General features: G+C 46.2%; 1 protein-coding gene and 1 long non-coding RNA gene across 3 annotated transcripts; one reads left to right on the top strand and one right to left on the bottom strand.

Annotated features, from left to right (window-relative positions):
* Positions 1–225293: 225293 nt before the first annotated feature.
* On the bottom strand, positions 225294–936292 carry LOC147701473 (voltage-gated potassium channel KCNC1-like). 2 transcript variants are annotated; one of them, XM_086930146.1, is made up of 5 exons: positions 935351–936292; positions 565053–565986; positions 420685–420879; positions 364605–364730; positions 231012–231125 (listed from the first exon to the last, which is right to left on the bottom strand). In XM_086930146.1, exons 1-4 carry the CDS (start codon positions 935945–935947, stop codon positions 364624–364626), a joined length of 1833 nt encoding a protein of 610 aa, XP_086786272.1. In that variant the 5' UTR covers positions 935948–936292; the 3' UTR covers positions 231012–231125; positions 364605–364623. The 2 variants fall into 2 exon arrangements, with proteins under 2 accessions (XP_086786273.1, XP_086786272.1); XM_086930147.1 differs by lacking the exon at positions 364605–364730 and having other exon boundaries at positions 225294–231125.
* On the top strand, positions 936157–1126860 carry LOC147701472 (uncharacterized). The gene is made up of 3 exons (XR_015297468.1): positions 936157–936374; positions 936477–936586; positions 1126465–1126860. It is a non-coding gene; the product is annotated as an uncharacterized LOC147701472 (long non-coding RNA).
* The last annotated feature ends 26573 nt before the right edge of the window (positions 1126861–1153433 follow it).

Here is a 1153433-nt window from a genome sequence, read left to right as displayed (position 1 = left end):
AACAGCGAGTGCTCCTCCCTGTGGTATGTAAGACATCTGCGGAATCCCTCAGCCGACTCTTGCTCACTGGCTGCCAGCTTTCTCTCTATAGTAGTGAGATTTTTCTCCAGCTGTACTCGCATGCCTGCTTGTGTTCCCTGGCAGTGTCCCCTCTCGACCACCTTGAAGGCATCCCACTCCAACAGCGGCGATGAGGCTGTGCCTGCATTTTTGTCAAAGTATTGTGCTACGGTAGTGGCTAATAAGTCACGAAAAGGTGCATCAAGTAAAGTGTCTGGTTGGAGGCGCTAGATAGGAATCGGTGGCCCATCCCCTTCCCACTCTAGCTCCAGCACATGTGGATTGTGGTCTGAGTGCGTCCGCCCCATGTAGTGTGACCCATAAATACATGGCAAGAGATCACTGGACACCATGAATCGGTCCAAGCACACATGGAGGCCATGTGCACCCGAATAATAGGAATATATTCTGTCTTACTGGTTTCTATGTCTCCAGGCATCCGTTAGATGCCACTGTATCGCCCAGCTATTTAACACTTTCATTGCAGAGTGTGTGGCTGTGCCAGGCAAGGGGGAAAGAAGCGGTCTAGCGAAACTTCTAAAACACTGTTGTAGTCACCACCTAACATCATGGGGGTATCATGCCATGTAGCCAATTTGTGAGATAGCATTTTACAAAAGGCGGCCTGATCGGAATTAGGCGAGTACAATGATGCAATAACTACAGCCACCCTTCACTATTACGTATCTGCCTTCCACATCAATTAATAAATCCACCACCCGTAAGGGAATCTCCGGCCTCACCCATATCAAAACATATGCTGAATAGCCTGTGGCGTACAATTTCCCCCTCCACCTCCTGTGTAGTTGTGTCACCTCTGGTTTGGGCAAGTGTGTCTCTTAGAGGAGAAGAGCTATCTGTATGTGATGCCGAACGGACACAACGGGCTGTGTATGCCTCTCACATTCCAGTGCCTATCCTAATGGGCGCCATACTGTGTGATAGTCAGTATCGCACAAGGCCCTGTCAGGCCAATAATCGTGTAAAATGTGAGCAGTGCAAAGGAAGATGGTTGCATATTCGGTGCCCCCATGAAGCTAATACCCTGACTGCTACAACCCAGAGCGTACACGATGGCATAATAAACACATAAACCATATTCAAAGAAAAATACCAATAGGGCGAATGTTCAACAGGCAACCGTCCAAACAGGAAACAGAAGTAACATTTATCTAATGTCTTGGGGGACTACAGCACACAACAATTTACGATGCGCTAAATAAGGGGGTCTGTCTCTGGCAGCTCCCCTACCTCTGGCCAATCTCACACGGGTCAGGGCAGCAGCTCAAATGATAAACATGATATTCCCTTGAAGGAAAGGTGAAGGGGCCTCCACTTGTTAACACTGGGATCTGCCTTCAACCCTAACTCCCGCCCCCCGCCCACAGCCGGAGCCCCAGCACTAACACACAATGCTGATATGAGCTCAAATCTATGATACTTGTGTATATGGTGTCATAGTCTTCTTTGTGTTTGGCAGGAGATATAAAAAGCAGGAGTCTAGACAATGCCATTAGAAGTCTGTGGAGTGACCTGTGGTAGTTCACATGAGTCTTATGAAGCCAAAACACTGTCTGAGAGTTCTTCGCCGCTCGCCGGACCCTGCTGGTGAGAGGTCGAGCTGGCTTCTTCATCCTGTGTCCCGCTGATGGCAGCAACTGCCTGGATGGCCTGGAGCTGGCCGCTCAGTATCAGCTCTGGAATTGGTCAGCGGGTTCGAGAGGTCGAGGGCTGTGTCTTTTTCTTTACCCTATCCGTCTTTTGACTACCATGTATGAGTATCATTGTTTCTGAACTTGCAGTGTGTAGTTCGGGAAGAACATGACTTTGTGGTTGTTATGTTATGTTATGTTAATATGTTTTGTATAGCGCACAGCTGCCCCGGCAAACAGGTATCACAGCACTTAAATAAAAACTTAGAGGCTGAAAGTCAGAAAAAAGCACTAGACTATGGATAAAAGATGAGTTTAATTGCTCTGCAAAAGGCCAAGTAATTTTTCATGGCACAAATGGAGTACGGCAGAGCATTCCACAGCCTGGCAACCAAAAGACTGAAGAAGCGTCCGCCCGACCGTACCTTCCTCGTACGAGGTACAATAACCAAGTGTTGTCCAATGGAGCAAAGCTGGCGCGTAGGTTGGTAAGATGACAACAGATTGGTCAAGATGGCCGGAGAGGAGGGTTTCAGGATTTGAAATGCAGTACAGAGGACCTTAAATTCCACTCGGTTGGCGACAGGGAGCCAGTGCAACCGGCGGATGGCCGTAGAGGTGGGACAGGTTCTGGGGAGGCCCAGCAGGGTTCTCGCCACCTTATTTTGGACTCGCTGTAATCTCAGAGTTTCGATCTTATTCACCCCTAGGTACAGTGCATTGGCATAGTCCAGTCATGCTAGTGAAGTGGACCTGAGGTTGAGTGTGCTGCTGCGCCTCGCTGCTGGTCGCGCGCGCTCTCAGCGCTATTAGCTGCATTTTAATGCCCGTTTTGTATTTCTTTTAATTTTCTTTTGATTGTCCCCTGTTTTTAGCCACATTGTTTCCTGCCTCTTACCTGCACTCTAATTTTCGGAAACCCCACCGCTGCTTAGCGGGTCCGGTTCCGGGGAGGCTGTGGGCGGGGAGCGCCATCTTAGAGCAGGAAGGGAACTGTGGCCGCCATCTTTGAGCGTTTCTGCGCTCGTGGACAGTGTGAGCTGCCTATTTAAAGGACTCCTCATGGCGCGCAGCGGTGACGCGCAGCAGGAGCGCCTTCTCTGCGCCTGAGTCGTGCCAGAGTCCTGCCCGTCTGCGCTCGTCAGCGTCTCGGAGGTCGGCGAGGTAGGCCCGCTGGTCTTCTCCCACGTCTGGCTCTTTTCGCGGGTCGTGGGTGCGCTCCTCTAGCTTCCATGCTCTCCTATTCCTCCACCGAGCTATTAGCTCTACGAGGACATATTTCCACCTGCCACCATGTTTTTCCAGGTGGCCGTTCTCTTAGGAAGGGCTGTTCTGGCTGCGGTTGGCACATGCCTAGTCAGGTGGGCTCTCTGCCTGAATCCACACCCCTATATAATAAATGTCATCTCCTTAACACCAGATCTCTCAGTAGACACTCCACTGACATCTGGAACTTGCTATCAGACCTTAAAACATTGTGTCTGTTTCTTACTGAGACATAGCTGAGTGAGTGCTCTGGCCCTGATCTGGCTGCTGCTATCCCCCCGGATTACACTATCTATAGGAGAGATAGAGTGGAAGGCAGGGGTGGAGATGTGGCACTAATTGTTGACAAGAGCTTTTCTTGTTCAACTTTTCCCGTTGATAATATCACGGGCTGCGAAGCCTTAGGTTTCACTCTTAGGCTATCTCCCCATCAAACTTGCGCTGGGATTCTTCTTTACAGGGCACCGGGACCTCTTGGCTCCTTTTTTGACGAACTACAGGTGGCACTTTCGGTGCCCTGTCTGAGATCGGAGCATTGTATCCTATTGGGAGATCTTAATCTTCACATGGACAATATAGTGGATCCGGACACTATTAAGTTGCAGGACATTGCCTCTTCTTTAGGGTTGATTCCCTATATTTCTATTTTTCTATTTCTATTTAGGGGGTTTTGTAGAGCGCTTGGTGACGCACAGCGGCGTGTCCCCGCGCTAATGAGCTAATGTGTACCAGACTGATAAATGCAGAAAATTACTGTGAAAATAGAGCAGTCTTCAGCTTGGCTCTGAACAGTGTTTCTGAGGGTTCTAGTCGCAGTGCCATTGGTAGCTTGTTCCATCTGGATGCTGCAAGGAGCCTAAAAGATCTTCCACCCATCCGGGCTCTGGACACCCTGGGAATTGACAGGAGTCCTGAACCGGAAGATCTCAGAGAGCGAGATGGCTCATAGGGTGTCAGCAATCCTTTCAAAGGGAGCGGAGCTCTCCCGTTGATGATCCGGTGGCACGTGCACAGGGCTTTGAATTCCACCCTGCTGCGAATCGGGAGCCAGTGCAGGGACCGGAGGGCTGCTGCGGAGCCCGCTCTTCTAGATAGTCTAAGCACTAGTCTAGCAGCGGCATTCTGGAGAACCTGGAGACGGCTCAGGTTCTTTTCCAAGGTTCCCAAGTAGAGAAGATTGCCGTAATCCATCTTTGACGTGACTAGTGCATGCACCAGAGTTTGGCGGGCTCTGATAGGTAAGAATTTTAATACCTTCCTGAGACTTTTAAGGGTCCCAAAACATGATCCAACCACCTGATTGATCTGAGGACCGAAGGCAAGGTCAGAATCAAACCAAATGCCCAGGTTCTTTGCTTTCTGGCAAGGGGCAGGTAGTGGGCCCAAGCACGGTGGCCACCACGCCGACGTCCACGCTGATTGACCTCCCCCCACTACCAGTACCTCGGTCTTGCCTCCGTTGAGTTTGAGGCAATTGGCGGACATCCAGGCCGCGAGATCTTGCATGCAAGCTCTGAAGATGTCCGCCGAGGGACCGGGGGTACGTGATAGGGAGATGACCAACTGCGTGTCGTCGGCATATGATACCATTTGGAGGCCATAGCTCTCTACCAAGGTAGCAATCGGGGCGACATAAAGATTAAAAAGAGTAGGGCTCAGAGACGAGCCCTGCGGCACCCCCTGATCCAGAGAGATGCGCTCAGAGTAATGGTCACCCTGCCTCACTTGGAAACCACGGCCTGTAAGAAATGAATAAATCCACTTCAATGCTGCCCCTCTCACCCCGCCTTTGCTCAGACACTGTAGCAAGATGGAATGTGCTACAGTGTCGAACGCGGCGCTGAGGTCCAGGAGGATTAAGGCCATGGTTTGTCCCTCATCAGCACCTTGCCTGAGGGTTTCGGTAGCCCTAAGAAGGGCAGACTCCGTAGAGTGACGCGGCCGAAACCCGAATTGCGTAGGGTGAAGGAGGTTACTTTCTTCCACAAATTTCATTAGCTGCTTATTTGCCACTTTCTCCGCGATCTTAGAAAAATAAGGCAGCAAGGAGATGGGACGAAGATTCTCTAGCTTCTCGGCGCTAATGTTGGGCTTCTTACGTAAGGGGAGCACCACAGCCTGTTTCCAGTCCTCTGGTATGGAACTGGATGAAAAGGAGATGTCTAGCAGATGTCTGATATAGGGTTCTAATGTTTCCAGACTGTCTCCCAGCCTCTTTGGAGAGACGGGATCCCGAGGAGAGCCAGATTTAACAGATCTGCAAATCCCAACTAAATCCACCGGTGGAGGGGTGGTAAAATTAAGTAGTAGATTGTGATCGGCTTCATCACTCAATAAGTCTGCTGACATTTCCGCTGCAGGAGGTATAAGGGGAAAAGCGGAGTAAATCTTGGAGACTTTATCTCCGAAGTAGTTCGCAATGCGATTACATGCTGCTACTGAGTGGTCATCCTCTAAGGTAGAGGTTTTAGGGGTAGCCAGGGTTTTATATATGCTGAACAGTTCCCTGGACGAGTTCTCTGCCTCGTGGATTCTGTCAGCATAGTATGTGGCCTTCTCTATCCGTATCTTGTTGTGATAGGCACGTCTCTTAACGAGATAGGCCTCTTTCATCCGGTCGTCGTATGCCACTCTCCACTGCCTTTCTGCACGTTTACAGTCCCTTTTGGCACAGCGCAGCACCTCGCCAAACCAGGGGGCCGTTCTTTGTCTCTGTGCCCCTTTGGTTGAACGTCCCAGCGGGGCTGTGCAGTCCAAAGCAGCAGTAATACGGTCGTTAAGCAACCTATTCGCTGTATTCACATCATTGCCTCCTGGAGGACCTTCTGCCGTGAGGGCCGTATTAAAGTTTTGTAGGGAAAATCTTGCCCACCTACGCCGAGGATAATTAAGAGGGGTGGGGGCGCTGGCTTTATATTTGGGCAGGAAGATGGCAAATGGGACCAAAAAATGGTCTGTCCAAGGCAGGGGCACTGGAGGAGCAACTGAAACATCCTCCCAGTTTGCAAATATAGGATCGAGCAGATGCCCGCGATTATGTGTAGGAAGCAGCCCCTTTAGTTCCAGCTGTAGGGTGTGAAGTTCATCCCGGAACTCCACCGCTCCTTTATCTGCTGGGTCGTCAAGATGTGTGTTCAGGTCTCCTAACAATAGAAACTTATCCCTCCTGATCGCTGATTCAGTCACACACTCTAAAAGATTCCCTTTGAATCTGGACATAGGTCCTGGAGGGCAATAGACTAGCAGACCCTTGATCGTCGTGCTCCCATCAATATTTATGCTAAAGATACCTGCCTCGCAACCTGCTAGGTTGACTCGTTCGAGTTTGCAGGCCCATTGCTGTTTAAAAGCAATCGCAATTCCTCCTCCTCTGCCTAAGGGTCTGTCCAGGCGCACCATTTGATAGTCATCTGGTAGAGCCTGGACCACATCAGGATCAGAGTTGGCCTCTAGCCAGGTTTCCGTGATAAACAACAGATCGAGATGTTTATCAATAAGAAGGTCATATACATCGTGTCTATGGCAGCTAAGCGATCTGGCATTGATCAGGCCGCAGGACAACAGAGAGGCGCTAGCCCTGGAGTTAGCGAGCATAGTGCTAAAACAAAATTGGCAGTGTTTACATCCTTCGGTCTCCCCCACCCTTATTCTATGGAGGCCCGGGGTACATGTGAACGAGGAGAAACTTACTAAATCGCTCTTGCTCCAGGTAATTCTGCCATCGGGGACAGGGGGTGTGGCCCTAGGCCGTGTCCGGGCGCAGACGGGCGCAGACGGGCTTGGCTTTGGCGCGGCTTCGGTGCGCATCCGGCGCGCCCGCTGCGCCAGCCCGCTGCGCCGTCTGGCCGTGTGACACATTATATAGGGTGTGAGGAGGGCAGGAGTCCGGCGCGACTAGAGCGCAGCCCCCAGCCACACCTAAAATGGCGCCTGCCGCCACCAGCACCTGATCAAACAACACGGCTGGGCGAGGCAGGGAAAGAGAATATAGTCGTGAGAAGAAGTGTCAGTGTGCCTCTGTAAATTCCCGGTTAAAATTCATTAATTAGAAGCCCCCCAGTAAAATTGATAAAAACGATCTATTTGGCTGTTAAAATACAGAATCACAAATGTAAAATGCAGCAAATCAGTTCTGGTACAAAAACGCTCGCAGCCCTAGTGTCTCTCACTAGGGAGAGCACAAGAAAGGCAGCGAGGGCTTTACAGAGCAGCCCTAAGTAGCCTGGGAGGGCGGGAGTCCGGCGCGACTAGAGCGCAGCCCCCAGCCACACCTAAAATGGCGCCTGCCGCCACCAGCACCTGATCAAACAACACGGCTAGGCGAGGCAGGGAAAGAGAATATAGTCGTGAGAAGAAGTGTCAGTGTGCCTCTGTAAATTCCCGGTTAAAATTCATTAATTAGAAGCCCCCCAGTAAAATTGATAAAAACGATCTATTTGGCTGTTAAAATACAGAATCACAAATGTAAAATGCAGCAAATCAGTTCTGGTACAAAAACGCTCGCAGCCCTAGTGTCTCTCACTAGGGAGAGCACAACGCATATCAAAGGCCATACTATTGACCAGATTTTTTTCAACTAGTCTAATCGATGTCTCCCCACCGCTTCCAGTTTTGTGGTCAGACCACTTTTTAATTAAATTCTGCATTCCTTTTGCAGTTACGCCTGGTACAAGACCGGCGAAAGATACCAGAAGGGTGGCTAGGCCTTTCCATCTAGTTACGGCGGAAAAACTCTCTGATGCTCTCTGCCAACATCCCTGCCTGTTATCTTGTAACTTGAAACAATATCGTGACTTGGTCCAAAAGTGGCTTACAATCAGACTTGAGGAGCTAGCCCCTGGTAAGCCAGCCAAATCTGCGGTTGGGCACGTTTCGGCCCCTTGGTTCACTCCTCTTCTAGGTAAGATGCGCCAAGATTGCAAGAGGGCTGAAAGAGCTTGGCGGCGCATGTATGACCCGGAAGACAAAATAAAATATAGGGATGCAATACGACTGTACCACAAACATATTGTGGATGAAAAAAAAGTCTATCTTGAGCGCAGAATCGAAGCAGCAGAAAATACGAGCAAAGAAATTTTTAGAATTGTAAAAGAGTTTATCTCCCCTTCCTCGAGTACGCCCATCCATTCTCACACTGAAGTTTGGATCAGCCAGCTTAGTGAGTTCTTTATTAATAAAATCAAATCTATTCAGGATTCTTTTCCTGATGTGGGCCTTACTCCAGCTGCCTGTCATTCACCACAGTGCTGCTCTCCTTGAAGGAGAAAGGTCCTTTTCTTTCGGTTTTCCCTTCCATCCCTCTTGCTTCCTCCCTTGACCTCCTGTCCCGGCTTCAGTCGGGTTCGCTGCTTGACCCTTGTCCAGCAAAATGCCTAGGGAGAGTGGCGCCTGCATTTAATATCTTGCTCAATCCACTGCTTAATTCTTCCCTGACAACGGGAGAGGTTCCGATGGCTTGGAAGCACGCCTTGATTCTGCCGCTGCTTAAAAAACCATCTCTAGATCTCCTTGTTCACGCCAACTACAGACCAATCTCCCTCCTTCCCTCTCTGGCTAAGGTGATTGAGAAGCATGTGCATCTCTCCATTTCCAGCTTTATTGAGAGCAATAATATCTTGCACGACTCTCAATCAGGTTTCCGTGCGAATTTTAGCACAGAGACAGCTCTTCTTGAGATCACCGATGCCATAAGACAGACTCTGGATGGTGGGGGTAAAGCCATCTTGGTCATGTTAGATTTGTCGGCGGCTTTCGACACCGTTCCCCATGATGGTCTCCTTTTAAGACTCTGGGAGATCGGTTTTCGTGGGACGGTGTGGAATTGGTTCAAGTCTTTTCTGACCAACCGCCGACAAGTGGTCTGGGCACCTCTGTTTTCCGCCGAAATGCTGCCACTGGAGGTTGGGGTTCCTCAAGGGTCCATCCTGAGCCCCACCCTTTTTAACATCTATATGGCCCCTCTAGCGGCGGTGGCGGAATCCTTCGGTGCCCGGATCATATCCTATGCTGACGACACCCAGCTCCTTTTCACGTGAGGACTTTGACGGCGGCCGGATTAAGGAATGCCTGGGAGCCGTATTTGACTGGTTTCAGAGGCACAGTCTGAAGTGCAACTCCGATAAATCGGAGCTGCTTTTTCGGAGCCCGTCAGATCCCTGTTGGAAGCCATGGTGGCCCCGCGATATGTTCCCGCCTAATGCTGCCTCGTCAAAAGCCAAAAATCTGGGTGTCCTGTGTGATGATGATCTCTCCTTCAGACCCCAAATCATAGGGCTGACAGGGAAATGTTTTGGCATCCTGAAAATGTTGCGGAAGTTTCTTCCACTACTGTCTCTGCAACATAAAAAAATTATTGTCCAGGCCTTGATAGGCTCGCGTCTTGATTACGCGAATGTTCTCTACCTTGGCCTTCCCAAATACCTGTTGGCTCACCTGCAGGTCGTGCAGAATTCGGCTGCCAGAGCCATCTTTGGAATACAGCGAAGGGCAAGAGCTTCGGAGCTACTCAAAAGAATGCATTGGCTCCCAATCTCTAAGAGAATTACTTTTAAGGTCTTGACCTTTGCCTTCAAGGCCCTCCATTCGATTGGCCCAAAATACAACGGGAAGCGTCTGGCCTTCTATGCCCCCAGGAGGACGTTAAGGTCCGCTTTGTTGGCCAAAGCCGTTGTCCCTACCATCAGACGTGCCCGCATCGGAGGTCGTTCCTTCCGGTTCCTGGCACCTCGATGCTGGAATGAGCTTCCCTTTTCCTTGAGAAAGGCCAACAGTTTGCTCTCTTTCAGAAAGGAACTGAAGACTTGGCTTTTCTTCCAGTAATTCTCTGTTGGCCCGTGGCCGGGGTTGTGTTGTGCACTCTTTCCTTTAGTTCTCTTTGCCAAAGCGCCGGGACACTCCATGGTGTAGCCGTGCGCTATAGAAGAGACCTTTATAACATAACATAACAGTCATGATAGAATGGAGCTTCCGCAAAAAGGAGCTACAGAGGGAAATAACGCAGGTAGCCCTCAACTCACAACTTTTTATCACAAAAAACCTGCTTTATATCGTGGGATACAACATCATGAGCATCCCCCACACCTCTTAATGGTGACACTACTTTAGGTACTAGCTCAACAATGCTGTACACTCTGAGTGTTCCTATCCCTATTTAAAAATATATAAAAAATATTTGTGTCATCCTCCTCCAGGAACTATGCTGTGTATGTTTCTCACTACCCAAAATTTCTCCCCTCCACCACCAAAAAGTGTGTGAAAGGTGAGGAGGCACCTTACAAAAACACCCTCCAGGGAGCTACTGATAGGTTCTCATCAGTGGGCTCCACTTATCATCATCGGCAGCCTCCACACCATACAAAATATATGTGAAGAAATGTGCACAACTTAATTGAAACAAAGAATGTGAAAAACCTGACCCCCTACTGTAAGAGCAATTGAAAAAAAATTCTAGCTCCTACACTGTAAAAACTAGCTAAACAACTACTGGCACTGCTCCCGATTTTAATCGCTGCTGTGTGTTTGCTCACGTTAAAAACAAGAATTCCCCCGTCTGGTGGGCGGGACCAATCTCCAGCTCAACGTAGGTTTCGTTCCCCGGGATGATAGTAGCTTTCCGGGCAGCTTCAGAGTCAAGCAGCTTGCCGCCAATTCCCCCGTCCGCCATAGCCTCACACCTCACCAGAGCATCAGGCCAGCTCTCTGTGCATTAGTGGAAGTTGGCAGCCCTGGCGGATATCTGATTTCAGAAATATGTGGCCAGAGAAGGGAGCCCGCGACGGAGCTCTACTCGGGCATGTCCGACTCCATCGCGGCATAGCCACGCCCCTTTGATTCTTTTCTGATGTGGCGAATTCTTAGATCTCTATATACAGTTCTTTTAGCATATGATTGACACCTTCATCCATCACCCCAGAGTGTTGTTTCTGTCGGATTCTTCAATCCTGTCCTTGAAGACAGGACCACCCCAATTTAAGGACCCTCTATCTATCAGGATTTCACCACTACTCTCACTTATACTTGCACCCTCCTCAGATGCTATACCCTTAAATCTTTTGCTTAAAGTTATATTGATTTTTTTTTTGTAAACAGATTTTATTTTGTCAAATATAAAATATAATGCAGAGCTCTGTAACCCACAATAAACTTTACAGGGTCATCGCTTTGCCATTTAGATTATATGTTCAAGAATAAAAGAAAGTAAATACAAAAAAAGAAAACCATAACCTGAAAACCCCCCTCCTATTGCACTATTACTTTTCCTCAACCTGTACGCTGCTCATGTACCACACCAACATATAGAATACATTACACATCTTTGGCCCCCTATTACAGGTAGTTGAATTATTAACCTGAGATCGTAGCATCCGCAGTGGATAATTGCTCCAACTGCAGGACCCGATAGTCCGACCATTGCTTCCAGATTTTGAAGTGTTTTTGCGGGCATCCCACTTGCTTCGAAAATTGAGATTTCCAACCTTATACAAAAGTTCAGGCCATTCTTCCAAGCGGAGAAAGAAGGTGAAACAGATGCTTTTGATTGCCTTGCAATGTCCCTTTTTGCCAATGTAAATCCTAACAACATAAGATGGCATTTATAAATGTTGTACCCCACCCCCTCCATAATATGCAAGAGTACCAGCTTTGGTGAAGAGGGGAGGTCCCACCCCAATTCCTCTGCGAGACAAGCCATGACCCCCCTCCAGAATTTCGTGAGTGCAGAGCAGTGCCATGTTGTGTGTATTAGAGTTCCCTCCTCCTTCTCACACCGGAAACATACAGGCGAGGCCACAAGGCCCGCTTTCCAGAGCCGAAATCTGGTATAATATACTCAGTGGCGATATTTAAATTGGATGAGGCGTAGCAGCATTAAATTGCAGCTTCCCGAGGGGAGACCAATGCCTCTGTCCAATCCTTCCCCTCTAATGAGCCTAGATCCCCCTCCCAAGCCTCTCTGAGTTTCTGGAGCGTGGTAGAGCTATTTGTGACCAGTGATTGGTACATTTTGGAGATTTTATGGTCTTGGAGGTCTCCCATAAACACTTTGGCCTCAACAGGGCTAAATTCAGGAAGGTTCTCCAATCCTGCAACACTGGGGGAGATAGTATGTCTGAATTGAAGATATCAATAAAATTCGGTCTTTGGCATCCGGAAGTCTCGCCGAAGGTCTTGAAAGGATTTCAAAACCTGTCCTCGCATTACTTCTCCCAGGGATACCAATATTGTCCAGCTGCGAAATCCCGATAGGGTAGCCAATTGAGGCAGCCACCCATTATGCCACAGGGGGGTCTCCCTCATCAATCTATCCCACCACCCCATCTTGCGGAGAGCCTGCTTCCATGTCTGAAATACCATCCTTGTGGCCGGCGGCAATTGAGTTGCGCAGGGGTCCCGAGTATAAGATAGTATGCAAGGTAGAGTCCCCCATTCACCATTTCTGAACTGCATACGCAGGGTCTGCTCTATCTCCATACCACCACTCAATCAATACGAGCAGGTGCAAGGCCATATAGTATGATTGAATATCTGAGGTAGCCAAACCCCCCACAGTACGATAACTGGAAACAGGTCCACAACGCGACCCTAGACGCTCCCCCCCGTCCACAGTAATTGCACCAGGGCCGCATTAACGTGCCTAAACCATTTGGGGAGGACCGGGTATGGATGGTTTTGTAGTTGATAAGGCAGGCATGGCAGCGAAACCATCTTAAAGTTGGCCAACCTACCATATATGGATAAAGGCATATGCGATCAAGCCTTGAGATCCTCCCGTACTCGTGCCAATACCGGAACAATATTTCTGTTCTAAGACACATCGGGTGATTCCGATAAAAATACACCCAAATATTTTACCCCCCCATACTGAGCTGCACTGCCGATGCCCAAGGCTCCAGTTTCGTTGTGTCCCCTAACACCCACAGAATAGATTTGCGGGGATTCATGAATTTATTATTTTATTTATTAATACAATTTATAGAGCGCATACGTTTGCCCGTGGGCATCTTGGCGCTAAGATTACAGCATAGGATTTCTGAATGGTAGCAGCATTTGGCCATAAGGACTCATCATTGGTTAAACAACCATGTCTTCACCTGTTTTCTAAACTGGAGAAGAGATTGAGCCGATCGGATTGTTAGCGGGAGCGAATTCCAGAGTCTGGCTGCAGACACCGTAAAACGCCTATCTCCCCAGGTAACTGTCCTGGTGCGAGGAATTGTTAATTGATGCAGCTGCATCGATCTCAGTTGTCTTGACGGGCAGTAGATAGAAAGCTGCTCTTGCAGAAACCTTGGGCCTTGGTTGTGAATAGCTTTAAAGGCTAGACAGAGTGATTTAAATTTAATACGATTTTTAATTGTTAGCCAGTGATAACTTTTAATTATGTAACTGACTGATTTGAATTTTGGGGTTTTGGAAAGTAATCTTGCTGCCGCGTTTTGGATCATTTGAAATTTGGAGATTACCCGGGATTGTGCGTTGGCAAATAAGCCATTACAGTAGTCAAGATCAGAGAGCACAAGTGTGCTCACCACTGTTTTTCCCGCGCTATCCGAAAAAAATGGGATGATTTTCCTTATGAGTCTGAGTTTGTGATGAGCATTTGCCACTGTCTGATTGGCATGTGCTTCAAAATTGAGCTTCTCATCGAAGACTATACCCAGGTTTCTGACCTTGGCTGATGGAGTTGGTAAAATTCCTAATGACGAAGGCCACCACACAGGCGACCATTGTGGGGCGATCTTCCCAAAAATGACTACCTCTGTCTTCTCGGAGTTCAAACTTAAACCGCTACCTGTTCCCCATCATTATTGATAGCCAGCACCAGCTGGGTATCGCCAGCATAGGAGGTAAGGCTCATCTTGTAGCCCAATGACTCCCCGAAGAATTGCATTATGTGGAGTAGCCGCAGAACCGTCCTATTGATATTAGTTAAAAAGAACAATACATCATCAGCACATAATGCAATGCGGTCCGAGAACCCACGTGCCCATTCAAAGCCTGCCACCTGTGCATCCATCCACACCCATGCGGCCAGGGGCTCCGTCGCCAAAGCAAACAGATATTGTGACAAGGGACAACCTTGACGAGTACCGCGCCCAATGGAGAAGGTGGAAGAAGTAGAGCCCGCAATGCGCACTGATGCCGTAAGATCTGTGTAAGGAAGTGTCAAATAGGACAGAAAGCATGGCATCAAATTCAGGCGATGCAGGAGTGCAAACAGGTAAACCCAACAAAGAGAGTCAAATACCCTATCCACGTCCGCCAGTAACAATGCCGCTTGTTCCCCCAATCTCTGAATTGCAGCAATGGCAATATGCGCATGACAAATATTATGGCGCCTTGCTCTCTGGGGCATAAAACCAACCTGGTTGGGATGTACCAAGGTAGTGATATGGGATCGAAGGCGATTGGCCAAAGCTTTAGCCAATATTTTGGCCTCTACGTTCAGCAAAGAGATAGGATGATACAAGGCATGCTGGTCTGGGGGTTGACCCGGCTTGTAAGACACGACCACCTCAGCATGCTTCCAGTCATGGGGAAGACATTCTCGCTCTCTTGCTTCATCTAAAACTCTGAGGAAGTGCGGCCCCAGTTGAGGGAAATACTTCTTGAAATATTCACACAGGAAACCATTGGGGCAGGGGCTTTTGCCACAGTTCAAGTCCCTTAGGGCTGCACCCAACTCCTCCTCTGTAAGTGGGAGATTGAGCTCCGCATGTGCCTCATTGGACAGGGCCTTGGGCAGAAGATCATCAAGAAAGCGATAAATCGCGTCTTCCAGCAGGCATTCCCGAGGGACATACAGCCCCGTAAAATATGCTGCAAAGCTTTCAGCAATCTCGGAGGGGTCCCCGAGAGACTTTCTGTCAGGGCCAGGTATACTTGGGAGATCCTGATGGCGCAAGACTCCCTGGCACAATCTATGGAGAAGCTTACTGGACTTATCCCTCCACTGATAGATCTTGCTCCGGGTAGCCAACCACACTAGTCGGGCCTCGTCTAACAGGAGGTCCGCATGTGTCTGATGTGCCAGCAGTAGCTGGTGATGCACCTGACTTCCCCGTTCCCCCCTGCTACTGCGCTCGAGATCAATGATGTGTGCCTCTGATTTCAAAAGTGATTCCTTCTGGGCTCTGCGTGCTGCTGAGCAGAACGAGATATCAATTCCCCATATGGCAGGTTTCATTGCCTCCCACTAAGGTTCGGCCCCTGACAACGACCCCACATTGAGTACCAGGTAGTGTTCAATAGCTTGCTCAATGAGTGCTCTATATTCCTCATTCTGCAAATTCCAAAGTGATAGGCGCCATCTAAAGGGTTGCTGCATCGGGCCCAACTGTAATGTGTGAATGACCGGGGAGTGGTCCGAGAAACCCCCTGGGAGGATTTCCGCCGCCGCCATTCTGCTGGCAGCACCCGAAGGCGCAAATATGTAGTCTAACAGGGAGTATGAATCATACACTGTTGAGAGAAGTTATATTGGATTTTGCCATCTTCCTGTTCAAGTCTTGCCTCAACTGTGAGATGTCCACTAAATTCCAATAAGAAACTAGCTGGTTTTACTCATTATATTAAACAAAGGGTTCAAATTATGGAAAAGATTTTCTTATGATTTTACAACTGAGCTCATAGCTGCTACCTTTATAATACTTGCTTTCTTACCACCCACAGACTTAATCTGTCTACTAATTTGGGGTTGGAGCACCTCCTTAAGTTTCTTAATTGGGATTTGTGCCTCTGAAGTCATCTGGAAAAAGCCCTTGGTTCCACATCTTGTTACTCCTGCAATCTTCCTTGCCTTCATATAAGTCTTTTTTGTCTTTATTGGGGGATATAATTGTCCCTCTTTTCACTAGAATAGATTTATTGGATTATTATGCCTAGTTCCCCCCTACCGTAGTGTGTATTCATTAGTTTTATTTATACAATATTGAGACAATGTGCCTTTTAAGTTTGTATTTTTAAAACCTCTTGAACACCTTCAGCTACTCCATCAATCGTCTGTCTTTAGTGGGTAAAGTACAGTCACTTACATTTACTTTAATTTGGCTTTTCCTCTCTTCTTCTACTGTGGTTGCACTCCCTCTCCTCTCAATTGCTGGAACTAATTGAGGCAATGTAGCTAATACCTTTTCTTCTTGTGCCAGCATTTGCTGGCTTTTCTTCTCCAGCAGTGAGGACGCCAAAGACTCCTCGCAGTGTGCAGCAGTCTGGGATGACTGTTCTAGCTCTGTCCTTTCTGCCGTGGAATGGAATCCTGCATGTCACCTCTCTATATACCGGCGTAGGAGAGCAACAGGAGCCCAGCCACAGAGTATCTCACCCTCTGCAGGCATGCGGAGTGGACACATCAAATACCAAGGTGCTGGCAAGTGTACATTTTGCTCCAAAATGAAAGAGATTTCCTTCCATGGTGTATTAGTGTATTATTGAAGGGAAGAGGATTATATAATTATCAAGAAAGTCAAGATGTACCAACTCCTGACAGGTTATTTACCTGTCTGCCATGTTCCCACCAAGACTAAGTAGAGTTAATGGCAACCAAAAACAGAAGATTCCAGGTTAGGAACCTCAAATAAACCTCTATTAGTGGCTCGAAAGGAGTACGTTCTAAAGCTTTAAGAATTAGAGGCAAAACCCAAGAAGGACCTACAAAATAACTAGGAAGCTGATAACGAGAGAACCAGTGACCTAGCCTACTACTTACAGACTCCATCTCCACTAGACCACCCTCAGGAAATCTGACTGCGTTCCAGTTCAAGTTCAAGTTCAAGAATTTATATAGCGCACTACTCACCCAGAGGGTCTCAAGGCGCTTGGGGATGGGGTTCATTATTTATCGAATAGCCAGGTTTTAAGTTCTTTTCTGAAGGAGATGTGGTTCTGTGTAAGGCGGAGGTGGGTGGGGAGTGAGTTCCAGGTCTTGGCCGCCAAGAAGGAGAAGGATCTACCTCCCATGGTGGATCTTTGGATGCGGGGAATTGCGGCGAGGCCTTGATCGGAGGATCTTAATTGGCGGGTGGGTGTGTAGAAGGATAGTCGAGTGTTGAGGCATTCGGGCCCTAGCTTGTAGAGGGCCTTGTGTGCGTGGGCGAGGAGACGGAATGTTATTCTCTTGTTGACGGGGAGCCAGTGGAGGTCTTTCAGGTGGCCGGTAATGTGATTTTGGCGAGGGATGTCCAAAATAAGTCTCGCTGATGCGTTTTGGATACGTTGGAGTTTTTTCAGTAATTTGGCTGTAATTCCGGCGTAGAGGGTGTTTCCGTAGTCCAGTCGACTCGTGACTAGTGCGTGGGTGACAGTTTTTCTTGTCTCGGAGGAGATCCAACGGAAGATTTTTTTGAGCATACGAAGTACGTTGAAGCAGGAGGATGAGACGGCGTTGACTTGTCTGGTCATTGAGAGTGAGGAATCTAGGATGAAGCCCAGGTTGCGTGCGTGATCTGTGGGTGTGGGTGCTGTGCCCAGAGCCGAAGGCCACCATGAGTCGTCCCAGTCAGAGGGGGATGATCCTAGGATGAGCACCTCCGTTTTTTCTGAGTTAAGTTTTAGGCGGCTGGTTTTCATCCATTCGGCAACTTCTTTCATACCTTCGTGAAGATTGGTTTTGGCGGAGTTAGGGTCTTTGGTGAGGCAAAGGATCAGCTGGGTGTCGTCAGCGTAGGAGATGATGTTAAGGTTGTGTTGACCCGCGATGGATGCGAGTGGACTCATGTAAACGTTGAAGAGGGTGGGACTGAGTGATGATCCTTGTGGTACACCGCAAATGACTTCGGTAGCCTCTGATTTGAATAGGGAAAGTCGTACTTTCTGGGTTCTTCCGGCGAGGAAGGAGACGATCCAGTCCAGCGCTTTTCCTTGTATTCCGATATTGTTGAGGCGTTGTATGAGGGTGCTATGACAGACTGTGTTGAAGGCGGCGGAGAGGTTGAGTAGCATGAGGGCCACTGTTTCTCCGTTGTCCAGTAGTGTTCGGATGTCGTCTGTGGCTGCGAGGAGGGCAGTTTCGGTGCTGTGTTTGGCTCGAAAGCCGTTCTGTGAGGGATCGAGGGAGTTGTTGGCTTCGAGGAAGGCGGCGAGTTGGCTATTGACGGCTTTCTCGATGACTTTTGCCGGGAAAGGGAGGAGGGATATTGGGCGGTAGTTTTTGAGTTCAGAGGGGTCTGCTGTGGGTTTCTTCAGGAGGGCGCTGACTTCGGCATGTTTCCAGCTTTCTGGGAAGGTAGCAGAGTTGAAGGAACAGTTGATAACATCACGGAGGTGGGGTGCGATGATGGAGACTGCTTTGTTGAAGATGTGGTGGGGACATGGGTCGGTTGGCGAGCCAGAGTGGATGGAATTCATAAGGCGGATGTTGTCTTCGGTGGTGATTGGGTTCCAGGCGTTGAGATTGTTGGAGGGCGGTATAGGTTCTGAGGGGGTTGGGTAGGATTGTTCGTTGGTATTGTTTCCGAAGCTGTTATGTATGTCTGCAATTTTGTTGTAGAAGAAGGAGGATAACGAATAGCAGAGGTCTTGGGAGGGGGTGATGTCGTTTGAGGCTGCGGTGGGGTTGGTAAATTCTTTGACGATATTGAATAGTTCCTTGCTGTTATGGGCATTGTTGTCGAGTCGATTCTTGAAAGCTGATTTCTTGGTTGATCGAATCAGCTGGTGGTGTTTGCGGGTGGCTGCCTTGAAGGTGGTCATGTTGTCGGTGGTTGGGTTTTTTCTCCATGTTTTCTCGAGAGTACGGCAAAGTTTCTTGGATTTTTTAAGGTCATCGTTGAACCAGGGGGCCTTTTTGCTGTCTTGTTTGGTGTGATAGTTTTTCAAGGGTGCCGATTCGTCAGCGCTGTGAGTGATCCATTGTTTGAATTTGATGGCAGCTTGGTTAGGGTCAGATGAGAGGGCGGGTGGGTTTTGGTTGAGCGATGTGAGGAGTTGGTCGGTGGTGATTTTGTTCCATTTTCTTCGGGGAATAGGTTGTGGGGGGTTGTGGGTCGAGGTGGTTTTGTGGCTGAAGTGAACACAACTGTGGTCCGTCCAATGGAGAGCTGTGGTGCGATCGAAGGAGATGTGTTTGCTGGAAGTGAAGATTGGGTCTAGCGTATGTCCGGCTATGTGGGTGGGGGTGTTAACAAGTTGTTTGAGTCCGAGATTGGCTAGGTTATCCAGTAGGGTGGTGGTGTTGCTGTCGTTATTCTTTTCCATGTGGAAGTTGAGGTCTCCTAGTAGGATGTAGTTCTCGGAGGCGAGGGCATGTGGACTGATGAAGTCAGTGATGTCCTCGCTGAATTGTTTACGTGTTCCTGGAGGCCTGTAGATGAGGGTGCCTTTGAGTGTGGTTCTGGGGTCAGTGTGGACCTGGAAGTGGAGGTGTTCGGCGGTGGAAAGGTTAGCGTCGGAGCTGGTCGTGATTTTGACGATGTTTTTATGGACAATGGCGATGCCTCCTCCTGTTTGGACGGGGCGGTCTTTACGGATGATCTTGTAATTGTCCGGGATGGCTATGGCGATGTCGGGTGTTGATGATGCATTCATCCATGTTTCAGTGAGGAAGGCGACGTCTGGTGATATAACGTCAAGTAGATCCCAGAGTTCGGTGGCGTGTCTGTGGACCGAGCGGGTGTTCAGCAGGATGCACTTCAGGTGGTTAGGGTCGGACCTGTGTTTGGGGTTAGTGGTTGTGGTAAGGGTCTTGGCGCTGGTGAATTTGCAGGAGTGGCATGCGAAGGTGCCATGAGTACGTCCTGGGGCAGCTTCGAAGCATTGGGGAGTACGTCCGGGGTTAAGGGCTAGGAGGGTGACTGCGTCATACTTGATGCGGCCAGAGTGCGGTTTGTGGGGGCCAGGGGGTCTGGCGCTGGGCGCGGTCCAGGCGCGGACGGGCGTAGACGGGCTTACCTTTGGCGCACCTTCGGCGCGGCCGCAGCGCGTGGACGCTGCGCGTTGGGACATCTGTCATAAATGGAGAGTGGAGGGGGGCGGAGCGTGGGAGGGTCAGCTGGGAGGCGGGAGCGGGGAGGAGACAATGGGCCACAAGTAAACACAACAAAATGGCAGTAAGGTAGCGTGATCGGAGCAGGGGCACCGTCGGAGTGAGAGCGGAGCAATATTAACACACAAATCAGCAGTAAACACTTTTCCTGTACTTAACAAACAACGCAATGCAGGGCCAACGTGCAGGACTCAATGAATAAATGGAAAAGCGAAAAGATACCAGGCGCTATGTTAAATCGAAGCGCTCTAAGTTGTAGGCGAGGTAGGGGGTATCCAGGAGCTCGGTCAGGCAGGCGGAGTGGTCAGCAAGCGGAGAAAAGCGTCTCTGGGCAGGCAGTGAGCTGGGGGAGTGACCGCTATGGAGCAAGTCCAGACGGTTGATGGTCTGCCCACTGAACTCTGAAAGTAGTGACAGTCCATTACACATCAACACCAGCTTGAAGAAAACCCACTTGAGCTTACAGTCACAATGATCAAGAGGTTGCTTATTGCACCAAAAGAAAAAGGAGGACAAATGATGATTATGGGAAGAAGAGGATAACCCTAAATGATGCAGCTGCCTCCTCCCAACTTCCAGGCTGACAGAGAGGGATGTTGACAAGATAACTGGGAAAAAAAGGACTGTGAGGTGGAAAACAGCTCTGAGGGAATATCCACTCTGGATAAATGGCCATGCATCTCACAGAGGAAACCATTGCAGTGAGTGTGCCAGGGCTGTTGATTCAAATGCTACTAGTGGGCCTGCAGCACTTATTGTGCCACCCACATGAGTAGCCCTAAAATGATGTCTCAGGCCTGCCACCGCAGTGCCTTTGTGCAGTCTGTGAACTGCCATGTCAACCTGGCCAGTGTCCCCACTGACCAGGTCTAACCCTTCCCTTTCTATATACATTGGACACCCCTATGGAAGGCCCAAGGTACCCCCCTGAGCAGGGTGCAGTGTATGTGAAAGGTAGAGCATGTACTAGTGCAGGTGACATGCTCTGGTAGTGAATTACAGACATTTTTGTTTTTCACTGTTGTAAGGCTATCTTGCCCATAGGCTATCATGGGGAATGATGTGTACAGTGGTTACCAGCATATCTTCCCATAGGGGCAAGATAGGACTTAAAAGTCTGGTATCCCTGAACTCAGAATTTTATAACACATCTTTTAGGAAAGGTGTTTTTTAAATCCTGTGTTTGAAAGTGGCACTTTTAGAAAGTGCCTGCTTTCTTGTCTGTCCTTCCTGTGTGCCTTTGGCTGTTTGTGAATTGACTGTCTGGTTTGTGAGTGACAAGGCTGGGGGATTCTAGGAGACAGAATGAGTCTGCCCAGTGGTGAATAGAGAGATCTGCATCTAGATGGAAGGGAGGGGTTGCACCTGGGACCTGAATAGGACTGTGCTTGACCCCCACAGTGCTGGCTCCACTAACTGTGGTGCGTCTGATGTCTCTGCCCTGCACTGTGAAAGGAGAGAAGGAATCATGTCAACAAAGTGCTCCCAGGCTGTGCTTTCCCTCCACAATGCTGGCTCTACCTCCTGTGGGGTGTCTGATGTTTCTGCTCTGCACTGTGAATTGAAAGAAAGAGTCATGTAAACAGAGTGCTCCAGAACTGGTTTGGACCAGGCTCAGAGCCCTCCTGCACAAAAGGAACAAAGACTTTTTGGGGTATAAGTACAGTACCCCAGACTACAGAAAATTAGATCATCCTAGAAACAAAAAGGAACCTCTGTCAAGGAGAAAGCTGGAAGACTGAAGAAGGAAGACTGTCCTGCTGTTGCTTTGCTGGACTGACCTGCAGTTGCTTTGCTGCCAAGGAGAGGGGAAGGACTTTGCTTTATGCTGTGTCCCCTTGCTCAAAGGAATTTCCAAGGGCCTGAAGAAGAGCTGGCTCCCTGTTAAGAAGTCCCAGGAACAAAAGGACTTCACCCCCAGCTTCCCTGAACTCTGCTGAGAGAGTTCTGTCCTTCCTAGAGTGCTTAGGCCAGTTGTGGTGCCTCTGGAAGTTGTACCTGTGTTGGGGAGCTGGAAACCAAGATTTTAAAGACTTTCTGCAAGTTTAAACGCATCGCTTGCTTGCGGAGCACATCCCCGTCAGTGCGAGGTAATTCCCTCCGGCGCGAAGCCCGAGATCGTTGCTGCGCCTGTTGCCGCTGCAAGAACCGACACATCCTTCGCTTGCGGGACGCACCAGTCCGGTGCAGGAAGATTACCATTGCTGCGAGTATCGTCTCAGAGCCTGTCATCACTGGGTGAGATCGTCGCACCGCTTGCTTGAGGATCGCATCACGTAGCTGCGAGAGTCGTCGCAGATCCATCGCATCAAGGGGACGTGAGAGGAGAAGATCGACGCTGAGCCTCGTATCGTCGTTGCACCGGAGATCGTCGCCACCCCGAAGATCGTCGCATCATACTTTATGCGAGCCGCTTCCACCGAAACCTGTGCACCGGAATTCACGCAAGGTATCGCATCCCTCCCTATTCAGACCGGCTTCACCGCAACACTCCCGCTGCGTCCAGCGGGATTGTCGCATCACCTCCCCAGGATCTCAGGAGTGACGCATTGTTTGCTTTTCACCGCTACAGCTTTCACTTGGAACCTTTGTCGCATCTAAAGGTACTGTTGGCTAAAACATGACGCAACTGTGGATTATTTTAACGCAACCTTAAGAACTCTTTTGAAACCATATTCTTGAACGGTGTATGTTGGATTTTTGTCATTTTGGTCTTGTGTAGTTTAGATTAAAATACTTTTATTTTTCTAAACTGTTGTAAAGCCAGTTTGTGGTGTTTTCACTGAGTTACTGTGAGTGTTGGTACAAATACTTTGCACATTGCCTTCAATAAGCCTGACTGCTCGTGCCACGCTACCAAGGGGATGAGCAGGGGTTATCTGAAGAGTGTTTCCTCCTTACCCTGACTAGAAGCAAGGGTCCCTATTTGGACAGTGGTACCTGCCTCTGCCAACTAGAGACCCACAATTCTAACATTGGTGGTCAGCGGTGGGATCTTGAACTTGTATTTGTACTAGATTTACAGTGACTGGTGTAAATCACTAGTGAGTGCAGACCACTACGACACCGCATACTCAGTTGAGTTTTTTGTTTTGGTTCTATTTTTGATCGTAACCCTGAAAGAATCCAAGCATCATGTCTCTGAATGGTAAACCAGCAAGTGAGGTTGCAGAACTGGATTTTTTTTTCAAAACTGTTTTTATTGAAATCGCTGAAATAAACATCCACAGTGCTCCGAGCCCCGGAGGGGCTATGACAACTAAGGGTGGGCGTAAAATCCGTTTCGCGGACGAATTTGCGGATTTTCCGCGGTTTCCCGATCCGCGAATCTCGCGAAATCGCAGTAAAATCCGTGAATCAGCAGGGACGAATTTTCAGCCAAGCAAGGGTTACAGCAGCAGGTGCAAAATTTGAACCTAATTTCTTTGTAACCTTTTACAAAAGGGTTACAAACAAATGAACTTCAACTTGGACACCTGCTGCTAATTTCTTCCTGGCGCCTCGTTGCCTACTTGCAACTATTCTCTGACCCTGCTCTGACCCTTGAAGCAGGGTCAGAGAATAGTTAAAAGTAGGCAACGAGGCACCTGTCCAAGGAATTAAACCTCATCAGGAAGCACTTACAGATATAAAAAACAGGAAGAAGGGAGAGGATGGCAAATACACCCATTTTGAGTTGTCAGGAGGGGTTAAACTGAAAGAGACCTTTACAGCACAATTTTCATATGCATTTTGCTAAAAATTAAAAGCTGTATGTTCTGTAGGGGCAACTCAGGAATCTGGCCCTTCAGAGATCCGGCCTCTCTTTCTTTCTCTCGTTCTCTCTCTCCCTCTCTCTTTCTCTATCTATCTATCTATCTATCTATCTATCTATCTATCTATCTATCTATCTATCTATCTATCTATCTATCTATCTATCTATCTATCTATCTATCTCTCTCCCTCTCCCATAAACGACTGCATGGGTAACTTCGCTATGCAAGCGGCTCGCGAAGATGCAAAAATCCCCGCGAACATGCAAAAAACACCGCGAACACGCAAAAAACCCCGCGAACACGCAAAAAACAAAAATCCGCAAATTCGCGAATTATTTCGGATCGCGAATTCGCAAATCCGCAAATTCGCGGATTGCAAATTCGCAAAATTCGTCCATGCTTATTGACAACAATCATGTTTCATATTGTGCGATGCATTTAATTAACATACCCTCTACTCTCCACCCCCCCCAACTACCCAGCCCTCCCCCCCCCTCCTGCAACACTCCGTCTCTTCAACACTGTTTAAGGTAAGCATACAATTGTCCGTATAAATAACTTTGCCTCAACATGCCCACTACAACTGCCCATCCTCGCCCCTTGGCGGCGGTGGAGGCTCCAGCCACAATACCCTGTAGTCTGCCCATCTTTTCCATATTTTATAGTGTTTTGTGGGACAGCCTCTGGCCTCGAACACCGGCCGCTCTAGTCCCATGCAAAAGTCCAGTCCTTTCTTCCACCCGGCCACTTTGGGAGCCCCGGGGTCCTTCCAGGCCTGTGCCACATCTCGTTTGGCCAGTGTTAGTCCCAGCATCAGCAAGTGCCGCTTGTAAATGTTACCGCCCACCCCTTCAAGCACATGGAGCAGGCCCAATTTCACCGTGCAAGGGAGCTCCCACCCCAGTACCTCCGACAGACAGTCCCACACACCCATCCAAAATCTCGCCAGGCCACTACATTCCCACACTGTATGCAAAAGGGTGCCCAATTCATGACCACATAGCAAGCACGCCGGGGACTCAATCAGCCCTGCCTTCCACAATCTCTCTCTGATATAATAAGCACGGTGCAGGTATTTGAATTGTATTAGGCGTAAACGGACTGCTATTGCTGCTCCCCTGGGGGACTCAAGAGCCTCCCGCCAGTCTTCCTCTTCCAACTCTCCCACATCCCGCACCCAGCGATCTCTCAAGGGCTGTAGATCTGAGGAACAGTGTTTCACTAATGTTTGGTATATTTTGGATAGCTTTCGGTCTTCTAAATCCCCCATAAAGACCTTTGCCTCTATCGGGCTGAATTCGGGTAGCGTATTCAAGCCCACAAGCGCGGGTGCCAGAGCGTGCCTAAACTGTAGGTAGCGAAAGAACTGGGTGTGGGGCATGTCGAACTCTGCACTAAGGTCTTGAAAGGTTTTAAGTGTGGTGCCCCTTAGGACCTGGCCCAAAGTTGAGATTCCTATCAAATCCCAGCCCCTAAATCCCGGAAGGTCCGTTATGCCAGAGCGGGGTCTCCCCCATCAGCTTTCCCCACCATCCCATACGGCGCAGTGATTGTCGCCATACCTGGAATTCAACTTGCGTCGCCCTCGGCAGTCTCTTTCGCAGCTGTGGTGAGTATAATACCGTGTGTAGGGAGTCAGGTTCCATCAGGTATCGTTCTAGGGCATATGCCGGGTCCTCCCCGCCACAGTACCACCAGTCATTTAGGACTACCAGGTGTGAGGCTTGGTAATATGACAGAAGATCCGAGGTCGCTAGTCCCCCACAGTATGTGGACAGAAAGCAGGTCCGCAGAGCTACCCTCGCTGCGCCACCGGCCCACAAAAACCGACCGAGTGCTGAGTTGAGCAGTCGGAACCATTGCGGTGGAATTGGGAATGGGTGGTTTTGTAGTTGATAAAGTAATGGGGGAATGGCAACCATCTTAAAAATGGCGGATCTACCGTATATATTGAGGGGCATGCGGGACCAGCACTTCATTTCCTGCTGCACTTTGTCCCATACGGGAACTACGTTGCGCTCCCAGGCGATTGTCGGCGTGGTCGTCAGGAACACTCCCAAATATTTAAGGCCCCGACCGCTCTCTGTAGTGTCGAGGCCCACGGCCCGACCTCAAAGTGGTCTCCCAAAGTCCAGAGGGTGAATTTCTGCGGTTTCAGGCAAAGTCCGGAGACTTCGCCGAAGATTTTCATGATGTCTAGGACCCGCGGCCCGGACCGGTTCACATCCGTAAGAAAGAATAGGACATCATCCGCATACAGTGCGATTCTGTCCGACGGTCCCGCCTGCCACTCAAAGCCCTTCAGCTGTGCATCTATCCGGACACATGCCGCCAGCGGCTCCATAGCTAGAGCGAACAAGTAAGGCGAGAGTGGGCACCCCTGCTGAGTACCACGTCCTATCGGGAAGGCCGCCGATACCTCCCCTGCCACCCTCACCGAGGCCGTCAGACTGGTATAAAGAAGTCGGATATAGGACATAAAATGGGGCCCTAGATTGAGGCGCGGAAGGAGGGCAAACAAGTAGGTCCAACTCAAGGAATCAAAGGCCCTGTCAATATCGGCTAGTAATAGTGCCCCTCGATCTCCGGTTTTACTCATCGCCTCCACCGCCACGTGGGCTCGTCGAATATTATGCCGCGTCGCCAGGCGGGGCATAAATCCAGATTGATCCGGATGGACCAAATCTGATATGTATGGGAGAAGGCGATTCGCAAGCGCCTTAGCAAGTATTTTGGCCTCGATGTTAAGAAGAGAAATTGGCCGATAGGACTCGTGACGGTCCGGAGGTCGACCGGGTTTACAAAACACTACTATTTCTGCATGTCTCCAGTCCGCCGGCAGAAGGCCCTCCTCTCTTGCTGCCTCCAGGGCGGCCTTGTAGTGCGGTTCCAGTTGGAGGTGGTAGCGCTTGAAAAATTCACTGGGGAAACCGTTGGGCCCCGGGGCCTTACCAGTATTGAGTTCCCCCAGTGCTGTGCTCAATTCTTCGGCCGATAGTGGGGCCTCAAGAAGCTCACGCACATCATCTGGAAGCGTGCGGGGCAGGAGATCAGTTATAAATTTGTCAACGTCAAGTGCCAAGAGGGAGTCCCGCGGGGCGCACTGTACTGCAAAGTAGCCAGCGAAACTGTTCGCCAGTTGCCTTGGAGCTGAAATGGAGGCCCCGGTATCGTCTCTGAGGCCCGGCAGGTCCTGAGTCTGGAACACTTTTTGGCAGAGTTTATGAAGCATGGTACTGGACTTGTCGCCCCATTGATAAATCCTACTTCTGGTGGCTAGCCAGATCTGACTGGCTTTGTCCAACTGGAGGGAGGCGTACTTCTGCTGCGCCAGTAAAAGCTGCCCCACATCCTCCAGGCGACTCGCCACCCCACATTGAGTCTCTAGCTGTTCCACCTCCGCCGCGGCCCGCACCAGCTCTTCCCGTCGCCTGCGATGCGCCGCCGCGCACCATGCTATATCTACCCCGCGCAGCGTGGGTTTCAGAGCCTCCCAGACTGTCCGTGTGTCAGAGACCGTACCCAGATTTTCATCCCAGTACTGGGCGATAGCCACCTCCATATGTTGCTGATACGCTTCCTGCTGCAAGTGCCAGGTGGAGGGGCGCCACCTAAATGGGCGTCTCTCTCTATCCAGGGCAACCTCCACAACAACGGGGGAGTGATCCGAAACTCCCCACGGCAGGATAGCCGCCGAGACCATTCTGGTAATGACCGCGGCGGGAACAAAAATGTAGTCTAGTCTCGAAAACGAACGGTGGACCGCCAAGACGTACGTGAACTCCCGCTCATGTGTGTGCAAATATCGCCATGAGTCCACCCAGTTCAGGCCACTCACCATACCATTCAATTTAGTGGGGGTATCTACAATGGGGTCACCCCTGAACCTGAGGCGATCAATCCGACACTGCATGACATCATTCCAATCTCCCCCTATTACCGCTAGGCTCTCTGGGATCTCGGCCCATACTGTGAAGAGTTTTTCAATAAGGGCCCATTGCAATGGAGGCGGAGCATACACACTCCCAAGAACCACTGACTCTGAGCCCACCGTCCCTTGCACAAAGACATAACGGCCCTGGGGGCCTATCCAATGTTTAGTGTGTGTGTAAGCCAGTCTACGGTGTATCAGTAAGGCCACCCCCCGAGATCCTCTCCCGAAGCCTGCGTGGTAGACCTGGTCGTAGCCATATCTCCGTAAGCTCAGGGCTTTGTTACCCATTAGGTGTGTTTCTTGTAGCATCAGGACATCCACATTCTCCCTCTTCCCCTGTCTCAACACCGCTCCTCTTTTGATCTTGTCGAGCATACCCCTCACATTCCAGCTCATCACTCTCATTAGGGCGCTAATTTGCGCCCGCCCAGGGTTTTCAGCCGCCATCTAAGCGCAGGTGGATTCGTACAGCAGGTAGTAGGCACAACAGGCGTGGAAACCACAACAGCATCATTCGAGACAATCGTGTGCAGGACAACCCCCCCTCCCCTCCTCCCTCAGGCCCCAACCACCCCTCCTCGTGATCCCCTCTCAAGCCAACTGCAATCAACTTCCCACAACTCCCCCCCACCCCACCCCATACCTCAATGAACAATGAAGTATCTGTCGCGGTGTAGCGTGACTCCTGCCTCCAACATGAAACAGACCGCCCACCCCACCAATGGACCCCCATACCTACCCTAAACCCACTAACAAACTAGACCTAACAGAGGGGTCGAATCCGCCCTCCCTATGCCGTCCCCCCACCCGAGTCCCAAAACCACAAAGTTACTTGTACAAATGAAGTTCTTTGCTGCAGTCCGCCAAGGCTGTCCACATCTGGGAGGAGCGAATCATCTTCCCTTAAATCCTGATGGAGCAATCACCTTTCGCTGCGATACCTAAGACGCCGGATCTTGAGAGTCTGGGGCCCCAGTAGCTCCTGCCGCCCCATTCTCCGTAGAGGAGTTCTTCTTAGAACGGGACCTCCAATTGCTTCTGCTGCGCGACCGCCGTGGAGTCCGAGGATGCCCAGTCGTGGAGGAGTCCGAATCCCGACCCGGGGGGGGGGGGGGGGGGGGGGGGGGGGGGGCTTGTGCACTCTAATACGGACTGTCTCGTCCGTCCAGGCGAAGACTTCCTCCGGGGTGTTAAAGAATAAGGTCTTGGATTGGAACACCACCCGCAGGCGGGCTGGGTAGAGCAGAGCATATTGAATTTTCAGACCCCGCAGTCTCGCCTTGGCCTCAGTGAAGGATTGGCGCTGCTTCTGCATCAACTTAGTGTAGTCCGGAAAATCAGGATTTTATGATTATCATACAGCAGAGGTTCCTTCATACGGGCCTGTTGCAGGATCGTGTCGCGGTCGTGATAGTTGAGTAGTTTGGCTATCACAGGTCTAGGGCGTTCCCCAACCGGCGGCTTCAGGGTCAGCGCCCGGTGCGCCCGTTCGACTATAAAGCAGTGCGACAGGGACTCCGGAGGAATCCAACTTTCCAACCAAGTGGTCAGGAAGGCCTCCACGTCACCCTTCTCACAATCCTCCGGAAATTCCACAAACCGTAGGTTGTTCCTTCGGGCACGCCCTTCTGCATCTTCCGCCCTCAGGGCAAGGCCCTTCTGGATGCCCTCCATATTGGCCACCTTCTTCTTAAGAGTCGCAACGTCATCCTCCACTCCAGTAATCCTTGTTTCGGCTTCCGTTATGCGAGCCACTGCGTTGCGTAGGTCCTGGCGCAGTAATGTAACATCTTCTCCGACTGCCCCAATTTTTGCGTCCAACATGTCCCGGGACTGCGTTATCGCCGCCATGAGGGCAGCATTATCAGGGACAGATGCAGGAGGTCCCCCGGCCGCGCCGGCACCCCCCGGCGGCCCTGTAAATTTGTCAATTGTGCCCTGCTTTGAGGTGTGTCCGCTGTTGCCGCCCCTCGTCATAGCTGCCAATATATGTGGAAATCAGGTCCAGGGCGCTATCGGTACAACAAATAAGGTGCAGGTGACCCCCTCCTGGTCAAAACGCACCTCCGCCTAGGGCGCTGCACCCCTGCGCTCCAGCTGTGCCTCCACGGGGCCGCTCCTCACTCCAACGACCAGCAGGTGGGCCACTGCCAGGGCCAGGGCCACGTGAATTACTCCGCTGGGCGTTCTCCAAGGGGCTCACCACCACAGACCCACAAGCCGTCACCGCCGGGCCAGGCCACAGGATACAGCCCCCCACGGGACCAATTCACTGCAATTATCGTATGGCCGGTTGTCGCTACCTGCTGCCACCTCTACTTATATGGGCCTGCCCTGTGACTCGTTAGTGTTCCCAATCCAGATGAGGAGAGGTTCCAGGGCACGGTGGGAGAGGCGCCGGATGTTGTGCCCCCAGTCCAAATGTCTCTCCCCCCCCTCAAGCAGCACCAAGAATCGCAGCTCAAGTGTAGTAGAGGGTGGGGGGGGGGAATTTGTATCGCCAGGGGAGGAGGGGGGGGCTCTCCACCGCCTCACAGAGCGGCCGCTACCGCCAGTCTACCGCGTCCTCGCAGCAGCCCGCCCAGCCGCCGATCCTGCTCTCCAAACAGCCGGTGTTGCGGAGCGGGGGCCCCCAGCAGCCGACCCGCCGGCCTCCTCACCAGTCACGCCCAGGGCACCTTCACCGCAGCGGCCTCCGGATTCCCGATAGTCAGGGACCGGCCACTGCTTCCGCGTCACGCTGGCTACGCCTCACTTCCGGTCCGCCTCTGCAAGGCGAGAGCCCCGGCTCCTCTCGTGGCAGCAGGCCGCACGGCTCCAGGGCCCGAGTCTCCACTCGGCAGTCCGCCCCAGCCCCCAAACGATCGCCACGGCTCCGCAGGGAGGTCCGGTAGGCAGATTCGTCGGTTTGGGCTCCTCGGGATGAGGGAAGCGAGGGATATATGCTGGATATCGGATCGGCGGGACGGAGCTCACTTAAGCTGCGTCCGCCATGATTGCCGCCTTGGCCACGCCCCCCCCCCGCAGAACTGGATTTTGATATTGAAATGTTAAGTGATTAAAAAGTAGGTCAACTCAAGCAGTTCTGCAGGAGCTTTGGATACCCCATGAAGCGCCACTCCAAGAAGGAGGAGCCACAGGAGGCCTTAAGGACCTGGTGGGAGACCAAAGAGGCTGGTGAGACAGATGGTGCAGAAGTGGAGGAGGAGACAGAAAGGGATGGTTTCAGGTCACAGGATCTGCCTGTGTCCAGAGCAGCCTAGAGGGCTGGCAGCAACCATTCAGCTGAAAGTTTTTCCCCAGAGGAGTGTTGGGGTTCAGGGGGGCAGGTGCCTTCTGTCTAGTTCCCCGGTCACTGGTTTTAGCGTGTAGTGCCAAGTGCATATGCAAATTTATGGACACTCCCTCGGGCTCGCTTTAAAAAAGCTTGCCCGCAGGAAACCGGTGCTTGGTTTCTTTGATGGCCCCTTGCCGTGTGTTTCCAGTTCCTGTTTTTCTACCTTGTTCCCTCTCCATTGAGCTCTATTTCAGCGGACCTTTGGAGGGCTGTATTTTGGCTTCCCTTTTCCCATTTACCCAGTTTCTAAAACCTTTGGGTAATTCTGAACCCTTACTGGGGACCTGTTTTGATATTCGGTGACACTTCGGGATTCGCGGCTGTGTTTCCTTTGAGTTTTGGCGTCCCGTTTATTTCTCTTTTTTGTACGCAAACCATCTTGTTGTGTATCTTTTGGGTGGTTTCACAAAGTAGCTGAATAACAGCCGTTTTTTGTGCTACCTTTGTGTTCTTTTAAAGACAGGGTTTTTTTGGGTGTCTTTTATATCCTTAGACACCTTTTTTACCCTATCCCTTCTTTGTCTTTTCTTTTGTTGTTGTTTTGTATATTCCACCCTCTTTGACATTCTCGGTGTTTCCTGAGGGGGCGTGGTTGGTCTGGGGTTCCACAAGAAAGAACCAATACGAAAGCAGTGGATTATTTCCTGTCTCGTATCAAGCTACTCCCGTGTGTTGACTGGGGTAAGCGGGGAGGTCGGTGGTTCGTGTGTGTACTTGGCACTGGTTTTGTTAATGGGGTATGTCTAATCTTGTCCCCCTTTTCTTTTTTAGCGGTCTCAACTGGGTCAAGCAGTCAGCTACCAGGAAACTAGAGGAGACGAGCTGTGTTCCCCAAGACCTTGGGTTCCCTTGTTTTGTTTACCCACCTTCTCCCTGTGTCGTGTTCTCCACCACATGGATTTTATCTGTGGGTGCTGGGGGTCACGGCGAGGGTAGGGGGTTCAGGCGTTCTTCACTTCTGGGGTATTTGGCTGGTTGGCATCGGAACAAGGAGTTGGCGGAAAACCAAAGGGCGAGAGATCATAAGTTAGAAATGTCGAGGCTAGAATTGAAGCTGAAGCAAAGGGAAAAAGATAAAGAGCGGCGGAGGAGAGAGAAAGGGCGGCAGAGGAGAGCAAAAATGCCCGTGCCCTAGAGGAATTGAAATTGACCTTGGCCCATGAATTGAGAATGAGGAAGCTTGATTTGGAGCTCTAGAGGCTTGAGGCCATGAGTGTCTCGACTCAAGAAGAAACATGGGTAGCTCAAGAGGTGAGCTTTGCTGAGTTGAAGGTGGAGTCCAACTCAGATGGTGGCAGCAAGATTATAGTTTTCAGTGCTGAGAGAAAGGTACAAACACCCAGAGATGTGGTGCCTGACTTGAGAGAGGAGGTTGAGATACACCAAGGGGTTCTGGTTTATGATGTAGTCCCAGTGGTGTGCGGTGTCCCTGAAGTAGATTGGGGGACTGACACAGGGGATCATATTCCTAGTAATGGAAGGGACACTCTACTAACTCTAGATGAGAGGTGCAGTGAGAGGGTTTCCCCCATGGTAGAAAGCTTGGTGTGTGAGTGTGAAGACCAGCTAGAAGGGTGTGGGTTGTGTGACAGAGACAGTAGTACACTGTCTTGCCAATATCAGGAGAGTGGTGTGGGGTACTTGTGTGAGGCACTAGAGGGTGAGGCAAAGGGTAGCTTAGTTAACAACTGTGGGGGGCTGTGTGATTCATTTGTTGGACAGCATATTTTAAGTCCCTGTTTTCCAAAGCTATGCCAACACCCGGTGGAGTGTGAGTTCTCTGATCCCAGAGAGCTTGCGTTGGAGGCAGACCTCCTGGTGGATTCCAGAGAGTCTGAGGAGGCATTCGGGAGTGATCCCAAAATTAGTGGCATAGATATCTTTCAGACCTGTGAGGTGGAAGAGGTTCAGTGTAGCCCAGTTAGGTCCCAGTGTAGTGTGAGGGGTGTAGGGGCTCATGTCGGGTCTCAGTGGAGAAGGAGTGAGTTTGGGACAGTGTGTCTCACGGTGCCCGAACCCCAGTCTCACGGCCTGTAGGGTTCCTTAAGGGAACACCATGTTGGGGGCCTAAAAGGTGCTAGTAGGCCATTTGAGGAGGACCTCCTAGTGTCTGGTGAATGGGGAGTGCCTGTAACCAGGCCTCCATCAGTTCTGCTGTCAGGCAGTGGCACTCCAGTTAGGAGGGTGCAGAAGTCCAGACTGAGGGGTGAGAGGGGGAAGGAGTCCCCAGTGGGAGAACCAGTGGGTCAGGGGCCAGCCAGAAGGGCTGAGTGACTATGGTGACACCACTTCTGTCCTGGGGGATCTTTGCGCACTGTCAGGTGGACAGGGATCGGGAGATCTGCACCAGGTAGACTGTCACAGGACACATGACTCATGTGCCACCCTCAGGGGGGTACTGTGTGAGTCCCCAGAAGTCCTGGAATGCCAGGCAAGTGCACAACCGCAGGTATTGTTCCCTGGGTTGGGACACCAGGTTCAGGATCGGCCTGACCTGGAAGGTAGGACATCTGTAACCAGTGTCCTGACCAGTTTGGCTTCCAAGGGTACCCCTCCAGTAGGGAGGGTGCAGCGCTCTGGAAGGTGGTACGGAAAAAAGGAGTCCTCGCCTCTGACCCCGGAGCAACCTGAGGGTCTAGACCCTAGGTTGGGAGACCAGTTGCTGGAGAGAGGTCCTGTACTGGTAGGAGAATTGTGTTCTGAGGGCGCCTCTCCTGGGAGTAGAGGGTGGGAACCCAGAAGGCGGGGCAGGGAGAGGAGAGCCTTTTCGTGACCCCTAGTCAGCCTGAGGGTACAGACCCTGGACTGGGGGGCCAGTGTCAGGATGCCTACCTGACTTGGCAAGAGGGAGAGTGGAAGGAAGTTGCCAGGCACCTGGGGCTACTGCCCCCCACTCTCTGATGCCACAGAGGCTAGAGATGCCTGACAGGCAGGAGGCCTTGCTCTCATCACTGACAGCTGTCAGTGGCCCCTGTGGCTGGTTGTCCTGGTGGACAGGGCTGCCCCTGGAGGGTGGGCAAGAGTCTCACCCTGGGGGTGGACTAGGCCACATCGTTGTGTTGGCCAGGTGGGTACTGTCTACCAGTGTGGGCACATCTGTGAGTGAAGTCCTGGGGTGCCAGGCAAGTGTTCTACCGCAGGGGTTGGTCTCTGGGTGGGGAAGCCAGGTTCAGGTGTTGTCTGACCTGGAGGCTTTGGAGCCTAGGTTCAAGGGCCAGGTCCGGGGTGTCCCCCCTGACCTGGAATCCCAGTTGCAGGATAGAACCCCTGAACTAGTGGGTGAATGGTGCGGGACACCTGCCACAGGTGCCCTGACAGTTCTAGAAGGGGGTACTGCTCCAGGTGGGAAGGTACAGAGCCCCAAGGAAGATCAGAACCGAGTGTGGGGAAGCCCACCCCAGCCTCCCGTCCAGCCGCCGGACCCACCAGTCCGGGACTGGTGGGTCAGTGCTAGGATGTCAGACCTGACCTGACAGGAGGGAGAGTGGACAAAAAGTGCCAGGCACCTGGGGCTACTGCCCCCCACCCTCTGACGCCACAAGGGTTTGAGAGCCCTGAGAGGCATAAGGTCTGTGTCTCATTCCTGACCACTGTTGGTGGCCACTGTGGCTTGCTGTCTGTCTGTTGGGACACACCTGTGAGCAAGTTAAGTTTAGGTGCTGCACAGGTGGTGTCCACAGATTAGGAGAAAGGTTCCACATGGATTGGCGTGGTGGACCCTGAGAGTATGGCTAGAGTGATCCAACTGGATTCAGGACGGCGTAGAACAGGAAATGTGCCCTGCTGTTTGGGCCAGTTTCTGTGTTCTATCACCTTAAGCAGGGAATCCAATCGAGGTATCGCTTGGTCTACCTTGGCTTTAAGCTGGAAGCGGGATGTGTTGGAAATGGCCCTTTTTGCAGGGTTATCCCCAAATTTTTTGCTTCTTCCTCCCTTGTTTTTCTGACCTGTCGTTGTTGGCAATAGGACTCTGGGCACTTTACCACTGCTGATCAGTGCTGAAGTACATATGCTCTCTGTGTAAATTGTTATTGTAATTGGTGATCCACGATTGGCATATTTGTATCACCAAAAAGTCCCTAGTAAAGTGCACTGAGTGCGCCAGGGCTGGTGATTTAATTGCTACTAGTGGACCTCCAGCACTGATTGTGCCACCCACATGAGTAGCCCTAAAATGGTGTCTCAGGCCTGCCTCCGCAGTGCCTGTGTGCAGTCTGTAAACTGCCATGTCAACCTGGCCAGTGTCCCCACTGACCAGGCCTATCCCTTCCCTTTCTGTGCACATTGGACACCCCTATGGAAGGCCCAAGGTACCCCCGTGGGCAGGGTACAGTGTATGTGAAAGGTAGAGCATGTACTAGTGCAGGTGACATGCTCTGGTTGTGAATTACAGACATTTTCGTTTTTCACTATTGTAAGGCTATCTTGCCCATAGGCTGTCATGGGGAATGCTGTGTTCTGTGGTTACCTGCATATCTTCCCATAGGAGCAAGATAGGACATAAAAGTCTGGTATCCCTGAACTCAGAATTTAATAGCACATCTTTTAGGAAAGGTGGCTTTTAAATCCTGTGTTTGAAAGTGGCACTTTTAGAAAGTGGCTGCTTTCTTGTCTGACCTTTCTGTGTGCCTTTGGCTGTTTGTGAATTGACTGTCTGGTTTGTGAGTGACGGGGCTTGGGGATTCCAGGAGACAGAATGAGTCCGCCCAGTGGTGAATAGAGAAATCTGCATCTAGATGGGAGGGAGGAGTTGCACCTGGGACCTGAATAGGACTGTGCCTGCCCCCCACAGTGCTGGCTCCACCCCTTGTGGTGTGTCTGATGTCTCTTCCCTGCACTGTGAAAGGAGAGAAGGAATCATGTCAACAAAGTGCTCCAGGGCTGTGCTTTCCCTCCACAATGCTGGCTCCACCTCCTGTGGGGTGTCTGGTGTTTCTGCTCTGCACTGTGAAAGGAAAGAAGGAGTCGTGTAAACAGAGTGGTCCCGAACTGGTTTGGACCAGGCTCAGAGCCCTCCTGCACAAAAGGAACAAAGACATTTTGGGATATAAGTACAGGACCCCAGACTACAGAAAATTAGATCATCCTGGAATCAAGAGGGAACCTCTGTCAAGGAGAAAGCTGGAAGACTGAAGAAGGAAGGCTGTCCTGCTGTTGCTTTGCTGGACTGACCTGGAGTTGCTTTGCTGCCAAGGAGAGGGGAAGGACTTTGCTTTATGTTGTGTCCCCTTGCTTGAAGGAATCTCCAAGGGCCTGAAGAAGTGCTGGCTCCCTGTTAAGAGGTCCCAGGAACAAAAGGACTTCACCCCCAGCTTCCCTGAACTCTGCTGAGAGAGTTCTGTCCTTCCTAGAGTGCTTAGGCCAGTTGTGGTGCCTCTGAAAGTTCTACCTGTGTTGGGGAGCTGGAAACCAAGATTTTAGAGACTTTCTGCTAGTTTTAACTTACCGCTCGCTTGCGGAGCGCATCCCCGTCAGTGTGAGGAAATTCCAGTTGGCGCGAAGGCCGAGATTGTCACAGTGCCTGTTGCTGCTGCAAGAACCGACACATCCTTCGCTTGCGGGATGCTCCACTCCAGTGCGGGAAGATCACCATCGCTGCGAGTATCGTCACAGAGCCTGTCGTCACTGGGTGAGATTGTCGCACCCCTTGCTTGCGGACCGCATCACGTCGCTGCGAGAGTCGTCGCAGATCCTTAGCATTGAGGGGCCGCGAGAGGAGAAGATCGACACTGAGCTGCGCATCGTCGCCGCACTGGAGATCGTTGCCGCACCGAAGATCCTCGCATCATACCTTTTGCCAGCCGCTTTCACCGAAACCTCTGCACCGGAATCCAGGCAATGTATCGCATCTCTCCCCATACAGACCGGAGTCACTGCAACACGCCCGCTGCGTCCAGCGGGGTTGTCGCATCGCATCCCCAGTCTAAGGAGTCTCAGGAGTGACGCATCGCTTGCTTTTCTCCACTATAGCTTTCACTTTGAACTTTTGTCGCATCTAAAGGTACTGTTGGCTAAAACGTGACACAACTGTGGATTATTTTAATGCCACCTTAAGAACTCTTTTGAAACCATATCTTTGAAGTGTGTATGTTGGATTTTTGTCATTTTGGTCTTGTGTAGTTTAGATTAAAATACCTTTATTCTTCTAAACTGTTGTGGAGTCAGTTTGTGGTGTTTTCACAGTGTTACTGTGAGTGTTGGTACACATACTTTGCACATTGCCTTCAATAAGCCTGACTGCTCGTGACAAGCAACCAAGGGGATGAGCAGGGGTTATCTGAAGAGTGTTTCCTCCTTACACTGACTAGAAGCAAGGGTCCCAATTTGGACAGTGGTACCTACCTCTGCCAGCTAGAGATCCCCAGTTCTAACACAAATGCATAAAGGAGTGTAGTGCAAAGAGAAGGTTCCACCCCTTTAGTTCCCTTCTATAGAAATTAGGACAGAAAGCAGAGAGTTGGCAAATAGGTCTACCTTTTGGACTACAAGGGCCATATTTATGACCTGGTTTGCATCACTCTTGTACCACGCACAGTGATGCGAGAACGATACAAACCTTAAGTCATATTTTTGAAGCCATGCAGAACCACTTTCCATGGCTTTGAGTGTGAAATAATCCACAATAACGAGTAACACAATGCAGCGCAAATCTATGTGTTTCGTTACTCTACCCTGTGTAGGCGTTCCAAGGGCATTGCGCTTTGGTGTTCCCCCGCAACTCCCATGTTTTTTTTTATTTTTTAAAATTTTTGAAAACCTTTATTGAAACCAGAACACACAGCTATTCAGCCTGACATCCCGGAGGCAAGGCAGCAATAAGAAAGGAGAAAAATAGTGTCAAACAATTGAGACATAATCGTCGAAGGTTAATTTTACATGATATAAACACAACAACAAGCGCCCACGGGCGCGAAAGTGGCAGTGTGAGTAATGCGACGCTGGGTGTCAGGGATGGGTAGGGAATGAGGCAGGGAAACATGTATCGAGGATAGATAGCAGGATGGGGAAAGAGGTGGGAGGGGGAAGGTATCAGGAGGATATAATACAATAGAGCTCAGTTGGCGTCACAGGTTAGGGAGAAACATTGTCATGTTGACTGATTGGCTCAGGCGGTAAGCACACATCCCCCCTGTATTCATTCCATGCTCCCCAAATTTTAGTCCAAGTTCGAGGTCTCCCTCTGGCCACATAGACTGTCTTCTCCCTGAACATGCACCAGTCCATGTTGGCCTTCCACTGTACCAGCAGGGGGGCCTCGGCCGCACCCCATCTCTGGGCTATGTCCCTCTTAGCTACCATGTTCCCAAGGGTAACCCACCTAGTCTGTGCAACGTTGTGGTCAGAAGGCTCCCATATGTTCAAGAGGCATCGACGGGCCTCCGCCTGGGCAGCCACGCCAGTCACCTCCTCCATAACGCGGTGTACCCTTCTCCAGTAGGAGGCGATCACCGGGCAGTCCCAGAGGATGTGTAGAAAAGTGGCAGGAGCCCCACAGCCCCTGCGACAGAGACCGTCAGGCGAGAAACCCATGCGCATCAATCGGGGCCCTGTCATATACACCCGGTGTAAGACCTTAAATTGTACGAGGCGAAGACGGGAAGAAATGGCAACCTCCTTAGGAGAGGAAACCGCGCTCTGCCAATCCTCATCGTCCAACTCAAGGCCATCTGCTACCCACTGGTCTCTCAAACTAAGGAGGAGGTCCGTGCGTGCATTGATCAATTTTTTATAAGAGAGTGAGATTGCGCTGTCCGGCATGTGCCCATCTAGGATCCTGTCTTCCAGTGGGGAACTTTCGGGAATGACGCCGTCCGGCGGAGAGGCCGAAAGCAGCGCATGTCGCAGCTGAGCGTAGCGAAAAAACTCTGTCGCGCCCAGCTGGTACTCAGCTTGCAACTGGGGGAAGGTCTTAATCAAGCCCTTAGAGAGCATATCATCAACCCTGCTGATGCCGATAAGGTCCCACCTATCAAATCCCTTGGTGTGCCAGAGTCTACCCAGGATGTCGGAATCAAAGAGGGGAGTGAACTTCGTGAGTCTGCCCTGCCACCCTTGTGCCTTAGTAACCGCTCGCCAGGTGCGGACCGCCGTGCGGGTGGGGCCCGTCAACCGTCGGTCGAAGGACTTCGAGTATAGGGCCCGATAATAATTACCATCGCCCATCAGCCACCTATCCATGGCATATCCGGGGCTCGCCACTGGGCCATAGAAACCATGGTTTAGGGCAGCTAGCTGCGAGGACCAATAGTAACGGCGCACGTCTGGGAGGGCGATGCCCCCATCATACCAGGGGAGCGTGAGTTTGTGAAAGGCAACGCGGGGGCGACCCTCCCAGAGGAGGGTACGGAGAAGGCCTTCGAGATCACGAAAATAGCGGGCCGGGACAGGGTCTTGGGCGTTTTGGAGTGCGTACAGGAATCTGGGCAGGGCCATCATCTTGAAAAGAGCGGCGCGGCCAAGGAGGGAGAGTGGCAGTTTACGCCAGCTGTCCACGTCACGCCGCAACCGCTGTAGAGGAGGAAGAAGGTTGTTGTCATGCCTCAACTTGGGATTACAGAGATGTAAATGCCCAGGTATTTGAAACCGCGCGTGGCAATCTGAATACCGCAGCCTCTGGGGAGACGCGGAGTATCCCCCTTGAGGACGTACAGGGAGGACTTGGCCCAGTTGATAATCAGGCCAGAGTATCGCCCAAAAAGTCTGAGGACATCACAGGCCACGATGAGGGATCTGCAGGGGGAAGTCAGGTAAAGCAGTATATCGTCGGCGTACAGGGAGACCCTGTCTTCAAAGCCAGGGGCCCATGTAATGCCTCGCAAGTCAGGATGCGCACGCAATAGTGCCGCAAGTGGTTCAAGGGCCAAGGCAAACAAAAGGGGGGACAGGGGGCAGCCCTGTCTGGTACCTCGACGTAGGGGGAATGGCGCCGAAAGGCGACCGTTGACCGTGACATTGGCCATCGGGTCCGCATACAAGAGCTTCACCCAGCTCACAAAGACAGGCCCAAACCCGAGTTTGGTCAGCACTGCCCACAGGTACGGCCATTCGAGCGAGTCGAAGGCCATAGTGGCATCCAGGGACGCCAGGACAGCCGGCTCCTCGAGAGTGTGGGCCCTGGCCATGACACCATGGAGGCGGCGCAAGTTAAGGGCAGTGTTTCGGTGGGGGATGAATCCAGACTGGTCGGGGTGCACGAGATCGCTGATAACTCCAACCAAGCGATTAGCCAGCAACTTGGCGAGGACCTTGGGTTCCACGTTAAGGAGAGAAATAGGACGGTACGAGCGACAGACGTCCCGTGGCTTACCCTCCTTGTGGATGACCACGATGGTAGCCAGTCGTTGATCCAGGGGGAGAGAGCCTCTCTCAAAGGACTCCAAGAACATTTTACGGAGGTGGGGGGAGACCGCGTCCGAACGGATTTTGTACAGTTCCACCGGTATACCGTTAGGCCCGGAGGCCTTCCCGGTCCTTAGGGAGCGGATCGCAAGGTCAATCTCTTCAGCGGAGATGTCTCTATCCAAGTCCTCTCTCTCCTCCTCGGAAAGACTGGGCAGGTCAATATCGGAGAGGAAGGCCGACGAGTCCGCCTCCGAAAAGTCAAAGGCAGACTCATAGACCCCCTGAAAGTAGCCAGCGAACGAGTCAACAATGGCGCTAGGGTCCGTAAGGACCACACCGTCGTCTCCAACGAGCTCGGGCACCACACGACTGGCCATCTCCCTCTTGTCGAGCCAAGCCAACAACTTCCCAGCCTTATCGCCCACATCGTAAATACGGCCTCGCTGTTCCTTGGCCAGGATGAGAGCGGCATTAGTAGCCAGGGCGTGGTACTCCGCCTGTTTCAGCGAGAGAGTATGGAGGACAGAGGGGTCAGGCTCGGGTCCCAATTGGGCCTCGAGGCGCAGTACTTCCTGCTCGATAGCCAGCATGTCAGAGTCTCTAGTTCGACGGGTCTCAGCGATGAGCGCCTGGGCCTCGCCACGGAGCACCGTCTTAAAGGCCTCCCAGAGTGTAACGGCCGACCTCACCGAGCCCACGTTCTCGGAGAAGTAAAGATCAATGGCTTTGGCCAGGAGGGAGCGGGTCTTGAAATCCCGGAAATACCATGGGTTGATCACTGCCGGACGTTCCGACAGAGTCACTCCAAAATCAAAGGAGACCCACAAAGGGGAGTGATCGGATATGCCCCGCGCCAGAAAGCGGGCTTCGGAAACGGCAAGTGCGTCCGAAGCCAATGTGAGAACATAGGCGATGCGCGAAAGGCTCCCGTGTGCACCCGATAGGAAGGAAAATTGGCGGAGCGTGGGATGCAAAAGTCGCCACCCGTCCACCAGCCCAATAGACTCAAGGAAGGACGGCAGCCACAGCTGCGGGCCACGTAGGTCACGAGGCGGTTGGCGATCAAGCAGACTGGAGCAAACGGAATTAAAGTCACCCCCCACTATCAAACGACCAGCCGGCATAGACAAGATGGCACCACCAAGGTCATGAAAAGTACTAGACTGGAGCCCTGGGGGGACGTACACAGAAAACAACGTGAGGGAACGCCCTTCCCATCTACCAGCTACGGCGGCGTACCGCCCCCTATCGTCAATCAAGGTGGTATCTATCTCTAGGGGAAGGGACGCGCGCACAAGTATGCCCGCCCCCCGGGAGCCGGAAGAGAACCCCGAATGGGCCACCATTTTATAACCCTTACGATTCAGAGCTTTACAAGCGGTGCCCACCAAGTGTGTCTCCTGAAGAAGGACAATATCTGGCATATGCCGTTTAATCAGTTGTATCACCACCCCTCTCTTGATTCGATCACCCAACCCGTTAACATTCCAACTGAGAATTCTTAACATCCTACCCCTCATCCCTCCACTGCCCGCCCCACCCAGAGCCCAGAGACACCCGCATCAGAAACACTTCAGAAGCAACATTGTCCCATTGCCACACTAGAGAAAGAGAAAGGAAAACAACACAAACCATAAACGTGCCCAACAAACCCCCCACCCTGCACCCCTGCATTAGACTAAAAAGCCCCCCCAACCAGCAGTGTGCCTGTCGCCCCATTAACTACTCTACAAAAGACCCAGAGGAGTGAGGAATCCCCGTGAAGTCGTCCCGCCACCCACCATGTAAATAAAGGAGAGAATAGTAAACAACAATAGCACCAGTCCGGCGGTCATTCGAGGCAGGGGTAGCATCAGCTCCCAGTTCATTCTTGCCGCTCCGCTCCGCCCGAGGCGCCCCCAACATCATCTTCTTGCTCATCACGCGCAGGCGAAACAGTGTCCAGCCATTCGCTGACGTTCTCAGGATAGTCAAAAAAGAAGGCACGTCCCTTGTATTCAACACGGAGCTTCGCAGGGAACTGCATGGAGTACTTGAGACCCATGTCTCTGAGGCGTCTTTTCACCCCCGCGTAGCTCAACCGCTGACGCTGTACCAGCCTGGTAAAGTCCGGGTAGAAGTGCACCTCCGCATTTTGGTAGTGGAGCGGCCCATGCGATCTGGAGGCTTGGAGGATCGCATCTCGGTCTCTGAAATTGAGGAGGCGCGCCACGATCGGTCGCGGCGTCGCTCCCGTTTTAGGTGGGCCCCCTGGTACACGGTGGGCTCGTTCCACTGAGAAGAAATTACTCAGTCCAGAGGGCGCCAAATGAGTCTTGACCAAGTCCTCCACAAACAGGTCCGCTGCGCCATTCTCTGACCCTTCCGGTACCCCTACTATGCGGACGTTCTGCCGCCTGGCTCGCCCCTCAAAGTCCTCCAGCCGCTTTGAGAACAGATCAGTAGTCGACCGCAGGTTGCGGACCTCAATCTGCAGTTCGGAGACATCCGAGGTCAGACTGGCGGTCTTGATATCGAGAGTTTTCACACGCTCGTTGGTCTTGCCCAAGTCGGCCCTGATAAGGGTAATGTCAATAGCCATGGAGTCCACTTTATGGGACAGAGTCTCGTGCTGTGCTGTACGTCGGCACGGAGGCTAGTAATGGCACCCATGATGTCCATGAGGGTAGGATCCGAGCCGTCCGGCGGGCTAGTCGACGGGGTCCCTTTAGAGACGGCCCCAGATGTAGGTGGTGACTTGAGGTTTACATATCGCTCCATGCGATTGTTCTGTGTTTGCGATTTGCCCCGACCACCTTTATTTGATGCTCTGTCCGGATCACCTCTGCCCGCCATGATGGGTACGGGAGAACAAAGGCAGAGCGGCAGCAGGTCTGGGTCCACAGCCGAGAGGCAGACGGATCAAGAAGTCTCGACCAGGCCGACAAGGGCAAGGCAGGAACGCAGTGTCTTCACCAAGGAGGCGGCAGGCGGGCACCACGCAGTCCGATCATGCGAAGTGGCGAAGTGACGAAGTCCGGAGGGACAATGGCACCGTCACGGAGCGGAGTTCAGCTCGACGTAACTTTGCTCAGGAGCCACCGATTTGGAAGCCGATTGCAGTCCCCGCCTCAGTAGGCCACCAGCATTACAGTTCCACCAACGTGGGTCAGGATTTCAAGCAGGATGATTGCGGTGGATCGGACGGTCCACGGAGCTCCGAGCTTACGCGGCCATCTTGGTCGCCCGCGAAGCTCCTCCCCAACTCCCATGGTTTTTGATGCATTACCAGATTTACAAGACCTTGAAGATCTCGTTATGTGCCTAAAAGATAAGCCTCCCCAAGAGAGGTGTAACAAGGAGAAATATCTTTATCTCTTTGTTACTTCCTCTTTCTGTGTGTTCTGTACCCTGCAGTACATATAGAAGGAGGAAAAAGCTGTGCAGGATTGTTTTTGTGTAGACAGGTACCCATTCCTTCACAAAAACAATGCTGCCTACAACACAGGCTTCTAGCGCTAGGCTGCCAAAATGGCGCCAGATCAAGGAAAAAGGATATGAATTTATTGGATAAATACAGCACTTCCTGCCCTTTCCTTTTGATGCAGGGCAGCGCATCATGGCAGATTGACCGGGACTCTGCCAAAGTCCCAGTCTGAAGGCCTAGGTTTCGAGAGTTAAGAAGGCTGTTCCTTACTGTTGACTCATCTTTTGCCATTGTGTGGTCTGTACAAATAACATCCCCTTAATAAGAAGATGAAGGCAAACCATTTGAAAGCTCAAAGAATTGCTTCCAGTTCCCTCCAGTTCGATGAATGATTACTTCCCAAAGGAGGTCAAAGTTGCTGTGCTGAAAGGGAACACAGTCACATCCCATCATATCTTGCTGCTGTCTCTTGAGATTACTTTAGCAGCTGGGAGGGACAGATGTGCTCCTGATTTGCTGGAAATAACCACAACTGTACATCTTGAATGCTGTTGGTTATTGGAAATAGACTCCCAAAATCGTGGATTGAAGGGTGCCAATGCTGATGAAGTTGTCAAACCAGAGGCGAAGTGTAGGCAAAACCATAGTAATTCAAATATTGAGGAGGCATGCAGAACCAAAAGAATACTGAATCCTCCAAAATGGTAATTCCTTATCAAATAGACTCTCCCACTGTGTTTCTCACACCCCAGAAATAACTCAATATGTCGCCCTGGACCTGGGGCAAATCCCTGGCTAGGATAAAGTACTGGCTCAGTACATTGGCTACCAGTTGTCACAGTCTTGTTGCTCTCATTTCAGGAAAGTACATGGCTTCATCTTTATCTGCAATCTTTTTTCTTAACATACCATTTAATTGGCATGTTGAATATTACAGACATTTTGTAACGTTGAACTGTCGCACATCCTAATCTCTCACCGACTGTCCCTTCCATCTCCCCCTCCTCCCTCTCACTCACTGCAATTGCTACACACAGTTGAACTAATCCAAGATAAGCCAGAGGCAATCAGCCATAGCCATCAACTCTGATTCAGTACTGTGAAGTGGTCTGAAACCAGACTGCATCATTCAGAAGAGTGCTTTCCTCCTGATATTTCGAGATTTTACTATTAATGGTTGTTTTCAATTACTTTTGTCGGTAGAGGCAGCAATGCTGTGAGTTTTTTACTTAGAAGAGGGAGATCATAGCACTTTTCCACTATCCAGAAGGAACGACCTAAGATTTAAATGAGACATTGCACAGCTTAGTAAGGATGGGACCAACTTATCTATAGTTTTCCGCATGATGTGTGAAGGAGAAGGATCAGAAGAGGAGCCCAATTTAGCTACCAATTGGCTTTCATTTCACATAATGGGATAGAATCATTCAAGTGCCGTTAGGAGAGAAGATTTTTTTTAGAAAAGAGGGTAGGGAGGGTATAGAGACAAAATATCGACTCCAAAATATCGACTGGACATAATATCGAGTTTTAAATATAGACTGGACAAAATATTGACTGGACATAATATCGACTACAAAAATATCGTTTTTCAGGTAAGTGAAGTAATATCGACTGTATAAAATATAGATAGCAAAAATATCGATTTTTTAATAATATATAATATTTTATAGTGTATTTTTATGTAATAATATGTGTGAATAGTGTGTATTAATGTTATAAAATATTTTATTACATGAATTTTGTTTTGATAATAATTGCGTAATGTAATTCTGTAGCGGGTTGTGGGTTTATAGGGGAATAGGGTGGGAAGTAATTTAATAATAATTAATTAATTAATATACGTTTGTTAATATTTTTAATTAATAATTAATTGATAATTAATTAATATTAATTAGTTAATTAATTAATATAATTTTGAATATATTTTGTATTAGTAAATAATTGTTAATTAATTAATTGTAATTAGTTAATTACATTAATTAGAGTACATTTTTATATATATAATTTTGTGTTATTTTTAAGTTATTAATTTTGAAAAAATAATATTAATTATTAAAATAATTACACCTAATGTTCTAATATATTTACTTTATTGTTATTGTTAATTAATAATTAATTGGTAATTAAATAATATTGATAAATTTTGGGTAAAGGAGCATTTTTAGGGTTCAGGGTCAGTTTTCAGTTCATGGGTAAAGGGGTATTTTTAGGGTTCAGGGTCAGTTTTCAGGTCATGGGTAAAGGGGTATTTTTAGGGTTCAGGGTCAGTTTTCAGGTCATGGGTAAAGGGGTATTTTTAGGGTTCAGGGTCAGTTTTCAGTTCATGGGTAAAGGGGTATTTTTAGGGTTCAGGGTCAGTTTTCAGGTCATGGGTAAAGGGGTATTTTTAGGGTTCAGGGTCAGTTTTCAGGTCATGGGTAAAGGGGTATTTTTAGGGTTCAGGGTCAGTTTTGGGTTTTTGGGTAAAGGGGTATTTTTAGGGTTCAGGGTCAGTTTTGGGTTTTTGGGTAAAGGGGTATTTTTAGGGTTCAGGGTCAACAAATAAGATTTAAAAAAATTATTTTTATTATTTTCATTTATTATTTTATTATTATAATTTAATTTAAGTCGTTTTAAGTATATTTTAGTAATTAAAATTTAATATTAATTTAATTTAACACTGTTTTTAATAAAGTCGATATTTTTTACATCTATATTTTTGTTAACGATATTTTGTACTCGATATTTTTGTACTTACCTGTTTGTAGATACAAACTCGATATTTTGACTGTCGATATTTTGTCCACGATATTTTGGCAAGTCGATATTTTGTCAGTCGATATTATTTCAGTGATCCGGTAGGGAGATGTATTGGGTCAGACTTGGAAAAGTTAGGGTAGATTTTTTTCTGAAAAAACGTGGCAAAATTATTGGACATAGACTCTCAAGGAGATGTTAGTTTTGGTCTCAGACTGGCTATGTTCTTTCACAATAATTAAAATTATGATGTACCAGATTTTCTGAGTTAGGGATTGTGGAAATTTAAAAAGGGGCTCTGGTAGATAAACTTGTTACACTTGTGAATTGCAGCCCTATAAATGACTTTAGGTTCCACCCCATAGGCTGTTCTCCACTTGCTCTGCAATTTTTTACAGTTTCTTTTAGCCTCCAAAAGACTCCTCTCTTTATACCAAGGGGCTGAAAGGGTCTGCCTCTTTCCTTTAGCTGTGCCTTTAGGGCCAATCTTATCTAGTCCAGCTGTTTTTTTTCAGTCATAAAGTTTTTTTGCCATGGTGTAAACTTCATTAGTGGGGGTGGGATTTCCTGACAGAGTAGCTTAGTGAGATCCTGATTACAGATGATTCGAGATCATGATTAGAGAGGACTGGGTCTAGTAAGTTTCCTGCTAGGTGGGTGTGTTGGATCACCCACCAACTGTTGGAAGCTCAGATCAGATATGGATTCTAAAAGCTCAGTGGCTTCATGGCTAGTGAAGTTATCTAGGAAGCAATTAAAATCACCAAGAATTTTAAAGTTGGCATAAACATGTTTCTAGGGCTCGCAGTGGCTTAACGGGGCATTGCCAGAATGTGGAAGGGTAAAGCACCGGCCAGTATCGGAGCTTGAAAACAAGGCATGGACTTTAATATGGGGCTTGAAATCCCAGTGTTCATAGCACGTGGATGCCCTCAGAAGCATAACAAAAATTGGCAGAGATGGGCTGACTACAGAGGTCTGCCATTAGAAGCACTGAATAAAGCTCATGAAATGCAGATTGGCAGTAAATCTGTCAAGGCTTACCAAACTGGTCACACAGGCTGCATTGTTAATTATCTTACATGGTAAGGGAGAGATCTTTGTTTGCCTAGCAAGTTTCAGGATATAATAATAACTTTAAGATAACTCTTGTGGTTACTGCACTTTCTAGAAAGGTGTGGTTTGTCTAGTCACAGTTCTGATTCATACTGTAGTATAGAGGGTTAATGTGCTACCTGCAAACCACATTGTGTAACATGCAGATCACAGGTTTGTATTTTATGTAGGTAGGTAAGCAGGTTACTGCTTTTGTGTTTCTCTTGACCATGTACTGATAACATGTAATGCCTACTAATATGAACGATATAAGACTACCACACATATAATGCCTACTAGAATGAACGATTCGTGACTCCTACACCTAATAACCCTCACTGGCGTACGTAATAATTCCTGTACATTCATTTACACACATGTGTGATTTATTGTCTATGAATGTAAGGTGTAAGCAGCTCTTCTTAGGGGGATTTCCCTAAAACCTGTGCTTTTTGTCCTTCTGTTTTTTTGCCAACTCTCTTTTCCTAAACTCAGGACTCTAGGCACTTTCCCACTGTACTGCAGGAGGAAAGTGTACACGCCCTTCCTGCACATGTCAGGGTAGGGTGTTCACTTCATTGAGTTAGGTGTCGTACCTGTGAGTGCCCTGTAAAAATGTACACCATATACCCAGGGCAGGTGCAACACTGGCTAAGAGGGGGACACTGTACTGATTGTGCCATCGACCCAATAGCCTGTCAAAATGTCTTATGCTAACAGTGGCCGATCTCACTCCGTAGCCAGCCCTGAGTGGGCCGTTTGATACCACCAAACCGGGATAGGCGAGTGACCGGGTAGGTACATTTTTGTGTGCACTGCCCAGGTAGGGATGAACCCCCATGTAGGTTTCCTCTACCTAGGATGTCAGCTCTCCCAATGGGACAATTCCTGGGTGTTGCAGATTCTCTTGTTAAGGCCGTAGGGTCTGGGGCACTTTCCCACTGTAAGTGCAGTGTGAAAGTGTGTGCCCTTACTACACATGTTAGCAAGTGGTGCTCACCTGAGGTTTCTAAAATGTCGGTCATGTCTGCATGGGCAGCCGGTAGCTGAACACTCACACCTGTTATGTTTTAAGACATGGGTACAACAGGCCAGTACAGGCTGGTTTGTGCACTGGCATCAATGGTGTCTTTGAATGTGTGTCAAGCCAGCCAATGCAGGCTGGCGTGTGTTCAGCGCCGAGGGTGTGCTAAGCATGGGTCCAGCCTGCCATTGCAGACTGTTGTGCATACTCATGGTGTTCCTAAATACGTGTCCGGCTTGCCATTGTAGTCTGGTGTTTGCACTTGCACCGATGATGCTCTTAAATACGTATCCAGCCTGCCATTGCAGACTGTTGTGCACACCCATGGTGCTCCTAAATATATGTCAAGCCTGCCATTACAGGCTGGTATGCGCTTTGCACAGATGGTGCTCCTAAATATGTGTCCAGCCTGCAATTCCAGGCTGATGTCCGCTTTGCACCAATTGTGCTCTTAAATACGTATCCAGCCTGCCTTTGCAGGTTGATGCGAGTAATTGTGTGTTTACTCAGACTGGCCTGTTTAAGTCACTAGCCATCCTGAGAGGACCTTTTACTTCCACTGAGTACCCCGAGGGTACGCTTTAATTGTGAGGCGAGTGGAAGGTGAATGGCAGTGCATTTACAGATGTGTTCCCTGCCCAGATAGTGAGGAATACCCATACATGTTTTCATGCCTATGATGTTTGCTCTTCCCATAGGGGAAATGGTTGAAATCACTTCAGAATGCCATAGTGGATTGTAGTAGAGCAGGCCCATGATGTTTCATATCATTCGATTTGCTGCGACAACCCCTTGCCAGTGGTAAAGGTGGCTTTGTCGTAATTCGTGCAGGAATGCCACTACAAGTAAGTGGGCATATCTGTGCTCTAAACTCTTTGTGTGCCTTGGTGCTTGGCTCCAGCCCACACTGGAGGTTGGGGAAGCACATCTGGGCATACCCCAGTGACAGCTATAAAACACTGGGCATACAATTGGAACGATAGACCTCTGCCATTTGGGGGCTGGGACCTCTGCCATTTGGGGGCTGGCTAGAGAGATTGGAGGAAGAGGTTTTGACACTTGGCCTCTGGAGCCAGATCTTGGCCCCACTAAAGATAAAGATCTACATTCCACAGCCTCATGGCAGACAGGACTGAAATTTAGGGGAGGCATCTGTGGTTCAAATAGAGATGCTTTGAACCACTCCCACCTTCAAAGGCACACTCCAGTATAACTACTGGAGCCATACTTCAGCACAAGGGGAGATTTGCTTATGGGGACGTAGGACCGGAGAACCTGAACTACGTGGTGCACATTGCCAGAAGACTCTGTTGTTCACAAGAGGATTACTGCCATTGAAAAGGACAGTGTGAATATTGGCTGGCCTGGGCTGACTACCTGCTGTTGTGTGGCACCCTTAAGTGTGTTCTCCAAGGGCTTGTTGAGATTGTCCCCTGTTTTTTCAGAGGTCTCAGGGACATCAACGATCTCCTAAGAGGGACCCACCTGTGACACCTTGAGCGCGGTGCCCTCTCAAGTGCCGACATCATCTGCTGGATAACAACAGGTGGCACGAAGTGGGCATGGAACTAAGAACTGTGCCTGGAAACTAGATTGCCTTGTGCAAAGGCTGAAGTAGAGCGCACATCTAAGGCTTGACGCCCCCTCATCGTGGGGACCTTGGCACGCATAGGTGTCTTGTTGGTGGTGAGTGGAATCACCGGTTGTGGGACCACCGTGGCCCGTTTCGTCGATCGTGCCACATCTCACTCATGCGACGCAGACTGCATGCTCAAGTTTAGACCCTCGGAGTTGGGGGTACAACCGTAGCAGTGCCTCATTCTACCTTGGGAAGCATTACTGAACATGCACCTGTGTGTGTGTGACCAGAACTTTCTGCTGCAACCAATATCAACGTGCACCGGTCGCTGTGCCTCATTTCCAGGGAGGCATGAAATTTGCACCTCTTCATTGTGTGTATGTGACCGGAGCTGTCTGGTGCGTTCAACATCAACATGCATCAGACATTGTTCCTTATCTCCAAAGAGGTAGGGATTTTGCAACTCTTCGTTGTATCTGACCGGAGCTATCTGGTGCAGTCAACATTGATGTGCACTGAATGTTGTGCCTCATTTCCAAGGAGGTACGGATTTTGCAACTCTTTTTTCTGTGTGACCGGAATGGTCTGGTGCAACCCGTATCATCGCACACCTGACGTTGTGCTCGGATGGCTTGGGTGCGACTTTGATTAACGTATACTTGACGGGGTGGCTCCTCTTTCCCAGAGGCCACCACCCTGCTTCATTCTCTGTTCGTCTACAATGTGACCCCCCCCTGTGCTTTGCAGAAATGTGGCTGGTGCCGGAAGGCCCTCAGGGACCCCGCCTATTGGCCTTGGCCTCTGTCTGCTCTGCATCCTGTGGGTGAACTCGAGGGGTTGCCAAAACCCTTTTGCCAACTGCCTCCTAATTGACCTTGCTGCCTACCCCCACCTGTTTCCAGGATCCTCACTAAGAGTGACTTCAGCTGCGTACGGCCTAGTGGCTGGGAGGAGGACGAGTTTTCTCCATTCTGTGGGTATAGGATAGTCAGATTGAGTTGGAGGGCGGAGGGAGGCTTTGGGCCACGGGATTTCCAGTGTGTAACCAATTGACCTGCTGGGCATCAGTGCACCTCATTAGGGTACTGAATGCGTTTGTGTGCGAGCGCTTCCGTATGGAATTGTCTGATATCCATTGCACCGCGAAGTGGAGTGAGTGTGTGTGTGGGAGTGTAGGAAGGTGGCTACCTGACTATGGTTACCCTGGATTTTTTGCCTTGTGTTTAGCTGGTTTTCGACTTAGTTGGCCTGGTTCCCTGCTAATCAGGGCCCCAGGCTATCTGCTCTCTCTGTAAAATGGATTCCATGTACCCTAGGTGCATAACTAGATTGGCTTGGGTCACCTTATCAGACCCTGTACAGAGCACTATAGGTGCCCAGGGCATAGGTGCATCCAAGGCCTACCAGGGGCTGCAGCATATCTTTTGCTACCCTTGGCTGGCTATCTAAAATTGACACAACTGGCTGATCACTCAGCTGGGGCAAGGTGGTGTAATCACCCCTTGCTTAGGTATAGTATACCTATATCTAAACCTAACTGGACACATATAAACCTATAAGCCACTCCTATGGCAGGCCTTAACAATCCTGGAGGCAGAGTGCGTGGTTTAATGTGAGATGGGTCTCTAGCATGAGCTGAGCCTGTCTGCAGCTGGCGGGACCAATTCCCTTAGCTGTTCCGGGATAATGCCAAACCATATACTATTAAGTGCATTATAATCCTCGCGATTATATGTTAACTTTGGTTTGGCTTTATCAAAACATGTCGTGTAAGGTGTCATACGAATTGGAATACTACCCCCTCGCCAGTCCTGGCGACGGGGGGTAGCATTCCACCCCTTTAGAGGGGGACGACATGTTACTTTGCTAAAACGCGGTTGATTTTTAAAAGAGCCTCAGATCCACAAAATGGATGCTTCTGCCACAGACACCAGTCTGACCTCCTGCTGCTGACCGAAACTCAGCAGAGGAGGCCTGGACAAAGGCTTTCCTGTCACAGGGAGGTGTCACACCACCCCAGACAGGAGATAGTGGATTGTAGCAGGGAGGTTTGAAAGAAACCAGACACTGCCTGGGGAGCACAAGGCTGCCCCTTGCATAATCCGGCCAAACCGGTTCTGGGGCACACCAGCCCCAGTCCCAGCGCGGCCTGGATCAAAGGGAAAGGGGTGTATCCACCCCCTTCCTGGGTCCCACCCATAGGAGGGGACCTAGCAGGTAATCCAGCCCCCTAGATTGGTATAAGAATGGGAGCAGTGCCAAAGCACTCAAATTATCCTGACGAAACATTTGAAACGAAACTCTGGACCCTTCGATATCCTACTCAACGTAGAAGACTGAAGAATCTCCCTTGTGGTCTAGGAGTGACCACCCTGTGCAAACAGGCACCATCCAGCACCTCGACCCTTGCTTTGTTGCAGTTCCCGCCAAAACTCGAGCAACAGAGATCAACGAGATCAAGCTTGCCTGCTTTCCTCTAGCCCGATCCACAGTCCCGGCAGAGCTGAGACCCATGGAGGTGACCGGAAGCGTGGGGCACGCCATCTTGAAAAGGCCACGAGACGCTGACTGTGCAGCCCACGAGTGACCCTCGAAGCTGTACACCGGGGTTTGAGAAGCCCCAGCCCTGAGCTGCTCTTGCACTGAAGCTCACCCCTCCACACTCGACGAGTGCTGCGTGGGGTCCTTCTGCTTGTGTTGGCTTGACGCGTTGGCCCGGTCACTTGCCAGCTGGCTTGTGGCCCCTGTGCCAACGAGAACCTTAAACCGCCCTGCTTTTCTGGTTGCTCCAGATTTGCACCAGCTCCTGTGAAAAGGAGCCCCCGCTCTGACCCTCCTGGTCCGAGTGAGAAGCAATCTCCAGGTTCCGCGTGGATTGCTTTTGCCAAGTGTTGTTTGCTCCAATCTTAAAGCCGACGGCGCTGACGGCGAGAGCCTGCGTGGGACAGATCGTGACCTGCTCCTGGATGTCGCAGATGCCCCAGAGCCCACGTGACAGTGGAGAGAAGCTCCTCAACAACCATCTCATTGCGCCCAACATTGCCTGGTGCCGTCCTGGTTCCACCCTGGTCACTGCTGAGTGACCCAGACTCTGTCCCCTCTGCTTTCAGATACTTCTCGACTTCGATCCACCCTTGGATCACACCGGACACTTCTGCTTCCCATCACCTACAGCATCTTCAGCTTCAAGCACCAAGAGCCTGCGTGTCAAAACCCAACGCCACTTCGACCCTATGCACCCGCTTCCTGTGGGTGAGGTAACATTGCAATGCCGGTGTTCCCACACTGGTACACACCTCTAGGGTCTGTGTCTTAAGTTTTGTTCCTCTAGGTTCAGCGGAAGTATCTTTAAACTCTCTTTGTGTAACTTTTACGCACCATTGACATTGCATTGGTGCAAGCCGCACTTTACGTGCTGCAACCGAATCCCGCGGGCTTTTCCCGACTTCAGCATTGCTAGTCCAGACTGCTCCCAGCGATTCCCTAGGCCCTAGGCCTAACCACTGTTCTATTGGTATCTCTTATACCACTTTTTTAATATATGGTTTGAGTGGCCACCCGCCCTCATCCATAATTGTGAAACTTTGTATGTTATACTGTGCTTTTGATTTAACGCTTGTGCCCCTTTGCTCATAAAGAGTACTGGGGATTAATTTAGAAATAAACACATATATTTTTATAATATATACTTGTGTGGTGTCCTTTCATTTGATATTACAGGATTGTATGTGGTAAAACAGCACGCTTAACACGACCTCTTGAGTTAAGCCTTTAAGGCTGCTTAGCCTATGCTACCCTTAAGATAGCTTGTCTAATAAGGTTGACTTACAACATGACACCATAAGGGATTGTTTGGACTGATACAAGGTGGTTCCAGAATTGGAAACATCATATATCAGGCCAACTTCTCACAGGGAGTGACAATGGGGAACCGCCTGTAATTCACCCTACTGGACGGCGGTTTGCCAGATACGTTGATTTCGTGCCAGAATAGCATTACGTTTGACATTGAGTTTACCCGTTCCTCCTCGTCTGGTGGTGCTGGGAGTGTTAAAATTTGTGGTATGTACATTTTTTTTATATTGTTGTGACCCGGGGTGTACCTTATAACTGTGTTCTATTGAATGATAAGAATTTTTGGGGTGGGCCTAGACTGAACAACGTATTACACTACATTAGGGTGCTTGGGGGTGTAGATTAGGATCTTTCCCAAGTGTGCATATTACTGATGCCCTCTGAACACGTCTGGACCTACTTACTACTGCTAGTAATAATTCCCACTGTGATATATGCCCAGAAATACATGATGCTTTTGTTGTGTTGATTATTATGTGTGCTGAATACTAACGTTATTTACATACATCACATGTGAATTCTCTTTTGTGATATTCAAGGTATTTATAATGAGTGCTGTGTTAATGATTTACACATTATCTCTGTGGTAAGCCTGACTGCTCAGTGCCAAGCTACCCATGGGTCAGCGCAGGTTATACCGTGTATGTAATCACCCGACTGATTAGAGTGATAGGTTTTGCCTGGCTGGGGTACAGCCAACCAGAAAGTGCTGGTTCTAACTGACACACTACATCTGGAAGAGCTAGGCTATAAAATAATTAAATAAAAAATAAATTAGTAAGTTCTACTTAAATCATTCTGTTTAATTACTCATTGTTCGAACCGGCAGTGTCTGGTTGGCTGTAGGGATGCCCTCAGCCAGGCAGAACAAGGGCAGGTGTTACGCTCGCTGTCTAACCTGTGCTCATTACAGAGGCAATGTGTAAAGCAAAGGCAAAGCAGCCACTCATTATAATGCACTGACCGTCATACAAGAGACTTCACTCAGGATATATGTAAAAAAAATTATATTCTACACACATATTCAATCATTATACATGACCATCATATATTTTTTAGCATAAAACACATTCAGAAATATTACTAGCAGTACTAGACCCAATCGTATTGTTATAATATCACTACAATGCATACTGTGGAAAAATGCTAATCTAACCCCCTAATTGAGAGAGAGCACTCTCAAAATTATGTACATACACACGAATAGAACACTTTTGTAACAGCACCGCAGGCCGAAGCTATGTGGGGAAAAACCCAATGTCAAAAGGTATTGGCACCAATCAATGTATAATGGTGGCACCGCCGACCAGTGTTGGGGATCACAGGTGGTCCTCACACGATCACTCCCTCTCACACACACTCACTCACCACCACGCGTTGTGACAGGTATCAGCCAGTCCAAACGGCAAGCTCTTACACACCCATATGCACTCTGCACCCTAATGCGGTGCCACTGGTACCCAGCAGGTTAATAGTTCACCCTCTGCAGAGTCCATGGCCCAAGCCTCTCTCCACCCTCTAGTTCACCCCGATTGTCCTATACCAATGGATGGAAGGCAACCAACCCGGCCTCTCGGACATTGGGCTGCACGCTAAGTCACACTTCGTCTGGGTCGTCAGGAAGCAGGTGGCTATATGTAGCAGTTTTATTTAGGAGGTATACATACACAAGGGAGAGGTTAGCAGCCACTTGAGACGTTCACCCACAGGTCTCAAAACACCAAGGAGTCACGCAGTCTCTCGAACCTCTTCTGAACTGTCTCATAAGTGTTTCTTCAACCCAGTCAATCTCTCATGCTAACACTTGGCACCGAGAGGTCTTAGGGAGGGGCCAGGTGTGGAGAGGGCAGTTGCTACGCCGCAATGTGGTCAAGAAGGGAACAACCAATGAATAGGAAGTAGCAGAGGGGAGCCTCTTGACAGGATGAGGTGCCCCGAACGGTGCACGATGATCCGGGTCGTGCCCAGGCGATCCAGGCACTGTGACTGGTGTACGTATGGATGAGTCACACCAGGCACTTTTGATGTCAAACATGATGAGTTGCAAATTTTGCACCTCCCTGGAAAAGAGGCACAATGGCCGTTGCACGTCGAGTTGGGATGCACCAGGCAATTCCGATCACACACACAGCGAAGAGTTGCAATTCTGCACATCTCTGGAAATGGGGCACAATGTCAGGTGCACAATGATACAGGTAGCACCAGCCCAGTCTAGTCACATACAAACAGGCGCAAGTTTAGCAGAGTCACATTAGGTAGAACGAGGCACTACTCTGGGTGCACCCCCAGCACCCAGGTTCGCACCCTGTAAATCAAACACCACACACAATGAACATGCAATTGGTGTGGCGCACAAGAGAAATACAGCACAATCGACTAAACGGCCAATGCGGGGTTCCCCAACCGGTGAATCCGCTTACACTTATGAGTGCCTCAGTCCCCGCAGTATAGGAACCACACACCTTAGATGCGGGAAAGACTTAAGGGGCTCCGCACTAGGCAATCCAGTCTCTAGACACAAGTCTTAGGTCTGCGCTCACACCACACTACCAGTTTGGATTTAGTAGCCAAGGTGGGCACTTGAGAGGGCACTGCTTTCCAGATGTCAAAGGCAGATTGTGTAGGTCCCTCACAGGAGATCTTTCATGTCGCTGAGATCTCTGGGAGAACAGGAGGCCAGCGGTCAGGCCCTTGGAGAGCACACTTCAAGACGCCTCACTTCAGAAGGTCCTCGGTCCAGGCCAGTCTCTATTGAGACACTTATCTTCCATGTGCACAACAGAGCCCTCTGACAATGTGCACCATGCAGTCCAGGTTCTCCGGTCGAACGTCCCAACAAGCATTCATCACCCCTTGCTGAAGGATGGCACCCATAGTTATACTGTTGTGTGTCCTTAAAATCATGGTGGTTTAGGGGGTTTTCCCTTTGAACCACAGGTGTCTCCCCTAAATTGTAGGCCTGCATGCCATGGGGCCTTGGAATGCAGATCTTAATAATTAGTGGGGCCATGATCTGGTCCCTAGAGGCAAAGTCTCACAACCTCCATCTTTAATCTATCCCTGTCGATTGGGGAATGCACAGATGTCCTCCACCCGATCCCTGGTGTCCACTGGAGCCAGACACCACGGTGCCCGAGACTCCTGGAACATAGAAATATCCATATTCTATAAGTTCTATTTCTATGCAAGTTTTGCCAAAAAAACCTTTACCAATGGAAAGGTTTTGGCACTGATATGAACCATCATGAGGTTTCTCTACTGCAATCCACCATTGCAGTGCAAAGTATTGTCAAGCACTTCCCCATATTAACTCATGTGCAGAGCAGGCCTCTAAGGTAGTGAAAACACACATAGGCATTCTTCACTGCCTGGTCGCACGCGTGCTATTGCGCACCCAGACCTGTGATAGTAGTAGGGGCACATAGTGCCAGTGCACCCGCCTGAGTCTGCACAGCAGACTGGACACAAGCTTAACTGATACGTGTGTCTGTGTGCACAATCATGGGTACCATAGGTGCGGGTGCGCACTCACAACGGTCTACAATGGCAAACTGCTCATGAGTTTACTCATGATCGATGTCAGTGCGCACCCACCCGTCTGCAGTGACAGATGGTCTGATGTTTCAGAACAGTGAATCAGGGCCACTTCCCAAAGCAGATAAGAAGGGCGCATGCCCAAAGCCCAGAGTCCACATAAGAGAATCAGCAAAATCCAGGTAGAGAAATAAAAAAAAGTTCAGGGAACTGCTACCTGACGAGTATCAGCTCCAACGCTCCTACAGACAGATGCATCTGTCAATCTTACAGGGCATGCTTATCTTTTACGTACAGGATTTGAAGAAAGGCAAAAGCTTGCCTCCTAATCATAGTTTCTCTTAAGTACTTGTGAGGTGATAAAAAGCTGTGCGCCTTTACCTTCCTCCAGTGCACTTTCATCTAGGTGTTAGGCTCCCCGATATTTCCAGCTATGGTGATACTCAAATATAAGAAGGGCTACTGGCCTTTTAAATCAGGCCTTTGTTTTGGGTCCAGCTGGAGGTGAAAATAGGAACGTCTTGTCACCGCCTGGAGGTTGCTGCTCTGAACCAAAAGCAGACAAAGTTCGCCCCCAGCTGAATGTGTCTCTCAACTGGCAAATTACACTGGGTAAAATTCAGCATATTTCAATGCGTCCAGCTGTAGGATACAGCATCTGGATGCCCCCTCCCCCCTCATTTCCTACACTGACTTCGGAAGGAGGCGAAAAGAACAAGATTCAAATATGATATACAAATGGGTTTTCAGTGTGTGGAGGGGAGGAGAGAAATATTTTGTTTGGCTAGGCCATACGATACATGGAAGGAGATGGAAACGCTGCAAAGTATTAAGGACTGGAGCAAGGGATAGCTAGACAGCTAGAGGAGATATTGTTGTCCACTGTCCCACATTTTAAGGGCCACGTGCCCTTGGGCATCCAAGCAAAAGGAGAACGGCATGAAAAAAAGCTCTGATAATATTGATGAATGACAACAACAAAAATGAGGGATTGGGAGAGTTTGAAGAAAACGTTATCATCTCCCAAATAATGATCAATGAAACTCAACAAATAAAGTACCCTGCAAAATTAAACCCTTTCGTATTTTTTATAGGAGTCTCTTCCACAGTTTGTGTGTGGCATGCTTCACTATTAAGTCCCTCATCCAGAATGATGGTACACCTGGATAGGCTTGACCTGCTTGAGAGAGCTCCATATTGCTAGGGATCAGGTAGGAAAATTGCTATCACCTAGGGTATAACTTTATGGTAGTTTATTCCCGGTTTACCTTCATAAGATTAAAAGCAAGTATTACCTTGCAGTACCTAGAGGACGGTAGGAACTGATTATTGCTCCGGCATCACTAGTCAGGTCTACTTGCTATGGCCATCAGATTGCCCAAAAGGTCAATTGGTCTTTGTTAGGACCAAGGAAATCCGCTTCTGCTCAGTCAGAACTCAGCTGTGTCTCACTATTTCTGAAGGTTGTGAATGAATATGCATACACTCGCACACATGTCATTTTATTAAGGAGGTCAGGAGGACTGCCTGCGTTGCAGTGTAAAAAAATGATAAGCAGTTCATTTCTAATCTTTTTTTTAAAAATAGCACATCATACCAGTAAAGCAAACTCTAGTGAAGCAAACTCAGTGTTGCCCATCACTCGTAAACATGTGATGTGCTAAGAAAGCGACACACAACATAGATGAGGCAAAACACAGGTAGAAAAACATGAAAGGCAGAAACCCTAGGGTGCGGGGAAGAACTGACTGAGTCAAAACTGGATATGCCTAAAATAAAATGGCCCAGTCATTGGCCTCGTCAAGGGTAGTAAGCGCTATATAAATACTATGCCGTAAGCAGCGCCAAGAGGAAAGGGTTAATATTTCTCCTTGTTACGTTTTTGCCTCACTCCTCCCCTCACTTACTTTGTCAAGAGTCAAGGTCCGAAGAGGTACATAGATTTTCTCTCTTTGCCCCTCCATGTTGACAACTGGAAAGGGAATCAGTGTATTTGAATGGTCACCAATTTCCGCACTGGACATGGCATTGCTTCTGAGCATAACACGTGTATGTTAGCATCAAGACCTTGTGTTGTTTTGGAGCGAGCCACCGCTTGGTGTGCCAGAATAGGGTAGAAAAAGAACAATAAGTGTAAAATACAGGAATTTGTTTGCCGCTGTCGACCTAAGTAATGGTATATTTCCCATGAACAAGAACTAGATTTTGTTAGACCTGACATCCTTGGCGTGGTTTTCCCCCCATCTTTTTGCCTCTGACTCATGTATTTTTGATGCTGTGCTGGATTTCGTTTTTGCTGGTTTAGATGCTTTGGACCCTCTGCCACTGCTGATCAGTGTCAGAGGGTAAGTGCTCCCTCTGTAAATTGTCATATTGATTGGGTATACCTGATTGGCATATTTGTGTCACCATGAAGTCCCTAGTAAAGTGCACTGTGTGTGCCAGGGCTGGTGATGACAGATGCTACTAGTGGGCCTGCAGCGCAGATTGCGCCACCCACATGAGTAGCCCTAAAATGATGTCTCAGGCCTGCCAGCGCAGGGCCTGTGTGCAGTCAGTGGACTGCCATGTCCGCCTGGCCAGTGTCCCCACTGGCTGGGCCTAACCCTTCCCTGTCTGTGCACACCAGTCACCCCTATGGAAGGCTCAAGGTACCCCCCTGGGCAGGGTGCAGTTCATGGATAAGGTAGAGCATGTACTAGTGCAGGTAACATGCTCTGGTAGTGAGCAGCAGCCATTTTGTGTGCTCACTGCTGTAAGGCTATCTTGCTCCATAGAGTAACATGGGGGAGGCTGGTCCCATTGGATCCCAGCCTATCTTCCCATAGGAACGAGATGGGACATAAGTGAAAGATATCCCTGAACTCAGAATTTAATAACACATCTTTTAGTAAAGGTTGTTTTTAAATTCTGTGTTTGAGAATGGCACTTTTAGAAAGTGGCTGTTCTCTTGTCTAAACCTTTCTGTGTGCCTGGGACTGTTTGTGGATTGACTGTCTGGGTTGAGGATGACAGGGTCTGCAGAGCCCCAGGGGGTTATCTGAGCCAGCCCCGTGGATGAAAGGCAGCATCTGCTGCCAGGGAAGTGGGAGGAGATAGCACCTGATAGTGAAGGGCTGTGCCTGCCTAACCACAAAGCTGGCTCCACCTCCTGCTGGGCGACTGTCACCTCTGTCCCTGGGACAGGGAGGAAGAAGGAAACCAGAAACACCCCAGACCCCCCGAACTGGTTTGGACCGGGCTCAGGGCCCCCTTTGCACAAAGACTTCAAAAGACTTCAAAGGACTTCAAAGCCTTTTTGGGGTATAAGAGAAGGACCCCTGACTACAGAAAATCAGATTCTACAATCAAGAGGAACCTCTGCCAGAAGAAGGACTGCTGAAGGAGCTGATGGAAGATTGCCTTGCTGTGTGCTTTAAGGGCTGACCTATCCTGCTATCCAACTGAAGGAGAGGAGAAGAAAGGGACTTTGCTGTGAGCTGTGACCCTACCTGCTTGAAACTGCTAAGACTTTGCTGTGTGCTGTGTCTGCAACCTGAATCTCCAAGGGCCTGAGAAGAGCTGGCTCCCTGTCTGCAACCCAGGAACATAAAGGTTGCCCAAAGGACCACAAGATTCTGCTGCGCCCCCTGAAGCTGCTGTGCAGTGCAGAGATCGTGAAACACTGCGTGGGGCTGTGTAGCGCACTGGCTGCTCTCTAATCTGAGTGAGGGCGCCGCGCTGAACCAGCCTGCCGTGTGGCCGAGATCGACGTGTTCATCGACACGTAGGGAGCGAAGATCTGAAGCTTGTGGGCCTCTCCAGCGTAAGGAGCGCTGAAAAATAATTGCTGGCCGTGTCACCGTCGCAGCCCGGGGTCAGTAACCCCCTTGGAAGTGCCCCGCATCTCTCCGACGTTTGCGTGTTGAAGAACGAGCCCGCCGCGCTCTGATTGGGTGAGAGAGCCGAGCCCCCTCACCAGAGTCGCGACGGGATTGGTCCTTGCAGCGGAGCGTCATCCGCGAGGCCGCGCTGCCATTGGTTGGCGGCCTCGCGCTCAGAGGGGCTCGTCTGCAACGCCGCGACGGGATTGGCTGCCTCGACTGAAGCTGCTGAGGAGCCGAGAGATCACCGGGATCACCGCCGGGCCCGGGGAAGACTGACCTGACCTCGCCGAGGGATCTACGGAGTGTTCCAGCCCCCGGCCTGCCGTCTCTGCTCCCCGCTGCTCTCTGAAGGACCGAGAGCGGGCGGAGAGCGTCCTGAGACCGGCCGGGCTGGAGCGCGAGTAAGCGTTCACCCGCGAGGTGCGCCTAGAGGCCTGTAGCGATACCGATCACGGGGAAGGGAGTCCCCCTCCCCCCAGCTTCCGGGTGAGACGCGCTTGAAGCGCTTAGGGTCCCTGACGCCAGGGGCTCAGTGTGGCATATTTTCTAACGCTGGCATTGTTTGGACTGCTCATTTTGAGAGCGTTTTAATCACAAAATCATAGGCATATCTTTTTGCCGACTAAAGAGACTAGAGACATTTGTTTCAAGAACTTCCTGAAATTAAGAAACACCAATTAAGATTAAGTGCATCATTGCTATACTGAAGTGATTATCGTGCAACTGCTTTATTTACATTGCTGCAACCAGATAAAAGTTATATATATTTTTATAAAATATACTTACCTGTGTGGTCTCAGTTTGTGGTGGATTGGGGATTATTGTTGTGTTGAGTGCAAATATTTTACACATTGCCTTGGGGATAAGCCTGCCTGCTCGCGCCAAGCTACCTAGAGGGAGAGCGGAGGTTATCTACTGTGTGTATTCCTTCACCCTGACTAGAAGCAAGGGTCCCTACTTGGTCTAAGGTACTTACCTCTGCCAACTAGAGACCCCCAGATCTAACATTGTTGGACAGCGGTGCGGATTCTGAACTAATAATTGCACTTGACCTGCAGTGATCTCTTGTACATCACTAGTCTAGTTTAGCAGCACAGGTTGCGCAAGATTTTTTTCTTTTTGGTGAAACCTTTTGTTGAAAAGGTTAGGAAGCATCATGTCTGTGAAAGCGGCAAGCGTGAGAGTAGAATTGGAAGTGGAATTCGAAATTCAGGAGCTGTACAACTACAGAAAGGATATCCTGAAACAATTCTGCAAACAGCTTGGATGCCCAGTGAAGGGCAGCGCAAACAAGGAAGAGCTACAGAAAGCTCTGAGGGCCTGGTGGGAGGCCAAACATGTCTCCGAAGAAGCTACTGAAGTGGAAGGCGCACCGGAGAATGTTTTTTTACTCAGTGATTTGCCAGCGCGGTCAGCATCTAAGGTTGGCAGCAACCACTCCAGTAGGGTTATTTCTCCAGAGGAGCTGGAGGATAATCAGAGAGCTAGGGCTCATGAGATTGAGCTTTTTAAACTCAAGGCCCAAGCAGAGGAGAGGAAACTACGCCTTGAAACTGAGAAGGCGGCGGAAGAGAGAAGACATGCTCTCGCTTTGGAGGAGAAGAAACTCCAATTGACTCATGAGAGGAACATGAGGGAGCTGGACATCAAAGAAAAACAAGGGGGGTCCAGCTCTAATGGTGGCAGCGCACAACCAGTACAGGCGGGTAAGGTATACATACCAAAGGATCTGGTACAGAATTATCAGAGGGGTGAGGATATTTATGCGTGGTTTAGAGCGTATGAACTAGCCCTAAAGATGAATGAAGTGCCTGAGAAAAGTTGGGGGGCAGGTTTATGGAAGCACTTTGAGGCCTCTGGGAGGGATGTCTTGGCACCCTTAGAAGCAACAGGTACTTTAGCCTACCCCTCCATGAAGGAGGCTTTGTGCCTCAGGTATGGGCTCACAGCAGAACAGTACCGCCAGAAGTTTAGGAACTTCAAGAAGCTTGATTCAAGTACTTGGGTGGAGTGTGTGAGTATGTACACGCGTGCACTGGAAGGTTGGATAAAGGGCAGCAAAGTTACTGATTATGTGGGGTTGTGTCACTTGATTAGTTGGGAGCACTTAAGTAGTTTATGTGTTCCAGAGCTGCGCCAGCATCTTTTAGACAGCAAGTTGACTGATCCCAGTGAGCTTGCTAAAGAGGCGGACCGCTGGACTAGCACCAGGGTCCACAAGGGGGTGGTAAGTAGCCCAGCCAAGGGTGGACAGGGTCCCCAGCAGAAGAGTGGGGGGGACACGGGTAATCAAAAGGAGTCTTCTAAAGGGCCCCAAAATAGTTCCCAGGAGAAAGTGTCTCAGCCCCCCAAGTCTAAGAAGTCCTGGCCCCGTAAAGGCAAACAGAACAACAGGCCCCCGCCTACTTGCTTTACATGTGGGGAGGTGGGGCACATTGCCCCCAAATGTCCAAAGAAACCTCCAGCACCCACTGGTGCTCCAACACCGGCATTAGCTAGTGTAGCTTTGGGAGGGGATTTGATTTCTAGTGGGGAGGAGGGGTTAGCAGTGATGACCCTTGTCTCTTTAGGAGACCAAGAGATGGCCCAGGAAACCTTGCTGCCCTTAAACACTAAGAAGTATGGGCAGAAGGTGACCATCAATGGAAAAGAGATAGAAGCTCTGAGAGACACAGGGGCCAGTGTGACATCTGTCAGGTGTCAATGGGTGTCTGAAGAGCAGATCATTCCCAAGGTACTCCATCCTGTGGTGACAGCTGACAGTTCAGTGCGCCTCTGCAAGTTGGCACGTGTTCCATTTGAGTGGGGAGGAGTCTCCGGTACATTGGAAGTTGTTGTAAGTGATGCCTTGCCTGTAGATTGTCTATTAGGTAATGACCTGGAGAGCTCTCCATGGAAAGATGTAGAGCACAGGACTCACTTGGAAATGTTGGGCTTGCCTGCGTGGATCTGTGTGACCACACGTGCAATGGCAGCCAGTAAGGGTGGATTAGCAGAACTGGAGCCTGGAACAATGGCCCAGGGACCTGTCAAGAGAGGAAGGGGCAGAGGGCACGGGAAACCAGCCCCCACTGTTCCCACGGTCCAGGAGGAAGCAGAACCTGAGGGGGATGCCCTGGAACCTACAGGGGAACAGGTGGCCGAACTAGGGGAATTGCCTGAGCTGTCCCAGTGGCAGCAAGATGGTGGTCCCTCCAGGGAGGAATTCTGCCAAGCTCAAAAGGAGTGCCCTTCCCTCATTGGTGTGCGGCAGCAGGCTGCAGACCAGGCAGCAGGCCTGGGGTCCAAGGAACGTTTGATCTACTGGGAGGATGACCTACTTTATAGTGAGCCTAAGTTCGCTGAGCCCGGTGCAGCCCGTGTGCTGGTGGTACCCGAGCGCTTCAGGAACTTCCTACTGGGTCTGGCTCATGACGTGCCCCTCGCAGGACATCTGGGGCAAGACAAGACCTATTACAGGCTTGTCACCCACTTCTACTGGCCCCAGATGAAGAAGCACGTCGCTGCCTTTTGTAAGTCTTGCCAAACTTGTCAGGCCAGTGGCAAGAGCGGAGGGAAGTGCGTGGCACCCCTCCAACCCTTTCCTGTGGTGAGCACCCCTTTTGAGAGGGTGGGCATTGACATCGTGGGGCCCCTGGACCCCAAGACAGCCTTAGGCAACAGGTTTATCCTGGTCTTGGTGGACCATGCCACCCGATACCCTGAAGCAGTCCCTCTCAGGACAGTCACAGCCCCTGTGGTGGGCCGTGCCTTAATGGGGATCTTTTCCCATGTGGGATTCCCCAGAGAGGTGGTTTCTGACAGGGGTACAAACTTCATCTCTATGTACATGAAGTCTCTGTGGGAGGTGTGTGGAGTGACATATAAGTTTACCACACCTTACCATCCTCAAGGAAATGGGTTGGTTGAAAGATTCAACCGCACCCTGAAGGGCATGATTATGGGCCTAGAGGAGCCCATGAGGCGGAAGTGGGACGTCTTGTTACCATGCCTGTTATTTGCATACAGGGAGGTGCCTCAGAAATCCTTAGGGTTCAGCCCCTTTGAGTTGCTGTATGGCCACCCTGTCAGAGGACCTCTCACTCTGGTGAAGGAGGGGTGGGAGAAATCCCGTGGGAAAACCCCTCAGGATGTGTTCAGCCATCCGCAATCAGACCAAGCGCTTCAGGAAGCTCGCTCAAGAGAACCTGGAGGCTAGCCAGGAGGAAATGAAGAGATGGTATGATCAGAACACCTCTCTTGTGGAGTTCCAACCTGGGCAGAAAGTGTGGGTGATGGAGCCAGTGGAGCCTTGTGCGCTCCGTGACAAGTGGTCTGGGCCTTATGAGGTGGTGGAGCGCAAGAGCGAGGTTACCTACTTGGTTAACCTGAAGACTCCCAGGCAGCCCCTGAGAGTGTTGCATGTAAATCGCCTCAAACCCCACTTTGAGAGGTCAGCAGTGACTTTGCTCATGGCTACAGATGCAGGAGGGGAGGAGGATAGTGATCCTCTCCCTGACCTCCTGGCAACCAAGGAGCAAGATGGGTCAGTTGATGGGGTGATACTCTCACCCACCCTGACCCCAGAGCAGCAACAGGACTGTCGCCAAGTCTTGGGTCAGTTCGCCCCCCTGTTTTCCCTGACCCCAGGTGTCACTGACTGGTGTGTCCACGATGTGGACACTGGTGATAACCTGCCTGTGAAACAGAAGTTTTACAGAGTGGCTGACAAGGTCAGGGCTAGCATCAAAGAAGAGGTTTCTAAGATGTTAGCGCTAGGGGTCATTGAGCCCTCCAGCAGCCCCTGGGCTAGCCCAGTGGTCTTAGTGCCTAAGAAAGCTGCTACACCTGGTGGCCCCCAGGAACTCCGTTTCTGCGTGGACTACCGTGGGCTCAATGCGGTCACCAAGACTGACGCGCACCCCATCCCCAGAGCTGATGAGCTGGTGGATCGGTTGGGAGCTGCCCGGTACCTGAGCACCTTTGATTTGACTTCAGGTTACTGGCAGATTGCCTTAACTGAGGGGGCCAAGGAAAGAAGGAAAGATCAGCATTTTCAACACCAGAGGGGCACTTCCAGTTTCGTGTCATGCCCTTTGGGTTGAAAAATGCCTCTGCCACATTCCAGAGACTGGTCAACCAGGTATTAGCAGGGCTGGAGGAATTCAGCGCAGCATACCTGGATGACATTGCTGTGTTCAGCTCCACTTGGGAGGAACACTTGCAACACCTCTGCGCAGTGTTGAAGGCTCTGCAAAAGGCAGGCCTCACTATCAAGGCCAGTAAGTGCCAGATAGGGCAGGGATCTGTGGTGTACTTGGGACACCAGCTGGGGAGCGGCCAGGTGGCGCTCCTACAGGCAAAGATTGATACCATTCTGGCTTGGGAACCCCCCATGACCCAGACTGAGGTGAGAGCCTTTTTAGGTCTCACCGGGTATTACAGACGGTTTGTCAAAGGTTATGGCACCATTGTAGCCCCTTTGACAGAGCTGACATCTAGAAATCAGCCCAGGAAAGTGAATTGGACTGAGGCCTGTCAAACTGCTTTTGACACCCTCAAAACTGCTATGTGCACAGCACCGGTGCTTAAGGCACCTGACTTTTCAAGTGAGTTCATTGTGCAAACTGACGCTTCAGAGCAAGGCGTGGGAGCAGTACTCTCACAGATCAATGAGGAGGGTGAACACCAACCGGTGGCTTTCATTAGTAGGAGGCTACTCCCCAGGGAACAGAGATGGAGTGCAATCGAAAGGGAAGCTTTCGCTGTGGTCTGGCTCTGAAGAAGCTGAGGCCCTACCTGTTTGGGACTCACTTCCGTGTTCAGACCGACCACAGGCCCCTCAGATGGTTAATGCATATGAGGGGTGAGAATCCAAAACTGTTGAGGTGGTCCATTTCCCTACAGGGGATGGACTTCACGGTGGAGCACCGCCCTGGTACAGAACACGCCAATGCTGATGGTCTGTCCAGATTCTTCCGCCTTAGTGATGAGGACTCCCAAGAGGTTGGGTAGTTCTCCCCACTTTCAGCTGGAGGGGACACGTGTTAGACCTGACATCCTTGGCGTGGTTTTTCCCCCTTCTTTTTGCCTCTGACTCATGTATTTTTGATGCTGTGCTGGATTTCGTTTTTGCTGGTTTAGATGCTTTGGACCCTCTGCCACTGCTGATCAGTGTCAGAGGGTAAGTGCTCCCTCTGTAAATTGTCATATTGATTGGGTATACCTGATTGGCATATTTGTGTCACCATGAAGTCCCTAGTAAAGTGCACTGTGTGTGCTAGGGCTGGTGATGACAGATGCTACTAGTGGGCCTGCAGCGCAGATTGCGCCACCCACATGAGTAGCCCTAAAATGATGTCTCAGGCCTGCCAGCGCAGGGCCTGTGTGCAGTCAGTGGACTGCCATGTCCGCCTGGTCAGTGTCCCCACTGGCTGGGCCTAACCCTTCCCTGTCTGTGCACACCAGTCACCCCTATGGAAGGCTCAAGGTACCCCCCTGGGCAGGGTGCAGTGCATGGATAAGGTAGAGCATGTACTAGTGCAGGTAACATGCTCTGGTAGTGAACAGCAGCCATTTTGTGTGCTCACTGCTGTAAGGCTATCTTGCTCCATAGAGTAACATGGGGGAGGCTGGTCCCATTGGATCCCAACCTATCTTCCCATAGGAACAAGATGGGACATAAGTGAAAGATATCCCTGAACTCAGAATTTAATAACACATCTTTTAGTAAAGGTTGTTTTTAAATTCTGTGTTTGAGAATGGCACTTTTAGAAAGTGGCTGTTCTCTTGTCTAAACCTTTCTGTGTGCCTGGGACTGTTTGTGGATTGACTGTCTTGGTTGAGGATGACAGGGTCTGCAGAGCCCCAGGGGGTTATCTGAGCCAGCCCCGTGGATGAAAGGCAGCATCTGCTGCCAGGGAAGTGGGAGGAGATAGCACCTGATAGTGAAGGGCTGTGCCTGCCTAACCACAAAGCTGGCTCCACCTCCTGCTGGGCGACTGTCACCTCTGTCCCTGGGACAGGGAGGAAGAAGGAAACCAGAAACACCCCAGAACCCCCGAACTGGTTTGGACCGGGCTCAGGGCCCCCTTTGCACAAAGACTTCAAAAGACTTCAAAGGACTTCAAAGCCTTTTTGGGGTATAAGAGAAGGACCCCTGACTACAGAAAATCAGATTCTACAATCAAGAGGAACCTCTGCCAGAAGAAGGGCTGCTGAAGGAGCTGATGGAAGATTGCCTTGCTGTGTGCTTTAAGGGCTGACCTATCCTGCTATCCAACTGAAGGAGAGGAGAAGAAAGGGACTTTGCTGTGAGCTGTGACCCTACCTGCTTGAAACTGCTAAGACTTTGCTGTGTGCTGTGTCTGCAACCTGAATCTCCAAGGGCCTGAGAAGAGCTGGCTCCCTGTCTGCAACCCAGGAACATATAGGTTGCCCAAAGGACCACAAGATTCTGCTGCGCCCCCTGAAGCTGCTGTGCAGTGCAGAGATCGTGAAACACTGCGTGGGGCTGTGTAGCGCACTGGCTGCTCTCTAATCTGAGTGAGGGCGCCGCGCTGAACCAGCCTGCCGTGTGGCCGAGATCGACGTGTTCATCGACACGTAGGGAGCGAAGATCTGAAGCTTGTGGGCCTCTCCAGCGTAAGGAGCGCTGAAAAATAATTGCTGGCCGTGTCACCGTCGCAGTCCGGGGTCAGTAACCCCCTTGGAAGTGCCCCGCATCTCTCCGGCGTTTGCGTGTTGAAGAACGAGCCCGCCGCGCTCTGATTGGGTGAGAGAGCCGAGCCCCCTCACCAGAGTCGCGACGGGATTGGTCCTTGCAGCGGAGCGTCATCCGCGAGGCCGCGCTGCCATTGGTTTGCGGCCTCGCGCTCAGAGGGGCTCGTCTGCAACGCCGCGACGGGATTGGCTGCCTCGACTGAAGCTGCCGAGGAGCCGAGAGATCACCGGGATCACTGCCGGGCCCGGGAAAGACTGACCTGACCTCGCCGAGGGATCTACGGAGTGTTCCAGCCCCCGGCCTGCCGTCTCTGCTCCCCGCTGCTCTCTGAAGGACCGAGAGCGGGCGGAGAGCGTCCTGAGACCGGCCGGGCTGGAGCGCGAGTAAGCGTTCACCCGCGAGGTGCGCCTAGAGGCCTGTAGCGATACCGATCACGGGGAAGGGAGTCCCCCTCCCCCCAGCTTCCGGGTGAGACGCGCTTGAAGCGCTTAGGGTCCCTGACGCCAGGGGCTCAGTGTGGCATATTTTCTAACGCTGGCATTGTTTGGACTGCTCATTTTGAGAGCGTTTTAATCACAAAATCATAGGCATATCTTTTTGCCGACTAAAGAGACTAGAGACATTTGTTTCAAGAACTTCCTGAAATTAAGAAACACCAATTAAGATTAAGTGCATCATTGCTATACTGAAGTGATTATCGTGCAACTGCTTTATTTACATTGCTGCAACCAGATAAAAGTTATATATATTTTTATAAAATATACTTACCTGTGTGGTCTCAGTTTGTGGTGGATTGGGGATTATTGTTGTGTTGAGTGCAAATATTATACACATTGCCTTGGGGATAAGCCTGCCTGCTCGCGCCAAGCTACCTAGAGGGAGAGCGGAGGTTATCTACTGTGTGTATTCCTTCACCCTGACTAGAAGCAAGGGTCCCTACTTGGTCTAAGGTACTTACCTCTGCCAACTAGAGACCCCCAGATCTAACAGATTTGATGCATGAAATAGAAGCAATAATTCATATGTTTATGACAATGTTTCAATATTATTCAAACCAAGAGAAAAGCAGCCCTCAATATTATATATATAATACACACATAGGGCCCGATTCACAGAACTAACTTAAGACAAAATTCTAAACTTACTACTTTTGGTATTCACAGAAGGCATTTAGGAGTAGTAAAGTTAGAATTTTGTCTTAAGTTTGTCTTAAGTCTGTCTTAAATCAATCAATCAATCAATCATTGCATTTCTAAAGCGCGCTACATACCTGTTAGGGTCTCAAGGCGCCGGGGGGGGAGGGGGAGGGGGTATGTCGGCTGCTACTGATCGAAAAGCCAGGTCTTGAGAAGTTTCCTGAAGGCCAGCAGGTCCTGAGTCTGTCGTAGGCTGGTAGGGAGAGCGTTCCAGGTCTTGGCGGCGAGGTAGGAGAAGGATCTGCTGCCGGCGGTGGCTTTCCGGATACGAGGAATTGTGGCGAGGGCGAGGTTGGCTGAGCGGAGGCTTCGGGTGGGGGTGTCGAAGCTGAGTCGGTTGTTGAGGTATGTGCTTCCGGTATTGTGTAGTGCTTTGTGTGCGTGGATGGGGAGTTTGAAGGTGATCCTCTTGATGACGGGGAGCCAGCGCAGGCCTCTTACGTGGGGTGAGATTAAGCGTGGGCGGAAAATCCGTTCCGCTCGCGGATTTTGCGGATTTTCGGGAAATCCGCAATCCGCGAGATTTGCGGATTTCCCGCAAAATCCGCAAATTCGCACGCAGCGGATTTTTTTGGCGGCGCGCGGCGTTGGTGATACAATTTTTGCGGCGCGCGGCGTTTATCATCGTTTGCCGAGTTGTTTTTTTCGATAGTTTGCGAGTGCTGCGCCATTTTGGATCTTGCTGTGTGATCCCGCGGGAATTGGCGAGCGCGATTACGTCATCGCGGCTTGCCAGCGAGAGTTTGTCAACGCGAGTACGGCGAGATCACGTCTCGCGGTACTTCGCAAATTGCGAGATTTGAGATGCGGCGCGCGAAAATATAAATTTGCAATTCTGCACAAGAAATCCACCAGCAAGCAGCATAAACCTTCTAGAAATGATGATTTTTATGTGAATAACTCCTTAGTTTGACATTTGCCTGCACTTTTTTAGCTAGGAGTCCATTTTGGGGAGGGGGGCAGGGGGGTGGGAGGAAGGAAGTGCCCCATAGTCTTCAACTTCCTGTTCCTGTTCAGCAGGCTCCTCCCAGTGCTTTGTCCATCTCCTGGTCACTTTTCATTCGGATGTGGACCTGGAAGGATTACCTTTTGTGGATGCTGCTGGATCTTTGGATTTGAGGCCTTTTTGACTTTCTTTGGATCACTGTTGGATTAGAAATTTTACAAGTAAGTTTGTTTGGGGCATTACAGTTGCTGCAACTAAAATTTTGGGATTTTCGATTTTTGGGCTGTTTTGGGGCCTTTTCCCAGGGGTACTCAGTGGTGGGTGGACTGATTCTTTCTGTGGGTTGTCTTGAATTTAAACATCATGGAGGCCATAGATGAATTGGGATTGTGCTGATTTTTCTGTGTTTTTCGATTTTTTTTTTTTGTAAAATTTTGTGTTTTTCGATTTTTGACCTGTTGTTGGGGCCTTGACCAGGGGTAGTGAGTGGTGCATGGGGCCTAGTCTTTCTGTGGGCTGTCTTGAATTTAAACATCATGGATGGAATGGGATTGTGCTGATTTTGCAGTGTTTTTCGATTTTTGGGGGTGTTCATGGGGAGGGACATGCCATGTGGCTGGTGGCCATTTTGAGTGCAGCTACAGGCACTTGCCATGTGCTGGCAGGCAAGTGGCCATTTTGAATGCAGGCTTTGTTGTTAGGCCTCCAACCATTTTCCCTACTTTTCAACCTTTATTTATGCCAGGGGTAGTGAGTCTTGCATGGGCCTAGTATTTCTGTGGGTTGTCTTGAATTTAAACATCATGGAGGCCATAGATGAATTGGGATTGTGCTGATTTTTCTGTGTTTTTCGATTTTTTTTTTTTGTAAAATTTTGTGTTTTTCGATTTTTGACCTGTTGTTGGGGCCTTGACCAGGGGTAGTGAGTGGTGCATGGGGCCTAGTCTTTCTGTGGGCTGTCTTGAATTTAAACATCATGGATGGAATGGGATTGTGCTGATTTTGCAGTGTTTTTCGATTTTTGGGGGTGTTCATGGGGAGGGACATGCCATGTGGCTGGTGGCCATTTTGAGTGCAGCTACAGGCACTTGCCATGTGCTGGCAGGCAAGTGGCCATTTTGAATGCAGGCTTTGTTGTTAGGCCTCCAACCATTTTCCCTACTTTTCAACCTTTATTTATGCCAGGGGTAGTGAGTCTTGCATGGGCCTAGTATTTCTGTGGGTTGTCTTGAATTTAAACATCATGGAGGCCATAGATGAATTGGGATTGTGCTGATTTTTCTGTGTTTTTCAATTTTTTTTTTTGTAAAATTTTGTGTTTTTCGATTTTTGACCTGTTGTTGGGGCCTTGACCAGGGGTAGTGAGTGGTGCATGGGGCCTAGTCTTTCTGTGGGCTGTCTTGAATTTAAACATCATGGATGGAATGGGATTGTGCTGATTTTGCAGTGTTTTTCGATTTTTGGGGGTGTTCATGGGGAGGGACATGCCATGTGGCTGGTGGCCATTTTGAGTGCAGCTACAGGCACTTGCCATGTGCTGGCAGGCAAGTGGCCATTTTGAATGCAGGCTTTGTTGTTAGGCCTCCAACCATTTTCCCTACTTTTCAACCTTTATTTATGCCAGGGGTAGTGAGTCTTGCATGGGCCTAGTATTTCTGTGGGTTGTCTTGAATTTAAACATCATGGAGGCCATAGATGAATTGGGATTGTGCTGATTTTTCTGTGTTTTTCGATTTTTTTTTTTTGTAAAATTTTGTGTTTTTCGATTTTTGACCTGTTGTTGGGGCCTTGACCAGGGGTAGTGAGTGGTGCATGGGGCCTAGTCTTTCTGTGGGCTGTCTTGAATTTAAACATCATGGATGGAATGGGATTGTGCTGATTTTGCAGTGTTTTTCGATTTTTGGGGGTGTTCATGGGGAGGGACATGCCATGTGGCTGGTGGCCATTTTAAGTGCAGCTACAGGCACTTGCCATGTGCTGGCAGGCAAGTGGCCATTTTGAATGCAGGCTTTGTTGTTAGGCCTCCAACCATTTTCCCTACTTTTCAACCTTTATTTATGCCAGGGGTAGTGAGTCTTGCATGGGCCTAGTATTTCTGTGGGTTGTCTTGAATTTAAACATCATGGAGGCCATAGATGAATTGGGATTGTGCTGATTTTTCTGTGTTTTTCAATTTTTTTTTTTTGTAAAATTTTGTGTTTTTCGATTTTTGACCTGTTGTTGGGGCCTTGACCAGGGGTAGTGAGTGGTGCATGGGGCCTAGTCTTTCTGTGGGCTGTCTTGAATTTAAACATCATGGATGGAATGGGATTGTGCTGATTTTGCAGTGTTTTTCGATTTTTGGGGGTGTTCATGGGGAGGGACATGCCATGTGGCTGGTGGCCATTTTGAGTGCAGCTACAGGCACTGGCCATGTGCTGGCAGGCAAGTGGCCATTTTGAATGCAGGCTTTGTTGTTAGGCCTCCAACCATTTTGCCTACTTTTCAACCTTTATTTATGCCCAGGGGTAGTGAGTCTTGCATGGGCCTAGTCTTTCTGTGGGTTGTCTTGAATTTAAACATTATGGAGGGCATGGATGGATTGGGATTGTGCTGATTTTGCAGTGTTTTTCGATTTTTTTGTGCTCTATAACTGAACTGATGTTCCTCTGTCTTCCATTTTTTTTAGGTGCACAAGACTCAAGAGAACCACCAGTGCCAGGAAGAAGTCCTGCAGCGGTGTGTGTGTGCAGCATAACGTCACGCGACGTCACGTCTGGCCTCAGACAACTCTACAATTCGTGCAACTGCGGCCTGCTGTCTGACCTGCTCTGAAGAAGATGGCCCCAAAGAAACTTCTCCGTAGCTCCTCTAGCAAGAAAGTTGCTAGTAAGGAGCAGAAGAAGCAAGTTACCAAGGAGGCTGGTGTGCCACCCACCACTTTTTTTGGGAGCAAAAAAAAAAGTACGCCTGCAGCAGCAGGATCTGCTGGGGACCAACCTGAGAGCAGCACCCCTGCTCCATTGGGTTCAGTGCCTCCACCACCACGCCAACTTAAGTCAAAGCCCTTGAGTGCTTCAGAGGCAGTCAGTGTACTTCTCCAATCACCATCGACCAGTGATGTTGGCTCATCGCAAGAAAGTAGCAGCAATGTCCCTGAATCAACACAGGTTGTTGTAACTCATCTGACAAGTGTTGAACAACCACAGCCGCAACAACAACACCATGTGCAAGTACACGCCCAAGTACATGTGGAAGGAGAGGCAGCAAAAGGAGATGCGCAAGCAAAGGTGCATGGACGTTCACAAGTGCCCACAATAGTTGTTCCTCCCGAAGTAGGGGCACATTTGGAAATCGACAATGAAGCTGAGGTATCATTGGAAGCCACTCCTCCTGATGATCATTCATTGTCTTCCACATCCCTAGCAAGGAAAAGATCAAGGGGGGTGTCTACATCTTCTTCAAGCCCACCTCGTTCTGGTGCAAGTGATCTGTCTTGGGAACCACGACAACTGCGGTCTGACAGTGAGGCAGAGGCACACCATGATCTGCCACCGGTACCTAAGCGTAAAAGGAAGGTCGTCCAAAAACTCAAACCTATGGAGTGTGATGAGGCTCAACAAGAAGTGACAGATACTGCTGGTGATGAAGCCTCTCACGATGACGACGAGGCAGTCATCACAAAGGTCACTGCAGCCCCACCGGGCATGCAGCAAAGAGACATTTTGACCCTATCCCGAGAAGCTGCTGAGCGTGATGATGATGTCGGCGAGGAGGCAATGGAAATGGAATCATTAGATTTGGAGTTAAGTAGTACACCAAAACCTACCGCTTCCATATTTCTTCCTCGCAAGAAGGTACCCACCTCGTCCTCGACCTCAATTCGTGGTGGTGAAAGTGCAAAACGTACTGAAGTTCGGCAATCCACATCCTCCACTTCATCTGTCATTAGCAGCAGGACCACCACCACCAGTATCGCCGCCTCCTCCGGCCCCCGAAGACATTTCAAGTCTCCAGTTTGGGACTTCTTTAGTGTTTGCCCAAAAAAGGAAAACGTAGCCATTTGTAGCCTTTGTAAGCTTCGATATAGTCGTGGTAAGCTTGGTTCTAACTATGGTACCGGAGGCCAGAGAGGTCATCTTGAGAGAAGGCACCCTGTCGAATGGTTTCCGCACCTAGAGGCGGTCAAGAAAGCCGGAATTGCACGTAATGAAAACGTTGATTTGTCATCTGCTGATGACGAGGAGGTAGAAGAAGACGATTCAAACACTTCACTTACACCCAGTTCCCATGTCAGCAGCACACCCCATGGGAGCCACACTAAGAGTGTGGGAGAGAGTGAGACATCAATGCGGAAAAGTACATCAGCGAGCGTAACTGGGTCGAAGAGATCATCATCATCCCGTAAATCATTGGTCCAGGGCAACATTAAAAAGATGTTGTTTACAGAAGCGCAATATGAACGCAACCACCCAATGACCCGTCTGTATAACACTAAGCTGGCTAAAATGCTAGCTCTGGACCTTCTCCCTTTTTCTTTTGTAGAAGGGGTTGGTTTTCTAGAATTAGTGACAGTGCTCTGCCCTAAATGGAAGGTTCCTAGCCGGTTCTATTTTGCCCGAGTTGCGGTTCCAGCACTACATGAAGATGTTCTGAAGTTGATTGGGGCAGCTTTGGAGAAGAGTGCTGTTCACACTATACATCTGACAACAGACATGTGGACCAGTGGCGCAGGCGCTGATTACATGTGCATCACTGCACACTGGGTCTCTTTTTCAGGGGCTAAAGCAAAGCTAAACTCAGGTGTTGACACTAACATTGTTTTTAAAGGTGCTCGGAAACATGCAACACTAGCCATGTTTGGTTTGGAGAAACGTCACACAGCAGAAAACATTTTGGATGTCTTTAACACAAAGGTCCTTAACTGTCTGTCCCCACTAAAACGCAAGGTTGGTTATGTTTCCACAGACAATGGCTCCAATATAGTTAAGGCCATGAGGGACGGTTACTATTTCAGAGTGCCGTGTTTGGCGCACTGTATAAACCTGGTTGTCCAAAAATTCTTGGGTAATAAACGCAGTGCAGCGTACAGTGTATTGGACAACTGCCGAAAAATTTGCAAGCATTTCAGGCATTCTTTTAAGGCCCGCAAGCAGCTGAGGAGCATGCTATATCAAAGTCAAATGCCAGTGAAAGCACTCATCCAGGAGGTGGTAACACGTTGGAACTCAACCTTCTACATGCTTGAGCGTCTGTATGAGCAGTATACGCAACTCGATCAATTTTTCTTGAAAGAGGGTATAGAGGAGCTGAGGATGGGTGGGCCGCAATGGAACATAGTTGAAAGCCTAACACGCATGCTTCGTCCTTTTGAGGTCTTCACACGTGCAGTCAGCAAGGAGGACTCTAATTTGGGAAAAGCTATCCCATTGTTGTACATGCTGGAGGACCAACTGAAGGAGGTGTGTTCTGTGTTTCGAAAAGATGACAAAAAGAAAGACTCTTTGCTTCTGGCTGAGACATTATTAGAGCTCCTACAAGGTGATGAACGTCTTCAAAAGATCCACTCAGAACAGCATTACATTTGTGCTACTATTCTGGATCCACGCTACAAAAAGGCGCTGGCAGGCAGAGCATTCTTTCCTTTTGCTGATGAAGATGTTACAAAGTACAAACGTTGGCTAGCCTTGTCAGCCAAGAAGTTTGAAACAGAACGGCTGGAAATTGAAGGAAATCGCAGTACATCAGCAGGCCATCCCCAGTCAAAACAATCCACTTCTGCACCTGTGGCTGTGGCACAAGTGACCTCTCAGCCGTTAAAGACACCGGCAACCGCATCATCTGCACGAAAGGCAGCAGAAACATTGGAGGCTGAAGAGGATTGGCTAGCTCTGCGTGGGTTTGGTTCTCAAAAGGCCAGAGGCACAGCAAGAGCTACGCAAAGTGGAGGAACCTTGGAGGAGGACCTTGAGTCGATGGTGAAGGACTATCTGAATGACTCCACAGAGGTCTATGTTAATTCTGACCCATTGGCGTATTGGCATGGGAAAAAAGAATTGTGGCCACAGCTCACCAACCTGGCTTTAAACTACTTGTCTTGCCCACTCGCAAGTGTGTCTTCTGAACGGGTTTTCAGTGCGGCTGGTGGGATTGTAACTCCCAAACGGAGCCGCCTCTCGCCCAAAAATGTGGAGAGGTTAACAATGATCAAGATGAATCAGCACCTCATACCACCAGATATAAGAGTACGAGAGAGCGTGCCGGATGAAGAGGAGGTGGCCAGCACCATAGATGAGGGAATTTCTACTCTGTCAGGTGGCACTGACCTCACCCGGGCTGAATTCGCAGAGTATGATGACGAAGCCTTATTCTTATTCCTGGACCGTGATTCCGACTCCGAGCCCTGAAAATGAGACAACGAATCAATAACTTTCTTTTTCATCCTTATTCACTTTTATTCCTGTGTGTCTGTCTTTCTTTGTTGTGCACAGTTAATATAATTCAAACTTTAATCAGATAATCACAAAGACAAGCCCATCAGCAGAACTGTCTTCACTTGTTTGCTAATTTATTTGAAGGTGCCGCAGTCTGCATTCCTCAGGTTCACAAGTTCAGAAGAACATGCTCCTCTATCCTCCTCCTCCAGACTCCTATTTCCATCAAAGCAGAGGGCTGGTTTACGCCCAATGAAGAAAGACTCAGCACTTGTGGGGGTGTTGTTCTACCTCTTTGCAGGTGAGTTGACGGGTCTGGGGGCCATTGCTGGGAAGCACTAAAAGTGGTTTGTGCCAAATCCGAGGCGGAAATTTTTTTGTGTTTTTGATGACTTGCTTGCCTTTGAGGTGCTCTTAGGGGGGGTTCCGTCTGTTTGTGGGTGAGTTTCATGGTCTGAGAGCACTGCTGGGACACTCTAATCTTGATTGCATTTGCTTTTCAGGAAATCCGTCGTGCCAACCCCGACTTATGGCCCAGCTACGCAGCGCGTTTGGACCGAAGGCCCAGAAATATTGCAAGTATGAGAGTTTGCTTTTGGCCTGTTTGGGGGTGTTATACTTCTTGGCGGGTGGGTTGCCGGGTCTTGGGGCATTCCTGGGAAGGTCTAATACCGGGTAGAAGTGGTTGGGACTAAATCCAGGCCGATTTTTTTTTGGGCTATTTCTGACATTTTGCTCTATGTAGCGTTTTCGGGGGCCTGTTTGGGGGGCTTCCTGGTGTTTGCGGGTGAGTTTCGTGGTCTGGGAGCACTGCTGGGACACTCTAATCTTGATTGCATTTGCTTTTCAGGAAATCCGTCGTGCCAACCCCGACTTATGGCCCAGCTACGCAGCGCGTTTGGACCGAAGGCCCAGAAATATTGCAAGTATGAGAGTTTGCTTTTGGCCTGTTTGGGGGTGTTATACTTCTTGGCGGGTGGGTTGCCGGGTCTTGGGGCATTCCTGGGAAGGTCTAATACCGGGTAGAAGTGGTTGGGACTAAATCCAGGCCGATTTTTTTTGGGCTATTTCTGACATTTTGCTCTATGTAGCGTTTTCGGGGGCCTGTTTGGGGGGCTTCCTGGTGTTTGCGGGTGAGTTTCGTGGTCTGGGAGCACTGCTGGGACACTCTAATCTTGATTGCATTTGCTTTTCAGGAAATCCGTCGTGCCAACCCCGACTTATGGCCCAGCTACGCAGCGCGTTTGGACCGAAGGCCCAGAAATATTGCAAGTATGAGAGTTTGCTTTTGGCCTGTTTGGGGGTGTTATACTTCTTGGCGGGTGGGTTGCCGGGTCTTGGGGCATTCCTGGGAAGGTCTAATACCGGGTAGAAGTGGTTGGGACTAAATCCAGGCCGATTTTTTTTGGGCTATTTCTGACATTTTGCTCTATGTAGCGTTTTCGGGGGCCTGTTTGGGGGGCTTCCTGGTGTTTGCGGGTGAGTTTCGTGGTCTGGGAGCACTGCTGGGACACTCTAATCTTGATTGCATTTGCTTTTCAGGAAATCCGTCGTGCCAACCCCGACTTATGGCCCAGCTACGCAGCGCGTTTGGACCGAAGGCCCAGAAATATTGCAAGTATGAGAGTTTGCTTTTGGCCTGTTTGGGGGTGTTATACTTCTTGGCGGGTGGGTTGCCGGGTCTTGGGGCATTCCTGGGAAGGTCTAATACCGGGTAGAAGTGGTTGGGACTAAATCCAGGCCGATTTTTTTTGGGCTATTTCTGACATTTTGCTCTATGTAGCGTTTTCGGGGGCCTGTTTGGGGGGCTTCCTGGTGTTTGCGGGTGAGTTTCGTGGTCTGGGAGCACTGCTGGGACACTCTAATCTTGATTGCATTTGCTTTTCAGGAAATCCGTCGTGCCAACCCCGACTTATGGCCCAGCTACGCAGCGCGTTTGGACCGAAGGCCCAGAAATATTGCAAGTATGAGAGTTTGCTTTTGGCCTGTTTGGGGGTGTTATACTTCTTGGCGGGTGGGTTGCCGGGTCTTGGGGCATTCCTGGGAAGGTCTAATACCGGGTAGAAGTGGTTGGGACTAAATCCAGGCCGATTTTTTTTTGGGCTATTTCTGACATTTTGCTCTATGTAGCGTTTTCGGGGGCCTGTTTGGGGGGCTTCCTGGTGTTTCTGGGTGAGTTTCGTGGTCTGGGAGCACTGCTGGGACACTCTAATCTTGATTGCATTTGCTTTTCAGGAAATCCGTCGTGCCAACCCCGACTTATGGCCCAGCTACGCAGCGCGTTTGGACCGAAGGCCCAGAAATATTGCAAGTATGAGATTTTGCTTTTGGCCTGTTTGGGGGTGTTATGCTTCTTGGCGGGTGGGTTGCCGGGTCTTGGGGCATTCCTGGGAAGGTCTAATACCGGGTAGAAGTGGTTGGGACTAAATCCAGGCCGATTTTTTTTTGGGCTATTTCTGACATTTTGCTCTATGTAGCGTTTTCGGGGGCCTGTTTGGGGGGCTTCCTGGTGTTTGCGGGTGAGTTTCGTGGTGTGGGAGCACTGCTGGCTATATATACTTTACTTTGCAAGAGGTTTGAAGCAAATCCATGGTGGCTGAGGGGACTTAGGGCCTAGCTGCAGAGCGCGCGCGGAGTGATTTGGGAAATTTGTGAAAAAGTGACTAAGTCCCCATTTTTGTACTTTTGCTCTTTGGCTGTTTGGGGGTCTTCTACTCGTTTTCTCCTGGGTTGACGGCTCTGGGGCCATTGCTGGGAAGCTCTAATACCGGATAAAAGTGTTTTGGACCAAATCCCAGGCGGAATTTTTTTTGTGTTTTTGATGACTTGCTTGCCTTTGAGGTGCTCTTAGGGGGGGTTCCGTCTGTTTGCGGGTGAGTTTCGTGGTCTGGGAGCACTGCTGGGACACTCTAATCTTGATTGCATTTGCTTTTCAGGAAATCCGTCGTGCCAACCCCGACTTATGGCCTAGCTACGCAGCGCGTTTGGACCGAAGGCCCAGAAATATTGCAAGTATGAGATTTTGCTTTTGGCCTGTTTGGGGGTGTTACGCTTCTTGGCGGGTGGGTTGCCGGGTCTTGGGGCATTCCTGGGAAGGTCTAATACCGGGTAGAAGTGGTTGGGACAAAATCCGCGCGGAAAAGCCTTTAGTTTTGGCACTTTTTGTAACTTAGGGTTCGTTAGGGTTAGCCCTAGCAGCAGGATTGCATGTGTTTCGGGGTGTTCTAGATTTTTCAAACTGAGTTCTGGGGTCTTAGAGCACTCGTGAGAATGTGTAATTTTGGTTGCAAGTCATTTGAAGAAAATCCATGGTGGGAAAGGGGGGATTTGGCATAGTTAAAGAAAGCCTTTGCCACTATTCTTAACTTAGGGTTCGTTAGGGTTAGCAGTATTTCTATTGCATGTGTTTGAGTGGGGGGGATTTCGAGTCTTGGAGCGATGCTGGCTATGGCTACTTTTGCTTGGTTGCTTGCAAGTGGTTACAATGCAATCCACGGTGGGTAATGGGTAATTAGGGTACTTCGGCCTACTTTTACTTTCAAAGTAAGTTTTGTCACCAGTTTTCTGCTAGGCCTCGTTTTTTGAGATTTGATTGGGGGTCTTCTACATTTTTGCGACTGGCTTTAGTAAGGGTCTGGGTGGAAGCACTGCTAGGAAGATCTAATTTTGTTCTAAAACACAGTTTACAGTACACCTAGCTTGAGGGGCAAGATCCGATACATTAATTTGCCCATACATCCTTCAAAAGGTGACTCAGAGTACGCACTTTCAAAAACATTGTACTGTCTACTAGGAAAAACAAATTGTGACTTTTTGCACTCCACAGCCTACATGCCTTATATTTATTTATCAGTGGTGTTGTAATATTATATCACTTCCTGTTTTTCGTTGAATAATTACAGGCCGGGTTTCAGTCTCTGCAATGGGGAAAAAAGGATGGAGTCAGGCTTCACAGTAGCGAGCCACAATTCAGCATCAGGCAGGCAGTGGACAGGGTGTCTTCTGGTGACCAACATCGATGGACGAAGCGTCGGCTGCAATGGAGGAGTGCCGCTAATAGGAGGATTTTTTTTCTGCGGGCAACTTACTTACCACTTCCAACAGGACCACTACAACCACATAGATACAGTATCCCTTGCCTTTTTCTCTGACTGTGACTGCATTTCTTGGCTCTCTCTCTGCTTCTACATTGATCCCTTAACACATCACTTAGTCCACTCCACTATCACATCTGCACCACACATAGTCATTTGTAAGTGCTCCTACGTAATTCGCAAGTCGCAGCACGCCCCAGGCCGTAGAGGACTGGGATGGCCCCAATGATGAAGCATGTCACCAAGGGGCAACCCTGGTGAGTGAGGGGACACCTAGAAAAAAAGCAATTTCTCCTTTTCTATCTACTATACCTTCTGTCAGGTTACGCAGCCCCTAAGCGCCTACCGTACTATGAAACTACATTTCCCATGAGTAGGCGGGAGACTTGCAGACTATTTAGTGAGACTATATGAGAGTACCCTTGTATGTTAGGACAGCACTTCACTGATGCCTGTCTTGTCTTCTGTTACAGGTATCCTTTCCCTGCTGACCCTACCTTTACCCATCCCACATTTTTTATTTTAGTTTGTTATTTTTCTCCCCCGCCTAATGCCTCGAACACCCTGTGTTTACACTTCTGGGTGTTGGTGACATTTGGAAGTGGAACCATATTTGCATCGACTGGATCACGGGGAGTAAACCTGACACCTTCCAGACCAACCCCATTGAGTGTTGTTGTGAATGGATTTATAGTGACCAGCAAGGCTCTCAGGTATCTGGCTACAGAGACCTTATGTTGAATATAGTTATCAATATTTCCACCCACGCCCTGTACTGTCGCATTCTTTCTTCCACAGTTGTCGAAAGTACTAATTACTTTTAACTGACATGCATGCAGTTACAGTAGTGTATGCACTTTCAAAGATTGATGGATAGGTTTGTACCCAAAGATTTGTTTATGTTCACAATTGTTCGTCCATGCTGTGCTACTTTTTCTTGTCTCCCAAAACCTTTCCCAAAAACCCCCGTACCCATCCATTTTTCAAACCCTAACCCTCTTCCCCCGGGCTGTGTGGTTTTGATTGATGTGTGACTAAATTACAGCAATAAATCCACACACTTGCTGGGGAGGATAAGGTGATAGCAACAGGCTGGTGAAGAAATCCGATGATATATTCTTACTCTGCTTGACAAAGACCCATGGCTAATGTCAAAGAACTTCAACCGAATTAGTTATACTTTAACATTTGTTAGGCTACAACGTGGCACTGTTCTAGTGTACTTCTGTCACCTGCTATATTCTGTATTGTACCTTTGTATTGCTCAGGAGCACAAACCAGATTTCATTTTCTTTTTTTCATAGGCAAGCAACTGCCACAACCTTATTTGCTGTTTCCCGTGGAGCCAGCCCTGGGCCTAGCCCTACTTGCAAACAGAAATTACAGGTAAGATAGGCGTTTGGTTGGAGGTAGTATAATGGAGTATTAGGAGAGACGAGAGATTTGATTGACGGTAGTACTACTAAAGTCCTAGGACTATTCAGGAAAACAAACTTACTGTTATGTTAAACCCCCACCCACCAGACTCAAAAGCAGTAAAAAACAGGTATGGTCAGATAAAGTTTCAAAAAGTATATTTTTATAGCCCTAACAAAAGAATCTCCCGCAAGACCCTCCCTAACCCCAACGATTGTCCTTCAAAAGTCCCCAAAAATCACAACTCCCAATTCCCACCCCCCAAAAGTCTCTAAAAAAGGGGCAAGGGACACTATGGCAGGGTGCTGTTGGAATTAGCAGCCAGGGCATCATGCTCCTTGCGGAGGGTGGCAAGTTCGAAGCGGAGGCCCTCCACCACGTTCTTATAATTATGGACCTCCTGCTCCAGGTAGGACAGTCTGAGGGATAAGCGGCGCCGGTGTGCCTTGCAATTCCTGTGAGGGGCAGCTGCTTTCTTTGCTGCTGGGCGGTGGCGTTTGGCTTTGGTAGCCCGGCTCCGTACCGCTGGAGCACTGCGCTGGCTGGCAGCCCGCACGGAGGAGGAGGCAGCTGTCCCAGTGGACGTTGTTGTTGTTCCAGACTGCGTCTCCTCCTCCTCCAGGGCCACCAGCCGCCGATATTCAGCAACAGTGGCATCCAGCCTCCGTTGCCGGGCCATTCGAGCCTGCTCCTTCCTCCTTGATGGTGTCTTGGATTTGGAAGGAGCAACTACATGAAAAAAGAAAGACATAGTCTGTAACCAATGCTCCTTAAGATTAACACAAAATGATTGAGCAGAAAGTTGTCACAGTACAAGTAGCAAATTGAAAGCACAGTGCATAACTATTGAGGACAGTATCTATGTAACCTCCGACTTCTTCATCCTTGCTCTAACATTAGTGGGAGTTTAAGGAACAAATTCTACGAGCACTATGGACTTCTATTACAGTCGACTATGACAGTACACCACTCTTATTCTTCTTCTTCTCTCTTGTTTAGGACAATTGGTACGTTATCTTATGCAAGCCGGCATAATGCCAGCGCAGTGAACTTGCACCCGAGAAAAACAGACGCACACCATGGTGAGTGAGACAGACTTGCGTTACTGTACCGGTCCAGTACATGCAGGTGGTGAAGCTCTTACTTTTCTATTACGGGTGGCACTGAGAATACTCTGTTAAAAGGGCTACTGCTTAATTAATTTAGCTTTCACCCTACAGTGCAAATGAGTATTAGAAAAGGAAAATGAAGAAGCTAAATTATCTGATTATCTATCACTTCACATGGGATGTATTTGATGACATATGGGATGACTTTAGGTGCTTTGCTTATTATTGAGTGAACAGTGATACCCCCACACATGAATGACGTACTACTACTAAACTAAAGTTATTAAGGGAGGTAGGGAGTGCCCACCGTAATAACTGGATATATGCTGTGCTTGCAGTTGCAATACAAACTACTGCTACTATTCATGGTAGTCTTTGGACAACGTTACAACTTCTTTTCCTTGCCTTTCCTACACTGGAACGGACGTGCGGGTGCGGTGTTACATGCTCTTCAAAGTAACACTTAGTTCATCCAGTGACCGTCTACTCTCTCTAGATTCACATATGCTATCTAAGAGTCAGATAGTACCATGAATGATCCAGGCATCCATCCATTCAAAGTATATTGCACACATACAGTTTCTGTCTCACCCACCCAGGCTGTTCTCCTTCCACCCATCCTTGCTTCATCATTCACCCAGCCATGCACCATACCATTTTCTTACCTTCCCAGCCACCTCGGGGACCAAGCAAACACATATCATTCTTCTTTGCCAGTCATCATTACATTTCTCGTGCTTCCACACTTACTTACACCCTTCTTTCGCTTTTCGTTCATCCCATCCATCAAGTTCACCTCAGATCTGATTGGGATTCTTCTCGCCAAAAACTTCACAGCTAAGTCGAAGTACATTTAGAGGAGGCTACTACCTGCTTTTTTTATAATACACCCGTGCAGAAAGCACACTCTGCAGTCTTCAATCTCAATGACTAAGGAATGTATAGCTTACCTCTGCCCGCCACCACCGTGTGAACCCTCACAGGCATGTCCTTTTCCGGCACTTGCACCGCCTCCTCCCCAGAGTTGTCCTCCTCGTCCAATGCCACCACCTCCGCGCTGGCCCCGTCTCCAGATGTTCCACCTACAAAGTACATTTAATAATGTTAGAATACACCACTCACTACTATATAATATTTGGTCTAGGAGGAAGAAAGAAATGTGAAAAAAGTGTACAATTTAATAATTTTTGACTGTCTACTCTAGAGTAAAAAGGTCCCTTTTTCCAGGGAAGGCTGTTGTCTTGCTGCACTTTTTGGCACAACTGATGAATGTTTGCTTTTTACTTTTTAACACGCACCACTTTTTCTCCTAACAGACAGAACCTTGACTTCTAAGAACACGAGCAGGATCAAGTTCAAACCAGGTGAGAGCTCGGCTCGACCACAAGAAATGTGTCCAATTAATCGTCAGCACTAAGCACTTTTCCATTTCCAGTTACACGTTCACTTTTATGACAAACTTGAATTTAATAAATGTGTTTACTTTTAATAAAGCTTTTAAACTTAAATAGAGTCTGTGGTTTTTGGTCATCCAGACTAGAGTGGATGAGCTAAAGGTTTTCGAATTTTTGCAAGCATGAGTCCGTGCCTCTGCCATCGGTGACTTTGGGAGCTAAATGACTCTGCCACACTATCTAGTCAGTAAGGAGATTGGGGCCGGGGTTCAACTACAAAGTCTGTTATCACTGAGGTATGTGGAAAGTCTAACAGTTACAGCACCTATTATAATTGATAAGCTAAGCGATGCATTATTTAGTGTCCATAGTTCTGTTTGTGCAGATTTGTCCCTGCAACAGTAGTAGAATGGATTGTCCTATCCAAACCAAAAGTAAAGTAGTATCTTATTATTTCTTGGTGGTGGTCATTCACCTTTTTATTGTTGGCAATGGTCAAAGCATAAACATTTAGAATACTTGAAAAGACAATATGGACAATCCCAGAGGACTACACTCAGTGCATAGAGCTATTGCTGACTAGAATGGGAGTCCAATGGAAATGCCAAATGTGCAATCTTAGTTAGCTACACAGACAGACTAATAAGAATAATCTAGTAATACCACACGGAGTCATAGGGATAAGAATTTAGATCCTGTCTACAAGAAGATCAAAGACGATTTAGAAAAAATCGAATGAGGAACGCTAGGAAAAAATAAGTACTCTATATTAAAATTAAAACTTACTGGGGCCAGCAAAGGAGCCCTCGACTGCCCGGTCCTGGCCTGCATCGACAACAGCACCCTCCTCCTCCTCCTCCTGTGTCCTCCTCTTGCCCCTGGGGGAAGCTGATGTACAACATGAAAGAAAGAAAAACAGAAAACATGGATGATATTTATTTCTCAACCAAATCAAACATTTAAAAAAGAACTAACAAAGTAACAAAATATTTTTGCGAAATAGCAAATAGGGAACGACTCCACGGGATATATTATTGACCAATCTCATGTGGTCGACTACGTCATTACTTTAGTATTGCTTGATTTGCGGACCGTCGAATTGGAAACTACCCTATGTAACTCACTAAACAAAGTACTAAAAAGGTTTGCCTAGGATTGGCAGGCAGCAGTCCGCAGCACGCAAAGTGACAGCCAAAGTCCATTGTGATTGAAGATCAGCGACAACACTAAAGTTTCCTACTACATTCACCAGTCATTAAAATACTCAAACTATTAATCCACCACCACTATTTCTTCTTATCGCCATGTGTACAAAGGAAGGACTGGACTTGAGTCTGTAGGGGCTGATTTATAAGGCCCTTGCGGCTCTTTTGCTCCATTGTTGCGTGACTTTTGTGACGCAGCGACAGCACATAAGAGGCGCAATGGTGCGGCGTATATTAACAACGTGACGCATCTGGGAGATGCATCACGTTGTAAAGCCCTGCGCCAATAGGGGTGTTCCGGCGCAAGGGAGGGCGTTCCTGCGCAGGAACGCATCCTAAAAGTGGCTGAGGGAAATCTACAAGATTTCAATCAGTCACTTTGAGGACAATGATGCGTGACTCAAACCCTGCGCCTGCTTGAAGCAGACGTACGGCTTGACGCAGCATTGGGGAGATAGGGCACCCCAGAGAATTGATGGAGCTGCACCATCGTTGCGACGCAACTCCAGCAATGCGCCACCTTTACGGCACAGATGCGTAACGCTTTGGTGACGTTTTGGGCCCATGGCGCGCCGCATTGTAATACGGCGCACCATGGGTGATGGTGGTGTGACGCACAATTACTGGCGCATCCCTGCAACTTTGCAGGGATGCGCCGGTAATTAAAAATCTGAACCTTAGTGTGTAGCATTGCGCAGTTCTTTCAACTACACTCATACATAATTTCACAGGCCAATGAAATAAACACAAAATCTAAAACAAATAAGCATAGTAGCAACACTACTGAGAAGGAGAGCAGTGTACCTGAAATGCACAGAAGATTTTGAAATAAAATGTACCTACAATGTAATGAGCAGCATTATTGCTCTTGTAAAAAAAACAAAAATTTGCAATATAATAACACAGCAGGAGAAAACATAGTAGTAAAGACATAGCTACTACTACTCACCAAGCCCGGGGATCTCAAGGCCAAGGAGGTCGAGCAGATCTCGCTCACGGGTCAGGACATCCGTCCAGCGGTGGGTGGCCTGGTTGTAGGTGCGCCAGACCCGAGAGTGGTGGTAAATGGCCTGGCACACCTTCTCCCACCGCTTCCGGCGCTCCCGGGCCCCGTACCCGGCACTGATCTTGCCGCCTCCCATGATGGTCCTGGGGAGGCGGCGCTGAACATAAAAAATGAGCTGGCCCACCTCCTCCGGGGTAAAGATCTCCCGTGGCATCACTAGCTCCCCCCTCAAACGCCCGCACGGGAGCCGGACACGGGGTGCGGGACCCTTCCCCTTCTCGGGATGCTTCCCGGCTCCCTTCACCATGGTCTGGGCGGAAAGGAATAAAGAAAATAGAATAGGGAAGAGAAGAAAAGAAAAGAGTTTACAAAAGTAGTTTAAAATTAACCAAAAGTAGCAGTAAACACAAAAATATAGGGCTAGAAAAATAGAGGGATAGATAATAAGTAAAATAGATAAAAAAAAACTTCAAACAAGCAAAGGATGGCAGAGATTGACAGAGGATACAAAGACCATGCCCAGAACCATAGCAATGAATGAGAAACAAGATGGCCGCGCCCGTTCACGACCGCGCGGGTAAGTTCGCGCGAGATTTTCCTTGCGAACACGCGCGAGACTGTACTGGCAAACCGCGGACTTTGCGAGATTACACTTCGCGCCCGGAAACGGAAATACGTCAGGCAAACAAGATGGCTGCGCCCTTGCACGACCGCGAGGGTAACTTCGCGTCTTGCGCTACGAGCGGCTCGCAAAAACGCACAAAACCTTGCCAACTAACACGCTGCAAAAAAAACAAATTGCATATTCGCACGAATTTGCGGCTTCCGAATCCGATCTTGCGCGTGTTCGCACCCCGCGAACCCCGCGAAATTGCAGAAAAACAAGTTTTTCAAAAGTGAAAGCACTCGGCAGGGGCAAGAGTTCAAACTCATCATTAGTAACAATTCCCGGTAGTGCTTCCTGACTGGGGCCCCTCCAGAATTCAGTTGCTAGTTGCAACAATTGTATGACCCTGCTCTGACCCTCACAGCAGGCTCATACAATAGCTACAAGTAGGCCACAAAGAAGGTCCTGGGGAAAAAAAATGCACTGCAACAGAAAGCAAAATTACAGATAAGGAAGCAGGTGCCAGACTGGAATTTTAAAACAGTGACACATTAATAAACTAACCCCAAATTAATTCATCTGAGTTGAAGCAGGGATGGTGTGCTTGCTTTTCCCCCCCATAATCTACAGTAATGATGAACCAGAGGGTGGCATTGATGTAACAGAGGGTTGCAGTGGTGAAACAGAGGGTGCTGGGAACCTGTGATGATGAACCAGACGTAGAAACAACATAATTCGCGACCGTTGCGCGACGAAATGTAAGTTCGCAATTGCGAACTGGTACGAAACCCTCGCGAACTGGCAGAAATCCTTGCGAACACAAAAAAAAAAAAAATCCGCAAATTCGCAAGAATTCGCGGATTTTGCGGATTGCGAGTTCAAAAATCCGCAAATTCGCGAACGCGAGATCCGCAAAATTCGCTCATGCTTAGGTGAGATGTGGCTGCGTCGGGGGACGTCGAGATCAGTCATGCTGAGGCTTTCTGGATTCGTTGTAGTCGTCTCAGGAGCTTGGTTGTTGTTCCTGAGTAGAGGGTGTTCCCATAGTCGAGTCTGCTGGTGATGAGGGCCTGGGTGACGGTTTTTCTTGTGTTGGGGGGGATCCATTTGAAGATCCTGCGGAGCATTCGGAGGGGGTTGAAGCAGGACGCGGAGATGGCGTTGACTTGCCTGGTCATGGAGAGGGTGGAGTCAAGGATCACCCCCAGGTTGCGTGCGTGGTCTGTGGGTTCCGGGGCTGTCCATAGCGAGGTGGGCCACCAGGAGTCGTCCCAGGCTGATGGGGTGGGTCCAAGGATGAGGGCCTCCGTCTTGTCTGAATTCAGCTTCAGTCTGCTGTCCTTCATCCAGTCGGCTACGGCCTTCATTCCTCTGTGGAGGTTGGCTTTGGCGGTGTTGGGGTCTTCGGTGAGGGATATGATCAGCTGGGTGTCGTCGGCGTAGGAGATGATGTTGAGGTTATGTTATCGTGCGACGTGGGTGAGCGGTGCCATGTAGATATTGAACAGCGTAGGGCTGAGGGAGGATCCCTGGTGGACGCCGCAGATGATCTTGGTGGTTTTTATGAGGAAGGGTGGAAGGCGGACGCTCTGGGTTCTGCCGGAGAGGAAGGATGTGGTCCAGGCCAGGGCCTTCTCTTGAATTCCAGCGTCATGGAGGCGTGCTGATAGGGTTCGGTGGCAGACTTTGTCAAAGGCTGCTGATAGGTCCAGGAGGATGAGGGCGGCTTTTTCTCCTTTGTCCATCAGGATCATGATGTCGTCAGTTGCGGCGATGAGGGCGGTCTCGGTACTGTGGTTGCTGCGGAATCCGGATTGGGAAGTGTCCAGGATGTTGTTTTCTTCGAGGTAGCGGGTTAGCTGTTTGTTGACAATCTTCTCTGTCACTTTTGCTGGTAACGGGAGCAGGGAGATGGGCCAGATGTACTTGAGGTCCTTGGGGTCCGCCTTGGGCTTCTTCAGAAGGGCGTTTATCTCGGCGTGCTTCCAGCTTTCCGGGAAGGTTGCTCTCTCGAAGGAACTGTTGACTGTTTTCCGGTGGTGGGGTGCGATGGTTGTGCTGGCTTTGTTGAAGACTTGTTAAGGGCAGTGGTGGGATGGGGATCTGGAGTGGATGGAGTTCATGGTTTTGATGGTGTCTTCGTCGCTGACGTGGGACCAGGCGGTCAGGCGGTCAGGCGGCTGGTGCGGGTGGTGATCGCAGGGGTGGTGGACTCGGTGGTGGGTGCGGGGTTGTCGGAGTTGAAGCTGTCCTGGATGTCGGCGATCTTGCGTGAAAGAAGGTGGTCAGGGAGTCGCACAGGTCTTGCGATGGTGGGATGTCGTTGGTGTTGGAGCTGGGGTTGAAGAGTTCTTTCACGATGCTGAAGAGCTCTTTGGTGTTGTGTGCGTTGTTGTCTAGGTGGTCTTTGAAGGCGGTCCTCTTGGCGGTCCTGATGAGTTGGTGTTGTCTGCGGGTGGCGCTTTTGTGGGCTGTGTGGCTGTCTGGTGTTCGGTCGTGGAGCCATTTCTTCTACAGCTTCCGAAAGGTGTGCTTGGAGATCCGGAGGTCTTCGGTGAACCAGGTGGCTTTCTTGTTGGTGTGGTTGGTTGTGGAGGTCTTGAGAGAGGCGAGGGTGTTGGCGCAGTCGTTGATCCACTGCATGAGGTTGGTCGCGGCGGTGTCTGAGTCGCTGGGGTCGGCGGGTGGTCTCAGGGCGAGGGTGGTAATCAGTTGGTCCTTGGTGACCTTGCCCCAGCAGCGGCATGGTAGCTGTTGGGTGCGGTGGTGTGTGCGGGTTTCCTGAAGTTGAAGTGGACGCATCTGTGGTCGGTCCAGTGGGGTTCGGTGGTGTGGTTGAAGGAGACGTGGGGGCTTGTGAAGAAGATGGGGTCCAGCGTGTGTCCAGCAGGATGGGTGTGTGTCGTCACGAGCTGTTTGAGTCCGAGGTTGGAGAGGTTGTCAATCAGGGCGGTGGAGTTGGCGTCGTTGTTGTTCTCGAGGTGGAAGTTCAGGTCCCCGAGGAGGATGTAGTCCGTGGAGGCGAGGGAGTGGGTGCTGACGAGGTCGGCGATGGTGTTGCAGAACTGTGGTCGTGGTCCGGGTGGTCTGTAGACGAGGGAGTGGGTGCTGACGAGGTCGGCGATGGTGTTGCAGAACTGTGGTCGTGGTCCGGGTGGTCTGTAGACGAGTGTTCCTCTGAGGTTGGTGTTGGGGTCGGTGTGGATCTGGAAGTGCATGTGCTCGGCAGTGGTGAGGGTGTCTTAAGACTGTCTTAAGTCTGTCTTAAGTCTGTCCTAAGTCTGTCTTAAGTCAAACTTAAGACAAAATCCTAACTTTACTACCTCTAAATGCCTTCTGTGAACACCAAGGGCCCGATGTAGGTAATCCCAGATTACCGATTCTTAAATACCGAATCATACCGATTCGGTATTTAAGAACTGGCAATCGGGATGTAGGTATATTTACCGAATTATTTACCGAATCGGAATGATTCGGTAATTACCGAATCGGTAAATACCGATTCGGTAATTGCCATTCATTCCTATGGGCCTGGAGGCCCATAGGAATGAATGCCAATTACCGAATCGGTATTTACCGATTCGGTAATTTAAGGAAACATTGAAGGGTGGCAGGGTGTCACTTTGACACCCTGTTGCACCCCTCAATTATGTATAGGTGCACATGTTGCAGACATACATGCCCTAAAGGCATGTATGTCTGCAACATGGCACCGTTCAAAAAGCAAAAAAAAAATGCTTTTTAGAGGGTTTTCATTATTTACCACCAACTTCTAGTTGGTGGTAAATTATGAATTCTTACACCCCTGTAGCACTGATTTCAGTGCTACCTACATTCCAAAATACAGATTCGGTATTTTTACCGATTCGGTATTTTACAGAATCGGTAAAATTATCGATTCTGTATTTTGAAATGCCCCCACATATCAATATCCAAATACCGGTCGGAAACGTCCGAAAATCGGTATTTTCGGCCGTTTCCGACCGGTATTTCGATACCTACATCAGGCCCCAAAAGTAGTAGGACAGACTTAAGACAGACTTAAGACAGTCTTAAGACAGTCTTAAGATAAACTTAAGCCAAACCTAAGACAAACTTAGGACAGACTTAAGACAAACTTAAGACAAACTTAGGACAGACTTAAGACAAAATCCTAACTTTACTACTACTGAATGCCTTCTGTGAATACCAAAAGTAGTAAGTTTAGGATTTTGTCATTAGTTAGTTCTGTGAAACGGGCCCATATAAAAGATCTAGTAATATTGGTCTTTAATTTTTGTATTTATTTTAGTTAATTTCCAAAAATATTTTGGATATTTTGGGGTGGGCGGGGGGGGGACCAAAGTCTTCCATTTTTTAACCCCTTAGCTGCGGCGGCTATTCTGCCGCAGCGCTAAGGGGGAGGCGGGGCAGCGCAGCGCTCCCCTACTAATGACGGAACCGCTCCGTCACGGCCCTCGGGTGGGCTGTGCTTGTGACGGAACGGTTCCGTCATGGCCCGCCCGCTCTTTAGAACGTCAGTGCAGGCGCAGAATTCGCGCCGCGCAGGCGCGGCGAGCGGGCTGTGACGGAACCGTTCCGACACCAGCACAGCCCACCCGAGGCTCGTGACGGAAGGGTTCCTGCACAAGCACACAAAGGGTTAAAGAACTCCCCATGAAAGATCTCTCTGATTAGTGTTCTTACTTTTCAGCAGGCCATCCCAACATATTAAATACAGTTCCTGAGCGTTCTTAAAGACCACACAAATCAGGCCAGGAACATCAAGAACGTCCTAGTACACATCACACCTTGACCCCCTCATGACGACTCCATGGGACATGCCACCCGTTGTGAGACATTACTCGTGTAAGTCATGCAGTGTATGCCCACTTGCAAGGAGCACAAAAAAAACGTCATTTGAGGCCTGCCTTTGTGTGCCTTAAGAAAACAAACCAACTGTAAATCCTGCAAAGTAATCTGTATGATCACTTGCCCATACAACCTAAGATATATTGGGATGACTTGCAGAAAACTAAGACCACGCACAGATTTAACATCGGATGTAAGAATAGAACCACTAGAATGATTGATCAAAATATTTAGAGGGCCACCACAGTGAGAGAGATCTTTCATGGGTAGTTATTGAACGGCTAAGATTTTTGGTTCCCTCGAAAATATGAATCAATCAGTCAGCATTTATAGAGCATGGCACTGTCACACTTGGGGGTATCTAGGCACTGGGGTTGAGGTCCCAGTGGAAAAGCCAGGTCTTGAGGAAACAGCGAGAAGAGGGAAGAAAGAAGCAGAAAATGCAAAACCGTGGTCAGAAAAATGAGCAGAAAATGAGCAAAAAAAGGCTAAACAGAGGGCAGAAAAAGGGGCAGAAAAGCCAAAACAGAGACCAGAAAAATAAGCAGAAAAAGACAAAACAGAGGGCAGAAAAATTAGCAGAAAACGCAAAACAGAGCAGAAGACGACATAACAAACGGCACAAAAAGGAGCAGAAAAGCAAAACAAAGTGCAGAAAAACAAGCAAAAACAATGGAGTGTAGAAAAACAAGGACAGGCAAAACGGAGGGCAGAACATTTTGCAGAAAAGGCAAAACAGAGGGCAGAAAACTAAGCAGAAAAAGGTAAAATAGAGCAAGAAACAAGCAAGGTAGGCACAAACAGCGGGCAGCAAGTAGACAGGCAGCAGAGGGTAGCAGACTAACGGCAAGCCCCAGGAGTAGCTGGCACGAGGACCTATTATTGGGAAAAAACTAAGCTGGATATATAAAATCATGACCAATATCACTGAATAGAAAAATGAAATTCCATGAGTGCAATTGTATGGAAATTAACACTATGCATGATGGTTAACCATGTGAGATTAGGGCTCATGTGCCCTCCATTTTCCACCAAATAAATTAGATTTTTTTTACCTCTGGGTTCATATCATGGTGATACTGGTAATGCCACTCTGATAGAATATACAGCATAACCCATGTTTGTTAAGATTTTTAAAGTTTATAGTCTTTCAATATGTGTACATTACACATAATATATTGAGGACTGCCCTCCTCTAAGTTTAAATAACTTTAAAACTTTCTTATAAACGTATGCATTATTGCTTCTTTTTCATGCATCACAACTAGCTCTTACTAATGGTAAATATACGATTACTTATGGCGACAGCGGCATTTAAAACCCACCAAGGTACACACATGACACATTCTACAACAGATGCCACACACATTATGACACTCGGAAGCAATGTAATTTTCAGTGCGGGAATCAGTGATCATTTAAATACATCCATTTCACACCCGACTGTCAATATGCAGGGGCAATGGAAGAAGATCTAGGTACCATGGTGGATCTCGACTCTTGAAGTAAGTGAGGGGCCACAGTGCTTTATACTCTTACAAGCGGGAAAAACGTAATATAGAAGAATATTAACACTTTCCTTTTTGCACAGCGCAAGGCATAGTAGGTCAATGACTGTACAATTTTATTGTAGGCATATAGGGCCAGATGTAGGTAATTCTGTTTTACCGATTCATAAATACCGAATTTTACCGATTCGGTATTTATGAATCGGTAAAATAGAAGGGGGGAGAATTAGGTAGAATCGGTAATTGAATTACCGATTCTGTAAGAATCGGTATTTACCGAATCGGTAAATACCGATTCGGTAATACCAATTGATTCCTATGGGCATTGAAGCCCATAGGAATCAATGGGCATTACCGAATCGGTATTTACCAATTCGGTAAATACGGAATGTTGCAAGGGTGCAGGGGGTGTCACTTTGACACCCTCTAGCACCCCGAATTCAGGCACGTGTGACATGTGGCACACAGACATGTCCTAAGGGCATGTCTATCTGTCACATGGCATAGGTGTGCATGCACACCTGGAATCGGTATTTTACCACCCAATTGGATTGGGTGGTAAAATACCGATTGTGTAAGGCCTGTGGGACTCACAAGAGTCCCACCTACATCTGCAAGTTACCGAATCGGTAAAAATACCGATTCGGTATTTTACCGATTCGGCTATGGCCCCTACATGCCAAATACTAAATACCAGTCGGTAACGGCCGAAATCGGCCGTTACCGACTGGTATTTGGGCTCCTACATCTGGCCCATAGTGTTTGACCACATAGTCGGTTCTTCCTTGCACCCTAGGGGGAAAAAATGTACCTATTCCAAGTGTGAGTCCAAAATTACGGCTTATGGCCACAACCCTGAAGTTACTCACCTTCGGAAATGCCTTAGCTGGTAGAGACTCTATCTATACAAAAGTGTCCCTTCGGAGGACCCGTAGGGCATTGCAGCGCTGGCCCGATGAGTAGCACTGCCCAATGATGAAGCATGGCATCCTTTGGGAGTGTGAGGGCACCAAGACCAGGACACACTGTCCCCAGACAACAGTTTTCTCTCTCCCTCTCTCCCACATCCTACCCCTCTTTTACAGGAACTGTGACTCCCACAAAATACAACCCTAGTTTTCCAAACCAGTGGTCAGTGTTCTTCCTGGCTCCCCTCTCCTAGCTTTGAAAGTCACAATAAGAAAAAGACGTCAGCGTCCAGGGGTGGTGCCTATATGGGCAGCGCGCACATCACATCTAGCACAGACAATGCGGACAACGCCACATGGAGCCGATTAACGCAACACCTACGGACGCACAGGGCATTGCTCACGAAAATATTTCTGGATCCAGTCTCATGCATGGGGATAATTCTAAGGTAAAGAATGTGTGGCTAGGTAGAGTCTCTTGTAAAACTGATATGTAAGAAAGGGTCCTAGGGATATTTATAGACCAACTACGGATTATTTCCCCAAACAATGATTTCATACAAACAACGTAATCCGTGGGTCTACTGGAGCAACATCCTGTCAGTAGAAGGGACTGAGAGAGAATGTGCCAAGTTGAGTACAAAAATAGGAAAGTATACAGAGAGAAGAGACCTTAGAGAATAGATCGCATTCCCATCACTCACCAAAGTGATCAGTATCATCATCTGGGCATCCTTCCTACCATCCAATAAACCTCTTGATCATTGAGGAAATCGTGGTGGATTCATCCCTCAAGGGACATGAAGGAAGAACAGAAAGAGAAGGGATAGCTCTTCTAAATCACACAGATGTGATCACAGACAATATGCAGGTATGATAGGCCCAGTGCATAAGTGTAAAGGTGAAATTAAGAAAGGATTATAAGAGAGAACTTTTATTTAGCTATCACCTATAATCCTTATTAAAAAACAGTGAAAAAGCAGTTATCAAACATGACTTCTTATAAATGAGGTCGACATGTTTCAGCCTAATGGACCATTCAGTTCCAGGATTTCTTCAGGACTTGTCTGTTATTGGCGTTGCGACTGCGTTAAAAAAACTTTTAGTGAAAAACAGTGAAAAAGCACTAAATAGGTTGGAATCAATACAACCTTCTGAACCAAATTCGAATCCTCCATATCAACGGGATGCAGATGGCACCTCTAGAAAAACACAACATAATGCTCACAATGAAACAAGCTCAACTCAGTCCTAACATAACAGGATGATGATACATACTGTGTGGCAACAATGTCAAACATCAGTCAACTAGCTATTTGTTTTATGAAAAACAATTGAACTATTATTGCTCACCCTTCTCTTACGAGGAGTGGACCTCACCTCGCCTGGTAACAACTCAGGACTAAGAGGGGAGTCAAAGTTCCTGTGAACGAGAGGTAGGATGTGGGAGAGAGAAAACTGTTGTCTGGGGACAGTGTGTCCTGGTCTTGGTGCCCTCACACTCCCGAAGGATGTCATGCTTCATCATTGGGCAGTTCTCCTCATCGGGCCGGCGCTGCAATGCCTTACGGGTCTTCCGAAGGGACACTTTATCAGAGATCTTTTTGAGATAAAGCTGTAAGAGTGCGTGTGGGTGTGAGTGGCAGTTGTGTCCTAATGTGAGGTTAAAGATAGCTGGAGGGGTAGCCCGTAAATTTAATAGAAAGTAACCCCTCTGTCATCAGTAAAAAAACAAAAGATTGTGCTGCTTGAGGGAGATATTGGCCCACAGTATCTAGAGAAAAAGCATTCCCCTAGTGGGCATGTTGAAGGTCAACATATTTAACGCAATAGACGGTCTCAGGAGGAGATCCCAAGCGCTTCTTCAGGACCAAGATGAATGTGCAATGAGTGCCAGTGTAGTGTAGCGGCCTATCAATATAGACGTGGTCTCCATAAGTAAGGAGTGATAATAATCTGGAACGGCAAAAAACAAGGAGAGTCAATATATTTGGACTCTCTTAGTAGGGTAACCTTAAAAAGGGGCCTGAGTCCCCTATTAGTCAACAATGTGCTTGTGGTGTCTAATCATCTACTGATATGGTACAGTAAGGGATTCCATTTGTGGGCTATTGAAAAATAACACTAGAGAGTTCAGAGAACAAAGAAACACATGAGTATGCATGAGATGTTTTAGTTTTAAACCATGGCGTGGGTTCAAAATTCTTAGAAAAGACAGACAAACATATAATAGCCAGAACAGTCATTGATAAAGGCCTGAAACATCTCACGCATACTTATATGTCTCTTCGTCCTCTGAACTCTCTAGTGCTATATTTCTATAACCCATTAATGGAATCACTTACTGTACCATAGCAGTCGATGATAAGACACCATGAGCACATGGTTGACCAATGGGAGGATCGATAGCCATGCTCAACAGCTTGGGATACCAAACTCTCCAAGCCCAGTCCGGAACCATAAGGATGACTTGTGCCCGGTCGTTTTTGATCTTCTTGAGAACTCTGAGCAGGAGTGGTATGGGCGCAAAGGTGTACAGGAGACCTGAGCTCCACTCGAGACAAAAAACGAGAGCCACCTTGGAAACTCCAGCGTGCAAAACTGCTGACTTTGCACTGAGGTTCCGTGATTCTGAACCCGTTCAATAAAAGTCGTTGAATCTAGGCGATTTTGGTATCAGCGGACCGCAAATGACGAGTGCGGTATGTACGAGTGTTTTCGTCATAAACGATCAATGGAAACACTACGTATTCATGGATTTCGTTCGAACCTTTGGGTTCCATTTTGTGTACGGCAGCCATTTTGTGTGGTTGCCCTCACATAGGCCGATGACTACGGCCGAACGAGTCCTTGGGACACGTACACCTTTAGCTGACTTTTGTGTGACCTGAACGAGCTGACTCCCTTGCCCGAGGCTGACCTTGTTGAGCCAGTTCCTTGTTAGGCAGCTGGTCAGATAGAGATCAAAGAGCAGGACATTGCTGGGTTTATGGTACATGCACACACCCTTTTATCTTGCTTCTCATCTGTTCCTTTTCCTTCCTTTATGGCTTAATTACTGATTTTGGTTGAGGTCTTTATTATGTGTCCGTCCGGCCTGTTCGAGCAGGAATGTTGGATTTTGCTTGGTCATTTCTGGTGGGCTGGACAACGGAAAGTGGGTTTGTCGTTATGCGATATGTTTGAAATGTCATCATTCGATTGGTCCATTTGTATGTAACTGATGCTAGCCAGGAATGTGAATTTTAGCATAAAAGACGATGCTCTGCTCTATGAATTTGTGCAGTCTCTAGCGAACCACCCGTGTTGTGCTTCGTAGACCTCTGTTCCTGGTTGCAGCCAATAAATTTGGTCTTTGACGTCACCAAGAAGTATCCTGTGTCTCTGTTTGCCAAGGCAGGGGAACTCGAAGACATCGGGCGTTTTCCCTGGCGCCGCTGGGCTCTAAAACCCGGTTCTTCAGTTGGCGCCCAACGTGGGAGGACTTCAGCGGTACCGGTCCAAGCCTGAAGATCGTGAGGAGCTTCGTGTGAAAATTCTGGAGGAAGTCCTGCAACTTCATCGACCCCTGTATGTCGTTGTAGTCCGAAAGTCTTTGCTGCGAGGTTCCCCGCTTTCCGGCGGCTACGAAAGGACTGCTGCCCTGACTGTCTTAGAGCCATTAGACGATTTGTAGAGCGAGACAATAGACGGGTCTTCTGGCGACGCCATCGACATTTCAGTTAAGTATGAGTGGAGCGTCTCCCAGTCCTTAGTTTTGTTTTGGTATCCCATCTGGATTCTTTGATTTGGTACCTGCAGGCCCCAAAGCCGAGGGACTCGTGTATTCGCAAGACTATCGTTTTTGATATTCCCTTGAAGTTTGAAGCTAGACTAGAGAGCGAAGATGCCTGGTCTTAGCAGACTTGGAAAGATATTTTGTTGTGGTTGTAATAGGGATTCCCGATTGGAGGACTCGTGGAAAGGGGCGACCATTCGGTCCCCCCGAACGTATGGCGGAGTACCACGATCCCCCCGGGAAGCCATCTTGGGCGGGAGGCGAGTCTCGGCTGGTATGCCCGTAGCAGCGTAGCCGGGGCGCGCCTTTTTTCCCGCCCGGGAGTGGGCTGGCCTAGACACTGACGCGGCCGGCCACGCCCTTGGGGCAGGCAGGGGCGGGTTTACGCCCGCCCTGAAGACGGATAAAAGGAGCAACAAGCCAAGAAAGCATCCTCTTGTTCCTGTGCTCTGAAGCTGCACCTCCTCGCTGCACGTGAGCTCGAGACGGAACGAAGAGCCAATTTTTGAGCGTGGTAATCTTTCTTTTTGTCTTACAGATACTCTGTCGGAGAATGCCCAAGAAAGTCGGGAAGCGAGTCAGTACCGATCAGATGCTCCGCATGCTCATGAAAGAAGTAACCGATCTGAAGAAGCAGATGGCAGCTAAGGACGGGGAAGGGGGACCGAAACGACCTTCGTCGGGAGCAGCCCCTGGAGGGAGAGGCAAGAGGTCCAGAAAGGGGGCATCTGGGGGGGAAACCCCGGTTCCCGATATCCCGCTTGAAGAGCCAACTCCAGTACCGAAGGAGGGGAATCCGATTCCCGTGGTGGTCACTCCCGTGTCCGGGGAGGATATGCCTCCCGAGTTAGCAGCACAATTGGCAGCGTGGTTGGGGAAAGATAGCGAGGGCGCCACGGCTGACGACGCCCGGGTGTTAATGAGACAACTGCGTGAAACTAGGGAGGCGGTGAAGGCACCATCGTCAGTTACCCCGCTGTCTCCGGCGGTAGAAAAAGCAACAGGCCCAGGTCCGGCGGCAGATGCAGCTTCCGGTTCAGGTAAGCGGCCATTGCCGATTGCGAGGGAGGGGTCTGCACCTTCACGGAGGGAGAAGGTTGCTCAGCATGTTCCTCTGGCAATTAAGGAAAAGATTTGGGCGGATGAGTATGTAAACATTTTTTCTTTGCTTACCGACCATTATGAGATGGAGCATGTTAAGAGCCAAAAGGAGCTCATGCATCCGAGTGTTTGGCGCGCAAAAATGGCCGCCTTTAAGGTCGACGAAAACATTAGCACTTGGGGCAGGGCATGGGGAATCTTTACCTCCATCATGGGCGAACGTAGGCCCGAGTTGTTGACCGAATTGCCTATTTATCAGTCACGGATCATGGAGTATTACGTATCGTATGGGGGCAATCAGTGGTTCTGCTATGATAATATTTTTAGAAAAGCGAAAGAACACGACAAAAACTTGACTTGGGATTGTTACGACTCCGTTTCATGGTCAAAAATGGAGAGTACAGGAATGTTGAAAGTACCATTGGTAGGAAGTAGCGGGGGCGAGTCCTCCCGCCAATATGCTGGGACACCCTTTCGATCGGGTGCAGGTAACGACTACCACTCTAAGCCGAATGGCAACGCAGGTAAAAGGGGGATCTGTTGGAATTTTAACAGGGGTAAATGTACGAGGCCCCAGGGGTCATGTAAGTTTAGACACGAATGGGGGGGGTGTGGGCAGCCATCCCATCCTGAGTCCATGTGCAGAGCCAAAACGGGTGATAATGGTGGTAGGGGAAGCGCCAAACAGGTCTGAAATAGTCCGAGGGGCGCCTTTACCTACTCCGATTGATACCATGGCAATGATTCCTTGGCTCAACGAATACCCGGATCATGCTTCCGCTGGGGTGTTGCGGAACGGGTTTTCATATGGTTTCCGCATCCCAGTGGGGGATTTTCAGGGTGTAGCAAAATGTAAGAACCAACTGTCGGTCTTGCAACATACGACCGTGGTACAGGAAAAAATTGGGAAGGAGGTTGCTCGAGGTCGAGTCGCCGGTCCATTTGATGTGCCACCGATGGCTAACTTTGTTTGTTCCCCTCTAGGGGTGGTCCCCAAGAAGGACCCGGGTGAGTTTCGACTGATACATAATTTATCAGCCCCACGTGGTCTTTCCGTGAATGATGCGATAGACCCGGAAGTGTGTTCGGTGCGGTACGCATCTTTCGATGATGCCGTTGCCATGTTGAATCGCCTAGGGCCCGGTGCGCTGATGGCAAAGTCAGATATTGAGTCAGCGTTCCGGTTGCTCCCGGTACATCCAGACGATCAGCGTCTCCTTGGTTTCATGTTTCAGGGTCACTATTACATGGATAAATGTATGCCAATGGGATGCTCTATATCTTGTGCCTATTTTGAGAAATTCAGTTGTTTTCTGCAATGGGTCTTCACAAAGAGGACGGGTTTTCAACATGTTATGCATTATCTCGATGACTTTTTGTTTCTGGGGGCAGCCGGGGATCCAGAATGTGGACAGGCTTTGAATGAATTTTGTGTCTTAATGAAGCATTTTGGTGTGCCATTGGCACCAGGTAAGACTGTGGGTCCCTCGACTTGCCTCGAGTTTCTGGGGATCGAGCTCGACTCAGAGGAAGGTTGTTTTCGATTACCGAGAGAAAAAGTGTTAAGATTCAGGGCATCCCTGGAAACGTGTATTAGTGAGTCTAAGGTCAAACTGCTTCAATTACAACAATTGGTGGGCCAGCTGAATTTTGCCCTGAGAGTAATGTCGATGGCCCGCCCCTTTTCCCGCACGATCGCTCAAGCCATGGTCGGCCTGAAGGAGGGTCATCATCGCACGAGGCTGTCGGCAGAGGTTCGCCAGGACATGCGCATTTGGTTGGCATTTCTGGCGGATTTCAATGGTCGAATTGTCTGGAACAAACCGGCGGTGTCCTCCGAGGAGCTGGGGCTGTGGACAGATTCGGCTGGGAGCATTGGTTTTGGTGCCATATTCGGCACACAATGGTCGGCTCAAAAATGGCCGTCATGGTGGCATGAGTGTGGGCTGACAAGTAACATTGCGTTTCTGGAACTTTTTCCCATTCTGGTGGCCCTGAAAACTTGGCCCGAGGGATTCAGAGATCACTCTGTGGTTTTCTGGTCTGATAACATGACCGTGGTTGAGTGTATCAATAGCCAGGCAGCACGATGCAAATGGATTCTGAGATTGCTCAAAGAAATTGTGTTATTGTGTATGCAATTGAATGTGCTATTTAAGGCGAGACATGTGCCGGGGGTAATGAATCAAGCGGCTGATGCGCTTTCTCGTTTTCGTATGCAGGCCTTCTGGGGTTTTCTGCCCACAGCGGACTCGGTGGCGGCACCCTTTCCCGAAGCTCTTTGGTCTCTCGGTGCCCCGAGCTACAGAACCTCGTGGGAGAGAGTTTAGCACCCAGGACGAGGAAGGCATATGAAGGGGCGTTCCGTTCCTATTGGGCCTTTTTGGGGGCTGCTAGGGGGGAGCTTTGGGGCCAGGAGGAGTTAGTAGTAAAATTTTTGCTGTCTTTACATCAGGCAGGCAAATCAGTGGCTACGGCCCAGAGGCATCGGGCCGCCATTTCCTTTATGGCAAGGGCTCATGGGATCCAGGACCCGACTGCGTCTTTCGTTGTGCAAAAAGCGCTACGTGGGTGGCAACGCCTTGAGGGTCGCAGAGTAGATGAAAGGCGCCCGATAGGTCTGGATAAGTTGGCCCTGTTATTTTCTGTACTTCCTGCAACGTGTTCATCCCAGTATGAAACAGTGTTATTCCGAGCCGCTTTTGTGCTAGCATTCCATGGGGCTATGCGGGTAAGCGAACTAGTGGCGAAGAACAAGCAGGATGCCATGGGGGGACTGTGCCGAGAGCACGTTCAGGTCAGAGGGGAGACAATGACTGTCTCGTTTGTCAAGTCCAAGACCGATCAGGGTGCGATGGGGGACTGCATAATCATACAAAGGATTCCCGGGTCTTCCATGTGCCCTGTGGTGTGCGTAGAGGAATATTTAGCGCAAAGGGTGGCATCATGGGGGGGGACCTTGTTGAGACACGCTGACGCCACTCCACTGACGAGGTTTCAGTTTCAGCGGGTGCTTGCGATGTCGATTTCGGCCGCGGGCTTGAACCCCGGCGAGTTTGGGACCCATTCCTTTCGGATAGGGGCTGCTACAGAGGCTACAGCCAGGGGTCTGAGTGTTGAACAAGTAAAACGTGTGGGGCGTTGGTCCTCGAACTGTTATAAGAGGTATGTGCGGTTGCACATGTTGTGAAGCTGTAATGATGTACTCACGCTTCTTGTTTTTGTTTGGTTTTCAGTTGCGCGAGCCTACGAGGCGGGGCGGACTGTGCAGTCGACCCGACACCGGGGGGCCAGCGGTCAGACATCACCGGCTGTGAAAAAGGAGGTGTGGGTCGTGGGCCACTCATACGTGAGGCGTGCCGCGGACGTATTCAAAGCAGGTGACATGATTCACGTGGCTGGGGAATACGGGTACAGGGTGTCCTTCTACGGAAAGGGCGGGCTCTGTATTGACCAGTTTCAATCATTTTTCGAGGGTTTGTTAGGGCGGACGAGGTCACCGCCGTCTGTAGTCATAGTACATCTTGGGGGCAACGATTTGGTGACCACTGGTAGACGACTTCTTCTTGAGGGGATGCTTTCCACTGTAAGTTGGTTAGCGAGAAGAGTTCCAGGGTGCACAATTGCATGGTCCCATATGATTCCACGGAAAGTGTGGCGGGGGGCTATTTCGGTTTCTGCTCTGAATCATTCAGTAAGGAAAATTAATAATAAAATGAGTAGATTGTTCCGTTCAAGTACACTGCATTCTGTTTCGCATGGTTGTATTAAAGGGGACAGTATGTATTTGGGGGATGGTGTTCATTTGTCCCGGATGGGGAACGAGTTACTCATAGGAGACCTGATAGCTTGGCTAAAGACTTTATGACATGACCTTTAGGCAGGAGTGCTGTGGGGGGTCCGGATAGCCGGTCAACTATCCGGCCTGTGGCGGTAAGGTCATGATCGGTGAGCAGTAATTGGAAGATCCCTATGGGTGGGCGTCACCCATTACGGATGGGAGCGCTCGAGGGAGGTGGCCATTGGCCCCTCAACGGGGAGGCGGTCCCTTCTAAGGATGGGCCGCCGAAAGGAAAGGCGGTCAAGGCCCCTTCCTGGGTAGGAGGGGCTACAGCCCCCTCCTGGGGAATTTCCCGGGGCCAGGACATCTGCGACGGCAGATGTGGTAAGTTGTGTGGGGTTTGGGAGGGGGTTTACGCTACCTTCTAGACACCTCACACGAGTCCTCGGACGACCTTTAAATGGCGTCGAGTTTATTGGGGCCCCCGTCAAGTCAAGGGAAATTGGTAGATGCACGTGAGGTACACCTCTGTGCGGTCGCCCCTCACAAGTGAGGGGGATATTTCTGGTTTAGGGATCTGACACCGGTTACGACCTTGCCGTTGGCCCTTAAACGTTAGGATGTACAATTTCAAGTTAAATGTTTTGTAGGATGTTAGTTCGGCTAGGTGAACCTTTGTATTAGAGAATATGTTAAGGTTAGCCAAACATCGCAATGTGGAAATGAAATTGTACATCATATGAAACTGTTATTTTAATGTTTTAATTTTGTTTCATATTTTAATAAATACGGCCGGGAGGGTCACTCCCTCCCGTCTTCCAAAAGTTCAGAACCGTTTCCGGTTTCCCATTCCTTGGGGATTGTGTTGAGAGGGGGTGGCGGGTATCTCAGCCATATGGAAAGGGGCGACCATTCGGTCCCCCCGAACGTATGGCGGAGTACCACGATCCCCCCGGGAAGCCATCTTGGGCGGGAGGCGAGTCTCGGCTGGTATGCCCGTAGCGGCGTAGCCGGGGCGCGCCTTTTTTCCCGCCCGGGAGTGGGCTGGCCTAGACACTGACGCGGCCGGCCACGCCCTTGGGGCAGGCAGGGGCGGGTTTACGCCCGCCCTGAAGACGGATAAAAGGAGCAACAAGCCAAGAAAGCATCCTCTTGTTCCTGTGCTCTGAAGCTGCACCTCCTCGCTGCACGTGAGCTCGAGACGGAACAAAGAGCCAATTTTTGACCCACCCACCAGCCCCTGAGGACAGCAAGTGGTTTTTGAATAAAGTTTGATGTGGTAACTCTATTTCTTGCAGGTTGTGATGATTATCGTGATAACTTTGAATATGCAATAAAGAATGGTCAATTTGTAGTATGTTTTGCAAATAAAGTAATTCTGCACTAGTGTTGATCAGTAATCATGCTTTTAATAAGTTATAATTATTACTGTCATTTAGTAATTTAGTCATTTAGTCATTTAGTTAGAATTGTCGTATTTATTTTGGTCGGGCGGTAAGGTCATGATCGGTGAGCAGTAATTGGAAGATCCCTATGGGTGGGCGTCACCCATTACGGATGGGAGGGCTCGAGGGAGGTGGCCATTGGCCCCTCAACGGGGAGGCGGTCCCTTCTAAGGATGGGCCGCCGAAAGGAAAGGAAAGGCGGTCAAGGCCCCTTCCTGGGTAGGAGGGGCTACAGCCCCCTCCTGGGGAATTTCCCGGGGCCAGGACATCGGCGACGGCAGATGTGGTAAGTTGTGTGGGGTTTGGGAGGGGGTTTACGCTACCTTCTAGACACCTCACACGAGTCCTCGGACGACCTTTAAATGGCGTCGAGTTTATTGGGGCCCCCGTCAAGTCAAGGGAAATTGGTAGATGCACGTGAGGTACACCTCTGTGCGGTCGCCCCTCACAAGTGAGGGGGATATTTCTGGTTTAGGGATCTGACACCGGTTACGACCTTGCCGTTGGCCCTTAAACGTTAGGATGTACAATTTCAAGTTAAATGTTTTGTAGGATGTTAGTTCGGCTAGGTGAACCTTTGTATTAGAGAATATGTTAAGGTTAGCCAAACATCGCAATGTGGAAATGAAATTGTACATCATATGAAACTGTTATTTTAATGTTTTAAGTTTGTTTCATATTTTAATAAATACGGCCGGGAGGGTCACTCCCTCCCATCTTCCAAAAGTTCAGAACCGTTTCCGGTTTCCCATTCCTTGGGGATTGTGTTGAGAGGGGGTGGCGGGTATCTCAGCCATATGTCCGGTTCCTCCGATTGGAACTCCAACCTATGAGCTCTACGTAAAACATGGAATGGGCCCCATCACGTATAATGAAGTATGGATTAGGTAAACCAGAAAAGACGGTGTCCTACAGTGGCCCCGTTATGGTAGCTTTGAAACGGAGATTCTAGACAATCTCGAAGTTAAACTGTTTAAGAAGAAAGTCCGGCCGGCGATATTTGACTCTTTCCGCTTATGGCGAAAGGAAGCCAAACAGAAAGAAATTAAGTAGCGAAATAAAAGAGAACAAGGTATGTCAATGGTGCAAGCTGCTATACAGTTTAGGGGTAATGAAGAAGAACAAGAAAGCGAACAGATGCTTAGGCAACGTAAACTGGCGGTAGACAAGTGCTATCCAGCTTTGCCGCCTCAACAGCAGGAAGAAAAGAAAGATCTTGTGAAAGATCCTTACATGTCGCATCTATTGAGTTCGCCACCCCCTTATGTGTAGAATGCTACAGCACCTCCGCCTCCTGTAGTTGCGCAACCTCCGGTTGCTTTGCCTCCTGTGGTTCCTCAACAGCCAGCTCCTCTTCCGTTGGCTTCTGTTCCTTTGGCGCGGCCTTCTCAAGGGCCGCCGCCTTTGCTACCTCCTTCATCTGCTTCTCCTATGCCTGTATTGTCTACTCCTTCTGATCCTGCTCCTATGCATGCTTCTGCTCATCCTATTTTTCCTCCTGTTCTTTTGACTACTTCTACTTCTGTTCGACAGAGAATGACTGATACTGTTACTGGTCTCTTTTATTTTATTTATTTCTGGTATTTTTAGAGCGCAACATTCATCCCAAGGGATATCAAGGCGCTGAAAAAAGAGAAGGCTGCTGAGGTTTATTCAGGAGGGGTTAGTTTTTGGGGAAGAGGTGCGTTTTAAGTTTTTTTCGGAATGAAAGAAGGTTTACGGTATGTCTCAGGTCAATCGGTAATTCATTCCATCGTTTGGCCGCCAGGTGGGAGAAGGCCCGTTCTCCTGTCCTTGTTTTGTAGATGCGCTTAGGTTTTGCCAGGGCTGAGTTAGTGGAACGCAAGTTCCTGTTTGGAGCATAAAATTCAATTTTCCCCTGTAGGATTGTAGGGCCTGTTTTGTGAAGGGCTTTGTGCGCATGACAGAGCAGTTTGAACGTGGCCCGCTGACGCATCGGCAGCCAATGGAGTTGTTTTAGGCATGCTGATGCCGAGTCACGTTTGCCTTTGTTGCATATCAGTTTGGCAGCCTGGTTTTGCAGAACTTTTAGGCGGGAGAATAGCTGCTCGTTCATTCCCTCGAATAGAGCATTGCCATAGTCCAGGCGGCTGACTAGGAGGGCCTGGGTGATCGTACGACGACAGTCGAGTGGGATCCAGGTAAAAATCTTAGCGAGGAGTTTCAGGATTGCAAATCCCTTGCCCCACAGTATGCGCACATGATCTTTCATGGATAGTGCGTCATCCATCATAATGCCTAGGTTTCTGGCGTATTGTTTCGGGGTCGGGGCTGTTCCCAGTGACGGTGGCCACCATGAAGTGTTCCACGATAGTTTGGCTCCTCCGAACAGCAGGATTTCCGATTTTCCGGCGTTGAGCTTGAGGCAGTGGTTACGCATCCAATCCGCCATTTCGGAGAGGCAGCTGTGGAGTTTATTTTTGGTTGTTTCGGATTTTTCAGATCTTTCATCCATGGTCACCATCAGCTGCGTATCATCGGCATATGAGCAGATGCCGATGCCCCACTTTCTTCCGATGTTGGCCAGAGATGATACATAGGCATTAAAGAGAGTGGGGCTTAGGGAGGCCCCCTGTGGGACTCCACAGCCAATGGGACGGGGTTTAGAATGGAATTGGCCCATGTGCACTGCTTGGGTGCGGTTGCTCAAGAAGGATTCAATCCATTGCAACGCAGTGTCTTGTATTCCTTTTCTCCTCTTCTTGGGTCATTGGGTATGTCTCCCGTTGCAGAGCTTAAGCAATTGCGTAGCCAATTGCCTGGTCCTCATGAGCGGACAGTGTTGAATCACATAGCGGGTAAATGGGTTACGTATCCTTTGCACTATAGTCTCGAGTGAACAATGGGAAGATGGTGAGTTAGGACAAGCTCCGTCTGAGTTGTTCCGTATACGGTCTGAGTTTGCGAAAGGAACTCTAGTGGGTATTGATGTTGAGAAAGCAGTTGCAACGTTGTTGTCATTTAGGAGTGAGTCTCCTTCTCAGCGATTGTTTGAACCTGATTCTTAAGTTAGGAGAAAGGCGCGACAATATCCGATGAGAGAGGTTCCCACGGTTTGGAGACCGGGTGATGCACAAGCAGTTCCACCTATTCAGTCACACTTTTAGCGTGTTTGGGTACATGTTCCATGGAAGCGTGCCGAAGTTTTAGCCCTTAAGCAGACTTTGCCTGATCCACGTAAAAATCCTGCAGGGTACTATAAGGAATTATCACAGACTGCGGATTCATGCATTATGAATTTGGCCGATATAGACATGTTGTTTGGGAATGTTGTTCCACAGCCTTTGTGGGGATTGATTCGTCATACGGATCATGCACAGGAATTAGGTGATACATGGAATAATCTTAGAGCCGCAGATGTAGGTTGTGCTAAACCAGAGGATGTGATTGCTGACCTCCCTGGTAGGATTATTAATTATATGAAGACTTTGATGCCTGCTATGCGTGTTAATCAGGACAAATTGTTTGCGTGCAAGCAGAAGAAAGACGAAAGCGTGTCCGACTTTTTCACTAGGTTCGAAGAGACGTTTATAGACCACAGTGGTCAGGATATGAGTACGGAAGGTGGTCAACGGTTGTTCGTTGACAAGTTTGTGCATAATTTGCTTCCTGAATTGTGCAATAAGTTGAAGGATTCTGAGAGTGCTTGGGCTGTTTCTACGTCAGCGCAGATTTTGGCTACTGCCCAGTACTACGAAAATAGAGATAAAGATGAGAAAGAGAAAGCGGATAGGAAGACTAAGGAATTGAAGACTAAAGTTCTTCTACAACAAGCTTATCTGTCTCGTAATAATCAGCGCGATTATCAGTAACCTCAGCAATATCAGAGAAACTCGCAAAGGTTTGAGTCTTCTCAACCGTGTTTTCCTGTAGGCCCTAATCAGTGTGCTTAGTGCAAAGAAGAAGGGTCATTTCAAGAGTAGTTGTCCGGTTCAGTTACAGCGCACGAATGGTGCTTCAGGTGTGAGAGGTCGTGGTGTTCAACAAGCTCCTAGAGGTAGAGGTCGTGGTCAGAATGCGCGTTCTTTGCCTCCACAGAATTCTATGAATAGCTTTGATCAGCAGAATGGTGCGTCTGGTAGGACGGCACAGTACTATGCGGACGATTACTACGTCGAAGGTGAGAATGTGGATGGTAATAATTGCTAGGACAGCCATGGACAAAGAGAGGGAGTTGTTTCAGTTCCAGTAGATCAGAGTGGACCCTATGTTGAAGTGATTGCATCAGGTGTGTCAGAGCCTTTTCTGTTGGATACTGGTGCTGCAAAGAGTTCTTTTATGCACTCTAAACTCCCTGGCGCACCTTTGTCTGGCTTAACAAATGTTTCAGTAGGTTTTTCTGGCACCCCGGTTACGAATCCGATTTCTAGTCCTTTGTCTATTTCTGTTGGACCTCGTGAATTCGAAGCACCCCTTATTCTAACGACAGGTTGTGGTGAGAACTTGTTGGGATTAGATTTGTTGAAGAGATTGTATGCAACACTATATTGTTCTCCTTCAGGAGTACAGCTTACATTGGGTAAGAGAGTGATCTCTCCGATGTATTTGTCTAAATATCGACTTCCACCTGAATTGTCTTCTCTCCCTGATTCTCTTTGGGCTACTGGTCCTAATGATGTGGGTCTCTTAGAGATTCCGCCATATGTTGTGACGTTGAAAGAGAATGCTAGATTGCCACGTATTCCACAATATCGAATTTCCAGTGATGGTGAAAGAGCACTTCTGGCGATCATCTATGATCTTATTGAGAAAGGTGTGATTGAGGAAACGAGAGGTAATGTGTGCAATAGTCCGGTTTTGCCTGGTCTGAAAAGAACTGATTCTTCACAGCCTCCTGTATATAGGTTTGTCATCGATCTTCGCGAGGTGAATAAGATCGTTGTTCCGCAATTTCCTGTTGTGCCTGATATCACCGCTTTTCTGACTTTGATCCCGGCTACAGCCACGTGGTTTTCGGTGATTGACTTGAAGAATGCTTTCTTAAGCATCCAGATTGCCGTGGAGAGTAGAGATATTTTTGGCTTCTCTTTAGGAGGACGAGGTTTCCGGTTTAAGCGCGCTCCTCAAGGCTACTGCGAGAGTCCATCGATCTATAGTCAGGCTTTGAAAACACAGCTTGATTTGATGGTTTTACATGATGGTGCTGCTCTTATCCAGTACGTCGACGATCTGTTAGTTGCTGCTGACAATCAAGAGATCTGTAGAGAGGCTACTTTGTCGTTGTTACGTCATTTGTCTGATTTCCATCATAAGGTTTCCCTTTCGAAGTTGCAATATTGTCAACAAGAAGTTACCTACTTAGGTCACCTCTTATCGAAGGAGGGAGGGAAACTGACCCCAGAAAGAATTCAAGCTATTGCAAAAATGAGTGTGCCTATGACACAGAGAGAAGTACGTGCTTTTCTGGGTATTACGTCGTACTGTAGACAGTGGATCCCTAATTTTTCATTGCTTGCGAAACCTTTGCTAGCTCTTACTGTTAAGGATACTCCAAATCCTATTCCTTGGACTGACGAATGTCAGAAGAGCTTTTCAGAATTGCGCAATGCGCTGTGTTCGGCTCCTGTGTTGGGTACTCCCGACTACAGTAAGCCGTTTACATTGTATGTCCACGAGAGAGAGGGATGTGCATTGTCAGTTTTGACTCAATAGTTTGGCGATAAGCAACGTCCATGTGCTTATTTTTCGTCGACTTTGGATCCGGTAGCTAGAGCATTGCCGAGTTGTTTGAGAGCTACAGCGGCAGCGGCTGTTTCGATTCGACAGTCTGCTGGTTTGGTTATGGACAATACACTGATTGTGATGGTTCCACATGCAGTGGATACCTTGTTGAATCATACCAAGACACAGCACTTAACTAGTGCTCGGTTGTCGGGTTACGAATTGACCTTGTTAGCGAGTCACGTGCATATAAAGAGATGCAATACGTTGAATCCAGCTACGTTGTTGCCGATTTCAGCTGAGACAGATGTTACTGAACAGCATGATTGCTTCCTTAGGACAGAGGAAGAAACAAAAGGGAGGATAGACCTTAGGGATACTCCTCTTCCAGAGTGTGATGGTACCTTATGGGTTGATGGTTCGTGCTTTAGGCTTCCGAATGGTGATACGACTGCGGCATATGCTGTTACGACTTTGCATATGATTGTTGAAGCTGCACGTATCCCACATAATTCAGCGCAAGCAGCAGAGTTGATTGCATTGACAAGAGCGTGTGTGTTGTCGAAAGGAAAACGAGTGACTGTGTGTACTGATAGCCAGTACGCGTTTGGTGTGGCTCATAGTTTTGGGCGTTTGTGGAAAGAACGTGGGTTCCTGACTTCACATGGAACTAAGATTCAGCATGGTCAGTTGGTGAATGAACTTCTTGAATCTCTAACTTTGCCGTTGCAAGTTGCAATTGTGAAATGCAGTGCGCATAAGAAAGTTACTGATGATGTTGGTCGTGGTAATGCGTTTGCAGATGAAGTTGCGAAAGAAACTGCGAGAGATGTGATGAGTCGAATGTATGTTGCGGGTCCGGCGAGATGGGTTCCGGATAGAAGTATGTGTGAAGATACGATTGAGAGTGTGAAATCCATCCAAGCTGAAGCTACAGAGAAAGAGTTGAATGAATGGAGAGAAAGCAAGGGTAAATTGGATTCGAATGGTTGTTGGATTGAGCTGTCAGAGCATCAGAGATGGTTGTTACCCGATGAGTATGTAGTTCCAGTGGTTACGATGGCTCATGGAATGGCTCATATTAGCGTGAAAGGGATTTGTAAGTTGTTAGCTCCAGTATGGCAGAATGCTGGTATTCCTAAGTGTGCAGAGAATCTGGTTAAGAACTGTATGGTGTGTTTGATGTACAATCCTGGTAAGGGAACTCCAACTCCAGCTGGTCATTTTGCTCCTCCAACGTATCCGTTTGAGGCTTTGCAGCTAGATTTCATCCACATGGAGAGGTGCAACAACCTGAAGTATGTGTTAGTGGTTGTTTGCTCTTTTTCGAGATGGGTGGAAGCCTACCCTTTGAAAGATAACACTGCCTTGTCCACAGCTAAAGCCCTTATTAAGGAATATTTCCCTAGGTATGGTTTGCCGAGAATGATCTGGAGTGACAATGGGAGTGAATTTGTGGGTCAAGTGATGAACAGAGTGTGTGATGGGTTAGGAATTAGGCAGAAGTTCCACGCTGCAAATCACCCCCAATCAACTGGCTTAGTAGAATGCTATAATGGCACCCTTAAGCTAAAATTGGCCAAGCTTCAGGCGAGTTCTGGTTTTACAATGGCCAGACGCCTTGCCATTAGCCCTTCTGTCCACTAGAATGACTGTGCATTCACGAATGGGACTTAGTCCGTATGAGGTGGTGTTTGGTCGCCCGGCAAATGTTTGGGGAGTGCCGAGGCCGACAAAATTTAGCGAGATAGAGCATCCTGTATTGCTTGACTACCTGTACGAATTGACAGCTAAATTGCGTGTTTTGCATCAACAGGTTCATGATACACTGCCACAAGCTTCTGAAGATCCAGGACATGCCATCGAACCTGGCACCTGGGTGCTGGTAAAGAACTTCCAGCGGACCAAGAACGAGCAGCCCCGCTGGAACGGCCCCTATTTAGTCCTTTTGGCCACCCGTTCTGCAGTACGAGTGCACAGTAAAAAAGAACTGGATCCACGGCGTACATTGTAAGAGAGCCCCTTTGCCTCTGCCGTACGACCGGTGGGTCCAGAAAGGACTTCCTGATTCTGAGACTGAGACCGTGCCTCGTTTTCTGCCTTTTAGCGATGCACGTTTGATTGGAACGAACTCTGAGCAAGAAAGCGACGGTCTTCTTCAAGAAGCTGTGGCTCCGTTGAATCGTTTGAACACTTCTGAACCTGAGCTCGTATTCCGTGAACAGACATTGCCCGGCAAAGAGCGTTATAATTTGCGACCGAGAGTCGCTGGACAAATAAAGCATTACAATTCTTTTTTACTGATTTTTAAGGTTTAGCTCTCCTCCGAGGAACTATTTTGATTTTTGTTTTTCGAACCACCATCCGGGTTCAGCTGTAGGGTAGCGGTGTCAAGTCTTTGGAGTGCAAGCCGAAGACGTTAGGTCGACGGTTCTGGTTGGTCTAAGGGAGTTTCCCTGGACTGACAGACGCATTCCTTAGCACAGAACACCCTACCGCCGCGAGCAGCAGATAGAGAGGATGGAGTTTTAAGAGCAAAATCTGTAAATTAATGAGCAGAAAACGTTTTTTAATATTGTGTTTGTTTATGTTGTTTAGCTTAATGATGTTTTTAATTGGATATGTGACATTCTCTTTTCAAGTGACGTTCATGCCCACTATGCAACCTATGCCTCCTCCTACTGTTTCTTCACATTCTTTTCACCCTCTGCCCGAACATGAAACTGTTAGAAGACTGGAATTTGCTAATAAATCCTTTGTTCAGCTTCTGCACCAACACCAGCTAGTAATGAACACAACAAATTGTTGGGTTTGTGGCCTCATGGCCCATACTACCAATAAAGGTATTCCTTACCTGGTTTTGCCTTTCAGCTATAATGGTTCTATTTGGGCATACAGAACGATGCTCATGGAGTCTATCCCCAACGTTCCGTGACAGATAGTCCGAAAACTAGTGCTCTGGTCAAGGGTATAGTTGACATGATTAGGGGAATTAGTTCCTATGAGACTATCCCGAGAGATGAGACACAAGCATACATTGGATGGAGCGTTACTGGATACGGAGTTAGTCTGAGTGTTAACCAGCGAGCGAAGAAATCCCCTCCGATTTGGATAGTGCCCCATCAGGCTCATTATTGTCTGCAAGGTAATGGCAAGAATCCGAGAGCTCAGTTGGGGAAGAGCGTCTGTACTGAGACGTATGTTTATGCGTCCCAGACTTCCCCAGCGTTTCTAGCAGCTAAGGGTACCTATTTCATCTGTTACGATAAAGCGTACACATGGTTGCCCCCTGACTTCTCGGGCACATGTTTTGTTTCGTTCCTGTTGCCTCCCACATTTACAGCAGCGGCAGATTACCATAAGACAAGAGTTGCTAGAGGTGTCTTCAGTAAGGAAGATACTGCAAGACAAGAATTGGGAGATTTCTTTAAGGGTTTTCTGCCGTTCTGGGGACCTATGGCTAAAAGCAGGAACATTCGACAGTTGACGAGAGTGGTTGAGCCCACCATAGTCGAAACTGCCGGTGCCCTTAGTAACTTGACTGCTGAGCTCCAGTCGATCGCCTTATGACTCTTCAGAACAGAGTTGCATTAGATGTCATACTTGCAGATAGAGGTGGGGTGTGTAAATTGATTCAATCGAGCTGCTGCGTTTTCATTCCAGACAACGCTCCGACAGTCTTCCAGGCCATTTCCAGGCTACATAAGATCTCCGAGTCTGTAGATATAGACGAAGGAGATTGGTCGTTGATGGGATGGTTTTGGGGATTGTTATCCACGTGGGGATGGAAGATTCTGATGGTTATTGGGATGATCTTAGCTGTCCTTTTCCTGTTCTGTCTTTGCATACAGTGTGCTCCTGCTATATGTGGCCTTTGTGCTACTTCGTGTGCAAGGAGACCTGTCCAGAGAGAGTTGCTAAGTACTAGAATGATGCTACAGCAACATCTTGATGATCTGATGAATATAGACCTGGATTCAGACTGACATGGGTTTGGGTTTGTTGCCTATGTAAGGGCAAAAGGAGGGCTGAGGTTCCGTGATTCTGAACCCGTTCAATAAAAGTCATCGAATCTAGACGATTTTGGTATCAGAGGACCGCAAATAACGAGTGCGGTATGTACAAGTGTTTTCGTCATAAACGATCAATGGAAACACTACATATTCATGGATTTCGTTCGAACCTTCGGGTTCCATTTTGTATACGGCAGCCTTTTTGTGTGGTTGCCTTCACATAGGCCGATGACTATGGCCGAACGAGTCCTTGGGACACGTACACCTTTAGCTGACTTTTGTGTGACCTGAACGAGCTGACTCCCTTGCACGAGGCTGACCTCGTTGAGCCAGTTCCTTGTTAGGCAGCTGGTCAGATAGAGATCAAAGAGCAGGACATTGCTGAGTTTATGGTACATGCACACACCCTTTTATCTTGCTTCTCATCTGTTCCTGTTCCTTCCTTTATGGCTTAATTACTGATTTGGGTTGAGGTCTTTATTATGTGTCCGTCCGGCCTGTTCGAGCAGGAATGTTGGATTTTGCTTGGTCATTTCTGGTGGGCTGGACAACAGAAAGTGGGCTTGTCGTTATGCGATATGTTTGAAATGTCATCATTCGATTGGTCCGTTTGTATGTCACTGATGGTAGCCAGGAATGTGAATTTTAGCATAAAAGACGATGCTCCGCTCTATGAATTTGTGCAGTCTCTAGTGAACCACCCGTGTTGTGCTTCGTAGACCTCTGTTCCTGGTTGCAGCCAATACATTTGGTTTTTGACGTCACCAAGAAGTATCCTGTGTCTCTGTTTGCCAAGGCAGGGGAACTCGAAGACATCGGGCATTTTCCCTGGCGCCGCTGGGTTCTAAAACCCGGTTCTTCAGCACGTTCTTGGTGGTGGCGTACAGATATATTGACACTCCTTCTTTTATGTCTGTTTTTTGTTGTTCCAGATTATTATCCCTCCTTACTAGTGGCACTATGCCTATATTGATAGGCCACTACACAACACTGGCATTCACCCCACATTCACCTTGGTCCTGAAGAAGTGCTTGGGATCTCCTCCTGAGACCGTCGGGTGTGCGAAAGATGTTGACCTTCAACATGCCCACTAGGGGTATGCTTTTTGTCTAACTACCGAGGGCCATTATCGCCCTCAAGCAGCACAACGTTTTGGTTTTTTAGTGATGATAGAGGGGTTACTTCCATCGTCTACCCCTCCAGCCATCTTTTAAGCTCACATTAGGACACCACTGCCACTCAAACCCGCACGCACCCTGACAGCTTTATCTCAAAAAGATCTCCAACAAAGTGGCCCTTCGGGGGACCAGTAGGGCATTGCAGCGCCGGCCCGACGAGGATCACTGCCCAATGATGAAGCATGACATCCTTTGGGTGTTAGGGCATCAAGACCAGGACACACTGTCCCCAGACACTGTAATTTGAGAATTACTACAGTTTTCTCTCTCTCTACCACATCCTACCTCTCTTTTACACTGTGACTCCCGCAAAATACAATTCTAGTTTTCAGGAGCACGAGCCACTGGACCTGCATTTAGCTTCTTGTCCCTGCCTCCCCTGAATCTTTGTGGAAACCTAGGGTCCTGAAAGGGGAAATCCCTGTCCCTAGAAATCTGTTTGCAGAGTGGGAAGCATGTGTGGGTCAGTAAAAAATCTGCGTCTAGATAGAGTCTCTACCAGATAAGGAGTTACTGAAAGTAATTTTTTCATCTGATAGAGAGACTTCTACCTGCAGATACTTTACTTTAGAATAGAAACCCAATAAATATTTCACCGGAGGTGGGTCTGCAAAACAATTTCATAAGAAAAAGTACTACAGGGCCGAACAGGCAGAGTGTCAGTCCCGATGGACCTGACTGTCAAGGTAGTTGTGTTTTGTGAATGTTTGCAGAGCAGCACACCTTGCTGCCTGGCAGATGTCTAGGCCCGGGACACAGCGTGCTAACGCAGTAGTTGCAGCCTTGGCTCTGGTGGAATGAGCATGCAAGCCTTCAGTGGGTTGCTTCTTTGCCAACACGTAGAAGATTTGGATGTAGAGCACGATCCATATGGAAATGGTTCGCTTCTGAACAGTCTTTCCCTTCTTCACTCTGACACACCCCACGAAGAGTTGGCTGTCCACCCCGAACTCTCTTGTAGGGGCAAGGTAGAATGACAATGCTCTTTTTAAGTGCAGTGGCTGAAGTCATTCCTCTTCCACAGAGGGATGTGGTGGAGCGTAATAAATAGGCAGAGTGATGGACTGCCCTACATGAAAGAGAGTGACAACCTTCAGTAGAAAGGAAGTTCTAGTTCATAGAACCAGCTTGTCTGGGTAGATTTTCAGGTATGGCGGGTGAATGACAAAGCCTGAAGCTCACTGACCCTCAGGGCAGATGGTATTGCCATGAGAGGACAGTTGCAAAAGTGGTCAAAGGGAGCACACATCAAGAATGAAAGGACGAGATTAAGGTCCCACTGCGGCATGATAAAGAGAGAAGGAGGAAACATATGTTGCAAACCTTTGAAGAGCCTAGTTACAATGGGGAATTTGAAGAGGGATGGCTGATCAAGCACCCTCAGAAAGGCAGAGATGGCAGAAAGATAACCCTTTAAGGTGCCCAGAGCTCAGCCCTGCTGGGCAAGGGAAAGGATAAAGAGAAAGGGTAGCAGAAAGGGGTCAACCTGCTTTTCTGCACAACATGCAACAAACTTGCCGCAACAGCAGGTGTATACTGTTTTGGTGGAGGGACATTTGGCTGCTAGAATAACATTGCAAACTTCGGGCGGAAGGTCGAAAGCTGTCAACTGTCGCCGCACAATTTCCACGCAAGAAGGCGGAGTATTGACAGGTTCGGGTGGAAAACCCTCCCCTGTTGCTGTGACAGAAGATCCTCCTGAAGGGACAGCCTGATTGGAGGATCGATAGCCATGCTCAACAGCTTGGGATACCAAACTCTCCAAGCCCAGTCCAGAACCATAAGGATGACTTGTGCCTGGTCGTTTGTTTTTGATCTTCTTGAGAACTCTGAGCAGGTGTTGTAGTGTAGTTCCTAGTTTCCCACTAGGCCCTGCGCATTGGAATAACATAAACAGTAGTATCGACGTGGAACTGCGGATATTCCAGGCCTCCACTGACTATGCTAAACTTAATTGGGTTGTGTTACCAACTAGCTCAGAGGTCACTGGAAACTTTCTTCTCTGCATAGGAAGTGATCAGCTTCCTTGGCACAGACAAGAAGGGATTCAGCTTTCCAACAACCGTGCAACATGACAACTTTGCTCCTCAGATCAAGAGTCAATCTCTAGGGTCGTGTGAAACAATAGACATGTATTTCACTCAGTCAGTCTAGTGCAGTTTACTTTCACGAGATGTAGAGAATAGAGAGACGGGCGTTTATCAATAAAGGGTTAACATTTATTGAACAGTCTTTCTTCTCGTACAAGAGAAATGTATTGCCACAATTGCAATAATTGTTATTATAAAAAGTACGTACAGTAAGATAAGTATTGCGAAATAGAACTGTAAAAGCATTGATATGGTTTCTTAGCCATACAATGGTTTAAAAGTAATAAAACATATATACAGTCATATATACATTAGGCTAACATACTCAACTGGTGCTTCTAACTAAGCCTACCCCAGTGTGCCTGACCTAAGCCTAACACGTGAAAGGGGAGCAAGTAAGTAGCTTTAAGTTAAGTTGGTTTTGCCAAGGTTTGTTTCAAGAATTCTCGTCTAAGGGTTTAGTCAACACCATACCTCTGAATAGAATGATAGAGGATTGGTATCTCCTTCAGGGGTCTCTCTCGATATCCCAGTCACCCGCGAGGGTAAACCGGAAGCGCCGGGACTGGATTTCTCTGCACGAGAAAGGCAGCGGCTTCTCTTCAGCGCGTCGAGGAAGGAGGGGGGACAGCGTCCGCGGGCAGCTGGAATCTGCTGGATGTCTTCGCAGAGGGACGGCTGTTCAGCTCCTTAAGCGTACTGCACCATAGGTCGCGCTTTAGCGGCGATAATGGTATCAGCAGCTTCACCACCACAGGATAGCAGGCTGCAGCGACAGAGTGCTAGAGTTACCAACACGGGGTCGTGCAGGCAGCTGGCTTCAGTAGCTCATACAACAGGCATTGCTTAAGGCAACGTTGGTAATATTTATACCTGACAGGTGCCGGGTTTGACGCAAGTTTGCTGGACATAAGACGTCAATTAAAGATGTCACTAGGAAGTGATAGTTATCAGTTGCTCATTAGAGTTCCATTACTAATCAAAACATAGCAAGCGGGGATTTCCAGGTTTGCTGAGTTTTTATCTTGTTGAAGAACTCGGAGTGTTATCTAGGAATATCAGATAGTGACTACTGCTCTGTCATTGCACTAATTGGTCGCAAAGGAAGTGGCAGAGGGAACTATGCTGGAATGTGGCTCTGTTCGTGTGAGGCCAGAGATGACTTTTCAGAAAATCGCTCTTGAACGGTTATGCCAATATAGGGAATAAATGGATTTATAGCCGAATAGGGGCATAAGGTCACAGTATCGATCAGGAACCTAGATAAACACGCAACAGAGTGGTATGGTCGCAAAGGTGTACAGGAGACCTGAGCTCCACTCGAGACAAAAACCGAGAGCCACCTTCGAAACTCCAGCGTGCAGAACTGCTGACATTGCTCGTTCTTGGTGGTGGCGTACAAATATAACCAAGGCTCTCCCCACTGCTGAAAGAGACCTTGCACCACCTCCGAATGGAGACACCATTTGTGATCCTCTAGACATCTTTCGCTAAGTACATCCATCCTGGTGTTCAGGGAGTCAGCCGAGTATTGAACCACCAGGGAAATGCCCTGATGTTCCAGCCATGTTCAGAGACCGGAGACGCAGGGCCTCTTGACAAAAGGCTCATGATCCCACCCCAACCTTTTTGTTGCAGTACCACATGGCGGTGTTGTCTGTGAACACCTACACTGCCTTTTCCTTGATGGAGGGTAGAAAGGCTTTTAATGCCAGCCGGATCTCCTGGAGCTCCAGAAGGTTGATGTGGAGTCCGGATTCTGCCAGAGACCAGCAACCTCTGATCTCTACGTCTCACAGATGGCTGCCACATCCCAGGAGGGACGCGTCTGTCACCACTGACAGATCTGGTTGGGGAAAGGAGAGGCGTCTGCCGTTAACCCAATTGGGGTTCATTAACCACCACTGTAGATCTTTTGCAGTTCCCTGTGAAATCTGCAACATGTCAGAGAGATTGCCCTGATGCTGCACTCACTGGAACTTGAGGTCCCATTGCCGAGCTGCCATATGGCAGAGGGTATGTTTCACCAGCAGAATGCAGATGGCAAAGAGGCCCAGCAGCCTCAGAGTCAGTCTCACCGAAATCCAGTATAGTGGCTGAAACATTGGTATTATGAATGTCCTGGACTCGATGTTCGAGAGGATTGGCCTGAAACTGCAACTTGTCCATAACCTCTGCGATGAAAGGGAGCGTCTGATAAGAATTCAGCACGTTGATAGTGAACCCCAGCGAATACAGTAGGTCTGCCATAGTCTGGATATGGGAGATGACATCCTGGGGCGAGTCTGCGTTCAACAGCCAGTCGTAGAGATAGGGGAAGACTAACACCCCTGGTCCGGTCAGATGAGCTGCAACCACTGCCATCACCTTCTTAAATGCTGGTAAAGCCAAAAGGGAGCACAGCAAACTGAGAGCGCTCATGGCCCACTGTGAACTGGAGGTAAGGCCTGAGGGCAGGTAGGGTGGAAATGTGAAAGTACGTGTCTTGCAAGGCTTGAACACATGTGAGCATTTTGAACTTCTCCTTCCTGAGAAAGAAATTGAGAGGGTGCAGGTCTAGTATAGGACGAAGGCCTCGATCCTTCATGGGCACAAGAAAGTTTCGGGAATAGCAACCACAACCTACTTACGGTGTCGGCACCCTCTCTATGGCCCCCTTGCCCAGAAAGCTATCACTTCTTGGCAGAGTAAAGAAAGATGGTCCTACGTCAGCCTGTTGCAAGCAGGTGGCATGGGTTGAGGGGAAAATCTGCAGAACCAATTGGTCGGATGTTATAGACCACCAGTGGGGCAGCGGATGGCATATCCTGCCTCCAACTAGGTGCCCATGATGGTAAGGTGGAAGACTATGGGGTTTGGTGGTTCTGGGCTGCCGAGGGGGTCGACTGGCTCAACCTCTGGCTGCTCGACCCATGAGGTCTGGGGGTACTGCTTCCTCAGCCACGCAGAGGCTGGAAAGCTTACATGTCACAGTGCCCGGGCTAGTATAGGCACGGCTGATCACCCCTTCCATGGCTACAAAAGGATTGAAAGGCAGATTGGGGGGGTGAGGGGCCATGGGAATGCCAAAGGACATGGCCATAGCCCTGCTGTCCTTGATGCACTCCGGTACTGACTCTGCCTTGCCTCCAAAAAGACGGGAGCCATCAAAAGGCATGTCCATAATTAATGCTTGGACATCCCCAGAGAAGCCAGTTGTGCTCAGCCAGACGTGGGGGTGTAAGGCCGCTGTCTATGAAACCGCTCTGCCCAGTGAGTCGCTGGTATCCAGTCTATATCAGATGGTAAACTTGGCTGTTTCTCTCCAGTCAGCAACAGCCTGGGAGGGGATGGTCTGGGCCTCCTCCCGGACTGAGTTGGTGGTATCCAGTCTCTATCAGATAGTGAACTTGGCTGTATCTCTCCAGTCAGCAACAGCCTGAAAGGGGATGGTCTGGGCCTCTTCCGGGACCATCGGCAGCACCTGCGCAACCGTATTCCACAGAGAGTGGGTTTTCATGAACGACACTGCCAGGCTGGTGGAAGAAAACATCTTTTTCCCTATGGTGTCCAGCCTCTTGGATTCCCTATCTGGGGGTACAGTAGGGAATTCCCAAAGGAAGGTGGAGGTTTGGACCACCAAACTCTCTGTGGTAGGGTTTTGTGTGAAGAAGCTAGGGGACAGTAGAGGGGGGAAATCATCCTGTTCTCAAGAGCCCCTGTCCCGAACGTAGGCCAGGTCCCAAGCAGGACGTCTGTAAGGGCTACAATAAAAGGGAGAAGCAGTTCTGAGGAGGACACTCCCGGATAAAGCACCTCGGTCAAGATATCCTGCTTGACTGCCACTGAGGGCAGGCAGAGGTCCAGGGCTTAAGACGTTCTTCTCACCACCATTGAAAATGCCACTCCTTCCTCTGTAGCCATGGCAGCGAGAGAAAGCATGCCAGTATCTGGAGAGGTGTCTAGTCCACTAGCTGCTACCAAATCCTCACACCAGTCCATGTTTGAGTCAAAAGGTTGGTATTCTTCAGTGTCCGGCGACCTCTTCCAATAGTCCCCGAGTCCTAGCCCATAAGAATAGGGCTCAGGTTCTGACCTAGAAGGCATGGTTCCAATCGGCGGCAGAGTTGGCTCTGAAGGACACCCATCCACCTCTGTATTTGAATCGGGGATCAAAATGGGAACGGAGTCGGGAGCATCAGCATCGGCATCGGGGAAGGTCGAGGTGGTACGACCAGTGCTGTTCCAGATCCATCCGTGGATCCAAAAGGCCTGATTGGTGTTGAGGCTGGAGTCGTCGGCGAGGATCCAGTAGCGGCCCCTCCCGATCCCACAGGGCCTAAAGGGGCACAGGCGGGAGCAAGCTGCTCAAATAGGATGTACGCAGGCTTCTCAAATAGGAGGTGCATGGCCTCATAAAACTCAAGAAGTTGAGTGGGAGTTGCTCCAATTCTCGGAAACTCGAGTGCAGAGCCGACCCAGGCACTGGCTCAACCGCGGAGCCAGGCCTTGAGTGTCAATGCTCCCTAATCTCGTCAGCCGACTGACAAAGTGAAGTCGAAGTCCTTTTGCTCTTCTTTTTGTGGTGTGACTTCCCTGAGTGAACTGATGATTTTGATTGCGACAAAGATTTTGGGCTCCTTGACTGAACCCGGTACCTTCCTCTTGACCGGGAATGAGACCGTCGCAGCGTCTCACGTCGAGCCGCCAGGATCTTGAGTGACTGCTCCTCAAGACCTCAGTGTTAAAGGCGCGGCAGTCAACACAGCTCTTAATGTGGTGGTTGTGCTTGAGGTACCAAAGGCAAAAAAGATGTGGGTCTGTCACTGACATCAGTCAGTAACAGGGGCCGCAGGGCTTGAAGCCAGCCTGCCTAGAGGATATTCCTGCCACACAAGGAGAAAAACCCTCAAAAACACTTAACAAAAGCTCAGTCAAAATGTGACTGAAGCGGTAGCTCTCTCTGTATCTGTGCTGACTCCTATGGAAAGAAAAGAACTGAGGTCAGCATAATGGGGCGGTGCCTATAAAGGCACGCATGTCACATCCGGCGCAGATGACGCTGCGCTGAGTCAATCAGGGCCACCTGCCAGCACTTAGGGGTACTGCTCATAATTAAAAGTCCCGACCCAGTCTGATGCCTGGGAATAATTCTATGGTAAGGAATCTGCAACTGGTATATTCTATCGGAGATAAAGTAGCTGACATGTACACTCTAGGTAATTTTATTTTTCCTAGTAGATTATTTGCAATATTAAGAGCTCCCTCAAGCATGTTGAGCCAATCTAGACAAATCAATCAATCACTCAATCATCACATTTATATAGCGCACTACTTACCCAGAGGGTCTCAAGGCGCTGAGGGAGGGGGATCTGCTACTGCTCGAACAACCAGGTCTTGAGTTGCTTCCTGAAGGCGAGGTGGTCCTGGGTCAGGCGGAGGTGGGTGGGGAGGGAGTTCCATGTCTTGGCGGCGAGGTAGGAGAAGGATCGTCCCCCTGTGGTGGCTCTACGGATGCGGGGGACGGCGGCGAGGGCGTGGCTGGTCGATCGAAGCTGGCGTTTGGGAGCGTAGAAGTTGAGGCGGCTGTTGAGGTATCCTGGGACTTGGCTGTGTAGGGCTTTGTGTGCGTGGGTGAGGAGACGGAAGGTGATTCTCTTGTTGACCGGGAGGCAGTGCAGGTCTCTCAGGTGTCCGGAGATGTTGCTGCAACGGGGATGTCCAGGATGAGTCGTGCTGAGGCGTTCTGGATCCGCTGGAGTCTCTTCTGGAGTTTGGCGGTGGTTCCGGCGTAGAGGGTGTTGCCGTAGTCCAGACGGCTGGTGACGAGGGCCTGGGTGACCGTCTTCCTGGTCTCGGTGGGGATTCACCGGAAGATCTTACGTAGCATGCGCAGGATGTTGAAGCACGATGAGGAGACGGCGTTGACTTGTCTGGTCATGGAGAGGGAGGAGTCCAGGATGAAGCCCAGGTTGCGTGCGTGGTCTGTTGGTTTGGGTGCGCTGCCTAGGGCGGGGAGCCACCAGGAGTCGTCCCAAGCGCCGGGTGAGGATCCTAGGATGAGGACTTCCGTCTTATCTGAGTTCAGTGTCAGGCGGCTGTTCTTCATCCATTCGGCTACCTCTTTCATCCCTTCGTGAAGGTTGGCTCTGGCGGTGGCGGGGTCGTTGGTAAGGGAGAGGATCAGCTGGGTGTCGTCGGCATAGGAGATGATGTTGAGGTTGTGCTGGCGTGCGATGTCTGCGAGGGGGCTCATGTAGATGTTGAAGAGGGTTGGACTGAGCGAGGAGCCTTGAGGGACGCCGCAGATGACTTTGGTGGCTTCAGATCTGAACGGAGGGAGGTGGACTCTCTGTGTCCTTCCGGCGAGGAAGGAGATGATCCACTCCAGTGCCTTCTCCTGGACTCCGACGTTGCTGAGGCGTTGTACTAGGGTACGATGGCAGACAGTGTCGAAGGCCGCGGAGAGGTCGAGGAGGATGAGGGCCGCTGTTTCTCCATTGTCGAGCAGCGCTCGGATGTCATCGGTGACTGCGATCAGGTCGGTCTCGGTGCTGTGGTTGGCCCGGAAGCCAGACTGCGAGGGGTCGAGGGATCCGTTAGTCTCGAGGAAGGCGGCCAGCTGCTTGTTGACGGTCTTCCCGATGACTTTTGCAGGAAACGGGAGTAGCGAGATGGGGCGGTATTTTTGAGGTCGGTGGGGTCAGCCGATGGCTTCTTGAGTAGAGCGCTGAGTTCGGCGTGCTTCCAGCTCTCCGGGAAGGTAGCGGTGTCGAAGTAGGTGTTGATGATGTCCCGCAGGTGGGGTGCGATGACAGCGTCGGCCTCGTTGAAGACGTGGTGAGGGCAGGGGTCGGTCGGAGATCCGGAGTGGATGGAGTTCATCGTGCGGACGGTGTCTTCGGTGCTGATCGGAGTCCAGGCTCGGAGGGTGGTGGTGGGGGGCGGTGGTTCGGTCGTGGTGTTCGTCGGTTGAGTGCTGAAGCTGTTGTGTATGTCCGCGATCTTGTTGTGGAAGTAGGAGGCGAGGGAGTTGCAGAGGTCTTGCGACGGGGTGATGTCATTGTTTCCGGCGTTGGGGTTGGAGAGCTCTTTGACGATGTTGAAGAGTTCTTTGCTGTTGTGTGCGTTGTTGTCCAGTCGTTCCTTGAATGCAGTTTTCTGGTGGCTCGAATGAGTTGGTGGTGTTTTCGGGTGGCGAGCTTGAGGGCAGTCATGTTGTCCGGTGTTGGGTCTCTGCGCCAGGTTCTCTCGCGGGCTCGGCAGTTCTTCTTGGAGCTCTTGAGTTCGTCGGTGAACCATGGGGCTTTCTTGCTACCGGGTCTGCTGGGCGGGGTCCTCAGGGGGGCGAGCTCGTCTGCGCAGTCGTTGATCCACTTCGTGAGGTTGGTGGCCGCCTGGCTAGGGTTCGTTGTGCTGGTGGGAGGGTTCATGCTCAGGGAGGATGCGAGCTGGTCGGCTGTGATCTTGTTCCAGCTCCTGCGTGCAGCCTGTTGCTGGTGGTGGTGGATCGTGGTCCTTGCGAAGCTGAAGTGGACGCAGCTGTGGTCCGTCCAGTGGAGTCCGGTGGAGTCCGGTGGCGTGGCTGAAGGCGATGTCCTTGCTGGATGAGAAGACGGGGTCGAGTGTGTGTCCGGCGTAGTGGGTGGGGGTGGTCACCAGTTGCTTGAGTCCCAGGTTGGCGAGGTTGTCCAGCAGGGTGGTGGTGTTGCGGTCGTTGTTGTTCTCCATGTGGAAGTTGAGGTCCCCGAGGAGGATGTAGTCAGCGGAGCAGAGGGCGTGCGGGCTGATGAAGTCGGCGATGTCTTCGCTGAATTGTGTGCGTTGTCCCGGGGGTCTGTAGATGAGGGTGCCTCTGAGGGTGGTCTTGGGGTTGATGTGGACCTGGAAGTGCAGGTGCTCGGCGGTTGCGAGGGTGTCGTCGGTGTTGGTCGTGATGCGGATGGTGTTCCTGTGGACGATGGCGATGCCTCCTCCGGTGTGGTTGATGCGGTCCCTCCGGATGATCTTGTAGCCGTCTGGGATGGCGATGGCTATGTCGGGCGCTGAAGAGGCGTTCATCCAGGTTTCCGTGAGGAAGGCGACGTCTGGTGACGTTGTGTCGAGCAGGTTCCAGAGCTCGATGGCGTGTCTGTGGACGGAGCGGGTGTTGAGCAGGATGCACTTCAGGTGGTTGCTGCTGTTGCTCGTCGAGGTCTTGAGCACTGTTGGAGTGGTGCAAGTCCGGATGCAGGTGAACTTGCAGGCGTTGCATCAGAAGGGTCCGTGGTTGCGTCTCGGGTTGGCTCGGTAACAGCCCGGGAGTCGGCCGGCGTTGAGGGCGTTGAGTTCGGTGGCATCGTAGGTCCGGCGGGTGGGCTGGTGACGGCGGGGGCCAGGGATCCTGGCACTGGGCACGGTCCAGGGGCGGACGGGCGCTGACGGGCTTACCTTTGGCGCACCTTCGGCGCTCAATCGGCACTCCCGCTGCACGCGTCCGCTGCGCGGTCGCTGAGGGGGCGTCATAAGTAGGAGCCGGGAGGGAGGGTCAGCGGGGAGGCGGGAGGACCAATGGGAGAGGATGGGAGGCGGAGCTATGGGTCAGCGGCGGCGGGAAGCACGGAGGTGACCGGGGTAGCGGGGGCAGAGGCGGCAGGCTGCAGGCAGAAGGCGAGCCTGAGGAAGATGCGTAGGGCAGCGGAGGAGGTGAGCGGAGGTCTGCAGCGATCAGGTAGCGGCCAGGCAGTAGCTAGGGCAGCAGGCAGGCGAGCGGCAGAGCAGCGTGAAGGGAGCGGCCGCCTGCGAGGGCACAGGGGTCAAATCATTCTTCTTGATGAGTGACTTAAATGATGGAGAGTGCCACAAACTAACTGTGGGGGAGAGTCCATATAAAAAGCAAAACTGTTTATTTTGCAGTGCCCTTTGACACCATAGTTACCATCCCTCTACAAATCAGGGCAACTTATTTGTTGAGTTTTACTGAATATTGATAAATATCCATGAATGCATCCCTTAGTAGATATCGCTGCATGTCCAAGGAATACACATGAACCTTCCCCACTGTATCGCTTACAACTAACGGATTTGCTGCTCATATGGCAGAACTTCTACTGTTGCAAATTAAGTCTCCACAGGAAAAAAATCCAAAAAAGGTGGCCTTTGAATCAGAATTTTGCACTGAGCATTTACATTCTCAGCGCATAAACCATCCTAGTGCAAATAAAAAGTTGTAACACTTTTAAGCACTTGCATTTCATCTATGTTTATTAATTTGCATCATTCAGTTTCTTTGACTCAATTTTTTCAGTGTGATTTTACTGGCAGCAGCAATGTTTGTCTTGTGCAGATGGAAGTATCTTGTAAGGAATCTGCAACTGGTATATTCTATCGGAGATAAAGTAGCTGACATGTACACTCTAGGTAATTTTATTTTTCCTAGTAGATTATTTGCAATATTAAGAGCTCCCTCAAGCATGTTGAGCCAATCTAGACAAATCAATCAATCACTCAATCATCACATTTATATAGCGCACTACTTACCCAGAGGGTCTCAAGGCGCTGGGGGAGGGGGATCTGCTACTGCTCGAACAACCAGGTCTTGAGTTGCTTCCTGAAGGCGAGGTGGTCCTGGGTCAGGCGGAGGTGGGTGGGGAGGGAGTTCCATGTCTTGGCGGCGAGGTAGGAGAAGGATCGTCCCCCTGTGGTGGCTCTACGGATGCGGGGGACGGCGGCGAGGGCGTGGCTGGTCGATCGAAGCTGGCGTTTGGGAGCGTAGAAGTTGAGGCGGCTGTTGAGGTATCCTGGGACTTGGCTGTGTAGGGCTTTGTGTGCGTGGGTGAGGAGACGGAAGGTGATTCTCTTGTTGACCGGGAGGCAGTGCAGGTCTCTCAGGTGTCCGGAGATGTTGCTGCAACGGGGGATGTCCAGGATGAGTCGTGCTGAGGCGTTCTGGATCCGCTGGAGTCTCTTCTGGAGTTTGGCGGTGGTTCCGGCGTAGAGGGTGTTGCCGTAGTCCAGACGGCTGGTGACGAGGGCCTGGGTGACCGTCTTCCTGGTCTCGGTGGGGATTCACCGGAAGATCTTACGTAGCATGCGCAGGATGTTGAAGCACGACGAGGAGACGGCGTTGACTTGTCTGGTCATGGAGAGGGAGGAGTCCAGGATGAAGCCCAGGTTGCGTGCGTGGTCTGTTGGTTTGGGTGCGCTGCCTAGGGCGGGGAGCCACCAGGAGTCGTCCCAAGCGCCGGGTGAGGATCCTAGGATGAGGACTTCCGTCTTATCTGAGTTCAGTGTCAGGCGGCTGTTCTTCATCCATTCGGCTACCTCTTTCATCCCTTCGTGAAGGTTGGCTCTGGCGGTGGCGGGGTCGTTGGTAAGGGAGAGGATCAGCTGGGTGTCGTCGGCATAGGAGATGATGTTGAGGTTGTGCTGGCGTGCGATGTCTGCGAGGGGGCTCATGTAGATGTTGAAGAGGGTTGGACTGAGCGAGGAGCCTTGAGGGACGCCGCAGATGACTTCGGTGGCTTCAGATCTGAACGGAGGGAGGTGGACTCTCAGTGTCCTTCCGGCGAGGAAGGAGATGATCCACTCCAGTGCCTTCTCCTGGACTCCGACGTTGCTGAGGCGTTGTACTAGGGTACGATGGCAGACAGTGTCGAAGGCCGCGGAGAGGTCGAGGAGGATGAGGGCCGCTGTTTCTCCGTTGTCGAGCAGCGCTCGGATGTCATCGGTGACTGCGATCAGGTCGGTCTCGGTGCTGTGGTTGGCCCGGAAGCCAGACTGCGAGGGGTCGAGGGATCCGTTAGTCTCGAGGAAGGCGGCCAGCTGCTTGTTGACGGTCTTCCCGATGACTTTTACAGGAAACGGGAGCAGCGAGATGGGGCGGTATTTTTGAGGTCGGTGGGGTCAGCCGATGGCTTCTTGAGTAGAGCGCTGAGTTCGGCGTGCTTCCAGCTCTCCGGGAAGGTAGCGGTGTCGAAGTAGGTGTTGATGATGTCCCGCAGGTGGGGTGCGATGACAGCGTCGGCCTCGTTGAAGACGTGGTGAGGGCAGGGGTCGGTCGGAGATCCGGAGTGGATGGAGTTCATCGTGCGGACGGTGTCTTCGGTGCTGATCGGAGTCCAGGCGCGGAGGGTGGTGGTGGGGGGCGGTGGTTCGGGCGTGGTGTTCGTCGGTTGAGTGCTGAAGCTGTTGTGTATGTCCGCGATCTTGTTGTGGAAGTAGGAGGCGAGGGAGTTGCAGAGGTCTTGCGAAGGGGTGATGTCATTGTTTCCGGCGTTGGGGTTGGAGAGCTCTTTGACGATGTTGAAGAGTTCTTTGCTGTTGTGTGCGTTGTTGTCCAGTCGTTCCTTGAATGCAGTTTTCTGGTGGCGCGAATGAGTTGGTGGTGTTTTCGGGTGGCGAGCTTGAGGGCAGTCATGTTGTCCGGTGTTGGGTCTCTGCGCCAGGTTCTCTCGCGGGCTCGGCAGTTCTTCTTGGAGCTCTTGAGTTTGTCGGTGAACCATGGGGCTTTCTTGCTACCGGGTCTGCTGGGCGGGGTCCTCAGGGGGGCGAGCTCGTCTGCGCAGTCGCTGATCCACTTCGTGAGGTTGGTGGCCGCCTGGCTAGGGTTCGTTGTGCTGGTGGGAGGGTTCATGCTCAGGGAGGATGCGAGCTGGTCGGCTGTGATCTTGTTCCAGCTCCTGCGTGCAGCCTCTTGCTGGTGGTGGTGGATCGTGGTCCTTGCGAAGCTGAAGTGGACGCAGCTGTGGTCCGTCCAGTGGAGTCCGGTGGAGTCCGGTGGCGTGGCTGAAGGCGATGTCCTTGCTGGATGAGAAGACGGGGTCGAGTGTGTGTCCGGCGTAGTGGGTGGGGGTGGTCACCAGTTGCTTGAGTCCCAGGTTGGCGAGGTTGTCCAGCAGGGTGGTGGTGTTGCGGTCGTTGTTGTTCTCCATGTGGAAGTTGAGGTCCCCGAGGAGGATGTAGTCAGCGGAGCAGAGGGCGTGCGGGCTGATGAAGTCGGCGATGTCTTCGCTGAATTGTGTGCGTTGTCCCGGGGGTCTGTAGATGAGGGTGCCTCTGAGGGTGGTCTTGGGGTTGATGTGGACCTGGAAGTGCAGGTGCTCGGCGGTTGCGAGGGTGTCGTCGGTGTTGGTCGTGATGCGGATGGTGTTCCTGTGGACGATGGCGATGCCTCCTCCGGTGTGGTTGATGCGGTCCCTCCGGATGATCTTGTAGCCGTCTGGGATGGCGATGGCTATGTCGGGCGCTGAAGAGGCGTTCATCCAGGTTTCCGTGAGGAAGGCGACGTCTGGTGACGTTGTGTCGAGCAGGTTCCAGAGCTCGATGGCGTGTCTGTGGACGGAGCGGGTGTTGAGCAGGATGCACTTCAGGTGGTTGCTGCTGTTGCTCGTCGAGGTCTTGAGCACTGTTGGAGTGGTGCAAGTCCGGATGCAGGTGAACTTGCAGGCGTTGCAGCAGAAGGGTCCGTGGGTGCGTCTCGGGTTGGCTCGGTAACAGCCCGGGAGTCGGCCGGCGTTGAGGGCGTTGAGTTCGGTGGCATCGTAGGTCCGGCGGGTGGGCTGGTGACGGCGGGGGCCAGGGGTCCTGGCACTGGGCACGGTCCAGGGGCGGACGGGCGCTGACGGGCTTACCTTTGGCGCACCTTCGGCGCTCAATCGGCACTCCCGCTGCACGCGTCCGCTGCGCGGTCGCTGAGGGGGCGTCATAAGTAGGAGCCGGGAGGGAGGGTCAGCGGGGAGGCGGGAGGCGGGAGGACCAATGGGAGAGGATGGGAGGCGGAGCTATGGGTCAGCGGCGGCGGGAAGCACGGAGGTGACCGGGGTAGCGGGGGCAGAGGCGGAAGGCTGCGGGCAGAAGGCGAGCCTGAGGAAGATGCGGAGGGCAGCGGAGGAGGTGAGCGGAGGTCTGCAGCGATCAGGTAGCGGCCAGGCAGTAGCTAGGGCAGCAGGCAGGCGAGCGGCAGAGCAGCGTGAAGGGAGCGGCCGCCTGCGAGGGCACAGGGGTCAAATCATTCTTCTTGATGAGTGACTTAAATGATGGAGAGTGCCACAAACTAACTGTGGGGGAGAGTCCATATAAAAAGCAAAACTGTTTATTTTGTAGTGCCCTTTGACACCATAGTTACCATCCCTCTACAAATCAGGGCAACTTATTTGTTGAGTTTTACTGAATATTGGTAAATATCCATGAATGCATCCCTTAGTAGATATCGCTGCATGTCCAAGGAATACACATGAACCTTCCCCACTGTATCGCTTACAACTAACGGATTTGCTGCTCATATGGCAGAACTTCTACTGTTGCAAATTAAGTCTCCACAGGAAAAAAATCCAAAAAAGGTGGCCTTTGAATCAGAATTTTGCACTGAGCATTTACATTCTCAGCGCATAAATCATCCTAGTGCAAATAAAAAGTTGTAACACTTTTAAGCACTTGCATTTCATCTATGTTTATTAATTTGCATCATTCAGTTTCTTTGACTCAATTTTTTCAGTGTGATTTTACTGGCAGCAGCAATGTTTGTCTTGTGCAGATGGAAGTATCTTGTTTTTAGTTACTTCCAGTTGTTGATGCAGTACAAACAAGCATTACAGAAGGGCTGTCTAAAACATGTCCTTTTTGGTTGAGTCAATGCAATGGTCTCAGGATGAGCACTATGTAAATGTGTTTCATTTAGATTCATTATGTATACATTATTCTCATGTGGCTATTACGAAAATCTGATGTGGATCTGGACTTCTGGACCTTTACTCCTGCTGTACAAGTAGCCCTCCACACATACTACAAGTGGACTAAGACAGATGTCAGGACAGAAGTTATGGCTTGTTATCATCAAGCTTACCTATATAGGACTCTACGTGTACAGACCATTGTTGTGGCAAGAGAGAGGTGCTAGCAATGATGTACGAGTTACTTACCTTCGGTAACGATGTATCTAGTGGAGACAATTCTAGCTGCAGATTCCTCAATGTAGAATTATCCCCAGGCGTGAGACTGGATCCAGAAAACTTTTTGCGACAGCTCCGCCATGACGTCGTCCGCGTACGTGATGTCAGCGAGCATACATAAGTACAAACCACCCCGCTGTGCCTACGTCAGTTTTCTTCGGAGAACTTTTCCGTGCCACAACATGGAGCCATCGCAAACAAAAACTGTTAGAATACGGGAACAGTGTGCGAAAAAATCAGCTAAACAGAAAAAGGAGAAACGAATGGTGAGGAACAGCGCCATCCAGAAGAGTGCCCGGCACTTATGGCACCAACGTCATGGAAGGAAAGAGCAGAGCACAGCTACTGCAAAGGAATCCTGCAAAGTAATACAACAGCCACCCTGGTGGTAGAAGCATGTGAAAAATTGCACAGACGACGAAGAGGTCTGCAACCACAGAACAGAGAAGGGCACCAAGGCCAGAACAGAAGAGTAACGATAACTCACCCCCTGGCAACACCAGCAGGGAGAGACATCTCCTGAAAAGAGCTAAGGGCCGAGACCCAGCCAAGAGACCTCAACCCCAAGGACTGTAGAGAAGTCATAAAGTGCAAGGACATTAAGAGGGGCACGAGCAATGAAAGGAAGAAGGGCACGAGCAGACCCCACGCTGGAAGACCAGGGTGCAGGGGTGCAGAAGTACCCATGAAATAACCAGCCAATCACCAGAAAGGAAGGAATGGATCAAACAACAAGACAAGCCTCCCCCTAGGGAGGAATGAAGAAAAGGAACTCGCAGAAGACAACCACCCGGAGGCAGGCGGGTGCAGAAGACCAAACTAAGGGTCCTCGCAGAACGGGGAGGAAGGGCGAGTCGTGAAGGAATCTCAGCTAGAATCGTCCCTACCAGATATATAGTTACCGAAGGTAAGTAACTTGTACATCTGTTAGAGACTACTAGCCTCAGATTCCTTAACGTAGAATAGATACCCTAGCCATACCCAAAAGGGAGGAAGGTCTGCAAGAGGACCTCCCCAGCTTGGAAGAGCACAGGACCCCAACAGGTATGAGACATAGGGACATAGGGACTGGGAGAATAGCCCACAGTTCCCCCCTCCCAAGCAGAAGAGAACCTCACCAACTTGGAAGAACACACGGCCCCACAGGGGATGTGTTATGGAGACAAGAGGGGCGGCCCAGCCCCCACCAAGCAGAAGGAAGCAAGGAAGTGGCAAAGGGAGGGCAGTACACCCCAAGCGCAGTCAAAAAAACCAGGAACCCCCGCCAGAAGCCCCAGAGGAACAGACAACGGCAGAGGAGTACCGAAGAAGAAGAAACACCCCAAGACTCCAGGGAGAAGAGGTAGAAAAGGAGGCAAGGCCCTCTAACTGAACACACCCACAGTGAAGGAGACAGCTGCACCTGTCACCGCCTGAAGTCAATGTACGAGGCAGAAACGACACCTCAGTCAATAAGGCAGGCGTGAGAAGTAAGACGTAGTCTCGAAAGGTGCCAGTAAAACAAAAGGCAGAAGCACCAGGGCCAACGCCAAGGCCCCCGGTCATAGCCCAGCAGAGCCAGGGGGCTCAGCTGGCCACGGACAAGCACCACAAAACCAACCACTCAGACCACGTCGAGCTCAAAACCAGGGCAAAGGCCAGGGAAATCCCAGACGACCCCTAGGAGGGGACTGCCCCGGACAGAAAACCAAACCACAAAAGAAGTGGGACCAGCCAAAAGATAAGTGGAGAAGCAAGTAAGACGAACCACGCCGCCAATGCAGGAAATTATCCCCTTGGAACACCAGACAGAGGACCAGGCTGAAACGGCGGACAGAAGAGTGAAAAACACTGCAGCACAATGCCGTAGATGGCATACCAAGCCAGTCTATGGATGCATCAGATACCTAGAAAAACAGACCTGGAGCAGTGCAAGCAGCGCCCAGGTAAAGACCAAGAAACCGCACAAGGAGAATACCACGACACTAGGAAGGCAAGGAACCCACTAGGGGGAGTCCACACCTTCCCAGTGGAAGACAGAGCTATACAATAGCTACAAGTACCCCACTTAGGGTATGACACGTCCACAATTAAGTATGGGAACCACTCTTAGGGAAATCAAGAACCCGGCGCCGGCATGGCTCTGTGAAGTCCGCCACCGGCGCCTGATCGACATTGATCGGCGCCGGAGTGGGTTTATGCAGCGCTGGGTTGACCTCTTCCACCATGTGCTCCCCAGGAGAATGGGGCGGGTCAACGCCGGTACGGCGAAGGAACAGCGCCGAAAAGGCGCCAGCTCAGCCTCAGACGGGGCAGCCCCTGCGTCGAGGACTGAGAGGGACCCGGGAAAGTGCCCCAGGTCCCAGCCTCCACCGTGACTACACTGGAGCTGGGTAGGAAGGTTCCCGGCACTGAAACGGCACCGGCTCGGCCTCTGGTGAGGCAGCCGCCTGCTCAGAGGACCGAGAGGGACCCAGGAAAGTTCCCCAGGTCCCAGCCTTCACCGTGACTACACTGGAGCTGGGTAGGAAGGTTCCGGGCACCGAAACTGCACCGGCTCGGCCTCTGGTGAGGCAGCCGCCTGCTCAGAGGCAACACCATAGGGAGCCCCGTAGGGATTTGCGGCGAGGCAGGGATGCCAGGTACCGAAGAAGCGATCCCCGAAGGACTACAACTCGACGACACCACCCTCCTACGACCCGAAGCTGAAACCTTCGGCACCGGGGCCGGAGCCGCCGGCCACTCTGCAGAAGTCACCGCACTAGACAAGGAATCCGCGGCCGTCTCAGGAGGTGGAGGAGGGGCCCTAAGAAGCCTGCAGAGCCACCGCGTAGGCTATCATTTTGGCCCTAGTCATCCCAATGCCGGTAAACGGCACGTAGGAAAGCGACAGGCGGAGGCGCACGTCCCTAGGGGAGCCGGCACCCACCTCTGAAGGAGGACAAGGCCTCTGAGACAAGCTGAAAGACCTACCAGCCGGCAAACAACGCCCTTGGGGCTGTGGCAAGGGACAATGCCGCAGACAGAACCCGCGGGTCCTTGCTTCTGAGGTAGGAGACGGACGCTGGGACGACACCGACCTGGACAAGCTGGCCGACAGCAATTTCATCTGGCGCTCCCGCCGTGACTTAAGGTGCTGACAGGCTTCGCATTCCGTTGATTCGTGGTGCTCGCCCAGGCACTACATTCAAATTGGGTAAGGTTGCTCGCTGACATGGGACGTGCACAGGAGTATACATCTTAAAGCCCAAAGGCATTCGCACACTGTTCCACTAATGCCAAAGCGTGAAAAAAAGGGAATACGGACTGAAAACAGGCCAGGAGACATTCTGGATCCACGTTGCATGCGGAAAAGAGAAAAAACTGACATAGGCGCGCCGGGGTGGGACTTATGTATCCAACGCGGACGACGTTAGGGCGGAGTCATGTGGTGCCATTCCCCCCAGCGCGCAGGGATACCGTGGCAAAGTTTGCCAGTCTCACGCCTGGGGATAATTCTACGTTAAGGAATCTGCGGCTAGTAGTCTCTATCAGATCAAAGAGATCGCAGGCTCCAGGGTGCTGTTTTCCTGGAAGCCAAGTGATCTGAAAAACATTGATGCTACTGGTTCAAAATTCAGGAAGATTGCCCAATACAATGTACCCATGTTTGTAATATTACCCTTTCCCTGGTGCCAGTTTACCTCCATTGTATATATGCTTTGTTCCACTCCTCTGTGCTCATAAATAACACTCTTGCTTTATATACACCTTACCTGCCATACCGTCTTTTCTCACGGTTAGTGTCTTCTTTGTAGCTGGCACCTCCTATATAATCATTTACAACAAGGGGTGGTGAGGGACAGAGTCTCTGAATTAAGCAGAAAGCTCTCACCCAGTCAAGAGATCAGGGCTAGATCCAACACCGTTTTTTAGCTCACTGCACCATCCCAGTTTCAGAACCTGGCTGTATGCAAATTAGTCTGTTCCTGTCCCAGTGTATGATGGGAACAGGGCAAACCAAACTACAAAAGCCAATTCTTACACTGGGAAGGAAACAAGCTCCCGGGGACCGGTTTCTGGCATTACAGCCGTCTTCGGCCCGGTTTGCTTGAATCCTGATGGTGCAATGAGCAAGGGTCTCACATCTGAGAATACCCTTCCACGCTTAGGGTGGACACAAATATTTACAACAAGGGGTGGTGAGGGACAGAGTCTCTGAATTAAGCAGAAAGCTCTCACCCAGTCAAGAGATCAGGGCTAGATCCAACACCGTTTTTTAGCTCACTGCACCATCCCAGTTTCAGAACCTGGCTGTATGCAAATTAGTCTGTTCCTGTCCCAGTGCATGATGGGAACAGGGCAAACCAAACTACAAAAGCCAATTCTTATACTGGGAAGGAAACAAGCTCCCGGGGACCGGTTTCTGGCATTACAGCCGTCTTCGGCCCGGTTTGCTTGAATCCTGATGGTGCAATGAGCAAGGGTCTCACATCTGAGAATACCCTTCCACGCTTAGGGTGGACACAAATATTTACAACAAGGGGTGGTGAGGGACAGAGTCTCTGAATTAAGCAGAAAGCTCTCACCCAGTCAAGAGATCAGGGCTAGATCCAACACCGTTTTTTAGCTCACTGCACCATCCCAGTTTCAGAACCTGGCTGTATGCAAATTAGTCTGTTCCTGTTCCAGTGCATGATGGGAACAGGGCAAACCAAACTACAAAAGCCAATTCTTACACTGGGAAGGAAACAAGCTCCCGGGGACCGGTTTCTGGCATTACAGCCGTCTTCGGCCCGGTTTGCTTGAATCCTGATGGTGCAATGAGCAAGGGTCTCACATCTGAGAATACCCTTCCACGCTTAGGGTGGACACAAATATTCCCTGTTCCCATGATGTACTGGGCCAGGGACAGACTGATGTGCATATAGCCAGGTTCTGAGCTGGGATGGGGTAGTGAGATAAATAACGGTGATGGATCAAGCCCTGATCTTTGGACTGGGTAAGAGTGGTCTGTTTAACTCAGACACTCTGTTCATCACCACCCCCTTTTCTAAATCGTTTTTGGCCACTATAGGTGTGGCAGGGTATACTCAGACATGAGTCCCTTTCTCACTGCTCCATCAGGATTCAAGCAAGCCGGGCCGAAGAAGGCTGAAATGCCAGAAACCGGTCCCCGGTAGCTTGTCTCCTTTCTGGTGAAGAATTGGCTTGGTAGTTTAGTCTGCCCTGTTCCCATGATGTACTGGGCCAGGGACAGACTGATTTGCATATAGCCAGGTTCTGAGCTGGGATGGGGTAGTGAGATAAATAACGGTGATGGATCAAGCCCTGATCTTTGGACTGGGTAAGAGTGGTCTGTTTAACTCAGACACTCTGTTCATCACCACCCCCTTTTCTAAATCGTTTTTGGCCACTATAGGTGTGGCAGGGTATACTCAGACATGAGTCCCTTTCTCACTGCTCCATAAGGATTCAAGCAAGCCGGGCCGAAGAAGGCTGAAATGCCAGAAACCGGTCCCCGGTAGCTTGTCTCCTTTCTGGTGAAGAATTGGCTTGGTAGTTTAGTCTGCCCTGTTCCCATGATGTACTGGGCCAGGGACAGACTGATTTGCATATAGCCAGGTTCTGAGCTGGGATGGGGTAGTGAGATAAATAACGGTGATGGATCAAGCCCTGATCTTTGGACTGGGTAAGAGTGGTCTGTTTAACTCAGACACTCTGTTCATCACCACCCCCTTTTCTAAATCGTTTTTGGCCACTATAGGTGTGGCAGGGTATACTCAGACATGAGTCCCTTTCTCACTGCTCCATCAGGATTCAAGCAAGCCGGGCCGAAGAAGGCTGAAATGCCAGAAACCGGTCCCCGGTAGCTTGTCTCCTTTCTGGTGAAGAATTGGCTTGGTAGTTTAGTCTGCCCTGTTCCCATGATGTACTGGGCCAGGGACAGACTGATTTGCATATAGCCAGGTTCTGAGCTGGGATGGGGTAGTGAGATAAATAACGGTGATGGATCAAGCCCTGATCTTTGGACTGGGTAAGAGTGGTCTGTTTAACTCAGACACTCTGTTCATCACCACCCCCTTTTCTAAATCGTTTTTGGCCACTATGGGTGTGGCAGGGTATACTCAGACATGAGTCCCTTTCTCACTGCTCCATCAGGATTCAAGCAAGCCGGGCCGAAGAAGGCTGAAATGCCAGAAACCGGTCCCCGGTAGCTTGTCTCCTTTCTGGTGAAGAATTGGCTTGGTAGTTTAGTCTGCCCTGTTCCCATGATGTACTGGGCCAGGGACAGACTGATTTGCATATAGCCAGGTTCTGAGCTGGGATGGGGTAGTGAGATAAATAACGGTGATGGATCAAGCCCTGATCTTTGGACTGGGTAAGAGTGGTCTGTTTAACTCAGACACTCTGTTCATCACCACCCCCTTTTCTAAATCGTTTTTGGCCACTATAGGTGTGTCAGGGTATACTCAGACATGAGTCCCTTTCTCACTGCTCCATCAGGATTCAAGCAAGCCGGGCCGAAGAAGGCTGAAATGCCAGAAACCGGTCCCCGGTAGCTTGTCTCCTTTCTAGTGAAGAATTGGCTTGGTAGTTTAGTCTGCCCTGTTCCCATGATGTACTGGGCCAGGGACAGACTGATTTGCATATAGCCAGGTTCTGAGCTGGGATGGGGTAGTGAGATAAATAACGGTGATGGATCAAGCCCTGATCTTTGGACTGGGTAAGAGTGGTCTGTTTAACTCAGACACTCTGTTCATCACCACCCCCTTTTCTAAATCGTTTTTGGCCACTATAGGTGTGGCAGGGTATACTCAGACATGAATCCCTTTCTCACTGCTCCATCAGGATTCAAGCAAGCCGGGCCGAAGAAGGCTGAAATGCCAGAAACCGGTCCCCGGTAGCTTGTCTCCTTTCTGGTGAAGAATTGGCTTGGTAGTTTAGTCTGCCCTGTTCCCATGATGTACTGGGCCAGGGACAGACTGATTTGCATATAGCCAGGTTCTGAGCTGGGATGGGGTAGTGAGATAAATAACGGTGATGGATCAAGCCCTGATCTTTGGACTGGGTAAGAGTGGTCTGTTTAACTCAGACACTCTGTTCATCACCACCCCCTTTTCTAAATCGTTTTTGGCCACTATAGGTGTGGCAGGGTATACTCAGACATGAGTCCCTTTCTCACTGCTCCATCAGGATTCAAGCAAGCCGGGCCGAAGAAGGCTGAAATGCCAGAAACCAGTCCCCGGTAGCTTGTCTCCTTTCTGGTGAAGAATTGGCTTGGTAGTTTAGTCTGCCCTGTTCCCATGATGTACTGGGCCAGGGACAGACTGATTTGCATATAGCCAGGTTCTGAGCTGGGATGGGGTAGTGAGATAAATAACGGTGATGGATCAAGCCCTGATCTTTGGACTGGGTAAGAGTGGTCTGTTTAACTCAGACACTCTGTTCATCACCACCCCCTTTTCTAAATCGTTTTTGGCCACTATAGGTGTGGCAGGGTATACTCAGACATGAGTCCCTTTCTCACTGCTCCATCAGGATTCAAGCAAGCCGGGCCGAAGAAGGCTGAAATGCCAGAAACCGGTCCCCGGTAGCTTGTCTCCTTTCTGGTGAAGAATTGGCTTGGTAGTTTAGTCTGCCCTGTTCCCATGATGTACTGGGCCAGGGACAGACTGATTTGCATATAGCCAGGTTCTGAGCTGGGATGGGGTAGTGAGATAAATAACGGTGATGGATCAAGCCCTGATCTTTGGACTGGGTAAGAGTGGTCTGTTTAACTCAGACACTCTGTTCATCACCACCCCCTTTTCTAAATCGTTTTTGGCCACTATAGGTGTGGCAGGGTATACTCAGACATGAGTCCCTTTCTCACTGCTCCATCAGGATTCAAGCAAGCCGGGCCGAAGAAGGCTGAAATGCCAGAAACCGGTCCCCGGTAGCTTGTCTCCTTTCTGGTGAAGAATTGGCTTGGTAGTTTAGTCTGCCCTGTTCCCATGATGTACTGGGCCAGGGACAGACTGATTTGCATATAGCCAGGTTCTGAGCTGGGATGGGGTAGTGAGATAAATAACGGTGATGGATCAAGCCCTGATCTTTGGACTGGGTAAGAGTGGTCTGTTTAACTCAGACACTCTGTTCATCACCACCCCCTTTTCTAAATCGTTTTTGGCCACTATAGGTGTGGCAGGGTATACTCAGACATGAGTCCCTTTCTCACTGCTCCATCAGGATTCAAGCAAGCCGGGCCGAAGAAGGCTGAAATGCCAGAAACCGGTCCCCGGTAGCTTGTCTCCTTTCTGGTGAAGAATTGGCTTGGTAGTTTAGTCTGCCCTGTTCCCATGATGTACTGGGCCAGGGACAGACTGATTTGCATATAGCCAGGTTCTGAGCTGGGATGGGGTAGTGAGATAAATAACGGTGATGGATCAAGCCCTGATCTTTGGACTGGGTAAGAGTGGTCTGTTTAACTCAGACACTCTGTTCATCACCACCCCCTTTTCTAAATCGTTTTTGGCCACTATAGGTGTGGCAGGGTATACTCAGACATGAGTCCCTTTCTCACTGCTCCATCAGGATTCAAGCAAGCCGGGCCGAAGAAGGCTGAAATGCCAGAAACCGGTCCCCGGTAGCTTGTCTCCTTTCTGGTGAAGAATTGGCTTGGTAGTTTAGTCTGCCCTGTTCCCATGATGTACTGGGCCAGGGACAGACTGATTTGCATATAGCCAGGTTCTGAGCTGGGATGGGGTAGTGAGATAAATAACGGTGATGGATCAAGCCCTGATCTTTGGACTGGGTAAGAGTGGTCTGTTTAACTCAGACACTCTGTTCATCACCACCCCCTTTTCTAAATCGTTTTTGGCCACTATGGGTGTGGCAGGGTATACTCAGACATGAGTCCCTTTCTCACTGCTCCATCAGGATTCAAGCAAGCCGGGCCGAAGAAGGCTGAAATGCCAGAAACCGGTCCCCGGTAGCTTGTCTCCTTTCTGGTGAAGAATTGGCTTGGTAGTTTAGTCTGCCCTGTTCCCATGATGTACTGGGCCAGGGACAGACTGATTTGCATATAGCCAGGTTCTGAGCTGGGATGGGGTAGTGAGATAAATAACGGTGATGGATCAAGCCCTGATCTTTGGACTGGGTAAGAGTGGTCTGTTTAACTCAGACACTCTGTTCATCACCACCCCCTTTTCTAAATCCTCCTATATAATCAGCAGCACTCTCCATGTCTGAACCTAGCTCAGTTCTCGTACATTAAACCATAGCCCATACTTGGTGAGAACGTCAACAAAGTACAACGTTTCCTGACTATGGTCTGTATACAAGTATATAAATTAGCATCACATCTTTTGAAGCACACAATTATTTCATTTCTAGTCATGTTCAAATTTATCATAGATAAGTTGGTCTGGTGTCAAATCTTAGATCGGAGGACAACCTACTTCAGACGTGCTTTAGCTCTTAAATATACACTTGCCCCAGAGTTTTGCACTCCGTTACATTATCCTAACAATAGCAGTACTGTGTACTCCAAAACATACACTGATAAGTGTTTGTTGTATAGGAGCACGGTTAATCGTAACTGAATTTAGGACAAATACCTTAATTTGTTACTGTGCTCATTTTCGGCCGTTACCGACCGGTATTAGGCTACCTACATCTGGCCCCAAGACTCTCTAGCCCATTAAAGATTAAGATCTGCATTACACTGTCTCATGGCAGATAGGCCTACAATATATGGGGGGACATCTGTGGTTCAAAGGAAGCCACGCCTGCCTTCAAAGACACACAACAGTATAACCACGGGTGCCATTCTTCATGAAAGGGAGGGATACGCTTGTGGGGACATGGGACCGGAGAACCTGGACTGCGTGGTGCACTTTGCCAGAGGACTCTGTTGTGCATATGGAGGATTACTGACCTTGAAGGGGACCGCATGCCCTTTCTAAATATTGGCTGGCCTGTGCTGATGACTAAAGTGTGGCGCCCTAAAGTGTGCTCTCCAAGCTACCATCGGTGAGGCTGCTATTCTCCTGGAGGTCTCAGGGACATGAAAGATGGTGAGGGACCTACACCATATACCTGTGACATCTGGAGAGCAGTGCCCTCTCAAGTGCCCACATTGGCTACTGAATTCCCACTGGTAGTGCGGTGTGAGTGTTGAATTAAGACTTGTATCTGGAGACCAGATTGTCTAGTGCTGAGCCTGAGAAATCTTGCCCGCATCTAAGGCTTGGGGTGCCTGTACAGCAAGGATCCTGACAAGCATCTAGTTGGTGGTGAGCGGATTCACTGCTTGAGGGACCCCGCGTGGCTCATTTCATCTATCGTGTCGCAACTCTCTCTTTCGACACTCTGAATGCAGGCTCATTGCATGTGGTGTCCAATTCACAGGGTGCCACCATTGGAGATGGGGGTGTACCTGTAGTAGTGTCTCATTCTACCTCTTGTGGTTCTGCTGAACTTGTCCCTGTGTGTGTGCGACCAGACTGGTCTGGTGCAACCTGTATTGTCGTGCACCGGCTGTTGTGTCTCCTTGCAAGGGAAGTATGGAATTTGCAACCCTTCATTGTGTATGATCAGAATTGCCCAGTGCAACCCACCTGAATGTGCACTGGTCATTGTGCCTCATTTCTAGGGAGGTACTGAATTTGCAACTGTTCGTGTTAGAAACCTAAAGTGTCTGGTGCGACCATACAAAAACGCACCATATGCTGTGCCCAAATTGCCTGGGCATGACCCTGATCAAAGTGTACCTGTCGGGGTGCGTCTCCCATTGAGAGGCTCCCCTATGTTACTCCGCATTCATCGGTTGTTCTGTTTTGACCCCCATCGACGCACACCGACTCCACTTTCCACCCCCGGCCCCTCCCGAAGACATCTTGACACCAGGTAGTAGTGAGAGAGATTGACTGGCTTGAAGGAACGCTTCCGAGACAGTTAGGAAGAGGGTCAAGAGACTGCGTGACTCCATTGTGATTTGAGACACGTGGGTGAACTTCCTGAGTTGCTGTTAAACTCCCCTTGTTTACATCTACCTCCTAAATAAAACTTTCTACATACCTGCTTCCTGAGGACCCAGACTAAGTGTGACTTCAGCCCCCTGAGGCCTAGTATTCGGGAGGAGGGGCGGTTTATCTTCCATCTGGGGGTACAAGACAATCAGGGTGAACTATGGGGTGAAGGGAGGCTGGGGCCCCAGAGTCTGCAGGGTTTTATCCATTTGGCTGCTGGGTACCAGTCGAACTCTATTAGGGTGCTGCGCCCCTTTGTGTAAGAAAGTGTTTCGTAAGGACTGGGCTGATGCCTCTTGCACTGTGTAGCAATGCAGAGTGAGAATATGAGTGGGAGTGATAGTCGGCGGACTACCTGTGATTCATGACACTGGCTGGCAGCACTGCTAAATACGTTGATTTCATGCCAAAAGCAAAATACATTTGATAATGGGTTTACCTGCGTGGCTCCGGCCTCAGTGCTTTCAAAAAGTGTTCTTGTTTCAAGAATGTACATGTCTTTGATATCGTTGTGGCCCGGGGTGTACCCTATAAATATGCAGGCCTGTATTATCAGGATTGCTAGGGTGGAGAGCATGATGAACCGCATAAGGGTTGCCTCTCTGGTGGGTGGGGTTAGATTAGGAATTTTCCACAGTGTGCATACTATTGTTATCATAACAATATGAGTAGACCTAGTACTGCTAGTAATATTTCCAAATGCGTTTTATGCCCAAAAGTACCTGATGTTATGTTGAAATGATTGAATATGTGTGTTGAATACAAACTATATTTAGATACATCCTGTGGGAAGTCTCTTGTAATGTAATGTAATGTAATGTATGTGTCTTGTAAAGCGCACTGCTGCCCTGAGGCGTCGTGGCGCTGTAGACCGCTGGGGAACCCGTCCTGGCTATCCCTGTGAGATGGTCCCTAGTGGGTATCTCCAATGTGAAACCAGGCATCCCTGGCGAATGTGCGGGGCCGTTGTAGAGATGAGGCAAGCTAATGCCCAGAGCTGCAGAGTGTGATCCCTGGTTAGAGTAGGCACCGAGGCGAGAATTATCGAGTCCGCTGACTCTGGTCCACGACCCTGCCGCCTCGGGAATTGAACCCTGGTCCCGGGCCGTTCTCTGCTTCCGGGTCTGCCGCTTCTAACCAGTGAGCCACACCACTCCACTCAGACACTCAGTATATTTATGAGTGACTGCTGTGCCTTTGCTCTACACATTGCCTCTGAGAAAAGACTGACTCCATAGTGACAAGCTACCCATGGGTGAGCACAGGTTATACAGACAGTGTAATCACCCGCTCTTCATGGGAAAGGTAATTTCTGCCTGGCTGGGGGGCATCCGTTCAGCCAACCAGAAAGTGCTGGTTCCAACATGTAAGTGGACATTTCTCTGCTCTAAAACTCTTTGTGTGCCTTTTAATTTGACTCCAGTCAACACTGGAGGCTAGGGGAGCATATTTGTGCATTTTCCAGAGACAGCTATAAACATTTGGCATGCACCTGGAACAGACCTCTGCTATTTAAGGCCCTGGCTGGATAGATTGGAGGAAGAAATTTTTCCACTTGGCCTCTGGCAGCCAGTACATGCCCCAGTAAGGATTAAGATCTACATTCCAACTGTCCCATGGCAGATATGACTGAAATTTAAGGGAGACATCTGTGGTTCAAAGGGGAACCCTCTGAGCCACCCCCAACTTCAAAGGCACACTACAGTATAACTACAGGTGCCATACTTCAGCAGGGTAGACACACTTGTGGGGACGTGGGACCGGAGATCCTGGAACTGTGGGGTGCACACTGCCAGAGGAATCTGTTGTGCACAAGGTGGATTACTGCCACTGGAAGGGACTCTGCACCCTTCCTGAATAGTGGCTGCCTGGGCAGAAAAACCTGCTCTTGTGTGGCACCCTGAAGTGTGTTCTCCAAAGGCTTTTTAGCATGCCCCCTGTTCTCTTTTGGAGGTCTCAGAGACATCAAAGTCCTCCAGCTACGGACCACACCATCTACTTGTGACGCCTTGAGAGCGGTGCCCTCTTAAGGGTCCACATCTTCTGCCGGATCCCAACTGGTAGCGCGGTAACAGTGAAGTACTAAGTATTGTGACTGGAGACCGGATTGCCTTGTACAGAGCCCCAAATGTACTGTCTGTATCCTAGGAGTGTGGCCCCTGCACCATGGGGCCTCAGCATGCATAAAATGTCTTCTTCATGAGCAAATTCAACGGTTGCAGGGCCCCACCTGGCCCACTCAGTCAATCGTACCGTATCTTTCTCATGCGGTACAACAAATGATGGACGGTTGCTGAATGAATCAAATATTCCATACCAAGAGATCTGGGTTAAAAACCATTGTTCTTTTGCTCAATACACCACCGAAGTTTGGACCCAGGCATATGCAAATTAGTCTTGATCCTACTCCTCATAGGAACAGTCCAGCCTCAACTGCCAAGTCAGGTCCTCCCAGGACTGAAAACAAGCATCCTTGGACCGGTTTTGGGTATATCACCCCTCATCAGCCAGGCTAGCTTTAATCCAGTTCAGAAAAGGGGGTGGTGATGGACATAGTATCTGAATTAAGCAGAACACTCGTACCCAGTCAACAGATCAGGGCTTGATCCATCACCGTATTTTAGCTCACTGCACCATCCCAGCTCAGAACCTGGCTACATGCAAATTAGTCTGTCCCTGGCCCAGTGCATCATGGGAACAGGGCAGACCAAACTACCAAGCCAATTCTTTTACTGGGAAGGAAACAAGCTTCCGGGGACCGGTTTCTGGCATTACAGCCGTCTTCGGCCCGGCTTGCTTGAATCCTGATGGTGCAGTGAGCAAGGGACTCATCGCACACAACCATGCCTAATCTTACACACACCTGTCCCTGTTTCTTTCTTTCTTCATGACTTGCTTTACGAGGAGGAGGTGCCCGTTTTTATTGGGGGTCCGTCGATATCTGATGAAAATACCGGGCCTTGCCGGGTAATTGATTGTGGGCTGGACAGACTGAAATATGGGCTTGTCATCATGACCCTGCTTTTTCTTTGTAGTGGAAATATGTGAATGGTCAACTGTAAAATAAGGAATGTTTGCCTGAAGCATAATATTTTGTATAAAAAGAGAAGGCTGGCTTTGTAAGATTGAGCAGTCTCCTGAGAACATACACCGTGTTGTACTTCTAGGATACCTGTTACTGGCTGCAGCCAATAAATACGATCTTTGACTTCACCAAGAAGACTCTGTGTTTCTGTAGTCTGAAACAGGAAGGACTCGAAGTCTTCGGGTGTGTTCCCTGGCACCGCTGGGTTCTTAAAAACCCAGTACTTCAGTTGGCGCCCAACGTTGGGCGATTTCAGCGGTACCGGTCCAAGCCAGAGGTTCGTGAGGAGCTTCGTGTGAAAATTCTGGAGGAAGGCCACCACTTCATCGACCCCTGTATGTCGACGTGGTCCAAAAGTCTTTGCTGCGAGGTTCCCCGCTTCCCGGCGGCTAAGAAGGACTGCTGCTCTGACTATCGCCCTGTTTTGGACCCTTGATGATTGGTAGAGCGAAACGTTAGACGAGTCTTCTGGTGACGTCATCGATACCTCAGTTAAGTATGAGTGGAGCGTCTCCCAGTCCTTAGTTTGGTTCTTAGTTTTTGGGTATCCCCTTGGGATCGCTTTGATTTGGAACTTGCAAGTAACAAAGCCGAGGGACTTGTGTATTCACGAGGCTATCGTATTCGATAATCCTTTGAAGTTTGAAGCTAGACTAGAGAGCGAAGATGCCTGGTCTTAGCAGACTTGGAAATCTGTTTTGTCTTGGTTGTAATAGGGATTCTCGATTGGAGGACTCGTGTCCGGTTCCTCCGATTGGAACTCCAACCTATGAACTTTATGTGAAACATGGTATAGGCCCCATCGCATATAATGAAGTATGGATCAGATACACCAGGAAAGATGATGTTTTAAAATGGCCCCAATATGGTAGTTTTGACACGGAGATTTTGGATAATCTGGAGGTTAAACTTTTTAAGAAGAAAGCCCGGCCGGCAATGTTTGACTCTTTCCGCATATGGCGCAAAGAAGCAAAACAGAAAGAAATTAAATTAGCGAAGAAGAATAAACGAGAACGAGGTATGTCAATGGTACAAGCTGCTATTGCATATAGGGGTAATGAGGAAGAGCAAGACAGCAAAAAGATGCTTAGAGTGAAGAAGTTAGTGGTAGATAGATGCTACCCAGTCTTGCCGCCTAAAGAGCAGAAAGACGAGAAAGATCTTGCGAAAGATCCTTTAATGACGCATCTGTTACGTTCACCACCTCCTTATGCACAGAGTGCTACGGCACCTCCGCCACCAGTTGTGGCTGTGCAACCTCCGGTTGTTGTGCCACCCGTAATTCCTCCACAGCCAGCTCCTCTTCCGTTGGCTACTGTTCCTTTGGCGCAGCCTCCTCAGGGGCCGCCAACTTTGCCTTTGTCTGCTACTTCTAGGTCTGTTCTTAATGCTCCTCCTGCTCCGACTCTGGATTCTTCTACTGTTGTTCCGTCTTCCCTTATTCTTCCATCTTCTCCTTCTACTAGGCAGCGTATGACTGCTGCTGTTTCTGGTTTCTTTTCTCCATTGTTGGGACAATTGGGTATGTCTCCAGTGAGTGAGAGTAGACAATTGCGTAGTCAATTGCCCGATGCAGATGAACGTGCAGTTTTGGATCATATGGCACGTAGATGGGTTACGTATACCTCCCAGTACCATCTTGAGGGCATTATGGATGTTTTTCAGCAATGGAAAGCACCTAAGCAACGATACGTTTTTGAAATGATGTGTGCGTTCATCAATGAACAGTGGATGGACGAAGTAGGTAAAGCTCCTGAAGAATTGTATCGAGTGCGTTCCGAGTTTGCGAAAGGGACGATTGTGAGTCTCCTCGACATCGAGAGAGCGGTGTCGACGTTGTTTTCGTTTCGTAATAATGCTCCTTCCGAGCGATAGTTTGAGCCTGATTCGTCGGTTAGGAAAAAAGCGCGTCAGTATCCGATGCGTGAGGTTACTCCAGTTTGGAGACCTGCTGATCCTAATACTGTTCCACCTACTCTTGCGCACTTTCAGCGAGTGTGGGTACATGTTCCTTGGAAGCGTGCTGAAGTTCTAGCACTTAAGCAGACTTTACCTGATCCACGGAAAAATCCGGCGGGATATTATAAAGAGCTCACTCAAACTGTGGGTTCGTGCGTCATGAATTTAGCGGACATAGACATGTTGTTTGGTAATGTTGTTCCACAGCCTATCTGGAATGTGATTCGACATACGGATCATGATAATGAATTGGGTGCTACATGGGTTAATCTTGTTGCTGCCAATGATAGACAAGTTGGAGGTGCCAAGCCTGAATATCTTATTAGTGAACTTCCTGGTAGGATAATTACTTTCATGAAGACTTTGATACCTGAAGTGCGTGTTAATTGGGACAAGTTGTCTGCGTGTAAACAGAAGAAAGACGAGACTGTGTCTGATTTCTTCACGCGGTTTGAAGAAACCTTTGTAGATCATAGTGGTCAGGATATGGCTACCGAGGGTGGCCAGAGATTGTTCGTGTACAAGTTTGTGCATAATTTGCTTCCCGAGTTGTGCACTAAGTTGAAGGATTCAGAGAGTGCTTGGGCTGTTTCCACGTCAGCACAGATTTTAGCTACGGCCCAGTACTATGAAAATAGGCGCAAGGATGAGTTAGAGAAAGCGGATAAGAAGACTAAGGAATTGAAGACTAAAGTTCTTCTGCAACAAGCTTATCCACCCCGTACTAATAGTCAGCGCGATTATCAGCAACCTCAGCAGTATTCGAGAAACTCGCAAAGAAACGAGTCTTCTCAACAGCGTTTCCCGTATGGGCCTAATCAGTGTGCGTATTGCAAAGAAGAGGGCCATTACAAGAATAGTTGTCCGGTTTTGTTACAACGCACGAATGGAGCTTCTGGTGTTAGAGGTAGAGGTGCTCAACAAGCGCCTAGAGGTAGAGGTCGCGGACAGAACGTACTTCCTTTGCCTCTGCAGAACTCAATGAATAGTTTTGATCAACAGCAGAGTTCGTCTGGTAGGACAGCACAGTACTATGTGGATGACTACTATGTTGAAGGTGACGAAGCAAATGGTGATAATTGTTAGGACAGCCATGGACAAAGAGAGGGAGTTGTTTCAGTTCCAGTAGATCAGAGTGGACCCTATGTTGAAGTGATTGCATCAGGTGTGTCAGAGCCTTTTCTGCTAGATACTGGTGCTACAAAGAGTTCTATTATGCATTCTAAACTCCCTGGCGCACCTTTGTCTGGCTTTGATAATGTTTCTGTAGGTTTTTCTGGCGCCCCAGTTACGAATCCGATTTCTGCTCCATTGTCTCTTTCTGTTGGTCCTCGTAAGTTCGAAGCACCCCTTCTTTTGACTACAGGTTGTAATGAGAATTTGCTGGGATTGGATTTGTTGAAGAGATTGTATGCGGCATTGTATTGTTCTCCATCAGGAGTTCATCTTACTTTGGGTGAGAGAGTGATCTCTCCAATGTACGTGTCGAGAGATAGTCTTCCATCTGAATTGTCTTTCTTACCAGATTCATTGTGGGATATTGGTCCAAATGATGTGGGCCTACTGGACATTCCCCCATATGTAGTGACATTGAAGGTGAATGCTAAGTTACCGCGCATTCCACAATATCGTATCTCAAGTGATGGTGAGCGTGCACTTTTAGCGATTATTTATGACCTGATCGAAAAGGGTGTCATTGAGGAAACGAGAGGTAATGTGTGCAATAGTCCTGTTTTGCCTGTTCTGAAGAGAACTGATCCTTCCCAGCCTCCTGTATATAGGTTTGTCATCGATCTTCGCGAAGTGAACAAGATTGTTGTTCCACAATTTCCTGTTGTGCCTGATATTACAGCCTTGTTGACTCTGATTCCGGCTACTGCCATCTGGTTTTCGGTGATTGACTTGAAGAATGCTTTCTTTAGCATCCCGATTGCCATGGAGAGTAGGGACATCTTTGGATTCTCTTTAGGAGGTCGCAGTTTCTGCTTTAAACGCGCTCCTCAAGTCTATTATTTATTTATTTATTTATTTATGATATTTGTAGAGCGCATACAATGGCCCAAGGGCGTCTCGGCGCTAAGTGTCTGAGTGTTTACCCTAAAGAATGAATAATTTATTGACTAAAGAGCCAGGTCTTCAGTTGTTTCCGAAAGGACCATAAAGATGAACTGGCTTTGATCGTTGGTGGCAGAGTGTTCCATAACTTGGGGGCTGAAACCAGGAATCTTCTGTCGCCCCATGAGACCGTTTTTGTCCGGGGTATAACAAGATCTCCTGAGCAAGATGACCGTAGTGTTCTGAGCGGACGATAGGGGGTCAGATTACGGACAAGATGTGCTGGTCCTTGGTTGTGCAACGCCTTGTACACAATACACAGGGTCTTGAACTTTATCCTATTTCTGATGGATAACCAATGCAGCTCTTTGATGGTCTTCGAGGCAGAGTGATGGTTAGGGATATTTCCCAAAAGCCTCGCTGCAGAGTTTTGTATGGATTGTAGTTTATTCAAGACTCCTTCCTGTGCACTGAGAAACAAAGCGTTGCAGTAGTCCAAGGTGGACAGCACAAGGGATGTAACAAGAGTTTTTCCGGCTTTATCAGGGAGGAAAGGAAGGATTTTTTTAATTAGCTTCAGCTTGTAAAAAGCTGAGGAGGTAATCTGGTTGGCATGTGGATGGAACGTGAGTCGGTCATCAAAGATGACTCCCAGATTCCTTACTTTGCTAACAGGCTCAGGAGGGGGGCCTAAAGAGGAAGGCCACCAATTAGATGACCATTCTGGTGTTAATTGTCCAAAGATAACTACCTCTGTTTTATCTGAATTTAACTTTAAACAATTAGAGGCCATCCAATTTCCTATTGCCGTCATACCAGCCCTAAGGTCACCTGCCACTTTATGGCCATTGTTCTTAATGGCTAGAACCAGCTGGGTATCATCAGCATAGGACGTGAGGCTCATCCCATAAGCCCGAATGACATTGGCTAAGCCCGACACATAGATGTTAAAAAGTGTCGGGCTTAGGGATGAGCCTTGAGGTACTCCACATGGCAGTGACATAGTGGACGATTGAAATGGTCCTGTTGTGACCACCTGAGTTCTGTCAGCTAGAAAGGAGGCCAAAAGTTTACTGGCCATCCCTTGTACCCCCAGGCCCTCGACACGGTCAATCAAGGTGGTATGGTCGACCGTGTCGAAGGCTGCAGACAGATCAAGTAATATCAGAACTGCTGTACCCCCAGTGTCACGGATGAGTCTGATATCATCAGCTGCTTTAATTAGAGCTGTCTCAGTCCCATGACATTGGCGGAACCCAAACTGAGTTTCGTCAAGTAGCTGGTGTTGTTCTAGAAACGCTGATAGTTGTTTATTCATAGCTTTTTCAGCTATTTTGGCCAGGACTGGTAGGTTGGCTATAGGTCGGTAGCTTTTGGGTTCAGCTTTGTCCAAATTTGATTTCTTTAGCAGAGGTTTTATGATGGTTCTTTTTAAACTGTTGGGGTAGACACCTGTTTTAAACATAGCGTTGCATATGGAGGTTATGGCCGGAGTGATTTCCTCTAAGACTGGCAGTAGAACTTTAACAGGACAGGGATCAAGTGCTGAACCTGATCTAATTGTGTTAATTATGTCCCTTGCCTGAGCTTCTGAAATTTCGACAAATTGAGTGAGCATTGGACCAGCCTGTGTTTTGAAAGTACTTTCGGAAAAGTTTTTAGTTTTGGTGGCAAATGCAACATATATATCATTAACTTTACTAAAGAAAAATTTGGCCAATGTGTCACAAAGAAGTTGCGAAGGAGGTGGAGTCAAGTTAGGAGATTGACCGGCTAGTTGTTTTGCAGTCTCATACAAGATTTTATGTGAATTTTTTGCGGTTTCAATTTTTTGACTAAAAAAAGATTTCTTGGCTTCGTCAATCATTTGTTTGTATTTAGCCACCGTTATCTTGTATTTGGTTTTGGCATCTTCGGCATAATCTTTCCGCCAGAGCCTTTCGTTTTGTCTACATCGTTGTTTCTGCTGTCTTAAGGCAGCTGAGTACCAGGGAGCTGAGGGAGTAGATCTGTTCCGGGATATTTGCTTAGTGGGAACCAGCGAGGATGCAGCTGTATCAACCCAATCATAAAATTGAGAGGTAGCTGTATTAGGGTCCTGTGACAGGGAGGGCCTGGAGGCTACTAAAGATGTTTTAAAATTAAGGCTATCTATATCGTTCCATGCCTTAAAAGTTTGATCAGTTTTGATGGGTTTCACGGGGACAGCTGATTGATACGGGTTGAGTGATGCCATGATGACATAATGATCTGACCAAGTGACCGGAGAGGTTTGGGTTATAGAGAGGTCATTGGAGTTGGAAAATATGCCATCCAAAGTATGGCCCCTATCATGCGTGGGAGATTTAACCATTAGGGATAGACCAAACATAGTCATATCCCCAAGGAACATGGCAGTATCCTTGTCATCTAGGTTATCAAAATGAAAATTAAAATCTCCAAGGACAGTAAAGGAGCTGTCAAGGGCATATGATTCCAGAATGGATCTTAGCTCCGTAATAAATCCTGTTCTTAATCCCGGAGGACGATACAAAAGGATCCCTTTGAAGTTGTCAGATGGAGTCAATTTGACAGAAAATTGCAACGCTTCGCATGATTGCAAGGGGATGGCGTTGGTTGCAACCGTGAAAGAGTCACGCACAACAAACGCTATTCCCCCACCTCTCCCTCGTGGCCTATCCAATCTGTGGATAGAGAACCCCTTTGGGACCGCGATAGCAATATCTGGGTCAGATGAATTGTCCATCCATGTTTCTGTCATGAACAACATATCTAGGTTATTATCTTCCATTAGATCGAATATGTCCTGGCGGTGTTTGCCCAATGAACGGACATTTATGAGTGCCAGTTGAAAAGGTTTGGAGGGCCGAGTCTTAGGTTTATTAGGGTGGGGTATTTGAGGACTAAGTATCTCCATTTGGCAACATGGACAGGTTAGGGGTGAGGCCACATCGAGATGTGTCGGATCTAGGATGATACAAGACTGCTGTATTAAAGGCCGTAGACCCTTAAGCGTACTTGGCGTGTATGGACCTGGGCAAACAGAATCATACAAGTCCAAAGGTCCAGGGGGACTGGCCCTCGGCCCGGGCCAGGCGCGGACGGGCGCAGACGGGCCCGCCTTTGGCGCGCCTTCGGCGCGCCGCCGGCGCGCCCGCTGCGCCCGCCCGCTGCGCGGACGGTGGAGCCTCTTACTTATATCCGCCATTTAGAGTGGGAGGAGAGAGGGCGTCGATCGTCCATCGATCTATAGTCAAGCTTTGAAGACACAACTTGATTTGTTGGTTTTACCTGATGGTGCAGCCCTTATTCAATACGTTGATGATTTGCTAGTTGCCGCTGATACTGAAGAGATTTGCAGGGAAGCCACTTTGTCGCTACTACGCCACTTGTCTGATTGTCATCACAAAGTTTCTCTCTCCAAGTTGCAATTTTGCTGACAAGAAGTAACCTACTTAGGCCACCTCTTATCGAAGGAGGGAAGGAAATTGACCCCAGAAAGAATTCAAGCTATTGCGAAAAGGAGTGTGCCTAAGATGCAGAGAGAAGTGCATGCGTTTTGGGGTATTACATCGTACTGTAGACAGTGGATTCCTAATTTTTCTTTGTTAGCGAAGCCCTTGATAGCTCTTACTGTTAAGGATACTCCAAATCCTATTCCTTGGACTGACGAATGTCAAAAGAGCTTTTCTGAATTACGCAATGCATTGTGTTCGGCTCCTGTGTTGGATACTCCCGACTACAGTAAGCCCTTCACATTGTATGTTCATGAGAGAGAAGGATGTGCATTGTCAGTTTTGACTCAGCAGTTTGGCAATAAGCAACGTCCATGTGCTTACTTTTCGTCGACTTTAGATCCGGTAGCTAGAGCGTTGCCGAGTTGCTTGAGAGCTACGGCGGCAGCGGCAGTTTCAATTCGACAGTCTGCTGGTTTGGTTATGGACAACACGCTAGTGGTTATGGTTCCACATGCAGTGGATACCTTATTGAACCGTACGAAAACACAGCATTTAACTAGTGCTCGGTTGTCGGGTTACGAGTTGACTTTGTTAGCGAGTCATGTGCACATTAAACGATGCAACACGTTGAATCCAGCCACGTTGTTGCCGATTTCAGTTGAGACAGATGATGATAGTGAAGAACAGCATGACTGTTTTCTGAGAACTGAAGAAGAAACGAAAGGGAGAGTAGACCTTAGGGACACTCCTCTTCCTGAATGTGATGGTACTTTGTGGGTTGATGGTTCGTGTTTTAAGTTGCCGAATGGTGATACGACTGCGGCATATGCTGTTACGACTTTGCATACGATTGTTGAAGCTGCGTGTATCCCACATAATTCAGCACAAGCAGCGGAATTGATTGCACTTACGAGAGCATGTGTGTTGGCGAAAGGAATGAGAGTGACCATATATACTGATAGCCAATATGCCTTTGGCGTGGCTCATAGCTTTGGACGTTTGTGGCGTGAACGTGGATTTTTAACTTCGCATGGGACGAAGATCCAGCATGGACAGTTGGTGAATGAACTTCTTGAATCTCTTATTTTGCCATTACAAGTAGTGATCGTGAAATGCAGTGCCCATAAGAAAGTTACGGAGAAATGTGATGAGTCGAATGTACGTTGCGGGTCCGGCGAGATGGGTTCCAGAGAAGAGTATGTGTGAAGATACGATTGAGAGTGTGAAATCCATTCAAGCTGAAGCTACAGAGAAAGAGTTGAATGAATGGAGAGAAAGCAAGGGTAGATTAGATTCGAATGGTTGTTGGACTGATTTGTCCGAGCATCAGAGATGGTTGTTGCCTAATGCGTATGTGCTTCCGGTTGTTACAATGGCTCATGGAATGGCACATATCAGCGTGAAAGGGATTTGCAAGTTGTTGGCTCCCGTTTTGCAGAATGCGGGAATTCCAAAATGTGCAGAGAACTTGGTGAAGAACTGTATGGTGTGTTTGATGTACAATCACCAGCTGGCCATTTTGCTCCTCCTACGTATCCGTTTGAGGCTTTGCAGCTAGATTTTATCCACATGGTGAGATGTAACAACTTGAAATATGTCTTAGTGGTTGTTTGCTCCTTTTCTAGATGGGTAAAACTTATCCCCTTAAGGACAATACTGCCTTGTCCACAGCGAAAGATTTGATAAAAGAGTTTTTCCCGAGGTTTGGAATGCCGAGAATTATCTGGAGTGACAATGGGAGTGAATTTGTGGGTCTAGTTATGAAGAGAGTGTGTGAGGGACTAGGAATCCGGCAGAAATTCCACACTGCAAATCACCCACAATCAGCTGGTTTAGTTGAGTGCTATAACGGCACTCTTAAATTGAAATTGGCCAAGATTCAAGCGAGCACTGGTCTACAGTGGCCAGATGCTTTGCCTTTAGCGCTCTTGTCTACGAGAATGACTGTGCATTTGCGAATGGGTTTTAGTCCGTATGAGGTTGTATTTGGTCGCCCGGCGAATATTTGGGGCGTACCAAGACCGACAAAGTTTAGTGACCTCTAACATCCTGTGTTGCTTGACTACTGGCGTGAACTGACGACTAAATTGCGTGTTTTACACCAACAGGTTCACGATACTCTGCCTCAGGTCTCTGAAGCCCCAGGACATCCTATCGATCCTGGATCATGGGTGCTGGTCAAGAACTTCCTGCGGACAAAGAATGACCAGCTCCGTTGAACCGGTCCCCACCTCGTCCTTCTCTCAACAAGATCAGCAGTTCGAGTAGAAGGGAAAAATAACTGGATCCACGGCGTACACTGCAAGAGGATCCCTTTGCCTCTACCGTACGACCGTTGGGTTCAGGAGGGGATCGCCGACTCTGAGACTGAGACTGTGTTTCGTTTTCTGCCTTTTAGCAATGCACGTGTAAAAGGAATAATTTCTGAACGAGAAAGTGACAATCTTTTGCAAGCAGCTGTGCCACCGTCAATTCGATTGAACACTACAGAGCCTGAACTCTTGTTTCAGAAAGAATTAGTTACTTACCTGTACACTATAGTTCTCCAGTATTATCTTTCATAGATTCACATGCTTTTATCTTCCCCGTCGTCATGGTGGGAGTCTCACGGTAACAGAATGACCAAAGCAGTATCATAGAGAAGAAAACTGCATAGCAAAGACCATAGGGACTGTAGCATTTGGTAACCAGACCATCTCATTATTTGGTCCAAAAGTCAGCCAATCAGCATTGCTGCCCTGCCCTCACACTCCCCAGCAGAAGCTTCCTGCCTCAGATTTCCGTCCCCGAGTGAGAGACATGGATAAATACAGAGAACAGGTTCTGCCTGAGAAACGGGGAGGCGGGTGGGCGCATGTGAATCTATGAAAGATAATACTGGAGAACTATAGTGTACAGGTAAGTAACTAATTCCTTCTCCAGTATTATATCTTTCATAGATTCACATGCTTGTATCAGAGTAGTAAGCAGTGCTCACAAAATTTGCTGCGTTTCCAGGATAGAACCCAGAAGGAAGCTCTGCAGTAAAGCAATGTTAGAACATGATCTAAAATATAATGTGGAAGTTCTTGAAATAAAAGCATAATAGAACAATACATATCAGTATAATACTATATATGCAGATATATATCCATATTATATATATATAAACATAAATCAAAGTACTGCATAGAAAAATTAACAGATAATTAGAGCATACCTTACTGAAATAGACGTTTCAGAACAGCTTGTCCCACTGCTGTGTCCTCTTTCCACGCAGTGTCGACAGTAGTGCCTGGTAAATGAATGCACACTCTTCCACGTCGCTGCTCTGCAGATGTCGGGCAGCGCCACTCCTGCGAACAAGGCCATTGATGTCGCCATCTTCCTTGTGGAGTGCGCATTCACTTTAGAAAAGAGCGGCTTTTCCGCTTTTTCGTGACATTTCAGGATAGCCGATGATATCCATCTGGCAATACTCAGTCTTGACAGAGAAAGGCCTCTCCTTTGACCTTCAAATGCAATAAATAATTGTTTGGATTTGCGGAATGTCTTTGTTAGTTCAATGTAGAACTTTAAACATCTAGCAATGCCTAAAGAGTGCAAAGCTCTTTCTGCTTCAGAGGAGGGATTGCTGAAAAAGGTAGGCAAAACAATTGGCTCGTTGAGGTGAAAAGACGTAGGGACTTTGGGTATAAAAGTTGGATTTGTCCTTAATATATATAACCCTGTCCTGGCGAAATTGTAAAAAGGGCTCTTCCACTGAAAAGGCCTGAATTTCGCTAACCCTCCTTGCTGATGTTAGGGCAAGCAGTAGGGCTGTCTTCCATGATAGGAACTGTAAGTCTGTTTTGTGTATAGGCTCGAAAGGTGGCCTCATAAGTTGTGACAGGACTGTATTGAGGTGCCATGGCACTGGCGGGCGCCGAATGGGTGGAAAAACTCTAAAAAGTCCTTTGATAAATTCCTTTATTATCCTGGAAGACCAGAGAGATGGTTCATTTGGCTTCCTCCTGAAGCGTGATATTGCTGCCAAGTGTACCTTCACTGAGGCATGCGACAGACCTGCCTTAGATAGCGACAACAGGTAAGGAAGGATACCTTCAGGGTGTACTGTTAACGGGTGTAAGTTTTGACTGTCACACCAGTGACAAAAACGGGTCCACTTTGCTGCACATGTCTTGTTGGTTGACATAGCTCTGGCTTGTGACAGAATATGTCTGCATTCCTGTGGAATGTCTAAGTCTAGGAATTCCCGCTCATGAGGTTCCATGCGGACAATTTTAGCGATTGTAGGTCCGGATGCAGAATCTGACCGTCTTTAATGGAAATGAGGTTCTGGAATGTCGGAAACTGGAGGTTGTTGCCCTTTGACATTTGCAGCAGTTCTGAAAACCATGCCTGCCTCGGCCAGGCTGGTGCTATCAGTATGACCTGACACGGTTCTAACCTCATTTTGCGAAGTACTCGCAGTATTAATGGAAACGGAGGGAACGCGTAGGCAAACCTTCCCGTCCAGTCCAAGTGGAATGCGTTTCCCCTGGAATCTTGCTGAGGATATCTGGATGCAAACTGGACGCACTTTGAATTGTCTCTGGTTGCGAACAAGTCTAATGTGGGAGTGCCCCACCTTTGGAACAGTCTGTGAAGCTGAGTGTCGTGCAGTTCCCACTCGTGCGTCACGTTCGATGTGCGACTTAGGGCATCTACCCATGTGTTGAGGATGCCCTGTTTATGTTGCACCTGAATTGAAATGCCGTGGCTTATCAGCCACATCCATATTCTTTGCGCCAACATCGACACCCTGCTTTAGCAGGTAAAACATAGTCGTGGTGCTGTCCGTTTGAATAAGCACCGACGAGTGTCGTATCCTAGGTAGGAAGGCTTGAAGCCCCAGAAACACAGCTTTGAGTTCTAACATATTTATGTGAAGCTGTGCTTCCCAGTCTGGCCAGAGGCCCTGAATCTCCAGCTCTTGAAGATGCGCACCCCATCCTTGCAACGAGGCGTCCGTCGTCATCACGTAATCGTGATTCTGAGTCACAAAGGTCAAGCCCTGATCCAAGTTCTTCTGCACCTTCCACCATAACATGGCCACCTTCATACGGTTTGTGATGGTAATGCGATCCTCGAAGGTTCCTTTGGACTGAACCCACTGCTTGTCCAGTTGTTCTTGCAAAGGCCTCATTCGAAGACGGCAATTTGGTACCAGTGGGATGCATGAAGATATCATCCCCAACATGGACTTGTACAGCCTCACAGAAGTGAACCTTTTTGTTTGAAGGGTCGTTGCCAGACCTATTATCTTTCTCATTCGGTCTTCGGAAGGATAAGCTTTCACTGCCTTGGTGCATATCCATGCCCCTAAGAAGTGGATGCCCTGGGCTGGAGTCAGCGAGGATTTCTCCAAGTTGGTCCTTAGTCCCAAGCGCTCAAAAAGCCGAATGCAGCACTGAAGAGACCTTGTTGTTTCTCTGAATGATGGACCTGTCACCAGCCAGTCGTCCAGATATGGATAAATGTAATGCCCTTGCAATCTTAAATGGGCCCCCACCGGGGCCATGCATTTGGTGAACACCCTCGGGCCGATTTGAGGCCGAATGGAAGGACTTTGAATTGAAAGTGGCGACTCTCCACAATGAATCTTAGATATTTTCTGTGCTTCCGATGAATTGGAATATGGAAGTACGCATCAATGAGATCCAAAGACGCCATGTAGTCTTTCTCCTTTAACATTTGGAGGATCTCTTGTAATGAGAGCATTCTGAAGGGATACTTTTTTATGTATTGGTTCAGATCCCTCAAATCCAATACCTGTCTCCATTTCAGGGTTTGTTTCTTTTTGATGAGGAAGAAATTCGAATAGAAGCCTTTCCCTTGAGATGTTGCGGCACTTCTTCTATGGCTCCCTTTTGCAGAAGCGAGTGGACTTCCTTCTGCAATTCCTGACGATGTTGGTTGAGCCTGAGCACCGGGGGATGATCTGGTGGCATTTCCACAAATTCTAGGGTATGACCTCTGCTTATGACGTCCAAAACCCATTTGTCCGATGTTATGGACATCCAGTTGTTGAAGTATTGAGACAGATAGTGGTCGTTTTCCGGGATCTGCAGTGTGGGGAGCGCCAGCCTGAAATCATTGACGTCTGTTAGACTGTTGATTCTTCCCTCTGGTGTTGGATTTGCCCCTAGATTGCTGCTGGTAAGAGGAGCTGTAGGGCTTGTACTGGGTGTTTGAATTGTATTGTCGATATCCCTGTTGGTTATAAGGCTGATATCTGTTGGTCTGATATGAGGATCTCTGATTGAATGGACCTCTTGTACCCCTCTTACGAAAGGACTGGAACCGTCCTTGTTGAAGAGACCCCGGCGCTCTAGCAGTATCCGTGTCAGATTTGATGCCTTGTAGAGCTTCGTCTATATGTTTCCCAAATAAATTTTTGCCATCAAACGGCATATCCACAATTTTCGCCTGCACCTCCGGACGAAATGATGTCGCTTTAAGCCAACCTTGCCTGCGAAGCGAAACTGCCCCAGCCATCTGTCTGAAAGCCATAGATGAAACGTCCATGGCGATGTCAATTGATTCAGCCGCATACTTTGCTCCATCTTTGAGGATAGCCACCGCCTCCTCCTTCCTAACTTCCGGGAGCGCAGACAGTATGGGTGCCAGATCTGACCACATTTGCCTGTTGAAACGGCTAATAAGGGCCATAGCATTGGCTGCTTTAATAGTAGAGGCTGCCATGACCGCAAACCTCTTACCGGCACCATCCATTCTCCGTCCTTCTTTGTCTGGTGGCACCAAGGAAGTAGCCACCGGGTTTTTTTAATTTCACTGCGCCGCCTGCGTCACAACTGACTCCGGTCTGGGATGTCCTATTAGACAAGCTGCAGCAGACTCTGGCGCTCTATACTTCTTTTCGATCCTTGGAACGGAAACCGCTATGGAAGCCGGTGTCTTTAAAATTTTTAGGCCCTCTTCCCAAACGTGAGGGATAATCGGTATTGATCGTGTTGATTTCCTGGCATCATCCTTGAAATCATACAAGAAACATTCCGTTTCTTTAACTTCCATATCCAGATTAAATCTCTTAGCCGCCTTCTCCATGATGTCATGGAACCCTCCGATGTCCTGAGGAGGAGAGGTGGATGGCAGCGGGGTAGGTGACGGGGCCGATGGCAAGATGTATTCATTCCATTCCTGCCCCGAAGCATCATGTACAAGTTCCCCTTCTTCAGGTTGTTCATCCTCGTCGGATTCCGTTAGGTCATCCCTTATTGTTATCACTGGCGGTGATCTCACCCCTTGCTCTTGAGAGGTAGATTGTGTCTTTGGAGGCTGTGAGGAAGCCACCGGCGTAGATGATTGAGGGGCGTTTGCCTCCGGAAAACGACGGTAGTAGTCGTTTATCATGAACCTGAGGTCAGATACAAGAGACACAGGTATGGAAACTGTCTCCTGCCACTCTTCCTCTCGTGATTCCTCTTGTTGCTCTTGCTCCTCATTATAATCACATGTTTCTTGGAAAGACTCATATCTAGAAGATTGAGTTCTGTCCTTGAAGGAGAATACCTCCTCTTCGTCTGTGTCCTGGCTCTTTATTTTGAGCTGTGAAGGGCTGTAGGCAGCACCTGAGGACTCCTCTCCATCTGAGTCTTGTTCCAACAGAGAAGATGGGGGTAGAGGTGAAATCTGCGTCCATGACGTGAATTCCGCAGATTTGCTGATAGTCGCCGAACCTCTGGAAGACTGAAAAGACCGGATAGAAATCATAGTCTTTGACAGTGGCGATTTGAAAGCCTTTGCCGTTGACAGAATGACTTTCGTCGACGGTGCCGTCGACGACGCTGTCACCGTCGACGGAGCCATCGGCACCAAATCCGTCGTCGACGGGACCAACGTCGACGGGGCCCCCGTTGACATCCTTGTCGTCGAGCCTTTCGTCGACGATGTCGTCGACGGTCTCTTCGTCGACGGGATAATCTTACTCGTCGACGTTGTTGTCGTCGACCTTGTCGACGTCAACGCTGCTTTAGATCCTATCGTCGACGAAGCCGTCGTCGTCGAAGAAGTCGTCGAAGGAGCTGAAGTCTTTTCCACAGATTTTGAAGTAGAAGCTAGGGAACTGGTCGACGGAGCAGACCCTGTCCCTTTCAGACCTGACAGCTTCTTCAGAGGAGTAATAGGGAGAGAGGACGCTGCCTTCTCTTTAGATTTACTCTTTTTAGGCTCCACTTTCTCCTCAGAAATAGAGGCCTTTCTCTTTTTAGGTGTCATTTTAGAAGATTCCTCCCCAGAATCTGAGTCTGATGTGGCCTTCTTCTTCTGAAGCCATAAAAGCAAGCGAGCCTCTCTGTCTCTAAGGGTTTTGACAGAAAAGGTTCTAAAGTATTTACAATCCTTAGCAACATGCTTAGGATGAAGACAGTATAGGCAGTCCTTGTGTGGGTCTTCAGAGTAAAGCCTGGCCTTCCCACAGGATCTGCAAGGCCTGAACAGCCTCTTTTTAGAGCTTTCAGCCATAATGAAAAAAAAATAGGTACACACAATACCTTAATCCAGAAGACAAGATATTAGAAATAAAAGGTCAATAGTTCACTCAGGAACAGTAAACTGAGCAGAGCTCAGGGAGACTCCTTTCTCACACGAAGGCGGTTGGAAATCTGAGGCAGGATGCTTCTGCTGGGGAGTGTGAGGGCAGGGCAGCAATGCTGATTGGCTTACTTTTGGACCAAATAATGAGATGGTCTGGTTACCAAATGCTACAGTCCCTATGGGCTTTTCTATGCAGTTTTCTTCTCTATGATACTGCTTTGGTCATTCTGTTACCGTGAGACTCCCACCATGACGACTGGGAAGATACAAGCATGTGAATCTATGAAAGATGTAATACTGGAGAACCAGACAGTACCTGGAAAAAGCCGTTATAATTTGAGGCCGAGAACTATGGACAAATAAAAATTATTTTTTTTCCCTATTTTTGAAAGTGCAGCTCTCTCATCTGAGAAACTTTGTTATTTTTGTTTTTTGAACCGCCATCCGGTTCAGCTGCTAGGGTCGCGGTTGCCCAAGTCTTTGGAGTGCAGCTGAAGACGTTGGGTCGACAGTTCTGGTTGGTCTAAGGGAGTTGCCCTGGACTGACAGAAGCATTCCTTAGCATAGAACACCCTACCGCCGTGGGCAGCAATTAGAGAGGATGGAGTTTTTTGAGATGGAGAGACCTGCCAAACAGATGAACTTTAAAGCCAGAATGTGTATATTGATGACAAAGAAACGATTTTTGATATTATGTATTTTCATGTTGCTTAGTGTAATGACGTTTTAATAGGATATGTTTTATTCTCTTTTCAAGTGACCTTTGCACCCACTACACAGCCCATACCTCCTTCTACTGTTTCCTCGCATTCTTTTCACCCTCTGCCTGAGCATGAGTCCACTAGAAGATTGGAGTTTATCAATAACTCCTTCATTCAGCTTTTGCACCAACACCAGTTAGTAGTGAACACAACTAATTGTTGGGTGTGTGGTCTTATGCCACATACAACAGATAAGGGTATCCCATACTTGGTCTTACCATTTAGCTACAATGGTTCTTTGTGGGCGTTTCAGACGATGTTCATGGTGCACAGACATAATATCGAGTCCAAAATATCGTTTGGACATAATATCGAGTAAATAATATAGACTGGACAAAATATCGACTGGACAGAATATCGACTACAAAAATATCGTTTTTAAGGTAAGTGAAGTAATATCGACTGTATAAAATATAGAAAGCAAAAATATCGATTTTTTAATAATATATAATATTTTATAGTGTATTTTTATGTAATAATATGTGTGAAAAGTGTGTATTAATGTTATAAAAAAATTTATTAAATGAATTTTGTTTTTATAATAATTGCGTAATGTAATTCTGTAGCGGGTTGTGGGTTTATAGGGGAATAGGGTGGGAAGTAATTTAATTATAATTAATTAAATATGTAAATTAATTAATTGATATTAATTTTAAATTAATTGTAAATTAATTTATATGTGTTAATTAATTTAATAGTAATTGCAAATTAAATAATAATAATTGATTAATTGGTAAATATGTAAATTTTACTAATTTAATGCAGTAGCGGGTTGTGGGGTTATAGGGGAATAGGGTGGGAAGTAATTTAATTAATAATAATTAAATATGTTAATATATTTATTGATAGTAATTAGTAAATAATTGATTATTAATTTATATGTGTTAATTAATTAAATAGCAATTGTTAATAATTTTATATTAATTGATTAATTGGTTAATATGTGATTTTTACAAATTTAATTATTACAACTACGCTTTCCAACGCTTTCCCTACTGTTGCACCCACTGGAGTGGGAATAGTAATTTTAACCCCTACGCTATCCAACACTTTCCCTACTGTTGCACCCACTGGAGTGGGAATAGTAATTTTAACCCCTACGCTATCCAACGCTTTCCCTACTGTTGCACCCACTGGAGTGGGAATAGTAATTTTAACCCCTACGCTATCCAACGCTTTCCCTACTGTTGCACCCACTGGAGTTGGAATAGTAATTTTAACCCCTACGCTATCCAACGCTTTCCCTACTGTTGCACTCACTGGAGTGGGAATAGTAATTTTAACCCCTACGCTATCCAACGCTTTCCCTACTGTTGCACCCACTGGAGTTGGAATAGTAATTTTAACCCCTAGGCTATCCAATGCTTTCCCTACTGTTGCACCCACTGGAGTGGGAATAGTAATTTTAACCCCTACGCTATCCAACGCTTTCCCTACTGTTGCACCCACTGGAGTTGGAATAGTAATTTTAACCCCTACGCTATCCAACGCTTTCCCTACTGTTGCACCCACTGGAGTGGGAATAGTAATTTTTACTCTATTGTTATTGTACATTAATAATATTGGCTATTATTTAATTATATTTTGTAACTATATATATATGTTTTAAGAAATATGATAAAATAATTTTTTTTGTACTTTCATTAATTATTTAATTATCATTAGTTAATTTAAGTATTCTTAAGTATATTTTAGTACTTAGTTTTTAATATTAATTTAATTTAATAGTGTTTTTAGTAAAGTCGATATTTTTTACAACTATATTTTTGTAAACGATATTTTAAACTCGATATTTTTGTACTTACCTGTTTGTAGATAGAAACTCGATATTTTGTCAGTCGATATTTTTGACACGATATTCTTGCAGGTCGATATTTTGGAATTCGATATTATTTCAGTGATCCGATGTTCATATATGCCATCGAACCATATCCCCCACGTTCCACGAGAAGTAACTCGAGCAACAAGGCATTGGTAGTGGGAATAACTAATATGAGCAAAAACATTGATTCGCATAGAACGATTCCCAAAGATGAGTTACAAGCTTACGATAGATGGAATATAACAGGATATGGAGTTACTCTGAGTGAGAACCAGCGAGCAAAGAGATCCTCCCCGATTTGGATTGTACCCCATCAGGGTCACCTATGTCTGCAAGGTAATGGCAAAAATCCCAGAGCTCAGTTAGGGAAAAGTGTCTGCACTGAAACATATGTTTTTGCATCTCGGACTCCCCCTTTGTTTCTAGCAGCTAAGGGTACTTATTTCATCTGCCATGATAGAGCCTATACATGGTTGCCCCCTGACTTCTCGGGCACATGTTTTGTTTCGTTCCTGTTGCCTCCCACCTACACGGCCGCGGCAGATTACCATAAGACAAGGATAGTTAGAGGTGTCATCAGTGAAGAAGACTCTGCAGGACAAGAATTTGGAGATTTCGTAAAGGGTATTCTGCCTTTTTGGGGGCCTATGGTGAACAGCAGGAACATAAGGCAATTGACAAGGGTGGTTGAATCCACTGTAGTTGAAACCGCCGGTGCCCTCAGTAATTTGACGGCTAAGGTCCAGTCGGATCACCTTATGACCCTTCAGAACAGGGTCGCCTTAGATGTCATACTTGCAGACCAAGGTGGGGTGTGTAAAGTGATCCAATCAAGTTGTTGTGTTTTCATCCCAGATAACGCTTCGACAGTTTACCAGGCCATTTCCAAATTGCATAAGATCTCTGAATCTATTCACATGGATAAAGGAGATTGGTCATTGATGGGGTGGTTCTGGGAACTGATATTCGCCTGGGGATGGAAGATTCTGATAGTCATTGGGATGATCTTAGCCATTCTTTTCCTGTTCTGTCTGTGTATACAGTGTGCTCCTGCAATATGTGGCCTCTGTGCTACATCGTGTGTAAGGAAACCTGTATTAAGAAACGAGATAAGTAATAGGATGATTCTACAGCAACATCTCAATGACTTTTTGAATATAGACCTGGACTCAGATTAGCGTGAGTATAGGTTATTGCCTATGTAAGGGCAAAAGGAGGGTCTGTGGTACTGAAAATTCTGGACCCGTGTTATAAACATCATGGTATCATGATGATTTTGGTATCAGCAGACCGAGAATGATTAGAATACTACGCACAAGCATTTTCGTCATATTCGGGTGACGAAATCACCCTGGAATCAGAGTTCCCATCCTGAACCCTCGGGTTCCATTTTGTGAACGTCAGCCATTTTGTGATTGATCTCACATAGGCCCAATGACTAAGGCCAAAAACGAGCCTGAAGGACACGTACACCTTTGCTGACTCCTCTGTGACCTGGGCAAGCTGACTCCACTGCCTGAAGCCAAACCTGTTCGGCCAGTTCCTTTCCCAGTGGCCGAATGAGATTAATATCAAGGCACAACATATCATAAACCTTTCATCGCACACAAACCATGCCTAATCTTACACACACCTGTCCCTGTTTCTTTCTTCATGACTTGCTTTACGAGGAGGAGGTGCCCGTTTTTATTGGGGGTCCGCCGATATCTGATGAAAATACCGGGCCTTGCCGGGTAATTGATTGTGGGCTGGACAGACTGAAATATGGGCTTGTCATCATGACCCTGCTTTTTCTTTGTAGTGGAAATATGTGAATGGTCAACTGTAAAATAAGGAATGTTTGCCTGAAGCATAATATTTTGTATAAAAAGAGAAGGCTGGCTTTGTAAGATTGAGCAGTCTCCTGAGAACATACACCGTGTTGTACTTCTAGGATACCTGTTACTGGCTGCAGCCAATAAAGAAGATCTTTGACTTCACCAAGAAGACTCTGTGTTTCTGTAGTCTGAAACAGGAAGGACTCGAAGTCTTCGGGTGTGTTCCCTGGCACCGCTGGGTTCTTAAAAACCCAGTACTTCAGTTGGCGCCCAACGTTGGGCGATTTCAGCGGTACCGGTCCAAGCCAGAGGTTCGTGAGGAGCTTCGTGTGAAAATTCTGGAGGAAGGCCACCACTTCATCGACCCCTGTATGTCGACGTGGTCCAAAAGTCTTTGCTGCGAGGTTCCCCGCTTCCCGGCGGCTACGAAGGACTGCTGCTCTGACTATCGCCCTGTTTTGGACCCTTGATGATTGGTAGAGCGAAACGTTAGACGAGTCTTCTGGTGACGTCATTGATACCTCAGTTAAGTATGAGTGGAGCGTCTCCCAGTCCTTAGTTTAGTTCTTAGTTTTTGGGTATCCCCTTGGGATCGCTTTGATTTGGAACTTGCAAGTACCAAAGCCGAGGGACTTGTGTATTCACGAGGCTATCGTATTCGATAATCCTTTGAAGTTTGAAGCTAGACTAGAGAGCGAAAATGCCTGGTCTTAGCAGACTTGGAAATCTGTTTTGTCTTGGTTGTAATAGGGATTCCCGATTGGAGGACTCGTGTCCGGTTCCTCCGATTGGAACTCCAATCTATGAACTTTATGTGAAACATGGTATAGGCCCCATCGCATATAATGAAGTATGGATCCGATACACCAGGAAAGATGGTGTTTTAAAATGGCCCCAATATGGTAGTTTTGACACAGAGATTTTGGATAATATGGAGGTTAAACTTTTTGAGAAGAAAGCCCGGCCGGCAATGTTTGACTCTTTCCGCATATGGCGCAAAGAAGCAAAACAGAAAGAAATTAAATTAGCGAAGAAGAATAAACGAGAACGAGGTATGTCAATGGTACAAGCTGCTATTGCATATAGGGGTAATGAGGAAGAGCAAGAGAGCAAAAAGATGCTTAGAGTGAAGAAGTTAGTGGTAGATAGATGCTACCCAGTCTTGCCGCCTAAAGAGCAGAAAGACGAGAAAGATCTTGCGAAAGATCCTTTAATGACGCATCTGTTACGTTCACCACCTCCTTATGCACAGAGTGCTACGGCACCACCGCCACCAGTTGTGGCTGTGCAACCTCCGGTTGTTGTGCCACCCGTAATTCCTCCACAGCCAGCTCCTCTTCCGTTGGCTACTGTTCCTTTGGCGCAGCCTCCTCAGGGGCCGCCAACTTTGCCTTTGTCTGCTACTTCTACGTCTGTTCTTAATGCTCCTCCTGCTCCGACACTGGATTCTTCTACTGTTGTTCCGTCTTCCCTTATTCTTCCATCTTCTCCTTCTACTAGGCAGCTTATGACTGCTGCTGTTTCTGGTTTCTTTTCTCCATTGTTGGGACAATTGGGTATGTCTCCATTGAGTGAGAGTAGACAATTGCGTAGTCAATTGCCCGATGCAGATGAACGTGCAGTTTTGGATCATATGGCACGTAGATGGGTTACGTATACCTCCCAGTACCATCTTGAGGGTATTATGGATGTTTTTCAGCAATGGAAAGCACCTAAGCAACGATACGTTTTTGAAATGATGTGTGCGTTCATCAATGAACAGTGGATGGACGAAGTGGGTAAAGCTCCTGAAGAATTGTATCGAGTGCGTTCCGAGTTTGCGAAAGGGACGATTGTGAGTCTCCTCGACATCGAGAGAGCGGTGTCGACGTTGTTGTCGTTTCGTAATAATGCTCCTTCCGAGCGATAGTTTGAGCCTGATTCGTCGGTTAGGAGAAAAGCGCGTCAGTATCCGATGCGTGAGGTTCCTCCAGTTTGGAGACCTGCTGATCCTAATACTGTTCCACCTACTCTTGCGCACTTTCAGCGAGTGTGGGTACATGTTCCTTGGAAGCGTGCTGAAGTTCTAGCACTTAAGCAGACTTTACCTGATCCACGGAAAAATCTGGCGGGATATTATAAAGAGCTCACTCAAACTGTGGGTTCGTGCGTCATGAATTTAGCGGACATAGACATGTTGTTTGGTAATGTTGTTCCACAGCCTATCTGGAATGTGATTCGACATACGGATCATGATAATGAATTGAGTGCTACATGGGTTAATCTTGTTGCTGCCAATGATAGACAAGTTGGAGGTGCCAAGCCTGAATATCTTATTAGTGAACTTCCTGGTAGGATAATTACTTTCATGAAGACTTTGATACCTGAAGTGCGTGTTAATTGGGACAAGTTGTCTGCGTGTAAACAGAAGAAAGACGAGACTGTGTCTGATTTCTTCACGCGGTTTGAAGAAACCTTTGTAGATCATAGTGGTCAGGATATGGCTACCGAGGATGGCCAGAGATTGTTCGTTGACAAGTTTGTGCATAATTTGCTTCCCGAGTTGTGCACTAAGTTGAAGGATTCAGAGAGTGCTTGGGCTGTTTCCACGTCAGCACAGATTTTAGCTACGGCCCAGTACTATGAAAATAGGCGCAAGGATGAGTTAGAGAAAGCGGATAAGAAGACTAAGGAATTGAAGACTAAAGTTCTTCTGCAACAAGCTTATCCACCCCGTACTAATAGTCAGCGCGATTATCAGCAACCTCAGCAGTATTCGAGAAACTCGCAAAGAAACGAGTCTTCTCAACAGCGTTTCCCGTATGGGCCTAATCAGTGTGCGTATTGCAAAGAAGAGGGCCATTACAAGAATAGTTGTCCGGTTTTGTTACAACGCACGAATGGAGCTTCTGGTGTTAGAGGTAGAGGTGCTCAACAAGCGCCTAGAGGTAGAGGTCGCGGACAGAACGAACGTTCTTTGCCTCCGCAGAACTCAATGAATAGTTTTGATCAACAGCAGAGTTCGTCTGGTAGGACAGCACAGTACTATGTGGATGACTACTATGTTGAAGGTGACGAAGCAAATGGTGATAATTGTTAGGACAGCCATGGACAAAGAGAGGGAGTTGTTTCAGTTCCAGTAGATCAGAGTGGACCCTATGTTGAAGTGATTGCATCAGGTGTGTCAGAGCCTTTTCTGCTAGATACTGGTGCTACAAAGAGTTCTATTATGCATTCTAAACTCCCTGGCGCACCTTTGTCTGGCTTTGATAATGTTTCTGTAGGTTTTTCTGGCGCCCCGGTTACGAATCCGATTTCTGCTCCATTGTCTCTTTCTGTTGGTCCTCGTAAGTTCGAAGCACCCCTTCTTTTGACTACAGGTTGTAATGAGAATTTGCTGGGATTGGATTTGTTGAAGAGATTGTATGCGGCATTGTATTGTTCTCCATCAGGAGTTTATCTTACTTTGGGTGAGAGAGTGATCTCTCCAATGTACGTGTCGAGAGATAGTCTTCCATCTGAATTGTCTTTCTTACCAGATTCATTGTGGGATATTGGTCCAAATGATGTGGGCCTACTGGACATTCCCCCATATGTAGTGACATTGAAGGTGAATGCTAAGTTACCGCGCATTCCACAATATCGTATCTCAAGTAAGCATGGGCGAATTTTGCGGATCTCGCGTTCGCGAATTTTGCGGATTTGCGAATTCGCAATCCGCAAAATCCGCGAATTCCCGCGAATTTGCGGATTTTTTTTTTTTGTGTTCGCCCGTGTTTCTGCCAGTTCGCGAGGGTTTTTACAATTTCGCAATTTGCGAACTTACCTGTCGGGTCGCAAGTTTCGCGAACTTGTTGTTTCTACGTGTCCAGCCTGTTTGGGACACTCTTCTTCATCACTGCCACTCTCTGTCACCACTGCCACTCTCTGACTACTCATGCCACCCTCTGGCCCACCCATGCCACCCTCTGTTTCATCACCACACCCTCTGGTTGTCCAGTGTACATTATTTTCGGCAAAGCAAAGCACACCTTCCCTGCCTCAAGTGACCTGAATTAATTTGGGGCTGATTAATGTGTCACAGAATATTTTTTTAGCTGGCACCTGCTTCCTTAGTGCGCCCTGATTAGTGATCTTTTGCACTTGCTAAGTGCTTTCATTGTTGCAAAATTAGTTACAACACCTGCCCTGCCCCAACTGACAATAATGAATTAGGGGCTGATTAATGGATTTTAACTTCCAGCCTGGCTCCTGCTTGTCTCCCTTAGCTGTAATTCAGGACCTTTGTGGCATATGTGTAACTATTCTGAGGTTCAGAGCAGGGTCACATAATAGTTGCAACTGGCAACTGAACTCTGGAGGGGCCCCTCAGGAAGCACTACAGGAAATGGCTACTAATGATGAGCCTGAACTTTTGAACCTGGCAAGTAGTTTCAGTTTTGCTAAGATCGTATTTCTGCAATTTAGCACTTATTCGCGGGGCGCGAAGTTGTACTGGGAAGCCGCGAACTCACGCGAACAGTGCGAGCAGTGCGAGCAAAATCCGCTGCTCGCGGATTTGCGGATTTTGCGGGAGATTCGCAAATCTCGCGAATTGCGGATTTCCCGAAAATCCGCGAGCGAAACGGATTTTCCGCCCATACCTAATCTCAAGTGATGGTGAGCGTGCACTTTTAGCGATTATTTATGACCTGATCGAAAAGGGTGTCATTGAGGAAACAAGAGGTAATGTGTGCAATAGTCCTGTTTTGCCTGTTCTGAAGAGAACTGATCCTTCCCAGCCTCCTGTATATAGGTTTGTCATCGATCTTCGCGAAGTGAACAAGATTGTTGTTCCACAATTTCCTGTTGTGCCTGATATTACAGCCTTGTTGACTCTGATTCCGGCTACTGCCATCGGGTTTTCGGTGATTGACTTGAAGAATGCTTTCTTTAGCATCCCGATTGCCATGGAGAGTAGGGACATCTTTGGATTCTCTTTAGGAGGTCGCAGTTTCCACTTTAAACGCGCTCCTCAAGTCTATTGCGAGAGTCCATCGATCTATAGTCAAGCTTTGAAGACACAACTTGATTTGTTGGTTTTACCTGATGGTGCAGCCCTTATTCAATACGTTGATGATTTGCTAGTTGCCGCTGATACTGAAGAGATTTGCGGGGAAGCCACTTTGTCGCTACTACGCCACTTGTCTGATTGTCATCACAAAGTTTCTCTCTCCAAGTTGCAATTTTGCTGACAAGAAGTAACCTACTTAGGCCACCTCTTATCGAAGGAGGGAAGGAAATTGACCCCAGAAAGAATTCAAGCTATTGCGAAAAGGAGTGTGCCTAAGACGCAGAGAGAAGTGCGTGCGTTTTTGGGTATTACGTCGTACTGTAGACAGTGGATTCCTAATTTTTCTTTGTTAGCAAAGCCCTTGATAGCTCTTACTGTTAAGGATACTCCAAATCCTATTCCTTGGACTGACTTATGTCAAAAGAGCTTTTCTGAATTACGCAATGCATTGTGTTCGGCTCCTGTGTTGGGTACTCCCGACTACAGTAAGCCCTTCACATTGTATGTTCATGAGAGAGAAGGATGTGCATTGTCAGTTTTGACTCAGCAGTTTGGCAATAAGCAACGTCCATATGCTTACTTTTCGTCGACTTTAGATCCGGTAGCTAGAGCGTTGCCGAGTTGCTTGAGAGCTACGGCGGCAGCGGCAGTTTCAATTCGACAGTCTGCTGGTTTGGTTATGGACAACACGCTAGTGGTTATGGTTCCACATGCAGTGGATACCTTATTGAACCGTACGAAAACACAGCATTTAACTAGTGCTCGGTTGTCGGGTTACGAGTTGACTTTGTTAGCGAGTCATGTGCACATTAAACGATGCAACACGTTGAATCCAGCCACGTTGTTGCCGATTTCAGTTGAGACAGATGATGATAGTGAAGAACAGCATGACTGTTTTCTGAGAACTGAAGAAGAAACGAAAGGGAGAGTAGACCTTAGGGACACTCCTCTTCCTGAATGTGATGGTACTTTGTGGGTTGATGGTTCGTGTTTTAAGTTGCCGAATGGTGATACGACTGCGGCATATGCTGTTACGACTTTGCATACGATTGTTGAAGCTGCGCGTATCCCACATAATTCAGCACAAGCAGCGGAATTGATTGCACTTACGAGAGCGTGTGTGTTGGCGAAAGGAATGAGAGTGACCATATATACTGATAGCCAATATGCCTTTGGCGTGGCTCATAGCTTTGGACGTTTGTGGCGTGAACGTGGATTTTTAACTTCGCATGGGACGAAGATCCAGCATGGACAGTTGGTGAATGAACTTCTTGAATCTCTTATTTTGCCATTACAAGTAGCGATCGTGAAATGCAGTGCCCATAAGAAAGTTACGGAGAAATGTGATGAGTCGAATGTACGTTGCGGGTCCGGCGAGATGGGTTCCTGAGAAGAGTATGTGTGAAGATACGATTGAGAGTGTGAAATCCATTCAAGCTGAAGCTACAGAGAAAGAGTTGAATGAATGGAGAGAAAGCAAGGGTAGATTAGATTCGAATGGTTGTTGGACTGATTTGTCCGAGCATCAGAGATGGTTGTTGCCTAATGCGTATGTGCTTCCGGTTGTTACAATGGCTCATGGAATGGCACATATCAGCGTGAAAGGGATTTGCAAGTTGTTGGCTCCGGTTTTGCAGAATGCGGGAATTCCAAAATGTGCAGAGAACTTGGTGAAGAACTGTATGGTGTGTTTGATGTACAATCACCAGCTGGCCATTTTGCTCCTCCTACGTATCCGTTTGAGGCTTTGCAGCTAGATTTTATCCACATGGTGAGATGTAACAACTTGAAATATGTCTTAGTGGTTGTTTGCTCCTTTTCTACATGGGTAAAAGCTTATCCCCTTAAGGACAATACTGCCTTGTCCACAGCGAAAGATTTGATAAAAGAGTTTTTCCCGAGGTTTGGAATGCCGAGAATTATCTGGAGTGACAATGGGAGTGAATTTGTGGGTCAAGTTATGAAGAGAGTGTGTGAGGGACTAGGAATCCGGCAGAAATTCCACACTGCAAATCACCCCCCATCAGCTGGTTTAGTTGAGTGCTATAACGGCACTCTGCAATTGAAATTGGCCAAGATTCAAGCGAGCACTGGTCTACAGTGGCCAGATGCTTTGCCTTTAGCGCTCTTGTCTACGAGAATGACTGTGCATTTGCGAATGGGTTTTAGTCCATATGAGGTTGTATTTGGTTGCCCGGCGAATATTTGGGGCGTACCAAGACCAACAAAGTTTAGTGACCTCGAACATCCTGTGTTGCTTGACTACTGGCGTGAACTGACGACTAAATTGCGTGTTTTACACCAACAGGTTCACGATACTCTGCCTCAGGTCTCTGAAGCCCCAGGACATCCTATCGATCCTGGATCATGGGTGCTGGTCAAGAACTTCCAGCGGACAAAGAATGACCAGCCCCGTTGGACCGGTCCCCACCTCGTCCTTCTCTCAACAAGATCAGCTGTTCAAGTAGAAGGGAAAAAGAACTGGATCCACGGCGTACACTGCAAGAGGATCCCTTTGCCTCTACCGTACGACCGTTGGGTTCAGGAGGGGATCGCCGACTCTGAGACTGAGACTGTGTTTCGTTTTCTGCCTTTTAGCAATGCACGTGTAAAAGGAACAATTTCTGAACGAGAAAGGGACAATCTTTTGCAAGCAGCTGTGCCACCGTCAATTCGATTGAACACTACAGAGCCTGAACTCTTGTTTCAGAAGGAATTAGTTACTTACCTGTACACTATAGTTCTCCAGTATTATCTTTCATAGATTCACATGCTTGTATCTTCCCCGTCGTCATGGTGGGAGTCTCACGGTAACAGAATGACCAAAGTAGTATCATAGAGAAGAAAACTGCATAGAAAAGCCCATAGGGACTGTAGCATTTGGTAACCAGACCATCTCATTATTTGGTCCAAAAGTCAGCCAATCAGCATTGCTGCCCTGCCCTCACACTCCCCAGCAGAAGCTTCCTGCCTCAGATTTCCGTCCCCGAGTGAGAGACATGGATAAATACAGAGAACAGGTTCTGCCTGAGAAACGGGGAGGCGGGTGGGCGCATGTGAATCTATGAAAGATAATACTGGAGAACTATAGTGTACAGGTAAGTAACTAATTCCTTCTCCAGTATTACATCTTTCATAGATTCACATGCTTGTATCAGAGTAGTAAGCAGTGCTCACAAAATTTGCAGCGTTTCCAGGATAGAACCCAGAAGGAAGCTCTGCAGTAAAGAAATGTTAGAACATGATCTAAAATATAATGTGGAAGTTCTTGAAATAAAAGCATAATAGAACAATACATATCAGTATAATACTATATATGCAGATACATATCCATATATATATATATATATATATATATATAAACATAAATCAAAGTACTGCATAGAAAAATTAACAGATAATTAGAGCATACCTTAATGAAATAGACGTTTCAGAACAGCTTGTCCCACTGCTGTGTCCTCTTTCCACGCAGTGTCCAGACAGTAGTGCCTGGTAAATGAATGCACACTCTTCCTCGTCGCTGCTCTGCAGATGTCGGGCAGCGATACTCCTGCGAACAAGGCCATTGATGTCGCCATCTTCCTTGTGGAGTGCGCATTCACTTTAGAAAAGAGCGGCTTTCCCGCTTTTTCGTGACATTTCAGGATAGCCGATGATATCCATCTGGCAATACTCAGTCTTGACAGAGAAAGGCCTCTCCTTTGACCTTCAAATGCAATAAATAATTGTTTGGATTTGCGGAATGTCTTTGTTAGTTCAATGTAGAACTTCAAACATCTAGCAATGTCTAAAGAGTGCAAAGCTCTTTCTGCTTCAGAGGAGGGATTGCTGAAAAAGGTAGGCAAAACAATTGGCTCGTTGAGGTGAAAAGACGTAGGGACTTTGGGTATAAAAGTTGGATTTGTCCTTAATATATATAACCCTGTCCTGGCGAATTTGTAAAAAGGGCTCTTCCACTGAAAAGGCCTGAATTTCGCTAACCCTCCTTGCTGATGTTAGGGCAAGCAGTAGGGCTGTCTTCCATGATAGGAACTGTAAGTCTGTTTTGTGTATAGGCTCGAAAGGTGGCCTCATAAGTTGTGACAGGACTGTATTGAGGTGCCATGGCACTGGCGGGCGCCGAATGGGTGGAAAAACTCTAAAAAGTCCTTTGAGAAATTCCTTTATTATCCTGGAAGACCAGAGAGATGGTTCATTTGGCTTCCTCCTGAAGCGTGATATTGCTGCCAAGTGTACCTTCACCGAGGCATGCGACAGACCTGCCTTAGATAGCGACAACAGGTAAGGAAGGATACCTTCAGGGTGTACTGTTAACGGGTGTAAGTTTTGACTGTCACACCAGTGACAAAAACGGGTCCACTTTGCTGCATATGTCTTGTTGGTTGACATAGCTCTGGCTTGTGACAGAATATGTCTGCATTCCTGTGGAATGTCTAAGTCTTGGAATTCCCGCTCATTAGGTTCCATGCGGACAATTTTAGCGATTGTAGGTCCGGATGCAGAATCTGACCGTCTTTAATGGAAATGAGGTTCTGGAATGTCGGAAACTGGAGGTTGTTGCCCTTTGACATTTGCAGCAGTTCTGAAAACCATGCCTGCCTCGGCCAGGCTGGTGCTATCAGTATGACACGGTTCTAACCTCATTTTGCGAAGTACTCGCGGTATTAATGGAAACGGAGGGAACGCGTAGGCAAACCTTCCCGTCCAGTCTAAGTGGAATGCGTTTCCCCTGGAATCTTGCTGAGGATATCTGGATGCAAACTGGACGCACTTTGAATTGTCTCTGGTTGCGAACAAGTCTAATGTGGGAGTGCCCCACCTTTGGAACAGTCTGTGAAGCTGAGTATCGTGCAGTTCCCACTCGTGCGTCACGTTCGATGTGCGACTTAGGGCATCTACCCGTGTGTTGAGGATGCCCTGTTTATGTTGCACCTGAATTGAAATGCCGTGGCTTATCAGCCACTTCCATATTCTTTGCGCCAACATCGACACCCTGCTTTAGCAGGAAAAACATAGTTGTGGTGCTGTCCGTTTGAATAAGCACCGACGAGTGTCGTATCCTGGGTAGGAAGGCTTGAAGCCCCAGAAACACAGCTTTGAGTTCTAACATATTTATGTGAAGCTGTGCTTCCCAGTCTGACCAGAGGCCCTGAATCTCCAGCTCTTGAAGATGCGCACCCCATCCTTGCAACGAAGCGTCCGTCGTCATCACGTAATCGTGATTCTGAGTCACAAAGGTCAAGCCCTGATCCAAGTTCTTCTGCACCTTCCACCATGACATGGCCACCTTCATGCGGTTTGTGATGGTAATGCGATCCTCGAAGGTTCCTTTGGACTGAACCCACTGCTTGTCCAGTTGTTCTTGCAAAGGCCTCATTCGAAGACGGCAATTTGGTACCAGTGGGATGCATGAAGATATCATCCCCAACATGGACTTGTACAGCCTCACAGAAGTGAACCTTTTTGTTTGAAGGGTCGTTGCCAGACCTATTATCTTTCTCATTCGGTCTTCGGAAGGATAAGCTTTCACTGCCTTGGTGCATATCCATGCCCCTAAGAAGTGGATGCCCTGGGCTGGAGTCAGCGAGGATTTCTCCAAGTTGGTCCTTAGCGCTCAAAAAGCCGAATGCAGCACTGAAGAGACCTTGTTGTTTCTCTGAATGATGGACCTGTCACCAGCCAGTCGTCCAGATATGGATAAATGTAATGCCCTTGAAATCTTAAATGGGCCGCCACCGGGGCCATGCATTTGGTGAACACCCTCGGGCCGATTTGAGGCCGAATGGAAGGACTTTGAATTGAAAGTGGCAACTCTCCACAATGAATCTTAGATATTTTCTGTGCTTCCGATGAATTGGAATATGGAAGTACGCATCAATGAGATCCAAAGACGCCATGTAGTCTTTCTCCTTTAACATTTGGAGGATCTCTTGTAATGAGAGCATTCTGAAGGGAATCTTTTTTATGTATTGGTTCAGATCCCTCAAATCCAATACCTGTCTCCATTTCAGGGTTTGTTTCTTTTTGATGAGGAAGAAATGCGAATAGAAGCCTTTCCCTCTGAGATGTTGCGGCACTTCTTCTATGGCTCCCTTTTGCAGAAGCGAGTGGACTTCCTTCTGCAATTCCTGACGATGTTGGTTGAGCCTGAGCACCGGGGGATGATCTGGTGGCATTTCCACAAATTCTAGGGTATGACCTCTGCTTATGACGCCCAAAACCCATTTGTCCGATGTTATGGACATCCAGTTGTTGAAGTATTGAGACAGATAGTGGTCATTTTCCGGGATCTGCAGTGTGGGGAGCGCCAGCCTGAAATCATTGACGTCTGTTAGACTGTTGATTCTTCCCTCTGGTGTTGGATTTGCCCCTAGATTGCTGCTGGTAAGAGGAGTTGTAGGGCTTGTACTGGGTGTTTGAATTGTATTGTCGATATCCCTGTTGGTTATAAGGCTGATATCTGTTGGTCTGATATGAGGATCTCTGATTGAATGGACCTCTTGTACCCCTCTTACGAAAGGACTGGAACCGTCCTTGTTGAAGAGACCCCGGCGCTCTAGCAGTATCCGTGTCAGATTTGATGCCTTGTAGAGCTTCGTCTATATGTTTCCCAAATAAATTTTTGCCATCAAACGGCATATCCACAATTTTCGCCTGCACCTCCGGACGAAATGATGTCGCTTTAAGCCAACCTTGCCTGCGAAGCGAAACTGCCCCAGCCATCCGTCTGAAAGCCATAGATGAAACGTCCATGGCGATGTCAATTGATTCAGCCGCATACTTTGCTCCATCTTTGAGGATAGCCACCGCCTCCTCCTTCCTATCTTCCGGGAGCGCAGACAGTATGGGTGCCAGATCTGACCACATTTGCCTGTTGAAACGGCTAATAAGGGCCATAGCATTGGCTGCTTTAATAGTAGAGGCTGCCATGACCGCAAACCTCTTACCGGCACCATCCATTCTCCGCCCTTCTTTGTCTGGTGGCACCAAGGAAGTAGCCACCGGGTTTTTTTAATTTCACTGCGCCGCCTGCGTCACAACTGACTCCGGTCTGGGATGTCCTATTAGACAAGCTGCAGCAGACTCTGGCGCTCTATACTTCTTTTCGATCCTTGGAACGGAGACCGCTATGGAAGCCGGTGTCTTTAAAATTTTTAGGCCCTCTTCCCAAACGTGAGGGATAATCGGTATTGATTGTGTTGATTTCCTGGCATCATCCTTGAAATCATACAAGAAACATTCCGTTTCTTTAACTTCCATATGCAGATTAAATCTCTTAGCCGCCTTCTCCATGATGTCATGGAACCCTCCGATGTCCTGAGGAGGAGAGGTGGATGGCAGCGGGGTAGGTGACGGGGCCGATGGCAAGATGTATTCATTCCATTCCTGCCCCGAAGCATCATGTACAAGTTCCCCTTCTTCAGGTTGTTCATCCTCGTCGGATTCCGTTAGGTCATCCCTTATTGTTATCACTGGCGGTGATCTCACCCCTTGCTCTTGAGAGGTAGATTGTGTCTTTGGAGGCTGTGAGGAAGCCACCGGCGTAGATGATTGAGGGGCGTTTGCCTCCGGAAAACGACGGTAGTAGTCGTTTATCATGAACCTTAGGTCAGATACAAGAGACACAGGTATGGAAACTGTCTCCTGCCACTCTTCCTCTCGTGATTCCTCTTGTTGCTCTTCCTCCTCATTATAATCACATGTTTCTTGGAAAGACTCATATCTAGAAGATTGAGTTCTGTCCTTGAAGGAGAATACCTTCTCTTCGTCGGTGTCCTGGCTCTTTATTTTGAGCTGTGAAGGGCTGTAGGCAGCACCTGAGGACTCCTCTCCATCTGAGTCTTGTTCCAACAGAGAAGATGGGGGTAGAGGTGAAATCTGCGTCCATGACGTGAATTCCGCAGATTTGCTGATAGTCGCCGAACCTCTGGAAGACTGAAAAGACCGGATAGAAATCATAGTCTTTGACAGTGGCGATTTGAAAGCCTTTGCCGTTGACAGAATGACTTTCGTCGACGGTGCCGTCGACGACGCTGTCACCGTCGACGGAGCCATCGGCACCAAATCCGTCGTCGACGGGACCAACGTCGACGGGGCCCCCGTTGACATCCTTGTCGTCGAGCCTTTCGTCGACGATGTCGTCGACGGTCTCTTCGTCGACGGGATAATCTTACTCGTCGACGTTGTTGTCGTCGACCTTGTCGACGTCAACGCTGCTTTAGATCCTATCGTCGACGAAGCCGTCGTCGTCGAAGAAGTCGTCGAAGGAGCTGAAGTCTTTTCCACAGATTTTGAAGTAGAAGCTAGGGAACTGGTCGACGGAGCAGACCCTGTCCCTTTCAGACCTGACAGCTTCTTCAGAGGAGTAATAGGGAGAGAGGACGCTGCCTTCTCTTTAGATTTACTCTTTTTAGGCTCCACTTTCTCCTCAGAAATAGAGGCCTTTCTCTTTTTAGGTGTCATTTTAGAAGATTCCTCCCCAGAATCTGAGTCTGATGTGGCCTTCTTCTTCTGAAGCCATAAAAGCAAGCGAGCCTCTCTGTCTCTAAGGGTTTTGACAGAAAAGGTTCTAAAGTATTTACAATCCTTAGCAACATGCTTAGGATGAAGACAGTATAGGCAGTCCTTGTGTGGGTCTTCAGAGTAAAGCCTGGCCTTCCCACAGGATCTGCAAGGCCTGAACAGCCTCTTTTTAGAGCTTTCAGCCATAATGAAAAAAAAATAGGTACACACAATACCTTAATCCAGAAGACAAGATATTAGAAATAAAAGGTCAATAGTTCACTCAGGAACAGTAAACTGAGCAGAGCTCAGGGAGACTCCTTTCTCACACGAAGGCGGTTGGAAATCTGAGGCAGGATGCTTCTGCTAGGGAGTGTGAGGGCAGGGCAGCAATGCTGATTGGCTTACTTTTGGACCAAATAATGAGATGGTCTGGTTACCAAATGCTACAGTCCCTATGGGCTTTTCTATGCAGTTTTCTTCTCTATGATACTGCTTTGGTCATTCTGTTACCGTGAGACTCCCACCATGACGACTGGGAAGATACAAGCATGTGAATCTATGAAAGATGTAATACTGGAGAACCAGACAGTACCTGGAAAAAGCCGTTATAATTTGAGGCCGAGAACTATGGACAAATAAAAATTCTTTTTTTCCCCTATTTTTGAAAGTGCAGCTCTCTCATCTGAGAAACTTTGTTATTTTTGTTTTTTGAACCGCCATCCGGTTCAGCTGCTAGGGTCGCGGTTGCCCAAGTCTTTGGAGTGCAGCTGAAGACGTTGGGTCGACAGTTCTGGTTGGTCTAAGGGAGTTGCCCTGGACTGACAGAAGCATTCCTTAGCATAGAACACCCTACCGCCGCGGGCAGCAATTAGAGAGGATGGAGTTTTTTGAGATGGAGAGACCTGCCAAACAGATGAACTTTAAAGCCAGAATGTGTATATTGATGACAAAGAAACGATTTTTGATATTATGTATTTTCATGTTGCTTAGTGTAATGACGTTTTAATAGGATATGTTTTATTCTCTTTTCAAGTGACCTTTGCACCCACTACACAGTCCATACCTCCTTCTACTGTTTCCTCGCATTCTTTTCACCCTCTGCCTGAGCATGAGTCCACTAGAAGATTGGAGTTTATCAATAACTCCTTCATTCAGCTTTTGCACCAACACCAGTTAGTAGTGAACACAACTAATTGTTGGGTGTGTGGTCTTATGCCACATACAACAGATAAGGGTATCCCATACTTGGTCTTACCATTTAGCTACAATGGTTCTTTGTGGGCGTTTCAGACGATGTTCATGGTGCACAGACATAATATCGAGTCCAAAATATCGTTTGGACATAATATCGAGTAAATAATATAGACTGGACAAAATATCGACTGGACAGAATATCGACTACAAAAATATCGTTTTTAAGGTAAGTGAAGTAATATCGACTGTATAAAATATAGATAGATAAAATATCGATTTTTTAATAATATATAATATTTTATAGTGTATTTTTATGTAATAATATGTGTGAAAAGTGTGTATTAATGTTATAAAAAAAATTATTAAATGAATTTTGTTTTTATAATAATTGCGTAATGTAATTCTGTAGCGGGTTGTGGGTTTATAGGGGAATAGGGTGGGAAGTAATTTAATTATAATTAATTAAATATGTAAATTAATTAATTGATATTAATTTAAAATTAATTGTAAATTAATTTATATGTGTTAATTAATTTAATAGTAATTGCAAATTAAATAATAATAATTGATTAATTGGTAAATATGTAAATTTTACTAATTTAATGCAGTAGCGGGTTGTGGGATTATAGGGGAATAGGGTGGGAAGTAATTTAATTAATAATAATTAAATATGTTAATATATTTATTGATAGTAATTAGTAAATAATTGATTATTAATTTATATGTGTTAATTAATTAAATAGCAATTGTTAATAATTTTATATTAATTGATTAATTGGTTAATATGTGATTTTTACAAATTTAATTATTACAACTACGCTTTCCAACGCTTTCCCTACTGTTGCACCCACTGGAGTGGGAATAGTAATTTTAACCCCTACGCTATCCAACACTTTCCCTACTGTTGCACCCACTGGAGTGGGAATAGTAATTTTAACCCCTACGCTATCCAACGCTTTCCCTACTGTTGCACCCACTGGAGTGGGAATAGTAATTTTAACCCCTACGCTATCCAACGCTTTCCCTACTGTTGCACCCACTGGAGTTGGAATAGTAATTTTAACCCCTACGCTATCCAACGCTTTCCCTACTGTTGCACCCACTGGAGTGGGAATAGTAATTTTAACCCCTACGCTATCCAACGCTTTCCCTACTGTTGCACCCACTGGAGTTGGAATAGTAATTTTAACCCCTAGGCTATCCAATGCTTTCCCTACTGTTGCACCCACTGGAGTGGGAATAGTAATTTTAACCCCTACGCTATCCAACGCTTTCCCTACTGTTGCACCCACTGGAGTTGGAATAGTAATTTTAACCCCTACGCTATCCAACGCTTTCCCTACTGTTGCACCCACTGGAGTGGGAATAGTAATTTTTACTCTATTGTTATTGTACATTAATAATATTGGCTATTATTTAATTATATTTTGTAACTATATATATATGTTTTAAGAAATATGATAAAATAATTTTTTTTGCACTTTCATTAATTATTTAATTATCATTAGTTAATTTAAGTATTCTTAAGTATATTTTAGTACTTAGTTTTTAATATTAATTTAATTTAATAGTGTTTTTAGTAAAGTCGATATTTTTTACAACTATATTTTTGTAAACGATATTTTAAACTCAATATTTTTGTACTTACCTGTTTGTAGATAGAAACTCGATATTTTGTCAGTCGATATTTTTGACACGATATTCTTGCAGGTCGATATTTTGGAATTCAATATTATTTCAGTGATCCGATGTTCATATATGCCATCGAACCATATCCCCCACGTTCCACGAGAAGTAACTCGAGCAACAAGGCATTGGTAGTGGGAATAACTAATATGAGCAAAAACATTGATTCGCATAGAACGATTCCCAAAGATGAGTTACAAGCTTACGATAGATGGAATATAACAGGATATGGAGTTACTCTGAGTGAGAACCAGCGAGCAAAGAGATCCTCCCCGATTTGGATTGTACCCCATCAGGGTCACCTATGTCTGCAAGGTAATGGCAAAAATCCCAGAGCTCAGTTAGGGAAAAGTGTCTGCACTGAAACATATGTTTTTGCATCTCGGACTCCCCCTTTGTTTCTAGCAGCTAAGGGTACTTATTTCATCTGCCATGATAGAGCCTATACATGGTTGCCCCCTGACTTCTCGGGCACATGTTTTGTTTCGTTCCTGTTGCCTCCCACCTACACGGCCGCGGCAGATTACCATAAGACAAGGATAGTTAGAGGTGTCATCAGTGAAGAAGACTCTGCAGGACAAGAATTTGGAGATTTCGTAAAGGGTATTCTGCCTTTTTGGGGGCCTATGGTGAACAGCAGGAACATAAGGCAATTGACAAGGGTGGTTGAATCCACTGTAGTTGAAACCGCCGGTGCCCTCAGTAATTTGACGGCTAAGGTCCAGTCGGATCACCTTATGACCCTTCAGAACAGGGTCGCCTTAGATGTCATACTTGCAGACCAAGGTGGGGTGTGTAAAGTGATCCAATCAAGTTGTTGTGTTTTCATCCCAGATAACGCTTCGACAGTTTACCAGGCCATTTCCAAATTGCATAAGATCTCTGAATCTATTCACATGGATAAAGGAGATTGGTCATTGATGGGGTGGTTCTGGGAACTGATAGTCGCCTGGGGATGGAAGATTCTGATAGTCATTGGGATGATCTTAGCCATTCTTTTCCTGTTCTGTCTGTGTATACAGTGTGCTCCTGCAATATGTGGCCTCTGTGCTACATCGTGTGTAAGGAAACCTGTATTAAGAAACGAGATAAGTAATAGGATGATTCTACAGCAACATCTCAATGACTTTTTGAATATAGACCTGGACTCAGATTAGCGTGAGTATAGGTTATTGCCTATGTAAGGGCAAAAGGAGGGTCTGTGGTACTGAAAATTCTGGACCCGTGTTATAAACATCATGGTATCATGATGATTTTGGTATCAGCAGACCGAGAATGATTAGAATACTACGCACAAGCATTTTCGTCATATTCGGGTGACGAAATCACCCTGGAATCAGAGTTTCCATCCTGAACCCTCGGGTTCCATTTTGTGAACGTCAGCCATTTTGTGATTGATCTCACATAGGCCCAATGACTAAGGCCAAAAACGAGCCTGAAGGACACGTACACCTTTGCTGACTCCTCTGTGACCTGGGCAAGCTGACTCCACTGCCTGAAGCCAAACCTGTTCGGCCAGTTCCTTTCCCAGTGGCCGAATGAGATTAATATCAAGGCACAACATATCATAAACCTTTCATCGCACACAAACCATGCCTAATCTTACACACACCTGTCCCTGTTTCTTTCTTCATGACTTGCTTTACGAGGAGGAGGTGCCCGTTTTTATTGGGGGTCCGCCGATATCTGATGAAAATACCGGGCCTTGCCGGGTAATTGATTGTGGGCTGGACAGACTGAAATATGGGCTTGTCATCATGACCCTGCTTTTTCTTTGTAGTGGAAATATGTGAATGGTCAACTGTAAAATAAGGAATGTTTGCCTGAAGCATAATATTTTGTATAAAAAGAGAAGGCTGGCTTTGTAAGATTGAGCAGTCTCCTGAGAACATACACCGTGTTGTACTTCTAGGATACCTGTTACTGGCTGCAGCCAATAAATAAGATCTTTGACTTCACCAAGAAGACTCTGTGTTTCTGTAGTCTGAAACAGGAAGGACTCGAAGTCTTCGGGTGTGTTCCCTGGCACCGCTGGGTTCTTAAAAACCCAGTACTTCAGTTGGCGCCCAACGTTGGGCGATTTCAGCGGTACCGGTCCAAGCCAGAGGTTCGTGAGGAGCTTCGTGTGAAAATTCTGGAGGAAGGCCACCACTTCATCGACCCCTGTATGTCGACGTGGTCCAAAAGTCTTTGCTGCGAGGTTCCCCGCTTCCCGGCGGCTACGAAGGACTGCTGCTCTGACTATCGCCCTGTTTTGGACCCTTGATGATTGGTAGAGCGAAACGTTAGACGAGTCTTCTGGTGACGTCATCGATACCTCAGTTAAGTATGAGTGGAGCGTCTCCCAGTCCTTAGTTTGGTTCTTAGTTTTTGGGTATCCCCTTGGGATCGCTTTGATTTGGAACTTGCAAGTACCAAAGCCGAGGGACTTGTGTATTCACGAGGCTATCGTATTCGATAATCCTTTGAAGTTTGAAGCTAGACTAGAGAGCGAAGATGCCTGGTCTTAGCAGACTTGGAAATCTGTTTTGTCTTGGTTGTAATAGGGATTCCCGATTGGAGGACTCGTGTCCGGTTCCTCCGATTGGAACTCCAATCTATGAACTTTATGTGAAACATGGTATAGGCCCCATCGCATATAATGAAGTATGGATCCGATACACCAGGAAAGATGGTGTTTTAAAATGGCCCCAATATGGTAGTTTTGACACAGAGATTTTGGATAATCTGGAGGTTAAACTTTTTAAGAAGAAAGCCCGGCCGGCAATGTTTGACTCTTTCCGCATATGGCGCAAAGAAGCAAAACAGAAAGAAATTAAATTAGCGAAGAAGAATAAACGAGAACGAGGTATGTCAATGGTACAAGCTGCTATTGCATATAGGGGTAATGAGGAAGAGCAAGAGAGCAAAAAGATGCTTAGAGTGAAGAAGTTAGTGGTAGATAGATGCTACCCAGTCTTGCCGCCTAAAGAGCAGAAAGACGAGAAAGATCTTGCGAAAGATCCTTTAATGACGCATCTGTTACGTTCACCACCTCCTTATGCACAGAGTGCTACGGCACCACCGCCACCAGTTGTGGCTGTGCAACCTCCGGTTGTTGTGCCACCCGTAATTCCTCCACAGCCAGCTCCTCTTCCGTTGGCTACTGTTCCTTTGGCGCAGCCTCCTCAGGGGCCGCCAACTTTGCCTTTGTCTGCTACTTCTACGTCTGTTCTTAATGCTCCTCCTGCTCCGACACTGGATTCTTCTACTGTTGTTCCGTCTTCCCTTATTCTTCCATCTTCTCCTTCTACTAGGCAGCTTATGACTGCTGCTGTTTCTGGTTTCTTTTCTCCATTGTTGGGACAATTGGGTATGTCTCCAGTGAGTGAGAGTAGACAATTGCGTAGTCAATTGCCCGATGCAGATGAACGTGCAGTTTTGGATCATATGGCACGTAGATGGGTTACGTATACCTCCCAGTACCATCTTGAGGGTATTATGGATGTTTTTCAGCAATGGAAAGCACCTAAGCAACGATACGTTTTTGAAATGATTTGTGCGTTCATCAATGAACAGTGGATGGACGAAGTGGGTAAAGCTCCTGAAGAATTGTATCGAGTGCATTCCGAGTTTGCGAAAGGGACGATTGTGAGTCTCCTCGACATCAAGAGAGCGGTGTCGACGTTGTTGTCGTTTCGTAATAATGCTCCTTCCGAGCGATAGTTTGAGCCTGATTCGTCGGTTAGGAGAAAAGCGCGTCAGTATCCGATGCGTGAGGTTCCTCCAGTTTGGAGACCTGCTGATCCTAATACTGTTCCACCTACTCTTGCGCACTTTCAGCGAGTGTGGGTACATGTTCCTTGGAAGCGTGCTGAAGTTCTAGCACTTAAGCAGACTTTACCTGATCCACGGAAAAATCTGGCGGGATATTATAAAGAGCTCACTCAAACTGTGGGTTCGTGCGTCATGAATTTAGCGGACATAGACATGTTGTTTGGTAATGTTGTTCCACAGCCTATCTGGAATGTGATTCGACATACGGATCATGATAATGAATTGAGTGCTACATGGGTTAATCTTGTTGCTGCCAATGATAGACAAGTTGGAGGTGCCAAGCCTGAATATCTTATTAGTGAACTTCCTGGTAGGATAATTACTTTCATGAAGACTTTGATACCTGAAGTGCGTGTTAATTGGGACAAGTTGTCTGCGTGTAAACAGAAGAAAGACGAGACTGTGTCTGATTTCTTCACGCGGTTTGAAGAAACCTTTGTAGATCATAGTGGTCAGGATATGGCTACCGAGGGTGGCCAGAGATTGTTCGTTGACAAGTTTGTGCATAATTTGCTTCCCGAGTTGTGCACTAAGTTGAAGGATTCAGAGAGTGCTTGGGCTGTTTCCACGTCAGCACAGATTTTAGCTACGGCCCAGTACTATGAAAATAGGCGCAAGGATGAGTTAGAGAAAGCGGATAAGAAGACTAAGGAATTGAAGACTAAAGTTCTTCTGCAACAAGCGTATCCACCCCGTACTAATAGTCAGCGCGATTATCAGCAACCTCAGCAGTATTCGAGAAACTCGCAAAGAAACGAGTCTTCTCAACAGCGTTTCCCGTATGGGCCTAATCAGTGTGCGTATTGCAAAGAAGAGGGCCATTACAAGAATAGTTGTCCGGTTTTGTTACAACGCTCCCCCCTGCGCGAGGCTGATGGCGGCTGTTGGCGGCTGTTGGCGGCGGCGGCGGCTGCTGCTTTCCGGAGCATTTTTGGCGTGTTTAAGCTGAAGCGGCAAATGGCGAAAAGAAAACAGGAATAGCTGGCACCCAGCGCTTCGCTCATTTGATTCTGCCTATTTGGAGTGGCGGCACTGCGGACTCTCCAGCTCCGTTCTTTCGGTCCTCGGACCCGCTTGCAGCAGTGACTCAGAAAACGCTGCTGCCGGTAACTTTAAGCTTCTTGTTGCCGCTGGATGGAGGTTTTCCCTCATTTCTCCTTGGTCACACAGCTTTTGGACTTACGCTTTGTAGATTTGGAGGCTGGAGGCTAAAGATTGTGGAAGGCTGTGGAGGGCAGTGGAATGCTCGGGGAAAAGAAAGAAAGAAAATATATAAGCGGCTTCACATCTGAGCACTGATCTACAAGTGGCGAAAAGTGAAGCTTTGAACGTGTGAATTTACTATAATAAGGCGCCGGCAAAAAGCAGGAGAGCCGAGCGCTGGTGGCGAGCGCTGCAGGGGAGCTGCCAACAGGGAGGAAATCGCCCGGGGAGGTCCAGCTACACTCACCAGGTGCCGTGAGGGGAACGGCCGAAGATACTCTAGCGCCACACTAGCGCCAGCATCCTGACCGCCGCGAGGGCAAGGGACTACATCCCCCAGGTGCCCCGGCGGTCAGGTGACGTCAGAGGAGCGCCCGGAGGCGCCGGCAAAAAGCAGGAGAACCTCTCGCAACGCGAGTCGCGCGCGGGAGCGCCGGGCTAAGCCTGGGCAAAGGGCGGGCCCTCTACGGCCCTCATCGGACAGAAGAGGCCGGGACGGGCCACCCCCCCTGGCCGTGCACATATAATAGGTAAGACATCCTGTGCCAAACCACTCTCACTCCTTGTAGGTGCATACTGCTACTTACAACATGTCTCGTAAGGGGGCCCGAAGATTCCCACTGTGACTAGGGACTTGGCAAAGGGGACGATGGTCCATTATTTAATCAAGACAACACCGCCTGTTGTCGCATCACCAAACCTATCATTTCTGGAGGAACTTAACAGGTTATGCAAAACTAAGTATGCGGCCGTTAAGTCGACATCGGAGCACATTAATGCCTCCTTTTGCCCCTCAGCCATCACAAGCCCCCACCCCAGTACATCATCCCCACCCTATGGAAATCTCCTGGCTACTTCCCCCTGCCTACCTGAAATAGGCAGTACGAACCCTATAATGTTCTCCCAGGACTTTTCAGGTGAAAGAAAACGACCAGCCGAAAAACAAATAGACTCCCAAGCCAAGGAAAATAAATTGCCTGCACCCCCAACTTCACCAACCCTCTTGGCCCAGATCCAGACTATGTTTAATGCTGCAATACACCCTTTAATAGAAAGAATGAACGATCTTGGGGATAGGATCGCGGCAATAGAGGAAATGACTAGGATAAACTCGATACTCCTAAATAACAAGGCCGACCCCAACCAACCACAGCCTTTACGCGATATTGTAAAGCCTCTGACAACTCCACAAAGTAGTGTTCTTCAACTCCATCGGGCATCATCAGGCACACTAACCCAAGCTACAGAGAAAGTTTCCACCAAAATAAAAACAGCAAACAGCTGTTCCTTTAAAACGGGGCCGAACAAAGTAACCACGCCACCTAAAGGGTCACTTTCCAAGATAAGGAACATACAAAGAAGAACAAATCATATCCACTTACCACCAGAAGCTGCCCCGTTCGTGGGTGTCCTTTCTGGGGTCCCTGAACTCACAAAGGGAAAAACTGAAAGTGAACAGGAGCTGAGAAATAAGGCCCTATTTTGGCTAACAAAAAATAGACCCCTACCCCCTGACATTGATGGTAGCATACAATGTGTCAGAAGGGTGGGATGGTTGGGTCCGCTCCGAAAAGAGAGATCCGGTGACCTGGTTCTGATAAAGTTTATAAACAGTAATGTTGTCCCTTACCTCCAGTCCTGGAAACCACAGATAGGAGATGGTCCTATACATACCTGGGGATTATCTGATTTTTATCCCAGAGAATCACTTTATCCCCATACAAGAACATCGAAGAGGCCAACTTTTGGCTGGACCAAAACGGCTCCGGGTTGAGGGGTTTTTAATACCCAGATTCTTACTTGATACACTGTTGATTTGGTACCTGATTTTTCTTAAAGATTCTTAGCTGTAACGTTATTTATCGTGATATGATTTGAAATGTAATTGTGTATATATTTTGCAATGTGCTTTTATGATTTTATATCTAAAAAATCGAATAAAGCTAAAGTTCAAAGTTCAAAGTTACAACGCACGAATGGAGCTTCTGGTGTTAGAGGTAGAGGTGCTCAACAAGCGCCTAGAGGTAGAGGTCGCGGACAGAACGAACGTTCTTTGCCTCCGCAGAACTCAATGAATAGTTTTGATCAACAGCAGAGTTCGTCTGGTAGGACAGCACAGTACTATGTGGATGACTACTATGTTGAAGGTGACGAAGCAAATGGTGATAATTGTTAGGACAGCCATGGACAAAGAGAGGGAGTTGTTTCAGTTCCAGTAGATCAGAGTGGACCCTATGTTGAAGTGATTGCATCAGGTGTGTCAGAGCCTTTTCTGCTAGATACTGGTGCTACAAAGAGTTCTATTATGCATTCTAAACTCCCTGGCGCACCTTTGTCTGGCTTTGATAATGTTTCTGTAGGTTTTTCTGGCGCCCCGGTTACGAATCCGATTTCTGCTCCATTGTCTCTTTCTGTTGGTCCTCGTAAGTTCGAAGCACCCCTTCTTTTGACTACAGGTTGTAATGAGAATTTGCTGGGATTGGATTTGTTGAAGAGATTGTATGCGGCATTGTATTGTTCTCCATCAGGAGTTTATCTTACTTTGGGTGAGGGAGTGATCTCTCCAATGTACGTGTCGAGAGATAGTCTTCCATCTGAATTGTCTTTCTTACCAGATTCATTGTGGGATATTGGTCCAAATGATGTGGGCCTACTGGACATTCCCCCATATGTAGTGACATTGAAGGTGAATGCTAAGTTACCGCGCATTCCACAATATCGTATCTCAAGTGATGGTGAGCGTGCACTTTTAGCGATTATTTATGACCTGATCGAAAAGGGTGTCATTGAGGAAACGAGAGGTAATGTGTGCAATAGTCCTGTTTTGCCTGTTCTGAAGAGAACTGATCCTTCCCAGCCTCCTGTATATAGGTTTGTCATCGTTAAACATGAGCAATGGGACCCCCTCAAATATGTAAATTATGGCCCTGGAACCGAGGGGAACAAGAGTACACAAAGCTAGAAGGGTGTTCCTACAGTGGCCGTATCATTCAATAATGTGTATACATCTCTAAATAATCAACAAAATAGTGACAGAAGGAGATAAAGTGCAAACAAAGTTCATTCAAAAAATATATATTTATTTATTTATTCTTTTTTATTTTTATATGAATATAAATTCATATGAATTTAATTCTTGATCAACGAATTTTCTTTCTTTTAAATTCATAGGTAGTACATAAATAATATGAGAAAATTAATAAAGGACACAAAACAGTTCTAAAATCAGTAACAAATTAGTAGTTCCCCTGAAAACCAATCATACACAGCAGCTCGCTCACGTGCTAACAGTCATTCTACATTCACACCACATACAAAGATGAAAAAGGAACTGGATTCCAATTAGCAAGATGACTACGCTAATGTGGTCCAAGGGCACCAAGGTGTAGTTGTAGGCCCTTGTTGCGGGTCTACGCGCGTTTCGGTGGACAAGCCACCTTCATCAGGACCTTGTACATCAAATAGTGCAGATAGCAGGGGATCAGACAATAGGGAAAGTTTGCCTAAAAAGAAAAAACAAATCTGTCACTGTCACATACACAAAAGATCTATATACAAAAGAGCATTAATACATTCACTGTTGGGTGAAACCCAGGGTTCATTACTGTAGTACGAGAGAAAGTCTCCCTATTGGAGAAGAGAGCAGGAGAGTCTAATAATACAATATATAGGTTTGTCATCGATCTTCGCGAAGTGAACAAGATTGTTGTTCCACAATTTCCTGTTGTGCCTGATATTACAGCCTTGTTGACTCTGATTCCGGCTACTGCCATCGGGTTTTCGGTGATTGACTTGAAGAATGCTTTCTTTAGCATCCCGATTGCCATGGAGAGTAGGGACATCTTTGGATTCTCTTTAGGAGGTCGCAGTTTCCGCTTTAAACGCGCTCCTCAAGTCTATTGCGAGAGTCCATCGATCTATAGTCAAGCTTTGAAGACACAACTTGATTTGTTGGTTTTACCTGATGGTGCAGCCCTTATTCAATACGTTGATGATTTGCTAGTTGCCGCTGATACTGAAGAGATTTGCGGGGAAGCCACTTTGTCGCTACTACGCCACTTGTCTGATTGTCATCACAAAGTTTCTCTCTCCAAGTTGCAATTTTGCTGACAAGAAGTAACCTACTTAGGCCACCTCTTATCGAAGGAGGGAAGGAAATTGACCCCAGAAAGAATTCAAGCTATTGCGAAAAGGAGTGTGCCTAAGACGCAGAGAGAAGTGCGTGCGTTTTTGGGTATTACGTCGTACTGTAGACAGTGGATTCCTAATTTTTCTTTGTTAGCGAAGCCCTTGATAGCTCTTACTGTTAAGGATACTCCAAATCCTATTCCTTGGACTGAGTTATGTCAAAAGAGCTTTTCTGAATTACGCAATGCATTGTGTTCGGCTCCTGTGTTGGGTACTCCCGACTACAGTAAGCCCTTCACATTGTATGTTCATGAGAGAGAAGGATGTGCATTGTCAGTTTTGACTCAGCAGTTTGGCAATAAGCAACGTCCATGTGCTTACTTTTCGTCGACTTTAGATCCGGTAGCTAGAGCGTTGCCGAGTTGCTTGAGAGCTACGGCGGCAGCGGCAGTTTCAATTCGACAGTCTGCTGGTTTGGTTATGGACAACACGCTAGTGGTTATGGTTCCACATGCAGTGGATACCTTATTGAACCGTACGAAAACACAGCATTTAACTAGTGCTCGGTTGTCGGGTTACGAGTTGACTTTGTTAGCGAGTCATGTGCACATTAAACGATGCAACACGTTGAATCCAGCCACGTTGTTGCCGATTTCAGTTGAGACAGATGATGATAGTGAAGAACAGCATGACTGTTTTCTGAGAACTGAAGAAGAAACGAAAGGGAGAGTAGACCTTATGGACACTCCTCTTCCTGAATGTGATGGCACTTTGTGGGTTGATGGTTCGTGTTTTAAGTTGCCGAATGGTGATACGACTGCGGCATATGCTGTTACGACTTTGCATACGATTGTTGAAGCTGCGCGTATCCCACATAATTCAGCACAAGCAGCGGAATTGATTGCACTTACGAGAGCGTGTGTGTTGGCGAAAGGAATGAGAGTGACCATATATACTGATAGCCAATATGCCTTTGGCGTGGCTCATAGCTTTGGACGTTTGTGGCGTGAACGTGGATTTTTAACTTCGCATGGGACGAAGATCCAGCATGGACAGTTGGTGAATGAACTTCTTGAATCTCTTATTTTGCCATTACAAGTAGCGATCGTGAAATGCAGTGCCCATAAGAAAGTTACGGAGAAATGTGATGAGTCGAATGTACGTTGCGGGTCCGGCGAGATGGGTTCCAGAGAAGAGTATGTGTGAAGATACGATTGAGAGTGTGAAATCCATTCAAGCTGAAGCTACAGAGAAAGAGTTGAATGAATGGAGAGAAAGCAAGGGTAGATTAGATTCGAATGGTTGTTGGACTGATTTGTCCGAGCATCAGAGATGGTTGTTGCCTAATGCGTATGTGCTTCCGGTTGTTACAATGGCTCATGGAATGGCACATATCAGCGTGAAAGGGATTTGCAAGTTGTTGGCTCCGGTTTTGCAGAATGCGGGAATTCCAAAATGTGCAGAGAACTTGGTGAAGAACTGTATGGTGTGTTTGATGTACAATCACCAGCTGGCCATTTTGCTCCTCCTACGTATCCGTTTGAGGCTTTGCAGCTAGATTTTATCCACATGGTGAGATGTAACAACTTGAAATATGTCTTAGTGGTTGTTTGCTCCTTTTCTAGATGGGTAAAAGCTTATCCCCTTAAGGACAATACTGCCTTGTCCACAGCGAAAGATTTGATAAAAGAGTTTTTCCCGAGGTTTGGAATGCCGAGAATTATCTGGAGTGACAATGGGAGTGAATTTGTGGGTCAAGTTATGAAGAGAGTGTGTGAGGGACTAGGAATCCGGCAGAAATTCCACACTGCAAATCACCCCCAATCAGCTGGTTTAGTTGAGTGCTATAACGGCACTCTGCAATTGAAATTGGCCAAGATTCAAGCGAGCACTGGTCTACAGTGGCCAGATGCTTCGCCTTTAGCGCTCTTGTCTACGAGAATGACTGTGCATTTGCGAATGGGTTTTAGTCCGTATGAGGTTGTATTTGGTCGCCCGGCGAATATTTGGGGCGTACCAAGACCAACAAAGTTTAGTGACCTCGAACATCCTGTGTTGCTTGACTACTGGCGTGAACTGACGACTAAATTGCGTGTTTTACACCAACAGGTTCACGATACTCTGCCTCAGGTCTCTGAAGCCCCAGGACATCCTATCGATCCTGGATCATGGGTGCTGGTCAAGAACTTCCAGCGGACAAAGAATGACCAGCCCCGTTGGACCGGTCCCCACCTCGTCCTTCTCTCAACAAGATCAGCTGTTCGAGTAGAAGGGAAAAAGAACTGGATCCACGGCGTACACTGCAAGAGGATCCCTTTGCCTCTACCGTACGACCGTTGGGTTCAGGAGGGGATCGCCGACTCTGAGACTGAGACTGTGTTTCGTTTTCTGCCTTTTAGCAATGCACGTGTAAAAGGAACAATTTCTGAACGAGAAACTGACAATCTTTTGCAAGCAGCTGTGCCACCGTCAATTCGATTGAACACTACAGAGCCTGAACTCTTGTTTCAGAAGGAATTAGTTACTTACCTGTACACTATAGTTCTCCAGTATTATCTTTCATAGATTCACATGCTTGTATCTTCCCCGTCGTCATGGTGGGAGTCTCACGGTAACAGAATGACCAAAGCAGTATCATAGAGAAGAAAACTGCATAGAAAAGCCCATAGGGACTGTAGCATTTGGTAACCAGACCATCTCATTATTTGGTCCAAAAGTCAGCCAATCAGCATTGCTGCCCTGCCCTCACACTCCCCAGCAGAAGCTTCCTGCCTCAGATTTCCGTCCCCGAGTGAGAGACATGGATAAATACAGAGAACAGGTTCTGCCTGAGAAACGGGGAGGCGGGTGGGCGCATGTGAATCTATGAAAGATAATACTGGAGAACTATAGTGTACAGGTAAGTAACTAATTCCTTCTCCAGTATTACATCTTTCATAGATTCACATGCTTGTATCAGAGTAGTAAGCAGTGCTCACAAAATTTGCAGCGTTTCCAGGATAGAACCCAGAAGGAAGCTCTGCAGTAAAGCAATGTTAGAACATGATCTAAAATATAATGTGGAAGTTCTTGAAATAAAAGCATAATAGAACAATACATATCAGTATAATACTATATATGCAGATACATATCCATATATATATATATATATATATATATATATAAACATAAATCAAAGTACTGCATAGAAAAATTAACAGATAATTAGAGCATACCTTAATGAAATAGACGTTTCAGAACAGCTTGTCCCACTGCTGTGTCCTCTTTCCACGCAGTGTCCAGACAGTAGTGCCTGGTAAATGAATGCACACTCTTCCTCGTCGCTGCTCTGCAGATGTCGGGCAGCGATACTCCTGCGAACAAGGCCATTGATGTCGCCATCTTCCTTGTGGAGTGCGCATTCACTTTAGAAAAGAGCGGCTTTCCCGCTTTTTCGTGACATTTCAGGATAGCCGATGATATCCATCTGGCAATACTCAGTCTTGACAGAGAAAGGCCTCTCCTTTGACCTTCAAATGCAATAAATAATTGTTTGGATTTGCGGAATGTCTTTGTTAGTTCAATGTAGAACTTCAAACATCTAGCAATGTCTAAAGAGTGCAAAGCTCTTTCTGCTTCAGAGGAGGGATTGCTGAAAAAGGTAGGCAAAACAATTGGCTCGTTGAGGTGAAAAGACGTAGGGACTTTGGGTATAAAAGTTGGATTTGTCCTTAATATATATAACCCTGTCCTGGCGAAATTGTAAAAAGGGCTCTTCCACTGAAAAGGCCTGAATTTCGCTAACCCTCCTTGCTGATGTTAGGGCAAGCAGTAGGGCTGTCTTCCATGATAGGAACTGTAAGTCTGTTTTGTGTATAGGCTCGAAAGGTGGCCTCATAAGTTGTGACAGGACTGTATTGAGGTGCCATGGCACTGGCGGGCGCCGAATGGGTGGAAAAACTCTAAAAAGTCCTTTGATAAATTCCTTTATTATCCTGGAAGACCAGAGAGATGGTTCATTTGGCTTCCTCCTGAAGCGTGATATTGCTGCCAAGTGTACCTTCACTGAGGCATGCGACAGACCTGCCTTAGATAGCGACAACAGGTAAGGAAGGATACCTTCAGGGTGTACTGTTAACGGGTGTAAGTTTTGACTGTCACACCAGTGACAAAAACGGGTCCACTTTGCTGCATATGTCTTGTTGGTTGACATAGCTCTGGCTTGTGACAGAATATGTCTGCATTCCTGTGGAATGTCTAAGTCTTGGAATTCCCGCTCATGAGGTTCCATGCGGACAATTTTAGCGATTGTAGGTCCGGATGCAGAATCTGACCGTCTTTAATGGAAATGAGGTTCTGGAATGTCGGAAACTGGAGGTTGTTGCCCTTTGACATTTGCAGCAGTTCTGAAAACCATGCCTGCCTCGGCCAGGCTGGTGCTATCAGTATGACCTGACACGGTTCTAACCTCATTTTGCGAAGTACTCGCGGTATTAATGGAAACGGAGGGAACGCGTAGGCAAACCTTCCCGTCCAGTCTAAGTGGAATGCGTTTCCCCTGGAATCTTGCTGAGGATATCTGGATGCAAACTGGACGCACTTTGAATTGTCTCTGGTTGCGAACAAGTCTAATGTGGGAGTGCCCCACCTTTGGAACAGTCTGTGAAGCTGAGTATCGTGCAGTTCCCACTCGTGCGTCACGTTCGATGTGCGACTTAGGGCATCTACCCGTGTGTTGAGGATGCCCTGTTTATGTTGCACCTGAATTGAAATGCCGTGGCTTATCAGCCACTTCCATATTCTTTGCGCCAACATTGACACCCTGCTTTAGCAGGAAAAACATAGTTGTGGTGCTGTCCGTTTGAATAAGCACCGACGAGTGTCGTATCCTGGGTAGGAAGGCTTGAAGCCCCAGAAACACAGCTTTGAGTTCTAACATATTTATGTGAAGCTGTGCTTCCCAGTCTGACCAGAGGCCCTGAATCTCCAGCTCTTGAAGATGCGCACCCCATCCTTGCAACGAGGCGTCCGTCGTCATCACGTAATCGTGATTCTGAGTCACAAAGGTCAAGCCCTGATCCAAGTTCTTCTGCACCTTCCACCATGACATGGCCACCTTCATACGGTTTGTGATGGTAATGCGATCCTCGAAGGTTCCTTTGGACTGAACCCACTGCTTGTCCAGTTGTTCTTGCAAAGGCCTCATTCAAAGACGGCAATTTGGTACCAGTGGGATGCATGAAGATATCATCCCCAACATGGACTTGTACAGCCTCACAGAAGTGAACCTTTTTGTTTGAAGGGTCGTTGCCAGACCTATTATCTTTCTCATTCGGTCTTCGGAAGGATAAGCTTCCACTGCCTTGGTGCATATCCATGCCCCTAAGAAGTGGATGCCCTGGGCTGGAGTCAGCGAGGATTTCTCCAAGTTGGTCCTTAGTCCCAAGCGCTCAAAAAGCCGAATGCAGCACTGAAGAGACCTTGTTGTTTCTCTGAATGATGGACCTGTCACCAGCCAGTCGTCCAGATATGGATAAATGTAATGCCCTTGCAATCTTAAATGGGCCGCCACCGGGGCCATGCATTTGGTGAACACCCTCGGGCCGATTTGAGGCCGAATGGAAGGACTTTGAATTGAAAGTGGCAACTCTCCACAATGAATCTTAGATATTTTCTGTGCTTCCGATGAATTGGAATATGGAAGTACGCATCAATGAGATCCAAAGACGCCATGTAGTCTTTCTCCTTTAACATTTGGAGGATCTCTTGTAATGAGAGCATTCTGAAGGGAATCTTTTTTATGTATTGGTTCAGATCCCTCAAATCCAATACCTGTCTCCATTTCAGGGTTTGTTTCTTTTTGATGAGGAAGAAATGCGAATAGAAGCCTTTCCCTCTGAGATGTTGCAGCACTTCTTCTATGGCTCCCTTTTGCAGAAGCGAGTGGACTTCCTTCTGCAATTCCTGACGATGTTGGTTGAGCCTGAGCACCGGGGTATGATCTGGTGGCATTTCCACAAATTCTAGGGTATGACCTCTGCTTATGACGCCCAAAACCCATTTGTCCGATGTTATGGACATCCAGTTGTTGAAGTATTGAGACAGATAGTGGTCGTTTTCCGGAATCTGCAGTTGGGGAGCGCCAGCCTGAAATCATTGACGTCTGTTAGACTGTTGATTCTTCCCTCTGGTGTTGGATTTGCCCCTAGATTGCTGCTGGTAAGAAGAGTTGTAGGGCTTGTACTGGGTGTTTGAATTGTATTGTCGATATCCCTGTTGGTTATAAGGCTGATATCTGTTGGTCTGATATGAGGATCTCTGATTGAATGGACCTCTTGTACCCCTCTTACGAAAGGACTGGAACCGTCCTTGTTGAAGAGACCCCGGCGCTCTAGCAGTATCCGTGTCAGATTTGATGCCTTGTAGAGCTTCGTCTATATGTTTCCCAAATAAATTTTTGCCATCAAACGGCATATCCACAATTTTCGCCTGCACCTCCGGACGAAATGATGTCGCTTTAAGCCAACCTTGCCTGCGAAGCGAAACTGCCCCAGCCATCCGTCTGAAAGCCATAGATGAAACGTCCATGGCGATGTCAATTGATTCAGCCGCATACTTTGCTCCATCTTTGAGGATAGCCACCGCCTCCTCCTTCCTATCTTCCGGGAGCGCAGACAGTATGGGTGCCAGATCTGACCACATTTGCCTGTTGAAACGGCTAATAAGGGCCATAGCATTGGCTGCTTTAATAGTAGAGGCTGCCATGACCGCAAACCTCTTACCGGCACCATCCATTCTCCGCCCTTCTTTGTCTGGTGGCACCAAGGAAGTAGCCACCGGGTTTTTTTAATTTCACTGCGCCGCCTGCGTCACAACTGACTCCGGTCTGGGATGTCCTATTAGACAAGCTGCAGCAGACTCTGGCGCTCTATACTTCTTTTCGATCCTTGGAACGGAGACCGCTATGGAAGCCGGTGTCTTTAAAATTTTTAGGCCCTCTTCCCAAACGTGAGGGATAATCGGTATTGATTGTGTTGATTTCCTGGCATCATCCTTGAAATCATACAAGAAACATTCCGTTTCTTTAACTTCCGTTTCCAGATTAAATCTCTTAGCCGCCTTCTCCATGATGTCATGGAACCCTCCGATGTCCTGAGGAGGAGAGGTGGATGGCAGCGGGGTAGGTGACGGGGCCGATGGCAAGATGTATTCATTCCATTCCTGCCCCGAAGCATCATGTACAAGTTCCCCTTCTTCAGGTTGTTCATCCTCGTCGGATTCCGTTAGGTCATCCCTTATTGTTATCACTGGCGGTGATCTCACCCCTTGCTCTTGAGAGGTAGATTGTGTCTTTGGAGGCTGTGAGGAAGCCACCGGCGTAGATGATTGAGGGGCGTTTGCCTCCGGAAAGCGACGGTAGTAGTCGTTTATCATGAACCTGAGGTCAGATACAAGAGACACAGGTATGGAAACTGTCTCCTGCCACTCTTCCTCTCGTGATTCCTCTTGTTGCTCTTCCTCCTCATTATAATCACATGTTTCTTGGAAAGACTCATATCTAGAAGATTGAGTTCTGTCCTTGAAGGAGAATACCTCCTCTTCGTCTGTGTCCTGGCTCTTTATTTTGAGCTGTGAAGGGCTGTAGGCAGCACCTGAGGACTCCTCTCCATCTGAGTCTTGTTCCAACAGAGAAGATGGGGGTAGAGGTGAAATCTGCGTCCATGACGTGAATTCCGCAGATTTGCTGATAGTCGCCGAACCTCTGGAAGACTGAAAAGACCGGATAGAAATCATAGTCTTTGACAGTGGCGATTTGAAAGCCTTTGCCGTTGACAGAATGACTTTCGTCGACGGTGCCGTCGACGACGCTGTCACCGTCGACGGAGCCATCGGCACCAAATCCGTCGTCGACGGGACCAACGTCGACGGGGCCCCCGTTGACATCCTTGTCGTCGAGCCTTTCGTCGACGATGTCGTTGACGGTCTCTTCGTCGACGGGATAATCTTACTCGTCGACGTTGTTGTCGTCGACCTTGTCGACGTCAACGCTGCTTTAGATCCTATCGTCGACGAAGCCGTCGTCGTCGAAGAAGTCGTCGAAGGAGCTGAAGTCTTTTCCACAGATTTTGAAGTAGAAGCTAGGGAACTGGTCGACGGAGCAGACCCTGTCCCTTTCAGACCTGACAGCTTCTTCAGAGGAGTAATAGGGAGAGAGGACGCTGCCTTCTCTTTAGATTTACTCTTTTTAGGCTCCACTTTCTCCTCAGAAATAGAGGCCTTTCTCTTTTTAGGTGTCATTTTAGAAGATTCCTCCCCAGAATCTGAGTCTGATGTGGCCTTCTTCTTCTGAAGCCATAAAAGCAAGCGAGCCTCTCTGTCTCTAAGGGTTTTGACAGAAAAGGTTCTAAAGTATTTACAATCCTTAGCAACATGCTTAGGATGAAGACAGTATAGGCAGTCCTTGTGTGGGTCTTCAGAGTAAAGCCTGGCCTTCCCACAGGATCTGCAAGGCCTGAACAGCCTCTTTTTAGAGCTTTCAGCCATAATGAAAAAAAAATAGGTACACACAATACCTTAATCCAGAAGACAAGATATTAGAAATAAAAGGTCAATAGTTCACTCAGGAACAGTAAACTGAGCAGAGCTCAGGGAGACTCCTTTCTCACACGAAGGCGGTTGGAAATCTGAGGCAGGATGCTTCTGCTGGGGAGTGTGAGGGCAGGGCAGCAATGCTGATTGGCTTACTTTTGGACCAAATAATGAGATGGTCTGGTTACCAAATGCTACAGTCCCTATGGGCTTTTCTATGCAGTTTTCTTCTCTATGATACTGCTTTGGTCATTCTGTTACCGTGAGACTCCCACCATGACGACTGGGAAGATACAAGCATGTGAATCTATGAAAGATGTAATACTGGAGAACCAGACAGTACCTGGAAAAAGCCGTTATATTTTGAGGCCGAGAACTATGGACAAATACAAATTATTTTTTTTCCCTATTTTTGAAAGTGCAGCTCTCTCATCTGAGAAACTTTGTTATTTTTGTTTTTTGAACCGCCATCCGGTTCAGCTGCTAGGGTCGCGGTTGCCCAAGTCTTTGGAGTGCAGCTGAAGACGTTGGGTCGACAGTTCTGGTTGGTCTAAGGGAGTTGCCCTGGACTGACAGAAGCATTCCTTAGCAAAGAACACCCTACCGCCGCGGGCAGCAATTAGAGAGGATGGAGTTTTTCGAGATGGAGAGACCTGCCAAACAGATGAACTTTAAAGCCAGAATGTGTATATTGATGACAAAGAAACAATTTTTGATATTATGTATTTTCATGTTGCTTAGTGTAATGACGTTTTAATAGGATATGTTTTATTCTCTTTTCAAGTGACCTTTGCACCCACTACACAGCCCATACCTCCTTCTACTTTTCCTCGCATTCTTTTCACCCTCTGCCTGAGCATGAGTCCACTAGAAGATTGGAGTTTATTAATAACTCCTTCATTCAGCTTTTTCACCAACACCAGTTAGTAGTGAACACAACTAATTGTTGGGTGTGTGGTCTTATGCCACATACAACAGATAAGGGTATCCCATACTTGGTCTTACCATTTAGCTACAATGGTTCTTTGTGGGCGTTTCAGACGATGTTCATGGTGCACAGACATAATATCAAGTCCAAAATATCGTTTGGACATAATATCGAGTAAATAATATAGACTGGACAAAATATCGACTGGACAGAATATCGACTACAAAAATATTGTTTTTAAGGTAAGTGAAGTAATATCGACTGTATAAAATATAGATAGCAAAAATATCGATTTTTTAATAATATATAATATTTTATAGTGTATTTTTATGTAATAATATGTGTGAAAAGTGTGTATTAATGTTATAAAATTTTTTATTAAATGAATTTTGTTTTTATAATAATTGCGTAATGTAATTCTGTAGCGGGTTGTGGGTTTATAGGGGAATAGGGTGGGAAGTAATTTAATTATAATTAATTAAATATGTAAATTAATTAATTGATATTAATTTAAAATTAATTGTAAATTAATTTATATGTGTTAATTAATTTAATAGTAATTGCAAATTAATTAATAATAATTGATTAATTGGTAAATATGTAAATTTTACTAATTTAATGCAGTAGCGGGTTGTGGGATTATAGGGGAATAGGGTGGGAAGTAATTTAATTAATAATAATTAAATATGTTAATATATTTATTGATAGTAATTAGTAAATAATTGATTATTAATTTATATGTGTTAATTAATTAACTAGTAATTGTTAATAATTTTATATTAATTGATTAATTGGTTAATATGTGATTTTTACAAATGTAATTATTACAACTACGCTTTCCAACGCTTTCCCTACTGTTGCACCCACTGGAGTGGGAATAGTAATTTTAACCCCTACGCTATCCAACACTTTCCCTACTGTTGCACCCACTGGAGTGGGAATAGTAATTTTAACCCCTACGCTATCCAACGCTTTCCCTACTGTTGCACCCACTGGAGTTGGAATAGTAATTTTAACCCCTACGCTATCCAACGCTTTCCCTACTGTTGCACCCACTGGAGTGGGAATAGTAATTTTAACTCCTACGCTATCCAACACTTTCCCTACTGTTGCACCCACTGGAGTGGGAATAGTAATTTTAACCCCTACGCTATCCAACGCTTTCCCTACTGTTGCACCCACTGGAGTTGGAATAGTAATTTTAACCCCTACGCTATCCAACACTTTCCCTACTGTTGCACCCACTGGAGTGGGAATAGTAATTTTAACCCCTACGCTATCCAACGCTTTCCCTACTGTTGCACCCACTGGAGTTGGAATAGTAATTTTAACCCCTACGCTATCCAACGCTTTCCCTACTGTTGCACCCACTGGAGTGGGAATAGTAATTTTAACCCCTACGCTATCCAACACTTTCCCTACTGTTGCACCCACTGGAGTGGGAATAGTAATTTTAACCCCTACGCTATCCAACGCTTTCCCTACTGTTGCACCCACTGGAGTTGGAATAGTAATTTTAACCCCTACGCTATCCAACGCTTTCCCTACTGTTGCACCCACTGGAGTGGGAATAGTAATTTTTACTCTATTGTTATTGTACATTAATAATATTGGCTATTATTTAATTATATTTTGTAACTATATATATATGTTTTATGAAATATGATAAAATTATTTTTTTGTACTTTCATTAATTATTTAATTATAATTAGTTAATTTAAGTATTCTTAAGTATATTTTAGTACTTAGTTTTTAATATTAATTTAATAGTGTTTTTAGTAAAGTCGATATTTTTTACAACTATATTTTTGTAAACGATATTTTAAACTCGATATTTTTGTACTTACCTGTTTGTAGATAGAAACTCGATATTTTGTCAGTCGATATTTTTGACACGATATTCTTGCAGGTCGATATTTTGGAATTCGATATTATTTCAGTGATCCGATGTTCATATATGCCATCGAACCATATCCCCCACGTTCCACGAGAAGTATCTCGAGCAACAAGGCATTGGTAGTGGGAATAACTAATATGAGCAAAAACATTGATTCGCATAGAACAATTCCCAAAGATGAGTTACAAGCTTACGATAGATGGAATATAACAGGATATGGAGTTACTCTTAGTGAGAACCAGCGAGCAAAGAGATCCTCCCCGATTTGGATTGTACCCCATCAGGGTCACCTATGTCTGCAAGGTAATGGCAAAAATCCCAGAGCTCACTTAGGGAAAAGTGTCTGCACTGAAACATATGTTTTTGCATCTCGGACTCCCCCTTCGTTTCTAGCAGCTAAGGGTACTTATTTCATCTGCCATGATAGAGCCTATACATGGTTGCCCCCTGACTTCTCGGGCACATGTTTTGTTTCGTTCCTGTTGCCTCCCACCTACACGGCCGCGGCAGATTACCATAAGACAAGGATAGTTAGAGGTGTCATCAGTGAAGAAGACACTGCAGGAGAAGAATTTGGAGATTTCGTAAAGGGTTTTCTGCCTTTTTGGGGGCCTATGGTGAACAGCAGGAACATAAGGCAATTGACAAGGGTGGTTGAATCCACTGTAGTTGAAACCGCCGGTGGCCTCAGTAATTTGACGGCTAAGCTCCAGTCGGATCGCCTTATGACCCTTCAGAACAGGGTCGCATTAGATGTCATACTTGCAGACCGAGGTGGGGTGTGTAAAGTGATCCAATCAAGTTGTTGTGTTTTCATCCCAGATAACGCTTCGACAGTTTACCAGGCCATTTCCAAATTGCATAAGATCTCTGAATCTATTCACATGGATAAAGGAGATTGGTCATTGATGGGGTGGTTCTGGGAACTGATATCCGCCTGGGGATGGAAGATTCTGATAGTCATTGGGATGATCTTAGCCATTCTTTTCCTGTTCTGTCTGTGTATACAGTGTGCTCCTGCAATATGTGGCCTCTGTGCTACATTGTGTGTAAGGAAACCTGTATTAAGAAACGAGCTAAGTAATATGATGTTTCTACAGCAACATCTAAATGACTTTTTGAATATAGACCTGGACTCAGATTAGCGTGAGTATAGGTTATTGCCTATGTAAGGGCAAAAGGAGGGTCTGTGGTACTGAAAATTCTGGACCCGTGTTATAAACATCATGGTATCATGACGATTTTGGTATCAGCAGACCGAGAATGATTAGAATACTATGCACAAGCATGTTCGTCATGTTCGGGTGACAAAATCACCCTGAAATCAGAGTTTCCATCCTGAACCCTCGGGTTCCATTTTGTGAACGTCAGCCATTTTGTGATTGCCCTCACATAGGCCCAATGACTAAGTCCAAAAACGAGCCTGAAGGACACGTACACCTTTGCTGACTCCTCTGTGACCTGGGCAAGCTGACTCCACTGCCAGAAGCCAAACCTGTTCGGCCAGTTCCTTTCCCAGTGGCCGAATGAGATTAGTATCAAGGCACAACATATCATAAACCTTTCATCGCACACAAACCATGCCTAATCTTACACACACCTGTCCCTGTTTCTTTCTTTATGACTTGCTTTACGAGGAGGAGGTGCTCATTTTTATTGGGGGTCCGTCGATATCTGATGAAAATACTGGGCCTTGCCGGGTAATTGATTGTGGGCTGGACAAACTGAAATATGGGCTTGTCATCATGACTCTGCTTTTTCTTTGTAGTGGAAATATGTGAATGGTCAACTGTAAAATAAGGAATGTTTGCCTGAAGCATAATATTTTGTATAAAAAGAGAAGGCTGGCTTTGTAAGATTGAGCAGTCTCCTGAGAACATACACCGTGTTGTACTTCTATGATACCTGTTACTGGCTGCAGCCAATAAATACGATCTTTGACTTCACCAAGAAGACTCTGTGTTTCTGTAGTCTGAAACAGGAAGGACTCGAAGTCTTCGGGTGTGTTCCCTGGCACCGCTGGGTTCTTTAAAACCCAGTACTTCACGGTTTCGGGGTATATCATGTAGATATGAGAAAATGGTCCATCTCTGGCTTGATGAGGGAGAGGAGCTGTCACCTACCATGCTTGCACATCACAAATCTCTGCCTCAGCACACTCACAAAGTGTCTCATACCACTCTAATGTGCCAACAGACAAGCTGTAGCCCGGGCGGGAAGGAAGGAAATTCCAAACATCTCTAGTGTTGAAACCTTTTAGAAACGTCTCCTCAAAGCTGGCGCCACGTATAAATAGTGGACCGTCAGTCCCAACTCTTAAGTACACCTCTGGACATGTGAAAGACTCTGGACTACTGTGCTGATCTGCTACGAGAAGGGCAGCTACTCTGCTGCCTGAGTGAGAAGGACTTTACCTGCATCTTGAACCCAGAACCACCAGAGTGACTCTAAGGGTTAGTTGGCTGGCATTCTGACCAAAACCTCAGAGACAGAATAGGCTCCCAACCACCTTAAACCCAGCACCTGGCCTTGCCTGCTGTGAGTCCTTCACCCCAAGTATTGCCAGTCCATTCCTGGACCCTTGGAAGTGGGCCACAAGGTGCTGTGCCAGCTCAGCTGTGGTCTCTTGGGCAGAACCGTTGTAATGTGATGCATCTCCTTCCAACTCTGCATTAGAACTACTACTGCGCAACGTATCCCTGACGTAGGACCTTGCATCCCTGCTCATAGCCCCTCGGAACCACTGCTGAGGTACGCATCAACACAGGACTTCCTACCACAAGCCTTTATGGTAATCTTGACAACAGTGAAGGACATTGCATTGCAAGCCCCTTCTAAGGCTTTATCGGAACCGCCACTGCGCAACGCATCTCCAACGCAGGATGCCGCTTCACAGTCCTCAGCTTCTTCGGGACCATTCACTGACGCAGGATCTTGCAATGTTCCACAACCAGGATTTAAGGTACTCTGCTTTGCTAGCCTAACTTGGTCCCTTTTTCGGCTCGTGCTACATCACAGTTGGCTTCAACTTATGACTTTGTCTTGGTAAGGTGCAAACAGTTAAGCACAGTTGGCACTTTGTGCTTGTAACCACTATTTCTACTTACATCCTTAAAATTGCAAATCTCTGGTTCTACTGGTTGGATTTTTGTCATTTTGTTCTTCAATACTTTATTAACTGTTGCTCTATGTTTTACATTGGTGTGGGATTTTTCTATCGTTGTGTTTCCACTCTATTACTGTTTACAGTACTGCATAAATACTTTACACATTGCCTCTAAGTTAAGCCAGACTGCTATTGTGCCAAGCTACCATAGGGTTGAGCCCAGGTTAATTTGTGGTTTGATTGCGTTTCACCCTGACAAGAACTGTGGTTGCTGCTTGAGTAGGGTTTCACCCCCCCAACCAGTAACCCAATTTCCTACAGAAGTGCACATGCAAAGAGGGATAAGTTAAGAGAAATAAAAGCATTTCTCCTTTTTAATACCTGCTTTCAAGAGGTGGTAATTTTTGGCGCAAAACCCTGTCTACTATATAAAAACAATGGGTGATTACATGGGAACACCCATGGAACGCCCCCTTGACACAGAGTTTGTGTGACTTTTTCTTACAAACCAACACAAATACCAATTTGGATTGGTTTGCAACTCCTGAAAAGAATTTTGTGTGGGGTCTGTGTTATAAAGTAACACAAACCCAACAGAAAACCTTCGTAAAGTTGGCCCAAGGAGGCTGCTCATGCTACATTTAAATATGGGACAGCTGAGTCTACATCTTATTGAATTCTGCTTTGTCGTATAATGGTCTACAATAAACATGGGCCCCGATATATAGACTACTCATGAATGAGATGTTACTGTCAAGATGAATTTTGTGGTATCTACTATTCAGAGATTGATCCTTCCACTTTACCTGATGATACTGTTGATTTGAACAAACGTTAGAGCCCCGAAAAAGTAGCAAAACATCTCAGTGTATTTTTTTTACTTCATGCTAAAGAATACTGTTTCTAATTACTTCCTTACGCTTTGTTTAATAAGTTATAAGAGATCATTTTATTAATACATTATAAATATATACAGAAAAATGTACTTACTTGATTTCTGGTGCTACCAGCGCCAGTCTGTTGTCACTAGTCTTGTATTAGGCTAGAGGGTTGCTTGCTTGTTGAGGTGAACTAGCCTGTGTTTTGCCATGTCCCAAGTAAACCCAGTCTTTGAACATTCATGCTTGTTTACCAGCCTCCAGGAATCTTGTCAGTGGACAGGTTATATGAGATTCCCAATTGAGATATTTCATTGCCACTAATTTACGCCAGAAGTGAATGAGCATGAACAGGACACAGAGTCTCAATTAGTATAAATACACCTGTGGCGTGCTTCCATTGCCACGGAGTCATGCAAAGAATGATTGAGCATGGGCAGGAGACAGAAACCTACCAAGGAATGGTAATTCATGGAAAAACGTGCCTACAAAATGGATTAGGTTTATCTGCAAATTATCAGAGGCTGTTTATGTTCGAAGGTATTCTCCGAATCTGAACTTGTGAGAGGTTCTATGTCAAGCAGGTATTTCTTCTTTCCAACCTGCCAACATGTCATTGGTGGAGAAATTCTAATCCGCCTATGAAGAGCTATCATTTTTGCTGATTCATACCAGGAGTGAATGGGCATGAACAGAAGATGGACACTGATCACAGTGAACATGTGGTCATTAGTGTCTCAAGATCTCTTGAATCCACCTATGCCCACAAGGACTTAAGATTTTCCCTGTGCATACACTGGTGATTACTGTTTTCCGTCTGACCATGTAGTCACTTGTGTCCTCTACCATGCATCTTATGACTGTATGGTCTGCTTTTTTTGGCTTGTTCAGAGTATCTGGTTGGCACATATTTTGTGTATAAGCTAATGCTCTCCTCTCTGCATGTGGTAAGGAAATGTTTTTGCTGAATAAGCTGTATTGGTGAAATAGCAATAGAAATGTGGTGTCTCATCCCATAGAGTACTTTCTTTGCTACTGGGTAATGCCAGGAGTGAATGACCATGGACAGGAGACATACACTGATCACAAAATGATGCCTCATAAAAGAGCATGGACATAAAACTGACGGAATTATCTGCTGATGCTCAGAGGCTGCTTACATCCTCCAAAGCTGAAAGTCTGCTATAACCTTGCACCAGTGAGTAGTGTTCACATCTGAGCATGTAGTAACAAAGTTTGTTTACTCTGTCATGGGATCTGCTGCTTTTTGGGACTGATCAGAGTTGCAGATTTTGAACACAGACTGGCGATTACTATCTCTACTCTGATCTTGTGGTAATGAGTGTATCTATTCCATATATTCATTTGGAGTCTTTACTTATGCTCAAACCATGTGAGATTAAGACTGCTATAGAAATTCTGTGTCAGTGAATATGTAAGGATTACCTCATTAAAGAGCATGCTCAAACATGCGGAAATTATCAGCAAATGCTTAAGAGCTGCTCATGTCCAGTGCTAAATGTCCTCTTTGTGCTCAGACTCTTGACTAGTTTTACTTCTAGAAGGTTCACCTATTATGCATGCTCTGGTTTTGGGGTCAGCTTCCATTTGGAAACGCGCGGAGTTGCCTCATGCTTTGATTCTAGGCCGATATTAAGTACCTTTTACCTGAGAATGTGATCATAAATTGTTCCTACATTATATGCTCTATTGGTCAATGTACTTGTGGCTTTAGTAGAAGTAAATAGTACGAGGACTGGGAACAGGGGATTCCACTTATCCAGTGCTTTCATTGCCACTGATTCATGCCGGCCCGGAGTGAAAGAGCACAAACAGGAGATGGACACTGAAATGGAAGAATGAGTAAGAAAATGCATGGGTGAATAACATTCTGAGTAACAATGACAGCTTCCGGCCACAAACATTATTGTTGCCATCTATGCAATCACCAATCAACTTGCCAATTCATCCATCCCTCGCGTATTAATACAGCAGTGTTCATACATTAATCCACCCATCCAAACATTTATATATGCACTCAGTCATCCACGCATCCAAAACCTGCCACAATACAAAATCTGAAATGCAGCTGAAATATAAACGACAGAATTGCTAGATGGAATGTAGTGATACAGGCATCAATAAAAGAAATCAGTAAATCAGGATGAAAATGACAAACCAACGTGGAAAGTTTCGTTTACTGAGAAGAAAAGAATTCGTATCAACTGACACATTCTGAGGACAGTAACAATTATGGATTTCATATAAAACTGGAAGAACTATATGTGACTTAAATTAAAATGTCACTATGATTTTTATTCGATACCTAACTTTGAATAAAACAATTGAACAGGAAAGTGATTTCAGTCTGTCAGTTGGATATACCTCGATCTGGTCACAGGATCCGCAGTTGCCACCTGAACGACAAATGTTTTCTCTTTGCACCTCAACCACACTGGTGGTCAGGATGATGCAATCGGAATACTTTAATCGTGTCTGTTCAGAGGCACGACTTTCTGGCTGCAAGAAAACCATGGTTAAGAATCATTGGTTAGGCGTGCGGCTCTCTGCGGTGGCACATGGTCCTTTGCATTGAGCTGTTTGTCTCGTTTTGTGCCTCTTCATCCATTCAGATTAGACGTCGTAAATCAGCTGATGGCCAAACATGACTCCCGATCCGCCCTGGATGATGGAAGGGGGTGTAGGAGAAAAGTGGCTGCATCACCAGTGCTCATCAGTAGGACGATTAGACAACATATGAAACTGACAACAGAGGAAGATCATAATCAGAGCAATAGACAAAATACAGTTGAAGATGCTTCCTTTTGGTGCACATGTCTCCTTGTATGTATGCCCCCCGACATATTTGAAGCACAAGGTGTCGCGGTAGGGCATTGCAAGAGCACGGATCTCTGGTGGCGGTGCCAGCGTTGAAGTAGATCTCTTTAAAAGGGTTCTCTGCTGTTCAAGAAATACTCTTCCTCACAGATATGAGGCCAGTGCCAGATGAAGGCAGCAAAACATGGCTATTTAAGATATATGTTGCTTATCTGCTGTGTTCTGTGTCTCACTAATACTGTGTGAAGTGCTGTGAGTCTGTGGTGAAAACTGCTATAGAAGAAAGTCCTAAACAAATATATAATGTGAGAAGAGCTGTAAGAGTATCCAAGAAGAAAAGAAAAGAGACGGTCTTACTGAAATGAAGATGCTCTCTTTATCTCAGGTTACTGCAATTTAGTTCCAAAAGGGCACAGATCCAAGTCATGGTTTACAGAAAAGAAATGATTTCCATTTCTATGAACTGTAAATCTTTCTGTGTAGGCATTCTAAAATTCTGGGATGCATCTGACCCTCCAGGACATGCGATGGACACCTCTGCTTTTTGATGAAAGCTCATCTGAGTATCCCTTTATTAAGCACCCTGCGGTTCTTTGTTACTCCCATTTATGATAGACGAGTCCATGCTGGGTTTTCGAAAATAAATCTTTGTTAATTTCTGTTTTGGGGTTTATTGATTGGATGTTGTTGGGCTGTTGCAAAACACGAAAAGTACTGCTTAGTAAATCAATTTGCATTTCCAAACAGGGGACTTTCAGTCTCATTTAGGGAATATGTAAGACCTCAAAGAATTTGAAGTGTTGTACAACTGACAGGGTTTTCAATATATTACTGTCGTGGATGAATACCAGCTTGTAGAAACTGGTCCTCAGTTTATTTATACCATCACAATGTGCAACGGTATAAATGGAAGAGGTTATTGGTGGATCACTGGAAACATAGAACTGGGAATTAACAATAATGGTGTTATAAGGATTACGTCATCGGTTTAAGTACATTTCCAATTTGTCTTCACTAAACTTGGGGGCATATTCACAAGCCCCTATCAACACCACATTGGCACGTCCAGATGACGCTGTGGTGGTGATAGGGGCCTCGCCTTATTCACAAGGCAGCGTTAAGCCACTTAACGTGGCTTAACGCTGCCTTGTGAATAGCCCCCTTTCACGATGTGTTTAGCGTGAATGGGTCGTGCAGTGGGTGTTGTGGTGGGCGTTCCACCGCAACACCCATTGATTTTGATGCTGCCCCTATTCACAAGGGCAGCTTAAATAGGAGGTAGCGCCAAAAAGACGACAAGGAAAATCCTGGCCTTAAGTTGGAGAACGAAGAGAAATGCATTATTTTCTGCGTGTTTGCTTTTTCTATGTGTGCCGCCTTGTGCAGCACACATGGAAAATTGCAAAATGGCATGGTTTATTTATGTACAGGAAGGTGTCCCTTCCTGTACATAAAGAAACCTTTTTTTAAATTCTGTTTTGAAACTTACATGTGTGCTGCATGAAGCAGCACACACGAACGTTACAAACTGGCATTTTAGGTTTGTTTATGTGCAGGAAGGGACACCTTCCTGTACATAAACAAACCTTTTTTTAAAATTCTGTTTTGAAGCTTACATGTGTGCTGCATGAAGCAGCACACATGAAAGTTACAAACTGGCATTTTAGGTTTGTTTATGTGCAGGAAGGGACACCTTCCTGTACATAAACAAACCTCCCAGCTTGCAGACACCCTTGCACCCTGGTGCAAGGGTGCCTGCGTTGGCGCTAAGTTGTGAAACTTAGCGCCATCGCAGGGGGAAACACAAGGCTGCACCATATCCTTGTGAATATAGTGCAGCCTTGCGTTTCCGAAGTGGCGGAGAGAGGCTATAAGCCAAGAAGGCTAACGTCTCTCTCCACCACTTCCTTGTGAATACCCCCCTTGGTGTCATCACCTCTTTGCATAAATAGCATTTTAAAATTACTAGGAATCCTTTTTTAATGTTGTTAAACTGCAAGGATAAATTTAATTGTTGGGGATAATCGACCAGATTTTAATTCTAAAAGTAGTAATCAAGTTTTTACAATTTAATTTTATAAAACTTGAACCTGTTGCTTTTTGCACAAATTGCATTTGCACCTAACTCTCTGTGGCTATTGTTATGAACGTAATTGTAAAAGTTTAAATTAAACTGCTCAATACAAATATTCACTCATTCATACTGCTTCGTAGTAAGCTAGTGAAAAATGTTTTTTTAAATGTGTCGAACATTGTCCCTGGACAAGGAATGCTTAAGAAAACTCATGAATAACATACGATTAAATCAATAATTGAGGCGTCTGTGAACCGCGGCCAGTGAGAGCCGTGCACTGCCTTGGTGCTTTTCCAAGGGAGGCGAACAGTAGAGCGGATCTCAGGCGTTTATTCCGCATGCCCGACTTTGCTGTGGCTGACTTTCTGCTTCTCATCTGTCGCACAGCATCTTTTCCCCATGGCTTCGGTTCTCACCTACAGCAGTTCCCTGGATAAGTACCACACCAGACTCGCCGGTGCCCTGCGTGAAGAACTGAACGAAGAGGTGATGTCGCTTATCAGTGATATGACTCTTCGGTGTTCCTTTCATGAATACAATACTCAACTTACCATTTTTGTGTATATTACATCGCACACCCTACGGTAGAAGCAGGCAAGGTCAAAGGTTGAATAACATTATTTGATGAAGTACCGTGATACTGCTTCAAACATTTTTTTGTTTTCATGTTTCTGCAGTTATCGCTGAATAGGTCAAGTGGGCTTGGTGGTACCATTCTCAAAGACTTACCACAGCTGGCAACAACTGCTCTCATTTTACCAGTGAATGTGCTTTTCTTGTACTCACAGTCTAGTCTTCTGTCTTCGAAAGTGCCTATTCTGTTTGCAGATGTTATGTATATCTTCACTTTGCTACTGATGCGTAAGGCAGAAAGAAAGGACACAGGAGTCTCTGGTGAAACCCAAGGGTTTAAATTAGAAAAGAAAAGTTTATTTCATGCTGTAACTCCCTGCATGTCAGATCATGCATACAGTGTTTCCTGCAATTCTAAACTTCCACATTTGTAGTCAGATCACATTCATATATCAGGAAGAACAGGCCTTTCAGAAATAAACATCATATAACAGCGGGACATAACAGAATCGAAACGAGGTGGTTAAACAAACGTATCCAGGAAGAAACAAGCACCTCCTGCACCATCCCTATCAAAAGGAGAAAAAAAGACATACAACAGCAGAGGAACAAGAGTTTGATCACACATTCATCATTTAGTATCTTAAATGACAATCCCTTCCAGTGAGGTCATTGGAATTGGCCTCCCAACGTTTGACACAGCAACCCTTTCGCATGAGGTAAGAATGTGGGTTCAGAGATGGCCCTCGTGTTTAGCACCATTGTTTGCAGGTGGACGGGCTGGCAAGGTGCACCTGGAGAGCTCTGCGCAGCGGGTGGTTTATGGTGGACGCTGTGCAAAGGGCAGCAACCAGATCCATGCCTCGCCCTCATCTCTGAGAAGGGTGCTCTGGAGGGGTAACGAAGATCACACCTCGAACAAATCCAGGCTGGGTCTGGATGAAAACCAACATAGGGTGGAAACAGCCTTGAACAGAAATATACCTCAGGAGAACCAGACAGAACCAGCACAGCAACATACATTGAAGAGAAAACTGCCAGAATAAAACCCAACTAATGTCGAAACGAAATGGGATTGGTGCTATGTTGGATACTATATTGGTTGCAACTCTCTTCCGTTATTTACTCCGCTTTTTTCTGGCTTCATTCAGGAGTAAGGCACTGTGCTGGCTACAATCCGGTACAGGGCTCTAAACAAACTGAGCCGGAGTCGAATAAATTCTGGACAAAACTGCATTTTTTATTATTTGATTCCAGGGTTTACCCAGCCCTCTATCACTCACTCACAAGAGCCAGGCCTTCGCTCACAATACTGTATTTTACTGGAGACCCCCTTGACTAACCTGGAAAAGGGGACACTATCTCTGCACTGGTCCCTCCCCCACCTCTGTTCCTATTTATTGGTTCTGAAGATTAGCTTCTTAATGCAAGTTCTAAAGCTGCCAACTTGGCTCCTAGGCAGTAAATGAACTATAATTAACAGAGGTTTTTGCTTCCTCGTTTCTAGTTTGTATGCAAAAGGAAAAGTCCATCGCTTTCTTTCCCTTTCAAGTATTGGACCTAATGTTTACTTTTTTAAAGAATGTTTTGCACAAAAAGTGCCTTTCTTTCCTGTCCACCCACCCATCTATTTATGAAGCTAATCACGCTCACATCCACCTCAAGGCAAATGATGTAGACTTTAAGATACCATGGTGTAAAGCAGAAGTGATGTGTCTACCAAAGTGAATGATGGTACTTCTAGTTTTGCTGACCACGTGATCAAATCACGTTCCAGAATGAGATGATTGGGTCCCCCAGAGGTTCTGTCTATCTTTAGGAATAGGGGAAGGGAAGCTGTAAAAATGACTGCGATGGGCCAATGAATAAAAAGACAGGGCTGAATTTCAAAGCAAAGGATGAAAGGTCCTGAAGGGGTATAACGAATGAGATCTCTTGTGCTAAACCAGAATCCATTCTTTGGAATGTAAGGTCACCAAAGGGTTGTGGCACAGGAACTAGTACTTTGCAAAGGAGAGGCAATGATTAATGAGGGCCACGAGTTAGGTTAAAAAACGTGGGGGTTCCCTTTGGGGATTATTGCAGAGATGGCTGTGATCTCATCAGTGGGAAACAGTCTGGGTAATTTCTAGTACAGGATTTTCATGGGAGTCAATTGACGGCAGTCAAGAGACTAATCATAGAGTTAAGGGTAGGTAGGGAGTGTGTTTTCTCACCTACTTTGTTTAAAGGGTTGGGGAAATTGACACTTTCAGAAATTGTCTTCAGAGAGTATTAACGTAGAAAGGCTGATGGACAGCCTGTGAATGATGCAGGTTGGCCTTTCATAAGATGATCCATTATGTGTTTTAGGGTCTGTAAAGGGTTTGTTGGCAGGTTTAGGAGGTTTCACATTCTCTCCTGTTCATATTTACCACCAACAGTGGATTTTCAAAATAGGAATTACTTCTCTGGTGAAATAGACAGGGTTTCCATCAAGAAAAACACTCAGTTAGGTTATGCTGTGGCATAAGAAGCGGTGGAGGACAGAGACCAACAACGTGCTAAAAGACAATCAGACAGCCATGTGATGAGTTAGTCTCCGCACAACCAGTTCAGCAAAAAGAAGAAATTGTGGACATTCACCTAGTTCTGAAGTTTATATTCATAGTTGTACATTTTCCTTTTCCTAGCTTGTTATTGCTTGACTGACTTTGCCTTCCCTACACCAAAGTACGCATTTCTCTAAGTGGTCTTCTGGTCTCACTTGACCATGCTCCTGTGGCCTCTTGGCACTGGGCAGCATCTGGACCCTAGCGTCTAGTCTAGTGAGGCAGGGCCTTCCCTTACACCTGATGGGCGGCTAAATGGGGATCTGGACACCAAAATCCGCCAGGAGACATCTGTAAAGAAAGCTGGTGAAAAACAAATAGCCACACAGCCATGAAATAAGCAGATGATGGAGTGTGTAAATAGTGGTCCCTTAAGCATATATATGATGTATACAAAATAGGATTTGGACTTTGGTTAAAAAATAGATACTTTCATCTTAATACTATGCTGTATTCTTATTGCACTATCAATTTGTGTTCATGTGGAGGAATCTATAGGGACATATTAAGAAAGATTTTAGTCCCACTATTTCTTATGGGAGCAGTAGCTCTCTCTGTTAACATATGGGTGCTGTGAGTCTCCCAAATACCCTATGGGGGTGTGGGTGTCAGTGTTACTATGAAGAATCTGAGTCTCACTGTTACTTGTAAAGGCAAGTGTCATGTGGGAAGAGCGAATCCCACTATTAACTATGGGAGCTGTGGGTTCCAATGTAAAACTTTGAGGACCATGTGTTTTGCTTTTAACTATGGGATGTGAGTCTCACTGTCATTTATAAGGACTAAGAGTCTCACCGTCACTTATGTGAGCGTTGAGTTTCACTGTTATCTATAGGGGTTGCGAACCTCAGTGCTAACATGATGAAGCATCTGCGTCTCACTGTTAACTATTGAGATGGCGGGCGTCACTGTTACATGTGGGGACTGCAAGTCTCACTGTTAAACTATGGGGGCGCAAGTCTCACTAGCAACCTAAGAGCCTGTGAGTATCTGTTACCTGTGGGGGCATGAGCTTCAGCAGTCCTATGAAGGCTCTGGGTCTCACTATCACCTATGGGCTCTATGACTCTCAGCGGCAGTAAGCATTACCAATAGGGTCTGGGGTTCTCAATTCAAGAATCCAAGCTATCAGCCTTAGGGTTACCTATAGAGGGTAGGGGACAGTGTTACCTGTGCAGGCCCTAGGTCTTGGTGTTACCCATTGGTCTAATATGAAATCTATGGATCTGAGAATCGTTTTACTGCCATCATTCTGAAATAGCTTTACACTTTATATCCCTGCTATCGGAAATCAGTGGGAGTTACTTCATGTGCTGTTTAATCACAGACAGTGTATTTCGAGGTCGTCCTGGAGTTGCATTGATACACTTCATGCTGTGGGATGCAGACAGACATGTCAGTAGAGCTGTTCTTAGACTGCCTGCTCTTCAAGCACAAACATGTGGCCACGAAATATCCCACAGGGTACATTCTGAAAAATTCGACTAGATGGACACTTCTTCCCACCTTACTCGCCTTGGTATGTTCATGGTAGGCACATCTTATTTAGTGGAGTCCAGGCAGAGCTCGGGGACTGCGTGGTACAAGGCAGCGAACATGCGCCAGTTAGAGTACTTGCAATGGGGGTGGGTCTGACCAAAGAAATAAAGAATATCATCGTATTCATAATTTCCCCCAGCTGAGCCAACAGGTAAACAGAGCCCATTTGTTCTAACTAAGCTTGCCATAAAAATGTCCTCGGCATCAGTGTCGGTGACAGCATATTTTCTAATGTGTGAAGGCTATTCTTACACTGAAAGCAAGTCCGTAAGGAAAGGCCATACTATAACTGGTGAAAAACAACTCCTACGAGGAACAGCATCTCTGTATTTGAGAATCGAGGTGTCCTGCTATGAACAGCAGTGTCAGTTTTTGTGTCTGGTCAAAACGTTTGAGTTGGGACAGGTCCGCCTCTCTGACCACATGGGGTTGCTTAGTGACAGGTGTGCGCCAGCGGCAGTACTTGGGAGTTTTCGGAAAGAGGGTGTGTTCTTTTTCTGGATGCACTTGTGCACGTTGAGAAATGAGTATTGATTGAATCGAGATATCCTGACCTCATCTCGTTAGGTGCTCCATCTTTCAGGAACCTATTCTAAGGTGTAAGACACTTTCCTTTGGCACCCTTCTGCAGTGACATCCACCAGTCTTCACTAAGTCCTTGGAGGCATGAGTTGGAAAAGAACTGAACTCCAATCTTCTTCATAACAACTCCAATAAGAATGGGTTGCACTTTACACCGTCACACTAATAGTTAGTCTAAATGATGTAATGTACACATACTCAATTCCTAAGACATGCGCCACCATATCTGCCAGGACAAGCATTGTGATTTATTCAAAGGCAGCTTTCAACAATCCCATGGGTTTTTCCATCATATCATGACATTAGACTTCACCAAAACGTCACATGGACGACAAGCATCCGGAAAAGTGGTTGTGGGCTTGGAAGGGAGAGATTGCTGCAATATGAGCATTTACACTGGCCTCTGTCAACTTCCGTGTTATGCTTTTGTCGAACATGATGCTACATTGAGGCATTGTGCACGAAAGCGCAAGAAAACTGTCACGCACTGGGTTTCAAAGTCCGAGGACAGGATCAGGGGAACCTCTGCACCGGATGAGGAATGCTGATGGTGGCAGTGGGAGGCAGGAGGATCTCCCCGGCCCACTACATGACAAGGAACATTTTCCCCCGGCTACACTGCACAACAAGGAACATTAAAGAGATGGGGTGCCAATGGATCCCAAAGGAAGCCCCTATGCTTTTGTCACTACTTTCTCGACGACAATGACATTTGTGGGGCTACAGAATTAACAGGCAAGGTGTCTCAATGTGAGACGTAGAGTGTGCAGTACCTTTCTGAACTGCTCGGCTGCAAAACCTTAAACAAAATATGAGGGTGATACAGTGGGCCTGTGTAAAATCAACTAGGGTCCTGGGCTACAGTGCATTGCTGATCCAACATTTAATAATCTCTTTCCTGGCATTTGACCAGTGGGCAACAAGCCTCTGTATTGAAGTACCTAGAAGCACATTGTGCACAAAACAAATCCAAGTGGGCTGGAGCTCAAATAAACTGCTTAGCTAAGTTCGAAAAAGGGGGAATCGTTGTGCCATTTTTCTGCACAAAGACCCACCCTTCAATAACTTCTACTCGGGGTCTGGAGGGGGCATTCACTCTGCAGTGTCTCTGCAGTCATCACATATTGTGGATTTCCAGAGGAGTTCACACAAAGTATGTACCTCCACTGACTGGAAATGAGATGTGGCATTATCATGAGAAAAATTGGGGTTGTATCACTGGAATTCGTAGTTGGATCAGGTAATATTTTTTTATATCTTACAGGAGATATAATTGTACTGGGATACGTCTATGATATCCATTTGAAGACATAGCTGAGACTGTCAAGATCTGACGTGGTTCAGTACGCATGGCTTTGTAACTAATACCACAAATGAATCGGATGCAAGGAATGACAGGTTCACATGTATTTGTTCTAACATATGAAGGCATGACTAGGTAGGGGGTAAGGGCATGCCTTGATATGTACAGGCATGTATAGATGTCCATTGGCATGTTCAATTTTTCCTTTTCAGAGGTAGGAATTTGTATTGGAGGAGGGGGAAAGGGGGCTGATCTCTACAGACTAATTCACACTGCTTTGGTGAGAGTGGCGGACTTTGATCACTGTTAGTAGTAACTGGGGATGATTGGGAAGTGGTAGTCTTAGATAACCATTATCAGGCATTGGACAGGATGCAAACGTTTGTTAGCATGCTTTCATTTTCATTTTCAGGCATTGGGATTGGATGGAGAGGGTCACAAGCACTGATCTCACAGACATCAAGATCGGCTTAGATCTCTACTACAGGGTATTTTAGTGTGGCACGGGGGGGGGCTATAAGTGTTGATGTCCACTGGCAGGCATTGAACTGCGTGGAAAGGGATACATGCTTCGACCTCCAATGACAGGCACTGGGACAGGAGAAAAAGGGGTTCATGCTTCGATCTTCACTGGCAGGCACTGAGACTAGATAGGAAGGCTAGGTGACTACCAGTAACCTCTGATGATAAGCAACAGGACTAAAAGAGGAAGATATTGAGGCAACCCTTAACCTGCTATCATAAGAACTGGGAACTAGATGAAATTTGCAATAGTGAGGTTACGTTTTGCTTACAAATACTCTGCTAAAGGTTGGGTGGCGGAGTGGTCCCGGGTAAGTTCCTCATTGCATGCGTTGGGACTCCAAAAATAGGATGAAATCAAAATCACATGGTGTCTTTGAAACTTCTGTGGGGTTAAGAGTAGACAAAGAGGACTGCCTATGGTACAGCAGAGTGAGAGTATATCTGCAAAGCCTCCATAGAGGTAATGCTTGATACTGATGGGCCGCTTTTTCCCCAATTATTGCCAGCCATGCTGGCCCTGCCTCTGTATTTGCATCCAAGCAGTTACCATGTCCACTCCAGCACACTTGGATTGAAGTCAAAAGCAAAGTGCATTTTGAGTGTGCATGTGTGTGTGTGATTGTGTGTGTATAGACACACTGATATTTTATCCAATATATATAATGTTTTCATATATATATATATATATATACATATATATGTGTGTACATATACACACACACACTGATATACATGTATGTGTGTGTGTGTGTGGGTGTGTGTATGTACACACATATATATGTATATACATATATATTAGCAAAACATTATGGCACTTGATCCCTGTTGTTATTATATGGACCACTGTGGCGTAAAAGATTATGCTGGCCAAGTGGACACACTAAGTCATTCAGCCTTGCAGATGAATGTGCAACCCCCTTCTTCCAAAGGAAGTGCTTTTCGTCAGACTGTACACTCAGTAGTAAGAAACAATGTGGCACTGTGCTTCCCACTAAATTGTGTGCTATACCACACAAACAAACACACACACACTTGCCAAGATATGTCATTGTGGTACAGTGACAATAAGAATACAATGGAAAGCGGTCAGAATTTCCTTTTTTTAGCATTTCCACTCAGTATTAATGTTTTTCATTATAGAGGAAGGACTGAACCACACAAGCATGCTGAACACAGGAAACCCCACCACAAAGGACAAAAAGATTCCAAAATGCATAATTATCTCAGAGTAAAAGTTGCTATGAAAGAGACAGAGGTTAAGTGTTGTTCGACGTGCACATTTTGAGGGAGGTTTTTTGTGAGGGTGCAGCCCCTCATGTTGCTCAGCATGCAGAAGGGGTGACTTAGGTCAGCAAATGTACAGGTCACCAGGGATCCCTGTTGGTGTATAATTTGATAATTGGTCGCCACCAGACGTACACGGCTATATCCACAGGGCCAACACGCCAGCATCTAGGGAATCATGGCCTGCTGCTTTCTGAGGAAGAACTGACCCAGTGACAAATAGACTGAAATGATACAGTGTAATTTATCTTCTCTTTAATCTCCAGTAGTTAGAGAAAAGGACTCAGCACCGGAGGGACTAGAGTTTCTTTTCATCCCATAGTGGTGGACACTTTTTAGTGCTTCACATGCGCTGCCAACTGTTAGAAGGGTGCTTTCAACCTATGGAGGGCTCTACTTTCTCAAGATGAAAATTCTGTATTAGCTGACTTCCATAGACTAAATATAATTTGAGTGGAAACATAAACAACCACCAAGTGTGTCTTAAAAATAACGTTCAAATAAATTACCTGTTTAGCGAGAGAATGTGAATATGCATTTTCAAGATCCACATAGTTGACTTGGAGGCCATGGGATAATGAGAAAAGGGTTTTTTGGCAGTGTAAAAATGCAAGTCCTATTTGGCAGGGGACAGTTAAATGTTGGATTGGGGCAGCAACATATCCAACAAATCTGGTTAGCAAGTACTGTGGCCATGGAAAACCTGTCTCTGTCGAACGACCCTCCCACTGGCAGAGACAACTAGCTAAATGTGCCAGGACAACCAGTGCTTTCCATCAGAAAGTTTCTCAGCTGCTTGCATCTATTTGCTGACCTCTGGCAAACGCATATCTCCTTGTGGCCAACCTTTGGTCCACTGCTTTCCCTTAGTCTATGGATATAGCTTGTGCACGCAAGCATCACACCTGTCCATCGCCCCAGCTACTCACATATGTGTAAGGGACTTGCATGTCTGATGGAGACAACAGGTGACCAGTCCCAGATGGCTGCAACTCGATCCAGTCTGTAGTATATATATTTTTGGAAATTTAATGAACTGCTGTGAAAAGACATCCTAGTTAATTCCATATTGCATATTGAAACTGGTTATTGTCTCTGAAATTGCATTGGATTCAGTTGGTATCTTTTTAACCAGTGGAACTTCCTTTGAATTTTATGATGAGACATATATGCCCATTTTCCAAAAACCCTTTTTGTAACTAGTGTTAAAACAAAACCATTTCCAACTGGTCGACTGGAATTTCCACCACCATCTATTGAGAATGAGGTGAATGAAAAGCAGTAGCTGTTACTGCTGTCCCTCATTCTGCTCTACACAGTTCACAGTTTTATAAGAATGGAGAACATGGATGGGTGTCTGGTTTTCCAGATGGACCGAGGTATGTAGGCATGTGGTGATGCACTGATAGAGGGATGGGTTCAAGAACGGATTGACAGATCATTAAAAACAGTTCCGGGTGTGCACACTAAGGACATCTATGCTTAGGCCACAAGACGGCCAAGGTGCTTCACTGCCCCTGCAGTAGCTGACTCTTAAACCCCACCGTACATCTTGCTTGTGCTATCCTTGAGAGTCGAGTACACAGTCGGGTATGGGTATGTGCTGGGTGCAACACTAAGCTGAGTGCTTGTCGCCCCAAAGGACAGGGTATTGAGCACCTCTCAGGACTTTCAGACTCAACCAGAAGAATGTGTGGGTTGGGAATGAATAGCACAGGAAGGAGGAGAAAACAACACTTAACCACTTAACCAGTCTATCAAAATATTTCTAACTCTGTAATCGTGCCATAGAGCAAGAAAGAGAGAGAGAGAGAGAGAGAGAGAGAGAGAGAGAGAGAGAGAGAGAGAGAGAGAGAGCGCAAAATAAGCAGTCAATATGACTGATGATATATTCCATTCCATGATCCACTCCCAAAAATAACACCACCCCCTTCGATTTCAATACTGAGTTCTAAGGGTTTTACTCACTGGTGGATTTAAAGGCTGAAGAGCACCATCCTGCGCTTGTAATTAAGAAGAAGCCTGCCTTTGTAGGTGGCCGCTCCATTAGCCCTGAAGGCTGACTGGCTTTTTGAAAAATCGGGGTTCCTTCACACAGGCTTTGTCTCTAAAAGAGCCTTAACTAACAAGGTTACACCAGACTGGCTCCGGCTCTGTCCTCCTGACCTTTCCCAAGACGCTGGCCTGTCAGGATGGAACACTTCCAGTTTCCACTCAGGGCAGTTCGTCTTGGTGCCAATGGCTTGGTCAAACCGGCACCACTAGAATACCAATGTGTAAAGCGCCGGAAACACTGCCAGGAGGCTGCAGACTCGCAGGTGCTCTACTGTAACCCTACAGTGGCCCCTCTGGGGCCGGTGGATGGGGGGCCGTGGATTTGCATAGGAAGAGTTGCATACAGGAATTGCTTCGAACTTCCCTTTGGTAAAAGTTTACCGTGGGTGCGTTGCGGACTTTGGTTGAAGTGGCTGAACTTTTATTTATTTGACTGCGTTTGGAACAGCAACCCCAACAATGGAAAATTACAAATGCAGTGTGAGCAGGCAAAAAAAGCTTGAGGCAGAGGGCACCCATACACTGGCCTAGCAAGGGTGCCATGGACCAAAACCAAGTAAGGAAACGGGCCCTATTATCTGGACTGATAGTTTTAAAAACAGCTATACGTTGAATGCAATGGTCCCGGGTGCCACTGCACCTGTTGCACTATCGACAGCTAAGTTACTGCACCCATAGTTGATATATGCATATTTAGCAAAACACCATGAGCCACAAACTCTAGTTTGGCGAGGTGGTGGAAGGAGAAAACGATGCTTCTAGTGTGAAGCTCTTTTCATTGAGCATAGCACCTTACAGAGGTTCCAACAGCTGACAACTAATCTATGTTCTGCAGTCGCTAGTCTGAATACAAATGCAATTTCATGTATGTGAAGAAAGTGCGTTGGAAGCAGTCCAAGTGCTGCTGCTGCTGAGTGGCAGTTGCCACGGTAACCATGAGGCTTGTTGGGACGGAGACTCGTGGCCTGCAGTGATCTGCTGCTCGAGCTAATAGGGCGGAAAGGAGAGAGGCTAACAAAAGGCGATCGGAGCGGACAAGAGAGGGGAGGGGGCCCCGCGGGTCTCTGGAACACGCGGCTCTTTCTAGCACCCTTGCAGGAGAGTTGCGCCCTTTCCCGATCTGGGGTCCTGAGCTGCTCATTAAAGGACCCGGGTGGCATACAGTACAGCATTGTAGATGCCAGGGGGGAGGGGGTGCACGGTCAGACTGCTTAGTGTGTGTGCGATGCGGTGCTGAATGATTGTGTGTTATTTACATGTGCATTTGCTGTGTATGTGTCCTCCGTGGCTATAAATGGTGTATACTTGAATGGGGGTGTAAGAAGGAGTTGCGTGCGATGTATACATGGTCAAGCAGTGTGCGTGTGCGTATGTGGAGGGCTCGGAGAGGTGTGAGTGCTAAGGTCTATAATATCTGAATGCGTGTAATCGTAGTGTCTAGTTGTGAATTATCCGGGTTCTCTGCCCGGTCTGTATGTGTATGGGTAATTACTGTGTGCATTTGGGGGTGTAGGTAGTTGTGCAGATGTCGGTATGGGTGTGTGGGGAATGTGTGGTCTGGTCTCGTGTGAATGATCTGCATGCGATCCACCTTTGGTTCGTGTGTGAATGATCAGTGCGTGTGGTGTACTCTGGGTATATGTGTGTGTTTTCTGTATGGATGGATCGGCGGTGTGCAGTGTGTAGGTACGCGGGAACCAGCTGCGAGGGGTCTGTGTGTATTTCGGTGTGTACACGTGTGTCGTGAGCAGCGAGAGCGGTTAGTGTTGAGCGGTGTGTGCATGTCTGACTCCGTGAGACCGTTTTTTGTGAGTGTTCTGTGCGTGTGCTTCAGGGATGTCTGCGTTCTGGTGTGTTATATGCATTCGTACACCTGATCTTAGACGGTGCCCCGAAGTTTTCAGAATCGTCCTTTTTGAGGCTGAAGGAGTCATCAGCTGAGTGGATAATTATGTTTGCGATGCGTGTATTGCGTCTGTACGTGTGGGATCTGTATGTATGTGTTGGAGGGGACGGACAGCAGGCTGGCAGAGAAGCTCAAGCCAAGAGCACAGAGTGGATTGTAAGGGCTGAGGCCACGGGGATAAGAGAGTTTCTGCAGCTGCTCAAGCCGGCCACAGAAGCGCTTGTGTGAGGCCATTCGAGGGCCGGAGGCAGCCACAGCCAGGTTCTTCGTATCACGGGATGAAGCGTGTGTGTGTCGTTCACAACCGAAGATGCTAGTGCGAAGGTGCAAGACACATTCTCCTTTACTAGAGGAGACAAAGCCTCGGAGGGTGTCACAATGTCAAGAAGGTTACACAGAGTGTGTGTGTCCTGGACACGGGCTGCAGACTGCCCGTCGCTCGCCGCCCGCAGGTGCTGCAAGGGACAGTGCCTTCCCCCTTGTGTAATTGGTGCCGTCCGAGTGATTGCCGCGTGATTGTGTTCAGCCTCCTTCCTGTCTGTGTCACAGTGTCGACACTGAGCGTCCAGCCCGCCTGTCAGGGACATTCCTGACCAGTAGCTGCCCCCGAGGAACCATTAGGGCAGTCAGTCATATGTCAAGCAAAGCCTGTTATATGGCTGAATCTATCCCAACCCTACTAATTAGGCTTCATCCATCCGTACAAAGCTAACTTCCACACAAACACTCCAAACTTCAGAAAGGTGTTTTTCCGTCACCTGGAAGAAATAAACAAAATGCAACCCGACTGAGCCAAAACAATGTACCAAGAAATTAGGAATTTAAATAACATCGTTGGTCAAAAAAGCTGCCATGATGGGCACGTCCAGTCAACAAATCGGAGAAACCATAACAAGTAAACAAGAGAGGGCAACGCCGCCAGGGCCATAACGCCGGAATGTACACTCACCTACATTGACATTACGGGGAAGCTCCCTGCGCCGAGCGGAACAGACAGGCATCAAGCCCACACCACAAAACAACGTATCAATTAAGTGCAACTGACAAGGGGCAAGCAGGGAGCACGGGAAGGACAATACAAAAGACCATTAGTTGCGAGTGACATGTCAGGAGCGGACAGAGCCGCGCACGTGAGCAGGCAGCCTCCCCGCCCGGACTAATGCGAGTCACTGGCAACAAACATACAGGCCCGGCGGAGCGAGCCGCGGCTAAACAAGCGCAGTGCACTGTGAGTAAGTGCAACCGACAGGCCCTGCTGCAGGAGGCGGAGGGGCACACATGTGGCACGTGCCACACGTGACGCGCGGGCTCTCATTAGAGGGGGCGCGCACGGTGCCAGAATATGGCCCTCCTGGCCTCGGAGGCGGGATGTCAGATGCCGAAAGATCGGATGAACTGCACACCTCTCTTGCCGCCGGCGTGATCGGCTGGGGGAGGAGGCAGGTGCGGGGCCGGCTCATTCCAGGTCAACCACGACATACTCCATCTGCATCCTCCTAACAGGAACCATTAACAACCACCGCATGAAACTCACTCTTTACAAGGAGTCGCGGACTTCCCATGCCTCGTTGGCAGGCGGTCTCAAGGGGACGGCGGTCTCAAGGGGACGGCAGTCTCCTTCCACGGGTATGCATTTCAATCGCTGGGAGGATGCTCAACTCAAGAGGAAGAAAATCCTATTAAAGTACGTCGCACTGCTTAAAAGGACCACTCCTGCTCAACACACCTCACTCAATGGAAGGCCTTCTTCTTTAATCGAAGCCTATTTTAATAATGTGTGGTCCACTTCACTCACTTGGAGGTTGTCTCTTTGAAAGGGAGGCCATCTAAATCACTAGAAGACAATCTCACTCACCAACAGGCTTTCTCACTCACTTGAAGACCATCTCTCAATGGGAGCACTTGTGAACTAATCGAAGGTCGCTCATTCATTGCATGGCTATATCCATCATTTGAATTTGGATTTACATTACATTACATTACTCAATTGAAAGCCGGCTCAGTCACATATACAACAAAAGCAATACAGACTTAAACGGAGTCTCAAATATGATAATGATCTATCTTCCATTTAAAATAGACATTTTCATCAGAAATCCACATTTATGCCACCTATTTAAATCTCAGAACCTGACCTGTTGAAACAGCTGTTTACATCTTGAGCTCAATTACTTGCATGAACACCTCAGGCACCACTTAAATACACACTGTAAGGCTATCTTAGTCGCACCTTCTATGAGTAAACTCTGTACGGTAAGGCTACTTATTTTTGGCCACTCTTGCCTCTGGCATGCATTCCATTTTCCGAGCTAAGGAATATGTTATGTTTCTGGTGTGAGTGTTCTTCGTTGTGAAATTTTGTATGACTGACACAGTTTTGGAATGAGGCCCTCCAGCTTCCGATTTTTCTGTAACTGCAATTCCACTGTGTTTAGCGGTGAGAAGGTGGTTATGGGCTCTCAAGGGTCTTTCAAGGCTCAAGCTTACTCTTCTGAGCTCAGCTTAAGGGATTCATTGCTTTTGTATTTCCTTGAGCTTGACTAGTCTCCTGGAATCGTCAGATTTAAGAACATGCCAGCACCTGGGAAAGGGCAGCAGGGCTAGGTATAGGTTAAAGTGACAACATTTTCAGTCCCCACGTGATCACCTTTCAGAGGTGATGGATTGTTCTTCAGACCACAAATTCCCACACAAGCCCGACCATCCGGCCAGTATGGATTGTACCTACTTATTTGTGCGATTATTGCACTGGTGAGCAAGCAGGTTCATTATATGTTGAATTTCAGATCAAAAACATGGTCACTGGCTAATGTTTTTGCTCTTGGCTTTACCCTGTCTTAACACAGTCAGGCGTGGTGCACACTTTTTTGCCATACAGAGGGATTCTTAGCCAGAGGCATTAACTTAAATGCACGGGCATATGCTCCACTAGCCAATGACCCTCCAATAGGCCTGTCAGCAAAAGGTATCCAGATACGGACACATGCATAGTCAGAATCCATTTGGAGGTTAGACCCTGACATAGAAGAGATGCCTATCGTGCAACTGAGGGTGGGGTGAGGGATCTTAGAGAAGTTCCTTGACAGGGCTGATATTCCACCTTATTTGCTGGGCTAACTTAACACATCAGATGGTTATTTTCTTATTTCATGAGTTCATGTTCCACATTCAAAAGTTCAGCCATTTCAGAGGCTTGGCATGGCACCCAATGGCCCAGTCCTGGGGACTCCAGTTTGGCACCCCTCTCCACCTGCCTCAGAAAGGAATAAAACACAACTCCAAGCTATCCAACCACCCTAACCCCACCAGTGAGAAAACCACAACCCTGCAGTGACAGAAAACATAGAAGAGTAACCATCCAAATAGAATGGTACCTTTTGGCTTAAAAGCATTCGTCCAATCCAAGGGGGTCTCTCTTGACCACTCGTCCATTCAGAATGGCGTCCTGGGAGTACTTCTCATACCATAGCATTGTCCTTCAAGTACTCCTCTCACGGCTGGCTACATTTATACATTGGTTTTTGTCAGGTTTTTGTAGTCTGGAAGGAAAATATAATTTTTTTGCATATAACATTAAATATTTTTCTGTTACAGTATCTCATGCAAACATGCTGGCTAGGAAAATGCAACCTTTAAATAGTATTTTTTCTTTAACTTGTGTTACTTTTGTTCTTTTGTTACCAGTCCCCTTACAGTTTTTTCGTTCTTCTGTCTTTATATAGCTGCTATTATTTCTTCTGATGCCTTTTCGCTCCTGGGCCTGGCCCTTAGAACCCTCACTTACAGCTTCCCAGCAGCCATGGAGTGCAATACAAGTTGTGGCTTCCAAAGTTTAAAAATCCCCAAAAAACAAAAAAGCTTTATTATTTCTAGGAGTCTCACTCTATCCTTCTTCAGTAGGGCAGAGTACCACCATCACATCCTCCTCAGGGAAGGTGTAGGGACGCAGGATGTCTTTTGCTCAAAGTTTTTTCATCCACGTTTTCATATCAGGTAAGTTTGGTTGTCTTTTTTCCCCACAAGAATTGCACGTTTTGCTTTTCACATTTTGTTGAGGTTTGTTTTTTGTTGTTCTATTTCTTTATTTTCTAGGTTTTTCCTTTTTTGTATGTTTTCTGTCTTTGCTGAAAGCAGACGGAGTAGGGGGCCAGGTCAGGTTGTCAGGGCCAGGTCAGGTTGTGAGGAACATGGAAGCTTTTATTTCACAGTGACGGCTTCCGCCTGCATATATCGAACAAGGACTGGGTTCTCCTTATAGTTTTCTGTGTGTGGAACAAGAAAAAGGAAACAAGGGGGAAAAACAAAAAAGAGGAGAAAAAGACAAAAAAGAAAGAAGGAGAGAGAAAAGGAGAGGTGGGCTCAGCCATTAGCTCTGTCACATTACGGGTCGTCCATGCACCATAAGACTTCAGGTTCCATCTGTCACTTCTCAGGGCTCAGCTTTAATATATACATTTATCTGGAACTGCTTCTTTTTTTTCCTTTTTTTAAAACAGTTTTTTCTGTAAAGAACATGCATCCAGGCAAAAAATGTAGTGTGTTATTGCTTGCAACAGGAATCCATGCACACGAGGGATGATGATAAGGGACGATGAAAAAGGCCTTCTCAGGCCCCCAGACAACTCTTTCCTTAGTCTTTTTTTTGTTTTTGCATTTAATTGATCCCCCCTTCTGCATCAGTCTTTTTTAGCAATATAGATCTATTAACGAGTTTTTTTATGAGAAAAGGTATGGCTCACAGAATCCTGAGTGTGTGTTGTTGGAAAAGATACAAAGAGAAAGAGAGAGGAGAGAGAGAGAGAGACAGAAAAAAATAAGAAAACAAGTTGGGAAGAAAGCACACAGCAGTTTTCTAAAAGGATAATAAACAAGAAAAAATGAGACAAAAAACACCAAAATGGATTAAGAATGTACCACAGTTCTTTTGCTGGTCAGAGTTAAAACCTCCCACGTTGTTGTAAAAGTTACTACAGATTTTTGAATTTTTCAAACTATATTTTTCTTAATCCTTTTGGCATCCTTTTCACTTGTGACAAGGAGGTGGAGATTAGAGGGGAAGGACTGAAAGATGCAGGAACGGATTATCTATATATGTATAAACCTATACATATACATTATATAAAATAATAATAGGAACAAAGGAAACATAGTAAAAACTCCCAAGGCCCACTTGAGTGCTTTTCTTCCCATTAGGGGAAAATTGTCAAATCATGCCTCTCTCTTTCTCCCACCTCAGCTCTCTGGGGATTGGTGGATTCAGCAGGACCAAATGATGAATGGAGGTCTTTTCTTTCCAGCAAAGTGCAAAATAGTTTTTTTTCTTTTAAAGCCAAACATGTTCTTTTTTTTTGAAAATATTTCTGCATATAATTCTATGTATAATATATTTGTCAACCGCTTAAAAAGAGGATCGGACTGAGTAGCAGTGTCTGTGCTGGCGTACCCTCCCCTGTGAGGGTCGGTAGACTGGGCTGGGCCCTCACTCGCTTGCTCTGTCGGTGCCGGGTCGGAAGAGTCCATGCTATAAGATGGGGGGGATGATGGGGGAACGCGAGCGTCTCACTGCACACGGAGACCCGAAAGGGGTGGTGAGAGGAGACAGGTGCAGTGCATTCCCACCAGCTAGGCTGCTCAGGCTCCGAGACTTTTCACAACCTTCACATCGATGAGATCAAAAAAAAAGAAAACACAAACAGAAAAGTTGAATTATGAGCTGCAATTGACCTTAGGGTCAAGGGTAGGGAAATGTCACACACCAAAGGAGCAGGAAATGTCAGATGCTTGCAGACACAACAAGGTGAAACCTGGCTTGGCTGGAGCAAAGGCAGAGGAATGATCTGCAGCCATATATGTCCCCGCTCCTTCCGCAAACAGATTCACAGAGTGCGACTGAAGTTCTCTTCTGTTTGGTCAATATCATGTCATATGCAATATCAGAAGATCTACTCGGTCTTCAACTTTTCCCTTCCCGCTCTATTACTTTAAATCCCTGAAGGGCCTTCCTGGAGTCTGGCCTGCCTGAAGTATACAATTGCTTCAGTTCTCTTCGCTCAGTCTTGATTGATTGATTGAGGCACCTGCATACTACGCAAGGATTTTCTATATGAGGACTGTTTTCCTCTTGTACACTATCACTATTACTAAACTCTAGCTATGAAAGTGCTTAATACTCAACGGACCACTATAGACTGCCTTTCCTCCAGAAGGTGTACATATCTCAGAGTCACAGTGTCATGTTCTACCTGTGGCTAGACAATTCTTTGGTGATGATAGCTAATCAATGCCCCTCTCCCTACCCATGAATTTGCGGCTATTTGGTGTCAGTCGTAAGTGCTATTGCTACAGTTATTTTTAATGCTTTCTGACTTGATTCTTTCAGATTCAATTTTGCAGCAGATGTTGGTGCTGTCCGTAAACGATCATGATTTCATGCTCACACCTTAAGCTGCGTTTGAACGGAAATCATCTAGGAGTTTGTATATTACATCACCTGGGTTGAGCCATGGGTTTCCATCCAGAGATCTTGCTTGCAAGAATTCAATGTACATGAAAATCCAAGACAGGTCACCATCAAATACATCCATAATCTCAGAACTATGATTGTTAGTTCTTCCAGTACAACCTTTGTGCTTGATTACACCGTAGTTACCAGGTGCCTGCTTGTTTGAATGCTTGTTTAAATGAACCAAACTGCGGTTAGCAGGAGAAGGTTGCCGGGGGTCTTTTAAAAACCTACCAAGGAACCCTGAGAAAATCCTGATGTCACATTGCTTCCTGGTTTTGGCAGTTCCATAAGTTGAATCATCTTTTTTCAGACCCACATTTAATGAATATAAACAAACAAGGTGGGTCAATGACTTCTCTATCCTCCCTTTAGGCAGTTGGGTAACAGAAAAATAAGCCAGCAGAAATTGAATGAGAGGTGCGGCAACACAGTACAAGAATAGATGTAATACAAATGTTGTATATTTCTACTCCCACTGATCTTGCAGATATTTTTTACAAGTCTTTTATTGTGCGAGTAACCCAGTGGGTATTTCAACACTATGACGTGCTTTGGCTTTTAGCGCAATAACAGACCTCTGGCTTGATCTCCCTGTGAATTTGGAGGTGTGTCTACCTCTATTTCCCAATTGACAAACCTCAATTTAACCGCTCAGTCATACGCCCTACTAGCAGCTGGCCCTCCTGAAGTCCTTTATTGAGAAATGTAACCAGATAGAGACACTTGTACATAGTGCAAATCCATTAACCCGTTAGAACCTGGTGTGGATAATTCTCTTTGAGAGAATTAACAGTCTTCTCTACACTTTCTTTTTAGTTTCCTTTGGTTTTCTTCCTCCCACATGGTTTGCACCGATGACTGAGCCAAGACGACAGCAGATATGGCCTCAAAGTGTACCTGATCCCTTGCAGCCTGTTTCTACATCTTCCTTACATTGAGCATTTGTTGGCACCACAATATTCAAATACCTTTCCTTTGATGCTAAATTCTTTAAAGGTAGACTGCCCTACTTCTGTCCTACTCACCTGCCACCACATCGAGAAGTTGTCTGTCGTGGCGGTTGTAGAGCTTAGCCGAGATTGCCACCTCATTGTGTCTCTAAGCGGAGGGGAAGACATTACAAGACGGCACTCCATGCAAGCACACCAAACAGTACAAGCAATATCTACCCTGTTAAATGTGACCATGGGAATCCAAGTGTATTACCCTTCTTGAAGAAATCATTCAGACAGAACACTCATACACATACGCCTGCACACACGAGCACACACACGCGCACATGCTAACACACACACAGAGACACATACACACACAGTCTCTCTCTCTAGCTCTGACAAAACACCTTTAAAATCCAACTTTGTGGATACAGCTGTGATTGTTTCTATCAATCCTCACTAAACTATGCAACCTGCTCCCGCTTTGACCCCTCAAACTAATGTGTTGAGTGAATTGAGAAAAACAAGCATGTTGTTTGGCTGTAATAATGCATCACTAGTGATCAACACTGTTACAGACACACTGTTGGGCACCCTGTCATGAAAAGCATGAACTTGTGGGGCAGACACTGAAACAATTTCTCTACACCAGAAAGCGGTTTTAAGACAAGAGCATACCACTGACATTTGGACATGGGTTCTCATTGCAGCATACCCTTCCAATCTCATACTCATCACCACCTTACCTGTTACTCTCACTCTGCTTTCATAGCCTTTAATGAAAAAGATCTTCCCTTTTGCTACGTTTTTTCCCCATGAAATTTGCCTTCTCCCTGTGCTACTAGATCTACGCACTGCTATCAACCATCTTTTATGAGCATTATTTTATAGGTGCTCACGAGCAGGACGTCTGCACAGCAAGAGTGCATATATATTTATCTTGCAACTGAAGTCACTATGTGTGATCTGCTCTGACACCGAGGATGCCAGGAGGGATATGGTGCTGGCTCTTCTTTATCTTATGAAGATGAATGTGAATTATGAACTGGTGGCACTGTATTTAACAAATATGCTTTGTTAGACACCTGGTGTACTAAGTATAAACAGCAAATTAAATATGTCTTAGCCTATTCTAATAAACCACTAAATATGTGACAACGGTAATATATTTTGTCTTGGAATAGGGGACTCAGAATTCTCTATTCCTCCAAAACAGTAAAAACAAACGCCCAAGGGCGCAGTAGGAGCAGAAACTCGAGCATAAAAAAATGTGAGGCAGAACCTACAAGCACTTAATGGAAAAAAATTCTACATGTCCCTGGGAGCTAGCAAAAGCAATATCACAGATTACCCATACAGTATTCACAAACTCATCGACATGTAACTGGGCAGCAGAGTTTATTTTAAAGTAAAAATATGAGATGTCAAGAGTTAAAAAAATAATAATTATAAACTATGTAATTGTCATCTAGACATACAAACGTCGTTGAATTGTTTTCATGCTTACTAGTTGGACAGGAATGGCCACTGTTAGTATGTCATGTATTAAGTACAAGCAGGTACATGCATCATTGTAGTCATTTGCAATTTCTTAATTGCGATTTTTAATGAATCTCAATTAAGAAATCGCAAATGCCTATGCATGTAGAAATCGCTGAAAAATTTACGATTTCTAAACATTCCTTAATTGCGACTCGCAAATTGCGAGTCGCAATTAAGGAATCCCTCCCCATTCATTCCTATGGGCCTGGAGGCCCATAGGAATGAATGGGAAGACATTCTCATTTTGCGAATCGCAATTAGCGATTCGCAAATGGAGAATGTGATTTCAAGGGTGCAGGGGTATCCAAAGGACACCGTGTTGCACCCCTTAAATTGATATGTGCACCCATGTTACGCACACACATGCCACAGGGGCATGTGTGTGCGTAACACGGGACTTAGAAGAATGCACTTTGATGCTTTTTTCAAGAAAATCGCAATTTACCATCACCTTACATGTGATGGTAAATTGCGATTCTTAATTGGAAAATCGCAAATCTTTTTACTTTCTTGCATTGCATTTAAGGAATCGCAAATTGCGATTCCTTAAATGCAATCGCAATTTAAGAAATCGCAAATTTTGCGATTTCTTAAATTGCGAGGGGCTTCTTGTTTCATGCATTCCAAAAGCAATTTTTGCGATCGCAAACGGCCGATATTTGCGATTCGCACCCTTGCAATCGCAAAATGCTTTGATGCATGTGCCTGAAGGTTCTTTAACTATCTGTATTCCACTTGTGGAATACTTGTTGCATTCTTTGATTCTGTTTTCCGGTGTTCTGTCCCTCCACCGCAGTTACTGTCAGCTCATTTCTTTGCTGGCATCTCTGCCGTGGACTCTTTTGCTTTGTAGCTTTATTTCCAGAATAAAGTCTCCATTTTAACCACGGACTGCGGTACAGAGTGATTCCTGCTACAATTTGGTACCAGGAGTGAGGCAATTTTTTATCAATTTTCTTTCTTATGAGAAATTCTGGAGTTTTTCTCATCTTGTTGGAGCTCACCGGTCTGTGTTTGTTACTTCGACCTATCGGGACTCTAACTTTCCGGAAGGTGGGTCAAGAAGGAAAAAAGGGTTTATTTTCCTCTACGAACTTTGAAGATTCGTTGCTTACCGTTGGCTGCCTCGCGCGTCCTCATTTCAAGAATCATCACTTCTGGCAGCTGCACGTTCCTACATTCGTCATCCTCAGATAGATCTCTGCTGCTCGTAAGTTGCAGTTTCCTTCTATTCCTTTCCTTCGTCATAGGATAAAGGAAGAGGAGGTCTGACAGGGCATTGTGGGATGCGGTCAGAGCATTGTGGGATGCGCATTGACATCAGGCGCACGGTGGCCGTTTTGGGTAAGTCGTTAAGTTATTTATCTTCTCCTTCCGACTTTACCCTAACGACTTTCATCATGCGACGCCTATATCGGTGTTCCGCACACCATCCTCATATATTCCGACATCGATTGGCATACTATTTTTGCAGTTTTGAAATATTTACAGGAATTCTACACATCTTTGCCTCATCCTCGACATCTCCGCTTTCTACACGCTAGTGAGTGACATTTCTACCTTTGTATGACACTCGTTTCCTCGGTGATTCACACACCTTCTCCTCACTCGCTTTCCTTATATTACGTTTGTTTGATTTTGCATTAACTATTCTGTACTATGGCAACTGCTCAAGGTGTTGTCCTGCCTTCACCTTTTCTACAGAAGCCAGGTAAACCAGATCTAAAGTGGGCAGAATGGTTGAAAGATTTTGAGAAGTACCTAACTGCGATTGATGGTGACGGCTAGTCTCCTACAAGTAAATTGGCATTACTAGTTAATCATTTGGGAGCAGCTGGTCGCAGAGTCTTTGACAACCTTCCATGTGTTCCTGCATCAGCATCTGAAGATGCTGTATGGAATGTTTTTATTGAAGCAAATTTTGCATGAGGAAACAGTATTCAGATTCCACAAGTGTCCTCTTAGAGAGATTTCATTTTGCTGTGTGCAAACAATCCTCTGAAGAGTCCGTTGAAGATTACATAGCCACTTTAAGGGTCCTAGCAGAAAAATTTGATTTTGGTACTAATGTTGATTTTCATATAAGAGATCAGTTTGTTTTTTGTTGTTAATCCAAGAACGCCTTCTTACCTCGTGCAATCCTACTCTGTCTGAAACAATTGACATTGATAAGAGCATTGAGAGACCAATTGTTACATCCAAAGTCTTATCCAGTAATCAAGCCGTTACTCTTTCTACACAACCCAATATGCAGTCTATAATCCCTCAAACTATGAATTTTGTTTCTGAAAAGAATTTTGTTTGCACTATCAATATGAAACAAAATCCTGATAAAAAAGATGTTAAAAATCAACCTACCAGAACCCAACTGATTTGTTTCCATTGTGGCTCAAGAAACTACATAGGAAACAATCCTACTTGCCCTCCTATTGGGAAGAAATGCGTAAAGAGTCGAAAATGTGGACACTTTTAAAACGTTTGTAGGCGAAACATTAACACAGTGCCTAACGGCAACCCCAGTAGAGTCAGAATTTCTAATGTTTCTGAAGATTCCTATGACATCTAAGATAGCATTTCCCAATTTGCCAATATTGTGGTCACTGTTGATGGTCCTGAATGTTATGACAAACCTATTAAAGGGTTGTTAGTTAATATTTCTATTGATATTAAGATTATTCTAGCAATGACAGACTCAGGTGTTCCTGTCACCATCCTTGCTGACCTTACTTTTTACAAACTATGGCCAAACAGTACACCACTAATTGCTCCCAACATTAACCCCAAAGCTTTTGGGGAACAAGTTATTGATTTATTAGGCTATTTTTGGGACAAACTTGAATGCTTAGGCAGATCTATCAAAATCAAAATCTATGTGGCAGTCAGAGAAAGAGACATCATGGGATGGAAGGATCTTGCTCTCTTAGGCATCATTCTACGTCCTGGACAAGATCCTCCCATTGTGTTGGGTGATCTTCCTTCCAGCATCTTATCCGTTAACGATCAAACCCCTGTTGTTGATAGACTTGCACTATCTTTTCCTGATGTGTTAAAAAATTCAGTAGGTACAGTCAAAGGATATGAACATACTATTTTACTTAAAAAAATAAATGCTGTTCCCATAGTACATAGAGTTAGACCTATTCCTCTCAGTGTCAGAGATGATGTAAAATCTCTTCTAGCTAATCTCCAGTCCGACGGTATCATTGCCCCTGTTGATGCCTCTGAATGGATTTCTCCGGTAGTTTAGTGGAAAAAAATACTGGGGATCTCAGGCTATGTGTGGACTTAAGATCCCTTAATCAAAATATCCTCGTTGATTGTCACCCTTTACCACACATCCATGAAATGTTGGTCAATATTGGAAAATCAAAATTTTTCTCCACTATTGATTTGCATTCTGCTTACCTCCAGATCCAACTTTCACCTAACTCTCAACCGCTCACTGCTTTCGTGGCCCCTTTTGGTGCCTTTAAGTATTTGAGGTTACCTTTTGGTATCGCGTCAGACATACATTTGGGGAGTTCCTTGTGAGGTTTGTACTGATTACAAGCCTTTAGTGTCACTACTTTCAGGCAATGACTTAGGAAAAGCATCTGCAAGACTAGTAAGATTACTTTCTAAATTACAGGAGTACAATCTACCTATCAAATACATTCAAGGAGGTAAAAACGTCAGAGCAGACAGACTCTCTCGTGTTCCCCTTCCCGATTGTAGTGACGGTGAAAACAATTTTCACAAAGATTGTGTTGTTGGGTTAATAGATGCTGTTCTATGTGTTCTGGCAGCATCTCTAAAGATGAATGGGCATCTGCCATGGCACTTGATGAGACTCTTAAAAAGGTAGAAATCTATATCAAAACTAAATGGCCCACTTCCAAAAGTAACGATTTAAAATGTTTTGCACAAATCAGTGAAGAGTTGTCATTTGAAAACAGAGTTTGTGTCAGGAATGGTCTTTTTGTCCCCCAGTTTTGTTAAGGGATAGAATTATTAACATTGCTCATGAGGTTCATTTAGGCATTTCTGCTACTTGTAAAAAATTAAAAGGTATCTACTGGTGGCCAAGCTTAGACAAACAAGTATCTCTTTTTGTGGATAATTGTACCAACTGTGTCCTTTCTGACAAGCACTGGAAAACTACCAAAAAACCTTTGTTTCCAGTGCCATTTCCTGATCTTCCTTGGGATAAAATCGCTTTGGCTTTTTCAGGACCTTTCACATTACTACCATCCATTAAAAGATACGGTATAGCTGCCATTGACTATCATTCCAAGTGGATTTATTATTCTTTTGTTTCAACTGCAAATCCTTCCTCAGTTATATCTTTCCTTCAAAATCTTTTTAGAATTGAGGGCACACTTAATTCTGTCGTCACTGACAATGGCTAACCTTTTCTCTCTCATCAAGTTATCAATTTTCTGGTGTTACAAAGCTGAGACCAGCTGCTGACTTTGAATGCCAGAGGTAGGAAGGAGAACTGCATTAGTCTAAGGCTAGACAAGGATATGTAGGCAGGTTTCCGGTGCTGCCCGGCGTGTCAGTCCGGTCTCCCAGCGATCCTCTGTGGACAAGTTAGGGCCTATACCAGCATCCCCCATCCTAAAGGGGAGGGGGGGGCGAGCAATACTGTCTCTTGATTAATGCGAGATCCTTGGTAAAGCATAGTGTAGAGTGCGCTGAGATGATCCAGGATAAAGAGATAAAAATCGCCTTTATCACTGAGACCTGGATTGATGCTTATTCTGGGCCTGATTTAGTGAAAGCTATCCCACCAAACTATCTTAGCTTCGTACTGGATAGACCTGGTAAAAAGGGTGGTGGTCTGGCGATCATCCACCATGCTTCCATCAAAGGGTCTTTTCAGCCGGTGGCATCTGAGACTTGCGAGGCCCTGGGGTTTAAGCTTACGCTATCTAACCATCAATCCCTTATGGGTTGCCTCCTCTATAGACCACCCAGTACAAAGTCCCAGTTTCTCGAAACGGTGGGCAGTATTCTGGAGGAAGCCTTATGTGCCAAATCTTTTATAGCCCTGGGAGACTTTAATTTCCACCTAGAGGGCAGCTCAGACCCGGATACTCTAGCATTATCCGAGGTGATGCATGGGGTGGGTCTTACTCAGGTGGTTATAGGGGCAACGCATCTTGCAGGACACACTTTGGATGGGGTCTTTACAAACGTTCCGGATTTGAGGTTTGTTAAAACTGAACCCATGGCTTGGACTGACCATGCCGCTGTGCTGTTTAACATCTTGAGCCCTTCGCTGAATAAGGTAAAACAGGATAGGAAAATAGCCAGGACGTGTAGAGCCTGGAAAAAAGTGGATGGACTTGTTGGAATCCTCTAGGACCGCTCTGCCAGCAGACGTGAATAGAGCTGCCGCCATGTACACGGATTGGATTGATCAGGCATGTAGCATATTAGCCCCGCCAAAAAAATGCCGCCCCACCCGCACGGTTCCATCAGCTCCTTGGTTCACTGATGAGCTCAGAGATTGCAAGTTAGTCTGCAAGAAGCTTGAGCGGAACTGGCGGACAAATTACCATGAGAAGGATAAAGCCATACTTAAATCCAGCCAAAGAACTTACAAAGACATGATAAGGAAGGCTAAGTGCTCATATTTTACCGATCGTATCGAGGGGGCTAGGAACTCACCTAGGGAACTCTTTGATACAGTCTCTAGCCTGGCCACTCCCAAGTCATTGATCGTTCCACCGAGCTTGAAACTCTGTGAGGCCCTAGCTAAGTTCTTTCTAAACAAAGTGTAACTAATTTTCACTGCACCTGATCCTCAAGTCGAACAGAGTCTACGGGACGGCTCTCACAGAAACCCCGTCGCCAACCTACAGGAGGTAAAACTCTCTGGGCTTGGTCCAGTGTGCTGCGAAGACATCAAAAGATTGCTGTACTCAACGAAATCGGAATCGCCCCACGATCCCTGCCTGGCGTCAGTGGCAAAACTAGCAGCTACTCCGATAGCCGATACCTTAGCTAAACTTTTCAACCATATGTTTGAAATCGGCGATTTTCCCACATGCTGGAAACGGGCATCCATTGTCCCATTGCTTAAGAAAGCCTCTCTGGATATCGCCGATCCCAGCAGCTATCGGCCCATTGCCAGGCTGCCACTGCCAGCCAAACTTATTGAGAAGGTTATGAACTCCCAGCTCTGCACATTCTTACGATCCTCTCAGGGCCTGGATAAAGCTCAACATGGTTTCAGGGAAGGACATAGCACCGAGACCACCCTGATTAAATCCACAGAGGAGATCAGGAAGGCAATGGATGCGGGGGGCTGGGCGGCCCTGGTCCTCCTCGACCTATCCGCGGCCTTTGATACGGTCCACCATAGCATCCTGGTGGACCGGTTAGAGGACTGCGGGATTCAGGGGAAAGCTCTAAGCATCCTGAAGGCCTTCCTTGTGAATAGGGTCCAGGTGGTGGCTATGGGAGATTTTGAGTCAAGACCTTTCGAACTCCCAGGGGGGGTCACTCAGGGATCCTCCCTAAGCCCCACTTTATTTAGTATTTATGTATCTTCTCTGGCCCCGGTGATCCGGTCTTACGGGTTTGATCTAACATTGTATGCAGACGATACCCAGATCGTTGTATCGCTGCTCCCGGGAAGAGAAGAAGTTGTAGCAGCTAGGTTTCAGGACTTTATGACAGCAGTCAGCACTTGGATGGCAAAAAATTGCCTAAAATTGAACTCTTCCAAAACTGAGGTCTTACTCTTTGGCTCGAATGTCAACTTCTGGAGTCCCAGGTGGTGGCCAGAAGAAATGGGAACTCCTCCTTCCCCTGTAACTAAGGTTAGGAACCTAGGAGTTCTCATTGATGACCAACTTTCCTTTAAACCTCAAGTAAAGGCGCTGACGTCCTCTATCCATTGGACCTTGAAAATCATTAGGAAGATCCTCCATTTCTTACCGGTGGGATGCAAAAAGACGGTAGTGTCGGCATTAGTGCTCTCCCGCCTTGACTATTGCAATAGTCTACTCCTGGAGGCCCAACAGGGGCTGCTTAATAAATTACAGGTCCTGCAAAATGCTGCTGCCCGTCTTATTGCTGGACTGCCCAAGTTTGCATCGGTTTCCCGGGAGCTGGAGAAGTTGCACTGGCTACCTGTGCAGAAACGGATTATGTTCAAATCATTGTGCATAGTCTACAAGGCGTACATAGACAAGGTCCATTGTTTCTCCAGCAGCAGTTCCAATGGTACAAGCTAGGCAGACAACTTAGGTCGGCTAGCTTGGGGCTGATTAAGACAGCCCGCATCAGGAAGGCACACTGGGGGGGTAGAAGCTTCATTAGGGGGGCGTTGAACGCCTGGAATGCCTTACCCCTGGCCCTAAAACAAAGTACGAACCTGCTGGCGTTCTGGAAAAATCTAAAAACATGGCTCTTCACGCTCTAGACGGGAGGCTTGAAACGTAGGGAGTATCACATCAGCGCCAGGACACCGGTTAGTAACAGTGCGCTTTATAAATGATATAAATAAAATAAATAAATAAATAAATAAATCAATAAGTAAAACATTACCAAGTTGCCCTGTGTAGCCTCTCCTATCCTGGACTTGTTGAGAGAGCCAACCGGTTCATAAAAGAGGGAGTTCAAACTGCCCTTGCATTTAATGTTGATGTAGGCAATTTCTTACAGAATAAACTGTGGGCTTATTTTACCACACCACATTCCACCACCAATGTCACACCTTTCAGTGCTCTTAGAGGTAGAGAAGCTAAATCTAAGCTCATGCCTAGATGGCTTAACAACTTTGAAGCAGGTTCTGCTTTGGAAAAAAAGGAGCGTTTTGCCAGATCTTCAAACAACCAAACATACTGTTGCTGCTAAACAGTTACTGCAAAAGAAATCTTATGATGGTGTCTCTAAATTAAAAAATAATGATCTTAAAATCAATGATTGGGTTCTTATTAAGAAACCTTACATAGTTTGTAAAGGCCAGTCTAAATTTACTTTGCCTGTTTGTGTGACTAGAGATACCAAACCTTCTGTTCTGTTCTGTTCGTTTGGTGGATTTAGAACATTGTTGTCAAAGTTAGAAATTCTCAAGTCGCAAGTCCAGATATTTAACAAAGTGTATGCTAACAGATGTGATGAAGTGATTCTGATTTTACATTTGGTCCGGGTTTTGACTTCCAAACTGATAATTTTGCACCATCTACACATGATTCTCCTTCATGTTCTTCAAGGGATGCTTCACCCTCTCATTCTTCACCTAATGGTGGAGCTGTACAAAATCAACGTGTTTGTAAGTTGCCTGTCAAATTTCAAGACTATGTTTTGTATTCGTTTTTTGTTCATGGGGAGGGGGTATGTAGTATGTCATGTATTATGTACAAGGTTCCTTTAACTATCTGTATTCCACTTGTGGAATACTTGTTGCATTATTTGATTCTGTATTCCGGTGTTCTGTCCTTCCACGGCAGTTTCTGTCAGCTCCTTTCTTTGCTGGTATCTCTGCCGTGGGCTCTTTTGCTTTGTAGCTTTATTTCCTGAATAAAGCCTTCAATTTAACTACGGACTTCTTTGCAGAGTGTTTCCTGCTTTTGCCCCTTGATACACTCTGCATGGTAAACAGTTGTGTACCCCGCTCTGAATGCCCGACTGCTTATGAAAGTGGTATCCTGACTTTCTGTTTGGCCCCGGATGCCACTCGAATTAGCATGTGTGCAGAGGTCTGGGCCTATCACTGGCAAGGGAGGTCCATGACCTGTTCTGGGACTTGCAGAGGCAGGCATACTAGACTACTGTCCATGTCCTGCACGCATTACATAAAGCATAGGTGGCAGTGTACTGTGTTTTGTGAATCAGTAGTAAGACAAGACCTTTTTCTACGTCTACGAGAGGTGAGGTTACTGGCTCCACTCCTGTCAAGGTCTGCAGTTATAATAAACCCAGAACATTGCACTGGCATTTTGTGTGCATATATATGGAGTGAGAGTGTAGCACATGTATGGAAGTGAGACTATGTGTTGTGAGAGCCTTGTAGTAGAATTAGTGGGGTCTAATTTGGTTGTTACTGGTTCAGCCATGGTACAAGACGGAGGATGGACAAGGCTTCACTAGACACTATAAGTGTCCTGCACGCATTCCTGTCCCTGAAGGGTGGAGATCCAGACACGGAAGAGAGGAGGCTGGAGAAAGAGCTACCTTTAGAAATTTAACGATGACTTAGTTAGCATAGGGCTACTGATAAGGTGATCCTGAGCACTGCCATTCGGAAGCTAAAACTTAACGATGACCTAGTTAGCATAGGGCTACTGATAAGGTGTTCCTGAGCACTGCCATTCGGAAGCTAAATGTGGTGAAAGGCGTAGGGACTGCAGTTTCTTTTGTTCAAGATGAGAATGTTTCCAGGAAGGCCGGCACATATTTTTTCTGTTCTTGATTATAGATTTAAGCAGGCTGGTGACAACTAGGTGCAGCGATCTCACACTTCATTGTGCCTTGGTTTCGATACTCCTGGTTGGAGTCAGCACTTTCACCTGCTTTGAGAGCCATCGCCTTGCACAAAGACTGTATCAAAGGAACAACCAGAACATTACATTTAAAAGAGAACCAAACCGGTTGTGATGCCTTAGACAGTAGATGTGTAAAAGTGGGATCCAAACCACAGCACCTTGTGCCAGCTCCATGACCAAAGAAGGGAGTGCTCCACAGAGCAGGTGAAGATCTACTGTGGGACCAAGGTTGGTGTTTGCATGACAGTGAGTCTTCTAGAGGTAAGGGGACACCCCTTGAGGTCTGCACTTCTGCTGGAGGAGCTGAGAATCTGCCTAGTGCCTAGAAGTATGCATGTTGAGGGAGAAAAGGATAGTGCCTGGCTCTGCAGGATAATAGAATGACCAGGAGGAGTAGCCAAAAGCGTTCCTGGTGTGAGGAACACCTAGAGAAAGCTGACTGTCCTAGAAAATAAAACCAGAAGGGACCCAGCCTCTATAAAGGTTCCTGTGTGAACTGCACACAACATTTTGCAAGTACAAGCACCACTATCTTCAGACAGACATCCCTGGGTCTGAGAACTTGTGCTGCCGCTGCCGACTCTGGAGAAGTGGAGTCATGTCACCACTGGAGTAGGACCTCTATTGGCCTCGATAGCCACACCTACCAAAGACACATCGCTGATGACAAATCAGGCCAGAGGCCACAAATGTCATGTTTGGGTGCTTGTCTGCACTCAACACTGCGGGATACAACAGGCAAAATGCCATGCCATTGAACTGGGCCACAGTAGTGAGTCGCTGCGCTGTGAAGAGCAGCAAAATGAGCTGCGCCTCATGCACCACTAGATCTGTAAAGCAGGGCCTAGCCTGCAGACAGAGTAAGAGACTAAACATGCTGAGAGAAATCTGGTGTGAAGCCGTAAGACGTTTGGCCCGAGTGAACGACTGGGGTGGGAACGTTTGAGCTGAGTTGTACATCTAACCAGTGAAGTAAACAGAAGTGATCAGCACCCATGACTAATTAATGTCTATGATCCAACCTCACCACGTTCCTATTTCTTATCTTGCTACTCTTCTCCGTAACCATGTAATTTCCTCTCAATCTTTGTTAATTTCCTATCTAGCCATGTTATTCTCAACGTCTTGCTGCTCCTCATCTTGTATTTTTGCACTCCTACATTGTAATTCTCCTCCATTTATTAGTAACTCTCTAACCATAGACTGGTATTCTCTTTCATTGTCTTTGAACTTTCCACTTGCGCGATATTCTCCTCAATTACCTTGCCACCATGCTCTGCCTTTTTACATTTTCCAATAATTTTCTTTTCTTTCAATTCAATACACTGGAACCTCAAATTAGTACTCTACTCTTTCACTATGTTATTCTCCTTCCTCTGTGCGTTACTCTTCTCTATCATACTGCTACTGTACTTCCACAACTTATTTAACTTTTATCTCACCTTGATATTCTTCTTCAGTTTTTTTTACTACAGGTGGGCCATGAAACTGAGTGACGTCTCAAAACCCATCCCTTCACAAAGGCAACCAAAGATTCTTGGCTTTGCCCTTCCTCCCAAGGATGACGTTTAGCCCAGCTGGCGCTCCTGTGGGGACGAGTTCCTTTCTGAGCATGTGCCACCTAGAAAGCTCATGAATGCAGACTGTGTGTTGAGCAGTCTCATTGCCAGTGGTCTTTGAACTCACTTTTTCTCTTATTATTGCATTTGGGGTGTAGGAAAATTTTTTTATACTCAACCAACCCAGGGTACGGTTAACTTCAATACCTTCCTGAAAGATGGAAGCAAATGTAGGCATGTGTTCACATCAACACTATTCAAACTACAAAGTGACTTCGCTCCTAATTATTTTTTAGAATTATTTTAAATCAATGAGAGGCTGAAAATCCATTTTTGTACTTTTTATTGCCATGATTTAATGGCAACTATATCCTACTGGAAAAGAGTGTAGCATCATTCACCATTTTAAAAGGTGCAACAACTTGACCTTCTTATAAGGTTGCAGCAATATATCTATTATACTGAATTTTCCCAATACAAATATACACAGATACCGCTATTTTACATGTTTATGATGTGTCATTTTTACCGAGTGCCAATGTGCACTGATATCTGGCTTCCAAAATAGTCAACAATTGAGCTTTGGAAGAAGTTCCAGAGCTTCCTTATTTTCATGTGTCATTCAAAAAAGACAGATATACCATAACTGGTGTGGGAAATTAGCAATCTAACTAAAACACCAAAACCTAATGTGTATGAACTATCAGCTGGCTGTTTAACAACCATACAAAAATCGAACCCACAGTGAATGAAGTAACCCTATGACACAAAGGCCCTTTGATTTTTCCAACTGTGTAATGGAAATATTTGTTCAGTAGGAACACATATCACTGCAGCATCTGTCCCTCTCTGCAAGGATTTGAAAAGCCAGTTAAGTTTTGAGATTTATAGTGTCATCAACCATCTCTATCAAGTTTATAGTGATGCTATGGAAAAAAATACCAGTGTCACCTTAAGTCTTAAAAATTGATCAATTAGATACCGAGAAATCACAATATTTTGCTATTCCTTGGCCAACCGAACTAGAACAATTGACTAGTTTTAAGACTGTGTACCAGAGCTATTTAAGAGACTCGAAGATCCCCTTGGACCATGGCAGAACTAGAATGCGGAAGCAAAATTTCCAGACAACAAATGCCAGAAAGACTTATATGCACAAATATTGTATTTTTGACTACATGTGTAAACAACACAACATTGTATACTCCTTTTCAAAGATATATGCCGCATCAATCATCAGTTTTCAAACCAAAAGTTTGTTTAATGAGTTATTCATATATGTGTTTAAACATTATATAACAGACTTGCAAAAAGAATAAAATTAGACAGTTTTCATTACATCACATAAAAGTTGTTCAATAACACTGTTGGTGTTTATTTCTTCATCTGTGAGGTCCACACAGAAATTGCATTTCGGGACCCTCGCCCCTTTCTTCAGGGGCCACTATTTTCAAAAACCATAAACATCCCAATTAAATAAATGAAATGCTCATTATTTAAAAAATTATACATTTCTCAAAAAACCAACATGAGGTGCAGTAACTCACAAAAACTCCAATTCTATCCCAGAAGAAACCATCATAAGGTGCACCAACTTACAACACTTTGAACTATATCACTTGAAGCTGGTGCACAACCATACTTAAAATCTTACGAGGTAATGCAAAGTGAAAAACCCCTACTGTGCTCATTACTGAATGACCATCACCCTTGTGATTTTTCACCGATGTCAAACATCTTTTTGTCAGTGCCGCTGCCAGTGGAGGGTAAGTACAAAAAAATGTGGACCGAAATTCCTGAAACAACAACAATACAAGTTGTGGTCAGCATGTGTAAACTGATTTGGATGAGATGTATGCACTGCTCGTTTTTCACTTGTTTTTGCTATAGGTTACTTAATTTTGTTGGTGCACTAGAAGGTAATGCCGAGGGTCCAACGGCATTTGGTAAACTGGCTAAGTTGTGGGTCTAAAGATACTCTAGATCCATCCCTTCGTAGGCACTCAAAGTTTCGTCTCCATAACATAAGAAGACTTCCACACTGAAAGTTCATTTCATTGTTCAATCATATTTATTGTTGAATTCATTCGGTATCATTCAAATATGTTTCCTTTTATAATGCAATGATTTTTGGCATTTTCATCATCGTACCAAACATTGTCATTTCAATCAGTCCAATGCATTTCGGGCATGCAAACGTGCCCTTCATCAGGGAAAATGACACTGTCAAAAAATCATAATAATGACATTAATCAAACATAAATTCTCTAGTATATAATGTATAAGTGCTTGTTTGTCAATAAAAATGTGCTTAAAACGGAAGTTTAATAAATGAGTGGAAAAAAGCATGATAACGTGAAGTGCATGCAGGGTATATTTAAGAAATTGATGTGGTTCATGCAAGCTGTTCGTTAAGACTCACATGTCAGAAGTTTCCAAAGGTAGGGAAACCTGTAGAAAAGATACAAAAATAGAACAAAGATCTAGCATCTCTATGTCATATCTATGGCCTTTCTAACGTTCACGCTATCTCAAAGGCAACCGTCTCTGCAACTAACCTGTTGTGGCGTGTAAATGCCGATCCACGCGGGTCCTCTCGTCGGTACGAGCTGGTACATCAAACAGCTGTACGAGTATGTTTTTATAATGAGTTCCGGTCATGTGACTCATGACGCTATGAGCTCATGGAAGAAAGACTATGCGATCGAACGGTCGTCGGTGGTCGCGTGCAAACCGAAGTGCACATTGATATATAGTTCTGGCCAGAACCGTGTATAACGGAAAGCTTATTATAACGCTAGTGATAACCTGAACTCTCTAAAGATTGTAAAAATCATAATAAAAAATTATATTAAGAAAAAAGTTAATGGGGAAAACTCGGGATTCGAACCAAGGAAGATCACATGAAGGGTGTGGGAATTAGTGTTGTGATATGGGCATTGAAGCAATGGAAGCGGCTCTTTTGAAGTCAGAATTAGATCATGACTTTCAAATCTTTTTGATGGAACTAATGCACTACACTCTATATCATAGTTACTTCAAAGCAGAGGAATCATGGTACCAACAACTATCTGGCATGGCCATGGGCAATTCAGCAGCCCCAGTGTATGCGAACATTTTCATGGAATGGTATGAAAATCGTCATATACTCTCCAATAATGAATGGACTAAAAACTTGAAACTACTGATTAGATATATCGATGACTACTTCATCATATGGACAAACACCCAAGAGCTACTTCTCATGGAACTAATGAAATTTAATGAGCATGACCAAAGAATACAACTTACATGGAACATTTCTGATATATTTGTCAATTTTCTAGATGTAAAGATAACCATAACACCTGAGGGATTTGTGACCGATCTGTACACGAAACCAACAGACCGAAACAACATGTTGCTACACTCCAGCTTCCATCAACCTAATCTGATTAATAATTTACCATTCTCACAGATGGCTAGAGTGAAACGAATCACTTCGAACAAAAATACACTGAATATCAGACTGGATGAAATGATTCAAAAATTCAAAACGAGAGGTTATCCACAACCGCTATTAGATGAATCTAAAAAGAGGATTGAGCAAATAGAAAGAAAACAGCTACTAACCAGCAAAACCAAACCTCAACAAACAAGAATGGTTGTAGTATCAAAATACTCCACGGTGAGCAAGAAATACAAACAAGCCATTATGAAACACTGGTCAATTCTCAACATGGAACCTGATTTTAACCAATCTTTCAGAGAACCTCCGATCTTTGCATACACTAGAGCCAAAAATCTAGGAGAAATTTTACAACAAAAAACTCCAGTCAACATTACATTCACTGGGACAAAACCCTGTTTAAATTGCGGGAACTGTAACAGTATAATACATGGAAACACCATCAATCACCCCTCCAAAGGTTATCCAATTAAACTAAGAGTGAATGCAACTTGCGAATCAAACAATTTGATTTATGGAATCAGATGCCCCTGTGGCAAAATGTACGTGGGAAAAACAGAGAGACGTATTAAAGTGCGCCTAACGGAACACAGATCGAACATAAGACTAAAGAATACAAAATCAGCATTATCACAACATTTTACAGAAGCAAACCACAACGTTTCACAGATCAAATTCATAATATTGGAAACAGTTCAAAAAATTGAAGGGAGAAACAATAATAACTTCTTATTGAGGAGAGAGAATTACTGGATACAAAAATTATCTACCCAGAAACCAATGGGGCTAAACGACAGAATCGAATTCGCTTGTTACCTATGAAGACATATATGAATTGCTTGTATTTTGACTGTATCCTGTGTATACTGCGTGTGTTCACACACTCACTTTTTTGACACCACCTTTATCATCCTTTCTGATGGCTCACAACACTAATTCCCACACCCTTCATGTGATCTTCCTTGGTTCGAATCCCGAGTTTTCCCCATTAACTTTTTTCTTAATATAATTTTTTATTATGATTTTTACAATCTTTAGAGAGTTCAGGTTATCACTAGCGTTATAATAAGCTTTCCGTTATACACGGTTCTGGCCAGAACTATATATCAATGTGCACTTCGGTTTGCACGCGACCACCGACGACCGTTCGATCGCATAGTCTTTCTTCCATGAGCTCATAGCGTCATGAGTCACATGACCGGAACTCATTATAAAAACATACTCGTACAGCTGTTTGATGTACCAGCTCGTACCGACGAGAGGACCCGCGTGGATCGGCATTTACACGCCACAACAGGTTAGTTGCAGAGACGGTTGCCTTTGAGATAGCGTGAACGTTAGAAAGGCCATAGATATGACATAGAGATGCTAGATCTTTGTTCTATTTTTGTATCTTTTCTACAGGTTTCCCTACCTTTGGAAACTTCTGACATGTGAGTCTTAACGAACAGCTTGCATGAACCACATCAATTTCTTAAATATACCCTGCATGCACTTCACGTTATCATGCTTTTTTCCACTCATTTATTAAACTTCCGTTTTAAGCACATTTTTATTGACAAACAAGCACTTATACATTATATACTAGAGAATTTATGTTTGATTAATGTCATTATTATGATTTTTTGACAGTGTCATTTTCCCTGATGAAGGGCACGTTTGCATGCCCGAAATGCATTGGACTGATTGAAATGACAATGTTTGGTACGATGATGAAAATGCCAAAAATCATTGCATTATAAAAGGAAACATATTTGAATGATACCGAATGAATTCAACAATAAATATGATTGAACAATGAAATGAACTTTCAGTGTGGAAGTCTTCTTATGTTATGGAGACGAAACTTTGAGTGCCTACGAAGGGATGGATCTAGAGTATCTTTAGACCCACAACTTAGCCAGCATGTGTAAACCTCATGTAAGAATAAGCAGGACTCTGTTAATAAAATATTCTGTGCGTACCTCAGAAGTAATCGAACCTGCTCAATCTTATCAATCTTGTCAGTTTAAGCTTTTCAAAACGAAACACCAAACTTAACATCATTAATCGTCTGCTTAACAAACTGTCACATGACTTATAGAACTGGTGCCTGACAGGCTCGTACCTGGGGGCTCACACTCCGCTTTATATTCCAAACTCCAGTTGAATGACTCTACAAACAGATACTCAATGGCATAATTTGTCTCAGGCTTTATTCATACAATCGGCATCTACCCTTTTCAGAAATAATCGAAGAACTACCCGATTGCATAGACATCAGACTCCAACTGGCAGCCATCTTACAATGCATAGAATACCTCGATAAAAACCAGCTCAACTAATGTGAATTATGTGCATCACTACTTCTACCCTCTGTTTTGCCGCAACTTTATACCAAAGTTCAAAAACGGCAGCTGTGCAGCAACAATAGTTCCTTGTGACAAATAATGAAAAAACGATGGCCATCAATGTACCATGACATGTGTTCTCTAAGTGGAAACGGCAGCCATCTTAGATGAGTAAACGACTCATGCAGATCTCTTTTCTGTCATTTCAAATTATAACGAAGATGTATTCAAATGGTAAATCCGACGGTTTAGACATGACAACATAACATGGCTACGAACTTTTACAGTTCTTTTGGAACATATTTAACAATACCATTCATATCACAGATAACCCAATTACAATACATAATACATTAATCTGTGTATGTTTCTGACTTCGATGTTATGATGCGGTGCTGATATGTTGGATATTATGAACACAGTCTATCATGTTTATTTGTGGAGAGTCTAGGTGCTTGGAACTCAAGTTAATCTATAAGAAACAGCACATTTCTAGTTTGTTAATGAGACCAAACGGCATCATTGTGTTAAATGTCTTGATCCATAAAATGTCTCTCTGTAATAAGATTTTATTTTGATCTGCCGTTGATTTGAGCATAACATTTTCCAAGACCAGAAATCGCAATTGAGCAATGTTACGGTGTTCATTCATTCAATTCATGTTCTTACTTTGAACAGTTCTTTTACGTTCGGAAATTCGTATTTTCAATTTTCTTTCTGTCTTGCCTACATATAGTAAGCCACACGGGTATTTCATACAATACAAGACATTGGAAGAATTACAATCTGCAGAATGCCTCAAGGTTACTGTTCACCCATTTGTGAATGAGTAATATTCTTTCCAGTTATTTATTGTTACAGTGAACACAGTTATGACATTGCATCATACCTTTTAGATTTGGGTTCATGATGCTGTACCTTGTTGACAGCAACTCCTTAATCTTTCTAGTTCGGGTGTATGCAAACACTGGTCGCTCATTGAATACATTCCTGAACTCAGGCTCAGTTTGTAGAAGTTCCCAAGGCTTTAAAATGATTTTTTAATGAGTCTTGATTGTGTGGAAAATTTGGATACAAACATAATTTTTTGTTTTTAAGGTTTCAACTGTGTTTTTTAGTAACTCCTGATATTCTTTTAGTCCAATTCGTTGTTCAGCTTTCTTCACTGTTGATTCCGGGTAGCCTCGGCGTAGGTAACTCATCCTTATTTTGGTGATCGCTTCGTCATATAATTCTTTCTTTGATGATATCCCTTTGACTCCCATCATCTTTGAAAAAGGTAAATTCGTCAATAATGGCGGGGGATGAAAACCTTGGAAATCCAAAGCGCTATTCCTGTCTGTGGGGTCCGTAAATACGCTAGTCATGATTTAATTTTTGCATATTTCAATACTTACAGCCTAAAAACGAGATGCTAGCTTTATTGATGGTGTGTGAATTTGATTCTCTTGTTTTTAGTGTTTGATTTAGCTAAGTTTTCCAGTAGAGCTTACTCTGTGTGACTCCAAATTAGGAAAATATCATCGATGTATCTGTAATAGCAAACAAGATGTTTGTTCCAATCTTCAGCGGAAAGATGTGTTCTGATACAACTTTGCCATGAAAATATGTGCGTAAACCAGAGCACCCACAAAGCCAATGAATGTCCTGCTGATTTGCATGAAAAAATTGCGTAACCATTCAAAATAGCTGTGTTGTAAGCAGAACTACAATATTTCTAGTAGAAACACTTTATCTGCTTTCAATGTAGTTTGATTCAACAGTACCCATTTCACTGCTTCCATGCCGTCCCATAAAAGAGTCGATGTATATAATGAAGTTACATCAATGGTACACAGTGTCCAATCCTCCATATTCTCTTTAGGTAACTCCATCAACCGTGTCAGAAAATCTGTGGTGTCTTGTATATATGATCGCCAAGATTGTACAATGGGTTGTAGGAAGTAATCCACATATTTTCCCAAAGGCTCAAATAAAGATCCACAGCCTGACACTATCGGTCTGAATGGAGGATCCTTCAGATCTTTGTGTATTTTTGGCAGCATATATAATTTTGGACGTCTTGGTAAATGGCTTTATCACTTATCCAATCCATGTCGATTGATTTATTCAAAATCCTATCCAAAGTCTCCTGAATTTCATTAGTTGGATCTTGATTGAGTTTGACGTACACAGATTCTTCTGACCCGTGATCACATACTTTTCTGTTATAATATGACCCATCCATGATCACTAGAGCGCCATCCTTATCTGCTTTTTAGAACATCAAGCTTGAGTTGTTTGCTTAATTCTTCAATGTTTGTCACTCCAATGTGGACAAACTGGTACCTTTCTCGGCTATGAAGCTGATATCCGGCAGATCCTATTTTACCAGTACTTCAAACGTGTCCAACATCTTATGCAAAATAGGAGACACAAAAGTGCTCTTACTTTTGAATTCAGCATATCTTGGTTCTTTGCCAGTATCCCTGACAGGTATCACATTCTCAAAGAAATGTCGAATTCTCAGTGTTCTAAAGAATTATATAAACAATTTCAGTTTCAAACATGTAGGTGTGATACAAGGAACAAATGAAGTATCTTTGTTTAAAATCTTAAGTTCTTTCTCTGTCAGACTGTGTGATGAGATGTTAATAACTTGGGTTTCTGGCTCCTCAAGTTTGTGCGGCCTTTGCCCCTTTCTTTTTCCTCTGCAGGTTTTTGACTTACTGGAATTGATTTTGGTCCCGGAAAATTATATATGCTGCCAAAAAACACAAAGATCTGAAGGATCCTCCATTCAGACCGATAGTGTCAGGCTGTGGATATTTATTTGAGCCTTTGGGAAAATATGCAGATTACTTCCTACAACCCATTGTACAATCTTGGCGATCATATGTACAAGACACCACAGATTTACTGACATGGTTTATGGAATTACCTAATGAAAATATGGAGGATTGGAAATGGTGTACCATTGATGTAACTTCCTTATATAAATCGATTCTGTTATTGGAAGGCATGGAAGCAGTCTAATGGGTTCTGTTGAATCAAATAAAGTGTTTCTACTGGAAATATTGCCGTTCTGCTTACAACACAGCTATTTTGATTGGCGAAATGATTTTTTCCTGCAAATCAGCGGGACATCCATTGGCTTTGGGGGTGCTCCGGTTTATGCAAATATTTTCATGGCAAAGTTTGAATCAGAACACATATTTTCCACTGAAGATTGGAGCAAACATCTTGTTTGCTATTACAGATACATCAATGATATTTTCCTAATTTGGAGTTACACAGAGCAAGCAAGCTCTACTGGAAACATAGCTAAATTAAACACTAAAAATGAGAGAATCAAATTCACACACACCATCAATAAAGCTAGCATCTCGTTTTTGGATGTAAGGATTGAAATATGCAAAAATTAAATCATGACCGCGTATTTACGAAACCCACAGACAGGTATAACGCTTTGCATTTTCAAAGGTTACAGCCACCTTCATTATTGGAGAAATTACCTTTTTCACAGACGATGCGAGTCTAAAGCACATCATCACAGAAAGAATTATGTGATGAAGCCATCACCAAAATAAGGTATAGGTATCTACACTGAGGCTATCGGAATCACCAGTGAAGTAAGCTGAAGAACAGATTGGACCAAAAGAACGCCAGGAGTTATTAAAAAAACAGTTGAAACCTAAAAAATAAAAAATGGTGTTTGTATCCACATTTTCACACAATCAAGACGCATTAAAAAAAATCATATTAAAGCATTGGAAACTTCTACAGACTGAGCCTGAGTTCAGGAAGATATTCAATGAGCGGCCAGTGTTTGCATACACCTGGACAAGAAATATTAAGAAATTGTTGTTGACAAGGGACAACACCATAAACCCAAATCTGAAAGGTATGAGGCAATGTCAAAACTGTGTGCACTGTAACAATGTAATAACTGGAAAGAATATTGGTTACCCACAAAGGGGTGAAACAGTAACCTTGAAGCATTCGGCAGGTTGTAATTCTTCCAATGTCTTATTGTTTGAAATGCCCTTGTGGCTTACTATATGTAGGCAAGACAGAAAGAAAATTGAAAATACGAATTTCTGAACAGAAAAGTACTATTCGAAATATGAACATGAATTCCAACCTAGCGGTTCATTGGATGAATGAACGCCATAACATTGCGCAATTACGATTTATGGTCTCAGAAAATGTTATGGTCAAATCTACAGCAGATCCTAATAAAACCTTATTACAAAAAGGCATTTTCTGCAATGAGAAATTTAACGCAATGATGCTGCTTGGTTTCAAGGACAAACTAGAAATTAGCTGTTTCTTATAGATTAACCTTAGTTCCACACCTAGACTCTCCATAAATAAACATGATAGACTGTGTTCGCATAATATCCAACATATCAGCACCACATCGTAACATCGAAGTCAAGAACACAAACAGATTATTGTATTATATATTGTCATTGGGTTATCTGTGACATGGATGGTATTGTTAAATATGATCCCAAAAAACTGTTTGTAAAAGTTCTTAGCCATGTTATGTCATGTCTAAATCATTGGGGTTACCATTTGAATGTATGTTTGTTACAATTATTTTTGCTTTTTTAAAATTTTTATTTATTGACATTTTCAACCAGACAATTCCATTACATTTCAATATGCCAGTTCAATACGGATCAATAAAGGAGCACATACATTCATAGTCATGTCAGTACACAATGCTAATAACAGCTTTCACGGTACCCACGAACCTCAGGCATGATAAGAATTAAGCAAGGAACAGTACGCACAACTCAGCAAGTATTAACACAAGAGTAATAATGTTGCATATATCTTCCCCGGGATAGGCCTTTACTACATTTGTACCTTTAGTCACTGGTCAGATATATCTTCTCATGTTCCCTAACATTGGAATTGGGTGTGGGGCGTGAATATATCACGTTTGGGGTGTAGTCTGTGCATCCTCCGTGTCCGCCACTTCAGCCGTTGTTTGTGAACCAGCATTCCATGTTAAGAACGGTTCCCATATATTGCGTGGTCTAGAGGAGGGTGGCATCAATTCCCAAAATGTGCTCAATTGTGCGTGCCAATATGTGATGTCTCTAACCCAATCTTTAATGGAAGGCACTCACCGTCTGCCCCAGTGGACTGCGACCTGTCTATTTGCAAACAATAGGAGCAGAGCGTGCAGTTTACGCAAATTGGGCGGTGTGTCCTTTACGCACCCTAATAGGCCAAGTGTAGGGGACGGGGCCAGCGACACCCCCAAGATGTTGGTCACGGACTCGAAAATCTGCATCCAGAAGTCGGCTATCTTGGGACAGTGCTTACGCAAATTGGGCGGTGTGTCCTTTACGTACCCTAATAGGCCAAGTGTAGGGGACAGGGCCAGCGACACCCCCAAGATGTTGTTCACAGACTCGAAAATCTGCCTCCTGAAGTCGGCTATCTTGGGACAGTGGCATGCAATGTGAAGGTACGTAGCTGAGGCATAGCCACAGCTCCAACAGTTATCCTCGTCTCGAATGCCCATTCGGTGGAGGCTCACTGGAGTTCTGTAGTATCTATGCAAATATTTGAAGTAGATCAATCTCAACTTATAAATCGGGGAAAGTTCCGAAAGTTGTCCACAGCAATAGTCCCACTGGGCTTCGGTCAGTGGTGTTTCTAGTTCGTCGTTCCAATGCTTAGATGAATTTGGTGTCACTATCGGAGCGGTATCTTGCATGCGGGTGTATAGGCGCGTAATACGTTTACGGGGAGATGGGAATTTCAGCAAGTTTTCTAATGCAGGCAGGGTCGGCGGTGCCCTCGGGAATTCCTCCCAGAGGGCACGGCATGCTGTGCGTATTCTATGATATAAAAATATCTCAGTGAACGGTACCACTTGACCCTCGAGTGCCACAGGGGGAGGTCTAAATTCATCTCCAGGGTATAGGTCCTCAAATGTCCGAAGATACATTTTCTGAGCTAAGGTCTTCCTCAAACTGTCCCGTAGTCAAGGCATCATTGGGTTTTGAGATAGGGGGACGGAAGGTGCATATAGCAACGGGATCCCTGCTCTTCTGCGCAGTTCATCCCATGACCAGCACAGAGTCCCAGCAGAGTCTATGTCACCGTGAGGGCGGCATGCTTTTTGGTATAGTGCGACTTTAAGTGGGATGGGGGCCATTACATTTGTCTCGACCGCCACGCGAGGCTGGAAGGGGGTTGGGTGTACCCAGTAATGCAAAAATTGTGCTTGGGCACACAGTGCATAAAGTCGCATGTCAGGGACTCCCAAACCGCCCTGTCTCAACGGGAGAGTCAGTAGATCCCAAGAAGCTCTAACCTGTTTCCAGGCCCACGCCAACGTGATCAGTTGTGTTTTAAGGATATTAAAAAAATGTTTGGTGAGTGGGATCGGTATATTAACAAACAAATATAAAAATGTTGGCAAAATAACCATTTTGGCTAGTGCTATCCTGCCAGCTAACGACAGTGGCAGCTTAGCCCACACTTTTACCTTTTCTTGCAGCCACACAATAGTTCGGCCATAGTTTAGTCGCCACACATACTGTGTATCTCGCCTTATCCAGACCCCTAAATATTTAACCTTGGCAGCCACCCATTGCAAGGGGAACTCCCGACGTCAACGGTGGGGGGGGGGGGGGGGGGGGGGGGGGACCATCCTATTAACAGGAATATCACAGATTTAGCCCAATTTATAAATACACCTGAAAGTCCGCCAAAACATATGACCTCCCTCAATATCGGATCTAGATTCTCTTCGGGGTTTATAATGTAGAGCGTGACGTCGTCCGCATATAAGGAAACGAGCAAACTACGAGTGCTGAATCCAATACCTTGTGCCATTATGGTGTTGCCTGATACAGGCAGCCAGGGGCTCCATTGCAATTGCAAAAAATAACGGGGATAATGGACACTCCTGTCTAGTACCCCGTGAAATCAGGAAGGGATGTGAGAGTAAGCCATTCACCTGAACGTGGGCTGTGGGTGAAGTGTACAGCAGCCTGAAGCGGTTTATAAAAAGCGGACTGAATCCCATGCGCCTTAGAATGGAGAAAAGGTAGGACCATTCAAACTTATCAAACGCCTTAGTGGCATCCAAAAACATCACCACTGCCTTTTCGTCTGGGTGCAAGTAGTGTAGAACCGAGAATATTGTTAGTAAATTATGGGACGTTGATCTCCCCGGGATAAATCCCGACTGATCCGGTAGCACTATTATTGGCAGGAGTAGCTGCAATCTATTAGCAATCAGTTTTGCTAGGATTTTGACATCCACATTGATCATAGAGAGTGGACGGTAGGAGTCCAGCTCCTCCTCCGATTTCCAAGGTTTTAAAAGCGCCTCCCTCATGGACTGAGTTAACACGCCTACCTCCGGCGCCTCCTCATATACCGCTAGCAACCTAGGTGCCAATTCCTCGGCATATGTTTTATAGAATGACGTAGTCAGGCCATCAGGTCCAGGAGCTTTACCTAAAGACAAGCTTTTAATAACCTGAGCTACATCCTCCACTGTAAATGGGAGGTCCATATATACTCTATGGGTGTTGTTAAACCAGGCCAGCGCCATTAAATCGAGGAACGACTGCAACTCCTCTGCACATGCCTCCTGAGTCGTCGTGTACAACCGGGAATAAAATGCGGAGAATTCGTCAGGCACCCCACGTGGCCTTTAACCATGTCACCCTGCGGAGCTCGTATCTCATATACAAATGTCGCCGATTTAGATGGTCTAATCATGGCAGCTAGAGTGCGCCCCGGCCTGTCTCCCTCGCCGTATCTACGGGCCTCAGCATATTTACCTAGGAATTTCGTTTCGCGCTGTGCTTCCTCAGCGTAATCTAACAGTAGAGATTTCAATTTTTGCGCGGTGAGGGGATCATTTGTGGAGTAAAAAGTGTCTTCTAGTACCTTAATCTTGGCCTCCATGGAGGAGAGCGTGCCCCGAATGGCCTTCAGCACCCCCGCCTGCCTCACAATGCACTGACCTCTGATCACCACTTTAAAAGCCTCCCAAAGTGATGCCTCAGTATCCACAGATGCCATTTTGTTAGCAAAGTAGTCAATAATGTCCCCCCTTTTCTCTTCCTTAAAGGCCTCATCCAGCATGGCATGTGGTGGGAGTCGCCAGGTAAACGCTCGGTGGAGTGACCCCGTGAGTATCTGCAGTAAACATGGGGCATGGTCTGACAGTGTGCGCGGTAATTGCGAGACGTCAGTAGTCCAGGCTGCAACGTCCCTAGAGACCAACCAAAAGTCCAGTAGGGACCACGCACTGTGATGGTCTGATATACATGTACCTTCCCTCACCAGGGGATGTCTGTTGCGCAATATGTCTACTAGGTTCCCATCTGTAGCTATGGATTGCAAAGTAGCACTTGCAGCCTGGTGTAAGGAGCGAGCTACCCCTTTCCTGTCTATGGCATCAACTAATATTGTATTAAAATCTCCACCCCACAGTACGGTGTCATATCCTGTCTCCTTGATTCTGGACCATTTATTTTGAAAGAAATTGGGGGAGTCGGCATTCGGACCATAAACTGCAGCAATCACCAGGGAGACCCCTCCCAAATCTCCACAGATAATGACAAACCTACCCTCAGCATCCCAGTGTACTTCTATCTCGCTCTAGTCTATCCCCCGCTTAAGCAGCACAGTTACCCCTCATATTGGTCTAATTAGAGTAAATGGATGAGTACATTTGTCACCATCTGCGATGTCGCAGTCTCTGAGACGGTGCAGCGTTTAAATGTGTCTCCTTTTACAAACAGACGTCAATGTTGTGTCGGGATAAATAAGCATGTACAAGCCTGGTCTTCGACTGTCATTTAACCCTCTAATGTCCACGTTAGCAAATTTTGTGGTTTTGCGTGTGCATATCTATATGGAACCCTTCAGCATGGATTAGGCACTCAGTGTACATAAAAGTCAAATCACAGGGTGTGTACAGTGACCAACATCTAGTATTCGTACTGGCTTCAAACAAACAAACAATCCCCACCATTGACCCACCACCCACTCCAACCCCCCAATCAGGTTGCAGAATATCCCCCCTAACAAACTAAAACATAACAGTCTTCTTAAAATGAAAGGGAAACTTCCCATGGGGGCGTAGTGGCATCAGCAATCACTCCTGTGTTAACAGGGTGGTTGGGAGTACCGCAGTGTACGCTACAAGCCCTCCCTGATATCCCTAGGCAAGTCAACTAACTGGATAAAGTATAACTCAGAAACCCACTGTCATACATATATTAATTACCGCACAGCTCTTCGACTCGTTGAATAAGGCACTCAGATCAGAAGATAACAATGTCACAAATCAGTCATTGTCACTTAGTTGGCCAGTCGCCGATGCTGCTGCTCCACGAGGGTCGTTGCCTTTCTTCCCCCTGATGTGTTTGGCGAATTTCAGGGCAGATTTTGCATCAGTGAAGCAATGAGTGGTACCATCATATGAAACTTTCAACTTGGCAGGGTAGAGCAAGGAATAGGGGATCTGTGCCTGTAGAAGTATTCGATTGGCCTGTAGAAATTCACGTCTCGCGGCCTGTACAGCTGGGGCAAAATCCGGATAGAACAATATGTTGTTACCCTGATAGGACAGTTGACCTTTTTCCCTCGCCATTCTCAATATATTATCCCGGTCTTGATAATTCAGCAATTTGGCCAATATCGGTCTAGGCGGCTCCCCCACCGGAGGTTTCTGACCCAAGGATCTGTGAGCTCTTTCCACCACCAAGACAGGGGACAAATGAGGGTGAAATAGCGAATGCAGTAGATCCGTCACAAAGGTTTCCATCTTGGAAATGGCGGTGGTCTCCGGAATGCCAGTAATACGTAAGTTGTTTCTCCGTAACCTTGCCTCCAAATCATCGTTCTTGGCACGGATGACCCCTAGAAATGTATCCATATGCAACAACTGTTCTTTGGTTTCCACTTGAATTTAGTGGAATTCGGTTTGCCGGTTTTCCAGGACATCCAGGCGAGTTTCATGGACAGTGACTTGGGCTTTAACTGAGCCCAGCTGCGTAGTCAGGGTGTCTAATTTAGAGTCAATGTTTCTCAGGCTGGAGCGCATCTCTAACATGAGGGTGCGCAAGTCCTCTCCCTGGTCCTCAGAGTGCATCTCCTGTTGCTCGTCCGTTTGTGTATCAGAAGGCGGCTCAATTTGGCAAGTGGAGTGTTTATCAAAAGTGAGCTTCGGCTGTTTGGCATCCTGTTTGCCCATGTCGAAGCGACGAGGTGGCAGGCGACTGGGACTTGGTCAGAGGAGATTCCTCGACCTCAATCAAATCTCCGGGCTCCCCAGCCACTGATCCTCTCCCTGCGATTATCTCAACTCGAGGCGTGCAGTACAGCTTGTCCCAGCACAGACTCTCCTCAACTCCCCAATGTCGCATTCCAACTGTGCACACTCTCTCACTTATAGTATTCTACGTCACCAGAACCTACCAGATGTGGCAGGGGAGTCAGGCCAGCATAAGTCTTCTCAGCTCAGGGTTCAAAGAGGGAGCTCCACCGAGGCTGCGTCAGATACCAGGAGCAGCATCACAGTGAAGTGGACCCAGTGCAAGCGTCAGTGGGCAGTCCTGCCCCGAGGCACCACTCAAGCAGCCACGAGATTGCAGATGCACTGTACCGCCTTTAGGGGCTTCACTGTCAATGCGCCTCAAGGTCTGTATGTTGTGGCCCTTCGCCAGCACCAATTATGACCATCGCCTAGCAGCAGAGGAATCGGGTGTTAGGGCAATCATGCAGTCGCCACTTCTTGGACCTCGGCGCCTCTGCACCACAAAGTGCTTTTCAGGGCACAATAGGCGAAGGTTATTGCTAAGGGCGCTCAGGTACTCCTCGGGGGCACGGCTCCCTCCGCCTCACCCGGCCGCAGATAATGCAAAACGGCTCCACACCCACAGCAGTGGTAACCATCCCCCAGCAGTAAGGAGATCAGGTGTAACGGCAGATACACAACCTCCACTGCATGCACCTCGGCTCCTCAAAACACTCCGCAAGGCACGGCAGCAAGGAGAAATAGCCGAGGGCGCCGAGATTGTCTCCTGATGTGCGCCTTCCTCCACCTACCCTCCGACCTCAGATAGCCTAAAATGGCGGAGGCAGGCTGACTCATTCATGCTGAGTTCACCCCTCTCCGTAGCCAAAGTCGTCCGCTAGCGCCGAGTGGGGGAACACACCACAAAGTTCAATCACTTCCACAACTTACTCCAATCTCGCACCCAACCTCAGCAACGAGGCTATTCTTCGCAGGGTTCCCGTGCCTCCGCCTCCAGGTCCCGGCCCGTATCCCTACAACAGCCTCGGGCTCGATTTCCAGGACGGGCGCCTTTCGCACTCACAACGGATATGGGCCGCGTAGGCAGCACCCCTGCTTCGCACGCCTCAGAGCTCGCACGGAGCTTGAATTTCACACCGAATTGGGTGTGGACCAGCAAGTTAGGGATGTCGTTCAGGGGCTTGCCACAACACCGTGTGCAAGGATTTTGATAGGATTTACAACCCAGCCAGCGGAGCGAACTCAGAGAGCGGCCATTCTGCTGCTCGGCAGACCACGCCCCCTCATCTTTGCTATAATTTGAAATTTGAAATGACAAAAGAGATCTGTATGTGTCGTTTACTCATCTAAAAGGGCCTCCGTTTCCACTTAGAGAACCCACGTCGTGGGGCATTGAACGTCAAAAATGGCCACCGGTTTATCATATATTGAGAGCAGTCATGTAGGTCGGCATTGCGCCGTATATCGAGGAACTATTGCTGCTGCAGCGCTGCGTTTTTTGAACTTTGGTATTAACTTGCGGCAATATAGGGGGTAGAAGTAGTGATGCACATAATTCACATTGGTTGAACTGGTTTTCATCGAGGTATCCTATGCATTGAAAGATGGCCGACAGTTGGAGACTGATGTCTATGTGATCCGGCTGTCCTTCGATTATTTCTGCAACGGGACGATGATTACACGAATGTAGCCCAAGGTAAATGATGCCATCGAGTATCCGTTTTAGTGGAGTCATTTGACTGGAGTTTAGAAAATAAAGTTGAGCATGATCCCCCAGGTACGAGCCTGTCAGGCACCAGTTTTATAAGTTATGTGACAGTTTGTAGAGCAGATGATTAATGATGTTCGTTATGGTTTTAGACAGCATTAGTTTGGTGTTTCGTTTTGAAAAGCTAAAACAGACAAGATTGACAAGATCGAGCAGGTTGGATTACTTCTGAGGTGCACACAGAATATTTTATTAACAGAGTTGTGGATATTCTTACTTTACCCTTGCTGACCTCAACTTGTATTGTTGTTGTTTCAAGAATTTAGGTCCACATTTTTTCGTAAGTACCCTCCATTGGCATGGGCACTAACAAAAATATGTTTGACATCGGTGAAAAAACACAAGTGTGACGGTCATTAAGTATGGTTGTGTACCAGCTTCAATGGTATAGTTGTAGGTGTTGTGAGTTGTTGCAACTCATGTAGGCTTGTTCTGGGATAGAGGTGGAGGTTTTGTGAGCTGTTGCACCTCATATTGGTTTCTTGAAAAATGTATATATTTTGAAATAATGAACATTTCATTTATTTAATTGGTATGTTTCTATTTGTTAAAAATAGGGGGCTCTGGTGCCCAAAATGCAAAGGGTATCGAGCATTTTCTTTTGTGGACCTCACAGATGAAGACATAAACGGTGTTATTGAACAAATTTTATGTGATGAAATGAACAGTGTCTAATTTATTCTTTTTGCAATTTTGTTATATAATGTTTAAACACATAAATGAATAACTCATAAACAAACATTTGGTTTGAAAACTCATGAGTGATGCTGCATATATCTTTGAAAAGGAGTATACAATGTTGTGTTGAACTTTTGTTCACACACGTAGTTAAACACACAATAGCTGTGCATATAGATTTTTCTGACTTTTGTTGTCCGGAAATTTTGCATCTGTATCAGATTAGGGAAACAGGCAGTTCCCTTAACCTGCATTGCACGCACTTAGTGATTACACCTCAAAACAAAGAAGAAGTTAAAAAACTGGTGTGCACCTCTCATCATATATTGAGTATTAGAAAGTAGGGGTGGGCGGAATTTGCGTAGTCGTGCTACGCAAAGCTCCGCGAAACGGTAAAAAATCTCAGCAAGCAAGCGGAAGTTACGCGAACACGCGGAATTGCTTGTTCCGCCCATTCGCGATGCTTTTTTCCTGTTCGCGAACACTGTTTGCGTGCCCATGAGAAATATCTAACAGACATGTATTTTGAAAGCGCAAACAAGCAAAAAATTCCGCAAAGTCGTGGAATTTTTGGCAATTCCGCGTTCTCCGCGGAACGCAGAATTACCCAAATTCCGCAAGGGGGACGCCCAGGCCTAATAGAATGCCACCAATCATGAAACACAATGCTAACGGAGTAACACAAGCCCCGCAGCCCCGCGGTGTGGGGGGCCCAATCTCCAGGGGCCCCCTCAGCAGAGTACTCCGACCGCGAGCTCCTGATTGTGTCCGGAGGGGGCCCCTCCACATACCTTGCAGTGGGGCCCCCTCAAGTTTTGTTACTCCACTGCATGATGTGCTGCCTTTAACTTGCACCAGTGGTGAAGGATCTCAACAAACAGAGAAGGAATAGTTTCTTACCTGTAACTCCAGTTCTCTCTTAGGGGTATTTCGATGTATAGTCGTAAGCACTGAATAGAATCGCAAGCCCATCCCTACTTATAGCGGTGGAGAAGAGAAGACAGAGAGTGAATTGCAGAAGCTCTTTAACGAAATATATTTCTGGGCTAGGTCTGTTGTACTTGAGCTCCTGCCCTAGCACCAGATTCTAGGCAGTAATGTTTGGTGAAAGTGTGACTAGACCTCCATGTAGGTGCCTTGCAAATCTCTATATATGGTAATATATAGAGCAACAGAGCAGCAGTGGCTGCTTTACCTCTAGTGGAATGTGCTTTAGGTCTGGCATCAAGTGGTTTATTAGCTTTCTGATAACATAAGAGGATGCAAGAAACAATCCATTTTGAAATGGATTGTTTAGATGTGGCTAGACAAGTGCGGACCGCACCACAATTAACAAATAATTGGTCTAATCTGCGGATGTTGCATGTTTTATTGAGATAAAACTTCAACACTCTCCATACATCTAGACAATTAAGAGTTCTCTCGGCTGGTGTCGATGGGTTCTGATAGAATGTTGGTAATGAAATAGTTTGATTTAACATGGGAATCTGAAACCACCTTAGGTGAGAATTTTGGTTGTGTTCTCAGAACCACTTTGGAAAAATGGAAAACTTTTTAAGGATCGTGAGAACACAAAGCTTGGATCTCCTTGTGTGCTGATGCACTTTCTACTAGGAAAGCTGTTTTCCAAGAGAGGTGTTGGAGAGATGCCTTGTGTAAGGGCTCAAATGGGTCCTGCATAAGGCGGGAGATGACTACATTAAGTTCCCATGGAGGGGAAGGATGCCTAATAGGAGGAAACACCTTCTTCAAACCATGTAGAAAATCTTTGATGACGGTGATTTGGAAAAAAGAGGTTTGTGAAGGACATTTCATGTATGCAGTAAGAGCTGCCAAGTGAACTTTTATGGAAGAGAATTGGAGGCCAGATTTTGCAAGATGTAATAAATATGGAAGAATAACATCTTCCTGGCAAGTTGTAGGAGCCACACTTTTGGAGGAACACTATATGAAAAACCTCTTCCACTTTAAGGCATACGCTGACTGGGTGGATGGTCGCTTGACCCTCTTTCAGGATTTCCATGCAGACTTGTGGCAGAATCAAATGTTCATATTGTAGTAGCTCAAGAGCCATGCAGCCAAATACAAAGAGGAGAGATTGGGGTGTACTATCTTGCCTCAGCATTTCGTCAGCAGATCAGGTCTGCATGGACACTGTGACAGGTGAAGCAGGACCATGAACTACCAATGACGGGGGCACTCAGGCGCGATGAGTATCATCTTAGCATTGGAGCGGAAGAGCTTGATTAAAATTGGCTGGATATGGGGAATTGGTAGAAAAGTGTAAAGAAATTTGCCGGACCAGTCAATCCATAGGGCATTCCCCAGTGTCCCTGGCTGGTAGTACCTCAAGGCGAAGTTGTAGCATTTTTTGTTTTGTTCAGTGGTGAGCAAATCTATGGTGGGCGTGCCCCAGAGCTCGAAGACGAAGGGAACGTTGCCATGCAAGACCCATGTGTGGATTTCTTGCAGAACTCTGCTGAGGATATTCGCCTGTGTGTTCTGCTCGCCTGGAAGAGGAGTCACTGTGATCCGTAGGTTTCTAGCGATCAACCAATTCTATATGGACTGGGCTTCCAGTGTCAGAGGCCTGGACCTTGTCCCCTGCGCTTGTTGAGGTAGTACATTGTGGTGGTATTGTCCGTTTAAACAAACAGGGTTTGTGACTTGAATGATGGCTGGAAGGCCTTGAAAGCTACATGGACTGCTTGAAGTTCGAGGAAGTTGATGTGATACCACATCTCTTTTGGCAACCACTTGCCTTAGATTTGTAGATGATCCATAAGGCCTCCCAGCCTTGAGGTGATGCATCCATCACTATGATCTGAGAAGAAATCTGTTGGTAAAAATGCATTCCTTGAAGCAGATTGGTCGGGAAGCACCACCATTTGAGGGAATGCTTCGCATGGCGGGACAAATGGATCCTGTCATCCCAACTGCTCGTTCACTGATCTCATTGGTCCTCTAAGCATTCTTGGAGAGGCTGCCTGTCGAGATGGGCATTCGGAGTAAGAAAGATGCAGGAGGCCATCGAACCGAGGAGAGATGAAACCGTCTTCACCTTGGGATGATATGCTTTCAGAAGAAAGTGACATTTCTGAAGGATCGATAAGTGCCTCTCCTTCGAAGGACACACTTCTGCTTGTACGGTGTTGATGGAGGCTTCTAGATAGTGCAAGGTTTGAACAGGGATTGGATAATATTTGCTGCAATTGATCTGAAGCCCAAGCGAAATAGGAGGTCACATGAACACTTGAAATGGAGTTCTACTTCCTGAAAAGTTGACGCCTTTATGAGCTAATCATCTAGACAGGGATAGACGAAGACTCAGTGTTTCCTGAGATGGGCAGCCACCACTGCCATGACTTTAGAGAAAGTTCTGGGTGCTGACTTTTGGCCAAACAGTAGTACCCGGAATTAGTAATGGTCCTGCTCCACCACAAACTTCAGGAATTTTCAATGTTTTTGTGCCACTGGGATGTAAAATTAAGCATCCTGGAGGTCGATGGAGCATAACCAGTCCCCCTGGTGGAGTTGTAAGGACAGCATCCTGAACTCTTCCAGACAAATCCATTTGTTGGCGTATTTACCATCGAAAATGGGTTTGAACTCATTCTTGTTCTTTTTCTGCTTCAGAAAATATTGGAAATAAATGCCTGTTCCTCTTCTTTGGGGCAGAACAGCTCCCACTGCATGTTTTTGAAGTAAGATGTTCCGATCTTAACTTTTTCAGGTGGTTATGAATTTGATGATACCGTAGAAGGAGGACTTGAGAAGGTAACCACTGCAAACAATTGTCAGTACCCAGGCGTCTTTTGTTATTTGTTGTTACTCTGCCAGGAAATTCGGAATGCTTCCCTCCACCGAAGTGGGTAACAGAATAGTGGGAAGGAACAGCTTAGGGTTTTGTGCCTGTGGAAGTCTTTCTCCCTTGAGATGATTGCTGGAAGGCTCTTCTAGGTGGTCTAATCTGTTGAGTATTACAACACAGCTGTTGTCGTCCCTGATTCCAGGAAAAGGCTTTGAACCCACTGAGAATAGTATCTCCTCTGGTAAGGGGGAAATGATTTGCGTTGCTTCTCAGGCCTACCGTTTTAAGTGTGTTCATTTCTGTTTTCATATGGGACACCTCATCATCCAAATGACTGCCAAATAAAGAAGACCCAGAGAAATGCAGATTGGTGAGAAGCTGCTGTGACTCTGGTTTCAGAGATGTTGGACGGAGACACATGCGTGTCAGAGGGCCACACCATGGCCACACCATGGCTGCCAGAAGGGAGGAATCAACTGCTGCACTAATAGCTTGGTTCAAAACCATCAAATCTTCATTAACTACCTCCAGAAAAACTTCTTGCTTGTCCCTTGGCATATCCTCGGCAAACTTCTGTACCAATTCCCATAATGCCCTATCATAATGACTTAACAGAGGAGTTGCCCTAGCTGCTTTTATGGAAGTGGCAGCAGTACCACATGTTTTCTGGCTCACTGAATGCAACTTCTTTATCTCTTTATCTGATGGAACTGAGGAGGAAGGGGTAGTAGCGTGAGGGTTTATTTACTGCTAAGATTATCAGCAAGTCGGAAGGACGGTAAGACCGCAGGAAGAGTGGATCCTGCTCAGGTGGCTTGCACTTTTTTTAGTATTCTTGATGGAGCCGACTTAGCTCAAGGGGGCATCAGGAAGAGTTCCATGGCCGGTTCCATGAGGCCAGGCACTAGAGAAAGGAGTGGTCTGGACGCTGTGCATTGTTATAGCGTCTCGAAGATCACTGATGTGGTTGGAGTAGGCATAGACATTTGGATGTTCAGTTTCGCCGCTCCTCTCACTAAGACTTCATGGAATGTATTATTGTCCTCTGTAGGAGAGGCTCGAGGTGATGGAGAGTCTGTTAAAGTAGGTGAGTAGTGTCCTGTAGAAGCGGAGGACGAGTATCTGGAACAATGGTGAGATTGTGATCTTGACCTTGGCCGATGTTAAAGAGGTACTGGTGTAGCTGGAGTTGTTGCAGGCTGTGGAGGAGGCGGAGACTGGGGGGGGTTGAATAAGGAGGAGTTGGACTCCATGGAGGAGTAACTGATACGACCTCAGGTGAAGGAGAGTACACCCTTGAACAGTCAGACCCCGGTGACAAATAAATGTGTCTCCTTTTCCTCTGATGTGCTGTCGACCTGCTCCTCGCCGTCAACCTTTTGTGGTGGTGCGACAGAGATCTGCTACTTGATGTCAGTGTTTCTTTAAAGTCGGACGTTGGTGTGCCCTCGGTGATGAACCACTCCTCAACATCATTAGAATTGTTTGTATTGACGTCCACCTACTTCTCAATGGCAATCTGTCGCTCTGTCTCAATGATGGGTGAGTGTTCAATGTTGACCTACTCCGTCTCAACATTGATCAACTCCTCTTTGTCGTCGTTGTACCAGCTCCTGACGGTGAACAGGTTGTTGCCGTACCTTGTCTCGACTTCAACGGACAATTACACTGTTTTGGGCAGTAGATCTCGTTTTGGATAGTTTTGGTCCACCAGATGTTGATGATGAAGCTCTGGCACAGGACTGACCCTCTCCCCGCTTCTTAGGATCCTGTGCAGACTGCATCTGCTTCCTGCACTGTTCTTCCACGCATCTTTTCTCTGTCAGATAGAGTGCTCCTGGAAAATGTTTGTCAGTGTTGGCAGACTTCAGGAAGATGACTCGCTGAAAGAGTAAGAATGCAGACACTATAAGGGTCTGTTTTGGCATTCTTTCACCCACAGAAAGGGCACTTATCAAATAAAGATGGCATTTTCAAAGACAAAATTGAAGGACTGGGTTCTTTGGACCCAGCGGTGCCAGGGCACAACACCTGAAACCTTCGTGGGTAACCTGCTCCGGCGTACAAGTCACAGAGACACGGGACACTTCCTTCGGCGTCAAAGAGTCAAGGTTTATTTACTGCAGGGAACACAGAAGTCACAAGAAGTACATCGAGTGTAGTTCGGGGAGACTGCTTCAAATTGTATTTGTGGATCGCTCCTTTTATACAGTTTCTACCCATAGGATAACATGATACACAATAGTTTACAACCTGGTTCCCACAAGTCGCTCTCAGAGGGGTCGCTTAGATCACTTTGAAACACACAAGATCCGGAACATAAGTGCGGAAACATTTGGCGGTTCCCAACTGTAAAAACCCATCTTCCCACCATTAGCAAATTCCAATCAGCAGTAAAGTAGATCGAAATAGGAACGAAGACAGGTGCAGAGGAAGACGGAAACAGTGGGGAGATCGGAAAGGGTGTAAAAGGGGAGTGTCGAGAAGCACGAGATACAGGCATCAAAGGGACGTGCCTAATGAGATGCACGGCTGAGACAATAAGCCCGTGCGGCAAGATGAGCCTCGAGCGGCGCCATCTGCCTTACAGTAGCATCCCCCTCGTCATAAAGACACTTACAAAGAACATGTGTCTTCCGCAAATATCTTGGGAGTCCCAGGGTCGCGAAGCGGACAGCGTCCGTTCGCTGGCTACTTGAGGGCAAGAGACAAAATGGATGCCGTATCTAAGATGGAACCCGTGGGTACAGATGACAAACCCACATAACAAACGAACGGTTTAAGTTAGCACAGCGAAACTGCGCACACTTACAAAACTCGTCATTTGCGGTTCATAGATACTAGACTCGACCATATTCGTGCGAGTTAAAAAACACCACTTACAATTGTCACGGAACCTCAGACGCTCCTTTTGCCCTCATGTAGGCAAGCACTAGTCGGAATCATACTCAATATTCATCAGACCATCAAGATGTCGTTGTAGCATAGCTCTGTCCAACCGAGTCCCCTTGGTAACAGGTGGTTGTCTCATACACGTTGTAGCACAGAGGCCACATAAGGCAGGACCACACTGCACACAAAGGCAACACGTGAACAGGAACACTACCACAACCCCGATGATCGTCAGAATCTTCCAACCCCAAGTCGACACCAGGCCCCAAAACCAACCAAGTAGCGTCCAATCCCCTACATCCACGTGTATGGATTCGGAGATCTTGTGCAACTTCGAGATGGCTTGATAGACAGTAGGAGCATTATCTGGAATGAAAATGCAACAGCTCGAATGGATCACTTTACATACCCCACCGCGATCTGCTAAGACAACATCTAAAACCATACGGTTTTGTAATGTCATAAGTCTCTCCGCCTGAAGTTCTGTGGTGATATTACCAAGGGCACTGGCAGTAATGTTAGCTGTCGATTCTACCACTCGAGTCAAATGTCTCAGGTTCCTACTATTAACCATAGGTCCCCAAAACGGGAGGAAACCCTTGAAAAAGTCTCCTGCCTCTTGACCGGCAGTATCCTCTTCGCTAATTACGCCTCGTACAACTCTAGTCTTATGATAATCGGCATCTACAGTAAACGTCGGAGGCAACAGATTTGCAATGAAACACGAGCCCATAAAGTCTGAGGGCAACCATGTGTATGCACGATCATGACAGATGAAGTACGTACCCTTGGCAGCCAGAAGCACAGGGATCGGGGACATTGACAGAACGTAACTTTCAGTGCAAGCACTTACTCCAAGTGAGGCTTGCGAACCACGACCCACGATACAAAAGTTACCAGTGTGGGGTACGACCCAGATCGGAGGCGAGCTTTTAAGTTGCTTTTCATTAATGAACGCAGTATATTCCACTCTATCCGAGGCCCTATAGGCTTGTACCTCTGCCTTAGGGATGAGATAAGCATCATAGATCTCATCTTCCAAATCCTGTATTATCATCGATACCACCCACTGCCATGAGGTAGGACCCGATTTGGGGGAACGTTCTGGAGAGGGGTGGAAACCCAGTGCGCTTCGAAGCATTGTTTGGTATGCTCGAGCTGACCCTTGGGAACTATACGGTAACACCAGATATGGAATTCCCTTACCCGTAGTATGTGGCATCAACCCACACACCCAACAATTAGTAGTGTTAACCACTAACTGATGCTGATGGAGGAGCTGGATAAAGGAATTGTTGCGGAATTCTACACGTCTAGCCTGTTCGTGTTCTGGTAACATATGAAAGGAATGAGGAGAAGCAGTAGAAGTAATGTTAGGGTAAGGAGTAGGAGTAGGGGTAGGAAGTAAGAAGTAAGACATAGTGTAATACACCCCACCCGCCAAAAATGCAGAAGCAGTTAAAAACAAAACAAACAACTGGGATACAAAACATTTCGTACGACTAAGTTTCTGCAGCTTGACTCTATATGCCTGAGCTCCTTCCAAATCATTCAGCTTCGAAAATGCCATTTCCCTACGACCGTCCGCAACGTTTCTTGACGCACTTCGTTCTGTGCAGCAATGGTCAATTCCCAGGAGTTCCTAGGAACCGACGGTCTTTAACCTAGCGTCAAGACCTACTGTCCAGAAGGAAGTACGCGCGCGGCCCTACGGCCCTCAATACACAATATGTATATATTAGCACAATATTTCAGCTGTGGAAGGAAAAAGATACAAGGAAGAAGCTTGATATATATATATATACAAAACAATTTTCAATGATACGAATGTTCAAAGTTGATCATGGGAAACGAAGATATTGCAGTTATCAATTTCAGCAAAGCAAGCAAATTTTTATTTGTCCTTAGTGTGAGATCGCAAAGAATATCGATGTTTCCCGGGACGTGTCTGCACGTCGAACAAAGGATCTGTTGAAGAGACAGCGTCCTGCTGATCAGTTCGTTGGTCTGGTCTTGAGTCTCTTGCTGACAAATGTTCAACAGTGGCTTTCTGCTGCGCTGAGGGTTCTCCAACAAGCTGTGCGTCGCTAAAAGGTACAAACGCCGGCAATGTTTCTGTTTCTGTTGACGCGATGCCTTTCCTTACCCACGGGTCTGCCGACAAAGGAATAGGGACTCGCTTACAATGGGTAGCATGTACCCAATTTTTCCGCCCCTCAAGACGAACGGCAGTCCTCGTGGCCAGGAGCACCTGGTAAGGTCCGGTGAAGCGAGGGTCCAGATTGTTTTTTCGTGAAAAATTTCGGGTAACCACCCAATCTCCGGGCTGGAGCTGGTGGCCTGGACCCTCCGTCTGCGTCGGCAAGGCGTCGTAAACCTGTTGATGAATTAACCTCAGTTTAGCAGTCAAGTCATGTAAGTAATCAATCAACATCGGAAACTCAAGATCAGAGAATATTCCTGGCCTAGGAACCCCCCACACATTCGCAGGACGGCCGAACACTATTTCATAGGGACTGAGCCCTATTCGGGAGTGTACAGTCGCCCTAGTTGACAGTAATGCTAGAGGCAAAGCATCAGGCCACGAAAGTCCAGTCGTAGCTTGAATCTTCGCTAATTTTAGTTTAAGGGTGCCATTGTACCCTTCAACCAATCCAGCTGACTGGGGATGATTGGCGCTATGGAATTTCTGATTTATTCCAAGGCCCTTACACACACTCTTCATCACACTTCCAACAAACTCACTTCCGTTATCTGACCACACGACTCTAGGCATTCCATACCGAGGAAAGTATTCCTTCAGTAGGATTTTCGCAGTAGACAAAGCAGTATTGTCTTTGAGGGGATAGGCCTCGATCCATCGGGAGAATGCGCAAACCACAACCAAAACGTATTTCAGGTTATTGCATCGCTCCATATGGATGAAGTCCAATTGGATCACCTCAAAGGGATACAAAGGAGGAGCAAAACTGCCAGGGGGAGTTGGGGTTCCTTTGCCAGGATTGTACATTATACACACCATACAATTCTTCACCAAACGTTCAGCACACTTAGTAATTCCATCATTCTTCCACACATCAGCCAACAACTTGCAAATACCTTTCGCGCTAATATGTGCTAACCCATGTGCCATTTGCACAACGGCCAGTACATACGCATCAGGCAACATCCATCTTTTCTGATCTGACAAATCAATCCAGCAACCATTCACATCCAACCTTCCCGTACTTTCTTTCCACTTCATCTTTTCAGTGTCGGTGGCCTCATTCTGAATTGCTTTCACACTCTCTATAGTATTCTCACACATACTTGATTCTGTAGGCCACCTAACCGAATTCGTCACATACATTCGAGTGCTAAGGTTCCGGGCAGTCTCCTTAGCAATCTCATCTGCAAACGCATTACCACGACCAACATCATCCGTCACTTTACGATGCGCACTACATTTAACAATTGCAACTTGAGCAGGCAAAGTCAATGCATCCAAAAGATCGTTCACAAGCTGGCCATGCTGTATTTTCGTGCCATGTGACGTCAAGAAACCACGTTCTCGCCACAATCGTCCGAAACTATGCGCTACACCGAAAGCATACTGACTATCGGTGTACACATTCACACGTTTACCTTTTGCTAATACACATGCTCTAGTAAGAGCGATCAGCTCTGCAGCTTGGGCAGAATTCTGATTCAATCTCGCAGTCTCAACAACAGTATTCAATGTCACCACAGCATAAGCAGTAGTCACATCACCATTCGGCAATTTAAAACATGACCCATCCACATACAGGATGCCATCCGGGTCTTCCAATGGGGTGTTTTTAAGGTCCACACGACCTTTTGTTTCCTCCTCTGTCCGCAAGTAACAGTCATGTTCTGTTACTGCATCTGACTCTGCACTAATTGGTAACAAAGTTGCCGGATTTAGGACATTACAACGTTTTATCTGAATGTGGCTTGCCAAGAGCGTCAATTCGTACCCAGATAACCTCGCACTCGTCAAGTGCTGAGTTTTCGTACGGTTCAAAAGAGTATCGACTGCATGCGGAACCATCACCGTAAGCATATTATCCATGACCAATCCTGCTGATTGTCGGATGGAGACCGCAGCTGCCGCAGTTGCTCTCAAACAACTCGGCAATGCTCTAGCTACTGGGTCTAAGGTCGAGGAAAAATATGCACATGGACGTTGCTTACCACCAAAAGGTTGCGTTAAGACGCTTAAAGCACAACCTTCCCTCTCGTGAACATATAACGTGAACGGTTTACTGTAATCAGGGGTACCTAACACAGGAGCCGAACACAATGAATCACGTAATTCAGAAAAACTTTTCTGACATTCTTCCGTCCATGGTAAAGGAGTCGAAACATCCTTGCACGTAAGAGCCACCAATGGTTTCGCTAGCAATGAAAAATTAGGAATCCACTGCCTGCAGTACGATGTGATACCTAGAAAGGCACGCACATCTCTTTGGGTTTGTGGCACAGCCATGCGCGCAATCGCTGCAATTCTCTCTGGGGTCAATCTCCTTCCCTCCTTTGACAATAAGTGACCTAGGTAGGTTACTTCTTGACAACAATATTGGAGTTTAGAAGGTGACACCTTGTGATTTAACTCACAGAGATGTTGCAGCAACGACACTGTAGCAATTTTGCAAATGTCCTGGGTATCAGCAGCTACCAATAAGTCGTCGACGTATTGGATTAAAGCCGCACCAACCGGCAACCTAAACGCATCTAGTTGACCCTTCAAAGCTTGACTGTAAATCGATGGACTTTCACAGTAGCCCTGAGGAGCGCGTTTGAACCGGAAGCTACGTCCACCAAGAGAGAAACCGAAAAGGTCCCTGCTCTCTTCGGCAATCGGGATGCTGAAAAACGCATTTTTCAAATCAATCACCGAAAACCATGAAGCTGTAGCTGGAATCAGAGTCAGTAGCGCCGTAATGTCAGGCACAACAGGGAATTGAGGAACCACAATTTTATTCACCTCCCGTAAATCGATAACAAAACGATAAACAGGCGGTTTGGTAGGATCAGTACGTTTAAGAATGGGCAGTACAGGACTATTGCACACGTTTCCCCGAGTTTCTTCAATGACATCTTTCTCGATCAAATCATAGATGATCGCTAACAAAGCTCGTTCACCATCAAGGGAGATACGATATTGGGGAATACGTGGCAGTCGCACATTCGATTTCAACTGAACAACATAAGGGGAGATATCAAGTAGGCCCACGTCATTTGGACCCGTCGCCCACAAAGATGCAGGAAGAGAACTCAATTCCGGTGGAAGCTTATCGAGGGACAAGTACATGGGAGAGACTACCCTCTCTCCTAACGTAAGCTTTACACCCGCAGGAGAACAATACAAAGTCGCATACAAGCGTTTAAGCAAATCCAGACCCAAAAGATTTTCGCCACAACCAGTAGACAAAATCAATGGAGCTTCGAGCTCACGTGGCCCAATTTTAAGGGGCAAAGGGCGCGAAACTGGATTGCTAACGGGGGCGCCAGAGAATCCAACGGAAACATTTGTTAAGCCAGACAAAGGTGCGCCAGGGAGTTTCGAATGCATGATAGAACTTTTCGCTGCACCAGTGTCCAACAGAAAAGGCTCAACGACGCCCGATGTAGCAACTGCGACGTAAGGCCCTCTCTGATCAACCGGAACTGATACCACTCCCTCTCCTTGTCTTTGGCTGTCCTAGTAATTACTATCGTCAGGTCCCTGATCGACGTAATAATCGTCTACATTGTACTGCGCAGATCGTCCTTGCGATGATCCACGTTGGTCGAAACAATTATTAGAATTTGACGAGTTATCAGAACGGTCGTTCTGAGCACCACGACCTCTACCACGTGATGCATTCTGTGAACCACCACGACCTCCTCTAGACGAATTACCACCACTACGGTCATTTAAAGCAGGACAATTGAATTTAATGTGTCCCTCCTGTCTACAATAAGCACATTGATTGTACCCCAACGAAGATCTCTGAAAAGATGAATCATTACGCGGCTGCGATCGATTCGATTGCGACTGCGATCTATTCTGCTGAGGCGCATTCTGATTAGAACGCGGCGGATATGCTTGTTGTAACAACACTTTAGTTTTCAGCTCTTTCGTCTTTTTATCGGCACGGTCATTTTCCTCTTTTTCTCTATTTTCGTAATATTGTGCCGTAGCCAATATCTGAGCTGAGGTAGAAACGGCCCATGAACTTTCTGAATTTTTCAATTTATGGCTCAAGTCGGGCAATAAGTTCGATACGAATTTATCCACAAACAACCTCTGTCCACCCTCAGTACCCATATCCTGCCCACTATGATCGACGAATGTTTCCTCGAACCTCGTAAAGAAGTCTGAAACACTCTCATCTTTCTTCTGCTTACAGGCTGACAACTTGTCCCAATTTACCCTCATAGCTGGCATAAGCGTTTTCATTAATGTAATGATTCGCTGGGGAAGAAGTTCAATCAACTGATCGGGTTTAGTAGCAGCCACTTGTCCAGCGTCTGCCGCTGTAATGGCAGCCCAATCACCACCTAATTCATTCGCGTGATCTTGGTGACGAATCTTGGCCCATACCGGTTGCGGTACGACATTGCCAAACAACATGTCGATATCGGCCAGATTCATTATCGTAGCGTCTACGAGCTGCGATAATTCTTTGTAATACCCCGCAGGATTTTTGCGAGGGTCAGGCAAAGTTTGTTTCACCTGAAGCACTTCCGATCGTTTCCAAGGGAGGTGTATCCACACTCTCTGGAAATGTGCTGGTATTGGAGCATTAGCATTAGTATTATCAGCGGGTACCCAAACTGGCGGAACTTCACGCATAGGATATTGGCCAGACCCATCTCGTTGTTCAATGTCCTCAACGAACAATGCATGAGGGATAGGAGCGGGACGAAGAGATAGCAACCGTTCAATAGCACGTCGGACATTAGTGTCGACTATCAGTCCAGTTGCGAACTGAAGCCGGAGTTCAGACAGGGCGGTCAGCACCTCGTCAGGCGCATTGGCCGCTATCTGATCATGTAAGAACTTGCACATTTCATCAAACACATATCTCTGAGTAGGTATGTTGAATTGATCAAACGTTTCGAGGACAACACGAGGTGGATTTCTAACAGGGTTTATCATCCAACCCATCGCCATATTGTATAGCGCAACACGTTCTCTATTACCAGGAAGCTGGCTACGTCTCTGTGGACCATCAGAACCTGCAGACCCAAAAACAGGTCCGAGCGACTGAAAGAAGTTTGTCGCAAGGGGAGAATCACGATTACGAGTAGAGGGAGAAGAGTAAGACACAGGACTAACAAGAGAAGGAGTAGAGACGTTAGCAGCAACAGGGGTTAACAACACAGGAGCAGTAGCGTGAGCAGTAGCGGGAACAGGAGTATGTGGAAGCGGAGGAGCAGTAGGAATAGAAATAGGCAAAGGAGCAGGAACAGTCGGAAGAGCAGGTGCAGGTTGAGGAACTGGTGGAGGAATAACAGGTGGAAGAACAGGTACGGCAGGGACCACAGGAGCTGCGGTACCCTGTACGTACGGAGGTGGCGACTTCATAAGATAGGACATTAAAGAATCCTCAACTGCCTCTTCCTTCTTATCCGACTCCGTAGGCAAAACAGGATAGCATTTGTCTATGGACATACGCTGTAATCTCTCAAACACTTCCTTATCCTTATCCTCCTTATCACGCTGAAACTGCTCAGCTTTCTTCACTATAGTAGCAACAGTATCTCGCTGACTACGTTTATTTTGTCTGATCTCTTTCTGTCGGGCTTCTTTGCGCCAGAACCGAAAGGCATCAAACATGGCCGGCCTTGATTTACGTTCGAACAACTTTATTTCCAAATTATCTAAGATCGACGCTTCGAAGCTACCGTGAGGTGGCCAACGAAGATCGCCGTCTTTCTTTGTATATTTGATCCAATAATCGTTAAAAGCAATCGGGCCTAGCCCATGTTTGCTATATAAGTCATATGTAGGAGTTCCAACCGGAGGTATCGGACACGAGTCCTCCAGCAGGGAATCCGCACCACAAGGTCTAAAGCAACTGAACAAAGTACTGCGACCAGGCATCTTGCACACTAGCCGAGTTTCACAAACTTCAAGGGTTACGGGATTTCGGGATTTACCAAGTCCCAGCAAAGAACTAAACCCTCGGTCTTTGGCGGCTGCAGTCGTCAAACAAATACAACAACAACAAAGTACGCTAGCAAAGTGTCACCGACAAAAACACTCACACAGCGTGTACAACAAAGACACCCGCTAAAGTGTCTACAACCAAGAACTCTGGGAGCGACCCACAAATACTTAACTCAAAGATCAATGGCGTCCTCAGGAAGGCCCGTCAATCGTCTCGCTATACCAAGGTCTACGCCAGGCGCCAAAACAGGTCTACAGTCAGGGCAGCAGTCCGTCGCAGCCGTTAGGAGGCGGGAATCTTCGCGGGAAAAGTCTTCGGGCCACTTATTTCGACAACAGGATCGATGAAGCGGGGTGCACCTTCCCTCGGAGATTTCACACGAAGTTCCACACGATCGTCGGGCTTGGACCGGTACCACTGATGCAGCCCCACGTTGGGCGCCAACTGAAGGACTGGGTTCTTTGGACCCAGCGGTGCCAGGGCACAACACCTGAAACCTTCGTGGGTAACCTGCTCCGGCGTACAAGTCACAGAGACACGGGACACTTCCTTCGGCGTCAAAGAGTCAAGGTTTATTTACTGCAGGGAACACAGAAGTCACAAGAAGTACATCGAGTGTAGTTCGGGGAGACTGCTTCAAATTGTATTTGTGGATCGCTCCTTTTATACAGTTTCTACCCATAGGATAACATGATACACAATAGTTTACAACCTGGTTCCCACAAGTCGCTCTCAGAGGGGTCGCTTAGATCACTTTGAAACACACAAGATCCGGAACATAAGTGCGGAAACATTTGGCGGTTCCCAACTGTAAAAACCCATCTTCCCACCATTAGCAAATTCCAATCAGCAGTAAAGTAGATCGAAATAGGAACGAAGACAGGTGCAGAGGAAGACGGAAACAGTGGGGAGATCGGAAAGGGTGTAAAAGGGGAGTGTCGAGAAGCACGAGATACAGGCATCAAAGGGACGTGCCTAATGAGATGCACGGCTGAGACAATAAGCCCGTGCGGCAAGATGAGCCTCGAGCGGCGCCATCTGCCTTACAGTAGCATCCCCCTCGTCATAAAGACACTTACAAAGAACATGTGTCTTCCGCAAATATCTTGGGAGTCCCAGGGTCGCGAAGCGGACAGCGTCCGTTCGCTGGCTACTTGAGGGCAAGAGACAAAATGGATGCCGTATCTAAGATGGAACCCGTGGGTACAGATGACAAACCCACATAACAAACGAACGGTTTAAGTTAGCACAGCGAAACTGCGCACACTTACAAAACTCGTCATTTGCGGTTCATAGATACTAGACTCGACCATATTCGTGCGAGTTAAAAAACACCACTTACAATTGTCACGGAACCTCAAAATGCCCCAATTCATGTCAGTAAAATGCAAAGAATGCAAGGGAGAGTAGAAAAATATTGAAAATGGTTTTAGAAAAACTTTGAAGAGAAAAGCTTTAAAAAGGCAGAGTTCAATGCTCCTAAGTCCTGTCAGCAGGTGCCAGAAAAAAAGAACTGAGGTAACTGCCTCTAGCCAAGCATAGTGGGATACTGGATGTCTCTAGGGCCTTAAAGGCACTGTGTCTATTTTCAGCTCTTATATAATGGCAGTTTATGAGACTACACTGTCTTGTGCTTCATCATTTCTATACTCTTCTAAAAAAGGATTTGTGAAAGACATTTGAATTGTTTTATAAATGCATTATGCATTTAAATGTATAGACACCTCTCCTGGCAATCTTTTTTTATCGGCAAAATGAAGAATTTGGACATTGTAGCCTCCTCTTACAGGCTGCATAATATTATTCTTTCCTAAATGCCTCTACAGGTCTTCCCAAAGAAAGGTGAACATTTACAACTTAAGAAGATGTATTGGATAATGTGCTACCAGGTGCCTGCATGTCGGTGGGACTATTCAGTGCACATGACTATACATGGAAATCCCTTTCGAGAGAACTGTAGCCTCTGTGATTACCATCAGAAGCTTTGGAAAAGCAGCACCGTCAATTCTGCTAAAACATGATCAGTCAAGCTTCATATACTGCTTCTTGCAGCTTGGAGATTTTGTGGATTTGCAAAATGTTCTGAGCTTTAGTTAGTGCTTAGTTTATTAGTTCTTGTGGAGCCTATCTCAGATACTGCACTGAGACGAATGTTGCTGAATCTGTGCGTGCACCATGAAAAAGAACTAGGTGTGAAAGTAACTTTTCTGACCTTGCGTGTCTACACAAAGCCACCATAATCTGTTGATTACTCAACCTGTTTTGGGATTACGCTACTGTAGAGAAAACCAACAACAGTATATTTTTTTGATCTATAACTTTGTAACCAGCCCCATTTTTATAGACGTTTTCACGTAGTCCAGTAAAATTTAATAAAACACCATAGACATTATTATTAAATGGTAGCTTTAATATCTGTTAAAATGAATACACCTATTTATATTATGTCATATCAAAATTTAGGTTTTAGTAGTAAAATACTTTTTTGTAATATCCTCTTTTCTTGTCTTAACTTGACAGGGAATATGCTAAATTTCTGCATCTATCAGCCCCTCAGAACGCTTAGTTCAGACTGTGGTATTAGAGCCTAAGGCCTGGCAAGGAAGCCTTCGGTCTCGCCTCTGTAAACCCAGCCACAAGGTCAGGCAACTCTTCCACTTCTTTTTGCGAGCTGGTTGCAACCTTTATACTTATAGAATTTTTCAAGGAATCAGCATTAGACTTCAGTCCCTACTGACGTCCTCATACGATAAGTACAAGACCTTAGTTCGTAAAGGCGCCAGCATTTGATAAGAATTACAAATCAGTCCTTAAATAATTCTCTATTGGATAGGCTTTAGGCTTCGGTCCTTTCAGAAATCTCAGTGAACTAAGCCCTAAACATCAGCCACTACAGAGCTTCCCAGGAAGGAGTTTTAAACTTCACTCTCAACAGGCATCCCCATATGATGGGCATTAGTCCTGCAGGCAAGTCATTTGACCTATGAGCCATGGATGAGGTGCACTCCCATAAGATCTTTGATGTAATCTGTTGAAAGGTACCGCCTATATTTACTACTTCCAATTAGTGTGCCGCATGACACTATGTTTTTCTGAAGCTTTAACAGGCATGAAGCCCCAAGTTTATATCTGACACTTAAGGGAGTTGTCCACACTGAGCAATGAGGAATTGAACCAAACCCTTCAACGGCCTTGAAGACGGGTCAAGAATGCGGCTGGATCTGCACATCAGTGTGAGGAAGTGCTTCAATGGTGTTGGAAGTTTGCTGTGACTCTTTACAGAACAGAGGTATCAGGGGTAACAAACACGTGGAGAATCAGCATCGGATTTAACTATTGCAGTGATGGTCTTCAGAGTAGCAGACTTGATAGTGCAGTGAACATAAAGGGGGAAGAGGGGTGGCAGATTCAGCAAGCTACCCTGCATCTTAATAGGAGATACAGTTCTGCTCTTTCATTGACTGTGTAAGCGAACATAGGGGCCGATTAGGATTGCAGTGATTCCGCATCCTCCGGGCTGGCGGAAGCCACCCCCGGCCCGGAGGATGCGGAATCGCCACAGCAGTGCCTTCAAAGACCACCCGCCAGATTAGTATGGCTGGGGGGTCATCGGCATACGGGAAAACTGTCAGCCGCTTTTCCGCCGCGGTCACCTTCCGACCGTGGCGGAAAAGCTCTAATATGGTTGCGGTGTCTATCAGACACCGCCAGCCATATTAGGATGGGGCAGGAAACATGCTTTTCCACAGCGGCTTTTCTGCCGTGGAAAAGCATGTGGTCTTTTCAGTTTGGGGGCCGGTTGCGGGCCCCCAGGGTGTCAGGGGGTGGGGGTGCACATGGGGGGTACCTATGGTACCCCCCTGCATTTACATGAACAAAGCGGCAAGCACCTCGCGGTGCCTGCCGCTTTGTGCTTGCAATACATGCATTTTTAACCATGTGGCGGGTGCTGCTTCAAGCAGCACCCGCCGCAAGGTTAAAGATACGGGATGGGTGGCGGTCACATCCTAATTTGCATGGAGGGACCGCCGCTGCCCATGCGGACGGTCCCTCTACCTCGGGGGTGGCGGACGGACGCAAGTCCGTCCGCCATCCTAATGACCCCCAGAGTGTTGCAGCTCCTGGGGACAAATGGGGGCAAATGGTTACCACTGTATTGGAGAAAGTAACACTTGCTGATGGAGCCGTCTCCAGCCCTTCTAGAAGCAAAGATTATTACCCCAAACAAGGGAAAGGACAACATCAGTGAAGAGATCAAGGGCTGCAGGGCCCATAGTGTACTACTGTTAGCTGTGTCTATACTCTACTACCTGAACAGATGGAGTGGAGGGCATTTATTTTTAGAGATGACTCCACCAATCTTACTAAAGGGGAAAGAGACCTTCACAGGAAGTTTAGAGACAGTGGTGACCAAGATAGAAGGGATTGCGGCCTCAACAACAGTGGGTGCCGCCCGCCAGCCCAGCGGTAGCGGATTCACCGGCATCACCCTTGAAATTCCCACCGCCATATTAGGATGGCGGTGGGAAGGGAAAAGGTACCGCTGCGGATGGAAAGACCGTCTGCCGTGGTCCTGCAAGGCGGACCTATTCCGCCCGCCTTGCGGGACGAGGTACAGGGGTTTAATGGAGGCGGTGCTGTGCAGGCACCGCCATGGGTATTAAAAAGCAGGATTAAAGGGACCCCCTCTACAGCAATTAAAGGTCATGGAAAAGAGGGGAGAGCAACACATATATAAATCTCAAAATTTCCCTCATTGACCACCATATCTGACTTACAATATTATAAACATACTAGCAGCCCAACCCGACGTTGTCCGGGTATGAATTGCTGCCGGCAAGTAGTATATTGTTTTGTAGGATTTCGTTTTGATAGCATTTCTTATCTGTGACAGGCCTGTGAAACACTCCGATTCACAGTGCACTGCTGATGCACTTAAGAGTGCGCGTTCAGTAGTGTGTGAACTCGAGTTTCCCTACTTTTAATTTTCCTTGCAATATTATATAGCGTGAACTCAACAACATGGCATGAGCACAATTTACATTACAGAAGAACACATTCATTTGTGGTAGGCATGGGGAGACAAAGCGATTTGCCTGGAATCACAGGATGTTGAGCTGATGCAGAGATTCGAACGTAGCTCCCCAGCTCTAAAGTTCGCAATTCTAGAACTTGTGGTGGGAGGTGTGTCTAAAAGTGTATGTCGGTGCTGGCCATCAATGAGAGAGACCTGTGCATTTTTCAAATTGCTGGAGATGTTGGCCGCCGTGCCACCAATGTACTTACCGGGGGAGGGTAAACACCCATTATTCTGCAACTTTCATTCCGCAGACCATTACTTCGCATACTTTCATTACGAAAGTACCATGACTCCGCAATGCCATTATAACGCATGGTATTACATGTTATATGCTTTTACCACGCATACATTTACAACGAAATTCGTTGTAAATGCATGAATGGTAAAAGCATGTTTTTTTTTTAATGTTTGGATAAGGTAGATATGGGCATAGGGGTATATGTTTTGGGGTACTGATGTATATGTTTTGGGGTGTTGGGCATTTTAAGGGTTCAGATATAGTTTTGGGTTATGGGGTACAGGGATAGTTTTAGGGTTTAGGGATAGGTATGGGTTTTGGGGTACAGGGGTATTTTTAGGGTTAAGGGCTAGGTTTGGGTTTTGGGGTATAGTGGTATTTTTAGGGCTCAGGGGTAGGTTTGGGTTTTGGGGTACAGGGGTATTTTAAGGGTTCAGGGCTTGGTTTGGGTTTTGGGGTACAGGGGTAATTTTAGGGTTCATGGCTAGGTTTGGGTTTTGGGGTACACTGGTATTTTAGGGTTCAGGGGTAGGTTTGGGGTACAGGGTTATTTTTAGGGTTCAGGGCTAGGGTTGGGTTTTGGGGTACAGGGGTATTTTTAGGGTTCAGGGGTAGGTTTGGGTTTTGGGGTACAGGGGTATTTTAAGGGTCCAGGGCTAGGTTTGGGTTTTGGGGTACAGTGGTATTTTTAGGGTTCAGGGCTAGGTTTGGGTTTTGGGGTACCGGGGTATTTTTAGGGTCATGGGGTAGGTTTGGGTTTTGAGGTACAGGGTATTTATAGGGTTCAGGGCTAGGTTTGGGTTTTGGGGTACAGGGGTATTTTTAGGGTTTAGGGATAGTTTGGGTTTTGGGGTACAGGGTATATTTATAAGGTTAAGATGGGTTCGTGTTTAAGGGTGTTGGGGTATTTTAAGGAGTAAGGGTGGGTTATGATTATGGGGTGCAGGGGTATTTAAAGGGAGCAGGGTGGGATTAGCACACGATATGAGACATGGCATGAAGGGCGGAACGTACCACACGCCCCCAGCGATTGTCACGCCCCAGCACACGCCCACAGCACAACGCAGACACGCCCACAAGGGACTACTTTGCTGGCACGGTTCTTTTACCTTTTAAATGTATATGGTGGGCCTCTGCATAGCCTATGTCCTTCTGCTGCAACTGCCCTTTCCAACGCTGTATTGGGTGTTGTGATTGGTGCTGTGGCTCCTGACATTACCCGCCTCAAATGTGTGGGCTCTCTCTTTATTATATTAGTATGGATATGGATGCCAGTGATAGAGAACATCATATCAAAAATGTATTTTTAATTTTTAGCAAAACATTTCATCTCTTTTTTTGGATTTATTCTTATCAAAAAAACTTATTTTAAAATATAGATCATCATCACATAATTTCTTACAAAATTTGGAAAAAAGATCTCATCATATATAAGCCTCAATACATCTAATCATTGGTACATTTCTTTTATAACCAAGATTATTGCAGATAATAAGTGTAACATACAAATATGGAACACATACAAAAAAAGATCCTCCTGAATAAATATACCACACATAAACCACACTCCAATCCGATCTCACACAACTACAATCAATCAATATCTGTCCATGGTAGAGTTCACATATAGCAGAAAAAAAGTTTTTCTCTACCAACAAATCAGGTCTCAAGAATGAAATATTCGACTCGGCACTGGTCGATATTGTAAGTCAGATATAGTGGTCAATGAGGGAAATTTTGATATTGATATATGTACCGCTGTGGGTATTTGAATGCCTGTCTTTTGCGGCAGAGTTTCTGCCGCAAAAAGACAGGCAGAAAATGCCTTTGGGGGCTGTTGCGGTCCCCCAGGGGGGGTGGGTGCTGCACATGGGGGGTACCTATGGTACCCCCCTACATTTGCATGTACAAGGTGGCAGGCACCGCACAGTGCCTGACACGTTGTACATTCAATTGTAAAACATGTATTTTTACATTGTGGCGGTGCTGCCACCCGCCACAATGTAAACATACAGGATGCGCCCGCCACTGTGGCGGGCGCTTCCAACCTTTTTTGTTTTGCGGGACCGCCGCACCTATGGCGGTCCCTTTTGCATCACGATGGCGGGCGGACTTTGTCCGCACGCCATCGTAATCGGCCCCAAAGATTTCTTGAACTTGACTTTTTTGACAGTGTTTGTTTACTGAGCAGGGACAGATATGATTATACTGAGGATCTGTGTGGAGTGGGAACTTCTCATGCAACATGGTACTTAAGGTAAAGAAAGCATTCTGATTGCCCATAAATAGGCGATGGAGCAGCAAGAGTGAACAGATCTGCCCTAATCACCTTATGTGAAGCGTCCTAGCAGCATGTGCTTTTACGATGAGCAGCTAGATTGGGTAAACTACTCATAGACAGCCGGAGATAGTTGTTGTTTTCCTGATGCCACCTCAGTCACTGCTGCCAAACAGAAGGATTTGCAGAAACTCAAAAAGGAAGAGTCTGGTAGGCCAAAATTCTGTGTGGTATAAGGCTCGTAAAAAGGGGATCTCTAGTGACAAATCCTTATTATTGACGTAGGTGAATATGGCCAGGATTTGTCTGAGTTTGCTTAAAACTTGCCATAAAGAACTCGCGAGTCAGGTTTTTAATGATAACCATACTTTATCCATACTATACTTTCTTGCACCCTCGTTCTCCTACTCCTGGATGAGCTAATCTCCACCCATGCAGTCTCTTCACTTCTCTGATCCTGTCTGTCTTAATGCCACCCGCTTCCCATAACAGCCCCAAGCAAGAAGAGATGTCCACTCTTAAGTTGGTACCTATACACAGTCCTGGTTTCAGGACAGAACCCAGCTCTACAACAAGACAAGGTTGCCCTATGTTGGAACTTGCTTTTGAGGTCTGTTCTTTGTCATTCGGCTGCCTCGATTTTTTTTATTTCTTGCTGCTGCAGTTTGCTGCATGGGATTACTAGGTAGGAGCTATGTTTCTCTGAGCTGGGTACTTGCTTGTTGGATCAATTCATTTCTATGAAGATGTGTGTTTTCTAAATCCACTGTCTCCTTCTTTCCTTCCCTAAGGAGGTTCTACAACTCATATGAAAATTATTACTTGATAAATGTTATAACCTGAGCTAGTAATTTGTAACTTTACTGTTGTAGGAGCTGATCAATTTTGATCTTTTACCTCTTTCTTTATGTAAGGTGAATGTTTTGTTTTTCATGAAACAAATAAAGAAGCTTGAAAAAAATAACTAAGGTCTTATTTAGAGTTGGACGGGTGGAATACTATATCACAAATGTGACGGCACTTGCAATAAAGTAGATAGAATACCTGCCACATTTGTGATGGAGTATCCCGTCCTCTAAACTTGAAATGAGGACTCAAGTCCTTGCAGGTATCTCAAGGGGATTACATTAGGTTTCTGTTACTCCAGGCATCACAATGGGCGCGGTACTAGTCCTCAGTCCTTTGAGACATCCCGTAAGAAGTTATTAGAATTCAGTTTCTATGGACGCCTTTATGGGTCGAGTAATAGGCTTAGTTTCTCCAGTCATTTAAATGTGCTGGGTCCTAGACCGCAGTCCTACAGGCATCCCCATGGGATGAACATTACGATCCAGTTCTTACAAACCTCTCTATGGAATGGGTGTTAGACCTCAGTTCTTCCAGACATCTCCAAAGGATACATCCTGCACACTGCATGTACATTGAATGTGGCTTTCTGTTGGCCCCTCAGTGGAACTCAGCTGCCTTTTGTCACCTTTAGATCCCAATAATACACAGAGCTACAGTGTTACACATCACACTACACACAGATAAACATGCATTCATATCTAGGTATACATACCTGGCTCACACTTTAGTAACACTACGGGGGCTCTGGTTGGACCCTACAAAATGTGCGAAATGGGGATGGTTAATAGCATGCAAATATTGACAACCTTAAGGTGGTGAAGACAGGCCTGAGCTTCCAGTGGCCAGCTGTCTTGAGAACCATTTCCCAATCCCTGAGCCCTGATTCTATACTATTTTCTTTCTCCAGAAGAATAATGGGGAGACTATGGTTGAATATACATCTATTCAGGTACGCATGGATTCTATTGTATCCTGTTGTGGTGTAGGGTTGTCTGGACAACTTATTAACTGCTACAGAGCAAATAGCTATTGCCCTTGAAACCTGATATTGGTGTTTATTCATGTCAGTGTTTTTTCCTTAACTAGTGGAATTGCATTTTTTCTTCTTAATGGCACAGTTCAGTCCCCTAAAAATGTTTGTGCTGCAAATACATACGTTAGACACTATTTGCAGTTAGTCGTCTAAATTTTCACATGGAAAAAACGAAATTGGATGCCAAGGGGACTTGTTTGGCCCAAGTCACGTTTCCTTCGCATGATCTAGACAAGGAAAGGAATGGAGCCAATATTACTGCAAGTTAACTGTGATTGTTACTCCCATACCTTCCTTTAGGCTGAAGTTATATACAACACATACTCTACCTCTCTTCTCCAGGACGGTCTTACTCATCATGCAACTGTGAGTCCGACTCTGCCTTCACCACCTTGTCTTCAGTCAATATTTGTTTCAAATATGAAAACAACAGGTAAGTGCATAGACAGAAAGAAATAAAGGAAAACACTTGGAATAATACCAAAGACAAGAAAAAAACATACAAAAAATGTATTTACTTGCACTCTGCAGACTGGGGACGTTCAATGAGCTTGTGGTATGATGGAAGTGACACCTTCACATTGATGGATATGCTTCAACCTGCTTAGGTTTCTCTAATCCATCAGAATTGTTGTTAATGGAACAAAATCCCATCCTTGACTCCCCACCTCGAAGGCCTCAGTGAGTTGTTGGCAACTGATCTGCTTCTCCCCCAAGCCAGAGGCAGATGGGCCAGATGCCCATAATGATGGTTATAGTGACTGGGCTCCTCCAACTGAAAATGGCAGGGTTTGTATCAAGTTTTCTGTGCACATGGCACAGTTTCTTCTGGTATATAGGCTGTGGTCAATTGATGTCCAAAAGGACTATCTCTCATTGGCACATAATTGTGATCATTTGAGCCCTCTGCTGACTGGTAGCTTCCCTTTGCACAGGCAGCAGGCAATGCTGTCTTACAGAAGAGCGTCATGCAACCCCTGATATTTCGTTCTCCAAGACCACAGAATCAAAGAAGGGAATGTATCTGCATTATGGCACAGTTCACCTGCTCAGCCATCCTGCCTTCTCTCAACACAGTAAAGCCTGCTTGATTTCCTTTTCAGCTTCTACGCTTCCCTTCTCCTATTGCTTTTCTTGTTTTGGTCTCTGGCCTGTATCATCTTAGGTTATGATTTTGCCTCTTGCCCCTCCCTGGTTTGCACTCTTTTCTGTGGATGACTGTTTCTTCTCCAACGCTTATGCTTTTCTCACACACCTTTAGTTTTGCACAGCCAAAGTAGTTATTGTAGAATAAGTAGGTTGTATTATTAGTTTATATTTAAGCAGTTTCTGTCATATATTCTATGATGAAAACAGTGGCTAAAATACTGATTCACTCTTACTGCATGTGGACTGTCTACAATCTGTACTTGTAGTGGAGAAAATATCCAAACTACTAGAAATAATGCCTTGATTCCATCTTGTTAATATTGTGTAAAAAGGGATTAGACGTTCACCCTGACATAAGAATCTCCATAACAAGCCATGACATCCTTACCAAGCCTACATTTAATTGTATGCCGAGGCTTACATTTACCAAAATGCACTTCAATGTGCATCGGACAAAGTTAAGAACACTCTTAGGACTTGGCCACTCTGTTAACATCTTCCACCAATCCACTAGGATCAAAGCCAAGTAAACAAAAAAATGCTGGGAAATTATCCTCTTGCCCATGTGAATTATGTTATGGTCTTGAAATTATTTTAATACACTGACCGATTGAGGAGATATCCTGTGGTTATTCTGCTGGCAAGTTTATCTTAATACACCAGTGAAAAATCTTCATATCCTGGGAAAGTCTACAGATCTGGGAACTAGCTTAATGACGGGCAAATTACTTTCATGAACAAGAAAATATTCTTACTACCCAACAGAAGTATATCAATATATTGGTGTATTTGGTTAAAGTTCAGTTGAAGTATATGAACACGCTGGGGGATCATCCTAATGCACTAGGGGATTATCTTAATATAATGTCGACATATCTCCGTAACCTGGTGTTTTTAGTTTATTATACTGCTGAGTGTTGGTAAAATAGTGATTGGATGTTCCCATCAGCACACATAGACTGGTTTCAAGATTTCTGGGCGAAGGGGAGAGTTCCATGGAGCATTAGAGTTCCATTGCCTTTGTTTTCCCTGTCTGGGGAATAACCTGAAAGCATGCACAGGTGTGTTACGTCTGCAGAAGACATACCGGCTTACTTACAGAGTAAGGAGTGCCCACTATTATTAACAACCAGCTTCCTATATAATTAGTCTACCAGTGTGCCTGTGGGTTGTGATTCCCCTTAAGCCTACATTATGGAAATGGCAACATAGGGAAAACTTATATAACACAGTTTCAGGTCCTTTGAAGAGAAGGCCTGAGACCCAGGTAGCATATATACTATCAATGAGGCCACATTTCCAGCTTAGGTGTAGAAGTCATCTCCACTCCATGACAGTGACCGACTACCCCAACAGTGGACTTTTGAAAGGCAATATCCTGGTTCGGTGATAAGTGGACCCCTTCCTGGAATGAACAAGTTCCTGGATCCTCCTTAACTATACTCATTCTATCAGGAACTATGAAGAGGACAACACATTCTCATGTTGTCATACGACCTTTAGATCACATGGAGGTTATTGGCTTGAATTGCTGCAATTTAAGACGTTTTTGCTGCTGTCCAGTATCCATACTGGCATGTGTAAGACTTTTGAACTATGTAGATTGTGTATCATCATGCCAAATTACGTTTTAGTATGCACATAAAATTCAGTCCTGTTGTGTATGTACTAACCTTCTCTATTACCAAACATCAGTGTATTCCCCATGCTATGGTTTAAAACCATAAAGCTGTGCGGCTCATGCAAAGGCTCAATTGATGATGTTTTGTTCACAAGGCATTATAACATACTTAAGTTCTAGGACCACGTTTTGAGAGTGTTTCAACCACATGCCCTCTACTCTACGTGATTGCATGGGTTCAATAATAGTATGCCATCTGGTGGTGCTTTAACACACTTCGGATTTTCTTAAAACACTGAAGAGTAAGTTTTACCAAACTTGATAACTATTTCAATATATTGTGAATTGTCTTATGATGCAGGACAGTATTGTTAATGTAATGGAGAAATATGCCAGTGTAGTCCTGTGAATATTGTAATGCACTACGAAATGGTCATAATACATCATTTTGATATAATGGATAAGATACACATTTTAATATACTGGGCAACTACCTGAATACAAATTGAGGTGTTATCTTAATGTAATAGATCAATCAATCAATCAGTGACACTTATAAAGCGCGCTACATACCCGTAGGGTCTCAAGGCGCTGGGGGGGGGGGGGGGGGGGGGAGGTGCCGCTACTGCTCGAACAGCCAGGTCTTCAGCTTCTTCCTGAAGGAGAGGTGGTCTTGGGTCAGGCGCAGGTCGGTCGGGAGGGAGTTCCAGGTCTTGGCGGCCAGGTAGGAGAAGGACCTTCCTCCTGTAGTCGCTCTTCGGATGCGGGGGACGGTGGCGAGGGCGTGGTTGGCTGATCGGAGGTGGCGTTTGGGAGCGTAGAAGTTGATCCGGCTGTTGAGGTAGCTCGGGCCTTGGTCGTGTAGGGCTTTGTGTGCGTGGGTGAGGAGGCGGAAGGTGATTCTTTTGTTGACGGGGAGCCAGTGAAGGTCTCTCAGATGTCCGGAGATGTGGCTGGTTCGTGGGATGTCGAGGATGAGTCTGGCTGAGGCGTTCTGGATCCGCTGGAGTCTCTTCTGGAGCTTGGCGGTGGTACCGGCGTAGAGGGCGTTGCCGTAGTCCAGTCGGCTGGTGACGAGGGCCTGGGTGACGGTCTTCCTGGTCTCGGTGGGGATCCACCAGAAGATCTTCCGTAGCATGCGTAGGATGTTGAAGCACGCTGAGGAGACGTTGTTGACTTGCCTGGTCATGGAGAGGGAGGAGTCCAGGATGAAGCCCAGGTTGCGTGCATGGTCTGTCGGTTTGGGTGCGGTGCCCAGGGCGGGAGGCCACCAGGAGTCGTCCCAGGCGGAGGGTGAGGGGCCCAGGATGAGGACCTCCGTCTTGTCCGAGTTCAGTTTCAGGCGGCTGGTCGTCATCCACTCGGCTACCTCTTTCATCCCTTCGTGCAGGTTGGCTCTGGCGGCGGCGGGGTCGTTGGTCAGGGAGAGGATCAGCTGGGTGTCGTCGGCGTAGGAGATTATGCTGAGGTGGTGTTTGCGTACGATGGCTGCGAGGGGGCTCATGTAGACGTTGAAGAGGGTGGGGCTCAGAGATGATCCTTGAGGGACGCCGCAGATGACTTCGGAGGCCTCTGACTTGAACGGTGGTAGGCGGACTCTCTGTGTTCTTCCGTTGAGGAAGGAGATGATCCATTCCAGCGCCTTGTCCTGGATTCCGATGTTGCTGAGGCGCCGTACTAGGGTGCGGTGGCAGACCGTGTCGAATGCCGCGGAGAGGTCTAGGAGGATGAGGGCCGCTGTTTCTCCATTGTCCATCAGGGCCCGGATGTCATCGGTGGCGGCGATGAGGGCGGTCTCGGTGCTGTGATTTGCTCGGAAGCCGGACTGTGAGGGGTCGAGGGATCCATTCGTCTCGAGGAAGGCGGCCATCTGCTTGTTGACGGTCTTCTCGATGACTTTGGCTGGAAACGGGAGGAGCGAGATGGGGCGGTAGTTCTTGAGGTCGGTGGGGTCCGCTGTTGGTTTCTTGAGTAGAGCGCTGAGTTCGGCGTGTTTCCAGCTCTCAGGGAAGATGGTGGTGTCGAAGGATGTGTTGATGATGTCTCGCAGGTGGGGTGCGATGACAGCGTCGGCCTTGTTGAAGACGTGGTGAGGGCAGGGGTCGGTCGGTGATCCGGAGTGGATGGAGTTCATCGTGCGGATGGTGTCTTCGGTGCTGAACGGGGTCCAGGCGTGGAGGGTGGTGGTGGGGGGTGGTAGGTCGGTCATGGTGTGCGTTGGTTGGTTGCAGAAGCTGTTGTGTATGTCCGCGATCTTGTTGTGGAAGTATGAAGCGAGGGAGTTGCAGAGGTCTTGCGATGGGGTGATGTCGTTGTTTCCTGCGCTGGGGTTGGAGAGCTCTTTCACGATGTTGAAGAGTTCCTTGCAGTTGTGTGCGTTGTTGTCCAACCGGTCCTTGAATGCTGTTTTCTTGGCGGCGCGGATCAGCTGGTGGTGTTTCCGGGTGGCAAGTTTGAAGGAGGTCCTGTTGTCCGGTGTCGGTTCCTTTCTCCAGACTTTCTCGAGGGCTCGGCAGTTCTTCTTGGAGATAATTATTTTAATACACTGGGAAATAATATAAGCTAACTAGGAAGTGATCATAAAACATCAATGACCTACCATAATATACTGAAAATGATCTTACTATACTGGGAGAATATCTTTCGATCCCAGGAGCTATTTTAGAGCACTGCAACATAAACTTACTTTTTAAGGAATTTTACCTAGCAAGATAATTATTTAGTACTTTTCCCCAATGCTGCTGTGTCACTCAATTGTCAGTTCAAGATTACTAAAGCACCACTAACCAACCATAACACAGTAGGGGATTAGTTTGGTAACTACGGAAATGCTAATAATATTATGTGAAAGATATTAATACACTGGGGGCTTATTTGAATAGACTGATGACCTGTCCACTAGAACAGTTCTCAAAGACAAGAGATACCCAGAATATTATGTAAGTTCTTTACAGTGAAATAATTGTAAATGTTTTGACCACTATTGAAACTAGACATAATATCGAAAAAAATATATAGAATGGCCATAATATCGAAGTAAAAATATAGAATGGACAAAATATCGTATGGACACAATTTGGGGGCCCAATAGGAAGGCGGGGGCAATCCGCCCGCCATCCTTGCTCTAAAGACCCCCCACTATATTAGGATGGCGGCGGGACCGCAGCGGACGGTAAGACTGTCCGCCGCTTTTCGGCCCCGGAAAAGGTATAATATGGTGGCGGTATCTTTCAGACACCGCCAGCCATATTATGATGGGCAAATTTCAATACCGCCATGGAAAGACATGCAGAGAATCCCTGCGGGGGCCCTTTGCGGGCCCCCAGGGACTCCGGGGGGGGGGGGGGGGGTGGTGGTGGGTGCACATGGGGGGTAGCTATGGTACCTCCCCGCATTTCAAAGTGCAACATGGCAGGCACCGCACAGTGCCTGTCATGTTGTGCTTTGAAATCCACAACGTGCATTTTTACCATTGCGGCGGGCGGCACTTTCAGCACCGCCAGCCGCAATGGTAAAAATACAGGATGCACCCGCCAGTGTGGCGGGTGCATCCTAATGGCCAAGGCGGGACCGCCGCTCCTATGGCCGGCGGTCCCGTTTTGCAAGGGGATGGCGGGCGGGCAAAGTCCACCCGCCATCCTAATGGGGGCCCTAGTGTTTAAAAATATTGAATTGAAGGTAAGTAATGTAATATCGATTGTCAAAATACAGAAGTCAAAATAATCGAAGTATAAAATATAGGCACTAAAATATATCGAATGTATAATAATATCGATTTTTTTTAAAGTGTTTTGTATGTTAGTATATGTGTGAAAAGTGTATATTATTTTTGTAATGTATGTTTAATTTATTTTAAGTAATTAATTTTATGGTATTTAATTTTTGGATAATTTAATTCTGTAGCGGGTTGTGGATTTATAGGGGAATAGGGTGGGAAGTAATTTAATTATATTAAATTAAATATTAATTTTTGGCAATTATTAATTATTTTTAATTTAATTTTGCTTTTTAGTTCTGTATCGGGTTGTGGATTTATAGGGGAATAGGGTGGGAAGTAATTTAATTATATTAAATTAAATATTAATTTTTGGCAATTATTAATTATTTTTAATTTAATTTTACTTTTTAGTTCTGTAGCGGGTTGTGGGTTTATAGGGGAATAGGGTGGGAAGTAATTTAATTGTAATTAATTCATATTTTTATTTATTTTTGGTATTCATTGTGAATTCATTGTAAATTAATTTTTAATTGGTAATTAATTTTTATTAATTGGCAATTAATTTTTATTATTTGATAATTATGTTAATTTTCTTAATTTATTTTCCGTAGCGGGTTGTGGGTTTATAGGGGAATAAGGTGGGAAGTAATTTAATTGTAATTAAGTAAATCGTTTTTTATTTATTTATTGGTATTGATTTTTAATTTATCATTAATTAATTTTTAATTGGTAATTAATTTTTATTACTTGGTAATTATTTTTTATTAATTAATTATTTGATAATCATGATAATGTTATTAAATTTCTGTAGCGGGTTGTGGGTTTGTAGGGGAATAGGGTGGGAAGTAATGTAATTGTAATTAATTACATATTAAAAATACTCTTTGTATTGATAATTAATTTACTGTTAATTATTAATTGGTATGAATTTTTATTATTAATTAGTTTTGTTATTGAAAATTAATTAGCTGTTAATTAATTATGAATAGGTAATTCATTGTTAATACCTAATATTTATTTGTATTTCTAATTAATTAATTATTACATAATATTAAATTGGTAATTAATTTTAATTAATGTTTTATTGGTATTGATATTTTATTTATTTATATATTAAATCATTACTTTCTCTACTGTTAAACTCACTGGAGTGAGAATAGTAATTTTTACCCTCCCGCTATCCAACGCTTTCCCTAGTGTTGCACTCACTGGAGTGAGAATAGTAATATTTACCCCTACGCTATTCAACACTTTCCCTACTGTTGTACTCTCTGGAGTGGGAATAGTAATTTTTACCCCTACGCTATCCAACGCTTTCCCTACTGTTGCACTCTCTGGAGTGGGAAAAGTAATTTTTACTCTCCCGCTATCCAACGCTTTCCCTACTGTTGCACTCACTGGAGTGATAATAGTAATTTTTACCCTCCCGCTATCCAACGCTTATCCTACTGTTGCACTCTCTGGAGTGGGAATAGTAATTTTTACACCTACACCATCCAACGCTTTCCCTACTGTTGCACTCTCTTGAGTGGGAATAGTAATGTGTACCTCCTACGCTATCCAACGCTTTCCCTACTGTTGCACTCACTGGAGTGGGAATAGTAATTTTTACCCCTACGCTATCCAGCGCTTTTCCTACTGTTGCACTCTCTGGAGTTGGAATAGTAATTTTTACCCCTACGCTATCCAACGCTTTCCCTACTGTTGCACTCTCTGGAGTGGGAACAGTAATTTTTACCCTCCCGCTATCCAACGCTTTCCCTACTGTTTCACTCACTGGAGTGGTAATAGTAAATGTTACCCTCCCACTATCCTACGGTAAAAATATTGTATATTTTTTTTATTAATATTACGTTTATTTATATATATATATATATATGTGTATTAAAAAATTAAATTGTATTTTATTTTTTTAACTTAAATGAATTATTTATTAATGTTAAGGTTAAGTATTTTTAAGTATGTTTTAGTTAATTATATTTATTATTTCATTAATTTTAAATTAATTTTAAGACATTTACAAAAAAATCGATATTTTGACTATATTTTTTACAACGATATTTTGGTAAGTCTATATTTTGGTATTCTATATTACGTCAGTGATCCGACCACTACAACAGAATTTACTTTACTGTTTTATTCCAAAAACTACATTCTGTCAGGAAAATGCAACCATTCCTGAAATGACTGAATTACTCATTAACACTCACTGTTTTATCATAAGTATCCACACACAAGCATACTGTCAAAGACGTAGCACGTCTTTTGGAACTGCTGATATTTTGAAAACCTAGGAAAAGTATTTCACAGTTTTATGCTTTTTTCCAAGATAGTGTCTATGTCTCCCACTGGCAATCTGACTTCTCTCTCTTCTATACATCAACCGCTTTTCCACCTCCCTTATTCTCAAAACCTCCATGTTCACTTGCCAGCATGAAGTTTTATCTCCGCTAACAAGATGCTCCTTATCTCACTGACACATACACCTTCATGTTAGAATAAAGAATGCAAGATAAACTGAGATGCAGACTCGCAGTGTGACATAGAAGTCACTCTTCATATGAGACCAGATGGAAAGAGTGGGATGTTACTATGCGTTTAAATAAATTGATGCATGCCGGTTCCCTTAGCTTCGATGAAAGATGGTGAGTAAATCAATGTACAAGTGTTCCTCAAAGAAGAGACTTGACAATTATGGATGGATGTAATTGAGTAAGATTCAATTAATCTTTCTGTGCGTGTTTGTGTCTGCATGTGGGCCACGTGTGTAGGCGTGAGTGCATTTGTGTTACAGAATATGTGCATCTGTCAATGAACCGTTGGTTGAGTAAGTGTTTAAGATTTTGTGTAAGTCCTGGAGGTGCCTCTGTGCAACGTTGGCAACCATCAATGACTTTGTTCTTATTAGTCAGATAATGAATATCGCTCAATGAAAGAAGAGATATAAAAAGGCTAAGTTTCAAAGCCAAACCTCCTGAAACCTGCCCTACATAAATATTGCTAAAGCAGTCACCTAGGAAACTAAATCGGGATCCCATCAGAAATCAGAAAAAACAGCTTCTCATTTTCACAAGCAGGAAGAGTGTCTTATCAAGCAGAGCAAAGGTCAGCGTGACAAACTCTCTTCATGGTCAAGTCAGGCAGCCAGGCGCTGAACATGTCTGGTTGCCTGAGCCGAACTTTGCCGGGCTAAAGATTTCACCATCACACAATCCATCCTAGTCCAAGTCTTATTCTCATGAGTTTCTACACTATGGGGCCGATTCCGATTCGGTAAACTAATCCGTACGACTAAATCGAATCCGTAGCCCTTTCCGTACGACTCGTCCAATTACCGTCCGAATCCCGTAGTACGATTCGTAGGAAAAATATACGACCAAATCGTTGCGAACCGTACGAATAGCAAGGGAAAATCCATACGACACGAGCATTCAAAGTGCACCGTACAAATCGTAAACATGCTGTAAGATCCGACAAGTACAATCCAGACTGGGGAATCAGAATGCGATTCGTACGGAAAACGTTGTGCGTGAGCGAGTCGTATCACTATTGTAATGGAGCCATACGCGAGCGTGTGTAACGCACCGTACCCCTGTATTCATGGCCTGTGTATGCACCGTACCCCGTGTATACACCGTACCGCAGCATTCATGGCGGGTGTACTCACCGTACCCCGGCATTCATGGCGTGTGTACGCACAGTACCCTGTGTACGCACCAAACCCCTGCATTCATGGCGCGTGTACACCGTACCCGGTGTACGCACCGTACCCTGGCATTCATGGCGTGTGTATGCACCGTACCCCGTGTACGTTGCGTACGGAGATGCGGTTCGGGTCGGACTCTGCTGTTCCGAACGTTTTGAGCTCCCGTAGAAAAAGAGTTGTACGGAGTGTTGCAGAGACGAATCGTACTTGCAGGGCCAGAAACTGCTGCTTAATTACGTACGGCGTCGCGTACTGCATGTTCTGGATACAAATCGCATGTATTTTTTAGTCGTACGGTTTCAGTACGATTCGTACGGAGATCTGCTTTGGATCCGAATCGTACTTCATCGTACATACGGGGACGATTAAGGGTACGATTCGTACGGGAAATATGCTCCGTACGGCTATTTGTAAAGGGATTTTACCGAATCGGAATCAGCCCCTTTATGTCAAATGACAGGGCTATATTATCTCATGCTGGGTGAGGTCTTGATCTGGGATACGCCATCTAGTGAGCTGATATGGTCTGTAACCTCTACATCTAAAGTATAATTTAGCTCGTTCTCCAGTACACATTTATAAGGAACTTTAATTGAGTAGGAGAAATCTAATTCTGATGTGTTTCAGTTCTACTTCATTCGAAGTGTACATACATTTCCTCAACCTGATTCACAGATTATTTCTTTAATAACATAAATTCCGAAATACAGCGAGTTCACATACTCTTCATGGAGCCCTCCTTTATGTCATGCCCCTTGACAACTGTTAGCTTTCACTTTTATGGCACACACATGTTCAAATTATTTTTGCAGCTTGCACACTGAACTTACTATTTATTTTAGATGCATTCAATTGCATTTACCACCAATGTACTTTTGCATGTGATTCATTGTTGGATCATATTTTCCTTTCTGTTACTTATAATATTTCACATTTTTTCCATATTCACATGCTTTATAGTTTCTGCTATTGCACAACAATCTAGCCAATGATTTTTTGCTTCCACAAGATGACTGCTTGTATTGTATTGTATTTGCATTTATATAGCGCTTACTACCCCTGACGAGACGTCAAATCGCTTTTTCGGCAAGTAGCACGCTACTCTGGGACCCATAGAGGATTAGTGTTTAATTAGTATAGTGAAACACGCAAGTAGATTTCAAGTGGTGGATAGGTTAGTCAGTTATTTGGATTTGGAATGATAGCAGAAGGATAGAGGAGGAAAAAGGTTTGTATTTATATAGCGCTTGTTGACACACGCTATTCAGGAAGCCCATAAAGGATTAGTGGTGAACTAATATGGTGAAATATGAAGTAATTTCAGAGGTGGATATTAGTCAGTTATTTGGAGTGAGAAGGATAGCGGAGGGATAAAAGGGGAAGAAAGGTTTGCATTCATATAGCACTTGTTACCCCTGATGGGTGTTGGAGCTCTTTTCTGGCGAGTAGCACGCCACTCTGGAACCCATAAATGATTAGTGTTGAAAATTAGTAAAGTAAAATATGAAGTAATTTGAGTAGTGGATATGTTATTCGGTTATTTGGGTAGAGAAGGGTAGGTGGCGGGATAGAAGAGGGAAAGAGGTTTGTATTTATATAGCGCTTGATACCCCTGATGGGGTTTTGAAGCACTTCATCTAGACTCTATAAATATGGTTTGCGTCAGGATGCGCGATGTAAACGCTGTGGAACTGACTCAGCCGACTTCCTACATCTTGCATGGTGTTGTCCAGCAGTACGGGAATATTGGGAAAGAGTCACTCAGATACTGGGTGAGATGGTGGGTGTTGAAATTCTTTGCTCAAGTCGCACATGTCTACTGGGGCTACTGCGCAATGTTCGGGCCACTAAACGTAAATTTTGCATGGTTGCCACACTTCTTGCTAAGCGCAGAGTTTCACTATGTTGGGACAGTAAAGACGCCCCTAAAGTTAACCAATGGCTTCGTGATATGGCATATTGTCAAGAAACATTTAAAACCTACAAAGAAGAATTGCCCACTGGGTCTCGACCAAGGGACTACTGGAAACATTTGGTTTTATATCTGCGTACGAACCCGATTACTTAATCATGTTTACCAAATGTTTCCCCCATTTTTGTAATGTGTGGTAATCTATGTATGATATGACAATGTATAATTATCGTATCTGGATGAAGGATGCTGTAGTACAATGGTCTGTATCAGGGTTAGTGTTGAATTAGTATGGTGAAACATGAGAATAATTTTAGTGGTGGATATGTTAGTCAGTTATTTGGATTGAGAAGGGTTGGGGAGGGGTAGAAAAGGAAAAAGGTTTGCATTTATATAGCACTTGTAACCCTGATGGGGTGTTGAGACTCTTTATTGGGGAGTAGCACGCTACTCTGGAACCCAATAAAGGATTAGTGGTGAATTAGTATATTTGAATATGGAATTTGAGAAGTGAACATGTTAGTCTGTTAATTTTGATCGAAAAGGATAGTGGAGGGATAAACGAGTGAAGGATTTGTTTATTTTTTTTAGGTCTTAGCAGTAGGAGATAGCTTTTGGATGAGTAAAAAGGAGTTTTGGAGGGGAGGTGTCAGAGGGAAGAGTTAAGAAAGGTTTGTTTTAGGGGATCGGTATAGTAAAAAGAGGTGTCAGATTATGCAAGGAGGGGTAGAGTAGGAAAGAGTCTAGAAAGGGTTATTTTGGCGATCATAGTAATGGTATGGAGTTTGGGATAAATGAGAGAGTGGATGTAGAGGATATATTGATAGATGTATAGGATGAGAGATAGGGTAGTGCATTGGAAAGAGTAGTAGAAAGAAGTTTGAGATGAGTCAGAAGGTTGGGCTAGAAGATATATTGACCGAAGTATAGGCTGAGAAATAGGGTAGTGCATTGGAAATGCTACATTAGAAGAAAGTGATAAATATAAAGATCCATAAGTACATTGAAAATATAAAGATACATAAAGGAAGTAAGTATATGTAGACTAAAGATATTGATAGAGGCACAGGATGAGAAATAGGGTAGTGCCTTGGATATGCTTTTTCAGGAGAAAAGTAATAGACACACAGATCCAAGTACATGGAAGGTACATAGATGAACAACGGAAGTATGTACATGTAGACCAAAGATGATTTTTATTTATTTATTATTATTATTATTTTCTCTTAACAACATAATTATTTTACATGTTTATACAAAATAATACACAAAGATAGGTACATATCTATAGTGAAAACAAATGCTTATATACAGAGGGATATGCTGTAAGTTTCTGTTTGCGTATTGTGCTTATGTGGGGAAGAGCCAAATCTTGAGTAGTTTTCTGAAGATAAGGTGGTTGTTGGGGCACCTTATGTTGGGGGGTAAAGAGTTCCATAGTTTGGCTGCTTGAACAGAGAAGGAGGTGCCACTAATGTTTTTTTTCTTGTATGGTGGAATTTTGAGGCGAGATGTTCCTTTAGAGCGGAGGTTCCTTTGTTGAATGTGTTTGGTGATTTTATGAAATGAAATGAAATGAAAAATTGAACTTATATAGCGCATAACTACCCGGGGGCCTCACAGCGCTTTTGACTGATTAGTGTGGCGAGCTCAGGGTGAATCAACACGCTTTTGCGTGCGAACAGATGGGTTTTCAAAGCCTTTCTGAAGGACATCCGGTTGTTATTCTCTCGAAGAGATAGAGGGAGAGAATTCCAAAGCTTTGCAGCAGTGTGGGAAAAGGAGCGACCGCCCTATCGGGCTTTGTTGATTTTAGTTGTGGTTGCTAGATGCAATGAGCTAGAGCGAAGGGCTCTAGACGGGGCATAAGGCACAACTAGGGGAAACAGGATAGCAGGGCCTGTACGATGGAAGGATTTGTGCAGAATGCGCATGGCCTTGAACTGTGCTCTGGCAGCTACTGGAAGCCAATGAAGTTCTTTTAAGGATTTCTTGGCTGACTGCCAGCGGGGAATATTGTACAGTAGCCGAGCAGCACAGTTTTGCGTGATTTGAAGCCTGTTGGTCACTGCTGCTGGGGCACCTATGTATAGAGCATTTCCATAATCCAGACGGGAGAGTATCAGGGCCTGAACCATGACCCTCCTCGCCTGGAATGGAAGCAAAGGGAGCACTTTGCGAAGCATTTTCATTAGCCAAGCCAGATTCCGAGGCTCTTTATCTGGGGTTTGGGAAGGGGTGGAGGGCTGAGACATGTGGGCCATATGGATGCTAGGGCGGTCGGGGAGGGGTTGCCCAACAGCATAATCTCCGTCTTCTCCCCGTTAAGTTTAAGACAGGAGGATTGCATCCACTTAGCAACAGCCTCTAGACAGGGACCTAAGGTGTTAGACGACCCCTCCGAGTGGTCCAAAGAGCCCGCCAATTGGGTATCGTCGACGTAGGTGACAATACGCACACCAAAGGGATGGACTACCTTTTCTAGAGGTCGCATATAAGCATTAAAAATAGTGGGGCTTAGGGAGGAGCCCTGGGGGACCCCACAACTGAGTGGATGCTTGGGGGAGACTGCCTCACCCTCAAACACCTGGAAGAATCGCTCATCCAGGAAGGAGGTCAGCCATTCCAGGGCCGCGCCCGACACGCCCAAGCCATTCAGTCGATGCAATAGTGTGGCATGGTTGACCATGTCGAACGCGGCACTGAGATCGAGTAATATGATGGCCGCTTTTCCTCCCCGGTCCAGCACAGCTCTAGCTTCTCCCGTCACTGCTAAAAGAGCAGTTTCAGTTCCGTGCTGTGGACGGAACCCCGTCTGAGAGGTACGTAGCAGATTATTAGATTCTAGATAATCTACTAAGCTGTTATTGACGTACCTCTCCAGCAGTTTGCTCATCCAAGGAAGCAAGGAAATTGGGCGATAGTTGGCCAAGTTGTTCTGGTCCAATGTGGGCTTTTTCAGTAAAGCTTTAGCCATCGCACACTTCCAAGGTGCTGGGACGGAGTTGGAAGTGATGGAAGCGTTGCGGACATCCAGGATGACCGGGCGAATTGCATCAGTGACCTTAATGAGAGTCTGTGGGGGTGCTGGGTCATTAGGAGATCCCGAGGTGATTTTAGGAATCAATTTATCTAATGTGATGGAATCGAGAAGTGGGAATTTGTCCAGCAAACAGGGGACGGGAAAGTCAGAATCTGTTGTGGTAGTAGGTTCCGTGTCATCATTACCAATGCTGAATGAGGAATAAATGACCTGAATCTTCTGGGAGAAAAAAGTAGCTAAATTGTTACAATGGGTTTGTGCGCCGTCAGATGACAGACGCTCATGGAAGGGGGAAATTAAAGATTTGACTATTTTAAAAATTTCTTTAGGGGCGTTCGCAGCCAGATTAATTTTAGATTCGTAGAACTGGGATTGTGCAGATTTTATGTCATTTTTGTAGAGCTTTATTGCGGCTCTGTACTCTGCCTTCTTCAGTTGTAAACGTTCCTGTCTCCAAGCTCTCTCAAGTTTGTGGCAGGATTGTTTCATCGTTCTGAGGGCGGGAGAATACCAGGGAGCGACTTTGGGTCTTGTTATTGATTTCAGGGAATCCTTTGGGAGAACTTGATCAAGGGTACTGGAGATCCAATTGTCAAAATTGACAGTGGCAGTATTAGGATTGGTCGCCTTCTGGGGTGGGTGTTTGGTGAGAGCCAATTCCCATTCAGGGAGCGGGAGCGAAGCCCATTTTCTTCCCCAGTGTTTATTGTGATTTTGTAAGGTGGGTAGAGAGCCTATGGACCATGTGAAGGGTATTAAAAAATGATCAGTCCAGGGCAAAGGAATGGGTACCTCGACAGTTAGGCTATCTAGATTACTATAAATGTGATCTAGGAGGTGTCCCTTGATGTGCGTCGAGTGAAAGCCTTTTTGGAGCAGGTCAATAGCCTGGAGGTTTGATCGAAGACTATTGGCTGAAGATGAAGAGTGGTCCCATTCCATGTATTACTTTGTGGGTGATACAAAGCAGCTTTTGATCAAGTTACCTATCAAGGGTGTTTTACTGTATGTTATTGCTGGTTGATTACAAATCATTCTTTTGATACTTGAGCATTTCTGTGTAATACCCAAAGTAAAAAAAAAATCAGATGTATTGGACCAATTTCTTTTTTTATGACATGATCGCTCAAATTTAGTTTTGGTGAATTGTTTATTTCAATGTTTTTGTCAGCCAGTAGAACTTCTTGTTCTTAGCTTTTGATCTGAATAGTGCATTTGCTATTACATTTTTCAGATATCCCCTTTAACCCCTTCCATGCTCATGACAAGGTCAGCTCATCATGGGTTTTACCTGCCCTGTGTTTATGACGAGTTGACCTTGTTATGAACAATGGTAAATCTGGGAATGCAGCACGGGGGGGAAAACCAAGGTGTTAAGAAATCTACGCGAGTTAGATTCAGTGTTCTTAACCAGCACTTTTTACTAGCAGCATTTCCCTACAGGGGATACTTTATTTCAATTTATTGACATGCTGAGCATCTGTATATAATCTGCTGTTAGTGGTTGCTTCTTATCTATGAAGAGTTGTTTCCAGCTTTTTTACTTCTACATAGACCTTAGTGTCTAGGAATTTTACTCTCTCTTTAGTCATGGAGTATATTTACTAGATAATAGCAATCATGTCAATGAATATTTTGCAACTGAAATAAAAGGTCATTAGTGCATATAAGATTTTACAATTGGTGCCAAAAATGCATCAACACATTGCTGTGCTTTTCCAAAAAATGAACCTATGGAGGCCACTATTGGTCTTCATTGTGAGTTTTTTTATGGCTTTAAGAATTCAAGGCAATAAATCAATTGTTAACATAATTGAATATTTGACTGACAAAAACTCAAAATGTAACATTTCAGTAGCAAATCATAATCTTTGTCTTTTATTTCCAACATTTGGTTAATTTATGAATTTACACAGCAATGTGTATCCATTGTCTGTGGGTTTTATTTGGTATTTTTTCCACACGATAAAACAACAATATTGCCACCCTTCTCTGCAGTTTTTAGCACAATGCTCTCATCTAGTTTTAGGTTTCTCAAAATTAAGGGTGTAGTTATCAGAGTTATTGGAACTCCTAGCCAGTTTTTCCATGCCTTGCATGACCATTTCTGGAAATATATTTATCTTGGTGCCTGGAGTCAAAGCTGGAAAGCAGTTTTTAGGTCGCCCAGACTTCCTCTCACCATGGGTACTCCTAGCTGTGCTACCAGGGGCTCTTCATTTTCCTTGTTAGGGTTTCCCAGTTCACTAACAGTTTTGAAAGTGTACCAGTCTTCTATTATAACATGAATTATTGTCTCTTGAATCATCTGTTTCTCAATTTGTTTACCTTGTTTCTTCAGATTAGCTTGACATTTCATTAACGTTAATTTTCGTACAAATGAATAGGTATCGGGCTTCAATTCTTCAAATTCAAAATGTTGTTCTTGGCAAAAATTGAGGTGGTTCTTCAGAAGATTCTCTTCCTCTTTTGAGGACTTTTTCTGGGATAGATCTTTCTGGGCTAGATTATCTATTGTTATTTGTATATGCTGTTGTTTGCCCCGTCTATTTGTTTCCCAAGCTGTGTTTCCATTCTGCATCTGTTTCCACAACTGACTTGCTCTAGCTCTTGTTTTGTCTTGTCTTCCTACTTCGCTTCCCCTTGTTATCCTTTGCTCCTCTTTGGCTTCTGATCAAAGAGGAGACTCATTTAATCTAAAAAATAATCTTATATGAGAGTGCCCATCCGTTCCTTCCTCTGAAAACTCTATCTCTGAACTGCTAGCTAATTCTCCTCACTTATTGGTATTTAGTTCTTCCCAACCTATTTTTTTTTAACCAATAAGTGTGGCAGAATTATTCCTGATTTAGGTGGAAATAACACCAAAGTGACAGAGCTGTTGTTTTTCTGATCAAAGCCCTGCACTATCATATCCTGCAGATGGGCTCTCCAATCCAATGACATTAGCTTATGTTGGAAAGACCTGATGAAAAGGAACTCCTTTTAGATGATTAGCGGTCTTGAACGACCTTTTTGAGATTGTTTCACCACAAGAGTTAATCTCAAATTGTCCTTCTAGTTGTTCACCCCTGTGACCACTGATCTTCTAGGGATTGATGCAGGGGTTCACTGTGAAGCTGTGGATTGAGTACAAGGAAGATTCAAGATTCAAGAGGTCACTGATCCCAGAAGGGATCAAATCTCACAAGCCAAAGGAAAATGAGTTCTCTGAAAGTGGTGGCATTTTTGAAAAATGTGAGATATTTTTGCCTCTGAAGGCAACAGTTCTTCGCCCTCCTTATGTAACTTCACTTCTTGATAGCTGGGTACTTGTACAGGGGGTGACATTATGTTCTGGGGGGTGACGTGACGGTCCTACTGATGTAAAAGCATAATAGAGGCACGGAAATCCTACCATGTCTTATTTGTTGTGTGAGGCTTTAGTAACCAGTAAAAAAGGTAGGAATAGATGTACTTCCTTGGTTTGCAGGGCAGAGCTGATGCCACCAACATGCACTTTGAAAAAGTTTGAAGCACAGATATCTGATCGAAGGGAAGAACTGTGCACTAGTAATGGGAACTGCCTATTGTGATCCTTAGGAATTTCCTGAGCTTGATGCCATCATCTTGGAGGTCTACAGTGCACACCCAGTCTCCCTTTAAGACTATATTTGGTGCAGAGCCAACATCCTGAACTTCTGTCTCTTAAACCATTTTTCAGCTTGTCTCAGATCATAAGTCGGTCTGAATTCTTGCTTGGGGTCCTTTTGGGGACAATACACTGGAGTCCTGTTGGGGACAATAAACTATTTTGAATAAATGCCATTTCCACACTTGAGGAGCAGGAATGGGCTCTATTGCACTGTTTGCAGAAGAGATGTAACCTCCATCCGAAATATTCGCAGCTGATGCTTTGGTGCAGGATTCAGAGAGATTGACAGGGGAGGAGGTCTGAAATGAAGAGTGTAGCTTTGTATTATGTGCAGGACCCATCTGTTGGTTGTAATCTTCTGGATTGAAAACACTACCTCCCATCATAGTGGTGAACAGAGGAGAGGCAGTGTGTTAGAATTGGGGGTCTCTGGTTGGCACAGGTATGCACTTGTGACAAGCAGGGACCCTCTCCTCTAGTCAGGGCAAAGGACTACTCCTAGAAATAACTCCTGCTCACCCTCTAGGCGGCGTGGCGCGAGCAGACAAGGCTAATCTCCAGAGCATGTAGGGTTAAGCATTTGTAATAATACACACAGCAATCAATTGACACACCATAGAGAGACACAAGGCTGATCTTTCTGTAAAAATATAATTCTTTATATTCTGGTTTAAGCAGGCCTTATTTACAGGTTTCAATAGCTTTCAAACGGTTCCAATACCTTTAAAAACGGCTCCACAATACTCAAGGCAATATTCAGGTCTTTGTTGCAATGTTTATCAAGGCTGTGCTCTTCGTAGCGCTCCTGTACGCTTCGTTTGGTTCAACAAGCAAGGCCTAGCTAAGTCTCACGCGCCGCGCATTACGATGCGGCTGGCGTACACAAGGGGTACGAGTCTTAGCACTCCTGTGCGACTCGTACCTTGTTGACACAAAGCGGCTTTCCAAGTAGTACGCACCCCGCGGACACTGCAGTCCGGGGTGCGGCGTACGATGCAGACGTACCAGGCGCTTGTTTAACAAAGAGTTGTAGGCTGTAGCAAGACTCGCACGGTGTACAGTTCGAAGCATGTAGTTCACAGTACCTTTCTTTGTTGATCTTGACGGTTTGGTGCGAACGATGCAGGGCACAAGCATCCTACGTCACGGTGCCTTCTTGATACGATGCGAGCTACGGCTCGGGGGCTTGATAGTCGCGCAGGTCTCAGGGCAGCAATGCGTTGTAGAGGCAGGCTTTAGATTGCAAAGTCCGCTCCGATCCTGAAGGGGGGAAGCGGCGGACGGTGAAGCAGCATGCAGTGCGATCCCAAGTACAGGACGGCCACCAACCGCACAACGCGCCGCAGCTGCTCAATCACAGCAGCGGGGCGCGTTCAGCAGGACGCCACACGGGGAGAGCGAACCTTGTGCAGGGGTCAGTCTTTACGTTGCGAGCTACGGTTTGGGGGCCACAGGGTCGCGGTGCTCGGACCGGACGGGCTTTCTTGCGTTGCAAGCTACGGCTCGGAGGGCGCAGTCAAGGGGCTCGGGTCAGGCGGGGCTGACCTTTACTTTGCAAACGGTGATGCGACCAAGCAGAAGTCACGTTGCTCGGCAGGACAGGGGTGTGCACAGGCTCTTCAAAGTGCACGATGACGGGGCACAGCACACTCAACTTTCCGTGAGCAGCGCTGCAGGGACAGGCAGCACCGGCAGCAGCTTCTCCTTCAGAGGGTAGCGCCCAATGTTCCTGGGGCGCAGTTCAGGGGGCAGGCTCACACGCAAGCCCTTGGAGATCTGTTTCAAAGATTTGCACAAGTTGAAATAAAAGTATTTCTCAGTCTTTGTCCTCTCTCCTTTCTGCAGCAAGGCACCCACCACAGGCCAGTCTCTCAGGCTAGAGACAGTAGTCCTCCATGCAGCTTTCCCAGGTCCTTCTCTTCGGGCAGAGTTTCTTCTTAGCGCAAACAGGATCTAGTTTCCTAGGAGCAGGGCTCCTACATTTATACTGAAAATCCTTTGTTCTTGCAGGCCAGGGGCCCTGAGCCTGGTTCAGCACAGTTTTGAAGCACTTTGTTTTGGTGACTCTGGCTTTTTCTTTCAGTGAGCAGGGCAGAGACATCAGACGCACAGGAGGTGGAGCCAGCATTGTGGTGGCAGAGCATAGCCCTATTCAGAGTCAAGGGGCACTCCTCCCACCCATCCTGGTGTAATCTCTCTATTCATCACCTGGCAGCCCAGACTGTCTCCTGGAACCCCCCAGCCCTGTCACTCACAGAAACCAGACAGCAGATACACATCCCAGCAGAGGCGGGCTGAAATGGTCAGGCAAGCAATTCTAACTTTCTAAAAGTAGCATTTGCAAACACAGGATATTAAAATAAACTTTACTAAAAGAAGTATTTCATTATTCTGAGTTCAGGCATACTAAACTTGACTTTCTACCATGCTCTCCGAGTCTGTTAGGATTATACAGTGTAATAATTCCAGTAGCCCATTCTGGCCTATAGAGAGCAGGTAGCCTTACGATAGTGAAAAACAAAAATGGCTGTAATTCACTATTAGGACATGCCACACACATCAGGGCTTGTCCTACCTTATGCTTACAATGCACCCTGCCCTTGGGCCTACCATAGGGGTGACTAATATGAAGTTACGGGAAGGTTTAGGGACTGGCAAGTCGGTGCACTTGCGCAGCCAGCATGACAGTACCAGACTGCACGCAGGTTCTGCAATGGCAGACCTTAGACACATTTTACTAGGCCGCTTCTGTGGGTGGCACAACCAGTGCTGCAAGCCCACCAGCAGCATTTGTATTTACAAGCCCTGGCACTCCTGGTGCACTTTACTGGGGTCTGACAGTAAACCAAATAAGCCAAACATGGAATCCAATCAATTTAATTCAACTCAATTCAATTAACCTGTATTCGATTTTAAGTTGCAAAAATCATAAAAGCATACATTCAATCAATTATGTACATTAAAAACTTTAAAATTAGGGTACATCATTACACTTTAAAAACCCTTGTACCATCGAGGATATCTATCCACACAGTTCATTTTATATGTCCTTTTAAAGGAATTAAAAAAGAAAGGACGTATAAATATACATCTTCAATTTAAAATATTTATAGTATCTTTGTATATTTATGTGCAAACTTTGAGGGACTTTCCGCATGTAAAAGGATAGATACGGGCTCGAGGACATATTCCTTCTATAGGGTTATTGCAACTCATGATGCATAATTGATGCATATTTTAACAAAAGTCATATATAAAATTGGTCTATTACATGGTAGAAAGACAATGAACCACAGATGGATAGGTATGTTATAGCTTTTAGTTTCATTTAATCACTCTAGGTTAATTCTGTGGCGGACGATGCACTTCAAAAAGCTGGCAATTGTGATAACCAGCCTTTCTCCCTCCAGATACTGTAAGAAGAGAAATGCAGGGCGACATCTTCTAAAACCCGTTAGCTTTAACAGTGGTATGAGCCATGTTTTTTCTGACGTCACTGTAAAACTTACAAAATAGAATAGTGTGTATGGTAGACTGGGTGGAGATTTCGTCGCAAGGACAGGGAGGAAGATCTTTTGCCCAATTGTTTCTTATTGGAAAGACAACCAGTCGGTGAAAAAAATTCAGTCTAAACCTTACCAGAAGAAAACGTTCATAGCTAGTGGTGTTGTAGGTAAGGTAGGGCTGGATGGCAGGTGCGGTTTGAATGTCCAGGCTGTGTCTAACCAATGGTTTCATGGCCTCGCTCATAAGACGCAATTCCTCGAGGTGGTTATGACATTTTGTCTGGAAGACTTTCCTTGATACTTCACGAACTGAAAGGGGATCCTGATAGAATTTTTCCCATCCTATGTCGACAAGAAACCTTTTCACATATGACAGCCATCTTGATTTGTGTGCATTCTCCATGGCCATACAGTCAGAAATATCGTCTGTGAAAAGATTGTTTTCTCTGATGACCAAATTCGCCGCCACAGTAGAAGGGGTTGGATTTTCACTATATCCATCATATGGGAAAGACCCAACTCCATGTGACAGGAGAAAGTAGCCGTGCTCTTAGGTACGGAGAGAAGATACCTCAAAAAAGTATTTTCTACCCTCTGTAACTCATCCGTTGCTAGGTGACCCCAAACACCACCCCCATACAATGCCACTGAGAGACATTTGGCTTTATTTATCTTGGCAAGTTCCAAGGGTGCTCTCTTCCCCAGTTTCCTTGAGAAATTGACAAGAGCTGTATTAGTTTTTATAAAAAGGAGTTTCCTTGTTTCTATTGACGGTTTCCAGGAAAGTTTATTGTCAATCATTATTCCTAGATAGGGGTATTTTTGTGTGATCGCTAATTTTTCCTGGTTTAAATAGATGTTCCTCATTTTACCTTTGTAGCCAGACCCTGCCTTCATGACAAATGTTTGCCCAGTGTTGATGTTTAGGTCCAAACCTGCCATGAAGGCGGTATATCTATTCAATGCCTTTTGAAGTTCAAGGGGGGTACGGGCTAGTATCACCGTGTAGTGTAGTTCCTATTTTCCCAATAGGCCCTGCGCATTGGAATAACATAAACAGTAGTATCGACGTAGAAGTGCGGATCTTCCAGGCCTCTACTGACTATGCTAAACTTAATTGGGTTTGTTACCAACTAGCTCAGAGGTCACTGGAAACTTTCTTCTCTGAATAGGAAGTGATCAGCTTCCCTGGTACAGACAAGAAGGGATTCAGTTTTCCAACAACCGTGCAACATGACAACTTTGCTCCTCAGATAAGAGTCAATCTCTAGGGTCGTGTGAAACAATAGACAGTTATTTTACTCAGTCAGTTGTTGTGCAGATTACTTTCACAATATGTAGAGAATAGAGAGATGGGCGTTTTCAATAAAAGGTAACATTTATTGAACAGTCTTTCTTCTCGTACAAGAGAAATGAATTGCCACAATTGCAAGACTTGTTATTATAAAAAGTACGTACAGTAAGATGAGTATTGCGAAATAATACTGTAAAAGCATTGATATGGTTTCTTAGCCATACAATGGTTTAAAATGAATAAAACATATATACATTCATATATACATGAGGCTAAAATACTCAACTGGTGCTTCTAACTAAGCCTAACCCAGTGTACCTGACCTAAGCCTAATACTTGGGAGGGGAGTAAGTAAGTAGCTTTTAGTTAAGTTGGTTTTGCCAAGGTTTGCTTCAAGAATTCTCTATAAGGGTTTAGTCAACACCATACCTCTGGAATAGAATGATGGAGGTCTGGTATCTCTTTCAGGGAACTCGATATCCCAGTCACTCGCAAGAGTAGACTGGAAACGTTGGAGCTGGATTTCTCTGCAGGAGAAAAGATAGCGTCTCTCTCAGCGCGTCGAGGAAGAGGAGGGGCAGCGTCCGTGGGCAGCTTGCATCTGCAGGGCTCTTGCAGGGGACGGCTGTTCAGCTCCTAAGTTCACCACACCATCGTTCGCTCGTTAGCAGTGATAGTAGTAGCGATAGCAGCTATGGTATCATCAGCATAACAGCAGCAACTTCAGCGAGACAGCTTCAGCTTCAGCGAAAACAGCATTTGCTTAAGGCAACGTTGGTAATATTTATACCTGAAAGGTGCCTTGTTTGACGTAAGTTTTTGGACATAAGACGTCAATAAAGATGTCACTAGGAAGTGATCGTCTATCAGTGCTCATTAGAGTTCTATTACTAATCAAAACATAGCAAGCGGGGCTTTCCCAGGTTGCTGAGTTTTTATCTTGTTGAAGAACTCGGAGTGTTAATCTAGGAATCTTAGATAGTAACTTCTGCTATGTCATTGCACTAATTAGCTGCAAAGGAAGTGGCAGAGGAAGCGATTCTGAAATGTCGCTCTGTTCGTGTGAGGCCAGAGAAGAGTTTCTGAATATTGCATTTAATCGGTTATGCCAATATAGGGGCACAAGGGGATTATAGCCGTATAGGGGCATAAGGTCACAGTATCGATCAGGGTCCAAGATTAGAACGCAACAGTCCGCGTAGAGCAATGCGGGGATCGGGCGGTTGTTCACTATGGGAAGGTCCTGGCACCCCTTAATCATCTCCCTCTCCAATCCATTAGTATAGATGTGAAAAGAAAGGGGGCCAGGACACAACCTTGCCTGACTCCCTTCTCCACTGCGAACGACGCGGTTAGCTCTCCCCCAAGCCCAAACCTCACCCTTGCAGTCGCATTTGAATACAATTCCCTCAGGAAAGTTACCAGGTTCAAAGGTACCTCCATCTCTAGAAGAACCGACCACAATTTAGCATGGGACACACAATCAAACGCGGCTGATAGGTCCACGTAGATCATATAGAGTGCACCTCCTTTAATATTTACGTACTTGTCTATCAAGAGTGACAAGTTTAGGGCTTGATCGATGGTCCCGAGTCCCTCCCGGAACACATATTGAAGGTCTGATATGATCCTACCTTCGTCCGCCCAATCCTGTAGACGCTCAAGGATTACGCGGCCCGCCATTTTGCCGAGAGAATCTAAGAGGGAGATTGGACGATAGCAAGTTACAGACCCCCGGTCACCTTTTTTAAAAATAGGGACCAGTATTGATTTGGTCCATGACTCCATGAGGCCTGTTGCACAAGATGCGTTCAAGACCCTAGTCAGAAGAGGGGACCAGAGTTCCTTCTGAACTTTGAAGAAGTCTATAGGCACCCCATCTGGGCCCGGGGCCTTCCCACTTTTGCTTGTGCTCAGCGCTCGAGATACCTGGTCAGCAGAGAATTCCAAATCAATGGGGTAGGGGGTATGTATTTGATCACAGAAATTTGTTTCATAGGTATTTAGGACCCCGGGGGCTTTAGAAAAGATCTTAGAAAAATGCTCAACCCATTCCTTTTCGTCAATGGCCACCTCCATTCTTGGGGAGTTAACATTATCATACAAAAAGGGGACTTAACCACTAACCAAAAGGCAGCACTGTTATTGTGAGTGCAGCTCTCGTGAGTTGATCCCAGAGGTGTTGTTTTAGCTCAGTTTTCCTAACCTTTATTGCAGAGTTATATAATTTTCTTAAAGTGGTGATCTTGTGAGGGACCCTGACTGTCTTCCGTAAAGCCTGTTTTGAATTAGAGTAGGCTACCGTGCAACTGTGATTAAACCAACCCTTTCTCTTCGTTGATGATTGGTTGACTTTTACCCACAGCGCTTCGTTTATAGCTTTTAATACCATGCCGAAGTTGGCAAACACTTCTGTGTCTGGTGTATCTATATCTAAACATTTCTGGATAGGAAGGAGGGTGTTTGATATTACTGTTTTAACTATTGCTGTGGGGTCGACCTTTCCCCACTTTAACGAGTAGCCATTAAGCCTGTCGAGCGACATATTGTTTTGTGCCAGGGTACTAACAAGATTACATTTGAGATTTTGTATCAAGGGCACAGTGATACTAAGGGGATAGTGATCACTCAGAGCGTTTACATGTACAGTGAGTAATGTATCTGTGTTCTTCACTCCGTTAGAAACAAAAATGTGATCTATTGTGCTTTGGGAACCTCTCCCATGAAAGGTGGTAGCCATTACTGTGTCTGAGTTGGTTAATTTATTCGCCACTACCAGGTCCAAGTCGAACAAAATTTCGTTTAAACAGCTACCTAGGGTTGTGTGCCTAAAATGTAGAATTGGATTATCGCTCTCGTCATGGATGCCACAGATGTTACGATTGGTATCCCGACAAGGGCCCAGATTGAAGTCTCCGCCCCAAATAATTATTGTCTCTTATGCTGACTTCGTTATTATGGCTAATAATAATGAGCGAATAAGGCGTACTAAGCTCACTGATTCTCCCTCAGAGACATTGTTGTAAAAATTCACCAAAAGGAAAGTTTCCTTTTTATTTAAGCGGATGTTAAGAATCTGAAAATTGGGTTCCAATTTAATAGGTGTTATTTCAGCTACTTGAAGTAGGTTTGATATATAAATCGTTAAGCCTCCCTTTGCTCTACCAGAAGTGCTTTGTTGAGCGGGAGAGAAATAGGTTTTGTACCCTTCCATGTGGATCTCTTCTACCGCCCATGTCTCCTGAAAACATAGGATTTTAAACTTTTGGGTAAAGTTGAGCCAAACGTCATTTGTTAGCTTAGAGCGCTGGCCTGCGATATTCCAAAACAAAACAACAATTTGTGGGTTGCTCCCCTCCCTGCTGCATCCCACCATGCCTGATGATGATGTGACGACTAGTTCTACGTTGGGTGCTGTTGATGCCCCCAAAAGAAGGGGCAGCGGGTTCAAGCCTGTGTCCCCCTCCAATGAGTCATTGCCTTGATTTTGAACCTGTGTGGACTTGAGATGGTGTCTGACTGATTTGAGACAGGCATTGGGGTCATTGCTAGTATATGGTTCCCTACACTTGCTATCTATAGTACCCTTCAAGCCTCTCGGGGAAGGGAGTCAATCTACTCCCTCCAGGCCCGACAGGGCAACAAAACGGTTGTGGGTAGTGATATTAAAGCTGGGGCCTTGCGTGTGGAATAAAGACGGAACCCGGGAAATCAGGGGATTGGACAACAGAGCCCGAGGGTAAAAGTAGGTTAACCCCTTCCATGCTGCTGACGGAACGGTTCCGTCATGCACGTCGGGTGAGCTGTGCGGATGACGGAACCGTTCCGTCATGACTCCGCCCGCGCAAGGCGGAGTCAGCATGGACGGGGAATTCACGCCGCATGGAAGAGGTTAAATCATATGGTGTAATGCCGCTACTTCCTTTCTCTCTGAACCAATCGGTAATGTGCAAGACTGCCCTACAGTCTCTAAAGTTGATGATGATTACGTCTCCCTGAATTTCTTTTGATCTATGTTCTACCCAGTCTACTCCCCGAACATGAAGAATTTCCCCGTTGATATTTGGGGGAAGTGGTCTTTTTTGTTGTAACCAATATACGACTTTGTTCTTTAATTGATAATAATCTTCTCTTGTCCCATTCTCTAGCACAGGGACCCCTGCGAGTACCACGACAAGCGACACCGCTTCCAGTGGCAGATCAATTTGTATCTTTTTGCCCCCATCCATCTTTCCAGGAACAGGGGTTATAAGAGTTTTAGTCCGGGGGGTCTTGGAAACGTGGAGTTGCACTCCTATCTCTGCCTCCCTATTCTTTTTCTTAGTTATCTCCTTCCGCCTATGAGTGTTACTATTAGCTGAAGGTAGATCGTTGTTAATCACTGATTTGGTGGGAGGTACTTCCATGTGTGTGTTTAGTTTAGTTGGAATAGCACTAGTTGAATGTGATGTAATGGGGACAGATAATTCCTTAATTAAGCCGGTGTTGTTTGCAGTCGCCTTTTCCAGTGACTCCAGTTGTTGAGCTACTCTCTTCATTCTCTCAATGAGTGGCAATAAGAGTGATCTAAATAATTGCTGTATACTTCCTAATAAATCCTTGGATGGTATGTCTGTTAAAGATTCGTGTTTAGGTTGGACTAATCTAGAAGTTACGGTTGGTTCTTTTGAGGGGCCCGTGGAGTTTGGTATTTTACCACACTTGCTAAAATGACTGCCTCCCCTCTTTCTTTTTTTCGGTGGGAGTCCTTGGGCTGATCTTTTATTATTGGACTTCTGGATCTCGATTTGTGGGGACTTTGCCAATGATGTAGGATTCCATGATAAGACTATCACTGCTGATGGGGAGTTAGAAGAGGAGCTGGAGGCATCCATACTTTGGTTGCTATGTGCTTTAGTTGATGGTGTTCTATCTTGTAAAAGTAGTGGAATACTATTATCACTTGTTGAGTTGTTAACTAGGGGATCTATTTGTTTAGTGGTGTGTGGAGTGGTTGCTAATTGAATGGAGCCCAGAGACGAACGCCTGTTGTTAAGATGTTCTCCAGACAAGCGTTTGTTGTTAGGATGTTCTGCGGACAAGCGTTTGTTGTTATGATGTTCTGCGGACAAGCGTCGCTCTGCTAAAACGATTTCCCTTGTGGCCCTGGTGATAAAATTGTCCAGAGTCCCTCTCATTGACCCTCCCACTAGAGAGGGTCTACCTTTGGAAGGGCGAAAGGCCATGATGTAATAAATTCAAGAGCACAGATAAGCACACCATAAACCGAAATAGAGAAAAAACATACAGCGCAGTCCGTAAAAACAAGGAAAATAATTATAAAAGGAAAGTCCAGAGTCAATAATAGGGGGTATAGCCTTACTGTATAAGTCCAGGGCAGCGCGATAAAGAGACAGGGCCCAGCCCAGCCTCGGCCGTCCACAGACTGCCCGCCCTTTTCCCGGCGACGCCCACGCGCGTCCTGCAACGCGGAGGGAGCTGTGGTGTTTTGTGCGCCTCCGGGCGCGGGAGTGCTCGTTGGTGGGCGGGGCAGTGCCGGGAGGGATTGTGGAGTATGTGGTCCCCCCGCTCAGCGGGCACTAGATGGTGGTGAGTGGCGGCGGGGGGGACCAACAGCTGCTAGTGGCACCGCGCTTACAGCGCAAAGACCCACGGTGATGCAGGCTGAGTCCTGACAGAAGGCAGCATGGTATGCGGGTCCAGCAAGTAATTCGGCGAAAGTCTCCCGCTCCTCCGTGGGAGCTGTGGTGTTTTGTGCGCCTACGGGCACGGGAGTGCTTGTTGGTGGGCGGGGCAGTGCCGGGAGAGATTGTGGAGTATGTGGTCCCCCCCGCTCAGCGGGTACTAGATGGTGGTGAGTGGCGGCGGGGGGGGACCAACAGCTGCTAGTGGCACCGCGGTTACAGCGCAAAGACCCACGGTGATGCAGGCTGAGTCCTGACAGAAGGCAGCATGGTATGCGGGTCCAGCAAGTAATTCGGCGAAAGTCTCCCGCTCCTCCGTGGGAGCTGTGGTGTTTTGTGCGCCTACGGGCACGGGAGTGCTCGTTGGTGGGCGGGGCAGTGCTGGCAGGGATTGTGGAGTATGTGGTCCCCCCCGCTCCTCGGGTACTAGATGGTGGTGAGTGGCGGCGGGGGGGACCAACAGTTGCAAGTGGCACCGCGCTTACAGCGCAAAGACCCCCGGTGATGCAGGCTGAGTCCTGACAGAAGGCAGCATGGTATGCGGGTCCAGCAAGTAATTTGGCGAAAGTCTCCCGCTCCTCCGTGGGAGCTGTGGTGTTTTGTGTGCATCCGGGCGCGGGAGTGCTCGTAGGTGGGCGCGGCAGTGCCGGGAGGGATTGTGGAGTGTGTGGTCCCCCCGCTCAGCGGGCACTAGATGGTGGTGAGTGGCGGCGGGGGGGACCAACAGCTGTTAGTGGCACCGCGCTTACAGCACAAAGACCCACGGTGATGCAGGCTGAGTCCTGACAGAGGCAGCAAGGTATGTGGGTCCAGCAAGTAATTCGGCGAAAGTCTCCCGCTCCCCCGTGGGAACTGTGGTGTTTTGTGCGCCTCCAGGCGCGGGAGTGCTCGTTGGTGGGCGGGGCAGTGCCAGGAGGGATTGTGGAGTGTGTGGTCCCCCTGCTCAGCGGCCACTAGATGGTGGTGAGTGGCGGCGGGGGGCGGGGGGGACCAACAGCTGCTCGTGGCACCGCGCTTATAGCGCAAAGACCCCCGGTGATGCAGGCTGAGTCCTGACAGAAGGCAGCAAGGTATGCGGGTCCAGCAAGTAATTTGGCGAAAGTCTCCCGCTCCTCCGTGGGAGCTGTGGTGTTTTGTGCGCCTCCGGGCACGGGAGTGCTAGTTTGTGGGCAGGGCAGTGCCGGGAGGGATTGTGGAGTATGTGGTCCCCCCGCTCAGCGGGCACTAGATGGTGGTGAGTGGCGGCGGGAGGGACCAACAGCTGCTAGTGGCACCGCGCTTACAGCACAAAGACCCACGGTGATGCAGGCTGAGTCCTGACAGAGGCAGCAAGGTATGTGGGTCCAGCAAGTAATTTGGCGAAAGTCTCCCGCTCCTCCGTGGGAACTGTGGTGTTTTGTGCGCCTCCAGGCGCCGGAGTGCTCGTTGGTGGGCGGGGCAGTGCCAGGAGGGATTGTGGAGTGTGTGGTCCCCCCGCTCAGCGGCCACTAGATGGTGGTGAGTGGCAGCGGGGGGGGGGGGACCAACAGCTGCTCGTGGCACCGCGCTTATAGCGCAAAGACCCCCGGTGATGCAGGCTGAGTCCTGACAAAAGGCAGCAAGGTATGCGGGTCCAGCAAGTAATTCGGCGAAAGTCTCCCGCTCCTCCATGGGAGCTGTGGTGTTTTGTGCGCCTCCGAGCACGGGAGTGCTAGTTTGTGGGCAGGGCAGTGCCGGGAGGGATTGTGGAGTATGTGGTCCCCCCGCTCAGCGGCCACTAGATGGTGGTGAGTGGCGGTGGGGGGGACCAACAGCTGCTAGTGGCACCGCGCTTACAGCGCAAAGACCCCCGGTGATGCAGGCTGAGTCCTGACAGAAGGCAGCAAGGTATGCGGGTCCAGCAGGTAATTCGGCGAAAGTCTCAATCACATATAACAATTTACAGTAGGGAGAGCATATGCACTTTAGCACTGGTCAGCAGTGGTAAAGTGCCCAGAGTCATTAAACCAACAAAAACAGGTCAAAGAGAATATTGGAGGGAGGCAAAAAGTTCAGGGATGACCCTGCAGAGAGGGCCAAGTCCAACACAGTGGTAGAGACTGGGACTTCTCAGAGGAGAAATTCGCTGAAGTTGTTGCTGACTTCCATCTCTCATGGATCTTCTGTTTTATGAGGGATGTTGTTGTTCTTGTGGTTGGGCCTGATAGGACTACTGAGCATTAACAACTTGAGGCGAAAGTTAGTGAGAGGGAAAGTTACAAAAAGGGATGTAGTTTAACTGAGTTGGTAATAATCAAAAATACCACAAAGCCAAGCACTGAGTGAATGAAGAAGGTGGAGAATGGATCTGTGGATATTGGGGATGCGAAACAAGAGGAGTGCCTGTCGGGTAAGAAATAGGTATAAGACCAAAAGGAGACTAGGAGGTGCTTAAGTGGAGTCAGCTAAGCAGAAGAAGTTGCCTTGCAACTTCTTTTGTTGTAGAGTTTCCCGCTACCGTTACTTTGTTCACTGTTTGGCGCTTCCCTTGTAATTTGCTTTCTTTTGCTTCTTCCCCTGATTTCTTACCCTTTCCCTGCTAATTACCTGCTACTCAGAAGAATGCATTTTCTTGATTATTATTGGCTACTGTTAATGTTCTGCACTTGTGTGCGCTGCTCGAGTTGTGGTGTCTGAGAATTATTCCTGGTGCTCTCTAGGGTTGTCAACTTCCCCTTAACCAGAGAACCATGTGAGTGCATTGGGGGTTTCAGTACATTTACAAACCAGCTCAAATTATACTATTAATATAATTAAAATCTGTTTTCATGTATACTCCTAAAGAATTACATAAGTCTATGCCAGTGAGTTGGTTAGAAGGTATAGGAGGAGCACAAAGGTAGGACCGAGACATTGGGAGCAGCTCTGTCTCTTCCTTATCCCCATTTTCACCTGGGGTGAGAGCAGCTGCAGGACTGTCCTTTCTTCTGCATCCTCTCTACTTCAGACTTGAAAGTGGTGGATTTTCCTAGATAATCTGTGCCACAACATTGGTTTCCAAAGCTGTTTCGTGACACTGAGGGGATTGAAAACTCTGCTAGTGGTAATAGCAGTCCATGCACCTATACTGAGATGTGAAGAATTCCCTCTTTTCTTCTAATAATACCACTTTAATGTTTGAGCCACATTTCTCATCCTCTGTCTCTCATCATCCGTATGAGAATTACAAAGGACTAATCCTATGTGTCATATTTCAGTGATATCAATTACAGCCATGAAGCACGTATGAGGAAGATGCAATTGCAACATCTGATTAACAGGTCTGCATAATTAATAGAAGTGCTGATCACCAGATTGTACACTAGTAGCCCTTTGTGCATGACATCTAGAAATTCTAGTCTCGATTCTCTAGTAAGCGCCTCTCTGCGAAGTGGCCAGGGATTCCGGTAGGCCTCTGTAATATCACACTGGTAGGGCCGAGGTGCGAGTCGTGTGAAATGCTGTTGCTGTGGTTCCACAAAAGTTATGGTCTGCTATGTTAATACGCTTTCTTTTTTTTAATCAGGAGGCAGAAGATCTGTTAGGCCAATGTGTGCTTCTTCTTGAGTATTGAGGCTGTCATGAAGTCGGTTTCGGTTCTTGGGATATGTATACTGGATCCTGATCAGAAGGTGTGTACTTCCTCAGTAGACTTGAGGTTGATATTTTCTTTGTTGTTGTTGAGAAAACTTCTTCTCTGCACGTTTTTTAAAGCTGTTCAAGAGAAGTCTTAGAACAGATTGAGGTTGCAACATCTCTATAATCACTGAGACTCTGGGAGGCCTCAACCTACATATTAAATTTAACCACTCCCCTTAAAAGCACATCCTGGAATGTCACAATCGTCTTGATGAGGAGGCCAGTAATGTGGAAGTGAAAGGCAAATCAGAAGAATAATGTAGAGTAGGAGCGGTAGATGGGGATCTCCTCTTATACCTTACAGGAGGGCTGCATAAGGAGAGGTGGGAAGATGGATCAATCAATCAGTAGATTTGTAGAGCGCTTCATATCATCCGTGAGGGTGGATGGTCTGGACCCAGCAGCATCTACCTGATGACTGACACCAAAGTGTCCCTGGGAATCATTGCTGGTCATGGCATATGATCCATGGATGCAGTTGGTACCTGGAGATAATCTTTTGCAGGAACTACCATTGTAGATGGACCTGACAGTAATGGTGACTGACAATGAAAAGAAAGAAAATCATCCAGAAGGAGAGTTAAAAAAAAGTAGTTGCCATCAACTGTCTCAACATCGGTTTTCTCAAGGGTTATGAGGAATCCCCAGAAGGAGAGTTGGAAAAAAACCAAACGTCATCAACCCCCTCGAAAAAACCGAAGAGGGTCCCTGGGTTCCAAAATGTGGGGAGAGGAAGGCAGGGAAAATCACAGAACAAGAACAACAAACCTCGCCCTAGCAATTAAATAATATATGGGTGATACATCCTACAATAAAAATAACATAATTGTCCCACAGAAAAATTATTTTCTTAATTTATTTTATCAAAACACTTTTTTTAAAGTTATATATATAAATGTCTGTTGGATGTATTGTTGTTTCCTTATTGAGGAATATTTTATTTTCATGCAATATCTCCGAAACAGCATTCAGCGGTTTTTGCTGTTGCCCGTACCAAAAATTCTAATGGGACCTAAAATAGAGAATACTTTCTTGACCCCTGCTTTACCATCACTGCCTTCAAAAGATGCGTGCAAAATTTTACATACTGGAAACTCGCAGACTATGCTAATTACGCACTACATTTTGTGCAGATCCATTCAAAAGTGCCAAAGGTATTAAACAAAAAAAAATATTTTCCTATGGTAAGTGAAACCTAAACATAACTACAGTGTTGCTATAGTCGCTATGCTATTTATATACATATAGAAGTATCAGGTTTGCTATCGCTGTCTTTTCACCCAAGTGTTATTCGTGCCCAGGGAAGGTTTCACAGCAGCCTACCTAATGACTACTGCCACAGTAGTCTCACGCTATCTCCCATGTTTGGCCTCAAAGGCCTACTACTGTAATGACTACACTGCAGTCACCATATCCCTCCCTGGGTAGGAATCACAGACCTTCTATTGTAGTGACTACTGGTGTACTCACTAGTCCTCTTCCTAGGATAGCCTAACTCCACTTCTAGGTAAGCCTCACAGAACCTCTACATAGGGACTTTTACTGAAGTAGCTAGAATCCTCCCTAGGTTTCCCTAACTCTTCTTGTGGGTATGCCTTCAAACCCTCTACCTAGTTACAACAACAATAGTCTCTAGATCCCTTCTTGGTTGGGCCCCACAGATCTGCTATTCTAGTTATGTTATGTTATTTTGGCTCTTTTATAGCGCACGGCTACTCCATGGAGTGTCCCGGCGCTTTGACAAAGACCCGAAGGAGAGACAATCCAGGGCAAATGCAGAGCAGCAGAAAAAAATTACTGCGTAAAAAGCCATGTCTTCAGTTCCTTCCTGAAAACCAGTAGATTGCTGATTTTCCTAAGGGAGACAGGCAAGGAGTTCCAGCATCGTGGTGCCAAGTATCGAAAAGAGCGGCCTCCAATTCTAGCCCGTCTGATGGGAGGAACAGAAGCCATGGCCAAAGAAGCTGATCTCAGAGTTCTGGAGGGCCGATAAAAGCTAGCCCCTGTAAGATGAAGTGCCTTAAAGGCGAGAGTCAGCGCCTTAAAAGTAATCCGTCTCGCGACAGGGAGCCAGTGAAGCCTTTTAAGCAGCTCCGATGCACTCGCTCTTCGATGAAGGCCGAAAATGGCCCTTGCAGCGGAGTTCTGCACTAGCTGAAGGCGCGCAAGAAGAAATTTTGGCAATCCCAGATAGAGCACATTCGCATAATCTAGGCGGGAGCCTATCCGAGCCTGGACTGTGGTCTTTCTGTGCTCCAGGGACAAGATCAGAAGGAATTTCCTTAGCATTTTTAAAATGCCAAAGCATTTCCCTGTGAGCTCGCAAATCTGAGGCCCAAAGGAAAGGCCATCATCAATCTGGAAGCCAAGATTCTTCGCCTTGGAAGAGGCATCTGCCGGAGGGTACATGTCAGGAGGCCACCAGGCCTTCCATCTCGGATCAGGAGAGCAGCCAAAGAAAAGCAATTCCGATTTATCGGAATTACATTTCAGACTGTGCTGTTTAAACCAGTCAAAGACCGCTCCCAGACAGTCCCTGATCCGCATACCATCAAAGTCAGAGCCCTTAGTGCAGGTGAAAAGTGACCACTAGATTCCTGCCTGGGTTGCCCTAACTTCACTTCTACATAAGCCTACAGTCCCACTAGCACAGGGACTACTATAGCAGTCTGTAGGCTTCCCTGGATTATCCTCACTCCACTTTGTGTAAGTCTCAAAGATGCACCATCAGTCACACTACTGTAGTTTCTAGGTCTCTCTTTTGATTGTCCTAATTTTTTGATGGGTTGGCCACACAGACCTCCCACTGTAGTGACTACTACCATGGTAGATTAATACCACCCTGGATAAACCCGGGTAAAACCACTGGACCAGACAGTGAGCCTGCAAAATAATATTGTCACTTACAATCGATTCTCATTCCTCCACTCCTGGATATGTACCAAGAGGCTATAAAAAACATCGGTTCTCATCTGAACTGGAACCCACAAACATCATGGTGCTTTTTAAAACAGGTGACCCTACAGACTGATGTGCCTCATACCGACCGATATCCCTTATTAATGCAAAACTTAAAATCCATGCAAAAGTCCTCACAAACAGGTTACTAAGTCTTATGCCACATCTGGTCCACCTAGACCAAAGAGGCTTTATTTTTTTTTTTATAAAAGACCTTTATTTTTGATAGCGCCGACCGTCAGCATAAAGTGGCATTGCATTTCAACAGCACAGTTCACAACACTTCGCGAAGGCCCGGTGGGCAATTCTGTAGAGCATTATACACAGCCTGAGTGCCGGCATCCCGGAGGCCCGGCGGCGCAAGGTGATGGAACAAAAAAATATACGCCAGTCTTACCGTGCCCTGAAAGGCTTCAGCTGAGCAATGAGACAGTCGGCAATCATACAATTCAAGTGTAGTGGTGCGGTCTTGCAACAACAAGAAAGGGGAAGGAAAGAAAGGGAAAAACCAGAAAGAAACTACCCCTAAACAACCCCAAGGCCCTCCCCGTTTGCTATCGAGTACATTGCTGGAGTCTCTGTTATTCATCCTATGTGAATGGTGTCGTGTGTGTCCTAAGTGTGTGTCGCACCCACCCCCCACCCGAGCCGTTTTCTAGTTCTTATCGCACCCAACCCACCCTCCCCGTGTACCGCCTGCGCCCTCCCGTATCCCACTTCCTACAAGAAAAGCTTCAGAGCTCCCCCTGCGGCGGTTGTCCCAGGTCTAAATCATTCTCCAACTCCTCAGCCTGAAGTTCGTCTGCCTCCGACGAGTCAGTGTCGTCCCCCTCCCCCTTTAGTAGGTGTTCCTTGTAGAGGTCTCAGAAGGATTTCGGCCTGCTCTTGGGCGGCAGCAGCTCGCTGTACAATTCCGTTTGGGTGCAGCAATATTGGAGGTCCCTAAGCCATCTCGTTTTGGTGGGGAGTGGCCCGCGCATCCAGCACGTTGCCACGACCCTTCTGGCCAACAGCAACGCTACATCCACTATCCTGCGCAACGAAGGGGCCAGTGGTTTGGAGAAGCCCAGCAGTGCGAGCGCTGGGGATCTCTGCAGTGGTTCCCCCAAAATCCCGCCAAGCTCCGCAAAGACCTCCTCCCAGAAGGAGCTCACCCCCGGGCAAAGCCAGGCCAAATGAAAGAAGTCAGCGATCCGGGCCCGACAGCGCTCACACTCCGAGGAGCCACGTAAGCCATAGCGGTGTAGCCGCTCAGGGGTATAATATGCCCTCTGCAGAAATTTAAAGTGCACTAAACGGTGCCTGCCATTAAGAGAAACTTTACGGGTGTTGGCGCAGCAGTAGCGCCACATAGCGTCATCGATGGGGGTTTGAAGATCCGTTTCCCACGCCGCTCTAGGAGCAGAGACAGGTAATGTTTGGTGCGAGGTTCCTAGCTTGTTGACCATAGAGACCAGTTTCGTAGGAGTTTTAGTCTTAATAATATACGTCAATTCAGGGACCTCCTCAGGCTCCTGTAGCGAGGGGCCCAGTATTTCTCGGCAGGCTGATCGGATCCTATGATACTGGAACCTTTGTAGCAGCGAGGGAGCCGGGGTGATAGGGGGGAGTTGTTCCCAGGTTTTCAGGGTACCGTCCAAGAACAAGTCCTCCATATTATGTACGCCAAGGGCTTTTAGGGCCTCTGTTACCCCTTTCTCATTGAGCGGGTCAAGCCATAGTGCCCAGGCCACCGGCATCAGTGGGGAGTACATCAATCACATCCCCGCTCTCTCATCAGTGCGTGCCATGCATGGTTGGTCGCCTTGAGCGAGTCCATCTGTCCGACCGCTCGATCCGATGGGAGACAGATCGTGGCCGGCAGGGGGAGTGGGTCAGCGAACAGCCGCTCTAGGATGAGATGTGGTGTACGTGCATCTCCATGGATCCATGAGTGTAAGTGTATCGCTTGTGCCACTCGATAGTAGAGCTCCAAGTCTGGCGCCCCCAGTCCCCCCATTTCGCATGGGAGTGTCAGTGTCGCCTATTTGACTCGAGGTTGCTTCCCGCCCCAGGCGAGCCTGACTAAGACCTGTGTTATTCGCTTAAAGAAGACCCTCGACAGTACAACCGGAATGTTAACAAAGAGAAAGAGGAACCTGGGAAGCACTATCATCTTCATGAGGGCAATCCTGCCCAACAAGGAGAGGGGGAGTCTGATCCAGACATCCACATCATCCACCAGTTTGTTGAACGCGACCCCGTAGTTGTCGCGGATCAGGATCTCAGGATCCGTGTGTAGGCGGATGCCTAGGTATCGTACCGAGTCGTCAGTCCACTGTAGGGGATATTCCATCTCGAAAGGTCTCGTGACTGGGGTCAGGGGGAAAGCGATGGACTTGTCCCAGTTCACTTTGAGTCCAGAAAGCGCTCCGAATCGGACCACTTCCCTGAGAATCGGGGTCAAATTGGTTTCTGGGTCCCGGACATACAGTAAGGTGTCGTCTGCATATGTCGAGATGCCGATCTTGTAGGTGGGGAAACTGACTGGCACATGCTAGCGGTTCAGCCACCAGCGCATACAGCAGTGGTGACAAGGGGCATCCCTGTCGGGTTCCCCTACTGATGTGTATCGGGTCTGAAACCCTGTCACCCAGGCGCAGTCGGGCTGAGGGGTGGTGATAAAGTGCCCCTATCCTCTGCAAGAACGGTTCTCCCAGTCCCAATTTTCGCAACACTCTGATCATGAACGGCCATTCGACAGAGTCGAACGCCTTTTCCATATCCAGGAATATCGCCAACGCGGGATTCTTCTGTTTAACATGCTGTATCGTACCCAGTACCGTGCGGATGTTATACGTCAGGTTCCGGCTAGGCACGAAACCAGATTGCTCCGGTGCCACCAGGTCCGGGACCAGTAGAGCCAGTCTGTTGGCTAGCACCTTTGCATACAATTTCGCGTCTACGTCTACGTTCAGCAAGCTGAGCGGCCTGTACGATCCACAGAGGTCCGGAGATTTCCCCGGTTTCGGGATCGTAACCAGCAAGGCTTCCCGCATGGAGGGTGGCATCTCTCCATCCTCGCAGATGGTGTCAAAGAGGGCGATCAGGTGCGGGAGCAGGAGGTCTTTAAATGCTTTGTAAAAGCCTACCGTGAGACCGTCAGAGCCTGGGGCGCTCCCCGACCGCATGTTTCCCAGTGCATCTAAAATCTCGTCTTCGTGGAAGGGGGCCATAAGAAATTCCCTGTCTGAGTTCTTGAGGAACGGCATTGAGATATAGTCCAGGTAATCGTCAATTTCCGTTTCCGCACCCCCCGCCTTGGAACGATAAAGTTCCGTGTAATATCGCCGGAACGTCTCCAGTATCTGGTCTTCTTCAACTACCCTGTCGCCCTCCGGGGTCTGCAGTTCTTCTATCACTAAGGGTCTCCGGGAGCCCTTGACCATGCGGGCCAGCAATGCCCCCGGCCTCTCTCCCTCCCCGTAAGCTCGGGCAGTGGCGTACTTGCCCATGTAAAGGACTTCTCTGTCCGCAAGCGCGTTGTATTCCGCCAGCAGGGGCGGGAGCGCCTGTCCTGCGTCGCCTCCAGAATCAGCCAGCTGTCGTTTCTCTAAGGCCGCCAGCTTGTTTTCTAAGTCGGAGAGGTCCCTCCTAATGGAGCGCAGTACGCTGGAGTGTTTGGACATGGCCATTCCTCTTATATACACTTTGAAGGCTTCCCATGTAGTGAAGAAGCTATCAACCGATTTAAGATTGGTGGCGAAGTAGCGTTCTATGTCTTCCGCCATCTCCCCGCGAAAGGCGTCGTCTAGCAGAGCATAGGGCGGGAAACGCCAAGTGTAAGGCGGGATCCCCTTCCTGGCGGTGGAAAGGCTGATCAGGACTGGGGAATGGTCCGATAGTGTGCGCGGGAGAACTGTACACGAGCTGATGCTGCCAAGCACTGAAGAGGAGGCTAGCCAGTAGTCTATTCTAGTATGTATGTTGTGATAGGCCGAGTAATGCGTGAATCCGCCCTGCATAGGGTGTTTGTCCCGCCACACATCCACTAGGTCCAGCTTCGTCATCTCCGCTCTCATGTAGACAGCAGAAGCCACTGGTCTTCGAGCAGGGCCAGCGGAACGATCCCTGTCAGGGTCAAATACAAAGTTTTGGAGTGTGTGTGGGCCCTACATGTGGCCGACAGGGTTGCATAAAACTCCGGATTATCATGATTGGGACCATAAACGTTCACTAATAGTAGATCTAGCCCCCTCCCCGCACACCTAGCAATCACATATCTACCCTCTGTGTCCGCATGTATCGGGGTCAGTTTCAATCTCGAGGAGGGGTTAGCCCAGGTAATCACGCCACGCGCGTGAGTGGTGAAGCCCGCTGCCACTATATTTCCCGCCAACCCTCTAGTCTGCAACATCTTACTATGAACAGGTAGGTGTGTTTCTTGCAGCAGGGCTACATCCACATGATGTCTGTGGAGAAAGCTCATAACCTTCCTCAGCTTGCGGTGGTCGTTTAGCCCTCGCACATTCCAGGTCAGCAGGGTAAGTGCGCGTCGGGCCTGTGGGTGCTCAGACACTACAGCAGCCGACATCGCAGATCACAACGTATCATAGTGACGCCATAGGCAGGTGGCGTGCCACAGCCCAGGGCACCAGTACCCAAGACGGCCAGACAGTCACTCCATTCACACGTACTCACTCCAAGCCAGATTCTCATAGCAAACCACGGACCCCTCAACTTTCGAACAATAACGAACCCCCCAAACCCGGTTCCAGAACCCGCCCCCCTGTGCCCTCCCCACCCACAGCTGACCTCCCCCAACCCGGCCAGACAGAGCCCCCCACAAATCCCCATCAACTCAAGAACCTCAAAGTGTTAGGCCATACAAGTCCCAACTCCCTGGGGAGTGTCTCGACCAAAAGCACAGGGGCAAAGCGTGCCAAGACTGCATAGAACCACCAACGGTTTCAAAGTTTATCTCCAGTTCTGCACCTCTGCCTAGCCCCAAAGTGTTCCAATGCCTTACACTGAGTTCACCCATTTCCCCCGTTCCCCCCAAACCCGTCCTCAATGTCAATACTTTGAACGCCTCTCCGGCACTTGTAGTCTGTCCCAGCGAAACAGCTTGCTTCGCGGCGTGGACACTCCTCCCATCTCACATCTAGTGTCCCAAAATGATTCCGGTGTACAGCTCACCTTATGGGATCGCCCATTATTCTTGTGGCAGCATGTCCGACGGCACTACCCGCAGTGGGGAGCAATACATACTGTGTGCACCGCTTCAGTCCTGTTCCTCTAAGTTCGATGCTGCCCCCGAGTCCTCTCCGTGCTGCTGTCGATGTTCCTTACGTTCCCTGGCCCACGTTTTCAGCGACTTCTGCAGTTCCTTAGGGTCCGTGAAAAAGTACGATTTCCCGCCAGTGTTAATCCTCAGTTTGGCCGGGTAAAGCATCGCGTAGTCAAGTCCCAACTCGCGGAGCTGCTTCTTATGCGGTACAAACTGACGGCGCTCCTCTTGCACTTTGGCCGTGAAGTCGGGGTACAGCGATATGTTCATGCCTTCCATCTGGAGCTGCCCTTTTTCCCTAGCCAGCCGCAAGGCCGTGTCCCTGTCCCTGTAGTTCAGGAGCTTCGCTATTATGGGTCGGGGAGGCGCGCCAGGTTGAGGTTGAGGGCCCAAAGTGCGATGCGCCCTCTCCACGATGAACATTGGGGAGAAAGCCTCCTCCCCAAGCAGCACTTTCAGCATGTTCTCTACGTAGAGCTCCATCTTACCAGTCCGAGTCGATTCCGCTACCCCCGTTATACGAATGTTCGATCTGCGGGAGCGCGCTTCTAAGTCCTCGGCCTTGTCACGGATCACTTGGAGCAGCCTGCCGAATTGCCGACGGTCCTTGTCCCACTCGGTCTGCGCCTCCTCGGCCTCCGTGAGGCGTCGTTCCGCCATATCTAGGCGCTCCGCATGTTTGTCTACTCGCTCCGCCATGCGGTCCATGCGATACGACAAAGCGTCTATCTTGGAGCCCACCGCCTCGATGCTGTTCTGGATGCCCTTCTCCATCGCCGCCAGCAGGTCCCGAAGCTCTGCAGGTGCCGTTGTCGCCGCTGCCCCTTTCGGGGAGGCCTCCGGTGCTGGTGGCTCCGTCCCCTTCGGCCTCCGGCGTTCAAACGAGAGTTTGGCCTGCGCCGCATCGTTTTTCCCCATGATGTCCTCCCAGTGGAAGGGGGGGCTCTGTCACTGAGAAACCTCCTCGTCGCAGTTTAGGCAGGGCCGCGAGAGTAGTGCTCCGCTCACTCCTTCACCACTCCCGGCTGCCGCACCAGCGTTGGTGGAGCGGGTGGGCCAAAATGGCGGCTATGTCGAGAGCGTCCCCTCCGGTGAGCTTCTTGTGCAGGCCCCCGCAGTCCGCGGATTTTATGCTAACCCCTCCGGGTTTGCTAACGACAGTGTCCTTCCAGCTGTAATGTCGCTGTGCGTGTGCTCCCAGGTGAACCAAGGCGTACACGCGGCCGGCGTGTCTCCCAAGCCCCCGCAGCTCGTGTTCAGGCGGCACCGTGCTCGCCCGCTCCGTTGAGGTGTGGCTGAGAGGGGGTGTCGTGGCGTTAGCTCTAGGGTGGTGCGGTGTGGCTGGGGGGGGCCTCCCGTGAGTCCTGGCGGCAGCGCGCCGAGTCCAGCACCGCTCGCCCCGTCTCCTCCAGTGTTCGGGGCCGCACGTCGGGTGACGTCGTGCGGTCTGCTCCGCAGGGCAGGTCGCGGCTTCAGGCCTGGTCTGCCACCTCTCTCCTTCGCGGAACGTCTCCGGGTTTTCTCCGCACTAACGGCCGCTCCGGACCACTCAATCGGGTCTGGGGGTACCAGGGGTCACCAGGTACCGAACACAGCTACGCTGGCATGCGATAGGATAGTTTATCAGGATATTTTAGGGGCTTAGGCGAGGAGCCGTAAGCCCACACGTCCGCCATCGACGCTGGCTAGCTCCGCCCCCAGACCAAAGAGGCTTTATACCTCATCGTAGTACTAGGCATTGTATCTGCATGGTCCACATGGCCCTTGCCCATCTTGAAGCATTGAAGGATCCTAGTGCACTCATGCTAATGGATTTCGAGAAAGCATTCAAATCGGTAGATTGGTTTTTCATCTATGATGCCATGCAAAGAATTCGATTCGGCCTGAAATTTCGGCCCTATGTTAATTTTTTATATACCCACCCATGGGCACAAGCCCGAGTAAACAGAACTTTCTTTGCCCCTTTCCCAATTGTCAGAGGCAGGATACAGGCTGTCCCTTATCCCCTCCTCTCTTTCCCCTTGCCACAGAACCTTGTGTGGTGTGGGTTCATTGTGATGCTCAGGTCTGGGGATTTGACTGTGGGTTGAGAACCTAGGAATAGATTGTCCTTTATGCAGATAAAGTCCTTTTGTCCCTCTTAAGGTTCTTCCTCACGGAGCCTCGCTTGTTACAGATGCTAACCCTGTATGGGGAAGCCTCCGGACTCACAGTCAACTGGACCAAATGTCTCCTGGTCCCTCTTAAAGGTGACAGGGATATGGTAGCGATCGGTATTGCCTATTCACAGACTAAGCTTCCAACACTTGGGAATACACATGGCCCTGGAGCCTCAATCAACCTGGAATTGGAACCTACAACCTTTGATGCTTAAGATGACTATAGACCTCACTAGATAGGTCTAACTCAATTTCCAGGAGAGAGTAGTCCTATCCAAAATGATTGTCCTGTCACAGCTGCTCTATGTCCTCCACCTACTTTTCCCATAGACTTGATTCAAGGATTTATCTGGAAAATACTATGTTTTTCCCTGGGGAAACCAGCCTTCCTGGCTGGTTTTTGGTAAATGTGTACAGGGCCATATGATGGAGGCATGGGTATGTCAGACATTCACAGCTACTATTGGGCAGTGCATATCTTAGTGGTAAATTACTGGTTGAGTGGAGGGTGGCATGACCCTGCCTTCCATCTGGAGGTGGCACTGCTGGACCGAGAGGCGACTGTGGGGCTGATCTATGGGAACTCCATTCCTGGTGCTTTTTCACGAAATCACCAGGGTGGTCCTGTTTCTTTGGCAATCTGTGCTGAGGTGGACGGAGTGGGACAGAAGGCTCACGCTCGAGACTCCCCTGTGGTGGAGTAATTGACTGAGCCACACAGCGATCCTAGAGGGCTTTGAGAGCTGGGCTCTTATTGGCATATCAAAATTTGGCAACCTATAGCATGGTAGATAAATGAAATCCTTTATACACCTTCAACATGAATTTGACCTACATAAGCCACAACTCTTTCGCTACCTGCAAGCACTTCATGCACTCTTGTTCCACCGCAACTCTCTCAAAACACTACCAGGTATAGTCCACTTGAGGCTAAAGTACTGTAGGGCCGTCTGGGGAAAAGGGGGGTTTCACACATATATAAATTCCTGGTGATTCACTTGCCGGATCTCTTCCAGACCTTGGAAGGAAAATGGGAGTCTTGGGTGAGACCACTGAATGACAGTGACCGGAGAGACGCTTGTATGTCCCAAGAGTTTTAGTCATCTACTCTTAGTTTCGCCTTATCCAAATTAAATATTTACACATCACACCTTACGCCCCTACGTCTATAGCACACAAAAAGAATCCTGGCACCCACTTGTTTCCATTGTCCAGAAACATGAGGTGATTTCCTTCACATGATTTGGAGCTGTCCAATGATCTATACTAGCTGAAGATTTTTGATACTTTTTCATAAGGTCTAGGAGGGATTTGGGATCCCTCACCCAAGGTGGATCTACTGGGTATTTTGGAGGACACAGGATGGAGCTAGGGAGACCGTACTTTGGTGGAGATGGTAACCATTCTTGCCAAAAGGGACATTGCCAGACACTGAACCTCAATGAGTCCCCCAAAGCTGCTACGAACTAACTTAAAGTATATTTGTGCCTTGCTTTACACTGCATAACTAGGGGGCAGATGTATCAAGATTCCATTTTGCGATTCCGAAACAGCGATTTTTAAGGAATCGCTACTTAGAATTCGCAAAATGGAATGTATTAAAAAAATCGCAATTTTTTTGCGATTCCTTAATCTTCCTTATTTGCGAATTCGCATTTTGAAATGTACATCTGTGTGCATATGGCGCACATACATGCCCTATGGGCATGTGTGTACGTCACATGCCACCATCAAAAATGCTAAATTGTGCATTTTTTAAAGTCTTCTCAAATTACCATCAACTACTACTTGGTGGTAATTTGCGAATTCTTAAACAAAAATCGCAATTAAAAAATGCTACATACAAAGCATTTAAGGAATCGCAAAATTGCGATTCCTTAAATGCTATGGCAAAATAAGGAATCGCAAATTTTTGCTATTTCTTATTTTGCGAATTGTTGATGCATGCCAAAACATGCAAAAAGACCTTTTGCGATTCGCAAAAGGCTTGATACATCTGCCCCTAGATATACAGTTATGTTAAGTTGTTGTTCATTAAGTAAAAATAAATAAATAAAATCTAACCTATTAAAAACACTACCCTGGAATAGTGTAACTCTGAGACTAGGCAGACCTCACATATTTACTATCCAGTGACTATTATATAGGTTCTGAATAGATCCCTGGGCTGGCTAAACAGACCTGCAAGTGTAGATAATATTCCTATAGTATTTAGGTCCCTCCCTGGGTTGATCTAGCTCAATTTCTGGTCAAGTAAGCAAACCCACTATTGCAGTAGTTTTCAGGACCTACCCTGGGTTTATCGAATTACACTTCTAGGACTCAAAGACCCATCACCATAGTAACTTTATGGTTCATGTAGCTCTCTATGGTGATCAGATACACTTGGACTGCATGTCCGTTTTATACCACTTCAGAAAAGTCTCAAGCCAACTATGATGTAGACTCTCACAGGACATCTACATGATGCAACATCTCCTATTCTCCCATACCATAATTGATGCTGGATTCACTCTCGCCCCCTCTATAACCTTCTATTCTTATCCCTATTCTTCTATTCCTATCCCTACTCTTTACTCCTCTTCTCAAGTCCCTCATTACATTGATTTAACTCATATCATAGCATCCACCCCACTCCCCTTGAATTCCACCATACACTGCGTCTCCAAGCTCTCAGTTTGTGATACAACTCACTTCACATCCCCTAAATCTCTCCTCCTACCATTAATACCGGGTCTTCCTCTTCTTAGCAATAAGCAAGCAGCACATACAATTTTATTTTCTTCCCGAATAGCGCTGCACCCTATTTGCTTCCACCCTTTGAAACCTGCCTTTTGCCTCACCATGCCCATCTTTCCCCTTATGCTCTCTAACTGCACAATTCTAATAATTTTACAACCTGGATGTATCCTCTATTCAGGCCCATCAGAGAGGATCATTGTCCCCAAGGCACCATGTTTTTAAATGGCCTTACACTTTTTGAGGGGCCCCAAACTTGTCCTACAACATATTAGTCATAGAATTTGAAAAACAAAGCTGCTGTCTTTGATGATAAAAAGGCAACTACCACAACTAATTTCACTAGATATCCTTTGGTGTTAATCTGCTGTCTTCTCTTCCCCTATAGGACATAAATGTACACTTTGAAACAGGTTCTTCTATAGAAGCCCACGTCTGACGTCACTGCCTCAAGCCTACCATACTCTTCTTCACCCTTGATACCTGCTACCTCTAACCCTACCCTACCTTCTGAAAAATCAGTCTTCACCGCTATATTTCAATGATCCTGATCCCAATATGCCACCACCCCTGTAAATACTGAGAGGAAATGGCTTATTGCAGGTTCTCACCACTTTTTGACTATTAGGTTACTGCCACTTGCTAACCAGACCTCAGTGCCTGTGCTCTGACCCATAAAAGTGTATGTTTAATTGGCTTATACCCAATTGGCATAAGTTAACTTACTTACAAGGCCCCAGTATATGTTACTAGGGGTACCCAGGTTAAGTTACACTTTTGCTTATGGGCTAGTGCACTTATTGTGCCACCACAAATGTGTCGAAGGAAAGCTTGTCTCTCAAACTGCCACTGCAGACTCCAGATCAGTTTTAAACTGCTAACTCAAATTTGCCATTTAAACTGACAAAGTCCAGACCTCCTTCTTAATGTATATGTCACCCCTAAGGTAGGCCTGTTGCTCTAAGGCAGGGAAATGTATATTAAAAATAGGACATGTATTTCTATATGGAGTAAAAGCAAAAAGCCCAAATTGTAGTTTTTACATGTGATGGGTTGGTAGCCCCATTGGCTATTACAGAGCTACACAGTGACATCCCAGCTATGCTAACTTCTAAATGGGACTAGTAAGGCTGGTGCTTCAAGGTATCAAAAGAATAGTTACTAGTACAAAGCACAGCAACCTTGCTTTCTCTAGCACATTCATCCTAAAATACAGGCCACCACCAATCAATGGAGCATTCACAGATGCACTCCTAGATGTCACACTGGACATATTCCTCCAAAAATATTAACCTGTTCATCTTTACCAACTGGAATACCTGATTTGACCAACCATTGATGTCTTATTCAAAATTCATCATATCAAATCTGAAATCCCAACCCCACTGTCAAATTTAGGGCATCACAATAAGCAGACCATACATTTCATTTTTGATGAGCGTGGAATTATTGCAATCAAAGGAAGCACGAATAGCTCCTGGGGTGACCACCACTTCATATCTTTTCTCCTCAGCATTCTACCAAACCAACTTGACACCATAACACTGTCCTCTGCCGCACACATAGATAATGGAACAAACTATACATTGCAGAAATTGAGTATCAGCTGAATGCACTCTCAATACTGGATCAAGTAGTATACATTAAGCAACTCTACCATTGGCTTAACAAAGAATTTGACAAGTTCACCACTATGCATGACACCGTGGATCGATGAAAAAATAAAGACAATTAAATAATACAATTCACAGGACTTCAACATCAATGTAAAAATAAAAAAATACGCTCAACAAAATCCAACTCTAGCGGATCAATAAGATCCACACATCTACTCAATCTACTCATTACTCAAATAGAATCTGAAATGCTGAGTGTCATACCAAGTAGCTCTAAATATTCTCTCAGTAGTCTGAAATTCAGAATGCAATTCTGCAGCTACTCGTCAAGCACAAGAATTTTTGTAACTTCATGACACACCACATTGTTATAAAAGCTAAGCAATTAGAACCCTACCTTGTCAACCAGACCTAAGACAATCAATCTGAGTACAAGCCAGTATGGATTGCACCAAAGAAAGATAACCCCAGACTTTCACCATTCAACCAACTGTCATTTTTAGAAATCTGCAACCTGGTACATGTCAGTGGACATGTCAAGTCACCATCACACAACTTCCACCCACAAATCTACAAGAATATTCTGCTATACCAGTACCTACCATAATCAACAATTCAGTAACTTTTGGTACTATTTCAGTACAAGTTAAGATATCCCACATATGACCGCTCATGAAGAATACAGGCCAACTAAAAAAGGGCATTTGCCTGGAAAGCTGACAAGAGACTTCCTAAAAAATATCAGGTTGATATTGGATCAGCAAGCAGGCTTTTGCTGATGGTGAGGTAAGGCGTAAATCTTGATCTTCATCTAGGATGGTATGAAAACCACAGTTCATTGGAATGGGGGTGGTGGCATTACTCCTACTGGACATGAACCCAGCTTTCAACACGGATTGACGGCCCAAAGGCAGTAAACGGTTTGCAGAGGAGACATGATGCTTTCACTGATTCTAAATAGAGCAGAGAAACTGTGAATTTTTATGCCCAAAATCCACCAAATCTAAATAAGCGCCAAAGTCTCAACCAATGTAAGTATCCACAACATGCTTCTCTTCAGGGGTGAAAAGGACTACATAAACACTCCGACAATAAAATACATTTACAAAAGCCTTAACAGGAGCTATTCAAAGTCATACAGCATGGCGATGTGCATGTATACATACACCATAGCAAAACACCCTAAACATATGCACACATCAAATCCACAAAACACAAAATACTTATTGAGTTGCAGTCCTTATTTTAAACTGTATAAGTATTCCTTGAAGCCATAACTGTTAAAATAATTCCCCAGTGTGTGCAAGGACTCTGGATACTTATTTTCAAAAACATATCTCAGAGAGGCTGAAGATTCCAACATGCCCATTTCAGAGGGGCACCATCCAAAACCTGACAAAGGCGAGGTTTTCTGATTTTATTAAAGAAAGTTAAAAAATACTCTCACCAACACTACATTAGAACAGCCATAACATTGCATAACGTCTTAAACAATTATGCCTGATAGGCTAAAACATTAGAAAAATTAAGAAGCACACTATGCCCTTAAGAGTCCAGCAAATTACATACACAATGATGCCTAGCACTGTCATTTCTTATCAGTGCCACTTCTCTCTGGAGGACATGCTGAGTGAGTAGGCGAGCCTTTAAGCTACCAATCTCCCTAGGGGAACTATGCTTTGCATTTTCTGCTTATATGTCTCCACTACATTTTGTACATTTCTGAGAAATTATGCGGGATAGAGGCCGCATAAGAAACTATGATGGACTCTTTGGTGATATGAAAAATTAACCTGGGGCTTGATGACAAATGTTAGTTACCAAAGATTGATTTAATCATTTAATGCTTTGATTTAATGGACACCATCAAGAATATTACAATTCTTTTTCATATATTATTTAATAACCTGTTTACTTCTACTGTTATGTTTATAGTTAGTAGTCACATCTATTTGTATTAGATTAGTGCATTCATTATAAATAAAGCCTTGTAAATATCTAGTGAGGATTTTTGTGAGTGTGTGTTCATCGATTAGAAAATACGTTTCAGAACTAACTAATAATACAAATAATCCTCACAGGACAGATCACTGCCCAATATGCACCATCATCAAGCTATGTGTCGGAGGTTCGTGGGTTAAAGCCAGCTAGAATCATTGGCTTAGGTTTGTAAGCGTGCACTTTGCCAGAGGTTTAGGGGGTCTAAAATAGGGCCATATATGCTGCTGAGGCTGAAAAAATGTATCATGGTGCCCGGAGGTTTGAATACCGTTGGGAGATACACACAAGATCATACTGATAATTTCCTATGCAGAGAGGTACATTGCAAATTTGCTTTCAGTTCAGACTGGAGATCCCTGAAAAGTAGGTTGTGAAGATTGACTTATAAAAGGTTTTTCCCATTCAATTTTATTTTTGAATCTCATTATGAATCTGTTTTAAAATGGCACCTGTACCTTTTGTGTAAGGGCAAATTTAGCCATTAGCAGAGTACCTTATTTGATTTAATATCAATTTTTGGCGTATGCCCGTAGGCATCTTGGCATCGCCAGTTGCATGAAGGTTGAGACTGCCTGTAGACTAAAACTACATTGAAAGAGTAAATAGACAAAGTATGAGATGTTTCTTGAAAATCTGCATATTTGGCTGACTTCTCAAATGCCGTGCCATTTGATTCCAGAGAAGGGAGGTAACGTAGATGAAACTTCTGCCTCCACAAGAGGCTTTATGAATTTTTGGAACTAAAATTTTCTTTGCTGTGGCTGAATGAAGGCATTTTTAGGTGTATACCATGAGATTTTGTTCTTAAGGAAAACAGGGCCGGTGTGTGATTAAGGGCGTTAGTGCTATGCAGAGTGCCTTGAAAGCTACTCTCTTTTTAAGGGGAGCCAATGTAGCTCTTGCATAGCTATCGAGACTGATTTGAATTTCCTGATGTTCCTTAGGAGCTAGACTGCGGCATTCTGCAGTCTCTAAAGTTTTTTTAAAATGCCTTGCTGCACACCAGCCTTTACTGCACTGCAGTAGTCCAGCCTTGATAGCACAAGAAAAGTGGTTATTGTTTTCTGTAGATCAAGGGTTAAGAAGGGGAGACTTTTTTTCAGAGTTTTTTGAACGAATGAGAATGAAGAAGTAAGTTGACTTATCTGATCTGTAAAAGTGAGGTTGGAATGAAAATTTCCTAGCTATCGTAACAGAAAGTTTCAATTCTATTAAGGACTCGGAGGCGAGGATTATGCCTTCTTTCTTCACTTTATTTAGAATAGCAGCTCATTAAAAAGATAACGAAAACTACATTTCCCAAACACCAAAGAGAAAAGGTAGTTTAGAATAACACATTGAAACAGCCAATCCTGGCACAGTAACACTGTCCAATCAGAGGGATCGAAGCCCAACATGGTCCTCTGTCAATGGCCGTTTGTCCTCTTTCTTTGCTACTACGCAGCCGAGTTTAGTACCCTCCAGTTATTTTTTACTGTTTGGTGCAAGAGCTGTGTTTTGGTTGAGTGTTTCTCACGCGCTGTTATCTATATTGTTTAGCGCTTTCAGTATGTGTCATATTTATTGATATTTATTTTGTATTTATCAAAAATGATTCCCAAGCTCCTTACTTTCTATACCGGGGTAGGAAGAGAACCGAGGGACTGTGGCCAACAAGAATTATTCAATTCCATATCCCTAATGGGACAAGTGTTTCCTGAGCCTGGGGCTCAACTAATTATAGTACAACTTCTAGTAGTTACAACACATGATCCCTTTGAAATATTCTACTCATGGGTGGAGTGTGAACTTGTAGTTTCAAACATTAGGCATTCTCATAGCTATTTAGCTGCTCCTATTCCTCTAAACTATGATCCATATTAAAGACAAGAAATCTCTATAGGATATTGACAACATCAATCATGGTTTAAGAGGCACTTATCACTTGTAGTGGAGGCTAGAAGAATGGGTCTATTAGGTCTTCCAGGAGCCACTTTGCTTGAATCGGCTAGTTGTACTCCCCATCCAGACGCAAGAAACATGAATGTCCCACAATTAAGCCATTCATTAACTGAATTAGTGACTGCATATAGACGACTCTGCCAATATGTACTAAAGATGATAGGGACTGGTATGTTAGGTTCTGCTGTCCCACAGCCATATGCTCAACTGCAGACAATTAGCCCAAAGACTATTACTGCAAAACGTCAAAAAAGAGGGATGAAAATCCATTTTGGGTGATTCGCAAAACTAATCACTTGGAAGAGATCTACTTTCACATTACACCCCAAGATAAGTATGGATTGTTAACTATGTGTGTACTTCTTGGTTCTTCCACCTGTAGATGGCTGTACTACACGAGGGAACAATATATGATGCTATATGTACTGCTACTCATGGCACACTTTCTTTGGTGGTGCTACTGCAGGTATTAAAACAAATATGGAATGAGCATGGAGTCGCTCACGTGGTTCATTTGGATATGAAGTTGACTGGTAACTCTAAAACTGTCTCTGATAGTTCCTGGTAATGTATGAAGGGAATTAGCATTGTTGGCTGTAAGCCTGGATATGACTGTTGTTCACATCCAAGATCATGAATGTGAACTACCTGGTAACTATATTCATTGGTATGCCAAGATACTTTAGGTACTCGTGCCCCAAAACCAATATTCAAAATGAAAAATGAGTCTGAGGGTTCGGTGAAGGAGAAAGCATTGGAAACTATGAGGAAGCAAAAAGCTAAACAAAAAACCCCTGGATCTCCTCCACAGTAGGAATCTGAGAGGGTTGGATACAATTTGAAGGACTGTGAAAAAAGTAAAAAGCTTGACTGGTATCAGCATACTGATAGCCGTACTTCCTGTCCTTTGCAGGACTCTAGGGATAGTAAGCGGACAGAAACTGCGTATGCGTGTGCAAAATGGAACATAGGCAGTAGCACTCTGGACAACTCAATAGTTCGCCAGACTCTTAAAGACCCTTTGATGGTTATGCCCAAGTCCATTCAGGTAGAAACACGGGACAAACATGAAAACTCTCCTGATATGATTTATGATGTAGAAATACAAATAGATGGGTATACAAATAGCTGGGTATATAAGGCGCAAAAAAAGCTGTATTCTGGTTACATTTATGAATGCCTATGATATAATTTCCGCTGAGGGTGATTAGCCTCCATCCTTTGTATGGGAACTCATACAAAGGATGTAACTCATGGGGAGGGAGGATCAAGGGATTTTTCACCTTAGCACCTCAGGATCGCGGAAAAAATGCACGAGTGGGCTTTAAAACAGGCTCTGGCTTTGTTTAGAAATCAAGCAGGGTGGGATAAACACTCTGTGTCACATGTGATTCATCTATGGATTGAATCCCTAGTGCAAGCTCAATATCCAATCAAACCACATTACGCTGAAGTGCATGAAGCCCTTATATGAACTGATGACTGACATTTTCTGAAAAGAACTGGACGGACATGCATACTGATATCTTATTTCGACTGCAGACAGACATGTTACAGACATTAATATTGCCAGAAGAATAGCAACAAAATAAACCTAGAAATTCTGGTTGTTCTTACTACTTCAAGCTACACATAGGTAGTTAACAATAAGAGACAGAGACCTCCAAAGGCTACAGACCTGTATTTGAATGAGGAGGAATTATCCACTCCAACAGAGAAAATTCTCATGGCAGAGAAGACAACCATTTTGAATGAGCGTTCTCTGACACAGGGAAAGCAGATTATCAGTTTCCCTTACAACTACATTTGGGGTAGCTACTAAAGCAAATATCCCGAAAGTGGGTCCACCACACCTGCACTGGGTACAATGAGCCATGATGCATAATTCACACAATGTCAAATCTGAATACGATCCTACACTTAGGACGCTGACATTTCTGCAGTATGAACAATAAATCCCACAAGCTCCACTTAAAGTACACATACATGAGTATAAAAGTGTATTCTAGACAGACTGCTCTGCATAGCCTCTAAGTGTTTTTTGAGTAATCCTGCCACCACTCTCTGGTGCGAAGAAAAACAGCGTTGATTGAACATATCAAGAAGCACTATGTGTTAAATTCTGTGTAATGACCTGCCGCCAATGCCAAAGTACCTCCAAATTAGTCCAGTACATTCTCTCCCTATTCTGGAGTTACTGCAGGAAGAGTACACCAGAATTGAAATCATTGTCTTGTTCCAGGGTCCGATGAGTCATACTTGTCTTCAGCTGTATACCTATCATCAAGTACTGATCCAGATGTGGTGCAAGCAAATCTAGGCGTTTACATCAACAATGTATTTTCATCACCCTTCAGACCGTCTGGTCCGGTTCTGCACCTTATTTGATATGTCTTTTTAACTGTGAGTGTCTTTGCTGCTATTCATTATGGTTCTGCTTATCCTTATTGTTTATTCATCCTTTGTTTCTACTAAGCGTTTTGTTGTCATTCTGCTGTTCTTGCTTAATTTTATTGTTTGTGTTGTCTACTGTAAAGCGCTCTGATACCCGCAAGGGTCTTGTTCGCGCGCTTTAAAACTTTCTAAATAAATAAATAAAATAAACTGAACCTGCTGCAACTTCAACTACCATTACTATAACGGAAACCACTGAAATAATCTACATCAATTGAGATGTTACCATTGCAAGAAGAAAGCATTATCTGAAAAAGAGCCCAATCTATATGCTGAAACAGAAACTGTTTTCCTTCCGTCTCTTCAAGAAACATTAACTTTTACAATTAGTCAACTCTGGTTGGAGTTTTACCAGTTGCTGGGGTGGGACAGGTATATCCGCCTATCATGGTCCTAAACTTCGTTCTTCGCTGCAATATAATTTCTTCTATGGCTCACTATGTGTATTATTATTTTGTCGATGGTGCATGGGCACTATCTTCCAGAAAGACCAACACCATTGGCGTGATACAGGAGCTGCAACCGCATTATTCATTGCACAGAGCTAAAAGAGACTTTCATGTAGTCATAACATAGCTTATCCATTAGCTGATGGAGTTATTTGGGAGAGATGCCCATACTAGAGTTTGGGCCCCACAAAACGAATTCAAACTCCTTATGTTTTGAGAATCCTATACAATATCAGTGCTGTTAAACAACTGATGAGTGATTTGAGTTTGGATGGTTCATTGAACAATGAAGATCCGTATCTACAATATTAAGGAGCTGTTCTGTTTCCATCATTATGGCCACATCGACATTCATTAAGCAAACAGCTAAAGGGAAATACATAATCTTACACAGTGGGAGTATTGTGGTACACCACCAATTTACAGTATTATAAGTTTTTAAAAAAATTCTATTTTAACTGTGATGACAGTTCAGACCCATCTGCATGTCATTAATCACAAGCGCCTTAAAAGTTTATACTCGTCACAAATTCATATATTCACCACAATCTATTGAGTAATTTCTAGAAGAAGGTTACATGTATTCGAATGAGAGTAATAATGAGAAAAGTGTTTGGGGACATACATTTTAGCAAGTTCTTGGGACAGATAGCTTGCTTTGAGGATGTATGATTCCTAGGAAAATTACTCTTTTAAATAAGACTATGCAATAAACGTGCATGAGCTTTGCTTCTCCTTCAGATTTGAAGACATCTTTAATTGCGAAAATTAATTTGACACAATTGGCAGATTGGAAATTAAAATATAACATTACTGATTATGTTTTGAATTAAATGGTTCAGAATGGCACTAAGAACTCACCAATGTTTGGTTCAGATAGGACCACCATTTGGCAAACAGATACTAATATATGTATGTACAGGTTTTGGTCTAAAGCTACAGATTCACTAGGAAATAGACTAGCTCCTAGATATAATATATATTCTCACATGACTGTGATCACCTACTGTTAGAAAGTAATTATTTAGCCCTGTTCACTCCCATTATTTGCTGAATGATACTTGTAGTAACTGACTCTGACTGTACCATGAGCTCTGCTAACCAGGCCCATTGCTATGTGTAAAAAGATACATATAGGAAGGCACACTCCCAATTGGCAATGACACACCCTATAAGTCCTAAGTAGGTAATAGGTACAGGGGGTGCAATCTACCTATAAGTCTCTAGTATATAATGGTGTCTGGAGGTCTAGAGGCCCAGCAGATTTATGTGTGTGCACTGCTGTGTGCATGGTGTCCTTTTAAAGGCAGTCCTGTCGTGCAGCCTGTCTTTAAAAGTAAATTCTCACTATTGGTATTGACAGACCCTATAAGTCCCTAGTATATAACAGATATGGGGGTTTCAAACGACATATAAGTCTCTAGTATGTAATAGGGCATGGGAGTTTAGAGTCCCAGCAGGTTTTCTGCACTTGGCTGTGTGCACAGCTAAGTGCCTGTCGTCATTTTAAAGGCAGCCTGGCTTTTGCACACTGTTTTTAAAAGTAAATTATGTGCAAATCCGACTTTGGTATGGGCATTTTAAAAGTGATAATCTACCTTATTTTTACATATTATGCACCTCTCAGATGTCCCCTAGGTGCCCCAGTGGTGAACGTCCATGTAACTATAAGCATGAACCTAATAAAAGATGTTTTATATGCCCGGGTGAGGAAAAACTGCCCATTTTATTGTTCCTCATTGTAGATACATAGCTCCATAGGCTAACATTACAATATTTTATTCAGGTATAAATATTGTTAGGAAAGAAGTATAAATATCATTCAATGACATACAAGATTGGTATTGCTCAAGTCAACAACTTGCCACTGCTGAATTTATCATAACTATTACAGAAGAAAAGTTATAGAGCTTTCACTTCTGTAAGCCAAAATCTAGCCCTTTAGTGGTCTCTGTAGGTTGATCAGCCTTAACAGGCTTAGCCAAGCTGCTTTGATTAGGTGATAAATGGCCTGGCCGGTGCATAGGTTATCTGATGGAGGGAGCTCTAAAGCTGACTAGGATGGGTCCTGCACAGGGGACTCAAAGGAGGTGAAATTAAGGAATTCTTGCAGTGCAAAATAGATTTCTCACTTGTAAGATCGAGCAGATGTGATACTTTCAGTTGGGCCATTGAGTTCTCTACCTTACAAATAAAATTGAGGCTACTCATCCCTTGACAGCCTGGGCGTAAGTGTTCACAACTTATGCAGGCCCCAGGGACCTTAAATCCAAGATTTATACTCTTTTAATGGACTAAACGGGGGTCCCAGATGGTCAAAAATGAAAAGCTGAACCCTATGCTTAAACAACCCAAACCAACCACAAAGAAGGCACAAACTCTGGGCAGATATACCATCTTTGTTTAAGAGAGTACATCATTGGAAATCAATAGAAGATACTGGTGCTGTGGTGTATCACACCGCAACGCATAAGGTGTATGTATGGTCAGCCCGATGTGTCATGTTGGAGAGGGTGTGGTCAAAATGGGGATGTAATCCATAGGTGGTGGGCATGCTCCAGATTGACTTTTCTGGAAAGAGGTTCTCAGCCACATTAAGGGAGTGATAGGTTATCCTTTGTGTGCTGGCCAGATGACCATAGTTATGGGTCTTCGCCACATAGGATAAACCAGTTTGATAAAGGGCAATTTGAGAATAATCCTCAATATGCTCTTTGCAGCAAAACAGCATATATCTCAGAAATGGAAATCACCCACAATACACAAATGGGCAAGCAAATTATAGGCGTTGACAGTGATGGAGAAACTAACTTCGGGCTTTGCGATAGGGCGCACAAATTCGATCCTATATGGCAGACCCTAGATGACTATCTTGGAGGGGCTGGACCAACTATTTGGTGTCCAAGATTGCTGCGCTCCCTCCGGATCTCGGTTTAATGGGGGGGGGGGGAGCAATTAAAGGACATTGGAGGCAAACAATAACAGATACCTTATTCAAGGATGAAGCGTGGGATAATGAATGTCCTCATCCTTGAGATCGCTATGTGGGAGGTGCTGGGGAAGAATGTGTAGACTTTTCGTGTGGGACTGGACCGAGGATGTAAGTGTCCTAATAACAAAAACACAAAATGTCTGTTTATGTAGGCCCATCCATCCAAAAGCTAGGATTATACTTGCTGCTATGTGTACCGGACCTTGTTTTGATTTCAATGAATCGAGAGGTTTCAATAAAATCAATAAAATATTGTTTAAAAAAAAAGATCTACCAAATGATAACTGATCCCTTACAAAGGATGTCAAACCAAAAATATTTCTTGTGGTGAGTGGACTTGCATTAGAACCAGTTTTGTTATGAGAGTCACGACAATGGTGTCTTGCAAATGTATGAACAGATATTCGAGTAGCAACTGTTTATATGTCTGCTCACAGAATGTTTCTCAACCTGACAGTAGTTGTCAATTTTTCTCTGTTAGAAATGGGTCTAGACCCTACCGCAAAGAGATATATTAGCCAATAGATAGCAGAGGGATATACATAAGTCAGTCCAATGGGAAAGAGATTGTTTCGAAATGGTTAAACAAGTACAAATTGCACAATAATGTTGCGGCCTTATCAAAATAAATACATCTCTAGCGATACCTACTGAGTGCAGAGCATATTCTGTCAGAGTAGAAGCATTACTGAAGAAAACTGGCAAAATAATGGAACATTTGTGCACATACATATATCATAGACTGAGAGAAATACCACAGAAACACATCACCAGAAGCTCTGTAACAAAGATAAATAACACGATGGAAGGATAAGTTACTTACCTATAATCCTAGGTCTCTTCCAGGGGTACACTCATTGAAGCCATAAGCACTGAATAGTCCCGCCCATGCCCATATGTATGTATTTTCTATATGCTACGGGGTCCCAGAGCATATATGTATGATTAAACAAACTTCAAAGTACGCAGTACCCTCAAACATACATATATACATAGATATACATGTAGCCAAATAGGCTAAAATGCCAAATTGCATTGAATTTTTCATTTAAATAAATACATATCCATTTAGCATTTCTGTAATATAGAACATGCACTCCTTCAATGTTTTAACAAAACTTTTATTTTCAAAGAAAAGGGCAAGGTAATAGAAGGCAGTTAATTATTAGGCTGCATAGAGAAACCACAGCAGGATAAAACTGGCGTCATGCTTTTAAGACCTCCAAGACCTCAATGCTCTCATCATGCATCACAGGTGACAGTTAGGTCAGGTCTTTTTAATGGCGTATCATGTGTAGCGATAGTATGGAAGCAGAGTGCTACTGTAAGTAGTATTCGTCCAGGCAGGTGGGTGGGTTGCTTATGAATTTGATGAGTATAACCCTGGAAGAGAACTAGGATTACAGATAAGTAACTTATCCTTCTTTTCCAGGGGATATTGCTCAATAGTCATAAGCACTGATTGTAGTAGCAAGCTCATCTCCAGAATCCTGCGGACGAACACTAGAATAGTTAATACACCCTAAGGGCAATTTACCCAAACAGGTTCCTTAAGGAGGTTCCTTAAGGAGGCTTGCCCAAACTGAGAATCTGCCCAAGTGTCAGAATCTAAACAATAACGGCAAGGAAAGGTGTGTACCAATCGACATGTGGCAGCTTTACATATCTCTGCAATGAGTACATTTCTGAGAAGGGCTGTAGTGGAAGCCTTTCCCCTGGTGGAATGAGCCTTTGGTCTACTAGGGAGTTGTTTGTTAGCTAACTGGTAAGATAAGGTAATGGATGAGGCTATCCATCTAGAGGTGGTTTGTTTACAGGAGGGAAAACCAATGCACATGGGACTATCATTTACAAATAAATGGTTTGATTTCCCTATGTCCTTGGTTTTATCCAGGTTAAATTTCAGAACCCTGTAGAGGTCAAGAGAATGTAATGCCCTCTCAGGGCGGGTGGATGGGTTCGGGAAACAATAGAGAAGGGAGTGTAACTGACTAATTAATATGAAAATCAGAAACCACCTTCGGTAAAAAAATAGGGGGAGTTCTCAGAATCACCCTGTTGGAGTAGGAAATTAGATAAGATTCCTTATAACACAGAGCCTTGATCTCGCTAAATCTGTGAGCTGAGGTAATTGACAGTAAGAAAGCAGCCTTCCAAGTCAGGTGTTGCAGGGAAGCTACATTTATTTATTTTTTAAAGCATATTTTCATTAGCATTTTAATCAACAGCCCGTAGATAATTACAGGCAAACTGTTCTTCAGTCATCAAGAGGTATAATGGTACATAGATCCATAACACTGTTCTGCTGTACATACTACTAAGGGTTCCCCATGGGGCAATCTGATTAGGGGCAAGAGTAGGGTGTACAGAGTCCCCACAGTCTTTGTCCTGCATCTCTTCTAGCAATGCATAGCTGTAGACAATAACAGGAACCGGTACCGCAACTCAATCGCCGGGTTGAGTAGTTTAGCTAGCAAGGGTGTGGGGCACATTCCGGAGTCCGCCCAGCCAGTCTCCTCAAGCCTCAGCCCCTCCAGCCATTGTGCAACCCACTGTAACTTGGAAGCTAAGTATGAAGGATGAAGTCCTGGCCAGTGTCAGCAAACCCCTCATTCGTACACCCCACTCTGGACTCACCAGGGGTCCCACAGCCGCCCCCAATCTTCAGGCAGGCAGGCAAGGTCTCCTAGACACTGGTGCGCCACACCAGGCTTGCGCTGTGCCCTGGGCCTCACCCTGCCAGATCGGAGTCTTCTACTTAGGCGGCAGGAGGAGGGAAACCTGGCCTCCAAAAATCTCGCCTCTAGGCCCCCAGGCAGGGGCAAGCCGACCAACAGACCCGACCTTGGCCTCGAGTTTTTAGTACAGAGCGGGAGAGGGTACCATCACACATCTCTCCCGTACCCTGCCTCTGACTCACCAGGCACCCATCGAGCCGCTACCATGGTCCCTGTCTGCCGTCAACAGCAGCTGGCAGATCCACAGTAGGGCCGGGATCACGAATCTCGCCCACCCAGGAGCTCTTTGTCGTCCCCACACCTTCAAACACCGAGTGGGCAGCCGACGCCTCCACCTGCATGGCTCGCTCCACATCTGGCTAGCAAGCCTATTACCACATCAGCCACGGCCCAGTCCGGGCCGGTCTCCTCCAATCTGCGTGGGCAGTTGACCCAGTCAGGCCATGGCTGCAACAACATCTCCCAGGGCCCACGGACTCAGGAGTTCAGAAATCCTAAGCAACCAAGCAGCAGGCCGGGCACCGTGTACAGCGCCAAACAACTCAGCCCTTGGGCCCAGCAGTGACCTACGCCGCTCTCCCACTTTTCTCTCCAGGTCCCTCTGTCAGGGCCTTGTTATCCTAGGAAGGGACAATAGCCAGGTCATCGATGTTTCGGGGATAAAAAGACAGTTTGGCGTGGGATGCTTTATGTATGGGTTCGAAGGAAGGACCCATCAATTTAGAAAGGACTACATTAAGCTCCCAAGGAAATCTTAACTACAGGCATCTGAAAGAAGGAAACCTGAGTGAGTGATTTTCGGTATGCTGTAATGGCCACTAAGTGCACCTTTATAAAGGCAAACTGATGGCCTGATTTCGCTTATTCAATCGATAGGGAAAAATAACCTTTTCCTGTGCTAGGATGGGATTATGGCCGTTGGTGGTGCACCATAGGTAGAAACGCTTCAATTTGAAAGCGTATGACTTCCGCGTAAATGGCCTCCTCGATTCTTTCAGAATGTTCATACAGTTTGATAGAAGACCTAGATGTCCATATTGGAGGACCTTAGGAGCCATGCCGTCAATCTCAGAGATGGGAGGTTGAGGTGGAACACCCTCCGTGTGAGTTTTGAGAGTAGGTCCAGCTGGCACGGCAACCTGCTATTGGGGGCCTCGGATAGTTGAAGAAGGCCCGGCTACCACCATTGACAAGGCCACTCCGGTGTGATCAGGATCATCCTGGTCTTGACTCTGTAGAACTGCACAGGCCTTTCAGATGTCGATTTTGATGCAGACGGTGGGCAAACAGGTATATTCGGCATTGATCTTTTCTCCGTCAAAGGGGTGGCAGAGTGTTGTCTTCTTTTATCCTTTCTGCCCCTATTCTCAGACCAAACTGGAGAGGAGGGCTCTTTGAAGGGTTGTTGAGAACCTTCCAGGCCACTTGTAGATCTCACCTTTCCTCTCTCCTGTATTGTATGTAGTTTGGTTATTTTCCTGTCAGGCAGGGTCCTTCTGGAAATTCGTTGACAATATTAACGCTTGTCTGGTTGGTGAGAAGATGGGAAACACAATATGCAGACAGTGTGGGTCAGATTTTGCCTTTTTTGTTCCATACGAAGGACATTTGTTGAACAAGGCTGGCATTTCTCTTAAAAACTAACAAAAAATTCAGAAAAAACTGACGAACTCAATGCTCCTCCCAGAAGGAGCCAGAAAAAAGAACTAAACCTAACTGTCACATGTGGGACATGATGAGAACATGGAGGTCTTGAGGTCCTAAAGACACAGCTCAAGTTTTTTTCTGTTGTGGTTTCTCTATGCACCTAATGGCTAACTGCCTTCAATTACTTTGCTTTTTTCTTCGAAAATAAAGGCTATGTTAAGACAGTGAAAAAGGATTAGTTACTAACCTGCAATCCTAGTTCTCTTCCAGGGGTATCCTCAATCCTCATCAAAGTCATAAGCATTAGAATATTCCCGCCCATGCGCGGGACCCTGGAAACACTATATTGTATGTGCCCCACATATATATAACTATATATATATATATATATATATATATATATATATATATATATATATATATAACCTCCACAGCGGTTCCTACGCGGGAGTTTGCGCAGCGCTCACGTATGTGCGGTGTCCTGCGGCAGAACCAAGCCGCTATTAATTACCACAACTTCTCCAACCAGGGAAAACAACGGGTCGCACAGCCAACCTGGATTCAAACAGTGATCCTTTTTATTTTTGTTATTTCAAAAGGGCAACAGGCGCAGAGATCTACGCGTTTCGGTGTCACTCCACCTTGCTCACGATCACTGGGTATTCCACACCCACAAACATTTAAACACATTTTTTTCAAACACAAAAGCATTTCCTGTCACATGATGTTCTAAGGATTCTGGTCCTTGTAGTTTTAACCAAAAGTTTGAAACAAAGTGAAATTAAATTAGAATGCACCCTTTTCTAAAATTAGAATACATTAAATGTTACTCAAAGTTTGCATTGATTCATGCATCTTCCATTAAGCTATGTGTTCTTAACTTTGTACCGCCTTCCAATAGGCTGACTCATAATTATGATATTCAAGAATCAATTATACATATAGTTCTGAATCAAATGTCAGGTTATAGATGCACATAAAGTTCTTCCGATTGGTTCAACCCATTCGGATGAAGGGTCCTCAGATTGATTATATATTTAGATTCTGCTTGTCTCAGTTTCTTTGCACGGTCACCTCACTCCACTACATATACAGTGAAAGGTGTCTTGCACGTTTTGCATTGTCTTATTTGCCATTTCTTTTTATTAGCCAAAGTTATTTCCTTTGTTTGTTTGGCTATCTGGCACATTTTGCATCCATGGCATTTCATGAATCCTTTGGTTTTCAGCCAGTCATCCTGTCTTTTCCTCTGGAAGTGGCTGTGTATTAGATGGTCTTTTAAGTTTTTGGCACGTCTGTAAGCTATCGTTGGGTGTGTTCCCATGAGCTCCTTGACTGTGCTATCCAACTGTAATAGCTTCCAATTCTTTCGGAGAATTTTACCTATCTTTTCACTTTCTTGTGAGTAGTCTTTGATGAGACGAATTTTTTGCGTCTCTGGATCATCTTCTTTGTTTTTTCTCTTCAAACATTCCTCTCTAGTTTTGGTGTTGCTTTTTATGAGACTGTTTCTTACTGTTTGTAATGGATATTTCCTTTTGATGAATCTTTCCATTGTCTTTTTGCTGTTTTTCTTCCACTCTTCTTCTTCAATGCATATCCTGCGGATTCTTAAAAATTCACCGTATGGAATGCTGTTAAGTAAAGTTTTTTGGTGGAAGCTGGTGGCTTCTAGTGTGGCATTCGTCGATGTTGATTTGCGGTGGAGGGTCGTATGTATTTGTTGGTTTTTAACATAGATCTCTGTGTCCAGGAATATTATTCTCTCTTTACTCATATTGTAGGTGAATTTCAGATTTTTCACACTATTATTCAATATCTGAAAGTATTCCTGGAACTCTGGTTCTGATCCATCCCAGATTATTAATAAATCATCGATGAATCTTTTCCAACTCACCACTTTGTTCACAAATGATTCATTATTTGAGTTCCACGCAATTTCCTGCTCCCACCATCCCATGGTGAGACACGCATAAGATGGACTAAAGGAAAAACCCATAGCCGTCCCACTTCGTTGTTTGAAGATTTCTCCCCCGAAGGTGAAAATGTTTTGTTCTAAGCAAATTGTCAGCATTTCTTGTAGCAATTTGTTGTGATTGTTGAATTCCAAAGTTCTCTCCTTTAAGAAGAAGTTACATGCTTGCACTCCCAATTCATTGTCAATATTGGTATACAAACCAATAACATCCATCGATATCAGCCAGTAGGATTCCTGCCATGGACTGTCAACAAGACTGCGTAATAGATCACTGGTGTCCTGTATATAGGAGTTCAATTTTGACACAAAAGGTTTAAGGAAATGATCCACATATTCTGCCATCGGCTCCAGTAATGATCCCTTGGCGGAGATTATTGGTCTCCCTGGTGGATTTTTTTGATCCTTGTGCATCTTAGGCAAACAATAAATGGTTGCCAGTATCGGGTGAGTCACAGTTAGGAATTTGTGTTCCATGTCGTCTATCAATCCTTGCTCTTTCCAGCAGTTCAACTTTTCGTCCAATTTCTTTTTAAGTTCCATTGTAGGGTTGAATTTCAGTTTTTCGTAGTGCATTGAATCCCTCAATTGGCGATTTGCTTCTTTTTCATATGCACTGCGATCTTGGATTATAACATTTCCGCCTTTGTCGGCCACTTTTATTTCTATTTTGTCGTCTTCCGCTAGATTCTTTAGTGCCAGGCGTTCGTCTTTGGTTAAATTGTCTGGGCCATAGTTTAATTTCAATTTGTATAAGTCCTGTATGACTGCTTCTTGAAACAAGTCCACCTTGTTTCCAGGACTTAATTGAGGGTAAAACTCTGACTTCGGTTTTTTTCCACTCAATCCAGGACCACATTGAGTTATGGCCTGTGACATTGTTACTTCTTGCAACGGGTCTTGTGTTAGATTCATTAGAGTTAGGAATCCATCTGCATCCGTTAGTTGTAAATTTTCCTCATTTGATGTTGATGGGGTGGTGTCTCTTGCTTTTAATGTTTTATCTCTAAATGCTTTGGCTAGTTTGATTTTTCCCTGGTTGGAGAAGTTGTGGTAAATATATATATGTGGACCTTAATCTATTCCGGCCAGCCAGGTCGGGGGGGAGCACCGCCGCACAACATGCGGTTCCGTGGCTGTCTTTGGTGATAGCATACAGGACTACCAGGCGAGTGGCAGAATGGGGGAAGCCACCTTTGACACACCTGTGTAAGATAAACTTTATTGAACAAGGAAGTGCTGCCAGCTCACTTGAGTTTGATTTGGACTACCAATCCCAGGATACATTGCTGATACTCACCTGAGTTTGATTATAAGCAAAAGTAAAGGGTATTTATTGGCAAGTCACGTGTTGGCACTTCTTTGTTGCAGCAAACCTCTGATGAAGGGTGGAGCCAGAAACACGTCAGGTGCTGCGGGCGCAGGCTGTGTGAAAGTCCTTCCCTGACCCTATGAACGCCTAATGTGAGTGCACCCTGCAAGTGGCAGTTTGTGGACCTTAATATATATATATATATATAAACGAGCGAGCAGTGTCCCTGCACACACGCTGAGCACCGCCAAGCAGCCTCAGGGTAGGAGCCGACTAGGGTAAGCATCCAGCTTGCTAGTCTGACGGGCATATATCCGTCTGCTACTCCACTACCGTGAGGTTGCCTGGTTGGCGAGGGGAGACCACTCGTCCGCCTCGATCCACAGATGGGGCGCCAAGACTAAACAGGACTACCAGTCCCATCAGGCACTGGGACATTTGGACTGCCCACTAGGGGCGTGCCATGATTATTACCAGGGCTGGTACCTGCATTCCCATCATCAGTTCGCCAAATCCTCTGAAGAGAAGGCGGGAGCCTTCGAAACGCGTCAGGAATTCCACGGCGCAATGGGACTGAATCACTTTCTCTTGAGCTCCTCAGCTATTCAAGCATGCTGTGGCAAGATAGGCGAGTTCAAGTTTCTCCCCGCGAGTGTGGCTGTGTCTCTACACGCGAGCGTCCATATATATATATATATATATATATATATAAGCAATTGCAGCCTAATAAACACCAGAGCTGAATCATGCTGTAAAGAATTTCCACCATACACGAATAACATGCATTAGAAACATGGGAAACAACAACAAAGTTTGTTTAGAAACTGTTTTCATGCTTAGAAAGCAGTAGAAATTCTCATAAAACACTGAAAGCATACAAAGCTCCCAGGCTGCATTGCAAATACACAGTCTAAAAAGACTGAAAAGCTAACCTGTAGTATTTAGCAATAAACTGAAACCGTGCCTTTAAGGCACTCATGACCTCCAGATTCCCATCATGCCTCAGGGGTGACAGTTAGGTCAGTTGTTCTTTTCGGAGACTGAAAACCAAACCATGGTAATAACAGGTTAAAAAATCTCCTATTTAATAAACAAAGTCCTTTGCCCGGGGAGGCGGGAGGGTTGCTTATGACTTTGATGAGGATACCCCTGGAAGAGAACTAGGATTACAGGTAAGTAACTAATCCTTCTCTTCCAGGGGATCCTCATCAATAGTCATAAGCATTAGAATAGAATAGCGAGCCTCACCTCATCTCCCTGCGGGCAAAGGAAAACACGGAAAACTTAATCAGTGAGCTTAGTGAAAAACCAAGCTCGGATAGAGGAAAAACACTATCTGAACCGATTCCTCAAGGAGGCCTGGCCTACTTGAGCATCAGCCCTGGAATCACACTCTAGGCAGTAGTGCCTCGTAAAAGTATGAACTGATTTCCAGGTTGCGGCCTTTCAAATTTCTGACATAGGGACGTCATGCAAGAATGCAACAGTGGCCGCTTTCCCCCTGGTGGAATGAGCCTTGGGAGGTAAAGGCAAGGGCCTTTTCGCCAGCTGGTAAGCTAAGGTAATGCATGAAACAATCCATCTTGAAATCGATCTCTTAGCAGCTGGGAAGCCAGTTCTCATTGCACCATAATTTACAAACAATTGATCTGTCTTCCTTATTTCTTTTGTACTCTGTAAGTAGAACTTAAGTACCCTCTTAAGGTCTAAGGAATGAAGCGACCGCTCAGCTGGGGTCGCCGGATCAGGGAAGAAAGATGGCAGGGAAATGGACTGATTGATGTGAAAATCAGAAACCACCTTAGGGAGAAAAGAAGGATGTGCCCTTAAGACTACTCTGTTATGGTGGAAAACAGTGTAAGGCTCATTGGTACACAGTGCTTGGATCTCGCTTACTCTGCCTGCTGATGTAATCGCTACCAGAAAAGCGGCCTTCCAAGATAAATGCTGCAAGGAAGCTCTGTGGATGGGCTCAAAGGGAGGGCCCATCAACTTAGATTACACCAGGTTCAACTCCCACGGAGGAGAAGGGTTTCAAACAGGGGGATACACTTCCTTTAACCCCTGTAAGAAGTCCTTGACCACCTGCATTTGGAAAAAGGATGGCTGACTAGGCGACTTCCTATAAGCTGTAATGGCAGATAAATGCACTCTGACAGAAGCATACTTAAGACCAGATCTTGCTGTATACAGAAGGTAAGGGAGAATTACATCCTCCTGCCCCTTCGTAGTATCAAAGTGATGCTGTCTACACCAAAGAAAAAACCTCTCCACTTAAACGTGTATGACGTTCTTGTGGAGGGTCTTTTCGTTTCTTTTAAAAAATGCATACAATCAGGCGGCAGATTTAAATGTCCTTGTTGCAGGACTTCAGGAGCCTAGCTGTCAAGTTCAGTGAAGGAAGATTGGGATGACGAATCCTCCCTCTCGTCTTGGTCAACAGGTCCAGCCTGCATGGTAGTCTCCTGTGCGGTAGTATCGACAGATGTAGAAGGTCCGGGTACCACCACTGCCGTGGCCAGTCTGGAGCTATAAGAATCATGGTCATGCTGGATCTTAGTAGCTTGGACACCACCTTCGGGATCAGGGGAAGAGGAGGAAAGGCGTAGGCAAATGTCCCTGACCAATCGATCAAAAAGAGCATTCCCCCTTGTACCTGGACGATGGAATCTGGACGCGAAGGCGTGGCATTTTGTGTTTTCGTCGTCCGCGAACAAATCTATTTCCGGACGACCCCAATGATGCAACAGATCCTCCACCACCTCGTCGTGTAGCACCCAGTCTGGTTGATCTTCGAAGTGCCTGCTGAGTGCGTCTGCCTTGACATTTAGCTCTCCTGGAAGATGCACCGCCACCACCGAGAGGTTCCGGGCGAGCAGCCAGTGCCAGATCGCCTGAGCCTCCAGGGAGGGAGGACGTGACCGAGTACCACCTTGCTTGTTCAGGTAGAACATGGTCGTCGTGTTGTCTGTCTGGACCAGGACTGAATCGGACTCGATTGCAGGTAGAAAAGCTTTCAGAGCTAGATGGACTGCTCGTAGCTCCAGCATGTTGATGTGTTAGGTCTGTTCTTTTGCCGACCACCGTCCTTGAATCTGAAGGCATCCCATGTATGTCCCCCAGCCTTGCAGAGAGGCGTCTGTCACCACCGATTGCATCGGTAGTGGTTGGTGAAAAGGGACTCCCACCATCAGATTCCGCTGCTGGGTCCACCATGAGAGGGAGGATCTGGCCGCCTGAGAGAGAGAGATCTGATCCTTCCAGCGACCTGTCGACTGATCCCACTAGTCCTCCAGAGTCTGTGCAAAGGACGCATCCTCAGCCTGGCGTTGGGAATTAGAAAGATGCAGGACGCCATGGATCATAGCAGGGATGCCACCTGCCTGACTGTCGGATTCTGCACCTGGAGCAGAAGCCTGCATCTCTGCCTCATGGAAGACAGTCTCTCCGCCGAAGGATACGCTCTTCCCACACTTGTGTCCAGAACGGAGCCGAGGTAGTGGATGGTCTGGGTGGGCTGCTGCACTGACTTGCCCTTGTTGACATGCAGCTCGAGGTCGTGCAACTGCTGCAGACAGAACTGGAAGTCGTGACTCACTTGCAGTGGAGATGGCCCTTTTAGCAGCCAGTCGTCCAAGTATGGATAGACGAAGAGACCTTTTCTGTGAAGAAAAGCTGCCACCACTGCCATGCATTTGGTGAAGACTCGCGGAGCCGACTTCAGTCCAAAGGGCAGGACCTTGTACTGATAATGTTTGTGGCCGACCACAAACCTCAGGTACTTCCGATGTCGTTTTGTTATGGAGATGTGGAAGTACACATCTTGGAGGTCCACCGAACAAATCCAATCCCCTACTTGCAGATGTGGACATATTTGGTGAAGGGCCAACATGCAAAACTTCTCCTTCACTATGACCTTGTTCAGTAGTCAAAGGTCCAGAATTGGTCGAAACTTGTCCTCCTGATCTTTTTTGGGGACAAGAAAGTATCTGGAGTAAACTCCTTTTCCTCTTTGAGAGGGTGGAAACTCCTCTATCGCCTGGTTTTGGAGAAGAGCTCTCACCTCTTTTCGAAGCAGCTGTAACTGATGAGGATGAGACTTTTCCGGTGGTATGTCCTTTGGAAGAGCTCAGAAACGTAGCGCATATCCATTGCGCAGTATATTCAGGAACCAGCGATCTTCTGTGATGCTGACCCACTCTGCCAGATGTTGAGAAGCACTTCCTCTCACTGGAGTGGGCAACAGTGGCGGAAGAAGCCACTGCTTAGGACTTCCCGCCTCTCGTCGTGGCAGAGGACTGCTGTTGGTGACCACCTCTACCTCTGTTGGACTGTCCTCGAAACTTGGTCTTCCCCTGGTTCTTGTTTTGGGAACACTGAGGGGTTTGAACCCTCTGTTGAGGCCCCTTGTGTTGGTTGGATTTGAAACGGCGTTTAAACTCCTTCTTCTTCTCCAACCCAACCACCTTGACCATGTCCAACTCTGTTTTCATCCTGCTCATCTCTTCGTCAGCGTGAGTGCCGAAGAGTGAAGAGCCAGAGAATGGGAGGTTCAAGATTCTTTTCTGAGCATCTAGCTTCAGTCCTGTCAGTCGTAACCAGGACGACCTCCTGGCGCATATTCCATGCGCGCAAGAGTGCGCTGATAGCAAAGCGCCATCCGCTGCTGTGCTTATGACTTGGTTGGCCACCAGAGATCACTCTGTGACTATTTCATCGAAGTCCTTTTGGTCCTCCTTAGGGAGCTTGGTCTTGAAACGCTCCAAAGAGTCCCAAAGAGCCCTGTCATACCTGCCAAGCAAGGCAGCCGTGCTGGAGACTTTAAGGGATGATTCAGAAAAGGGGGTGGTGATGAACAGAGTGTCTGAATTAAGCAGACCCCTCTTACCCAGTCCAAAGATTAGGGCTTGATCCATCACCGTTTTTTAGCTCACTGCACCATCCCAGCTCAGAACTTGGCTATATGCAAATTAGTCTGACCCTGGCCCAGTGCATCATGGGAACAGGGCAGACCAAACTACCAAGCCAATTCTTATACTGGGGATGCAGTAGCAGAAGTGCAGGCCCTGCGACCCCAAGAGTCCTGGGACCTGCTCTCTTTGTCTGGTGGAACAGATGAAGTGGCCGAAACCGCATGCGTTTTCTTTGCTACCGCCACAATGACAGAGTCCGCAGGCGGATCCGTCTTGACGAAGACCGGATCCGAGGCAGCCGGCTTGTATTTTTTCAAGAGACGAGCTGGCACCGCCTTAATGGTTGCTGGAGTCAACAAGGTGTCCATAACAGGGTCCAGGATCCCAGGAACCAATGGCAGCAAAGGTCGAGATGCTGTCTTCTGATGGAGAGTCTCGAAAATCACTGTTGTCGTGACTTGCGGGACAGACATCTCAATATTGAGCTTCTGCGCTCCTCTCTACAGAACCTCATGATAGGTGTTAATATCATCTATGGGAGAGACCCTGGAAATGGGGCTGTCCGATAGAGTGGGGGAGTAATCCCTCCTGGAGGATCTGTTAGAGGAAGTCGAGGAAGTAGATGATGTTCTCCTACTTCTTCGGTGTGCAGTACTCCTCCTTTCTCTCGATCTCACAGTGCGTTCTTCGCGCCTCGGAGAACGTGACCTGTCATGTCTTCTCTCTGGAGACCTCTCATGCCTGTGTTTAGGAGGGCTTGCTCTGTCCGCTTCGTCCACCAGTCTCTGAAGATGCACCGAGCTGGCATACTCCTGCATCCGCCTCGATGCTCTAGAGTCCTTCCAATGACTTGTAGGCAGAAACCATCTTGGGGACAACTGGACTGCAGCAGGAGTCTCCTTTGATCTTGACGGAGACTTACGGACGCGGGCAGCAAGTTCCAGAGTGGGCGACCTCGAAGAAACCCTCCTGGAAGAGTGAGATTAAGAATGGCTGGAGGCTGACTCCGTCACCAGGACCACTGATCCATCTCCAGACCTCACTGAGGCCTGTCTCGACGTCGAACATGCTCTCGACGTCGAACCTGCACGCCCTCCAGACGTCGATCTAGGTTCCTGCCGTCTTCTCGACGTCGAACGCCATCTCGACGGCGTCTGGTGCCGATGATAAGCAGGTGAGTGCTGCCTCGACATCGAGCAGCGATGAGAAGCCGACGACGAACGAAGTCTTTCACTCGACACCGAGTGTCTTCTAGATGACGGCGGAGCTGTATCCAGTCTCGACATCAAAGGCCTGCGAGACGACGGCGGAGGGGTTTTTCTCACCCTCGACACCGAACGCCGTCGAGACGATGACGGAGACCGCATCCTCGACGCCGATCGTCGCCCAGTTGACGACTGCGGAGGGGTCCTTGTCCTCGACGTCGATCGCTGATGGGACTGCGATGACAGAAGAGAACCTGCCATCGACGTCGAACGTCTTGCCGATGCTGACGGAGGGTCTTTGCACCTCGACGCCGATCGTCGCCGAGTTGACGACGGCGGAGGGAGGACACTCCTAAACGCCGATCGTCGTCGAGATGACGACGGCGGAGGGCCCCTGCTCCTCGATGCCGATCGTCGCCGGGTTGACGACGGCGGAGGGTCTCTGCTCCTCGACGCCGATCGTCACCGGGTTGACGACAGCGGAGGAGTCTTGTCTCTCGACGTCAATCGCCGCCGGGTTGACGACGGCGGAGGAACCTGAATCTTCGACGTCGACGTACCTTTTCACGACGGCGAGCCCACTGTCGAGGGATGAGAGGAATTACTTCTAGATGATGTTCTAGCCCTCTTGGAGCCCTTTCTGACTGGAGACCTTCCTCTAGACTTCTCTGCCAGGCCATAAATGCGAATTCTTTCCCTGTCCTTCAAAGTTCTTTTGGACAGGTTCTGGCAGTGAGGGCAGGCCTTCGGGTCATGATCTTCAGGTAGACACAGAATACAGACTTCATGAGAGTCTGTTTTGACCTTCTTTTTACCACAAGAAGGGCCAGAGTCAAAAAGAGATGGCATTTTAAGGTGTTAAAAATGCCTAAACCTGTCAAAAAAAGACAGCCTCTTACTTCTACAGATGAAAAACGTCGAAGTAAGGAATAAAAGTTGTCAAAAAGTGAAAAGATTTTCTGAAGAAACCAGAAAAGAGTGGAGCTGTGTTGCCAGGATCCTTCCTGAAGGGGCCAGAAAGAACATCTGACCTAACTGTCACCCCTGAGGCATGATGGGAAGCTGGGGGTCATGAGTGCCTTAAAGGCATGGTGTCAGTTTATTGTTATACAGCTACAGGTTAGCTTTTCAGTCTTTTTAGACTGTGTATTTGCAATGCAGCCTGGGAGCTTTCTATGCTTTCAGTGTTTTATGAGAATTTCTACTGCTTTCTAAGCATTAAAACAGTTTCTAAACAAACTTTGTTGTTGTTTCTCATGTTTCTAATGCATGTTATTCATGTATGGTGGAAATTCTTTACAGCATGATTCAGCTCTGGTGTTTATTAGGCTGCAATTGCTTATTTATATAAATAATATATATATACATACATATATATATATATATATATATATATATATATATATATATATATATATATATATATATATATATATATATATATGGTTATATATATGTGGGGCACATATAATGTAGTGTTTCCGGGGTACCGCGCATGGGCGGGAACATTTTAATGCTTATGACTATTGATGAGGATCCCCTGGGAGAGAAGTGCATGTTCTATATTACAGAATTACTAATTGGATATGTATTTATTTTAAATGAAAAATGCAATGCAATTTTGGCATTTAGACTGCATGTATATATATATATACATATATATATGTATGTCTGAGGGTATTGGGCACGCTTACGTTTTTTGAAATATATATATATGGTCATGTGATCAAGGTACGCCCAGTACCGAAACGCGTAATGGCCGACAGAACAGCAGTTTTTTTATAAACAAGAAATTTTGCACCAACTTGGGTCTGTGCTCCACGTTTCTTTCTGCCTTGGAGAGAGCAAGCGACCTGCTCGTGGGAGTAGAGTGGAGTGGAGTGGCGAGGATATATATATATATATATATATATATATATATATATATATATATATATATATATATATATATATATATATATATATATATATATATATATATATATATATATATATGTGTGTGTGTGTGTGTGTGTGTGTGTATTTTGTATATGCTCCAGGTTCCCCGCACATGGGCGGGACTATTCAGTGCTTATGACCATTGATGAGTATACCCTGGAAGAGAACACATACACAGCCAGAAGTACACAACCTAGAAAAAGACGTACAACAAGATTTAGATTTAGGCGGACGGGTTAAACACAACAGTGATGGATATCCCGTCCACTGAAATATAAATACCATAATATCCTATGGAATTTATATTTCAGCAGACGGGATTTCCATCACCTTTGTGTTGGAGTAACCCATCAACCAAAATCTAAATCAGGCCCTTAATGTATGCACATACACACACTAGCCTGAGACCTATAGTATGCGCACACAAATCATATCTCTCCTAGATCTACATACAACTGTTTGAAAGACATGTAAGAGAACTTCCATGCACACACATGCATCAACAGTGACACAATCCAGCAAAAACCATTCCAACATAGCCCTCCCCCCCTCCCCCAACACACACACACACACAGGTCAGCAAGTTAAGCAGCACACACACACACACACAACAGAAACCTCAATATGCATGTGCACAAAGATGTTCATGCAGACACAGCTTAGCCAAGGAAATGTAACATGTTGACACATCTAAGCACAGAAGCACATACACACAGCCTAGCCTACGACCTATAACATGCAAAGACACACACACACACACACACACACACACACACACACACACACACACACATAAGGTAAAGAACTACATTAGGCACATATCCCCAGACACACAAATGCTAACTCATGCAAGTGCACACAGAATACAGCCACAGATCTTACGCATATATTCTAGGGGTGCTTCGAATTAGACATTTTCTGGTGGACAATTGTGGAGTCATTGAATGCAGTCACTAGGTGGTCTATTCCCAGGCATGTTGGTCAGTGTCTACTGGGAACGATCCTGGCTCGAAGGAAAACAAAGCTTAGTAGGAACTTTCTCCTCTTGGGTTTGGTACTTGCTAAGTGGAGAATAGCCATTAGGTGGTTTTCTCCGGTAGCCCCAAAGGTGTCTGAATTGCTGCGAGATAAGGCGGACTTGCCGTTAGCCGAAGAAAGTTATTTGCGAAAAACATGTAGAGACAGCCTACTTACGGACGGCCTGCAGGCCTGGGCGGCAATACTTGCCGAGCTTCTGGAGGCCCCAGATGCCCTGCCCCCATTAGCTGTGGGTTAGTAGTGAAGGGGGAAGGATACGTTGCTTGACTGAAGGACTGTGACTGGAAACCGCTAATACTGCATATGATCATGTGGAGACATGACATTGAATCAATTTTTGCAGTGAGCCATTTTCTTTGTACACGGTGCAATACTTTGGTGTGCTCTTGTAGAGAATGATGGGGATGGAGGATGTGGGGGTTGTTATTGTGTTTATATTTAACAATGATGTTTATATTTGATGAACTTCTCATGTTGAAGTGCCAATAAAAACTTATACTAAAAATAAATGCATACACACATGTAGCCTAGGCTAGCAGTTCTTACCCTTTTGACTTCTATGGACCACCACTGAGTCATTGCTAGAAACTGGGGAACTCAGCCTCAGCAGTTTCTACGATTTGAACCTCATCAAAATAATACATATGTACATCAAGTGATACACAAAATATTAACTATTTAATTTAATAAACTGATAAATATTGAAAAACATTAATTTTAATGGGAAGGCTTGGAGCATATCTAAATTTCTTTCTTAAGTCAAAATCACAAAGCTATAAGTTATACTCTAGCATATCATTTTGTATTTTTTGCTCCTAATGCATTCTCTGTTTTTACTGGAACATAGCAGTGCTTCAATTGAGGCCAATTTTCCATACTAGAGTCGGTTTGGAGTACCCCATGAATCAAGCCAAGGCTATCAACTTAATTTTTTGTCTCCAAATTCAAATTCCTTCCTATGTACAAAATATTTTTAAACATTTAATTTTGCTTCTTTATTTATATGTGTACTCCATTATTTAATTTTCTAAACAGCTATGGATTCTCTGAGTAGGAGGCACAATCCTCTGAGTTCCGAGACCACAGGTTAAGAATGCGGGCACAGACAATTGTCAATACATTCACACAAACACCCACACACACACCCCAACTATAAAAGCCTAGCATGCACATACAAAATACACTCCAGACCCCTGTACCTACAGCCATTATAGCTATGTGGCATAAATGCACATGCACAGACACACACGTGCAAGCACAAGCTAAAAACAATATAACAAAATCACACACACAGACCTGCAAACTACCAACAGCATAGCACTCGAAAATCCAAGCTAGAGATCTACCATATGTAGTTATACAAACATAACATTATTACACATAAAGCTTAGGCAAAGACCCACAGCATACATACAAACATGCCTAAGACTGGTAAACACATACAAGCACACATCTTTGCTCAAGACTTACATTACACACTTATACACAAACAAATAGAGGAAGGTTCGCCCACAAACATGGAGCGCACCTAAAAACAAAGCATGCTCACATATAGCCTAGGACAAAGGACACATACTCACTCACCAGAAAAGTACATACACTATGCACAGTAAACCTATATTCCAACAGCCAACAACCCTCGGAGTGTAGATGCACTGTCACACACGCAAATACACACTCCTTAGCTGAACACATATAACACACACACACACACACTCTTGCTATCACACGCTGTCCTATATATTTTTTATGCTCACTCAGAGACTCTTTCCTATGAAAGATGGAACTCCTTCACAACCCTAGATTGTCCCATGGCGTGGCAAAAGCATGGGGCAGAGTAGCTGAACTGAACACCTAATACATCAATACGAACATGAGATGTGGCTGGTATGGAGGGTCAGGCACGCGTCAGCAGCCAGCAGAGTGCAAGGGACATGAAGAGAACAGGAAGAGGCATAGGTCTGGAGAGGGTGAGAAGAGGGGTCCCGTCCCATGCTACTCACCCCTAAGGCATCATGCATCCTACTGCTTGATCCAAGAGGCTGCATTGGCATTCAGGTCATGCAGGAGCGCTACGTCTTGTTTGTACCAGTCGTCGTTCGGAGGTGACGGCGTGCAGACGTTGGCAGCTGGAGAGCGGAGGCGCAGGTAATGACAATGGAGCATGGATGGAAATGGAAATACACAAAAAAGAAATGTTTTAATGTAGATGGTCCATCTTTGGGAGATAATCCACCCCCACCGTCCCAGCATGCACCAGTAAATCTCCAACTTACTAGATCTACCCTACAATCCAGGGCCTGTAAGGAATGCAGATGGAGTTAGTCCCAAGAAGAACCATACCCCCTTGATGCAGAGGCCCACTGTATAGAAACGGTCAAATTACCCCATGCTAGGGTTCTGATTCGGGCTAGAGCGGCAGGGAGCATGACACAACACTTCTCTCACCCCAAGAGTGACCCCAGGTAACTTTTAAACAGATATAAAGTTACTATTTGTTAGTCATATTCATTAATTTCATAATGGGCACTTTTCGAAGGATCTGCGACCTACATAGTACATGAAGACTGCATAAAATATTTATGAAGTAAACGCCTCAAGCAGTACACCTGATGACTGAATAAACAGTGTATCTAACACAAACATGCATACATATGGTGCAACATTCGTGCAAAGGATGGAATGGTTTATTACCTGTAATCCAAGTTCTCTCTCAGGGGAATCTCTCTTGAAGCCTTAAGCACTGAATAGTCCTGCCCACATGCGGGGATCTCAGAGCAATTTTCATAATAAGTCTTCTAAAGTGTAGCTGTTTGCCTTTCTTGAACAAGGCCTGCAGAAACACTTAAGACATGAATATTGGGTAGCCTATAAAAAAGGCTATAATGGCCAATTTCTTCAGACTGCCTTTAAAATAGGGTAACGAATATATATATGTGTATATATAAATTTACGGTCAAATAATTGGTAGAAAGTTATTTGATTACTTAAATCTCTTTCACAAACCCTTTTTAAAAGGAGAAGCATGAAGGAAAAAAGAACAGTGTAGCCCTATAGGCTGCCGGAATGTGAATGTAAAAACGGCGCCTGCGCCTTTAAGGGCTTACAGCCCACCAGTATCCCATCATGCCCTGCAGGTGGCAGTTGCTTCATTTCTTTTTGCTGAGATGTGGCAGTGTTAGATAGGCCCAAAAATGGCCTCTGTCATCTCCACCGGGGAGGTGGGAAGGTTGATTGTGACTTCAATGGAGATTCCCCATAGAGAGAACTGGGATTACAGGTAAGAAACCATTCCTTCTCTCTCAGGGGATCTCCATTAATAGTCATAAGCACTGAACAGATTAGCAAACCAATCCCCACCAAAGAGCAGTGTAAAAGACAGAGGACCGATCAATCGACCAAATCCAGCAAATACATTTCTCAGGGAAGTCCGTACTACTTGAGCATCTGTTCTAGCATCTGAATCCAACTAATAATGTTTGGTAAACTTTTGAATACAACTCCATTTAGCTGCTTTACAGATCTCAGCTATTGGTATACTTCTCATTAGAGCAGCAGTAGATTATTTTTCTCTAGTGGAGTGAGCTATAGGTCTACCGGACAGAAACTTATTTGTCTTGTGTTACCATAACAGAATGGAAGATACTTTTCATCGGGATATGGACTGTTTGGACATGGATAAACCTCTCTGGACCGGCCAATTGATCTCACCTTTGGATATCTTTTTTTATCCAGATAAAATTTTAAGACTCGCCTGATCTCTGATCTTTCAGCAGGAATGGAAGGGTGCTGAAGGAAAGTAGGCAAGGAAATGGTTTGATTAATGTAAAAGTCCAAAATAACTTTAGGTAGGAATTTTGGATCAGTCCTCATAACCACCTTACTTGAATGAAAAATGGAGACTGCATAAGGTAATATTGAGACGTCTTATGGGAGGAAAAACCTTTTTTCAACCCCATTAACAAATCTTTGATTACGGAAATGAGGTTGTGAAAGAAATTTTCTGTAGGCAGTAATTGCCATCAAATGAAGTTTTATGGAAGAGAAGCCAGATTTGGCCAGATGAAGTAAACACATAAGAATCATTCCTTCCTGGCAGGTTGTTAGATTCACGTTCTTGTCAGAACACCAAATACAACATCTCTTCCAGTTAAATAAATATGGTGAGCTAGATGAAGGTTTTCTAGCCTCCCTGAGAATGTTCATGTATACTTGTGGAAGGTTCGAATGGCCATAATGAACTAGCTCATAAGCCATACTGACAAACTCAAAGAGGAGAGGTTGGGGCGAACCACCTGGCTGCTGAATTTTGTGAGAAGATCTGGTCTGCACGGCAGCTACGGATGTGGGTGCTCCAACATGTGGAGAAGGTCTGTGAACCACCATTGCCTGGGCCACTCCAGAGCAATCAAGATCATTATGGCCCTTGAGTAAGACTGTTTTATGAGAACTTACAGAGCCAAGGGGATCGGAGAAAGGCATGGAGAAACTTGCTGGACCAGTCTCTCCATAGGCCATTCCCCACAATCCTTGTTTGGAAGTACCTCGAGGCTGAGCCTGGGCATTTTTTAGTTTTCAGCGTGGTGAATAAACTGATGTGCGGCGTACCTCACATTATGAAAATGATTCGTACAACGTCATCATGAAGGACACATTTGTGGTTTTCCTGAAGGACTCTGCTTAGGGAGTCTGCTTGAGCAGTTTGAACACCTGGGAGATGATTTGCAGAGATCCGCAGGTCTATGGCTATCAGCCAATTCCAAATTGTCTGGGCTTTGTGGGGCAAAGGTCTGGACTTCTTTCCATCCTGCTTGTTGAGGTAGTACAGGGTAGTCATGTTGTCTGTCTGCACAAGCAGGAATTGTGTCTTGAAGGACATGAGAAAATCCTTTATTGCCAGGTGAACTGCTCGTAGCCCAAGGAGATTGATGTGATAAGTCATCTCTCTTGGAAAACATGTTCCCTAGATTTGAAGGTGATCCATATACACTCCCCATTCTAACAGCAAGGCATTTGTCACTATTGTCTGAGAAGGGTCATCCAGATGAAATAACATCCCTTGACGCAGTTTTGTCGGCAAGCACCACCATTTCAGAGATTGTTTGTATTGGGAAGGAGTGTGATTTTGTCCTCCCAGTTGCCTGAATATGTATCCCACTGATCTTTAAGACATTCCTGTAGAGGTCACATGTGAAGTTGGGCGTTCGAAGTCAGGAAAATATATGAAGCCATCTAGCTGAGAAGAGATTACACTGTTCTGTGGCGTGAGAAACTTTCATGAGAGCATTACACTTCAGACAGTCTCTCCTCCAAAGGATGCACTCTTGTTCGAATGGTGTTGATGGTGGCTCCCAAGTAATGTATTGTTTTGACTGGAGTAGAGGTTGACTTGCTGTGATTGATATGCAGCCGAAATCAGCGGAGAAGATTACTTGTCAACTGGTAATGCAGTTGGGCTTCTGAGGTGTTGACTCCTTGATGAGCCAGTGGTCTGGATACGGGTAGACAAAAATCCTGAGGTTTGTAACTTGTGCATCTACCACTGCCATACACTTTGTGAAGGTTCGAGGGGCTGATCTGAGGCTAAATGGAAGCATGCTGTACTGGTAATGATTGTGACCTATGAAAAACCTCAAGAATTTGTGGTGTTTTTTGGCTATTAGAACATGAAAGAACGCATCTCGAAGGTCTATTGAACAGACACAGTCTCCCTGGTGTATCTGGGGATAGATCTAATGTAGCGCAAGTCTTCACATCAATTCTCTTCAAATCCATTTGTTGGATAGTTTCAGATTGAAAATGGGTCTGAACTCGTATCTGGGACATTTCTTTCTCACCAGAAATAGCGGAAATAAATCCCCATGCCTTGTCGTTCGGGAAGAACAACCTGACCGCATGCCTTACAAGAAGGATGTTTACTTCCAAGCGCAACAGCTGCAGGGGTTGATTGGCTGGTTTCGATGGGATTATTGTTGGAGGACTGATAAACCTGAGACAATATCCATTCTGTACAATATTTAAAACCCAGATGTTGATCGTGATGGAGTGCCACTCTATCAGGAAATTAGAGATTCTTCCCCCTATTGGAGTGGGTAACAGTTGAGGGGGAAGTAAAGATTTATTGTTTAGAGCCTGCTGCAGGTTTTCACCACTGAGCAGGCTGTTGGCTAGCTCGTCCTCTGGGCTGGCAACATTGTTGCTGTTGGTAAGGTCTTTATATTTAGTTTTGTTGGCAACCACCATACCATTGAGGGGTTTGAACCACCTGTGCATAAAAACGTTGTTGGTAAGGCTTGTATGTTTATCTTTGCTGTTATTTTTGTTTTTCGAGGTTTACTTTAGCTTTAAGGGTCTTCATTTCAGACTTCATCCGGGTATTTTCAGCATTCGTTTGGATGATGAATAAGGTGGATCCTTAGAAAGGAAGATTAAGAATCAGTTGTTGGGATTTGTGATTTTCTCAAGGCCACACCATGATAGCATTTGTGGCTGCTAATAATGACAAATCTGTAGCAGAACTAATTATTTGGTTGAAGACCACCAGGCCCTCCTTGACCACTTGAAGGAAGTCCTATTGTTTATCTGTAGGGAGGACTTATGCACATTGTTGTAAAGACTGTCACAAGGCTCTGTCATATCTGCTCAGGAGAGCTGTTGCACTTGCAGCCTTCATGGTAGTGGCAGCTGTACCACAAACCTTGCATCCCACTGAATCTAACCTTTTCTATCCTTGTCTGGTGGTACCGTAGAAGAAGAAGTGGTGGAATGTTGTTTCTTTGCTACAAGGATGATCACAGAATCAAGGGTAGGGTCTGAGCGAAGAGACAGTGGGTCCTGCTCTAGAGGTCTATACTTCATGTAAAGCCATAACGGAGCAGATTTGGCTGAGGCCGGAGTGAGGAACATATCCATGGATGGTTCTAATAGGCCCAGAACCAATGACAGGAGAGGTCTTGACCTTATCGGTGGTGAAGCGCCTAAAGAATTACAGATGTAGATGGTGTAGTAGTTGGCATAGGGATGTTCAATTTTGAAGCACCTCTCACCAGGTACTCCCGAAAGGAGACCCTTGGTTGGGAAGAATCAGACAGTGTTGGTGTATATCTTTCAGTGCTGGCAGAAGAAGTTAAAGAATAATAGGTCGAACGATGTCTTGAGCGGGTTCTTGATCTGAACTTGACCTGTATGCATGACGGTGATGTATGTGTCTGGAGGATGGCCGTGATGAGGAACACTGAGACCTGTGGCAATGCCTGAGGGCGAATGGTGGGGAGATCTGCAACGCAATCTTTGTGGAAAACATAAAGGCCTCAGAGGAGGGGCTTCCACAGGATGCGGTTGTGGGAGAGATGCAGGAGCTGGAGTTGGAAAAGGTGCCGGAGGAGGTAGAGGAAGCCCTGGAGGAGGAGAAGGAGGAGTATGAAAGTCTGGCAGTAACATACGTGACAAAGGAGAATATACCCTGGAGTACTCAGAATCCAGAGAGGATGGTACATGTCTAGCCTATGATTTTTTACCCTTTCTGCATGTCTGGATAGTCTCGACGTAGACAGACTACACAATGTCAAGTTTCTCCTAAGTCTCGACATCGACACACTCCTCGATGTCGAACTTCTTCTGTGCCTTGACGCCGTAGTCTCATTCCACGTTGACCTTCTACGTCTGTACATTGACTGTTGTCTACTTTTCGACGTCTCACCAGCCCTCGACGATGAACATTTAGGTATCGCATTGTGTGTCAATGTTGATGCTCTCGACGCCCACCTGGAACGACATTAGTTTTGAAGTGGGCTTCTCTTTTTGGATCTCCCACACCTGGAGTGCTCAGAGGAAGGTGGAAGAGCCCTGGTATAGGGCTTACCCTCTCCTTGCTCTCTGGATGTCCCAGCTTCCGATTGCAGCTGCTGCTTGTGTCGCTCCTCTGTTCCATGGAGACAAATCTTCTCTTTTCCTCAGGGTGCACCTGGAAACATTCCTCATGTTGACATCTGTCAGGATCATGGCTCTAAGGAAGTCAGATAATGCAGACATTATGAGGATCTACTTGGCCTTCTTCCTGCTACATGCAGGACACTTGTCAAATAAAGATTACATTTTATTTGACCAATGGAAAAGAAAGAAAATTCTGTTCGAAAAAGGCAGAAAAACACTGGGGCACATGAAATAAGTTGAGTGGAACGTTTGTCAAAACAAACATTTGAGTGAGATTTTTGATGAAAAAACCCAAAAAAGTTTAATTCAACGCACAAAATCCAGTCACCAGGAGCCGGGAAAAAGAACTGAAGCAAATGCCAACTGCTGGGCAAGACAGGATACTGGTGGTCTCTGGACCCTTAAAGACGCAGACGCTGTTTTGCACATTCACATAATAGCAGCCTACTGGGTTACCATAGGGTTAACAATGTCATTCTCCTTTTAAAAAGGGTTTGTGAAAGAGATTTGAGTAATCAATTGACTTTCTGCAAAATATTTTGTCTCAAATGTATATATAAATATCTACTAATTATCCTTTTATAAATGTAGTCTGAAGAAAATGGCAGTTCTAGATGTTTTTTATAGGCTGCGCAATATTAAATTCTTAAGTGTTTCTACAGGCCTCTGTGAAGAAAGGCGAACATCTAAACTAATGAAGACTTATTATGAAAGGTTTTCTGGGATACCCTCAGGGGGCGGGAATATTCAGTGCTTATGACTATCAAAGGAGATCCCCTGAGAGATAAACATTGTTACAGTATGGAGTGAATCTATACTTTGTGGAATACGAATAATCTGAAAACAGCATTTCACATTAAAAACTACAGAATGCATAAATGCTAAACTATCGCAGTGTTACAATTAGGTAGATCCAACCTTTCTTGACTATGGATGCCATGAAGTCCATTATGGGAGCTGTTATCAACACTTGATTGGACTATGGCAACAGCAAATATATTGGCCTCCCTTACAGTGAACTCAAGAGAATACAACTGATTCAAATTGTGGTGGCCAGATTGGTCTTCAGGCTATCTCAAAGGACACGCATCACCCCTTATCTGAAAAGCCTTCACTGGCTGCCACTAAAACAGTACATTACATTCAAAGTTTGATGTTTAGTATTTAAGTCCCTCAAGAGAATAGCTCCAAAGTTCTTGACTGACTGGCTGTTGCCATATTCCCCTAAAAGGACCCTTCGTTCTGCATTAACAAACCTATTGGAGGTACCTAGATTTAAGAAAGATAGGGAAGAAGGGCGAAGATTCTCAGTACTTGTCCTAAGGAGTGGAATGCTCTACCTATAGAAATTTGCTTTATCACTGAATTGGCTCCCTTCAGGGAAGCATTAAAGAAATGTCTTTTTAAACAGACATTTGAGTAAACAGCTTCTATTGTGTGTTGACTTCCTACTTGCCACCCCTATGAACCTCTTGTGACATGAAACCTTTGGGTGAACGATGTGCTTTAGAAATACCACTAACTATATAACCACTGGCGCATATATATATATATATATATATATATATATATATATATATATATATATATATATATATATATATATATATATACACACACCACACACACACACATATACTTAAATTTCCAGTTGTCGTGACACCAGACACAGAGGGTTAGTACAATAATTATACTTTTTATTTAGCTGTTGGCACCATTATAACGCGTTCTGGCAGTGTTACTGCTTTGCTCACTCTGTGTATGTGTGTATGTATATATATATATATATATATATATATATATATATATATATATATATATATATATATATATATATATATACACACACACACACACACACACACACACACACACGGTGTGAGCAAGGCAGTAACATTGCCAAAACGCGTTATAAAGGTGCCAACATATATGCAAATATACACAAACACGCACATTTGCTAAAAAGACAAAGGTTAAGGGAATGTTATATTTAGGTGAAAATATTAGTTAAAACATGCCATTTGAAACAAACAAAACCACTGAAATTCATCAGTTATAGATATCTGAAGGAACTAAAACTCTCGTCCTAAATTAACTATCTGCATCCCCCGTCAAAGGTGATTGACAGAATTTGCTAATTACTGAATCAAAATTATAAACAGCAGAGATATATAAAAGTGTTAACCCTCTCAAGCACACCCGCCACCTTTACAACGCCTTATTTGTCAAGAAGTAATAAACGGATCTTCATCAAACCAACACTCTCTGAGTAAAGTTCCGCTTTCATGCTGGTTTAGTGTAAATTTGTTCAGCAGTATCTGTAGGCATGAACAAAAACAAATATTCTGATGGGAGCTCAAATAAGAAAACACATATCCCCCTTTACCTTTTTTCCTCTAGATGGAAGTGCACACACTTTGCCATGCCAGACTATAGCTATTCGACTATCAAATTTCGTGTGAGTCAATGCATGAGAGGAAATGTCAAAAGCAAAGGAAAGTGTGTCTGAACTGTAATTGCACGGTGGCACATACATATAATACGTACTGTTTTCTCATGTGTGTTACATTGTACTTTAGCAATACATGTGTGAATGAGAGTTTACTAGTATACATGCTCTAAAGAACATATTATTGGCCCACATTAATTTTAACTGGCATGGAACATATATTTGCAAAGGCAGTGAAAATATAGTGAAATAATGTATTATTTAGAGCCTGTGTAACAGACACAAGCACTCAGTGACTTCAACTATCATGGTGAAAACTCTGATGACTCGTGTGTTACCCAACTCTTACCAGATAGGGAAACGCGGGTGCGCAAACAAATAGTGACAGGCTCTACGCACAGGGAAGGACACACACCCTTGAATTTATTTTTAAGAACATAGCAGAAGCAATAAGTGAAACCCCTCTTTCTTTTACCTGGTCAGATCACTATCTGATCAAGTTCTGTATCCCACGCAATAATGCCCCGACCAAACCTAGTATAGAGGCTAACAGAACATAACGCCGATGAAAGACGGTTACTCCCACTTCCTTCTCTGAGATCTCTAGGACCATCACAATGACACATCATATCGCTATTAATACTGCCCTGGTTGCTGTCTGCGATTCTTTCACTACCTCATTTGACCAATTTGTTCCCTTTATAAAAACCTTGATATACCTCCCTGAGAAGCCATACAACCTGGTACACTGACCAGGGGCGGCCTTAGGCATGTGCAAACTGTGCACCTGCACAGGGCCACCAAACCCCAGGGGCCACCACACCAATATATGTACTTAATATAATAATCCTCTGAGGATGGATATATATTTAGATGGCCCCCCCTGACAGAGATTTGGCGGCCTCCGGCTCTGTTCCACTTCCAAACACCCTGACCACCCCCTCTTCACTGGCCTCCGTGCTCCGCCCAGCCCAGACCCCCTACCTACGCTCCCTCCCCAGGGCCACCATGAGCCTAGAGTCGCCCCTGCACTGACAACTTGCGTTTGGAAAAATCGAAATGCAAACAGCTTGAATGTACATGGCACTCCACTAAATCCCCTGCAGATAAAGCAGCATACAGGGCCCTGCTAAACGGCTACCACAATAAGATCAAGCCGGAGCTGGAACTTTATATAGCTTCCACAATTGCTCAAGCGGTCAATTCCACAAAGGAACTGTACAAAGCCATAAATAGCTTTGTGAAACCTTGTGCTTGCACCCCAACAACCCGGACTCCCAAAGACTTTGTAACTCGCTAGCTGACTTCCTTGAAGAAAAATTAATACCATATACAAGAATTTTCCAACCAGTTAAGAGGTACGGGAGATGGATTTAGTCAATCTCACCAAAAAACTACAGTTGGCTTGGGTGAATTCGAACCATACTCCATGGAGCAGGTGCAAAAGAAGTTAGCTCTGGCCAATTCAGGCTCTCCCCAAATCTATGTGCATCTAGAATAATGGCCAGTCAAGCCAATCACATGGTGCCATCAGTAATGATGCTCTTCAAACTCTCACTAACCTATGCTAAAATGCCAACTGCATGGAAGTGTGCTCAAGTATCCCCGATTCTCAATAAACCAACTGCTAATCCTGAAGTTCTTTTCAACTACAGGCCTATCTCGCTGCTACCTCTCCTTGGAAAAACACTTGAAAGCTACATTAACAATAAACAGCTAGGAAACTTTCTAGCTGAACATAAGATTTTAGGGGTCTATTACGATGGCGGGAAATCCGCTACCCCCGGGCCAGCGGTGAGGACAGCCGGCCCGGCGGTCACGGATTTCCCGCCATCACCCTGAAAATTCCCACCGCCAAATTAGGATGGCGGTGGGAATGTGAAAGGTACAGCGGCGGACGGAAAGACCGTCTGCCGCGGTCCCGCAAGGAGGGCCTTTTCCGCCCGCCTTGCGGGACCCAGTACCATGGGGCAATTGAGGCGGTGCCGGCACCGCCATGGGCATTATGATGCCTGTCGGCGGAGAATGCCTTTGGGGGCCTGTTGCGGCCCCCAGTGGGTGGGGGGGGGTGGAATGCTGCACGTGGGTGGTACCTATGGTACCCCCCTACATATGCATGTACAGGGTGGCAGGCACTGCGTGGTGCCTGTCACGTGTAAATGCATATGTAAAACATGTTTTTAACATTGTGGCGGGTGCTGCCTCCCATCGCAATGTTAAAATACAGGATGAGCCCACCAGTGTGGTGGGCGCATCCTAATTCATTTTGTGGGACTGCTGCACCTATGGCGAGTGGTCCCTTTTACTCCAACGATGGCGGGCGGACAAAGCCCCATAGACCCCTCACAATCGGGTTTCAGAGTGTTACACAGCACTGAGAGCGTATTGGTGGCAGTCACTGAAAACATCAGACTCTCACTAGGTGCAGGAACGCTGGTCATGTTGGTTTTACTGGATTTGTCAGCTGCTTTTGACAAGGCCTTTCGCTGTATCCCAATTTGTAGATTACATGAGGCAGGACTCCATGGCAGAGCACTACAATGGCTCAGGGACAACCGTACCCAAAACGTCTGTCTCAGGCCCTATAGATCAAGAAAGATGTTTAAAAACTAAGGGGTCCCACAGGGCTTGTGCCTGAGCCCAATACTATTTAATATTTATGTAGCGGCTCTGTCACAATTTGTGAGGTCTTGCTGTGTGGAGATCCCAACTTCTAACATCCTTTGGAACGAATCCCGAAAAAGTTAAAACTCAGTTTATGAGTTCTATGAGGGGAATCGCAGACTGGATAACTAACAATTATCTCCAGCTAAATGGCGAGAAGACTGCGATTGTGCTATTTGATAATGCACATGAGCTTGAGTAGGCTGATTGGTGGCCCATTGAACGTGGCCCGGCCCCTTCTCCTAAATAAATGGGAAAAGAATCTCGGAGTAAAATGAGACTACATGCTATCTATGAAAGATCAAGTCAATGCAACTTGTTGCGCCTGCTTTGCCAAAATGAGGCTACTAAAAATGTTTTTCCCTGGCTGCCTTCCACCTCCAGGAAAACCCTTGTCTAAGCACTTATAACCAGTCGCCTAGACTATAGGAAAACGCTGTTAGTACAGCTAATGACACCTTGATGGCAAAACTGCAGTTGTGCAGAATACAGCCCCACAGCTGATTTGCAACCTCCCTGCACAGTCCTCTTTAGCCCCTTACCTAAACAAGCATTTACAATGCAATAGGTCTCGCAGCATTAAAGTTTGAGTTATTGGCATTGTGTTTGACTATGCAGTGCATACCATTTTTAGCAAACTTTGAATTGGTGAGCAGTGAGAGTGTGTGCAAGAGTATGCTGTTTTTGAAAGCAGTGTGGTAGAGTGTGCAGGAATTTGGGTGACCTGAGCAATGTGGATGATGCACCTCATGCACTGGGCTGCCGCAGTTATTATTCACACAGCTCTGATGGTGCACTTCACGCACGGGCTCACAGCTGTTATTATTCACACAGCTCTGATGATGCACCTTACGCACGGGCTCACAGTTGTTATTCACACAGCTCTGATGATGCACCTCACGCACGGGGCTGACGCAGTTATTATTTACACAGCTTTGATGATGCACATTAGGCACGGGCTCACACACGGGGCTGACGCAGGTATTATTTACACAGCTCTGATGCACCTTAGGCACGGGCTCACAGCTGTTATTATTCACACAGCTCTGATGATGCACCTCATGCACGGGGCTGGCGCAGTTATTATTTAACAACAACAAAAGAGTGTTCCTGTATTAATTAGGTATAGATATAAACGGAGCACAAGAAACCAAGAAAGCCCATTAGGTTTGTTATGAAACCCCTCACTCACCGACCTGGTCGGTGACTTGCTTCATCATCGGGCCCCACTGGGTGTGACTGATTGGATGGTCGGCGAGACCCGGTTCTGAGGGCTGATCAGGTGTACATTCGGGAGACTGGCGTCGTGGGCGATGTGCCAAAAACGCCGTCCCCTCCCTCCCGCGGTCTATGGGGTGAAAGTTCATCCGTTGTGAAGTGCTTTTAATTTTTGTCTCTTAATCAGAGACCAAGAGGCTGTGTGCGTCCCGCCCTTTGGTCGGTGAAGCCCCCTCGTTTTTTTGCACTTAACAGACACTTTTTTACTTTCAAGTCCTTTGGTAGGGTGGGCCTTAGCGTGCCCATACCGCCGGGGTTTATTCACTCTAGGTCCTGACGAATGCCAGGTTAATTACACCATACCGGCTGAAACATGTTGACCAATCACTTCTTCACCTAATGTTATTGGAAGCAGACCATCCAATTAGTTGGCCTTGCTTACCAACACATTTTTAACCTTGCCCTTGATGATCATATATTAAAACAATTTTTGATACATACAAGGCAATTTTAACTCACCACCTCACTCTGTTCACATAACTCACCACATAGCCCTCTTGTCTTCACATTACCAGCTCCGCAGCAAATCTGGCGTTGCAGCACACTGGGGTGACATTCAGTCACACCCAGTGGGGCCCGATGATGAAGCAAGTCACCGACCAGGTCGGTGAGTGAGGGCTTTCATAACAAACCTAATGGGCTTTGTTGGTTTCTTGTGCTCCGTTTATATCTATACCTAATTAATACAGGAACACTCTTTTGTTGTTGTTTTCTAGTAACCTTGGGGACTAAGAGTGTTTTCTACTCTCCCTACCTCTCTTTTTGTTGATCTGCAGTTATTATTTACACAGCTCTGATGCACCTTAGGCACGGGCTCACAGCTGTTATTATTCACACAGCTCTGATGATGCACCTTAGGCACGGGCTCACAGCTGTTACGGTGCTTCCTTCTTTTTACTGGGGGCAACCTGGCTGGATAAATGCAGTGAAGTTTCTCAATGTAAAGACTTTGCTGCCTCAGCTGCATGTTTAAGTCTAAGCTCAGGACTAAGCTCGGGAGAGGATCCATGCAGTACAGGCCGGACCCCGCTTCACTCTCACGGGCTCTCTTCCACCTGTTGCCCCGCAGCAGGAGCCCTCGGGAAGCATCACACGGGTCGTGAGGAGAGTTCAGCCCACACCGTACAAAGTGTTCAGCAGTTGGAAAAAGATGTCCCCCTATCAGGCTGTTCTGGGGCCAAACCAGTAATAACAAACAACACCTTCGGGTAAAGTTTGCGCTATACAAATTCGCATTACATAAATAACAATAACAATAAAAAAACGATCGCTATTGTAAAAAAAAGGTAAAACCCATACCAGATATGCGACCCCAGGGCGAGAGAGCGGAATGAGCGGAAGCAGGAATAGACGTGCGCGTGCACTGCCGAAACCTGCTGTGGGGCGGGACTTACGTTTCTGCTGGAATCCCGCGCCCACGGAGTGACCGGCCAGAGGAGCAGTGGTGACGCGGGGCTCCCATGCCCGAGGGAGAGCCCCGCGGTGGCAGCTAAAGTCCGGAGTGAGGTGAGTGGGGCTTAGTTGAAGTGGGGGGTGGCGGAGGGTGGGGTGTCTCTGTGCGCTGGTGTGTGTGTGTGTGCGCTGGTGTGTGTGTGTGCGCGCGCTCTTGTGTGTGTGTGCGATGGCGGGGGTGTGTCTCTGTGCGCTCGTGTCTATGCGTGCGTGTATGTGCGCTAGTGTGTGTGCGTATGTGTATGCCTCTGCGTGTGTGCAAAGAAAATGAAAGCTGGCAACACTGTTGCTCTAACCGAGCACTCCCAGAGCCATCTGGACAGCAGTAAAAACGAAACTTAAACAAAGTGAAAGCACTGTCTCTCTAAGCACGCATTGGAAGGGAACCATAAGCTGCTCAATTGAACGCACGTTCGCGTGCACGTGGCCCGCTCAATTCCGACTCTTTCACATGCGCGTGGCCAGGCTTGTCTCCTAGAAAGCAGAGTCGCTAACAATAGGTCTCTGGCGAGACCGCGCTTCGCGCGGTTAACGACACGAGACTTAAAAAAAAAACGGTATTGGCAGCCTATTGAGAAATGGACAATCTTCAAGCTATACTACCTGAAACATAAGGCTGTAGATAAGGCCCTCCCTTTCTATCTTAATTCGAGACTCTACAATTATCAGCCCTCCAAGCAGTTAAGGTCCACAAAAAAAGCTCTTCTGCAGATTCCAAGCATATGCATCTCCAGGTTTGGTGGAAGATCTTGCTCATATTTGGCCCCCTCACTTTGGAACAGAGTCCCGTTTCATATTCGTACATGCTCTGATTTCACACATTTTAAGAAGATGCTAAAAACTTGAATCTTCTACAGCACTTTAGTTTCTGAGCAGCCAAGCACCGAGATTCTCTTTTGTAAGTGAGTTGTGTGCTATACGAAGATCAAATAACATAACATACAAAAACAAGACAATACTGCTTCCTGTTTCACAGAATGCACATTACAAGGATGTGAACGGTGAAAACAACTCTGCTAAAGGTCAACAGACTATTCTGTTTGATTTTAAGTCAACACATAAATGTAACCTATTGAATTCTGACCATGTTGAATACCTTTGTTTGTGACTATTACACGTGACAAAACGTCATGGAATACATTATATATGCAGATTGTAACATGCACATTATGGGGCAGTACTCACAAGTTTAGTTATTGTTAATCTATCCCAGTGCATTGATTTAACAGCTTGTGCCCTTGACAGGAACATATACCTTTATTTAAACCTATTGCACAAAAAAAACCAATATGGCTTAAATCATTCATGCAAGTCCACTGAGAGTCATATGCTATTTATTACCATTTATTTATTTATTTATTTTTAAAACTTATAAAGCGCGGCTTATACCCGTGGGTGTCTTGGCGCTATAACTCTGCTTATTGTCTCTGTGATAAACATTATCGGACTTCAAAACTGATGCAATGAAAATTATTGGTCAAACAACCAAGTTTTCAACAATTTTCTAAACTGAAGTAATGAAGGTGAAGATCTAATCATCATCGGAAAGGTATTCCAGAGTCTGGCGGCGGTGTTCGTAAAACATCTGTCACCCCATGTGACCGTCCTGGTCCGTGGCACTGCCAATTGGTGCAGATTTTCAGATCTAAGTGATCTGTTAGGTTGATAGAAAAAAAGCTTCTGTTTAAGAAACACCGGGCCAAGACCGTTTAATGCTTTGAAGGTGAGGCACAAGGTTTTAAATCTGATCCGATTTCTAACAGTTAGCCAGTGGTAGTTCCTGATTACTTGCTTAATAGATTGAAATTTGGGAGTGCCAGATAATAGCCTTGCTGCTGCATTTTGGATAAGTTGTAATTTGGCCACCACCCGAGACTGAGCGTTTGCAAGTAATCCATTGCAGTAATCCAAGGACGAAAGAACCAAGGAGCTCACCACTGTTTTTCTTGCGTTGTCTGGAAGAAATGGTAAGATTTTCCTGAGGAGTCTAAGTTTGTGACCATTACTGAGAGAGGGGAGGGAATCATAAAGCAATTGAAGCTGCACCTCTCATGGATCAGGGCCTCTTACCACAGTTTGCCATGGTATTAAATAGCATATTCAATCAATCAATCAGAGCATTTGTAAAGCGCACTACTTTTGCGTGTGGGTCTCAAGGCGCTGGGGGGGGGGGGGGGAATGCTGCTACTGCTCAAATAGCCAGGTCTTGAGGAGAATTCTGAAGGTTATTAGGTCCTGGGGCTGCGGTAGGGGGATGGGCAGGGTGGTCCAGGTCTTGGCGGCGAGGTGGGAGAACGATCTGCTGCCGGAGGTCACTCTTCGGATGCGGGGGACTGTGGCAAGGGCAAGGTCGGCGGAGCTGAGCTGGCAGTTGGGGGTGTAGAAGCTGAGTCATCTGTTGAGGTATGCTGGTCCGGTGTTGTGGAGTGCCTTGTGTGCATGGGTGAGGAGCTTGAAGGTGATCCTCTTGTTGATGGGAGCCAGCGCAGGTTTCTTAGGTGAGGTGTGATGGCTCTGCGGCGAGGGATGTCGAGGATCAACCGTGCAGAGGCGTTCTGAATGCGTTGAAGGCGTTTCAGGAGTTTGGCCGAGGCTTCTGCATAGAGGGCGTTTCCGTAGTCCAACTTGCTGCTGAAGAGGGCCTGGGATCCACCTGTAGATCTTGCGGAGCATGCGGAGGGTGTTGAAGCAGGTGGATGAGATGGCGTTGACCTGCTTTGTCATGGAAAGGGTAGAGTCGAGGTTGAACCCTAGGTTGCGTGCCTGGTCGGTCGGCGTTGGGGCTGTTCCAAGTGCGGTCGGCCACCAGGAGTCATCCCAGGCCGAGGGGGTTTCTTTGAGGATGAAGACTTCTGTCTTATCCGAATTTAGCTTCAGTCAGCTGTTCCTCATCCACTCGGTGACGGCTTTCATTCCTTCGTGGAGGTTGGTTTTGGCGGTGTGGGGGTCCTTGGTGAGGGAGAGGATCAGCTGGGTGTCGTCGGCGTAGGAGATGATGTTGAGGTAATGCTGTTGGGTGACGTGGGCAAGCGGTGCCATGTAGATGTATTACACTTTGATCCTCTTCATATATGATTGCAAATATTTCTTTGTTTTTATGATATACATCTAACATTTAAGCTGCCAATGGCTAATGTTCAGAGTGTTCAGGCAGGTTTAGAGAGGTTGTTCACAGGCCATGCCCAGTGGAAAGACCCTGGACCCACCCCAATGCCAGTCAACTGCTACGCCTAACCACCTTTGGTTATGCGAGCAGGGTTTGGCTATAAGTCAGGCCCTGTGCTCAACTCCCCCTACTGACAAAATCCTGCAGTGCCTTTGGCTATGCACAGCAGGGGTGGGTTGCTGGCCACTCCGACCCCCCTGAACTAATTGTTATGAACCCCTGTATTTTTTTACATTAAAAATAAAAACATATTTTAAATATTTCTTTTTTGCAGATTCTTGAATAGGGTTCAAGGCCCAAAAAAGTCATTTGTAGGTCCACGCCACCTGGGAATATGGGGCCTGGCCCATATTTTTTGTTTTAAATGTATTTAGGTCATCAAGCTGTACTTGAATCTGAGTGCTATATCTATCTATATATATTTATTTATTTATTTATTCAAACTTATAATGCGCACAGCTACCCGCAGTGGGTTTCCCGGCGCCAAGGGACAGACTAAAGAAGAACTAACAGACTGAATTTACTGGTAAGTAGCTTCTAATCACTGCTGATAAAGCCAGGTTTTAAGTCCCTAACGAAAACGAAAAAGATTGGTTTCCGTCTTCAAGGTCACAGGTAGAACATTCCAGAATTTAGGACCCAGGTGGGAAAAAGAGCGGCCTCCCATATATCTGTTGTATATATATATATATGTTGTATATATATATATATATATATATATATATATATATACACACATATATATATTTACATATATATATGTATATATTCCAGCTCACTACCTTCTTGATTACGAAGATATCTCTCTCTCTCTCTCTCTCTCTCTCTCTCTCTCTCTCTCTCTCTCTCTCTTCTCTATATATATATATATGTATGTATATATATATATATATATATATATATATATATATATATATATATATATATATATATATATATATATATATATATATATATATATATATGTATATATATATATGTATATATATATATGTCACCAGAACACTGAGATGCCAACACATGACCATATTTCTAATGGCACCAGGCATGTATTTACACAATGTACCTGTAATGTATTTTTATATTAACATTTCACTTTGGGTAGTTAGCATTAGAAAGCTGTTTTCTTTGATTTATAGCTACCAATGGCAACTGATTGGATTTAGAATATTTAAGTTGTGTGTATCTTTTTCAATTAAATTGTTAATAAAACAATGGGCAATGAAGGGTCAGTGGATTTAAGCACTTGCCAGCACTGGGTAGTTACAGTTAGGAAATTGACTTTTTGGTTTGCTTATAACTTTGTCGCAGTATGGCTAATCTTGACGAAACTTTCTAAAAAAAGTGTTATCTACCTCAGCTTTGTCCTGGAAAGGTTTGCAGTGACATGTCAAGTGGCAGTTGAGAAAAAGGATGGGGGTCCCAAAACACTTTTTTCCCAGGCAATTTTCCATATGGAAATTAGACACAGATACAGACAAACCGTCTACACGGGATTATATCAAATTTGGCACAAAGCTAGATCTTGATCCATAAAGCGTGAATGCTTATTAGTATTTAAATATAAATCTTCCAGTAGTTTTGAGAAATTAAGGTTAAAAATGTATGTATAGATAGCAACACAGATTCAACGCAGAGGGTCCGGGAACCCTCCCACATTTTGATTGGCTGGCCATGGTTAACCGCTGTGGCTTTGCAGATCTGTGAGGTCAACTGTACATTGTGATTGGCTGGCTGAATCCTGAAGGAAAAGTTGTGCCTGCCATTTTGAGACACAGGGACACAGTCCCGGAGTCCTAGGAAATAAAATGGAATAAGATCTAAGTGGCAGAGTATGTGTATCCTGACCCCCTCGGCATTATGAGGGTCAAAATTAATTAATTTTTGGTCCCGCGTTCTGTGAATACGTTGGTCCACCCGACACTCAATGAGGCCCCCATGTGATTTTCGGTGGATCTACAGAGCTGTGGTGCTACAAAAAAATAAACATGGGGGGTTGGGTGCCTGCGGGGATGGGCACAGGTCTTAGCAGGCTAGGCCCTGTGCCCAAACCCACCCTACACAAGGCAGGGGTTGGGCATCCATGAGGAGTTGGGCGCAAGGTCTGTCCTACATAGCTAGCTAGCTAGCTAGATAGATAAATATGAGCGGATGCATCTCTCAGTGGACTAATGCATCAACTGCAGGTATCTGTGTTGTAGTTTTCGGCCACCTTTAACAATATATGGTTAGGAAAAATTGTGATTTTCACACTATGAAAAAAAGTTCCACATCAATTGAGGGGGGTGGGGCACAATGGAGTGGAGGAAGGCATTCATATGCATGGAAAATGTTGAGTAAAAAATATTTTGCAAGTTGAAATATCAGTTTTTGTGAAAATCATGATCGCAATCCTGCCATTTTCTAATCAGCAAAAAAAACCATTTTGTGTAAAAAATATGATTTTCATCAAAATCATGAATTTTTTACAAATTTTTTTTAAAAATCACAAAATGGGTAAATATTATTTACAAAGCAAAATATAAAATGTAAAAATAACTCCCGCTGCATGCAGGCAAAGGACGTGCTTCAAATCCTGGCGGATCTACCAAGACTTTTTATCCTTCTGAGATCGATAAAACGAGTACTATTGATTGGGTAACAATAAGCACGTGCTAATTAAGTGCCAAAAAAACCCTTCTTGGGAGAACATGCACTTTGCAAAATCACACTTAATAGTAGGTTATGTTTTGTATTATTTAAAACAAAAATCACAGTTAAACGTAAGTTATGGCTCAGCAAATTCAAACAAAAAAGTTATGGTTTAATAAATCACACTCCCCAGAAACAACATCAGTTGAAACTCAGAAGTCTAGGAGAGATTTAAAGTATTCTTATAACCTTAGATCAGCTGTTAAAGAACAGCTTTAGACAGCCAATTTGTTTAACACACATTTGTTAGACATTCTCGTCACCAAAGAAACCAGGCTATCAACCGCCCCAGTCCCCTCTCAAATGAACTAATTCTAACCATAAGATTTTGCACTCCAACTTAAAGCTAGTATAGCTCACAGCTCCCTGGAGCCTATTATGCACCAAATATTAGCTATATCCCTTTACTGTCTAGCATGGCACACAACTCCCTGAAGCCCATTAGTCACCAAATATTAGCTATATGCTGTATTGTCTAGTATGGCGCACAGCTCCTTGGAGCGCATCATTCACCAAATATTAGCTATATCCCTGTATTGTTCAGTATGGCGCACAGCTCCCTGGAGCGCATTATTCACCAAATATTAACTATATCCCTTTATTGTCTATTATGATTAACTATATCCCTTAATTATCTAGCATGGCGCACAGCTCCATGGAGCGCATTATTCACCAAATATTAACTATTTCCCTTTATTGTCTAGTATGATTAACTATATCCCTTAATTATCTAGTATGTCGCACAGCTCCCTGGAGCGCATTATTTACCAAATATTAACTATATCCCTTTATTGTATAGTATGATTAACTATATCCCTTTTTTATCTAGTATGATTAACTATATCCATTTATATTCTACTGTAGCGAACAACTACCCGGAGCACATTATTCACCAAATATCAACTATATACCAATATGATAGTGTAGCGCACAGCTCCCCATAGCCCATAAGCCACTAAATATTAACTATATCCCTTTATTGTTTCATGTAAAATGATCAACCTCAGTTTATTTTTTTTGCTTACATACCTCTCTCCTAACACTCGCCCAATAAACTGGTCGATGCTGTTATACTTTTAGACCTTTATGTAGCGCGCGAGCCTGTCGACCATTCTAGTCTCATCAGAGCCTTCATAGACAAAGGTATATTGAGCATTAAGTATCAAGTATTAAAATGGATTCCAACCTTTCTTAGCAGTAATGTTGAGGCTGTTTCACTTCACTCTTACTGTGGTGTTTCCCAGGGGTCTACACTCTCTTCACTGCTATTCGATTTGTACATGCACCTCCCCAACTAGATTATTACACCACTATGGACCATAATTCTATATGTATGCAGATGGGACACAGTTTACCTGCACCATTTTGTGCAGCCAGACACATACAGTTCTAACCTTCGGAACCTAAACGATTGCCTGGTAATCACTCGATGAAGGATGTTCTCCAATTGAAAGAAGCTAAATCTTCTGAAAGCTGAGATCCTGCATACCCTCAGCTGTAGGGATTAATGAAACAATACCTCTTGGTGCACTTCAAATTGCCCCTCGACCTGTCTGTAACTGCCATAAGAAATGTATTGGAACTTCAGGCTACCAAGGTAGCAAATAGCTGCTTCCTTCAGCTTAAAACTCCAAAGAAAAATTCTTCCTTTTCTGGAAGCTGACTTGCATATACTAGTAGTTAATGCAGTAATGCAGTTAACATTGGATTATACTACAATAGTCTACTTAGTCTACTTGACTACTACTAACAAACAGATTCAACATCTCCAACTTGTGCAAAATGCAACAGCACGATTTCTGGTTGGCTGTGACACGTGGGACCAGGTGTGGCTCTTCCATTAGGGCGGAGGAGCGTCACCCAACTGCTTTCTCGCAGTGCAAGAAGCAGAAACATAAAATGGTATTTTAAATACTATTTTATGTTTCTGCATCTCACACTGCGAGAAAACAGAAGGCAGGGTATGCCTGGTTGGGGGCAGGCGGTAGGGTGAGTCAGGGAGAAATGGCTTGCCCACTGTTGTAGGCCCTGACAGTTTGGTCAGTCCTCAGGGGCCGACCAAACCAGTCATGCACACTCTACATTTTCTCTATGTAGGCTGCATTCAGTCTACATAGAGAAAATGGCCTCCCTACAGGCGCCCAGTTGGGCGCTGTCCTCACCAATCACAACGCTGAAATTGCAGCGTTGTGATTGGCTTACAGGAAGGAAGGGAGCATGCCTGTTCCTGTTCAGGAGCAGGAAAATGCGGGACCTGGCCCAGGAGCAGAGGCGGCTCGGGATCCTTCCCAGGCTACCTGCATGTGAAATAATTACTTTCAAATATGACGATTTTGCACAAGGACATTTATAAAAACCCTTCAGTGGTTCTTGCCTGCAAATTTTGGTGGCAAAATCACACCAGAAATGTGTGTTTAGCCAATTTATTCCTCTTCTCTGTCCCCAGATCTAACAGCCAGATTCATGAAGGTACCATTCTGCGATTAGCAAATTGCGAAAATTTGCGAATCGCAATTTGAGAATCGCAGAATGGAATTCATGTACAAATGCGAAAAAAATGCGAATCGCAATAGACCGCAATTGGCGATTGCGATCTTGCCGCAATCGCAAAATAATCTCAGAATCAGCAATTTTCATGTGGAAATTGCGATATCGCAAATTGCGATATCGCTATTTGCGATCTCGCTAACTGCAAGATCGCAAAAACGGGAAGTCGCATTTCGAGCCCTCTGATGACATCACAACCAGGAAGTAGGCTCACCACACCCACAAACAGAACACAGAGCCAGGGAGTGGCAGCAGGAAACTGAGGAGCACCAAAACCAACACTGTGCAGCACCCCAGACAGAAAAAAAGTATCCCAAGATGTCCCAGGATGCAGCAGGGAGCAGTGGGCAGGAGAGAAAGAGGAAAATTAAGTTTTCCGAATTAGAACTGGAGCACCTAATTGAGAGGGTCTGTAAGGATCAAGCCAGGCTCTTTGGAAAAGACTCCCGGAGGGTGCCAGAAGCAGAGAAGCGCAGGATCTGGCAGCGCATCCGCGCGAAGGTCAATTCTGTTGGTGTGACCCAGCGCTTAATTGACGACCTAAGAAAGCGTTGGTACGACCTGAGAGGTCCTTCTAAGGAGCGGATTGCTGAGAGGCTTGGGGAGCGACTGGCCACCGGTGGAGGGGAACCTGTAGCCACACCCAACACCCCATTGGAGGACCTGATTGAGGACACCATTGCGCCAGAAGCCTGCGTGGGGGTCCTTCAGCTGGACTCATCTCGACCCAGCCAACAACCTGAAGGTAAGTGCCATGCGACTGCCACCCAGTCCCCCAACAATGCCCTTAAGTCCTGAGCTAGCAACATGACATCCCTAACAATGCAGCCCATGCTCACCAAAAAAGCCCCATTGCATTGTGGAAGTTGTAGTGTAATCATGTACCCGCAGTTAGCCCAACACTGCCAGAGCAGTCAATGCAAAGTAAATCCAAAAGCCAGTCAGGGAAAGCAAGGCTGCATGCATGTATCAACATTGCCTGCGCAAGATACATAACTTTAATCATGCACCCTTTCACATTACAGGTGCAGGTGAGCAAGCCAGCACAGACAGCGAGGCGCTGCACATCGCCGAGAGCCAGGAGGACACTGAGGGTGAGGGCCAGTCCTCCCAACGACCCGGCCTATCACAGCCACCAGCAGTGCTCCCACCACCACCAACACCACCACCACCCTGTGCGGACAGGGCCACCCCTGCAGCCACAGCCGTGCAGCCAACTCCCCAGCAAACAGCCACAGCAGTGGTACAGGCTCCACCACCAGCGCCTCGGAGGCAGACGAGGCGCACAGCTGGTGCCAGGTCACACACCAGCACACTGAGGCGCCAGCAGCGCCAGGGCCCAGCAGGCTCCGGCAGGGCACTTGAAACACCAGATCCAGGCCTGGCCATCGAACGCCGCATGCTGGCGGTGCATCGCACACAGGCGCGTCACATGGCAGCAATGCTCACACAGATGCATGCGAACGGCCAACACATAGCCCAGATGACCGCTGCAGTCCGTGAAAACAACCAGCTGCTTGTAGCCCAGCAGGACATGACCCGCCGACGCCACCGCCAACTACTGGCCCGCCTATCGGCCTACACTAGGTCCAATCATGTAGTTGGTAATGCTACATCTCAGCTGGCACGAACGTCACTCGCCATGCAGGCCCAGATGGTGCAGTGTTGCCAGGATGTGGCCAGGTCACTAGACCTACTCACCGCAGCAGTGCTCGCCAGACAGGCCACTGCCCATGAAGAAGCAGAGGGGGCTGACGACGCAAGTGAGGCTGCGTCAACCAACAGCAGCGCATCCTTGCCACCGATGCCTGCACGTCGCCGCAGCAGCAGGCCAACATCAGCAACTAGGGCCAACACCGTCCCTCAGAATGCGGAGAGACGACTTGGGGCGTCTCGTCGTCACCGACCGTGAGGACTCTGACACTCAGAGGGAGGCCATGCAGTCAACCCCTGCAAACCCCCTACCCCAGCATGGGGAGGTATGGAGCACTACTCTCTCCATCAGACAGTTGAATACTTAAAGGCCAATTTATTGTGAATAAACAATAAAGAGTAATGGTCAAACTTGATTCACACTCATGTCATTATTACATTTGTGATGCATGGGTGCAGTGTTGTGATAGGGGAATGGGTGCACTAGAAACAGTTCATAGTGATGTGGTTGCGGCGCCTGTGTCCTTCAGCAGGATCTTCACCGCGTGCATGACGTACATGTGGAGGCGGCCGGTTGTCACCTTCAGACTCACTGCCAGATATCTCCACTGGTATCCTGCGCTTGGTAGCAATGTTGTGGAGTATTGCACACACGGCCACGATGCGGCAGCAGACCTCAGGTGTGTATTTGATGGCCCCACCAGTCTTGTGCAGTATCCGGAAACGGCTCTTCAATAGGCCAAATGTCCTCTCTATGCAATTTCTTGTCCGTATGTGTGCAGCATTGTAACGCCGTTGCTGTGGTGTGGCAAGGTTGAGGTATGGGGTGAGGAGGTACTCACGTAGACCGTAGGTGCTGTCACCTGCGGGTAATGAGCACTGGGTGAGTGCCTATTCTGCGCAGATACATGATCAAAGTGTAGTATTTGGGGACATGTGTACTTATCCAGTAGGTGTCCTTCGCCAAAGTCTCCCCATGCCAGTCGTGTGTGAATGCCGCTGTGCCGGAAGATGAAGGAATCATGTGTGCTGCCCGGATATTGTGCCACTATGTCTGTGATCTAATTCTTTGCGTTGCACACATCTGGATATTGAGGGAGTGTTAGGACTTGCGGTTGTGGTACATGTATTCCGTTTGTGCTGGTGGGCAGATGTGGATATGGGTACAGTCAATGCATCCAATAACATGCGGAAAATGTGCAATGTTGTAGAATTTCAGCTTGGTGTCATTTAGGTCCTGTTGGTTGGTGGGGAATGAAATGTAGTGGTGTAGCCGGGTCAGCATTGCATCTAGGAAACTCCTTAGGCAGCGGGACATGGTGGACTGGGATATACCCCCAGCGACAGCAACTATCCCCTGGAAGCTTCCGGAGGCCAGTAGGTGCAGGCTGCACAATACCTGTACATGGGTGGGAACGGCATTGGTTCTCCTTGTTGGATGCTGCAGCAGGGGGTCTAGGTCCTGGATCAGCTTAATGATCATTGGGCCACTTAGGCGGTACTTGGCATAGATTTGCTCCCTGGTGTGGCCCAGAAGGGTGACCCACTGCCGGAATATCCGCTCCTGGATCCTACGCCTGTTCTGTGCTGCTCGCTGCAGCCTACGCCGCCTGACCACCATGTAGAGTCCTCAGTCTCCAGCTGCATGTCCTTTAGTGTGTTTGGTCAGGCCAGCACCTGTATGTAGTTAACTTTAATCAACTTTTTTTTTTTTCTTTGCTGGTTACTACCTGGTTTGGGTTCTCCTTAAATTGCGCGTCACTAATAGCGATTTTCGTGTTTTTCGCAATCTGCGAATTTTCATGAATGGCAATAGCGATTATTTAGCGATTTCGCAAATGAATTCGCAGAATCCTTGGTTTCTCGCTATTTCAAAATCGCAAATGGGCAGGTTTCAGGATTCTGCGAATTTATTTGCGAATTCGCTATTTTTATTTAGCGCTTACGCACTTTTGCGACTTTTAATGTCATGAATAGCTTTTACTCAATTTGCGATCGCAATTGCTAATTCGCAGCAATTGCGATCGCAAATTAGCTTCATGAATCGGGCTGAAAATCAGCTTCCTGGGGTGTGACAAAGCATTCCTCATGGCTGCTGCTGGAGTCACAATTTGAAAAAAACACGAAATCTGCACATCTGTAAAAATCCAGCAATTTTTAGAAAAGTGCCCACAAAATTGGAGTAAAAAAAACCAAAAACGAGCCCACTCTTTACTTGCTCTGCGCTGCCGTAGAGCCAGTAAAAGGAGTGTGCGCAACAGGATAGCAGACAGCAGAGGTGTTCATTTCCTATGTCCCCTGCCTTTGAAAGGCACAGAGCCCCCACATGTGTAATTAATTTGAGACTCGCCCATGCCCACTCTGAAAATTCTTGGACCTCATTCATGCACCCATAACACCCACTGTACTTTGTCACTCCTCTCCTTTGGCCCCCTCCATCCGCTGCCCTCTGTCTCCTGTTTACACCTAACCTACCCCCATGTTTTTTTAACATTTGTTTTATATGGCATGGACTTGTCCCAAGGGCATTAGGTCACATCCCCTCTCCTCTGCCACCCCCTTACTTCCCTGCCGCGCTGTGACTCCTCTCTTGCCCGCTCCTCTCGTGACTCATCTGGTCCTTCCACTATCCTGCCCAGACTCTTATGCCCCGGTCCCTGAACCTCCACTGCCCTGAACACTGCAAGAAACGCAGGTTGTCTGATGAGAGAAAGAGCAGGTGTCATATTTTAATCTGCACACTGGCATTAGACATCCTCCAATTCGAGGCGCTGTGCTGCTGGAGACTCTACAAGGTTAGAGAATGTGACATAGCAGTCTCCAGGAGTGACAAGGTTATGCAGTATTTTTGTAACACGCACATTTTCTGCATAAGGCAAAAATACTGCAAATGTTGAGGTTAAGGACTGAATTTTTTGTTTTTTGTGGCTGCGGAATTTAATTGCCACAAGCAGCCAGAAAATCCTAGGTTGTCTGAAAAACCTTGAACTCATTACCTTTAAACCTACAAATTGTAACTTGTGTACATTTTAGGACACACTTGAAAACCTGCATTTTTGATCAATAAATGTGTATAACCCTCAGGTGTTTTTCATTAGGTTGGGGTAGCCCTACAGAGCTAAGAAGCTGGAAGGTACCTAGAAGTGCTTTATAAATATAACATAACAACAAAACATAACATAATATGACATTTCTAATGACGAATTATACAATTTGATCACAAGTAAACTTTTCTTGAGCACAGCAACAGCTAGCACAGGTAAACGCAGTGGGGTGGGAGTCGACAGAGGATGCAATAGGTATAATTAAATAAATAAATAATGCAGATTCCGTCGTCTGTCGACTTCCACACCCGCCCTGCCCCGCCTCACCGCGCTTAACTGGGCCAGCAACCACTGCTTTAGCAACTGTTTTACATTTGATAGATTTTAAGCTATGCTGACAACTTGGGAGAGAGACTGACTTTTGGAGGTAGGTAGCATGCAGTTTTCCAGAAAGAGAAATGAGGGTGACCACAAGAAAGGGAGATTAGACCCCCATGATTTGAACCAGATAGCAGGTTGGAACAAAACAAAATGAGTTTTCAAGACACAACAAGTTGAGGAAGAACCAGCAGGGAAGAATGATATGGAGGTCCCAGGCAGGAAAGAAACTCTGATGCCTCCCAGCATGGAGAATGTGCTGGGATTGGTTCCTCTCATGTCACAAGAAGGAGGACCAAGCTTGCAAGAAGATGCTCCCCATTTGTAGGCAGCGCTCAGGAATTAGCTATGTGGGACTGAGATTGAAAAACAATGTAAGGGTCAGCAAAGGTTTCCTTTGTTTCCATTGGTTGGTGTGAAGATGATCCTGAAGCCCTGGTTACATGAAGATCCACACTGTCAGGTAGCTCCAGAAAACTTTCTTCTGTGGGTGGGGTAACTAGATTCAACGATAAAGGTGCTTGGATGACAATAGCAGAGGATATGTTTGTATCTGAAGACCTTTGGCCTGAAGCAAAGGCACAGGGTGAAAGTAGAACACAGTCATGGCCAGACTAGCTACTCTGCCACTCTGGCATTTTCCACATGGGCTTCAGGTTAGGGATGGTGCTTTCAGAGCAGAATGTGCTGACATTACCCACCAATAAAGTCCTAATAGTCCAATTTTAACCAATGTCTCCTGAGGTGGGGGACTGGTTTAAACATTGCTGCTTTGTTCACTTTTGGTGTCCAGTTCATTATTCACTAGCAAACTAGAGGTTTCTACAATAATTAAGAAGATTCTGAAGCAGGATCCTTTGGTTTGTTAGTGGTAGCTCAGTGTTACAGGAGTGTTCCATGAGAAATGCCTCATCGCAGCCCTCTGGTCGGGCACCCTGCAATGACTAAGACCCCGGAAAGGTGATTAAAACACTTTTAATGTATTCTAATGAGAGTCGAGATAAAAAGGTTTTATAGCTTTTGCCTCATCTGTCATACCTGCAGCAAGTCATTTATTCAGAGTAAAGTTTCCCTATAGCCAAAGCCATTGGTGAGTATGCCTGACTATAATCCTGGCTTAAGACATTCTAAGAGTACAGACTTATCTTGGTGTTGTGGATCAAATTGCCATGTCCCAACTTAAAGGACTGTCACCTGACTTGTATAGTGTCTTGTTGTGTATTTTCACTTGGTAGGGGGTCCGCAAAAAGAAAGTGTCCAACAAGGAGATAAACATAATGTCTGCGCACATGAAGTTGATGTGGGATGACTGAAAATTGACTACACACCATACTCAAACCAATGGGGTTGTTAAGGTGTTTTCCAATGTTCAATTTTGGGTGACACATTATTTGTGTCAATTATTAAATGTATTGAAACATATGGCAGGAACCGATGAACTAATGATTTTGCCCTTGAAACATTAAGATTATCTCAGTTAGAAGAGTGATTACTAATGCAATATAGTTATGCCACATTTTTCGTGAGAGACACCATTATTTTAAAATGGATGCAGTTTCTGGGGTTCTGCGCATCCTGCTCCTGTTCATTCTCCCTCTCAGTCAGTTACCCGCAGCGAGTTTTCTCTCTCTACACTTTCTACGAAACACAGAGCACTATGACGTAAATGGGTTGTAGTGAAAGCCTGTACTGAGAATGAATCCGTTTGATTGTGTACCTGGTGTATCATTTCGAAGGATTTCCGCAGCTAGTTCCAATGAAGGCATGCAGAAGAAAATAATTCTACGAGCTATTGTTAAGAAAATGTTTTATATTGTGTTGTACATCTTCAGAGTGTAGTTGCTGAGGGAGCAACCAGAAGATTTCTCTTACTTTAAGAAATAGGTTAGTGTTGAGAATCCTTAAGATATAGGATTTTGTTCTTGATTTGCCAATGCCACCTAACCATGACCATACCATGCAGTGTTTGCAGTTTTATCAATTAATAGCCATACATTGTGGATAAAAACCTCTGGTTTTGAGATATCGGGTGACTTTCAATTTTCTGCCTGAAACTCTGTTCAATTATTTTGAGATTTCCTCCCTTAGGATGCTGTTAGTACTTTATGAGTTTGACACTTAGAATTTAGAGAGATTTGAATGACCTATTAGGGTTTCTGTTATGATCAGTCACTGTATTCCGAATCTGAGCCTTCATGGCAAACTAGGCAATTTTTCTGTAATGCTTTATTTAACAATTTTATATTAAACCTTTTTAGATTTAATTTTGGTCCGGAGCTCAGGCTTTGAGTGGTCCCATTTTCTGATCAGGATTTTACACCGTTAAGTTGGTGACATTGGTAGGAATGATTGTCTCCTACTGCTAGATCAATGACAAGCCTCACAGAGCTGAACTGCCTAAGGTAAAATTTGGGGTTCCCTAAAACTGAGGTTCAGAAGATTACTGGGTTTGTCTCCCACAACTTTATCGAGAGATTCAACAAGTCTCCGATATTCATAAATGGTGGACTCAAACACCCCAGTAGAATAATGTGGAATATCATGTGGCCATGAATTTTATTTGCCTGAAGGTAGGCGAGGAAGAAGAAAGTGAGATTTTGTTTGGCTATCTGTGAGAAGCTTGAGAGTATGGTAGGGATCTAGCCTGAAGAAACTCACCTGAGATGTAGTGGAATAAATATGTGGTCAAAATGAACCATTTGCCTGAACAAAGCAAGTAACAATCTGGATTTCACTCACATGCTGATAAAGCAGTGATAGGATCAAAAGCTCACAATGAATAAATGCCAACATGACAGAATGTCTAGGTGGTAGAATATATGGAGCCTTGTGCCTTTTAAGACAAAAGGCCCAGGCAATACATAGTGCTGGTCAAGGACACTGAGATGAACTGACTTTTGGATCTTAAAACCCAATAAAACCACAAACTCAATGGGTTTCACATGTCATGCCCTTTCAATTCCACAAGTGTATGCAGAAGGTGAAAGACAGAACATGCAGAAAACAGTAAACTAATCTGTTGCATATGGTGAGTCAGAAGAGGGAAAACATATCTCTCCCATCCTGATACATGAGGCATGGACAGAATGCTGCGAGATGCAAAGTCTGTGCTCCGATAAGTCCTCTCTGAAAGATGGCTTCACCTGTAAGTGTGTCCACTTTATTGCATTAAATTGGTGTTAGGGAAAACATGCCAGTCAAAAACAAAATCTATAGCTTGTTAGATCAAGTGAGGGCTAGCATCAAGTTGGAAATGCACAAGATGAAGAGCTCGAGTGTAACTCAGAACTTTCAGTAGTTCATTACAGTTCTGGTAGAAAAGTGCACCCGTCAAGATGTTACACCAGAATTGCGGTTGTGCATACTCTACTAGGGACTCACCTCAATTACCACGATTGATATGTACCCAATTCTGTGTGCTGATGAGCTTACTGACCAGTTAGGAGAGCCAAGTACCTCAATATATTTTATGTGAGAACAGAATATAGTATTAGCTTGATAACAGTGTCACAGCCTATGCAGGATAGAGGGGTGAAGAGGAGAGTTTGGAGTCCTCTTATGAATGTCAGAATTAAGGCAACAATGAAAGCTGTGGGGGATTGGGTGAGCTGTTGCCCTTCAGTAGCATTTTAACGATCCAGAGCTTAATATTTAGCCACCCTACCAACCTTCACAAGATAAATTCCATTGGTATCCTGCTTATTAGCAGCCATGTCTTCTTCATCCATTTGTGGCAGATAACTTCAAATTTGACAACCAGTGAAGATATAACTTCTTCACAAGTATATTTAATAGGCACCCCCTAGGGTTGTAAGGACTAGACTGTGGAGGATCAGGCTTATCACTGGAGCTTGATTTCATGACTTTGCTGGTTCTCCACATTCTCATGATGCTTAACCTCATAAGCAGACGCCTTCCCTCAGAAGTGATGTTTAGCTTGCTCCATCATTCTATTGGTATCCAGGTGAAACAATTCCCTGGCCAATGCTCATTAGTCCTGCTACTCAATTGGAATGTAAATTTAACTTGATTGGCCTCCAGATATATGAGGGTGACAGCCACGAATTCAGCAGCATTAGATATGTGCAATCAATCAAAATTTGCATTCAGCTTTCAAAGCAGCATGTCTTCCATGAAAGTCATTATTTGCAAGTTGTGCTGTTGAGCAGCTGGAATCACAATATAGGCTGGCTGGTGCTCTCTAGTTGCAATGCAACTACCCCAGAAATAGAGGCCATTTCTTGACGTCTCATAGCCAACAGCAGATCCTCCATGGAGTTATGTCATCTAACTCTTACGCAAACAGTTCTCTCAGAATGCTGACCTGCATGGCAGGTAGGTCATACCCGTTTGGTGTTAGGACCTCACTAGTCTCTAGAGATTAAATCAGACGTGTTGCTAGACTTTGTTTTCTATTCCACTTCATGTTTCCTGAGGGTTTGGCTCAGCCCTCCATTGCCACCAATATTAGGCTTTTACTGATCTGTAGTGGCACTACATAAGCCCCTCCGCAATACAGTTGTACAGTTATTCTCAATGTAATTGCAAACGTGACTCCTAATCCTCCTTGTTTTATGTTTATCAGTGAGGTAAAACGACAGATCTCAAGCTCTAAAGGAGAGAGGTAGAAGTGAAGAACATTATAACACTACAGAGTACAACATCAACTGAGACTGTCTGATATAGATAAGCCCAGGATGTAAGAAGCATTTAAGTGCTTCATCAGAGGATCCATCTGTCCATCTGCAGTGCATTCTGGAGTATTGTATCAGCGTTCTCAGTACTACCTCGGTCGTGGCTGGATATCTCAAGTATCTTTAACCATCCTTGATGTGATAAGCTGATTCCAAGCTCCAAACGCAGGATAGTGGATAAGACACTTTACTTTGGGGAGTCGCAACAAAAACAGGCAGATCCTCAGGGCCAGGGGGCCTGGCCTAGTGGTCCAACATGTCAGACACCCTTTAGGCGAGCTCCAGCCAACTTCCGAATCCTCCATCATCCTGCCTGACTCGCACCAATCATTTCCTGTATGCCCTTTAGTGGTCAGAGTGTACGTGGGGATAGCGGGGCAGTGATATTGCTGGGCCCTAAATCCAACAGCTGTGATGGTTCTGCTGGCCTTGGTGGTGTTGGCGGCTGTACTGGGCCATGGTCGCATTCGAGAGCCCTCCCTCCTTAATTCTGCTTCGACGCCTTGGTGGGCCTCTACCGAGGGCTGGAGCCATACCGGCCTGCTGTGGTTCGGTGGGCGGGACTGCAGAGGAGACAGGGCCCGCCTGTGTGGAACACAGAGATGTGGCAGCCTGGCGGGCCCTGCCGGGCTATGCCAGCCCTGGAATGTGGCAGCATCGCAGCAAGCAGTGGTCGGCTGAGAGTGATTGCGGGGAGCTGCTACGCTGTATAGAAGGCCACACAGGGAGGTGCATGCCCGGCCTCCCATATTGCTAGTGCAGTGTTGTCCGCATGGTGCCATCTGGCCAGCTGGATCGTGTGACTGCCCTGTTGGCTCACAGGTCATGGCGCACATCAAGGACCAGATGCCTCACACTGCAGAGATATAGCCCCAAGGACGCTGCAGACACATCCTCGCCCAGGTGAGGACCCTCATTAGGGGGCAGCAGTGGAGGCAGGCTCCTGACTGCAGAGGCAGCCGGGCTAGGGTTTGATTCGGCTTGTGGTCGGGGGCTGCCCCGCCCTTAGTCTTCACTGTAAATTTTATAATACTGCAACCAAACTCCCTTCTGATTGCTGGGAGACCTTGACTTTTCCCGAGTGGCTTAGCTCCAGGTTTGCCCGGCCCACCCTTACAACTTTTGTGGGAGAGGGGGTTGGCGACTGGGAGGCCCACAAGTACCACGGGACGGGGTTTCACCGGCATGGTGCTTACAGTGATCCCACGATGACGGAAGATAGGCCTTTCAGCTCTATCGCAAAACAGAGCACAATGGATAGGTTCACAAGGGCCGGGTATGCAGCGACTGACTTAGGAGAGGCCCAGGGGTCCTTGGGCAGAAGAGTCTGTTTCCTTTAAGCCACATATTCCACTGCGCCTGGACTCAGATTCGTCTTTCAACAATCATCGCTCACAACAAACTAAACCCAAGGAGATGCGCCATCAGGCCCAGCTCCAGGAAATATTATTTGAGTGGGCCAAAGGTGCATTCGGATAGGCCACTGCAGCAGTGGCGACTCGCGGGGAGGGGGGGGGAGTTTGGGGGGAGAGGAATGGTGGGTTGGTGTGGGGGTCGCGCACAGATGTCTGGTGGTTAGGAGTTCAATTTATTAATATTCATTAAAAAAAACAGGAAGCAGGCAGCCAGACTCCCTCCCCTAAGCCAATCACAATGCTGCAAGCAGCGCTGTGATTGGTCAGTACGCCACCCAGCCAGGGGCCTATGTGGCCTTGCCCTGCTCGCATGTTCAAACGCTATTGTGAAAGACGGTATTAGAAAGGGGCGTCCCTTCCTAATAGCGAGCCGCATTTGTATATATCATTGTTTTGCAATCACAATTAAAGTGACAAAACACTTCCAGTTTACCACCTACTCCAAGTAGGTGGTAAGCCACTCTGAAAGAGAAAGGGGTTGCCAGGGGAGCCCTTCCCCTTTGTGAAAGGATGTGAAAATATTTTTTAAGAGCAAGCAGTGTCCCACGGACCGCTGCCTGCTCTTAAAAAATGAAACAGACGTTTTCATTTTTCTGTTTAAAATGCATCCCAGGTAAGGTCCCTTTGATGAGAAGAGGAGGTTTCAAAGGTGGGAGTATCAGGCAAGTAACACTACTCAGCCTTCCTCCTTGCCAGCCTTCAGAGACAATCTCTCTTCATTACTAACGCCACCTGACCCCGGACTCTGCAGCCCCCTCCCTTCCAGCCCTGATTATCCATTTTCTTCCATCCATCTCTTGTGCACCTTATCTCACAGCTGACCTTGGGCCCCAGTCCTATATCAGCCACCATCAGGATCCTTTTTTATTATTCCTGGTAAAAAACATTAGTAAAATCCCCCTCATACTTAAAACATTAAATATACCAGTAAATATAATTAGCACACACTTTAAAATACGTTCCACAGTGTCTTTAATGACCAGACTGCTAATTAAATAAACAAAAACAGAAAGACATTGACAGGGCCGGCTTTAGCACTGGTATGAAAGTCTTTATTGGTGCCCCACCATTGACCTCTTTCTCGATATCTTTACTACGACTCTCCAACAGTGCCCGTCATCTCTCTGTAGCCTTCCCCCTCATGACCTCCTCCTCAGACTCTCACACTACCACCCTCCACCAGTGCCCCTCATCTCTCTGTAGCCCCCTCCCCCTCCACAGCAGGATGTCCTCCTTCTCGGATTCTCTCATTGCCACCCTCCACCAGTGCCCCATATCTCTCCATAGCCCCTCCCCCATGAGCTCCTCCTTAGACTCCCTCACTACCACCCTCCACCAGTGCCCCTCATCTCAGCGTAGCCCCCCATGACCTCCTCCTCTGATTAGCTCAATGCTACCCTCCAACAGTGCCCTCATCTCTACATAGACTCTCACCATATTCACTTCCTCCTCGGATGCTCTCATTGCCACCCTCCAACAGTGCCCATCACCTCTCCGTAGCGACTCTCTCATATGCTTTTCATTTTTTGTATAGCGCTACTCGTAGTGTAGGGTTTCACAGTACTTTATATCACGCACACTTTATGCAGAGACAATGAATCATACAAATATGTAAATCAGCCTATAGGGAATATCACATAAGCCAATGAGGATTACCAGGTCTAGGAATCACATGTCATCCATACTGGTGGGCAGTATGTTTTAAGATGGATAGGTCTGGAGAAGCACAAACTCAGGATTTAAAGCATACCCCAGTGGTTAGAGTTTGTCTTTACTGATAAAAATGTATATCTGCCCAAACAAACTCTTTATAGCAACATTAGACTAATGAAAGACTGGGGAAATTCTAACTACATCGCAACACACAAAATAATTTCTAAATGTACCATTCAGATTTGTATGCAGCTCTTTGAATACAGTTCATAGGTCACTGTCCTATGTTAGATCTGTAACTTCTGAACTGCAAGTAACAAAAGGATCTCTGTGACAAAGGCAGTAAAGTAACCCATTGAGCTATCCATATAAACTACAGTTTATCTGCATCCCAAAACTACAAACAGACAAAAGATTGCTCTCCAGCAGGACCATTAATCACCAGAGTTCTCTGGACATGTGTACTGTTGTCTTGCATTTGTGGCAGAGCCAGTCATGAAAATGATACAAATAATTTAAGTGAAATATACACGGCATACACAAAGTCTGTGTCTTCCTGAGCTCTCACAGATTTTAAAAATATGAACAAATAGCCACATATTCTCGGAGGATACATGAAGTATGTATCTTGCTGGGTCTTTGCAGATTTTTTAAAAAACGGAATAGCCACACATTCTCTTACCTGCTGGGTTGGAAATCTGTCTCACAGCCCGACATGATAAGTAGCTAAAGGGGGCCAGGAAAGGTGAATCAGGATAAACAAACTCCTTTTCTCCAGAAAAGAAGGAAATATCCATGCAGCATGCAAAGGTCACCTGGTGCCAAAGAAGGGATTTGTTCCCTTCGCCATGCACCTATTCTACCTACACGAGTGGTACCTACACGAGTGGGCGGGGGTACAGCTCACCTTTCTAAAGGAGATGCGTGATTGGGGTAAGCATGAGCGGATTTTGCGGATTGGCAATCCGCGAATTTGCGGATTTGCAAACTCGCAATCCGCAAAATCCGCGAATTCCCGCGAATTTGCGGATTTTTTTTTTTTTGTGTTCGCCCGTGTTTCTGCCAGTTCGCGAGGGGTTTTTACAATTTCGCAATTTGCGAACTTACCTGTCGGGTCGCAAGTTTTGCGAACTTGTTGTTTCTACGTGTCCAACCTGTTTGGGACACTCTTCTTCATCACTGCCACTCTCTGTCACCACTGCCACTCTCTGACTACTCATGCCACCCTCTGGCCCACCCATGCCACCCTCTGTTTCATCACCACACCCTCTGGTTGTCCAGTGTACATTATTTTTGGCAAAGCAAAGCACACCTTCCCTGCCTCAAGTGACCTGAATTAATTTGGGGCTGATTAATGTGTCACAGAATATTTTTTTAGCTGGCACCTGCTTCCTTAGTGCGCCCTGATTAGTGATCTTTTGCACTTGCTAAGTGCTTTCATTGTTGCAAAATTAGTTACAACACCTGCCCTGCCCCAACTGACAATAATGAATTAGGGGCTGATTAATGGATTTTAACTTCCAGCCTGGCTCCTGCTTGTCTCCCTTAGCTGTAATTCAGGACCTTTGTGGCATATGTGTAACTATTCTGAGGTTCAGAGCAGGGTCACATAATAGTTGCAACTGGCAACTGAACTCTGGAGGGGCCCCTCAGGAAGCACTACAGGAAATGGCTACTAATGATGAGCCTGAACTTTTGAACCTGGTAAGTAGTTACTTTCAGTTTTGCTAAAATCGTATTTCTGCAATTTCGCACTTATTCGCGGGGCGCGAACTCACGCGAACAGTGCGAGCAGTGCGAGCAAAATCCGCTGCTCGCGGATTTGCGGATTTTTCAGGAAATTCGCAAATCTCGCGGATTGCGGATTTCCCGAAAATCCGCAAAATCCGCGAGCGGAACGGATTTTCCGCCCACCCCTAGATTGGGGGTGCCTGTGAGAGAGCCCAGGCCCAATCACGCAAGTCCTAGAAGGAGATGATGAATTACGTTCAGAGGAACGTTTTAAATTATAGTGCACATTTTCTGTTGCCTTCTTGATGTCGCTGCAAAGGCCAAGATTCGTGTTTGGGTGGGCCAGGCTTATGTTTGGGTGGGCCTGGCCACCCCTCTAGAACCGGGCCTGTGCGCCATCACAGGTCCCGCTCGTCATAGCACTCTAAACCTCAACCTGATGAACACTGAGAGATGTATACAGCTTAGGGGCTTATAGTCATGCCTGCTGCCGCCGCTGCCTCAGATAATGGGGTCATCGCACTTCATGCCTGCTCGCGATGACGGCCTGTTACTATTGGCTGCACCCCTGGTTTGCCACAGCCTTAGGCTCTACAGAGAGATAACTGGTTGTTGCTCGGATATGGGGATTTATTGGACGAACCAGGTCCTCGGCCCCTGTTAGAGTTGGTTCTGGGCTTCATCCGCGGCAGATACTTCAATGTTCCTGAGGTATTAAGGAGGCGGGAGGGCGGGAGATTCTGTTATACAGTTCTGTTGAGACTTGTCTTGCACAGGCCTAGTTCCCATATGGCTGCAACACTGCTAGTAGATAACCAAGCCAATTCGAGTTCTGACCCAAATAGCTGTTGGCCCTGCCAAACGACTCTGTTATAAAATGGAACATTCATGGCATCCTAGACTAAGTTAAGCATGGGGGCGTGCTCCGCCAGGCAAAACACCTACAGACACATTCTCCTGCTGCAGGAGAAGTCTGTCCCATGAGGGGGTCGTGCGTGTGGCTCTCCTTATCCATCATAGGGTCCCCTTTCAGCCATTAAAGACCTCAGTGGACACGCAGGGGAGATTTGTCTTTGTGACCGGTACACTTTATGGGGAGTCGTCTCTAGTTTTGGGATGTGTCTATGACCCCCCACCGCTGGGACAATCCTTTGTTGATCGTATTGTAGGTCTCTGGGGACCACACCGAGTGTTTTGACTATTATTTGGGGCGATTGGAATGATGTTATGTTCCCAGAGTGTGACAGACGGCCGGCAGAGGGGTGGGTTGGGGAGGTGTGGACGTCCCGGCTGCGATCCAATCCTTTGTTGATCGTATTATAGGTCTCTGGGGAACACACCGAGTGTTTTGACTATTATTTGGGGCGATTGGAATGATGTTATGTTCCCAGAGTGTGACAGACGGCCGGCAGAGGGGAGGGTTGGGGAGGTGTGGACGTCCCGGCTGCGATCCATGGCTGAGGCCATTGGGTGGGTAGATGCGTGACGAGCCACCCACCCTGACAAGACTGGCTTTACGTATTATTCTACAGCCCACAGTTCTTTTTCTCGGTCGGATTACTTGTTGGTGCCGCTGGCCACATACACAGAGTATCCGGAGTAGATATTTTGCCTAGAGGGTTGTCAGACCATTCTACAGTAGCGCTGTGGCTTCATGTGGGTCCCCTATGCCCCTCTTTTGGAAGGAAAGTCTTACCATGGCACCTGAGAAACCAAGTATATAAGGCACACATGCATCGTGCAGTGGCGGAATATCTCTGCCTAAACTCCAAGACGGCCTCTTTCAAAACTGTATTATGGGAGGCAAGGAAATCTACTCTTAAAGGTGTGGATATCAGTATTTTTGCAGTGGAGTGCGGTCCCAGATGTTAGCTCTAGAGACGTGCAGTTGCGGCTATGGTGGTGGAGAGGTGCGACAGCAACTGGGATTGGTCCAGCAACTGTATCAGAGGGTGCTTTTGGAGGAGGCCAAGAGTGCATGGCAGGCCTTCCAGAGTCGCATACATTAGTGGGGCAACAAGTCCAGAAAAATGCTGAATAGACTCTTCCAGCAAAACACACAAGATGATGGACGGAATGTTGCACAATGGCAAAACATTCACCCCAGTCACAGATCTGTGTTTAATCCATCGTTATTTTGCTCACCAAGCCACCCCAGTTCAGATATGGCCATATGCAAATCAGTCTTGACCCTGTGCCTAATGGGAACAGTCCAGCCCGAACTGCCAAGCCATGTCTTCCCTGGACCGGAATTAAGCATCCTAGGACCGGTTTCTGGCTATCAGCCGTCTTCAGCCAGGATAGCTTGACTCCAGTGACTTAGTGAGCACGGGACCCACGTTTGGGCATACCCTTCCCACATAGGGTGAACAGCAAAACACACAAGATGATGGACGGAATGTTGCACAATGACAAAACATTCACCCCCAGTCACAAATCTGTGTTTAATCCATCGTTATTTTACTCACCAAGCCACCCCAGTTCAGACATGGCCATATGCAAATCGGTCTTGACCCTGTGCCTCATGGGAACAGTCCAGTCCGAACTGCCAAGCCATGTCTTCCCTGGACCGGAATCAAGCATCCTAGGACCGGTTTCTGGCTATCAGCCGTCTTCAGCAAGGATAGCTTAACTCCAGTGACTTAGTGTGCACGGGACCCACGTCTGGGCATCCCCTTCCCACATATGGTGAACAGCAAATTCCAATCCGAATGTTGGATGCTCCATAGCCAATTCTATAAATACCTGCAGTTGCGTCATGCCCTTTTTCCCTACATTCGGGCTCTTACAGATTTCAATCCTTTTGAAGGTAAGCTCTTAATGGGTGACCTTGTCAGCTACAAGAAATCCAAGATATACCAGACCCTAGTTACAAATGGCTACACTACATTGGATGCCCTTAGGTAGGCCTGGCAAAGGGATATAGGTGATTTAGATCATGATGATTTGGTGGAAGCTTTGGAAACCCCTCGTGGGGCAGCAATATCTTTTCGCCTACTACTTATCCAGTTCAAATATCTCTGTAGAGCCTACTTTACCATACACTGGTTGTGGCGCATGGGACTTTGTAGTTCTAGTCTATGTCTGCGGTGTGAGATTGACGAAGGTAAGCGAGGTGTCGTGTCCTGCTTGGCTGAGGTGCTTGCATGGGGTATCTCCCTTACCCCGAAATTGATCCTCTTGCATAGTACAGAGGGTATAGGTGGCAACAGATATAAGCATCATCTGTTATTTCTCGGCCTTACTCTGGCCAAAAGAGATATTGAAAGACAACGGAGGGCCGCTGAACCAAAGCTTCTGTATGTTTAGAAGCAAGGCATCGACTTTTGCATGGGACTTGAGGTCACAGTATTCCAGACACGGGGTTGCCCTGAAAAACATCGGGATTTGATTTTAGAACCTATACACACTGCTGTGGTGCAATTGGATGCCGAAATTAAGGGATATAGTCAGAACACATCAGCTGATCCTTCGAGATTATAACTTACATTTGTATAAGTCTTTGGAGGCTGTTTTGGGGGTGGGACCGGGGTACTGGAGTTTTGCTGTGCACTTGTTCACTAAGACTTTCTTCTTTATTTTTTTTTTCCGGTCCCCGTGTTGGAGATAATGTTATACTGTCAATCATGTGGCATAATGTATATATAAGTGGCCTGAGTATGTCATGTTGCTTGCAAAGACCCAATTTATTATAGAAACAAGCAGATCCTCAGCTGGACAAAAGTGCAGATGCTGTCAAAGCAGCATACCATTGGGCAGAAATGATCTGGCTTCACAATAACCATAAAAGCTCCCTCTAGACTCCACATTAATCTTGCAAGATTTGTACAGCAGGCTACAGGAACATAGATACAAACCTAGGGCATAGATCCCAATCTTGAATTTCAGAGTAGACCAGTTCTGCTACTCGGTCAGGTAGGTAGCTCTTCCATAAGTTATCCATATGAATTCTCTGCTAAGGCTGTGAGCCGAAGATAGGTCGTGGAATTAATTCCAAGTGCATTGGAGCCTAAATTATGACCTAAGGAATGGAACTGCTGTAACAAAATCTGACGTGGTGCACCTTTTACTAAAAATTAAAACTGCTGCTCAAGCCTTGCTAGAGTTAGTGTTTGGTGTCTGAATGGGGAGCAGAGAAAGGCTCCTTTCAATACCCTATATACATTGACTCATTAGATGTTGCTGGCAAGCAAGTGAAGAAAGAACTGATGGGTGTCAATAATCTGTAGAGGAATGTGTTTTTGGTGAGCTGTTTGCTACAGAAAAAACCTTGAGAAACACAGATATTTTGGTAGATCCCTTCCGCCATACATTTCATATTTGTCCAGGAAATCGAGAAACCTCCACAGGAAAACAAGCACTGTCAAAAACAAACAGGTCTTTCCTCTAAGACCGTCAAGCTTAGCTAATGTTTTAGCCATGATATACAGCATTGCGGCTGCTGTGAAGCATGACTAAAAAGATTGAAAGAAGAATCAATGGCACAGCTGCAGCGACATCTTGTAGGTGCGTGCATGTGTGCAATACGCATGTGCACCAGAGAGGGACACAGGCATTTTTTAAGTCACTATTCTGAGATGGATCAGTAAATGGGAAAAAAGAAATGCAAAGCGCTGTTTTAACACATGATATGAAATATATAAAAACGGGTTTAAAACAAGCAGGGGCGGGTTGGGGAGGGAGTGTGTGGTAAAGCAACATGGCAGGCGGGAGCTAAGCAAAGAAGCAGGCAGGTGGCTAAGCAAAAAAGTTGGTAGAGGGTTAATCAATCTGGGTTTGGGGAGTTAAGCAAAACGGTGGGCAGGGGCAGAAGCAAAACGAGGCAGAGAACATGGCTAAAGGAGCAACAAGAGAGCAACAGAAGTTCGGGCAGAGACAGACGCACATAGGTGCAGAGAGCAATGTGGAGGAGGGCGAAAAGCACACATGGGTGACAACTGGAAACACATAACCTGTTATGGAATGCTTATACAAAAAGAAAATAGTAGTTCTTTAAAAGCGAGCAGAGGAAGCATAGAAGCCAGCCAGTCAAAGAGAAAGGAAAGAGTCTATGCCCCAATGGAGGGCATAATGCAAAATTGAGAGGCTGTAACAAGGAAAGCCATCATTTAGAAAGGAAGCAAATAAGAGTGACAGTAAACCCAACCGATTTTAAGTAATGGATGGGCTGCAAGTCCCTGTATGTTGATAGGCTCACATTATGGCTTTTGCAGCCAGACAACTTGGGCTGTCTGGTAGGCTCGACCTAAACTGTAGTTACAGTAAAATAAACCTCCTGTGTTGTGGTGAAGACCTTGCAACACTGAAGCTAATCGTACATTTTAAAGTATAGCAATATAGTTATGGTTTCATGCAATACAATGAGGTGACTTAAAATATATATCTCAAAGGCTCAAGAGTACATTATACTAGCACTGCGTGGCAACGATTTCATTTAAATCAATAGTCCAACCCACCATGGGTTGGATCCCCCGGTGCACAATCTTGGCCTCTAGATCACTAGAGGATTTAAAAAAATGTGTATGATTTTTTTGAAAAAACAGTACTCGAGGTTTTTCAATCCAGTTGGTTTTATTCGATGAACTTAAATTCAGTCCCTTATTGTATTCAAAGTACCATCATCATTATCCTTTTTAGATTTCCGAAATCCAATGCATTTCGGGCTGGTGCACTTCGTGAGGGATCACTCTAAAGTTAAATAAAAAATGCAGTGACGTATGAGAGAAACCATCATGTCATTCATAAAATGTAAAAATCTCAAGTCTGATTCAAAATCTGATGAATGTATTAGCTAGACGATTGGTGAAAAGAAAGGTGAACAGCTATGTAGTCAAAGGAACGTGAACATGAACTGACAGGTAGTGTAAGTGATGTTAAATGGACGATATTCAGAATCTGATTGAAATATTAAGGAAGAGTCACACTTCATCCAACGCAACATCCGGAGGCTGTGCACGAGCATACATTAACGATTTCATTTAGCCATTAACCATGTCAACCAAATATCGAAAATGTTTGGAGTAAACTGCAGTTTAAACTCTCCATTCTCCCAAAACAATATACAGACCCTGTGCAGGTCTTACCCACACTTATTGAGGTATATATATACAATTTAATAACTCGGTAGGGCATGGCAAAACTTAAACAGTGTGTACTGTAATAGTACAGCACACAGTATCACACTGTATGTGCAACAATCTGTATATTCACACATCCACACTCTCACACTGTGTAACTGTTTCTCCCTGCACTCACAGTTTAGTGCCTATTTTTAAGTGTGATTCGAATAGGAAACTGCATTTAAATCAGACATATTGTGGGTTGGCACGAAGAAAATGTTATTTATATATAAAATTAGCTGAACTGGTTTGGTTAGTGAGCCACAGACATGAAAGAAATGCTGTACTATAAGTTCTGATGCTGTGCTTAATCTACTTGAATTATTAAAAGTTGCTAATTTTTGTCATTACACTGACATTTGAACTGTTGCTATAACGGCTGAAATGTATTGTAAATGTAACTGTAAATGTATGACTTCTTGTTCAATATTTCCCTAATCAACAAACAAACCGTTTAGAGAGGGTCCAAGGGATATTTAATTTAAAGACCCCTACCTGATTATTATCCCCAACTACTTACATATGTATAACACAAAAAACAGGGGGGTCTACCAGCTTAGTTATGTGGCTGCACTGTCAATCCGAGTTAACAGAATATCGGGGTGGATAAGTCACATCAAGACAGCTTATTTCAAAACAAGGTGAACACTATGGGCCCGATGTAGGTAAATCCCATTTACCGATTTTGAAATACCGAATTTTACCGATTCGGTATTTCACAATCGGTAAATGGGATGTAGGTCCCAACATCTGGATTTGTTACCGAATCCTTAACAATTTTTTAATTACCGATTCGGTAAATACCGAATCGGTAATGGCCATTCATTCCTATGGGCTTTGCTTTGCAAAGCTCTATGCACAGTTTACAAGACATTACAGGATCAAGGACCTCGTTTCCTTAAAAATCAATTGATCCCCTACAACCCATTGAGAACCCTCCGATCCACCTCACTCAACCAACTAGTGGTGCAACGTAGCCGAACAGCTTCTTGGGGTGATCGCCGCTTCTCAATTGCGGCCCCTAGACTCTGGAACACCCTTCCAATCCACATAAAAACATGCCCTTCGCTCCTTCAGTTTAGAAAAAAACTGAAAACGTGGCTATTTAACCAGTAATTTACATATCCGTGCTTCCTGATCAGGGTGAGACAACATTTGCTTTTCTAGCGCCGAGACGCCTACGGGTATTTGCAAGCGCTCTATAAATATCATTAATAAATAAATAAATAAATAAATGATGAGGCATTACCGATTCGGTATTTACCGAATCGGTAATTAAAGAATTCACAAGGGTGCAGGGGGTGTCACTTTGACACCCTCTAGCACCCCCAAAACGGGCATGTGTGCAATGTGACACACAGACATGCCCTAAGGGCACGTCTGTCTGTCACATGGCACATGTGTACATGCACAGATGTGCATGTGCACAGGAATCGGTATTTTACCATGGATTTGTATTCCATGGTAAAATACCGATTCTGTAAGCCATGTGCTGATGGAACATTGGCTACCTACATTGCATTTTCGGTAAAATTACCGATTTGGTAATGATAACGATTCGGTAAAATTACCGAAAATGTGCCCCTACATCTCGATAGCCCTCTACCGATCGGAAACGGCCGAAAATCTGTATTTTCGGCCGATTCCGATCGGTAAAGGGCTACCTACATCGGGCCCTAGATGTATAGGAAAGAGGTATAAAAGGCTTCTCCAGGACTGCCCATTGGAAGTCAGTCTCATTGTGTTGTTTCTACAAGAAGTGTCTTGTGAGTTTTGTGTGGGACTTCTTGCAGCGAAAAGAGCTCTTGTGCTCTAACATTCTCGTGCGGACTTTTCGGGTTGTCATACCCACATATACGCCCAAAAGAAACCTTGAAGAAAAACAATACCAACAAACCCCGAGTTAATTATTTAAGGAGAGACCATCTACAGGTCGGTGCCTCCCCCAAGACTCAGATGTGAGCTTTGAGGTACCGACGGATAGGTGAGTCTATAGGTGATTCATTGTATGAGAAGCCACAGGAAGCTCAGTATGGATAACACAGCCAGAAAGAATGTTGTTGTTAGAGTCTGCAACTCAGTAGTAGTCCCACTATGAATAGATAATTAACCTCTATGAGGATATATTTGTGTTGGAAGGTAGACCTGGGAGTCTAAGGGGCTGGGCACACATAGTTCAGTTACTAGAGTCTCCTCACATGTTGGTCCTTAGATGTAAGGGGATCTAATGGACAGGAATGTTGGGCACTGGAATAGACTGTGTAATTATGCTCTATGGGTGCTCTACTTCTGTTTTACCTCTTATATTTATGTAGTGCGGGGCCTCGTAGAATCTGAGCACGGTCCAGGTGAGGTGAGGTCCATTTCCCTACCATGAAGGGTGAGCATAAATACAATATTTTCTTCGAAACTGCTTTTGGTGAAACACATTGTATAGGTGATTGACATAGTAAGTTTATAATGACCATGCATTTTCCTCCATAGAATTCGTATTTCTTATCTGACATGGAGGGTTAATGTCATTGGTTGGTACAGGTTGTATCGTACTCAACCCTTTTACATCCTACTTTTTCACTTTGGTGGTGGTGGTGTTTCTTTTGTTTCATCACTACTTAGTGCAACTATTGTAAGAACAGAGGCCCTGACGAATGCCATGGGATAAAATACCCGCTAGGCAGAAACATGTTGGCCCATTATTAGACAGATATTTGTTGACTGTCCTTTTTTGCACTGTTCTATGTTTTTAATTAGGAGGTGTGGCTCGTCCGTAGAATAGTTAGAAATAGGAGTTAGAAATAGTTAGAAATAGGAGGACACTCCATCCTATTTTAAAGTCACTATTTTTTCTGTTGCACGGTTTCTCACTTTACCATCAAAGATCAGCCATCATTGCTGGTCTGTTTGTATGAGTGGACCAAATCCTTGACCAGCAACCAATGGTGCGGCGCTTGAAGTCCCAATGATCAGGGGACTAGCCTGATTTGCACCGGGGTTTGGCCATATGATAGGACTGATCATTGAGTCAATTTGATGGTAACCCTTTGCTAATTGTTTTGGATTTGTCAACCATGTATGAATGATCTGTACCGTGTTGGTCTTTCCTATACATATAGTGTTCACCTTGTTTTGAAATAAGCTGTCTTGATGTGACTTATCCACCCCGAGATTCTGTTAACTCGGATTGACAGTGCAGCCACATAACTAAGCTGGTAGACCCCCCTGTTCCTTCAATATTTCCCTACCATGACAATGCCTTTACTTCGGCCATAAATTCTATAACTCGAGAAACTTACATTAGAGGTTGGGCCTTTCGAACATAATTGAAATACTTCTTCACAATAATATACCTTAAATTCCCTAAACTCTGCATAGAGAAATCGGATCCCTTCAGTGACGTAGCAAGGGAGGGGGGGGGGGGGTGTTCCAGCCCTGGCGGCTCGAGTTTTTGAGGCGACACAACGCTGCACTCTTACCAGCGGCAGTTGCGGGTGGCAAACGCAGGAATCGCCAGCACCCCCTCCCCACCCATACATGCGCCTACAAGTGGCCAAAGTTCTAGCTACGCCACTGGATTCCTTTAACCCCTAATACTATCTGGTGACACACACTCTGCTAACCTTAATCATCACTGCTGCTCAAGCTACTAACCATCTGTAAACCCACCTCCAATGTTACCTCATAACACACTTTACTAACAATTATAATGAACTTAGGCCTCAATGTTAATCCTAACCTTGAGCACTAACTGGTAATTAGGTCTGTGACAATGACAGACCTGCACCTTGATAAACCACCTTTTTTGGTTTTTTTCTTCCCTTTAGCCTTTTCCGTCCAAGCTGACCTCGATGTGAATTTGCCTAAATGGGCCTATGCTCATCGGCTGGCCAAGATGGGCAAGAATGAAAAGCTTGGTTGTGGATGCCGACAATAACACAATGTTTCAGGGTTGTCAGTTGGTCTTGGTGTCCCACCACTGTCTCTCTCTCTCTGTTGCCGAGCACTGTAGATAAAGTGTTGATTTAATTATATTTGATTCACAAATCTCGAAGGAATAGAAGGATACATTGGTGTCTGTGGCACAGGGACTTAATCTCATAACACGCTGGCCACAGCAGATGCCAGTTGTGGTTGCTTAATCCCCTCGGCCATTCTAAGATCGAGCAGAGTATATCAGATTTCTTTCAGATGCTCTTACATAATGAATGTGTATTTGTGTTTTACCAGGAAGGCATAGAATGAGATTGCCAAAATTGTGTAATTTAAGGTTTTTATACGAACAGTTTCGTACCTGGTTCTCTGTGAAAACACATGGAAATAGGTAGAAAAGCATCCTAATCTAAATCTAAAGGACTGTCATTAGGCCCTCCGTCCATTGCAACCATTTGTATGCGTGGGTCTCACATCTATTTTAAGTACAAGATCTGGAAGTCACAGGGTGGATTCAGCCAGAGGACAATAGAGTGACCCTACACCACCTGAGCAAGACTGAGATGAAAATATTCCAAATAAAGGTAGGCAGAATTTCTCTGCTACCCCATATCCCATAGGATTTGACAAACGAGACTACTTTGTGGGAGAGTCTAGACCATATAACCGGGTCCATAAGAGGATAAACCATAACTGAAGACAGACTCTTGGCCTACTGTGAATCCCAGCTCCTGAGAACAAAAGGCGAAGGATACACTGCTTCCTGGCACAGATTTTCTCAACCAGATTGTTCTATACATACTTTTTTGATGTACTTACAGCTACTTCCAATTATGATTTAGAGGACGATGAGGTATGTTTAAACTATCAGGTGATTTTTTTAGTGAATGTTCAGCTTCGCACTATATGTTTTGTAATTCTATTTGTTTATTTATTGGTTTGTGGCTCTGTGATGAATGATACCTGGTCAAGGTAAAATGTTTTCCACTGACAGGAGGCGTACTCAAGCTACAGAAGGTCTCAAATGAAACTATCATTAATATTTTTGTTGAACTCACTTACCAGTCTTGACTGAAAGCCTGATATCATTATGTCTAGTAGCTCTCTAGAATTCATTTTATACCTAAGAACACATTGTCACTCATGTTCACCTCATGGTACGAAAGCTCAATACCAAATGAGACCACTGAACGAATTAAAACTCTTCATTCTCGAGAAGGCCCTCAAATTTGTTGTCCAATTGTTTGCTCTATCAAGACAGTATCCTATCAAATCGACTTATACATGAATGCATCCCTGACTGGTGTAGCTCAATTCATTTCAGGGCCCAGGAGCTTCAATCACATCTCCTCATTTCTCCTTACTTTTTAATGGCTCACCACTCATTTGAGATGCATTTTCAAAATGGACGACCAAAAAAATAAAGTCATCCACTGGCTATTTCTTTCACTACCTCTCACAAAAACTAGCATTCTCTATGGTACTGTCTCTCGGAAGTTCAGAGACTCTTGTGGAGCCATCTTTATAGAACAAATATAGGATCTAGGAACAAACCGAAACTTCTGGAGCCCTATGTATATATGAAATATAGAACCTGGAAGAAACCTTCTGTAGTCCTGGAGCACCTCCTTTTTAGTATCACTTTGGACCTCTGATATCCTCATTACTTCTGCTATCCTTTAATTCTTTTGACGGACCAGCACACTATCTTAATATCTTACTTTAAATCCCTTCCTAAATTGTCCCTCTAATTTCATATTCCTCCTATGGGCATATGTAGGTAATTTCCATTTTGTGATTCCCAAATAGCGATTTTTAAGGAATCGCTATTTGAGAATAGCAAAATGGAATGTAGTTAAAAATTCGCAATTGTTTTGCGAATCTCTAACATTCCTTAATTGCAATTAGCAAATTGCGAATCGCAATTAAGGAATGAGTGTCCCATTCATTCCTATGGGCTTAGAGGCCCATAGGAATGAATGGGGATACATTCTCAAATTGCGATTTTCTATGAGAAAATCGCAATTTGAGAATCGCAATTCCAAGGGTGCCAGGGTGTCCAGAGGACACCTGTTGCACCCCTGGAATGTGCCTCATGTGGCGCACAGACATGCCCTAAGGGCATGTCTGTGCGCCACATGGCGCTTTGAATTTTTTCAAAAAATGCATTTTGAAAGGAAATCGCAAAATACCATCTACTTGGAGAAAGTGCTATTTTGCAATTCCTAAAGACAAAATCGCATTTTAAAATTCACTCCTACATAGCATTTAAGGAATCGCAAATGTGCGATTCCTTAAATGCTTGAGCAAAATAAGGAATCACAATTTTTGTGATTCCTTATTTTGCTAATCTGCACCTACATACCAAAGCACCGTTTGTGATTCGCAAACGCCGAAATTCACCGAATTTCGGCGTTTGCGATTTGCAAACGCCTACCTACATATGCCCCCTAGTTCTAATCATTCTACTTACATAACTAAAAAAACCTGTAAAATATGCTTTATACTTCATAATGAATTCCAGTTGTACCATTACTCAATGTAAGACTCTATACTAACTACTATAGATGTTCGTTTATTGCAGATTGTTTCAATTGTTCTGATCTGTAACTTACGGCTTTGTGAATCAACTGTAGATATTGTTTATTCTATATAGTTAATTTTGGGTGTACCACGGTTTATGGCAAGATTTGGCTCTATTGGTCTGACATGTAATTCAATGATTTGTAAAAAGCTCTGCTACGAAACTCTAGACAGGGAACAGCTATCTGCAAATCAGTCTCTGTCCCACTCCAACAAGAACATTCCAACCCGCAATGCCCTTCAGCTGGAAATAAAGGCAACACCAGGCTGGTTTTGTCCTACTTAGCCCTTGTCAGTGAAGTACAGCTTGAGTCCTGTGGTACAGTGAGCACTGGACCCAGGTCTGGGTATATCCATCAAACTTAGTGTGTTTGCAGTAACAAACAACAAGGTGATGGAAGGAATGCTTGAGTTTCTTATAGCCACTGGTGATCAAGTACACATTGGAGTCTATTATTTTTCACACACTATTGCACTATATGCAAATATGGGATTTATGTAAATCAGTCTTGGTACATTAGAAACAGTCCAGCAGGAACTGCCAGGCAAAAAAAAGCCAAACTTAGGCTTTGACGATGAGTTATAATTGAGCTATGCGGTGCATTAAGCACATGATCCCATTGTTGCTTTGGCGCCCTAAGTACTATGAAGAATCCTAGATGCAGCTTATTAGTACATGGCTTGTCTCAGGCTAGAGTGTAATAGTGTGCAAATAAAATGATGGACTGGAACGTAACCTGCGTAATGACCAGCAGCTGGAATTAATTCAAGTATTCCACTCTTAACCTTTTTGTTCTTCCCAGTGCTCTTTATAAAATAACAACAAAAAGACTCTTCAATTACCCAAAACCTAACTCCTAACCCATACCACTCACCTGATCTTAACCGTCATTGCTAAATGCAACATTTCCTTCTAAATGTAACACTACTGAACCCAGCACTCACAGGAAAAAGTAAACACTGACTTTTTTGGAAACTGCTGCCACTAACCCTAACCGTCATGCAGCTTCTAATTTCCACTACCAACCCTGGCCACTAACATTGACACCTAGGCCTAATTTTAAACACTAACAGCAATTCTCAATATCAGTTTTCACTGCTAAGCTGAATCTGTTACCCCTAATCATAACCACACTAAATCCTCACTGCAAAGTCATCATCTTGACTGCTGACATCAAACATGCTTACACCCACTAACTGCGATTCTTAACTCTATCATAACAGAGAATTTATACTAGTTCCTAAACCATCAATGCTATTCACCTCATAAATCCTAACCACCAACTCTAACTTAGCCCTAAAAATAACCCTAATTTTATTCCCACAATCAATCAATCAAGGCTTTGTATAGCGCAGCTACTCACCCGTGAGGGTCACAAGGCGCTTATGGGAGGGCAGCTGATCTTCCAGGGTTCAGTTGAAGAGCCAGGTCTTAAGATACTTCCTGCATTGAGTCAGCAATGGGGATTGCCTGGCAGGTTGTTCCAGGTCTAGGCGGCGAGGTAGGAGAAGGATCTTCCTCCGGTTCTAGTCTTGTGGATCAGAAGGATGGCGGCAAGGTCCAGCTGTGTGGAGTGGAGGTGTCTAGTGGGAACGTGAAATGCGAGGCAGTGGTTCAGATATGCTGGTCCAGCTTTGTGAGGGCTTTGTAGGCATGAGTGAAGAGCTTGAAGGTGATTATTTTGTTGACTGGGAGTCAGTGAAGTTCATGAAGGTGTTCGGTGATGTGGCGGGGAGTGTTGAGGACCAGTCTGGTAGCGGCGTTTTCAACACTTTATAGTTTCCTGAGGGATTTCTGGATGGTGCCAGCGTAGAGTGCGTTGCCATAGTCGAGCCTACTGGTAATGAGTGCGTGGGTGATCAACTTTCTTGCTTTGGCAGGAATCCATATGAAAGTCTTTCGAAGCAAGCGTAGTGTGTGGAAGCATGAGGAGGATACGGCATTGATCTAGCAGTTCATTGTGAGCAGGAGTCCAGTATGATGCAGAGGGTTCATGCCAGGTCCGTGGCGGTGGGTGGCGTTCCCAGTGCGGCAGGCCACCAGGAGTAATCCCAGGCAGAGGGGGGAAGGGGGGGATTGGGGGTGGGGGTTTCATGATGAGTACTTCAGTCTTGTCCGAGTTGAGGCAGCTGTCCTTCATCCAGGAGGCAACAGCCTGGGGAAGTTGATTCTAGTGGCCAAGAGTTTGTTGGTGAGGGATAGGATCAGCTGGGTGTCGTTGGCATAGGAGATGATGTTAAGTCAGTGGTTTCTTACGACGGTGGCAAGAGGGGAGCCATGTAGACGTTGAAGAGGTAGCCTTGGCTGCTAACTCTTGCCATCAACTCGACGAGGTAAACACTAGCCTTCTCTGCTAACCCTAATCTATACATACACCTTAACTCTCTGTCTAACTGGACAACTTAACCCTTTCCCACTAATCCTAAGGACCACTGCGAATCTTCATTGCTAACTTTCATTGAATCCCTATAACCCTAACTGGAACTCAATTGCTATATTTAATTCCACTGCTTGACTGTAACATTAAACATAGCCCCAACCCTAACCTTCACAGCAATGCTTCATCTTGCATGTCATCCATGAATTTAACTTGACTACAATACAAAGGCCTAATCAATAAACCATTACCTTCACTGCTAGTTCTATCCCTTCCCACAAACATTAAATACAATCCTCACTTTCAATACCACACCTAATCCTCAATGTCATTTCTAACCATTAGAACTAACTCTTACCTCTCTTACATCAAAACTTAACAGCCACTGCTAAACCTAGACTTCAGTGCTAAATCTAAATATAGCCACCCAACCTAAATATGACTGTTAATCTTAACATTCATGACTAATCCGTCCTTCATCTCAAAGCCAATCTTCAACCCTATTCAACCAACGGTCCTAACCATAACTCTAATCCTAAATATGCCAGCTACCTCTATCCCTAAATGCTAACCATAAACTTGAATACTAGCCCCATCTTTACTACTTAGCCTAATCCTCATTACTAATTCTAACATTCACTGCTAACCCGATATTGATCTCAACCCCATAAACCTCATCCCTATCCTTAAGTCTTGCCTCCAGCCTAACCATAAGACCTAGCACTAACCTTAGCCCTAACCATTGCAGCTACAGCTAATACTCAATGCTAAATCTAGCTTTAACCATGAACACTAAGCCTTAAAACTAAGCATATCCCTCTTCCCTAACAAACACCCTCAACCGTAACCCTAACCCGGAGAGTGATTCTCGCCATAATAGCAAACATTAAATTTGGTTGCTACAATGAACCTGTGAAGCTAACACTAACTTCATTGCTAACTAACCCTTAAAGCTAAACTTCACACTTACCGTTAAAAATAACTCACAATAATATTAATTAGAAATGTTAACGTTTGCTGTTAATCCACACATCATTTCTAACCCTAACTGCAAACTCTACCATGTTCCTAGTCACCATTCTCTACCCATATGCCACTCATAACATTCATTACTAATAAGTCTCTAAACTAAACTAATAACTTTAGGTAGCATGTCTAACTCTTACCTCTGTCCCTAACTCCTACCCTTAACTGCTAACTTAAAATACTAAACCTGGCCTTAATCTTCACTACTACTCATCACCTTCATGCCTCACTGCGTACTGCTAATGCAAGATCACATAACTATATGAAAGTACATTGGGCATCCCTCACCACGAACCCACATCACCTTTCTTACTTGTTTGCTGTCTTAGCTCACCAAAAGGCAATTTTCTATAATTCAAAATACTTTTTTTCCATTACACCATCCAGGTGGGTTTCTAAAATGTATTTATTTGACGGTGAAGGACGGCCCTCTTCTTCCTTCCCAGCCATGTTTAAAAGTCACAGCCTGCATAGAAATTTCAGAGTGCATAGTCTCTGATGTTTTGAGACCTGAGGTAAAGACTTTTAAGGCTCAAGGCCAAAGCCATACTATCATTTTTGCAGATTTGGGTTACTGTACCTGATTCATAGAGTTCTAAGGTACATTCTTTGACTCTTGCCCTGAGGTAGATAGTTAACACTGAAACTTTTTTTCGTCTTTCTTTTTCTCCTTCTGAAGAATATTGTTGGGTTCACTGTCAACATGCCTAAGTCACGTCTGATTCCTTTGCAGATGCTGCCATTTATCAGAGCTATCCTAAATATGGTGCAGTGTTGTGCCCTTCCCACCATGGAGTGAAGAGTCCAGGACTTTCAGGATATGATCTCAATGTTTCAGCCTCGATCCTGGATCTCATTGAGATGGAGTTGAGGCTGCTGGGTCTATTGGCATCTTGCACCCTGCAAATCATCCACGCCAGATGGTGCATGCGGCTCTGCAGTGGGACTTGAAGTTCCGGGGAGCACAGCACTAGGGGAACCTATTGGATTTCATCCAAATTTCAGAGGAGACTGTGAAGGATCTGCAGTGGTGGTTTCTGGAACGCGATTGACCAATGGCAGACCTCCCTCCTTCCCCTCCCAGGGCTGAAAGTGACCACTAATGCAGGAAGAGGTGTGGCGCCGCGGCTAGGGCGACTGACTCCAAACTCTGAGGATCACGGTTCGATCCACGGCACCGGCGGTAGATTAGCCCAGCACCATGTGACTCTGGGCAATAGCTTTCTTAATCTTCCCGACGGCCCCCGGCGCCTAGAGACCCTAATGGGTGAAGGTTCAGGCTTTACAAATGTGGATTATTATTATTAATATCTGTTGAGGAAAAATAAGTGTGGATCCCCAAAAGCAACACCCAGGTTACAGATTATGATGCCTACTCCTTTATATAAATTCAAATTAATCATTAACAAATGGTATTTAGTCGGTGGCACTGCTGACATATGTCTCAGCTACTAAAGTACTTTGGAGAAAATTTCATTTCATTCCAGTTTTATCTTGTAATTACCGTCATTTGGATTAAGTTGGTATTCAAATGTAACATGTAGAGAGTTTTTTTTAACTAATGCGCGTACATTGTCCAATGTCAAAACCAGCCAATTAGAATTTCCATCAGGGGCACGAGATACAGATTGTGATTCTTGGAATCTTGCTGTAAGTTCATTAATGGAGTTCTGGGCTGAAGAGACCAATTCCAGATGTCTCGGGGAAGAGACTCTTAAACGTGGGGCATATCACAGCATACTAGTATTAATATTCTACTGCTGCTTAACCTGCATTTTTGGGAATTTGTTACTTATCTCTGTACCCGAATATGCTTGTCGGTAATATTTTTGGACAGTAATTGGCCAAAAACACGCCATGCGGTGTGATTTTCACTGCATGTGTTCCACCAGATATAGAGCCTAAGATTCGCGGAGTACACATGAGAGCGACTGGCCAGGTAGACGTCCTATATGTCCTGCATTTTCCTGTTCTTATTCAAGACCCTCAGTTTATGTATTTATGCATTTTTACATATATATATAGGGTGGGCATTACCCAAAGATGTTAGAGCACTTTACAATAAAACAGGTTTCACCACAAGAGATACAAAGTTACAAACAGCTACTAGTTACAATGAAAATACCAATAACAGTAAGAGCATGCTGGCTGCCTGAAGCCCACTGTGGCTGTCTGCTGTATGTTATGGTTATTGACACTTGACTGGCCACTGCCCTCCACCTTCTGACCTCCTCAGTCAGTGCTGTAGTCAGCACTACCAAGATGGCTGCCAGGACCCCCTCCTACCGCCACACACACAAACACACACACACAACACACTCAGAACAGTCCAAACCACTGACCACCAAACCAGTCCACAGAGTTCCAATACAACCACGAATCATGCCTCTGTGACTGGAGAACACTGGCAACGCCTCTTCTGTTTGTTTACAATGAAGAGATGAAGGATCGACAGACCGGAGGTGTCTACTGTATTTGTGGTTGTGGGAGTCACTGAACATGGTGTGGGGAAAAACATGAAACTATGTTTTATTGTCTCTCCATGTCATTTAAACTGTCTTCGCATATACTCTCTACAATTACTTGGTGAATGTTCTCGTCATTTTTTTTATTTGTTTCAAAGGAGTACTTTTCTCCAACTCTCTCCATCCGCTATATCTGTTGCCTTCCCTTTTTACCAGAGTGCATGTTCACTCCCTGTCACTGATGAGTCAGCTAGTTATCGTCCTTCCATTGTTTCCTTGCATCTTACTTCTCAGATTCCACTGCCACACTTTAGCCTAGAAAATTTTCTAGATCGATCATTCTACTTTTTCCTGTCACTATCTCGACCCACCTGATCAGAGTTGCTCTGCAGTGACACCATTACCAGCTTTTCCATTCCCTCAGGATGCAAGGTCATAAGTATACACCCAATCTGCCATGTTTAATTACAGTGACAATGTTTGGCGGTTACGTCATATTTTAAAACATCTATCATTAGTAGAGGGTCTCCGAATATTGTTAAATCCCAGACCAAGTCTGAATTACAGCTTGATGCGGAGTCAATCCTCTCCTAACCGGACCTGCGATATCAGGTGTAATGCTTAAATTGGTGGAGATTAGATGTACAATGGTTGTTTATGGTGGAAGCGATAGATGGAGATAAGAGAAGGAGGAAGCGTGCACAAGATCCACCATCCCCAGTGCTGGTAGGGAGTGTGCAGACTGAGCAGGCTACTGAACAGTGGTATTTCACATATTTGGGCCGGGGAAGAGGCTGGCATGAGATTGGGGAAGGGAAGGTGCATCAATGACAAATACCTTTGCGAATGTTGCCATCAGGAGAGTGTGCAAAGTCTCCAGTGGACAGCAGGAAGCAAGCTCGGTCTCGGTTGTACCTCTCTCTTGAACCAGGTGTGACGGGGGACTTCTCCTCTGGTGACAAGGCCTGGTCTATGGTGGGACAGTCCTCATTAGCCAGAGCAGCATTCGCAGCATCACCATTCTGCTTTGAATCTTAAGGAATAAGGAAAAAGTTAAATGGTTAGGTTTATTCAGTGTATGTGGATGTTAGCTTTTGCGGTGTTCAAATTTGTAGCTAATTGCAATATAAGATCCTAAAAAAGTGCTCTATCTGCGTTTATCAGCAATATCTGCACATATTATACTACACGTATATCTGCAATAAAAAGTTATAAGATATTTAAGATGTTTGATTGTCAGCAATAAAGCACACTTATATATGCTTGATCTAGAGCTACTCACAATATATGGTCCTAAGAAATGTTAGACCTATGATTATCAATAAAACATGGTTCTAAAATATACTAAATCAATGGTCATCAGAGAAATACTGTCTCTTAAGATATGTTAGATCAATGGTTATCTGTGATATAAGACCCTAGAATATATTAGAGCCATAGCATCAGTACTACATTGTTTTAAGCTACTGAAGATCTATGAATATACCTCTGATATATTTTAGAGGCATACTAGTCTTAGAATTTTTTTAAATACCAACAAGCATGATACTGCTAACGACATCAAAGGTTAACACCTCATGAAAATATCTTCCCTAGCCAATAGCATTGCCTGCGGTATTATTCATGACCTCAGCAACTGGTACAAAGTAGAATATCACAAAAAGCCAGACGTTGAGAACATCCTGTGTCTTGTTCTTATTTTTTAAACGGTATTATTGTTTTTTTATTACTGATATGCAGATACTCCATCAGTACTGAATGGTAATCATAACAACATATGGTCTAAATGATAATTTGGTCATACGTTGCATCAACAAGTACTTGTACACAACTTATCTTCAATAAGGGGGTATTGCACTGGTGACTACAATTAAGGAAGAAAATAGCAAATAATGGAAAGAAAAACACATCCAACAATAAAAGCTAATATTGGCGACTGAAAGGGGGTTGGGGATGGAAGGTTATCCTGGTAACTTAAGTTCAGACTGTCGGTTCTAGGCTACAACCCAGGATTCTGGAGTGCCGATCTGATAGGGGGGGGGGTGTGAATAAAACAAAGTTTGACTGTCTCAGGGATCCTTGAAATGATGGAGGTGAGGCAAGCCTCCGGAAGTCGTAGAGGCACTGTAGTAGGCATGCACTACCCCGCAGTCTTGAAAGAGCCAGTACAACACAGTTGTTCTTACATATCAGTTCTCTTTTCCCATTCTCATCTCTCTTCTCGTTGCTTGTCCACCTTCAATACAAGCCTTTAGTGCTGCTAAATTTTATGATTTCAAAGAAACAAATTATTTCACGATGTCATTTCTCACTCTTCCATATGAATTATTTGATTCATTTTTGTAACATAGAACTCTGCTTCTGCTAGTGCATCTTACCATTATGGTTGGAATGTGTTCTTCAAAGAAAATGGACAAAGATAGGCTGTTAGTGATAGAGCTGCTGCTCTAGCCGCAGACTCCTTACCGTAGAATACTGCCCAGGCAATAGACTGGATCTGGAATTTTTTGTGAGCAGTACCCCTGCGCGCTGGTAGGTGACATCGTTCGGCCCCACATGGCGTCGTCAGCGTCGAAAGTGACATGTGCGTTGCCTATAAAGACGCCACCCTAGCGCAGGTAGCAGTTACATTTTATGATGCCAGTCAGGGCAAATCCAGAGAAGAGCTACCCCTAGACTTTTTTGACAGACTTTTTTCAATGTTATGTCGAGAATGTTTTAGAGACTTTGTCTCTTGTTGTGTTGAGGATGTCTGTTAGGGTAGCTTGTGGTAAACCCGGTGGTGCCTGTCACCAACAGATGTCATTGACGGACCCACGTTTAGTGTGCCACTGGTGCTCGGAGTGCGACCACAATGCCAAAAGCAGCGTCAATTGCCATGCCATACACCCCTAAGGCCTTGAAAGAGCAGTCCCTCAAACTCCTCGACATGCGACGCTCAAGATCTTGGTAGAGAGGAAGGTCCCAAGATTTGTCACGGAGTCGCTCCATGCGCTCAGCTTCGCAGCTGAGGTTGTCAGGATAATAATCAAATAAGTCCCACTGACACAAGAAGAGCAAGAAGTCCGAGACCTTTGACTTCACCACGTCCGTTGGAAGTCATCAGCACTTCCTAGAGTTTCAGGGAGCGCGTGCCACCCCTGCCCAGCTACGTGAATTTGATTAAGCCATGCTCCTCATATTTGGGTGGACGTCCCTACTGGAGTGCCTTCAGGCCCCTTTTGCTTGGGAAGGGCCCCTACTGGTTTCCCCCTGCAGATTCGCCCCTGGTGCCAGTTGGGCCTCTTGGATCCGTTGATGGACCTAGAGTTGCAGTGGCGTCATCCCAATTCTTATCCCTGACTGCGACACTGAGTCAGGTGGGCGTATTCTGACTCCGGTTTCGGCGACTAAACGGGAGCACAGTCCCAATGACGGAGCCAGTACCTTATTGTTATGATAGGGCTGGATTTGGGGACGAATGGGAGGGGTATGCAGACCCTAAAGGATACAAGTTAGAAGAGACAGAGGGCAACTGGTATGAGGAACTGGCAGATGCTGGTGGACTGGGCACCTCCCCATACACAGGCCCGGTCTCTCCCTCACTGTGGTTATGGAGGAGGGTGCCTCTTTCACAATGGTGGTAAGGGCGACTGAGGTCCTGGCCCTTACCCTACCCTCAGTGGCGGTCAAGACAAATGTTTTATCTGTGAGTTGCCCCCACAGAAACATTAATACCACATAATGAAGCCCTTATGGCTGTCTTGCTAGGGGCCTGGTCCAAGCCCTGTACAGGGGCTCAAAACAAAACTTTGCACTCTACAAGATGGCTTTGCCATAGTCACGCCGGGAAGTCTGTTGTTTATGTTTCGCACTTAACATTTTGTATTTATTGACACACATGCTGATGGTCAGTGACGTGAACAATGCATTTTTTGCTGAGACGCGTTGACGCTGTTAATCTGTACCTCTGCACTACCTTCCACAATAAATTACTGGAGCTGCTCTTGTAGTGCCATGCTGTTTTGAAGGATTTTGGGGAGAGGAGAGGCGGGGTGATTTGGGTGCGGTGGCTTCTGCACAAGTCACAGTGCGCCTCTGGTGAGCTGCAGCCGGTCGGCAAGCGCCATTGTTTTCAAGGACAAAAAAAAACCCCATGGGATATAAACCTTTACAGTCAAACCATGTTGTAGGTTCCCTTAGAAAGGGAAACAGAAGCTCACTCTCTCATGCTAGACATAAAGGCCTGACACGGTCTAACCTCAAGAATACTCTAGACTGTCTCTAATACCAGGAATGTGCTCCAGTTTGAGGAATCACAGGGACCTTAACTGGAAAGACTGGGGAATGCATCATAAAGAACAACTCAGGTGTCGTCTGCAATGTCCTTCACTGGTTCCCCTCTTATCTTACAACTAACACCTCTTTTTTCACATGGGCACTTCCAGATCTTAAAGAACCCTATCACCTTCGGATTTCCCCAGGGTTACACACTGTCCCTGGTTATCTTCTCTCTGTTAGATTATCTGCGAACTACAATTTCTTTGACAGGTTTGTGTCTCTCACAAAACCCTATTCCACCAGAGTGTAAGTCAGTGGGAGTGGTGAAGGACAACTGCAGGTTTGCTTTTCATCGAAAAGAACATTGTTTCCTTTTGGGATATTGTGACGCTAATCATTTTAGGGTGTTTGTTCAAGCAGCCACTAACCTTTTCAAGTGCACCATTCTCCTCCCTAAAGAAGGCCTAGAACACCTGACCTAGACTTGAACCTAGACCTGGAGCGTAAAGGTAATAGGTAGGGAAGGCGTGTAAGTTCAATGCTAGCGCTTGTGAGACAACCGCTCATCAGTTAGCCAGCAAGGCTACTTAGTTAAACACTGACCAAAGCCTGTACATTCACAAAAACGGACACACATTTTTTATCACTAAGATTCATTCGCACACTGTCTCTCACGAGTGCACTTTATGGTTTATTCAATCACTCTAAAATGTATATTCCAAATACCCTGCCATGCTCTCTCTCACACATTATATCATTCAATTGCTTGGTGTCATGAACTCTTTCACAATATCACTTCCACTCTCTATGCCTTTCTTGTTCACTTTATCTCTAACTCTGTCACTCTCAATATCAAAATTCACATGATCTCACATACACTTACACCACTGCAAATTCACTTTATCGTCTGTCCTATCATGCATTCTATCAGTCGGATATATAATTACACATACATACGCACGGGCATACACCCTCTGACTGATTTACAACCTTCAAGCACCACTTATCTATTAGCCTACAAGAGTAGTCAATGAGTTAAACACTCACAACTAACATCGGCTGTAACCTGCATGTTCCGGCTATAGGAAATCGACCTCCCATCCTTCTGAGGTTGGTAAATTGGGAACCATTAAAATCAGGAATTGTGAAATAAGTTACTTAAAGTGCTTTCTTCGCTTCACCCCGCTCTCTTACTTTCTCTCTTCCACACTACTCTCTTTACCTGACTCCGTTTTCTAAACCTCTTCTCATTTTCTCTCGCTCTTTACCTTGCATCTCTTTGTTTTCCCTCAAGTCTCTATGTTTACCTCTTACTGCCTTTACCTTTCTAATTTACCTCCTTTTCTACATTGCCTCTTTCTCTAACTCGCCCCTTTGAATTCCATACTCCTCTGCCTCTCACAACATTTTGAATACTATACTCCTCTGCCCCTCCCGACATTTTCTTTCTCTCACTACCTCTCCATCACACTCTAAAAATGTTGCTATTTCTTTACTTCTTTTTCTCTGTCTACATCTTCCTCTTCTACCTCTCTTTAACTTTCCTTCTGAGTACTTCGCCTTTCTCTATTTACTTTATGTCTCTCCCTAACTCACACATCTTTCTACAACGTCTCTATTTTTTTCTGTCCATCTACAGTACCATGGTCCATCCCATTTTTTTTTACTCAGCAGTGTCACAGATAACAGTCTGTCCGGAGAAGTGGATATATATAAAGAGGAAGAGAGTTACAAGGTAGAGGAAGAGAAATTAGAAGGTTATTAGATTTCACCAACGGAATGGTGAAAACCCTCAGAGCAGTGCTTTGAGTTTCGCTCCTGTAGCAAGAATGGAGTAGTGAAGGGTGTTATATTCAAGATTACAAATATTCGGCAACTGGAGTAACAGTTTTAAAGTCCATGTTCATATATCTTATTTTACTATTATGCTTTAGTCCACTAAACATCAAACAAGACACCCTTAGCCAGTAGCATAGCGATGGCGGGGCCATGGGGTGGTTGCCCCGGGCGCACATTTCTTAGGGGCGCAAAATTTTACAAGAAATCAAATTCGGCCGCAGGTCTCTTGCTGCCGATTTTTTTCTTTTTAAATGTTGCGCCCCGCCGCGGGTTAGGGGGCGCAATACTTGCCTTGCCCCGGGCTCTGGCAAACCACGCTATGCTGCTGCCCGTAGCATGTTTTCCCACAATGGAAGTAGCACGTAAAAAAAAAAGGAATAGTTTAATCAAGACATGTTCAAGTTTTCTTTTGGAGTTATTTGGCTGGCAGAGACCAGGCCGCTTGAGCATTCCGTTGGTTTTAAGTATTCCTTCTTTCTGAAGGTTTAAGTTTAACATAATTCAATATAAATTGCATCACGAGGCCTTGTATGAGCCGAAAGATGGTAATACTTTCAAAGCTGTTCCAAACAGGAGGTCTCAAAATAGACATTTCCCGAGGCACCACATATCCTTACGATGTCACTGTTGTAATGGCAGAAATGCCTTAAGTCCAGCGTGAATCAAATGCAATACTGTTCACGATCAACTGATCTTAGAAATAAATATAAAATCTACAAAAAACATTCCGAGCAAGCCACAAAATCGTTTCACTGAATTAAAACTACTTCGGAAAATGGAAGTAATCAGAAAAGTTCTAGTTGTGCACCAAATAAATCACTTTTGCATCGCCCATAGCCATGTACAGCAACTTCATAATAGTCTTCGAACCCAAAAGCTGATGAACTTGACCCAGCCCCCAGTAACGGAAAAACATATAGCTGCATCTGAAGCTTTTGCATCCTTTTATTCCGCCCTTTACCGAGAACAGATTGTGATAGAGGAGCACCTTATCGGCGAATTTCCCTCAGATATCCCCCCCTGTAGGCTTTCTGATCAAGTACGAAGCCTATTAGATAGTCCCATAACGCTGGATGACCCACAGGCAGCGTTAGTCAACACTCATGCTGGCAAGACCCCAGGCCTGAACAGTTTTCCCAGCGACTTTATGCGTCCACATATGGCGTCCTAGGGCCCCCATCTACTTGAGGCTCTACATGAAGCTCTTGAGCAGCGTATTCTGGCCACGGATTGGCGGCATGCCAGGATCGCAGTGTTCCTTAAGCCTGGCCGACACAATATTAGGCTAGTTCACAATGGCATTGCTGGGGCGCACAGACTGGGCCGCCCGGCGGCCATCCTACTGGCTGATATAGACAATGCATTTGACTCCCTGAGCTGGGCGTATCTCTTCAAGCTTCTAGGGGCCATTAACTTGGGTCCTCGGTTCATGGCATATGCTTGACTGCTGTATACAGATCTCTCCTCATTGGTTCGCGTGGCGGGCTATCGCTCCACCCCTTTTCCCGTATGTCTGGGTACGAGGCAGGGATGCCCTCTGTACCCCTCCTGTTCGCCCTAGCTATGGAACTTCTGGCGGCATGGGTACATCGGGACCCAGTGATTCGGGGTTGGACTGTTCACAGGAATCCTCCGATAGAATCGCGCTCTACGCAGATGATTCTCTGTTCTTCATGTCAGACCCAGGGTTTTCAGGGCTTGCGTCCTCCAGATCCTTTGAATCTTTGGTGAAACCACGGGGTTATGCACTAATCCATCCAAATCCACACTTTTCCCCATCTATGGGCAGCAGAGAAGCCAGGCCTGGGCTTCGGACCTATCCATTGCGGATTCTGGCTTCAAGTATCTGGGGGATTTTATATCACCATGTCCCATGGTTTCCTGGATGCCCAATATTGCCCCGCTGCTCACGGCTGTCCGTAATGAGATGACGATCCGGTCCCAGCTACCCCAGTCCTTATACGGACGGCCTGCCGACTTTAAAATGGTGTCCTTGCTGCGCCTACTGTATCGGCTTCAAAACTTTCTGTATCCTATCCCTTCATTCTAGTTTGCGCAGCTTAACGTGCTCCTGAATAGATTCCTGTGGCAGGGGGGTGCGATCTGGGTTGCGCTTTCCATTTGTACACAATCCACGTACTGTGGGGGCATTGCAGCGGCAGATATCCACGCGTATTACTCCACTTCACACCTTCTGGTGATAAATGAATGGTGGTATGGATCCCAGTCGGACCCAGCTTACGCAGTTGAGCGGATGGCCATGGCCGACACCCTAGTGCTGCACCTCCTATATAGCAACGCATCCTTGGTCACTCTTCCTCCGGCAGGCCGGACAGTTATACAGATCTGGAGGCGCACGGTTCGGTCCATGGGATGATGGAGCAGATTAACCGGCTTCACTCCCCTATGGCAGGGCACATATCTACGGCCCGTTTCTGCATTACGGGGGTTTCGCAAATGGGACCTTATTGGGATTTCCACGTGGTAGATGTCATGCAGGGCACTACCCTTAAATCCTTTCAACGGCTGCAATCGGACTATGATCTACATAAATCTCAGTTCCATCGCTATCTGCAGCTTCGACGCACATTAGACCCCAGATTTTGTCACTAGGAGGTCCTGCCCGAGTTTCACCCGCTGGAGGGTCCCCTACTGATGGAGGACATTGGGGTCCACAAAATTAGGCAAATCTACCAGACACTCACTACGCACACTAAAACCACCATTTACAAAACTAGAGCTGCGTGGGAAGTGGATCTGCTGGCCCTCACAGACGATGACTGGACGGAAGCCTTGACAGTCCCTCGGTATGCGGCGGTGTCCTCTAGATACAGATTAATCCAGTTTAAGTACCTCCATCGGTTGAGGGCAATGGGTGCCATCCAATCTCCTATGTGCCCCTGCTGCCGCGCGGATGATGGTTCCTTTCTGAGCACGGTATGGAGCTGCACGGCGATCCAGCCGTTTTGGACCAGCATGACTTCCTGTCAAGGTCAGGTCTTGGTGTGGACTATCCCACTTGCCTCCAGGTTGGTGCTTCTACATAGCACAGACTATATCGGGGGGAACCGATATAAGCAGCCCCTTTTATTTCTGGGTCTCACTTTAGCTAAAAGAGATATAGCACAGCACTGGAAGGCCACGTCCCCGCCCAGCGTGGCTAGATGGAAAAAGGCAATGGATAGCTATATGACAGCCGAAATTGTGGTTTTTCAAGCGAGAGGGTGCCCGCAGAAGCACAGGAAGATCTGGACCCGCTGGGCCGCCCACAGAGGTATAGACTTGCCCCCAATGTCACAGTCTGCCTCCCATGACCCCCTTTCACTATTGGTGGTTAGCAACTCCCCTGTTCAGCTCTATGCTTTAGCTTATCTGTGGCTGGAAAACCGTACACATTGCACATGTGATGATTACTAGGTGTATTCGGCGCAGTTTGCGGTGTTTTCGGTCTGTAGTTCTGCAGATTATATGGGTTTTGCATGATGTACCTACAGACATCATGCCATGCACACTATTTGTTTTATCTTTGCTGGGCTCCGCCCATTTGGTACCTTTGCAAATCAATTAAAATGTGTTGTTAAAAAAAAATGAGGAAATTCAGGTTTAAATCTATTTAGCTTTGTTTAGATGTAACAGAGGAAGCATCTATGATCTAACAACGCTCATACGAAGTTAAGCCAGTTTCAGTAAAGTAAATCTCATTTAAAAGAAACAGATCTCTTTGAATTTTAAAAAAAAGAAACAGACCTTTTTAAATATTTTTTTCTGTTGAATAACGGACGTAAAGTAAAATACAAAAACACATAGATTGTAGTTATACCGCTTGAATTTGGCCATGATGGTGACCAACCAAATTCGTTCCAAAGGAATTACATTGTGTTTTCAATTTAATATTAGAAAGTGACGCTGCGGTGTATGAGTAATACCACTAGAAATTCTGTCTTGCCAGAACGTGTGGAACTGCCCTATTCAAAACATGGGATGCCTATAGCTGAAAATTGCCTTTGGGTCTTGATACTAAACACCTATTAGGAATTGCTGATTTTTAAAAGCTTCCTAAATACCTTGCCGTCTGCTTCTGTAGAATGTGGGGTCTGAATGTACAGGGCAGAAAGTGTTGCTCTTATATTCAGGATTGAAAAAGTAACCAAGATAAGAACTTTGAGACCACGTGGCAATGTTTCATTTTACCTTGAAGTAGAGATTTACCCTTCTTGTGGAGCAGGAAGACAATATTTGATGCATCTACTAAGAGTTTCTTGTTGTACGCTTTTAGGATCACAAGTGGTCTGATTATAGTACTGAAAGTACATTGCTTGTTGGTTGTAGGCGCCACTTCTTGAGTGTGCACAATTGTGATATTTACTAACTCAAACCATAGTTATTTTTCACCATTATTTAGCATACTCTTCTGTCTATTGGCATTAAATAAGGCTAATAACTAAATAAGAAGTCCGGCCTTGCGAGTTAGCCTCAGTTCTCTCCATTATTGCCCAAATGGACCTCAGGCAGTGTACATATAGCAGCCTATTTATTTTTCTTACTTCATGGCACTAAGGCTGGCCCCTGTGCCTGAATTCATCTATGCAGGTATGGTGGCTAAATTCATGACTTCTGGTTGGGTGGTTGACACTGATTGTTGGGGAAGAGATTATGAGGAATTCTCTTCTAGTGGCGTTATGAGGTGTCACATCCAGAACCCAGCCACTTAAGCATATTCCGCTGCTGATAGTTTACCCATCCCTTCTATTTTTAGATAGAACTGGGTGCTTTCAGCATATTGGTGCATAGACATCCGGTTAAGTCAGAAGGCCTCTCCGAGATTCAACAAAGAGTTTGTTAACAAAACAATGGGCAACGTTTTATTGAAGGGATCAAAGCAGGGGTCTGATGAGGGAAGTATTATTTCATAAGCTACTTAAAAAACAGGTCCCCGCTCCAAAAACATTCTTGGTTTTTGCTACGTGTTGAGTTGGGCCCTGTTGTCGTCAGAGTCCGCAGAGCAATCTCCTAGCTCCGTAAGAGCTCTGTCTACTTGTTCAATATTCCTGCTCTCCGTCATTTGATATGCAGAATACAGATGGAGGTAGCTTAGCTGATGTGTCTTCTCCGTATAGTTCTGAAGTATGGAGAACCCTTTTCTTGTATTTTGACTGTAAACCCTATTTTGTACTTCGAAGGGAATTCTCTGGTGCAGTGACATCCAACATAGGTTTAGTATCCGAGGAGTGATGTGGCAAGTTAATAAGATGGTGGAGAAAGTAATTTGCCTGAAGGAGGTACTGCAGTCATAGCATCCGCACACGTTCTTTGTATGTGAAGTGAATTCAACATGTTTTCTCATTACTAAATACCACTTTGTGGCATTAGCTGACTCCAGTTCAGATTAACCCTGGGCGAAGTACTACGCTACGCTCGAGTAGTTTGCGAAGTTTGCGCTACGTCCAAAAACATGATCCCTGGCTTACCTCTTAGTTCACTAATAGCATTGTCATCTGGGCAGGAGCAGTAATAATTCCAAGTTCATGTTTAAAAACTCACTTTTCATAAATATATCACCAAAGCATGATGTGGCAGTGTGCTGTCATTTAGAGATAGCATATTTTCTATTGAAATGGCCACAAATCTTTCCCACTAATATGTAGTTTTACTGATAATAGCCCATAAATAATATTTGGAAATTGGGTTTCAGCAAAAATATTTAAAATTTGCACACCACCAACTGAAGTGTTCTAATTTGTTTTGAAACTATAAATATTTTTTTTCACCACAGAATTACAAAAATGAGTAATCATAACCAGTGAGATATATTTAAAATGTTTGAACAGCCTAACTTAACATGCTGTGCACAGTTCAGTTGTTACAACTGTTTACTTTACAACAAGCATTTGCAATGCAATAAGCCTTGCATTAATGAGAGTTTAAGCTATTGGCAATGCAATAGTTTAAACTCTGGCAAGTGCGAGACCTATTGCACATACATTTTATTTTTACTAGCGCCCATTGGGCGCTTTCACATTCAAGAAGGCTGCGCCCCTTTCTTTAGACAAGCTGCGTCTAAAGAAAGGAGTGTGTCTGACATTAAAGTGATACCGTGGCATAGGGGCTTTGACAAAAAAAGCATCTGTTTGTCATGTAGACAAACAGATGTTTTTCTTTTTGGTAAAAACGGCCATGCCGCGCTTTCACTTTGATGTAGGCCGCGTACATTTCTTTGGACATGGTTTGTGTAAAGAAAGGGGCGCAGCCTCTATGAATGAAAAATCGCGGCATGGGCGCTAGTTAACAAAAAAATAAATAAGTACGCTCGGCCGCTAAATGTGGACTGGGCGGCTAAAATAAATACATAAAAAAACTCTGCCGCTATAGTTAAAGTGGACTGCCAGTAGTAAAAATTTAAATACAATCGGGCGGTGTGCTGTGAGGTAGTGGGTGGAATAGGGGAAGAGCATTAAATAAAATAGTGCTCACCGACTTATAAAGCAGACCATGTAACAACCCCAGTAAAAAGTCCAGTCGTTATAGGAGGTATCAAATGCAGACAAGGCGGTACCAAGGAGGGACTAACAAGCCTAATTAAGGCTTCGGAGCCTGCGTTTACAAAGGACAATGACACAAGCCAATTAAAAATATGGGGGGAGAGTGGGTGGGTTTTCAAAGCCATACTCCACTAGTGCATGGCTCACCTAAACACCTCTAACTTTAGTCACAGAAAGAAAACTAAATGTACAAAGACAAACTGACTTTTGACCTCTGTCTCTGAAAGGCAGCAAATGTGACAAGGTAACAAAATGTAAAGGCATTTTTATTGCTCTTTCACTTTGTGAGCAATAAAGATGCCTATAAACCTCATCTTGTCACATTTGCTCTGCTTTCAGAGACAGAGGTCAAAAGTCAGTTGGTTTTTCCTACATTTACTTTTTATTCTGTGACTGAAGTTAAGAGGATTTTCAACTTGCCAGAAAGGGTGAGTGGTCCTTAAAAATAGCTAGTACTAATGGGACTGGGTGAGTGGGTTTTTCGAGCCATGCAATACTAATATTATAAGTAGCTATGGATGATTTTTATTTCCCATAAGTAGCTCTTATTACAGAAATGGTTGAAGATGCCTGGTAACCAATAGCAATCACCAGGGATAGCATTCCAACTGATCTTTCTTTTGCCCACCACGTCACCTCAGATTAGACCAAACCATAGGCAAATCGGTCTTAATCCTGCTCCAGTAAGAACAGTCTATCCCGAACTGCCAGCCAAGACCTCTCTATACTGGAACAAAAGCAACCTAAAACCTGTTTCCGCCTGATTAGTCCACTTTAGTTGGGTGTAACTTGCTTACCGTGGCACAGTGCAGCCCACTTTGACAAAGAAAAGTGAGGATCTAGCAGATTGAATATACATTGTTTTGAGGAAAATTGGAAGGCGAGGATGTCCGCAGGAACTCTTTAATTAGGAATTTGCAAAACGTCAGGGATGGCACTTTGGATGTGCAATAAGGTGGGCTCACAATATTATTTTTCAATGAGTCCCAAACATTACAAACCTAAACAGAATTGATTTTATGTACTTATATTCATTTTTTCAAACCCTGGCTTGAGATAAGCCCCAAAAGACTAGATATCAATGATTTTTGCAATATTCATTCATGACAACATCAGCCATGATGTGTGTGTGAGAAGAAGAAGCCAGCTGCACTTTATGTCATCCCTAGCAAAGTCAACAAGCCTACAAACATTCATTTTGTCTTTTACATTTTTGATGCTATCCCGATGTACTTCGATAGGGACAATGTCATTTGGGATCTTTTTGCTGCACAGCTATAACAGTTTTAACTCTAAAATACAGGAAGTAAAGCACTTGATGTCTTTCTTTGTGTGCCTATGACACTGATTCTTTCTCTGTGAGGTGCTTGACTAGGTAGCAGCCACTACAGGGACTGAAATTGAACTTGGTTCTCACAATTCCTTTCAAAAATCATACTCTGCTAAGGCCATTCCCATGCAAACCCATTGACATCACATGCGGAATATCCAAGGGATTGGAAATTCGACAGTTCAACAGTTTTCATCAGCTAAAGTACCCTAATGGCTTTAATCACTGTAAATTAAAACAGTGGCTATTACTTCTAACTTGATGACAATCAGTTCCATTTCGATCTACAAGAGTCTAGGGACCAAACCATGTGGCAATCTATCTGAAACATGATCAGAACTGGATGCATCAATACTGACTTTACCCAAATGTACAAAGAAAGAAATGTATAGTGTAGTCCAGTATTTATCAAACTGTGGGTCGTGACTCACTGATGAGTCCAGAGCCAATTTCGGTGAGTCCTGGAAAGTTAAAGCAATAATAAAAATGCAGTTAAATTCTCAATTTTTCTTCCCACTTCCACTGCGCTTCAAAGACAGTGGGCAAATATGAGGCTACACCTTCTTACAAACTGCTGCTTTTTAGGTCTCGGCATCGAGACCTATTGTCGCTGAGTTCGCTCTCAAGGGAGACACACCAGGGCACGCGCGGCGATTCAGGTCTGTGGACGCGCACACACACAGCAAGGCAGGCACGTGCCACGCACACACAGACACACACACACAGACAGACAGACACACACACGCACACACACATCCCCTCCCTCTCGCCCCCACATCCCCACTCACCGGGCTCTTTTCGTGTCCGTGTCCCTCTCCCTCCGCAGCGGGTCAGTCTTGGAAGCAGGCAATACTCGGAGGTCAGCGTGTCTTCTCCGGCGATCCGATGTGCACGCTCACGGCGACGTGTTCTCCCACCGCGCTGTTATGCGCCCGGCGATCCTCAGCTTGTTTTTATTTTTATTATAGATGGATCGGGTTAGAGTGTGGAAAGAGGCAACAACCTGATATGATCTAAAGGGAGATTGTTATCGTAGCTCCGGCCTGCACCTCTCGGATCGTGCCATCTTCAAACCAAATGAAGCCGGATTCAATTATGGCTCCGGCATCCGGGGAATAGGTGCAAGGAGAGAGATATAATCCGAGGCAGCTCGAAAACGGCGCCCTCGAGATAAGAACTTGGAAACAGAATTTGTATTTGCCATCACGCTCGTTTGCCCCTGTACCTCAAGGAGCCCAATCGCCACAGCGAGATACGGAGTCCAATTAAAAGAAGGAACAGCAGCTCTGCCAGCCAAATCAAACGGAGTGACCAAAGAAATGTGCAAACGCTGGCAAGGGATTTTTTTGTTCAAGAAGTGTCTTCTTTTCTTTTAAAAAAGGACAACTTACAAGGCGCTCAAGTAGTGTATGTCGCAGCTGTAGAAATGCTCTGACTGCTGAGCAAAAACATGCTAGCACACGCTTACAAGCAAAGACCCGCGTGCCGCAGAATTCTGAAACTACAACTCCCAGATGCCCTTGCGAGGCAGGTCGCCATGTTGGAGGCTCTGGAAAAACTGCACATGGTGTTTCCACGATTCTCTGCGCCTCCCTCCTGTGATCCTCGGGCACCATGCAAGCTGCCGGGGGAGGCTGATGCCCCCAGGCCGTGTGTCGTGCGCAGGGGCTCGTGTGAAGATGCTCTGGCTGGCCGTCCTCCTGTACCTCGCCATCGTGCGCTCCGTGCAGAGCTCTTACTCCACGGACCTGTGCAGCTGGAAAGGCAGGTACATGCTCTCTCGTGTGTCACCGTGTGCTCTCTCATGTGTGTGTCACTGTGTGCTCTTGGGACGCAGAGTTTCTTTCAGCTCACAGGTCTGGGGTAGCTCTGGTGGTTGGAACCCCCATTTTGAAAGAAGCTGCTTTAAGCCTATCATGAACGCTCGGCCGGATCATGGGCAAACAGTAGGGGGGCGGATGGACTGTGTCCATCTTGGGAGACCGCGACCCCCTCTGGCCGATGCTTGTTGTGCTTTAAAACTTGGGAAGGGCGCGCATCTCCAGGGAACTTTAATACCACGGGGGACTTGTGCGAACTGGCACCGGGGACATTTAAATCAAAGGTCGTGACCCACCTTCTGAATGCCCCCCTCACCCCGGGTTCTCAGCTCTGATGCAGATGGTGTGGAATCCAAGGGGGCTGCCATTTGGGAGAGGATGGGGAGGCTGCTCGGGGTGCTGGAGGGTGGTCCATGCTGGTTGTAGTGGTGGAGGGCCGGTTTAGAGGGCTGGTTCGGTGTTCATGGGGCCGGCTTTAGGGTGGTGCGGCCGCACAGGGCGCTGACCTATGGAGGGGGCGCTGTATTTACCAATACCTTATGATTGGAGATATGAGGGACACTTGTGCCCGGTGGTAGTGAGGTCATGGAGTGTGGGGTGCATGGTTGTCACACCGGGCGCCACCAGCGCTAAGGCTGGCCCTGGGTGTCCAGGCACTGAGGCTCAGGGCGACTGAGGGGGCAGAGCTGGAAGGCCGGCCTGGGTGTCCCTTCACTGAGGCTCAGGGCGATGGAGGGGGCTGAGATGGTGCCTGTGCCGAGGAGGCTGCCCTGGGTGCTGCAGCCACGTGCCCAGTTTGAAATGATGGTGGGCAGTCCATGCAAGGGACACTTGGGTGTTTGCGATAAGTGTCCAGGCTAAAGATGCTTGCCGCTAGAGCGGGTCTAAACTCTCAGAACTGGAGGGTGTCCAGCCAGGGTGCGGGGAGGCCCTTGGTACTGGAGGGCTGATCAACTTGGGTGCTGAGAGAGATATCAGGCTGGTGAGGTGTCCAGCTCGGGTGCTGTGTGGGTTGTCAGGCCCATGGTACTGGAGGGTTTCCAGCTCACGGTGGTGCTGGGGGGAAGACTGGCCTGTTATAGCCGTTGGGGTGTTTGGACACGCGGGTCCTGTAGGCTGACAAGAGGGGGGGGGGGTAGTCTTAGGGTGCTGGAGTGGTCCGGGGTGCAGGGTGTGCATGGTCGGGATGATGCGGGGTGCACACTCGCGGTGATGGCTGGGGTGGAATGTACAGCCACAGGATGCTGCTGTGGATGCCACCCCACAGGCACTCACTGGCTGCTGGCGGGAGGTTTACATGCTCAGTATCCATTCAGTACCGCTCAGCTCGTTTCTGTTCACGTTTTTCCTTCCTGTCGGGCTTTCCTCTCGATCCAGATCCCTCCTCTCGCTCCCTCTTTCTCTGTACTAGTTGCTTCATTACTCCACGGAATCCACATCACCCTGTGACCAGTGTGATGTGGATTCCGTGCTGGAGTGGGTTCAGATTTGGCCTTAAATTGCTGCTTACCCATGACTTTGTTTTATACTTTATGTAACTTCATAGATGATCACATCTTTTCACTCTTTCTATAGTGCTGGTGTAACTTGATATTCGTTTGTAAGGCGCTGCTAATGTGTAAGCGCCTTAACACCTACTGGTAATGTCGGCACGATATAAAACTGCGTAAATAAATAAGCTAGTGGGAAGGGTAGGGGGTCAAACGCATGTTTCTGTAAGGCTGTCCAGGGAGAATATGCCGGGGGAGTGGCAGAGCTCGGGCTGTTGGGGGGTGCTAGTTCGGGTGGTACACAGGTTGTGGAGGGTCAAGATTCAGGGTGCTTCTGGGGCTGCATGAGCCCAGGATGCTGGAATGATGGGCTCGGGCTAAAATGACAGAAGGTTGTACAGACTTAAGATGCTGCCGGGAAAGAGGTGCACATAGTCTTTGGGTTCTGTAGTGGGGCAGACGGTCACAGGATGGTGCTTGGAAGTGGATGAGCTCAGGATGCTGGGGGGCTGGCGACGAAATGCGAGTGCTGGAATGGTACCCAGGCAGGCACGAATATGCTGCTGGCGTGTCTAGACTCTGGGTGTGTCCCCGTGAAGCTGCCCCTCCTGTTCCTCGCTCCGCTCCCTTTTCTGATCCCCACCCCCCTGTTCCTCGTTCCACTCACTTTTCTGACCCCCCACCCCCCTGTTCCTCGTTCCGCTCGCTTTTCTGACCCCCCCACCCCCTGTTCCTCGTTCCGTTCGCTTTTCTGACCCCCCACCCCCCTGTTCCTCATTCCGTGTGCGCGTGTGTGTGTGTATGTGGGGGGGGGGGGGGGGGCTCTGTGTGTGTGTGTGGCACTGTGTGTGGGGCGGTGTGTGTGTGGGGGGCAGTGTGTGTGTGAGGGGAGCTGTTTGTGTGTGGGGCGCTGTGTGTGTGTGAGGCGCTAACTAACTAATACTCTACTACTTACTCTACAACTCTCTAATACTCCCTAATAGATTTAGTAATAAAAAAATGCTCTACGGTACTCACTCTAATACTCTACACAAGACAGCCTACTACACACAATTTACTACACACTACTACTCACTCTTTACTACTAACTCTCTAATATTCTCACTACTCACTCTACTACTTTACAAATATCTAATACTCTATACTCACTATACTACTCAATATCAAATACTCACTACTACTCAATCTTCTACTCTACTACTTACTCTACAACTCCCTAACTCCCTACTCACTTTAGTACACACAAAAACTACTCTACAGTACTCACAATAACACTCACTCTCAAATATTATCACTACTCGCTCAACTACTTACTCTACAACTCCTTACCACTGTCTACTAACTGTAATACTCACTATGAACTACTCGCTACTACTCACTGTACAAAATAGCATCTAATGTATAGTACTGTAATACTGTACTACACACTCTGCTACACTCTCTACTACTCAACATTACTCACTCATAATTAGTCACTCTCTACTTCTCACTCTTTACTACTGAAACTAAAAATACACTTTGTATATGTAAGGGTGTGGCTGTGCATGTAAATGTGTTGGGCTCTAGGACTCTTTACTACTCACTCTCTCACTCTTTAATACTCACTCTTTCACTTTTTACTATTCGCTCTCTAATACTCCCTTTACTAATCACTCTCTCCTACCCACTATCAACTACTCACTCTACTACTCTACTACTCTCTCTGTGTGTGGGTGCAAATGCAATAGGTCTCACATATGTGAGCGATTAAGGTATTGGCAATGTAAATGACAATGCCATTTATTTATGATTTAAAAAAAAAAATGTCATGAGCAATGCCAATAGCTCTACCTTTAATAATGCCGAGACAATTGCATTGTAAATGCTTGTTTAACATGGGGATTGGTGTTTACAACCCTCATCTTTAAGGTCAGAGATAGAAAAGAATAGTGAATTATGTGATCATCAACATATAAATACCTATGAATTAACTGTAGACATTCAGCAGTTTAAGAAGGCAAAACTGAAACTGAAACTGAAGTAATTCTGAAATGTGATGGAAACAAAGATTTTAATCGAATCAAAATAAATCAAGACACTTTACTTAGTGGTACACAGATGAAAAATATTTACGGAAACCCGATTTCCACACATTGTCATTTGTGTGCAATATAGTTTTATTAGTTAAACCGTATGTCTGTGCAAAATTAATGGCAATTTTAATGGGAAATGTGCTGTCTGTAAAGGACAGTGCGCTATCACACAATGCTTTACTTACATTACAAAATGTCTCCCTTCATGGCCATTAAAGATAGGTGTTTCTCGAACGTTTGTCATTCTAAAAAGTTGGTTGTGCTTCTAGAAAGTTTAGGAACGACTAGTCTAGTCAACCTAACTTATCGTCCTTTTGACTGGCCTAGTAGTTTGATGTGGCCCCAGTCTATAGCTGCTACATACTCCCATGTTAACACAGCCACCAAGAAGGAGTCATTCCACCATCTCCCTCCACCTGCACTTGCTTCAGATACCATCTAAGAGCTTTACAAAATGACCCTGATTTTTGTTTGGCAATGTCCTTCTTGAAGTACTGTAACACCATTTAACACTACAGACAGTTCACAACTCTACAGATGAGCCTACAGAGCGATGACAATATAAACAAAGCACCGACGGCCTTATAGAAAGCATATTACAAGTCTCTTCACAAAGCTATTCTCGGCTCTGACAAGAGCTTCATCTCCAAGGATTTGCATGAAAACAATCAGCCTGATAAGTACTTGCCTTTCCAGGCAAGCATGAAAAGACAAACATTTCTGCGGCATGTTAGGTTCCAACTTGGAAGTCCCCACCACAAAACCTTACCCTTTATGCAAACTTCGTGGGACCACAGGGATGACTACAGAGAATATTTGTCTGCACTGCTTTTAGTTCGGATGGGGTCTAATCCCCGGTGTTATGTCGTGGGGCCCTAGGCCCGCATGGTGGTAAAGACTGCGTCACAGACACCAGAGGTATAGTTGATTAATGAGCCACGAGCATGTGAGCTCGGCTCTTTTTATTAACTGTGTCACGTGATGTCGTGACATCAGTGGTGGGTGGGTGTTAAGTGTAGGCTTACATTTTTAACCCCTAAACTGTGTCAGCTAGGACACAACATTCCTCCCAAAATTTAATAAAAATTAAGGAAGAACAAAAGTCCGAACCTGTGGGAGAAAATATACAAATATACAATAAATTACAGATTTATATTGAGTCTCTTCAGCTGCTGGCTTGATGACGACGATGGAAATTGCTGCTGAAACTTTAGGTCTTCTTGGCTTGACGTCTTGGTTCTTGGTGGGCGTGCGCTTGAGGACTTGCGCCGTGGAATAGTGTTGGTCAGTCCACTGAGATGTTGTATTTGAGGATGACGTCAACAGGATTACCAGATGTTAGACCGGGATGATGTTGTCTTTCGCTGGTCTGCCGGTTTCTTCACTGTCAGCAGCTTGGCTTCACATTACAAAGGATGGAGTGTCTGAAGGACATTCTTCTCACTAGGATGCCTCTCTCTCTGGTGTTCTCCTGCCACGAGATGTACCGGAGGCCCTTTACATCAGGTTTCTACTGGGCCGGGTATTATTCCACAGCGTTGCTCCAACTCCACAGTCTGCGTGTGAATGGAGGAGACGATGGGGGTACTACCTCTCAAAGTCCGTAGCTCCACCTGGAGGGTAGTTGTTGACTCCTGCCTTTGCGCACAAGTTTCTTTTCTTCCCGGGACGTGCAGGTTAGACGGCGATGGATCCATCTCTCGTGTCGGGACCCTCTGCCACCGATGTCCCTGAGGCCTTTGCCCCTTGGATCTCCACGGGCTGGAGTGGAATGGTCAGTTCTCCTTGTTCAGGCCATCTGAGCTCCCTCCTCTTCCAGACTTCCGCTCAACCCAAAGTTGGGTGTTGCCAATGGTCCGGCCTGTGCTCTCCTACCACCCACGGGTCGTCGGGGTCTTGTGAATTGGTGCCTGATCTGTTCCTGGTGCTCTCAGTGTTCTCCTGGATGTGTGGGTCACTTTACACGGTGTTGTGGTGTGTGTCACCTCTTCTTCTTCTTGTAGGTGTGCGGGCTTGTTACACCTCTCTTCACCTTTTCCAGATGTTCCAGATGGCGTTGTGCCATATGACTTCTTACTTTAGTTCTTTTCCTCATGGCATCGTGCCAGTCTTCTCCCTTTCTTTTTCGCGACACGGTGAGGTCACCTTTCTTTCTTTGTCTTGCTGACCAGGCTTCTTCAAGCAGCGTGCACTCCGCCTGTTTCCCTCTGGTCTTGTCCTGGCATTAGGACACGGTCTTCTCTCCACTCTTCGGTGACTGGACCGGTCATTACGATCTTCTCTCTTGCCTCCTATTACTTCTTTTCTTGTAAGTGTTGCGTCCGTCTCTCCGGGTCTTCTTTCGGACACTCTCCTGATCTCTCAGTTCACGGACGTCTTACGGCAGGACAACTTCATCCTGACTTCTTGGCAGAATACCTTCGCTGCGCCTTTATGGCCGGTCAGCATTCCGGCGACCTGTTGTCAGGTCGGTTATCTTCTTTTTCCTTCAAGGGCGATCATCTGGGTGATCGGCTTTTGCATTGGCGCACTTTTGTCTGCGCGTCTGTGCATTTTCTTCTGCGCTCTTCTTATGCTTTGCAGGTACCGGAGGGTTACGTCACCTCTCCTTGAATCTTCTCCGGTGGGCGTACTTGTCGCACGCGATTCCGGTGAGGCTCTTTAGCTTCTGGGGGCGTTGACCGTGCGTGGTTTCTTCGCCTCCTTTTGGCTGCGGGGTAACTTTGCCTCACTCTCCCATTGCATGTCAGTGTGCATTGCGGTTACAAGGTCTTGCTTCACTTCGTACCGGCCGGGGTACATCTTCAGTGTAGCTCTGTTGCTTGCACTTTTAGTTTCTTTGGCGTTGTCGCTCTTCCACTTGCGTGTCGCACTTTTCTTCTTCACACTTGGGTACTTGCCTCGCACGTCTTCTGGTACTTTGGGTGTGGCTTCCTCTCTGTTAGGCGCTGTCCTGTACTGTCCGCGTCCGGGGTACACTTGTGCTCTTCCATCGGTTGCCTTTGAATCTTGCTGCTTGCGGTAGACGTCTTGACTCTCCCTCTTCGTCCAGCGTGAGGTTGTCTTCTTCTGCGATTGCAGTGAGCACCTGTGGCCACAGGCGTCACTTCTGCAGTGGTGATGGGTCTCCGTCTACGTCCGCATTGCTGCAGGCTTGCTTCACCTCTGTAGGCTTTCCCTTGTGCTGTCTTGTGCTTGTTTGCTGATTGGATCTATTCCAAGCTGTGATTGCTGCAGGTCTGCTTTACTCTGGAGACCTTCCTTGGTTTGTCCAATGCTTGTTTGCTTCTTGTGGCTTGTTTTTAGGTGCAATGCTCTTTCAGCGTCCACTAGATGGCAGTATTGCTTGAGACTTCACTTCGGCAACAGTGTCCTTTGTTGCTGGACTTTCTTCCTTCGTGAAATTTTCTTTTACTGCCCCAGCTTGCAGGACCTGCTATGTGGACATGCCAGAGGGAGGGGTGCTGAAGCCACTGCTGATTCAGGTAAGTGGCAGTGAGGCACCAGCATTTCAGGGCTTATGGTGCGAAAGGGGGGGCGGGGCGGGGAGAGAGACTCCGCTCTCCTGTAGCGTGTGCAGGCATTTGTTCCTTTCGCCGGCGACCCTCACGCATTCTCTTCGCCCTCCCTGCCCGCCAGCCTCACAGTCCACGCTCGGGGCAGGGGGGGGCTAATTCTCATTTGCGCTGTGTGGGGTGAGCACCCGCCGGCTCAATTCTTTTAACTTCTTCCCGCTCCCTGCATCGCGCAGCAGGCAAAGTGTTCACAGGCTTCTGGGGGTCGTTCTGATCGGCGATGGCGCTCCTCACTACAGCGGGTGGGCTCCGCTTACTGGGTATTTTTTGAAGGCGCTAGGTGGCGTCCGCCATAACTTCTATGGCCACAGCGGGTGGCTCCGCTTTCACTGCTGAGCTCTCTGCAGCTCTTCACTCGGCGCAGGCACGCCGTTTCTTCACCCCCGCCGCAGCAGCCTCACAGCATTCACACTGCGCGGCGGGGGACACAAAGCCACCGTCAGGCTGCGGGTGGGCTCCGCTTATATTTCCCAGCCGGGAGGGGAGCCACGCTGCTTTCTGCTTTTCTTCTCCCCGCCCGCGTCAGCTCCACTGCACGCACGCGGGGCGGGGGACGCTTCAGGCAGGCCGCGGGTGGGCTCCGCTGGCCCTGCAGCTTTGTTTAATGTTTATTTTCGGCCGTTTCGCGCCCTGGCCATGCGGGTGGGCTCCGCTTGCTGGCAGGCTTTAATCACGTTGCAAGGGGGCTCGGGAGGCGGTTAGGTACTCCACTCCCTCCCCCTCGTCATTCCTTGCAGTCACGGAGGCGGGGTGGACTCCCACGGACCTCCGGTCACCACGGTCAGTCTCGGTCAACCTGCGGGCTCACCTCGGGGTCCACGGGCCTTGCAGTCAGGTCCGGCCGCAGCGGGTGGGCTCCGTCTGGCCAGCACTCCTCTGCGGTGGGGGTGGGTCGCGGCCGTTGCGGGTGGGCACCGCACGGTCCGCTTTCCTTACACGCCTCCCTCAGCACGGCAGCAGTCGGCGGGGCCAGAGAGGTGCGGGGTCAGCTCCCGATCACCTCCTCCTCGACGGCTAGGCCCAGGGCAAGGCACACACCCCTCGGGCCTCTCGGCGGCCGGCGCCACCTCGTCGGGGGGTGCCCTTCACACGGGCAGCATTCTCCCCCCTTTCAGCAGTGGCTGCATCGCGTGGAGTTAGAACCACTCCTCGTCACCAAATGTTATGTCGTGGGCCCTAGGCCCACATGCTAGTAATGACTGGACACGCACACTGGGATGTATAGTTGGTTAATGAGCCACGAGCACGTGCGCTCGGCTCTTTTTATTACCTGTGTCACGTGATGTCGTGACATCAGTGGTGGGTGGGTGTTAAGTGTAGGCTTACATTTTTAACCCCTAAACTGTGTCAGCTAGGACACAAGACCCTGGTAGGTACACTCTGTAGAACTATCAGTTTATTTGCATTTTCTGTTTTATACTTTTCCAAAGCATTTCAAAGAGGTCAAGAAGCAGCACACACCATTTATAACAACAATGCAGTTAAACATCTAGATATGGTCATTAGTTCTTGATTTAAAACACAATCTCAGGCAACCTAATACACACCAACAAAACTAGGCAAACTTGGCATTTAGTGTACAAGATAATGCTGCTGAGGAGCAAGTTCTGCTTATACCCTTAAGAGTTTAGATGCTTTTAATTGGGTACAGTGGGACTTCATGTGGGCACTAATTCTAAACTCGGATTTACCAATCTCACATTGGGATTTCAAATTAATATTATTACAAAACGTAAAGACTGATGAATTCGGAGTTTTGCAAAAGAGGTGTGGGTTTAACTCCTGCTGTCAGCACACTGTCTGTTGTCTTCTTTTTGTTATAATAATATATGATCAATCTTTCAGGTAAAGGTATTACTCCTAGGTTCATTGGGGTAGGCAGCATACATGGAGGAGGGCTTCTGTCCGGCTTTAATGCAAGACTATACGCCATATTAGAAACACTACTGGATTCTACTGACATTTATATGCTTGGGTTATGCCGCACAGAAACAAGAATGCTATAACATAACTGTTTTCAGCCAGCATGTGACACATTCAATACCACGTAGGACATCACATACGTAACTTTTTTTTTTAATAACACTGGAGTAAATATACAGTAGACAGAAGCCTCAAAGAAGAAAATCGAAACTCAATGAAAGAGCACGTGGCTTTTTCAACCAATTTGCATAAGTTAATGGCTGCTTCATAGGCAGCGCCACAGACGCTATAATTGTACTTTGTATGTTAAATTACGTTACCACCAGGCCTGGTCCTGGAGCTGCCATTAAAGGTCAGACCTCGAGCCCGTTACAATATTAGAAAAGACGGGGTTTCCTCATTCTCTGTTACCTATGGGTTTTCCATCCATTCTGAATTGGATTGCCAAATACTAATGACGATGTGCAATGCACGGGCTGACGTATGCATCACAGAGAAGCTCTATGCAGGGCACCCTTGTAAAGGTATATAGAGCTGGAAGAGGATATGGGGATAGCTGTTCGTATCCTTTCATTAGTATGCAGATGACAATCGACTGCCTGGAGCGCTGTTTCGCTACTTCAGGTCTAGAAAAAGCTGCTTATTTAAAATAACATTATTTAAAATAACTGTCTCCCACTGCACACTCACCTCCAGAGTACACAACGCCGGCATATAGGGAACCGCCCTCAAATGGCTCCAGTCCTTCCTTTCCGGCAGAACCCAAAGAATCAGACTTCCACCCTTCCTCTCCAAGCCCACAGAGATCAACTGCGGAGTACACCAAGGATCATTGCTCAGCCCCAAGCTCTTCAACATCTACATGGCCCCCTCGCTGCCATCGTCAGACATCACGGACTCAGCATAGTATCCTATGCTGACAACACCCAGCTCATCCTCTCCCTCACCAAGGACCCCATCACCACCAGACTCAAGTTCCAAGAAGGAATGAAGGACGTTGTATCCTGGATGAGCAGCAGCTGCCTGAAGCTCAACTCGGGGAAGACAGAGGTCCTCGGACACTCCCCCTTTGCATGGGACAACCCCTGGTTGCCCACAGCCCCCCGAAGCTCCTCCCACCCCAAGGACCCGCCCGGAACCTCAGCATCATACTTGATTCCTCCCTCTCCATGACCCGACAGGTCAACGCCGTCGCCTCCACCTGCTTCAACACCCTCCGCATCCTCCGGAAGACCTTCAAATGGACCCCTCCCCCCCGAATCAAGGGAGACAGCCACCCATGCACTCATAACCAGCAGATTGGACTACGGAAACACCCTCTACGCCGAGATCAACAAGTCTCTGCTCCGCAAACTCCAGACCATATAGAATACCACAGCCAGACCCTTCCTCGGCATCCCTCGACACAAACACATCACCCTTCACCTGCAACCCCACCACTGGCTCCCCGTCGAGAAGAGAGTAACTTTCAAGTTACTCACCCACACCTACAAAATGCCTCCAAAACACCGGGCCACAATACCTCAACAACAGATTCTCCTTCCATGTACCCAAGAGTAACCACCGACCGTCGACCTCGGGCATCCGCAAAGCAAGAACGGGTAGGAGAACCTTCTCCTACATCACAGCCAAGACCTGGAACAAGCTCCCGACGCACCACCACCCAGCACATCTTCAGGAAGACCCTCAAGACCTGGCTCTTCGACTGACCAGAGCTTGCACCATCCTGCACTCTCTCAATCCGTCTGTATGCACTACACACAGCACTCACAACAAACACCACACACCATTGCTTAACTTGTAAAAAAAAAAAAGGAAAAAAAAAAGGGAAGTCCCAGGGCTCTCATCAGGAAGCCACTACAGCTTTCACCACACATTGCCCCGGCCATGCTATGCTGCCAATGACAGTAACAATACAACTGCTAACCATTTTACTCCTACAAGTGTGACAATTCCGCTATTCCAGGTGCCCAAAGCTATAAGAATGGCTTGGGCGGCAGGTTGTGGTCATCTCTAAATTAGCCAGACAGCACCACCTTGTGGCAGGCTGTCACAAGCCCAGTGTTGACAATTAAGTGCTGGTGACGAGCACCGGAACCACTGGCTCAAATTAAGCACTGCACACACCTGACCACACTCCTCCTATACACACCACTCTACGATCCCCTTCCTATCTTGCATCCTTCTTAACACCCACTCACTCACCAAACACACCACTGAACGTGGGACTTGTTTTATGATCACATGCCGGACCTGCTCTTCTTGACGAGAACCTGACTTACTCTAACGTCAGTCAGGGGCGGCCTTAGGCATGTGCAAGCTGTGTACCTGCACAGGGCCGCCAAACCCCAGGGGCCGCCACGCCAATATATATCCTTAATATAATAATCCTCTGAGGATGGATACATATTTGCGTGGCGGCCCTGGCAGGTATTTGGCGGCCTCCGGCTCTGTTCCACTTCCAAACAACCTGACCCCTCCCCCTCTTCACTGGCCTCCGCGCCTGCGTTTCTCCGGGGGGCCCCTACCTACGCTCCCTGCCGAGGGCCGCCATGAGCCTAGAGCCGCCCCTGCGTCAGTCCAAACATCTCCACAGCCAAGAACATCTGAGTCGCCATCATCATCTTTAAGGAGCATGTCCAGTGCACCACAACAGCAGGGATCCCAAAAGCAACATGGAAAACCTGTCCAATGTACCTTCAGGTCAGCCCTGAAACAATACTACCAACAGATCAAAGACACCAAATGCATTTGAAGATAAAAATTAAGTTGGCAGCCTTATCTTGATCCATGTGAGCATTGCAAGTACAGCAAAAAGAATCTAGTATGGACGATTGGTGGCACCAATTGAAACATTAATAAAACACTATTAAAAAGAGACCATCCATTTAGATTAAAAAAACACCAAATGATATACTGGAGCCCAACACATCACTTTGTCTTTTAGAAATAAAACAACATTTTGAAACACTCCAATCTTTCAATTAAAATAAAAATTTCGATTTTTGCATATGTTTTTATTTGAGAAAGAAATACAATATCTCATAATTTGTGTATTCGATGCACACTTGTTTCTGAATTTTGTTTACTACTTTTAATTGAACATGTCAGTGTCAATATACAATATTACAAATGCAATGGTTAAAAGTACATATTTGTCATCCTTCTTCACATTTCATATGGATGTTTGAAAACAATCAACAGTGCTAGGCGATTCCCGGCTCAAGATACCCCCGTCAACCACCCCCTCTCACTCCAGCAGTTAGGTATCCACAACTACCCTAGTGTTTCTGTATTTTTGTGTTCTGTTTTGAGGTTGAAATAATAGAAATTGCTTAGTGGGGAGTCCAAAGCTTCCAACAGCGATTCAGTGGGGGTCAACGGAAGTCAAAACAATAACAAACTCCTCACTGTGCTAGCACACAAGAAACCACTGCGCTAACTCAATAACAGAGACCCAATTGCATTAATACAATTAGTAGACTGTACTATCACAAAAACAAATATCGGACTGCGCTGACACGATAACAATGACTCCACTGTTCTAACACAATAACAAAGAACTCACTGTGCTCCAACAATAACAAAGGCCCCACTATGCTAACACAATAACAGAGAAAGCACTGTGCTAACACAATAGCAAATACCCACCTGCATTAACACAAGTATAAAAAATCTACCATGCTAATACAAGAGCAAATATCCCACTATGCTAACACAATAACGACTCCACTGCTCTAACACAATAACAAAGACCTCATTGTGCTACACCAATAACAAACGCCCCACTATGCTAACACAATAACAGAGAAAGCACTGTGCTAACTCAATATCAAATACCCAATTGCATTTACAAAAGCACAAACAAGCATTGGCATAGCCAATAGGTCTCGCTTTTGGGATCTTATAAGTATTTAGTTTTGCAGCACAATATCCCTGGTGCAACAACATCACCTGTTGCATGGCTAAACCTTGTACCTTATAAGTGTTTAGCCATGCAACAGTTGATGTTGTTGCACCAAGGATATTGTGCTGAAGTTATCCAGCACAATATCCTTGGTGCAACAACATCAACTGTTGCATGGCTAAACACTTATAAGGTCCCAAAGGCGAGACCTATTGGCTATGCCAATGCTTCTTAAAAATGTTATCTTTTAAACAGGCTGGCGGAACAAGGAATGAAGAGTAAAGGGGGTGAAGGTGAGTGAAGGAAGGAATGGACGTGGCTACGAAGGATGTGGTGACGTGGTAAAGGAGGAGACAAGGAATGAGGGAGGCGAAGTATCACGGTGAGGATGGGGCGGGTAGTAAAAGGAGGGCATGAATGCACGAGGGAAGGAGCGTATGAGGAAAGGCAGGGTCAAGGTACGAATTTGTGGGAGGAAGTAAAGTCTGAGATAACATGAGTGGGCAGGAAGACTGAGGGTGAGGGGAAGGCATTTGGGGGCATTACTTGAAGATGTAAAGGGAAATCAAACTGAGAAAAGAGGTGGACGTGAGAGAATACGGATGTGAAACTGCTTCACCTCTCTTTTACACCCCATCCCTTCTGAGTAGATTCTCAGTCATATATTTTGAGGAGAATCTGCCTGGAAGAGATATGGTGAAAAAACAAACATTATGCACATACCAAAATCAAAAGCTACAAACAGAAGAGCAAGACAAATTTTATAAACTTACAGGATAAGATAGCAGACAGGTTACACCAATCCAACCTGCTCAGGCCCCAGACAGTAGCACTAATATTATGGTAAAGTAATTCACTGAAGTATTAAAATAACAACAGTTGCAAGTTGCATTAAGCCCCTTCTACTACCAAGGAGCCCAAATCAGTAATATGCCTCCAGAATTAAAAATTACCACACGGATATCAGGTTTTTTACCCATTTAATATTAGCTTGACAGTTTCTGGAAATGTACGCATTGCACCTGAAAGTATACTTTTTTTTTACTATGAATAAGCAAACCCAATACCACAAAACAAAAGCTTGCGGTTTTTATCAAAAAGTAAAACAGTAGTATTTCCAACGTAACAATTTTTCACTTTTAGTAAAATACACCTTTGGGCCACATACATTGGCTTGCCATTTTCACAAGTATTTATGTATACTACTGCAAAGAATTGAGTAACTCTGCCATTAATGCCATTGATCATATCCTTAGTTCAAGGATGTCCTTCATATCACCGCTGTTATGCTAGTGATAGTCAGACATAATGGCTAAATGTCTGCAATAAGTAAAGGATGGACTAGAATATACTAGGAGCAGCAAGACCTTTGTACAAAATTATAAATATATGTAAAATATAACCCACATCTATGCCAGGCATAACCCAAAACCTGTAAAAAAAACTAAGTACCCACAACAGGTTAAGAATGTGTGACCAATGACCAATATGGCAGTGGTAGCCAGACGGCTGTCAAATACATTCACAATTAGTAAAGGATTGACCATCTATTTATATCCTGATGGTTTCAAAGAATGCTCAAAATATGTCAAAAATGGGACATTATTATCCAGAATGTTGCTAAGAATGCTTAAAATATATCACAAATGAGATGTCGGTATGCCAGAGAGAGTCAGAATATCACCAGCAAAAGCCACTTTATTTCAGATGGCCAGTATTAGCAAGAATGTTACCAAAAAGAATAGCCACAAAAATGATGAATATGGACCACTATTATTATATGAATAACCATAATTGTTCTATGAATACCAAAACCTGTCAAGAATGAAGTAGTAGGGGGCGTGGCCTGGGTGGCATTCAAGGAGTCGCCGCTACCGAGCTCGGCTCTAGTAGCCATGACCTCTGATGTCATTATCTTGACACCTCCTCAACCCTCACTGGGACAGGAGTGGGTCAGGGGAGATTCCGAGGAGAGTGTAGATGGGACAGCAGCCGTGAACAGCTGGGAGCAGCAGCTATGAGATGGGCCGGCCTCAGGAATCAGATGCATGAGACTGGGGGCCATAAGTGGGCCACTATCCAGTCACACAAGGGGCAGGACCGAGCAACGGAGACCCCAGGTTCAGCACTTCCGACCGGGTCTGAAGGGACGGCGCCAGTCATGCCACAATAATAGCTGACTGGAATGGCTGTCCCTGGGGGACAATAGTGCTCAGTGGTTGGGTGCAGGCGTGCCCGAAGAGAACAATCAACAGGGTGCAAAAGAAGCCCCTAAGTGGAGGCTCTGAATAAGAATATGTGCCAGAGGGCAGCCCAAACTTAACAGATACCAGAGGCAACGTTCATAACAGGCCAGCCTGGGGTATTCCTGAAACTATATTACAACATGCAGTAAACCTGGGGGAACCCCTTCCCAAGGTACGCTTGAGGCAGCACATAGGGTGCATTGGCAGCTATGCACCCCATTTGGGTCAATTATGCCGAAGTGTTAGATCCAGTGCGGAGGTAAGGAGTTGTCAGATCATCTTTTGGGAGACGGAAGACTCGGAAAAAAGCAAAAAAAACAAGCCGGGGAGTTGTGTGTTTGTGTGTGCGCTAAGCACAAAAGTGAAAGGTAATTAGACAAGAGAGACAGACACGGAGAGGGCGGAGCGAGTGGGCGCGCAGCGGCATAAGTGAAAGCGCAAGTTTAAGGGTGCCCGCGAGCGATGCGCTGAGCGCATGACGAGAGAGGTAAGTCAGATGGCGCTTGTGCTCATGCATGTGCGCGTATCCGCACGCTCGAGGCTACACAGAAAGCTGTGGTCGGATTTTTGAATGCCCACTTACTAAAAGTCTCGCCAGTGCGGCTCATGCGCTGGCTCAGGCGAGACCTAAGAATCTATTATGCTTACACAAAAACAAATATCCCACTATGCTAACGCAATAACAACTTCACTGCTCTAGCACAATAACAAATATCCCACTGTGCTACCACACTAACAAAGTCCCCACTATACTATAAAAAAAGAAAACACTGCACTACCGCAATAGCAAAGAATAAATGACATTAACAAAAATTTGAAGAATAAAATGTACTAACACAATATCAAAAACTCCACTGTGCTAACACAACAACAAACGCCTCACTCCATTAATACAATAACAAAGAACCCACTGCTCTAACTCAATAACAAAGATCCTGCTGGGCTGATATAATAACAAAGAAGTCGTCGTGCTCACACAATTCCAAACACCACACTTTGATAACACAATAAAAAAATGCGCCACTGTGCTGACATACTATCAAAGAACCCATTTTGTTAACTCAAAGACAAAGTTCCGATGCCGGACACACAATGACAAAGGCCCCACTGTGCTGACATATTAACTGAAGACCCGTAACACAACCACAAAGGATGCCAGTGATCACGAGGGCGTACAGTGGTCGTGAACTACATCCAATTATAGGGCAGAGAGCAGAGATGAGACAGCTTTGCGTTCTAAGGCTGGGAGTGGACAGATGCAGATTCTTACTGCAATGCAGAGACATGAGAGGTCAGACAGAAATCAGAGGCAGAAATAATGAATTGCAAAAGGCGAGAACATCTTCTTTAATCTGGCTGTGTGGCAATAGCTTTTCTTAATTACAGCAGAATGATATGACTTCCTATGATCGCTTTCCTTCAAGAATGTGAACCATGTTTTTTTTGCGAGTAGAATAGTCTCTGGTCTTCCATGCTCAGCGAGAGGGTGCGCTGGGGCAATCCAAGCATCGAGCCTGTTTCTCCTAAAATGGCAGCAGGAAGAAGACATTCAACTTGTCCGACTGAGGTCATTCTGAGTGCAATGGATAATGGGCGGCAGAGTTGCGGCAGGATTCGTGGTCCGTCACTACTTGAGTGTGGAGTCACAATTTGCCCACCAATCCTCGAACATCACGTGGAGGTCTGTGCCCAGGTGAAGTAAGGTTTAATTAACTAGAGCAAATCTAGACGATGGAATGGGTTCATAAGAGATAACCCTGTGAATTCCTTGTCTCCATCTTACTCCTCTGCTTCCACAGTGACATCTGCACACATTGTCTTATTAAGAGTTTTAAAGAGAGTAGATGCGTAAAAAACAAGTTGGGCTCCAACAATGCATGCAATGGCTTACTTGACTGTTAGACTGCAAGGGGTTTGCTCCTGGGTCCTGAGGTCCTATCTCTGGCGAGGTAGAGCAATGATTTCTGTAAGACCTCACTTACTGATTTACTTAGAGAATCTAAATGAAGTGGTGGGAAATGCCCTGAATACTTACTGATAATCCTTATTAATCTTAGTCCTACTCGTCCTCGACTCAGTCATAACAAATGAGGTAGTATCCAATCACAGACAAAAAAACAAAACAGGAAACGCTTGCTACCCCCACCCACCCTCCTGCTAAGGGCTATAAAACATTAGCTAACCATTAGCACTTCCTGAAATACCAAGTAAACAAAAAGCCTGATACCAAGAGAGGCTGGGAAGTATGACTGGGTCGAGGATGAGTAGGACTGAGAGTCATATTGTACCCCTGCAATTCCCTCACCTGCTGGTAGGGCGAGGGGTGGGATTGTTACATTTTTAGAGAACACCCTGCGATTTTAAGTTTTGTCTTTTAATGATTGTCAATATTTTAATATGTTACATCTTTAAAGGTCCAGAAGGTGATACCTTATTACTGATCAACTTTTATAATAATCTATTTGGGGGTGATATGTATAAAGTTGTTGCTTTAGTAGAAGAAAATATGAATACGTTAATTGGGTCTTGGAACAAAGAACCATCAATATTGTGGTTGGGTGATTTTAATGTTAACCCCTGCCCCCACACGTCAACCTCTGTATGTGGTCTATCTGGGGAGGATGGAGGGGTAATATACATTTTTCCATAACCAATATGGTAATGCCTTAAATAAGCTTGTCATTACAAATGATCTGGAACCCGCGGTCGGAATCCACAGGCTTGTTGCTCGATATCTTTTGCTCCACCCTATATGTACCTCATCAATTGATTTTATAATAGCCTCTGCTATATTGGAGGAGCATTTAGTAACTGGAACGTTGAATGTCTCTGTTATATTGATCATGCAGCTGTATTTTGGGTTATGAAAAGGTCAGGTATCCATGGCCCTAATTTTTCTCATATAAAACCCACTATAGCTAAGAAGAATGAGATAACTCTCGAATGGGAGGGTATTGATAAGGCTGTTCTTATTCCCCAGGTTGTGTCTAGTAGGATGGAGGATATCATTTGCTTAGATCCGAATCAGGACCCCCAGGTTATTATTGAGGCCTTTGAGGCTATCTTGTTAGAGGTGAGAAAGAACCTTTATAAGAGTGGTGTTTCTCACAAAACGATAGGTCCGAAATGGTTTGATCATAATTGCACTAAAGCACTTTACCACCTTCACCGGTTACTCAAGAGTGTACCAAGAAACCATGCCCTTGTTAAACAGGCCTGGCTAAGTTATTCTAGCGCCAGGAAGAATAGAGTAAAGACACTAAAAGAAGAAACCTGGGAAAAATTACTGATAGCCTCAGTTACAAATAATGTAAGGGACTTTTGGTCAGCGATCAATGCTCCATTCTTAAATTCCAATTCTGTTCCTAATTTGGACACACATGTGGATGAGGACTCATGGGTGTAACATTTTAGTATAATTTTGAATGGTTCCCGTGAGGGTACTGGTACAGTCGATGAGGAGTATGACCCACATCTAATATTTTTCTCAACTTTAATCACAAAGAGATAGATGCAGCCTTGGCACAATCATCCAGTAACAAGACACCAGGTATAGATGGCACCCCAATAGATTTCTTTACAGACGGCCCTAATTTGTGGGGACCCCTACTTACTAATATATTTAACACCATAGTCAAAGAGGGAACGCCAGCATCCTGGCATTCAGCAGTCTTAATTCCAATACACAAAAAAGGGGATGAACTAGACCCCAGAATTTACAGGCCAATCTCCCTTTTTGATAGCACGGCCAAACTTATGGGAAGAGTGCCATTAAACAAATTGGAAACATGGGCACTGGCAAATAATATTCTGATCCTGGCACAATATGGCTTTAGAAAAGGGAGAGACATCTAGGATCAGTGTCTGAACCTGAGTCTACTTATACCAAAGTACACCAACGCTAAGCAAGGCAACTTATATCTGGCCTTTATGGATCTTAGCACAGCTTTTGATTGTGTATTCCATTCCCATTTATGAGGAATCATGAGGGAAATGGGGTTAGACCAGGGAATAATTGTATTTATAAAGACAACTGTATTCAAGGAGTGCAGCATGTGTAAGGTTTGGCAAACAGAGTGAGAGCACTAGATGGTTCCCAGTTACCAGAGGCTTTCGGCAAGGGTGCGTTCTTGCTCCTTCCCTGTTTTCGCTCTATACAAATGGGGTAGAGTCTCACCTCCTCCAATCAGGTATAGATGTACCCAGAATAAACAAGAGGCGCATCCCAATTTTATTGTATGCAGATGATGCAGTTTTAATTGTGCGTACTGGGCGGTCGCTGCAGAAACTGATAAATAACTATGTAGATTTTATGAAAAGTCTGGATCTTCACACAAATGAATCCAAGTCATTTGTTTTAATTGCAGGAAAAAAGGTAAAAAACCCTCCCACTGTTTTTTATCTCCAAGTGTAAAGTTTCTCAGACAGAGCTGCTTTCCTATTCAGGGGCGACTTTTGACCATCAAGCATCCTGGACGAATATGGTGGCAAACCGTGGAATAATGCTAGAAAAAGTACAAATGCCATTTGTTCCTTCTCCCAAAAATTGGGAACTAGAAACTCAGACATTTTAAAAAAGATTTATGGGGCTAAGTCGAGTGCAGTAGCTGCATACGGCGCAGGAGTGTGGGGTCACGTCAATGTAGACAGGATACAAAAATTGGAGGATAGTTTCTGGAGATCAAAAATGAGCCTTCCTAGTAGGTGCTCAAATTTTAAACTACACTATGAGCTAAACATGCCCTATGTAGCTGACCAGATAAAAGTTGCTCCTATTCTTCTTTGGCATTCAATATGGTGTAGAGACACTGTGTCCCTTACCCAACAAATAATAAAGGATTGCCTAGACTTAGATCGCATAGAAAACATGAATTGGTTGATGTATGTGAAAAAGACCTTACATACTCTGGATCTAGGGAACTTATTTGAATTACCGGAAAATTGTCTAACTGTCCCCAAAAAGTTTTAAAAACACATTCTTTAGCTGCGACCAATGATATGAGAATGAAGGTAAATCATAACAAATCATCTATAAGGGAATACCTTCTAGAACCACTGCAGGATGAGGGGCTATCTTCCTATCTGAAGTTTGTAACACTCCCTAGGCACAGATTTACTCTAATAAGATTTTACCTTAACTATATCCCATGCATGTTGGGCTATCCCGCAGGTATTTATTCCGCTAATAATTTCCCTTGTTGCCCCTGTGATGAGCTTTCGCTTCAAACTGATTTGCACATCTTGTTCTTTTGTAAATTTTATTCAAATCACCGGAAAAGGTTTTTAATTCCTATTTTATGTAAGCTTAATTTTAGACAATGTCGCCCGGCCTTATATTTTTCACGAATGCAGCCCGATCCTTTAACCAGTTTTAGTGTCGCTTCCTTTTTATGTGTGTTCCTGCGAACTAGGAAAATTATTATTTGCTGACATGAATTGTTTTCTAGTGTGTTTATCTGTGATTTTGAACTTTTATGATTAATTATGTATTAATCGAATAAAGTAATTTTGAATTGAATTGAATTCAGTAGGACTAAGAGTAATGAGGATTACCAGTAAGTAAGTAAGGCATTGCCTGCGCGTCCTTTGTCCTCGACCAAGTCATAACAAATGAGGTATACCAAAGCAGACATCCAAACAGCAGGCCTTTCACATACCATCTGAAAACAAAAACCACACAGGACATAAGAACACCTCAGTGATAAAATGCCACATTCCAGGTAAAATCAAACAGGAGAAGGAGGTACCACAGCCTGTATCACACCACTCCCAAAGCTCAAACGATCAGTGCAAGCACCATCCAAATGGCAATGACTGATAAATGAATGGGCAGAAACCCAATTCCCAGCACAACAGATCTCATACAATGGTACGAGTACGAAAGTGGCCTACAAAGCGGACACTCCCCTATTGGACCTCGCTAGGACATAGGAAGGACATGGCAGGTCAGAGCTTTGATATGCCAAAGAGATGGTGTCCTTAATCCAATGCCCCAGAGTCATCCTAGAAGCAGCCTTCCCACGCCCTGCAAGACTAAAAGCCACAAACTGTCAGAAGAATGACAAGCAGCAGATCTGTCAACATAGACAGACATAGCACATTAACTTTAAGGATGTGTAACAACTGCTCCTCATGAGAAGGAAAAGGCAATATCAGTCCCTGAGAAGTATGAAAATGAGACTGAACCTTAGGAAGAAGGTCAGTATCCGAACGGAAAACCACAGCAGCCACCAAGAATCGCAAAAAAGGAGGACAACATCACAAAGCAGAAAGTCTCCCCCAATCTTCCAGCTAATGTAACAGCAACCACGAAAGCCACAGCAAAGGAAAGAGCATCAAAGCCACAGTAGATAAAGTCTCAATGGGAGAAGACTGAAGAGCCTGAAGGACCAGAGGGAGATCCTATGCTGGGACATAAGAACGGACAGCAGGTGAAATGAAAGCAAAACTCCAAAATAACTGGGTAACAAAAGGACCGGCTTTCAAGAAACAGAATACAGAATTCCCGAAAGCTCGAATAGCCAACCACTGAACCTTCAAAATAGAAAGAGCATAGCCCTTATGAAATCCATCCAAAAAGAACTGAAGAATAGAGGGAGAAAGGACATGAAGTAAAACAAAGATCATGAAGAGAACAGCAAGTGTTGAAACCTGACCAAGCTTTAGAAGAAGACAACAGAGTACAACTCCTACGACAACCCTGGACCACCGAAATAATGTGGGCAGGCAAACCTTGCCTGTCCAGGGTTGCCGCTCAACCTCCAAACAGCTATGGACAGAAGAACCAGCGGGTGAGGAATGGAGAGGAGAGAGGCTCCAAGGCACCATCCAAGGTGTAACCATAGCCAGATCAGTAAACAAAGGGAACCATGACCTATGAGGCCAAAGTGGAAGAACTGTCACCACATGTGCCTTCTCCCGCTGGACTTTCAACAGAAAAGCCTGACTGAGAGGAAAAATACTGAAGGCACACAGAAACAGAGGAGGCCAAGGGCTCAAAAAGGCATCCACACCCCAGGATCCCACCTCTGGAATTCTGGAGCAAAAGTTCAAAGGAGCATAGGTCTAGGATGCAAACAAATCCATCTCCGGGCAACCAAATCTCCAGCAGATCATGTGAAACACCCCGGGCAAGAGACACAGATCCAGCGAGGATGAAAATTGCGGCTCACAGCATCTGCTACCACACTGTCCATACTCCTGATGTGTTGAGCGGAAATGGCTTGGAGACAGAGCTCCGCCCAACGGGTCAATGCACAATCCACCTGACACAAGGAACAACTGCAAGGGCTGCCCTGAAGGTTCACATACACCAAGTAACCATGTAGTCGGACCACCCAAGAACAATGCATTCCGACAGGCACAGCTCGAAGAATAGAAAGGCCCTCCCCACAGCTGACAGCTCCTTCCAGTCGGAGGAATGAAGGGACTTCGACTAGGACCAACAAGCCTGAATGGACCAAAGACCCACAGAAGAATCCAAACTTAGAGCACTGGTGTCCGTCGGCAGCACAGCCCGAGGAGAAGGATGCAACAACAGGCCCCTGGGGAGATTCGACAAAACCAACCACCACTGCAGGCTGTGCACAACAAAATCAGGAGGAACTGGAACCTCCAAGGACAGGCCTAGAATGCGGAACCGCAGAAATTGGTAAAGCAGCCACAGCAACGGTTGACGGTGTAGCCTGGCCCATGGGACCGCGAAAACAGAAGCATCATGTGTCCCTACACCTCCATCCTTTCGAGCAAGCATAACAGATGTCTGAGACAACAACAACAGCACCGAAGTTGCTGGATCCTTAGCTGCAGGAGGAACACTTTATGCAGAACAGAGTCAAACACAACCCTGACAAAAGACTTTCGGGTCGAGGGCTGAAGATCGCACTCCGGAAAATTCAGGAGGGAACCAAGGTTCTCTAGAGTACCTACGGGCAAGCCCAGATGCTGCTGCATCACCTGAACAGATGGGGGCCTGGACCAGACAGCCACCCAGGTAAGGATATACCAAGACACCTTGGAGAGTATGGAAAGACACCAAAAGGGCCACCAACTTGGTGAACACTCTGGCTAAAAAACGTAGGCCGAACAGGAGTACACAAAACTGCCAATGACGACCCACACAGTGAGAAGCATAAATATGTGTGGAACCTCATTGGCATACGGAAACAGGCCTCCTGGAGATCCAATGTAGCCATCACAAAACCCGCCTGAATCAACGGGATTATCCTCCGCAGGGTCCCCATCTTGAATGGAATCTTCCAGACATAAAGGTTCAGGGACCTGAAGTGGACCACTATTCAAAACCCCCCGTAATCTTTGGGACCAGGATCACAATAGAATAAACGCCCTGTCCCCACTCCAACTTCTGATCTCGAACAATTGACTTACTCTGGAGGATCAATAGAATCCCATCCAACAAAGCTGTCCACCTGAGAGCATCCCTTGGAAGAGGCATATTCACCAACTCTGATACCGAGGGAAAGGAAAGTAACCTGATCCAGGAACTTTTCTCCAAAACACTCAGCACCCATTTGGCCGATGTTGTGAAATGCCACTGTACCTGGAAATGATGCAGTCCTCCACCAACCTCAGGTATCACACCATCTGTCACCTCTGCAACGGCATAGTCAGGACCACCGACCCAGATTCCTGGACTCCTGATGGACCTTCTCCTGAACTTGCCTTGACAAACTTTTACCCTGTAACATCCAACCCTTGATGGAACCTCTCTGCCTACGAGGAGGCTGACGAAAAGAATTAGCAGGGGAGAAGAAAGACAGCTTCTGCTGAGGTTGTATACTAAAGGAAAGGAATGCTTCCTCTCCATGAAGACGTTGTGCAACTTCTCCTTAAGTTCCTTACCAAAAAATCTCGGGCTAGTAAACTGGCAACCTCAAAGCCAATGACCGCTGAGCAGTATCGGTGGTCCATCCCTTCAGCAAAAGGATCCACCTAGCCGAAATGGAAGCCCCCACATGACAACACTGATGCTCTGACTTAATCAAATGCAATGTTAGAAAGAAACTCAGTCTGGCATTCTATGGATTTCAACAATTCAGGACAATGCCCAACCTCCTATATAGTATTGAACAAAGATTTGACTTTCAACAGTAAGGATAGGGAAACATAGGCACCAAAAAAAAAAACAACAACGAATGTCAAGATGAGATCCTGCATAAGTCTTTTTGAATGAGGAGTCAACCTTCGTGTCCACTTCATCCTTGAGGACAGTAACCTCCACCAATGATGGGCGCCCCACAAGACTGGCAACAATCGAGTCCACAAGTATTGTAGCAGGAACCTTTTCTCCAAAGGAAAAAGCTAGGACATGAAGCAAGGCATAAGAATACGCTCCGGATCCATCTACTCATCCAAGAGTATGTCCATAACAAAAGGATGATTTACCAGGGCTTTCGTATAAGGTTTCTGAAACTGAGGCAACACTTGACACTGGAAGGCCCAGCCACCTCCCCATTAGGAAATCCCAAGGTAACAATAACATGGGCCAGAATCTTCGGCAACATGTCCTTAGAAATGTACATCCCCTAACGTTCCAAAGAGCTCAGAGACAGCTCATCAATAGAATCAGAGCTGGAAATGTCAGAATACAGCGACTGCCCACCTCCAGAAAGTGAACCAGCATTTTCCTTCTTTAGGGACGACAAGTTGTCCAAAATCACCTTCTGCAGCCTCTCCTTCTCACCCAACCTTTTCTTTCTAAGCTGAGGTGCAGACCGAGGACTCTCAACATAGGAATGTGACGACGACATTGGGGTACAATGTCTCCCCTTCACAGCATGTTTGCACATGTTGGAGGCTACAGAGACCTCCACATACAACAAGGTAAACAAAATGCCAGCTACCAACATCCAGGAACCTAGTTTATACCCATTTAAAAAATATAATTAAAACTGCATTAGAATTGAACGAGTGTGTTATTGCCAGCACAGTAGCATAACAATGCTGCCAAACGCTGCCCAGAACACGAGGAACGCAGTCACCAGAACGCACCTGCATGCACACATCCAGGCTATCAGCAACGTTCAGCGTACGCGCTGCTGTCCCAGATTGAAGCCGTCAACAAGCAGCCACTATCGCAAGAACAGGTAAGTACACTGAAAAGCTGAAAAAACAATGAAGCTGATTATGAGCAACACTCCCTCCTTTCCTGCAGCACACATGCCGTGGAGGGCAGCGACCTAGCCAAGCCGGTCACCAGGAAACAACCACAGAAAGCAGCTCACTCAGCGCCCTTAAATGGAACAGATCGCATGCTGAGAAACGAACCACCAATGTGTGGTCCACACTCAGGATAGCATACCACTGATTCATACAGCCGTCAAGCCAGAGCACAAATCAGGCAGAGATAAACACAACTCTGTCCTGGGAGAACAACGCAAGCCAAGCAGGCAGCTCTCCTGGCAGCATGGGAATAGATTATGTTACTTACCCTGTAAGCATCTGTTCTCAGCATGTACAGCTGTAGATTCACATGCTTTGCATACTCCTGCCATACAGTGTTGGGTCCGGATGTTTGCAAGTTGTTCTTCTTCTAAGAAGTCTTTCCCAGTGACGAGGTAAGGTAACTCCTTCTTTCGGTGACATTGCGCATTGGGCATCGACTCCATTGTTAGATTGTTTTCCAGCAAGAAGGTGAGAGTGCAGTAAGTAAGCGAAGTATAGAGATGTCCATGCGTATATAATGTAAATAATGAGACTGCAATAACTACAGGTGTCCGGGAAGATAGGAGAGCGCATGTGAATCTACATCTCTACATGTCAAGTACAGATGCTTACAGGGTAAGTAAAATAATCCGTTTGAGGCAAGTGTGCTGTAGATACACCTGTTTTGCATAGCACTATTCTCCCGAAGCGGTGGCTAACCGGTAGGTGTTGCAGTTGTTTGACAAAGTGTTTTAGCACTGCTTGTCCTACATTAGCTCGTTGACGAGCTAACACATCCACAAAATATTATTTAGTAAAAGTGTGTGGTGTAGACCATGTTGCTGCTTTTCATCTATCAGCTATGGAAATGTTACCTAAAAAGGCCTATTTTTCGAGTGGAATATGCTCTAGGAGATATCGATAAAGTTCTTTTAGCTTTAGCAAAGCAAGTTTGAATACATTTAACTATCCATCCAGAAATACCAGATTTAGAGATAGGATTACCTTTGTGAAGTGGAGCAAATGCCACGAAAATTTGCTTTGTTTTACGAAAATCTTTTGTCCTCTCAATATAGTTTAATAGTGCTCTTCTGACATCAAGCGTGTGAAGAGCCCTTTCTGCCACTGAATCAGGTTGAGGAAAAAACACAGGTAACTCAACTGATTGGTTAATATAAAAAAGCAGAAACTACTTTTGGAAGAAATTTTGGGTTTGTGTGAAGAACTACTCAATCTATAAGGTTCCAAACTGGTGCAGGTGGTACCCTGGGTGGTATTACGCTTATAAAGCCTTCCATAAAGGCTCTAATTACTGGAATCTTGAACAGGGATAAGTGTTGTCTATTTTGCAAATATGCGGCTTCTGCTGCAAGAAGCAACCAAATGGATGTTTTAGCTAAGCCAGCTCGTTGTAGATGCCAAAGGTAACAAACAACATTTTGTATAGATGCATCTAGCGTATTAATCATGTTGCTATTACAATATACAACAAATCTCTTCCATTTTGTGCATAACATGCAATAGTGGTAAGTTTTCTTGTTTCTTTAAGAATTGTCATACACTCTGGTGGTAGATTTAAGTATCCAAACTCTTTGACTTCAGGAGCCAGCTTGCTAGGCTGAGTATCTTGGGGTATGGGTGTCTGATTTCTCCATGGTTCTGATTGAGAAAGCTGGAATACAGGTTCAGCTTTTGATGTGGAACCACTGAAAGTACTAACAGTGTGGTGAATCATGGTTGACTTGCCTATGTGGGAGCCACTAAAATCAGTGTGAGTGATGTTTGCCTGAGTTTCTGAACCAGAAAAGGAAGGAGAGGGAGAGGCTGAAAAGGGTAAGCAAATATCCCTGACCAGTTCAACCATAGGGCATTGCCTTTGGATAGAGGGTGTGGGAACCTGGAGCCGAAGTTTGGGCATTTTTAGTTGTCTGTTGTGGCGAACAGATCTATTTGTGGGAATACCCATTTTTGGAAGTATTGAAGGAGAACCTGGGGATGAAGTTCCCATTTGTGTATTTGTTGCCGCATCCGGCTGAGGAGGTCGGCAATTTGATTGTTCCCGTCCGGGAGGTGCTCTGCCAGAAGATGAATTCTTTGATGAATTGCCCAACACCAAATGGTCTGAGAGAGGCGTGATAGTTGTAGAGAATGTCCCCCCCCCCTTGTTTTTGTACATAGTACATGGCTAATATATTGTGCGTGCAGACTGGGACAACTTTCCCCTATGAGGTGAGGCTGAAAAGCTTTTAGTGGTAAATACACGGATAGAAGCTCTAGATAGCTGATGTGGAGACTTTTGTGCTTGCTGTCCCATAGACCCTCAATTGTTAGATTCTGTAGATGAGCACCCCATTCGGTGAGAGATGTGTCTGCTGTTAGTTTGATCTGTGTATCAGGGTCGATAAAGGGCAGCCCTTTTGATTTTGTGTGTTCCACCATTGCAGAGGGCGATGAGTGCGGCTTTCCACCAACACTAGATCTGTTAATTGACACTGTGATTGATTCTACTGACGTGCTAAGCATTCCTGTAGGGGACGCATGTGTAATCTTGCATGAGCCACTATTGTGATGTATGATGCCATCATTCCTAGTAGTGCAAAAACAACAGTTTGATGGACAGAATGCAGAACAATGTCATACATTCACCCCAGTACAGAGATCGGGCCTAAATCCATTGTTCTTTTGCTCACCATGCCATTCCAGTTTGAACCCAGCCTTATGCAAATCAGTCTTGACCCAGTGCCCCATGGGAACAGTCCTGCCCATTATGAACACGAAACCGGTCCCAGGATGCTTGTTTCCGGTCCAGGGAAGACATGGCTTAGAAGTTCGGGCTGGACTGTTCCCATGAGGCACAGGATCAGATTGATTTGCATATGGCCATGTCTGAACTCGGGTGGTGGAATGAGCTAAAGAATGATGGTGGATTAAACCCAGATCAGTTGACTGGGGGTGAGTGTTTGATTTGCTCAAATGCTCCATCCATCATCCCCCTTGGTATCATCATTCCTCGTAGTTGCATAAAAGTCCTGACTGTTAAGTATTGGTTGGTTTGAAAATGTAGTAAGAGAGTTTGAAGATTTTGAACCCTTACTGCATTGGGAGAGGCTAGAGCTTTGTGAGTGGTTATAGTCGCTCCCAGATAGGACTGCATTTGTGAGGGTTGAAGATGGGACTTTTACGTATTGACTGTAAATCCCAATTGATGGAGAAGGTGTAATGTAGTCTGAGTTTGTTGAAATCACTTTTACTGTGTGTTGGCTTTGATGAGTTAATCGTCTAGATATGGGAAGGCATGAATTTGCTATCTTCTGAGCTGAGCTGCTACAACTGCTGGCCATTTTGTGAACCAGTGCTTAATTTGTAAAATATGAAGTGCAGGTGCTCAAATGTTTTTCGGAGGCCAAACCCACTTTTCTCCAGCTCCACCCACTACCTCAACTGGCTCCACCAACTTACTATATTAGCTCCACCCACATCTTCAACTGGCACTGTTAAAAATCATATGTAATAACTCAGACTCAGAGATACACCTGGGCACAATGAGGGAACCAGACAATTGAGTCAGATCAGTAGCAGGGAGTAACAGTAGGCCAATTTGGGATCGTATCTTGTGTGTTGCCAACAGGTGAGTGTAAAACCAGTCATGGGGGTTCCATGTCCCCCACGCGTCGCAAAGCACCAGGCCTACACCCTATTCTATCAGACCTGTCAATGTCCCCCCCTCCTGACCCACTGGGCACTGTACTCTTTCAGATGCCTTTTTTCTGTTTATGTCGGTGCCATTGTGTGTTGTGTTTGCAACTCTGACACTGTATCTTTTTTCAGCCTATGTTGTGCGTGTATGGCCTGCTACCAGCCTTCAAAGTGGAAACTCAGTTTCTGTGCAAGGCAAACAGTGCTAGGCACATGCCTCACTCACCACAACAAATCATGAGGCAAGGACGAGAACATGACATGCTTGTTAGACTGTGGCTCTGTCAGCTTATGTCATTGATACTCTGGGTGTGAATGTGCATTGTATGCACTGCAGACTGCAGAGGCCTACTGCCAGCCCTCTGTGTGCACAGATAGTGCCAGGCTCAAGCCTAAACAGTGATCACTCCACAGTGCTGCTCATATGGATCTTATCCTCCCCCAGTGGTGCTTCATATTGAGTAGTTCCCAAAGTGCTGCCTGATCCATATTGGTCACATGCCAAGGTTGCCCTTACCAAATATGTACGTTGGGCCTCTGGTGCGTTTGTCGGAAGAAACCAAGCTTTCTTCATGAAGCAACAATGTAGATGGTTCACCTGGTTGGCATTGATATATTCAGTGGTAAGAAATATGAAGCTATCTGCCCTTCCACTCACAACATGGATGTTCCAAATATCAAAAGACAAGATTACCAAAGATGTTGGACTGGGCTCAATATGGGAGAGAGGGCACTAGTTTTTACCTACCACGGAGCCTGAGCAACTTTGGCCGATGCCCGGTGGAGCTGTTCTATGCAGCTATAGAGGAGTCTGGCCCCTTGGCCGTCACCTACCCAGCCGGTCATCAGACATTGTTTTTCCTCGTCTCCCCATTTGTGTCTACTTCTCTTCCCCTTCGATAGAACGATGACGACGCCCCTTGGGTGGATACCAATACTGTTTGTACCCTCCGCGGAGCCCGAGCAACCATGGCCGATGCCCAGTGGAGCTGTCCTATGCAGCTATGGAGGAGTCTGGCCCCTTGGCCGTCACCTACCCAGCCGGGCATCTGACATTGTGTCTCCTTCGTCTCCCCATTTGTGTCTCCTTCTCTTACCCTTTGATGGAACGATGACGACGCCCCTTGGGTGGATACCAAAACTGTTTGTACCCTCTGCGGAGACCGAGCAACCTTGGCCGATGCCCGGTGGAGCTGTCCTATGCAGCTATAGAGGAGTCTGGCCCCTTGGCCGTCACCTACCCAGCCGGTCATCTGACATTGTTTTTCCTCGTCTCCCCGTTCGTGTCTCCTTCCCTCCCCCTCCTACTCACCCTGGTCAGGCGGGTTGACTGGGGGCGGGGGTGTGAGGGAGAGAATGTGTGTATGTGAGAAATAATGTGCGACAAAGTGTGTGTGTGAGAATGAGGGAGTGAAAGAGTGAGTGTGTGTGACAGAGTGAGTGTGCGAGAGTGTGAGTGTGTGTGCGAGAGTATGAGTGTGTGTGTGTGAGGGAGAGAGAAATGTCGTCCAAATAATACACTTACAGGCCATCCCTCTTCAACATAATATAGCCTTTGCATCAACTGAAGAGTAATTATTGAATCAGTAGACAAGGCGAGGGGTGTAGCAGCCAGGAAGTACGTGGGGGATGGCACAATTCTGACCCTGAGCAGTTTAAAAGCGACAGAACAGTCAAGCTTCTCAAATTAACCATACGAATGAATGTAAACCATTTTACTAACTAAATCAATTCGCTTGGATTCACTGTCAGATGGGACATTGAGCAAAGCATTCAAATTTAACTTGCTGGCCGCGGCGCACAGGCAACAGGTGCTGTTTGTGAGTTCCTGTGCACAGACAATGCAGCTGTGTGCGTGTTTTTTCCCCGTCTTTTTTTGGGGGGGGGGGGGAGGGGGACTAGGTGGTGGGGGAGAAGAAGACCAGGAAGGAGATAAGCAAATAACTTGGTAGTGGCAGCTGAAAGTAATGTTGGCCTAAGGGCTACGTCCTCTAGCCTAGGGGTTGGCAATTGGAAACGCTGCTGGTAAAGGCAACAGCTGGATGTTTAAGAAGTAAAGACATAGGAAGAGAAAAGAGATAGCTGAACGTGAAGGGAGACAGGGAAAGGGGCAGCTAAGAGTTGATGTCCAGTGGAAGTGTTCAGTTTCATAGGGGCCTAGAGCTTCACTCCCGATGCCAACTCAACCTGATCTTTTCATTCCAAGTGACGGAGCCTGTCTTAGGCAGTGCAGGTATTCTCTGGTGTGGTGGCAAAGCAGTGAATGCGCATGCATTGTTGCTTACGGTGTACAGCCCCAACCCCCACAGATTTGATGAGCCTGCCCCTGCCCTGAACCGAAACTGAATCCATTCCCAGGGCCAGCAGTATTACTGATCCATCCATCCAGGCAGCCCGGGCCGGCCCGCAACAATAGCCTAATAAAGCCACTGCACTACTGGCAAATTGATTATGATGATGATCAAAGAAAACGGGGGATCAAACCCTCATCACCATGATCAGAGTGATCAATGACATCAACATTAATTATAACGATCAAAAGTAAACTAATCACGGTGCCTGCTGCCTGCAGTGCAAGGCCCTGCCCTGCCCTGCCTCACCTGCACAGCCTTAATTATTTTTTAAATCTTGATTTGGCCGCCGGCCGACGCCGCCTACCCCTGTACCCCAGGCCATCATGACCAGACTAATTAACATTAATCAACATTATGATTAAAACAACAGTATTCACGGCGCGGGCGACTGGACCTGCCAGGCCCTGCCCTGCCTGCAGCCTGACCTGCACAGCTTTATTTATTTTTAAATCATGATTTGGCCGCCGGCCTACTCCGCATACCCCAGGCATGGCCATCATGACCATCACCACACCAGACCAATCAACATAATAAGTAATAATAAGTAATTAATAAAAAAAACAGTAATCACTGTCGCGCTGCCAGGCCCTGCCCTGCCTCACCTGTGCAGCTTTATTTGTAGGCCGCCGGCCCGGCCTACTACCCCAGGCCATGCCACGCTCGCCCTCACCTGGTGAGCAGAGCTATGCAGCAGTAGTCTGTGAGTGTGTAGCCAACCTCAACGTCGTAGGTCTAACCAGGTACCGGCTCCCGCTACTTTGAATGGCGGGCGGCGGCGTTGAAGCACATCAACCACCAGATACTGGTCGGTGAGGTGCGGGTATGCTGGGACGGTTGTGCCGTGGCAAAATTAAAGCAGGCAGCAGCAGCTAATGCACGCGCATTCAAAATGTGCGCACGCGTGCCTGCCTCTGCCGCGCACAGCCCCAACCCCCGCAGAAGACCAGGAAGTTGAAGAAGTGAAACAGAGTGAGGACGGAGAAACTACATTGAGAAGAATCTCAGTCAGTCAGTCATGTCGTCACTGTGAGACAGTCACACAGTAAGGGTTTTGATGTCAACACGACGCAGTATATTACACTAAATGACAGCAGCAGCACTTACGTACCACAGCAGCAGCAGCACAGCCCACGCTCTCTGTGCCAGTGCCACCATTCATTATCAATTACTGACGGTGCGGGTGCACTTAATGACTGTGACTGACTGTAGTAGACCCGGCTGTGATATTTAGGTGCCGGTGCTAAGCACCGGCAAGCTCCGGCTCAAATTAAGCCCTGGTGAACACTCTGGGTGCAGTAGTAACTCCGAATGGGAGTACTTTGAACTGATAGTGATGTCCTGCTATCACAAATCTGAGATATTTGTGATGTGCTGAGTGAACGGGAATGTGAAAGTATGAGTCCTTTGAGTCTAGTGTGGATATAAAGTCACCTTGCTGTAGAAGTGGCAGCACTTGCTGAAGCGTAACCATATGGAAATGTTCGGACAGTATGTACAGGTTTAACATCCTTAGGTCCAATCTTGGTCTTAGGGACCCATACTTTTTGGGGATTAGGAAGTACAGGGAGTAAATGCCTGACCCTTGGAGTTATGCCAGGTGGAATATTGGGTGGATTGCTGGTAAGCTCCGGGCAATAGCCATGTTGGATAATGTCTAATACCCATTTGCCTGATGTTATTGATTGCCAAATGGGAAATAATTGTTGAAGTCTTCCCTGACAGGTGTGAAATGATCGGAGGGAATTTTAGGCAAGACACTGCTTATTGGGAGATGGGGAAGTACATGTTGGTGTGCCTTTACCTCTACCTTTGAAATTGTTTCCTCTGTACCCACCTCTACAGAAACCTCTAGATGGAGAGGGTTTATATGAGGAGGTATTGGGTTCAGAGGTATCACCTTTGGATCCTCTTCTATAAAATTAACGATGAAAGGACCCTCTGTTAGATGGGGACTAAAGTGCTCCCATAGATTGTGCTACCTCTGTATCTTTTTTCATTTTTTCGAGTGCCTCATCTACTTGGGGTCCAAAAAGGGGTTCTTTGTCAAAAGGGGTATTGAGGATAGATACCTGAACCTCTGGTTAACACCCTGAAATCCTAAACCATGCATGTCATCTAAGGAGAATGCTGGTGTTAATTCCTCGTGTTGCAGTGTCAGCAGCATCTACAGCACATCTAATGGAGGAATTAGATATTAGTTTACCTTCTTGCACTAATTCTTGTGCTCTTTTCTTATGCTCATCTGGGAGGTGTGGGAGCAGGTCTTCCATTTTGTCCTAGTGGGCCTTATCATAACTGGCTAATAACTTGTGTGTTGGCAAGAGATTATTTGCATAACATAAGTGACCTGCTGCTGTGTTACAATATGTTAAACACATCACTATCCCTGAACATTAGATATAAATACATTTGTAATTTGAATTAGTGTGTCTGTACACTGTGAGTGACCTGGCCAAAGTGGACATGAAAGAGCTGAAATTGAATCATAAATTCAAAGATGGCTCAATATGTACGCTTCTGGACAAAACACTTAAACTCCTGCCCCCTCTCCCCCTCCCCCGCCCACATAATGAATCTGTCCTTGTGTAATGTAACTGGTGCTCATGGAAGACGCTCCAAAACCTTCGGTTAGAGTTCGCGCTATATCAAAAAAAACAAGTGGATTTTCTTGAAGATCAACCTCCTATGTCTTAACTCCAGTCCTGGAAACGGGTGCTTCTGCACAGTAGCTGCTTAACATAATGATTAAAGCAGTCTTAAACTTAGAATAAAGCCTGCCAACACGATCAGCCATTTGACTCCTCTAAGACACTGGGTGACATGAGCTGAACTGCGCCTGCTAATGAAGTGCAGTACATGAAGGAGCTAAGCACGGTGTCTTACTCCTCATCAAAGGCCATCTCCTTCACCAGCTGTCACTCAACAACTTTGGATTCTGGGGAGCCCAACAAGAAGACTCTTGCCCTAGTAAATCATTCGCAACTGCTCCTTTGAAAAGAAATGAACTGCAACGTGGGAGGGGTATCAAAAAGATTTCAACATTTTGCAGTAAAACAGGATTGCTGCAGCAAAATGAAATGTACGTCCTCAATACGAGTTGCCGGAGTATACTCTCTTATTTCTGCCCTTTGGAATTATTGTAACCCGGAGTCCGGGTAATTCGGGGGGAAGACAGAAATGGAAATAATAGGAATTACAAATTAAAATGGGAATCAGTGTTTTTCTTTCCATGATGATTCTCGTGAAATCGTGTGAGACATCATAACTTGTGATGCAGATGGGGTCAGTAACCCCGTCATAGGACCTATTGAGATTACAGAGTTTATAGTCTCCAAACGCAGTAATTTCCCTGCTAATCGAATTGAGAATGAACACTTTTCAGCATAAACCATGAACAAACCCGGATTTGGGATTCAGTTTACCAGCTACCTATTTGCTCCTTTGTCTATAAATTTGGATACAGGAGTCTCCGCTGAGGAACTCTATCCATCATGTGCCCCCTACTGGATTGGCTGTCCTGACCATCATAGCGGGGAACAGGGCTCGACTCTATGTTCTAAATTTACTGTTTTTCTCCGAGTGCACCCGCACTACATCGACAGCTGCTAGCTAGACTGACATTGCACTACATCAATATAAATATTGCATCACTTCAACTTGTCATTACCTTAACAAGGCTCTAATGCTAAAATTGCAAAAACAGGACTAACAATAGCCCGACGCTACGGCAGGTGGTGGTCATGGCATTTCAATGTTATGGTTAAGCTGATGTAGTGGTCGCCACAGTAGTAACATGCAACATTTCATGTCTTCAACACGCATATTGTATTCCTTGCAATATCTGTCATTTGAGCATCACTATATATCCCACCATGTTTATTCTACGTTTTTTCTGTGGAGATGCATGTGATTTCCTGTAGGTCATGCTAGCCTTATAGCCGATTTAATTTCTTAATTTCTCTCTCCTGTCAAATAAAGGTCAAGTTATGTGTTGTGAGGTACAATAAAAAAGCAGCAGAACTTAACACAACGGGCTATAAATAAACTAGTCACAGGCTAGCAAATTCAAAAATATATATATATATATATTCTATATTAACAAGCATTGGCATAGCCGATATGTCTCGCCTTTGGGACCTTATAAGTGTTTGGCTATTCAGCACAATATCCTTGGTGCAACAACATCAAGTATTGCATGGCTAAACACTTATAAGGTCCCAAAGGCGAGACCGATTGGCCATGCCAATGCTTGTTTTGAGTGAGTGGCTCATGCAGGTATGCCACTGTGAGGTAGAGATGCTGCAAGTGTTTTTACAGGAGCCCCTGTGACATTGCGCCTCTTCAAAATGTATCTTGGCAGGTGTAATATTTCTAGCCCCTATTCCCGCACCCAATGCATCCTCAAATGTCCCATGTACAGCTGGGGTTGACACTCCTATGACCCCTGCCCTCCAGTGACACTTTACCCGTCACAGGTGGTGGTGGATGTGGAAGTGGTGGACGTGGTGGTGGTGGTGGTGGATGAGGTGGTGGTGGACGTTGTGGACATGGTGGTGGTGGTGGTGGACATGGTGGTGGTGGTGGTGGTAGACGTGGTGATGGACGTGGTGGTGGTGGACATGGTCGTGGTGGTGGACATTGTGGTGGACGTGGTGGTGGACATGGTAGCTGCTGTGGGGTGGTGTACGTGGTGGACATGGTGGTGGACGTGGTGGTGGTGGATTTGGTGGTGGTGGACGTGGTGGTAGTGGACATGGTGGACGCTGTGGGTGGTGGACATTGTGGTGGACGTGGTGGTGGACATGGTGGCTGCTGTGGGGTGGTGTACGTGGTGGACATGGTGGTGGATGTGGTGGTGGTGGTGGATTTGGTGGTAGTGGACGTGGTGGTAGTGGACATGGTGGACGCTGTGGTAGACGTGGTAGTGGACGTGGTGGTGGTGGTGGACGTGGTGGTGGTGGGCATGGTGGTGGATGTGGTGGATGTGGTTGCGGATGTGGTGGTGGTGGTGGATGTGGTGTTGGTGGACATGGTGGTGGATGTGGTGGTGGGTGTGGACGTGGTAGTGGTGGTGGACGTGGTGGTGGTGGACATGGTGGTGGTGGTTGACGTGGTGGTGGTGGATGTGGTGGTGGTGTGCGTGGTGGTGGTGGACATGGTGTGGATGTGGTGGTGGACATGGTGGTGGACGTGGTGGTGGTGGCTGACGTGGTGGTGGTGGACGTGGTGGTGGATGTGGTAGCGGGCGTGGTGGTGGACGTGGGGGTGGACATGGTGGTGGTGGACGTGGTGGTGGACATGGTGGACATGGTGGTGGTGGACGTGGTGGTGGTGGACACGGTGGTGGTGGCGGACGTGATGGTGGTGGTGGTGGTGGTGGTGGTGGACGTGGTGATGGACGACTATTGGGTAGGAGGGTGCTGGCAGAATGCGGAAGGAGAGGAGGATCTCGAAGGGGGCACATGGGAGAGTTGAAAGAGGCTGAATATTAGAAACAAACAAGCGCTGAAGAAAAGAAAAGCACACGGGTGCCATTGATCACTATTTGGCTTAGCAAGTGCAGCTGTCGCGCTGGTTTAATAAACCTTAAAAAGCAGCAACAGAAGAGAGGCAGTGACGGATGGAAGTGCTTCACGACGTGAACAAGCAGTCTTCATTGTCTTCACTTTTCAAGCACTCACACTCGTGCTTGTGGCGGCATCCACTTTGCGGGAACGAGCAGCGGCATATGTTTGTAATTAACGTGGCCGCGCCGCTGGTCGCTCCCGCAAGGTGGATGCCGCCACAAGCACGAGTGTGAGTGCTTGAAAAGTGAAGCCTGAGGGCTAAAAGCCACCCTAGAGCAGCGCATGCTCATGCCTAGGCGAGACCTAAAAAAGTCTGGGTGATGGTGAAACTTTCCAAACGTTAACTAAATTCGTCCTATGCACCCACGCCAGTTAATGATGGTTAATATTTCTTCAAGTGTTAAGCCTTCACAGGGCATCTTCTTCCGGTGATAACATTTCTGAATGTGGTTACAAATTCTATGAGCACCAAGCTGTCACAGCCGCTTCTTTGCGCCCGTCCTCTGAGGTCACTTTGCCAATGTCTGCCTTTCAATCTTGTGAGGAAGATCACAGGGCTCACACGCAAGTACAGATACGGGAATGAGTTGCCTTACTCCAGGGCGCACTACAGAGGAAATAGGGTCCCCCGACCTCACCTTTCTGAGCTACACCGGGGCAATATTCACCTCTTTGTGCACAACTTCCCTTGCCTCGATGTTTCTGGCCAGCCTCTCCTTCGGCCAAGGGTACCACCAGCACCTATTCTCAGCAGTGTGAGCCGTCCATCAAGTTAGTTTCAAGTCAGCTCTTCTTAGGAGATTCAGAACTTCTAGATTCCTGTGTTCCCGAAATTAGTAAAGGGACGTTAGCAGACAGTAGTCGGTGATCCCAACATTGGAACTCCAATATCTCTCAGTCCCCTGGCGCTGATTAATGAGAAATCCTGGCACACTCACAGTTGGTTTCTCCAGCATACTTATACTAAGTTTGCAGAGACTGTGGAATCTGCACCACTGAAAAACTTGGTTATGCATCTTTTTACCAGATACCCATTCCTAGATAAACCAGTGACTGTACAAATCTGCTATTATATAAAGAGTAAAAGAGGGTGTTTACTAAGAAAATAGGTACACAGAGCTGGAATTATTTGATGTTAGTATTATAAAGTGCGGAAATACCCAACAGTGTCCCTGTGCTTAAGAAAGGACCCGAAGGATGCAAAGAAAGCCTAGAACTGGAATAGGTGAATTTTCAATACTTTACGAAAGCTCAGCGAATGACTGGAGGAGACTATTCCAACCTTGCACCATGATCAAATGAAGGCCCACCACTTCACATTCTGTAAAAGCTAGGTGTGGTGTCAAGATAAAAAGAGCTGGTGCTCGGTGACCTAGTGGGAGACTAGCTGGTGAACGGTTAAGTGTTTATGGCTGAAACAAAAAGCCTTAAAAAGACAGCACTATCGGACAGGAAGTCAGTGAAGATTAGGAAGATGGGAAAAAACAGGGGAAATTTAGCGAGGCCTAGAATGAGCCTAGCAGCCTGCAATCAGTAAAAAAGATGAGAAGAAAGACCTATAAAAAGACAGTTGCAATATTCAAATCTACTGGTAATAAGAGTTTGGACCACGGTTTTCTTGGGAGGACTGGGCAAAACAGCCTTTTTATCTCAAACACCTTTACCATACATAACCAGGTAGCCATCAGTTTGTTGATGTGTGCTTCGAAAGAGAGTTTACCAAAGAAGTGAGGCGAACAGACGCCCCAATCCGGGTGCACAGCGTTGCTTACTTTAATCAAAAAAGTGCCATACATTTTTTCAGTTTTTCACAATTTTATTCACATTTGATCCTTTTCTTCTCAATGCATCTTTGTAGTTACTCCAATCACATGAGAGACACTTATACACCTTTTCCTTAATGCTTGCGAAATGCCCAAGCCTTATTCTGAAGCACGGAGTGTGCGCAAGTCATCCTCAAAGGTCAATCTATGTTTACCCAATGCATTTCGAGCCATACCCGACTCTTCATCAGGGGTTATCTACAAATTAAAGCATTCCTGTTAGACTGTGATCGACCAAAGCACAGAATCTAGTTTCAAGTGTTTTAAAAAAATACATCCCATCAAAAGTAACTCGCCCAGTACACAACGTCTGCCCTCTGAATTCATTATTCATCACCACCTCGGAACCCTCTCTCCCCAACTGACACAGTGCCACTTGTGACTCCTATCCCTATTCAAAAGGTCTCATATATGCACTTTAGTTCATCCACAAAACCCCTTCTACTGTACGTTAACCCTCCCGTCTAAGTTTTTCCAACGAGCACATACCTTAGCAAACGAACCTGCCGATGGTTTTCCCTCGTGTTAATAATCCTTCTAGTGAAACGCTCTTCACTCCACTTTGATACCTTTATCTAGTCCCCACCCCTCGGTTATTTAACCAATCAACATTGCTGTTCCTTAAGCTACCTGTGGAATTAATCCCTTTCAGGGGTAAACGCCCAGTCACTGGCTTTCACTAACCGCTTTCTACCGATTTTAACCTTGTGCGCTAACTGTTTTTAAATCACTTCTTTCTCCCTCAGACTAATGCGATAGCCCTGTCAGTACCTTATTTTGTCTACCACGCTCGTGCATCTACCCAAACGAAAGAGAGTTTGGCATCAACGATCACTCCAAGATTTCCGTCATTGGATGTGGTAGTAGGGCAAGCGCCTAAAGACTGAGGTCACTAGTTAGAGGGCACAATGGAAAGACACAAACTCACTCTTTTCACTTATTGAGTCTTCGCAAGTTGGCATTGATCCAGCTGGCAACTGCTTCCATTTAAATTGCATTTGAATGGAGCCCGGCTCACTATCAAAAAACAAGATGATCTGAGTATCAATCACATAGGAGTAAACCAAGAAACTAAGAGGCAAAAAGATCGGTTAGAGGCACCACATAAAGATTGGAAAGTATGGGGCTCAGAGAAAAGCCCTATGGGATCCCGCTACTCAACCTTTTAGAGGTGGACAGATAGGGTGGCAAAATGACTGCTGTACTCTAGAGCTCAAAAAAATCTGAACCAGCCCAGTAAGTGCCCCTGAAGAGCAGCAACAGTTAAGTCTGCTCAGAAGTATGTCATGCGAAACAGTGTCAAAGGCTGCACAGAGCTCAAGAAGAATTAGGGTGGAAGAGTCCCCAGAATCAAGTATGTATGGATATCATTAATGGCGGTTGTGAATATGGTTTCAGTGAGAAGGGAAGGGTGAAAACCAGATTGATAGGTATTGAGCAGAGCATTCTTTTCAATATAATAAGGGAGCTGTGAATAACTCCTCTTCACAGTTGTAGCCATCACAGGCTGTAGACAGACAGGCTGATAACCGACCAAGGTAAGAGGGTCCAGAAAAGGTTTCCTAAGGAAAGGAATGGCAAGTGCTGTTTTACCAGAAGCAGGGGCCAGACCAGAGGACAACGAGTTACTACAGATAGGCGTTATAGCACGTGCCACTGCAGGAGGATAAGCCTTTAGAATGCTTGTTTGGCAGAGGAACCCAAACAAGTCGAGTTAAGTTCGTGAAGAATAAATAAAATGCTGGAGTAAACAAAGTCTGACCATGGTGGCAGAGTGACATTCGTCGAAGGAAAACGTGAGAGCAAATGAGAGAACGTGCCTTGGTAAGATACCGGGGAGAAGGAGGTCAGAAAGAGTACAATGTAATCATGATAAAAAATTAGCAAAATTGGAGCATTTTTTTGTGGAGGAGTGATGGAAGAGTTCCTAGCCTCATGATGTTCGCTAACATTTCTTTAGTGAGGTTTTTGCAGCAAGGATGAGATTACGATAATACTTTCTTTGCCTGTGCATTGCATAAAAGACTGTTGTAGGTCTTAAGGTCTTGTAATTGAGCTTATCAGCGGTGTTATAAGTCAGCAATGGCCGTTCAAGTTGTTTGCATTTCCTTGTGCCAGCGTTAAGTCGGCTATGTACCACGGAGCAGACGGTATGGCACGGTGTGAAAGATGAACCTTCCAAAGAAGGGTGACCAGATGAAATGATCTGCATCGTTAGTCATAAAATACTGATAACTGTATAAATCAAGTTAAGGATGACTTTCCTCATGCCACGATTTTCATGATACAAGTGTGTCCTTGGTCTTCACAGATGCCCCTGTGATGAATGAATGAAAAAATATGCCTATAGAGCGCAAGAAAATACCGAATGGACACCAGGGGCTGAAACTTATGCAAGGCAAGTGGATGTATATCTTAATATCCAGTTTTTAGGAGATTTCCTGAAGCTGAGACGATCTGCATTCGCTTGGAGTTGCAGAGGGAGGCAGTTGTGCTTCCTTTAAGTTGTATCTTACTATGAAATGCAAGTTAATTTGATATTTGATTGATGTTTCCTGTTTGTAAAGGCATCTCCTTAGATCGCATCCTTTTTACATAAAAACATGGGGCCTTATTTATTAAGGCCTAGCGCCACCGGTGCGTCACTTTTTCCCATTTTAAAAGTGACGCACCGGCGGCGCAAGGCCTTCATAAATAAGGCCCATGGTATGTTACATGGCGGAAGTTATGCTCCCTTTCAGTTGTATCTCAGTTTTCAAACTAGGCAAAAATATGAACTTTTTCTCTCTATGGCATGTATTTTAAAAAATCAAGCTAGCTATTCCATAATTTGTTTATGAGAACCTCTTCACTCTTTCAGCATGGCAGTCAGGCGGCCCCCTCTCATTCGGCACACAGTTTTGTTTGTCGATGCCATGGAGTATTCAAAGGATGCCAGAGCTTCTCTATGCATTTTTTATATTACAGAGAATACAGGTCTGCTAGTATGCTGACACTGTCACGCTTTGTGCATTTAAAATGCTGGAGTACATCCTGAAATGACAGAGCCTAGAAACAAGGCTGACTTTAGTTGTGCAAGTTCACGTGCTTTCCTTATATTTCCGAGGCTCACATTAACAGGCCAGAGAAGGAGAATTTCCATTCTAAGAAGCTACTTATGAACAGATAGCTGATAGATAGAAAAGTAGCTTTTCATAATCCATGGTAGTGCTTGACGTGGGCACTGAAGGAGTAACTTTACGTTTCCCCATGGCAAATCCCTCTTACCGAAGCCACAGCAAATGGCCAAGGGGGAAAGAGGAAGGGGGGGCTAAATCAAATAGACAATGCCCTAGACCCTCGACCCTACTGCAAAACCCAGGCCCTAATAGCAACTGCACGAGGACAGTAGGGGAGGAAGCATCTGAGCGAGTGGAGGAGCTTTGTAATCGTGTTCTGACATCTTTCACAGGCGCTTTGAGCCTGATTCTGGCATGTCTCGAGGTAACTGAGGAAGCATTGATCAATTTGAACCTCACCCTTGCAAGGCATCAATTATAGTGGCGCCTCTTGTTGGTGCTTCTGGCCCTCAATCGGTCTTATTGTCATCCATCCAGCCCACTGTCTGCACCAGTAGAGTCGGTCACCTCATCTATTTGGACCGTAAACCAAGTAAGTGGGGATAGGTGTAAGCCTGTGGAGAGGGGATCTAGACCCCAAGGCAGACTGGATGGGAGAGGAGGGGGCTCACGAGCAAGTTAATGAACTGTTTGGTTCTTCGAACCACAGACTTGGTCACTCCCAAGAGCCCTTGTCCTCGGAGCTCCCCATATTGCAACTGCCCCCACAGGCAACCTCTTTTGTTTTAGTTCTGAAAGGTGTTCCTCCTCGGAGACATGATACATGGGTGAACTATGACCCATTAATAAATAAAGTGGCACACTGGATGAATGACAGGCTGGGGGTGTCCAGGGCAACTCCACAGTCAGATTCATTTTGTCTGGAGAGTTTCATGGGTAGGCAGTACCCCCAAGACTAATAACAATGACCGTAGCTTCACTAACATTAAGATCAGAGCGGAGACTAAAGACATTCTGGAAAGGCTTAGTTTTACTGTGTTCCTTCCTATTGAAGCACTCTAGCTGGGCTTTTTCTTTTGACCAACTGGAAGAATGACATCAGTATCCATTAATCCCCCTCACCCCGTGACTTGTCAAACAGATTCATGCCTGTTTCGCAGCAAGATTGACTTTCAGATCAGGCCATTGCTCCCAAAGTTGTTCAAACGCTGACCACAGGAAGGATAGCCCTGGATCTAGGATACTAAACACTTCTACCTCTATTGTTAGAAACACCCCTGGGAGTGGTATAGGCAAATCAATAATGATAACCTCATGGAATGTGGCAGGTTTGGCAAACAAGTTGACAAATCTGGACTGGTTAAATTTTATTGAACATTATGCAGCCGTACTTTGTTTGCAGGGAACCTGGATGACTGATAGTGTGTCCGTTAATGGCTCTGCTACCATTTTACTTCTTCTGTACCAGGGTCTATGGGCAGAGCCAAGGGAGGACTTATTACTTTTGTCTTCCTTACAACAAGGGTCAGGTCATATGGACTAGCTTGAGTTCTGCACACTATCAACTTATCTTGCTAAATTGCTTAACAAAGTATTTTAACAACGTTTTTGATCCAAGCAATATTGCAATGGCGAAACTACTGCACGAGGACATTGAGCATAGTGTGAGAAATATAACGGGTGGCTACGTAGTTGCATGGATGGGGGACTATAATACATAGCGCTGCCAATTATCGCCAACCGAGACTTGTGGGCTGGTGGATAATGAGGATCCTATTTTTAATTTTGTCTATAGTCCGTTTGGTGATGAACTTAAATTGGTACTTATGAAATATCATTTAATATTTGCCTTTGACTCTCTGAGCACTGATCCAGCCATCACCCTTACATTTTTTGGGAGGGATAGTCATAGTTTAATTGATTTTATGGTATTCTCGGAAGATTTAGGAGAGTGGGTAGTTAGCTATACTTATCACAGGCATTTAGCCTTATCAATTAATTGCACCTTATTTGCAAAGAGAGAGCCGGAGGTCAACCCTTTAGCGCTGACATACACGAATAACAAAGGGGTGATCATGAGCTCGACAAAGGTTGATGGTGATACTTTTTTGTTCGCTCTATTGGGCTCAACAATGCCCGAATTCCTGTTGTGCCTCGGTGAAAATATAACCATCACAAGGGGACAGAGTTACTAAATGGATGTGATAAAGGTGCTTGGAGTCTGAAAAAAGATTATCAGCTAGGAAGTCTATCCCTCACCAACACTGGCCAGTGACCTTAAAGATAGTGACGTTTTTTGGCAGACAGTAAATCATAATTATTGTGACAAAACACAGGAATCTGGCCTTGATATAGGGATTCCACAGGAAGACTGGGTAGCACATTTTACTCACATGTATTCTGGCCCTGCTTCTATGGAATGATTTATTCTTATTGAGACAATGGCAATTTCACCACGAGCCTCCCCAGTTTCTACTTCTCCATCTTTGTCCTCCTCTATGTTATTCTCAAGACTAGAGATTCATTGGAGTGATGAGGTAGATGCAATTGGTAGATGCCCTGCGGGGAAAGCTCCTGGGCCGGATGGGATACCTGCTGACCTTTTTAAGGCAAATGTGCCCTTGTGGGCTCCCCCTCTGACAACTTTCTTAAAATGGTTTTAATAATGGGTCCACCTAAGGCCTAGCCCCATGCGCCCATTGTTCCCATCTTTGAAATAGGCTCTAAGGGGAATCCAAAGTGCTGTTGCCCGACATCACTGATCAATTCAACGGCCAAAATAATTGGAAGAATTTTGTTGGACCGTTTGCAAACATTAGCGAGTAAGCATAATGTGCTTTCAGAGCTTCAATCTGGCTTTCGTCCTGGCTTGTGGACAGTTGAGCAGTGCCTTACCTTATATTATCTAATAAGCAAGTATACTGCTGCCAAGGAGGGTAAGGTTTACCTGACATTTATGGATCTGAGCTCAGCTTTTGACTCAGTTCATATATCTAAGCCCTGGAATATTATGTTAGAGCTCAGGGTTAAGGCGAACATTGTCAACATTTTGAGAGAACTCCATTTAGAGGGGACTACTAGTGTGAGGTATGGCCCTAGGGAGGAGGCAACTGAACCCTTTAGACTTTCTAGAGGCGTACGACAGCACTGCATTCTGGCACCCTTCCTTTTCTCTCTGTATGTCAATGGTTTAGAAGAGCAATTATTGGATCTTAATGCGGACTGTCCGTGAGTAGGTAATCGCAGTGTTCCAGCAGTGATCTATGCCGATGATACAGTTTTAATAGCTAGGAATGCGATTGGCCTACAGCATTTGCTTGACCGATTTTTTTGCTTTCATGGTCAGTTTGGATCTCACGTTTAATTAGGTAAAAACCCATATAATGGTCTATGGATCCCAAAAGAAGGATGGATTCACCTCTAGGGTGAATAATATTAGAGTTGTACTGTCCCTACATTCTCCTATCTCAGTATACCGTTTGACAAGAAACTTATCTGGGGCCCCTTGAAAATGACTTGTGATGCCGCTCTTGCAAAAACTGGAAAGGCGTTTTTAGCTTTGCGTCCAGTTTAGGTAAAAAGCCCATCAGAGAACTTACAACAATATATAAAGCAAAATGATGTATGAATGCAGTTTAGGGGGCTGGTGTCTGGGGATTTAGCAACCATCATGAAAAGGCTTTTGGCCGTACCAAAATCCACTAGTTCTTATATTTGTCACTTCGAAATTTCGCTAGGGTACATTAGTGATACTGCCAAACTGCAGCCAATTCTGTTTTTGCTCAAGATTTGGTCAAAGTGTAAAACTTCTTTTAACCGGGTGGTTCTTACTGATTGTTTAAAGCAGGAACAATGTTTCAAAATTCCTTGGATCTGGTATATCCAGAATATTTGCATTAGTTTGAATTCAATAGACCTAGTAAAGACCCCAGGAACTTACGAGGTCAGTTTTTCGGGAACACTGAAGGCAATGGTTGTAGCCATATGCAATGTGGAGAGAATGCAAAAGATGCCAGCAACCCCGCTGTTTTGGCATATGCCGACATTTGTACTGGCCCTGGCAGTGAGCCATACTTAACCTGAGTTAGCAATTTGCACCACAGGTTCCTGCTAACAAGGCTTAGGTTGAATAATGCCCATTTCCTACTGGCTCACCCTACGCAGAGAACCTACATTGCTAATTTACATGCATGTCCATATGATTGCTGCTCTGCACAATGCACGTTGCACTTTGGTGTTTTAAAAAGTGTTATTCATCATTAAGAAAGCCGTACAATGTACGTCTTTTAAAACAGGCCAATATCAGATCCTGCAGGGTTGCTCTATCATTCCTGCAGTTACTGTCAACGGGCACAATATGTTTTTTTTAACTACATCTTTTATCCGGCATGCTATACAGCAGAGTAAACTTTTTTAGGCTTTTTAAATATAATATAACCTTGTAATGTTTCTACATGTTTTTATGCTATTTGTATCATTTTTTTATGGTCACATGATGATCGAATAAAGATTGATGACTGACTATAGGGCTTCAGTTTGTGAACAGTAACATCTTGCAGACATGAGTTATTAAAGGGTCACATCGTACAGTAATGTACCATTATAGGCCTTCAGTGTGTATATTGCCACAACCTGATCTTCTGCAGCATTACAGACCTTAATTCTGTTTGTCTCTTTCAATACTGTAGTATTATAGACCTGTATTTTGTTGACTGTTAGATGGCTGCATCATTGTGTGCTGGATGATCTCCGATCTCAAAGCAACAAAAGAAAAGCCAGTACTGTAACTTCTATTTGGAGGACAAATTGAATTTCTGCACACAAAGAATAAAAATTGAGTGTGAGTTTGGACTGTCTGTCAGAATAAATCACTTTTATTCATCATATATTTTTTCAAATTTCTTGTTGGTTTTAATTCACCAAAAGTACACAAAATGGATAAAGGACAAACATTACAAAATACAATTTTCATAAAAATGACATTTGCATAAAATACAGACTAATAAAGAAACCTTTCATACGTGGTTGATCAACATCAGCACTCCAATCTCACACTCACACACAAAACATACATACATATCACTATTTACAATTTGAATGTCACAGAAAGAATTTTCGATTACACCAAAGAAACTTGTTTGGTTAGATTAATGATTTTTTAACCATATCAAAATAACTATTTAGTGAATTGCACTCTTATGGTGTAGATAGGTGGTCTACGCATTTCGAACCCCTAGCTGGTGGGGGGTTCTCATCAGGACCTCATAACTGTGGGAAAGAGAAATGAGATCTGTGTCACTAAATGAAAGGAAATCTCGGGAAAGGACTAGCTACCCCTTTCGAGTAATGCCTCTTACCTTGGAAAGGAGTGTGAAATAATTGATTAGGAAACCGGACGTTGACAACTAGAAAAAAAATGGCAACTGGACCAGTCAATGAACCTATTCGTACCGCAGCTAAATAATAACTGAACACAACAAGCATCCATAACAACTTACATGACTTCTGGAGTTGAATCAATTCAAAGTCTGTAGAAAGGAAAAGGAAAGGGGCTTAGTAAGCAATTGAATTGTGGAGGTGGAAGGTCGGGTGAAAGAACGAATGGAGTGGAGCTTACTTGGTGGTTCAGTTTAGCAGCGGGCTGGGAAGGAGCCAGGGATTAATCGAGGACCTGTTAAAAAAGGACACCGGTATTGAAATACTCTGAAACTGATATACGGAGTGGCATAGCTCATCTAGCGGTCGGGACGCAAGTTGGGCAAAGGCGCTTACTCTCGAAGAAGTGCTGCTTGCTTCAGCGTGATGTCCGGTCTGTGTTTTCGTGGTAACACGACTGCGGGGCAGCCGTGCGGGATGCACGGTAAATACCAATTGCGCCTGGACTTCCGGGATTCAAGGCTTCTGGGAAATGTAGTTCTGGCAATGTACGGGATTGTCAAGTGTATTAGAAGTTTAATTGAGGGTTAAAGGAATGACTCAGACTGCTGCCTTTGTTGTTTATTAGAACATTGGAATGTTGGGAGCTCCATTGAAAACAATGGAGTGCTCTGGGCTTATAATGGCTGGTATAAGCCTGGAGCTCCAACATTCCAATGTTCCTTTGTTCACAGCTCTGGCTGTGAACAACAGCTTCAGGGAACCTGAGGGGATTCCAATCCCCTCACACTCCCAAAAGGCTTTTTTTTGTTAGGACATTCTGTCTTCTAGTGACAGAATGTTCTAATAGCCTTATAGCCCTTCGTAGATGGGCTATACCACTATTAAAGTCCCTCTCCCTTGTTAAAGGCCCTCGTCTTCGGCTCGGGGCCTTTAACGCTGGAAAGGGCCTTTAATAGCTGGTATAGCCCTCTACGGCGGGCTATAAGGCTATAGTATATTGAAGAAGAAATGATTAATAAACATGTTTAATAAATATCGTGTCCTTGGAAAGCATTCATGGAAAAATGATATAACTATTTATTTTACATCATGAAACCTCTTCAAGTTGACTGGAGCGTTCTTTGATGAGTTTCTCGAAACAAAAAAGCTTTGTAAACGGGTGTAGTTAAAAACAAGATCGAAATACAAGGCATCATGGGAATTGTTGTTTGGACTTGTTAGTTTGACTGGTAGCAACTTTATGTGTATGAAATGGAAAATTATCACAGTGGACTCACAGTGCCTTGAAAAAGTACAGGTGTGATTTATGGTGCAGGCGCCCATCTGGGTTAGCATAATCTTTATCGTTTGGTTTGTAACAGATTGATCATTGTATGAAAATCTTCAAGAGTAGGGTCGTCCAAAGATACCTCTGAATGTTGATAATCTCTGCTGGCTTGTGGAAAATGTATCCCAGTCGGAAAAGCACCAGGAAAAAAATCTGTTTCTTTAGGGTGAAAAGGATTGAAGAAGACATCAGGGGTCATTAAACGTACGTTTGAATAGAGGTCTCTGCTCAGTACATTCAGAGATCAATTCAGCTTGTACAGTTCAGACATTTTGTTCAAGCCATCAACAGCAGTATTAAACTTCAGGATGAGCATTGCTTCTCTCTTCGAAAATTTTTTGTCCAGATCCCCACCTCTTTGGTCTCTGTCGACCTTTAAAATCACCGTCCACTTCAGGTCAGATTCTTTGTGAGCCATAGTGTGCCAATGATCTCCGATAGCACAGCACCATTCCAGACCTTTGGCACATGCACTGTCACCTCTTATAGCCAGTGACGGCTGGTATCTACGGAGAGCGGGTGGCACACAAATAAAATATATATTTTTTTAATTAAACACTTACAAAACACGCCTACGCTCTGGACCTCTTCTTTCCTCAACTGCAGTGTGAGCACCAGCAAAGCCCCTTGCTCAATCCGGGCGCTGCTCACATGCTGTTAACCAGAATGAGAGCAGCATCCTGATTGGAGGGAGCAGCTTCCTTCGGTGCTACCCACAGCAATGGAGGCCTGCACTTGCTCTCAACCCAGCTGGGTGGAGAGGTTTAAAGTGTGCTTGTCTGGTTGGCCGTGCAAGACAACTAGCCAAAGAGACATGCGCAGCTTAAACAGTGAACTGGCAGCCTTCTGCCCATCACTCCTCCCGGCTGCCACTCAGCAGGCCCCAACCGCCCTGACACTTGGTTCAGGACGGGATGATGAAAAATATAATGTTAATAAATTACCATTTTATTTTTAATCTCTGGGGCTTTGGGGGGGGGGGTATTTAAGTGAGGCACTGCTCCTGCGCTGTAATGGAGGAGCCACCTCTGCTTAAAGCAAGGAACCATTCTAGTTCTTCAGTGTGTGAACAGTCACCTCTGAGATTGCTGCACTGTTTCAACTCTTAGAGGCAGTCATCTTCTCCAGCAATGGGCATTCCTGCCTTTCCATGTATCAGATATACCCTCTGAAAGCACTGTACAATGTCAGGGTCTTCATTGTGTGTGTTCTTGTATTTGCAAATGGCTTGGTCTAAACTGTGGTGGCATAGTGAGCAAAAGAACAATGAATTTAACCCAGATGTCTAGACTGGGGGTGAATGTTGGATTTACTCTGCATTTTGTCCATCATTTGTTGCTGTAGGGCTTTTTGTTTTAAGTGGGATGGGTATGCCCAGACGTGGGTCCCTTGCTCACTGTGCCACTGGATTCAAGCTAACCTGGCTGATGAGGGGTGAAACCCCGAAACCATTCCTAGGATGCTTGTCTCTGGTCCAGAGAGGACCTGGCTTAGCAGTTCGGGCTGGACTGTTCCCATGAGGAGCAGGGACAAGACTGATTTGCATATGACTTGGTCTGAACTGGGGTGGTCCATATCTTTTGACTGGGGTGAATGATTTATTCAGCATTTCATCTATCATTTGTTGCTGTAGCACTTTTTGCCCTAAGTGGAATGGGTATGCCCAGAAGTGGGTCCCTTGCTTTCTGCGCCACTGGATTCATGCAGCCTTTCTGATATGGGGTTAAACCCTGAAACCAGTCCTAGGATGCTTGTTTCTGATCCCAGGAGGACCTGGATTAGTAGTTCGAGCTGGACTGTTCCCATGAGGAGCAGGGTCAAGACTGTTTTGCATATGGCTTGGTCTAAACTGGGGTGGCTGGTGAGCAAAAGAATGATGGATTTAACCCAGATCTCTTGACTGCGGAATGAATGTTTAATTTACTCAGCATTCTGTCCATCATTTGTTGCTGTATCACTTGCAAGGCATTCCAAGCATTGAATGAGTATGCATTCACATCTTACAGGGTCGCCTCCCCTACAGTACTTACACTACAGCAACCCATCAGAGTGTGCACGGTCACTTTCCAAAGCAGCGCTCCAGTCAAGCGATTCACTGTGCATTCCAGCTTAAGCACTGCATTACACAAGCCCTTCAATGTGTGCCCTCCCACTATCATTGTAGCGCTTTACAGGCCTTTCATGTCTGTCATGTGGCCTCTCACAGAAACATACAGTTCCAGCATTTCAGTGTATGCAGGGTCATCTGCTACAGCACTGCCCCATTCCTGTGTGGCGGTGTGCGCACACTTACTATCGACAGCACTGCATCTGTCAACCCCTTCAGTGCTTGCACTGGCACTCCTTAAAGGACTGTAGCATTTCCAGACCTTCTGTGTCTGCTTTTTAGATCTTGCGCCTAGTGTTGCAGTGCGCAGCACTGCACGCGCAGCGCGAGACATCATGTAGGTGGTTCTGAAAGCTGACCACACGCGTGTGCGTTTGCTTTTGCTTTCATTGGCTGCAATTGGCTTTAGCGTGCGTTTAAAAAAATATATAGCACGCAATTGGGCAAAGGCGGGCGCATGTCCCGCCTTTGCTCCGCCCACTTCCCATTAGTGTCTGTTATGTGCAGCAGCGCGCGTTCTCCTCGCTGCCGCGCTCCCTCGCCCTGCTCCACTGTGGTGCGCGCACACCACTGGTTTCGATTCTGTGCTTGTTTACTTGCACGAGTGGCCACTAATCAAACACACGTGAAAGGCCTCCTCTGACGCAGTTGCTGCGACACACAACTCTGCCGTTTTAGGGAACAACCGTGTTTTAAAGCTGGCCAAGTACAAAGTCCAGCACCGCAGCGGGCTCTGTTCTTGCTTCCTCCATCTTGCGTAAACATGAAATGGGTGAACTTCCGGGTACGGCTGCTCTCAGTCACCCATGACGAGCAGCGCCCAGAACCGGCAGCCTCGAGGCGCCTTCACCGTGGCTGCTAGTTTCTAAAGCCGCTGGCCTGCTGTTGTAAAACGCCATGGGATCCCGGAGGTAAGACTAGAGGCGAGAAGGAAATATGAATGGAAGAGGAGCACACTGACTTAAATCCGGAGCTCATAGGGGCAAAAGAGAATTGCAGCAAACAGCCACGGGGACAAGGAAGTTTTAGATTCAGTGTGCTGTGTGTCCTTACGCTGTCCATAATCGCAATCGTAACCTCAGGATTACTTTTACACTCTAGTGGCGCGTTGTTTCCCCCTCTGTATCCCGTTCCCCAATCCTCCTTGTGCCATACACCCAGTGGTCCCTGTCAGTTTGTGCTCTCGGCGCGTCCTTTGTATGCACCCTAGTACTTCACTTGCTTATTCTGGAAGCTTGTCTCGTTTTATCTTGCCCCAACATTCCCCTTACTTTTTCGCATTCAGTACTGTGTCACTTTATAAACAAGAGCCATTAACCCTATGTCCCGAGAAAACTATCGCTCGTGTTTTGTATTGATTTTCCCCACAGTGCCTGTGATGAGTGTCATTTTTCTTTGAAGCAAAGGTCAAGACTCAACTTCCCCACTACTTACATTGAGCAAAAAAATGTGTTCAGGGTAATGGGAAAAGTTTTTATAGAAAAATGTAAATGAAATCAGGTTGGACCCTTCATCGATGTTGCCCTATATATTTGTGACCCAGTACACTTGTCTTTGTTCTGTTGACCCTTGCTGGGTATCCCGCATTAATTTGTTTCCTTTCTTTTGTATCCATGTCGCCCCCTGCGTCCTACTTCGTCTGCTGCCCTCTGCGCCCCACTTCATCTACCGCCCTCTGCGCCCATTTTATTTACTCCCCTTCGTGTCCTTTTTCATCTGCTCCCTTCTTGCTAATTTTGTGTCTGTCCCTTCTGTGTCCCTTTCCTTGGTCCCCAATGTGTCCTTTAATCTGCTCCTTGGGTAAGTCCCCTTTTGTGCTCCTTTCCTTCCCTTTTACTCTTCTGTGTCCCTTTCCTTCCCTTTGTCCCCTTCTGCATCCTCATCTTCTTCCCCCACGTGTCCCTTTCTTCAGCTCTCCTATTTCTTTTTCTTCTGCACTTGGACATGCCAGGCCCCCAAAATGGAAGCCACTGGTTCCCAAATTGCAGCAGAAAGTCGTAAAAGACAGTTTGTGGAAGAGCCAACCTACTACCCCTTCATCAATGTAAATGTAAGCTGCACCTTAAACAATAGGTCACAGGCTGCTGCTTGAAACAGCAATGACATTGAGCATGGTGGCTTGAGTTGCTTACTTTGGACTATACCTTTGGGCCAGGCTCACACTATTAAAAAAACAAGCATTTTTTGAAATGTGGATAAAACCTCTTGAGGAAAAAAAGGTTTAAAGTGCCTTGTTGTTGCCTGGCAACTAGTTCCACCCGTTTTTCACGGGCCTCTGCAGTGCTCAGTCAGGTGTGGTGATGGATTTGTACGGGTGGGTCAAACCTCCAGTAGTGAGTCCCGAAATTAGACTGCACAGCCTGTACAGCTGCCAGTGGGAGCTGTGGGAGTTATTTGTGGGGAGACTCGCAATAGACCACATACCTCGTTTATATGTGTAATGTGACTCTGGTACATCCCTGATGTAATCTGTGTCCAGCAGCCATCCCTTGCCACTATCTGGAGCAAGCTTCGGGCGCCTTTAGCAGGCTTCCTGCCCCTCGCCGAGAACTGACCTTCCTTCCGGTCTGAGAGAAAACAAACCTATGTAAAACACCAACCATTGTGCTCAAGCCGAAGACATTGAACTAGGAGCTGCAAGCATACAAGTTAAAGTGGCCCTGTGAAGAGCAGAACAAACTAAAGGCACTGCTGCCAACCTAACGTTTCACAATTTAAACTGAGTAAGCCACTTAAATAGTACTTGTGCAGATCACTCCACTATGGTGCAGAGGAGCAGCAGATTCATAGCTACTCAGAAACATGATCCATCCTCCCTCTCTCCATTCCTTAGCACACCCATACCCCCCTGCCCCCCTCCCTATGGAGCCACCAGCACTTTAATAACAATACTCAGTGGCGGTGTGCATAGCACTGGTGTTTGTCCTGCAGTGCCGTAAATCAGCTATACTCAAAGCCACTGGAATTATGTGTTTGTGCTGTCACAGAGTTTTTCGCGTAATTACAAATTTGCCTTATTTGCCACATAATCTATCATCTACTGTATAAACTGCAGATTTTAGCAGAAAATAGTTTAGCTTAAACGGTCCAAAAGTTACTGAAAGGCAGTCACATATATTGCTGCACAGTGGAAGGCCTGTTGCATAGGCTCACTGGTTACCTTTCAGTTGCTTATTACTATATTTGGGAGATAAACCAACACTATTGATGTGCAACCTATGCCCAGACACTGTTAACAGGTGTAAAAATGTGACAATAATAAATACTATCACAGAATGTAGCACATGCTGCATAATTTGCTTTATCTTGCAGGTTAATTTAGTCAACCCTGCTGCATAAATTGTCCCTTTGCTGCAGCATAATTCCAGTGACTCTGACTATACTTCACTTGGCCTCAGTCCGTGGTTCACAATTATTACCTGCTGGCAAGTAACTACTTTGAGCAGAATTATACCAATATATAGCGAAAATACACAACTTGTATGTTTTGACACATATCATTTAACTCTCTTTTGCAGTTTCCCGCAAGAATGTTATTGAATTTTTCTACCAAGTAATAATATTACTGATTGAAGAGCAACTCAATAAATATTAAATAATGCTTTATAGTGCGGTACCTACTGTAGCTTGCCCTTAACTTTACATATGTATTTATTTTGAATTGTGTGATTCTACATGCTTGCAGAAATAAACAAGTATTTGCAATGCAATAGTTCTAGCATTACTGAAAGTTTGACCTATTGGAGTTGCAAATAATAATGCAATGCCAATAGCTCAAACTTTCAGTAATGCGAGACCTATTGCATTGCAAATGCTTGTTCTGCTCTTACAGGATATCTAGGATTTAGGCAACATTAAAAAGGGTGATGTGTACATGACTAATGGCACTTGTATCAGTCCAAACAGTGAATGCTATTAAGGTACCTATATCAATGGCCCTTATCAATGACCCAACAGAAGACATTTCTGTTGATAATCTACCTCCGAAGGGGCAACAGAGTGCAAAATGTCAGTTTATTTCTTCTTAGCCCTTCCTTGAACGCACTCTCTTGACACAAGGATAATTCAGCACTGCAGTGTGTCTACAGTGGCTTTCTCATGTGAGAAAATCCACCTTTATGACATGTTCTACCCCCAGCGTTTGCTCTCCGCATCTGGCATTTTCTACCTCTGCCATGGCTACAGCCTACTGAGCAGTCCCAGACACATGTTCTGTACAAAGGACATGTGTCTTGATTTGCTAAAATGCCATGACCGTCCCCTTGGTAACAGTTAAATGTACGCAGGCTTACTGCTACGTAAAATGCAATGTGACTTTCAATCTGTTTGCAAAATACAATCTGAACCAAATTGCTGCATACTGGGAATCTGGGAGGAAATGCCAATGATAGGAAATATGCCCAGTGTTCTGACTCTACTCCTCTACAGTGCGGTCATCTCTGGAAGCACCTACACTTCAAAATTGCTCTGGATTTATTGTATGAGGCCGAGGATAAATGGTGGCTGGAGGGATGATTTTCTTTGAAACATAGAGGGCTGATCTAGGAGGGACGGGGGTGGGGCTGAGGGGCAAAGGACAGCTCCAGTGAAACATCCCACCAACTTCGTTTTAAGTGCATTGACAGATTTGATGACACTAAATACACTCCTACTGTGGGAAGAGTAGGAGGTTTACTAAGTTCGTCGTGACATCACCAACAGTAAACTAGTTTGCACTTTAAGGCAACTTGCTTGATCCACTACAAGAGAAGAACCTATTTGAAACTGAAGAACCGAAGACTTCCCTGCTTGCCTGTGCAAGACAATTCCTCTAGAAGTTCCAGGGTACTGGAGAGAGTTGCCTTCATGTGTCTTGAATTTTTGACTCGATTTTTGGGCACTGGTAGCATCCTTTTCCTGCCTTGGCTACTTGATACACCCCACAAGAAAAGCATGCTTGCCGGAGGAATTTGCTTTGAGAAGCTTGGATGCTGAGGACTTAAGAGCCTGAGTCCTAGAAAGAGCTCCGTGCAAAGTAGGAACTTAGCTCAGGGGTCTGAGAAAAAACGACTGTGTCTGGAGCCAGTAGCCCAGAGAGACTACTGCTAGAGCTTGGTTCACTGATGGTGCCCTTTCAGAAACCTACAACTGTACTGGGAATTTGTTGACACATTCCTGGAATTCAAATATAGAGCCAGCAAGACATTCAGCATGAAAATGAAGTTGGAGCGGCTTGAACCAGCATCAAGCAACCACCTTAAGAAGTAGATGCCCCCAGTCAGAAACTTCCACATAGCATTGCTTAGAGGCAAAGACCTCGAGCCACCTGAACACAGGTTTGACCCCGCCTCAAACAGCTCTTCCTCTGTCGTCAGACAGACACTTGCCAACACCTTGTACTAGCCATGTCACTTTTGAGAAGTGGAAGTCTCAAATCAATCCCACAGCATCGACTCAATCCCACAGTACAACACTTGTATTCCTTACACTGGCTCGCAGCTCCATTTCAACCCTTTGTGTGTGTACATTTACCTTCCACAGCACCATTTCAGGTTATTAAGACGTGCACTGTTTACCTGCTGCAATGTGTGCACTCTCCATATCGAATTCAGAATATCAAGGCATGCAAGTATCGAGGAAAAAATATTTAATTCAAAATATCAAAAGGTAAGTAGACATTTTCTATACCTAACTCCACGTATATGTACTTTGGCAATATATATCTTCAAAGTACCAGGATGTGGAGTTAGGAATAATCTGTAGTTTATATATACACTGACCCTTAGAAATGTTGTCCCTTAATATTCTGTCCATGATGTTCTTGCGTGTCGATATTCTTGAGCTCGATATTCGGTAGTAAAACCTTCCTACATATCTAGACACTTGCTGGCTATCCCTATTGTGCATAGCCACTTCATCAGCATTGCATATTGCACTCCTTGAGCATGTGCAGTATCATTTTTACATCACCAGGGCCTGACTGGCCGGACCAGGCATCAGGCATTTCCTCGGGCGGCTGGAAGGGTGGGGGCCGGTTTTGAGATGGTGGGGGTTTTACAGCGGTGCTGCAATATCGGCCCCCAGTAACAAAAGCAGCAGTTCTTCAAACTTGCAGCCCCCCCCACCCCAGGGGGCTGGTCTGACAAATTTGCCAGGGCAGGTTAGTGTTTCCTGTCCGTCCCTGCGTGACATCACTTCTCCATTGTAGGCACGTAAGTGTGTGAGCTGTCAACTACTACGTCAACGCAGCATTACCACCTTCACTTTGACCAATACCACCCCCTACAACAGTGCATGACTACAATCGCTTAGCCTGCTTAGTATCACTTACTGCAGCACTCACCAATCAATTAACCATTATGTGAACTTGGACATCTCAAAGTACTGCAGACTCGTGTCTTTCAGCATGGCACAGCTGCAACTCTTTAGTGTGCAGTCCCCTCTTACTGCACCACCGCTTTTTGAACGTTCCCTATATGCCCTTTCACCTTTAGCACATCAAGAGAAGCAATGTTCCATTCTAGAAGTGTTTTAGATTATAAATCACTATTACAACAATCAATAAATTGCCTATGAGGCCTGTATTATTCCTGAATACTGCAGTATTCAATTATTTGAATCGAATATATGTGGCTAAATCAAATGGAATGGTGGCAGATTATAAAAAACACAATGCGCATACGGCACAGTTAGGAGTGAACAGGTGCTGGAAACATATATACAAATAAAAAGTGGCGTAATAAATACAAACGCACTCACACGTAACTGACTGCTCTAATTACATACAAAAGATCACTGTTCTTTAACATGGTCAGAAGACTGTTGATCTTTTCCTCTCCAGTATCAGAAACTGGCGAGGCCATCGGAGCAGTGTTATGAACAAGTAACCATAATTTAAAACATGCTGGCTAAGACAGGCTTCTCCAATGAGTAGCTCGTGAGTTACTTGCAACTCGCCAGCTACCTACAATTGCCTCTCCTGCCTGCAGCCCAATGAAATAAATTAGAAGCTTTAGCTTGTTTGAATTAATATATGTACACCAAAATATAAAAGTGTGTATTTGAGATGTAAACGTGTGCATTTTCCGAACTAGTAAGCTGATGTTTGGGGAAAATGGTTGCATCTCCCCTAAATACTTAAAGCTGATATTTGAGTGATAACAATACAACTGTTTGGGAGACGTATTTACTTGGTGCTATGGGCACTGCAGCTATGTCTGTTATGTGTTACCCATGTAAAGGCACTCCACACTGACAAAGCATGTTTTACATTATGGCTGGCAACCCTACGTGATGCACTGAGGTGATCACTGCTGGTAATCTTGCAAATGGTGGCCACTAAAGTAACCATGTCTTATGTGGTTACCATTAGATCTCTAATAATAGTAGTAGCTCAGGAGTTTTTTAATTGAACATAAGTAGCTTGTATTACAGGAAAGGTTTGAGACCCCTGGTCTAAGGGGTCGGCAGGGCCAGGCATGAGCAATTACCCATTCTTTAAGATATTTATCAATATAAGACAAAAACAATTTCATGACAATTGTGCAACAATGGGCAGACACTGCAGGTGGCACTCAGTCAGAAATAACAGAAGTTGAAGTAGTCGAGTAGCACCTGCAAATGTCCCCTTTTAAAACTGTATATATAATGTTTCCAGCAACTAATCACTTTAATCTGCGCTGTGCCACCATTGATGTTGACAATGCCATACATATATCTCGATACAAATAACTGAACAAATAGAATTCAAGGTTTACAGAGGATTCATATAACTTTCATTGATTTCTGAACAGCATGATGATTTTTCATAGGTCATAACCCTTTTTCCATAAGGAGCATTGCCTCTTTTGATAGATTCATACTCGATTCCACGTGGGTTACTGGATCGCCCTTTTGTTTTTAAATAGTATAACCTTACAGCGCGCTGAACCATCCCTGGACTTTGTTGGTGCCCTTTAACATCCTCTGGCACTGCAGAATGCAAGCACAACAATCTATGTATGCATTGTTTCATCTCCTAGAGCAAAGCGCCACAGCAGTCCTTTAAATGAAGCATTGCCATCTACTGCTCCACTGTCTTCAATATATTTTCCTGTCATGTACGATAAAGAGTCAAAGAGAGGGGGGTGGGGGGAGTTCTCACCTCCAATGTACACCCCTTCAATGTGGAATGCAACCTCACACAGCAACACCCCGCCGTTGAGTATTTAAATCGTCACATTCTATGACACTCACTGCATCATGCTAACCATAAGTGTGTGCACTATGACCTCTTACAGCACTACAGAATTCCAGTCCTTCTGAATGTGCACTGCACTCCCTACAGCGCAGCATGATTCTCACATTCAGCCTCTACACAATCGCTTTCCACGGAAATGTTCCATTCCAGACTTTCCATGGGTGTCATGGTGAAGCACTGAATTTTAGATTTTGTTTGCGCCTTTCTCGTATGCTAAGAAAAAATCTCTTTTTACACCACAGCACCATCCAAGATCTTCATTGCCTGCACATTACTTCAGATGTGTGTGCACCGTCGCCTTCTGGGAAAGGCAGTGTACAAAGTTAGAATGTTATTATGTGCACTGCCTCGCACGATCGTACTGCAGTGCTGTTTCATTCATGCCCTAAATTTGAACCTCCTACAATTGGTTACCTGCTCTATCAATAACTTGAGCAAAATGTTGTTAAATAACAAACATACTGCACTGTAGCAACTCATCCTGCATTTAACGTCTAAAACATGCACAATAGTCTGTGTTCCATACTGCAGGGAGAATTTCTGAACGCATGGTGCTAGTGTTTGCATGGGCGAGGTGGAGCACACCCCTCTACTCCACACCCCAAAAGCGGAAGCATGGCACTTCAGAACTCTACCTTCTGTTGGATTTAGTCGTGGTCAGTCACTGATGAACTGTACTTGTAGCGTTTTACTGTTTCTGCAAACTATGCCGGTGTATGGCATTTTAGCCTGTAGTGTTTTTTTAGCTCATCATGAGGATTTAATTTTTTTTTCATTTTCTCTTTCCTGTGTCTACACTTCCCGATTTAACTAACGTATTGGTTATGTTTCCTTTTGATACCCAATTGCAATATTGTGCCACTGTCTCAGGTGTCGCAGTATGTGAACATTGATGGGTTTCAATGCTACCTATAGTGATTACCAGTGGATCAGACTATTTGCAAGGATTCCACCATTAACATTTTGTGTGTTTGATGTAACTCCCAAGGCAGTGGCCAAGGGTATGCCATGACGCGTGTTACTTGCTCACTGTGCCAGCTACCTCTCATTGACCTACTTGGTTTCAAGGACGAAACCGGTCTGGGGTTACTAGTGCTCCCTACTTGCAGGTCTCACCTTGCAGTTCAGGATGGATGTTCCCATGAAGAGCAAGGTCATTACTGATTTTCATAAGGCACCAGCCTGTCAAGAAAGGCAGAAAAATGATGGGTTGGAATGCTGCCCAGAGTGAGTGCCAGTGGTTTAGACTACTTACACGCTTTTTTACCATCACCTTTTGTATATATGACCAAACATAGCACCCCAACGTTCGTGGTCTGTAGTATGTGCAAAACAAGCTCCATTTTTAATGTCTCCGGTGCATGCACTATTAGCAAAACCAAAGGGGATGATGGACGGAGTGTTGAACATTGCAAACACTCGCCCACAGTCAACTGATCTGGGTTTAATCCATCAGCAAGCATCATTGCAACATTCCTAGCCTACATTATGTTCACTGTCACAACTTATTTCACTGCACACTTCGAGATCTTCAATGTGCACTGCCAGCTCAATAGCACTGCAGCATTGCAGGCCCTCAATGTGCACAGTGAAACTCCCTAACACATTATAGCATTCGAAATGTTCAGTGAGTGCACTGTCACCCACTGAGAACTGCAGCATTCCGGTGAGAACACAGCACCTCTTATTTCACGCTCCATTTGTGGCTTGAAGTTGTGTATGCTTTATTGCATATATGTGGCTTGAAGTGGTGTATGCTTTAGTGCATATACTACCACCCATTTCTGCATCACAGCATTCCACGTTTGTATTGTTTGTATGGCGACCTAATATTTCACAGCTCATTTGATTGACCTCTGTGCATGCACTGGCACCTACTGGAGCACTACTGCATTCCAAGCTTACTTTGCAGGCTGCCCGGGGTCCACGAAGGAGACCCACTAAAAGGGCAGCCTATTTAGTGCCACAAGAGGCAGCCTCCCAGTGGTTGGGACCCCCAGGGGTCCAGGTGTGCCGCGTCACTTCCGGGGAGAGTGGGGACGGGGGATGAGGTACATATACCTCTGCCTACCCTCTGGGCGCCCTCTTTGCCCACTACCCCAACGCCGTTTCGGACGTGTCCCTGGGAGCTGCTATTTGTCGCAGTCAGTGCAGATACACCCTCCTCCCCCTTCAGCCCCACGAGGCTGGGATCTGGGCCCGGCTGCTAAAAGGAAGGAGGGGAAGGTCCCAGGGGGCTAGGGTTGAGGCACCCTTCCCCTGGTCGAGGCCAGCAGTGTGCTGACCAGGGAAGGGGCACAGAGTGGAGGCAGATGAAGAACGACTTAGTGTGGCGCGGGCCGGGAACGGACCCAGCCCAAATTTGGCCATGCGGGGTTTCTGAGTGCGGGGTCCTGGTGGGCTTGTTGCCTGCTGGCCCGCCTGCTTTGGCGTGGGGGCTGCGTACGCTCGGCGGAGCAGGGGGAGCAAGCCATACCAGTGTAGTGTAGTTCCTATTTTCCCAATAGGCCCTGCGCATTGGAATAACATAAACAATAGTATGGACGTAGAAGTGCGGTCTTCCAGGTCTCTACTGACTGTGCTAAACTTAATTGGGTTTGTTACCAACTAGCTCAGAGGTCACTGGAAACTTTCTTGACTGAATAGGAAGTGATCAGCTTCCCTGGTACAGACAAGAAGGGATTCAGTTTTCCAACAACTGCATAAACATGACAACTTTGCTCCTTAGAATAAGAGTCAACCTCTAGAGTCGTGTGAAACAATAGACAGTTATTTTACTCAGTCAGTTGTGCAGATTACTTTCACCAAGATGCAGAGAATAGAGAGACGGGCGTTTTCAATAAAAGGTATTATTTATTGAACAGTCTTTCTTCTCATGCAAGAGAAATGAATTGCCACAATTGCAAGACTAGTTAATATAAAAAGTGCGTACAGTAAAATGAGGATTGCGAAATAATACTGTAAAAGCATTGATATGGTTACTTAGCCATACAATGGTTAAAATGAATAAAATATATACATTCATATATACATTTAGCTAACGTACTCAACTGGTGCTTCTAACTACGCCTACCCCAGTGTACCTGACCTAAGCCTAATACGTGGGAGGGAGTAAGTAAGTAGTAGTTTTAGTTAAGTTGGTTTTGCCAAGATTTGCTTCAAGAATTCTCTCTAAGGGTTTAGTCAACACCATACCTCTTGAATAGAATGTTGGAGGTCTTGTATCTCCTTCCAGGACTCGATATCCCAGTTGCTCGCAAGAGTAGGCTGGAAACGCCGGAGCTGGATTTTCTCAGCAGGAGAAAAGACAGCGTCTCTCTCAGCGCGTCAAGGAGGAGGAGGGGCAGCGTTCGTGGGCAGCTTGCATCTGCTGGGCTCTGCAGGGGACAGCTGATCTGCTCCTGTGTTCACCACACCATCGCTATCATCGATGTCGTTGAGGCAGCGTTTGCTTAAGGCAACGTTGGTAATATTTATACCTGAAAGGTGCCTTGTTTGACGTACGTTTTTGGACATAAGACGTCAATAAAGATGTCACTAGGAAGTGATCGTCTCTCAGTGCTCATTAGAGTTCTATTACTAATCAAAACATAGCAAGCGGGGTTTTCCCAGGTTGCTGAGTTTTATCTTGTTGAAGAACTCGGAGTGTAATCTAGGAATCTTAGATAGTGGCTTCTGCTGTGTCATTTGCTCTAATGAGCTGCAGAGGAAGAGATTCTGAAATGTGGCTCTGATCGTGTTAGGCCAGAGACGAGTTTCTGAAATATCACTCTTGATCGTTCATGCCATTATAGGGATATAAATGGGTTATAGCCGTATAGGGGCATAAGGTCACAGTATTGATCGGGGTCCTAGATTAGAACATGACACCCACTCCACGAATTTATGTCAATCAAATTACTAAAAACTATAGCAAAAAGATGCATGTGTAACATTACCCACCCCAAAATACATATTTGCATTTGAAATGGCGTATTTGAAATACATGGATTGTACTGTACGTCTTTAAGCATAGAAATCATTCAAAATTATAGCATATGTAATCAATGAACGATTTTGCGAAAAAATTACACATGAAATATCTCTTTATACAGAAAAGAAGGGCGAGATAATTTCATCACATATAAATGCAATTACTGTAACATGTGCTAGAGGCTGGTGTAAAGTTATTATGTCTCTAGAATTACCTAAAAATAGAAGTTCTGTTCTTTATGAATAGGTCTACTTTAAGCAAAGAATTTCGTGCCAGAAAAAGGTAAATATTTTGAAAAAGTGTTCAATTAAAAAAAATCATTTTGGTGAACGGGGGAATAGAGTTCCAACGTTTTTCAGTAGTTTTTGTTGATCAAAACTGAAGGCCCAATTCAGAGTTCATGGGAACGCTGTGTGTCGGAATGCTTTTCAAAATTATTGTTTCTGTTCAGGGGAGAACATCATATCAGACAGGCTCTCAAAGAATTGGTCTACAAAATCAGGTGACAGTTCGACCAAGTTCGATAGTGCTGTAACTTGGCAGGTGTGAGAATGATTGCTATCATCAAAGTCTGGATCAGCAATGCTCACAGAAGGTCGTACCTGGGTGATGTTGCTTTTATTTCTCGCTCCACTGTCACCACCTAGTCGTGCACAGGAGTCTCAACGAATGCCGTCATCAGGATTGGTAGCCGCTGGGGAAAACACAATGCATGAGCCGTTATAGGACTTAGCAAAGTATCGATATCCATTGGTACTGCTGATGTAAGTGCAAGACAGATGTCCAACACGCACTCATCTCCGCATAGTATACATCGAAGCACAGGTAAGATGCAGGGCTGCCATATCGGTCTGAATGAAAGAAACCAGGTCATGTTCAGATCTCTCAGCCTGGCCAATCCAAGGACTCTAGTTATACGGTCCCGGTAGCGTATTGCTAGGATCGTTTCTTCCATCCTTGTCGGAGTCATGTCTGAGTTTTGGCTTGCCATATCGGAGCAGGAGGGTCAAAAATAAAATGCCTGCTACAAGTCCCAAAATCAGGGGTATGCCGCCAAAGACTGAATGGACAAAATTAGGAATGATTCCTAGAATTGCTTTGAATGGTGTTAACAGTCCCGTAAAAATGGTCTTAAATACGCCTGGGAGGCCTATGGCACTAGACATGTTAAGAATTTGGCTAAGCATTTCTGTGAAATGCACGGGGCAGTTTGTTGATAAAAGGTCATGAATCTCTGATGTTGTCCTTGCAACTAGGAGATCGTACGTCTCTTTTGATGACGTGATGGGCACTGTTGTCTGCAAAAGCACAGACTTCATTCTGCTTAAAGTATCAATTCGTATAGAAGAGACGTTCAAATGAGGCCATATGGGAGTCTCAGTGTCTCCAGGGCCGTTTGGAAACAATGCTTGCATACAGCATTTGACCATGGAAGTTACGCTTACGAGATATGCTTTCCATGGCAAAAGGCCACAACAGCTGTGATCCGTTATTAGAATGTAACTCCCATTCGAGAGCTGCTTAAAGAAAGGCTCTATCTGTGTTGCAGGTGTGACATATTGGTGGCATGAAAGGTTGTTAGAATTTCCTTCACAGGCTCCGTGTAAATTAATACCTTGGCACAAAAGTATACCACTTAGTGAATGTTTGCAATTTTCACCACTAAGAAATACATTTTTGTTGCTGTCACTATAGCATGTGTGTGTATATGGTAATTTACATGCTGACTTAATGTATCCTTAACCCAATCATTCATACTGGCCAGTAGGTATGTATTCAAGGCAATTTTTAAATCGGAAAGTTGTTATCGGAATAGTGATAATCCCGTGTATTATCCATTCAATGACAGGACTTTCTGACATTGTCAAAGGTAATCTCTCAAGTTTTTCGATGCTCAGGATTGTATAGTCTGCTCCTTTCTGTGCCAAGCTGATTTGTTTATCAGTAAGGTTAAAGATGGAAAACAATGGCGTTGTGTTGATTAAACGCCAAGGCAGATAGCCTGAACGAAGATTTTGCAGCGTCCAGCCTAACTGTACAATAGAACGCAATTGTGACTGGCCATGCTGTAACATTAACAAGTCTTTGTCTATTATATAAATGGCAGATGATACAATACTGTCCAGTGAATATATTCTGGAGGACAGAGTCATTAACCCATTGTCCACAACAGAAAGTGATTTTTCCAAATTAAAACGATCAATTTCTCGTATTTTTTCTGCTGTTTCAATTTGTGTGACTTTCCAAGCCTCGTTGTAAGCCGCATATATACTGGCCGCTATGAAGCGTTTCTGTCGCTGTTTGCGTGGTCCCATAATAAAATCGCGCAAATCAGCACCATCTTTAAGTAAAGATAAGTGTTGCTTAATTTCTGCCAGTGTGGATGATTCTAGCCATTCAAGGCACAGCTTCCCTACACTGTATGTTGTTACTATCCCTGGATGTTGTGTCTGGGAGTATCTAGGGTCTGGTCTGGACATTGTTAACCCCTGTGTTTTATTCAGGAATCTATCTTGACAGTTATTCGTGTCAATAGGCCAGATTAACCACTTTTTCCAATCAGGATGTGTTCTGTTTAGATGTAAAATTTTTGATACGTCTATTTCAATATCTGTTGTTGCATTATCAGGTATTGGCTTTGGAATAGACGGTTTGTTAAGGTCTTTAATCTTAGCTAGGCCAAGACAGGTTGTTTGGTGAATTGTGTCATTTAGAAACATTATTTGTTCTGGGATCATGCAGGCTCGAAATAATGCTTCTAGGCCTTGTACCTGCCAATCTTTTGTACCCCAGATGGTTTTTGTTTCAATGTTATTTTTCAAATAATCAAAACCAAATGTCATCATTTTTTCATAAAATGCTTCTGAATATATCAATTTAGTATTTGTCAGCATTGTTTTCAACCCTGTTTTATCTAACAGTTTGTAATAAAATGTTTCTGCATCACTGGTGTTAAACCCTGAGAAGTACTGAAATTTCTCATAGAATGTTTTAGAACTGCTTTTAGGTGGAGTTGCACAATGTTCCCATTGGTTATATTTAAAAACATTTCTAGGCTGTGCAGATTTATGCAAGTAATGATCACCATAATGTGAGAAGCAGTACATCTGTTCATAACTAGACGAACCTTGTAAATAATCATGATCTGTAAATCTTGCTGACAACACTAAATCAGACATCATATTATTAATACTTTCAAAATCCCAATCATCAGAAAATGTACTTGGTTTTACAAAGTCACTTAAGGAAACATTGAACTGATGAGGATATTTCAGGATTTCGACCGGACCATATATTTCATAGTCAGTTTTGTCCCATACTACCCCGCCGGGTATTGGAATGGCTGTGACATTTACTGTTGACAGTTCTCTTTTCTTCACGTGGGATGATCTGTGTGGTTTTAGGACTAAGTTGATGTTCTGACTTGCTGTGTCCATTGAACTGTATTTTCCCTCAATGAATTTTCCCAAACAAAGTACCATGATGAGCCAAAGCAGGAGGAAAAATATACCTAGACCAAACCAGAACTCTAACCATGGAGAAATAAGGTAAATTTCCTTGAGTTGATGAAAGAGTTCTGTTGCTTTTTCTTTGAAAGCCTTTGTTTCTGGCATCACTTCAGGGTCATTTTTGATCTTCAGAAAAGTTATCGAAATTGATGAAGTAGCCAGAGGCAGTTCTGTCAATTGTTGGAATTGTTCTCTCACTTTGTCTTTCGGTAGCACCTTCTGATGCCACATCATTGTAGACTGGTGTTTCTTGACGAACTGTTTCAATCTGTCTTCCAAGTGGCACGAGTTCCATGGCATTATTGCATAGTCCCTCTCTGTGCACTGCAGGCTTATCAAATGTGATTAGTCTTTCAGTTTGGACCTCTTGAATTGCTGCAAGTTTGGGTATTCTGTTGTTTCTCGGGAGTCCACTGGGCCTACTGTTGATTATAGGCCACATGCTTGTGGTTTTACCAGGTCGATTGATACAACTCTGTTCTCCTTTTTACCAGTAAGGGGCGGTAGTACTACTGATCTTGTTCCTTTGATAGCTAAGACAGGTACTGCTTTTCTGTAAGAAGGCCCAAATTCCCTCTTCACCGCTATTTTTTCTCTGACTAGATCCCCAATCTTTGGAATCCAGACAGGCCTTGCTGGGGCTGGTGGTGCCTCGTCAGTGGCAGCTGGCTGTTGTTTTAACTTTATGTTGCTTAAGGATTTTCTTGTTTCATTCAAGTCCTGTAAAACAGCCAAACGATCTTTGATGTCAAAGTCTGTATTATTATCTTTTACCACTGATACCTGACTATCTAAGTCCTGAATGTACATTCTAGTTCCGAACAATAGTTCGTATGGGCTGAAACCTTTTAGAGAATTTCTTGGCAAATTGTTAAGACTTAACTGGACACTTATTAAATGTTTGACCCACCCAACACCCGAACCTAATACCTTCGCTGTTATAGATTGCTTTATGTCCCGGTTTTTTCTTTCCACTACACTGTTCCCTTCGGGGTGTGATGGACAAGAGTATCGCAAGCCAACGCCCATGCTGGCCATGGCCTCCTTATAAGCTCGAGAGCTGAAAGCAGGACCCTGGTCAGAATGGAACATGGCAATTGCGTATGTGCCTATAAAGACTCGCAGATCTTTTATAACCGTTCTAGCGTCAGCCGAGCGCTGGGGCCACATTTTTTAAGTGGATTTTGTCTTAATGATATACAATGGGACGCGTTTCTCTTGTTTGATTGCGCGGAGAGATCGCCTTATGCTTTCTATTAGGGTTCCTGACACTACGCTGGCCGGTTCTCCACTGCGATTTCTGTTGTAGTCTTCACAGTTTTTTGCAAAATCATGAATATCTACGCTCATTCCCGGCCACCAGTACTCTGATTGTAATTCTTTCAGAGAGTCCCTGATTGTTTGGTGTCTCAGACCCAACCCCATATGTGCTTCCTGTGTGAGGAAACCTCTCCGGTTCGTGTTTGGAATTACCCTATCCCCCACTCCAGGGATTCGAGCAAAAGGAACGGAGTTTGCATCAATTACGTATGCATAATTGAGTGGATAGTTCACGGGTAGTGCTGCACAGTCGCCTTTTACGGACGTTATTACTGCCAGCATGGTTTCCCCATCTATGTGTTTTTCTGAACGCTTTTTTGTGGCTACGGAAGCCGGTTTAGTTGCTTCCGCTGTGGCTGTATTAGCCAATGAATTCCCTGCAATGTGAACGCCATCACGTTGATGACTCAGAGTGTGTATCACGTGAGTCTTTTGTAGTTCCTTCTGTAAGAGAACTACTTGTTTCCAAAGCATTTTATGCTTGATTGTGGCACCTGTGTCATCTTTGTAATCATTTTGAATCCAGCTCTGCAACTTATTATTGTAAGAGTTGACGCAGAAATGCGAATCGCACACGATTAGTGTCGGGAATTCACGTTCTGCATTTTCAAGCGCCATCTTTAAAGATCTGATTTCAGCTCGCTGAGCCGAACAGTTTCTCACTGATTCACTTTTTGTTATTTTCGGTCTGAATTTCCCGCACAGCCAGCGACCTTTAACAATCGCGCAGGCTGCATCGTAGGATTTGTTCTCTACGTTGAAATGCTGTACAAATCTATCTGTATAGATTATACAGGAGTATTGTTGGAGAGGCAGAAGTTCGATTGGCAGAGGATATTCTTCTTCATAAGTCAAATCATTCAGTTTTTCTAATTGCGGGGCGAAATAGTATTTCACATCTTCCGCTCCAAGAGAATCTACACACTGTATCCATTTCGGATCCAGTGACACTGTAGGCAGGTTTACTGGGCTGAATAGCGCCTCGAAGGCGGATTCCGCTGTGAGGATATTGATCCTTCTACCATGTGCTAATTCTCGTTCATTCGTTAACGCAGTTTCTACTGCTTTCACGTTTTTTTCTGTGGGACTGACTGTTTAATCTGCTTGTGTGTACAAGTGTGATTTGTAAGTTATTGGTACCTTTTCTCCCTCATTAGAGGTCAGGTACGTGAATCCGCATCTTCCTGGGATTACTTTGATTACAAGATTGCGTGTGTTATCACGTGTATCTAATTTTGTTTTTGCTAACATGTCTGTTTGCAGTGATCTCAAAATTTCTGTGTGTTTTTGAGTCCAAGTGATTGGTTTAAAATCAGATTTAATTAGTTCGTAGAGAGGTTTAACCCTCTCTGCATAATTTAGAATGTAAGTTCTTCCGAAATTCAGAAAACCTAGAATCGATTGTAAATTCTTCAGCATTTTCGGTGCTTGGAGTACAGCGCACTTCTCTAAGAAGTTGTCCGCTAGGCTTTTTCCTTCACTTGACAATTCGTATCCCAAAAATAATACTGTCAGATGGGCAATTCGAGACTTTTTAAAGTTGAATTTGTAACCCTCTGCTGCGAACCCAAGTATAATGGTGTTCACTCTTTTCAAGTGAGTCTCCAAGTCGTCGTCTGTGAGATAGATGTCATCGACATAAGATAATGCCTCATCATCATATATTTGTAGTAACTCTGTTACTCTGGCTGAGAATAGTCCTGGGCTGTTCTTGAATCCCTGTGGGAGCCTACAGACATTTTGCTGAGACCCCATTACTGAGAAAGTGGTCAAGTATCTGCTTACTGGTGCAATATTTTGACAAAAGAAACCATTAGATATGTCTAATGTCGTTTTATATTTTTTCCTAACTATGTTATTCATTAGTGCAGCACTATGCGAATTTTGTACTGCAAATGTTTTGCAACATGCATTAAGGTGTATGTAATCCAAAACTAGACGATATGAATTGTCTGGTTTGGAGACAGGAAACAAAGGATTTTTCATTTGAGAGGTGCATGTTTCAATCACCCCCTGGTATTCAAGTTGATCTAAAATCTCCCTGACTTGTTTTTTAGCTTCTTGCTTAATAGGATACTGCCTTTGTGCAGTCGGTTGATTTTTTAACTGGATTTTGTGAGGAGGAGAGTCCTCATCCCATCCTACATGATTTTTATATAATGCTGGTGCCTGGGCCACTGCCCATTTCCTTGCATATATATATTTAGTGTGAATCGGAATGTGATTCGAGAAGGCAGGCATAATCATTTCTTCGCCACGAGGGCACTCCCTGACAAACTCCGGGGGCCAGTCTTTTTCAGCTAACAGGATGTCATAGCCTTCTGAGAGTTTATCCCAGAATAGACCCCTTATTTTCCTAGTCTTATCACCCTCTATACGCAGTGTTATTTCGTATATCTTATGGTGTCGGCAGTTTCTACTTGAATGTATTCATTCGTGTCCACTGTCTCCAGATGACTCATCAGGATCTTGCGAGCTATGGTGATTTCTGCTGCACTGTCTAGCATTGTCTGTGCCCACTTCACGTTTTTCAACTGTGTCCTCAGTATTCTCTGCATGTTCGATTACTCTAAAACTGGCTACCTTCTTTCTTGGAATTTGAGATTTTTTACTTTGAGCAGGTTCCTTGTCTTTGGACTTGGTGTGCTCTCCTGGCTCTGACCGTCCTCTTCTTTCCGATTTCTGCGAAAAAGATCGAAAGGGACGTGTATCAATACTTTGATATCTATCAGGCTTCTTCAAATTATCCCTATTTCTAAGGTTGTATCTTTTCTCAGAGGGCTCCCTCTGGGGAGACTGGTGTTCTCGAGTCGGAGTTCTTTCCCTCCGTCGAGGAGACCTTCCTCTGGACTGGAAAACTTTTTCCTCAGGAGTGGATTGTTTATTTCCATCCCAGCTCTTTTTAGGAGTGTTTGAATTATTTTTAATAAATAATTTTTCAGGATTTTCGAGCAGTTGGGGCTTTACTGGTTTTCCACCCAAGCTGTCTCTACCTAGTTCTTCATAACATTTTTCTATAATTCTGGCAAGCTCAATTGGTTGATCTGTTATATCTGTTTCTTTCAATTTCTGGTGGATCGCCACAGATGCTGCTTCTCCTTTTATATTGGCTAGTAATATAGCTGAAACCTGCTTGAAGTCTTTCAGTAATTTCATACAAAGAGTTAAAGCAGGTTCTGGACCATATTCATTCTGAATCTGTTTTAGCACTTCTGGTATTACCGCCATTGACGGAACACCATGTGTTTTTGTGTAAATGGAAGCAAAGACTGTACCCCAAGTGTCACAGTCCTCCACGTGTGGTGCGACCCCCATTGGAAGGCAGATGGTCAGGATCCTGTGTTTCTCAACAGGGGTAGTATTCAGAAATACTGCCTCTATTTGAGTGATTTTCTGCACTAACCAGAATGGAATTTGTTCCCGTTTTATGGGTGTTTTACCAAGACATGATTGTATGTTCTGTGGTGTAATTTTATTGGTGTTCCCCTGATGAGGGGTCAGCTGTGGAACATTAACAGCTGTTTGGACTGGAGCAGTCCGCATTACATATTGGACTAATTGTCTATGTATTTTAATTAATGTTTTTAGCTGTATTAACAGCTCATCTCTTGACATTTTTGCAATGTCCGGATGTGGTGTGTAGCTGGCTAGAACCGGCCAAGTTGCTCCTGGTCTACCTAGTGGACCGAGCCTGGTAATATGATCATTGTGTTTTAGGGCGCCTTTAAACCAGAGCAGGTGCTCTTGGAATTTTAATGGGATTTCAATCTCCTCGAAAGGAGCGTACTCTTCCGGTGGATCCCCTATTTTGTAATAGTGTAACTCGTGTGTTGCGGTGTTTGCCGCTGGAAATTTTATCCATGAATAGAATACCTCTGTCTGCAGATATTCGTGTGCCTCTATCACGAAGACGACTGTGCCACCTTGTGTGGTCAGTCCATTTTCTATAAGTTTTGACGTTATAGATTTTTTTAACTGTGCCGGAATGATTATTGCACCCGGTTCATTAATTTCATCGGGACCCTGCTGAGTCGCATTTACTGCGGGTGCAGTGGTTCCGTTTTCTAAGTCTGACATTTTATTGTCAGGAAGGTTTTTGCAGAGCAGGACTCCAAGGAGACAAAGATTAGGTGCACAATATTTTGGAACACTGTATCCTTCAACGTTGAATAAACTAGAGCTTTACATAGGAATCTCTTCCTACTAAGTTCGGGCGGATTTTAACCTTTCACCCACTCCAGACGTCTATTGGAGTATTTACGGTAGAAAGGGGTCTGTGTGAAAAATGCACGACTGAGTTACTCTAACGTCTTGCGTTAGTTTTATCGCCTTACCAAACGTTGGGCGCCATGTAGTGTAGTTCCTATTTTCCAAATAGGCCCTGCGCATTGGAATAACATAAACAATAGTATGGACGTAGAAGTGCGGTCTTCCAAGTCTCTACTGACTATGCTAAACTTAATTGGGTTTGTTACCAACTAGCTCAGAGGTCACTGGAAACTTTCTTGACTGAATAGGAAGTGATCAGCTTCCCTGGTACAGACAAGAAGGGATTCAGTTTTCCAACAACTGCATAAACATGACAACTTTGCTCCTTAGAATAAGAGTCAATCTCTAGAGTCGTGTGAAACAATAGACAGTTATTTTACTCAGTCAGTTGTGCAGATTACTTTCACCAAGATGCAGAGAATAGAGAGACGGGCGTTTTCAATAAAAGGTATTATTTATTGAACAGTCTTTCTTCTCATGCAAGAGAAATGAATTGCCACAATTGCAAGACTAGTTAATATAAAAAGTGCGTACAGTAAAATGAGGATTGCGAAATAATACTGTAAAAGCATTAATATGGTTTCTTAGCCATACAATGGTTAAAATGAATAAAATATATACATTCATATATACATTTAGCTAACGTACTCAACTGGTGCTTCTAACTACGCCTACCCCAGTGTACCTGACCTAAGCCTAATACGTGGGAGGGAGTAAGTAAGCAGTAGTTTTAGTTAAGTTGGTTTTGCCAAGGTTTGCTTCAAGAATTCTCTCTAAGGGTTTAGTCAACACCATACCTCTGGAATAGAATGTTGGAGGTCTTGTATCTCCTTCCAGGACTCGATATTCCAGTTACTCGTAAGAGTAGGCTGGAAACGCCGGAGCTGGATTTTCTCGGCAGGAGAAAAGACAGCGTCTCTCTCAGCGCGTCAAGGAGGAGGAGGGGCAGCGTCCGTGGGCAGCTTGCATCTGCTGGGCTCTGCAGGGACAGCTGATCTGCTCCTGTGTTCACCACACCATCGCTATCATCGATGTGGTTGAGGCAGCGTTTGCTTAAGGCAACGTTGGTAATATTTATACCTGAAAGGTGCCTTGTTTGACGTACGTTTTTGGACATAAGACGTCAATAAAGATGTCACTAGGAAGTGATCGTCTCTCAGTGCTCATTAGAGTTCTATTACTAATCAAAACATAGCAAGCGGGGTTTTCCCAGGTTGCTGAGTTTTATCTTGTTGAAGAACTCGGAGTGTAATCTAGGAATCTTAGATAGTGGCTTCTGCTGTGTCATTTGGTCTAATGAGCTGCAGAGGAAGAGATTCTGAAATGTGGCTCTGATCGTGTTAGGCCAGAGACGAGTTTCTGAAATATCACTCTTGATCGTTCATGCCATTATAGGGATATAAATGGGTTATAGCTGTATAGGGGCATAAGGTCACAGTGTTGATCGGGGTCCTAGATTAGAACACAACACCAGTTGGGCGCCTTCTTCCTCCATTCAGCCTGCATGGTTTGCGGGTGCTCGCCCATGGACCTGGACACTCAGGGAAATGACTGCATTTGTCAGGGTGGGGGGCTAACATGCGAGGGGTCATATAGGCCCACATACTGTGGGAGCATTCCCATCGGGAGGAGGGCCGGTTACACGGCGCCTTCAAGTTAGTCACAAGAGCCCGCGTGGGCATGCGGTGAGGTGCGGGCCGTGTGCATGCTCCTCCCGCTTGTGCCCGGTGTCGCTTGGGCACCGTCCTGTGGGGGCCAGTTGTGAGGTGCGGGCCGCTCAGGCTCCGTAGTCGTTTTATGTTTAAGCCCGTTATGCATGTACTAGACATCTCCACCCCCTACCGGCCACATTCGAGACGGACCCTTTCGCGTACTGGGAGCTGCTTAAAACATTGGGCTGGCATAATGTGGGATGAGGCCTTGCCCGGTCCCCGTGTCGGGCCTGCCTATGCCCCAGCTGCATGGTGCGCACCGGGGTGATGCCGTAAGGTGGGGTCTGCCCGATGGTTTAGGAGGCAGCGGGCCCACCTCGAGCTGGCACCAAAGAGTGTTTATGGGCCCTCAGAGTCGGCCGGTTTTTATGACCGCCGGTATGTCGAATGGGCACATCGGCCGACGTAAAGGGTCGCAAGCAGGGCCGGATTGGGAACCAAAACCGGCCCCGGCAAAGTGCTCGGCCGGCCCCCCGGGGGAAGGTTGGGGGTGCGACCGAGCTCTTTGGCCAGTTTCGCCTGATTTTGTTACAGGGCCGATTTTGCAGCTATGCTGCAAAAACGGCCCTGTAACAAAAACGGCCCCCACCCTTGCGGCGCACCGGGGTATTGCCCGGTGCCCACAACGGCCAGTCCTGCCCTGGTTGCAAGATGGCTCGGCCGGGACTGGACTCTTGAGGAGACGTGCGGCCCGGAGGGCACGCGGCTGCGGTCTATATTTCCAAAGGCGCGTGGTTCAGGTCATCGCAATTAGGGGAGACAGTGTTCTGCAGCCAGCCGGGCAGAGGGTGTTATTAACTGCTTTCAGCGGCAGCGTGCAACCTGTTGCTTGCAGTGCTGGTCGCGAGGTTCCTCCTGGGCATGGTGGTGTTTATTTGGACCACAACACTACACTACACCAGTCTAGCTGCTGGCCACACCTATTTGAGACTACTGTGCCTCAGCCGGAGGCTTAATGGTCATATGGTGCCTGTGTGCGTGTTGTCAGCTGACTGACTTGTAATTAGGAGGTGAAGAGATCCATGGCAATTGTTATGTTGGGGCCTCCTATCATTCCTGTTGGGCCTGGTACCACAGGGACAGAGAGGGCCTCTAGTCCACACTGATGCTCCACGTCCTGTTTATTGCTGGCAGCATGAAACATGCCTAGTGTAGCCATAGGCTGATTAAGGCAATATGTGTTTTAATTGATTTTTTGACGGCCCACCCGAAACACTTGGGCGCTGTAAAGTGTTCTGGCATCATGTCGGGGCCAGCCAGGTCCCATGCTTGACTGAAAGGCCGAGGAGTCCAATAATGCAAATGCATTAGTTAGTAAGTGAATTTGGGGCGCTCGAGCCGGGCGGTCACATGGGTCCCTTGCCCAACCCCCACCTGCAGGCCTCTTTCTGTGGCAGCCCGCTCGTGTCCTGGACCTGGTCTGCTCCAGCTCTGGTTCAAGTCCCGGCAGAGGCGCGATGCCTGTGATTCTGGGCAAACCCCTTAATATCCCCGTGTCCAACATTAAACAGATTTGATCGGGTCCTTCGGTAATGTAATGGTCCCCATGTAAAGTACTCCAATACCTGCTGGTGGGGTTCCCGCTATATAAAACTGCATCAGTCGGTGTACAAAGGTTCTAGGGAGAACACTGATTAAAGGGGAAAGAAGCAATAAATTTACCGCGGGTTAATACAGCTTGTGTAAATTGAGTCTTTTCAAACCAGGTGACGGCGCCTGGCTGGCAGGTGTGGCTCAGCGTCTGCGGAGCCCCCCTTTGGCAAAGCAGCCACTGCATGGGCGAACAGTCACATGACGCAGAGAGCCAGATTCACTGGTTATAGAGCTTAGAGACTGCACAGGTGAGGCTCGAAGCGCAAGCTAGTGGTAGCATGTAGCGGTTTGCTGTTTTGGTCCCTGCAGTCATCTATGGGGGTCCCCGGGTCTATTCTATGCGCTATGCTGAGAAGGAGCTGGTTTTTAGGTCGAGCAGACCTCACCCTCAATGCGTGAGCATTGAGGTGTCTGCTTCAGACCTATTGTGGCCCGTTAGTGAGAATGCTGAAAAACGGTACACCAATCTGTTACGCGCTCGCAGTTTTCACCGCGGGAGCGCGCGTCCACAGTCGCACGCACACAAAGCCCGCCCGCACTCGCGCGCGCACATGCTTTTCCCCGCCTCCCCCCTCCCCCGCTCAGCAACCCACACAGACACTCGCTCACACACACACACACACACCCCCCTCCCCCACAGTCACACGCACGCACACACAGCCCGCCCGCCCGCACTCGCGCGCGCACATGCTTTCCCCCGCCTCCCCCCTCCCCCGCTCAGCAACCCACTCACCGGCTTCCTTCGTGCAGCGGCTCTCCTCAGCTGCAGGGCCCGGCAGCAGGACTCTTCTTCCCTCCTTCGGCACCGGGGCGCAGGGTAGGCTCCTGCCTGCTCCGGTGTTCCAAACACGGCGGCTCCATGCAATCGCGGCTCTTCCGTGGGAGGCGGGGTAGGCTCCCGCCCTCCTACTTCCTGTTTCCTGTTGTCGCGCCGGCCTGCCTGACTTCCTGGTCGCAGGCCGGCAGAGTGACGGAAGGCGGTGACTTGCGGTATTGTTTACCTATGCCCTCTTCACCATCCTTTGTCTACCGTGTCTCCTCACTCCTTTTTGCTGCATTTTGTGATGTTACTTGTTTATACAGTCGAGGGCAGCCCTTATCTTCCACGGTTGATATAGAAAGAAGCGAGGAACATGGAGACGACGAGCCCAGGGTCACCACGGGCAGCCACCTTTCAGGGGATGCTAGGGTTAAAACTCTGACTTGCGGCTAAAGAAGGAGGGCGGGTCTTTTAGCTACCTCGTCTCAAACTCTGAAACACACTTACTATTCATTCATTTAAGATGAGACCGAATTTTCTCCGCTTTGAGAAACATCTGAAAACGTGTCTTTTCACCCAAACAGAGTAATACTTTCCACATGCCCTGACTGTGTGCTGTTAGCGCCGGGAAGCCCGTATATGGGTAGCTGTGCCCTCTATAAATATTTTTAGTTATACTGATTAGATCTGAAGCGCCCGCGTCTCCATACTCGATTGCCTGATAAGGAGAAAGCTTGCATTTTGTGCCAGCCAATCAGCTGTTTCTTTTCACCCGTGGTTGTTACCTGTGCTAGCTTTAAAAGTAAACAAGGACGTTGTGCCGCAAGGGGAGAGGCACCCGTTTGGGCATTCCACCTACAGTTTCCGACCTTGTGTGAGTCACACACACCCGGCGCACGGTGACTTGCTGATTCGAAAAGAAACTTCCGCGCATACTGGTTAGCTTGATGCAGCCCAGGGATGGCGTGCTACCGAGGCGGACCCGCCCCTTGCAGCACCTCCTGCGAGCCCCCAGCAACCAGCGCTGCAAGGCCAGGGCATGACATGGAAATCCAGAGGATGAAGCCCCCCTCCGTGGAGTGCTAAAGCCCTTACTGGCACGGATGGTAAGCTACACCATGTGGGAATGTGGCTGGGAGGGTGCGTTCCTTGTTTTGAGCGTTTGTGGGAAGTAGTTGTAGGTTGCGCAGGATGAGTACCAAAGTGCAGTTATCGAGTTATTAATGATCGTGTGCTTAACATTGTGATGGAATGGAATGTGAGAGTTAAAAGCACGCCTGTAGATGTGTGGTATGTACGCCGGCAGTTCTGGTTAGCTCTGTATTTCCCCGTATGATATATATGTTAGGCAGAGGTCTAAAGAAGGGAAACCAGTTGCATTTTATGATAAATAAGATAATAGATTTACAGAGGAGTACATATTGCATTACAAATGCTATAGGTATCACATTTGCGAAAGCTATAACTATTGGCATTGTAAATGACAAAGCTATTAATTTCGCTATTTTCAAAAACAACACATAAATAAAAACTTTGCCATTTACAATACCAATAGCTCAAACTTTCCTAATGCGAGACCTATTGCATTGCAAATGCTTGTTATATTGCAGCTGCTGTAGTTGGCAACATTGCAGGGCTGGCGAAAACATCACCGACCAGGGATTACATTGTGATTACACAATGACGACTTTCATGCATGCAGCTACAGATTATATTTTGATTGCAATGGGAAACTGAATGCGGCAGGGGAGGGACCCAAACATATTTCACCCTGCCACAAAAAGTCCAGTGATACTCACTTTTATTAGTTGACCCAGGCATTATATTTTCTGCCTCCCAGATAGCACAAATTTGCCTCAGAGGCACCATAGGGCTTCACAACGATATCAGGATAAAGTGTACTGTGAGTTACAATTTTACATAGCTGCCAAGGTTGTAGATAGCCAGGTGTGACATGTTCCTCTCCTCTTTCAGTGTAATGTGTGATGTTTCAACAAATATGGGGGACATTTTCGCCATTACATTTGGGAACGCAGGATTGGTTAGCAGTCCAGGTGCCTTCTGCCTTTTTTGCTGGCAGGGGGTGCCAGTAAATTAGTCGGGTCGTGTTTGTTCCCCCCTTTTATGGTGCTGCAGGCCACTGCTGTGATTTGTGTTCAACTACAGTGTAGAAGAGGGTAAATGTCCAGGCACAAAGTTGCAGCAGCAGAGTATGTACCTTTGCACAGTGGGGTTGCTGAGGCGTGTCTGGCTGTGAAGGGACATGTCTGCCAGCAAACATCTAATTTGGATTTATTTAATGTGAATTTATAGCGCAAACTTTACCCAAAGCGTCTCTCAATAGGACCAGTCACCTAACATAGACACTCCAGACCCATGCATTACATCTAAGATGAAATCTGAATAGCTCCAATTCACATAAGAATGGTAGAAGCACAATAGTTAATACAGATATTAGTGGTTAGAGTTGCATACATCAAGTTCTAAGTAACTCTAGGATAAGAGACTGATCAGGGCAGGTGTATGTTAGCACTCTGTAAGGGTATATAGGCGAGTGTAGAATGTACTAAGTTCACCGAGGAGAGTTTGTTAATAAAAACCCTTTTAAACCTCAGCTGTGCCTGCTGTGCTAGAAGTTCCAGCGTTTCTACGAACTATTGGCACTGAGGCAAAGCACAGAATACTTCCAAAGCATCAACTTACGTGCTGCCATGGGGTTCTGTTTGTGATACCTTGATAAACGGAGTTGGGCGGACTGCAGTACGGTCAGTTATTGCCTAACTGTTCATAACATTCAGTTTACTTGTAAGCCTCACAAATACCAGGAAATTTAGACGGGTGCCTAATGTTCACCCATTGCTAGGCCCCATGCTCTTAATTCTACCAGTCCTTGGGCAGGGCGGATCACATTGAAATTACTAGTGCACGCTGCCCATGCCATTCTTTTAGCCCTTGGGGCCTGGAATAGTCTGTTTTGACACAATTGGACTATTTTCAGGGTAGGAGTTGTGAGGTTACCAGGAGTGGCAACACAGCAGGAGCAATGTGAGGGGTTAACTGAAGGGGCCGCCTGTCTGCAGTCCTGGCAGATAGTGGCACAGTGCCAGGGGTCAGTAGTTGCAATGTTAATGTTTGGGCAGCACGACAGGCGCTATGTGTGGTGCAACTGTAGGGGCCGCCGGACGCAGTCCTGGCAAATGGTTTTATACAGGCTAAGCACTGCACATGCAGAATCCGTGAGGTCTTTGGGGCACAGCTGAGCGGATGTGGGTTATAGAGATTGGGGCAGGCCGTGTGCCTTCCTGCCCGGGTCTCGTATTACGTGGACCATTCCATGGGCAGAACTCCTTGTATGCATATCATGAATCTAATGTTAGTATTAGGAAGGCACGGCATAGTACAAGACCTTTTTAACAAAGTAGAGGGACAAGGCGGGCTTTTCAAGAGGGTCCAGCGTACGTGCCCGAAGTAGTGAGAACAAAGAAGGGTACGCAGTTCCCTAGGGTGGAAGGGGGGGGGCTGGGAGAGGAAGGTATGTTCTGAGAGACCAAGCTAAATCAAGGGTACCCAGAGAGCAAGCAAAGAGTAACCAAGGGAGAAAGGGAGGGGTCCTCCCTTTCGGGACCTAAAACCCTCACACACCCAGCAAGCTAGGTGTCATGCTTCATCATATGGGTTTTTGCTCCTCGTCAAGGTGGCGTTGCATTGCCTGACGGGCACCCAGATGGGGCTCTTTATCGGAGATCTTTTGTCTCTGCCAGTTGGTGCATGCAGGTATGGGGGCCTCGGGTGTAGATGTGTGCAAGTGATGGTGGTGCAAAGTTAAAAAAGGTTAGGTAATCCACAGGGATTTTTATTAGCGTGGTTATCTACCTTAATAAAAACAATGTGGCGAGATAGACTTCCTGGTGCAATGATCCAGGACAGTGTACTCTACCATGTGATTGATTGGTGTTTGGTCAACATGTTTCTTGCGGACGTTCTTAGGGATACAATGCAATTCGTCAGGACCTATAAAATTACACTTTCTACACAGTGTGGACGGCGAATCATTTACCTACTCCACATGGGGTCAACAGGTAGGCCGGTGGTCCTAGCACGTCTTAGTGCAATCTGGGAAGAAAAGAAAAATGTAGGGGTACATTAAAGGGTAGGCTGGCGTGTACATAGCCCAAGAGCTAGCAGTGCTTTCAGAAGGTCATACCTAAGGGACGTGGGGGGAGTGAACTGGTTACCCTATAGAGTTAGCGTAACTGTTAACTGCTCATTATGATTAAAAACAAGGTTAAAAAACAGATGAGTACACAACAAGGTGACCTAGTTTCACTGTTACGTAACATACAGAGTGAGAAATGACAGATATAAGTATCCTCACCCTAGTGTAAGGTATGTATTGCTTCAGCCATATCCTCCAGTCGTGTATTGACGATACAATAATAGATTGCCTGGTGGGAGAAAAGTGGCAAGCACAGAAATAAGCTCATGCAAAAAGAAGGGGACTGGTAAGGTAATGATACCGATACACCACATAGGGCGAGGGGGTGTAATAGCAATGACAACGGTGTCTCCAATAGTGAAAAAACACATGTACCAATGTGCCCGGCAAGTGCAATAATCTACAACATTGTAGGCGTCAGTCCGTGCACCGTGGCAAGCCTGACACGGCGTGCAGCGGGAGATGAAAATCAATCAGAGGGCGGCCGGGAGAGCCAGCCGCAAACCGCGCGGCACCAGCGTTGACGGGGATCAGGTCATGTATCCGTGAAGGCGCAAAACTACACATGTTACCACGCAGCCCGTGGCCACCCTCCACAACCCCATCAGATACATCAGCGGGAGTCCGCCCCACGTCGTAGCATGGGAAATGCCCCGAGGAGCCCGTGAATAAGGCCACACAAGGCTGGAAATTAAGCAATTCTTCACGAAAGTTCGCCTTAGGGCATTTTTCCAAGATGAACCAGACATCGAAAGGACCGACACGGGTCTACATAATCCCTCCACGTTTACCCCTACCAACAACATGATCCCACCAGAAGTCCTGGCTTTTGAGGGTGCAGTTCTGAAAAGCGTAGAGAGGATGCCACGAACAAAACCATTTTACAATTTGAGTACCTCTGAAAGAAATGCGATTGATACCTTATCACGAGACCAACCCATAGTAATAAAGCAGCAGACAAAGGGGGCGCCACTGTCATCCAAACAATACAGGATTACAATGTTGAGTCTAGACGCCAACTATCTGATGCACGATACTATGTGCTACTTACCAACGACCCCACTCCTAGACTTAAAAATGAGATTACTTCACTAGTTCTGGAGGGGGAAACCAATGAATGGTTAAGCAGGAACGAGGCACAATTCCTCGTCACTACCAACCCAAAAACACTTTATTTTTACACCCTGCCGAAGATACATAAATGTACCACCCCTGTCCCAGATAGAACAATCGTGTCTGGCATTGGGTCCTTGCTTGAGCCATTATCTAGATTCTGCGACAATTTTCTACTGCCCATTGTGAAGAAAATACCATCATTTCTCCAGCATACCAGTGACGTCCTGAGACTATTGGATTCCATTGAGGGTAGGGTAGGGATCGATTTATTGGTCACCCTAGATGTAGAGGCCCTCTACACGAACATTCCCCAGAGAGCTACTTTAGCGGTGGTAGAAGCCAGCTTACAAAAGGAGGAATGGACTTCTCCTACCCCAATCTCTTTCACCATGCCTTGTGCTACAATCGCACTCACTGAAAACTTTTCCCAATTCGAAACAGACCTGTTCCATCAGGTGCAGGGTACCTCGATGGGTAGTACGTTTGCTCCCAGCCTGGCCTGTATCTACATGGCACACTTTCAAGAGACAATAGTCAATGAATGTACAAACCCCTTTAGAGACAATCTCACCTTTTAGCGTCGGTATATAGACGATATTCTGATCCTCTGGAAAGGTGACTTAGAGACCTGCAACGCATTCTGCATGTGGTTAAATGAACAGAACCCCTATCTGAGGTTCAGTAGCACCATCTCCACTACAGAGGTTGCTTTCCTAGACCTTAAGATAAGACTAGACGAGACAGGTCTTAGTACTAATCTCCATACCAAACCCACTGACAGGAATAGTCTCCTCCTATACGGAAGCCACCACCCCAAATCCCTCAGAGATAACCTGCCATTCGGGCAGTTCCTCAGGATCTGTAGGAACTGTTCGGACCTCTCAGACTACAAAAAAGAGGGTCGCCGGTTACAACACAAACTTCTGGACAGAGGTTATCCCAACAAACATGTCCGAGATTCCTATAAGAGGGCGATGAACAACCCCAGAGACGCCCTACTGGAACCTAGGAACAAGGACCCCACTGACACACTCACCTGTGTCACCACATTTACAAAAAACTCAACCCTGATTAAACAAGCAATAATGAAGCATTGGAATATAATTAACTCAGGTGATCTTACTCTCCCACCTCCGAGGTTTGCATTCAAACGCACCGCAAACCTTAAAGACCAACTGGTGAATACTAGACCACTAAAGAAAGAGGTTAACACTCAGAGAACACTGTGGGATCTTCCGCCAGTCACCGGGCATTACCCATGCGGAGGCTGCGCTGTCTGCAACGAAACCGGGGTACACAAAGAAATAAAATTACTAGACTCTTTCATCTGGCCGATAAAAAGACACTCTAATTGTAATACTCAGAGGTGCATTTACCTCCTCACATGTCCCTGTGGAAAACGTTACGTGGGCATGACCATGAGACAGGTGAAACTACGCATCGCAGAGCACAAGAGCAACATTAGGTGCTCTAAGATCCACACCAGACTATATGCTCATTACAAAGAGATGCAACACCCAGCTGAAAGCCTTACCTGGCTTGTTCTGGAGTCCCATCCCTACATTACACAACAGGCCCTTTCCAGGATTGAACAGAGATGGGTACATCGCCTTGGAACTGATATCGCTGGGCTGAACGACGCCATCCCATGGGCATCACTGACCAATTGAGCAGGTCGTCCCCATTTATTAGGTTCCCCTACTTTGTCATCAATCATGCCGTAACCTCCTGTTCAAAAAGGAATCCTGTAAGACCTCAATTGTAACAGCACTAAGGCCATCACTACTAGTTCCTACATTGTATCCCTCCATTGCATGCACACTCGTGAGAGAGACTGCAGTTACCCCGAATATACATGCCTACTGTACTCTGTGGGAACCCTTCTGAGTTCACTGAGCTCTGATTCTACAGCTCATATTCCATCACTACCGGGGACTTTCCCTATCTCTTCCTGGCCGGAGTACCGTGTTACTACCACACCACACACAATATGAGTTTTTACCTGTATGCCATTGAGAATTATCCTTAAGTGAACGCAAATATCACAAATGTATTATGTGAACTCCCCCTCATCCATCGCGGGTCACAGTTCACTATTAATTAACCTGAGCCCCCTTGGTTATATTATGTGACATCCTCCTCATCCATCACGGGTCATTATTCACGATTAATTAACCCGAGGTCCATTGGGTGTATCAGTACTAGCGGGTGACTAGACGTTCCAAGATGGCCCCCATTGAGATCCAATTCACTGACGTTGAGCTGTCGCTTACTCTTCCTTTGCTGACGCATGCGCAGTTTACTCGTCGCGGGCGCGGAAGGCGGAGGACGGACTACAGCCTCGCGTCCGCTTCCGCATTGAAGCAGCGTTGTGGACGATCAGAGGTCACCGGCTCCTCCTGTCTGCCTCTCACCCGGGTAGGTTGACAGACGCAACACGCGGCGAGAGAAGGTAAGTGCCCTTGCTGCCACGGAATTGCTGTGCCAACTGTTGTGACTCCCCATTGGAGAACCTATGTCTCGGTCATCCTACTTGTGTGCCTCCAGCGTTGTGTGGCCTTATTCACGGGCTCCTCGGGGCATTTCCCTAGCTACGACGTGGGGCGGACTCCCGCTGATGTATCTGATGGGGTTGTGGAGGGTGGCCGCGGGTGGCGTGGTAACATGTGCAGTTTTGTGCCTTCACGGATACTGGCTCCCCCCATGACCTGATCCTCGTCAACGCTGGTGCCGCGCGGTTTGTGGCTGGCTCTCCCGGCCGCCCTCTGATTGATTTTCAGCTCCCGCTGCACGCCATGTCAGGCTTGCCACGGTGCACCAGACTGACGTCTACAATGTTGTAGAATATTGCACTTGTGGGGCTCATTGGCACATGTGTTTTTTCACTATTGGAGACACCGTTGTCATTGCTATTACACCCCCCGCCCTATGCGGTGGACGGTATCATTACCTTACCAGTCCCCTTCATTTTGCATTAGCTTATTTCTGTGCTTGCCACTTTTCTCCCACCAGGCAAACTATTATTGTATCGTCAATACACGACTGGAGGATATCGCTGAAGCAATACATACCTTACACTAGGGTGAGGATACTTATATCTGTCATTTCTCACTCTGTATGTTACGTAACAGTGAATTAACTAGGTCACCTTGTTGTGTACTCATCTGTTTTTTAACCTTGTTTTTAATCATAATGAACAGTTAACAGTTATGCTAACTCTATAGGGTAACCAGTTCACTCCCACCACCTCCCTTAGGTTTGACCTTCTGAAAGCACTGCTAGCTCTTGGGCTATGTACACGCCAGCCTACGCTTTAATGTACCCTTACATTTTTCTTTTCTTCCCAGATTGCACTAAGACGTGGTAGGACCACTGGCCTACCCGTTGACCCCATGTGGAGTAGGTAAATGATTCGCCGTCCACATTGTGTAGATAGTGTAATTTTATAGGTCCTGACGAATTGCGTTGTATCCCTAAGAACGTCTGCAAGAAACATGTTGACCAAACACCAGTCAATCACATGGTAGAGTACACTATCCTGGATCATTGCACCAGGAAGTCTATCTCGCCACATTGTTTTTATTAAGGTAGATAACCACGCTAATAAAAATCCCTGTGTATTACCTAACCTTTTTTAACTTTGCACAACCATCACTTGCACACATCTACACCCCTTCACACGAGGCCCCCATACCCGCATGCACCAACTGGCAAGGACAAAAGATCTCCGATAAAGAGCCCCATCTGGGTGCCCGTCAGGCATTGCAGCGCCAGCTTGACGAGGAGCAAACACCCATATGATGAAGCATGACGCCTAGCTTGCTGGGTGTGTGAGGGTTTTAGGTCCCGAAAGGGAGGACCCCTCCCTTTCTCCTTTGGTTACTCTTTGCTTGCTCTCTGGGTACCCTTGATTTAGCTTGGACTCTCAGAACATACCTTCCTCTCCCGCCCCCTCCCCCTTCCCCCCTTCCCCCCTAGGGAACTGCGTACCCTTCTTTGTTCTCAATAGTACAAGACCTGCAATATCCATACTCTCCCATTTACCTTCAATACACCTGCCGCCCATTTCTGCACCACCGGATGAGCGTTACCCTTCCATAGGGTTGGGATCCCCTTTGTAGGAAGGGAGCTCGACGGTGCGGATATAAGGGGGAATCCTGGGTACGAAGCGAAAAATTAGCTGGCAGGTGAGCTTTCCCTAGGCCATTTGGAGGGTGAACTTGTTTCTGTGTTTACTGATCTTGCATGAGATAGGCATGCCCATTTTGGGAGGTTAACCGTGCTGCGATGGTGGCATCTTGGGCAAGGGCAGATGCCCAGGCAACCCAGTTGGAGTATGGTTGGCGGTGGCGCCAAGTGCGGGGACAGAGCTACGAGGAAGACAGAGGTGCTAGCCTACAGGGGTGAAAGGCAGCCGGGGTACGCTTTATTTGGGTTGGTATTAGTAGGGCATCCAGATTTTATGCTAGCAAGAGAGTATTTAGCAAACCCCACACTCTAGGAGACAGGTTTAGCACACATAACCATTAAGCATAGGGCATAGTGTAAGTACGTAGGGGCAACATTTTGCTAAGGCCATCCCATCAAGTAGGGTGCTGCACCCTCAGATCTTTTCCCTCCAGAGGACGATAAAATGAGTCCCTTCAAGTTGGGTAGCAATGTTAACAAGTTAATGATGGACAGGATGTCCCACGAGCTGAAGGTGCACAAACACGCCCAGGGTAGGTTTGGAATAGGTGTGTAAAGGTCTTGCCAACTCAGCAAAGTAGTAGCTCATTCGCCCCGTGGCCAGGGGACAGGTGCTTCAGTTAAGCCTCTCCCAACCGGTTAGCCAGTTGAGCTAGGCAGGTGGGGTAAGTTGCCAAAAGGCGAAAATGGTACAAGTTTGGTTGACATGTCCTTTCAACTAAGAAGGAAACTACCCAGGTTTTATTTGGGGTAGGGTTAGCAATGCCGGGGATAATGAAGCAAACTAGGTAGCCAGGTGGGGGTGTAAGTTGTCACTGCATATAGGACACAGTGCAGTGATTTCACACTGGTAGAAGTTTTGTAAGTACATGTCTTGCGCTAGGAGGGGACATCAGCCTGGAATGCCAGCTCTTACATCCGCAGGCAGAAGGTGTGGGGCTAGGGTGCAATCGCCATGTTAGGAAGTGGCCAGTGAATGGGGATGCCCCTCAACATAAGCAGAGGGTACCACAGAACGCCTCACTTATGGTTTTGAGACTGCCTGCCCCATAACTGGCACAGCAAGATGGGTAGGAGTGGTTACTCTTAGAGGGGGGCAAGGTCCTTACGGTGGGGGTACACTGGTTAGAGCACTATAAATGATAAGTGTATTAAAGCTCCTACATCTCCTCTCCTGCATCCCAGCAACATCCCTAAATGGGGACTGGGTAATCCTGTCTTCCCGTTCTCTGCTTCCTGGTTTACATTAACAGAAGTTCAAGTCCGCTGTCAGAGACTGGGGGGATTCGTTTCTACTGTCCTCCCGCTCTCACCATCCACTAGTCAGCTTCCTGGTTTACATTAGCAGACGTTTGGCACAGGGCCACTCATGCCAGAGTGGGGACAGTAGCATGGTGACTCAGCATCTGTACATCGCTTGCAGACGGTGATGGACTTGCAGGCAATAGGAAAAGAAAAGGCAGTCAAGTTGTGTATGGTTTACTACAGTACTCCACTAGCCAAGAGCTCTGGCCCAGTGTACACACTTGACTCTCATGGGGGAGAGGGATCTGTTGCAAGAGATTAAATCCTCCAGGTGTAAGTTATGCAAAAATTGGGCGCATGGGAGTTATGCTTTTGCTTGCCTAGTCCACAGAGTGTGTTGAAGAAGATGGGGTTTCATCTGCTAATATTGCCCTTGGACTTGTTTGCTGAACCTGGGAGAGGCCTGGGTATCAGCGGGATGTTGGTAAATATGCCTACCCTTGTCCAGAGGGGGCATGGACAGGTTTGCTGGACCTGGAGAGGGGCTCGAGCAAACAGGATGTAGGTAAAAAGGTTTGGGTGCAAACTGGAGTGTATAGAAAAGTGTGCAGTGCTCAATTAAGGGTGTTAAGCAACCCAGAATTTCTTTATTTGCCAGGATCAATGGTTGGGTATATGGCCTTTCCTGCGTCTTTAGGGTGGTACGAGGGGCGGAATGCAGGAATCGGAGACAGGTGTTGTTTCCACCACTGAGTTAATTCGGTGTGGGGGCCTAGGCTAGTGCTGGTACAGCTTGCTGAAGATAGCTGCGGCACAGACCGGGTGGGGGGTGTCTCCCCACCTAACAGTGGGACATATACTTAAGAGGCAATGAGTTGTCGATCCTGGGTAGGAAGGCACTGCTGTAAGAAATGAATTCCTCTTTGTGTAAGATAGCAATTATTGAGGGACATGTGAATTATAGGGGGGGTCAATGATAACCCCTTGCTTATTGAAGCAAGGAGCCCGGTCAAGGAAGGCCAGGAAGCCTCGCACTAAAGGGTTAACCACGCCATGCGTAAATTCACTCAACAGAGTAGACATTATTTGGCGAGGATACCCGGGCAGGTGCTGGACTTGCTTGCTGAAGAATCTGCATCAGAGTCTTTGGGGGAGGGTATTCCTCCTCCTAATGTGCTGGTCATACACCTGGGAGGGAAAAATTTGGCATCTCTGGTGAGAAGGGCACTGCTTCAAGCATTGACGGTCACCAGGTAGAAGTTGAGCAAACAGCTGGGACCTGTGAGATATGGTGGTCTGTGATAAGGCCCCAGCGGGTGTGGCAGGGCACACAATCAAGGGAAGCCTGCGGTTCTCTCGAAGGAAGGTTAATAGCGCCATGAAAACATTCACGGAGCACAGGGGGTTTGGTTTCATCCGTCATGGGTTGCTGCACATCAAGGCCACAGGGTGTTTTGAAGAAGATGGGGTACACCGGTCCAGTGTCGGTATGGACCTGTTCCTACTTGACCTGGGGGAGGCCTTAGAGACAGCTGGGTGTAAGTAAGGAAGGCTATCTTGGTGGGGGGCTCTGGGGTGACAGTGGCCATCCCAGAGCTGTGGCGGAGTTACAGGGCGATCCAGAGACTGTAAGGTACATACGGGTATCATCTGCAGAAGCACAACAAGGGTGTAAAGGCCAAATATCCACAGGGAGGTCCTCGTGTGGGACCCTGGAGGAGCGACGGCGCCCCGTTAGTCCTATGGGCGGTTGTGGACCTGAGCAAGCGGGGGTGCCTGGCAGGCTCCGCCCACTTATGGGGTGTGCGGAAAGGGGTGGGCTGGTGGTCCACCGGTGGGAGGGGTCTTCCCCTCCCCCAAAATATGGCACACACCGTTGGGGAAGGCCACGGCTTAATTTGGCTCATCAGGTGGCAGGCGGCGAGGGGCTGCCTGCCTTGGGATCGCCCGTAAGATAACCCACCAATGTTGGCATATTTGTAATGCTAATAAACCTGCAGCAATTTCATCCACAAAAAAGGTGTCTTGTTTGGTTATTGCTATAGGAGAATTCTGTATGGGGGAGGGTGAGTGTTTGCCGAAATTGGCACTATGCAGGCTGCCCGGGGTCCACGAAGGAGACCCACTAAAAGGGCAGCCTATTTAGTGCCACAAGAGGCACAGGAGGCAGCCTCCCAGTGGACTTCCAGGGAGAGTTGCGGCGGGGAATGAGGTACATATACCTCTCCCTACCCTCTGGGTGCCCTCTTTGCCCACTACCCCGACGCTGTTTCCCTCCCTACTGCATACCCGGCGTTCAAGCGGGGTGTGGGGGGGTTTGTCTAATGTATTCTTTTGTGTTGCAGGCGGAGTTACGAGCGATCCAGAGGCTGTAAGGTACATACGGGTACCATCTGCAGAAGCACAACAAGGGTGCAAAGGCCAAATTTTCTCCACAAAAAAGGTGTCTTGTCTGATTATTGCTCTAGGAGAATTCAGTATGGAGGGAGGGTGAGTGTTTGCTGATATTGGCACTATGTGCATTGCCAACTCTTCTGTGACCGCACAGTTTGAGATTTTCAATGCACTACCCCAACAGCATTACAGGCCTTCAGTGCACACTATACCACTTCCTATTTCATTTTTTGCACCAGCTGAGGATGCCGAGTCAAGCGAGCAGCAAGCGGTGAGTGGAGCCGCGGGGGGAGAGCTCTGTCATGCCGTTACCAGCCCCCGGTCATCTCCTCAGTTCTGGGCTCCAAAGTAGTCAGCAAAAGCACGAGGACCGAGGTGAGGGAGCAGATCCCGAAACACCCTGTGACGGTGCTTCTGTTGGCGAGTGCGGCCACCGAGAATGCACCAGAAGTGGTCCGGTGAGGCGGCCCAAGTTAGCTCCGGCTGCACCCTGCGGCCACCGATGGTAATCCTAGTAAGGTTCCTCACAAAACCCCTGTACCTCTGATTCAGACGGAGCTGGGAGAATCAACCATTTCAGAATTCCAGCAGTAACAACGCTCCACCAGATCAGAAGGCCCGCCAAGACGGTCAACTCATATTGCGTGGGACACTGTGACAGGGCCCAAAAAAGGACGACATTGGACACTCAACTACGGCTCCAGATGGAAAGGACAGCCTGCAATCGCCCATAAAAAGGATCACAAGGAGCACAACTCTGCCTCCAAGCCCTAATGAAATCCTCCAAGCCACCTCGCAAACGGGATCAATTATGCATTTCTTTAAAAAAAAGTGGCAACCCCAGCACCACCCAGGATACTACTCAGGGCTGTCAAATGGACACATTTCAGAACGAACCACCCCCTGGTTCCGACACGCTCATCCAACAGGCAAACAGCAACACAAGTGAGAGCAGAAAGCCCTCCCACTGCCACTGCCCACATACTCCCAAAAGAGGATCATTTTCAAGCCTGGCAAGTTGGAGAGAGCAGGAAGCGGGTGACTCTCTTCTTATCACCGGGTCACTTATTGGCGACTTTATTCCCACATCCAAAGAAAAGGCGTTCAACCCCTCAATCGATAAGAAATATGAGGCAATATTGACAAAAGTGAAACAAGAGCCAGTGACAGTGGCACAAATCCACTGGACCAAAGCCACTACCAAGAAGGCCAGAATATCTAGCCTCTACCATCAGCCCTAAACACAGCCTCACCCAAAGCAATCCAACTTTAGATTCTCCAGTGGCAGGGGACCTTATTGCCTCTTTCCTCCAGAAATTGAGGCAAAAGATTGAAAGAACTCTGGAGCTAACCCCAAAACTGCTGGGGCTATTAGAGCTTCCAAAGGACCCCAAGGAGGACTGCAATCAATCAAACGACAACGTTAATGAAGATCTACAAACAGTGTCCTCAAATGAAATAAATAGTTCTATAAGCAGAGCATTAATGTGGCAATCATCAAAGGTGGAGGTCCAAATAGACCTCCTACAATCAATAGCAGTCTGACTAGTTAATTTAAGCACCAGGGTGTAGGACCTAGAAAACAGGATTGTTCGGAATCTTAACACCAACTCCAGTGCATGCTCCTGCCCAACACTCATTGACAAGCGGGCTTCTCTCCCAGAGGTGCTGGCGGACGTAGTTCAGATAGTCAGAGGAAGAAGGGACATTTTAACTTCCAGTATAACAGATGGCCGGACAGCCCCAAACAATCATCACCCTGCCCCAAGCAAGAAGGAGGTAGTCCCATCAAGCCCAAAGTCAACAGACGGGGACAAACACAATCAAGCACAAGGACCGGGGAGCCCTGTTAAAGAGCTCAACGCAATTCCTGTCAAATACAGGCTCATAAGCAGGGAAAACGATGTTCCGATAACAATCATTCAAGATCTTGGCGTCCCAAGTACAATAGATAGGCCAGAGGCTTCTCTATCAAGGAGAGCAAAAAAAAGCTGAGGAAACAACTCAAAAAGACCAAAACAAAATCGAGACAATAACAGCCATCAAATGTAAATCATCCCCCCAGAAAGCGATTTTAAAAACAGACAGCTTTATCCAATATTCACAGACAAGCTGGTAGGTAAGACGGATGCCTCGTCTGGCTCGACCCATGGAGACCATTAAGAGCAGACAATATCACAAAGACATCCTATTGCAAAAGTCTCCATAACTGCTGTTTTTCATGCTCTCCTCCAGAGCATGAAATAGCGTTTGGAACATGTCCTGCACCAGTGGCCATAACCACTCAGGCAACTACAGCTATTTCACTGCCGTACACGGATGTCCTACCACAAACTCAGCCAAGCATGGAGAAGCAGATAAGAGCACGGAGCACACAAGAATGGAAAATCGGCAACAAAGCTGGAACTACCCTGAAATGTACAGCAAGTATAAGTCCAGTGTTGAGCAAGGAAGTCCATGCCCTAGGCATAACAAACGTCCACGAGGTGGCTTTTACCCCGAGATACTACATTACGGGACAGTACAACATCCTGAACAGGAGCAACATCTTCCGCCTCTTCAAACATTTAGCCACCCTGGAACAAATTTGAATGGAAGACCTGGAATAGGTCAGATTTATGAGACTTCATTGGGATACCCATGGCAAATCCACTGTGGTGGATCTGAAGCAAAAGAGACTTCAACCAGCAGTTCAGGACGAATCACGACAGCTTGCTGAGTGAGGCGTAGATGTCCAGCTCCTGCCACAACTAAAATATACGTATGTCCTAGCAGAGAATATAGGGGTGAAGGGCCCCTGGTCCATCTTGGGTGGGACCAACAGCCATGGGGTCCATAGCAGCAATTGGACTGGCTCTAAGGCCCCCACGGGCATTAGGATCTCATGCTGTAACAACCAGCGGACCGTACACGCAAGTAATCTTGCTCCAGATAAAACAGGACTATCAAGAATGCGGCTGCACTATTCCTAATAACCGTGGTACCGGGCCTGGCCGAGTTGAGGCAAGGGGAGCAAACCAGTCCCGGCAGCAACTGACCATAATCTCCTGGTACATCGCAGGGATCAGTAAAATCACAAAAGGAGATAATAAGAAGGAGTTCCTAGAGATGGGTGATAAATTATGCTTCCAAGAGACATGAGCTCAGTCCAGCACCCCATTGGCAGGGTATTACGAACATCACATAGTAGCAACAAAAAGGAACATCTTTGGTTGGCCATTGGGCGGACTGCCAGTTTTTATAAACTACGCCTGAAGTTTTGTGACCACAGAAATCCAATCTACTAGCCCAGGGATACAAGTTCTATTGATCAGAGGCCTGAATCTAAAGCCCCATCTGCTCTGCCTCCTGCTAATAAATTGCTACATTAATCCAGCACAGACCACTATGAAAGACTCAATGGACACGCTGACACGGACTCTAGAAGATCTGCTATTCAAACATAAATCTCATCAGGTAATCATAGCGGGGTACTTCAATATGAGGGATCTAGATAAAGTCAACTCCCCTCCCCGGTGCAAGGGCTGGGCAGAACTCCTCTACAATCTCTTCAATAATCACATGTTATGCACAACTCATACATTAAAGGAAGCAAATTCGACATCCTGGCATCCGAAACCAACTTTCAGAATATCTCGACAATCAACTACATTTTAGTCAGTAAAACCATCGCAGCCAGACTAAAAGATTTTGAAGTAGAGGACAGGGCCGAAAGTGATCATAGTCCCCTGAGTGCTGTGATTCAGCTTTAAGTACCAACAGCCACCATCTTTCAACCAATAGTTGAGTCAAGAGGGGAAGTAAAGCATAAAGCCTTCTGAAGGGTAAAATGTTTTTAAAATATAGGAGAGAAGAAGTGATCTTGGCTGGATTTGAAGCAGGAAGGCACTCCACCATCCCATGTATCATCATTAAAGAATTGGGAGAACATTGTAGAAGACCTCCAACTGAAGCTAGGAAACCCCCAACATCAACGCCTGTGTATCAAAGTGGCATCGAAAGTAGGAAGCAAACTCCCCCCAAAAGACATACTTGAAGGCAAACATGCACTCTGCAAGGCCCTAGAAGCAAGGAAAAGAGGGGCATACCAACTGTGGGTCCTTCGGTTACAGTGCTATGGGCAGCCTTAAGAAAGAAACAGTGGGAACATAAAAAGGAACATACAGAGAACGAACGGCTCAACATATTCTCCCTGCTGAAGGAAAAGAACCACTCTGGGCTGTGGAGGCACATCAATCAGTTGAGTAGTTGAGGAACTCCAAGAGAAAACGTAGTGGCAGAGCATGACTAGTTATACCATGTAACACAACTATACTCATACGCTTCTTCCAACAAAGGCAGCTCTGAAGTGATGAGCTGAGGAGAGGGGCAGAGTTGACTAACCAGTACAAACCTCCAAGATTTGAGAGTCCTCTGCGATAATGGTCTCACAGATCAGATCACCTGGGGAGAGGAGCACTGCAGGTTGCCAGGTTTAACAAATACTGACATGGTGATTATGACCCTCAAGAAAATTAGGAACGACGGAGCTCCAGGGCCAAATGGGTTACCAGCACCTGTATTTAAAACAGCGCATGACTTTTGGGCAGCAATCCTAACTCCTCTCTTTAACAACATCTTCTCCACAGCTAGGACACCAGACTCTTAGAGGGGATCTATACTTGTCCTCATCTCTTAAAAAAAGCAACCGCCTAAAGCCATCAAACTACAGGCTTATTGCCATTCTCGATCTTGAAGCAATAGGCTTACGCTCGACTACTCCTGAAGGATCTGAAGCCTTGGGTACAAGAAAAAGACATCATCCCCTTCTATCCGTCAGGTTACAGGTAACAGTCGTCGACTTTTAATAACATCATAGTGTTAGGTCACTTATCAGCTCATAAGGTGAAGAAGAAAAGCCTACTATTGTTTTGCTGTTTCATCAACTACAGCACAGCTTTTGAGAAAGTGGATCTCACAAGGTCATAGTGGAAATTAGACAACTGGGGAATTCCATCCAAATTATTGAATGCAATAAGATCACTCTACAAGGATACCTGGGTGCGGGTCAAAACAAGCTTCTACACAGTGACCCCCAAAATTGCCACAAACAACGGGCTTAACCCTTTCGATGCTCATGACGAGCTCAGCTCGTCATGATGCACAGTTGAGCTGTGCTGATGACGAGCTGAGCTCGTCATGACACCAGCAAAATGGCATTTTTCAGCACAGGGGGGGGAAAACGCCTAGCAGCCAAGGTGTTAACAGGGTTGTGTGTTGGCGCCCATCCTCTTCAATTTGTACACCGCAGACCTGGGGACAGCTTTACAAGGTGCCAACTTAGTAGCTCCTAGGCTGGGAAGTGTGAGGCTGCAGGTACTACAATATGCTGATTATACAGCAATAATAGACCGCACCAAAGTGGGCCTCCAAAAAGCCCTGCACGCGTTGGATCGCTTCAACTAGGCTAACTCCCTGATGGTCAACCAGGGGAAAACCAAGGTAATCGTCTTTGGGAAATATCATCTTAAAAGGTAAGCACAATGACTCTTGGGTGATTTGCAAATCGGCATAGTGGCTTCTTATACCTATCTTTGGATCTGGTTCTCACAACGGGCCAATGCTAATATTAATTTGAAACAACTGAACTCTAAGGCCAATAATGTCATGCACCTCCTAAAACAACTGAGCTAACATCTGCTAAGCCCTCCAGCTGGACCAATACGGACTGTTCTAAAAGCAAAACTGCTTCCAGCTATCAGTTACGGTCATTTGGACTTTCCTGGATGGCTGGATGCTTTCTTAATCCTAGTTTAAGATAAAGCATACAAATCAGTGCTGCTTATTCCGCGGGCAGACAGGAAATCAAGGCAGAGATTGGAGCTCGGCCTTGGGAGGCCGGACCTGACTTAACAGGGGGACCTTATAAAGCTATACCTAAGGATTTTGAGGGTTCCAGCTGACTCCCTGATATATCAACTGAGATCCACCTTCGAGGAGGTAGGGACAGCTTGGCATGCCAACCTTGGCTACGCTATCAACACACTGAAGATAGAGGCAGCAGGCATGCGACTTTTGGAAATTCTGCTCACTGCCTGTAAGAAAGCAGTACATAAACAAGTCTATGAAACATCCTTTGCTCAAAATATCAAAGCCCTCCACTCAAGCCCTAACTTACAGCCACTGAACAAATCATACATGGCGCGAAAACAGCCGAAAACCCTACCTAAGCGTGGCCCTGACAGCGCTCGTCCACAGTAAAATACTTTTATGAGACTCATAATGCAGCGTATCGCTGATTTTAATCCAGCATGGGCCCGTTAAGGGGGAAAATACAGAATGAAGGCTGTCCCACTTTCAGAAGGAATCCTGGCTGCACCTTCTGTGCTGTTGCCCCAAACTGAATAATGAACGTCGGCGGCTTCTTCACCTGATTTGTACTGTCCATGGGGCAAAGACCTGCAAAGAGACCTCGGCCTTATGTTTCTCCAAATCAAAGACAATGAACTTAGCAAGATTGGAGAAATGTACGCATCTGATCAGAATCGCCTTAAAGGAGTCCCAGGAATGTAATCCCGCTCCTGTAACTGACATGCCAAACCATTCTAAAGGAAGCAGGGTGGTCCCCGATAGGCACTAAGGGGTGCCACCTTTTTATTTAGAATTATCAAGTCAGAGCATTTTAAAGCTTTGTATCAATTGTTTTAAGCATAAATGAAATACAAGTTACACTGGGAACTGCTCAATGCGCCCCAGGGTAAACGGCGAAGCACAACGCCAGGTTATTGACTGGTAGAGGAGGGGGCAGAAGGGAGGATTTTTTTTAACCATTGTTGTTTTTACTGTAATGATTTTAATTAATCGAACAGTCAATAAAATTCTATTTCATTGTACCAATCCAGATTTTCAGTGAGCCAAGCCAAGGAAGAACTTAAGCATTTCAAGTCTTCAGTAGGGACATAGGGATCTCCTCTTTCACTGCATCGTCGGGGTGTGTTGTGCATACTACAATCCACATCACCATCAAAGCATTCCAGATCTACAGTGTGTGATATTCACTCCCTATATTACTAACCCTTCAAGGATATTAGTGTGTGCACCAGACAACAACAGCATTGCAGAGCAGCATTGCAGGTCTGAAGTGTGCACACTGCCATCTCAAATCTTACTGACCTGCAGTTAGTGCACAGTGTCACTGGATATTTGTATCGTGCAATTCGAGGCTTCCAGTGCATGCATGTCCAGCGCCCACAACTGCACCGCAACATTCCAAGAGCACTGGTGTAACTTTACAAACGGTTCAATTTACATAGAATGCGCTGGTCAGAGCACACTTTTGCACTAGTAGTTCAGCCACGCAAAAACAACATTTGCACCCATGATAAGTGTACATTTTACACAAGCTGGTCTATGCAAATTTTGGTTTAAATTACTTCAAACATACAAGTCGAAAAATGCCTACCCAGGTTTTCTCGCACAGTGGAAGGTCTCCGTATGTGAAGAGTCACCAAAACTTTCCACATTTCCTTCACCGTGTGCACAGTCATCACCTTAGGCCAAGCAGCTACTGACTGAGTCCTCAAATGCATCTTTCTCATGGATAGTGTTTGCTGAATGTTCGTTCATATGTTTTTTTAACAAACCAGCTGCAACAAGAGAAGATCAGAAACTCTCATTCCCCTCCAGTTCATAAAGTGTACCCCAGGGATACAATCTTTGACTCCTTACTCTTCAACCTCTTCAACCTCTGCCTTAGGGATATGCTGAGAAAACTTGGGTTATCTGTTCAGCAATATGGTGATGATACTTAGCTCAAGTAAAGAATCAACTGAAAAAGAATCTTCCTTCTCTGTGTACCTACACAATATAGATACCACACCTGGATGAAACAGAAAAGGCTTAAGCGTAACCTCTAGAAATCACATTAGCTCTTCTCTCCCCTAAAAGATGAGAACAATTCCATCAGCCTGGCTACAGAATTGTAAATCTCTTGGGTCTGATCCAGAGGTGTCACCATTGTCAAAAATCAGTTTTCGCCTCAACTCCAGGCTCAAGTTTGACTCCCATATCAAAGCCACAGCCAGAAAGGAGTAGTTTCTTACCTGTAACTCCAGTTCTGTAGTAGGGGTATCTCTGTTATAGTCATAATCTAGTGAATAGTCCCGCTCATGTGCGGGGACCCCGGAGCAATCAAAAATAATCTCTTAAACTGTCTTCTTTGCAGTACTGCATAGACACTTAAGAGAAAATTAAAGACAAATAATGCAGCCTATACATGCAAGGCTACACTGTCCAGTACTTCAACTAGAAATGCAAGGACATTCCACAAATATACTACTTAGACCTGTCTGCCAGGTTTCACAATGGAGAACACTTCCCCCCTTCACCAAATCCTTGTAATGATAGAGAGGAAGGACAGGACAGACAAGCCCTTATAGGCTGCCATTATGTGGCTTAAAAAGGGATACCGTGCCTTTAAGGAAACTTTTCAGAACTCTCCTGGTATCCCAGAATGCACAGCAACTCCCTCCACTTTCAGTTCTTTTTTCCTGCTCCTGCTAGCAGGACCATGGAGCATTGAGCTCTCCCTTTTTTGGGTTTGTTTTCTACTAATTGTGCACTTTTAAAAGTGTTAGTGTGTTCACTCGACGTGTTTTTTGCCTTTCTCATCTGGCTGGAGTTTCTCTGCTGTTTTGGCTGCTCTTTTATCAAATATGCCTGCATTATTTGATACATGTCCTAAGTGCTCCAGGAAAAAGGCAAAATCGGATCCTCACAGGGTGTGCATCCTATGGAAAAAACAGACAGGCTTAACTTGGAGTCAACAGGTAAAGTATTTATGCAGTTTCTAAAACAGTAATACAGTCAAAACACAACACAAGAAAAATCCCAAAACAACTTAGAAAAATAGAGTACATTTGTATACATAAAACAACACCAAAACAACAACAACAACAAAACAATAATAGGAACCAGAGGTATGCATTTTCAAAGTTTTAGATAAAAATACTGCCAAAAAGCATTAAGCAGCAACTGTAGTCAACTGGTCACAGTAGATCGAGACCTAGGTGTGATTTGATGCAGACAGCGAAGGAGCGCAGGTTGGCTACAAAAGCTAGGTTCAACCCGGTCAGAAGTTTTACCTTCTGACTTACTCTGAAATGGAAGTTTAAAATCTTCAGCAGGGCAAAGCAACAGGCTATGGCTAAGAATGGCTCCACAAGGTCAGATAGCCATCAGATGAGGTCTCAATGAAGCCTCTGACTTTTGGCGGGAAAGCTTAGAGTGAGAGGAATTTGATTTTCATGCCCAAGGAAAGTCCCTTGCCAGCTTGATACTTTTGGTGCTTTTGCTGGGTGAAGATTTCTACGTTCTCACTTAGTCACTTGTTTTCTGGTGCTTGGACTCTGCTAGCAGGGCAAGGCTGCAGGCTGTAGCTGAAGTGGGCTTCAAGTGGCAAGATATCTTCTCAGCGAGGTCCTGCTAAATCGGGTTTGCTGCTGCAAAAAATATCCAAGCAGGGGAAACCTGAATCTTCAGCCCAGTGGCCACACAACTTCGTCATATTGGCTTGGCAGGTTTGTCCTGCTCTACTAAAGATCTTTGGAGCCAAAAAGTTCTAAGTCCCAGGTTTCTTAGGGTGGTTGGAGATGTACATTTTGGTACAGCCCACAGTTCCAGGACCTCAGAAACAACACTTGGGGGTCGAGACTGACTTCAGCAGAAGCCCCTTGCAGGGTCCAGGACAGGTCCAGTTTGAACTGGTCAGATGGACAGTCTTGTTGTGTCCCAGTAGCTTGAATAGGAGGTCAGTCTTATGAACATTGGAGTCCACTCTTGGTACTGGGTTGTCCTGGGTACAAGTGTAGAGCAAGTCCAGACCTTCAGAGCACTCAGGCAGCAGGTTCAGTCCTCTTAAGATCTTCCATAGGTTCAGAAATGTCCTGCAGAAGGAACTGGGCCTGCCTAATGAATGCTTGGCACAAGCTTGTGGTTGTGGGGGACTCCTGACCCCTTCCCTAACTAATAAGGTAAATGTTCTCAGGGGTAACCCTACCCACATTTGCTGAATTTTCTGTGTGCCCCACAGCAACCAATCCAACACTGCCCCTACCTGGCTAAATCTAAGATGGAGAAACCCTTCTCTCCTTGTGCAGAGTCTGGGTGCCCACCGACGTGGTGTGGCCTAAGTGATTAGCAACCTCTCCTCTGAGGTCACTTCAAGCCGGTCTGGGGGAAGTTCCCTCCTCATTATGATTGGATTCTGGTGGACTGGGGGAACAAAGTCGGTGCCTCTGCAGGTGTCATCTATCTGGTTGTAACAGTGGAGGCCCCTTTGAAAGATAATTAAATTCCGTAACACTGCCCGAATGGTCTCTTGCCAGACGAACAGAAACACTTACACACATCCAAGTCTTTGTCTCCTGCTCTGGGATTCGTTTTCCCATCTCATTCAGGGTTAAGCACTCAGAGGGCTGCAACTAGAGGTTATTGCAAAGTACCTCCAGAGGCTTTAGGCAGGAAAAAGGTAACTTTCTAAAAGTACAATTTCCATGTCATTTATTAGAAATCCGCTTTCATTGTTTAATTGAGTTATTAATAAATATTAGAAAGTGTCCAAGAATTACATTTTTGGCTGTGGACTAGCATGTTTTACACTGTTACTGTTGTGGATGGTACAACAGGTGCTGCAGTCCACTAGTGACATTTAACTTGCAGGCCTTGAGTATATCCTGTACCATATACTAGGGATTTATGGTAAGTTAAATATGCTAATTAGAGTTACATCAATTTCAATATGTTGAAAGGAGGTGCACAGGCAGTTTACCACTGGTTAGTAAAATGCATAGAATATTACTGCCAGCAAAATAAAAATGTTAAAGTAGAAATTTGAGTCATTTCCTACACTCAATTTTTTGGCTCTTATAAAAAAATAATTTTCAACCGCATAGGTTTTTTTCTGTTGGAATCACGTCATGGTTATCACTCTGCTCAATAACCCAACCACAGATCCTAATGTCCCCAGAATTTTTTAGCAAATGTTCCTCTTACCTTTCATAACAAAATAGCTAAGAAAGAGGTAAATTGTCATCTTTTATTGATGTCCATTTCATGCTTGACAAAGCACAGGCTGGGTTCTGTGTTTCTCATAGGACAGAGTTCCTGTGGCTGCATATAATACAAGAAGGGGAAGGTGGCCGCCTTCAACGTACTGGATATCTCAGTTGATTTTGACACAGTGTCTCACTCAGTCTTGTTTTTTTAGCTGCAGGAAGCTGGTGTTCGAGATATTCTCCAGAGATCATCCTGGAGCCCCAGGATATTTAACACCAATGTTGCTTCACAAGGAAAGCTCATTAGATCTTTTAATTTGCAGGTCAGAGCCTATACAGAAGACAACCAAGTTATTCTTAGATTGGATGGGACCTTACATATAGCACAAATGTACTTCCAGTTGTATCTCTGCTGCAGTTGTTTCGAAGAGCAAAACATTATTTGAAGCTTAATTCCACAAGACATGCATATTGATTGCAGGATGCTTCTCATCAATCTGGTCCAAAGTCTGGTGGCCCATGTCAATGGTTAATTCTCTCTGTATCTACAGTGTGCAGATGCTACTTAACTTTTAACATCAAGCTGGGTTGCTCACTCCAAATTGGCAAGCTTGCTTCCTCTTGATGCTTTTAGCTAAGGCTTGTGAAAAAACACTACATAACCTCCCAGCTCATTCACAATTTATGCTCATTCATGCAATTGTGGCTTACTCTTTGGCTATTGCAACACTCTCTATCTCACCGTTCCTAAGCAACAGCTTCAGAAAATCAATTGACAATCTGGCAACCAGACTCTTTATATGTCTCCCTCTTTGAGATCCATTTCACAACATCAAAAGCAACTTCTTTGGCACCCAAATGCCAAGCACATCACGTTTAAAGGCTTACTTATCTGTCATAAAGTCATTTATGACCAAAACTCTGCATTTATGCCCAACATAATCACTCTTTACCAACCTGCTCGGACACTTCATTTTGCTTTATCCTATCGAATAGCTCTTCTGAAGGGTTGCAGACTTAAATCTGATGGTCATTCATTTTCACCTGCAGTTTGTAAGGCTTGAAAATCTCGTCCTCGTTCTTTGTGTCTTAATCCTGATCATATGGCCTTCGGGAAATCTCTGAAATCTTTTCTTTTTACAGACTAATGGTTCTCAACCTATTAGATTCTTATTGTTCTGTGTTTGCCACCTCCACGATGCCTGTAAGTAAAGTCATGTGCTCTACAAAATACTCTAATGAATACATACATTTGTAGCTGGTTACGTTAAGACCAGGCAATAAATTAGTATATAGGAACTCATAATTAGAGGTAATCCTAGACATTGGAAGTGGAACATCCAGCAACAGATATAGCAACAGCAGAAACTGCATTTTAGACAGACCCTCTGAAAAATAAGCGGTAAGCGTCGTAAGCTGGCTGAAGGAAAAACTATAATGATAATACAGACATTCCCAACTCAAAGAAATAACTATCATCTTTGTTGGACAAATCACTGTAGGTCTGAATCCACTCTAGGGACACTGGTCACATATGAGTCCCACCTTTAACAATAACTGCTAAAGGGCGTGAAGTGCTGTAAGCCAGGCGGCAGAATCATAACTCAAATTTTAAAACATAGCAAAAATGTTGTCCGTCAGCCAGGAGGACTGAAGAGTCGAGTGTTTAATCACCTGCACTACCAACCAACTCCAACCACAGGAACTATGTTAGACCCTTCAGCACCAAAAAGACCCCGTAGCCAGTCGTTGCTAAGGCACCTCCAACGTGAACCTGAAGCACCGGCAGATGGAGAGGAGGAAATTCGTTTGGCAAATGGGCACTGAAGTGAGGACGAATCCTCAAACACAGACCAAAGACAGTGGCCCTTTTCGACACTGAGGCAGAAACGGTAACTTTATCCTACTCAGGCACCTACCCATCACAAGGAGGCATTAAAATGGCATCACAGGAGAAGCCAGGGAGGATGAGGAAGAAAACCTTTTGTGGCATCAGCATCCCTCAAAGTCACAATGCTCCCCATAGTCATGGATAGGCATATGAGGGAGATGTTCAGGTCAGTAGTGCTGATGATGTTTGTAAGGCCATCGGCCCACAAAGTATTAGAAACTCCCTTGTCGATATAGGAATGTATATGGTAATGCCATCTAAGGCCAAGGAAGCTTGTTCGCCAAAGGCTGCATCAATCACAGTTTCCTGAACTCTAAGGAGGGCAACCAAGCATGCTTACCAAAGACCGGCCTGCATGTTTAGTGACTCCAAAATCATTTTTAAATACGACAGCAAGGAGTCCTCTCAAGTGGTCTGTCCAAAAGGGGAAGCCCCATCTGCCAATTCCTATAAGGCATGGGAATAACGAGCCAATTGTCATGTGACATTGCACGAATGAAAGACTAGACTTCCTGAAGAAAACAGCTTTTCTCTACTAACTCAATCCGATGGGGAGGAGGTAACGGTGCTTGCATCAGCTCTTATAAAAACTGGGGTTTGCAGTATTAGCCCCCAAGGTGAAGTACAAGAATGTCGCGGAAGAAGAATTGAATGCATTAAAAGTATGAAAACCCAAAAAGAGACCCTCTTCAGAGTCCAAATAAAAGTGAAATTAATTTGCCTCATTCTTAAACTTCTGGACATAAAAGCCCTTGACAGAAGCCCAAGCATGACGGTAGGAGTCCAAAGGTAGAGCTCCCCCGTGTGTTTAAAACTGACCCGGATAATTCCAAAAATGGAGCCAGAGCCATAGACAACGTTAGTGCTGGCACCACTGCCAAAATAAACTGCAAGGCTTTTGGCAGAAAAAGAGAGGCCGCCGACGCTGAAAAACTATTTAAAGTTTCAGTGAAGTCAAAGCCTTTGGCAGAGGCACGACTGAACATCCCAAAGGCAAATAGTCACCTACGGAGCAAAAAGGGAGCCAGAGCAACGCATGGTTGAACGTTGGCACTGCAGCAAGGTCACCAGGGTCAGCATCAGGGGCTGGAAAAGCGATGAACACACCGCAGCACCAGATGCAGAGCTAGAACATAGCTGGGCACCAGTATGGGGCTCTTGGCCACCAATAGCTAGACATGGTACAGAAGACAATGTCTGTAACTTCTGTAATCTGGAGTTAGGGAAAGAGTTCACCACCATAAGACCTATCAAAAATTGAGCCAGGGTTCCTCTGCAGTGGCAAAAAACTCAAGCCAGGGTTCTTCCTACTGTCGATAAACGCCCAGCGTCACGTCCAGGAGTAACTGCCATTCGCATTCTGCTAGGTGTCAGAGGCTGAGTTCGTCCACCCTGGCATTTAGAGGTCCCGCCAGGTGGTTCACGACCATGGAAATGCCCTGGTGAGTCAGCCACTCCCAGAGGTGTAGAGGAAGGCCTTCTACACAAACTGGATTGCCCGCAAATTCAACAAATGTGTGTGGAGGTGGGTTTCCGTCCTCTCATCTCCATCTCCCCCTGAAAGTCTCCACAGCCCAGTAGTCATAAATCCACATTTGTAAAGCGCACAATCAGGTGTAGAGGAAGGCTTTCTACACAAACTGGATTGCCCGCAAATTCAACAAATGTGTGTGGAGGTGGGTTTCTGTCCTCTGATCTCCATCTCCCCCTGAAAGTCTCCACAGCCCAGTAGTAATGAATCCACACCCGCAAGGGTCTATAGGCGCTGGGGGCCGTCGGGAAGATTAAGAAAGCTATTGCCCAGAGTCACATGGTGCTGGGCTAATCTACCGCCGGTGCCGTGGATCGAACCGTGATCCTCAGAGTTTGGAGTCAGTCGCCCTAGCCGCGGCGCCACACCTCTTCCTGCATTAGTGGTCACTTCCAGCCCTGGGAGGGGAAGGAGGGAGGTCTGCCACTGGTCCAATCGCGTTCCAGCAAACACCACTGCAGATCCTTCACAGTCTCCTCTGAAATTTGGATGGAATCCAATGAGTTCCCCAAGTGCTGTGCTTCCCGGAACTTCAAGTCCCACTGCAGAGCCAGCATGCACCATCTGGCGTGGATGACTAGCAGGGTGCAGGATGCCAATAGACCCAGCAGCCTCAACTCCATCTCAATGAGATCCAGGATCGAGGCTGAAACATTGAGATCATATTCTGAAAGTCCTGGACTCTTCACTCCATGGTGGGAAGGGCACAAAACTGCACCATATTTAGGATAGCTCTGATAAATGGCAGCATCTGCAAAGGAATCAGACGTGACTTAGGCATGTTGATAGTGAACCCAACAATATTAGAAGGTTCACCATCATCTGGAAGTGGTTTGCAACTGTGTGGGGTAAACCTGTGTTCAACAGCCAGTCAATTGAAGTACAGGAGGTCTGGTACACCTTGCCTCTGAAGGTGCGCTTGGACCACTGCTATCTCGTTAGTGAACACCCAAGGGCAATGGTAAGGCCAAAGGGGAGAACCACAAACTGAAAATGCTCCTGGCCCACTGTGAACTACAGGTAGCATTTGTGTGACCCTGCAGAACAGGAATATGGAGAAACTGATCCAGCAGGCCCAACGCTTCCATCCAGCTTCAGGGATCCAGGGCAGACAAGACCTTGGCAAGTGTGAGCATCTTAAATTTGTACTTCCGCAGAAAGGTGTTGAGAGGGTATGAATCTAAACTAGGGTGAAGGCCTCCACCCTTCTTCGAGGATGTAGCAGGAACAGCGTCCTGTACTATTGCTGAGGATGACACCCAGTCTATGGCTTCTTTGGCCAAAAGGACCTGCACGTCTATCTGCAAAAAGGACAGATATTCCACCATCAGCCACACCGATGGGGATGGAAGGTGCGGTGGGGTAGAAAGAAATGGGAGTGTGCTTGACAAATTAGAGCACCCATGCATCCGAAAAGATGTTTGGCATCCTTAGAGTAAAAGTCTGATTCTACCTCCTACAGGGTGGGTCTGTGTTGAAAACGATACACTAAAGTGGTTTTGCAGTATTGGTTGCTGAAAGGGTAGGGTACAGAGCTCTGCATAGGCCATGATGTCCAAAACATTGTCTCTGGGTGCAGTAGTGTCGACCACGCAATGGCTGTCAAAATTACTAAGCTGGGGACAGAATCTGATGTTGCTGGAATTGGAACCCCCTTGCATATCCACGAAAGTGGAGAACGTGCAGAGGGAATTGTCCAGAAGGAATAACTAGAACCAGGGCCTACACTGTGGTACTTCTCTCCTTAAAGTGTTCCAATGAGGAGACAATTTTTTCACCAAAGTGGTGGTAACTATTAAAAAGCATGTCCATTAAAGATGCCTAGACATCCCCGAAGAAGCCCGCAGACCTCATCCAGGAGTGGTGCTGATGCACCACACTCACGCCCATTGTCTCCGACCCAAGCCCGCAGTTGTGTAGAGACCAGACCTTTTTTTTAATAAATTTCGCTGCATCCCAATCCTAGCTGTCCCGTATGGTTTGGGCTAAATATAGCCGTAGCTCCATTGAAAGAACCAGTATAAATTGACTAAGTGCCAGGCCTGGACTGGCTGTTGCGGGCACCGGACAATCCCCCGGTGGGCCGCATGTGTGGGGGCCGGTTTTGGGCCCCTGGGGGCCATTTTTGTTACAGGGCCTTTTTTGCAACATAGCTGCAAAAACGGCCCTGTAACAAAATCGGCCAAAAACCGGCCCTGGCAAAGAGCGTGGTCGCACCCCCAACCCCCCACCGGGGGTGAGAGGGTGGCCTAGCACTTTGCCAGGGCCGGTTTTGATTCCCAGTCCGGCCCTGCTAAGTGCATTGTATAAGGCATGACTGTAGTGCATAAGGATACGTATCATACTATAGCGGTTTGCCTAAAATTAACCCACTATATCGCTGCATAAAGTAATGTAAACAGAAAAGTGGTATACTGTGGGAACAGATTTAACAGTGAGTGATTTACTAATCCTCAAATTAACCCCTAGTATGTTTGTCTTTTTATCACAGGCCATGATTTATTCATTTACGTATAAACAAGCTTAATAATCCTCACTTTCAGTACTCCTACGTGGAATATACATATAAATTGGCATTACAATACATATACATAACAAAAAATATGACCGAAATCATGGAAGGACAATCAATCGCCTTATTAGTACATACAAAAAAATGCGTGAGATAAGAAATGTAATGAAAACTAGAATATTTCTTCAGTCTTCTATTAGCTTCAAACACGTGTGGATGTCTCCCAAATTAAGTGCACAGTCCACAAAGAAGGTATTCCTTAAGAGAGTTCACACACTTAGGACAGGCTTATCCTCTGTTTCTTTGGTGTGTGTCCAAAATATTGCTTTAGGGTTTTCTAAATTGAAAGACGCCTCCAAAGGATAGTGTCAATGCGTTTTGGCTCTTTTAACAGTGAGCCTCTTCAGGAAATTGGAAGAACAGAAGTACCTACTAAAATAATATTTACAAACTGTAATCACATTTAGGTTGTGAAAAATGTCCATGGTGCACCAAACAGATTTAAAAATCAGGTACAAGTGCATATTGCTCTATAACATGGTGAGCCAAAAGTGCCACATACAGGAAGTTTTGACTTGACTCGATATAACTTTATTCAACAATTAAGTCATAAAAGCAAATAAAGTAGTAAAATACATCAACATAGAGATATAATAGCATTCAGATATGAGAACCAAAGCATTGGAACATATGTAGAAGCTTTAAAATATAATGAAACAGTCAAAACCACATCCCAGTGTGCCCTTAGAGTTGTAAGTCAAGGGTTATATAAAAGATACACTAACGCAGTCAACTAAACCTAGTGTATACACTAGTATACTTAGGCAAACATAAAAGGAGGATTATCCATGAAACATTTGCATTCAGGTATGAGAGCCAGAGCATCGCAGCATACACAGAAGCATTAAAATATAATGAGACATTAGAACCACATCTCCTTGTGTGCACAGGATCGCAATTCATAAGGCACGTGGGAGAGGAAGGAAAATAGAATAGCCCAACATAACTTAATATCAAGATACAAATCAAGAGTGTACATTATTTTATGCATGGGTTAACAATTAAAAAAATACATTTGGATGCACAAACAGCCCTGGCTCTGATGACACATATCCCCCCCAGAAATTTCACAATGGAGCATGCTTATGTAAGTTTGGGGTCCGACCTAAGAATCCTAAGTGCTGACCAACTGCTACAAGTACCTTTTGACCTTGCTAAAATGTAGCCTGGGAAAGCAAAAACAAACATGTCCAATTGACTTGGTGGAAATATTACAAGTTGGACATAAAAGGTCGCCATTTGGAGCCCATTTATAGCGAATCTCTTCAGAGTAAAGGTGCCAACCCTAAATTGGAAATAAAGTTTCCTACCTAAAGGAACAGTGATGGCACCCCAATGTAAGACTTTTCCAGTTAGAGAGAGGCTAGCAGCTGAATGAGCACGTTTGACTGACCAAGTATCAGTAATGTTTTTTAATCGTCAAGGGTGAAAAGCCTGTTGCTGAAAATGGATTTACCCATTGGATTGGAGACCAATAGTTGTTAATAGTTTGGGGATTTTTTCAGAGCCCTGAGATTTAATTGTATATACATCAACGTCTAAGACATCATGAAGGCCATTCTATACTAAGCCAGTTCGGGTTGAGACCACATCCTTCTCCAAAACAGAAGAGAGTGAAGACTGGTTTTATCAGTCACTGTTCTCCTTCCCAAATCAAGCAATAATGGTACCAAAGGAGTGCTAGCAGGAAGATGGGCCAGGTGTCCACAGAACTTGCTCTCTGCATTTATAAGAGGGGAAACATTTGTGAACCTCCAAAGCTCAGAGCCATAGAACACAGAGGTAACTGCTTTGGCGTTATAAATTTGTAGAGCTGGGGAAAGATATTTGGTGAAAGGAGCTATGCTCTTTAATCATAGCACAGGCCATCTGTTCTTTAGAGTCATTCGGTCAATCTGAGGCTTCCAATCCAGAGTAGAAGGTAGGGTTACGCCCATATAGATAAAAACGTCTACCCTTTCCAATAGAGTGCCCCCCAGCTCTAGTCTTCCCTTAAACAACTTTCGTTTATTAAAAACCATGAACTTAGTTTTTTAGGAGTTAATCTCAAGACCTCAGGCCTTACAGAATTTGGCAAAATGAAATAACAAGCACTGAAGGCCACTAGGTTTTTTGGAGATAAGAGTATCATCCTCAAATAGGAGGATGGGTGTCTTTTTACCTGCCAGCATGGGGGCATCTGAAGGAATACTACAAAAAAATGGGACAACATTGTTGAGAAATAAAGAGAATAACGTGGGAGCAAAGACACAACCTTGGCGCGCCCCTTTAATATAGGAAAACGATCAGTCAGCTCTCCCTGACCACCCCAACAAACCTGGGCATAATTGCCCTCGCGTAGTCCCGGATTAAGACTGTGAGAAGATCCTGTGGCATACCCATGTCTCAAAACAAATGCCAGAGTTTGTCAGGAGGGACCAAGTCAAAAGCTGATTGAAGAGTGAAGAAGGCAACAAACATGCTACCTCCGCCAATCTCCACCGTCCTCCAAAACAGGAGCAAGAAGCAAAAGACCTGATCTATGGTGCTTGTTTTACCAAGAAACCTGGCTGGGTAAGGAGACAGAACATCATTGACATCAATCCATTCTTGAATCTTGCCCAGAAGAAGATGTGGATAAAGGTTCTGTACATAATCGATTGAACTAATTGGTCGATAATTGCCCAGCAAGGATTTATTCCTTTTCTTATTTATATATGGGGATAACTTCTTCTCCCTTCCAAGATTCTAGTATGGGAGCTCCTCCAAAAATGGCAATGCTAAGATAAGAATATACCTGGTCCAGTTTCCCCTATCATATAAGTAGACATCTGCTGGTATACCATCCCGGCCAGAGGCTCTGTCTCTGGTTATTGCACCCAAAGCTAGCGAGACATTGCTAGTCCAAAAGGAGTTGTTGGCGGAACAGCGACGAAATGGTACTCACCGTAACCTCACTAGAGGTGATGGGATGGTTAGTGGAATATAAAGCAGAGAAATGTTCCACCCATGTAGCGAGGGCAATATGATTGTGACGGATGAGACTAGAACTTGGTGAAATCTTTGGATGAACATGCAGACTTCAAGTCCTGCCACCATAACTGATCCCAGTCTCTTTTTGCCTGTATTTGTGCTTGTTTATACAACTTCCTAGCTATGTGAATCCGCTGGATATCTTTAGATCGTACTGCTAATTCTAGCTGCTGGCAGAAGTGCATACACTCCCCATTAACCAAGTCTTGGCTCTATTAGAATGCTTGCGAGGATTAGTGAGAGTGACTGTAAAGTGATGAAGAATTTTCTTAAAAAGATCATTATGAAAGTCAGTGATAGCCACATCACCTCTTACGGTTAATGGTCCTGCAATTATAGGAAGTAAGGACAAGCTGAAGATCAATACCTTTTGCACTTAAAAGATCAAGGGACTCAACAACATGAAACCACTTTAAATGGTGTATATCATTAGTAGGGTATATGTTCCTGGTACTAGTTGGGATTTGATGATTAGGTTCCAACTTGGAGCACAGTGTGTTCATAGTGAGGCAACCAGATTCTGGTCACTTTCGACCCGGACCTCAACAGACATATCCTTGAAGTTTGACCATATATAAAGATCAATTAAAATATAGTTGATACAACTGGAATGAGATGAAATGTCAAAAGTACAAGCCCCACTCCCATCAGATTTAGATCCCTCGTTCACAGATCTCACCACAAATTCTAGGGACAAAGATTTCACTGAAGAGCAGACTCAGTCCACTTGGTTATCCGGGTAGACTGAGATGTGGAATGCCCCACATCTCGTCCTCTTCTGCCTTTAGGCTAACCTCATTCCTAATGGCTCAAAGGTAGTGTTAAAGTCGCATGCAAGCATTATGAACGATTCACCACCCTGTTTCCCCAGGGACGCCTCCAGGATTGCCACAGGTGGTGCTCTAAGCCCTCCCCTGCTCTCTCTGGCCTAGACATTGTAGATATCAATGAAACTTGAGTTCTTGAGTAATTCGAACTGCAAGAATGTCAGTGGAATCTACATAAAGCTGTTTCATTTTTAGGTCCGTATTTACCTGAATCGAGATGGGGCCACGTGTGGCAGGCATAGAAAGGTTTATATCGGGGCCGGACTGGGAACCAAAACCAGCCATGGCAAACTCCCTGTTGGGGGGGGGGGTGGGGGGGGGGGGGGGGGCTGGTTTCGGCCGATATTCTTACAGGATGCCGAATTGTAAAACTCCGGTAACAAAATCGGCCCCAGGGGCCCAAAACCGGCCCCCACCCTAGCAGCCCGCCGGGGAAACGCCCGGTGACCGCTACGGCCAGTCTGGCCCTGGCTTATATAATCTGACTTGAAAATTGGGTCCAGGGACCAGGTTTCCTGGAACAAACAGATATCATTCGCCTCAATAAAGTTGTTCCACTCTGGGAAAGCAGTTTTAATTTTAAAGCAGATATATTCCAAGAGACAAGCAAAACCATATCAGTGCCCTGGGCTGGAGCAGGCAAAGAGAAGGAGCCCAGTGATGTCAGGCCTCATCATTTGGCATTCAACACTAGCATAAGTGGTAGGTCCTAAATGTGAGGGGCTAACATATTGGGCACTACATACAGCTGGAAGAAGACTGTCAAAAGCAAGGGTAAGGCGAGTTGGAGAACAATCGACTGTACACTGATCAAAAGGACCCTACAACATTAGAAAAGAAGGGTTTGTAGTGGACTCTGTTTGTCAATCAATTGACCTCATTAGGGAATCCACCACTAGAGTATGTGTTGATGAGGCTCATGGAGCCTATATTTAAAATGAATATTTATGTCAAACAGAGTAGAGGTCCGCAAATCAAATGCCACTAGGTTCACCACTAAGTCCCGAGAAGGAAGGATCAGCTCAATAGTATTATAGAGTATGATCGAGGAAGCCTAATGGCTCCAAGGATATCCTCTCTAATAATGGAACAACAGCCTCTCTATTTACAAATCCAGAGGATGGATTTGTTTATTAAAGAAGCTCCCCCTTCTTTATATTGAGTTTGGTTACATTTTAGAAATGTTTACCATGAAAACTGAGCATATGCTTTGTGAAATTAGAGAGACTTGCTTGGGAGAAGCATGCTCTGGAGATACTTGAGTGCTCTTTGACATAAATTCAGCTGGGAGGTACGTGGGGAGTGTAGAATATGAGGCGTGTACTGGTTGAACCAGCCTGATTGGATCCCATTCCTTCACTTTATTTGCTAGATCTGGGTATTTCGGCACTGGCCTGTGGTCATTTGAGTGGAAGGGTTTATCAGACTCCAAGGTTTTCAGCCCCCTACTCAGTGGCAGCTTCTCTAAGTGTATGTTTAGCAACCGCTAGCAGTTCTTTTATCTTGCATTAAATTATCTGTCTAGGCTAATAGTTGCACTAACATAGTTTTAAGTCCCCCTACCTCCTTTCTTATTTGAACAAGCTGTTGGCTAAGTCAGTGGTTCATCCGCTGCTACGGACAACATAGTTTGCACTGTGTGAGAACCTACACTCGGATCCTGCAGGGGGAGAGGCTGTGTCGGAGCAGCTAGAGCTATTATTACACGGCATTGAGTATGAATGTGTGACGTCATTCTGCTAATTTGTGGCTTTAGCTGCATCTAAAAAAGGAGATGTTTGAATTAATGGTGGAACATTAGCTTTAGTTTTAGTTTTGCTGGGATGGCTTTTAAAATATCTATGTATGTTTGAGGCCGGAGAATTGAGCTTACTAGCCAGCCCAACAATTGCATTGGCGACTCGAGAAGCTAAGGACTTTAGAATTGAGCCCGAGTCATAGGAAAGATTGGCTTTATTACAGCAACTCTCAATAGACCCTAATTGTGCATGAGGCAACTTGTCTGGGCCAATAAGGGACTCGACTTCATCTATAAGGAGATCAATCTCCTTTAGTGTGCAATTGCCAGCATTAGGTGCATTTTTAGTGCATGCCCTTGACCAGATTGAAACAGGGCAATGCAAATCTGCACAGGGTTCCTCTTGGCAACAGGAACAGTCTCACTCCAAGGCACGAATCAAGATGTGAAGTGCAGTCCCCGATGAGCGGGACTGCAGCGTGCCTGATATTGTGCTGGTGGAATGAGCCTCAGGTGGATTGTGGGACCTGGAGTTCCAGCACCAGCGGGAGCATCCGCAGCAGCCAATCCCAGTGGGTGCCTTTGACCGGGTTGAAATAGGGCTAGGTAAATTTGTACAGGTATCCTCTTGGCAACAGGAACAGTCTCACCCCAAGGCAAGAATCAAGATGTGAAGAAAAAACTTGAATTGTTCTCTACTTGACTGTAACATGGGGACAAAACTAGCATGCATTCCCATAAACATCGAGGACATACTCGTGAGTAAAAAGGGGTTAGCTGTGTCTATGTGCTGTCACACGGAAAGTGGGAGTTGGGCCACGCATGTTCATCTCTCACGGCGTGCATGGGGCAAAAGGTGATATATCAAATAGATCGGCACAGCGTCTAAGGCAGGGGTCTCCAACCAGTAGCTCGGGAGCTACTGGTAGCTCACCAGCACCTTCAAAGTAGCTCTCAGAGGTGAAGCCAAACCAAGCCAATCTCAGAGATTCTGTGTATATTAAAGAAGAAAGCACTGCTTATTTCACAACCTTTAAGAGTTACATACAGCCAAACCAATGGCAGGGCCTGTTGATACCACTCAAAAACACACTGTGGTGGCCTATCAATCAATCAGGGACGTAAAGAGCGCACTACTCACCTACTACCAATTTTTACATGAGGGTCTCCAGGCATTGGGGGAGTGTGTAGGGGGGATTTGTGCAGCTTTGGTCATTCGAAAGCCATGTCTTATGGCTCTTCCTGAATGTTTTCAGTGTGGGGCTTCATCTGATGCTGAGGGGGAGTTAATTCCAGGTTTTGGCCATGATGTAGGAGAAGGGTGTGCCTCCTGTCTGGTTCTGAGAATGTAGAGGATTTCGGCAAAGGCCTGGTCAGCGGAGTGGAGGTTTCTTTTGGGGGTGTAGAAGGAGATTAAGGTATTCTGGTCTGGTGTTGTGGAGGGCTTTATAGGTGTGTGTGAGCAGCTTGAAGGTCACTCTTTTTTCGACGGGGAGCAAGCGGAATACTCGTTTATGCTGGGTAATACGGTCTTGTCGAGGGATGCTGAGGATGAGTCTGGCTGCGGCGTTCTGGACAGTCTGAAGTTAGTGGAGTAGAGATTTGTTGATTGCAGCATAGAGGGCGTTCCCGTAGTTCAGCCTTCTTTGATTCGGTGGTGGGTCCATTTGAAGGTTTTGCTGAGTATGTGGAGGATGTTGAGGCATGTGGAAGCTGCAGCGTTGGCCTATGGGTGTGCCATATGAAACATGTTTATCCACTTGAGTTGGGGAGACTTACTGCTATGGTAATACCGTTTGTGGCACTGCGTGTGATGATTTGAATTTTACTTGATTACAAGCATTTAATATTGATAAATGTTATCCTAGCATTCTGCTGATAACTTCACCTGGAATTTTTTGGTGGTTACTACTGATAATTGTGCTTAGGGTGGTCATAGTGTAATGCTAATACATATCATCAGCATTTGATAGTGATAACATATGGTAGTAGCTCAGCACGACTTTCCTTGAGCAGAATTAGCTCACACTACAGGAAAGGTTGGAGACCCCTGGTCTAAGGTCTTGCACTGTGCGAACCTGGATGAAAATATAAGGAGCCTAATCCACGCTCAGAGATGCATGTTGGGATAGCAATGACCAGGTCACATGTACGAGAAGGGGCACTTACTACTGGTTGCGTGCCGCGGAAACTGCAAGAAAACACATATGCTTGTGCTGTCCTTGCACTGGCTAAAACTGCACTCCAGATAGAAAAGAAAAATGACCTGCGGGAAATGTGAGGGATGCCGCCTGTTAGCAGTCACTACAAATGTAACAATTGCACTGTTTTGCCAGTTCACGAGTGTCACTAAAACAATCACAATCCACGGCAAAACACACCAACAAGTGAAGTTCTCTCAGGAGGAGCCAAGCCGACGACCAAGATGGACGTGTAGAGACTCGGCTCCGCCGGCCTCCGCTCCCAGACACCATATCCTGATAAATATCCTGTACGCTGTAATTACCCCCTGCTTCAGGAGTGCAAGCGGAGCACCTACCTTCTCCCCCGCTCCACCTCCGTGGCGACGATGTTAGGAAGTTTGGGGCCTGGTCCAAGGATGAGCCGGGGCCTTGCGTAAATGAAGCAGCCGACCTCCAGTGTCACAACATCGGGAGCCGCGAAGTGAGTCGTCCCGACTGGAGGTGTGAACCGGTATCCCGCTGCCCCCGCCTGGGGATCGAGGTGTGTGGGGCGGAACGCGGGTGACTGCGACCTTCTGCCCGGCCATGATTGGTTATCGCAGGACTGTGAGGAGCTGCGGCGACCTCCTCTGCAGGGGTGCTCGCGGTGAGTGGAGAGGAGCTCGGGCGGGGGAGTTCCTTTTACCCGGCTCTGTGCAGTGACTGTGGGGATCGGAGATGCTGCTTTTTGCCCCAGCTGCCTGGAAAATATCGAAGTAGGCGGAGGAGCGCTGACGGTGGTGGCCCTCTGCCTGAATCATTGAAAACAAGCCGCGGGACAGTGAGGCACTATAGCTGCATCGAACCACACACGCAGGGACCGATGGGGTTGGTGTTGCCGCTCCCCCGGACGCAGATCCTTACGTGGCCCCCAGGAGGTTTGGTGCATTTGGGCTGGATTGCGGACCTTTCTGGGATTCATTGCTAAACCAGCTCTCAGTATTAGACAGTTCTGCCTCCAATTGTCCTAGGAGTGGTTGAGAACTGGTGTTTTGTGTGGGGAGCTGGAGACCGGTGGAGGATGAGAAGCGTTTTGGGGGCCCATTAGCCGCTGGTTCCGCCCGGGCTGATTGCTCAGTGTGCTGTGTACCATCGACCCCTGCACAAAGGCCCTCCTGAGAAGTTGCTCATTCCGATCGGATCTGGTGATAATTTGCGACGAAATGGCAGCAAAACCAGAATCGGACAAGCCCCTACCGCGTTCCTCCAAGGGATCCAGGGCTACCCAATCAAATAGTCTGGATCGGTATACCGTCACTAAAGGATCCCCGGGGGAAGTAAAGAAGACGCCATCGGTTGGGTAAGGGGGCACTAACTGGCCCTGTTGAACCAACGCTAACGGAACTAATGGCGGCCATTAACGGGGTGCAGGCAACACTTGGCCAGAAGATTGAAGCCCTTGATGCCAAACTAGACACTGTCACAATCGAGATGGGGCTAATCCGGACGGACCTCGCGAAGACCAACGAAAAGGTCAAATCACTTGAGCTCAAGTCTAATAGCCTAATTGATGACGTGAGTCAGTTGCAGCGAGAGGTGCAAGACCTCAAGAGCTCCCACGGATCGCAAGCTGGACGAATACGAAGGAAGGGTCAGACGCATTAACGTCCGCATTCTTGGAGTACCCGAGAATACAGAAGGCCAAACACCGGATTTGTTATATGAATCTCTGATCCTCAACCATCTCAAACCTAAAGGCCTAAGTGGCCCGTTCACAGTGGAACGGGCACATAGAATCCCAGGGGGCAGACCGAGGCCGGGAGCGCCCCCTCGTCCGATGATCGCAAGGGTCCTGAATTTTCGGGATAGGGATGTTACTCTACAAACTGCACGTAATGGACCCCCCTTGAAGTATGAAAACGCAACCCTTTCCTTTTTCCCTGACTGGGTGGAGAAGTGTGGCTCAATGGTTAGAGCGGCAGACCCTGATACAGAGGTCTAGCCCGGGACCAGGGTTCAATTCCCCGCCTCGGCGGTCTTGGGCTCGAAAATTCCACGGACCTGATAATTCTCGCCTCGGTGCCTATTCCAATCATGGAGTCCCACTCTGCAACTCTGGGCAATAGCTTGCTTAATCTCCACAACGGCCCCCACAATGCTAAGGATGCCTGGCCTCCACCTTGGGGGTGCCCAGGAGTGGACGCCTCACAGGGAAAGCCAGGATGGGTTCCACAGCGGTATTCGTACAAGCGCCTTGAGACCCTTGCGGTGAGTAGTGCGCTATACAAGTATCAATTTACTTTACCCAGATGGTCCAGAAACAGCGTCGGAACTTTCTATCATTAAAGAAAAATCTTAGAGATAAAGGACCAAAATATGCTATGATGTTCCCGGCCCGACTCCGAGTGGAACTTAATTGGAGAGCCTGGTTTTTTGAGAATCCGTAGGTGGCGGCGGATTGGTTGGATAGTGTGACTACTACAGACATGGAGGACCAAGACCGAGACGAGCAGGAGGAACAGTAAAAATGTAAAAAGGGGACAGCGGGTTTATGTTTTCTTATGCTGAGGATGAATGGATGGCGGAAGCCGGGAGGAGCGAGCTGCACGATCTGAGCTTTTTAATTGAGAGTGTATTGTATTTTGTCTTGTGCTTCTTTGTTTTAAACTGCATTGTTGCACTAATGGAGCTTTTAAATTGGAGATTGCATTTTGTTCTGTGCCTCCTTGTTCTTATTTGCACTATTGCCTATTCCTTCCTCCCATCTTTAAACCCTTGCACTGCTTTTGCTTGCTCCTACGGCGGAAAGCCGGGAGATCTCGCGCTGTGCTCTGTTTTTTGTACGGACATCAGGAGTGTGTTGGTGTCACTTGGGGCACTTTACCATCAGGCCACCACTTACATGATAGCCGCGCCGCTCTTCTCTATCACCTTAGCGCTGCATCTCGCCTCGCCGCCCTCTCAGCCGATTAGGAGCTGAGGGGCATTGTGGGACTGGGAGGCAGTGTTCCAGTCTGGTGGCCATCTTGGAGAGGCAGGCTTGTTAGTCAGCGGACTAGGCTTGCTGCTTCTAGAGGGCGGGCACTATAAAGCTAGACGGGGTCACCTCCGCGCAGCGGACACGAGCAGCAGTGGGCGCGCATTATGTGCGCCAAAGGAGCGCCAAAGGAAAGCCCGTCTGCGCCCGTCAGCGTCCCGGAGGCAGACGGGTAGGGGATTCCCAGGCGTACTCTCCGGGGCTCTTACTCAGGTACTCCTCAGCATCCCTGCGAGCAGCAGTGGGCGAGCAGCAGTGGGCGCGCATTATGCGCACCAAAGGAGCGCCAAAGGAAAGCCCGTCTGCGCCCGTCAGCGTCCCGGAGGCAGACGGGTAGGGGATTCCCAGGCATACTCTCCGGGGCTTTTACTCAGATACTCCTCAGCATCCCTGCTAAGTATAAGAGGAAACCTTATCAGCGGGTGTTCAGGGGGATACAACTGCTCAGTGAGTAATTTGCACTGCCCCAAATGCGGGTGGACTTCAAAAAAGGCTTTAGCTCATGAAGCCGCTGAGGGGCAGGATGCTCAGGTTGCTACTAAGAATGGCAAGGGAACGGCGGACAGTAACTTTCCTTGTGCGCTGCTGAACACTCGGTCGGTGAGCAAACATGCTCTGGATCTTTTTAACCTTTTGCTAGAACGCAAGCCCGCTTGTCTTTTCCTGACAGAAACCTGGTTAGGCGAGCTTTCAGGTCCTGACATTGCTGCTGCCCTCCCCCCGAATTATTTTTTGATTCGGAAAGATCGAGCAGCTGGCAGAGGCGGGGGGGTGGCTTTAGTGATCGATAGGCGCTACAGCTGCTCCATGGTCCCGACTGAGGCCATTGATGGAGCAGAGGCCCTCGGCTTCTGTTTGACTCTTTCGCCCTACCAATCCTGCGCAGGACTGTTAGTCTATAGACCCCCGGGTTCTATCGGGGCTTTTCATGAGGAGCTATATACGGCGGTATCTGCCTTCAGTGTGAAGTTTAAACACTGCCTATTGCTGGGCAATTTTAATATCCACATGGATGAGTCTGGTGCGACAGACACCATGAAAGTATTTGATACCACTGGATCACTGGGCCTACTACCCTATTTGGTGTCCCCTACCCATAATAAAGGCCACATTCTTGATCAAATCTTCTCTACGGTCCCTATTCTAGCAGCTGTACCTGAACCAGTGCTGTGGTCTGACCACTTGCTGGTTAGTTTTGACATCCTGTGTAAGTCCAGGACCCATAACAGGGGTCCTGGCCACAACTCTCAGCCACAGCGTGCTTTGGGCCGTATTTCGGTGGATATGGTGATGCAGTACCTAATGTCTTATCCTTGCGAGCTCACGGGTAGCCTGGAGGACGACTTTCGCTCATGGTTGGCACGCTGCCTTGATGAACTCACACCCATTCTACCGGCGCATAAGAACTCGGCGCGGGCCTCGGCTCCTTGGTTTACGCCGGCACTTAACACCAGCCGGAGGCATTGCAAGAAGGCAGAAAGAGCATGGAGATCGAAATATGAAGAGGCTCTTAAAGTGGCCTATAAGCAGTATGTTAAGGCTTATCACAAAGACATCTATTCAGAAAAGAAGGCTTATTATGCTAGGAGGATTGAGGAGGCATCTAATATGAGTAAAGAAATCTTCACGATTGTGAAGGAATTCACATCCCCTGCTTCAGCGACTACTAAGAGCGCTTTCTTGGAGCCATGGATCGTGGATCTAGCAGGTTTTTTGCTAATAAAATCTGTAGCATTCAGGCCACGTTCGGGCCGCCTGTGGCAGAAGTGACTGATAATGCTGCACCTCTCCATCTTCGGACGGAACTGAATAGATCTACGCTGTCTGAATTTCCGCTTATCAGCCACCTGACTTCGTTGGATCTGCTTTATAAAATGAAATCAGGATCCCCGATGGACCCCTGCCCTGCCAAGTTTTTAGCTAAAATTGCTCCGGCCATTAACCCCATCGTGAATCCCATTTTAAATCGCTCTCTTGAGTCAGGGGTAGTGCTGCAGGCATGGAAACAGGCTCAGGTGCTACCCCTTCTGAAAAAACCGACTCTCGACCCTAAATGCCATTCTAACTACCGGCCCATTTCCCTGCTTCCGGTCTTGGCAAAGGTAATGGAAAAACACGTTCAGACAGTCCTTTCGGACTTTGTTGAAGTGCATGATGTCCTTCATCAGACGCAGTCAGGTTTCAGGGCCAATTTGAGCACTGAAACTGCTCTGTTGGAGGTTTCAGAGGCCATTAAGGAGGTTCTTGACAGGGGAGGGAAAGCGCTGTTGATGATGTTGAACTTGTCGGCGGCGTTTGACACCGTCCCCCACAGTTGTCTCCTTGCTAGACTCTCGGAGATCGGGGTTGAGGGGACAGTGTTCAGCTAGTTCAAATCCTTTCTTTCAGACCGCCAACAGACGGTCTGGGCCCCCCCCCCGTACTCAGCCATGGTGCCGCCTTTGGAGGTGGGTGTTCCTCAGGGATCCATTCTGAGCCCCACTCTCTTTAATATCTATATGGCCCCTTTGGCGGTGCTGGCTGAGTCGTGTGGTGCCCAGATCGTCTCCTACGCTGATGACACCCAGCTTCTCTTCACCTTCGAGAAGAACATCGATTTTGATGAGGAGCGGATCAGGATTTGCCTGAACACCGTCTTCGCCTGGTTCCAGCGTAATCAGTTGAAGTGTAACTCCGATAAATCAGAGGTTCTTTTCTTTGGTTGCTCCCCTGTCCCTGGCTGGAAATCGTGGTGGCCGTCCGAGATGTTTCCTCCAGCCACAGACACTTCGGTGGCGAAAAATCTCTGAATGAAAATGGATAATGGTCTCTCTTCAAACCTCAGATCATGAGCCTGGTTGGACAGTGTTTTGGCTTGCTCAAGATGCTGAAGAAATTCCTTCCACTCTTATCTATTTCTCATAGAAGGACAATTGTCCAGGCGCTGATAGGATCCAGACTGGATTACGCGAATGTGCTTTATCTCGGCCTCCCTGACTATCTTTTGTCCCGTTTGCAGGTGGTGCAGAACTCTGCGGCGCGGGAAATTTTTGATCTTGGCCGTAGATCCCATGCGTCTGGGATCCTGCAATCGCTCCACTGGCTGCCCATTCGAGAACGTATTGTTTTTAAGACCCTCACAATTGCATTCAAGGCTCTGCATGGCAAGGGCGCGCGATACCTGAGGAACAGGATTGGCTTTCACCATCCAGCCAGAGCACTTCGCTCAGCTTCACTGGCCTTGGCCAGAACACCGGCCATTAAAAAAGCCCGTACTGGCAGTCGTCCGTTTAAATATCTAGCGCCCAGGGCCTGGAACGACTTGCCAGTGGCTTTAAGGAGAATCGACAATCTATTATCTTTCAGAAAAGAGCTCAAGACATGGCTCTTCAGCCAGTCATCTCATCTGTGTCTTCCTTTTGTGCTATATGGGTCTGCTAGCGCCGGGACACTCTGTCTGAGTAGCTGAGCGCTATACAAATCCCCTAATAACATAACATAACATAACATAAAGCTTTCCTTAGATTTGCTATGTCTGCATAGGTGCTGCAATATGTGGACCTGAAATGGGGTGGCAGCGGCGAAGTGCGAGAGCGGGGTAAGGTGGCGGGCGAGTGTAGGCCCTCCTCTCTTTTCTACCTCTAGTTAGTTGTAGATTAGTATTGGGGTGTGATGGGCGACAGGCACACTGTTAGTTGGGGATGCGCGTAAGCGACATGCAGGGGTGTAGGGTGGGGGGTGGGGGGAGAAGAGTTGAAGAGATTCTTGTATTATTCTATGACACATTATTAGCAACTGGTTTAATTTTTTCTATGTTTTGTGTTACCGATGGCACCCATATATTGGATTTGATTAGCATGCAGAAGACACCAGATGATCACTTTGCTTTTTCCTATGATGATGGGGGGTAGTGAACTCAAGATTATATATTGGAATGTGAATGGGTTGGGGGACAAGATCAAGCGTAGTGTGGTTCTTCAATACCTCAGGCGTCATGCACAGGATGTGGTCCTGCTTCAAGAAACACATTTAGTTGGAAACTCATGCATGGCTATGCACAGAATGGGATACAAACTGGTTGCGCATGCAGGGTTCACCTCTGGGTCTAGGGGGGCGGGTATCCTGATTCGAAAGGCACTCCCCTTAGTGATAGATTCCACGTGGGCGGATGACAGAGGGAGATATGTTTTGGATTTCGGGTAGACGGGAAGGGCATGTTCTTACCCTCTTGTCGGTGTATGTCCCCCCGGGTTTGCAATCTACCTCATTCTCTGATTTAGGGAAATTGTTACTCGAGTTACTGGTGGGACTTTTGATTGTAGGCGGTGATTTCAACGCTGTGGTTTCTGGGGGTTTGGATAGATATCCCCCACGAGATACAGGGCGCGCCCAGAGGTGGCTGCCCGATTTTTTGGATGCAATGGGCTTGATGGACACCTGGAGACTGTTTCACCCAGATAAGAAGCAATACACTTTCCACTTGGGTGTACACGGCAGCCTCTCCCGGTTAGATTATTGTTTGGTCCCAGCGGCTCAGGTATCCTATATTATTGAAGTGGTTCATCTTGCTAGGGGCATTTCAGCCCACTCCCCACTATGGCTTTGGTTCTGTGTCACGCCGCATTCAGCAGGTAGGATAGCCCCTATTAATCCATGGTATATGCGAAACCCTAAAATCCGTAAGGATCTTTTAAAGGCTCTAGATTAACATTTTATAGATAATGAAGGGTCGGTATCCTCTGTGGTGTCTCTCTGGGAAGCATTTAAAACGGTGATCAGGGGTCAAGCGGTATCGTTAATAGCTGGGACCAAAAAGGAAAGGAATAAAGAGATTGTTGCAGTTGAAATTAGGAGACTGGAGGAAGAACTGGAGCAAGGGGTGACTTGAGCTAACTTACATATTTTGAGCCTTAAAACAACATGATTATAAATCTTTGGTCACAGATAGGGCCAGAGCTCTTAGCAGGGAACAGAAGGGACGGCTCTATGATCTCGGAGATTAAGCGGGGAGGTTGATCGCTTGGTTGGACAAAAAAGAGGAGGCCGCGCGTGTTGTTCCGGAACTTGTCACGGATGGGGGGAGCTGCTTACTGACCCCCAGAATATAGAGGACAGTTTTGCGAGGTATTTCCAAACTGTTTATGCCTCGGTCTCGGATCGACCGGTGGAGGACTCCCATTTATTGCTTCGGGATATACAGCTTCCTTGTTTGTCTACGGAGGATAGTGACTTTATGGATAGTCCCCTGACTACTGATGAAATAGCTCAAGCTATTCGATCATTGAACTCAGGCAAGGCAATGGGACCAAACGGACTCCCAATTGAGCTGTAGACCAGATAGACTAGCTTATTACCTTAAGGGTATGTTTGTTGAGGCACGGGAGTAGGGAGTCATTCCTAGGGACCAGAGAGTGGCGTCGGTGGTGGTAATCCATAAGGACAGTAAACCGAAGAAAAAGGTGTGCCTCGTATAGACCTATTTCTTCGTTAAATGCGGAACCCAAAACATTGGCCAAAATCCTCTCTAATAGACTAATAGTCACCCAGACCAATCAGGATTTATCCCCCATAGAAATACTGCCTTGAATTTAAGAAGGTTACATGGCGTGATAGCCAGAGCTCATACTTTGCAGGAACAGTCCGTGATCGCTTCTCTTGACGCAACGATGGCCTTTGATACAGTTGAATGGTCCTATTTATGAGCGGTCTTGGCTAAATTTGGATTTGGATTCGATTTTATTGGCTGGGTGCGGTTATTATACGCTAAACCACTTGCCCAGGTAGTGGTTAACGGACGAGTTTCGGCAACCTTTCATCTGGGGCAGAGCACGAGACAGGGTTGCCCCCTCTCCCCCCTCCTTTTCTCCCTGGCGCTGGAACCCCTGGCGGCTTGGATCTGGTGGGAACCATCAATTCGTGGAATACGATGGTCCCCTGAGTGGGAAGATCGGATCTCCTTATATGCGGATGATATTCTGTTATATTTGACCTCCCCTCGGAAATCCCTCATGGTGGTATGCGACGTTCTTGTCTCTTTCGGCAAGAACTCCGGACTCTCCATTAACTGGAATAAATCTCTTTTGTATGTCCTCAATGGGGAAGCCCTGGTTCCTCCGAGGAACTGTCCCATTCAGATCAATACGTGTGGTTTTAAATATCTTGGCATTTTTGTTTCTCTGGACCCGACGCCATGTTGGAAATCTTCTCCCCCCTCTGCAGAGGCTTAAGAGTGACTCCGCTCATTGGCGAAAGCTCTTGATCTCTTTGTTGGGTCGGGCAGCCCTTTTTAAGATGATGTCTCTGCCTCGCTTTCTCTATGTCCTTCAAAATACTTTAGACGCGGTGCCGGCAAGCTATTTCCGCGAGGTGGAGGGACTACAACGTAGTCTGTTATGGGAGGGAAGGCCTCGTATTGCGTTAGCCAAGCTGACGCTCCCGTGGTATGACGGAGGTATCGCCCTCCCAGATATCAAGCGTTATTACTGGGCCTCCCAATTGGCTGCTATTAATCATGGAACATATGGGCCTGTCGCTGATCCAGGGTACGCTATGGATAAATGGCTCCTCCCGGGGGGTAATTATAATAGGGCACTGTATTCTAAGCCAGTGAAACTGGGACTGACGGGACCGACGAAACATGCAGTGAAAATCTGGCATGATGCCACGAGCTCTCTGGGGTGGAAGGACAAACTACACTTGCAACCCCACTTTTTGATTCGGAACGATTAGGTAAGCTATGGAACACAAAGGGATTTGATAAATGGGAGCTGATAGGAATTTCAACTGTGGGGGACATGTGGGGCAAGGGAAGGATTAAATCGTTCAAAGAAATGCAGGTAGAATTTGAGCTTTCAGGACCGGAATATTTCCGCTATATGCAAATCCGTCATTCATTAATGGCCGCTTTGCCTCTGGGGGAGAAATTACCGGAGGCATCGCCTCTTGAGGATAGAATCTTATATGGTCATCTCCCCGACAAAACGATCGCCCTGATCTACAAGAAATTAATCAATAATAGGGCGGATCTACTTAAGGAACTGAGGGTTCAGTGGACTAGAGATGGGATAGAATTGGATGATGAAGATTGGCAATCAGTTGTATCCTCTCCAAAAATGGTTGCTATACCTGCAAGGCTGCGATTTGTACAGTTAAAGATTTTACACAGGGTCTATGTCACTGGCCCCCGCCTAGTGCGGATGGCGTTGTCGGAAGATGGAGTGTGGGTTCGACGAAAATGTGGCTAAGAGGGTACTTTCTTACATATCCTTTGGGAGTGCCGTTATATAACTTAGTATTGGGGCAAGATTCGTAATACTATTCAAGAGGTCACGGGGTCTCTTTGCTGCCGAAGGCGCGGAGATGCCTTCTCAATATATGGGAACCTACGGATCTAAACAATGCACAGACACAGTGGACCACACTGGGCTATATGATAGCGAAAATAAATATTGCCCAACAATGGGGTGCTGAGTTACCCCCCAACCTCGAAAACTGGAAAAAGGACTTAGACTGGAGTATGTTCCGAGAAAAAACTGTGTACATGGCAAGAGGGCGTCCCCGAAAATGGGCCTTAATTTGGAATCAATGGAATGGATATAGAGGAGAGATTTGTGTACCACCTAGAAATTCAATATTTGAAGTTCCCTCATCCCCGTGAAGCTTTTGACAAATATGTACTTTGGTTCTGCTCCCCCACCCCCTTTTATTTTGCAAATGTGTTGCAGATTATATTGTGATTCGTCTGTATTGTGTCTCTCTTTGTTTGATGCCTTGTTTCAATAAAAAGAATTATAAAAAAAAAACAAGTGAAGTTCTCCAATTGCAACACGAATAATGTTGTGCATTGTGTACAATGCACCTTGCGAACTGGCATACATAGGGCAAACCACGTAGTCCATTAAAGCCAGAGTACTACAACATAGATCTAGAATAAGGTCCGCGGGGCCTAGCACGCCACTTATAGAGCACTACAAAATATCTAAACCACACATGAAACAATATCCATGTGGCACTTTTATCTCCACCTGTTATTAAGCAGGAGGTACCTGACCTGTTTTTTTTAAATCTATTGAATGCACAATAGATATGTTTAGCACCCTAAATGTGATTATAGTTTGTGAATATTATTTAAGGACTTCTGTCCTTCCAATGTCCTGAAGAGATCATCAGTTAAACGACCTAAAACACGTTGACACTATCCTTTGGAGCAGTCTTTCAATTTAGAATACTCTAAAGGAATATTTTGGACACACACCAAAGAAACAGAAGACAAGTCTGGTCTCTATGTGAACTCTCTTAATGACTACCTCCTTTGTGGACGGTACATCCAATTTATTTGGGAGACAGCCACACAGGTTTGAAGATACTGGAAGGCTGAAGAAAGATTCTAGTTGTCATTACTTTTCTTATCTTACGCATTTTGTTGTATGTACTAATAAGGCGATTGATTGTCCTCCTTTTTATAATATTGGTTCTATTTTTTGTAATGTACATGTGCACTTTTGGCTCCACATGTTGTAAAGCAGCAGGTACCTGACCTGTTTTTTTAAATCTATTGACTGCACAATAGAAATGTTTAGCACCCTAAATGTGATTATAGTTTGTGAATATTATTTTAATAGGTACTTCTGTTCTTCCAATGTCCTGAAGAGGTCCACTGTTAAACGGGCCAAAACACGTTGACACTATCCTTTAGAGATGTCTTTCAATTTAGAATACTCTAAAGGAATATTTTAGACACACCAAAGAAACAGAAGTCAAGCCTGGTCTCTGTGTGTGAAATCTCTTAATGAATTGTACTGATAATAATATGGAACCCTACCTCACCGAGCTGACTGTATGACTATGACACAAGCGAAACTCTATGCACCTCTAAATGCTAATTGCACAGGCGTTATGAATATATTTATCTAATCACCCTAGATAGCATATCACCTTCTACCTTCATATCTGTTTGCTGCTATAACTGTTATAATTGTTATTATAATGTCAATCTGTAATCATCTATGTTAAGCGCTCTGATACCCACGGGTCTTGTTCGCGCTATAAAAACACTATAAATAAATAAATAAAAATAAATAAATGTAGTCAGCACACACCATTTATGGAAGAAAAGCTATATCGGGAAAGGCTTATCTGTATGGCTCCCAAGGGCCCGTTTTGTCTTTTTATTCTTCTTTATGAGTTGAGTGTCACATTGGGGTTTCTGTTCCGTTTGTTGTGCAGTCTATGGGATGACACTATTCTAATGAGAGCTTGGGCCCGAAAGACAAATACTTATTTGGATAATTAACCTAAAGTCCTTTGGTTGATGTTGAGAAACTGGCCCGGACTTAATGATTCAAGACTAAAAAATAAGTACGTGCAGACTTCAAAGTACTCTGCAAGAAACGTTTCTCTGCTGCCATCACCATACCCATGTGTAGAGAAAGAAAGGGAAACAAAGGGAATGCAAGGAAGAAAGAGAGAGGGAGGAAAAAATATTCAAATATAGTGCAACTCTCCTCTAAATATTTTACTGCCTTTGATATTAAGGAAAGAAACCTCTGAGACGCATAATCAGTTCAATAGGCCCCACCATTCTGTATGTTTCTGGCAAAGCCTAATTTGAAGGAAAACTACTGCATGCACTGAAGATATGGGCTGCACACGGCAAACCACCCACTGACCTCTGCAGAACCAACAAGCAGGTAATGCAGGCCTAGTAAACAGCCCTATGCCTGAGGTTAGAACATAATCTGTAACATGCACAGACGACTCAGGCACAAGGGCTTGAGTCTTTTCTGCTCACATCACTAATATAAGTAAAAATTAATGACCTGATTGAGCACCTGAACCTCTGTGATTAGAATAAAGTAATCTGAACCTATGCTTAAATAATGCCTCTGCCACAAAATACTGGGGGCTTTAACTGATAGGGTCGCCCAGGTGGAAGAGAGTACTCGGAGGTGAAAGGTGGCCGGAGAGGAGGGATGTAGCACCCACAGGTGACCGTAACCAGGGGTACCACCCTGTATTTGCTAATCAAGACGCACTGTGGCAGTATTTAGATCTGCTGTGAGATAAAAAAACGTTATTTAACATAAAGACAAGCACTGAGATTGGCATTGAGTTGTTTGTTGTATATGCTGGCTGGCTGTTAAGCTCTAAGCACTTTGCACCGATACTACCTCCCTGGGAAGCCTGTGACTGCTTGCCCTCGTTATCCTGAGAGTCAAGTGTAGGAATTGTGGGACTTGGCACTGTTTGCAGATGGACACCAGTGGCAAGCAGCCTAAACCACCATGGCTGAGGTCATTATCTCCTGCCTGTCCCACACTCCCTTTCCCCCACAAATAGGTCTGATGGGTCCCTTCATGCTTTTGACAGATATCAGATGTTTATTGGTACTAAACTCAATGGATCTCAGTCTACTACATTTCGGGAGGATAACAGCCCTTACAGTAGAATCAATAGTAGATTGAGCCCCCAAGCCTGGTTCACGAAAAGTGTGCTATTAACAAGTGTTAGCTTCTCCAGAGTTAGAAAAAGGCAACTTAGCACACCTTATCCTTTACTGCCCTAAGATCAAGACATTCTGGACCAAAGTCAGGGACTTCATAAACAATATAGTGGGACACCCCATACAGCCTGATTTCGTAGGGATAGTCACGCTTTCATGGCCCCTGAACTCCAAGCCAAAGAGGATAGATATCTGATCGACCTCCTGCTCACAGCAGCGGTTAAAACCATCCTTACGAACTGGAAGGACACAGGGAGGGCTACTTTCAAAAGCTGGTTTAACTGGGTTACCTTCCTCAGGGGGGCGGATAACATAACAGCAAGCTATTCACCCAGCCACTCAGCAAGAGGCGAGATGTGGTCCTTCCTTGATAAACACCTGGGATCGCACAAACCTCCCTAGGCAGCCCAACATTATGCACCACAACGCCTGGAAGCAGGGCGAACAACGAACATGCTTCCTACCCTGTCCCACCCTCTCCTCTCTTTCTCTTTTCTTTCCTATTTTCACCCTTCTCTCTCCGAGGGTAATACAAGAGTTCATCACAGCCAGTTACGCCAAGATACCGATCATGACCGCCTGCACAGCCGACCACCCATGTCTGACGTTACGCCTACTGTAACCCCAACGGCGTTGGTAGTCCATCTGTATTGCCCTCACTGTATCGGTACTGTACTGTATATACAATAATCTTCTAATAAAATTCTTTGAAATAAAAAAATATATATGGTATACACAAGTGTGAGATACAGCAAGGTAGAACAAGGAAGTTCTTCTGCAGTGTTAGATAGAGCGAGAAAAGAGAAGGAATGTGTACTGAGGTAATGTACACCAGAGCTATAATGATTGTAAAATAAACTAAATGTGAAGGAAGAAGGGTGAGATACAGAAGTGGTAATATGGGTCGGCTGTGCAGTAGTATAAATTACACCAGGTTAACATGGACTGGCTGGATAAATAAGTTACAGAAGCACGGAGTGCATAAGCACATAAATCAATAGAGGTAACAAACAGAGTGCTCACTAGTTTGAGATACTCAAAAAGTACAAGAAGCATGATGCAAACCAGCGTGAAAAACACCAGAATTATGAAAAAAGGAGCACTGGTTTTAGATGGACTAGCCAAAGGAGATTTGCAATATGCACAACTGTAAGATACACAAGAGACAAATAAGTGTGGTGTGTGAGATTCACCAAGATTATGAAAAAGTGGGTTGTGCACTAACATTAACTACCTCAGGGATACGAGAAGGAAAATACAGCATGGTTATGATAAGTAGGTTATGCACCTGTGTAAGCTCCACCAAGAAGGTCGGTGTCCACCAATGTAAAATTTGTCAGGGTAAGAGAAGCAAGGTGTTCACTAGTAAAACTACGCCAACGTTATGATATGCAGAGTGTGCACTACTGTAATACTAAGAGAAGCACAACATGCACTAGTGCAAGATAACCTGTGTTACAAAAATCAGTCCATGCATTAGTGAAAGATACACTAGCAAAAGAGACTCGAGGTGTACAATTGTGCAAAATATACATGGGTAAAATAAAAATGGTTTATACACGCATGGGATTTAAGAGGGTATGAAATGCATGGTGAGCACCAGTGGTAGATACAACAGGGGTAAAATAAGCTGAAATGTGTAAAATGACAAAATACACCAAGTTTACGAGAAAGCAGTTTGTGCATTAATGTACGATACACAACAGCGGGAGAACCAGAGATCCTAGAGATAAGCTGTGTGTGTAGTGTGTACTATTGTCAGATACACCAGGGTATGAGAAGCAGCATCTTAGTGCTACCTGAAATCACAGATTTAGATGGGGTCCCATCTCTATAGCATGTAATGTTGATTATCATCGACTGAGGATGCAATACATTATGCATACGTAGTGTTAATTTTTACTTTATCTCTTTTCAAGTTATTTGGCCTTACCTGCTCTGTTGATCTCTATGATCTCCTCCTGAGCTAGGGGGCACGAATCCCCCTGGGCACTCCTGTGCGGTGACTGCATGTCAGGTTTACAGTAATTGGGTGATCCTGGCTGCGGGGGCCGCGGGATGTGTTTGTTCTTTTTCTTTGGTAGCTTCTGTTTTGCCATCGCCAGGGAGTAGTACATTCCAAAGTTATTCACAATAACTGGGACCGGCATAGCTATGGTGAGCACGCCAGCCAAGGCGCACAAGGCGCCCACCAGCATCCCAGACCAGGTCACTGGGTACATGTCCCCATAGCCTAAAGTTGTCATGGTCACCACAGCCCACCAAAAGCCAATAGGGATGTTCTTGAAGTTGGTGTGCTTGCTTCCTGTGATGTCATCGCGGTCAGCACCAATCCTCTCGGCGTAATAAATCATGGTGGCGAAAATCAAGACGCCCAGGGCCAGAAAGATAATGAGCAACAGGAACTCATTGGTGCTGGCCCGGAGCGTGTGCCCAAGAACTCTCAGGCCTACAAAATGGCGGGTCAGCTTGAAGATCCTCAGGATCCGGACAAAGCGGACCACCCTTAGGAACCCCAGGACATCCTTGGCAGCTTTAGAAGAAAGACCACTCAAGCCCACCTCCAGGTAGAAGGGCAAGATGGCCACAAAGTCAATAATGTTCAAACTGCTCTTGATGAACTCCATCTTATCAGGGCAGAAGAGGACACGCATGAAGAACTCAAGAGTAAACCAAATTACGCACATGCCCTCCACGTAGGTGAGGAAGGGTTCTGTCTCCACCTCTAGGATGGTGTTTGTCTTGGTAATGTTCCCTTCCACTGTAGTCTCTGTCCTGTTCGTGATGTGGTTGAATGCCTCATGTGTCTCCAGGCAGAAGGTGGTGATGGAGATGAGGATGAAGAAGAGGGATGCGAATGCGACATACTGCCAGGCCGAATCAAGGAGGTGCAAGGGAGAAAGAGAGAAAAGAAAAAGAGACTTCAATAAATATTGGCTTTGGAAACAATCCACCAGCATGCCAAACAACCTTCAACCATTTTGATTGTGGTACAAGTGGACTACCCAGGGCTTTGCATGGATCATTAAAAGATCCTTCACTCATTGGTTTATAGCTGAATATTGAACTAGATGATTATACATATTATGACTGCTGGTTGCATTGATCAGACCAATATTTTATCAAATCATAGTATATCTTACTATAATACATGGATTTCGAGGCCACTAACAAAGACGCACATTTTCTCCAACTAATTAAAATGTTGCCAATAACAGCCTGGTCTTGTAGGTGTGCCTCTTGGTATGATTCCATGATAGTTTCCTCCGCACGTCCCTGAATTACTGTTTCTGCTACTAGGTAAGACTGAGGAATCCAAAACCATAGATAAAGAAGAGAAACACACAATAGATCAGTCAATCTCGCACAGTCAAACATATAATCACATAACGAGAAGCACCTCTCCCACCAACGTGCACACAGCCACAAATATAAAGTATATGTTCTCAAAACTTTAGTGACATACAGGCACAGTGAAACGAACACCAATCGCCCACCCATGCAGAAATTCCTGCAAAGACAGGCACAGGCGTCAAAAATTACCACTCACGCGCTAAAACATCAAAAATGAGGCAAACACAAGCAGACAAATATACTGACACAGTCAAACAAAGACATCCATCCACATCAGCACAGACAGTGTCAGGCATAAACATGCATTCACAGCCAAATCGCGAGGCTCACCTTACAGCATTTACTCATCTTTCATCCGGCTTCTCACAGAAATCGTAGACCTGTGCATTAAAAACCCCTCTATCAGCGGTTCGGCTCCCCCTGAAAAATCACGTTATTTGCATTGATGTTCCTAATGATTGTCTATTCATTAGCGAATTCTGGCTGTCAGTCGACAGCATTGTAACTGACTTAGTTGCAAACACTTCCTCCATACCTAAGGAAAACAGAATTGGACAACACAGGAGATGTGTATTAGCATGTACCAAACCGTTAAAAAAGCAATGGTAATGAGATTTCCTGTTAATAATATTCCCTAACGTAAAATTACAACTCAAGTCGAACCCAGAGGAAAACGTAGGAGACCTTTGGTGCTGCCGTGCTTAAGGCTCATATTTCTTTGAAGGAGGCACTTTGCAGCTTCATTAAGATTTGTTTGTCAGAATAGCAATAACAAAAATATTGTCTGACATAAAAATCGTGTCCTAAATATTGTTCACCGAAATATCACGAGGCAATATTTTTGTAAAGAATATTTAGGACAGAATCCTGTTGTCAGACGATATTTAGACCAAGGTTTTATGGCACAATATCTTCATGAGGGAGTCTCTAATATCAAATGGTTTTGGCCCTTAAATGATTTTACGAGAGCATTTAGCAGCTTAGGCTGGGTTTTGACCAACCGTAATTCTGACAAAATATTTCTAATACTTCCAGTGAAGAAATCGCTGTTCCTTGGTTCTCTTTAAGGCGCCATCTTTGAAAGGATCCCAGGAAGATGCCAATATCTCCAGCACTGCTTAATTTGAGCCGGAGATTTCCAGTGCTGAGCACCAACACTTAATTGGTTTCCGGTGCTCGGCACCGGCACCTAATTGTCAATACCACACTTAGGGCAGTCTGCCACAAGGTGGCGCTGCTCATGTAATTTAGAGATGAGAAGTATAACAGTTGTTTAGGAAAGCAATATCCATTAAAAAATCACAATACCTGCCTCCTCAGCCATTCCTTTAGCTTTGGGCACCTGGAATAATCTGAACTTTTGCATTTACATCTGAGAAGGATGGTTAGTAATTGTTTTGGCAGTGATGACGGGGCGATGGGTGGTGCAAGCTGTAGTGGTCTCCTGGTCAGAGCCCTGGCACTTAATATTTTACAAATTAAGCACTGATCTCCAGCATGTATTTCCCAGCAGTCCTCAAGAACTACTGGTCACGAAACATGTTCTGGAAGATCCTTAAAGCGGTCACTAGCGAAATACTTCACTTTTGTTGCCGGAGTTCATAGAACCTAGCGTCTTTTGGTGAATCAGAGACTGGGCAATGCCAACTGCGCCGTTCTCTCATAGCAGGCCAACTACCAACAAGCCATAGAGCTCGTGTAATTCATGACTATGCGGTTCCATGCGACCATGGGGAGCAGCCAGATCTTTCGTGGTGCCTTACAGTGCAGCACAGGGAAGCAGGTGATATAGCACAGGTGGGAGTCCTCCCCACGCTATTCTCCAAGCAGTACTCATGTCACCACAAAGATTAGTGTGCTAATGTTGGCCAGGACTTGTGGTGCAAACATTTTAACAACTGTGCAGGCATAGTAACATTTCGCACACCCATGGATATAGTCAAATATCTAGATAATGATGCAGGTTCCATCACGAAATAACCACAGGAAGGTGGGCTGAGAGTTTCTGTGGGTAAACAACAAATCACGTAAAGTCTGTAAAATAAAGCTTCTGAGGCAGACTCCACCAGGAGAAAGCCGAAACACGAGTGAACTTGCAGGGGCCTAAGTAAGGTCAGGAAATCTTAGCTAACTTTGGTAAGGCCAAATGTTCTTGACAGTATAATCACATTTGCCAAAATGTCAGGATTGTGACCATCTTTGAATACATGCCCAATATAAGCACAAAGGAGGGTTGAGTAGAGGTTTGCAGATCTTTTACCAGGCATGCGAGAGTTAAGGAGGCAAGTATACTTTGCAGAGGGTAGCATGACTAGACTTTGATCACAAAAAAATATGGGACATTCCACAAACATTGCCATACGCCTACTATTGTGCATTTATGAAGGTGCACAGAACGAGTTAAATGACACTGCTCACTAACATAGAAAATACAACCAATGAGGCACGAAAGGGAAATAAATGCAACTTTTGCACACAGTATTATCCAAGATGAGTAAATTGTTTTCTGCTAGGGACTGCTAAATAATTCTGCACTGGAGCACATGAAAACATGCCCTCCTCTGGGTTAAGTCGACGCTTTCTAAAAAGCCAGGCGTGCTAAATGTATTAACATTTGCAGGGTACATACTGAAAGCTGGTGGCCATCCTGTGTATACGGGAACAGCCAGCTATGTGAGTTCTCACCTCCAGCTGGTTTAAACTGAGCCGTTCAGTAGTGGACCACCACCACCCCGCTCCGCCTTATTAAAAAAGTCAAGCCCTGCTTCCGACTGCCCCAACATAAAGAAATTTGGCCATTGTGCGTGTGTCTCTCTCTCTCACACAAACACACGCACGCACTCTCTCTCTCTCCTGTAGTGGGCACACATGTCCTCTTTTGTTACACGCATTTCGGTACACTCAAATGTCAGTACACAAACACCACTATTCATAGACACCGGTGGGTTTAGGTTTTGCGCTTATCTCCGATTCAACCTCCCCCTGCTCTGACCTCGTACCCCTCTTTTTGGTGTCTTCCACCCTATCTAACCCGTCCTCCCCAGATCACGCGTCGAAGAGCCTGGGTCCCTCTGAATTCCCAGCAGCGCTGCATCAGCTCTGCAGTACAATCCAAAGAACCGCAGATGCGGGACTGCAGCAGCGCCCACAATACCTGCAGAGAGCAGGCTGCAGCAGTGCTTGCAACACACCAAGAGAGAGGCCAGGCTGCATTACAATTACCAAAGACCTGCAGAAAGGGCAAGCCAAGCGGCGCTTTAAACCTCCAGAGAGAGTAGGCTGCAGTAGTGCTCACGACAACTGCAGAGAGAGCAGGCTGCAGCACATCTCACAATAGCGACAGAGAGAGCAGACTGCAGGGATCTTCACAATACCTGCACAGAGAGCAGACTGCAACAGTGCTCACAACACCTGCACAGAGAGCAGACTGCAGCACATCTCACAATACTGACAGAGAGAGCAGACTGCAGGGATCCTCACAACAGTTGCAGAGGGAGCAGACTGCAGCAGTGCTCACGACACCTGCAGAGAGAGAGCAGACTGCAGCTTTAGCTCACAACACTTACAGAGAAGTCAGACTGCAGCACATCTCACAATACCGACAGAGAGCAGACTGCAGGGATCTTCACAATACCTGCACAGAGAGCAGACTGCAGCACATCTCACAATACTGACAGAGAGCAGACTGCAGGGATCCTCACAACACTTGCAGAGGGAGCAGACTGCAGCAGTGCTCAAGACACCTGCAGAGAGAGAGAGCAGACTGCAGCAGTGCTCATAACACCTGCAGAGAAAGCAGACTGCAGCAGTCCTCATGACACCTGCAGAGGGAGCAGACTGCAGCAGTGCTCACGACACCTGCAGAGAGAGCAGACTGCAGCACATCTCACAATACCAACAGAGAGAGCAGACTGCAGCAGTGCTCACGACACCTGCAGAGGGAGCAGACTGCAGCAGTGCTCACGACACCTGCAGAGAGAGCAGACTGCAGCACATCTCACAATACCAACAGAGAGAGCAGACTGCAGCAGTGCTCAGGACACCTGCAGAGGGAGCAGACTGCAGCAGTGCTCACGACACCTGCAGAGGGAGCAGACTGCAGCAGTAATCACAACACCTGCAGAGACAGAGCAGACTGCAGCAGTAATCACAACACCTGCAGAGAGAGCAGACTGCAGCACATCTCACAATACAGACAGAGACAGCAGACAGCAGACAGCATGGATCTTCACAACACCTGCAGAGAGAGCAGCCTGCAGCAGGGCTCACAACACTTACAGAAATGTCAGACTGCAGCACATCACACAATACCGACAGAGAGAGCATGCTGCAGCAGTGCTCAACACCTGCAGAGAAAGCAGACTGCAGCACATATTACAATACCTGCACAGAGAGTAGCCTGCAGCAGTGCTCACAACACCTGCAGAGAAAGCAGACTGCAGCACATCTCACAATGCCTGTACAGAGAGCAGACTGCAGCAGCGCTCACAACACCTGCAGAGAGAGCAGACTGCAGGGATCGTCACAATTCCTGCAGAGAGAGCAGACTGCAGCACATCTCACAATGCCTGCACAGAGAGCAGACTGCAGCAGTGCTCACGACACCTGCAGAGAGCAGACTGCAGGGATTGTCACAATACCTGCAGAGAGCAGACTACAGCACATTTCACAATGCCTGCACAGAGAGCAGACTGCAGCAGTGCTTACGACACCTGCAGAGAGAGCAGACTGCGGGGATCTTCACAATACCTGCACAGAGAGTAGCCTGCCGCAGTACTCACAACACTTACAGAGAGGGCAGGCTGCAGCACATCTCACAATACCGGCAGAGAGAGAAGACTGCAGGGATCGTCACAATACCTGCACAGAGAGCAGACTGCAGCGGTGCTCACAACACTTACTGAGAGGTCAGACTGCAGCACATCTCACAATACCAACAGAGAGAGCAGATTGCAGGGATCTTCACAACACCTGCAGAGTGAGCAGACTGCAGGGATCTTCACAATACTGTTTACATGATGGCATCAAGAGATGGACTTCAGGAAATGCCAGGTCCCTCTGTTTCCATGACAGTGTCAAGACCACTGGCGCTTTGCATCGCTAAGTAGTCTGCCGTAACTGAATGTGCAGAAGGTAGCAAGTAGGCCATTTCACTTGTGTCATCATCATCATCATCATGGAATATTACTTTTGGCACCTTTTCACTGACATGGTGTAGGCCCAGGCTGACTTCCTCCCCCTTGCCCTATCTCATCAGCGAATCTTTGAGCCTCTTTCCTGAACTTCCTATGAATGTCCTTGATTTGAAGGGTCTGTTCCTGGCACAAAATACGGCTCTAGTGTTGGCATGGGTAGCACTGTTGGAGGAACTACTGGCAAGGAGCTTGGTGCTAGGGAGGCAGCAGCTGGCATTGGTAGTGTGCTTTGGATTGAGATATGCTGAAGGCGAATAGCCAGTAGGATCCCATCATCCTGTGAAGGACACCTTGGGGCCCACTGCATTCCAAAAGATCACCATCATGATGTGCAGGAACTGTGCCGGGTTGGTACCCTGCACTGCAAACTTTGGGAACGCCAGAAAAGGTGCCGCAGAAGGCAGCAGCACTGCTTGCAGAGGTTTTTTGGATGGAGTGACATCCACCACCTTCGGCTTTGAAGATGACACAACTCTTCTGGAGGTGGAGAACCTTGAGGCGATGACCACTGTTGGACTTGGCCCTCTCTGCAGGGTCATCCCTGAACTTTTTGCCTTCCTCCAATATTCTCTCTGACCTGTTTTTGCTGGTTTAATGACTCTGGGCACTTTACCACTGCTGACCAGTGCTAAAGTGCATATGCTCTCCCTGTGTAAAATGTATACAATGATTGGTTTCCATGATTGGCTCATTTGATTTACTGTCAGTCCCCAGTAAAGTGAACCAGGAGTGCTAGGGCTTGTAAATACAAATACTGCTTGTGGGCCTGCAGCGCTGGTTGCGCCACCCACATAAGCAGCCTTTTAAAATGTGTCTAAGGTCTGCCATTGCAGAACCTGCGTGCAGTCTGGTACCGTCATGCTGGCTGGGCAAGTGCACACACTTGCCAGCCTCTAAACCTTCCCTTTACTTCATGTGGTCACCCCTATGGTAGGCCCAAGGGCAGGGTGCATTGTAAGCATAAGGTAGGACAAGCCCTGATGTGTGTGGCATGTCCTAATAGTGAATTACAGCCGTTTTGATTTTCACTATTGTAAGGCTACCTGTTCTCATAGGCCAGAATGGCTGCTGGAATTATTACACTCTATAATCCCAGCCGGCTCAGAGAACATGGTAGAAAGTCAAGTTTAGTATGCCTGAACTCAGAATAATAATATACTTCTTTTAGTAAAGTTTATTTTAATATCCTCTGTTTGCAAATGCTACTTTTAGAAAGTTAGCATGTGCTTGCCTGATCATTTCAGCCCGCTTCCGCTAGGATGAGTATCTGCTGTCTGGTTTCTGTGAGTGACAGGGCTGGGGAATTCCAGGGGACAGTTTGGGCTGCCAGGTGGTGAATAGAGGGATTACCCCCAGGATGGGTGGGAGGAGTGCCCCTTGACTCTGAATAGGGGTGTGCTCTGCCACCACAATGCTGGCTCCACCTCCTGTGGAGCGCCTGATGCCCCTGCCCTGCACCCTGAAAGAATAAAACAGCCTCCTGTAAACAAGGTGCTCCAAAACTGGGCTGAACCAGGCTCAGGCCCCCTGGCCTGCAAGAACAAAGGATTTTCAGTATAAATGTCGGAGCCCAGCTCCTAAGAAATCAGATCCTGTTTTACCACGAAGAATCTCTGCCCAACTAGAAGGACCAAGAAAATCTGAAGGAGGAAAGACTGTCCCTGCTCTGAAGGACTGGCCTGCCGTGGTGCCTTGCTGAGGAAGGAGAGGAAAAGACCAGAAAGGACTTTGCTTCATTTGTGCTTTAAACAAATCTCCATGGGCTTGGAATTGAGCTTGCCCCCTGACGGGACCCCGGTATCATTGGACTCTTGCCGCCTCTCCTGACGACATGCCTAGCTGTGTGTTGATCTGCCTCTGTGCCGCCGGGAGCTGTGACCTCCCTTGTGTGCCTCATTTTCCCCGAGTGAGCAGCTCGTGCCTGGCCGCCCCGCCACAGGTGACTCTGCTCCATCGAGCCTTGTCAATCCCGTCCCGACTGGGCCGCCCGCATCCTGCCCCTCTTTCCTGAAGAGGCATACTGGTCACTACTCGCTCATCTCCGCCAGAAGCAACCGGCCCAAACCCAGTGCGAGTCCCCGTACGCCCCGTTCGCCCGGACCACACTAGAGTTTTGTGCCCTTGGGTCCGCACCGCACCTTGAGCCTGCCTGTACACCTGTACCGGCCGCTCCGTGCCGCCCAACCCTCCAACCACCCGCCAGCGTGGTCCGAGAGGATCCGCTCCGACGCCGCCCCATGTGAGTGCCCCCAAAGCAGCGTGAGCCCCGGACCGTCCGCCCCGACTCCCAGAGCCCGCTCCTCCGTCTCGGTTCCTGAGGTTGGTACGAGCCGTGCAGAACCAGGAAGCCGCGAACCTGTCCCGGGCCGCCATCAGTGATCCGAGACGTTGGACCCACGAACTGCTTACAACTCCACAAACCCAGGTACTGTGCCACTCGAACTCCGAAGGGAGTTTTCATCGGACTCGGGGTCCGCAACGTTTGTTTTCCCCGTAGTGCTCATGATCACGAATGAGTCGCACGGCCGCAGTACGACTCATACTCCTCAATAGAACCGACCACTCCGGACCGCGAGAAGCAAGAGCAGCGGTAGGGTCTCCCTGTCCTCCTCGCACAGGGTACACCAACGCGCTACGCAGTGCCCAATTATTAACGAACTGTGCCAAAAGAGCAGGGGTCACATCGAGGGGTGTGGGACAGCATTCTATTTAATGAACCTGTTGGAATAAGCAGTAATTAAGAACTTCCTAAGAACTCTTGCCCAGTTTTAATCCTGTGGCTCTCATTTTCTCAAAGTTATATTGGTCTTGTGATAACTCTGCATAACTAAGTATTTTTATATAAAGCCTACGTATTTTTGATACAAAATCTTACGCCTGGTGTCCATTTGTGGTGGGTCATTGTGTTTACTGTATGTGGTCATAAATGCTTACCTGACTTAGCGCCCTGAGGATTAGCCTTGACTGCTCGCGCCACGCAACCTAAAGGGTGAGCAGGGGTTATTCTTAAGGGGTAGTGCATACCTGTGCCAACCAGAGACCCCCAATTCTAACAACCACGTGACCAGGAGTAAAGTTGAGCTGAAAAATCGCCCTTTCCCCTTTTCTTCTTCTTGTGCTTCCTTCCCTTCTCCTTTGACTACTGGGAATATCGATAATACAGTTTCAGGCCTAACCTGGACTGCCAATGCTCGTTGCAAGCATGAGCCACGGAAGCTTGGCCTCTTGTCCTTGAAGCAGTGGTACGTACTAAAGAGGCTGTGTTTCTCACACAGCTTGGAGTCATGTTTTAACCTAGACACCCCGAGAGGACCTCAAGAGTGTAAGAGATGGACAAACATCCATGACCGGATGGACAAGGCTTAAACCCCGACTTCATTGCGGGCGGGGCAGCACTAAGGACTGCACAAAACATTTCTTAGAAAACTAGCAGAGAAAAACACAAACATCGTGGAGAGCAGCTTCGGATCCCAGTTGAAGGGTGTGGACGAACGAAAACTGGCATCGGGATTGACACTATTTGTCTCTAGTTAAGATAGAGGCAGCATCACCTACCAGCACGGGAAAGTTACAGAGGGGCTTCTGGATCTAATCTGATGCCGGGATATTCGAAAGGTGACGATTCTGCAAGTAGGAGTAGCCATCGGAAAGAAATCATTCCAGAAGAGAGGCATTTAACAAACAGTAACATAGGTATGTTGAAAAAGTCTGTGCATATTTGTTTACTGTTGCACAGACCGCATCAGTGCCAACAACATCAACTGAGAAAACAGAGCTGCAGTGCTAACAAAACATGCAGCTAGGGAAGAGCGCAGAACTCATAAGCAACCGCCACAGACAGAGAACACTGCAGCACAGGCTGCAATACTAACAGAGACGGCAGGGTGCAGTGCAGTTCTTCATACCAGCAGAGAGAAAAGACTGCGGAACTGCTTATAATACCAAAAGAAAGAGAAGACTAAAGTAGCATTCACAATATCTGCAGAGTCTGCAGACTACAGCAGTGTTCACAACATCCTCAGAGGGAGCAGGGGGCAGCACAATGTACACGAACAGAGAAGGAAGCCTGCAGCACAATTTACAAACAGAATACAAAACTTGCGCATAGGGCTTACTGTAGCAGTGGTCACGGTATATGCATAGAGGTAAGGCTGCAAAATAACTCCCACACCTGTCTCAGAGGGCAGACTGCAGCACAGCACCCAGTTCTCACAGAGAGGGTAGACTGCAACCAGCTTACACCGCCTGCAGAGAAGAAAGACTGTAGCACAGCTCGCAAAACCTGCAGAGAGGAGACTGCAGCACTGCTGACACCACCTACACAGTGTAGACTGTAGCAGTTCTCACAACAGATGACAAGCTGCAGCATAGCTCTCCGAGAGGAAAGACTGCAGCACATATCTCAATACTTCTAGAAATGGCAGGCCACACCCCTGTACACAATACCCACAGAGAGAACAGACTACAAGCAGCAGAAAGCAGCACTGCACAGAATACCTACAAAAGGAGGACCACTGCAGTGCTCATAATAAAAGAGGACAGAGCATAGCACAGAATACATCATCTGCGGTGAACATATGCTGTATCAAGCTCACAATACTCCAGGAAATAACATTCAGAAGCAAACTTTTCATAACCACTGCCAGGTATACAGCATCACAGCTCGCCCCTATAACTGTAGAAAGGACAGATTGCGCCACAGCTCACAACAACCACAGAGACGGTGCACAATGTTACACAACTCGCAATACACCTCGACGACAGATGATAGCACAGCTCACAGAAAGAGAAGCAATAACTGCAGAAAGTGCAGACTGCAGCAACGTTCACAACACCTGCAAATAATATAGTTTGCAGCAAGGTCTAAATATCCAGAGTGAGAAAGAGAGGCAGGGAGATAATGAGAGAGAGAGAGAGAGAGAGAGAGAGAGAGGGAGAGAGAGAGGGAGAGAGAGAGAGAGAGAGAGAGAGTAGCAAAATCAAAATGTCCACAAACACCATATACTGCAGCACAGCTCACCATGATTTTTAGAAGGCAGATATCGGTAGGGTTCATAACACTCACACGAGAGAGTGGAATGAAGCACACTCCCTAATGCCCACAGAGATGAACGCCTGCAACAAAGCTTACCAAACTCCCTTAGAAGGTACGACGTAGCACTGCCCCCTTTACCCATATTAGATTGATTGCAACACTACAATCCAAACACAGGCTATGGAATAGTTCAGCATAAACCCATACAAGTCAGACTGCAGCACAAGAGACAACAACCGCATAAATGACAGAATGCATAAGAGCTCTCGTTTCTATGGAAAGGACCAGACTGCAGCTCAACTCTCAATATTTGTAGAGAAAAGAATGTGACTTAGTGATTTTGGGATGTAACACAGCTCACAATTCCTGCAGTGGATAGACAGCAGCAAATTTACAACACTCAGCGAGAGCTTAGAAAAGTTCATAATAACTTCAGACAGGGCAGACTACAGCACAAATCATAGTACAGAAATGGTACGTAGCACAGCTCCTAATACCTACAGAAAATAGACTAAAGCGCAGCTCACAATGTATGCAGATACAACACTGCAGTACAGCTCATACAAATCAGAGAGAACGCTACAGTGCAGTTTACAATACATACAGAAAGCAGACAGAAATTTGGCTCATAATGTCATAGCACAGACTGCTAAACAGCAATACCAAATGACTTGTAATAGACGGCAAACACATCGTAGACACACGCATAAATACCATGGTGAGAGAAGCCCTCAGTCACCTAAAACATCTATAATCTGGCAAACATGCAATGGCTACTGACAATCCAAAATAAGTAATCCAAGCATTAGTCCTTTTCAGGAGTGGAATTGGAGATATTTATACACACAGGCATTCCTGCTGTTAGAACTGTCCTGCTAAAAGTAATCAATGAAGCTGCGACACTGATCACAGACAAAACAATTTCATTACCACATACTAATCAAATACATGTAGATTTCTCCCTAATTGTTCTGTACACCAAGATCAGCCTTTACCATCTTTACAATACTTTAACTAAACACACCACAGTACTTATTGAATAAACTAATGTTATCAGGCAGTCATATGCATCTTTGGTGCTACAGATCAAAACTAAATGTTGCAACAAGACTTCCGTTCTAGCCCACTTTTCCCCTTGCTTCGGACACAAGATGCAGAATAATATATCCTCCATCTCATCTACAGACCTCACGGCAGAACTCGGCCTTCATTGATGAATTTTGAAATCTCTTCACCACCGCGTCCCTTCGACAAGACCACACCACCCTCTTGAGTGAATTCAACCTCCCACACAACACAAGCTAAAACAAAACACAAGAGGCAATCTTTTGAACCTCATTGGCACACTTAACATGGTACAGCATGTCACACAGTCACCACACTCCTAAGGCCATATTTTTGACTTTGTCTTCTCAACATTAGCAGCAGTTCAATGCAAATCACCCACATCCCTGGACTAGACCAACCATTCTGCCTTCCCTATCTCCCTGCTCATCATCTTAGTAAAAAACCAAGGTCAACACAATAGAGAAGACCAAACCTTCAGATCATTCAAAGTCTTCTCTATAAATAATGTATTGCTCCCCCTATCAGCTTCAGGTCCGATGCCAACACCCTTGTAAACAACTTCAACACTTATTTGGAAAACTAAATGAAAATCCATGCCCCAACTTAAAAGTCAAGGCAAAGTCTTCAGCACCCTGTCACTCTAAAGACCTTTCTGACAATAAATGATCCATCTGTAGACAGGAAAGCAAATGGAAGTAAAACAGAATTCTTGATGACCTCATGATACTGAAGTTCCACATGCAACATACACACTGCTCATAACATCAACCACAGCAAAGAAATGTACCAACACCATCAATGAAGTCACCAACAGAAGCAGAACTTTCCAAGACAATCATGCACTACATTGATCCCATACCAGACCCAACTATTCCTCAATCCCCATGTGCAATGTCATAAACCTATTGTTAAGTGAAAACATACTGGAGATCCAACAGCACATCGACAATACCAGGTCTGGAGACTCCCACAATGGTCATCTTACAAAACACTATCTTTCTCAGGTCCCACGGTCATACTCAACTTCCTCAAAGCCACTTTTTAATGAAAATTATATTTTACCCTCCTCCTTTATCAAAGGTCTCGCCAGGGACATTCTCTATCACCCCTACTCAATACAGTCAATGATTAACTCACTCAAGACATCTTCACAGAAGCTCTCAAGACCTTGATGATCTCACTAAATACTGACCCATCACTCATCTATCACTCACAGGCAAGCTCAATGAAAAAGCAGCCATTATCAAATCGATAATCATATCTGTGCTAACCATCTCCCGCATGACAACCAGTCTGGCTTCAGATCATGCTGAAGCACACTGACTGCTACCTTACACATCACAGACTGCACTCTTTAGACCACAGATAGAGATGCCCCATGCCTCTTGATACTGCTGAACCTCATTCCCGCCTTCAACACAGTCAGCCAACTCACCCTCATATGGACCCTGGTGTCTTGAATTGGATTCACCAGCAATGTTGTTCAATAGTTCTCCTACCACTTTTCCGGCCAACACAAGTTTGTTCCCATCGGCACCTCCAGGTCCCAAATGTTCCCTATCACCTGCAAAGTCCCCCAGGGATCCATACTGTCTCCTGTCAATTTAAAACCTCTACATGAAGTCGCTTGGTGATCTACAGCATCAAGATTCACCAATATGCTTATGATATTCAGCTCTACTAGAAAGTCTACCCTGCTTCAGACATCTTTAATACTGCCTGCACATTATCCCGACAAGGATGTCTAACACCTACCTAAAGCTCAACCAATCAATTCAGAATTCCTCCTATTTGCCCAGAACAACAAACCACAAACAGTAAAATTCTGGCCCAGTGGCATGAACCTTGATGACTTCGAACAGTAAGTGACTTGGATTCACTCTAGACCCCAACCTCACCCTCAAGGAATGTACTAACTAAGAACGCAAAGGAACCCACTAACAAAAAACACAAAGACAGTTTAATATCAGCTCTCAATTCTAAAGAAAGTAATTTGTTATAGAAAGTGACACTCATTTATTTACATTATTTGTAAAGTGCTACCGTCATCCCTGAAGGGATATCCCGGCGTTGGGATAAAGAAATGCCTGACACATGCAAGACCATTATCTGGCGAAAAAGCAAAGTCTTTGCCCTCTTTCCAAACATCGGAAGATCAGGGAGGAGACAAAGGTCTAGAGGCAAAGAGTTCCAATACATTGATGCTAAATGGCTGAAAGAGCGACTGCCCATTCTCGCTTTTCTGATACACTTGGCTCTCACCATAACCAAATTAGCAGTGCTCTGTGAATGTGACAAAGTAGTTTAGATTTTGTGCCTCTTAAGTGCAGGGAGCCAGTGCAGTATGTGCAAACAGGCAGTGGCAGAGCTGTTTGATGTACTGTTACAAATAAATCTAGCAGCTGTATTCTGGATTGATTGTAATCAGGTGAATGAGAACTCGGCAATTCCAAGATATGCGGCATTCCCATAATCCAGCCTGCGCATAATCAAGGTCTGGGTGACTATCCTATGTCAGTCTACTGGGATCCAAAGGAAAAGCTTATGCAGCATCCAGAGAAGACCAACACACCTACCACATGTTGCATTTACCTGGTGTTGCATAGAGAAGGTATCATCTATTAGAAATCCGAGGTTCTTGGCTACCTTCTTTGGTCTGGGTGAGGTGCCTAAGGACAATGGCCACCCAGAGTCATTCCAGATTTTACTTGCTCCATCAAAGAGCAGTGTTTCAGTTTTTTCTCTGTGTTAAGCTTCAGGCAATGGGACTGCCTCCAAATGGTGACCTCAAAGAGGCAGCCAATGAGACAGTTCCATGTCTCTTCCTGTTTCTCCCCAATAGAGATGACAAGCAGTTTTATCAGCGTAGTAGAGGATCGCAAAGCGCCATGCCTTGACGATACCCGCTAATGGAGACACACAAATATTGAACAAGGAGGGGCTGAGTGAAGAGCCCTTATGGACTCACACTTGGGCATATGATAATTTGACCTGAAGGAGTGCAGCAGCCTGGCTGATTGGGATCCATCCTTCAAAAATGATCTGAACCACGGCAACGCTTTCAAATATAAACCAATTTCATGCAGTCTCTGCACCAAAAGATTATGTGAGACATTGTCGAAAGCTGCAGACAAGTCTAACAGGAGAAGCCGCTATTTTCCTCTAATCTTTTCGGAAAGTACTGTTTTTTTTTAATGTCTGATCACTTTATAATAAGCTTTCATAGCAGTTCTATATGCCAGTCGAACGTCAAGGCTCCTAGATAACTGCTAATGGTGTTCAAGGGCTTTGCAGTTTCTCTTTTCTACTCTGAGTTCATTAGAGTACCATTTTACTGATGAAGCTGTTCTAAGTGATTGACATGTCCTCCAGGGCCAGCATAAGTACAGTGCCTTATTTATGGCTCTAATCCTTTACATATGATTTTAGTGGAGCATCATCGCACTCTCTGGTGGTATAACATTTCTTTGAAAGGGCTCAAGATTGACTTTCCTCCAAACTCTTTTCTGCGTATCGGTAGTGCTGGACTTCACTGAGAGGTCACTTGATAACAAAAATGAAAAATTGATCAGGAAGTGGCCAGACCAGTGGATAGGGTTAATACCATTGATCTTGAGCATATCAATATTAGAAAATAGTAGATACAACTTATGTCCTGTCTTATGTGTCGGACCTTCTATATATTGTTTTAGGTTTAGGATTTGCATCTCATTCTCAAATGCTCTGCTAGAGGAGTCGCTAGAGGAGTCTGCCTTTTCCTCATATTGAAAATTAAAATCACCTAATAACAAGAAACTGTTATACTTCAGGACCAATAGGGTCAGCAGAGTGGATAGCTTGGCTGCCGACTGCTAGTTGTAGAAAGAGGGTCTGTAAAGGATGGCTACACACAGAAGAACTGAAGTATTCCTCAAAAACTGGAAGGATATTATCTTACAGTCTCTTATACGAGAAGTACTAACTTCAGAACATTGGAAGGAGTCCTTACAGATAACTACAATACCTCAACCTTATTTGCCCTCTCAATCATGCTTTAGAATTTTCTACCGAACTGGCACCACAAGTGTTAGCTCGGGTATTGAATGGATATTGATCCATGTTTCAGGAAAAAATACCAAATCGGGTTTGGCTCTATTAATAGTATCCCATATATCCATGCAATGTTTGGGCAGGGATCTGACATTAAAATAAAACATTTAACATTCAAAGCATTTAACTTATGCTCAATTCCTAACCCTAGGGTATTTGAACCAGGGTAGAGGGAGGTTGAGTCCGATGCCAGTCTCATTGTGCTCATTGGGTCCCTCCCTGTAACAGGTGTCTCTTCTGCAATCTGACATTTACATTCCCATTTACAGCTGGCACAGGAGAAAGGGATAGATGTCGTCCCAGGCGACTCTATGCCATATTTACCACTCACCTGATTATGGGAGACCATAGCTATTAAGGCCTCTTTGAGTGTAATTAAATGAAGGCATCTCACCTCTGACGAAACGGGCAGGGGTCCTGGACAATGGAAGGGCGCAGAAGGGTTTGCTTTTGGCACACCTTTGGCATGCCAGTGACCCACTTTATTATGTATGTTTCCAGTCTCTTTGCTAGACCGCTGAACCTCCCTTGATTGCGTCCCCCTTCCCAAGATGGGGGATGTTGAGAGCACTGCTTCGGGGCTAACGCAGGCCAACGTGGTTTAACACACCACTAGTTTGCTGCCCTCGATTGACACTGCCACTAGAAAATATGTAAAAACCTTCAGATGTCCCCAAGCAATAAAAATAGACAACACTACCCAGTTAAAACAACTATTATTCAGCTAAAGTGCAAAAATGGAAGGCAAGGGGGCGTGGCCAAGATGGCGTCGGAGTAAGACGTGCTTTCGAGTCGCTCCGGCGCCCGACCTGCTAAGCATTGTACAGCATCGCCTTCAGGGCGCCAATCGGCTCTGACACGGTCGCAGAGGCCAGCGGCATCGAGCGGAGTGGTCCGGTGTCCCCGACGAGTCCCGGAGTGGCCGTACAACGCCACCAGGTGCACTTCATCATCGGGCCTGTTGAGCACCGGCCTTGCGTGGGAGAGAAGCCGCCTTGGAGTGCAGTGACGTTGGGCGTGGCTTCGCGGAGTGGCGGACGTCCTCTGCCTCCCCTCGCCATGGAGGTCCCTCCTCTACATCGGGACACTGGTTTGATGGTGAGCTCTTTGCTGTGAAGGGCTGAGAGGCTCGGCAGACGACCGACCACGTGGAGGGTGAGCCTCGGATCTCTGGCGGAGCCGTGCGATCTGATCGCGGCTACTTCTGAACAACGCGTCGGCGCCCTCGACGACCTCTGCTGGGTCGGAGGGTCCTCCCCGTCCCTGTGAGTACTGTACCGCCTGGGGTGGCCTCGTGCCCTGCACCGCCTGCGACTCGGGGTTGTTGGCCCAGCACGGAGCGCCCGGGCCTGAATATTGGTTGACTTCAGAGGCCTGCTCTGCTCTGCGGACTGCTTGCCCGGCCCACATTGTCCGGTGATAGTGGACTACGTTGTGCATTGGCGGTATCGAGTGGTTGTGTTCGTGGCCCTGCTGTGTGGGACGGGGACTCCGGGCCTGCTGCCGTCCTTCTGGATCCTTGGCGGAAAGCTCCTACGCCGCCATCTTACTCGGGCGGCTGCTGCTCGTGACGCAGGTGCTTCTGAGCGGCCTACATCTTCGGCAGCCTTGATTCCACGGCTCCGCCGCAATGTCGAACTTGCCGCGCAAGGGGAGGACGGTGAAAGACGGAGCCTCTACAGCATCGCAACCGCCATCTTCTCCCGGAGCTAGTGGTTCGACTAGACAGACGGACGAGGAGGCGCCCGCCACCAAGGCGTTCATGTCGGAACTCTTTGCCTCTATCAAGGAGGATATCTCCGAGCTTCGCGCCCAGCTAGCGTCGGACCTACGGGAGGTCCGGAGAGATGTGGACGGCATTGGTGAGTGGGTGGCCACCTTAGAAGATCATGACTTAAGTATGGCGAATGACATTCATCAATTGCAACAAGATGTTCTTCGCCTTACTGACCAGAACCTGAACCTGCAAGCCTACGCCGAGGACCTGGAAAACCGCTCCAGGAGAAACAACATCCGTATCAGAGCGGTCCCTTGGGACGGGGAGGCTGGAGACTTGAGAGAATATGTGCAGGCCCTCTTCCTACAAGTGTTGGATGAGGAGGAAGTTCAGGGGATCAAGTTGGATAGGGTGCACAGAGTTGGCCTGCCTAGGCGAGGTGGCCCCCCCCCGGACATCCTCGCGTGTGTCCATGACTTCCAAACGGAAGAACGTATCCTCCGGAAGGCTAGGGCCATCACCACCCTGCAATTTCGTGACCATCGGCCGCAGCTGTTCCAGGACCTGGCGGCGTCCACGCTTCAAAAACGGAGAGAATTCCGGCCAGTGACTGCTTTTCTGAGGGAGCGTGGCATCTCCTACTCCTGGGGTCACCCCTTCCGGATTATATTTCGATGGCAGAACAGACTGGCACAGATTCGCTCCCTGAAGGCCGCGAGGGAGCTGCTGGGGCTGGAGGAGGACCCTTCATCTCAAACGGCACAGTCCTCACCATCGCGGCGACGGCGTCGCTCTTCATCATGGCACCGGGTTGGCTCTTCCCCGGACCGATTGTTTCCGGACCACTCTGTCAGCTTGCAGGAGAGGGGATCAGCGGTGGCGTCGGTGGCCTCGGCCACGCTTGCAGACACTCAGCAGAGCTCTGGAGCGGCATGATCCCTGACTTCTTCGATGGTCGGGCGCCGGAGGGTCTCTGTTCCTACGGCCCTGGGGTACTATGGTACTTTTGGAGAAGACACCCCGGGCCTTGGCCCTGGGGGCCCCCGAACCGGTGCCCCCACCCCGATTCCAGTCTGATGTGGACCTTGTGACCTGTGGCCCATTGGAACTGCTGAATGTTCGATTCAGGTTACGGGCCTTGTGCTCTGTTTTTTTGGTTTTCGGGTTGTTGCAGGGGGGTGGGACAGTTGGTGCTCTGAGTGTGGGTACGGTGGCAGGGAGGTTGGGGTTGGGGGTAAGGGGTGGTGTGGTGGCGACCGTGTGTGATGGATGCATGATGTTGGTGGCTTCAATGCTATTTGCCTTTGCGTTTTTTCCTTTGCTCTATGATGGTGCTTCTTCGGCTCTTGCGCTCTATGGAAGAGAGGCCGTCCTGGGAGGCTGGGGGAGAGTGCGTGTGGTCCCCCCTGTGCGGTTGTGGCTGGGGTCTCTTCCTTGGCTCCCTATGAGTAGCTGTCCCCGATGGGATTGGGATCCGGTGCGTGACGGGGGTCTAGGAGTGGAGCGTGGATGTCTGGACGTATACATAGCATGGAGTATTAGTTCCCCATTATGCCTGTTAGCATAGGCACCTGGAACGTGAAGGGCCTCAATTCCCCACAGAAGCGGCAGAAACTTTGGAAGTACATTTCGGACCATCACCTGGATGTGGTTGCTCTCCAGGAAACCCACCTGGCTAGGAGGGACGAAATGAGACTTCGCCATAGGCAGTTCCCCCTTATCTACAGGGCGTCCGCGCTCACGAAACATAGAGGGGTGGCCCTCCTCTTCCGGGCTTCCCTCCACTTTCAGCCCCTGGGGGTGAGTGTTGATAAGGAGGGTCGCTGGCTGATGGTGAAGGGGACGCTGTATGGTCGCCTGTGTACTTTTGTCGTGGTGTATGCTCCGAATACAGGTCAAAATGGCTTTCTGCAGTGTTTGTTAGATAAGATGGGGGACTTTGTGGATGGGCACCTAATCATGCTGGGAGACTTCAACATGGTGTGGGACAGGGACTTGGATAGCTCTGGAGCGCGCAGGGCAGACACTGGCGTCTTCTCGGAGGAAACACAGCGTCAAGTGGGTGAAATGGGGCTGGTAGACAGCTGGCGCTTTGTCCACGCACAGGCCAGGGACTATACTTTCTACTCTCACGTTCATCGCTCATACTCCCGCATAGACTATATTTTGGTTAGACAGGCTCTCAGGGGGGATATACGACTGACTGATATCTTTCCGCTCTCGCTGTCGGATCATAGCTTGGTGGTCCTGGGACTGCATTGGGCCGCGGGGGGAGACGGTTGGCGGAAATGGTACTTCCCGGCGGCTCTGGTGAGGGATGAGGTGTCCTGTAGGGCATTGCGGAAGGCTGTTGGTGATTTTTTTATCCTCAATCCTCCTTCTGACACGTCGGTGTATAACACGTGGGACGCGTGCAAGGCCTCCCTCCGGGGCACGTGCCTCGCTCTCAACGCGAACCTTAATAAACTGCGGCGGGAAGAGAGGGAAGCTCTGGAGACGGAGCTTGCCACTTTAGAACAGGCCCACAAGGCGAACCCCTCCTGGGTGACCCTGCACCCCCTGACGGCGGTGCGAGGGAAACTGAAGGCCCATTATAACAACAGGGCGGAATTCACTCTTCTGCGCCTTCGGCGTACCTCCTACTCTCAAGGCAATAAGGTTGGGCGCCACCTTGCTCGGCAGCTTCGTGACAAACGCGAAAGGGATTATATAGGGGGCGTGCGTGACCACGCGGGCTCTGTTCAGCATAAAGACGCGGACAAGGCGGCCATATTTGGTCGCTTCTATGAAGTGCTCTACTCGAGCGACGCTCTCGACCCGGGGGCTCAATCCGAGTTTCTGGAAGGTCTGCCTATCCCGAGAGTTTCCAGAGAATGGAATGACTTGTTGTCCTCCCCCATCTCTCGAGAGGAGGTTTTGGATGCCATCAAGGCCTTGAAGCTGCATAAGGCCCCTGGGCCTGACGGCTATACGGCCCTATTCTATAAGACGTTCGCGCCCGACATCTGCGACTACTTAGTCTCCCTCTTCAACGCGATGGAAACTGATGGTAGAACCACGGACTCCATGGCCGAAGCGTTGATTACTATTATCCCCAAACCAGGTAAGGACCTTACCTCCTGTGCATCTTACCGTCCGATAGCGCTCCTTAACCTGGACGCTAAACTGTACTCCTCCATCCTGGCGGGCAGGCTGCAAGACCTGATGCCTGCTTTGATCCTGATCCTGATCAGTCTGGCTTCATTAAGGGTAGGCAGACTCATGACAATCTGCGGCGCGTCGTCCATTTAATTGAAAAAGCGGAACGGTTCCGCATACCAGCAGTGTTGGTAGGGCTTGACGCGGAGAAGGCCTTTGACCGCGTTGATTGGGGGTTCCTGCACCGAACGCTGGTGGCCTTCGGGTTCTCGCCCCATTTTATAAGGATGGTTGAGGCCAACTACAATAGCCCTACCTTCCGAGTGTTGGTTAACGGCCATAGGTCCGGGAGTTTTCGTCATTCCCGAGGGACGCGCCAGGGCTGTCCCCTCTCGCCCCTTCTTTTTGCCCTTAGCATAGAACCATTGGCGCTGGCGATACGGGAGAATGAGCGGATTCTAGGGCTCCCCTTTACGGGCGAGCAGCATAAGATCTCGCTCTTTGCCGATGATGTCCTGTTGTCCCTTCGAGACCCGGCGCTGTCACTACCCCATGTCCACTCGGTGCTCTCTGAATATGAAGCAGTGGCGGGGTTTAAGGTTAACTTTGACAAGTCCTACATCTTAAATTTGACCTTGCCACCGGGGGAGGTGCAACAGATCCGGCTGCTTACTCCGCTCTCGTGGACGTCATCATCCTTGCTCTACCTGGGCGTGCGGCTGACCTCTACCATAGGTGCCTTGTTCCAGGCTAACTTCCCCCCGATGTTGGCATCGATTCGGGCGGAACTGGACCGGTGGAAGCCCAAATTTATCTCATGGCTGGGTAGGGTTCATGCAATCAAAATGGTTCTTCTACCCAAGCTCCTTTACCTTTTTCAGGCCTTGCCTATCCCGATAGGGCTGGACTACTTTCGTCGGCTGAAGACCGTGATGCTGAAGTATGTTTGGCAAGGCGGCCGGGCGCGGCTTCCGTTTACGGTTCTCCGACGCCCGCGGTTGGAGGGAGGAGTGGGCTTTCCGGACATGCATTTGTATTACAAGGCTGCCCAATTGAGAGTCCTCGTGGAGTGGTCCCAACTGCTCTCGGACAAGCACTGGCTCCACATGGATCGGAGTGTTGCGGGTCGTTCCATCTGGGACCTGGCCTGGAAGACTAAAGTGGACCGGCCCAGAAACGCGTACATTAGCACTCCCACCAGCACGGTGTTAAAGGTCTGGGACACGGTGAGTAGCGATGACCGGTGGACCATATTCCCGTCCCCGTTCACCCCGATCCATTTCAATCCGGCCTTTCCCCCGGCGTTGACGGGGGGTCCCTTTGAGACTTGGAGGGAGGGTGGCTGTAGAGCTCTCACCCACCTGTTCCATGGCACCGAACCCCTCACTTTCCACAACTGTATGAGGGATTATGGTGTTCTGCCGACGGAGCGCTTTAGATATCTTCAGCTCTTGCACTGGGCGACGTCGCCTGGTGTGGTGGATGCCGCTACCAGACCCTTGACGAAATTCGAAACTTTCCTCCTTCGCACATCCACCCTGAAGGGGGCGATCTCTTTTCTATATGGGCTGCTGTTAGACACTACTATGTCTCCACGGCCTCGATATCAGGATCACTGGGAGACCACACTGGGGAGGGGCATTTCCGACAGCGAGTGGAGGAGCTTATGGCGGGACGTGACGACACATAACCACTCTACCGACCTCAGGGAGGACCACATGAAGCTCCTCTTCGACTGGTATTTATACCCATCTAAACTACACCGCATATTTCCAACGGCCTCAGATAGGTGTTGGCGGGGGTGTGGGATGTTGGGGGACTTCAGCCATATATGGTGGGACTGTCCCACCATCCGGCCGTTCTGGGCCGAGGTTCTCTCCCACATTAAAGATATACTGGGTTACCCACTCCCCAATTCCATGGACTTTGTTTTACTGGGCCTTAGGGACCCATTGCTTGAACACCAGACTAGGGCGGATAAGCGCATTATGTGGTTATGTTTGGGAGCAGCTAAGCTGACTTTGGCAGCCGCTTGGAAAAGCCCGTCTGCCCCCGCCGTCTCTTTGTGGCGTTTGTTGAGTTTGGAGCGACTCTCAGACATCTTCCTGGGGAATTTTTAAAAACTTTATGTTTAATTGGGGCCCCTTGGTGAGGTTTTTGTCCCGAGGCCTGCCTTCGGCAGTTTGTCCGTCAGCGCTGCGGGCACTTCACCTTTTCCAAATTTGATTACGGATGTGACTGTTGTGGATTGTGTGAATGTTGGTCGCCACCACTGGGTGGAAGATGGGTGGTGGGGAGGGAAGGAGGGTAGGGGGGGTAGTTGGGGAAGTTGTTTCTTTTTTTCTCTCTCCTGTTGCGACTTGCTGTGCCCTCGGAATGGACACTATGACTCAGATGGGGCTTGGGTTGCTCTTCCCGGCTGGGGACAATGCATCAACTGTTGGAATTTCCAGGCACAATTTGGACACTGTGGTGGACGGGCCTTCTTGTCCGCACTTCTGCTGCTCTACCTGGCTACCGCCCTCTTTGATGCGGACTTTGATGCCCTATTGCCCCTCCCTTTGCAATCATGTTTTTTGGCACCCCCTGTGTGGGGTTATTTGGTGGAATGTCGCCTGTTCTTCCTTCCTTTCTCTTTCTTGATCCCTTTGCTCTGTTCCCCTCCCCTTTTCTATTTTCACCTTGCAGACTACAAATAAAAATTTTACAAAAATGGAAGGCAAACTACAAAAGTAAATTCAAGTTATGAGTGGTAATGGGCAGGTAAAGAGCAAAAAAGAAATTCAAGTTCAATCTTCTTTAAAGCAGATTTTTAACTATTACCCATCATACATAGCATGTGTAGAGCAAAGATTTCAGAGATCCAACCTGAGATGCCCCGCACCCATGTTTAAATGTATGTTTCCGGTCTCCAAGTTAGGATTGGTGACGTTACAACGCAGGCTATTACAACGCCTGCTGTTACAACGCGGTTTTTACATCGCATACCATTACAACGCATAGTGCTTTTAAGCGCTGGATAGTGAATTATTTAATTTACTATTCCAACTCCAGTCCCCGTGGATAGTAGGGAAGGTGTTGGATAGTAATTTAAATATATTCCCTATCCTAGAGCGCCCCCCAGCGCAATGCGTTGCAATGGTTTGCGTTGTAATGGTTGCGTTGTAATGAATGCGTTGTAAGTGATGTTTCCCCCAAGTTAGACCGCTGATCCTCACTTATTGTGTTCCCCCTCCCAAGATGGCGGATGTTGAGAATACAGCAGCAGGGCTAACTCAGGCACACATGGTTGAACACACCACTGGTCTGCAGCCCTCGTCTGCCGTCACTGCCACTAGAAAATACGTAAAACAAGCATTGGCATATCCAATAGGTCTCACCTTTCGGACCTTATAAGTGTTAGCTATTTACAGTATGTTTTTTGTTGTTGTAATTTTTCGTGTCACATGTTACTCTTGTATAGCGCATCATCTTAAAGAGTTGACAATAATTAACATTCGGTAAATAGAAAGCTCATTGACGCTTTTAATTTCGTAGGCCCGCACATTTTAGAAACCGCTTTCCCCCTTGCCACTTTTTTCAACACGTAAGGCACTGCTTGTTAGGTCTGAGGAGTTACTGACACAAACCAAAGTGAAATATAGCATCCTTAGGGAGATTGCCCAGTGGTGTCCCATTATCATGATGTCAGTAACTACCGGGAAGCGCTGGAACAGGACCATACCCCGGGAAAGTACAGACGCATTCTGGGACATTGCAATAATGTTTACTTAAAGGTAGGCGGGCCACAGAAAGGAAAGGGTCGGGCCGCTCGGTTCCCCCGCACATATGACGGGACGCCAACCTCCTCCTTCCCCCTATCTCTATCGGTGGTGGGGCGTGTCCACGTCGCGTCTTGATGACGCGGCAGGCACGCCCCATTACCGATTGGTCCAGGCTCCCTCGTTGACCCGGAGGCAATGTAATTGCTTACGGGTCAAAGGGGGGGAGCAAAGGGGGGCGGACCCATAGGCACGGGTCCACCCCCAGTGGGGGTAAAAGGCCGGGAGAGTGTGGGAAGCGCCCTCTTGTTCCCGCGCTGCCCAGGCTACCCCCCACGCCTCAGCAAAGGCGCCACATAATCTTTCTTTATTTTGTATTTTAGGTTGTGGGTTTGAGACCTACGTTGGGCGAAAAACTAGTAATTCCAACCTTTCATTGAAGAGCGGGAACCGGCCGGCAGCACTCCCTCGCGCCGCCCGGTCCAGAGGTGCGATCGCGACCGTAGTCGAGACGGGAGAGCGTTCCGCTGCCGAGTCTGCATGCGCGCCGGTAGAAGGCTTTGGTGACCGCGTGCTCGGGGTAGCGTCCTCGGTTTAAAAAGACGAGTAAGGCAGCGCGAGCGTGACGCGCGGGGGGGGGCCGGGATGAGTGAGGCATTTGTGGGGGCGATATCATCTCCCCGAGCTAACGGATTGAAAGGGAGCTTCTAGGGGCTCGATAAAGGAGGCTGCTTTGGTTAACAGGTTGGGAGCCGATTGTAAAGGCATAGCAGGGTCGGGCCTGGTTAGTATGTGGATGGGAGACCGCATGGAGAGTTAAATAGCCACAAAGCTACACATAAACGAGACGAAGTAGCCAGCGAGGTTGGTCTTTGAAAGAGGTTTATGTGAATTATTAATAGCAGGCCTGGTGTAATTTGGTGGAGGTTAACGCCGGCTGTGTGGGGGAACTGTTTTAATGTGCACAGTTTTGTTTGATTAACATTGAGGGTGCTTGACAGTACTGTTCAGACAGGGTTTGCTGGCTTAGTGAATTACTGCCTTCACTATAGGGGCCTGTATTCAACCTCATGGTCACAGGTTCAAATCCCAGAGGGGTCCACTTAAGCTTTAAAGGGATCTGCTAATAAGAACATGTCTTTTGGTTAATATTGTGTTTTAAGTTGGAGTTGTTGCACTGTTGCTCGAGTAAAGGGGGGCTTGTATTCAGCGACAAGGTTGGCAATTCTTTTAGGTGTGACAGTATTGTATGCTAACTTTCTTTTCATCTTAGGCCCTCATTGTGGGAGACACTGCGGGCGGAGCCAACGGAGAGTGGCGCGGCTGACAACGCTATCCGAGGACACAGGCAGGCCTGCACTTCACTGCTTCTGTTGGGCCGCCGGGCTAGAGTGCGCTCGCCCAACACCCAGGCTAGCTGGTGTGTCGCGGTCACAGTTGCGTGGTGCTTATGGCCAGCATGTGTACCTTCAACTTAGTACAGGTAAAAGCCAGGCAGACCCTGCTGAGTGCAGAAATACATCGCGCCCATAGGGTGGGCATAAGTGTAGGTCGTTTTACCTGTTGCAAGGCAAAAGGTAGGATGGCTAGTGGGCGCGGCGCGAAACGTTCCCGCGTGGAACATATGCTGCAGGGCATGATGCGCAAGATGGCAGCTATGGACAGGAGATGGGGGAAAGTGGACCAGATGGGAAAAAACATGGCTGAGCTCACGCAGAGGTTGGATGCTCAGACGGGGCCATCTGGTAGACCCAAGCGAATAATAATGCCCCCGCAGCCGAGCGGGTCAGGGCCAGGAAGGGTAGCGGTTGGGGGCCCAAGCAGCAGGGGGGAGGGGGGACCTCCTGGCGGGGTCCCTTATGGGGGGCTCACTCCGCCGGGTCTTCCTATCCCTACTCCCCCAATCTCGGCAGGTGTGCCGGTTGCACCGGTTCCTGGCACACCGGCACCAGCACCAAGCATAGTGCCTCTGGCGGTCCCAGCAGTAGTCCCGATGGTACCCGTATGTAACCCGGCACCTATCCCAGTACCCGGCGCGACACCCCCCATTCCAGTGGCAGCGCCTCCAGTGGTTGGTCAGGTACGCCCAGAGTTGGCAGCGCAGATAGCGGCAGTACTTCCTTGGCTGGGGATAGCGGGGATGTTACCTTTTTCAGTGGGAGCAAAAGAGGTGGGAGAGGATCCCTTAGTAGATGCACAGAAAATGGTAGCAAGGATCAAGACTGCTTCTGGTGGCGGGGTCCAGTGCGCCAATTACGCCACAAACAGCAAGTCCGGACAGCGACTCCTGAAAGGACAAGATTGACGAACCAACTGGGGCCGCAGATAATGGTAAGGAGGTGGCATTACCAGTACTAGGTGTGGGCTCAATACCCTCAAGGAGGGAAAATCTGGGGCAACATGTAACACAGGAAGTGTAGGGTTTGATCTGGGCGGGCAAATATGTAATTATGCTTTCTTTGTTAGTGCATACCAGGGAAATGGAGTATGCTAGGAAGCAGAAGGACTGAATGTTGCCTAGCGAATGGCGGGGAGAAATGGCAAGATTCAGGGTAGAGGAGACATTGATCAACTAGATTAGGGCCTTTTCTGTGTTCATGGCGATTACAGCCGAGCGTTCCCCTAACTTACAGGCAGAGATGGCACGTTATAAACAACTAATTGAAGATGCTCAGTCAGTTCTGAGGGAACAAGAAATGCTAGATGCTGCTACGGTGTAGGGACCCAATTAAGCCACCTGGCTAGAGGAAAGAGTCCATCGGCCCACCCTTACTGGCGGAGAATCGTCATGTGGAGCTCAAGGAGAACTAGGTCTAGGCCCACAGCCCTGAGCTACTAGGCCCTGCTGGGTACCTGTCCCCATGCTCCTGTACAATCTCACCAAGGTGGATGTTCAAACCAAGTGGACTCGAGTGAAGTGCAGTGCTGAAGTGTGTGAGAAGTTAAAAATGGCTACTTGGCAAAAAATATGTTTATTCAAGATTGTCCAAGTGTCATATTAAAATAACCTGATAGTACAAAAACTATACTGACTATCTCCTGGCTAAAGCAAATGTGGTCGACATGTTTCAGCCGTACTGGTCAATTGACCCGGCTTTCTTCAGGACCTCGATGTAAACAAAGTCTACTGCATGAAAAAACACTACTAGTGCACAAAACGTGTAATTGAAGAATAGATAAATTAAGGTAAGTCTGTGGCAGTTGCCACCCTACCGGACACGTGGTGTACGTGTTTGTAGGTAAGAACTACCTCTTCTTTCCTAGAAAATAATAACAACAGGGTCAAACTTTGGAAGGGATTTTTACACATCGCAGCATAAGCAATCATTGATTTGGTCGTGACATGATACTATGCCCTCCCTCTGTAGCACGTTACCAGAGTAGCATCACAACTTTCAGTGATAACTATGGAGGGAAAGGGTGGAAGGAGTATGACATGAGTTTCCGGAAAGCTAAAGAGTTTAACCCCTCACTCTCATGGGATTGGGTGGATTCCATTTCATGGTATGTCCAGTTTACAGCAGGGCAACCAGGGAGCGCTGGGCCAAGTTGGAACAAAAGCTACCCCTCCAAACCCCAGCAGCCCTTTCAGCCTGCACATGGGGGTGCACGGCCACTAAGACAGGGAACAGTGGGGGGCGAAAGGGAGTGTGCTGGGATTTCAACAAGCGTTCATGTACCAGGGCAGAAGGCACCTGCAAGTTCAGGCATGCATGTTCCATTTGTAACCAACCTTCCCACCCAGAAGCAACTTGCCGTAATAAAGGTAACGCCTCTGGAAACAGGGGAAGAAAGAAACAGGATTAGGGAGGGAGCTCGGCTGGTGTCTCATTCGCCCATTGACGTTCTGACTATGACTCCTTGGCAGAACAGGTACCCAGACCATGCCTCTGCGATTATGTTGCAAGAAGGTTTTTGGCAGAGTTTTAGGATTCTAGTGGTGGGATATACCGGCACAGCTGAATGTAGAAACCAGCTATCGGTTAGGGACAACCCAGAAGTGGTAGCGACAAAAATTGCTAAAGAAATGCACCTAGGCAGGATAGCGGGTCCTTTTAATAACATCCCTGTACGTAATTTTGTTTGCTCGCCTCTCGGCGTGGTGCCAAAGAAGGAGGAGGGCCAGTTCAGGCTCATTCATAACCTATCGGCACCTAAGGGGGCATTGTTAAATGACGCCATTGATGAAGACATTTGTAGCTTCAGGTATGCGTCCTTTGACCAAGCAGTGGGTATGTTGAGGACTCTGGGACCTGGAGCCTTGCTGGCAAAGTCAGACATTGAATCTGCATTTCGGCTACTGCCAGTTCATCCCCTAGATCAGCATCTGCTAGGCTTCTCTTTTCAAGGAAAATTGTACATGGATAAGTGTATGCCCATGTGTTGGTCTGTTTCTTGCGCCTACTTTGAGAAATGTAGTTCTTTCTTGGAATGGGTTTTTAGGCAAACAACAGGACACCTACATGTCATGCATTACCAGGATGACTTTCTCTTACTCGGGTCGGCGGGCACACAGGAGTGTGCATGGGCATAGAAGGAATTTTGCGTGCTCATGCAGGCTTTTGGGGTCCCGCTGGCGCCGTGGAAGACTGTGGGTCCAGCAACCACATTGGATTTTTTAGGTATAAAATTGGACTCAGTAGAGGGTTGTTTCAGGTTACCCAAAGACAAAATCATGAAATTTAGAGCGGCCCTCCAGCAATGACTGGCCAAAAATAAGGTGACGCTACAGTAGCTGCACCAGACTGTAGACCAGTTGAATTTTGCACTAAGAGTGATACCCATGGCACGCCCATTCTCCCGCTCAATCTCACAGACCCTGACGGGCCTGCGGGAGAAACACCATCGCACTAGGCTGCCGGCTGAGGTCCGCAAGGACATGCGTATTTGGATTGCATTTCTGGAGGGCTTCAACAGCAGAGTGGTGTGGTGTGGGCCCCCCAAAACGTCTGCAGAGTTGGGTCTATGGGCTGATGCTGCAGGCAGTGTGGGGTTTGGCGCCATACTTGGAAACAAGTGGGTGGCCCAATGGTGGCCGGTTTGGTGGGAGGAGAACAGCTTTACAGCTAACATCGGTTTCTTGGAGCTATTTCCAATTCGGGTGGCATTCACAGTTTGGCCTGAGCAGTTGTGTAATCAATCTGTAATCTTCTGGTCAGATAACATGACGGTACTATAATGTATCGACCAGTAGGCGGCAAAGTGTAAATTTATACTTCGCCTGCTGAAGGAAATTGTGCTGGCTTGCATGAAACTCAATGTACAGTTTAGGGCCAAACATGTCCCGGGGGTTTTGAATAATGCAGCTGATGCACTCTCTCGCTTTAAGATGCAGGTATTCAGGGAACATCTACCAGCTGCAGAGGCGACACATTTCTCATCAACTCTCTGGCAAATTGGTGCCCCCAGCTACAGATTTTCGTGGCAGCTAGCCTAGCGCCCAGGACCAGAACCGCTTATGAAGGTGCGTTTTTGTCTTATTGCTCGTTTTTGGGACGGGATTGGGCGGAGACATGGGATCAGTTGGATAAGTTCACTCAGTAGCTAGATGCATTACACAAAGGGGGCGCTCCGAATCAACGGCTAGCAGGCATATGGCGGCTGTCTCTTTCTTTGCGCAGATTAAGGGGGCCAAAGATCCTACGAATAGTTTCATCGTGCGGAAGGCACTAAAGGGGTGGCTGCGCCTGCAGGCGGCCACCATGGACACCGGACAACCGATAGGTTTAGAACTCCTAACATCCTCTATCAAGACAGTGTTGCTGTGGCGCCTCCACTATTGTGTACTTCAGAGATTGAAAGCCGCCCACATTGGGAGATAAATGACCCTTTGGAGGAAGCCAGGACAGAATTATAATGGTGAGTAAACCACATGGTGACCAGAAAAAGGAGAAAAATCTTTGGGAACATTCTAGTTCTTATTATAGAGCCAAATGCGAGCCTTTCAGGCATAGTGTTGAGCCCTGCTGAAAATGGACATGGACATGGTCTGCGACATCAACTGCCTGCAGGGGACCAAGTTCAGATCAGAAGCAGAATTAACCAAGAATTTCTGGCATTTTTGTATGGCCACCAGGATATTAGTGATAGTGCACCATCTTTCAGGCACCTCCAATGTGGTTGTGAATTGGTACTCCAGACACCTGATGGGATGCTGGACTGTGCCATCTTCCTGGAATTGATGAACAGATGAGTGCCTTGTGAGACCGATCTCTTAGCCTCTCATCTGAAACACCAGCTGCAAAAATATTTCAGCTTACACCCAGACCTGGGTACCTGGGTTGTGGATGTTTTTCTTCAGTACTGGGTTAAAACATGCAACTATGCATTTCCCATGTTTATCATGATTGCAAGAATGGGAGTCCAGGTCAAGAGACAGAGAGCAGACATTTTGGTTGCACTTCTCCCGAGAGTTAAAGTCTGGTTTCCACTACTTCTGGAACTTTCTTGAGATTCTCTAATCCTTCTCCCCTCACATCAGAACATTCTGCTGGATTGTCTCGGCAGCCACACTGTTATATTTATATGTTATGTGGTTCATCACTTTATCATTACTCACATGTTTCACTCATTAGAATGTTGCATCCTTATGATGCCTTAGATGGTTCTAAGATGATGTCATGCCTGTGGCATAAATGAGCAGTTGGTCCAGCTGTGTCTGGCATGAAGATGTTCAGGTCTTCCTTTGAAGAATAAATCCACTTGGAAATATTACCAGATCTACGGATTCCCACCCAGTGTGCATTCAGCAACTCCCGGCACTAATCAGGAAGCTGTTTAGAGAGGTTTTCTCGCTAATGATTGCTCGATTAGTTTGCTTGTTGTTGTGGAGGCAGACATTGATACATCGTATTGTTCTGCTAGCAGACTCTATAGCGTACAAAGCCTTTACGATTGAAGGTACCAAGGAGGACATTATGAATGCTACAGACAGGTTCACAGTCTTCTTTCAAGAAATTATATTTCAAGCTGGTGGTGAATATGGTTTCTATAGTAGTGAGTAAGCTCTGAAATTGCATAATCCTCACCTCTGGTCCCAATACAGAATACAAAATGTTCTAGCTTCTGTGACAGAAGTCATAACAGAGATAAGTGGAGACATGGTTGAGTTTGGTGCCATTCGAATGAAGAAAAAAGACCTCTCAGGGAAACTGGTAAGTTATGGAGAAAGGTGCTCCTCATTGGTGGGCGTTGTGGAGGGTGATAATACCTCTATGACACGTTCTTTCACAGGTCTTAAGTTTGTTTTCTAATCTGGTGTTAGTACACAATCGGTGTTTATTGACATATATAACACTGCTAGAATATGGAAATAAAGAAATGAAATACATAATCCTTGATGCTTTTATATCCTTATTATTATTGAAACTTTCAGTCATGTTGGCTAGCTAAAATGATATTCTTAGCAATGGTGCAGTCTCTGTTCTACATATAGACCTAAACCGGAACTGGAAGTCATCAAGAAGCTCTGAGACGTACAATTTTAGTTGTGTTTCCATGCAGCTTTCCAATAGTTTGTGTAGGGAAAGAAGGGCAGGGTAAAAGTTGTTCAGAGCTTCTGCATCAAAATCTGTTTCTTTGTTTCACACAGGCAATGCTTGGCATATTTTATACAATCCGGTACGAACCCTTGATTTAGTGAGGTGATTACCATATAGATCCAGAGAAGAGTCAGAGTGGAGCTGATATCTTTCAGGGGTAAGAGGGGAGACGACCTAGAAAGCCGCAAGAAGGGTTGAGCTTCTCAGTCAAAGAATTCCAGGTGATTTCTCTAAAAGGATGGAAAACACCTTATGATTTTTAGTATGCAAAAAAGGTAGGTTGCGTCACTTTTGTTCATTGGACGAGAGTGAGTTTAATGTTTTTTATGTTGTCTTCAAGGACTTGGAAGAATCGTATTGCTTACAACAGGAATAATGAGTTTTACGTTTTGTTTGACAATCTTAATTAGAAGGGTTTCTGTGATTTTTTTCCGGCTAAGCCAATTTCTCCTCTAAAAATTGTCACTTAGGCCTCAATTGTGTTAATCTGTATTTTTGTACATTCGCTAGTCACTGTTTCAGACTTTTCCCGAGAGGAACTTTGTTATCAGATGTGTTCAAACGTTCTGAGGGATAATGTTTATGAATTCACAGTGTTAGGAAAACATTTATTGAATTCTACAATTTTGTTGTCTCTTCAGTATAAGCGCGGGGGTGGGGGATGCAGTTCATCATTAGCAATATATAAAGCTTCATTTTCTTTGTATGTGAGCAAGTTCAGTATCAGTGTCGCTCCGCAATGTAGATTGAAAAGCTACAGAACGATATTACTGTAAGTAAACTTTATTTTTTCTACAATGAGTCATATGAGCAGTTCTAAAAATGTGTGTTTTCTCCAGCAAGGTGGCGAACTGTGTGAAGTTTGGTGTGGTTCGTGTCTGCTGATTTTTGTTTCAGTTAAAAAAAACATGGAAGCCAGAGATTTGTTTACAATCGTCTTCGCTTGCGATAAATTGGGCTTCTGTAGTCTGTAGAACACTTTGCAAGTTCTCACAAGATCTCGCCTTTAGCTAAGGTTTTACGCTTTCCTGCATTTGTGTGAAATCGTGACTGTCATATGTAGCCAAATTTAATACTAACCAAATGGGCATGCATAAGAAATATTTTTCAAAAAACAGTAAAGGCCTCATTGTGATTCACATGGGGATCTGCTCCAAATCAGAATTACAGGTAGTGTGATAATGCCACGCTTGTCTCCATAAAAATTACGCCAGGTAAAATGTGGTGGAACTTTTGCACCAAAATATTGCATTTTAGGCGTATTCACAGAAGCTTTTCATGATTATGAAAAGTTGCACTGCATTAGTACTTACTTTATGTTCTCACAAATGCTATTCAGAAATATCCAGTGGAGTTAAGGGATAAATAAGGAGGGCATAGGATGCAAAAACGCTAAAAACTCGCCCAGAAAGGAATAAGGCAACTGGTATCCACCAAAGGTACACATAGTTAAATTATAGAGGCAAATACTGATAAACAGGCTCACATCTGCTCCACACAAGCCTTAGAGTAAGTCACTCTCCACAGGGCCAATCACTTGTCATGCAAGCTACGCACTGATAAATCATTAAAGGCAAAGTATTACACTAACAGCACAACATAAGAAAAAAAGGGAAAAATAGAAAAAAGGTTTTGTAATGTTTATATATACATCTATCTTCACGAAATTTGCATTAAAGCTACTCCCCACACACGCAATCGCTGCAGGTAGCAGGTGGAAAACCGTTCAGATTTGTTCAAAGAGTCTTAATCACAAGGAAAAACTCAACCACTCCAGAATGCAATTCACCAGTTTTAATCATAGCAACATATTCAGTGAACTCCACCTTCGTCAGGTCAACCCGACACACACACACACACACACACACACACACACGTATAGTTATATAGTAAAAAAAATTAAAGAAAGCTGTTTCAATATAAATGAGATGCAGAAGAAAGCACGTCGCAACAATGCTTCATTCACCTTCAACACATTTGCTATTGAAGGAGGTGGGGCTTAACAGTCAGATACCCACTAAACCCAACCACAATCATACATTTACTGCCAAATAAGAAAGCAAATGAAAAAAGAACAGATGATGGACGGAGTGCTGAACAAATCAAACATTCATCCCAAGTCACAGATCTGGGTTAAACCCATCGATTTTTAGCTCCCCATTCCATTTCAGTTTGAACACAGCCATATGCAACTCAATCTTGACCCTGCTATCCATGGGAACAGACCAGTTCGAACTGCCAGGCAGGTCCTTCGTGAAACAAGCATCCTGGAACTGGTTACAGGGTATCACCCCATATCATCCAGTCTAGCTTGAATCCGGTGGCATAACTATCCCATTTATGGCAACACGTGCAAAAAGAACAGATGATGGATGGAATGCTGAACAAATCAAACATTCATCCCAAGTCACATGTCTGGATTGAATCTATAGTTTTGTTGCTTACCACGCCTTTCAAGTTGTTGGATACAGCCATATGCAAATCATTTTTGACTCTGCTCCCCATGGTAACAGTCCAGCCAAACTGCCAGGCCAGGTGCTCCCTGTACCGGACACAAGCGATCGGTTTCGGGGTATCACTGTTCATCAGTCAGGCTAGCTTGAATTAGATGGCATCGAGAGCACAGGACCCATGTCTGGGCATAGCCTTCCCACTTAGGGCCACAAATGTAAAAAGAACATATGATGGACTGAATGATGAACAAATCAAACATTCACCCTAGTCACAGATCTGGGTTAAATCCATCCATGGCCTGGCAGTTTGCATTAGACTGCTCCCATTGGAGCAGGGTCAAAACTGATTAGAATGTGCCTAGGCCCAAACTGGGTTGGCATTTTGGACAAAAAAATGATGGATTGGGATGCGGCCCAAGCAACTGCCAGTGGCTAAGATTAATTCAAGCATTCCATCCATCATCTCGTTGCTTTTGCATTTGCCGCCCTAAGTGAGCTGGGTATGCCCAAACGTGGGTACAAGACTCACAGAGCCACTGGATTCAAGTCAGAATGGATGATGAGGGGTGATACCCCAAACCCGGTCCCAAGATGCTGGTTTCCTGTCCAGGGAGGACTTGACCTGGCAGTTCGGACTGGACTGCTCCCACGGGAACAGGGTCAAGACTGATTTGCATATGACTGGGTTCAACCCGCAGTGGCATGATGGCCCAAAATAAGATGAATTGGGATGCAGACCGAGGGATTGCCAATGGCTGAGATTAATTCAAGCATTCCATATATCACATTGTTTTTGCATAAAAAAGCAAGACACAGACCTCCAAATATATTTTACACCATGCCGGGTGATATCTTTCTTTCCTTGCCCTTCACTTTGAGGAACATTATTTGGTGAGAGAGAGGATTTAAAGGCAAGGATCAACATCTTTAGCATGCCCATAGAAGTAGTCATGGCTAGATACAGCTTCTCAACTGACATGGTTAGAAACTGAGAGCTGGAGCTCAATTCATCTACAGGCCATCTCTGCTCATGTCAATGTCCTAGCTGCACCTCACTTCGTCATAGCTGGATCTTTCTAAAGGATCAGTGTGGACACCATGGGCTTCTCAGTTACATCAACTGTGCTACTTGCAATAGATACTGATATACATCACCACTCGAGTGCACCTGTTTAGTACCATGCCATAGTCACGGAAGGAGAGGCAACAAGTAGCAAGGGAATTTTATGCCATTGCCCAATTATTTCCCATATTAGGTGCCATTAATTACATTCTTGTAACACTTCATATAATCCAACACAGGGAACACCATTTCTGTAACAAATATTTCTCACTCTCCATCAAAGGGCAGCTGTCTGCAATTTAAGGGACTGCTTTACTAATCGATATGCTACTGTCCTGGATACACACACAACAACTACGTTTTGAAGTAGTCATCTTTTGCACTCTTGACCATACAGGTGGGTGCTCCAGTACTGTTGAGAAGTTGAGTGTAAAATTATTGTTGCATGTTGCACAATAAAGCCATTCAGTGGCACTTACATGTAGAACTTGGCCCTGTACTATGGCCGCATCCAGGTTTTCGGGGTGGGACACAGAACAGAGATCGTAGTCTGCAGGTATGTGACCAACTACTGACCTAATTGTTCACTTGAACTGCTACTTTTATTGGTGCATCACAGCAGTTGGACATTGTTGTGTCAGTGATGAATAGTGGACTATAACACTGTCCACATACACCACTGTTGGAACACCATGATGACGTTATATGTTTCAGTGTAATGTACCTTTACTAACACATCACTCATTCATTTATTCATAGATTACGTTATAACATACATGAGTCACACAACATAACATTTTCAAGTCCCACTCAAACAACACACATGTAGTTAGTGTATACCAAATAAGTAAAGCTGTATTACATACATACATCTTCATTAAAACATACAAGTATTTCAAAATGTATGTACAGCATTCTGTTTAATTGAGTTTTTAAGCAACACTAGGAATACTTTTCAATCTACAGACAATTTTCCCTTTTAATTTAATATCATACTAAGTAAAGGATTTCTACAAATCTGCTATGTAGCTGGAGAATTACACAGTGTAGGTGTAGAATTTCAAACTCTGCATTCAGAACAGAATTCTATGCTTACTGTGACAAACACAATACAACATCCAGAACATGGAAATAGGCCGTTCCTCAGCAAGCTGAGAACCACAAAATAGTCTACCTCCATTCAAGATATCTCCCACCCACTTGAGTATTATGAGGAGAAAAGCCCTTAATTTACATGGGAGGAATAAGAGATCTCTGGTGAGGGGTCCTTGAGAAATACAGGGATTACGACCTTCTGCAATGAGTTGGTACGACCATCATCACCTTTATAAACTTAAGGTGCCAATGTTAGTCTATAGGGAGGACCAGAAACTTCTGCAACCAAGAAACGCAGGTCCTGCCAGTGTGACTGAAGGATCTAGATGTGGAAATGCGTGTCATACAAGTCTAGGGATACCATCCAATTTCCTGCTCCCAGCGCCCCAAAAATCTGATTCAGGGACAGCATGTTTAATTTCTTCTTGCAGAGGAACCAGAAAGTACAGAGTATAGCACCTATACCCAATCTCCTGCTCTGGCATCAAATCCACTTCTCCTTTTTTGTATTGAGGCTGCCACTTCAATGTAGGCAGAGAAGAAATATCAAAAGGTCTTTGAAGAAAAAGATTGAAGAAAAACAAGACTGGGAAAGAGAAAAAGGTGATATTGAGATGGAGCAGTATAAAAGAAAAGTGTTATCAAGATACAAATAAATTAGAAGAAACAGAATTGTAACAAGTACTAATTAAAAGAATTTGAAACATGTTGAGTTAAAAAAATTCTAAATTTGGGGAGGTATTTGGTGATAAAAACACCAAAGGGGAAAGTTGATGGAGCAAGGTGGAAACAACATTTTTTGTATACCCCTTGTAAGATTAACTTTCCATAACAGTAATAAGTACTAAATGTGTGGTTTTGAAATTAACCAACGTAGAGTAAAATACACACACACAAATACACGCAAGATACTAATTTGCATGGATTTGCAAAGCATAATTTACTAATTTGTAGTATATTGTGTCATAAAGAGTACGCATTTATTATAATCTAATTGAGAACTGCATGGATGTGCTTTTGTCCGTTTATTTGTGGCATATATCATGATGATTGGTAAGTCAAACTACGTAAATACTAACCCGGCTATCATTACAAAAGGGGGAGGTAAACAGAAAGGGCTTTATTCCGTAAATTTATACTTATTTGTGTTTGTTTTCGTAAAAGTTCCTAAAATGAGGCCTATGCGAGTAAAAGAAAGATGGACGCTGACTGAAATTCCGAGATGGCAATAAAAGTGCGCAGACGCCAGATCTGAGATGCGAGCCAACTGTGACTGAGCAATATGGGTCATGGACAGTGTGGCCATTTTGTGGGGCCCAAGCCAAAAGACAGTGTAGTCAGCATTTGGTTCGTGGGAAAAATCCTACAAATAACAATTTAAAGGACACTTCAAAGGAAGTTAAACTTTCTCTAATGTTGCACTCTCTAGAGTGGGAATAGTAATTTTTACCCCTATGCTAGCCAACAGTTTCCCTACTGTTGCACTCTTTGGAGTGGGAATAGTAATTTTTACCCCTATGCTATCCAACGCTTTCCCTACTGTTGCACTCACTGGAGTGGGAATAGTAATTTTTACCCCTAAGCTATCCAACGCTTTCCTTACTGTTGCACTCACTGGAGTGGAAATAGTATTTTTTACCCTCCCGCTATCCAACCCTTTCCCTACTGTTGCACTCTCTGGAGTGGGAATAGTAATTTTTACCCCTACGCTATCCAACACTTTCCTTACTGTTGCACTCTTTGGAGTGGGAATAGTAATTTTTACCTCTACGCTATCCAAATCTTTCCCTACTGTTGCTCTCACTGGAGTGGGAATAGTAATGTTTACCCTCCTGCTATCCAACGCTTTTCCTAATGTTCTACTTACTGGAGCGGGAATAGTAATTGTTACCCCTACGCTATCCAACGCTTTCCCTACTGTTGCACTCATTGGAGTGGGAATAGTAATGTTTATCCTCCCGTTATCGAACGCTTTTCCCACTGTTGCACTCACTGGAGTGGGAATAGTAATTTTTACCCCTACGCTATCCAACGCTTTCCCTACTATTGCACTCAATCCCTACTGTTCCACTCGCTAGAGTGGGAATTGTAATTTTTACCCTTACGCTATCCAGCGCTTTCCCTACAGTTGCACTCACTGGAGTGGGAATAGTAATTTTTACCCTTCTGCTATCCAACGCTTTCCCTACTTTTCCACTCGCTGGAGTGGGAATAGTAAATTGTACCCACCCACTATCCAATGCTAATGTAAAACATGTTTTATGTATTGAATATATATTATTTAGTAATTTTTACATTTTTAAATTAGATATAATTTTTTTTAAAATACATTTTATTGATTATTGAATTAAATTAATATTATTTTCACATATATTTAAAAATTCGATATTTTTGACAAACTATATTTTAAACAACGATATTTTGTCTTCGATAATTTTTGTACTTACCTTTTTGTAGATAGGGAGTCGATATTCTGTACTTCGATATTTTGGTGTCGATATTCTGTCCATTCTATATATTTGTTGCTGATATTTAGTCAGTGATCCTTTTGCACTGTCACCATGTCTCCTTTTCTTTTTCTGTCTCTTCTTCCTTGATGACTCAAAGCTGGGTACCCCAGCGATCTCGAGTGAGCATGACACTTACGGCCACCCCAGTGGTCATCCCTGGCCATAAAACATTTTACCTCCCTCTCTTTAATGGCTTTGTGGAGCATGACCTGGCAAGACCCATACAACTTTGAGCTGTGATCAGCCCCAGGCACCAAAGGCAGATGTCGTATGGCTTGGTGACAGACATGTGCCCCTCACAGGCTCTGCAGGTCTTGAACCCTGAACGTTTTGGGGAGGACATAACTGCACTGCAACAGAAAATTACAATGAAGGTAGCACATTCTGAGGGACGGTAGACAAATCTGAGTCGAAGGCATGGACAATGGGAACCAACATCAGGGTACTGGGTGGGTTACTTATGGCTCCAGTGACATTATGATGGCATCATTTCCAGCACCGATGTGGAGCCACCACCCTCTAACGCTGTGGAAGAGTTATGGAAATGTTTCCATATCCAGTCTAGTGCCTGGAATAATCAAAACGCAAGGAATTTGCAGATAGAAGTATCCATCAGAAAGCTTGCCTTCATCTATCTATAAATATGTTTTAAGAAGGGGATGGATTTTTTTACAGTATTGTTTTTCTCCTCACTCAGATACACAATTGTATAGAATCAGCATACATTTGACACTATAGCATTTTTTTGCATTTTTTTGTATAGTGTGAACTTGGCCGAAGGACATTAGCACCAGTTTACATTACGCAAGGGAAAATAATAAAATGGCACAGAGAAATTAAGTAGTGATTTGCCCAGAATCAAAGGATTTTGAGCTGCCGTCAAGACTTGAACCTCTTTGCCGGGTTCTAAAATTAGCAGCTCTGGTAGTTATGCCACATATCCTCTATGATATTGCAAAACAAACTGGGACAAAGGCCTCGTGTAAATGTTGAACAAAAGGTGAGACAGAGAGTATCCCTGCAGAAGAAGACATATAATGAGTTTCACAGTGGCTGAGGAGCAACCATTCTGAATTGCTAGATGTTGAATAATAAGAAAGAATTACACCACTGAGAACCATTCCAGAGATCCCTGCCCATTTCTTCAAACGCTCTAATGGTCAGCATCTCAGTAATAGTGGTTTTGGCCCCCTGATCTAAATCATGACTGGCTGACAACTCTTGCATTTGTAGTGAAACCTCTATATTCATGATCTTGTCAATAGAGGAGAGGTGAAATATGGCTCTATAATTTGCTGGATCCAGTGTGTTGGTAGATGGTAGAGGTTTGGGGACAAACCTTGATGTAGATGCATTTAAAATATTTATTAATTTTGCCATCCGTGTCAGGAAGTGGTCATTTAGTGAATTAGCCATTTAGGGCTCGACTAGGATGTATTAGGCTTTCAATGTGTTAGCTCACTAATTGGGGACTGAAAAAAGAGAATGAAGGTAGGGGTTTTGGGTAATCTATATAGGCACAAGATTGTAAACCCATATTCTCTACTATCTCTATCCAGGACTTCAGGATCCTTATCTCTATCCAGGACTTCAGGATCCTATTTGCAAAACATACAACAGTTTTTGCAGTTTCTCTACTGTCTCCAGCTCTGTGACATTTAAGAGCATCTTTAATAATGGCCTAGTTTTTATTCAATGACTGATTGGGACTGGTTGCAAAACACTTTTTATTTTCTTACTTGGTAGTTCAAAGGTATTCACCATATTGTAGATGTCAACTGAGGTTCTCGTCAGTGTCTTTCACATTTCTGGTTTGCTTTTTCATGCAATTGAACCTTAATTTAGTCCTCTTTGTACCTGGGCTTAATTTAAGTTCAGGAGGTGGAACTGCATTGAGAGCTATATTGATTATTTGATGGAAAAACTCAAGAAGAACACCTTAGTTGTGAGTTAAAGAGGGGGGCAGGTCTAAAGGGGAGAAGTCTAGCAGATTTTTCCTATGCAACTATTTAAAACAGGGGTGGCCTTACTTAGGGTTTTTGTGGATGTATTTGTATTTTGTAATAAATGTGATAACAGAAATTGTATTCCAAACAAATATTGTATAAAACATATCATGGGTCATATATATCATGCTCTCTTTTTAGGTATTTAATACTATTTTAAAATACATATATATGTATGTACACACACACACACACACACACACACACACACACACACACACACACACACACTCACACACACACACACACATATATATATATATATATATATATAGATATAGATAGATAATTGTATGTGATATTGTTTTGTTTAATATATCTGTATAAAATATTATTGTTTATTAGTTTGAAAAATATAATGTTGTTTTAGTGTTAAAAATTATTAGTTATTAGTATTATAGTAACATTTAAGTTTCCTTTCTTTTAGTATAGTTAGAAAGTTTTTATATTTTTTTCTTCATTTAATTAGACATTGTTCATTTAGTAAGACATTGAGGGGTTTGTACAGGATTAGGAAAGGAAGATTTTAACATTTTAAATTATTCTTTTTAATTTTTTTTACATAATTTAATTTTGCATTTGATAATGACGTAAATCAAATAAAAGATACATATTTGTCATTTGTTGATTTTTAATTGTGAACCGGTTGATCAGGTCATTTTATTATTACATTGTGTTCACTGTATATTTATGCATTGCTTTAATTTCAAATGCCTTAATGTAAAACATTAGTTTTAATAATTTTTCATTTTTATAATATCTTTTTATTATACAGTTTAATTATCAGTGTTTGCGACTTAGGGAAGTAGGAAGTACAGTGTTTGATTTAAAATATTGTTTGTATTTTTTTACATTTTACTATTTTATTTGTAATACAAAATTGTTACTTTTTTATGTAATTTTATATGTTTTAGGATTATTTAATACAATTGTTATTTTACATGTTTTAATATTTTTGTTCTACATTGGAATATTTTAAATAGTAAATCTGACCCCTCCAATGTCCCACACTTTACCCACTGTTGCTTAAAGTGGAGTAGGACTACTAAATCTAACTCTTCAAAGTCCAACACTTTCCTTACTTTTTCATACATTGGAGTGGAATAGCAAATGAAATACCTCGAAAAATCAAAACTTTCCCTACTTTTGCTTATGTTGGAGTGGGCATAGTAAATAAGACTTCTCCAAAGTTCATCATTTTCCCTACTCTTGCTCAGGTTGGAGTGGGAATATTACATCTGACTGTTGTCTTAAAGATCTTCATATTAACATGCAAAAGATAAAAATAATGCCAATGAGGACATCCACAATTTTTGATAAAATCACCAAGATTCGAGGGTCAAGTGGTCGAAGCTGTCAAGAAATACAACTACCTGGGGATCTCGTTTAGTAATAAACTGTCCTAGCGAGATCATATAGATAAGGCAGCTACTGCTCTGTAGCTGTCTGCCAGCGCAATTTTGAGGGTCAAGCACACGATCAGCTGCCATTCACTGAGCATCCTTCTGCAAGTATATATGCAAAAAGCAGTGGCAGCAGCAATCTATGATGCTGAGTTAAGGGCGGATGGTATCAGCAAACAGTTCCTAAAGACAGAAACCTCCTTCCTGAGTATTTGACAGCAATACCAAAAGTGTCAGCCATAGGAATAATGCATCTCAATCCCTGACCAAACTATAGTAAGAAACTGCTAAAAGGGCTCGGTCTTGTGCATTTTTGGGCTGATTCTGCTCTTATCACAGTGTCACTGCTGCTATGGTCAAATAAAATGTTTAAATACAAACGTTAAGGCACGTATCGAATCTGCATGTGCGTCCAGAGTGATTAGTAACTATTTGTACACAAAGCTTACTCTGGGTATAGAACAATACTTAAACGACATCAACCTGGATGCGCAACACAATTTATATTTAAAATTTCCCTAGGCATTTTATATATTGAATCGTACCTTGCCAAATTTGCCGACTATCATATTAAATCTGATCTTTGTGACTGCCAAAAGGTAGGTCAGGAGACAATAATGCGCTTTATGCTACTCTACACAAAAACAAAACATCTCAGCACTAAATGTCTCGCAACACTGTTAAAACAGTTTTCGATTACAACCTGCACAAAAGAACTAGCACTTTGCATGAGATCAAAATCTCGAGCTATTTACAAGTCTGTGGAAAGCTATATCATGAGAGCATGGTTTGTGACACTAAGATCGCAGAGAGCTCCCTCCCTCAGAGCCTGACCAGCCATAGTTTTATTAAACTGTTAAGATAAAGACTAGTTTTATCACTTCAGTATTTTAGATTATTGTATCAAGTGCTTTGACAAGTTTATTTTGACATGTTATGGTATATATGTATATATATGATCAAGGCGGCTTTCCGCCGAAACGCGTAGGGTATTTTCTTAATCCATATGCTAATGGAATAAATCTTTTTCTTCAACTGAAATTGACTGCCGTCATTCATTTTTGTATGGGAGGAGTGCGCTCTCACTGTTGTTCGGCGTTTGGTGAGCAAGCATATATATATATATATATGAAATCCACAATCCTGAATTCACTCAATGTCTCAAACAACAGTTACGGACCACAGAAGTAGAGATTTAAAATCTTCTTTTATTGATGCAGATTAAACGTGCAAGTGCGTTTTCATCTTCTTAGCAGGTGCCTAGCCCGACGTGTTTCGACTGCCAGCGGCAGTCTTGATCACATGTATATATATATATATATATATATATATATATATATATATATATATATATATATATATATATATATATATATATATATATATATATATATATATATATATATATATATATGTATATATATATATATATATAACACTTCAAAAATATCTGGAAGTTGACAGGGTTCCACGCGGACTGCGAATTTTCACAATGCCCTCTTAGAATGGGGCGAAAATAACATGCAATGTAGTAAGAATATGATGCGCATTCTTATCAAATTTGCTGATAAAGATCTGGATGAAATACATGATATAATAAAAGAACTGGAAAGCAAGATCTCTCTAAAAGATAAGAAAGATTCAGAAAAAATGCGCAATTATATGGAGGACCGCCTCGAAAAATACGAGGATGAAATACAACAAAGAAAACATAGAAAGTTTCAAAGGGACGAAGCTGATTATAAATATGGATGCATTCTGATGTTTGCGAAACGCTTCGATACCCTAAAATCAAATGTAGCAAAGAAAACACATTTATCCATAAGCGGATCTGGCAGTGAATCCGATGTGAGTGTTGGTGAAGGATTCACAACCAAAGGGTTCAAACAACAAACAAATCTATCTTTTTTAGAGGAAATGCGCCTAGTGAACCTCGATCAAAATCTGTCAAGAACACAGGGCCAAGCGAGGTGAAGAGGCAGAGGCAGCGGATTTGGAAAAAATATTACAAAGTCTTCAAAAGCCGCCGAAGAACCAGGAGATCAAAAAACAACCGCAGCAGCCACAAGAAGACAATATCCATTGAGAAACAGAAACAAGAATCAATAGAAAAGGAAAACCTAATAATAAACTTGTCAGATCATACACTAACACCAGTGGAAAATAAAGTTTTAAACAAAGGATTACGTTTTAGTCCACAAAAGCACTTCAATTATACGAACACAAAAATTGACATATATAAGTTTGTACGGAAAATCAAATTGGCAAAAATCTATGCCAACAAGGAAGAGAGAGTAGGACAACAAACAGAGGAAGGAGGTGAACCGATAACTGCCACAAATGAACTCGAACCGGAATTAACTATCGAGCTAATACCACATTTGAAAGTACTATATGATCTTTCCAATGAGTATGAGAATGATGAGGTATCAGAAATTACAATGCTACAAGAAATGGGATTGAACACTAAAATACATCAAAAAAGCAATGTATGATCAAAATCAACATATTGTCCACAATTATACCCAGGAAATAAAATAGATTTATTTTCGGAAGCTGTGATGACAGAACTTGAGAAATTAGAAAAACAGCGTAACAAAAAAGCAGAAAACATCACAAAAAAGGAGAATGAAGCCATACAAGCATTGGCAAAAAACAAGGCAATAATAATAAAGCCTGCGGATAAAGGTGGAAACATTGTTATTCAAAACACTCAAGACTATATGAAAGAAGCGCATCGGCAGCTAGATGATGAGACCAAGTACAAAAAATTAACGTCCAATCCAATCAATACCATGCAAAAACAATTGAGAATTATGTTGGACGAATGGCACGAACAGAAAATATTGGACAGTGAGGAAATTAAATACCTTTGGAAAGAAAATCCAACCATGCCAACAATTTATTTTTTGCCGAAGGTGCACAAGACCCTGATTGATCCGCCAGGCAGGCCAATAGTATCCTCATGTGATTCCATCTATGAAAATATCTCACTCTATGTGGACCAATATCTAGCTCCGATGGTGAAAAACCTAGCATCATATGTCCAAGACACTGGGGGTTTTTATGTATACTATCCGGCATCACCTGGAACCCTGGCTTCCTATTGGTTACAATAGATGTTGTATCTTTACACACATCAATCCAACACACAATAGGACTAAATGCCTGTGCCTATTTTCTCAAACAAAGAAACATTTCACAATTGGAACACTCAGCCATGCTGTTAACCCTGATCAATACATGCTTAAACAAAAACATTTTCCTCTTCAATCACAATATCTACCAACAACTATGCGGATGTGCAATGGGCGTCTCCTTCTCCCCAAACTATGCAAACCTCACCATGGGTTGGTGGGATAAGGAGAGAGCATGGGGACCGGACAATTAAGAAGAACTGGAAAAAATAATGTTATGGTCGAGATATATCGACGATCTCTTCCTAATATGGAATGGAACAAAAACAGAATTCATGCAATTTTTCTCCAAATTGAATGACAATGAAGTAGGATTATCATTTACATGCAACACAAGCAAAAGCAGGATCGACTACTTGGACATTACAGTTTATATTGAAAATGATCAAATCAACACCACACTCTATAGAAAAAGTACGGCGACCAACAGCATCCTACATGCTGAAGGTTTCCATCCTAAATCTTTAATAAACAATATTCCATTTGGAGAATTTGTAAGAATGAAAAGAAACTGTTCCAAGGAGGAAGAAGCCAATGCACAAATTGCCAAATGTGCATCCAGATTGGAAGCGAGAGGATACAGAAAAAGAGAACTAAACAAAAATATGGAAAAAATCAAGCAGAAAACAAGATCAGAAATCCTAATACAAAAACCTCAAGCAGCTAAAAACATAGTCGAAACACCAAGATGGATTTTAAAATACAGTAAAGAGGCACACAAAATACGAGGATGTGTACAAAAGTACTGGCCATTACTACACCAAGATGCTGATCTAAAGAAAACCTTAGGAAATGAGCCGAAACTATCATTTAGAAGAGTACCCTCTCTGAAGGACATGCTCGTAAGAAGCCACTTTGAAATTCCAAGTAAGAAATCTACCAATTGGCTTGAGGAACAACAAAATGGATTTAACAAATGTGGACGGTGCAAAGCGTGCAAAATTGGCAAAAATGTAAAATCCTTCAGAGATCCAGAAGGACGACTGATGGCAATAAAGACAAAAATCACTTGCACTACTCAATATGTAGAATACATAATTCAATGCGATTGTGGACAAATGTACATAGGGAGCACAATTTGTGCCCTAAAGAAGAGAATGCTCGAGCATATAAGAGCCGTAAAGAACAGAGACATGACATATGCTACAGCAAAACATATGCTCGAATGCCAAGGTGGAGATTGAAAGAAAATGTGCTTCTTTGGAATAGACAATATGGAACAAAATGAGAGACTGGGTGATCGAAAACTCAAATTATGTCAACTAGAATCTAAGTATATTATTCGCATGAAAACTAAGACCCCGAGAGGGATGAACCTTGATGAGGAACTCTTTGTACATTTGTAAATAAGAACTTGATATAAGGAATATCACAATTATTGATTGCCAAAACATAAATGACCAATATCATATGTAAAAAACAGTGTTGAGCAAATGTGTTGACATAGAGTGGAGGATAGCCATGTGTAAAAATATGGTTGGAAATTTGAAGGTACTATACCTAAAGAAAATCTATGGAATTACATATAAGATGACATGGATAATCGGTTCATATACAACTGCACTAATGTATTATAAATTATTACTGACTTAAATAGGTACTATACCTGAAATTACAATGCAGATAAAATGTTGATTGCAGTGCAGTTGCATCACAGAACTGTGTCTCAAATGCGATAAAAAATCACTGTTGAATACTGTCACAAAAGGTGACACCCTGTGATAAACATGTACAGGAACTACTGATCCCAGAATTTAATGGGACGGATTTTGAATTGCATAGCCTTTAAAAAATAGCCTTTAAAAACAGAGGTAAAAGTAGTGCCACCCACCGTGAGAAAGGGCGTGTACCCGAAACGCGTCGGTGTGACAGACTGATTGTGGAGTATGCTTAATAAACGAGTTATCTACAATTCCTGAGTGCGGCGCTTGATTTTGCGGGGAAAAAAAATATATATATATATATTCCAATATAGATGAATTAGAGTACATCTGACCCCTCCAATATTCAACATTTTATCAACACTTGAATAGTGAGAATAGTAAGTCAAACCCCTTCAAACTCCAACACTTTCCCTACTATTGCTTACATTGAAGTAGGAATAGTAAATCTGATTCTTTCAATGTTCATCACTTTCCCTGCTTTTGCTTATGCTGGAGTAGGAATAGTAACTCTGACGCCTTCAAACTCCAACACTTTTCTTACTGTAGCTCAATTTGGAGGGGGAATAGCAAATTGGATCCCCTCCAAAGTTCAACATGTTCCCTACTTTTATTTAGATTGGAGAATGAATAGTAAATCTAACCCCTCCAAGACAACATTTGCCCTACCTTTACCTACATTGGAGTGGAAATAGTAAATCTGATCTCTCCAAAGTCCAATACTTTCCCCTACGGTTACTCACGTTGGAGTGAAAGTAATGAATTTGACATCTTGCAGCCTCATTTTATATTTGATTTTTTAAGTTGTTTTAACATATTTTTTTATTTTCATTTCAAAACTTTGTTCAATGTCAATTTTTGGTTTTATATATATTTTTTGTTAATTTATTTTTAATGTCTAATATCTAGGACCTGATTATGATGTTGGTTGGAAAGCCTCCGACCTCAGGTCGGAGGCCTTCCGACCGACATCAACGGTTTCAAATCTGACCACCTGATTACAATCTAGACAATTGAAACCAACAGGTCATTCTGCGTAGCTCCCGACGGGCTAAAGGAGTCAGTTGTCCAGTAGGAACCAGGACGTAATACCTATGTAATGGCTAGTAGTGTAACAAAAGTTTAAGAAGCCCCCCAGCCATGTACACAGAGGGGCCCCTGCTCTGGATTTAATTCAGAGCTCTCCGGCCTGAGTGCTGTGCTGAGGGGGCCCCTGCAATTTGGGGCCGCCGCACCGCGGGAGATGCGGAAGCCTGTGTTATGCACTTGATGACTGCTTTCCCGCAGTCAGGATTACAATGCTGGTTTCTGATAGGCTTTCCATGTTGGCCTTTCCATGGAAAGCCTGTCGGAAAGTGACTTTGGGGGCCCCTAGCAGGGCCCCAATTCCTCCATGGCCTACGGTTGGGAGCCGAGGGGGCATTTATGGTGCCTCCCTGTTAATCTCTGCACCGCGTGGCACACGTAGTGCAGAGATTAACAGAATCTCTAATTTCTCTATGGGAGCTTGTGCTATGGCTGGTTAACGGCCACAACACAAGCTCCCATAGAGAAATGGGAGTATGAGTCCGCACCATGTTCGGTAGCATTTTAATGCTGTGGTAAGGACCACCTACTGGAGGTCGGTCGGTTCCGAGTCAGCGATAATAACATCATAATCAGGGCCTTAATGTTTAATATTAAAACACATTTTATTAGCATTTTTATTATTTATGTTTAAATATTTTTTACATTATCTTTAAAAAATGTAGCTATACGTTTAAAGAATATATTGTCATTATTATTATTATTATAGAGGCTTTTGTAACGCGCTCTGTTACTAAATAGTATAGTATCCTGGCGCGGAAAAGAAGGGGACAGATCACAGTAAATGCAAAAGAGAGACAGCCATTAGGCATTGGTGTTGAAGAGGTAGGTTTTTAAGCCTTTCCTGAATGCCATGATGGAAGGGGCTGTTCTCAGTTGCAGAGGCAGGGTATTCCAAGCTCTCGCTGCTCTAACAGAAATGGATTGTCCGCCAAGCCTGCTATATTTGAATTTTGGTACCGTCATTTGATGAAGATTGCTTGATCTGAGAGGGCGGTTGGGAGCATAGAGAGAGAATCTTTTTCTCAAATAGGTTGGGCCTGTTAAGTGTAGTGCTCGGTATGCTAACACAAGGATCTTGAATAAGATCCTTTGAGCCACTGGGAGCCAGTGAAGATCTCGGAGTGGTTGGCGGACGCTAGATCTTCTGGGTATGTTAAACAGCAGCCAGACCGCAGCATTTTGGATGACTTGGAGGCGGTGGATCAGATAGGCTGGGAGTCCGCAGTAGAGAGCATTCGCATAATCCAATCTAGATAATATCAGAGCGCGAATTGTATCTTGGTTCATTATACAGTTTTATATATGTTTATATTGCAAGTGTTTTTAAATGTAATATTTGTATAATTAATTTATGTTTTAAAGTTGATATAGTGTATAACTGTTCAAATTCAATATAATTATCTATTTTTTGATAAGATAATATTGTGGTCATCAACATTTTTTGTTTGCAATATTTTAAACTTTATATATAAAGTACATAAAGTTGATATTTGTTTTCTCAATATGATTTGGGCAATATTTTTGTTAGTGATATTTCATGAGACAATCAAGAAAATTATCTGTCCCGGAGTAGGGTTCAGTAATATTGGGCTGATTTAGAGTTGCCGGTTGGCACACTTACAATGGATAACCCGTCATGCTTATAAGAAGATTATCAGGATATAAGGCACTTGTGATAAGGTGGATGGGCTATTCGTCACATTGCTGACAGAGCCCCTATCTGTCAAACTCTAATTCAGTCCCTAACTTTGAAGTAGGCATGGTACAGGTGAAGACCAGAGGCTGAATGTATCCTGCCTAAAGAGTAGGTGAGGAGATCCTTTGAGAGAGGCTTAGTAACTTCTCATATTCCACAAATTCTGAAGCTGGTTTATTACTCAGGATTAGAGATTAAAATCACCCATATGAAGGTCTTTTAACGAAAAGGGCTTTGGTTGACAGATCCACAAAGTGAAGAATGTATTGTATCCTTTTTTTTTACAGTAAATTAGAAGACTGAAGGAGGATGATTTGGGACATGGTGTGATGCATGCACTTATTTGCTCACATGAGTTTGAGTCTGGTTTTATGACAGAATAAGGTCAATCCTACACCACTGCTACTGTGTTTGGTCTTCATCAAGACTATATGTCTTAGTGGAAAGAGAATGTCCAGGATTGGTGATCGTATTTAAGGTGAACTAGGTCTTTCTCGACTTTGATTAATTTGCATTTGTTTTATTTTCCAAATAGCATTTGTTTTCACTAATAAGACAGTTGCAGAGTATATTAGAGATAGAAAAGGATAAAATGGTGCATTGATTAAACTATAACGTGTTTTTAGACAATATATTCTGGCAGCCTTGCAAGACAATTGTTGTCATTAATCAGGAAATTTTCAATAGTAAATAGTATCAGACTCAAATTCACAGTGTACGGATAATCTGATTTTAAGAGCTCGTCGTTAGATTCCAGTTATCATGTATGCTTGTAGTAGTTATGGCATTTGATATATCCGCATGGAAGCAGCTACTGTAAATTCCAATGATATATACATCTTTGGTCAGGGTCCCTAGCAATGTATGCATGCTACCCAATTTGGCTTGCACAAATATCATAAGCAAAGCACCTGAGGTGAGAAGAAGCGGTCTTCTGTGTGTTTGTCAGGGGCAATACTTGCTTCTAAAAATGAATTGTAATATCCTTTGCTTTTCAGAGATAAGTGCATGGTAGGCTTAGTAGTGCTCCTGCTAATTGCTAGCTAGGGACGCGGAGTTGAACTGGGAAGGACATGGGTAGATTTCGGAAACAGGTGTAAGCAATGCATGAATGCTTAAGGGTATAACTACCTTGTTTCTTAAGTGCAAGGAACTTAAAGAAATAATTTGTGCCATCAAGCATCTTTTCAGAAGTATATCATACTGCCAGAAAGAGGTAGAAAATGTGGGACCTTTACTAGGTTTTTGAAACCCAGGTTTGAGCAACTGCAGAGGGAGAGCTTTCTTTGAACTGAAGAGAAAGGTAAGCCTTTGCAGAAAAAGTATAATTCCTGACAAATTCCAAATCAGAAAAGAAAAAACTCATTGTCTCTCACAAAGTACAAGAAATATTAAGGCAAGGCTCGATTAGAAAAACACAAGTATTATATTAACTGATGCAAACAGACCCTATCTCATATGCCCTTCAATCTCTCAATTTAATCTCTTTAGGATAAGGATACATAATTTCAATTTCAGTCTAGTCTTCTCAACCGAAAGGATCAGTGTCTATAAACCAGGAAGATTACTTCATGTGATGTTTAAAAAATCCCACGTTCAAGAAGTGCCTCCCAGGTGGCCTAGCTTACTCAGTCTAAATTGAGTGCGGTCCCCTTTAGCAAACTGCTACACTATTCGATGCACATCTGTAACTCATCTTTCCCCTGTCAAATCATATCCAAACTGATATTAGATGTGCTGTGTTGAGGGCCACATCTTTCAGCACTAAGAGGCTGCTTCAGTAATGTTTGTGCTTCAAACCATACGCATTAACATATAACCAACATCTCACAGATGCCTCAAAATTAGGAAAGATTACCCCAGAAGAAATTAATATATATGCATCTGACAGAACATCCATCAGGGATCTATGCTTACTATACCATGTTTTGATAGCGCCTTGGCATGCATGTATATATGGAAGTGAGCTTGTGCTATAACTTCTCAGGGTGGAAGAAATTTGACTCCAACGTTGGGGAGACTGTCATCAAAACTTCAAGTGTACCACTGTGATACATGTGCTTGGAAAGTCTGTTAGGGAGATTGCTCGTCTAGACTTCCCACAGGCCGCTGGTGTGATGGGGAAGGTATGGAGGAAGGTAAATGTGAGGTAGCCTTCATGTATGATGACGTGGTCGTGAATGTAAGCAAAACTGTGGAATTAGGAGATGAAGAAGGACACAGAAATGGCAAGAGTAATGTATTACTTAGTGAGTAGACTGCCAAACAAGAAGGATCTGCAAGGAGATTATGCGGTTTATTAGAAGACCAAGAAGTACCTGATGACATGTAATGGAGCAATTTTACAGGGAGACAAAATCATTCCTCTACTTTAATTAGGCCAGTTCATAATTACATTGTGCAATGAAAGGCACAGTCGCAGTTCATGTACCATGGAAAAAACAGAGAAATTGTTGCTGCCAGATTATGGACTAAATGATTGGTGAGTCGGCAAGAAATTGTGAGTTGTGTTCCAGACGTGGCAAGTGGTTGAGCGCTTGCATTGATGTTGCAGTGTCAGTGGAGTGGCCACATCACCCTTGGTGTATGCAGATTATTGATATAATGGAGCCTATCGCCATGCTTTTAAAAACAAAATTACACGTGGTAGAATCAACAGTGGCCGGATATACAAATGATGGGGAGTATAATCACAGAAATTGTGTGTGCTGTGAGTCTGAAACCTCTTGCAAAATATATATATATATTAGAGCCCACCCATTACCTACCTTTACATGTCAATGATTGGCTCCCACGTGACTCTTGTTTCCCTGCTTCCTATTGGTCAGCACCTCCTCATCGCCTCCAGATTCCTCCTGGGATTCGAGTCTTTGTCCCTGCTGTGGAGCATGGACCAAGTACAGCTTCATGTGGCCAGTGTCCTTCCACTGGCTGCAGGCTCCTGCTGCACATACTTTTTATTTTAATTTTCAACGTGCACTCTTAGCGAGTGCATGTCTGCAGTCCCTTTCCTTCCTCCCTCTCTCTGCTGTTTTCAGCCCAACATCACTCACAGCCACTGTTTTTATCTCACCCTTCATTGTTTTAACCCACACCCCCCAGCTCTCCATTTCTAGTACACCCCCAACAGAAAACCCTTGTGAATTTGCATGTCTGAGAAGGATCTGTGCGCTGACATGATAATCCGTGTGGGTTTTCCTATGGGTTTTCTGTTCGATTGGTTAATGGAGCTAAAACTGAGCTGCAGCATCTATGAGATGCATCTGTACTAATTTAGGGGTGCTGGGTCTGCCTTCTCGTCCTCATCATCTTCCTATTGCCTCCTATCACATTCATTGTTAAAAGCTGAACTCTTATCCTGTCTCTAATGTGTCTTGTAGTTAATTTGTTCTCAGATATTACAAGGGAAATGAGTCATGCAACTACAGGCCCCGGCGTGCACCATAGCAGCACGTGAAATTACCAAAGCATATTCCTACCACAGTGTGTGATAAGGAGGTGCTCGCACTGATCTGCTTCACAGACAGGACACATAGATGTCACTCTGCATTCATTTCGGATTGGTGTCAGTACAACGCGTTATTTTACAACGTATTCCGTTACAACGCGATTTTTACATCGCAAAAACCATTACAATGCATGCCATTACAACGCATGGCATTACATAGCAGATACTTTTACAACGCATGCCATTACATCGTAAGTATAGGTAAGTATATCTTTTTTTTAAAAAAATGTAATAAAGTTAATTAAATTAATTTAAATTAATAAAAATAATATAACATTTTTAAAACAGTAATTAATTTAATTATAGTAATTTAATTAATATTAAAATTGATATTAATTTAATATATTTAAAATAATATAATTAATGAAATATAAAAATTTTATAAATAGTAAATAATATAATGTAATTAATTACAATAAATATAATTATAATTTAATTAAATTATAAATAATACATAATATAATTATATTTAATATATTTAAAAGAATTTAATTAATTAAACATTTTTAAATAATGTAATTTAAATATAATCGTTTATTAATACAATTAAATTAATAATTGTAAATATAGTTATTAATGTAATTAGATTAAAAAAAATTAATTTAATTTATTTAATTTATATAAAGTCGTAATACCCCTGTACCCCAAAACCCAAACCCTGCCCTAAAACCTAAAAACACCCCTGTACCCCAAAACCCAAACCCTGCCCTAAAACCTAAAAACACCCCTGTACCCCAAAACCCAAACCCTGCCCTAAAACCTAAAAACACCCCTGTACCCCAAAACCCAAACCCTGCCCTAAAACCTAAAAACACCCCTGTACCCCAAAACCCAAACCCTGCCCTAAAACCTAAAAACACCCATGTACCCCAAAACCCAAACCCTGCCCTAAAACCTAAAAACACCCATGTACCCCAAAACCCAAACCCTGCCCTAAAACCTAAAAACACCCATGTACCCCAAAACCCAAACCCTGCCCTAAAACCTAAAAACACCCCTGTACCCCAAAACCCAAACCCTGCCCTAAAACCTAAAAACACCCCTGTACCCCAAAACCCAAACCCTGCCCTAAAACCTAAAAACACCCCTGTACCCCAAAACCCAAACCCTGCCCTAAAACCTAAAAACACCCCTGTACCCCAAAACCCAAACCCTGCCCTAAAACCTAAAAACACCCCTGTACCCCAAAACCCAAACCCTGCCCTAAAACCTAAAAACACCCCTGTACCCCAAAACCCAAACCCTGCCCTAAAACCTAAAAACACCCCTGTACCCCAAAACCCAAACCCTGCCCTAAAACCTAAAAACACCCCTGTACCCCAAAACCCAAACCCTGCCCTAAAACCTAAAAACACCCCTGTACCCCAAAACCCAAACCCTACCCTAAAACCTAAAAACACCCCTGTACCCCAAAACCCAAACCCTACCCTAAAACCTAAAAACACCCCTGTACCCCAAAACCCAAACCCTGCCCTAAAACCTAAAAACACCCCTGTACCCCAAAACCCAAACCCTGCCCTAAAACCTAAAAATACCCAAACACCCCAAAACCTATACATCAGTACCCCAAAACATATACTCCTATACTCATACTTATTTAAAAAATTACTTAAAATAATATATTTAATTTATAATATTTAAAAACGAAAGAAATATTTTTTTATAATTAATAATAATTAAATCAATTATAAAATATTAAATAAAATAAAAAAAAAATTAAATACTTACCAATACTTACGATGTAATGGTATGCGTTGTATTAGCATCTGCTATGTAATGCCATGCGTTGTAATGGCATGCATTGCAATGGTATTTGCGATGTAATAGCTGCGTTGTAACAGCATTACGTTGTAAAAGATGCGTTGTAGCAGTAACACACCATTCATTTCACCTCGTGGAAAAATAAAGCTTTGGCAAGAGACACACTGGGCTAGACACATACAGGAGAGTCTTACATAAACAGTCGAATTGACAAGTTTTTCCTGGGCCTGTGATTATAGTGCTGGGTAAGGCCTTTCAACCCATCTGCCTGGACTCACTGTTTAGTTTATGTTCAGGTTTGTTATGCTTTTGTCTTCGCAGTAAAAAGCCACCATAAGCTTATTCCCAGCACTTTACAAAACATCAATGAAAATGAATAAACTATCCCTTGCCCAGTTCCGTTTTATCAATTTAAAACGTGTTCCTAACCGTGAGGCCGGTTGGCCATCCCAATTTATTGACTTTATTTTCGCAGACCGTTGTCAAGTCAAAGGAGACGCTGTGCATTCTTTAAAACAGCTGATCACAGTTGTCGAGTGTTTGCACACTCCTCAAGTCTTACTATCTTGCAAGAAAACTCTAAATGTGGCAGTAAGCTTTTTTTTAGATAAAATATTGACATTTCTGTTTTTTCTTCCTCTTGAAGTAGAGCCATGTCGCAGCGCTTTTTTTTCTTTACCCCACGTTGCTGTGCGACATTTCTAAAAAGATTGACAACTCCAATAGATGTCGCATAGGGGAAATAGATGGTAGAAATGAAGAATGTAAAAGAGATGGCCTTACGTATTTGCTGGGCAATTGGTTAGAGTAAGAAAACTCAGATTTGTTGAAAAGGAATGTCCTTGTTGGTCTGATGCCCTAAGAGTAATGGATGTAATGAAGTGCGATGTGAGATTAGAGGACGGTAGAATATGGAATTTTACTGAGGGTGTCAATATGTTGGAATAGGAATGGCGGGGCCAGTGTTGGTGGAAATGATTATAGTAGTGGGAGTGTGGTTCATGATATGATAGAAGTACTGGGTCTGACAGTCTTCCATAGTGTTGAAGCCATAAGTAAAGTTGAATAATGCATGGATGTGGAGGCTGATGAATGTGATGCAAGGGTTGCGCGGACTGATTCAGAACCAGTAGTAGTGCAGCAACAAATCTCTACGACGCAAAAGGTGCCTAACCATTTTGACAATTCTATGTTAGGAAGGTTTTCAGAGTTCTAGTGATGGGTTGTATTCCTATGTGTGTGTGTGTGTGTGGGGGGGGGGGGGGGGGGTTGGAAGAGGGAAAATATGTGTTGGTGTCTTGGGGTGCGCATGGAAGTGAGTGAAAGTAAATGCATAGAATCCCTAGAATGTGGTTTGTGTGTTAATGGGTATTTAAAGGGGGACAACGTGATTACTTTCAAGGTTGACAACCTGTTCTTCGTGATAATATAGAAATAAAATCTTATTCTACATTAGTGTACAACTAATGCATTTGAACCTGGTGGGTACCTTCCCCTTCATTATTTTCTCGGCAGCTATAGAAGATTTATAAGTCAATGTTCGTATTTTATGGCATTTTCCAACATCAACTGCAGGAATTTGGTTGATAATTACTCCTCTGTAGTTTTCTACAGAAAAAATGAAGTTAAAGCCAGCCTATAATGGACTTATGTAGCACTCAAGGCTAAACAGTTCATTTTGTTAATTTATTTTCAATTGTACGTGCAACCCCGGTCCACTTGAAATATCCGAATTCCCTCGTTTTACCAAGGATGACGACGCCATGTATAGAGCCACAATAATTTATTCATCGACCACCATCGGATGCGTTGCGCCAGCCATGCAGGCTTGCTCACCAATCAGGTGCTGAGCAGGCGAAACGCGTCCGATGGTGACCGACAAATAAATTATTGTGGCTCTATACACGGCGTCGCCATCCTTTGGTAAAATGAGGGAATAAAAAAAAAAAATATATATATATATATATATATATATATATATATATATATATATATATATATATATATATATATATATATATAATATATATGCAAAAAAGAAGGAGAGAACTCTGGGTAGTTCTCAAGTTTAGGTGGAAAGCAGCATCTGTTAGAGCACTCTCAACACCAGCGACACTCTAAATCTGCTCACCTCAAATGTCTGTTTTTCTATCAAAGTTTTTAAGCATAGGATTATCACAGTGCTATCCACGCCGAGATAGAAAATGACAAAGTCTTTTGCAATTTTACTCATTTCAGGTTGGCTTGAGTTGGTATTTCACTAATTCAAAGCTGTAATATTGTGCCTGGAGTGATAAATGGCTTTTGTAATTTTACAGCTCGGCAAGGACAGCACTGTACTAGTCCTATGCTTAAAGACTTTGCTGTATAAATTGCAAAAGACATTGGGCCAGATGTAGGTGGCAATTTACCAGCCGGTAACTGCCGATTTTGGCCGTTACCGACCGGTAAATGAGTTTTTGGGATGTAGGGGGCCAATTTTACCGAATCGGTAAATTTACCGGATCAGTATTTTTACTGATTCGGTAACTTCTAGATGTAGGTGGGACTCTTCTGAGTCCCGAAGGCCTTTCAGATTCGGTATTTTACCACCCAATCCAATTGGGTGGTAAAATACCGAATCCAGGTGTGCATGCACATGTGTGCATTCACACCTATGCCATGTGACAGAGAGACTTAGGGCATGTCTGTGTGCCACATGGCACACATGCCTGTATTTGGGGTGCTAGAGGGTGTCAAAGTGACACCCCCTGCACCCTTGCTGGAATCGGTATTTTCCTATGGGCTTCAATGCCCATAGGAATCAATGGGCATTACCGAATCGGTATTTATAGAATCGGTAAATACCGAATCTTAACGATTCGGTATTTACCAATTCTGTAATACCTACACCCCACCCCTCTATTTTACCACTTCTTAAATACCGAATCGGTAAAGTTCGGTATTTAAGAAGTGGTAAAATAAAATTACCTACATCTAGCCCTTTGTCATTTTCTATCTCGGCGTGGATAGCACTGTGCTAATCCTATGCTTAAAAACTTTGATAGAAAAACAGACATTTGAGGTGAGCAGATTTAGAGTGTCGCTGGTGTTGAGAGTGCTCTAACAGGGGCTGCTTTCCACCTAAACTTGAGAACTACCCAGAGTTCTCTCCTTATTTTTTGCATATATATAATATATATATATATTTTTTTAATTCCCTCATTTTACCAAAGGATGGCGACGCCGTGTATAGAGCCACAATCATTTATTTGTCGGCCACCACTTGCTTTGGGCATTTTGAGATGAATTTTCCACACAGCAGCCCTGCCGTGGGGGGCAGCAACATCCAGATAGAACGCACAAGGAGGCTGAGGGTGAAATTGTTTCTGCCCAAACTCGGCACAGCAAGTTGGATAACCACGAACATGGAAGCTGCTTTGGGGCTCACTAAGAGTATTAATATGATGTAATAAATGCCAGTCATAAACAGGACCTACTGAAGGTATGAACTTTGCTCTGCCACGAACTAACAGTTCCAGAATGCAAAGCGCATAACGAGCGCAGCCAATTAAGGGCGGAGTCGGCATGGTTGAAACTAACGACCAACAGAGCCTCCTGAAACTGCCATATCAGCCATGACCTTTGATAAAGAAGAAGCAAGGACTTCGAAACGCGTCAGGTCTTCAAGAAATTAACATGAGAGCAGCTTTGCGTGTTCCTTCCTATTTTAATAAACGGCGGATGGTGTAACTTTTCTGAGTGAAGCCGGAAGTCTGTTACTTGCTGGGAGTGCGCCCCCAGATGCTTTGGGCACTTTGAGATATATATATATATATATATATATATATATATATATATATATATATATATATGTGTGTGTGTGTGTGTGTGTGTGTGTGTGTGTGTGTGTGTGTGTGTGATGCGGAAACACATAAGTTGGAATATTTGTGGGTTAGTGGGATCCCAGAGGACTGGTGGAATGAGTAAAGGTGAACAAGTTGTGACTAATGAGACAAGAGCTTCAAACCAGAGGGGGACCCCACACCAATTAAAGGCAGGTCGACGGGGACAATAAAGATCAGACAAGAGAGAAAAACCTGCCCTGTATGGTCTAATAGATGGCCTCAACGAGGTCCACTATATTATGTGACGTACCCAGAACCCACGAGAGACACTTCAAAAATACATTGGCTCCGATTTATCAAAATTATTTTTTATTTTAAAGTTAATTTTTCTTGTAAATAGGTTGAAACAATCCAATGAATAAATATGTACATAAATATAAGAAAGAGCAGCAAAGCAAAATTACCAGTGGTTCTTACTCCACACTATCATACCAACTACACACATACTTAGACATTCACACATCACACAACACTATGCAGGGATGGTCTTTGATGAAATGGAGACCGATGGTTGGGTATCCTGGTTGGTTCTGTAAGTTCCAGGATAGGAACAGACGCCAACGCGCGTTTCGGTGTGCGGCCCCATCCGGGGCTACACCTTCATCAGGGCAAAGTGAGGTGAAGCAAATGGAACCACAAAGGAGGTGGATAATCTGTTACTACTGAGCTAGACTAGCTTCAAGTAGAGAAATCTTCTCGTTCAAGGTTAGTTCTCTCTGTTTAACCCGAGTGTGCCAGGGTGTCAAGATCTTTTAACATCTGAGGAAAAATCGAATATTTCGCCCGGGGATAGGTAAAAAGACTGGAACTGCTGTAGGCGACAATGCGAAGAAGCTGATAGTTCCCTGGTAAAGCAGGGAACAGCTCCGTAAATTGGGTTCCGTTTTTCATGAAAAATTACATGTACTGGTGTGCACGCACAACGCCGGCCGGCAAACAGCTGATACAAGGCCAGGTAAGGGACCTTTTCCTCTTTTGAGAAAAACTTCATAGATGCGGCTATCTCGTGACGCAGGGTTCCAGGTAAAATGTCTTTTCCCCTTTCAAACAAGTTTCAAAAGAACGGCTTATTCGTAATGCAGGGTTTCCTTAGAGGATAGGAAGAGGCAGGGGAGACGCAATCTGAGGAAATGATGTCTAGAGTGCATCCGGTCGGCGGCGGCGGCAGCACACACGGGGGCAGAGAATCTTGTTCTTTGCAGGGCTTTTATAATTCTGCATTTTGATTAAGGTCTCATCTAACTGCATCTACGGTTGTCCTGCTCTACAGTGACTGTGATACAGGAGGGTCTAAGTTAGAACATCCTGTTTGTGTTGTTGATACTGATAAAAGATTAAAGGCAACAGAAATTTCCTCTCAATCGCACATGTTTCTCATTGTCCTACTATCTCTTCCTTCATTACCCACCTTCCTTTTCCCCTTGAAGATCTGATCACTGCCCCCAGACACTTCCCCAATCTTTGCACAACCTTAACCCATACTCATAGCTTACTCTGCCCTCTTTCTCCAACCCTTTTCATCTGCTCTCTCATTTCTTTGTCCCCGCCCTCACCCCACTACCTTTTGGAAGTATGGAGCACCCTTGATACCCAAGGAAGCACAATTGTGCACCCTATTTGAGTGTGACAGGCCATGATTGAACTTATTGGGTCTGATGTCTACAAAACAACTGGGAGTCCACAAATCCATTGGTCACTGTAGGTTGTCTTTGTAGACTGTATGTCAACTTTTTCCATAAAATGTGTAGTTTTTCTATACTTCTTCCCTAAAATGGTATGAGAAATGTTGTAGCACTTTATTATGTAATGGGTAGTACTTTATATTAAACGTTTTTTCCTCATTGGGAGACTTTTGTTTTTCACAGCTCTGTGGCTTTCAACAAGTTTTTAAGGTAGAATAAGATCAAATCAGGAAATTACCCTCTTCTTCACAGTAGTTAGCACACCATATCCATATCCCTGCTTATTGGAGATGTCAAGATACTGGCCAGTATTCTAGCTGCCCGGCTTGAGCAAATACGACCGGACTTCACGAAGTGGTCCTACCTAAATCTCTCTCTCTATGGAATGGACTTCAACAGTGAAAATAGGTACCCTTCCCAGAATCATGTATGTGTTCAGCAGGCTTCCCGAAGTAATACCTCTCTCAACCCTCTGTTAGATAGACAAGAGCATTATATCCTCATCTGGGGTTCAGCAAGACCTCGTCCGGCAATCCAGAAGCTTATCGCCCATGGATCGGCTGGAGGAGTGGGTCTACCCTGTGTGGAGCATTATTATTAAGGCTCCCTGTTTTCAGTTTTTACTGATGTTTACAGATAAATACAGACAGAAAAACATTTATTTTCCTGTCTGTATTTACTTTTAAATGTGGATAAAAACGGAAATAGGATTTTTTTGTCTGATTATAAATGCTGTCAGCCAGGACTGCTTGGCCAATAGCTGTGCGGATTGACAGAGATTATTTCATCAACTTTTATTCGATTATAGATTTATATAATCATAAAAAGTACATTTTTTAAAAAGAGAACTTTTTAAACATAGATCAGAAAATAAAATCAGTAAACAAATAAGATCACAAAGTGTAAATCACTGTATAGAAAAGGAGTTTCGAAATGGTGGTATAGTTTCTCTGAATTGGAAAAATACAGGTTTAGTTAGAAACTTTGCGACGTGTTAATATAACTGTTTTAAGAAAGGTTGCTATCAGTTTCGCTTCGTGTGGGGATTTCGGAGATTGTAAATGGGAGAGTGCTGGATACGATTGTCTGAGTCCGCTAGATCGGAGGATGGGAATGATCCATGTTTTTCTTGCTAGTCTGTAGTATTTGCAGAAAAGGACGACATGGATCGTGGATTGTGCAGAAACTCCATCGCAGGGACAGCTCATCAAATTACGGGACCAGTTCTTCATTTCCGGGAATGAGACCAGACGGTAAAAAAGATCAAACCGGAGTCTTGTAATTAAAAACTTTTCGTAGTTCGACAAGAAGTATGTCAAGTAGGGCTGAATGAGTTTCCCTGTCTGCAATATACAATTTTTTTCATTTTGTGTTTTAGTGATCTCTGCTTGGTTGCGGAGTTCCCTTAGATGGCCCATACATATTTGCTTCAGCTGTTTCTTCGAGATGTCTTCAATTGATGGTGGTTCGAGGAAGTAATGCTCACAGTCAAGATCTACAAAAAATTTATGAATGTAATTAAGCCACGGAATTTTCCGCCAGTGCGCTAGGCCAAGACAGTCGGTAATAAGGGAACGGGTAATATGACTTTCAGGGTTACACCATATTCGCTGCCACAGTAGGATGGGCTGGCATCGTATGGTGTCGATAATATATTCCATGCCAAGCTCCCGGTGCGAGGCTGAAATCGGGGAACTTTGGGGGAGAGCTAGGATGTATTTGATAAAGTCATTTTCGGTGACCTGAAGTTGGTCGATACATCCATGGCCCAGATACCTGCTCCGTAAGTAGCCACACTGTGGCATTTTGCATAATATATGGTTAACAGTTCCGCTGGGGCTGGTTTGCCTAGTTTCCTTGAGAAAGCAGTTAGTGCTGAGGTTGCACGGCGGAAATTAAGATTTCTGGCTTCCACTGCCTTGCGCCAGGTCATTGTGTCATCCACTAGGATGCCCAAGTATGGGTACACAGGTGTTTTTTCTAGTCTGCTGTTGTTTATAAGTATGGGCTTGGAGACTCTTGGCCTTGGGCCGATGTTCATTGTGAAAGTTTTTTTGATGTTAACTTTAAGACCAAGTGTGTCCATAAAAGTCACATACTTATTAAGCTGCCGCTGGAGTTGGTTAGAAGTCCGTGCCAGAATTACAGAGTCGTCGGCATACAGGAGAATAGGTATCGGGCGGTGATCTATCTGCGGGAGGTCCTGGCTCCCTTCCAGCATAGCCTGTTCAAGCCCGTTTGTATATAGGTTGAACAGGAAGGGAGCCAGTACGCATCCCTGCCTTACTCCTCTTAAGATTTTGAAGGGTCGTGATAGTTCACCGCCGGTGCCAAATCGAACTCGACCTTCTGCGTTGGTGAATAACTCTCTTAAGAAGGCTAGTATGGGTGGGTCCACTCCGAGGTGTGCTAGGATCTGCCAGAGCTTTGCGTGCTGTACGCAGTCGAATGCCGCGCTTAAGTCTACATAGACCAGGAAGATGTTGCCTCCTTTAGCGCGCGCGTACTTTCCAGCCAGGAGGACGAGATTTAGGGCCTGTTCGACCGTTCCGAGCCCCTTCTGGAAACCATATTGCAGGTCAGTAATGATGTTATTCTCCCGGGCCCAAGATTGTAGTCGGTCCAGGAGTATTCGACCTGCAATCTTGCCCGTGGAGTCCAGAAGGGAGATCGGTCTGTAGCACGCAGGGTCGTTACGGTCCCCTTTTTTAAAGATGGGCAATAGTGTCGATGTTGACCATGAGGGGAAGAGACCGGTTGAGACTACTGCAGCCATGACCCGTGTGATTATTTTCGACCAGTAGTCGACGTCATGTAGGAACAAGTCCATGGGGACCCCGTCTGGGCCTTGCCTGTTTTTGAGGCCTTAATTGCCTTTCTGACCTCATTTAGGGTAAAACGTAGGTTGATTGGATAGATGTTGCTCCTTGCCAGTTCGGGTTCATGCGTTTGGATTGTTGGTACGGCATCTGATGTTATTCCGAAGATTTTTGAAAAATGGGAGACCCAGTCGTCCTCAGTTATTGCCACATCGAGATGGTCAGGGTCGCTGATGTTGGCCAAGAGAGGTGATCTTATGGTCTGCCAGAAAGCAGTGCTATCTTTCCTTAATGCACTCTCATGTAGTTGAAGCCATAGGTCTTGCTTGATCTGTTTTTTACGATTTTTCCGAGCAGTATTGTAAGTTTTCCTCAGTTGGGAAATTTTTTGAGGATCTCTCGGTTGCTGGTGTAAGGCTTCTTTGAGGGATGTAAGGGCCTTCCGACAGGCTGTATCGAACCATCTTGTGGTAGGAAGTCTGGGCTTATTTTTTGAGTTAATGAATAGCTCGTCCCTTATTAATTCCTGGATGTTTTGAAAAGAGGTGACAATTAATTCTGGGGGTGCCTCGGGGGACAAACAGTTGGTTAGCCAGAGGTGTGTTTTTTCGAGAATCCTCTGTGTCATCTCTTCCGGGTCGATCTTTGTCCATTTAATTGCGTACCCGTTCAGCTTCTTCATAGCCAGCGATTGTTGATCAAGGGAACTAGCTTTTGAGGGGAGTATCCCAGCTTGTTTCATGTGGATTTCCACACTAAGTGGGTAGTGGTCGCTGATTGGATTAGACCCAATTTTATAATTACTTAGTTGCCCTTTATAAGAGTTTGAGGCTAAAATGTAGTCAATGGTTGACAGACATCCTCGCCCGTGAAAGGTGGGTAGAAAGACCTGCTCCGGATTGACTAGTTCATTGACAAAGTCAAGATCTAAGGTGAAGAGGGTTTCGTTTAGTTTGTTGCCACCTAGCGTGTGCACAAAGTGTGGGATGGGATTTCCAAGTTCATTCTGAAGCCCGCAGTTCCCATTTTTGTGCTTTGGGCACAATGTGAGATTAAAGTCGCCACCCCAGATGAGGTAGATTGTGGATTTATTGTTAGTTTTTTGGAATGAGGATAAATATGTGACTATTTCGTCTAGGTGTGAGCAGCATTCCAGAGTACATGAGTTATTGTAGTAATTTATGAATATATGTAGATTTCCTTTCGATACTGTTGACTGTGTGATTTGTATGATTTGAAAGATGGGTGTTTCCTTTAGCAGTTTCGCAGTGAGGGGAAGGGTATTGGAAATGTAGGTCGTGAGCCCGCCTTTTGGTCTGCCCATGCTACCTGATATTGCTTGAGTGAAAAAAGTTTTGTAGCCCGCTAAATGAAGTGGTGTTGTACACCAGGTCTCTTGCAGGCACAGAATTTGATGGCTCTTTGCTGTATCCAGCCATGAAGAATAGGTTATTTTTGTAGTTAAGCCTGCAATGTTCCAATAAGCGATGGCAAATCTCAAGGTTGAGGATTCCGTCACGGTGTGTGCTGGTTTTGTCGGGTTGTTAGCAGCCACGATTCCTGGTATTTGTCGTGTTTTAACACGGGAACGTTCAACTGAAACTTTAATGGCTGCGACTTGCTGATGGCACATTCCCGAGTTAGTGTCAGCTTCTGTTGAAAAGATGATAAACGGAGCTTTTTTTGGAGCATTAGATATGTCCTGGCAGGCGTGAGTGGGTTTTTCGGATTTAGTGGAGAAGATATTAAATAGTTCCTGCAATGGGGTTTCGTGTCTAACATGTGGAGACTCTGGAGATATTGGGTGCTGCTTAACGTTCACTAATTGCGATGTAGTATCGGGTTTAAGATGTCTAGATTTGTCCCTGAATGGTCAGTCGACCATTTCGAGACAATCAAAACGGTTTTGGGTTGAGAGGCCCTGCCAACCTTCGTAGATTTGATAGGGTCTTTCTTGCCAGTAGGGCCTCTGGCGTTCTCTAGGCCTTTCTCTCGGTCCACCCCTACCTACATAGTCATATGAGTATTCCGTCTGTTTCCATGGCACTTGATACCATGGCTCCTGGTTCCATGGTTCTTTAGGGAGCTGGTGCCATGTCCAGGGTAGAGGATTACGTTGTAGAGCATCAATCCCCCCTTTTTTGTCAAGCTGAGGCCAGGCACAGATGTAGTCCACTGTTGAGGGATCTCTACATGTTACAATGATGCAGTCTCCGCGGATTGTTTTTGTAGTTTTGCCTATCCAGGCTACCCTACGGGCTGTAGTGATCCCTCCAGATAGGTGGGATTCGAGAGGTCTATTGATGCTTAACCACTGCATGGCCTTGTTTTTAAGTGACCATGCAGTTTCAGGTGTGTCATCGGTTAGCTCTGGTACACCTGTGAGAACTATTGTGTAAGGAGTGGCTTCCGGAGGCAAGTGGGCAGGGCGTCTAGCTGCTGAAGGTTTTTTGGATGTGTTTTTAGGAGTCGGTTGAGAGGGCAGTGGTTTCGATGGGAAGGTTTCGGGCCTTTTTTCTGAGCAGGCTCTACTGGTGTCTGTATTTGTCGCTGGACCTGGGGTATCTATCATGACTGGATCTGCGTTTACTGTTTGCTGGATGGATATAGCAGAAGGTTTCTCTCTCTGAGGTTGGGGCGCTTTGACTGCCGATTTAGGAGGTGTGGTGTTTTGTTTGTGGTTTTTCTGTGCTAGGGACGTTGGATTTGTGTGTTTGGCTGCTTTCTGTATGTGTGCTTGATGTTGTTTTTTTAGGTGGTTGTGAGATGTTCCGCTGACCCTTTGTTTCTATACGGGTGTTCGTGTCTAGAAGGGTGGCCGAGATTATGGTTAACTGAGCTTCAAGATTCCTAATGCTGAGTTGGATGGGCTTTAGGTATTGAAATAATAGATCTTTCGTTGTAGTGAGGACTTGCGAGGTGACTCTGCAAGTTTTACATTGGTTTTCAAAATGGTCATTTGAAATTGCCTTGTGTGGTTGGTTGGTTACTGGGGGAAATAGTATGCTATGGGACGTTGTAGAATTTGGATGGGTTGTCGGGTGTTCTGAACACGTGATATTGGTTGCTAATTCTTCAATGATTAGTGGATGTTTTTTTGGGATTGCTCCTTCCCTTTCACCTCGTTGGAGCGAGTTTTCATTTGGCTGGGCGTCCCCCTGAGTATGGCAGACAGCTAGGTCAGGGGTGGTTTCCAAGTCGTCAAACGTTATGGAGAGATCTGACTCAGACTGTGTGACGGAAAGGTTTACTACCGACGGTACTGTATTTGAATCTGGTACTGATAGTGTCATTGGAAGAGAACAGTTCTGTGTGTTGAGGTGAATGGGAGAGGTGGCGTTTGCTATAGCGCCTAGAGAGGAACGCTTCGCATTAGCGCTCATAAGATCTAGTGATACTCTCTTTTCCATCAGGGCTATACTCTGGTTTATTGTCTCATGGACTCGCGAAATGAATAGGTCGATAGGACTTGTTACTTGAGCTACCTCCTGTACGTGTTTGGATTTTGGCTTAGTGGTGCTCCTTGTTTTTGGTGGCATGGCGTTACCTAGTTGCGGGGTCAGTGATGAAAGAGAGATGGCCCGGTCCGGTCTCTATCGGGCACTAACGGGCAACAACGGGCCCGCCCTTGGCCCGGGCTTCGCCCCGGGCTGCGACCCGCGATGCGCGGTCCGGGAGGCACTTTTGTAGAGTGCGGAGTTTTTAGGGGCGGGGCACTGGAAGGGGGCGCGGCTCTCACGGGAAGAGGACCAGCTGGAGATGGTGTGTGCTGGTCCTCGCAGTCCCGGGGCCGGCGCCTCGTCCTCCTCTGCGGCATCGCAGCGGTCTCAGTCTCCCAGCGGTGCTTGGTCGATCAGCTGTGCTACTCCTGTAGCGGAAACAGCGGGAACAGGCTTCACAGTGTCAGTGGCAAAGAGGTTTTGCTCCACGAGTGGCACCCGCGAAGCGGGTGCCGCGAGAGGTTGTAGCGCTTCACTGGGGGCGGGGCACTGGAAGGGGGCGCGGCTCTCACGGGAAGAGGACCAGCTGGAGATGGTGTATGCTGGTCCTCGCAGTCCCGGGGCCGGCGCCTCGTCCTCCTCTGCGGCCTCGCAGCGGTCTCAGTCTCCCAGCGGTGCTTGGTCGATCAGCTGTGCTACTCCTGTAGCGGAAACAGCGGGAACAGGCTTCACAGTGTCAGTGGCAAAGAGGTTTTGCTCCACGAGTTGACAGAGATTAAGAAAAGAAAGGAACTTTAGTAAAGAGGATTAAAAAACACTAGGGGGTCGATTCCGATCCTGGTAAAAAACCGTCCGTACGATTCGTATCCGGAGCCCTCTCCGTACGAATCGTACCCGTCCGTCCGAGTCGCGTAGTACAATCCGTATTTCGTGAATCCGTCCGAATCGTAGCGATCCATACTTATTGCAAGGCTGAAACCGTGAACCGTACAACTCGTACACATGCCTTACGACCCGACGAGTACGATCCGGAACGGGGTATGAGGACTCGATTCATACGGCCCATGTCAGGTAAGGGTGATTCGTACGGAAAAGCACACAATCACATACACACCGTAGGGTCCATACACCCCATGATCGCGGGGTACGGTGCGTACCCCAGCGATCATGGTGTGTACGCACCGTACCCCTGCGATCGCAGGGTGTACACATCGTACACTCTGCGAACATGGGGTACGGTCCGTACAACCCATGATCGCGGGATACGGTGCCTACACCCCATGATCGCAGGGATAAGCACCGTACCCCTGCGATCATGGGGGATACGCACCGTACCCGGGGGCGGGGGCGTTCCGTACCTATTTCGAGGAGAACTCTGCTTTTACGGCTGTTTCCGGCTCTCGTAGGAAAAGGGTCGTACGGTGCATACCCAGCCGCGAACCATATGGATGTCGCGTACAGCGGGTTCCGAGGGAGAATCATACGGGGATTTGATTTGTATGGTCTCTGTACGATTCGTACGGAGTACAGCGCCTGGTACGAATCATACTTCGTCGTACGTACGGAGGACGTTGCAGGGTACGATTCGTATGGGAAAAACGCTCCGAACAGCTATTTGGAGCGTTTTTTCCCGAATCGGAATCAACCCCTAGATATGCACAACCTTAATACTAAAATGTTCATGTTTCTATAAATGTGCATTGATTTATCATGTGTAGGTATACATATTAAAATCAGGTGTTCAAGCGTGAATACATATTTATCGGTTACATAAATGTGGATATATAAGTGTTTCAATTAATTTTTTCAAAAAACCCAAAATAAATATGGATAAGTACAGATAACATTACCAAAAAATAAATATGGATAAATACAGACAAAAATGTCAAAAATATAAATACCATAAAACCGGAAGCCCTAATTATTATCTAGCCTTACACTTGGCTCAAATGGTGTACATGCACCCTCGGGTCCAAAACCCCCCGTTATGGGTTGTGATTTAACGCATACTCAAAGACGCCTTGTTGGGACTACAGGTCTTCTATCATCCTGGCCGAGCAGCTGGATCCCCCAAGTCTGTGTTGAAAGTCATGTACGCCACCTGGATGCGTTGATGCGCATCTCCATGACAAGACTCTCCTCTGGAACAATACTTGTATTTGCATGGGGGAGGCAATGTTTGACTGGGCCCCTGGCATAGAGCTTGGATTTAAACCCTCATGCTCCTGATTTCTGGTGGGGAAATCAAGTCCTTTGAAATGCTACAGAACGAATCTGGCCTGCTGCATACCCAACAATACACAACAAACAAGATGGCCAGACAGATATGTTTTTGGTTGTTTTTTGAACCCACTCAGTCAATCAATTCTGGAGGGTCATCTATTTTATTTTAGTGTTTTTTGTATTTTTAGAAAACATATATAACATTTACTTGAATATGTCATCAATGCCGCCAGCGAGCGAGGAGATAAGTCCGTCCGTGCTATAGCGAGGCCGTGTGGATTATCTTCACGGAAAAAGAAAAGGAAGTACAACTGAACCAAAAAAAACACACGATGCCGGCCGCTTTTGATTAAGCTGGCCCAGACATCAACCAACCGAATTCCATAATTTTGGATCATCTGGCAGACTCTCTCCACCTGTTGAAATGATACATCTACACACAGAACTCCGGTCTGTGTGAGGCACCCCACTCCACTACTAAGAATTTCGAGTGACAACTGCTTGTTATTTTCAGTTTTGGCCTTATCCAGTCCACGTCCTGAGGAGAACCCTTATTCAAGCTGAGGTTCGAAACGCGTTGACCCTAAGCCTGGGAAAACGAATAAAGGGTGCTACTAGGGTTGTTTAAATGTATACAGTGCTATCCCTAGGTTGTGTAACCCTCCAATTTATTTTTCTATCTCCAGGCTTAGTTAGATAGGCAGGTAGTGCTCTTTGTACTGTGTATCCGCCTGTCTGTTCTTTTTGTACTGAATGTAAAGGACTGGTTCCCAATGTGAATTCATTGTCAGATATTTGAATTATCTGTCCTTTTGATTAATTGTTGTGGTGTTATTTGTATGAAATGACAATATTCATTTTTTAACACTGTATAGCACTTGTATAGTCATGCACATTTTATTGTTTGATATGCTTTCCACTGCTCGCTGACTGTCTGTTTGATGACATATTCAAGTAAATGTTATATATGTTTTCTAAAAATACAAAAAACACTAAAATAAAATTGATGACCCTCCAGAATTGATTGACTGAGTGGGTTCAAAAAACAACCAAAAACATATCTGTCTGGCCTTCTTGTTTGTTGTGTATATTTGAGTGGTCCAGGCCAGTTCAGAGAGAGGACCCAAACCTTCTTTTTCGCCCCGCATACCCAACAATGGCACTACACACAATTACGTTATTGCCTGCTGCGCAAACTGGTTCCTCAACCCTGGACCATATCCTGTTCCCCAGTGCTCTCTTACCTTAACACTTGCGGTCAGTTTAAAGGTGTGATGCCCAGGTTTTGCAATCTTCTGATTTGCCACCTCTACTCCCACCGCAATTGGCTAGCCTCAGAACAACCTGACAGGCTCGCCTCCGGTTGAAATATGATGAGAAGTATTGGTAGAACTCTTGGAAGCCCTGGAACGGGGAGTCCGGGAAGCACGGATGAAGTTCAGTCAATTTAGGATTCTTCAGAGGTGGCACTGGAGCCCGGCACGGTTTCAGGTTGCAGGACTCCCTGTGATATAGTTTATATATTGCTGGATTGTCCTGCCAGTCATCTCTTCTGGACAGCAGTGGGATCTACACTCTTGGAGTCCATGGATTTGCCCTCAACACTTCTAGACACCCTAATTTTCCTTCATGGCTTATCGCACTTTCACAGCTGACCCACCATGCCCGTTGTCTGCTCGTCATTGTCCTTGCAGCTGCCAAGATCTGCGTTCTATGACATGGATGGTCTCCATAATTGCTATCACATGCAGAATGGCTCACGGAAATATACAAGACAGCGTGCTATGAAAAAGTAATTTACAACTAAATGGCTAAAGCAGATATTTTTCTTCTCACATGCTCTCCCTTTCTGAAGATGCCCCCCCTCCATTTGCAGTGACTCTTAATTCTGCCTTGTCATTATCACTGCATTCTCCTCCCACCCCCAAATATTTCTATACTTGGGCTTTGACTGAATGATCCAGTTCCCTACCCTCTTTACCCTGCTTTGTAGTTTAGTTTGTCCTCCCTTCTTTTTCCTCCTGTCCTTTTTGCTTTCTTTTATTTTCTCCATCTATGGCTTATTTTCTCACTCCCTTCCATCTTCTCTCTTCCTTTCTTATATTTTAGTAACATTTGGTATTGGTAAATGTATTGCAAACATCATTTGTATCTTACTATGGATTTATTATGGACTTGTATGTCATTGAATTTGCTGATATTTATTTGTTGTTACTTAATTTATGCCAATAAAATAATTGATAAAAAAAGATAGACTCAATTATATAACAAGCATTTACAATGCAACGGTTTCGCCTTTGTAAAAGTTAGAGCTATTGGCATCGTAAATGACAAATTTTGTATTTATGTGTTGGTTTTGAAAACCGATAAATAAATGGCATTGTCATTTACAACGCCAATAGCTTAATTTCTCACAAATGCGAGACCTATTGCATTTGCACACACACACAGAACACAAACACACACACAGAAATGGGGGGGAAGGGACGAGGAGCAAAACCAAGGCCCAAGTGATTGGTTCTTCGCGTGTGCTGCAATGTATAGGAAAACTGGTAGGTGAGATGCTTAGTCATTTTCAGTGGGTGCTGCACGAAGCAGTAAAAGAGTGGCAGTTGTTACACAGGAAGCATGGAGCAGAAAAAGAAAGGTACTTATTGGCACGCAGTGGGTGATGCAGTGGAACAGAGGAGGTGGTTTTGGCAATCCTGTATGGTACAGCAAAAGGGTGGTGATTATTGGTAGGCAATGAATGCATCGTCTGGCAGAATGGTGGCGAATATCACCAGGCACTCTCTTGAACACTGGAAAAAGGGGTAGTTATTGGCAGGTGCTACATAGAGGATAGAAAGAAGAAAGAACTGCGATGACTGTATGTGAAGCATGGAGCAGTAAAAGGCTGCTTGTTACCGGCAAGAACCGCAGTGTGGTGAAGTTCTGGTAAAAGTATGGACATTTTTGGAGCGTGTTACATCGTGTTGTAGAACAGTGGTGGTTGTTGGCAGGCACAGTAGGGAGCAGGAACTGTGTGGTTCTTATTCGCTGCCCTGCAGTGGGGAGCATTAGAAGGGTGGTGGTTGTTGGCAGGTCTTGCTTGGAGAAGTAAAGAAAAAGGGTTAGTTATTGCCATGTGCTACATGCAGCAGCAAAAGCGCATTAGCCACAGGAAGGTACTGCACTGGAAAGTTAAAAGGTAGTGGTTATTAGAAGGGCAGTGCCTGGAGCAGGGCAAGGGTCGTAGTAGTTGGGTGGTGGATGGCTTAGTATAAAGAGGGAGGGTATTATAGTAGAAAGATAATGCTAGTCCGTGCGTGTATGTCTATGTGCAGTGAAGAAGGTCGTGGGGTGGGGGCTGCATTGCACGGTATAAGGTGGTGGTGAGTTACTTCTTGTACGTAGTGCTTTTGTCTGTTTGGGCTCCCACTGCTATACAAATGCTGTATCCTGTGTTTGTGTGAGAGGGGGTGGCTGGCCAGCTGCACATGCTGGGCCTATTCTGTGAGCGAGGCAAGATTACAAAACGGAGACGTGTTCAGGGGTAAGGGGCTCTTGCACGGCTGCCACGGGTGGGTGGATTGATGTTTCCCTCTGACGGCTGGGACTGAATATTTCGCTACAGGCTTGGTCAAAGCGCGTTTTCTCCGCCTGTGTCAAGGATACGCTCACACATAGGGCTTCTGACTAAACAGCTCGAGGTTTTAGCTCCTCGCCGAGGAGGCAGATTGAAGCCCGTCAGGGTCGCAAGTTCCTGTACTGATTGGGCATGGCTGAGCATTTCGGGCTCTTCTCCTCCTTTTGCGGCAGGGCGAGTACTGATTTCCATATAACTGACCCTCTCCGGTAGGGGAGCTTAATAATTACTACTGGCTGTATGGGCTGATTTTAATATTCCTATCGATCTAAATGTGGTCCTGTCACTAGAAGCAGTTGTGAACAACACGTAATCATGATGGATGCAATCATGTGTGACGGCATCCAGGCGCTATTTTCAGATGTAAACGCAAAATCAATCCCAGCAACAAACAAGCCTGTGGAGAAAGGAGAGTGTGAGTAAGGTTTGCTGACATGTTCCTTCACGGTTTAAGACACTTCTCGTAACGAGAAACATAATGCGCTGGGAGACATGACTCAAATAAAACCAGACAGCTGTGCTGTTGGGTAGGCTGTGACCTAAAAACCAGCCCAGCATATCATAAAAGAGCCCACAAATAGTCAAAAACCAGACCCACACAATGACCTGTCAGACCTGTACTTCCGGCACTGATTCATTGCTTTATGGGCCAGTCCAACCCCGTTAGCAAATAAGAGAAGTATGCCCGGGCTGGACAAGGGAGTTACTTAGGATCGTAGAATAGTGTCAAGACGGAAGCCATGATTACAGTTCTGGTCTCCTGGTTCACCTGTCCTCAGTACTGCCAACATACCACAAGGAAGCATTTAAAGCAACATAACTGCCTCTCAATCATGTTATCACCAAGCAACCTCCAATGGCTTTATTATCTCTTCCTGTGTTTTCTTCTAATATTAAAGAGCTTGAACCTGTGCCAACTGAGACTACCCACCTGTCCCAGCTCCCTACAATGCCCACCGCATAGTGCTGATCATATTTTACTCTGAACACCAGTAATGAATTGCTCAAGTTGATTTCAATCTGAGGGGAATGGGGAAGGGGGAATGTGAAAGAGGCCTTCCTGCGCCACCAAAACACAGCACTACTTGTGCAACCACAGTGCTGTCGTTTCATTACATCGGAAATAATAGATCACTGGAAACAGAACTCAATTATGCTCATTTTAGCTTCCTCTGAAGAAGAAAAAATATATATATATACGATCGCTCTGCAGGGACCCAAACCTGACATTTATAGACGACACATATCTGCAGCAGGTGCAACAACCCACTGGGTTATTTTACCTGAACTAATGTGCGAACCAAACACATTAGATAGATTGATAGTTCAGAAGAAAACCAAAGGAGCGATTAGGAATCGAAAAGCGCAGCTTAAAAAAAAAAACTGAGACCGAAATGGAAGTCACGAGTCTCACTGTTTCCTCAATGTGAGATCACGAGCCGCCCTCTCTGCCACTACTACTGCTCATAATAATAAAACTTGAATAAGAAATAATAATGAAGGCTTGCATGGCACACACCATAGTCCTCGCTCGGCGGTGGCGGGTCAGGCGCTGTTCTGCTGGGAAAAGGCTCAAGTGGCAGCAGGGCGCCCCCACGTCTCTGGTGGTTCCCGGGGTCCCCTTGCAGCGTCAGCGCTTCCATGCGAGGGAGGGTGGCACTGCCGGGAAGGGGCACGCTTCCGTCGCGCTGAGACCGCGTCGCCGCGAGCGTGCGTGAGTGCGGCCCCGCTGTGCGCGCTCTCGCCACCGGAGGATCAATAGGCGACAGCGGCCGCAGCGCTTTGCAATACAACCCGCAGGGGCACGACCTGCCCCCGGTAGAGACCAGCGGCGTGCAAAGGGAAGGAATTAATCCCAGTACACTGCTGTAGAAAGAGCAATGTTTCCTCGCTGACAGGACGATGCACCGCCCACCAAACGGCTTCTCAGTGAAATTTAGATGCCCTGGGACTCTCTCGACTGCAGTCGTGCCCTGCACTCTGAAGCCAGCCCCCTCCCCCTTTCCAGGGGCTTCATTTAGGATTGTCCTGATAAATCCACCCCCCCCCCCCAAATCAGGCCTAAATACAACACAAAGCTTCCATCGTGATGACACCCCCGAAGCCCCCTCCCCTCAGATCAGACCTAAATACAACACAAAGCTCCCCTCACGCTCCAGCTGTCATTTCCTCAGGCTGAGTTTAAAGGGACAGGGGCAGCCGGGAGTCCAGACATCCCCGCCCCAACCCCAGGAATTACAAATGCTGGCTGCCAAGGCAGGAGTACAAAGACACCTGCGCTTCTATTGCCTTTGCCACCCACAGCTCCGCCCAAACTAACACAATATGCTATCAAGAAGAAAAAAAATCTTCAGCGACAAAATGCAGACAAGAAAACCAGTTGCTGCTCTCGGCAAGTGTTTTTGTCGTAGAAAAGTGCCTACGTGGGATATTGTTCTAAGTGCACGCAATGTGGTAATTCTAAATAAAAAAAACATTAAAGCACAGATTAAGTCTCAGGCGAGGATTATTTTTCTATGCATAGCTTTGATTTTTTTCTATTTCTGTGCATCTTAGTTGCTTCTAAAACAAGTCCGGTCCCGGGCCGCGCTGTGATTGGCTGACGTCACGGGGGTGTCCCGGCCGGCAGCCAATCACAGCGCGGCCCGGGAATGACGTCACGGGGGTGTCCCGGGCCGGCAGCCAATCGCAGCGCGGCCCGGGACAAAGGGGCGGGGCTTAAAAAAAGCACCAGAAACGCCCCCGAATCGCGTTTTCTGGAGAAAGCGCGATTGACAGCCTCTGTCTCCCAATGGCTAGCCTCCATTTATGGAGCTAGCCAATGAGAGGCAGAGGCGGGTCATCGATCATATATAGAACTCAATAGGTTTTTTAGCGCATGCTCACTACGTGAGCACTTGCAGGCAAAACCTAAAAAAATATGCAAATGGCACTAGTAAATTTGTTTTCCTACTGTGAAAGAACACAAAGAGTACCTCATGGATGACATTCGATTTTTTTGTATGAGGGCTGGTTTTTATCATTTTTGGGATTCCGAGCTTCTTGTTTTTTGCTTGGGGTTAAAGACTGATAAGAATATAGGTGCCCACAGTTCTTCAATATCCTTTTAGAATACATCAGATTCTTGGTGAATGTTCATTCTTCAACTCACTGATATTGTTCCTTTTTGATGTCCCCGAGAAGATCAGACGGACTCTTCAAGTTACATGCCTGTAGGGGAGTTTGTATTCACCAGCAGCATTTCTTTCAGTCAACTTTTGGAAAATTGCAGCATCTCAAACTTCCATTGTGCGTAGAATGCAGATTTCTTTTATTGGGATCCACTACCTGTAAACATTGTCAAATTCCAAAACTTGTTAACGCTGTAGCCCACAGGCCAGGAAGACAGCACGAGTGAAACGTAAAAAGTTCTAGCGAGCATATTTTCAAGATTCTAGTTCATTTTAGAACAGTCCTTTCTACATGATTTTAGAGATGATTTCTGAAGCTATGCAGAAGGTGCAGGGCAAGATAATTATTCTTCTCTATTTCTATAAGATGTTGAAAAGGCTGTTGCTTGAGGCTCATGGACCATTCAAAGAGTGTGCTAGTGGAGGTGCCCATGCAACCCTCTATATAGACTAATTCTCCAGGGACGGCCTTTGGTGAACCTCATATGACACTGGTTTGAGAGTAGTGCAGTGAATCACCCTGTGTGAAGCAAAAAATCCATCACCGTGCAAACTTCCTTTGATACTGTATAATGAGGAGTTGCAATGTTTAAGGTACACATTACCACAAGATGCCCAAACCACTGTAAATATCCTTTAACCCGTTAAGCGCGCGCAAACATTCCGCCCCAGAACGGACGTTCGATTGCGCTAACGGGATTCGGACGTCCAACGGTCGTGCGCAGCACTAGCGAGGTAGTGCACGCGACGACTGTTGGACGTTCGAAGCACTCAACGGGTTAAAGAAAATGAAATGTACCATCTTGCAAACATATCCAAACGTTGTACATTTGAGAATAGAGGCTCTTCATATGTATCCCAGTGTGCGGATTTTGGTGACATTTATCAGTACTAGACTTAATGTGGAGTTTCTGAAAGGAATTTCTTATCAAACTGGGCTGTCAATTCAACTTCAGTGGCATTTTTCAAAGTAGGATATAACTGAAATACTTTGGTCCATGGAGCTACTTTTATGTGTTATCCTTGTACAGTAACTGTATTCTGCATCCATCATTTTCACATCCCCTCTGGTCACAGTAAGTTGTCTCTGCTCCTTTTAGAGATAATTATAGCTTATTAAATTCATATTTAACTTTGAATTCTTGTGTCTTGTCTTCCAGAGTCTTATACTAAAACTGTTATTAAAGTTATCTTCATGTTCTGCCTGCTTTTAAGAGATGCCTTACGCTTGACTTAGTTATCACGAGGCAAGCAATAACCTCATGTTAACAAATACCTGTGAAGCCGGTTAAGTTGATTCTGAATCTATTCTGGCTTTTTCAGCTCTAGGACTTGACTCATTGGGGAAGGAAAATAAATCTTAACGTCTTTATTGTCAAGTGTACTTAAATATACACGCTTGCCTTTTCCCGCAAAGACCCATGTCTGTTGGTGCTGGTGAGATCAAATGTGAATTGTGTTTATCAGCAGTGACTTAATTTCCTTGTGCTATACTGAGACAAACCTTACTAACATTTAAGCTTGTGAGAAAAAGCCCAGGCATCTAAGAGAATACCCAAGTATCATGGAAAATACACCAGTATCTGATGGATTTATGTGCAATCTATTAGGTGGTGGCAACATGGTATATAATAGGCCATCTAAAAATCCTACAAGACACCCAAACATCAGAAACAATAATCCAATGTCTAACAGAACAACTCAGCATTCAACTGAATACCCCAACAGCAGACAAACTTCACTATCATCGTACACAATACCCACACATGTTACAAAATATCCCAGTCTCTAATAGAACACCTCATAGTGTGATGGAATACCCAAATTTTATATGGACTACTCTATGTTCTATAGAATACCCTACCATCTTATAGAATCTGTGAACATTTCGCACAACAGCTCCAACATATCACCTATTATATAACTTACTCTAAGGTATCCTAATATTATGTGTAATCCTTCAATATCTGATAAACTGGAGTGAATACTCCAACATATTACAGAATGCACCTATATATGAGAGAATAACCATGATTGTGAGAGAAGTATCTAAGGATATGATAGAATAATTATCAGATTGACTAATCCAGGGTCTAAAAAAGTCACTATGCTTCATATTCAGAAATAGTACTTTAGCATAAAGAATGCTTAGAATTTCAAAACATCTCCCAGTTTGTGTCATCAACTGATAAAATACATCAATGTGTGATACATTTGTTTGAACATCTGCCAGTTAACATCTCCATCTGATGGACTACATTAGCATTAGACCTCAACGTCTGATCGAAAAGATAAGCCATTGAGAATAACTCAATGTCTGACAGATTAGCCCAAACCGATCAGGTAGACTATGTTAGCATCAAACAGAATATAACATCTGAAGGAAGATCTCAACAACTGATCAGAATGTGCCATTATTTGAAAAAATTCCTCAACAGCAGGTAGAATCTATCTCTGCACAAGTATCTGCAAGAATGCCTCAACATCAGACAAAAGATGCTGGCATCATACAGAATGCTTTTTACATCAGTAAAATACCTCAACATATAAAAATCACAGAAAGTTAGATATTCCACTGCTGTATTAGGTGATAGAATGACAGGCTATATGTCAAACTAGTGGAAAATAACAATTTGAATACCAGATAGAATTCATCAGAGTCCAATAAAAAATATGTTAAAATTCCTCAACAGATGCCAGAATGCAACATACTAATGCCAGATTATCCACTATAGCAATTCTAAATAAGAAATATCCGATAGGATACATCAGAGTCTATATCACAAGATAGTAGAGTGCCCCCACAGCTGTCGATAAGCCATAACATAAGAAATTAAACCTCAGAATGTCTGTAAATAAGATCTTAGAGTGGCCACACAGCTGACAAAATTCCACAACCTTCCACATCATTTATCACAATCTGGTAGAATAAGATGTTTTAGTGCTCCAACAGCAGGAAGTGTCATACATCTGATAGAAGACATCAGATTCCAAGTATACTTCAGATTCTGACAGAATAACCACTGTGACAGAACACTTTCAAAGCAATAAAATGGCACAACATCAGAAAAAACAATTGTTAAGCAGAAAAGGTATTGGATCAGTTGTTGGAAACTCTATTTGCGTTCATTTTTATTCTGCCTCAAGCTCTAATAATAATTCAGTACTATAGTATTCAAGCCTCTGCTGAGACATATGACTATCTTACAGAATACTTAAAAGAAAAAATATATACTAGCATCCAAGAAAATACCATAGTATCTAAGAAAGTATTCATCATCTAATAAAATGCCCAACATAATTAAATTAAACATCCAATGAAATGCTGAACATGTGGGTACCCAATATCTAATAACAAACCCAGTATATATAACAAAACTCCAACCAACGTTGATTATATAATATTTGAAAAAAGTTATTGCCATGATAAGAAAAAACCCTTAGCGTCTGATCGAGATTTTTGCAATTTCAATACCAAGTCTTGTATCAGAGGGCAGCGGACGTCTCATCTTCCTATGCCACAACTATAAAGCTCATTCCTGGCACTAAGAGATTCTAGAAGGCTCTGAAGACCATCTCTGTTTCTTACCAATCAGTGCTTGGCCCATACGACCACTAATCAAATGTTAATGTAACTAAAAGTATTTTAGGCTCTAATTTAGGATTTGGCAGATGGACTGAAGGCAGACAGATGGTGGAGGGCATAATGTCCGCCAACCTGCTTTTACTCCACCCAAGGACATGTCCACCGGCTAAACGGTCATCTTTATGCATTGCCAAGACCCAGCATTATGGCGGTTTCTGTCAAAGTTGGAAAATATTCACTGAGGCATTCATTAAACATGATGGTAGGCAGTCAACCTTTTCCAAAGTTTTACGTTTTTCAAAAACAAACTACCAAAGCAGAATATATTTTTTTACAAATGTAAAACTAATAGCCTCCACACCATGAAGATTTTCTCCCTTGGTGTGGGGGTAATTTTTTTATTTTCCTGTCCCTCACCACTAGGTGTATGTAGCAGTGACGGAACAGCAAAAACAAAGTAATCTGATGTCCTACTCTAAACTGGACTGACAGTCGGATGGCTTACCTCCAAGGGTACATATTCCGTCGGGGTGTCAGATGAGTATGTCTGCGATGGAACTCGAATAGTCGATAAACTATTGGTCCAACTCGCCCTAATTCAGATGGGCAGCGTTAGAGTTTGGCAGAGAGGGTACTCCCAATTTCAAAGGAGCACCCTCTCCTCCATACTCTTCGGTTCTTGGTTTCTTGTGTACATTTTAAAACCTGCATTCAATGAGGTTCAGTTCAAGCAATATATTCGGTGAAAAACCTCAATGTCTGTAAATTCCCAATATGTGATAAAATACTGTAGCGTCTTTCAAAACCCGTACATCCTATCCAACACATTTGGCACGTTGCACCAGATGTCCTTGTAACACTGATATAAAACAGAATTGGTTTTCTCTGCAAGGAATTGCTGCAAACCCCAGTGTTCATTTGGCAAAAATATTGACAAGACTGACCCTCTGGACCTGTATGGAGCGACACAGACACGAAGCAGGGTTGTCCAGGGAAACATTAGAGTTGCCCATGGAGCCTTTATTTCCTCTCAGAGAAGGAGCCATGAAACGAAGAGATGCCTCCATTCACTATACCAAATATATCAGTACAAAGAGACACCGAAGGAGGAACGTGTATAGGAATTACTTATATAGAAAGAGTGAAAAAGAAAGATACAACGTAATTTATTAATACATAGGGAGACAGAGAAGGAGACACAATGGAATATATCTACATAAAGGCAGAGTGAAAAGGAGATACACACTTAAATACATTAATATAGACAGGGTGAAGGGGAGACATAGAAGGCATAGAGACATAGGGGAGAGGTTCAAAGACTGTATCAATAAAGAGTGAATACACCAATATAAAGAGAGTGAATAGAAGAAGCACAATGGAATATATCAATATAAAGAGAGTTAAGGGAGATGCTCAATTGAATAAATCAAAACAGAGAGATTGAGGGGGGATGCAAAATGAATATCAATATATATCAATGCAGAGAGAGGGAACGGGACACACACAATACAATATTTCAATATAAAGAGAAAGAAGAGGAGACACACAGTGGAATATATCAATATACAAAATAGGGTAACTTGGAAAACACAATGCAATGTATCAATATAGAGGCAGTGAAATGGAGAAGAACAATGGACTATATAAAAATCTAGATAGAATGACAGCAAGCCAAATAATGGAGTGTACCGAAACACAGAAGAATTTTATCAACAGGGAGAGTGAAGTAGGCACGCACAATGGGATATAGCAATTAAGCTAGAATGAAGAGGAGGTGCACAATGGAATATGTTAATACAGAGAGAGAGTGAGGGGATACACATAATGGAATAGATCAATGTAAAGAGCACGAAGAGACGCAAAATGCAATATGTCAACACAGATAGCATGAAGATGCGCTACACAATGGCATATGTTAATATGAAGATAGTAAAGTAGAGACACGCAATGACATATAACAATGTCAATGGATGATCATTATGAATGAGTCAAAGTATCGACTGTCCTTAGTCAGGTACTCACCGGGCTCAGCAATGGTCTCAATAAGTAGCATATTACACAGCAATCGCCACATATTATACACATAAAGAAAGAGTGAGAATCAGCAAAGTGCACAGGAGCACAAAGTCTGAAGAGACTTATTTTGGTATTATATGCCATATTTTCTGTAAGGAAAACATATCAAAAGGTGTGGCAGACTGATGTTGATATGGGTAGTGGTCAACTTGAAGATAAAAATTTCGTACATTTTCACTCAAAGAAACAAAACTGAGCAGAGCTCAATCAGACTCCATTAAAATAGAGTGGGATAAGAAATCTGAGGTACATTGGCTCTTCAGAGTAGTGGTGTTCACTGTTCTGTCTCCTGATTGGCTGAAGTTTAGCTGTTTTCAAATGCTGTTAGTCAGTTTGCAAAATGGTAATTCTAAGCTTTTCTAAACTTAAAAGAACATTTTACTGCTTAAACCCAATTAACCTGAGATTCCCAGATTGATTACGGGTATGATTCAAGCATGTGAATCTATGAAAGATCAAATACTGGAGAATTTACAACCTTTGTTTTTAAAGTATAGCAGACTAAGTGCCTAGGCTGTTGGGCTGTCACGGCATATTGAATTTTAGGAGGTGGCAGAAGAATTGGAATGTTATATATTCTGTTTAATGACAAACGACTGAATTATTCAAACTACATTTTATAACTGTATCTGTTTTGTTGGGTTGGTATCTTATATTGCTGTTTTTATAAAAGGCCTTTAGTTGAAAGAACAAATATTATATGGTTTAATAGACTATAAAGTTGTTCCAAACATAACGCTGTTGACCATATACACAGTGCACATCCGAAACTAACTTTGTTCACTAATGGCATTGTAGTTAGAGCATAAATAGTTCAGAAATGTTTAGAAGTTCGCTTGCCTCGCCTCTGGCTCAGTTTTCCCTGAGAATTTGCTGTTTCAGCCACCTTTAATGCCTAGTTTCAGAATTGTTGATTGAGCTCTGGTAGTAAAGTCCCTTTGAGCCAGTACGTCCAATTCCGACAAATGTGCTCAAGACAAGAAGTTGCCCTGAAAACCTCCTTCCTTTGGTGAAGGGACAGCAGCTCCTAATAAAAGAAATGCACAGAAAGACGCTACGTGTTGCTATTGTGCTTGGGTACACAGCGGAAACCCTAAAATAGGAATAGTAAGAGCATCATGCACCATATAACAAATGATCATAATGCAGAGCTTTTCCATCAGTGAAGGCTATTAGGCGAACAAGCATTTGCAAAGGCAACACACTTCGCCTTTACGATGTATTGGCTTTGCCAATGCCTTTTAGCAATGCTGTGCAGTGTCAGCAGGATGCTGAGCAGCACGGTCAAAACAAAAAAAAGCAAACAAAAAAAGCCGAAAAGGAGTAGCCGCATCATCATTTTGCAGTTGTGCTCATCTGTGTTGACGTATGCACACATATGCAACTACAAGAAGACTCAGTAAACTAAAATATATATTGCGGTTTCCCGGCCTCCCCGCCTCCTACTGCTCCGCTCTGCTTCACTGTCCCTCCGCCTATGCCTCGGCTCATGCGTTCTCTCAGGGCACCTGCAAAAACTGTACTGAATTCAACAGTTGGGCACTCAGAGCTTCAACACCCAGAGTAGAGCAGGGTGAAGCAGGGTGCTGCGAGGCAGCGGTACAGTGGTGCGTGGTGGTGGCAGCAGTGCATAGTCTACAGGGGCACCGCGCCGAACTTTCAGACAAAGTGAAGCCCTCTGGGAATCCCTCCGCAGTGGTGCCTTTCTTCTGCTGTACACATTCGGCTACCTAACAACCAAAATCCCGTCTCTGGAATTTGCTTTTGAGATATGCCCAGGGGTGCCGCTCGCAGCCGTTTGGTGGCAAGATCGTTTCCTGAGTGAAAGAGGAGCAAGCAGTGAGGAGCCATAAAGGATTTGAAACCGGGCATTTTCATTTTCAACGGGGAAACTTGTGCCTGACTGTCCCGAGGGCGCGGGACTGCGAGTCCCAGCAAGCTGAGCGCTGAAACCAGCAGGCGCACCTGCGACTATTCCTGCCCCCTCCTCCCCCGCAGCTGATAACGGCTCGTGGCCCCCGCTCCGCGCGAGCCGCTCGCAGCCGTTTGGTGCCAAGATCGTTTCCTGAGTGAAAGAGGAGCAAGCAGTGAGGAGCCCTAAAGGATTTGAAACCGGGCATTTTCATTTTCAACGGGGAGACTTGCGCCTGACTGTCCCGAGGGCGCGGGACTGCGAGTCCCAGTAGGCTGAGCGTTGAAACCAGCAGGCACACCCGCGACTCTTCCCGCCCCCCTCCTCCCCTCTATATAGGAGTGTTCATAACCGCGCACGCGGGACGCGCGCGGGACGGAGCATGGGGCGAAGCCCGGGCACTTTGGCCGCAACTGGTGCTGCTAAGGGCCCGCTGGATAATTACTTTGTTAAAGCAGGGTCACTACTGATCAACTAAATCACGATCCTGGAGAGGCGAATCTCCCAAGAAATAGACTGGGTGAGAAGATCCTCGATGGGCCCCTGGCACAGGCAAAGAGCCCAGAAAATAGACCCAAGCATACCGAACACCCTAAGTCCAACACATGGGTCACTAATGAAGGTGAGTCCTCTGTGATTCCTGATCCGATTAATTCCAGCTCGCACAGCAGCCTGAAGGATCTCAGTGACGTTGTTGACCTGAGTCTACTAAATCTACCACCTGTCCAACCTCACTCCAACTTGTAGCTGAACCCCGAGCATGACCCTGTGGTGGATACCAGCAACCACAGAGATCCTCTACAAGGGGTAAGGGAAGGGGCAGTCCCTAAAAGGAAAAGAGGGACACAAAACAAGGGGGGAAGGAAGGCGAAAACCCTGAAGCCCAACCCTACTGTAGAGATTACTAGTCCCGGACTGAGTACAGCGAGGAACTCGCGTATGGTCATAGCTGAAGCCATGTCCAGCGAGATTCCTGCTGTAGAGTTATTGGACCCCAGTATCACAAATCCCCTTGAGACCTCTTCAGTAGATATCACTCTTGCCGATATTGGTTCCCTCTTCAGGTCCCTTTTAAGTCCCCTAGAAGCACGCTTAATCAAAATGGAAGCTAGGCTAGTAAATATAGAGAAATCAACGGTCCAACTCTCTGACAACTTTAAATTACATAGCGTAGTAGATAATAAGGGTGGTAGAGGAGGGGCAGAGACAAAGAACAAGAAGGGTGCCTCGGCTACCAAAAAGCCAGGCAATAGCGTAGTACTCCCTGCCCAACTGGCCAAACCAACTCCCCCTCACAGCAAGATTATGCAGCCAAAAAGCAATGCTGCCACCCCTAACCAGTCTACAGCACAACCAGAGAAACTACTCCCTTCCCTAACCACGTCCAAGCCCTCTAGGGATAACACCCCTGCCCCTAGCCAACCTCTTGAAGCAGCAGTACCCACTGTGGAGGCAGTAGGCAATGCAAATAAGGCAAGAACAGTGAACCTGCCGCCAGAGGCAAGCCCGTACACAGTTATCCTTGCGAGGGTACCCGAGTTAAAAACCAACTTCAATGAATCCACCGCTTCATTAAAGAACAAGGTGGTAAGTTGGCTATCCATGTTTAGACCTCTTCCGCAAGGTATCACAAGTGAGGTGCTTATGGTAAGAAGGGCTCCATGGGTGGGTAGCACAAGAAAATCCATTAAAGGAGACTGCGTCCTGATTAGTTTCAGAGATCCTATGATTGTCTCCCACATTTGTGGATGGTGCCCTGACGAGCAGGGAAGCAATATACAATCCCTACCCCTCTCTTTCTTTTATCCTCGGTTGAGGAATACATGCGAGGAGGAGGGTTGGGGTAGACGCCCTGAGAGGGTGGGGGGTGGGATACCAGAGGGAGAAGAGATTTCTATCCTCCAAGAACTTCAAATCAACCATATTTCATGCCATACATGGAGGAGGAGGGCTGGGAAACATGCTATGGGAAGGGAGGTGCCTGGAGGGGTAGAGTGAGAGGAGCCTATCCCCAACCTAGAGTTCATCACCCTACACATTTTCCCACATTCAACTGGTAGAGCCACCTAGATATGGTAGATTGACAGTTTGTGCGTGACCATAGTGAGCAATACCGTTACACTAGGGAAGGCGAGGAGGCAGATACTATATTTCCCAGATCCATCACGGACCAAACGTTAGAGTCCGGGTACCCCGATGTTCCTACTAACAGCAAGGAGGATAATTTGACTACTGCTCAAACCACCGCTGGTTCCACCCCCATAATCGAGGAAATTGTAAATTGTAAATTGTTGTGTCTTGTAAAGCGCACTGCTACCCGGAGGCCTCGTAGCTCTATAGACCGCTGGGGAACCCATCCTGGCTTTCCCTGTGAGATAGTCCCTCCTGGGGGTCTCCAAGGTGAAACCAGGCATCCCCGGCGTTTGTGTGGGGCCGTTGTGGAGATGAGGCAAGCTAATGCCCAGAGTTGCCGAGTGTGCTCCCTGGTCGGAGTAGGCACCGATGCGAGAATTATCAGTCCGCTGATCCTGGTCCAAGACCCTGCCGCGTCGGGAATCGAACCCTGGTCCCGGGCCGTTCTCTGCACTCAGGTCTGCCGCCTCTAACCAGTGAGCCACACCTCTCCACTCCAAATGGCAGAAACACCAGGAGAGTCGACCTTAAATCTTAGGCCCCTGTGTATCAGTCCTGATGACATTCTCTCCTTACCTCCAGCTTCGCACCCTAGGCCACCCCCACTGAAGATGGTATCATGGAATGTGGCTGGCCTGGGTAACAAGCTGGACCAACAGGACTGGATTGCTTTCATTGACTTGAAAGACATATGCTTGTTTCAGGAAACCTGGGCGAGGGATGAGTACTCTCGCCAAGGTTTCACAGCATTCTCTATTCCTGCGAAATGGGGGGTAGGGGTCGTCATTCTGGAGGCCTTTCAACCTGGGTGGCCACTCACCTTGGTTGTCGGGCCGCACGTCTCCCCCTGGCCTCAGAGGATATACAGCTGTGCTGCTGGAATGGCCAAACTCCCGTAGACTTGTTGTGATAAATGTTTACTCAAGGCCAGTTAATATAGCGCGGGAGTCACCAACCATAGAGGAATTGTCTGCTTTCCTCTGTGAAATTCCTGAGGGGAATCCATTTATAGTGGGAGGGGATTTGAATTCACACTTTGAGCCTCTTGCAGGCCTCCTTGATGGGTCTTCCCTCCAGGAGGATGCAAGGAGGTCAGTTCCTCCTACGGTGGCTCCCCCTCCAAGAGCTTGGACCCCTCTTGCTCTACAGATTACTGCTCTGACCCTTAAATATGGGGTCAGAGCGTGCAATGGACGCACCAAATCTGACATTCCGAGTAAATGTACCTTTAACAGAGTAGGCACAGAGTCACGCTTGGACTATGTCCTAGTGCAATTGACCATGTGGTTGCACATTATAGACTTTAGGGTGATAGAAAGATCCGACATTGACCACAACGCCCTAGAATTAGACTATGCTCTCCCTGGCGAGGAGGGCCGGGCCTATCCTACGGGTGTGCCAAACACAGGGCTACTCTTGGAAAATAATAGAAAGAGAATAAGGTGGGAAAAACTAGTTACTAAAAGGGAGAACCTTCCACGACTCTATGCTAGACTCATCCCAACTTTAGAAAAAGTGGGAAATCTAAGTGAGAAATCCAACAGCCAGGAAACCCATGCTTCATTGTACCAGGCACATGAAGAGCTTATCAACACCTTGGCGGCAGACCTCTTTTCAAAGGGACAAAGCAGAGGTGGTGGGAATCAGCGCATTACATGGTATAATGCTACATGTCGCAAGGCGAAGAGTGTTCTCCTGTCCTGTATCAAGGAGGGTAAAAGTAGACTGGAGATACAGGCAAGGAGAAGGGATTATAAGAAACTGGTTTCCCAGGCTAAGATCGAGTGGGACCGGGCTAAATGGGAGGAACTCTCTAGTTCGCTAGCTAGCAAAGACCACCGTAAGTTCTGGCGAATTGTCAATAGGGGATCCGAATATCTAGCATCGGCTATAGAACCGAATATTGCGCCACAGGCATGGCAAGAGCACTTCCAGTCCCTTTATACAGCGGCAGTTGGGGTTTCATTCCATCCATCCCCTACTATACCTAGCCACCCTGTTGGGGACCTCTTCACAGACACAGAGGTGCGAGCGGCCATTGCAGGACTCTCTTCAGGCAAGGTCCCTGGTTTGGACGGTATTCCGGGCAACCTGTTCAAACAGGAACCTAATGTATGGGCCCCCTATCTATTGACAATATTTAATGCTGTCTTGACTGGCATGGAGGTCCCTAGTACTTGGCTGAGCGCAGAGGTTGTTCCCATATTCAAAAAGGGATCGCCTCAGCTCCCAGCCAACTACAGGCCCATTAGCCTAATAGACGTGTCCCAGAAGCTTTTTGGTAGGCTTATTTTAGATCGCCTCCAAAATTGGCTACAGGAAACTGCCGCTTTGAGCCCATATCAGGCGGCATTTAGGAGGGGGGTATCTACGATTGAGCAGATATTCCGCTTAAACCTTATTTACTGGAGGACTGCACTAATCGAGGGGGGCAGCTTGTACACGGTTTTCGTTGACTTGCGAGCCGCCTTCGACTTGGTGCCAAGACCCAAACTATGAAGCGTGCTCGCTGACTTAGGGGTGCCGGCAGACATTCTTGCCATACTAATGAGATTACACCAGAATAATTATGCACGTGTCAGGTGCGGTAGAAATGGCAACTTAACTGAAAGATTCCCCGTTGACAGAGGGGTAAGACAGGGCTGTGTGCCTGCACCGACCCTGTTCTGCCTCTTTGTGAACGGGGTTATCACCCACCTGACCAGGATAGGTGATATTGATGCTCCCAAATTGAATGGCAGCCGGGTGCCACTATCATGTTTGCGGACGACACCCTGCTGCTATCAAAATCCCCTATGGGAATTCAACGGGTACTCGATGGGTTTTTGGAATTCTGCACGGAGAGGGGCCTTGAGATCAACGCTTCGAAGACTAAATATATGATCTTAAATCCAACCCCCTCCACACGCCCTAATCCCTTGCTTGGCTTGGTGTGATTGGAGCGGGTCTCCACATTTGAGTATCTAGGAGTTACATTAAATGAGAACTTGACTTGGGGAACACATCAGACCAAGGCAAACATGAAACTGGTGCAGTTAGCGGGGTACATCACTAGGATGCTGAATAAATCGACATACCGCCCACTGGGCCCTCCTATCCAAATTTACAAGTCACAAGCACGGGGGGCAGTGACATACGGGGCTGAAATGTGGGGACACACTTCTGCCAAAAACCTAACAATCACCAAAAAGAAATGTATTAGGCAGTTGGTAGCTCTCCCACCAAGCACCCCACTACTTCCTTTGAGATTAGACCTGGGAATTAGACCCATCGCTGTAGAATTGGGACTCAAACCACTAACTTTCTGCCAAAGACTATGGAGCAGTCAAGAACTTATTGACTATCGGTCCAAGCTTCAGGAGTTTTTAACCCTACCAAATGCCAACAATATTCCATGGCTACGCTACATCAAAAACTCATGTGAGAGCCTGGGCCACAAAGATCTCTGGTCTGACCCATTAAACGCAAGCCATGGGATGCCACGCAAAGCGCTGTCAAAAGCTTACTATGATTCAAAGCTTACCCTCGCTCTTGACAGCACGCGTGAGGGATCCATGACAAATCTATTTGTCCAAAGCAAAGACTCCTATTTTATGGAACGAGTTTTGGATGACATGACCCCTATCCTAACCAGGAAGTTATTTCTTCAGTGAAGATATGGCACACTACCCCTGAGGTCATTCACCAGTTCTTGGTCGTCGCCTCCAACCTCAGAGCATTGCCCGGCATGTGGGCACCCCATAGAAAACAATCTACATGTGGTCCTCTTTTGTAAAGCCTACCAAAGATCAAGAAAATATTGGCTTGTCCCCCTGCTAAAAAACTTGGGTTTCAGACAATTTTCCCCGGCGTACAGAATCCTAAAGACGGATGTGTCCCCCCCAACTGTGTTTGCAGTGGCAAAATTCTTAACGGCAATGTGGTTCACTCGCACCCGCTTATTGAAGACAGAAGTGAACTTTTAAAATTTTTCACTAATTACGATTTTAAAGTCTTCCTGAGGATGATCTGATTTTTATGCTGTGTTCAATCTTTTTTTAACCAATGTTTGATTGACTTGCACAAATTACAATGTTTTAACTGTTTTGTATATCTTTTATGATCTAAATTGATCGAAATAAAGATTGAAAGTCAAAGTGAAAATATATACAGAAGAAGTGCAAATGTGCCAGGAACAATGTGTGGCCTGGTCCTCTCAAAAATAATAAACAGTTGAAAATAATAATTTTAGTATAAAAAAAACAGTTGAAAATAATAATTTTAATTTAGACTGTGCATATGTGGGAGGCAATAAGGGGGGGGGCGGCAATGCACTGATGCGGGGGCAGTCAAAGAAGCAAACGAGTGAAAAAGCAACACAAAGCACAGGGAGGAGGGAGTTTAGCAGGCAGAGGGGCACACAAGAGAGAGCGTACAACACTATGGAGACAACTTTACAGAGTGCTGGGGTGTATATTCAGTGGCGGGCAAGTACAAAAGAGAGAGCTTGAAACCCCAAGCACTCTCATGGCGTGCCTGACAAAAAGAAAAAAGTAGGGAGAGTTCCCTAAAACAGAGCAGTGAAAGGCTACAAGTCAGCCAAGTCAGGGGAACATAGCCTATACTCCAAGGGAGGAACAAGCACACGATGGGCAAGGAAAGTCACTGAATAAGAAACAAACAAATGAGAGTAACAATAAAGCCAACCAATGATAAGCAGTGGGTTTCCTGTAAGCCCCACTGTAAGTGCTAGGCATGCCCACGATATGAATTTTCATTTCAGATAAGCTTGCGCTGTGTGATAGGCGGGACCTAGAAAAGAACTAAGATTGGAGGCGACTGTAGCTTGAACCTTGATCCGGTGATTGTAAAATGAAGATGGCACAGGCATTAATAATTGAAAGAAAGATGGTAATTATAAGATGTAGAGGGCCAAATGTGGCAAAACTAATCAGAAAGGGTTGACTAACACAGTAGATAAAATCATGTGAACTTCATATTTAGAGTGCACTGATAAAGGATGGCTGATGGCTGTTTCATGAAGTTTAACTGTTTTCAATGAGTCAATATACAGACAAGGAAAGCAGTACAATGGTGGATATCAACATATTGATACAGTTCAGTACATCAATATAGAGAAAGAGAACTAGACACACATTAGTACAGTATTAATGAACATAGAATAGCAAGAGGATGCAGCCTAACGGCTAGAGCGGTTAACCTTGAAGCTGGGGAACCGGGTTCAAGTCTCGCCAGGGACGCTCAACATCCTGTGATTCTAGGCAAATCACGTAATCCCCTGTGCCTACCAAAAATGAATGTGTCAGTCTGTAGCGTAACTGGTGCTCATGTAGAACGCTGTGATACCTTGGGGTCGAGTTTGTGCTATATAAAACTCTAAAAAAAAAATAGAGAGAAAATACACCCAACGGCATGTATCAATAAGGTGATGCGAGGCACACCCTAACCAAGGAAAATATATTGAAATGGAGTCAGGAGAGGCATATCAATACAGAGGGAGGAGCATTGCAATATATTTACAACTATATAAATAGAGAGAGAGATAGAGGTACACCTGGAATGTATCTATATATGGAATAAATGAGCACCTGATGTACAAGAATATTGTAAGTCACTGAAGAGTTCTGGGACCAAGTAGAGGAATTAAGCCGAAAGATCAGTTCCTTCAAAATATCATGGAACACTTAGGTGATTTGAAGTATCTATATAATGTATGGTGGGGTACTTTATTTGTTATGGTACACAGTCCCACCAACAGCCTCCCTACAAACTACCTAGATACTTGGTGTGCTGCTCTTTCATATAAAAGCGATAGGATGTTTGCAGACATGAAGAATAAAAGTAGGACATGTAGTGCAAAAGTAAACAATAAAAAATAGTACAATATTTGCTGCAAAAAAAGATATTAGGATCAGTTTAATAGAAGTCAGTTTAAACAATGGGCTTTTAATGTCTAGAAAAAAGTAGAGATTCAGCTTTCCTATAATTACCTAAAGTGTGCAAAAAATAAACATGCTGCCATAAATATCTTTCTGCTATTCACTGTTCATTTAGAACAATGGATCAGAGAGGAAGGGTTGTCGCTGATTAAACTGCTTAGTTAATTATATACAGAAAGAGTTGGACATTGGGAACTATATCAAAATATAGAGAGGGAGAGAGGGGGAGCCGTACAATGAAATGCACCAACAAAGAAAACGAAGGAAAATGTCCAAAATTAACCTGGACGACAATTAAATGTACCAACAAAGAGAAAAGAAAGGACGGGCACACATAAACCTGAACGACAAGCATGGTAGCTAGCTAGCTACGCTACGGCAGGATACAAATGTATATGAGTGGTCGGTAGCCCGTCGCCTGCAATGCGAGTTTCTCACATCCCTGACGCCGCAAACCCGAGCCCCAGCACGCAGTAAATGCGGCGTCTGTAGGCCTCTGGGGCGGCATACAGCCCCCTGCCGGCCTATTGCGGCACAGCGTGCCCTCTCCGCAGCCACTCCTGCAGCAGGAGTCCTGCTGCATTATGCCACTGAATGCGGGAGAAGAGGAGCTCGCGCCTTAACGACACCAATAGAGCAGAAACGCAGCACCGGATCTGCTGACAGCGGCCAAACGCTGACAAAACCAGACGCATCAAAAGCATGCATCGATTCCACTCCGAGGGTGAGCGCGCTGGCGGGGGTGTCGGAGGGGTCGATGACCGCCTCCCACAGTGCAGCACAGTGCCCAGCGAGTGTGGCTCGAGGGTGCAGATACCACGCACGCCCCGTATGGGGCTCCGGCAGCACACAGAGCAGAGCACCCATAGAGATGAGAATGCGCCTTGACGCAGCGCACAGGGACCCAAGCCCAGGGCGATACGCCTTGACGCAGCGCACAGGGACCCATGCCCTGGGCGGTGACACAGCAGACGACCACTGGCATCGAATGCAGGAGGTGCACAATGACTACCGGACCCCCGCCAAACGCAGTCTGTCCCCAAAGTCGTAAGCTCAAGGGTGCTGCTCGACAGTACAGAGGCCCAGCAAGGTACCAGAGCGCTGACGGAGGCCAAGAGTCACCTGTCACGGGGTGGGATAGGCAGCGCTAAAACTACAGGGTGATGTGTGATAGGGGGAGGGGAGAGGGGGGCACCGGCACAGCGCCGAGGGCCCTACCTCCCAGTGCTACAAGGGCCCTCGGGCTGAGCATCGATTCAAGGTCCCCCAGACCGAGCTGCCGAGGCTCCAGATAGGTTACAATGACAACATATTCGAGTGGATTTGACAATGTTTGTAGTCTACAAAGAGAGATCTTTAGAAAGCGGAATGAGAGGTTTGAGAACTAAAACACCGCTTCTACTGATTGATTGTTATACATACCACCCTTTTTGACTATTGTCCAAATATTTCTTCTTTAAAATGACAATGAGTTCATTAAAAATGTTTACTTTCACCCTCAGGACACTCCTGTTTCACTGTTGGCTAAACGGTTACCTTCAGTCTGCTCATTGGGACGTTGCAACATATGCTTGTTTGAGGTCGTATAACGGGGAACAAGAAAAACACTAAGCAGGGAGAATAATTCCCAGTGTGTCATTGTGTCACAGAAACAAGTAGTGCACAGCGCTGTGTAGTGTGTTTACATTGATAACCTATTAATCATAACATCAGAGTCATTCTGCGTTAGCTTGGCATCAGGATAAGGTTTCACAAGCATATTGATGCAAAACTACCGTAGCTCAAAGAGGTGGGACACAGCAATGCTTACACAAGGCGAGTATATGTGTACAGCTTCTGCATAAACATGATTTCGGAGAAAAAACGCACAAAGCATATGTTAAAACAAATTCTACATCTGTCTTACAATGCACTCTGATAAACTGATCATAGAGGCATTTGCACAGGTATGCCTCTGGTTAGACATAAATGTTATGTTCAGGCATCACACAGCTAAGCTAGCTCTCCGTATACCCATAAGTAGGGCATCAGACACTTGAGCTATCGTTCGGGTGACAATGCTCCACCACCAAGAACAAGAGCCACAACCCATCCTTTCCATTCAATGTCTTCTAAAATTGCCACAATCCCTGTGTTTAGTGCCTGAGGTCACCCACTCAATGTATTGCAAATCTGCACATGCAATACATGTGTTGGGTTGTTATTTATCAAGTGCATTCAACACTATAAGTCATCTTTGTGTTGAACTGACTAACAAAATCCGAAATATTTGAATATAATCAATAAAATAAATAAAATCTAAGAGCCTCGATAATTTTTCATGGGCCAAGACAAATGGCATTCCAAATAGAGTAAACAACAAAAGAGAGGGAATATGCCTCTGACACCTCTCCTTCAACCAAGTCATTCAAAACTCCATGGATTGATAGCAGTAGGGAAGAGCCAACATTAAGGGATCACTTAAACTTAGAAGCAAATACATAAGCAGCAATGAACCAGATTTACAATAGCTTCTGTGGGCATGGAAGATCTCCTTATACTATTTCCTTTTACAAACGGGCAAAAAGGGCAGCTTAAGGCGAGTCTTAGAGAAAATGTACAGAAATTCATCACCAGTCACTTTGACTTTTTCCAAAAAACGGGAGGACTGTAAACAGTTGACTCTGGAAGTGCAACACAGCAAGCATTAACATAGTGCAATCTAGAAATGAAGATATTAACAACACAAGCTTTCAAATGGCACAATATAAAAAGTGTTTTCTTAAAGTTCCTCATATGGAGGTAGCACAACGATACAAATGCAACATGTTGAGATGGGTATAAATCCCATCATTGTAATCTTGTCTGATGCCATTCTATACAGCCACGTAGGCTGTCTCAGTGCTTCAACAAGGCCTTAATCTCGGCCAGTTAGCAATAGTAACTGGTGCTTTTCAAGATGTTTAGAAAGCCAGTGAGTCAGAACTTCTCACTAATTTTAGTGACTGCTGGAAAAAGAAGGACGAGCCTACATTTAGCTTCTGCCCTCAGGTCCCACTCTGGGTTCTTCAGAACAAATGTGACACTCCCTTTCCTCTAGCCGCTAGTGACTGTGCTAGATAAATCAGGCATGAAAGATGAAGGAGAAAGCAGGTGTAACAACAGCAAATAATAAGTTTAGAGTCCTGACTAGACATACCTCGTCTGGGCTATGAAAGCCTACGGAGTTACAGCAGGTAGAAAAATGGAAAACTAGGTGGACCTGGAAACCCCAAAATGATACTAATATCTTGTAAGCTATATGCCTGTATGGATATCATCATTATTGAAGGACAAATATAGATCTGGAAACTAAGCCATGGTTCCCAACTATGTAGATTGTATGTGCTAATTAGTGTAGATGGTAACTGATACTCACTTAGTTTAGGGTATTGAATGGGTCATACAACTAACCTATCCTACGTTCATCTCTTAAGAATGAAGCCTCACCATTGGAATCAGTGTTTACCAAACAGGTTACTGCGTGTTTTGGTTTTGCATTTATGTCCTCACAGTTTATCCTGATAAATTTCCTCAGACTTTTTCTGGTGAAATCTGTCAGCAAAAAATTGCGTACTGTGGTAGTTGATGCAGAGCTCATAATTCCGATCTGTGTGCAAAAATCGATTTGTGTATGGATCAGAATTTAAGTCACAACTTTGAATTAGGTTTAAGGTAAATTCACGTTTATAGAAGGCAAGAATAGGTTATGGCAATAGAGATGTGCCTAGATCTGAACTGCCACTGTTACGGTCTTGCAGTGCTATAGGGTTGAGTATGTTGTGTTTTATTGTATTGTAGCTGTATTTATATATTGCTTCATGCTCTTAATGAAGAGCCAGAGTACATTTGCAGACGGACAGCAAGCTACTCTGTGGAGTGCCACATTGTGTTTGTCATGCGGTGTATATAGGCAATTTTTTGATGTCATGCGCCAGCACCAGAGTTAAGTATTTAATACTTTTTGTTGCTATGCTTCTGTGTGTACTTGAAGAGACAATGGGTGAAAGATAGATTTCGTAAGCATTCAATCCTCATTGATGGACAGAAATGTCTGAGTGCAGTCTGGCCTATGGTTAAAGTTATTGAGTGTATGGATGAGGCTGAAACTGTCATAAACACGCATGTAAGGGTTAGGGGAGATGAATCCTCACAAACCAACATCTACTATCATTGGGGTAGTATGTGTATATAAAGCTCAACACATGTAGAATACAAGGTTAAGAACGTGCACCGAGATGACAGAGGTTACCCTTGAGTGGTGCAAACTCAGGGATTAAAGCTGTTACAAGCTCTGAGACTGCATCCAATCAACACCAAAACAGTCTCTGTGAAATTAAAAAATCTATATGAACTTCACAGTACAATAAGGCTTACAGCACCCACAATAAATTTAGCTTAAGGCAACAATTTCCTGGGACCAGGAATGCTGACAGGTTTTGGAGGACAGGGGTATTAAGTAGAATCACTGCTAATGTCTGATGACATAAACTATCATTTTTCTTTCCCTTTCCGTTTTCGTTTAAATAGTGCCTGATAGGACGAAGGGGTTCAAAGCATTGGGAAAATAAAACAAAGCAATGTTCTCAAGGGTAAGGCAAGCGTTATACAAATGGCAATACAATTTAATATCACCACCTCTCTGTATCACATTATGATGGAATTGTACATTTTGTTTCTTTTGTTGAAGTTAAATTGTGCTAAAGTTCCCCTATTGTGTTCTTGTAGAGGTGTTGGGATGTGATAACTGGGCCTTTAATTCCTGTTGATTCAGCCACTTTAAGTTGTCCATTATTGTCATGATTACAAGGTGCTTGGTAGTGGTGGGGTGCAAGCTATGCACCAGTCATTACCAGTATAGTGCTGTGACAACCCACCAGTACCGTTCAATTACAATTTAAACCACACGAAACATGGAATTTCTTTGTGGACCCAGATTTCTCAGGCACTATTGCACATGGTATTCCCTTTTCCGTGGAGTTTCGTGCACACATTTACCACTTGTGCTGAGCAGATGGTAAAAGTGTTCAGGAGGCTGTTGTGAAGCGAGGCGAGGGTAGAGGAGGGTAAAGGAAGGAGTGGAAAAAGTTCTTGAGGGGTGGGGGGCGCGTAACGCTCCCCCTGTGCCGTAAGTGAGGATCGAGAAAGAGGTCATGAACAAGTCCAGCATACATAGTAGCCTATTTCTACAGTGATTTTAACTCCTGCATTTTTCAGCCGATAAAATTGGGTTCGCTGTTCCTGTATCCAGTGTATCTGCATGCAGGAACGCTGGACCTCTTATCATTTGTGTAGAATGGAATTCCACATAGGAATTCTGCTTCACGCAATTCCCAATCGTTTCTTTTATGGGCACTGTGATAGATGGGGTGATTAGACAGAGACAAAGCAACAACATGAAGCACAAGAAGTATTAAATAGAAATCAGCGCCTCCTCTACCTATAAAGGGCATTTGGATTGCCTCAGTAGTCGCAGTATGCGCGATCCATTTGGGAACAACATTCCCAGATCTTTTATTCTGCAATAACGGTATATATATATATATATATATATATATATATATATATATATATATATATATATATATATATATATATATATATATATATATATATATATATATATATATACACACACACACACACCTCCTTTCCGAAAAAAGGAGACAGATTCCCAGGAGGAACAGGTAGGAGACGCTTATTTTATTGGCATACATGCAAATGCATTTCGGCAGCTTAACTGCCTTCCTCAGCGCCCAAAGCGTCCCGTGAGTAAAATGTCACGCTGCAAGTAGGTCTCTCATTGATACGCTTGCTGATGCAAGCCGGCTCCGCCCCTATGATAAATTCCACGCACCTGTGAGTAGTCCCGGGTGTGGAGCGGGACTGCATGTCCCAGAATGCAGCTTGATGGATGCTGGGAACCACGGTGCAAGGAAATGAGATGGGTGGAGACAATGTCATTGTGGGGGGGGCGAGGAACAGCGTGAACCCCTTAGGATGCTGTGATGTAAGTCCCGCTTTGGTGTGCCAATTGATAAGTGCCTCCTCCGGTCCCCCAACACCATCACAACCACGTCGACCAGAGAGTCCGTGAAGCAGGGGATGAGCCACAGTGAGCTCTACCCAGCATGGGATTAGCAATCCCAAAACTGCTAGCTTTCCTCCTTGGTTTTGATGGCGGGCTACCAGCCTTTCAAACTAACGCTGGCAACACATAAGAACTTCAAGAGTCCAAATCCCAGTGAGGCCGGTTGTCCAAAGCGCGATGGGGGTCTCTGTGAAGCGTCCCTGGGTGGCGCTGAATTGATGCACACACCTCCTTCCCAAAAAAAGGAGACAGATTCCCAGGAGGAACAGGTAGGAGACGCTTATTTTATTGGCATACATGCGAATGCATTTCGGCAGCTTAACTGCCTTCCTCAGCGCCCAAAGCGTCCCGTGAGTAAAATGTCACGCTGCAAGTAGGTCCCTCATTGATACGCCTGCTGATGCAAGCCGGCTCCGCCCCTATGATAAATTACACGCACCTGTGAGTAGTCCCGGGTGTGGCGCGGGACTGCATGTCCCAGAATGCAGCTTGATGGATGCTGGGAACCACGGTGCAAGGAAATGGGATGGGTGGAGACAATGTCATTGCGGGGGGGCGAGGAACAGCGTGAACCCCTTAGGATGCTGTGATGTAAGTCCCGCTTTGGTGTGCCAACTGATAAGTGCCTCCTCCGGTCCCCCAAAACCATCACAACCACGTCGACCAGAGAGTCCGTGAAGCAGGGGATGAGCCACAGTGAGCTCTACCCAGCATGGGATTAGCAATCTCAAAACTGCTAGCTTTCCTCCTTGGTTTTGATGGCGGGCTACCAGCCTTTCCAACTAACGCTGGCAACACATAAGAACTGCAAGAGTCCAAATCCCAGTGAGGCCGGTTGTCCAAAGCGCGATGGGGGTCTCTGTGAATTGTCCCTGGGTGGCGCTGAATTGATGCACACACCTCCTTCCCGAAAAAAGGAGACAGATTCCCAGGAGGAACAGGTAGGAGACGCTTATTTTATTGGCATACATGAAAATGCATTTCGGCAGCTTAACTGCCTTCCTCAGCGCCCAAAGCGTCCCGTGAGTAAAATGTCACGCTGCAAGTAGGTCCCTCATTGATACGCTTGCTGATGCAAGCCGGCTCCGCCCCTATGATAAATTCCACGCACCTGTGAGTAGTCCCGGGTGTGGCGCGGGACTGCATGTCCCAGAATGCAGCTTGATGGATGCTGGGAACCACGGTGCAAGGAAATGAGATGGGTGGAGACAATGTCATTGCGGGGGGCGAGGAACAGCGTGAACCCCTTAGGATGCTGTGATGTAAGTCCCGCTTTGGTGTGCCAACTCATAAGTGCCTCCTCCGGTCCCCCAAAACCATCACAACCACGTCGACCAGAGAGTCCGTGAAGCAGGGGATGAGCCACAGTGAGCTCTACCCAGCATGGGATTAGCAATCCCAAAACTGCTAGCTTTCCTCCTTGGTTTTGATGGCGGGCTACCAGCCTTTCCAACTAACGCTAATATATATATTTTTTCCCCCCTAACTTTTTTTCGGGTTTTATTGAGGAAGGGTACACACAGATATGCAACATATTTCAATTTGTTACACAAAGTTTTGTTCACGTCGAAATGAATCACAAACCATTTTCTGCATCTACTACATAAAGTATCAAGCTACTGCCTGCCCATTACTCTCCGGCATCAAGCCCCCGACTTGATGATAATGTCCTAATCTAGAGTCCCCTTCAAATCTCCGATTCTGCGGTGCCTGTTTCGATTGTCTGTCTCTGGGATGGGTATCTCGCATATACCTGAGACACGGAAAGCTGAGGAAATTTTCGCTTTGATACCCCCCCTCCTTTGGTCCCAGTTTATATAAGTGCCAAACGGGTGCCACGTTTTTTTCAAATTCCGGAACTCTGTCGCTAAGGAGTGCTGCTTGTTTCTCAATGGCATATATCGACCACACCTTCCTCCACCATATTCTAAGTATAGGGGCTGGTTGTAGTTTCCATAGCTGGGCAATGCTTAAGCAGGCGGCTAGGAGAAGATGGGAGAATAGTTTCCCCATAGGAGTAGTTAGGGGGTAAAGTAGCTGTTCCCCTAGATCTCCCAAGAGGATTCGGAGCGCTTTGCAAGACAAGTCGATGTTTATTATAGCCCGTATTGTGACGAGGACCTCTTCCCTTCCCAGAAAGCCTTGACTCTCTGACATGACAACCAGAGGTGTAAAAGAGTGCTCCATTCGCTGCAACCCTTCCAACATAGCTCAGGACTGCTAAACATCTTGTGGAGACGTACCGGGGTGAGGTACCACTTTGTTAACAATTTACAAGCGTTCTCTTTGTGGTGTATACAGAATGAGGTCCTTGCAGCCCTTGACTATATATCTCTCCACGTTTCGTCAGAGATTTCTATCCTCAATACCATCTCCCATTCCATAGCATATTTATGTTTCATGGGGTGCGTAAGTGCCAAGATATGAGGATAAAGCCAGAATATGCCTTTTTGTCTAACCGTGTTAAAGTGCAATGATTCAGTTGAAATTGCCCCTCACAGTACTATTGCTCTAGCGGACCATGCAGAGCCTGTATGAATCTATACCTGTTCAACACAACATCCCCAGACTTCGCCTTCCTGACAGAGACATGGTTGAACGACTCCTCCGCACCCGACATCTCCATAGCCATCCCTGACGACTACAAGATCACCCACAGAGACCGCACAAACGGAGTCGGAGGAGGAATCGCCATTGTCCACAAGAACAGCATCAGGGTCTCGACTAGCACTGACGACGCGCTCAGCACCGCCAAACACATGCACTTCCAGATCCACATAGACCCTAACTCCACCCTCAGAGGCACCCTCGTCTACCGACCCCCCCGGATCCCATCCCCAGTTCAGCGACTCCATTGCCAACTTCATCAGCATGCACACCCTGACCTCCACCGACTACATCCTCCTCGGAGACGTGAACTTTCACCTTGAGAACACCAATGACAACAACTCCACAACCCTGATCGATAACCTCGCCAACCATGGACTGAAGCAACTCGTCACAACGCCCACCCACTCTGCCGGCCACACGCTCCACCCCGTCTTCTCCACAAGCCCGCACGTCTCAGTAAGCCACACCACCGAAATCCTCTGGGCCGACCACCGCTGCATCCACTTTGCCTCCAGAAACCCACCACACACCACCGCAGACCAACTAGATGCAAACCTTGCTCTCAGCACACCCACCGAACCCTCTAACTCCAAGTACGCTGTCCACAGCCTCAGACGCTGGATCGAGGCCTGCGCCAACACCGTCGCCCTACTGAAGAAAGACCCCCACAGAGACACCATCAAGAGTGCCAGCTGGTTCACCCCAGAGCTCCTTGCCTGCAAGAAAGCCTGCCGGAAAAGGAATGGCACAGTGAACAAACTCCTGACAGTCAAGCAGCACACAAGGACGCCATCCGCAACCACCACCACCTCATCAGGGCGGCCAAGAGGACCGCCTCAACAACAACGCACACAGTAGGAAGGAGCTCTTCAACATCATGGAGGAACTCTCCAACCCCAGCTCCAACACCAACAACATCCCGCCGTCGCAAGCCCTGTGTGACTCCCTCGCCACCTTCTTTCACCGCAAGATAGCAGGTATCCACGACAGCTTCAACACCCAGACAACCCCAACATACAAGTACACAACAGACCCTCCGCACACCATCGACCACGACCCCCTGCTAGCCTGGGCCAGCGTGAGAGTCGATGACACCATCAAGACCATGAGCACAATCCACTCCGGCTCTCCGTCAGACCCATTCCCACACCACGTCTTCAACAAAGCAAGCAGCTCCATCGCACCCCACCTGCACAACATCATTGATCTTTTCCTCGAGACTGCGACCTTCCCAGAGAGCTGGAAACACGCCGAGATAAAACACCCTACTCAAAAAACCTATGGCAGACCATAGAGACCTCAAGAACTTCCGTCCCATCTCTCTGCTCCCCAAGGTCATCGAGAAAATCGTCAACAGACAGGTAACCTGAAACCTCGAAGAAAACAGAATCCTGGACCCTTCCCAGTCAGGGTTCCGCACCAACCACAGCCCCGGGACTGCCCTCATAGCCGCCACCAACGACATCAGGACCCTGCAGGACAACGGCGAGACCGCAGCACTCATCCTCCTAGATCTCTCCGCCACCTTCAACACCGTCTGCCACCGCATTCTACGCGCATGCCGCAGGGATCCGAGACAAGGTTCTAGAATGGACCACCTCCTGCCTCTCTGGCAGAACCCATAGCGTCCGCCTCCCCTAATTCCTTTCCAAAGCCTCCGAGATCATCTGGGGTGTACCCCAGGGATCCTCCCTCAGCCCAACACTGTTCAACATTTACATGGCCCCGCTCACACACGTCGCCCGACAGCACGACCTCAACATAATCTCCTACGCCGACGACACTCAACTGATCCTCTCCCTCACCAAGGACCCCATCACCGCCAAAGCCAACCTCCACGAAGGAATGAAGGCCGACGCCGACTGGATGAAGATCTGCCGTCTGAAGCTGAACTCGGACAAGACGGAGGTCCTCATCCTCGGCTCCAACCCTTCAGCCTGGGACGACTCCTGGTGGCCGACGGTATTGGGGGCAGTCCCTACACCCCCGACCATGCACGCAACCTGGGAAGCATCCTCCACTCAACGCTCTCAATGACCAAGCAAGTCAACGCCGTCTCCTCCTCCTGCTTCAACACCCTCCGCATGCTCAGCAAGATCTACAGATGGATCCCGACAGATACAAGAAAGACAGTCACCCAGGCCCTCGTCAGCAGCAGACTCGACTACGGAAACACCCTCTAAGCGGGAGCCCCGCCCAAGGTCATCAAATAACTACAACGCATCCAAAACGCCTCGGCACGACTGATCCTCGACGTACCACGACACAGCCACATCACCCCCCACTTGAGAAACCTGCACTGGCTCCCCGTCAACAAGAGGATATCCTTCAAGCTCCTCATCCATGCACACAAAGCAATACACAAGACCGGCCCAGCCTACCTCAACAGACAGCTCTCCTTCTACATCGCCAACCGTCAGCTAAGCTCCGCCGACTTCTCACTCCCCACTGTCCAGCGCATCCGAAGAACAACCACCAGCGGGAGATCCTTCTCCCGCCTCGCCGCCAAGACATGTAACACCCTCCCACTGAGCCTACGACAGACCCAAGGCCTGCTGACCTTCAGGAGGATACTCAAGACCTGGGTGTTCGATCAGTAGCGCCCCCCGCCCCCCAGCGCCTTGAGACCCTTGCGGGTATGTAGTGTGCTTTACAAATGATTGGTTGATTGATTGATTGATACCCATCTTGTTTGGTTAGAGGAAAGTCTTTCGAAAGTTCCTACCTAACCCTCATTATTGAAGTCTATCAGATATGGGGGATGACCCTGATTCCAAGCTGCAATGCCTGTCTGACATATCTTGGGGGAAGTCTGAGTTGTTCAGCAAAGGAGTTGGGAGGAATGGGTGAGGAGGGAAAGTCTATCTGTGCATACTGTGTCCCAGTGTGTCAGTAATTTGGATGTGATGGGCAAGAGGGAAGGTAATTGAGCCCAGCTTATGTGTGGGACAGCAGAAAACACTTGTTTGACTAGTATCCATGGTTTATTCTCTGGGTCATGGTTCCGGTCCAATGTGGGACGGATTTGAACTGCTGGCATGTAGGCAACCAAATCAGGGAAGCCAAGGCCTCTGTCCTCGGTGGGACAGGGAAGGGTTGCTTTAGCCACTCTTAGGAACTGGAAAATTTAGCATTTTTTATTGTGGAGAGCCTTGCTTGTGGGATTGCAACTGGGAGTATTTCCATTACATATCGAAGTTGAGGCATGAAATTCATCTTGAGTCTATTCAAGTGCCCAAACCACGAGATCTCTAACATGCCCCAACTTTACAGGTCTTTGAATAGGGCTGTAATCAGTGGGGGAATATTATTGTCATAGACTGTTTAAGTAACTGCTGATAACTTGACCCTCAAGTACGTAATGGCTGTTTCTGCTCAAACAAATCCTCCCCTCTGAATTGGTTCTATGAGTTGGTTTAATGGGTCTGCCACCCCAATCACAAGATCTGAAAAAGTTGATTTTGAAACTCCACACATGGGTGAAGTGGTCTAGTTCTGCCTGTAGAGCAGGTATCGTACTCTCTGGGTCTGCAACAAAGCATAGAATGCCATCTGCAAATAAAGCTAATTTATGTCCCCTCTCACCCACCTCCACACCGTGTATAGATGGTTGGATGGATCCTGGCTATCAGGAGTTCCTTAGCTATGGCGCATATAAGTGTGGGCAAGGGGCACACCTACCTCGTTCCCTGTGTAAGTAGGATGCCTGCTGTGTAGTCTCCATTCATTTTAAGACTAGTAGTTTACTTCTGTAAATTCACCCAAAAATGTTTTTCATTTTGGGGGCAATGTGGATTCGATTTGATAGCTGAGGCAGGTGCCGGTTCACCCTTTCAAAAGCCTTCTCAGCCTCTAGCGAGAGAAGGGCCATTGGTTGGTGCTGTCTCTCAGCATCCTCCATGAGGGCCACCACCAATATAATGTTGTCATTCGCTTGTCTGTTTGAATGAAGCCCGATTGTTGGGGGGCGATTAGGAGGGACCAGATGTGCTGGATCCTAGTTACCAGAACAGACATGAATTTCTTCATATTGCAATTAAGAAGTGCAATCGGTCGGTATGATGAGCACGTCGTTAGTATCTTGCCTGGTTTCAGTAGGAATATGAGGTGAGAACTCAACATGGTATATATCACCACCGCAGATACTAGCACATCGTTAAATACCTGTGCAAGAGGTGCGACTAGCAGGGATGAATATGCCTTGTAAAAAGAGGCAGGGAAACTGTCTGGGCCGGGAGATTTCTGGGCCAGAAGTCTACTGATCGCCGCTCAGACTTCATTGTGTAAGATTTCTTTTTCCAGGAGGCACATTTCGGCCTTTAAGTTTTGAGGTAAGTGCTCACTGATATATTTGTCTTGTTCACTTGCGACCATAACTTGGGCCAAGTCCAAGTTTGGGAAGTACAGTTGGAAGACAGTGAGGATCTCGGCTGCTTCCTGTGTTGTCGAGCCTTCCTCTCTTCATATGGTTTTGATATAGTTTTGAATGGTCGCAACCCTGGGCTTGCGGGCCAAGAGTCTAAAAGGCTTGTCGCCCTTTTCATAATAGGATTGGTTTGTATAAACCAGCTTCCTAGCTGCCTCCCTCATTTGTATTTGTTCTTGTTCCCGTCTTAATCTGCGTACATCTCTTAAGGTTCTATTTGTACCTCCTATTTTATGTGGGTCTTCTGCTTGGGAGATTTTTTGTTCCAAGTCGTTCTTGTGTTGCTTGGCCTGGCATTCAAATGCCACTGTGTGGGAGATGTGTCACTCTTGTAAAATTGCTTTTTCTGAGTCCCAAAGAGTGGAGGGGGATTCCTCTCCATTATCATTTCCTGTGAAGTAATTTTCTATAGCATCCTCTCCTAAATGGGTCTCTCATTGCTATCTCGTTTGTTACCCAGGGTTTCGGGTAGGGCTTCTGTGCTGGTGTAATGTTGACTAACAGCCAGACTGGGGCATAGTGTGACAGTGATTAAATATCTATAGCGGAATGTGTATCTGGAGGGTTGTCTTAATGGACATAGAATAAAATGTTAAGTCCTTTTCACCTGGATAAGGAGAACGCCAGGCAACTTCCATGTCTATATCCCACATCCCTTGCAGCACTGAAGCTGGTGGTCGGGGCTTGCCATGTCTGGGGTGGGAACAGTCTAGCTCGGGGTTCATTGTGGTGTTGAAATCTCCCCCGATTATGAGGTCTCCCTTCGCCAAGTGGGATAGTTTGGATAATAAACAGCTGTAAAAGTTTTCCTTATCCTCATTAGGCCATATATAGACATGACTGTCATCTGGGAGGGTTACCTAGGACACCTCAAATCCCAATGGCGGATCTCCCGTTTGGCATATGAAGACTCAATACGTACAGAGAGGTCTTATGTATGAATGGAGAGTAACATTGAACTGGGTACCAATATGATAGTAGGCGTTTAGTATCAACTTTGGTGAGGTGGGTTTCTTGTAAGAGTGCCACAGCTAATTACACTGGCTTTGTATGATATAACGTGTGACAGGCTCATAGTCATTTGTGATGCACTCAGTGGGTATTTTCTGTAAATGGGGGTAATTGGGATTTCCTGGGGAATGAACAAACAAAGGCAACAGGGTAGTTAATATGAGGGTAAAAGCCCAGTGTGGATTCAGGATCTGTTGCTGCATAATGATATTACAATTAAACACTAAATCTCTTTACACATTTTGCAACAGCCTATATGTGTGCAACAACATTTTAAAACAATGACTTGCTTATTCACTATGCTTTTGGTCACAGGCTGGTACCTCGTATCACTACAAATATAAATGCCACTATTTCCAACTGCATCAACCAGGATTCAGTTCTGTGACTGTCTGGTTACACACACTAACATCTGAGGTGATCTCATTGACTCATTAAAAACTCAATAATGCATTTTCCATTGATTTGTTTAACTTACATTTATTTTTCATTGAAGGTGTGTAGTTATATATTGTATGTATTTACCTGAAGGTGAAGGGCCAACACAATTGTTCTAGAATATTTGTTTTCTTTTGCAAAATACTCTGCATGAGGCTGTCAGTGAGGCCCTATCTCCAGAACAGCCTATTACACATCAGTTAAAGAACTGTATGTGTCCTAAGCTTGGAAGCTGCAAGAGCCCGGGCTAAGACACGCAATAGGAGGTGAGGCGGAAGCCCTTTTAGCCCAATGGGCATTGCATAGCTGAATTGTAGCGTGCCCAGATGCAGAAGACCTAAAATCAGGACATTTCACAAACATAGGAGTAGGACTACAGTCTTGTATCAAGCACATATTGGCTTAATTAACAGTGCTCACCTACAAAAAAAACAAGAAAATGAGACACTATGGGAAACTGAATTAAACTATTATACCCAGTACCATCTATGTTAACTAAATTACTTTCTGCTAGGAGCTGCTAACTAATTTTGTGCTGGAACATATGATCCTTTCTCTGTTCACTCAACCCTTTCTGAAATCTGTAGGGAGTGATGGTGAAAAAGCAGGGCTGTCCCTGGTAATTCAGATGCCTGGTCACCCTATAGTATTTGATTGTGGAATGGACTCGGAAGTGGTTTCTGTGACTGGCGATTGAGACAGCGACTTGTGTGGCTTTCGTATATACATACTTCATATACAATGTCCATTTACCTGAGAAGCTACCTCTTCTTGATACCTATGTAATTTCAAGCTGAATACAAGACAGCTTCATCACCGTTTGTGACATCGTAAAGTCTTGACAACCCCCCTAAGACCGCCCAGTTGCCTGGAAGCAGTGGACTGTAAATGTTTGGAGTTCACACGCCAGATATAGAGGACCTACTTCAGAAAGATATTGCTAAATGTCGTAAATTATTCATCATAAAAAAGAATAAGTTGCTAGCCAGAACTAGAAGTACAGGCACCATACACATCCGCATCCCCTCGCAAACTGCCTGCCACTTTCCAATAAAACCATGGCATGTAAACATCCCAGAAGCACAATGACAGGAATCTTCTCTTAAGAGGCACTAAGAACAAGAAAACGGAAAAATGTAAGGGTATAAGCAGAGAATAGGATGTACGGGTAGGGGTATAAGCAAAGAATAAGACAAAGCAGAGGCATAGGCCGAAGGGGAAAACTGCCAAATATGACCAATTTAATTTCTCAAATGAAAACAAAACAATTAACAACCTGCACTACGAGCGATACACCAATGTCATATGCAAAAGAAAAGTAAAATAAATCTATGCCACTCTCTCAAACAAAGGAATAGGAGTGAACATAATCAGTCTTGTATTAATTTCCAAAATAGTTTTCTTAGTGTAGCAGACTTTAGGAGTTTTTTTTTATCCTACTAGACACAGAATTTCCAATTTAAGGAAGAGCGACACCAAGGACCCTATCAACTATGATTTTGCACCAGAGTTGCATCATTTTTGTGGTGCAACCTTGAGGCAAAATCCTTTTTGACATTTACTAAGCTATGCAAAGTCACTTTGTTTGTTTGTTTTGAAAGTTTCATATAGCGCAAACATGACCACCGAGGGGATCAGAGGGCTTTACAGATTATACATCACAAGGTAATAAACATACAAAACACAATATCCAAAACGACAAATTCAAAGTCAAAATTGTCCAGCATTCTCGTGAAGGCAAAGCAAAACACACCATAACCAACAGAGGGAGCAAAAAGATCACAGTCTAGAATTGTCCGACCGACTCATGAACAAGGTGACTGGGGAAGAGTCAACGGGTATGGACCAGAATCAGAGGAAGGTGCCAGGCTAAGGCAGAAATTTCGTCATCAGTAGCGCTTTGACTTCTTTTTTGAAGAAGACAGTAGACAGGTTCACCCTGACTTCAGGGGAAAAGGAGTTCCAGATCCTCGAAGCCATCCCTGAGAAGGCTCGGTTATAGGTCTTTTTTGTTGTTACATTTTGGAGGTTTAAGCAAAAGTTAGCTGGCGCTTCTAGAGGCTCTAGAGCCACAGGAGAGTTCCAGTTTCTGCTCAAGGTACAACAGCGTTTTTAAGTGGATGGCTTTGTAAGCCATGCATGTAATTTTTAGCTGTATCCGAGCTTCATATGGCAGAGAATTCAGTTCCCACATGTCCAGGGAGATGTGGTGGTATTTTTTTTGTGCCAGTTAGGAGCCTCGCAGCGGAGTTGAGGGTAGCCCTAACAGGAGCCGTCCTCACTCTGGGCAGGCCACAAAGTGTTGCACTGCCATAGTCCAGCTTTGGGATTACTAATGCTTGAACTGCAACCTTTAGGTCATGAGCAGGGAGGAAGGGTTTGAGCTTCCTAAGTAAGCTGAGTTGGAAGTTCGCTCCTTAGGTGAGGGAAATGATGTGCTTCTGCATGTTCAGGCTTTTGTCTAGAATGATGCTGAATCTACAAGGTGCGGTCTGCAGTTAAGGGCAGTCAGCTGATTCAACCCTTGCTCCATGTTGGGGGATCGGTTGTGGGGTGAGATCAGTAGGAATTCCGTTTCAAGAGCATTTAACTTAAGGTGATTGCATGTCAGCCAGGTTTGTGTTTCCAGCAGGACTGAATTGAGGGACTGGATGTCTTTGCGGGAGGCGATCTTCAGGTATAGTTGGGTATTGTCTGCATACATATGATACCGAATGCTGGATGATTTTAGCATTCCTGTTAAAAGCTCCATAAACAGGTTAAAGAGCGTGTGGGACAATGCTGACCCTTGTGGCACCCCCAAGGTGACTGGTGCAGGGTGGGACAAGGACTGGTTAATCTTGAAGCTTTGGGATCTGTTCTGAAGGAAGGACGAGAACCAGCTTAATATCAGCCCAGACAGCCCCATCCTGTGCTCTAGGTGATCATGTTTGACAGTATCAAATGTTGACGAAAGGTCTAGAATGATCAGTAAGCATGACTCATCGTGATCCAGCATTCTAAGCGCATCATCCACGATGTGCGTTAGCGCCGACTCTGTACTATGACCTGGGTGGAAACCGGATTGGTATTAATCCAGGAGTTGGAAATGGTCAATGTGATGGCAAAGTTGGGCAAGCAAACATTTTTCCAAGAGTTTTGCCAAGGTGGGGATGTTAGTGATTGGGCGAAAGTTAAGAAGGCCCGTGGGAGCCGCATTTGGTTTATTTAGGATCGGGGTAACTTGACCTGCTGCAAGGCAATCCGGAATAGCCCCTTGCATAAGAGAAGCATTGACGATTGTCGTCCAAAGAGTTAATAAGGCGATCTCACTTCCGGGAACAGGTTCGATGGCAGGGGGTTGTTGTAGTGATTGGAAGGTTTCACGGTCAACAGCATTTTGTGTATAGTGTATTCATCCACGGTTTGAAACAGATGCCAGGATACATTGTTTTTGAGGCGGCAGGGCTGTGAAGGTTCAGTGATATTTGATTCTGAGGGGCAAAGGGTGATCAGCGGCCCGCTCGAGATGTGATCATGGGCCAAGCGTAGTTCGGATTCGATCTTGATAGTCTTCTCCATGAAGAAAACAGCTAATTTTTCAGTATGGCTTTGCGTGGTTTAGTAAATACAAAGTTACGCAAGGCAGCGCATAGCTCTGCTTTGTATTACTTTGCGTTGTCATATTCACAGGGAAGATGTCTGAATTTAACCTCTCCAACAATCATCCTTAAGTTCCAGCATGCAGTATCTTGTTTCACCACACTGTCTTTGTTAACGTCAATAACGTTCAAGGGGCATGAGAATCTAGACTTTCCTTCTTTAGTATGTCCATGAGGTCCCGTTCCTTTACTTTGCTTTTATGTCATACTGAACCATCGTCTTATACTGCTTGCTATGAATCGTGTCATCCAAATCTGTGGCGGTGGAAACATTGTCTCTGAGTGAATTGTCTAAGTGGTGAGAGAGCACATTTTTACCTGTAGATGGGGCGTTTTCCATGCCAATTGCACATGTTAATTGCACCGTGTTTTAAGACCCCACACTCTGATATGCTAAAGAAATGGGCAAAGAGTTCCACAGAGGCCTCTATACATTTGGTACAAATTCTAATTAAATATGCCGGTACAGAAAGGCAGACAATTTTGAAGGAAAGAGGCGAATTTGCTTCTGAATTAAATAAGGAAGCTGATCAAGATTTTTTTTAAAGGAGATGAAAGAGAGACTAAACAAGAAGAGACAAGAACCGGAAAGATAAAACAAATCAGATGTGACAAAATAGATTACGAGAGAGGACAAATATTTAAGTTTGCATGCAGATTTGATAACATGAGAATACAAAGACTATTTGAGAAACAGATAACTAACTATAAGAATCACACCCACGGAACATCAAGGGGAAAATGGTGTCCATGCCTCCCATACCATTGGTAATAGAGGAATTACATTTTTAAGACTGGACAGGTGGCAACATTTGAAACCAAGAGGAGAGATACAAAGGACCCAAAAAGGTGCAGGAAACCAGAGATGAAGGTGATCTCAGAAAAAAGACAACAGAAGTGAAATTGATGAAAGAAAAGTAGCGATTCATCCCAATACTATACTCGACCTGATGGACATCATGGTAACGAAGGCAGAAGAGTAGACACTGACCCTGGGTTTATCTTACTGTCCAGAAAAACCATTGAATTACAGCCGAGTAGATACTTTTTAATTTATCAGGAAAGAAATTAGTTGTTTATCTGTAACCACAATTCTCCAACATTAGTATCTTTTATATCGTCATAGCTTGAATCCTTCCTGTCGCCAGGCTGGGAACCCTCGGTACATTAAAATAACAGACTACAGTGTTAAAAGGGCCACAGGCCTGAAACAACACTATTCATTTAGTAGCACATCCACCTCATTCGAAACCACCCAAACATCAGCCAATGAGGTGGAAGCTTAAGCTCTCCCACTCCCCCTAGAGGCTACCACAGCTCAGATTTCAAAGCACAAAAGTGAGATTAGTATATATTGAATAAGCCTCTGATCCGGGATGAGAGAGAGTCGCAGGTGAACATAAAAAAGATATCAACATTAAATTACTGGAGTTACAGGATGGTAACTAATTTCTTCTCCTACATTGGATCTTTTATATATTCCCAATGCTTAAGTCAGAATAGCAAACATAACACATATAAGACATAATAAAAGCAGAAACAGGTTTCTCAAAACTGCCTGTCTAACTGCTGCGTCAGCTTCTGCATCCATGTCAAGACAGTAATGCTTCGTGAATGTGTGCATGGTCTTCCTGGTGGCTGCACAGCAAGGGCAGACCAGCATAGAGTGCTTCAGTCAATGCCATGCTCGTGGTGGAATGCACCCATGCTCTTCCGTGGAAGGGGAAGGTTGATCACAGCATGACAGAAGGTAATACAGCTAAGAGCCAACAAGCAATTCCCTGTGTGCACAGGGGCCGATCACAGTTCCCACTTGTGACGCTCCGAAAGCCACCAACTACATGTATCTGCATGATTGTTTTGGCAACCTGGTAGGTGTTACACAGTGATGCCAATCTCTTGAGAATTGGCCCAGTTCCACAGGAGCTGAGCCTCCACTGGGAGGTTTCTGGACTGTGTTGCTCCTTCCATGGCAATGAAGAACATAGATATTGTGTTGTCCTTTCTGACAAGCACTACTGACATATTAATCTGGGGAGGAATGTTTGTAACCCCAACCGTATGGCTCTGATTTTAAATATATTAATGTGGAGCACCTTCTCTGCATGTGGCAGAGGCCTCTGGTTGAGAGCTCTTGTAGGTAATCTCCCCATCCATCCATGGACATATCTGTTGTATTATCCTTTCTGTTATAGATAGAAAAGAAAGTCCTGCATTCAGATTTGCTGACATCTTCCACCACAACAATGCTTCCTTCAGACGGCTTTTGACAGGTACCATATCTTCACATGAGCCTTCAAGCTGCTTCTAGTGAAGGTCCAGTACTTGCTGAACAAGTCTCATGTGGAGCCTGCAAAATGGCATTAGGCCTATGCATGATGCCATCAGTCCCAACAGCGACTTGTACTGTCTTACTGAAATTGACTATCTTGCTGAAAAACCCTTTGCTATAGTGTGCAGATTTCTTACACTGTCCTTTGACGGGGAAGTATTTCCCTATTGTGTGTTGAGTACTGCACCGAGAATTAGGATTTTTGTCTGGGGTTGTAAAGATCATTTCCCTCTTTTCAAAGTGAGATCCAGTATCCAGAAGACACTGCATCATCCAGAGGACTTGTAGAATAATCATCCCAAATGATTGTTCCTTTAGAAATCCGTTTAGTTGTCTGAGATCCAGGATTGGCCTCCAGTGACCGATCTTCTTGTTAAAGCTCCTTCAGATGGAGATGATGTTCCTTCTTGGATGGGCATACTTGGGGTCTCTGAAAAAACTCCAAAGTATGTCCAGAATGAAACATTTGCCTCACCCACTTGTCCGATGTTATATCTTTACAAGCAGAAGCTAAAAGGTAAATTCCCCCTCCCAACCAAGTACCAGATGGGAGAGGAGGCAAAGGCGGGGAACTCAGTTCTAATTTTCATTGGTATTTGTTTGTGAAGAACCTCTCATCCTCCCTGAAAATCTTTCATAAGATTGTCTTTGATTATGATTATAGGAGTAATCTTGATCATATCCAGATTGTCTTTAGAAGTAGTATGTACATGCGTGACCTCCATATTGGAGATTGGTACATCCTGCAAGTTGGCAAAAACCTGTGTATGAGGCATCCATAGCTGCATCGATAATGTAAGAGGAAGTCAAGAGCGATCGTTGACCCCTGGTAGGTCGTTCCCCACACCGCACAGCTCCACCTGTGTGCCCATGCCCCAGCCTGTTGCCGCTGCTGCCGTCAGGGGTTCAAGACCCCCCTGCTCCTGCTCGTGGTTTGGTTTCCTTTCTATGCTACTGCAATCTGTGCTCTTGATATAGTTCACTGTTGGTCTTTTTTTGCTTTTTGAAAATTCCTTTGTGCTCTCTGTAATTTAACTGTTGTTTTTTTTGCTCCCCCTCCCTTCTGTGCCATTACTCTCCATTTTGCCCACTCCTTCGCTTGCCCGCCCGTTCCCACCGCTGCCCCCCTGCGGCCCCGCCCCGCTCTCCCATTCACCCGCTCCCACCTCCTCCTCCCTCCCACCTCCCCTTCTTATGGCGGCCGCTGCGCAGCAGTGAGAGCGACCGTTGACCCCTGGTAGGTCGCTCCCCATACCGCACAGCTCCACCTGTGTGCTCGTGCCCCAGCCTGTTGATGCTCCTGCCATCAGGGGTTCGAGACCTCCCTGCTCCTGCTCGTGGTTTGGTTTCCTTTCTATGCTACTGTAATCCGTGCTCCTGGTATAGTTCACTGTTGGTCTTTTTTTGCTTTTTGTAAATTCCTTTGTACTCTCGGTAATTTCACTGTTGGATTTTTGCTCCTACCTCCCTTCTGTGCCATTACTCTCCATTGTGCCCACTCCTTCGCTGCCTGCCGTTCCCGCCTATGCGCCCCCACCCCACCACTCTCCCATTTGCCCGATCCGACCTCCCAGCTGCTTCTCCCTCCAACCTCCCATTCTTATGGTGGCCGCTGCACTGCAGTGAGAGCGACCCTTGACCCCTGGTAGGTCGCTCCCCACACCGCACAGCTCCGACTGTGTGCCCGTGCCCCAGCCTGTTGGCGCTTCTGCGACCGTAAGGGGTTCAAGACCCCCATGCTCCTGCTCCTGCTCCTGCTCGTGGTTTGGTTTCCTTTCTATGCTACTGTAATCTATGCTCTTGGTATAGTTCACTGTTGGTCTTTTTTTGCTTCTTGTAAATTCATTTGTGCTTTCTGTAATTTCACTGTTGTTTTTTTGCTTCACCCTCCCTTCTGTGCCATTACTCTCCATTTTACCCACTCCTTCCCTGCCCGCCCGTTCCTGCAGCTGTGCCCGCTGCAGCCCCACCCCCGTTCTCCCATTCGCCCTCTCCCACCTTCCAGCTGCTCCTCCCTCCCACCTCCTCTTCTTATGGTGGCCTCTGTGAAGTAGTGAGAACGACCCTTGACCCCTGGTAGGTAGTTCCCCACAACGCACAGCTCCGCCTGTGTGCCCGTTCCCCAGCCTGTTGCCGCTGCTGCCGTCAGGGGTTCGAGACCCCCCTGCTCCTGCTCGTGGTTTGGTTTCCTTTCTATGCTACTGTAATCTGTGCTCTTGGTATAGTTCACTGTTGGTCTTTTTTTGCTTTTTGTAAATTCCTTTGTGCTCTCTGTAATTTCACTGTTGGAGTTTTGCTCCCCCCTCCTTTCTGTGCCATTGCTCTTCATTTTGCCCACTCCTTCGCTGACCGCCCGTTCCCGCCTCTGCGCCCCCTGTGGCCCGACCCCCGCTCTCCCATTCGCCCGCTCCCACCTCCCAGCTACTCCTGCCTCCCACCTCCCCTCCTTATGGTGGCCGCTGTGCGGCAGTGAGAGCGACCCTTGATCCCTGGTAGGTAGCTCCCCACACCGCATAGCTCCGTCTGTGTGCCCGTGTCCCAGCCTGTTGCGGCTGCTGCCGTCAGGGGTTCGAGACCCCCCCTGCTTCTGCTGATGGTTTGGTTTCCTTTCTATGCTACTGTTATCCGTGCTCTTGGTATAGTTCACTGTTGGTCTTTTTTTGCTTTTTGTGAATTCCTTTGTGCTCTCTGTAATTTCACTGTTGGTTTTTTGCTCCCCCTCCCTTCTGTGCCATTACTCTCCATTTTGCCCACTCCTTCGCTGCCCGCCCGTTCCCGCCGTTGTGCCCCCTGCGGCCCCGCCACCCGCTTTCCCATTCGCCCTCTCCAACCTGATCATCCCTACCACCTCCCCTTCTTATGGCGGCCGCTGCGCGGCAGTGAGAGCGACCCTTGACCCCTGGTAGGTCGCTCCCCACACCGCACAGCTCCGCCTGTGTGCCCGTGCCGCAGCCTGTTGCCACTGCTGTCGTCAGGGGTTCGAGACACCCCTGCTCCTGCTCGTGCTTTGGTTTCCTTTCTATGCTACTGTAATCTGTGCTCTTGGTATAGTTAACTGTTGGTCTTTTTTTGCTTTTTGTAAATTACTTTGTGCTCTTTGTAATTTCACTGTTGGTTTTTGCTCCCCCATCCCTTCTGTGCCATTACTCTCCATTTTGCCCACTCCTTCGCTGCCCGCCTGTCCCCGCTGCTGCGCCCCCTGCGGCCCCGCCCCCCGCTCTCCCATTCGCCTGCTCCCGCCTCCCAGCTGCTCCTTCCTCCCACCTCCCCTTCTTATGGCGCACAGCAGATGCGCCGCTGGCTCATCGAAGGCGTGCCGAAGTCAAGCCCATCTGCGCCTGGACCGCGCGCAGCACCAGGACCCCTGGCCCGCGCGAATGCCACGACGACCGACTCTGCTACAACTCCAGCCCCTCCACGCACTCAACGCTGGACGATCACGCACCTGCTGCCTGGCTGCCCCGATGCGCACACAAGGACCCTTCTCCTGCCAGAACTGCAGCTAACCAGCATCCGACCTGCCAACCCACCGACCAGGAAAGAACCCAGCCTCCTCAGATGCATCCTCCTCAACACCCGCTACGCTCGCAAACACGCCATCGAACTCTGGGATCTACTCGACTCAAACTCCCCAGACGTCGCCTTCCTCCCGGAGACCTGGCTGCATCCCTCGTCTGCACCTGACATCGCCATAGTCATCCCGGATGGCTTCAAGATCACCCGCAGGGACCTCACTAACGGAGTAGGAGGAGGAATCGCCATCATCACAAGAACACGCTCAGAGTCTCAACCAGCACCGACGACAGCCTTAGCACCGCCGAGCACCTGCACTTCTAGATCCACACTGACCCGAACATCACCCTCAGAGGAACCTTCATCTACAGACGCCCCGGACCCAGAGCACAGTTCAGCAACTCCATTGCCGACTTCATTAGCACACACGCCCTCACCTCTACGGACTACATCCTCCTCGGGGACCTCAACTTCCACCTCGAGAACAACAACAACACCAACTCCACCACCCTTATCGACAACCTAGCCAACCTCGGACTCAGACAAGTCATCACAACACCCACCCACTCCTCCGGCCACACGCTCGACCCCATCTTCTCCGCAAGTGCCCACGTCTCCTTCAACCACACCACCGAACTCCATTGGATGGACCATCACTGCATCCACTTCACCTTCGGAAAACCCACCTCGCACCACCACTCCAAACAGATATCTCGCCGCTGCTGAACCAAAGTCACCAAAAACCAGCTAACCACCACCCTCGCCCAGAGCCCACCCCCGAGCCCACCGACGCTGACACGCCACCCGCAACCTCAGACAGTGGATCGAAACACCCTCGCCCTGTTCAAGAAACCCTCCAACAGTCACACCAGCAAGAAATCCAGCTGGTTCACTGAAGGCCTCCAAGCAAACCTGCCGATAGCTGGAGAAGAACTGACTCCGGGAACGAACACCGGACAGGTACGCAGCCCACAAGAACGCCACCCGCAGACACCATCACCTCATCAGATCAGCCAAAAGGGCCTCCTTCAAAGACCGCCTAGACAACAACGCACACAACAGCAAAGAGCTCTTCAACATAGAGAAGGAACTCTCCAACCCCTGCTCCAACACCAAAGACATCCCACCTTCACAAGACCAGTGCGACTCGCTGGCCATCTTCTTCCATCGGAAGATCGCAGACATCCACGACAGCTTCAACATCATGACCGCCACGACAACCACTGAACCCACGACCACCATCCGCACAAACCGCCTACTATCCTGGACCAACGACGACGACACCACCAAGGTCATGAACACCATCCACTTCGGATCTCCGCCAGACCCCTGCCCACACCACATCTTCAACAAAGCCAGCACAGCCATCGCACCCCACCTCCGGAAAGTCATCAATATCTCTTTTGAGACAGCAATCTTCCTGTAGAGCTGGAAGCACGCCAAGATTAACGCCTTACTCAAGATACCCAAGGCGGACCCCAAGGACCTCAAGAACTTCCGGCCCATCTCCCTGCTCCCATTCCCGGTGAAGGTCATAGAGAAGACCGTCAACAAACAACTGACCCGCTACCTAGAGGAAAACAGCATCCTGGACCCATCACAGTCCGGGTTCCGCAGCAACCATAGCACCGAAACGGCCTTCATCGCCGCTACCAATAACATCAGAATTCTGCTAGACAATGGAGAAACCATGGCCCTCATCCTCCTGGACCTGTCAGCTGCCTTCGACACGGTCTGCCACCACACACTATAAACACGCCTCCACGACGTTGGGATCCAAGAGAAGGCCCTGGGCTGGACCACCTCCTTCCTCACTGGCAGAACACAGATCGTCCGCCTCCACCCCTTCCACTCCGAAGCCACCGAGATCATATGCGGCGAACCCCTGGGCTCATCCCTCAGCCCAACGCTGTTCAACATCTACATGGCACCGCTCACCCACGTCGCCCGACCGCATGACCTCAACATCATCTCCTACGCCAACGATACCCAGCTGATCCTCTCCCTCACCAAGGACCCCCACACCTCCAAAACCAAACTCCAAGAAGGAATGAAAGCCGTCACCAAGTGGATGAGGAACAGGTGACTGAAGCTGAACTCATACAAGAGGGAGGTCCTCATCCTCGGAACCACCCCTTCAGCCTGGAACGACTCCTGGTGGCTGACTGCACTGGGAACAGCTCCAACACCCACCGACCACGCACGCAACCTAGGGGTCATCCTCGACTCCACCCTCTCCATGACCAAGCAGGTCAACTCCGTCTTTTCCTCCTGCTTCAATACCCTCTGCATGCTCCGCAAGATCTACAGGTGGATCCCCACCGAAACAAGAAGACCATTCACCCAGGCCCTGGTCAGCAGTAGGTTGGACTATGGAAACGCCCTCTACGCAGGAGCCTTGGCCAAACTCCTGAAACGGCTTCAACGCATCCAGACCGCCTCCGCACACCTGATCCTCTACGTCCCTCGCCGCAGCCACATCACACCTCACCTGAGAGACCTACACTGGTTCCTTGTCAACAAGAGGCCTCGCCGCCAAGACCTGGAACACCCTCCCAATCCACCTATGCCAGACCCAGGACCGGCTGTCCTTCAGAAGACTCCTCAAGACCTGGCTCTTCGACTAGTAGCAGCATCCCCCACCCCCACCCCCCAGCGCCTTGAGACTCTCACAGGTAAGTAGTGCGCTTTACAATTGCTATGATTGATTGAACCCTCCATCCTTAAGGATAACTATTGCCGTTTCCTCCTTATTGTCAGGGATGAGTTCAAATAAAGGAGCAGTGTCATGCCGCATCTGGATAATGTCCAGAAATTGCCAGTGCATTGGCTGTCTAAATTGAAGTTACTGGCGTAGATGACATTTTCTGTTCAAAGCTGTAAAATATAAATATGTCTGGGGGACCATAGGATGGTGTGCCTGGGGTCTTGGTTCTTTTCTGAAGAGATGTCTTTAGTGTGACCAGTGAGGCAAGCCGGAGTCAAATTTGGGGCCCTATATTTTTTCCTCCAGACACTGTTTCACAACTTGCACTGTAGCCAGTGTTTGCATTAATTTTAAACCTTCTGACCAGACATAGTTTAAAATGGGTATACATTTTACAGACTTCCATGGCTGTTCTTTAAAGTTGTAAATAAACATGGTTGATCTACAGACATCACTGGTATATTAGATTTCTAGGCATATTTTTCCACTAACAGATGGAATTTAGAGAAATCATCTAATGAATCCTGTGTATTTGGCCCTACATCAACAGCGCTTGCGACAATAAATGCCCATCAATTATCATCTTGTCCCCGTCATCTTAATAGTTGGCGTAACCGGTAAAGAAGCAGTTGGAGGAGATGGTAGAATCGGTGCAGCAGGTAACACCATCTGAGGATTATTAGTCAGATGTCGTGGCAATAACTTATTAAAAGTATCCATAGGTACTTAAAGCACATCCAGTTCTTTTGACTGTCTAGGAAGTCTCTCCCACATACAGTATTTAGAGGTTTGAGGCACATAGTCATGCTGATAATCATAGCAAACACAAGAAGATGATGGACAGAGTGACAACACTTTTCGAACACTCACCCCTAGTCGTATTCATTGTGGGATTCATTGTCATCCATTTCTTCTTTGAAATTTGGGACATAACTTATACCTAGTTGTCTTTGGCTGTAAGCAGTCTGTGAGGCATATTCACTAGCCTCCTCGTCTTGGTCTGACTGTAAGATTTGAACTGCGGATAGATTTGACACATTCAGGGGGTGAAAAGACAGGCCCCTTTAATTTTGCTGTTGATAGTATTGCCATTGATAGTGATTTCATTGCTGATGGTAAGTTTCTCACCGACTGAGCCATCGTCTGTCAGGTTGGATACTGTTATGTCTGTACATGTCTCCTTTTCTTCTCTGACTTCGTGAAAGTGCTGGGAGGGTCACTTGTCACAGAATCTTTCCCTGAAGAGGTGGCCTTAGAAGGGAGGAAATTCTCTGTGGCCACAAGAAGTAATGCCAACCTACTTTCTCTATTCTAGGTGTGAAAGTCTTGCATGATTTGGGTAAAGATCATGAATACAATCAGAATAAGGGTCATCAGTATTCATCTTTTTGTGTCCTAAAGATGAACAACATTTGAAAAGAGATTTCTTCTCAGTTGGCTGTTTTACAAAAAGATGTCTGATTTAGAAAAGAGAGAGTCTACCCGTAAAAACAACTCACAGTAGGTCTGTGCTGAAGACACGGCTGGTTCAAATCCAGGCCAGATCAAAACAGTAACAGTTTCAAGTTCACTGAGAGGTTAGAGCAGGGTTCTGCCAGGGGACTCCCCCACACGTGACTGACGTGTAGCAGACATATGAGCTATGGTGGCCTCTTGGGGGAGAAGGAAATCTTAAATTTCCACCTCATCGGCTGACAATTATGATCCTTTCAATTGAGGTGAATGTGCTACTAAATCAATGATGTTATTTCAGGCGTATGGCCACTTTAACTTTGTATACTGATATTTAAAATGTACCGGGCATTCGAAGCCTGATGACGAGAATGATTAACGCATGTGAATATATGAAAGATCCAATGCTGAAAAACTCAAATTAACTAAGGGGCATATTACCAAGGGGGGCGATAGGCAATTATCGCCGACTTAGCGGCCGTTCAGGCGTATGGCCACTTTAACTTTGTATACTGATATTTAAAATGTACCGGGCATTCGAAGCCTGATGACGAGAATGATTAAGGCATGTGAATATATAAAAGATCCAATGCTGAAAAACTCAAATTAACTAAGGGGCATATTACCAAGGGGGGCGATAGGCAATTATCGCCGACTTAGCGGCCGTTTTCGGCCGCTAAGTGGCAATAATTCTATCGCCCTATTAGCAAGCTGTCGCTAACTGATGTTAGCGACAGCTTTTAGTTGATAGCAAGCGGTTTGGGGCCCGCTTTGCTTGTCAGCGATGTTTATCGCTAATGATATGCAAAGTGGGCGTACCCAACCAGTTAGCGACTGAAAGCAGTCGCTAACGTCGCTATCGCCTGTTAGCAAGGCAGGTGTAGCGTTGGAAATATTCGCGCTAAGAGCGAATATCTCCAAATACTAACACCTGCCCAGACCAGTTCTTAGCCATGTTATCCAATGGGAGGTGGATAACATGGCTAAGAGCATTTCGTCGCTAATGCGTGAATATCACTGTATTCTCGGCGATATTCACGCATTTCGCCGCTATCGCTGGATATTTTAGCACAATTGAGAAAAACGTTGCTAATAGCATGATTTCTCCGCTAACATATCCAGCGATAGGCACCGATAAAAAAATTGTCGCTAAGCCTATTTAGCGATAAATATCGCTACTTGTTGGTAATATGCCCCTAAGTTTTAGGCTAAATAGCATGGTCAAAAGAAAGTGGGAACACACAAAACTGATGACTGACAAAAATATTTGCAAATCGCTGACCTTAACCTTTTCTTCTTTTAATATTTTGTTATCACTTATCTGATCTCCAAACCAGGAGTAATTACACAATTGTGCAGGGAATGAACACATTACAATAGTGCAATAGATCAGTAGGTAAGGGTGTAAGTACAGTTGCAAATCGTAGGTCAAGGTAACGCATTACACTCCTATGTTGTTCCTGTTGCCCACATTCGTGTACTTGTGACTTTTTCTGCCCTGCTGGTCCTCCGAAGCCCAGTTTCAGGCGGGACTGCATCGAACTTTCTGGCTGTCACTACCACGCCTGCCGAGAACGGGGACTACATCCCCCAGCATCCTCCTGCAGGCGCAGGGCAACGCGTCATGGGAGGCGCTTAAATACACCTGTGGCCTCCAGCAGCGCGGGACGTGCGCGGGTGTGCCCGGGCAAAGCCCGGGCCAAGGGCAGACCCTTCCGCGCCCGTCAGAGCCCAGAGAGGCCGGGCTGGGCCACGTGACTGACATTGTTTCATCGTACTGTAAACATCATTCCTACCTAGTTTTATCTTCCATTGGTTAGTGTGTGTCCTGTTACTAGTTTGGCACTGAGGTTATTTAAAACGTGAGTAGAAGAAAGGTTGGGGATAGGGTGGTGGGCACGTTAGACGCTTCAGAATCTGTTTTGATGCATGAATTCCAGGTAACAGAGCGAAGGCTCTTGCTGGAACCTGCATCATCACGAGGCTGCTCTTTGCCTAGAGCCCAGCAAACTTAAAAATTGCCAGGAAAAGAGGTTGAATCTACTAGCATTAGAACATCTCCCAGCCTGGCACTTAATGAGCCTTTGACCACCACCCCAGGAACCTCCCAAGAGCAGTGTAGCCCTCAGAGCCCCGTCGTGGTAAGAACTAGGGGAAAGAAAGCCATGGGGGGATCTAGGGCAGAACCTCCCACTAAAATAAAAAGGAAAGGCCGAAGTACAGTAAAACAAACCCCAGTGGCCGCCATAAAAAAACCTAGTAGGGCGCATATTTTTGGGAAGCCAGGTCCTACCTTTTTGGTTGCTAATCCCGTTGTTAACTCTTCATCGAATCCAACAGCTTCAACTACTGAACAGGCTGCAGATAATTCCAGGGCAACCTGCTCAAGTACACAGTTCAATCCAGAGGAATTGGGCTCCATACTAAGAGATCAATTGGTAGCTATTATTGATCCCATAATTACAAGGTTAGACTCAGTCGATGAAAGGCTAAGTAATATAGAACAATGCCTTTCCTGTAGCAACCAAAGGAGTCTTGTTCAATCCAATGCCCATGCTAAGGTGGGGTTTCCAAATAATAACCCAGGGGCTGCATGTACTATGCCACAGGGTAAGTTGGATGGTGACTGTCCAAGCATTATGCCAGCTCCACCGTTGACGGGTACTGACCACCCCCCAATTCCCAGTATAAACAATGGCATATCGATGCAGCAGCGAACTCTATAGTAAGTGGCGCCCGCTCCCGGAATCCTGGTCTAGTGCTGAGATCTTACCGATCTATAAAATAGGGGATCGTTCTGAACCAGCGAATTATAGAGTTATCAGTCTTATTGATGCTGTTCAGAAGATCGTAGCCAGTCTAGTTCTTGGGCGGATTCAATTGTAGTTGAATTAAGTCTGTATCCTGGTTCACTTATTTAATCTCTTTTTAGGGAACTGTTTTAAAATGTACTTGTATTTAAATTTATTTATTCATTTATGATGATGTGCATAGAATTAAGGTTTCTTTTTCCGATTACTATGGTGTATTTTAAGTGTTGGAATGTTTATATTAATTTTAGATACCATTGTCTTTGATGATGAATAATCGCAATAAAGACTTAACGAATTGAATTGAATTGCATTACACTCAACAGTTGCATATTGAGAGATTCATCATAACAAGTATTGCAATACATTTCAAGAAATATTACGATTAATTGACAAAGGAGAACAAGAGGTACAATTTGTGCGGTGTGGCTATATTCGTTGCGTGTATGTATTTGGGTTCCTGCTCTATGTGCATGTGATAAGTCTTATTTGGGGTGGAGGGCGGGGGGAACCGCTGACCTTAAACCATTGATTGAATTAAAAGAACTAGAAAATTAAATCTTAGGAATATCATTAGAAATATCGTAAGATACAATGACAACATGAAATTGAATGTATATGATGAAGCATCTACTACCTTTAAGCCGGCATCAACCTTTTTTCCTGCAATGCCGAAGGATGCCATAAATGTATACTCAGATCCAATTACAAAATCAAATTCAAAAATCTTTATAGAAAGACAAGCCAAAGAAAAAATATGACACAAAAGATATAAAAGGAGTATGAAAACAATATTATACACAAATTAAAAAACAGGTCATATTGGGTGATACGGAGTTCTGACAAAGGAAGGAACATTGTCCTATGGCCCATGTCAATGTATAAAAGAGAGGCCTACAAACAACTCAATGATGGCACCTGTTTTGTCGGGATTTCCAATCAAGTGGTCATTGATGCTAGGATCAAGTATAGTTATAGTATGTAACTAAACCAGGTGTATGTGTCTGTATCAGCAGGGAGCTCCACTAGTAAAATGAAACTCCCTTTCCATCTAAGATGGCTGCCACCATGCACCAGATCGAGGTGGCTTTGGCTACCTAGAGCCATTCCACTCTGTATCCATAAATCCGCAACTTGTCATCAAAAGAAACAAGCACCAACACTCAAGAGTTACTGAGTACATTTCTTTAGTGAAAGTCTGCAATGATACGTCTTGGCGACTGCTCCACGGTCTAAATGACCTATAGGAGCACCATTTTAAAGGTGTATTTAAGTGTACATGTGCTTTCCATGTGCTCTGTATGTGAACAAGGACGCAGGTAGTGGCCAAAATATAATGGTAGGCTTTCATTAAAGAAACATCCTCAGTAAATCTTGAGCTTTGACGCTTGCTTCTTATGAGGTCAAGATGGAACTACTAAGAACGCAGATTTAATAAATTACGATGAATATCTTTTTTGAGAAATAATCTCCACAAAATGATTTTTATTTTTTACTTGATTCCTAAAGTGCAAAACATGAGACTAACCCAGCCAGCCCATCATACTGGCCGTAAACAGTATATTTGAAAACACCACCAAATATGTGGATTATTTTCTAAAAGTTCATGACAAGAATATAACGTCCTAAGTACAAGATACCGGTGATTTGTTTAAACATATATTTGATATTCCCTGGTATAGGAATATGTACTGATATCGCTAGACTAGACGTCATTGTGCACAAGCATATAGCATGGTGGGCTATAAGCAAAATAACATTTTTTGAGTGAAAGACCTTTGAAACTCATGTAACACACACAAATGCTTACATCAGTGATAAAATGGTGTTTGAATAATTACTTTTTTTCTGTTTAATAAAGAACTGTTCAAACATAAGAGCGGGACTGGGATGGGCATCTGCTGCTCATAAATGATTGGCGAGAACATGTCATACTGTGCACGAGGTACATAAATGACCTCTTCATTATATGGAGAGGGTCTATGGATTGCGAAAAAGAATATGTGTGCAAGATAAATGTTAATAATCTTAACTTGAAGCATTTTACTAGTACAATTAGTGAGTCAGAAGTCACCTAACTAGATTGAACGGTGTATGTCAAAAACAACAACGTTGAAACCAAATTCTACAGAAAGCCTACAGCAGGCAACACAATCCTCCTTGCTAGTTGTTTTCACCTACAAAAACTGAAACGCAGTATACCGCATAGGGCGAACCTAAGTTTAAGGAGGAACTGTAGCCAGATGGTGGAACTTACCAGAGCCCAGGCAGATATGATACAAAGATCTATGCAGGGATGTTACTGTAGAGAAGAAGTGGTAGCCGTCAATAATTGAGACAATGACAAGAAAAGGGAGACCTTGTCTGTTCAACAGAGAGCGTACACAGAAAGATGACCAACATCAGCCAAGCAAGAAAGTCCCCAACAGACCCGGGATCACCTTCAGAAGAGCGAGGTCAATGAGGGCTGATCTAGTAAAGAGTAGTTCTGAAGTTAGTGACCATAAAATGTGGCTGGGGAGAAGCTGCATCTTCATAAAATGCAAAAAAAGTAAATAAGGCCTGAACAAAATGGGATTCATCTTGCAAAAAAACCCATAAAAAATCCGACAGTTATTCCACTGCAAGACTGTGTAGGCAACATATTTGTGCTGTGCCTTGTAGATTGGTATATGTAGGTAGTACCATTCTGCAAGTGCACAAGAGAATACTGCAACATGTGAGGGCAATAACAAATAAAGATAAAAATTACACAGTGGTCCGTCACTTTGAGGAACAGATTAGCAATAACGAAAAGAATCTCAAATATTTAATAATTGACTCTATATGTAGGAAATACAGAGGAATAAATAGAGAAAAACAGCTAAGAAGGTTAGAGTAGAGCTACATCATGGAACTCAATACCAAGACCCAGGGGGGTTTAAATATAGAAGATCTGCGCATATACCTAAAGGTCTCCTTCAATCTCTTCAACAAATAGGAGCTTTTTAAGTACTAGTCTGGTGATTCTATACTATGATGAAAACTATGCCCACATATGGTGGAACACATTTGGGGTAATGTCTGGTGTGGATTTATGCTTTCAGTAATGACAGGCTTATTTCGCCAATAAATATGATGTCTTCATTCAATTGTTCATATTCATAAATCAAGAACAGCATAATGAAAGAAAGTTAAGTACAAGCAGGATAGCAGGACAGCCCACTAGTGTCATAATATGTACTATGCGTTTAACTTTCTAGCAATGTTAGAAAATAAATGAACTGACATTATTGAATTTGTATAGAATAAAGCTGTTTCGCTGCATAATAATGTAAGGCTGTAATTAAGCCTAAATAGTACACCAGCAGGTACGGTTTCAAATATTTCAGAAAAAATAAACTTTTGCTTCCCGCTTGGCACTAATTTACACATAAATGTTCGAGTTAGTACTAAGTAGCAGTATTTTGTCTATGTTTTGGGAATTGTGAAGCACGTGTGCACTTTAAATATACCTTAAAATGGAGCTCCTGTATGTGAACAAGGTAGTGTGTTTGAGCCAGAATTGTAACTGCATTTTTAACTGTTTTTCCAGTATACCTGGACTTTTTCCACCCAGTTACTACGTTTGTGGCTTTTATTGAAGAATAAAGTTTTTGTGACATTTGACACATAGGATTAATCCTACTCATCTCACCTGCTCTGCTGGACGCTGGGCAGTTCCATCTCGCCGCCGCCGCTGCTGGGGAGAACCCGGGTTACCCACCGCTGGGGGACCGCATTTTTTCCCGACCTCCCTTGCGCCTGTAAACTGAACAAACCACAGACCGACGCCGGCCTGCGGGTCAGGACACGTGCGAGGACGCGCCCGGGCAAAGCCAGAGGAGCCTGAGATGGGCCTCCTCTAACATCCAGCACTCGACCTAAGGTACTGTTCATATATTTTGTTTATAAAAATGGAGAAGCGGAAAGGGCCTACTGAGCCGCTTGTGAAGGGACTGTGGCAACGCTCAAGGCATTCTTGGCAGGCTGCCCCGGGCCACCGAAGGTGGCCACCTAAGAGGGCGACCACCCTTAGTGCCACAGGATTGCACAGACCCAAATGAGCCGTCTATTGTTTGGGGACTCGGAGGGTCCCCCCCCAGTGATGTCACTTCCGGCGGGGGAGGGGTCGCTGGCCTGACGCCCTCTTTGACCCTTGTCTGGCCGCGTGGACTGACCCTCTACACCCCCCCTTGACCCAGACGTGCGGTGCTGCCCGGACGCTGTTTTGGTCGTGCCATCTGTTTCCGCGTCTATGAGTGTCCACGTGCGTCGTTTGGTTGGGGTGAGTTGGGTCTTTTAGGCCTGTTACCGCTGTGGTTGTGCCCTGTGATGCGCACGCTGCACATGCAGTTATTTTTATTGTACGCGCGGTGTCGGGGCTAGGGTCAGGGACAGGTGTGGGCCAGGGTGCCTTTGCGACGTTGCCTCGGATTGCGGGGAGGGGGGTGCGCGCTCATGCTATCGTCGCCTCGTGTTGCGGGGAGGGGAGAGGTGGTGCGCATGCTGATGTGGCATCATGTTGCGGGGGAGGGGGGATGCGCTGCTCAAGCTGCTTTGCCTCGTGTGCCTCTTGCCCATGTCGTAGTTTGCCGACCCCGGGAAAGGGGGGGCTGTCTGGTGTGGTTGGGCCCGGCGCGGGCGCCCGTCTGCCTGCAGGATTGGGAGGTCTTTAAGCGATCCCTTGAGTGGCCCGCTCTCCAGTGCCTGCCGCCCCTCTCCGCCTACCTTGTGCCGTGTCCCCCTGCCTCTGTTGCCTTCCTTCTTCATGGTGGCCTCGTGCCCGGGAACGCCTTTGTCGGGCCGGAGTTTCGCCTGCCTCGGGGGGAGGTGCGGCGCGCCCCGGGAAGTGCGGGCTCTGGTGGAGCTGTGAGGTGGTGGGCCTGCCGCAGTTGCTTTGTGGCATTGTACACGGGGTGTCGGGGCTTTGGTCACGGGACGGAGTTGGCATGCTTCCGCACGCTGGGTGTTCTTCGATGGTTGGCGTGCCTATCCTCTTCATTTGGGAATAACACGACACACAGAGTTTAGTTTCAGGTCGGTCAAGCGGGCGGCTGTGCCGGTTCGCCATGCGTATTACAAAGGTGTATTTCTTGGTGTCTGCGCGCGTCTCCGCCGCCGCTGCACGAAACCCCGGGTCTGGCTGGCTCTATTGGTTTGCTTACACATGTGGTGCTTGGTGCCTATGCGCGCGGGTCCTCGACATATCCCCGCTCTTGGTCCAGGCATGTTCAGCAGGCACTTTGTGATTCACTGGTGGCGGCTTTTGCAAGGTAGGGGGCTGTACACTCCGCCCAGCAGGCACAATGGAGGTTATTTTCACCCACGCCCCGGGTGCTCCACTGCAATCGGGCTCTTTGTAGTGTCTGGCAGAACACGGTGTCTGTGCACGTCGGCGTAGCGCAGCCATTTCACAAATGACGAGGATTGCTCAGATCTTAAGGCACCTTGAACTTACCACAGTGATAATGGGTGTTTATTTTCGGTGTGCTGTAGCGCCTGCGTGGCACGGTCACCCAGGTCACCAACCTCAGAGCGCCTGAGGGCTCCGGAGAAACACGAGCGCTTAGACAGTTGCAGTAGACGTCACTGGTGGCGTCACAGCCCTCCCTAACAGAACATAAGTCGTGCATGAATTTGTAAAGCGCACTTTCGCCAATGGTTCTCAACTAATGTTTATTGTGGCCCAACTCAATGGTCCTCGTTTTTTCGACCTCGGATGCATGATAGGCTGAGTGGACCCGCTGGGATTGTGACTGGTGACCTTGAGGTCTAACTCAGGCCCCTGCAGTGGATGCATTAATCGGGCCAGGAGCACCCTGTGCGCTTTGTTCACAGTTGCTGCGATTAGAACCTGTCAATCATGGAGGAGCGTGGGAGTGATTTATGATACTCCTATGTGGAAAGGTCTGGTGTGACTGGCGTGCCTGCCCTCGAGGCACTATCTGCGGGCGGGCTCAGCAGCGAGGGAGGCCTCTTTGTTCTGCTGTCGTAGGCGGGGGTGGCCGCTGCTAAATCTTGCCTCGGGCCGGAGATGCCCCGGGTGTAAGGCGAGTTGAGTTTCCTGGGGCCAGTTGTCCTTTAAGATTTTAGACCACGGGGCAAGCAGTTGTTTTTCTTTTGACCCATTGTCAAGCGGGGGTTTAGTACGGCGAGTCCTGGTCTGGCGGGTGACCAGGCGTTCATGTCGGTGGCAAGCCCACTCACCCAACACGGTCCGTTATGAACATAGGCCCCGCAAGACGGTAGCCGTTTCAGGTTGCGGGTGGCACAAAGAGTGTTCGCGTGGGTCGCGTCCTGGTTGCGTCGTGGCCGGTTGTGCTCGGATGCAGACTGTCTGAGAAGTGACTTGCATCCTTTGAATTGCAGCCTTGTCTTTTCGATAGCCGGCACCCGGCAACACATGGAACTCGCACAGGTTCAGACTTTAAATACATGTGAAATGTCCTGGCTCACTCCTTGGGATCTTACCACGAGTCCAGTCATCCAAAGTTCGAGTTCAAAGCAATACCGTCTTAGCTTTAGCTCTCTCTCCCCAGCCTGAAAATCACCTCTGCTTCAATAGAGGTGAATGCGAAAAAATTTGTTGCCCGAATTTTCTAATCTTATTTTAATGTACCACTTTCCTGTTGGCATGCATGTGTATGTAACTTTCTTGTCTAGGGGGCACTTCTGGTACGCCGCTGAGGTGAGTAAAGTGCCCAATGCAGTAATCTGGGTGAAACTTCCATGTCACGTGTACTAACGCTAGTAAGTTATTTGAGGGCACTGGGTTATGTGCCGTTGCACAGCCCTGTGTAGGAGGAATATGTATATAAACATAAATAAAAGACATTCTATTTACATTGCCAATAGCTTAAAGTAGTTTTCTAGGAGCTTTTATTTCAGAAATTCACTGCCTTCAGTGTGCTTTTATCATTTATTAATTTACCTTCCTTCTCCGCCTTCAGTGTGCTTTTATCATTATTACATTTGCTTACCCTTATTAGATCGGGTGCGCTCAAAAGGAAGGGTCTTACGTGTCCGTAATTACAACACTAAATGATTGCTTCTTCATTCAGTGTGCACAGCCTCTGTCGTTTACTCTCACATTCTGATTCTTTCTCAAAACACTTGCCTAACAGTTCCCACTTTGGTCATCAGTGTTTCTGACTACGGCAACACCCTCTACGCCGGAACCACCGCCAAACTCCAGAAGAGACTCCAGCGGATCCAGAACGCCTCAGCACGACTCATCCTGGACATCCCCCGTCGCAGCCACATCTCCGGACACCTGAGAGATCTGCACTGGCTCCCGGTCAACAAGAGAATCACCTTCCGTCTCCTCACCCACGCACACAAAGCCCTACACAGCCAAGGCCCAGGATACCTCAACAGCCGCCTCAACTTCTACGCTCCCAAACGCCAGCTTCGATCGACCAGCCTCGCCCTCGCCGCCGTCCCCCGCATCCGAAGAGCCACGACAGGGGGACGGTCCTTCTCCTACCTCGCCGCCAAGACATGGAACTCCCTCCCTACCCACCTCCGCCTGACCCAGGACCGCCTCGCCTTCAGGAAGCAACTCAAGACCTGGTTGTTCGAGCAGTAGTAGATCCCCCCCTCTACCCCCCTCCCCCCCAGCACCTTGAGACCCTCCGGGTAAGTAGTGCGCTATATAAATGCGATGATTGATTGATTGGACAAATCCTGATCTCCCGCGCTGTTATGGTTTTTAAGTGAGGTGCCCGCGGCCGCACCAGTCTGTTCTGTGCTCGTGTCGGCGAGGACTGTGCTTGGGTGACACATTGGGGAGCTGCTCATAATGGAGAATGCACTTTTGCGATTCCGCAGATTACATCATTTAAACTGTTCAGGGTCCACACGTATCGCGCTAACCGCGACCGCAGATAAAGTACAATTAGAGGTACCGTACTGCAATCTTGGCAGACGGTCAAACACAAGAACAAATGTTACGTTGGCTATGCTGGCGCTTGTGCAAGTATCGAAAGGAAACACAATGTAAGATGTAGCAAACAGTGTGTTACAGGAAAACAGTGACGTGTGCATGTTACACAAGAGTGCCAAACACAGGGAAAACGGTAATACGGCAATAAGTGGCAGACTCTCAAACCACAAGAACACACGGGGAAGACACTTCCATAGTCAAGGAGAATAGAACTTTCTATAGTAAGAGGTCTTCCTTCAGATAATAGAGAGGGCATGAATTACATTGGGAAGTGACTTTGAAGGACGAGAACTTTGAGGTCAGTTTTGAAGACCAGAGAGGAGGAGGTGTGTCTAGTTAATATGGTAAGGGGACGAGTTAAGATGTGGTTCTAAATCACACTCACCAAAGTGCAATGGTCATTATCAGACTGTGTATTTGAATAATTGACTGAGGTTCAAGCCACTACACTACTACTGTTTTCTTTTAAACAAACGGTGTGTCTGGGCATATCATGCAGCCCATGTGCAGTAATGGAATGTGTTCTTTTGTACAGCAATTGGGACGCAAGTAAGGGGCTCTGCTTCTGGCGATCAAGTTCGCAAGAGGCTTACCGGTCAATGCTGGTGAGGGGCTGTTTTCATGGATTTGTTATTTCTTCCAGAAACGCACAGGATTTGTCGCAAAAAGGGATCAAAACATGCCTAGCAAGCTGGCCCGCCAGGGCTCAGAGCAGGAACAGGGGAAGAACACACTGGGGCCAGTGTGTGGGGTTCTGGGTCAGCACGCAAGGATTAGAGTGTAACCTGTTTTCTAATTTCAGGTCAATCGGATCAAGTACACAGGCACCACTCTGAGAAGGATAGGTGGGAACGGGAGCGGGAATGGTCAAGGGTGCTCCGGTCTCAGAGCCTGAATGCTGTTCCTGGTTAAGTGCTCTTTGGGGGCAGGTGACAGCCCGGTTCTGACTTCTTGTAGGCGAGAGTAGAAGCAGTGTTAAGGGTAGCGGTTGTGCAATTACCATGCCCCCTTACACATCAGCCCCAGTTGTGCTCAAGTACCTATGCAACTGCTGGCCTCAGCTCATAAGTGACAGGAGGGGTAACCACAAGGGGAGATGAGCAGAAGACTGGTATGGTAGACTGGTATGGTATTTCATTAGGGGGCTGCCAAGGGATCTTCTCCAGAACTTATCTGAAGGTCAGTACTTGTGTCACACTATAGGGTTTGCACACAGCAAGGGAGAGGGCCGGCCCAGGTGGTCAGGGGCTACTGTATTGTCAAGTCTAGACTTCAGTAAGAGTGGCTAGGGCCCGTCAAGAGGCATCCTTTTAGCCGAAAAGGGGGCCTGGTTCGCTTCTTTTGACACACTACTGTGGGATACATATGGGTCAGTTTGGTGGGACGTATGATCCGTTGAGTAGAGCTCCTTAAAGTAAGGCGTGTGCAGCATGGACCTGGGGTAGGCAGCTCGGGCTTGCTCTTGGGTTATAAGTTGATGTGATGGGCCAAGGGTTCTGCAACATGTGTAAATGATATAGTACAGCATCTAGTTTGTCAGCTCTGTATGGGACCCTCATGAGCAACAGCAGCTGCTTATATGGATAGCAGTATAGACTTTTAGTTCGCCCAGGGTTGGGGTTGGGGCGGGCGAGGGCATCAGCTTGGCAGCCGGAAACGGAGTAGAGAAAATGATTTCCGGGACAGAACTATGTGCACTCGGCAGTCAAGCTAACTACGTTTCAACAGAACCATGATACTCTGTCGGGAATAAATGCAAGGTTACAAGCTACACATAAATAGGCCTTTCTGTGTGCAGGGGGCGCGAGTGAGCCATTCCCTGGTGGGTGTGATGGGCCTTGACAGTGCTGAATTGGAGGGGATGGAGCACTGTTACGGACATCTCCAGTGCACAATTTGCAGTGTTAGTTGAGAGGTTCAGGGACACTACGGATACAGTTCTCAGTCCTGATGAGCGGCACAACTGTTAAGGGATTTTGGTTGCGGGGCAGCACTGCTGTCCAGAGGAGGAGAGAACATGTCCGTGCATGAGCCGAGGGAGGCCTCTGAATGAACAGGCTGTAGGTCACTGGGTCTAGAGGGCCACTCACTCCGTTTTTGAAGCAGCTCTCTTTTCAACAACTTTTGCGCTGACTTTCTGTGGTACATTTAGAATGGGGGAGCTAGTGGCGAGTTCCAACCAAGACACATCAGGAGTAGCCATGTGCAGACGGGATGCTGTCCTGACAGGCGAGGTCCTAACTCTAAGGTTGAGGAGATCTAAAACTGACCCCCCAGGCGAAGGGCCTCCTGATGCAAGCTGATTGGACCACCCTTTGTCCAAATACAAGTACAGCGCGTAATGGAGGTGCTTTGGAAAGCGCAAGCAACGAGGTCCAGGGCAAGCGTCTGTGCAGCCACGCCTCTAGAACACAGGCATCAACCATGGCTTTCCAGGCAGGCTTGCCTGTGGAACTCATAAAACTAGTGGGGCATTGAGATTGAAGTTGCTACAAGAATTACATTCGTCCTTAAGAGGCGGGTTTTACGATTGCACCGAGCAACGTGGATTTGGTATTATAAGACAGGGGTTGCTACATGCAGAATGCACAGGGTGCTTTGACGAAGATGGTATACACCTATCTGAAGGGGGGATAGCCCTCATCCAGATAGATTCAGCGGAAGCACTAGTAGCAGCAGGTCGTAAAGAAAGAACTCTAGAAGGTGGGGAGGCTCTTAGGCGGTGGCGGCCACACCCAGAGCCATGGCGGAGTTACAGGGCGATCCAACGCAGGAAGGTACAGAAGGGTACCCTCTACAGGAGCACAGTAAGCGTGCAAGAGCAAATTATCCCCAGGGAGATCCTCGTGGGATCCTATCCTGGAGGACTGACGGCGCCCCGTTAGTCCTTCGGGCGGTTGTGGACCTGAGCAACCGGGGGTTGCCTGCAACGCTCCGCCCCCCAGTAGGGGGAGGGGCGTGAGTAAGGGGTGAACTAGAGGTCCGCCGGGGGGAGGGGGTTAGACCTTCCCCCAATATTGACAACGCCCCTGCGGCTAACACCACTGGGTTTTAGTGCTCATCAGGTGGGCAGGTCGCGAGAGGCGGCCTGACCCTGGATCGCCCGTAAGATAACCCAACATGTTGGCATAATGTTTATGCAAATAAAGCTGCAACAACTTTCTCCAACAAAAAACATTGTGTGGTGTCTGTTATTTGGGAAGTTGTCGTGAGCAGGTTGGGGTGTGGGCAGATTTTGGCACTATGACAGGCTGCCCCGGGCCACCGAAGGTGGCCATAGGCGGCCACCCTTAGTGCCACAGGATGGCACAGACCCAAATGTGCGGTCTAGTGTTTGGGGACTCGGAGGGTCCCCCCTCCAGTGATGTCACTTCCGGCGGGGTCAGGGGCCGAGGGTATATGGCCTGAGGACGCGGGCCTGACGCCCTCTTCGACCCTTGTCTGGACGCGTGGACTGACCCTCTCACCCCACCAACCTAACCCCCCCGCAACCCCCACCCCCCCACCCGGGACCCAGACATACGGTGCTGCCCGGACGCTGTTTTCCCTCCCTACCGCTAACTCGACTATCGTGCAGCAAAGGGGTGGTAGTTTTCTAATACCAATCTTCTTTGTGTTGCAGGCGAAGTTAAGGGCGATCCAACGCAGGAAGGTACAGAAGGGTACCCTCTACAGGAGCACAGTAAGTGTGCAAGAGCAAATTTTCCCCAGGGAGATCCTCGATGGGATCCTATCCTGGAGGAGTGATGGCGCCCTGTTAGTCCTTCGTGCGGTTGTGGACCTGAGCAACCGGGGGTTGCCTGCAACGCTCCACCCCCCAGTAGGGGGAATGGCATGAGTAAGGGGTGGACTAGAGGTCCGCCAGGGGGAGGGGGTTAGACCTTCCCCCAATATTGACAACGCCCCCGCGGCTAACACCACAGGGGTTTATGGCTCATCAGGTGGGCAGGTCGCGAGAGGCGGCCTGACCCTGGATCGCTTGTAAGATAACCCAACATGTTGGCATAATGTTTATGCAAATAAAGCTGCAACAACTTTCTCCAACAAAAAACATTGTGTGGTGTCTGGTATTTGGGAAGTTGTTGTGAGCAGGTTGGGGTCTGGGCAGATGTTGGCACTATGTCAAGAAACCTTCAGCGTGTTAGTTGCGCTATATACATTTTTTTAACATAACATAACATGTCCAGAGCAGCAAACGTTCTCACTATGAGACTGATTTAACTGAGAGGAGTTCATCAATGGAACCCCTCCTCTACCCACTGAGGACTCCGTTAGGGAATTCTCCTGAGGACATCTCTCTCACGCAGCCCTCACAATTTGTTAACGTCTGTCAATCCTCCACAAAGCCATTTGGAAATTTCGCCTGCTATACCAGCCTTACCTGATACTCTCAGTAGAGAACAGGAGCATTCACCCAACACTGACTCTTCAAATGACCCCCCAGCTAAGCGGCATGGGGTGGTGGGATTTCTAATAGCAAAGATAAGTAAACCTACCTGAGTCCCAAAATCAAAGTGAGCAAACCCCAAGATGGCCACGAGCTCCGCCACAGTGTGCCCACCGAGACCATCCACTCCAAGCATGCCGCCTCCATCTATAGTACTTGACGATGCGCTATGGGCAGGAGTAAGCAAAATTATGGCTACCCTATTGAACCCCATCTTAGTTAAATTAGCACTGATTGAAGAGTGACTGGCCGGTATAGAGGCTCAGAATATACCTAGTGCCGGGACACCTCCGTTGGGGGTAGCTGCGCGCTTTAGAAGCTTAAAATAATAATAAAATATCTGCTCAGCATCATCTAGATCCTCCGTGTGCCGAGCCTCCACGATTAGCTGTGAAAAAAGTTCAAATGCAAGTGTGCAGCGAGCAGGATTTGACTGCTCCACTATTCTGTTTACTCCATCGAGCTCTGCCACAAGGACTTGCGAGTTGCAACCCACAGATACCGACAATTCCAACACGTTGCCGGAGGCTCCATCTCTATTACCATTGAGCGCAAGTGGTTTGTCTCATCAGGCACCATCAGTACTGGGGGATACAGGAAGACTAGATAGACTTATGGCAGATACAGACCACTACTCACAGCAAGTTCTCCACCTTCCACCAGCAGTATCCCCCTTAGTATTGGTCCTGGCTAATGTTCCTCCCCTGCAGAAAAAATGCAGCTAATGGACAAATGCTTGCACTGGCTTTCACATCACCTAACTGACTCAGGAATGAGGAGTTATCCAGTGTCTAATCAAATCATTCTGGCCAAGAGAGTGGGGTGGCTGGGTACCTCCCCAAAATATTTTGCCGTAGACTGTCTGGTGATACATTTTAACAGTGCACATGTGGGTAATTTACTCATAAGAAATCTCCATAGAATTTCTCTTAGGAGCACTCAGATCATCCCTTTATCGCTGGAACATATATATAATCAGGGCGTCACATTTGGCGCTGAACAGAGGTGCAGGAGAAGGACAGGCCAGCCACTGAGATACGGGGAGGGCTCTAGCAGTATCCCAGGGGTAAGGCAACATAATCAATATGCTGTTCTCTCAGACCTGAAAACCTGTGACTGACTAATACCAGCTGACCACTACCAGCTGACTTTTCCTTTGTTAGGGGAGTAATTACATAAGTCAATCCAGTGCCTGTATTACAGGGAGCTCCGCGACTTCTCCATACCAGAGTGTAGTTGATAAAAATAAGATTTACTTAGCGTATGTGGCAGGTATTGCTTTAAAGATAGGCAATAACCAGTGGCACAATCTCTGGCAATCCCAGGAGATTATCAGCTTCCAGGAAACATGGGCCAAGGAGCCCGTTTTTGTTTCTGAGTATCACTCTTCCAACACAGCAGCAGTACCCTCAGTGTCAGGTAGAGCGAAGGGGGGACTCTTAACCTTAATCTTCAATACTCTACCATTACAAGTTCGGATGGTTGGCTCCCCGAATACACATTTACCCCTTTTGGAGACTACAAACAAAGGAATATGTTTTTTAATTAATTATTATAACAATGAATTTGGGGGAAACATGAAGCTAGTGGTAGAGGAATTAAACAGTGAAATAGATAACATCAACTCGCTTATAAAAAAGGGCCCACTTAAACATCATTTGGGTGGGTCACTTCAATACTGATCTATGCAATTATAAAGAGGTTACGGTGTGTGGGTGGAAGACCACCTGAGCAACCCCTTACCCATTTCACCCATAATGAATATGGTGATAGCCTCAATAGACTCCTATACACGAGGAATATGGGAGTAATTATTAACATGAAGGTATGCCACTCAGGGAGACATTTAGGCAGATTAATTATGAGTCCACGGTTGATTTCATCTTAGTTTCCTCCCCATTAAGTAAAAAAGTGTCCTACATAGATAATCTATTCACATGTTACAGCAATCATGCCATTCTATTTATTCCGCTAAGCATTCCCTGTAAGGTGGCAAAACAGCAACAGGCAGTAGCAAATATTTCTTTAACTAGGAAAAATGAGTATCAGCTAAAGTGGGCATAGGTTGAGAAGCAGAATGTGGTCCCTGTAATTACAGCACATATAAAGGATGATATCTTACATTGCCTGGTCGAGGAGACCCCTCCATTACTACTAGTTTCCGGGTTTAGAGACCTCATAGCGAAAATAAAAGTGGCCCTTAACCATCCCAAGCAGGCAAATGGTTTATCTGCCGATCGATGGTTCGATTCATCATGCTCTATAGCTAGAAGAGCCCTTGTCAATGCACTAAAAACCTATCCCAGAGCTGCAGCATTGATAAGATCGCTAAGCAGCGATTATAAGTCCGTCAGAAGAAAGAGAGAGAAGGACATCAGGGAGAAGGCTTGAGATGATCTCGAGCAAGCTGCTAGTTTAGGTAATAGTAGCGATTTCTGGAAAGTAATAAATGCACCTTACTTTAAAGATCCCAAGGATTCATCCCTGGATGTACATTTAGGCGAAGAATCATGGATGGGACACTTCGAAAGTATTTTCGTTTCCAATACCTTCACTGATATCCCTACCCCTCGAGATCGATCCTTCACTTTCAGGCACCTTACATTTCTCACTTTGTGAAGTCAGAAGAGGGCTGGTGGCCTATGTCCCTGGGAATGCCCCGGGTCCCGACGGGGTGCCGATCGACCTCTTTCAGGAAGACTATGATTTGCGGGCCCCCCTACTAACTAACATTTTTAACAGCATAGTGGTAGAGGGACCTCCACCATCCTGGAAGCATAGTGTAATAGTCCCAATTTATAAGAAAGGGGACTAGGGCAGGCCAAAGAACTATAGACCCATCTCCCTACTGGATACCACCACCAAGCTCATGGGACGGCTCTTAAGAGCTGGAAGAATGGGCCCAAAAACACAACATTTTTATGCAGGCACAATATGGTTTCCAGAGGGTAAAGGGCACAGTAGAGCAATGCGTTAATCTCTCACTCTGTATAGACAAATATACTAAAGCAAAAGGCAGGAAGATCTACATGGCCTTTATGGACCTGAAAGCGACCTTTGATTGCATGTCCCATCAGAAGCTGTGGCTCATAATGAAGGGGTTGGGGATCGACCCCCCTATAATTAGCTTAATTTGTCAGCTATATGCTAACACCACTGCTTGTGTTTGGTATGGCATAAAGGGGGAATGTACACATTCATTTAAGATTGAGAGAGGAGTCAGACAAGGATGTATCCTCGCCCCATTTCTCTTCTCCATCTATACAATCGGGGTAGAGGCGGCCCTGACTGGCTCTCCTCTGGACGTGTCCATATTTGACAACACTCACCTTCAGATACTAGCGTATGCTGATGATGTAGTTTTAATTGCTAGGACAGGGTAGCCCTCCAAAGGCTCATAACTTCATATGCTTCATTCATGGCCTCGCTAGATCTCAAAGTGGATGAAACAAAATCTTTCATCATCATAGCATGAGCCGGTAAAGGTGCAAAATCCCCTTACTTCCACCTAGACTCAAAGAAAATAGATGTGGTAGAGTCCTTTTCATATTTGGGAGTCTTATTTGACAAAAAAACACTCATGGATAAATTTGGTGGCAGCAAGAGTGATGGAAAGAAGTCTCCAAGCCATTAAGGGCTTTTTCAAGAAACTGGGTGCCAGCCCTCTGGTCTCAATTAAAAACATTTACCAAGCAAAGACAAAGGCAGCAGTAATCTACGGGTCGGGAGTCTGGGGGAAGGCCCATATTGACCAATTCCCAATATTATAAGACAGCTTTTTTTAATCTTGGATGTCATTACCCCTTTCAGTCTCTAATTATATCCTACACATTGAATTAGGGCTACCTTATATGGTAGACTCTATTAGATTGGTGCCAATTCTTTTATGGTTCTCCATATGGCGTAGGGCCACCGTCATTCTAACAGAAGGTATAATTAGAGACTGCCTGAAGCTGGATCATTATAATAAGAATGGATGGATTAGATAGTTAGAGGCAGGACTAAGTGCAATTGGGCTCGGAGAATTATTTCGGGATCATTCAGCCTGCAGGATTTCTCCAAACAGAAACTAATTGATGCATTCATGCAGAGGATAACCATGTCCGCAGGGAAAAGAATCAGCAACAAAAAGCGTCCCTTGCTTATGATCTTATCCATCTCTAGACCAGAGGAAGGATACTCCTTCCTAGCCCACATCACAATCATACAGCATAGATACATCCTATTGCGTTTTCACCTGAACCTCATCTGTTGGATGTTATGGTAACCCAAGAGAAAATGTAAACATTCAGATCTGATCCCATGCCCTTGCGATAACCTTTCACCCCAATCGGACCTACATCTAGTGCTGTTCTGTAAGCTTTATCAGAGAGAAAGAGAAGCCTTTATTCTTCCAATTCTAAGGCGCTACAATTTTAACCAATGTAGGGAGGCATTGTATTTTTTAAAGGCACTTTCCAACCCCTTTGTCTGTTTCTCAGTAGCCACCTTTCTGCGGGCTTGCATGAGAAAGAGAAAGGTGCAGGGCTGTTTAATGACTAAATTACTATAAACATGAATTAAATGTATATATTTTAACTGACCCTGATTAAAAAAGATCTTCAAGATTTTAATGATTGTATATGTTTTCAAAACATTGCTTGTACTGTCTATTTTATGGGTTGTTTGATAAAATTGTGCTTTTATGATCAGTTTCTAACGTGATCGAATATAGATTTAATCGATTGATTGATTGATTAATCCGACTGTACTGTTTGTCTGCACAATTTGCGCCAGGTGAAATCCTGCACCAGATTTTTAGATCTAGCGTTAGTTAAGAACTTTTGAGTTTACTCAAATTATACATATAATATACTTACTTATAAGGTCTTTCAGCCAACCCTCTTCATCTATTGCGTTTTTATTATGTATTACACGTTTTTCTTCCACCCAGGATAAAGCATAGAGCAACTGGTCATCTTACTTCAGCCACTGGCTAACTACACTGTGATTTACAGCAATATACCTTTCAAAATGACACACAAAAAGTAGCTTCCTTTAGTGCCAGGGACTTTTGGCAATGTGCTCTTCTTGAGACCCAAAACTGTTTTTTGATTTTTAGGGAATGTTTTTTTTCTTGATTAACAAAAACCCAGCAGCTTCCCCAAAATACGATTTTGCAAAAATTACGACAAAACAAAAGAAACTTTGACAAAGCCAAAAGGCTGTCAGTCATTCCCAGACTTTTTGCATTTGCCGATGCTTGTTTTACTTTGCAACCAGCACCAAGTGAATTCCATAGTAATGAACATGCCAAACTGGACAAAATTATAGGTCCATCAAAATGTTTTAAACAGGTACAAACGCAGCCCCAAAAATTGCGACTGCACTTAGATGGGCCATCGTTAACAAATGTTATTTAAACCAGCCTTCAATGAATTCTAACAGTTCTCCTAATACACAGACAGCCCCATTCACCCTTCTGGAGATAGTTTTTAGTTCGAGCATTGAAGACCTCTTGTATATACTTTAGTAGATATACTTTAATATATACTTCTATGTGTATGTACTTTGTAGGCTCTGGAGATCAGCCCTAGGACTTGTCTGCTTCCGCTTAGGGACTTTTTTTCTGTTCAACTGCTTCTATTTAACTGTCTTGATGGAAAACGACCAGCAGAGGTCAGTAAAATAGCAGAATTGCTTTCTGCTGAGGGACTTTCTTTTTTTAATTTTTCTGGCAAATGCCTCTATTTAACTTTCTTGATAGGAAACGACCAGCAGGGGTCAGCACAATAGCAGAATCACTTTAGCATCGTCTAGGTTCCAGTCCATAGACATTGCCCACCACGAGCACCCGTAGACAATAATATTTTTTTTAAATCTTGTATTTTCAGTGATATGACCACCGAAGACCCTGCTTTAATTTTTAAAACACATTTTTGGACTATACCATTTCCTACTGAAAGGCAATATTTTTCTCCATGTATTCCCGTACCTGGCGTGTCACGCAGTTTGGTGCTTACTTTCCCTCCATGTTAAAAAACAGTAGATGTTTCAGCACCCAGGCTGCATAGCTAAATACATATAAGGTACCAAAGGCAAGCCCAATTGCATTGCAAATGCTTGTTTACTTCATCACTGATATCTGCATGGCTGTAGATAGACTTTTATTGGCGGGAGAGGGAAAAGGAGAGAGGGAATGCCAGAGAAAAAAATAATTACACATGCTTTGTTGCTACAAGCTCACAGGCTGGCATCCCCACTATGTAGGTACCATGAAGTCGGATACAATCCAAATTCCAGCTTATTGTTATGCCATTTAATTATCACTTTGCACAGCACTTATTAACTCTTTGCTTCGATATGGGGATTTCTCCACATTCATACTCCGGTATGTCATTGGCGAAGCTTGCATGCACTTTTTGCATGGATAGACTATGGTTAAAGCACAAATAATACATACACCTAGGGGTCGGAGTGCATTAATTAGTTTACAATAGCGTGTACACCACCACAGGCAGTTGTTCGTACATACTTGGGTTGTAGGCCGTCAATGCACTTTAGACAAAGTATCCTAAGTTTTGAGAATGTACTCGCATGAAGGGCTTGCGTAGGTTATGTTGGGTGATATTTAAGTGGGTAGCCTGGACTTTGTAGATGTCTTTCTGTATCGTTGATTCTTGCATGAGACTTTTCCCCTGGCCGGAAGTCTGAGCACTTGTCCCACTATTTGGTCTTGTTGTTTACTAAATGTGGATATATTGCCCTGATATTTACCACATAGTTGCAGCTACAAGTCAGAAGATCGTGTAGATGAAGCAGTTTTGGAGGCTTGTTAATTCTCTGGCAGAGGTGAAGGAGAAAACGTGCTGTTTTGGTTTTTGGGGATTTGACAGCACGGTTATGGCATGTGGGTGTTTAGAAGCTGGTTTGGTCCCTCTTCCTAGCCTCTATATGTCGAGAAAGCACATAGAGGATAGGAATGTGCCCATAATGAAAAGCTAAAATGTAGAAAATGAATAGAATAGCTCTGTCGACAGAGGTGATGGGACAGTCAATTTCGGCTTCTTGCACTATTTTCACGACTACTGAAGTCACTTTCCAGGAATCATTTCACCAGTTGGCAGCTGGCAACTTTCACAATTTGTGCTATGTTAACATCTCAACGAAAGGTTGAACTCAAGCATTTGCCATTGGGGATAACAGTGACAGGCTCCTAAGTTTTATGGAGATACTGCTGTCAGTTTTTAATGTCAGTCTTGCCTTTAGGTTTCAATATAATATGTTGATGCCAGAGCTTCGTTTAATAAACGGATCAATTATAGCATTGTCCAGCGTCTTCCAGGTATATTTTGGTCCTGGATAAACTTGCCTTGGATGCTAGCCTTCGCTTTAGTTGCCCGTCATCCACATATTGCTTGATCAAACGTTTAGCCACGCAAATTATTTAAGCAAGGCTAAAGAAGGTAGGTTATTTTTAATGGTAACTTAGGGCAAGGCGTCGGGGCATTTGGGATAACAATTTTACCATGAAATATAGGCAATTAGCTTTACTTTTTTTAATGATGCTTGGGAGGTTTTATTGTAAAGACATTCGTACAAGGCTCCATCATTAGCTAGGATTGTGCTCTATGAATAGGAATACATAAAGTCCTGGAGTCACATTCCAGTTACCCTCTCTTTGGGGTTTTCAGGCCCAGAAAACCAGAAATTGTTGGAAATATGACTTACAGATTTTATTTGAAAGCCTGGAACTATTCTTAAACGGACAAACATATAATGTTCCTATTGATGTCTCGCTCAGATCACTACACTCCATGAGCCAGATTAGAAGGCCCGTGAATCTCAGTGACTGTTTCAGCCTTCTGTTTTGCTTTCAGATATGAAAAAAAGTTATATCAGCCTAGCACCTCTTACTCAACTATTGAGGCCCATGTGTTTATTTTAGAAGTCTTTCATTCACAACATTTAAGCCATATATATTTCCCAAAAAGTGGAATATCTTCCAAGGTTATAGGCAGAGAACTTTATAACTTTCCTCTCTACAAAAGCAAATATATGCACACAGAGTAGAGCGGCAGGTTGGCAGGCAGTGCTAAATTCAGGACAGAAGAAAGAAATTATGTCTACGGGGTATTGGTTACAATTTATTGTCCGACGTAAACAATTATGCCATAGAAGCATTGCTCATCCAGGTTTAATTTTACCTTGGTTGATTCTGTGGTTCTTCATGCTGAGTGATAATGGACTCTGACAACCTGCAATAGTCATACTGGCTGGTGGTTTGCTCAATATTTGTTTCAACTGCTTAGACTTTGGTGCAGATAATTTAATTCTCACAGTCTGTTTGGAGTTATTTCTAGGAGGCTAGGTCAGGTGGATGATTCCTTTATTGCATCTTGTGGTGAGAGTATTTTGTAACATATTGATTCAAGATATACTCTTTCAATATCAATCCGGGATTGCTCCAAATATCATCATTGAGTTTGCTTGGCCTTGCGTTGCCATAAAAATTGCTGTTGCTATGTTAAAATGTCCATGTTGTGATGTGCAGCTGTTGTTAATGCCATGGTTGTTATTTCTTCGGTTATTCTTTTTTTCATTTTAAGGTACAATGCACAGACTGGTGCATATATTGCTAATTCTTTAGTCATTACACCGGGTTGCACCGGGTTAATCCTTCGTTATGTGTGAAACACTGTGGGGCATATTAGCAACAAATAGCGATATTTATCGCTAAATGCGCTTAGCGCATTTTTTTATCGCTGTCTATCGCCGGATATTATTGCAGAGATAACATGCTATTAGCAACGTTTATCTCTAATGCGATAAAATATCCGGCAATAGCGGCTCAATGCGAGAATATCGCTGGAAATCCAGTAATATTCAGGCATTAACCCTAAGGGGACTTAACCTGAATATCCACCTCCCATTGGATATACAGGTTAAGTCATGGTCTGAGCAGGCGTTAGGTTCCGGCGATAATTGCGCTTAGCTCGACATTTGTAATTGCACAGTCTGCCTTGCTAATAGGTGATAGCTGTGTTAGCGACTGCTTTCAGTCACTAACAGGTTGGGTATGCCCACTTTGCATGTCATTAGCGATAAATATCTCTGACATGCAAAGTGGGCCCCAAACCGGTCACTATCGCCTAAAAGCTGTCGCTAACTGCTGTTAGCGACAGCTTGCTAATAGGGCGATAACATTATCGCCGCTTTGGGGGGGAAAGTCCCTCTAAAGCAGCGATAGTGCCCTTGCTAATATGCCCCTGCATTTTAAAAATCGTGAGCAGGTTAAATTGCAGCTGCGTTTCATATAAAAAGTACCAGAAAGGGTAACATGGGGAAACCAAAGATCGTGATTTGAGTCTTCTTGTTCCCTTGATATAGGCTCTCAGTAAGTGTTGTGTGTTTCCTCAGGTATAACATTATTAACATTAACCAGACCAGCACAGACCAGCAGAGGAGCCAAAACATAAGGTTGTTGGTTCTTCCGCCTCACATACAAGCATGACTACAAGGACCACAGCACCGTGCTCCCCATGTGGCCATAAAAATTCCATGCTTAGGGTCTGAAGGACTCCAGGCAACCAGGATCAGAGTGACAATACTTATGCATGTAGTTTATGCTGTTGTATGTACTTGTTATGTATGTTTATATAAGTTTAGTCCTATGGCAGAAACATGTTGACCACTTCCTAACTAAGTACTTTAGGGATTATTGTTTTCCATAAGTCTCCACCGTTGTATTTAGCCTTACAGTGGCTAGTATCAATGAAATGATTAAACCCCCTTCTAACCTATTCACAGGTAATTTTAGCGACCAATTAAGCCCAGTTCAAAAGGATTGGAAGACATTGCAGAAGCGGAGGTCCTTTGGTCTAAAAAACAAATTCTGCAAAAGAGAGCTTCTTTGTGGAGCCCGTTCAGTATTGCACACCCCGACCTCGTGGAGCATGAACTGATGAAGAAGCAGCACCTCTATGAGGCAGGTAAGCAGGTGGCAAAAGTGCAGTTTAAAGCTTCACCCAGCTTTATTGTTGTAGAGAAAGGGCCACGGATGTTCTGTTTTATTTGAAGAGCACCACACAAATTTCACTGTTCCAACTAAGATTATCAGAATCTGCAAAGCTGATCCCTGAACGTCTTCTCCTTCTTGGAAATGGACAGCTTCCAATCACGGCTTTGTTAGTGTGATATTTGCCACCCATGACCAATGTTGTGCTGGTGACTATCATTTGAATGTTTTCTACTTACTGTGCGGCTATGTATAAAATATTCAGTGTAACTGGACCATATTGCATTTAACAGGGTTTGGGGCAGAGACAGAAACTGTATAATACAGCAAAAGCAAAAACAGCGCTTGAGGCCAGGTACCGTCTGTAGTGAAAGGGGCCTTCCCATTTTTGTCACACGTTTGAATCCGGATTTGCTACTAAAAAGTAATGGCTGATCAAAGAGCAACAGAATACTCTTCAACAAATGGTGCTTAAAAACGTAAATTGCACAGTCAAGTTTTACTTTTTTAACAGAGATGTTTTAGAGACTAAGCGAGCTGCCAATAATCAAGAAACTTTAGGTTAAGTGCCTAAACTGGGATTAGAATCCAGGTTTACCACTGTCAAAGTCAGTAGCTTAGACCAGCAGCTCTTAACCCGTGGTCGCGGGTCCCTAGAAGGTCTGTGATGCCTACTCAGGGGAGCCACAACTGTTTGGAAAATAAAATTAAATAATAGTAACGGATTAATAAAATGTATATAAATAAAGATTCAAAATAAAAAATACAAACATTTTAAACATTCTGTAAATGTGAAGCAATTTGATATTGCAAGGTAAAAATGTAATTGCTGTCCTCAGATTCATTTGTAAGAGCAGTGCAAATGCATTAAACAGAATGCAGTATAGAAAATAGGTGGCCTGTGTTGAATTTAAAAAGAAATCTTTCCCATTAAAATTAAAATTTAGATTTTTCTATTTGTGAATTCAATTACATATTTTATCATTTGTATATTTATTTGATGAATGAATGTTTCTGTATTTTGGTGTATTGATTTGGGGCTCAATTCAACATTGCTTAGCTGGAATCCCCAGATTCCTGTAATGAATAAATGGGGTCCACAGAAGTCACAAGGTTAAGATTCACTGACTAGGAAATTGGCCCTGGGGCCTTATGTAATAAAACACAGATTGGGAAATTGCTAAAATAGTGATTTTTAGCAGTTTGGAAATCTTTCCAGCGTGGCGACAAAAGAATACAAAGTTATAAGTCATAAGTAGCAATTCGCTTACGTTCGCAAATTTCATTAAGGAATCACTATTTTGAAATTTAGGAGAGTTTGCAGGGTGGGTGCTAACAACTTCACTCCACTCTTCCAGAAAGCTAGAGTTGCAATCACAAGAGAATCTAAGAATCCATTGCCATCTACTTTTACTATGATCTTTGAGAAGCCCAGTGACACTGCAAGGAAGCGGAAAGAGAAAGAAATGTCTTAGCAAAGGGTGTCACCAAAGACAACATGAAGCTTTTTGGCAAAGCTGGCAAGAAAGTGCCAGAAAGCCCTGACAGAAAGATTTGGACATGTACTCAAACGAAGGACTCACCAAGAAATCAAAAAAGTTACATAAAAGGTGAACCAAGGAAAAGGTTACACCAAATCATGTAAACGTCAGCTGAATAGCTAGAAGACATTCCCAAGACGCTCCACTGACCACACTCAGGCTCATTGTGGAGGTAGCTCTCTCGAAGGATGGCCTAAAAGGCGTGGGCACATCTACCAGTCTTCTGAGTGTGCAAATTCTGTTGGCAATGCCATATTATTTGATTAATGTTCTCATACATTTAACCTAAACTGTCCCCAGTGTCCCCATAAAAGCACATAATATAAGCATCATCTGCCTAGGCAGGACTGCAACAGCATCAGATCAATGCATTCTGGTACATGTAACCTAACACACCTGTGAGACAACACTATAGACGACAGAATGCTAATTGCATGCACATTGCACACATGCACTTATCAAGATGACCCACCTCTCAAATTGTGAACATACATGACGGCAGTGACGTGGGTCGTGTACTCTGAAGATGACACACCCATTCATGTCTAACCAGAGCCATTGCATTAGCATGCACAAGAAGATGAATGGCTGGATGAGGCGACCCTGACACCATACCACCAGGTGCTAACCCAAACCATGTCAGGCTGCAGACTACTGGCAAGAGCACAACGTGACACCAGCTACTGTGAATCAGGTAAGAACTCTGAACCTTAGACGCATTTATTAAGCAAAGCTGATACCTAGTTTATGTGTCCTGGTGCTGAAACAGTCAAATACAACACTGACCAGCACTTTAAAAACAAGCATTTACAATGCAACGGTCTCACCTTTGTAAAAGTTAGAGCTATTGGCATTGTAAATGACAAATTTTGTATTTATGTGTTGATTTTGAAAACAGATAAACAAATGGCATTGTCATTTACAATGCCAATAGCTTAATCTCTCACAAATGCGAGACCTATTGCCTTTGCACACACACACAGAGCAACACACACACACACAGACAGAGCCACACAGACAGAGCCACACACACACACAGAGACACCCACACAGAGTCATTCACATAGAGCCACCCACACACACACAGAGCCACATACACAGAGCCACCCTCACACACACACAGAAACTTACACAGAGCCACCCTCACACAGACAGAGCCACCCACACAAAGAGCCACCTACAAAAAAAGCTATCCACACAGAGACGGGCACAGGCACTTCCATGAAGTGTCAACTTATGCCGGTGGGGTGAGGGAGTGTGTGGGGGGCTGAACCCCGGCCCCTGGCTCCAGGCTGGAGGGATGGGTCTTCCATGAAGTGTCAACTTATGCCGATGGGGCAAAGGAGTCTGAGAGGGGGGAGTTGGGAGGGGGGAGGTTCACCCCTGGCTCCAGACTGGAGGGGTGGGAGGTTCGGGAGGGAGAGTCCACAGGGACTTCCATGAAGTGTTAACTTATGCCGGTGGGGCAAGGGAGTGTGAGAGGAGAGAGTGGTAGGGGGTTCGCCCCCGGCTCCAGACTGGATGGGGGGGGCTCTTCCAATTCAAGAAGTGTCCATGTGTGTCGGTGACGGAGGGGGAGCTGCCGGGTGTGGGGAGAGGGCAGGGTTAAGGTAGTTATGGGCGAGAAGGAGGGGTTCAGTGTGAGTGACAGAAGGTATGATGAGTAAGGGCTTTGTAGGTATTGAAGGAGAGGTCAAAGGTGAACAGTGACGTGTGGGTGACAGGGAGGCTTGAGAGGGGAGACAGTGTACTTTAGGGTTGATATTGCTTATGTTGATGATATAATGCCTTCTGTGCTGGATAGTGCCTCTTCCAGTGATTGTCACTCCTGTCAGTACACATGGAGTCTTGCTAGTTGCTACTACAATACTATATTAGGGCCCTGATGCTGAACATAAAAATATTGGTGGCCATTTTCCCTGCGGCTGAACAGGAACATACTCCTAACCTCTGCTGTGGTTAAAGTCCAGCTTTAGAGTATATAGCCAATGCCAGGGGATACTACCAGAATGTTACTTTAACTACACAGCCTTTAACATGCTGTGCCTTTAGCAAGCAAAGATTCCCACACAGGTAGGTACCAGACAGAACATTTTTGGTACTTTCCAATGCAGGGGGGTTAGGTGCAGGACCTTCCATTGGGTCAGGCCCTGCTCCAACCCGGCACAGCCTTAAGCAGTGTGCAGTCGGAGCTTGGCCACTCGTGGTGGATTGGGCGCAGGGCCAACCCCCCCCCCTACTGCACACAGCCAAAGGCTGTTCACAGCATGGGGGGGGGGGGGGTAGCTGCCCTCAGCAGGGTTAGAAACACAGATATTTGAAGGTGAGAAGATTTGGAGTGTCAGGAGTGTTGTAGATTGTTCCATTGCTCTGAAGCTTAATCAATCCAAAACTGTAATATTGTACCTGGAATGGCAAGAGATTTTGTCAGTTTTTACTTCAGTATGTATGACACTAGCTAAAACTATGCTTAAAACTCTGCTAGAAATGGGAATGATAACCAGAATTGGACCTGGGAATGTATTATCATAATGGGAAGTTTTGCTTGTGGAATTGGGTAGATCAAAGCAATTGTTGGTCTTGTATGTTGTAAAAAAAGCAATAAAATAGTTCAATTAAAAAAATAACTCTGCTAGAAACAACACATTTGAGGAAAACAGATCTGTAGTTCCAGTGTTGTAAAGTTTTCCAAATACAGGAGCTGCTCTCCACCAATAACTTGGGAACCATCCAGAATTAGCTATCCATCTATATCTATACACACACACACACACATACACACATAAAATTACTTCTGTCACCCAAAAGATATGAGTTTTTAGGTTTCAAAAATGGGTTGGGGAAGGGGTTGTAACAGGTTTTTAGGGATAGGTAGGGTAAGATGTAGTACACGATTTTGTAGGGTTCATGCGGTAGGAGTATGGGCTAGTAAGGGTTTTAGGGTTCAATGATGAGATAAGTGATGGAACATTGATGAGGAAAATGTTTTAACTATATATCAGCTATAAAATGGGGTATGTCCCTCATTTTAAAAAGAAAACAATCTACATATTTTTATTTTTTGTAAATGGCTTTTAGGGGGATTCTCCCCAAATAAAAGCAATTTTAATATATATATATCAATACTCATTAGCTGACTTACTTACTCCCCGGACAGTGGGTATGACCCCTGCAATGGAATAAAGTGCATGACTGATTGCTGAAGCCCCTAATCCACAGTGACAGGTAACAGCTACCCTTCTTAGACACTACTACATATTCTGGGTATACTAATCAGACAGATCTAGTTATACATCTTCTCTTTTGAGTACACAGCCCCCCAGCTTGTAGTTACACAATGCTGGTGAGTACAGTAATGCTAAATTGTCAAAGGTCATGGATGCCACAGTCAGCCAATCCTGGTTTTTAGGCAAGGGGCGTTTTCAGTCTGGAATAGACGTTTCAGTGCTCATAATACAAGTTAGGCTCCCTACCAACGTCTGGCTAAAAATCAAAGAAAAGATGCGAGAGACACACTACAATCGGCCCACTTGACAACCAAGTGGATACGGTCCCTGTCGGGACATATGACTCCCACTGGAAAATCCTTCCCCCGGTACCCGTCCCGCGGACAAGAAGCCAAATTGCTCACCTCGAACATCAGCGCAATGAGCATGCAGACCAGGAGGCAGAAGCAGATGTCGGCGTGGATGTGGATGAAGAAATCCTGGCTGAAGAGTGGGTAACTTTTCATCCTCTTGCGAAAAGCCATCTTCCTACCCCCAGCACCCGTTCCCTCAGCCTCCGTCCACAACTTCTGCAGCAGCCCCGGCCAACTTCATCCCAAGCCCTGCCCCTTGCTTGGCCACGCCCACGCTGGTAGCCGCCCCCTGATGGTCCAGCAGGAGAGCATGCGAGCATGCGCACTTCTGCCAGTTGTCGGCCAAATGTATTTCCATGGAGTACGTTAACGGAATAAGCTGGCAAATATTCCGCTAGGGTCTAACAATATATTCCAAGAAATGCATGTTACAAAAAATTAACCATATCGGCAAATAATTCATTGGAGTTATTTTTCATTAAGTAACCTTGTCACACCTATGTGCAATAAACTATTTAAATATTCACTGTGTGATATTTTACTGTAGAAAAACGTTGCTGTAATTTTTATAGACTTGAAGAAAACATTTTTTCTGTCAACCTTTTGAGTCTTAGTGGGCATTCCCATTGAACATTTTGCACTCAAACATAGCCGCCAAGATTGCTCGGCTTGAAAGCCTGACTAAGGATGCAGCTCAGACCGCATATTCTGCATTAACCTTTCGTCACCCGTGGGCCAGGTTACGGGACGTGGAATGAATACATTGATAGTAGTAGCAAAATAACTCTACTTATGAAAGTGTTTTGCCAATATCCGGTGATTCTTCTCCCAGAAGAACATTTAAGCAATTTACAAACAAACTACTTTCCCATCAGTTTGAAGTTTTTTTCTGCTAGCCTATTGCAACTTTAACAGTTTAATGCAAAGACCGTCCCAGCCGAGCCCCGGCTCTGCCCCAGTCCTGCCTCTTTTCCCATTCCCACTGTGTTCCGAACCTTAAGAAACATCTGGTTTATGGAACGCATGGGGTGAGACATTGTTAGGCGAGTTTACACTGTAATGATTGCTGAAATCTACAAGCTTTTTTCCGTAAAATCCTATTCTCCAAAATGTGAGCAATAAAAGTTGGCCCTGTATTCCTTGTTCGTGCACTAATACAGGGCAGCTCTGGGGTCCTACGGTGTGAAACGCCCCATGACCTACTAAACAAGCGACATTAACCTCACACATAAGGAACTTTCTCTTTCCTGCACGGATATGTTAAAAGCACCTCTTGCCCGAAGCGGCGACTGTGGTGATCCGCGCGGGGGGGGGGGGCGGGAACGAGTGGGGGGGGGCGGGAACAAAGACACCTCTTGCCCAAGCGGCGATGTAGTGATCTGCGAGGGGGGGGCGGGAACAAAGACAAGGACAGCGGGAGGGGGGACGGACAGCGAGTAGGTGGTCAGGATACACCCACACGGGACAGGGACGAGGTTAACAATGAAGAAAAACATCGGTGTAAGAAAAAAAAAAGTAAACGCTCACAACTTCATGGTGGGAAAAAAGGGGCGGGGCTTAAAAAAAGACAGGAACGCCCACGAATCTGCTCCGAGAATTATTGCCCCATCTCTCTTCCAATGGCTAGCCTCCATTTACGGAGCTAGCCAATGGAAGAGAGAGGCGGGTTAAAGCCCCATACTAGATATCAAAAAATCTCGCCGGCGCGACACTGCTTGCGCAGTGAACGCCCGGCTTTACCTAATAAGAAGGGAGTGCAAATACAACAGCAGGAGTTCCTTTCCCTCAGTGTCTGAGTGTACAATGGAGGTTAGATGACCACTGCAAACTAGGAACAGTAAAATAATATCAGGAACTAGTTCAGGACATAAGTGAGGGCATTACGAAGGAGGTGTCCTGAATGACAGAGTCCCCAGGCCGCATATTGCCGCAGACCATCCGCACAGATCCGTGCGTCAGCTGGCAAACCATGGCGACCTCAGGCGAAGGCGATCTCGTGACCTAGTGCAGGGGTTGTCGCAGGTGACCATTTTCATACAGCAGTATTCGTCTGTCAGCGTGCACACACTGCACCCCACCACCACTCCTAAACATACTGAAAACTGCAAACGGAACGTTGCTCCTGGAGGGAATCATGTCAAAAAGGACCATATGCTGATTCTGTCTTTGTTTAAAATTCACATGCTTTTGTTTGGTTATGTTACGGTAGCTGTTTTGAAACAAGCATAAAAGTACCTTATGGGATTGAATCAGAAATAATATTGCGTCACTTAGTTTCTCCCCTCCACAGCTCTGTCACAGTCATGCACAGGGCAGGCTTTAGAGCAGTGCAACAAGTGCTGCGGTACTGGGCGCTGACCTGTGGAGGGGGCGCTGACCTCAGGGAGGACGCTGTTTTTAGCAATAACTTATGATTGGAGAGATGAGGAGCACTTTTGCCTGGTGGTAGTGAGAGAATCCGAGCAGGCTGTCATGGGGTGTGGGGGCGTCAAAAATTATTGTCGCACCGGGTGCCACCAGCGCTACAGCCAGCCCTGGTCATGCACATGGGGCACCTTAGGGTAGGCGCCTACCTTTTCATCCCCGTCATCTTATCTCTAAGTGAATGCCCCTACGCATTACTGTTTTGTGACATGCCACAAGTTGCAAACTTTCTCGAGCATGTTATAGTGAGATGCTTCAAAATGCTTGCTAGAGGTACCAGTGCCCGACCTGATTGCGGAGGCACCTGAATCTTACTTTAAGAGGCAAAACGATCCACTTTGTCCAGCTTTTTTTTTTTTCTGTGAGCAGCTGTTCTCATCTCACCTGGCAATGACAAAATTTTGGGAAGGTGTAGGGATCCGCCCACATATGTAAACCGTGCAGTACATTGCACTGTTACTTCCTTTTATTTCTTTTCCTAGCTGACACATGTAAGCTGTTTTAGTTAATCTATTATAGTTTATAATGTGTTTAATACATTGTTTTGTTACAGAGACTTGCTATAGCAGTATTCTGCTTGTTGAAGTCCTAACACTTTAGCCTTTAGCAGATGGGACATCGACAAATCGAAGCGCCCGACCGGGACTTGCACCAGGAGTCCGCAATCTTGTTGGGGTTGACAGGATTTCTACTGCTCCTATGTGTACGATTCGTTTTAGTTAGTGTCTCCTTTTGTAGGAAAAACACGGGGCATATTATCAACAACTACCAATATTTATCGCTAAAGAAGCTTAGCAACATTTTTTTTATCGCCAAGCATCGCCGGATTTTATCGCAGAGATAACGTGCTATTAGCAACGTTTATCTCCAATGCGATAAAATAACCGGCGATAGCGGCAAAATGCGTGAATATCGCTGGAAAACCAGCGATCTTCACGCATCATCGCCAATAGGGTCTTAGCCAGAATATCCACCTCCCATTGGATATAATGGGTAAGAACTGGTCTGAGCAGGCGTTAGTTTTTAGCGATATTCGCGCTTAGCATGAATTTTTTTATCACTACGCCTGCCTTGCTAATAGGCGATAGCGACGTTAGCAACTGCTTTCAGTCACTAACTAGTTGGGTACGCCCACTCTGCATGTCATTAGCGGTAAATATCGCTGACATGCAAATCGGGCCCCAAACCGCTCGCTATCACCTAAAAGCTGTCGCTAACTGATGTTAGCAACAGCTTGCTAATGGAAGCGATAGGGCGATGAAATTATTGCCGTTTTGCGGTCGAAAACGTCAGCAAAAGTGGCGATAATTTTGTTTCGCCTGCCTTGATAATATGGCCCACGGTTCTTTGTCTTTAGAGGTCAGCGCAAATAAAGGTACTTGCATTCCAGTTAAGCACCTAATTCAAGATGGCGCGTTTTGACCCGCCCTCTCACAGGAGCGGCAGCAAAAGTAGGGTTGCCTAGAAACCAGCCAAAAGAGAACGTTTTCGGTCGCCTTTGCGCTCACCTGCCAGTGCCTGCAGCGATTGGTGTTACTTGGTGTCTGGAGTTTTTCTTTTAAGACCCCTCATCTTGAACCCTAGCAGCCTCGTATAATAAATAGCATGGGGGAGGCAGTAGAGGAAGCGCCTGGGACTTCCAGGGGAACACCATCCATGGCTTCAATCCAAAAAATGATTGGAATGGCGCTTGATGTGACCTTCAGAGCCAGGGAGGACCCCTTGTCCGCAGGATTTAGAAACCCGACGATCCTGGAGCAGAGGGACTGATCTTTGGGAGGTTTTGCAGCATTTTGTGAGACAATCTAAGCCTGTCTGCTTCAGATCCATCTGAGGAGGAAGAGGACATTTTTTAGCAGTATCAGAGGGCAGATTTAGAGTCCTTCAGTTCACTTACATGGGCCCTTGTACACGTGTGGAAAGAAATGGACAAACCGAATTTTCGTAGGTTTTTGTCCAGATGGTACCCAGTAGATATATTTTGCAGAAGAATTTTCAAGCTGTGGTTACATTTGATAACGTTATGGTGGGCCTTTCATCTCAGGGGAAAGTGAACTCTGAAGGCACATTGCCCTTTATCCTGCTAACATGAAGAAGTAGAGTGCGTTGAAGTGATCCTACACTGCTTAAAATTTTGCTGCAAGAGCGAACAAGTATACAACTTACACGGTTCAATCTCGCCTGGAGGATTTTCAGACTCTGGCGGTTCACATGAATGAGGGTTTTGAATGTTCATTTCTCCTTAGCTTCATGGAACAACAGGTCTGCTTTTTTGTGTACCTCAGCAGAAGCTTCAGGAGCAGCAATTTCTGCTAGTCGCAGGCTTTGAAGGTTGATTCAGCGCAGAAATCGATATTGATGAAATTGCCTTTTGATGGTTCCAGGCTGTTCAGTCAGAAGTCGGAAGACATAATGAAGAAAACATTTGAGAACAAGAAACTGTTGACTCCAGTAAAGTCTTTTTTTTAAGGGGTAGAGACTTTGGGTACAAGAGTCCCTTTCCTACTGGTGGTTCGAGGAAGGGGTCATTTACAAACAAGAACTAGAGCACACACAGGGAGTTCATGAAAAAGGTAATCACAGGTATTGTGAAAAATAAGATCGTCCACAAGAGTCTCTATTAGTTCTTATTTTGTCTTTATGGGCGAGGATGGTTCTCCTAGCACAGGAGATCCAGAAAAGACAAAGCCAGCCGACACGTGTTTCGTCTAAATGGGTGGTAACCCGCAACTCTTCAAGGCTGAAAAAGATCTGAGTTGGTCGGAATCGGGGGACCGGTGATAATTCCAACCCAGTCCTAGTCGGGTAAGAGCAAGGATACCATCTACTGGTGTAGCGGGTAATAAAAAGCCAAATCAGGCTACCAAAGACGGCGCATATGCTGCTGCCAGCGTGAAGTGGTGCATGAACGTCTGCCTGTTAGCCGGATAAGGAAAAAAAGGGGTCATGACCAACCCCTCAAACAGCATGACTATGTACAGGAGTTTCCAGTGTGGGGATGTCTGCTTTTGTCCCGGACATGTGGGCAGTGAATGTGGTGATGGAAGGGTACTGTCTAAAGCTCTCAGAGACCCGTCTTCTTGTCACAAGTCAAGTCCTCACCACTAGTTCCTAGTCCTTCCATTTGGTTTGACTTCTGCCCCAAGAGTTTTTACAAAGCTCTTAGCTCTGCTGGTGCGTATGCTGCATAATCAAGGAATTCACTTATACCCTTATCTCGATGACTGATCAAGCACTTCTTCTTTTTCCAAGATATACTGAACCCAGTAGTGGGAGAAGTGGATGAGAGTACTGTGCTATGTTGTAGTCTAGCCAGCCAAGAATCACATGCATAGTGTAGATAGATCCCACCACTCCACCTCCAGCCTATTGTAACCCTGACCCGCCCCAAACCCATGGTACAATCAAAAATAAAACTATAAGGAAGCGGGATTAAGACCCATTTTATTATCTGCCACGATCTTCATTCCTTCCTGGAAACAGAGTCTTGTGTCTTTGGGATTCTTTGTGAGTGAGAGGATGAGCTGGGTGTAGTCGGCATAGTATACAATGCTGAGCCCATGCTATCTGACGATGGCGGCGAGGGGGGCCATGTAGATGTTGAACAGCAAGGGGCTTAGCGATGATCCTTGTTGCACTCCGCAGTTGATATCGGTGGGTTCGGAGAGGAAGGGAGAACCCTGATCTCCCTTCCTGATCCTCAGGGTTCTGTCGGAGAGAAAGGATTGGATCCAGTCGAGGGCGGCTTCTTGTATCCCCGCATTGTGAAGTCTGGCTGCAAGCGTGCAGTGTGAAACGGTGTCGAAGGCGGCGGAGAGTTCTAGAAGGATGAGGGCCGCAGTGTGTCCCTGGTCGAGTAGGATGTGATGTCGTCAGAGGCGGCGAGGAGGGCGGTCTCGGTGCTGTGGTTGCTGCGTAATCCAGACTGGGAGGCGTCTAGGATGGAGTTCTCTTCGATGAAGGTGGTCAGCTGGGCATTTCCGAGTCTCTCTGCGACTTTAGACGTAAAGGGGAGCAGAGAGATGAGCAGGGCGTTTTTCAGGTCTGTTGGGTCGGCCGTTGGCTTCTTGGAGAGGGGTTTAACTTCCGCCCGCTTCCAGTCGTCTGGGAAAAAGCTGGACTTGAAGCAGGCGTTGATGGTCCGTCCTAGTTCGGGTGTGATGGCGGCGGCGGCCCTGTGGAATATGTGCGGTGGGCAGGGGTCTGTTGGGGCTCCTGAGTGGGTTTTCTTCATGGTTGCTGTTAAGTGTTCGACGGTGGTGAGATTCCAGAACATGATGGTAGGCTTGTCGGCAGCGTTGGGGGCGGGCGGGTGGGGGTGTCAGGCGTCTGTTTGCTGAAGTTGTCGTAGAGGACCTTACTCTTCAGATGGAAGTAGGAGCTGAGCTTGTCGCAGAGTTCCTGGGAAGGTGTGACGTCTGTGGCTTTGATGGGGGTTTTTGCGAACTGCTGTATGACGTTGAACAGTTCCTTGGCATTGTTCATATTGGTCTGGACTTTGTCTCTTATGAAGTTCCGTTTGGTGTTTCCTATGCGCTGGTGGTAATTCTTCAGGGCGCTCCTGTGGTTGTTCCGTGCTTCCGTGGTTTTCTCGTTTCTCCCGGTTTTCTCTAGGCCATCTACAGGAGCGTCTGCCTTCTTTTAGTTCTGTGGTGAACCAGGCGGCCTTCCAAGAGCATTGTTTGGTGTGGTGGGGGAGGGTTGCCAGCTTGTCGGTGCAGCGGGAGATCCAGCTGTGAAATTCTATGGCTGCGGCATTGGTGTTGGTTGTGGCGATGGGGGGGGTCTTGGAGGAGGGCGGTGTTGAGGTGTTCCTCTGTGGCCTTGATCCAATGTGTCAACAGAATGGAAGAAGGTTCCACAACACCCACCACTGACCCCTTCTCCTTTATTTGCAGGGGTTAACTATTGCAATGCCAATCTTAAGTTCATACTCACAAGTATAGAAGAACTTTCTAGATGTGAAAATCATACTCAATCAAGGCTATCTTCAAACAGTAACCTCTATAATATGCCTACTGACGAGAACAACCTGATAAAATATGACTTTCCATCCCAGGCCATTGAAAGAAACTCTCCAATGGCCTATTGTTACATCTCAGTAGAAACTGTAGTAGACTAGAGGACTTTAAGAGACAGGGAGAAACCCTGTAGTTTAAACTAAGAGACTACCCGAAAAGATTATTGAGAGATCCTTTAAGAGAGGTAGGAAACAGTCGAGAGAGCACACTTGAATCCTCACAAAAACTGAACAGGAACAACTATTGGTCTCTGCAACTACATATAACCCAGCCTCGAATCAGGTGAAGAAGATCATTAATAAAAACTGACATATGCTCAATCAATAAAGGCTTACTGAAATGGGAAAAACCTTAATTTTCTCACAAATTGGGTATTAGCCTAAGGGATAGTCGAGTACGTATCAGAAAACAAACAAAATACCAACATTGGACCAGGCACTAACGTTATGGATTTTACCAAGAATGGTAGGCAACTTCCCCAGTGGACAACGTAGTGTTTGTCATCTCACTAGCAAGCCCTACAAAAAATACAGTTTTGTGCCTAGAAAACATGGAAACTAATTAGAGACACTAACTGTAATCCTGCACAAGTGATTTACATGATAACATACCCTTGTGGTCTAAGATACATGGGTAAGACCATGTGGAAAACCAAGACCAGGATGTAAACACCAGCAATTTTAGATGTTCGTGAGCCCAAAATGTCAAGCATTATTTTCAAAGGGCCACACCATAAAATATCTTACGAGGGTAGTTATTGAACAGTTGAAACCACATGTAAAAAATGTAGCAAGACATTTGTTTGAGAAGGAACAACGCCGGATTTATCAATTGTTAACCACTAGGTAAGATGTAAATGATGACATTGTTAGGAGGTCCTAACAGAGAAAACAATACCCTAGTCGTAGTTGCTCTCACGTGTCAACATTCCGATTCATAACATGATAAGAATATTGGGTCTAATACAGGATAGAAGCAATCAATAATCCTCTCCACTTTTAAAGGCTTTTCGGATTTTAATAACACTATGAATGAATGAAAAAAAGCTCCCTAGAAACCACTAAACACCGTTGGTTTCATAGTCCTCTAGGGTAGCACGGTGTCCAAACTATTCATATAGTTTGATTATATGCAGGGGCACCCTCAAAATATATTTGGGTGTTTCTTCAAGCACAAAGACATGGAATGGATACAACAATTCAGAGGGTTCATAAACGAGTCAACATGCACGGGAAACACACATCACGTGATACATGATGACATGCTCCCGTCAGTCCGAAGCAGATCAGGAGGACAGGAGGGGCTACAAATAGCCTTTGGCGACCGCCGCGCAACAACATGCAAGGTGTGGAGACTAAAAATAGGTGCGAAACACAAGTGCAAACCCTTGGAGCAGTAAGTAATGAGGTCATGTTTAGTGAGGGGATAATATTCATCCTAATGTAAGAACAGAGAAAACACATACAGACTGTTTCATGGGTTCTCTACATTCCAGTGCGTGACAATAAAGCTTGCCTGCCTCCACCAACCGCATGAGGCAAAAAAAGCTGATTATACCAGTAAGATGTTTGTCAGAATAATAATTTCAAGTGTGTATGGGCTGTTTAGATTGCACTGTGCTAAAATTAAAGATACTTTCACCAATGGATTTTTCATTGAATATTGCCAATGGTTTTTACCCAACAGTCACTAACAAATAAATAATTATGGTGGTCTTGGTGAACAGCAGGACTCGAGTCGGGGTACCATGCGGGTGGGCGGCGTCCCCCCACTTATTTTACCGGAAGCCCACGCGGGTGGACGGCGTCCCCCAACTTATTTTACCAGGAGCTCGATAACTGGAGCAAATAGAGCCACATGTTCACTCTTTGGCCTCTCTGGGGCGAGATCGGAACTCATTCAGAACGCTGCTCACACGCTCATTTCTCTGATGCAATCGCATCTAAAGGGGGAGCGAGGGGAGGCAATGAATCTGATGGTGCAAGCCACATTTCATGACGTCACTTCATGTCGAGACGTCAGCGTCCCCCCACTTCTTTTTTTAGGACTTGTGCCCTGGTGAGCAGTATTGCCCTATAACACAAAAGGGAATGAATAGTTGTGAATATATTACCTTGATTGCCAATATATCTCTTTCAAACCCACAGATACCCTGTCAAGACAAGACTCAGGAGGGTTTGTATACGTAAGTATGCATGACAGAATGTGTGGCATCGCTGTTATTAGTGAGAACCACAAATAGTGGAAGGAGACCTAATAAAGAAGTAATAATTTTTGATATTTTTTTATAATAAAGAGACACCACAGGTCCTGATGAAAGCCAAATGTATAGCTGCGAACTAAGGTGGCTGAACCATGTTCACCGAAGGACGAGTTAGCAATTCCTCTGATCCAACAAATCCAATTTGTTTTTAACTTTGCCAAAGTGCCCTTAAATAAATAAGTAATAAGGGCACGTTAGACAATTTTAACTACTTTAGGATCCCATATAAATGCATCAAAGAGCTCGCTTACTCGGCAAGGTGGAGCTCATCCAGAGACAATAGGTCTTTATACCATAACTCTACGATGAAACATGGCACCGACAATCTCAGTGAGTGAGGGTTCATATAAAAAAAGAGATGTCCTGATGAATGAAGAGGTTTGGAGAGATCAAACATATGCGATCAGGGTGTCATTCCTATATTCGATCTATTGTACCTTTTATTTTCTCATTTATGGCTGTTATGTTTAGGACGTGTATACTCTTTGGATGCCTGAATCTGTCACAAAGGCACAGTGGTATTACTAGCTGCCCTTGCATGTTCATTTGTTTTTCTTTTATGTTACGATCACATTTATTTGGGGATATGTTTTGTTTTTTGTTCACAAAGTAAAGACCTGCGTGTTCATAAATATGCAAAAAAGAAGGATTTTTGTGAATGATCCACTGCTTCTGCCATTTGACAACATAAAAATGTACACACAAATAGGCTTTCCTAAAGTTGCTACAAATATACTTGCCTTCTGTCTGTGTACCACTGCTACTGTCAGATTGTTATTTTGTCATATAAATTCATTGATATTTTCCATGAATTATGGCAATTGGCAGCAGTATGCATTCTTACCACTGTTACCTGGAAACATATCCTGAAGGGAAATGCACCCATAAATGTTGCCCCCACTGCCAATTTCCAAAGTATCTGAGTAATATATGTGCATTGCATATTTGCCTTATAGTATAATACTAACATATCTAATCACTATTTGTTTTACAACAGCTTACCAATATCTTTCATAAACTTCATCTTTCTTTTTGAAATGCTGTTTCTACTCAGAAAGCAATAACTACCAATGTTTACAGCACACTACATAATGACATCAACATAAAAAAGAAAACATGCTTTCTTTAGAACTCTGAAGCATATTAAAAATTCCTAAAAACTAAATTATGAACCAAAACTAAAAACTTTTTTTATTTTCATTTTATTTGTGATACATCAGATACTACTTTGCAGCCTGTGCCATTGCAGTCATCACCTACAAAATAAAATCATTTCCTTTCATACGTTTTCCTATAAAAGAAATTAAGAAGCATGGGGTCTTGCACCTCTTCTATCCTTGTTTTGCATGATTCCTTTATTTTGTCGTTTTTTTTAGGTCGAGCCTATTCAGCGCAAGCGCTGTTTTTTCGAGACATGCTGTATTCACTTTGTGAACTTATAGCCTGCCCATTGACTTTTTATTTATTACTTCAATTGTCCTTTAAAAAGGATGGCTTGCTAGTGGGTAATCTTTTCTCTTTGTCACGCTTTGTGCTCATTTGTTTCCTCCCAAAGAGCAGTGCCTAACTTCTAGTATTGTACAACGTTAGTGCTTAACTATTCATTTTGGGGCACTATTTTTTTGTTTGTTTCCTGCTAGTGTTCTGAATGCCACTCCGTATCTCCAAGCACCGTTTTTTTATTGTTATTTTACTAGTCTTTCCTGTTTTTCATTTCATTCACTCCCTCCATCATTGGCTGTGCAATGGGTAGGGCAGCGTCAAAGGCTCACGACAGTGGTGGGAAAATCAACTCTCTAACTAATTTATAGTGATAACATAGTTAAATTTGATTGGTTGATAATTCTCATACCTGTCCGCATCCAGTAACATAGGAATGAAGGCTAGCACTTCTCCGCAATCATTGCTTTTATTGTATAAAACCCTAACCTAAGTTCTCACCATGGTGCACCACAGTTTTGTCCATACTGAAATAAACCAGTCATTCTTTCACTACTACAGGTCACATGCTGCGTACCAAGTCCCCAGAGCCAGCCAAATTTAAGTCAGGCAAATGGTTAATTTCCTCAGCATTTTCATGGTCGGCACATGCACAATGTGCACACAACATAATAACGAGGATGTGGGGGGATCTATTTCACTGAGAAACATGGATGTCATTTTCGAATAAAATCCTTACATAAAATAGACATACTCTAGTTGGGAACCATTAAAAATTACCCAAGTTTAGATATCAGGACTTGAAATACATTTGTGATGTGTGTTATCAATCAAGTCTAATGTGGAAGCATTAGCGTTGAGTTTTATGAGACATTAATAATGTGAGTCAATACAAATATATAGTACAGTTGAACAGTAAAAACAAGAAGTTTTAATGAGATGGGAAGTTTTACAGCGGCTATGGGAGAAGGAAGATGGCCGCAACAGTGTATCTCACCTTCCACAATTTTTCTTCAAATCTCCACCACCTCCTCCACACCTCTGCCTGAAGCAGCAGATCTCTCTTGCCCAAGCTCTGCCTCTGCCTGCCCAAGCCTCTCCTCCCTTCACCCCTCCCCATAGGCCCCACCTCTACTGTCTTTATGGACTCACAGGCTTGCTTACAAGCTATGGGTGATGGTTGTTTTTGAGCAATACATGGGAATCCAAACCCCTTGTTGGAACAGGAGGAGCACAAACTGGGGCTGGAAGAAAGTATTGAGAATGGGCCAAGGGCGCCCTTCCACGCCATCCTATGTGAGTATCGGTATGGCTTGAGTACAGCGAGAGTGGAGGGTGCAAACAAATTATCCTCCATGACCGAGGACCACAGCGTACTGTGCTTCTTGTTGGTGGCTTGATATGGACAGTAAAATGTAAGTTGTGTGTTTCTGCAGAATATAATTCTCACTGCAACCCACCGTGTTGCTCTCACGTTGCATGAGCATAACTTGCAGCACATACTTTCGATTATTTACAAGTGCACCACAAACTCATTAGGTGCTCCAGGCTTTCTCCCGAAGGTAGTTGATGTTTATCAAACTTTTTTCATTTAATTATTTTAGGTTTTGTGACGTATTGGGTAGTCTGATAATGGCTGCACCGCTAAACCTTTATAAAGTCCTGGAGGCGAGACCTATTGACTATGCCAATGCTTGTCTAACTTGGCATTATAACCAGCATACCCATTCAATGTTTAGCCACTGTCTTGTGTCCTGTAGTACACTTTCATTTCAAACTTCCTGAGAAGGAAAGAGCATTTGAATACAACACATACTTTTATATACATCACCATTTAGGTGATTTATATACAAGGCTGTATTGTATACCATTTAGGCCCTGATAAGGAGTCAGGGGAGACGAGTCGCTCACTCTGCCTGATAATGAGTTAGCTTGTGTTCCCCCACCTAATTTGAGGGTGTTGGAACATTGGACCCAATTTTACTGGGTGATAATTCCACCTGGTAAAGTCGAAAGAGGAGCATTCCATGCTGTCTCCTACCAGACCTTCCCTACTTCCAACACCCAACTCTCTTCACCCTCTGCCACAGAAAAGCCCCAGCAAACATTTACCACCTGCTTAGAGCAAGTGGTATATGGATGTGCTAAACACAGTGGAATTTGGATTTCAGTGTGGTGTTATGAGTGGTAAATCCGGTTATACATGGTAAGTCTCCTTACCATTGGATAACATTTAATTGAACGGCATGGATGCAGTTTTACCGCACAGTAACGTACATTTTGCATGCAGGTTTACCCTCCTGCCAATACATACCATCTCCTAATCAGGGCATCACAATGCAAACTTCATCTTCTGACTTCTTTTCACAACACTCTTCTTGGACACAACTTAACTCTGCTACTGCAGCATGTTAAGCAACTCCCACCTTCATACTGTTGTACCCCATGACTTTGCTCCATTATGGAATACTCTTTCTAGGACAGTTAGGGTATTATACACACACAAACACACACACACACCTAACACCAAACAATCCCTTAGCAAAACAATACACCTACCGGCCTTGCCAATGCGTGCTATTTAGGTCATGCCACTTTCCACTCAATGGGTGTTTATGTTTAGAGGAAGACATTAGGGCCGGGCAAAAATACACATCTGTGTCTGCTGATATTTATTATTCCATGCAGTGATAGAGTTTCTGCTGACGTATACAGTGATGCAGTGAGCTAGAGGGGATTGAAGGGCATGTGATGTTGGCATTTGGTGCATTGTTACTGAGATGAAGCAGACAGCAGAATATCTGGTGATGTTTCTTATTATTCAGTGCAGTGCCACAGTGAGCTCTCGGGGATTCAATGCAGTAATGCAGTGTGCTAGAGGGGATTGGAACGCATGGGATGTTCGTATTTGGTGAATTGTTACTGAGATGAAGCAGACAGCAGAATATCTGGTGATGTTTCTTATTATTCAGTGCAGTGCCACAGTGAGCTCACGGGGATTCAATGCAGTAATGCAGTGTGCTAGAGAGGATTGGAACGCATGGGATGTTCGTATTTGGTGCATTGTTACTGAGATGGAGCAGACCGCAGAATACCTGGTGATGTTTATTATTCAGTGCAGTGCCGCAGTGAGCTAGAGGGGATAATGTGCAGTAATGCAGTGTGCTAGAGGAGATTGGAACGCATGGGATGTTCGTATTTGGTGCATTGTTACTGAGATGGAGCAGACCGCAGAATACCTGGTGATGTTTATTATTATTCAGTGCAGTGCCACAGTGAGCTCACGGGGATTCGATGCAGTGATGCAGTGTGCTAGAGAGGATTGGAACGCATGGGATGTTCGTATTTGGTGCATTGTTACTGAGATGGAGCAGACAGCAGAATACCTGGTGATGTTTCTTATCATTCAATGCAGTGCCACAGTGAGCTAGAGGGGATACTGTGCAGTAATGCAGTGTGCTAGAGGGGATTGGAACGCATGGGATGTTCGTATTTGGTGCATTGTTACTGAGATGGAGCAGACAGCAGAATACCTGGTGATGTTTATTATTATTCGGTGCGTTGCCACAGTGAAGTAGAAGGGATGCTATGCGGTGATGCAGTGAGCTAGAGGGAATTGAAACGCATTGAATGTTCGCATTTGGTGCACTGTTAATGAGATGGAGAAGACAGCAGAATGCCTGGTGATGTTTAGTTATATTCGGTGCATTCTCATGGTGAGCTAGAGGGTTTACTATGCAGTGATGCAGTGTGCTAGAGAGGATTGGAACGCATGGGATATTCGCATTTGGTGCATTGTTACTGAGATGAAGCAGACCGCAGAATACCTAGTGATGTTTCTTCTTATTCAGTGCAGTGCCACAGTGAGCTCACGGGTATTCTATGCAGTGATGCAGTGTGCTAGAGAGGATTGGAATGCATGGGATGTTTGTATTTGGTGCACTGTTACTGAGATGAAGCAGACCGCAGAATACCTAGTGATATTTCTTCTTAATCAGTGCAGTGGCACAGTGAGCACACGGGGATTCTATGCAGTGATGCAGTTTGCTAGAGAGGCTTATAACGCATGGGATGTACGTATTTGGTGCATTGTTACTGAGGTGGAGCAGACAGCAGAATACCTGCTGATGTTTATTATTCACTGCAGTGCCACAGTGAGCTGAAGGGGATTCTATGCAGTGATGCAGGGTGCTAGAGGATTGGAACGCATGGGATGTTCGTATTTGGTGTATTGTTTCTGAGATGGAGCAGACAACAGAATACCTGGTGATGTTTATTATTATTCGGTGCGTAGCCACCGTGAGCTAGAAGGGATGGTATGCAGTGAAGCAGTGTGCTACAGGGGATTGGAACGCATGGGATGTTTGTATTTGGTGCACTGTTACTGAGATGGAGCAGACCGCAGAATACCTGGTGATGTGTATTATTCAGTGCAGTGCAACAGTGAGCTCATGGGCATTCTATGCAGTGATGCAGTGTGCTAGAGGGGATTGAAACGCATGTGGTGTTCGTATTTGGTGCACTGTTACTGAGATGCAACAGACCGCAGAATACCTGCTGATGTTTCTTATTATTCAGTGCAGTGCCACAGTGAGCTCACGGGTATTCTATGCAGTGATGCAGTGTGCTAGAGAGGATTGGAATGCATGGGATGTTTGTATTTGGTGCACTGTTTCTGAGATGGAGCAGGCAGCAGAATACCTGGTGATGTTTATTATTCAGTGCAGTGCCACAGTGAGCTCACCGGTATTCTATGCAGTGATGCAGTGTGCTAGAGAGGATTGGAATGCATGGGATGTTTGTATTTGGTGCACTGTTACTGAGATGAAGCAGACCGCAGAATACCTGGTGATGTTTCTTCTTATTCAGTGCAGTGGCACAGTGAGCTCAAGGGGATTCTATGCAGTGATGCAGTTTGCTAGAGAGGATTGCAATGCATGGAATGTTCGTATTTGCTGCATTGTTATTGAGATGGAGCAGACCGCAGAATACCTGGTGATGTTTCTTATTATTCAGTGCAGTGCCGTAGTGAGCTAGAGGGGGTACTATGCAGTAATGCAGTGTGCTAGAGAGGATTGGAACGCATGGGATGTTCGTATTTGGTGCATTGTTACTGAGATGGAGCAGACAGCGGAATACCTGGTGATGTTTCTTATTATTCAGTGGAGTGCCACAGTGAGCTAGAGGGGATACTATGCAGTGATGCAGTGTGCTAGAGAGGTTTGGAACGAATGGGATGTTCGTATTTGGTGCATTGTTACTGAGATGGAGCGGACAGCGGAATACCTGGTGATGTTTCTTATTATTCAGTGGAGTGCCACAGTGAGCTAGAGGGGATACTATGCAGTGATGCAGTGTGCTAGAGAGGTTTGGAACGAATGGGATGTTCGTATTTGGTGCATTGTTACTGAGATGGAGCAGACTGCAAAATACACAGTTGATGGATAGAATGTAGAACAATGTCATACATTCACCCCCGTACAATGATCTGGGCCGAAATCCATCGTTTTTTTGCGTTGTGAGTGTTTGATTGATTCAGATGCTCCGTCCGGCACCACCCCCTTTTGTACCGCGAGATGGAGCAGACAGCAGAATGCCTGGTCATGTTTATTATTCAGTGCAGTGCCACAGTGAGCTCACGGGTATTCTATGCAGTGATGCAGTGTGGTAGAGAGGATTGGAACGCACGGGATGGTCGTATTAGGTGCACTGTTACTGAGATGGAGCAGACCGCAGAATACCTGGTGATGTTTATTATTCTGTGCAGTGCCGCAGTGAGCTAAAGGGGATACTATGCAGTAATGCAGTGTGCTAGAGGGGATTGGAACGCATGGGATGGTCGTATTTGGTGCACTGTTACTGAGATGGAGCAGACAGCAGAATACCTGGTGATGTTTATTATTCAGTGCAGTGGCACAGTCAGCTGCGGGGGAGTGAAACGTCTGTGGTGTTCTTTTACGGTGCTCTGATACAGTGGCAGTGCAGACAACAGAATTCCTGGTGATGTAATTACCCCTTGCAGTGGCACAGTGAGCTGGAGGATTGAAAGGTCTGTGAACCCATTGGCTGAAGTGATAGAGCAGGCAGAGGAACGGGCGACGTTCTTCATTTATTTATTTATTTATAAAGTTTTATATAGCGCGAACTTGAAGGATATCAGAGCGCTTTACAATACTTTTTATAACAGTTGAACCGCATCGAAATTGTCATATCATGGTCATATTTTGTCATGGAATGTGAATGGATTTGAGGAGTAAAATAAAGCGAGCATTATTATTACTGGGAATACAAAGATATAAGCCTCTCATGATGATGCCACGAGGGACCCTCTTAGCTGGGAACATGTAGACGTTTATAGGTATAAACAGCTGCCTATAGGCCAAGACAGGACCTGACACTTAAGGAGCCACATAGTTGCTGATACTGTGTTGTTTCTGCATGCCACCCCAGTTGCAATCGCTAGGCTGAGCAGGTTCCTCACATTCCCCCCAAGCAGAAGGGGGGGGAGTTACTACGTGGAAAGCAGCTCACACAGTGTGTCACTTCCACAACCGCGTAATCGCGCAGAGATTGGGCTCACCGGGCTTCAGCCCCCCCATCGTGTGTGTCAGCCCGGGCTGACACAGCTTCGCGGCTGGCGACGTTTTAATTGCAGCCGCACCCGAGTACTTCACAGGTCTGTAAAAGACCATTTAAATGTAAAGGAGGCTTTTGTTATGTTTTTAGCCCTTCTTACATCCACTCTGGTTACGGCTGGAAGAATTAGCCCCCCCCCAAATCTTTTTCAGCCCCCCCACCCCCGAAATTTGACTCTAGTTGCCCGCCTGCCTCTTGTAGTCGCCTCCACCCACACACCTCTGCTGATTGTTTACAGTGGGATTGGCTGGGATTCGGTATTCTCTGGTACATTGTAAACTCAGCCTGATGGCGTGAAGCGAGACTTTATTTGCTGGGAGGTGTGAAGGTTTTAACGTGACAGTGGGAAGAAAAAAAAATTGACTACCCAGAATCGTGAATGTCCTGAAAGCTGTCTCGTAGTAAATAGGCAATAGGCGTTACGTGAATAAGGAAATTATGCAGTATTCTCACGTTTCCCCATTTCTTGCGCTAGAAATGTCCAGTTAACGTTTTCTCTGCATTCTGGTTCTTGTAGTCCTAAATTTGTAACAGGATGAACACTTCTATAAGTGCCTGAATTTACAGAAAAACCTTAACTGGAAAAGCTACTCGCGCACAGAAACAGGAGGCCTGAAACCTGCTTGAACGTTGTGTAAATTGCTGAGGTTCAAAGAAGGGAATAAAGGAAGCGTACTCTTTAATCTGCAGAACTTCTGCTGCTTGTAGACAATCCACGTTCTAAAGCAGTTGTGAAAAAGTGGTTGTTCTCAAAGCTGCACTATAAAAAGAATGTACGTCTTCTGCTGAATGGAAATAGTGAAGCTGTTGGTGGAATGGCCAGGGGACGGCAGTGCAAAATGAAGGTACACAGCTACAGATGAGTGTACATATCTGCCAGGCTAAGATGATCATGACACTTTACTGACACGCATTAAAATAATTAAAGCATGGAAACCTTTCTTCCCCAGTTAAATTTCTATTTAGGCTGCGTGTAGCATCGGATGCTTTAGCATCCGAGAATGTGATTTTAATTACCCTTTCGGAGAGGCCGAGAACCAAGCCCTGCCAGCCCGCCTCTGAAAGGTTTCAACAACCCTCCCTGCCCCACACCTCTTGTTTTGTTTGAGACGGGCTGCCACCGAGGTGATATCCTTGCCTGAATGCAGGGATTTCACCTAAGCACTTTTGGTGTGTTGAATTTGCATTCAGTTGTTTTAACAAGGCAAGGCAGCAGCTGCTTTGAGGGGAACATTGGCCCCAGACGGAGAACTATGCTTGAAGATAGGTGGCACATGTTGTTTTGGGCACAGGAGCCTCACATGTCAACGGTTGTTTTAAGAGAAATGGTACATGAGCGTCTTGGCACCTGGGACATCATGGGCATTGTGTTAGGATCGAGATTCAGTATGGACGAGACTGCATAATTGCTGTCAAATTCACTCAGTCTCCTATGATGGTGAATATCAACAGTGGTTGAGGTGAGGTCTGTCACTGACCCTTGGGAGGAAAAAGGGATAAGGGAGAGAGAAAAGGGAGACCCCCCAAAAGATCACCACAAGGACGCGCCAATCAATGCGTGGCCATGGTCCATCTATCCGAGGGAAAGTCTGGAGTAGATTAGAGAAAATATGATCAAATACAAGGTAAGAAATGTGAACCAAAAGATCTCCACATTAGCACAGAGAATTTTACTGCTAACATTCAGAACAAGAGTGTGACCAGTCTCCCAACTGCCTGAATCCAGCCAGAGAACCTAAGAAAAGAAAGGCAGGATACTTTGCTGAGGTGGAAGACACTGTCAACCCCATAGAAAGAAGTGAAGTAGCTGTAAGCCCCAGATTCAGGTCCACAGAGCCAACCCCATACGGATAAAATAAAACTGTAGTGACACAAACCTGTGATAGAGCATCGTGGATTGAAGGTAACTCACCAACTGCTGTCGCAGGTGAGAATACTCAGGGGACTGCGGCTCATATTCTATCTCTGTTCCTCCCTTCCTGGGTCTGCTCCCATAACCAGTGCTCTCCCAAAGCTGTGCCATGAGTGTTTCCATCTTTGTGACATCAATCTATACTGTCAACCAGTGCATCCTTCAGCCATAGCCTGTTTGGAATTCTCCTTCGACGGGACAGATCAGTCCTACCCGGGGTCGGATTGGGATCACAATTCGGCCCGGGCACTGATGAAAAAAGTGGCCCACATTCAAGAGGCGTGGCCCATATTTAAGGGGCGTGGCCCACATTCAAGGGGCGTGCCCTTTCATGAAACACCATTTGCACAGACAAGGAATGAAAGTGGGAGGATACTGTTCTTGCACACGACACAGGGCCAAGGTGACAATGGCCTACATGCTGAGCAACTAAAAAAAATAGCAAGGCCCCTTTTTGTCACAAAATTATTCCAGCCCTCCAGCACAGGAGCACCTGAAAAGCAGCAAAGCCCCTGCTATTACTAACCTACTCAGCCCTCCCCAGACCTTCAGCTCAGGAGCACATGAACAGAGGTAAGGCCCCTGCAATTAGTGAATTAATCAACCCTCCAGGCCTTGGGAAAATGTCCTGGCAGGGGAGCACAAAACACAGCTTTCTGGGTCATCCAAGGTAGCCAGGTAGCCAGGGGGGAGGCTGAGGTGAAGCTGGTGCATGGGAAGTGCCTTCCCAGTGTGTTCTGGCAGTTTGAGTGTTTACCATTTACTGTAGTATTACCCTGGTACCTGTGTATGGTACCCTTTTGTAACTTGCACACGTCACTTTTCTCTTGTAACACACTCTCACTTTTGTTTGCTTTAGATACTTGCACAAGTGCCACCATTGCCCACGTAAAGTTTGTTCTTGTGCTGGAGTGTCTGCCATTAATTGCAGTATTATACCTCTACTTGTATTTTGTTCGCTTTTGTAACCTGCACACATATCACTTTTTCCTCCTGTAATGTATGAACAATAGTTACTTACCTGTAATCTGTGGTTCTCCAGTATTGGTGTCTTTCATAGATTCACATGCCTGAATCATTCCCCGTCGTCGGAGTGGGAGTCCCACGGTACATAAAAAAGCAATAAAATGCTATAAATATATAGTAATACCAATAGAAATGAACCAGGAAGTAAAACAGCCAATGGTACAGTAGGCAAAAACTTCCCATCTATGACTATCATAGTCATTTTGTATAGTCCAAACTACAGCCAATCAGGCGCCAGCACCCATCAGAATGTTCTCCCCAGAGGCTCAGGCTCTCAGATTTTCTCGCAAGGAGTGAAGGTAAACCATAATAGCCTAGAAAGCCTCTGAGGGGAGGTGGGCGGGTTGCATGTGAATCTATGAAAGACACCAATACTGGAGAACCACAGATTACAGGTAAGTAACTATTGTTCTTCTCCAGTATTAGGGGTGTCTTTCATAGATTCACATGCCTGAATCAGAGTAGCTAGCAGTACATATCTTTGCTGAACAGACGCTCATAACACCCAGCTTGTCAGCTAGTAATGTAAATAACAATGCGAAGTGAATAAACACCTATCATATAAAGCATAACATAATGCAATCAAGAAAATATGTGAAAACATAACATAAGAAGCGTCTGACAGCAGAAAACAAGGAGGTGGGAAACAGAGGCTCACCTTAATGAAACAGGTTCCGTAGAACAGCTCGACCCACAGAAGTATCAGCCTCGCTGATGGACTCTAGACAGTAATGTCTGGTAAAGGTATGGCGACTCGCCCAAGTCGCCGCCTTGCAGATCTGCTGAAGTGGGACTCCAGCGAATAAGGCCGTAGATGAGGAGACTGCTCTTGTAGAGTGCGCTCTGGGCGCAGATGGTAAAGGTCTCCCAGCCTGTGCATGGCAAAAGGCAATGGCAGCAGATATCCATCTTGCAATAGTCTGTTTTGATACTGCCTGCCCTTTACGAATCGCACCGTAGGTAATGAACAACTGGTCAGAGGTGCGTACAGCAGAAGTTCTTTGTAGATAGAATTTGAGACATCTTCTAATGTCAAGCGAGTGTAAAGCTCTTTCCGCAGGAGTTTGCGGGTCTGGAAAAAATGATTTAAGAACAACAGGTTCGTTCAGATGAAAATCCGAAGGCACTTTAGGAATGTATTTGGGATTTGTGCGAAGTATGACAGAATCGCTAGTGAATTGGAGGAAAGGATGATGAACAGTGTAAGCTTGGATATCACTAACTCTCTTGGCTGATGTTAAGGCTAAAAGCAGTGATACCTTCCATGAAAGATACTTCAAGTCAGCTCGATGGATGGGCTCAAATGGGTGACGCATGAGTTGACCCAGGACCACATTCAGATGCCACAAAGGAGGTGGACGACGTACTGGAGGGAACATTCTAAAGAGACCCTTAAAGAACTGTTGGATAATTCTTGATGAATACAGAGAATTGGACCCATCCTGTCGATATCTGGATATTGCAGCCAGAAATACTTTCAAAGTAGCATGGGACAGACCTGTTCGTGCCAACTGCAAGAAAAAAGGAAGAATTTCCTCAGGCTTTGCCAAAAAGGGGTGAACACCTGCTGAACGGCACCAGATACAGAAGCGTTTCCATTTGAGACTGTAAGTCTTGATGGTTGCGGGTGCTCTAGCTTTGGCCAACACCTCTTTACAGTCTGCTGGGATGTTCAAGTGTGCAAACTCATGGTGTTCAGGAGCCAAGCCGCTAATCTCAGCGATGCTGGGTCCGGATGGAAGACTTGACCTTCCTGAACACTGAGCAAGTTCGGGATTGGATGTAACTGAATTGGTTTGCTCTCTGATAGTAGGAGGAGCTCCGTAAACCAATACTGGCGCGGCCATCTGGGCGCGATCAGGATCAGTCGGCAAGGTTCCTTCCTCATCTTCCGCAGAACCCTGGGGACTAACGGAATCGGTGGGAAAGCGTACGCAAACCTCAGGGACCAATCGAGGGAGAATGCATTCCCCAGAGAATTCTTGTGGGGGTGCCAGCTGGCGAAGCTCAGGCATTTGCTGTTGGTACTTGTCGCAAATAGGTCCAGGTCTGGCCAACCCCACTGATGAAAGATGTGGTCCACTGTGTTCTGGTGAAGCTCCCATTCGTGGTTGGTGATTGTGGTCCTGCTGAGTGCATCCGCAAGGACGTTTTCCGTTCCCGGAACATGCACCGCATTGTGGTGAAGAGCCCATGTCCATAATTCCTGCGCCTCTTGAGACAGGAGAAGAGATCGAGTTCCTCCCTGTTTGTTGACGTAGTGCATACTTGTTGTGTTGTCTGTTCTTATCAACACATTGGTGTTCTGAATGATGGCACAAAACGCCTTGAGGGCAAAAAAAATGGCTCTCAGTTCCAAACGATTGATGTGCCACCGTTTCTGTTGCACAGTCCATTTGCCACTGATCGTGAGGCCTTGCAGATGAGCCCCCCAGCCCTCGAGGGATGCATCTGTAGTGATGGTGAGACTTGGTGGTTCTTGAAGGAACGCATGACCCTGACTGAGATGACACCTCTGTGTCCACCACAGAAGAGACTCTTTCATGAGTGGTGTGATTTGAATGAGGTCCTCGAAAGTGCCTGAAACCTGTTGCCACTGCAGGGCTAGTTCCTCCTGGAGCGGCCTCATTTGAAGCCGGCAATTTGGAAGTAATGGAATACAAGCCGATGCCATCCCCAGAAAGGATTTGTATAGTCGGACAGAAACTGACTTTCTTTGCATGAGATCTTGTGCTAGCCGACTTATTTTCATTTGTCTCTCCTTGGAGACGAAAGCTTTGCATTTGTGAGTGTCCAACATTGCTCCTAAGAATGCTATTCTTTGAGACGATTGCATTTGGGATTTGGAGAAATTTATTGTCAGGCCTAGAGACTGAAACAGGTGGAGACACTGGTGAAGGTGACGTTGAACGGTGCCATGAGAATTGGCCTTTATAAGGCAATCGTCCAGATATGGGAAAATTTGTATTCCCTCCAGCCGGAGGTGCGCAGCTACTGGAGCTAAAACCTTCGTAAAAACTCTTGGAGCTGACCGTAGTCCAAAAGGAAGGACTTTGAATTGGTAGTCCCTGCCAGCCACCCTGAAGCGAAGGAATTTCCTGTGGCGAGGTAGGATGGGGATGTGGAAATATGCATCCTGGAGGTCTAGGGTGACCATGCAATCTCCCGGTGATAAAAGATGCAAAATTTCTTGAAGAGAGAGCATCCGGAATGTTAATTTCCTTAGGTATTTGTTTAATGCTCGAAGATCGAGGATCGGGCACCACTCCCCGTTCTTCTTTCTGATCAGGAAGAACCTGGAGTAAAATCCTAGTCCTCTCATCCTCTGAGGAACGCTCTCGATAGCTCCTTTTTGTATCATCATTTTGATTTGGGTAAGCAGCTCCTTCAGGTGAGCTGGAGGCGGGCCCTTTGGCGGTACATTTGGGGGAAATTTTTCGAATTCTAGGGCATGGCCCCTGGCGACAATATCCAGGACCCATTTGTCCGTTGTTATCGACTGCCAATTGGAGTAAAATTTGGAGATTCTTCCGCCAAGTCTTTTGAGAGGGTGAAAAGACGGTGGTGGCAGGTGAAAAATATCATTGTCGTTTGTCCTTGCCGCGGTATGTAGCCCTACCCCTGTTTGGGGTGTATTGAGATTTTTTCTGCCCATAAGACTGGTAGCGCTGATTTTGGTAGCGCTGATTACCCTGACGGTATGAGGATTGATGATGTTGTTGCTGGTATCCACCTCTATTGAAGGACGTTCCTCGTCCTCTCGCTCCTCGAAAGGGCGGCTTGTGAAATTGTAGAGTGCCTAAGGATTTGGCCGTTTCGGTATCCTTCTTGATAGTCTGTAAGGCCTCCTCTACCTCGGGGCCGAATAAATATTCGCCATCAAATGGCATGTCTAGAACTCGGTTTTGCACTTCCTGTCTAAAGGCAGTGGAACGTAACCACCCCTGTCTACGGAGAACCGCAGCCCCTGCTAATTGGCGAAAACCTGTAGATGCCACATCAACAGCTGAATCAATTATCTCTTCAGAGGTCCTTTGACCTTCAGTGAGAATCTGGAGTGCTTCCGCCTTGGATGGCTCAGGGAGTAGATCGATAAATGGTGAGATATCAGACCACATTTGACGGTCGTAACGACCTAAGATGGCTAATGCGTTGGCAGCACGGACAGTTGTTGCAGCCATGGTGGAAACTCGTTTTCCTATTGAGTCTAGGCGTCTGCCATCTCTATCCGGCGGTGCCGTAACTGCAGAGGACGGATTTCTGGCCCTCTTCTGAGCCGCCTGGACAATTACCGAGTCAAGTTTTGCTTGTCCAATGAGACAGGCAGGCGTCTTGTCTGGAGCTTTATATTTCTTATCAATTCTTGGCAAGACTGGAGGAATGGAAGCCGGCGTTGACATCACCTTAACACCTTCCTTCCAGATGAATTCCACAATGGGTATTGTCTTAATTTGTCGTCTGGGTTGATCTTTAAAATCGTAAAGGAAACATTCTTGTTGAGTATGCTCCATTTTCATATGAAAACGTGCGGTTGCACGCTCCATCAGCAAATGAAAATTTGCTACATCAACAGGAGGGGAGGCCGACGCAGTCTGAGGAGATGTAGAAGGAGATTGGACCTGATAGTCCTCCCACTCCGATAAATCATCCACTTCTCCTTCTTCCCGTTGGTCGTCATCTTCCGAGGATTGCGGGTCCTCTTCGTGAGCAGGTTGTGGGTGTGAAGGTGGGCACACCGATGGGAGCACGGGTGGAGGCGTTTCCGAAATTGGAGTTGCTTGTCCAGAACCTGCCGATTCCGAAGGTGGAAACCTCCGATAATAATCGTCCAGCATAAATTGTAAGTTGGATATTAAATCCAAAGGCACTTGAGTAACAGGGGTAGTGACAGGCATTGATACTTCAGCAGGAGAGTGAGGATCCTCATATTCATCATCTTGAAGTTTAATATGTAACTCCGATGGACTAGTGGCTTGTCCAAAAGTATTCTGGACCATCTCATTGTCACTGTCAGAATCTAGTAGTTGGTCTGGGACTTCAGAGGACACCTTGTGAGGTGAAACACGCAGGGGTGAAAGCCTCATTACAGTGTTGCGCAGCTGTTCTGCTGCTTGGCGTGGTGTTAAAAACACCGTCGACGGAGACCACACCTGTAGTGCCGTGCATGAGGATAACTGCGGCGTCGTCGGAGGGTTAACTTCCGATGGATTTGTCGTCGACGGATTACCTCTCGTCGACGGGACACTTTTCGGCAACGAAATAGTCGTCGTCGACGGGACACTCGTCGTCGACGGAAGACCTGTCGTCGACGGGACACTCGTCGTCGACGGGACACTCTTCGTCGACGGGACACTCGTCGTCGACGGGACACTCTTCGTCGACGGGACACTCTTCGTCGACGGGACACTCTTCGTCGACGGGACACTCATCGTCGACGGGACACTCTTCGTCGACGGGACACTCTTCGTCGACGGGGCACTCTTCGTCGACGGGACACCCTTCGTCGACGGGACACCCTTCGTCGACGGGACCGTCTTCGTGGACGAGTCACTCCTCGTCGACGGTGGTATTTTCGTCGACGGCGTAGAGCCTGACGACGAGCTCGTCGACGGAGTCTTTTTCGTCGGCGGTAAAGCCTTTAAAGACGTCGACGACGAGGCGTCGACGACGGACGTCGACGAAATAGGCCTCACAGAAACAAAAACCATCGTTGGAGATGCCGTAGACGAGGACATAACCATACTAGGTTTAGGAGATGAAAATGTTACCGTAGATGTCACTGAAGTCGTCGTTCTCGTCGACGAGGAAGCTGAAGAAGACTTCACAGGAGGCGGAGATGAATTCTGTGGTAAAATCCTGTCAGAAGATAGGGGAAGCTTGAGTTTTTTCACCTTTGAGGAAGCAGAAGCGCCTTCCATGCCCCTGGAGGTGGGGACAGCCTGAGAAGTGGAAGGCTGATCCAGTCCCTTAGCAGGTGGTTGTTTTTTAGGCAGTTTAGCCGTGGGAGATGACATTCCCTCAGGCGCAGATCTCTTCCTGGAGGCTGAAGTGGAAGCAGAGGTGACACTGTCTACTTCTGAAACAGTATTAGAAGAATCCTTTAGCCTCTTCAACCACAGCAGTAAACGACCCTCTCTATCTCTGAGAGTCTTCTGAGGCATGGTTCTGCAGATTTTACAATCAGAGGCCTGGTGGTCTGGGTAGAGACAATAAATACACTTTTTGTGTGGATCCTTCTCAAAAAGCCGAGGCTTACCACAGCAGTCACAGGCTCTGAAGAGAGATTTCTTTGAAGACATCCTGAAGAGAAGACACAGATGAAGTAGAAGTTAGAAAAACTGAGCAGAGCTCAGGGAGACTCCCTTCACACGACGTGCGGTAGAAAATCTGAGAGCCTGAGCCTCTGGGGAGAACATTCTGGTGGGTGCTGGCGCCTGATTGGCTGTAGTTTGGACTATACAAAATGACTATGATAGTCATAGATGGGAAGTTTTTGCCTACTGTACCATTGGCTGTTTTACTTCCTGGTTCATTTCTATTGGTATTACTATATATTTATAGCATTTTATTGCTTTTTTATGTACCGTGGGACTCCCACTCCGACGACGGGGAATGATTCAGGCATGTGAATCTATGAAAGACACCCCTAATACTGGAGAACGTTTGCTCCTCTTGTATTTTGGTTGCTCACTATTGTCACTTTTGATTCATGTAACTTAACGTTTGCTTTTGTAATTTGTCCACTTATAATTTTCTCCTCATGTATTATTGATGTTCCTAGTGTGAAGTGCTCTGACACCTTCGGTAAAGTCCGCGCTATATAAAATCGCACAAATAAATAAATAAAACAAAAAAATTCCAAACATCACCAGGCCCCCACAGCAAGACCCATTCTTCCTCGCCCACTGTGCCCTGAATGTGAAGGGCTGTGGGCGAGATGTTAAGACTAACACCGTTTCTGGGCTGCATGGGCGCCAGAGGGCCGAGGTGCAAATGGCTCAAAGGCCTGAGAAACACCTGGCCCCCAAGGAGGCCGATTCTTGCAAACAATCACCCCTCCCCAGCCCAGCCTCAGCTTGATTGCTTGGCAGGGTAGGGGTGAAGGAGAGCCCACAGCTGACAATCGCTGTCTGGCCGCACAGCGAGGCTGCTTTCATATTCTCAGTCTCTGTCTCCGTGCACTCTGTGGGACGTTTTTTTTTCTCCCCTTTCCTAGTCCACTCTCTGTGGACTGGGACAGGGGAGAAAAAAAACGGCCCACAGAGGGCACTGAGGCACCGGCCCTTCGGCCCATTCCCGAATGCCCGCCTTGCCAATCCGCCCCTGGTCCTACCAATTCTGACACTTTTCATCAATAGTTGAGATACATTAATGCAGAGGGCAGGCACAGTCCTCACATAGTCATTGTGTTCCAAGAGAGAGACACAATGCAGGGCGTATTATATTGTATTTGTAGAGCACTTACTACCCCTAAGTGCGATGCTGAAGCACTTGTCCATGCGAGTAGCAGGTTACACCTTATGCGTGTGTGGTTGGAAGAGTGTTTTCTTTGCTTTGAGCCTCTGTGGAAAGTGTCTCCATGCGGTGCATGATGAATACCAAGGTGCAGTTTTGTAATGCAGAATCACCACTTCTGTTTCTCAGCTTGGCCTGAGCATTACCTGATCCTGCTTGTCTGCCATTTTAGCTCCGCCCCCTTGATTAACTTTAGCCACGCCCCTTATGTGCTATGTTAGCCACCCCCGAAGTTAAGACCTAGTTGCGCCCTTGGTAGCAACCCCCACACCATAAACACACACCAGCCCGGGTGCAAACTCGCCCGGAAGATAACCTAGACACCTGATGCATGCGCCCTCTGCCACAGAGGTGCACATAGAGCTAGAGGGGATTGAAACGCCTAAAATGTATGCGGTGCACTGCGACGGTGACAGAGCCATGCTCACTAATTCACACAGCGATACAATTGGGATACACAATAACATTATCTTTTATTCTGTGCATTGATACAGTGAGCAAGAAATGCCTTGAAGTGTTATTGACTGCAGACACTTCGATAGATAAATAGGAAATCCTAAAATATTTATTCAGTACAGTGACCGTGAGGTAGCAGGTTAGTAAGGCAGACCTTGGAAAGGCAGGAGTTGTTTTTTTTTTATCCAGTGGAAGTTGTACATGGATGTCTCGTTTTGGGAATGAAGTAATACATGTATTTGGCAGGACCAATATCTCTTGGTAGAAGCGGGATGACACTGACTGCTCACATGCACACACACGCTGCAGGGGGATTCTTTTGCGCACAATACATCTCCAGATGCCGTCACTGGATTTTCTCAGGCATGTATGCTCCTCCCCGATGGCTTCCGGTTAGCGGTGCATTCATCTGGAAGAGCCCTCGTGACATGAGGCCGAGCACAGCGCGGTGCAGGCTCTCACGCAGGGAGGCTACAGTTCTGCCACTGTGCCACCCAGCAGGATTGGCCTGTGATATCTGTACATCTGTAACTCTGTAGTGCGTGCAGGAACCGGTCACGCAGGGTCCCCCTGCAGAGCTCCGGCGTGTATGCAGTATGGAGGGGGTCATCCATGAGCCCTTTGTCTCCTGGGTAACAGATTCCCATTCCGCAGCGAGCTGCGACCGTCCCTGCTCCCTCTATGCTCAGTGTCTTTCTCTTCCCTCTGTCAATCTTTACTGTTAAGGCTGCTGGAATCCAGCAATGCCGATATCAGAGTTTTAACCGAAGCCTGGCTAGCGGAAGAGTCACTGCAGACTTACGAGCAGCCATTCCTGACGACCATTGTGAGCCAAAGCGTAACAGCACACGGAAGAAATAAAAAAGCAGTGCTTAATTTGTGCCGGTGCTTTCCGGTGCTTAGCACCGGCACCTTTTTGTCAGGGCCGGGTCTACACTGACACTACCAACTTACATCACTGTAGTCTGCACGTCATATGTTAAAGTTAATTAAATATAATTGCCGGCTTACTGCAGTGTTGTTCCGAACTCCGTTACAGTCTCCAGCAGTAGTCCTTTGGTGAAGAAGAGTAGTGATGACGTGTGGCGCTGCTGCTGTGAGAGCGCAGCGAGCTCGATAAATCCAGGCAATTATGCAGGTTATTTTGCTTTCAGTTTCGGTGTTGCCAGTGGTTGGGCCACTAATTTGGCTGCATTTGGTTCCATGGGGATACCGTAGGGGGCTACGTCGGGCAGCATGCGCCGTGCGTAAACTTTTTCCTGACATGGATGGTGGACCACACCCCCTGCACACACGCACTGCAGGGGACGAGTTAGCACGTCGTCAAGGCGGGCACTTTTATGTAGAAGCGTAGCAGACCTCTTAATAAAGGCCAGTACTGACAAAGGCAGTGCCACCAGCAACTGACGACCAGACGGACCACAGTAAGTAATAAAAAACACTCAACGCTCACACTCTGCTCTTTCTTGCGCACGGTAATGCTTTGAAACTGAACTGAACAGGGTCAGAAGCCTGCCGCCCCGGGCCAGAGCAATCATGTCACTGTCGCCGGGCAGGGCACCGTGGGCACGCTGGACAACCTGGCATTGAGTTCAGGCCTTTCAGAAATGTTTGACGAGCGCAATAACTGTGTGCCCGCCAGAAGTGAGAGGCAGGCAGGGCCGGTGCTCCAAGGCGGCACTGGAAATCCTTTGGCCCGAGTACCAGTGAATCAATGACACAATAAGAAACCGAACAATAGGGTGTGGGGGCTTGCTGAAATCGTGTATAAGTATTTTACGATGTTAAAAACAGAAATCGGAATATACAGATGACACAATGTCTAAGTTTACACAGGAGACGGTAAGCTTTACAAACGGAGGGAGGGAGCACATTTTCACGGGCTCTCTTTCCAGTGTAATTATTTAGGAAATGTAAACGCCTTTAATGCCATCATGCAAGTAGGAGGGGCTTGAGAAGCCTGCCCTCGCGAAAAGATGCAGTGAAATATTTACATTCTTTCCTTGTTCATTTTCACTTCCTAATATTTGGGTACAAAAACAACTGTTATCAGTGGCACTGTTTTCGTTTGGAATTCTAGAAAAGACCGGGTCAGCTGCATCACTTCTTTTAGCTCCTGTGCAGCTAAAGCAGGCTGTGTGCCTCTGACCTTCGTATGTTCATGGATCTTTGTGGCAAAGTTTAGGCTTTTTAAACTGCTTTGCACAGGGCAAATAAATATGTGTTAACGGTATTTTGCTACTGTTTTTGATTTATACGTGGGCTACTTTTAAAGCACACAAAATTCAACCCAGTGAAAAAGATATACGAATCAAATACACTAAGTGTAAAAAATGGTTTTGTTGGACAAAAATGTCATGTGCATGATGTATACCTGTGTGCCTTGCCAGCCCTGCATGCCCAAACTGCATTCCTGTGATCCTGGGATTCTGTTTTTTGTCAACACACACACTAATTCCATGTGTGTAAATTGCCTGAGGAACAATCTTTTAATAGTAATAGGCTCTGGACCCTGTTCTGAACCAGGAGGAGTGCACCAAGCGTACTGCCCCTATTGTGGGTTTCATGCCTGGAGCGCGGTGGTGGCAGCATACCATGATTGGTGAATTACAGTGGCAGGCTTGTTCCTGTGAGGCGTGAATACACACTTAGAAGCTCAGTCATTTGAAGTTCTGCTGCTGATGATGAATCTGGAATCCTGAACGCAACATTTGTTGTGCATGTTTGTGTGTGTGTGTGTTATAGGATGCCATGCACAAGTGATACAGGCCCACAAGTTAGGATGCCCGGAGCAGCGAGAGGATCTTCTTGCGCTCACAATGTTATTTATGGCCCGAGCCCCCTTTAGTGGGTGTATGTCAATACCGCGCTCACGCTGTCCCAACACCTTAAAAGTATACACCTCAGCTCGACTAGAGCGCTGGAGCGTGTTCCCTAAGTGAACATCCAAAAAACAGGCCAGTCTGTAGGCACAACTTTAACATAAAATAATGACAGATGAATAAGCACAAATATGAACAGTATGTCTACAGGATAAGTTAACTAAGAGACACTCATGTCTTATCTGTGCTCTGCTGGGGCAAGAAAGAGGAGCATCAACAAGGACTCTTATGGCACATTGTGTTCTGATTGGTTGAAGTTGTGTTCGACTCCAATTCCAGGTGATTCATGGGAAAGATCGTGTTTTGTTAACTGTTGAAGCATCTGTAGTCAAAATAAAGAGCGAAAGATGAGCATAATCGTCGCCGCCAGTCCTGACATAAGATTGGGTTTGAGTTGTTATATACTGGTTTACATACATAGCAATATATATATATATATCAGTAGCGGTCGGCAGTAGGTGTTTCTATAGGGCGGTGACGTGGGCAGGAGGAGGGGCAGGGTGGGGGGAAATAATGTATGGATTACGGAGTTTTACAGGTAAGTAAACATTTAAATACATAAAACGAATTTCGTTGCGCACACTGCATCACCAAATGTGATGCAGTGTGCGCAACGAAATTCGTTTTATGTATTTAAATGTTTACTTACCTGTAAAACTCCGTAATCCATACATTATTTCCCCCCACCTTGCCCCTCCTCCTGCCCACGTCACCGCCCTATAGAAACACCTACTGCCGACCGCTACTGATATATATATATATATATATATATATATATATATGATCTCATCCCATGGCTAGTGTTAGACGCTGTTAAAAATGACATGTCCAAGTATTTTCCTTTACCAAATCGGCACATAGAGCGCTGGAATGTTTCATGTGTCCCTTTTCAATGCATTATTCGTTTTAACTTATTTATTCAAGAATTGTGCTTTAAATGCACTTTTGATTTATTGTATTTTTTAATTTTCACAGGATTGGAGAACCTCCTATCATATCCTTACTTGCGGGAAGGTTCCCTTGCGGAAATTCAGTTTGGCTATTACATCTGACTTTCAGCAGTGCCAGTTGAGGATGTGGGCGGAGACAATAGAGAAATTGGGCGGAGGAAGTGGGTGGAGCCAGGGCGGAAGTGGGTGGAGCCTCTGAAAAATATTTGAGCACCTGGACTTCATATTTTACAAATTAAGCACTGTAAAAAAGGTGGCAATGCTATGGCGATTATACACCGCTATTTTCAAACCACAGCTATTGAAATTGCCGCATTGAGTTTGTAGATTTACTTCTCTTTCATATAGAATTACCTAATAATTCTGTGACATACTTATCAGCATATCACTCTCCCAGCTTTATGGCCTATTTTTCGCAGCTCTTCTTGGAACAAGCTTCTACATTGGCAACAGATTATGCAAACATGTTATTAATTGGTGACTATTAGCCCAACGACCAAATGGCTGGTATGAAAGATCAACAATTTTCTGATTTAATGGCAACACTCAAATGCAAACAACATATTAGCAGCCCCACACATAATAAAAGCCACACCCTAGATCAAATTTGGTGTTATAATATCACCCCTACCAACTCCGCTGTAGGACTGTGTATCTGGTCAGATTATTATTTGATATATTTTGATCCCAGGGTCGTGGTACACAGACCACCAATAAACCAAGAAGTGAACATACCCGCAAATGGGGCACAATCAATACACAAGCAATGAAGGATGCCCTTCAATCGACAATAACTACTAATAGTTGGAATATATATGAAGCACAAAGGGAGTTTTAAAGTTGAATTAATAATGCTGTTGAAGCACAAACCAGTCCCTTGGATTTTGCTTAAACTGAACGAGGCCAAATTAGAACTCCACCACATAGCAAGAGATTGCCATAAACATATGATGAGGGAAGCAGAACCAGGTTTAAAGCAGGATTAGGGGTCTACATAAGGAAACTGGCCATTTTTTCTCACTTGCTAACTTAACGTTGGCGAGCTTCATGCAAGAAAAAATCTGCTGTGCAGTGGTTGACTGAGTTTTTGCAAACTCCACGCTCCCAGCGGAGCACGGAGTGGGCAAAACTCTAAAAACTCCTCTGGAGGAGCAAAGTTTACCGCCCACCCCTAGAAATATTAAGTGGTAATGGAAATAACATGCAGATCCAGCAATACCAGGTCCCTATTCATAGCTGGTCTCGATTCCGGGCCCATTATCAGTCTTTTTTCTGTTGCTTGGAGCAAGTGGTAACCTTTAGCAAAGGAAACCTGTCAGCAGGGCTGAAAGCTACCGGGGGCCCGAGGAAGCTGCTATGGGTCTCAGTGGAGTCTCTGCAGGTCCCCCTGTTTTGCAGGCAGGGACTGAGATATGCGTATGGCAGACGTTCCCATGTTTCCAGACCTGAAATTACCAGGTCTGGTATTTGTACATCAGGTAATAGTGGTCCCAGAAACACCAGGTGATTTAGAACGACCTTGTGCACTATCCCAAAGTAGATGCTGATCTGGAGAACGTGTAATGAGGTCCTACGTCTCTATACCCCACTTCCTCCCCCCACCAATTCCTGATCTACCAGCTAATCTCTTGAAAAGTGGTACCTCGTGCTCCTGTTGCTTCAAAGTACTTTTCCCTTTCAGCAGTTATAAATCTCCTTGTATATCACCTTCATAAACTGTCAGTCTCAGCAGTTCCTGCTTTCCCTTCTTGTCCCTTATATGCTTTACTGTCCTGCTCTGCAGTTCCTGCTCTCCTTGTGTATTCTCTTTATAAAGCCCCTTATCCCTCTCAACAGATCCTGCTCAGCCACTATAGTTCTCCGTCTCAGCAGTTCCTGCTCTCTTCCCTTGTAAGTTACTCTGCTCACCCTTTAATACCTACCATTTCCTCACTACCCCTCACCAGACCCTGCTTTCACTACTAGTTGGATGTGTTATTGCTGATTTGTTATATACGTGCTAATGCTGTTTTTATAGCAATGGTTTTAAGTAACTGTGCTAAACTAATAAAACTTTGAATACTAGTTGGATGCCTATAGACCCCTCTTTCGCTCTGAAGCAGTTCCTTCTCTTTTATTTGTTTGTTTTCAGCTTGCTGTACCTTACAGCAGCCCGAGAGCACCCTTTGTGTCCCTTGATGCCTTTCTCCTGCTCTGAGCAGTTCCTACTTTTCTTGAGGTTCTTCTTTAGGAACCATGCTATAACCAGGGGCGGCTCCTTCTTTACTGAAAGCGACACTCAGCAGCAAATGTAAATTCATACAATGTTTATTACCATTATATCTATAAGAGTAGAATGTGTGGTGTTCCAACACGAGCTCCATGGCCGGGGTGGGGATTATTTCTGGTGATTGGCAGGCTAACAGCAGAGATGATGACTTAAATGAAAGTGTGGATTGCGCATGTCGGATAGGCTACCTGTCTCGCGGTGGCTAGCCCGACATGTGCACTTCAGACAGCACTGATCCAAGCTGTTTTACAGCCGGGCAGTTCGTAGACACAGGCCCATATTCGGACAAGGAGCGCAGGATGAGCCTGCTCCTACCAATCCTGCTGCTTCTCTCATGCAGAAAACAGCATGAGATCAGGTCGAGGATTGATTTGGTTAGTTGGTTTTCCTAAGGAAAGTCGACGCAAGGTGATCAGGCTCTTATAGTCTTTGGCTGAGCTCTGGAGAGGAGACTGAAGACAGTGATTGTAGTGACTGAAAGTAAGCGGCTACCTTGCCGTCTCCTCAACTTTCATAATTGCTGCAGTAACTGTTCCCCCCCTCCCCCCCTTTGGCTTTTTTACACTCACTATGCAGGCCCCTGATTCTGCCATGAAATTGCTCTGATTACTAGAATTTCACTGATTACTCTGCTTTGTAGTACACGCATCGAACGCCTTGCTGCTTCAGACCACAGCCAGAGCCAGTCTGGGCTGTCAGTGTCTTTTAAGCATGAGCTTCCTTGGGTATGGGGTTCTCACATAGAGCACACGATCTGTGGTGTGCTGCTCCCCTTCCCAGGAAGAGGCACTTTGCAGGAAGCAGCCAGTGGTGCCCAGAGTGTGGCTGCCATTCGAAGCCTTGTGCAGTGCTAGGGAGTGGCATACAGTAACTCATCAACTTTGTACTGGGCTGGGGGGAACGGGGTTGAGGAGAATTGCATCCTTGGAGAGCAAATAGGGGGGCGCATCTTTAAGTGCTGATAGTTTTGGGGAGATTTGCCCCTTGACCAGTTTGCGCAGCCGGTGCAGGTGAAGACAGTTCAGCCTTATGTGGCTGGCAAGGGTGGGCATCAGGTGGCACTCTGTGTGTTTCCACACATTGTGGGTAGTGGTGTTAAACAGTGGGTTTATGGGGCATAGATGAGCTACACTATCTTCGGCTGAGGTGTACCTGTCTGGTAGTAGCTGTGGTGGTGATTTGGGTACAGGATAGGAGCACGGGTGGTGTTTGGGCAAGAGCAAGGTGTTGACTCGTCATTTTTCTCCAGAATGGCAGTGTGGGAGCAGCCATTTCCCCTACCATGGCTGCTCTGCTGGATTTAGCTCTACTGCCAGCTCTGTGTTACAGAGACGCCCATCGTAACAAGATGTCCGGCAAGGCTAATCAGAGGGGCGAAGAGGCAGTCAAGGTGCAGGGCATGTTTCTCCCCGTTGTGTCATTTATCAGCTGGGACACATCACACACTCTGCAGGTCTCAAAATTATAACTACTTGTCCAGCCTCACACATCAGCACATGTTTTATAACGCCGTCTTGTTCTCTGCCTTTAACCACAACACTACTGACAGAAAAGGCTGATTAAAACTGCAGCCATGCCCCCCTAAGCACTATGTGCACCGGGCAATCTCAGCCACTATACAATCTCGGTTTTAAAAAGTGTATTTCCATCAGAGCCCTCTACTTTGTGGAGGAGGTGTGGCGCAGTGGCCAGGGTGACTGATTCCGGAACCAAGGGGCTCACGGTTCAATCCCTGGTGCCAGCAGCAGATCAGCCCAGCACTATGTGACTCTGGTCAATAGCTCGCTTAATCTTCCCGATGGCCCCAGCGCCTTGACACCTTTGGGTACTTGTTTGTGCTTTATAAATACTGGACATACACTGAGAACATTCCAAACACAAAAGCACGGGTTCTCTAGCTACAATGAATGATACCTTGGAGCATGTGACAGAATTTCCCTTTCACCAGTTTATTTGGCAAAATGTGGTATAAAATGAAACATTTTATCCAAGATTAAAAAAAAGAATTTGCAGGGGAGAACGCCCCTGATTTCTTCTTAAAGGACTTGGGTTCCCTTGCTTCACAAAATTAGTTTGTGAAAATTCAGGCAGGTGTTTACGCCCCACCAATTTAAAATGTCACCAGCTCTCACTGGCTATAACCCTCAGCAGTCCTACGCTCCAAATGTGACCCTTGTTTAGGTCGACCCTCGCAAACTGTCTGGTTGCGAAACAGCTATTGTGCTCTTACCAAGAACTAATAGGGGCTTACAGCCAACCCATTGCTTACCATTGGCTGACTTTATTGTCAGTTTCATTTGCATGCATCTTATTTGATGGCTTTCATTGCACATTGTAAGCTTTTCCCTAACCCTGCAGCATAGCCTTTTCCCCGTCCTCTTGATTGGCTGACTTGTGTCATTACACCACTCACTGTTAGAGAACTTCTTTTTTCTTTGTGGTTAAGCACTGCACCAGAGTGCATCTCTCTTTTTCTTGTATTTCTCTCTCCCATCCATAACTGACCCTGTGTTTTACATCTGCTCTCTCTCTCTCTCCAGTGTATTTAATCTCCACCGCACCATCCATGCATTCCGTGAGGTCTCCCTTATGTGCTTCTTCCCACAACCCAGGTGTTGCTGTCTCCCTTGAGTGCTTCCCCCACAACCTGTGTGCAGCTTCCACCCTTGTGCCCGCTGGCCACTCACTGCTGCTTCCTGCCAAATGGCCTCTCCCACCCACTCTTCTATTGTCCCCACCCGTCATTTTTAAAAATATATTTTTAAAGTATTTTTTGGGGCATGGCATGGTAGCAAATTGCTGTCAGCCATACACCGAAGTACTTTTGTACAATCACAATTTTTTTAATTGATCGATCCCTGTGGCGCCCACCATCTTTGATCCATCAATAGAATGAAGCAACCGCCAACAGTGACAGCATCATCATTCCTTTTCGGTGACCGATACTAAACAGCACCAGCAAAAAGCATTGCTTTTTACCAGTGCCGTTCACCATCACCATAAACCATCCGCAAAGCTGGTAAGTCTTACAGGAGTGACCTATCCTTAGGACACCCCCGTGCCGCACGGCCACCAGCTGTTGCGTGTGCCCCCGCCTGACGCTCATCTCAGCCTCGCTGAGCCTTCCTTCCCCTGGCCACGCCCCCCGCCTCGCTCGTCGATTGCCGATTTTCCCTGCTGTAGTCTGTTAGTGTCTTGTTTTGTATTGTACCCCAACGGTACTATCTCTCTTTCCTAGCTTTCTCCTCTGCCCATATTTTGTCCCCCTGTGCACTGCCCCCTGCGCCCACCCGCCCCGCTCCCCGCTTCCCGCCGCGAGTGTGGACACGCCCCCCCTTTTTTTGTAACCTCCCCGCTCCCGCCTCCCAGCTGCTCCTCCTCCCTGCACTTGGCCATAAATGGCGACCGTGCGGCGCAGGTGAGTGTGACCTATCCTTAGGACACCCCGCGCCGCACGGCCACCAGCTGTTGCGTGTGCCCCCGCCTGACGCTCATCTCAGCCTTGCTGAGCCTTCCTTCCCCTGGCCACGCCCCCCGCCTCGCTCGTCGATTGCCGATTTTCCCTGCTGTAGTCTGTTAGTGTCTTGTTTTGTATTGTACCCCAACGGTACTATCTCTCTTTCCTAGCTTTCTCCTCTGCCCATATTTTGTCCCCCTGTGCACTGCCCCATGCGCCCACCCGCCCCGCTCCTCGCTTCCCACCGCCGCCGGGAGTGTGGACACGCCCCCATTTTTCTGTAACCTCCCCGCTCCCGCCTCCCAGCTGCTCCTCCTCCCTGCACTTCGCCATAAATGGCGACCGTGCGCACGCGCAGCGTTGACGCGCAGCGGGAGCGCCGATTGTGCGCCGAAGGTAAGCCCGTCTGCGCCCGTCCGCGCCTGGACCGCGCCCAGTGCCAGGACCCCTGGGCCCCGCAGACACCAGCCCACCCGCCGGACCTACGACGCCGCCACCCTCAACGCACTCAACACCGGCCAAATCCCGGGATGCTACCGAGCCACCCCGAGTCGAACCCACGGACCCTTCAGCTGCCACGCCTGCAAGTTCACCTGCATCCGGACCTGTCCCGCACCAACACCCGCCAAGCCGAACACCAGCAGCAACCACCTGAAGTGCATCCTCCTCAACACCTGCTCCGTCCACAGACACGCCATCGAACTCTGGAACCTCCTCGACACCACAGCCCCTGACATCGCCTTCCTCACGGAAATCTGGATGAACGACTCCTCAGCGCCCGACATCGCCATCGCCATCCCAGAGGGCTACAAGATCACCCGAAGAGACCGCAACAACCAGACTGGAGGAGGCATCGCCATCATCTACAGGGACACCATCCGCATCAAGACCAACACCGACGACACCCTGACAACCGCCGAACACCTGCACTTCCAGATCCACATGGACCCCAAAACCACCCTCAGAGGCACCCTGATCTACCACCACGCACACAATTCAGCGAGGACATCGCCGACTTCATCAGCCTGCATGCCCTCCCCTCCGCTGACTACATCCTCCTGGGGGACATCAACTTCCACCTGGAGAACAACAACGACCGCAACACCATCACCCTGCTCGACAACCTCGCCAACCTCGGTCTCAAGCAGCTGGTGTCCACCCCCACCCACCTCGCCGGACACACACTCGACGCCGTCTTCTCATCCAGCAAAGACATTGCCTTCAGCCACGCCACCGGACTCCACTGGACGGACCACAGCTGCGTCCACTTCACCTTCAAAAGAACGACGATCCACCACCACCAGCAACAGGTTGCTCGAAGAAGCTGGAACAAGATCACAGCCGACCAGCTCGCCGCTTCCCTGAGCCAGCACCCTCCCGCCAGCTCAGCGAACCCCAGCCAGGCCGCCGACAACCTCACGAAGTGGATCAGCAACTGCGCGGACGAACTCGCCCCACTGAGGACCCCGCCCAGCAGACCCGGCAGCAAGAAGGCCCCTTGGTTCACCGACGAACGCAAGAGCTCCAAGAAGAACTGCCGAGCCCTCGAGAAAGCCTGGAGAAGGGAACCAACACCGGACAACATGACCACCCTCAAGCTTGCCACCCGGAAGCACCACCAACTGATCCGCGCCACCAAGAAAACTACATTCAAGGACCAGCTGGACAACAACGCACACAACTGCAAGGAACTCTTCAACATCGTGAAAGAGCTCTTCAACTCCAACGCCGGAAACAACAACATCACCCCATCGCAAGACCTCTGCAACTCCCTCGCCTCCTACTTCCACAACAAGATCGTGGACATACACAACAGCTTCAGCACTCAACCGACGCACGCCACGACTGAACCACCGCCCCTCACCACCACCCTCCGCGCCTGGACTCCGATCAGCACCGAAGACACCGTCCGCATGATGAACTCCATCCACTCCGGATCTCCAACCGACCCCTGCCCTCACCACGTCTTCAACAAGGCTGACGCTGTCATCGCACCCCACCTGCGGGACATCATCAACACCTCCTTCGACACCGCCACCTTCCCGGAGAGCTGGAAGCACGCCGAACTCAGCGCTCTACTGAAGAAACCATCAGCGGACCCCACCGAACTCAAGAATTACCGCCCCATCTCGCTCCTCCCGTTTCCAGCCAAAGTCATCGAGAAGACCGTCAACAAACAGCTGGCCGCCTTCCTCGAGACGAATGGATCCCTCGACCCCTCACAGTCTGGCTTCCGAGCCAACCACAGCACCGAGACCGCCCTCATCGCTGCCACCGATGACATCCGAGCCCTGATGGACAACGGAGAAACAGCGGCCCTCATCCTCCTAGACCTCTCCGCGGCATTCGACACTGTCTGCCACCGCACCCTAGTACAGCGCCTCAGCAACGTCGGAATCCAGGAGAAGGCACTGGAATGGATCATCTCCTTCCTCGACGGAAGAACACAGAGAGTCCGTCTACCACCGTACAAGTCAGAGGCCACCGAAGTCATCTGCGGCGTCCCTCAAGGATCCTCGCTGAGCCCCACCCTCTTCAACGTCTACATGAGCCCCCTCGCGGCCATCGCACGCCAACACAACCTCAACATCATCTCCTACGCTGACGACACCCAGCTGATCCTCTCCCTGACCAACGACCCCGCCGCCGCCAGAGCCGACCTTCACGAAGGGATGAAAGACGTAGCCGAGTGGATGACAACAAGCCGCCTGAAACTGAACTCAGACAAGACGGAAGTCCTCATCCTGGGCTCCTCGCCCTCCGCCTGGGACGACTCCTGGTGGCCCCCCGCCCTGGGCACCGCACCCAAACCGACAGACCACGCACGCAACCTGGACTTCATCCTGGACTCCTCCCTCTCCATGACCAGACAAGTCAACGCCGTCTCCGCGTCCTGTTTTAACATCCTGCGCATGCTACGGAAGATCTTCCGGTGGATCCCCACCGAGACCAGGAACACGGTCACCCAGGCCCTCGTCACCAGCCGACTGGACTACGGCAACGCCCTCTACGCCGGAAACACCGCCAAGCTCCAGAAGAGACTCCAGCGGATCCAGAACGCCTCAGCCAGACTCATCCTCGACATCCCCCGACGCAGCCACATCTCCGGACATCTGAGAGACCTGCACTGGCTCCCCGTCAACAAGAGAATCACCTTCCGTCTCCTCACCCACGCACACAAAGCCCTACACGACCAAGGCCCGAGCTACCTCAACAACCGCCTCAACTTCTACGCTCCCAAACGCCACCTCCGATCGACCAACCACGCCCTCGCCGCCGTCCCCCGCATCCGAAGAGCGACAACAGGAGGAAGGTCCTTCTCCTACCTGTCCGCCAAGACCTGAAACTCCCTCCCTCCCGACCTGCGCCTGACCCAAGACCACCTCTCCTTCAGGAAGAAGCTCAAGACCTGGCTGTTCGAGCAGTAGCAGCCCCCCCCCCCCCCCCAGCGCCTTGAGACCCTCCGGGTAAGTAGTGCGCTCTACAAATGCCTTTGATTGATTGATTGATTGATTGAGAGGCCTGTTGGCTTTGCCATTGCCTGTTTATTATCATACCTTGCAGGCCCTTGCAGAAGTTTCTGCTCTCTCTTCTTGTCCTTGAGGGGATTTCTCTTACGTTCAGCAGTTCCTATTTTTCAAATGAATGCTAAAACCTGTTGTTATATTTGTATGTTTAAAATAGATCTTTTGTGGATCCTGACAAAATGTAAATCAGCCTATATTCATGTTGGAATTTCATATCGCTCCAACACACCACCTTGCAGTCACTTTAGAGCACTATATTTACAGCTGAGCTGAGGGATGAAATAAAGACTTTGATTGCCAACACGTTGGTATACCAACGATCAGTATAGCTTCTTCATGGGGGCTTTTTAGTCATGAGCTCCACACTACTACCTGTTATGATTGGCCAGGACTACACTAGGTTCCTTGACTCTCTATTGGTAGCAGTGGTCGAGCAATCATGACTTACTGTAGGAAAAGGCCATCAAAATAAATAAAGATGTACTCCTAGCCAGAGGTAGACCCTTGAAAGGAAATATATTTTCAAAGTAACAGTGGCTAAACAGCAGTTAAACAGAGCAAAATGTTGAAAACTAGGAGTGTACACATTTATTCTTTCGCTTGCATAGGCAGGCGAACCAGACAATGTTGAACATCGAGAAGAAAGTAAGAAAGCTTAAGTTTCTGACTTTGCCCGAAGTGAAGTTTTACTTACCCTCAGTGTAATCCTTGTAGACGAATACCCCATTTGGAAGTCCTGCCGCAAGGAACTGTTTAGACGCAATGCTCGTAGCACTGAGTGACAGCAGAGAAACAATCACCACCATCGACTGAGCCGCGTCATTGCCCAATTCTGCTACCTTAACTCGTGCACATGGGTCATCATACATATAGGTAGTTGGAAGACGTGCTTCGACTGGATAAGCCTGAGGCTTACATCTGCAGCATCGGGAACATTGTCTATGCAACACAGGGCCCCTTTGCCCAGTTTCTAATAAAAACATAAAAAATAAATACTTTCGAATTTAGTTAAGCTGGAAAACTATTTTTAATACTGCGTGAAGTTGCAAGACCTGGTTAAAATTCGTAGTGCCTAGCATTCATGGTTGTAGAGATAAGACTTTAAAGCCGACACAAATTACAATTCACTTATAGGCTATGGGGCACGTCTACAGAGCACAGGGCTGTTTATTTTAGGCTGTGTCACCTTCCTCTGCAAGCGTAGCATTTTGCTGTGCCAGGACCTCAGTGCTTACTAATGCTTTGTCCTTGGGTAGAAATAGATATGCATAAAGGTTAGCGAGCAGAGTTGTGCGGCTCGTTCAGTGCTGGCTCGGACAACCTCTGCTCCATGCAAAATAATCAATACAGGAGCCTTTGCCACGCAGTCTGGCTTTCGAATGGGATCAGCATTCTGATCCTGAATTGTGAATAATAACAAACCCTGGAATGGATTACAATAAAAAGTAAACAAAGAAAAGGTTATTTGATCATTTAGGAGATAGCAGTACAGAAGGTCATCTGCCACACTATTTCCTACAAATACACTCCAACACCATTGGTCTAAATTTTCCCAATTGTGGGCAGTCTCAGCAAAACGGCCAAGAGATATATATGATGGCAATATAGCGTGTCTGAGAGTATGGAAGTGCGCAGAGATAGACAATTTCTTCAACGAGGATGAGGAATTTCATGTAGTCGAAGAGGTCCCGGTATGGTGCATCAATGTCAGATTTTCAGGGCATCCATATAAGAAAGAAAACACACTCAAGGAATCTAAATGGAACCCATTTAGTCCACGTTGATTGTGAAATTATGGCATAAATCTGATTTCCTAGGCCTATCCTGTACAGTCCTTATGTGGAATACCACTACTACTTGGTGTACGCTATATATTGGATATTACATCACCACCACTACGTCTTTAAACATTACATCATTAAGGTAAGTACAAAATTAATAAGTTAAGTCTAAGAGTTGAAAACGATGGTAACGTTAACATGGGTAAACATGGGAAAACAACGAGAGGTGTGAACAGGTCGTCCTATCTCCCTGTAATGTCCCACATTGCGGCAATGGCAATGTAGTGACTTATGATTTAGTGGCACTCGATTTAGTGACATACAAACCATGATGTACAGTTTGTTTAGCATCCGAGGAGAACCAAATGCAGAAACCTGCCTGTGATTTGTTGAAGGCAAGTCCGAGATCCTTCTACAATGGTTGCAGAGAATCTCTTCCGCTACTGTTGGGACGATCTGAGTCATCAGTCTGTCTGGTAGTGTGTGGTTAATGTATATAGTTATACCTAACCAAATACAATGCTACTTCATTAACATACCACTACATTGAAGCCACTAAACTGAGCTACTACTACATCAACCGGTTGGGTATAAAACATAATTAGCCATTACACTGATATCACTATATCAACCGCACATCTACATTGACCATGACCCTTATTCTACCCTAAGTCAAACTCTAATGCTTACCTTAATCCTAACACTTAAATTCACCTGAAAGCTCATCTCTAATCCTGTTATCTGAAACCTAAGACTAACCTTACACTTCCCCCAAATATAACATAAAGCCTAACGCTAAACCAAATCCCACCATTCCTACTTGCCCCACCCCATGCTCCACTCCTATCCTAACCATAACTCTAAATCTAAATGTGATCCTAAGCCTCACTCTAATTTTAAACTTAGTATTAGGATAAAACCTCCTACTATGCTTATTTCCCTAATTTTAAATATAATACCAACAATAGGTGTCTTGGACAGGTGTGCTCGGGAAGCAACACCTGAGTCAACATATTCCTTTGAATGCAGGCATGGGAAAACAATAGACAACACTCACACCAAATGCAGTTAAAATGTAATTTAATTGATAGCAGTAATCATTCACGAAATAGCTGCACTGTTATCAGAGCAAAGATGATATTCAATAGCATTTACATACATTCAAAGAAAAACATGGGAATACAGACAAAACAGATAGGCTCTTTCATCCTTGTGAAGCTAAGCTTGACACTCTATGTTGGCATTCATCCGCAATATCAACACACAACAGAAGAATGAACTGGGCCACACGCAACAGTGTGCACTAACCTGTGTAGAAGTCTCATATTTATCAGGTGAGAGGGCCTTTTTTAGGAAATAAATTGAGAATTGTTCTCATTGATCAAATGGGTAGATTTTTATGTTTTCATTCTGATTGTCTCCAAGCACCAGCGTTGTGTTATTTCTCCATCTAAAGCAGAAATACGCCTTCTCCTCTTGTATTGTAATTAACTTGCTTTGGAATATCTTGGAAATACTTCTGCTAGAAGTAGGTATTAGAACACGTACTACAGAGTAAGCCTGGTAACTAGGTAGTCGCCTGCCTCAGAGGTATCACTCTATGGTCGTTTCTCTGGTTCATATTTCTCACTGACTTTATGCCAGACAGTGTCACACTCGCGACCAATACCTTTGTACTAACCCTTTTTAGGTCTCGGCCTGCGTAGGCTGCCGAGATTTTAAGTTTTTCAGTGGTGGGGCTTGAACCCGCCACTCTTCTCCATTGGCTGGCTTCCTAAACGGAGGCCAGCCATTGGAGAAGACGGGCGTCTGTTCGTTTAAGCCCCGTCTTTTTGGGATTCGGGGGCGTGTTTTTTCATGTTCTTTCTCTCCTCTTCCCATTGGCTGGAATTTTACATTCCAGCCAATGGGAAGAGGAGAGAAAGAAAAACAGGCCCCCCAGTCCGAAAATCACGGCGCGTTTCTCCGAGGCATTTCTTTTTGACCTCGGAGAAAGATGGTTGGTGCTATGGCGTGGTCTGCTTTCCTGTAGGAGCTACCGAGGGCAAGTATCTGCCCCCTAGTGATGCTTGTTTGTACTGTGGTGTTAAGTTATATATGTCTCTGTAGGCTTCCTTTTGACTTTTGTTAACCACTCTTTGTGAACCTATACGTCACCCAGTCTTCGATCAACCGACAACAGCAAATGTGTTCCCAAGGTGTGCAGTTTTGCTGTTCCCACGTGTGACCTATGTTATTATAGTTTTAAATTTAACAGTGTTTGAGGAACGCCCGGGGGGGGGACAGAGGGGGGGCTGATCTATTCCAAATTTACATTTACATAGAATTAATCTAAATTAAACTTATTTTATAATGGTCACCCTAACCTGCACTTTCCCTTTGACCCGCTCCCTCCCTCCCGCTCCGTGGCAGCCCATCTCCCTCCCTCCCTCTCCCGCTCCTCAGGCCGGCCTCCATGTTACTGGGGAGATTGGAACTGCAGCTCCGAGGGGGACCGGCTGTCGCTGTCCCTCCTGCATAGCTGGGAGCGCACCACACACGGAGAGGGGAGTGAAAGGATATGGGGCAGGAGGCGGGCAGGATGGTGCAGCAGCCCTGGGAAAAGCAAGTGCAGCACGCGTCCCTCTGCCCTGCAGGGCCCGAGCCGGCGCTGAGTCTCTCCTGGTCGATGGCACCGGGGGCAGGCACAGTTTATCACTGTTTGTGTGGATTGTTGTTTGGCTTCTTGGTGCTGGCCGGGCGGCGCTGCCAGGGAAGGCTCCGCTGAGATTTCCCTGGGCTGCCGCTGAACTGGATCCGATGAGCTGACTGACCCGTCCGCCCGCGCAGCGCCTTCCCGCACCCCGGGTGCTGGCTCGGCCGAGCTTTCCCTTTTCATTTCCTGGATTGCGAGCGCTGTGATTGCCCCGCACGCAGGATCCCGGGGAGGAGGAACTTATGTGACCCCGGCCCGCAGCTTGGATAACGAAGGTAAGCTCTCCCTCCATCCGGTGCCCCCTTGTTGAGTGCTCGCTTTTCTTGCCTCTGTTCCCTCGTTGTGATTGTTTTTCTGCCCTCTGTTCCCTCGTTGTGATTGTTTTTCTGCCCTCTGTTCCCTCGTTGTGATTCTGCCCTCTGTTCCCTCATTGTTATTCTGCCCTCTGTTCCCTCGTTGTGATTCTGCCCTCTCTTCCCTCGTTGTGATTTTGCCCTCTGTTACCTCGTGGGATTCTACCCTCTGTCCCCTCATTGTGATTCTGCCCTCTGTTCCCTCGTTGTGATTCTCCCCTCTGTTCCCTCATTGTGATTGTTTTTCTGCCCTCTGTTCCCTCATTGTGATTGTTTTTCTGCCCTCTGCTCCCTCGTTGTGATTGTTTTTCTGCCCTATGTTCCCTGTGTGTGGCTCTCTATGTGTGTGTGTCTCTGTGTGTGTGACTCTGTGTGTGTGTGTGTGTTGGGCTCTGTGTGTGTGTGTGTTGGGCTCTATGTGTGTGTGTGTGTGTGTGTGTTGGGCTCTGTGTGTGTGTGTTGGGATCCTTGTGTGTGTGTGTGGCTCTGTGTGTGTGGCTATGTCTGTCTGTGTGTGTGTGGCTCTGTCTGGCTCTGTCTGTCTGTGTGTAGGTGGCTCTGTTTGGGGTGGCTCTGTGTGTGTGTGGGTGGCTCTATGTGAATGACTGTGTGGGTGGCTCTGCGTGGGTGGCTCTGTATGTGTGTGTGGGTGGCTCTGTGTGGGTGGCTCTGTGTGTGGGTGCAAATGCAATAGGTCTCGCATTTGCGAGCGATTAAGCTATTGCCATTGTAAATGACAATGCCATTTATTTATGTTTTAAAAACAAAAACATAAATAAAAATAATGTCATGAGCAATGCTAATAGCTCTAACTTTAACAATGCAGAGAACATTACATTGAAATTGCTTGTTTAAGATACGTGAGGCAATAGTTCACTATCTTCTTAACAGCACAAAAACACATGTATGACTTACCCACCTTAATTCACCAATTTTAGCCAATTGAGTTTATCACCATACTTGTGCACTTTATCATTGCACCCTCCCGTTTTTCGTTCTTTTAACCTTACTTTCTCTAAAATGTATCACCTACATCACATTACTCATTTCATGCCTGGCTCCACCTTGGGGACTCCCAGTAGGGACCATCCCACAGGGAAAGCCAGGACGGGTTCCCCAGCGTTATACAGCGCCAGGAAACCTACGGGTAGCAGTGCGCTTTACAAGCTCAAACATTAATTAATTAATTAATTAGTTGACAGCATGTTTGCACCGCGATCTTTGGATGTTTGATCATGCTATGTCGATGTGAGAGTGAGCATGGAACAGTGTTCCATGCATTATATTTCAGTTACAGCTCCTTATTTCACCCGGGTGAAGGTGTAGGCACGCCGACCTTGGTTGGTTTCTCAATATATCACTCCTTCATTCTTTATAGAGATTTCCCCCGGACGAAGGGCAAGCACTACCCGAAATGCATTGGGAGAAGTCATAAAAATGCGTTCGCAGATATATTTAAGTTGGCTCCATTGAGTTTCGATATGAATGGTTAAATATCGTCTCAACAATAAAACCTTGTCAACCCTTATGAAGACCCTTGTCTACATTTTGATTTAAATTCTAAAACAGACTCAATATATTGCGCCAAGCGACTTTTCAGCTGTGCTCAGGGGGACGTCTCCTAATTTAGGAAACGCTACCTTCTTTCAATATTTCTGCTAGCAAAAACGACACATTAAAGATCCTGTGAGCAAATGCAGCATGTCGCACCATTTGCACATATCATTAACTAAGGTTCCTTTAAAAAAAATATAGCTTTATTTACATTTTGTTTTCAGGAAAAACATGAACAACAGAGCAAAACGCCATTCAAGTGGGTGTAACATACATATGAATATTGATTCAAGTTCAATCCACATCACACTGGGCATAAAGCACAAACATCTAATGCTCTCAGAGTCTCATCCCTCCTAAATATCAATTAAGCTAAGTTAACCCTCATGTGACGTTGAGATTCTTGCACAGACTCAACCCTGTGCACTACACAGGGTAAGGTCTACTCCCATAACTAGGTATGTAATTTAACATCATGTGTATTCATCCATGGGTTTCATGGGGCCGAATAAGAGGTGTCTTTTTTCACCCAGCTCCATGGTACTCATTCCTCCAACCTCATGAGAAAGAAAGGCTGAATGGAAGTGCTGGGATTTGAGCCGGTGACCAATGAGTCAGAAACAGGTCCCTGCAGGTAATGCAATAGTCCACTGAACAATCAAACCCAGTATATGCATGCAATAGTGTGTGTTAAACTAATGGTTTCTTAGCAGCGTACATTGAAGTAGTATATGTTATGTTGTGGGGGTGCACCACGCAGTCACGTAAGAAGCATGAGCAACTCTTGTTTTTTCCCACCGTGTTTTAATGCAGGTGCTGTTAGACCTTGAATGGCTGATGTAGTAAGACACTATGTGTATTTGTAAAGCGGCCCCTCAGTTCCTCGGCTGCTAGTGGGTAGAGCTGGCAGCTCGCTCCCAAGAGTGCACCATGTGCTCGACGGGGAGATGAAAGCACTGCTGTGGCTGCCTCGTGGATTCGCATCAGCCGATCACCAGACAGACAGTATAATTATCTTCCCTTTATCTCTAAGTGCAGTTCTGTTTTCTTGCCCCCGCATATTTGTAAAATCTTGTCGTAGTCTTGAACACAATAATAAAAGCGTAATACAAGCCTTCATGCCGCACGCTTCAGAGGCTGCCTGCTGCTTGCCTGCTGTAGAGGATCACTCGGGCTACGGGTACCATCATGGCCCTCGTGTCTGGCCGGTACCACTTTCAGCTCCAGGGGCACAAGGGTGAATGGAGCAAACTGGCTCAAGACGCGTTCGAGTTAAAAGGTATTAAGGACCACTCCAAGCTCTATGTGTTACACACGCCAGCTCCAGCTCCAGGGGCCGCTCCAGGGTACAACATGCTGGCTCTACAGGCCTGAAATAAGACAGGGTGACACAGATTACCATAAACTCTAAGATTTACGCACGACGGCTCCAGGGGCTGCTCAAGGGTACAGCATGATGGCTCTACAGGCCTGAAAAAAGACAGGGGGACACAGATTACCCTACACGATAAGAGTGACACATGCCAGCTCCAGGCTACAGCATGATGGCTCTACATGCCTGAAATAAGACAGAGTAATACAGATTACCCTAAACTCTAAGAATTGCGCACGACGACTCCAGGGAACCATATTCAAAAGTGGCAAGAGATTGGCTAAGACCACACCAGTCTCTAAGAATGACACCTAACACGTCTAAGACTCCAGTGTGGCATAGGTTTTTTTAGGCTCTAACACTGTCCGACCAGAGCTCCTGGGGCCCTACGGTGGCCCAAAAGATGGCTTGAGGGGAACCTATATCTAGCTGATCTGAGAAACAGCTCCAGGGTTCGAGGGTGCAGAATACGGTCTACATATGACTAAGAGCGACTAACCTAAGAATGACAGTGCGAACCAGATCACTGCAAGTTCTAAGAATGACACTTACAGGTCCGTGGTCCCTAGCCTCTCTAGGCTGTAAGAATGACACCCAAGAGGGGGCGTGGCTAGCAGCCGTGCAGGATGACCGCAGCCTAACAGAGCTCCGTGACCACGGGAGTTTCTCCCGATAAATCCGATCAATAATCCTGTCACCACACAATCAAAACTGGTCGGACCACGATCCGCTTTGCCCGCGGTAAAGATTGTGCCGCTCAGAAGCCCAGGAGATGCGACAGAAGTGGCACTGGACATATGGAGCGACTGCGGCCTGCGGTCCACACTGAGACTAGGGTGACCAACTGGCATAGGTGCAAATTCAGGACGGTGAGTGTAAAAATTCAGGACAAAGGGTCAAAATTCAGGACAAAAATTCAGGACAAAAGGTCAAAATTCTTAAGTTTTACAGATATGTCAGAGGTGGTCGCGCAATAGTATATATGTAAGTAAAGAGACAACCATCTAAGTACAAGTCAAAATAGGTTTATATTAGGTTGAGACAATCGTGCACTTCACGGTTTTTCAGTATGGCTGCAGCTTGCTGCCTTAGACAATTCAAAATTCGTATCTCGCTCCAGAAGGTACATTAATCACAGACAATGGTGAACCACACCTGAATATAAGTGAAGCCGCTTTTATTGTTGATTGAAAACTACTGGATATATAAGGAACTTTGCAGTGCCAAACCCCCAGTAACAAAACCGCTCCCCCCCCCTTTCAGCCTCCCAGGGAAACACCCGATGCCCGGTCCGGCCAGTCCTGCCTTGCTATCACCCTTCAATGGTGCCCCTCATCTTCACTTAGACCGTCTCTCATGTGTATTTAATTTCTCTTATAGTATTACTCATCCCAATTATGTAGGGCAGGGTGTCGGAGTGCGTTACATCACACACATTATATAGAGACAATAACTCATATTAAGTGAAAGTCAATGTATAGGAAATGCTACTTAAGATAATGGGTGCTACAAGGTGTAATCATTCTTTTATCTATTATTCAGTCTTTTACCATTCATTCTGTCCTTCCATCTGTGTGCCCATTTAAATCCAAACATATTCAACCATTTGCAAACCAGCCACCATATATCCTTCCATCATTTCACTCATCCATCCCTCCGTCCACTCTTTCACTCATCCATCCATTATTCATCTACCCACCCTTTCACCCCATCCATCCGTACAGTCATCCATCCACTTTTTCACATCCATCCAACCATTTACCCTTTCACCCATCCAGCCATCCATCCACTTACTCATCCATCCACCCAGTCATTTATCCTTCCACCCATTCACTCTTTCAGTCATTCATCCTCCCTTTCTCTCTCCATCCCCCTTTCACTTATACATCCATCCATCATCCGCCCATCCATCTACTCATCCATTCATTTATTCCATCCATTGATCCTATTACTCATCCATCCATCCGTTCTCTCATCCATCTAGCCTTTCACTTCTTCACTCATCTATTCATCCTTTTGTCCATCTACCCCTTTCACTCATCCATCCATACATTCACCTATCAATTCAATCCATCCATCCTTTCACTCATCTATCCACCCATTCACTCCCCCATCATCTAAGCTTTCACTCATCCATCCATCCTTTCATACACCCATACACCCATCCACCCTTTAACCCATCCCTCTACCCTTCCACCCATACATCCATCTATTTACCTTTTCCCTCATCCATATTTCCACTCATCCATCCATCCTTTCTTTTATCTATCCATTCACCCTTTCATTCATCCATTCATCCTTTTAATCATCCATCCAGCCATTCACACTTTCCTTCACTTATTTACTCACCCACCTTTTCACATTTTGAGCTGAGCCTTTGTCTACAGAGTTGAAGACAGAAGAGGCCCATCAAGAACTTCACCTTGCTGTAGTTCCTAAAGCAAGGGGTGGGGTGGGGTGGGGGAGGGTTCACTATGCCCCTGCACATAGGCAGTCTGAAAACGTAGAAGTCATGAGTCATGCATGATGCACAGTGCCAGGATGTGAGGTGACTGTGACATGGTGTCGTTTCCAGGGCTTTAAGTGGTGTAAAAAAAACTGGGGGGTCTCTTCAAAGGGGGTGTTTGATGTAATTAAGGGCGTAGTTTAAAACACCTAGGTAAAAAATCAGCATTAGCGTAGTGTTCCGCCCGACTGGTATTATGTTGTTTCTGTCATTGCATCCAGATATATAATACAGCAAGTATCATTACACCAACAAAAACCAGGACTATTGACTTTGTCATTGGTTGTTAGTTGCTTAAAAAAAAAAAAGCAGCAACCATGGCTTTGTTGGATATAATATTGAAAATACTTCAGTTAAAAAATGATGAGACACTGAAAGAACGATAGCCCGTTCTTTTTAACTTATTTTACAGACTTTTTTACATAAACTGTTTTCTTACGTTGCTAAAGTTGCAGCATTAGCGTTTTGCCTTTTATTTTACAGAACGCCCTGCTGTACACCGAGGAAGTCTGGGCTTTACCAGCCCAGACTGCCCCATTTACATTCTGTATGTGGCAATCAGCCCCATACAGAATGACAATGGGCGGTGGGGCTGCTCTTGTGCTCAAGGAGGAGCGCGAGGCGCCACATCAGGAAGGTGAGCCCTCTCACATGGGAGCAGTGCTGCTCCCTGTGATGGCCAAAATTTACGGACAAAAGGCGTCCGTAAAAGGTTTCCTCAGGACGACGGACGTGAGGTCCAAATTACGGACTGTCCGTGAAATTTACGGACGGTTGGTCACCCTAACTGAGACCGGGTCCTTGCGTGATCTCAGGACCTGCGGAAGGGCAGTCCTGAGCAGGCGCGCAACTCCCATTGGGCTCACAGGGCTTCAATTCCCCCCTCCCCCCGTCGTGTGTGTCAGCCCAGGCTGACACAGTTTGCGGGCTGGCGACCATCTAATTGCAGCCGCACCAGAGTACTTAACAGGTCTTTAAAAGACCATTTACTTGTAAATTAGGCTTGTGTTGTGTTTTCACCCCTCCTTTCAGTCACTCTGTCTATGGTTGGAAGAATTAGCCCCCCCAAATATTTTTCAGCCCCCCCCCCCGAAATATGGCTCTAGTTGCCCTTCTGGTCCCGAGCGATCCTAGAAGTGATGGGGGGGGGGTGGGGGGTGTTGGGGTGATGAGCATATTAGCCCTACCACAGAAGCAGCAGCAGACTCATGCCGAGTGGCGCAACGGAACACACTGGCATTCTTCTAAGTAGTGGCGAGGAAGTCGGGGAGAGCGACATGGCGGACCCGCGACCGTGCTGGAACTCTTTGGACAAATGAGTGCAGGGCCTGTTATGCTCCTGAAGCTAGGGAGCCCCAGGGACAAAGCACACATCCACTAAGGGGTGCGGGAGAGGGACCGGTGCTGCTGAAGGCCCAGTGAACGTGGGGGCTGGCAATCCATTGCACCAGGGGAAGCTAAGAAGCCGCTGAGGCAGCTTTGGGCCGCGCTAAGAGAAGGCACTGCTGGGCCGCGTGAGGTGGTCCTTAGACTTGGTTTGAAACACGGGGCATCCCGCTGAAATCGCCTGGGCCCACAGTACGGAATATACACTCAATGTGGCTCTTCCCCCCACCCATCGTTGCGGGACATAGTGAGGTGGACAAAAACTGCCCCTCAGTTTTTGCCCTGCATTGAGCTCGACGAGTGGCAGGCTACAGACATTTGGGATTTCACTGTGATAAGGGGCACAGGCACACCCTCCTGCCAACTATATTGCGAGGAGTGTTGGCAGGAAACCAGACAGGCGGCTTGCATGGCAGGCAGTGGCGACAACTGACTCACCCCGCGACTGTGGGACTACTCCTGACGAGTGGGATACAATGGGAGGAAGGGGCCCCAGAAGTCAGCCAGCCACCAGATTGGTTAAGTACGCATACAATAAAGACTCATCGGAGCCCTCGCAAATGGAACCTGCAAGGGCAGCCGCCCCGGCGGCGAATAAATCAGATAACTCAGATGAGGTCACCCTAAAAGATGTAATGGTGGCCTTACAAACTGTTCAGTCCTCGCTTGGCTCGGTTTCTACAAATATCTCCCTAATACGGGCACATTTTTCGAAAATGACAGAAAGACTGGTGCATGTTGAAAACACAGCGGCTGTGCTCTCCACAGACACAGCGGTCCTACAGCGACAAGTGAAGGGCCTAGAAGCAGACAACAAACTGATTATGGCTAAACTGGACGATTAGGAAGGTCGTTCCCGTCGCAATAATGTGCGCCTCGTTGGAGTACAGGAGAAAGCGGCGGGCCAGCCCTGGAACTTTTTGTGGTAGACTTCATTAAGAACCAACTGCAATCCCGTGGCCTGTCCAGTTTATTTTCTGTGGAGAAGGCAATTTTGGCGCACATCTTTAATTTTCGCAACCGTGATGTAATTCTACAGGCGTCGAGAATAGCCACCCGATCCGGATCGATTATTGTGCTGTCACACTCTATCCAGACTACATGGCTGCGGTTACCAAACAGAGGCGAAGTTTTGTAGAAGTGAAGAAAGAATTGCGTGCCAGAGAACTCAAGTACTCAATGCTTTTCCCGGCAAAACTGAGAGTGGAGGCAGAAGGGAAGACATGGTTCTTTGCAACACCAGAAGAGGCACAGGAGTGGCTGGAGGGATGGCGCCCGGCCAAAGGCTCCAGGACACCAGGGAAATATCAGCAACACTGAGTGACTGAATCGCAAGTATCCAAGACCAGAGTGAATAGTGAATCGAAAGACTGATCTGATCATACTTTGATGAACGGAATGACATTCAATGCTACAGTTCCTAACATTGGAGCCTGACAGATGTTAGCGAAGGCCGTCGCAGCCATGGGTCACAGAGCAGAGATGCCTCATGTGACAAGAACTCAATGTTTGGGACTGGTCTCTCCAGAACTCTAGGGGGTCCGGGGAGGAGTGGGAGGGGGGGCAGACTATGGTCGGCACGAAACACTATTCCAGACCCCTGTACAGGTGTATACGTAGATGGCAAACACCACCCCATTGACAGTAACCCCAGATAACCCACTCTGCAACCCCAAGGGCCCGCCCCCCCCCCCCTAACAGTGCTCTCTTGGAACGTAAAGGACTGGGAGATAAGATTAAAAGGAGACTAGTCCTTCAATATATCAAGCGCAAAGGTCCAGCCATAGTCCTGATACAAGAGAGGCACCTAACGGGCTCGGCCACCAAAGCCCTAGATAGATGGGGATATACAATGGCGGTCCACTCAGAATTCTCTTCTGGCTGCCGTGGGGTGGGGATTCTGCTAGATAAACGCTTCCCACTTAAAGTTACTGACTCCAAAACGGATGACCAATGACGCTTTGCTGCACTGACATGCCAATGGGAAGGGAGACCGTATAATTTTGTCTCGGTAAAGAAGTGTGGCACAATGGTTAGAGCGGCAGACCCTGATGCAGAGGTCTAGCCCGGGACCAGTTTTCAATTCCCCTCCTCGGCGGGTCTTGGACTCAAAATTCCACGGACCTGATAATTCTCGCCTCAGTGCTTATTCCAATCATGGAATCCCACTCTGCAACTCTGGGCAATAGCTTGCTTAATCTCCACAACGACCCCCACAACGCTAAGGGTGCCTGGCCTCCACCTTGGGGGTGCCCAGGAGTGGACGCCTCACAGTGAAAGCCAGGATGGGTTCCACAGCGGTATTCGTACAAGTGCCTTGAGACCCTTGCGGGTGAGTAGTGCGCTATACAAGTATCAATTTACATTTTACCTCCAGCATCGCACCAAACGGCCCTCCCAGCCCTTGGTACATTTTTACTATCCTTACCGGCAAGTGACACTATATTGGGAGAGGATTTTAATGCTGTGATAGATGTATCTCTTGACAAACAACCTCCCAGGGACCCGCGTAGTGCTCAGGTCAAACTGCCGATTTCATGGACGCCATTGGTTTAATAGATGTGTAGATAACTACCCACCCAGACGATAGACTATACACATATCACTCAGGAGTCCACAACAGCCTCTCCAGAAATGATTACATATTCACGTTGGCGATGGGGCTGGATCGTGTAATGGAGATCCGAAACCTACCCCCAGAATATCAGACCATTCGACACTATACATGACGCTCTCTCCTCTTATAATAATATACGACAAAGGGTGTTCCAGATACATCCAGGATATCTCCAAAACCATACAATTAGCAAGAAACTCTGTGCAACCACAAAACACAATTTCACCGAAAATGTACATTCCGTGTCCTCCCCAGTAACACTCTGGGAAGCCTATAAAACAGTGCTGCGCTGACAGGCGATGTCACTGATAGCAGGGCACAAGAAATCACAGAGACAGCGGATGGAAGACCTCGAACAAGAGGTGGTAGACGCTGAGGCAAACCATACACTAGATTTAACTGACGATACCTCGCATGCGCTGAGTCTGGCACAGCAGGAATACAAAACATTTGCGTGGGAGGTGGCGAAGGCAAAACACATGGCAACAAGACACACTATTTATGAAGCAGGTGAGAAGGCAGGCAAGCTCCTTGCCTGGCTAGCCAAAAATGACCGAGCCAGTAGGTTGATAGCTCAGCTCCGTCTGGAGAATGGAGAGACAACTGGACACCCGCAACAAATAGTGGACTCCCTCGCCTCCTACTATAAGGAGATATACACGCCGATAGCCACTAACACACTGAAAGATAATCTCGCCTTCATAAGAGATATTCGCATGCCCTCGTTACCAGAAGAAGCGGTCTCGGTGCTCGAGGCTGAGCTGACCGAGGATGAACTTGCCTCTGCCATCGCGGCACTCCAACCTGGGAAAGCATTGGGCCCGAATGACATACCGGTAGAACTCTATAATAAAATGGTAACGCATCTTACGCCTCACCTACTCAATATGTACATGGCCAGTCTAGATATGGGTGAGCTCCCCGAGGACCAGCAGCTTGCGACCATAGTCGCGATTCACAAGGCAGGAAAGCCACCGCAAGAATGTGCTTCCGACAGACCAATCTCCCTCATAAATGCAGAGGAAAAAATTCTGGCCAAGGTGCTAGCACAGCGACTCCAGCCATATCTCACTCTATTAATCCATCCTGACCAATCCGGCTTCATGCCCCACCGCAACACGGCCCTGAATCTTCTTAGGCTCCAGGGGGTCATAGCTCACAATCCCGCTATTGCAGAGGATGCAGCCATCCTTTCATTGGACGCTCGAATGGCGTTTGATATGGTGGAATGGCCCTTCCTTTTTGCAGTGCTCCAGCACATGGGAATTGGTCCCAAGTTCTGTGCCTGGGTGAGTCTTCTCTACACCAAACCCATAGCGCTTGTCGTGGCGAACTGCCGCGTTTCGAAGATCTTCCTTTTGGGTAAAGGCACAAGACTCTCCCCTCTATTGTTCACGATAGTGTGGGAGCCCCTTGCGGTGTGGATCTGCCAAGACCCTCTCATCAGGGGGCTTAAGTGGACGATGGGGTGGAAGGACAGAAAATCACTATATGCTGACGACATCTTACTCTATATGACGTCTCCCGCCCGGTCGCTAAACTGCCTCCTCGACATCTGTGCAGCCCATGGCAGAGCCTCCGGCTACACCGTTAATTGGTGGAAGTCGTTGCTTTATATCTTTCACGCCCACCCCGAGACTACAGTGGAACTGTGCTATCCAGATAGCGGAACAGGGTTTCATGTAATTCGGCATGTATATCACCCTCCAGGCAACACACTTCATAGAATAAAATCTCATGAAACCGCTGGCCCGCTTCCGCCACGATGTGAAGCACTGGCGCACTCTCCCTCTTACGCTAGTGGGCAGAGCAGCACTCTTTAAAATGATGGCACTACCCGGATTTTTGTATGTCCTACAAAATACCCCCTTCCATATTCCCCCCTCCTTTTTTGCTTTGATAAATACTGAAGTAACTAAACTTCTCTGGGATGGCGGGACAGCTCGCATGGCCATGAAAAAACTAGTTAAGGGTTGGTACGATGGAGGAATCGCTCTCCTACACATACAGACTTATTATTGGGCATCATAACTCACTGCAATAAATCAATGGCTGCTCACGCCTTAGGAGGAACCGGCATTCCGTATGGATTGCCATCTCCTGGACGCTGAAGGGATAATGGGAGAATTGTGCAACAGCACTAAGAAACTACACTACACATGCTCCACGGCCCATACACTGCAAATCTGGCATGAGGCACAAAGGGCGATGGGGTGGGGGGGACTCTTACACAGGCGACACCGCTGTGGGACACTCTACAACTTGGGAGACTGAGAAACATTAAGGGATTCCAACAGTGGGACCTAATCGGGATCTCCAGGGTGGGGGACCTGTGGCAGAAGGGGGAGGTTGTGCCGTTTCCTCAGCTACAAGACACGTATAAGTTGGCGCAAACTGAAACTTATAGATATGCCCAAATAAGACATGCCTTACTGGCAGCGATCCCGGCGGGCACACATCTACCTGAGTCCTCCACATTAGAGGACAGGTTATTTACGGACCACCTCCAAACAAAAGCCATCTCACTGACGTATCGGTAAATAATAAATAACCAACAAAACCCAACACTAGCCCTGAAAAGGAAATGTGAGGAAGAGGTAGGTGACCCAGACGAGGAGGACTGGCAGACGGCCCTGATGTTCCCGAGGGAGGTGCAATACCCTCAACTCTTAGGTTACTCCAACTGAAAATCCTACACTGCGTCTATTACACAAGGACCCTGCTAGACAGGATAGGTAAGGCAAGCACTCCATTCTGCCTCCGACAATGCGGCACTGAGGGTACTTTTTGGCACACACTCTGGGACTGTCCGCGGGTAGCTTCTTACTGGACCTCTGTTCTACGCACCATGTCCCAAGTTACTAAAGTAGTTATCCTGCTCGCTCCAAAGTGCTGCCTACTTAACAGCTGGGAGCCCTCGGACTTGAATCACGCAGACCAGGACTGGGTAACATTAGGGTTGACACTAGCCAAACGCAACATAGCACAACGCTGGGGTTTGGATCAGTCCCCGATGCCTCAGCAGTGGGGTCGAGATATGGACCACACAATGGTGACTGAGAAATCTGTATACATCCATAGAGGCTGCCCTAAGAAATGGACACGAATTTGGGACAAGTGGAATCACTTTCGACGAATTTGGGCCAAGTGGAATCACTTTCGGGGGGACGTTTGGGAACCCCCCCCCACCTGAGCAGGTATCGGATGACAGCGACTAAACCATGCAGAATGATGAGGCAGGACCTGCCACACTACACTACACCCAAGGGACACTGAGGGGTTGATAAAGTTGATGTTCTAATATATTATGTTATGCCATGTCGATGCATACCTGGATTATTATTGTTCTATGACACTGATTATCCATTCTTGAGTTGCATGTCTGTAGATCTGTGTCAAATATTCAATAACATTATTTTTTTTAAAAGAATGACAGCCAAGATCTCCCCAGGTTGTCAGAGATGACTCTGGGATCTCAAATGAGAGGGCCAGGGGCCCCAGACGAGTCTGGGTGCTAAGTATGACACCTGCGTCTAGCCCATAACAGGGTTCCAGGGTGAAGCATGTTGGCTATAGAGGCCTAAGAATGACAGTGTGGCCCAAGCACGAGAAATGGCAGCTGACAGGTCCGTGGCCCTCAGGGTGACAAGGAACTTTATGGCTTTTAAAAACGACTTCCCAAAAGCACTGAGGGAGGCCAGTATGGCAGCAACTGCTCTGGGTTCTAACCCTGAGCACAAGAGGCCGCATGATTGCACAGAAACTTCCAGGCTGTAAGAATGACACGTGATAGCTCATAGGACCCTTATGTCCAGCTGAAACCACTGCCAGTTCTAGGGTGAAGCATGCTGCATTTAAGGCCCGCTAATGGCACAGCGAAACAGATCGCCCAAACTTCTACAAGTGACACTTGATGACTACAGGCGTGCCAATTTCTAGCAGACATCACTGCCATCCCGGGCTGAAAAAGACCTCTCCAGGCTATAAGAATGACATCTATCAGCTCCAGGGGGCTCCAGTATTAAACAGGCCTCTCCAGACTCGACTCAACTCATTCCATTCACGCTCCTGCAAACAAGGAGCCTAGCTGCACCCAGGGCCGGACCGGGAACCAAAACCGGCCCTGGCAAAATACTCGGCCGGCCCCCCAGGGGGTTGGAGGTGTGGCCGAGCTATTTGCCAGGGACAGTTTCGGCCAATTTTGTTACTGGGGACGATATTGCAGCTATGGTGCAAAAACGTCTCTGTGCCAAAAACGGCCCCTCAGGGGACCAAAACAGCCCCCACCCGGGTGGCCCACTGGGAAATGCCCGGTGCCCTTTACGGCCAGTCCGGCCCTGACTGCACCCATTCTTTTCACGCCCCTGCAACGCCCTAGCCGTTAGGCCAACTCCTCTCTCCCAATCCACTCACACCCCTGCAAACAAGAAGCCTATTAACACCCGTTCTGTTCATGCTCTTGCAAACAAGGAGCCTAGCTGCACCCATTCTGTTCAAAGGAATGTGTCTCGACCATTGGATGATCTGACACTGACGCATACAATTATCTCTGCTCTGAAGAAGTCCAAGGTTTTATTGGACGAAACGCATTGGCTGATGTGTCTATGTATATCAAATGACACCACTCTTTGCGGTTCTCCAAAATACAAACTAGCACCGATCAGGGCATCGCTTAACGCTGCTGCCAGGCTGGTCTCCGGAATAAAAAAAAATAACCACATCACCCCCGCCCTGAAGGCTTTGAACTGGCTACCATACAAGTCGAGAATACAATTAAAGATCGCCTGCATGACACTAAAGCTTTGCATAGCAACAACCCCAGCTATTTAGCACAAAAACTAGAGCGGTCGGGAGGTGGTAGCCATTCGTGAAGAGCAAGCTCACTACTACTAAAACCTCAATACTTCCACAAAAAGAGAACTGGGTGCAGAGCTTTCTCAGGTATCGCACCGAAGGTTTGGAACAACCTTCCTCCAGACTTACGCAGAATCCCTTCTTTACCACCTTCAAAAAGGAAGCGAAAATGTTTCTCATGAACAAATTATCATCTTAAACTTTTAACTCTTTGAAGCCTACTTGCCACTGCTTTTAGTCAAACAGCAATGTCTACCTCATTTGTACTATATGCGATTCCCGATTGTATGTATAATGTGATAATTATCTACTGTAAAGCGCTCTGATGCCTCCGTGGGCCATGTCCGCGCTATATAAAACTTTATAAATAAACAATAAATGAAGAAACGCAACTGGATCGTGCCATGATTTTTTATTCCCAAATTGTGATATATTTCACTGTAACATTTCACCTCTTTGTTTCTCATGTGGTGCAGCTCTGTTTTTACACTGATTTCTCTCACTGCACGTTGAAGTATTCTAGTATCCAGCTCTGTCTGTTTTCTGCGGTGCGCTGCCAAGTTGCTCCTCAGGGACATGCCTGGCTCTACCTCATCCCTGGTCATCCCGCACTCCAAGAGCATCCCATTGCGCACTTGAGCTCTGACACAATCTCCGTCACTCGTCCTTGAAGGGATGGTCTCTAACTGCGCGCGGCCTTCCAGAGTATTGCGAACAATACCCCTCCCTTTAACTGCTCCCAAAAATCTCTTCCTTGAACATAAAGAGGCCTGTTAGTCGCGAGGCTTGCCTTGTAGGCTTTTCTTTCCAGCCTCTGCGAGAATCCTTTTCAAGTGCCGGGAGAAGACGGGGCTAAATATAGGCTACCGCTATTTTGAAGACGGGCTCTGAGAAATGAGTGCAAACATTAGCTCCCCCCTTGGCTTTGTATCTCTCGCAGCCCATTCACTTATTTCCTGGGAGCGCTTTTCGTGCTCTGGGCCCAGGGTGCTGCTCTCTGCTCGCACGGACGGCTGGAGCATGTGTGGTGGTGTGCCTTGGACATGGGATGTAAACAGAATGTTTGCTGAACTAGGCAATGCCGGGCTTGGAAGGCTACCCTCAAGGACCCGGCCCGGATTTCTATGACATAGAGGCATGGCCCGATCACAAAGTGCAGTGTAGTAAACATATGCTGAAGAAAGTGAACTGTCTCTTTATGTTTTTTGCTGGTCAAGGACTGATAGGAGAAAGTGGACTGACTTTTGCCGTTTTAGTCTAAGGGGAATAGGTGGTGGTGATACCTATTAGTTGTTTTGGGTAGTGTGGCTCACCTCACATTTCACTCTCAACACTCTTCGCCTCTTAACGCTCCTTTGCCTTCTCTATCTTTATTTTTCTTTCTATTGTAAGGGAGGAGGTTGGTGTGTATTACATTTCTAGATAAAGAAGAAGGATGTGTAGTAAACATATACTCCTCCCAACATGGCCATCTGCGGTCATTTGTCTTTTCTAGATAAAGGAGGAGGATGTGTAGTAAACTAGTCCTCCTTCCAAAATGGCCACCTGCTGTCATCACACTTTCCTCTATGCTCCTGCCTACTAGCCTCCCACAATGCCTGTCTACAGTCTATGTTATACTTGGAGGTTCCAGACTTGACAGTTGAAGGTCTGGTCAGCTGGCGAGTTGTGTTGCTCTGCTGTAATTGAATAAACCTAACTTATAACTACCAAGAAGTCTCCTGCTGTTTACATCTAATCTATACTACAACATGCAGCTGCTATGCCACTATCTTTGCCCTTTGCCCTGCGTAGGAAACTCTCTTCGCTCTCTATGGGCGTGCCTGATCTCTGAGACCGGAGAGGACAGATTCATATTCTGAGGCAATTCAGAGTCTACTTTGATTCAGCTAGACGCCCAAAAGATATTTTTCTGCACAATGGATTGGATGTGAGACCAGGTCAAGTACTTTGGATGAAGAACACATTCATGATCCGGGGCTGAAGCATGCAGCAGAAATGTTGAAAAGGCTTGCATAGCAGAACTGGCTCTATAGCAATGTTAACACAACATAAAAAGCCATGGCAATGTTATGTATCTGCAACAAACCAATGTGAACCGCTGAGGCCACGACCAAGAGGTAGGGGCTGAATGGGGGTGCGAAAAGATGGGAGTCTTCTCTTTTTTTATTCAAAACACGGGTTCCCCATAAAGCGACTGGATCACAGGTCAAAATTTCTATTGGTACCGTATGAGTGCGAAGAGTGAATAATGATGGTAGATGAGAGCCTGTCCAATATGTTGTCCCTGATAAGTGTTATTACTTAAGTAATTGCCAAGACTAACATTACGAAAAATTCGTGTAACTCCAACTTTTTTCCCTGAGAAATCTATCCAGCTTGAACGCTTAGTTTTGGGGAATCTTTAACCTCTTTCTATTCAGACTATGTGAAGCCAAAGGATTGCCTCCATCACTTATTGTCCTTGTGTTGTACAGGTATGAGTTCCATATGGTGAGCGCTGCCTCCAGTTTTACCCCATGAAAACCCTATTTTTAAATACTGGTAGGACAAAACGGAATGGATTTAATGTAATTTTGTAGGATATGCATTATCATCTATCAGGCCTTTTCTGCTTACTAATCACGCTACCTATCAGCCAATGACTTACATTTCCAGAGTTGGTCTATACATTTTACCTTCTCACAACCCAGGTGCTTTGCACCATCTCCCATGCCTGGAGGACCCAAATTATTTTGTCATCTCTATTGGATGTATGATGTTACAACGCATGCTTTTACCACGCATGCCTTTACAACGCGGTTTTTACAACGCATGCCTTTACAACGCATAGTGCTTTAGGGCGCTGGATAGTGAATAGTTTAATTTACTATTCCAACTCCAGTCCCCGTGGATAGTAGGGAAGGTGTTGGATAGTAAATTAAACATATTCCCTATCCTAGAGCGCCCCCCAGCGCAATGCGTTGTAATGGTTTGCGTTGTAAAAGTTGCGTCGTAAAGGCACTGCATGGTAAAAGTTGCGTTGTAAAGGATGTTTCCCTCTTTATTTAATGAGTATTACATAAGTATCTTGCAGTAACTGACTATGGTTGACTATGTTCTTTTATTAATACTTTTTTAATATGAACTCCCTAAAAACAATGGAAAATGTAATTCAAATGATATCATAGAACTATTATGTTCGTTATTGTGAGAAGCTGTTGTTGGGGACAAAGCAAAGCTCTAATGCAAGGGCAGGGAGAGGGGCTGGCAGATAGTGTTGGAATGACTGGTGGGCGATGTAAAAAGCTGGCATTGGTGGGCATTAAGATATGTTCTCAAATGTGGGTAGTGTAAGGGACTGAAGAGCAGTGTGAGAAGCTGATGGTAGGGGTGAGAAGCTTGCATTGCTGTGGCGTATTTCTGACCCGCTGCACTCTAAACTCGCTCCCTTGTTTTTAGGTCCAGCCTAGAACTAGCGAGCATGCGTGCTCTGCAAGACTTCTTGTGGTTGAGTAGGGAGTAGAAGCCCCGCCCACTCTCTGCCCAGATTTGCCATTGGCTTGTGTCATTGTGTGGCCTAAATGCTGGCTTCTGATTGGTAAATAGGCTTGTTAGCCCCTCCGTAGTACCACCTCCTCTTCATTTGTCACCCCCCATGGCGACAGGCCCCTTTATCTCGGCTGTTACATGGTACGTGTTATTTAGACTGTGAGCCCTATTTTCTTTATTCAGTTTCTCTTACTGCAGGCACAACCTGCTTTGGTGCCTTCTTTACCTCCCTCCCACTGTCCATGCCTTCTCCCTCCCCGTCCCCCACCCGCCCTCCCGTTGTTCATAATGCCTATCATTTGCAATGTAATAAGTCTCGCATTAACACAAGTTTGAGCTATTGACATTGTGAATGACAATGCCTTTTATTAATGTTTTGGTTTTTAATACCTTAATAAAACGCATTGTCATTTACAACGCCAATAGCTTAAACTCGCGTAAATGTGAGACCTGCTGCTTTGCAAATGCTTGTATTCCTTTTGCAGCTTCTCTGCCTTGTGCACGCTGCTGCATGGACTGCAGGCCATCTGTTGTCCCCTATGTGTTTGGCGCAAGTGCTCACAGACTCCCTCTGCCCCTGTTTGACGGGATGTGTTATAACACCTCTGTCCTAGCCTAAGAGAACCATAAAAGATAACTAGAATCTGCGGAGTAACTTAGTTCTGACAGTTAGAACTATTTTTTTGCTTGGCTATAGCTCATACTCCCTCCTCCATCACACCGCTAGGTGCTATGACCCAAGACAACAGCAGAGTGCCTCTCTGGTCAGCAGTGAAGCACACCAAAACACATTGCACACATGATCACAACAAATACAGCGTTCTGGCAATCACTCAATCCCGAGCATGCAGCACACTGCCCGCCCGAAAATTTGCTTCGGCTTCCCATAACGGTGTACGTAGCGCTATACAAATGCTAAAATATCATTTTATCCGTAATGCAATTAAAATATTGGAACCGTTTTCACTTGTAAGCAGATATTCCCTGTGAAGCCAGGCAAAGGTAGTAGGTATGTAAATATTTAGCAACTGCGTTGCTTTTTAGCACACATCACAAACGTAATTGCTTCTAGGCGCTTGACTAACACGTTACTATTACTGCACTCGATGGAACTCATTTTATTTCCTGCAGATGGATGAGAGGTGGAGCCAGTATTGCCTGGACTTCTGGGCTGCAGAGGTCTCAAAGATGTTTTTTTTTTAAACACATTTTTATTTGTCACGGTTCACATATGTTGCATAGCTCTGAAATCCAGAGACTCCTCCTGCACATATGAATTATACAATAAAAATTACTCTGACTTTTTTAAGGGTGAATAAACCACAATAAAACAACCCCCCCAACTGCCCCTCTGATTGCGCCCATGTCAGAAACAAAGAAGTACAATACATCTGGTGCGAAACATCATACCCATCGGCCACCCAGCAAATCCTAGAGTCCACATACCATCAGTCCGGCAAACAGGCATCTCCCTCCGTTGGCGGGTCCAAATCTAGTCCCCGATAATCTGCCCACCTTTTCCATATCTTATAGTGCTTGCGTGGGCACCCCCTAGCCATGAGGACTGGCTGTTCGAGCCCCATACGAAAATCCATCCCATTTCTCTATGCCGCCAGTGAGGGAGCCTGGGGCGCCTTCCAGGCCCTAGCAATATCCCTCTTTGCCAATGTGAGACCTAATAACATGAGGTGATGCTTATATCAATTGCCCCAACTCCCTCCATAACATGTAGCAAGGCCAGGCGTGGCGTGTAGGGAAGCTCCCAACCCAATACCTCTGACAGACAGAAGAACACCCCCCTCCAGAAGCGATATAATGAAAGGCAACTTCAGACTGTGTGCAGAAGCGAGCCCTCCTCCCGCCGACAGCGGAGACACCCGGGGGAATCAATCATTCCTGCCTTCCACAAACGCACTCTAGTGAAATACACTCTGTGTAGGTATTTGAATTGTATCAACTGCAGGCGCATAGCTATAGCGCCCCCGCGGGCTCACTCAAGCCTCTGCCCAATCCTCCTCCTCCAGTTCACCTACGTCCACCTCCCATACAGTCTTAAGCTTCTGCAGGTTCGTGGAGCAGTGGATGATCAGCGTTTGGTATATGCGGGAGATCTTGCGATCTGGTAGCTCTCCCATAAAGACCTTCGCTTCTATGGGGCTGAGGTCGGGGAGAGACTCCAGACCCTCTAGGCTAGGTGCTAGAGCGTGTCGGAACTGCAGGTACCTGAAGAACTGGGATCGTGGCATCCTATATTCGTCCTGCAGATCTTGAAACGATTTAAGTGTCAGATCCGTCATAACTTCCCCTAGAGCCGAGATGCCTATGGAGTCCCATCCCTGGAAGCCCTGCAATGCTGCCAACTGAGGCAAACGCCCGTTACCCCAAAGAGGAGTCTACCGGGTCAAGACATTCCATCACCCCATCTTGCCCTGAACTTGCCTTCAGATGTGAAACACCACCTGTGTGGTCGGGGGCAGAAGCCGCCAAAGCGGTGCAGAGTATAATAGCCTGTGTAGTGATTTGTTGCCCATAAGCTGTCGTCAACCACGTAGGCTGGGTCCCCCCTGTCCCCATACCACCACTCGTTGAGGACCAGCAGGTGTGCGGCCTGATAATAGGAGAGGACGTCCGAAGTAGTTAGACCCCCGGTGTAGGTAGATAAGTAACAGGTGCGTAGGGCCACCCTCACTGTGCCCCCTTCCCATAAGAACCTTCCCAGCGCTGAGTTCACCTATCTGAACCATCGGGGTGAAAGCTGGTATGGATGATTCTGTAATTGATAGAGGAGACGGGGAAGCACCACTATCTTGAAGATGGCCGATCTGCTAAATATAGTTAAGGGCATACGGGACCACATCATAAGGTCTTCTCGGATTCGGTCCCACACCGGGACTAGATTGCATTCCCTCTACACCGCCGGCATGTCTGACAAGAAGACCCCCAAATACTTCAGCCCCCCGTCGCCTGTTGAAGGGATGAGGCCCATACTCCCACCCTCGTCGACCCCCCAGGACCCACAGCGTGGATTTGCATGGATTCATACATAATCCAGCGATCTCTCTGAAGATCTGAAGGATGAGCAGCAGCCGTGGTTCCGACCTAACCAGATCAGTATGAACATCGTCCGCTTACAGTGCTATTTTATCTGTGAGACCCAGCGCCCATTCAAACCCCCGAAGTCGGGCATCAATGCGCACCCAAGCTGCCAGCAGCTCCATGGCGAGTGCAAAAAGATAAGGGGAAAGGGGGCAGCCCTGTCGCGTGTCCCACTGAATGGAGAAGGAGCGAGAAATTGCCCCTCCTACTCGCACCAATGCCGTTAAATCAGTGTAGAGCAGCTGCAAATAGGCCAAAAAATGAGTGCCGAGGTTAAGTTTCCGCAGAAGGGCAAACAGGTACACCCAGCTCAGGGAATCAAAGGCCCTATCCATGTCGGCCAGCAGTAGCGCTGCCAGCTCCCCAAGTCGCCCACTGGCCGATAAAGCAACGTGCGCGCGCCTGATATTGTGACGAGTCGCCCTCTGAGGCATAAACCCGGCCTGGTTCGGGTGTACCAGTGTTGTTATGTGGCGCCAAAGCCGATTGGCCAATGCCTTGGCTAAAAACGTTGCCTCCACATTGAGAAGGGAGATGGGGCGATACGATGTATGCTACTCTGGGGGTCTACCCGGCTTAAGAAACACTACCACCTCAGCTTGCCTCCAGTCCTCCACCACGGATGTATGACGTTACAACGCATACTTTTAGCACGCATACCATTACAACGCGGTATTTACAACGCATACCGTTACAACGCATAGCGCTTAGAGGTGCTGGATAGTGGTAAGTATAATTTTATATTCCAACTCCAGTCCCCGTGGACACTAGGGAAGGTGTTGGATATAAAATTATACTTATTCCCTATCCTAGAGCGCCCCCCAGCGCAATGCGTTGTAATGGTATGCGTGGTAATGCCTGCGTTGTAGTGGTAGTGCGTGGTAAAAACTTTGTTGTAAACGTTGTATACCTCCACCACCGGCCGAAAATGTGGGTCCACCTGTACAAAGAAAAGGACTTGGAGCCTTCCCGGGATTCAACTCCCCCAAGGCCGTACCCAACTCGTCGTCTGACAGTGGCCTATCTAGTAGATCCCACTCCTCATTCAAAACAGTCTTGGGGGGAGATCATCTAAGAACTTCGCAATGACGGCAGCTGTGAGGCATTCTTTGAGCGCATATAAGTCTTCATAATATGCCACAAAGCTTTCTGCAAGAGCTGGGGGCTCAAGAATCGGTGCTCCAGCAGCGTGCAAGACTCGCGGCAGGGGCTGGGCATGTAAGGCACCCTGACATAGACGATGGAGCATCTTACTGGATTTGTCCCCCCATTGATAGACCCTACTACGCGTCGCTAGCCAAGCCTGATGGGCTTCATCCATCAGTAGGGCTGCATATTGTTGCTGAGCTAATACCAACTGTCGTCTGGCTGGGCCACCGTCTGCCTCCCGACCCCTACGTTCCAATGCCTCCACTTCTGCTTCCCGGCGCACCAAGTCCCTCTGCCGTTCCCTCCGCGCAGCCACACACAACGAGATATCCACCCCTCGCAGCGTGGGTTTCAATGCCTCCAAAAGTACCGCTGGAGACGTGACTGACCCCACTTTTACCACCAGATAATTATCAATCTCCTTGGTCAAGTGTTTCCTGTACTCCTTCTGTAACTGCCACCCTGACATTCGCCATCTAAGTGGCTGCCTCCCCGGGCAATCCGGAATGTAAGAGCAACTGGTGGGTGATCCGACAGGCCTCTGGGTATAATAACTAACCCCGTCACCAAGGAGTGTAATTTGGTGGGGGATCCACCCACCACAACAGCGTCCCCGCTCCTCCATCTATCCCGGCCCAGCTCCATCACGTCATTCCAACCTCCCCCCACAACGGAGAGTGTATTCGGCATGTCCCCCCAGAGGTTCAGAAGTCGTTCCACTAAAGACCTTTGTAATGTATCTCCCGCAATTTTGCCCTATATAAAGATGTACCTTCCCTGTGTGTCCGACCAGAGTCTCTCATGTGCATAGGGGACCCTGAAATGGATCAGTATCGCCACACCCCTCGAGCCCCGCGTGAAGCCTGAATGAAATATATGCTGGTACCCGTACCTCTGCAGACATAGTGCCTTAGTACCCATCATGTGTGTTTCTTGTAGCAGAAGCATGTCGGCCCCTGCCCGTTTGGCATAATGAAATATGCCCACCGCTTTACCTTGTCTAGGGCCCCATGGACATTCCAGCTAACTATGCGCAGGGAACCAGGGGTTATCTGCCGTTCCTTGTGTGTGCCAGACATAGCAAGTAATATATGCCCTTGTGGCCTGTGTATGAGCTTCCCAGTGTCCACAATGAATTACAAGCAACCAGCATGGACGCGCAATCAAACTAACAGAACAAACCCCCTCTCCCCAACAACCCCCCCACCCCATACCTCACGAACATGGAAGTATCTGTTGCGGTCGGATAGGAGCCAAGTCCCCAACCGGGGGACAGGAACCATACCTTCCAATGGATCCCCAAATGGCCACCTATGATCCGCGGGCCTTACCCTTTCCCGCCCACCACTGTGTGACCAGGTTTCCAGCCCAATAAACGTGCCTATCTGAACATCAAAGCGCAATCACTGATCTCCCAGCCCCCGCCAGGCCCTCTGATCAGTCCGCCGAAGCCTGTCTCTCCGGAGTCAAACCCTCTGCCGGATGGCGGAGCTGGACAGAGAACGACGCCTGGACCTCGATCTCCTGTTATTTCTCTGTTGGCCCTGGGGGCCCCTCCGGGCCACCTCACTCGACGATGAATCTGTTTCCCTGCCAGGCGGTGTGTGGACTCGCACCCACACAGTCTCATCTCTCCATCGAAAGACTTCCTCCAGCGAGTCGAAGAAATGCGTGCGGGAGCGATAGACAACTCTCAAACAGGCCGGATACAACAGTGCGTAGGGGAGCTTAAGGTCCCGGAGGCGATCCTTGGCTGCTAGAAAGGATTGCCGCTGCTGCACCAGGCGTGTGTAGTCCAGGAATATGAGGATTAGGGTTGGCCGGAATTTGTGTAATCGCGTTATGCAAATCTCTGCAAAACGGTAAAAAATCTCAGCGAACACGCAGAAATTCCGAGAACACGCGGAATTGCTTGTTCGCAATGCTTTTTTACTGTTCGCAATCGCTGTTTGCGTGCTCGGGGAGAAATATCTTGCGAACAAGCATTTGAGAACGCGAACAAGCAAAAAATTTCGCGAAGTTGCGGCACGCAGAATTTTGGGCAATTGTGCGTTCTCCACGGAACGCGAAATTACCCAAAATCCGAGAGCGGAATGGAATTTACCGCCCAGGCCCAATGAGGATGCGTGCATTATCGCAAATGAGGGATTCCTTAGCTCTGGCCTGCTTCAGGATAGTGTCTCGGTCCAGATAATTCAGGAATTTGGTGATGATCGGCTGCAGGCTTCTGCATAAGGGCCCTGTGAGCCCACTCCACCATAAAGCAGCAAGAGAGTGCATCTGGGGGGAGCCAGCCCTCCAGCCACTGTGTCAGGAAGCGCTCCACGCTATCACCCTCGCAACCCTCCGGAAATCCCACACAGCGAAGGTTGTTGCGCCAAGCTCCATGTCCGCCACCTTCTTCTTTAAGGTCGTGACATCGTCTTCCGATATGCGGGTTTCGATCACCGTGATGCGTTCCACTGCATTGTGCAAGTCCTGCCTCAACAGCATGACATCAGAGCCCACAGCCCCAATCTTGGCATCGAGCATATCCCTGGACTGGGTGATAGCCGCCATAAGTGCAGCATTGTCCGGCACCTGGCCCTGAGATCCCGCAGACCCCGCCACAGCACCCGCTCCAGTAAATTTGTTGATGGTGCCCTGCTTGGTGTTGCCCCCTCCGCCCTTAATGCGCGTCATAGTTGAGTACTAGGCGCTTCCCACAGGCACTCAAGGGTGATCTCTCAGGGGACGAAGTGTCAAATCAGCCCAGCAGCCAGGAAGCGTAGCCCCAGTCCAACAGCCTCTCCTTCCAGGCCACTCAGCCCTTCGTAGCCGCCCAGAGGCCGAGCGAGATGGTCACCAATACTCCCTCGCCCCCACCACGGAGGGCCTAACCTCTATGGCCTGATCCGGCCAACGATATGCGCCACTGTCTTTGGCAATGCCCAGGGCTCCGCTGTACCCGCTGTCAAAGGTAAGCCTGCTGCGCTGCTTCTGCGCAGCTATGCCCTGGGACTGTGCTGTGCCGCCCTCCGCCGTGCCTGGGGCACCGCCTGGCGGTGCGTCCTGGGATGCCCAGCGCCTTGACCACTCCACTCACTCCAGGCAACCGCAGGATTCCAGCTATTCCAGTGCGAGATTCCTTACATTCGAGGGATCCGGGGCGCCGCCCCTCCCCCACCACTGCCACAGCTCAATGTGACTGCCGAATATAGGACGCCCGCTGGGGACTGGCAATAATATAATGAAGAGGGGCTACACAGGCGCCCCCAGAGCAGCCGCCGCACACCCGGATCCGTTAGGCCTCACACGGCCAACCCAGGGCTCGACAAAATGTCTGCCAGCTTCCCGCTGATTTCTCCGCCTGGGCATTCCACCGCTGTGGCCCGAGTCGGCCACCGCCTCTCACTTCGTTCCACTGCCGAGTGCGGGCACCACCAGCTACTTCGCTCGATGTTCCACTGCGCTGCAATGCCAGGGAGGTCCAGTGCCGGAGAGGGGAGGCGGGCGCCGACCCTCCCGCGGCACGCCTGTCAGCTACGCCGTCTCTCAGGCCCAGTTCCCGGGCCAGACTAATCACGGGAGTCTCCGACTCCTCTCGGGACGCTGCTCTACCAGGCCGCTACTGCTTGCGGCACTCCGATCTCCACCTCCGCGCCTCCTCCAGCTCCCCCGCTCACGTCGGAGAACCGCTGGGATGTTGTAGGGTTCTCCGGCGCAGGGCACACCAAAACAGCTACCAGATGGCAGGATAAATAACCAGGATATTGCGGGGCCGGTCGGAGCGCAATTAAACCGCGACCGCCATCTTCGCCAGCCAAGCCACGTCCCCTTCTCACAGATGTTTTCAGCATGCACACAACCAACTGAGGTCTCTCAGTGACTTACATGTCCTATTGAGCTGGTGCAAGTAACTCAGGCAGCACAGACGAAAATGAATTCCACTCTAGCCGTGGGAAAAACACGCCCATTAAGCAAGAAAAACAAAAACGGAAATTCTCGTTTTGACCTTTCACAAGCGAGGACTCCCTTACATGATTGGCTGGGTCTCAAACTACTGTGGCGTTCTGGCTTGAACTCAGCAAATAATGGAAAAAACAAAGGGCCACCGTTTAATTTCTAAATACATTCGCACGAAAAACGTGCTTCAAAAAGGACATTTCATAAAACCAGACACAGACCCCATTTCACATTTTCAATCGCTTTTGTTAGTAAACTGTAAATCGTAAGTAAAAGTAAAAAGATGAAGGAATAAAGCGCTTAAAAAAAAAAGCATTTGTTTGTCGACTTGACAATTTTTTTGGGTGCTTTTTTTGTAAAAACGACCCATTCTGTGCTTTCATTTTAATGGCAAATACAAATAAAAAAAGAAATTGGGGAGAGAGCACGGGACCCACGTCTGCGCATACCCGTCTCACTCGGGGTGACAAATTACCCAGAAACCGGTCCCAGGATGCTTTTTTCCGGTTCAGGGAAGACCTGGCTTGGCAGTTCGGGCTGGACTGTTCCCATGAGGCACAGGGTCAAGACTGATTTGCCTATAGCTGAGTCTGACTTGAGGTGGCTAAGTGAGCTAAAGAATGATGATGGATTCAACCCAGATCTGTGACTGGGGGTGAGTGTCTGAAAAGTTTCAGCGCTCCGTCCATCATCTCCTTGTGTTTGCTTCATTTTAATAGCTGCCACGCCCCTTTCTTTAGGCTCGGCTTCCCTAAAGAAATGTGTGCAACTCCCATTAAAGTGAAAGCGCGGCATGGGGCGCTTTTACAAACTAGCATTTGCAATGCAATAGGTCTCGCATTTGTGTGAGTTTAACCTATTGCCATTGTAAATGACAATGCCTTTTATTTACCTGTTTTGAAAACCAACAAGTAAATAAAAGGCATTGTCATTTAGAATGCCAATAGCTCAAACTCTTGCAAATGTGAGACCTATTGCATTGCAAATGCTTGTTCCCTTTGTATCCGACTCCATTGTTTCTACTACAGACATTCTCCCTGCACCCTTTTCACTGCGCCTAGCGGTGCATATCTAACTCACATGAGTTGGTGACCTGCTCACGATGCCTTCGTGAGCATATATACATTGCCGGTATAGCTTTAAGTGGGTTGGGTCTTGCCTGTGATCAGCACCAGCAGTTCTAAAAAGCAGCTTCTGAGACGGGTCCCTATCGAGCGTTCCATTATAGTCCTCACCCTCAGGGTGAAAAATAAAATCTTAACTCTGCAGAAATACCACCCTTCACTTGCTTATAAGTAACTTCACAGAGATTCGTTATAGTTCTTTGATAGTCTCATTCATATCAGAACTGAAGCATTTTCAATATTATATACAAGGACGCTGTCGCTGGTGCTTATTTATCATATGCAACTAACAACCACTGACAAAGCCAACAGTCCTAGCTTGTTTGTAGGTGTAATGTTACTTGTTGTATTATATATCTGGATGCAATGACAGGAAGCAGCAAAATACCAGGCAGGGGCACTCTATGGAGATTTTTAGATTATGTGTTTTTAAGCCACATCCATATTTACATCGGCCACACCCCTTTGAGACCCCCCCCCTCCCCGCACCCCCACACCCTACTAGTTTTTTCATCCCACTTCAAGGCCTGCCGTTACCGGGCCAAGATTTGGTAAATCTGATTTGATAGTATATGGTTTCCGTACAACTTCAGAATCAAGATGAGGCCTGCAGAGCACAGATCAGACACTGGAATTTAGCCTGCACGATACAGCTCTGAGCCTACAGAAGAAAGATGAAACACAAGGACAGCGCGTACAGATACCAGATCAGATATAGGCAAATAGCCTATAGTACAAAGATCAGAGATCGGTCGGTCTGCAGAGCAGAGATCAGAAGCAGGGTCAGAGTGCACAGGCCACATAGACTTTCACCCTGGACGCAGCCTAAAGGAGACACAAACAACAGCACGAGGAACAGCGCTTTAGGGCACAAATCAGCCTCAAGAAGAGAGCTAAAAGGAGATGGAGAATAGCACAAAGGAAAGAGATTACAAGAAGCACTTGAGGGCCAGAAACAGAGCTTGGAGGACACGGATCAGCATTACGGTCAGGATAAGCACCGACATCAGCACATGGGGCGCAGTTTTGAAGACACATATCAGCACCAAACACTCGCCACAGAGACGAGATAAGAGTACAGGACCATGGACAGAGCCCGCGGGATTCCGAGATCAGCACCAAGGACAGAGCCTTCAGAGCACATGAGAGAACCAGGGGCACATGCCATTCCACGCAGAGCACAGGTCATCACTGGTGAGCGCACGTACAGACAATCAGAAGTAGGGATGGGGTAACACAACAAGAAACTAAACTAGTCCCTAAGCAAAAGTATGTGGACCATGTGTTGAGCTCTGAAGTCATACAGTGTAGCAATGAGGTTTATGCTAAACAATTGTTCAAAAAACAGTTGAAAAATATCATAATAAGATAGGTACATTTAAGACAGCAATGCAAGGAAAAACTTATAAACATAGTGTTGATAATAAAAACAAGAAAACTACATAACAGTCGAGGTGGCGTTTCGGTGAGACTTGAATCAACCATCTTCTTCAGGTCAAAGTTTTCTAAAAACAACTATTAAATTATCTCAAATCAATGAATTTCTTGACCGATTCAGATGGGAAACTTTCTTCTGAGTGATTATTGATTACAATAAGGAATGTCCTTTTGTGTGGTACTATTTCTTAGTAATTGCGTTCGTTGGAGCCACGGATTAAATTAGAGCTATCTTCAAGGCCATAAAAGCCAGTACAATTTCAAAAACAATAAAGGTGAATCGTGATTGTGCCTGCAACCGTTAATGCGCTGTCCTTTGCACTATTAGGCGGAGTAGTACTGGTCGCGTTGCTTTCACGATGTTGCAACTTAAAGGATAAAATCTGGTAAGAATTCTGCGACCTCCCTGCTGTCTACGGACAACTTCCGGGTCAAGATACGTATAAATCTCATTGTTACACTGCATTACTTCAGAGCTCAACACATGATCCACATCATTTTGGTTAGTTTCGTGTGAGAGCAGAGCACGTACAGGTCCAGACACACAGCTGCAGGACAAAGCATTAGGGGAAAAGATCAGTTCAAGGTCAGTGTCCAGGGAATACAGCAACCTGGGACGTACTCCCGAGGGTAAGAGAACAGAACCAAGGACAGAGCCAAAGTGACTCCGAGATCAACACCAAAGACAGAGCCTGTACGGCACACGTGAGAACCAGAGGCACAGCCCATTTCATGCAGAGCGGAGACCAGGGACAGGGCCTGCATTTGTTTTCCGAACATCGAGATCAGCACCAGACACGGACCTTCAAGACGCAGATCAAGGAGTAACAGAACAAAATTAGCACCAAGAACACAACTTCAGGACGCAGAACGGGGACATGACCTGCAAGAGTTACGGAACATCAAGAGCCTGAGGCCAGGGCTTTAAGTGGGATGACAAAACTAGGGGTCTCTCAAAGTGGCATGGTCAAATGGAATTAAGGGAGTGGCTTAAAAGACGTAAGCTAAAAATCTGTACTTAGCATAGTGTGCGGCCCGACTTGTATTCTGCTGTTTCTGTTACTGCATCCAGATATATTGTATTGTATTGTAATTGCATTTATATAGCGCTAACTAGCCCAACGAGGCGTTGAAGAGTTTTTTCGGCGAGTAGCACGCTACTCCGGAACCCATAAAGGATTAATGTTGAATTAGTATAGAGATATAGGAAAGTCATTTGGGTGGTGGATAGGTTAGTCAGTTATTTTGATTCGGAAGGTTAGGGGAGGGATAGAAGAGGGAAAAAGTTTTGCATTTATATAGCGCTTGTTACCCCTGATGGGGTGTTGAAGCGTTTTTTTTAGCGAGTAGCACGCTACTCCAGAACCCATAAAGGATAAGTGGTGAATTAGTATAGTGAAATATGAAAATAATTTGAGTGGTGGATATTAGTCAGTTATTGGATAGCAGAGGGATAGAAGAGGAAAAAAGGTTTGCATTTATATACCACTCGTTACCCCTGATGGGGTGTTAAAGCGCTTTTATCGGCAAGTAGCACACTATTCCGGAACCCATAAAGGATTAGTGGTGAATTAGTATAGTGAAATATAAAAGTAATTTGAGTCCTGGATATTTGTCAGTTATTTGGATTGAAAAGGATAGCGGAGTGATATATGATGCAACAAGTAACATCATACCTACTAGTCAGGACTATTAGCTTTGTCAATGGTTGTTAGTTGCATAAGATAAATAAGCAGCAACTATGGCTTGTTATATATAATAATGAAAAGCTTCCACTTAAAGCCCTGGTAACACCATGACAATGTTGCTACTCCCGATTTTCAAAAAGAGAACGGAAATCCAGAGAGAAAAGGACTCTCTTTAAAGGATTTCCATTCCCCTACAACGCTCACCTGGCCTGACGTCATGACGTAACCTCCACTAGTGAGAAGTGATCAGTGTGAGCACACGCACATCGATGGGCCTGCTGTCACTACAGTCCACAAAAAAATGGACTGCCTGTGCCAGCGTACAAGACAGAGCCTGATAGAGACCCGTTTCGAGGCCCCCTTTAAAAAACTGACGGTGCTCAGCACCAGAGAGACCCAGCCCACTTAAAGTTATGCCTGAGGCTGCTGCTGAGGGACAGGGCCTACAGGAGATTTCAGAACGTCAAGATCAGCACCAGGGACAGAGCTTCAAAACACAGATCAGAGATATGGCGTGTAGTAGTTAGAGAACATCAGGATCAGCACCAGGGACAGAGCTTCAATAAGCTGGTCAGGAACGTGACCTGCAGAAGTTACAAAGCATGACCTGCAGGAGTTTTCAGAACATAAAGATCTTCACCACGGAAATAACTTTCAGAACGTGAAGATCAGTAGAAGAGACTGAGGCTCTGGTAGACCGAGATCAGCACTAGGAATGGAGCCTAATTAGCACCAGGGTAGAGCTCAGTCCATGGGCAGAGCTTCAGGATATAGATCCACACTGATTATTTGGCAAAACTGTAGGCAATTGTGTAACTTCACTCCACTCTCTAATGGGTAATGCTAAACTCTAATATATGAGCCCTGAAAAGCTTCTGACGCTCTACTGCAATTTCGTTAGGCCAGCTTAGGACTTGATGGCCTTCCAAACCTAGGTCATTACAGTAAAGAGTTTACATTACATTCTTTGCCAAATCAAACACAGTAGGCAATACAAAACACGAAAATGAATGCCTCCAGCACCACCCTATAATAAAAACCAGAACCGCATGGATCCACCACCACCATACTACAAAACATAGATCTGAACGCCTTCAGCACCGCAATACTACAAAATATAGATCTGAACGCCTCCGGCACCGCCATACTACAAAACATTGATCTGAACGCCTCCAGCTCCACCATATAACAAAAAATCAGAACTGCATGCCTCCAGCACCACCATACTACAAAACACGGAACTGAACAACGCCAGCACGGCCATACTACAAAACACGAAATTGAACGCCTCCAGCACCACCATATAACAAAAACCAGAACTGCATGCCTCCAGCACCACCATACTACAAAACATAGATCTGAACACCTCCAGCACCGCCATACTACAAAACGCAGATCTGAAGGGCTCTAGCACCACCATACTACAAAACACGGAACTGAACGCCTCCAGCACTGCCATACTACAAAACGTAGAAATTAAGGTTTCCAGCACCACCATACCACAAAACACGGAACTGAATGCCTCCTGCACCACTGTATAACAAAAACCAGAACTGTATGCCTCCAGCACCGCCATACTACAAAACACGGAACTGAACGCCTCCAGCACCGCCATACTACAAAACGCAGAACCAAAGGCTTCTAGCACCACCATGCTACAAAACATGGAACTGAATGCCTCCAGCACCGCCATACTACGAAACACAGACCCAAAGGCCTCTAGCACCACCATACTACAAAACTCGGAACTGAACGCCTCCAGCACCGCCATACTACGAAACGCAGAACTGAAGGCTTCCAGCACCACCATACTACAAAACACGAACTGAACGCCTCCAGCACCGCCATACTCGAAACGCAGATCTGAAGGCCTCCAGCACCACCATACTACAAAACACGGAACTGAACACCTCCAGCACTGCCACACTACGAAACGCAGAACTGAAGGCTTCCAGCACCACCAAACTACAAAACACGGAACTGAAACCCTCCAGCACTGCCATACTACAAAACGCAGAACTGAAGGCCTCTAGCACCACCATACTACAAAACACGGAACTGAACGCCTCCAGCACCGCCATACTACAAAACGCAGAACTCAAGGCTTCCAGCACCACCAAACTACAAAACACGGAACTGAAACCCTCCAGCACTGCCATACTACGAAACGCAGATTTGAAGGCTTCTAGCACCACCATACTACAAAACACGGAACTGAATGCCTCCAGCACCACCATGCAACAAAACGTGGAATCAAACGTCTCCAGGACCATCATACTACACAACAAGGTATTTAAGGCATATATCACCACTGTACTACAAAACACGAAACAAAAGGCCTCCAGCACCACCACTCTACAAAACGCAGAAATGAAGGCTTCTAGCACCACCATACTACAAAACACGGGACTGAATGCCTCCAGCACCACCGTATAACAAAACCAGAACTGCATGCCTCCAACACCACCATACTACAAAACACAGAACTGAACGTCTCCAGCACCGCCATACTACAAAGCGCAGAACTGAAGGCTTCCAGCACCACCATACTATAAAACACGGAACTGAACGTCTCCAGCAACACCATACTACGAAACGCAGAACTGAAGGCTTCCAGCACCACCAAACTACAAAACACGGAACAGAACGCCTCCAGCACCGCCATACTACGAAACACAGATCTGAAGGCTTCTAGCACCACAATACTACAAAACACGGAACTAAATGCCTCCAGCACCACCATGCTACAAAACAAGGAATCACACATCTCCAGGACCATCATACTACACAACACAGTATTTAAGACATCTATCACCACCATACTACAAAACACGAACCAAAGGCCTCCAGCATTGTCATACTATAAAACACAGACCTGAAGGCCCCCAGCACTGCAGTACTACAATACAAGAAAGTGAACACCTACAGAACTGCCATAATACAGAACACGGAACTGAAGGCCTCCAGATTGTGAGCCCGATGTGGAGGCTGACCAGATCAAGCCTGCGTGAGCACAGACACCTTCTTTCTGTAGTATTCAGTCGGCTTCCTGGCACAAGACTTTTCAGCGCTAACCCAGCACGTGTCTCCATGCATGTGGTACGAGTTTTCTGGGCAGGTTGCTCTGCAAGTCAGCACTGTGACGTGCACACCATGCCTCTTTAAGGAACCATGCTTACTTTGAGGGCATTCTTCATGTCAAGCTGAGGCAAGAAGCGGTGTGTTGTGGTTGCTTAGTGACCAGGAATGCTTGGTTGGCAAGCATTCCTGGAATGTTTAGATTGAAGTTGGAGAAGGTCAGATAGTTAAATCCTGAGTGGTTATGAACTACCGGGGCGGAACAATGATCTAAAGATGAAGTCAAGAACAAAATGATGAACTCACATGACAGAAGTAAATGGTGTTTTGACCCAAAACACAGTGTTAAATTACCGCAATTTGCCATTGGTGATTGAGTACGTGTTTAACCCCTTCCCTGCTCATGACGAGCTCAGCTCGTCATGAGGCACAGTGGAGCTGTGCTGATGACGAGCTGAGCTCGTCATTAATCATGTAAAATAGCAATTTCCAGCACAGGCTGAAAATTGCCTTAGCAGCCAAGGTGTTTAAAACCAGGATTTGTATGTAAGTGTGATTGTAGTAATCACACTTAATACATGAATTCCATAAATACTTTCTTTATGTTCAGAGGTAAATAGTGCATGCAGCTCAGCAAGGGATCAGCACAAGAATGAATCATAACATTCTTGTACAAAGAGTTAATACATAGACATTCGTATGACACCCCTTAGCTTCCAATTCTAACCCACCTGAAAGGTATACACATGTTACTACACATCTCCCTTCTTAATGAAAAACAAACAAGAAAAGAAAAGAAAAAAAAAACAAATAAAGCAAGATAAACTATTTTTTTTTAAAAACAAATAAAGTTCTCAAATTTCTTAGGGGTAACAATACGTCTTCCATACTTGCTGGATTTATTTTTTTCAATACCTTCTTCAACCAAAGCTCCATTTGAACAGCCTGATTCCCTTACTCTCACCTGATCACTAGATTCAATCCTTGCAGGATCAAACACCGCTCACCCTTTCTACTCTCCATCTCCTGAGAAACTTCAACACTCGCTCCACTCTCTAACCTAGATATACTATACCCATCCAACAAATGAGAAGCAGAATCCTGAACTTCGGACAGAGGGCCAGGACCTACATCAACATCTCTTGTCACATCTATTCCCTTTTCAATAGAAGGCAAAACCCCCATCCACCAATAATAATCTTCTTTTCTAAATTACAAGTTTTCTTCCTAACACAAGCATCATCTGAAACAACTGATCTGAAATGGAAATGCGACTCATATGATGGACACTACCATCATCCAGCTCAACTGTGATACGCATGACTTTGGTCACAATCCTAGGATCCGAAAACTTGGATTGCAACTTGCCCACCTTTTTTCCACATTTCACTCTGACACGGTGTCCAACCTTAATACAAACTTCCTTGGTACCATGTTTGGCATCAAAATAAAGTTTATTTTTACACTGCAAATTGATGATGGATTCCCTCACTTGATCAGAATCCCAATCTTATTTTTTGCTTTTACCCATCCATCCAGGATTAATCCTACAATGGGGAAACCTTCCACGCACTAATCCAAAAGGACGTTCCCCAACAGTATCATAGACAGTTATTCTGTACGACCATATCAACTAGTTAAGTTCGTCACACCAATTTCTGTTGACTTTGTTTGCTAACTGTAAAACACCTTTCAAAACTCTCTCAACAATCAAGTTACCTCTAGGATGATATAAAGCAGTACATTTCTGTTCAATACCAGTATTCTCCATTAACTTTTTCATTAAATCTGATTTAAATCTAACTCCATTGTCGGTTGAAATGGATACTGGAAAACTTTCTCTCAAAAAACATCTCTCTAAGAAACTAATAACCGTTTCAGTGTCGCTGTGGAGTGGTGTGGCTCACTGGTTAGAGGCGGCAGACCCGGAAGCAGAGGTTGGCCCGGGACCAGGGTTCAATTCCCGATGCGGCAGGGTCGTGGACCAGGGTCAGCGGACTCGATAATTCTTGCCTCGGTGCCTACTCTAACCAGGGATCACACTTGGCAACTCTGGGCATTAGCTTGCCTCATCTCCACAACGGCCCCCCACATACGCCGGGGATGCCTGGTTTCACCTTGGAGATACCCAGTAGGGACCATCTCACAGGGAAAGCCAGGACGGGTTCCCCAGCGGTCTACAGCGCGGAGATACCCCATGTGGAGTGATTCATGCGCTTTACAAGACATCATTACATTACATTTCATAACAATCTCCACCTCAATCCACCTTGAAAAAAGGTAAACTAATTCAAAAATGTACTTGGTAATACCATCTTGCCAAACCATGGGTCCCATGATATCTAATGCAACGATCTCCCATGGCAAATTAGGACAAACAAGTGAGGACATGGGAGGATTGAGTGTCTTTTGCGCCTTGTCTGAACACTCACAACTAATACAAACATGTACATATCTTTCGAAGTCCAAATCAATTCTTGGCCACCAATATAATGCTTCAATGTTTCTTTTTGTGCAAGATACACCCGGATGTCCCTCATGGCCAATAGAAACAATCCTTGACCGCATACCTTTAGGTGGCACATTTTTTTCCCCTCTGCAAATAAATTCACCCTCCACACTCAATTCATCACGTACCTCCCAAAATGCTCTTAACTCTAATTTGAGTTTACAACTGTTAGACCAACCATTAGTGATCCTGCTTTTTACATCTAACAAAATATCATCTTTCTTATATTTTTCTTCCCAATCATCCTTACATAAAGCTGTAGTGTCAGTAAACACCTAGGCGGCACAAAAATCGCCCCATGGATCAGGATCAATTTCTTTAAGGGGTAAGGAAAGTCTACTGAGAAAATCAGCAATAATATTTTTTGCTCCAGGAACATATTGCACTTCGTGGACAAAATCTTGAAGTCTCATTGACATTCTAGCTATTCATGCTGAAGCTCTCGACAGACCTTCAGTAGTAAGCAATTTAGTTAAAGGTTTATGATCAGAATGTAAAACAAATTTCTTCCCCCAAATAAATTCCCTAAAATGCTCCATGTCCCATACGCAAGCCAACGTTTCTCATTCTATCACTGAATTCTTCTCTTCAGTAAGAGAAAGAGAACGTGACGCAAAGGCTATAATAACCTCTTTACCCTGCTCAGACATTTGGGACAGCACACCCCCAAACCAGTGCACTGGCATCGGTAGTGACAAATGTTTTTGTGAAAGGATCGAATCCTTGTAGTGTAGGAGCACTAGCAATAGCTCCCTTGATGCTATCAAAAGACCTTTGACAAGCGTCATTCCATACAAAGGTAGCTTTGTTCTTCATTAATTACCACAAGTCATAGGTTTTTTGTGAGAAATTGTTAACACATTTCAAATAAAATTCTGCTAACCCAAGAAATTAGCTTAGCTCATCCTTTGACTTGGGTGAGGGGGCTTTGATGATGGCCTTTACCAAATTGCTTTTAGGTTTAATGCCTGATTTACCAATTTCATGACCTAAGTATGTTACAGATTTTTCTGCAAATTTACATTTGCTGCCTTCAGCGATTAACCCATTGTCTTTGAGAATAGTTAAAACTTCTTTAAGAATGGCATCATGGTGTGAACTGTCTTTTCCCATTACCAGAATGTCATCCTGAAAGAATACGACCTCACAAATGTGACCAAATAAGTTCGGCATCAGTCTCTGAAACACTGCAGCGGCTGATGCCAACCCAAAAGGCATCCGTTTAAATCTGTAAAAGCCAAATGGTGTACAAAATGTGGTAAAATGTCTGCTCCCTTTGTCTAACACCACTTGGTGATATGCAGCAGAAAGATCCAACGTGGAAAACCATTTGGCATTGTGTGTTAAAGGTAACATTTCGTCAATTCTGGGAAGAGGAAACTGGTCAATCAAAATATTGTTATTTAGATATCTTAAGTCCACACACAAACGGGCCTTGCCATTGGATTTTCGAGTGACGACCAATGGAGAAACCTATTCGGCTGCTTCCTCAGGCTCAATGACGTTGTTACTTAACATTTTCTCTAACTCCCCTTTTACTTCTTCCCTAACTATAAAGGGAATATTTCTTGATTTATGTATTTTCGGAACTGCTCCCTCTTTTATAGCAATCTGATGAGTAAAACCCTTGAGCTTTCCCATACTGTTAGCAAAAACCTCTGGGAACTCTTGTATCACCCACTTCTTGGTGTCCTCATCATGACATGAGACTAAAACCTGCTCCTTACTGTTCGGATCAAGTATGATGTTTAACAATTTCTGGTCTTTCTAGCCCAAAACAGATGGCCCTTCCTTGGCAATATATAGTTTCCTAACTGACTGTCTCTCCTTGAAACTGAATATTATGTTCGGAAACCCAACATGTCAATTTTCTCTCCTGTGAAACTTTCTGCGGAGATGTCATTCGGTTCTAACAATGTAACGATATTGTTAATGAATTGACTTTTCCATACATCTTGGGACACAATGGTGAAGGGGGAACCAGAGTCTGCAGCTAGTTGGACGGTAATGCCTCCCAGGAAGACTAAGCACAAAGGTTTTGAAGAAGAATTAGTTGTGATATTTAGTACCACTTTTTTCTTCTGTATACAATTAACCTGCACGTCACCCTCACTAGAGCTTGAGTGACTATCATCATCCCCTTCTTGAATACACGCAACTTTCCTTTAGACTTCTTTTTAAGTTTACGTCTGCAAACCCTAGAGAAATGCCCAATCAAAACGCATTCTAAGCAGTTTGCGGATTTTGCAGGACATTTCTCGTACGGTGCAGAATGGGAGTAACTACCACATCTGTAACAAATTTAATTTCTATATTTCTTTTGTTCAGTAATATTTCCCTTTTTCTTCTCATTTTTCGTACCTCCATAATTTTTGTACGTCGAGATTTTTTTCCACGACCTTTCCCACAACTTCTTCCGATTCTTTTTTGTCCTTAGAAAGTTTAGCTTTTGCACAACGTTCCGAGAGTTCAGCTTTTTTTTACCATTGCAATAATATCCTTCAAGCACCCTTCACCCTTTATCCAAAAACTTATCCTGTAAGCTTTTGTTTTTTGTATACAGGACAACCTGGTCACGAATAAACTTCGCGTGTAGTTGTGCAAATCTACACTTACTTGCTAGTTTTTTTAATGCTGACACATATTCTTCTATAGTTTCATGTTTCTCTTGCTTCCTGTGAAAGAAAGTGTGCCTAGTGACAGCAATACATACAGAAGGAAAAAGTGGTCATCTAAATCTAACATAGCCATTTTAAAGACATCCATATCACCCTCACTTCTCTCATGTTTATGCAATTCATTAAAAACAAGTAAGCCTTCGGGACCTAAGGAATATAATAACATCCTTTTTTTCCTCTCCGGTGAGAAAGGTCCACTGATATCTTCTAAATTTGCAATATAGTTGATGAAATACTTTATCCAGTCTAACCACGCTACTACAGGTTCTCCCTGTTAGGGTTCAGGGGCAAAGAAGTCATTGAGCTGTGTTCAGGGCCGGGCCGCACTCACGAGGTATACACTTTTTACACGCTCCCTAAACCCTCTAAAGGGACGCCTCTCACGCAGGTTGACGCTTGGCTTACTGATCCTGTCGGTGACCACGCCCCTTTCTTGCTTCTGCGTTGTTCCCTGTTTGGCGTTCAGCGTCTCCTGTAGTTTCAGCATCTTGTGTGCCGCTTGCCTGATATTGTCTCATCTCTCCTCGAGGTCGGAGACTTTCCTGATTTAACGAGCGGTATTATTTTGGCAGCGCTTCTCCCTCGCTGCAATATTTTCCCTATACCTTGCTGTTCTTGCTATGTGATGTAACTACGTGAGCCAGCCCTGGCCTTTTTATTTTCCTACGCCTGTTTGCGAGTTGTGGCTCTGCTATTTGAGTAGGTCTTGTTTTTTCACCTTCCTCCTTTGAGCGTGTTGCTGTTCCGCTCCACTGACCCCTTGGAGACAGACGGCACACCTCTTGAGTGTGTGTCTGCTCTGCTCTGCTCTTCCCTGTCAGAAGAGCCGGCCGGAACACCTCAATCCCTTCCCCTTAGATCCCAGTCATTAGGATTTCGGCCTTCCTCTGAGTTCTATTGCAAGGCCATATTATTCTTTCGTTTGAGCACTACTTATGTTGTGAGTTTGATCCACCACAGTTCTCTTGGTATGAACGGTGAATGCATGTCTCAGTAGACACCTCTGTACAGGATTTTCGTCCGTATTCCTGATATCACTTATTCCAGTGACAGACACCCTTAAGTATCCCGCTCCTGTCCTACTGCTGAGACACCTTTATTGTATACATACAGAAAAACCCGGGTGAGTGTGAAGTGGCACTGAACACATATCAATATACCACAGCATTTTGAGTATATAAAAGCATTGTGTTGTTATTGCTATGTTTTCTTTCCAGCACCAGCTCCTCCTGGCTGTACAAATCCTCGACATCATTCATCCACTTATGGGGAGAGTGGTGGACACTCCTTGGTTTTAATTCCCCCATACTTTTGGAAAGCAGTGCCTAAGATTGAATTTCACATTCCATTCTGAGGGCTGCTTTTTGGAAGTTAGGGGTATTTATCTTCGCTCCTGTGAAGTCTGGCTGCGGCCTTACCTGACACTCCCGGTGTTGGTAAGAATTCTCTGGTAAATTGATATGCATGTTTCACAGTGAGACATCTCTGGAGGTGGTCGTTCTTGAAGAAGTGGACTGAGAACCAGTTTCAGGCATGTCTAATATGGTAGGAAATGGAAGAAATACGTTCAAAAGTACAAAACTATGCGATCCCAAATAAAACAGACTTCTAAAAGTACCAGATCCAGACGTGAATGCAAAAACAATTCCAATGGATAACTGTCTTAAAAGAATCCAATGAAGAATGGAGCATTAAAAATCTTCCCTATTCAACTTCCAGTAATTTAAATTATAGCGCTGCATGCACTGGATAAAAAAAATAGGAAAGAAATAATTAAATGCCAATACCGTAACTTGAAAGCGTTTATTCCGACTTGTGCTCGCCTGACGCAACATTCTTTTTTCTTCGCAGACTGTAGGAAATAGATGAAGATGTAAAAAAAATTGCTTCCGTGGGTGAGGAATCAACGTGTCAGCGTCGAAACGTGCAGTCCTCTTTCTCTGTTCATGAAAGCATTACCTCGCGTAGTAATGTGAGACAGAGGAGCGCGCAGATGTCGATGATGATGAAAGTTTCTAACGCGTGCAGAGCCAGCAGCGCGCAATTAAAAAAAATATTTCCCGTTGTTGCCCCTAACAGACGGTAAGAAACATTTTGTCTTGGAAAAAACACAAAAGTCACTTACTAGACCTCCCACGGTGAAGCAAAATTTCTGTGTGGTTCCGTTACGAACTTGTAGCATAGACGCATACGAACCCTGGTAAAGAAGATGCCCAGAGTGGTTCAGCGTTGTCCTGCTCTCCTTCATGTGGATTATGATTCCTTGGGTCTGTCTTCAAATAAGTAGAATCTTCTGTTCTTCAAATCCCGCTCGTCGTCAAATTAAGTGTAGTATTCACACTTAATACATGAATTCCATAAATACTTTATTTATGTTCAGAGGTAAATAGTGCATGCAGCTCAGCAAGGGATCAGCACAAGAATGAATCACAACATTCTAGTACAAACAGTTAATACATAGACATTCTTATGAAACCCCTTATCTTCCAATTCTAACCCATCCTTAAAGGTGTACACATGTTACTACAGTGATAGTTCCTTCTTTGATGCAGAAGAAGTGGTGGAAGTCTTGCAAAATGCAGTTAGACTTAGGAATGGAAAAGTTTGGAACTTGAGGAGAGTGCCTAAATGTGGTAATGTGAAGAAAGATGAGGTTGGCAGCAATAAATTTGATTGGATGGATGAGAACGAAGTCTTTGAATCTATATATTGTAAGGATGGGAATTTTCCCTCTACAAATAATTGTGAGGAGGTCGTTTCCCCTTCCAATCAACACACGGACCAAGAGCCTGCACAAATAATGTTAGAGAAAGAAAGGCTCCTGCATGGTTGAAAGATTTTGTAGTAAACAATTAATGATAAATGCGCTCTGCACACAATGCTTTTCATGTTACTGTATTCTTTCCATTGTGATGTAACTCCTATAATTTCCTACTTACAATACAATTTTTTTAATGTATTTTTACTTTGTTGCCAGGGTTGTATAACATTCTGTTGCATTATTCTTTTTATATTTTTCTATTTTTTTAAAATTATTTTAGTGTTTAGTTTATTTGTTCTTATTAAAGAAGGGGGATATGTTGTGGTTGCTTAATGACCAGGAATGCTTGGTTGGAAAGCATTCCTGGAATGTTTAGATTCAAGTTGTTGAAGGTTAGTAAGAGGCTGTTGAGAAGGACACCAGTCCTGTTCGAGGTGTCTTATTTTGCTCCTTGACAAATACAGGAATTTACTACAAATTGCATTCAGTGTGTAATTCAACACGGTGATGTGCACACAAGTTTGTTTTGAAGCGAAAAAGCAAAACTATCCGACACACTTGTGGTATGGCTCCTGCATGATAGTGTAACAGAGGAATTCCTGTGACACGGTTATATGCACAGCTTTCAAAGACAAGGAAAAGGAAAAAAATATACGAAAAAAAGAAAAAGTTATAATAACTTCAGAAGTGAAAGTTACTTGGAACACATCTCTGTGATATGCAGACCATTAGTGACACCTGGAGAATTCGAGGGCACATGGAGCAGGTGCTGATTGCAGCAGCACCACCATTTTTACAGCATCTAGGGATAACACTCATCCAGTGGGAAGACTAGATCGATATGCTTGACAATTATTTGTTGGTTTCGGATAGTGAAGACTTCAGTTCTGAAAGGAAGAAGGCAATTCTTTTGAATTCATTAGGATCTGAAGAGCAAAGAATATTTAAATGTTTGCGGTTAGCACTGAATAATGGAGCGAGGGCTACTGATGTGTATAGGGAGGCTAGGATTAGATTCAGTAATAGGTTTGCAACGGAAACAAATGTGGTGATGGCAAGGTACACGTTTTATAAGTAACCACAACAATTAGGAGAAACGACTGATGACTCAGGCAAGGTTGAGAGAGTAGGCGATGAAGTGTCAATTTGGTGGTATGGGAGATTAATTTATATGGGATCCATGTATTGTACAGTGTGAGAGTTGAAAGATACAAGAATGTTTATATGAAGCAAAAATTCCTACATTGAAGGATGCCAGTGAAATGGAAATGGTTGTGGAAGAGTCAGAATTTTGTTAGCGGGAGATGAGCAAACACTTAAGTACTAGTTTGGGTGAAAAGTATGGAGTGGCTGAAATAGTAGAAGAGGTTGATAGAATGAGCAGTAAGGTTGGGGCTGTAAGATTTTTTTTAAAACACAAAAATTCAGGTAATAAGTAGAACTTGAATAGATGTGATAGGTGTGGGAACAATTTTAACAGATGTGAGACCAAGAAATGCTATGCCATCTGTAAAGAGTGCTGTAGATGCGGATGTAAGAGACATTTCGCACACATGTGCAATGGGCAAAATCCAAAGTGGCTGTAACAAGTGATAAGAGAAGTGAATTTGTTTGTTACTGTGGAGACTACAGCGTCCACATTTTGAGTTTAGGGGATGATGAGGGCATATAGAGGAGGAAAACTAGGTCTAAAGTGTGGTTTACTCTAGGAAAGTGTAAAGCTGAACATTGTTTCAAGGTACACCATTATTCAAAAGACATTTTCTATAAATATGGTGTATGTTGATTTGTTGCCCAAATATATTTGTCCAAAAGGGTACCAGGGGGTATAGATTGATATTTTGGGATATTTTATATCATTAATAGAGTTCAAGACACATGAAACACAAGAAAGAATGTAATTAGATGACAATGGACCACCTATTCTAGGCTGGATGCATCAGTACGATCTTCAGAACAGGTCAGTGTGGAGGAAAGGTATGTTGAAGACATTTTAAATAGGTGAAAGACGTGTTTCTAGAGGAGTTGGGTGTCTTGAAAGGGTATGTGCACAAGATCTGAGTGGAACCTGGTGCAGTACTATTAAAGCACGAGGTTCGGAAGGTTCCTATTGTAGTGAAAGAGGACGTCAGTCTGATGCTATGTGAAAAAGTGAAGGAGGGCATAATACAGCCTGTGGAGACTTCCAACTGGAGTTCACCAGTAGTTATAGCAAATAAATCAGATGTCTGCTTGAGGTTTTATGTGGACTTTCGCAGTGTAAATCAGAATATAATTACAGACAACTTTCCACTCCCAAATGTTAACAAGTTGCTTCTTTTGCTCCACGGTGGTAAGTACTTTTCAAAGCTGGACTTGAAAAGTGTTTACCATCAGATGAGTTTGCATGAGAGCTCCACAAATATAACAGCTTTTATCACCATGGATGGGACATTCCATTTCACAAGCATGCCGTTTGGACTGTCTTTTGCGGCTAGCGTTTCTCAAAGAATGATTTTACAAACATTTTAGGGTTTTATAAATGCTGTATTCTTTCAAGATGACATTTTGATTTACGAAGCAACCATTGAGCGGCACAACCACATTTTGAGGAAGGTACTCAGGAAAGTGATGGATGTAGGTCTAACACTGCGCAAAGAGAAATGTGTTTTTATGTGAAGAAATAGAGCATTTGGGCCATACTAATTCTGGTGAAGAAGTGAAATCAAAAAGGGATCTGGTGAAAGCTACCACATTAGCTCCACAACTCAAAGACAAAGGTAAGCTAAGGTCATTTATGGGGCTCATTTGTGGATAACTTTACAACAAAACCAGGATCTGAAAGTCTTGTTGAGAAAGGGGTATACTTTCAGGTGGAGTGAGGATAAAATTAAACAAGATGCGTGTGATGCAGGAATCTTGGTACCTTTTGATACTTCGTTGAGTACTGTTCTTACTGGTGATGCTACTGCATCAGGAGTGGGTGCCGTTCTTTACCAAATCCATAAAGGAGTAGAGAAGACTGTGGCCGTTGTGTCACGCTCACTGAATGAGACTGAAAGAAATTACCCGGTCATTGAGCGTGAGGCATTGGCGGAGGTCTATAGATTAAAGCTCTTGTCCATGTTTTGGACAACTGCATTTTTTAGTTTAAAAATTAGGATTTCTGCTTTGTCTAAGTTCAGGGAATCTACAATGGTGGCTTCTAATTTATCTGTTGTGGCAACTGCTATACCCCCTCCTCTCCTGGTTGCTCTATCCAACCTGATTAGCTTATATGGTTGTGGAAAGGCAGAGGTTATATCAGGAGATGACTGATCTTTAAGCCATGTTTCAGTTATGAAACAAATATCTGTCTCTCCTGATCTAGAAGAATCCATAATTCCTAAGCATGCTTGGGAATGGACCGGGCATTGAGGTAATTAGCCTTCAGTTGCTTAGAAACAGCGACTGATGGCCTTTCTCTTTCTGAGCTAGGGAAGGATACTATAGGTGAGACCTGCATTGAGGTGGCACCTTTTGTAGGCAAGGATACTCTGGTGTAAGGGGGCTTATTTAAAAATCTGAGCTCTGCACTTGAATAGTTAATTATAGACATGATAGAAAGAAATGTTCTCGTCATTTACCCAACAGACAGGGGGTTTGGCGGCTGGCGGCGGTCGGGCACGGATGGGCTTGCCTGACGTCTGCTGCGCACCCGCAGCTGTGTTTAAATAGCTAAGGGGAGGGGTTCACTGCTAGACCTCCAATCCTTCCACAACGCTGGAAAACCTGACGCAAAGGTCCTAAAATGCACCAGAGGTCCCTCCGCAACAAATGGCACAAGCCACGGCGGAACGGGGACCAGGAGCAAGAGAAGGCAGGTAACAGAAAGATTAAAGCCATCTCCAAAACAAACCATCTGCAATTTGGGTATTATCATCGACAATAAGCTTTCCATGAAAGCCCATGTGAACCAAGTATTGGGCATCTGATATGCCATTCTATGGAAATTGCAAAAAATCTTCAAGTGGCTACCAATTGAAACCCGTAAGCCACTGGTGCAGGGCTCGTTGTAAGTCGCCTGGACTACCGAAATTCCTTATTGGCTTTTATAAATCAAGATCTTTTGTCCAAACTACAGATTCTGAGGAACACCGCAGCCAGATTAATCCTGGACTTGCCTCCTAGATCACCATCCGGCCCCAATCTGAAACTCCTTCATTGGCTTCCAATTAGGAAGAGAGGGCAGTATAAAATCTTGTGCTTAACACATAAAAGCTTCTATGGCACTAGCCCTGGTTATCTTGAAAAAAAACTGAAAAAATACCAGCCCGCCAGAACCCTGAGATCTAGCTCCAAACCTCTCTTAATTCCTCTGCGGATCCGCACTGTGCGCAACGGAGGCCGCTCTTTTTCTTATCTCGCCCCCCAACTCTGGAATAAGCTCGTGGCCCACCTCATGTCCATCTCTGACAACCTACGTATTCATAGAGAATTAAAAACATGGCTGTTCTCTAAATGAAATGAGATAGAATCCAGGTAGTGGAATTGTCTGCAAGCGCCTTGAGACCTAACGGTGATTTATGCGCTATACAAGACCCTCTGACTTTGACTTCATGCTGCTGTAAAGCGCCTTCTTATGTGACGGGGCGCTGAGTTTACAAGCTCTTGGTAAGGTCACGTTTTTAATTTATTATGTTTGTGGTCGCTTAACTTATTTAGTTATTGATTCTGAGGACTAATTGGGTGAGAATGTGAAGAACCGGGTTTTAGAACCCAGCGGCGCCAGGGAAAACGCCCGAAGTCTTCGAGTTCACCTGTCTTGGCAAACAGAGACACGGGACACTTCTAGGTGACGTCAAAGACCAAGTTTATTGGCTGCAACCAGGAACAGAGGTCTACGAAGCACAACACGGGTGGTTCGTCAGAGACTGCATAATTTAGTAGAGCGAGACATCGTCTTTTATGCCAAAAATCACATTCCTGACTAGCATCAATTATTTACAAACTATCCAATCACGTAGTGACATTTCAAAAGTATTGCATAACGACAAGCCCACTTTCAGTTGTCCAGCCCACCAGGAATGACAATTCAAAATCCAACATTCTTGCTCGGACAGGCCGGACAAACCCATAATAAAAGGACCTCAACCCAAACCATAAATAGGCCATAAAAGAAGGAACAGAAACAGATGAGAAGCTAGATAGAAGGGTGTGTGCATGTACCATAAACTCAGCAATGTCCTGCTCTTTGATCTCTATCTGACCAGCTGCCTAACAAGGAACTGGCTCAACGAGGTCAGCCTTGGGCAAGCGAATCAGTTAATCCAGGTCACACAAAAGTCAGCTAAAGGTGTACGTGTCCCAAAGACTCGTTCGGCCGTAGTCATCGGCCTATGTGAGGGCAACCACAAAATGGCTGCCGTACACAAAATGGAACCCGAAGGTTCGAACGAAATCCCTGAATACATAGTGTTTCCATCAATCGATTATGACGAAAACACTTGTACATACCGCACTCGTCATTTGCGGCCCGCTGATACCAAAATCGTCTTGATACAACGACCTTTATTGAACAGGTTCAGAATCACGGAACCTCAAATGGGGGACCTATAAATTGTCCCCTTCACTACCGGTTGCTAGTGATAGGAATATTGATTAAACACGCTCAACCTCCGCCCGTTTCACAATCTTCATGGTCCACGCAACCTGTCTTTGGGGCAGGTTTGATACAAAAGATTCAATTTTTTTGTGTGTAGATGATTTGGTACCCGGGTGTGCTTTGGTGCAGGGATGGAGATAGTGGGTATTTCATGGACGCTTTTGTTAAATCTGCATGACAGATGATTCACAGATCAGGGTGATGAGTACAGAGAAGAGGGCTGGTATAAACGAACTGTGTATTATCTGCACACCTTCGCGCAGGTCACTCAAAAGCACGAAGTCTGCAGTACCTCCTTAACCCTCCTTTTTCCTCGCAGACACCTTTCCCGCTCATTCTTGTCCAGTTTATTAACAGGATGCAGCTTTTCGACAATGCCTTGTGAAGCTCCCATGGTCTCTCTTCAGCAAAACTCTCCTTTGCGTGCTATTTAGGCGCCTCTCTGATAGACAGGGATTGGGGATATGGAAGTGCAGAGCGCGCTCGCGCAAGCCGTCCTTTAGTGGCCGCATCAGACACTGTGGAAAAGGAAATCGGTGTGTGCACTCAGAGCTCTGCTGCACACCACTGGCTGAACACTGAGGGCTCAAGGCCTCAGCTTCTTCCAGCTCTGCCTTTGTTTCAAAGGGGTACTCGGGACTCAGGTCGGTTCAGAACTAAAGCAAGGGATGGAACTTGAAAGTGAATATGAAAACTCACCTGCCCTTCCTCTGAGTCTCAGTTATAACAGGGACTGTGATAGGTGAGCCCCAAGTGTCACTTCTGAAGCCAGTGCGGATGTGTGGCAAGCAGGGGCAAATCTAGAGCACACTTTGGGGGAAGAGGGGCTAATATTAGAATGAGCAGGCAGAGCCATCTTCAAAGCCCAAACCACAACTCCTCATGAGCTCTTCCTTCACTGTTAATACTCAACTGGCTAGTACACCTGGACGTTTGCGCTCCAGTTTCCGTGAAAGTATTTAAAATATTTTTACATTATATTTGTTATAATTCCCACCCATCCCAGATGTTGCAGAAAATTGGTGGTCAGTGGTGTAGCTTAAGCACATTTATTTGGTAGTTTTGTGTACATACCATACTTACCTGCATAAAAAACCTTTAAATTGCAGGAAAGGATATCCGTACATGAGATACATTTCATGTTGTCTTTGCGAGGATGCTTATGTACTTGCCCTATTTAACACAATGCTGACTCTATTCTCCATGGTACGAGACGGTAGCCCTAAGCGGTAGCTCTCATCAAATATTAATGATTACAATATGATTGGGCACTTCAAAAGCCTGAACTACAATCCACTTTTGGACAGATGTTGTCTTTAAAACCACACGTAACACAGAAACCAAACTCATGGTGTATCACACAGATACGCAAACGTGAAACTACACCAGGTAGACTGGTACCATCAGAAGATAAAGTAGTACCACTTTGAGGAGACACCAGCAATCAGTGCATGAAGAATAACTCCTCAACAATTTAAGCCTTTGATTTTTTAAATATTTTACTGGTTGCATGGTGAGCGTCTTCCATTATGATTATTCTGCAAGGTGAATGAATCATGCAAAGAGACTCTGTAAGAAGTAGTAAATCCAGAATGGATTTAAATAGGTTTATTCCAATTGCAGCACAGCAACATAGAGCAGTCTTATCTTCATTAGGGCTCAGTGCAACTGACCATGTATTCCAATTGCAGCATAGCAACATAGAGCAGTCTTATCTTTTAGTTCTCAGTGCAACTGACCCTTCAGATAGTAAGCATTCTAAAGTAAAGTATAACAAGTATTCTTGGTATATGAATATTTACATGAATATTGAGATGTAAAATATCTCCCTTTTTAAAAAAAAAAGAAAAGAAACAAGTGTAAAAAAACCAAAAGGAAACATTATCTAACAAAATCTACAACTTTCGTGGGTAAAAACCTTGATAGTTTAAAGCCTTTAACTCTACCAGCAACAGTGTCATTGTGGGAAAAAATGGTATCAGAGATATTGCGTTGTAAATGATATGAACCTGTTGGAATGGCTACATCTGAACAAAAATCTGAATTGTTAACTCTCTTAGATTCAACAGTGGTCCTAGTACTTCCAGGACACTTAGAAACACGTCTAATATTCCATAACTTGCCATCCTGAGTGATAAGACTATTTTTAAAAACTTTAGTGATCTTAATAGGTTTAGAAAACTTAGACAAACACTTACCCACAAAACCTGGTTTCTTAATTCTCATCATATCTCCTATTTTGAAATCATGCTCCTTGGTATTCCACCTTTTATCATACCATTCTTTAAACTTATTTTGTTTTTCGTGAACTTTCCCACTGGTATCAAGCACATTAAAATCATCTTATAAATTATTCTCTTTTAGCCACCATGGACAAACATTAGAAGCAGGATCCCTGCCCTTTAAAAGGCGGAATGGACTCACTTCTGTAATGGAATATGGAGTAATTCTATACATCCATAATCTTTCCCTTAATAAGTTTTTCCAATCATCTCTTTGTTTACCACATCTGCAATGTAACCCTTCAGAACCCGACTGAAGCGTTCCACTTGACCATTTTAATGGGGTGCATACCGGGAAGTGGTAACATGTTTTATGTTGTGATACTTAAGATATTCTTCCATCTCTTTAGAAATGAGTTGCACACCATTGTCTGGTACAATGGTTGAGGGACAACCTTCCCTTGCAAACATTTCCTTGAAAAATTCCAAGACTCTAATAGTCGTAGAAAGAGGAACAAACTTGACCTCAGGCCATTTCGAATGATAATCAACTAGCACTAAAGCATATCGTGAATCAGATGGAAGATTAATAAATGGACCAGAGATATCAAAGGCCAATTTCTTCCAGGGCTCTTCTGGCCACTCAGCATTCTTAAGAGGAGGAACTTAAAGTTTGAGCATTTTTTCACTTGAAATGCATATATCACATTCTCTCACTGTGCGGTCTGCCATACGATCTATTTCTGGCCACCAAAAATAAGATCTTATTAAACGTTTCATCGCAGACATCCCAGGATGCGAATTATGGGCTAACTTTAAAATCGCATCACGCACACCAAAAGGAGGTACGTATTTACCATTTTTGTAACCTAAATCTCCATCTAATTCTAATTCCTCTGCAACATTGAACATTGGCATTAGTTCTTTAGTGATATTTTTTTTTGTTGGCTAACATTCTATAATATACCTTTTGACATTTTGCCATAATGAATCATCCTCTTCACTAGACCTCCATTTCTCCTCTGAAATATTTGCAAAAGCACCAACCACAACATCCTGAATGGTAGTATCAATTTCTAAAACATCATCCTTTTTAGACATTTGTCTCACATGGATGGCGTTCCATAAAATCAGCTGTGACATTTTTTTTCCTGGAACAAATTCAGTATTAAAACAATATTCTTGTAATCTTGAAGTTAACCTAGAAATTCTCTCAGTGGAATTCCACCCTCCACCTGGTGAAAGAATATTAACCAAAGATTTGTGATCTGTCCTAAATGTAAAATTGCTTCCCCATATACACTATTTAAAGTGTTCAATCTCCCACACACATGCAAGTAACTCTTTTTCAATGACTGCATAACGTCTTTCTCTTTCATTTAAAGTTCTCGAAGCAAAGCACACATTCCATTCCTCATTTCCACACTTTTGTGACAAAACCTCACCTATGCCAAATAAACTTGCATCTACAGTTATAATGCAGTGTTTGCTCATACAAAAAGGTTTTAAGGTGGGTGCATTTACAATATCTTGCTTAATGATGGTAAAAGCATCCTGTTGATCTTTACCCCAGTCAAACACAACATTGTGTCTTAAAAGCTTCCTTAAGGGCTCCATTTTTGAGTCAAAGTTGGTGACAATCTTGCTATAATACTCACACATGCCCACAAAAGACAATAATTGCTCCTTGTTATTTGGAGAAGGAGAATTTACAATGCCGTCAACGTTCGATTTCTTTGGTATTACCCCATCACTAGTAAGAGTGTGACCTAAATATTCAACATTTTTTTAAACATTTTACATTTGTGTGCCTTAAGTGTCAAACCACTTTGTTTTAGCCTAGAACATACTCCTGATAAATGTTTGAGATGATCTTCCTCGTTAGCTGAAAAAATAATATATCATCTTGAAAACACTTTACGAAATTATCAATGTCTCTAAAGATGTTGAAAATGACTCTTTGAAATACTGATGCCGCTGAGTCCAAACCAAAGGGCATTCTGGTATATTGAAATAATTCTTGTGGAGTGATAAAAGCTGTTAAATGTTTTCGATTACTCAGTAAGCGGAACTTGATGGTACACAGACCTTAAATCAAACGTGGAAAACACTTTGGGACCCTCCAACAAAGAAACCACCTCATTAATGTTGGGTAACGGGTGACAGTCCACAACAATGCCTGCATTTAATGCTCTTATATCAACACATAATCTACATTTTTTTATCCGGTTTTTGAACTAAAACAATGGGTGAAACCCACTCAGAGGAGTTAATCGGTTCAATAATCCTAATTGACGCTAGTTCTTTCAACATGTCCTTTAACTCCTCTCTAAAATTGATGGGTACTGGTCTAATCTTTTGTCTGACAGGTGTAACATTACTCTTGAGTTTGATCTGATGAGAGTAATCTTTGAGTTTTTCCTAAAGAATCAGTAAAAACTTCTTTGTAACTGTCTTTTATATGTTTTTCTATGTCTTCACAACCTGTAACTGAAATATTAATATTGCCCATAGATTCATCCTAAATGACTGGTTCTTTAGTCTCGGATTTAAAATAATCCCAAGCTTCCATTGTCCCTCCAACCAACTACATTAATCCCTTTGACAGAGACATATAGCTGCATATTGGCCTTTCTGTACTTAAAACATAGCTCTGTGTAAAAATAACCTACCAGTCAATATGTGAACCATCATAACTTACAGGATTTATATCAGATGGTAAAATTTTATGAATATCAAAAACACCAGTAAGTTTTTCTTCAAAATATTATTTAAAAATAATAGTCCAAGGAGATGCAGAATCAGCCATCAGATTTAAATTCACTTCTGAAACTTGAACAATGCACATAGGCAAATTCCTAATGGGCATATCATCAGAATTTTTTATATTTGGTGTGCTATCAACTAATGACACAACAAAACCTTTATTTTGTGAAGTATTATCCTCTCCTCCATGCTGTAGACTTCCTGTGTTTCCCTCTAATGCACATCACACGTGTGTTCGATTTTGAGAGGAAAATTTCCTTTGATCTCTACACATATTTGAAAAATGTCCAATCCTTCCAAAGTTCTTACATTCTCTTTTTATAGCATGACATCCTCCAAATGAAGCTATATGGTTTTTGTTTCCACACCTGTAACTGGCTAAAAATTTCTCATTCCTATCAAATCTCCTAACATTATTGTGACTAGTACTATGAGAAGCATTAAAATAAGAAAAGTCATTTTTGACTTCACCTTGGCGTTTGAATGCACAAACTTCTTCTGATTTATCAGACTTGTTACTTGCATTCCTTACAGTATTCATCCATTTTTCACTTTGCTCAAAGGCTTTAGCAGTTGAAATGGCTTCTGACAGTTTTGGATCACCCAAGACCCATAACTGTTCTTGAGTTTTTTTTACATCTCACATGAACAATAATTTGGTCCCTTATCATTTTGTCAGACATGTTTCCAAAGTTACAATGTACACTCAACGTTCTTAAGGATGTTTAAAAAATCATCAAATGACTAATTTTCCTCCTGTATTCCATTATAAAATTGGAACCTATTCAGAGCTATATTACTAGTAGGCTTAAACCTTTTTTCCATCCTAAGTAAAGCCTCATTGTAAACATTAGTAGCGTCTCCATTTTCTGCAATAACAATTTGCGGTAAAACTCTAAAAAACATTTGTCCCTCTGATCCTAGACAATGTAACAAAATACTTTTCTTTCTTTCTGCACCCATTTTATCACCATCAATAGCTTTGATGTCGTTTATGAATTCCTCCTTCCATCTGGACCATGTTATTGGAGGATCACCTTTAGATTGTAAAAACTAAGCTGGTGATTCAAATTGCATATTTTCTAAATATATGTTTCAGCAAAATGATGTTAATAATGTTTTTTTTATTTATTAGTTTGTATTTCTTTTACAGAAAGTGTGACCTAAAACAGGGTTTGAATATATAGAAATATGTGAAGCAGGTTTGAAAGTATTGAATATGTTCCGTTGAAATAATGAGTTATCTCCTTTTGTAACTTGACTTGTAAAATTAATCCTCTTGAGCATGAATTATTTCTTTTTGTACCTCAAATTAAAAGCACTTACTCGGTTGATAAACCGCTAAACCGCTGTAGAAACAGTTCTTGCGTTAGAGATTTTGCTTGGAAAAAACAATGTCAAAATGTGTTTAAGGAAAACTTCAGCCGCGTAATGGTTGCTATGATCGTTGCTATGAACAATCAAATGGCCGCCACGTCGTGCGTAGGATGCGTCTACACGTCATGTATCCCACAATTCTTTGCGCTACTTGGATATGTACAGATGTCAGCAAAATTCATTAGGAATGAAGAATAGTGCTCTCTCCACAGTTCCAAGTCGTAGAGATTCAGTGCACACGCTCCAAACAATGCATGCAACGTTGCGGATCAGCGTGCTCAGTTAAGGTGATTACTTTTGAACGTTTCACTCGCGCAAATGTAAACGATTAAGTAAAGCAGGTTTCAGCGCTTACCGTCAGTTGTTCAAGATTAAAACAGTCTAAAAATCACCAAAAGTCTCCGGTTTAGCATACGCTGATCCGAATTTCTTCTTTTCTTTTTGAATAATTTCCTTTTCTTTTCAGATGAATCAATGACTGTTAGATTACAAAATGATAATAGTAATGGTTCAGGAACACAATTCTTCTGTGCTGCAGCTCCTTGTTGAGAATGGTGTTCTTCCCCTTGTCACCAATTGTAAGAAGTAGTAAATCCAGAATGGATTTAAATAGGTTTATTCCAATTGCAGCACAGCAACATAGAGCAGTCTTATCTTCATTAGGGCTCAGTGCAACTGACCCTTTCAGGGGTCTCCAAACCGGTCCTGGAGGGCCGGATCCATGCCAGATTTTTTGAATATCCCCATTGAGATACATGTCGTTATTTTAAAAATCTGGCATGGATCCGGCCCTCCAGGACCAGTTTGGAGACCCCATTCAGATAGTGAGCATTCTAAAGTAAAGTTCTAAAAAGAATTAGAATGTAGAACAAGTAATAACAAGTATTCTTGGTACATGAATATTTACATGAATATTGAGATGTAACAGACTCTTTGGGGAAGCACTCCGTAGTGGGAAAAAAGTTATTGCAAAAATATTGGTAATAAGTGGTAAATAATGGTAAATGCATACACCTACTTCAACCAAAGTTGCCAACATGCAAAGATCTACTGTGTTGCAGCAAGCAAGGGGGTGGGAACAATAAATAGGCCCAGCAATCCCAATCCTAAACTCATTTGCTTTTCTAATATGGAGGACTGTCTGATCTCATAAGAAGCAGCTACTCTAAAGCAGTTAAAAGCTGCACTTAGCGTTTCCATTTCAACCTCTGCCCTCCTGCTAACATTACTTCTCCCTCTGAAAACATTGGCAAACACCTAATTTCTCCAAATCTGTATGTTCTCTGAGCTGATGTAAGTCACTAGAAAAGGCTCATGTGAGATCTCACTGTTGACATTGTGGAGTGGGTGGACAATGCCTGGGTTATCAGGAATGCTCTCTGCCTTACCTAATAGCTTTTGAACAGTGCATGTATTTCTAACTCTGTTATCCCAATTCTACTCATTGTCACAAGACAATACTTCTTTCTCTCCCCTCTTTCCTTCTGCAATCTGTTGTTCCCCATTCCCTCCCTACCTGTTGATTAGAAACCTAGGGCAGGGTCATGCAGCACTGTTTTCTTCTGTCAGGGTGAAGCCCACTCCATTCCATTCTCAAGACTTTTTCCTCATTTGCTCTATTGAGACTTCTAATTTCTGTTCTGTCTGTGTAATGCTCTTGATCTCTACAACGAAGAAAACACCACATGGGCTCAAACTGTTGGTAGCCCCTTCATCGACATGCAAAGCAGCAGTTTCCATCACCATCTACACCTATGGTATTATCCTCATCCAGGCATCTGATCGCTACCTTAAAGTATTCAAATAAATTTTTCCACTCAGGAATAAATCTGCATCCGTTTCTGATTCCTCAAACGTTCCGTTCTTTCCCATCATTGTGGACATCTCTAACTCACCTTCACCTCCCTGTGGGTCGGTAACCACTGCCCACCACTCCAGATCTCTGGCTCATCCCACACCCAGATTTACATAGCCAAACGACCCTCCCCCTCTCTAACTCTCCCTCAACTTCTGCCTCCCCCAAATGCAGCTCCTTCTATAATACCCAAAGAATACCATTAGCACCACCTCGCACCTGCCAATCGAGCTCTCCCCTTCCTAAATTAGACCTTACTTCAACCTCCAATCTGCCCTCTCGTATGCCTTCTCCCTCAATATAGCAGCACCCTAGCACCATCTTCACCACCACACCCCCATGCCAATTCGCTCACGACCTGTCAACCTGCCCCATAGCTCACTAGAATCCAAACTGGAAGAGATGACAAAAAACTTGCAAGATCTCAAAGAAGACCTACATAGACTCATTCACAGCAGAGACGACCAACTCAAAGGTGCCTAATAGGAACCACAGGATGCATACTCTCACACACAACCAACCCTCCAACCACCCCACCATATCTCGAACACACCACCCTTTCAACCGGATTTGGGAGAACGAGACCCTATCCCAACGAGTCTTCACGACAAACCAGATGTAAAGTCCCCTGATCCGATAATGATATCAAAACCCTCCTCCTGTCATACAACTCTTCACACCCTGATAACACTGATAATCAGGAAATAATCCATTTCATCATGACAAACCCCCACAGAGATCCTAGGCTCAACCATAGAGTGGTCAACAAGAACAACCTCAGATGAGTTATCCTCACACAGTCTACCGCAGCACACCATAAACCCCAACTGAAATGCATGCTGATCAATTGCAGATCTGCTTCAAGACATGTTGGAGATATTGCTGACCTTATCCTCACACACCATCTTGACCACCTAATCCTGACTGAAACCTGGATAAATGTTTCTTTCTGCAACAGTCTTTGATATTCTAGTCCCTCGTAACCATGGTATTATCAGACTGGATACACCCAGCTGATCAGGTGGAGGCCCGGACTCGCTCCTGACCGGTTGCTCCCTCCTTGCTCCTCTCCCTGTACTGCTGCTATCTTCCTGGGGATCGCACTGCTGAATTCAACTTCACGGTATCGCCTGCATTCTTTATCTCAGTGGTATCGCCTGCATTAGACTAAATAGCGCCGTGTTTAAAATCGGCTCGCCTGCATTTCACAAATTTGCGCAGTGTTTTGTTTAATGTCATAGCTCTCAGCGCTTGTGACTATAGCGCCGCCCGCCCTGCACTGCATTTAACTGTATTGGCCCACCTGGCAGCAACGTGCATTATTGGATTTATTTTCGCTGGCGACCTACTGCCCCTGCCTCGCCTCCCCTCTGACCTCCATCTTGTTTGCTGTTGTTGTTTTCCCTGCCCCTCCTCCCCGCTACCGCCTCCCAGCTGCTGACCCTCCCACGCTCCGCCCCCTCCACCCTTCATTTATGGCCAATGCCTCCACGCGCAGCGTCCATGCGCTTCGGACACGCCGAAGGTGCGCCAAAGGTAAGCCCGTCTACGCCCGTCCGCGCCTGGACCGCGCCCAGCGCCAGACCCCCTGCCCCTCGCGCTGCCCAGCCCCCCCGCGTTACCTACGATGCCGCCACCCTCCTAGCCCTTGACCCCGGTCGCGCCCCCAACTGCGTCCAAGCCGCTCCTGGACGCACCCATGGACCGTTCTCCTGCTTCTCCTGCAAATTTAGCGGCACCGACAACATCTCCGCTACGACCACACCACAGATTCCCGACCCCAACCACCTAGAATGCATCCTTCTCAACACCCGCTCGGTCCACAGGCACGCCATTGACCTTTGGAACCTACTAGACACCATCTCTCCTGACGTCGCCTTCCTAACGGAAACATGGATGAACGCTTCCTCCGCCCCTGACATCGCCATCGCTATCCCTGATGACTATAAGATCACACGCAAGGACCGCACCGACCATACAGGAGGTGGAATCGCTATCGTCCATAAGAAAACAATCCGCATCTCAACCAGCTCTGATGCCAACCTCGCCAACTCCGAACACCTTCACTTCCAGATCCACATCGACCCCAAGACCACACTCAGAGGCACCCTCCTCTACAGACCACCTGGACCACGCGCAAAATTCAGTGAAGACATCACGGACTTCATCACCCCACACGCGCTCCCCTCCAAAGACTACATCCTTCTGGGAGACCTCAACTTCCACCTTGAAAAGATCAACAACCGCAACACCGCCACCCTCTTGGACAACCTCGCCAACCTCGGACTTAAACAACTGGTCACTTCCCCCACCCACATCGCAGGTCACACTCTCGACCCCATCTTCACCTCCAGCAACCATGTCTCCTTCAGCCACACTACGGATCTCCTCTGGACTGACCACAGCTGCGTTCACTTCACCTACAACAAGCCGAAACCCATCAACCACCCCCAACCAACTCTGCAAAGAAACTGGAACAAAATCACCACAGAGCAGATCTCCACATCACTCCTTCAATCCTCCCCAGCCCTCTCTTCTAACGCCAATGAAGCCGCCTCCAACCTCACCCTTTGGTTATCCAACACCGCCGACACCTTAGCACCACTGAAAAAACGTCAACACAAACTTGGCTTCAAGAAGGCCTCATGGTTCAACGACGACCTCAAGAAATCCAAGAAACTGTGCCGCTCCCTTGAAAAGGCCTGGAAAAAAGACCCATCCACCAGCAACAAGGACGCCTTCAAAAGCGCCATCCGTACTCACCACCAACTGATCCGAAAAGCCAAGAAAACAGCATTCAAAGATCGACTTGACAACAACGCCCACAACAGCAAGGAACTTTTCAACATCGTCAAGGAATTTTCCAACCCCTCGGCCAACTCCAACGACATCACCCCCTCTCAAACCCTCTGCGATTCCCTAGCCTCTTTTTTCCACAACAAGATTGCTGACATCCACAACAGCTTTGACAACCAACCCGGAAGGCAACCCACCCTACCATCAGCTGACCATCTTCCCCCCGTTAACACCCTTAACGCCTGGAACCCAATCTCCACTGAGGACACCATCCGCCTGATGAACTCCATCCACTCTGGATCCCCCACAGACCCATGCCCCCACCACATCTTCAACAAAGCAGACTCCGTCATAGCTCCGCACCTCCGAGACGTCATCAACTGCTCCTTCAACTCCGCTACCTTCCCAGAAGACTGGAAACACGCTGAACTCACCGCCCTTCTGAAAAAACCAACAGCAGACCCCACCGAACTCAAAAACTACCGCCCCATCTCACTTCTTCCATTCCCGGCCAAAGTCATCGAGAAAGCTGTCAACAACCAGCTCTCCGCCTTCCTCGAAGCCAACAAATCACTCGACCCCTCACAATCTGGCTTCCGAGCCAAACACAGCACTGAGACCGCACTCATCGCAGCAACAGACGACATTCGAACTCTACTGGACAATGGAGACACAGTCGACCTCATCCTCCTCGACCTCTCTGCAGCCTTCGACACAGTCTGCCACAGCACCCTTTTACAACGCCTCAGAAACATCGGAATCCAAGGAAAGGCACTGGAATGGATCACCTCGTTCCTCACCGGAAGAACCCAGAGAGTCCGCCTCCCACCATTCAAGTCCAAGGCCTCTGAAATCATCTGCGGCGTACCACAAGGATCCTCACTCAGTCCCACCCTCTTCAACGTATACATGAGCCCCCTCGCGGCCATCGCCCGCCAACACAACCTCAACATCATCTCTTACGCGGATGACACTCAACTGATCCTATCTCTCACCAAGGACCCCAGCACCGCCAAAACTAACCTACACGAAGGAATGAAAGAAGTCTCCGAATGGATGAAACAAAGCTGTCTGAAACTGAACTCAGACAAAACAGAAGTCCTCATCTTAGGTAAATCCCCCTCTGCATGGGACGATTCCTGGTGGCCGGAAGCCCTCGGAAATGCACCCATCCCGACAGACCACGCACGGAACCTTGGCGTCATCCTGGATTCTTCACTCTCAATGAACAGACAAGTCAGCGCCGTATCCTTTTCCTGCTTTAACATTCTTCGCATGCTCAGAAAAACATTTCGCTGGATCCCCTCCGAAACAAGGAAAACAGTCACCCACGCTCTAGTCACGAGCCGACTGGACTACGGAAACACCCTCTATGCAGGTACCACCGCTAAACTCCAGAAGAAACTACAACGAATCCAAAACGCCTCAGCCAGGCTCATATTAGACATCCCACGCAACAAACACATCTCTGGTCACCTTAAAGACCTCCACTGGCTACCCGTCAATAAGAGGATTACTTTCCGACTGCTTACCCACGCACACAAATCACTCTACGACATCGGACCAGATTGCCTCAACTCTCGACTGTCCTTCTACACCCCCTCCCGCCAACTTCGCTCTTCCAGCCAAGCCTTCGCCACTGTACCTCGCATCAACAAGACCACCATGGGAGGCAGATCCTTCTCATACCTGGCTGCCAAAACATGGAATTCACTCCCCGCTTACCTTCGCCTCACCCAGAATCACCTAGCGTTCAGAAAGCAGCTTAAAACGTGGATATTTGACAAATAATCCACCTCCCCTTCCTAAGCGCCTTGAAACCCTCTGGGTATGTAGTGCGCTATATAAATGTTATGACTTGACTTGACTTGACATTGCTTGCATACACAGCCTCAACTTATCAGTCATACATGTACAAATTCCAGTTTCATCCACCTGTGAATACCTACACCTTGATATCTCATGCAACAATAGATCTCCATGGAAACTGTATACAATCTACAACTCTCCAGGAGACAATCTGGATTTCATTGAACAAATCATGGAAACCTAATTAAACAAACACTGGCTAGTGTTGCCCTCAAATCTTCCTCAGTGACTTCAACATTTACTGGAACGACCTGAATGATCTAGCAGTCAACAGCTGCAAAACCTTCTGTGCGGACATTAACCTGATTCAATTCAGTGTCAAACCCACTCACAACAAAGGGTCATCGCGCCAGGATACTCCAGAGTAGTTGTGCGCATTATAAGTCTCTTATAACATAACATAACATAACCTTGGATCTTATCACTGCGAAGCCCAATTCAATTCAATTGGAATCTATCCTCCCATCTGATTGGACCGACTACCACCACATCACATTCCTCATCACGGAAATTGTGATAACAAACACAGCTCAACTATCCAAGCCCAGAATCTGGAAAAGGAACATGCACAACATAAATGGTAATGATCTGTCTTCTCTCAGCCAAATCATCTTGAATCCCACTGGAGTGATGTCAGATGTCCATGTTCTTACAAATCCCTACACTCGCTCCATGGATACTGTTCTTGACTCGATATTGCCATTGCAACGAAAAAGAGTGTCCACTAAAGACTCTAAACCTTGGTACAATGGTAGTCTCAATACAGAAAGATGCAATTTTAGACTAGCTGAACATCAATAGAGACCAGCTCCATCCCCTTGAGCACCTCAAGCACCTGAGATCATTGAGGAACAGATACTACAAAAACATCAGAATCTCAAAAGCAAATTTCTTCAGAAACTAGCTAGATCAAGCCAGTAACTGACCCAAAAAACTTTAACTCTTAAAAGCTCAATCGAACTACACCCTCAATACGTCACTGGCTGGATATAATCCGCTACCAAACTGCGAGGAATGTGCCTCCTTCTTACTGCAGAAGACAGAAATCATGAGAATTGATCTTCAGACGGCATTGGAACAACGTCCTCTCCCCCTCAAACCAGCCCCTTCGCCACTGGGGCTACTGCTCCAGCGTGTTCTCCCAGACATTTCTCCCAAAACAATGTCTCATGTAACTCTTTCAGAACCTTTGAGGAAAGCTCCATTCATAAAATCCCAGCTATGCTGAAAAACCTTTAACCACTTCAAAAACCCTATTCCCCTTAATTTCTTCAAGGAGATCATAGCTGCGATACTCTCGATCTGGACCAAGACTGTTAATGCCTCCCTCCTTCAAGGCACTTTGTCTAATTACCTAAAGTCCAGTAAAGTTACCCCCAGCCTAAAAAAAAACAAAAGCAGACCAAACTGACCTAAACAACTTCCAACCTATGTCCAATATTCCTACCCTGGTGAAACTACTTGAAAAATGTGTTCACATCCAACTCTGTAACTACATCAATCAATTCCAACTATTGGACCAATTTCCATCTGGCTTCCGGGTAGGGCACAGCACGGAATCAGCTATGACACACAGTGGACAATGCACAAAAAAAATGGGGATCAGAACCAAGCTTGTCTCTTAGCCCTCCTTGACCTATTGTTGGCATTCGATCCGGTTAAAAATTACAACCTCCTAGACCTTTTGGAATACTGTATGGGCCTATCAGGATCAGTTCTTCTGGGTTTCCTCCTATCTCCAAAACAGGACTCAATGAGTCAAGGTTAATCACTCATTGTTTCAGACCACGTAGATCGCATTAGAGGTCCCACAGGGCTCATCTCTTTTGCCCACTCTCTTCAACGTATTCATGGAGCCTCTAACGGAAATTATGAGCTCATCCAACATCCACTACCACATGTATTCCGAAGATACTCAACTATACCTAAAAATCTCTGTTGCAGAAGACATCAGTTCCCTCAACACAACTCTACAGAAAACTCAAACTCAAAATTGGCTAGCAAATAATGATCTCAAACTAAATTCTCAAAAAGCTGAATTCCCCCTAATCACCCCACCCAACCACTTGAAGGTCGTCCAAGAATGGTTGAAACAGCTAACAGCCCTCAACTGCATTCCACAAGTCAGTGGTTCTGCAAGCTCACTGTGTATAACTCTCGACAAGAACCTCAACATGCAGAAGCACATCAGTGCCACCACCAAAGGAGCAATTCACAGAATGAACATTCAAAGAAAATGTAAAGCTTTCTGCCACCCGACTTCAAGCATGCGGTACAAGTTCTAGTGATTCCCAGGTTAGACCCGACTGGCTCCTCTAAGGGCCTCGCATATCTCTGCCGCAAGGCTCATCAATGGCTCAAAAAGATACAACCACATCACCTATGGCTCCCTTAAGAAGGAAAAATCCAGCTAAAAAATTGCCTGCATGACACATAAAGCCATCCACTTCAAAACACCTAGATAACTCTTCTAGAAGCTCAAACTCTCTGGTAACTCCAGATCACCCAGTAGCTCCAACACCTTTCTTCTGAAACCTCAGAGATTCCACAAGAAGAAAACTTACAACCGATCTTTCTCTGGGATTGCCCAAGAATTTGGAGCACATTACCTCCTGAAGTCAGAATTAATTCCTTAATTGTATTCCTCAAGAAAGAAGTCAAAATACTCATTAAGGAGAAATTTCTTCCCTAGATCTCAAGATTTTGTTTGCCACAGTCACATGCATGATTATCACTGACTTCCTAGTGCTTATGTCTTATCTGTAAAAACATTACCTTCCCTCTCATCAACAATGCCTGATACTTGCAGTTGCCTGTTTGTATTAGTTTATCTCACCTGCTCTCTGATCATGGTAAAGCATACCCTCCCTTTTCTGTGTACTACCCTCTTCTGCATTTTTTTCTCAAATTGATAATATTGTTATTCCTACTTTGCTCTCTGTAAATTTGTAAAGCACCGGATACCCGCAAGAGTCATGTACGCGCTATAAAAAACTTTTGAAATAAAAAAATGTAACATAGCACTGTAGCAACAGCTGCTCCTTATGGAGGAGGTTTGTGTTTCAGTACTTCTGACACTTTGTCTTTGTAAGTAACCTTAAATATGGCAGGCAGATATGCATTGGCATCCTTTATCTGTCAACTACTGTTGACAGATAAAGGATGCCGATAGTTTTCCAACGCAATAGTTCTTCTTTGATCGACCGCAGAAGGATGAAAGATTGAGTAGACCTGCCAGGATTTTAATCTGTGACTGTAGCGTTAAAAATAAATCAATGGAGTGCACACATGAACCTATAGGAAGCACCTGTTGTGATGCCTACGTATTGTAAACTTTATTTTGTTTGTTTTTTTATTTATCAAATAACTTGTGTTTTTGAAGCCCTTGAAACAGCAGATGTTGCCGTTTTCCAGCACTGTAAACATCAAATGTTTCATAGTGCACTCAGTGACACCTGATTTATCAGTCTAGGCTGTAGGAAGGGCTGAGATGACCTTGCTGAAATTCAGACCCATGACCCCCAGGTTAACATAGATCAATACTGGTAGAAATACAGGAGGATATCATCCTTAATTAGAAAGACAGAATGTAATACTAAAATACAGCAATGCATTCCTTTTGTTATGAATGATCTCAAATCACAATGGCCCTCATCATGAGAAGCCCAGCTGGAGATTAGATAACTAGTGGACCTTTTAAAATCCAGTACCCCTCCAGAGGTGAGATCATTGTTCATATATAAGCGTTGTGCCTTCTACATTGGATCAAAACATGCACATTTTATTGCTTTGCATGCCAAACTCCATATTCTCCAGTGTTTAGTGGACACTTTCAACAATAAATTTTGGCCTGTTTGACTTGCTGAAATTAATTTGTTCAAAATTGCAAGGATGCTGCAATTACTACGCAACTAGTGATTCCAATTCTTGTGCAAACTTGTCTGTGCAGGGATCGGGGTAAAAGCCCACTTGTAATGAGCAAAAAACACAGTTGATGGACAGAATGCAGAACAATGTCTTACATTCACCCCAGTACAAAGATCTGGGCCTAAATCCATCGTTTTTTTTGCACTCCACACCACCCTAGGTCAGACAATGGCTATATGCAAATCAGCCTTGACCCTGTGCCTCATGGGAACAGTCCAGCCTGAACTACCAAGCCATGTCTTTCCTAGATGGGAATCAAGCATCCAAGGACCAGTTTCTGGCTATCAGCCTTCTTCAGCCTGGATAGCTTGACTCCAGTGATGTGGAGAGCCTGGGACTCACGTCTGAGCATACCCAGCCCACTCGGGGTGAAAATTGCAAAAAACACAGTTGATGGACAGAATGCAGAACAATGTCTTACATTCACCCCAGTACAAAGATCTGGGCCTAAATCCATTGTTTTGCAATTTTCACCCCGAGTGGGCTGGGTATGCTCAGACGTGAGTCCCAGGCTCTCCACATCACTGGAGTCAAGCTATCCAGGCGGAAGAAGGCTGATAGCCAGAAACCGGTCCTTGGATGCTTGATTCCGGTCTAGGAAAGACATGGCTTGGTAGTTCGGGCTGGACTGTTCCCATGAGGCACAGGGTCAAGGCTGATTTGCATATAGCCATTGTCTGACCTAAGGTGGTGTGGAGTGCAACAAACGATGGATTTGGGCCCAGATCTTTGTACTGGGGTGAATGTAAGACATTGTTCTGCATTCTGTCCATCAACTGTGTTTTTTGCACTTGTAATGAGGGCATATGAAAACAAACCACTGTTATCATATTTAGTCTACTTTCATAGATTATTTTGACTTTGAAAGGTTAAATCGTTCAGTGGCATTGTCTTTCTATTTTAATTATATTCAGGTGAGTTTGTTTCCCTGGCAGTTGTTTTAGTTAATGTGTGCTAAACTGCAAAGGACTTGTTTCTCAGGCGGACTAACACAACTACAGTCAAATCAAGTGCTTGTAGAGAGGAGGATCAAATTATGGGTGGAGTCTAAGCTCCTCTCTCAGTATTGCTTCTTAGAGCTCTTTTTTCTGTTGATGCAGTCGTACTCTCAAGCTAGACCTATAAAAGAAGATGGAATTTATTGGCTCTTTGAGGTAGTGGGAAACAAACCCTACATCTAAATGTGTCAACAAGGATCAGCATGTGGAGTGGCATCACTTGGCAGCCATCCTCAATCACAGCCACACTACATGCTTGTCATAAGCCCTCTCCTTTCATCACTTCATCCCCTGCATTGCTATCCATCTTCCATTCATGACAAAGTCCCATCTCTCTCTCCAAGCATCCCCTCCAATGCTCTACAATCCACTCACAGCCACCTCACCCTATATTCTATCCCGCACCAAACTCTGCTATGTTATTAAGATATAGGCCATATTTGAAGCCAATTGTCCCTGAATTTCCCTCAAAGTGCCTTCTGTGAATGGAAGGAAAATTGACAAAGACTAGTTTCCGTTGCCCTGTGTTGGACTTGGCCCTTTTTGCAGGGTCATCCCTGAACTGTTTGCCTTGCTCCTAGTCTTTTTTTAGACATGGTGTTGGTGGTTTTAGGACTCTGGACAATGTATCACTGCTTTCCAGTGTAAAGTGCATGAGCTCTCTATGGTAAAATGTGGTAAGATTGGTCTACACCTGTTTTGCTAATTTAATTTACCCATCAGTCCCCAGTAATGTGGTATCTCATATACCCAGGCCATTAAATTAAATGCTACAGGTGGGCTTGCAGCACTGATTGCGCCACCCACCAAAGTAGCCTTTCACATCTATCTCAGGCCTCAGTCATTGCAGGGCCTGCGTTTGCAGTTTACTGCCACTCTGACGTGGCACATAAAATGGGTGCCACGTCTGTGAGCCCCTTTTACTGGATGTCAGTCACCCCTTAAGGTAGGTCCTAGCTAGCCTTATGGGCAGGGTGCATTGTAGGTAAAAGGTAGGACATTTACCGTAATTCAGTGGCGTAATGAAACTTTAAGGGGCCCCCCTGCAATATACATGGAGGGGCTACCGCTCCGGATTTAATATTGAGCGCTCAGGACAAAGTACCGTGTTGAGGGGCACCCTGCAGCTCGGACTGGGGGGGAGGAGGGGGGTGGGGGGAATTCGCGCCACTGCTAGGAACGGATGACAGGCAAAGATTGCCTGACTGTGGGCGGGGCTCTCTGGAGGAAAAGGAGAGCCCTGCGTGTTCATCGAGACCTGGTGTGGGCGGGGCCAGTACCGTAAGAAGCTGGGTGAAGAGAGGTCCCACCAGAAAGGAGACTTCTTGCTTCTTATCTTTGCAGCCCAAGAAGGGGGCACGACCAGAGTGCTGAGGTTCCTGGCCGGCATCCCAAGAAGGTGAGGATGAGGGTTGTGCGTCACCGGAGGAACGACGCCGACAGAGACCGAGTTCCCCAAAACCCAGGACACGTCCGGTGTTAGAGGCCACTCCCGAGTAAGTGGGTGAGTGCCTTAGGGGGCATTTTGTGTCCCTTGTTCCGGGCCAAGCTGTGGAGATCTGACCCGAGGAGAGGCCCCAGTGAGTGGGGCCTGTGTTGGGCACTGCGGTTGTCTATTTGAGGCATAGGTGTACTGAAAGAGGAGCTCTGGGAATAAGGGGCTCCCAAGGCACTGTTGGTGCCGGTGACCATTCTTAAAGCTGCACCGTCAGAGTTCGGGCAGCTGTAACGTGGGGGCATTCTTGTTGTTAGGAGACCGGGGTGAGTTCCAATTGTGTGCATTTGTTGTGGCTGCATCGGGAGTCAGGGGGGCCAATGTAAAGGCCTCGTGAGGGCAAGTTGGCTCTAAGGGGGCATTGCAGGGCAGGGCTCCCGTGTGGGAACACTGACTGGTAGGGTGGAAGGCTCCAAGGTAATGAAAACACCTGGGCAGTGTTACTATGGTGCACTGTTGATCTCAGGTCATTCATGCATAATGTGGTTTATGCTTAATGTACTTGGAGTTATGCATAATGTGTTTATACCCAATGTTATTTTGCATATTGTATCTATGCTATGTGCTACTGAGGTGCACTGCTAATGTAGGATATACGCCTAGGATGGTTTATACCTAATGTGGTTCATGCATAATGCGTTTATGCTACCTGTGATGTTACCAGTAGTTACTGGTTGTGTTTTATTACTTATGCTTTCTGATGGTTCTGACAGTGGCCCGATTGGCCCTCTCATGTATATACTCCCCTGTGAAGTATTGCCTAGTACCAGGTGGCACAGTGTACATTTGTGATTATGATTCTAATGTGTTTATGAGTAATACAAAGGCTATTTTTTATATAACCTTGTGTGGAGTTTCTTTTGTGGTGTGCCTAGTGTGTTGCTGCTGTGTGTGTGAGTTGCACAAACGCTCTACACATTGCCTCTAGGATAAGCCTGACTACTCGTGCCAAGCTACCAAGTGGGTGAGCAGGGGTTATCTTCAGCTTGTAACTGCCTTGCCCTGACTAGAGTGGTGGTTTCTGCTTGGGTTAGACGCATGCCCTAGCCAACCAGAAATCCCATTTATAACACCCTCGGCCTAGTCAATGTGGCCTGTTCCCTTCATATCACACAAATAAAGTCAAGTGTTTCATTTCTAACCCTTGAAGTTAGGCAATTAGCAATCCTGTCTATGATAGACTGGGAACTAGGCTATGACAATGTTCTATACTTTGGAATCCTGAAAACATTAATAAAAAGTCTTCAGTCTATCAAAAATGCAAAAGTTAGACACCTTAAACATGCCTAGATCTTACAGCGCCACCCGAAGCCAGGGTTTCATTCAATCCTCTGTGTCTAGGCCATTGCTTGTAATGTTTATGGTTAGGTCATCCTGAAGAAAAAGCCTATTCGAAAATACTTACATTTGCAAAGTATTACGATCTGTACATCAGATCTCCTTTCAATCCCTTGTTTTTACAAGAAACATATTGGAGGGAGATGCCTCTTTTTTTCTCAGTAGTCGCTTCTTAAGATTTCAAACTTTGTCTGTTTCCACCTCAGTGGTGGGAATTTCCACATGGTAAAGTATAGAGAAAAGTTAAACATGTTTTAAACTTGGGAAAAAAAGCTTGTGAAAATACTTTTATGTGAAATATTAATATAAATTATTTTTATAATTTTTCACATAGAACTAAAGACAAAAAATGATGCAGTGCTATTAACTAAATATAAAAAAGGTTTTTACTAATCACTAACTGTTAAGTGATGTATACAATGAAATAAAAATAATGTCATTATATTTAATAAAATGTATTGTTACATTTATTGTTATCAAAGTATTAAAATATTTTATTAAATTAACAATATGCACTATTTTCATATTTTTTAACATTGTCATATGTGTTACTTCCTGTAAATCCGTTTTTTTGGAAAGCTACTACTCACCCTTATGGGTCTCAAGGCACTGGGGGCCGTCGTGGAACTTGAGTGAGCTATTGCGCAGAGTCACATGGTGCTTGGCTGCCGCCAGAGCTGGGGATCGAACCTTGAACTCTGTGCTTCGAAGTCAGCTGCCCTTGCCGTTGCAAACCTCTCCACTTCCTTTGGTGTTTACATTTAAGTCCCTGTCTCCATTATTTTCTTTGGGAAAGTGTTGCACTACCAGAGGTTGGCTTTGTGTGGTGTTAGAATTACTACTGTTTTTGTAGTAACTTACACACTGTGTAAGTCTACACTTTTAAGTTACTTTACACTTGGATGTGACCAGCCAAAAGCATAAAGTTATTTAAAAGTGTAAGACTACATTTACATATGTAATTTACTCACAAGTGAAACTAACCTTTGTGAACAGCTCCAAAAGAATTTTCATTCAGTTCTAATAGAAGAGAGAATGAGATATTTATTCCGTGGTTAATTTGCACAATATGTTACCAGGAAACTTGAGTTCAAATCCTGGCTTCGCTACTAGAACGAACTGAATGATCATACGTCTATCACGTTATTTCACTGTGCCTCTGACTGTGAAATCTGAGACCAATGTGTAAAAATCCAGTTCAGAATGCGCAATATCTTAAAAACACATTTGTGAATGGTTTAATGGCATATATGCAGCTATGTACAACATTTCTCCTAAACACAGTGCACGTGACAAAATTACATCTCCCGGATCCACGGGGAAGCCCCCTCCTTTCAAGGACACTCTCGTCGTTTCATTTCATATCTTGCTTTTTTCTAGAAATCTCCTCCGTTCATTGTTCTGAAAATCTGCAGCGTGGCGGGCCACTGGAGGGGGATGGGCCACAGAACTCCGCAGCACTTGTGCGCTCGCCCTCGCCTCCCCACGCCCCCCGCATCAGGATTCCTCCAGCAGATGCGGTCTATTGGGAGAAAGGGTTGACGAGATCTGCTGCACTTGGGTGATGCAGTAAATACCCTTCCCCCATTAGATGCTGCTTAAGGGGACTGAGCACGCTGTTGGACAGAGTCTGCTGCAAGCACAGAAAACGAACGGGGGAAAGGAGGGGGGGGTTAAGATTTTCAGCTCTGGGCTCTTTTGCTGCCGCCTTTGTCCGCAGCTCCCTCCGCCCCCCCAACCCCCCTCCGAGGGAAGGTATGGGGGCCCCACTTGCGGTGGGGGCTGCGGGCTGCTAGCATAGGAAAGCTGCTTTCCTCTGCAGTGTATTTAGCCGCCGCCTCCTCTCCTTCAGCACCGCGGACAGCTCCGGACGCAAAACGTGCAGCACTGCTGCTCGAGCCTACAGCTACCTGCGGGACAAGACTGGTTCCAAGCAGCCCCTCTCCCCTCTCCGGGGGCCTCCAATGTACAGGGCCCAGGGGACCGATTTATGGACAGCTCCACAGGAGCCTCCCGAGAAGCAGCTTCAATAGGAGCCTCCATACATGCAGCTCCGCAGGGGGCTTCTGTGTGCGCAGATTCATGCGGCTTTTATATGTGCAGCTCAGGTAGGAGCCTCTGTATATGCGGCTCTACTGGGATCTCTGTATGTGCAGCATCAGTGGGAGCCTCCATATATGCAGCGCCAGTGGGAGCCTTCATGTATGCAGCGTCAGTGGGAGCCTCTGTATATTCGACTCTACTTGGACCTCTGTATGTGCAGGGTCCGTGGGAGCCTTCATATATGCAGCTCAGGTGGATGCCTCAATATATTCGGCTTAACTGTGGCCTCTGCATATGCAGCGTCAGCAGGGGCCTCCATATGTGCAGCTCAGGTGGGAGCCTCTGTATTAGGCTTCTCTGGGGGCCTCCATATATGCAGCATCAGCAGGATCCTCCATATATGCAGCTCAGGTGGGAGCCTCTGTATTAGGCTTCCCTGGGGGCCTCCATATATGCAGCATCAGCAGGATCCTCCATATGTGCAGCTCAGGTGGGAGCCTCTGTATTAGGCTTCCCTGGGGGCCTCCATATATGCAGCATCAGCAGGATCCTCCATATATGCAGCTTAGGTGGGAGCCTCTGTATATTCGGCTCCACTGGGGCCTCTGTACATGCAGCGTCAGTGGGAGCCTTCATATATGCAGCTCAGGTGGCAGACTCTGTATATATGGCTCCACTGGGACTTCTATATATAGCGTCAGTGGGTGCCTCCACCTACACAGCTCAGGTGAGGGCCTCCATACATACGGCTCCACTGGGGGGCCTCCATATATTCGGCTTTACTGGGGCCTCTGTATATGCAGTTCCGGTGGTACCCTCCATATATACGGCTCCACTGGCTTCCTCTCCATATGTGCATCTCCGTCGGGAATCCACATTTAAGGGGAGGGGTGCAGCCTAATGGTTACATTTGCGCCCCTGCTTTCCTTGGGAAGGGGAAACGGTTGCGAGTGTGTACGTCTGTGGGGTGGGGGCTGGGACGGAGATAGAACATAATCTGGGATCTAAACTGTTCGAGCTGGCGCAGGAGTAAGTTGGGTGGTGCTCTGCAGAATGTCTTTTTAAAAAAGAAAAAACTGCCATCTCCAAAGCTGATGTCTGAGGCTGCATTGTTGTGCGGCAGAGGTGTCATTACGAGCAGACATGAGACCATTTATATTTGTTACAAGGCCCCTTCCATACTTTGTCTTTGATTTCGCTTCATATCCGTATCTCTCGACCTTGTTTGATTTTCCACTGCTCTCTCGGCTTTCCCTTCTCAGGTCTTCTCTTATCTCGTGACCGCTGTTCGTCCTTTCTCTTCCTCTTCTTTCTCATTCCTCTCTTCACCCTCCACTCCCCCTCGTTTCGGTATCTTCGCGCCCGCAGTCTCCTCTTACTGCTCTTTCATCACACCTCGTCCTTTTCTCCTTCATTTTCAGAAGCCTCTTCTCTATTTCTGCCTCATGAATCTTTGCTCTGTCTGCCACATCTCCTACTCTTCACACCACACATCCCGTGGCTATTTGTACTCAATACCCATCGCCCCTCCCCCCACCCCCCCCACGCATTTTTGCAACCGTCTTTACCTGTTCAGTTTCTGCACAGGCGTCACCCCCTCCCCGTTAATTGCCCAGTGCTGAGGAGTCGGTTTTGAGACCCCGGAAGAGTCACTTCTTTATCTCGCTTCTCTTACAACAACCGAGAATCCAGCACTCTGCTGAGACATGCTCGGCTCCCTGCACTGGCTGCCGCGCATGCGTGTGGGGAGGGGGGAAGGGTGGGGGGCACCACCCGCAAGAGGCCAAGCCGCGAGGAGGTACCCCAGATAGGCAGAGCACCGCTGCCTCCCTCCCACTTCCGCAGAGCCCTCCATGAGAAGGGCAGGGTTCATTCCAATCTACCATGGAAGGCTCCGTTCACCAGTGCGGACCCACCTACGGGGATCCCCTTCCTTTGTTAATTCCTCCTGTTTTGCTGGTTATTTCTTCTGGACGCATGCATACACAAGTCAAACCAACAGCAGAGCAGCACCCCCGCCACAAGGACCCCATCCTATTCACGCAATGTCTATTTCCCTCATTGTGCACCCATGTCCAGCCCCCCCCCCCAATTCACACACTGTCCAACTCTCCCCTCCTCTTCAAATCCATCAATGGTGGCCATCGCGGCTGAAGCATGTGCTACACTGCTTCAGCGCAGGGTGCTTTACAGTAGCGTTGTCAAAATAATCAAATCATTTTGCTACCCTATACCTCTCTCAATATATCTTCTACCTCCACTCTCTCACTCATCCCAAACCTCATTCTACTACTATGTTCGCCAAAATACCCCTTTCTGGGCTCTTCCCTCCTCTACCCCTCCTTGCACCATCTCATACCTCCTTTACTATTCTGCTCTCCCAAAACAAGCCTTTTTAAACCCTTCCCTCTGACTCTTCCCCCTCCACCTACCCTTTACTCATCCCAAACCTTCCTCTACTGCTATGAGCTCCAAACAAAAAAATAAAATAAATCTTTCTAGATCTAACCCTATTTTATCCCTCCACTATCTTTTTCAATCCAAACAACAGACTAACATGTCCACCGCTCAAATTAATTTTATATTTCCCTATACTAATTCCCCACTAATCCTGTTTAGGTTCTGGAGGGGAGTGCTACCCGCCGAAAAGTGCTTCAACACCTCATCATAGGTAGCAACCGTAATATAAATGCAAACCATTCCCTCTTTTATCTCTCTAGTATCCTTTTCAATCCATAGAACAGACTAACATGTCCACCGCTCAAATTAAGTCCGTATTTCCCTAAACAAATTCACCACTAATCCTTTTTGTGTTCTGTGCCCAAAAAGCTCTTCAGCGCCTCGTCAGGGGTAGTAAGCACTATATAAATACAATCACAAATAATCAAAATCACACAAAGTTTTAGGTCCAGGATGTGCATGTGAATAGTGGGGAGAGGCAAATCATCACCTTCACTTTCTGTGTGTCTCTAGACACGTCTAACTGCTGACCATCTTGTGGTAAATGACACCTTTTGCAAGTTTTCTAAGGAGCGTCAATATTGACCCATCAACGGCGAGATGCTGGTGTGTGCATTTGAAAGGCTATCTCTGTCCTCTCACCCACTGGCATGTTTAACTTGCAATTACCTACAAGAAAAAAACAGAAAGCGAGGAACAACATTTTATTTTGCATTTCACGTCCATGGGCCAGATGTATCAAAGGGGTTTACCCATTGTGTGTCTATGGGAAAATGTGTTCATACATATGGCATACATATGGCCCTATATCCTTTGGTGTTTCAACATGCGCTACCATTGTCCATTTTTTTTTTGTAACAGTAGTTCGGGGCTTGTAGCAAATGACAGCAATGTTTTTTTTAAAACTCTGTTTATTGCTTTTTAAGGACAGTGATAATGGACACTACTACAGTGCAAGGTAGTGTAATAATACAACCAACATAAACATCATGTGATTAATCGGTACAGAAGTCGGAGTATACTACATATAGCCAGTCAATGACCACCATAGATTCGACCATGAAGTCTCAGTAGTATACAGTGTGTCAGACTACTAAATCCATTTAGCCACATAAGGCTTGTTGTTGAAGAAAGTGCGTTCCTCCCCATGTTACAGCAACCTGTCATTTAGCTATTAATAGTGCAATTAGTGTAAATTTACCCAGCGTCCCCTTCACATGCAGAACAAAACCCAGAAAGCATATTGATGGCGTACATGGCAACTCTATCCCAGACATTTAGTGTATATGTTGCACCACGTGCTCCCAGAATCTCGCTACCAGCCCACACTCCCGTGCAAGGTGCCACAAGTCCGCTTTTAGTTGGTTACAGTGTGCACATCTGCTAGACTTCCGTAAGCCATATTTGTGTAGTCTTTGAGGTGTGTGATATATCTGGTGAAGGTACTTAAAATGTATGATGCATAGGTTGCCGTTAGGTATGAGTTGACTGGTAAGATTACATATATGTTCTCACTCTTGAAGTGTTAGGGGGGTTGACAGTTTGTCGTTTCAGCGAGCCAGGCTGTTGTCCAGAACGTTGGTCATTTCGGCCCGAATTGCCTTATACAATTTAGTGACCAGCCTTCTCCATGTGGGAGAAGTTAACAATAGCTGCAGGGATTGCAGTGCAGGAGGCTCGTCCGGGTACATAGTTTAATGTGATTTAACTGCATTTCTGAGTCTTTGGATAGTGAATTGGAATAGTGGCGTGGGTTTGGTGATATAATGAAGATCTTCTCCTGTGAGGAATTTACCATCTGGATAGAGGTCCTGCATAGTAACTAAGCCTACCTTTCGCTCCACCTTCATCGGACCGTCTTCCTGTGCCACCGATATAGCGGCGTGATGTGTTATGGGCAGCGCGGGGGCATAAATGGGAAGTTTAGAGGCAAGCCGGCCTATGGATTGCCACGCAGTAATTGTTGTGTCTAATGTGTTGATTTCAGTTTTTGGGGTGTGAGTAAGGATGCCTGACAGGGGTGTCGGATGGGCATCTCCATCTTCCACTGTGACGTGGGGTGTGTAAGCATGTGGGTTAAACCAATAGAATGAATACTGCGCTTGAGCGCTTAAATGGTAGGTATATAGGTCTGGTGCGCTGAACCCTCCCTTGGCATAGTCGAGTGTGAGGGGCGCCCATCCCACGAGTGCCTGCTTGCGACCCCAAACTAACTTGAGCAATGCGGTTCGTATGGTTTTAAAGAAATGCTGCGGCAGTGATATTGGGATATTGGAGAAGATGTCTAATAATCTTGGGAGGACAACCATCTTTATAATTACAATGCAATCGGCTAGAGATAGTGGCAAGGTGGTCCACCTTTCGATCTGCTGATCAAGTATGGCACATGCTCTACCATAATTTTCTTGTATGACAACCACTGGATCTCGATGAATCCAGACCCCTAAATACTTAACAGGATCCAAGGTCATTACCAAAAGGGTATTCCATAGGTGGCACGGAGGTGATAACTGTCAGAGGGATAATCACTGATTTGTCCCAATTGATAGCAAGACCAGAGAATATCCCAAATCAAATATATTCTCTCAGTACTTGTGTCAGGTAGAGATCCGGCTCCGAGAGGAATATGCCCACTGGGCGGTGGATACAATTAAGTGCAGTTTCCCAGTGTCTTTGACAAATCACACAGGCCAGGGGCTCAAGTGCCAAAACGAATAACCAGGACGATAAGGGGCAGCCCTGCCTAGTGCCGCACCCAACTGGAAAAGGTTCCGATGTTACGCCCCCCACTCTCACCCGTGCCGACGGATCATTATAGAGCAGACGCATCCAACCCAAATATATCAGTGGAAACCCCAGTTTCTGTAGGATGGCGAACATGTAACCCCATTCTATAGAGTTGTAGACTTTAGCCGCATCTAACATTACCGCCACCACATGTAGGCTCGGGTCAAGAACGTGCATCACTGCAAAAATGGTTCTGAGGTTGTGGGAAATGGACCTCTCCGGGATGAAGCCAGATTGGTCAGGGAGGACCAAAGAGGACATCAAGGGTTGAAGCCGTGTGGCTAGAATTTTTGCAAGTATTTTGGCATCTAGGTTGAACAGGGACAGGGGCCTATAAGATTCACATCTGTCAGAGAGTTTGTCTTTTTTTAGTAGAGTGATAAACAATGCCGGGCAGAATATCTGACTTGTGTGCCTCCGCGAACACTTCTAACAAGTGCGGTGTGACTATGTCTGCAAATTCCTTATACAATTCGGCCCTGACGCTTTTTTATTAGGCAGATCATGTATTACTGCTTTGATGTCCAATTCCCCAATAGGTTGAGACAGATAGTCGCGATGATCATCCGCTAGCCATGCACAAGCAATATCTGCTAGATATTCTGTTATGTCTAAACCAGACGAATGCCCCTGTGATTTGTACATATCGGCATAGTAGTCGCAGAACTATTCAACTTGTTCTTGCAGTGAGTAGTGCTCCACCCCTTGGGGATCTGTCATTTTTTCTACGTGATGTTTGGCCTGGGTTTTGAATTTCATCGCTAGGTTCCTACTCGGTCTACCGCCCTTCCCGTATGCCCTGGCTACCTGTCTAAGTTAGAGGTAGCGGATTTCGTAGTCTGCCAGGAATGACAGCAAAATTATGTGAAATTATGCAAGGAATTTAGCCCAACATTTAGCGCCATTTTTTTTGCGTAAATTGCACCCTCTCATCCAAAATGGATCCGAGTATGCATTTTGTGCTTAGAAAATCACACTAAATGCAACAGAACACAAACAGCAAAAGCCGACCACACTTGCTAAATTTGTTGTTCCTGTGTAATTTTAGTGTCAAGGGTAAAGCAAAATTACCAAAATTGCTCAGTTTATGCCAGAGTAATTAAAATTTCGCAGATACCAACACACAGCAAGCATTGAAACAAGCAATGCCAATCAGAATAATTTTTTCCTGTATGTAGTAGAAACTTTTATGCCGAGCTTCATAACACAATGAAGGTACAACTTGTATAGTAGGACAACCTCCCATAACACAAGTAATAGGTTAAGGACAGGTGGCTGTAGCAGAAGGAACAGAACACAATTCTTTCATGCATATAGAAGAGGCACAACACAAATAGCTAAAACACTAAAGAGGGAGTGAGAGAAATTTAAGACTGTTGTGCGATTTCTATAAACATGTAAGATGTACAAAACTCTTGGAAGAAACAAACAAACTTCTAATGGAATTACCATGCATTCATGTACTCATATACTATCATGAATGCTCACCTACCTAGTATGGAATGCTTTATTAGTGGGTTCCATATTTTGCACTGGGAAGCATTCAAGAGTACCATTGTTCACTCGTTATATGATCTCCTAGTTATAGGTTCCCTAGTTTGGGTGCAGCTATTTCGCTTAGGTCAACATTTTTGTTCTGCCTTTGTTAAAATGACAGACATATTAAAAGTGTATGTGGTAAACTAACACTAACACAGGATTAAAAACAGGAGAGCCGAGCAACAGGCTCTACTTTTCTTTTCCATCAACATGTTTCAAATATTGCCACTGTGGGGTCAAGGGTCTTCTTTAAAAATATAGGTATCTCACACCAAAAACTGTGAAACAGTCCCTGACATGTTTGCCACTCTCAGGAATGGGTTATGGGGGGTGATTAGGCAAATTTCCTCCAGGTGCACTCCGATATGATGAGCATGAAAAATGAGGCACAGGGAAGAAAAGTAATCGCCTAAATCACACTATTTGCTCAAGTTTGGAAGCCAAGATTGAAATCGGGTTTCCTGTATAGACGCTGTGCAATTCTGATCCTGGATTGGTATCACAATGTTTCCCCTTTTTGCACTGATGACAATTTTATTAGTGACCCAAGTGGAAAGCCAAATGTCTTGTGCCTCCTATACAATGCCTTTATTGCTGTTATAGATAAACCAACATTATTGTCAATTAACCCTGTATTATAGAAGAGTTTTGCACAGTGCACATTCTGAACTGAATTATTTCAAGGTGCTCTCAAATGTGATGACCACAGAAAAGGAGACAGACGAAAGAAAAGTAATTGTTCAGTATCATACTTTTTGGCCAACCTGATAAACTGTGACTGAAACCAGGGCTTCTGGGTCAGGGGCTCAGATATTGTTTTTGTCCATGGTCCAAGAAAAGCTTCTCACTGGCCTGGGCATGTTATGCAAGTGCATTCAAAACATCCTTAGTATTTTTAGAAGATGGGGTAACTAACAGCACTGGTAACACTCCTCTTCATAGAACAGGAAAACCTTGAGCAGAAATAGTTCAAGCTTCCCATACAGCTAGCTGTTCACATCACAGGACAGGTACAAATCGGGCAGCAGCAGTGAAACCTTTACTTCCTCAGAGAACTAGGACAATATCAGCACTAGCAAAGCAAGCTTCCCTCTCTCACAGAAGGCAATGCATGCAGTCTTCCATTTCTCGCAGAATGGATCAAGAAGGGCAGACTAGTACTAGCTTTCATTGCTTACAGAATATGTACCGTTAAGGCAAGAGTGACATGAAAGTTACAGACAGATCTCTGCAGTGGGTTCATAAGTCTTTAAAAGGATTTGAAGTGCACGAGCACTAGGCACTGTGCATCCCAGGGTCGGTGCGGCACCTGTTTAAAATGTTGAGGGTCGCCAGTGAAGTACATCCTATTTTCCGCCTCTCTCCATTACATTCTTTGACAGTTTCCCATATCAGATATCATTTTCCAGCTAATCCAACCCCATTTAATGTCCCATTGCTCAGGTCCAATTCCAAACCAGTGTACTCCAAGCCCAGCTTACTTGTCCCATACACCCCTATCCGGTTACCATCCCCAATTTGTACATCACATGTCCAGGCCACTCACACCGTACATCGGCTGCCCATTGCCCCTTCGCATTGAGTACACCCCTTTATCAGCCTCTCCTTATCTTTTGTATTCATAGACAGCCCTAATCTCATACACCTCCTTTCCAACTGGTTAAACCCATCGAATGAATCATGATCCACTTTCACAACACCATTCAATGCAATGTACCACTCCCTCTTCACAATGTCAATGCATTTTTCCAGCCTTCTTGTCATGTATCCCCTAATCATCTCCCTAGCTCTGTACACCTATTTTACCTGTGTTCCTTAATTGCACCCCTCGTACAGCTACTATTGCCTAACCCGCCCAGATCTCCGCTTTCCATGCAGCACTTGTCCCACTCTAACTCCCCTCTGTGAAACTCTTATCCAGACCTCCCATCCTTTCCAGCGTTATGTCCAAACCTGTGCACCCCAGGCCCATGGAATCTTGGCGTTTTACTACACATTTACAGCCTACTAGCTATGTCTTCTTGCTAAATAACAACAAATCAACACACAACAAACATCTTGTTGTAAGAAGGAAGCTCCAGCGCAGCAAGTTTCTTAAAGTTGTTGCTAACTTCAAATACAACAAAAAGCAAGCAAGATTTGTTTTCTTCCCTATTCTTAGTTCGAAATAACTTCATAAAATGGGCAGTGACAGATGAAACATGTAATATGCTGATCACACCAGAGGGAGGGTATTCTGGCACTGGAGCAAGAGCTGTGTGGGTTGAGCCAGGGCTGGGACTAGATGAAGAGTCTTCAGTTACTCGTAGAATTTAGGAGTGAGGTGGAACACAAGACTGTTGGATCTGGTTTTGCATCTGCAAGGGGCGAGGCAGGGGCGTAACCTGGTCAGTATGATTGAGGGGGGGGGGGACGGGGGGTGAGCTTCAGATTTCACCACAAACACGCTGGGGCATCTTGTTAAAACACATTATAGGAGAAGCAGGACATGAGGGGGATTAAAGGGAAAGGCAAAGAACAGGAGTGCGGATTTTTAAAGGTACTTAAAATGCAATATTTTTCAAACTAATCATCATTTTTAAAGGCTTTCAAAACATAGAAGAGAGAAAGCGTTTGTGTTTTAGTCAGTGTGGGCATGTGAAATTCACAGGTGAAATCTGACAGACACTTCACATTAGCCGACTGAAAGCATTTGTACCCAACTATTTACTACAGAATATTTTTTGGAGGGGTTAGCAATACCCCAAACACCCCACCCCCCAGATGCTATGCTCCTAGGGTGTGACGCAGTGTGCAGGAGGTGCGAGTAGGTCAGCTGAGTAGAGGTGTCTGGGAGGTTTGTGGAAGTTTATGCAGTTGTTAAGGTATGGGGCCCAATGTTATGTAAGAAATTGCATGTGTGTCTGAGGAGTTTGAAGAGTGCCCATTTGTGTAATGAGAGCCAGTGGATGTCTTCAAGGTGCGAGGTGATGTGAGTGCGGGTGGGAGATTTGATGTTGAGCCTGGCTGCTGAGTTTTGCATGGTCTGGAGTCTTCTGGTCAATTGAGCATTGATTTTGGCCTATAATTTATTTCCATAGTCCAGCCTTCTGGTGAAGAGCGCTTGAGTGACAGTTTTGCAAGTGTTGGTCTAAAGCCATATGAAGAACTTCTTGAGCATCTTGTGGAAGCTCGAGATGAATATAGTATTTACTTCACTGGTCATGGTGAGTGGTTGTCTATTACTTTTCCAAGGTTCTTTGCCTGGAGTGCCATGAGGTGTGTGGGCCTGAGTTTGGCCGGCAACTAGGTTTAGTATTAGAGAGAGGTGTCCTTGTCGACGATAACAACTTCCATTTTCTCTGCTTTGAGCTCGAGGTAGTTGGCTTTCATCCAGATAGATATTTCGGTCATAAAGGTGGAGATATTGGTCTCAGTGTTTGGCGTCTTATTCAAGAGGGAGAATATGAGCTGGGTGCCATTAGAGTAGGATATGATGTTGATTCCATGGGCAAGGATCATGTTGGGGAGTGGGGCCAGTCGTGATGATTAGTCATATAACTGAAACAAATGTGCAAACGATTGCACAAATCATATTTTGTACAGACTCATATAGTTTTTCATAGGACCACAGGATTTGTATTTAAAAATGGCAACAGAGGTAGCCTTTATGTGGGCTGTTCGTGATGCATTTAGTACTGTTCAATGCTTTAAATTATATTGGGTTTGCTTCAAATTACATCAGACTACCACGTGTTGCTCTGCTTATGAATTTATGGGCATAAATATAATTCATTTGAAATTGACGGTTGAATGCATGTATGGGGTACAAGTGGTGCACGAGTACTGTGTTAATGGTTTAACTATATGTAGCTTGTTCATAATACGTTTGGTTGTATTTAAGAACTTCGACTTGGGGCAAAAATGGGTATTGTCTGAAATGAAAGAATTAATACATTCCATACCCTTGTGGTCGTCTTTTGTCGCTGTCCCATTTAAACATTTTTTTTTTTTAATTGATTTTCAAACAAGCACCGCAGGTGAACAGCAATGCAACATCAATTGGATAAATGACAATATAATGTATTATCAACTGCTTCACCCTATACCCCTGCCCATATCCCTCCCTCCGCCACCGGTGTGCTACAAGAGTATGATCTATCCACAATAAAGTACATCAGAATCCAATACAATAACAAACGTGATCGACAGTGATATAATGCAAGGCCTAACATTTCTTTTCAGAGATCATCATTAATTCCATTGATCATATCCCGGGTCAGACCCCGTGCCAAAGCGCCAGTTGGATCTCGTCAATCCTCCAGGTCCGAACCCTCACCTGATTCTCAGTCTGGGGCCTTCAATATCGCAACTAATGCCTCCCACACCCTCGCCGCCTCCAGTGCTTTATCATTATTAGTTTGCAGGGCCTGCTGCAGCCTAAGTGTGCCTTCACTCTATGCCCATTTGAGCTATTCCGTCCGCCATCTCCCCACACTTGGCCCCCTCACTGATTTCCAATGCATTGTGATTTCCCTCTTGGCTAATAAAAGGGCCAGGTCCATAAATCTACTTGTCACTTTTGTTTTAGGTGTATGTGGAAACCAGTTCAATAAACAAACGCTCATGTCTAGTTCTAATGTCCGGTCAGGTATATGACACAGCAGTTCCAGCACCTCCTTCCAATATGTCCCTAAACTTGTACACCCCCACATCATGTGCTGGAAGTCAGCTCTCTCCAAGCCACATCTCGGGCACTGAGCGGTTGCCGCGTTGAAGTATTGATTAAGCTTGGCCGGCGTCAAATACGCCCTGTGCAGGATGTAAAATTGTACCAATTGAAACCTAGCATTCCTCGTGCTTTTCCAGGCTCTTCTAATCAGGTGAACCCATGTTTTTCCAGGATTTCCCTGCCAAGATCTTGTTCCCACTTCCCCTGCAACGTGCGTAATGGCTCCAGAGCCTCAGTCACCATGCACCTATACAGGCACTTAATGGCCTTAACAGTTCCCGCCACCATCACCACATACTGGCACACCATCGAGGTCCGTAGTTCCGACAGACCCATCCCCCAATAACGCTGCATAGCCGAAATAAGAGTTGAATGCAACAAATAATCCCCTCGCTGATGATCGTATCTATGATGAAGGGCCTGAAATGGTAACAGAGTTTTATTTTCGTAGAGGTCTCCCAGCACTTGTATTCCCAGATCTTCCCAGTTAGCTAGTGCCGCCCAATTCCCGCCATGTGGCAAGGCCGTACACATACCCAGCGGTATCTCCGGAGCATACAGGCGACTGAATCTGGCCCGGCGCTGGCTCCGATTCCAGCACAACCGCAGAGTCCTCTCTTCAGTAGTGAGAGGTTCAAGATGCATCTTCTGTCGTAGAACCTTAAAGGACAAACTATATTGTGGGATTCATCGCCCTTCAGGGCCATCTGGGCCTCGGAACTCCTGAGCCACAGCATGGGTAAGCCACTGCAACTGCGCCGCTAAATAGCACCATTCGAAATTTGGCACTGCCATACCCCCATCAGCTCTCGGGTGTATCATTGTGGTCATACCTACCCGCCGTCTGCCGGATCCCCAGATAAATCCCACCGCCATAGAGCGGAGCTGTCAGAAGACGGAGCTCGGCACCCAGATCGACAACGTCCGAAAATAATACCATAAGCGCGGGAGCGCCACCATCTTCAGGAGCCCCACCCGACTCGCTACCGATAGCGGCAACGTACTCCAAAACCCAAAACTACCCCTTAATCTGTGTATTGCCTGGCCCAAATTACCCTGCAACAAATCCTCAGGGGTATGATGAACGTTTGTGCCTAAATAAGGTAAGCAACGGGGCTCCCAGCGGCTGCCCGTCACCTGCGGAGGGTTCAGCACAGCTGGCGCCACCGGAAACAAGCAGGTCTTTGCCCAATTTACCTTCAGCCGAGTACTGCCCAAACACATGGAGCAATCGTTTCGCGCCCTCCAAAGCCGCATCCAGGTTGGCGAGAAAGATCAACAGGTCATCCGCGTAGAGTGAGATAAACTGCATGTCCCCGCGAAGGTATAAACTTGGATAATGCCTCCCCAACCGGGCATGAGAGGCCAGGGGCTCAATGGCCAATGCAAACAGCAACGGGGAGAGCGGGCATCCCTGCCACGTGCCCCGCCCCACCCGGCAGACCGATGAGATCATCACACCGGTCCGCACGCGAGCCGTCACTGACCTATAAAGGAGTTCCGTCCACCCCACAAAGGCGTCCCCAAGTCCGAACTAGCGTAGGACCCGGTACAAATACGGCCACTCTAGGCTGTCAAATGCCTTCTCAATATCCACCAGAACCATGCGGCAGTGGTCCCACTATGGTCATCTCCCAGAATTCGCAGCAGCCGTCGTACATTAGTCGCAGTATTGCGCTTTGGACTAAAGCCCGCTTGGTCAGAATGAACCAGTTGTTTCATATAAGGAAGACGCTGGTCTGCAAGAATCCTACTGAAAATCTTATAGTCAGTTGTTAACATTGATAATGGGCAGTAGGCCGACCTAGATAAAGGGTGCTTACCCGGCTTCAGAAACGGGATAATGATAGCCTTGCAGGTGGAATCCAGCAGTCTCCCTAGCTCCTGGGCTTCCTGATAAACCGCTAGCAATTTGGGGGCCAGGATATCGACATAAGTAAAGTAAAACTCAATCGGTAGACCATCTGCACCCAGGGTTTTCTTACGCGCCATAAGTTTTATTGCGCTACATATTTCCCCCACTTTGATCTCCTGCCCCAATGCGTCTCCCTGGTCACTCTCAAGGCGTAGAAGTTGTACCTCAGCCAAGAACTCATCCAATCCATCACATGCACCCCGCAGCTTACCCTCGTAGAGGTCCTTATAAAATGCCAAGAATATCTCGTTAATCCCTTGTTGGGTATATTCTGGTACACCCGCCGGAGTGGTCAAAGCCAAGACTGTCGTACCCATCGGGGTCGGGTTGCCCAACCATGCCAAGAGGGAACCCACCTTATCTCTCTCCGCATGTGCCCGCACCAGATATTCTTTGTGGTCGAAGCAGCGCAACCTCTATCTGCGCTGTCACTCCCTCTCTCGTGGCTAAAACTTTGGCCTGCGCTCCTGAGTCTTCAGGGTGGGCCCTCTCTGCTCGACGCAATCGCCGTTTTCCCTCTCTATGTCTGCCAAAAGCGACTTCCGCACTCCTGTTGTTTTAGCAATGCACAAGCCCCGCACCACCACCTTAAGGCGTCCCACTCCAGGGCCAGGGTCGAAGCCGACCCTTCATTGTCGATAAAATAATGCTCTATACCCTCCTGCACCACTGCGCGGAAAACTTGGTCTTCCAAAGCCTCTGGGTGCAATCGCCAAGTAGGGATTGCAGGCCGTCCCCAAGACCCTTGCAGCGCCAAGAGCAGCGGGTTATGATCCGATATTGTCTTTGCCAGGTACTCACTATGGTGGACCAGCGCATGGACATCCGGAGAACACAACATCGCATCGAGCCGTACATGCAAGTCATGTAAGGCAGTATAATAAGAATAGTCCCGCTCACACATATGCTGCACTCACAGGTATCAATCAGCCCCCACTCAGCCTGCTAATCACTCCGGAGTTTTGAGAGTTTATGTATGGGTGCCCAGGAGAGCGGTGAATGTGACCTGTCCATCTCAGTATCTGTGACCGAGTTGAAATCACCCCCCATAAGCACCGAACCAGTCAGAAATGACGCCAGTTTCCCTGATAACCAAGTTGAATAAGCCTTCTGGTCCACTTTAGGGGCATACACGCTGCACAGTGTCACGTCCCTCCCATCCAACCTCCCCATAACAGCTACAAACCGCCCTTCAGGATCCACTATCTGCTGAGTCGGCTGGAAGGGAACTCCCACCCCACCCAAACCAGTGCGCCCCTAGCAAAAGCAGAACACGTTGTACTACCCAAAAAAAAACAACAACCCCCAAAGTCACCACCTTTCCTCTCCTCAGAACAGGCCTGCGAGTGACCTCCCCACCCGATCATCAATTGCTTTCTGCCCCGGTTCCAAGATCTCCGAGGTAGCCTCAGCTTGCTTCACCCGGTCCGCCAGCTTCCCATGATCTGCCAATGGGAGTCCCAGCCCCAGCGATACCTGAGCAATATCTTGTTGTAGCGCCTCCTTCGTGTCCGCGACAGCGCGAAGGATGTGGTCCACCTGTTGCTGCATCAGCCCCTCTGGGGGCGGGTCAACGGCGTCTCGCTTCCGTTGTTCCACCGCTTCATCCTCTGGCTCCAGGGGAGCCCCCCCCCCCCTGTCGACCTCGCGACTTCCCCATGGCAACCAGACTATGTGGCCCTTAGTTTCGGTATTACCTTCCAGCACCTCCTGTAGTCCGGTGACTTCGTCAGACGGTGGAACAGGATTTCCAGGCCACCGGCCCTGGTTGTCCTCAACACTCCTAGAGGATCCTCATCCGTCTCCGCTCCCCGTAGTGGTCTCAACCGCACAGTCCACTTCAGGCGATACCCTTGTCACCGGGGGACGGAGCAGCAGGTCCCTCCGGTTCACAACAACCTTATCATGCGCCTCCCCTCTTGATCCAGACCAGCTGGGTTCTCCAGTCCACCAATCTAGCCCCCACGGGAGGAGGGTCCAACAGTCAGCTACCTGGGAAGTATTTCAATCCAGAGCACGGGGCCGCTTCAAGCCTCAGGGGGTGGCCACTCCCAGTCACCAGTGCCGCCTCTCTTGCAATGGACACTGAGCCCCCTGCCACCCACACTGCCAAAACCAGGTCACCACCAAGTACCTCGAACTACGCCTGCACCATCAGCTGAGCAGTTGCGCCATCCCCGGTCCCCACCACTGGTCCCAGGGGCCTGCCCGTAGGTTTCAAACAGTTCCACCACTTGAGGTCTCCCACGCTGGGGCATTGAGCAATTGCACGTAACCGTCCGTGTACTAGTTCCTGGACAGATCTCCTTCACTCCATATCTATGAAATCAGGATCCCCCAGTGCCACACTGTGGCCTACCTGGCTTGCCCCAGGCCGCGGGGCGGAGCAAGGTTCCACAGCAAACAGGTCCGGGTCCGCAGACACAGCCAAGTAGGCAGGTCGCTGCCTAATCCGTCCGCCACAGCCGAACGTAGGGGCCTATGCCACCCCCAGTGCCAGTGCAGCCGTCACTCACAGGTCGCTGGAGCCTGGACCTCCGTCTGTCCTCTATAATAGTGACTCGGGTAATGCGCGGCCCCTCCGGTCCTCCTCCACTGGCGAACTCTCTGTGCTTTTGGGGTACAATGTTCGCAGGACCTCCAGGGGCCACACCACTCACCACCGCTGTATCCTCCTCGCAGCACTCCAATGGGGAGGGCCCCTGTGTCACACCACAGGTGCATGGTACTCACTGTTCCCAGGGGGGGAAAGCCAGAGAGGTTGGCAGGCTGTGAGGAGGGAAATGTTGTGAGCAGTACACTACAGCATGACAAGGAGACGGCACACCGAGTCCCAGTAGGTTGGACAAGGCAGCCCAGCAGCCGGCCGCGCTGGCTAATATGAGGTATAAGGAATAAAGTACTCCAATAAGGTACATTATAAGAAAATAGCATGTCACCTCAGAGTTCCATATCCTTATAGAGGCCTTTGGCCTCGTGCCTTTAAATATATGAATGGAACTCCTTGCTGACTTGCAATATTTATATAATGTACAGTTGGAAGCACACTATTCCATTCAAACTTGTGCTCATGTAAAGCGCTCTGATACCTGATGCCTCGGGTCTAGTTCGTGCTATATATAACTCTAAAAAAACACACACACACAAGGCTGATAGTACAGCAGTACACACAATGCTCTTCAACAAGAGCTCTTTTGCTCTAAAAAGAACTAAAAGAAGCAATATGGCTGACTGTATAACGATTACTCTTCTCCCACTCTATGGTGGACTCAAGAGAGTATTCTCTAGTCAGCTAGCCATGCCTCCAAGAACTGGGCTTGGGTCGCCCCTGCATTAAATATTCTCTAGTCACTGAACCATGCGTGTGCTGGTATCACTCCAGCGAGAACTCCACTTAGCATTGACAGGTCACAGGCCTCAAGGGGAGGATCTGTGTTGCTCCTGGGTGGATGCCATGATCAATAAATAAACAGTTAGAATCCACTCCTTGGAAATGAGGGTGTTACCTCCGCAGTGGGGAACACCTTTATGTTTTTAGGTCCCCTCACACACCAACAGGCCCCTTGGTGTCATGCTTCATCATCGGGGCCATCGTACCCCTCTACGGGGTACGGCGTGCTGCAACCTACGAAGACGCGGGAGCACTTGTATAAGACTATGTGTGATGTTGGTGTAGGTGTTTTTTTTTTTGTAGATGTGAGTGTATAGTGGGGTTTGGGGAATGGTGAAAGTTAAAAAGAACCTGGCTCGTGGGGTGACTAAAAAATATTTAATAAGCCCCCGGGCAGGTGCTGTTAAAAAAGAGGATAGGAGGTCTCAACGCTGACAATGTGCGTTATCTCCTTTTTGTGTGCGTCGACATGTTTAGGTGCCAGAAGCACCTTCTTCAGGACGGGGTGCACAAATCCCAACCTTACTCACGTTTCTCTAACTGATACTAGAAATTCCTAATAAAAGTGAGGAAGAAATATTAATAGTGCCTATTATGTGCCTATCAAAAAAAGAAAGAAAAGAACGTTGTCTTTCAATCAACCTGTAAAGGAAAGTAGACACATTTTTTTTTCTGGTGGTCTCTCTTTCCAACTCCAATGGTAAAATGTCCAACGGTTACAGGTGACAAACTATAGCCATATTATAGTGCTTACAGTGAAGAAAAAGTATTTCATTATAAAAAGAACACACTAGACACACTGACACATAACATAAGGTACACACACTTGATGAGGAAATTTTCTGGTCTGGTGTTAAAAAACATCATGTGGTCGTAACACCCTTGTTGGTAAATAGGGAAAGGATAAAGATTGTGTTTATATCCCTACAAAGTGAGGAGGAAAAAAGAACATTGAAATCATGCCAATACATATTTGCAACATACTGTTTAGGAGTTTGTGGATAAACCTCATGAGCCAATGCGTCAGGATCTGGTGTGCTAAATAGCACCTGTTTGAGGGGAAAAAGGGCATATTCAGGTTCTGATTTTACTTACAAAGTTTATCATGGTGGCAGTGCTTACAGTTGTATGGCCCGCTACTCACGATTTCTACGAGGAAATACCTCCCGATCGATCCCTCCGTGGCTCCGGTGATAATGCCAGAAGGAATCTTGAGAATGGGTTTTATACCCTTCCCCGGGTCGGAGTTAATTGGTTAATTGTATGACTCATGTTTCCTTATGGTCATGTATGGTCATTGTCGGTTTTGGTTAGTTAAATACATGATTGTTGTATCCTTAGGAACATATATGGGCATTGTCGGTTCCCACGGTCATGAAGTATTTGTGTCTTTCCTTCACGCATGCGGTATCGTTCCTCCTTCTGCGCATGCGTTGTTATGAGTCAGGGTTTTCTTTTTGCGCATGCGCTTGTGCGGGTGACATTGTTAACCCGTAATGCTAGAGAGCACATTGGCGATTGGGAGCCCCAAATAATAAATATTCACATATCCTGGTGAAAATGTGTTCTCTATCCCGTTACAGAGGATAAAGATCGACTAATGACAATCAGAATCATGATTTATTTGGGCAGTTTACAGTGTTTTCGTGTGAGATAAAATCATGGGTCTTTTTCCAAACCAACGCAACACTCATCCGGGTGACAATGTGCTCTCTAGCCCGTTACATAGGATAACGCGCGATCAATGACAATCTGGATTAAGAATTATGTGGGTTCCCCTACAAGCATTATGCATGTTACAGTGGTGCATGTGACAAAGTATCATTGGTTTGCTTCCGAAACTAAATTCCTACGCAATACAGCGCTTGCGCATTACGGGTTAACAATGTCACCCGCACAAGCGCAAAAAGAAAACCCTGACTCATAACAACGCATGCGCAGAAGGAGGAACCATACCGCATGCGCGAAGGAAAGACACAAATACTTCATGACCGTGGGAACCGACAATGCCCATATATGTTCCTAAGGATACAACAATCATGTATTTAACTAACCAAAACCGACAATGACCATACATGACCATAAGGAAACATGAGTCATGCAATTAACCAATTAACTCCGACCCGGGGAAGGGTATAAAACCCATTCTCAAGATTCCTTCTGGCATTATCACCGGAGCCACGGAGGGATCGATCGGGAGGTATTTCCTCGTAGAAATCGTGAGTAGCGGGGCCATACAACTGTAAGCACTGCCACCACGATAAACTTTGTAAGTAAAATCAGAACCTGAATATGCCCTTTTTCCCCTCAAACAGGTGCTATTTAGCACACCAGATCCTGACGCATTGGCTCATGAGGTTTATCCACAAACTCCTAAACAGTATGTTGCAAATATGTATTGGCATGATTTCAATGTTCTTTTTTCCTCCTCACTTTGTAGGGATATAAACACAATCTTTATCCTTTCCCTATTTACCAACAAGGGTGTTACGACCACATGATGTTTTTTAACACCAGACCAGAAAACTTCCTCATCAAGTGTGTGTACTTTATGTTGTGTCAGTGTGTCTAGTGTGTTCTTTTTATAATGAAATACTTTTTCTTCACTGTAAGCACTATAATACGGCTATAGTTTGTCACCTGTAACCGTTGGACATTTTACCATTGGAGTTGGAAAGAGAGACCACCAGAAAAAAAAATGTGTCTACTTTCCTTTACAGGTTGATTGAAAGACAACGTTCTTTTCTTTCTTTTTTTGATAGGCACATAATAGGCACTATTAATATTTCTTCCTCACTTTTATTAGGAATTTCTAGTATCAGTTAGAGAAACGTGAGTAAGGTGGAGATTTGTGCACCCCGTCCTGAAGAAGGTGCTTCTGGCACCGAAACATGTCGACGCACACAAAAAGGAGATAACGCACATTGTCAGCGTAGAGACCTCCTATCCTCTTTTTTAACAGCACCAGCCCGGGGGCTTATTAAATATTTTTTAGTCACCCCACGAGCCAGGTTCTTTTTAACTTTCACCATTCCCCAAACCCCACTATACACTCACATCTACAAAAAAAAACCCACCTACACCAACATCACACATAGTCTTATACAAGTGCTCCCGCGTCTTCGTAGGTTGCAGCACGCCGTACCCCGTAGAGGGGTACGATGGCCCCAATGATGAAGCATGACACCAAGGGGCCTGTTGGTGTGTGAGGGGACCTATAAACATAAAGGTGTTCCCCACTGCGGAGGTAACACCCTCATTTCCAAGAAGTGGATTCTAACTGTTTATTTATGTATGCCCAGGGAGAATGAATCCATTCTAATCTCTCACTCCCCCCTTTGTTTGTGATGGATGCCATGATCCTCATCAAGAAGGTTTACCACTCTATGAGACAGTCAACTCTAAAGATTATAGTATCCCTTTACACAACTACAAACCTTATCATGCTCTGCAACTGGCTGCTTAAACCCTCCAGCAAAAAAAATTCCATGTTTACAGAAACTCGCTAGTCAACCTGTAAGCATTGCCATTTTAAATCAAACACACCGAACAGGCGCCTAGGAAACTGATTGTATTGTATTGTAATTGCATTGATATAGTGCTTACTACCCTTGACAAGGTGTGGAAGTGCTTTTTCAGCGAGTAGCACGCTACTCTGGAACCTATAAAGGATTAGTGGTGAATTAGTATAGTGAAATATGAAAGTAATTTGAGTGGTGGATATGTTAGTCAGTTATTTGGATTGAGAAGGATGGTGGAGGGATAGACGAGGGAAAACGGTTTGCATTTATATAATGCTTGCTACACCTGTTGAAGCGCTTTTTCGGCGAGTATCACGCTACTTAGGAACTCATAAAGGATTAGTGGTGAATTAGTATAGTGATATATGAAAGTCATTTGAGTGGTGGATAGGTTAGTCAGTTATTTGGATTCAGAAGGTTAGGGGAGGGATAGAAGTGGGAAAAAGGCTTGCATTTATATAGCGCTTGTTACCCGAGATGGGGTGTTGAAGGGCTTTTTTCGGCAAGTAGCATGCTACTCCGGAACCCATAAAGGATTAGTGGTGAATTAGTATAGTGAAATATGAAAGTAATTTGAGAGCTGGATATTTGTCAGTTATTTGGATTGAGAAGGATAGCGGAGTGATATATGATGCAACAAGTAACATCATACCTACAAGTCAGGACTATTGGCTTTTTGCAATGGTTGTTAGTTGCATAAGATAAATAAGCAGCAACTATGGCTTGTTATATATAATAATGAAAAGCTTCCACTTAAAGCCCTGGTAACACCATGACAATGTTGCTACTCCTAAGTTTCAAAAAGAGAACGGAAATCCAGAGAGAAAATGTCTCTCTTTAAAGGATTTCCCTTCCCCTACAACGCTCACCTGGCATGACGTCATGACGTAACCTCCAATAGTGAGAAGTGAGCAGTGTGAGCACACGCACGTCGATGTGCCTGCTGTCACTGCAGTCCACAAAAAAACAGACCACCTGTGCCAGGGCACAAGACAGAGCCTGATAGAGACCCGTTTCGATGCCCCCTTTAAAAAACTGACGGTGCTTAGCACCGGAGAGACCCAGCCCACTTAAAACTCTGCCTGAGGCTGCTGCTGAGGGACAGGGCCTGCAGGAGATTTCAGAACGTCAAGATCAGCACCCGGGACAGAGCTTCAAAACACAGATCAGAGATATGGCGTGTAGCAGTTAGAGAACATCAGAATCAGCACCAGGGACAGAGCTTCAATAAGCTGGTCAGGAACGTGACCTGCAGAAGTTACAAAACATGACCTGCAGGAGTTTTCAGAACCTAGAGATCTTCACCACGGAAAGAACTTTCAGAACGTGAAGATCAGTATAAGAGACTGAGGCTCTGGTAGACCGAGATCAGCACTAGGAATGGAGCCTGCAGTACACTAATTAGCACCAGGGTAGAGCTCAGTCCATGGGCACAGCTTCAGGATATAGATCCACACTGATTATTTGGCAAAACTGTAGGCAATCGTGCAACTTCACTCCACTCTCTAATGGGTAATGCTAAACTCTAATATATGAGCCCTGAAAAGCTTCTGACGCTCTACTGCAATTTCGTTAGGCCAGCCTAGGGCTTGAAGGCCTTCCAAACCAAGGTCATTACAGTAAAGAGTGTACGTTACATTCTTTGCCAAATCAAACACAGTAGGCAATACAAAACACGAAACTGAATGTTTCCAGCACCACCATATAACAAAAACCAGAACTGCATGGCTCCAGCACCACCATACTACAAAACATAGATCTGAACTCCTCCAGCACCGCCATACTACAAAACATAGATCTGAACTCCTCCAGCACCGCCATGCTACAAAACACAAATCTGAAGGCCTCTAGATCTACCATACTACAAAACACGGAACTGAATGCCTCCAGCACCGCCATACTGCAAAACACGGAACTGAACGCCTCCAGCATCGCCATACTACGAAATGCAGAAATGAAGGCTTCTAGCACCACCACACTACAAAACACAGAACTGAATGCCCCCAGCACCGTCACAGAAAAAAACTCAGAACTGCATGCCTCCAGCACTGCCATACTACAAAAACCAGAACCGCATGGCTCCAGCACCACCATACTACAAAACATAGATCTGAACGCCTCCAGCACCGCCATACTACAAAATGCAGATCTGAAGGCCTCTAGTACCACCATACTACAAAACACGGAACTGAACGCCTCCAGCACCACCATGCAACAAAACGCAGAACTGAAGGCTTCCAACACCCCAATACTACAAAACACGGAACTGAACGCCTCCAGAACCGCCATACTACAAAACGCAGGAATTAAGGCCTCTAGCACCACCATACTACAAAACACGGAACTGAATGCGTCCAGCACCGCCATACTACGAAACGCAGACCTGAAGGCTTCTAGCACCACCATACTACAAAACATGGAACTGAACGCCTCCAGCACCGCCATATTAAAAAACGCAGAAATAAAGACTTCCAGCACCACAATACTACAAAACACGGAACTGAATGCTTCCAGTACCGCCATACTACAAAACGCAGAAATGAAGGCTTCTAGCACCACAATACTACAAAACACTAGACTGAATGCGTCCAGCACCGCCATACTACAAAATGCAGAAATGAATGCTACTAGCCTTTCTGAGTGGTAGAAAACAAAGTACCTGGAAACCCATTAGGGGTATGTCGCACCGTAGAACTCATATAATAAAAAAATGATGTGCGATGGCGTGTTGGCACCGGGAAACATCATTTACAACGCAACTTTTACCACACAGTGCCTTTACGACGCAACTTTTACAACGCAAACCATTACAACGCATTGCGCTGGGGGGCGCTCTAAGATAGGGAATAGGTTTAATTTACTGTCCAACACCTTCCCTACTATCCACGGGGACTGGAGTTGGAATAGTAAATTAAAATATTCACTATCCAGCGCCCCAAAGCACTATGCGTTGTAAAAACCGCGTTGTAAAAGCATGCGATGTAAAAGCATGCGTTGTAATGTCATACATCCGTTGGCACCCTGTGTTTTACGGTTTTTGTGGACTCTTGTTGGAATTTGTTTTATACATTTTCTGTTTGAGTGCTTTACTGGCCTGAGTTGGACAGTTTTATGGGCCCATCTCAGGTGGGAAGGGGGTATATTTACCGTTTGAGAGTTTTAATTCAGGTTGTGTTGGAGAGGTTAATGAACTAGGTGTTTGAGGGTTTCTACAAACTCTGGGTTGAAAGGTTTTATGTGTCTAGGTGTGTAAATTGTTTTGCACCATGTGTTTTTGCACACTTTTAATGGAGCTGGTGTTGAATGATGATCCTGGATCCGGTGGTTGAGGGGTTTTATGTACCATGTGTCTAAGAGCTTTAGTGCCCCCGTGGTTGCAGGTTTTATGGAACAGGTTTTGGATGATTTCATGAGATCTTTTTCGGGGGTTATTTTTGGACTTTGTACTCCACATTCTGTATCGAAACTGTTAATTCTTTTTATGGCGTTTGTTTAAGGACTTATATATTCCCACTGTTTTATGAACCATGTGCCTCATAGTTTTAATAACAGGATTGTGTTAATCTGTTCATGAAAGTTTTCATTCAGTTTGTGTTACAGTTTTAAAGACCCTGAGTTTAAAAAAAACACTTTGCTTCAGGGATGTTATGGATCTTTTGTATGAGGCAGTTTATGAACTGTGCTCGATGATTATTTATGGTCACTGTGTTCAATAGTCTATGGGACAGGTGTGAGGCCCTTAATGCAAGCAATGCACCATTTGGACGGGTACCATTACGCATCATGCTTAATTGTTTTATGGTCCCAATGATTGAGGTATTTCATGAACCCATGTTCGAGGTTTTTAATGCAGCCTGTCTTTTTTCAGGTTTTTATATGGCTGTGTTTGAGAATTTCGAGTCAGCCTGTTTTTGAGAGTTTTATAGAGCCAGCATTTCAGAACTAACCATTTAAGAGCTTTATATGGACCCTGTATTTCCAAAACTTACCGGGCCTTGTTTGGAGGTATTATTGTGGCCTTTATTTAAGACCTTTTAACACTATTTTTTCAGGCCTCGGTTGATCCAGCCTATATTTGAAAGACTTCCATTTTAGGTGCAAAGTGTTTGTGTCTTAGGAACAGTGGTTTCCCTCAATCACAAATTATAATGTGCACAGCAAATATCAGACCAAAGAAGCTAAGAGAGAGAGGAAAGAGAAACTGGGAGCACATTTTCTGATGAATTACCCAAAACAAGATTATCACAGCCTCACTATATAAAGCTAAGGCTACCCCATCGACCCCCAAACCTCACTAATGTAGATATGAGATGAAGCTGAGATTATCCATGGACTCCTAAAACCAGATAAGTACTGATATACTGCATAGTTGAGTTGCCCTTAAAGACACCAGACGAGACCCTTGTAGATATGAGGTGAAACTGAGGGCCCCACGGACTCCCAGAGCAGACAAGTGAAATTATATGAAATAATCTCGAGTTATCTCAGACCAGCACAGACATAGGTCAATAATACGTGGACCATAGATTTTCACATCAGGCCGGAAGTGATATAAGAGGCAAAGGTGAGATTAAACATGGTCTGCATTTTGAACCTCCCCCGCACACGGCAAAACCAAACCAGCACAGGTAAATGAAGTAACAATAAGGTGCCCGAAACTCCAAATAAGACAACTGTTAGACCTGGCCCTTTTGACAGGTTCATCCTTTTTGCCTTTTGCCTCCTATTTTTCTGTTTTCGTTGGGTATAGGATTCTGGGCACTTTACCACTGCTGACCAGTGCTAACGTGCATATCCTCTCTGTAAAATAGCTATGAAATATTAAATATAGACCAGAAAGGTCCTATGCCCTTTCATTTTGTAGCGTATCATAATCTTTTTTTTTTTTAAGAAACCAAAGTTAAGTTTAAACCAATAGGTTGCCCTGCCTTCTAAAACACCCCTGTGAGAAGCTCCATTCCCTTAGATTTTCAAAGCACAAGTGTGAGAGATACACCCAGAAAAATAGAGAGAAAAAAGTGACCCACTACCGTATTGCTGCGAACCACAGTTTGCAAACAGTAACGTCTGGTAAATGTGTGTGTATTCTTCTAGGTAGCAGCACGGCAGAAATCCTTAAGTGACACACCAGCAAACAGCGCAATTGAAGCAGATCTAGCTCTTATAGAGTGGGTTTGCACTGACGTCTGCAACGGTTTGCCTGCCACTTGATGACAGTAGTGAATTGCTGAAAATCCACCGAGCTTAGAAAGGATAACTTAGAAAGGATATCCTTTAACTTAACTTAACTTAACTTAGAAAGGATAACTTACAAAGGATAAACTTTCCATGGTATGCTGTAACTCACGAATAGTTGATTAGACTTGCAAAAACCCTTGGTTTTGTCTAGATATAGTTTCAAACACCTCTTAATGTTCAAAGAATGAAGGCTGGAAAAAATGTTTGCAGGATATGAGCCTCATTAAGATAAAAATATGAAGGGACTTTAGAAATTGACTTTGAATTTGTGCGACGCACCATTCTATAGTCCCAAAATTGCAGGTAAGATTCCTGAATGACAAGGGCTTGAATTTCGCTAACTCGTCGGGCAGATGTTAAAGCTACGAGGAGAGCAACCTTCCAGGAAATTAATTTTATATCTGCTTTGTGAATGGGTTCAAACAGGTGTTTCATAAGCTGTGAGAGCACAATATTCAATTGCAAAAGTGCAGAAGGAGGTCTTACTGGTAGACAAACTTCAAATAAACCCTTAACTATTCTAGCAAACCATTTTGACAATGAAGTGGGTGATCTCCTAAACCGGAATATGGCCGCCAAGTGGATCTTGATTGAAGCGTGAGCCAATCTTTATTTATTTATTTATTTATTTTGTCAATTTATAGGGCGCAACAGCTACCCAAGAAGGGTTTCCCGGCGCCTAGACACAGCTAGAGATGAAAAGACAGAATCGGAGGGAGACTTTGAGGGATTATTGTTCGTACAGCCAGGTCTTTACAAGCTTTCTGAAATTGTGGTAGTTATCTTCCCTCCGAATGCTTGGAGGAAGCGTGTTCCACAGCGACGGTCCGAGATAGGCAAAAGATCTGCCCCCTGATCTTGTACGTTTAAATCTTGGTATGCAGAACCATGCTGCTGTCTGGGACCGGAGGTTTCTCTTTGGTGTATAGAGGCAAGCAAGGGATTGGAGGTATTTAGGGGCTCCTCCTGTTTTTATTTTGAACATGTAGTTCAAAGCCTTGAAACGAACTCTGTTCTCTATCCTGAGCCAATGAAGGTCCCGGCGATAGTTCGAGACTCCAGCGTTTCTGGGAATCTTACACAGGAGTCTGACCGCAGCGTTTTGTGCCACTTGTAGTCGTCCAATGACGGATTTATTTGCGCCTAAGTATAGGATGTTGCCGTAGTCAAGCCTTGATGTGATAAGGGCATTGACTACGGTCTTCTGTGTTGACATAGGCAACATCCATAGGATTTTCTTCAACCATCTGGTTATGGTGAGACATAATCCCGTAACTTTGCTGGCCTGCTTATCCATGGATAAGGCGTTGTCTAGTATAAAGCCCAGATATCGAGCATGGGACACCGGGGTCGGCAGGATGCCCATCTGTTCTGGCCAATGCGCGGGGTTCCAGAGTTCTTTGTCTTTTCCCAAGATCAGAATTTCCGTCTTATCCCCGTTCAGTTTTAACTGGTTTGCTGTCATCCAGTTCAGTATTTTTAGTAATCCTTCCTTGAGTAGCGACGGGGAGTGGGGACAAGAATTAGATAGGGAAAAAATGATTTGGGTGTCGTCGGCGTAGTTCATGAGTGTTAGCCCTAGTTTCTCAACAAGTTCTACCAGCGGTTTGAGATAGATATTAAAAAACAGGGGGCTCAGGATGGACCCCTGTGGCACTCCATGAGCAGCAGGTAAGGTGTCTGACTCGGCCTGTGCTGATGCGATCTGAAAGGTTCTGTTTGCCAGAAAGGATTTAATCCATTCCAGAGCCTTTCCTCTTATGCCATTTGTGTGGAGTTCTCTAAGGAGCGTTTCGTGGGAGATGGTATCGAACGCCGCACTTAGATCCAATAGCACAAGTGCTACCGTTTGGCCTTGGTCAAGAAGTTGTCGGATATTTTCAGTGACACCTAACAGGGCGGTCTCCGTCGAGAACCCAGCCCTGAAACCAGATTGCGAAGGGTGGAGTAGGAAATTTTCTTCTGCATAAGTGGCTAGCGTGGAGTGTACGTGTCTCTCGAGGCACTTAGAAAAAGCAGGAAGCAGAGATATAGGCCTATAGTTGGCCAGTATTTCTGGGTTAGCATTTGGCTTTTTCAAGAGGGGTGTCACCATGGCATGCTTCCATAGGGCCGGGACAGTGGCGAGGTCGAGGGACAAGTTTAAGAGATTGGCAATGATATTCAGGGACTGATCGTCCAATTGCTTTATAATTTTAATAGGGATGGGGTCCCTAGGGGAACCGGATTTGACAGATTTTAGGATTCCTTTGAGATTCTCTAATGAGAGATTCGGCCAGGATTCCAGCAGATTTTTGTCAGCAACAGTGGGTTGAGGTAGGCAGGGGTTGGATGGAGGGGGTGGATCAGCGTTTGATATTTTAGTGTTGATGTCTGAGATAATTTTGTCAATTTTCTCAGTAAAGAAGCAAGCTAATGCCTGACATTGTTTAGCGCTTAGGGGGGGTGCAGCGGCTGTAGTGTGTGCGCCCGCCAATTCCTTAACTTTAGCAAAAAGAGTTTTGGGCATGTTAGTTGCTTCGGTGATTGTTTTTGAGACGAATGCAGCTCTTGCCTTTGTACACGCTGCGTGATAAAGGTTTCTGGCTTCCTGATAGCATTTTTTGGCATAGGGGTCGTACTTTTTACGCCATTTTCGTTCTAGTACTTTGCATCTTGACTTTTCGGTTTTTAGGCTGTCGTTAAACCATGGAGCCGGGGGACGAAGCCTACTCCCTTTGGTGTGAATAGGAGGCAGGCAGCTATTAGCGGCATTAGTTAGCCAAATTTGTGTCTCAATTGCTACGTTGTCCATGTTGGAGTTTGGGCTAGGAGGATATTGTTTGAGTGCCGCATTTAAGGCAACTATGTCAACTGACTTCCAGTTCCTACTATTAGTGACAATAGTATTGTGATTCACTCTAGGGGGGGGTGGGAGGGAGATGCTAAAGCTGATGAGGTGATGGTCGGACCAGCCAGAAGGAATGGTGGCGATGTACGTGAGTTCACTGACGTTAGTAATTATGGGGTCCAACAAGTGGCCAGCAATATGAGTAGGGCTGGAGTTGACAATAGATAGATTCATTGCAGCTAGATCTTCCAAAAAATTATAGCATACTGGGATGGTGGGATCTTCCAGGTGTAGATTTAGATCACCTAGCAGAGAGAAATTGCTAGATGACATATAGTAGGGGGTGACAAGATTAGCGAAGTTTGATACCCATTGAGAGGGGTTGCCAGGTGGACGATATATCAGAAGGCCTGACATAGTGAAATTGGGGTTCAAGGTGATTTTAAAAAGACCTGCTTCACAGTCTGGAATTAGAACAGATTCCAAAGTGCATTTGTGTTCTCTATTAAAAATGATGGCTATCCCGCCCCCAACCTGTTTTTCCCTATCGAGTCTGGCAATGGCATAGTTGTCCGGGAGGGCAATAGCAACGTCTGGGCCAGCGCTGTCATGTAGCCATGTCTCGGTTAGGAAAATGGCGCTAGGGCATTCCTCAGGAAGGAGATTAAATATTTCATGCTTGTGCTTGGGCAGTGATCTGCAGTTTGTACTGTTTGTACTTGATCTCGCTAAGTGCAGAAGATAAGGAAGAATCTCTTCAAGCGAAGAGGAGAATGGGCGCACATTAGCTTGATGGCACCATATGCACAAATGCTACCACTTAAGGCGATAGGTTTTGTTAGTAGTCTGCTCAGGCTCTAGACAGTATTTCTCTGAAGTCTGAAGAGATGTTTAGATAGGCGAACACATTGTGCTCAGGGGCCATACCAATAAGTAAGGGATCTGGGATCCGGATGCAACAGCAACCCCACAGACATTGTTAGAAGAGATGCTATTAGCTTCAACTGGATGTGAGGTTTCTCCGAGAGAAGAGGGAGCACCGCAAGCCAATGGTGATGTGACCAGGTCGGGGCTAGGAGAATCATCCTGCACAGTTCAGCCTTCTTTATGAATACCCTTGGGGGGAGCGGAGCGGGAGGAAAGGCACAAGCAAAGATGTCAAACCATGTAATTGAAAATGCATTCCCCCATTCCCTGGTGGTGATGCAAACTTGCGAAGAACTGGCATTTCTTGTTTTGGGAGGTTACAAAGATGTTGTGGCTTGGCTTGCCCCACTGAAGAAAGATGCTGTTGAGAGTTTTTTGATCCAGTTCCCATTCGTGGCAGGGTGATCTCAGCCTGCAGACAGTGTCTGCTATTGTGTTCTGCTTTCTGGGGCATGTTCTGTCCGCAAGTACACTTCGTGGCGCATCGACCACTCCCAGAAACACTGTGCCTCTTGGGAGAGGAGACGTGACCTCGTACCACCCTGCAAGTTGAAGTGGTGAAACGTGATTGTATTGTGCATTCAGATAAGCATCGCCGAGTTCCGTATCCTTGGAAGAAAAGCCTGCAAGTCTCGATGCACTGCCTTGAGCTCTAGCAGATTGATAGGAAAGTGCAGATGAGGCTTTTGCTACCTGTAGCTGACCTGCAAGTCTCGAAGAACACTTCTTCCAGGAAGACGTTGGTTGTTATGACCAGTGTAGAAGCCAGGCCGACTGACAGATTTGCCTGTTTCGTCTACCATGATAGGGCATTGTTCAAGGCCTGAGTTATGTTAATATAATCATTGAATGTCCCCCCTGTGTGTAGCCACTGCTTATCTAATTCCTCCTGAAGCCGATGCATTCTTAGACAGCAGATCGCAACTAGGGGTATGCATGATGACATCATCCCCAAAATGAATTTGTAAAGGCGAACTGAAAGAGACTCTTTTGTTCATATGAATTCTGCTAAGGACTTCAGTTTCAATATCCTCTCCGCTGTAGGATACGCTTTGTTGAGCTTAGTATCGAACGTCGCTCCTAGAAATGTGATTTTCCTTGATGGGTACAAGACTGATTTCCTTGGGTTTAGTGTAAGGCCAATCTCACTGAATGGGATTGTACAGGCAACTGTTAAATGTCTGCACTGCATGACTGGACCGTGCCTTGACTAACAAGTCATCTAAATACGGGAATAACCAGTGTTTTTGTTGTCTCAAGAAATCTGTCCCTTCGTGAATATTTTGGGGGCTGACTTCAGGCCAAAACGAAGGGCCCTGAACTGGTAATGGCTCCTGGCTAATGAAAATTGTAGGAACTTCCTTTGGGATGGATGGATGGGGATATGAAAAAATACACATCCTAAAGGTCGAAAGCTTTTCATTTAATCTCCTTGATTCAGGAGTTATAGGATGTTGTGCAATGTTACCATCTGTAAGTATTGTTTTCTGAGATTGGTGTTGAGATTTCTGAGGTTCAGAATTAATCGCGATTCTTTTAGCTTTTTGCGGATCAAAAAGAAAAGGGAATAGTATCCCTTCCTCTGTTGTGATGCAGGAACACTTTCTATCGCCCCTTTTCTTGAGCTTTGAGATTACCTCTAACTTGAGAAGGTGTAGATGCTTCAGAATAGAGGGTTGAGGTGGGGTGGGCGGAGGGATTTAGATACATTCTAGTGTATGGCCAAATTGAATAAGGTTTAGGACCCATTAGTCTGTAGTTATGTCTTGCCAGTGATGAAGAAAGCTGGATATTATGCCTCCTAGGTTGGGTGATGAGAAAGGAAGAATAGCTGAATCCTTTAAGCAGTCATTGGCGACGGCCTGTGTCCTTTCCTTGGTGTATTCTCTACCTCTTGGTGCAAGCCTATTGTATTGCTTGTGGTTACTGGTGCTGAGTACAGGGGAACACAATGCTGTGGGGAGTATGTATAATCGGGGTAATGATATTGTTGATAACCTCCCTGTAGGAGGGAAGACCCCTTCCTCGGGCACCCCGAAAAGGAATAATTCTATATTCTATATTGAAGCGTCACTAATGATGTCACTGTATCTGCGTCTGCCTCAATTGTTTGGAGTGCTTCGTCAACGTGCTTGCCGGACAGGGCTTCCCCGTTGCAAGGCATATCCTGTATTTTGTTTTAGACCTCCGGCCTAAACGAGGTAGCTTTGAGTCCGCCCTGGCTTCGTAGCACAGCAGCACCCGCAAGTTGTCTGAATGCGGCTGTATATTCATTGCACAGTCAATCACCTTTGATGATGTGTGTTCTCCTTCCTTTAGAACCTTTTTGGAGTCCTTTTTAATATCCTCAAGGAGCTGGTCCAGAAATGAGGGCTGTTGGACCCCATTTGGCGGTCATACCTTCCAATAACGCAAACACAACAGGTGATGGACCGAATGTGGATCAATGTCACACACTCACCCCAGTCCAAAGATCTGGGCCCAAATCCATCGTTTTTTTGCACTCCACACCACCCTGGGTTAGACAATGGCGATATGCAAATCAGCTCTGACCCTGTGCCCCATGGGAACAGTCCAGTCCGAACTACAAAAGCCATGTCCTTCCCAGAACGGAATCAAGCATCCGAGGACCGGACCGGTTTCGAGGTAACACCTCTCATCAGCCCGGCTAGCTTGACTCCAGTGGTGTGGAGTGCCTGGGACCCATGTCTGGGCATCCCCAGCGCACTTAGGGCGGAATATGCAAACACAACAGGTGATGGACCGAATGTGGATCAATGTCACACACTCACCCCAGTCCAAAGATCTGGGCCCAAATCCATCGTTTTTTTGCACTCCACACCACCCTGGGTTAGACAATGGCGATATGCAAATCAGCTCTGACCCTGTGCCCCATGGGAACAGTCCAGTCCGAACTACAAAAGCCATGTCCTTCCCAGAACGGAATCAAGCATCCGAGGACCGGACCGGTTTCGAGGTAACACCTCTCATCAGCCCGGCTAGCTTGACTCCAGTGGTGTGGAGTGCCTGGGACCCACGTCTGGGCATCCCCAGCGCACTTAGGGCGGAATATGCAAACACAACAGGTGATGGACCGAATGTGGATCAATGTCACACACTCACCCCAGTCCAAAGATCTGGGCCCAAATCCATCGTTTTTTTGCACTCCACACCACCCTGAGTTAGACAACGGCGATATGCAAATCAGCTCTGACCCTGTGCCCCATGGGAACAGTCCAGTCCGAACTACAAAAGCCATGTCCTTCCCAGAACGGAATCAAGCATCCGAGGACCGGACCGGTTTCGAGGTAACACCTCTCATCAGCCCGGCTAGCTTGACTCCAGTGGTGTGGAGTGCCTGGGACCCACGTCTGGGCATCCCCAGCGCACTTAGGGCGGAATATGCAAACACAACAGGTGATGGACCGAATGTGGATCAATGTCACACACTCACCCCAGTCCAAAGATCAGGGCCCAAATCCATCGTTTTTTTGCACTCCACACCACCCTGGGTTAGACAATGGCGATATGCAAATCAGCTCTGACCCTGTGCCCCATGCGAACAGTCCAGTCCGAACTACAAAAGCCATGTCCTTCCCAGAATGGAATCAAGCATCCGAGGACCGGACCGGTTTCGAGGTAACACCTCTCATCAGAGGCTAGCTTGACTCCAGTGGTGTGGAGTGCCTGGGACCCACGTCTGGGCATCCCCAGCGCACTTAGGGCGGAATATGCAAACACAACAGGTGATGGACCGAATGTGGATCAATGTCACATACCTTCCAATAACAGCAAGGGAATTTGCTGTCCTAAATGTAAGTGCCGGCATGGATGAAAACCTCTTCCTGATATTACCAAGGAGCCTACCTTCCTTGTCACGGAGCACAGTGATTGGAACAACTTGTTTCTTTAATCTGCGCTGAGCTGCCTGTGTAATGACAGAATCCGGCTTCCGGTGGCTGGTAAAACATGCAGTAGCATCCTCTGTAGCCTTGTATATTTTTATGTAGGTGGGGAAGGACCGCTGTAACAGTGGCTGAAGTCTTCATGACTTTTAAGCCCTCTTTCCGTATGTATCTCACAATGGGCATCGCCCGTACACACTTCCTAAATGGCTCCTTAAAATCATAAAGAAAGCAGTCCATCTGCTTATTGGGCATGGGCAATTCGAATCCTTTTATAACGCTTTCTAGCAGGTTGTGAAAACTGACCAATGTCCTCAGAAGGAGAATCCACAGGATTTGATGAGGACAATGATGGCGTGGGTATCAAATAATCACCCATTCTGTATGGGCAGCTCACCCTCCTCTCCATCCTCATCGGAAGTTGTGGGGTCTTGGAGAAGAGTTGCTTCCGGAGTATGTCTTACTGACATAGGAGGCCTTTGCTGTGGAGTAGAAGGTTGCACAGGTAGAGATTTTGCAGGTGAGGAAACCGGTTCTTTGATTGTAGAAGTTGGAGGGAAATGCTGTTTGTAATCTTCAAGCATACAGTGCAGGTCAGTCACCAATAAGGAAGGCAAGCCTACCATTTATTCCTGATATTGATGGTGTATTGCTCCTGAGAGGTATAATAAGCCTGTTCCTCATATTGTTCTTCCTCGTAATCATCTTCCTGGCACTTGACTTGGAGTTGCGATGGGCTGTGCGCAACCCAAAATGGACAGTCATAATTTGAGTCCTCTTCTTCCAACAGATCGGTTGGCAGGAATGGTGGCACCTTGCTTGGGGAGGTCTGTTTAGGGGTCAAATGCCTTATTTTGTCATGTTTTTCATTTTGCCCCTCCTTTTTCTTGTCAAAGGTATCTTAGCTGGCATCATCAACGAAGACGTCGACAGAGCGTTGACAACCTGAAAGAGATTTCTGCCGACAGAATGGGTGTCATTGACTTTGTCCTCGTCGTACTCGCCAATAGAGGAATTGTCTTCACTGATGTTGACGAAGAAGTCATGAAAATGTTCTGCGTTGCTGGTCTAGAGACTAGGATCGTCTGCAAGGATGTAGTCATTGAAGCAGGTACTACTGTAGATTGCGTAGTCACAGTGCTAAATGCAGCTTTTATCAATGTTGCCGTGCATGTCTTCGCCGTCTGCAAAGCAAACGATGATATTCTCGTCAGCGGGGAGATGCTCCTAAACGTTTTTACAGTGGATAGCACTGAAGAGTGTTTTTTGAAAGAGAGCGGTACTTTATTAGGTGGTGTAGGTTGCTCAGACTTTGCTTTTTCGGATCTTTATGAAGAGGTAGAATTCCATTTTGGGGTCAAGCCTGGGCAGCGCAGGCGCTGCTCTGAGGCATGCTGTATTGGAGTATGGAATAGAAGCCCCGACCACGCTATGCCCATATTGACATTGGCTTGTGTCATTGTCCTTTGAAAATGCTGGCTTCTGAATCGTTAATAGGCTTGGTAGTCCCTCCTTAGTACTGCCTATTTTTCATGTGTAACCTCCCATGAGGGCTGGTCCTTATACTTCGGTTGTTACATGGGACGTCTTTTTTAGTCTGTAAGCATTATTTTCTTTAATGAGTTTCTTTTACTGCAGGCACGACATACTTTCCTGCAACATTTGCGTGCTTTCACTTTCCTAGCAGCCCTGGACAATAGCGGACACTTCTTTGAATAGGTATTGCATTTACAAGAGTTTGAGCTATTGGCATTGTAAATGACAATGCCTTTTATTTATGTATTATTTATGAAAACAGATAAATAAAAGGCATTGTCATTTACAATGCCAATACTTTAATCTCTCGCAAATGTGAGACCTATTGTATTACAAATGCTTGTCTCTCCTGTCGCCTTTCATGAGGAGATCTTGAAGGTCTGCGCCCCCTATACGACCCATGAGTGGCATTTTTTGAGGGCTTCTTAGGCTGCTCTAGTGATGATCTTTCTCTTTTAAGAGACCATCTGGAGGATGATGATGAATCCTCTGTCATCAATAGATACTGGCTCTTTCCTTGTTTTAAGCTTCTTAGCCATATTAGAGGGCGCCCCTCATGGTCTTTCCGAGTCTTGGTAGAAAATGTATGACATACCTTACAATTCTTGGCCTTATGAAGTGGATAAAGTAAAAAAATACAGTCCTGGTGAGGGTCATCTGAATAAAGCCTTTTTTTAGCACCTGATACTACAGGCTCTGAAAATGCCCATCTTTTCCTTATCTGACATGACATAGTCCGAATATAAAAGGGCAAAAATGCCGACCCAAGTAGATGTTAAAGTGCAAGCTGCATATTCTCTGAAGAAGTAAAGGGCTTTTAATCCTTGAAAAGTTGTAGAACCAAGATAACAGAGTAGAGCTCAGAGAAGACTCCCTAACACGATGTTCTGTAGAAATCTGAGGGAATGGAGTTTCACACAGGAGTGTTCTAGAGGGCTGGCCAACCTGATTGGTTGAAATCTAACTTTGGTCTCTTTTTTAAAAAAAAAGACTATGATATGTTACAAAAAGAAAGGGCTTAGGGCCTTTCTGATCTATGTTTAGCATTGCATAGCTATTTTAGTTTACTGTTGATTCCCATCTCGACGACGGGGAATGATTCAACCATGTGAATCCATGGAAATTCCAATGCTGGAGTAACTGGTAGTCCATTAGCACATAAGGCATAGGGAGAAAACAAATCTTTTGGAGACAAACCATTCCCAAAAATTGCAAAAAGTATTGGGTTTATCCATGTAGATTTGAAAATAGGCGTCACAGTGTTTTGGACACTAGAATATGCTTATGGAGATGAATGTGGTTTCTTGTATTGAATTTGAGGCATTCATATGTAATAGAAGTGACATTTCTGAAGATCAAATTCCTGATTAGGATGAAGGAGGATGGTATGACAGGATCGGATTTTGTTATTTGCAGCTGTAACTGACCAATGACAGTGGTTTACTAATGAAGGCAGGATTACCCTATAGTCTACTCCTGTGTTCAAAATTCGGAAAGAGTCTTGCATGCAAAGCAGCCCAGACGAGGATAGACAGGCTTGACTTCGTTCCTTCTGAATTTTTCATGAAGAAGCACACTGCAGACTAATTATGATCCTACATGAGCATTCAGATCATCAACCAGAATCTACAGAGCTATGGTTATGTTTAACATTTCTAATGTGCAAAAAATAGATCTGCTGCTGAAGCAAGATGTACGAGGAAGGGGGGCATACATCAATGAAGTCAGCCCAGAACCATAAACCAGGACTGCACAGACAGTGGATCAAAAACTGAGATTACAGAATATCCCGTTTTTCACAGCAGAACACATGTAAGTTTGGGAGAAAGTACAGAAATGCAACCATAGAGCTGCAAAGCTACAGAAGTACAACTGCATAAATCTTCAGGTAACTATGCAGCTTACTTACAAAAACACTGGGAAAGGGGATCCCCTTGCACTATTGCCCTATGTGGACGCTCACCTCAATGCATTATCAGGGACATTCTTCATTGCACCGCACGTTGCTTGCTATGCTCAACCAGCTTTGTTCTCTTATCTGCTTCATGGTTCAAATGAAAAACAAGGGACGTCATGTAGTCCTGGCGCCTGTCCCTTGACTGTGGAAAATGCACCCTCACACTCTGAAACCCATCTCTTGAAAGCTCTTGAAATCCTGCTAGTTTTATCTCTCTGCACTGGCTCGTGTTGGTCTTCATGTGGCTACCTCATTGATTTATATTATGAAACCTGCAAAGTTATATGTGTGGTCTACAACTGCCCAACTAAACTAATGAAACTACAAAAGATATGGGTAGAGGAGTTTCCCATACAAAGCAAAGCTGCACTGATGGGTTGGAAGGTCACACAGTTACCCCTGAAGGCGAGTGGCAGAGACATCTGTGAGGAAGTCCTAAAGTCACCCTCGAACCACAGCTTATAACAATTTGGAAGAGGGATCCCACGATCCCGCTCGACACAAAGCTGGTGATATATTGGAATTGGGACTCCAATGCACCCGCAAAGCACATCTGCACAGACATGGGTAGAGTTGTTGCATGAGCCCTTGAAGGAGAGAAGCAGTGACGGGAGTAGATATCCGACATATACCATTGACACATAGCTGCACAAACATAGTTGGAGAGTTCCCACACTAACCTTTGTAGCAGTGCTGCACAGACATAGGTAAAGATGTCCTACATTCACTCAAGAAGCAGAACTGCACAGGCATATGAAGAGGGGTCCAACATTCACCCTGGAAGCAGAGCTGCACAGAATAGAAGGGTTCTGCAAGCACTCTCGAAGCAAAGTAATGTATATGTAGCTGCATCCCATTTGTACCTAAGAAGCAGAGTTGACTGGTAAATAAGCATCCATGCACCAGCCACATGTAGCTGCACAGACAATAGTCGAGGTATCCCCTATGCACACTTGAAAGAAAGTTAGACATATATGGACACATGTGTTTCATGTCCTTCTTACACCCTTAAAACACAGCTCCACAGATATGGGCAAAGAAGTCCAACCCTGAAGCACACCTCCACAGACATGGCTAGAGATGTCCTCCATGCACCGCTGAAGCACAGCATATGCATTTCTTGAGGGGTCCCCAGTGAACGCTAGAAGCAGAGCTACATTGACATAACTAAGGGAAGACGTGTGCTCCATTAAATCGAAGAAGCTACGCAGGCATTGCTAAGTGGGTTTGCTGAACTCTGTTCGAGCAGAACTACACAGAACGGGGTAGGAGTCCAACATGAACAAAGCTGCACAGCTCTGGGCGGAGAGAGGTCACTTAGGCATCCTCAGTGTAGGGCTACAGACAGTAGGAGATAAGGTGCAACCAAAAAACACACAAGAGTGCATCAGCCAGTGACTTTTTCCTACTCCAAAAAGCTTTGGTATTTAATACCCAGGGAATTTGACCTAATGGCTTCCCAGACCATGCAATGATTGCCATAGAGTTTGAGATAGGGAAAGCGTTAGTATATCCTAGGCGGTGGGTTTTTAATAAGCAATAATTGAGGATGAAGAATGGGTGCAATTCGGTAAAAATTAGCTTAAGGAATTTCTGGTAATAAATCATGGGACTGCTTCCCCTAGCATTACATGGGATACGTTAAAATGATACATACGCGGGTTGGGGATTGGTAAGGATGAGGATAACATTAAAAAAGAACAAATTACAAAAGCAAATGCTAGAAAGAAATTTGCAGAAAAGCTATGAAAGCTTTTTAAGGTATCCATTGGCGTCGAATAAAAGAAAACTTGATATGGTAAAACAGGCGCTAAGCAAAGCATATTACGCAAAATGTGAAACAATACATCGTGCCCATACGCAAAAAAAATATATGAGAAAAGTAATTTCACAGGAAAGTTTTTAGCTTGGCAGGCTTGCGATGCAAGCGGCTAATAATCGGATACAAATACTGAAATTAACCCACTACCGACATTCGGAATAAGGACCCGGGGAGGGTGGGCGAAATTATGCTAGAACATTATTGACCAATATATGCACAAAATAAACTAATTGATAAAGAGTCCCTTGAGAACTTTCCATCGGAACAGAATATCTCGGTGCTAACAATCAGAAAGGGTGAATATTATGCATCCCCTTTCTACAATATTATGCATCCCTTTTCTACAGAAGAATTGGCGGAGGTTATTAGGAATCTTCCGAATGGAAAAGCCTGTGGTCCAGCCTGTTTTCCAGCGGAAATTAAAAAAATATTTTTGAACGTCTTAATATTCTTGAATATTTTTTACTGGTCGCCAATAGAGGGCGGCCCTAAAGCAGCATCATTTCATAATGGGAATGTGGTTAGTTTTTTTCAAATGAGAAGGTATGCTGGCGACCCCAACTCATATCGTCCAATCACCTTATTAAATACTGACTAAAAAAATCATTACAAGGGGGGGCGTGGCCAACTGCCGAGCATGGCGGCAGCTTGAAGCGGGAGCTCCTCAAGGCATAACGGCCCGTACTAAAATCCGTTCAATTATCCGCATCATCGCCCGCCTGAAGTAGCGGCATCGGCTCGGGGACCCGAGCGGCACTGTTTGATCCAATCCCGGCGGCAATCGGATGCCGGGAACTGCTCCGTTCAGAAGCGGCGTGCTGGGGCCTGTGACTGCCTGGCCGCACCGAGCTGGCGTGACTGGCGGACCCGGGCGGAAGTGCGTCCTGCCCGGCTTGGGCGCGGTGGCACCAGCCGGCCCCTGCAAAACTCCGGACCGGGGAGTGCTCCAGCGCTCCACATAGACGGCACAAGCCCCAGTGAGAGCGGGCGGGACTGCCGCATCCGGGACTGGCTGCGTACACCGTTGGAACACAGCGCAAGCGCAAGCACCTACGCAGACGGAGACCTCCCTGGGCCCCGGACAGCGCCATATTGGGAAGAGCAGACGATCGGGCCCGAGGTTCACGCTGCACGGTGAGACAGATCGCATCGGAGGCCTTGCCACAGCGCCAAAACTCCGAGTTTCGCTCAAGATCACCGGGGGGGCGAGCATGAGCCCCTGAATCCTGGCACAGAGAGACCATCCCGAAGGAACGTCCATGGTGGCGTTCGGCCCTTCGAGAAGCGCCGTGGCCGACCGGACAGTTACACCCTAGCGCTACTGCATTGCTGCGCAGCGGGGATCTGACACCCTACACAGAGCGATCCCTACCAAGGGGTCACCAAAGATACACCGAAGCACCGAGGCCCGGCAAACTACAGTGAACGCGGGCCGGGGTGGCCACGTGGCAGGCCGCGATCGAGAACGGCACTGGGACCGACATGATGAGCATTGCAGCCGCCAACTAAAACGCGCCAGGGCCCTGAGGGTGACAGAACGAGCTCTTGAACCTAGTGGGACACCCACCCGACTGCACACAGCCTCATTGGCGAGTGGTGCTGAAATCACCGCCGAGAATAGACTTTGTACTCGTAAGCGCGACGCCATGGCAGGCAAGGGTACGAGGAGTGCGTCGACACAGGCGAAACTTGACAAATTTGCGTACAGTCAACATGGACACTCTCAGAGTGGCGGGCGCCACTCTACAGGCGCAACTCCAGACACAGACGGAAATAAAAAGGTAACCCTGGAGGACACTATGAAAACCCTCACCGAGGTCCAAACGACGGTGGGCTCCATTTCTTCCGAAGTTAATCTGCTGAGGGCAGACTTTAAGAAAATATCGGAAAGGGTGTCTCAAGTGGAGGTAGTTACTAAATCGCTCATTGAGGACACATCGGACCTACAAGTAGCGATGGAACGAATGGAAAAAGTCACTAAGCAGCTGCAGGAAAAGCTCGACGATCAGGAAGGACGCTCCCGGAGAAACAACGTCCGCATCCTAGGCCTTCCGGAATCGGAGGGTAAAGGTGCAATGGATTTATACGTCGAGGACCTCATCAAACACAAGCTACAACCTAAAGGCTTGTCGAACTTTTTCTCTGTTGAAAGGGCGCACCGAGTTCCTGGCGGTGCGGCCAAGCCAGGAGCCACACCACGGCCTGTACTAGCTAGACTGTTTAATTTTAGGGACAGGGACAGGGACGCCATCCTGCAGACGGCGAGGGTCTCACCACCTGTAAAAATCCAGAACTCGACTTTGGCCTTCTTTCCAGACTACACGGCGGAGGTGGCTAGGCGCCGGAAATCCTTCACTGAAGTGAAAAAGGCGCTACGGGACAAAGGCCTGCCATACTCGATGCTTTTTCCCGCCAAATTGCGGATTGTGGCCGAAGGAAAAACGTGGTTTTTTGATATGCCGGAGGTGGCGAGGGAATGGCTTGATGGCTGGAGACAGGTGGGCCAACCCCAGCGCCCGCACAGGGACCGCCAGAACCAGCGCAACGGAAGGCCGGAGGAACACCCGTCCGGTAGCCCCACGAACAAGGAAGGCGCCACGGGTCTGGAATCTGATCTTGAGAGGGACCCACTTGATTCAGGACAGCCTGTCAGAGTTTGATTAACTGTGCTGCGTGAGGGACAACACGTTTGCAGCTTTTGGGACCTTGAAGCTGGTGGAGCTGAGTAGGGCGGGCATTGGCCGGTGCCTGTAGGGGACTCACCAACCCCACGAGCAAGTAAGACGGGGAGGGATGGGATTAAGCACTCTGCCAAGTTGGGGAAGCGGGCGGGAATTCGTCCGCGGTGCAGGGGAGCAGGGAGGGGGTGTAGTTGTAATGTTAATGTTACGGTTATTGTTCTTAGTCATCACTACTTTCATGTGGGACATGGTCCTACTGCTGATCATACACTCCTGGTACCCTAACACACATCATTGCGTATGCGTTACACTCCAATGCCGCACATCAGTAACACTGGCCACAAACCCAGATGGCCCGACAGGAACATAATGCACCCGCTGAGGGCACTCCTACGATGACAGTGGTGCCCCCCCTGAAACTGCTCACATGGAACGTCAGAGGCCTGGGGGACAAAATTAAAACCATCAAATGCCACGGGCCTGATTTAGTGATGCTTCAAGAAACACACCTGGCAGGGTCTACATGCAAAGCACTTGACAGACGGGGGTATGCCATGGCAGTACACGCGGAGTTCACCACGGGATCCAGGGGCACTGGGATACTCCTTAAAAAGAACTTGTCCTTTATGGTTGAAAACCGCAAGACGGACGATCAGGGCCGCTTTGCGGCGCTATGTGGCCAATGGGAGGGGAGACCCCTCAGCGTGGTGTCCGTGTACATCCCCCTGGCGCTCCACTCTACAGCACTGCCGGCGCTTGGGCAATTTCTCATTGCCCTCCTAGAGGGTGATATGATCATTGGGGGAGACTTTAATGCAATAACAGACCCCTTGCTGGACACCTTTCCCATACGGGACCGCCCGAGAGGGGCTGCCACGCTTCCTGGCTTTCTGGATGCGTTGGGCCTCGCGGATGTGTGGCGTCAGTTGAATCCCATGGCAACTCAATACACGCACTACTCCTCTACACATAACAGCCTCTCACGCATTGATTACTTTTTCTTTTTGGGGATGGGGCTGGGATCAATAGACAAGCTAGAAATTCTCCCCAGAGGTATATCTGATCACTCTCCAGTGTCCCTCCACCTTACTACCAAAGAGAAAAAGCGCGCCAGAATATATCCGATATACCCCAACTATTTAGCAGTCCCTGGGATCAGAAAGAAACTCAAATTGGCCACAACGCACTATTTTAGCGAAAATGTGGGAACGGTTTCCTCGCCCTCGATGCTCTGGGAGGCGTATAAAGCGGTCCTGCGCGGGGCGGCCAGAGCAGCAGTCACAGGGCATAAACGAGACTCCAGAAATGAACTCGCAAAATTAGAGTTGGCACTCCACACCGCGAACACCGCCCACATGTCAGACCCCACCCCTGAGACTACGCATACGCTACACCTCCGACAACAGCAGCACCAGGCTCACCTCACAACGCTCACTAAGGGACATTTGGCAAACACAGCACACAGGATATATGACGTGGGAGACAAGGCCGGGAAGATGCTGGCTTGGCTGAACAAACGGGGCGGTAGCAACAGAGGGATACAGAGACTCTACGCACATGATGGCCAGCTACAGACACACCCTGAACAAATAGTGCGCGCCTTAGCGCGCCACTATCAGGAGATATACACCCCGGTGCGGACCGTCACGGAACGGGAGGCGCTGGCGTCGCTCGAGCACATTGCTATCCCCGAGCTTTCACGGGAAGCGCAACAGGAACTAGACACTGACTTAACGGAAGACGAAATTCAATTGGCAATACAGGCGTTGCAATCCGGCAAGGCGCTAGGGCCCAACGGGATACCCGTAGAATGGTATAAAGCGACGGCCTCCGTGTTGAGCAAACCCCTGCTGAATATGTATGTTGAAAGTATGGAGAGGGAAGAACTCCCACTTGACCAGCGCACGGCCACAATAGTAGCCATTCCTAAACCAACCAAACCGCCGACTGAATGCACCTCGTATCGACCCATTTCCTTGCTCAACGTTGAAGCAAAGATCCTGGCGAAACTCCTGGCCAGTCGCCTGACCCAGCACCTACACATCCTAATACACCCCGATCAATCGGGTTTCATGCCACACAGAAGCACGGCACTGAATCTGCGGAGGGTCCATGGGGTGATGGCACGGGCACATCTCCTTTCAGAGCCAGCTGTAATTTTATCCCTGGACGCCAAAATGGCCTTCGACCTGGTGGAATGGGAGTATCTATTTGCAGTTCTTGCGCGTATGGGCTTTGGCCCGAAATATCTTGCGTGGGTACGACTACTGTACACATCGCCGATGGCACAGGTAGTGGCGAATGGTCACATTTCACCAACGTTCCCACTGGGGCGCGGAACCAGACAAGGGTGCCCGCTATCGCCCCTACTCTTTGCGCTGGTAATAGAGCCATTGGCCATCCTGCTCAGAGCGACGCCACTGTTTCGGGGCATCACCTGGGAGGAAGGGTGGGAGGATAAAGTCTCCCTATATGCGGATGACATGCTGATCTACATGGTCAACCCTAGCGAGGGAATCCCTGCCTTGTTGGCTCTATGCGATGAACACGGGAAGGCGTCAGGCTACACCCTGAATTGGTCAAAATCAATAATATACGTGCTTAAAGGCCCGGAACCACTGTTGCAGGACGACTGTCCCCTAACATTCGCAACCACCTCCTTTAAGTACCTGGGTATTTTCATCTCTAATAATGCCACTATACCGCAAACTTAATGCCACCTCTGGCACGTCTACGTGCTGATGTTAAATACTGGGCTACTCTGCCACTGACCCTCCTCGGGCGAGCGGCGTTATATAAAATGATTGCTCTCCCCCGATTTCTCTATGTGCTAGAAAATACCCCTTATATGGTAGAACCGCGATACTTCAAACAAGTCGCGGCACTAGTATCCAACTTACTATGAAGCAACGGCCCGGCCCGTATAGCACATGATAAATTAGTGAAAAGCTGGTATGAAGGGGGATCGCGTTGCCCAATCTTCAACTGTACTATTGGGCGTCCCAACTTAAGATAATTAATCACTGGATTCACGTCCCGCGGGGGGACCCCGCATATAAGGCGGACTGGTCGCAGCTGGGGGCGGATGGCATGCTCTCGGTGCTATACAATTTCTCACAAGTTAAGAACCTAATCGGGCCGACGCTTCATACGGCGGCACTGTGGCATGCAGCACAATCCCGACTGGGTTGGAAGGGGAAACTCACCAAAATGACACCACTGTGGGACACGAGAACGCTAGGAAACTTAAGATCCAGTAAGGGTTTCACGCAATGGGATCGCATAGGGATCTCAGTGGTAGAAGACCTTTGGGACAAAGGCACGGTAGTTGAATTTTCACAGCTCCAGCGACAGTATGGTTTGGGCCCCACTGAAACATTTAGATATGTGCAGATCCGACACGCACTACTTCAAGCAATTCCACCTGACACCACACTCCCAGAATCCTCGCCACTAGAAGACAGGCTGCTAACGGACTTTATGGAATAAAAAGCAACCTCTCTCACATATAAAAAACTGGTTAACAATCTAACAGATCCCACACAGAAACTTAGAGAGAGATGGGTTGGGGAACTAGGCGAAATGGATGACGCAGAATGGAATGAGGCGCTTGCATCGCCAAAAGAAGTGGGCATTTCGGCTCGGTTCAGATTAGTGCAACTAAAGATCTTACACCGCACTTACTACACCAGAACACTTCTCCACAGAATACAGAGGGCATCACACCCCTTCTGCCTCAGGGGATGCGGGGAGGAGGGAACTCGGCTCCACACGTTGTGGGACTGCCCGGTGATCCAGGACGTCTGGAAGCAAATTATGCGCACATTCTCCCAGGCCCTTGAAATATCAATCCTGCCTGAACCCCGTAAGTGCCTGTTGAACATTTGGGACCCTAATGACCTGGACAAATATGGACAGCTATGGGTCACGCTGGCAGTGACAGTGGCCAAGCGAGACATTGCACAAAAGTGGGGTGCCCCGGAGTTACCTACGGTAGCTGGATGGATTAGGAATATGGACCTCTTAATGGTGAAAGAAAGGGCGGTATACGTGCTACGTGCTTGCCCCCGCAAATGGAACAAGGTATGAACACCATGGAACAAGTACAGAGGAGAACCGTGTGAACCCTTGCCGGAACACGAAGACTTGGATTCGGAGGAGGAGGAGGATTAGGGAGGGCGGACATATATAATTAGGCTGTTCGGAATTCGGTTAAAACCGACTCTAAACGACAATACCCTACTGAATGAAAATAAGCTGACTCGGTTGAAACCGAGTCTCACTGATTTTCATTGTTGTTGCGCCTTTTGGCCACTTGATGGAGCCAAAGCAATACAAATAATTGGCCTGCCTGTGGTGTCTGTACGGAGGTGTCAGGTTAAAACACTGCTTCTGCAAATGGGCAGTCGAGGTGTGAATGGCTCAAGGGTCAGAGTAACACCAGGCCCCCTGCCTGGCTCACGTGGGGGGAGAGGAGCTGTTGTGGTCTGTTGTCTTACTGGGGCGGGCCGCACCCGAGTACTTCACAGGTCTTTCAAAAGACCATTTACTTAAACGAGGCTTTGTCAATAAAGTAGTGGGGGACAGGCACCAGAGAAAGAGGTGGCGCGCTCTTTTCTGGATCGTTAGTTCTCGCCTAGCACAGCCCTCCACTGCCTTCCTTGATGGCGTCGAACCCTGACATGTGTGGCCCTCTCTGCACCGACTACACACATGCACAGTTTAGTCTATGCTTGCAAGAGTGCTCAAGTTTGGTCTTATATGCTTTTAAATCGGCTCTAAGGAATACTTCTGAAATATTTAATGTCACAACAGTACCAGCTTGCATGTAATAGCTGTCTGAGAGTGTAAACACATTGACAAAGCAGCCCGTCGTGGTGCCAGGGTGCATTTCTGTAGGTTTACTGTATAAGAATATGCGGTCTTAACCGGAGAAAATGGCATTTGTAAACATTATTAGGGCACCTCCCGCCGCGCTACCTCTGACTTTCTGCATCTCATTTTCCTTTGACACCACAAAACAATATCCCAGCAGTCCTAATCTTCTAAGCCCCACGCACGCCGTCTCAAAGCACCCCGGCTCTGCTTAAGATCCCCTATCCTTCCCCATAAACCCGGAGCCCCTTGTAGGCATCCCCACCGCTTACACGGAATGACTCGTTGCTGTGTCCCTATCAAACCCTCATTAAGCGCTCAGTAAATAAAAATGCTCACCTAGAAGTGCATCTGGTTTTGCTCTGTCACTGTGTATGCCGTAGCCGGAACCACACTGCAGCATTGCTTTTGCCATTTTGACAGCTCATGTCACACTGTGTGGAAGCCGGGGACTTTTACCGAGCTCGGGCAGATTTACTTAGTCTTTGGTGCTATTTTTCGTTTTCATTATTGCTGAGTTTCCTTTCACCTACTCAGACAACTGGGTCAGGACTCGTGCGTGGAAGACCCTGTGTAAATTGAGCTGCACCAGACAGTGACTCACGGCGCGCGTTAGATGCAATAAAAACAATATGCAAACCCTTCCAATGAAGCTGTTCAGGGGGCTAATGAAAACACATGGTATTTGTCTAGGGCAGGTCCGTTGTGCCTTCGAAGTATGTGCAGTACTTAGTACTTCTGTTTTCCAAAAGCAAGGTCTCTCCAGTCTAAAGGTCGGAACATTTTTAAAGATGAATTTTAATATATTTCTATTAACGGTTCATTAAAATAGCCTTTGATAGCAGAACTATGTAATTATTGGTGGTCACCGTGTTTCATAAATCCTAGATTGACTGACATTTGTGAGGAGGTAGCAGTCTTTGTAAGGCCCCTATTGTCCGTCATATAGATATTTTTGGGTGGCATGAGCAGGCACTGTACAGCGCCATGAGGTACTCCAATCTCCCTTGGGTGCACTACTTGCTGGTTGAAAACCAGAAGTCCTAAGGTTTACAGTTAAAAAAAGACTTTCCTGTTCATGGGCAGCCAGACGTAAATTGACCCAGTGATAAGATCTTGGGGCAGATTTACTAGCCCCTTACGCCACTTTTGCATCACTTTCCCCATGTTAAAAATGACACAAAAGTGGAGCATGGGCCTTGTAAATAAGCCCCTTGAAGTCTACGGCTCAATTTCCAAGTCTGTTTAACATTGAGATTATCTATCTCCAGTGTTGTATTCCTGATTTAGAACTTTAAAGGGTTGAGTCCTTGCTTTTATACACCAGGGAACACTAGCCCAAAAGGCACTGTTTTGATCCCATTTAAGCTCTGTGCATGAGGTCCATTTGTTGACAGACGTGCCTCGCATTTCTCCATCTTGGTGCATCAGTTTTGTTTGCTGGTCAATTATGCTGGTAATAGTCGGTGTCAGAGTTCCTTGAGGTTATCTTATTGTGTGCAGCAATTACTTAACGAGCTTGTTTCCACCCAGTGACTTCCTTTTATTGGCATGCTGTATGCATCCGCTTGTCAGGTAAGCGTTTCTTAATTCTATTAAGACAATCCATATAAGGGCCAATGATGTTTTCGCCACTCCTTTTGGGGATACGGTCTGACACCTATTTACTTTATGCTCTTTTATTTCCAAGAACTGTGGGGCATATTATCAAGGGTCATATTGCCGCTTTAGTGGGACTTTTACCAGCTAAAGCGGCGATATTTTTATCGCCCTATTAGCAAGCTGTCGCTAACAGCAGTTAGCGACAGATTTTAGGCGATAGCTACAGGTTTGGGGCCCGCTTTGCATGCCAGCGGTATTTATCGCTAATGACATGCAAAGTGGGCGTACCCAAACTGTTAGCGCATTTCACTTCTATCGCCGGATATTTTATCGCATTGGAGATAAATGTTGCTAATAGCACGTTATCTCTGCTATAATATCTGGCTATAGGCGGCGTTTAAACAAAAAGGCGCTAAGCGCATTTAGCGATAAATATCGCTATTTGTTGCTAATAGACCCCTGGGTGACCATGTGCCATCTCCCGCTGAGACGATGACGTAGTGCACGTTTGCAGCTTACATTAATAATGCTGGACAGGAAAGGTCGGTCATGTAAGATTCTTGCCTCGTCGGAATTGCCTATGTAAGGGGTTCACTGTAAAACTGTTTGTCTAAATCATACATCGTGGCTAGCAGCGTGCAGCACGATACCTGTGGCAGCCCTGGATTCTACATTTTCCCTGCTTAGGATATTTACTTCTATCCATCTGAGTAAACGCTTGCTGGGGAAATTTCGTGCCACACATGAATTTAACCGATTGCTGTTACTGAAATGCCAGCAGCGCAACATACTCGATGTGTCAAAGTTTTTATTATGATTTTATTCTTTAGCTAGGTGTGAAAGGACATTCAGGGGACAATCGCAATGAATTTTTGACTAATGAAGTGTCCTAAAGGGTGTTGGTAGCAAAAAGCACTATTCAAACCATTACACGTCAGCTTTTTACTTTTGGTTCAGAGAGGCTTTGTGGCTCGTTACAGTTGCACCTATTGTAATAATAATAATGTGCTAGCTAAGTTCCCTCTGTAGATTACTTCAATTGATGTGGTCCATAATATGGTCCACTGACTACTTGAGCCATCTAGCAGTATAACCAGAGACTGAAGGGCTATAACATTCCAACCGCAAAGGATGCAGTGTTGCACAATAAAAAGGAAAATAAGACACAACTCTCATATCAACTGACTTCTTCCATTCTAAACTACGGGGGGAAATATCTATTCTAGAGTCAGAAATTAGCTGTATAAGTCCTCATTCTGTCAAGCATGGATTATCGTAATAGTCTCTATCTTGGCATTTCAAATGCTGGGCTGTCCAAACTTCAGGTAGTACAGAATTCAGTCGTCCAGTTAATACATGGTTTGAGGAGACAGGAGCATGTGTCTGTTTTCACTCATAGATTACATTGGCTCCCTACTGAGAAGGATCTCATTTGAGTCTGCCATGTTTCTTATTCAATACATGGAAGAGAGCCCCTTTCCCAACAAAACTTTCACCTGTAGCAACCCAATTGCCGACCCCGCTCATAACCGTGTGCTCCTCAAAGTGAGACCTATTGGCTATGGCAATGCTTGTATTTTAAATGCGCGTGATTCCCTGTCTTCATTGAACTGCAAACTCAAAATATGCAATTGATGTTTACCAAGTCCCTAATCAGAGTTGGTAGGCTACCAGAAACATGCTTAAGAAGCAGACACTGCACTAGTCAGGTGACCATGTCCTTTGTGGAGTGCAACACTCTCTGAGCAGAAGAGGGGTGGTGATTCTGGAACACAGACTGTAACTGCAAACTTGCTGAGTGACCAATTCACGCTTTCATTTAAAACAAGCATTTGCAATGCATTAGGTCTGGCATTTACGCGAGTTTGAGCTATAGACATTGCAAATAACAATGCCTTTTATTTTTGTTTTCGTTTTTAAAATATAAATAAAAGGCTTTGCCATTTACAATGCCAATAGCTTAAAGTCGCATAAATGCAAAACCTATTGCATTGCAAATGCTTGTTAAATCTGAGCTGCAGAATCAAAGGACAATGGAAAGTGTTTCATGACTGTTTTAAGCTTCTGAAATGTAGAACAGTATACAATTTCTGAAGAAAAATTGAAAAAGCAATAATAAAAGCAAAGCGTTCCATAAACACCGGTAAAACACCGTTTCAATTGTTTTTTTTATGGCGCAAAAATGAGTAACCACTGAAAAGCACTGTTTTTTTGAGGTATTAAAATCACTGGAAAACACTGAGAAAACACCACCAGAATTTCCCAAAAATAGAAACTGAAAACAGGAAAGCCTATATATAATGAACTCTGGTTTGAGCTGGGGTGGCGCAAAAGTGTGACGCAACCTTTGACAACGTGATGATCATATGTATTGTATAAATACTGACTTTGAATGGGTATAACCTTCTACTGAGTGATGACATTAGTTGGGTTTTATTGTTTTTCCTTTTTATGTTAGTTGATTTTGCTGGGAACTGATAACTGTACCGAAAGAGGGCAGATCACGGTATGAGCAATGGGTAAGATATGGAGATGAGATAAAACCTGTGCGGAATGTTTGTTAATAATTCATCCATGTCAATAGTGGGAAAGTAAAGGCCCCATGCCAGAATGTGATGTGATTTATCCGTTTCTCTTGATAACAACCAATGCTGATATGGAACTGGCATCCACATGTGTTACTGTAAATATATTTCTTCTGTGCTCCTGACAATAAAGATTTTTCAAAAAAAAAAATCATTACAAAATGTTTATCTAATGGATTTAATTTAATTGCATACAATTAATCCATACAGACCAGTGTGGTTTTATCGCTGGGAGGCAGCACGGGACAAACACACACAATCTGGCCGAAGCTCTGGATTATTTTGCGGCTATCAACACACCCACCCTAGTGCTTCTGCTAGATGCAAACAAAGCATTCGACCTCGTGGTCTGGGAAACGCTATTTCGTAACCTATCGAGATTTGGGATACCATCCCAGATCACAGGGTTGTTACAAAGGATGTACCGCAATGCAGACGTCGGCATTATCATCAACACAATAAAAGCGGGGAAAATTTTATAAATGTCCTGTGTGGAAACCAACAGGGCTGCCCGTTCTACCCTATTCTATTTGCCTTTTTTATCGAACTACTGGCAATTGCAATTAAAGGAAACATTAATATTCGTCCCTCTCTGCTATCGATGGGGGAGATAACATTTTATGCTGACAATAATATGTTAAATCTAAATTGTAGTCAGGGCATTCAAAAGGAGGTATTCGAGACTTTTGCACAATTCAAGGAATTAAGAGGTTATAAAATTAATAAAAAGCATCCAAAAAGATATTTAGGGATTCCTTTTTCATCACGGATCGAGGATCTATACGATCTCAATATCTTATTGTTGCTTTCTAAAATAGAAGACCTATTCTGAACCTTGAATTACCATTTTGGGACATGTGTCCTTGATTAAGATGTCTATTCTTCTGTAGCTTAATTTTCTATTCTCTGCTATCCCATGTGTCTTAACTGCATCCTTTTTTTAAAAGGTAGAGTCCATATTTACATCCTTCAGTTGGCAAAAAAGTCGCTAGAAATTCACTAAGCACTTTATATTACGACCTGGAGAAAGGTGGGATGGCATTCCCCAACCTCCGAGATTATTATTTTGCCCATTTTGCACAGTACATGTCTTGGTTTAAGGAAAAAACCCATATAGGATTATTTTTTAATTATTTTATGCAGTTGGTCTGTGCAGAACACCAGCTAGGCAATGTGGTAAAAATCGTGAAATCACCCATAAAGTCCGATATAAGAGCATGCAGTGGTTTCTTAAAAAATGCCGGGATTTTTTAGAAAATATGCTATTCCTCATATTAATGTTGCAACACCTCTGTCAGAACTTGTGATAAAATCTTGAAATAAATTACCAATGGAACTAGTCCAAATGGGTCAAAGCAGGGTTTAGGAAAATATCAGACTTCCTTCAGATGGAACGATGGCTAACGATTTCTGAAATTCACAACTAATTCAAAACGAATTTTTTCTTCTTGGCTCTTACAGAATATTATATAAATTTCCTAGTAATCTTGATCTGGGCCAAATAATTTCCAGTAAAAATATTGTTCTGGCATTATTTGAAGCCAATAATGATAAAACCCCTGAGGAAGGGAGAAAAAAAAACGTTGACCTCTATAAAAAAAAGTCCGGATCAAACCCAGAAAGCAATCGATAAATGGGGAAAATGTGAGCATTTGGAACTAAGAGCTAGGATGTGGGACGAAGTTAACAAACTTAACTTTAGCGCTTTAAGAGGAGCCAATTGGCATCGGATGTCATTCTTCAATAAATGGCTATTATACAGAACCCCACAATTTATTTTACAAGTTAATCCCAACTTGCAGAGCTATTGCTTTATGTGCCTAGATGGACCGGCAGCCAATTGTGTTCACGTCATTGATCAGTGCCCTTTTAGCCAGGGCTTCTGGAATGATGTATTCCTATATTTGGAGACTGAATGGCAAATTAGATTGGTCTCCAGTACTTGGCTGAAAGTATTGGGATATGATCCATCTCTCGGCCTAGCTATCAAGTGGGCAAGATTAGTTTATATCACAATGGCCAGAACCCATCCTTCTTTAAAAAAAATGGCGATCCCAACAGGTTCCAACAATTCGGGATTGAGTACGAAAAGTTATGCAAGTTAGAAACAGCAAAAGGTTATATGCAAAGTGCAATGGAGGGATTAAGAAGTTTGAAAAATTATTGGAACAGTATTTTGAGTAAAAGTAAGAGTCAGCGCTGATGGTTCAATTGCCATACTGCTCTTTTGCACATCTTGCTCCATATGCACTTTAGTGACTCGGCTATGCCTAACTCAGGCAGCACTTACTACTATTTATTCCTGACTTTTATCCCATGTGTTTTTTTAGCTACTGTTATTATTCCTCTTCATAATCTGAGTTGTAATTTACATTTTTCAACTATGCATGCTGTATTTATGGATGACTAGTTCATGTATAACATTTATTAAATTGGGTGCATCGATATATTTGTAACTATATTCTCGATCGCAATAAAAAAAAACAGTGCATCAGCCAGGTCAGTACAAACACAAAGCTTGCAATAGAGCACCGAAGTACGACTTGCTCCTACTGACCGTCAAAACAGAGCTGCATGGAGACCGCAACAGTGTTTTCCAGTACAGATATCCACTGTGCCGTACGAAGAAAGCCACAAGATACGGAAAAAACCTTACTGTTTGAAGGCTGCATGCCCTATAAAGGAGGCCTTGCCTATCTAACGCAGAAGCTCCATACAAGATATACTGCAAGTACCTTGAAGGGGGAGCTTAAATGATACAGACCAGAGCCCATTGGCCCACGTACAATGTGCACCAGAAAAATAGAGCTTACACAGGAAACAGAACTTGGCTGTTACGTGCAGAAGACCACTAGCTCACAAACAGGGCAACACAAAAAGAGACTGCAGAGCTCATAAACTGCGTGTATCATTAAGGTGGCATTGACGTTACAGATAGAAGCCCCACAGCTCACTTCCTGTATACAACATGAAAGGAGAGATTTGCTGTCACACGTATGGTGCTCCACAGCTGGTATACCATGTGCATCATAAAAGAAGAGAGCGTGGACGCCACAGCTAACATGCATGGTGCAGCATGAAAAGAGAGTCAGGGTGAAATAATTACAGCTTCAACAGCAGGTGCCCAGGCACTCACACACACGTTAGACCTGATATAGGTAGGATTTCCTTAAACTTTTTGCTTTTTCCTCTAGGGTTTTTTAGGGGCACTTTCCAGCCGTAATGCAGCGTGGCAGCTGACTCACCCTGTTAGGAAGTGGTGCTGAACTGATGTGTGTAAACACAGGTGTCCAGCCTGCCATTGCAGGCAGGTCTGCACACTTGCACCAATGATGTGCTTAAAAATGTGTCCAGCCTGCCAATGCAGGTCATTGTGCGCACTTGCACCTATGGTATTTTTAACCTATGGTGTCCAGCCTGCAATTGAAGGTCTGTGTGTGCACAATTTGGCTTCTGCTAAGGGTGGCCTTTTTAAATCACTAGCCATCCTGAGAGGACCTTTCACTACCACTAGAGCACCTTGAGGGTACCCTTTTAAGGGATGTAGCCAGTGGTTTGTAAAAGTTCGGGCAGGTACACATGTGTTCCTGCCCAAGTAGTTAGGAATAACCATGTGTGTTTTTAGTTCCCACAGGCTGACATGTGGAAAGAGTTGGAATTACTACAAGCTGCGATAGTGGATTTCAGGGGAGCAGCCTCATAATGTTTCCTATCATTGGATTCTTAATGACAAACCATTTCCTGTGGTAAATGTGGTTTTGTCATTACCAGCTTATAAATGCCTCTCCTAGAAAGAGTGCATTTTCTGCTCTAAAACTCTTTGTGTGCCCTTCAGCTGGGCTCCTGTCCTCATTGAAGACTAGGGGGGGAGGGCACATCTGGGGATTTACTAGCAACAGCTGAAAAACACTGGCCATGCAACTGGAACAACAAAACCTCTGCCATTTGTGGGCCAGGCTAGATAGATTGGAGGGAGAGGTTTGACACTTGGCCTCTGGCGCCAGATCATGACCCCACTAAAGATTAAGATCTGCATTCCATGACCTCATGGCAGATGGCCCTGAAATTTAGGGGAGACATCTGTATAACTAGTATAACTACTGATGACATACTTCAGCAGGGCAGAAATACACCTGTAGGGACATGGGACCGGAAAACCAGGAAAAGCATGGTGCACACTGCCAGAGGAATCTGTTATGCACAAGGAGGATAGTTGCCATTGAAAGGGACCACACGCCTTTCCGGAATAGTGGTTGGCCTGGCTGACTACCTGCTGCTCTTTGGCACCTTAAAGTGTGCCCCCCAAGGGCTTGTTGGTGGGCCCCCTGTTCTTTCAGAGGATTCAGGGACATCAAAAATCTCCTATGAGGGACCCACACCATCTACTTGTGACACTTGGAGAGCGGTGCCCTCTTTTGTGCACACATCGTCTGCTTGATGCCAATTGGTAGGCTGTCATGAGAGTCGTACTAAGAATTGTTAATCGGGACTATATTGCCTGGTGCGGAGCCCCAGAAATCATGTCCGCATCTAAGGTGTGTGGTGTTTGCATTGTGGGGATGTCAGCACGCATAAGCGTCTTGGTGGTGTGCGGATTCGCCAGTTGCGGGATCCAGTGTGGCCTGCTTCATCGATTGTGCTGCATCACTCTCGTGCGACACGCCGACTGCATGCTCATTGTGTGCAGTGTCCAATTCACAGCTTGTGGCCCTTGGAGGTGGGGGTATAACCATAGTATTGCCTTATTCTACCACGTGAGGCATTGCTGAACATGCGCCTGGGTGTGTGACCAGAATTGCCTGGTGCGACCAGTATCAACACACACCAGGTGTAGTGTCTCATTTCCAGAGCGTTACGGAATTTGCAACTCTTCATTGTGGTTGACCAAAATGGTCTGGTGCAACCAGTATCAACAGACACTAGATGTTGTGCCCTGATTGCCCGGGTGCAACACTGATCAACATATACCTAACGGGGTGCCTTGTTCTTCTGAGAGGCTCCCCTGCTTCTCACCCCATTCATCAATTGTTTCTTGTTTGGCCCTCAGTGGAGCAAAATAAAGGCCCTCTCCTCACCCGGCCCCTGATAACCTCGTGTTGCCAGGTAGTATTACCCGGCTCTGGCTTGGGTAGGGAGAGTGACTAACTGGGTTGAAAGTACGCTTCTGTGAGTTGTCGGAAGGTGGTCGAGAGACTGAGTGACCCCTCTGTGCTTCGCAGAACTGGGCTGGCGCTGGAAGGACCTGTGGAACCCTTTTGAGTGACCGACTATTGCCCTCAGCCCGTTTCTGCTCTGCATACTGTGGGTGAACATTCCAAGAGGCTATCAAGCTCCCATTTGCTGACGGTCTTCTAACTAGTCCGGCTGCCTACCCCCAACTGCTCCCCTAACTAAGTGTGACTTCAATTGTGTGCAGTCTAGTATCTGGGTGGGGGGTATCTTTCATTTGTAGGCGTGGGACAGTCATGGTGAGCTGGAAGTGGAGTGAGGCTTGGGTCAAAGGGTCTGAATTGTGCTATCAATTGAAGTGTTGTGTATCAGGGCACCGCATTAGGGTGCTTAGTGCATATGTGTGCAAGCGCATTCTGTACAGACCTGCCTGTAGAGTGTGTGTGTGTAGGTGTGACAGTATGCGGACCATCTATGATTCACGACACTGGCCAGCGGTATTGCTTTGCACGTTGAATTCTTGCCAGAAGCCAACTACGGTTACCATTGGTTTTACATGTGCAGCCTCGGCCCCCGGTGCTGGTAAAAAGTGTTATGATGTGTTGTATGTACATATTTCTAATATTGTTGTGACTCGGGTACACCCTCTGTGTGGTTTTGAATTATGAGAACTACTATGGTGGGCCTTGGGGGACAATGTGTTGCACAGCATAAGGGTGCTGAGGCTGGTTAGTATAGGATCTTTCCCAAGTGTGCATATTATTGTGATCATTTCAACACGATTTCCTAGTGTGATTTATGCCTTGCAATACGTGATGTTTATGTTGTGTTGAATTATGTGTGTGTGTTGAATACAAAAGTTATTTACGTACATCCTGTGTGGAGTCTCTTTTGTGACACTCAGAGTATTTATCGTGTGAGTGCTGTGCCAATGCTTCAAACATTGCCTCTGTGATAAGCCTGACTGCTCAGTTCTAAGCTAGCTAAGGAAAAGCGCAGTTTATTCAGTGTGAGTGTAATCACCCACTCCTGACAGGAGTGGTAGGTTCTGCCTGGCTGGGGCATCACCTTACCCAACCAGAAGTGCCAGTTTCAACACACGCTAGTTACAATTTCAAGAATACACACAATGCCACACCATAAAAACTGAGTTTACTTCCACAGGTGCACCTCCTGCTCACAGCAGACAGTTTTCACTATGAAAATATATATTTACTATCACAGGGGCAAGCGTCAAAGCTGACTACATACATCATGCATCATGAGAAGAGAGCTTCGCTCTCACAGGTACGGACTAGACCCGTACCCATACATACAATTGCACCATGAAATGAGAGTTTGCTGTCACAAGTGCATCCTCACTATAATTCACACTAACAGCATTTGCCATGAAATGAGAGCTTAGTTGTTACAAGAACAAGCCCACTCCTCCTCTACAACATACGCTTTGAAGGGAGCGGGCCCTGAATTTCATACTGAAAGTGTGTTCACGGAATTGAGAGCTTCGTTGTCGCATATCGCAAGAACTGTGAAAGGTTTACAATCCACAAGTAGAGGCCCTTCAGCTCACAGACAGTTTGCACAATGAAAGAATAGTATCAGTGTTGCAGACAGATGCCCCACTGCGTAAATATTGCATGCACCTGGAAAAAAACTGCACCAAGACTGCAGGGCAACTACAGAGAACACTCGATGAAAATAGACCTGCTTGCAAACAGGTATGAGAGCGTACTCCAGCAACACAACTGCTCACGATCAAACAGAACTTCACAAACACAAGAAAGTGTCTCGGAGTTAAAACCTCCATGCATTTTAAAAAAACGCTGCAAAGTCACAAACAGGGGAGGTCCGCTATGTGCCTACCCAGCAAAGCCCAGTTAACTCCAATATGCACCATCTTAGAAAAGTTGCATGGGCAAAAATTGAGAGCAGAGAAGAAACACTACAGAGGTAGAACACTCATAGCTAAGATACACTATGCATGTTCTAAGAATAGCTGCCTACACATTGAGCAACTATTATTTAGGGCTCAGATGTAGCCTGCAAAATTAAAACCAAGTTGCAGTGCTAGAGGTAGATTACACGTGCTGAGATACATTATGCCCATCAAAGAAAATGTATGTAATCACAGGCATAATGCAAACAGCTGACATACACTAAACGCCATCAGAATTAGGTCAAGAGTTAAAATACACAATGCAACATCAAAGAATAGTCACAAAAACAGAAATAGAAGACCGATGATAGAAATACCCTCTACGGCACCAAAGGAAAATTGCAATGACATGGGTAGGTCGCCCTGAGCTGAGATACACTATATACCATCAAAGAAAAGGCAAACAGACAGAAATAGAAAAACTCAGAGCTGAGTTACTAGATTACCTAGAGATGGGATACACCATGCATCAACAATGTAACCAGAGGCAGCTGGTAGGGAACAGCAGGGTGGCAGGGGCAGCGGCGGGAAGGGGTGGTTTAGGGAAAATTAGAATAAAAAGAAGACTTATCTGCTCGTCACTGGTCACCAGACGCTGCCTATCTTTCATCCTTGCTAAGCTACTAACTCCCAGCATCTCTCAGGCTCCCGGACTCCCCTAACCAATCACAACGCGCTGACAGCAGCATCATGATTGGTCTGAACACCGTTGTTTGGCGCTCAGACAGGAAGTAGGAGTCTGTGCATGTTCTCCACCCAGGCTGTACAATACAGCCAGGTAGAGAACATGCTAAGTGCGCATGACTGTTTGGCCCGGCCAAGACGGCTGGGCAAACTGTCATGCGCACTTAAGGTGCACATTATACAACTCCTCTTCTCTCTGACACAGAAAGCCCAGCCCCGCTGTGCCCTAACCTAGTTCCAAGCTCCACTAAAAATAAAATGATACTAAGGCTCTGTTATTATTATTTTATATTTTCTTTGCACTGCTCTGAGAGCAGTGGGGCAATGCTCCTCCACCTTAGAGGAGGAGCCTCTGCTGAATGTAACACAGTAATGACAGAGGAAGAACAAACAGAGCTGATATACACTGTGCACCCCAATGTAAAGATAACAAACAGAAACTTATGAACTAGTACTGAGATACACTTTGTGCCATTAAAGAAAAGACTCAAAAACAAAGGTTGATAACATAGCACTGACATACATTATGCGCCAACAAGGAAAAGCATTGGCAGTGTTAATGGTCCGGCTTATAATTAGGTTTCCCACTTTCTGTGTTTATTTTTTGTGGATTTCTGGGGCTAATGTTCAGTGTTTTCAAAACTTAGGAAAGTCTGTGCTTATCAGTACTTATACACTTAAAAACTCCAAATTTTGATTAAGAGACTGTTTTTCCAGGCTTTAGAAAAATACAGGTAGCTGTTCCAATAACATATTTATTGTGGCATGGCCATCTATCAAGTGAAGAAGCGTTCTTTGTTATTGAACTGGAATGTACTAGTATCTTAGGCTCTAGGACACTAAAGGTAAGCTGCCATATCCACCACAGATACCGCTGTTTACAAACATTAAAATTGTGCTATAAACAAACAATGACAGGACCCAAGAGCAGTGGGTAAGTTGCTGGGGTGGGCGGCCACTACAGACCTCTCCGTTGTATATCTATTGCCCAGAAGGTAATTCCTGACATAAAGAACAAGTTACTTTTGGTATCGTTTTTCTGGTAGAGACAGTATCTAGCCACAGATTCCTTACTGTAGAATTATCCCCAGGGGCCAGACTGGATCTGGAAATGTTTTCGTGAGCAGTACCTTTGTGCACCAGTAAGTGGCATTGTTTACCTCCATGTTGCGTCATCGGTGTTATCCGCGCTGGAAGTGACATGGGCAGTGTATACATAGGCACCACCCCAGCGTGCACCAGGAGCACCAGGAGCACGGAGCCACGAAGAACATTGAGCACTGGTGTGGAAGACTAGGGCCCTGAGGGGAACAGCTCTGACCATAGAAATATGTTTGCAGAGCGGGGAAGATGGGTGTGCCTATGGGTGAATTGGGAAAAATCGATGCACATTCCCCTGACAGATGGGTGAGTCGGTACCCCCCACCCCAATGCCAAAACCACAATTGAAGATTTCCAAGGAACCCTTTTGATACCTGATTATCACCCTCACCCGTGACACTCAGAGGGCATGGGAGTGTAACATCGTCCCCATCACAAAACAGGTATGCAAGGACTTAGAACACTGGGCCCATCTTCCTCTCAACCTTCTGGGGCGAATGGCACTATATAAGTTGTTAGTGCTCCGCCGCCATTTATACGTGCTGAAAAACTATCCCTTCTTACTCCTCCCGACTTTCTTTCCCAACACTCAGTCGGCAGTCACAAGGTTTTACTGAGCAGGCAAAACACCTAGTGTCCTCAGCCAAATGCATGGCACCAATGGACGAGGTTGGCCTTGGCACACCAGACCTCCACCAGTATGATTGGGCGGCCCAGATGGTCCCCATTGAAGGCTGGCTCTTTGGGTACTGCCATGACCTAATTTAGCATTTGGAACTCACAATACTGGAACTCTGGGGTGCACATGATTTACTCTATGGTACCCGCCTCCCCACCTCTCTACCCCAGGTATCCACTATTCCCTGTCTGTTGGAGAGAAGCTCTGTCTTCAATTTTTTTTTCTTTTAAAACCTTTATTTTTTTTCAGCAAAGAATAACAACATAGTCCCCCCCAAAATTGGCATCGGTAGAAAGAAAATACACGTGTACATAGTTCATTGCCCCAGTACGGCCCCAGCAGGTGCAGACATCATAACAATCACAAGAATCAAATCTTCGGGATGCAGAGCAAATCATAAAACTCACAGTATGGAAAATTGTGCGTAGCCAGCAGGGCATTACCCCAACACCATCCCTCCCTCCCTGCCCCCAGCATCCTCTCCCTCAGACCCCGACTCCCCAGGGGTGAACAATTCAGCACTAGTTGCATCCGAATCGCTGCAAACTGACCCCACAGCGCACATTATACGCCAGGCAAGCAAGTCCTACTGCAGCCTCTCATCCCTGCGTGTACGCTGCATGTGTGTCTCCTCAGCCAATGTCCATTCCCCAACATCCCGAAGCCATAGTGACATGACAGGGGCCCTCTGTCCCATCCAAGTAATAGCCACTCGTCGCCTTGCCAACACCAGGAGTAGCTGCAACATTTTGTAAGATAAGTTCCTCTTTTTGGGTTTGGGGACCAGGGCCAGTAAACAATGAAGCGGGGTCAGGGCAATATGAAGGCTTATGACCATTCGGATGTGGTCCCCCACCGCCTTCCAGAGTCCCCGACCAGCGGGCACTCCCAGGCCAGATGGAGAAATCCGGCTCTGACCGTACCGCACCTAGGACAGGCATCTGTTTTATCCGCGGCGATGCGGTGCAAAGCAACTGGAGTCATGTAAGTGCGATGAATCAGCTTGAATCATGCATTACACGACACCTTCTGAGTAAGGGTTCCTATTCATTTGCGTTGTCCCGGGTCCAGGGCAACCCCCAGATCCGCTTCCCATGCCACCCAAGACGGGGAGATCGGTGAGGCCAAGTCACACCTCATAGCTGTATATAACAGCGTAATCAGCCGTCGCCCCCCGCCACAGGACAGAAGGATATTCAGAGTGTGGGACACCTGGGGCGCCTCCGGATACTGTGGCCAGGTCGCCCTTGCCATTTCCTGAAGGCCTCTATAATGGAGATAATGTTTCCCAGTGAGTCCAAAGGCCTCCGTAGCCCACTCTAGGGTCACGAAAGAATAGTCTGGATATAGGTCCGCCAGAGTCTCACAACCGCCCTCATGCCATTCCCGGAACGACATGTGTTCCTCCATCAATGTCACTGGCGCCAAAATCCACACCGGTAGCTCCCTATGAAAGGGGGCCCGCCTCAACACCCTCTTCCGCCCTGCCCGCTAGGAGTCGCAGCTCCCAATTATCTGTATCCGCGAACCACCGCGTGGCTGGCAGAAGTTGGGCCGCATAATAATATAAATCGAACCTTGGGGCCTCCAGACTCCCCTCCTCCCAGGGTCGGACCACTGTGTGCAGTGCAACCCTGCTGCGCCTGCCCGCCCAGAGCAAGGAAGTGAGCAGCGTATTAAGCTTGCTAAATATACGAGGGGGGAGCGGGCACAAGGTATTCTGTAGGACGTATAACACCCTCTGCAACATCACCATCTTGGAAACGGCTAGTCTCCCCATTAGGGAGAGTGGGAGCGTATTCCAAAAGTACACAGACTGCTGCAGGGAACGGAGCACTCGTTCGGCGTTACGGGCCAGCAACTGCTCATCGGACGCGGCCACTTGGATTCCCAGGTACCGTAAGGCCTCCAATTCCCACCTATGCCCCAGGTGCGGGAAACTCAGTCTGGGATCCTCGCCACAGCCTGCCAGGGGAAAGATCAAGGACTTCCCAGGATTAAGGCGCAGCCCGGAAGCTGCACCAAAACGATCCAAGTGATGCAACAGGAGCGGTAGCGATTCCCGAGGGGACGTCAGGTAGAGCAACGCGTCGTCGGCGTACAGGGAGATCAGGTGTAAAGTATCCCCCACCTGTATCCCCCAGGGGACCATCTCCATTCGGATTGACACCGCCAGGGGCTCAATCGCCAGGGCGAACAGGAACGGCGACAGGGGACACCCCTGACGGGTGCCCCTGCCCAACTGCCATTCTTCCGAGCGGGCCGCCCCAAGTCTGACCCTGGCCGTAGGCACGCTGTAGAGGATCTGGATCCAGGCGCAGAAGAGTGGCCCCACCCAAGCCAGTCGAAGCTCCACCAAGAGGTACCCCCAGCTGACAGTGTCAAAAGCTTTAGCCAGGTCTATTGACACCAGGACCTGGGGATCCTCCCTATCACACACCTCATGGAGGACATGGTTTAGGCACCGAAGGTTCATGGCGGTGTTGTCTCCCCAGTTTAAGTCTAAGTAGTTTTGTAGGGCCGTCTCCACATGTTCCCTACCAACCTGATCCTGCAGGAGGTCCCCTGGCATCCTCCAAGTCCGCGGACGGGAGGACTGGTCCACCCATTGCGCTACGCACGTCACGGGCGAATGGTCAGACAGAAACAGAGCCTGATGGGTGACCGACAAAACAAGGGACGTGTCAAAATTAGCAGCAAGGATTCTATCGAGCCTATTATGTGTGTTGTGGGTCGGAGTGTAACAAGTGTATAGTTTCAGCCCCGGGTTACCGAGGCGCCACACATCAACAGCACCCAGGTTATCCATCACCTCCCGGGGACGCGCTGTCTTCCGCGGTTTCGTGCCCGCACGGGGAGGGTGCCTGTCCAACATCGGGTCCAGCACACAGTTAAAGTCCCCAAACCAGAGGAGGAGGGCGTCTAAATCTGAAACAATAAGCTCTTGAAGATTGGAGAAGAAGCCTGGGTCATCCACATTGGGTGCATAGGAATTTAGCAGCAGGAAGTCCCTCCCATCCAGCTTCACCCGCAGATGTAAGTACCTGCCCTCAATATCTGCCTCAGTGAACTGAACCGCAAGGGGAACCACGGGCGCCACCCATATCAGGACCCCCCTAGCATAGGTAGAGAAGGAGAAATGGAACACCTGGCCCCTCCATTTCTTCGCCAGCTTAAGAGCTTCCTCCTCGTTCAGATGAGTTTCCTGCAGACACGCAATAGAGATACCATGGCGTCGGAGAAAGGACAGTACCCTGTGTCTGTTAGTACAGGTGCCCAGCCCACGCCCGTTCCGAGTTAAGAATTTGTATCCCATAAGCACAGGCCACGCCCATCCGGGCAGCCAAATATAGCATCCACAAGCAGCCTCCCAGGGGCTCGAACAACAGTACACTCGATGCCGAAAACAGTTTCTCCCTACAACTCCCTCCAATACGCCAACCCCCCCCCCAACCACTCAAACTCTGAAGAACCCCCCCCTCCCCCACCCACGAGCAGGATGAAAGCAACAACAAAACATGCTACCCCGCCCTCCCTCTGCCAGTGCCAGGACGTACACAGCCACCCCATTCATCACACACACACACTCAACAACTAACAACCACCCCCCCCCCCCCCCCCCCTCCAAGCCCCCTACCGAACCCAGCAAAGGTTAGTTGTACTCTCCCCGGTGAGAGACAGCGCAATTCGACCCCGTACCACAATACAGTCCCCCCCCAACCCCCAACACATCTATCATATAGCAATAAAAATGAAGGTACTCTGATTCATGCAGTCACAAAGTGTCAAGCGCTGCTGACGGCAGTTATCAATCAGAAAAGCAAACCAGGTACAGGCCGGTACGCCAAACATACAGAACGGCCAGGAGTCATATAAGATCAGGATGAAATCGGCACCTCCAGCGACATAGTTCCCCCTGTTTCCGGGATCACAGGAGCAGTGAAGAGCGTGTCCTGTATCGTGTCCTGCAAAGTGTCGGAGACCAGGACCTCCTCAGGCCCGGCCAGGCTCGGAGCCTCCAACTCAGACCCATCCGGCAAAGGACCCAGAAGCATAGCACCGTCCTCGCCCACCGTAATCCTAAGTTCCTCTGGGCCAGCCGACTCAGACCGGCGTCTCCGTCTGCTGCGGCGTCTCCGTGACGGCCGGGCTCCCCACGTCTCACGGGATCCCCCCCGTTCCCCGGGCGGAAGGTCGTCGCCTCTGATCTCCGGCCACTCCCACACCTCCGGCGGGGATTCGAAGAAGTGCGCCTTCCCTTGCAAGAGTACTTTGAGCTTTGCCGGATACAACAGCATATACTACAGCTTCATCTCTCGCAGCTTCATTTTTACCTCCAAGTAGGACTTCCTCTGCTCCTGGACTTGCTGGGTATAGTCGGGATAGATGGATACCCGGCTGTTCTCAATGGTGAGATCCGCCGTGTCCCTCGCCGCCCGTAGAATACAATCGCGATCCTTATAGTTAAGGATTTTGGCGATCAGGGCTCGTGGGGGTGCCCCGGGGCGCTGCGGCGGAACCAAAGCACGATGCGCTCGCTCGATGACAAAAACGTCTGGGAGGCCCTCCGGGCACAGCGATGTTTGGATCCAGGTTTCCAAAAAAGCGTTCAGCGTTCCCCGCCTCCAGCCGCTCCGGCACCCCCAGGACCCTTATGTTGCTTCGACGGGCCCTTCCCTCTGCATCCTCAGCCTTCTGCTCCAAGGCCTGCGTCACGGCTGTGAGGTGCGTGACTGTCTTTTTGAGAGTGGCCACCTCACCCTGCAGCTCCGCAATATTACCCTCGGCATCAGTAACTTTGTCAGCAACCTTTCGAAGGTCAGTTCGCAGCAAGTTAACGTCTATGGAGACCGTCTCGATCTGCCGCTCCAGTGCGGTATGGGAGCCCTGTATGGCCTTCAACAACTCCGCCCGGGAGGGCTCTCGGGTTCGCCCGCTCCCTCTTCTTGGCCTGATTGGCGCGTAATCCGCTGGGAGGGCAGCCGCTGCGTAGTGTTTTGGGTGATGGTATTTGGCTGCGTGGCACGCGACATTCTGTCTTTATGCATGACCAAGGCCCAGAGCGATCCGTCCGCACACCAGCCACGTAGGGTGCCCCCTCAGGTTTAGGCGCACTGGACCCCCTCAGACCGCAAGTCCTAGGTGCTTCCCAGCCAATGATTTCGAGCAGTCAGCTACGTAGGGCGACACTCCAGGTACAAAGCGGTGACACCACGTAAATGGAGCACTATCAAGGCCTCAGCAGCCGCAGGCCGGTTGAGTGGACCCACACAGGACACCGATCCCCTTCGATGAGTGGCCCCCAGGAGTTAAGCAAGTCAGGGCCAGGATACACAACACCACTCACCGCAGCGCCCTCCGGGCCCTCAGTCCTCTCCTAGCGGGGCGTTCAAAGTCACGGAGCAGCGCCTCACTCAGGGGTCGCGAGCCCCCCCCCCCCCAGCAGTCGGATTGGTAAATCCGGGCTGCCCGATGGCCGCACACCGCCACAGGAAGGACGTCACCGCAGCGGGATAGGGGCCGGAAGGCTGCGGGGGGTTCACCTCCGTCATACAGAGCCCCAGGCCGTCCGCCGGGCACCAGAACACCGGGATCCCTAGAGCCAGGAAGGCCTCACCCAAGCCGCGGCAGCCGTCGTCTAACGCCTCCACCACCTATATGATGCAACGCCAGCGGGAGAGGCCTTCCGGTGCGGCCACCTCCGGAGGCGCCAGTCGATGCAGCTCCCCCGCAGCAGCAACCAGCAGGCTCCAGGCTCCGCCACACCAGCTGCGGATGGCAGCAGGCTCCGGTGCGGAGAGGGAAGCGCTGAGTCCCCCGGGAGCCACAGGAAAGCAGGTCCGCCACGCCGTCATCACCACTGCATAGGCCTCGGACCCCGACCTCGCGTAGCCAGAGATCCGGGGATCACCCACACCGGCAGCCAGCATGGATCTCCGCCCAGGTACTCGCCTCTGCCACTCGCAAGGGGGATCACTGGTGGGAGGGGGTCCTCCGACCACTGCCGCAACCGGTTTGGAGTTCCAACAGGATAATTAAACAGGATTTACGGGTTCTCAGGCCGGGAGCTTGCGGAGCTCACGTCCTGCCGGCCATGCTGCTTGCGGTACAAAAGGGGGTGGTGATGGACGGAGCATCTGAATCAATCAAACACTCATACCCAGTCAAAAGATCTGGGTTTAATCCATCACCGTTCTTTAGCCCACTCTGCCACCCCAGTTCAGACAAGGCTATATGCAAATCAGTCTGACCCTGTGCCTCATGGGAACAGTCCAGCCCGAACTGCCAAGCCATGTCTTCCCTGGACCGGAAACAAGCTTCCGAGGACCGGTTTCTGGCATTCCAGCCGTCTTCAGCCTGGCTTGCTTGAATCCAGTGGCAAAGTGAGCAAGGGACTGGGTTTAATCCAACCATCCAGTTCGGGCTGGACTGTTCCCATGAGGCACAGGGTCAGACTGATTTGCATATAGCCATGTCTGAACTGGGGTGGCAGAGTGGGCTAAAGAACGGTGATGGATTAAACCCAGATCTTTTGACTGGGTGTGAGTGTTTGTTTGATTCAGATGCTCCGTCCATCACCACCCCCTTTTGTACCGCTTTTGGCCGCCATAAGTGTGGCAGGGTATGCTCAGACGTGAGTCCCTTGCTCACTTTGCCACTGGATTCAAGCAAGCCGGGCTGAAGACGGCTAGAATGCCAGAAACCGGTCCTCGGAAGCTTGTTTCCGGTCCAGGGAAGACATGACTTGGCTGTTCGGGCTGGACTGTTCCCATGAGGCACAGGGTCAGACTGATTTGCGTATAGCCATGTCTGAACTGGGATGGCAGAGTGGACTAAAGAACAGTAATGGATTAAACCCAGATCTTTTGACTGGGTGTGAGTGTTTGATTGCTTCAGATGCTCCGTCCATCACCACCTCCTTTTGTACCGCTTTTGGCCGCCATAAGTGTGGCAGGGTATGCTCAGACGTGAGTCCCTTGCTCACTTTGCCACTGGATTCAAGCAAGCCGGGCTGAAGACGGCCGGAATGCCAGAAACCGGTCCTCCGAAGCTTGTTTCCGGTCCAGGGAAGACATGGCTTGGCAGTTCGGGCTGGACTGTTCAGACTGCTTTAAGTGTTTGATTGATTCAGATGCTCCGTCCATCACCACCCCCTTTTGTACCGCTTTCGGCGGCCATGCTGCTTGGCCACGCCCCCCAGCCCTGTCTTCAATTAAATGGCCTGGGGAGTCCACTGCCTCATTCTACTATGGAGGGGTACCTGGTTAAAACGTGTGCCACCCCTGAGGGTTTCTGTGGGTGGGACCTCATCACAATCTCCTCTCTGGGGACCTACCATACAGTATCCTTTGATCACCTTAAAATCGAATTTGCGCTTCACTTCACTCAATTATTCAAATACTTGTGTCAGAGACATGCTTTAAAGGCTCATAGAGACACTCTAGGAGTAGTCCCAGACTTCAACCCTCTGGAGACAAAACTGGCATTAGGCTCACTAGATCGTAAAGTTATCTCACAATTGTACAACTCCCGGGTACTCAAATAGCCTGACCCCCTGGTCGTGCTGCGCGTGAGGTGGGTAAAACATTGGAGATCTGGACAATGACGACTGGCGTGAGGCCTGGATGGCCCATCCCAGCTATCCTGAGACTAATTCATTTAAATAGTTTCACCGCCCATATTACAGTCCACAACTTCCGTGGAGAATTGGGAAAGCCAAATCACCGAACTGCTGCTGCTATGGTGACCCAAGAAGTTCCTGTTATCACATCATATGGGCTTGTCTGTGCATTGCTAAATACTGGACAACTCTCCACACCAGATAAACAGGTATCCTCCAGATCACCAAGTACCTAGACTTAAAAAACGCTCTCCTGAGGATAATATAGAGCTGGGCACACACTAGCTACTAGGGTTTTTTATCGGCTAGGTTGCCTTAGTGCATAGAGAGACATTGGTAAAAGCTGGAAATCTCCAGATCCCCGTTTGATGACTTTATGGGAGACCGGGATGAACTTTTGCTGCAGTCGAGAAGGAGATTTATAAATGGAGGGGCTGTACCTCTAAGCACCAGCAGATCTTGGGCCCGTGGTCATCCAGGTCTGGCGTTGTGGACTAGTCTATACATATAAAACTTTCATGAATGGATGCAAACTTGAGCAAAGCGGCAATGTATGATTGTTTTGCACCACTCAATGTACTTAAAAAAAATATAAGCTTTTCACAATAATTATATCTGAGCTATTATCTTTTTAATAAATCAATCAGTAATATGGCAACTAACATAACTTTATAAAATGAACCAATGAGGCTTATAACCATTTTGTTGGTTTGCCACCATCCCAACTCAGGCTTACCATATGAGCATTGTCTTTCTCACAAGGCAGCCACCTGGCAGTCGGCACATTTACAAATATGTTTTAAATTACAGTTGGAAAACAACTTACAAACGCTCTCCAGAAGGTCTACTAAGGATTACGCAGGAGCTTGGTATCGTTCCCGAGGCCAGCACATGTTGTTAAAAGTCTGGGCATTAAGATAGATGCCAACCTCTCCTTGACCAATCAAGTGTCCTCGGTGGTTGGAACCTGCCTAGGTCTAATGCAACAGTTACGGACGTTGGGCCTCCTGATTTCACCTACCATTCTAAAAATGATCGTATCTGCCACAATCATGTCCAATGCTTTGTATATTGGCCTCCCTGAGAAATGATTCAGCAAGATGCAGGTGATCATGCACAATGCAGCCAGGCTGATTTTTAGGCTGCCTAGATGGGCTCCTGCCACCCCTTTGCTGCACAGGTTACATTGGCTCCCTGTCAAACAGAGAGTCAAGTTTAAGGGCCTCTGTATTGCCCATAAATCCATTTATGGCCACGCCCCAGGCTATATCAAGGAGCGTCTGTTGAACTATGTTCCGGAACGCACATTGCGATCATCCACTGCAGGCTTTTTGGCCCTCCGAGAGTTAAATTGGCATTGAAAGGGGGCCAAGCATTTTCCGTTTTAATCCCGCAAATCTGGAATGAATTACCAGAGAACCTTCGGAAGGACTCTGCTCTCATTTCCTTTAGGAAAAGTCTTAAGACCTATTTGTTTAGGGAAGCCCTGGTTAAAGTATAATTTGCTGGCCTGCATGTTCCTGGGATTACGGTGGCTATCTGAGCTTTCTCCACAAGCGCTAAGAGACCTGCAGGTGATTATGCACTATATATTATGCAATTAACATAACATAACATTATGACAGTGCAAATCTACACTAAAGGATCATCCGTAGGGTGCTAACTAAGTTAACCTTCATGAATCAGTGTTACAAAATGCCAGTGCATATCTCAAACGTATACTGGCTTTAATAAATGCATTTCACAATAAGTAAATCAGGCCTCCTACCCTTTTCTTAACGTGTCATAATAAACCGATCATAACTTTGCAGTGGTGGCTGACACAGGTAAGTGTGGTAGGGCGGTGAGACGGGCAGGGCGGGGCAGGTGCCGGGGAAGTCAACATACGACGGGATACATTAATTTAAAAAATCTTTTTTTAAATAATACCTTTTGCTCGCAGCATCGCCGACTCAGCGATGTGGTGAGCGCAAGAAAGGTAAGTGGTTTTATTTTTTATTTATTTAATTTAACTTATCCCGTCGTATGGTGACTTCCCCGCCCCGCCCCATAGCTCTTCCCTGTGCCGGCCGCAACTGGAACTATGGCATCTGACATAACTTTTCCCAGAGACCGAATCAGATCGATAGCCTTTATTACTGGCTTAATACCATAACCAACTGAGGACTACTGAATTCAGCATAGTCCTGCCCACAAGGCAATCCTCAATTGACAAAACAATATTGAACCTCTTATATGAAATCTGATAAGTCCCCCCGCCATACATTATAATGCTATTGCAAGTAACCCAGAATTTCCGTCACCATACAGAGGAACAACGCTTAAGAGATCCCCTGTAAGATCATGGAACCTCGAGATGAAATGCGATATCCTTTAAATGTATGAGAGGAGGTATTTTAGACCATATTAATAGATGATCACAATATTATTCTACCCACTGCCCCTTACGACTTTGGTGTCTTGCCCTTTTGTGGGAAAGAGATTGTAAGTTTTCAGATATGAAGAATAGAAGCAGAATATGTAGTGTGAAATTAAACAGACCAAAATCAGTTTATTGCTAAATTAAATTAGAATCTGTTTAATGTAAGTCAGATTAAAAAACGCTGTAGATAAGAATGTGCAAAAACATGCAGAAATTCTATCTTTCATTTAATGACCTAGAGCGTGTAAAAAAACTTAAATGTTGCAATAATTATCTTATGGAAAAACAGATCAGAAGAAGGAAACAACAGTTTCTGTTAGTGAAGCTGCATCTGTCAGTATGTTCCATAACCTGCTTTCCGCTTGGCTGATAGCTCTGGCAGTAGGCATTATGACATCACAACTCAACTGTAGTAAGTAATTATAGTTGAGAAGCTACATCCAGTTCTTATTTCATTTGACTAGAGACGTCACAATGCGACAATAATAAGCACTTTAGAAATCGTCTTTAATACAGGGTTTGCTGCATCAGATGTATCGGAGAGGGCAGCAAGAGTGTGAAACCAACTCTAAAACCCTTGCCTACTACAGCAATCCATTAGGATCCATTTGAAACAATACATGTCTACTGGCTTTAACACAGTGCAGTAACAATACACCCCTAAAGGCCTATTGGCTTTAACATATGATTTGTGCAATAAGGAAGCCAGGCCTACTGCATGTGTCATTAATTTTCATAATAAAAAGATCAGGCCTATAGCCTCTGACATAACTTTTACCAATGAACACATCACACTTATAGTCTTTACCATTGGTTTGTCACCATACCCAAACCTCATCCTACCGCTGTAGTTCGTATAAGCTTTCCACAAATCAACTACTGGTATAGTGGTGAAATAACAAATATGTACCAAAATACATTTGGCAAAACCATATACAACCCTTCTTAAAATGCATAAAAATATATTCAAAATGCAAATGGTCTTCTTCTAGGGTTTATCATGGGGGTAAACAATACCAAAGCCCTTGTCTACCGTGGTACTCTGTAAGATTACCTGTAACAACGAACCTGTTTTCAAGCTTTAGCACAGTGTAATGACAACCTACCCTCTATGCCTATTGGGTTTAACATATGCTTTTCACAATAAAAAATCAGGCCTACATTCTTTGCCATAACTTTTCAAAATAAACAGCTCAGGCCTACATTCTTGATCAATGGCCTGTCATCATAACCAACTCAGTCCTGCTGTATTAAGCAAACTATTTTCCATGTTACAAACAACACGTACATTACAAGCACTTTGGGAAACCTGGACTGTGTTGAGGAAGACCAGGACACAGAGTAATGGAAAATACTGCCAAGTAACCGGCCCATTACGTGCTCGTCTGTCTTCTTGCGTCAGTCCTTCTAGGTTGTGCTTATACCCAAGTCAACAATTGGCTTAAAGTAATGAATGACAATGACTCCAACCCGGCACACACTCAGAACTGTTTATTTACTTCTTATTACTCTGCCACTCGATCCAAAACTCTGAGCTAAATGTTGAGGAATGACTACCCCCTATGCCACCAAATGCAGCCTGTATTGTTTCATAAACATATGGGTGTAGACTAGTCTGCAGCATTACATGTTTCCATTTTTAATGCCCCTTTCAAAACCGTCCAAGATGTTGGCCCACCTCACCAACCTACCCTGAACTTGGGTTGACTCGGACCCTCCCTGTCTCTCATATGCTAGCACAATAGATTGCTTCGGTCAGCTGTGAAGTGGTAGAGTCGATGGCATAATACCTCAGTTAGAGACCCCAACCGATGCAAACAAAAATCTTCTTCACCGAAAGATTTCCAAAACTCTTCTCACGTCGAGCAAGTGGAGTACCTCCTCTTCAGGGGAAGATAGATTAGAAAAATAATGAGATAACACCAGATCAAAAGAGCAGTGAAAAGCGGAAGGAACCTTAGAAACAAAATCTGGACTTGGGAGTAACACTACTTTGTCTGAGTAGAATCTTTAAAAAGGTTTTGAACTTAACAGGCTGCCCAACTCCCCTATTCTTCTGCCTGAAGAAATAGCCACAAGAAATACAAATTTATAAGGCAAAAAACTGGTGTCCACCTTAAAGAATACCTCAAATGGCTCTTTTGTAATGCCTGCAGAAACAAAAGCAAATCCCACACAGGGACTGGCGAATGAATAACAGGCCTTTTTAGGAAGATGCTCCTCAGTAATCTAGTGACCAAGGGTACTAAATACACCAAAGGACAATTTCTGAAGGCTCTCATAGTGCCATTGCAACCTTAACATTGGGACTGTCAACACCAACAGTAAGCCTCCACTTAAAAAGTATAAAACTAATACAGGATCCCCTGAGACAGAATTGACTTTCTTCTCCTCACACCATTACTCAAAATGTCTCCAGTGCCAGGAGTAGGATTTTAATGTTGAGGGTGGTGAGACTGCTAAAATAAGCATTGGTACAACGGTCGAGCAACACATCGCCTGAATGTTTACTCTCAACTGCCAGACCCCGATCTGGAAGCGAGCTAAAGACTCCTGTGGGATAGGGGACCTCTCAAAGGGTATGGTGCCAATGGAAGAGCCCAGCATTTCCTCAATGCTAACTGAACACGTACAGGAAATCAGGGATGGCACTACCACCAAAAATCATGTTTGCTTTGTCCTCACGAGGTTTCTTGAGAACACTCAGAAATACAGGAGGAAAAGCATGCATAAAAACTCTCTGCCACTAAAAGGACAAAACAACACACTCCAGGGCCCCTGGGGTGAATGGTGTGAGGATCAGCAGAGCAGATTAGAGGTGTCTTCTTCTAGTAGCAAAACCTAAAGTACTTCTGGGAAGCTTAACAAACTGGTATGTGTAAATATGCATTTAACAGTTACAAAGACATAAGGAAATCTCATTTTCTCAAGTAAGCCAAGATCTTTCGCAGCAACATCATCTTGAACCTATTAGCAATAGTCAGAAATATTTGAGGCAAGATGGCGACCGTAGCGGTCGCGTGAGCTAGCTGCTCCTGCCGGACCTCGCGGACATCGGCGTCCGATCGCTGATATGGGGGGCTGAAAAGCTGTTGGAAAGCTGTCCTGCCGCTGACTGTTCGATACATACTTCAAAAGGCTCGAAGGTCTGGCGATTTCTTTTCAACCCACCTCTGAATTGCAAACTCGCACGCCAATGTGCCCTGATCTGTTGACTGGGTATGAGTGTTCTGTTTAACTCAGATACTCTGTCCATCACCACCCATGTTAGACCTGGCACCTTGGCGTGAGTTTCCCTTCCACTTTTTGCTGATGTGCCTCCGATGTTTTGCTGGTTTTCCGATACTCAGGGCACTGCGCCACGGCTGACCCGTGCCGCAGTGCAAGTGCTCCCTACTGTAAATTGTACATGCGATTGGTATCCCTGATTGGTTCATTGGATTTACTGTTAGTCCCTAGTAAAGTGCACTAGGAGTGCCGGGGCTTGTAGATGCCAATGCTGCTGGTGGGCCTGCAGCGCTAGTTGCGCCACCCACCGAAGCAGCTGTAAAGATGTGTCTGGGAACTGCGACCGCAGAACCCGCGTGCGGTCTCGTACTGTCACGCTAGCTGGGCAAGTGCACCCACTTGCCAGCCCCCGAACCTTCCCTTGACTACATATTAGTCACCCCTATGGTAGGCCTGCGGGCAGGGTGCGTTGTAGGTGTAAGGTAGGACAAGCCCTGATGTGTGTGGCATGTCCTAGTAGTGACTTACAACCAAAACCGTATTTCACTATTGAAGGCTACCTGCTCCATTAGGCCAGACTGAGCTGCTGGAATTATTACACCCTATAATCCCAGCAGGCTCAAGGAGCATGGTAGCGAGTCGTGTTTAGTATGCCTGAACTCAGGATGATAAAATATTTCTTGTAGTCAAGTTTATTTTAGTGTCCTGGGTTTGCAAATGCTACTTTTAGAAAGTTAGCATTTGCTTGCCTAACCATTTCAGCCCGCCTCTGCTGGTATGTGTATCTGACTGTCTGGGATGTGTGAGTGACAGGGCTGGGGGGATGACAGGTGGTGAATGCGCAGATTACGCCTTAGTGGGAGGTAGGAGTGGCTCTTGACTCTGGATCTTGCTGTGCTCTGCCACCACAATGCTGGCTCCACCCTCCTGGGGAGCGACTGATGACTCAGCCGACACCTGGCCCAGGAAGGGCGAAGCCCCCATCAACAAGGTACTCTGGCTATCCCTGTCCGCACAATGCTGGCTCCACCTCCTGTGGGGCGTCTGATGCGCCTGCCCCTCACACTGAAAGCAGAAGCCGGATTACACCCGCCGGAGTACTCAAGGACTGAAAGTGGCTATGCAAAGGCCCCCCTGGCCTGCGAGAACAAAAGAAATGCCATATAAAAGGAGGAGCCCTGCTCCTTGAAAGTTAGATCCAGTTTGGGCTACAGAAGGAACTCTGCCCGACGAGAAGGACCGTGAAGGACAAGGAAGGGTGCTGTCTCTTGCCTGTGTCTGGTGCCTTGCTGCCGAAGGAGAGGAAAAAGGAAAGACTACGAGAAGACTTTTGCTTTACCAGACTTTGTGCCAAACTCTGCTGAAACGATCTCCAAGGGCTTGCTGTGAACTTGCCCCCTGACCAGCGCCCCAGGACCAGTGGGCGCTACATCCTGAAGAAAGCGACTGTGTGTGCTGCTTATCGCTGCAGTACCGACGGAGGAATCTCCTCCAAGGCAACGACATCCACCTGACCACCGTGACCGGGGCCCAAAGCAACAGCGAAAGCAAAGTGAGGTCCAGCCGCCGCTGGCCCGAACACCGTGACCGCAACTGCATCGGGAGCCCGAGAGCAAAGCGAAGGAGGACCCGTCTGGTCCGAGCTCTCGAGTTGACTGCGCCACGAGCAGCCAATCCACTTGCAAAGACGGACAGTTGCCCTGTGAGAATCCACTGGGTCGGTATCTTGCCCGACAGCTCAGCTGTGAGCGCACAGCTGCACCGGCACTTGGCTGGGTACGTCCTGCACTTGCGGACTGTACTGCCACTTGCCGCCACCACACAGCCGCCGCCTCCAGGGTCGGAGCGGACGACGAGGAAAGGACCCTGCCGCCACAGAACACCGCTGCCCCGGATGACCCGTTACCTGCTCGGCTGAGAGCCGCAACGAACAGCGACCCCGGGAAGGCAACGCGACGTGGGACAGCTCCCCAGGAAGCCGCCCGCTCTACAAGAACTTTTGTCGAACTGGCCAGAGGGCCCTAAAGAACTCTTATTGCTAGAAAGAACTGTGGCAACCTGAACTAAGTAACTTGGAACCGCTATTTGAAAGTTCGCTAACTGTATTCACAAGCCTGCTTAAAATCTATATAAAGATATATATTTTTACAGAATACAGTCTGGTCTCATTGTGTGGTGGGTTGGTTGTGACGGTGTAATATTGCAGGTGTTTAACCCTATGTGCCCCAAAGATTAGCCTACGACTGCTTAAGCCACACTACCTAGAGGGTAAGCAGAGGTTGTCTGGAAGGTAACCCTCAGCCCTGACGAGGAAGAGAGAGTCCCTGCTTGTCGCTAGTGTTGCACTGCGCCAACTAGAGCCTCCCCCTTCCTACATTGGTGGCATCGGTGGGATTTTCGAATTTACACTTGCGGTATCTATACCTTAGCTTCTGACCATTGCACAGTGATTACAGTCCAGTTACTTAGCCACAGACTTTGCTTTTGAATTTTGCCGAAAGAAGATTCCGAGTGTGGAAACCATGCCGGGCACGAAGAGCCTGGATGGAGCGGAATCCACGACCTCAGAGGTGTTGGAGGTCGAGTGGGACGCCGCGAAGCTGGATAAATACACCAAGGATGAACTGAAGTTCGTTTGTAGGAAACTCAAGGTTCCGCACGCTGGTTGCAAGAATAAGCCAGAATTCTACAAGGCCCTGAAAGCCTGGGTAGAGTCCAGAAAGGCCCCGGAGGATCAAGACGCCCTCGCGGAGCAAGATGCAACGGAGGAGCAGAATGCACTTGGGGATCTGGCGGATCTCGAAAGGCAAGACAGCGTGCACAGCTTTGGTAAAGGCCTGTCGCCAGAGGAGCTGGCAGACAGGAAAGAAACAAGGAATCACGAAAGAAAGCTGGCAGAATTGAAAATCCAACTGGAGCTTGAAACAAAAAGAATGGCGCTGGAAGAGCGAAAGCACCAAATGGATTACGAAGTGAAAATGAGGGAGATAAGTCTGAAAGAGAGAGGCTTGGATCGTCCTCCCTCTGGTGGCAGCACTTCGCCGGTGCAGGTAGAGTCAAGAGTGCACATCCCTAAGGACGTAGTTAAGGAGTTCTTTAAGGGGGATGACATAGGACAGTGGTTTAGGGCATACGAGGTAGCCATGTCCTCCCACCGGGTCCCTGACAAGGATTGGGGAGCGGGGTTGTGGGGAAGGTTCCTTAGCGAAGGGCGAGATACCTTGCTAGATTTGCCCGTTGAAAATCAGAGATCCTATTCCCACATGAAAGAAGCTTTAATGAACAGGTACGGGCTTACCCCTGAAATGTATAGGCAGAAGTTTAGGGGATGTACTAAGCGGCCTGGAAATACGTATGTGGAGTATGTGACTTATTTTTGCAGAGCACTGGATGGTTGGGTGAAGGGTAGCAAAGTGAATGATTTTCAAGGTCTCTTTGATTTAATTGCATGGGAGCACTTGTCTGATCACTGTTTTCCTGAGTTACGCCAACACCTGATCGATAGCAAGCTGTCCAACCCGAGGAAGCTTGCTGAGGAGGCGGACCGCTGGCTCAGCACCAGGGTCCACAAGGGTCCCGTGGGAGACTCCGCCAAGAGTGGGCAGGGTCCCCAGCAGAAGAGTGGGGGTGACAAGGGGGGAAAACAGAAAGGGTTCCAAAAAGGCCCCCAAAGTAGTTCCCAGGGGAACCCGCAGCAAGGTTCTCAGCCTCCCCCACCCCCGAAGCAGAATGGGGCCCCGACAGGTAAACCTGTTCCAAAGGGGCCCTTCAATTGTTACAAATGTGGCGAGCCTGGACACATATCCAGTGACCCCAAGTGTCGCCTGTTTGGAAAACCCGCACCCACTGGTGCTCCGCCCCGTCAAGTGACTAGTGTTAACTTAGGAGAAGAAGTGATGGTCCCGGGGGGTGGAGATCCCGTTCACATGACCCTGGTCTCGCTAGGAGACAGCGAGATGATCCCTACGAACTACCTGCCCTCTAACACTAAGAAGTATGGGCAGGTGGTGATCATCAATGGCAAGGAAGCTGAGGCTCTTCGAGACACAGGAGCCAGTGTGACTGCAGTGAGGCAGCACCTGGTGTCTCAAGAGCAGGTTGTACCCCATGCCTACTGTAGGGTTATTAACGCTGATAATTCTGAGAGTCAGTGTCCGATGGCTCAAGTTCCCTTCGAGTGGGGGGGGGGTCTCTGGTACTCTGCAGGTCTGTGTAAGAAAAACCATGCCTGTTGACTGTTTGCTAGGGAATGCCTTGGAGCACTCCCCTTGGGAAAAGGTGGAGAAAACGACTCACCTGCGGATGGTGGGTCTGCCTGACTGGGCGTGCGTGACCACCCGGTCGATGGCAGCCAGTAGGGGTGATCAAGAGGTCCTGGGGCCTGAAGGAGAGGCCCAGGAACCGGCCTTAGGGAGAAGGCGCAGGGGGCGCGGGAAACCGGTCCCTGAAGTTCCCACGGTCCAGGAGGAAGCAGACCTTGAGGGGGATGCCCTGGAGCCTACAGGGGAACAGATCGCCGAACTGGGGGACCTGCCTGAGCTGACCCATTGGCAGCAAGAAGGAGGACCCTCCAGGGAGGAATTCTGCAAGGAGCAGAAAGAATGCCTTTCTCTCGTGGGTATGCGGCAGCAGGCTGCAGACCAGGCCAATGGTGTTCAGGCCAAAACACATTATGTGTACTGGGAGAACGACCTCCTGTATTCAGAGCCTAAGGCTGCTGAACCTGGGTCAGCCCGTGTGCTGGTGGTACCCCAGAAGTTCAGAGCCTTCCTACTGGGTCTGGCTCATGATGTGCCTTTAGCAGGACATTTGGGGATGGACAAGACCTATGACAGGCTTGTCACCCACTTTTACTGGCCCCAAATGCACAAGAGCTCAGACGCTCATTGTAGAACTTGTCCGACTTGCCAGGCAAGTGGGAAGACCGGAGGGAAGAACAAGGCTCCCCTCCAACCCTTCCCTGTGGTTGGTACGCCATTCCAGCGAGTGGGTATTGACATCGTTGGGCCTCTGGACCCCAAGACAGCCATGGGCAACAGGTTCATCCTGGTCTTGGTGGATCATGCCACCCGGTACCCTGAAGCCATCCCTCTGAGGACAGTGACGGCCCCCGTGGTGGGACGTGCACTGATGGGAATTTTCTCACGAGTAGGATTCCCTCTAGAGGTGGTGAGCGACAGGGGGACCAACTTCATATCCAAGTATATGAAGTCCCTTTGGCAAGAGTGTGGCGTAATGTACAAGTTCACCACACCTTACCATCCCCAAGGTAACGGGTTGGTTGAGAGATTCAACCGAACCCTGAAAGGCATGATCATGGGCCTAGAAGGTCCAATGAGGCGTAAGTGGGACGTCCTCTTACCATGCCTGCTCTTTGCATATCGCGAGGTACCACAGAAGTCCCGTGAGAGGACCGCTGAGTTTGGTAAAGGAAGGCTGGGAGCAATCTCACAGGAAACCTCCCCAGAATGTATATAGCTACATGCTGGCCTTCAGAAACCAAACCAGACGCTTCAGACAACTTGCCGAGGCAAATCTGGAAGCGAGCCAGGAGGAGATGAAGCGGTGGTACGACCAGAATGCCACTCTGGTCGAGCTTCAGCCTGGACAAGAGGTGTATGTCCTGGCCCCAGTGGAGCCCTGTGCCCTTCAAGATAAGTGGACAGGCCCATTCGAGGTTGTGGAACGCAAGAGCCCCGTGACATACTTGGTGGACATGAAGACGCCCAGGAACCCTTTGCGGGTCCTACATGTCAACCGCCTCAAGCCCCACTTACGAAGGTCCGAAGTGGGCATGTTGTTGGCAACGGATGACGGAATGGAGGAGGAGTCGGAGCCTCTTCCTGACCTCTTAGTGGCCTGTGAGAAAGACGGGTCAGTGGATGGAGTTAACCTCTCACCCACCCTGACCCCCGAACAACAGGAAGACTGCCGCCAGTTGCTGGGGCAGTTCCCAGATCTGTTCTCCCTGGTTCCGAGTGTCACAGATTGGTGCGTCCATGATGTGGACACTGGAGACAGCTTACCTGTGAAGCATAAGGCTTACAGAGTGACTGACAGGGCCCGGGCCTGCATCAAGGAGGAGGTCTCCAAGATGCTTGCCCTTGGGGTGGTTGAGTCTTCCAGCAGTCCTTGGTCCAGCCCCGTGGTCTTGGTCCCAAAGGCTGCTGCGCCGGGAGCCACACCCGAACTACGGTTCTGTGTGGACTACAGAGGACTCAATTCAGTCACGAAGACTGACGCGCACCCCATCCCCAGAGCTGATGAGCTCATTGATCGGCTAGGGGCTGCTCGGTTCCTCAGTACGTTTGATTTGACGTCTGGGTACTGGCAGATCGCCTTGACCGATGGGGCAAAGGAGAGGTCGGCATTCTCGACACCAGATGGGCATTTCCAGTTCCGGGTTATGCCATTTGGGATGAAGAATGCCCCTGCCACCTTTCAGAGATTGGTCAACCAGGTGTTGGCTGGGCTGGACGAGTTCAGTGCCGCCTACCTGGATGACATCGCGGTGTTCAGTGGCACCTGGCCAGAACACCTGCGACACCTCTGGGAAGTGTTGATGGCCCTGCGCAGAGCAGACCTCACAATCAAGGCAAGCAAGTGCCAGATTGGGCAGGGTTCAGTGGTGTACTTGGGACACCAAGTTGGGAGTGGCAAGGTAGCACCCTTGCAACCCAAAATTGAGACCATCCTGGCTTGGGAACCCCCCAAGACCCAGACTGCAGTGAGAGCCTTCCTGGGGCTCACTGGGTATTACAGGAGGTTTGTCAAGGGCTATGGCACGATTGTGACCCCCTTGACAGAGCTGACTTCGAAAAAGCAGCCCAGGAATGTGATTTGGACTGACACCTGTCAGAAGGCTTTTGACACCCTGAAGACTGCCATGTGCACGGCGCCCGTGCTCCTGGCTCCTGATTTCTCCAAGGAATTCATAGTGCAAACAGACGCTTCAGAGCATGGTGTAGGGGCTGTTCTTTCACAGATGACTGAGGAGGGCTTTGACCAACCCGTAGCCTTCATAAGTAGGAGGTTACTTCCACGGGAAAGTAGGTGGAGTGCAATAGAGCGTGAAGCATTTGCTGTGGTCTGGGCGCTGAAGAAGCTAAGACCCTACTTGTTTGGGTCTCACTTCCGAGTTCAGACGGACCACAGGCCCCTCAGATGGTTGATGCAAATGAGGGGTGAGAACCCGAAACTGTTGAGGTGGTCCATTTCTCTACAGAGTATGGACTTTACGGTGGAACACCGCCCTGGCACCGATCACGCCAACGCTGACGGTCTGTCCAGATTTTTCCGCCTTAGTGATGTGGAACTCCCTGGGGAAGGGTAGTTCCCCCCACATTTCAGCTGGAGGGGACACATGTTAGACCTGGCACCTTGGCGTGAGTTTCCCTTCCACTTTTTGCTGATGTGCCTCCGATGTTTTGCTGGTTTTCCGATACTCAGGGCACTGCGCCACGGCTGACCCGTGCCGCAGTGCAAGTGCTCCCTACTGTAAATTGTACATGCGATTGGTATCCCTGATTGGTTCATTGGATTTACTGTTAGTCCCTAGTAAAGTGCACTAGGAGTGCCGGGGCTTGTAGATGCCAATACTGCTGGTGGGCCTGCAGCGCTAGTTGCGCCACCCACCGAAGCAGCTGTAAAGATGTATCTGGGAACTGCGACCGCAGAACCCGCGTGCGGTCTCGTACTGTCACGCTAGCTGGGCAAGTGCACCCACTTGCCAGCCCCCGAACCTTCCCTTGACTACATATTAGTCACCCCTATGGTAGGCCTGCGGGCAGGGTGCGTTGTAGGTGTAAGGTAGGACAAGCCCTGATGTGTGTGGCATGTCCTAGTAGTGACTTACAACCAAAACCGTATTTCACTATTGAAGGCTACCTGCTCCATTAGGCCAGACTGAGCTGCTGGAATTATTACACCCTATAATCCCAGCAGGCTCAAGGAGCATGGTAGCGAGTCGTGTTTAGTATGCCTGAACTCAGGATGATAAAATATTTCTCGTAGTCAAGTTTATTTTAGTGTCCTGGGTTTGCAAATGCTACTTTTAGAAAGTTAGCATTTGCTTGCCTAACCATTTCAGCCCGCCTCTGCTGGTATGTGTAGCTGACTGTCTGGGATGTGTGAGTGACAGGGCTGGGGGGATGACAGGTGGTGAATGCGCAGATTACGCCTTAGTGGGAGGTAGGAGTGGCTCTTGACTCTGGATCTTTCTGTGCTCTGCCACCACAATGCTGGCTCCACCCTCCTGGGGAGCGACTGATGACTCAGCCGACACCTGGCCCAGGAAGGGCGAAGCCCCCATCAACAAGGTACTCTGGCTATCCCTGTCCGCACAATGCTGGCTCCACCTCCTGTGGGGCGTCTGATGCGCCTGCCCCTCACACTGAAAGCAGAAGCCGGATTACACCCGCCGGAGTACTCAAGGACTGAAAGTGGCTATGCAAAGGCCCCCTGGCCTGCGAGAACAAAAGAAATGCCATATAAAAGGAGGAGCCCTGCTCCTTGAAAGTTAGATCCAGTTTGGGCTACAGAAGGAACTCTGCCCGACAAGAAGGACCGTGAAGGACAAGGAAGGGTGCTGTCTCTTGCCTGTGTCTGGTGCCTTGCTGCCGAAGGAGAGGAAAAAGGAAAGACTACGAGAAGACTTTTGCTTTACCAGACTTTGTGCCAAACTCTGCTGAAACGATCTCCAAGGGCTTGCTGTGAACTTGCCCCCTGACCAGCGCCCCAGGACCAGTGGGCGCTACATCCTGAAGAAAGCGACTGTGTGTGCTGCTTATCGCTGCAGTACCGACGGAGGAATCTCCTCCAAGGCAACGACATCCACCTGACCACCGTGACCGGGGCCCAAAGCAACAGCGAAAGCAAAGTGAGGTCCAGCCGCCGCTGGCCCGAACACCGTGACCGCAACTGCATCGGGAGCCCGAGAGCAAAGCGAAGGAGGACCCGTCCGGTCCGAGCTCTCGAGTTGACTGCGCCACGAGCAGCCAATCCACTTGCAAAGACGGACAGTTGCCCTGTGAGAATCCACTGGGTCGGTATCTTGCCCGACAGCTCAGCTGTGAGCGCACAGCTGCACCAGCACTTGGCTGGGTACGTCCTGCACTTGGGGACCGTACTGCCACTTGCCGCCACCACACAGCCGCCGCCTCCAGGGTCGGAGCGGACGACGAGGAAAGGACCCTGCCGCCACAGAACACCGCTGCCCCGGATGACCCGTGACTTGCTCGGCTGAGAGCCGCAACGAACAGCGACCCCGGGAAGGCAACGCAACGTGGGACAGCTCCCCTGGAAGCCGCCCGCTCTACAAGAACTTTTGTCGAACTGGCCAGAGGGCCCTAAAGAACTCTTATTGCTAGAAAGAACTGTGGCAACCTGAACTAAGTAACTTGGAACCGCTATTTGAAAGTTCGCTAACTGTATTCACAAGCCTGCTTAAAATCTATATAAAGATATATATTTTTACAGAATACAGTCTGGTCTCATTGTGTGGTGGGTTGGTTGTGACGGTGTAATATTGCAGGTGTTTAACCCTATGTGCCCCAAAGATTAGCCTACGACTGCTTAAGCCACACTACCTAGAGGGTAAGCAGAGGTTGTCTGGAAGGTAACCCTCAGCCCTGACGAGGAAGAGAGAGTCCCTGCTTGTCGCTAGTGTTGCACTGCGCCAACTAGAGCCTCCCCCTTCCTACAACCCCCTTTTCAGAATCGTTTTGTCCACCATAAGCGTGGAAGGGTATACTCAGTTGTGAGTCCCTTGCTCATTGCACCATCAAGATTCAAGCAAGCCGGGCCAAAGACGGCTGTAATGCCAGAAACCGGTCCCCGGAAGCTTGTTTCCTTCCCAGTATAAGAATTGGCTTGGTAGTTTGGTCTGCCCTGTTCCCATGATGCACTGGGCCAGGGACAGACTAATTTGCATATAGCCGGGTTCTGAGCTGGGATGGTGCAGTGAGCTAAAAAACGGCGATGGATCAAGCCCTGATCTGTTGACTGGGTATGAGTGTTCTGTTTAACTCAGATACTCTGTCCATCACCACCCCCTTTTCAGAATCGTTTTGTCCACCATAAGCGTGGAAGGGTATACTCAGATGTGAGTCCCTTGCTCATTGCACCATCAGGATTCAAGCAAGCCGGGCCGAAGACGGCTGTAATGCCAGAAACCGGTCCCCGGAAGCTTGTTTCCTTCCCAGTATAAGAATTGGCTCGGTAGTTTGGTCTGCCCTGTTCCCATGATGCACTGGGCCAGGGACAGACTAATTTGCATATAGCCGGGTTCTGAGGTGGGATGGTGCAGTGAGCTAAAAAACGGTGATGGATCAAGCCCTGATCTGTTGACTGGGTATGAGTGTTCTGTTTAACTCAGATACTCTGTCCATCACCACTCCTTTTTCAGAATCGTTTTGTCCACCATAAGCATGGAAGGGTATACTCAGATGTGAGTCCCTTGCTCATTGCACCATCAGGATTCAAGCAAGCCGGGCTGAAGGCGGCTGTAATGCCAGAAACCGGTCCCCGGAAGCTTGTTTCCTTCCCAGTATAAGAATTGGCTTGGTAGTTTGGTCTGCCCTGTTTCCATGATGCACTGGGCCAGGGACAGACTAATTTGCATATAGCCGGGTTCTGAGCTGGGATGGTGCAGTGAGCTAAAAAACGGTGATGGATCAAGCCCTGATCTGTTGACTGGGTATGAGTGTTCTGTTTAACTCAGATACTCTGTCCATCACCACTCCTTTTTCAGAATCGTTTTGTCCACCATAAGCGTGGAAGGGTATACTCAGATGTGAGTCCCTTGCTCATTGCACCATCAGGATTCAAGCAAGCCGGGCTGAAGGTGGCTGTAATGCCAGAAACCGGTCCCCGGAAGCTTGTTTCCTTCCCAGTATAAGAATTGGCTTGGTAGTTTGGTCTGCCCTGTTTCCATGATGCACTGGGCCAGGGACAGACTAATTTGCATATAGCCGGGTTCTGAGCTGGGATGGTGCAGTGAGCTAAAAAACGGTGATGGATCAAGCCCTGATCTGTTGACTGGGTATGAGTGTTCTGTTTAACTCAGATACTCTGTCCATCACCACCCCCTTTTCAGAATCGTTTTGTCCACCATAAGCGTGGAAGGGTATACTCAGATGTGAGTCCCTTGCTCATTGCACCATCAGGATTCAAGCAAGCCGGGCCGAAGACTGCTGTAATGCCAGAAACCGGTCCCCGGAATCTTGTTTCCTTCCCAGTATAAGACTTGGCTTGGTAGTTTGGTCTGCCCTGTTCCCATGATGCACTGGGCCAGGGACAGACTAATTTGCATATAGCCGGGTTCTGAGGTGGGATGGTGCAGTGAGCTAAAAAACGGTGATGGATCAAGCCCTGATCTGTTGACTGGGTATGAGTGTTCTGTTTAACTCAGATACTCTGTCCATCACCACCCCCTTTTCAGAATCACCATCGGGTGCGGCGCTGATTGAAGCCGGAGCTGGGCTACGGAGACTGCAGCAGCTGCGTTGGAGGCAGTGGGTGGGTCTCGCAAGACGGCACACCTGCAGCAGTCGGAGAACGGGTGTTGTCGCCTCTGACAGGAACACGAACGCAGCGAACACGGTGAACACGGCGAGTATTCACAAAATGCCTCCTAAAGGTCGGAGGGGCCGGGGGCCCCCGGTGTGGAGACGCAGGGGGAGCCCGAAAATTTGGGAGTGGACAATGGAATAACACCAACACGTACTGCTGCAGGAGCACCAAGCAGCGTAATCAAAGACAACACCCGAGCGGAGGCTCGGGTTAAAGAACCTGAGAGAGCTGGAAAAGGCAATCCTCGGTTAAAGGAGAAGGAGAATATAGCGCACGAAGCGTCCAAGACTACAAAGATAACCAAAGGCATTCCCGAATTGTTTAACTCAATGAAAAATAAAGAGGCTTTAAAGGGAACTAAGAACGCTATGAATCAAGATACGGTTAAAAACTCAGTGCCTATAGAATCTGTAGAAGCCTTAATTGAGCGCGTGGAAAATGGGTTGGGGCCACAAGTAACCTCTGGTAGTATGGAGCTCAATGGTGCACAGCTAACTGAAGTTGGTGAAGAGGTCGTAGGGGAGATTGAAGAGAATTTGACAGAGCCAGCAGAGAAAGATCTTGCAACAGAGGTGATTTTAAATGAAAATTCTCTTTCTGGTTCCCCCCAGGCTAAGTACATAGAAAGCACAGACTCAGCAGATTTTTACTCCCTTTCAGAGCACTCTGTGTCATCTACTGAAGATCTTGCACAACAGTATGCAATGCAGATGAGTATGGCTGAAGGAAGTCTTAATAGTAATTATGAGGCTGAAGAGCAGGAATTTCAGCACACGGATGGCCACACAGTACGTAGATTGCGATTGCGATTGACACAGGAGGGAGATAATGATCATAGAGGTGCTGCATCTTTGTCCGGAGAAGAGCAAAATGAAGAAATCTCACTTGACCTTATTTACAAGACTATGATGTTGCATAGAGAGGAACATAGACAGGACAGTTTAAGAGTGCAGAACTCATGTAAAAAACTTCAAAACGCAGTTAGACGCATGGCTTAATCGCATTCAGAGTTTTTGGATAGTAACTGAAGCTGAAGTGCGCATATCTACATTGGAGGATGAGGTAACGCAACAGAAGAGGGTAATAGCTGAACAGCTGGCTAATAAAGACGAGATCAACTGGAAAGTTATTGATTTAGAGAATCGCTCTCGCAGAAATAACTTGCGGTTCTTACAAATTCCAGAAGGAAAGGAGGGGTCAGACCCTCGAGGGTTCATTATTGAGCTTCTGAAAGAGTCATTTCCAGATTCTACAAGATGGGATTGGGATTGGGATCGGGAAGTGGAAAGAGCACACCGGTTTCCCTTTAAAATTAGATCAAACTATTCGGAACAGCGTGACCAAAAACCAAGAGCTATATTAGTGGCATTCAATAGCTTTTTAGCTCGAGAGGAAATATTTATGAAGGCAAGACCTGATAAGAAAATCAGAGCTCTTGATTGTGACTACTTTGTTCGCCCTGATCTCTGCAAACAAACTGTAGATTTGAGATGGCAACTGCGACAGCTTATACCTGTTTTTCAATCTAAGGGAGCTCAAGCCTATCTAATGTTTCCCGCAAAAATGAAAGTTGTTCACAGAGAACGTACTCACTACTTCATAACATCACTCGCAGCTAAGACCTTCTTGAACACAATGTAACCTGATCAATTGAAATGAGTATATAATAACTTTAATGTTTTTTGACTCATTTATGAGTCTGGTATTGTTGGGTATGGCATAGGCCTCCTTTCAGTAGGTCGACGTGTAAGACTTTTTTTTTAATTTAATCAAAATTAGTATTATGTTCGCGGGCGAAGGCAGGTAGAATGGGGCAAGCTCGCATCAACAGGACCATAAGTCCTAAAGCCTCAATAAAGGGTTGGGAGGGGGGAAGGGGACACGTGATTGGGGGGGGGGGTGCACAGGTGGTACATTGGGGAGCTGCAGGGACAAAATGTGGGGGAAAAAGTTCTTGAGTACAGCGAACTGCATATTGAGAATGCCATGTATGATTTTGTTTTAGCATGGAAAACGCTGTACTCTATTGTGTTTGATTGGTATGAATTACCTTGGTTAATGAATCTAAGTCTAAATTCAAGATTAAAGGGGAAGAATATTTTCATGGGTTACCTTGGCAGAACCGATATAAATGATAATGTAGTAGTAGTAGTATAGCTTTATTTCGATACGGTACATATCATAAAAGCAGTACAAAAAGTAAAATCATTACAAAGGTGCATAATATAAAATACCGTAGAGAATCATAATAGACATTAATACATAAAATACACATTTAAGCTATCCTTACATATATTTGCACTAGTGGCTAAAAACAGGTCAAAGAGAATAGGACATTATTGAATCAATAGCTTTCTTGCAGATCTTATACGCCATGCCCAGCCAAGAAATTTTGCCATGCAGCATGCAAAGAATGGGCAGGCATCAGAGCGCAATATACGTAGGGCTTCTAGATGTGATCTTGTTCCCAGACTTCTGCACAAGGGCTTTAACCATTTCAATCTAGGAGCTGCATAAACACTGCACTCAAACAGAAGGTGGGCGTCAGATTCAACCCTTGAGTCGCAAAATGGACAAAATGGGACCGTTTGAAAGGGAGGATTCCAGGAGGAAGTAAACAATCCTAAGGGGAGAACACCCACCCTAAATTTGAAGTAGAGTGATCTGTCTCCAGAGCTGTGGATTAGGTCCAAATAAGGTTCCATGAAGGGGAGATCTTTAACTAGTAAAAATTGGGCAACAGATTTGCAAAGATTGGAGTTACGCATTCTGTTATTTTTTACCCATAGCCAGTAGGCATTCTTTAGAAGCAGCTTGGTAATGATAATGGCAACTAAACGATTAAAAATTTGCTCTCTAAATGTATCTGGCTTGAATTATGTGATAAAAAGACAGAAAGTTGCTGCTGAATTAAGATATATAGCACCACATATAGTATGTTTACAGGAGACACACATACCCTGGTCAAATAGAGGGGTCTTAAGAGAACTTGGATTTTCACTCGTGATCGCAACAGGACAATCTAGTTTGATACGGGGTGTTGCCATTATGTGCAAGGGTAATAATGTTGTACCGGGCAGAACATTGGCCGATAAAAAGGGAAGATGGGCAATAGCTGAACTCAATGTGGAAGGTAAAAAATTTACGCTATGTAACATTTATGGCGCAAACTTAGACGATTCAGATGCCTTAGTCGAGATAAATACGGAATTAACTACCTGGCCCCAGCTTATATTGATTTGTGGGGACATGAACATTAATTTGACTAATACTGCTATGAAGGATGGGTTGGTCAAGTATAAGGGCCGCAAACCTAAAGTATATAAGGCATTATTAAGCTTAGTACAAGATCAAGGGTTGGTGGATGTGTGGGGGCATTTAAGACCTCAAGATAGTGGATATACGTTTTATTCTCACCCTCACAAAAAATTGGTCAGACTTGATTATTTTTTTGCCCCTGTATCAGTAATTCATGGTGCGACAATTTCTGTATACCCTAGAATCTCATCAGACCACTCACCGATATTGTTAGAAATTGGTATGGCGTTAATTAAATCTAGACAATCCAGCTTTACATTTGATAGAAAACTAATTTTCAATGTTGACTTTAGAGATCATATTAGGAAGTGGATGAAATTATTTTTTGAAGAGAATAAGGGATCTAGATCACAGGCAATAATATGGGATACTTTTAAAGCTGGATTTCGGGGAGAATGTATTAGTTTTTCTTGTAAGAGTAAAAAAAAGCTAGACAAGAGTTAGATAGATATGTGCAACTAACTCAATCTGAAACATTACTAATGCAGGGGATAGTCAATAAGGGGGGCGATTTAACCATATTGGAGGACAATGTGGCTAAGGACAGAGCGAAAGTATTAGGTATCTGGGATGAAGAAAATGCAAGCAGATACCTTACGCCTAAGATGGATAAACATGAATATGGCGAGGCAATTGGGAGAAAACTGGCGACTCAATTACGTATAAAAGAATCAGCCAGAAATATTGACCAAATGTTAGATTCTGCTGGGGTGATACAATCGGAACCAAAAGAGATACTTAAGGTCTTTCAACAATTTTACTCTGAGCTATATGAAGGAATCGCTGATGCGGGATCAAACTGGAGCGTAACACTAGCAGAAGGCTTAAAAAGGGTTGATTCTACTGAATCACATTGGCTAGAGGATACGATCACAGAGGAGGAGTTGGAAAGGGTTGTTAAAAGTCTAGCTAAAGGAAAAACCGCAGGCCCTGACAGATTACCTAGAGAAGTATATGTACAATTTTACCAAGATATTAAAGAAGAACTATTAAAAACTATGCGAGATGCTCAGCTGGGATATCCACCAAAAACGTGGGCAGAAGCCACCATTGCAGTCTTTTGTAAAAAGGGTAAATCACCAGAACTAGTTGGGTCATACCGACCGATTTCATTGTTAAATGCAGATAACAAAATATATTCTAAAATATTAGCCAATCGGTTGACTGATTGTATTACCCCCTTAGTTTCATATCATCAACACGGATTCATCCCCAGAAGGGGGACAGTAGAACACGTTAACAAAGTTATTTCTCTATTTGATATTGCCTCGGTGAAAAAGAATGATTTAGCGCAGATTCTGTTAGACGCGGAAAAAGCGTTTGACCGCGTGCAGTGGGGATATCTTTGGGAACTAATGAAAAAAATGGGATTAGGGCCAAAATTTATTAGAGCGATCCAATCTTTATATTTACATCCTGTGGCAAAGATATCAGTGATGGGTTTACTCTCTGAAACAGTTATAATATCACGTGGTACACGACTAGGGTGTCCCTGCTCCCCCCTTTTATTTGCCCTTTACATAAACCCCTTAATAGAGTTATTGAGCCGGAATATCTTGGTTCCCCCCTACAAAGTTCAGGATTATTATTTTTTGGTTTTTGCTTATGCTGATGATATAGCTGTGGCTACAACTAATCCTGAAACTGCAATAAAAGAAATAGAACGATTAGCAAAGGTATTTGGTACCATAACTGGATTTAAAATGAATGAGTCAAAAACCCAAATTCTCTGCTCTGAGACGATTAAATGGCAAGATAGTAGGGTGGTTAAAGAAGTAACGTATTTAGGTATTTTAATTAGGGCAAATATGACGGAATTAGTACGAGTAAACTGGAATATGTTAATGGCAAAAATTACATCATCTCTGGATAGATGGGAGAGGCTGTATTTAACTATTATTGGACGATCAAATGTCATAAAAATGAATATATTACCAAAGGTTTTGTATCTATTTAGATCTATACCTTTAGAAATCACTAAAGATAAAATACAGGCGTTACAATCCAAATGCGGGAAATTCATATGGAGCCCCGGGAGACCTAGAAGGGCAATGAATTATATGACGCTGCCGTACTTAAGGGGAGGGATGGGGGTTCCAGGTTTTTTTCTTTATTATATAACTTGTTTCCTACTAAAAATGAAGGTCTTGATAACTGGAGAGCAAGAAGCTGATGCAGCCAACACTCCGAACATCTTTGACATACAGCTAGGGCCATATGCAAAGCATATCTTAGTCAAAGAAATTGATGGGAGCTATTATAAACGAACAAGGTTTAAGGTAACCCTGGGGGCATTTAAGGTCTGGAAATGGTTTACAAAAACTATGGACTTAGCAAGAGTATCATACTACACCCCGCTTAATGCACATAGGATCTTACCTGGAATTTTTTCAGATGTAATGACTAATAAGTGGCAGCAGAAGGGTATTAAGATCTTAGGACACATGGTAAATGAGAATGGGATTTGTAAATCTTTTGAAGAGATCAAGGATAAATACTCACTGCCCAGATGGTATTTTTTTAAATATCTACAAATGTGCGATTATTTAAATCGAAGAGGTACGAACTTAACTCAACATCAAGTCATTGAAGGAATTAGTAGATCGGTTAAAATTGGAGTGATATATCAATCCTTGGTCTCAGCTAAGAAAGATGATATTGAGAAAGTCAAGTTGAAATGGAGAGAATCTCTAGGAGATTTAGAGATTGACGTTGAGGACCTTTTAATTTTGTCAAAGGAGGCGCTCATGTCTGCAAATTTGAAAGCTCCGTTTTTTAAAAAGCTATATGATTTATATTATACGCCTAAGCGAATGGCAAAATGGGGAGCTGGAAATGAAGGCAAATGCTTCCGGTGTGGGGATAATGATGCTGGGATGATTTATATTTTTTACAGTTGTGTTAAGCTGCGGGGGTTCATTGAACATTTGGAAAAATGTATTTCTTTGGTGATTTAAAACAATGGTTGTTATCTCCCCAGCAATGATGGTGTTAGGTAAAATACAAAAAGACAATATTTCGGAAGCACTCTTTCAATATCGACACTTCATTTTCTTTGCAATGACTGTTGCACGCCTATGCATAGCCATGGAGTGGCTACAGGAAAAACCACCGGATTTTCATCAATGGCGTGCTAAAATGTTGAGTCGATATAATTTAGAGTGGAGTCTATTTTCAATTAAAGGATCAAGGAAAAAGAGACTGGGTATAAAAATTTGGAGCGCGTTTCGGGACTATTATGAATCATGAGTTTTTCTCTCTTGAAAGCAGAAATCCGGACATTTCTTTCTCATGATTAAGTGATATATATTGTTATTTGTGATTCTGTTTGCAGTTTGGCTGTACAAGAACAATAAAATAAAATAAAAAAATAAAATAAAAAACATCATCTTGAACCTTATGTGAGGGATGCTCTTGCTGACATCCTTCAAATCCAGGACAGGCCTGTAGTCGACCAATGTCTTTTGTACGAGTAACAGGATTGAGTAACATCATTCCCCTGTCTGAGAGAGTGGTACTCGGTCAACTGCTCATTTCTCTAGCGATTTGTGAATTCCCTCCAACAAAGCACAGTTTTTCTGTGGATTCCTTGGGAGAGCCAACTTTCTAAAATAATCACCAGGAATATCCTAAAAATACAATCCAATGCCCTATCTGAATAATGTCCAGGACCCACTTGTTTGTTATCGACAATGACTATTTGTCAACAAACTATCTCAATCTTCCCCATACTGACAGTTGGTGAAGTAGTGTGGCTAACTGGTTAGAGGCGGCAGACCCGAGAGCAGAGGACGGCCCGGGACCAGGGTTCGATTCCCTGCGCGGCAGGTTTCTGGACCAGGGTCAGCGGACTCGATAATTCTCTCGCCTCGGTGCCCACTCTGATCAGTGATCACACTCGGCAACTCTGGGCATTAGCTTGCCTCATCTTCACTAACGGCCCCACCAGACCGCCGGGGATGCCTGGTCTCACCCTGGAGATACCCATTAAGGGACCATCTCTCAGGGAAGCCAGGAAGGGTTTCGCAGCTGTCGAAGCGCCTTGAGACCCTACGGGTAAGTAGTGCGCTATATAAATGCCTATACATTTACATACATTTACATCCTGAGAGGCACAGTCATGCCTTGCAAGGGGGCTGAATAGGAGTGGGCACTGTAGTAGCCATGTCGTCAGCAAGGACTTCCTGACCTCATCCCTTCCAAAAGGGACGATTTGTTCCCTTCACCAGAAATGCGGTGTCACAGGCTCTTTGAGACGTAAAGAAAACTTCCCCTTGAATGTATGTTTAATTGGGCCATTGATTTTCTGCCCTCCATGGACTTCTTCACCAGCATCTCACAGTGCGAAATGAAAAGCTTGGAACGCAAAAAGGGGAGGAGCAACAACAAATTATTTTTTGAGAGGTTTCCGCTTTCCATGCCCTCATTTACAATTGTCTCCTGGTCGCTACCGCGAAACCTACTATTGCTTCTGCTGCACCAAGGGAATCATAGGAGATATTGAACCTGCTGCTCCATCACTAACAGCATGGCTGAAAAATCTGTCCCTTAGCCAACCTGTTATGCCAGTTTTGTAGACATCCTTCAGCAAGGATTTCATTGGGAAGAAAGCCTGACCATTTAAGAATCCACATAGAGTATCAAAGTTAATTCCTCTGCGACCCCCTGAATATTTTACTTCCTGAATACTAAGTGCGGAAAGGTATTTCAGCCCCCTCTTTCCTCAGGTCCTGGTGAGGGTCAGACCACTCCACACAACGGCGTTTAGGAGGCAACAAGCTTTCTCTGGCCCTAAAGGCACCTGAAACTGCCTGCTCCAACGCCATCTGCATGTCACACACAGTCGAAATCTGCATCATTAAGGATTCATCCAGTACAACACAAGAGGCATCTCTTGTCCATCTTTATTGCTATCACTGCATGCCTGTCTGCACCAATGGAACTTAGTGGAGACCTACACGCACGCCTCTCTTAGAGTCCGGCAGCGCGCGAATTCAACATGAACACTGGTGTAAATGCTCCTGAAACAGAGCCAACATGGTTCGGTCCACAAAGCCCCAGCATTCCAATGCTCTCCGGGCTTGTTGCCCTGCTGATCAAGCGCTAGAGTCGCGATCAACATTAGTGTAAATCCCTGAGCGCAGTACCAGCTGGATTAGCTATAACGTGCCCTCTTACGCCTGTGCTCTCTCTTGGTAATTTGCATTGGGAAAAGTTTCTGTCCACAGAGGGCTCAACCTGTAAGAAACAGGGCAAGGGAGAGCGACGAGGAGGGGCGGGGCAAGCATACGGCAGCACTATCCGAAGAGAGCTGCATATACTGCCCTAACAGGGTGATATCGTCCACACCTTATATTTGAAAAGAAAACGACGGCAGATAACGTGTACAGAGTCAGGTGCCATCAGAAAGTGCTGCATGTTGACTGGGAGCAAACCGATCGCTCACACATAACCAGGAACCTGCAAAGAAATGCATTTCTACCTACGGAAGAAGTCTTGTAGTTCAGACCAGATGTAGTCCTTGGACCTTTGAGTGTGTGGTGCTAAGAGACAGAGGGCCACGGCACAGACAGACCCGAAAGGGATCTTCTTAACCACTTGGATGCTAATGACAATGGTAACTTGTCATGCACTGCCCATTCATTTCAATGGAAATCTCATTATATGAGCTGAATTCCCTTAGCGTCCTTAACAAGGACAGGGGCGCACAGCTTGCATTCAGGGCAAAAGGTAGCTGCACAGGCCGAGACCCCCGAGCCCAGTACAGCACATAGCACAAAAGGGACAAGAGCCCCACGAAGCACAGCTACGCTGGCCAGCTACTGACATATGTCTGTGCACCTCAAAGCGGAGACAGCATCGCAAACACACGAAAGGAACCCAGAGCTGGGACTATATTCTGCCGCGTCACTGCCGGGCTGCCTTCAGAAAAGGCCTTTGGGTTGAGTTGCCATTCGCAGGAGTAGAGACCTGCACAGAGGCTGCTGGGGACCTGCTGCAACCAGAACCAACCAGAACTTGTGAAAATGCACAGGCCCCGAAGACAGGTGTGGGCCGGTTGGGGACTTGGCCGCAGTGTCCGAATTTTCGCGTGGAGCTTTCCAGCGATTGGCAATGATTGCTTGCCTGTGGGGCTTGAGGGGCGGGGGGTTACCTGGGCAGCTCAAAGGGGCAGTTGGACGGCTTAAAAGGCAGTCGTTTGCCCTATTGAGCACCTTGCTGCCTGCCTGCCCCTGGGGACTGCCGGTGCACGCAGCTCTCAGATCCGACGATGGGAATTTTGTTTTCCCACCATCCCATCCTTTTAGCTTCAACAATCTTTTAGAGAAGGCGGTAAAGGAGTCATGTTTTTGACCACAAAACGGGTTGCCAACGTGGGGCATCACAGATCTAAGTGCTGGCGGATTCAAGATGTTGTTGCTTTTGAATAACCCGGGACAGGGGTGTCACTAGTAAAGGGCTGGGTGGGGGCATCCACTATCGCAATTGTCCATGGCCTTAGAGGGTACCCCATGATATTCCTGGTGGATTATGGTGGTGGTGGTGGCTGCCCCAGGGGACCAAGGTGTGGCCCGGTAACCCAGGCTCATCCCCCCAATTGAGTGCCAGGGGGTGTCCCTTCATTGGGTTGCTCTGGCATGGTTCTTTCTGGGGTGCAGATGCTGGGTTGGTCCTACCTCCCTCTATCTTGAGTGAGTGGAAAGTTCTTCTTGTAAGCAATGCCATGAGGAGCTGTGAGGTGGTCAATCATGACTCCTAATAGAGTGTGTGAATAAGTGCGCAGGACATTGGTTGTGTTAGTAAAAGACCGTATAAATGTTGTATATATATATATATATGAAAATATTATGCAATATGAAGACAACAGTTGCATTTTTAATGTCGTGTTTATGAAGTGTAATAAATACCGCCAGAGAATGGTGACATTTCTCTAACGCAAATATAGTTGTCTGTTGTGGCTTCATATGAAGGGTTATGCTGTATTTTGGGGAGAGCAATCTCGGTCTTCTTTTTCAACAAGCCGGTCTCGTGCCGGTCCCTCACCTGTAACTACCGTGATACTGCTAGATAATCCTGCCTCGCACACCTCCTGTATTATTATATTATTATTATTATTAATTTTATTAAGCGCACAGCTACCCAAAGGTTTCCCGGCGCTGACCAACAAAGGTATGAGAATGCAACAGATTACTGGTTGAATAGCCATGTCTTCAGGTCCCTGCGGAACTTCAGATAGTTGGGCTCAGTTCGAAGACCGAGAGGAAGGGAGTTCCACAGGGATGGATCCAAGAAGGAAAAGGAGCGACCTCCCATTCTTGCTCTCTTGATCCTTGGAATTAGAAGCTTGAATTGGGTGGATGATCTAAGGGTACGGGAAGGAACATAAGAAAGAATAAAAGATTTAAGGTATTGTGGGGCGTTGCCCACAATGATTCTGTGTATAAAACACAGAGCCTTAAACTTAACCCGGCTCTCAATACGGAGCCAGTGAAGGCTACGTAGAAAGGGGGAGATGGAAGACCTGTTGGGGAGTTTGCCAAGAAGGCGAGCTGCCATGTTTTGAACAGTCTGCAATTTCCGGACAATCTCCTTGCCGGCACCCAGAAAGAGAACATTCCCATAGTCCAGGCGGGAGGTGATTAGTGCCTGGACTACGGTTTTCTGGGTGTCAAGAGAGAGCATCCAGATGAATTTCTTTAACCACTTGAGAATGACCGTACACGTGGCGCAGACTTTCACAACATGGTCCCTCATTGATAATTGGTCATCAAAAATGATGCCCAAATTTCGAGCAGTTCTGGAGGGCAAGGGAGGGGTGCCCATTTGGTCAGGCCAGTGAGAGGGCCCCCATAGATCACAATTAGTTCCAAACAGAAGAAGCTCAGTTTTCCCTCCATTCAGTTTTAATTTATTCTCATACATCCAAGCAGAGATTTTACTAAGCCCGAGACGTAGGGAAGAAGGGAGGGATGTGTGGCTGGTGGATAATGAAAAGATTAACTGAGTATCGTCAGCATACGAGTAGATGGAGAGCCCCGCTTGCTCCGCAATCGTAGCCAAAGGCCTCACGTACAGATTGAAGAGAAGGGGGCTCAAGATGGAACCCTGCGGAACCGCGTATGCTGATGTATGGTTTTTGGATGCTGATGAGGCTGAGAAAACTTGGAACGTCCTATTGCTCAGGAAACTAGTAAGCCATTCTAAGGCATGATGAGAGATGCCAATAGATCTGAGGGTGTTAATAAGGATAGAGTGGGAAACCGTATCAAATGCGGCACTTAAGTCCAGCAGGATAAGTGCCACGGTTTCCCCTCTATCCACCAGATGCCTAATAGTTTCAGAGACTCCCAATAGTGTAGATTCAGTGGAGAAGCCTGAGCGAAAACCCGACTGAGAAGGATGTAAAATAGTGTGGGCTTCGATATATTTAGTAAGTTGTTGATTAATGTGCTTCTCCAAGATTTTTGAGAAAACTGAAAGAAGGGAGATGGGACGAAAGTTAGCCAGATTGTTCGGATCAGCATTCACTTTTTTTAGCAGTGGTACAACCATTGCATGTTTCCATGATTGGGGAACCTTAGCCTCCCTAAGTGAGGTATTAAGTAACTCCAGAATGAGATTGAGTGAAGGGGAATCAAGGGTGAACAAAATTTGAGGGGGGATAGGATCTAGAGGGGAACCAGATTTAATGGTACTAATAATATTGCGTCAAGTGAGTGGGGTCAAGGGAGTCCAAGCGTCTGATATGCAAAAATCTGGTTCCGGGGATTGGGAATTAGACAAGGGAGGGGAAGTAGTAGAAACAGCTGGGATAATGGAGCCAAAGCCAGAGTAAATGTTTTCAATTTTTGAGATAAAGAAATCGGCTAAGGCATCACATTGCGTCTCATCTAAGCAGGGAGCCTTGGGTTGCTTAGTGGCGCCCGAGAGTTCTTGGACCACCTTAAACAGAGCTTTGGGGCGGTTCTGAGCATTGAGAATAGAGAGATTCACATATTCCGTTCTAGCATTTTTACAGAGGGCATGATAGCTGGGTAACGCAGCTTTATATTCTAGTTTGGCGTGGGGGTCATAGTTGGAGCGCCACTTCCACTCAAGATGTTTGCAGCCGGATTTAGCTATTTTTAGCTGGTCATTAAACCAGGGAGCCGGGGGGTGATGTAAATTAAATTTCTGTTTGCAAAGAGGGAGGCAAGAGTTAACAGAAGAGGTAAGCCAGTTATTAATGATGTCCGACTGCTCAAGACAACTAACCTCACTAAGTGGTGTAGAGACCAAGAGGGCAGCATTAAGTTTGTTCGTATCCAGGTTTTTCCAGTTTCTAGTCAGTCTAGGTGTAGCTGGAGTAGTTCGACCTGGTTCAATAATGATGGAGAACTCCACAAGAAAGTGGTTAGACCAGGGAACCGGTAAAGCACAGACTGTTAGAGCACCTGCTGCTCACAAATCTCGAGGAGCACAGAAAGGGCGAGAGAGAAGCTGTAAGAGGCCTGCTGGCCCATAGACCTTATGCAACACAGAAGGAGAGCTTCAAATCTGGGACAAGGGGACCTGCTGCTCTCAAGCCACACAGAGCTCAAGGAGCATAGAAAGACAGCCGCAGAGAGACTGCTGGGGGTGAGCTACACCCAGACCTCGTGAAGAGAGTGACATAGATACTGCTAGAGAAGGGCTGCTCACAGATCTCATGAACCATATAGAGCTGCACAGACACTGCCAGTAGCATGATGCTCACAGACCACATGCCGTATGGAAATAGAGCTGCCTAGAGACTGCTGTGGGGCTTGTGGCGCCAAGAGCAAGTGGAGCCGAGTGGCAGTTTCATATGTGCTGCTAGGGGCCTGCTGCTCGTAGAGCTCAAGCATTGCAGAAAGAAGGCTGCACAGACATTGCTAGGAGTCCGGCTGCTCACAGACTACATGCAGTACAGGAGAGGCTAACATATGCTGCTAGGGAACCTTCTGATCACAGACCTCAAAGTCCATGGAAGGAGAGCCACAGAGGCTGGTAGAGGTCCTGTTACTCACAGACATCATGGAGCACGCAAAGAAAAGTACACGGACACGACCAGGGAACTTGCTGCTCACAGACATCACGGAGAGTTTCAGATGTGTTTCAAGGATGCCTACTGCTCCCAGGCCTCCAGCAGCACATAAAGAAAGGTGAGTTGACATAACGAGGGGGCTTCCTGCTCACATATTACATGTACCTTCGATACAGAGCTACATATGTGCTGTTAAAGGAACTTGCTGATCACATTCCATGTTCAGAATGGAGAGAACTTTAGAGAAACTAGGTGATCTGCTGCTCACAGACTACAAGGGACATTTAAAGAGAGCTATAGAGAAACTGCTATGGGACTATCTGTTCAAAGACCCCAATGAGCATTGAAACATGAGGGCTGCAGTGGAACTGTTATGGGGCTATCTCCTAAAAAAACCTAAGGAGCCCAGGAAGAGAGCTGCTAAGAAACTGCTAGAGAGCCTGCTGCTCACAGACTCAAAGAGCACGGACAGAGAACTGTACAGACACTGTTAGGGGGCCAACTGCTCAAAGAACCAAGGAGGAGGGAAAATAAATTAGAAATAAACTGGTAAGAGGCCTGCTGCTCATAGAGCAAAAGGAGCATATATAGCTACAGAGAAACTGCTGCCTATAGATCCTGACGAAACATGGAAAGAGAGCTACAAAGAAACTGCTAGAGGGGCTGCTGCTCACAGGCCTCAAGGTGTACGGGAAGTAAGCTACAGAGATAATGCTGGGGGCTGCTGCTCACAGGCCCCAAGGAACACGGAAAGTAAGCTACAGAGATACTGCTGGGGGAAGTAAGCAACAGAGATACTGCTGGGGGGCTGCTGCTCACAGGCCTCAAGGAGTACGGGAAGTAAGCTAGAGAGATACTTCTAGGGGGCTGCTGCTCGCAGGCTCCAAGGAACACGGAAAGTAAGCTACAGAGAAACTGCTGGGGGACTGCTGCTCGCAGGCCCCAAGGAACACAGGAAGTAAGCTGCAGAGAAACTGCTGGGGGGCTGTTGCTCACAGGCCCCAAGGAACACGGAAAGTAAGCTACAGAGATACTGCTGGGGGCTGCTGCTCGCAGGCTCCAAGGAACACGGGAAGTAAGCTGCAAAGAAACTGCTGGGGGGCTGCTGGTCACAGGCCCCAAGGAACACGGAAAGTAAGCTACAGAGGTACTGCTGGGGGGCTGCTGCTCGCAGGCCCCAAGGAACACGGGAAGTAAGCTACAGAGATACTTCTAGGGGGCTGCTGCTCGCAGGCCCCAAGGAACACGGAAAGTAAGCTACAGAGATACTGCTGGGGAAAGTAAGCAACAGAGATACTGTGGAGAAGTGTGGCTCAATGATTAGAGCGGCAGACCCTGATGCAGAGGTCTAGCCCGGGACCAGGGTTCAATTCCCCGCCTCGGCGGGTCTTGGGCTAAAAATTCCACGGACCTGATAATTCTTGCCTCGGTGCCTATTCCAATCATGGAGTCCCACTCTGCAACTCTGGGCAATAGCTTGCTTAATCTCCACAACGGCCCCCACAATGCTAAGGATGCCTGGCCTCCACCTTGGGGGTGCCCAGGAGTGGACGCCTCACAAGGAAAGCCGGGATGGGTTCCACAGCGGTATTGGTATTCGTACAAGCGCCTTGAGACCCTGGTGAGTAGTGCGCTATACAAGTATCAATTTACATACTGCTGGGGGGCTGCTGCTCACAGGCCTCAAGGAGTACGGAAAGTAAGCTGCAGTGAAACTGCTGGGGGGGGCTGCTGCTTGCAGGCCCCAAGGAACACGGGAAGTAAGCTACAGAGATACTGCTGGGGGGCTGCTGCTCACAGGCCCCAAGGAACACGGAAAGTAAGCTATAGATATACTGCTGGGGGGCTGCTGCTCACAGGCCCCACGGAAGCAGAGACTTCTGAGGCACCTCCTGCTAACAGAGTTTATGCAACACTCAAAGAAATGTGAAAGACATGGATAGAGGGCCTGCTGCTCACAGAGCGCATGCAGCACCAAGAGAGCTGTAGAACAATTGCTAGGGGTGTGATGCTCCCAGGCCTACTTCTCATACATACTGCCACACACCGCATGCAGCATACATGTAGACTTACAATGATACCACTGAAGATCTACTGTTCGCATACCAACTGCTCATTACGAGATGTACGTGTAGTGGGGGGGGGGGGGCAGTGCTTACATGCCCCGTTCAGTAATAACAACCACTGGCAAGGTCAAAAGGTATGTGTTTTATGTGGTGATGGAACCAGTGTTAGCACATTAGAGTGAGACACACAGGAGAGGGCCAGAGAAGTGGATATAGAGAGCTACAACTGTAAAATAGTCCCTAGTGCAGTCAAATGCAAGCACTTGAGTGGAGGCAGGAGGATACATCTAAACAGCCAACAGCATTAGGGAATAGACACATACTCCACCGAGCTGAGCTAAGACGTGATGGACAAAGTTTTAAGCCAGTGGTTGAAAGAGACTGATGAAAGCCAATGGTTGAAAGGGGCGGTCCCCAAGTCTTCTCTGTGTATGTTAACAGCAATAAGTCTGCTCGACAGCTCCACTGTTAAACCCCAGATCTAAAAACGAACTACATGCCTTGTGTGACATTAGGGAAGAGAGAATGATATGCTGTGTTTTGAGGCCACTGCTTACATGCCACGTTCAGTGCTAAATGAGATGAATGTCCCGCGCGACTAGAAAAAAGGCCTGCACTGCCCTTCCGGTGGGCTATATACCCCGCGCATTGGGACATGAGAGCTGCAATGTCTGAGGCAGGGGTCCTGGTGTATAATACACGCACACCATGCACAGAGGAGAGCTGCACTGTCCTTGGCAGAGGACCTTCGAGTAAGATATATACCCCATGCACCAGGGCAGTACGGGCGCACTGCCCTTGTGTGAGGCAGATTTGGGGTGAATCATATTCACACCAACAGGTCAGTGTGCACAGGCCTACCCCGTGTACCACTAGTCCCGAGGAAGAGGCATGTACAGAGAATGCGGAGCAACGTATGATGTATACCTTTTGTACAACACTCTACGAGCATCCGCACTGGAAAGAGAACCTTGCTGTGGCATTCCCTTCAATCCCTCATCTGCAGATGCACAAAAGCATGCTTGCACACCTCCTCGTCGTTAGCCCTTTTCTACGAGCTCTACCTACTCCATCCCCATTAGCCACCTTCCACCAGCCCCAAAGACAGACAAATGTACACATAAAATGGACCTTGATGTGAGCTCCAACCCATGCACAACTTCCCAGCTGCCCTAGTGGACAGAGACACACACAGGCAGAGACTTCGTGTTAGGTCTACCTTCCATCTGCAGGTGCATACACCAAGGGGACCTTGATTTGACATACACTACACGCATAACCCTTCCCCCGCAGAGGTTGATCACAGAGAGAGAGGTTCTGCAATGTGCTCTGCCACATGAACAACCTTCCACCTGCCATAAGAAATAGATGCGCAAACATAAGGCAGACCAGTGTGAGGTCTACTGTATACACAACCTTACACCTGCAAATACCCAAAGGACCTCGGTGTGAAATATACCCAACAAACAACCTCCCTCTAAGGCGCAGTAGATGCATACACAAAGGGCGTTCGTGTGAGATATTATCCATGTACACTCTTTGGCCCTCGGATACACGTAAACAAAACACTATTGTGGGATTCCCCATGCACAATAACTGGACTGCAGATGCAAATACTCAGAGAATCTTGCAGTTAAGAATACCTCACGACAGCCCTTTGAATGCAGACGCGATCTTGATGTGAGCGACACCTCATTTACAGCCCTCCCCCCATCTGTGGTTCACGTTCAGACAGGACCATGGAATGATATACCCCAAATGCACGACACTTCCTCTGCAGAACACCCGACCTTGCTGTGAGCTGTATCCCATGCACTACCCTCGACGTGCAGATGCATGGACATAATCAGACCCGTGTGGTGAGATCTCCCCATGCACAGCTAGCCACTTGCAGATGCATGGACATACTCAGACCCTTGTGGTGAGATCTCCCCCACTCGCAGAAGCGTGTACATACTCAGACCCTCGTGGTGAGATCTCCTCCATGCACAGCTAGCCACTTCTCCGAAATCTCCCCCATGCACAGATGTCCACTAGCAGATGCATGTACATACTCAGACCCTTGTGGTGAGATCTCCGAAATCTCCCCCATGCACAGATGTCCACTAGCAGATGCATGTACATACTCAGACCCTTGTGGTGAGATCTCCCCCATGCACAGCTAGCCACTTGCAGATGCATGGACATACTCAGACCCTTGTGGTGAGATCTCCCCACGTAGAGATGTCCACTTGCAGATGCATGTACATACCCAGACCCTGGTGGTGAGATCTCCCCCACTTACAGATGCATATACACACCGGACGTTGCTGTAAGATCCCTCCCATGCATAACCTATCCCTTTCAGGCGCGTCTTCCCGGGGATGCTGCTGCAGGATCTCCCCCATGCACCAGCATTCCCCTGCATATGCGCCTCTTCAGATGCATGCTACTAAGGGAAGTCCCCCATGCCCCGCCCCGCCCGGAGATGCTCCCATGCCCTCTGGCACTCACCCGGGCGGCCTTGGACGAGTAGGGGTCTTCGAAGAGAGCCCAGACCTTGGGCTGCAGACGCTTCCACCAGCCCAGCTGGCGGCCATCCTCCTGCAGGCAGAGCCGCTTGAGGTCGCCGTCTTCCTCCTCCTCGGGCTCGGGCGTTTCGAAGCTGTCCAGCGCCTCCTCTGCGTCGCGGTGCTGGCGGTAGTTCATCCAGCAGCACGCCTCCACGTCCGTCTCGTCGATGCCCCAGAAGGCCAGCTCCTCTTCGTAGAGAGGGCCGCACACATCGGCCGGGCAGTGCAGCTTGCCCGTGCGGTAGTAGTTGAGCACGTAGGCGAAGACGGACGGGTGGCGGTCGAAGAAGAACTCATCGACCTTGGGGTCGTAGTCGAAGTTACTGTGCGCATCGGGCTCCGTGAGCCAGGACAACCGCGTGCCCGGCAGAGTCTTGAGGGTGCTGCGGTAGGTCTCGTGCCGCACGCCCCCCACATTGATGACAATCTTGTCGTTGTCCTCGTTGCGGCCCATATCTCCTTTCACACATGACTTGGAGCCCGGTTTGCTGCCAGACTTGCGCCCACGGAAGGAGGAGACGCAGACTGAGCTGATCATAGGGGCTCCCGGTGCCTGCACCACCGACCGATTTTTTTTTGGCACCGCCTCCTTTTTTCCCCTTTTCCCTGGTTGGTTCCTCTTCCCTTCTTTTACTATTTTTTTCCCCTTTTCTCTTTTTTTTCTCCTCCTCTTGTTTCTCCTCCCCCCGCCCCCCTGGAAAAAAATCCGCAAAGCTAAGATCGCGTATCCAGAGGGAAAGGGGGGAGCAGACGGAGAGGGGGCACATCGAATCAGGTGCCCTCAAGCTGGAGGAGGCGTCATCCCTTGGTGGAGAGTGTCCCTGCACCCTCCTTCTCCGGGAGCACACACGCAATGCTCCGAGAGCTCTCCCTGCCAATGTGACACCCTTCCCTAAAAAAGAAAACACGAAAGAAGGGGGACTTAGCAGGCGTGGATGCTGCAGGAAGGATCCAGCTCTGATGGGGTAGGAGGAGGATGTTCCTTCTGTATTTTTAAATAAATTTCTAATTACAGTCGCAGTTGTACACAATAAATCTCCGGATGTGTGCGGTGTCTGTGTCTGTAGATAACGCTGAGACGAGAAGGCTGAAGATGAGAGACGACCCAACAGCACCGCAGCCGCCAAAGAACAACGTGCACCGCAAAGCAGCCTCTGGAAGAAGGAGAGAAACCAAGGTCAGTATTAGAACATTATCCCATCCTCTCTCCCCACCGTGGTCAGACTCTTTCCTTTCTTTGCCACTTCCCCTGTGTTCTTTAACTCTACAGATTTCCGCCCCAAACTAATCCCATTCGCTTCAGAGAGCCTGGAAACCCTAGCGAGTGAATAACGCGCTTTGAAAACACGGATAACATAAAACAGCTTCGCGCTGACAATTTGCATGAGTGTGTAATGAGCTTTTTTGGCTTTCTCGCATCTCTCCGGTCTCTCTTTCCTGCAACCTCGTCAACATCTTTTTTCGCGCTACCCTCTCGTATCCCGCGTTTCACTTGTATTAGGGAGGTTCGTCCTACGCGCTTCCCTTCTAGTCTTCCAAATCCATGTGGAGCCGCTGCCAGGAGAAGGCGCGGAGCCAGGAGACAGCGCGAGCGGCGGGACAGCCAACTATGCCGGGACTTGGTCAATTACGGTACGGACCGCAGCGTGCGCTCCCACGGTGCGCCGCGCCGCGCCTTCCATGAATCTTCACCCTTCCTGGCCCCGGATCAAACCGCCCTCATGCCCCCCGAAAAAGGTGCACTGCATGTACCCGTGCACCACAAAGGCGCTGACACCCCTACAATCTCCCGAAGCTCCGATATCCTAGAATCTCACGCAAGTGCACACCACATGGACTCCACAGATCCCACATATTGCCGGACACCCTTCATTTCTACATCGCCTTGTATTCCACATACACCAATGCACCCCACTATCCCCCGTACTCCAAAAGTCTGGCGTCCTAACTATACACGGTGCGCCAGATACACCCACAGCCATGTACTCTCGTGATCCTGCACACCAGCTAACTTCAGTACCACTATACCCCTGTATTCCATGAACCCCTGCACCTTATGTACCCTGAGGTCCCCGGTAGTTTTGCATTCCATGTTCCCCTGTACTGATTGTATCCCTGGCACCCTACTTCCTCCTGCATCCTGTTATCCAAAGACTTCGTGTTTCCCTACGAGGTATGCGCCCTTGCAACCCCGCAACTGCACTCCAATACCCCTAAAACCGTGCAGTACCCTATCCTGTACTCCATGTTTCTATATCTCCCGCACTTCCTCCCGCACGTCTTGCAGCCTCATATCGCTGAAGTAACTCTTGGATTTCATGCTACACTCCGTGTATCTATCCCCAGGCCAAGAGTGTCCCCTTCACACCGATACTTGCGGTACTCCGAAAGCCCCTTCACCCAACCTCCCCTTGAGACCACAGCATCCCCTTGAACTGCTGATCCTCGTCACTTCATCTACTATTTTCGCTGGTGTCCCCATAACCCCGTGTATTCTCGATGAGCCAATGCATCACTGCATCTGTCAAAGTGCATGTACCGTCCTCTCACTCTGTGCACCGGCATCCACTCTACTCCGGATGCACCTCGGCGGTTGTATCACTAGGACCCCATGCACTCCCATACCTCTGCGGCTAACCCACGCTAGCTAGCACAGCTGCATGTCCTATGAATCACCAGCATTCTTTGTATCCTCAGCAGCCATACCATGCACCCTCTATAACCAACAGTGCACTCTGCACATGGTGACCCTGGACAGTTCTGTACCTGGATAGATCTCACGTGTACCATATGTGCCCGGAGTGCACCATTTCTCACTATCCATCCGTACCTCCCCAGCCCCGCCCCCGGTCTACTCCACTCCATGTACAAGTCGCACCGACGTGGTCATTTGATTTCTGTCCACACCATCTACCCCTTCTATCCCTGCAGTAACTAGGAATGTTGAACCCCCTCCCGCCCATCCTTATCAGAAATGCATTTACTGGTACCAATTGTTCTCAACCGAATACATGTATGCTTGGACCCTCTGTATTCCCGCATGCCTTGTGCCCGCCTGCCTCCTGATCCTTGCCTACAGTGCATCTAGTAGGTCTGCTGTAATTCATGAGTCCGATGCGCTGTACCCGTTTACATCCCTCCCTTCGACCACTCCATATGAACAGTGTGAGTCAAATTCTGTTTCTAGTGCAGTCGCCATGTACTCCATGCTTGGATTGGGTCCCATACATTCTTTTCGTTGGTGCAGACAGACCCTGTACTCTATCTTTGGTACTGCTTTCATCTACTCTGGTGTGGCCACCCATGTACTCTATCTTTGTTGCAACCACCCAGGTACTCTCCTGTGCAGCTACCCATGTGTTGTAGTGCATTCTTTCTTTGGTGCAGCGACTTGTGTACTCTCCTGTGCAGTCGCCTCATGGGCCCCGTTCTGGTACAGCCCTCATCTGCTCTGCCTCTAGTGTGGCCACTCGTGCACTCTGTGTTAGTTACAATTGCCCAGGCACTCTCATGTGCAGCTACCCATGTGTTGTAGTGCATTCTTTCTTTGGTGCAGCGACTTGTGTACTCTCCTGTGCAGTCACCTCATGGGCTCCGTTCTGGTACAGCCCTCATCTGCTCTGCCTCTAGTGTGGCCACTCGTGCACTCTGTGTTAGTTACAATTGCCCAGGCACTCTCATGTGCAGCTACTCATGTGTTGTAGTGTGCAGCGATCCCACCTTGTCTGTGTTTGGGTGCATACAAGTCAAATCTTTATTTGCTCAGTTAAAACACACCATGCAATGATAGAATACATGCAAAGGGGCATTTCAATGCATCAGAACTGTCTTTGGTGCAGACTCGGTGTACTCTCGTGTGCAGTTACCCCATGGGCTCTGTTCTTTTGTGCACCCCTCCCCCATGTACTCCGTCGTTGGTGCAACTAGCCACCTCCTTTGGATTTGCTGCATCCCCGTGTAATCGGTTCCTTGAGCAGAACTCAATGTGCCATGTTTTTGGAGCAGATAACCACGAACTCTGTCTTTGCAGCAGCCCGTGTACATGTCCATGACGCATATGCACTATATCTTTGTTGCTGCAGCCATGTACAGTCTTTGGTGCAACTCATTGCTCTTTTGTTCCCCTCACAAACACTGGCGTTGGGACAACCGTCAGACATTCTGTCTGCGGTGCGCCCCCCAATGTACTCTCTTGCTCACCCCTCCGCCCCCTGTCTCAGGTGCAGCCCCATCAACTCGTGTGCACTGTGCAGCATCTTGAACTATCTCTGGTGCAGTTTCTTAAGAACGCTCCCCGCTCACCACTGCAGTCTATCGCGCACTCTGATCCAACCCCGTGCACTCTCTGGTGCAGCGCTTGTTCATCTGCACGCCCTTTCTAGCACGCTCCCATGCGCCCCTGCTCTCTGCCTCTCCTTCAGCCAGTCTCTCTAGTGCAGGTAACACTGGCCAGACGAAGGACAGTCACTGTATTAGCGCAGCGCTGGAACACACTCCAGGTTGTGTGCATTACATCCCCCCCCCCAATACGCTCCTAGTACAGTCTTTAAAACCGCACAACATGCATCTGATGAGCCCCAGTCCGCTCCTAATAAACCCCACTGTACAGTCCTGGCAGTGTGTGTTCCAGCGCTTGTCCGGCGAAGCACCTCCTCACATACAGGTCTATCGGTGTGTGATTTATTAGGTCCGTGCTGCACCCCAATGACATTCCCTTCCCACTCTCCCAGCAGTCTGTATACTAAGGTCTTTCGTCGCCTCCCCTCCCCTTTGAGATTCCCCGTCACACATTCCCTGCATTGTTTGTCGCACCGGCTCTCTGCCATGCCCTCTCCCCCTCATACAACCCCAGCAGTGTGTGCTGTTGGAGGTCTAAGATGGGGTCTCCAATGCCCCCTAATGCAAACGAACGAGTAGTGTGTGATCTATTGGGCTTTTGGTGCAGCCCACCCATGCTTATACCCTGCAGACAGTCCAGAAGTGTGTGCTCCGGCGGGCCTCTGGTACACCCACCCCCTCACCCTCTCCCAATCTGCACAGAGTTCCAGCAACGTATGCTCCAGCGGTTCTATGTTGAGGATCCACGACCGCGCTCCATCCCCACCCCCACCTCCGAATAGCCCAAATCCCAGAAGCGTCTTTGTTAGTGCCTCCGCCCCCTCCACGGCTGTCCCAGCACCGTGTGCTGCATGGGGTCTCTGGTGTACGCTCCCTCCGCACACGATCGCAGCAGCCTGTGCTACACAGGGTTTCTGGCGCAGCCCTCCCCCCCCCCCCACACCCCCCATATACATCCCAGCAGCGTGTGCTGCATCGGGTCTCTTGCGCAGCCCCCTCTCTCTGTGCTGTGTCTAGCGGGATTCTCTCCCTCCTGCCGCATGCTCCATGCAACAGTAAAAACGCTGAGTGGGCTCTTTCCCTCCGAATCGATGCGCTTCGCGCTGTGCAGGTAGAGGCTGTCTCGGAACAGGAGGATGGAGCACGTGGGCTGGGGGAGGAGCATGAGGAATGAGGATGGAGCCGGCTCCGTTCATGGGGCTGGGGGAGACCACTGCCTCTTTCGGGGGAGAGGGGGGGGGGGGAGGGAGACGAGGGAGATGGGGGGTAGCTGGGGTGCAGTACTGCATTTTTTTCTGCTGGGCACGGTCTTTCACGCAGCCTCTCGGGCCTAGCAGCTCCGCAGCGCTCCTTGCGTCCCTCTCCCATCATTATTTCCCATCTCGATCGCTACCGCTGCCTACCGCCTCTCTCAGTCTCCCATTCTCCCATTTTCTCTCTGTGTTTCAGCCCATTGCTTGTTCCCTCTCACGGGCATTATTGTATCCTCGGCAAATTGGCTATAATATTCCTAAACTCCTCACAGTCAGTGGCTTTCCTTGCACTCTTCCTTCATACATTCCCCTCTCCTTACTCTCTCTCTGACGCTCACCTCCTCGCCCCTTTCCCTATTCCCGCACTCCACAGCCATCATTCAAAAGATATGACCGAACGAACGAAGAGGACAAACCACGCATCAGAACTAGCTGCGTGGATCAATGCCACCATCTGAGCACAGAATCGAAAGGGCTGTCCAAGGTGCTGAAACGACTGCTGTCAGCTTTCCCTTGCAGTTACTCGCAGCTCTGTCCAAGGTCTTGAAATGGTGCTTCGATCACCAATCTGGAACGAGGGTAATACGACTGCGTTTGCTTATAGCGCTTTGAAGCCGACACTGTTTTAGAGGGCACGTACTCCTGCGATCCGCTAGGAGCCTAGGTAGCTTCCAGGACCCATTCTCGTGCCTGCCCACTAACAGGGCGTATGAAGCTAGTGAAGGGCGGACTGCTGCCAAATGGTGGAGCGGAGGATTTGGATACCCCATAGAACGCGCCTCAGGACGAGGAGCTATTCTGCCAGCTGGCGTTCAGCGCCAAGGGCCTCTTGTAAATTGTAGATGTTTCGAAATGTAAAACCATCGCAAAATAGCAAAACAAGTGCTAGAGGTCGCTCGTACTGTGCGCCTGTGGAAGCAGTGCCTTTATCCCACGCCTGCCAATTCTAAGATGTCAGACAAGACTCTGCCTGGCAAAGCAGCTCTCATCTTACCTTTAGAGTACATAACCTCTCTTAGGCGTAATGTGCGGCCTCTTGATAGGCTGCAGAGTGATTGCAAGTTATTCGCAAAGCGAGATCACCACCCACTGTGTGCCCGAATGCCTGGGATCTCTGGATCAAGGATGGATGCAGGACCACCTCTCACCGCGCCCGTTTGACGCGGCTCATGATTTCATAGCTCCTCAATTAGAGTACTCTTGTTCCCTGTGCTACTTCCCGAATCTTGCTCGAGGAATTGGCGTTCGTTTAACCAGTTTAACCCAGGACTGGAATCAACATTCAGACCAGGCTGAAACTAGTTCTGGTCTGCCACTCTGGGAAACAAGTCTGAAAATTCACATTTGCCTTCAACAGCACAATAACACAACACCTTTGGAGCTGGGTACCTGCTCAGATTACCCGACACAGCACCTTCGGAGCTAGGTCCCTGCTCAGATTACCCGACAGAGCATCTTCAGAGCTAGGTCCCTGCTCAGATTACCCGACACAGCACCTTCAGAGCTAGGTCCCTGCTCAGATTACCCGACACAGCATCATTGGAGCTGGGTCCCTGCTCAGATTACCCGACACAGCACCTTTGGAGCTAGGTACTTGCTCAGATTACCCGACACAACACCTTTGGAGCTGGGTACCTGCTCAGATTACCCGACACAGCACCTTCGGAGCTAGGGCCCTGCTCAGATTACCCGACACAGCACCTTCAGAGCTAGGTCCCTGCTCAGATTACCCGACACAGCACCTTCGGAGCTGGGTACCTGCTCAGATTACCTGATACATTACCATTGGAGCTGGGTCCCTGCCCAGATTACCCGACACAGCACCTTCAGAGCTAGGTCCCTGCTCAGATTACCCGACACAGCACCTTCGGAGCTGGGTACCTGCTCAGATTACCTGACACAGTACCATTGTAGCTGGGTCCCTGCTCAGATTACCCGGCACAGCACCTTTGGAGCTAGGTACCTGCTCAGATTACCCGACACAGCACCTTTGGAGCTAGGTACCTGCTCAGATTACCCGACACAACACCTTTGGAGCTGGGTCCCTGCTCAGATTACCCAACATAGCACCATTGGAGCTGGGTCCCTGCTCAGATTACCCGACACAGCACCTTTGGAGCTAGGTGCCTGCTCAGATTACCCGACACAGCACCTTTGGAGCTAGGTACCTGCTCAGATTACCCGACACATCACCTTTGGAGCTAGGTACTTGCTCAGATTACCCGACACAAGAATTTTGGAGCTGGGTACCTGCTCAGATTACCCGACACAGTACCATTGGAGCTAGGTCCCTGCTCAGATTACCCGACACAACACCTTTAGAGCTGGGTACCTGCTCAGATTACCCGAAACAGCACCTTCGGAGCTAGGTCCCTGCTCAGATTACCCGACACAGCACCTTCGGAGCTAGGTCCCTGCTCAGATTACCCGACACAGCACCTTCGGAGCTCGGTCCCTGCTCAGATTACCCGACATAGCACCATTGGAGCTGGGTCCCTGCTCAGATTACCCGACACAGCACATTTGGAGCTAGGTACCTGCTCAGATTACCCAACACAGTACCATTGGAGCTAGGTCCCTGCTCAGATTACCCGACACAGCACCTTTGGAGCTAGGTACCTGCTCATATTACCCGACACAGTACCATTGGAGATAGGTCCCTGCTCAGATTACCCGACACGGAATATATACTGGAATTCTGGACCCTTGAGCAAGTACACCGAAAGACGAGGAACATAAACAATACAGTTTTATAACCGTTTTGAAACAAACATGTTTTACAAAGGCCTTAAAAGAGGGCAGGAGTTCATTCCAAACCTAAGGGCGCCCACTCACCTTGTGGGAGAAGATAAGTAGCTGGTTCTCTGAGTTCAGAGATCTGCTGGAGCTAAATCACTTTAAGCATTCCTTCAAAGAGCCGGGTCTGCTCGATAAAAAGCTTTGTGCACAAATCAAAGGCTTTTAAAGATAATGCTATGATCAACTAACAGCCAGTGCAGGAACACACACAGCGCTGGAGACATGATGAATTTTGGAATGCGCTGGGTGACACAGCAAAGTTTTCACTTCTCTGTAGTTCAGTGAAGGCATTGGCCAACAGCCATAGATTCCAGCTACTGCAGCAATCCGTATTATAAACTGAAGAGTACACAGGCATACACTTTGGTTGTTTGTTGATCTTTTGGAAGACAGCCCAGTTATTTTTTGAACAGACACAATAAGTGGAAGGAGCACCAGGCAACCGATTCAGTTTGTGAATTCTGAGAGGTATCCTAAACTAGGAATATTCCAAATCTAGGAAGACTTCAGTTTCTGCTCCGGAGAGGGGGCTCGCATATCTTAGAAGGGCAGAGGCCACCGTTCGATTGATCTCCATGTATCTCTACAATTATAAGTTCTACCTTGCTGGCATTCTGTTGTAGAACGCCATAGCATACCCACCACTGCTGAATGACAAGCAGATATCCTCTCACATGCATGATTGAGCTAGGGACCTGTTTGTCAAGACAGATGGCCAGCTGAGTGTCATGAGCTTAGGCTTTGGCAAAGCAGTCATACCGCCCTACTAGCTCTGATAAGGGTCTAACAGGAAAATTAAACAGAGTGGGGGGCAAGGATGAAGCCTGGTGGATCTACATACTGCAAGATGACCCTTTCTAACCGGAATGGGAGTTAGGACAGACCGTGTGCAGTCCTTAAAAAAGGACCTAAATTATTCTGACATCATGGTTCTGATTCCGACTTCTTCCAGTTTCTGGACCAAAATGGAATGATTGACTGGCTGAGCTGGGCGAAGAGATCCAAAAAGATTATACGAGTCACCAATGACTCTGATCTCATCTAAATTCGGAGAGTTCCCCAGCAATGATCTTCCCCATCAATTCAGCCAATGCAGGGAGCAGTGCTCTGAATACCCAGATTGTCTTTTGATCTAAGGAAAAACTATCCCGCCTTCCAGTTGGTAGGGACCACTACTGAGGTTAAGGACATGTTAATCAATTCAATCACTATCTCGGTGATCTGGGACTTTTATATCAATGCTCCTTAGGAAATTGAACAATCTCTGTGGACACGTATCCCTCACCCTTTCAAAAAAGTTGGGAGAAACTCTTCCCGAAGCGCTACCTTCCTCCCTATTGAAGTAGTGCCTGGAGAGACAGAAGTACATTCATGTGAAAAGCATGCTGCGGTCGAGTACTGCCTGCATTTCCCCAGAGACTGTGCCTGCTATCCGAGCAAGGGGGCATCATGTAGGAACCCATCCAGCAGCCAAGAAGTAAACTCTAAAGACTCGACTTCTCTTGACAGGTTTGCTCACCTCCTCTGTCAATATAAAAACGTTGTTTTCTGCACCGCTCATGCCTCTTATGATGCCAAAGCTCTCGCATAGAAGCTGTCGATGCTTGACAGTGGACCTTGATGACTCCCCCCCCCCCCCACCCCCTCCCCTTGGTGGAATTGCAGTGTCTGAAGGAGGCGCATAGAGGTTTTCTGGATCCTCAACATGAGAGTTTTAGATCCATTTGGTTGCACCAGGTTTGTCTGCCAAGGACTACTAAAGCTTTAGAGGAGTAAGGAAGCACCTGCAGGATCTTTCGTAGAGATCTCATGAGCGAGAAGCATGTGCCTGCAAATGTATTCATGTGACTCTCCAGACTGAGTTTGTCGTCAAACATGTCTCCCAGATTTCGGACCACTTTGACATGGTCCACTGGCCCCTCAAATGGCCTAGGCCAAAAATTGGACGGGAGCACAACTGGAACTTTTTGTGCTGAGCAGCAGAGCAGCTCAGTCTTGTCACCATTACATGTAAGCAGTTTAAATTGAGCCACTGTATGATATCCTTCCTAAAGTCATGCAAAAAGTTGAGCTGCTGACCGTTTGACAAAGAAAGAATACGTTTAATATTGTCTGTATAGTTGACCAGCGTCATCTTGTAGGACTTAATGAGTCTGATTAGGGGAGTCATGTAGGAATTAACCAAAATCAGGTTTATGGAGGAGCCCTGGGGCACTTTATATTTGATAGCCCGGACCTGGGAGTGAAATGGAGGGAGAGCAACCGCTTCACATCTGTCCATAAGATATGAACGGAACCACTGCAGGACTGTCCCCCCTAACCCAATAGACTCTAACCGAGCTAAAAGTGTGGTATGACAGACCATATCAAATGCAGCAGAGAGGTCAAGTAGAATCAGTACCGCTGAGTGCTGCTCATGGACTCGCATCCTTAGCTCATCCATCAATATGATCAGAGCTGATTACGTCCTGTGCTTAAACCAAAATTGCTCTTCCTCCAGGCAGTTGTTGTTTTCGAGATATTGGGCTAGCGTCTTGCTGACATTACATTCAAGGATTTTGACCGGATACTGTAGAAGAGAAATGGGTCTGTGATTGCTCAGAATGGCTGGATCCAAAGATGGCTTTTCAGGATGGGAGTAACAATCGTTTTCTTACATACGGGGGACACTGTGCCCGATAGCAAACATAGATTGCAAATTTGCCTGAGCAGGAAAAACAAAACTTCTTCATGATCTTTCCAGATTTGAACTGGGAGGATATCTAAGGGGGAGAAGGATGGAGTGGCCATTGCCAAGGTATAGAAGCCTTCCATCGAGAGGGGTTCAAAGTTGACTAGATTTCATAGGGCTGGATTGGATAATTCCCCGGATAATTCCCCTGACAGTAGATTATCCTATCTTATTTTTACCAGCTATTGAAGGAACTGCCACCATATGTAAGGATACTTATGAAACACATCTATGAGTGTTGTTCATATTTTCCAGTGTGTTGCAACTCGTTTTTATTAGGATCCTTATAAAATATTCCAGTTTGCTGTTAATAATAGGACATTCGTACTTGCAACTCAATATGTTGGGATTCTGCTTAGTATGCTAGCACATCACAGGAGATTATTGATGCTCAAATACCCGCAGGAGGTTAACTGTGCCAAGGTTTGCGAGGTTTCTAGGATTGGTCACAGTGATTTAATTACCTAAAGGTCGCTGAACTTAAAGGACAGGATCTTACTTCACAGAGTCAGGTAATTCACAGTTGCCGCCAGTATGTAAATAATCACACAGTGCTATGCAAATATGCACATGGCATAGGTCTGTTTAGCACAAACTGGCATGCAAGGACATTGTTACACTAGTTGCCATGAAGACCAATGCCACATTATTCCTGTAGATAAAATACCACTGGAATGCCACATTACTCCCTAATATGTAAAACACATATTGGCCATGCCAGTATCCAGTTTTGTCCTGCATGTAAAGCCCTATTGCCACCCCTCTAAACCACCCCACCCCACTAAGCAAAGTTTACATTGTCCATTTCGGTTTCTACATCACTTCTGGGGTGTAAAACACCACTGACATGCCAGTAGCTACACCGTCCCAAGAATGTAAAGCACACTGCCAAGACCGCGCACAAAATTAATGATTACATTGTCATTACAAGCCAGAAAACATATTCCCTTTAAGTATGTAAAGCATACATTGCCAATGCCAGTTTTCCTATTGCCCCAGCGTTTTAAGCATCTTTGCCATGCCATTTCAACATTACGCCAGTATTTAAAGTTTCCTTTCTATGTTAGTAGTCAAACTGTCCACAGTGATACACAACACAGATTGCTCATGCCAGCTTCAACTTTGTCACGATTTGTAAAGTACCATTGACATTCCAGTAAACAATCTGTTCAAACAATGTAAATGATGCATTGCTCATGGCAGTTTCTACATTGCCCCAGTATGCAAAAGAAAGAAGCATGCCTGTTTCTATATGCAACCCACCCACACAGCCTCCCACACTCAACTGGTTTACCACCTGGCCTAGTCGTGTAAACACTCTTCTGGGAAAGTTTGGAGCCGTGCCACCTTCCTTGCAGGAGGGAGGGTCCCAGTCATCTCCAAGTAACTGCCCCAAATCCACAGTGTTGTGTGCTGTTGAGACTCCAGCGAAAAGCTTTCTATTGCTGTCACCAAAAAGACAATACATTAGAGTGCATAGCTACGCATGTGCTGTACAGTCAACCGCACCACTTCACAGGTATCCGGTAAGGCACGCGGTGTCCTTTACCATGTCTCTAACAGATTTCCAGCCAGAGCCTTAGTGAGTCTTGGAGAGCTGGGGCGATACCAGAGCACTGACTTTGGCAGCCTAAAAAACCCTAGAGCTCTGGCAGCAAAGGCCAGGATACAATGGACATTGACAGCACTGTCCCCAGCAACCATAGTGGGCTTTTCCTTCGATACCCGAAGTCTCTGCTCTCACTCAAGCTCTGATTACTTACAGATATAAGAAGGGTGTGCGAAGTTCTAATTTTGCCAGTGAAATGGGGCAGCATACCGAATGAACGAACATTCACTCTTCACAGCGTAGCGAATTTTGCCAAACTTCCCTGTACTCTTTTCTGGAGGAAAGGTTAATTGTCAAGCAAAATCCTTATCTTTTAGTGCCAAAGTCTCTCTCTAAAAGTAGGCACTGATGTGTTTTTCTCCTGAAAAATGTATTTTGAAAGGGTTTATTTACTTGCTTTTTTAACCACAATTTTGCAAATAAGGTTTATGAAATATGTGGAATTTAAAAAAAGAAAACTTTATACATTTTAGGCAAACAATGTTATACAACAGTATAGCCGTTTGACATAAATAAGCCTTAAGGAGAATAGTAAGTCTCTCGTTCCATGACATGTGCAACATCAGTAGTAGTTGTGCACCAGTTTACTATCGATATTGCTGGGTGGATTATTTTCGGATGAGCAATTAATGAACCACTCTGAGTTTCGGACCTTAGAATGGGTGTTAACAAGCTACTAATCCGTGATTTCCCTCATTTTGATGTCTGACAAATGTGAATTTGTGCAGTTTGCCCACACAATTTGCACTTTAATTTACATAGAGTAAATCCCGAAGATGAAGATATGCAAAATTAGCTTCTAAATTGACACTGATTCGAGGTCAAATTGCTGCACAAAATCTACAGTGGGTGTGGTGACTTAATGGACTAATGCATCCACTGCAGGGGCCTGTGTTTTACCTCATGATCACAGGTTCATATCCCGGCAGGTCAACTCAGCCATTCATCCATCTGAGGTCGATAAAATGAGTACCATTGGGTAACAATAAACATCTGTTATTCAGCACCTTGAGACACACAGGTGATAAGTGCGCTTTACAAATACATGTGTTATGTTAAGTTACACAGTTCCTGGAATGAGGGTCTAACCGTTATTTGGAAAGTATTCCTTTTGTAGAACATTTTTCCTAGCGTTAAAAAACGTTAATTGCTCTATTAACCATGGGGCATATTATCAACAAATAGCGATATTTATCGTTAAGTATGGTTAGCAGCAATTTTTTTATCGCCGCGCATCACCGGATTTTATCGCTGAGATAACGTGCTATTAGCAACGTTTATCTCAAAAGCGATAACATTTCCGGCGATAGCGGCGAAATTCGTGAATATCGCTGAGAATACAGCGATTTTCATGCATTATCGCTAACAGGGTGTTAGCCATTATATCCACCTCCCATTGGATATAATGGCTAAGAAGGATTAGTTACTTACCTGTAATCCTAGTTCTCTTCCAGGGGATCCTCATCAAAGTCATAAGCATTAGAATATTCCCGCCCATGCGCGGGACCCCGGAAACACTATATTATATGTGCCCCACATATATATACTCGTATATATATACATGTGTATATATATATAAAAACAAGCAATTGCAGCCAAATTCACAATAGAGCTGGATTATGCTGTAAAGAATTTCCACCATACATGAAACATATGCATTAGAAACATGAAAAACAATACCAAAGATTGTTTTGAAACTGTTTTATGAAAACACACAGTCTAAAAAGACTGAAAAGCTAACCTGTAGCTGCATGCTACAAAAAACTGACACCGTGCCTTTAAGGCACTCATGACCCCCAGTATCCCATCATGCCTCAGAGGTGACAGTTGGGTCAGTTGTTCTTTTCGGAGACTGGAAAACCATGGAAATCAAATAGGTTAACAATATCTCCAAACTAATAAAGATCCTTTGCCCGGGGAGGCGGGAGGGTTGCTTATGACTTTGATGAGGATACCCCTGGAAGAGAACTAGGATTACAAGTAAGTAACTAATCCTTCTCTTCCAGGGGATCCTCATCAATAGTCATAAGCATTAGAATAGAATAGCTAGCCTCACATCATCTCCCTGCGGGCAAAGGAGTACAAATACAGTAATAACATTACTAAGCCTAGAAAAACTAAGCTTGTACAGGCCGCAGGCGACCCAAATAGATTCCTCAAAGAGGCTTGTCCTACCTGAGTATCAGTCCTGGAATCAGATTCTAGACAGTAATGCCTTGTAAAGGTATGAACTGATCTCCAGGTTGCAGCCTTGCAAATCTCTGACATAGGGACATCATACAGGAAAGCTACTGTGGCCGCTTTCCCCCTAGTAAAATGTGCTTTAGGTGACAAAAGTAAGGGCTTGCCTGCAAGCTGATAAGCCAATTTAATAAAGGAGACGATCCATCTGGAGATGGATCTTTTGGCAGCTGGAAAGCCTGTTCTCAGTGGACCATAGTTGATAAACAATTGGTCCATCTTCCTACTCTCTTTGGTCTTTTCCAAATAAAATTTAAGGACTCTTTTGAGATCTAAAGAGTGCAGCGACCGCTCAGCCGGGGTCGTAGGGTTTGGAAAAAAAGAAGGAAGAGAAATAGACTGATTTATATGAAAATCAGAGACAACCTTAGGTAAAAAGGATGGATGTGCCCATAAGACTACTCTGTTGTGATGGAAAACAGTGTAGGGTTCTTTTGTACACAGCTCTTGTATCTCACTTACTCTGCACGATGATGTAATTGCAACTAGAAAAGTGGCCTTCCACGATAGGTGTTACAAGGAAGCTCTGTGGATGGGTTCAAAGGGGGGCCCATCAACTTAGACAACACTAGGTTTAATTCCCACGGAGGAGAAGGGTTTCTAACAGGGGGTACACTTTCTTCAACCCCTGTAAGAAGTCCTTGACCACCTCCATCTGGAAGGAGGACTGAGTAGGAGACTTCCTAGAAGCCGTAATGGCCGAGAGGTGCACCCTGATCGAAGCATATTTAAGACCAGATCTTGCTAGGTACAGCAGGTAAGGCAGAATCACATCCTCGTGTGCTGATGAGGGATAAAGTGACGTTCTCTGCACCAAAGAAAAAACCTCTTCCACTTAAACGCATAAGACGTTCTTGTGGAGGGTCGTATCGCTTCCTTTAAAATATGCATACAATCAGGTGGCAAATTTAAATGTCCGTATTGTAGGACCTCAGGAGACATGCTGTTAAGTGCAGTGAGGGAAGGTTGGGATGAAGAATCCCCCCCCCCCATCTTGGTCAGCAGGTCCGGTCTGCAGGGCAGTCTCCTGGGTGGAAGCACCGACAGCTGTAGAAGGTCCGGGTACCACCACTGCCGAGGCCAGTCTGGGGCTACCAGGATCATGGTCATGCTGGATCTGATGAGTTTGGACACCACCTTCGGAATCAGGGGCAGAGGAGGAAATGCGTAAGCAAATGTCCCTGCCCAGTCCATCAAAAGGGCATTCCCCCTTGTCCCTGGACGGTGGAATCTGAACGCGAAGGCGTGGCATTTTGAGTTTTCGTCGTCCGCGAACAGATCTATTTCTGGACGACTCCAGCAATGGAAGAGGTCTGCCACCACCTCGTCGTGCAGCACCCAGTCTGGATGATCTTCGAAGTGCCTGCTGAGTGCGTCGGCCTTGATATATAGCTCTCCTGGGAGATGCACTGCTACTACTGTGAGGTTCTGGGCGAGCAGCCAGTGCCAGATGGCTTGTGCCTCCAGAGAGAGAGGACGTGACCGAGTTCCGCCCTTCTTGTTCAGGTAGAACATGGTCGTCGTGTTGTCCGTTTGGATCAGGACTGAGTGTGATTCGAGTGCAGGAAGGAAGGACTTCAGAGCCAGATGGACTGCTCGAAGCTCCAGCATGTTAATAGGTCTGTTCTTTTGCGGACCACCTTCCTTGAATCTGCTGACACCCCATGTGTGCTCCCAGCCTTGGAGAGACGCGGCTGTGACTATAGACTGTGTCGGGAGAGGTTGGTGAAAAGGCACTCCCACCAGAAGGTTGCGAGGGTGAGTCCACCATTTGATGGAGGTCTTCGTCACCTGGGAAAGATTGAGCCGGTCTTCCTGACTGATCCCATTGATCCTCCAGAGCCTGCTGCAAAGGTCGCATCCTCAGCCTGGCGTGAGGAATCAGGAAGATGCAGGACGCCATGGAACCCAGCAGAGACGCTACTTGACGCGCTGTTGGATTCTGGGACTGCAGTAGAAATCTGCACTTCTGCTGCATAGAAAATAGTCTCTCCTCCGAAGGATACACTTTTCCCAATTTTGTATCCAGAACGGAGCCCAGGTAGTGAATGGATTGTGTTGGTAGTTGTACTGACTTCTCTATGTTGACGTGGAGGCCGAGCCTGTGCAACTGTAGCAGGCAAAAGTGGAAGTCGTTCTCTACCTGTTGAGGAGATGGGCCTTTTAGGAGCCAGTCGTCTAGGTAGGGATAGACAAAAAGTCCTTTTTTGTGCAGGAAGGCTGCCACCACCGCCATGCATTTGGTGAAGACTCTCGGCGCTGACTTTAGCCCGAAAGGCAGGACCCTGTACTGGTAGTGTTTGCTGCCCACCAGAAACCTTAAGAACTTCCGATGTCGCATGGCAATTGGAATATGGAAGTAGGCATCTTGCAAGTCCATCGAACACATCCAATCTCCTACTTGCAGATGTGGACATATTTGGTGAAGAGCAAGCATGAGGAACTTCTCCTTGACTATGTTCTTGTTCAGAACACGAAGATCCAGGATGGGCCGAAACTTGTTTTACTGATTCTTTTTGGGTACAAGAAAGTATCTGGAGTAGACTCCTTTTCCCCTTTGTGAGGGAGGCACCTCTTCTATAACTTGTTTTTGGAAAAAGAGCCTTCACCTCTTTTCGGAGCAGATCGAGTTGGTGCGGACAAGATTTCTTTGGGGGAATGTCCTGTTGAGGCACACGAAAACGAAGAGCATATCCATTGCGCAGTGTATTCAGCACCCACCGATCTTTCGTGATGCTGCCCCACTCTGCCAGATGTTTTGAAACACTTCCTCCCACTGGAGTGGACAACGGCGCCAGAGGAAGCCAGTGCTCATTGTTTTCCTGCTCTCGTTGAGGTAGAGGACTGCTGGTGACCTCCTCTACCTCGGCCGGCTTTACCACCCCGAAACTGGGTCTTGCCCTGGGTCTTGTTTTGGGACCACTGAGGGGTTTGAACCCTCTGTTGAGCCCCTCTGCCTTTGTTGGTCTTGAAACGGCGTTTAAACTCTTTCTTTTTTTCTAAGCCGACTGCCTTGACGGTGTCGAGCTCGGCTTTCATTCGACTCATCTCGTCGTCCGTGTGCTGGCCAAAGAGAGATGATCCGGTAAACGGGAGGTTCAGAATGTGCTGTTGCGCATCGGGCTTGAGGCCTATCAGGCGCAGCCACGATGAACGTCTGGCACATACCCCATGGGCATATGTATGTCCCGCCAGTATTGCTCCATCTACAGTAGTGTTAATTATCTTGTTAGCCACCAGACTTTCTTCCGTCAGGGTCTCCTCAAAGTCTTGTTGGTCCTCCTTAGGCAATTTTGATTTAAAACGCTCCATTGAGTCCCATAAGGCTCTATCGTACCTGCCTAAAAGCGTAGCTGCGCTAGAAACCTTCAGTGTCGAAGCGGCAGACCCGCAGACCTTGCGGCCCCATGAATCTTGCAACTTGCTGTCCTTATCAGGAGGAGTTGAGGAGGAGGGAGAGACTGAGTGGGTTTTTCATGCTGCCTCCACGACTACTGAGTCGGCGGCGGGTCTGCTTTCACAAAGATCGGGTCAGAGGATTCGGCCTTATACTTCTTTTGGATGCGAGCCGGCACCGCTTTTACCGATGCTGGAGCCAGGAACACATCATTGACAGGATCCATGATCCCTGGGACCAACGGTAGCACTGGACAAGACCCCGACTTTTGGTGAAGAGTCTCAAAGATCACTGTCGTGGAGACCTGTGGCACAGACAGCTCGATGTTTAATTTCAGTGCACCCCTCTGTAGGACATCATGATAGGTGTTGATATCGTCCACCGGGGAAACCCTAGAGACAGGGCTATCAACCAAAGTGGGGGAGTATTCCCGTATGGAAGAGCGGGTAGAGGAGGTAGGAGAAGTAGCTGGTGTTCGAGCTCTCCTTTCGCGAGATCTTCTGGCAGGTTCCTCCCGTCTAGGGGAACAAGTGCGCCTCCTCTCGTGAGACCTCCTTGAGCATTCTTCTCGTGAGGGAACAAGATGTAGCTAGCCTCACAGGCGATCTTTCTCTGTGCCTGGGAGGGATGCGACTGTCCACTTCCTTGACCAGTCTTTGCAGAGGAGATCTGTGTACTGGGCTGACATATTCCTGCAGCCGTCTTCTAGCCTCTGAGTCTCGGCAACTGTGCAGAGGCATATACCATCTGGGAGACAACTGCACACCAACAGTGGGAGGTCTGCGGGCAGGACTTCTAGATCTGCGGGCAGGACTTCTGGATCTTGACAGGGATCTGAAAGAGCCAGAAGAGTGACGGGAGGCTGATTCAGTCACTAGTATCACTGAACCATCCCTGGATCTCGTACGAGTGTCCCGACGTCGACCTAGCTCGTTCATGGTGTCTCAGCGTCGACCTGGACCGTTCATGGTGCCTCGACGTCGAATGCACTGAAGGCGCATGCCGCAACTCCGAGCGATGATGACCTCTCGACGTCGACCGACGCTGCCCTGCCGTCGACTGAGTCCTTACCGTCGACGCCGACTCTCTCTGTGGCGCCGGTGGATCAGGCAATCTCGACATCGTATGCCTCGATGGCGAACGGCGTGAGGAATGATGGTCTCTCGACGTCGAGCGGCGTTGTGCGGCCGACGACGGAGCTTCCTCTCTTGACATTGAATGTCTATGTGACGTCGGCGGATGGGTATTGGTCACCCTCGACGCCGAACGTCGACGGGACGTCGACGAAGATCTCCTCCTCGATGCCGATCGACGCCTGGTTGTCGATGGCGGAGGACTTGGTGCTCACAACGTCGGTCGCTTAGCCTGCGACGACAGAGGTGAGCCAGCCCTCTACGCCGAACGTTGCCTGGTTGACGTCAGAGGAGGAGTCACACTTCTCGACGCCGGTCGTCGCCTGGTTGACGACGGCAGAGGTGTAACGCCCCTCGACGCCGATCGTCACCTGGTTGATGACAGCGGAGGGGTCTTATCTCTTGACGCCGAGTTGACGATGGCGGAGGGTCTGGACATCTCGACGACCACATACCTGATCTTCTTGACGGCGAGCCCGCCGTTGACGGTGATAAACGTTGTTTTTTCGAAGAATGACCCACCGGTTGCTCCTTTCTCAGCGCCGAGCCTGACGCTGAAGCTGCAGGACGAGAAGACTCGCCCTTTGAAGGTTCTCTCTTGGAGCTCTTCTTGGCTGGGGACCTCCCTCTAGAAGACCTATGGGCTAGGCCATAGACTCAAATTCTCTCCCTGTCTTTCAAAGTTCTTGCTGACAGGGACTCACAGTGAGGGCAGTTCCTTGGGTCATGGTCTTCAGGTAGGCAAAGGATGCATAACTCATGGCTGTCCGTCTTTTCCTTCTTCTTGCCACAAGAAGGGCATTTGTCAAAAAGGGAAGGCATATCAAGATGAAAATGCCAACCAACAAGAGAAAACCTACTTGACTAGTTGAAAAACGTTGAAGTAAGGTTAAAAATGTAGAAAACAGAGATCATTTTCTGTCAGAAACAGAAAAAGAGTGGAGCTGTGTAACCAGGATCCTTCCTGAAGGAGCCGGAAAGAACAACTGACCCAAATGTCACCCCTGAGGCATGATGGGATACTGGGAGTCATGAGTGCCTTAAAGGCACGGTGTCAGTTTTTTGTAGCATGCAGCTACAGGTTAGCTTTTCAGTCTTTTTAGACTGTGTGTTTGCAATGCAGACTGGGAGCTTTCTATGCTTTCAGGATATAATAAGAATTTCTACTGCTTTTTCAGCATTAAAACAGTTTCAAAACAATCTTTGGTGTTGTTTTTCATGTTTCTAATGCATATGTTTCATGTATGGTGGAAATTCTTTACAGCATAATCCAGATCTATTGTGAATTTGGCTGCAATTGCTTGTATATATATATATATATATATATATATATATATATATATATATATATATATATATATATATATATATATATATATATATATATATATATATATATATATGTATATATATATATATATATATATATATGTATATATATATATATATATATATATATATATATGTATATATATATATATATGTATATATATATGAGTATATATGTGGGGCACATATAATATAGTGTTTCCGGGGTCCCGCGCATGGGCGGGAATATTCTAATGCTTATGACTTTGATGAGGATCCCCTGGAAGAGAACTGGTCTGAGCAGGCGTTAGTTTTTGGAGATATTCCCGCTTAGCGCAAATATTTCCATCGCTATGCCTGTGTTGGTAATAGGCGAGAGCGATGTTAGCGACTGCTTTCAGTCGCTAACTACTGTTAGCGACAGCTTGCTAATAGGGCAATAGAATTGTCGCCGCTTTGCTAAAGCGGCGATAATTTCACATTCGTCCCCCTTGATAATATGGCCCCATATTTTTAACATTTGGCTTCTCAGAGCAACAAACATCCTAACATACACAAAAGTAATAAGTATTCTATAGACCTTCGCAAACATTGCAAATAAACGTCCCTATAGTAGAATACCGCTCCTGGTAAGGATTGGCACTATCAAGTAATCAAAAAAGGCCAAGTCATTAGTATTCAAAAGGAAGCATGCAGGTTTAATACATGTTGTACCTAAAAGTAAATAATAACCTAAAAGAGTATACAATGAATGGGTCCTAAAAACTATTAGAAAGCTACGCATATATTATGTTCCTCTTACGGACCTCCCAAAGTGAAAAACAGCTCTAAAAAAGATTTCAATTCCTCAGTCATGAGTCCTAAAGAATCTTCTAAAACCTTGGTAAATGTAAACGACAAAATAAACTTTACCGGGATGTTCAGGGAAAAGTTCCACCATGCACATTTTCGGGCATTCAACGTGGCAAAATAAAATAAAATCTTAGGATAATCCACTTATTTTATTTTTTCGCTGTTAAAAGCTGAATGTTAACATCTGGAAAGGGACATCTTTTTCTCTCCTCGCTATTTCTAACACACGACCGTAGAAGGCAAAGTAACACGATCCTCTCTTCACTAGAAATATGGCAGTGAATAGCAAAAAGGAGAAAGATGGCCTATTCCAAGTGTTAATTGTCAGCTGTTTAAAGTAAAAAGAATTGACAGAAATTACACTGAAATGAATGAAATGTCAGGATGATTTTGGTATTTTGTACAGTGGACTTACTTAAGCCCAGAAAAACGTGTTCGGTTAGGCTTTCTTTTTAAATATTACATTTAAGAGACATTTTATCACCAGGCCAAGCAGAAAAGACAAGAGCCCAAAAAATGCTATTGATGGCTCAGGAGGGCGGCATCGCACTACGGGCAAAGCAGATTCCCTCTAAAGGTCTTTCTAAATTTGACCTTAGTCTGAAACAGAGGAGAAGGAGAACGTTGGAGGACTATACTTTCTGGATCCTCTGGCTGAACTCTGATCAGAAAGGTCTGAAATGTTTCAGTCCCGGATCCAAATTTTCACATGTGGCATCACATAGTATTAGCAACTATTTCTAAATATTCTCTCTCTCTCTCTCTCTCTCTCTCTCTCTCTCTCTCTCTCTCTCTCTCTCTCTCTCTTCCCCCCTTACTCCCCCCGGAAAAGAGAAAATGCGGTAGCTTCATCCTTTGGCTCCATCTAGTGGTATAGCCTTATCAGTGCTTCATCATTAATAGCCAGGACAGGATTGATTCAAAATCTTTGCAGCAAAACACCTGGGACCTAAAAAAGTGAGGGGCCTGGGGTGTAACGTATCCCCTGCCCTTCTCTTCTCTACTGGAGTTTGAATCTCGCCGTAGCGAACACCGGTTGTCCGTGTCGCCCTGCTTCTTTGACTGCAGACAGTACGTGCAATTTAAACCTCTTGATTCATCCGAGTGGACCCTCTGCATATATATAAAGGAATTATTTCGTGTATTGGGGTGAGAAAGTGATTTCTGCCCCACCCCCCACCCTTGTGTGGGTGGATTTGTTTGCTGGCCGCCGACATTTGTCCGAGATATTGCTAGGACCCAGAAGAATAGAGTACCCCATTGTCCTGATGAAGCCTACATCATCTGGCTGAAACGCGACCGCGACTGCGTCGACACCTTATGCTTCGATTGGAGTCCCCTGTTACCTTTAAAAATGTGTTTGATTGGCACCAATACAAATATAGACTGGGTTGATGTTTTAACCCCCAGGTGCCTTACTTGTGGGACTACCATTGTGTTGTGCTCTCTATTGTAAATTAAGTGGAGGCACTGTTCCGAATTGGGATATATATATATATATATTTTATATATATCTTGTGTTTTGGGTACATAGAAACGTGATACTGTAAATGTGATGTATATGTATATATGTATATGTGACGTTTTGTATATAGGCTGTCGGTTGTTGTGCTTCCCTTGATGTCCGCTCATATGTGTGTTGATAAATTTACATATGTATTTTCTTCATGTTCTATTTCTGATTCACAAGAGAATTAATTATTTCTTGTTTGAGAATTAAATTTGGATCAATTCCTTCGGTACCTTTTGTTACTATTTTTTCATCCTAGGATGTCTCCTGCTCAGGTACGGGAGGGTTAAGTGGACAGAACCCCTGACCATTTTTTTTGCTAGTCTTCTCTTCTGATGGTTCTGGCTTTGTAATGAATTGATTGGGCATGGATACTCCGTCAAATAGTCTGGTTCATCCAGACACTGCGCCTGATTTAGAGTTTGGTGGATGGAATGCTTAGTCACAAATGTGACGGTTATCCTTTTCACATTTCTCTAAGTGCGCCATAGGATATAATGTGCTTGTAAAACAGTGGATGGGATGTCAGTCATGTTTGCTACGGATGTTCACATCTGCCAAACTCTAAATCACGCCCCTAGGACTTGATATAGAGTTTGACAGATGTCCTGGCCGCTCTATTTAGAGTGTACAGATGCTTACGCATGCTAAATATGACGAACGAACATCCATTACTTTTTTGTCGGATGTCCCGCAAATGCCAAACTTAAAATCAGTGAGGAATACAAAAAAGTGATGGATGTAATGCTTGAATTCATCACAGACACTGATAATTACTTAAGGCAACTTCCCAGTCTGTAGTTATTTTACACACCATGTCACCTCAGTTTGGGCCTATCCATATGCAAATCAGTCTTGACCCTGCTCCGCTTTGAACAGTCCTGCACAAACTGCCAGGCCAGGTCCTCCCTGAGTCAGAACACAAGCAACCAAAACCGTTTTGACCATGATTGGGGCTCATCATTGGATCAAAGCTTGGTTCCAGTGGTACAGTGAGCAAGAAGCAATGATTTCCTACCTGGAATCCTAGATATCTCTCAGGGCTCATCTCCACTGAAATTATAAGGCCTGAATAGTCCAGTCCAGCTACAGGGATCCTGGAGCAGCACTTTCAAAGTCACATCTACTGTGCCATACTTTAGAAAAGCCAGGACACTTATGTGACAGATATGTTACATTTTTGCAGCATTAAAAACAGGCCAAGCTTTATTAAATTACTTTACAATTTAGAAAGAAAAAAGGATTAATACCCTTAAAATTCACTTAACCCGTTCCGTGCTCGTGACGGAACCACTCCGTCATGAGCCACGGGTGTGCTATGCTAATGACGGAGTGGTTCCGTCACGTAGTCAATCAATCAATCAATCATAGCATTTGTATAGCGCGCTACTCACCCGGAGGGGTCTCAAGGCACTTGGAAGGGGGGGGGAAGTCTGCTACTGCTCGAAGAGCCAGGTCTTGAGTTGCCTCCTGAAGGAAAGGTGGTCCTGGGTCAGTTGGAGGTGGATGGGGAGGGAGTTCCATGTCTTGGCTGCCAGGTAGGAGAAGGATCTTCCTCCGGTGGTGGCTCTGCGAATGCGTGGAACGGCGGCGAGGGCGAGGCTGGTGGAACGTAGCTGGCGGGTGGGAGTGTAGAAGGTCAGGCGATTGTTGAGGTACCTGGGGCCCAGGTCGTGGAGAGCCTTGTGACGTGGGTGAGGAGTCTGAACGTGATCCTCTTGCTGACGGGGAGCCAGTGCAGGTCTCTCAGGTGTCCGGAGATGTGGCTGTGTCGGGGGATGTCCAGGATGAGTCGTGCGGAGGCATTCTGGATGCGTTGGAGTCTTTTCTGAAGTTTGGCCGTGGTTCCGGCGTAGAGGGTGTTCCCGTAGTCCAGTCGGCTGGTGACGAGTGCCTGGGTGACCGTCTTCCTGGTTTCGGTGGGGATCCACCGGAAGATCTTTCGGAGCATACGCAGGGTGTTGAATCATGATGACGAGATGGCGTTGACTTGTCTGGTCATCGAGAGGGAGGAGTCCAGGATGAAGCCCAGGTTGCGTGCGTGGTCCGTTGGCTTGGGAGCGGTGCCCAGGGCAGGGGACCACCATGAGTCGTCCCAGGCGGAGGGTGATGATCCCAGGATGAGGACTTCCGTCTTGTCTGAGTTCAGTTTCAGGCGGCTGTTCTTCATCCATTCAGCGACGTCTTTCATCCCTTCGTGTAGGTTGGTTCTAGCGGTGGCGGGGTCGTTTGTGAGGGAGAGGATCAGCTGGGTGTCGTCAGCGTAGGTGATGATGTTGAGATTGTATTGGCGTGCGATCTGTGCGAGGGGGCTCATGTAGACATTGAAGAGGGTAGGGCTGAGTGATGATCCTTGTGGTACGCCGCAGATGACTTCAGTGGCCTCGGATCTGAACGGGGGCAGGCGGACCCTCTGGGTTCTTCCGGTGAGGAACGAGATGATCCATTCCAGTGCCCTCTCTTGAATTCCGCTGTTGTTGAGGCGCTGCACTAGGGTGCGGTGGCAGACCGTGTCGAATGCTGCGGAGAGGTCCAGGAGGATGAGGGCCGCTGTTTCCCCGTTGTCGAGCAGGGATCTGATGTCGTCTGTGGCTGCGATGAGGGCAGTCTCGGTGCTGTGGTTGGCACGGAATCCGGACTGCGAGTGGTCGAGGGATCCGTTCGTCTCGAGGAAGGCGGCCAGCTGACTGTTGACGGTCTTCTCGATGACCTTAGCAGGAAAAGGGAGGAGTGAGATGGGACGGTAGTTCTTGAGGTCGGTGGGGTCCGCTGTTGGTTTCTTCAGGAGGGCGCTGAGCTCGGCGTGCTTCCAGCTCTCCGGGAAGGTGGCGGTGTTGAAGGAGGTGTTGATGTCCCGGAGTTGGGGTGCGATGATGGAGTCGGCTTTGTTGAAGACATGGTGGGGGCAGGGGTCGGTTGGTGATCCGGAGTGAATGGTGTTCATCACGCGGGTGGTGTCTTCGGTGCTGACCGGAGTCCAGGCGCAGAGGGTGGTGGTGGGGGGCGTTGGCTCTGTGGTAGGGTGCGTGGTCTGTACGTCGAAGCTGTTGTGTATGTCGGCGATCTTGCTGTGGAAGAATGAGGCGAGGGAGTCTCAGAGGTCTTGCGAAGGAGTGATGTCGTTGTTTCCGGCGCTGGGGTTGGAGAGCTCTTTGACGATGTTGAAGAGTTCCTTGCTGTTGTGGGCGTTGTTGTCCAGTCGTTCCTTGAATGTTGTGTTCTTGGTGGTGCGGATCAGCTGGTGGTGTATGCAGGTAGCGTGTTTAAGGGCAGTCATGTTGTCTGTGGTCTGGTTGTTGCTCTAGGCTTTCTCGAGGGTGCGGCAGTTCTTCTTGGAGTTCGTGAGTTCATCGGTGTACCAGGAGGCTTTCTTGCTGGGAGGGGTCTTCAGTGGTGCGAGGTGGTCTGCGCAGATGGTGATCCACTGTGTGAGGTTGCTGGCTGCTTCGTTGGGGTCCGTTGTGCCGGCGGAAGGGTTCTGGCTGAGACAGGTGGTGAGCTGGTTGTCGGTGATCTTGTTCCAGCTCTGCAGGGAGCCTGTTGCGGGTGGTGGTGGGTCGTGGTTCTTCTGAAGCTGAAGTGGACGCAGCTGTGGTCCGTCCAATGGAGTCCGATGGAGTGGCTGAAGGAGATGTGCTTGCTGGAGGAGAAGAAGGGGTCAAGCGTGTGGCCGGCGTAGTGGGTGGGGGTGTTCACCAGTTGCTTGAGTCCGAGGTTGTTGAGGTTGTCCAGCAGGGTGGTGATGTTGGTGTCGTTGTTGCTCCGCCCACGCTGCATCAATTCTGCGCCTGCGCGGCTGAAATAATGAGCGGGCGGGGCCGTGATGGAACCACAACTTTATGAACACGACGGAGTGGTTCCGTCACAAGCATGGCAGCTCCGCGCGACCCCCCCCCCCCCCCCCCCCCCACCCCCAGCACCGCGGCAGAATTACCGCTGCGGCCAAGGGGTTAAGCAAAATGAAAAGTGAACTTTAAAAAACATCCTTCACAAACACTTTATACTTTAAAAAACAATAAGATAACGAGCAGTACATAGCAAAGTTGTCTTTTGACCTCTAGTGTCCCGTATGCCCTGTAGGTGGCAGATTACTCTTTTCTTTTTGACGAGCGAATCAGCAGTATAGTGGCATATACATATATATCTATATATTCCCCAACATCTTCCACAAAGAAAGAAAGTAAGCCGCACACCAACAGCGGAGCCTTTGTGTTTTTATTAAAAGTACTTTCTCTCACCCGGCAGTCCTGACATGTTTCGCTCGACCTTCGAGCTTTTTCAAAGGCGCGCCGTGAGTCCTTGTCCTTTCAGCTGTTGGAAACCATGCTCTCATACTTTTTCCGTTTTGACACGCCCCCAATGGCTGCTGAGACTCCTGGTCTTTGTAGTCTGTAATGGTTCCCAGGCTGAAAGGAAATGTTTACAGTTTCAATTTTTACACAAAGAGTCCGTTGTGCCACTGAGAGCCCATTTTCAGAGCTCCCTGTGGTCCATTACCAAAGTCGGTCTTTGGCGTTCACCGCACTGCCCTTGACATTTCTGCAACTCCACCTACGGTTCACTTCGGGCAGGCATGGCGCTCTTTGCTGGAGGTGCGTCGCTTTACGGCAGAACCACGCCGTTACATATTCCCCAACATCTTCCACAAAGAAAGAAAGTAAGCCGCACACCAACAGCGGAGCCTTTGTGTTTTTATTAAAAGTACTTTCTCTCACCCGGCAGTCCTGACATGTTTCGCTCGACCTTCGAGCTTTTTCAAAGGTGCGCCGTGAGTCCTTGTCCTTTCAGCTGATGGAAACCATGCTCTCATACTTTTTCCGTTTTGACACGCCCCCAATGGCTGCTGAGACTCCTGGTCTTTGTAGTCTGTAATGGTTCCCAGGCTGAAAGGAAATGTTTACAGTTTCAATTTTTACACAAAGAGTCCGTTGTGCCACTGAGAGCCCATTTTCAAAGCTCCCTGTGGTCCATTACCAAAGTCGGTCTTTGGCGTTCACCGCACTGCCCTTGACATTTCTGCAACTCCACCTACGGTTCACTTCGGGCAGGCATGGCGCTCTTTGCTGGAGGTGCGTCGCTTTACGGCAGAACCACGCCGTTACATATTCCCCAACATCTTCCACAAAGAAAGAAAGTAAGCCGCACACCAACAGCAGAGCCTTTGTGTTTTTATTAAAAGTACTTTCTCTCACCCGGCAGTCCTGACATGTTTCGCTCGACCTTCGAGCTTTTTCAAAGGTGCGCCGTGAGTCCTTTTCCTTTCAGCTGATGGAAACCATGCTCTCTTACTTTTTCCGTTTTGACACGCCCCCAATGGCTGCTGAGACTCCTGGTCTTTGTAGTCTGTAATGGTTCCCAGGCTGAAAGGAAATGTTTACAGTTTCAATTTTTACACAAAGAGTCCGTTCTGCCACTGAGAGCCCATTTTCAAAGCTCCCTGTGGTCCATTACCAAAGTCGGTCTTTGGCGTTCACCGCACTGCCCTTGACATTTCTGCTACTCCACCTACGGTTCACTTCGGGCAGGCATGGCGCTCTTTGCTGGAGGTGCGTCGCTTTACGGCAGAACCACGCCGTTACATATTCCCCAACATCTTCCACAAAGAAAGAAAGTAAGCCGCACACCAACAGCGGAGCCTTTGTGTTTTTATTAAAAGTACTTTCTCTCACCCGGCAGTCCTGACATGTTTCGCTCGACCTTCGAGCTTTTTCAAAGGTGCGCCGTGAGTCCTTGTCCTTTCAGCTGATGGAAACCATGCTCTCTTACTTTTTCCGTTTTGACACTCCCCCAATGGCTGCTGAGACTCCTGGTCTTTGTAGTCTGTAATGGTTCCCAGGCTGAAAGGAAATGTTTACAGTTTCAATTTTTACACAAAGAGTCCGTTGTGCCACTGAGAGCCCATTTTCAAAGCTCCCTGTGGTCCATTACCAAAGTCGGTCTTTGGCGTTCACCGCACTGCCCTTGACATTTCTGCAACTCCACCTACGGTTCACTTCGGGCAGGCATGGCGCTCTTTGCTGGAGGTGCGTCGCTTTACGGCAGAACCACGCCGTTACATATTCCCCAACATCTTCCACAAAGAAAGAAAGTAAGCCGCGCACCAACAGCGGAGCCTTTGTGTTTTTATTAAAAGTACTTTCTCTCACCCGGCAGTCCTGACATGTTTCGCTCGACCTTCGAGCTTTTTCAAAGGTGCGCCGTGAGTCCTTGTCCTTTCAGCTGATGGAAACCATGCTCTCATACTTTTTCCGTTTTGACACGCCCCCAATGGCTGCTGAGACTCCTGGTCTTTGTAGTCTGTAATGGTTCCCAGGCTGAAAGGAAATGTTTACAGTTTAAATTTTTACACAAAGAGTCCGTTGTGCCACTGAGAGCCCATTTTCAAAGCTCCCTGTGGTCCATTACCAAAGTCGGTCTTTGGCGTTCACCGCACTGCCCTTGACATTTCTGCAACTCCACCTACGGTTCACTTCGGGCAGGCATGGCGCTCTTTGCTGGAGGTGCGTCGCTTTACGGCAGAACCACGCCGTTACATATCCCCCAACATCTTCCACAAAGAAAGAAAGTAAGCCGCACACCAACAACGGAGCCTTTGTGTTTTTATTAAAAGTACTTTCTCTCACCCGGCAGTCCTGACATGTTTCGCTCGACCTTCGAGCTTTTTCAAAGGTGCGCCGTGAGTACTTGTCCTTTCAGCTGATGGAAACCATGCTCTCATACTTTTTCCGTTTTGACACGCCCCCAATGGCTGCTGAGACTCCTGGTCTTTGTAGTCTGTAATGGTTCCCAGGCTGAAAGGGAATGTTTACAGTTTCAATTTTTACACAAAGAGTCCGTTGTGCCACTGAGAGCCCATTTTCAAAGCTCCCTGTGGTCCATTACCAAAGTCGGTCTTTGGCTTTCACCGCACTGCCCTTGACATTTCTGCAACTCCACCTACGGTTCACTTCGGGCAGGCATGGCGCTCTTTGCTGGAGGTGCGTCGCTTTACGGCAGAACCACGCCGTTACATATTCCCCAACATCTTCCACAAAGAAAGAAAGTAAGCCGCACACCAACAGCGGAGCCTTTGTGTTTTTATTAAAAGTACTTTCTCTCACCCGGCAGTCCTGACATGTTTCGCTCGACCTTCGAGCTTTTTCAAAGGTGCGCTGTGAGTCCTTGTCCTTTCAGCTGATGGAAACCATGCTCTCATACTTTTTCCGTTTTGACACGCCCCCAATGGCTGCTGAGACTCCTGGTCTTTGTAGTCTGTAATGGTTCCCAGGCTGAAAGGAAATGTTTACAGTTTCAATTTTTACACAAAGAGTCCGTTGTGCCACTGAGAGCCCATTTTCAAAGCTCCCTGTGGTCCATTACCAAAGTCGGTCTTTGGCGTTCACCGCACTGCCCTTGACATTTCTGCAACTCCACCTACGGTTCACTTCGGGCAGGCATGGCGCTCTTTGCTGGAGGTGCGTCGCTTTACGGCAGAACCACGCTGTTACATATTCCCCAACATCTTCCACAAAGAAAGAAAGTAAGCCGCACACCAACAGCGGAGCCTTTGTGTTTTTATTAAAAGTACTTTCGCTCACCCGGCAGTCCTGACATGTTTCGCTCGACCTTCGAGCTTTTTCAAAGGTGCGCCGTGAGTCCTTGTCCTTTTAGCTGATGGAAACCATGCTCTCATACTTTTTCCGTTTTGACACGCCCCCAATGGCTGCTGAGACTTCTGGTCTTTGTAGTCTGTAATGGTTCCCAGGCTGAAAGGAAATGTTTACAGTTTCAATTTTTACACAAAGAGTCCGTTGTGCCACTGAGAGCCCATTTTCAAAGCTCCCTGTGGTCCATTACCAAAGTCGGTCTTTGGCGTTCACCGCACTGCCCTTGACATTTCTGCAACTCCACCTACGGTTCACTTCGGGCAGGCATGGCGCTCTTTGCTGGAGGTGCGTCGCTTTACGGCAGAACCACGCCGTTACATATTCCCCAACATCTTCCACAAAGAAAGAAAGTAAGCCGCACACCAACAGCGGAGCCTTTGTGTTTTTATTAAAAGTACTTTCGCTCACCCGGCAGTCCTGACATGTTTCGCTCGACCTTCGAGCTTTTTCAAAGGTGCGCCGTGAGTCCTTGTCCTTTTAGCTGATGGAAACCATGCTCTCATACTTTTTCCGTTTTGACACGCCCCCAATGGCTGCTGAGACTTCTGGTCTTTGTAGTCTGTAATGGTTCCCAGGCTGAAAGGAAATGTTTACAGTTTCAATTTTTACACAAAGAGTCCGTTGTGCCACTGAGAGCCCATTTTCAAAGCTCCCTGTGGTCCATTACCAAAGTCGGTCTTTGGCGTTCACCGCACTGCCCTTGACATTTCTGCAACTCCACCTACGGTTCACTTCGGGCAGGCATGGCGCTCTTTGCTGGAGGTGCGTCGCTTTACGGCAGAACCACGCCGTTACATATTCCCCAACATCTTCCACAAAGAAAGAAAGTAAGCCGCACACCAACAGCGGAGCCTTACATACACACATATATATATATACATATATCTATATATATATACATACATACATAAATATATATATGCTACAAAAGATCCTTTAGCTGAAAAGAACAGGAGGGACACCAGGGGGTACTGCAGGAGGGAATTTTATTTAACGAGCCTTGGTATGACGCGTTTTGGCATTTGCCTTTCTCAAATACCAGCTCTCACCGCAATCTTGCAACAATTTATTTTATTTGCCTTCAGTCGCTCTGCCTTGAATGACAATCCTGATAGGTTGGGCCAAAGACACAAACAGATCTGCAGTCCCTGTAGTGAACTACAGATCCCAGCATGCACTCCCACTGCATGTTAGGTAAGTTATTTCGCCCGGCAATGGAATAGTCCATTATCATCAGGATACTTGAGAGCGCTGTTTGGGACTGTGGCAGTCAAAGTTAACAAAATAAATGACCCTCCGAGTACCCAAAAAGCCTCAAACATCATATTTCCGCTCATGCGATGGCCTGGAAAACACAGACATAATGAACCGTAATCCTTTGTGAAATCACAAACTGCAATCTGCAGCAGCTCAGATACTGAGGGCGAGTGCTGTGGGTCAGAGCCTTTCCATTTTATGAAAAATTTGCAAGTTGCCAAAGCTGCCTGGAAGACTCCGAGCTCTTGTTGAGACGGGTCTCCTCCTTTGTGCACCCAGCACTTGCGCGCACCATATGCCACAAAAGATCCTTTAGATGAAAAGAACCAAGGGACACCATTGGGTACTGCAGGAGGGGATTTTATTTAACAAGCCTAGACATGACACATTTTGACATTTGCCTTTCTCAAATGCCAGCTCTCACCCCAATCTTGCAACAGTTCCTTTTATTTGCCTTCATTCGCTCCGCCTAAATATAATAGTAGAAGGGAGGGCTGCTTATGATGTCAATGGAGATTCATCTGTTAGAGAACTAGGATTACAGGTACAAAACCATTCTTTCTCTTTCAAGGAATTTCCATTGATAATCATAAGCACTGAATAGATTAGCAAGCTTATCTCTCAAAGATTCCTCAGTGTGCCCCTTTGGCATTTTTTGTTTTCTCTGTCTGTGAAAATATCAATTTGGGGACAACCCAATAGTTTTTCTTGAATGACTCTGCTGACAGTGTCTACCTGAGCATTCTGGGTTCCTATAAGATGGACCGCTGTGATCTTGAGTCCCTGGAGATGAGCCACTTCCTGATTCTTTGCCCCCCCTCTCTACTTGTTAAGATAACGCATGGTTGCTGTTTTGTCCGTTTGAACAAGGAGAGAGTCTGTTCTGAATGACAGGATAAAAGCCGTCAGGGCTGGATGAACTGCCCTCAGTTGCCGAAGACTGGTGTGGTAAGACTGTTCCTTCAGAGACTACAGGCCTTGATTCTGTAGATGTTCCATCTGAACACCCCAACATGTCAAGGAAGCATCTGTCACTATCGTTAGGGTTGGAATGTCATGATGGAAATTCATCCCATTGAGATTCTCTGAGCGGCACCACCGTTTGATTGATTGTTTCACATGTGTGGCCAGAATCACTCTGCCTTTCCATCTTCTTAAGATCTGATCCCACTGATTTTCCAGATATTGTTGGAGAAGTTGCATGAAGAGACGTGCATGTAAAACCAGGAAGATGTATGGTGCCATTGAACCCAGGACTAAAGAGACTTATCTCACTGTTGGATGGGATGTTTTCTTCAGACAGTGACATTTCTGAAGGATTGATAATCGTCTCTCCTCCGAAGGAAACACTTTTGTGTGTAATGTGTCTAGAACTGCACCTAAGTAATGCAGAGGTTGTCTTGATTCATGTGTAGACCTAGTCGATTGAGTAAGAGTCATTACAGGTATGAGATAATGTTGGTTTGCCTACTGATAAGAAGATGCCGTGATGAGCCAATCGTCCAGATATAGACAGATGGAGATTCTCATTTTTCTGAGGTGGGCTAATACAACCACCATATATTTGGAAAAACTGTGCGGTGCAGACTTGAGGCTGAAGGAGAGGACCTTGTATTGATGGTGGTTTTTTCCTATAATGAACCTCAGGTTTTTTAATGTGTTTTGTCTATTGGATGTGAAAATAGGCCCCTTGCAGGTCTATAGAGCATAGCCAGTCCCTTTGATGGAGTTGAGGATAGATCTGATGAAGAACCTACATCCTGATATTTTCTCTGCATAATCATTTGTTTACTTTCTTGAGGTTCGAAATAGATCTGCATTTATATATGGGTCCCTTCACCTTCACCAGAAACGAACAGGAATAATTTCCCATTACTTTCAGGTGAGAGGGGACTTTTGCCGCCGCATATTTCTGTAAGATGATGGACACTTCTTGTTGCAGTTGTTCTCATTGGTAAAGGGAAGGTTTCTTCAGTGGAACAGATGGTGGTGGACATTTGAATCAGAGACAGTATCCATGCTCTACAATATTTAGAACACATTTGATGGTGGTTATCCTTTGCCACTATTGCAGGAAAGATGCTATGCTTCCCCCATACTGGAATGGATAACGGAAGAGGAGAAAGATGTGACTCATTGGTTTCCAGTGGTGGTTGGTTTGCCAGTTTGTGCAGAAGGTTGCCGACCTCCTCTGCCTCTCAACTGACCTCTATGTTGTTGGGGTCTGTGTGTTTGTTGATGCTGTTGTTGCTCCTTAAGCCAATGAGGTGATTGAACCCTCTGAGGTTAGTACTGGCAGTCATAAGGTCTATAGATTCTACCCTAAGCCTTTCTTTTCTCCAGCCCAATAGCCTTAAGTTTGCCCAGTTCCGCCTTCATGCAATACATCTCATCATCCGCATGAGATCCAAATAAAGTGTTTCCTGAAAAAGGAAGATTTAGGATATGGTGCTGAACCTCTGGCTTTAACCTTGTAAACTGAAGCCACAACAAGTGATGGAGAGCAAGGCCATGACAATATCCATGCGCTGAAAGTAGAAGTATCGGTTGCAGCACTGATGATGTGATTAGACACCATCATGCCTTCATTCATAATTTCTTGAAAATCTTGACATCTGTCTCTTGGAAGATCATCTAGGAATTATTGGATGGAATCCCAAAGAGATCCGTCATAACACCTCAGAAGTGCAGAAACGCTGACTGGTTTCATTGTGACAGCGGAAGTACCACATACCTTTCTTCCAAGAGTCAAACTTTTTACCTTGTCAGGAGGAATCGTGGATGAAGGTGTTGTAGCATGCAACTTACAGGCCACAGAGACTTTAAATGAATCAGGAAAGAAGGATCTTGATCCGGAGGTTTGCATTTCTACTGAAGGCAGGACGCGGCAGCCTTTACAGAAGCTGGTGTCATAAAAAGTTCCATGGCCAGTTTCAACAAACCGAGTACCAGTGAGACGAAAGGTCTAGAAGCATACCTCTGATGGAGCATGGCCTTAGTGGTGACTGGTCTTAAGCAGGATTGTCTCTCAACCCCCCCCTTTTCCTCCCCCTTTTTTCGGATAAAGCATAATCAGATTATTGATCCCCTTTTTTCTCTTTCCATCCTCCTGGCATTTGCCCTTGACCCACAGGAGATAGGATAACCGAGCTCCGTCCGAACCGAGAGTTACACAGATACCCTTAACGGGTTGGAATTATCACCGGTCAAGCGGTAAGCTTTGGTTTACTTAAATACGAACCCACTGATCATGTTTTAAAGACTCTGAAATCCCCTACCAGTTTTTTATTTTTGTGACATATTCCGTTCATTACATGCAGGAAAGACAACACAAGCCTTGATTAGAAGGCAGGTATGTACTAGCAAGCATGAATTTTTTCGATCAGAAAATTATCAAAAAATCCTCTACGCCCTAAAGGACATTGAGTTAACCAGCTTCGAAATAGCTTTAAATGAAAATTGTGAGGAAAAACCTTTAAAAAAAGGCAGATCTCTGCTCCAAAATCCCGTCAGCAGAAGCCGGAAAAAAGAACTGAGTAAACTGCCACCTACAGGACATGATGGACACTGGAGATCAGAAGGCCCTTAAAGGCGCAGTATCCTATTTACATTGTTCCATAGCTGGAGCGTGTACAGACTACATTGCTATGTTTTGCTCTTTACCTTTTTTTTTTAACGTAAAAAGCATTTGTGAAGGATATTTTTAAAAGATCACATTTCATTTTGCTTAAGTGATTTTTAAAGGTATAATACTTTTTTTAATCAAAAAGCAAACAAAACCCTACCCGGTAAACCTAGGGCTCCCCACCTCCCCCCATGAGGGGTAAATAAAATACTTCTGCTTTGCTTAGGACTGCACTGGCTCCCCGTTCACAAGAGGATCACGTTCAGGCTCCTCACCCACGCACACAAGGCTCTCCACGACATGGGCCCCAAATACCTCAACAGCCGCCTCGCATTCCACACACCCACTCGCCAACTTCGATCCGCCAGCCTCTCCCTCGCCACCGTCCCACGAATTCGCAGATCCACAGCCGGAGGAAGATCCTTCTCCTACCTGGCGCCCAAGACATGGAACTCCCTCCCCACCCACCTACGGCTGACCCAGGATCATCTCTCCTTCAGGAAACAACTCAAGACCTGGCTGGTCGAGCAGTAGCGACTCCCCCTCCGCCCAGCGCCTTGAGACCCTAGCGGGTGAGTAGCGCGCTCTACAAATTTGTGGATTGATTGATTGATTGAGGAACATTTGCTGAGATTTGCAAGGCTGCAACTTAGAGAACAGTTCACACCTTTATGAGAAACTGCTTTCTTGCTTCGGACGCTAAGGCTGAAGCACAGGTTGGGCAAACATCTCTAAAGAATTTGTTTATCTAATTTTTCTTTGCTCCATTTTTATCTCTTCCATCACTGAATAATTGAGGGATAAGCTTACTAATCTATTCAGTGCTTATGATTATCAATGGAAATCCCCTAAAAGAGAAGGAATGGCTTCTTACCTGTAATCCTAGTTCTCTCATAGAGGAATATCCATTTAAATCATAAGCAGCCCTCCCTCCTCCTAATATATATACGTCATGCACTTTCATTCACGGGAATAGGGTTTTTTCACTTTTTATATCGAAACATTTGTGGGTATTAGCACTATATGAAATTTGTATTGAGTTGAAACATGCATTCATGCAGTTATCACAGGCAAGATTTTATATTTGGAATGTATTGCATTACTTGATTCACTGACGTTTATGAGAAACCATGCTAATGAAAATTATTGACATGATGTATTTAAAGCTCCCAGTACCAATGGAGATTTGAGATATTTATAAAGATTGAATTTATTTTTTCTATTTTTATAACGCATTTATTTAAAATGTATAGTATATGATTATTTAAAATGCAATATCTATGAAAGGGAATCTATTTATGACAAATTGAGTACATCAGAAGTATATGTTTCAATCATAATTCCACATTCTTAACCGCATCGCTGCTGCGGCGTTTTTTGCGCTGTGCGGCAATTTACAAATTACCGCGATACATGACGAGCTCAGCTCGTCATCAGCACACGCCACCCGTGGGTGATGACGAGCTGAGCTCGTCATCAGCATCGAAGGGGTTAAAAACAATGATTGTTGGAATGGTACCGAAATGTTTCGTTTATGTCTATTCATCACTTTAATCACGTGTAACTAGTGCTGCATTATAACTGGTCCACAATTGAACTAGCGTTGTCATGTGATCAAGCCACTGCGGTGGTGAAATGCGTAATGGCCGACAAGGAATAAACTTGAAGTTTTGCACTAATTCTGGGTCCGTGTCTGCTTACTGAAGGAGACAGAAGGTGGTGTTGAAGCAGCAATCCTGATATATATATATATATATATATATATATATATATATATATATTCATTGCATGTGAATGAATTATTAAACAATGATGCCGACCATCAGTGAGCACAAATATCGGGGAAATGGAACTAAGAGAACAATCACTATAGAGATTTGTGAATTACAACAAAATCGAATTTTTGAAGTTAACAAATGGTGGGAGAAAGCCACTTTAGAGAAATACATTGAATACAAGAGGGTACCTAGAGGACTGAGAATCCTTATTATGCCAACCTTGAATGAGTTGGACACTGATTTAATCAAGAAATGTCAATCTGACACCAATGACTGTTTGCTTAAATTAATGGGACCATTAAATATCCATGCAGAAAGGAAAATTAAAGCAGAAAAAATTAAAGAATTGGAAGATGAAATGGATAAATATCCCTCTAAGGATGAGAAAAAAGATTTAATAGTATCAATGAAAAAGAAAATTGCCAAACATGGAACGGATGTGGAAAAAGAAAGGTCTGCTAATTTAACAGAGACCAATTGGACTATGCAAACAGGCGAATGTACACTTTCGCTCAATACTATGATTTATATTGTAACAAAGTATTAATAGACAAATGTGTAGGATATGAGAGCGCAGGCACCGTTCTGACATCAGCTCGGCAGATGATGAACCCAGTACCTCCACCTTGGATTTTTGCGGCGAGAAATGCAACTAGTTAAAATGATAACGCGACAAAGAGGAAGAGGAAGAACATCAATACGAGGGAGAGAACAAACTCAATCCCAATCAGAAGAAGTAGAAAATGTTGTCACATCAAAAACAGGAAGTTAAAGAAGACCTCGATCAATAAGGACTAGGTTATTAACATTTCTGACAAGGTTTTGAGTCTGGATCAGACTACACTATTGAAAAAAGGTCTTACCCTTTGTCTGAACCATGATATTGATATTTCCAATTTCAGCATCGACTTATATAAATTTTGTCGCAAGTTGAAACTAAGAAAATACTTTGACAACAAACCGCCAAACCCAATTTCATCTATGGAAACTACTATTGAAATACCTCTTTTATGTCCTAAAGACTTACCAACAGTACAAACCCTAATGGAATTAGAGACAGAGGAGGACTCTGGAGGGAGTTCATCATATCATTCAAAGGATTCGGACAAATAACTATGCACTCAACTGGCAATTGCCACTTGGAAAGGAGGTAATAGTGTATAAAAAGCACAATCAACATTCTGCCCACAACTCCAATCTGGCAATAAAGTTGATCTTACATGAAATTATGGTGGAGGATGTGAATCGGATGCTGTGGAGAAGTGTGGCTCAGGGGTTAGAGGCGGCAGACCTGGAGCTTGAGTTCGGCCCGGGACCAGGGTTCAATTCCCCGCCTCGGCGGGTCTTGGGCTCAAAAATTCCATGGACTCGTTAATTCTCGCTCCGGTGCCTCCTCGACTCACGGGTTCACACTCTGCGACTCTGGGCAATAGCTTGCTTAATCTCCACAATGGCCCCTCGCGGCGGTATGCCTGGCTTTCACCTTGTGGACACCCTGCCAGGGTTATCTCACAGGGGAATACCAGGACGGGTTCCCTAAGCAAGCGCTGAGATGCCCCAGGGTAAGTCGTGCGCTATATAAGTTTCATTCATTTCATTTCATGCTCTTTAACAATCCCAGTCATAAACAAAACAAAAAGATAAATTGAAACCTAACTCCTGGTGAGCAACGAGCATTGAAAGAACTAAGAGATGATCCACAGATTATTATTAAAGCCTCTGACAAAGATGGACATATTGGTACACAATTTGGAACAATATATTAATGAGGCCAATAGACATCTGGGAAATGAGGAACACTATGAGAAGCTAAAAGCTAATCCCATGGAAACCTGGACCATGCTGATTAGCTGGAAAGATCAGGGTCTAATTGATTATGAAGAATAAATGTACCTCATTATTTATTTCCCCATTGTCCCCACTAATTAGTTTTTACCTAAAGTCCACAAATCTATCTTAAATCCTCCTAGAAGACCAGTTGTGAGCTCTAAAGGTTCGCTCCTGAAAAACACATCACGTTTCATTGACATTTTTTTAATGACGTAGGTAATATCATTGCCCTCTTATCTAAGAGACACAATGGACTTTCTCAATAAGATTCAGGGAGTTAAATGGAAAAAGGGCCTTATCATGGCAAGCATTGACGTCACCTCATAATATACTTCCATTGTCCACTCTGTGGGTATTGCTGTTGTTAAATATTTCTTAAGTACTAGATCAGTGAGCTACCTCGAAACATACTGAGATGTTGGTGGAGATGGATAAGTTACTTACTTGTAATCCTAGTTCTCTTCCAGGGGTATACTCATCAAAGTCATAAGCAGTGAATTATCTACGCCCATGTGCCGGACCCCGGAGCTTATAACAATAAATATATATACATATATATATATATATATATATATATATATATATATATATATATATATATATATATATATATATATATATATATATATATATATAATAACTATAATAAATAACTATGCAGCCCTATAAAATCCCAACTAAAACATGGGCAAACAGCCAGAAAATAACTCAGCCATACTTGTATAGTAACACATTACTTTAGAAAACTTGTAATAGAGACCATACACCCAAATGGCTTCATACACAAATTTTTTTATTTTCCAGAACAAGGAAAAACACTAGTTTTTAAAGGCAGTTTGGCCCATAGGCTGCATAGGAATTACTGTCCTGGGACAGAAAAGAAAACTGGCACCTCGCCTTTAAGACTTCCAAGAATCTGGGTACTTTGCCTTTAAGAACCTCAGAGAGTCCTATGCTCCCAGCATGCACCACAGGTGACAGTTAGGTCAGTTCTTTTTGTAAAGGCGAATAAAATATCAATTAAAATCAGTACTAAATATTGCTAGACCGGGGAGGAGGGCGGGGTGCTTATTACTTTGATGAGTATACCCCTGGAATAGAACTAGGATTACAGGTATCCTTCTCTTCCAGGGGATACTCATCGAAAGTCATAAGCAGTGAACGGAATAGCAAGCCCATACCCCACACTTCACAGACTAGCAATGTAGCACTAGGAATAAAAACAATCTTAAAGTAATAGGTACCAATAATCAACCAAATAGATTCCTCAGAGATGCTTGACCTACTTGCACATCTGCCTGAGTATCTGAATCTAAGCAGTAATGGCGAGAGGAGAGCCGTAGTTGAGGCCTTTCCTCTGGTTGAGTGAGCTCTAGGCCTTCCTTGAAGAACTTTATTAGCTAACTGATAAGCCAAGAAAATACAAGAAACTATCCATCTTGAGATGGACCGCTTAGAGGCTGCTAAGCCCGTATTAATAGGACCATAATTGATAAATAATCTGTCTGTCTTTCTAATACCTTTAGTTTTATCTAGGTAGTACTTCAACACTCTCTTAAGGTCTAACAAATGTAAGGCCCTTTCAGGGGGCGTAGAGGGATTGAGAAAGAAAGTAGGTAATGTGATTCCCTGATTGATGTGGAACTCTGACACCACCTTTGGCAGAAAACTAGGGTGAGTTCTAAGAACCACCCTATTTGCATGAAAAACTGTGTAAGGTTCCTTACAGCACAGAGCTTGCAATTCACTTACTCTATGAACAGAGGTAAATGCGACCAAGAAAGCCACTTTCCAAGATAAGTGCTGCAAAGAAGACTTATGTATTGGTTCAAAAGGTGTTCCCATCAGTTTGGTCAAGACCACATTGAGCTCCCACGGAGGAGAAGGCGCTTGCACTGGTGGATGCACCTTTTTTAGTCCTTCTAAAAAATCCTTTACCACTGGCATTTTAAAGAAAGAGCCCTGAGTAGGAGACTTTCTGTACGCTGTGATGGCTGCTAAGTGTACCTTGATGGAGGAAAATTGCAGCCCGACTTAGCCAGATATAACAAATATGGCAGTAGGACTTGTTCCTGTCCAGAGACTGGGTTATGCACATTATTCAAACACCAGATGTAGAAACGCTTCCATTTGAAAACGTAGGAGGCTCTAGTGGAAGGTCTTTTAGCCTCCTTGAGGATGTTCATACAGTCATCTGGTAAGTCTAAGTGCCCATACTGCAAGACTTCAGGAGCCATGCTGTCAGCCGCAGCAAAGGAAGGCAGGGATGGAACACTCTCCCTTGACTCTTTGACAGCAGGTCCGGATGGCAAGGCAACCTCTGAGCTGGAACTTCGGAGAGCTGCAGAAGGTCCGGGTACCACCACTGGCGCGGCCACTCCGGAGCTATCAGTATCATCCTGGAGTTGGTCTTGTAGAATTTGGTGATCACCACGGGAATGAGAGGCAGTGGGGGACAGGCATAGAGCAAGTTCTGGGACCAGCTCATCAGCAGCGCATTCCCGCTCGAACCTGGATGCGTAGACGGGGCATTTGGCGTTTGTTGCGTCTGCGAACAAGTCTATGTCTGGAAAACCCCAGCGTTGAAAAATGTCGAGAGCAACGTCGTTGTTGAGCGCCCAGTCGTGCGCCTCTACAAACTCGCTGCTGAGGAAGTCCGCCTGAACATTTAGGGCACCCGGGACGTGAACTGCCTTGATGGTCAGATGTCTCGCCAGTAACCACTTCCAAATTGCTTGCGCCTCCTGGGACAGAATTCTGGATCTGGTGCCTCCCTGCTTGTTCAGGTAAAACATTGTCGTGGTGTTGTCTGTCTGAACCAAGAGGGAGTTGGATCTCAGAGACGGGAAGAAGGATTTGAGAGCCAGCTGGACCGCTCTCAGTTCCAGGAAGCTGATATGATAACCCTTCTCTGTGTCCGACCACTGACCTTGCACTTGGAGGTGATCCATATGGGCACCCTAGCCCTGCAGTGAGGCGTCTGTTACGATAGTTTGTGTTGGAGTCTCTTGGTGAAAAGGAACCCCTTGCAGAAGATTCGCTCTCCTTGTCCACCACCTGAAAGAGTCCTTGGCAGACTGCGTAAGTGCAATCCAATCCTCCCACTTCCCTTTAGCCTGCGCCCACTGGTCCTCAAGAGCCTGCTGAAGAGGACCCATGAGCAATCGCGCATTGGGGACAATGAAGATGCATGAGGCCATGGACCCTAAGAGAGAGGACTCTTGTCTGACCGTAGGGAGAAGAGTCTGAAGAAGCTCTTGAGACTTCTTCCTGATAGATATGAACCTCTCCTCCGAAGGACACACGTTTCCTTCAACGGTGTCCAGAGACGATCCCAGATAGTGAATTTTCTGAGTGGGGTTAAGAATTGATTTCTTGTAATTGACTCGAAGACCCAGGTTGTTTAGAATGTGAAGAGTGGCAGACAGATGCGACTGCAGAAGAGATGGAGTGGAACTCTTCAGAAGCCAGTTGTGGAGGTATGGGTAAATGAAAATTCCTCGTTTGCGCAGAAAAGCTGCCAACACTGCCATGCACTTTGAAAACAGTGTTGGTGCTGACTTGAGTCCAAATGGCAGAACTCGAAACTGATAATGATGCCGAGCCACTTGAAAACGGAGAAACGTTCGATGCTTCCTGGACACTGGAATGTGGGACTAAGCATCCTGCAAATCTATGGAGCACATCCAGTCGCCTTGATGTAAATGTGGGAAGATCTGGTGTAGAGCCAGCATCCGGAACTTTTCCTTTCTTATTTATCTGTTTAAGATTTGAAGATCCAGAATAGGACTGTACTCCACAGAGGGACCCTTTTTCTCGACCAGGAAGTAACAAGAGTATATGCCGTGGTGCTTCTGAGGAATTGGGACACGTTCTATGGCTTCTTTTTCTAGAAGACTGCGTACTTCCTTTAGAAGTATGGGATGACACGATCCGAGAACCCTCGGAGGGATGGAAGGAGGAGTCTTGAAACGTAGCAGATATCCATTTTCTACAATATTTAGCACCCACTTGTCGTTTGTTATCTTATGCAACTCCTCCAGAAAACCAACGATACTTCCTCCTACCGGAGTGGACAACATGTTTAGAGGAAGTAACTGCTCATTGTTTAGCTGGTTGTTTTGAGGTAGAGGCCTGTTGTCTAATGGTGCCTCTTCCTCTCCCTGGACATCTCTGTTGGAAATGAGACCTTTACTGCTGCTGTTGACCTTGCGACGACCACTGGTTTGATTGACTTTTCTGTTGGAATTGACGTTTATCATTGGGACGAAAACGTTTGCAAAAGTCTTTCTTCTTTTCGAGACCTACCGCCTTAACTGTGTCCAATTCCGCTTTAATTATTGTAATTTCCTCATCTGCATGAGGACCGAAGAGAGAAGAACCATTAAACGGCAAGTTAGTGATTTTTCGCTGTACTTCTGGTTAAGACCTGTTAGTCGTAGCCATGCAGCCTGTCTTGAACAGATACAATGAGTGTATCCGTGAGCAGCCAAATCAGCCCCATCCGCTGAGGCGCTAATCACTTGGTTAGCGACAAGACCTCCTACTTGCAAGATTTCTCGAAAATCTTGTTGATGTTCTTTAGGAAGCTTGTCAACAAAACGACCCAGGGAATCCCATAAGGACCTGTCGTATCTTCCCAATAGAGCCAATGCACTGGATACCTTCATAAAAGAGGCCGATGTGTTGCACATTTTTCTTCCCATGGAATCCATCACTTTGCTGTCCTTATCAGGGGGAGCGGAGGATGAAGACATCGATGCCTGCGTTTTAATCGCCGCTGCCACAATGATGGAATCTGGGGGAGGATCTGATGGAAGGAATAATGGGTCCTGATCAGGAGCCTTATACTTCTTAGCTATTCGCGAAGGCACAGACCCCACTGTTGCAGGAGTAAGAAAAGTCTGAGTGGCATGATCAATAATGCCAGGAACAAGTGGAAGCAAAGGCCTTGCTGAGGAACGGTGATGTAGGGTCTCAAAGATCACCGTGGTGGATACCTTAGGGACCAACATCGCTATATTTAATTTGCTCGCTTCTCGACATAGCACCTCATTGAAGGTAGTGAGATCGTCCACAGGTGAAACCCGTGATGGAGGTGTAGAAGTACAAGTAGGAGAGTAATCTCTACTAGAGGACTTGGAAGACGAAGTAGACCCAGTGCGAGGTCTTCGAGGACTCCTCCTTGAAGAATAATGCAAGGATCTAGATCTGTCCCTTGAATGCCTCCGACGGGATCGTGGAGAGCATGATCCTGGTGGAGTTCTTCTTCTTGAAGATACCACACTGGGTGTTTTCTATCTTCGTGGAAATCTCCGAGGAGTTCGAACTGGAGACTTTGAGAGGCGGGAAGGAGATTAGGTCCGGGAGTAGCCCGAACCAAACCTGCTGATGGACTTAGCCTTCTTCCGCCGAGAATCTTCACCAACTTCCGGAGAGCCCTCCGGTGAAATCTGTACAATATTAAGTTCAGGTTACGAAGATCTTGAGGGAGAACGAGATGCACCGGCGACCTCCTCTGAGGCCCCAGCATGTTCTTTGTCCCTCGACGTCGATGGCCTCGACGTCGACAACTGTCCTTCCCTCGACGTCGAACCACGATGATGCCCTGTAGGAGTCAAGGGCTGTGCAGATTTCAACGTCTTCACAGGAGACCTCGACCTGGCATGACGTTGCGGAGATCTTGACCTCGAATGCCGTCGACGTTGTGGAGACTCCGGTCTTCCTGTCTCTTTGACGTCGGCAAGCTTCTCGACGTCGACTTACGATGAGGTGACGGAGAGTGTCTCGACGTCGATGGGGCTCTAGACGACGATACATGTTTCGATGTCGATAGACCAACATCTTGGCCATACCTCGGTTCAGAAGCAGGACGTCGAGGCCTTTCTCGACGCCGGAGACTTACGCCGTCTCGATGCCGGAGACTGTTCAGGCCTTTTCTTCGACGGTGGCTGCGACACCGACGGCAAACAAGCTGGCATCTTCCTTTTTCTCGACGTAGTAGAGGCAAACTGCAGAAGGTGTCGATGTTTCTGATGAGAGGAGGCCTCTTGATCCCCAAGGCCACTTTCTGGACGTGTTTTTCCTCTCTCCATCACCGCCTGAAGCCGAATCCTCTCTCTATCCCGGAGAGTTCTTGAAGAAAACTTCTGGCAATGATAACAAGTGTCAACCTTATGAGAAGAAGGAATACAGGCGGTACACACAGAGTGTGGATATGATCTAGCCATCTTTTTTCCACAAGATGGACCATTTCTGACAGAAAAAGATGACAAGTTTCTGTCAGAAAAAGAAGAAAAATCTTCCTCCAGCACAAGAGAAATGCTAAACAGCAAAAAAATTAACAATTTCTGACTAAAAAGTAAAAAAAACTGTCGAGCTCAAGCTCCAGTATCCTCACAGAAGGAGCCGGAAAAAAGAACTGACCTAACTTTCACCTGTGGTGCATGCTGGGAGCATAGGGCTCTCTGAGGTTCTTAAAGGCAAAGTACCTAGATTCTTGGAAGTCTTAAAGGCGAGGTGCCAGTTTTCTTTTCTGTCCCAGGACAGTAATTCCTATGCAGCCTATGGGCCAAACTGCCTTCAAAACCTTGCGTTTTTTTCCTTGTTCTGGAAAATAAAGAAATTCTTGTATGAAGCCATTTGGGTGTATGGTCTCTATTACAAGTTTTCTAAAGTAATGTGTTACTATACAAGTATGGCTGTGTTATTTTCTGGCTGTTTGCCCCTGTTTTAGTTGGGATTTTATAGGGCTGCATAGGTATTTATTATATTTATATATATATATGTATATATATATTGTTATAAGCTCCAGGATCTCGCACATGGGCGGGGATAATTCACTGCTTATGACTATTGATGAGTATCCCCTGGAAGAGAAGTTAACATACTGCCTCAATCACAATGTATTTCTTTTCATGGGTGATTTTTTTATCAAAAGCAGGGGACCGCAATGGGGACATCTTTTACACCCACTTATGCAAATCTTGTGATGGCAGTTTGGGTGACTGAAATGTTGAAAACATCAGCCAGACGCAGTATTATAGTGTGGAGTAGATTTATAAATGTAATTTGAGAGGGAAGTCTGGTGGAGCTTGAGGATTTTCTCCAAACACTGAATAACAACATATATAATCTTTCCTTCACATTGACCATCAGTGAGTCCAATGTAGTGTTCCTGGATGTAGAAGTTTTCATTAAAGATCAAAAAAGATGTACTAAAATGCACCGGAAACCAATTTCCTGCAATAGCATTCTTCCTGCCAATAGTGGGCATCCACAGAACTTTAAATGGAGTATACCCTACGGAGAGATGCTCAGGGCCAAAAGCAACTGTTCAGAAACCGTGGACATGGAGGCCCAATTAGATGAAATGAGAGGTCACTTCTTGGATAGGGATGTCCATTGAAAGTTATTGAAACTGCTGGAACTAAAGTGGAATCTAGAATGCGAAAAGATCTTTTGACTAAACGTCAGGATACTCCAGGGACACAGCATTACAAGGACACCGCAACTTGATTGATCATTGACTTTAATAAACAACATAACGATCTAAGAGAAGAAACTGGAAAATACTCCTGCTGGAGGAAACTTTGAAAACAACCCTTTCACTGCATCCGAGAATCACATATTGAAAAACATCATCCCTCGGCAATATTTTGACACATAGTCATCTGACTATAAAACAACCCACCATCTCTACCAGGCTCAACACTCCTGGTTTCTGGAGATGCCAAATGTGTAAGGCACGTGCCAATGGTCAAAACACCAAAAAGTTCAAGTTTCAAACGGCAAAATTGAGAAGATCACTGATCACATTACCTTTGAGTCCAAATTTGTGATTTATATACTACACTGTCCTGTCAGAAGTTTTACGTTGGAAGTACAATGAACAAACTGAAATTGAGGATTCTGCAACATCTGTGGCCCATTAAGAACAAAGATTTTTCTTATCCTATGGTCAAACACTTTCATGACTTCCACTCCAGTGACAACCGACAACTGAAATACTTTGGCAACAAAATCATCAAACCAAAATAACAAGGCGGAGACAGGACACTGAATCTAAGAAAAGCAGAATCACAACTTATTTTGGCCATTGGTACTGAAAGCCCGGGAGGGAATAATCTGGATGCAGAACTACATATACATTTGCAGTAACAAGATATGAACCATCGATCTGTAGTCATCTAAAACCATTGATTTAACAACTTTCTGCTCCAGATTTTCCAAATGTGAAATTGTAGAATTATGAGATTTGTCCATTTGTCATCTGACATTTTGAACTTTGTGATTGGTCTGCATCTGGACACTTGTTGATATATACACTCTTTTTTGCAAATGTTTCTTTTCATGCTTACATAAAAATAACCAGTCCCAGATTTGACCTTAATAGTTTTACTAGGTCTTAACATCTTAGGTTTGATGGTTTCATTCGGAGTGTATAGAGTGGCAGGGATCAACTAAATGGTTCATGAAGTATTAAGGTGCATTATAACATGCTGCTTTTCCAATACTTTACCGTAATCACTCTTTTTGCACTTGCACTTTACTTTTAGTCATAGGTACCTCATGATCCCATGAATGAGCATTAGTTAGTCGTATCACCAAGTATGGGCTCCCTGCTGATTCTCTGTCTCAAGGGAATTCATCTGTACTAGATGAACAATACATCTGTTCTTGTATATATTTCTCTTGTTCCGGAGATTCTGACTGGACACAAACATAGAATGGGTTTACATTGTATGGGTACTACACCATGAATGCATTTTTAGCCCATTGTATATACCTGCACGAGTCACTTTAATATCACCTCTTGATGTACCACATTCCCGAACATATAGTCAATCATCGATCCTTTCATTTTTCTGGTCAATCTCACTATAGCAAAGAAAGTTTGGGCACTTTTTATGAATCTATGTTACTTCTACTGAACACGTAATTGTGGCTATGAATTGAAATCATTTAATGATATACCTGCATGTGCACTTTATGTCGATCGAGGGTATTTAATGCAATGTACTTTACAGTGATAAGAAACAGCACACATAAAAATGTATAAAAATTATAAAAGTGTAAATTATTGTAAAATTGTTTATATACAAATAAACATGATCTAGGTCACAATTTGCACTTTTTCTAAATGTAAATTTAAAAATTTGACATTATTGTACTGTTTTCATAACAACAAGAAAAAATAAGTTGTAAAATGGTGACTTAGATTGCCATTAATTGTATATGGTGATGCACAGTCTAGCTGCTTGAGAGCAGTAAAAAGTACAAAAGGATCGAGCACTTGTGCACTTTAAGAAGACGCTCTAGACTGTGGGACTCTGTGGTCCAGTAGAAGGCTGTGAAGCCGAAACTCATAGACTGTCCTTTCAAACATGTTTTTTGCACTTTGGTGTGCAAAATAAATATTTTTGAAAATCATACCTCTGTTGTGGTACCGTGTATTCTCGCTGGAGGACAAGGGTCAGTGAAGAGTTTATTCGCATATATATATGTGATCAAGCTTCTTTTCGAGGGGAAACGCGTCATGGCGGACGCGCTGGCATAAATAAATGTAACACTTTGCACCAGCAACTCAAGGGTCTGCTCTTCGTCATTGAGTACTTTATATGAAGGCTTTTCTTTGGATGGCGATTTTTCGGATATATATATATATATATATATATATATATATATATATATATATATATATATATATATATATATATACACATTTTAAAGCTCCAAAGTTACCCACGTGGCGGGAGTGCACTCAGGAAACAGCTAATGCTATGTAGTTGCCACCAGTTCAGGAAATGCAGCCTGACGCGTTTCGAGTAAAATCTCTTTTTCAAAGGCTGTTTATCTGCATCCCACGACTCAGCCACACCTTGAAGTACGATCAGCAGCCTTCTGATAGGCTGGCTTATCCCACAGGATTGTGGTCCTTGTAGTGTGGCATTCGTTTACCCTGGATGGGTGTCGAAGAGTGCAGAGTCACAAATGCATGCCCTGGAGGGGCCTCCTGAGCCGGGGCATCTGGGTTCCAGCGCTGGTCTCTTTTCCCGCTTCGTTTCTAGCGGTGGTGCACTCCCCGCGGCAGGGCATGCCGCGTACAGATTAAAGCTCCAAAGTTACCCACGTGGCGGTAGTGCACTCAGGAAACAGCTAATGCTATGTAGTTGCCACCAGTTCAGGAAATGCAGCCTGACGCGTTTCGAGTAAAATCTCTTTTTCAAAGGCTGTTTATCTGCATCCCACGACTCAGCCACACCTTGAAGTACGATCAGCAGCCTTCTGATAGGCTGGCTTATCCCACAGGATTGTGGTCCTTGTAGTGTGGCATTCATTTACCCTGGATGTGTGTCGAAGAGTGCAGAGTCACAAATGCATGCCCTGGATGGGCCTCCTGAGCCGGGGCATCTGGGTCCAGCGCTGGTCTCTTTTCCCGCTTCATTTCTAGCGGTGGTGCACTCCCTGCGGCAGGGCAAGCCGCGTACAGATTAAAGCTCCAAAGTTACCCACGTGGCGGGAGTGCACTCAGGAAACAGCTAATGCTATGTAGTTGCCACCAGTTCAGGAAATGCAGCCTGACGCGTTTCGAGTAAAATCTCTTTTTCAAAGGCTGTTTATCTGCATCCCACGACTCAGCCACACCTTGAAGTACGATCAGCAGCCTTCTGATAGGCTGGCTTATCCCACAGGATTATGGTCCTTGTAGTGTGGCATTCATTTACCCTGGATGGGTGTCGAAGAGTGCAGAGTCACAAATGCATGCCCTGGATGGGCCTCCTGAGCCGGGGCATCTGGGTTCCAGCGCTGGTCTCTTTTCCCGCTTCGGTTCTAGCGGTGGTGCACTCCCCGCGGCAGGGCAAGCCGCGTACAGATTAAAGCTCCAAAGTTACCCACGTGGCGGGAGTGCACTCAGGAAACAGCTAATGCTATGTAGTTGCCACCAGTTCAGGAAATGCAGCCTGACGCGTTTCGAGTAAATTCTCTTTTTTTCAAACTGCACATAGCAGTAATCGTGATCTCTTGAAGTCTTTCTGCTTGGATCAGGTGTCCAAGACTGAAAGAGGGGGAGACAGGGTTAGGAAATTGCATGTTTAGGAGTAAAAATACATCGTTGATCTTTAAACAATGGCCCGAAAGGCCTCAATAATGATGAGAAGTGGGTACAGCTAGAGTAGTGATCATTGTTTAGATCTAGGGTGCTCGCAGACCTCTCTATGAGATTATCTTTGGGATCTATGATAACTAAGGTGCACACCTGTATATATAGATTCCTGCTCGACAATAATACAGATGTGTTGGTTGGGCAATGACAACTATGATATTGGATCTGCTCCTTATATGGAGGAATAACTCACAGTGTATTTAGGTCAATTTTTCCGATACAACCCTTGATTTCCCTGCCCATTCAGGGCGCTATAACTGTCTCAAATGACGCTTTGCTACTTTATCACTTCCTCACTTTATTTCATGAATTGTAATTATACGTTGATTGCAAGTTGAATCACATATGTATTGGTGTATATGTTGTTTTACCCATTGAAAGATGGCTGCCACTGTGATGCATTAACTAGATGTACTTTGCGACCATCTTTGCCCGTAGATGAACTTAACCTTTTGTTCATTTATGTTAAATTTTGTTTAAAATTACAACCCCGACAGTAAGCAAACTGACATTCATAAAGGCAACGTGACGAAACTCGTCTGTCAGTGCTTGGAGGCTTGCACAGTAAAGTTTTACTTTGATTGAACGCCCGTGAGTACACTCGTTTTTGGTTGACAAAAGAATTTTCATCCTTGTGGTTTTACGTTTCGCGGCTCACCACCGCTGGAGTAATGCACCCGGGAAGTGAGGTGAGGCAGCGGTGAACTTTAAGGACTATTCAGTGCTGATGATTATCAACAGAGTTCCCTTGAGAGAGAACCCACGTCTGGGCATATCCATCACACTTAGAAATCACACTGAGGTATACCAAAAAGTGATGGATGAAATGTTTGAATCAATCTCAGCCACTGCTTAATACTCAGGGCCACATACAAGTTCACAAATATTTTGCACACTGTGTCCCCCAGTTTCCAAGATCGGACTGATGAGCCCTAATCAGGACGCAACTGGTCTTAAGTTGTTTGTGTTCGGTTCAGGGAGGACCTAGCCTGGCAGTTAGGGCTGGACTGTTCCTATTGGAGCAGGGTCCAGACAGACTTCCAAACGTAGGTGGCATGGTTGGCAAGAGAACAATGGATATGAATGTTACTCCGACTAATTGCCAAGGGTTAGGCATATTGCAAGCATTCCTCCAATCACCCTTTGTGTTTTTTTGCAAGGTCCTAAATGGCAAGGGTATGGCAAGACATGGGTCCTATGCTCGCGTTGTAACTGGAACCAAGATATATCCGATTGAAGAGCACCAATCAGGGCAAAACCGATCTTGAATTGCTTGATTTCGGTTCAGGGAGGCATGGCCTGGCCTGGCAGTTCCGCTTGGGCTGTTCTATTGCACTGCATTATTGTATCGCACTGCGCTGTGCCTGCCACGTTGTGCATGGGAATGCATGACATAGCACTTTGGCATTGGGGCCCGTCGCAATGTCAACAATGCGGAATGCGACCGCCAGGGTGGCGGTCGCATCCAAATTAGCTGTGCGGGACCGCCACACGTCTGGCGGCCCGTCTCAGCACCGCAAGGATGACGGGCGGTCTAAATTCTGCACGCCATCCTAATCAGCCCCTTAGTGCTCTCTTCAGTTCCTAAAAAGCTTTCAGACACTGTCAAAGGGGGCAGTGTGGTACCATAGTTAGCTACAAACTTACTTTAGTAATCAGTGAGTCCTAAAAAGGCTCTCACTTCAGTCGGAGTGGTTCAGGAATATGAAAGACAGAATATAAAAGGGTCACAATATCATGACCAGAATATCGAGGGACAAAATATTGAAAGCCACATTTGTATAGATATTCTGCACCTAAGTCCACAAATGTTCCCTTTGGTAGTATATATCTGTAAGGTATGCAGATGTGGAGTTATGCATACTAAATTCATACCTCTCTCTGTACGATTAGCTCTGAAATTTTGTCCCTCGATTTCTTGGTCACGATATTGTGAACCTTCACTATTCTGCCCTTGATATCTCCTGTCATAAACACTTCAGTCTGGGCACTGGGCACCTCACACTGTACGACAGACTGCATCTTAGCATCCAATGGGCAAATATTTCCGCCCCTTACCTGATGCCCAATATAGACTACAGTGGACTGTCCCATCTGGTACTTGGTTACCTTGATGGTCAGTTTTTATTTATTTATTATTAGACATAGTATAGTGCACGACTCACTCTATAAGGAGTATGTCGGCGCTTGCGCAGCAGGCCAAAGCAAAGTGGACAACCATGTTTTCAACAACTTCTTGAAGTTATGGAAGTTGGGGCAGGTACGAATATGAAGGGGCAGTTTATTCTAATGATAGGGGGCTAGGTACGAAAAGGACCTGCCACCATATCTGGCCAAGCGGATTCGAGGGGTCTGCAAAAAGGCTTTATTAGTGCGTGGGTGGGGGTGGGAGGCGAGGGGTGGTTGTCGGTCTGATGTTCGGCAGACCTTTCGAGAGAAAAAGGTGCAGTGCCTAGAGTCTTTCCAAAATGCCTTACGACTGTATATTCCTTCTTGGGCTTGGCCCATTTGGTACTGCAGAAAACCAATAAAATCTGTTGTTAAAAAAAAAGCTTTATTGGAGGACCTTAACTGTCCAGAGGGTAAATACTATCTGAGCTTAGAATGAAGGAGAGATTGTGCGAATTTATAGAAGGCCTTGTGTGTTAAACAGCACAGCTTGAAGACACTGCATTTCCTGATGGGCAGCCAATGCAGTTTCCTTAATATGGGGGCAGAGGGAGTTGTGCAGGAAGATTTTAGATTAGCCATGCGGTTGTATTCTGCACAACCTGCAGTTTGGCCAGCAAGTTATCATTAGCGGATCATCCAGGTGACTAACAATGAGCACCTAGACAAAGGTTTTCCTGTCAGTAGAAGTAAGCCAGGGGAATACTTTTTTAATGATCTCATTGCAGCAAAGCACATGCCACAGGTGGTATTAACTTGATCCCTCATGGACAGTGTGAAGTCGATCTTAACTCCCAGGTTCTTCACCACTTGCTTAGTTGAGATGGGTGGGCCAAGATCGGGGGGGCACCAATCTGCTGACCATAGCTCTTGTGCATTGCCAAAAAGCACGATCTCAGCGTTTTCACTGTCATGTTGGAGGCAATTGTTGGCCATCCGGTTGGCATTTTCAAACATACCGAGAGCAAATTTAGTTTTCACTTTGTCGAGTTCAGGACATAAGGAAATACGGAGTTTGGTGTCATCAATGTATGACACAATCTCCACTCTGCATGCCCTCACAATCTGGGCCACAGAAACCATATAGACATTGAATAGTGTTGGGTGCCAACATGAGTCCTGAGGGACCCCTTTATTGATGTACATTGTTCTTGATTTAAAAGGGCCAAGACAAACGTTTTGTGTGCGATTGTCAAGGAAGTCCCCAAGACAGTGTAGCGCACTAACATGGATGCCTGCTTCTTGCAATCTGCGGATCAGAATGGAGTGATAGACCAAGTCAAACAAAGCGGAAAGGTCCAGTAATACAAGCATGACTAAAGTTCCTATGTCCAAGGAGAGGCGAATGCTGTCTGTGACTGCCAGTAGAGCCGTTTCTGTGTTGTGTAGTGCTCTAAAAACTGATTGAGAAGAATCAAAGGTCTTGTGGGTTTCTAGAAATTATATTAGTTGCTTGTTAATAAAACTTTCTAGGGTTTTTTCAAGCAGCTGAAGTAATGAGATTGGTCTGTAGTTTGATAAGACATCTTGAATTAGAGAGGGCATTTTGAGGAAAGGAGATACTAGTGCACACTTCCATTCAGTTGCCACTTTTACCGAATCTAGCAAAAGGTTAAACAATATTGTTATGGATGGTGCCAAGTAGTGGGCAAGACTAATTACCCCTTCATCTTAACCAACACCTATTCTAGGTGCTTCAGGTGGTACTCCCATGAATTGCTAAATACAGCAATGTCATCCAGGTAGGCTGCACACTCTTCTAGCCCTGACAGAAAATTGTTCACCAGGCAGTGGAAGGTGAAAGGAGCGTTTTTCAATGGAAGGGCATTACATTAAACGGGAATAAGCCCACTGACATACAACATGCAGTTTTCTCTTTGGCACAAGGCACTAAAGCAATTTGTCAGTTGCCACTGGTCAGATCAAAGAAGCTCCAGAGCCTTGCATCACTTAGTCGGTCAATGAAGATCATGAACTCTAGGGACTAGATGTGCATCTGTCTTGATGACTTGAGGGCATTGCTGTACACCCAAAAGTGCAAGTCTGTGCAACCTTGCATAGGCACCAACCAAGGGATTAGTCAAAAAATAAAAATACCCCCCACTTTGAACCAAAGCTCAGGTGGCACCGGAGAAATGAAGCAAATGACCCCCAACCCTCCCTAGATGAGTTTCCTTGTGTGTTACATCCAAGCATCTACAACTTACCCATTTGACCCTTGCATCCAACTGCTAATATCCATCATTCAGTCTTTCACCATTTCATCCATCTATCCATTCACACAGCCCTCATCTATGCATGCAACTATCCATCCACCCATACATCCATCCTCTGACTTTCCCATCATCAATAAAGCCTTTCATTCATCCATTCGTCCATCCAAAACCCACCCATCCATCCACACAAGATTTCCATTTACTCTTCCATTCATTTACCCATGGTCCACCACCTACCCATTCACTCATCCTTTAACCCACTCACCTATCCACCTATACATCCACCCACTCCTTTATCTATCCTTGTTGGCACCATTCCTACCTTTCTTTCACAATTGCTTACTCACACCTTTCCATTAATTTTTCCCTTTTCTATCAATCCATTTTTCTTTCTTCCATTTAGAGTTAATTATGATCATCTGTCTATGCAGAGTTACAGGCAGACAAGGCTAAAGCAGGGAGTTCACAATGTCCCAGGCGCTAACACCATAGGGATGGCCCAAGAATTACGAGATCTCCTAATCACCCTCCAAAGTCCAAGATCTTGGCCATAGCTGCATTAAGACATTTCTGGACTTGGTTCGACAAACGATAAGTCTTTCTATTGAAAGGAAGGCTATCTTCTGTGTTAATCTCATGAACATAGACAACCCTTGAGACAGAGAGAATAGGTGGGAAAATCATCCCAGAACCTTTCTACATTATCTCTTATGCATATGTGTATACTGTGGGGCAAGCTGTACCCCTGCCACAGATTCATCCTTTATGTCATCATAAAGTAAATCAGGAAGAGGGTCAATGTCTTCCACAACTTCCTCTGCCATGATGTTCACTGTGTAATCTCTCCGGAGGTAAACCTTTAGCCAGTTCACATGGAACACCCTCCTGGGTACCCATAATGGCACGTGTGTCCAGCCGCGGTCCCTGCAGGTGACCGTCGTGGGGCCAGGTGGGATGGGGATTTCGAGGGACGATGAGAGGGAGAATTAGATAAATAATTCATTTTCCCTCTGCATCGTCCCTTGAAATCCCCACCCACCTGGCCCGCTGCCCCACCGCTGTTATCTGCACGGCTGCCTATGTCCACCAGTTAGTTTACATCAGACACATTTTCCACCCATTACCTTGTATGGCCCATACCGCTTATCCTCCAAAGCTATTGTACAAATGAGCTTTGATAACAATACCTCCTGACCTTCCTGATACGCAGTCAGCATTACTTTCTTGTATACCACTTCTTCACCAGCTATTGGCTAGTCTGTAAGTTTTTCTTTGGTTGACCTATGTACTGCACCATCAAATTCCTTGGCAAATCACATAGCCCACAACATCCTTCTGAAGACACTGCCAAGTTCCATTCCATCCTTCCCTAATTAAAGTGAGTGGGCGCCCAAATAGAAGTATAAGGGACTGAACCCTACTTACTTCTGTGGAATCTCCCAGTAAGGAGATGAAATTGGTTGGAAATCACTACCATAGGAAATCCAACACTAGAAAAGATCCCTAGGAGAGCTCTAGTTACTACCACATTTACAGCTGTGCTCTTAAGCGGTACAGTTTCTGGATATCTGGTGGTATGATCCACCAAAACCAAAAAGCATTTGTAGCCTATTGCTGAAAGTGGATCGAATGGACACACAATGTCTCTTCCAACACACACAAACGGAGCACCTACATCTGGTAGAGGCTCTAATGGTACCTGGGTCTTACCTATAGACATTTCATTCAGCTAGCAAGTAAAACAGGTCCTGTATCTGAGCTTCCTTCCAAAATCCCACAAGCATAGGGCACCCTGTGCCTTGTTGAAATCTTCAAGTGTAGGTAATCAAGCAGCTAACAACCCTTGCAGCTCTGCAAGTGATTCAGATTCTAATGCTTGTTCCACTTTGGGTACCTAACCCTCCACCCCATCTGGAGCAGGTGCAGTAAATGCCATGGCCAGTGCCTTCTCCGAGTCTGCTCTGATCCACTGACTTTCATATACTGTTCTCTACAAATTCTGCAGGGTTCCAGTCTCCTCCCGAGACTGACACATAGCCTGTGCTCCCATCAAAACAGATGTTGTCCAAGATAGGCTTCAGGGCCTAGACTCAACAACGGGCAATGAAATCATTGGTCAAGAGGCAGCTAGTATCTCACTTCTCTCTTACCCTTACATCAATTTTGACCAACATGTTATTAATTTTCCGCTTAACTATAGCAATTGGATACTCCAAGCCCTTTTCACTGGCTACTAAGCCTGTGTTATTGGCACAGCAGTAACATTTCTCCAACTGATACTAGCGTCTAACACAAACACCACCATGTGTGGGTGTAAATGCTGCCAGACATATGGTCCCTCTCCAAAATATCTATAGCAACTAGGTTAAGTTCAACAAGGCTCTCTCTGTTCCCTTACCCCATAGTCAACGTATTAGCTAAGATGAGTGCAGCTAATACAGTGCCATTCTCCCAACAGTCTATTTTATACTGCCCTTCCTTGTGGCACTTAAAACAAGCTATTACTTTGGGCTTAGGAGAACATTCCTGTTCTCCCTTGTCCCACCTTTTTTCTAGTCTTGGAACCTAAATCCCTTTCTGTTTCTGGAATTTCCACTGGCCTTTACCTTCCAGTTTGGAATTAGTCATTTGAAAGTTCCTCTCTCCATTAGGCTTAGAGAAACGCTGCTTCACCCCTTTGTTACCTTAACTAGCTACCCAATTGTCAGTCAACATTCCAAGTGTATTCGAATCCATCTCTGTTAGATCTGACAGGCTTTGCCTAAGTGAAGCAGAGCGCTCCCCAATGAGCCTCTCCGTCACTATTAACTGGTTAAGGGTGTCACAATCCTTATCATCCATCCCTCAACCACTCATTCCACTTGTGCAATACTAAATTAATTACAGTCTGAAGTGGTATACCATATGCCAGTCAGTCAATAACTTTATTTCGTCCAGCTAGGACCATAAAAGTGCATCGTTAACAGCATACAACCAACGTAAGACATAAATAACAGTGGACCATGTGTTAATGTATCTACAATTATTACAATGTACAGAATAATATAACATTATCATAGAACCAATTAAAACAGTTATTAAATTCATTTGAAGCTAGCAAGTATCAAGATAAACAATAATAAATTAATTTGAGTCTAAAAGATATCAAGATGAAAAGCAATAGCGGAACAGAGAACTGGGACAAAGGTCCCTGTTAGCTAGACCTGCATATAGCCTATAAAATAACATACATAATGCATTCTCAAATATCGCTTTAGAAAACCCCTCTGCCTATGCTACATGCTGTTTAAGAAATGTGATACAGCAAATACGATTGTGGGGTGGGTGTCATATTTTAATAGTCGATAGGCCTCTAGACAACGTCTGAACCCTAGGTTTCTACATATTTGCATTAACCATCGTTTGTGTGGCAAGTGGTATGCGGGGCAGGCAAATAGTACATTCATTTCGTACTCTACCCTGTAATTACACGTCGGGCAGTCTTCCTTGGTCTCTGTGGCCCATTTACTAGTAAAGCTCATTAGTGGGAGGGTCCCCATTCTTAATTGTATATACAATTTCCTGGCCAGGAGGGATGGATCACATCCAGGAAGGATAATTTTCCATATTCTGCCTTTACTTGGAGTAACTCTGCTGCCAACCGACCACCAATGGTCCTTTCCTGAAGGGTTTGTAAGTTATATTGCCTATAATGCAGCACAAGATCTAGCCTAGATATTAATGGGCACGCTGACTCCGTCGTTTTCCAGAGGTCCTGCCTACCAAGCCTAGCACAGAGGTCCCTTATGTGGGAAAGCCACGGTATTGTCTTATTAGTTCAAATACAAAGGATCTCCCGGAGCTCGGCTCTGTAGCATGACAACTCCGGTGTCACCCATACCCTGCGTCAGAATGTAATGGGCCTAAGGGCAATATCTTCGTCAATGGGGCGCAGGCCCAGGTCCATACGAAGGGGAGCTAAGGGGGTGCTGCTAGGAAGACCCTGTAGTTGCCTCATAAAGTTTTTCTCTGTTTTCAAAAGATTAGAGGAAGAGCAGTGTCCCCACAGATCAGTCCCATGTAGATTGGCCATATGCTGTCTTGTTGCCCTTAAATTTTGTAAATACTGAGCGGGCTTCGGCCCAAACCTTTTGATTAAAGGACCTTTCATTCGATGTTCTCTCTTTGGCAAGCAAGTTAGGAAAGTGGCTGCTTTACACGCCTCATTCAAAGGCAAAGATTTACAAGCAATCACAGAACACACCAAACATTCCAAAATATCTCCCCATCCTCAAAATGTGCAAACACTCTTTTGGAGCCTTGCCTGGACCTTTTCCCAGACATACTCATCTTTTTTGACATCCTGGATTCTTTTTCTCTAAAGCTATCATTTATCTCAAAAATACCCACCTTTTTCTGTCTGTCTTTTCCCCACTCTTCATGATACTTCTTTCTCTCTTCATAGGCCCATTATCCCAGTCTCTCCCTGCTACTTTCCTCTTGTTCCAGGTGAGCTAACCACAGCTTCTTCTTCTCAACCTCTTTCTCCTCTTCCTCAGTCTTAAAGTTCTAGAGGCCCACTCCATGTTACTCAACCCTCCCTCAGGAATTGCTATTTGAGGTACAATGGTTTCCTGGAAATTAGTGTCAGTGACTGTGTTGGATAATTGCTGTAAAATGAATTTTGGGATACACACGGTGTGTATCTGGGAGAAACCTGTGCTGAGGGGCTAAGACAGTATGGCTCTATAACACTCCCTTCTTGGTTTTCTATCATGGTACCCTCCCATGAGTCCATTACAATTTCTTCCCTCTCCCCCAGTTTCTCTAACTGCCTTCCAATGTAACTAACATGGACCTCCCTATCCTTGTTTATCAGAGCTCTCCATTCTCCATTGAAACACCAATCTCTTAACTGATCAAGGGACAGGGGGTCACATTCTACTCCCACTAAACTTGTATCTGATATTTTGTTTTGTGGCATTTAGAGCATAAAGGTTGAACCTATTACTCTGATGTTGGCAGTTAGAACTGGTCTTAGAGGGATCCCATTTCCCCCACCAATTAGTTCGGGGGCCCATAAGGAAAGAAGGAGCTACTCAGCTCATCATTGTGGCTGGGGTGATTTGCCTCTGATGCCTTACAATCTGTCCTACTATGGCACGGCACTCAATAAACACACAGGAGTGTAAAAAACGTCATTGTCGAGTCCAATACTTTTCTCATAAAGAACTAGTTACTTACCTGTATACTATGGTTCTCCAGAATTATCTTTCATAGATTCACATGCTTGTATCTTCCCCGTTGTCATGGTGGGAGTCTCCCGGTAAATAATAACCATAGCAGTAGAAGAAAAATTGCCTGAAACCATAGAGTAGTGAAACCAGAGGGTAACCTCTCCTCCTCATTATGTGGCTCAAACTACAGCCAATCAGCAGCCAGCCCCAGCCTACACCATTCCCAGCAGAGCCACCATACCTCAGATTTCCTACCGCCCAAGGGTGAGCTATGCAGGAAACCAGAGATAAAAGGTGCTCTACCTAATGGAAACGGGGAGGCGGGCGGGCGCATGTGAATCTATGAAAGATAATACTGGAGAACCATAGTGTACAGGTAAGTAACTAGTTCTTTCTCCAGTATTCAATCTTTCATAGATTCACATGCTTGTATCAGATTAGATAGCAGTCCTTGTAGTTAGAGCGTTTCTAGGCTAGACCCCTTTCCGTTCCCGGGGCTGTGTGCCATAAATTGCTTCTATTAAAAAATAACTTATTACAAATCCAAAGGAATAAACAATCAAACTTTGCCATTATAATTATTAGCGTAAAGAGAAAAAATATCATATAGAAAAAATTAGTAGAATACAATTCATAAACATGTACCTTATTTAAAGAGATGTCGCAGAACTGCCTGTCCCACTGCTGTGTCTGCTTTCCATTCCGTGTCTAGACAGTAATGCTTAGTGAATGTATGAGCAGTCGACCAGGTTGCTGCTCTACATATGTCTGGAAGGGATACTCCTGCTAGCAATGCAGAAGACGTCGCCATTTTCCGTGTATCATGGGCACGGACTTTCATGTCGAGAGGCCTTCCTGCTTTCTCATGACAGAAGGCAATAGCGGATGCAATCCATCTGGAAATGGAGGAACGTGACAGGGCCAGACCTTTTTTGGGCCCCGAGTAAGCGACAAACAATTGGTTTGATTTGCGAAAATCTTTTGTCTTCTCAATGTAAAATGTTAGGCATCTGCCAATATCCAAAGTATGCAGAGCTTTTTCAGCCGCTGTGGAAGGATTTTTAAAATATGTAGGCAGGATCACAGGTTCATTTAGATGAAAAGAAGAAGGTATTTTAGGCACAAATTTTGGGTTAGTTCTTAGCATCACTTTATCTGGCCTAAACTGTATAAAGGGGTCCAAAATAGAAAAGGCTTGTATCTCGGTCACTCTTCTGGCTGATGTGAGCGCCAGTAGTAATGCTACCTTCCATGACAAGAATTGTAGTTCCGATTTGTGGATGGGCTCGAACGGAGCTTTCATAAGTTGTGACAAGACTGTCTTAGGCTGCCATGAAGGTGGAGGACGCTTAACAGGAGGAAACTTTCTGAACAGCCCTTTTAAGAACTCTTTGATTAGTCTGTTAGACCACAAAGATGGACATCCTGGAGATCTTTTGTATCTGGAAATTGCTACTAGATGGACCTTAATAGATGAGTGTGCAAGTCCTGCTTTGGCTAAATGTAGTAAATAAGGAAGAATTTGCTCAGCAGAGGACGACAAGGGATGCACTGCGTTAGCAACGCACCAATTACAAAATCGCTTCCATTTTGCAGTATATGTTTTGCTGGTAGACATCGCTGTGGCACTCTGCAATATCTCACGGCATTTCGGAGGAATAACTACTGACTGGAATTCGTGCTCAAAAGGTTCCAAGCCGACAATTTTAGAGAGGTCAATTGTGGATGAAGAACTTGGCCCCCGTTCATGGAAATCAGATCCTTGGTTATTGGAAGCTGTATCTTTGGTTCCACCGACATTTGTAGAAGCTCTGTATACCAAAACTGCCTCGGCCAGGCTGGGGCTATTAGAATTATCTGGCAAGGTTCTGCTCTCATTTTCCTCAGTAATCTGGGAATTAGGGGAAAAGGAGGGAAGGCATAGGCGAACATCCCTGTCCATCGGAGGTGAAGAGCATTCCCTCTCGAACCTTGCTGAGGGAACCTGCTGGCGTAATGTCTGCAATTTTTGTTGCTCTGAGTTGCAAACAGATCCAGGCTTGGTCTGCCCCTCCTGCTGAAAATCCGATCTAGCTGGACTTGGCATAGTTCCCACTCGTGGCAAATGTCTGATGACCTGCTTAGCAGAACTGCCCTTGCATTGTCTATTCCTGGAACATGTTCCACTTGCAGCGTTATGTTCTGACGCAATAGCCAGTTCCAGATTCTCTGTGCTTGAATCAAAAGAGGTTTCGATCTCGTGCCACCCTGCTTGCGCAGATAAAACATTGTTGTTGTGCTGTCTGTTCTCACTAAGACCGATGAACCCTGGATTCTGGAAAGGAAAGCCTGAAGGCCCAGAAAGACGGCTTTCAATTCTAAGAGATTGACGTGAAGTTTTGCCTCTTGAGGAGACCAAAGGCCCTGAATCTATCTCTAGGTCTTGCAGGTGGGCTCCCCAACCTCTCAATGAAGCATCTGATGTCATCACGTAACTCAGTGACTGAGGTTCGAAAAACAGCCCCATCGTAAGGTTGCTCCTGATACTCCACCATGACATTGCTCGTTTGATCTGACCGGTTAGGATCAGCTTGTCGTCGAATGTTCCCAGGGCTTGGACCCATGCTTGTCCAAGGCTTCTTGCAGCGGTCTCATCTGCAAACGGCAGTTTGGGATCAATGGAATACAGGAGGACATCATCCCCAGTAATGACTTGAATATTCTGATGGAAGTGAACTTTTTTGATGTCAGAGTTGCAATCAGATTCAAAATATTTGTTATTTGATCTTCTGAGGGGAACGCTTTTAGTTCCTGTGTTTTCAGGATTGCTCCTAGAAATTGTAGAGAGCGAGTCGGATGAAAAAACGATTTCTCTCTGTTTATCCGAAGATCAAAACTTTGGAAGAGATCTATGCACATCCTCAGAGATCTCTGTGTTGTTTGGAACGATGGACCCTTTATTAACCAGTCGTCCAAATAGGGAAACATTTGGAGACCTTGCTGTCTTAACACCTTGGCTGCTAAGGGGTTTTCCCGCTGTGTGCTGCACTTTGAGTTTTACTATTGTTCATGACAAGGTCAACTCGTCATAAGCACAGGGCAGGTAAAACCCATGACGAGTTGACCTTGTCATGAGCACTGAAGGGGTTAATTGTGGCGCTATTGGAGCCATGCATTTTGTAAATACTCTGGGGGCAGACTTCAGGCCGAAAGGTAAAACTTTGAACTGGTAATGGCGCCCGCCACCATGAATCGCAGATACTTCTTGTGTTTTTTGTGTATCGGAATGTGGAAGTATGCATCCAACAGGTCTAGAGAGACCATGTAGTCTCCCTTGCGAAGCAACAGAAGACTTTCCTGCAAGGACAGCATACGGAAAGAAATGTTCTTAATGTCATTGTTCAGATCTCTGAGATCCAGCACCTGTCTCCATTTTGATGATTGTCTTTTCCTTATAAGGAAGAAGTGCGAATAAAAACCTTTTTCCCGCTGGTCTGATAGAACCTCTTCTATCGCTCCTTTCAGTAGAAGAGATAAAATCTCCGTTTTGAGAGCTGACAGATGTTGATGAACTCTGAACAGAGGTGGACGGTTTGGAGGTCTTTGAGAGAATTCCAGGGTATGACCCTGTGCAACGATGTCTAATACCCATCTGTCCGATGTTATGGACTGCCAATGCGGGAGAAACTGAGAGAGGTAGTGGAACTGGTCTGTCTGAAGTGGGATTGGAGGCGCCTGAGGAACATCACTGTCTGCGACCAGAGTCTTGCTTCCCTCTGGCGGCGGGCCTTCTTCTTCCCTGTTGATGGAAAGAAGTGTTTGGAGCCCGATATTGCTGGTTGGAGGAGTACTGACGGTAACCCTGCTGGCTGTAAGGTTGATACCGATTTGATTGGAAAGAGGATCGTTGTTGTTGAAAATGTCCCCTGGAGCCTCGGCCACGAAAGGACTGAAAACGGTTCTGCTGAAGTGAACCCAAGAATTTAGCAGTGTCCGTATCTGCTTTTATTCTCTGCAACGCCTCGTCAATGTGTTTTCCAAAGAGGCTTTCGCCATCAAAAGGCATGTCCAAGATTTTAGATTGAACCTCTGGACGGAAGGACGTGGCTTTGAGCCATCCTTGCCTCCGTAGAGCTACCGCCCCAGCCATCTGACGGAAAGCTACGGAAGCTATATCCATTGCCACATCTATGAATTCTGATGCTGCCCTGGCTCCATCCTGTAAATTGGTAGTTGCATTCCCAGTGGCCGCGGAAGAGACGGGCGCATTATCCTCCGGAAATCGACGGTAATAACTGTCAATCATGCTTCTCAGATCTGATATAAGAGAGACGGGCACTGACATAGCCTCTTCCCTCGCGGGCGAATCTACTTCCTCTTCGTCGTCATAATGGTAAGCCTGATGAAATGACTCGTATCTCATCTGGCCCTTGACCGGCCGATCTCTAAAAGAGAAATGCTCCTGTTCCTCTTGTTGGCCTTCCTCATCAGTATCCTGTTGCTTAATATGGAGCTGCGACGGACTGTACGCAACACCGTAGGATCCTTCCTCCTCAGATTCCTGGCAATCCAGAATAGTAGAGGGCAGCAGGGGTGAAATCTTTGGCGTAGAAAATTCCCCTCTTTTGCTCGTCAACGGTCCCGTCGACGGAGTCATCCTCTTAATAGAAATATGAGTAGAAGTAATCCTTGTAGGCGATGCCATCGTCAACAATTTTTTCATCATCGGCGACGACGTCGGCGACAGGGCCGTCGACGGAACAATCATCGGCAACGTCGACGGTACGCTCGTCGACGAGGATCTTGCCGTCGACGAAGGTCTGGAACTCACTGTCGACGGAGTCGTCGTAGTCGACGTCGACGAAGCTGTCGTCGTCGAGATTGACGTCGTCGTGGACGAGGTGGTCGTCGTCGAGGTCGTCGACGGTCTCGTCGGCGATCTGACTGGAATTTCGATAGTTTTCGTCGACGGAAGCGACGACGGAGCCTTCTTTCCTGAGGAAGGCTTGAGAGGAGTTGGAGGGAGAGAAGTAGAGGATTCACCTTCCTTAGATTTTCCTGCTTTAGGTTTCTTCCCATCTCACTCCGAGTCTGGAGCTTTCCTTTTCTGAAGCCATAATAAAAGGAGCACTTCTCTATCCTTTAGAGTTTTGGCAGAGAAGGTCCGACAATACTTGCAGTCCTTAGGAATATGCTTAGGGAACAGACAGTACAAGCACTCCTTGTGAGGGTCCTCAGAAAATAGCCTGGCCTTTCCACAGGACCTGCAAGCTCTGAAAAGGCTCTTCTTGGAGCTTTCAGCAATTCTGAAATTATAAATGCTGACAAGAACAAACACAATACCTGACTCTCAAGAGTGAAGGTCAAAAGTTCAGTGAAGAGAGAAAAAACTGAGCAGAGCTCAGGGAGACTCCTTCTCACACTAAGTCGGTTTGAAATCTGAGGTATGGTGGCTCTGCTGGGAATGATGTTTCACTACTCTATGGTTTCAGGCAGTTTTTCTTCTACTGCTATGGTTATTATTTACCGGGAGACTCCCACCATGACGACGGGGAAGATACAAGCATGTGAATCTATGAAAGATTGAATACTGGAGAAAAGAGTAATACTTTATGTACGTTTAAACATAACACTACAAACTACAACACTCAGGTCCTCTGACTTACTGCCTTAAGGCCACTGTCCTACAGACAAAAATACCCCTGTGTACTCTGCTCCACCCCATTAGTTTCTTTCACCATAGAGTAACCCTGGGGGTCTAAGGGTAAGCAAAATGACCACCCACCTACCCACCAAAGCAGAGCTGTGTGCTCAGTCTCTCAGACTTAGGTCTCTCACAAAATCCAGTTCTCTTTGGTAGGCACTGGTACAGTCATCTTTTGGTCTTGGTCTGGGTGGCAAAAGTTGGACTGCTTCCCAATTTAGATGGTGTCACAAAGTCCGATTGGGCTCATTCACAAGTCACTCACTGCAGTTCTCTCCCTGAACAACAAGACTTCAGCCCACCCTACACTAAATGATGTACTCAGCCAGACTAATCAGAGAAGGGCCTTACTGAATTACTAAGGGGATGCCTGTCACCATTTGTCCACTTCAAAGTCTAGGTTCCCTCCCTCCAGTCTCAGGAATGTCAACGATCGACAGCCACAGTCTGAAAAAGTTACTTCATCTCCATCTAGTGCACTAGAGTAGGGATGGATTTTCTTAAATGGAACCCGCAGGCCTTTTTCACGCTGCTTCATACAGACAAATATGATGAATTTATCAACCAGACCACACCTATACATAAAGGTACACATTTGGTGCGAAGTTAGCACAATGATCTGGGTCTAGCTTGTAGCAGAGGCATTTTACATGAGTTTGCAAATTGGCCACCATTCATGTGACACAGATAAAAAAGGTCTGGTAATGAATATTTGATCATTAAAACACAGTATGCTGCCGCCACCACCACTCTGCATGCTAGTGCTCGTGACAGGGATAGTAGACTGATGTCATTAAAGAAAAAGTGCTTGGTAAGCCTCTCCGGTCCAGGATGAACTAGGATTTCACTCAAGTGAAGGGAGTGATACACATGTTAGATTTGTGTGAAGTTGGGTCCAAAAATCCCAAAACCAGGAAACCAGATGATCGAAGCAGGACACTCTGGACAGAGAACGTGGCAGTAGGACAGGGAACGTGGCTGTACACCATTCAGTGGACATTTCTCTTCCAGCCAGTAGAAAACGAATTAGTTCAAATGGGTAATTTATTCTATATTTAGATACCTATCCTTCACCACGCCCAAAGAACTAGAGTGTCTGTATGGTGTTCATTACTTATCCTCACCTGTGCCACCTCTGGTTGGGATCATGCAGCCAAACCAGTTTAGTAAGACCAAGATGTCAGTCTGCTCCCAGGAAGCATTTCCATTGAGATCTCAAAAGATAGTGACCATGAGTGTTTCTGGTACACAGTAAAGTGGGGAACACACAGAAATCAAAGGTACTTATCAAGGTACTTAATCGCCAACCCATGACTTGTTCCCAGCAGTGCCAGGGGTTCTGTCCTTGACCCCCCAACACACACAGACGCGTCCCATTTCCATACCCACCCAGAGAGACCATACCGGGTCTCCTGATATGAAACCCACAGTACCATTTGACTCTAGTACCATTATCATGGGAACATGACTGGAGAGCAGCACTTCATAACATAAACTTGAATCCTGGCATAGCTGTCTACATTATGCAAGATCCCAATGGTCAACAGTCCGTAAGACATGAAAAGTAGTTAAATCATTGGAAAGTACAGGATCCAAATGTATATATGCGTGTAACAAATGTATATATGTGTGTACTAATATTTATAGAACACACACCTAACCTAGAAGCAATGGAGTAGATTAGACCATGGAGATGAGATGATAGATTGGTAATTATGCACAATAATCTAGATAGAAGAGGGAAGGTAAATAACACCGGATTGGGCCAACCCTCTTGTCATTATCCCTCACTATTCCACCTCCTTTCCTTCACTCCTGTTTACACGAAAGACTTCCAATATGTGATTAATAACATTAATTTCTATTAAAGATTATTTTGTGGCCTCGGCCCGTTAAATGGGTACCGGGTTACCTAGTTTATACTACAGGCATTCTTTCAAAGGCCAAACCTACGACATAGTCTCAGCTGTATTACACAAGGGACATAGAGCTTCATTTAAAAATCATTGGGAGTTTAATAATATAAATGTATAGAATTTTGGTAGATATCCGCCACTAATTAGACATCCTTCCCATTTAGAGGTAAGAAAAACACAGTGTTTCTGATGGAGGAGGTGTACCAGCTCTGCTGTCGAAAAAGCCTTCATGGACAACCACCAGCTGACACGTTGACCTGCCCTATTTAACATCGATCTTTTTATGTTAGGTCCGGTGAGGTTTTTTCATGTCTCGATCATCCAGTGCACTACTGGACTATTTCATTTAATGGAAAGTTTTTCAAGGATTATGCATGTAGTCCTTCCTACCTGATCATATGTATCGCTAGAAAAGTTTTGACTGCTTTATGCAATGAGCCATTTTGATTGTGTTATCCATGTAGTATTTTCTGTTTCATCCCATGATAATCATTTTGACCAGTTCATCTACTGGGAATACCTGTTATATTAAAAAGATATAGTCTTATCCGATTTGTCCAACAGAGTGTTTTAACTGGCTTGTTCCACATACACCATCTTAATTCGTTTACCAAATTGACATACTCTTTCCTTATTTATCCAATAGGAAGTCTCTATTGTTTTTAGCCACTGGACATATTCTTGACTGGTGTACCTGGTGGGCATAGTTTGACAGTTTTTTCTAGTGGACAGAGCCTTGACTGATCCACCCAGAGTACAGTCTTCACTAGTTTATTTACTGAAAACACAGATGTCCTGCTTATTTTTCCAAATTAAAGCTATGTTTCAGCTTGCAGTGCGTAATTCATTTTTCTAAAGCAGCTTGTGCCTTGTCTTTTCCAATAGTAATTGCCTATAGCATATTCCAGTGCCATGTTGGCTCTTGAATCTTAAGTAATACTTATTTTCAACCAGGGGCGCACTTTTCCTGTCTGTACAAGCGCACCTTAAAACAGGTACGTGGGCGCAAAACTTTACCCCAACCAGAGGGCTGCTCTCAGGATGCACACTGACAGTGCTCCATTTTTTAGGTGGCACACTGTCAGTATGCCTCCTGCGAGCTTTTTAGGTCGAGCCTGCGTAGGCTGCGCATGCTCAGTCTCGCTGGCGAGATTTAATGATTTGTAGTAGCTTTCACTAGCGGGCTGTAAGACAGGCCCTCTTTCCCATTGGCCAGCGTCACAGTTTATGCTTAACGGTGGCCAGCCATTGGGAAAGAGGTGTTGATGACATACACTTTTATCTTTTTCGGCCGTCCCACTTGGACAGCCTGGCCTGACTTCCTTCTGGCATAAAAGGTTTCTTATCTTTATGGGGCCAAACATATGGCCCCCAAAAAGATAATAAAAACCTTTTACGCCAGAACGAAAGCAGGCCGAGGCCGTCCAAGTGGGAAGGCAGAAAAAGAGAAACATTTACGTTGTGGCCAGCGCTTGTTCTATAATGCTCTAGTGAGGCTCCGGAGTGTCTTCATTGCTCCCCTCCCCGCCGAGTTCAGTAGTTTGTTGTGCTGCGTCATCTAGCTCTGTGACACTTCCACCGATTCCACACAGACCCATCCCCCAAGCACAGGTGTTTATTTAGCGGAATCTGCCATGTGCACAAACCTAGTAATTAAAATCATTCTGGGAAAGGCGTGTGAACGCCAGGAGTGCTCTAAACAAGGATATCGCTTTTACCTTCAGCAGTGTCGACTCTGCCTGCACTCGGTGAGTGAGCCATTTATTCTCTTACAAGCATTCTGCTTCTGGGCACGTTTGTAACCTGCCAACGTGTGTCACCCGGAGATAACTATGTGTAGAAAACATGGACCCCCTGATATGGATCAAGCTCCTGGGTCAGGGTAAACAATATGTGTAAAGTAACGCACCCAGGCAAACAATCTGACTACTGGCACAGGTTAGATGGCAAACAGACCACAATTAATAATGGTACACAACTGATTTAGCATATAAAGCATATCAAGTACATTGTAATTTCATTCATAAAACGTCATGTGAATAATGGATGGTTTCCTGTCCTTGACCGGAAACCATCCATTATTTACATCATAAATTTTACAATATTAATGCATATGTGATAATGTAAAAATGTTTTATCAAGTCTTATAAATAAGTCAATGATTTTATTCATGACGTTTTATGTATGAAATTAAAATGTACTTTATATGCTAAATCAGTTGTGTACCATTATTAATTGTGGTCTGTTTGCCATCTAACCTGTGCCAGTAGTCAGATTGTTTGCCTGGGTGCGTTATTTTACACATATCACCCGGAGATAACTGCACAGCCTTCTGCCTTACAACATATTATCACAATCGTCGCTACACGGACACAAATCCTTTTCTTGTCTCCACCCCCACAGGATGGGTCTGTGTTTTGTGTGCTTTGCAGGTCAGGCCGACTGCCCTGTCAAGTATAATTCAATTTTTTTCAATTCAATTTCAATTTATAAGCTTTATTCGACATTTTGTCATAAAAGCATTCACCTAACCCTATACAATAAATACTACTTATAAAAATACTTCTAAAAATACATATTAAACATTTGAAGTCGAATAAGACATAATAAAAAGTCATAAAATTACAATCACAATATTACAATTTAAGAAACACATTTCATAGGTTAAAAAACGAACAGTTTGTCGCAATAAAACAGTTTATGGATATACATACTTCCATTATAATACAGTAGCCAATAATGATCGGGTACGAATTAGCCACGACCATGCCAGATACTTTGCTACACCAACCACATATAATGTTGTACAATCAGATTCAAGTATCCTAAGGGCTTCAGCTTGGCTTCGGGTTCCCAACTTTAAGCATAGCGGTTTTAACCACTTACGTCTGGGGGCCAAATACAGTGGGCAACAAAACAAAAAATGAGAGATGTGCTCAATTTCCTCTTTACAATGGTGACAATGTTCATCCCATGTCTGGGACCAGTGCTTCTTAAATGCATTTAGAGGTAATGTGCCAATGCGAAATTGAAAATAAAGTTTTCTATCATACGGTTTTTCAATTAGGTCCCAAAAACATTCGTATGATGGATACACTTTTAAGTTTAAGAAGCGAGAAGTTAGGTTTACACTTGTACTGTCACTAAATATTGCAAGATATATCATCTCCCAATAAAGATCTTTTAGCTTTTCCTTAGAGGGGAAGCAAGTTAGATCTTTGTTGTCCCATAGGTGGTCCAATTTCAGTTCTGTAAGTAGACCCCGCAACTCCCTTAGCCATGGGATAGTGTGGAAGCGATCGAATTTGATGACATCCATCAATGCTGCTGCATAGTGTGCTAGCTCTGGGGTTACCATAATTCGCCTCCAGTACAGGAGGGGCCGAAGCCTCGCTATATCCACAACGGATTTTCTGCCCAGGTCTAGTTTTAGCGGAATTATTGGGGTACTTTGGGGGACCATTGTGACCCCTCTTAGGAACCTGTTTTCTGCTCGGCCCAAATTAGTCAAATTTGAAAATCCCCATAATTCAGAACCATATAAACAAGCCCCCAGGACTTTCATAGAATAAATTTCCATGACACAATTCAGAGGCTTTGTCAAAGAGGTACGGTGTCTTAGTGAAATAGCACCTGATAGCTGTCTAAATTTTAGAAGGGTTGTAGTTATATGGTGATTCCAGCTCATGTTTTCTTGCAGAGTGATACCTAGGTATGAAAAAGAGTCCACTCTTTCTAGGGGTGTTCCTTTGTATTTTATTACACCCTTAAAGGAGGACTGTTGATTAAGGCACATGAATTTCGTTTTGGTAGTATTTAATTCTAGGCCCTTCTCATCACAATATACACCAAAGGCATCAACTACTTTTTGTAACCCACTAGGGGTGCGGGAAAGTAATAATGTATCGTCCGCAAACATGAGAACTGGTACACGGGAGCCGGCTATTACGGGGGCGTCACTAGCAATCTTCTCTAGATGTTCAACAATACCATTTATGTAAATGGAGAAGAGAGTTGGCGCTAGGACACACCCTTGTCGCACCCCACGTTCAACCGGGAAGGAATCGGTTACCTCTCCTTGCTTGCCCCATCGTATCTTTGCGAAATTGTTTTCATGTAGGCGAACAAGGAGTGTAAGCAACTCCTGTTTTATTCCTGCATCCGCTAAGGTCTGCCAAAGTTTTTCCCTGGGGACTAGGTCAAAAGCGGCTTTTAAATCTACAAAAACTGCATACAATGTCCCCTTCTTCAAGGTGACATTTCTCCAATAAATCGTTAGAAAATGGAGAACTTGGTCGATGCTACTGGTTAGGGGCCTGAACCCAGCTTGGTAATGTGACAGGATGTTATTTGCATCGATCCATTGCTGCAGTTTATTTTGAACTAGTCGACCCATTAACTTCTGAGCTGTGTCGATTAGACTAATGGGTCTATAATTTTTCGCCAGGGAACGGTCACCTTTTTTGTATATGGGAATTATTTCTGCTCCCTTCCAAGAAGCCGGCACTTCCCCTCCCATAGCCACTGCATTGGCCAACATTGTAAAGTAGGTACACCAGGACTTCCGGTCAGACAGAAAAATGTCAGCCGGAATGCCATCCATACCTGGAGCTTTCCCCCCTGCAATGCAGTCTAACACAACACTCACATCCCTCTCAGTAAATAGTGGTGCTTTGTAGTAAACTTGTGGAGGAAGGCTAACATTATTAAACATAGGATTACGGGCATACTGTGGTTGAAAGTAATCTATCCAACTGTTTTTTGCGACATTATTAACAGGCTGGGATGCTATGCCACCCTTTGCCCATTTAACTGAGGCCCAGAAGCGCTTTGAATCCTTGGAGGCACAAATCTCCTTGAGTTCTTGCCAACAATCCTCGTCCCAACGCTTTTTAGCCAATTTTAGAATCTGCCTATACTGGTTTCTCGCCAGTCTTACTGCTTCAGGTCTTCCTAGTCTTAATTCCTTTCCAAGGTTGTCTCGAGCTGCCCTGCAGCTCTTATCATACCACCCCCTTATTTCTTGTGGTTTCTTCATTTTACTTGTGGAGGTTTTTTTCCGGAAAAAACTTTGGATTTTGGTAAAAAGTATCACATGGGCAGCCATCATGTAGTCGATAAAATTTGTCTGTCCAAAATGGGACTTAATCTTAGCGACTTCACCCACTACTACTTCCTTTAGGGCCTCTATTTTGGCGAGATCTTCTAGGAGCATGTTCCACTTCAAGTAACGGGAGTTATTAGAACATACTAGGTCCTATGTGACCACATGGTCCTCTCTAGGGTACTCAAATATGTCATGAAAAGTATGTAGTGTCAGGCACAGTGGATTGTGGTCACTTTCAATCTTAGCCTTCACTTCCATATCTTCTAGTTTATCCCAGAGCCTTACATCTAGAAGTATATAATCTATCCTGCTGGCCGATCTACCATTATCAAAGGTATTTTTCCCCCTAGAATCTGACACTGTCCGGCCATTCGCTGCTCTAAGTCCTCTTGAGAGACACAAACTTTTCAGTTGTATTGCTACCGTACTCCAAATCTTGATTACGGGGATATCTAGTTGGGGTATACCCCACTTGGTATCCTCATCTTCAGCCAGGACTTTATCCTCCTCGCCCAAGGGCTCGAAGGTAGTGTTAAAATCCCCGCCTATTATTATATAAGAGGGGTCTGGTAGCTGTTCAATATTCATCTCAAGGCACGATAGGGTCTCTGATGGTTTACCCCTGGCTACTCCCCTTGCATACAAATTAAACAGGGCTAGTTGTTGACCATTTTGCCAGGTGAAATCAAGTGCCAAAATATCGTTAGAGGATATAGACTTTTGCTTTACCGAACAATTCAAGGTTTGGCGTACCCATATTAGCAGCCCCCCCGAGGGACGTCCCACTCTATTGCTAATTGCCGGGACAAAGAAATTTAAATACCCTTGCCTAAAAATTGGTACAGTCGACCAAGTTTCTTGGAACATGATGATATCATACTGATTAATAAAATCAGCCCAATCGGGAATATTTAACTTATTAGCTATTCCAGCTATGTTCCATGAAATGATTGACAATTTTGGTTTAGCCTGCTGAGAGTACGTCTGAACAGTGTCGGGGATGATTAGTGATTCTGCAGGATCTACTCCTAATATTACATTTTTGTTCAATCCCGATAACAACTCAACTTCTTCCAATGGTTTTTCCTGTTCCACCTGGGCTCTATTTTGATCTTCCGGGCCGGAGGTACAAGGTTCCTCTGGGGCTAATAAAGATTCATCTAACATCGAGGACTTGTCACGGCCTTGGTCCGACCACATATTCAGGGTAACAGGAGAAACATATGCGAGTCGATCACACTCATTCAGATCCGTTAGCACAGAATATTGATTATCCAAAGTTAGCCCCCACTCACATGCTGGATTGGTTCTAGCCCTTCTATTTCCCACTACTGTCCATTTAGTTCTTAATATACTTGGTTTTGCTACTAGACCCCTTCTACTATAGAAGAAATCCAGTGTCAGTGGAACTATTTCAGCTGTCCTACGTTGTGGAGGGAGAATGTTCCGTAGGACATCGGGCAGAACATCGGGGCCCTTGAAATTCAGAACCACACAATCCCCTTGAAATTTCTTTGGTTTAGTACCTATCCACCTAACTCTTCTTGCTGTGAGCAGATCGTCTGATAATTTTTCCTTGCCCCAGGGGGATATATGCATGTTACTACTCAACCACTGTAGAGCCTTGTTTCTTAATGAATCAGGTGACTCGATCTGACCAGTTTTCAGCAAGGGTGTGTTAGCTAGTACTAAAATGAGGGGCGAGGCTTCGACAATCAATTCAACTGGGGCAGATTCTGGGTTTGGTGTCTCAATAATGCCATTGCCCATTAATTGAGCTGCCTCAGAGGGTGGGTTCATATCGAATGCAATATCATTCCTAAGACTAGCGTGTTGAACCTGGTCTGAAGAGGCTTGTAGACCAGCATTCATAGTCACCCCTGATGATAATTTCCCCACAGACTCTATTTGGTCAATTTTTAAAGCAACTAGGTTTGGTAATTCACCCACCCCCTCGTTGGTTTTCCTTAGGAGAGACTCTAACTTGTTGACCTTGGTAACTAATTGGTCAACCTTCGATATGAGGGGTTTCATTAAACCTAGTAGTTTGGACTCTAGTGTGCCCATTAGCTTAATTAAAAGGGTATCCTCCCCTTCTTCATTTTCATAGACCTCCTCCCTTATCTCATCCTCTTTCTTTCTTTTTGCTCGTCTAGGTGGGGTTACGGGTTTGTTTTTAGAAGAGCGTAAGCCACCTCTTCTAGGTGGCGCCTTAGTAATCCCTTTTTTTGCTCTTGGAGCGGGGACAGGTGTTAGGGTGGTGTTAGATTCTATGACTTCCTCCTCAATTGTCACAGATTTGTCTTGGTCATCTAAATTGATAAGGTCTGTGAAGGGATCAGATTGGTGGTCCGTAGAAGTCATTGAACCGTTAATTTCTAGGTGCTCAATTAGGACTTCGCTATGGTCGGAGACAATAAGATCATCAGTTATAGGCTGGGATACCCCTGGTTGATTGATTTGGGCACAAGGTGGCGAGTCCCCCATACCCAGGGAGGTCCTCCGGTTATTATTAATTTTAGTCACTACCTGAACTAAGTAGTTATGCATGGTATTAGCCGGAGTGACAGGCATTTTTTGTTTAGACATGATAAGCAACCAACGTTTTACAACAACAAGGCCCTAGCACTGATTAACTAACAATAGGCCAGCCACACAGTAGATGTACAATTGATTTACCTTGCTACTAGTCAATTTTAGAGGGTGGAAGTAAGAGGGTAGGTCCAGTCCAGTCTCTCTCGGTCTCGAACGGGCTAAAACGGGCCCGCCCTTGGCCCGGGCTTCGCCCGGCGTCCCGCTCGCGTCCCGCGAGACGGGGGTGATGCGCTATTTGAGCGCCTCCTGGCGCGCTGCTGACGCTGGTGACGCGGCGTGCGCCGCTGAGCCTTCTGGGAAATGGAGTTTCCCTCGACCGCGCTCCTCTCGGTCACCACTAGCTCCCAGATGGCAGTGGAGTCGGGCAACACGAGGCGGGAGGCGGGAGGGCGAGGCAACAAACAGCGAGGACTTTCTCCTGGGCTTCTGAGACTCCAAGGACACAGTAGCGTTTTTGGCAGTAAGGATTCCCCCCTCGACCGGGGTGATGCGCTATTTGAGCGCCTCCTGGCGCGCTGCTGACGCTGGTGACGCGGCGTGCGCCGCTGAGCCTTCTGGGAAATGGAGTTTCCCTCGACCGCGCTCCTCTCGGTCACCACTAGCTCCCAGATGGCAGTGGAGTCGGGCAACACGAGGCGGGAGGCGGGAGGGCGAGGCAACAAACAGCGAGGACTTTCTCCTGGGCTTCTGAGACTCCAAGGACACAGTAGCGTTTTTGGCAGTAAGGATTCCCCCCTCGACCGGGGTGATGCGCTATTTGAGCGCCTCCTGGCGCGCTGCTGACGCTGGTGACGCGGCGTGCGCCGCTGAGCCTTCTGGGAAATGGAGTTCCCTCGACCGCGCTCCTCTCGGTCACCACTAGCTCCCAGATGGCAGTGGAGTCGGGCAACACGAGGCGGGAGGCGGGAGGGCGAGGCAACAAACAGCGAGGACTTTCTCCTGGGCTTCTGAGACTCCAAGGACACAGTAGCGTTTTTGGCAGTAAGGATTCCCCCCTCGACCGGGGTGATGCGCTATTTGAGCGCCTCCTGGCGCGCTGCTGACGCTGGTGACGCGGCGTGCGCCGCTGAGCCTTCTGGGAAATGGAGTTCCCTCGACCGCGCTCCTCTCGGTCACCACTAGCTCCCAGATGGCAGTGGAGTCGGGCAACACGAGGCGGGAGGCGGGAGGGCGAGGCAACAAACAGCGAGGACTTTCTCCTGGGCTTCTGAGACTCCAAGGACACAGTAGCGTTTTTGGCAGTAAGGATTCCCCCCTCGACCGGGGTGATGCGCTATTTGAGCGCCTCCTGGCGCGCTGCTGACGCTGGTGACGCGGCGTGCGCCGCTGAGCCTTCTGGGAAATGGAGTTCCCTCGACCGCGCTCCTCTCGGTCACCACTAGCTCCCAGATGGCAGTGGAGTCGGGCAACACGAGGCGGGAGGCGGGAGGGCGAGGCAACAAACAGCGAGGACTTTCTCCTGGGCTTCTGAGACTCCAAGGACACAGTAGCGTTTTTGGCAAGTCTGTGGTAAGTCAAGTATAATGTGTGATTACACTTGTAGTGCTTTAGGTCGGGCTCAAAGCGTGCGCACTGTTCCCAGTGAACCCAGTTGTGTGATCTTCATCAAATTTCTTCCACGCCTTCGAGCTTCTTATCTGCCATAGGAGCTTCACAGCGTCACTTTGAACCATCATTGCCGGGCCCACTATATAAAATAATTGGCCCTCAGTACAGTTTTCCCTCATCGTGGCTAAGATTGGCTAAGGGCATCGATTAAAGTGACCCACTTCAGAGGCCCCGTTTCCCCCTAGCTGTCCTGGTGCATTCACTGCAACAACGGACCAAAGGCCAGATGTAGGTAGCCCTTTACCGGTCGGAAACGGCCGAAAATACCGATTTTTGGCCGTTTCCGATCGGTAAAGGGCTATTGAGATGTAGGGGCACATTTTCGGAAATTTTACCGAATCGGTATCATTACCGAATCGGTAAATTGACCGATTTGGTAATATGTACCGAATCGGTAAAAAAATTACCGATTTGGTAATATTTACCGATTCGGTAAAATTTCCGAAAATACAATGTAGGTAGGCAATGTACCTTCTGCACATGGCTTACAGAATCGGTATTTTACCATGGAATACAAATCCATGGTAAAATACCGATTCCGGTGTGCATGCACATGTGTGCATGCACACCTATGTCATGTGACAGGCAGACCTGCCCTTAGGGCAGGTATGCCTGCCACATGGCACCTGTGCCTGTTTTGGGGGTGCCAGAGGGTGTCAAAGTGACACCCCCTGCACCCTTGTGAATTCTTTAATTACCGATTCGGTAAATACCGAATCGGTAATGCCTAATCATTCCTATGGGCTTCAAAGCCCATAGGAATGAATGGCCATTACCGATTCGGTATTTACCGAATCGGTAATTAAAGAATTGTTAAGGATTCGGTAACGAATCCAGATGTTGTGACCTACATACCATTTACCGATTTTGAAATACCGAATCGGTAGGATTCGGTATTTTGAAATCGGTAAATGGCATTTACCTACATCGGGCCCAAAGTGCGCATTCTCTTGTGTATGCCTCTGACCAAACGCACACAGAAATTATGACATTCTTTGCACAAGACATGTGCGTCTTCATTGCTTTATTTCATGTTAGCATGTTTTCCTTTTAAGGGGGAGATTTTTTAATCGCCAACCCTTGAATTGTTCCAGGCAGTGCCAGGGGTTCTGTCCTTGCCCCCCTCCCCCTCAACACACACACAGGCGCGTCCCATTTCCTGACATTAAGTTAGTGAATGTTTCAATTGCGATGAATTTTGTTAATCGAGCAATAAACACTTTATTCAAGTTGTTCAACTTCAAGGTGATTGATTCTTGCCAATTACACAGTGAAGCGCCCACATATATAACTACCTGGATTGAGGGGGGTGACGTATGTGTGTGTGTGTGTGTGGGGGGGGGGGGGGGGGCAGATTACAATTAGGCTGCAACCCCAGTCCACGTCCCCAGTGGGCTGCACGAGAAGAGCATCGGAAGAAAACTATGGCTATTTGTCGATCCTTGCCAAAGTCAGGTTGAGTTTAATAGACAATGTCAACTTAATTAAACCAATTAAAATGGAACAAGTGTCCTAATGTTTAGGGGTGAAAGAGGCATGCTAAGAACTGCCACCACTTGCTAGCACTCTCTACTACTCACTCTTTACTACTCTCTACTACACACTCTCTACTACACTCTACTACACACTCTCTACTACTCTCTACTATACTCTACTACTCACTCTATATTACACACTCTCTACTACACACTCTACTACACACTCTCTACTACTCTACTACTCTCTACTACACACTCTACTACACACTCTCTACTACACACTCACTACTCTCTACTACACACTCTCTACTACACACTCTCTACTAAACACTCACTACTCTCTACTACACACTCTCTACTACTCTACTATTCTCTACTAGTCACTCTATATTACACACTCTCTACTACTCTACTACTCACTCTACGACAGACTCTACTGCACACTCAACTACACACTCACTACACACTCACTACTACACACTCACTACTACACACTCACTACTCTCTACTACACACTCTGCTACACACTCTCTACTACACTCTCTACTGCACACTCTACTACACACTCTACTACACACTCACTACTACAAACTCACTACTCTCTACTACACACTCTCTACTACTCACTCTACTATGCTCTACTACACACTCTACTACACACACTCTACTACACACTTACTACTAGACACTCACACGCTCTACTACTCTATACTATTCTCAACTACACACTCTATACTACACACTACCACACTCTCTACTACTCACTCTCTACTACACACTCTCTCCTACACATTCTCTACTACACACTCTCTACTACACACTCTACTACACTCTCTCTACTACACACTCTCTACTACACACTCTCTACTACTCTACTACTCAATCTCTACTACTCACTCTACGACACACTCTCTATTACACAGTATAGACATTAGCTCCAATGTTACATTCTGTTCCAGAATGGGTCTTCTACCAGGTTTTGTGAGCAGAATAACATTCTAAAAAAATACTATGGCCTAGATACCAAATATGAGAGTAAGTATATGTAGGTAAGTACAGGTTTACTATTCTTAACATTGCATCCAGAAACACACAGATACCTTGAAGATATTTATCTGTAAGAAATGTAGATGTGGAGTTAAGAACACCAAGCTCCATATCTATGTGCCTTAAAGGTACATATCTTCCAGGTACACAAATGTGGAGTTAAGAACAGTAAACCTATCCTTACCTCTAAATATTTACTACCACAATCTTTTTGTAGACGACATTTAGGCCACGTGATTTTTGCAGTTGATATTTTTTCCCTTGATGTCTAAACATATAACCTAAACTGGTTGTATGTCAGAATATTACTCCCAAAATACTGGCCTAATATAATTTACAAAGATATTGCTCGATTGGGTCTAGTAACTCCAACAGGGATATATTTTTGTACATTACATTTAAGGCATGTAGATATGATAGTTTGTTAGAAGACAGACAGTGAAATTATGTTACCCAAGTAGACTATGGGCCTCATTTTGGGCGGTAACAGCACATCTGCAAAAAAATTATAAAACTTCCATCTATGCAACTCTTGGTTTCCCTGTCTCATTAAGAGGCGGGAAACTATGGCAACAGGGCTGCAGCAGTAAAAGTGGTCTTTCTGCCGCCCAAGCCACTTGAAAGCTCCCCCGTCCAAGTCTAATTGAGGCGTTATTTCCCTTGCGTAAACTAGTGAGCATTTATTCAGTGGATTACCCATTCAAGACTGAATGTAATGAATAAAGCAGCCAGAAATGTATTTTTGGGATAAAGAAATCAAGACTATACCACAGGTCAAAATGGTTAAGATTAAATCAATTGGATAAATCTATTAGGAGGAGGACAATGAATATTTGTTATTCTTTAATTTAACAATAGTAGGATATGCGTTTTCTGATTAAAATGGCTTTGTTTTGCCCTTCAAAAAAAGTATTTCAGACATGTCAGCTGATTAAGGCAAGCGCATCTGTGTCCATTGGCCCTTGTGCATGGGACGACTCCTGGTGGCCGGAAGCCCTCGGAAAAGCACCCATCCCGACAGACCACGCACGGAACCTTGGCGTCATCCTGGATTCTTCACTCTCAATGAACAGACAAGTCAGCGCCGTATCCTCTTCCTGCTTTAACATTCTTCGCATGCTCAGAAAAACATTTCGCTGGATCCCCTCCGAAACAAGGAAAACAGTCACCCACGCTCTAGTCACGAGCCGACTGGACTACGGAAATACCCTCTACGCAGGTACCACCGCTAAACTCCAGAAGAAACTACAACGAATCCAAAACGCCTCAGCCAGGCTCATTTTAGACATCCCACGCAACGAACACATCTCTGGTCACCTTAAAGACCTCCACTGGCTACCCGTCAATAAGAGGATCACTTTCCGACTGCTTACCCACGCACACAAATCACTCTACGACATCGGACCAGATTGCCTCAACTCTCGACTGTCCTTCTACACCCCCCCCCCGCCAACTTCGCTCCTCTAGCCAAGCCTTCGCCACTGTACCTCGCATCAACAAGACCACCATGGGAGGCAGATCCTTTTCATACCTGGCTGCCAAAACATGGAACTCACTCCCCGCCTACCTTCGCCTCACCCAGAACCACCTAGCGTTCAGAAAGCAGCTTAAAACGTGGATATTTGACAAATAATCCTCCTCCCCTTCCTAAGCGCCTTGAAACCCTCTGGGTATGTAGTGCGCTATACAAATTTTATGACTTGACTTGACTTGACTTGACACATGTGCATGCACACCAGAATCGGTATTTTACCATCAAATAGTATTTGATGGTAAAATACCGATTCTGTAATGCTTGTGGGACTCAGAAGAGTCCCACCTACATATCAATTTTACCGAATCGGAAAAAATACCGAATCGGTATTTTACAGAATCGGTAAATTTACCGATCGGTAAATTTACCGATTCTGTAAAATACAGGGCCCTACATCTCAAATTGCATTTACCGGTCGGTAACGGCCGAATTCGGCCGTTACCGACCGGTAAATGCCTACCTACATCTGGCCCCAGATTCTGAATATTTGAAAAAAAGCAGTGAATCTAATGGAAAATCCTGCCTTTTGATGCCCACTATCAATGCCAAACTAAGGCTGACTCATTAGAACACATAGCTATTATTATGTTTGTTAGAAATAGCAGGCTGCACCATCAACTCTCGAAGAAAAAAAGATGAACATAGATCTATTGCTAATACAGTTTCTGGATTTTTTTACAGAACATTCCTTGAAAATGGGTTTTGTAGACCCTCTAGACCCTCTTGTACCAAGGTCTTAGTTAATATAGCAGTCTCATGCAGCACACTCAATAGACTGCAACCACCAAGCCACCCACTGAGCATTACTTGAGTGAGGTGCATTCTAGGTAAAAATCAATCCTATGAGATCGCACGGGGACAATTAGTGGAACCCAAGCCCTCTCGCATCAAGTAAAGGCAAATCAAGCACACTAGGAAACCAGGAATCTATTTTCACGATGTATTAAAATCGCAATATGAATGCTAACTAGTATAAAAACAAGCAAAATAGTGTCCACATTGCTTATCAGGAGGGTGAGTAATAAAAAAAGATTGCAACATCGTGATGATATCATAAAACTTCTTTATGACAGGAACTCCATCCCCAACTTCCTATCGGCTAACTAAGCTAAGCTTATCACTAATATAAGCCTACTTTGAGTTTAAGAGATACTTCACACCTTCATACCTCTTCTGAACAATAGAAAAAATGTTCAGCATAGCATCTACATCTGCTACTCTGCACCTGCAGGCAGGCAGATTTGGACTATCACAATCTGAGAACTAGACTGGACTGTGCTCACTGAAAGACCTGGTTTAGACTACCACCATCAAATTAATAGGCTGAACAGCACCCACTGGAAGAACGATGTTGGACTATCTCAACTGGAACACCAGCCTGGACTATGCACACTTGAAGAGACATTTTGAACTATCACCATCAGAAGGACGGATAAGATAGCTGGGCTGGACTATGCTCACAGGAAGAGCTAGATTAACCATCATCATCAGAGGACTAGTTACACTTTGCCCACTGGAAGAGCCATATTTGACCATCAACTTCAGAGGACTACACTAGATTATGCCCACTTGAAGAGCGCTTAAAGAGGCTGAACTACCTGTTTTGGAAAGCTTAGTTGGATTGTGCCCATATGAAACTCCAGGTTGGAACTGTGCACACTGGAAAGGCCAGGTTGGACGTTTCCAGGTTTGACAGTCACAATCAGAGGACTGGGATGGTCTGTTGCCATTTGAAGAGCTAGTTCAGGCTACCTACATTGGAAGTTTTGTTTAGATAGTGCCACTAACAACTTCAAATTGTGATTGAGCCCACTGAAAAGGCCAGGTTGGACTATCTCCAGTGGAATGTGTCGACTGAAAGTAGAAAAGTATATAGTGATACTCATTAAGTAAAACAGAATGCAATATTAAAGTTGGTTTATATCTGCTGTATTACAGCTGGCTGGTAACTATCTCTCGTGTGATATATCACATGACCAATATATTACATCCCCTACATTGATTAGCACTTTATTGCCCAGGAAAGAAGATGTGGAGTTAAGAATAGTAAATTTATATTTACCTATACATACCAACCTTGATAGCATAGTAGAAAACAAGTTACTTACCTGTATTGGTAACTTTCGTAGATTCCCATAGCATGTATCATTCCCCGTTGTCAGAATGGGAGCCCCTGGTAAATAAAAAAATACCATAGCAGTAGGTACAAAAAAAGAAAAAGGCCTAGGCCTCATCTCATTTTGTAGCATATCCACCTCTTTTTGTAAAATCAATCAATCGGGAACATTTATAGAGCGCGCTACTCACCCGCGAGGGCCTCAAGGCGCTGGGAAGGGGTGTGCCGCTACTGCTCGAAAAGCCAGGTCTTGAGGTGCTTCCTGAAGGAGAGGTGGTCCTGGGTCTGTCGTAGGTGGGTGAGGAGGGTGTTCCACGTCTTGGCCGCCAGGTAGGTGAAAGATCTTCCTCTGGTGGTGGTTCTGCGGATCCGTGGCACGGTGGCGAGGGCGAGGCTGGCGGAGCGGAGCTGGCGGGAATGTGTGTAGAACGTGAGGCGGTTGTTGAGGTATTCGGGCCCATGTCGTGGAGAGCCTTGTGTGCGTGGGTGAGGAGTCTGAAAGTGATCTTCTTGCTGACGGGGAGCCAGTGCAGTTCTCGCAGGTGGGCAGAGATGTGGCTGTGTCGGGGGATGTCCAGGACGAGTCGTGCAGATGTGTTCTGTATGCGCTGGAGTCTTTTCTGTAGTTTGGCAGTGGTCCCAGCGTATAGGGCGTTCCCGTAGTCCAGTCGGCTGGTGACGAGGGCCTGGGTGACCGTCTTCCTGGTTCCAGTGGGGATCCAACGGAAGATCTTACGGAGCATGTGGAGGGTGATGAAGCAGGAAGATGTAACGGCGTTGACTTGCCTGGTCATCGTGAGGGAGGAGTCAAGGATGAATCCCAGGTTTCGTGCGTGGTCCGTGGGCTTGGGGGCGGTGCCCAGTGCAGGGGGCCGCCAGGAGCCGTCCCAGGCGGAGGTGGATGGGCCGAGGATGAGGACTTCGTCTTGTCTGAGTTCAGTTTCAGACGGCTGAGCTTCATCCATTCCGCGACGTCTTTCATTCCTTCCTGGAAGCTGGCTTTAGCGGTGGCGGGGTCGTTGGTGAGGGAGAGGATCAGTTGGGTGTCGTCGGCGTAGGAGATAATGATGTTGAGGTTGTGCTTGCGTGCGATGGCTGCGAGGGGGCTCCTGTAGACATTGAAGAGGGTGGGGCTGAGCGAGGAGCCTTGAGGTACGAAGTAGATGATCTTGGTGGTCGCTGCGCGGAAGGGCGGGAGACGGACTCTTTGGGTTCTGTCGGAGAGGAAGGAGGTGATCCATTCCAGGGCCTCTCCGTGGATCCCGGCGTGGTGGATGCGGGTTGTCAGGGTGCGGTGGCAGACCGTGTAGAAAGCAGCCGATAGGTCGAGGAGGATGAGGGCGGCAGTTTCCCCATTGTCAAGCAGGGTCCTGATGTCGTCGGTGGCTGCGATGAGGGCGGTCTCGGTGTTGTGGTTCGCTCGGAATCCGGACTGTGATGGGTCGAGGGAGCTGTTCGTCTCGAGGAAGGCAGTCAGCTGAATGTTGTCGGTTTTCTCGATGACTTTTGCGGGGAAGGGGAGGAGCGAGATGGGGCGGAAGATCTTGAGGTCTGTGGGGTCTGTGGTGGGTTTCTTCAGGAGGGCGCTGATCTCCGCATGCTTTCAGCTCTCCGGGAAGGTGGCGGATGCGAAGGAGTTGTTAATGATGTCCCGGAGTTGGGGTGTGATGATGGAGTCAGCTTTGTTGAAGATGTGGTGTGGGCAGGGGTCGGCTGGGGAGCCTGAGTGGATGGTGTTCATCATGAGGGTGGTGTCTTCCATGCTGACGGGGGTCCAGGTGCAGAGGGTGGTGGTGGGGGGCACTGGCTCGGTGGTTGGGTAGGTGGTCTGAGTGCCGAAGCTGTCGTGTATATCGGTGGTGCGGATCAGCTGGTGGTGTTTGCGGATGGCGTTCTTGAGGCTGTCATGTTTTCCGTTGACTGGTCATGGCGCCAGGATTTCTCGAGGGCACGGCAGGATTTCTTGGAATCTTTGAGGTCGTTGGTGAACCATGAGACTTACTTGCTGTCGTGGTTGTTTGGAGGGTTCTTCAGTGGTGCAAGGGCATCAGCGCAGTCGGTGATCCACTGTGTGAGATTTCGGGCTGCTTCGTTAGGGTCCATAGTGTTGGTGGGTGGGTTTTGGCTCAGGGAGGTGGTGAGCTGGTCGGTGGTGATCTTGCTCCAGCATCTTCGGGGTGCTTGTTGCGGGCGGTGGTGAGTCGTGGTTTTCCAGAAGTTGAAATGGACGCAGCTGTGATCGGTCCAGTGAAGTTTGGTGGCGTGGCTGAAGGAGATGTGGTTGCTGGAGGAGAAGACGGGGTCGAGCGTGTGGCCGGCGTAGTGGGTGGGGGTGTTGACCAGTTGCTTGAATCCGAGGTTGGCGAGGTTGTCTAGCAGGGAGGTGGTATTGTTGTCCTTGTTGTTCTCCAGGTGGAAGTTGAGGTCCCTAAGGAGGATGTAGTCGGAGGAGGCGAGAGCGAGCGGGCTGATGTAGTCTGCGATGGCTTCGCTGAAATGTGTGCGTGGTCCCGGGGGTCTGTAGATGAGGGTACTTCTGAGGGTGGTCTTGGGGTCGGTGTGTATCTGGAAGTGAAGGTGCTCGGCGGCGGTGAGTGTCGTCGTCGGTGTAGGTCGTGATGCGTATGGTGTTTCTGTCGACAATGGCGATGCCACCTCCGGCTTGGTTGACGCGGTCCCTCTGGGTGATCTTGTAGCGTCAGGGATCGCTATGGCAATGTCGGGGGCTGAGGAGGCGTTCTTCCAGGTTTCCGTGAGGAAGGCGACGTCCGGTGCTGTTGTGTCAAGGAGGTCCCAGAGTTCGACGGCGTGGTTGTGGACGGAGCGGGTGTTGAGCAGGATGCACTTGAGGTGGTTGTTGTTGGCGCCTGATCTGGCGGGCGCGGTGCCGGTCCGAGGGCAGGTGAATTTGCAGGCATGGCAGGTGAAAGCTCCGTGGGTGCATTTCGGGGTAGCCCGGTAACAGGCTGGCTGTCAGCCAGTGTTGAGTACGAGGAGGGTGACGGCATCCTATTTCCGTCGGTTGGGCTGGCTCCGGCGAGGGCCAGGGGTCCTGGCACTGTGCGCGATCCAGGCACAGACAGGTGCAGACGGACTTGGCTTAGGCGTGCCTTCGGTGCGCCAGCGGTGCGCCAGCGGTGCGCCAGCGGCGCGCCCGCTGTGCAGCCGCTGTGCGGCCTCCATTTAAGTGGGTAGTGGGAGGGAGGAGCAGCTGGGAGGCGGGAGCGGAGTGGCCAAAAACGAAGGGGACACCAGGGAGCAGGGGCACAGAAGAAAAACAGGGGGAGAGGGGTCACAAGGGCACAGGCAGCAAAAACGAAGGGGGCACCAGGGAGCAGGGGCACAGAAGAAAAACGGGGGGTGAGGGGTCACAAGGGCACAGGCAGCAAAAACAAAGGGTACACCAGGGAGCAGGGCACAGAAGAAAAAACGGGGGAAGAGGGGTGACAAGGGCACAGGCAGCAGAGCGAGGGAGGCGACAGGCACAGAGGACTTACTCAGCAGCAGCGAGGGCACTGTCAGGAGGACCGTGTGGCAGCTGGGGGGGGCGACCTACCTGCCGGCAGGGTCAGAGGTCGCTCCCTTCAGAGACCAAGAGACCAAAAACACTGAACAGCCAATCAGAACAGCCTCACCAAATAGAACATCCCTGAGAGAACCTCAGATTTTCGTAGCCGTTGTGTAACAGTATAACAGAAGATGCTAGAGGCTGAACATTCCCAGGGGAGGAGGGTGGTCGCATGGGAATCTATGAAAGTTACCAATACTGGAGAACCAAAGGTACAGGTAAGTAACTTGTTTTGTTACTCCAGTATTGGAACTTTCATAGATTCCCATAGCTTGTATCAGAATAGCCAGCAGTTAGAAAAAACTCATATTTTGTGTAATAATACATTGTATATCTTTACAGTGTCTATATCATCATAAGAGATACAAGTTACCAAAACACTAGTCAGTAAACATCATAAGATACAAAATGTGCGAAACCAATAACACTCACCGCTTACTGGAAGAGATTCCTCAGGACTGCCTGTCCCAATGCAGCATCACTACGTGTGGAAGAGTCCAAGTAGTAATGCTACATGAAAGTATGGGCACTGCTCCATGTAGCTGCCCTGCAAATGTCGTTGATCAGCACTCCAGAGAGCTGCAGAAGAAGAAATGGATCTTGTAGAGTGCGCCCAGACTCGCCCTTCTAGGGGCTTACCGGCCACTTGGTGACAGTACTGGATCGCGCTGGCAATCCATCGCGCAACCCAAACGCTTGCGAGGGGCACTGAAAGCGACAAAGAGCTGTGTAGGTCTTCTGAATTCCTTGGTGCATTGGAGATAGAATTGTAAACACCTTTGAACATCCAAAGAATGAAGAGACCTTTCCGCTGGAGTTGTAGATCGAGGAAAAAAGGATTTGAGAATGACAAGTTAATTCAAATGAAAGTCCGAAGGGACTTTCGGGATACATTTGGGATTTGTCCTCAGAATTAGAGTGTCCTTTTTAAAATGCAAGAAAGGATCCTTGATAGTGAGAGCGTGTAGTTCACCTACCATCCTGGCTGATGTTAAAGCGAGAAGGATGACCACTTTCCATGAGAGGAATTTAAGGTCCGCCCTATGAATTGACTCAAAAGGCGGCCTCATGAGTTGAGTAAGGACTAAGTTGAGCTCCCACATGGGTGGTGGAGGTCTAATCGGTGGGACCAGAGGGAAGGGCCAGAAGACGTTTGTCTGAATCTAGAGATAGCTGCCAGGTGCACTTTGAAAGAGGAATGAGCGAGGCCTGATTTAGCCAAAGTCAAAATGTATGGCAAGATTTGATGAAGAGCAAAAGAGTAAGGATGAATGTTCTCTTGGCAGCACCACAGGCAGAAATGCTTCCATTTCAAATGATAGGTCTTATTCGTACTTGATGCACAGGCCTGAACTAGCACCTCTCTACATTCTTGTGGGATATTTTGGTTTTGAAATTCTCTGTGCTCAAGAGCCACGCTGTTAACTGAAGCGAGCTCGGATCCGGATGTACCACTTGGCCCTGGGACTTCGTCAACAGAGAGGGAATTGGACGCAGATGAATTGGATGATCCAGGGAGAGTAAGAGAAGCTCTGTAAACCAAAACTGGCGGGGCCACGCCGGGGCCACCCGAATCATCCTGCAGGGCTCCGCTTTGACCTTCCTGAGTAGCCTTGGAATTAGTGGAATCGGAGGAAAAGCTAAACAAAGGCGCCTGACCAGGCCTTCGACAGCGCATTCCCCAATGATCCCTGATGGTGTTCCCTGCTTGCGTAGAGTCAGCCTTTCTTGATCTCTGGAGTGGCAAACAGATCTATGAACGGAGTGACCCAGAGATTGAAAATTCTCTCCAGAGTGTGCTGGTCTAATTCCCACTCATGGCTCACAGATTTGAGACGACTAGCATATCTGCCGTCTTGTTGAAGGCACCCGGAAGATGCTCCGCCGAAAGAGAGATCTGATGTTGGGTAATCCACTTCCAAAGCTACTGATCTTCCTTGGATAGCAGACGAGACCTTGTCCCATCCTGCTTGTTCACATAATGCATAACCATCGTGTTGTCCCTACGGACCAGGACGGTGGATGTTCGGATTCTCGGAAGGAAAGCCTGTAAAGCCAGCCGAATAGCTTTGAGCTCCAACAGGTTGATGTGGAGAAGGCGTTGCTTGGGCTGCCAGCGGCCGCTCACCTGAAGGTCTTGTAAGACTGCTCCCCAACCTTCTAGAGAGGCGTCTGTTGTTAGTATTAGAGGAGTTGGAGTGACTGTGAAGGTGAGACCCTGAGAAATATTGTCTCTGATCGTCCACCAGCTGGCCGCCTCTTTCATAAGCTGATTTATCATTATTTTGTCGCCGAAGGAGCCTTCTACTTGGTGCCGTTGCAAATCCATTGCTCTTGAAGAAGGGCTGTAATGCGGAATTAAGGGAATGCAGAATGAGATCGATCCTAGAAGAGACTTGTAAAGGTGAACAGATAGAGACCGTCTTGGTTGTAACCAATGGGTGGAGGTCATCAGCTTTTTCTGCCTTTCTCCTGATGGAAACGCTTTGCAACAAGTTGTGTCCAGAATATCACCTAGAAACTTGGCCGACCTGTATGGGCAGAGGACTGACTTTTCCTTGTTGAGCTGAAGCCCCAGGTGACTGAAGAGTGAGTGCATCTTTCTACTGCTTCTGATGCTGCTTGAGAAGACGGTGCTTTCATTAACCAGTCGTCCAGGTAAGTAAAAACCTGTAGAGTCTGTTTTCAAGGAAAAAACACTGCGACTGGGGCTAAGACCTTCGTGAATATCCGCGGTGCGGATCTGAGTCCGAAAGGCAGGACCTTGAATTGGAAGTGGCTCTTGGCTACTGTAAAGCGTAAAAACTTCCTGTGGGCCGGTTGGATGGGAACATGGAAGTATGCATCCTCGAGATCCAGGGTGGCCATGTAATCTCCTGGATTAAGGAGCCGCAAACTTTCCTGCAGGGATACCATCTGAAAAGAGAGCTGTATGAGATAGGTGTTTAGCTACCTCAGGTCTAAAATCAGGCGCAATTTTTCTACGGTTTTGTGAATGAGAAAGAACCAGGAATAGAATCCCTTGCCCCGCTGAGATAGAGGCACCGGCTCTATTGCTCCTTTGAGAAGTAGTTGGTGGGCTTCTAGACATAGAAAGTGTAGCTGTTTGGATTCGGTGGCGCGAGGGGCTCTGGATGATGGGTGGTGTTGAAACTCCAGTGTATGGCCTGACAAGACGATATTGAGGACCCACCGGTCTGATGTTATAAGTTGCCAGTTGTGGAAGTATTGTTATATCCTGACCCCCACTGGTGTAACAGGGGATGAAGGAACAGTAGGAAGAGCTGGCAAGCCGATACTGGTGCTTAGAGGAATCCCTCCCCTGGCACCCTTGTCGTCCTCTAGAGGATGGTCGAGAGAAAGACGACGATTGGCCCAGACTCTGTGACTATTGAGACTTGTAAGACTAAGAGGGCTGCGAATAGGAGGAATAGCGCTGTGGTTGGTATCCACCCCTGTATGAAGAAAAACCTCATCCTCTCGCTCCACGGAAAGGAACCATGCAATATTGCAGAGTCCCAAGGGACTTCGCAGTCTCCGTGTCCTTCTTTATATCCTGCAGCGCATCATCAATGTGCTTTCCAAATAGCATCTCTCCATCGAACGGAAGATCCAAGGTCTTGTTTTGGACTTCTGGACGAAACCATTTGGCCTAAAGCCAGCCTTGCCACTGAAGGACTGCTGCTCCTGCGAAAGAGCGGAAAGCTGTAGTAGCAATGTCCATTGCACAATCAATTATTTCAGAGGATGAACGTTCTCCCTCTTGCAAGATTTTCTTGGCTTCAGCCTTTGCTTCCTCGGGTAGCTGGTCTAAATACGGGGCTAGATCACACCACATCTGGTGATCATATTGTCCAAGAATAGTCAAGGCATTGGCCGCTCTGACCAGGAGGCTGGACATAGAAGAAAACCTCTTCCCAACATCTAGTCGTCTTCCCTCTTTATCCAATGGTGGGGTAAGAGGTGCCGCCGGCTTCTTGGATTTTCTTTGGGCCGCTTGTGAAATTACAGAGTCCGGGTTCGGCTGGCTGACCAGACAAACTAGACTATCCTCTAGTCCTTTGTATTTCTTTTCCAGTCGAGGAAGAATAGGCATGACAGTTGCTGGCGACTTCATGACCTTTATCCCCTCATCCCAGACACGGCCCACTACTGGGATGGATCGAACAGACTTCCTGTAAGGTTCTTTGAAGTCATATAAGAAACATTCCTATGTACCGATGGATTGGGCAGATCAAAACGTTTTGAAGCTCTTAACATTAAATTGTGAAATCCTCCGATATCCGCTGGAGGAGAATCTGCCAGATCAGGAGATGGAGAGGCAAGATCTGGAATAATGTAATCATCCCATTCCCTATCCGAGTCTTGGACTGATATAGTGCCCTGGTCATCATCCGATGAGTCATCCTGAACAGTGACCACATTCTGTTGTGGTTCCGTTAGCTCCGGTACCGGAGTTTGAGGAAGCAGAAGTGCAACCGGAGAAGGAGATTGAGTCGGAGGTAGAAGTGGAGCAGGGCCAGACTGACCGTAGCGGGCACCGGGCGTATCCCCGGTGGGCTGCAAGGATGGGGGCCGGTTTTGGGATCCTGGGTGGTCGGTTTTGTTACAGCGCCGTTTTTGCAGCATTGCTGCAAAAATGGTACAGTAACAAAATCGGCCGAAACTGGCCCTGGCAAGTAGCTCGACTTCTCCTGGATACCCCGGGGGCCGGCCGAGTTCTTTGCCAGGGCCGGTTTGGGTTCTCAGTCTGGCCTTGAGGTGGAGGCACTTGTCCTGTCTCTTGGCCGGAAGACTGAGTCAGAAAACTCTTCCTGTAGTCCGACAGCATGAATTGGAGGTCGATAATGAGTGAGGACGGCATGCAGACCATTTCCTGTTGATACTGATCATGGGACCTAGATTGCGGCAGATATATTCCTGTTGTTCCATATAATAGTCCTCAAAGTCTGTGTCCTGATACTTTACATGCAATTGGGATGGGCTATCTGCATCCCCGAAAGGCCAGTCATCCTCTGAAAACTCCTCTTCCAATAGGGGTGCAGGAGGCAGTGATGTTACTTTCCTTGGGGAAGTCATTTCCGGGGTAATGTAACACCTTCTTATCGAGATTGCCACTTTTTGTATCATCGGCGAGGTCGTCAATGAGGTTGTAGACAAAGTCACCGGCAACCAAGTTTGGGCCGTCGACGACGAAAAAGCCACCATCGACTGGACCGTCTTCATTATGAGACTGGAAGCTGTTGACGTCGTCATCGACGTGGTCGCCGTCGACACCATCATCGTCGTCATCCTCGTCGACGTGGAAGTAGTCATCGTAGGCGTCGACTACGTATTAAAGGGTACCTCAGTCTGTGGCGTCGTCATCGAAGTCGTTGACGACGAAGTCATATGGAGATGATGCAGCTCTTGTCGACGAGCCCGTTGACGGAGCCGAAGTCAGCGCCGGTTGAATTTTAGAAGTTGACGTCGACAGAACTGATGTTGTTGTTATCAACGAATTAATTTTCCTGTCAGCCTTTCACTCAGGTGGGACAGAAGCTGTTTTTTTGAAAAATGTTTGTTTCTCAGAGGGTGGAGATGAAATAGAAGACCCATGGATTGTCTTCTTACCAGATGCCACCTCAGAAACCAGTCCTTCTCTCTCCTTTACACCTCGGGGAGGAGATTTGATGGGACTTCGCCTGTCAGACCTATCAGAGGTCTTTTGTAAGGCTTTAGCAGGGGGGTCTGAAGAAGTTAAAGGTGAAGACCTACCCTTTTCTGTGATCTCCTCGAAGATGTTGCAGAGGAGACATCATCACTGTCACTTGAAACCGGATCTTTCCGTGACTACGATTTTTGCAGCCAGGTGAGCAGACGCCCTTCACGGTCCCTCAAGATTTGTGTAGAGAAGGTTCTATAAAGCTTGCAGTCAGTAGCCTTGTGGTCTGGGTACAAACAATAAATACAGTCTTTATGTTTGTCCTCCACATAAAGCCTGTTTTTAGAACAGGTGGCACAAGCTTTGAATGAAACCTTCTTTTCCTTATCAGGCATAATGAAGATTTTGAAGTTGAGACAACAAAGTAGTTGAAGAAATGAAGAAAATTGAGCAGAGCTCAGTGGAGAATCCCTTGCACAACCTGCGGTAGAAAATCTGAGGCTCTCTCAGGAAGGTTCTATGGGGTGAGGCTGTTCTGATTTGCTGTTCAGTGTTTTTGGTCTCTTTTTCAAAAAGGGGTGAATATGCTACAAAATGATATGAGGCCTATGCCTTTTTCTTTTTTGTACCTACTGCTATGGTATTTTTTATTTACCAGGGACTCCCATTCCGATGACGGGGAATGATACAAGCTATGGAAATCTATGAAAGTTCCAATACTGGAGTAAGTAGGAAATATAGTGCATGTGATATGTTTGTAGGTGGAATTGGTTACTTTAGTATAGTGACTTAAAGTCCCATTTTAATCATTTTTTTTCGCGGAAGGTGATGAGGCTAAAGTGGAATGAAAACTTGAAAGTGTTTGTTCTCTGAATAGGACTTTGGTGCTGTACGGATTTATTTTCCTTTGAATCCAAGCAAGGACCAGAAAGGCTGTGCTTATTCCTTCCCATCAGGAGAGCTCAGGTTTTGCTAAGCAAGCTTTTTAAAGAGCTCTCAGCTGGACTAGTGACAAGTCTCCTGGGATCTTGGGCTAAATGGCTACGAACAGCAGGGGATAGGTAGGGAAAAAGAACCCTGCAAGAGGGAACCATCAACAAGTCTGGTGACAGAAACTCAAGCCATGGTCTTGTTAATGTTTTCTTAGAAACAGGTACATACATGGAAGGCCATTTGCTTAAGAGTTCTTTTTTTGCTCACATTGAAAAGGCTAAAATGTGATCAAAAAGTGAAATCATGTAATCTCTGTGTGTGAGTGTTGAATGGGATATTGGTGCACCGCTGTCTTATTTAACTTGAAGCAAAACAGTACAAGGAACGAAATGGCAGCATTTATTCCTGCTGATCAGGACAGCTCAAGTTTGTAAATCAAGCTATTTTAGTAGCTCTCAGCAGCACTGGCCACATCAAGGCTCTGGGGGCCTTGGGGTAAGTGGCTACAGACAGCAGAGTATTTGCGGAAGAAAGGAGACCAGCTAAAGAGAGTCCTTACAATCCTTGTGGCAGAAACATAAGCTATGATCTTGTCAATTTATTCTCATTAAAGCTAAATGGAATGAGAGAGATGTGCTGCAAAGTTGCAATAATTGAAGATGCATGTGTTGTACTTGAGCAAACGTTCCATATTCTTCCATGCCTAATGGAATGCTGACCTCATGTCCGCTATTGTCAGGGCTGGAAATCCTGATCTGCAAAAACATTTCTGATCGCTTGAAATTTCTCTGCCTTTATTCCTTATTCAACAGTCTTTGACCCTAAATCATATCTCTCAATCAGCTCTCAAGCCCTAAACATAGTCTCTAGCCCAGCCTTCTGGCCAACTCCCCCTGAACTCCAACAAACCTACTGACTCTCCACTACCTCGCCTAAACTAACACTATGACCCTCAACCACCTCCCACAAGCAGCCCTCTGATCTTCAACTAAGTCTTTAGAACAGCCATTAGATTTTTAGCCAACTCCTTGAAAGTGTCGTCTGGACTAAAAGAACATACCACTAGTCTCCCAAAGAACCACCACACCCACAATCTGATCTCTAAACCAACAAACTCACACTCAACCAACACTTTCAACCAGCACTTTGACCCTTAACCAATTTTCCCAAACATCTCTTTCTACATCTGGCCTCAGCCAATATTGTTGTTAGGATCCTGGTCATGTTATCACAACCCTCACAACCCCCAGCCATCCCTTCCAGTCAGAATCCTAGTGCTGCTAACCAACAAACATTACCTGAGCATAAGCCAATGCTCTATTCTAATCTATTCTATTCTAACCAAACATTTATGCAGAACCTTGTTCATTCTAACAAACAATTTTACGGCGCTACAGAGTTCCTAGCCTCAGGTCAAATACAGTAGGTGACAGACCTGCAAGTCCGCATGGGTAGAAAAGCAAGGTTTTCAAGTGATTGCGAAAGCTGCGAAACACGATCTCCAAGCTCAGTTCATGCCGAAATTAGCTCGATAAAGTGCAGGCTGAAAAAAGAAAAATATATTTTCCTATCTGGCACCCTTGAAGCTGGGGAAAGCAAAAAGCAGTTGGGGCTGGGCCTGGAACAAAAGTGTGCAAAAGGCTTTTACTTATGAAACGTATTAATCAGACAGGATAGACATCATAGAAAATAGAAATGATGCATCATACATGCATTTTTCAAAGTCATCATCTTCCTAGAAGCCATTGTAACTCTCTCAGTCTGCCAGAGTTGCAATCAACTTTTTTCAGAGCCAGTAATACCACTGCAGCTCTTTTCTGAATGTGCGTTTACTGGAAGCCCTAAGAAGATGGAATTACAAAAATTTAAGCAGAATTCTAGGGAGGTATTTATCACCATTATCGTTTGTGAAAATGTTGGAAAAGACGCCTTTAAAAACAAAGGTCCACCTAAAAGTTGTAGAGGTAAAGATTGACTGCAGTCAGGGTAAGAGAAGTTCTGGATACACCACGTCATTAGAGTCAGGGAGAGAAGGAGAGAGAAATGGCTAACAGGGAATGTGAGAAAGTTCTAGAAGTGAAGGAATAGGCATCCCTACTGCTTGACCAGAAAAAGAGGGTGTCTATGATTATAGACAAAGAACAAGAGTAAGCCTTTCAAGAGAAGCTAGTAAAGAAAACTGAGCTGAAAAGAGTTACGAGTTAGAAGCATCTATCCTATTGAAGCTACTAAACATAAAGCATCTATCAGTCCCGATATACTAAATGAGTTAGTAGGTAATAATAGTCAGTATGCTTGCTTCTGATATGCATGCATTGATGGGTAAGAATACATCAGCGTCTCTACTGAGGGCTCTGCCTCTACATGTGAATGAGGTAATTTTGCAGCCTGATGCAGGTAAGCAATCCCTATGTGTGAGAGAGAGCATGAATGATGCGCTTTTGAACCATAATAAGTACACAGAAAACATTCAAATGAACCAGAAATACCAACACATTACCCATGGTGCGAGTATGAATCACAATGTACAGGTAAATGGAAAAGAGACATTTTCTTCTAGGGTCTAACACACCACGTACATCTGCACAGTGATCTGATACCAATCCCTATATCAATAACTGAATATGTCTAGGATCATAATGTATGTTTTATAAGTGCTAAATTCACAGAAGAAACTGTGAAAAACTTTACACCAAACAAAAGGACTGAATTATGTTAGCTAGGGAGCCTGCGCTCCCTTCAATTAGATTACAGCACTGCATGGTCATTAAGCTAAGTAAGGATATATTAGTACCCAATTGTAATACCATTGGTATTACAATTGATTTTTTTTATTTTTTATCAGATTATTTGTACTTGTGAGAACATTTTAATGGTTTCTTTTACTTTTTTAACTTTTTTTATATTGTATGAATTGCATTTTAGACATTTAGTGATATACATGTTTTTTTATCTGTACACTCTGATGGTTCTTGGTAAACCGATTAAAGCTTGTTTAAAAAGTGCTAGAGACGGTGAGGTTTTACTACTGTGATAACTATAACTTGATCTTTTTTTCTAAAAGCGAATTAAATAATTATTTTTTTCAAATAATAACCCTGACACAACATTCACTTCTATCTTATCTGATAATAATTGTGTAATATTGTAGCCACGTCCAAACTTGTAACCCCTTCACTAAGTAAGCACTGACTAAAGCTAACAATGGAAATAGAAGGAGTCTGGGTTAGCCACTGGTAGCCACTGTGGTGAAGTGTGGCTCAATGATTGGAGCGGCAGACTCTGATGCAGAGGTCTAGCCCGGGACTAGGGTTCAATTCCCTGCCTCGGTGGGTCTTGGGCTCAAAAATTCCACAGACCTGATAATTCTCGCCTCGGTGCCTATTCCAATCATGGAGTCCCACTCTGCAACTCTGGGCAATAGCTCTCCACAACGGCCCCCACAACGCTAAGGATGCTTGGCCTCCACCTTGGGGGTGCCCAGGAGTGGACGCCTCACAGGGAAAGCCAGGATGGGTTCCACAGCGGTATTCGTACAAGCGCCTTGAGACCCTTGCAGGTGAGTAGTGCGCTATACTACTCACCTGCAAGGGTCTATGGGACTAGACAAGGGACTATTAACGTTTACATTTTGCATATTACAGTGCAAAGGGCTCTGTGTAGGCAGCCAATATATATCAGAACCAATCGCAAATACTAAACTGTTCTTGGTACCTCAGCCACGCACATCAAGAAAAGGCTGATAATATACTTATTGCTTACTGCAGAGTATGAGGGTTGAGACTGATGCTGTTTGTCCAATTTCACAAATTGATCACAATGAGCAATGATAATGTTTCCTGGGTGTGCCAAGTCTAATTATAAAGTTGCATTCCTCTGCACAGCACAGGTGTTCCTTTTCGTAAAAGGGAGTTTAAAGACTAGGTGCGGCTAAACCCAGTGATCTGTACCAAATAACAGTCTATCACTTCTTGCGGGCAATTAGTATGTTCTCCCTGAACTTTTGCATGGAATCTAAATCCCCATAACCTTGGGACAGGAGACCAATATGAATACTAGACTAGAAAGGGAAGAAGAACAAAAGTTACATACCTGTAATCTGTGGTTCTCTAGAATTGGTATCTTTCATAGATTCACATGCCTGAATCCTTCCCCGTCGTAGGAGTTGAAGTCCCACGGTACATAAAAATAGCAATAAATATGCACATAATAACCATACCATAGGTAACATAGAACCAGGAAGTAAAGTAACTAGAAATGAAAAGGAAAAACTTCCACATTTATGACTCGTCCAAGTCATTATATATAGTACAAACTACAGCAAATCAGGCGACAGCACCCTCCAGAATGTTCTCCTCAAAGGCTCAGGCTCTCAGATTTTCTTGCACACGTGTGATCCATAGCGAAAAGAGCCTCTGAGAGGAGGTGGGTGGGTTGCATGTGAATCTATGAAAGATGCCAATACTGGAGAACCACAGATTACAGGTAAGTAACTTTTGTTCTTCTCCAGTATTGGGGTATCTTTCATAGATTCACATGCCTGAATCCGAATAGAAAGCAGTAATCCATAATAATGCTTGTGAGATCATAATCATAACATATATATATATATAGATATATATATATAGATATATATATATATATGTTATATATTTCACTTAAGGACCTGCACCCATATATGTCATCCTGAATTCTAAGACATGGGTACTAATCCTTCCCCCCCCCTTCTCTTTAGAGCCTCTAAAACGCATCGGCCCCCTACCCCCCCTCCCCATATCCTCCTCTATCTCCCTCCTGAAATGATTGACAAAGTCATTTGACCTTCTGTAGCTATCATAGCGCCCCCTTCTCAGCAACATAACTTAGCCTGTATATATATGTAAATAAACTGTCCTTTTTTCTTCTTCTTGGTAAATAACCTCGTCACCTCCACCTACCCCACACGACGGGTACTTGCCGTCATCCACCCTTCCACCCCTCCCCTCTCATGGCATCAGCAGTGGATTGTTTCATGGGGGACAGAACACGTTATGAATGTCTTTCTCTGTTCTGGTTTATTTAACTTTTTACTTTTCCCTTCTGTAAATAGCATAAGATTTTTTACCATTCCTGCTTCAAAGTCACTATGAAATGGCCCCTTGGCCACTATTGTGCACAAATAAATATGGGCATTATACATATATATTTTTATCCTGACAGGTTATGTTATGAGTTTATTTAAAAATCATCTGGTAAAACCCATATTACCATATAAAAATGTATACATTTAATTTGTGTTCAAACTGCAACATGGCATTAAGCTTGGAAGCAAGTCTGTTTTCGCAAACAAGATTCTTATAAGTCTTTCTTTCATGTTACTTGCAAGGAATGGTCCTACTTCTATGTTTTGTATATACTTTGTTATATTAGTGATCACTGGAGGTGAATCCTTGGCTTGTGAGAAAGAGCTTTCGCTCGAAACACGTCAGCCGAAATAAACTAAAATTACACAGCAGCGTGGAGTGCGAGTCCCGTCTTTCCTGAGGGATACTACACTGACAGGGAATCCTTCACTCATGTATATATATATATATATATATATATATATATATATATATATATATATATATATATATATATATATATCAACAAACATAGTTGATATTAATCTGAGAAATACCAAAGAGGAAGAGGGAAGAACAGAGGCTCACCTTACTTAAAAAAGTTTACGGAGAACCGCTTGTTCCACAGACGTATCTGCATTACTGGCAGCTTCCAAACAGTAGTGCTTGGTAAAGGTGTGCCTGCTGGACCACGTTGCAGCTCTGCAGATTTGATGAAGAGGCACACCAGCAAAAGGAGCAGTAGAGGAGGAGATTGCTCAAGTAGAATGCGCTCTTGGAGTTGTTTGTAATGGTCTTCCTGTTTGCTGATGACAGAAACAAATTGCAGCAGAAATCCAACGAGCTATGGTCTGTTTGGATATTGGGTGTCCCTGGCGCATCTTTTCATAGGCCACAAACAGATGATCAGATTTTTGGATTGAAGACTTCCGTTGTGAATAGAATTTCAGACATCTCTTGACGTCAAGGGTATGCAAAGTTCTTTCCGCAGGTGATTGAGGATTAGGAAAGAAAGTCTTTAAAATGATCGGTTCGTTTAGATGGAATTCAGAAGGTACTTTAGGCAGAAAACTGGGGTTAGTGTGTAGCGCTACTGAGTTCGAGGTGAATTGAAGGTAAGGCGGTTTAATAGTGAAAGCTTGAATGTCACTGACCCGCCTAGCTGATGTTTAGGCCATCAGCAGAGCCACCTTCGAAGACAGAAACATCAAACCCGCCCTATGAATAGGTTCAAAGGGGTGTCGCGTAATCTGTTCAAGCACCACGTTAAGATGACAGGGTGGAGGTGGACGGCGGATGGGAGGAAACATTCAAAACAATCCTTTGAAGAACGGCTGAATGATCCTAGCGGAATAAAGAGAGATGGAACCGTCTTGTCAAAATCTTGAGATAGCCTCTAAGAATACTTTAAGAGTAGAATGGGAAAGGCCTGATGCAAAAAGAAAGGCAGAATCTGTTTCGGTTTTTCATGGATTGGATGAATGTTGGCAGCTTGACACCACAGGCAAAATTGTTTCCATTTAAGCCTGTATGTTTTAAAAGTGGAAAGAGCTCTAGCATTGGCTAAGACTTCCTCCACTCCGCAGGAATGTCTAAGTGAGCAAATTCAAGGTGTTCAGGCGCCAGGCCGCTAAGCGCAGCGATGCAAGGTCCGGGTGGCAGATCTATCCATTCTGAATGTATAGAAGGTTTGGTATCACCTTCGCCGAGGGGGTAATTCCCCCACGGCGCAGGGGGCCATGACGCTGCGGTGCTCGTGAGAAGCCCAGCTCATCATGAGGCACAGTGGAGCAGTGCTCATGACGAGCTGGGCTCGTCACAACGCCGCCCACTGATTGATTCTCCCACACAGGCAGGGAATCAATTGCACGTGGGGGGACCGCGACCATTATGATGAGCCCAGCTCGTCATGAGCACAGGTCGACTGTGCCTCATGACGAACTGGGCTCATCATAAGCATGGAAGGGGGTATTGATTGAAACTGAATGGGATCGTATTCGGAGAGAAGGAGGAGTTCGGTGAACCAGAACTGGCAAGGCCACCTGGGAGCTATGAGTATTAGGCGACAAGGCTCCTTCATTTTCCAGAGAACCATGGGAACCAACGGTATCGGTGGAAAGGCGTAAGCATAGATCTGCGACCAATTCATCAAAAACGCATTCCAGGGGGGAGGAGCTACGCCGCGAACCAAGATGGCCGCATAAGCTCCCGGCTCCGCCGACCTCCGCCGGCGACCCGTCTATCCTGTCGTATATCCTCTACCCACGCCCTGTGCCTGGATGTATGAAGGTTGCCTGATGCCAACGGTGCTTTCCCGGATTTCCTACCTTATTCAGCGACAAAGTTATGTCGTGTCCCATTTCTGGCCTACTCCCGGGCTGCCGCCGGGACCTCGATTTTTGAAACACCCGAGAGGGACCTGATCAACATCGGCTGTGGGACCGCGATTGTGGCCGGTCTTCCAGGTCTGAATAATTCTTTCCGCTCTTGACTCCTGTCCTCGTTGATGGATGGTGCCGGAGAAGAGACACTGTGACGTGCTGCGATCCTCCTGCACAGCGGCTGGGGGTTGTGTGCCTGACCCTCGTTTCCCAGTCCGGGGGCTGACGGGCTGCACCCACGGCCGGTGTTTGTCCTGAGTGTGCCAGTTCGGGGCGCCCTTGTTGTTGCGATCGCCAAATGTGTGCCCGGAGCCCGGCGATGTGGGCTGGAGATTGTGTCCCCCTCCGTCCTCTGGTCCCCGGGATGGAGGGGATGGATGGCGCGCATTCATTGAGATCCATAATGGCGGCGATTGGGGCGCTCCGCTTACAATTCACCGGCGCATGTGTCTCCCTGGCGGCGAAACTGGATTATGTCTGCTCTCAACCTGCCACGGATGCTGCAGCGCCTGCACAGAAATCTGCGATCCAGACGAGCGATTTGACCCTCCATCTGCAGGGGCCCGAGCGGCAGCCCGACTTTGCTCCTTTGAGAGTCGGCCTCACCTTTCCTTCATCTGCTACAGTACATGGTCTTCCCTTTACATCTCCTATCCGATGGTGTGTCATCGCTGGATGTCCTGTTCTTCATTGCCGAGTCTCAGGGTCCCGTCGAAGGGGATCGCCATTTTCCTTTGTTCCGGCCCGTCTGCATAACGGATGCCGCCATTTTGAGACCAGACTTTGCTTCACCTTCACTGCCTTGGTCAGCCATGGACGCTTTGACTGCCTCTGGTCGGATGTGGCTTGGTCGGGATGTGCTCCGGAACGGATTCGCACTAGTCAGGGCTGACTTTGACTTTGAGGTTTTCTTGCTCCTCGCCACTGCTTTGGACCCTCTGAGACGCTCCCTTGGTTTACAACTATTATGACTTTGGCGATAGATCTCCTCGTGAGGCTTGCAGGGTTGACTTCTATTTCCCTGGGGTTGCTCCATTTACTTTTGCCCGGACTTCACCGAATACCTTACCGGGCCGGGGGTAGGAGGGGTGGGGGGGGGGGGTTCCTGGTGCCTGTCCTCCCCGTGATAATGCTGACTGTTTTTGCTTTATTGATGATGGTTGTGCTATGGGGGGGTCACCGCCGGCGGGGGCTATCAGGTGTCCGGGGGCTAGTTTGATTTCTCCTCCTCTTCTTCTTATATTTTCCCTTCTGTGGGGCAGTTCCGGGGCGACAGGCACGCTGTTAGTGGGTTAGGCCGTAGCCATTACAGGGGTGCAGGGTGGCGGGTGCGGGGGGGGGGTTTGTTATTTTAGTTTGTTTTGTTCTATGGTCCCTATCGCTCTTTTCCGGCTTTGGGAGGGTTCTTTCCTCTTTCGTAGGGTTGGCTGTCTCTTGGTCTTGCACCTTTCTTTTTCCTTTTTCGGCTTCTCAACAAGCCTCTGTTTTTCTGTTCTTGGGGGGTAGGCTCTCTGGGGTGATTTTTAGAAATGTGGATTATTGTAATGTGGTTTACTGTCCAGTATTACCGCCGTGGCTGCCCGGATTGCATAGTCGCTTTAGTTATAGCCTATCTCCGACTGTAATTGGGGTAAGTCCCAATTGTCTCCTTTGTGCTCCTATCCAATCCATTTGCCGCTGACCGTCAGCCCTTGAAGGTGTGTTCCCCACCCTTCGAGGGGGGCGTCTGTGGTGATGAAGAAACTTGGAGCTTCCGCTAGGAATGCGCAGCCTGCTGCCACGTTCCTTTTGCAAGTCCGTGTAAAGTTTCTCGAATCCGAGGAATGATGTGGATGAGATCGTCGAAGGATCCCGAAACCTGTAACCATTGGTTGTTGAGATCCTCTTGCAGAGGTCTCATTTTGAGACGGCAGTTGGGGACCAGCGAAATGCTGGATAAAAGCATCCCCAGAAGTGATTTGAACTGCCGGACTGAAACACACCTTTTTGATCGCAGTAGTTGGGCAAATTTTCAAATCTTCAGTTGCCGTTCGTTTGAGACAGAGGCTTGTGTCAGCCGAGTGTCTATGGTGGCTCCCAAAAACGTTCTTCTTTGCCATGGGACGAGATGAGACTTGTTGAAATTGATGGAGAGGCCCAGAGATTGGAAAAGAGACAAACATCTCTGAGTATGGGCATTCACGACTGTGAAATAATTCAACTTGATAAGGCAGTCGTCTAAATATGGAAATATTTGAATTCCTCCCAGTCGAAGGTGTGCGACCACTGGTGCTAGGACCTTGGTAAAGACATGGGGTGCGGAACGTAGTCCGAAAGGAAGGACTTTGAACTGCAAGTCCCTGCCAGCCACTCTGAACCGCAAGAACTTTCTGTGTCTGGGTAGAATTGGTACATGGAAATAGGCATCTCGGAGGTCGAGGGTGACCATGTGCTCTCCCGCAGTGAGGAGTTGAAGGATTTCTTGAAGTGTCAACATCCAGAAGGATAACTTTTAAAAATATTTGTTGAGGGAGCAGAGGTCTAGAACGGGGAGCCATTCTCCCGATTTCTTTTTTATCAGAAAAAATCTTGAATAAAAACCGTTTCCTCTTTGTAATTGAGAGACTACTTTGATCGCTCCTATTCTTAACATCAAATTTATTTGGGAAAAAAGCTCAGTGATATGACCTGGAGAGGTGGGCCCTTGTGAGGAGAATTTGGAGGAATCTTTATGAACTTCTGTTTTGTGAATAAAAGGTATTCGGTTGTTGTCTGTAGGATTGCTGGCGCTGAGAAGAGTAATGTTGGTTACTTTGATAGGACTGGTACTGTCTTTGTTGATTATAACCTCCTCGACCAGAAAAGGATCCCCGGCCCTTAGTGCCACGAAAAGGCTGCTTCCGAAACTGGAGAGTACCGAGAGATCTTGCTGCCTCTGTATCCTTTTTAATGGCCTGGTGGGCCTTGTCAACATGTTGACCAAAAGAGATACGCAGTTAAAACGCATATCAATTATTTTTGCCTGAACCTCCTGGCGAAATGATGTGCATTTCAACCAACCTTGCCGCCGCAGGACTGCGGCACCTGCCAGTTGTGGAAAACCTGTAGACGCAACATCCACAGCCGAATCTTTAATCTCAGTAGAGATACGTTCCCCCTCCTGCAGGATCTTTAGTGCTTTTGATTTAGAGGGGTTAGGTAACATGTCGATGTAGGGAGAAATGTCCGACCATATCTGTCTGTCGAATCGGCCTAGGATGGCCAGTAAGTTAGCAGCACGGACGGTCATCGCTACTATGGTTGAAACTTTATTACCAATGGCAACTAGGCGTCTGCCATCCCGATCTGGAGGAGCTGCAAGCGGAGAGGAGGGATTTCTTGCTGGTCGTTGTGCTGCCTGTGCGATAACAGAATCACATTTTGGCTGACCTATGAGGCATGCTGGCGAATTGTCTGGTGCCTTGTATTTCTTGTCGAGGCGGCAGGACCACAGGAACAGAAGCAGGAGCTTCCTGCCAAATTAAATCAATGATTGGGAAAGTCCAAACTCGTTTCCTCGGTTGATCTTTAAAATCGTATATGAAACAATCATCCTTCTTTGTTTCCATAGAAAGGAGGAACCGTTGTGTTGCCCTCTCCATGAGAAGAGGAAAACCTCTGATATCAACTGGAGGAGAATCGACAGGCGTAGGAGTAGAAGGAGACAGAGTTTGTATCTGGTTATCATCCCACTCCGCAAGGAGCAATCTGTCGTCCAATTCTCCTTTCTCCCTATCGTCATCCGTGGTGTGAGCATCATAAAATGATGGGAAGGTACCGGAGAACTTGGTCTGGGTAATCTCAATGCAGAAAAAGATTGAGGTACAGGTGTAGGCGGCACAGAAGAAGCCGATTCAGATGGATGGAAACGGCGATAATATTCATCCATGTACTGTACATTATTTAGCAGAGCCAAAGGCATTTGGGCCATAGGGAAATTATCTGGAGCTGGACGAACAGTCTCTTGGGAGGAATCATCCTTGTGATCCACATCCTGATATTTAATGAATAATTCAGAAGGGCTCCTGGCAGCACGAAACCTATCACTATCATCGGATTCCTCATCATCCTCTCCATAATCCAGCAACTGTTCAGGTAACTCCAGAGGAACTTTAGTAGGGGAAATATGAATTAGAGAGAGGGCCCCCAATGAAGATCTATGTCTTTGCAGCAAGTAAGACGCTGTTGTCAAAGGAGGAAACTGCATAGACGGTGTCGTAGACGATGTAGAAGACGCCGTGGCCGCTGACCAAACCTTTAAAGCTGTACATGAAGATAGCTGTAACGTCGTCGAGGGAGCTGTCGACAAAGTCATCGTCGTCGAAGCTGGCGTCAATGGAGTGATCGACGACGAGGCAGCCATCGACGAAACGGCCGTCGACGAGGCAATCGTCGACAACACACTTCTAATCTTCGTCATCGAAGGGACGTCGACTGTAGATTTCACCTCCTTCGTCGAAGGGATTGGTTTCACGGAGACGGATACCAGCGTTGACAGCGCGGATGCCAACAACATGATCATCTGAGGTCTCGGCAACTAGAAAGTAGCAGTCGACGTCGTCATAGCGTCGACGGTAGGCTTCGTCGATGAAGATGTTGTCGTCAAGCAACCCGTTTCTGAGGTACATCCTTGTCAGAAACACGTTTTGAAGCCAGAGACTTCGCAGTTTTTCTTGGGGGCGTAGTAGGCAGAGGTTTACTCTTAGGTGGAGGAACCTTTTTTGAAGTGGAAGGTAGTTCAGCACTCTTAGAGGTATGCTGTTTTTTCGACACCTTAGCCCCAGGAGAAGATAAATCCTTGTCAACAACCCTCTTCCTACAGGAAGTAGTCTTACCAGAGGATATACTCCCTTCTTCAGATAAGGGGTTGTCTTGATCTTTAATCTTCTATAGCTACAGAAGTAGACATCCCTCTCTGTCCCTGAGGGTCTTTTAAGGGAAGGTTTTGCAAATCTTGCAGTCGCTCACCTGATGGTCAGGATACAAGCAATAAATGCAATTCTTGTGGGGATCTTCAGAAAACAGCCGGAGCTTCCCACAAGATGCACAAGGTTGAAAGAGAGATTTCTTTGAAGAAGACATCATGAAATGAAGAATTCCTGAAGAAAACTGAAAAGTACTGAACAGAGCTTAGGGAGACTCCCTTCACGCGACGTGCGGTAGCAAATCTGAGAGCCTGAGCTTCTGAGGAGAACATTCTGGAGGGTGCTGTCACCTGATTGGCTGTAGTTTGGACTATATATAATGACTTGGACGAGCCATAAATGTGAATGTTTTCCTTTTAATTTCTAGCTACTTTACTTCCTTGTTCCATGTTACCTATGGTATGGTTATTATGTGCATATTTATTGCTATTTTTATGTATTGTGGGACTCCCAATTCCAACGACGGGGAATTATTCAGGCATGTGAATCTATGAAAGATACCCCATATTGGAGAAGGACTGCACTTACTATGTTGTCACAGAGCCACCACTTTACACCTATTTACATGATAAGTAACACAGCAGTGGCAGGGAGCTTAGAATCTACTTGGTGATGGTTTTACTAACAAGTATCCCACTCCACTTTCAACTTTAATCCCTAATCCCCCTCCTTTCCAAAGGGAATGTAAAGACAGGGATAAGTTTGTTGGTGGTCTTACGTAGAGTTGGTCTGCTTTGCAAATTAGAATCAGACTCTTTCCCCATCTATAGCTCCTTCTCTTTTGCCCCCGATCTAGAAGGAGAAGAAAAACAGCAGGACCATTTGTCACTGGCCCCAAGTGTGAAACCTTGCGCAGGTGGTTTTGTCCACTTGTGTGCGGTCAGGGAGGTAGCAGTGTAGCATTCCTGTGAACACCCTTCTAATTCCCGTCATGTGAGAGCAAATTCAAGAGAGTGCTTTATGTACATTCCTTTACACTTTTTTTCAAGTAACCCAGTTATTGGTTTGACTGAGACAGGCGTTAAACTTAAAAACATTAGAAAGTATGGTTTAGCTCCCAACAGGCTTGGTAGCTCGGCTTGAGGTAAGGTTAATATGAGAAATTTTTTAGGAGGACACAAGGAGTGCCACAGTAAGACAACTATGATACTGTTGATACCAGTGTTTTACAGTGGGCCCATATATACCAGCCTCTACCCGTTCACTGTTTCTGAGAAACTCAGTGGGCCACAGTGTGAATGTACATGGCTCAATGCGGCTGTTCTGCCAAAGTATGGTTCTGTGTCGCTCTGTGTGTTTAGGGAAATTCACCAGGCTCTGTGTGGTTCACTATTTTTGTGATTTGTTTGGATAGGTCTGCAATATTAGCTCTACCTATCCAACAATACAAAGCCTCTACTGTAGAGAGACTCAATCCTACACAATTGTGCTTAAAGCAGGAAGTCAGGACTGGGTGTGAGCAATCCCTTCTCACTTAGTACCTGATTCAATGTTCAATGGACACAAAAAACGCTACCATTTATAAAGGAAAGTCTAAATTCACAGAAGAAACTGCCAGTGGAATTGTCCTTACTATATTATCCAAATTGTAGTTGATATTGTGATCAGAGATTCTCCTCAGGATGTATGACTTCCTCCAGAAATCAGAGGATTTACTTTTTCTGCCCAACTCTATATCCGTCTCATGATCAAGTGCTGTTGCTCCAGAGGAAAAAAATAATTTCTGATTGGTACCAATAAGAGTTTATGAATTTCATGTACTTATGTCACATTCACTGTTCATCTACTAGACGGTTGCTGAGAAGAACCGAACTCTGTTACTGAGCTGGGGGATAACATTAGATTTTTATGTCAATTCCTTCAACTCACGTCTGAGCATACCCTGCCAACTTAGGGCGAACAAAGCGATACAAAAGGGGATGATGGACGGAGGGTTTGAGCAAATCAAACACTCACCCGCCTATTAGACTCAATGTCACACTGCAGGGGGTAAAACACAAGTTACTTACCTGTACACTGTGGTTCTCCGGTATTGAGATCTTTCATCGATTCACATGCTTGAATCTTCCCCGTCGTCATGGTGGGAATCCCACTGTACTTAGATGAGCGGTACTATAAAAGTACATTGGAAACCATTGGGAAAGAAAGGATATTTTAAAACCAATCTGCATCTTTATGCTAGATCCAAACTTTGACCAATCAGAACAATACACAGACCCAATCTCCCCTGCAGAGCCACCATACCTCAGATTTCGTGCACAAGTGTGCCCAAGTGAATAGTCGTATGAGGTAAAACGTGGCAAGCCTAAATGGGGAGGTGGGCCAAATGTGAATCTATGAAAGATCTCAATGCTGGAGAACCACTGTGTATAGGCAAGTAACTTGTTTATTCTCCAGTATTGAATCTTTCAAAGATTCACATGCTTGAATCAGAGTGGTTAGCAGTACAATGCGTAAAATCAAAGCCATTAGGCGAAATCACCTCTGTATGAATTCATTATTTTGTCAAGAATTAGCAAAAACATAACTATATATACATAACTATATATATATATATATATATATATGTGTGTGTGTGTGTATATATATATACACACACACACATATATATATATATATATATATATATATATATATATATATATATATATATATATATATATATATATATATATATATATATATAAAAAAATATATATATACAATGTTGTTAAGCCAACGGGCTTAACAACATTGAAGAAATGCACCACTTTTTAGAATGATAATCCATCCCACGCATTTCACTTCCAGTCCATAGGTACATCCCTGTTAGCTCTCAGACATCTCAAGTTAGGTTCCCTATTTGTGATGTCCCAATATATGTGTGCCCATTTCTTACTCAGTCATATATACCTTTGTCCCTCAGACCACTAGTTCTACATAAGTTAGGTTCCCTATTTATGTACCAATCAATTTGAATTTATTTCCCTGCCATGTCGCACTATTTTAGTATTCTAACTCTGTATCCTGATATTGGTGTGTTGATTCTTGCACTGTGTACAGTACTTTATATAACTGCTTTTTGCACATTTGCATAATCCAACCCCGTGCTCATGATTATTTGATCTGTCTAAATTGATTGTAGATATTGTTATATTTATAAGAATTTTTGATACCTGCTTTTTAACACAATTTTAACACTTTTCTACACTTTTGATACTTCTTTTACCTTCCATGACATCGATTGCCTTTATGTATTTATGACCTATTTTAATTCAGGGCTCTGAATTCAGTTATATTTGCTGCTTAGGCTTCCGTTGTTTTGGTGGTATTCGTGGCTTGACATGTACTTCCATAGATGTTGATCATCTTTCGTCGCAATCACTATTTATGCACTTTTCTGTCACATATGCACTTTATTATGGTCTATTTTGCTGCTAAAGATTACATTGCTATATTTTGCACACTTATACTATGGTTCTGACGTTTTTGCACTCATTAGATCCCTATTCCTATATCAGTAACATTTTTTGTACATACAAGGTGTTATGTATGCAAATACTATAATGAACAATTCTGTACAAATGTGGATTTTAGCCAGTCATCTAGTGCAATTCATTAACGCTGTTAAATAATTCAGGATTTAACCTGACATCTGCCCCCTTGCTTGAAGTGTGCTTAGAAAGAATTCCAATGCAGCGATAGTCTTTCTTCACTTATATTCATCACGTGATATGGGAGGTTACCACCGGGGGGTGGTAACTTACACAGGTGACATGCATTTAAAAATGGCTTGTGATTGTTTTATTCTTGCATCGCAGCGTGAGCAAGGGCATCCGTGCTCGAAACGCGTCGCTGACAAATGGCTGTGTGAACTGCAATTAATAAACACTATTTGCCTGCCAGATTGGTGGTTCGTCTTTTCCTTCCTGTGGTTGGCGTGGAGGCTGTGACCGCGTACGCAGAGCTGGAGAGAGGGAATCCTGTGCTCTCATATATATATATATATATATATATATATATATATATATATATATATATATATATATATATAATACACTAATACATAGTTTCATAAGTAACACTCCTCATATCTAATCACTAATAATAACATATATCTCGCAGTAGCTCCTCTACATAACAGAGATAAAGAATGCAAAAAAGACTGTACCTCACATGAACAGATGCCCCAGGACCGCCTGACCCACTACTGCATAAGTCTTTCTTGCTGAATCCAGGCAGTGGTGCTTGGTGAACGTATGCATGTTCGACCATGTTGCCTCTCTACTAATATCTGGGAGTGATATTCCGACAAAAAGGGCTGTAGAGGCTGCCACCTTTCTTGTTGAATGCACTGTAACCTTTGGCTTTTTCATGGCTGAAGGCAATCGCAGACGATATCCAACGAGCAATACTACTCTTTGAAAGAACATGGCCTTTCCTTGGAGATGCAAACGATACAAAGAGCTGTTCTGACTTCCTGAAAGTCTTTGTTCTATGAATGAAGATTTTTTGGCAAAGCCTCACATCCAAAGAATGTAGAGCCCTTTCCCCACAAGTAGAAGGGTTTCCGGAGTAAGTTGCCAGTTCATTTAGATGAAAAGAAGTTGGGACGTTTGGTATAAAATGTGGATTTGTTCTCACCATTACCTTGTCCTGTTTATACTGTAGAAAAGGTTCAGCTACAGTGAAGGCCTTGTTTTAGCTGACCCTTCTGGCTGCCGTGAGAGCCAACAAGAGTGCAGTTTTCCATGAGATGTATTTTAATTCTGCTTTATGGATAGGCTCAAAGGGTGGCTTTATGAATTGAGCAAGAACAACTGCCAAGCAACCGCAGGGTGCTTCAAAGGTGGAAAAGCCTTGGAAAATCCCTTCATGAATTCGTTCACTACTCGTAGGCCACAGGAAGAGCTCTCCTGGCTTCCTGCAAAACTTGGAAATTGCTGCCAGGTGGACACTGATCGATGAATGGGCCAATTTTGTTTTTGCCAAAATGAGGAGATATGGCAATACTTGCTCCAGTGAAGAATGGAGAGGATAAATACCCTTTTCAATGAACCAGTGGCAGAATCTCCTCCATTTTGCTGCGTATGATTTATTAGTGGACTTACACTCTGGTGAAACATCTTGATCTCTAAACTTATAGTCGTGAGGTTCCAAGTTGATAAACTCAGAGATTTTATCTTAGGGTGAAGAATTTGACCATTCCATAGACAGCAAGTTTGGCAGAGGTTGAAAGAGAATAGGCAGGGTTAGTGACAGCAGTAAAAGCTCTGGGTACCAAAATTACAGCGGCCATGCGGGGGCTATGAGAATGAGATGGCATTGTTCCTTCTTCATTTTGCACACCTCTATTGGGATGAGTGGGAACGGCGGAAAGGCATAAGCCCTTCCCTCATTGGTGGAAAGGAACTCTTTCAATTGCCCCTTTCAACAGCAGAGTCAAAATCTCTTGCTTTAAGAGCGGAAGATGTTAATGTGTCCTCCTCGAAGGTTGATGGCGTGGAGGCTTTAGAACAAAGTCCAGGGTGTGACCTCGATGGATGATATCCAACATGCATTTATCAATCGCAATGGCTTCCCTTTGAAGGAAAAAGTGGACAGATGATGGATCCCCTGAGACTGGTGAAGAGAAGAGGTGGCTGGTGAGCAAAAAACCTCACTGTCGTCTGGAGGTATCTTGGAATTTACTTCGGGCCGAAGATCTGCGTCTAGCCGATTGTTGGTTGTACAGCGCATTGGTAGCACTAAACCGTTGCTGCTGTTGACCAGCGTACTGTGTCCTATAACTCTGTTGAGAATAAGGCTGAAATCTGTACGATTGAAAGGATTTTGTCTGCTGAAACTGACACCGTCCCCTTCCTCCACGAAAAGACTGAAAACGCCTTTGTTGTAGTGTACCTAGAACGTGCCGTCTCCGTATCCATCTTGATGCCCTGTAACGCCTCATCCACATGTTTGCCAAACAGGTTTTCTCCATCGAAGGGCATGTCTAGGATTTTCAATTGGATATCCGGGTGGAAAGACTAGCCTTCAACCAGCCCTGCCTATGGAAAACATTGGCACCTGCCATCTGCATGAATGCGATTGAAGACAGATCCATAACCGAGTCAATAACTTCAGAAGATGCTCTGGCACCTTCCTGCAGAATGTCTTTTGCCTCCATTTTCTTGTCTTCGGGTAGGTGATTTAGAAGTGGTGCAAGACCTGACCACAACTGGCGGTCATACCCCCCCAGAATCTCTAAGGCATTGGAGGCCCTAATGGAAGTAGCTGCCATAGTGACAAAGAGCCTGCCAATGTTGTTTAGTCGTTTTCCCTCCCTCTCTGGAGGCACTGAGCAAGGAGCTGCTGGATTCCTGGAGTGCCTCTGCACTGCAGAGGCTGGATTTCTCATCAACTTCAGCCCTTCCTCCCAGATGTATTCGACTATTGGTATGGATCATACCTATTTCCTGGCAGGATCTTTGAAATCATAGAGGAAACATTCAGTCTGGGTTATGGGCAATGGTAAATCAAATCTTTTGGAATTTCTTTCCAATAACTCATGGAAACCGCCAATATCCCCGGGAGGAGAACTAGCTGGAGGGGGAGATGGCGACGGTGAAGATGGAGCAACATAGTTGGCCCATTCCCGGCTGATCATGTCTGTATCCTAACTGAGCTCTCCCTACTCAGGCTGATCATCAGCATCACTTTCAATCTATTCCCCCTTTATTGTAATACTCCGAGGAGTTGGTCTCTCCTCCTGTGTTGGAGGTGGTGGAGTAGCCACTGGCGATGGCGATGAAACCTGTATGCCAGGACCCCCGGCATGAGCGGAACTAGGGCGTGAGAGTCCAGAAAACGTTTATTACAATCATGAAGCATGTGGCTAAGGTCATGACAAGAGAAGTTGGTGCCAACATGGCATTCCCTCGTACATCTTGATGTTCTTCGTATACTTAATAAGGATAATGCTACTGAAAAGAGTCATATCATTGTGGTTGATGACGAGCCGTGAAGGAGTAGTCCCCCTCCATGTACTTTGAGGTTTCCTGGATATGAGCATCATCCTCATCATCAGTGTCCTGGCATGTAACCGTAAGCTGTGATGGGCTGTAAGGTGGACCAAACAAGCTCTCGTCCCCTGATTTCTCCGTATCCAGAAGATAAGATAGGGGTAGAGGTGATGCTTTGATTAGGGATGTCAGGCCTGGAAATTTCTGGATCATCGCTTTTTAATGTTATTTTTATGCTCCATCGATGACGCTGTCAACGAAGGAAGATGTCTAGGTAATCGTCGTCGACACCGGTATTCTTGTGGGGGACTTGAACACCGTGGTCGACGGAGTGACCGTAGAAGAGTCCGTGGACGATGTCATCAACGGAGTCACCATTGTCGGAGCTTTAGACGTGGCCATTGACGCAGTTGTCATTGTCAATGCTGTCGGCGAAGCCTTCAACAAGGTGATTGTCATCACTGTGCTCGTCGATGAGGTTGTCGCCACTGCCAGCGTCGACCCGGTCGAAGCCAGCATAGTAGAAATTACAAACGTGGAAGGAGATTTGGCCGTCGTTCTCAACGTGTCCGTTGACTGAGCTTTTTTCATCGACGAGGCCTGCTTCTGAGGCATAACAGGCACAGAGGCAGAAGAAGAGGAGGTTTGCTTCTGTTCAGAACCTTTGGATGGAAGTTTCACGGCTGCTTTATCAGAAGCGGATGGTCTGTCAGCGTTCATCTTCTTTGATTCTGCCTTTAACCACATCAATGCTGCAGCAATTCCCCTGCTATGCTGAAGAATCAAAAATCCCATACTTCATGACAAGCTCAGCTCGTCATGAGCATCGAAGGGGTTAATGGGGTGGAGTCCTCATTTTTACGTTTTCACTCAGATGAGGAAGTACCAGGACTTTCCTCCACATCAGATCTGGACTTTTTCTTCTGAAGCCAAAATAATGCCTCTCTGTCCTTCAGAGTTGGCTGAAACGGTTCTGCAATACTTACAGTCCACAGCAGTATGCTTGGGATATAGGCAGTAAAGACAGTCTTGTGGGAGTCCTCAGAGAAAAGTCTTGCCTTCCCACAAGATCTGCAGGGTCTAAAAAGCCTTTTCTTAGATCCCTACCACATCCTTGAAAGTATAAAAGATAGAAAACAATACCTTAAGCTGAATTCAGTAGGGTCAAAAGTTCACTAACTGACAAACTGAGCAGAGCTCAGGGAGACGGCCTTACACACGAAGTGCGGTTAGAAATTTGAGGTATTGTCGCTCTCCAGGGGAGATGGGGTCTGGGGCTTGTCTCTGATTAGTCAAAGTTTGGATCTAGCATAAGAGTTGCAGATTGGTTTTAAAACTTCCTTTCTTTCTCAATGGTTTCTAATTTACTTCTAAAGTACTGCTTATCTAAGTACGGTGCGACTCCCACTATGACGACGGGAAAAGTTCAAGCAGGTGAATCCATGAAAGATTAATTACTGGAGAATATTGCTATCCATTGCTGCTCTGCTTTGCTGCAGATCGGTGTATGTAACTGTTTTGCTTTGTGTGGTTCGTGTTGATTATTTGCTGCTTTTGCACCCCTGTGTAGCTGTGTGTATGCCAGAAAGCAGCTACATGTGTTCCTATGTGGCTCAATAAGGTGATGTATGGTTCTTTTATAGGGCTGAGGTTGCCTGAGGCTTTGTGTACGTGGGTATGGCAGACACAGCAATGCAGATGTGAGTGGTCCTATGTAACTGTGTGCAACCCAGTGGTTTTATTGATCAGCTGTGTAGCTCGCTGTTTGCATCAAGTCCTCATTTTGGGTTCTTGATCAGAAGCACTGAGGAGTGTTTTCCTCCTATGGAAGCTTTTCCATTTTCTTTTCCCCTGGCATGGTATGGCATGATTGTACCCATTTCTCCGCCGGTGTGTGTGACAGGAAGCCATCTTTAGGTGATAGTGATTGTACATACTGGTGGAGTAAGTCTGAAGCATGAGGCTGAGGACAGCACTGTGTCCAATAGGCTATTGTGAGGAAGAAGGCCCTCAGTTACCTGCCCATCCTTTGACATCTCTGCCATATTTTTGGCCTCAGTAATTCACCTTTATTTTATTGAGTTTGAATGGCATGTATTCTAACGGACACTACAGTGATTTTCTAGGTGTTCTCTAGGAGACTAGAGGCGCTACACCAGAACATCTACCCCATATTCTCAAAGGACTTAACCCATTTAACTAACTCTTGGTGACAGCACATACATAGGGTTCAGAAGCAGTACTTGAACCGAAGTGTAAGGCCTACTGACTTCACAGAGCTTTATAGAGTAGCATCTGGTAACTGGGACCCCATTCCATTTATTAGTTTGTTTTTGTGAAATATATTTCTAGAGAAAATTGACTGAAAGAATATTCACAAACCAATTGGTGCACCAGATATTTTGGTTACCCTTAGTTGATCAAAAACATCTCTTTGCATGAAAGCTGAATGTAAGATGGAGAATGGCTACTTACCACGCGGAAAGAATAGGGTAAACCGATTTCTCACTTCTACGTCCCTAGTCCTGACTGTACTGAAATACAAGATTTGATTCACACCAGAGCAGACCACCAAGGAGTGTACCTGGCTGGTGTCATGCAGGCAACAGACCTACAATGCCTTTTTGGTGAAGGGCAAGTCGGTATCCTCTGAAGGAAAAACCTGTCACAGCCTGATCAATTTGAATTTTAAACTATATGATGCACCTGATATGTTTGTCAAGCCCAGAGCCAAATGCCAAAGACTTTGAATACATGCTGCTGACCACTCCAGCACCTGAAGAACTACATTGACACAGACTTGCATGGAACACAGTGCTGTACTTTCTAGTTTTACATGAGCTGCACTTGGAGGTCCTCTGACTTTGTTCTGTTTCTCAAAGGTCCACCACCCGACTACTTGCAAGCTAACTAAATGCTAAGCTCAAAGCTAAGATTTACACATTTTTCTTAGATAGGACTAATTACAATGCGACGTTTGCTTGCTAGCTGGACTTAAAACTCAAAGAATATCTTGAGTGTACTGATATTTTGTGTGCAGTTTACCATGTTGAGCTCATATTCACAATGTTCCCTGATGTTCAGAGCACTGTGTGACTCCTCTAGCACAAAAATATGTCCTCTCTGGTCATGGAACCATTGATCCAGCATTGTTAGAATCTTTGGGTCGTGAGACATCCAACGTTTAGGGTTTTGGGAAAACCTAACCCTAAACTGGGGGATCAGGCAGATTTCCTAGGAAGGAACTCTAAAAAATGAATGCTGAGAACTCAAATATTCACACGTTAATGTATGTTAAATGTTGACTAGAGACTGAAATTAGTGACTGTGATCATAAACAGCCTAGTACGAGTCAACATTTTTGGAGGAGGAAGAGTAATCCAATCTACTCCCAGAGAAAAAGAAATATATTTTTGAGTAATAATAGTGAGCTTTGTAATTCAAATTATGAACAACACATCCTGGTAGTGATAGCGAACAGTGTGTTTTGATAATAATTTTAATATCCAATTGATAAGACTGAAACATTCTCTGCATGATAATGGACGTACACGCCTGCCGTGCGTGCCCAACTACACTGATGTCTGGATTTCTGTTGCTGATTTCTGTTGTCATATGCAAACATTGATCATGCGTGTGCTCCGTGACATAGGCCTGTCTCATGGATAGCAGTCTTGTTGGACTGGGAGAGGCACCCATAACACTACCCTCATGGTGGTGAGAAGCTACTGCCTCCACCAGGAGTTAAGCAGCACAAACAAAGTGGTGGACGCAATCTGTGTAGTGATCAGTAGGAGTGAGCAGGTCCCTTTTAGCCTATGTCTCTGAAGTGAGGCCTACATTGTTGTATAGTGCTGTCCAGCGCATGAGTGGTGTGTCTTCACTGGGTGTATATGTGCCTGGGAAGGGTACAAAACAGGGATAATGCAGTTCTGTGTAGTGCATGCATATTGAATGCATGTGCTGGATGTGTCTTTGCTTATGAGTGGTACAATACATGAAGGATGTAGTGCTGTGCAATGTGTGCATTGTAAATGTATACACTGGATATATGTGTTCCTATGAGTGGTACAATACACAAAAGTAGAAGTGCTGTACAGTGCATGCATGTTAAATGTGTGTGCTCGGTGTATGTGTGACTATGAGTGGTACAGTACAGAAAGGACACAGTGCTGTTCAGTGTGTGTTTGCTGTATACGTGCACTGGGTGTAGGAATGCCTGTGAATGGTACAATGCATGACCTACCCTGGGGTCCATTTTCAAACACCCATGCCTGAATGGGGAAGCATGGATAGTAGTTAGAGGAATCCCATCAGGCAGATTTGTGTATTGCTGCATTCTTGTAAACTGGGTGTGAAACACACTGGAGAGGGGAGAACCAGGCTTTCGCTGTAAATTTCAAAGGATGCTTTTTGATTCAGTGAGAGGTCACAAAGAAAGGACCTGGGCACATATCAGGAAGGAGATGGGGCTGATAAGAGAATCAAATAAGAGTAGAGCTTAGGAACTGGACTAAGCTTTTGATGCACATATCTCTGAGGCTTACATCCAGGTGTGAGCTCTAGTCACTCCCATGACCTGTGCAGTGGGGCTATAACAGGTGTCTCCAACTATCTGATCAAAGTAGCTCCCAGACACCATCAGAGTAGCTCACAGCCTTGAGTTCATTAAAAAAACATAGGATCACGTTTTACTGTTAAAGTTAAGGGAAGACTGTGTTTATTTCACATTATTATCTGCAGACTGCAGGTAGCAAGACCTGATGATGAGCAGTGCTCAGTCAGATGTATGATTAAGGCTGGGGCACAGAGGTGAAGAACTGAAGAACTGAGGTATTTAACTCTTAAATAAAAGTCCTTGTCATCTCAATATTGGAGCATGAGAACAAAATGATGTTTCTGAAAGCTTTTTATTGGGAGAAAAATTAAATGAAAAGGTATCTTAACGATTAAGCTAACTCTTCATTTTATTTTTCTCCCTTTAAAAAGTGATGCATTTACAAACAGCAGGCCCTCAGTGGCCAGTAGACACTGTCCCATATGTATAACTGAAAAATTGGGAGAAATTTAAACTGAAGAAAATATTTATATGAAACATTAGGTTTTAAGGTTTTTCTCCACTTTCAAGTAAGCCAAGACATGTTTTATGAAGCATGTTTCTTCACTTAAAATTCCTCCCAATTAAACAAATGGCTGTGCCTTTGTGTTATAAATAGGACACTGTGTCTACAAGCCACTGGGAGCAAAATGTCTGCTGTTTGTAAAAGTGAAATTTAGAAATGGAAGAACATTTAAATGATGAGTTCTATGTCATCCATATAAACATAAAGTTAACTCTTCAGTTTAATATTCTCCCATTTCAAAGTATTACCTTTACACACAGCAGGCGTCTTGCTCCCAGTGGCTGGTAAGCATGATGTCATATGTATAACTGAAAAATACAGCTATTATTTTAAATGGGAAAAATTTTCAGTGCAAAAATGTTTTCCAATTTATGAACATTTTTGCAGAACTTTTTCCTGAACTTTAAATTTCTCTCATTTAATAAAATGGTTGTATGTTTGTGTTATATATGTAACTGTGCACCATATAACAAGCGATATCTCCTGAGTCACAAGTAAATAAAACATAGGCTCTCAGTCACCCATACACACATATATCCCATTCATACATACACCTGTTCATACCAGCCACAGTCTGTGCAGGTAACAGCAGTGGGATGGTGAGGCCAGGTAAGGGGGAATTTCGAGGAACGATGCAGAGGGAAAATCAGATAAATAATTTATTTTTCCTCTGCGTTGTCCCCGAAATCCCCCTTACCCGACCCCATCGCTGTAACCTGCACAGACCGCGGCTAGTTCATACATCCCCAAAGGCCACACCCTCACTAACACCTATTGCAGCCCTATCATAGTGCCCCTTGTCAAAGTCTTTTTTTCAAACCATCGAATTTGGATCTATGAACATCAAATTAAAAATCAATTAAACTGGGTGTGGGTGTGTCTGATAACATTGAGTGAGTGGCTTGGCCTTCAGTAGCTCACAATGATTGTCACTGATCAGAAGTAGCTCTCACTACAGAAAAGATTGGAGGCCCCTGTATTATGGGCTTTGGATTCTCTCCTGCTTTGACAGATTGCTTTCAAGAGGAGGAGAGGGCAGAGGAGTGGGCACTTCAAAAGAAGCAGACCCCCAACATAAACTTCAAAGACTCATAAAATAAATATATTTGGTATCTGGCAATTGACAATACGAAGGGGAGCTTGTGCAGGTCGAAGTCTGCGACCCTCATATGCTGTGAATTCAGCCGTGTGCAGCGCTGTGCTAACCAGACCAGAGCCTGTGCATAGTGAGGAGCAGGCAAACCTGTAAGCCAGGAGGGGAAATTGCAGGAAAAGTGCGGTGCTGTGAGGGTCATAACCCTTGTGCAATGGTGAGCCGCGACCCTGTATGCCAGGTGGGGCTGCTACGAGAATATTGCCATGCTGTGAGGGCCATAGCTCTTGTGCTGTGATAAACCACAACCCCATATGCCAGGAGGGACAGCTGCTGAGGACTTCTCTGTGCCAAACGGGTAGGGTCGTGTACAGAGAGTATATGGTGACCCTGTATGCCAGATGGGGTTACAGGGAGAAACAAGGTGTACGACCTGATCTATACACCTCCGCAGTAGAAGTGACGCAACGATGGAAGCACCTGTGCACCATCATCATGGCGAGGGACCCACTTCAGGATCATCACATCACCTCTTCCCCCACGCGGCAGCTCCTGCAAGGAGGAGCCGCACGACCCTCTGGTCGTTTCTGTGGTTCTACCACATGTGAGATACTCTGAGTACGTTGAGTGAGCCCGCCTGAGCCACGTACAACAAACTCACTTAATTCAGCTGCTGCCCTTCCAAACACCAGCAGACAGGCGCCCTCAGAAACTCCAGATGCTCCAAGTCTGCAGGTGCGGGTTCGGACACAAATGTTACTAATTCATATTCATTTTGAGTAGTAGTAGGAGTTACCAGATCCATCGAAATGACAAGTTCTTTGCCTTTTCCAAGGTGATTTCGGCCTCAAAAGCTGCAGAAATCTCTGTGTGAAAGTCCAGCGAAAGACAAAAACATGTGGAAATTGGTGCAGAAAAAATCCCTTGCACATGACTTCCTAAAATCTTAACATACCTGCCATTCTCTCACCTCTGGAATTGCTGGGACCTTGGGTAACAATAATTTCAAAGTGGGAAAATTCCAGGAATTTTAAAGAGCCACTCATAACAAAGGCATCTGAGTGTTCATATTAGTTAACATTCTTTGGTATACCTTTGTCTGTATATTGTTTAAGGTTTATTAGAAAGATGTTCTTTAGACTAAGTAAACTCTGGCTGGATATTTCAGCTTTATTGTAATAACTATGTTATGCTGAATCAGGCCATCAGCCTTTGCATCATCTCATCTGAGCAGTTCACCCAAGCTACTTAAAGAGACAAAGAGGCTATAGGCCTACATTTCTGTCTCAAACATTCATCTAGAATATCACACAAAAGTAAACAAACTTTTCACTTTTAATATTGTATTTTACCTTCAAACTTAATGATATGGGAAAAACAGCCTGACAGACCCCTTCAGACATAGTATCTCCAAAGTGGGCCCCACTAAATGACAGATCACAAAAACGGGTCACGAACTGTGTTCTGACTTTTTGCGACCTGCCACTGATTTTGTGATGCAACCTGTGTACTTATAGATCGCATTGCAAAAAGTCTAGTTAAAGGGAAACAAAAAAAAAGCAAGGCAACATCATTGTATTTGCATTCCCAAATGGCAAACTTAATTTTGTGCTCCTTAAAAAAACCAGTTTTGCTTAAAAACAAAAAAAAGTATACGATTTGTAAATACAGTGGGATGAGTCCCTAAGACACTGCGTACTCCCCCAGAAGTCGTCCAAAACGATTCACACTAGAGGTGCTAGTAAATGATCAATGGTCTGAAACCGCAATTGCGGTGGCAAACGATAGCTAAATACTATTGTGACTCACAATCAGGAGACGCTCTTTTTACGTCTTCGCCTAATTTCGTTTTCGATTTGATTGCAAAATGGATTTAGTAGGTTGAAAAAACCTCCTGAGATTTTTTATAAATCACAGGATTTTGGATCGTAAACTGCCTTTGCACATCTGGGCCTTAGTTCTCAGAGGTATTCCTTGATTGGACTGCTCGCTTGGGAACCGGACGTGGCTTTCAGCATCACCGATGGCATCAAGTATGGCATCAACAGCATTATCCGTATTGACGTGTGTAGTTTGCACATGTAAAATATTTGAACAGATTTACTGGATATTGTAGTAGCGCGCTCTAGTGTACGCACGTCACGTAAGCAACGTGACGTGCCACGCCCGCGTAAGGCTGCACGCGCTGCGTAAATCATTGGCGCGAAGAGCCCGTACTGGCAGTTGAGGCTCGGCGCTCTTTAGGGATAGACGTATCTAATAAAGCACGGTTGAACTAGCACCAAGGTTGCAGCGTCATCTTTGGGGGGAAATCAGAACATTACAATGGCGATGAGGGTGGGATAGCCGATCCCTACCCCCCCACAGCAAACATCGATGGCAACCATCTAGCAGGTACCCTAAAGAGCGCGGCAGAGCCAAACAACCCGGAGATCCCAAGGGGTCGAACGACGGTGCAAACCGAAGAAGACGCGGCAAGAAGTGCGCCATATAGGGCCAGTGTCCACCGAGTCAAAGAAACGAGCTGGATACCCTGGTAAAGAGCGAGGGGGCTGACACAGGTAGTCCCCAGGACCACGCAGATAAGGAAGAACAAGACAGCGCGCCGGGAAGCCCCAGGGGCCAAACGAGCCACCAGCCCACGATCAAGAGCGAAAGGTTGAGCGCGCAAACAGGATACGCGACGGCGCCGGTGCAGTTTCTGCCCAGACCGCGAGAACCGCTGATGAAGTGGGAGGACTGGAGAGAGTATATCGACAACTTCATCGGGGTCCTGGAAGATGAGAACGAAGAGACATTTAAACCATGGAGGAAGAAACGCATCTTGCTATTGAACTTAGGCCCCGAAGGGTTGAGGGTCTACAAAAGCTTGGTGCCGAAGCAAAGAAACAGCACAGACGATGACGTGTACGCTCATGCGATCGACGACCTCAATGAACATTTCAGACCGGCTGTGTGTGTGTCGGTGGACAGATTTAACTTCCAACAAAGAAAGCAACGCCCAGGAGAGACAGTAGAAGAGTACGTGGCAGCATTAAAACGGCTGGCAGCCACGTGCAAGTATGACAATTGGGAGGAAGAGTTCATAAAGGACCAAGTGGTGATGCACACCACATGCACATCCGTACAAGACAAGCTGTGGGCCAGCGTAGACACCACCCTGAAAGACGTAATGGTCATCGTTAAGAGGGCAGAACTGGCAAGGAGGTGTGCGGACGCAACAAAGAAAGAGACGGCGTCCAGCGCCATGGTAAACAAGGTGGACGAGGAGGAGTCCCGTAAGGACCACCAGACAAAAAAGGCAGTAGACAGAAGTAACACCAGGTGGAGCAGCAATGGTGGTCCGCCAGGAAAGCAGGCGGGAAGCAACCGGAAGCCATGCTACAGGTGCGGAAACTGGACACACGAAGCGCACGATAGGAAATGTCCGGCGTTTCGCGCCAAATGCATGTACTGTGGAATAATCGGACACTATGAGAAGGTGTGCAGAAAAAAGGCACCCAAAAGCATGGTGAGATTAGTTGGCCACGACAGCGACACCCAGGAGGAGGCAACGGAGGAAGATGTGGGTACGGTATTATGCATATATGATCAGGTACTGGGAGTGGATGGACAAATAATGAGCATCGATGGCAAAAAACCACGAAACCTGTCTTGGAGATGGCCATAGGAGGAATCATGATCAGCGTGGTGGCCGATACCGGCTCACCGTACACCATCGTCCAGAGGGCAGTGTGGGAGGAGAAGTTTGCACCACGATTAGGCCCGGAACTGGAGAGACTGGACATCCGCCCAGTCACATACAACGGGGACCGCATTCCAATGGCGGGTTTTCGGCCGCTGAAATTCGAGTTCCGGGGCCGATCTGCCTACTGCAAACTCTATGTATCAGAGAAAGGTCCCTCTGTGCTGGGGTGGCTGGACCAGGGCGACCTAGGCATCAAGCTAGATCCTGGAGGCAAGGAACAGATCTTGTTAACGGAACAAGGAACATGGCCGGACCTGGACAAATGGAGAAACGCGTTCCCCAGGGTGTTTGGAGGCACGGTGGGGAAGCTAGAGAAATTCTCGCACAAAATAATCTTAGGAAGTCATGTGCAAGGGATTTTTTCTGCACCAATTTCCACATGTTTTTGTCTTTCGCTGGAGTTTCACACAGAGATTTCAGCAGCTTTTGAGGCCGAAATCACCTTGGAAAAGGCAAAGAACTTGTCATTTCGATGGATCTGGTAACTCCTACTACTACTCAAAATGAATATGAATTAGTAACATTTGTGTCCGAACCCGCACCTGCAGACTTGGAGCATCTGGAGTTTCTGAGGGCGCCTGTCTGGTACTGGCAGTTGAGGCTCGGCGCTCTTTAGGGATAGACATATCTAATAAAGCACGGTTGAACTAGCACCAAGGTTGCAGCGTCATCTTTGGGGGGAAATCAGAACATTACAGATATATCATTACATTTTATGGCAGCATCCTGTCTTACATATAGCACCAATTCTGGCAGTATTTTATTTGTTTTTGTCAGAAATGGTGCTATTAAATGGCATAAGAGAAGCAATGGGCATTTCGTTATGGCACATGATAAACATGTCTTTATCTCTAAGAATGACTTCTATGGCCATTTTTCCAGTAGGGCTTTTTTGACAGATATGCGCAGGTTGTCCTTTGGCACTAGTGTTTGCTCGCTGTGCTAATAATCACTTGCATTTGGTGCACAGTGTGCTCTAGGGAACTGCTACTCAGAATTATTGCCCAGGGGTACTATCGTAGGGCCTAGATTTTTTTTTTTTTTTACTGAAGCTACATATTAAACCTTTGGCTTTATACCCAAAGTATTTTGAAAAATATGCTATGTGTGGCACCACCCAGCCCCCATATTTCCAAAATGTCCAACAGGAAACATTTCTCATCATTCCTACTCTCCTGCAGTAGAAGGTTTGGAAACTATGCTCTTACAAGGTGCAGTTTGGTGCAGTTTGGGGTTGATGAATAAGTTACTTACGTTTGGTAATACCTTATCTGGTAGAGACAAGATCTAGCTGCAGATTCCTTACCCTAGAATTCTCCCCAGGCGCCAGACTGGATCTGGAACTTTTTGAAAGCAGTACCTCTGCCCGACAGTAGAGGGCACTGAGCGACTCCGTAGCAACGTCGTCCTCCAGATATGACGTTGATGGAGTGTATATAAGCCCTCTCTTGACACGCTGGCACCAGATTTTTCTGCGACTATTTTTGTGCCAAAAATGCAGAGCCACTTATAGGAACTGCTTATGGAAGCAGTGTGCCAAAAAGAGACGTCTTTGTGTAAAACAATCTTGTATTTAACAAGACCAGCAGTTTGCAGAGCGGGAAGATGGGTGGATTGGTAAAGAATATGCAGCTCGATCCTGTCTCTACCGGATAATATGTTAAAAAAGGTAAGTAACGTATTCATCTGATAGAGACATCTAGCCGCGGATTTGTTACCCAAGAGTTAGATGCCCAAGCAACACCATCCCTGGAGGAGGATCTGTAAACTGAACATACAAGCTTTCACGACAAACTGAACCCACGAATGATCCCTGAATAGTACTAGCCAGTTCGTAATGGGATAAAGGGACCAGGCTGTCTTAAGAATATAGGTGAGGAAATAGAGAGGCTCCACCAGAAGAACTGAGGGAAGTCCGTAGGGAGCTGAATTCTGCAAGACTGTGAAAAGCATGTTGAAAACATTACCCACGTCAGAGGGATAAGAAATTGTTGGCAAGAACACTTCATAGAAACAATAACACTATGTAGCCCTGCCAAAGGTATTCAAACCATGACTGGACAAGGCTAAAGGATCAAGGTCAACAGGCCATACCACCGAGTTAGAGCCCCAGCTCCTTGTCGTGAAAGCTTGTATGTGAGCTAACCCTATCCTGTGAAACACAGAGAAAAGGGGAATCTCTGAGCACATCCACATGGAGAGAGAAAGAGAGAGAAAGACAATCAATGCTGAAAAAGAAGTATTGTGAGAAGAACAACAACATTTGGTAGAGACCACATTCGGTCAGTGAAAACATTTCTAGTGAGGAGGTAACCCACTGAAACTATGTAACTTAGAGTTCCAGAGGAGAAAGGAAAAAGAAATGCGTAAGCAACGACCAAGTTAAGGTCGTACTAGAGCACCAAGAAAGGCAAAGTTACAAAAACAGACATGAATGCCCTGTGGAAGAAGTTCAGCACAACCATACTTACAAAATATACGAGTATATACGTGAACACATATACACATATAGATAGCAGGTACTGACATTGAGACGATAACAAGGAGCGCATCATGTTCTGGATATAATGTGTTATGACTGTTCCTGCTCAGCCCTACATGGATATTACTCCATACGAAGCAAAAAGACAGCATTGTTTTTTCATAACTGTAAACAAGCATTTAATTACTGTATATTAAAAGTAAGGACGCAATATATGCCTTTTTACAGTTGCAAGGCAGTATGGACATTGAAGTCCTGTCATTACAGGGACACTGAGATCACTGACTTACCAACTCAAATATGGTATGCATTAGCAATATATTTCCACAGAGTATTGGTTACCACAAGTCCCATATGATCCCCTAAACAACAAGGAACTATAAACTTTTCATAATAATTTTCAGTGTATTCATCAGATGTTTGCCCTCTGGTCCTTCTTCACTGTTTGATGTTGCAGCATACTTAAATCTACAATCAATTGCCCCTCGATACCTGCTGTCTTTCATTGGCTTCCTGCAGCCTAGCTAAAATGCAATGAGGACAAATCCGAAATCCTCTTGTATGGGAATATCCCTCCCCAGTTCAGAGAAACATTCTTGCCTCCCCTGCCATCTTCCTCAGGTCTACCCGTCAAGAACCTGGGAGTCTGGTTTGAAGAGAATTTATCTTTTTCAACCCAGATTAAAAAGCTTGACGGGAGCTGCTCTGGGATACTTAAATCCCCTAGGAAATTTCTCCCACTTCATCCCAGTGCCGCCAAGGAGACGGTAATTCGGGCGCTGATTTTGTCACGTATTGACTATGCCAATTGATTTGATTTGATTTTTTTATTTGTATACCGCTTGAATCACCCCCGAGGGGGTATCTCAGCGCTCGGGATGTGCAACGGAAGCAGTGGCTAGACAGAGAACAGAACTGTTTTCAGGGTTTTCCTAAACTTTAGGTGATCAGGGCATTGTCTCAAGGCAAGAGGGAGATGGTTCCATATAAGCGGGGCTTGGAGAGAGAAGGAATTGCCTCCAGTCCTGGCTATTTTCATTCTGGGTGTGTGGAGGAGGGCTATGGAGCTTGAGCGTAGAGTCCGAAGTGGGGTGTATGGTTGTAGTCTCTCTGCCAGAAATGCGGGCCGTTCCCCCATATCGCTTTATGGGTGAGACAGCAGATCTTGAATTTCACACGTTGCCGTATGGGTAGCCAGTGTAGTTGGCGAAGGAGGGGGAGGGATGGAGATCTAGGAAGGGCATTTAGTATTAGGCGGGCAGCCGTGTTTTGTATCATTTGGAGTCGATTTAAGGAGGATTCGTTGGCTGCGATCAGGAGGGCATTGCAGTAATCCAACTTACTCATTACGGGAGTTTGAGTCAAGGTCTTTCTGGTGGAGTCTGGTAGATAAGGGAAAGCCCTCCTAAGGAGGTCTAGTATTTGGAAGCATGAGCCCACGGTGTAGGTGGTATTCTTCTTCATAGTGAGACCCTGTTCAAGGTGCACTCCTAGGTTTTTTACGGTGGTTGCTGGGGAAGGGGCCTTCCCAAGTTCTGGGGGCCACCAGTGGGGGACCAAAGTAGAGGGGCGTCGCCGAAAAGCAGAACCTCTGTCTTCCTGGCATTCAGCTGGAGGTAGTTGCTTTCCATCTATCGGGATATTGCTATCATGCCGGCAGAGAAGGTGGATTGGGCGGTCAGAGAAGTTTTGTTGAAATAGAAGGTGAGTTGGGTGTCGTCCGCGTAAGATATGGGGACAAACCCATGCTTCTTTAAAAGAGCTGCCAAGGGGGCTATGTAGATATTAAACATAGTGGGACTTAGGCAAGATCCTTGCGGCACCCCCTTGGTTAGTTCTTGAGCTTTGGAGCGGTAAGGGCCAAGGTTGATGGACTGAGACCGGTTGGAAAGGAAGCTGACCATCCATTTCAGGGCCACTCCCCCGATCCCTGCCTCCCTCGTTCTCATGAGCAAAGTCTGGTGGTCGACCGTATCGAAAGCGGTGGAGAGATCTAATAGAACTAGGAGGGTGGGCTGGTTCTGGTCTAGGGCAAGCCTGATGTTATCAGTAACGGCCACTAGAGCTGACTCCGTGCTATATTTGGGTTGGAAACCTGATTGGGATGGGTTCAAGTAGCCAGCCATCTCGATATGGTTGGAGAGATGTTTGTTGACATGTTTTTCTAGGACTTTGCTCTTGTAGAGTAAGAGGGAGATGGTTCGGAGATTAGTAAGGTTCTCTGTGGGAAGTTTGTTATTTTTCCGTATGGGGATGACTTGGGCCGCCTTCCATGAAGGGGGAAGATATCCTTCCACCATGGATTGGTTTAGAAGGGAGCAGGTGGACTCGGATAGTTGTTTTGCAAGAGATGACGTGACTTTGGCGGGAATGAGATCAAGAGGGGATCCGGATTTTATGGTAAGCATTATTCTTTCAGTTTCCTCTTTGGTTTAGGGGGGGAAGTGTGTCATGAAGCGTTTGTTTCGTGAGGGGATGCAGAGGGGAGCTGTGGGGGTGACAGTGGGTGGGGGGTGGTGGAGGTGATTTTATTGTATATGTCATCAATTTTCTGTACAAATTGATTGCCGATGTTGTCACATAGCGCTTGGGAAGGGATTTCTTCTGATTCACAAGCTTTAGGGTTCGTGAAGGATTTAAGGATTTGGTACAGGGCTTTTGGGGAGTTTTCAGCTAGGTCAATTTAAGCAGCTATATGCAGCTTGCGGGCGCGATTAATGTTTTTGTGGTAGTGGGTGAGGGCAACCCTGTAATTCTCTTTGTGGGTAGCGAGGTTGGTGCGGCGCCATTTCCTTTCAAGGTTTTTGCACTTGTTTTTTTCATTGTGGAGTTCTAGAGAAAACCAGTGCGTCTTTGTTGCTCTGGGTTTAGAGGTGCCTAATTTTTCTGGGGCTATCAGGTTAATGGTAGCTAGGATGGATTTGTTAAATTGGGCGAGGTTATCTTTGGTGCCAGTTCCTGGTAAGAATTTGGGGGGTGTAAAAGCAGATGCAAAGGTGGTTGGATTGACTTTATGCCATTGCGGTAGGTGGTTAGTTTAGGTGGAATGGGCTGGGGGGTTCTCTGGGACCTTTTAGATGGAAGTCAATGATTGCATGGTCAGTCCACGTGGCTGGCTTTGGGGCCTCACAAGTAAGGAGGGGGGAGTTCGAGAAGATAATATCTAGAGTGTGCCCTGCTTTGTGGGTGGGGCCCTTGTTGATTTTATTGAGATTGAGCGAGTCAAAGTCTGCTAGGAAGGATGCAATTTCTGCTTTTTCGTGTTTCTCACTGTGGATGTTGAAATCTCCCATTAACATAAAGCTGCCGGATGAGATTACGTGAGGGGCCAGCATCTCCATAAGAAGTAGGGAGAAATCGGCTAGGGGACCCGGGGGGGCGATACACCAATGCCCCTTTCCAGGTTAGTTGGGGCAAAGAGGACCAGTCTAAATATCATGATCTCGATCGCTTCGTCTGATCGTTGTTCTAATATGAAGAATTTTGCCCTCTCATTATGAATGATGGCAATCCCTCCTCCGATTTTTGGCAGTCTGTCTAGTCTTAGGATCTTATACCCTTCGGTTATAGAGCTTTGTACATTGGCGTACCGGGCAGAATGCTGTGGCTACGCTTCTTTTTAATACTCCAATTAGAAGCAGTGTTAGACAACATGTGTGCACACTGCACTGGCTGCCTGTTATCGAACGTGTTAAGTTCAAAGCCCTGGTATTAGTACATCGTGCCCTGTACGCTTCTGGCCCAGTCAATTTAAGGAAGTGCTCCATGTTTTATACCCCTGTTAGACAGCTGAGGTCAGCGTCCCAGCTTCTTGCCCAGATACCTTGTGTTCGCCTCCAAAGAATGGGGGCAGTTCTCTTGCCGCTAGGGTTGCCATAGCCTGGAACTCTCTTCCCTACACTCTGCGCAGTATTCAGGATCAGGTTTGTTTAAAAAAAAACCCAGCTTAAAACATTTCTCTTTAACTAATTAACACTTCTTCATGCCTCAAGACTCACGCAGGGACACTCCTCGGAGTAGCTGTGCACGTTACAAACTGCAATAACATAACATAACAGAACTTAACATATGATTAAGACCTGGCTGGCTCAAAACGTGTTATGTTATGCTGTTGGACTACCTGCTACAGTAAAAAAACTTGTCTTTACCCACTCTCGATTGGAGGGCTTGTCTTTTACGCGTTGGAAGGCACGTGATTTTTCTTGGGCTGCATTTAGCAGTGACGGCACTACCAAGACCCGACCACTAGGCTGGGCATCCTTTTGCGTTAGGGTTAATTTGCAAAATATATACACACACACATGCAAACACAGAAATATATCAGTATTAAACTCAAAGGATATACTTCCCGTCGGGGAAGTGAGCACCGGTCTCCTGTGACAAGCGGGGATACTGGCCAGTATAGGAACAAGGAACACCTATAGAACAGAGGTATCCATTGAGAGATACATATAAATATGCATATTCTTGGCAATAGACCAAAGTCGAGACAAAAATGGAGTGAAAATTATAGATATAAAAACATTAGTACCAAGCTTGATAACCAGCAACATGGTACCATGTAAGAGGAGGGAGGGAGTGGAGAGCACCACCCACCTCAGAAAAATAATGTCAATCGTCCTTGAAACAACCCTACTGACTGACAATGCTACCGTCCGTCAGTTGACAGAAAATGGAATGAAAACAGCAGATGTGAAAACCCTGCTATGAAGGAAATGAAGACCACCACCGGGGTCCATAAAAAGGCATCACTGAAATAAAGGTCAAGACAAGGAAGGCCTCGACAGATAACCAATTTCAAATCCAATAGACAGAGATATCAGGCAAAGCAAGACCTGACTAAAACATCAGATAAAAGATAGGGTACATAGTCATGTATGGACCAAGCCCCATGAACTAAAAAAGCCAAAATCAATGGATGACTATGCGTACAAGCACAACAAGAATTGAGGCCAGTAAAAACTGTCACTAAAGGAGACAGGATCTATGCATTGCAAAACCTTCAGTATACAACAACTAAAAAGGGGGTAAAGATCCTCCAAAAGGAAGAAAGGGAGAGAGAAAAAATTCTTCAAGCAGAAAGAATTTGCAGAAATAAGACGCAAGAGGTATAACAGCCTTTCATGGTTTGAATCCTTATCACATCCTATGGGGAGTAAGAAGAACCTTCAGGTATAGTATGCTAAAAGAGTCTCAAGCCCCATGAAAACAAATATTCAGAGAGATGGAACCATAATGGCAACAGGACACATGTTCCACAAGGAAAACTGAGATGAAAATCAGTCAAAACACCAAAAAATGGCAGTGAGATGGCGACATCTGAAGACAACCAACACAGTAACTAAATGCTGTGGCTGTGATCTGCGTTGGAAAATAAATATTGCCTATGGATAACAAAGTTACAAGGTATTCCAGAAAGTGACAATTAATAACCTCTTCTCCAGGGATGAAGTAGAGTAAAGTCGACATTGGTGGGATATGAACCATTACATTAGAGGGGCCTTGATACCCAATGGACCACTGAGCTATAGCCTAACAAGGAACCTGAAAGATCAGTGGCATGAAGCTTTCTGCCAATACATAGCAAGAGCAGAACAATAAGAAATGTCAAAGTACTAATAAATGTCCTAAGTAGGAACACTGTCTCAGACCAGAGCGGAAAGTCTACCCAGGCCAAGGATCATACTATTCGATTCATTGCCTACGCTATAGAAAAGAGGACACCATTAAAGGGAAGAAATGCCTCATGGTGATGGCAGGTAACCCTTATGATGGTTGTGGGGTGGGGTTATATTGCGTTAGTTCAAGGCGAAATGTGCAAGCACTATGTATTCAGAAGCAGATAAAATGTAGTCCCAATAAGGGATTCTAAGGGTAACAAACAAATCTCAAAAGGCCCATAAGGAATACAAAAGATAGTCCCCGTAGAACAGAGAACAAGGCAACAGTGCATTCACACAATGCAAGCAGAATACTCTTTATAGAAAGAAGCATGTTAGAAAAGGTGCACATAGAGCCACAAAATAATATATGTCACAGATAACGGTAACCATAAACCTGTCATTTACAGTATAAGAAGAATAAAAGTACCTGCAGAAGGCAGGAACAACTCACCAGGTGTCAACCGTATATTGAAAGGGAATTTTGAAAAGAAATGACTCATTTGTTAATCAAAAAGGGATTTCCCACACACGAACCGAGTACAGGAGAACTAGGGAAGCAGACGAAAGTGTTGAGTCTGCTACACCCCGGCTATCTTGAAATCGTTCCAAAGCAAAGCCGGCATGTGCACCAGATGGGCGCCATCAAAAGGCATATCAATCAAGGTGATTTGAACAGCCTCCGAAAAACCAAAAGGTGTGTAGCCAGGCGTGACGATGTAACACCACAGGAGAGGCCCGACCCACTGAATCAGTAGTATCTATACCACAACAAATGATCAATTAAGCTGCTTGTTGCCCATCTCAGATCAATTGGGATATCATCTGGAACTGAAGGCAGCAAACGTGTCAATGACTCCCACAATGCATGGGAAAAACATACCAGAATGAAAGATGTATGAATGGATCGTAGTGCAGAACTGGTGGGGGGGCAGTGGCCTGACGCCGGGGAAGACTCTAAGCCACTAGCTTCACCCAGCTCAGTCAGCCAACTATCCTGCAGGGGAGGCTGGGTAGTGTCAGACAAGGTGTGCCGAAACTCTTACTCTTCTCCATCACCTCCAAAACAGTGTTCCTCAGAAGGAAAAACATGAGGGGACTCCACAGAGAGCAGAGGAAGGATTTTTCAAGCCAGGCAGCACAACCAGCATCCGAGAGGTGCTGAAGCAGCGTCATCGGGACATGAAAGTGGTGTGGCCTCGATCTGTGCGCCTGCATCGACGTCGGCTGATGGGCACATAAGGGTGCCCGAGCCTAAGACCTGGGGCCTCATGGGAGGTTCCGGGAACACGTGTCGGCGCCCCATTTGTCCTTCGGGCGGTTGTGGGCCTGTGCAACCGGGGCTTTGCCTAGTACGCCCGCAAGGGGCGTGAGTAGTATGTTTACCATAAGGGGCAGCACATGGTGGTTCGCCATGGTGCTGCCTGGCTCATCAGGCGGGCAGGTGGCAGGAATGCGGCCTGCCCTTGGATTGCCCGTAAGATAACCCACTATGATTACATAACATTGTATGTAATAAAATAAACCTGCGACAGTTTCTTCCCAATGTAACACTGGTGTCTAGTGTGTTATTTGCGGGATGCATGCTAAGTGTGGGGTGGAGGGGTCCTGTCGCCCTGAGGTGTCTATGCGCCTGCATCGTCGTCGGCTGATCGGTTAGAGGCGCCGAAGGTGAGAACCCTGAAGGGCGATGCACCGGCGCCAAAACGGATTCGACAATGGGATAAGAAGGCCTATCTGAAGCCGGAGCGAACACAGTCAAGGCACCTTCTTGGTGCCCAAAGGCCCTCTAGAGGAAGGTGAAGAACTATAGAAAACATAAAGTGAATTATGATATTCTCACATCTGGGACAGAGTCGCCCTGGTTCCAGGGAAGGTAGGGAGGAGCGGTATGAACTTTCCTTATCGACTTCTCAACCCAAGAGTTGGAGGAGACGGGGGAAGAGACTTTACGCAGTGAAGTTGTGAGATGCTGCATTTTCGGCCGCCTGCGCCTAGACTTGCCTCAGGACATCGATGGAGTGACATCCACGGGAACGGTTCCTGGAACGAACCCGTGAAAGGACCGTGGATGAGAAGGAGAACTAGGTCATTGGGAAGTCTTGGAAGTTTGCAACAATCGTACTGCTAGGGGTTTCATACAACGTTTCCACAACACCTTCGGTCGAAGTTGACGACAGGAGTCACACTACTCTGAGTCATGGTGCTCCCCCAAGCACCGCATACAAATAAAATGAGGGTCTGTGGCCGACATTTGCCGTCCACAAGAGCCACAAGTCTTGAAACCTGAAGATATAGACGTAGAAGGCACATTGTTACGTCAATGAAAATGACGAAGTAGGCCGAAAAACAGCCTGAGGAACAGCTACTGTCTCCGTGTTGAAAGCGCGGAAAAGAAGAAACTGGCATCAGCAGAGGGCTTATATGGACACTGTCGAAATCACATCTGCAGAATGACATCTCTACGGAGTCGCTCGATGCCTTCTACTAACGTGCAGAGATACTGCTGTAAATAAATTCCGAATCCAGTCGAGTGCCTGGGGAGAATTCAATGGTAAGGAATCTGCAGCTAAATGTCACTATCAGATACGAAAAACATCTAGGATGGTGTTCATTCCCAAACCAGCCCTAATTGGTGGCAGGAGTTTGGCATTAGGAATCCTTTTAAGATCAATCAATTTAGAAATCAAAAACATGTCCTGCTTACTTGGATCAGCGTGCAAGAACATTAATAAACAATAACATATAACAGATAGCTTGAGCACGTACCAGAGGGCTTGCGCACACATCCGAGGACAAAAGAGCATGGTCATGTACCAAAGGGCATGAGAACATACCAGAGGAGTGCATGTGGTTGCACCAGAGGACATGAGCATCTACAGAGGGCATGAGCGTGTTTAAGAGGGCGAACTGTGTACCAGAGAACATCTGTATAGTACCACACCAAAGGGGATTGATGCATACCAGAAAGAGTGAGCCTGTAACAGAGGAAATTAATGGATAATTAGATGACATGAGCGCTGTTATCTGCAGCAAGGTTCTGATGTTGAACCCTTCATGTAGAACTTTGATTCCTCTATTCCGGCAGTGCGTCTCACGCGCGAGCAGCTGGTATTAGCTGGGATGGACTGCAGGAGTGCACAACAAAGACTGGTGGACTTCACTTCTCTTCTGCAGTTGCAGCATCACCTATGAGAGAGGGATCCTCTGTGTGGTCTAATATATTTGCCAAGAGCTGGCCCATTCTGATGCAGGCAACACCAGTAAATCAGTTCTCATAATCCAGGTGTGGCTTGTAATACATGGGGCTTTGAAACAGGAAGAGAGGTGAAATATATCATGTGGCCAAAGGCAGAGTATTTTCAAACAATAATTGGCCAAGTCAGTAGGTTTTGGCCGATGGGAGACCGACTGGCTATGTCAATCGGGTAGGGGTGGCTAACAAGGGTAGTGAAGAAACAGAGATAGGGAAAAGACAAAGGGTTGAAAAAACAGGGAGCAGAGCAGGTGGGGATAAGTAAAGCACTGCATTTATAATACCTCGCCGCTGTGCTTTTAAGCAGAATAATAAATGGACTTACATGCAGCCACTCTCCTTTAGAAGTACTGGTGGCTGAGGCAGCCTGTAAGTGTCATGCAGTCCAAAGGCACATTACAGCAACTGGCTGCTGCGCTGACGACTGCTGAAGTAACGAGCCATGCACAGAAAGCATGCGCATGCACAATGCGCCGGGTGTTAGCTGCACACCTCCCATGAACAATCCTCTCAGGCTCTCTGGTTCTGCTAATGGATCGAGTGTTATTAGGATCAAAATGAGCGAATAATTTTTACATCACATGATAACATTGTAAAACTAAAACTTTATGCATAAAAGAAAGTAAAAATTACAACACATAATGTTAAAAAAAATAGCAAATGTGACTAAAAACAGGAACAGAGCTCAGAGCGACATTTGTCACAGCAAATGTGACAATAAACAGGAACGGAGCGACTCATAACTTGAGCGCTCGAGTCAAATGTGGTAAATGTGACGATAAACAGAAAAGGAGCTAGGAGCGACATCTGTCCCAGCAAATGTGACAATAAACAGGAACTGAGTGACTGAAAATACGTTTGTTCGTATTACAGGCAGATACAAACTAAAAAAAATAGTGCGATGAAATAAATAGAAATGGCCGAAAGTGAAAGTTTACTAGTAATAGGGAATTGCTCCTTGGAAGGGAGCAAGATACCAAAAGAGGTAGAAAGAACAGATATTAGCCAGATGGAAGCAAGCCTTTTAGAGGGGCACCCAATATAAGGAATAGAAAGCAATAAGGGGGCTGTAAGCCCACAGGGTAGATATAGCATGTCTCGAAGAGACAATGCATGCGCTGCCTAGGTGAGACCTAAAAAGGGACTCCGGGCTCTTCCTCTGAGGGAACTGGGATTGAATCGTCATGCAGGCAGACTCGATACCAGTGGCTTTGTTGTCATTCAAAGGGGGTGGTGCTGATGCCGCCTTTGTGCACGGAAACGGACGAGATTCAGACCTTTGTGGGATTGTTTGAGGACCATTTTGCTCAACTTGGACATTGCCCTCCCTACTTTTTGTCATGCAAATGAGGAAACCTAGAAAGGCTGATAGGTGGGTGGAGGAACGGAGTTTTGGAACATGATGAAAGGTCGCAGACAGTCTTGCTCTGTAAGTTTGACTACAGAGCAAAGACATTAACCACAAATTAAGGAGTGCCAATAATTAACTTGTAGTTACCTTGAAAAGGTAAAATACTATGTAGGTGTTGAGCCAAATGAGCGTTTGCCACCGCCCTATGTTAAACTGATCTGAGAGTCACATTATGCTTAATGCAGCTTTCGAATTTTTTGCCTCATTGGTCACGACAATAACGTGTGTTCACTGATGGTTCTGGTGACTGCTCGGAGCAGGCCCTTGCTAAGATAGCACCCTGGGCGGAGAGAAATTTGTCGCCCTTGTTGATGCTAGTGAATACAATGCAGCAGCAGGGGGAGCCTTTTGAGTTCACTGGTCAGTCCTTGGCTGAGCAGTGAGTGGTCCCTGAACACAAACAACCTCAGCTCACCTAAATCACCCATAACTTAGATACCACAGGTTGGTGAGGGTGTTGGTGGTTGTCAGAGTGGGTGAGAGGGTGAAGGGAAGGCAAGGAATGGGGCTAACGGGGTGTTAAAAAATTGCCTAGAGTATGATAATAAAAGACCACATTAATATGCAAATCTGATAGAGAAACGAGCACACAGGAACATGGACAAGGTTGGAGCAAGATAAGAAGGGTATTGCTGATTGCATAACCTTAATGTACACAGCTCCGTGCACCCCTTAGAAGATTGGCAACCTAGGCCTGGGCTCAGCTCGCCCATGTCAAAAGCCAGCCCTGGGTGGCTCTAAGGTTCGGAGGGACAGCCACGGTGCACCCGCCCTTTCAATGTGACATTCACTGAACACAGATCGAGGAACTGACAGTATTGTCAGCATTCAATTATAACTGAAGGGACAGTCACGTTTTGCTTGTCACCCTCAGGGCAGAGATGTCTAAAGGCCTTTCCTGATCAAATGTGGGACATGGGTGCAGAATTTGTTCCCTGTTCATACAGGAGGTTAGCTGTACGTGGAGAGTATGTTGGTTCTTTATTTAATTGGAACTTAAATCAGTTTGGGATTTCCCGTGTGTGTGGATGGCCATACAAAATGCAGGTTTTAAGTAAAGCTGCCCAAGTCTGGTTCTTTGAATCTGCAAGCAGGCACAAAAATTTGCTGAGTACTTCCCAGAAATCTTTGACTTTAGCTTGGCTCTGGTGGTTGTTGGGGGAGGAGAAAAATCCTTTACCTTTGTTTGGAAGTAAGCATTTTAAGATCCTAGCTCCATGCCCCAGGAACTTCACTGAAGTTAAGGTAACAGCAGTGAAAGGTGGAATGCCATTTCCTTCCCTTTTAGTTTAGACTCCTGTTCCTAGCCCGGGTACTTACAGCTCCACCTCTCTTGCTGCTGCATTTGTATGCCAGGCCCAAAACGGTTGAGTATGTTAGTAATGTGACAGCTGATTGTCAGACAAAACACAAAGAACGCTGTGACTATACAATGTATTCCTGTCTAGTGTCACAGATGTGACACTGAGATGCAGCAAATACCAAAGTCCTGTGTGACAAGAAGCCTTTGCTAAAATGACGCAAGCCTCACCCTCCTACCTGGGTGGCATGCTTCATCATCTGACCTCGCCATCACCTCTCACAAAGTTGAAGGGTTAAGGGCAAAGGGGCTCCAATGTATGAGCTATTCTTCGTGGAGATGTTTTTAGGAGGTAGAGAAATTGTACTTCTTTGTATCTATGTGTAACAAATAAGTTACTTACCTTCGGTAACGCTTTTTCTGGTAGATACAGTATCTGCCTGTGGATTCCTCACCTTGTGAATATCCCCTTGCGTCAGCAACATTCGGAAAATCTTTTTGTAGCTTCACGCCGACGTGGACGACGTCATAGAGGCATGGCATCGCGCGCGACTCCGCTGACGTCACCGACACCATAATAGGCCCACGCCGGCGTGATGACATCAGTTCCGCCCTTTTTTCCGTGCCTTCGTGGCACACAGACGGACCGATGACAGTAGATATATACACAGTATACACAGTACACAAATATCAAGATAACACACACAGTGTGAAGCAAATGCAGAAATGCAATTAAAATAAAACAGTTCCTTGACAATAAACTCAGGTATAGAAGAGTGGACAACGGGGAGGCGGGTGGGTCAGTGAGGAATCCACAGGCAGATACAGTATCTACCAGAAAAAGCGTTACCGAAGGTAAGTAACTTGTTCTTCTGATAGATACATCTGCTAGTGGATTCCTCACCTTGTGAATAGAGTCCCACAGCAGTCCCCACTCCTGGAGGAGGGTGTCCACTCTCCTATATCAGAAAATCTTGGAGGACAGAGCGTGCAAAGTGGCCGTCCCTCCTCACCTCGGTATCCAAGCAATAATGCTTCACGAAAGTGTGGAGGGCGGCCCAAGTCGCGGCTCTACAAATATCCTCAACAAGTACACCTCTGGAAAGAGCAGATGTTGAAGACTTAGCTCTAGTAGAATGAGCCCTTATACCCTCTGAAGGTTCCTTACCCGCCAGGGAGTAGCAGATCTTGATGCATAAAACAATCCATCTCGAGAGCGTGCGCTTGTGCACTGCCTTCCTCTTCTTGCAGCCAGCAAAACCAACGAACAGCTGGTCATCCGACCTGAACTCTCTCGTCCTGTCCAGGTAGAAACTCAACGCCCTTTTAGGGTCCATGCAGTGAAGCCTTTCCTCCTCCTTGGAAGGGTGAGGGGGAGGATAGAAGGTAGGGAGGGTAACGGACTGCCCCAGATGAAATGGAGTTACCACCTTCGGCAGAAATGCAGCCCTGGTCCTGAGAACCATTCGTTCAGCATGAATGGACAAAAACGGGGACTTTGAACTAAGAGCTTGAAGCTCACTTACCCTCCTTGCCGAGGTAATTGCCACCAGAAAAACAGTTTTGAAAGTGAAAAGTCTCATGGGACACTTGTGCAATGGTTCGAAAGGCGAACCCATCCAAAACGTAAGCACACGGTTCAAATCGCATTGAGGAACAATAAAAGGTGTTGGAGGAAATTTATTGGTAAGGCCCTTGATCAATCGTAATACGACAGGAGATTTAAATAAAGAGGGCTGGTCCGGCAAACAACGGAAAGCCGATAAGGCTGATAAATAACCTTTGATAGTTGCCACCGCAAAACCCTGCTGGGCCAAAGAAAGTGCAAATTTAAGTATATTGGACAAACAAGCCCTTAAAGGGTCAATGGACTTCTCTCCACAGCAAGCAACACATTTAGACCATCTATAAGAATAGATAGACTTAGTGGAGTCACGCCTGGCCGACAAAATGACATCCACCACATCGTGTAGGTGAGAAAAGGAACTCAGATTGCCCCGTTCGATCTCCAGGCATAAAGGTGTAAGGTATGGAGGTGGGGGTGTAGAACCTGCCCCTCCATCTGGGAGAGGAGATCTGCCCTGTGAGGGAGACGGAGCGGCGAGCACGAGGAGAGGTGGAGAAGATCTGTGTACCACACCCTTCTTGGCCAATTCGGGGCGATCAATATAACTTGGGCCCGGTCTTGACGAATTTTCCTCAGAACCCGAGAAATCAAGGGTATGGGAGGAAACTCGTAAAGGAGTTGCGAGTCCCAACTCAACTGAAACGCATCCCCCAGAGCTCCTTGCATTGGAAACTGGAGACTGCAGAATGACGGGCAGTGAGCATTCTCGTGAGTGGCAAACTGGTCCACCTGAGGAGTTCCCCACGTCCGAAAGACGTGACGAACCACCTCCGGGTGAAGCCTCCACTCGTGGTCGGCCGAGAACTGTCGACTGAGACTGTCTGCACGTACGTTCAGAACCCCGGCCAGATGATTTGCCATCAGACAAATCTGATGGTCCTGAACTCAGGACCAGAGACGCAGAGCCTCTCTGCAGAGACACTGCAACCCTACTCCTCCCTGCTTGTTGACATACCACATCGCAGTGGTGTTGTCCGTCAGGACTTGAACTGACTGACCGCGAAGGGAAGGGAGGAAGGCCTTGAGCGCTAAACGTATGGCCCGCAACTCTAGAAGGTTGATGTGAGGCAACCTTTCCGCTGGAGACCAAAGACCCTGACCTCCAGATCCCCCAGATGAGCACCCCACCCTAGAGTGGATGCATCCGTTATCACTGTGGCCACCGATGGAGGTAGTTGAAAAGGCTTTCCTTGTGACAGATTGCCCTCCACGCTCCACCAAGACAGATCCGCCGCAGTTTCCCTGGCGATCCTGACTGACTCCCTGAGATCCACTGTCTGCGGAAGCACCACTGGAGCACCCTCATGTGCCAGCGTGCATGGTTGAACAACAGAATGCAAGAAGCCATCAGACCGAGCAGATGAAGGACCTTCAGGACTGGAACAACCACTCCACTGTGAAATAAAGGAATCATTTCCTGCATGTCGCGAATCCTTTGAGGAGGAGGAATGCACGACACACAGTAGTGTCCAGTACCGCACCTATGAACAGGTTGCTCTGGGCGGGCACCAGGTGAGACTTGGGTACATTTATCGAAAAACCCAACCTGTGCAACAACTGAGTTGTCTCTTGCAGATGATGGAGCACTATCTCTGGAGATTCTGCCTTGATCAGCCAATCGTCCAGATACGGAAATACAGGTATCCCTGACCTTCTGAGATGTGCAGCCACCACTGCCATCACTTTGGTGAAGACTCGAGGCGCAGTAGTAAGACCAAAGGGAAGGACTGCAAACTGGTAGTGATGCGACCCAACCGTGAAACGGAGATACTTCAGGATAGGAATATGAAAATACGCATCCTGTAAATCGATCAACACCATCCAGTCTTCTTCCAGCAGCGCCTGAAGAACCTACGCATGGGTGAGCATTTTGAACCTCTCCTGTTTGAGATAGAGGTTTAAAATCCTGAGGACCAGGATTGGACGAAGTCTACCATCCATCTTGGGGATCAGGAAATACCGGAAGTAGCATTCCTGACCCCTCTCCTGCTCCGGAACCACCTCTATCGCACCCTTTCTGAACAGTGCCAGGACTTCTTCCTGCAGGAGAAGCAGGTGGTCCTCTGAACAAAAACCCTGGAAAGGAGGGTAATTTTGGGGAAACTCCCGAAAAGGAAGAGCATACCCATTTTCCACGAGATTGAGAACCCAAAGATCTGATGTAATCAATTCCCAATCTCGTAGGAAATGGGTAAGCCGATCCCCCACTGGGCCCACATGATCTGGAATGGCGGATCTAGGGCTGCTTTGCTGCATTGGCAGAAGGCTGGGAAGGGGAAGAGGAGGAGGAGGAGGAGGCTTGACGACCTCTGGGACGAGCTCTTTGTCTGCCCCTATAAGACTTGTACAGCCTATTTTGCTGCTGCTGTGGCTGCTGTTGAGATTGTTTGTAGGCTCGAAAGGAAGACCTGCCAAATCCTCTGAAGCGCTTCCCAAATGTGCCTCTTATCTGAAGGCCCAACGACTTCGCCGTCACTCTGCTGTCTTTAAAACGCTCTAAAGCAGCGTCAGCCTTCTTCCCAAACAATTCAGACCCATCAAAGGGCAAATCCATCAAGGCAGACTGTACATCTGTTGAGAACTCTGATTACTTTAACCACGCAGCTCTCCTAGTGGCCACCGAAGAGCCCATGACTCTCATCACCGAATCTGCCGTGTCCAGCCCACTCTGGATTACCTGCCTTGCTGCAGCCTGAGTGTCCTATATAACCTCCTGAAAGTCCTTTCTATCCCCTTCATGAATCTGGGGCACTAACTGTTTTACAGAATCCATCAGGGCATGGATGTAACGTCCCATCAGGCAAGTCGCATTAATAGATTTTAATGCCATGCTGGCTGAGGAGAAGACTTTCTTAGCTGCCTGATCCTGTTTTCTCGACTCTGTTTCCCCAGGAACCTGTGGAATAGCCCCCGTAGACTTCTTAGAGCAGGCATCCTGCACAACTAAACTTTCAGGCAGGGGGTGTGTTGATAAAAAGTCAGGGTCATTAGGAGCCACCCTATATCTCCTCGCAACCACCCTTGAAACGGCAGGGGCTGACAGAGGTTTCTTCCACACCTCATAGATTGGCTCAGCCAAAGCGTCATTGAATGGCAGCATTGGTTCAATTACAGAGGAAGGTGAATGGCGGACCTCCGTCAGAATATTTGACTTGTACTCAGCAGTAGGCAGAGTGATGTTTAACAAGTCTGCTGCCTTCCTTATCACCACATGGTAAGGAGTCACATCTCTATGGTAAGGAGTCACATCTCTAGAAGGTGTATCAGATGCAGAGGCCAAATCCCACTCAGGAGACAGTTCCAGGCCACTAGCCTCCCTCAGGTCATCAAAAGGATCCTCAGACTCCTGAAGCTCACCTTCCTCCATGTCTTCATCCCGATACCTCTGTTACTCCAGAAGCCTCTGTGCCTCACGCCTCGACCTCTCCTTCACACACGAAGCCGACGGATCCATGAACGACTCCGCCGGAGTCGGTGCCGGCTTCGAACCTGAAGTCGGGCGAGGCAGTTTAACTCGAGGTCGAACCGGATTTGGCATCGGAGTCGAGGGTACCGGCGTACAAGGAATCGGCGTCGATGTCGACGGCTTCGCCAGCGTCGGAAAATGCCAATGCGGTGCTGGAGCCGGCATGAAAGGCATTAAGGGCGCAGGAGCATAAGCCTGGGGAACACCCAGACTAAACGCCATAGGACCCGTGGGACCAGCAGATGCACCAGACGGGTACATTGCCCTGGAGTAGACCCCAAACATGGCATTGAGGAATTGCGTCAGATCCGGACCTAGAGCCGGAAAGGCAGGATATGAGCCCCCAGGCAGCTCCAGAGGGAGCGGAGTCCTCACGACGTCGACCTCCTCTTCAGGCTGGTGCACCGGAGTCGACTGACCCGCAGGCAACTGAGCCTCGACTTCACCAACTTCCTCCACCTCACCTTCATCCTCCTGGCCTGAAGGATGGGACGGAGCCGGAGATGGATTCACTACCTGCTTCAGTGACCCATGCGAATCCGCACGTGAAGCCTCACCCTCAGAGACCTGCGCTTCCGAAGCCGAAGACACCACCTTCTTCCGAAGCAGCTTAACCTCTGACTTCGGTTTCGAACTCGAGTCCTTCTCAGAATGATGTCTGGACTCATGGCTCCTCTTCTTGTGCTTCTTCCTCGAGGACCTTGAAGCATGAGAAGAGGACGACTCCGATCTCGACCTCGAACGAGACCTCGACCTCAAACGCAGAGTTCGCGACTTCGAAGTTTTCTTCTCCTTCTTACTTTTTAATTTTGCAACAAGGAGCTTCGTCTACCTCTCTCGAAGGGCCTTCGGTGTCATCTTCTTGCAAGATTGGCACTCCTCGACGTCATGGTCGGAGCTCAGACACCAGACGCAGCACTCATGCGGGTCAGTGATTGACATTGTCTTGCCACATTCCCCGCAAGCTTTAAATACGGTCTTCTTCGACGACATCTCAACAGAAGACAATAAAACACAGAGGAAAATCACAAAGTAACAAAGTTACTGTAACAGCTACAGACGATCCCTTGAAAACCGTTAGCGTCGGTGACGCGGAAAAAAGGGAACTGATGTCATCACGCCGGCGTGGGCCTATTATGGTGTCGGTGACGTCAGCGGAGTCGCGCGCGATGCCGTGCCTCTATGACGTCGTCCACGTCGGCGCGAAGCTACAAAAAGAATTTCCGAATGTTGCTGACGCAAGGGGGTATTCACAATGTGAGGAATCCATTGGCAGATGTATCTATCAGAAATTGCCTTCACATCAACTAAAAACTTTTTTTATTAGTGTTGTATGGGGTAATATTAAAACAAAAAGATGGGGTTCGCCAATAATTAAATCTCTGACAAAAAAAATGGCAGTATGTGAGTTGGAAAAGACATATCTGGAGGGGAGTCTCTCGGAATACAAAAATGAAAGCACTAATTTTAATCTTAGTACACAAAGCAATGTGTCTGCTTCTCTCCCAAGACAAGTCTTTTGTCCAGACCTCCAGAACATCAATCTAAAAGAAGCTCCAACAAAAGAGTTCTCATTTGAAAGTATAACTGAACCAAAAGGTCAAAAGCAAGTTTTGGCAGGTGATGATTACTGACTTGGATCCAGCCAAGATGGTTTCCATATGTCCAATGAGACTAATGGAATACAAATAAATATAAGAATGCTCCCAGGACAATGAAGTGCCTTCTAAATTAAGTGATGGTTGGTCTGGAACTTTACATCCTGGTTTACTCACATGGTATTGCCATCTTAAGCCAAGGTTGAAACTTGTACCTGAAATACATCAGGGCAGTAATGGACTACATTGGCCAGATTGGAATAACCATAACATCAGAGAAGCGTCTTTTTGCACAATAACAAACAGCAGTAATGCTATCGACTAAACGAGCCTGGAGCATGTGTAGGTCAGGCTGGATGTCATATTTGCTTCGCCTGTTCCTAAATTGCAAAATCACATTACAGTGCATGTTTTGACTAAATATTTAAGGGGTTTTATTCAGGGAGTACATGGTGTAGTCATTCGTCAAAGTGGTCTGGTGAAAAACAGAATCTTCCAGTGGTACCCTGCCTACCAGCCGTGATGTGATGCCCTGAAGACAGTTTTCAATTAGATCCCTTTATTGGCCGTATTAGACCCAGTAGAGTCCTTTGTAATTCAGACTAATGGCAAACACAAAGGGTCTAGGGCTACTCATATTCAGAAAACAATAGGAGGGACATGACTAGGCTATCATTATATACCGACCTCGAAATCTGCTTATGTGACAACAACATTTGGAGAGAGCGAGTATCTAGGAGCGGTCTGGGTTTTCTTGAAGCTACAGCCTTACTTGTACAGCACATTGGCCCAGATTGACCATAAGCCATTCACTTGACTAAACTCACAGTGAACACTACGAAGGAGTAGTTTTGTATGATAACTTGTTGGACTTGGCCCTTTAGAAGGGTCATCCCAGAACTTGTTGCCTTCTTCCTGTATTTTTTCTGACCTGTTGTTGGTGGTTTCATGACTCTGGGGACTTTAACACTGCTGTTCAGTGCTAAAGTGCATGTGCTCTCTATTGTGAACTTGGTAAATTGGTCTACACCTGTTTGGCATATTTAATTTACCTGTACGTCCCTTGTACAGTGGTATCCCATATTCCCAGGGCCTGTAAATTAAATGTTACTGGTGGGCTTGCAGCACGGCTTGTGCCACCCACCAAAGTAGCCTTTCAAACCTGTCTCGGGCCTCTGCCACTGCAGAGCCTGCACATGCAGTTTACTGACACTGTGACGTGGCACATAAAAGTGGTTGCCACATCTGCAACTCTCCTTTTACTACATATAAGTCACCCCTAAGATAGGTCCTAGCTAGCCTTATGGGCAGGGGGCGGTGTTGGTAAAAGATAGAACATGTGCCTTAACTGTATGGCATGTCCTGGTAGTCACAAACAGCCTATTTGGTTTTTCACTGCTGTGAGGCTGCCCTCTCACAGGATTGCATTGGGGATTCCCTGATATGTGCGTCAGTGGTATTTCCTGATCTGAGAGGGGTAGCCTGATCAAGTTTGGTATGTTTGGAATAGTAGTGATAAATCCTGCCTGGGTGAAAGCAGATTTATTATTACTATTTTAGAAATGTCACTTTTAGAAGTGGGCATTTCTGTGTGCTATGTGTCTTTGTTCCTGCCTGATGTGTATTAACCAGCTGGTTCTGACTGACGGGGGGAGAGGGGATTTGCATTCCCTCAAGCCAGTCCCTGAGGAGGTTGAGGTGTGTCCTGTCCTGCCTGGGTGACTCAGCGCTAGGCTGAATAGGCCTGGTCTGTATTTGGAGTGGTGGGAGGATTAGCACCTGCACCTGAATAGGGCTGCTGCCTTCCACAATGTGGTGTGTCTGGGTCCAAGGCTTACACTAACAAAGGAGATTGTTGTGCACTTGTAAAGATAATTGTAAAGTGCACCCAGAACTGTTTTAAACTGGGCTCAGGGCCCTGTGCCAGGGCAGATCAAAGACTGTTAGTACTATAAGTACTGGGGCTGTGACCCCTGACTAGAGAACTGGAACAGAACTGAAGAGATCCCTGAGTAGGCAGTGTGCCAGGAGGAACCGCCACTTGGAACTAACCTGATGCCTGCTGGGGAGGATGAAAGGACTTCCCCTCTGCTGAGGGACCCTGTGTGCTGGCCTGCCTGAGCCCAGCTCTACCACGTGTGCTGTCCTGCCTGTGCCCAGCTCTGCCCTGTGTGCTTTTGGTCTCAGTGCGTCCAGAGTGGTTGTGGAGTTCTATGCAGGGTCTGGGGAGATCTTTCCCCTTCTCCAGTCTATTGCTTGGGAAAAGAGCATGAGGAGTGCTGTGGTAGTGGTTCACAGCACGTGTTCAGTGCTGCCAGGTCCCAGTTGTTAAAGGGCAGCCGGCGTGGAAAGCTAGAGGTGGGAAGGGATTTCCCCGCCAACATCTTACCAGCCGCATTTCATTGTTGCGAAGTCCCGATCGGGAAGCAGGATGCAGAGAGCAGCCACCGGAAGCCAGGCAGAGACTGAGCCTGGTTGTAGGCTGGGCTCCCGAGAGGCAGAGGAGAGCCTAGTGTGTTGCCTAAACATCGGAGAGTGAGGGCAGGGAGCCAGCCCGGGTCGCCTATCCTGAATCGCCCGACCTCTGCGCATCCCCCAGTACCAACGCTGTCTTTACCTCCGAAGAATGAGAGTCATGAGTCTTCCCTGGTAAAGAGCAGAGTGAGGCCCACTGGCAGCCGAGAAGGAACGACGTTGTCAGATCAGCAGCAGAGAGTAGAGATCGGGGTATGTCTACCCTGTATTATTAACACGGTGTGTGAAGGCGCCAGCTGCGCCGCATACCTGCGGGGCTGCCGCAGCCATTCCTCAAGCAGAGGGGACTGAGTTAAGTCTCCCCACCACCGATGGGAAGGAGGTGTGTTCTTCCTGATTCAATCCATTGCCCCTTTCGATGTCCAGGAGGATAGGACGCCCCGGCACGGTAATGGTAGGATAACCAGCGTCCGGGGCTAGGGTGCAAACTGGAGGGGGGGTTTGGTAACCTGTGCAAGCAAGGAGTAATTACTCCGCCATGTGTGTAACTTACAAGTGCTTATTGTACTGCACTGCTGATGATGTGTCTATGCATAATGTGCTATGCTAAGTACCATTATTATGTTTGTGCCTGATGCGGTTACAAGGGGGGCCCTACGCCAGTGTTACGTGCAGTATTGGTGATCTGCCTATGCCTAAGGTGGGCATAATGTAATTAGATGATATGTGTTCTACTGCAAGTGTTTACTAAGGTGCACTACTGATGAGATGTATGCATAACATGCTGTGCTATGGGCAATATAACCAGTAAGGATTAGTTACTTACCTGTAATCCTAGTTCTCTTCCAGGGGTATCCTCATCAAAGTCATAAGCATTAGAATATTCCCGCCCATGCGCGGGACCCCAGAAACAATATATTATATGTGCCCCACATATACATATACATATATATATATAAATATATATATATAAAATTAAGCAATTGCAGCCAAATAAAACAGTAGAGCTGGAATATGCTGTGAAGAATTTCCACCATACATGTGTATTAGCATTAGAAACATGAGAAACAACACCAATGCTTGTTTAGAAACTGTTTTAATGCTTAGAAAGCAGTAGAAATTCTTATAACACACTGTAAGCATATACAGCTCCCAGGCTGCATTGCAAATACCCAGTCTAAAAAAGACTGAAAAGCTAACCTGTAGCTGCATGTACTAGAACTGACGCTGTGCCTTTAAGGCACCTCTGCCCCTAGCTTCCCATCATGCCTCAGGGGTTACAGTTAGGTCAGTTGTTCTTTTCGGAGACTGAAAACCAAACCATGGTAATAACAGGTTAAAACATCTCCTATTTAATAAACAAAGTCCTTTGCCCGGGGAGGCGGGAGGGTTGCTTATGACTTTGATGAGGATACCCCTGGAAGAGAACTAGGATTACAGGTAAGTAACTAATCCTTCTCTTCCAGGGGATCCTCATCAATAGTCATAAGCATTAGAATAGAGTAGCTAGCCTCACCTCATCCCTGCGGGCAAAGGAATCAACAGGTAACATTCATAGCCGTAGGCCCAAAAGTAGGCCTTATTCTACCCAAATATGTTTCTCAAGGAGGCTTGCCCTACTTGAGAATCCGCTCTGGAATCAGACTCTAGGCAATAATGCCTTGTAAAGGTATGGACTGATTTCCATGTCGCAGCCTTGCACATTTCTGACATGGGAATGTCATGTAAAAATGCTATTGTGGCTGCCTTCCCTCTAGTGGAATGAGCTTTGGGTGATTGTAACAAAGGTTTGCCAGCCAGCTGGTATGCTAGTTTGATACATGAGACAATCCATCTGGAGATGGACCTTTTGGTTGCTGCAAACCCGGTCCTCATTGAACCATAATTGACAAAGAGTTGGTCTGTCTTTCTGGTGCCCTTCGTTCTTTCTAGGTAAAACTTTAGCACCCGTTTAAGATCTAACGAGTGCAACGACCTCTCAGCTGGGGTCGATGGGTTAGGAAAGAACGAAGGAAGGGTAATCGCTTGGTTTATATGAAAATCCGATACCACTTTTGGAAGGAAAGATGGGTGAGCCCTCATTACCACTCTGTTGTGGTGAAACACAGTGTAAGGTTCCTTGGTGCAGAGTGCTTAAATCTCGCTAACCCTGCGAGCAGAGGTTATTGCATTCAAGAAGGCCGCCTTCCAAGTGAGATGCTGCAAGGAGGCCTTGTGTATAGGCTCAAACGGTGTAGACATCAGCCTGGAGAGAACCAGGTTCAACTCCCAGGGAGGAGAAGGATTTCTCACAGGGGGATATACCTTCTTCAATCCCTGAAGGAAATCCTTAACCACTGGGACCTGAAAAAACGATGTTTGTGTAGGTGATTTTCTGTACGCTACTATGGCAGATAGGTGAACCCTAAAAGAAGCGTATTTCAACCCTGATGTCGCTAAGTAAAGGAGGTATGGGAGGACTACCTCTTCTTGTCCTTTGGTGGGATCAAAGCCATGGTCCTTACACCAAATGAAAAATCTTTTCCACTTGAACGCATAAGACGCCCTTGTGGAAGGTCTCTTTGCCTCTCTTAAAATATTCATACATTCTGGAGGCAGATTTAAGTGTCCGTATTGCAAGACCTCAGGAGCCATGCAGTTAGGTTCAGCGACGGGAGGTTGGGATGCAGGATCCTCCCGTTCATTTTGCTCAACAGGTCTGGCCTGCACGGCAGACGTCTGTGTGGACACAGCGACAGATGTAATAGGTCTGGATACCACCATTGTCGCGGCCAATCCGGAGCAACTAGGATCATGTCCATGCTCGATCTGATGAGCTTGGCCACCACCTTCGGAATCAGTGCCAGAGGAGGAAACGCATAGGCGAACATTCCTGTCCACTCCAGCAGGAGAGCGTTCCCTTGTGTCCCTGGCCGGTGGAACCTGGACGCGAAGGCGTGGCATTTGGTGTTTTCGTCGTCCCCGAATAAATCTATGTCTGGACGGCCCCAGCAACGGAAGAGTTCTTCGACTACTTCGTCGTTTAGCACCCAGTCTGGCTGATCTTCGAAGTGCCTGCTGAGTGCGTCCGCTTTTGTGTTTAGCTCGCCTGGAAGGTGTACTGCCACCACCGACAGTCCCCGAGCCAGAAGCCAGTGCCAGATTGTCTGGGCCTCCTGAGACAGAGGGCGAGACCGAGTTCCTCCCTGCTTGTTCAGATAGAACATAGTTGTAGTGTTGTCCGTCTGAACCAGGATTTTGTCCGTTGTGATTGCTGGAAGGAACGCTTTGAGCGCCAAATGAACTGCTCGAAGTTCCAGCATGTTGATGTGGTATGTCTGAAGGTTGGTCGACCAGCGACCCTGGATCTGAAGATGACCCATGTGAGCACCCCAACCTTCCAGAGATACGTCCGTTACCACAGACAGCGAAGGAAGAGGTTGCTGAAAAGGGACTCCCTGCAAGACATTCCGAGGGCGAGTCCACCACTGTATTGAGGTCAGTGCTGCTTGAGATAGGATGATTCGATCCTCCCAATCTCCAGTCGCTTGGTCCCACTGATCTTCCACAGACTCTTGTAGAGGTCGCATCCTCAACCTGGCGTTTGGAATTAGGAAGATGCAGGACGCCATGGAGCCCAGTAGAGACGCTACTTCTCGCACCTTTGGACGAGGAAACTGAAGTAACTTTCTGCATTTCTGCCCCATGGAAGATAGTCTCTCCTGCGAAGGAAACGCTCTTCCTAAATTTGTGTCTAGAACTGCTCCCAGATAGTGGATAGTTTGCGTGGGATGCAGGACTGACTTTTCTGTGTTCACGTGGAGCCCAAGCCTGTGTAGTTGTTGAAGACACAGATGACAGTCTTTGGTGGCTTGACGAGGGGACGGACTCTTCAGGAGCCAGTCGTCTAGATATGGGTACACAAAAAGACCTTTTTTGTGTAGACATGCCGCTACCACTGCCATGCACTTGGTGAACACCCTTGGTGCGGATTTTAGTCCGAACGGAAGTACTTTGTACTGGTAATGCTTGTTCCCTACCAGAAACCTTAAGTACTTCCGATGGCCTGGTGTTATAGGAATGTGGAAGTACGCGTCCTGTAAATCCACCGAACACATCCAATCTCCAATTTGTAGATGAGGACATATCTGATGAAGTGCCAGCATGCGAAACTTCTCTTTGACCACCACCTTGTTGAGGGTTCGAAGATCCAAAATCGGTCTGAACTTGTCCTCTTGGTCTCTTTTGGGGACTAGAAAATACCTTGAGTACACTCCTCTCCCCCTTTGGGGTGGGGGTACCTCTTCGATTGCGTTTTTCTTTAAGAGGACGCTCACCTCCCTTTTGAGGAGGTTTAGATGGTACGAGCGAGTCTTTTTTGGAGGAATCGGTTGTGGTCTCTTCCGGAAACGTAGCGCATATCCATTGCGCAGTATATTCAGCACCCACTGATCTTTTGTGATGCTGACCCACTCTGCCAGGTGTTGCGAAGCACTTCCTCCCACTGGAGTGGGTAACGGCGCCAGAGGAAGCCACTGCTCAGGCTTTGCCTCCTCTAGGCGTGGTAGAGGACTGATGATGTCCGCCTCTGCCCGATTTTCCTCCTCTGTATTGTGTCTTCCCTTGTGGCTTGTTCTGAGACCATTGAGGGGTTTGAACCCTCTGTTGGCCTCCCCGGTTCTTGTTGGTCTTGAAGCGTCGCTTGAACGGCTCTTTCTTCTTCTCCAGACCAACCGCCTTCACTGTGTCCAATTCGGTTTTCATGCGGGTCATTTCCTGATCGGCATGTTCCCCAAAGAGTGAAGATCCTGAGAAGGGCAGATTGAGGATGCGTTGCTGGGCATCTGGTTTGAGACCAGTTAAACGCAACCAAGAAGATCTCCTCGCACATACCCCATGTGAGTAGGCATGTCCTGCTAGAAGGGCGTTATCTGCAGATGAACTAATCATTTGGTTCGCCACCAAACAGCCCTCCGTCACTGTCTCCTCAAAGTCTTTCTGGTCCTCCTTGGGCAATTTCTCTTTGAATCGTTCCATGGAGTCCCACAGAGCTCTATCGTACCTGCCGAGAAGTGCTGATGCACTAGAGACTTTCAGGGATGAAGCTGCTGTGCTGCACACTCTGCGTCTCCAAGAATCTTGGGTCTTGCTGTCCTTGTCAGGAGGAACTGAAGAAGAAGGAGCGACTGTGTGATTCTTCTTAGCTGAGGCTACGATAACTGAGTCCGCCGCAGGCTCTCCTTTAACAAAGATTGGATCTGAGTCGGCCGGCCTATACTTTTTCTGGATACGTGCCGGTACCGCCCTGATCGCTGCTGGCGTGAGGAAAACCTCTTTGATTGGGTCCATTATCCCTGGAACCAATGGGAGCAAAGGCCGTGAATATGATTTGTGACGAAGGGTCTCAAAAATCACAGTAGTGGAAACTTCTGGAACAGCCATTTCTATTTGAAGTTTGTGAGCGCCCCTTTGTAAAACGTCCAGGTATGTGTTGACGTCGTCAAGCGGGGAAGCTCTGGAGCGAGGGCTGTCTGCCAGCGTTGGGGAGTAATCCCCTTTAGAAGATCTCGAAGAAGATGAGGAGGAGGATGATGGTGTTCTCCTTCTCCTGTGGTGAGATTTTTCCTTCCTCACTGGCGATCTTCTCGGTCGATCTTCCCTTCGAGGAGAACGTGATTCCCTCCGATGCTCCCTTCGTGGAGATCTCGACCTTTCAGTTCGTACCTCCCTTTTCGGTGTTCGAGACCTGGGATGCTCCCTCCGTGGTGATCGGGAGACCCTGGGGGTATGCGACCTTTCCCCTCTCCTCTCCCGAGAGCGTGATCGGTGCCTGATAGGACTCTGTCTGTCTGCCTCTTCTATCAGTCTCTGAAGAGGTGACCTGTGGAGTGGGCTTACGTATCTTTGCAGCCTCTCCGTCGCTCCAGAATCCTTCCACTTGCTCAACGGAGCATTCCATCTTGGCGAAAGCGTTGTCTTTCGCTGGGGCAACAGACTTCTACTCCTGGAAGAGGACCTCGATGAGCTAGAGGTACTTGAGGAGGAATGGTGAGAAGCCGATTGAGTCACCAAAATAGTTGAAGGCACTGAAGGGGATTTTCGTCTCACCGGTGTTGGAAGACGTCTTAAAAGTCTTTCCCTTGACGTTGAACGCCTCTGCGGCGTCGACGGAGTGATAACCTTCGACGTCGAACGCCTCGACGACGACCTGTGTTCTCTCGACGTCGACCTGTGATGTCGAGCCGATGACGGAGTCTTCTCCCTCGACGTCGAACGGCGTCGCCCTGCCTTCGACGGAGGTCTCGACGTCGAACGGTGTTTCCCTGCCGTCGACGGAGGTCTCAACGTCGAACGGCGTTGCCCTGCCGTCGACGGAGGTCTCGACGTCGAACGGCGTTGCCCTGCCGTCGACGGAGGTCTCGACGTCGACCGACGTTGGTCTGTCGGCGACGGAGATAGCAATCGACGGTGTCCCGTCGTCGACGATGCCCTTGATGTCGACCTGGCATGTGGTGACGGCGGAGGATCGGACATCCTCGACGTCGAGCGCCGACACTCCTTCGACGATGATCCCTTCCTCGACGACGATCGACCGAGGGGGCTCTTGCTCCTCGACGCCGAGCGCCTCCGTGGAGACGTCGGCGGAGGTGTCACACTCTTCGAAGCCTGTCGACGTTGAGACGACGGCGAGTGTGTTCTGTCTCTCGACGCCGACCGTCGCCTGGTTGACGGCGGCGGAGTTGACTTACGTCTTGACGCCGATCTTCTCGTCGACGGAGATCTCGTGGCTTCTCTCGACGCCGATCGTCGCCTAGTTGACGACGGCGGAGCTTTCTTCGACGTCGGTGAACCTCTTTTCGATGACGATTTCCTCATCGACACCGGTCCCGGCGTCGACGGAGCTTTTTCTTTCGAACTGTCCATCAGATGTCGTTTTTTCAGCGCCGAGCCCGGCGCTGAGGTTGATGGACGCTCTGACTTGCCTTTGGAGGGAGTTCTGGGTCTCTTCGAACTCTTCCTCTCTGTAGATCTTCCCCTCATGGATCTCTGGGCCAGACCATAGAGCCTGTTCCTCTCTCTGTCTTTTAAAGTCCTGTCAGACAGATTTTGACAATGAGAACAGTCTTTTGGATCATGATCCTCTGGCAAGCATAAAATACAGACCTTATGAGAGTCCGTTTTTGCCTTCTTGTGGCCACAAGAAGGGCAATCATCAAATAATGAGGGCATCCTGACAGGAAAACCTCACAAAAATTCGACTGCTAAGCAGTTATTTACTTGACCCTGATGTTAAAAGTCAAAGTAAATCAAAAAATTTTTCTTTTGAAGATTTTCTGACTGAAAAAGGCAGAAAAAATGTGGAGCTGTGTATCCAGGGTCCTTCCTGAAGGAGCCGGAAAGAACAACTGACCTAACTGTAACCCCTGAGGCATGATGGGAAGCTAGGGGCAGAGGTGCCTTAAAGGCACAGCGTCAGTTCTAGTACATGCAGCTACAGGTTAGCTTTTCAGTCTTTTTAGACTGGGTATTTGCAATGCAGCCTGGGAGCTGTATATGCTTACAGTGTGTTATAAGAATTTCTACTGCTTTCTAAGCATTAAAACAGTTTCTAAACAAGCATTGGTGTTGTTTCTCATGTTTCTAATGCTAATACACATGTATGGTGGAAATTCTTCACAGCATATTCCAGCTCTACTGTTTTATTTGGCTGCAATTGCTTAATTTTATATATATATATTTATATATATATATGTATATGTATATGTGGGGCACATATAATATATTGTTTCCGGGGTCCCGCGCATGGGCGGGAATATTCTAATGCTTATGACTATTGATGAGGATCCCCTGGAAGAGAACTACGGGTCTCTAACTGTAATGATTATGACAGTGGCCCGATTGGCCCAGTGATTTATCTAATCCCTGTAAAGTCACGACAAGTGGCTAGTGGCATGGTAAAATATGTGATGGTGTTCTAATGTGTTTTTATGGATAATACAAAGTCTATTTTTATATAGCCTTTTGTGAAGTTTCTTTTGTGGTGTGCCTAGTGTGTCACTGCTGTGTGAGTGGGTTGTGCAAACTAAGCCTGACTGCTCTGCCAAGCTACCAAGGGGATGAGCAGGGGTTTCTTCTGTGTGTAACTCCCTTGCCCTGACTAGAGTGGTGGGTTCTGACTGGCTTAGGAGAATACCCTAGCCAACCATAAACGCAATTTTTAACATAACTGACAACACTGGCCTATGAAAAACGTCTACTGTGTATAAAAAATCTAGAGAAGGAGACGCCCTTGCCACTGGACCCTAAACTAGCCCTGTTGGGTATGACCAATGATGTAGATCTTGCATGCCCGCTCTTGATTTTCCTGGTCTTGGCACTAGTGGTGGCCAAGAGAGACGTGGCAAGGAAGTGGGGGGCAGCCTTGCCACCGCAGTTGGAGGAATGGCGGAGGGGGATGGATTTATACATGGCAGCGGAAAGGGTCACGTACAAAGCTAGGGGGTGCCCCAAGAAATTTGGCAGAGTCTGGAGTAAATGGCGGAAATATCATGGACTCGACGGGGGACTTTGATAGATACGAGAATGGGCATAGGCACTCCAGCGGGTAGTCTGATGTGGCAATACGGACTTGGGCTCGAGACTGTTTCGGCACAGATACTTGGTCTGAATTACACTATATTGATTCTAATGGTGCTGATTGGTGGGTGGAGGGTTGGGAGGGAGGGTGCGATGACCAATGATGACATGATTGTATTGTATTGTTGTTACTTAATAAAATGCAAATAAAAATGTTTAGAAAAACAAATCTAGAGAAGGCACCAGAAAGATGTGTGGTAGAGGGTTTGACGTGGAACACAAGAATATTTTGGGTTAATGGGGTGCCCTTTACTTCTAGTCAATATCCAGTCAATTTCTCGTCAATAAGGACTGACTCCTATTGCTTGTTTGTAATAATCCCGTATTGGTTGTATGTATGAATACTGATTGGTTCTCACAAGTGGACTTTGAGGCGTTGGAACCAGGTATACTCTGACTTTTTAACTGTGAGTAAATATACACAATTTGTCCAGGACGCATTCAGATACAGATACTACATTCTCTTGTGAGTCACGAGATTCATTATTTGCTGAAGTGCCTCTGGCCTCTGAAAATCAGCAAAGTAGTAGATACGTACCAGAGAGAGCATTGAGAAATCCTCCGGACAAAATATGGGAACTGTTGTACGTGTGTCACAGAGGAGAGCATGACGAGCTGGAAAATGGGTGATGATGAGCGTGCATCAAGGCGCATTTACAGGGAAATCAGGGCTGTGTGTTTTTTAATATATTTTCAGAACAATGAGAAATCATAACCAATACAGTGAGTGGTCCGAGGCAGTTTAGAGTCCCTGCTTAAACATGAATTTGCAGGGGCCCAGTACATGTGTGGGACACTCTACCCCACATGATCTGTCTCTGCACAGGGCAGGCCTTCTCATTTATGGTGAAACGTGGTATAAGGTCTCAGACAGTATTCTTTTGCACCTGGTGGCATGAAGATATGGAACATGTCATTTTAGGCATGGCTATAAACGAGCAAGCTTCGGCGTAGGACAACCACTCCCGCGAGATATGTAAAGTGCTAGGAGGAAATTGTGCCTGGCCTTAGTCTCTTTTTTCACCTCTTGAGATCCTCCGCCCCAGACTTTGCAGTGACCCCCATTACAATTAAAATGGTAGCTCAGCAGGAAACACAGGGTCACCTGTCATAGGGTGGACACTGCAAGACACAAGGGGCATATTGGAAGGCTGAGCACTGGAGGTTACATAACGGCAGGTGCAAGTAAAGTAACCGAACAGGTTGCATGGATTCCTAGCAGGGTGCTGAGCACTGTGGGATATACATAAAGATACATGGCAATGATAAATACTGCAAGTAATAATTGGTGTGTATGAAGGCTGAGCACTTAAAGGTGAAAATGTTACTTACCTTCAGCAATAATCTTTCTGATGGATTTGCTATCTACCTGCCAATTCATCAAAAATCTCCTCCAGGGTCCAGGACGGGTCATGAAAAAATTTAATAGCTCTCCCCGGGTGGTGACATAGCTCCATGTTGACTCAGTCAGTCTCTTCCTCAAATATGACACCACAAAGCCATACACAGCACCGACGAGCACTCTAACATCAGTTATCATGCGTTTTCTCCAGCACGCCCTTTTTTTGCATTTCGATAAAGCATTAATCTGACCCAAAGGCATTAGAGCGGTTTTTACAAGAGAACCAGACTAGTTAAACATTTTTAGGCTTGTGGAGAATAAGTGATTTGCCCAGAAACACAGAATGCTGAGTTTAGGCCTGGATTTAAACCAGGTTCTCCAGCTCTAAAATTAGAAGCTCTAGCTCAGAGGTCTTCAAACTTTTTTACTCTGAGCCCCCCTAAGCAAAATGTTTTGAGGTTTGGCCCCCTCCAAAATGTTATGGCAAGGATTGGGGGAGCGGGAGAGGCGTGGCTGCGTGCAGGGAGCGGGGCTTATGAGATGATTTCAGGAATACTTTTTCTATAGCTTATGAATCGCACCAAATATGAGACTTATAAAACAGCAAATGCATCAATATCCCAAACAAACTGCTCCCCATAATTGGGGTGTTGTGAGCCCCTCACACTCTTTGACCTCAATGCAACTATACCTGCTGCACCAATGATAACTGCAGTCCTGAGTAGCAGGCTATTTCCTCTGCCCCTTTTACCTCTTCCCCACCATGATGGATCATCACCTCTGTCCTAATGCTTGAAAGGACAATAAGCTCTGATGCCCCTTTTTTAAAGGTAGACAGTTATAATTGTGAAGCAGTGGGCCCGCAAAATGCATGATCCCCAGTCCTGCTGCATCTGCTCCTTTATGATAACCAGCAGTGGCCACTTATACAGTTGGCAGCAGTACCAGCTTCACTAATGAATTTCCCTTTAAAAAAAATGAAAAACTTTATATTGTTCCCTTCTTAGGGGTATCTCTCTGAAGAAGCGGTCTCTAGCCATTTGTAAACATAAAAATGAGTCCGCATACAGTGCTCCCTATTCTGGGCATTCTCTTTGAAAATATCTATGAATCTCGCTCCTTTCCTCTGTCTCCTAGACCATTACTGTGAGGCCCCAAGGATCGAGAGGATTAGGGCTTTGCATCTGAATGCAACCCTGCTGGCCTTCTACCTGCCACCCCATGGACACAGCCCCTGAATGGTTAATAAAGACTGTGAGATGCCTCTACCTGAAATCAAAGTGTGTGGTGGTAGTGCAGAAAGATAAAAAACAAACCAGCCTTCTTACCAGCCATTAATTGATTAAGTCACTTAAAGCCAGGACCACTGGAATTATGAGTTTCTGCAGCAGCAGCGTTTTCCACATAATTATCAGTTTACTACGTTTGCTACATAATCCATAATCTGCAGATTCCAACAGCAAAAAACTTGATTCTAGCTCAAACAGAACAAACGTTACTTAAAGAGTGACAAAGTGTTCCGGAGCAGTGGAAGGCCCTTTGCAAAGATTGACTGGTAATCTTGTAGTTGCTTACTGCTGTATTTGGGTGTTAAACTGGTACTAATGAGGATAAATATTTCCCCTGACAGCGTTACCGTGAGTTAAAATGACAAAATAATGAAGTAATACTAAGCATAAAATGTACCGCATTGTGCCGCACAGTTTACCTTTTCTTGCTGCATAATTTAGTCACCTGCGACATAATGTTGTCCTCTTCTGCTGAATAATTCCAGTGTATCTGCTTAAAGCTTTATGGTGGCAAAGATCTATTCTTTTTAAGATGTATATCAGCTGGGATCTGGAATAGTGGAGACACTTACAAAAATGTCTGCATTAGATACAGTTTGATTACTTATTACTAAAAACTATATTTTGTAAAAACTTGTTTTATCTCAATGACTGCATCATTTTGCAGCAGCCTAGCTTAGAGTATGTAAATACTGTTTTAAAATAATGACTTACATATTCACAGTGCTTTCTGCCACAGGCTGGGACCTCATAGCACTATATACAGGGTCATTTAATTATGTGGCAGGAGAAGGCCAAATTATGCAGCATGGTTGACTAGATTCTGCAGCAAGCAAAGGCGAATTATGCTGCATATTTTGTGATAGCATTACTGCACTAATTTGTTATTTTTACACTTGTTAACTTTATCCTGGCCGTTATTGCCCCTCATAAGTACCACATTAACACTCACATATAGCAATAAGCAACAGAAAGGTGGCCAGTCAACATTTAGATAGGGCCTTCCACTGTGAGGTAACATGTGTTGCTGCATTTTTTAATCTGCAAATTATGTAGCAGACAATGGATTATGTGGAAAATGCGGGAAAACCATGCGCTGTGAGTGCAGGGTGAGCATGAAAGTGAAGGGTGAGAATGAGGAGTGAGTTGTCTGAATGCAGGGTGAATTCCCAGACACTTGAAGTTAATCAGCATGTTATTGACAGGGCGTAGGGTTTCAGATATAAGTTAAACTAATGCTATTATGGAATTAATCAGGGAATCGAGGGTGAAGGAAATAAATAATGTGCTAATCCTGCAACAAACTTCCAGTCTTATGATTAGGGTTGCCAGCTCATTATTTTGATGTTGCAGCCGGTACAAAAACAGTCACCTAAAGCCCTATTTTCAGTACTTATCTGTGCATACTTCGAAAAGCAAATACATAGCACTTTTAAATGTGTTCTAGGGCTGCCTAAATGATTCATGATAATAAAAGGAACAGACAAAAAGTCACATTACAAATGATTACATACTTTTTTATTTAAGACCCTATTTAGTGTCAAAGCAAGGTCTTTGCAGGTTCTTTAAACATATATGGCTGGCATTTTTTCTATTGGAAACCCTTTTTATATTCCTTTTCATGAAATGCATTTTTACACTACAGCAGTAAATTTAAAATACAATTGTAAGGAATAGGCAGTGTTGGGAACCTCGGTAACCAGTTTCCAAAGGTATGTAAATGGTCTTTAAAGACCTGTGAAAAACTCGGGCGTGCTGGAGTCTTAATAAGACTCCAGACACTGCCCAGTCGAGCCCCCAGCAGCACACCCAGTGACCTCTGGCCCCACGGCACTCTGAGGGCTTTGGAATAAATGAAGACCGTCTGGAAATGCAGCAAATAAACATTGCTACATTTCCAGGCGTCTTCACTTAGATGTGCTGGCAGAGACCTTTGTGCACCCCTGGGAACCCATCCACGCCCCCCCAGCGGGGCAAGCCCCACAGTTTGAAGACCTGTGCTCTAGCGGCTAGGTCACATCTTTTCCGATTGGAAGCAGGGCCAAATTCAAAGGAAAGTAGTGCACAAAGCCACCAAGTATTGTGAACAGGTTAACAACTGCTCATAGCGGTGAGATAGGCGGGATCAGTAAGGACTCTGAAGGAATATAGAGTATCGATCAGAAAGATTGTTACCAAAGGTAAGTCTTTCTTGTGATGGATACCTCTATGTGTAGAATCCTCAACTCATGAATAAATACCCAAACAGTAAGACCATGGAGGAGGGTCTGAGGAGGGAAACAGCCAGAGGATCCACCACCCTGGCAATAGGGCCAAAGCATCCAACCCTAGGTACTGACAAACAGGAAGTGCATAGTCTACACAAATCTCTCAATTCGTTAAAGAGGGAAGGATCCTTGTGGATTGCACTCTCCCAACCATACTATGAAAACATCAAACATGCAATCCTGATCAATTCTCTTATGTACCAGGGTACATTATCCACTGTAATGTGTACAACACTTAGTAGGTCATGTGTGTGTGTGTATGTACTAGAAGGATTCAGCATACTCGGAAAAACAGATAGGTAAGCCCTCACAAACCTATGCTTCATTATCTTCCTCAATCGTTAAAAATGCTTATAATAACGAATGGGCTTCCTAATTTGTAGGAGGTACTTTCAGGATATTTGTAAGAAATGGGATCCAGAGAGTAAAGCTAAAAATCTCCAAGGTGCCTAGAGGTTGCCTTTACTAGTGGATCGATAAGGTTGTTGGATGGTTAAGGATAAGGATGCATCTGGGATTAATCACTGCTGTGTCGTTGTAGTGAACATTTTTCTCCCTTGTAGCCCCGACTGGGTCTGTGGCATTCATCAGGACCAAAATCCAGGTAGTATATTGATTTGAATACCCACTCATTCAAATGCAGTCATACCATACATCAACTGTGCATGCTGAAAAAGTAATTTGTTACTCTAAACACTTTAATGAATGTGTGACTACAAGGTGTGCCCTCTCGCCCCCACACCGTCTGTTAGGGTTCCACTGGAAACTACATAGTGCAATCAAATGTGGGAGAATAATATAAGTAGCCTCAGTAGTCCTTTACTTGCTCGCACTTGCATGTGTGCACCCAGTATACATGGGTTCACGCCTGCAGGTGCAAGTAAAGGACAGCACAGGACTCAAAACAAGAACCAAAGAAAAGCAAACCAGAGCAGAGAAACACAAGCTCTGGAACCAGAACCCACAAAGAAGTCATCCCTCACGAATATCTGAAATAGTAATAGAAGAATGTTATTAACAGGGTGACACCCAGGGGACGACAAATAAAGAGAACCATGGCACTCTATTTCTGTTGAAGCAGGCTGAGCCTATAATATGACTAACCAGAACTAGGACACCGTTTTGAAAAATATGAGGACCAAAGTGGGTGAACATTGGTGTGAACATCAGAAGGAATATCCTTCTTATTTACCAAACAAGTGACTGCAAATGTACTAACATGGTATAAAGATGAGTGAGAATCCCGACAAAAGGGACTCAGAGCTGCACTAGGAACCTTCAAAGACACAATGCCCCATTCAGCACTAGTGAAAGCGTGCAGGCCTTTAAAACAGGCAAGTGTCTCACATATAGTCATGCCCTTGTACCACTGTTGGCCCGCCCACACTTCCTCTGCACATTACTCAAAGGAGTAGCCAGTAATTTCGAACGAGAGGCAGCATGCTCAGCTCCTAGTCTAAAAAACATGAGAGCTATCAAAAGATATGTTTAACAATCCAAGCTGTACGGTCCTTAGGAGACCAAAGGGACCAAACTAAACATTACGGTGTGGAGATATACGTACGTTCATGGGTCCTGCAACTGAGTCTACAGTGTCAAGGCCAGACTTAAGAGGTAGTCTGGGAGCTCCAAATCCATCACAAACCAGCTCAGCAGAGTAGCCACCAACATAACCTGGAAGGAGCATCTGTACTTTATTCCAAAGAGCAAGGCAATAGCGAGCCTGCAGGCATACAGCATTACAAGAACAGAGGGCCATAGCACTCAACAAGAAATATTTCTTTCCATTGCATCAATACGCTTCCAATGGACATCCAAATCAATGAATGAAGACTAATTGGTGAGGCTGACAATAAACCTATTATCTAAGGAAGATCACCACACGGAATAGAAAAATTCCAGATTGGAAGACAGAATATTACGGATGCCACAGCCTGGTGATAATCCAGACAAGATCACTCACCACTGCAGTAGAGGGTGGACTATTTCAAACATACCAAATGGTTTCAAGCAGCATCTCATTATAGGGCAGGCACTGGCTCTGATGAGAACAGGACAGACTGGAGGACGGCTATCAAGAAATGTGTTTAAACCTCCTAGTTAGTAGAAAAGTCAATAGGCATATGAGGACAAAACAAAATACCTCCACAGCTTGCACAGTCTCCGAAAGAGGACTCAGGATCCATTCAAGACCCGCCTCTGAACCCCATCTGAAGGCATGATACAAACCTCTCTGAGACTTTGATTAACTCACACCTACCCTGACACCATAATGGAGCAAGCAGAGGACCCAGAGTGTCTGGGCTGACATTGCGAGGCACGAGGGGACAGAGCACCAGCATATCTTTGCCCTTAACTTCAAGTTAACATCCACTGATGGATGAGCCAATTCCTGGACGGGTGGAGGCTCTTTGCCAACGCCGATCATGGCATCAGCATCAGCACTGACAACAATGACAGCAACAGAGTGGGAGAAATCAAGGCCAACATGGAGAAGACCAGCTGTCTTGAAGCTGCCTGGCACCGGGGAGAGACCACCAGCAATCGTGAATTTGATGGGTCAGGAAGCTCCTTAGGTGCACCAGTGGGATTCTGAGGGGTTTGGAGCTTAGCCAGAAAAAAACTTGATGAACATCGCCAATTGAGTGGGGTCAACACCAGGTGCCAAAATAGCCAGGAGTGGATCTTGTAGCACCGGGCGCAGAACAGGAACAGAGCTGAGTGTGCGAGCCTCTACTCAAAAGGGAAGGAGCCGAATCTGAAGATGTGGCTGAGGTCGGAATCGAGAGGTGAGCTGAACAGCAAACTCACCCACGCAGTCAAACAAAAGAGCATTTCAGAAGAGAGCCCATCAGATCTGCGTGGAAGGCATGGATACAAAGTAACTGCAGTCTAACTGATGAGTGATACCATATGTGACATCACATCAGGGGACGTGTAAGAGCCCACTTGGAGCAATGGTGTCATCTGTCAGTGCAATAGCAACAATTCCGGGATCCAGTCTGCCACCTGCAGAAGATGAGAGATCTACAGGTAGAACTAGCCATCAGAAACACAGGACATGTCTCAGTGGAATAACAATGCAAGATGCTCATGTGCATATCTGAAAATTTAGCAATGCAGGATACACGGGCACATGTGCCAGTGGAGCAATATAGCAGGATGCACAGGGGCATAACTGGGGGAGGAGCAATGCAGGATATAGAGGGCATGTGTCAGTAAAGGAACACTGCAAGAATCATTCAAAAATACCTGGAGTCCGATCTCCACAGGATATTCAGTACCACGAGCCAGGGAAAGAGCACTTCAAGAAACAGGGGGACATAACGTATTGCTGAGAACTGAAAGACAGACAAAATGGTAGGCTGCAGGAATGTAACACTGCTGAAAACACAAGGGCATATCTGGGCTGACCACTATAGAATACACAGGGGCGTGGGTGAGCGGATTAAAGCTGAAGAATACACGGGAACATACCTGGGTGTTGAGTACTGCGGGATACATGGGTTTCCACCTGTAGGCTGAGCATGGCAAGATAGAGTGGCACGTGTCAGAAAATGAAAACTGCAGGATAAACACGAGCACCTCAAGATATACACAAGGATGTACGTTAGGGATAAAACACTGCGAGAAACTCTGGGCATATCTGGGGTATTGGCACTGCAAGATACACAAAATATTCGTCACGGGAGGAAGACTGCAGGACACATGAGGCCATGTTTGAGGACAGAGCGCTACGGGATACACAGGGTTAAGTGTTATGCGAAGAACAAAGCAAGACACTCTTGGGGGTTGAGTATTGCAGGATACCAAGATGCATATGGCAGTGAATGAACACAGTCAAGGTATAAAGAGGCATAGCTGAGGACTGTGCACCGTAGGATACAAAGGACCTTTATGATTGTAACACTGCAAGAAACAAAAGGCATATCTGTGGGCTGAGGACTACGGAATACACAAGGTCGCCTGCCAGGGACCGTGCAGGATACGTGAGGCATACTTGGGGGCTGAGTACTGCAAGATACAAAGAGTCAAGTTTCTGGGGGTGCACTACAAGAACACATAGGCATACTTTGAGGCTTAGGATACACAGGCATGTGTTAAAAGAAAACATTGCCAGAAGCACGGGTCATTGAAAGACTGAGCATTCCCGGATCATTAGTGGCTTTTGTGATGAAAGGAACGCTGCAAGAAACACGTGGGCATATCTATGGCGTGAGAACTTCGTGATACACAGGGCATGTACCAGGAACAATGCAGGAAATAGTGTGCTATACTTTGGGGCTTAGCAATGCAGATTACATTAAGTCAGGTGTCAGAGGGGGCACACTGAAAGAAACCCATGGACATACTTTGGGTTAGTGAATACACAGGTCACTGCCAGGAGAACACAAACAAGAAAACAAAGGGCATACCAGGGACTGAGCACTGGAGGATATTTACGGCCATTTGTTCCAGGAAGAACTCTGTAAGAAACAAATCAGAATACCTCCTGTAGGCTGGGTACTATGGGATGTTCCAGGAATACTGCAAGATATGTTGGTGTATACCTGGGTGCTGAGCACTGCAGGATACACAGGGTCAAGTGTCAGAGCAGGCAAACTGCAAAAAAAACACATGGGAATGCTTTGGGGCTGGGGATACACAAATATGCATCAAGGGGAAACACTGCAAGCATATTAGGATGAGGCAATGCAGGGGACACATAGGAGCATGTGTGGAGGGAGACCCACTGTAAGAAATACAGGGTCATAACGGCGGGCTGTGCACTGAGGGATGCACAAGATTAGGTGTCAGGGTAGGAATACTGCAGGATATATTGGGCCACAACTGGGGCCAGTGCACTGCATGACTACACAGTCAAGTGTCAGGCGTGTAACACTGCAAGAAACAGGGGTATACTTTGGGCCTGAGAACTGCAGGATACATAGGGGTATGTCGTATGTGTCAGGGAAGTGATGTGGGCACCCTGAAGCATAAATGAGGGTTGTGCTATGCAGGATACCCGGGGAGGGAGGAGGGGGAATAATGCAGGATTAGCAGGGGAGTCACTGGAGGCTAAAATAAACATTATAACCCTGATTACTTTTGGCTGTTAGCGCACATCCATATATTCTGGATGCACAGGGAAATACTTGTTGACCGAGCGATTCGTGACAAACGGAATTGTAGTAAGTAGGTCCACGAGCAGATAAGTTTCAAGGAATGCCTCATGGTAGCAACACTTCGGAGGGCGTATGAACAGAACTGTGGCTGAACATTGCAGGGTTCACGTGGTTTGTGTGAGTATTCAGCACTGCCGGATACATGTGGCTTATGAATCCCCTAACACTGAACGCCGTGCACTGGCATGACTGCCAATACTGCAACCAATACGTTGTCAAGGGCATGGGTATATACGAGAGGTTGAGCACTGCAGAAGAGCGAGTGTAAGAGCTTTAACATTACCAGGTGCACAGAGGCATGTTTGAGGGAAAGTACTCTCAAGAATGTGTGAGGGGCTGAGCACTGTAAGATACATGTATGATTGGCTATAGACTGTAAAGAGACACATTCGCGTGTATCAGATGGTGCGCACTGCAGAATATAAAAGCACAGGAAAATGCACAGGCATTCTTGGAAGGCAGAATCCTGGAAGACAAAGGAGTGTATGAGGGGCTGCCGCTGGTCACTGTGAGATACGTGTGGGTCCCCAATGCAACCTAAAGCCCAAGGGCACCTGTAAGACATGGGAGTTTCAGGAACTCGTCACCTCATTTCTTCGGAGGTGCGTCTTTTAGAATTACGCCACTTGGCTTACTAATGGATTCTAGAAAGTGGTATGTGTCTGGGACTGAACAATGCAGGGTTTCGGTGCCAAATGTGAAGGCTAAGCACTACAGGCAGCTATGGTCATCTGTAACGGCTAATCGCCGCAGGGCAGAGGTCATATAGCACACGACAGTGCCAAGCACAGAGTTCATGTGTGAGGGGTTAGGGCTGCAGAGCATGTGGATAAGGTGATAGGTCTGAGGCTACAGGGCATGTAGATTCTTTCTGAGGGCTGATAACGGAGAGTGCTCTGGCCATGGATGGTGGCTGAGCACTGCTGGACCAGGGCCGTGTACAAGGGCTGTAAATGGTCGTGTGTGAGGGCTGAATACTACAGGGCGCAATTGTAATGAGGCCTAGGCACTGCAGTACAACTGCCATGTATCAAGGTTAACACTGGACATGGTAAGAGGGCTGATCACTGCAGGCTTAGAAAGGAACATTTGTGAGGACGGAACCCTACCGCACAGAAATCATGTGTAGGGCTTGACGCTGTATGTTTAACAGCAAAATGCTACATGTATAATGCTCATGTGTGAGGGCTGGGCAGTGCAGAGTAGGGATTTAGGGAAGGTGTATGAGGGCTATGTGTTAAGCTTACACGCTGCAGAGCACAGGAGTAGCGTTTGAGGGATGAACACTTCCGGCAACATGTATGAAGGCTAAGCACTGCAAAACACATAGGCCATGTGTGAGTGCTGCACTACTGTATGATGGATGAGCAGTGCGAAGCAACAGTCATGTATGAAGCCGAAGTAACGATAGCACGAGGGCTACTTGTGAGGGCTAGGAACTGCAGGATACAAAGATTGTGTATGAGTTAAGCACTGCAGAGTACGTGGTTGGTGTGTAAAGAGGACTTAGCAGTGCTGGGTATGAGGTTCATGCTTCCGGCGGTGACTAGTCTTTCAGGGTGATGTGTTTATGTTGACAGCTGAACACTGAAATATAAAGGGCCACTTTAAAACGGCTGACATGAGTCGCTTCTGGTGGCTGTGCACTGCATAGAGCAGGAGCCAATAAGTGCAGAGTGCTTTGGTCATGTTTCAGAACTCAGCACTTTAAGACAGGGGTCGTGTCTGAGGGCTGACATGGGTCTTGTGTGGAGGAGGAGCACCACGTGATACACTGGTCTTAAGTTAAGACAAATTCCTGCCAGAACGGAGCGGTAGATACGCAGGCGATATGAGTCATATTTTGGGGCTGAGACCTACAGCGGTCGAGGGAGAACGATGCAGGGCACAAGACAAGAGCCGTGTGTTAAGTAAGACTTAGCACGCCAGGGCACACACAGCCCCTAGGATGAGCAGTGCAAGGTAAAGGGACCTGAGTATTGCAGGGGACATATGTGAGGGCTCAGCTTTGCATGTGTGAGGAACGAGCACTAGTACTACACAGGGTGAGGGGCGTCCGTGATTGCGAACGCCAGGGCACACACAGCCCCTAGGATGAGCAGTGCAAGGTAAAGGGACCTGAGTATTGCAGGGGACATATGTGAGGGCTCAGCATTGCATGTGTGAGGAACGAGCACTAGTACTACACAGGGTGAGGGGCGTCTGTGATTGCGAACACTGCACATCAGAGAGCGATATGTGAGGGCTGAGGACTGCGAGCTGCAGGGGTCTTGTGTGCGCGCTGCTGGTACCTCAAGGGCAGAGGGGTCGCGCGTGAGGTCTCAGCAATATAGGGGATGGACGGCTTGCGTGGTAGAGAAGCACTTCTGGGTGAAAGGGGCTCGAAGGAGAGGTGTGCGCGAGGTTCTGGAGTTATGTGCGAGTTGAATACTTCAGATAACGCGTCTAGTGTGAGGACTGAGAAATGAATGCTACGTGAGTCCGGTGTGAGGACATCAGAGGGCAGAGATCTCTTTTATTGTGTCAATGATGAGCGCCGTAGGGTACATAGCACTGAATGGTACACTACGCACGAATGAGGGCTAAGTATTACAGGGTGCAGTGCAAGCTGACAACGGCAAGGAACGGGGCTCGCGTCTGAGTGCAGAAAACTACGGGGCACCCCAGGCTGCTCCCGGCAAGCCATGTAGTCACGTGCGCAAGGCAGCCATAAACAGCAGCAGCAGCAGCAAAGTATGTGCAGAGCCGTGAGCACCTGTTAGCCACACGCCCCACCTCCTTCGCTCAGAAATTTCCACTCCTCCACAAGTGTCACCTCGTCTATTTGATCCTTTGCCCCTCTTTCCTACAACCCATCTTCTCGTCTCTTTTCACTGCATGCTATTTCACATCTCAGCCTCGAACGTCCTACCTGTATGTCTGTCTAACCGTAACGCTATATTTTAAAGGCGATCTGTCCATCTTCACTCGCGCCATTTTTCAAGCCTACTTGAATTTTCCATCTCTTTTCAGAATGGCTTTCCTTCTCTCCCCCTCTATAGCAGAATCTCATATTTCCTTTCCCGTTCTTACTCTCCTCTTCCAATCTATTAATTCATCTTCGGGCTCTCTCTCATTCATGTGCCCTTCCCGCATCTCGAACCACACACTGTCATTCTACCACTCCTCTGTGTTCGCTCCCTCCGCACCCTTTTCGCCATACTCCAGCCTTACTTTCTCGCCCCTCTCCTTTCTTCATTTTTTCCATCACGCAGCCTCGCCACTCGCCTTTACTCGCATCTTTCTTTCCTCTTCGTTTTCCAACCACCTGTCTTCTCTTCGTCATCTCCTTCCATCAAGTCCCTCTTCTCCTGCTCAATTTCTTCCTGTTTCTCCGCAACCTTACGTGCCCCTCCCCCGTCTTCCCACTTCTCTCTATGAAAACAGGGAAAATGCGATACTTACTTGCCGAGAGCCCCCTTTAGCTTTCACACGGGTGGGTCTGCTGTTATGTTCTCAGTGCATCTAGGTGTAACGCGCCCTTTATGGACTCTGCCTGCAGAGAGGTGTCTGGGCCCCATACAGTGCACATATATGTCTACGCAGGGGAAGGCTTGTTGACGGATGCAGAGGCAGACCTCAGCTCCAGGGGGCTGCTTGTCTGCAGTATCTCGCTGGGCCTGCTAGGGAGCTGAGGGGCTAACGTGAGCCCAGGGTTTCTCGGTGCCTGCCCGTGGAGCTCTCCAGCTTGGAGGATGCAGAAAATGGGTTGTGGCCAGGCTGCTGCAGATGGTTGATGACATCACCGGCTCCTTAAGGTGGGAGATGAATGCTCACTTCCCCACCCCCTTGACTGCTGTGTGTGTTTAGAGGTGGTGGGGGAGGAGCAGACATAACACGTCCATGCCCTTAGACAATGGATTTGGGAAATGGGGGTGCGCAGAATTGTAACTGGGGGAGGTAATGGGGAAGTCTGCAGGCACAGCAGAGAACACCGGGGCCCCAATGTGCAAGAACCCACGAGCACGCAGAGAATGAGCAGGGTGACTGATCAGTAGCCTTGGAGGGGTCATCATTGCTTGATCATGCCCCTCTCCCCTCCCCTTTCGCAGACTGCCCCTCCCCAACACACACACTACACTGACAGCGGATAAATCCACCTTAAAAGGGTTGCAAAGGAATGTGACTTAAGTGAGTGAAGGAATGCGTGGGAAAGGGCCGGAGATGTGGGTGGGAGTGGGGTTAGAAAGGAGGAGCGGACCTTTAGCGTCCGCAGAACAGGTTTAGAGGGCGGGACACAACGAAACCAACCCGAAGAGGTAGCAACAATAAGTATGCGCAGGTGGACTCCAAGGGGAAGTGTAGAGTATCTGGCCATTAAATAAATGAGACTCAAACCCATGGTGCGAAGGTCTACCCCAAGACAGTTCGCTCCTCTTCAGGTGAAATATCCTCTGTGTATGTTATTCTATGTCATTTGATCAGCAAACAGCTGACATTAAAGCATCAGTGCAGGTTGTCTGTCTGGGATGTGCGTGTGTATATGGTTCAGGGGACTGTTCACCTACCAGACTCCAAGTCACCTTACATTTATGTGCTTTGTGTATTACTATTGTGGTCCACTCCAACTTTGAGTGACGTGAAGGCCGCAAGGTTCAATCGTAACCCACTTTGCACATAGAGAAAACCCCAGATGATCATGATGCCGCCTAAAAACGGTGAGCCAGCACACCCAATTTAGACCTGTTGTCATTGCCAAATCCATGCAAAATCGCCATTTGAACTAAAGCGATCCTGCAGAGAAAGTCACTCAAGTGTCCCTGGCATGCTGGGAGAAATCTTCCAGCATATCAGTAACACTTGTCATGCGGGTAATGGAAGTGTGCACGATGAAGTTCACGTCAAAGACGTTTTTACCTAAGGAGGCTCCCGCCATGTTGCTAGAAGCCTCTTTGGTAGAGTTGCCACTGGCTGTTTTTCTTACCGACATGACCAGCATTTTACTGTCTTGGCAGGTACAAAAATTGGAAAAAGCACCAAAGCGGATATTTTGCCCACTTCGCAGTACACACTCTAAACATAAGAAAAAGCCATTTTAAAATGTTTTCTGGAGATGGCACACTCTTTGCAAGGTTACCCCCCAAACTTTTTGCCTTCACCCCACTTGTCATCTATACCTGTTTTTGTTGGCTTTTAAAACTCTGTTTTATTTTATTTATTTATTTTTGGTTTTTGTAGAGCGCGTAGTCACCCGTGAGTATCCCAGCGCTAAACCTCGAACTCATAACGGGGGGGCAACGGAAGATGGAAGAAGGATCAGGGGAAAAGGAGGGTTTTGAGGGACTTTCTAAATCGGAGGAGGTTTGGTTCAGCTCTGATGTTTGAGGGTAGAGCGTTCCATTTTCTGGCCGTGTTTACTGAGAATCTGCGGCCGCCTATGCGGGTTTTCTTCACCCTGGGGACAACAATGAGGTTTTCCTGTTCGGACCGGAGCGCTCTCGACGGTCTGTATGGAATGATCCAGGAGCTCAGAATGGGGGGACCCGCTTTGTTCAGGACCTTGTGTGCCAGACAGAGGGCCTTGAAAACGACTCTTTCCCTCACGGGGAGCCAGTGAAGTTTTTTCAGGGCAGGCTTGGCCGAGGTTCTTGCTGGGGTGTTTGTGAGCAAGCGGGCTGCGGCATTTTGGGTTTTTTGTAGTGTTTGCAAGGTGGCTTCTGGCGCCCCGAGATAAATGGCATTACTGTAATCCAACCTTGCTAGCACTAAACCTTGAATAAGCAGGAGACGGGACTGGAATGGCAGTAGGGGGAGCACTTTTCTGCAGGATCTCAGGAGCCCATAGCAGATGCCTGCTGTTTTCCTGGCCTGTGTCCGGAAAGTGAGGTCTGTCTCTAGCCACACTCCCAGACTCTTAACCTCTGTCTTAGGGGAGGGGGGGTCACCCATACATGTGGGCCAGATGTTAGGAGGGAGACTCGGGGTTTTGTGTCCGAGCAGCAGGATCTCTGTCTTTGACCCGTTCAGCTTTAGGTCAGAATCGCCCATCCATTGATGGACGGTGGACAGGCAGTCTTGCAGGTTGGAGGGCTGTAGCTTGGGGTGGGAGAGGGTCACCACCAGCTGAGTGTCGTCAGCGTAGCTGACGATCGTGACTCCGAAAGGGGCGACCAGCTCCTCCAGTGGGGCCATATATACGTTAAAAAGTGTGGGGCTCAGTGAGGAGCCCTGAGGTACTCCACACTGGAGGGGGATTGCGGAAGACCGGCTTTCTCCTTCCCAGACTTGGAAGGAGCGTCGGGAGAGAAAGGATGTGAGCCATCTCAGCGCACTGTCTTGTACGCCAGTGCTCTTCAGGCGCTGGACTAGGACCTGATGGCTGACGGTGTCGAATGCTGCGCTGAGGTCTAGGAGGACCACTGCCACTGATCCTCCTGTATCCATGATTTCCCTCGCTTTTTCTACTGCCGCCAGGAGGGCGGTGTCTGTGCCCTGACCTGGTCTGAAACCTGTTTGGGAGTTCTTTAGGCAGTGGTTTGTTTCCAGGAAGTGGGACAATTTTTTGTTTGCGAGCTTCTCTGCGACCTTACCTATCCAGGGGAGGAGCGAGATGGGTCGATAGTTGGATAAGTCCGTTGGGTCTAGTGACGGTTTCTTCAGCAGACCTTTAACAACGGCCTCCTTCCAGCTTTGTGGGACTATTCCTTGGGAAAAGGAGGTGTTGATGAGGGCCGTGAGTCTAGCTGTGATGGTTCGTGCTATGTTTTTCGTGAACCGTACGGGGACTGAGTCACTAGGGGCTCCGCTTTTTGTGGCTGCTAGAGTGGTTGCCACTTCTTCTTCTGAGACTGGTCCGAATGCGGTTAAACAAGGCGATTCAGGTTTGTCCATAAGATTGCCAGACGTGAGGGTACACTTCTTAGCGATTCCAGGGGTGGCCTGGTTAGTAGCAGGTAGGGAGGATAGGATTTTCTTGATTTTGCTATCGAAGAAATTGGCCAGGTTCACACATTTCTCCTCGGCTGCTTTGGGGTCTAAGGGTGTCTGCGGGGGGGCTGGGACATGGAGAAGCTCTTTAAGTATGGAAACTTAACTGCTAACCAGTGCTAAAATGTTTAGGCCCCCAAAAAAACATGGTACAATTGGCTCACACCTGATTGGTACATTTAAGTTACTTGTATGTCAGTGGTATATGGTACCAAGAGTACCCAGGGCCTGTAAATTAAATGCTACTAGTGGGCACCAGGACTAATTGTGCTACTCAATAAAAGTAGCCTTTAAAACATGTCTCAGGTCTACCATTGCATCATGTAGTACAGTTTTAAACTGCCAATTTGACCTGGCAAAATAAACCTTTTCCCAGGCCTAAACCTTCCCTTTTATTACATATAAACCACCCCTAAAGTAGGTCCTAAACAGCCTATAGGTCAGGGTGAATTGTATTGAAAAAGTAGGACATGTGTTTTTAAAAGTTGTGCATGTCCTGGTAGTGAAAAACTAATAAATTAGTTTTCCACTACTGTAAGGCCTACCTCTCCCATTGGATAACACAGGGGTACCTTATGAAATTTATTAGGTGCAGACCTTTGATTGAGAGCAGGTAGAAATGAATCGTTTGGACTTAAATCCAAATTAAAGGTAAAGAAAAAAATTATATTACAATTTTGAAAATGCCAATTTTAGAAAGTTCAATATACAAAAGAGGAGGACCTCCTATACCATAGATTTGTTATGAAATTACCAAGGCTGGGTTACTGTTTCGCACCTACTCTTACAAGCCTACTTTGCCAGTATTTCAAAATGTTTTTTTCAGATATCCTCACAAGTCTACACCTGCGCTACAAGTTGCTACTGGATGCATAATTAATTAATCAAAACATTAAACATGACAGACAATAGGTTTTATTTCTTGTGAACATATTATCTATTTACGTGTATTCACATTGATATACAAATCATAATGACAACTGACTGTTGACTCTACGCTCAAACAAATGACATCAATATCCAATATAAACATTTACAATATTCTCAAAAATACTCCCATATCAACATAGAAAAATGTCCAACATACATGATATATCAATAAAGGGGCTACAACAGTATCCTCCGGGTGTGTTGTCATAAGTACAGCAGGCGGCCCTGTCTGAGAGGTATGAGTCCTCCTGGTTACTTTCCTTTAGCTTTTAATGGCCTTGTGGGGGTGCACTTACCACACTTTGGTACACCGACGAGTTTGGACCTTCCATATGAGTCTGATAATTAATTGGTAAAGGTCTTCCTCACGCCTTAAGTGGAGGACACAACATATAAAACGAGTGAAAAAGAAAGAAATGTGTGTCACATTTTCAAAATGGGAAAACCTCTTGCTTATGGCATCTCAGTATTCAGACTTGTGGCCCTAAAGGTAACAAACCGTATGCTATGGGATCATATATGCAGAGCATCAACATCTATGTCCCCCTTTAGAAGTTACGTGTATGATGGTCAGGTTCTATAGATTCTGGTTCAGAGTTAATCATGAATAAACTTTCAAAGAAATTTTTAAAGAGAATTTTCAATATGTAGTATATAAAAGCATTTATTTCAACATATCTGTGACATTCTGATTGACACTAATGAAATGGAAACCACAAGCAAGAAAAAGAGAAAAAACAATAATACCAATTACTTCATTGGATCAAGTGAGGATATCTGGACATAGGTCTCAGTTATTTTCTTATAAGGCAATGTTCTTGTGGAAACAATTCATAAGTTTATAATCCATGTTAAATATTTACAAAATGCGCTCGAAGTGACAAGGAAAGGGAGACAGTTAAGTGGGTTGGGTGTGGTTGGGTAGAGGTGAGGACTGGGTAAAGGGTGTTGTGACTTTATTACAATCACAGTGGTTTCAAGTGCAACCTTTACAGACTAATATAGTTCGACAGTTCCGTTATATTCTCTAGCATAGGATCTGTATTACTCCATGGGTTGCTTCCTATGTTAGGAAAGTACTAAACAATCCGGTCTACGTTTCGACCCCCTGGGGTTAAGGGTTGATTGAAGCCTCAAGCTGGGGTCTTCTTCAGGACAAGCATGTGCGGGAGCGCTTCAAATAGGGCCGTCCAGTGGCCTATTAGGGATGGACCTGCGTCGGTTCCATGTTGTTGTAAGAAAGCTGGGGCATCATAGGTGTTCCACTCAACGGGTTCAATAATCTCAAGTCTGGGCGCGTCTGGATATTATGAGTAAATCTTGTTTTAGCGGTGAAGCACAACGGGTATACAGAGCTCAATCCTCTCCCGTGCTGGTCTCATCGCTGAGATATACCCGTTGTGCTTCACCGCTAAAACAAGATTTACTCATAATATCCAGACGCGCCCAGACTTGAGATTATTGAACCCGTTGAGTGGAACACCTATGATGCCCCAGCTTTCTTACAACAACATGGAACCGACGCAGGTCCATCCCTAATAGGCCACTGGACGGCCCTATTTGAAGCGCTCCCGCACATGCTTGTCCTGAAGAAGACCCCAGCTTGAGGCTTCAATCAACCCTTAACCCCAGGGGGTCGAAACGTAGACCGGATTGTTTAGTACTTTCCTAACATAGGAAGCAACCCATGGAGTAATACAGATCCTATGCTAGAGAATATAACGGAACTGTCGAACTATATTAGTCTGTAAAGGTTGCACTTGAAACCACTGTGATTGTAATAAAGTCACAACACCCTTTACCCAGTCCTCACCTCTACCCAACCACACCCAACCCACTTAACTGTCTCCCTTTCCTTGTCACTTCGAGCGCATTTTGTAAATATTCAACATGGATTATAAACTTATGAATTGTTTCCACAAGAACATTGCCTTATAAGAAAATAACTGAGACCTATGTCCAGATATCCTCACTTGATCCAATGAAGTAATTGGTATTATTATTTTTTCTCTTTTTCTTGCTTGTGGTTTCCATTTCATTAGTGTCAATCAGAATGTCACAGATATGTTGAAATAAATGCTTTTATATACTACATATTGAAAATTCTCTTTAAAAATTTCTTTGAAAGTTTATTCATGATTAACTCTGAACCAGAATCTATAGAACCTGACCATCATACACGTACCTATGTTAACTGACCCAGGTCAGAGAGTTCTTAGGGTATACCCCATTGTAAACTCATTCCCCTTTAGAAGTTGGCATTTTCCTGTCTTAAGCTTTCTGAGGCTTCTAAGTGTTCCCAGCTTCCCGGGCCTGTTAATTACTCCCCCATCAGAATGCATTTTGGGCCCAAACAGTGAACAATAAGACCTTGGTTTAGCTAGGAGAGGGTAATTCTGCCAGGATGGGAGGGGCAGAGATGTTCCCTGCCCCACTTACATGTCAAAGTTGTGCTTTTAGCACACTCACAAAGGAACCTGGCACCAGCCTTTTGTCACACTACACCTCTTGTTGGGCTGGGAAAGAAGGGGGGAAGGAAGGAACTTTCTAGTACCATTTATGGGCATGGACTAGACGTTTCCGCCACTTCTATGGGCGACAACAGGTATAAATATTGGACCTCCTGTGCCATTAATCAGTACACGTCTGGAACTGTGGAAGACTTCAGAAGGACTTCATTGTACTTCAAGTACTGCCCTGCTGCTTGAGCCCTGCCTTGTTTCTCAGGAGATTGCCCTGCTCCATAAGACCTGCTTTGTTTCTCAGAGGACTGCTCTGCTGCTACCATAGGACTGCCCTGATGCTTGAGATGTGCCTTGCTCTTTAGAGAACTGCCCTGCTTGATTGACGCCTGCCTTGCTGCTTGAAGGAGAGTGGACCATCCCCTTGAACCCAGGGCTACCAGAGCGACTCCAAGTTTCAGTTAGCTGACCTCCTGAGCTACATGGACAAACAGGTTCCAGAGGCCTCTCAGCAACTGCCCTGCTGACCTGCTGCAACTGGCCCAGCCTGGCCCTGCAACTGGCCCTGCAACTAGCCCTGCCTGATGCCTGTTATGTTATGTTATGTTAGTATGAATTTGTAGAGCGCACGTTCACCCTGGGGTTTCTTGGCGCTGTGTACCACTGGGGAACTCGTCCTGGCTTTCCCTGTGAGATGGGCCCTATTGGGCATCCCCAAGGTGAATCCAGGCATCCCCGGCAGCGAGGGGGCCGTTGTGGAGATTAAGCAAGCTATTGCCCAGAGTTGCAGCGTGGGACCCATGGTTAGAGAGGCACCGAGGCGAGATTTATCGGGCCCGCTGACATTGGTTCCATACCCTGCCGCGTCGGGAATTGAACCCTGGTCCCGGGCCGACCTCTGCTTCTGGGTCTGCCGCCTCTAACCGGTGATTCCTGATCGCCAAGGTGTGCCTCCACAGCTCCTGGACAATTGGCTGGCATCAGCTAAACTTCTCCTGAAGTTTTGAAATATGTGGGCTGGAATTTGAAAAGGTACCTTTTTCAGCAGGACTAACTTGCTTCCTGTATACATCAAGGACTCCATTGCCGTCGGCTTGAACTTGGGACTTTGTCCTAGTCCAGCGTGACCAGAGCCACATAGAGTTTTTTGCTTCTTGTCACAATTTTTACTTAAACCTTTTAAATTGCATTTCTCCGGTTCTTCTGATTAGAATTATGTTGGTTTGGTCTCTTTTATTTTATTGAATTTTACTACATTTTTCTAAATTGGTGTGGAATATCTCTTGTGCTGTTGTACAGAAGAGAAGGTGCGCCAAATCAAAGTCAATTTACTCCAAATGTATACGAAAAATATCTTTATTGTCGTAGAAAGTAAGAATTGGACATCCGCCAACACATTTCGTTCCACAGCTGGATTTTCATCAGGGCTGAAAACACATATACAAAAACAACACTCAAGTCACACTGAACACAACAGAGAATAATATACATCAAAAAGTACAAACATAATCAATGACATTAACTGAACGACCCAAGACTAAAGACTTCGACACCGCATATTTGAAACATCATAAGGTACAGAACAATACTTTATACATTTAAACATTTAAAACATGACTCTCTGCTTACCAGCGATGTGGTGAGACATGTCTTCGGAGAGCTCCGGTCATCCGTCACCATTACAAGCTATTAGAGCGGAGCTGGGGTGCCAACACTGTCGCCCTGGGACTGGACATTTACCTCAGCGATCAGGGGTGTCCGCAGTGCGGAGGATTCACGGCCCGTGGGGTCCCCATGGGCAAACGGAGGAGGATGATCAGTGGCCCAGAGGCGGGAGCCGCCATCTTGTGAGCCCAGCACTGAAGCCTGTCCAGCGACCTGTTGGCTCCTGGAGGGCGATTCCGCATTTGTGGAGGTGAAGGGGGAGACAGAGTAGCGCTACCTTTGCCCCTCCAGCTGTTGCAGGACCCTTGGGACCTGTGAAGTGGTGGTCCGGCTGAGAAACGGAGGCCCCGGGCCGAGCTGGAGGACTAGGCGGAGCGGCGGAGGTGGGAACTTCGCTCGCCGGCGGCTGGGGAAGGTTGTGGCAGGCAGTGGGGCAGCTGGACCAGCTGGCCCTGTGGAGCCTCAGGGGAGGATCTCGACGGCGGGGCTCCCGATTGTGGGGCAGGTGGACCCTGGCCCCTGTGTAAGCTGAGCTCCGCAGCAGTAATTGCAGGCCCTGCAGGTGAGCGGCGAGTCTGAGCGCACGCTTCCCCGCCATTTTGCCTCCACACGTTCAGCGGTCAGGAGCTCCCGGCTTCAATGTCCCTTTGCCCCTGGAGAAATGTGCACTGCTAAAGGCCCTTCTGAGTGCTGGGGCATGGGGGGGCCCGAGGAGCGTCTGAGGGAGGCCGACACCGACGGACTGCTGCGTGGCAAGGAGGGCCCTCCAGCTGGTGCGGTGACCTTGGGACCTGCGACCCGGCTGAGAAGTAGAGGACCCGGGTGAAGGTGGGGCCTTCGCTCGTCTGCGGCTGGAGAAGGCTGGGACTGGCCTTTTAACCGGCCAGCCCTGTGGAGCCTCAAGGGGCGATCTTGGCGGCGGGGCTCCCGATCTGTCCTCAGAGGCTGCTGAGCCCCGCGACAGTACTTACAGGCCCTGAAGGTGAGCTGCGGGGTTGGGCGCGCGCACCTCTGCCATTTTGCCTCTTCACACTGGACGGCCAGGAGACCTCTGCCCCTGTGTGTGCTTGATATTGAGCTCACTGAAGGTGCGGCGCGGCGGGGGGCCAGGGTCATTGCTGGGAGCGCTGACCCGGACGGCACTGGGGGAACCTGGACGTTGCGTGCTGCTTCCCCCCGGGGTCCTGGGGTTGGTCCCGTCTCTGGAGTGGTGGGGTGGGTGGGGGTCTTCAGGGAGGGGGTTCTTGAGTGTTGGGGGCTGCAGGGGGGGCCCTAACGCATCTGGTTCTTTAACTGCTTCCTTACTCATTGCTAGTTAGGCCTTGTGGAGACGAGGGCTGGGCCGGGGTTCTTCTTGGGCACACACCATCTGGCAGGTGCAGAGTACGCTGATTGGCTGTCGGATCACTGCTGTTGAACTGGCGATGACGTGTTCCAAAGGGGACAAAGCCGATCAGGCGGCGGCCTCTAAAGACAATTCGGTTGTGGCGATGTGGGGAAAAGGGGGGGTGCCGACACCCGCGGAGGGGCCACCGCAAGCCGTTGGAGACACGATGCCAGTGACCCAGGCATTTATAACCTCCTTAATGTCCGAACTCAAGAAGGAAATACGCTCCTTACGTTCTGAGGTGCACTCCTGTGTACAGGAACTGCGGAAGGAAGTCACTGACCTGGGGGACCGGGTGGATGGGCTAGAGAAAACGGTGGATGCTCGCACGGAGGACCAGGAGCAACTGTGGCAACACCTGGTGGCATTGGAAGAACAAAACATAGAGCTGCAAGTCAAGCAGGAGGACCTAGAGAACCGAGGTCGCCGGAACAGTCTCCGTATCCGGAGGGTTCCAATCGGAGCAGAGGGAAAGGACATTCTGACGTATGTGGCGCAACTCCTCCATGAGGTTTGGGGGGATGAGGATGCTTCCCCGCCTGCTTCGGACCAGGCCCACCGGTCTCCGGGCCCGCGGGGAGGCCGGGTCTTCTTCCAGACATTTTGACACAGGTGCATTTCTTCACCGAGAAGGAGGCTATATTGAAGGCGGCAAGGGACAAGCCCGATCTTAGTTACGAGGGGCACAAGATACAGATTTTTCAGGACTTGGCACCCAACACCTTGCGCAGACGTCGAGCTTTCAGGCTGGTGACGGAGAAGCTACGGGCCCTCAACATTCCTTACCAGTGGGGCCATCCCTTTGCCCTCATCTTCCAGTGGGAAACCAAGCGCAGACTAATAAGATCCTATCGAGAGGCAGCGCAGCTGCTTAGACTACCGGAGTCGCCAGCGAACTGCCTTTCTCGGCAGCGGCGTCAGGAGCGGGTCCCTGCCAGGCCGTCCTGGACTACTGTGCAGCGTCACCGCCGCTCCCCTCCCCTGGATGAGCGATCTGCTTCGCAGGCCAAACAAGACATTATAGCGCACATTAGATCCCTCGAGGGGGACTGGGACGGGCCGCCTTCACGCCCATCCACCCCGTGACCACTTGACCAGTGATGTGTTATATCTCGATGCATGCACCTCTGCTGATAATGGTTCATCTCCCCGGGTCTGTTCTGTGTAGTGAACCTTAAACCTGCACTACAGCTCCTGTCCAGGGTGGCGGGGACACAGGGGCTCTAATATTGCTTGCTCTTGAGACAACCACAGGCCTTCCCCAGGCTGTTCCTAAGGGAGTGACATTCCTGAGTGCGTCTGAACCCTCGGCTAGAGGATGCCCTGTGACTTGAACAGTACAGTGTGGCCCTGTTGGCCTTTGTTGACGTCCATTGCTGGGTGCCCGGTTGGCCGCCTATGGGGCTCTTGGCCTCTTCTTCTTCCTTTGGCTCTTTCCTGATCTCTTCTCTCCTTCTTCTTCTTTTTGTGTGTGATGGGTGGGGGAATCGGGTGGCCGCGGCCCTCTAAGTGGGCAAGGGTGGGGGAGCCCCTTTCTGAGTCTATATCCCTGCAGTGGCGGAGTTGGGGGGCATGGGTAGGCCCCGCTTGACCTACGCATGACTGCGAACTTGCCTAGGCCCTTAAAGATCTTAACGCTTAATGTCAAGGGCTTGAACTCCCCCAGTAAGCGGAGGCAAACGTGGCGTTACCTCCTCCAGCAAAATCCTGACATCATATTCTTGCAGGAAACCCACCTGTTGCAGGCGGACACTAAGCGCATGGCGCACCCTAAATATTCTCTCCAGTTTTGGGCTGCAGCTGATACTCAAACGGCGCGTGTGGCGATACTGTGCAAGACTGGATTCAGACGGGGGGACGCTAGGCCTGTTAGGGGTGGAGACGGGCGCTTTCTTAAGGTTACAGTGGAGATCGGGAGGCAACGGTTTACTCTGTGTAACGTGTATGCGCCCAATCAGATGCAGGATAAATACCTCCAGACACTTCTGCGGGAACATGTTCCTTATGGCGACCCTTCACTGGTACTGGGAGGGGACTTCAACTTAGTCTGGGACCCGGACACGGATCGTAGTGACGCCTCGTTCAGTGGAGCCGGAGCCATGTCTTCTGCGCTGCGTACGCAAATAACAGAGCTGGGGCTGATAGAAGCGTGGCGTTACCACTGCCTGGGGCTGAGGGACTACTCATTTTACTCTTAATCCCACCGCTCATACTCTCGCATAGATTTCTTATTAACCTCGCACGCCTTGGTGCGGGACTTGCTTGGAGTCTACATGTTAGATATCTCGTTGTCCGATCATGTCCATGTCAAGCTGCTCCTGCAGGACCCGGCCGCTTGCCCTGCCAGGGAGGTGCGGTGGCGCTTGCCAACGAGTATGCTCCGGGATGCAGCCGACGTTGAAAGCATTCGGGCCACCATTGACTCTTACTTTACTAATAATGATCTTCCCGAGACACCCTTCCCCGTGGTGTGGGACGCCTTTAAGGCGACAATCCGGAGCCACATCACCTCTCTATCGATTGCGCGGAGGCGTGAGGCTTTTAAACTGGAGGATAGCTTGGCGAAGGACATAAAGCGAGCCGAGCTACAGGATCTGGAGCATTCTTCCTTGGAGTCTAGGCGGGGACTCGCCAACCTGAGAGGGCAGCTCAGGCTCTTGCGAACTAACAAGGTGGAACACTCTTTGCTGGCGATGAAACAACGATATTTTGAGGAAGGGGATAAGGTGGGCCGGTTGCTAGCGGGAAGACTGAGAGCGAGTGCGGCCAAGGCCCACGTAGCCAATGTGCAGCTGCCGATTGGAACTAAGGTCGCCTCGGAGAGGGATAAATGTGAGGCATTTCGGGGCTATTATGTCGCCCTGTACCAGGGGGAAACTCCCTCTCCAGATGCGGTTGCAGCCGTTCTGGATAGCTACGAGGGAGCATCACTGCATCCGCTTTGCGCGAAGACTCTGGAGGACCCTATCCTTGAGGAGGAGATAAGTGCAGCCGTGAGGGACCTTCCTTTGGGGAAAACACCGGGCCCAGATGGCCTACCCCTGTCCTTTTATCCCATATTCCAGTTGCAGCTTCAGCCCTACCTTCTGCGGCTGTTCAATTCTTTTACGGAGACCGAGGAACCGTCCCCGGATATGGGCATGGCGGAAATAGCGTTGATACCGAAGTCTGGGAAGGACCTTACGCTGTGTGCATCCTACCTCCCCATAGCTCTACTGAATATCGATCTTAAAATCTATACCAAGCTGCTCGCAAAACGCCTAGATCCTTATATGCCGGGGCTTGTGGACCCGGACCAGGTCGGCTTCATCCGTGATCGGCAGGGAGCGGACAATGTGCGTAAGCTCGCGCATCTCGTGGGGGAATGTGCATCACTGGAAGCTCCCGGCCTGCCTTCTGTCGCTGGACGCGAAGAAGGCCTTTGACCGGGTGGACTGGACCTTCCTCCAGGCGGTTCTGCAGAGGTTTGGTCTGGGCCCGAAGATGATCACGAGGATCATGGCTCCATATGTAGGGCCGCAAGCCAGGATTCAGATTAATGGTCAGCCAAAGGCGCCGTTTTCTATCCATAGGGGTACAAGGCAGGGGTGCCCTCTATCGCCCCTACTGTTTGCTCTTGCAGTGAAGCCCCTCGCAGAGATGATCCGTCGAGTGCCCGATATTCATGGTATTCCCCATGGCGGTCGGGAAAACAAGGAGGCGCTCTTTGCGGACGATCTCCTCCTCACTCCTATGCGCCCTCGAGAATCTTTCCCGGCACTGAATGAGGTCCTCTGCCTTTTCGAGAGGGTCTCCGGCCTCAAGATCAACCACAATAAGTCTTGGGCCCTTAATCTGACCATTCCGAAAGAGGAGATACCCCCCCTGAAGGACGTGGTACCCTACCAGTGGCCCGATCAACACGTTCGCTATCTGAGCCTCCTACTGATCCCCTCTTTGGAAACGTGGACATCGGTGAACTGGCGAGAGTGTCGAAGAGCGGTCCTTGACGACCTGCGGAGGTTAAGACATCTGATGCTGTCATGGATGGGCAGACTCAACGCCCTCAAGATGTCGATCCTCTCTAAAATGTTGTATTTGTTCCAATGTCTTCCTACTCCTGTCCCACTCCACTGGATTCGAGACCTGCAGCGGGAGCTCAGGTTCTTTATCTGGGGCGGGAAGTGGCCTCGATTTTCTCAGAAGCTTATTATGACACCGCGGGACAGGGGGGGATTAGCCTGCCCTAATCTAGTGGACTACTACAGGGCCTCACACCTTCACTTTGTGGTGGAGTGGGGGGTGAGGGAGAGCGAGAAGGGGTGGCTGCATATGGACCGAACGGTAACGGGGCGAACCATCTGGGATCTGGCATGGCTGACCCGGGTGGCCCGACCTAAGAGCGCCTATATAGCGGTGCCCACGAGAACAGTCCTAGAAATATGGGATAGCATAGCTGTGTCCAGGGCCTTACTATGTTTCCATCCCCGCACACCCCCATAGAGGGGAACCCGCTCTTCCCGCCGGCCAATCGATCCTGCGCCTTTGATAAATGGACGCAGGGAGATTGCAGGGTGATCTGCGACTTATACGAGGGAGGCACACTTAAGACCTTTGACCAATGTAGGGAAGAGTTTCGCGTACCACCAGAGGCGAGAATGCAGTATGCCCAGCTGCGACATTGGGTGTCTGAGGGGGGAATGAATCAGGCGGCTACACAGGCATTTACTCCTTTTGAGAGTTTGGTGCGTTCTCTGGGGGGATCAAAAGGACTGATCTCTCAGATTTATCGGATTCTGCAGCACCCGCCGACTACACCCTCTCACCCATACCAGCATCAATGGCAGCTGGCAACCGGCACGACCATTGAGTCTTCACAGTGAGATATACTATGGCGGGATATTCCCAAGATATACAGGAGCATCCCACAGAGGGAGAATGCCTATAAACTCTTGACTCAATGGTACTATATGCCTCAGCGACTTTACAAGATGTTTCCCGCATCCTCTCCCCTGTGCTGGAGGTGTCAGTCTGCATCTGGGGATTGTATTCATGTCTAGTGGGCGTGCCCAATTTTGAATTTTTTTTGGAAGGAGGTCCTTAGCCACATCAAGGGGGTACTGGGGTTTCCTCTGCCTGAAGTCACGAGCACAATCCTACTAGGCATAAAACATGCCAGTTTTAAGGCGCTCACCCGGAGTGACTGGATTCTGACGCTTGAGGTGCTGGGAGCGGCTAAGCAGCTTAAAGCCCTATACTGGAAGAGAACTGAAGCACCCCCAATAGCAGCCTGGTCTGTACGGCTCTGGCATATTGTCACAATGGAGCTTTTCACAGCGCGATTGCAAGCACGCGACACGCGTTTCAAGGCAGTGTGGCAACCCCTAGTCCAATATCTCTGCTCTATAGAACACGCGCGCCACATGCCTACCAGCCCAGAACTCTGCGCCTCTTTGAGGATGCCATTGTTCCTCCTGACCCCAGTAGATTGCTCCCATAGAAGCCCCCTGAGATGTGGGTGTTGCCCTGGGCCTTCCTTCATTACTCACCCTCCGGCGCACACTACTTTTACTCTTGCTGTTCTTTCCCCTTTCCTCCATCTCCAGTGTCCTCTCTAATCCCCTTTCTCTTCTTCATCTCTTTGCTACTCTTATAGTTACTGGGCCCTGTTGGGCTGCCTTTAGAGATTGGGCTAGTTGCCCGCTTATTTCTTGGCATTGATCTTAGGGATTCAGGTTGTCTGAGCAACAGACAGATACAACAGCTTACATCATGAAATGCGGCCGGCCCCAATGGGGTTGTAGGCAAAGCGCTGTGTAACAACTTGCCTTTCCTGTGCAGGCCTCAAGGCCCCATTGCCAACTTATTTCGCGGCCGGCCCTGCTTAGGGTTGTAGGCTTAACGCTGTGTTTAAATGGACCTGTGGCATGTGCTATTGCCTGAAAATGAAACAGACTTGAACCAAACATTTAAAACGTGTCACATTGATTTTAAACTTAACACACAATGCATTTATTAATATATATATATATATATATATGCATTGTGTGTTAAGTATATATATATATATATATATATATATATATATATATATCTACATTATCATTTGATTAAGAGAAGAACAAAGAGAAAAAAAGAAAAGAAAAAGAAAAGGGAAGGGAAGGTGCAGGAATGGAGAGATACCCGTCCAGGAGGGGCGCGGTGAAAAACAGCATTAGCAAAACACTAAGGTTCCAAAATAGACGTGCCTATAGATATGTGAATTGCACTGTGATTTGATAAACATCCAAAACAAAAAGGGATCAACCAAAACAGGCCATAATTCTCACCTTACCTATTTAAATCAAGGCAAGGTCTGCCCACGTATGCGGACCAGGGATGTCTTAAGAGGTATATGTAGAAGACATCTAGAGAACTAGTGAAGAGAATAGTAGGTTGTTAGTTTTCCCTTATAAATGGGGGGGATGGATGGTGCCTATCCAGTAATTAAGCACCCAAAATTGCACCCGATAGAGCTCAGACCCAAAGGGATCTTAGGACATCGTCTTACCTCAATTATTATTATTATTATTATTATTATTGGGACATTTGTAGAGCGCTGCGTTACGCACACCGGCGTGTCCACGCGCTGAAAGTGGGAGAGGCAGCAAGCAGGGGACACAAAAACTGAGCGATGAAATGAAAATTATAATGCAATTGTACGTTTTACAACTTCAATCAGTACCCCACAATCACGGTAACCTTTGTAGCGGCAAGTATCCTAATAGAAAGGGGACATATGTTCTCAGTAGACGCTTATGGCACAGCGTAAATCATAAGTCAATGAATAGATAAACACTCAGTCTCATTAAACATAAATCAAATATCAAAAGAGGCATTCAAGAGTACCACATGCGCTCAATAGCAATACTTCCAGTGCACAGTTATACTAGTACGTTTGACAAGGCTTACAAAACCTCAGAACCAAGGGATCTTAGGACGCCGTCTTACCTCAATGGCAATTGTAATGCAATTGTTAGTTGTACAACTTCGTTCAACACCCCACCGTCATGGTAACCTTTGTAGCGGACAGTGTCCTAATGGGAAGGGGACATGTGGTCTCATTAGAAGCTTGCAATACGGTGTAAATCAAAAGTAAATCAATACTCATAATCATTAATCAAAAGTCGTTTTAAATCTTAATCAAATATTAGTTTCAGACATGTTGCACAGCAGGGCAAACATTTTTTTACAAGGCCAATAGATCTTGCATAGTTGAGATCTACTGGCTTTGCAAATGCTTGTTTCTTTTCCTTTCCACCTGCCCAAACTTGAATAACCAGTATCCCACTGCCCTTTTCCTCTCCTTCTCCCAACCCCTGCCATGGCCTTAATCTCCTGTTTTCCTATTATGCCACAATTTCTTATTCAATTTCAACCCTTACTATGGGATTTGACACCTGTGTTGTACCATCTCTGGTTTGATCAGTGACTGACTGGAGTGCTTCTAGCATGCGCCCCCATTCATTCAGGTCTCATTCTGCATTCTCATATTTGCGTACCATTTTCAAGCGACATTCTTCAGCCACGCCCCATTCGCGCATGTCTACCCTCCATTTGTCTATGCTGAGGGGTGTATTGTGGGTTCAATGTATTGCAATGCGATGCTTCGCCACAACTTGGCCCAGAAGTTCAAATCTGTGTTTCATGCGTGCCCCCTTTTTTGGCACTGGTAATACTCCCAGCAGGCACTGCTTAATAGGCCTTCACACGTACCGCTGTGGCAGTGCGGAGCGCCTGGTTCAGTTGCTGCCAATATGCGGATAGACGGACACACCTCTAGGCCATATGGAGGAATGTGGCTGGGTCCATGCAGCATCTGGGAAGGTTGCGGACCTCCCAGGGGCAAATCGTGCAAATCGTTGAGGGGTCAAATAGGCACAGTGTAAAAAGTAGAATTGAGTATGTTTGAATCTGCCATTAATAGCTACTTTGCGGACCTGTACGAATGCTCTTTTCCATTCGCCCTCTAAAAGTGGAGTTGGTAGGTCCGCTTCCCATCTGTCTTTAACTGCAGATGTCTCTACATACAGTCTGCCTTTGGGGCTTTATATAAATATGAGATTAACCCTCTAGTGGAGCCCGGGTCGGGCAGGGCCAAAGTATGGGACTCTCCCGGTTGGTCAGGAAACAAAGTCCACACATCGCGAACCGTGCGTGCTATTTTTGCATATGGCAAGAACTGGCCATCTGGTACTTGGAACCATTCTTTTGTCCCATCAAACGTTAAAAAGACCCCAGTTGCATACAAGTATCCAGCTGTAAGGCATCTCCCTTCGTAACACTTTGAGATATCCATAACCGTTTGGATTTTGAAAAAACCCTGCAGCCACTGTAGGGGGAGCGTATTGGCGTACAGACTCTTTGAATGAACAGGGTGACTGCTTGTTACCATGCCTCTGCTACCTGTCGGACCATGTGTGGGCAGTCTCCAGGGTTCCGGGAGCCCATCATGGGTATCTTGGGAGTTTGATTCCATTGCTTCGATCTGCTGTTGTGTAGCATTTTAGAATCCAAGCGTAATTTACCGATTCATGTCCTTTTATAGGTATTAATCACATTGCGCTTATTTAGACATAGAAATCATACCCATATTTAGACATAACCCATCCAGTCCAAATACAGGCATGGCTACTTCCACTAGTTCCAAAAAGCCACAACGATTTCTTGGAAAACTCGGCTTCAGCAGTCAGGGACATCCCCTTACTTGAATATTAATTTGTCCTAGAAATCATGGAGTTTTCAAAGAACTACCATTCCCTTGGGGTTCTTTGGTGACGTTATTATGTCCGACTTTACGTCAAACTAAGCACCGCCAAAGTATAAATATGCCTACACTTGCCCTAGCAAACACACGGTGGTTCGGAGCAGCTCGACTATCTACTTGCCCGACGCAGCTCGCTACAGCAAGTGCCGAAGGAAGCCGACCCTCCAGCTGAGGCACTGACAGAGAGGCTGTCTTTCTCTCGCTGAGAATCCAGCTCCAGTGTTTCCAAGCTCCCCTCGCCGGGTGTTGGGAAATCGAGTCCGAGACAGCGATACCAGAACTCCTTCATTCTAAAACCAAGGTACAGTGCTGATTACACCCTAAGAGAAATCTTGGTTACTTCTTCCCTCGTACTAGACTTAGGTTAGGTACATTGGGGTGGGTGTATTTTAAAAGCACCAGTTGAGTACTTTTAGCCTTTGTTATTTATGTATGTATTTATCTATGGTCTAGAAACCATACAATGCTTTTACAGTATTATTTTATAATACCCTTCTTACTGTACGCATTATACTTTCCAACCAGTATTACGATTGTAGCAGTTCACTTTACTTGCTTGAGAAAGAAGACTGTTCAATAAACCCTTTTATTGAACACGCCGGTCTCTCTCTTTCTCTGCCCCTCTGATGAAACAAAGCATGCATGATTGACTGAGTAAAATATCTATCTATTGTTTCCACGACTCTGAAGATCAGTCTTATTCTTGGGGAAACAAAGTTGTCATGTTTATGCGGTTGTCGGAAACTAATCCCTCCTTGTTTATTCGAGAAAGTTTCTAGTGACCTATGAGCTAGCTAGCACCCACAATTAAGTCTAATATATTCGATAGAGAGCCAGTCGACCTAGTCCTACGTCCAATCTATAGGATATGTTATTCCAATGCACACAGCCTATTGGGAATATAGGAACTACACTACATGACGCCCAATGTTGGGTAAGGCACTAATTTAACGCTAGATACTAGAGTAACTCAGTCGGGTTTTTCACAGAGACCCCTTTTTGGGTTTTTCACAGAGACCCCTTTTTCCCGAAAAATACTCCAATAGATGTCTGGAGTGGGAAAAAGGATAACATATCCGCCATTACTGAGTAGAGTGAAAATCCTATGTATTAGTTTTTTGGTTTGATTCAACGTTGAAGGGTACAGTATTCCAAAATATTGTGCACCTTATCTTTGTTTCCTTGAGACTTGCTCTGCAAACTTTCATTAAATAATGTTGAATAACGGCGACAATAACGCAACCGGTGGAGCTGTAGCCGCAGCCCAACCAGGTTTAGACGTTACCGGTTTCCAAGAAACCGACCCGGATGCTATAATCATCCTGGAAAGCCTAAGGAAAACAATCACTATAAAGCTTATAACAAATGGCCTATCACTTAGGGGTGGTAGGGTAATTTTTGTCATAGAGGCACACGAATATCGGCAGACAGAGGTATTCTATTCATGGATAATCTTCCCTGAAGCAAATGCAGTATCACACGTGTTTCAATTCTACAAAAATGAGGATAATCCAGAGGAATACGTCCCTTTCAAGGACATTGAAATTCCACTAACTTACCAATCAATCGATCAATCATTGAATTTATAGAGTGCGATACTTACCCGTAAGGGTCTCAAGGCTTTGGGGTGTGCTGCTACTGCTGGAAGAGCCAGGTCTTGAGGAGTTTCCTGAAGGTGAGCAGGTCTTGGGTCTGCCGTAGGTGGGTGGGGAGGGTGCTCCAGGTCTTGGCGGCGAGGAAGGAGAAGGATCTGCCACCGGCAGTCGTTCGTTGGGTGTGGGGGACAGTGGCAAGGGCGAGGCTGGCTGAGCGGAGCTAGGGGGTGGGGGTGTAGAAGCTGAGTTTGTTGTTGAGGTAGGCTGGTCCGGTGTTGTGGAGGGCTTTGTGTGCGTGGGTGAGTAGCTTGAAGGTGATCTTCTTTTTGATGGGGAGCCAGTGTAGGTTTCTCAGGTGGGGGGTGATGTGGCTGCGGAGCGGGATATTGAGGATCAGTCTGGCGGAGGCGTTTTGGATGCGTTGTAGTCGTCACAGGAGTTTGGCCGGGATCCCTGCCTAGAGTGCATTGCTGTAGTCTAGCCTGCTGCTGACGAGGGCCTGGGTCACAGTTCTCCTTGTTTCGGTGTGGATCTACTTGTAGATCCTGCGGAGCATGCGGAGGGTGTTGTAGCAGGAGGAGGAGACTGAGTTGACCTGCTTTGACATGGAGAGGGAGAAGTCGAGGATGAATCCCAGGTTGCGTGCGTGGTCCGTGGGCGTCAGGACTGTTCCTAGTGTGGTGGGCCACCAAGAGTCGTCCCAGGCAGAGGGGGTGGGCCCGAGGATGAGGACCTCCTTCTTGTCCGAGTTCAACTTCAGCCGGCTGCTCCTCATCCATTCGGCGAAGGCCCTCTTGCCTTCATGGAGGTTGGTCTTGGCGGTGTGTGGGTCCTTGGTGAGGGAGAGGATGAGCTGGGTGTCGTCGGCGTAGTAGATGATGTTGAGATCGTGTTGACGGGCGACTTGGGCGAGGGGGTCCATGTAGATGTTGAACAGCGTCAGGCTGAGGGACGAGCCCTGGGGTACGCCGCAGATGATGTTAGTTGCTTCGGAGAGGAAGGGGGGAGGCGGACGCTCTGTGTTCGTCTGGAGAGGTAGGATGTGGTCCAATCCAGGGCCTTCTCCTGGATTCCGGCATCTTGGAGGTGTGTTTTTAGCATGCGGTGGCATACCGTGTCGAAGGTGGCTGACAGGTCTAGGAGGATGAGGGCTGATGTCTCGCCGTTGTCCAGTTGAGTCCTGATGTCGTCTGTGGCGGCGATGAGGGCTGTCTCGGTGCTGTAGTTTCTTCGGAACCCAGACTGGGATAAGTCTAGGATGTTTTTGTCCTCAAAGTAGCCGGTCAGTTGCGTGTTGACGACTTACTTGAGGACCTTTGCCGGGAACGGGTGCAGGCAGATGGCCCGGAAGTTATTGAGGTCCTTGCGGTCCGCCTTGTGCTTCTTGAGGAGAGCGTTGATCTCAGCGTGCTTCCAGCTGTCCGGGAAAGTGGCTGTCTCGAGGGAGGTGTTGATAACTTTCCGAAGTTGGGGTGCGATGGCTGTCTCTGCTTTGTTGAATATGTGGTGTGGGAAAGGGTCCGACGGTGATCCAGAGTGGATCAGCTCTGGGTTAAAGGCGCCATTTGCCCATGAGAACTCTTGATAAGGACAGACTTACGAAGGCAGCCACTTTTTGTTTGGATTTGCACGCTTTATAGGCATTGATACTATCCGTGTGGTCTAAATAGCCATTTAATGTTCTGCTTTTTAAATTCTTCCTGAAAGTGAACTAGTCCACTGTAGACTTCGGTTCCTGTATCATCTCGGAGTGATTGAGATTTCATCTTCTTTTATTTTGTAGGACTGCCGAGGACATGAGACGCAGTCCATCTATACCCGGTTCATTAATGAAACACAATCGAAAGGAGTAATACGGGTACATAAATTAGAATAATACACTTGATCCTAAGGTGGGTCCCTCGCATTAGCAATATACTATCAGTACTAGATGGTACTTGGAGGATACATACGGAACTTATTATAACTTTTTCTCCTTTGTTGTGATTTATTTCAGTTGAATAAAAAGATCATAAGTTGCTCTTCTGGATTTGCGATATCGCCTCCCCATTAATTTGTTGGATATCTATAGAGACTCCCACATTCCAAATATAGGTAAGGCATGTACATATTTTGGTAGCACAATTTGCTTGTCCATTTATCCCATATATCAATTTATTGAGCACGTTTTTCCTCTTTTCAGATATTGATAAACTTATGAGTTACCTCTCTACGTGGTTCATGCCTATGACACTGCCCTTTGAGAATTAAGCAGAGTTTATGTTTTTTAAGTGTAAGTAATTGGACACTTATTATGCATCTTGACATATGCCATGTATTACAGACCTTGTTAGGTTTTTTGACCTCTGCCTTTTGTACTTATTTGATATGTATGTCATACTATTAGACCATTTGAGCAGGACTCATTAGTATTCGTCTTCAGTACTTTTCTAAGGCTTTTTTAGTACTCTATTAATTAGAATCTTTGTACATCCACTGAAGATTCGGGTTGTGTTGTGTCACATGTTGAGCTCAAGTGTCAATATAAGTTTTTTAACTATGTAAATAACTTTTGTATACTGACTTGGTTTTTTCCATGTTTTTTAAACATTCTATGGTGACAGTGTACATACATTTGTTCTTTATTACATTTTTTAGGTCCCCTGTTTATGTGGGTGTTGACTGCCTGGAAGAGGTCCTGAGGAAGGTGGCCGTGTGCCGCCGAAACGCGCCGTCGACCATAGTGCGGGGTCTCATACTTTGTCTTGAGACTTGTCAGTTGGCAGGGGGCTCCCTGCTGATTAGTACCCAGATTCCTTTTTCAGACGTAGTGTATGTGTATGCAATTACAGTATGAATTTGTTAGTATGTTGTGATTGTTTATGTGTTATCAGGGGCATATGTATTGTTATAAATAGTTTTTTTCACGATTAGTTATTGTCACTTTATTCCTTCTTTTTTTGTATGAACCATGAAATGATTTATGAAATGTTAACACTGTGATTGTATGTTTCTTATGAATTCTAACCTAAATGAAAAATATATAAATTTGAAAGCAATGCTAAACATAAAAAATAAAAACTTCATATATTTTTTGAAGAAAATAAAAAGCTTGTTGTGTATCTGTCACCTTTAACATAAATAATGTGATGCATACCTGTAATGAATAATTGTGGCAAAAGAGGGAACTTTCTCTTTTGTTGTGCTTTAAAGGCGCCCTACAACATCAAAATCACATTACCAGGCTCGGTCCACTAGGTAGACCAAGAGCAACATGGCCGGTACTAGCCAGCTACATACCACACCCTGACATTGAAGAAATGTCAGGTACGTAACTATTAGTTCACCTAAAACAACTAATAAAAATACATAGACAATTGGTTCAATATATCATGCGGACTCTAACAGTCTAACTTCCAATAAGGATTCCACAACAAACCCCTCACCAAGGGAACACAAATAAAATCACACCACAGACTATACAATCAGTCATTGGTAAATTGCCCGCAAAAAGGGAACAAATTCCATTCTGGATAGCTCAAAAAAATACTCAGATCGAGGCAGTATTTCCTGACAGTGCACATCATAAGAAACACAGAATTTTACCAATCTGTTTACCAATGGGGATCGCACTGCGACACTTGGGGTACAGTCTTTGCTGCAATCTACACAAAAATACATGGTGTTCCATCTATGGCGGAGATACCAGACGTCCTGAAACAGATTCAAAATGAATACGGGGCAGAGCCTGCTTTAAATCTGGGTATGAAATTACTGAAAGATTTCAAACAGGTCTCAGCTATAATATTAGCTAATATTAAAGTGAAGCAGCATCCGTGGCGATCCGCAAAAAAATAAGGGAAATTGATATAACTGAGCAACCATATGAACTGGCCAGAATAATTGAAAAATCCTACGAAGAACTCGGAAGAGATAGTTTGAGGTGGGAAACCAGTTAAACCCCAACTAACAGAAAGTCCTGAAAAGGTCTTTATTAAAAACACTCTCACTACTCCTAAAAAGTGGGAAAATACTAAACAAGCTCCTAACTCAAAAGGAGCCTTCTGAAAAGAGGTATAACCTCAGGAACAGGGATAATTTGAGAAAACCTAATAGATATCAAGATACTGATACACTTGCCTCTCGTACCTTTCAGACTTCCTCACAGAAATCGGAAAGAGGACGGTCAGAACACAAGGAAGAACGCGTGTAGTCCAAAGATGATCAAACGTTCCAAAAAATAAGAAAACTCAATTTCCCAAAAAGAAGGTAGCAGGTCTAAAAATCAGACATGCAGAGGATCTTGAGGACACAACTCAAGAACAGGGAGTAGGGAACAGGGAGTAGGCCCAGACAATGCTGGACAGCGCAGCAGAAGTCACCATAGCACGGAAGATCTTGAAGGATCATCTGCAGATAGTGGACTTGAGTGAGTACACTCAAGTTGAAACTGCCGACACCAGAGTTAGTGAACCCCATAAGTTATATGAAGTAACGCTCCGGATGGAGGGGGACATAACTAGAAAAATAAGAGCACTCTTTTGGGAGAAGCTCTCTAAGGGTTATGACATTCCTCTATCTGAAAAAGACTGGCCACCAAAATTTGTCAGGGAGTGCCCACATGATGAAGACATCATTATGCCAGCTTTCTCGAATCATATTCCAATTCACTTGAAATATACCTATGCCAGAAAATGGGCTATAGCCCAGGCTCCAGCATTATATAAATATCATGTAGGATAGGGATGAGGATTCCCCTCACGACAAAATCCAGTTAAAATCACAGCCAACTGCACAGAGGCAGTATCCAGTTAAGCAAGAAGCTAAAAAACAGGTCAGGGAGATATTAGATCAACTTGAATACCAAGGGGTGATTGAAACGTGCACCTCGTCAATGAACAATCCTTTGTTTCCTGTCTCCAAACCAGACAATACATATAGTCTAGTTCTGGACTACAGACATTTAAACTCTTGTTGCAAAACCTTTGCAGTACAAAATGCACACAGTGCAGCACTGATGAATAACATTGTGCGCAAAAAATATAAAACTTCATTAGATATTTCTAATGGTTTCTTCTTTCAAAACATTGCACCTGAAAGCAGGAACTTGACCGCTTTCTTAATCATGGGGACACAGCGTCACTTCTGTCATCTCCCCCGGGGATTCAAGAATAGTTGGGGATTATTTTCAGCAGAGTAACAGAGTTACTACTAACGTATGATGATGAGGCATTATCTTATGTCGATGACATCTATCTAACAGACGATGATTTGGACAGGCACTTAAACAGGGTGAACACCATAATACTTGACTTCGCCTCTCAAGGATACAAATTAAACTTTAAGAAATTAAGAATTGGCCACCTAAACAAACTTTTTCTAGGATACTAGGTATCAAGTGAAGGAAAAAGCTTGGCAGCCAACTTTTTAGAAAAGTGTGCGCTGCGCCAACCTCCAAAAATGCTGAAAAACTTACAGTCAATTCTAGGCTTCCTGAATTTCGGAAGAACATACATTCTAAACTATGCAGAGAGGGTTAAACCTCTCTACGAATTGATCAAAGCTGATTTCAAAACTACTAATTGGACTTAAAAATACATAGAAATTTTGCGTTCAGTGCAAACAGATATGTTAGCAACAACACATTTACAGACAAGCGTAAACGTACGCAACCTTGTAATCAGAATAATCCCAGGAAGATGCGGATTCACGTACTTAACCTTTAATGAAGGAGAAAAAGTACCAATTGCTTACAAATCACACTTGTACAGACAAGCTGAAATGAAATTGCGATTCTCATATTTACATGACTAGAGAATCTGGATTTCATTAAAGACTCGGAGGCTGACATTATACATTATGCATACAACTTTTAATGCAGATCCCAGCAGCCGCATCACAATACAAAGTTCCAAATGGAACAAAGGCAACAGCTAAAAGCCATGAGCCAACAACACACAGCCTCTTTTAAATGAGGACATCAAAGAAGATAAAGTTCAAAGTTCAAATGATTGAGGTGGAGAAGAATCAAACTTCGGAACAAGAAAAAACAGCATAACTTGAAACTTGACTGGAGAAGGCCGAAAAGGAAGAAGTCCAGGCAGGATGTAGTCTTGAAAAAGGCGCAGTCCAGATCAGGCATTATCTGAAAAAGATAAAGGAATTAATCTAAAAAATCTCAACAGACACTAATCAAAACATGTCATGAGAAAAGATCAAATTCAAAGGTCATAAATCAAAGTACCGAAAAAATAAACATTACAATAAATTGTACAAGGTAACAATATCTATTGGAATGCCTCCGGAGGAGGGAGGGAGGGATAATGTCAGCCTCCGAGTCTTTAATGAAATCCAGATTCTCTAGTCATGTAAATATGAGAATTCATTACAAGACCGGAGGCTACATTATGCATGTTGGAAGCTTCCTAAAACAGCATCAGACATGTGTTGGATGGGTTTACAATAGTGACGAGCGAAGATACCTGCATTGGACCAATCAGCAGCCTTCAAAATGTCATCCAACTTACCTCCAGACCAAAGTGATTTGCTAGCCATAGCACCTGTAAGAGAATGAGCCTGAAATATACTCAAGTCAACTCCGGCTAGGTTCATAGCGATTTTAATCCATCTAGCAATAGAAGAGGAACTAATACCTTTATGAGGTTTAATACATGAAAAAAGCAATTGATTAACACCAACTGGACGGAGTCCAGACATTCTAAGGTCATATTCCTTCATACACTCAACGACACAGAGTTTAGGATGCAGATCGTATCGTGGGTAAAATATGGAGCCAGACATGGTTTTAGTACGACTATGAATATCAAATTTGACGCCAAAAACATTGTATGAACGATAGGAAATATCAAGTATATCATACTTGGGTCTAGGGGGTCTTTTAAGACGAATACTCTTCATAACCCTACAAATAATGACATTTTTTCCAATGTTTTTACCATTAACGAGGGTATGTCCTGCAGAAATTGCCGACCTAAAGCAATTAATGGATCTATAACTAAGTCCCTTTTCGAATTGTTCAACTAGAAAATTAGTCACGTCAACGATAGGAGCCTCCAAGGGATCCAGGTCCCTTTCCAAGCACCAACGAACCCAAAGTTTCCAGATTCTATTGTATCTGTAATGTGTGCCTGGTGCCCAAGACTCCTTGAGGAGAATTGAAGCCGCGTCCGAAAGTCCTGAGATTTCGTTAGATCTCCTGACACCTTCCAGGCAAGAAGGGATAAAGTCTGATTGAGAATAAGAGGATGTATCTGACCGTCTGAATCTGTGAGAAGATCTCCCAGAGAAGGGATCAAAAAAGGAATGCTGCAAGTTAGTTCCAGAGCTGTTGGAAACCACGCTTGGCAGGGCCAGAAGGGAGTTATCAAAGTGAGGAGACACTGTTCCTGTCTCACCTTCTGAAGCACTCTCTGAATCATCGCAAAGGGGGAAAGGCATATCCCCGACATCCCTCCAAGACTGGAGGAAGGAGTTGAATGCCCGAGCACCCGGGTCGGGCATCCAGCTGAAATATTCTGGAAGTTGGGAGGTGAGTCTGCTTGCAAAAAGATCCACCTCCAGAGGGCCCCAAATCTGATTCAAGGTCCTGAAGACAGAAGGGTTCAGCTTCCAATTGCTGAAATCCACAAGGAACCTGGAGTTACAATCCGCGGACGAGTTGGCAGCACCCGGAAGGTATTCTGCCTTTAGAGCAATCTTGTGCTCCAGGCAAAACATCCAAAGTTTCTTTGCTAAATCCGAGAGGTCTGCAGATTTCGTGCCTCCTAGGCGATTGATATAAGCTACCGCCGACATGTTGTCCATTTTTAAAAGGACAGACCTTCCTTGAAGCGAATTTTTGAAGCTCATAAGAGCATAAAGTCCGGCCGTCAACTCCAGATAGTTTATGTGGTGGAGAGACTCCTCTTGAGACCAAAGTCCTCCAGTTTTTATATTCGAAAGGCATGCACCCCAGCCGTGCAGGCTGGCGTCCGACTCCAGTACAAATTCCGGGGAAGAGCCAAAAATGGCCTTGCCGTTCCAAGCCTCCAGATTGTTTAGCCACCAAATCAATTCTCAACGTGAGTCTGAGTCCAGAGAAATCTGATTTCCGTACCAAATCCTGACCTCAGAGCTCTCGCTTTGACCCTCTGAAGAGCCCGATAATTGAGTGGCCCTGGAAAAATTGCTTGAATTGAAGATGAGAGGAGACCTAGCAACCTGGCTAAGTCCCTGAGGGAGAGAGACTGTCTGCTTAGAGCATGTTTTATTTGCTTCTTTATTTTCGAGATTTTTTTCGAAGGAAGAAGGAGGAGACAACAGGTGGTGTCGACCGTGAAGCCTAGAAACTCTAAGGATTTTGAAGGAATCAGGTGAGACTTCTCCCTGTTTATGATTAAACCTAGACTTTCTATGAGTTTCATCGTAAAATCCAGGTCTGGAATTAAGTGTGATTTTTCTTGTGCCATAATTAGAATATCGTCTAGGTAGATAATTAGACGAACACCCCTTGATCTTAGGTGGGAGACAACGGCTCTCATCACCTTTGTGAAGCACCATGGTGCAGAAGAGAGACCAAATGGTAGAGCTTGAAACTGGTACAAGCGACCCTTCCACAGAAATTGGAGGAAACGTTGATTAACCTTGGCCATGGGGATAGTAAAATCGGCGTCCTTGAGGTCCAGTTTTGCCAACCAGTCCCCTCCTAGGAGTAGATCTTTCAGGAGGTGAATACCCTCCATTTTGAAGTGTCTGTAAGAAATGAATCTGTTTACTTGACAAAGGTTTATAACCGGCCTCCAATCCTTGTCTTTCTTTTCGAACTAAAAAAAGTTTGCTCACAAAACCTATGAGTTCCATAGGAACCTCCAAAATCGCACCTTTTTGAATCATTGAAGAGATTTCCTCTTCTATTATGGCTTGTTGTTCCGGGCACATGGGAATACTTTTTGGAAGAGAAAGCTGAATAGGTTCTTGATCGAAATCTATTGTAAAACCCTTTACAGTGTTTAGAACCCAAGTATCTTTAGTAATGGATTCCTAATTTTTTAGGAAATACCTCAGTCTCCCGCCCACCTTTGAGGGGAAAGAAAGGGAAGGTAGAGGGGAAACACTCACCTGAGGGGTTACTCTGGGTATTTGAACCACGTGCTCTGAATCATCTGCCACGCTGTCCTCTGCCCCTTTGAGGGTAGAACTGCCGACTTGTATATTGGTATTGTTGGTATTGCTGGTAGCCTCTGCCACCTCCACGTGATCTAAAATTGGGCTTCTGGGAAAAACGGCCGGAAGGTTGGCCTCGTCTTCCGGCCCTTCCAAAAAGATTATTTCCAGTATTGAAAACTTTGCGCATGTTTTGTTGCGCTCTGTCTAAGGCAGTAAATGTGGAAACATACTTGCCAAGAGATTTAATTAAATCCTCGCCAAAGAGAAGCCCTTTTTGGTTATTAGTAGGTTCCTTATCAGCAAGATCGTCGAGTTTAGGGTTAATATGAGTAAGGACCACTCTACGCCTTTCAGCATTAATGCTTGCATTGGCATTCCCCAAAAGAATAATAGCCCTTTGGCTCCAACCACTTATTAGCTCAGTATCGAGGTGAGTCCCCTCCAAATGGGACTCCTCTGCAGAGTCGAGGATTCTTGTAAGAGGGCCAAGGACGTCGAGAAGACAATCCTGACAGGTTTTAAAGGATTTCTCCATACCCTTCCTGGGGTCACGCCCCAATTTAAAAAGAAATTTGATCAAATCAGGATCAAGGTTGGGGGTGTAACAAGTCTTATCACCGACCGAGGGTCTTGTACATTCTGCTCTCAAGATGTTACAAGTTTCTCTCTCCAAGGGATATCTAATCCATTTTTTAACAAATTTGGAAACATGTTCTTGAGGGTACCACTCTGAGCTCCGTGGGTGTTTCAAATTTTGAGGTGAGAGCATCTCCTCAGCCAAAGGGTTGCAAATCACGTCCTTAGTGGAGGAATTTATATTTTCTAGACCCTCGCCAAAATCATGGTCTTGGTCATTGAGATCAAGTACATATTCGTCTAAAAACTGAGATTCATCTGAGATACGATCATCATCATAGTGAGCATTTCTAAAATGTGTGTCGCTTCGGACACCATTATTCTTTGTGCCGCCAAGGGCACCCAAGCCACTTGAGGTGCGAAGACCTCCCTCGCTCCTTGAGGTACTAGGACCTCTACTAATAGACGAGGTGCTAAGACCTCCCATGCTCAAACCAACATTATTGCTCTTCTTTAGCCTCTTACCAGAGACTGTGTCATCTTGTTGTGAAGAACGTTTAGAACTCATGACACTAGAAAGTCCTTCTTTTAGACAAGATCTCATCTCTAATTGGAGCAATTTTTTTAATTTGTCACTGGTGATATCTTGAGAAGGTGCAGAAGCCTCCTCTGAACCAGAGCTGGACATGGTTTATATGAAGAGACACAGCCAATAAGTGAGAAATCTAATCGGTAATATCCTAAGAGTGAATAATCTCTTAGATTCAGGCAATCAGGGATATTTTAAATAAACGAGCTCTTATTTCCAAACATTTATATGCCAAAAAAACCACTTACTCGTAAATATGCCAACTGTCACTCGCCGGTGGAAACGAGCGTGTGCTGTCATTGAGGGGTTGTTATAGAAACACCCTTCTATCCTACGCCGATGCGATGTGAGTGAAGGAAATGCCCATAGCAACCTGACGACGCGGCGTCACCGTTGCCCAGGGTCATTCCTTTAATGCGCTCGAGTCTCTCGCTGTTGAGGAAAAGTAAGTAAATAAAGATACTTACCTTATAAAAAACGATGTTTATCGTTAAATTGAAGACGTGCCAGGCACAGACAGAGGGGAGACAAGGATTTAAATATTTCGACGAGTCGAGCGAGTCGAGTGAGAAAGTTACAGACTTAAGGTAGTAGTCTTAAAATCATTCAACCAAACTGCATGTAAGCGAGGGGGAGGGGGGTTGCAATGAGGGAATCTCCATATATTGGAGATCGGTAGTGGAAAGGGTGTGTAGGATTACAGGGGAAGGGAACTGCCACACCATAAGTACACACTCATAGTAATATCAAAGAAACCCCAATATACTACAAATGTAATATATAAAACCTCTAAAAAACGAGAAAACCCAGATAATCAGAGAAGAGTATAAGGCTAGACATATGTGCTTGGGAGCCTCATTTAAAAGAGGCTGTGTGTTGTTGGCTCATGGCTTTTAGCTGTTGCCTTTGTTCCATTTGGAACTTTGTATTGTGATGCGGCTGCTGGGATCTGCATTAAAAGTTGTATGCATAATGTATAATGTAGCCTCCGGTCTTGTAATGAAATTCACTTCAACAGAAAAAATTCTGACAGCGGTTCAAACTGCTGTAGCAAAAGAGAGAGCTCTCACACATGGTAAACGCATAATGGTCGTTACTACTGTACCTGCCTTAGAGGCAGTGACGAAAGCAAGCATTCCGAATGCTAAGGCTTTACATCCAAAATGGATACAATTGGTTAACTCTCTTGCTGCAACAGACGTTGAATACGTTTTTGACCCCTACTTGAAAACTCAAGAATTTCTACAATGATAACAAGAATGTCCTCTGCCCACTGAGATTCTGCCTCTAGAACAGTACGAATGTATAATTTATACAGACGGATCAACACAGCCCGCAATTGGGGATAAAAAAGCTTATAGGACTGCGTGCGCGATTGTTAAAGGTCGCTCGCGCCATGGTAAATTCCGACCTATGGTCACAAAAACACAATCTCTCGGAGACTGTACAGCTCAGCGAGCTGAACTACAGGTTTTCAAGATGGCTCTTGAAAATACCGATCGCGAATTCCCCACACTCATAGTGTGCGATTTGTATTACTGCATTCAATCTTACAATGAATACTTGCAGAACTGGGTTCAAAACGGTTTCAAACATGCAAAAGGTGGCACAATCAAGCATAAGTTGCTTTGGGAACAAGTAGTTCAATTACAGAAAGTACTACAAAAGACTCACGTGATCCATACACTGAGTCATCAGCGTGATGGCGTTCACGTTGCAGGGAATTCATTGGCTGATGAAGCCGCGAAGGCAGCTGTGCAAACGGCTTCCATAGCTGCAATCACTCATTCGAAAACAAAAATAGACGGCGAAACAATGCTAGCTGCCAATGCTACAAGCAAAGGCAGCGGAGCGGCGTTACCTCTAAACTATCCACTCGAATATTCATACATAATTGATGCCAACTCCGACCCTTTTGCTCGAATCCCTGGAATGGGGGATTGAGTAATTCCAAACAGGAGACGTAGAGGAGGTTTGATACAAGAAGCACATATGGGAGAGGGTCTGATACATCAAGGGATCTCTAAATCCATTCTGGAATTAAAAGAGACGTACTGGTGGCCAGGCATGAATGCCCACAATCACGAGTTTGCAATTAATTGCCATGACTGCAACAGAGATCGCAGCAGAGAACGCCGCCAGATACCGGACTACAGTGTAGATAGCCCAGTACAGACACCATTGTTAGACAGCATTAGGCTTTCTACACGCAGACGTCACTATGAACGAATGCGGTCCCACAACTATTAGGACAGATTCATTTGGATGTGGACTCAGCGCTCGGCTGACGCCCGAACTATTATAAAACATTTGCGAGTCTTCATCGGCACATACGCACTCGGCACGCTACATTCTGACCAGGGTCCTGCGTTTAGCTCCAAAGCTTACAAGGAGGCCATGGCCAATCTGGGCGTTGCATTGTGGTATTCAAGTCCATTCCATCCTGAGGGAAATTCTGTAGTGGAAAGAAAAAACCGGGACATAAAGCAATCTATAACAGCTAGGGTATTAGGCTCGGTTGACAGGTGGGTCAAACATCTAATAAGTGTCCAACGAAGTTTAAATAATCTGCCAAGAAAATCTCTGGGTGGAATCACTCCACATGAAATCCTTTTTGGTACTAGAATGCTTGTCCAGGACCTCGATCGTCACACTTCAGTGGTGGAACAAAACCCCTTTGATATCAAAGACCGTTTGGCGGTTTTGCAGGACTTAAATGAGAAAAGGAGAAGTCAAAGCAACACAATACAGAAGCCAACGACCACTGAAGGCGAACCACCTTTCCTAGCAAGGCCTGTCTGGATTTCAAAGATTGGGGATCTAGTCAGAGAAAAGACAGCGGATAAGAAGGGCCTTCTTATAAAAAAACGGTACCTGTGCTAGCAATCCACGGATCAAGAACAGTGTTACTGCAGCCCCTTGCTAGAAGAAAAGAGAACAGGTTCGTATCCATTGACCTGGTCAAACCACATCATTTGGCCGATAATAAGTAGTAGGCCCAGTGGACTCCAAAGATGTAGCTGAAGACCAAATCTTGCTACTGTCCAAGCGGTTCAGACTGAGAGACTGATAACATTTGAAGACTCTACAGCACAAAACAAAGGACTACGCAATAAAGCAATGGAACTTGTGCCTCTTGAGACCCAAATACCAGTTCGTCAAGACACTCCTGTCTACAATGATGTAGCATCTGAATATACTAACATGACAAAGGATCCGGTAGCTCCAGTGATACGACGCCAGCCAATAAAACTTTTAAAGATCAAGTAACAAACCTTTTTTAGCAACTTGAAAAAACGTATCTGGTTTCACCATGGGTTGAACTTTGGATTGTGCTTGGCGTACTTTTCCTCCTACTTTGGCTAATCATGGTATTAACTTTGGGAATGCTGATAAATGGAAGACATAGTAACAGGGACACAGCAAGTAAGAACATCAACTTGGTCCTAAAGCCACATAAATCCTCTCATCGTGAACAAAGACAGTGAACATCACAACCGTTCCTATACCTGGTGGTACAGCATGGGCAAGAACTGATTATGATATCCATGGTCCTGCAGAGCTGGTGATGATTCCACATCAATTTAAGGTTTCCTTTAGTGACTTTGTTTCACCCAGCACATTTTCTGATGATTGGGACTTTTAGACTGTTAATAAAATGATGTCAGATTTAGAGATGTCTGCAAAATTCACAGAACATGAATACTTAGAAGGTTAATCAGATTATGAACACGTGTAATCACTATGGTCATCATTATTTGCACAGATCTGCAAACCATAGAAATGTTTATACTTTCAATCAATGGGAACATTGTCCAACGCCACCAAAAGGTAGCTCAAAAACATTCTATGAAAAATGTCCATACTTCCCAGGTTTTAATACCACAAATCCGGAAACGTTTTACTTTAAAATGTTAATAAGACAGGAATGAAAAGTATGTTGACCAATACAAAGCAAATTTATTCAGCAGTCTTATATGCTCAGCTGTCCTCGTTAGGTTTTGACTTTTGGAGTGACAACATAGGAACAAAAACTGTCTGGGGTTCAAAAGACCGGCAGGTGCAGGGAATAGAAGCTTTATTTAGAGCCTGCATTATCCCTGAACAAATAATGTTTTTGATTGACACTGTGCAACAGACATCCTGCCTTGGCCAGGCCAAGATAAAAGATTTAAACAAACCGTCTATACCTACACCTACACCTGATAGTCAAAACACTTCAGAAGGAGGGGTCGACGTAAAAAACTTTTTTTTTAAAAACAGAACTGATCCTGATTGAAAAAATGGTTAATCTGGCCCACAGACATGAATAACTGTCATGATAGATTCCTGAACAAGACACAAGGGTTTACAGTAACTAGGCCAGATCCAAGATATGTCCAGAGACAACATCCAGGGATAGTAACAACATACAGTGTAGGAAAACTGTGCCTTGAGTGGCTACAAAAATCTACACTTACAGAGGTTAAACAACACTTATCTTTACTTAAAGATGGCGTTGATTTAAGGGACTTCTTACAAGGTCCGGCAAAACGACATCATAAACGTTTCATATACGCAGGTATATACCCCAATTTTAATGTAGCCTGGAAAGCGACACAGGCAGATACTGCCGAAAGAATACGAGAAATTGATCGTATTAATTTAGAGAAAGCACTCTGTAATTGACAATGGGTTAACGCCCCAGTCATCCAGAATGTATTCTTTGGACAGCATAGTATCCTATGCAATATACATAATGGGACAGGACTTGCTCATGCTACAGCATGGACAGTCGCGATTACATTCTATAATGCGTTTAGGCTGCAAGTTGCAAAATCTTCGTTCTGGATATGTGCCATGGCGTCTAATTAACACCACGTCATTGTTTTCTATATTTAACCTTACAGATAAAGAAATCACTATGGCACAAAGAGGAGCAGACTATACGGTGCTGAGCATTGAAAAACTGGAAAGATTACCATTAACTGTTTCAGAAAAACCTGCAACAGAGTGGATAATACACTGGATGATCACTCTGCCTGTCACAATTTTCAATTTTCAATACTGTTTAAAACATATACCAGTTGCTGTGTATGAAAGGTTGGGTAAGGAATACATAAAGTCAACCTGGGAATTACCATACACACACAAATTTTGGAGTGGGGGAAAAGAAGTATTTCTTAGTGGTACACAATGTAAATGCGCACTAAGCGGTACACTTTTATGCCAGGGTATTAATTTATATGGAGCCTATGAAGAATCTTCAAACAACTTATCCTGCCACCTGCAAGGTTCTCCTGCAGCAGTGATAGATCCAATTTTTAGGCAGCTTTCTAACGGAAGCTATATAATGTTGAATGATCACAGCTGTTGTGGAATGATGCCAGGAATAGCCAATCTCGTAACTGTGTCAGCCAGGGTCACTTATTGTATGCAAGTATTGTTTTCTAAAGCTAAGACAGACGGGGAGTCACCGTTATGGCCTTCACTGAACATTTCTTCTATTCAAATTGATACTTTAAGCAGAATGAAAGCCATTCTTTTACAAAAAACAGTGCCACTGACCTCGTCCAAAGAGACGTATGAACTACAAGTTGCAAGGTCCTCTGCAGAGATACATGCCCTTTTATCAATAAACTGTCCAATACATTTCGTAGAAATGTTAGGTCGTATCTTAAACATGTCTGATACCAGTAGTGTTGTACATGTATTTAAGACAATTTTTTCGGGAAAGTTAGCATCTTTTGAAGCAGTCCTCATCATTTTTCCAAACTTCGTGCACCTTGTGTTTGGCGGCCTGCCTCTCATTTTGGAACTCGTAGCAGGAATACTATTCTTGTTCCTTCTGCTCTGATATGGCAAGTCCGGTAAGCAGCGATACCCAGATTACCATAGAGAACACTCTCCTGGCAATGAAGTGTCGTGAGTGTATGATACAGATTCTGGGCCTGGCTCGTTTAAGAGACCTGAATACCATGTGGTTCCTATCATACCGACCAATCTGGCAAGATTGCATCTTACCTGTTCTACGATGCCTGCTTTGTGGAGAAGAATGCGTGTTGGATGTCTGTCTAACACTTCCAACAGCACTGCCAACAGATGTTGATACCTTGCTTGGTTCAGTAACGGCCCATGCATCATGTTGCCCCCAGCGGCTACCAATCCTGATGACGGCATTCATTGAGATCTCACAGACGCAATCTGCTGGCGGTGAGATACGTGGATCGACAGGCACACAGGTACCATCTCCATCTCCGACGAACATTGCTAATGCGGCTAACGCTGACGGCAAAGCTTCACATTTTTGTGCTATCGGTTTACTTAATGAAGTGGTCCAACTTTCACCTACTGTGGTAGACGATTTCTTTGCCGGCTTAGAAGATTTATTGTTTTCTCCAAACAACGAAAATGACTTTTGAAGTTAGCACAGAGCGTTCTATCTTCACTTTTCAAAGCAAAACTTCCAACTTTAAGAACTCTATTATTCCTGTGATTTGACTTTTTCCAAAATTTAATTTTTTTTTGGGCACAAAGTAATCTGCTTAAAGTAGAATTATTCTTAGAGAACAAGAATTCTTTGAAACACTTCCAAATGACAATATTTGATCTTGTCCACAACCTAAACAGTTTATATATTCTGTCATGGAATGGTATCGACTTTTTTTCTGTATTTTAGAGCGATTTCATAAATGTTATTTCATGACTCATTCTGATAAGCAGTTTTCAATGTCACACTACATGCTTTGAATGAAAAAAATTGCTATTTAAAATGCGTACAGCACAAATGCTAATCTTTCGTGTACAGCTATTTCGAATGCATTTCATGTATTTTGGGAGGGATTTTACACATCATGCTTTAGATATGTTTAAAAATGCTTAGAATTTAGTATTATCGAACATAATAAAGTGGAGTGGGTGTTGTGTAGCATTCTAGAATCCAAGCGTAATTTACCGATTCATGTCCTTATATAGGTATAAATCACATTGCCCTTATATAAACATAGAAATCATACCCATATTTAGACATAACCCATCCAGTCCAAATACAGGCATGGCTACTTCTACTAGTTCCAAAAAGCCACAACGATTTCTTGGAAAACTCGGCTTCAGCAGTCAGGGACATCCCCTTACTTGAATATTGATTTCATGCAGTTTTCAAAGATCTACCATTCCCTTGGGGTTCTTTGGTGATTCTCTTATGTCCGACTTTATGTCAAACTAGGCACCTTCAAGGTATAAATATGCCTACACTTGCCCTACCAAACACACAGTGGTTCGGAGCAGCTCGACTATCTACTTGCCCGACACAGCTCGCTACAGCAAGTGCTGAAGAAAGCCAACCCTCCAGCTGACGCACTGACAGAGAGGCTGCCTTTCTCTCGCTGAGAATCCAGCTCCAGTGTTTCCAAGCTCCCCTCGCGGGGTGTTGGGAAATCGAGTCCGAGGCAGAGATACCAGACCTCCTTCATTCTAAAACCAAGGTACGGAGCTGATTAGACCCTAAGAGAAATCTTGGTTAAATTCTTGGCAAAGAAAAACGAAACCTATGCTACACCTCACTTACTTCTTCCCTCATACTTGACTTAGGTTGGGTACATTGGGGTAGGCGTATTTTAGAAGCACCAGTTGAGTACTTTTAGCCTTTGTTATTTATGTATGTATTTATCTATGGTCTAGAAACCATACAATGCTTTTGAAGTATTATTTTATAATACTCTTCTCACTGTACGCATTATACTTTGCAACCAGTATTACGATTGTAGCAGTTCACTTCACTTGCTTGAGAAAGAAGACTGTTCAATAAACCCTTTTATTGAAAAAGCCTGTCTCTCTATTTCTCTGCCCCTCTGATGAAATGAAGCATGCACGATTGACTGAGTAAAATATCAATCTATTGTTTCCATGACTCTGAAGATCAGATTTATTCTTGGGGAAACAAAGTTGTCATGTGTATGCGGTTGTCAAAAACGAATCCCTTCTTGTTTATTCGAGTAAGTTTCTAGTGACATCTGAGCTAGCTGGCACTCACAATTAAGTCCAATTTATAGGATATGTTATTCCAATGTGCAGTGCCTATTGGGAATATAGGAACTACACTACACTGCCAGTAATTCTTTCTCCATATTTCGGCCTTCGGCACACCACTGTGCCGCATTCTGCAGCAGTCCTGCAAGATAGCAGAGCCTAAAGTGTGGGAGACCCAGTCCCCCCAATACTGTGTCCCGCTTTAGGATGTCTGGGCTTACCTGCTGCTTCTTCCAGCCCATACTAATGAGATTAGGAGACTATTCAGGGTATCAAATGTGGCTTTCGGTATTTTACAGAATGAGTTTTGGAATGCCTAAAAGGACAGTGGGATCATTACCATTCTCGCCATGGCCACCTTTACAATGGCCGATGGAAGGTGGGTCCGTAAATCAGTCTAGCCGAAGAGTCAGGTCACTGAGGGTCTTTCTGAAGGTGTTCAGGGAGGGGACTCGTCTGATGTCTGCCGGTAGCTTGTGCTAGGTCTTGACCGCATTGTGGGAGAAGGATATTCCGCCTCCTCTGGCTCTGTGGATGTGTGAGGTTTCGGACAGTGAGAGGTTGGAGATTCGGAGGGTTCTTTTGGGTATGTAGAAGTTGATTCTGTCATTGAGGTATTTGGGTTCATTGTTGTGTAGGCATTTGTAAGTGTGAGTGAGGATTTTGAAGGTGACTGGTGATGAGTGTGTGGGTGACTGTCTTCCTTGACTCTGGGGGGATCCACTTGATCTGGGTCTTGCGGGGGATGCAGAGAGTGTTGAAGCAGCTAGAGGTGACGGCGTTGATCTGGCGGTTCATGGTGAGTGATGAGTCGAGGATGATGCTGAGGTTCTTGGTGTGGTCTGAGGAGGTAGGTGGGCTTCCGAGGGCGGTTGGCTACCATGTGCTGTCCCATGTTGATGGGGTGTTACAGAGGACGAGGACCTCTGTCTTTTCGGCGTTGAGCTTTAGGCAGCTGTTGGTCATCCAGACTGCGACTTCTTGCATTCCTTTCTGGAAGTTGAGTTTGGCGGTGGTGAGATCTTTGGTGAGGGAGAGGATGAATTGGGTGTCGTCAGCGTAGGTTACGATGTTGAGGCCGTGATGTTGGACTATGGCGGTTACGATGTTGAGGCCGTGTAGTTGGACTATGGCTGCGAGGGGGGCCATGTAGATGTTGAAGAGGGTCAGCCTCAGTGACGATCTCTGTGGGATTTTTGTGAGTTCGGAGAAGAAGGATGGCATGTGATCCTTTGGCTTCTTCCAGTGAGGAATGATCGGATCCAGTCCAAGACTGTTCCTTGTATGCCTGCATCGTGCATTCTGGTGGCTAGTGTGTGGTGGGAGATGGTGTTGAAGACCGCTGACAGTTCGAGTAGGATGAGGGCTGCAGAGTGGCCTTGGTCGAGGAGGGTGAGGATGTCACCTGGGGTGGCAAGTAGGGTGGTCTCTGTGCTGTGGTTGCTACGGAATCCTGATTGGGACAGGTCGAGGACGGCGTTCTCTTCGATAAATAGTGTTAGTTCCCTGTTGACTGTTTTCTCAGCAACGTTGGCTGCGAAGGGGAGGAGCGAGATAGGCCAGTAGTTCTTGAGGTCATAGGGGTCAGCTGTGGGCTTCTTGAGCAGGGGTCTGACTTCTTCGCGCTTCCAGTCATCTAGAAAGGTGCCTGTATTGAAGTTGGTGTTGATGGTGCATTATAGTTCAGGTGCGATGGCGGCCGCGGCTCTTTGGTAGATGCGAGGGGGCAGGGGTCAGTGGGGGCCCCCGAGTGGATGCCTTTCATGGTTGAGGCAGTGTCATTGGCTGTGATCGGAGTCCAGTTTGAGATGGTGGGCTGGCGTCTCGGGTGGGAGGGGTGGGGGTGGAGGGCGGAGGGCCATCTGTGGCGCCTGGTGGATGGTTGACGAAGTAGAGGTTTTTGATTTTTTTTGTGGAAGTAGGATCCAAGCTTGTGGCAGAGGTCTTGGGATGAGGTGATGTCTGTGGCTTTGCTGCACGGGTTTGTGAATTCTTGAATGATGCAGAAAAGTTATTTGGAGTTGGCGAAGATTTTGTTGTGGATGAAGTTCCTCTGGGTGGCTTTAATTTGGTTGTGGTAGTCCGTCATGGCGTCCTTGGAGGGCAGTGGTGAACCAGATGGCTTTTCTGGGGCGTGGTCTGTCAGGGTTGCGTAGCCGGGCGAGCTCGTCTGCGCAGTTGGAGATCCAGGTGTGGAGTTCTCTGGCTGTGTTGTTTGCGTCGGATGACCAGGTGTGGCTGTTTCGGGTGAGGTTGGAGTTGAGTTGCTCATCTGTAACCTTGCTCCAGTTCCTTCGTGGTGGGAGTGGGACTAGTTTGGGTATCTTGGGTTTGTCTACGGCGAAGTGAACGCAGTGGATGTCAGTCCATGGCAGTTCATACCCGAGCACTTGGTTGGTGATAGAGGAGACAAATCCAGGACATACATTCCATACCTAGCCCAATGCCCCTCAAGACGTCCCACAGGCACCACCTCTGCAGGGTGTCGAACGCCTTCTCAATATCTAAGGTGTGTACTGCCGCCCGTATACTGCTGTCTGCTACTGAGTGTAATACATGTGAGAGGCGCCATATGTTCATATGTGTTCCTCTTCCTGGCATAAACCCACAACGGTCCTCATGAACCAGACAGGTAACCACCTTACCAAGGCGCGTTACCAGGACCTTAGCAAGGAGCTTTGCATCCATAATTAGCATTGACAGTAGTCTTTAGGAGCCAGGTTTGCGAGCGTCTTTGCCCAGCTTCTTAATCATGACAATCTGTGCCTCTCTCATAGATTGGTGAAAGACTCCCACATGCTTAGCTTCCCGGAGGGTTTCCAGCAAGCGGGGGAGTAGAAGGTTGGTGTATGTCTGGTAGAATTCCACCGGTGTTCCATCTGGGACCGGGAACTTACAGCAAGCCATACTTTGTGCCACTTCCTTTCGGTCTCCTAATTGGATCTCCATATCTAGGCCTGCCACATGTTCCTCAGTGAGACAGGAATGGGGTAATCTCAACAGAAATCCCCAGTCACTAGACTGGTCTGTTTCTGAGATCTCCCTATAAATCTCGGCAAAGTGCTCTTCAGATCTTAAAATGTGTCACTTTGAGTCACTGTACCTTAAGATGCGACACACAGGGCAACGAAAAATGTTGCAGAGATGGAAATGCGGCAAAGATCCGGTACAAAGAAATAAAGACGTGGTTTTCTTGATATGGTACGCTTCCCCGATGTTGCGAGAAATCTCGGCTCGATAAGTCAGTTGCAGCGGCGACACCCTTGTTCCGTGATGCGAAGACAGGGGCTTTGGAATCAACACTCTTCTCCGACAATGTGAGACGCTTCCGCTCGATGCACAGCTGCAGCGGCGACACCCTAGTTCCGTGATGCGGCGATAGCGGTTCCGACGGCGGCACGCTCTGTGGATGCGAGGCACTTTTTGTGATGCGGTGCAATGCGACAGCTACAGCGGCTTCATCTGTGATGCAACAGCAGCGGCTGCGACAGAGACACGCTTCTTCGAGGTTGCGAGACGTTTCTTGTGATGCAGTGCAATGCAACAGCTACAGCGGCGTCATCTCTGTGATGCGACGGAAGCGGCTGCGACACGCTTCTTCAGGGTTGCGGGACGCTTCGTGAGATGTGGTGCAATGCGACAGCTACAGCGGTGACATCCTCGATGCGATGGCAGCGGCTGCGACGGCGACACGCTTCTTCCTCTTGAGTAGCGCCCAAAACAGCAGCAGGCACTTGCAAATAACTCCTGGGGAGCTGGTGGTTGAAGTCTGTTGTCCCTGAGACTTCAGCAGGAGGCAAGTTCTTTTCTCAAACCCTTGTAGATCCTTACAAGTTGAATAAAGCACACAAAGTCCTTTCTCCTTTCGTTGGCAATCAGGCAACCATTGCAGGCCAATCCCCCAAGCAGCACTTCAGCTTAGGTATAGTCTCTCCTCAGTTCCTTCAGGTTCCTCTCCTCAGCAAAAGTTTCTTATTGTTGTCCAAAAGTGATCTAAATTCTGGGGATCAGGATCCCAATACTTATACCCCAAAATCCTTTGTCCTCTGAAAGCAGAGAGGCCTTTGCCTAGTCCAAACCAGTTCTGGTCAGTCCTGGAGCACTCTGTTGACATGACTCCTTCCTTCCTTGCACAGTGCAGGGCAGACCCATAAGAAGCACCACAGGAGGTGGAGCCAGCATTGTGGAGGGAAGGCACAGCCCTGGAGCACTCTGTTGACATGACTCCTCTCCTTTCACAGTGCAGGGCAGAGACATCAGACGCATCACAGGAGGTGGAGCCAGCATTGTGGAGGGAAGGCACATCATATTCAGGTCCCAGGTGGAACTCCTCCCTCCCATCTAGATGCAGATCTCTCTATTGACCACTGGGCTGACTCACCCTGTCTCCTGGAATCCCCAGCCCAGTCACTCAAACTTCAGACAATGAATACACAACCTAGCAGAGGCAGGCTTGGATATTTAGACAAGAAAATACCTACTTTCTAAAAGTGGTATTTTCAAACACAGAATGTTAAAACCAACATCACTAAAAGATGTATGTTATCATTCTGAGTTTAGGCATACTAAACTCGAATTACTACCATGTTCCCTGAGTCAGTTACAATTATAACTATAATCTAACTGCCCATTCTGGCCTATGGAGATCAGGTAGCCTTGCAATATTAAAAAACGAAAATGGCTGTAAGTCACTATTAGGACATGCCACACACACCAGGGCATGTCCTACCTTATACTTACAATGCACCCTGCCCCTCGGCCTACCATAGGGGTGTCTGATATGAAGAAAAGGGAATGTTTAGGGACTGGCAAGTGGATGCACTTGCCCAGTCAGCAAGGCAGTACCAGACTGCACACAGGCTCTGCAACGGCAGGCCTTAGACACACTTTTACAGGATGCTTCTGTGGGTGGCACAACCGGTGCTGCAAGCCCAGTAACAGCATTTGGATTACCAGCCCGGGCTTTCCTGGTGCACAGTACTAGGGTCTGACAGGTAAACCAAACCAGCCAATCATGGAATCACTAATCCACACATCAATGTACAATAGGGAGAGCATAGGCATTTTAGCACTGATCAGCAGTGGTAAAGTGCCCAGAGTCATAAAACAGCCAAAAACAGGTCAGAAAAAAAAGAGAAGGAAGAAAAAATGTTCAGGGATGGCCCTGCAAAAAGGGCCAGGTCCAACACAACCCCCTTCCAGCCAAAACGCAGGGTAGACCAATCACTACCTTGATGACCTTCCCTGCTTTGGGCAATAGAACATGGTCCTGGCCCGCAACAGCAGGGGCATATTCCAGTTCTATGCCAATTTGAACCCATTTCAATTCCTCTGTCCATACTCTGATGGTCCATCAAGCTAACCCATGTGGAACCCTTCTCCTCACCTGTGGACACCATCTGTGCAGCATCTAATCTTAACTTGCTCACAGGTGTGTCTCAACAGCCAGACAGCAAGTCACAGTGGCCACTGACAGTAGTCAGGGATGAGACCCAGGCCTCTCAGGGCTCTCAAACCTCTGTGCTGTCAGAGAGCGGGGGCAGTAGCCCCAGGTGCTTGGCACCCTTGGTCCACTCTAACTCGTGTCAGGTCCGGTATGACATCCTGACACTGACCCACAAGCCCCAGGCCTGTACCCGGTGGCTGGACAAGAGACTGGGGTGGGTTCTACCATACCCGGTCCTCCTCCTTGGGGCTCTGTACCCTCTCACCTGGAGCGGTACCCCCTTCCAGAATTATCGGGGCACCTGTGGTAGGTGTCCTGCACAATTCGCCCACCAGTTCAGGGGTTATATCCTGCAACTGGGCTTCCAGGTCAGGGGGACACCCTGAACCTGGTCCTCCAACCTAGGATCTGAACTCTCGGGCTGCACCGGGGTCGGAGGTGAGGACTCCCTCCCTCTGTACCCCCTTCCAGAGCATTGCACCCTTCCAACTGGAGTGGTACCTCTAGAAGCAACCTCGGTCAGGACACTGATTACAGCTACCCCTTCCTTCAGGTCAGACAACACCTTACCCTGGCTTCCCAACCCAGGGGCAAAACCCTGCGGTTGAACACTTGCCCAGCGCACCAGGACTTCCTTGGGAGCACGCAACTCATGTAACACATAACTCATGTGTTATGTAAAAACCTGCCCGTCGCAGATCTCCCGAACCCCTGTCCATCTGACAGTGCGTGAAGAGCCCCCAGGACAGAAGTGGTGTCACCATGGTCATTCACTGCTGACGCAGCCCTTCTGGCTGGCCCCTGGCCCACTGGTTCTTCCACTGGGGACTCTTTCCCCCTCTCACCCCTCAGCCTGGACTTCTGAACCCTCCACTTAAGAGCGGCACTGCCAGACACAGAACTAATGGAGGCCTGCTTACAGACACTCCCAGTTCACCAGACACTAGGGGATCCCCCTCAACGGGTGGCCCATCAGGACCCTGGTGTTCCCTTAAAGAACCATCCAGGCTCTGTAACTGGGTTTCGGGCACCTTGGGACACGCAGCCCCACACTCACTCCTTCTCTGCTAAGACAGGACGTGAGCCCCTAAACCCCTCCCACTACAATGGGACCTAGCTGGGCTACTCTGCACCACTTCCACCACTCTGGGTTGGAAGATACCTGAGCCACTCCCCACAGGTTCCCTCCCCAATGCCTCTCCAGACCCTCTGGAATCCACCAAAAGGTCTGCCTCCAATGTGAGCTCCCAAGGGTCAGAGATCTTACTCTCCAACAGGTGTTGGCATAGCTCTGGAAAACAGGGACTTACAATATGCTCTCCCACAATTGGATCACACAGCCCCCTACAGGGGTTAACCAAACTATCCTTCACCTCAGCATCCAGTGCCTCACACAATAACTCCATGCCACTCTCCTGAGATTGGCAAGACAGTATCTGACTGTCTCTGTCCCTCAACCCACACTCTTCTGGGCGATCTTCACACTCACATACCAGGACTTCAACTTTGGGGGAACCCCTCTCCCTACACTTCTCATCTAGAGTCAGTAGAGTGTCCCTCCCACCACTAGGACCATGAACCCCTTCGCCAGTTACCACATTCTCCTCAGGGACACTGCACAATACTGGAGCTACCTCATGTCCTTGAACCTCCTGGTGAATGTTAACCCCCTCCCAGTCAGGCCCACATCTCTGTGTGTGTGTACTACTCCCGCAGCACTAGAAAACTCAATTTTGCTGCCACCATCTGAGCTGGATTCCACCTCCAACTCAGCAAAGCTCACTTCCTGAGCTACACACATTTCTTTTTTCTGGGCTGAGACACTCATGGCTTCAAGCCTCTTGAGCTCCAGATCAAGCTCCCTCATTCTTAACTCAAGCCCCAACTGTATTTTCTTTTCCTCTAGGGACAACTTCCTAGTTTGCATTTCCCATTCCAACTGCCCATTTAACTTGAGCTTTGTCAGCTCCATCGTATGCCTCCTACATCTCTCTCTGTCCTTCAGCTCCTCTGGAGACAGACTCTTGGCAGAAACACTGCTACCTGCGGGGGAAGGTGCTCTCCTTCCTCCTGGACCCAATGGCCCTTCCATCTGCAAATCTGCATTCTCATCCCTATGCTCATTCTCAGGGGTATTCCTTGCTTCTACCCAGGTCCTCAACGCCTTGTAGAACTCCTCCTTCTCGGTGAGCCCAATAATGGAGACATTATATTTCTTGCAGAAGTGCTTCAGCTGCTTTACTTTGTAGCTTTCTAGTTTCTGGTCTTCCCAATCAAAATCAACAGAGGCTATGGATTCTGCTCTATCCATGATTGTTAAACTTGGCAGTTCTCAAAAATACAAAATCCCCAAAAGAAATCTACCAAAAGTACGTGGTCGTGTTTTGGTCTGCACTCACTAGTAGTGTTCACCAATCACTGTACATGAGTCACAAATGCAAGTCCAGAATCCTCACCGCTGACCACCAATGTTAGATTTGGGGGTCTCCAGTTGGCACAGGTAGGCACTTGTGACAAATAGGGGCCCTTGCCTCTAGTCAGGGTAATGGGTGAGCAGGGGTTATTTTAGGAGTGTACCCCCTTACCCTGACTAGAGGCAAGGATCCCTATTTGTCACAAGTACCTACCTGTGACAGGTAAACCAAACCAGCCAATCATGGAATCACTAATCCATACATCAATTTACAATAGGGAGAGCATACGCACTTTAGCACTAATCAGCAGTGGTAAAGTGCCCAGAGTCATAAAACAGCCAACAACAGGTCACAAAAAAAGAGGAGGAAGAAAATATGTTCAGGGATGACTCTGCAAAAAAAGCCAGGTCCAACGGTCCCATACCTCCTTGACACAATGTTGTGCTCGCAGGAGGGAGTCACCTCGTAGTTCCGGTCTCTGCCCCCATGCTGTGCCGCAGCTCATTTTCAACTTCAGCAAATTCTGTCTATTGTCTTCTGCTTGTTCCGCCTATTCTGGATAGGCATTCTCTCCTGGTCACCACTTTGAGTGTGTCCCATTACGTTCCTCTACTATCGCAGTTGTTCAGTTTGTCAAAAAATCCCAGAATGGCCACTCAAAGCTCCTCTTGAAAGGTCACATCTCGAAGTGTCTCACGGCATACACGCCACAACGGGACCCTCTGTCTCTCGCATTTGGGTCCGCACTCTAGAAGTACAGGACCTGCTCTGACAAAAATCGCCCCAGCAGACGTGTCTGTACTGCGGCTTCTGTAGACCCATCCGAGAGTAAGAAGCAGTCAGCTAGCGATGCCATGCGATGCCACATAACAGGTGTATCCTCGTATGTTAGGGTGCGTTTCATGCCAGGTGTCGACAAAGTGTAGGTGGCCCATCACCCTTTGCAAAGCTGCAGAAATATTGAGATTGGTATGTAGCCTGTGGGGGTGTCTGTCTAGGCTGCTGTCTAATATACAATTAAAATCTCCTGTCCATATTAATGGTATACCTATATATGGGAGCAGCAATTTCTCTAGATTTAAATAAAACTCCCCTTCATCTATATTTGGGGCATAGACATTCACCAAGCATACCTCCATTCCATCTAGCACACCATGCACAATCACATATCTCCCTTTGATATCTGTTGTGTAGTCATGCACTCGGAATGGGACCTGTATGGTCACCCAGACTGCCAGCCCTTGCATAAGTGAAGTAGCTGAATGAGAATAGTTGTCCCCTCAACTTCCTATGGAGCTTCTATGCCTCTGAGTCCAATAGGTGATTCTCCTGCAGCATCGCCACCTGGATACCCTGCCTTCGTAAGTACGTTTGGACCCTGTATCGTTTCACAAATTAATTGACCCCTCTCACATTCCACGTTATAAATTTAAACTGTACCACGGCTCTTGAATTTACAGTCACCTGTACAATGTTCGCCCACTGCTCTGTCGCTGCCAAATCACACAGGGAAAAGAGAAACATCAAGGGAGGACAGCAAAGAAAAATACAGAGCAATAACAGTTAACACTTCCCACCCCAGGTAAACACTGCATAAGTTAACACGTGCATACCCATACTGTATTCAACTCTCCCAATGCCCACCCAAGTCCCAATTGTCCAAGAAATTACCGAAATATCATTATGTGTCTAACATTAACTTTAAAAACGTCATGCATCTGAGTTGTACAGGAATTCGCATGCATACCAGTCTTCACCCATTCATACAAGAACTATCAACCACACTCACAATCGTATTTGCATTTACTGTGTAATCACACATCCAGCTTATATCATATGCTAGTTCAGGATGGTGTACACCGCTGCACTCCCCCTGTTCCGGTTTCCACTCACATCTATTCGCACAGTCTCCCACTCATCCGTCATACTAGCTTTATATTATGAGGGTGTCAGCAATGAAGATGTAGCATAGGTTAGTGAGGCCTAAAGAAGAAAGAGAGGAGTGAGAAAATGAACACGAATAGCATGAAGTGTGACAATAGTGTAGAAAGTAGTGAAAACATGGAAGGATGGGGGTTGTCTGCCTGTTTCCTGGTGGTGCCAAACTCGGTCTCTTCTTGGCTCAGCCAGATCTATAGGCCTTACTCTGAGGTCTCTCCTGCTCACGCCTCAGGACTCGCGTCTATTATCCCCCGCTCTGTCTGTTTTTGCTGCAGCTATTCCCTGCATACATCTGTGATCGCAGTTCAAAGGAGAATCAGGGGTCATCCTGTTGGGAGGGTGTCTTCGACTATGTCTCCTATACTGGCTTCAGAGCTTGATGCAAGGACTTCCTCCACCAATGCTTTGGCTGCCTCTTGTTCAGCATGTTGTGCCATCCGGCCAAGTCTGTGGGATCGTCTATCTTCAATACTAGTGTCCGGCTGTTCCAGATCTAGTGATCTGTCATGGCGTACCACTACCCGTTGGGTGGAACGTGAGGCTTTTCTTGGTTTTCCTCTCGGGCACTGGTCTTTCCTGTTAAAGCTGCACCAGCATTGCTTCGGTTCGAGTCTCCCTGTCATAGGGTCCTCCCCTCTCCACGCACCTCTAGCCAATCCCACACATCCTCTGGTGTTATGAAAAAGTGAGCTCGGTCTCCATGTATGACCTTCAACTTGGCTGGATACTAGAGGTCCATCGCTCTGTGTTTCTGCTTCACCCCTCCAAATGATGCTCTCTGCTAGCTGAGGGTAGTCTGAGAAAATTCGGATCACTTGATTTCCAAAAGCAGGGTCCCCCTCTCGTCGTGCAGCTTTTAAGATGTTGTCACGATCTCTTTAATTCAGAACCTATGCAATGAGTGTTCGGGGATGAGCACCCGGGGTTAACTATGCATTACTGGATCCCTGAGCTTCAAGACGTATGAGTATGTGTGAGTATGCAACTGGATGTTTGGATGATTGAGTGTGTGTTGTGCGGGATGTGCCTCATTTCCATTATGCCTTCATTTTTTGAAGTTTTTCATCTATTTCTGAACTGAAAACAATAAAATAATTTTGATATGATCTGATATTTCTACAATTGTGTGTCCTTGTTAGTTGGGCATAAATTCAGATGTTTACGTAATTGTGACGTTATGCACATTGATATTTAATTAGAGTATTTTTCTTTTTGATTAGTTTGCTGATCTCCCCCATTGTTCTCTACCTTTATTCTTCGTACGGGGCCCCCCTCTATTTTCAGTGATCTTTCCGCAACAGCGCAGAGGTCGACACACAGTAGCCTGACATCCAGTGACATAGCATCAATCTTGGCCTGCACTGCCGCACTAGAGGCTTCTATAGCCGTGATGATTTGGGCTCCAGTGGTGGCCTTTCATAAATTTTCGACCTCCGCGGGTGGCTCCCGTAGGACATCTGCTTTGGATGCCTCTGCTAGTCCATTTTAA

This window comes from Lissotriton vulgaris, chromosome 7 (assembly GCF_964263255.1).
Source record: "Lissotriton vulgaris chromosome 7, aLisVul1.2, whole genome shotgun sequence".
In the NCBI taxonomy this organism is placed as follows: domain Eukaryota; kingdom Metazoa; phylum Chordata; class Amphibia; order Caudata; family Salamandridae; genus Lissotriton; species Lissotriton vulgaris.
The sequence above is the reverse complement of the archived record's forward strand: the minus strand, read 5'-3'. Positions and strand labels throughout refer to the sequence as shown.

What these genes read in the sequence shown, in the direction of transcription:
- LOC147701473 (XM_086930147.1), bottom strand. Translation starts at nt 935,947, where the DNA reads ATGATCAGCTCAGTCTGCGTCTCCTCCTTCCGTGGGCGCAAGTCTGGC. An exon ending in ACTCGTCCAAGGCCGCCCGG is followed by an intron (nt 565,987 to 935,350) that starts GTGAGTGCCAGA and finishes TCGGCCTGGCAG; the next exon opens with TATGTCGCATTCGCATCCCT. An exon ending in TGATGGCAACATTCGCAAAG is followed by an intron (nt 231,126 to 420,684) that starts GTATTTGTCATT and finishes ATCGATGTGAAG; the next exon opens with GTTGTGAAAAGTCTCGGAGC.